Source organism: Delphinus delphis, chromosome 2, assembly GCF_949987515.2.
Source record: "Delphinus delphis chromosome 2, mDelDel1.2, whole genome shotgun sequence".
NCBI classification, from domain to species: Eukaryota; Metazoa; Chordata; class Mammalia; order Artiodactyla; family Delphinidae; genus Delphinus; species Delphinus delphis.
The window spans coordinates 109,223,391-110,361,279 of record NC_082684.1 but is presented as its reverse complement, the minus strand read 5'-3'; the positions used below and the strand labels follow the sequence as shown (position 1 = coordinate 110,361,279).

The following is a 1,137,889-nucleotide window of genomic DNA, read 5'->3' as shown; positions in this document are numbered from 1 at the left end:
AAAGATTTGTACTCTAGGTATATCGTCTGGAATTTTAGAAAAATATATTCAGGTTTTCTTTGTATAATAAAAAATCATGTTTAACAGAAAGGGAGGAAGAAAAGAAGGGAGGGAGGGACAGAGGGAAGAAAAAAGGGCATTTGGAGACAGCACAACCACCTGGGTTTGTATCCTGGCTCTGCCGCTTACTGTGTGATCATGAGTGGGATATTTTGCCTCATCTGAGCCTCAGTTTCTTTATCAGTAAAGTAGGGATACTGCTACTGCTACTACTGGTACTGCTACTACTACTGCTACTACTACTGCTACTACTACTGCTGCTGCTGCTACTACTGCTGCTACTACTACTGCTGCTACTGCTACTACTGCTACTGCTACTGCTATTACTGGTACTGCTACTACTACTGCTACTACTACTGCTGCTACTGCTACTACTGCTACTACTGGTACTGCTACTACTACTGGCACTGCTACTACTACTGCTGCTGCTACTATTACTGCTGCTACTACTACTGCTACTGCTACTGCTGCTGCTACTACTACTGCTGTTACCGCTACTACTGGTACTGCTGCTACTACTGCTATTACTACTACTGCTACTGCTACTACTACTGCTACTACTGCTACTACTACTGCTGCTGCTACTACTACTGCTGCTACTGCTACTACTGCTACTACTGGTACTGGTACTGCTACTGCTACTACTACTGCTGCTGCTACTATTACTGCTGCTACTGGTACTGCTACTACTACTGGTACTGCTACTGCTACTACTACTGCTGCTGCTATTACTACTACTGCTACTATTACTACTGCTACTGCTGCTGCTACTACTACTACTGCTGCTACTGCTACTGCTACTGCTACTACTGCTACTATTACTACTACTGCTACTACTACTGCTGCTACTACTATTGCTACTACTACTACTGCTGCTACTACTAGTTCCTACTACATAGGGTTCTTGAAAAGGTGAAATTAAGAAAAAAAATCTGTGAGGAGCACTTAGCCCAGAGCCTTGGACCTAATAAACCCTAAAATATTAGCAGCTGCAAGTACGACCAGGTGTTTGTCAAGTGCCAAGGGATGTCCCTGGGTTACTTACCCTAAGTGTTCAATTAATTGTAATTATTATTTGGGAATTCCATAACTTTACAGGTGGTCTCTGGTGACTCCCCAGCTAGAGGGGCAGGAGCCCTGTACCTCTCGTTTGCCACCCCTGAAAATCTGTCCCAATTAGGGGTCTGATCCCTTCGGGTTTGGGGGGCAGGGGCCTTCCCCCCTCAGGCCCTCACCCGAGCATCCCTGAAAGCAGTGGGGGCCATGGCCAGGGCAGGCCTGGAGGATTCCTGAGCCTGGCTCCTGAACAGCTTCTCCAGGAAAATAGACAGTGTGCCCTGTGGGATTTTATTCCATGCTCAGATGAGTCCATGCCTAGCCGAGTGGGAGTGGTCTCTATAAGTTGTTTAAAGGCTACAGGCTTTGTTCATTGATGTGCTGATTTAAAAAAATGTTGATTGAATGCCCAGCAGATTCTAGAACAATGCTGGGAGGTGAGTAGATCTGGAGGGAGATGGGGCACCGAGGTGAATAAATCATAGTCCTTGGGGTGAGGAAAATTCAACACGGGTAGAGAAAGCTTCCCAAGGTATAAATAAAGAGCTGGCATGGAAAAACTGCAGAGACAGATTTCAGAAAAGAAGAGGAGCCCCGGGAGGAGTATGGCGTTTAGTGGGGAGGACAGGGAGAAGGGAGATGGGTGGTGTGGGGAGAGGAGAAAAGACCAGAAGGTAGGGAAGAGAGTGACTAACTCTCACTTAGCTGTCCTGCCAACTGTTCGCCTACAGAGCCTACCCAGGCCCACAGAATAATGAAAACTCAAGACAGGAAAAACCAGGCGTGGGAGTGGATAAACTGTTAATGTGTATTCACACAAAAGGCTACTGCACAGCAGTTAAAAGCAATGAGGTATCTTTATGTGTCAACATGTATACATCTGGAGAAGATGATGTTGAGTGAGGAAAGCAATTTGCAAATGGATACATAGGGTACAATCACGTTTATGTATATTATAAAATCTTCCAAAGCAACCCTATAAAGTATATATAGTGTTTGCACATAGTTGTTTATATTATGTAAATATAAAAATACCTTGTATGCATAGACACACACAATATGCTTTGGGATAACAAAATATTTTCAGAACTTCAATGCCATTGAAGACTTTCTGGGAAAATATAGGTTATTAAAACTACCTCGAAGAGGTGTAGGAACCATGAAGGGCTCAATGACAACAAAAGGAGTTTAAAAAGTTATTAAAAAGGATCAATCCACCAGAAAGATAGAATGACTTTAAATGTGTATAGGCCAAACAACAGACCCTCAAGATAGCTGAAAGGAGAAACAGACAAATGCACAGTTATAGTTGGGGACTTCAGCACTCCCCTCTCAGCAACTTATAGAACTACTAGAGTTCTGGTCAGCCTCTAAAATCAGAGATATAGGAGACCTGAACAGGATAATCAATCATCAGGCTCTAATTCATATTTATAAAACATCTCACCCAACAACAAAATATAAATTATTTTTCCAGTGCCCATGAAACATTCACCAAGATAGATTATCTCTTAGGCCATAAAATAAACCTCCACAAATTTTTTTAAAAATGAAATCAATTAAACAATAGGTAAATAAAATGAAATCATACAATGTTCTCTTACCATAATGGAATCAAACGAGGAATCAATAACAGAAAGACAATTAGAAAATTTCTAAACACGTAGGAATTAAACAAGTCAGTTCCAAAAAACAATGGGTCAAAAAAGAAGTCTCAAAGAAAATAGAATACACACACCCACACCCACACCCACACCCACACACACACAATCGATTTCCATAAGACATCTTTTCAATGTTAAAAGCCACAGAAGTCCAATTCCCTGTAAAAGTGTTGTAAGCAGAGAACCCAAGGTCTTGGTAAGAAGATTTTTGGCATAATGAAAAGAGGATTGATTTGATGTGCACCAGTTAGTAAATGCCCCATATTTTCTCCCTCACAGGAGCAGAGCAGATCTTCAGGAAATGCACACATGGCTGGACTGACAGCATCTGCTACACCCCCTTCTTCCCACATAATTTCTTACTGACTTTCCTCCAAGGTTATCACAGTATCTTTGAATTGTTTCCAGATGCACACTTGACTTTGAGAGCGTTTCTACTTTTTGTTTGTTTGTTTTTTCTTTTTTACACCGGACATGGCTGAGAACTGTTTGTAAGCTGAAGTTCTTCATGGCATCATTTGTATAAGAGTGAATCATGGACAATGAATAAAGTACACTTCTGACAATTACTTGTTATAGAACTGAATGAAAACAAAAAGTACAATGTATCAAAATATGTCGGGATGACGCAGAAGTGGTGCTGAGAGGGACATTGATAGCGCTGAATGCTTATATTAGAAATGAGGGAAAGTCTCAAGTTAAAAACCTGGGCTGCTACCTCAAGAGATTAGAAAAAGAAAAGCAAAATAAACCCAAAGCAAGAAGAAGGAAGGAAGGAATAAAGACAAAAGCAGAAATCAATGAAATGGAAAATAGGAAACAATAGAGGAAATCAATGAAACAAAAGTCTGGTTCTTGGGGGGGAAAAATCAATAAAATCGATAAGCCTGTAGGAAGACTGATGAAGCAGAAAGAGAGAAGACATAAATTACCAATAATAAGAATGATATAGGGGACATCACTACAGGTTCTGTCAATCTTTTAACATTCAACAGAGTAACAAACTTTTTCCCCCCTTTTTGTTAAAGAAATAAGGGATGAGTTTCTAAAACTCAGTATGGAGTGTTACAAAAATAATTAAAGGAAAGAAATGATAATCACGGAAGTTATAATTCTTGTTTGAGGCTCCAGAATAATAATAACTTAAAAAAATTCACTGATACCATGCTTACAGGGTACGCACCTTGGTGTGCCTGTGAGCAGAAGTTTTAATTTTTAATACCAAACAATTCCAAGATAAAAACAATTTTGAATTATGGCAGTGCCATATAATACAAGGTGCTTGTTGGCATATGTCATCTTTAAACTGCATTCCACAATCTATAATTCTTTTGTAACATACAATAGAGTAGCAAACTCTTTCTCCTTTTTTAAAAACAAGGGGCACTGTAGATCTTTTACTATGAGGATAATAAGGTTACACTATGAACAACTTTACAGTGATAAATTTGACAACTCAGAAGAAATGGACCATTTCCTCAAAAAAACCACAAACTACTCAACCAAGATGAAATAGACAATTTGACTAGTCTTGTAGCCACTAGAGTAGCCACTACAGTAACGGAATTAGAAATTTCAAAACTCCTGAAAAAGAAATCTCCAGCCTCAGATAGATGCACTGGAGAATTCGACCAAACATTTAAAGAAGAATTAATACCAATTCTGCATAATTTCTTCAGAAAACAGACAAGAAGGAAGCACTTCCCTATTTGTTTTATGAAGTTAGTATTACGCTGATACCAAAAACAGTACCAAAAATGAAAACTATAGACCAGGATCTCTCATGAACTCAGACACAAAACTCTTCAACAAAATACTAGCAAGTAGAATTCAGCAAAATGTAAAAAGAATTATGTACCAGGACCAAATGGGATTCATTCCAGGTATGCAAGGCTGGTTCAACATTCAAAATAATCAATGAAATCCACCATATCAACAAGCTAAAAAACAAAGATCATATGATTATAGCAATTGACATAAAAAGCATTTGACAAAATCCAACACCCATCTGTGATCAAAACTTTCAGCAAGTTCAGTATAGAGGGGAAATACTACAACTTGATAAACAGCATCTATGAAAATCCTACAGCTAAGTTTAAACTTAACTGTGAAAGACTGGCTGCTTTCCCTCTAAGATCAGAAACTAGGCACGGATGTCCACTTTCACCACTCTTACTCAGCATGGTACTGGAAGTGCTAGCCACTCCACAAATCTAAGAAAAAATAGATAAAAGTCATACAGATTAGGAAGGAAGAAATAAAACTACCTTTATTTGTAGATGTCATGATTGTCTGCATAGACAATTCCACCCCCCCTCCCCCATTACAAACCCTCTGAGAACTAATAAGGATGTTTTCCGAGGATAAGAGATCATTCATAATAATTGCATTTCTATATAATAACAATGAACATGCAAAATGGAATGGAACATGATACCATTCACAGTCACTCTAATGAAAATGAAATACTTAGATTATACACTTAACCAAACATGTACAGGATCTGAATGCTGACAGTTGCAAAATGCTGATGAAAAACATCAAAGAAGAATTACATAAATGGGGAGACATACTGTGTTGTTATTGATTGGAAGACTCTATATAGTAAAGATGCCAACTCTCCCCAAACTGATGGATAGGTTTAACACAACACTTATCAATATCTCACAAGGTTTTTTTTAGACAAAGACAAGCCTTTTCTAAAATTTATATGGAAAGCCAAAGAAAGTAGATAGCCAAAATAATTTTTTAAAAGAAGAACAAAGTGGGAAAAATCAGTTTACCTGATTTCAAGACATTATGTGGCTACAGTATTCAAGACTGTGTGTTAATGGCAGGGGGATATACTTAAGATCATAGGGAACCCAGAAATAGACCCACAATGCTCAACTGTTTTTTGACAAAGGTACAAAAGCCATTCACTGGAGGAAGGACAGCCTTTTTAACAGATGGTGCTAAAACTGTTGGACATCCAAAAAGAACCTCTTTCGACCTAAATCTCACACTTTATACAAAAATTAACTCAAAACGGATCATAGACTTTAAATGTGAACATAAAGCTATAAACTTTTAGGAAAAAATAGGCAAAAATCTTTAGGATTTAGAACTAGACATAGAGTTCTTAGACTTGACACGAAAAGCATGATCCATAAAAGGAAAAATTGCTAAATTGGACTTAATTGAAATTAAAACTTTTGTTCTGAGAAAGTTCACGTGAAGAGGAAACATTACATACTGGGAGAAAATACCTGCAAACCATATCCAACAAAGGACAAATTTCTAGAATGTATAAAGAACTCAAAACTCAACAGTAAAAACAACAAAGAATCTAATTAGAAAATGGGTAAAAGACATGAATAGACATTTCATTGAAGAGGGTATAAGATGACAAATAAGCATATGAAAAGGTGTTCAACATCATCAGTCATCAGGGAAATGCAAATTAAAACCACAATGAACACCTGAAACTAATATATTATTGTATGTCAATTATATCTTAAAGGAAAATAAAAACCACATGACCTCTTATTACCTATCTATCATAACGACCAAAATAAAAAATAGTGACAACACCAAATGCTGGCAGGGAAACAAAGAAACTGGATCACTCCTACATTTGCTGGAGGGAACATAAAATGGTACCATCACCCTGGTAACAGTCTGGCAGTTTCTTACAAAATTGAATACACACTTACCATACAGCCCATCAATTGAGCATTTATCCCAGAGAAATGAGAACTTACATTCTTACAAAAACCTGTGTGCAAATGTTCATAGCACCTTTATTTGTAATAGTCAAAAACTGGAAAAAATTCAGATATCCTTCAACGGATGGATGGTTAAACAAACTGTGGAACATCCATACCATAGAATACTACCAGAAATGAAAAAGGAACCAGCTGTTGCTACACACAATGACTTGAATGAATAGCCAGGAAATTATGCTAAGTGAGAAAAGCCAATCCCGAAAGGTTACACACTGTATGGTTCCATTCATGTAACATTTTTTAAGTGAAAAAAAAAAAAAAAGAAATGGAGGACATATTAGAGATTTCTAGGGATTAGAAAAGGGGAGAGGGAAGGGATATCAGGAGGGTTGTGGGTTTGATTATAGAAGGGCAACATTGGGCCTCCCTGGTGGCGCAGTGGTTGAGAGTCCGCCTGCCGATGCAGGGGACACGGGTTCGTGCCGTGGTCCGGGAAGATCCCACATGCCGCGGAGCGGCTGGGCCCGTGAGCCATGGCCGCTGAGCCTGCGCGTCCGGAGCCTGTGCTCTGCAATGGGAGAGGCCACAACAGTGAGAGGCCCGCGTACCGCAAAAAAAAAAAAAAAAAGGGCAACGTGAGGGATCTTTGTGGTGTTGGGACTGCTGAGTAGCCTGATTGTGCTGCTGGATACACGAACACACACAGGTGATAAAATTGTATACAGCACGCACACATGCGCACGCACAGACACAGACACACACACACACACATACATACACAGAGTACAAGTAAAACTCAGGAAACCTGAATAAGACGGTGGATTACATCAATGACAATATCTTGGTTCTGGTATTATACTATTATTTTGAAAATGTTACCCGGGGTGAATTGGCCAAAGTGCACAGAGAACCTCTGTGGACTATCTCTTGCAACTGCATATGAATCTACAATCACCTCAACAGAAATTTCAATTTAAAGGGTTTTCAAAAAGTTACTGACCCTTTCACTCTTCCGCCTGTTAAAAAGATCTGATTTCATATGATTTTACAGAACAGATAATTTCCCATGCTATTTAAAGTGTCTCAGCAAATATGAACAGATTGAAAGCCACCCAATTCATTTCACTCAAATAATGTCAACTCTAAAACCACACATGGAACCCTAGTGTATAAAAAAGATTTTAAAAACAAAGCATTGGGCTTCCCTGGTGGCGCAGTGGTTGAGAGTCCGCCTGCCGAGGCAGGGGACGCGGGTTCGTGCCCCGGTCCGGGAAGATCCCACGTGCCACGGAGCGGCTGGGCCCATGAGCTATGGCCGCTGAGCCTGCACGTCCGGAGCCGGGGGTCCGGAGTCTGTGCTCCGCAACGGGAGAGGCCACAACAGTGAGAGGCCCGCGTACGGCAAAAAAAACAAACAAAAAAAACCACGAAGCATCTCTGGTTGAGGAGGAGAGGAGAGCTTGTACTCACCTACTTGCTTTTCCGTCTTCCCTCCACCCCAATTCCTCACCCTCAAATACATTTGGGGCCTCCGTGGAAACTAAGGGCCATACAACTCACTGTTTGAAAATCACTACTATTGTAATGCCCTAATTATTGAGAATCATAGCTGTGAAAATTCCTAACAAACTGAATTCAATTTAAAACAATTATCTGCTATGACAATGAAGTAGGGTTTATCTCAGGAGGGTGAAAATGGCATAAAAATAGAACACATATTAATATGATATGGCATATCAGTAGATCCAATAAGAATTCCACATGCTAAGTTAAGAGCTACTAAAAAATTTTAGTAAACTTAATGCTTATTGCTGATTTTTTAAAAAAATTATTTATTTATTTATGTAATTGAGGTATAGTTGATTTACAATATTGTGTTAGTTTCAGGTATACAGCAAAGTGATGCAGTATATATACTTTCAGTATAAATACTTTTATATATGTATATACACATATATTACATATACATATATACATGTATATATATATGTATACATTTTCAGATTCTTTTATAGGATATTACAAGATATTGAACATAGTTCCCAGTGCTCTCTGATTTTTAAAAGTTGCTAATAGAAGAAAATTTCCTTAACCCGACAGTCGATCAGGTAAGGAACTATTTCTGGCTCTTAATGACATGAACTTGGGCTTGGGAAGCATCATCTTTTGGAGTGTCTGGTAAGGACTTGTATGGATAGGGCTCCAGGTGGGGGGACCAATCCACAGGGCGAGGATTCACAGCAGTGGTTGCCGGGGAGAGGTAGTTCACTGGAGCGGTACCTGACATTGGCTTGAGCCATGAAGGTAGAAGAGATGTTGAAAGTGACTGCAAGGTTCAGAGGGTGAATTGATGAGCAGTTTCAGACTCAGAAATGGAGCAGAGGAGGAAGAGCAGGTTTGGTGGGTAGGGAAGAAAGTTCCTGTTTTTGTCCATACTTCCACAACTCCACAGGTGATATGAAGTGTGGAGAAATACTACTTCCTCAAAGAACACCCATTGTTTTAGATTCAAGGTCTTCTAATACCCCAGGGAAATTTTTTTAATCATGAGCAAAACTTGGATTAATCACATGTCCTCTAATAAATGCTAGAGTTTGAGAACATGGATTCTAAATTCCAAGTGGCTGCTGGAGAAATCTCAGATACAAAGTGCGGTCTTGTATCCCTGAAAAACAACTCTACTACATGAGGCTGCACAATCAGAATAGTGAGAAAATTAGGACAGTAATTACTAGTATCATAATTATCATTACCATCCTGTGCCCATGAACTAACAATAATGAGAGAATATACTGCTTTTGCTGAAAAGCAAAAGTCAAAAGATAGGGAGGAAAAGAGAAAGAAACACACTTTTTCTTCAATCATGGAGAAAATTGGGAGCTAAGTATGCCGGGAACATTTTAGGGGTAAAAGGAAGGGTTCCAGTAGGACAGATGACAATGGGCTAAGGGCACTGAGGAGACCCACTTGTCCCCAAATTTGCCCCTATTAATCCTGGTTCCCAAATCTTCCTAAATCAATTGTTAATACTTTTGGCAAGGGTGGCATAATAACATTTGTGAGCCTTAGAAAAATCAAGTTTCTATGGAGCACAAGAAATGACAGAGAAAATTTCCCTTACTTAGATTTTGTCTAGGCTCCGGTGGCAGATTTAGAGTGGGATTGGATTAGCGGAGGAAACAGGAGTAGGAGTTGGGGATGGAAGTGGCTCTGGGGAATCGTGACTCATTCTCTGATATTGGAAAAGGAGAGGATAAAAGAATGACAGAAGAGATCCTCAAAGAACCTAAAAAATCTACTTTCAAAGTACTTTATTTTCTGCGATCTCATTTAATCTTCAACTTGTGAAGCTCCCTGCAAGTCCACCTTGGAAGGCCATAGTATAAGACTTCAGAAGGCCACTGGGCACCCCTAATTTTAGAGAGACCACCTCCTCGCAAAGCACATTAAAATCTATCCATGAGCCAAACAAAATGTAATTCATATAAAGCTCAGAAAGGGCTGAGGGGAGTTGAAATTGATGCCTAGGTTCCATCTTATAGACATTTAAACACATATTCATATTGATATTTGAGTTGCCTTTTTCTATTTTAGAGCCCATGCATTTCCCCTGGCTTCTAACATGTCAGTAGGTCCTTTAAAGCTCATCAACCTTAGTTAAGGAAACCAACGTGCCTTGTAGATAAAATGACCAGGAGCTCTAATGTGCCAGCACAGGCTCCTGAATTCCCAGAGAATGTCCTGGCAGAATGTGACAAAAATGTGGGACCAATGGTGGCAACATCAAACTTAGAAGACTTACCTTAGGCAAACAAACAAAATGGGGCTGTTGGCAAAACGAGTGGAGGGTGAGAGGTAAGGGATTTGGGGGGGAAAGTGGGTGATGGTACTCAAATAGCTTGCAACCAACCCCAGGGAAAACTTCACCCCAATTCCTCAAAAAAAAATAGTTTTCTTTTGCTGTGGGTGAGAAAAGCTCTTCTCCGTTTTGACTGACACAGCTGTAGAGCAGATTCTCCCAATACCAAGTCTGAGTGGAAGGAAAGGAGGGTCAGAAGCTCCACCACTCAATTTGTAAAGCTTCTCACCTCTTCTTTCAGATTCTGGCCTCCAGGTGCACTTCCAGTGTCCAATCCCACCCAGGGAGCATCTTTGGCTTTTCCCAGGAGGCCTTCAGAGTGGTCTGGTGGCATTAATTCTACCACTCATATTTATCTTTCAGTTTACAGAACAGGTCTTAGCACCTTTTCAATCACACCTCCCAGGGAGGGATACTACTTTACACAGGACCTGGGCTAGGCTGGAGGGAAATTTACAGCATGAATGAAATGAAACAGAAATGGAAATTAACAGCTCCAGAGCCCATTGGGCATTGAGTATTTTTGTTTTGTTTTGTTTTTTTGCTTTTAAGTAATCAGCCTTGAGCTGCTCATCCATGGGCGCCAGAGCCAAGCAACGTTTGGTGTTTTTTAGTGTTGTTGTAAATGACATTTTTTTTAATTTTTCATTTTCTATTGGTTTGTTGCTCCCATGTGGAAATAAAATTGATTTTTAAACAGACTCTTTTTTCCTCCATGGTCCCTTATAAATTCACTTATTAATTCTAATAATTCATCTATAGAGTCTTTTGAATTTTCAAAGTACACAACCATATTCTCTGTAAATGATAACAGCTTTATTTCTTCCTGTCCAATCCTTATAGTTCTTACCTCCTTTTCATGCTTTATTGAACTGCCTCGGAACCAGGTACATTGTAAGTAGAAATGGTTCTCATAGCAACCTTGTTTCCTTTCTGACTTCATGGGAAAAGCATTTGATACTTCACATTTAAGTGTACTGTTTAGTGTAGGTGTTTATTATTTGTTTATTTTATTTATTTTTGATGGTGGCAACTTTCCATTTTATTTTATTTATTTTTGAAAAATCAAAGTGTAGTTGACTGAAGATGGTGGTGTGGGAAGACGCGGAGTTAGCATCTCCCCAAAAACAAGGGGCCTGCCAGCGGCTGGTGGAGGACTCTGATGCCCAAGGAGACGGTAGGACCCCCAAAGTGAACCGCCGCCCCACACCGCTTGCAGGATCTTGGTTCACGAGCCCAGGATCGGGCCAAAGCTCCTGCTGTGGGAGCTCCAAGTCCGAACCACTGGACTAACAGAGAACCTCAGACCCCAGGGAATATTCATCGGAGTGAGGTCTCCTGGAGGTCCTCATCTCAGCACAAAGACCCATCTCTACCCAACAACCTACAAACTCCAGTGTTGGAAGTCTCAGGGCAAACAACCAGTAAGACAGGAACACAATCCCACTCATAAAAAAAAAAAAAAATGAGATGGCAAAAAAATATGTTGCAGATGAAGGAGCAAGGTAAAAACCTACAAGACCAAATAAATGAAAAGGAAATAGGCAATCTACCTGAAAAAGAATTCAGAGTAATGATAGTAAAGATGATCCAGAGTCTCGGAAATAGAATGGAGGCACGGATTGAGAAAATACAAGAAATGGGTTTTTTTCTGTTTGTTTTAGGTCCCATTTATTTATTTTTGTTTTTATTTCCATTTCTCTAGGAGATGGGTCAAAAAGGATCTTGCTGTGATTTATGTCATGGAGTGTTCTTCCTATGTTTTCCTCTAAGAGTTTTACGGTGTCTGGCCTTACATTTAGGTCTTTAATCCACTTTGAGCTTATTTTTTGTGTGGTGTTAGGGAGTGTTCTAATTTCATTCTTTTACATGTAGCTGTCCAGTTTGCCCAGCACCACTTATTGAAGAGGCTGTCTTTTCTCCATTGTATATTCTTGACTCATTTATTATCAAAGATAAGGTGACCATATGTGTGTGGGTTTATCTCTGGGCTTTCTATCCTATTCCATTGATCTACATTTCTGTTTTTGTGCCAGTACTGTACTGTCTTGATTACTGTAGCTTTGTAGTATAGTCTGAAGTCAGGGAGCCTGATTCCTCTAGCTCTGTTTTTCTTTCTCAAGACGGCTTTGGCTATTTGGGGTCATTTGTGTCTCCATACAAATTTTAAGATTTTTTGTTCTAGTTCTGTAAAAAATGCCACTGGTAGTTTGATAGGGATTGCACTGAATCTGTAGATTGCTTTGGGTAGTATAGTCATTCTCACAATATTGATTCTTCCAATCTTTAGTCATACTTATCAAGAAACGAAGGGAGAGGATGCAAATCAATAAAATTAGAAATGAAAAAGGAGAAATCACAACTGACACCACAGAAATACTAACGATTATAAGAGACTACTACAAACAACTATATACCAATAAAATGGACAACCACAAAGGAATGGACAAATTATTGGAAAGGTACAATTGTCTAAGACTGAATCAGGAAGAATTAGAAAATATAAACAGACCTATCACAAGTAATGAAATTGAAACTGTAATTTAAAATTTCCAACAAACAAAAGTCCAGGACCAGATGGCTTCAGAGGCAAATTCTATCAAACATTTAGAGAAAAGCTAACACCAATCCTTCTCAAACTCTTCCAAAAAATTGTAGAGGGAGAAACACTCCCAAATTCATTCTACAAAGCCACCCATCACCCTGACACCAAAACCAGAAAAAGATATCACAGAAAAAGAAAATTATTCATATTTCCTCCCTTCTTACACAAAAGGTAACATACTCTAAACATTTTTCTGTACTTTGCTTTTTCCTCCTGTTGGCAATGTATCATGGAGATAAACTCATAGCAGTTTTTTTTTTTAAACTAATTAATTCATTTATTTATTTTTGGCTGTGTTGGGTCTTCGTTGCTGCGTGCAGGCTTTCTCTAGTTGCAGCGAGCAGGGGGCTGCTCTTCATTGTGGTGTGCAGGCTTCTCATTGCAGTGGCTTCTCTTGTTGTGGAACACAGACTGCAGGCACCTGGCTTCAGTAGTTGTGGCACACAGGCTCAGAGTAGTTGTGGCGCACGTGCTTAGTTGCTTTGCGGCATGTGGCATCTTCCCGGACCAGGGCACAAACCCATGTCCCCTGCATTGGCAGGTGGATTCTTAACCACTGCTCCACCAGGGAAGTCCCTCATAGCAGTTTATAGGCAGTTTCCTCATTTCTCTTTATGGTTGTAAAGCTCCCCATTGTTTAGATGTACCAGTGTTTATTCAACCTGTTCCTATGGAGGATATTTGGGTCCAGTCTTTTGCTATTACAATACAGTTACAGTGAACATCCTTGTGCATGTGTCTTCTTCATATTGTTTGGATAGATTCATGGAAGTGGACTTGCTGGTCAGAGAACAAATGCATGTGTCATTTTGCTTGGTGTTGCTAAATTCCCCTTCATAAGGATTATACCCTTTTGCATTTCCTAGGTGAGGCTTCTTGAGGAAGATGATCAAGAGAGCTGTTGTCCATTATCCTGGGCCCTTAAATACAAGAACACAGAGTTTTTTCCCCCTGGAACATTCCATTTCTTTAAGGAGAAGTTGTCTGATTGTTTGCATGAAGGGAATACGTATTGCTTCCAGGTGTCTGTGTTTCCACGTGGGTGTGTGATAGGCGGGGTGGTCAGGGGATAGTGGCAGTGAGTCCACTGGCTCTCTATGTACATCTTTGATAATATTCTATTTCAGCCTAACATTTCACTTGCACCAAGCATTTCTGAATCCCGAGCCTCTCTAAGTGTCTGCAAGACAGGCTGAGATCCTCTCAGAGTGTAATGCTGTCTAGGTTGCTCTTGGTTGGGACGTCTGCTCAGCCAGTAGTTACTCTGGTGTCTCAGTGGGCTCACCATCTTGCAGGACTTTGCTGAAATCTCTTGTCTCTTTGTGTCCCACCTCTTAATCTCTTTTCTATTGAGTGTTTGCGTCTTCTAAATTAATTTAAGACCATCTTATTGGCTTGAGGATGGAAAGGAGATTCAGTTGTGGTATTATTTCACCACTGTGTTCCAGAAGTGCACCAAAAATGTGCAGAGGGTGATGCTGAAACATTTGTAGGATATGAGGGATAGGGTTAGGAAAAGAGAGAATTTTCTAATAAGGGCTTCTCTGGACCATACATTAAGCTGTACTTTATGGTTTCTGAGAAACACTAGTGAAGGATTTGACTTATTTTGAAATTGCTTTTGGTTGCCAGATGCGTGTATCATTGGCTGGGCCACCCGGGTTCTCAACACATAAAGGATTAATGAACAACTGAGTTAATTCTGAAAATAGAGCAGATTGTATGCTTGAAATTTGGGACCTGCTGAAATGTTTGATTCAGCCATCCTGTTACCGACATACATAGGAGGTTTGAATTTTACTATAAAGCAATAAAACAACCCCCCAAACAAAAAACCACAAGGCATCTGCAGAATTCTTTTACACTCCTGACAATTTGCTTGGGCCCCTGCATATGCCATACATTTTCTCAGACAACTTGCTTCTTCTAAGACTAAGATATGAAATGAACATTTGTTATTATGGACAATGCACGCCTCATTTACACAATCAACGATCTAACTACTGTCTATCCAGGGTCATAGTTGTATCAGCTTCTGTGCTAGGTACGGGGAACAAGACAGTCCTTGTTGTTAGGGAATTTACAGTCTGGTGGGGGAGGAATGGGAGACAGGCCACAAAGAGATAATTATAAAATGTTGTGATATATGCTATTATAGTGGAATGTACAGAGGAGTCCAGGATTTCATTATCATAGTTAACAACGTACATTTTTATACATGCTCACTTTGACAGTGCATACATTAAAACTGGAGAAGTACAGAGAAAATTGGCTAGGTTCCTGAGCACAGATGACTTGGAAACTCATGAGGCACATATATTTTTGTGAAGCAGCCTGTTGTGGAAATTTGTCTGTACTTAGTCTCCAAAGGTCTGGGTTTGATCCCCATTTCTACCTTTGGTTCCTATTAAACAAGTCCCTTAACTGTCTCTGGTTGTCAGCTTCCCCACTTTTAAAAACAAAGAGGAAGGTTAAATGATGACTGAGGCCCTTTCTTGTTGAACATCCCGAGGGATGAATTCCAACTCTTCCCTGATGTGAACCCAATAGCCTGGTGAGGACATCACTGATCGCATTGCAGAGTTGGGCTAGATGTATCCAAATGACCAACCAGGGTCTTCGTTAGGTGTCTGTGTTAGATACACAAAGTACCTTTTTGGAGGATAAACTTGACAAGTTTAATGGCAGTGGGGCTATGTTGCTCTTCATTTCTGAAGCCAGAGTTGCAAGGCTGTCTGGACCATACACTCAGAGCAGAGAAAGTGCACGCTCCCCAATATTCATTGGCCAGGACAGGTTACCAACTCCAGCTTAGGCTGGGGAATCAGTTGGCTGTTAAAACATCCTGATCTCTCTAGATGTGTGGATGGAGGCTCAAAGAAAGGTTGGGAACCTGGTGCTCAATATGATTTAGTCACTTGAAAGGTAAAATGTATACTTTGGTTTAAAAAACATTTTTGAAGATTGAGCATCTACCTTGCCCACATCCATGCTCAGGTTTATGGGAAACTCAGAGGTGAACCCAGGTCTATCTCATTTCAAAGTATATGCTCTTAACCATTCCTTAGTAGTCTAGTTGGGGCAGGAATTGAATGATGCTCTCAGTGGAGACTTATTTATTATTTTAAATTGTAGTAAAATACACGTGACATGAAATTTTCCATTTTAATCACTTTTAAGTGTACAGTTCAGTAGTGTTTAGTGCATTCACACTGTTGTGCAAACTGTCTTCAAAACTCTTTTTATCTTGCAAAACTGAAGTTCTATATCCATTAAACAATAAATGCCCATTTCTTCCTTCCTCCCAGCCCCCGGCAACCAGCATTCTACATTCTGTCTCTGTGAATTTAACTCTCTGGTTACCTACTGTAAGTGGCATCATACAGTATTTGTCTTTTTGTGACTGCCCCAGTTTCCACACTGCAACAGAGAAGAGAAAAATCTGCAGACACAAAGATTGAAGCAAGCACAGTTTCATTTGGCCACTTCTCGAGATCCCTTTTCCACGGGGCGGAATGCCATCAATTCATCATTCCAGGCAGACAGCATGGGGTAAGGACCATCAAATTATTTACTTTATAAGATGTGCCATTATTCCTTCCAGGAACACTGGGGTCCATCTTCTCTTTGACATTGCACATTGCCAAAGTTTTCCACTGGTCAGCCTAGATATCTGGCTTTTTAAGATTCAGTGTTATTTCTACATTTTTACCCCATTTTTCATTGACAGATATGCATGAAAATACTAAAGGACAGATGAACATGGTCCAGAGAAGCCAGTATTTCTGGAATAATGATTTAAGGGTATCTGCAGTGGACACTTGATACTCTAGAAATTCTCCTTTATCCCTCTTTCTCATGGCTACTTTGGGAGCTGCCATCCTGGTGCGATGTCACTTTCCCTGTGGCCACAGTGGATTGGCCTAGATTTATCTCCAAAGTTAAGCTGGGCCAGTTTGAGTTCTTTCCCAGAGAATTTCATTGAAGAGACAGAAAGGACTGATGCACTCTCTCTCTCTCGTTGTTTTCATGTGGACCATTTTTAAAGTCTTTATTGAACTTGTTACAGTATTGCTTCTGTTTTATGTTTTGGTTTTTTGGGTCTGAGGCATGTGGGATCTTAGCTCCCCGATCTACACCCCCGCCCACACTGGAAGGGGGATTGAACCCACACCCCCTGCATTGAAGGTGAAGTCTCAACCACTGGACCACCAGGGAAGCCCCTGACTCTCTTTTTTGAGGCTTGATTGACAAGTGTCCAATCTGCAAGCTATTGGCAGCTTGGTGGATTAAGGGGTAGAGGGGTTGATCCGTAGTGGTCAGATGGAAAAGAGAAGCCAACATAAGCAAGAAGAGTAGAGGGTATATTTGTCTCCAAGGCCTGCTGTAACAAATTACTACAAACTGTGGAGCTTAAAACAATTGAAATTTATTTTTTCACAGTTGGAGTTTAGAAGTCCAAAATTGAGATGTTGACAGGGCCATACGTCATCCAAAGTTTCTAGAAGAGGATCCTTCCCTTCCTCTCTTCTAGCTTCTGTTGGCAATCCTTGGTGTGTCTTGGCTTGTAGACACATCATTCCAGTATTTCAATCTCTGTCTTCACATAGGATTCTCCACTGTGCGTCTTCACAACGTCTTCTTTCTGTGTCTGTTCTCCATGTCTTATAAGGACACCAGTTATTGGATTAAGGCTCACCCTAACCCAGTGTGACCTCACCTTAATTTTAATTAATCACATCTCAAAGATCCTATTTCCAAATAAGATCATATTCTGAGGTTCCAGGTAGACATGAGATTTTGGGGACACTACTCAACCCAGTACAGAGTGGGTGGCCTGAGGGCATCTGGAACCTTGATTCCAATGTGATCACGAGATCAAAACCACACTCCACGCTTTGGGTGTTGTCAGACAGGCCCATATTCTGACAATAAATTCTCATTTGTGTTTAAACCTTGCTCAATTTGGGTGACTGTTACATGCAACCAAAAGAGTTTTTAATATGCATAAAATAATACAGACCCCCATTGTTACAATTCTGTTAGCTGCCACTATAAATAAAGTAATAAGATCTTTTCCTATGGGCCCTAGTAGGAGTGGGCGCCATATTAATCAACTTGACCAAGCACACATAGTGTATCACGCAGATGCCTGCACGCCCAACCTCAACTCAACCAGCGTAATAGGAGGGTCATAGGCAGGACAAACCCAGGGTGACACCAGGCTCCCGTTCTGTTTCTCTGTGAGTCTCTTGGCTTTGCACCTCTCCATGTGTCTGAACCATTCCTGGGCTGGAGTTCCTATGTGGTCACAGGGCGGCTGAAGCAGGTCCAGGCATCATACTCAGGTACAAAGTTCTGAGGCAGGAAGTGGCCATCTCTCCCTCAGGTCTCTTTATAAGGCCAAGGAGAACTGTCCCAGGAGTCACCAGCAGGGACAAGTTTCCCACCCCTGGCCTGCCCCTCCGCCAAGTGACTTCCCCCACCCCAGTCCAGAGGCCCTTGACCCAGCCCTGCAGATCACAGGAAAACTGGGCTGAGGCTCCCCCTGTAAGGACTGGGTCCAAAGGAGATTCTCTTCCTGTTGCCGGGACTTAATGGCTTCCCACAAATTGACATAACAAGGCCTGAGGTATCATTGTGGTGACTCATTTAGAGCCTCATTTAGATGGAGACTGACCACAAAGAACAGAGAGGTTTGGTGGACCTTTGCATGTAACAGCTGCTTACCACCTGATTTTATGGCGGTAAACCAACTGACCTGATTGGAATCATCCTTTCAGGCCCTTTTGCCCAGCTGAAAAGGCAGTGAGTGGGGCTTCCCTGGTGGCACAGCGGTTAAGAATCTGCCTGCCAATGCAGGAGACACGGGTTCGAGCCCTGGTCCGGGAGGATCCCACATGCCGCGGAGCAGCTAAGCCCGTGTGCCACAACTACTGAGCCTGCGCTCTAGAGCCTGTGAGCCACAACTACTGAGCCCGTGCACCCTAGAGCCCATGCTCCGCAACAAGAGAAGCCACTGCAGTGAGAAGCCCTTGCACCACAACAAAGAGTATCCCCCTCTTGCCGCAACTAGAGAAAGCCCGTGCGCAGCAACGAAGACCCAACGCAGCCAAAAATAAATAAATAAATAAATAAATAATTTTTTAAAAAGGCAGTGAATGGGATTTTCTGCTGAGGGGTCTACATGGAGGGCATCTGAGAGGATCTGGCCAAGGAAAGCAGCTGTTGAGTCCTTCAGGAGGTTGGGGGGTGCATTGTCTGGGTCCTGGTTCATGGACTTACAGCAGGAAAGTGTGCCTCTTCTTTCACAGGTCTCCTAAAACCATCTTTCACAAAGCCGCTTCCAAAGTTATGCAACCATCAGGAAAGCTAACTGAGCTGTTTTCATCCTTTATGCTACTGACATCAGAAGCACAGATCCGAACACTGGTGGGATGCTACATTATGGTACTTCCTGCCAAACTTTGCCTATGACACACGGATGGATGTTTAGGTGTGATCTAAAAAATCTGGTGGAAAGAGCCCTGCGGCCATACGGTATTTGGGGACGATAAGCTTGCCAGGTGTAGCTGATACTGCTGGCTGCCCACTCGACATGCATTTCTCGCCCAGCCCCCTCCCCTTTGGATTCAGAACACGCATCTGTTCTCCTTCACTCAGCTTTGGGTTTCAAGGGGTGTTCATCTGAGCCCCAGCCCAAGGGCAAAATCCTGATAGGTCCAAGTCAGTCATGGGTTTCCAAACCCTTTGTTGGTGATGTGTGTAGATACGGGCATATGGCATATTTTGGGCCAAAAAGACGTGAGAGAACGTCTGCTGGGGATTCCTGGGACAGTTATAAAGATGTAAAGGAGAGATGACCCCTTCCTGCCTCACACTCCATCCTAGAGATTTCCTGCCACTCAGGAAAAGAGAAAGAGACTTTTCTATTGATCTCATGGAATCATCCTAACTGCCAATGATATGGCCGTACTGCCCTCAACCCCGCCCCACCAGTTTATATTTAAGGAGCCTGAGGTTCAGACAGGATGAGAGGTATACCCAGTTCACACTGCCACTGAATGAATTCAGAGTCCACGCGAGTCCTGAGGGAACGGGACATGAGAGACAATCACGTGATGGAAGAGGAAGGTCAAGGGAGACCTGGATTGCTACTCGGGAGGGCAGGCTGAGTGGTCGCCGAAGGAGAGGATAGCCTGGGGGCACAAGAGTTAGCAGGAGGCATTGCACTGGGAGGACAGAGGGGCGAGGAGGTAAACGGCGCCCGCCTATGTTCGTTTCTGGGAAAACATGGCACCATCAAGGCTGAGTTCTCTCACCAGAGCAGCGGAGCTAGCTGGCTGGCTGGGATGGCAGACAGGCGGGGAACGGTTCTCGGGAAGCAGGAAAGCACTAGGGGATGCTGGGAAGTGGGCGGAGTCTGGGTTGCAGTTACCTGCGGATGGGGGATGCAGTACTGGGTCGGGGAGGGGAGTCATGGCCGGGAGGAAGCCAGGCGTGGTCAGGAAGATAAAAGCATGCATCAGATTTAAGGAGTGAGGCAAGGACGGACTGGGAAAAGGAACAGTGAATTGGAGGCCCAGTTGAGGAAGAGTTGGGCCAGCCAAGAGGTGAAGGCTGGTCACGGGGGGCGTGGAGGCTGCTTGAAATCCCCTCAGTACCCTGAACAGCTGGGCCTGAGGTTGCTGCATGAATCAGTGAGGATCTGGGCAGCTCACAGAGGAGGGTCCCCTTTGCATGTTTAATTTGAAGAGGTTTCATGATCTAGGTTTCAAATTCTCCATTTTATAGCCAACTCGGGGGGGGGGGGGTGAGGGGTGGGCAATGGGGCAGGATCCCAGGGGCTCCCCCACGTGGAGATTCCACATATGTACAGAGGTGAGCCTGTGCTGACCCCATCCCTTTACCCACGTGGGAACTCTAGGGAGAGCTGGTGGGGTCTTTGGGCCTAAGAAGGCTGGCTTCCCTTATGTCTGAAGCGAAACAAAGAACCTCTGGGCCAGATGGAAACTCAGTTCCTTTTCTGGCATGGCCAAGGGACACCTTTAATTGCAAATTTCAAGACCAGTCCTTGATGGAAATTGCAACGAGGCCAAGGCCGTATGGGAACATTTCTTGATGGAAATGAGCATCTGTTCTCTATAAGAAATGCAAATGATGCTTAATTGTGCCTTCAGAGGGACGTGTTCCGCCCCCAGCACGCTGCCCACAGGCACGGTAATCTGACTACCCTTCAAAGTCCTCAGCTCCTACCCACTAGACTGAGGCAGCACAAACCACATTAGACCAGGCAGCGCCCTCTGTTGATGGTCCATCCAAATACTCAGGGTACAGAAGGGGACCAATGCCTGCTGGGTTCCTACCACGTTCCAGGTTCTGGGCAAGGTATTATTGTTTCGTTTAATGTGGGCAACCCCCGCGCCCCCCCCCCCCCACCGTGGGATCTGCTGCTTTACAGACAAGGAATCCAAAGCTCATAAAATTTATGTAGTTTGCCTGATGTCATATACTATGTGGTGGGACAGAAGCACAGGCAGGACTGACAGCGTGAAAAGCCCCACAGCGTGCTCTAATATTTATTGAGTGCCTAGGTCATGTCTTTAGCAAACATTCTCTTATTCTGTCTGTCTCTCTCCCTTCTCACTTTCCTGTAAATGGCTGAATAAAGGGGGTCTGCAGAGGCAAGCGGTATTCCTTCATAATGAACACCTCATTTCCTTCCCAAAACATTAGAGATGTCTTACACAAAGAGCACGTACAGTAGGACAGGCAAAATGAAATAGAAAAGGGTTAAGAGAAAGCAGCCATTCCCTGCAGGAAGCTGAGGGATAAGAATTTCTGCATTATCATCACCATCATTAGATTTGACGGCGCTGGAGTCAAGAATACTAAACCTTGTACTTCACAGGCTCCAAGGAGCTCACAGGACAGCTCAGCACAAGTCCTGGCTCCGGAGTCAGCTCATCTGTAAAATGGGATGATAGTTCCTATCTCAGGGGGTTGCTGCCAGAGTTAATGTGCTCATGTTTTTAGAAGAGCATCTGGCCCATGGTAAGTGGTTAATAAACACTAGCTGTTATTACTTTTCAAGATCTTACAGTTAGCCCTGCTCAGGGTTTGAAAACTCCCTGGAGGTCCTGGGGTGCTGTGTGGTTACTGCTCTTGCTTCTGCAACCAGAGACACCAGAGCTTTTATATTTTCTACACAGCAAGATAGGCTGCCTACAAGATATTTGAAAACTACCTTGGATTATGGGGTCATATAACCTCTTTGAGCTCCCAGAAACAGTAGGGAATTTTTCTTACTTAGGCAGTGTTATGGGCTGAATTGTATCCCCCGCAAATTCATATGTTGAAGCTTTAACCCCCAGCATCTCAGAATGTGACCGTATTTGAAGATGAGGTTTTTAAAGAGGTGATTAAGTTAAAATGAAGCTATTAGGGTGGACCCCAATCCAATAGGACTGGTGTCCTGGAAGAGACACCAGGGACGATTGTGCACGGGAGTGACTATGTGAAGAAGCAACAAGAAGGAGGCCATCTGCAAGCCAAGGAGGGAGAACTCAGAGGAAACCAAACTGCCAATGCCTCGATCTTGGACTTGTAGCCTCCAGAACTGTGAGAAATGAATGTCAGTTGCTTCAGCCACCCAGTCTGTGGTATTTTTTCCGTGACAGCCTTAGCACATTAAGACATAGTACATCTTCAATGCCTAGAAGATGTCTGGCATGAAGTAGATGCTCAATTAATCCACGCCGAATTGGATGCAACCTCATTTTCCTTTTCTATGAAATGCAAAAGGACTCCTGGGTTCCAGGACTCGTGACCCCTATAAGAGAGACACCCTCCAGGAAAGTGTCTCATGCACATTCAGAGTCTCTGTGCAGATGCTCTGGAAAGTGGGCGCGAGACCCTCGATTGCTCCACTGTCCTGGGTTCTTCTCTAACCCCTACCCTCCCACCTTGGGCATGTTGCCTAGCTGAGGAGAGGAAACCAAGTCTTTCAGGAAAAGTAGACCCTGGTTGTGGCAAGGAAGCCAGAGGGAGTGGCAGGTGGGGCAGGAGGAGAGAGGAAGGGGCCAGTGTGCTCAGAGCTGGTAAATGGGAGCAGAACCTCCAGCTGGCTCTCAGGAGGACAGGCAGATGTCCCTGGCTGGTGCAAAACGCGATCATGCTAAAAGAAGAGACTTTGTAGCAGCGGCTCCCCACCTCCCCAGCTTCATCCCACTGGACACAGTTTGCGGGAGAAGAAATCATGGCATTGAGGTTACTGCTCGTGATGCTACTCAGGGGTTTTCCTGGAGCTTTGAAGACTCTGTACTCAGAATGTCATTCCCCAGGGACTTCCCTGGTGGCGCAGTGGTTGGGAATCCACCTGCCAATGCAGGGGACACAGGTTTGAGCCCTGGTCTTGGAAGATCCCACATGCCACGGAGCAACTAAGCCCGCGTGCCACAACTACTGAACCTGCGCTCTAGAGCCCGCGAGCCACAACTACTGAAGCCCGTGCCTACAGCCCGTGCTCCACAACAGGAGAAGCCACCACAATGAGAAGCCTGTGCACCGCAACGAAGAGTAACCCCAGCTCACCGCAGCTAGAGAAAGCCCATGCGCAGCAACGAAGACCCAATGCAGCCAAAAATAAAGAAATTAATTAATTAAAAAAAAAAAAGAATGTCATTCCCCAGAGGAAGGTTGTGGGGATGTTGGAGGTCAGGGTGGATTGGATACATAGACCTCTCCTCCCCTTGTTTGCCCTGAGGAAGAGAATACTTCTGTCTTACAGATGAAACAAACCAGGCTCAGAGACGTTAAGTGACTTATCTATGTCACACAGCTAGGAATTTCAACCAAGTCTGGATGAAACCAAAGTCTGGGCATTTTTTTTCTGGACACAACACAGCATTGCCCGCTCTCAGACCCACAGGTTTGTATTCTGTTTATCAGGCTCTCCCTTCCTGGATAAAAACCACTTATAGAGTGAAGGCAAACCCACTTCCTCCATCCTCATGGTCTGCTCTGGGGCTCCCTGGACTGCCTCATCATGCGGATTCCAGGCATTGAGCTCCCCGGCCCCAGACAGCAGAGATTTGGAGAAATACAGAACTCATGGGCCACGGGGACTCATCTGTCCACCTGTCCGTGATTGTGAAATGGGGCCACATTCACGCCGATGCCCAAATGACAGAGGCCTCAGGCCGCTTATCTCCCCAAACAAGAAAGTTATCTGCTCTCTTCGTCCCGCCCCATCCAAGTGCCTCCGGTCATTTTGGGGAGACTCAAAGGGAGCTTCACTGGTGCCCAGGCTGTCGGGGGCACCGCCAGTGTCCACCCCTTTTTCCTTTCCTATTCTGGTTTCCACTTGCCCACTCCTTGCAGCTTTTCTGCTGTGAATTATTAATCATGTTCTGGTTATAACCACGTTACTATTAATCATGAAAGCGGACCACCTGAAGAGTGATGTTTGTGCCAATGTCTGTGCCATTGGGGCTCATCCACTGCCTGGAAGGTCCTCGTTCATTGGCAGAATCTCACAATGACTCTCATGGGGATACTTGGAGCTCCCGCCTCAAAGGTCTTGTCCAGAGGGCTAGGTGGGCACAGGGGCTCTGCCATTCTCCCATTAACCTCCAACCTCCCGATGGCATCTGGCTATAATCACACTCCCTCCCATGGCTGATCAGTGGATACAAAGAACTCTTAGGGGACACATTGTTATGGTCTACACAGGTCTCCAGAGTTTTTTTTAATTGCACATTCCTATCAGTACATCTGAGAATCGTGTACCTCTCCAAGATGCAAATCTGTTTATTCATGTGTCACATACACATAGCACTGCATTTATATATAACGTGCATTAAAACCATGCACAAAGTAGAAATGTACAAGGATGATGTTTCTTCATAAATTAGAAACATTTATGTATTTCTGTGCTATGTCCATGAAAACCATATGTAAAAATAGAAATGTAAAGGGAAGAGGTAGAGTAAATAGAAAAAGAAGTTCTTATCTTTTCTTCCCCCTCACCCCCCATGCATCTGTTCCCCTCTGCACCCCAGGTGCATGCACCTCATTTTAGAGATTACACTCTGTCCACATCTGCACGCTTACTAGACGCCCATGTCACATGCACGAGTCACTCGAGCTGCTGCTGCTCTCTGTTTTATGCATCAGAAGTCAGGCTCCAAGACGCTGAGTCCTTTGGGACCCAGTGAGGAAGTCTGGAGCCTGAGGTTGACTCCTGCTCAGGCTGCTCTAACAAAATACCTTAGACCAGGTGGCTTAAAGAACAGACATTTAGGCTTCCCTGGTGGCGCAGTGGTTGCGAGTCCGCCTGCCGATGCAGGGGACATGAGTTCGTGCCCCGGTCCAGGAGGATCCCACATGCTGCCGAGCGGCTGGGCCCGTGAGCCATGGCCGCTGAGGCTGCACCTCCGGAGGCTGTGCTCCCTTCCCTCTGTTCTCAACAGCCCCCTTCCACCCCGCCTCCCCCATCTCCACCTACCAGTGTCCTATGTGTCCTTCCAGCAGACTCAAGGGCTTCTCCTCCATGAAGCCACCCATAGGGAAGCAGGCTGAGTCCTGCACCGGGATGCCCAGCTGAGAGGATGAGAAGGATGGTGTTAAAAGCCAGCTTGCTCCTTGTTTGCCAAACCCCGGGGCTGTTACGCAGTCCATCCTCCTGTGTGGCTTGCTGCACGGCAGGCCGATAAATTGAGAGATGAGTTTCTGGGGCAAGGAATGGCGACTTTATTTGGAAAGCCGACTGACTGAGAAGATGTCACACTAGTGTCCCAAAGAGCCATCTTCCCTAAGTTAGAATTCAGGCTTCTTTTATACTAAAAGGGGAGGAGGGGAAAAGTCCTGGTTCCAATGAGACTCCGGATGAGAAGGAGAGTTTGTGTTAATTTCTTCCCACCTACAGCCAATCACAGGTGGGCCTGGTCAGGAGGTTTCCTGGGAGTCAAACAAAGGTATTTTAGCTTAACACGCATTACCTGGGAGGCAGTGGTTCCCAGAGATGGGCTATTATGTATAATTCAAGCTTGTAGGCAACATCCCTGTAATAGAGTACAAAGGTTCTTTCCTATCACAGACCCAGGGTGCTGGGCCTGTCAAGGTGGACTTCTTCCGATGTGCACCAAGACTCCTATGGGCTGGGAGGGCCCTGACACCTTGCACCAAATGGTTTTTCTCTCTCCTTTTTCATTCCCATAGAATTTTATGGCATCTCTAATACACAGCTGTATCACAGGTGTTTTGCACTTGAATCATCTTCCTGTCTAGGTGAGTTCGGAGCAGGCAGGGATTCTATTTGTCTTATCCGTGTCAGTACAGTAAGTCTTTTCCCTGTGTCTAGTCCAGGAAGTCCCCCTACCTATGAACCTTCAAGCTGCGAACTTTCAAAGCTGCGAACGTGCGTTCCATCAACGTCAGGCACGAGTGACATTGCAGCTCGCCCTCTGTCCCCTATTGTTGACGACCCTTCAGCTCTACCATCTCCCACCTCCTCTCCCTCCTCCAGTCAGTAACTCTGCTTGCCTGTTCACTCGATGCCAGCCCCTCGATGACAGCTGTTGTACCGTACTACTGTACTTTTCAAGGTTCTGCACTGTAAGATTAAAAGTGTTTATTTTTTGTGTGTTTATTTTTTATGTGTTATTTGTGTGAAAAGTATTATAAACCTATTACAGTACAGTACTATAGAGCCAATCTTGTTAGTTGGGTACCTAGGCTAACTGTGTTGGATTTACGAACAAATTGGACTTACAAACACGCTCTTGGAACGGAACTCGTTCGTATGTAGGGGACTTACTATACTTTGTCATTCATTCGCTCACCCATTCCATACATATTCTTGAAACTCAATTGTGTCAATTCAATTCAAGTTTGTTGAATGAACGGGTGAATGAAATGTTCCCTCTGGAGCATGTGTTCTTCCCATGTCCCGCCTCCCCAATCCTATCTGCTCTTCCAGCCAGTCTCCAGGATTAGACCCCTCCCATAGAGCTGGCCTCAGGTGTGGGCGGGCAGGCAGAGTCTGAGGTGAATGAACATGGCCATGCCCAGGGGCTCCTCTGGCCTCTTTGTGACCCTCAGGTGCACGCTTTCCCCAAGCTTACCCACCCTCCTCGAGGAGCACTCCGTACCAATGCTCCACCCACCCTTCCCACCTCCTAGGGTAGGCAGTTTACAGCAGGTGAGCTAGATAGAGCCTATACAGTCCCTTGTTCTTTCAGAGGGTGGGCAGAAACTTGTGGGAGTGGGAGCCACCCCTAAAAGAAAGGAAATAGGCAGAGACGTCTTGGGGTGGGATCCTGGCTAGGAAGAGATGCACCTCAGCTATGACTGGGAGTTACTAGGAACTACACCCAGCTGCTAGCCTTGGGGCGGGGGGTGGGGGGTTGGGGGGGAGAAAGGGGTGGGGAGAGAGAGAGGGGAGGGGGGAGAGAGGGAGAGAGGAGAATTGCACTCTGAGTTAAGAGAAGTGTGTTAAAGGTCCCCCATCACTCCCACCCTCCTGCCCAAAACCAAACAAAAAACAAACCAATAAGGAAATTGATTTTGTTCAAGCCGTTGCAATAGGTAGAGTACCCCAGATCCAAAGAGAGTAGAAAAGTCCCTTAAACTTGTCTAGGAAGGAGCAGACAATTTATCCATGGGGTAATTGTACAGTCGGTGTTGTTTTGTGATCAGGGGGAGTGTCAGTCAACCAGACAGGAAATGTTCACCTCTGTGTCTAGCTAGTTTCAGGGGGACCAATAGTTTGGGCAATCACTTCTGAGACAAAGAACAGGAGGTTGGAGGGACTGTGTCTGGCCTCATCACAGGTAATTAGGGGGGTGTCTGCGAGTCTTATGAGGAGTCATGGGAGAGAGTGGACCGCAAGTCTTATCTAAGTCACATGGGGAAGGTGGTCCTTTGTGGTAAGCTGTTTCCCAGAATGCAAAAAGATAGGCGGACTTTGGAACACATGGGTTTGGGGGGTTTCTTCACCATCTTTGTTTGTTGGAAGAAAAGGGCTTGGGTAAATTTCAGATTGTCAAATTCTCCCAGTGACCTTGCCTGATGGGTGTTATCAGACTAATTTTATAACAGGCTTGGTAGGATTGAATAAGACCCCCTAGATCTCTTCTCAGAAGTGCTGGGAAATCACTCTAACTGGGAAGAAGTAGGGGTGGGAAAACTTAGGTCTCAAGACACCAGTGGTCTGAGGGACTCTTTTCTCTCTGCTTCTGAGGAGAGGGTGCTGTGGGGGGGGGAAGTTCTGTGTGGTTTTGGAGATGGGGAGGGGAGGGTGTTATTAGGAGCAGACTATGAAAGAGGGAATTTGCAGAAATAATGGCTTAGGTTGACTTATCTGCACATTTGTTTGAATTCTCCATTGACTTCACACCCTGTAGTCTTTTCCTTCATTAGCAAATAATTTTACCAAGAAGTGGAATGAAATTTCTGTGCAAGAAATCATTTCTTGCCAAAGGAGCTGTTAAAAATTAATAAACAGAAACCTCAATTAAAATAGAGTCAGGAGAGCAGAGCGGGGAGCTCTCAGGCTCTGCGAAGAAGAAAGAACTCACTCTTCTTGCCTGCAGGAACACAACCAATGAGAGACAGTCACAACTTAGTAAATGAAAAGCCACAGACTCTGTTTACAGCCCTCCCACTTCCTTTTCCCTCTATAAAAGGGTTCTCCTCTCTGTTTTTGCTAGAGACTTGCATGTGGCTCACCACGGTTGCAGACCCTGAACTGCAATTCTCTGATGATCCTAAATAAACCCATTTTTGCTGGAGAAATAACTGGCATTCTATTTGTTTTACGTCAATAGCGCATAAAATCTCTGAATCTTAAATCAGACTTGAGAGAGTTTGGACTTGAGGGAGGATTCAAAGTGGGTTAGAAAGATGCTTATAAAGGCCATTTGTCAACAGGCATCAGACACCTTGGAAATCTGCACATCCTTCCACAGTTTCATTTCTAGGAATTTATCTGAAGGGATGAATCAGATAATGTTCAAAGATGTTTGTAGTGAGGGAACTACCCCAGCATTGATTATACTAATGAAGAATTAGAAGTCCAATAACAGTTTGCTAAATAAATTATAGAAACATCAACATAATAAAAATGTGACCATTAAAAAGAGAGCATGGACGTATATTTGTTTATGCAGTGTAGTGTTTATGTGTACCTCAGTTGAAAACTAGGCCTTGTGTGGAGCACAGCCACCTGGGTTAGGTGATTCTGATTCTATGGGGTTCTTCACCTTTCATGGCCTTTGGGCTATTTTGTATCTCCACAACTGATAGCAATGCAAATAATTCTTTATAGACATGCAACTAAATTCTGTCTGGTGGAGGTTCATGTGTCTAGCTCCTCCCCAGTGGAAGAAGCCACTTCTGTGTTCATTTGTAAATCCATTTCAGTATTCCTCATCTATAAATGTCTCTGCTATCTTGACTCCTCTGTTATAACCTCTTAATTGTCCCCTCGTTAATAATGAATTAAATAAAAATTTTAACATGTGTTCATTTTATATATGTAGGAGAGTCATAATTTCATCTTTAAATAATTATCCTTTAACCATTGAATGGTACTTGTGATCATTATTAAATAATAAAAACAAGTTACAAATAGTGTATCAAATAGTGTATCTTATATCATTCAAAGAAAAATGGCATGTTTTAATTGATGCACAGAAATAAAAAGTTCAGTACAGTACACACCAAAATGTAGGAGTGGTTAGCTCAGGATGGGTTCATGGATGAATTTAATTGTCTTCATGCTTATCTTATTTCTTAGGCCTAACACGTATTATTGTGAATAAAAGTATTTAAACACCAAAGAAGCATTAATCAAAATCTGGGACATGCCAGCCTTTCTAACCAAATTCCCGTGGGATTCAGATCTCCCCTTCTTCCAATCTGGCAAGTCTAAAGTCAGGAGGTAACTTTTCTGGAATAGCCCTGCTTCCCTTCTAGGGGAGGATAAGTTGGCTGACATTTAAGAAGCCCCAAGGAACATTTAGGGCTGGGGCTCCCTGCTGGGCTACACGCCCAGAGGCTCTGGGTTGGTCTGTTGGGTGGGGACATGGGGTAGAGGCTTCTGAAGATAATATTTGAGACGTTTAGGCTGTGACTATGCAAAAAAGAAAATCTGAGGAAACTACTGGTTTGTATAGAGTGGCTTTGAATGATTATGATTGAAAAATACCGAGGGATTGATAATTTATGCCTACATCTCCGGTAGCTAGGGTACCAGATAGTCTCAGAAAGTGCTTCCATTAGAGGGAGCTGTGGATGGTTTGAGCTAAGGGTTCAAGGTTAACACTCCCCACCCCCTTCCCCAGTCCCACAGGAAGAAGCTGGTGGGCAGATCTGCGTGGGGTGGCCAATCTCCTTGAAGATGCTGGGTGAGGTCGCCGGAAGCCACCACGAGGTGCTATGTCAGCCCAGGGGACACAGCTACTCTGAGTCCCTTTGCTGGAGAGGGGTGCGGTAGGGAGGAAAGTTGTCCCCCGAAAAGCTGCTCTCCCCTCGGAGAACCAGGAATTCCCTGGGCAGTCTCTACCAGGAGTGAAATGTAGATCCTTTGCACTTCAACTCCTGTTCTATTTTCAGACTGATTCATACATAACTAAAACATGAAATAAATGATGGAAGGCACGGAGCACTGTCTGACACTTGCTCAACGCACGTTACTTTCTTCCCTCCCTCCTTCTCTTCTTCATCAGAATCTGCGGGGCCAGACTGTAGGCGCTGACTCAGACTGTCCTGTCTGAAGGGCTGTTTTCTGCAGGTAATTACAGAGGCGGCGGGTCCCTGGGCTGATTCTGCTCGAGGGGAGGAACCCGGCTTCCTGCCGCGCTGTCCACGCCGCCTTTCGAGCTCAGGACGCCACGAGACCGCCCTCTGGCGGCGACAGCCCTGCATGTTCTCAAGCGGCCAAGGCTCCGCCCCGCCGGGGCTTCACTGCAAAACTTCGTTCCTGACGCCCGGTCACTGTCCCCGCACAGTGGACACATGTCCCGCTTTGGACCGAATTACTAGGCAGGACTGCAAGGTAACTTGCTAACGCCATCAGACAAGAAAGGAGAGCATGTGAAGCTGGAGAGGGAGGGGAGAAGCATTTGCAAATTCCTTAAATTTTACAGTGAACAGACATATATCTATCACCCAGATTCGTCCATTAACATTTTATTCTACTTGTTTCATTACATACCTACCCATCACCCACCCTCTCTCTCCACCCATCAAAACAGCTTACTTTTCTGATGCATTTCAAAGTAGGTTGCAGACACTTCCCTCTAAACATCTCAGCCCTCAGTTTTTAAAGAAACACATGGAAGAGGTTGCTAATATTTATTTTCCTGCGCAGTACATTTCTATTTTCATGTTTTGTTCTTATAACCCTGTGAATGAGTTATTTATTCATTAAACTGAGATATAATTGACATATAACATTATTTTAGTTTCAGGTGCACAACATATTGCTTTGGCATTTGTGTATTTGTATATATTGTGGAATAATCACCACCCTAAGTCTAGTTAACATCCATTACCACACGTAGTGACAACTTTTTTTTTTCTTGTGATGAGAACTTTTGAGATGTATTCTGGCAGCAACTTTCAAATATACAATGAGGTAGGAATTTTTAATCCCATTTTACAGGCGTGGAAACTGAGGGTCAAGATGGGTGAGTAATTTGATGGAGCTGTGATTCAATCTGTGTCTTTCACAGCAGATGTCCTCCCCTCCCTAACTTTGATGGCTTCACATTTTACTTGGAATAAAAGCAGAACTTCTCATGCACATGGCCATCCAGGACCCTGCACTGTCTGTCTCCTCCCTCCCTCACCAAAGCAGTCCAGTCTGCTTGGAGATGCATTCCCAGATCACCCTGTCTGAAGTTACCTCCCCCAGGGATGCTTTATTATCACCATATTTTATTTCTTTCTTAACACGTTTCACAATTAGGAATTACCTTGTTTTTACATTTGTTTGCTCATTATCTGATTCTCCGAGGAATGTAAGGATCTCCAGTACCTAGAAGTGGGCCCAGAATGAGTCAGCGCTGAAGGAATATATTCATTAAGTGGATGAGTGTAGAATTCTGCTCAGCTCACTAATTGCTAAGTCTCTAAGATACGAGATCTTGGGACATTAGGATGTCAGGCCTACAAGCACTGCTGCCATCTTGCTTCTGGTCTGAAGAAAGAGCTAGCCCAGGGAGGGGTAGACCCGAGCAGGAGGCCTGACTGGACCTCCTGGCCCCCACTGTCCTTCAGGACTTGCAGTTTTGTGAGAGTATTTTCAGTTATTTGCAGCTGAAGTCATCCTTTGCCGTTAGCTGACCACTTACCATGTACCCTCACTTTGCTTAGCATTTTAGAAATAATATTTCTAGGCTTTGTAACATTGGAGGCTGGCATTAGCTCCAAGGGTGCCCTTGTGACAATTAGTAGCAGAGACCCCCCTCTGAGCAGATGTAGCCGTGGCTCCCACTCACCTCCGCCCAGGATGTCCCTGGTGAAGACGCAGCCTGAACCCCATTACAAGGTAGCATAGGTGCCATTGCTCCCATTTTGCAGTGAGGAGACCCAGACCCAGAGCGGAATTGACTTGCCCAACATCACATGGTTTAGCCACAGGCAGAGCTGGGAATCAAACCATGTCTTTCAAAAGCTCATACCAACTTTTAAAAACAATGTTTAGTTTTGACTTTAAATGACACATTTGAATAGAATGAAATAAAACCGAAAAATAAACATTTAAAATTGAGCTGTGTTGGTGGATTCTTTCCTCAGGCAAAGCCTACCGAAACGTTTTCAATATTTTATTTTTTTTTTTGGCTTCGACAATAGACAAAATATGGAATGTGTCATAGATGTGCGTGTCATCTTGCACAGGGGCCGTGATGATGTTCCTTGTATAGTTCCAATGTTAGTATATGTGTGGCTGAAGCGAACACAGTATGGGTTTTTTTAAAAGGCTTATTGAGATATAAGTCACACACCATACAGCTTACTCATTCCAAGGGTACAATTCAATGGCTTTTGGTATATACACAGAGTTGTGTAACCACCACCATAATGAATTTTAGAATTTCATCACTCCAAAAATAAACTTTGTACCCCTTAGCCCAGTCCTCCCTCCCCCTGGTCCCTGGCAACCACTAACCTGCTTTCTGTCTCTACAGAGTTGCCTGCTCTGGACATTTCACGTAAATGGGGTCACACACCACGTGGTCCTTTGTGACTGGCATCCTTCACATAGCATAAGGATTTCAAGTTCATGTGTAGCTTGTATCCGTACTTCATTCCTTTTCATGGCTGAATAATATTCTACTGTATGGGTAGATCCCATCTTATCTATTCATTCATTCGTTAGTGGGCATTTTGTGTGTTTCCACTTTTCTGGCTGTTATGAATAATGTTGCTATGAACATTCATGCCCAAGTTTTTGTATGGACATATGTTTTCATTTCTCTTGGGTACATACCTAGGAGTGAAATTGTTGGATCATACGATAAATCTATGTTTAATCATCTGAGGAACGTCCAGATGGTTTGCCAAAGTGGCTTCACCGTTGTATGTTCTCACCAGCAGTGTCTCAGGGTTCCAATTTCTCCACATCCTCACAAACATTTACTATCTGACTTTTTGGGGGATTTATTTGTTTGTTTGTTTGTTTGGGTTTTTTTGACTGTGCCGTGCTGCTGGCAGGATCTCAGTTCCTCAACGAGGGACTGAATCCAGGCCACGGCAGTGAAAGTGCAGAATCCTAACCACTAGGCCACCAGGGAATTCCCTGCTATCTGACTCTTAATGACAGCCCTCCCAGTGGCTGTGAAGTGGTATCTTGTGTGGCTTTGATTTGCATTTCCCTGATGGCTAATGATGTTGAGCATCTTTTCATGTGCTTAATGACCATTTGCATATCTTCATTGGAGAAATGTCTTTTCCGATGCTTTGCCCAGTTTTTAACTGGGCTATTCATCTTTTTATTATTGTCTGGGTGTGGGTTTTAGTAAGGGAATACGGGGCTGGCTGAATTAGCTCACTGTCTGAACCACCTGGATATAGTGTATTGGAGAGCACTGTCTCTCATCTTAGAAAATCAGATTTTTCACATACAGTCTCAAGTAGATCCCAGATCAAATAAAGAAAATTGGAGTAGGATACGCCAAGCCTTGGTAACACTGAGGAAGAACGCTTTCTGGCTGTGTGATCCTGGGTAAATTACTTAACGTTTTTGAGCCTCGGGTTTGGGTCCATTTCATAGGCTGAGACTCTTCCTCTCAATCTGTGCGTGTCAGATGCTTAGGGAAGCAGCACCTCTCACTCAGCACTAGCCCTGCGGCAGGCAATGCGGTCAGTGCTGCTCCAGGATGGATGAATGCCGTTGCCCTTCTCTTCCTGCTTCTCAAAGCTCAGCTCCACTTCTCAGGGCTCAGAGGCTGAGATCACTTGAAGGAAAGTCACAGTTATTTCATCAGATTAACCACAATAGCTAGAGCTCACAATGGTTGGAGGAGAGGATGACATATCCAGATCTGATTTGGCCACGAGAGGCACTAGAGCCCTAAGGATGTTTCAGCAGCATCTTCTGAGAGAGGAGACCTGGTGGGCAGAGCTTCCTGTACCAGGGTCTTTTCTTTCCACTAGGGATAGCCTGCAGGGGATGCTGGCCGCCCTGGGGAAATGCTGGCCCCCACCCCCTCCACCTATAGCCTGTTGGAAGGAAGGGCAGAAGAGGAGGCCACAGGGATGTGCACAGCGTGTGGACACACGTCACCCTGTGCGCTAGCACACGCGACTCAGTCAACGCCTTGGAATCGGACTCAATAAGATTTTACCCCTTTGTGAGGAGCATTCAGGGAAGCAAGAGATGTGCAGGCATTTCCTCTGTTCCCTATAGACTGTTTCTCTCATCACCCCAGCCTGGATTTAACTCAGCATTCCTTCCTTCCTTCCTTCCTTCCTTCCATCCTTCCTTCCTTCCTTCCTTCCTCCCTCCCTCCCTCCTCCTCTTTCTCTCTCTCTCTCTTTCTCTTCCTTCCTTCCTTCGTTCCTTCCTTCGTTCCTTCTTTCCTTCCTTTCTTTCTTTCTTCCTTTCTTCTTTCTTTCTTTCTTTCTTTCTTTCTTTCTTTCTTCTTTCTTTCCTTCTTTCACGTTTGTGGAGCATTTCCTCTGCGCCAAGCATTGTTCTAGCCACTGGGGATTCAAATATCAATCCACCTCCAATGTGCTCATCACCAAGGAAGGGAGAAGTAGATGTTTGTGTATTGAGGTACCAGGTGAGCTTGGATTTAGAAGCTGTGCCAGCATCTTCAATGTCTAGGCAGATAGAAAAAGTCACCTCAAGATGGGTTCTTCTGATCAGGGAAGAGCCACGGGCATAATTCCTATAGATATGCAAGGGGATGGACAGTGGTACTCACATCCTGGGGGAAGAAAGGACAGGAGGCTCGTCTGACCCCCACCCCCGGGCTGCCTCCCCCTCCAAGCACAGGTCTGTGGGGGATGCAACTGGGGCAGGGACAGATGTTGGGAAATGCACCAACTTGCCTTAGAAGCCTGGAAGCCTTGCAGAAAAAGAAGGACTGACATTACAACCCTCTCTGGAGTTCAAGGACAGGGAAATTGAGGAGGAGGGTCTAACAGGGGGTCCCGACCAAGGCCTGTGAAAGGAAGGACACCAAGGGTGTCAGAGTGGGAGCTCACAATGAGGGGAGGAGACACAGTGCCTAGTCCTGCCCCAGGCCCTTGGAATTTGTGAGCAGGTTCAGGCTGTCCCTGAATTGATGGTGACTGTGATCCAACCTCCCCAGTGTGTCCTTGTGCTTTGGGGAACAGTGCTAGAACTTGTGAGTGTGAACTAGCACAGTATGACCTTGAAGTTCAAGTGTGGAACCCCACTCTTTTTTATTCTATTTTATTTATTTTTTATTCAGCATGTTCTTATAAGCTATACATTTTATACATATTAGTGTATATATGTCAACTCCAATCTCCCAGTTCATCCCACCACCACCCCCCCTGCCACTTTCCCCCCTTGGTGTCCATATGTTTGTCTTCTACATCTGTGTCTCTATTTCTGCCCTGCAAACTGGTTCATCTGTACCATTTTCCTAGTTTCCACATATATGTGTTAATATACGATATTTGTTTTTCTCTTTCTGACTTACTTCACTCTGTATGACAGTCTCTAGATCCATCCTTGTCTCTACAAATGACCCAATTTTGTTCCTTTTTATGGCTGAGTAACATTCCATTGTATATATGTACCACATCTTCTTTATCCATTCGTCTGTCAATGGGCATTTAGGTTGCTTCCATGTCCTGGCTATTGTAAATAGTGTTGCAATGAACATTAAGGTGCATGTGTCTTTTTGAATTACGGTTTTCTCTGGGTATATGCCTAGTAGTGGGATTGCTGGGTCATATGGTAGTTCTATGTGGGATTGCTGGGTCATATGGTAGTTCTATTTTTAGTTTTTTAAGGAACCTCCATACTGTTCTCCATAGTGGCTGAATCAATTTATATTCCCACCATGGAACCCCACTCTTGCTTGGACAGATCTGGGCTAGCAAGACTCTTAGCTGGAAACAGGCAAGTGTGCCTTGCAAGCGTGCACTGGGTCAGTGTCCTACAGGGACAGCAAGTGTCAGTCCAGAAGCCATTGTGCCAGTGGGCCAGTCGGACTCCGCATTCTCTCCTCTCCTTTCCTCTTCTCCTTGTCCTCTTTTTTTTTTTTTTTTTTTTTGCGATACATGGGCCTCTCACCGCCATGGCCTCTCCCGTTGCGGAGCACAGGCTCCGGACGCGCAGGCCCAGCAGCCATGGCTCATGGGCCCAGCCGCTCCGCGGCATGCGGGATCCTCCCGGACCGGGGCACGGACCCGTGTCCCCTGCATCGGCAGGCGGACTCCCAACCACTGCAACACCAGGGAAGCCCCTCCTTGTCCTCTTATTCCTCCTCCACAATCACCTCTTTCTCCTCCCCTCTCTTTCTCTCCCTGGTATTAGAAGTAGAATATCCCTTTGGATCAAGTAAACCCTTAAGTCCTTGGGCAGTTTAAGCCGGGGGAAGGGGAGAATGGGGGTGAGCCTCAAAAACAGATGTTGGAATTCCAGTAGGATCAGGTGGATGCTTAAATGGGTCATTAGAAAGGCAAAAACTAAATATAACTGTTGTTCTTGTCATCTGTGAAATGATTTTGCCAGAAATCCAGGCCTATGATTGAGTAACTTGGCCACTCTATTAGTCAGGAAATGTTAATTTCTTTAACAAAAAATACTCAAGTCAGTGGGGTTTAAAATATATATATACCTGTAATATATGACAATAGTGGTACAAAGAACTGGAGGTGGCTAATGGAACCATAATGTTGCAGGTTTCCCACATTTTATGTGAAACCACTAAAAATGTGGTTTTTAAAAGCCAATAGGGGAATTAAAATGGAATACTAAAAAATAATTGATTAACCCAAAAGACAGTAGGAAAGGAGGAATAGAAGATCAAAAAAGAGATGGGACAAGTAGAAAACAAATAATAAACTGGTAGACCTAAACCCAACGTATCAATATTTGTATTAAATGTAAGTGGACAAAGCTGACTAATTAAAAGGCAAAGATTGTCAGATTGATGGAAAAGCAATATAGGTCTTCCCACTTTTGGAAAGTTCACTTTACCCCACTTTGCTTTTATGAAAGCCCTGTATTAGTACATGTTTCTGCTAACTGAAAGAAAGCTGAAGAGGATTTTCGCTTTTATGAAAAAAGGCAAAAAGTGATAATAGTGTTCAGCATTTGTTCCGCAGTGAGAAGTTATAGAGGCAGCATGCACCCTGAGCAGTGAGAGGGGCACTGCCAAGCTCCTTCCCTGGAAGCTACACTCAGCACCTCAGCGTCAAGCTGCCACAGCTTTGAACTGTATCTGTGAGCACTCTGTGTTTTATCTCAATTTATCTTGTGCATCCGTTAGCAAGATGTGTCCTGAGGTAATTGCTTCTTTGCTTTATGCCATTTCAGCTTACAAAGGGTTTCATAGAAATGCCCTACTTTTGGATAGCAGAGAAAACCTGAATTCCTCTTTATGTTGTTTATGAGAGACACTTTTTAAATGGTTTATTACAGGATATTAAATATAGTTCCCTATGCCATACAGTCGGGCCTTGTTGTTTATCCATTCTATATATAATAGTTTGCATCTGCTAATCCCAAACTCCCAGTCTATCCCTCCCTGACCCCTCTCCCCCTTGGCTACCACAAGCCTGTTCTCTATATCTGTGAGTCTGTTTCTGTTTCATAGATAAGTTCAATTGTGTCATATTTTAGATTCCACATATAAGCGATATCATATGATATTTGTCTTTCTCTTTTTGACTTACTTCACTTAGTATGATAGTCTCTAGGTCCATCCATGTTGCTGCAAATGGCGTTATTTCTTCTTCTTTATGGTTGAGTAGTATTCCATTGTATATATATACCACATCTTCATTATCTGGTCATCTGTTGATGAACATTTAGGTTGTTTCCATGTCTTGGGTATTGTAAAGAGTGCTGCTATGAACATAAGGGTGCATGTATCTTTTCTCACACTTTTAATTTAAAGAAACAGGCTGAAAGTAGAAGAATGGAAAACAATACCTTATGAAAACAGTAGTAAGTATAAGAAAGCTGGAGTGCCTATAATAATATTAGCCAAAATAGATGTCAAGGCAAGGAGTATTACAAGGGCTTCCCTGGTGGCACAGTGGTTGAGAGTCCGCCTGCCAATGCAGGGGACACGGGTTCGTGCCCCGGTCCGGGAGGATCCCACATGCCGCGGAGCGGCTGGGCCCATGAGCCATGGCCGCTGAGCCTGCGCGTCCGGAGCCTGTGCTCTGCAACGGCAGAGGCCACAGCAGTGAGATGCCCGTGTACCGCAAAAAAAAAAAAAAAAAAAAAAAAAAAAAAGATAACAAAGATCATTTCATAATGATTAAAGGACCAATTCATCAGGAAAATGTACCCATTCTGTATGTGTATGTGCCTAACGACAGAGCATCCAAATGTATGGAACACAAACCAGTAAAATTGAAGGGAGAACTAGGCAAGTCCACAGTTGAAGATTTTTAACACTCTTTTCTCAGTAACTGATAGAACAACTAGACAAAAATATCAGTTATGATACAGAAGATTTGAACGCTATTAATTGCCTTGACCTAACTGATATGTAAAGACACCACATTCAACAAGAGCAGAATACACATTCTTTTCAAATGTATCTGGAAAATTTCAATAGAAGTCAAAAGACTAGAACAAAATAAAAACTCAGCAGTGCAGGTTGCTGGGCTGATATTCAAACAACTCACTGGGTCATGACCTCAAAGCAAATGTGGGAGAGATGTGTAATTGGAAAGGGACGTTTGCAAGTCATGAGTTGATTCAGGCAGCATTTTGCCTAAGAGATGAGTGGACATAGAAACTGGATTTGAAATAAATCCCTCATATTGTCCAGTCTGCCTGTTTCAGTCCCTGAGAATATTTGATAATTTACTTATCACTGATTCAGGAACAAAGGGAGCTTAAACTGGCCTGAACCTCAAATTTCCAGCTCTAGACTTTTCGGGTTTTTTTTTTTTCCCCAGCGTCTGTGAAGAGTACTAATTATTCATAAGGAATCAGCCATGTTGACACACAATAGTAAATAATATATGTTCTACTGAAGGGGCACATTGGGTTATAAAATGTGACATTCCAGATCTCTCTATATGCAGACCTGATGTCTTGTAACTTCTAGTCATGGTAAGCCTGCGAAAGTTAGGGATGGTTGATAACTGCCTCTTTCTTCCAGAGTGGGACTTTTCTGCCCCAAATCCCACCCATTTCCTTATCTTTCTGTGCTTTAATATCATCATCAGTGTGACTGTGAAAAGTGCTTTGGTTGTTTTAGTAATAAAACAGCTCAGTGTGATTGAGGTCATGGAAACTAATTGTTAAGGTTACTGGAAATTCATAGGACCAGCTCCTTGGAGTAACTGTAAAGAACAATTTTATTCTGACACTTGAGTATCACATTCTGTCTTCTTTTTCTCCAAGTTTCTCTTTCTCCATCTATGCCCTTCCTACCCCCCCCCCCCCCAGATGCAGACTCCTCAGTCACTGTGATAATGTGGGAAAGTGATAGCAGGGAAAAGTAGAAGTTCAAAGATAATCTCCCACCTGGGGGTCAATCTGTCTAGTACTGGGGAGCTTAAAAAGGTAGGAAACAAAAGGAGAGTCTGAGTGTCTAATATTTTTTTTTTTGCAAAAAGCTTTGGAATTTGCCTGTGGTGGGTGCAGGATAACCTCAGAATGTCAGCTCAGCTGTTCAGCCTTGGATCTCTTCTCTTAAAGATGCTTTCCCTGTAAAGTGACTCCACAGATGCCTTGTGCTTGATTCTTTATCATCCATGGCACTGGTGTCTGAGAGGTACTTGTCTCTTCCATGACCTGTCTGAGTCTTATTCAAAGTCATTTGCAGTAGCTATAATATGATCTATGGACTATTTCCAAATGTGCATAATTGATATCATGGTGGCCAAAGAATGACCAGGTTACCTCAATTATTCCTTTTCCACACACACTCTTCAGGATCGTGTAGACTCTACCATTATTGCCATGTTAACCCAGACTTCAAGTATAGCTCCCTTTTGGAGGCTCCAGTAGTAGGTAGGAAACTCACATGTTATCACAATAATCGCCCAAACCTATTGTCTACCTAGGCAAATTTCTTATTTATTAGAATATATCAAATGAACACAGGGCAAATTTTCATTATGTAAATGAAGTATGTGGCAAATGGTACAAATTAGACTATTAAATGAAATAAACTTCTCTCATTATGTTTAAAAAAATAGTTCTCTTTTTTTGAGTTCAGGGCCAGCTTCTTAAGCTCAGAGTGTTAAAGTGGCATTATCCTCATTTTACAGATGAGAAAATGGAAAGGCAGGGAGTTTAAGTGATTTGCCAAAATTCACCTAGTAAGTTATCAAGCTATCCAGACTCCTTGCTTTTTCCACCACACCATGCTGTCTCAAAGGGTTAAAGTGGGAGTTTGTAAGTTTTTTGTTTTTTTTGTTTTTTTGTTTTTTGCGGTACACGGGCCTCTCACTGTTGTGGCCTCTCCCGTTGCCGAGCACAGGCTCCAGACGCGCAGGCTCAGCGGTCATGGCTCACGGGCCCAGCCGCTCCGCGGCATGTGGGATCCTCCCAGACCGGGGCACGAACCCGTGTCCCCTGCATCGGCAGGCGGACTCTCAACCACTGCGCCACCAGGGAAGCCCTGTAAGTTTTTTGATTACACAAGTCAGTGGACATGGCCCTTGATGAATTACGAGTCATGAACTCTCATCTGGCAATTCAAGCCATGAAATGTTCCAAGATAAGATATGAGTTGGTAGGGTCCTTACTGTGCAGTATTTGTGCATTTGATCTTCACTGATGTGCCCAGCACTGTTAACCCCTTTGTGACAAATACAATGAACCCTATTCAGTCTATGAACTCATGCTGTCCTGAACATCATTTTGATTGTTATTTGTAGTTGGGGTTTCTTAAGCGGAACAGTGCACATCCCTGAAGATGCGTGTGATCTGACTCAGCTGCTCAGTCGACCAAGAGAATCATCCAAAGGTGCAGAGTTGTGCCTCTAAAAATGAATGGTGGTCCTTCCACTTCTTTTGCCACCTGCTTCAAAGCTTCACTGCCTTGATTCCATTTTAGCATTTAATCTTCCATCTTTCTGCATAAAGAAAACACAAGCCAACAGTGTGATTTCCCCCAACTTCCTGCCCACTTCATCTCTACCCAAGACACATCTGCATCTCCACTCATTCTTGCTTCTTTCTCTCTAGTCAAAGTGAAAGAGGTATCCCTCCTCCTGGATGCATCAGTAGGGTCCAGACAGGAAGTGGAGTTCATTCAGATGGTTTAAACGAGGAGACTTTTAAGGAAGGGTCTAATTATAGAGGGCATTTGTGGACAGGGTTTAAAGGAATAAACAAAAGATGTTGAAACACCCAGAGCTAGCAAAAATGAAAGTAATCACATTCAGCCCTAGGGTTGAAGACACCATGGGAGGAAATTTTGTTACTAGAGTCTCTGAGACCTGGAGTTCTTTGAGGGGTCATGGTCATGGGGGGATGGGGTGCTGCCAGAGGGAAGGGGCAGAGGCAGGTCTTGGCTGACATTGGCAGAACCCAACTGAAAGGTAGCTGTATTAGTCAGAGGAACAGAACAGTTATTTATCTACTATAGGAATTGGTTCGCATGGCCATGGAGGCTGAGAAGTCCTGAGATCTGTAGGAGGCAACCTGGAGACCCAGGAAAGCTGATGGTGAAAGTTTTAGTCTGAATGTAGGAGAGGACTGCTGTCCCAGCTCAAGCAGTCAGGCTGGAGAAGTTCCCTCTTATTCAGCTTTCTGGTTCTATTCAGGCCTTCAACTTGGATGAGGCCCACCATATTGGGGAGGGCAATCTGCTTTACTCAGTTGATTCATTCAAATGTTAATTTCATCCAAAACTGCCTTCACATACACACCCAGAATAATGTTTGACCAAAGATCTGGGCACCTCCTGGTCCAATCAAGTTGGTAAAATTAAATCATCACAGTGGCCATCTTGGGAGACAATATGCTGCTCTCTGTAGGAATTAGTCTCTGGGAGCCCTGAGCAGAGCAGGGAAAGACACAGGCTGGATCCCAGTGGAGAAGACCCAGCATAACTGTTTTACTAAATGGATTGAACTCTGTAGACTGGTTTCCGTTCTCCTCCTCACTATTTTCAGTTATGCTCCAACTGATCTTGGGCAAAGCCTATTCTTTTTTAGTCACTTTGAGGTCCAATTAGCCTCATTTTCAGGTATTAAAAATCCAGTCCAATCTTAAACAAGACAGTGATTTCTCAGGCTATTCAAATACTCTTCCTTCCCCTCCTGACTCAGCTTCATCAGCCATCAGGGGGAAGTGGGCTCATGCCTGCCCTTTCTCTCTCCTGTTCCGTGTCACAACCTCTGCCTCATGGCTGGCTTTCCCAGGGTGGATCCCAGAGGGAAGACGCGTGGGACGCTGGTCAAAGTTCTTTTGACTTAGCTGAGCTTTTGTTCCTACTTCTCCCTTGGCTGTTGAATGCCCTCTGTGAGTCACATAGCTTGTATGAGGCATGTATTAGCTTCCTCTGAGACACCCCGTGGTGGCCCTGGATCTACCATTTCCTCTGAACTTCTTCCTCTGAACAAGTTCCTCTGAACTTCTTCTGACTCTCCCCAGCTCCTGCCCCGCAGTGGTACACTCCACAGCCTCCTCTGTTGGGGTTTCCTCTCTGCAGCCGGAAGTTGATCAGAGCAGGGTCCCTTCAGCACTTCTCTGACCCAGCTCCTCCCTCCAGCCTACACCTGGCCTGGGGGAACCCGTGTACCCCTGTTTCCCAAATGGTGGTGGAGAATGGGCCCCTCAGCTGCCCCCTTTCAACTGTTCCTTGGTGGGCTGCTGTAGCCAGGCCTGCAGGAGACTTCAGTCTCTTTACCCCCAAATACCGGGGCATACAAGTCAAACTCTCCCTTCTATTTTCTCAAATTAAAAAAAAAAAAAAATTCTCTCTCACCATAAGGAAATCCTCTTTGAATCTCAGCCCAGTCTCACACAGGCTGTTGAGGGTGATATCAGCTGACTGGCATGTACTCTCTAGATCAGCAGTCCCCAGCCTTTTTGGCACCAAGTACCGGTTTCATGGAAGACAGTTTTTCCCTGGATCAGGGTAGGGGGGATTGGTTCAGGCGGTAATGCGGGCGATGGCGAGCGGCAGACGAAGCTTCACTCACTGGCCCGCCGTCACCTCCTGCTGTGCAGCATGGCTCCTAACAGGCCGTGGATGGTACCGGTCCATGGCCTGGGGGGTGGCGAACCCCTGCTTTAGAAGGTAGAGGCAGGGCTGGGGCTAGGGTGAGGTGAGTGAGGCACTGTGTGGGTGTAAAATTTAAGAGAGCACCAAAAACTCGGTGATCCAGGTAAGTGATATATATTTATTTATTTATATATTTAAATGGAAGTATAGTTGATTTACACCGTTGTGTTAATTCCTGCTGTATAGCAAAGTGATTCAGTTATACAAACATATATATATATACTTTTTTTTTTAATTTTCTTTTCCATTATGCTTTATCATAAGGTATTGAATGTAGTTCCCTATGCTATACAGGAGGACCTGTTGTTTATCCATTCTGTATATAATAGCTTCAGGTAGGTAATACTTTAATGCAGTTACAAAAAAATCAAAATTAATGGAAAAAATTCCATGATGAACAAAATAACAAAAATTTAAAAACAGGATCCGAATGGCTGATTTTCCCGTTTGCCTCAGGCTTCGAGGTGTCTCATCAGGGCACCATAACTGATCCTGCCTTTACTTAGAACTTTGATATTTTGGGTCTTACTTTTGAATTTTTAAACACTATCCTATTTTGATTACTTACTTACCTTGATTACTGAGTTTCTGGCACCCCCTTCAGTTTACTGAGTTTCGGGCACCCCCTTCAGTTTTGCCCAGAGCCAATGTCTTGCTTGCTTCATCCTAGCCTCTGTTCTCTGTCCAGGGCACCTAGCACGCTGCCCCGGGCTTTGAGGTTTGGTCAAATTCCTGAGAAAATGCTTACATTTCCCTTGCATGGCCTGGTCCATGTAGCCATCCCTGCTTTAGAGCTGGGCTGCCATTCGTCTTTCCAGACTCCTCTTCCAGCCTCCCCTGCCCCCGGGCCTGGTCATGCCACAGTCCTCCTAGTGCATGGGCACGCCCTGCGCTCCCCTGCCTCTGTGTCTGTGCTCGTCCTTACCTGCTGCCTGGAATGCTGTTTGGAACTCCCCTGGCTTCGAGACTTCTCCTTGGCCTTTGGGAACAGTTCAGTCACCTCCTCTGTGAGGCCTTCTGTGGCCTCCCCAGAAAGAGAGACCCTAGCCCTGTTCGTACTCCCTGAGTCACCCACATACCTCTGTTCCAGCAATGCTGACAATGGGCGAGGGAGTGTTGATAGTTTACCACAAACTGAGGGCCTTACAACAACCCGAATTTATTCTCTCTTACGGTCTGGAGGTCAGAAATCTAAGATCCAGGTGCCAGCAAGGCTACGTTCCTTCTGGAGGCTTCAGAGGAGAATCCATTTCATTGCCTTTTTCAGCTTCTAGAAGCCACCTGCATCACTAGGCTCACAGACCCCTCCCTGCATCCCTCTAACCTCTGCTGCTGTCATCCCATTTCCTGCTCCTGACTCAGACCCTCCTGCCTCCTCTTGTCACCTTTGGAATGACACTGGGCTCATCCTGATAATCCAGGACCATTTCCCATCTCAGGGTGCTAGGCTTAGTCCCCTCTGCAAAGTTGCCTTTGTCATGTAAGATCACGTGGTCACAGGTTCAGGGGATTAGCAGGTGAGTGTCTTCGGGGGGCCCTGTTTTGCCTCCTTGAACTATCCATCCTGCCATGCTGGCCACGCCAGAATTGCAGTCATGGTTTCACCCTCCCTGCTTAGCACAAGGCTGAACGTGAAGTTGGTCCTTCACGTGGTCCTGCTGCATTGAAGGGAATTCACAAAGCTGGAGCCTTCCTTCCTGGAAGCTTTGCTATTAGCGCCCCGGGGGCAGCCCTGGGAGTTCTCTGCAGGCCACAGCCCAGTCCCTCTGAACTTGAGCAGACACCATCATAGAATCCTTCCCAGTTGGGGTGGCGGGGAGGGACGCATCCCAGATTGACCATCTTCCTCCATTTTACCTCGGTTTCTTTTCCTGGGTCTAATCACTTTCATTAAAATCCACCGCACGTTTCCAGCGTGTTAAATATATATTTGGTTTGATGCTGTGCGTGTCTTCAAAACCTGGGGAAAAAAACCCACGTTGAACCAGTAATATGGTTTTACTTTCCCACGGTTTGTAGGAAATAGAGTTCCCAGCAGTTCAGGGTGATTTATCCAGCCTCAGAGAACAGACCTGTTCCAGAAATATCCCCATTCTGCTTAGTCCTCCCCCGGCTCTCCGCATTGCCTCAGCATCTATTTACAATGCAGGGGGTGGTTTTGTCTGCCAATTTCTGAGCAGGCTGGGAGGCAGGAGCCTGAGCAGAGCGTGGCCTGCCCCTTAGTCCAGGCAAGTCCTTTTGGGTCTTATATTCTGGATTTTGGATCCAGTCTTTCTGGGTGAGTGTGGAAGAAATGCCGAAATGGAAGCCACATTTAGCGATGGAGGGGCGATGAATGTTCGTGGAAGTGTTTGCACGCAGTGCCAAATGAATGTGTTTTAGAAGATTTATGGATCAGCTAAATATTTTGACAGAGAAGCAAAAATAACTGTGGAGACCCTTCCATCTGGCTCCCCCTGTTTACTGCATGAATATTTACACTGCTGCTTTGGGAGTTTCAGCAATTCGAGAATGAACGTACAGAAACAGATTCTGTCTCCTGGCCAGAGTAGGAGACAACTTTTTATCCTGTGAGTTGAGGATAAGGAGAGAAAAATACAAGCACAGGCCACCCTGAGGGGTTTTGTCTCCTCTCCCTTTCTTTTCATGTACAGGACTAATGTCACACCCTCAACCCTCCCCCCAAAATTCTTGATGCATGTGTTGCTGTTATTTTCACTAGTTGCAGATGTGGTTGTACTTGTAGGGGTGTGAGTGGCTGTAATTGAAAAGCCTTGAATAGGTGTTAGAAAATAGTACCAGGGAGAGAAGATGTTGCTTGTGCTTAAGGAACTTCAGGTCTATGGATCAGAGAGGAAACATATGGAACTTTTTTTGGAATGTCAATGCAACTCACGTAGGGGAGGGTGGGCGGTCAGGGAAGGCTTCCTTCCAAGGTGGAATTTTGAGGCAGGGCTGGGGTGTCCAAGAATTGAGGATCTGGCTTGGAGGTCCTGGCACACTGACTGCCCTGACATGCTGGGCTGCCCTCACCTGGGTGCCTGTACCTGGCCTCCCTCCACCTGCAAGGCTGCCACCTGGCTACCCGGCCAGCTCTCACTTCCTGATCTCACCTCAAAAATTTTTCCTTTTTGATACTAAACCTCATTTGGTGGCAAATCCTTCCTGAGCTGCCATGAGGACTTTAAAGCTGTTGATCGCCTTTATTTCATTTTTACTCCTCCTGAGTTTTGCTGCAAAAATCGGTGTGGTTGACTGCAGGTGACATCCCAGACCCCTGATGGAGAGAGTAGGAAATATGCAACCTATAGACTGTTTATTTTCCTAACATCCAACAAATTCAGAATTGCAAACCTATCTGGCTCAAGCATGTTGATTAAGGGTTTGTGGACCTGGGTCTTCCTTACAGTAACTGCTCCGAGCATTCCTGTACTTTGTTGGAAAATCTGTCTCCCCAGGAGCCCATGGGCTTAAGAAAGGAGCCTAGTTTCTTCTTTATATACCAGGACCCCCAGATGGGTCATGCCCATAAGCATGATAAATATTGGTTGACAGATTATTAACTGGAGATATTCACTGAGGGTGTCCTTCTTTTACAGTACCACCAGGGAGGATGACAGGGCAGAGCTGTACGGGGTGACTTTGGCCATGAGATGTTGCACGGCTGGACCAGGCAGATGTAGCACGCTCTGCCTGGGGTGGGGGGGGTCACAGCCTCAGTTGGGCAGGAAGATTGGGGTTTGGACCCTGCAGACCCACCCCTACCCTGACCTTAGACTCAGGATAAAGTGGGGGCAGGAGATCCTGAATTTACTGATACCAACTCTCTGCTCCACGATGGAATGAGTAAGTTCATTTATAGAAAAACAGAGAAAACCTCCTTCTTGCACATCTACGTTTGTGGAGTAGAAGCCACACTGGCTGAACAAATGAATAAAATGATAAAGGAGGACTTCATCATTTATTTTAAATCCCCAATGAGTTTTGTTCTCCTACATGTCAGGCATTGGTTTACATTTGTCATTGTATGTGACATCCAAGGGACCTCCACAGCTGGTCCTGACTTATTTAGAGCTAGGTATGCGATAGTGGGGCAGAGCGTCCAGGAAATGAGATGGAACACTAGTGCCAGCTCTGACGTTGGAGTCTATTTCTGCATGTGGGAGGCAAACAGCTTCAAAAAACTTGGTTGAACAAACAAACTCACAGAAAAAGAGATCAGCTCTGTGGTTACCAGAGATGGGGGGTAGAGGGAGGGGGAATTAGATGAAGGTGATCAAAAGGTACAAACTTCCATTTATAGAATAAATAAGTACAAGGGATGTAATGTACAGCATGGTAAATATAATTAACACTCATGTATGTTACATAAAAGTTGTTAAGAGAGTAAATCCTAAGAGTTCTCATCACAAGGGAAAATACTTTTTTCTTTAATTTTGTTCCTATATGAGATGATGGATGATCACTACACTTATTGTAGTGATCATTTCATGATATATGTAAGTCAACACCTTGAATTTATACAGTGCTGTATATATGTCAATTATATCTCAAATGAAACTGGAAGGAAAAAACCCTTGGTTTAAAAAGATATTGATTTAAGATATCTCTAGAAATCTTGAAGGGGAACCCCAGATAGCTAAAGAAGAACAAATGCAAAAAGAAAAAGGAAAAAGGAAAAAAAAATCATCTCTCATCCGACATTGTGGTTGGGAGACTGCAGGATAACCAGTAACCCACTAGGCGGCACTGCTGATCCACACTTGAAGCACCCCAGCGCCGGTCTCTATGGTAACAAGTTTACAAATTTATGGGGAGAATTGGCCTTGCCCTCTGGGTGTGTGCGTGTGTGTAAGAACCAGTTTTGAGTGTTCAGAAAAGTCAGCTCTGTGCAGCAGCGACTGTTGATATGTAGCTGTCAAAGAGATACAGAATCACTCTGTGCAAGGCAATAAGGAACGTGCAGAAAAATCGCTCCTTCTAATACACTTACAGCCTACTTACTACCTTCCCTGACTCTGATGCTCTTTAATGCACGCAGCTAGGGAGCAGGGATCGAGGCATGCTGGGAGCCTGGGGGTGGGCTGCAGGCTGGATTTGCTTTTGTGCAAGACAGCACTGCAGGAGCTCAGCCTGGGGAGAGCTGGGGTTGCTTGAACTGTGGGTGTTCCAGGGTGTTCTATCACATAAAATATCACATAAGCCCAGACATCCAGTTCTACGTGTTATTTTATGTCTAGGCTTTTATGATTGCTCTCTGTCGAATGTGGGTATCCCACACTCTGTATAAAATGTGTTTCCAGAAAGCGGCTCTGCTAGCTCTGAGACCCCTCCTGCGTGATCAAAAGCCCAGCTCCCTGATCTTTCTCTCCCTGGTACTGTACTTTATCACCGCAGAGTGCCAGGCACTCCCTATTCACTATGTGCTGTCAGGACTTCTTGGATTGTGGACCAAGATGGGGGGCGGCTCTTACACCTGCAGGGATGCAGAGATGCTTTACATGCTGACAATGAGTAAACGCTGCTCTGGAGGAAAACCACCCACCCCAAATACAGTTTCTTAGCAGCGAGGAAGGTTTTTGGAGGTGCCTCCTGTGTGGGCCCTAACTGGTGCCTCACAGGTGACCTGCAGAGGGCTCGCTTGCCTCAGTGTAGAATTTGTGTTGGTTTTCGGCCATAACAGCCTATTCAGTGGAGCCAAATTATTCTTTAATTTTAGTTTTCATGGAGAGAAGGGAAAGAGAAAAGAATGACAATACAGGACCTGAGCAATATTTTTGCAGACCTTTGCAAGAATATGCTCATCATTGGAGTTTTGTCTGGACAGCTGTTCTAGATAGTTCCTAGAATATATTTAAAATTGCAAATATTTTGAAGTAATTTCAGAGTTAGAGAAAAGTTATAACAGTACAAAGAATTGCCATGTATCCTTCATCCATAGCTCCCCAAATTTGCCTACCATCATGAAAGTTATCTTATGCATTTTTTAATACTTTTAAGGGTACGTTACAAACATGATGTCTTTTTACCTCACAGTTTCCTTAAAAACAAGGACATCCTCTCACATCACCACAGTACAATTATCAAAAGCCAGAAATTAGCATCAATACAATACTGTTATTTAATCAATGGGCTTTATTCAAATTTCATCAATTGTTCCACTAGTGTTTCTCATGTCATATGGGAACATTTTTCACAGTTCAGGAGCCAATCCAGGATCGCACATACATTTAGTTGTCATGTATATATGTATCTTTAAAAATGATTAAGGTTAGGGCTTCCCTGGTGGCGCAGTGGTTAAGAGTCCACCTGCTGATGCAGGGGACATGGGTTCGTGCCCCGGCCTGGGAGGATCCCACATGCTGCGGAGTGGCTGGGCCCGTGAGCCATGGCCGCTGAGCCTGAGCGTCTGGAGTCTGTGCTCCACAATGGGAGAGGCCACAACAGTGAGGGGCCCGCGTACCGCAAAAAAAAAAAAAAAAGATTAAAGTTAAAAAAATGATTAAAGTTGCTTTTTACTTGAGAGTGGCGTTTGTTTTCCTTCTCTTGTTATTGTGAGTCAGTGGCTTGCAGTTGAAAGTTGTCTACTTGGGGGAATCATGACCATTTCTTAAGTGGCTGGCAGATGGAAAATACATAAATCCACACAAACCTGGATTCAAATCTCAAACTAGCCAGTTCCTAGCTGGGCTACCTGGGGAAAATTTCTTCCCTTGTCTGAGCAGCAATTTCCTTTATAAAATGTAGATAATAATCTGAGTCTTGGAAAGTCAGGATAAGGATAAGTGAGACAGATAATGTCCAATAAAGACTTATCCACCACAGGTCCTGGTGGAGGAAACTCTATATGCAATTTCCCCTGTTCCCAGAGGAAATTCTTTTATATTAAAAATATTCAAGAATATTCAAAATACTTGAAGATGTGTTTTCATTTTCTTAGAGTTAAACCACAAAGTAGTTTAAGTAAACTTTTAAAGACTGTTCGTTACCTCAACTTTTTCAACCATTGTAAACATCCAAAAGGTCTCTAACTTTTTTTTTTTTTTGGTATATGTTAATCCCTCCCTCCTTTCCCCTTTGGTAACCATAAGTTTGTTTTCTAAGTCTGTGAGTCTTTTCTGTTTTGTAAATAAGTTCATTTGTATCATTTTTTAGATTCCACATATCTATGCCATATGCTATTTGTCTTTGTCTGACTTACTTCACTTAGTATGATAATCTCTAGGTCTATCCATGTTGCTGCAAATGGCATTATTTGATTCCTTTTTATGGCTGAGTAATATTCCACTGTGTGTGTGTGTGTGTGTGTGTGTGTGTGTGTGTGTGTGTGTGTGTATAAATACCATTTCTTTTTTATTCATTCATCTGTTGATGGACATTTAGGTTGCTTCCATGTCTTGGCTGTTGTAAACTGTGCTGCAATAAACAAACATTGGGGTGCATATATCTTCAAATTACAGTTTTCTCCAGATATATGCCCAGGAGTGGGATTGCTGGATTATATGGTAACTCTATTTTTAGTTTTTTAAGGAACCTCCAGAGTGACACATTTTTTAAATTAAAGTTTTTATTTTGAGATAATTGTAGATTCATGTACAGTTATAAGACATAATACAGAGAGAGCTCATGTATGCTTTACCCATGTTCCCCCATTGGGAACATCATGCAAAACGCTAGTACAACATTGTAGCCAGGATACTGGCATGGATGCAGTTGAGATGCAGAACATACCCATCACCACAAGCATCCTTCCTGTCGTGCTTCTATAGCTACACCTGCTTCCTTCCCTCCTCCATCCCCTCCTTCACCCTGGTCAGCCATGAATCTATTCTCCATTTCTATAACATTATTTCAAAAATCTTATATACATGGAATCACACAGTATGTGATTTTTGGGATTGGCTTTTTGCACTCAGCAGAATTCTCTGGAGCTTCGTTTTGCACAGAGAAACAGTTGTTGCTTGTTTATTGCTGGGTAGTATAGCATGGTGTACCACGCTCTATAGCTTCCTTTGTAGAGCTTAATTGACTTGAGTTTCATTAAGTTGGTCACACATTAAGGCACACAGACTTCTTCAGGCCAGAAAGTAGTCAGACTGGTGTGTATTTCCACCAAAAGTACAATACTTGAGAAAAAAAAATTTTGGAAAAACTTCTCAAAATTTGAAATCAGAAATTCTAAGATGTTTATTATTTCCCAATAGTGAGAGAATTAAAAATAAAAACAATTCTCAAGAAACAAGATTGTTGAAATATGAAAATTTCCCAACAATTGATGAGAGATCATTCTGGAGTGTCACCTCTAACAATATGTAACATTGGGACATCATGATTTTTCTCAAAATTGCTGATTCTGTAAAATTAAGAAAAACAAACCCAGGGAGAATTGTTTGGCAAGTTCCACGAAACTATCTTAGGTTTTGCATTTTTGGTGCTTATACCTTGCACTTCCTTCAGCTACAGGACCTAAGAAAGACACCATCAACCCCAAGTATAAGTAGCTCTAAAGGAAGCTGTGATTGGCAGACGGATGAGTGGCCATGAAGGAGTTATGGTTCTCATTGCAGGCTTACATGATAATACATGATGTAAAAACTCCAGTTATGCCATTGCAGGACATTTAGCACCTAAGTGAATAAGTGAACTACTTGTAAATATGCACATTTGACTCTTCCTTCCACATCCCTAGGAAGTCTGCATATTCAAGTTGACCCAAAACTTTTTTTTAATTAACATATCCTCATTAGGAAAGTGGGAGATCACTTTGTATTTGGCTGTCAGGGAAAGGCTTCTGACCTTCTCTGCTCTGGGATAAGAATTTAACTACTTCTCCTACGGCCATTCAACTTCCAACACAGCCAAGGCAGCGCTAACAGAAATAAATGTGGAAGCAGGGCAGCGGGTTGGGAGCTGATTTACATTAGAACTTCCCCGAACACCCTGAGTTTGCAATTTTTAGGATGCCCTGAGTTGATCTGCAGGAAGGTAATTTGACTCTAGCTTGCTACCCATTCAAACCTCAGGCATGTTTAAGCTATACTTTCTTTTTTCTCATCAGGATTCTAACAGTGTAATTTATTTTCTCCCTTAGTGTTCACTCCTGAATGCTGGTTCGGATGCTTCTTTCTCCACCCTGGGAAGATGGAGCCACTTGACAGTGTGGGTTTTGGCTTTGCCGCTCATTAAATTAGTGGCCCTGGGAACCAGACGGTCTTTCTGATCATCAAGTTTTCCCATTTGTAAGTAGGAAGGTGACTGTACCCTTCAATATCACTTCAGGTGAGTGAGTTGATGCATGTGTGGCAGGTGTGTCCTGGGATTGAGCAGAGTCCCCAAGGGCCCATCACCTGTCCTTTGCCCGCAGAGCTCTGGTCCCCACCCCGGGCTCTGTCTGGCCTTCCCTCCTGCTGAAGACTCACTGGCAGAAGGAGAAAGAGCTTATGTTTCTTAGGCCAGCCCTTTCCCAGAGTTCCCAGCAGGATGCGTGCATGCAAGGTGCGTGTGTGTGTATGTGTGTGTGTGTGTGTGTGTGTGTGTGTGTGTGTGTGTGTGTGTCTAGTGGCTGAGTCCTTTCCTCAGAACCCAGTCCTCTTCTCCCCAGACTTGCAGACACTTGCAGGTGCAGGTGGAGACAGTCACCATCTGGCCAGCCTCGCTGCACCTGGCCTGCCAACTCTTAGCATCCTGGCCCTGCTCTCAGCCAGACATCTGGTGCACCTGGGCTCATTTTTGCCTTGGGTCCCGAGGTCAGCCTCACCTAGGGGCACCCCCAGCCCCTACAGAAGAAGATCTGTAGGGGTCTGAACCCCAAATGTGAGACAGGCTCAAATCTTTTCCTGCAGGATGCCCAGAACTCCAAGCACATCAGGGTAGTGGCGGCCCCTGGGTTTCGTCTCCAGGATTCAGTGACAGTCCTCAGTTGACCTCTAGGGGGCAGTGTGGCCCGACTCCTCCTGCTGCCTTGTCCCCCTTGGCCCAGGCCCTCATGGCTGAACGCACTGGGGGTATTGCAGCTCAGAGCCACAGGACGACAGTCGTGATCACAGCGGCCACAACTGCTACAGTTACTATTTCCTTCTTCCCCCTGATCCATTGCAATCACAGGTCAGAAACGCCTTCCTGCCTCTGAGCCCGGGAACCTCTCCTTCATTGGGACTCCATAGCGCTGAGCATCTGGAAATCTTGCTTGACATTTGGCATATTCTGGTATTTATTGCGGTTTTTGTTTTTAGTATAACTTATCTCTACATTTAGTTTTATGTCTCCGGAGGGAAGGAATGCATTTTCAGTTTTCTTTGATTCATCCCCGTCTGTGCCAGCCAACAGTCCCCCACTGGCCGAGCAGCAGTTAGCTTGGCACTAGGTCCAAACAGGGTCTCGATGCATACGCGTAGTCATGGGGTGATGGTGGCAGCGGCGGGATACAGGAACCGTGAGGGCCAGGGCCTGCGCTCTGCCTGGTATTTCTGGGTACACCCAGGTATTCCTAAATCCATGACCCTTCTGTCCTGACTCACACCTCACCTTTATTCCTCCACCCTTCTGTTTCCTCATCTATTGAATGGAGACAGTGCTAAGTCATATTTGCCTCATTGCCCACAATTTGAAAAGGACAAAAGACTTTCACCATAACCTCTTCAGGGGCTGTAGGATTAAAAGAACAGTCAAACAGAGCAGTTAGCAGTTGAGGGCCCAGGAGGCGACCAGGCATCCCTTTCGAAAGCTTCTTGCCTCCGGTATGACCATGTCGATGGGGTCATGAGCTGCACACACAGCATGGCTCCTCGGCAAGTGTTAGGGGCTTCTCTGGATCCCTGATGGTGACTGATGCCCAAGGGGCCTGTGCAGCTGCTCGTGAGAGCAGGGCCCAGCAAGGATGCTGCGGGCAGCATGTTGCCCTAAACCTCCGAGCTGGGTCGTGGTTCTTTGGGCTTGCAGTGTGCCTCTGTTTTGTGATTTTTTGACACCCCCTCAGATCTCTTTTTCTGTTAGCTGGTATCCAGCCTGTTGTGGCAGCTGGGACGTTTGTCAGTAAGACCCACCCAGAGTCACTGAGCTGACAGTGGAGGAATCAGGAGGGGAATGGGAGCCTCTTGACACCTTCCATGCTCTTTCTTCTCTGTTTCACTCCCGCTCAGAAATGGACGCTGTCCTCAGGGCAGGAGGGCACAGTGAGGCAGTGCCTTGGGCACCGTAACAGTGCCGTGCCTGTGTCCCTGTCGCCCACGTGACTGGCCGGTCGCTTCATCATTTGGTGGCTGCTGAACTGGCTTCAGTAACTCAAAGTGTGGTCCATGGACCAGAGCAGAGATGTCAGCTGGAGTGTGTTAGAGCTGCAGGGTCCTGGCCGCATCCCAGGTCTGCGCCAGTTCCTAGCCCTCCTGTGCTCACTACGCCTGCTTTTCCCAGGGACTGCCCTGCCGGCACAAGACCCGTGTCGTCAGAGCTGCCTGGTGAGCGAATGGTCATCAGTCAAGGTATGTGTGTCAGTGGTCCAAGGGGCCCCCTTCCCAGGCACTCAGTGATTGAAGGGCGGACCCCCAGGTGGGCAGCCTTGTGCTCTGAGTGCAGGGGTCAGAGTCACTGCATGATAACCCCCCCCCCCCACCCAAGGGCCTCCTTAAGACCCACGGACTGACTTTAGGCCCGCATGGCAGGCACTGAAACCCAGTGGGGCCCACTGCCCTGAGGACACCGTGTCTGTGGCCTCTCCCCATTCACAAGACCACCTTTGACCCTTTGTTCTCCTGGTGACCCTGTCCTCCAGGTGGGCAGTCTTCCACAGAGCTGATCCAAGCCAGACACTCAGCTGAAAGCCTAGTCATTTCCCCTAATGCAAAGAGAAAGGAACCCGCTTTATTAATAGCATAAATTCCAGAGGGCGTTCATCTTCAGGCTTAACGCCTAAGCACGGAGGGCCCAAGTGTTCTTAAAAATGCTCTCAAGAGGTGCCAGGAGCCCCTCTACCATTGGGGACATTCTCCTGTAAACACACACACGCCCAGGAGTGGAAAGCATTGTCTTAGAGAAAATGGCGAAGGCTGGAACCTAAACTGAATTCAGCCTAATGCAAAATTCATGCCAAAGGATGGCAAATGAAAGATAGTTTATTAATCCAGCTTATTCAAGGCTCCTAAGAAATGCTCAGGCGGCAGGAGCAGCCCATGAATATTCTCCCTGCTAATTGGAACTGTGCTTCAGGCCTCTGCTGGGCAGAGGCAGGAGGGGGCAGAGGGTTCAAAATCCCCTTTGGAAGCAGAAGAGTGGCAGGCTTCTGTGCAGTCCACCTCCTGTTGTGTCCTCGCCCCGTCTGGAACAATTGGATCTCGGACCTCTGGGACACGCACTAGTCAGTCTGTCCCGTGCTCCCTCCTACAGCTGCTCACACGTGGGCAGGATCTGTATGGAGATGCTGTCTTGACGAGGATCAGGGACAGGCGTCCATGGCAGTGGGCTGGGCGCTGGCATCCCGGCTCTGTACCTACCAGCCATGTGGCTTCAAGGACACGTTTCCCTTGTTTGTTTTAGTTTCCTCATCCATCACAATGTTCTAAGGACTACATGAGTTAGGAGTGCAGAGTTCCTAGAAGGGGTCTGGTGAGTGCTCAGGATGTGGTAGCTGTGTCACGTCGACTCCCATGATGGTCCCCACTGATCCCCTTTCTTGATGGTGGCCTAGGCTGGCCACTTGCTTTAAAACGTTTTCTCAGACTTTTTTTAAGATTAGTTTTAAGGTCTCAGCAAAACTGAGAGGAAGGTGCAGAAATTTCCAGAGACACTCGCACCCCCCCACCGCATTCATAGCCTCCCTGACTATCAATATCCTGCACTAGAGTGGTGTATTTGTTACAACTGATGATGCTACACTGACATGTCATTATCACCCAAAGTCCAGAGTTTACAACAGAGTTCACTCTTGGTGTCGTACATTCTGTGGGTTTGGACAAAGGTGTCATGACATGTATCCATCATTATAGTAGCGCACATGGTATTTTCCCTGCCCTAAAAATCTTCTGTGCTCAACCTATTCATCTCTCCCTCCCTCCTAACTCCTCACAACCACTGAAAGGATCTTTTTACTGTCTCCATAGTTTTGCCTTTTTCCAGAATGACATACAGTTGGAATAATACTTATGTAGGCTTTTCAGATTGGCTTCTTTCACTTTGTACTATGAATTTAAGGTGCCTCCATGTCTTTTCATATCTTGCTGGCTTATTTCTTTTAGGCACTGAATAATATTTCATTGTCTAGATATATCACAGTTTTTTGTTTTTGTTTTTGCGGTACGTGGGCCTCTCACTGTTGTGGCCTCTCCCGTTGTGGAGCACAGGCTCCAGACGCGCAGGCTCAGCGGCCATGGCTCACGGGCCCAGCCGCTCCGCGGCATGTGGGATCTTCCCGGACCGGGGCACGAACCCGTGTCTCCAGCATTGGCAGGCGGACTCTCAACCACTGCGCCACCAGGGAAGCCCCAGTTTTTTGTTTTTATCCATTCATCTACTGAGGGACGTCTTAGTTGGTTCCAAGTTTTTTTTTTTTTTGCGGTACGCGGGCCTCTCACTGCTGTGGCCTCTCCCATTGTGGAGCACAGGCTCCGGACGCGCAAGCTCAGCGGCCATGGCTCACGGGCCCAGCCGCTCCGCAGCCTGTGGATCTTCCCGGACCGGGGCACGAACCTGTGTCCCCTGCATCGGCAGGTGGACTCTCAACCACTGCGCCACCAGGGAAGCCCTGCTTCCAAGTTTTGACAATTATGAACAAAGCTGCTGTAAATCTGTGTGCAGGTTTTTGTGGGAACATGTTTTCACCTCCTCTGGATGAATGCCAACGAGTGTGATTGCTCGATCATACGGTAAGAGTACGTTTAGTTTTGTAAGAAATCACCAAACTGTCTTCCAAAGTGGCTGCACCATTTTCCACTCTTACCAGCAATAAGGGAGAGTTCCTGTTGCTCCACATCCTCCCCAGCATTTGGTGGTGTCAGTGTTCTGGATTCTGGGCTTTCTAATAGGTGTGTAGTGGTCCTTTGTGTTGTTTCAGTGGCTCGATTTAATACATAGAACACCACAAAGGTGACAGGGTGCCCCTTCTGTGATTAGGTTACGAGAGACCGTGACTCCCATCTTGTTAGCTCTCTCTCTCTCTGGCTCTCTGTTCACCAGCTGCCCCCCAGGGAGGTCCATGTGGCAAGGACCAGGGGAAGGTCTCCAGGCAACAGCCAGTGAGGGACTGAGGCCCTCAGTCCAACAGCTTGAGAGGAACAGAATCCTGACATTAATCACTTGAGTGAGCTTGCAATCAGGTCCACCCCTTGGCCCAGCTATAGATGAGTGCAGCCCCAGCCATACCTTCAAGGCCGCCTGGGAGGGACCCAGACCCAGAGGGTCCAGCTAAGCCACACTTGGATTCCTGACCCACAGAAACTGTGAGACAACAAATGTTGTTTTTGAGACAGTAAGTTTGGGATAATTTGCTATGCAGCAGTAGCTAACTGACACAGTAGCCATTACAGTATGTTTATTATTATAATTGTCCTAACTCCAGTTAACGATATCAAAGGGGTGCATAAATAAATCACAGGGAAGGGGAATTTCTAGAATACTGATTCTCAGCCCCCATACTTATTTAGTACACTTGGCTTGAGCCCCAGAGGAGGTTAACATGCATCCCCAGCAGAAAAAATGTTATTATAGGTCACTGGCTGACTACTGAAATGAAGCAAGGAACTTTGAAAAAATGCTGAGTTCTGGGCTTCATTGGAGAAGATTCTGATTCAGTAGACTAAGAGTCAGACCAGTGACCTGAAGTTGAAAAAAATGGCCTCAGGTGTTCTTTTTTTAAATTTTTATTTATTTATTTATATTTTTGGCTGCATTAGGTCTTCATTGTTGCGCGCAGGCTTTCTCTAGTTGTGGCTAGTGGGGGCTACTCTTCATTGTAGTGCATGGGCTTCTCATTGCTGTGGCTTCTCTTGTTGAGGAGCACGGGCTCTAGGCACAGGGTCTTTAGTAGTTGCAGCACATGGGCTCAGTAGTTGTGGCGCACGGGCTTAGTTGCTCCGCTGCATGTGTGATCTTCCCTGACCAGGGCTCGAACCCATGTCCCCTGCATTGGCCTGCACATTCTTAACCACTGAGCTACCAGGGAAGCCCCGGCCTCAGGTGTTTTTACGATCATTCTGGGTTGGGAACTCCTGGGTTAGGTGATATTTGCACTATTTAGCTAATGTGCACATTTCCTGAAGTGTCTGCCTCATATTAAAACAGTGGATTTTATTCCTGACTGCACATTACAATCACCGGGGGAGCTTTTAAAAAAATACTTTACCTGGGCCCCACCCCAGACCAATTAAATCAGAGTCCCTGGGGTAGGGGGGCTCCGGCACTAATATTTTTAAAAGCTCCCCTGCTGAATCTAATGTGCAGCTAGGGTTAAGAACTTCTGTGTTAAACCTTTAAAGAACACATAGAATTTACTTATCACCTGCGTTTGGAGTCTGCTTTTGATTACTGTCTGTTTTTAGTCTCTCATAGAGCTAATCTGTTATTCAGGATGTGAGTTTTTCAATCTAGCCTGATCCGTGTAAACCACTTTGGGTCTGTATCTCCCTTTGATCTGAAGGCTAGATTTCCATAAAGGTGGTTGAAGATGGCTCTTGCTTTAAAAAGTTGTTTTTGGGCAGCTTCACCCATCATTGGTTGATTCATTGGGCTTATGTTAGAACTGAGCCCTCAGGTCTTTTCTGCACACACTGCTCTTGAAATGATCTCCTCTACCAGGTGTTTTTGCTGGTGATCTCCTTGATGGCTGTGACCAGGGATGCAGTGGGCCTGGGTCCTGGAGAGCTGATGGGGTGGCCCTTTAGAGCAAGTCAATAAAACAACTGTGCCTGTTCCACTAGGCTTAAGCCACCCATGCTTGGTCAGCAGAGCCCAGCTGGATTTCAGCCCCACTCACTCCCTGGACCACACACCTCTGCGTGGGGCATGAACTGTTCAACCTCCCGTGGCAGGAGTGAGGCCCACATGAACCACAGGGACTGGGGTGGTGGGGAAAGAGGGGTTCCCTAAAGAGAAAGTGAGATGCTGCTCCCCAGAGATGGGGACGTGGGTGTTGGGTAGGCAAAACAGTGCTGTCTTAGACCTGAGCAAGAGGGGCCCACAGCCTGGTCCCTGTGCGTTAGAGGGCCCTTCTTAGGTCCTGCTTCAGGGTGGGGTCCCACAGGGTGGGGGCCAAGGGACCTGTGCCATACCACACTGTGCCTGATGTCACCTGCCTGGTGGCCCAAGCCCACTTTCAGGGCCCATGTATGTCTCTTCCCTGGGGCCAGCTCCTGAGGGCAGACCGCACCTCTAGTGTGTATACCCTAGGCCTGTGAGGCTGATCTAGGGGTGACAGGGGGTAGAGGGTGCAGATGGAGCTTGGACCTGTGGGTTGGGGTGTCTGCTTGCATGCATGCATGTCAGGCCCTTTGAGGAGCAGGGTGGGGCTGGGCTGAGCAGGGGTGAGCTGGGTGCTGTTGTGCAGGAGCTAGGGGCTGGATTTTCCCAGGTTGCCATATTCCAGACACTAATCCTGATGAGTCCTGAGATTTGGAGGTCAAATCCGGCTTTCCGGTCAATACGAATGTGTGTTTGTTAAGGCAGGAGGCTAGAACATGTCATTTGGTGGTTTCTTGGCTTGATTTCTTTTTTTAAAAATATGGATCCTTTAGTATACTTTTTTTTTTAGTTTATTAATTAATTAATTTAATTCGGCTGAGTTGGGTCTTTGTTGCTGTGCACGGGCTTTCTCTAGTTGTGGTGAGTAGGGGCGACTCTTCGTTGCGGTGTGCGGGCCTCTCACTGTGATGGCTTCTCTTGTTTCGGAGCATGGGCTCTAGGCACGCAGGCTTCAGTAGTTGTGGCTCATGGGATCTAGAGTGCAGGCTCAGTAGTTGCGGTGCACGGGCTTAGTTGCTCTGCGGCACGTGGGATCTTCCTGGACCAGGGCTCGAACCCATGTCCCCTGCACTGGCAGGCGGATTCTTAACCACTGCACCACCAGGGAAGTCCATTGGCTTTTAGATATTTGTTTACATGAGGGGTGGCCTCCATTTGGACTCTGGATCCAGGTACTATACATGTGAGGGAAGGGCTTTGGCACAACCAACACATGGATCCAAAAGACGTCCATCCAGGAGGAACCCAAGGAAAGGCTATCTTGAACAGGAGGTCAAGGTAGAAATGAGGAATCATGCAGATGGTGGGTAAGTTCTTGGCTAATTCCAGGCAGGCTGCCATCTTCCTATTTATAAGACTTCCTGGAAGGAGCCTTGGTAACTGATCCTGCCAGAAACCTACAGTTTCCCTGGATTCTTGCTGATTTATTGGACCCCAAAGGACCATAGAGTTGGCCAAAAGTTTCCTTCCTTTCTCAACCCTCCAGCCTCACTCCCTAGTGAAATCAGCATTTACAAGAATTTAAGCCCTTGATATTCATCCCTCTTGGCTGGCAGCTCTGGATTTCCTGTTGGGGGAAGATACAGCTGGATGCTGCGTCATAAGGATGGACAGAAGGGTCTCTCATCGTGAACCATGTTTTCCTACATTCGTTTTCAGCTAAGACTGAAGTCAGAACCACTTTTCTCCTTTGGGTCTCAGGTGTAGGAAACTGGAAAAAGTTCAAAACACAGGGATCCAGAAGGGCTGTCTTGCTTTGTCTTGAAGCTATGCTTCCACCAAGGAGATGGACCTGCCAAAGTTACCTTCAGTAAGACAAACATCGGAAGAAAACTGTAGGGGGAGGTTTGACATGAACCTGGCTTTGACAGGAAGCCTTTCCCACCTCAACCAATTAAAATGGATCTGACTATGGGCCCACGGATGGAACCTGGAGGCTGATGGTCAGTAAGGATTTCAGGGATAAATGACAGAGAGGAAAATGTACAGAACACTGAGGCAATGGGGCGGTTATCATTTACGGGTGGAACCCTCCTAGCATGTTGGAAGTGAGGGTGGATTTACGGAAGTTTTAAGAGTAGATCAGTTACCTGATGCAAGATAACTGATGTTATCACCATGGTTGTTACTTAGAGGGGCCAAATCATGTCCCCTCTGACATAGTTCTGCACATAAAACCTAACATGTTTTTTGATGCTCCACCCCATCCCACCCTGGCCACCACCATCATTATGGAGGAGTTCTGCACCCAAGTTGTCTCGGTAGCCGTCCTTTCTCCATACCCGATAAACTGACTCTGGTTTCTCCAGATTTGCCAGCTCCTGGAAGGTGGGAACCTGCCACCTGTCTCTTGCTGCGCAAGCACAGAGTGACCTGCCGAGAGGGGTGGTCCACTTGGGATGGAGGTGAAAATACTAGCGAAGGTTAAAGGGATGGAGACAAGTCATCTGGATGAGTCGGTCTGGGTTGCACTCCTGTTTCAGGCTCCTTGGGGAAGGTGCCAGAGCTGAAACAGTCAATACTAAGTCTTTCTTCTAAGAGGCTGTGTATGAGTTTCCTTCAGCTCCTGTAACAAATGACCACAAACATAGTGGCTTAAAACAGTAGAAATTGAATGTCTCACAGTCTTGGAGGCCATAAGTCAGAGATCAAGGTATTGGCAGGGACATGCTCCCTCTGAAGGCTCTGGAAGAGAGTTCTTCCTTGTCTCTTCCCACTTCTGGTGGTTCTTCAGGTTCCTTGTTTTGTGAAAGCATCACTCCAATCTTTGCCTTTGTCTCCACATGGCTGTCTTCCCTCTGTGTATCTCTTTGTGTGTCCTTTTCTCTCCTAAGGACACTCTCATTGGATTTAGGAGCTGCTCAACCCAGTATTATCTCATCTTGGTCCTTACCTGAATTACATCGGCAAAGACCCTACTTCCAAATAAGGTCACGTTCCGAGATTCCATGTGGACATGCATTTTGGGGGGGGGGCAGTAATCCACCCACTACATGCTGTGAAGTACCTTTAGGAAGAACTTTGCTGCACGCTCTTAGAGATGGCCTTGGTCTCAGAAATGCTTGTATCAACTCCAAGGTTGGAACAAGGGTGTGTAGGGTGGAGTGGGGTGAGATGTCAGGCAGACATTTTATTGCCTGTCAGTTTACCTGCTAGGTGCTCACCTGATATTTGTGGTGATTAATCCTTAAAACAATGGTTCCCAAAACATGGCACCAAGATCAGCAGCATCAGCCTCACCTGGGAACGAGATAGAAATGCACATTCTACTACTCAGCCATAGAAAAGAATGAAATAATGCCATCTGCAGCAACACGGATGGGCCTAGAGATTATCACACTAAGGGACATAAGACAGAGAAAGACAAATACCATATGATATCATTTATATGTGGAATCTAAAATATGACACAAATGAACTTATCTATGAAACAGACTACAGACATAAAGGACAGACCTGTGGTTGCCAAGGGGAGGGGGGTGGGAGAGGGATGGATTGGGAGTTTGGGGTTAGCAGATGCAAACTATTATATATAGGATGGATAAACAACAAGGTCCTACTGGATAGCACAGGGAACTATATTCAATATCTTGTGATAAACCAAAATGGAAAAGAATATGAAAAAGAATGTATAACTGAATCACTTTGCTGTACAGTAGCAATGAACATAACATTGTAAATCAACTACAGTTGAATAAAATACATTAAAAAGAAGAAGAAACCACTCCTTCTTACACCTTGATCTTGGACTTCTAGCCTCCAGGACTGTGAAAAAATAAATTTCTGTTGTTTAAGCCAAAAAAGAAAGAAATGCACATTCTTAGGCCACCTGGGATCTGGTGAATCAGAAACTATGGGGGTGGGCCCCAAAGTCCATGTTTTAACCCTCCAGGTCTTCAAGTTTGAGAAGCACTGCCTAAAACATCCTTGATCCTTTCAACAATCCAATGTGTTATCATCACCATGTGGATAACAAACCCTTAGGAAGGTAACATGTTCAAACTGACCCAAATAGGAAGTGGCCTTGCAAAGCTGAAATACACACCCAAGTCATCCCAGCCCCGAAGTCCTAAGAGCTTGCACCACATTCATCCTGCCTGTAAAGAAAATCCAGAATCTACTTTTTTTTTTTTTTTTTTTTGCGGTACGCGGGCCTCTCACTGCTGTGGCCTCTCCCGTTGCAGAGCACAGGCTCCGGATGCGCAGGCTCAGCGGCCATGGCTCACGGACCCAGCCGCTCCGCAGCATGTGGGATCTTCCCGGACCGGGGCACGAACCCGTGTCCCCTGCATCGGCAGGCAGACTCTCAACCACTGCGCCACAAGGGAAGCCCCAGAATCTACTTTTATTTCCAGCTCCACCTAACACTCTTTTTTTCCAAGGCAGTCCACCCCTTCTCCCTCTCGTGGTCATCTCTCGATCAAGGGGAAACTTCCCATTCCTGTTTTCTGAGTTTTGTCTGTGAACTAGTTAAAGTTTGAAGAGGCAGTATCAAAAGTGCCCAGTATCATTTTGAGTAGCCTTCGCAAGTAAGAAAACAATGCCAACAAGTCAATATAGTGTGCAAAGGGCAGTAAAATCCCACTAACTGCCTCCCTGGCTCAAGTTTTATACAATAGAATCAATGACTGAGGGGCTTCAAGATGGCGGAAGAGTAAGACGTGGAGATCACCTTCCTCTCCACAATTACATCAGAAATACATCTACACGTGGAATAGCTCCTATAGAACACCTGCTGAACGCTGGCAGAAGACCTCAGACCCCCCAAAAGGTAAGAAACTCCCCACATACCTGGGTAGGGCAAAAGAATAAACACAGACAAAAGAATAGGGCCGGGACCTGCACCAGTGGGAGGGAGCTGTGAAGGAGGAAACGTTTCCACACACTAGAAGCCCCTTCGCGGGCGGAGACTGCGGGTGGCGGTGGGGGGAAGCTTCGGGGCTGCGGAGGAGAGCACAGCAACAGGGGTGCGGAGGGCAAAGCGGAGAGATTCCCGCACAGAGGATCGGTGCCGACCAGCACTCACCAGCCTGAGAGGCTTGTCTGCTCACCCGCCGGGCCGGGCGGGGCTGGGAGTTGAGGCTCCGGCTACAGTCAGAGCGCAGGGAGAGGCCTGGGGTTGGCGGCGTGAACACAGCCTGAAGGGGTTAGTGCGCCTCGGGTAGCCGGGAGGGAGTCCGGGAAAAGTCTGCAGCTGCCGAAGAGGCAAGACACTTTTTCTTCCCTCTTTGTTTCCTGGTGCGCGAAGAGAAGGGATTAAGAGGGCCGCTTAAAGGAGCTCCAGAGACGGGCGCGAGCCGCGGCTAAAAGCGCGGACCCCAGAGACAGGCAATGAGACGCTAAGGCTGCTGCTGCCGCCACCAAGAAGCCTGTGTGCGAGCACAGTTCACTATCCACACCTCCCCTCCCGGGAGCCTGTGCAGCCCGCCACTGCCAGGCTCCTGTGTTCCAGGGACAACTTCCCCAGGAGAACGCAAGGCACGCCTCAGGCTGCTGCAACGTCATGCCGGCCTCTGCCGCCGCAGGCCCGCCCCGCACTCCCTGCCCCTCCCTCCCCCCCGGGCCTGAGTGAGCCAGAGCCCCCGAATCAGCTGCTCCTTTAACCCCGTCCTGTCTGAGCGAAGAACAGACGCCCTTCAGCGACCTACATACAGAGGCGGGGCCAAATCCAAAGCTGAGCCCCGGGAGCTGTGCGAACAAAGAACAGAAAGGAAATTTCTCCCAGCAGCCTCAGGAGCAGCAGATTAACTCTCCACAATTAACTTGATGTACCTGCATCTGTGGAATACCTGAAGAGACAACGAATCATCCCAAATTGAGGAAGTGGACTTTGGGAGCAAGATAGATTATTTTTTCCCTTTTTCTCTTTTTGTGAGTGTGTATGTGTATGCTTCTGTGTGTGATTTTGTCTGTATAGCTTTGCTTTTACCACTTTTCCTAGGGTTCTGTCTGTCCGGTTTTTTTTTTATTACTTAAAATTTTTTTTTCTTAATAATTATTTTTTACTTTAATAAGTTTATTTTATCTTCTTTCTTTCTTTCTTTCTTTTCTCCCTTTTATTCTGAGCTGTGTGGAGAACAGGCTCTTGGTGCTGCAGCCAGGAGTCAGTGCTGTGTCACTGATGTGGGAGAGCCAACTTCAGGACACTGGTCCACAAGAGACCTCCCAGCTGCATGTAATATCAAATGGCAAAAATCTCCCAGAGATCTCCATCTCAATGCTAAGACCCAGCTCCACTCAACGACCAGCCAGCTACAGTGCTGGACACCCTATGCCAAACAACTAGCAAGACAGGAACACAACCCTATCCATTAGCAGAGAGGCTGCCTAAAATCATAATGAGGCCACAGACACCCCAAAACACACCACCAGACGTGGACCTGCCCACCAGAAAAACAAGATCCAGCCTCATCCACCAGAACACAGGCACAAGTCCCCTCCACCAGGAAGCCTACACAACCCACTGAAACAACCTTACACACTGGAGGCAGACACGAAAAACAACAGGAACTACGAACCTGCAGCCTGCGAAAAGGAGACCCCAAACACAGTAAGTTAAGCAAAATGAGAAGACAGAGAAACACACAGCTGATGAAGGAGAAAGGCAAAAACCCACCAGACCTAACAAATGAAGAGGAAATAGGCAATCTACCTGAAAAATAATTCAGAATAATCATAGTAAAGATGATCCAAAATCTAGGAAATAGAACGGAGAAAATATAAGAAACGTTTAACAAGGACCTAGAAGAACTAAAGAGCAAACAAACAGCGATGAACGACACAATAAATGAAATTAAAAACTCTCTAGAGGGATCAATAGCAGAGTAACTGAGGCAGAAGAACGGATTAGTAACCTGGAAGATAAAATAGTGGAAATAACTACTGCAGAGAAGAATAAAGAAAAAAGAATGAAAAGAATTGAGGACAGTCTCAGAGACCTCTGGGACAACATTAAATGCACCAACATTCGAATTATAGGGGTCCAGAAGAGGAAGAGAAAAAGGAAGGGACTGAGAAAATATTTGAAGAGATTATAGTTGAAAACTTCCCTAATATGGGAAAGGAAAGAGTTAATCAAGTCCAGGAAACACAGAGAGTCCCATACAGGATAAATCCAAGGAGAAACACTCCAAGACACATATTAATCAAACTATCAAAAATTAAATACAAAGAACAAATATTAAAAGCAGCAAGGGAAAAACAACAAATAACACATAAGGGAAAACCCATAAGGTTAACAACTGATCTTTCAGCAGAAACTCTGCAGGCCAGAAGGGACTGGCAGGACATATTTAAAGTGATGAAGGAGAAAAACCTGCAACCAAGATTACTCTACCCAGCAAGGATCTCATTCAGATTTGACGGAGAAATTAAAACCTTTACCGACAAACAAAAGCTAAGAGAATTCAGCACCACCAAACCAGCTCTACAACAAATGCTAAAGGAACTTCTCTAGGAGGAAACACAAGAGAAGGAAAAGACCTACAATAATAAACCCAAAACAATTAAGAAAATGGTAATAGGAACATACATATCAATAATTACCTTAAATGTAAATGGATTAAATGCTCCAACCAAAAGACTTAGAATGGCTGAATGGATAAAAAAACAAGGCCCATATATATGCTATCTACAATAGACCTACTTCAGACCTACAAATACAGACTGAAAGTGAGGGGATGGAAAAAGATATTCCATGCAAATGGAAACCAAAAGAAAGCTAGAGTAGCAATTCTAATATCAGATAAAATAGACTTTAAAACAAAGACTATTACGAGAGACAAAGAAGGACACTACATAATGATCAAGGGCTCAATCCAAGAAGAAGACATAACAATTGTAAATATGTGTGCACTCAACACAGGAGCGCCTCAATATACAAGGCAAATACTAACAGCCGTAAAAGGGGAAATCGACAGTAACACAATCATAGTGGGGGACTTTAACACCCCACTTTCACCAATGGACAGATCATCCAAAATGAAAATAAATAAGGAAACACAAGCTTTAAATGATACATTAAATATGGACTTAATTGATATTTATAGGATATTCCATCAAAAAACAACAGAATACACATTCTTCTCAAGTGCTTGTGGAACATTCTCCAGGATTGCCAACAGACACATGAAAGAATGCTCAACATCATTAATCATTAGAGAAATGCAAATCAAAACTACAATGAGATATCATCTCACACCGGTCAGAATGGCCATCATCAAAAAATCTAGAAACAATAAATGCTGGAGAGGGTGTGGAGAAAAGGGAACAGTCTTGCACTGCTGGTGGGAATGTGAATTGGTACAGCCATTATGGAGAACAGTATGGAGGTTCCTTAAAAAACTACAAATAGAACTACCATATGACCCAGCAATCCTACTACTGGGCATATACCCTGAGAAAACCATAATTCAAAAAGAGTCATGTACCAAAATGTTCATTGCAGCTCTATTTACAATAGCCAGGAGATGGAAGCAACCTAAGTGTCCGTCATGGGATGAATGGATAAAGAAGATGTGACATATATATACAATGGAATATTACTCAGCCATAAAAAGAAACAAAATTGAGTTTTTTGTAGTGAGGTGGATGGACCTAGAGACTGTCATACAGAGTGATGTAAGTCAGAAAGAGAAAAACAAATACCGTATGCTAATACATATTTATGGAAATTAAAAAAAAGAAAAGAAAAAAAATGGTCAGAAGAACCTAGGGGCAAGATGGGAATAAAGATGCAGACCTACTAGAGAATGGACTTGAGGATATGGGGAGGGGGAAGGGCAAGCCGGGACAAAGTGAGAGAGTGGCATGGACATCAATACACTGCCAAACGTAAAACAGATAGCTAGTGGGAAGCAGCCGTGTAGTAGAGGGAGATCAGCTAGGTGCCTTGTGACCACCTAGTGGGGTGGGATAGGAAGGGTAGGAGTGAGGGAGATGCAAGAGGGAAGAGATATGGGGACATATGTATATGTATAACTGATTCACTTTGTTGTAAAGCAGAAACTAACACACCATTGTAAAGCAATTATACTCTAATAAAGATGTTAAAAAAAATAAAATAAAATGATGGCTTCTCTCACACACACACAAAAAAATCAATGACAGTTCTGTTAGGCCTGGTAATTTTAAAGGCAAAAGACGCTGGGCATACGGAGTTGAAGGATGGAGGTTGCATTTCACTGGTCCTCATTCTGGAAGGAAGTTAACAGACGTGCTTAAACCTTTAACCTCCAGCGAGTTGGCCACCAGGAGGAGGAGGGCATCTCATTAGCATAAGGTCACCCTGAAGGTTTGGCTTCCATCCTCTCCATGACTCTGAGATCCACAAGATGGCAGCAGCCACTAAAACATTGCACACCTTGCCCCTGCTGCTCTGGGAATTTCCAAATTAAAAAAGTATCCGCAATCTGAAGACCAAGAAAGATCCTTCATTCTGGTCCTGCCCCCATCCTTCCAGAACTGTCCACATTAGAATCAATGTGAACACCCTGGTCATAGAGCTGTTAAGGAAAGAAACTCCTCAGATCTCTCTTGTTTAATCAACTGATTCATTTGTTTACTTATTTCCCATCCTCCCAATTTTTTATTCTAAAAAAATTCAAACCTATAGACAAGAAGGACGATTAACACCTGCTTGCTGTTCACTTGGATTGGTTGATTGTTAACATTTAACTACATTTATCTTATCTCTGTCTCTGTCTGTGCCTCTGTCTCTCTCTGCCCCTCATTCTCTGTCTCTCTCTCACTCCCTTTTTTCGGCTGAAACATTTTAAAGTCAGTTGCAGACATCCTGCTGTTTCACCTCCCAGCAATTCAACATGCGTCTCCTAAAAATGAAGACATTTTTCCACATGAGCACGACATCATTGTCACCCTCAACAAGTTTATCATGGATACATTAATATTATGTAATATACAGTCCATATTTAAATAGCCCCTGTAATCCCAGGTATGTTCTTCGCAGGGATCTTCAAACCACCTCCAGACTCCATTCAAGAACTATGCACTGCATTTAGTGGTCATGTCTCTTTAGTCACACTATTTTCTAGAGCTGTCCTCCAGGATTTTGAGGGTTTTTTTTTTAAACAGTCCAGTTCGTCTGTTTTGTAGAATGCCCATCACCCTGGATCAGTTTTGTTGTTTCCGTATGATTAGATTCAAGTTCAACATTTTGGCAAGAATGCAACCTGGGTGATTTGGTGTCCTTCCTGTTGCGTCACGCAGCTGGCACGTGTTGTCATGTGGTCCTGTTCCTGGAGATGCTGAGCTGGAACTCCTGGCTGAGGTACCACGCCTTGGGCAGGGAACCCTTCCTGTGGCTCCTGCAGCTATGAGCTGTACGCTTCTTACAGTCTCTTCTCTCCCCACGGTGGTCAGGGGGATATTCTGACGGTGTCAATCACGTCAGGACCTTCCTTTGCTTACCCACTGTCCCATGGCTTCTCATCACTCCCAGGAAATTCCAGACTTCTCGCCCTGACCTTCATAGTCCAGCACGATCTGCCCCTGCCTACCTTCTGACCTTGTTTTGCATCACTCTCCTCCTTGCTTACTGTGCTCCAGCTGCCTGGTCACCTTTCTGCATTTTTTAAGACACCACCCCCTCTGCACCCTTGGTTCCTTCTGCCCGAGAAGCTCTAGCAGGGCTGGATCCTTCTTATCACTCAGGTTTCAGTTCAGATATCACATTTCTATCCCTCTCTTATTTTTTCTCCTTCTTTTTGCCTATGAAGCACTGATCACCACTTGAAATTATCTATTTACCTATTCATTCGCTGACTAGTTTATTGTTTGCCCCATCCCACAGGCCCACAAGCCCCCACGAAGTCCAATACCTGGGTTGTTTTGTTCACCATAGCCTCACCAGCCCTGAATAAAGCTCAGCACATAGTAAGTGCTCAGTTAACATTTGTGACTGGATGGATGGGTGAATGAATGAAGTCAACATGACACCATATGGGGGCATTGTTTTAGATTCGGAGATGGAAAAATAGAGAAGATATGGTTCCTGCCCACAGGTGGCTCCTGGTTTAGTGAAGACAACTTACACATAGAGATACAGCTGGAGTCCTATCTGCTAAGTGCCATGTGCCCTGGGTGTACAGAGGAGAGGGTGGCTGATTATCCTCTGAGCAAGGGAAGCTTTCCAAGTATGATGACTGCAGAGCTCATTGGCATGTTTGTGGCACAGATTTTCCTCAAGAGTGCTGTGGTGGCCCCACTGGAGCAGCGTGCTGGGAAGCACAAGACCCAAAGTATGGGTCCAGCTGTGTGACTGCAGACCAGACGCTTAACCTCCTGAACGTGAGTTCTCTCCTTTGTAACGTAAAGGGCTTGGACTTGAGAATGTGTAGATTCATTTGACTCCAATGTTATCTGAGACCAAGCTCTACTGTTTGTGAGCAGCTGACCCTAAACAGACCTCTTCCCTTTGTGTCTCACTCACTTTGGCTGTAAAACGGGTCTAATAACACATACCCCATACAATTGCTGTGAGGAGTGATGTGATGATGAATCAAAAATAAGGGGTTGTCATGGAGAACAGTATGGAGGTTCCTCAAAAAACTAAAAATAGAGCTACCATATGATCCAGCAATCCCACTCTTGGGCATACATCCAGAGAAAACCATAATTCAAAAAGATACATGCACCCCAATGTTCACTGCAGCACTATTTACCATAGCTATGTCGTGGAAGCAACCTAAATGTCCATTGACGGAGGAGTGGATAAAGAAGATGTTGTGTACCTACATACAATGGAATATTACTCAGCTATAAAAAAGAAAGAAAGAATGCCATTTGCAATGACACAGATGGACCTAGAGATTGTCGTACTAAGTGAAGTCAGACAGAGAAAGACAAATGATATCGCTTATATGTGAAATCTAAAAAAGTGGTACAAAGGAACTTATTTACAAAACAGAAACAGAGTCACAGATGTAGAAAACAAACTTCTGGTTACCAAGGGGAAAAGGTGGGGAGGGATAAATTGGGAGATTGGGACTGACATATACAAACTGCTATATATGAAATAGATAACTAATAAGAACCTACTGTATAGCACAGGGAACCCTACTCAGTACTCTGTAATGACCTATATGGGAAAAGAATCTAAAAAAGAGTGGATATATGTATATGTATAACTGATTCACTTTGCTGTACAGCAGAAACTAACACAACATTGTAAATCAACTATACTCCAAAAAAAATTAATTTAAAAAATTAAAAAAATAAGTAAATATGCAAAGCACACACACAAAAAGAAGGGGTTGTTCTTATTCAGGGGCAGTTCTACTGAAACGAAAGAATCTCAGATTGCCTTTGTCTACAGAACTTTCTTTCTGCAGCTGCCCCAGGAAGAAAAACTAGCATTTTAGTCCAGAATGCTTCTCTGGAAGCCTTGGCATTTTGAGCTGAAGGGTCATTAAAAGACCAGATGGCAGAGAAACCTTTTAGGCTGCTGTTTCCAGAAGCTCCATGGTTCAGTTAGAAACCCCAGTGCCCTGGCAGTGACCTGCAGAAATGAAGATCAATGATGCCATGTGCCATCAATGCATCTGTGCCTGTCCTGGACACAGCTGCCCACCTTCTTTGGAGACAAAGAGCAGAAATGAGGCTTGGACCTGTCACATGTCACCATGGCAACTGCTGTGTATGTGTTCTTTTGCTATCCACCAACCAGCTGTGGGGCAAGGGCAATGCCAGAGGCCTATGGAGGGGACCAATGGCAGGGAGCTCTAGGGCAAGCGTGAGAGGGTCTGGGTGGGGAGCAGAATGGCAACTTTTCCTTCTCTTTCTCTCTATTTTTTATTGAGACATAATTCACATAGTATAAAATCCATCCAATAAAATTCAATGGTTTTTAGTATATTCAAAAGTGATGAAACCATCACCACTACCTACTTCCAGAACATTTTTGTCACCCCAAATAGAAACCCTGTACCTATTAGCAGTCATTCTCCATTCCCACGTACCCCTCCATGGATTTCCCTACCCAGGGCATTTCATATATGTGGAATCATGTAATATTTGCCCTTTTGTGCCTGGCCTCTCTCACTTAGCAAAATGTTTCTAGATTTCATCCCTATTGCATCATGTATCAGTACCTCATTTCTTTTTTAATGGTTGAATAATATTCCATTGTATGAATATACCACACTTTGTTTATCCATTTGTCCATTGATGACCATTTGGGTTGTTTCTACCTTTTGGCTCTTGTGAATAATACTGCTTTGAACACCTGTGTTCAAGTTTGTGTGTGAACATGTTTTCATTTCTCTTAGCTATACATCCAGGAGTGGAGTTGTTGGGTTCTCTTCCTTTTTTTCCTGCCACCCCACAATATTCTCATGTTTTAGCCCAGGTACATAAAGGATAAGGAGGATAAGGGGGGGCATTTGGACCCTCTGACCACTGAGGGTCCTACTTAAAAAAATTTTTTTTATTGGGGTATAACTGATTTACAGTGTTGTGTTAGTTTCAGGAAAGTGAATCTGTTATACAAATACATATATCCATTCTTTTCCCACATAGGCCATTACAGAATATTGAATAGAGTTCCCTGTGCTATACAGTAGGTCCTTATTAGTTATCTATTTTATATATAATAGTGTGTATGTGTCAATCCCAATATTCCAATTTATCCCTCCCCACCCTTACCCCCTGGTAACTATAAGTTTATTTTCTACATCTGTAACAATATTTCAGCTTTGTATATAAGTTCATTTGTAACCTTTTTTAAGATTCCACATATAAGTGATATCATATATTTGTCCTTCTCTGTCTGACTTACTTCACTCAGTATGAGAATCTCTAGGTTGCAGCAAATGGGATTATTTTGTTCCTTTTCATGGCTGAGTAATATTCCATTGTATATATGTACCATATCTTCTTTATCCATTCCTCTGTTGATGGACATTTAGGTTGCTTCCATGTCCTGGCTACTGTAAACAGTGCTGCAATGAACATTGGGGTGCACGCATGCTTTCAAACCATGTTTTTCTCTGGATATATGCCCAGGAGTGGGATTGCTGGATCATATGGTAGCTCTATTTTCATTTTTTAAAGGAACCTCAAGACTGTTCTCCATGAGGGTCCTACTTTTATGACTAATGAGTTCTGTAGGCAGAGGAGAGCTGCACAGCCAGCCAATGACCCATTTCCCATTCTGCTTTGGCTCACAGCTATATCAGCTGTATTTTCCTGCCCCCCCAAGGTTAGATTTTGCCATGTGACTTTGATCCAGCCAGGCTTCATCACGAAGCCCACTGCCAGGCCTGGCACAGTTCTCTTCTCCTCTCCCCTTCTGTGTCTGTGACTGAGCACAGAGGACCCGGGGGGATTCTGCCCTAAAAGGTGCCAAGCCTCTCCTCAGAGGGGGGCCCATATCCCTGAATGTGGACCAGGGCCCCCCCTGCCAGCCCCTGCTGCTTTGTGATGTGAATAAGGAATAAGCCTTTATCACCTTAAGCCACTGAGACTTGGGGACTGTTCGTTACCCCGGGGAGTCTATCCTGCCTAGTACAAGTTCTTCATGTAAGAAGTGACTGTTCAGTTTCTAGAACTGTCTTCAGAGTTTCTGGTCCTGCTTCCTACCTTAGCCCCTAGCTCACTCCATGGTGGTGGTTTTTGCACAGGCCTCGTTGGATGTGATGTCGTCTGCTAAGATGACCAACTGTCCTGGTGGTCACCTGGGACTGAGGGGTCTCCTGGGATTCAGGACTTTCAGCTTTGAAACTGACGCTCTCACCCTGTCGCTGATCTGGGACTCAGGCTGAACTCCACTAACTTTGGCCCAGCAGGAAAGAATGCCATGTCTGTCGCAGGTAAAGTTTGGGAGAGTTGAGGCATATCTAGGAGATATTTGCCAGCCCTGGACCAGGGTTTGGAATCCCACCTGCACCCTCCCAGTGGTGGAATTAGCCTTTCTCAGGCTGTCCTGGGGGTAAAGATGCGGGGCATGTGAGGTCAGCGTGTCCTCAGCTAAGGCTAACATGTAGTGGCCCCTTAGATGTGGCAAGTGAGACTTGCTGTAAGCGGGGAGGAGGCTGATCAACATTTGGGAAATGAATCAGGAACTCTAAGAAGGGGGTGAATAGGGTAGACAGCATGCCAGCGGGAGGCATGGAGGAGGAGAGCAGGCAGGCGTGAATGGAGGACCAGAAGCAGGTGTACGAAGAGGAAAGAGTCCAGACCTATGTCTGCAAATGTGTTCCACCTGCCACTGGGTGTGCCTGTGGGACTGGGGCTGTGCTCTCCTCAGGCTGTGTATGCAGGGGTTTTTTGTTTGTTTGTTTGTTTGTTTGTTTTTGCGGTACGCGGGCCTCTCACTGTTGTGGCCTCTCTCGTTGCGGAGCACAGGCTCGGGACGCACAGGCTCAGCGGCCATGGCTCACGGGCCCAGCTGCTCCGCGGCACGAGGGATCTTCCCGGACCGGGGCACGAACCCATGTCCCCTGCATCGGCAGGTGGACTCTCAACCACTGCACCACCAGGGAAGCCCTGTGTATGCAGTTTTGAGACTTTGGCTTTGTCCCTGCTGTGACTTCTGGGTTCAGTTTTGTTTCTAGCTCCTGAGGTCTTCCAGTGACCCCTCCCCTGCAGAACGGCCCACTCTGGTTGCTTCAGCAAGCAGGACGCACACTTGTTGTCACGTGGTCAGAGCTCAGTGGGAACACACCGAGATGGCAGGCATGATCCCTGTGTGTGTGGTGTGGCCTCAGCTTCCATCTGTGGCCCAAGCCACCTCCTCATCAGTGCCTATCTCTGGTCAAGGGGAGCCCAGAGGGCGGGTGGACTGGCACTGGCCACCACCACCATCAGAAAACAGTCTCAAGCTTTTCTGTTCACATGCCAATGGTACCGTTGTTGGCAATGAAGGTGAGCTTCTTGTCTGGCTCTGCTGTAAGTCAGAAAATGAGAACTAAACACTCATTAAGGTCCTCCAGGGATGGAGACAAGCTCTCTCACTGGCCACTCATAAAAGTGAATAAGCTATCCATAGAGTCAGATACTAGCCTTGAGTCCCTTTCTCTGAGTGCCAAAGGGTTTTTTTTTTTCCTGGATCATGAAAAATAAATACCCATTTTTCTTCAATCAAGTCAGCATGAGGGATCTATGGGGGAGAGACGTGCTGTTCTTGTGATGGAGGATTTGCTGAATTTTCTGCAGCTGAATATTTCCAGGTTTGTTTCCACATGGCTGGCTGGAGAAGACATTGCAGCTGGTGATGCAATGTGGGGTTCTGTAGGAGGGCCACCTTCTTAGTAGAAAGGGCTGGTGGGGAAAGAGGGCAGGCCTGGATGGTGGTCTGGGGTAGAGGGGCCACCACAGTGCTGATTGCCACCAGGTATGTGACTGCAATTGTGTCAGACACTTCAAATGCCTTCTTTCGTTTGAGTTCTCCTGGCAGCCCTGTGGGGCGTCTTACAAAGGAGGAAACAGAGACTCAGAAAATTACGTATCTTGCCCCAGAATACAGACCTGAGATGCAAACACAGTTTTACCTGGTTCCAAATCCCAGCTCTGAAATGAACTGCTATCGTAGTCTGCCTCCTGGCTGTGAGGTAGTGGGTTGCTCAAAGGGATATTTTTTAGAAGCTGTCCAGTGGGGAAGAATAAAGCTGGGCTTGATTTGCGAAGTGGGTAGAGGTAAGAGGAACAGCCCTGTGGGTGCGGCCAGCCATAGGGATAGACCCAGGCACAGGGAGCAGCGCTCTGTCCTGAGCACTCATTGCTTCAGAGCCCCAGCCAATGACAGGGTGGCAGAGATGGTGGAGAGGACTGGAGCAGGTGGGAAGGGTGTCTGAGCACCAGCTAAGAGAGTGCAGAGCTAGGATTCCTTACCAGTGGAGACTGAGAATGCTAACCAGAAAAGCATGACAGAAACTTGCTTGAGTAGACTTGTCAACAGCACAGGGCTTATTAAAGCTGGGAATCCTGGCTCCACGAGATGCCAGGGCTTCACCTTGGCTCCCCAGACAATGGGTCTATGACTGTCTGATTTGTTCCAGACAATATCCAATTATCCTCCCTGCTCTGATAAGGCCAGTCAGGGGCTAAGAGACTGAAGGCAAGGGTTAGTTTTCTTCCGAATGTACTGAGAGCCAGAATTCTTGACCTTTGGTGAGCTCTGCAGGACCTTGCCATAATGATGCTCTCCCTGTCTTCTGTGTGGGGCCCACTGTCAAATCATGAACTTGGATCCATAACAATGATTTGAGACTGAGCTGACTCTAATGTATATGAATGGTGTGACCTTGGGTAAGTCACTCTCTCATCAGGCTTATTCATAGAAATCGACAAGCTGATTCTAAAATGCATATGGAAAAGCAAAGGAACTGGAATACCAAAACAACTCTGAAAAAAAAAACACTCAGAAAACAAATTTGGAGGACTCCCACCACCTGATTTTGAGACATACTATAAAACCACAGTAATCAACACCATGTGGTATTGGAAAAAGGATAGACACATAGATCAATGGAATAGAATAGAGTCCAGAAATAGACCACACATATATGGTCAATTGGTTTTGACAAAGATATCAAGGAAGTGAGATGGAGAAAGGCTGACCTCTTCAACAAATGATGCTGGAAACACTGGATATCTATATGCCAAAAAATGAACTTTGAACCGTATATTGCACCCTATGCAAAAATTAACTAAGATGAATCATAGTAATTGTAAAACCTAAAACTATAAAACTTCTAGATGAAAACATAGGAAAAAACCTTTGTGATCCAGGGTTAGGCAAAGATTTCTTATATTGGACACAAAAAGCATGAACCATAGAAGAAGAATGATAAATTGGACTTCATCAGAATTAAAAACTTATGCTTTTCGAAAGACACTCTTTTTTGTTTGTTTGTTTGTTTTTGTTTTTGGCCATGCCATGTGGCTTGTGGGGCTTCTGGGATCTTAGTTCCCCAATCAGGGATCGAACCTGGGCCCTCAGCAGTGAAAGTGTGGAGTTCTAGCCACTGGACCGCCAGGGAATTCCCAAAAGACACTGTTTCTAAGGAAATGAAAAGACAAGACAATCTTGGAGAAAATATTTGCAAACCTACTATCTGGTAAGGGACTAGTATTCTGGTATTAACTTTGTGAATAAAGACCTTGAATAAAGGACTGTAACAATTCAAAATAAGAAAGCAAATAACCCAGTTTTTTTTTAAAAAATGGGCAAAAGACCTGAGCAGATACTTCACCAAAGAAAACATATGGGTAGAAAATGAGCACATGAAAAGTTGTTCAGCATTAGTAGTTATTAGGGAAATGTAAATTAAAGTCACAGTCAGCTGCCACTCCAATACCCATTAGAACGGCTGACCGTCCCCAGTCCCTGCCAGCCTGACCAAGGTTGGCGACGATGTGGGACTGGCACCCTCAGAAGCTTCTGCTGGGAATGCAAAGTGGAACAATCACTTTGGAAAATAGTTCAGCAATTTCTCATAAAGTTACATACACTTATTTTACCACCCAGTGGCCCCTGCTAGGTATCTACCCAAGAGGAATGAAAATATTGAGCCACGCAAAAACCTGTTGGCAAATGTTTATAGTGACTTTATTAATAACCATCCCAAACTAGAAACAACCCAATTGTCTGTCCACTGGCAAAGGAATAAAAAATGTGGTGAATCCGTACATTGGAATTCTGCTCATCAATAAATAGGAACAAACTGCTGATATCCACAATGACATGGATGCATCTCAAGTGTATGACGCTAAGTCAAAGAAGGCTACCTACAGTATGACTCCATCCCTATGGCATTCTAAAGAAGGCAAATCTATAGTAATGGCAAACTGATCAGGGATTGCAAGAGTCTGGGTGTGGGGGGAGGGGACTGATTACAAAGGGGCATCGGAATTTTTTTGGGTTCCGGCAATGTCTTATATCTTGATTGTGGGTGTAGGTATTGACTGTGCATTTGCCAAAACTTATAGAACTGTGTATAAAGAAGTTTGAATTTTACTGTGTATAAAAAACCAGACAAGGGCTTCCCTGGTGGCGCAGTGGTTGAGAATCCGCCTGCCAACGCAGGGGACACAGGTTCGAGCCCTGGTCTGGGAAGATCCCACATGCCGCAGAGCAACTAAGCCCGTGAGCCACAACTACTGAGCCCATGTGCTGCAATTACTGAAGCCCGTGCACCTAGAGCCTGTGCTCCACCACAAGAGAATCCACCGCAATGAGAAGCCTGCGCACCACAACGAAGAGTAGCCCCCGCTTGCCACAACTAGAGAAAGCCTGCACGGAGCAACGAAAACCCAACACAACTCAAAAAAAAAAAAAAAAAACCTAACAAGAAATTAACACTTTCCTTGAAATTGAAGTTTTGGTTGATCAAACTAATCAAATAGCTGCAGTTTCATGTGGTCTAATATGTAACATGATAAATCACATGGGGGTGATATAAATAGCAAAGCTTCAGGTAACTGACATAGGGGAGAGTGTTATGTAGTCCATAGCATAAGGATGACACGGGCAGAGCCACATGGCTGGAAGGGAATTCTCTGTTCCTCAGAGTGACAGGGAAATGCTGTCCACGGCTCTGACTTTTCCTGAACTGAGTCTGGTCATGCAAATACATCTTCGAGTCCTTTCTCCGAAGCCAAGTCCCTCTACTGGTGGTGGCCAGCCCTCACTGGAGCAGAGGCAGGAGTGTATTCTGGACAACACCGTTCCCTGTGGACTCTAAGCTTCACATCTCAGTGCCCTTTTGTCTGCCAGCTGCCTCGGCTGCCAGTTATCACATAGCCATTTCCTCGGAGCTGACAAGTAAAAAGCCAATAATTCTCTGTCAGGCCGAGGCTATTCTCACAGCAAACCACTGAATGGTCATTTCAAAGGGGTAAAGCATAGGAACGATCCTTAAAGCTTCCCTGACAGGAGAGATTTAAGGACACGGAAGGGTATTCTTGGGCTGTCCCATTACTGGATGAACGTTCGATGACAGGTATTACATGGTTAGAGATAAAATCCCTAGTATCTTCGTGCTTTACCTGCTAGTGGATTTGATTCTACCATGGCAGACAAAGTCCCTATCAAGAACTGTTTCCTTTCATGAGGGTAGGCAGCTGCAGAGAGTATGCTTTTGTCTTCAGAAAAATAGATCCAGTTTTGAACTACTTTCTTCAACATTGATAAAGAAAAAAGCCCTTTTATCTCCCTTGAAGGCCTTTTCTGCTTCGAGCTCGCGTTAGCTGGCTCTGCAACATTCTCTGACCCCACCAAAACCAGGCTGCTTCCCGAGGAGTCTCCATCAGAGACTTAATATAAGGCAAAGAACAGACACAACCCAAAAAGCTCTCCCCGTCTTGAAGGAGTCTTTCTTTCTAAAGTCATAAAAATATCTGATAGACGTGGTCTCAGGAAATAGAAATCTGTTTTGGGGGAACATCAATTTTATCACATTTCAGGGAAAAATTGAGGAAGAGAAGGCATTTGCTCATTGCTTTTCTTTTCCATGGCTCCTGTTAATGTTTTACAAGGGGCCTAGGACTTGAACTGATGTCTTATAGTTCTTTTTCCACCAACCTGGAAGTTCCTCTGAGGTTTATTTTTCTCCGTATTCCCACTGTACAGCACAGTGTTTGAAACGTAGTAGGGTAAGGGAAGGAAATTACTATTTATTGAGCGTCCACTATACAGTTGGTTCTATGGGAGATGCTTTATGAGTGTGTGTTTATAGATACAAGCCTATCGGTTAGCTATTGCAATAGTAATGCTGTATAACAAACCATCCCAAAGCTCAATAGCTTAAGAAAGCCTCAATCATTTATTCTTTTTTTTTTTTTTCTGTTTCAGGGATGTTATTTATTTATTTACTTTAACTTTTATTTTATATTGGAGTATACTTGATTTACTGTGTTGTGTTAGTTTCAGGTGTACAGCAAAGTGATTCATTTATACATATACATATATCCATTCTTTTTCAGATTCTTTTCCCATGTAGTTTATTACAGAATATTGAGTAGAGTTCCCTGTGATATGCAGTAGTCCTTATTGATTATCTATTTTATATATAGCAGCATGTAATATTACTCCCAAACTCCTAATTTATCCCTCCCCCTCACCTTGTCCCTTTGGTAACCATAAGTTTGTTTTTGAAGTCTGTGAGTCTGTTTTTGCTTTGTAAACAAGTTTGTTTGTATCATTTTTAAGATTAGATTATAAGTGATATTATATGATATTTGTCTTTGACTTACTTCCCTTAGTATGATAATCTCTAAGTCCATACATGTTGCTGCAAATGGCATTATTTCATTCTTTTTTATGGCTGAGTAATATTCCATTGTATATATGTACCACATCCTCTTTATCCATTCCTCTATCAATGGACATTTAGGTTGCTTCTGAGGAAGTTTACAGCAATACAATCTTACCTCAGGAAACAAGAAAAATCTCAAATAAACAACCTAACCTTACACCTAAAACAACTAGAGAAAGAAGAACAAACAAAACCTAAAGTCAATCATTTATTCTTGTTCATATTTTCTAGGTTTTTGCTGATCTCAGTTGACTGGGGCTGGGCTTGGTTGAGTGGTTTTTCTTGTTGAAGGTCTGTGAGTTAACCAGGATGGCTCTTTTCCAGGCTCTGGTCATGGGGGTGGCTCTGCTCCATGTGTCTCTCATCGTCCTGGGACCAGGAGTCCAGCCAAGGCATGCTCTTCTCTTGGCTATGACAGGGGGACAAGTGGCCAAGTGGAAACACGCAGGGCCTCCATGACCTATGCTAGGAATTGGTACTCTGTCATGTTCACCTCATTCAATCTGTCAAAGCAAGTGACATGGCCAAACCCAAAGTCAAGGGGTGGGGCGTCAAGGGGAGGGTGTGGTGGGTGGGTAGGGGGTGTTTCAAACTCACATGGCAAAGCATGAGGGAGAAATGAAGAATGAGGCCAGTAATGTAGTCCACAGTAATGTTTAATCCTGGCATCAAGCCTACATGCCAGATATGGTATTATCCCCATTTTACTGATAAGAAGACTGAAGGAGAGGGAGGCCAGACTGAGGTTTCAAAGCTTGTTCTCTTTCTGCTGTACCGTGTTCTCTCTGCCTGGTGTTTCCCGGCACTCCATAAACACACGTTGCATACGAGTTAATAAATCAAAAGCCACAAGTCCATCTGAAAGTTAAAATAGTTTAACCAAGAGCCTCTTTTCCTGAACTAAGTTCCAGTTTGTCTGCGGTTTCCCTCATGCACTTATTCTGGGTCTCTGTCATTCCCACGTGGTGGTACTGTTCAGCGTTTAACCGGCTGGGCTGTCCTAGATGTTTGGTCATCTGGAGCAGTATCTGGAGCAGTCAGACCAGAAGGCATACAGACCAGGGGCTCCCACTGCAGGAGGGGTCCTCTGTCCACTTTTTTTTTTTTGCCAAAATGACCCTGTTTGCTAGAGGACAATTTCAAGCCTGCTCTTGATGGATGTCTTAATCAAAATGGATTATGCCAACAAAAAGGAATGTATCCCAATCATTTCACTGAACTAGGATAGTCAGAAGTACTCCTCTGCGTCTGTCAACACCAGCTCAGCATCTGCTGGTGGCCTCTGGTGGTGGTCTCACTGAAGGGCTTGTCAGGGTCTGAGGAGGAGATTTTGGAGAGAGGCAGAGCCAGCTGGCTGGGACAGCACTGGTGACTCAGGAGGTGACATTCTCCTCTCTGAGTCACAGAGGAACTCCTTGAAGTACCCGCTGGGAGTCTGTGTTTTGCCAGATGCAGACATTGTGTTTTTCCTGCCAGCGAAGTTCTTTCTCTGCCTACACGGGGTCATCAGCAGGCTGCTCTCAACCTAGATGCCCACAGAAAAGTGAACTGAAGCAAATGGTCCACAAGACAGCTCTTAAGGCTCACATCTCAGCTCAGCTCTGTGAGGGAGAAGCATATGGAAGTCAGGGGATGGAGGTACCTCACAGGGTGCCCTGTCTGTTTGGGGACATCTTGCATGTAACACTACAGCCATTGCCAAAGTTTGGAACGGTTACTTCTGACATCCTGGCTAGATCCCAGGCAAGTCGTCGCGTCCTACCTCTTCTGACCCTCTCCAAATCCCTGTGAATGTCGTTCCCTGTGGTGTCTCTGAGGCAGCCCAGTGGATGCCATGTTTCTTACAAGCGGAATGGTGGAGATATCATTTCACAGATTAGCAAAATGCTTGTTTCTTGGGAGAGGGATGAAATGTGATTTTGGAAAAATTTCTGAGCTCCTTTGAAAATGTTGGTGGATGAATGGGGCTATTGTAATGCCAGTCATCTTTATATACTTATTCCTCACCACTGCTTATAATCCCTTGGAAGCCGAGGATGAAATTGGTTTCTCAGCGATTTCTCTTTTCACCCTGGATAGCTCCTATAGGATTATTTAGAAGTCCTCAAATCTTTGTCAGTTTGTTGGTGACATGCTTCTGGGGGAGGACAAATGTGGTCTTATTTCATTGCCAGTGCACTGCTTTCTAGGAGCTGGTTTAATGGAATGGGGGCAGGGAAGGAGGAAAGAAGGAGGGAGGGAAGAAAGGAAACAGCACTTTTTGATGTGGACCAGATACTTGTTACTTTCATGCCTGTTATCCCATTTTAATCTTCCCACAAATCTTTGGCACAGGTGCTTGGATTCCCATTTCACAGATGAGGAAACTGAGATTACATAAATGGAGCTAGACAAAACTCGGGAAAATAACAAGAGTTGGGATTCAAATCTAAGTCTCTCTGAATCCAAACCTGGTCCATGCTTGCTCCCACCTGCAGAACACCTGTCCTCCTTACCAGTCTCCCCGGGCAATGTTTTCCTTCCTTCCATCATTGAAATAACCACAGCTTCGCCCCATCACCTCCCGGACAAATAGCTGCGACTTTCTCTCCATCTCATCCGTGCTTTTCGATATTCCACTCACCAGATTTTCCCTGGACTTAGATTTGGCCTTAAACACACGAAAAATAATGATTTCTCACTATAGGGCACCAAAGGCTCTTCTTATCTAGCATCTTCCCAGCCCCTCAGATGGTTCCTTTGGCTGCTCCCAGCCCTTCATTAGTAAAATCTAAATGATGCCGTACAGTTCGTGGGCTGAAACAGGGCCACACACAGCAATTTAACCCATAAGGTGGAATACCTGACCTTGGAGAGCTTTCTGTCTGGGGCAGCATGGGTCCCGAAGCACAGGCCACAGGTAGACAACCAAAAGAAAGAGGCACAAATATCATTGCTAAATAAAACCTTTACACTATGTTCAGGTGAAGGAGTGAACCAAGTGGAGTTTATTCTGGAAATAAGGTCCCAAAGCTGGCCATTCATATAGCTCTTTGACTCAAAGGAGTATAACAAGACAAAATGGAGTCATTGCATTAGAGAGTGCAGGTTAAATTCCCTTGGCAAACTGGCCTTTGACCTGGCTCATTTTTCTACATACCCCATGTCCAACATCTATCTCCACTTGTTCTCTTATTCCGGATTTTTTATAATGAGAGTACCCAGAGGTCTGATTCCTGAGCTGACTCTCAGTGACTGCCAAGGTGGCCCCAGGTATCTCAAACCCTTCTCCTGCGGGTCACCGTTATGGCTGGCACCCTGAGTTCTACTGTCCTCTGTGGGTACCAGCTCTGCCTCTTCCTCCCTCCATGCTGAGACATCAGTGCTGTCTCTTCCTCTGTCCAGCTTTCTGTTTTTCCCATCTTCCTTCTGACACTCCATTCTTATTTCAGTAGGAGACTTGAGCTGGGGGAAGGTTAGTGTTGCTCTATAAGCCACTGGGAGCCACTGAAGATTTGTGAGCATGAGACTGACTGTCAATGGGGACCTGGAGGTAGTGGGTGGAGTAGGGACCAAATCGGGGACATCATTAACGATGCTGTTGTAATAGTCGAGGAAAGGATAGTGAGGGTCCTAAGCTAGGAGGCTGGTGTTGGGAATGAAAAGGAGAGCGGGAGTTGCGGACAGAGTTCCCTTCCACTTGGGATTCCTAAGCCCCCCGATGTTAGAAGGGAACCCCAGCCTTTACACTAAGAATATCCAGATTTTGGCTTTTGTGTAAAGCTGCCAGCTGCCATGGAAAGGATTCACAGATGAAAGTTGTATAATTCTGGACTGTGATGTGCGTAATGGAATAGAAGAGCTAAGAAAGAGGTCTCAGACAAAGGAAGGAGAGAAAATAACCAGAATTATTATCAATGAAAGAAGTGATCTCAGAGTTAGATTAAGAAAATGGGACAAAAAGAGATGATGAAGACTCTTCAAAGGAGAGAACGGGAAGGCGGAGGGACTGTGTGCTTTAGTGGAGCAAAAACTCGTGCTGTTCATCTGTCTGTCTGTCTGGTTTAGTTGACACTGGAATTACTCTTAGGAAAGAAAATATTTTATTTAGGAAAATATCCTGCTCGATATAGAAGATGAGGGCACACTTTAGTGAGAGTCAAGAGACAAATTTCTCTGCATTATAAATAAGTAGCAATTTGGTGATGGGGTGGGGGCAGTGAGGGGGAAGAGAGGAGCAGAGAGAAGATAGGATGGGGGTGAAAAGAGATAGGAGACAGTGTCAGGGCATCATGGTATGTTCTGAGGCTTTTAAGAATGGGGATGATGTTACTCAGTTAGAAATGATTTGCATTTCTGAGACATACACCCCCTTTCCCAGGACCTTTGGAAAGTCTGCTACTTCCAATGGGAGTTTTTTTTTCAAATCCACAGACACCACCAGTGCACTGGATCCCTTGTCCAGATTCATGCTGTGGGGTTCAGGGAGCTGCATGCAAGGGGGAGTGAGGTTATCCCTCTGCTGACCTGATTCAGCTACAGGAACTTGAACCTGGAAGGGATGCTGTGATTATAAACTTTTCAGGAACACTCAGAAATCTTGGGAGAAGAACCTGGATTTCTACAGGTCAAGGACTGAAGTTCTAACTGGTCATATCTGGTTCTGAGGGACAGGGAGACCCCAGCTGGATTACCTATCTTGGCTTATCTGTTTTCTTTTGGGGTCCAGCTTGCCTGAATATGTTACACTAGTTTGGATTGACCAATTACTTGATTCAGTGACCTCTAACCGGCTCAGGTGTGAAATTTGGGAATCTCGGAGTCAGCTAGGGAAGCGCAAATTTTGGATCTGATCTTTGTGGGTAAGTGTGTGTCAGGAGGCTGGGAGAGCAGGAGATACAACTGTCTAGAGCCAGTGTCCTGGGACTTTCTTCCAGCGGCAATCAGGACAGCTTTCTGGAGATCCATCCAAACTGCCGTGTTCCAGAATGCATAAGCTATACCCTGAATCAGTGCTGCTCAAACTTTAATGTGCCTCTCAGAGCTACCTGGATGGCTCATTCAGATGGTTTGCTGAGTCCCATCCTCAGGGTCTGGGAATGGGGCCTGACAATGTGCCTCTCACAAACTCTCAGCTGCTGCCGCTGCTGGTTTGGGAAGCACACTTGGAGAACTGCTGTTCTCAACCAGCATTTCTCAGACTTTAATGTGCATGGGGATCCTCTGGAGATCTTGTTAAAAAGCAGGTCTGTGGTGGGTCCTGATAATTTGCATATTGACAGATATGGTAGGTCTGTGGTGGGTCCTGATAATTTGCATATTGACAGATATGGTAGGTCTGTGGTGGGTCCTGATAATTTGCATATTGACAGACTCCCAGGAGATGCTGATGCTCTTCAAGTAAGGACCACTCTTTGAGTACCATTGCCCCTCGTCATGCTGCCTTTAGCCTCTGACTGGCTGCAGGTCAAGTGTTCCTATCCATTTAGGAATAAATACCTCCACTCCCTGCCCAGTTGACTCCGCCCCATGTCCCTGTTAGGAACCTAGCTGCCCAATCAGCTGTCGGGACACCTGTTCATCCCATCCACAGCGCTAGGGGGACAGTTAAGCCTTGTCAGGCTCCAGTCTTGCTGGCTGCTGCACAGTTGCAGCCAGACGTCTGCGCCCTCTCGCTCCCCAGGGCCTGCTCTGCCCTCGCCAGTCTGGCAGTGGCCACCTCCAGTACCAGGAACCAGCCGTTCCTTTGTCCTTGAAACCAGCCCTGCTCGGCTTCTCTCTGGCTTTCCCACTGTCCTGGTCACTCCCGAATGACTCCAGGCTCCAAAACGGGCCTGCCACAGCTGCTCTGGTGAAAGGGCAGGAGGAACAGGGAGGTGATTCAAATGAGAAGCTGCAAAGATAGAAACATAGGGGAGAAGGAAAGAGGAACGGGGGTTCATGCATGCCTCATATGAGTTTTGTTATTTGTAGGATTGGAATAACAAGGACTAATAAGCTAATAAGCACCATGATGGATTTAGGGAGGGTTTCTTGTAGGGTGAGGTCGTGGGAAGGGAAATGGTTTGGGGTTCAGGACACCCAAATTCTAGTCCTTATTCTGATGCTAGTCAAGAGCCCCCTGGCCTCACTGTTCTCATTTATAAAAAGAGAGGGTTGTATGAAACCAAATTGGAGGTACCACAAATCACAAAAAGTCACTTATTATGAGGATTATCTAGGGAGGCTGGGAAAGCCCTAGGCTTTGGCATCAGAAAGACCTGAATTTGTTAATTATTTATTTATTTGATTTATTTTCGATTTTTAAATTGAAGTGTAGTTGATTACAATGTTGTGTTAATTTCTGCGATCCAGCAAAGCGATTCGGTTATACATACGTATACATTCTTTTCTTTTTAGACTCTTTTCCATTATGGTTTATCATAGGATATTGACTATAGTTCTCTGTGCTATACAGTAGGACTATGTTGTTTACCCATTCTCTATATGAAAGCTCACATCTGCTAACCCCCAGCCTCCCATCCCATCCCTCCCCTAACCCACTCCTCCTTGGCAACCACCAGTCTGTTCTCTTATGGAGAAAGACCTGAATTTAAATCCCTGCTTCCCTGCTTGTCCTGCTCAACGTCTCAGAGCCACTAGCGAGGATTAAATGAAATAACAAATAAAAAGAACCTAAAATAGCTTCAGGTATATAGTGAGTGAGCACTCAAGAAAAAGACGCTAATATTATGATGGTCACTAAAAGCGTGAAAAACCTGTACCTTTCCACTGTGCTCCACTTTGTTAGACTGAAATGCTCAAACGTGTATTACTTTTTTCCCCTCTAGAAACACTTCAATTCTGTGCTTCCCATACTAACCCCTTAGGTAGTCTGTGTTTGCTCAACTCAGCCTCCAAGAAAATACATTCCAAAATCTTGCAACAAGAGGGTTACAACAATCAAAGCAGCATGTTGCCCTACTTAGCATGTTTCAGGGAATTATTTAATACTAAATTGCAGGAAAACTGACTGAAACATAATCTGTGCCAACAGCTCCTGTGGGCCCTGTAACCCGAAGGAAATGTTCAAGAACAGGGCAGGTAGTACAGGACAAAATGGTTTTTTATTGTCTGTTTCTCTGAAAATGGTTGTCATGGGATGCTGAACATAGTGGGTGCTCATTCGATGGTTTTTGATTGAAAGAAGGGTGTTCTAGAGACTTAAATGTTCCACCTGTTCAAGATTACAGTATATGCTGAGGGTGACTGTTGCCTCCATTGGTAGCCTGATGGTTTGTTTCTTTAGTTCTAATTTGGGGCCCCCAGGAAGCAGGTGTTTGGTTGCAAGCAACAGAAACTGAGTCTGGCTAATGTATGTGGCTATCTGGAGTTTACAGGTGCACAGGGAAGGCTGGAGAGTCTGGATTAGTAAACAATAGGAATCCAGGACTTACCTGACAGGCACTTCCATAGGGATGAAGGAACCAAAGGTTTTGAATATTTCTTTTCTTTTTCTTTTAATTTATTTTTTGGCGGCATTGGATCTTCATTGCTGCGCGGGCTTTCTCTAGTTGCGGCGAGCAGGGGCTACTCTTCGTTGCTGTGTGTGGGCTTCTAGTAGTTGTGGCGCGTGGGCTTAGTTGCTCTGCGGCATGTGAGATCTTCCTGGATCAGGGGTCGAACCTGTGTCCCCTGCATTAGCAGGTGGATTCTTAACCACTGTGCCACCAGGGAAGTCTCTGAATATTTCTTATCACTTAAGGAAATAGGCCTGGCATTTCTGAAGGTGCCACTCCCTCAGGCCCAGCCTTCAAATATGATCCCCCTGCCAGGACTCTGATATGAGCAGCTGACAAGGGGACAGTGGCACATCAGAGGGCCAGCCCATATATTACCCCCATACCCAGCAGTTACTCTATCCTCCTATTCCTTATGAGATATAACAGACATGAGGACATTCATTCTTGTGAATCATAAGTTCAGTATGCAGCCCAGTGTGTGGTGTTGCCTTCAATATTAATCTCTGAGTACTGGTTAGTTAATTTCCTACTAACTACCCAATAGTTAATAAAACCTCGTGTGTTTGTTTTGTTGTTTTGTGCCTAATATGTTAGGGTTTTATGGATAAATGCTTACTTAGCACATTGTATCTACAAAGAACCCCTATGGGCTATAAGATAACCCCAATGGCCAAACAACTTCATCTACCGACAGAATTATTTCTGTGGTGTGCTACACTCATGTCAGAATTTGGCTAGGGAATTGTGGTCTTCCTGTGCCTTATTTCCCCAATTATATTCTGAAATGTGCATAATAGACCCTACATGGTGGGTTTGTTGTATTAAATTGTATAATACGTATATTCATCACGCCTGATGTGGTAGGAATGAATACAAAAGACAAGGATTATAACTTGTCTAGATATAGACAAGTCCTTCTATGACTTTCTCTATCCCCATGTAATCAGTGACTAAGACTTTGTTGGCTTATATCACAAAGTTTTAGACAGGAGGAAGGTGAAAGAAAGGGAGGGTGGCCATATTCCCGGCCCCTCGATCTCTCCACAGTACAGAGCTGAGTCACAGCACTTGCGTCACTGGCACCCTCATTCCCTGTCTGTGATTTTGGCAATCACAGTCCTCCTAACAATTCCCCTGCAGACTCAGGAGTGATGTGGCATCACTGTTCTTTTTTTTTCTTTTTAAATATTATGAATTATTTTGTGTGAGAAGTGTAGTTGATATTCTTTTTAATAAAAGTCTAATAATTTATTTCTTTCCTTGTATCACTCTGCCTGACACCAAGTCCCCAAAGAGAGAGAGTTAGTTTGTCTGGCCTTGATGATGGCCCCAACCCTTCAGCCAGGGCAGAGGATGTCATTCTGGTTGATGGTTCCAACAAGCAAATTAGGGCAAATTGATGTTCATAAAAGGAAACTGGGTCAGAGTTGCCAGGAGTACAAACAGTCGATGATGCAGTGGGTGTGCAAAAATTCCAAACTCCACTACAGGGTTTGCAGCATTTACTCCCATAAAAATTATAAAGCCTAATAAAGAAACTACTCCAAAACAGCAATTAAGATTTGGACAAAAAAATAGACTAAGAAATAGCATAATTTAATCACTTTGTCATATATATATATATATATATATACACACACACACACACAAATATGTATGTATATATACATACACACATATGTATGTATATATATGATGTATGTATGTAATCATATATATACATACACATGTAACTAGGATTACAGTAGAATATTTTGTATTGACATGATTCGTTAAAGTTACCCATTACTAACAGACACTAATTTGTTGGCATAATTTGTTCGCAGCTCTCACCTTCCTGCCCAGCTCCCTCTCTCTCGCCATCTGAGTCAGCCAGTCTGTCTGGCTTCTACCAGACAGGTGCTGTGTGAGGTCTAACACCAAGATGGAGACCAGGTACCAGTCTTGGAGGTCCCTGTTGCCAGGGAGTCTCAAATTGAGGAAGAGAGACTGACAGGTAAGTGGGTCAGTTTCACTTGGCTGGTGACCTCAAGGATGCCAGACTTTGGATTTGGGGTGCAACCTGTGCTAGGACACCAGACACTGAGGCACTTACTGCATTTCATTCTGCAGGATTCCCAGGGCTTTTCTCATCCCAGATACTTCATTCCCTTCCTTTGTAATCCTGCATCTCACTTGCACAAACCCAGTGCCAACTGGCTGGGTCCAATTCAGTGCCATGAGACCCCTGTCCGCTGGCCAGCTCCTTCCCTGGATGGAGCCAGGACTGCCAGAAGCGAGGCGATGTCTTCCTCCACCCCACCGCCTCTCTCCACCTGCAAGTCTTTGTCAGAGGACTCCAGAAGGCCACCTCCTCATGCCGCCTTCTCCGAAAAGCTCTCCCTTTCCTCGGAGGGTGGACATTGTCTCTCTGGTCACTAGGTACTCCTTTATGTCCATCAGTTTATCCGAGACACACCTAGGAAGCTCCGTGGGGCAGCTTGATCACTGTGCAGTGTAAAAGGGCAAACATTATCCTTGCTCCCTCTTTCTATCTGCTCTTTTTGGAGACACGCCAACCCGAGGAATGTGGAAAGGATTTTATTTAATTTCATTTCTATTCATTTTGAAGCCTCCAAAGCAGTAGAATTGACTCCTCTGCTTTTGGATTAGGCTCAGAAAGATGATGTAAATCTCACTAACTCTGAAAAAATTGGGGAAGTATCTTCCAAAGCTCTGCTTTGATCTTGTCACCTTCCTGCTCACCCCCCTGCCCAGGGGGCAATCCAAACCCTTCCTATTGGCTTTTGAAACCCCACACGGGATGTGGGCGCCATAGCCAGGTATGCCTCCCGTGGTGCATCCCTCCCATCCTCTGTTTGGGCCACACTGGGCTCCACTTCATCCCCCAAACACTCTTCCTCTTGCTCATTCGGGCTGTTACCCAGAATGCCTTGCCCTCCCATTCTCACCTCTTCAAATCCCACTCCGTTTTCAGGACTCTGTTCAGAGGTCACTTTTTTTTTTTTTTTTTGGCGGTACGCGGGCCTCTCAGTGTTGCGGCCTCTCCCGTTGCGGAGCATAGGCTCCGGACGCGCAGGCTCAGTGGCCATGGCTCACGGGCCCAGCCGCTCCGCGGCATGTGGGATCCTCCCGGACCGGGACACGAACCCGTGTCCCCTGCATCGGCAGGCGGACTCCCAACCACTGCGCCACCAGGGAAGCCCCAGAGGTCACTTCTGTCAGGAAGCCTTCCCAGTTGGAGCGAATCTCTCCTTCCTGTCCCCTTTCACGGTATTTGTGTGTGGCTCTCTCTTACTTTTCCCATTTTAACTTTCATTCTGGATAACCTGCCAATTTTCCTCACTACATCCCAATTCTTATTTAGGTGACCAGACACTCAAGACAAGGAAATTCCGGGTTGGGGGGTTGCATTCAAAAGCCCCCTTGGCATTACCTCCCTCATCCCGTCAATCAGCAAGTCTGCTATGTTACCTGCGAAATGTTTCTTGAGCTCCTCCCTTCCTCTCTGTTGTGATGATCAGGGCTTAGGCCCTCATCACTGCTCCCAGAGGTCACTGCAATGGCTTTCCATCTGCATTCCCTGCTGTGACCTGCTGGGCTCAAATCCACTGTCCTCACAGGGCCGGCAGTTGTGTGTTTCTCTCCCCTGTTAGTCCAGCAGCTTCCTCAGTAGCAACCACATCGTGGTTATGAAGGCCTGGTGCCTATTAGATGCTTAATAAACACTGAGTGAATGAAGGATGAATAAGTGATGTAGTTATTGGGATTGGGGAGGGGCAGGGGATGTTTTGTGATCACGGGTCCTTGACTCGCACAAACATCCTGCCTTTCCTCCATGACCCTGTTTTACTCATCTGTGAAACGACAGTGGTGATATTATTTCTAAGGTCCAGTCGTGGATCCAATTTCCCCCCGATTCATTTACATCTGTCTCACAGTTACGCAAACACCTTAAGTGAGAGTGATCTGAGGGGTACTTTGCGAGAGATCACCCTTCCCTAGGAAAGAATGTTTTCCTTCTTATTTCAGCGTGTTCCTTAGGTCTCTTGTGAAGTGGGCATGGGCTATTGCTGATGGGACAGAATACAAGGGAAAAGCTTTCTAATCTGGTGTGTGACTCTCTCTCCCTTTCATCACCTGGCTGGGTCTCTCAGGCTCCATGATTCAGATTCAAGTTGAAGAGTGTCCGAAAAAATCTGCTTAGACATAAAAATCAATCAAAGAAAAGGAAGAAAGACTGATTTCAAGCTACAAATTACATAACTCAGGTGGTGAGGACATATGGCTTCCTCCTTTAAAGACTGTGGAAGGTGGAAATCTGAAGTGTCAATTCAACAGTTGAAGGAAACGACAATAATGATTATGCCAGGAAATTTCTCCCTGTGTAATGGTTGGGAAAATGTGCTCAGATCACAGATATAAAAGTTATATACTTTAACTTTTTTATGCCTAAGACCCTTCCTGAATTCAAATATTCTGTCCTCTTCCTCCCAGAAGTATATTTAATGGTCAGTTCAGTTGGGATAATATGGTCATTGCATGAACAGGTCTTGGAAAGTTTTGATAAATTCATACCAGGGTTCTCTTGCTTACAAGAATAAAATAAGTATAATATTAATAATAATGTCTGGGACTTCTTAAGTTCCTCCTATAAGCATATTTCCAGTTTCCTAATGGAAAAATCTCTGCTTGAAGGCCATCAATTATTCCAAGCTCCAAAGCCATAATTTTCCTGGAAAACAGAATCCTCTTATTTGGGATCCCATTTCTCTCTGTGTTGCATCTAAATGAGACTGGGCCATCTGAGCAGTGAGTAGCGCTGGGGGAGTATTGGCTGTTGGTTAGGGTGAAACCATATAAAAATTGTTAAAGTGTGTTTGGACAAAGGGAATTGAGCTATGCATTGTTCACCTAATTATTTCTGCCGGGGAAGTAAAGTGAGAGCACAGCTGTTTGGAGCAGAGTAACACGGCAGACCAGGGGCCGCATGAGAAACTGTTATGGAAAGAGCATGAGTGTCATATGTGGGGATGACCCTTGAGAAGGTAGGTGGGAGTGGGAGCCTGCAGTCTATGTGTTTACTGTTTTGCAAGCTCTCTTATCTTCATTCCCTTTAGCCATTTTGTAGCTCTAGCTTCTCTGTTGCCTGTTACTGTATCTTTCTTTCATTAACCAATATCTCCCCTTACCATCTTACTAATGACTATGTCATGGAGAATATTGAATAATCCATATGACACCATACTATCCCTGCCCAAGGTGGAATGGGTGGAGAGGTTGAGGATCAGGGCAAATGAGTTGATGGAAGAAAGTCAATGATTCTGATCGGGAGGGTGGATCCATGGAGCCAGAATGTTGGGGGTCGGTGGGATGGACAGTGTCAGGCATCTATCAGGAGATGGGAAGTCAGAAAATGACTGAGGTCGGGGTAGTGTCCAGGTTAGGAAAATGCCTAAGCAACTGCCCCCTAGTGGTCAGGAGGTCAGGGGATAGCTAGGAGGTTAAGGATCCCCAGATGGGCCATCCAGAGACACAGTCTTGATGAGGTAGAGTGGGGCTTACAAGTCATTCATTGTAACAATAGTGAAAGAATCAATGCTTATCAATTTTTCAATAAATTGAGCTAGATTCAAGATTATGTCTCTATGAAAACTTACTGACTTATGTTCTGATGTACATTCTTGAACTGGAGAAAAATGGTCAGGGGTACAGATAAACACACCAGGAGCCACAGGGTCTATCTTACAACAGCCACTTCCCACAATGAAATTTCTTCTAACAGCTGCAACAATAAAATATTGGGTAGCATTTTACTTCCACAAATTTTTTTTTATGATTTCATCAAAATCTGAGGGGCATGTATATGGAAATAACAAATGTCGGGCATGTAGCTGAAGGGAAATGTTGAGAACTGCCAATTTAGTGTCCTGAACTGTGGCAGTGGAGGCAGACTGGGAGGCAGCAGGTGCTTCTGCTCTTGGCTTTCAGGACTTTGGAGTTCAACATTGGTTGATATCTGGGTCATAGACCAGTCAGGAAGGTCAACTACTGCACCACTTCCTTCTATTCCAGAACATACATCTCTCACCCTTGTCACTCTTTCATGCTGTAGACACACCCAGTTTCTGGGTTCTGTCATGCCTTCCTTCACTGTGTTCTGACATTTTCTCTTCGCTGCCCCTTGTCCTTAAGCCTCCCGCTTGAGGCAAAGTCTGGAACCTGACCATCCCTTTCTTACAGTAGTTTCTCTCCTGGCAGCCGCTCCCAATTCCGTTCTACCCTCCACTCTGCCACCCTGCTAATCTTTCTGAACTGTCCCTGGCTTCCTGATACTCCCCTGTTGGAAAAATTCAGCAAAACACGGTGAGATGGAAAAAGCCCCCACCAGGTACATCCCTGGTTTCTCACCCCTTTGCCCTCATCTTACTGTGTCGCTGAGCAAGGCATCTCCTGTTTTGGGACCTCAGTGTTCTCCTCCATGATATGAAGTGATGCCATTAGCAGAATGTTACGAACCTTGATTCCTCTGCTTAAAAGCTCTCCGAATCTGCCCCACTGACAATTTTAATACAATATTGCCTGCAATTTTTTATACGCCTTTATGTGTTCATCAGAGAAATTTTGGAAACGTAGATGAGCACAGGGAAAAAAATGAAGGTCATTGTAGTTAGAAAGGAAATGCTTGCTTTCAAACTAGGACAGGACACCATCTCTGTGCAAATCTCTTCCCCTCTTCTACCTTCAGTTCCATTTTAGCCCTTTCGCTCTCCCCTTTGGCCTCTTGGAGGATGGTAACAGTATGGGAGACTGGGTAATAATAATATGGTGGTTAGAGAAACAGGCTTTCGAATCAGAGAGGTCTGGGTGATGCCTAATTTCATCGTGGCCTAGCTGACCCTTGGTGACAATGTTTCTAAGTGTCTTTTACTCCTTTGTAAAATGGAGATAATAATAGTATCTTTCTCAAAGGCTGGTGAGGAATTTACCATATGGCATGGCACATAGTAATAGCTAAATAAGTGTTAGCTCTGAATGAGCTCAGGCTTTCTCTTTATGCATCTTTTTCTAGTCTGGTTCACAGACCTCCCAATGACCTTACAGGGATTACTACGCTGTTTGACCTTTGGTTTTTACCTAATCCTGTGTCTTTTTTCCTGGCCAGCCAAATGCAAACTTCTTCAGTGGTGAACCCTGCTTCTATTTCTTTTGTCTTCTTAAGGAAACCAGACAAAATGCTCGCCCAATAATATTTTGGGAGCAATGAAATGTTAACACCAATTAGACGATGCTATGGCATTCTCCCAGCCATAACTAAAATCGTGGTGAAATTGTTCTTCCCAGGCTTTACCTCTTTGCCCGCTACTCTGCAGATTCTTTGTCTTGATAGACATCCTCTGACACCCGAGGAGCCCTGAGATTTGGGATTTGGTGACTCTTGAAATGGCTGCCTGAAATGTCAGAGTTACCCCAGCCTCTCTCCCTTGGGGCCAGGAGATGTTTTCATCCTTCCAGCTCATGGTGAGTCTGGGAATGGCCATCCAGAGGCTCAGGAATGGAGATGCTGCCCTCAGAGAAGCTGGGGAGAGGTGATTTTGCAGTGTTGTCTGTGAGTTTATTTGCTGTCCATCGTTTGTCATGGCCACATGAGGGTATGATGGGCATTTTCACTGCCCTCAGCACACTGTGGGGAGATCTGTCCCCAGGGGTTTTAATTTTGGAGAAAAACCCCAACATCACATGTAAGGTGGAAAAGTTTTATTTATCATACCTGCTATGATAAAAAAAATTCTAACTGATGTTTGTATAGAGTATCTATTTGGGGACTGATACTGGAAGAAAGCATCCTCTACCCCCTCCCAGTGTGTAGAACGGACAGAGAAGAGGCTGCAACAGGAGGGGCTCGGTCTGTAATTAACTCTGCCAGCTGAGGTTCTTACCCTAAAGGGAGGGGGTGGGCAAGGTGAGGGTTCAGGTGTCAGGAATGGAAGGGGAGGTTCTGGACCTGCATTCTGCAGCAGCAGCCTGTGCTCCACATTTTCTTTGCATCAGAGAAGCCTCCTCATTGGCTGTCTGCCTGAGGATCAAAATCTCCCCATGGAGATTTTCTCTTCCATGTGCCCTTCATTTGGGTGTCCAGGTGGAAGTTGACCCCACGCTCATCAGAACTGGAGCTGCCTCCGACTCCGATCTGGTTCTCTGACTGCACAGTTCCGCTCCACTCAGGAGGTTGGAGGGTGCCGTGCATTCATTCCAGCTCATCAGATGCGCTCTAGTCTGGGGGCCCATCCATCGCCTCACCTTGCTATGTGGAACCCAGAGCTCTCCAAATGCCCGGATCGCAGCTGTGACTGGGTATTTTCAACACTGCTCTGTGCGTACCGAAAATCCAGGGAGGGAAGCTACACAGAAGGCTTTGGAGAGCAACCAGAATGCACATGGAATTATTCATGTTTGAGGAGGGGATGGCGAGACTTTTGCTCAGGGTCTGAGCAGAACAGAGCCAAGGGATACAAGGGATCTGGTCTCTTAGAGACCCCTCCAACTTTGTAAGGTTCTAAGTCTAATTCAGAGTGAGAATGGGAAGGGGCAGCCTGACCCGGCAGAGATCTGCTCCTGTTTATTAGAAAGAACCGAAATCCAGTATCATGTATGTGGAAGGAATTGTTCTCAGATCACAGTGGTCTCACCCCATCAGGCAGGGGAAGGGGGCGCTGGGAGGCTGTGTAAGGCCTGGGGGTGCTGGGACAGGAGGGTGGCCTGGGGGTGGGCAAACCAGGGCTGACTCAAGACTGGTGTTGCGAACAGATGTGGGCTCTGAGACACTGACACTTATTCTAGACTCATTCACTTGAAGGTCCGAGGCCACCTGCCTACCCATGTCCTTTAGGGCTCAGCTCATGAGGCTGAGTTTCCAGGGAAGTTATCTGAGGTGGCTCTTGGCCACTGGTTTAACTCAACGCTGCAGGGACGGCCACTATTCATCTTTATACAATGTTCTATTCATCCTTAACAGCCCTCCAGTCCTCCTGGGTGCCACTTTCAAGGTTTTCATGATCCTGTTAGATAAGACATTCACTCCCTTTCCTGACCCCCTCTTATTTGGATCATTGGATTTCCTTGCCCATAGAGAATGGTCTTGGGGTGAATGCTTGTGTCTGTTGCTTGAATGCACTACGGTCATAGACTTGGTGCGGGATGTGAGGGGCAGATTTGTTTCCTTTGATATTTTGCATCAGCGGTACTGGCGTTATACAACAAAGGAAGTCTTAGAGAAGTGCTTTCAAGGGGCGCTTATACAAAGACCCCCCCCGGAATTCTGATATGTCCTCACTGAGTTGCAGTGCTGCAGTGAGGCACCATCACTGGTCGCCGAGGTGAAGAACATGGTGGGGGAATGTTGTCTAACCATCTCTGGGGTTAACTGGGTGTAAGACTAGCCATGCATCACCCCAGATGCCTCTAGGACATGCTGCCGCTGTTTCTATCCCTCACAGTGTTCTCAAAGGCACAAGAACTCCAGTATCCAAATGAACTTGAAGGTGGCCCAGGGCATGGATATTTTTGCTGTGAGAGTAGGAAGGCTTGAACCGAGGTCTCAGGTGTCTTGAGGTGTCAGTTCCTGCCTCTCAAGTGATTAAACATTACTTTTCACGTCTTGTATATTTTTGCGTAATCCTCACAATATAGGGGTCAGTATAATGTTCTATAATCCTTATAAAATGTGTGACAGGTACAATTAGCCTTACTTCCTACATTCGGAGACCAAGACTCAGAGCAGAAAAGTGACTTTCTCAAGTCACAAACTTCATGCTGGCAGAGTCTTGGGCATGAGTTTCTATTTCCTGATTCTCAGGTACATGCTGTTTTTGCTAGACTCAAAGTATTAAGGAACTGAGACTCTTTATTTGGAAGTAATGAGGGATTCCAAAAATAGCCTTAGCGGTGCTTAACAGATTGGAAAGACCAAAGGAACTGAAGCCAAAGAAGATTGAGAGAGGTGAGCTGTTTCATTGTATAAATTTTCATTAACTTAGTTAATAACAATTGATGCTGCCTTTATATGTGTCTATATATTAATTAAAAACACTTGCGATTTGATACAAGGTCAAAAATGACACATTGAAGTGTTTCTCAAATCGTGCTAATCTCAAATAAGAATCTCATGGTGATCATGATTTTGCAAAATTGATTAGATAAAAAGAAATGCATCCAAGTGTCAAAGGCTACATTAGGAATGGTTGCTAATGAGCTTGATGTCTCAGAGCTGCCTGGCTGGGGGCACAATAGGTGCTAAATGAGTGATGATGGAAGGCTCGGTTGGCCTTCCATCCCAGGGAGCATGGTACTTTAATGTGTGAGCTAAGATGAAATTCTAAAAATGTATCAGCCTATAAATTTAAAGGCTCATTTGGAAAAATTTCAAACTTACAAAAGGTTAAGAGAAGAGTATAATAAATCCCTACATATCCTTCCTCAGCTTCGAGACTTATCAATATCCTGTTATTTTCATTTTCTATCCCTTTAACACAAACACACACACACATACACATTATTTTTTGGCTGGAGAGCTATACAGGAAATTCTAAGCATCGTAACACTCACCTGTGAATTTATCTATATGTATCTTCAATAGAAAAAGACTTAATATATATGTGTATATATATATATATATATATATATATATATAACTACAATATCATCTTCACCAAAAATAACAATTATCATATCATTTACCTGTGAATATATATGTATGTATCTTCAATAGACAAAGATTTTAAAAAAATAACCACAATATCATCATCACAACAAAAATAACAATCATTCCTTAATATCATAGAATACCTCTTTCGTGTTTAATGCTCCATGATTGTATCAAAATGCTCTGATTCTTTTTTTAAATAAATTTATTTATTTTATTTGTTTATTTTTGGCTACGTTGGGTCTTCATTGCTGTGCATGGGCTTCTCTTTGCAGTGGCTTCTCTTGTTGCAGAGCGCAGGCTCTAAGCACGTGGGCTTCAGTAGTTGTGGCACGCGGGATCAGTAGTTGTGGCGCACAGGCTTAGTTGCTCCGCGGCATGTGGGATCTTCCTGGACTAGGGCTCGAACCCATGTCCCCTGCATTGGCAGGCAGACTCCCAACCACTGAGCCACCAGGGAAGTCCCAAAATGCTTTGATTCTTTTGGTTCGATTCTTCCAATTAGATTTCAAAGAATGTCTTCACACTGCATTTCGTTGGTCCAGCTCTTATATCTCTTTCAATTTATAATAGTTTCTCCTCCCTTCTAAGAAAAAGAGTTTGACTAGATTCAGGTACTTTAACAAAAAAATACTGTGGACTTCCCTGGTGGTACAGTGGTTAAGAATCCACCTGCCAATGCAGGGGACACGCGTCCAATCCCTGGTCTGGAAAGATACCACATGCTGCGGAGCAACTAAGCCTGTGTGCTCTAGAGCCCATGAGCCACAACTACTGAGCCCGCATGCCACAACTACTGAAGCCCATGCGCCTAGAGCCTGTGCTCCACAACAAGAGAAGCCACCACAATGAGAAGCCCATGCACCGCAACGAAGGGTAGCCCCTGCTCTCCACAACTATAGAAAGCCTGCACGTAGCAACGAAGACCCAGCAGCCAAAAATAAATAAATAAAATAAATAAATTTATATAAAAAATACTGCATAGGTAAAATTTTGGACTTCCTTTAACCTACAACATTTTGAAAAAATTCTATGTTTCATTAGTATGCATTGATTCCAGGTCCTAATTCTTGGGCAAGATTGATCATGTGAGGAATGTTTTGGGAAGATGACATGGAGACATGGTCTTTTATCATACCTGATGGGTCAGACTTGTGGAAATCACAGCCATCCAGGACACAGCTGCTGGGAAAGGGAAGTAGACTACTATCCAGTATCCACCAGACATAACTATCATAAAGTCTCTCAGGAAGGACTTTAGGACAGAGGAGAGGCCCTAATTCAGGGCCTATTTTCTCTTGCTTTACACACAGTTCTAAGAAGTTGCATTTTATTTTGGCAACCCACAGTAAATATGAAATGGAAAATTAAAAGGAGCAGGTAGTCCAGAAACATGAAAAGAGCTGGATGACAGCTACATGATCAGGGAGAAAACAGAAGAACTAGAGAAGGCACAGAATCTAGGATAAATTGATATAGAGGCCAAGAAAGTTCGTCTTCCTTTTAGTGGGTACATCATGCTTGTCTGTTTACTTGCATTGTCTATTTTAATGTCACACTAACGTTCTGAGGTAGGTACTATTATGTTCTGTATTTCACAGATAAAAACATATTCAGAAATATTCCTAAAGTTACCCAACTGGGAAGAAAATCCCAAGGAACACTGTCTCATTGCTCTGTGATCAAGTACAAGGTGTGCATAGGTATGCCCGTGACCCTGAGAGAAGAAAAATTGAGGCCCTGCATCTCTTGGTTAAGCAGGCAAGAAACCACATGATGTGTTTTGAAATGTACTGACCTTCCCCCAAAATGGGAAAAATAAAATGTTTGTAAGCACTTTAAACAGCTTCAGGTTTCTGGAAAATTTATACACACTGAAGTCCAGATATAAATGTTTAGAACTTGGCACTCTAAAAAGTTTTGCAAATCAGAAACACAGAGATGTTATACCAGTAGTTAAATTCATGGATCAGTTTATCTTGAAGTGTTACCTGGTAACATTTCAGTGATATTGATGTTGTCAGTTTTCTCTGTCAGCCTGGACTTTTCCTGTGGTTTTCTAGAATTTTCAGTGAGGCATTTGACTGCCAGAGCCAGTAAGCTCTACTTGAGAATCTAATTTTGTCTTTTCTCCTCTGTAACTCAAGATTAGATTAGTTAGGACTGGGATTCCCCATCACACCCTGTAGATGATGGTGACTATTAAAGAAGCGATCTCTGCAGGGGTTTCTTCTTGCAAAAAAGAACATGATGGGAGCCTTTAGTTTGCATACATTCTACATGATGTACATCTTAACCAGTTCTTACTGAAGGTCAGGAATTTGGGGAAGGTAAATACTTCCTCATCAGAAATGACACCTTGGACATCACCCCAGCATCATGTCAACTGTCTGAGACTCAGTCTTCTAGAGCCCAACCTGAGAGTCAGGACACAGAGAATTCAGGTTTGAGATCATCCTCGGGCACATCCAGCACCATTTGGGGCAACTTAATGAAGGGACAAAAACCTCCCAATTCATAGTCCCTAGGTCTTCAGTAAATAATTTTTGGTGTTCATAGTGATGACTCTAAATGAGCAAGCCATGTTAATAGGGAAATGGTTAAAATAAACAAAAAACTTTGGTTACTTAAAGAACTTACCTTCAGGGACTTCCCTGGTGGTCCAGTGGTTAAGACTCTGCCCTTCCAATGCAGAGGGTGCGGGTTCGATCCCTGGTGGGGGAACTAAGATCCCACATGCCGCGTGGTGTGGACAAAAAAAAAAAAACAAAACAAAAATCCTTGCCTTTAGCTCTCTGGACAACTTAACAATCCAGCAATGATTCATTTCCTGACCATCCCAGCTAACCAAAGTTTTATGCTATGGTGCTTTTAAAAAAAAAGTATCTTTTGTTTCACCAGCAGAGAAATTCTGAACTAGTCTCACCTGCCAGGACATTTCTTCTGTGCTTTTGACAGTTTTCACAGCATATGGATTCTTCATTTCATTCTCAGACACATCAGTTAATTAGCTAATTTGGGCTTTGATTCACATGTATTAAACACCATCATTTTTGAGCACACAAAACCCCCTTTATGTGAAATAAATGGCATTATGTCCAAAAGAATGGAGTTAATTGTCTTTTGCTTTGGAGGAAAAGACAGTAATTAGTTTGATATATATTTTTTCATTTGTGGACTTTAATGCCATTTTCACCGCTGAAGGAGAGGTGAATGACTGTGGCCAGTCACTGCTCCTGGCTCTTTGTGACTCTGACATTATATGAAAGGAGTTTGGGGAAATGAAATGGAATAAAAGGGCCTCAGTTGAGTACATGGGTAAGTAGTGTTCTTAAGACTTCAACAAAATCTAAAAGAGTTTGCAATTCACATAGCTTTTCTGCCAAGAGGGATATTTTGAATAGTTGGCGGAATGAGGAATTCAATGTAGATTATTCTGGAAAAGACTGGTATTTAATATAACATTTGAACAGGTTAGATTTGTAACAATAAAATACCAGGGGGAGAATGAGACCATTTAATTTCCAGCGCACAGAAGACACATAACGTTTCTAGAAAGGATGAACGCACCATAGGCTGCTGTTTCAGGCTTCTGTGCTCATTTTCAAAAGGAGCCTGGGAAATTTCTGCCATTCTTTGGAATTCGAGGCAGTGGCAAAGCTACGGTCAGATGTGATGGATTACACAGCCAATTTGCTTGAAGTTTGTGGTTCATTAATCCAGCTCTTTGAATTTCAAAGAACCGAGGTGATGGCATTTGGAATGTACATCACAGAAAATTAATGGGGCTCCTTGGTCAGAAGTGAGAACTAAGACAATGTGACGGGGAAAATGGGGACTGGTGTTACTAATGGCTGAGGGGTGGGACTCCTGGTTTCCAATGGGAAAGCCTGCCTAGCCATTCAGGGCCTCTCCCCGCCCCCATCCCCCTTGTAGGCTCTGAGGGAGCCCTATTTGGGGGTCAGCCTTGCCAAGAATGAGAAAACACAAAGCACTACTTATTCAAGTGGTTCCCAAGAATTCAGCAGCATCAGAAGCAGTGAAAAGTTTTAGTCTAATTCACTACAGTGGAACTGACTGGTTCCTCCTGGCTCCAGTTCCACAGCCTACCACCCGGTCTGGGTCACGTTGGCAGTGCTGGTGGGAGCCCGGCCCATCAGGGTGCTGTTCTGGCACTGGATGCTTCCAAAGGTGGACTGGACTTCAAAGCCTGAGGCAGAGTGGCAGAAAGGAGACTGACTAACTGCCAAAGAGGCAGGCTGGGAATGTGGGCCAGGAGGGGGTCTCGGGAAAGAATCCAATGAAATTAGTGAATGGGTAGTGAATGGCTTGCGCTCAGTCAAGCTGGGTGCTAGGTACTATCACAGTTCATAGGATCATTACAGCAACTGTCTGTGATAGCAATAGAAATATAGCCCCAGGCGCAAAGTGGTCGCTCAACAATTTTATTTTTTGAATAAAAGCAAAAAAAGAAAAAAAAAAGCCCAACAAAAGCCTGAAAACTCCCCAAAACTGTTCAGCTGGGTGATAATATTGTCCTTCCTTTTCAGATGAGAAAACTGCAATTCAGAGACTCGCTCAGAGAGTAAGAGAGTTCTATTCTTTGTACTTTGTAAGCTGCAAAAATACGCTTCAAATGTTAGCTTTCATTACTGTGTCACGGAATATGCCCATTTCCTTAAAGCCTCTGCCTCTGGAAGTGCCTGAAACATCATAGCAATTCAATACCTATTTGCTGATTGAATGACTCATTGACCATTGGGCAAGAGGGGCTGATGGTATCGTAACTGGATTGTCATCTCACAGGAAGAGAGATGAGGATTTCCACGCACATATACCATCCACTGTGCAGGGTGAGTTTCCAACACGGTGTAAGAAAGTTGAAGCTAGACATCTATTAAGAAAGATGAGGTGAAATTTTTCAGGATGATTTTGGAAATCCTAACTCTGGCTTAGGACCCCTGGAAAACTCCATTAGGAATCAAAATGAACTGGTATTTTTACTGGGTAACAATATAATCTGAAAGAGTGAAAAATTTTCTGTTTGACAGTGCAGGTTGGGGTTCTATCTCATATTAATGGTCAAATCTAATATGGATAGTAGTTTTTGTTGCCTATATGTTTATTAACATTTGAGGGCAATTTGAACTTGATAGCATGTTTTAGTGCTTCCTCAAACAGTAATTACTCTTTCACTGTAAATACATTTATGATATTACACGTATATTTCAAGACATACTAAAAGGAAATTTGTTAAAAAAAATCTGAACTGCTTTGTGCATTCTTATTTCTAGCCTTTACTTCCACTTAGAGTCTGATAGTCTTGGATGTAGCCACTAAAAGTTGGTCAATAAATTGCAGCTTTTAGAACCCAGGGAGAGTAAGCTGAAAAGAGAACTCCAGGATTCTGTGTTCATTCACTCCTGGTGCCATTTTCCTGGGAGAAAACCCAGGTTTTCTCTGTCCATTTTGGATTCTTATTTCCTGCCTGGAGTTGGGGGTCCTCACGAGCACTGATAGGGTAGAAACTCAGCTGTAGGTAGAGAGTCTCTGTATATTTTCAATGACAACAACAACAAATTTAACATGGAAAATTTCGATCAGTACAAAATATAGAGAGAATAGTTAAAAAATTTTTTTTAAGTTGAAGTATAGTTGATTTACAATGTTGTGTTAATTTCTGCTATAGAGGGAATAGTTTTTTGAACCCCACACACCCTTACCCAGATCTAACAATTATCACCATTTTGCCCATCTTGTTTTAATCTCTTTCCCCCATTTATTTTTTTCTGCATTATTTTAAAACAAATCCCATATCATTTCACCTGTAAGTAGTTCAACATAAATCTCTAACTGTTAGCTGCAATTATCACACCCAAAACAATTAACAATTGTTCCCTTCATACCATCTAATACCCATATTAACATTTCCCTGATTGTTTTAAATATGTCCTTTGTGGTTGGTTGGTTTGAATCAGAATCAATCACTGAATGTTTTTCCTGAAGCACAGACACCTCCCTGGGGGGCCACCTCCGGTGTCTTTCTAGGTTGGGAGACTAAAACTAAGGTAACTAACGTAAACTTGGGATCTAAGGCATTATGGTTCCATCTGCTAGGTTGCGGCCGAGTGGAGGGAGAGTTAACTCGAGACGACTAACCTGGCCTCTTGGGCTGCATTGGGAGAGGGCACCTGAATGAACCGGTCACAATCCCCAAAGGGCAGAGTGGTCTCATTCCTAATTCTAGAAGTGGACTGTGCCAGGTCACTCCATCCTGTGGCTGCAAAGACAGCAGTGGAATCCTCTAGAGCCTAGTGGGAAATAGCAGTCATTCCAGGAGAGTCACCGTAAGAAGACAACAAAATGTCAGGTCTTGTGGGTTGGGGAGGATGGCCCCAGGACCCCAGCCCAAATAGGAGTATTTGTTGGAAGTAGAATAGCAGGCAAAGAATGAAACAGAAGGGACTGGGTTGGAGATGGTGGGTTTATCCCGTGTTGGAGAGAAGAAAGAGTGTGTCTGGTTCCACAGCTCTCCCAGGACACTAGCTATCAAGTGTGTTTGGAAACAAGACTATTTGGTTCGTGGAGTAGGAGCCCAACAGTGGGATCTGGCCATTGGATGCCAGTTCGGGAAACAGGGCTTCATTTCACGTCCCACTGGGGGAAGGAGAAGTAGACAGGAGGCAGCCGTGCATACCCTGCCCATGCTGAGATTGGTCTGGGAACATGTGTGAGCCTTCAGCACAAGCAGAACAGAGCACACGGGTGGAGTTCACAGAAGGTGGCATTTGGTACAGAAATACGTTTTCTAAATGACATGTTACTAATCTGAAAGAATTAGAACTTGTCTCCTCAGATACATCAAGAGATTTTGTCCATATTACTGTCCATATTACATAATATAAGTAACATCACTAAGTGTAGAAATAATGAAAACCGGATACAGAGTGAAGTAAGTCAGAAAGAGAAAAACAAATACCATATGCTAACACATATATCTGGAATCTAAAAAGAAAAAAAAAAGGTTCTGAAGAACCTAGGGGCAGGACAGGAATAAAGACACAGACGTAGAGAATGGACTTGAGGACACGGGGAGGGGGAAGGGCAAGATGGGATGAAGTGAGAGAGTGGCATGGACATATATACACTACCAAATGTAAAATAGATAACTAGTGGGAAGCAGCCACATAGCACAGGGAGATCATCTTGGTGCTTTGTGACCACTTAGAGAGGTGGGATAGGGAGGGTGGGAGGGAGACACAAGAGGGAGGGGATATGGGGATATATGTATATGTATAGCTGATTCACTTCATTATAAAGCAGAAACTAACACACCATTGTAAAGCAATTACACTGCAATAAAGATGTTAAAAAAATAACAAAACTAGAAAATAGTTCTAAAGTAGCAAAGAAAAAAAAACTGGCATTTGAATAGTATTTCATAGTTCTCAAAACATTTTCACAAACATCAATTCTTTCATCTTCACAAAAGCCCTGTCCATTTAAAATTGGCTGAAATTTACTGAGTTTTGACTATATGCCATAATCTGTGCTGGCTGATTTTTATATCTTGCGTGAGCCTCTCCACCTATCCCTTTTTTAAAAGGGATTTTGCCTCTAAAGTCCCTTACTTGTTGTATTGGATGGGGTTCATCTCAAGAATCAGAATAAATAGATAATTCATGTTCTACAGGGACTTGGCTTACGTGATTAAAGACACTGGATAGGCCATCTCTGCAAGGCTGTCTCAGTCCACTGCTAGAACTTGAAGCCCCCAGGCAAGTGGTCAGGAAGGGGAGATCACAAGCAGGCTGGAACCCCATGTGCATAAGCTAGAGTCCCATAAGGATGAACTGAACTCCACATCTGTACTTATTGCCTCTGACCTTGGTGATAAGGATATCCTGCAGGAGCCAGAGCCCTTCCTCATGGAGCTGGACACACATATCCCCAGCCCAGGAGTCAGAGACAGGGAAGGAAAATTCAGGGGGAGAAGAGAGCAATGACAAGACCAGCTGCTGCTTCATATCAAAGAGGTGAGTCAGCTGATCAGCAACAACCTCTGTGCTACAAAATAGCTGCCGCTTCCCTTCTGTCTTGCAACTCTCCTGAGAGACTCTTTCTTGGAGCCCATGCTAACAGGAAACACACAAGAAAAGGGAATTCTGGGAAATGTAGTTCTGAGTGGGCACAGAGCCGGCACACCTGTTCTAAGATGTGCACAAGGTGGGGTGGTTCAGTGTTCGGGGCAGGGAGTGGGGGTTGACCTGCAGTAGGAGGGGTTGCTCTGTAGCACTCAGAGGGAAGTTAAGGTCAACTAAACCTTAGTGACCACGTTAAACCTTCCACTACTGCAACAGGAGCTTCGTGTCGTAGGACCCGCTTTCCTGATGTATTCTGCTAAATTTTGCGTGAAATGGAGCAGCGTGTCCGACACTTGAATAGTTAGCAGGGAAGCATGGAGTCCTGGCCTACTCACACTAAAGGGTCTTTCATTCATCCAGCAACTATTTGTTGGCTCTGGTGGTGTTGCCCTGTTCCTTCTGCTTCTCGGGGACCATCCAAGTTTACATGGAGGAACAGCAGAATCTTTTGGTGTCCCAGCTGTAAGCAGCTAATTGTCACCAACGCCTTACCCCAGCAGGCCCGTGCCTGGAAGGCTGTTTGCCTCTACCAGATGGGCACCTACCCTGTCATGGTAGACACTTGGCTGTGGGAAATGTCTTCCTGAGCAAATGTGGTCTCAGGTAAAGAACATACGAGGGCCAGCCCAGCTCTCATCCAACTTGGTGCTCAGGCGATGTGCTCTTTGGGAATCTGTCACCATGCACCCTGCAGGGTGAGGGGAAGGAACTCTGTCTCAGCTGGTGTGAAAGTATGTGAGTGGGCAGTTGCTGACATTCCCTGTCCATCTTTGCTGGGATAGGCGGCCTGGAGTCACCTTTGAAATCAAGAACAGAGACTAAACGGCCTGGTGGGCGTCCAGAGGGCCACTGAAGATGCGTGCACGGACGCTTGAATCGCGGAGCCTATTACACGGCCCAGGAAGCACGTCGGTGAGCTGGGCCTTGGGGGCCCAGGTGGCTCTGAGCACCTTGAGCAGGATTACAGGCCCTGCCAACACGCCTGGAGCTCGAGTGCTGACATGGGTATGTTCCCTGGGAATTCCTTGCCATTTGTAATCTTTGTTCTTTGATCTTTGCTTAATGGAAAAGAAAGCTTTGCGTGCTCACTGGAGGGTCTGGCATTCCAGGCTGGGAAGTGGAGCTCAGGCAGGCAAACCTGAAAGCAGCACTGAACTGGTCCAGGGCTGGAAATTATATTTATATAATTTATAATTTATATATTTATATAATTTTATATAATTTATATAATTTATATAATTAAAATATATTTTATATATTCTACTTTGCTGGCAGGCTTTATTGATTGGCCCAGGGTGGGTGATGATTTTCCAGGCATTTTACATAAATAAATCTAGATAATGGTATCTAATGTCTCACTCTCTGTCCCTGTCACAGAGAAAGGTAGGGGGGCATTCTTAGAAGTTCAGACATATGCTTCAACTGCTGACAAATAGGCTGAATCTTGGTGCCCGGGAATAGGGAGCTCCAGACGCAGATGGGGCTCTTGGGAGGCAAAGGTGTCATCTTTTAAAAAAAAAGGCAATTTCCTCTTCTGAGAGGATTTAATTATTCTATGCCTTACCTCTGAATTAATCAGTTGCGGCCCTGAGCACCGAGAGTTTGCATTGATCACCAGTGGGGACATTGTAGAGAATGAGTTCTTTTTGGGGACCTTGGATAGAGATGCTCTTCTAGTTCATTCCAGACAGCTCTTGTGAAGTCAAAGATGACCTGGCTTAAGGGTTTTACAGATCCTGGCCTTGTAGACCCTTTGCTGCTTCTGAGCAAGCCCACCTCTCCACCAACCAAAGACATTCCAATCCATTCCAAAAAAAAAAAAGGTCTATTAATTAAAAAAACAAAAGCTGCTAAATAGTTCAGACATCACACAATCTAGAAAGGGAACATGATATATATATATATATATATATATATATATATATATATATATATATTTTTTTTTTTTTTTTTTTTTTGCGGTATGTGGGCCTCTCACTGTTGTGGCCTCTCCTGTTGCGGAGCACAGGCTCAGCGGCCATGGCTCACAGGCCCAGCCGCTCCGCGGCATGTGGGATCTTCCCGGACCGGGGCATGAACCCATGTCCCCTGCATCGGCAGGCGGACTCTCAACCACTGCGCCACCAGGGAAGCCCGATATAGTTTTTAAATCAGTTATCTGCCCAGTCTTTATCATACTTTTTTTCCCTACAAGTTTTGGGCTGTGGATTCTTTGATTTCCTTTTCACATGACAAAGATTTTGTAATATATTTATAGAGAGGCTTTAAAAATCAAATGTAAAGATGATGCAGTCTTCCTTCTAGCATGGTTGATCAAGTTGGCTTTTTATAACTGAAAGCTTAGAAACGTTCCTCTTGGCTTTGCAACTGTTTATTGGTAACATGGTAAATTTTTAGAATGGTTGACAAATTTGAGATATCTTTGCCAAGTTTCTTCCAAATCTGTGCCTTTTTTTAGCCAGGAGGACAGTGTCGTGTGCCCACTGCAAGTGAGGGTTCCAAGCAGCCTGGGGTGTTAAGGGACGAGGGGTCAGCTGCACTTTGTCTGGTTCTCACAGTGATGGTGATGCCATGTGCCTCCCCACTGTAGGGTCAGCCCTGCTCTGGCCTCTAGAACGATCCTTAAGTAGGAGGATTTTTAGCAGCCCCATCTTCCTGAAGCACTGGCTCTCATTTGGGTTCTAGACCCACTCCTGTTCTGCCAGCTGGGCCTCTGTTTGAATTGGGTACATAACATTGCCTAACATTCCAGCCTTCTAAGAAGGCAGTCCAGTCTGGCTACTAAGCCCTCCCTCTCTATAGCCTCCACCTGGACACCCTCTTTGTGAAGGATGCTGTGAGCTGCCTGCCTGAATTTCTGAGTATGTTTCTCTCCCTCATATATGAACTCCTTGATGGCAGAGGTAGGTTTTTTGTGATTGCATGTTTGTGACCCCATCAACCAGAATAGTATCTGGCATAAAATTCGTACTTGGAAAATGTAAAGGAATGAATGAATGAATGAATTAGACATGGAGGGTCAGGCCAGCTTTATTGCCAAAGAGCATTTAGGAGCTCTTAAAGCAATAGGCATAGATGCTTCTGAGCTTGACGGGGAGGATTTGAGGGCTGAGCATGGGGTATGTGGGTATCCCTGTATTTTGCTAGGGCTGCTGTAACAAAGTACCACAAATTGGGTGGCTTATGGAAAAGAAATAGATTGTTTCAGAGTTCTGGAGGGTAGAGGTCTGAAATCAAGGTGTCTCAGGGTCATGGTCATTCTGACACCTGTGGGGGAATACCTCCTTGTCTCTTCCTAATTTCTGGTGGTTTTCTGGCAATTTTTGTCATCCTCTGGCTTGTAAATGCATCATTCCAATCCTCCGTATTCACAGGACATTCTCCTTGTGTCTCTTTAGCTCATCTTCCCTCTGTGTGTGTCTGTGTCCAAATTTCCCCCTTTAAAAATTTTTTTTTTTTTTAAACTTTTTAATTGGAGTATAGTTGATTTACAATGTTGTGTTCATTTCTGCTGTACAGCAAAGTGACTGAGTTATACATACATATATATATATATATATATATATATACATTCTTTTTTTTTTTTTTTTTTGTGGTATGCGGGTCTCTCACTGTTGTGGCCTCTCCCGTTGCGGAGCACAGGCTCCGGACGCGCAGGCCCAGCGGCCATGGCTCACGGGCCCAGCCGCTTCACGGCATGTGGGATCTTCCCGGACCAGGGCACGAACCCGTGTCCCCTGCATCGGCAGGCAGACTCTCAACCACTGCGCCACCAGGGAAGCCCTATATATTCTTTTTTAAAAATATTCTTTTCCATTATGGCTCATCATAGGTCATGTTGGATTAGGATCCACCCTAATGACCTCATCTTAACTTGGTTAATTCTGCAAAGACCATATTTCCAAATAAGGTCATATTCTGAGTTACTGGGGGTTATAATTTTGACACATCCTTTTTTAAGGGGAAACAATTTAACCCATAACAAGCCCCACAAGCTTTCACCTGGGTGTTCTGGACATTTCCATGACTTTCAGGGGATGAAGTGGGGATGGGATGTTCTCAAGGACAGGAGAGCAAAGATCCTGGATGGAGTTTCTCAGTATTAGCTGGAACATGGGTTAGTGCCTATTCAATAATGGAAGAAAGAAAAAGAGAGTGAAAGAATGAATGAACACATTCTGCGGTGTACCATCCTATGGAGATATCCTTGTGATTTCATCCTGGACACTCAGTATCATGAACTTGCCGGGACAGATGGTTTCTGGATGCTTTGGATATGCTGCTGCCAGGTTGAATTCTGGATGCCTACAACTGGGAACCAGATAGACCTGTGTTCAAATCCTGGCTCCGCTATTTTCCCGTTGTAGGTTGTAGGTCAAGTTACCTCATCTCCAAGAATCTCCGATTTCCCATGTTGAGATGAGAATGGCGATAGTAATCTTATAGAATTGTTTAGCATTAAATATGATCATATACATGATACACGTAACTTAGAGTGGGCAGAAAGGAAATGCCTGGTAATGATGAGAAGTCTACTGTTATTGTCATATCTGGCTCTGTCTGTCTTTTCCATGGCTGCCCTCCTCTAGCTTGTTAATCTGGTTCTGATTCCTTCCACACTGCCCCTTCCTTCTAACGGGAGTTGATCAGGCTACGCCTGGCTATTCCCAGAAATAAGGTGATCAGATGCCCAGTACCAAGTTAGGCAGGAAGCCTGACTTCTGAGCCAGATCTTCAATTAAGTGCCTCTATGGAGACTTCCCCGGTGGTTCAGTGGTTAAGACTTTGCCTTCCAATGCAGGGGGTGCAGTTTCGATCCCTGGTCGGGGAGTTAAGATCCCACATGCCTCGTGACCAAAAAAACAAAACATAAAACAGAAGCACTATTGTAACAAATTCAATAAAGACTTTAAAAATGGTTCACATCAAAAAAAAAATCTTAAAAAACAAGTGTCTCTGTGGACTAAACTGTGCATTCTCTCTGTCCCCTGAGTGTCTTCATTTGTGAAATGAAAAGGTTGTTGGTCTAGTCCTCTCTATGACCCTGTCAGTGCCTAATTCATGTCCTTACAAATGCCGATGAGAAGGGTTATTGGTGAGTATTATTCTGCTGTAGGACAATATTTTTACTTGTTGTTGTTACTGGCATAAGCATGGTGTTAAGACCTGTGGCATGAACAGCGATATAAGAACTCTTGGATTACAGCATACCCCAGAGGAAAGGGAACACGGTGTCTCAGACCCGACTGTGTTTCATGCACTCTGCTCTATGCTTTGTGTACAATATCATATCACATACACACCAGAGCCTCTAAGGAAGGAGCGGGGCGGGAAACTGAGGTCTATGGAAGTTACATAACTTGCTGGAGGTCTCAGTGCTGGCAGGTAGGAAGGCCAGAATTTGAACCTAGGATGCCTGACAGTCAGGGACCTTTCCAGGTCCCTCTGGGAAGGCAGCTGGACCCAGAAGAACTGAGAACAGAGAACAGCCACGTGTCCACGCCCCCCACCCTTCCCCCGTCCCCGTCCCGGCACAGGCGCACAGGGGTGGGAGCTGCCTTGGGCTTGAGCAGTGGTGTGTTCAAGTAAGTTCTTATGAAAGCAACAGGCTCTGACTAAAGAACCAGACTCTCTCCTCGGCCAAGCTCCTCTGCATGAGAAAACAGGCTTTTAAGAGGGTAATGAACTCAGCCTCTAAGAGAAGTGAGCAGGCAGCTGGTGGAAAACATTCCTGTGCAGATTTAGCCTTAGCTTCAATGCCCCTTGCAGGCTGCTTCTGCGGGCAAGGAAATGGCCTCACACTAAGGAGGAAATATCTGCCTTCCTTCGACCCTAAACCCTGCGAGTCATTCTGGCCACCCAGAGAGGTTCCCAGGCCATTTTCCTTTAAGTGTTTACACGAAGCAAGTACTTTTTGCTCATGAACACTCTTTCTCTCAAAAGGATCTTAAAATGGGACTCGACTCCTTTTCAGCTGAAGTTCAGTTAAGAAAATAAAGGCCAACTATTTCCATATTGCAAAGTGACATGGTAGTGGACTGACAAAGGATGTGATCGGAAACTGGTTTTGGAGCCTTAAACCCATACCCACTGGAGAGCATCAAAAGGGGCATAAAGTCAGGACGTGAGAAGTTGGAAAGGTGGAGAGGGGGGTGATTGGAAATTGGAGCATTTCTTCGGAAAGAGCTGCGCAGCGACTTTTACCCTTGATGGCAGAGGAGCAGCGGATACTTTCTGATCCCAAATCTATTGAGAGGGATGCTAGTGGGAATTCTCAAAGATTTCAGCATGCATCCCCTGGTTCTTGAAAACCACAGTGGACTGACATCTATCTCAAATTTGGGAATCTACAGAGCGAAAGGCTGTGGCTGGAGCTGTCAGCAGGTGGCTCAGTGAACAGAAGGCTGCCTTTGGGAAGTGATTCTACCCCCACTGACTGAGGGCAAATAGGAGTTATTTCCTGTGTGGATCGGGGAGAGAGAGAAAAAATTGATAAGGGGCAGTCACCCAGAGGAGTGAGAAGAAAAAGGCTGAAGTTGTACCACGGTATGCCCAGGAGTCAAGGGAGAAATTGTAAGTGATCAGCCAGAAGAGATACATTTGTCTACATCAAGGGCACTGTAGCAACTCTAAACAGGACCCTTATAATAATAATTCATACTTGTATAGATCTTACTAAGGGCCAAGTGTTCTTATCACTAGTTTAGTCCTCAATAACTCTATGAAGCCTATACTATTTTCCTCTTTATTTTACAGATGAAGAAACTGAAGCACAGAGAGGTCAAGTGACTTGCCCAAGGCCACGCAGGTAAAAGTGGCAGAGCTGGGATTCAAATCCAGGCAGTCTAGCTCAAGAGTTTACACTTTTAATCAATACGCTGATGCTGAATCTTCTAGTAGCAATGAAGCCATTACATAGTTCTGTTGGAGGAAAATGTTCAGTTTCTCTGCCAGAACTCCATGAAGGAAGCTGGGATCCTGGGTGAGCTCATCCTGGCTGCCCTATACTCCCCGAGTCCCCGATTCGCCCTTCACTTGGCAACACCTCCCACCTTCTCTCAGCATGTTTCCCTAAAGGGCTGCGCTGGGGACGCTGTCATCTCTCCTCTTGGCCCCCAGCCGACTCTAACCTCTGGGGCCTGCGGAACTCAGCACAATCTCCAGACGCTTCCTTGTGGCCCCTGCACCTACCCAAGTCCAGTCTCAGCAAGAGCCCCTGGGAATTCTAGCTCCCTAGAAGCTACAGGTTCAAGTGTAATGCTTTTTGGTGCTAAAGTCAGGGGAGACTCGTAGCACTTTTCTATCAACTTTATCTCCTCTTCCACTGGCTCTGAGCCCTCAGTAGCCTGAGGCAGGAGACAGCTCTGATGTAGGGGGAAGATGCTGTACCTGGAGTGGGATGATCTGGGAGGGTCCTAAGCTCTGTACCTGGTACTCAGGTGCAGGCACATATGTCTCCCTGCACCCGCCCCCACCCCCCATGCCATGTGATGTCTGCTGGAGGTCCTTGAATAAGAGAAGTCCTTAATGAAAGTGTTTTTGAGAAGACATAAAAATCTAAAAAATGCATATATATAGTATATACACAAAAATGTGTAAACATCTGCCTTCATATAAAGATTTATATTTATTTGTATACATGTCTATGTGTATATATATATTTATGTGTGTGTATACATTCATATAACTATCTCTATATCTATCTGTATAGCTACTTTTTTCTCTCTCCCTCCACTGCCCCTCCATTTGCAAGATGAAACAGAGAATTTAAAGTCACGGGTGGTCCTTGAAGTTGTAATCCAACCTCTTATGAATGAGTGAGAAAACTGAGACTCAGAGATGCTAAGTGATTTACCCAACATCACACAGCCAGGCACTAGCAGGGCTGGGACTGGTCCAGGCGTCCTGTCTCCTCCCAGTGCACTGCTCCTCCCCCCTCGCCAGCTGCTTCTGTTTCCCAAGCGCTGAGTATGTTCTTGGCAAGGTACTAGGCACTTCTCCAGTGTTGCCTCAGCCAGCCTCTGTTATTTTTCATTATTCCTCTTTTTATTTTTATAAATTTTAAAAATTTTATGTTGGAGTATAGTTGATCTACAATGTTGTGTTTGTTTCAGGTGTACAACAAAGAGATTCAGTTATACATATATATGTATCTGTTCTTTTTCAAATTCTTTTCCCATTTCAGTTATTACAGAATACTCAGCAGAGTTCCCTGTGCTATACAGTAGGTCCTTGTTGTTTATCTATTTTAAATATAGCAGTGTGTGCATGTCAATCTTACACTCCCAATCTCTCCCTTCCCCCCACTCTTCCACCATGGTAACCATAAGTTGGTGCTCTAAGTCTGTGAGTCTGTTTCTGTTTTGTAAATAAGTTCATTTGTATCATTTTTTTTTAGATTCCGCATATAAACGATATCATATGCTATTTGTCTTTCTCTGTCTGACTTACTTCACTTAGTATGATAATCTCCAGGTCCATGCATGTTGCTACACATGGCATTATTTCATTCTTTTTAATGAGTCAGCCTCTGTGTTAAGAGGAGGATACTGAAGGGCAGAATGGTTAAGGAACCTAGAAATACAATGGTCTGTGATAGAGCTTCCAGGTCTTTCTAATTCCAAAGACTGAGTGCTTCACAGGACACACAGGCCTCCACCTCGTGTGCCAGCTCCAGTTGGCTGGTAGTGGCTGCATGGAGTGCTTGGGGGCTGGGATCTTTTGAATGTGGCCTTTAGTCTCTGGGACCCTGGTCTGTATCCTGTTCACCTCACTCCTTGCAGGGAGCCATTTGGAATTCTCAGCTGAAAGGCTGCTTTTCCGAGCCCTTGCTGCTTGGTAGGCTCTGAACTCCAACTTTACTCCTTTGAAGCCCTTAAGATGCCTACATTTTGTTCAGCCTTTCCCCTACCAGTCACTGCACTGGAATTGGCAAACGCTGCAGTGGGAGAAGGGCTCTCAAATGATGGCTCACCCTGCACTTCTCTCCACTGTGGGCTCTTGGTCCCTCAAGTCCCTGCTTCCTTGGCAGCTCTCTGATGCCTTCAAACAGGTATTTTAAATATCTTTTATTCCTCCAGTTGTTTTAGTAGGAAGGTCATTCTGCCACATGCTAATCCACCTTTACCAGAACTCCCCTACATTAAGATGTGGAGAAATCAAACCTGGAATTTCGATGCTAATTGAGTCATTTGAGAAATTGGCCTCCTCCCAGTGACTCTTCCCTGAACTAGGCTGTACCTCTGAAACCTCTCTTATCTTTCAGCTAGGTTACACTGGCACTTCCGTGGTGGAGCTCGGGACAGCCAGCATTCTCTTTACATGAAAGACAATGGACACAATTTCTCTGGTGTTAGGGCCTCTAGCCAGCAAAGCTGGGTGAGTGTTACAATGCAGTCTCCAGGCAGAGCTGGCCATCTCAGAGAGTAATTGCTTCCCCTTCTATCACGAAGCTTTACATCCCTGGTTCATAGCCAGGTGCCCAATGACCACAGCGATGCTCACATGAAGCCTGTTAAGTCCACTTGGGTACAAGTTGACCAGGCAGGAGTGTGAGCAGATCTCAGGATGGTAAATATCTGCCCCCATCATTCCACTGTCACCCTGTGAAATCTTCTGAGAAACATACCATGCAAGAGGGGCTGCTGCTAGCTGTGGGCTGTGCTTCTATTTCTCAAACAGTTGGCTCTAAAAGGTCAGAATAAGTAATGATATATAAAAGGAATGAAATGGTGACAAAAATGGACCCGTTTGCAAAGTGCTTGTATGGTATTTATGGCCCAGATACACCATTTAATGCTGTATTTGGAGAATGATTGATGCTTTAGTGACACCCAATGCTTTGCTTTGCAGGAGCTGGTGACACATAGAGAGGGCACACCCTTGTATTTGGGAGGGGCAGGACAGCCTTCTTCTCTGGGTGGCCAAGGGCAAAAGCCTCCAGGACTGTAGCCCTCACTTGTTTTTCTTGTGAATTTGCATCTTTGTATTTTTGCAGCTTCCTTTCCTTTCCTTCCAGCCCATGAGACATCCTTAGTGCAGCCACTAAAGCAGAAAATCAGGGGAAGACAGACGTTGTCCGGGTGTGGTGAGGCTTTCCGGGCGTGGTGAGGCTTGACGGGGTGCAGATCACAGCTACGTCAATGACAAACAGGAGAAAAACCATGGTCATTGTAAAGTCAGACCTCTCTGGGTCGAAGCCCAGCTCTGTGACTTTCCTGTCCTTGGCCTGTCACTTAACCTTCACAATTTATATTTGTTAATCTTGATATTAGAACATTTAAACATTTCAAACAACATAAAAATATGACAAACAATATAAAATAGAAAGAAATTTGTTGACAACTTATTTCCAAAACATCACTATTTCTTATATTGCAGTTAAGCAAGAAGACAGCTTCCACAGCTCTCCAGAAAACATACAGTGTTCTTAGTGGAGTGTTATCAACAAAAATCAGCACAGTCCCACACAATAATGTCTTCAATTTATTATCTTTTCCACAGTGCAAGTTTTTCACAAACCATAAATCCTTTGCAGTTATTGAGTCTATAAACAAGTGCCTGAATTCCCACATCCCCCCAGTTTAGTATATGCTTGTGAATGTTTTAAGTCTCTCCTTCATCATCTGTTAAAGAGGGCAATCGTGCCGACGCAGCAGCTTTGATCCGAGAAGGAAATAAGACACTGTCCGTGAAGAGTGACACATCCACATTCCGGCTTCTCAATTTCTCCAGCTTCCAATCATCACCAGCCTTTTATCACATGGCATCTTAGCCACCCCTGCCTTGCTTACGCCCTGCATCTTGTCACCACCAGAAAAAGCACCTCATCAGAAATCTTAGTTCTGAACATCCCAGTTTCCAGCCCTTCCACTTGCTCAGGACCCTGTTCTTCCACTGAATCCGGACCTCCTGTCCACGTGGTCTCTGTCCTGGAGGAGGGCAACAAAGTGGACTTCCTGCTCCATGCCTGTCCCCCTACCCTCTTCTCCCCAAAGCAGATAGAGTGATGTCCTCCGAATTTTAAATCCCTTCTCATGTTCTTCCTCTGCTTAAAGCCTTTCAGTGACTTCCTAAGTGGTACCCAATCAACGAAACAACTAACCCGTGAATGCTGATGAGCACCTACTTTGTGCCAGCTGCCGTGTTGCGTGACCTCAGTGCAAAGGATACGTGCAGAGCCTGCTGTCAACTCCTCCTTGTACCATGATGGAAAATTGCCCACTATGTCTCTGGAACTATCTTGTTTAATCTTTACCATGAAGCAGATCGTTGTCTTCATTTCTCAGGGGATGGAACTGATCCTCAGAGAGGTTAAAGGACTTGCCCAAGATCACATAGCTGGTGTGTAATCACACCAGGAGCTCCCCAGCCTGCCTGTTTCTGCCATGCTGTCCTGCTTGGGTAGCTCTAGGGCCATGGCTTTAGCCCCATCACTTACTCATGAAGTCACCACCATTAACCATAATAAACCCTGTGGTGTAACACAGGACATTAAGACCTTGAAGTCACCCCACCCCCAACACAACCTCTTTGTAGAAAATCTTAGGCTATTTCCCAGTCAAAAAATCTATATTCTGTGTCCTCTCATTTTCTTGTCTCTTGCCAGTACCCTTACTCCCGACTTTTGGTCTTATGGTCTCTCGCTTCTCACTGTCACCAACAGTTCTGCATCCAACCATCCTGTGACATAGATGAGATCTGATTTTCATCACCATTTTGGATGAAGGAGACAATCAGGCTCAGAGAGTTTAATTTACTTGCTGGTGCCCAGCTAGTGAACAAGGCTTTGATCTCAGAACTTCTGCTCAAAGGATTCCAACCCATTATTCCTTGTGGCCATGTAACTGTCATTTCTGCCAGTGGAATTCTGCAGCAGGAAGGGCCTATAGGCTTCATCTAGTGTGTGCTGATGCTGGTTGATTTCAGCAGTTTCTTGCACCTCTGTGTTGGGAAAGACTCTGGGGCTGTATTTAGACTCACCCAGAATGAGTGGCCTGATTAATTAGGCATGTCTTCTAAGTGTGGGGTCATGTATTGGCTGTTCCCAAAATTCTATATCATCTCTCATGTAACATAATGTGGCGGCATCTAGCACAGCACCTGGGATGAAGTTGAAGCTCAGAAAATGTAGAATATTAGTTGATATACGGGGCTGTTTCTAGGGGAAAAAATAGTGGAAAATACTAATTCCTTTAAAATACCAGCCTCTGCTCTTGTGTTAGATGGTGTTCAGGAAATAGAAACACTGGACTAGGGGGTCAAGCACGGTAGGTGAGGTGGTGTGATGCAAAGAATTGGGACTTTGGGGCTGGCATCCCTGGGTTTGAAATCCCTCTCTGTCATGTGGTAGCTGTGTGACCTTCAGCAAGTCACTCAAATGTTATAAATTGTGGAGGTGGTAATGGTACTTATCAAATAAGGTTGCTGAGTGGATTAAATGAGATGAGGTATATAAAAGTGACACATACAAAGTGTCCCATAGACATATGGATATACAGAAAGTGTTCCTGACATATAGGAAGTGTTCCACAGTTGTGAACTATTAATAGTATGGGGCATGAAATTCATAGCACAGTTCCTGGCACACAAAAGGCACTTGGAAAAGTTTTTCTTTCCTCCTGCTGCAAGGAACCAGGCAGAATGTTCTCCCTCTTCTGCCCCAGATCCTCCATCTGCAAAACAAAATCGCTTGCTTCAAGTTCAGGTCTTGGGGTGCCATGGAGATGTCTGTAAAGCTTACAGTCACCCAGATGACAAAAGCAAAGAAAAGATCTGGTCTCTTCTCAAATCATGACCTGCTTCTTCCATTGGAAAGATGCTTACAGATGGCCCCTGTCGGGAGGGGCAGTGAGAGGCTGCATCCTGGGGTCTGGGATTATTTGCAACAGTTGCAGAAGGACCACCAGCATCCACTTTCAGGGTACTCTGCCGATGCTAAGTACCTCTTGGTCCTGCCCTGCATTCTCGCCTTTTGCTGATCAATTTGCAGTCAACTCAGGAATGTGCTCTGAGCAGAAGAGAAAGTCTAGGTGAGGTGGATGGGGCATTAAGAAAGACGGTTAATTTGCTGGATGCAGAGTCTTTCAGGAAGTGTCTGGAGAGTTTGGAAAATTTTAGACCGATGGACTAAAATAGATACCTAAAAGACTGCTTAGCACTGTCTTGTTAGCTTTCCCCATTTGAAGGTGCTCATAATTATTTCCCTGGATTGTTCTAGATTTTTGTGTTTTGGGCTCTTATTTGGAACTAAATTTGTTTTGAGAAGTGTGGGACTTAGTGATGAAAAGCACAGGTTTACCCACCCATTCAGACGTGGGTTCAAATCATGATGCTGTTACTGTCTTGCCTCAGAACAATTAATTTACTCTTCTCTCTTCTAACCTGTAAAGTGGGATCATGACACTTCCTTAGAGCTTATTTGTGAGAAGAAAATAAATGAATGAATGGAAAGCATGTATCACAAAGCACAACCCGGAGTAGGTGATGGAGCCTGTCATTGACATTACTGACTGATCAGATTTTCGGGGTAGAGGGGGAAGAACTCTTGTTTAGGACTCAGAACATTCAGTTCTTCTGCAGGCTGAACAAGCTCAGAAGTCCCCAACCTCCCCAAACCCTGTGGAGATAATAATATCACTTTACCTACCTTACCAAGATGTGAAAATCAACAAAGTAATGGAGGAGAAAGGTACGGTTAACTGTAAAGCATTATCCAAGTGGAAGGTGACTTTTTGGGGGGTTTATTGAGGTATAATTCACATTCAATAAAGTCCATGCTTTTAAACTGTACAGTTAGATAAGTTATGATAAATGCCTTCAGTGGGGTAGCCATGACCATTGTCAAGGCATAGAACCGTTCCATCACTCCAGAAAAAATTCCCTCCTGCTCCTTTGCAGTAAATCCCCTTCCCCAATACCCAACCCTTGGCAATTACTGGGCGGCTTTCTGTCCCTGCAGTTTTGTCTTTTGTAGAATGTTATATAAATGGAATCACATGGTGTATAGTCTTCTGTCTGGCTCCTTTTATTTAGCATAATGATTTTGAGATTCACCCACATGCTAGTGTGTACAGGTAGTCTGTTCTTTTTATTACTGAATGATATGGCATTGTATGGTGCTAGAAACTGAACTGTGTCCTCCCTAAATTCATATGTTGAAGGTCTAAGCCCCACAGTATGATAGTAGGTGGAGATGGAGTCACTGGCAGATACTTAGGTTTACATGAGGCCATGGGGGTTGAGCTCTCATGATGGATTAGTGCCCTTATAAGAAGAGACACCAGAGAGCTCTCTCTCTCCATGTCTCAGCTACATGTGGACATGGTGAGAAGGTGGCCATCTGCTAGGCAGGAAGAAAGCTCTCACCAGGACCCAGCCATGCTGACACCCTGCTCTCAAACTCCTAGCCTCCTGAACTGTGAGAAAATAAATTTCCATCTTTTAAGCCACGCAGTCTATGAATTTAGTTATGGGAGCCCGAGCTGACGAAGACATATGGATTGAATTTTTAAAAAAAGAAACTATGGAATATTTCAAATATTTACATTTCTCATATTAATTCCTTTAACACATACCAAAACATTTGATTATAAATATACTGTTCACAAGATCATCACAAGATTAAACATTATGAATTCAGAGCTCTGAATCTGTAAGACATAAAATTTCAAATGCTGCCATTGCCTTGACATCTCAGAGCCTCACAGGGCCCCAAATACCTCACGAGATGTGCCCCTCACACAGCAGGAAAAGGTTCCTCACACAGCTAATTCCCCTACCAGTGGCATCAGCTTTGCCACACAGGGTCCTTACTTCCCTACCAACCCCAGGAGTTATTCAGCAAACCAACACATCCTCCCACTGGAACAAACAGTCACATCACTATCTTGTCACTACAAAGCCTGCCTCTCACAGCTCCTGATTGTTCACTCTGTTCCTGAGTGCAGTTCTCGTGTGGCCCTGCAAGGTGCAGTGTCCTCCGCCCCCTGGGCTGTGAGTATATGTAATTGATAAACTTCTGCCAATCTCATTGGTCCAGTGTAGGGTGTTGTACTGGGTTGGCCAAAAAGTTCGTTCAGTAACAACTTATGGAAAACCCGAACAAACTTTTTGACCAAATCAATATATTTATTTGGGGCTGGGGATCCCTCCTTCACCAATGAGGTGAATGGGAGGTGATCAAAACAAGCACATAGTAGATTTTGTGGTTTGGTAACAGGATTTGAAGGTTAACATCCTCACTGGGCATCTTTCTTCAATCCTTTTTTGTGGTTCAGTGAGGCTGTGCTGGGCCCCACTTGCAGATAAGGTTAAAAGGCTTAATGTGTGGCCTTATGAATAGGGACTCATGCACATGATTCTGAGACGGGGTTGTCTTTATTTTGTATCCCTGCCCTTTCCAGAGGTCCAAGAAACCTCTAGACCAGGATTAGTCAGAAGCTGGGAAGATTTCTCCTGAGGAGAAATAAGAAAGGCCTTCATGATGAAAGGAACATCATTCATGGAGAGAAAATGGTCCATTCTCTACTCATTAACAGGATATGATTCTAAACTGGCTTTACTTTTTCTAGTCCAGGGATCTCCTTACAGCAAGTCTGAATCTAGAGAGTATACCCCATGAACAAAGGGGTGTCTGCTCTAACCATCTGCTTGAAACTCTCCTCAACTCCCTTTCCTTCACTCCCAACTCTGAATTGGCCTCCACAAGCCTCCTGGTGCCTGAATTATTCAGTGTTCTCCAGAGAAATAGAATCCACAGGAGGCACTTACATATATAAATATAAGTAGGGAGAGACACAGATGGACAGACTGGTTTTAAGGAATTCGTTGACATGATTAGGGAAGCTGTCAAGTCCAAAGTTTGCAGAGCATCAGGCTGGAAACCCATGGAAGAGCTGATGTTGCAGTTCAAGTCCAAAGACTATCTGCAGCAGAGCAACTGTAGACTTGGGGTTGGCTGTCTGAGACTGACTTGTTTCTGATTTTTATGTTTATCTTAGTATACTTTTTAGCTCTTGTTATCATTGGTGGATTTGTTTATTAGTTTGGTTGCTCTCTTCTTTTTTTAAATTACTTAAAAACATTTTTTTAAATAATTATTTTATTTTATTTTTTTCATTCTTTTTTTTCCTCCTTTTTCTTCTGAGCTGTGTGGTTGACAGGGTCTTGGTGCTCCGGTCTGGTGTCCAGCCTAAACCTCTGAGGTAGGAGAGCCGAGTTCAGGATATCGGACCACCAGAGACCACCTGGCCCCACGTAATATCAATTGACGTGAGCTCTCCGAGAGAACTCCGTCTCAATGCTAAGACCCAGCTCCACCCAATGGCCAGCAAGCTCCAGTGCTGGACACCCTATGCCAAACAACTAGCAAGACAGGACTACAACCCCACCCGTTAGCAGAGAGGCTTCCTAAAATAATAATAAGTCCACAGACACCCCAAAACACACCATCGGATGCAGCCCTGCCCACCAGAAAGACAAGATACAGACCCACCCAAGAACACAGGCACCAGTCCCACTCACCAGGAAGCCTACACAAGCCACTGAGCCAAGCTTACACACTGGGGGCAGACACCAAAAACAATGGGAACTATGAACCTGCAGTCTGTGAAAAGGAGACCCCAAACACAGTAAGTTAAGTAAAATGGGAAGACAGAGAAATATGCTGCAGATGAAGGAGCAAGGTAAAAACCCACCAGACCAAACAAATGAAGAGGAAATAGGCAGCCTACCTGAAAAAGAATTCAGAATAATGATAGTAAAGATGATCCAAAATCTTGGAAATAGAATGGAGAAAATACAAGAAATATTTAACAAGGACCTAGAAGAACTAAAAAGCAAACAAACAATGATGAACAACACAATAACTGAAATTAAAAATTCTCTAGAAGGAATCAATAGCAGAATAACTGAGGCAGAAGAACAGGAAACTGACCTGGAGAATAAAATAGTGGAAACAACTATGGCAGAGCAGAATAGAGAAAAAACAATGAAAAGAATTGAGGACAGTCTCAGGGACAACATTATATGCAAAAACATTCGAATTATAGAGGTCCCAGAAGAAGAAGAGAAAAAGAAAGGGTCTGAGAAAATATTTGAAGAGATTATAGTTGAAAACTTCCCTAACATGGGAAAGGAAACAGTCAATCAAGTCCAGGAAGTACAGAGTCCCATACAGGATAAATCCAAGGAGAAATACACCAAGACACATATTAATAAAACTATCAAAAATTAAATACAAAGAACAAATATTAAAAGCAGCAAGGAAAAAGCAACAAATAACATACAAGGGAACCACTATAACGTTAACAGCTGATCTTTCAGCAGAAACTCTGCAAGCTAGAAGGGAGTGACAGGACATATTTAAAGTGATGAAAGGGAAAAACCTACAAGCTAGATTACTCTACCCAGCAAGGATGTCACTCAGATTCAACAGAGAAATTAAAACCTTTACAGACAAGCAAAAGCTAAGAGAATTCAGCACCACCAGACCAGCTTTACAGCAAATGCTAAAGGAACTTCTCTAGGTAGGAAACACAAGAGAAGGAAAGACCTACAATACAAACCCAAAACAATTAAGAAAATGGTAATAGGAACATACATATCGAAAATCACCTTAAATGTAAATGGAATAAATGCTCCCACCAAAAGACACAGATTGGCTGAATGGATACAAAAACAAGACCCATATATTTGCTGTCTACAAGAGACCCATTTCAGACCTAGAGACACATACAGACTGAAAGTAAGGGGATGGAAAAAGATATTTAATGCAAATGGAAACCAAAAGAAAGCTGGAGTAGCAATTCTCATATCAGACAAAATAGACTTTAAAATAAAGACTATTAGAAGAGACAAAGAAGGACACTACATAATGATCAAGGGATTAATCCAAGAAGAAGATATAACAATTGTAAATATTTATGCACCCAACATAGGAGCACCTCAAAGCATAAGACAAATGCTAACAGCCATAAAAGGGGAAATCGACAGTAACACATTCATAGTAGGGGACTTTAACACCCCACTTTCACCAATGGACAGATCATCCAAAATGAAAATAAATATGGAAACACAAGCTTTATATAATACATTAAAGAAGATGGACTTAATTGATATTTATAGGACATTCCATCCAAAAAAAACAGATTACACTTTCTTCTCAAGTGTTCATGGAACATGCTCCAGGATAGATCATATCTTGGGTCACAAATCAAGCCTTGGTAAATTTAAGAAAATTGAAATTGTCTCAAGTATCTTTTCTGACCACAATGCTATGAGACTAGATATCAACTACAGGAAAAAAAAACTGTAAAATATACAAACACATGGAGGCTAAACAATACACTACTAAATAAGCAAGAGATCACTGAAGAAATCAAAGAGGAAATCAAAAAATATCTAGAAGCAAACGACAATGAAAACACAACCCAAAACCTATGGGATGCAGCAAAAGCAGTTCTAAGAGGAAAGTTTATAGTAATACAATCCTAACTCAAGAAACAAGAAATATCTCAAATAAACAACCTAACCTTACACATAAAGCAATTAGAGAAAGAAGAACAAAAAACCCCAAAGTTAGCAGAAGGAAAGAAATCATAAAGATCAGATCAAAAATAAATGAAAAAAAATGAAGGAAACAATAGCAAAGATCACTAAAAGTAAAAGCTTGTTCTCTAAGAAGATAAACAAAATTGACAAATCACTACCCAGACTCATCAAGAAAAAAAGGGAGAAGACTCCAATCAACAGAATTAGAAATGAAAAAGGAGAAGTAACAACTGACACTGCAGAAATACAAAGAATCATGAGGGATTACTACAAGCAACTATATGCCAATAAAATGGACAATCTGGAAGAAATACACATTCTTAGAAAAGCACAATCTTCTGAGACTGAACCAGGAAGAAATAGAAAATATGAACAGAAAAATGACAAGCACTGAAATTGAAACTGTGATTAAAGATCTTCCAACAAACAAAAGCCCATGACCAGATGGCTTCACACACAAATTCTATCAAACATTTAGAGAAAAACTAACACCTATCCTTCTCAAACTCTTCCAGAATATAGCAGAGGAGGAACACTCCCAAACTCCTTCTATGTGGGCACCATCACAATGATACAAAAACCAGGCAAAGATCTCACAGAAAAAGAATACAGACCAATATCACTGATGAACATAGATGCAAAAATCCTCAACAAAATACTAGCAAATAGAATCCAACAGCACTTTAAAAGGATCATACACCATGATCAAGTGGGGTTTATCCCAGGAATGCAAGGATTCTTCAATATATGCAAATCAATCAATGTGATAAACCATATTAACAAACTGAAAGATAAAAACCACATGATAATCTCAATAGATGCAGAAAAAGCTTTTGACAAAATTCAACACACATTTATGATAAAAACCCTGCAGAAAGTAGGCATAGAGGGAACTTACCTCAACATAATAAAGGCCATGTATGACAAACTCACAGCCAACATCATTCTCAGTAGTGAAAAACTGAAACCATTTCCTCTAAAATCAGGAAAAAGACAAGGATGCCCACTCTCACCACTCTTATTCAACATAGTTTTGGAAGTTTTAGCCACAGCAGTCAGAGAAGAAAATGAAATAAAAGGAATCCAAATTGGAAAAGATGAAGTAAAACTGTCACTGTTTGCAGATGACAAGACACTATACATAGAGAATCCTAAAGATGCCACCAGAAAACTGCTGAAGCTAATCAATGAATTTGGTAAAGTACCAGGATACAAAATTAATGCACAGAAATCTCTTGCATTCCTATACACTAATGATGAAAAATCTGAAAGAGAAATTAAGGAAACACTCCCATTTACCATTGCAACAAAAAGAATAAAATACCTAGGAATAAACCTACCTAAGTGGAAAAAAGACCTCTATGCAGAAAACTATAAGACAGTGATGAAAGAAATTAAATATGATACAAACAGATGGAGAGATATACCATGTTCTTGGATTGGAAGAATCAACATTGTGAAAATGACTATACTACACAAAGCAATCTACAGATTCAATGCAATCCCTCTCAAACTACCACTGACATTTTTCACAGAACTAGGACAAAAAATTTCACAATTTGTATCGAAACACAAAAAACCCCGAATAGACCAAGCAATCATTAGAAAGAAAAATGGAGCTGGAGGCATCAGACTCTCTTACTTCAGACTATACTAAAAAGCTACAGTAAGCAAGACAGTATGGTATTGGCACAAAAACAGAAATATAGATAAATGGAACAGGATAGAAATCCCAGAGATAAGCCCAGGCACATATGGTCACCTTATCTTTGACAAGGGAGGCAAGACTGTACAATGGAGAAAAGCCAGCCCCTTCAATAAGTGGTGCTGGGAAAATTGGACAGCTACGTGTAAAAGAATGAAAATAGAACACATCCTAACACCATACACAAAAATAAACTCCAATGGATTAAAGACCTAAATGTAAGGCCAAACTGTAAAACTCTTAGAGGAAAACACAGGAAGAACACTCTTTGAGATAAATCACAAGATCCTTTTTGATCCAATTCCTAGAGAAGTGGAAATAAAAACAAAATTTAAAAAATGGGACCTAATGGGGCTTCCCTGGTGGCACAGGGGTTGAGAATTCACCTGCTGATGCAGGGGATATGGGTTCGTGCCCCGGTCTGGGAAGACCCCACATGCCGTGGAACGGCTAGGCCCATGAGCCATGGACGCTGAGCCTGGGCGTCCAGAGCCTGTTGCTCCACAACGGGAGATGCCACAACAGTGAGAGGCCCATGTACCGCAAAAAAAAAAAAAAGGGACATAATGAAATTTAAAAGCTTTTGCACAGCAAAGGAAACCATAAACAAGATGAGAAGACAACCCTCAGGATGGAGAAAATATTTGCAAATGAAGCAACCAACAAAGGGTTAATCTCCAAAATATATAAGCAGCTCATGCAGCTCAATATCAAATAAACAAACAACCCAATCCAAAAATGGGCAGAAGATCTAAATAGACATTTCTCCAAAGAAGATATACAGATTGCCAACAAACACATGAAAGGATGCTCAACATCACTAATCATTAGAGAAATGCAAATCAAAACTACAATGAGGTATCACCTCACACCGGTCAGAATGGCCATCATCAAAAAATCTAGAAATAATAAATGCTGGAGAGGGTGTGGAGAAAATGGAACCCTCTTGCACTGTTGGTGGGAATGTAAATTGATATAGCCACTATGGAGAACAGTATGGAGGTTCGTTAAAAAGCTAAAAATAGAACTATCATATTACCCAGCAATCCCACTACTGAGCATATGCCCTGACAAAACCATAATTCCAAAAGAGTCATGTACCACAATGTTCATTTACAATAGCAGCAGTATTTACAATAGCCAGGACATGGAAGCAACCTAAGTGTCCATCGACAGACGAATGCATAAAGATGTGGCACATATATACAATGGAATATTACTCAGCCATAAAAAGAAATGAAATTGAGTTATTTGTAGTGAGGTGGATGGACCTAGAGTGTGTCATACAGAGTGAAGTAAGTCAGAAAGGAAAAAACAAATAGCATATGCTAACACATATATATGGAATATATATTTTAAAAAAAAGTTTCTGATGAACGTAGGGTCAGGGCAGGAATAAAGATGCAGAAGTAGAGAGTGGACATGAGGACACGGGGAGGGGGAAGGGTAAGCTGGGACGAAGTAAGAGAGTAGCACTGACATATATACACTACCAAATGTAAAGTAGATAGCTAGTGGGAAGCAGCTACATAGGACGGGGAGATCAGCTTGGTGCTTTGTGACCACCCAGATGGTTGGGATAGGGAGGGTGGGAGGGAGATGCAAGAGGGAGGGGGTATGGGGATATATTTATACGTATAGCTGATTCACTTTGTTATACAGCAGAAACTAACACAACATTGTAAAGCAATTATACTCCAATTGATATGTTAAAAAATATGTTAATCTCATCCCCCAAAACACCCTCCCAGAAACATCCAGAATAATGTTTGACCAAATATCTGGATACCGGGCCCCTGCCAGCTTGATATATAAAAGTAACCTTTAGAGTCGCCATGCTGAGCTTCTGAGCACAGGCAGAGGAAGTCACACGACAGCATTGCCTGTATTTACTTAAATCAGAATCTTAAAATGACCTCTCTACAGCCTGTTCTACGTCCCAAGAAGAATGTAAACTCTCTTCTTGGACTGTCCACTCCCTTCTTCACTGTCATTCACCCCCGATGTGCCTACCTTGTACGTCCCTGAGGACACAGGGACTCAGAGGTGAACTGGCCTCTCTGTCCACTGCCCACCTAAGTACCCACCTGTATTTGTACCAACGCTTTTGCTCTTGCAGGTGGTTACAATAAGGAAGCATCTCTCCTTTTACCAAAATATGGTCCCCCCACTAGGGCTCTGGGTCTCCTCCCCTCTCTTCTTCACAAGGACCTGACTTCTGTTGGCCCCTTCCTCTCCTCCATCATCATCAACCTCTCTCTGCACAATCTTTCTCGCCAATGTGCACATGGGCTTGAGGATTCCCCAATGTAAAATAGCCTTGCTGGACACCATCTCCTCCAGTTGTGCTCCATTTCTCTGCTCCCAGCATAACCAGACTTCCTGAAAATCTCTACTCACCTGTCTTCGCTCCTCAACAGCTCCACTCTGGTTTCTGCCTTCACCCCTCACCCCGCCAAAAGAACTTCTGTCCGAGTCTCCAGTCATCCCCACGTCCCCATGGTGGGTGGCCTCCCTCAGCATACTGCACAGCTCACCACCCACTCTCTTGGAAACATTTTATTCTGGCTTTGGACAATTTTGGTTTCTTCCTACCTCACTGGCTGCTTCCCCTCCATCTCCCTTACTCTTTGCTACCTGACCTCTAGAGTTTGGGAATTTGAGATTAGGCCTGGGTATCCTGTTCTCTCTCCCTTCAATCTTTTCTTAGGAGGCATCATCTTTTCTTTTAGACTTAAATATCATCTTTCAGATGAAGATTCCCAAAAGTATATCTCCAGCCAGATCTTTCCTCTGAGGTCCAGACTCACATCCCAAACTATCCGAATTTTATTCATATGTCTCATATTTCAAACTTTATATGTCTGTATCTTTGTTTCTTTAAAGCCTGCCCCCATGCCCTAATTCTGAAAATGGCACTACCAACCACCCAGTAATTGGAGTCACAAACATGTGGGGTGCTGTGATTCCTCTTTTCCCCTATTACAGTCCATCCTCCAAGTTTGTCACATGGCTCAATTCCACCCACTTTGCCCCATTCCAACTCCCACTACCTTAGTCCAGGAAAAGCTTCTTTGGAGGAGCCTGCAAGGCCACCACTCAGCTTGTTTCCACTCCTACCCTCTTACAGTCCATATTTAACACAGCAATGACATAGTTTTAATTATGTATATATGGTCACGTCACTCTTCTGCTAAAAATTTCCAATGGCCTCCCACTGTAATGATGATAAAATTCAAATCCCTGAGCACAGCCTGAACGGGCTGATGCTAAGCTGCCTCTCCCTGTTATCCGTGCCACTGCTGCTTATGCTCTGGCCACATTGGCTGTGTTCCCAGCTTGGGACCACAATACTTGAATCCTTTCCCAGCTCAGATTTTCTCATGCTCTCCCCCTTCTGGAAGGCTCTTTCATCAATACTTCAAATGGGTTTTTCCTTAGAGTGCAAGTCTCAGCTTAATTTTCACCTCTGTTCCTCTCTTTCCAAAGAAGACCCTACCCCTCATGGTCCTTCTTCTAAGCACCTAGATTATTTCCATCATAACACCATGCTTTGTAATTCTGTATACATTTTTGGGAGTCCAAATCCTCCATTATAAAGTCATCTCTGTGAGAGCAGGGCTCTGTCTGTGCCGCTCCTTCCCGTGTTCCTGGAATCCCCGAGTGTCTGGCCCAGGGCAGGTGCTCACACATCCTTAAGAAGTTTGCAATTCAGGGCAGTGTTGGGGGTGCAGGAGGATTTGGCAGAAGGTGTGTTTTCCTCCAGGCTGTGTGCTGGAGGGCTGTGTCACCTTGGACAAACTACTTCCTTTTTCTAGGCTCAAACGTCTAAGTGTATGGCAGACACAAAACAACACATATCCTAAAGAACTGAGCAAATTGCAAGGAATGGTTGAGTTGTCCATGTGGAGAGGGGGCCTGTACTTTTTAGCCTCCTTGACTTTCCTGAAATAATAGCATCTGAGAAGTTGACACATTTACTGCACTGATGCTACAGATATTCTCATATATGATATGGAAGAGATCTGTGTATCCTTGTAATACAGTCGTCTGTTCTCCCATTGTGTGTACTGGGTGTTCTCCCTTTCTTATTATTGTAGTAGATTATAAAGATGGTATTTGTGATGTTTTGGGACTGGCAGAAGCCACAAATATTTGTTCTTGTCTACATTATCCCTGATGGTAATCAGTAGAAAACCCTTCCCAGGATTCTGGGCCCCGAATCCAAATGCACCAGGCTGTTCATATTTGTTAAAACTCTCCTCTTTAAACTTCACTAACCACAAGCCACAGAAAACTGATGGAAAGTTTTAGGGACAAGAGATCGGAAAAGCCAGAAGGACACCAAATAATACCATTGCTTAGAGAAAAGGAAGGATAATCTTCAGAAGTCTCTGAGAGAGAGAATTAAGAATCAGGGAGAAAAAGACTTCGAGTGCTAAAGCAAATGATTTTAATTGAACCCTTTACTTCAGATATTCTTATTTCTGCTGGAGCTTATCAAGCTAAAGCAAGATGTTAAGCACATTCTTTAAAGTTTATATAACAGCTAAGCTTCCTTTTGGATTTTTTTTGGGTGTCATTCAGGATGAATGGGGTCAAAGAGAGGAGGGGTTTTGTTAAAGAGATGGGAGAGAGAGGTGTACTTGCTGAAAAAAATGGGATCAAATATCATCCCAGATTTTTTTTTGTCAGCCCAACAAAGATTTTCCCAGAGAACCTCAGCCTAGAGTTAAAAATGGGGTCACACTTTTGTTATAAAACAGTATTTCCCGGGATCTGCCTTCCTCTGCTAAATGGGAAATCCAGCCCCTCTCAGATTCCTGCAAAAGGGTATGTGGGGTGCCCACATGTGCCCTGGGAGTCGTTTGCTTGATTCCCTGATGCCTCTAGCATTTTCCTCCTCTCCCACTGAGGCATTCTTATGGTTGCTGTACATAAAGAAGGCTTAGACCTAAAAGCTATCCATCCTGGGGAAGCCATTAGCTTTCCCAAGTCTTTTAAAGCATCCAGGGTGGTTTGAGGCTGTATGTGGCCAAGATGTGGTGTTGTAGGAAGAGCACAGCTTTTGGAGTCAGATAGACCTGAGTTCAGTCTTGCATCTGCCACTGACTAGTTGTATAAGGCCCTTGAGCAAGTGACTCAACCTCTCTGAGACTCCATCGAACCTTGAAGGGTCTTGTCACCTCTTCCACCAAAGAGGTTTCTCTGTTGCTGATTCACAGGGGTAGAAAGGAAACCCCCTCTACCTGCCTTACACACTCCTTTATGGCAGCCCTTGTGTTCTAGGCCTATGGCCCCCATGCGGGGGCTGGGTTACCACACCTTCTGGTGACCAAGTCCAAGGAATATTTCACGGGCCCAGCCGCTCCGCAGCATGTGGGATCCTCCCGGACCGGGGCACGAACCCGCGTCCCCTGCATCGGTAGGCGGACTCTCAACCAGTGCGTCACCAGGGAAACCCCAAGGAATATTTCAAATCATTTCCCTTTCTTTGCCTCTTTCAAGCCTGTGTGCCTGCTCACTCTCTTGTCTGAGCGTGAGGTCTTCCTAGCAGGCTGCCGGATCCTTATAAACTCTGGGGATCCTTCCTCCATTGATCCTCAAAACTCTCAAGTTCTATCTGCAACCCAAGTAAACATCGCTTCAGTTCAAGCTGATGTCCTGCTCACACTAACACTTATTTTTCTATTTCATCTTTCTAAGTGTGCTCAAAAGCTTTATTGAGCAAAGAGCAACAATGCAGGTATTGAATTAGCAGAGAGCAGCTGTGGTTACCTGAGCTGGAGCTTATGTGCTCACAGGCCAATGTTGGAGATGATCTGAAGGGCAGACTAGGCCAGGTTCCCTCACAGTGCTGTTTGCTTCCTCTTCAGCGATGCTCCAATGCTGGGTTGGAAAGATCCCAAAGAGGAGGAAGGAAATTGGAGAAATGAAAGAAGAGTTTTTACATAAAATTTAAAAGATGTGCAGGTACTTCAAGGCCACACTTTGCTTTCTGGATGCTCAGTGTTGAGTAGCACAAAGTCTTAAATTCTGTCGGTCCTACAGGCCAGGCAGACATGAACCTGGGAAAGGGGAAAGAGGGCCTTTCTTGTCTCAGGGCTGTCACCGAGCTACTGAGCTGGGTGATTGCACCACAGGAAAAGAGCAAGATAGGCCCCCCTTTGTACAGACAACCCTCGAACCCTCCACACATTCCGTGTCCCTCCACTGCCTGTGTGGTACTGTAACCACTTCCCAACCTGGCCTCCTATTCTAGAGTATTTGGCTCACCTGCTTTCTGCACACTCTCTCACTGCACACACAGTATCTGCAAAGGTGTCCTGCACCCTCACCTCTGTTCCCTTTATAATTACCCTGTTGTTCTTCCCTCATGGAATGAATGCCTTCCTCCTACCCTGTCTGTCAAAATCCGGCTCATTCAGCAGGTGGCCCAGCTTAAGTGTGCCTCTGCCTAGCCAAAAGTGGCCTGTCCTGTGTCTGTGTCCCCCCATAGCACCTTGTCCTCTTGCCAGAGAACCTGCTTCCATATGTCAGAGTTATTAGTACCATGTTTTGTCTTATCCTCTAGTTGTAAAGTCCTTGAAAGTGGCTATTTATCTTATTCATTTTTTAAAAATTGAAGTTTGGTTGATTTACAATGTAGTGTTAATTTCAGGTATACAGCAAAGGGATTCAGTTCTTCCTATCTATCTATCTCTCTATCCATCTATCATCTATATCTATCTATCTATCTATTTTCTATCTATCTATCATCTATATCTATCTATCACCTATCTATATCTATCATCTATCTATATCTATCTTTCTATATCTATCTTTCTATATCTATCTTTCATCTATCTATCATCATCTATATCTATTTATCTATCATCTATATCTATCTATCATCTATTATCTATCATCTATATGTATCTATCTATCTATCATCTCTCTCTCTCATCTATCTATCTATATCTATCTATCATCTATCTATCTACATCTATCTATCATCTATCTGTTCTTTTTCAGATTATTTTCCATTATAGGTTATTACAAGATACTGAGTATAGTTCCCTGTGCTATACAATGGGTCTTTGTTGTTTATTTTATATATAGTATTCGTATCTGTTAATCCCAAACTCCTAACCTCTCCCTCCCTCCCTCTCCCTTCCCCTTTGGTAATCATAAGTTTGTTTTCTATGTCTGTGAGTCTATTTCTGTTTTGTAAATAAGTTCATTTGAATAATTTTTTTAGATTCCACATATAAGTTATATCATACGATATTTGTCTTTCTCTGTCAGACTTACTTCACTTAGCATGATATTCTCTAGGTCCATCCATGTTGCTGCAAATGGCATTATTTCATTCTTTTTATGGCTGAGTAATATTCCCTTGTATATATGTACCACATCTTCTTTATCCATTTATCTGTTGTAGACATTTAGGTTGTTTCCATGTCTTGGCTATTGTTGATAGTGCTGCTATGAACATTGGGGTGCATGTATCTTTTAGAATCAGACTTTTCATCTTTTCCGGGTATATGCCGTATTCATTTTTTACAGGTTAACTTGTACATTGTTCCGCTCATAGTAGGTGCTTAAAACATACCTATTTAATTGAATAATTTGCCCCAGGCTATGAAAACACACTATTTAATGACTCCAGAAGGCTGGACCATGCAGTGCATCTGAATTTACATTGTCCTAAGGGGTGGCCAAATTAGGGTGGGGACTCAGATTCTAGGGGCAATTTAGAGAGTAACACAAAATGAGTCTGGTTTGTCATAGTCACATAGAGTTAAGCTTGGATTCAATCCTTAGGAAAAAAAAAACAGAGAGAAGAAGTAGAAGAAATTTTAAGATGTGTTTCAATCATTGATAAGAGTATTTGGGTTATGAATAATGATGTCCCAAATCGAATTGAAGGCTCATCTTTCATTCAGTCAATCAATAAGCATGAACTGGACAAATATTTAGTGGGTGCCTCCTATGTGCTGTGCCTGCTGCACATGGGTTGCAGGGATGACGGATGTGGGCACAGCCCCTGACCTCACAGGGCACACATAGGAGAATCTATGATGTGCTGGGTACTTGTTGACTCTGGGCACATGACGATGATCAAAGCAAGTTCCAGCGACCTTGCTCCCTCACTTCCTGGGAGTGCCAGGGGAGAGACAGACAGATGACTTAACCTTTGATTTCACTGCAGTGTGACAAGGGCTGGGAAAACAGTGAGCAAAGTTTGAGAAAGGGTGCTAACTGAGCCTAGGCTCCTCAGCCTTGAGGGGTCACAGGGCATTCCTGGGGGTTGATGTCCAGTGAGCTTGCAGACTGGGTAATAGGAGAGAAAACACAGATGCAGATAAGCTTGGGTCCAAACCCCAGCTCTGTGAATGCTGGTAGCTATGACTAGTACAGTAAGTCCCCTACATACGAACCTTCAAGTTGTGAACTTCTACAAGTGCTTGTGCTTTTGTGTACTCTACTGTACAGTACTGTATAGAATACAGTAGTACAGTATCTTTATTTCAAGCCCAGAATGTCTGGAAGCAAGCATCAAAGCATCAGTGATGTAGCTGGTACTGCTAAGAAGACATTCATGATGCAGGTAATGGCAAGGAGATTTTCTTTATTTGAGGAGGCACTGTTAGTTTTTTGTTGTTGTTGTTGTTTTTGCAGTACGCGGGCCTCTCACTGCTGTGGCCTCTCCCGTTGCGGAGCACAGGCTCCGGACGCACAGGCTCAGCGGCCATGGCTCACGGGCCCAGCCGCTCCGCGGCATGTGGGATCTTCCCGGACCGGGGCAAGAACCCATGTCCCCTGCATCGGCAGGCGAACTCTCAACCACTGCGGCACTAGGGAAGCCCGGCACTGTTAGTTTTTGAGGCACAGGACCCGAACGTAAAATGGTACGCGAAGGTTGTGGCAGCCGTTCAGAATGCAATCCAGTGTTACTGTGTCATCTATGATGAGAAAAAGAGAGTTACTACCCAGACATCACTGGATCATTTTTTCAAGACGGTAGATAGAATTGAATCCAGCAAGGAACCAGAACCTGTGCCATCAACGTCAGGCGTGGGTGAAATTGCAGCTCGCCCTCCGTCTCCTATTGCTGATAATCCTTCAGCTCTACCATCTCCCACCTCCTCTCCCCGCTCCAGTAACTCTTCTTGCCTGTTCACTCGATGCCAGCCCCTGGATGCCAGCTGTTGCACTGTAATACTGTACTTCTCAAGGTACTGTACTGTAAGATTAAAAATATTTTCTGTATTTTTTGTGTTTGTTTTTTATGTATCTATTATTTGTGTGAAAAGTATTATAAACCTATTACAGTATAGTACTATATAGCCAATTGTGTTAGTTGGGTACCTAGGCTAACTTTGTTGGACTTACGAACAAATTGGACTTAGGAACGTGCTCTGGGAACAGAACTTGTTTGTATGTAAGGGACTTACTGTATTTTTATAACAACGTGTTCAGGCGTATGAGTGAGCAGGCTGCGTTTGGGGAGCTCAGTTCAGTGTGATGGGGCGAAGAGTCTGAGGGGTTGCGATTGGAAATGTTGCTGGAGAAATGGAGAGCTGCTAGTGTAATATTCTGCTTTCCTAACTTTTTATGGGAGTGACGTCACAGTTTTGGGCCACATTGTTTTCTGTAGCATTAGCAGCACGCTGGGGAAGGCAGGTGCATCCTTTAAGAGTCGAGAACCGAGATCCCCTTGAGCCCCTGAGCTCCCATGGCTGTCACCTTGAGGAACACTGGCTTCCCAGACTGGAGGAGGCCTCGCTGAAAACACACCCCACGTGCTTCTGCTTTGTCCCTGGTCACGTGGGGCAGAAGTGATCTGCGCTTGGTGCGCCACCATCGCCTTTCAGAGCCTGGCTGTGATGGCCACCCTCAGGTGATCTTGAAGATACTGTGTTTCTCTTTAGCTGTTTTGTCTTGGCTGTTTTCTGGCTTTTGTTCCAAACTAATCTTGAGAGGGCCGAGGCTAGTATCACTGCAGGTTTCCTCCCCTCGCATTACTGTCTACCATAGCTCATGGGCTCTCCTCTTTTCCGCACATCAGAAATCTCTTGGGGTCATTTGTTCTCTGGGGAGAGGCAGGGTGACATTGGGGTACCAATGCCAGCCCAGGAGTACTGAAACCACAAACGAATCTCGTAGACTGAGAAGAGACCCCTGAGAGTTCAGGGAGGGAGTGGGGGATGGAGAAGACAGATGCTATTTGGCCCTGGTCACTGTGAAAAAGAATTTTACATTTAGACTTTTGATGTGCTCTCCAAAGGAGGTTGTACTCATGATGATTTCTTCGGGATTAAAGTATAATCAATGTGTTGCTTAGTTTTTATTATTTCATAGGTTTGCTCTGACCCCTCTCGGCTCCACATGGAAGTGGCCCGAGTCTCTCCCAACCTATGCGTGGTTCCTTCCGGCTCACAGGTGGCTCTGCTGAACCTAAATCCCTATCCAGGTGAGCGGTCACATGAGTACCCAGGTGAAACACCAGGAGGAACCTGATGTCAGGGTTGAAATGCTCGGTGAAGAAGAAAGGAAGAACAACCAGGATGAATGAGACATGAGGAAAAAATCTCCCATGCGATTTTTTTCCTGCGTGTTTTTGCCTGAAGGTGCCCAGGCCATCTATCTCGGATGTCTGCCTCTGGTGTTCTCGAAGGATAGTTCTTGGGGCCTCTGGTCTTTGCAGAGACCTGCTCAAGCCTCACAGAGCATTTGGTTCTTCACTAGACACTGGGTTTGGAAATCAGTGCATCTCTTGACCCTGCATGTTGCCGAGGTCCAGCCTTGACTATGTATAGATTAAAGCTAAATATTTGAAATGGGTACAAAGCAACTATTCCACCAGCATCAGCAAGAAAATGTAGTCTTGTCCCACATGGATGAACCCCGAATGCAAGTCATTCATTTTAAAAGAGTCCATCTTGGTACCAAGAAAGCTAAGGGGAAGTTTGGCCTCCTCACTCTTTTGTTTGCAGGGGCTGCAGCTGGGAAAGAGGATAGAGCAGCCCAGCCCTAGGATGAGAGGCCTCTCCTAGTTGGCCAGAACCTAGGCTGAGGAAGGAACCGGGCTGACCAACTGTCCTGGTTTGTCTGGGAGCGAGGGGGTTCTCAGTGGGCAGGACTTTCATGGTTAAATCCAGGGAAGTCCCAGGCAAACCAGGACAAGTTGGTCACCCTCAGGGACTCATAGAGCCTAGTCAACTCTAGGGTGATGGGACATGACACTTGGCCACACTGGGTCTCCATTTGTAGGTGTGGGAAGTGTTTGGTTGCAAAGCATGGTGGACTCAACCCAATTTTCCAGAGAAAGTTATTTATGTCTCATACTTGAAATAGTTCTGATTGGTTTATGGAATACATCAGGTTGCCTCCTTTGTGATTTCTTCCTCTGGTAGGATTGTTTCTGCTGACGAAATGCCTCTCTGGGCATTTCTAAACAAGAATCCTTTTTGTTTTTCCCTGTCTGGACAGACGGTTGCCTGTCATGCTCCTGCTTTCTGTAAGCCAGAATATTTCCGACTCTGTCTCCACTGACCTCCACCTTTACTGGGAAGAACATCTATTTAAGCCTTGGAAATAAAAAATTTCCTTGCCTTCCAGAGGAAAAGGGGGTGTTGGGAGAAAAATAGCTAGGAAGGGGAGTGAGAGAGAAAAGTGAGGTCAAGTTCTTCCAATGAGTGTGCACTGAGAGCCTGGCAGGACAAACACCCGTGGAAGGACGAGGCCTTTGGGAGACAGAGCCCAAATCCACCTCAGAAGGTTGTTCTGGCATCGTTTCTTTGCCCTAATTCCTTCCTTCTTTCTTTCATTTTCTTTCTTTCTTTCTTTCTTTCTTTCTTTCTTTCTTTCTTTCTTTCTTTCTTCCTTCCTTCCTTCCTTCCTTCCTCCCTCCCTTTCCTTCCTTCCTTCCTTCCTTCCTTCCTTCCTTCCTTCCTTTCTTTCTTTCTTTCTTTCTTTCTTTCTTTCTTTCTTTCTTTCTTTCTTTCTCTCTTTCTCTCTCCCTCCCTCCCTTCTTCCTTCCTTCCTTCCTTCCTTTCTTTCTTTCCTTCTTTCTTTCTTTCTTTCTCTCGCTCTCCCTTCCTCCCTTCCTTCCTTCCTCCCTCCCTCCCTTTCCTTGCTTCCTTCTTTCTTTCTTTCTCTCTCTCTTTCTTTCCTTCTTAGCCTTTAACTTTGACACACTTCCTCTCCCTTCCCTTTCCCTTCGTTTGTCAGTTGTGAGTATTTTGGTTTGACTCAAGAGAAACAGACAGCTGGTGGAGCCCTCATTGATTCAATAACACCAGGCTGTTTATGTTCACACTTTCCATCCTGCAAGGGGAGCGGGTGTGCAGGAAAGCAACTCCATGTTCTGAGTCTTTGCGCTTTGGTGGCTGGGCTGTGGTGCGAATGGCCTTCTCCAAGTTCAAGGTCAAATTGGTGAGCCCTAGGGAGGTGTGTGCCAGGGGTGAACAGAGTGTGTTGCAGATAAATGTATTTATGTGCCTAGTGGGGGATCCAATATTATGAATATTAAAAATGGTGGCAATAAAAAGGGTATGTAAAATGTGTATGAAGAAAAGGTGTATAAAATATTGCCCTTATGCATGCAACTCTCTTTCTAAATGTCAAGCACAGAAAGCTACTAAATAAAATCTTTGCAGTTGTTTTCTGCGTGTTCGTTCATGGGGGAAAAGTAAGGAGCAGCTGATGTCTTTGCATTGTGCTTTACAATGAGCACAGCACTCTCATCTATATAAAAAAAAAAAGTTGGGGGGGAGGACATGGGGGTGGCAGACAAGCGAAATCATTTGATATCTGGGATCATGCCAGATGGCTACCTTCAAAGGAGGCCAGGCCACCATGATTCCTTAGTGTGGGTGATTAGGGAGGGTAATGATTTGGGGGAAACTTCCAACAAGGATAACGTCATTACGAAATTCACCCATCTCAGCAGCAAATCGAAACCTGGCTTTCCCCTCCTCACTATTCTCAGGACCTCTCTTGACCCTCAGAGCATTGTTCTCAGCCTTGGCAACACGCTGGAATCATCTGAGAGCTTGAACAACTAGCATTGTCTGGACTCCACCCCTGGAGGTTCTGATTTATTTGGTGTGGGGTGAGAACAGGGTATCAGGACCCTTGAAAGCTCCCCAGTTGACTGTAATGTACAGCAGAATTTGAGAACTGTGGTCTTAGAGTCTCAAAGTGGGGCCAGTCAGCCAGCACCCAGCATCACCTGGGAACCTGTTAGAAATGCAGGCTCTCAGGCGCCACCCCAGACTGAATCAGAATCTGCATTTTAATACAATTGCCAGGTGGTTCATGTGCACAGTAAATGTTGAGAAAAGTGTCAGACCCTGTGTCTCTAGGCAGGTAGACTGGGCCAACAGCTTTGCTGAGCTGTTATATTAGTTAAAAGCTATAGAATGGTTAAAACCGTGGGTTTTGAGGTGAGCTATACCTGGATTCAAACCCTTGCTCTTCTTCTTTTTTTTTTTTCTTTCATCTTTATTGGAATATAATTGCTTTACAATGGTGTGTTAGTTTCTGCTTTATAACAAAGTGAATCAGTTATACATACACGTATGTTATACATACACATATGTTCCCTCTTGCTTCTCCCTCCCTCCCACCCTCCCTATCCCACCCCTCCAGGCAGTCACAAAGAACCAAGCTGATCTCCCTGTGCTATGCAGCTGCTTCCCACTAGCTATCTACCTTACGTTTGGTAGTGTACATATGTCCATGTCTCTCTCTTGCTTTGTCACAGCTTACCCTTCCCCCTCTCCATATCCTCAAGTCCCTTCTCTAGTAGGTCTGTGTCTTTATTCCTGTCTTACCCCTAGGTTCTTCATGACATTTTTTCCCCCTTAAATTCCATATATATGTGTTAGCATATGGTATTTGTCTTTCTCTTTCTGACTTACTTCACTCTGTATGACAGACTCTAGGTCTATCTACCTCATTACAAAGAGCTCAATTTTGTTTCTTTTTATGGCTGAGTAATATACCATTGTATATATGTGCCACATCTTCTTTATCCATTCATCCGATGATGGACACTTAGGTTGTTTCCATCTCTGGGCTATTGTAAATAGAGCTGCAATGAACAATTTGGTACATGACTCTTTTTGAATTATGGTTTTCTCAGGGTATATGCCCAGTAGTGGGATTGCTGGGTCATATGGTAGTTCTATTTGTAGTTTTTTAAGGAACCTCCATACAGTTCTCCATAGTGGCTATATCAATTTACATTCCCAACAACAGTGCAAGAGGGTTCCCCTTTCTCCACACCCTCTCCAGCATTTATTGTTTCCAGATTTTTGATGATGGCCATTCTGACCGGTGTGAGATGATATCTCATTGTACTTTTGATTTGCATTTCTCTAATGATTAATGATGTTGAGCATTCTCTCATGTGTTTGTTGGCAGTCTGTATATCTTTTTTGGAGAAATGTCTATTTAGGTGTTCTGCCCATTTTTGGATTGTTTGTTTTTTTGTTATTGAGCTGCATGAGCTGCTTGTAAATTTTGGAGATTAATCCTTTGTCAGTTGCTTCATTTGCAAATATTTTCTCCCATTCTGCAGGTTGTCTTTTGGTCTTGTTTATGGTTTCCTTAGCTGTGCAAAAGCTTTTAAGCTTCATTAGGTCCCATTTGTTTATTTTTGTTTTCATTTCCATTTCTCTAGGAGGTGGGTCAAAAAGGATCTTGCTGTGATTTATGTCATAGAGTGTTCTGCCTATGTTTTCCTCTAAGAGTTTGATAGTTTCTGGCCTTACATTTAGGTGTTTAATCCATTTTGAGCTTATTTTTGTGTATGGTGTTAGGGAGTGATCTAATCTCATACTTTTATATGTACCTGTCCAGTTTTCCCAGCACCACTTATTGAAGAGTCTGTCCTTTCTCCACTGCACATTCCTGCCTCCTTTATCAAAGATAAGGTGACCATATGTGCGTGGGTTTATCTCTGGGCTTTCTATCCTGTTCCATTGATCTATCTTTCTGTTTCTGTGCCAGTACCATACTGTCTTGATTACTGTAGCTTTGTAGTATAGTCTGAAGTCAGGGAGCCCGATTCCTCCAGCTTCATTTTTTGTTCTCAATATTGCTTTGGCTATTCGGGGTTTTTTGTGTTTCCATAAAAACTGTGAAATTTTTTGTTCTAGTTCTGTGAAAAATACCACTGGTAGTTTGACGGGGATTGCATTGAATCTGTAGATTGTAGTGGGGTGTTGAAGTCCCCTACTATGAAGGTGTAACTGTCGATTTCCCCTTTTGTGGCTGTTAGTATTTGCCTTATGCATTGAGGTGCTCCTACGTTGGGTGCATAAATATTTACAATTGTTAAATCTTCTTCTTGGATCAATCACTTGATCATTATGTAGTGTCCTTCTTTGTCTCTTCTAATAGTCTTTATTTTAAAGTCTATTTTGTCTGATATGAGAATTGCTACTCCAGCTTTCTTTTGGTTCCATTTGCATAAAATATCTTTTTCCATCCCCTTACTTTCAGTCTGTATGTGTCTCTAGGTCTGAAGTGGGTCTCTTGTAGACAGCAAATATATGGGTCTTGTTTTTGTATTCATTCAGCCAATCTGTGTCTTTTGGTGGGAACATTTAGTCCATTTACATTTAAGGTAATTATCGATACGTATGTTCCTATTCCCATTTTCTTAATTGTTTTGGGTTCGTTATTGTAGGTCTTTTCCTTCTCTTCTGTTTCTTGCCTAGAGAAGTTCCTTTAGCAGTTGTTGTAAAGCTGGTTTGGTGTTGCTGAACTCTCTCAGTTTTTGCCTGTCTGTAAAGGTTTTAATTTCTCCATCAAATCTGAATGAGATCCTTGCTGGGTAGAGTAATCTTGGATGCACGTTTTTCTCCTTCATCACTTTAAATATGTTCTGTCAGTCCCTTCTGGCTTGCAGAGTGTCTGCTGAAAGATCAGCTGTTAACCTTATGGGGATTCCCTTGTGTGTTATTTGTTGTTTTTCCCTTGCTGCTTTTAATATGTTTTCTTAGTATTTAATTTTTGACAGTTTGATTAATATGTGTCTTGGTGTATTTCTCCTTGGATTTATCCTGTATGGGACTCTCTGTGCTTCCTGGACTTGATTAACTATTTCCTTTCCCATATTAGGGAAGTGTTCAACTATAATCTCTTCAAATATTTTCTCAGTCCCTTTCTTTTTCTCTTCTTCTTCTGGAACCCCTATAATTCGAATGTTGGTGCATTTAATGTTGTCCCAGAGGTCTCTGAGACTGTCCTCAGTTCTTTTTATTCTTTTTTCTTTATTCTGCTCTGCAGTAGTTAATTCCAGTATTTTATCTTCCAGGTCACTTATCTGTTCTTCTGCCTCAGTTATTCTGCTGTTCATCCCATCTAGAGTACTTTTAATTTCATTTATTGTGTTGTTCATCGTTGTTTGTTTCATCTTTAGTTCTTCTAGGTCCTTGTTAAATGTTTCTTGCATTTTGTGTATTCTATTTCCAAGCTTTTGGATCATCTTTACTATCATTATTCTGAGTTCTTTTTCAGGTATGCTGCCTATTTCCTCTTCATTTGTTAGGTTTAGTGGGTTTTTGCCTTGCTTCTTCATCTGCTGTGTGTTTTTCTGTCTTCTCATTTTGCTTATCTTACTGTGTTTGGGGTCTCCTTTTTGCAGGCTGCAGGTTCGTAGCTCCCGTTGTTTTTGGTGTCTGTCCCCAGTGGCTAAGGTTGGTACAGTGGGTTGTGTAGGCTTCCTGGTGGAGGGGACTTGTGCCTGTGTTCTGGTGGATGAGGCTGGCTCTTGTCTTTCTGGTGGGCAGGTCCACGTGTGGTGGTGTGTTTTGGGGTGTCTGTGGACTTATTATGATTTTGGGCAGCCTCTCTGCTAACGGGTGGGGTTGTGTTCCTGTCTGGCTAGTTGTTTGTCATAGGATGTTCAGCACTGTAGCTTGCTGGTCGTTGAGTGAAGCTGGGTGCTTGTGTTGAGATGGAGATCTCTGGGAGATTTTCGCCGTTTGATATTATGTGGAGCTGGGAGGTCTCTAGTGGACCAGTGTCCTGAAGTTTGCTGTCCCACCTCAGAGGCACAGCACTGACTCCTGACTGCAGCACCAAGAGCCTTTCATCCACACAGCTCAGAATAAAATGGAGAAAAAGTAGAAAGAAAGAATTAGTAGAAGTAGAAAAAAAGAAAGAAAGAAAGAAAGAAAGAAAGGAGGGAGGGAGGGAGAGAGGGAGGCAAGAAGGAAGGAAGGAGGGAAGGAAGTATAAAAAGAAAGAAAGAAAGAAGATAAAGTAAAATAAAATAAAGATAAAATATAATAAAGTTTTTAAAATAAAAAATAATTATTAAGAAAAAAATTTAAAAAAAACCAAAAAACAACAACAAAAAAACGGACGGATAGAACCCTAGGACACGTGGTGGAAGCAAAGCTATACAGACAAAATCTCACACAGAAGCATACACATACACACTCACAAAAAGAGGAAAAGGGGAAAAAATCATAAATCTTGCTCTCAAAGTCCATCTCCTCAATTTGGGATGATTCGTTTTCTATTCATGTATACCACAGATGCAGGGTACATCAAGTTGACTGTGGAGCTTTAATCCGCTGCTTCTGAGGCTGCTGGGAGGGATTTCCCTTTCTCTTCTTTGTTCTCACAGTTCCCAGGGCTCAGCTTTGGATTTGGCCCCACCTCTGCGTGTAGGTCGCTGAAGGGCGTCTGTTCTTCGCTCAGACAGGACGGGGTTAAAGGAGCAGCTGCTTCAGGGGCTCTGGCTCACTCAGGCCGGTGGGGCGAGGGGGAGGGAGGGAGGGGCACGGAGTGCGGGGCGGGCCTGCGGCGGCAGAGGCCGGCTTGACGGCGTGACGGCGTGACGTTGCAGCAGCCTGAGGTGCGCTGTGCGTTCTCCCGGGGAAGTTGTCCCTGGATCCCGGGACCCTGGCAGTGGCGGCCTTCACAGGCTCCCCGGAAGCGGGGTGTAGCTAGTGACCTGTGCTCGCACGCAGGCTTCTTGGTGGCGGCAACAGCAGCCTTAGCGTCTCATGCCCGTCTCTGGGGTCCGCGCTTTTAGCCGCGGCTCGCGCCCGTCTCTGGAGCTCCTTTAAGCAGCGCTCTTAATCCCCTCTCCTCGCGCACCAGGAAACAAAGAGGGAAGAAAACGTCTCTTGGCTCTTCGGCAGCTCCAGACTTTTCCCCAGACTCCCTCCCGGCCAGCCGTGGCGCAGTAACCCCCTGCAGGGTGTGTTCACGCCGCTAACCCCAGTCGTCTTCCGGCGCTCCGACCGAAGGCCGAGCCTCAACTCCCAGCCCTGCCGCCCCGGCGGGTGAACCGACAAGCCTCTCGGGCTGGTGAGTGCCGTTCGGCCCTGATCCTCTGTGCGGGAATCTCCCCGCTTTGCCCTCCACACGCCTGTTGCTGTGCTCTCCTCCGCGGCTTTCCCCCTCCGCCACCCGCAGTCTCCGCCCGCGAAGGGGCTTCCTAGTGCGTGGAAATCTTTCCTCCTTCACAGCTCCCTCCCACTGGTGCGGGTCCCGTCCCTATCCTTTTGTCTCTGTTTATTCTTTTTTCTTTTGCCCTACCCAGGTACGTGGGGAGTCTCTTGCCTTTTGGGAGGTCTGAGGTCTTCTGCCAGTGTTCAGTAGGTGTTTTGTAGGAGTTGTTCCACGTGTAGATGTATTCCTGGTGTATCTGTGGGGAGGAAGGTGATCTCCGCGTTTTACTCTTCCGCCATCTTCCCGGAAGCCTCCCTTGCTCTTCTGCTTAATAGGTCTGAGGTATTGGGCAAGTCAGTGACCACTTGGTACCTCAGTTTCCTCACCTGTAAAATGGGGGTAATTTGCATATCTGTCTCCCAGGATGGCTATGAAGAGAAGCTACCTGTGAAGTGCTTTCCATAGTGCCTGGCATGCAGCAAGGGCTGTGTGTTAGCTGTCATTGCTACTATGAAGATGTGCTGATTTGTTATAACTGAGGATTTTTATCAAACTTAAGTTCCTTGGTAAATCATACAGTGAGTGGATCGGAGAGAGGGTCCACTTTAGTTAAGCTATAATAATATTTTGTTTTGATTTTCTGATCATTTCTGAATTTCAGGCAAGTATTATCTGGGACTGGCCGTTACTAAAAATGTAAACATTTTTTCCCTGATAGTTTCAGAGATGTATTCTGGGAACTGGGTATTGGGACTTCAGAGACAAATCACCTCCTTTGAGCTCTCCAGGTTATGGCCCCCTGGTGAGCCCATTCCCCCATCCCCAGGGCCAGCCAGCCTGCTTCTGGGAAGCTGCAGCCCTGCTTCTACTATATGGGAGCAGGCCCGGAACCAGCCTTGCGGTTCTTGGCCCAATAAAAAGAACGCAATCCTCAGCAGAGCCTGGCCTCAATGACTCCCTTCTCTAAAAAATATAATTCATATCTCTAGATGAGAGGCTCATATATTTGCTGGACACAGTTGCAATGAGTGGAGTGTTACTGACAGCCAATCAGAATCATTAGTCAAAAGTATGACCTCGATTCCAGCCAATCAGGCTGTTCCCAGAAGACCTGGACCTTCCACAGGTTTCCTGTTATTTGTAACTCACTTGGAGGACATGGGTCAGGGACACAGGGAGAACAACCTGCTGGGGACTCTAGTTTCTTTTGCTTTGTAAACCTAGGGACGTAACTGGAAAAGGGTTTTGCAAAGTGGAGCCAGGAGATACTACTTGGAAAAAGTGTTTTGTGTTTGCGGAGGTTGAGGACTGTTGCCTATTACATTCTTTTCATGGAGACCTAGCATGCCGTTAGCATATTAAAGACTTGGAGTGGTCATGCTATACACAAAACTCTGCAGGGTTGTTTTACTCAAGTGTTTATCAAGATATGTGCTATGGATTCATATTTTAAAATAATGTCGATTGAACTTCTGGCTAATGTTTCACAGAACAAATTTTGGGAGCTGCTTAGAGAATTCTAAATTCTGCAGCAAGCAATGCCTGCTATTTATATCGCCTTCAGTCAATCAACCAGTCAGTCACTTAAGTTAACTCTGGGTTCTGGGGTTACTTTACAGGTCATCATTAAAGAAGGCATTTCTGAGGAGGCTACATTTAAGCTGAACCTTGAAGGATGAGAAGGAACAAGCCTTATAATGAGCTGGGAATGAGCACAGCAGCTGCAGGAACGGAGTGAGCAGGACAACGGCAGGTATGTAGACAGGAACTAGAAAATGCAGGGCCTTCTGGGCTCTAGTGAAATGCCTGGGTTTCCCCCGCCTAGTGTGTTGAGAAACCATTGAAGGATTTCCAGCAAGAATGTGACATGACTTGGTTAATTTTAGAAATATAATTTTGCCTACTCAACAGAAGATGGTTTATAGAGAAACAAAATTAAAAGGGGGTAGGACAGATTATGCTTTTCACGTATGGCTGCAAACGATAACTTCCATCTCACATGCTCTTCTGGAACCTTCACAGGTTCCATCAGGAGATGAAGTCTAACTGTCCCCCCTGGAACCTAGGCAGGGTTTGACTTGTTTGTAATCAATAGAATGCAGCAGAAGTCCAGCTCCCGTTACCTCCCAGGCAGCCATGCAGTGAGGAAGCCAAAACACATGAGAAGCTCCGTGTAGGTTCTCCAGTTGGCAGCCCCAGTCTTTGAGTTCTCCCAGCCCAAGTGCCAGACATATGCGTGAACAAGATTTAAGATGATTTTAGCTTCTGGTTGTCAAGGTATCATTGGCCTTTGCATCTTCCCAGCTGAGCCCCAGACCTCAGGGAGCAGAGACAAGTGTTCTTGCTGTGCCGTTTCCAAATTCCTGATCAATAGAATCGTGAGCAAATTAAAATGGTTGCTTTAAGCTGCTGAGTGTTGGGATAATTTGTTATGCAGCAATAGTAAGTAGAACAGGGGGCATAGGTAGGAGCCTGTTGCCATGGCTTGGGCAGGAGAAGATGCTGTCTTGAATTGAGGGTTGTCAATTCTCATCAACTATAGCTCACCCCAGGAACACAGCTGTATTTTTAAAAAGTTAGATTTATTACTTGCTGCAGCAAGGGAGTCTGCACACCATGGGGAAGCATGGAGTGTCCCAAAAGAAAGCAGGTAAGGAAGGGATACTTAGAAGGTTTTGGGGGGCTAGAGTTAGTCATAGATGGTTTCAGCAGGAATTGACCATAATTTTTTATCTTGGAAGCTGCTGCAATGGTGAGTGAATTCTATCTTTAGAATTCATGAATCTGTACACAGATAGTATTCGTTTGTCTCTAAGATCAGTATCTGGTCTTGGAACATATGGGTCTGAATGGACTGGTGTTAGAAGGGTTTGTGGTTTACACAGTCTGGGATGTACATCATGTCTTGGTCTAGCACAGATTCTCTGTTTGTTAAGTCAGGGTACATTTTGCAAGCTGTGGTTTCTATTTCAGTTCCAAATTCTCCTCAACATCTTTGCTGCCAGCTGTTCATTTTAAGAGTGAAATTGCAATTATGTTTAATAAAAGAAAGACTCCTGATCTTTAAGAGATACAAAGAGAAATATTGACAGTGCAAATTAGCAGTTCTCAAATGTTTTGGTCTCAGGATATCTATCTACTTAAAAGTTACTGAAGTGGTGGGATGAATTGGGAGATTGGGATTGATATATATACACTAATATGTATAAAATAAATAACTAATAAGAACCTGCTGTATAAAAAAAAAAGATAATAGTTACTGAAGAACCCAAAGGGCATTGTTTTAATGTGGGTTATAGCTATTGATATTCCCTGTATTGGAAATTAAAACTTTAAAAAATTAAATATTTAATTAATAACATTTAATTACAGTTATTAATATATTTATAACACAAGTGACATTTTATGAAATATAATTATATTTAAAAAATTAGTGAAAAGAGTGCCATTATTTTACATCTTTTGCAAATCTTTTGATGTTCTGGTTCACAGAAGGTGGCTGCATTCTAATATCTGCTTCTGAATTTAATCTGTTGCAATATGTTGTTTTGGTTGGAATTTATGAAAAAATTTGACGTCATACAAATACAAAGTTGGTAAAGGCAGGAATATTTTGATAACCTTTTTCAGATTATTGTGTATATTCTTCTTTGATACCACATCAAATGTGGTAGTTTCTATTTGTAATCGTCTCACTGAACTTTTTGTACTCTATTAACATTATAGTCCACAGGTCTATCTTATACTGGATCTTTTATCCATGTGAGATTTTGTATTATCATTCATTGGTCATTTGCAAATATTGCTTTACTGAATATTCAGATCTTCCAAATGTTGGTACATTTCATCATAAAATATTAAAAAAATCACATTTGTTAATATCTCCAGTGATCTGGAAGCCATCAAACACATTGCTGGCAGATACATTTTTTTTCTAAAATTCTGATTTTCACTTTAAGGTTTGAATTTTACTTTGGCAACAAATGCTGTCTGTTGTTTGCCTTGAAATGACAGGCTCACTTTAATTTTGAGAGAAGTGTGTTAAGTACCTGAATCTGAATAACCAGAGTTTGTCTGTTAGTCAAACTTTCAAGTAAAAATGGTGTTCCTTGAAAAAAGTGGCTAGTTTAGCTGGTTGCTCAAATATTTGCACAAGTGCTTTTCCTGAGACCACTATTATACTTTGGTGTGCAACATAAGTAGTTTATGGGTACATCCATTTTGCCACACACAGTATAAAAAGATGTGAACTCAAAAGTTGAAGCTTAATAAAGTAATAATTATTACTACTTCATCAAGGACATCTTAAGTGCAACTGGTGTTTGTTTTAATGTGGGTGAGTACAGTAAAGAATACAATGTTGCCATGATGATTTGATTCCTGCTAAGGCACCAGCAGTTTACTCACCATTGCTTTTGCACAATTAACATGAGTGTCAATACAGTGAAAATGACAAATAATGTTTCAATATTATAATAAAAATTTTGTCGTCTCAGATTTCCTGAAAGCATCTTAGGAACCCCCAAGAGTCCATGGACCAAACTCTGAGGTCTGGGCTATGCTTCAAAATAATATGGGAGGAAGAAAAGGGATGATGAGATAAGAGTGACCTTGAACTGATAAGTGTGGAAGCTGGGTCATGGGTACCTAGGGGTTCATTATACTAATCTGTCTGCTTTTGTATGCATGTGAACTTTTCCATGATAAGAAGTTGAGATGAAAAAGATTGAATCCTAGGACTCTTCTTTTAGTATCTGAGTGGACAATAGGGCTATTTATTAATGAGGAAGACTTGGAGAGCAGGCACAAGTTTGGATGGGGCAATTTAAGAATTCTGTTTAAGACACATTACATTTGAGATGCCGGTGAGGTATCCACTTTAGATGTGTGGTTCTGGAGCATGAAGTTGCCAGCGTATAGCTCGTGTTTTAAGGCATGGCACTCGCCAAGAGTGTGGGGAGAGGCGAAAGCCCATTTAAGCAGCCTCCCTCAATGCTCTGATTGAGCCTGGGCTAAATCCCTCCAACTCTGAGAGCCTGCGTAGGCTTTCCTCTGCTGTGGTTGCTTGGCACTGCCCCCTTGGAATTCAGCAACCTCCTCTGGTGCTCTGATTATCTCCTGTGATTAGGGGGCATTAGGAAGGCAGAGGAGAGGAAGGCAGCTTCTAGATTTCCTTGAAAAGCTCTGAGAAGGTCTCACTCCCTCTTCATCTGTTATGCTGGGGGTTATCAGGAGGGACAGGGATCACAAGAAAATATAAATTCACAGAGATTCTTTATTTTTATTTTTTTTTTGTGGTACGCGGGTCTCTCACTGTTGTGGCCTCTCTCGTTGCGGAGCACAGGCTCCGGATGCGCAGGCTCAGCGGCCATGGCTCACGGGCCCAGCCGCTCCGCTGCATGTGAGATCTTCCCGGACTGGGGCGTGAACCCACGTCCCCTGTATCGGCAGGCAGACTCTCAACCACTGTGCCACCAGGGAAGCCCCACAGAGACTCTTTAAGCCTAATTTTGATTAATGTTTGTAAACTCCACCCACCAAAATATTTACTGGAATGGTCCAGAGTTTAGAAGTTGTCATGTTTGAGGCTAGGCTGGTGGTGAAGAACTTAAACTCTAGAAGTTCAGTCAACCTGGATTCAAATCCCTGCTTCTTCCCCTTCCTGGCCCTGTGACCCGGGGCAAACTGTTAACCTCCTCCAAGTCCTAATTTCCTCAAGTCTAAAATGGAGAATAATAAAGAATACCAGGGGTTTCCCTGGTGGCGCAGTGGTTGAGGGTCCGCCTGCCAATGCAGGGGACACGTCACCAGGGCAGCCCTAACCTTTTAATTTTTGATTGTACCAACTCCTAGCATACATCTTTCTGTATCTATATTTCTATTTGCTATGAATATACTTTGTGACAGATTCTGACATAATCACTGAGAATACAAGAATGCATGTCACATTCCTGCTCTTCCAGTGTTCTCACTCTAGTGGTCTGGGCAGATAAAAGAGGGTTGTAGTAGGTGTTCCTGTTCAGATGTCTACAGGGGCCCATTAGTAACATAAGAGTGAGGTGGGGCCAGTGTGAGCAATACTGTTCTCTTAACTGAAAAGGAAACAACAGTATGAGTATGGTGATGAATGCCAACTGTTTGCCCTCCTCCGCGTTAGGAGAAAATGGGGATGCTGGCACACACCTTCTGAAACGGCAGGGAATTCACTCTGTTCTTCTTCACTCTAACAGCAGGACCCGGGGAAGGCTGGTCTATTAGAGGCACTCAATAACTTTGATAAATAAATGACCGAGTGTTTGATGGTGGTGAGCTGGAGAGCATATGCCCTGTTTAAAGGGACCTGCTGCAACTCAGCTTCAGTCCATTTTGCAGTGTAGAAATGTGGACCCAGTGTTAGCAGATCTTCTGATTTTTTTTCCCCGAGCAAAGCCAGAAGTTTTTATTTTTTTATTTTTTTAGGTGAAATTGTCAGGTTAAAAAATACTGACAAAATTAAAATGTGGAAGCCATCCAAGGGGTGGGCCAAATAAATTTGTCTGAAGGCCAAATGCAGCTTGCAGGCTGTTCTCAGGCTCTGCAGAGATACTGCTGTAACTAAAGTGCCAGCAAAAGAGGTGAGATTAAGAGCCAGACTGACAGAGGCAGGTTTGCCCCTGGCCCTGAGCTGGGGTGGGGAGCCCGGACCAGGGTTGAGAGAAGCCAAGATCAGATCTGGAGGACTAGGTTAGGTACAGAGACCACCCACAAGAAAATGGATCCTTTTGTATCATATGCCTTTTTTGTCTGTTTCTACATTAAGTCCCATTTTTCATGACAAAAAGACACCAGAGGTGCATTAAAAAAGTGTATTTTCTTATGATTTCAGCTTCGGGCTTATGTGTCTCAGGTGTCGCGGGAGCCGAGGCAGCCTCAGTGAGGCCCAAAGCATACACTGCTAGGCTCAGGTCAGATCCAGATGCATTTCTGTAGCATTTTGTAACACTCCTCACAAAGGAGGAGATCCTTAGAGATGGTGCCTGCAGGGCCGAGGTGGCAGGAAGAAAACCATAAAAATGCAAGCTGGCCCTGCTTCCAGAGCCCTTGAGTAATGAGCCCAGAGTGTGGAGCAGCTCCAAGTGGTGAAACTAAGTAGCATGTGAAGAGCAAGCTGGTAACGGGATGCTGGCTGGCCAGGCTCCTCCTGGCTGCCCCAAGGGAACTATATTTACATCAGCCCTCACAAGGCAAGCTGTGCAGCACCATGGGATGAGCTGACTGAAGGGCTGTGGTGGGTGTCTGGGGTCGCTGGTCCTTAGCTGGGTTCCCAGGAAGGAGCATTTGTGCACTGCCCTCTGCTTAGCTGTCAACCATCTGCAGGAAAGGGGGACTTGGAGAGTGTGCTCAGCCTGCAGTTATGAGAACAGAAATCAGCGCAGTGCCAGTATTCTGGGTCTAGGAAGGCTGATGACACTGCTGGGATTTTCCTGAATGCCATGCTGTGTTAATTTCAGACAGGCTGTGGCTTAGAATGGCACAGCTCAGGGATGATGGAGATGTTCAAACTTGTCTCCTCTTGTGGCCTAGAAAAGGGCAGCAAAGAAGGGGCAGAAGCTCTCTGTGTTCTCAACAAGTCTGCAGGTGCTGCAGAGATCTCTGCATCCAGGGAGGCTGGAGGAAGGGCCCCCAGGGATGGCTCCTCTGACTGGGTTGGGTAAGGATGACAAGTTTGCAGCTGAAATGTTGGTCCAACACCAGCAGGGAGGCAAGACGCTGACATTGATTCCCATCTCCATCACACCTTCTTGGGGGCTAATATTAGGTGCTCAACTACTTCCAGACTTTTCTGCCTCAGTGCCTCAGAATCTGCCACATAGTTTTCACTCCTAAGGTGCTGAGCACAGGGTTTGCAAAAATCACAGAGTGATTCCTCAACGTTAAGAAAAATGAACACTATTGGGTGTTCACCATGCAGCAGGACCTGTGGTTGGCACATGGCATCCCTTGTCTCCATACTGCCCAACAGTCCTGGGAAGTAACTTATTATCCCCATTTTACAGAATAGGAAACAGAGGCTCACAGAGCTTAAACATGCTTTCATTGTGGTGAATTTTACTGATCTCTGAAAATAGCAAAGATTCAAAAGCCTCACTGCCTTGTCTTTGATTTACTGTCAGGTCAGGACACCTCCACCCATTCATCCTTGTTCATCCTACTTCCCCACACCTGGTTCTCCCCAGCCTTGTTCACTCCTCCTTATAAAAGCAAAGCTCCTGTCTCCTTAATCCTCGAGACATTTGAAGATCTCCTGGTTGGAATGTTCCCTCTATTGCAGTAATACTCCTCCTATGTCAAGAGTACTCCACCCTCCACCCCCAAGTCCAGAGTTGTTTTATTTTGACTGTAGGTAACATTTATCGAGCACTTATTTAGGGGCAGGCCCTGAACTAAACACTTAATAAGCCATATCTTATTTCATTCTTAAAACTATGTGCTAGTTCCCCTACTGTCATTACATTTTAGAGATGAAGACTAGAGCCCAAGGTGGCTCATCAGGGATTTTAGAACCAAAGTTTGTCTGGCTTTTCTATTTTACTCCATCATGTCTGATGATAACCCACAGTGCATTCTTGGGTCCCAAGAGGGGAGGCTGATAACGAAGAGGATGTGGCAAATAGGGGCAGGGGTGTGATGGGTATTGTCCAAAGGTAAATTATCACTGAAATACAGGAAGTCCCCTGCATACGAACGAGTTCCATTCTGATGGCACGTTCTTAAGTCCAACAAAGTTAGCCTAGGTACCCAACTAACACAATCGGCTATGTAGCACTGTACTGTAATAGATTTATAATACTTTTCACACAAATAATAGGTACATAGAAAACAAACACAAAAAATACAGAAAACATTTCTATTCTTACAGTACCTTGAAAAGTACAGTACCACAGGGCTTCCTTGGTGGCACAGTGGTTGAGAGTCCACCTGCCGATGCGGGGGACATGGGTTCGTGCCTTGGACTGGGAAGATCCCACATGCCGCGGAGCGGCTGGGCCCGTGAGCCATGGCTGCTGAGCCTGCGCGTCTGGAGCCTGTGCTCTGCAACGGGAGAGGCCGCAACAGTGAGAGGCCCGCGTACCGCAAAAAAAAAAAAAAAAAAAGAAAGAATCCTGAAATTGGAAGTGGTTTGGAGATTTGCTACTCAAATACCTTCATTTTACAGGTGAGGAAACTGAGACACGGAGAGGGGCAGTGATGGGGTCAAAGTCTTATAGTTAATTGACAGCCGAGCTGAGACTGGAAGCAAGGTTTCCTGACTTGTAGTTTTCATTTTACTGACACTCTATTTTTCACTTTCTCTTTTGAGCACCTGCATGTGAGGGAAAAAATATCTTTGACTGCTTACTTGTTTAGTTGTCTTCTGGCCTCACTCATTGTCTTCTCCCAAGCCCTGCCAGTTTCCAAACCTGACCTTATTTTGTAGAATCCCACAGTCTAGATCAGAGACGGTAAAGACCAGGCCCATGTGCAGTTGCTTCCTCATCAGGATCCATAGCAGACATCACTGATCGATCATGATACCTTATCCTGCTGAGCCCTAATACAACCTCAGAAGGCTTTGCAATATGGTGCTCCAGGCTGCTGCTATCGATTGATCAGAGTTGACTTTGAAGATGAGACCTATTTGTTATTCATTACCTGAATCTTTTCCTCTATACAACTTCAAACTTAATCCATTCCTCTCTGGTCTCATGTTTCCCCCTGAGTTTGTCTTTGGAGGCTAGGTAATTTGATCTAGGGTGTTAGAAAGTTCTAGCGAGATGTTACATTTTAGCAGTAACATCTGGAAACAATGCTGACCCAAAGATATAACAATTTAATGATAAAAATATAAGGGCCTGAGGTAGGCATTCTGTCTCTCTCCAGTAACACCAGGCAGATGTATGGCCTCTGAGTCCAAGTTCAACCTAACTTACTAGCAGTGTGACTTTGGAGCTGAGCTAATCTCTCTGAGCTCTACTTTCTTCATTTCCTAAATGTGAATAACAGGTTATAGAAACTATTATGGTTGCTGTACATAAAGAAGGCTTAGACCCAAAAGTGATCCATCTGGGGAAGCCATTAGCTTTTCTGAGTCTTTCTAAGCATCCAGGGTGGTTTGAGGTTGTATGTGGCCAAGACATGGTGTTGTAGGAAGAGCATAGCATTTAGAGTCAGATAGACCTGAGTTCAGTCTTGCATCTGCCACTGACTAGTTGTATAATGACCTTGGGCAAGTGGCTCAGCCTCTCTGAGACTCCATCAAAACTCACTGTCCTTAAAAGGTTTCAGTGCATAGTGGGTGGCATGTAGTAGATCCATACCAATAAATGAACAAATAAAGAATGAATGAATAAATACATCCAAATAATATTTATTGAGCATCTACAATGGGCCTGGAATGGTGTTGGTGATAAGGCAATAAATAAGGTAGATAGAAAAAGATCCTGTCCTCATGGAACTTACGAGGCAGCTTATGTTTATCTTGATGATTTAGTGACTGTCTCTCCCCGGCTGAAATAGAACTCTTGCTTTACTTAGGGCCTCAGTCTCTCCCAGCATGCTCTGCCCCTGGGTAGGTACCACATCTGGGAGAGAAAGAACATGATATCTACTGTTCCTCTGCAGCATGTTCTCATAGAAGGATTGAGGAATTCACCCAGATGTCCTAGTGCTGGCCTGGGGCTGGGCTGCAGAGGTGCTGCCCCAGCCTGGCGAGAGGCCCAGGTCCAGCAGGTCACGTTACATCTGTGCCCCCCTTTGGCTGTTTCTCGGCTTCCTTAGAGGCACATGGCCCTGGGAATTTCTGCCAACTCGAAAGCCATCAAAGCAGAGGGCAGAACTTCCCAGGAACAACTGTAATTCCTTGGTGGGGAGCTGAATTGTGTGGCGACAGTGCAAGGTTCTGCAGAATGAATATCATGTCAATGCTATTTAATAATATGGTAACCACTGACCATTTAATTACATGGTAATTGTCACTTAGTGGCTAGGTAATTGCATAGTAAGTACCATCTAATTTCAGGGTAAAGGGTAAATACATGATTATTTCAGGCTCCTTAGGCACAGTGTAGGTCACTCAGGAATTAGGTTTGGATTGACTAAGTATAAATTACCTAGAAATCTGTTCTTGTGTGATTGATTACTCCTGTCATCCTTGCCGACAAAGCCCCTAACGGTTACCATAAAATTAAAGAAAGATTTTGGGTCTCAGGAACTTAAAAAGACACTGTTTCGTTCAAAATCCATCATTACCTGTTGTACAAGAGATGTTGCTAGGTTAGGGAGGAGAGGGAGAGAGGGATGCTTAAAATTGGCAGCAGAATTTACTTCATTTGATGTGGGCGATGCAACACTTGGTGCTGAAACTTGGGACAAATGACATTACAAAATGTGAATCCAGTGTGTGCCTCCATGGCCTTTTGTAGAGAACCTTGGGCTAGAAAGAGGGATGGTCTCAATTGTGGGCTAAATGGTAACTTCCCCCCAAAGCATACATCCTCATTTTCATCCCCGGAACCTGTGAATGTGAACTTTCTTGGAACAAGTGTCTTTGTAGATGTAATTAAGTTAAGGATTTTAATTAAAGATAAGATCATCCTGGATTATCCAGGTGGGCCCTAAATCCAATGACAAGTGTCCTTATAAAAGATAGAAGAGGAGGCATAGACCAGAGAGGAGAAGGCCCTGTGAACACGGAGGCAGAATTGGAGTGATGCATCCACAACCCAAGAAATGCCTGGAGCCCCCCGAGGCTGGAAGAGGCAAAGAATGGAAGATCCCCTGGAGCCTCAGGAGGGAGTGTGGGCCTGGTGACACCTGGATTTCAAACTTCTGGCTTCCAGAACTGTGAGAGAACAAATTTCGGCTTTTTAAAGCCGCCCAGTTTGTTAAATTGTTCCAGCAGCTACAGGAAACAAATCCAGTCTCTAAGGGGCTTTGGGGAAGCAGGAGCTCCTGGCCTCACAAGCATCAGGTCCTTCTTCCAGTGCTGGTTTGGTTGGTGATGGAGAACATCCAGAGAGGGAAGAGGAGAAGTCTGAACAACTCAAGTCCTGTCTCGAGAGCACCCACGAGAATGGGGCCACCAAAGACCCCAGGTGGGAATCAGGGCCCAACCTTAGATCTGCCTGAGGTCTCCTATGTTTGCTGAGGTGTCACGTAGGAAGGGAATTTACAAAAATAGGTTTAATGTTCATCATTATGAAAGAAATTTACGATCCTTCTGAACAAATGCAAAACATTTTTTAAAAATGCCCAGAATTCAGATATAATCACACTGATGTATTTCCTTCTTTTTAAAAAACATATACATGTATCTATTCTTTTTCAAATTCTTTTCCCATTTAGGTTATTACAGAATATTGAGCAAATTTCCCTGTGCTGTACAGTAGGTCCTTGTTGGTTATCTATTTTTAAATATAGCAGTGTGTTCATGCCAATCCCAAACGCCCAACCTATCCCTCACCCCAACCCATCCCTCACCCCAACCCTTCCCCCCTGGTAACCATAAATTTGTTCTCTAAGTCTGTGAGTATGATTCTGTTTTGTAAATTATTTCATTTGTATCATTAAAAAAAAAATTCAGCATATAAGCGATATCATATGATGTTTGTATTTCTGATCTATTTCCTGCTAATCGTTTGTGTTGGCCATAGCTGGTTGTGCTACACAGTGGGGAGAATGAAAGTGCAAGCTTTGGGGTCAGATAGGCAGAGGTTTAAATCCTGGTGTTGCCACTCAATCACTGGGCACATGACTTAACTTTTCTCTCTCACTTTCCCTATCTTTCAGGTTGGGATAACACTGCTTGCACTGTAGGGTGTTGGTTTGCTGAGATGATATATATAAAATAAGGAGTGGGAGTTTGTACTCAGTTAAGTGGAGCTGTTGTTTCTATACGGAATATGCAGGGCAGTGTGGAATAAGCAATTCCCTTGTTACTATGATCGCTATAGACGTGTGTAAATGGCTGCATCATAGTCAAATAGATGTGGCAGAGATCAAACTGATGTTGTCAGCTGCATAGCCTCCCCAGAGTTGCTTAATGAGTTTGCTGCTAATTGCACAGTTCTCTGCCTCTGCTACCTTCTTTCCCCACCCCTGCCACGAGCTCATGATTTTGGAAGGCATAGAAATCAGCTACCTTGCCTCCACACCTTGGGTACCTTGGGCACTCAAGTTTACACAAACAAGTGCTTGGAGGCAGAGAATAAGGCCTCCAAATAGCCCATCCGAGATTGCACCTAGCTTTATGATCCTACAAGAAGGAGCGATCCAGCCAATAGGAGGATTAACCAATAAAGGATTTAAAAGGCCCTCACTAAATAAAAATAACACGAACCATTCTCCAGGAGGCCTCCTGAGTCCTCACTGCATTTAAGTGCTGCAAGTGAAGTCAGGTTTATTTTTATAGGTTTTGAGTCATTTGCTCCCATAACCCTTCTCATTCTTGGAACAACAGTCTCCGCTCGGTTACATGTGGTGTTCTCCATACTTGCCCTTCTGTCTTCTAACCGGACTATGGGAAGATGCCATTACCAAGGGCTAGTGGTCACCAGGGGACACCCACCTGTGGCACCTTGGTGGTCAATTCTAATTTGTGGTCTAGCATGTCAGTGGTTCATCTTGCTATCAGGGATGGTGATGCCCTGGGATATAGTCACAGAAAAAGAGTATTTCCTAAAATAAAAGTAAGCAATGAAAAGCTTCCTTTATTGGATTTTCCTACCACACAGGCATCTTGCTAAGAGTGTCACATAGACTTTCTTGTTTCATCATCACAACAAATTTATGAGGCTGGCCTTGTCATTCCCATTTCTCTAGGCCACCTGAAACCTAGAGAGGTCCCCTGACTCAACTAAGAGCCACGTGGCTAATAAAGGGAAAAGTAGGGATTCAGACCAAATCCTGAGTTCCATACTATTCTAGTTCCCTGGGCACATGGAAGGGTGGGTAATGAGTCACTTTAGCTCCAGAACACAATCTTTTGGGGGTGATTGGTTAAGTGGTTCTCTACATTTGCACACGGAAGGAACCAATAATTGGCTGGGAGACTCACCTTGAGTTCTCTTTCATCCAAGAGTTATCAAAATCTGTACTGAGGGAAATAATGCTAATATATCAGGAGGCTTGCCTGAGGATATGCATGCTATCATCCTCTGGAAGAGTGGTTTTTAAACTTGGCTCAGCACCAGAATTGTCCAATGAATCAGATTCCCAGGGGTGGCATCCAGGCATCTGTATCTTTTTAAAGGTGATCCCCGGATGATCCTGATGCATCTCGTTTGTGGACTAGCATTTGGGTACCACTGCCTAAAATATTGTAGATTTTATCTCCGGCTTAAGTTTCATCATTAGAGAGCTATAAACCAATTGACATCCGTTTAGCTTTGAAAATCACAGCTTTTACCATCCTGCGTAGTCATTGGTTAAAAATCAAAGATGTTATAAAATACAGCCCTATATAATTCAGAACTAGACAGTGTGTTTATGGGATGAAGGATATGGCTAAGGATATAAATTCAGTAATCAGACAAGTCTTTTAATTAACTATCTCTTAGGCTTTCCTATCAGAAGTAACATTGTTTCTCCTGATAACTATTCTTCCCTCTGTCCACGTGGAACGTGTGCTATGTAACTGATTGGGTTTCTTTCTTTAAATCGGTCACTAGGAAACCCAGAACAAAACTTACAACACTTTAGCAAACCATAAAAAATCTTATGTGTTTTGTTTCTAACGTTACTTCCGGATTCTATTTCCGTCTGTGCTTTTCTTTTTTTCTTAACATCCCCCCAGTTGCCTCACCAAACATACATTTTTTTGATCTATATTCTGTGTTTGTTCACTCATGAAATGGAGCTACCTTTCACACTTTAGTTTTTCATACATTGGGATAGGACCTGCAATTAATTCATATATTTAATATGATAATGTGTTTGTTTCCTAGGGCTGCCGTAAGAAAGTATCCAAAACTAGGTGACTTAAAAGACGGGAATTTATTGTCTCACAGTTCTGGAGGTTAGAAGTCCAAAATCAAGGTGTTGGCAGGGCCATTCACTCTGATGGCTCTGGGAAGAATCTTTCCTTGTGGCTTCTAGCTTCTGGAACTTTCTGGAAATCCTTGGCATTTTTCTGGCTGGTAGATCTATCACTCCGGTCACATGGCTGTCTTCTCCCTATGTCTTCACATGGTCTCCCTCTGTGTGAGTCCAATTTTCCCCTTTTTATAAGCACACCAGTCATTTTGGATTAGGACCCACCATCATGACCTCATTTTGACTACTGCAGTAAAGACCCAATTTCCAAATTAGGTCAGGTTCTGAGGTACTGAGGATTAGAACTTCTATGTATCATTTTTTGAGGGGGCACAATTTAACTCATAGCACAGTACTTCCTTTCCTTTCTATTTTTTCCTTGATCTCTTATTGACTGTTTTCCTAGTGGTCACTTGATAGGGAAAGAATGTTAAATGTCAATATCATTTTAAAACATTAAAAGGAGTTTAATTGCCCTGACTTTTCCTGGTCACCTATAGCCTGAATCATTAATTAATAATTAACTGTACACATATCAGAGGTTGGAAAGAAATCGAGTGGGTCAAGTACTTGGATATCATCCAGAAAGGAAGTTGTGACAAAATCACCAATTATTCTTGTGGCTCTTCCAGTTTTTAATCTGTCTTAGACAGCTTGGGCTGATATAACAGAATACTATAGACTCGGTGGCTTAAACAAAAGAGATATATTTTCTCACAGTCCTCGAGGCTGGGAAGTCCAAGATGAGACCTGGCTTTCAGACAGCTGCCTTCACACTGTGTATTCACACAGCCTTTCCTTTGTGTGTGAATGTATAGAGAGATCTCTCTCTCTCTTCCTCTTCTTATATGGACACTAAGCCCATCATGAAGGGCTCACCCTCATGACCTCATCTAATCTTGATCACCTCCCAAAGGCACCACCTCCAAACACTACCACATTGGGGGTTAAGGCTTCAACATAGGAATTTGGGGGGTGGGGCACAAACATTCATCCCATAACATTACCTTTCCAATGTTGCTTGCTTTATGACTTCATTAGATTATCACTGTAAAGCACTAATTATCCCTTGTACCATTTTTACAACGAATATGTAGTTTGATTTTTTTTACAGGCTGAAGAGCTAGGCAAGAAATTGAGTTGCTTGAAAATGTTAAGCTCTCCACCCTGCATGCTTTATGATGCTAAATAAAAGTTGCCTTCATTGCTCGCTGCAGAATATAAACAAGTGTCAACCATCTTAGCAAAGAGGGATCATTTGATTTAATTGCAAATTAAAAAACATAAACCACCTTAAACGTGGAGCAAATGCTGAATCAAATCAATACAATAATTGCACCAGGGCAATTGAGAGGCGCACGGAGTTTCCGAACCTTGAATGCTAAAAGAAGCCAGTCGCTAGGAGGGTTGGTAAGGGTTGCTGAATGATGGGCGATCATGGTAAATTGCGCTAAACTGGCTGAGTTCTTCATTGTCTGTGGCACCACAAAGGAAGGGTCTTTGTCCTTGAAAAGCAGTTAATAGTTCTTTTTGTGTCTTGGGTTGGAGAAGTTCTTACAATTTCATAGTAGCGGGGTGAGGGGGGTGGGGGGGGAAGGAATGCTCTGGGACCCTTGCAACGCCTTGTGTTGAATGTTGATTCTCTTGGGACCCAGCAACTATTTCTTTACAGACCTGACATATTGTGGCAGCTAAATGATGCCAGTGGAATATGTCTGATTGACAGACCCCAAGTCAATGGTGCTTTGTTGAGCCATTCAGGTGACATTGGCCCTTTGTTTAGCCCTGGAGTACAGAGCAGGCACTGGCAGACTCCATTCCAAGTTACTTTTGTTTCCTGAAAGTGCTCTTAGTCTTATTACAGGGACGACCTGGGATGAAAGATGGCTGAAATGGGTAATCCCCTTTGTCATGGGATTTGAAGGGTACGGAGAAGGTCTTCTGTCCCAAATAGCTCTCCTCTCTCATCCTGTCACAGTCCTGAAATAACTTCCCATAGACACACATTCCTTTGAGTGTCTGAAGTGCCAGTTAAAAGGCAAACACCCCTGGGAAGGATGAACAAATTAAACAATTAACAGCTATTAATACTGCAATGTCAAGCTGATTCAAGAGGAAACATCCTATGTGCCCCCATGAGGTGTTCATGAAATAATGCCTGATTGTGTGTCTCAATTTAACAAATTAGCCAGTCACCTAGCAAGAACCTGAGGGAATGGGACATTCCACGTGCATGGACTGCAGGGTGCTTCGGTTGTCAGCTCCTTGGCCTTCTTTGCTTCCTGGCCTTTTGTGGGGGGATATGCTGTGTCTCTGGCCTTGCCCTCTCCAGCAGGCACAGAGGAGTATGTGCTTGTGGCGGCTGACTGTGCCTCCATGCCCAGGAACCGTAGCCACTTTCCCTAGGCTCCCCTAGCCCTCTGTGCCCCCAGTGTGAGCTGGGTCTGAGGTCCATTTCCCTACCTGTCCCCCATCCCTCTTTCTGCTCTCAGCTCACATGCTGCACCAACAACTACCTGAGTAGCTTTCACCATTCTCTCCTGCGAGGGCCAGCCCCTGCTCTTTGCATTCCCAGCTATGGTTAGTGTCTGAAGAGACCCCTACCTGACCCCGGCCGGACACGCTTCCCTCCCCCCACCAGATCGGAACCCTCCTTTCAATTCCTCAGGAGTCTAGGTGGAGTCAAATTGGTCACAAGCCTTTGAAACCTATTATTTCTAAAGATTTGATTTATTTATTGAATAGGTAATTTGTTTATATAGTACATACATCAAAAGGCACAGAGAATAGGCAGTGAAATGATGTCTTCTGGCGAGTTGCCCAATTTCTTTTTTTTGAGGCAACCACTATTATTACTTTTTAATTTATCTTCTGGACATATTATATGCATATGTGTGTGTATGTGTATGCGTACAAATATACATATGTGTGTAACTTTCTTTCTTCCCTGACATAAAAGAACACTACTCTGATCTTGCCCCTTTCTTTCTTCCTTTCTTTATTTTTTTCTTTCTTTCCTTCCTCCCTTCCTTCCTTTCTTTCCTTCCTCCCTTCCTTCCTTCCTTCCTTCTCTTCCTTCCTTCCTTCTTCGTTTCTTTCTTCGTTTCTTTCTTTGATTCTTTGTTTCTTTCTTTCTTTCTTCATTTATTTAAAAATAGACTTTACTCCTTAGAGTAGCTTTAGGTTCACAGCAAAATTGGGAGGAAGGTACAGGCATTTCCCATATGCCCCCTGTACCCACACATGCAAAGCCTCCCCATGATCAACAGCCCTCACCAGAGGGCACATTTGTTACGACTGATGAACCTACACTGACATGCCATTATCATCCAAAGTCCATAGTTCACATCAGGGGTCACTCGGGGTATTATGCATTCAGTGGGTCTGGACAAATGTATAATGACACGTATCCATCATTACAGTATCATACAGAGTATTTTCAGTGCCTTAAAAATCCTCTGTGTTCTGCTTATTCATCCCTCCTTCCCTAAGCTATGCTTTTTCACTTAAAATTTTATCTTGGGCCTCATTCCATATCAGCATGCAGTGAGTTGCCTCATTGTTTTTAATGACTACATAGTGTTTCCTTACATGGAAGTACCATAAAGTATAGGCTGTTTTCAATCTGTTGCTTTGATAAACAATGCTGCCATGGATACCCTTTTCACATAGACCAAATGTTTAGGGTGAATATCTAGAAATAGAATTACTGTCCAAAGAGCATAGGTAGTTTAACTTTTAATTGAAATATTGCCAAGTTGTCTCCTGAACCTTATGATTTTTCAACGCTGTGCACACCAAGCCCATCCATTCCCAGACCAGATTGACATGCAGATCATTTCCCTGCCTCTTTTCTTTTTTGGCTGTGATTGCCTCATGCCTATGGCTGAATCCATGGCTCAGCAGGCAGACAAGTGATATCTGAATAGGAGGCAAACATTTCCCCAGAGTGGCAAAGAGATGGGTCAGGAGAGGGAGGTGGGAAGGCATGAAGGGAGAGGAGAGAGGGAACTAATCTTCACTGAGCATCCACAAGAAGCTTCCCCGTGAATCCCATCAGAGCATTACAGCAGCCATGGGAAGTAGGTCACAGGACCGTTGCCTTCCGCTGAGGAAACTGAGGCTCAGAGAGGTTAATCAAGTTAACTAAAGTCGCTCAGCTAGTGTTATGGGTTGAACTGTATCCCCTCAAAAACATGTGCTGAAGCCCTAGGTCTGCTCCCTCTCATCCCCCGGTACCTCAGAATGTTATTCTGTTTGGAAATAGGATTGTTGCAGATATAATTAGTTAAGAAGAGTCTATCCTGAAGTAGAGGGGGCCCTAAATCCAATATGATTGTTGTCCTTATTAGAAGAGAGAGATTTGGACACACACACAGAGGGAAGAAGGCCATGTGAAGACTGAGTCAGAGGCTTGGACTTATGCCACCACAGGTCAAAGAACCCCTGGGCTATCAGGGGCTTGAAGAGGCATAGAAGGATCCACCCCCTAGAGTTTTAAAGGGAGCCAACACCTTACTAGACCTCCAGCCTCCAGAACTGTGAGAGAATCCATTTCTATTGTTTGTGGGACTTTGTTGTGACAGCCCTAGGAAATTAATAGAACTAGTAAGTGGCCAAGCCAGAAATCCAACCTAAACCAATCCGCATTTAAAGCCCAAGCTCACTCAAGTTTGTCACTTGGTGATTCCTGCTCACAAAACTTCAGTGGACTTGGAGGTCCAGGCCTTCCTTACAGCTGTGCCCTTCCATCCTCCATGACTCAGAAGTGGGTGAAGTGACCGGAAGCCGAGGTTCCATGCTGGCCATTTGGTGGCCCCTTCAATTCATGGTGGGTGTATTTCACGCAGGCTCCAGAAGAGTGGGAAGCTACTCTGTTTCAAATTCCTTCTTGGTCAGGACAGGACTCTCAATAAACAAATCCACCTGCTATGCGATGACATCAGGATTTTCAAACCTAATCCAGGCATTGCTAACATGATATGAGAACAATGAATGGGCCCTGGTTCCCACCGCCTGTCCGTCAAGGGGAGGCTGTGTCCTTTACAGACGGGCCTCGGGACTGACAAGGCTGTTCTGTTACTCTTTACAAGGTTGCCAGTGGAAGAAAACAACTGCTGATTTTCTCGTTTCTGCGGCAACGGGAGGACGTGGTCTGACTTCAGAGGATGTTGCTGCCTGCAATCATTCCTCCAGGGCTGCGGGAACAGTGAGGGGCCCTTGCTTGGGCTGCTTGTTGAGAGGCAGGACTCAGCCCAGGAGGGGTCCTTGGAGGAGGGAAGGACAGGACCAGGCAGAGGAGGCAAAAGAAACCAGCTTCCAAAGTCCTGGCACCTGATTTCAGCTGACGTGGAGTTTATTGGCATATCAGAGATGACCCCAGCTTTTAAAGGGAGGGAAAATGGAGTCTTGGAGGAGAGGATCTGGGTTGGATGCACCTAGAACAGTGTTTGTAAAACAGTCCTTTAGAGTGAAAGAAGGAAATAATAGAACTTTGTTTTTTTAAAATTTATTTTGTTGACGTAAGTTGATTTACAATGTTGTGTTAATTTCTTCCGTATAGCGAAGTGATTCAGTTATACATATAACGTACATTCTTTTTCATATTCTTTTCCATTATGGTTTATCACAGGATATTGAATATAGTTCCCTGTGCTATACAGCAGGACCTTGTTGTTTATCCATTCTATATACGATAGTTTGCATCTGCTAATCCCAAACTCCCAATCCATCCTTCTCCCTCCCCCTTGGAAGTTTGAATTAGATATCTATCCTATCTCTTACTTTAAAATTTTTACCTTTTATATATTCTTTATAAAATTCATAATATATTAATAAACTCAGACATGTAGAAAATAAACAAGTGGTATATTGGAGAACATACTCAATTTTTGAAAGCTGATAAAGGTGTATGATAAAAGGAATTTGGAGACATTATTTTAGAAGATCAATCCATAGCCTGACATTCAGGGACCTTCCTCAACTTTCCCACACCCCTTCCTCTCCAGTTCAAGCTCTGAGTCCACTGAGCCTCAAACTTAGCCTATGGATTTTGATTCATGGTGTGGTCCATTTGACCTGAATGTTGTACATACATGTGCATAGTACAAAGCCTGGCTTTGGAGCAGAGATTTGAAGGAATGACTCTTGCCTCTACCATTTACTAACTGTGGGACTTATGGAAAGTTTCCTATTCATATCTCTGAGCCTCAGTTTTCTCATCTGAAAAGTGGGCATAATGACCTTTACCTTGTAATGTTGTTAGCAGAAGGAGGTGTGATTGCAGCCAACACAAGGCAGGGCTGAGTGCCAAAAGGAGATCTTCTGACATTCAGTGTTTTTCTCACTCCAGCATGAGTGCTATGTTTCCATTTGCACTGATCATTTTATTATGGTGCACATTCTGAATGACACAGAAATGCATGCTTCAAAATGTTTGATTCTCATCATGGTGACTATAGCCATGTGTATTTGCTTTCAAATAGTAGTGATGACAACAAAACTAAAACCACGACCAACTCACCCTTCTATACAACCTTTCTTTTTAAATGAGCAAGGCCCTGTACCAAGCATTTTTCTATGTTAGCTCTTTTATTGCTTGTGACAATTTTACAGGGTATGTCCAATTATTAGACCCATTTTATAGATGGGGAAACTGAAGAACAGAGAATTTCAGACTTCTCCAAGATCACAGATGACACAGTTTATAAATGATGGGTTCAGGAAAAATCCAGTCATTTGTCCAGGTGCTGAGGTGACAAGTATCTGGATATTTGAAACTGTTTGAAATTTCAGGTTCATGTACACATGTCTAGGAAATGAGAGTTATCCAGAATTGTGAAGGCCAGGACTAATTCCCCTGTAGCAAAGTCAGAGCCAACCAACATGTGGCAGATACAGCTTGATAATAATGCTTCCGGGAGGCTGCAGATTCCACAGTGCTGTTTCACTTAGCATTCTGCCTCATCCTGTATATTTTGGACTGAGAAAGCAATGCAAGTTTCAGGATCAAAAGTTATCTTGCTATCTATTTGAAATGGAAATACGTGAGATGTCAGATGTAGTGATCATACCTGATCCTGTTCCAACTTTTCTCCCTCATGTTAGTTTAAAATGCCCTTTCCCTTTGGAGTTGTGCCCATCTTTGCAGCAATGACTGAGTTCCATGGATGATAAACGTAGGAGTTCAACCCTCTCTAAACACACTGTCTCAGGTTGACCTTTTTGATGATGGTGAGATAAAAGGGAAGTTTTGAAGCTAAATAGGTGGGCCAGGGATACAGTCTGACCTTCAGACTTACTTTGTTTAGCCTGAATAGTGTTTTATGCTTTAGGAATTTTACGTTAAAATCTGGATTTCTGGCTTCTTTTGAAAAATCACATGAGCCAGAACTTGGGTCTGCATCCCTGAATGAATCTACCCCACTGTCTGAAGATGAATGGAAATAACCCTCTTAGGTGGGATCTGTGGCCTCTGGTTTCTCAGAGTCCCCACCATCCCCCCGCCCCGCCCCCCATTCTCTTCCTCTGTGACAACTGCCTAACCCCTAGGGGCATTTGTATTTCCAACCTGTTTTTTTTGTTTTTTTGTTTAACATCTTTATTGGAGTATAATTGTTTTACAATGGTGTGTTAGTTTCTGCTGTATAACAAAGTGAATCATTTATACATATACATATGTTCCCATATCTCTTCCCGCTTGCATCTCCTTCCCTCTCACCCTCTCTATCCCACCCCTCCAGGTGGTCACAAAGCACCGAGCTGATCTCCCTGTGCTATGCGGCTGCTTCCCACTAGCTGTCTGCCTTACGTTTGGTAGTGTATGTATGTCCATGCCTCTCTCGCTTTGTCACACCTTACCCTTCCCCCTCCCTATATCCTCAAGTCCATTCTCTAGTAGGTCTGTGTCTTTATTGCTGTCTTACCCCTAGGTTTTTCATGACATTTTTTTTTCTTAAATTCCATATATAACCTGTTTTAAGGAATATCTTGCGGATAGGAACTTGTTAGAAAGTTAATGAGCCCCTCATTACCCAAATAAGGCTGGATAGGGACAATGGGGCTCTCTTAGCTCGGGCTGCTACAACAAAAATACCATAGACTGGGTGGCTTTATGAACAACAGGAATTTAGTTCTCACAGTTGCTGAGGCTGGAAGTCTGAAATCAGGAGGCGGCATGGTTGGGTTCTGGTGAGAGCCCTCTTCTGAGTGGCAAATGGCGAACTTCTTTTAACCTCACATGGTGGAGAGCAGAGCAGGGGACAAATTTCTCTCATGACTCTTAGGAGGATATTAATCCCTTTCATCTAAGCCTGATTACCTGGCAAAAGTCCCAACTCCTAATCTCATCACACTGGGGGTGGGGTAGGGTTTCAGTGTATGAATTTGGGGGAGACACAAACATTTAATCCATACCAGGGAGCATGGGAGTGTTGGTGAGAATGTGGGGTGGTGGAGGCAGGAAAGGGGGAGAAGTGAGGAAGAAGTGGAGAGTTCTTCTTAGTGAAGCTCCTTGAAATATATTCTGCTTCAGACCATAGAGGAGGATTTTGCACTGGGCTGTCTCCTGATGGGAACAGTAGATGAGAAGACTGATTCCAATGACAGATTTGAAATTGAGACATTCAGGGCTAGAGATGGTTAGGTTAGGTTAGGCTGGTGAGGAGAAGATGACATGATTTCCTTGTTTCAAGGGAAATGCAACTGTGTTCTTGAATGTTGTGAAGAAAAGGTGATAGAGCACCCACCACAAAAGTGGGGCCCCTCTCCCACGTCCCACCCCAGAGCTTTCTGCCGATGTCTCTTCAGCAAGTTGAAAAGAGGGCAACTGCCTCTTCCGATTGGTGTAGAGGCTGGGCGACCTCCTTGGAGTCTGTGAGCAGGGGATCTGGAAGTTTACTCTCCCCCTCCCTGGAATGAGCAACATTCCCCGGTACTCATACAGGTTCTGTTCTAAGTTTTATTTTGCTCCCTCAGATCCCCAAAGGCGATTACATCCTGAGAGGCCAGAGACATAGTCTTTGGAGATGCCACAGATGTAGATAAACATTGGATTTATTTCCGTGAAGGACTATCCCATGACCAGTCAGCCAAAGAGCAGCCCACACACAACGAGGACCCTTTTTATTATTACCGTCAGTGAGTCCTTCATGATACTTATAGGGCCCCATCTTAGGAGTTAGTGACCAAAGTAATTATACTATTAGAATAGGCAATGGGCATTTTTATCTTACAGATTAGACCAAGTTTTATCAGATAGCATTTTGCCAGCAGAAAACTACATCTTGGCTCAGATCATCGGTCCCTTTGGAACCTGCGTATATTAGGTTAAAATCCAACCTTGCATCCCATCCGTTTATTAGCACATTTTTCACGACTCTTTGCCACGGAACCTTTGCGTCTTGAAGGCACTCTGTAGTTTGAGGGCGAAGTCGTGGTTTCTGGCATCACATTACAGCTGCAAGTTCTTTTGCTTAAATCTGCGGGAGTGGGACATTCATTTCCCTGAAATGTGTAAGGGAAGACTTTTTCTATGTAGCTTCTGGGTCTCTAAGCACGTCCTTCACTCCCTCTACAATTCTCTCCCCCATTCTGCACCAGGCTGACTCCTATTTGTCCCTCCAAAGTCCGCCCAGGTGCCCCTGCTCTATAAACCTCCCTGACCCTCCAGTGTTGCCCCCTTTCCACCCCGTGTTCCTCTAGAACCGAGTGCTTATCTCTATTTTACCATTTATTTATCTCTGATTGTCTGAGCATCTCCCCAACCCACCTGTCAGCCCCTGAGGGCAAGGCTGTGTCTTGTTCTTTCAAGAAGGATTTTTCTGATCAGATCCTTCCCTTCCCCACCCACTCTCTGCCTGGGTCAGATGCCTCTTCTCTGGGTTTTCCCTCAACTCTACTCACCTTGGATCAGAATCATCTGTTCAGGTTTCTCCATCCAGACCGCACTTCCTTGTATCTCTTTGTATCTGACCACCTTGTGTCCTAATGGTCAACACGTTGGTAGGTGACCAACTCATCCTGGTTTGCCTGAGACTTTTCCTGGTTTAAAATGGAAAGTCCCATAATTCCACTCCTGGGTATACACCTGAAAACATTGAAACGGGTACTCAAACACATACATGTACACCCACGTTCACAGCAGCACTACTCACAAGAGTCAAAAGGTGGAAACAGCCCAAATGCCATCAATGGATGAATGGCTAAACCACATGTGGTCTATCTATGTTGTGGAATATTACTCAGCCATAAAAAGGAGTGAAATACTAATACGTGCTACAGTGTGGATGAACCTCGAAAACATTACGCTGAGTCAAAGAAGCCAGATATAAAAGATCACATTCTGTATGATTCCATTTCTGTGACATGTCCAGAACAGGCAAATCCACAGAGATAGAACACAGTCTGGTGGTTACTCGGGGCTGGGGGGAGGAGGGAGAATGGGGAGCGACTGCTTACTGAGGACAGAATTGCCTTTTGGGGTGGTGAAAATATTCTGGAACTAGATGGAGGTGCTGGTTGCTCAACATTGTGAATATAGCGAAGGCCACTGAATCGTTCACTTGAAAATGGTGAATTTTACGTTATGTGAACATCATCTCCGAAAATAAAAGCCAACCAACCTATCAACCAACCAACTCTTGGAAACCCTAATTGTAGGGGTCTCTCTCTTAAAAAAGAGACGGGAAGGAAGGGAATTCTGCTTCCTTAGTGAAGTCAAACTCAAGACTTTTCAAAGCTTTTTTTAAAAAAAAGTATTTATTTTATTTATTTTTGGCCACAATTGGTCTTTGTTGCTGCACATGGCCTTTTCTCTAGTTGCGGAGATTGGGGTCTGCTCTTCATTGCGGTGCACGGGCTTCTCACTGTGGTAGATTCTCTTGTTGCGGAGCATGGGCTCTAGGCACATGGGCTTCAGTAGTTGCAGGACGTGGGCTCAGTAGTTGTGGCTCGCGGGCTCTAGAGCACAGGCTCGGTAGCTGTGGCGCACGGGCTTAGTTGTTCTGTGGCATGTGGGATTTTCCCGGGATCAAACCCATGTCCCCTGCATTGGCAGGCGGATTCTCAACCACTGCGCCACCAGGGAAGCCCTCAAAGCTTTTCAAGTAGCATCTGCTAGTGGCAGAGGAAGGCCATGGCACCCTGACCCTCCCCGTTGGGGGACCCTCCTGACAGGTGCTGTGGCCTCCATCCTGGGTCCAAGAGGCCTCAAGCCTCCTTTCACACTCAGGCCCACAGCCCAGCCAAGTAGCTTGGATCTTTAAAGACAGACGTTAGAGGATAATCAAAAGGAAACAAACCCCACGAGTACAAGAGAGATTTGTACAGCACAGGCTTCTGCTCTTATAGTTACCTCCTGGGGCAGAGTTGCAGGCTCATGCCTGCCCCATGTTATCCCAGGAAAGTAAGGACATGCCCCGGAAATGTCCAACACTGCATCCTGTAATCTTAGAATAAGCAAATTAGAAAAGCTTCCTTTCTCTGGCTGGATTCCCCCCACCTTCAGGAAGCAGGACCCCGAGGAAGACCTCCAAGGCAGTTAGCATGTGTGCGGGGAGGTGCGTTGGGGGCACTGATGGCTCTTCGGACGTTTTGGAGACCCCCAGGAAGTTCCGGGGGAGGACCCTCAGGCTCTCTTGAAAGAGATTTTACTTTACATATTCTTACTTTCCAGGTTGTTCATTGTCTGGGAATAAGAGATAAGGACCCTGGAGTAAGTACTAGCATGAGCCTGGTGAGTTGTAGAAGGAACCTAGTCTGTAGAGAACTGGGGAGCTCTTGGGATTGAGAGTTCTGCAGAGTTCTGCAGAGTCTTGGGATTGGGGTGGCTCCTGCCTGCGTGAAGGACTGGCTGGTCTTTCTGTTGCTGGTAAGGTCACAGGCATGGAGTCCTCTCTGTCCTTGATGTTGAACGAGTGCTGGTCTGGCCTGCCTTGTCAGACACCAGCTGGCAGGTGCAGCTCTCTCTCAGGGCCACCTCTGTTCAGGGCTCCGCAGCAGCTCTGACTTACGGGAGCAGATGAGGGGAAATAAAAGCGTATGCAAGAGGGAAGAGATATGGGAACATATGTATATGTATAACTGATTCACTTTGTTATAAAGCAGAAACTAACACACCATTGTAAAGTAATTATACCCCAATAAAGATGTTAATAAAAAAAAAAAAAGCGTATGCAAAGGAACCCAAGAGCTGGAATGGAGGCATCTGCAAAACAAACAGAAGAGGCACCTGAAATAGAAGAGACTGGGAAGGATGATTTCAGCAAAAATTACCACCGAGTGTATTAGTTTTCGATGGATTACGTAACAAATCACCACAGACGTGGTGGCTTGAAATAATAGAAATTTATTCTCTCAGAGCTCTGGAGGCCAGAAGTTTAAAATCCAGGTGTCAGCAGGGCTGTGCTCCCTCTGAAGGATCTAGAGGAGAATCCGTCTTTGCTCCTTCAGCTTCTGGGGGCTCCTGGCAATCCTTGGTGACTTTTGGAGGCATAACTCTAATCTCTCCCTTCATTGTCACATGGCCTTCTTCTATGTGCCCTCTCTCTCTCTGTCTCTCTCTCTCTTTTTTTTTTAATGAGGACACTAGTTCTTGGATTAGGGCCCATCCTAATCCAGTATGACTCATCCAAACTAATTATATCTGCACAGACCCTATTTCCAAATCAGGTAACATTCCGAGGTTCTGGGTGGACAGAAATTTGGGGGACACTGTTCAACCCACTATACTATGAAGGAAGATTTTGGTATAGCAGAAAAAGACTTCTTGGCACTAAAAAAGTATAGTTTGCCAACTAAGAAATTCAAGAGATGAACTGAATGAGAAGATGAGGCCTGAATTAGTGGCCTGCGAGACCGAGAGGAAGAAATAACCTGAACAGAGAAGAAATGCAAAGAGAAGGCATTCGCATAGGACAAGATAGGAGCCATGGAGGATGGATCCAGGAACCCGATGTTAGTTCCACAAAGCAAAAGAGAAACAGAGGAGAGTTAAAAAGAAAACAAATAATGCAAAAATAAAACATTGTTTAAGCGAAAGCAAATTCTTTGACTCTTCAAAAGAGGTTTTGCCGTGCTCCAGAAAAGATTGTGGAACTGAAACAGACTTATGCATAATCTGGGAAAATTCCTGGTAAACTTCAAGGATAAAGAAAAATATCCCACAAGCTAAGGGACACAGGCATTCAGCTCAAGGACCATTTCCTCAGATATTTACCATTCCTCTCTTTACTGGTTTGTTAAGCCATTGGTTGTTATATAACTTTCCATGTTTCTCTAACAAGTTTGCAAGTTCTTGATAGTAAAAATGGTGTTTTGTTCATATTTCTATCTGTCTTCATATCTGACCATGCAAAAAATTGATGCACAAGACGAGAACTAGGATACCCTAAAGTTCAATAGACAATAGTCTAAGAGGTACATAGGCAACATTCAGAACTACAGATGGGGCTAGCGGCCTTGTGCTTTTGCAGTGGCCTAAAGTGTGTCACAGTTTGAGACCGAGGAGTCCTAAGGTTTGGTTAGAATCTTAGTGTGGAGATGGTGATGGAAGGGAAGAAACCCCTGTCTTTATTTATTTATTTATTTTTTGGTGTGCCATGTGGCATGCTGGATCTTAGTTCCCCAACCAGGGATTGAACACGTGCCCCCTGCGTTGGGAGTGGGGAGTCTTAACCACTGGACCACCAGGGAAGTCCCGAGAAAGTCCTACATGGCAGAGCTGGGCCAGGGAAACCCACCTGCCATCCCCCAGTCTACTCAAGACTGGCTTGGAGGCGAACATTACCATGAGATACCATATTACTGTCAGGCTTCACTCTCAAAGTCCAAGTTCAAGAGACAGGGTCCAGCCTCCTAAGAAGAGGGATTTTCAAGAGCTAGGCAGGGATGTTCAGCTTTCTGGCCTCCAAGGTATGGTCCAAGGCACTGGTCTGATATGAGCTAATCAGGAAACAGGCACAAGCCCAGGCACATGGATGTGATAAAAAGTGTAAAACGCAGGGTTTGGAAAAGACTGCAGTTCAACTGGCAAAGTAGGTGTCCAAGCTCACCCCAGTTTGAGGTCAGGGCCTGGGGATCAGGCAGGTCCGTGTTTGACCCCCTAGCTGCTCTGCCCACCAGCTGTGCAATACTGGGCAAGTGCCTACACACTCCAAGAATTGTCACAAGGATAAAAACTCTTAAATAAATGAAATATAAAAATAAATCAAAGTTCTGGTGCAGTTATAGGTACATAACAAGGACTCAATGAATGATATTGGTTTGTTATTAGTATTTGTTTCTCCTCCTCCCCCTCCCCCTCCTCCTTCGTCTTCTTTCTTCTTCTTCCTATTCTCCTCTTTTTCTTCTTCTCAGTGACAAGGCTGTTTCTAGTTCTCAGCTGGTGGGCTGGGATGACTCCCGTACCCTCCATTCGGGTTGGGGCTGACTCAGGACTGCATCTGAGGTTCAGGTTATGTGGGAGGGATTTGGGGGAGGGTCAGCAAGGTCTGACAATGGCCCATTCCTCTGAAGGTGCCCTCATTTAGCTCCATCACAGAGCAGAGAGAGGAGTTGGAATTACCACTCTTCATTTTTGGCTCTTTATTTTGAAATCATGATACTGGTCATCATCTTCTCCAAAGTTTTTATTCCCTGAAGGCCTTGGCAAACAATTCTGTCATCATGTCTCCTTTTCAAGAAAATAAATTTCAAGCTCACAAGTGATGTGAAAGTGCATGTTTTTCCCCATGCAAAATGTTAAAGATGCCAGGTACCAATTTTAGTTTTCTTTCTTTCTTTTTTTAAAAAAAAATCCTTATATTCATTTAATAAATGGTGAATTTCTGCCCTGTGAAATACACTGAAGTTAGTGTAAAATGAGTAAGGCATGATCTTTACTCTCAGGGTATTCACTCACTGATTAATAGGGGGAGATAAGAAATAGAAAAAGTGCTGATAGATAGATCGACTGATTGATAGATAGATAGACAGATAGTTAGATAGATAGGAGGCTATGAAATCTACAAATATGTTGCTAAGGGACTCCAGAGGCAAAAGCCATCCCTTCCAGATAAATAATCAGAGAGCTGTGTCTGATAATAATACTTGCCATATGCTTTTTGGGCTAGAGATTGGGCTATTGCTGTTGTATTTATTATCCCTTTATTTATTATAGTAGCCCAAGGAGGTATGTCCTAAAACTAAGGTTAACGAGCTTAAGTAGCTTGCCCAAGGACACATCACTTGTAAGGTACTGATGGATTCACAGCCATGGTCATGTTCCTTCTCTCCTAAAAATCCTCCAGTTGTGTCCCTTCACACTCAAAATAGAATTAAAATCCCTCCCGGCCCCCAGTCTACAAGGTCTTACATGGCCCGGCCCCTCTCAAGCCTCACCTGCTCTGTCTCCTTCTAGCTTGATATGCTTCAGCTACCCTCACATCCTTCTAGTTCTTCAGAATCTCCAAACTCATCCATTCCCTAAGCCTTTGCTGCCCAAGTTTTCTTTCCTTGAAATGCTTTTTCTTCAGAAGAGGAGGAGGTTGTCTCCTCGTAGGTCTCAGATGAAATCCCCCTCTCCAAGAGGCCTTTCTGGCCTGAGCTGCCCAGTTATGCTCTGTTGTCTAAACCATGGTTTATTTTCTTCCTGGCACATAACGTCCATGGATATTTTCTTTCACTACCTCCTGTTAGGATGACTGCCCCGTGAGCGCAGCACCTGGTCTGTCTTGTACACCATATTTAGGACAGTCCCAGCTCATGGTCAGCTCTCAATAAACAGATGCCAATTGAGTGAAAAAAGAAGTATCAAGTCCTAGAATTGGATGCAGAGGGAATTTAAGAGCAGAAAGAAGGGGTGGGGGGGGGAGGGTGAGTAGAGACAGAGACAGAGAGAATTTACTGGAAAGATCAAATCTGCCTGGAGTACAGCAGCAGAGCTTGAAAGGTACTTTTGGAACAGGGGGTCAACTCTGCTTCTCTCTGAGCTGTAGTTTCCAATGTCAGGTTCAAGAGTTTGAACTTGATTTGCTAAAGTGCCATTTGGGCAAGGGAATTAAGCCTGTGAGGATAAGGTTTACACCATTTTGGCATGGGGGTGACCACTACCAGTGTTTAAAAAATATGTTATGAATCTTGAGAGGAAGGACTGTTTTGCTTTTTTAGACATTTTCATGGATCCTGCACAATGGCTTTCTCTTGATGGAAGAAGCAGGGCAAAGGGAAGGCCAGGCCTCCTCTAGTCCCCATGAGACAGACAGTGTGTGATGGAACCTTCTGCTGCTTACCCATGGTGCCCAGGACAGAATTCAACTATGGAAAGCCATGCTCCAGAGAGGGCACCCAAATTTGACCTGGTTGTCCAAACCAGGGAAGGGGAATCTAGAGTTTAATTAATAGGAATTAAAGTAAAGACCTGCCATGAAGAGGAGACCAGGATTATTTCTGGGGGTCATGGGACATTAGGGAAACTATTGACTTTGGAACACATACTGGTTATGGTAAAGAAAGGCAGGGCAATTCCGTGGGAGAGGAGAGGGCTTTCTTTCTTCCTTCCTTCCTCTCTTTCTTTCTTTCTAAATTAGAGTATAGTTGATTTACAATATTATGTTAGTTTTAGGTATACAGAATAGTGATTCAGTATTTTTGCAGCTTATACTCCATTATAAGTTATTACAAGATAATGCATATAATTTCTTATGTTATGCAGTAAATCCCTGTTGCTTATCTATTTTATTTTTTACATATTTATTTATTTATTATCATATTTATTGGAGTATAATTACTTTACAATGGTGTGTTAGTTTCTGCTTTATAACAAAGTGAATCAGTTATACATATGTTCCCATATCTCTTCCCTCTTGCGTCTCCTTCCCTCCCACCCTCCCTATCCCACCCCTCCAGGCGGTCACAAAGCACTGAGCTGATCTCCCTGTGCTATGCGGCTGCTTCCCACTAGCTATCTACCTTACGTTTGGTAGTGTATATATGTCCATGCCTCTCTCTCGCTTTGTCACAGCTTACCCTTCCCCCTCCCTATATCCTCAAGTCCATTCTCTAGTAGGTCTGTGCCTTTATTCCTGTCTTACCCCTAGGTTCTTCATGACTTTTTTTTTTCTTAAATTCCATATATATGTGTTAGCATATGGTATTTGTCTTTCTCTTTCTGACACACTTCACTCTGTATGACAGACTATAGGTCTATCCACCTCATCACAAACAGCTCAATTTCGTTTCTTTTTATCGCTGAGTAATATTGCATTGTATATATGTGCCACAACTTCTTTATCCATTCATCTGATGATGGACACGTAGGTTGTTTCCATCTCTGGGCTATTGTAAATAGAGCTGCAATGAACATTTTGGTACATGATTCTTTTTGAATTATGGTTTTCTCAGGGTATATATGCCCAGTGGTGGGATTGCTGGGTCATATGGTAGTTCTATTTGTAGTTTTTTAAGGAACCTCCATACTGTTCTCCATAGTGGCTGTAACAATTCACATTCCCACCAGCAGTGCAAGAGTGTTCCCTTTTCTCCACACCCTCTCCAGCATTTATTGTTTCCAGATTTTTTGATGATGGCCATTCTGACCGGTGTGAGATGATATCTCATTGTACTTTTGATTTGCATTTCTCTAATGATTAATGATGTTGAGCATTCCTTCATGTGTTTGTTGGCAGTCTGTATATCTTCTTTGGAGAAATGTCTATTTAGGTGTTCTGCCCATTTTTGGATTGGGTTGTTTGTTTTTTTGTTATTGAGCTGCATGAGCTGCTTATAAATTTTGGAGATTAATCCTTTGTCAGTTGCTTCATTTGCAAATATTTTCTCCCATTCTGAGGGTTGTCTTTGGTCTTGTTTATGGCTTCCTTTGCTGTGCAAAAGCTTTGAAGTTTCATTAGGTCTCATTTGTTTATTTTTGTTTTCATTTCCATTTCTCTAGGAGGTGGGTCAAAAAGAATCTTGCTGTGATTTATGTCATAGAGTGTTCTGCCTATGTTTTCCTCTAAGAGTTTGATAGTTTCTGGACTTACATTTAGGTCTTTAATCTATTTTGAGCTTATTTCTGTGTATGGCGTTAGGGAGTGATCTAATCTCATACTTTTACATGTACCTGTCCAGTTTTCCCAGCACCACTTACTGAAGAGTCTGTCCTTTCTCCACTGTACATTCCTGCCTCCTTTAGCAAAGATAAGGTGACCATATGTGCGTGGGTTTATCTCTGGGCTTTCTATCCTGTTCCATTGATCTATATTTCTGTTTTTGTGCCAGTACCATACTGTTTGATTACTGTAGCTTTGTAGTATAGTCTGAAATCAGGGAGTCTGATTCCTTCAGCTCAGCTTTTCGTTCTCAAGATTGCTTCGGCTATTCGGGATCTTTTGTGTTTCCATACAAATTGTGAAATTTTTTGTTCTACTTCTGTGAAAAATGCCAGTGGTAGTTTGATAGGGATTGCATTGAATCTGTAGATTGCTTTGCGGAGTAGAGTCATTTTCACAATGTTGATTTCTCCAATCCAAGAACATGGTATATCTCTCCATCTATTTGTATCATCTTTAATTTCTTTCATCAGTGTCTTATAGCTTTCTGCATACAGGTCTTTTGTCTCCTTAGGTAGGTTTATTCCTTGATATTTTATTCTTTTTGTTGCAATGGTAAATGGGAGTGTTTTCTTAATTTCACTTTCAGATTTTTCATCATTAGTGTATAGGAATGCCAGAGATTTCTGTGCATTTTTTTGTATCCTGCTACTTTACCAAATTCATTGATTAGCTCTAGTAGTTTTCTGGTAGCATCTTTAGGATTCTCTGTGTATAGTATCATGTCATCTGCAAACAGTGACAGCTTTACTTCTTCTTTTCCAATTTGGATTCCTTTTATTTCCTTTTCTTCTCTGATTGCTGTGGCTAAAACATCCAAAACTATGTTGAATAAGAGTGGTGAGAGTGAGCAACCTTGTCTTGTTCCTGATCTTAGTGGAAATGCTTTCAGGTTTTCACCATTGAGGACGATGTTGGCTGTTGGTTTGTCATATATATGGCCTATATTATGTTGAGAACAGTTCCCTCTATGCCTGCTTTCTGCAGGGTTTTTATCATAAATGGGTGTTGAATTTTGTTGAAAGCTTCCTCTGCATCTATTGAGATGATCATATGGTTTTTCTCCTTCAATTTGTTAATATGGTGTATCACTTTGATTGATTTGCGTATATTGAAGAATCCTTGCATTCCTGGAATAAACCCCACTTGATCATGGTGTATGATCCGTTTAATGTGCTGTTGGATTCTGTTTGCTAGTATTTTCTTGAGGATTTCTGCATCTATGTTCATCAGTTATATTGGCCTGTAGTTTTTTCTTTGTGACATCCTTGTCTGGTTTTGGTATCAAGGTGATGGTGGCCTCGTAGAATGAGTTTGGGAGTGTTCCTCTTTCTGCTATATTTTGGAAGAGTTTGAGAAGGATAGGTGTTAGCTCTTCTCTAAATGTTTGATGGAATTCACCTGTGAAGCCATCTGGTTCAGGGCTTTTGTTTGTTGGAAGATTTTTAATCACAGTTTCAATTTCAGTGCTTGTGATTGGTCTGTTCATATTTTCTCTTTCTTCCTGATTCAGTCTTGGCAGGTTGTGCATTTCTAAGAATTTGTCCATTTCTTCCAGGTTGTCCATTTTATTGGCATAGAGTTGCTTGTAGTAATCTCTCATGATCTTTTGTATTTCTGCAGTGTTAGTTGTTATTTCTCCGTTTTCATTTCTAATTCTATTGATTTGAGTCTTCTCCCTGTTTTTCTTCAGGAGTCTGGCTAATGGTTCATCAATTTTGTTTATCTTCTCAAAGAACCAGCTTTTAGTTTTATTGATCTTTGCTATCATTTCCTTCATTTCTTTTTCATTTATTTCTGATCTGATTTTTATGATTTCTTTCCCTCTGCTAACTTTGGGGTTTTTTGTTCTTCTTTCTCTAATTGCTTTAGGTGCAAGGTTAGGTTGTTTATTCGAGATGTTTCCTGTTTCTTAAGGTAGGATTGTATTGCTATAAACGTCCCTCTTAGAACTGCTTTTGCTGCATCCCATAGGTTTTGGGTCATCGTGTCTCCATTGTCATTTGTTTCTAGGTATTTTTTGATTTCCTCTTTGATTTCTTCAGTGATCACTTCGTTATTAAGTAGTGTATTGTTTGGCCTCCATGTATTTGTAGTTTTTACAGATATTTTCCTGTAATTGATACCTAGTCTCATAGCATTGTGGTCGGAAAAGATACTTGATACAATTTCAATTTTCTTAAATTTACCAAGGCTTGATTTGTGACCCAAGATATGATCTATCCTGGACAGTGTTCCATGAACACTTGAGAAAAATGTGTATTCAGTTGTTTTTGGATTGAATGTCCTATAAATATCAATTAAGTCCATCTTGTTTAATGTATCATTTAAAGCTTGTGTTTCCTTACTTATTTTCATTTTGGATGATCTGTCCATTGGTGCAAGTGGGGTTTTAAAGTCCCCTACTATGAATGTGTTACTGTCGATTTCCCCTTTTATGGCTGTTAGTATTTGCCTATGTATTGAGGTGCTCCAATGTTGGCTGCATAAATATTTATAATTGTTATGTCTTCTTCTTGGATCGATCCCTTGATCATTATGTAGTGTCAATCTTTGTCTCTTCTAATAGTCTTTATTTTAAAGTCTATTTTGTCTGATATGAGAATTGCTACTCCAGCTTTCTTTTGGTTTCCATTTGCATAAAATATCTTTTTCTATCCCCTTACTTTCAGTCTGTGTCTCTAGGTCTGAAATGGGTCTCTTGTAGACAGCAAATCTATGGGTCTTGTTTTTGTATCCATTCAGCCAATCTGTGTCTTTTGGTGGGAGCATTTAGTCCATTTACCTTTAAGGTAATTATCGATATGTTATGTTCCTATTCCCATTTTCTTAATTGTTTTGGGTTCGTTATTGTAGGTCTTTTCCTTCTCTTGTGTTTCTTGCCTAGAGAAGTTCCTTTAGCAGTTGTTGTAAAGCTGGTTTGGTGGTGGTGAACTCTCTCAGCTTTTGCTTGTCTGTAAAGGTTTTAATTTCTCCATCAACTCTGAATGAGATCCTTGCTGGGTAGAGTAATCTTGGTTGCAGGTTTTTCTCCTTCATCACTTTAAATATGTCCTGCCAGTCCCTTCTGGCTTGCAGAGTGTCTGCTGAAAGATCAGCTGTTAACCTTATGGGGATTCCTTTGTGTGTCATTTGTTGTTTTTCCCTTGCTGCTTTTAATATGTTTTCTTTGTATTTAATTTTTGACAGTTTGATTAATATGTGTCTTGGCATATTTCTCCTTGGATTTATCCTGTATGGGACTCTCTGTGCTTCCTGGGCTTGATTAACTATTTCCTTTCCCATATTAGGGAAATTTTCAGCTATAATCTCTTCAAATATTTTCTCAGTCCCTTTCTTTTTCTTTTCTTCTTCTGGAACCCCTATAATTCGAATGTTGGTGCATTTAATGTTGTCCCAGAGGTCTCTGAGACTGTCTTCAGTTCTTTTCATTCTTTTTTCTTTATTTTGCTCTGCAGTAGTTATTTCCACTATTTTATCTTCCAGGTCACTTATCTGTTCTTCTGCCTCAGTTATTCTTCTATTGATCCCATCTAGAGTACTTTTAATTTCATTTATTGTGTTGTTCATCATTGTTTGTTTCATCTTTAGTTCTTCTAGGTCCTTGTCAAATGTTTCTTGCATTTTGTGTATTCTATTTCCAAGCTTTTGGATCATCTTTACTATCATTATTCTGAATTCTTTTTTGGGTAGACTGCCTATTTCCTCTTCATTTTTTAGGTTTAGTGGGTTCTTGTCTTGCTTCTTCATCTGCTGTGTGTTTTTCTGTCTTCTCATTTTGCTTATCTTACTGTGTTTGGGGTCTCCTTTTTGCAGGCTGCAGGTTCGTAGCTCCCGTTGTTTTTGGTGTCTGTCCCCAGTGGCTAAGGTTGGTACAGTGGGTTGTGTAGGCTTCCTGGTGGAGGGGACATGTGCCTGTGTTCTGGTGGATGAGGCTGGATCTTGTCTTTCTGGTGGGCAGGTCCACGTGTGGTGGTGTGTTTTGGGGTGTCTGTGGACTTATTATGATTTTAGGCAGCCTCTCTGCTAATGGGTGGGGTTGAGTTCCTGTCTGGTTAGTTGTTTGTCATAGGATGTTCAGCACTGTAGCTTGCTGGTCGTTGAGTGAAGCTGGGTGCTGGTGTTGAGATGGAGATCTCTGGGAGATTTTCACCATTTGATATTTATGTGGAGCTGGGAGGTCTCTTGTGGACCAGTGTCCTGAAGTTTGCTGTCCCACCTCAGAGGCACAGCACTGACTCCTGACCGCAGCACCAAGAGCCTTTCATCCACACGGCTCAGAATAAAATGGAGAAAAAGTAGAAAGAAAGAATTAGCAGAAGTAGAAAGAAAGAAAGAAAGAAAGAAAGGAGGGAAGGAGGGAGGGAGGGAGAGAGGGAGGGGGGAAGGAAGGAAAAAAGAAAGAAGATAAAGTAAAATAAAATAAAGTTATTAAAATAATAAAATAATTATTAAGAGGAAAAAAAAAGAAGAAAAAAAACGGATGGATAGAACCGTAGGACAAATGGTGGAAGCAAAGGTATACAGACAAAATCTCGCACAGAAGCATACACATACACACTCAAAAAAAAAGGAAAAGGGGAAAAACATCATAATTCTTGCTCTCAAAGTCCACCTCCTTAATTTGGGTTTATTCTTTGTCTATTCAGGTATTCCACAGATGCAGGGTACATCAAGGTGATTGTGGAGCTTTAATCCGCTGTTTCTGAGGCTGCTGGGAGAGATATCCCTTTCTCTTCTTTGTTGTCACAGCTCCCAGGGGCTCAGCTTTGGATTTGGCCCGCCTCTGCGTGTAGCTCGCTGGAGGGCGTCTGTTCTTTGCTCACATAGGATGGGATTAAAGGAGCCGCTGATTCGGGGGCTCTGGCTCACTCAGGCCAGGGGGAGGGAGGGGCACGGAGGGCGGGGCAACCCTGCGGCGGCAGAGGACGGCGTGACGCCGTGACGTTGCAGCAGCCTGAGGCGCGCCGTGCGTTCTCCTGGGGGAGTTGTCCCTGGATCCCGGGACCCTGGCAGTGGCGGCCTGCACAGGCTCCCCGGAAGCGAGGTGTGGATAGTGACCTGTGCTCGCACACAGGCTTCTTGGTGGCGGCAACAGCAGCCTTAGAGTCTCATGCCCGTCTCTGGGGTCCGCGCTTTTAGCCTCGGCTCGCGCCCGTCTCTGGAGCTCCTTTAAGCAGCGCTCTTAATCCCCCCTCCTCACGCACCAGGAAACAAAGAGGGAAGAAAAAGTCTCTTGCCTCTTCAGCAGGTCCACACTTTTCCCCGGACTCCCTCCCGGCTAGCCGTGGCGCACTAACCCCCTGCAGCCTGTGTTCATGCCGCCAACCTCAGTCCTCTCCCGGCGCTCCGACTGAAGCCCGAGCCTCAGCTCCCAGGCCCGCCCGCGCCGGCGGGTGAGCAGACAAGCCTCTCCAGCTGGTGAGTGCCGTTCGGCCCTGATCCTGTGTGCGGGAATCTCTCCGCTTTGCCCTCCGCACCCCTGTTTCTATGCTGTCCTCCGCGGCTCCGAAGCTTTCCCCCTCTGCCACCCGCAGTCTCCGCCCGCGAAGGGGCTTCCTAGTGTGTGGAAATCTTTCCTCCTTCATGGCTCCCTCCCACTGGTGCAGGCCCCGTCCCTATCCTTTTGTCTTTGTTTATTCTGTTTTCTTCTGCCCTACCTAGTTACGAGGGGGGGTGGGGGTTCTTGCCTTTTGGGAGGTCTGAGGTCTTCTGCCAGCATTCAGTAGGTGTTCTGTAGGAGTTGTTCCACGTGTAGATGTATTTCTGGTGTTATCTGTGGGGAGGAAGGTGATCTCCGCGTCTTACTCTTCCGCCATCTTGGAAATTGAATTCTCTTATCTATTTATATACAGTAGTTTTTAATCCCATACCCCTAATTTGTCCCTCCCCACCTCCCTCTCCTCTTTGGTAACCACAAGTTTATTTTTTATATTTGTGAGTCTATTGAATTAAGATGATATGGTATGTACAGACAATGGAATGTTAGCCATAAAAAAGAATGAAATACTGCCATTTGCAGCAACATGGATGAACCTAGAGATGGCTTTCTTATGAGTGCAGTGGGCATTTGCTCTAGAAATAGTCTTTCTTCCTACCTTAATTTGTATACAATTCTTCCAGGCTGTGGCAGAAAGATGGCAGCCCTGGCCTTGGCATAATTTCCCCTAAATCAGTATTTCTCAGACATCTGCATCAAAGCTACCATCCATCTACTGGGAAGAACACAATGTAGTTTGCTTGAAGCATAAAATTTCTTAGAATATTTTTGTTTTATTTCAATTTACATTTTACAGTCATGTCGCTTTTCATATCAAATAATGTTTTAAATTATCATCGGGTAAAGCATATGACTAGCTGTGTTTTTTTCCTCACCAAATCATTGAATAAATATGCTCTGTGTGCCCAGAGGCTTTGTGACTCCATATTTCATATGAAGAGTTGGCGTGGGGTAGCGAGAAGAATGACTCCCAGCAGCTGTTGGCTCCGGAGGTCCACAGAGCTGGGGGATTTAGGTTGCTAGGACTTGTCCATTGTGTTGATGAACAGACCCAAACTCTTCCCAGATGGAGAGGGCTCATTTCCTGGGAGTTGACAGCCGTGAAACGGCAATGGGAGAAACACTGGACTAAGTTGACTCTCGTCGGTGTCTTTGTTTATGAGTCTAGATGGGGTTGGCAGATGCCTTGCATTAGCACTATTTAGACATTAAGAGATTCTAATTGGAGACTCACATGCGTCCTCATCACAGTTGACCTTATTTATGGAGTGGCTGACATATGAATGTCAAATTTGCATCAGTGAATTCTCTCCTCTAATAACCACTTTAATATGTAAATAACTGATTTGCAGCAGGGAAAAATATACGTAATATTCTGATGATTGCTTGGAATATGTGGCTTCCTTCCGTACACGGAGACTGAAGAGCTGGTAGGTTCCTCCCTTTAATTATGAGACATTGGTGAAAAGATTGAGCCAGAAAGAAGATACACTTTACCTTAAATCAGCAGATATATAGAGAGTTCCAACTTTGTTGATCTCCTTGGCTAAGTATTGAGGGAGACCAAGGTGAGGGAGATGGGGTCTGTCCCCAGAAAACTTGAAGCTAGTATGAAGTGGAATAAGAAAGGTGTACAAATCAGTACATTTCACAGTGTCATATGATAAGTTCATAAGGGAGAAGCATAAGCAACACTACTTTACCATTCTCTCATTTGCAGGGGGCCAGTAAGAGGACCTGGAAAGTTGTATTAAATAGGGATGATTAGCTCCAAAACCCAGCAAGCCCTATGACTGTGATTTAAGTGGATAGGCTGGAGTCATCTCATGCCACAAGAGGTCTTGCATAGGTAGTCCAGGGCAGGCAACGGCTCTTTCTACCTTTTCTACTTCATCACTCTTTGTGTGAAGGTCTTAGTGCTACGTTTGTTGCCTCATGGTTGCAAAATGGCTGCTGCATGTCCAGACCTCAGGTCCACATTCTAGGCAATTAGAAGAAAGTGGGAGGGGCAAAGGGGAGAAAAAGGCCATTTCTTCAAAAGCCTTTCTTTTTTTTTTTTTAATTCTGGAAGAGAAGCCCTTCTTAGCAGACTTGTGACTATGTCTTACGGACCAGAACTGTCACAGGCCAGTCCCAGTTGGAAGGTACCCAAGGAGAAGAGGATTGGATGAGGGTTCGGATGAACAGTGGTGTCTGCACAAGTACGTTGGAGCAAACTATGATGCTATGGTACAGGTGGAGATTTTGACAGATGTGTATGTGTGTGTGGGGAGGGGTCAGGGGATGAGCAGGAGGGAAGATAGAAAAATGTGATGAATAATTAAGAAAGAAATTGGCAGACTTAGGGATGAAGTAGATGGCAGAGTAGGAGCTAGCTGACTTTGTGGTGCTCTCTTGGGGCGGAAAAGGAAGTGGGACTGCTCTCCGCTGTGTGTTGGGTGCGGGGAGAGGAGATGTGTGCAGGTGGACTGTGGAGCTGGGTCAGAGGGCCCTGGCATGGTCTGAATTGACCTCACTACAGGCAGTGTGGGCTTCTAGAACCTGTCTGCTTGGAGAGATTGACTGAGATTGCCTAGCCTGTGTGCATGGTAGCTGGGTTCCCAGTGAATTGTCACACTGTGTAGAGAGACAAAGCTCTCACCAATTTCCATCTTAAGCATCTACATTAGTAAAGAAATGGGGCAGAGCTGAACAAATAGTATTAAGAGAATAACTCACATGGATCAAGGCAAGTTGACTGCTAACATATTCAGTTATTTGTTGAGCAATATTTCTGGAGTGCCTACTGTATGGACAGCCCTGGGCTTGGTGCTAAATAAGTGACATGAGAGGCAGGTCTCTGCCTGCCAAGGGCTGTCATTCTGATAGGGAAGACAAGACGGAATTAGGAAGCATACCGGGCAGCATGGGATAACTTCCTCAAATGGGTGGTTCAGACAGAATGTGTACACATGGGAGTTTAGAAGATTGGGTCACCGTGTCAGTCAGCACAGGGAGAAAGGCCTCGTGGAGGAGGAAGTGACATTTAATTTGTGGATCTTGAAAAGCTGATAGACTTTGGGTGAAAAGCGGGCAGAAGGGGAGCATTCCGGGGCAAGGAACAGGCTTAGGAAGGAGGTGATGGAGGACCAGGCCATCACCCACGTGGGGGAGTGTGAGGGACTGGTCCGGCTGAGCGTTGGGAAAGGATGGGGTTGAGATAACGTGGGTGTGGAGCTCTAAGCCAGGTCTTGAAGGAAAGAGGAACATGATGACGGGGTGGTCCTGGGATTGAATCCTGGCTTCACTTGTTACCGACCAGGGTTCTTGCCGTCCTTAATCAACAGAAATTGATCAGAGGCCAAACAAGAAATTCAGGCAAGTCTTACTGGGGCCCCTGCTGCAGCAGAGGGGAGTGAGAACAAACAACAGGTTCCATTGTTTGCTCACTCCCTGAAGGGGGGCGAGCTTGTTTCTTATATGGGGTGAGGGTGGGGGTGTGTCCAGGGGTTGGGCCGGAGGGCTGGCTTAGGTGGATTGCCCACCCCTTATGTGGTGTTGTGTGCAGGGGGCATGCGCAGTACCCTGCTTTTGCTCCTGACCCATTGTTTTTTTAAAAAAATATTTATTATTTTATTTATTTTTGGCTGCATCAGGTCTTAGTTGCGGCATGTGGGATCTTCGTGGAGGCACGTGGGATCTTTCATTGCAGTGCCAGACTTCTCTCTAGTTGTAGTGTGTAGGCTCCAGGATGTGTGGGCTCTCTCGTTGAGGTGTGTGAGCTCAGTAGTTGTGGCGCGCTGGCCTATTTGCCCTGCGGCATGTGGGATCCCTGACCCCCTGCTTTTGCTCCAGGCTCTTCAAAAGTGGCAGTTGGGTTTTTTGGTCTCATTGTAGCTTTGGTCCAGAATTTGCCCCAACTGCACATGCACGCAGTTATTTTTAGTCCCATACATTTCTTTGTATTTTGTTGCTCGAGGAGAGGTGTGTCCACGTGCAAGCATTGCAGCACTGCAGCAAAGGGTCCCAGGTCCCAGCCTGTCTCACACTAACCACCCACCACTTGTGTGCTCTTGGCAATATGGTTGACTTTCTCAGAAGCTCGGGAGTATCTGTAAATGGAAGCAATACTATTGACCTAGAGGGTAGTGGCATAGAAAACTGCAAGAGTGTTAAAGTAAGAGCTGGTATTCTGGGGTGAAAGGGACCTAGATGTAATCCTGACCATTATATGACCTTGGGCAAACAACCTAATTTCTCTGAGACTTTGTGTCCTTGTTAACAAAATGAGGATATTAACAGTATATTACATGGTATAATAATTTCATCTGCATAACTGTTAGGGTTCTTAAAGTTCTTAAGAATCACAGAAATGTATTCTGGAAGTTCAGCCTAAGAGGAGTTTGTAAAAAGATATTCAGCAGCACCTGGCTTTCTCAGGAGGGCTAGAGAGTCAGGTTTGGAAGACAGGTAGAACACTGAAATAAAGAGAGATTTGAAAAAAAAGAAAAAGAAAAAGAAAGGTCAACAAAGTAAACCACAACTTAAAATTTTAACTTTTTCATTTATAGCATTTTTTCTCCTTTGACTTGCATCATATGAAATTGATGCCATTCAACTGCTTTGACCTATAAAAAAGGAAATTTTATATATGATTCAACATAATACATTACACATTATATATAAAGTTTTATGGCCTATTCTGCATATACTGTTATATCTTAAACATTTCCCCATGTCATTAAATTTTCTTTGAAGGCATAGTTTTTACTGGCTGTCTTCTCGTAAATTGTATGTGTGGCCATAATTTCTTTTACCATTTATTTCGTTGTAGGATGTTTGAATTTTTTCTCTTCCCTTCCTTCCCTCCCTCCCTCCCTCCTCCCTTCTCTCTCTCTTTTGTTGCTATTATAAATAATGCTGACATAACATATTAATCTTTGTACTTATCTCTGATTATTTCCTTAGGATGCAAACTTAGAAGAGGAATTATTAGAAGAGGGTCAAAGGGTTTGAGCAATTAAAAAGAATCTCAATACTTTAAAGCCAAAAGGCTTTCCCCAAACTGTGCTAATTTATCCTCTAAGTAGCAATATATGAAAGTGCAGGTTTCACTGCAAGATTGTCACCAATGAATATTGCCTTTTATTTGTCTTTATTTTCTCCAGGTGTACTGGAGGAAAATGGTAGTGTCAGAGTGAGTTCATTTCACAACGTAAAGATTTGCATCAATGAATAGAGAGAAAAAAAATGAAATGAGATTTCTGTCTGAACCTCTATTCTGACCATCTCCCTTTGACTTCCATGCTTACTTCAAAAAGATGGGATAGAGCCCAAGTCACAGACCCATCGTCTAAAGCCATTTTGTGCCATCCCTCCACCCACGACTCACCCACCTTCCATGACCTTTCTGCCAACAATATATCAATGGGTGGCCCGAATAGGTGAGTAAGCCTGTGGCCAGATGGCTGCTTATTTTTTATTTTTGCCATGATTGAGCTGAATTACTATCATTTGATGTAGGTGACTCAGAGATGCAATCATAACTCATTGTCAGGAGCAGAAAGAACTGGTGTGGGTGGCTTGCAGGCCTTGGGCACAGGGCCCTGTCATGGTTCTCCAGCTTTACTTGTTTGCATTTATTTCCAACTTCAATATATGACTTCTAGCATTGCCAAATCTGAAATCAGGCGGGCTTTCAACCACTGCGCCACCAGGGAAGCCCTGGAATTATATTTTTGTCCAAACCCAGAGAACTGTACAACACAAGGGTTGTAAAGAGTGAACCCTAATGTAAACTATGGACTTTAGTTAATACTGATGTCCCAATATTAACTCATTGATTGTAGCAAATGTAGCACATCAAAGTGAGATGTTAATAATGGAAGAAACTGTTGAGAGGGGTGGGTGAGAGAGGTGGTGTGTGGGAATTCTCTGTACTTTGGGGTCAACTTTTCTGTAAACTTAAAACTGCTCTAAAAATAAAGTCCAGGGCTTCCGTGGTGGCGCAGTGGTTGAGAGTCCGCCTGCCGATGCAGGGGACACGGGTTCGTGCCCCAGTCCGGGAAGATCCCACATGCCGCAGAGCGGCTGGGCCCGTGAGCCATGGCCGCTGAGCCTGCGCGTCCGGAGCCTGTGCCCTGCAACGGGAGAGGGCACAACAGTGAGAGGCCCGCGTACCGCAAAAAAAAAAAAAACCTGCTCTAAAAATAAAGTCCATCACTTCATGGAGTCCTTCCTTGAGTAGTTCCCATGTAAATGCTTGCTCCTTTTTTCTCACTCTTTCCTTTGCAGTCCCCCTGCCTTGTCAGACCATTAGGTGTCCTGGGCATGGCCCTCTTCCTAGAGGCTATGACAGGGGCTCTTATGACAGAAGGGTGCACCTTCTCACCCCCTCATCCTCTTGGGGTCCACTCTCTGGCACCCGATGTCCAGTCCCTGTACATCACTCCTAGTGTGGGACCTTTCCCCTTATTTCCAGAGACTTCTCCCAAATCCTTCCCTGTTGCTCATGTCACAGAGGGGAGGGGTTGTGCTCATTAGGGAGGAGGACATAGAGCTCTAGAGAATTCCAGAGAGCTCCTCAGGGTCCCAACGTGTGTTAGAGCAGACCCAGGTCTAGCCCCGTCTCCAGGGCGCCAAGTGGGTGCTGGTTTCAAAGCAGACATTTTCCACTGAGCATCATTGTGGGTGAAGACGGTCACCATGGAAGATTCTAGGCCCCCTGCTTCTCTTATGAAAAAAATCAAAATGGTTTATTATGGTTTCTAAGTCTCTGTTTAGAGTTTCCATCAACTTGGTGCCAGGTTGTTTGCTATAAGACACATATTCTGTACAAAATAAAACAATAAAAAGTAACTGAGCTTGAAAGAAAGGAAAGGGAAACCCCCAGGTGCCATAACACAAAAAGTAGCTGAAGGCAGAAAGGCAGAAAGATTTTACTGCTGGTGGCTGGCTGGGATGTTGGGCTGGACAGAGGCTGTGTCCTAGAGTCCCAGATGTTATTTCCTATTCAGTGATAAAAGATCTGGCTGGGGGCCTGTGAAAGCAGGAAGGGAATAGCCAGGAGCAACGTCACCCCACCCCACCCTTCATAAAGCCCAGAGCCTCAAAGAGCTCCCTAGTCCACAGGACTAGGAAAGCTCTGCCCACCAGCATAAAGGTTACTGAAGGAAAATGAAAACTTCAGATCTGCATCCAAACTGGGTGCAGGGTCCAAATTTGCTGAAAGGCAAGGGATTAATATAAAAGTGGTCCAGACCACTGAAGCTCCAGTAGCCTAAAGAAGCAAACCCAGAGCTACACTGTCATGATGTTTTATAGTCCAGAGTACATCCTAGAGGGCATACAGCACTTGTTGAAAATGAGCTAACAATAACAATAATAAAACAAGACAAGCCACACCAGAAAACTAACCACTAAGGGGAAGAGTGCTGAAACAACAAACAAAAATTAGTATCCCAAGAGATAAAAATGATAGAATAAGATGAAAGAAACCCCCAATCCTGTAAAATAATAAGTTTTAAATAATAAGCAAGGGAAAAAAAATAAGGGGTAACAGGAAGAAGAGAATCATAATAAATGAACACGACTTGCCATCCATTTTTTTCCTACCAGATGTGAGCACTTTGAGACAGGGTCTCATCTTATTTCATTTACTCTGGGCTCCCAGAGCCCAGGACCCAGTAAGACTCAGTGGACATTTGCAGAATGAATGGATGTCTCCTCCTCACTGTCTTTGGAAGAGGGTGGCTGAGCACACCTGTTATGTATCTAGATCCTGCCCCATTCTATTCTGTGTGAGTCAAGGTAGGACTGGCAAGTGGTGTGTAGGAAACAGTTCTAGGGTCTCCTATTGGCACACCCTTGTCTTTCTCTGCCTTCAGTGGTGTAAGGGTGTCAACCACAGAATCAAGCACATGCCCATTTTGTAAGTTGGCACAAGGGTGAAAGAAACAGAGTAAAAGTAACTTCTCTAACCAGAATTATCATTGGTACCAGGAAGCCCAATTTTCTTCTCAAAAGACAAAGAACCTTGTAGAACTCCATGTCCACATACACACAGAGCTCCCAGCTGTCTACATCTCCTTCCAGCTCATCCTGTGGGCAGCCTGTTGGTGGAAGGCCTTGGACTTGTACCAAATGACTTGGGTTAGAGTTATACCCCAGGCCTCATTAACCTGGTCCTTATGTGAATTTCTCAACTTCTCTGAGCTTCAGTTTTTATCACTTGTTGAATGGGGTGGATGAGACATGACCCACCTGTCTCTCGGGGCTGCTAGGAAGTTGGAATAATTGAGTGGAGACACTTTATAAAAGTTAATAGTCATGGACTTCCCTGGCGGTCCAGAGGTAAAGAATCCGCCTTCCAATGCAGGGGACGCGGGTTTGATCCCTGGTCGGGGAACTAAGATCCCACATGCCATGGAGCAACTAAGCCCGTGTGCCACAACTACTGAGCTCACACGCCTCAGCGAGAGAGCCCGCGTGCCACAAACTACAGAACCCACATGCCTTGTAGCCCATGTGCCACGACTAGAGAGAGAAAACCCGTGTGCTGCAACTACAGAGAAGCCCGCGTGCCGCAATGAAAGATCCCACGTGCCTCATTGAAGATCCCTCTTGCCGCAACTAAGACCTGATGCAGCCAAAAAGATAAAGAAAATAAATTAATTAATTTTAAAAAAGTTAAAAGTCAATATACTTCAAGAGAGGTTGATCCCTGACACAGAGTAAATGTTTCACTCTGTAGCATCTAGTATGTGACAGTGTAAGATTGCAGCAAGGGGGTGCAATGATGTGTAGGAATGGCTCCCTGGAGGAGGTCACATCTAAGGCAAGATTAGAAGGAAGACTAGAACTAGACAAGAAAATGGAGAAGGGGGAGAAAAACATTGCTGGTAGAGAGAAGAGCATGCAGAAAGGTCTAGAGGAGAAAGCACATGGAATTTTGGAAAGAAGACGAGTGTGGCTGGATCATGTTCTGTTCTCCCTGGCTGCCTCCCTAAAGTCTGTGCATGGAACTTTCTAGGTCCTGTCCATGTACACTGTTGATCAGTGAGTGCCCCTCCCAATCCCATTGTCTGCTTCAGGTATCCTGTACCCCTCCCAACTCAACCTTTGTGGCACTAAGCATTCTTTAACTTCACTTCAATCCTTTGTCACCTTCTTTCATTAAATTCAGATATACCCAGGCCCAGAGCTATGTCTCTCCCCTTCCAATACTGCCTGCTCTCCCCAGATGCCCCCAAACTTTCTCTTCCTGGCTCCTTTTATGATCCTCTTCCCCATTCATTGATCTTCTTTCCACCCAGCTGCCATTTTATTTTAAATGATTGGTGAACTAATATTAAACAATGTTATTTCACAGCCACTCACCACAACACATATGGCAAATATCTGTGAAGCCAGCATCTTAGGAAAGTTAAATAATGCTCAGAAAAGGACTTCCTAGGGGACATACAGTTTTTCAGGGCAGGAGCCCACTGTGTCCCCCTTTGCCTGGCAGAGCAATAAAGCTATTCTCTTCTAACAAAAGAAAAAAAGAAAAGGACTTCCTAATATCAGGCTTGGAAGCATTGAATCTGGAAGGGGACAGAAATAACGAATCAAACCAGGACAAGAAAAACATCCTGAATTAGTCAGTCAACATGTTTTATTATGCATAAGGCATAGCGTTGGAGGTTGAGGAAGACACTAAAATGCCTCAGATATGGTCCCTGCCAGAAGGACGTTATAATTTATTTTGTAGCGATAAGAGGAAATTAGAAAGAAGGTAGAAAGCTCAAACTGCCAACCTTTTCGACAGTTTATTAAGGTCCCTTTCATGCACTTGACTCCAAGCTAAAGAGATTATTTTCCTCAACCCTGCTGCTGAGCTCTGTGCAGGAAATAGTTGACCAGTATGTCATGGGCTGTGTTGACAGTGTAGACTCACAGATGACATTGTGTATGGTGCTCAGAATGCCAGGACAAGAGGGGGCTGGGTTTGCTGTGACTGGACGATCCTGTTTCTTTGGGGTTTGGTGGGTAGACCTTTTTACAATCATCTGTGGGGAGATATTTACAGTGATAGAAAGTTGGAGATTTAAGAGTCACTTGGTATAGCCTCCCACCTAAGGATGAAATCCCTTCCATGGTAACAACCCTCTCAAGGAAACTCTGGGTTTCCAAAGATAAAACTTTGGGTTTCAGAGTTACATGGATCTTGTCCAAGTCCCAGTTCTATCACTTATTAACTATGTGATCATGGGTGAGTTACTAAAATTTTCTAAGTCTGGAACTCTTGAACAATCAGGATTCTTGGTTGCAAGTAACAGAAAATCCCATTGGAATAGGTTTGCATGGTGTTTTCTTCTGACACCAAACATAAGGCTTTTTTCCATATGGACAACCGATTCTCCAATTCTCTGACACCAACTAGGTGTCCAATAATTCAGTTCAATTCAATTCTGATACTAACTTCAGAATTAGTGTAGACCCCACAGACTAAGGGCTCAGTCTCAAAAGACTGACATCCCACTTCAGATGCCTGTCACAAGTCCCAGGGGCTACCTGTACTTCTGATCAACTGGCTATAAATTCAAGGGTTCCCACAACCCTCTCCAACTCAGGTTCAATAATTTGCTAGAATGATTCAGAGAACTTAGGAAAGCACTTTACTTACCACTACTGGTTTAATACAAAGGGATACAACTCAGGAACAGCCAAATGGAACAGATGCAGTGTGTGTATGTATAGATTCCATACTCTCTCCAGGTGTGTCATCCTCCCAGCACCCTGATGTGTTCAGTAACCCAGAAGCTCCCCCAGATCTTGTTGTTCGAGACTTGTCTTTCTCTCCTTTGAAAGAGCATAATCTCCAGCCATTTCTCCCTGAAGGTCAGTGGTGGGGCTGCAAGTTCCAGCCCTCTAATCACTTGGTCTTCCTGGTCTTCAGTCCTATCCTGAGCCCATCTAAATGTCCTACTCCAGGTTATCCCACTAGCATAAACTCAGCTATGACTAAAAGGGGTTCAGCATGGGGCATATACCCTGAGAAAACCATAATTCAAAAAGAGTCATGTACCACAATGTTCATTGCAGCTCTATTTACAATAGCCAGGACATGGAAGCACCCTAAGTGTCCATCATCAGTGCACATATGTGTAATGGAATATTACTCAGCCATAAAAAGAAACAAAATTGAGTTATTTGTAGTGAGGTGGATGGACCTAGAGTCTGTCATACAGAGTGAAGTAAGTCAGAAAGAGAAAAACAAATACCGTATGCTAATACATAAATATGGAATCTAAAAAAAAAAGGTTCTGAAGAAGCTAGGTGCAGAACAAGAATAAAGACACAGATGTAGAGAATGGACTTGAGGACATGGGGAGGGGGAAGGGTAAGCTGGGACGAAGTGAGAGAGTGGCACGGACGTATATATACTACCAAATGTAAAATAGATAGCTAGTGGGAAGCAGCTGCGTAGCACAGGGAGATCAGCTTGGTGCTTTGTGACCACCTAGAGGGGTGGGATAGGGAGAGTGGGAGGGAGGGAGGTGCAAGAGGGAAGGGATATGGGAACATATGTATAACTGATTCACTTTGTTATAAAGCAGAAACAAACCATTGCAAAGCAATTATACTCCAATAAAGATGTTAAAAAAAAGGGGGGGGGGCTCAGTATGGATAACAAAAGTCACTCCTATCTCTCAAGAAATTCCAAGGATTTTAGGAGGTGTATGCTGGGAGCCAGGGACAAAGAATAAATGTATATTTTTATTATAGCACAGGGTTTAATGATGACAAAGGGTTTTGGGAATTTTTGGCTTACGTTGAATGGATATTGACATATACATTGCTGGTGCTAGCTAGAGACTTGCCTACTTTTGGAGTTCATTTCCTCCATTTCTCAGCTTCAGCCTACCTTGGCATCAGCTACTTTCTTAGGCAGGCTCTCTACAAGAGAAAAAAAATGGATTGGTGATAGCCTGAGACTTGTCTTCTTAGAGCTTAGCAACTTCTACAGACAGAAAACTTTTCTTCCCCAATTATTTAAAAGAAAAAAAAAATCTCAGAATTTCTCTCGTTGGTCTGGCATGAGCTACCTGTTTACCCCTGAGCTAATCATGTGGTCAGAGAGTAATGCACTCTGATTCAAGCGTGAATCCCTGGAATTAGGCGTGGGCTCCACTCAAACTATAAGAACTAAGAGTGGAGAATGAGTGGTTTCTTGAGGAAAAGTAGAGGAATATGGTGGCTGGGCAGGAATAGCTACTTAGTCTCTTTTCATCTGTAAAGCAAGGATACTCATCTCTTCCCTCGGCTCTGTAGTTTTCTGCAACTACCCTTCTGCAATAATCTACACCCCTAGGACACTCTGCAACATGCACGGGGTGTGTTCTTTGAGCCTTTGTCCAGCTATATGTGATAGAGCCTCCAGCAATTCCTTCAGGGAGATGAAACCAGAATTTAATGAACTTTCTCATTGGACAAAGTTTGTCCACATTTTTCTAGACTTAAATGTATCCCTTCCCCTCCTGGCTATACCATGAGAATTCACAGAGTGCAGTATTCTTCCCAAGCCCAGATCATCTCCCTACTTGATGTGTTTTTCATTTGAGCCCATATTTCATTGGAAAATGTCAAAATACTGCCCACACATGGCCAGAGCCCAGCTGAGACGAGAGAGTCATTTTATAAGACCTGCCAAATGGGGTTCGGTGCTTATCTGATCATGAATCATGAAAGCTTTTAGGACAGATGGTGTAATCATATCCAAGAAGAATGCCCTTTCGAGAGTGATGCTAATTGGATCACGTGGCCTAAGGATTTCACATCTGTCACATGAGCGACCACACATGGCAGAGACGAAGCTTTCTTAAACTTTGGTTTGTTTCCATTCTGGGAGTGGTTAGAGCTTACTTCAGTGAGTTCAGGAAACACCTGCAGGGTGCTAACTGCATTGATTGATCGATTGATTGATTCACCCAGTGTATGTATTCTCAGTTCTTTCTACATGCCAGACAGTGTTTTACATGTTTTCACCCTGTGAAGCTTTCCTTCTAGCTGGGGAAGGTGAGTAATCAATAAGTAGACCAATAAATAAATAATGTGAATGCAGCTAATGGTAAACACTATGACGATAACCAACAGGGTGATCTTGAGTGTGTTTGCATGTGTGGGAGATGGATGTGGGGCAGCTAATGGGGACTAGATAGTGACATTTTTGCTATGTCTGAATGATGAGAGGGAGCCAGCCTGGAAGAGAGAACAGCAAAGGCAAAAGCCCTGAGCTCAAAGTGAACTTGGCTTATTTAAAGATCAAGAAGGTCATGGGACTTCCCTGGTTGTCCAGTGGTTATAACTCTGCACTTCCACTTCAGGGGGCGTGGGTTTGATCCCTGGTCGGGGAACTAAGATCATGAATGCCATGTGGGTGCAACCAAAACAAACAAACAAACAAACAAATTAATTAATTAATTAAAATAAAGATCAAGAAAGTCAGTGTGGTAATTACCTCATGAGTGAGGGGCACACTGGATCAAAATGAGGACAGAGATATAGTCTGGGGCCACAGTAATGAGACTGGATTTTATTTTAATAAAACCTAATATCAGTGAATGTTTACCCTGTGCCACCTGACATATAGTAACTCATTTAATCCCCACTAAAATGGTATGAGATAGGTACAATTCCTGCTCATTTCACAGAGCAGGAAACAGAAGCACAGGAGAGTTAAGATTTGCACTCAGATCAGAACACAGGACGTGGCTGCAGAGCTGTGGTCTCAGCCACTATTAGTAAAAGGAAGCCTCTAGGTGGTTTAAAATAAGGATGACATATCTGCCTCCCATTTTTTCAAAAGTCTCTCTGGCTGGGATAGATTATAGAGAATCAAGAGTGGAAGCAAGAACAGTCTGGAGGCTGCTGCAGCAACCCAGGTGAGGGCTGGATTTGGGGATGGCAGTGGCCCTAGAGAAGACGTTTGGGGTGTGTTTTGGTGTCACCATTTCAGATGGACTGGATGTGTCTGGAGAGAAACAGAGAGAATCAAAAGTGACTTAGATTTAAGTGAAGTCGGTTTAGCCCCTGCTGTCACAAAGCTTACAGTCTCATGGTCCAGACAAATGCCTGTTTATTTAGAGGGACTAATTCAGTGCTGTTCTTGGCTTATCCATTCATACACAATCCTGGCAATGACTTATCCCACAGGGAGAGGGATACACATCTTCACTAAGGAGGACTTGGGGGTAGAAACACACATGTTTATTTTACCTGATCCTTCCCTTCCAGGACGCTGGATCTCCAAATATACAGGGAAGCCATATTTATATACTCTTCCTCTAGCCCCAGTGACCCAGAGGTAAAGTCCGGGACTGCATTACAGTCTTCAGCCATGGCCCAAGTTCACAGAAGCCAGATGGAAGTCTGGCTCCCCTGTCTCCTGCATATGTCAGGCTCCTGGCCCCTCCAGCCCTCTTATCTGTGCTCTCCCCTTTCACCAAAGCCCTCTCTCCTCTGTCCTCTGCCCTCCTCCTCACTCTTTAGATCTCAACTCAGCACGTGACTCTTCTGGGGATCCCTCCTGACCTTCCCCAGAAAACTAGCCCTTAGCCCTGCTCCTCTCCTGTGTTACCACTTTACTTTGGAGATAATTCCAGGTTAGCAATCATTTTGAATTCTAACAGTCCTCTTAGATTGCAAACTTCTCAAGGGTTGGATGTGTGTGTATGTGTGATTGTGTGTACATGTGTGTTTGTGTAGGAATGCAAGCCCATGTGTGTGCGTGTTTGTGTGTGATCACATGTTTGTGGTTTTATGCATGTGTTTGTGTGCACTGGTGTATTTCATGTTGATATCCCTGCGTCTAGCAGAACACCTGTCATACCGGAGCAAGGACTTCAAAGGAGGTTTTAGCTTTTGAACAAGGACGTCAAGGGAGATCAGTAAAGGAATAGAGAGAGGAGAGCCGTAAAGATAAAAGTTATATTTCAGTACCTCTAAAAGGAGCTAAGACGCCTTCATTGTGCCCTTGGCTACCCAAGGAGCTAGATGTGAGGGAAACCAGGGGAAAGACATTAACCCTGATGAATCTGGCTCTTTCTCAGGGTAAAATCTCTGCATTCTGGCAGGTCAGGTCTTTGCTTCCCTAGTAGCTCACGGTGAACAGGCTTTTATAGTTGAAATGTTCAATCATTTTGCCTCCGTTATTTTTCTTTCCCCAGGCAATTTACCCTCACACCGTAATTACCTTTATTCAGATTCCTCCAAAATGTTATTGGGTTTGATAGCTGCAGAGTTGAATTTGCACTTCCTCATGTCAGCATCATTGAATTCCTTCACCTGGGCAGACAGCAGGACTGTGCCAGTATTTGCTTTCCATTATACGCAGTGGGCAGATTAGAGAAAAATGGGGAGAAAGTAGGTAGGCCTGGAGAAAAGAAAACTATGGTGGTTACTTGGCAAAAAGCAACACTTTTGAAGAAAAGAAAAAAGTAAGAGATTGCGTATGTTATTATTGAATAATTAGATGATTAAATCTTGTGTATTCAAATGCATTCTTCTTTTTAGCTATCTTTGTCCGTTCATTCATTTATTCGTCCATCACATTTCTCACTAGAATTTCATGGTACTTAGCCCACATGTTGTAGGAAAAAAGACCACAGAACTTAGAATTCAGAAACAAGACTTTGTCATTTGTGAGAACTGCATTTTTAGAAAAGAGGGGGGAGTGTTCTCACCAGCCAGCTCCCTCAAGCATGAAAAGGTCAGGCTTTCTTTTATACCTGAGTAAAACTCAAGACTCCTTCCAAGTTTTGCCTTATAATCCCTGAGAAATTGGAATCCCGTGACCATCAGGCAGGGAAGAGGGAACATGAAGACACGACCCAGAGGAGAAAGAGGAAGACCTCGGGGGTCAGGGGTCAAACTTGAGAAAGAATATTTGGAAGGGGTACTGATAACCTGGATTTGGAAGGCCACCATATTTGTCCCATCAAATACTTATTAATAGAGTCAGGACAGTTTATAGTATTTGTGTAATGAAAGCTATAGAAGAGAGATGGTGTTCGTCCAGGGGAATAAAGCATGACATATGACGTTCAGGATCTAGTTGCTGGTGAGATTTTTTTAAACTTTCCAAATAGGCGACTCAAAGGTCTAAAGTTACAGAGGGGCTCATTTTCTGGCCACATGCTCCAGCACTGTGGGAGCGTCGGAGATGATTTCAGTGGTCTCTGTCTCCCTGATATTCCTAACCTGGTAGGGGAGACAGATGAACAAATGGACAGGGGGAGGGAAGTTATACGGTGGGAAGGAAGGAGAGAGAGGAATGATAGAAATCACCCTGTGATGGGGGGGTCGGGGGGAATAATTTGCTGTGGCTGAGGGTATTGGGGTGTTTGCATAGAAGAGACCATACCTGAGCTATGTTTTTACGGATGAGTAGGTATATTTCAGGCACATATGGATTGGTAATGGGATGGATTACCAAACAGGAAAGGATGTTCCAGTGCAAGTAATGCACATGGAGGGCAAAGCATCAGCTCTGGAGCTGGCATGTTGGGGACCTATGAGAAATTCAAGGGTGCTGGCGTGGGGACCCAAAACAGGGTCCCCCTGTTTTGGGGGACCATGCTGGAGGAGGTGAGGAGAACTTTGGAAGCCAAGCTAGGGCATCTGGGTTTGTTCCTACAGTCATACTAGTTAAACTGAAGATCTCCTTGGCTGTCTACCCCTCTTCCCTGTTTCCTACCTAAGTAACTGTGGGGTTTACTATCCCAAGCTGTAGCCTTCTATAGCAGTTTGCTAGGGCTGTCATAACAAAGTAGTGCAAACTCGGTGGCTTTCTTACTGTCTCACAGTTCTGGAAATGAGAAGTCTGAGATCAACGTATTGGCTGGGTGGCTTCCTTCTGAGGAATCTCTTCTAGCTTTCTCTCGTAGCTTCTGGTGGATTTCTGGCAATCTTTGACATTCCTTGGCTTGTAGAATCATCACCTCCATCTCTGCTTTCCTCTTCAAGTAGTGTTCTTTCTGTGTGTGTCTGTTTTTAAATGTCCTCTTTTATAAGGACATCAGTGACATTGGATTGGGACCCATCATAATGAACTGGTATTTCACTGGACTTATCACTCAGGAGCAGTAGTGGATGCTGTCTGCATACCAGGCAGACCCGCACTTATATCTGGATACTCAGCTTCTAGTCTGTTTATCTTCCTGTAAGATAACCAACATCCCTTAATAATTCCTTTTCCTGTTTAAATTAGCCAAAGTGGACTCTGTTGTTTGCAGCTAAAAAGCATGACTGCCACCCTGTGAGTGTAAACTACTTGATGCGAAATAAAAAGAAAATGGAGGAAGGAAGGAAGGAAGGGAGGAAAAGAAAGGCTGACCAATGGTCTGGGAATCTGGAGGCTCTGGTTTTAGAATTGGGCAGTGACTTTGGGCACGTTGTTTCCCATTCCTGATCTCTAGAGAACTCATAGTATTATGAGTGAGTTTTAAAGGTCCCTTCTGGTTTAAATATCCTTTAAAACAATGTGATAGTTCAATGTTTATGTACTTACTTTTTTTTTTTTTTTTTTTTGGTATGTGGGCCTCTCACTGCTGTGGCCTCTTCCGTTGCGGAGCACAGGCTCCAGATGCGCAGGCTCAGCGGCCATGGCTCACGGGCCCAGCCGCTCCGCGGCACGTGGGATCCTCCCGGACCGGGGCACGAACCCGTGTCCCCTGCACTGGCAGGCGGACTCTCAACCACTGCGCCACCAGGGAAGCCCTATGTACTTACTTCTTTGAGTTTTTATTTTTTTGCCCTCAGATGGGTAGGATAAAATAAGATTTAGACGGAACCACAGTTACTGATTTAGATCAATCTAATTAAAAAAACCCACACGCTTTCTTCTTGCTCCGGGGAACTGGCAGCAGCGGCCTCCCACTTTCCCCTGTGGCAGAGCTGAGGTTCAGGGGGCAGGCCAGGAGAGAAAGCAGGGCTGCCGCAGGCAGCGTTGCCCAAGCTCCCCGTACATGCGGGAAGACTTCTCCTTGGTGGGCAAGTTTTGCACCATGAAGCAACACAGTCCTGTTTTTCACTGTGTGATGTGAAACTCTATGAAATGAAAATATAAAGGAGCCATTTATCAAAATCCTCAGCGTGGTTAGATCTGTGAACTGTGCACCAGGCCACTTGTTCTTATTAATCATTGAAATGGAAGAAACCAGTGACTGCCATTGTAACAGCCCAGCCCCATTAAAGTGGAAAAACAACAAAGTTTCCTTAAAGAAGACCGCATGGGCTGGCCCACTCGGTGGTGCAGGGTGTATATCAAGATTTCGGGCCCTTGGTTTAGTTCCTTTTTCTCTGGATTAAGGTGCTGTCTCTCAGGCTGTGGATTCAACACCCTTGTTTCAGAGAGGGAGGTGGCCAGAGGAGCTGGCAGCCTTGATTGTCAGGAGAAGCATTTCCTCCTGTCCAGATCCTTCCCCCAACCAGGAAGGAGAGCAGTGGTAGGCTAGAGCTGGGATGGTTAATTTTATGTGTTGACTGGGCTAATGGTTCCCAGTTCTTTGGTCAAATACTAGATGTTGCTGTGAGGGTCCTTTAAAGATGTGATTGACATTTACATCAGTAGACTTTAGTAAAGCAGATTACCCTCTGTAATATGGATGGGTCTTATCCAGTCCCTTGAAGGCCTTAAGAGTAAAAACCAAAGTTTCCTGAAAAGGAAGGAATGCTCGAAACTGCAATATAGAAACCTAGCCAAAGTTTCCAGCCTGCTGCAACATCAACTCTTACCTGAATTTCCAGCCTGCTCTAGAGATTTCAGACTTGCCATCCCCTACAGTCTCATTAGCCAATTCCTAAGATCTCTCTTTGTCTCTTTATAGATCTAATCTATAGCTATATATTTCCCATTGGTTCTGTTTCTCTGGAGAACCCTCTGACTAATACACCAGCCCTGTTTTTTTTCCTTCCCCAGTGAGATCATTTTCTCCCCCACTGTATTGTCAGTTTCCTCATCTGTGAAGTGGATATACAATAACATCCCTATTATGTCCATTAAGAGTTTTTGAAAATATGCTCCATATCTCCTGTGTTAGAATCTCTTCCCAGGCTGCATTTCAGAATCATCTTTGTAGCCTCTCAATAACATGAATGCCTGAGCCCCTTCTCCTGAGATTCTGCGTCAGTAGAAGACTCACAGTGTTTAAAATGTGCCCCAGGTAAGGCTGATGCAGCTGAAGTTGAGCACCATTGGCTTGGTAATAACATCCACCTTCCTTAGCATCTTAACACTGTCACAATCTGATATCTTTCACCATTTCACACCGTGGTCTAGACACAAGGACCCTTCACACCTTTGTCTTCTGGTGTTTTGCATGCACTCTTACATCTGCCTGAAATCTATCCCACCGTAAACGTACATCCCCTATTAAGGTTTAACTCCTAACTCCTATAAAGGCTCAGCAGAAAGGCAACACTTTTCCAGGCCTCCGGATCCCCTGCCCACACGTCTAATATCTCTGTTGTGATGTTGATCACATTAAATTACCATCCAACCACACTTCTCTATTTGACTGCAAACTTCAAAGCTGGACATCACAACTTTGTGTCCTCCGTTACCCAGCACGATCCTGACTTATAGAGCTCAATAAGTTTTTGCTGAATTTAAATTACAAAGCAAGCTCCTCCTGTATGGATTCCATGCTCACCAAGCAACGTTTAGATACTTTGACTTCGCCAGTAGCTGCCACCGATGGAGCAAATGCATGTTCCGTCAGATGGATGTGAGCATCTGGGCCACATGACAGTGCATTCATTTTGAGCAGTAAGTTAATAAATTGGAGTCCTGGTTTACACATACAGAGTCTGTTGAATAAATGGCTTGCTTATGGTCATAGCTCAATTATCTAAATACAGATGATCCTCCTAGCCTATCATCTGCAGACTGGTTTTTATTTATTGTCTTGAATTTGCTCTTTTTCTGGCCCTAACTAGTCCCTTTCTCCTTCCTTGTGTGGATAGTTGAAAGCTGGCACTGAATGTGACCCCAATCAAAGAGACGATTTTATAAAGCACTGGTGGTGTTGTCATTATTAATGTCCCTGATGGCTTGGGCTACACATTTAGGACAGAATCAACCAGATGTTGGCCTGGTGGGTCCCCACCCCCTTCCTGATCTACTGAGGCCGCTGAAGCAAATCTAGCTCAGGACAGCAGCTGTGTGAGTCTGTCAGGAAGACAGGGGTTCTCATTAAGCTGAGAGGTGGGTGACGGAGAGTGAGTCAGGCTGGCTTGTAAGTAGACACCGATGTGTCTTACGTTTAGGTTAGACAGACACACCACCTCATGTTTTTAGCTCTCTAGGGTAGTTCTGGCCGCTGACCTTTGCATTTTAGCCCAGGAGTACAGAGCAGGCTCTTTCTGTCAGCTGGTGAAGGCCACAGGTCCCTGGGCAGAGGACTTTTCCACGGAAGAATCCTGGAGTCAGTGTGGTACAGTAGGAGCTCTCCAACCAGAGGTCAGTGCGTGCGGGTCCCAGCCCTGCCTCTGCCACCACATGCCCAGGGCAAAGCAACAGGCAATCTCTGCTTCTTGTTGATTTCACTGTGGGCTGGGATTGGCTTCCCGGCCTCTGTGTGCTGGTATTTAAGGATGGGGATTAAGGATGCGGCAGCTGTCCAAAGAAAACGAGACAGGATGGGCTCAAATGGGCCTGTGGTTGGGCCCTAAAGCTACTTTCCTCAAAACTACCTCCTCCTTCAATAATTTCTTTCCTCTTTCCTGGTTCCATTCTCCACTTATCCCACAACAATCCTGGGATTCTGTAGAAAATTGGCATTCCCTGCCCCTCCTGTTCCAAGTCCTCTTTGGACTGCTAGAGCGCTTTCTCCTGGGCCCAGGCGATGCCCCCCACCACCTGGCTGAGGGTTCTGTACCATCAGAGTGGGTCCCTGGCCCCTGCCCCCCTTCTGGCTTCTGTACTTTCTTGCATGCTGGTCCTATGGCCCCCTCCCCTTGCACACGCCACGGGCCTGCAGCCATGCTAAGCCCACCTCACAGCCTACAACTCTATACCACCTCTGGTTTTCATGTGGCTGCCACTCCGAGGAGTTATTGATCTTATGCTGGGGTCGGGGGCCAGAGCCACCAGCTTCAGGAGCTTGCTTAAGGCCACAGGGTGAATTGATAGCACGGCTGCACTGGAAACCAAGAAACTCCCTTCTAATTCTCTGCTTTCTCTTTCTGAAAGTTTGATTTTGGAGGTGGGGCTGGGGTGCTGATGAGTGGAACGGGCTCGAGCAGGGTCCTTCAGAAGCTGACCTTGGAGGGCTCTGCCTCCTCTGGGATGCTGAGAAGGTGAACTTGAGAAGCCAGAAGGGCTGAGAGGACTCGGGGGGAGCAGATGCAAAGCGAAGCCCAAACTCTAGATCAGGGGCATGATTGTGGGCAAAGATCAGACTGCAGAGTGAACACGCCCTGAGCTGGATGACAGTGGGACCAGTTCCAGGACCTGTGAGGGCGGGCTGGCCATGGGGGACCACGCTGGGAAGCCATCTGCACACAGTATTGGCAGTGAACGTGACAATCTACCATGAAGACTAGAGATGGCTCGTTTGGTCCCTCAACCCTCAGGCCTCAGCCAGGGGCCGCCCCATCCAAGAAGCTTTCTTTAACTCTTCCCATAGCTCAAAGTCACAATGGAAGAGAAATAACCAGGAGAAACATCGGCTCAGTGATTCTCAAACGAAGAGCTTTATAAAATACAGATACCTGTGGCCCTGTCCACATCTAATGAATTATAATCTCCAGCAGAGGGGCCCAGGCATAGGTATTTTTTAAAAAAAGCTTTCTAAGTAATGCTCATACATCTCTCCAAGGGGGGCTTAAAAATACCATACTTTATAGCACTTTACAGCTTACCAAGAAGTCCACAGACACAGCCTCACTTTTTTCTGGCATCACTTTGGATATAGTACATCCCCAAGCACCACATACTTTAAATAACTACCTGAGTCTTCTGTTATTTCACTCTCACCTGGGCCAGAGAAGCAGGCTTTGCTTTTTATTTACTTTTTATTGCTTATGGTACTTGCTTTCACAAACAGTGCTGGTGAAAGACCAAGAACTCTGTAAATACTTAATGATTGCTGCAAGGCTGGGGGATTAAAAGTCACAGTAAATGCACACACGGATGCACACACGCTCACACATCCTTCGTTACACAAGAGAGAAGTGTACATTGCAGGAAAATGAGAAAGTGCAAAGAAGAGTAAAAACAAAATGAAAACCACCTCTATTCACTCCCTACCATCAAACACTGTCAATTCTGGGTGTGTGTGTGTATGTGTGCATGTATATCAAAATGGAATCATGCCCGTGTGGCTCTTTTATAACTACGTTTTGAAATTTAACAGGAAATCATCAACAGATTTTATTCTTTGAAAAATATTAACATAGCATTAGGTCCTAAGCAGAGATTTCACTAGGAAATCATTATCAAAAGTATCTCAAAGATGAGATCTTGGAATCCAAACTTAGGAATTTGGGGTTTTCCCCTCCCAATATATATTTGACATTTATGCACATCAGTACACATCCTCAAAATGCATCATTAGGGCTTCCCTGGTGGCACAGTGGTTAAGAATCTGCCTGCCAATGCAGGGGACACGGGTTCGAGCCCTGGTCTGGGAAGATCCCACATGCCGCGGAGCAACTAAGCCTGCGAGCCAGAACTGCTGAGCCTGCTCTCTAGAGCCCACGAGCCACAACTACTGAGCATGCGTGCCACAGCTACTGAAGCCTGTGCGCCTAGAGCCCGTACTCCGCAACAAGAGAAGCCACCGTAATGAGAAGCCTGCGCACTGCAAGGAAGAGCAGCCCCCGCTCGACGCAACTAGAGAAAGCCCGTGCACAGAAACGAAAACCCAACACAGCCAAAAAAAAAAAAATCATTAAAAATTAAGTATTTAATTTGAACACAGAGATCATATGTACTTTACATATATACATATGTATACATACATGTACTTGGTGTCATTTCTCTGCTCAGGGTCATGACTCTTTCTTCTCTTTATGCCCTCTTTCTTCTCTGCCTATATGACTACCCCCTAATCCTATAGTAAATATTTTCCATGCCAGTACATAGGGCAGTGTTTCTGTTATGTCACTGTGCAACAAACCTCTGCAAAACTTGGTAGCTTAAAATAACAATGTATCATTTCTCATGTTTCTTTAGATCAGCAATTCAGGCTGGGTTCTTCTGCTAAACTCACCTGTAGGGCTGTCAGATTTAGCAAATAAAAATACAAGACACCCAAGTTAAATTTGAATTTCAGATCCACAATGAATAATTTTGTAGTATAAACACGTCTATGTGATATTTGAGACACAATTATGTTAAAATACTACTCATTGTTTATCTGGAAAGAATATTTAACTGGGTATTCTGTGTTTTAGCTTTGCAACCTTACTCCCCTGGGGTCACTCGTTCTGCAGTTAGGGGCCTTGTTTCTCTTCCATGTGGCCTCTTGTCCCCCAGTAAGCTGGATGCAGCTTCTTCACATGGTGGGCTCAGAGCAGCATCTCAAAAGGGCAAAGGCGGAAGCTGCAAGGCCTTTTGGGACCTAGCGCTGGGCATCTTATGACATCACTTCCCCCTCATTCTATTTGTCTACAAGTCACAGGGTGAGCCCACATTCAACAGACAGGAAATAGGCTCTAACTTTTGACGGCAGGACCAGCAACGTGGCATTGCAAAGGGGCATGCATCCAGGGATGACTGGAATTGCTGCAGCCCTTTTGGCAAACAGAGTCAACATTCTTCTCTATCAGTTGAGAACGTTGCCTTTTATTCTGTTGTACCACAATTTTTACCCATTGTCCATATTCGATGTTTAGATTATTTTCTTTTATGCTGTTATGAACCTAGTTGCATAAAAACCAGGGATTTTTCTGCATTTGTCCAATTTTGCATACCTTTTTCATAGGAGTGTTAGAAAGTACTGCCTTGATTCAGAACCCACCTTTATCACTTACCAGCTGTGTGGCTGGGGGAAAGTCACTTTGCATCTTTGTGCCTCGGTTTCCTCATCTGCAAAATGGAGACAAAAATATGACTCATCTCATCTCCTACTGGGAAGATTAAGTAGATTCTGAATATAAAATGATCCATAACTGTTGGTCATTGTTAAGATAAATTCCTACAAGTGAAATTATTAGGTCAAGAGGTGTAGAGATAACACATTTGCTATACATATTAATAAATTGAAGGAACCATGTTTTGAATTAAGAAAAACAAGTCCAAGTTCTACAGCCTAGTGATTAAGAACCAAGACTGTAGACCAGGATTCAGAAACCTTGTTTCTATAAGTAAGGTTTTATTGGAACATGACTGTGTCCTTTTGTTTATGTATCATCTATCACTGCTTTTGAACTGCGACAGCAGAGTTGAGGAGTGTGGCAGAGATCAAATGGCCCACAGAACTACAGAGATGTACTATCTGACTCTTTATAGAAAGTTTTCCAACCTCTAATTTGGAGTAAGCGGGGCTTGGGCAGGAATCTGCCCTCTGTCCTGCGCCCTCTGTGTTGGTGGCACAGGGTTTAGTGAAAGATGGCACTTTAATTTTGATCTTCTACTACCTTGGTGGCTACTGGGCAAGGAGGCAGTCAGCACTTTACCAGCACCGAACGAAAGGGCTCCGTAGATTTGCAGCTACTTAAGTACAAGGTTTTATGTGTGTATGTGCAAGAGTATGTGTGTGCCTGTGTGTGGATGTCTATCCGTATGTATGTGTATCCGTGTGTATATGTATACATGTATATGTGTGGGTATATGTATGTGTGTGTGTGTGTGTGTAGCCAGAGGACCAGGGGAGTGGTCACTGTCCGTGAGCAGTTTAGAAAGTTTTCTGCATCTTTAATAGTACTATTGACAGGACTGCTGCTGAGCAGTGTTGAAAGCTGCCAGGGGAAGCAGTGCAAAAGCCTGACATGGGAAAGATGTAAAGAAGGTCGTCATAGGCAGGGGTCTTTCCAATGTGCCTACTCACCCAACAACCAGCGGCACTAGCCCTCCCAGCTGGTCCTGACCCCTCCCAGCAGACAGCCCCACTATCTCCTCCCCACTCCTGATGCTGGAATGTACCTTCCTTCTGCACTCCTCACAATGCTCAAGTGAAATCACCATGTGCTCTCAAGTCCATGGACCGTAGCAGGGGTACTTGGTAGGTTCTGAGCACTACCCTCTAAGCTGAGCATGGGTAACCTTAAGAGACTCAAGGTGTGCTGGCTCCTTTCATCCCTACACCAATGCTGTCAAGTAGGTCTTATTATCTTCACTTTTTAGATTCAGACACTGAGGCTCAGAAAGGTCAAACAATTTTCATAAAGCCACACAGCCATGAAAGGACAGGAGCTGGGATTTGATCATTGTGACTCCAAAAGCTTGTTCTTTCTACTGCACTAGGGAATCAACAGTCTAGCAGAAAAGATGTTATGGTACAAATATTATAATTAAAGTCAGGATGAGATACATTCCATGTAAGAGGGAGATAAATGCTAGAAGCGTTCAGAAGAAAAAAGGGAAACCTTCTATAGATGGAAGCATTGGAACTTGATTGTAATTCCATATGACTAAGAAAAAAATGTTTTTCCTTCAAATTCGAGGTCTCAGGTAAAATTAGGGGGAAAAAAGGTGTTATACTGGGTCAAAATTTGGGAGGTAATTGATAATCTATACTTACCTGAAGAAAAGATGTTGACTTAGGGGTCCGTGAGGGGTTGGCCAAGTACAGCCTTTGCTGCAGGCCACCTCTCTGGAGGGACCCACATGTTACTGTCTTAAGTGGTGACTTTAGGAACAGATCCATCCTGGGCCCAAGAAAATGTTTCAGGCAGATCCAGCATTACTTCCATCGGGTTCTTTTTCCTTGGTTCCCTAGTCACCTGGTTTCTGCTGCATTTGCTGATGGTGGAACCAGTTGAAGTACCAGGGTTGGGTTTTGGGAGCTCCTCTGCCCGGTTCAGTCTTGTGAGGGAAGAATCGTTCCTCAGCACCACTCTTCTGAGAGGGCTTGAGAACCAGGGTCAACAGCACACTGATAGGTGTTTATAATTTGTCTGTGGACAGTGGTTCCCAACCTTTACACCTGTTAGCCGAGGTCTCCCGGATCTACTTCTGCGGTTTAAATGAGAGCTAATGGGACATTTCCCCTTGAGCATCGTGACAGGTGGTGAGACGCAGGTCCATGGGCCCAGCCAAGGCTCTTACTGTGGAGCAGAGCCGAGGAAGGGTCTGTTGGAGGAAGGAGAGAGTGAATATGTGAACACAGCTGAACATCTCTGTGGTTAATTGCTGAGGTCGCTGCTGTGCAGATTCGAAGCATGTTATTTTCGAATTAAGATTCCCTGCTTGCTTGGGTGTTCAAACTGAAACTAGGTGAGATTCAAGACCCTTCAGCTTGGCCTCAGATAGTCTGATTTCACTGGTCTGGAAAGGAGCCTGGCAATGGTGTTTTTAAAACATTCCTCAGTGATTCTGAAACGCTGTCAGGACTGAGAATCACTTGGATGTAATCCAGTCTGAATTCTCCCAATTTGCATATGAGGAAACTGAGGCCCACAGACAGGCTTGCTATAGAAAGCCTTCTGCCAAAACAGAAATTGGCAGAGGGCTTCCCTGGTGGCGCAGTGGTTGAGAGTCCGCCTGCCGATGCAGGGGACACGGGTTCGTGCCCCGGTCCGGGGGGATCTCACATGCCGCGGAGCGGCTGGGCCCGTGAGCCATGGCCGCTGAACCTGTGCGTCTGGAGCCTGTGCTCCGCAACGGGAGAGGCCACAACAGTGAGAGGCCCGTGTACTGCAAAAAAAGAAATTGGCAGAAAATCTCCTTGGCTAGCTGCATGCTTCTTTCATCCTGTGTTCCTCCTTCCTCTGAATGTATGAGACACAATTGAATGTGAACCTGTGGTCAGGACTAGATACCTGAGACCCCTACAGACCAGCTCCTTCCCTGGATCTTCTGTGACCCTGGGGCTACCTCCTGCCCACTTCCTGTTTCCCAAGTGACTTGGGTTCCATTTTGTTTTAATTGATACAATGTCCCTCCTGGAATGTCGTGTCTGTTTCTTCTGTTCTTTCTCCTGGAAGCAAATGGGAAAGATTTATGGCTCCTTGTAAAACCCCAGTGTTGTTTAGAAATTGCTTGTGATTGATTAAGTAATAAAAATGCTTTTAAAACAGGGAGGTAAATCTCCCTGCTAATTGCTCTGTGCTTTATATTAGAACCTTGTTACACTGCCTCAGGCTCTCCAGGGCTGGACCACTTGGTAATTTCCATCACCCTGAAAAGTCACATTGGCATCATCTTGTGCAGCTTTTTTTCCAGGACTGATACTGTTAAAAGACGTAGACAGATAATTAATGGGCCAATAAACACAACCAGCAAAGCATTTGAAGCAAGAGAGCAAATCCCTCCTTCCCCCAGAGGGTGAGTTCCAGCGCTCATCTGGGTGTGTGGATGGGATCCAAGCCCTGGTGGAAGGGTGGTCCAGATGGGAGATGGAAGGACTTTCTCAGCCTCCACCTGCCCCTTCCCTCTTTCTAGCAATATAGTTTTGTGTACCTTGAAAAATGGATAGATTATTCACTGGCTTTGAGCCAGAAGGGGATGGAACTCGATCCCAGCGGGGAGGGCACATTGCTGGATGGGGAGAGAGGGCACAGACAGTGTGCAGTGTTTGGTGTAGCGAGCCTGGATTAGATGGGTGACCATCTGGTCTCTGAAGGACTACAGTGATGAAGCCATTGCCAAGTTCATTCTCAGTCTCCATCAGGAGAGTTGTCATACTTTTACACAGTCCTCTGCAGCTCTCCAAACTTTTCAAACCCACAGGTAAGTGGGTATGAGATAGTTCAACAGTTCTTGCACCTCTTCTGACACGAGCAGGTTTCAATCAATCTAGGAGGCCCGGGGAATGTTCCACGTGGAAGGCAGGAAACAGGGGTGGTATTATATTAAGTACGATATTTGGTCTTTGTCCCCAGTTCCTGGTACAGAGCTTCTAAAATCCTTGGAGTTTCTTGAGTGAAGGGTGATAGGAATGCTTTTTGTTCTAACGGTGGTATCAGACCCTTAGAAAGCTTCAGGATGGGTAGTCAGGAATACCAAGCCTTGATTAGAAGCTTGGAACTTCTGGCCCCGCCTCCTAACTTTCTAGAAGGGGAGAGGGGTTGGAGGTTAAGTAAATCACCAACGGCGAGTAATGAAATCTGCATAAAAACCCTTGAACAGTAGGTTTGGAGAGCTTCAGAGTTGGAGAACACGTCAACGGACTGGGAGGAGCACACCCCAACTCCAGGAAGACAGGGAATCTCCGGACCTTGTCCCGGGTACCTCTACATCTGGCTGTTCATGTGCATCCTTTACAGTGAACAGGTAATAGCAAGAAAAGTGTTTTCCAGAGTTTTCTGAACCATTCTAGGAAATTATCAAACCTGGAAAAAGGGGTTGTAAGAACACCCTGACTTTGTAGCCACAGAAGGGTGGGTCACCTGGGGACCCAAGACTTAAATGACTGACATCTGAAATGAGGGCCATCTTGGAGGATGGAGCCCCTAGACCTCTGGGGTCTCTGCTAACTCTGGGTCGTTAGGGTCAGAACTGAACTGAGCTGTAGGACACCCAGTCTGTGTCCAGACTGCTGGAGGATTGGTTGTTGTGAGACAAAAACTCCACACATTTGGTGTCAGAAGTGTTGTGAGTAAAACATAGCTCGGAAGGGTTTCTGAGTATGAGGGAACAACCATCCAAGGGGCATGTGGGCCAGGAGACACTTCTTGTCTCACCCAGAGCCAAAGTGGGCTCACTCTCTCCCCCGCCCACGCCCCGCCCCCGCTTCTGCAGCAGCTACATTTTCAAAGCAGATTTGCTGTGGGAGAGAGCTGATCACACAGCATATTCTGCCTGACATAGATGTTACTGACAGCAAGTGATTGAAAGAAATAACCAAAGGAGGGATTCGTAATGGGTTCACAGATGAACTCAGGAGGTCCCCGAGTGCTCGAAAATTTGGCAAATTATGTGTGGTTGTGAGTATGTACTTTTCTGTGGAGGGTCCACTCCTTCATCAGAGTTTTAAGGATTCACCATGCAAAGATGATTTTTTTTAAAAAACCAAACAAACAACCCTAAGTTGCATTAAAACTATTAGAAAGGTGGATAGGAGAATTTATTCTGACTCAGAGGGTCCCCAGTTTTTTCTGGACCAGCTTCCATGGAAAGTCACTCTGTTCTAACAAGTTACTGAGGAATGATTGATGTCCCAGGGAAAATTTTCAGGTTTTGACTGTCACCCACTGGGAACTTTTAACTTGTCTCAAGGGCATTATGTGGGGCAAATGACAGGGACAGATCATGGGTATGAATATTTCACTATGCTTTTGTCACAGCGTTTTTTAGCCATTCCATTTGGTGATGCCTAAGAGATACCCAAAGTTTAAACTACAGAGAAGAGTGATTCGTTTCAGAGAGGTGACTTCATTCAACCGCAGGCTTCCTGAGCATCCCCGAGAAGTGGTGACCAAAGGGCCATAGCTCCTAGATCCCTCAGTGTGATAATAGGCTAATGATGAGAATACTCATTCAAGGAAAAGTCTTGGTTTTAGAAGTGCTGTGCCTTGGGTTATGCCTCAGGGTTTGTCATGAAGAAACTCTGCTCAGGATAAGTCTTGGGATGAGCGAGAGCCTTCAAGCTTAAGACATAATTTCAAGTAGACATGGAGCACACTTCTACCTCTGTCTACTTCTGACTCATTCTGCTGGACTGGGTACCCTGAGGTCTTAGGCAGTGCTTTGAGTTCTTTCCAGGTAGTGGGTGAAGTTGTCACCACTATATCTTCCCATGGAAGGCAGAAACTGGGGAGGCTTAAAGAAACAGAAGGTACCTGCCTTACATGGTCCAGCTGTCAATATTTCCATGTCCAACAGAGTGAGGAATTCTAGTCTAAAAAAAGAAGTAGTTAACAATTACTGAGTACATACAACGGGTCACTGTGCTGAGTGTCCAATTGTTAGCTGGGTTATCTCATTGAATCCTCCCTACCACCTTAGGGACAAGGAACTACAACTGTCCCCACCTTAGGGACAAGGCACTACAACTGTCCCCACTTTACTGATAAGAGAATTGAAGATTGGAGAGGAGGAGGATTACCTTGCCCAAAGTTCTACAGTTAGTGGATGAATAGTGGACCCAAGCCACCAGCCATCAGAGGACACACTCTTAGCCACTATGCAGTTTACTGCTCCCATGGTCCATTGCTGGCTGGACAAGTCTTTACTGGTACAGTCTCCTGTACATGGGGCAGGGTGGAGCAAAAAGGCTTCAGGGTGGCTGTAATGTTAGATAAAAAGTGGATATAGGGCTTCCCTGGTGGCGCAGTGGTTGAGAGTCTGCCTGCCGATGCAGGGGATGCGGGTTTGTGCCCCGGTCCGGGAGGATCCCATGTGCCGTGGAGCGGCTGCGCCCGTGAGCCATGGCCGCTGAGCCTGCGCGTCTGGAGCCTGTGCTCTGCAGTGGGAGAGGCCACAGTGGTGAGAGGCCCACGTACCGCAAAAAAAAAAAAGTGGATATAGAATAGGTACATCTGAGAGGTCAGAGTTGATGCAAGGGATAGTGGAAACATCACAACCCATGGAGAGATGGTCTGGGCAGCAACCGGTGAGGTGCCAGGCCCCTGTCCAGGTGGCTTACATCCATCCCTGCTGCAGCCAATGAAGCTAGTCCCACGAGCTCTGCATTTCTCAGTGGATGTGTTAAAGCATAATAACGTTCCACAGCTCAAGGCCACAGCTGTTCCTTCAACTGACTTATTGCTTCTTATCTTAAAAAATAATTGTAGATGGAAATCAGTTGTTGTGTTTGGCAGAAGAATAAATACATTTATTCGATTCTGACAGTTAAAAAACAAACAGGCCAAAAACCCAAAAACCTTGGCCAGGGCCTGGCACTCCACCCCCTCGTCCTGCTTGTGCTCAGCAGTTTATTTTCAGATCTTGTTTCCTGGTAGAGAGAAAGCATCCAATTGGAGATCTAGGTCCTGTGGGCTGAGAAAGACAGGTAGTGGTTGACCACTTGGAGTGGACGATACTGTAGATTGCTGAGTGGGGCTGGAGGTGACAGAGCCCGCTTTGTTAAGGTCGTCTTCATCTGGAGGGCAGCTACTTCATCTCTTTGCCCACCTTTCTAGAATGTCAAGGAGATGCAAGGGCCCACATAGACATGTAACTGTAACAACCACCATCAGCATATCGAGTAACTCATGGAAGTTTCCTTTGTTGGCCTGTATGGGCTCAGGTGAGCTCCCCCTTCCTCTCTGCCCAGATGTAGCCTGGCAGCCGAGCTGTGGTACTGGGTGAGGTTGGCATGAGATGGGGTGCAAATGAGTAGTAGAGCCTTCACAGCCCAACACACCCTCTGGGGCTCAACTTATTCAAGCCACCTTTGGAAGCGGCCCAACCATTGGCCTTTCCTGGAGTCCCTGAGGCCTTTCTGGGAAGAACCTCATGCCTCCAGGTTCTGTCTTTGGCATCCAGTTTTGTATCAGAAAGTAAACACATCTCTCAAAAGTGTCAACTTAAAATGCATTCCAATGCAGACAAATACTGTTGGATTCTGCTTATATGAGGTACCTAGAAGAGTCAAATTCATAGAGTCAGAGAGTAATTGGTAGATGCCAGGGGCTGGGGGTGGGGTGGGGTGGGGAGGGGGAATGGGGAGTTAGTGTTTAAAGGGGATGGAGTTTCAGTTTAGGAAGGTGAAAAATTAGGGAGATGGATGATGGTGAGAATTGCACAACAATGTGAATGTACTTAGTGCTGCTGAGCTGTACCATTAAATATGGTTAAAATAGTATGTTTTATATTATGTGACTTTTACCACAATAAAAAAACATTAAAAAAAAGTGTCAACTTAGAAAAGTTTAAAAGAAATGATATCACCCCTAGTGGAAAGGAAAATATGTCAGATATTTTTCTACTCTTCGCATGTGAGGGTGCAAAAGGTTGCACACCTGAAAGTGTGTATATGGATTGAATAATTTACAGCAAATATTTGTAACATTTCCTTTGGTAGATGGAGATCTACTGAAGGTGTGTAAGCAGGGAAGTGATATGATTTGATTTGTGAATTTTTGTTCAACAACTGAGGGTTATAATTAGTGCTTTCTGCTTGATTGTGATGTCCTTGAGGATAAGGAATGAAGCCTTCTTTGCTTTTGCATCCCTAGCACCGAACATACAAGTGCCACATTCTTCCACATACTGCCACAATAAATCTCGAATGAACGAATGAATGTGAAGGAAAGTGTCTGCAAGTGCAGGCAGGGGTGGGGTTGGCATGGGAGGTTATAATTTGGAATCTGGGAGGGCTAGAGTCAGGGGAAGAGGCCAGAGGACCTCAAACACAAGGCTGGGGGTGTGCGTTATAGAAAAGGATTGTGGGAAGGGAGAAAAATGGGTGGATGCAGGATGTATTGTGCAAGCAAAATGGGCAATTATTTCTATGGTCTTGAGGAGACATGATGCAGAGCAGTGCTGTCCAATAGAACTTTCTTTTTTAAAAAATTTATTTTATTGAAGTACAGTTGACTTACAATGTTGTGTTAGTTTCAGGTGCACAGCAAAGTCATTCAGTTATACATACATACATACTTATTTTTTTCAGATTCTTTTCCCTTATAGGTTATTACAAAATATTTAGTAGAGTTCCTTGTGCTATACAGTAAGTCCTTGTTGGTTATATATTTTACATATAATAGTGCATATATGTTAATCCCGAAATAAGGATGGAAATGTCCCATATTTACATTGTCTAATATGGTAGCCATTAGCCATATGTGGCTACTGGGCACTTGAAATGTGTGTAAAGTGAATGAGGAACTGAATTTTTAGTTGAAAAAATTTATGATTACATTTAAATAGCCACATGTGGCTAGTAGCTATCATACTGGACAGTATACTCTATTATCTCCATATCACAAGGAAAGGTTTTCTGGGTCTAGGAAAAAGATGGGGGAGAAATTGGAGGGAAGAATTTTTGCTATGCCAACTGGTAGTTTTGAAGACAACTGTAATAGCAGAAACTTCTACTGTGAAATCCCAGGTTTGGGCTGTTTGTTGTAGGTGCAAACTTGGTGGAGAAGAAATAAAATGAGAGTATCCCAAAGATTCTCTCTCATATCCTGGACATATTAACTGACTCGTAGCTGGAGGCCTTTATTCATTAGTTTTATGGTCAAAACCTAAATAAAGTACCACAAATGCTCTCTGTTTGTTTGGCAGCCATCCTGGTCCAGGTGAGGAAGCTATCCATTTCCCCTTGCAATCCTTCACGCAGAGGTGTATGCATGAAGTATCACAGGGGAGGGATAAGCCAAACCAGCCAAGTTTAGCTGGGCTTTTCACAAGCACTTACAGCAAATTAACCCAAATTTGCTTTGGCAGGGGGAGGGTTTTATTTTGCTAGCATCATGTAGTTGTAATAAAAGTGCCCTTTTGAATAAAAATCAATGACAATTCTAAATGCCCAGTAAATGCTGTGACATTAATAAACCATACTATGCATCAAATCCAGCTTTAATGTGTAACGTGCACTAGTTACAGCTTGCAATTCAGGTCTGATCATGCTTCCAGCAGAGAATGAAATGGCCTAAAACAGCTGCCAGATGGTGGGAAATGAACATAGATACAAGGTAAAGAAACTCAACTGAACCCTGAATGTTCTTTCTCATCAGTGAGACCAGCCCTGGTTAATTAAGGTTGAGTGGATGTCATTCACCCTTCCTCCTTCCATCTCTCTTTCCCTCTTTTACTCCCTTGGTCTCTCTCTTCTCCTTTCTTACCACATATGCAGAACTTGAGGAATAAAAGAAATTAAAGGTATCTCTTGCTTTCTAGGGCTTAACGTACCATTAGGAGATAATTAACTATACACATGATACAGTTCTTCACTGGCTCCCTGATGGTTCTAATTCATCATGGATATGGATTTCTAATTCATTCTATGTGCTATTTCCTCTACGGGAATTGCCCTGCCTTTCCTTCTTCACGAAGAAAACTCCTACTCATCCTTCAAGACCCAGACCAAAGGGATCCTCCTCTGTCAAGACTTCCTTGAGCCCCCAGGCAGAGTCCATGGCTACATCTTCTGTGCTCCCACACTATTTTTCCATTTTCCAATTATAGTGATTATCACGCACACTCTTCAGTGAAATTCCTTGTCTTTATTTCTGTGACTCCCATAGTGAGAACTTTAAGGGCAGGAACTTGATATGAAGAGTTTTGCAGCTTCAATGTCTCATGTTGCCTTGCACATGGAAAGTGCAAATATTTCTTTCATATGAATTTGGTAACAGATGTAAGGCAATGTCAATGTAGCTGAACGAGGTATGGGAGAATTTGGAGAAATGTGCTGATTATTCTGTCTGAAGTACTGTTCAACCAGGAACCTTATAATGACCTCATTACTCAAAGTCATGGGCCTCTGTTGGCCAAGCTCCTTCTGTCTTGTGGCTCCATCTTAACACCTGGCTTCCAAGGTCACTGGACTTGACATTGCCTAGCTGACAGATGGGAACGAACCTGGAGGTTTGTTAGGGGATTGGGGGCGGGGAGAGTGGAACGAGGGACAAGTCCACACCACTCTGGCTCACATCCCACTGCCTATAATGCAGTCCCTGGCCACACTTGATTACAAGAGAGGCTGAGATCCACAGTTTAGCTGTGTGCCCAGAGGGAATGAGTTTGGTGCTCATGTAGCCAGTTTGGAGAGACACACAAGGCCTCAAATTCATGTCCAGACACTCTCCCCCTCATTCATGATGCCCAGACACACTGGCTTTCTGGATTTCCTTTGTGCCAAGCAAATTCCCTCTTTTGCTGTTCCCTCTGCCTGGAATCTTTTTTCCCTTTGTTATCTTTGCGGCACCTAGTACTTACTGTAGTTATATAGTCATTTACTTCCTATAGGTTGTGAGCTCCAGGCAGGCACTGCCCTTCTTGCAATAGACCAGTGGCTGCTCTGGGTGCCTCTTGAGGTTCAACCCCTGAAGCCAGAAGCTCTGTTTCTTCTGGTGGGCAGCCTGACAATCCATACTCCTTCACATTGTTGAATCTCAAAGAAGGGTCTTCCATCTTCCACTGCGTTTAGAGAACAATTGATGTGGGACGAGGATAAGGCAGTGGAGATGTCAAAGGATCGGCTCCACCCTAGATGCAAACTAAATGCGCTACATGTTCTATAAAAATGAACTTTAATAAACTCTGTCCTGAATGGTCAAATTGAAAATTGAGGAGATCTTGGAGTCCTGCAACTTCTTAGCTTATGTGACCTCAGGAAGTTACTTAACTTCCTTGGATTCAGTTTTTGGTACAATGGGAATAAAGATGCCAGTGAGATCACCTTTATGGAGCAGCGGGGCAACGTCTGACTTATACTAGGAACTCAGTACATATTCCTCTTCTGCATCCCCTTCCCCTTCCTTTCTCCTTCTACCTTATCTTTTTCTTCCTCCTCCATGTTTTTTTCACAGCGAGGGGCTCGCATGAGTATCTAATCGGTTGCCTTCATTTGCTTCTCTCCATCTATCAGAACTCACAGACCCCTCACCACTCACAGGACTCTTGCCATGGCCTTGATGGGCTTCACTTCCAGTCCAGACAAATCTTCCTAGGAGGCCACGTGAAAGCAAATTTCCAACACACGTAGTTAATAGGTTAATAAGTTTCAGGGGACCCAACTTGGCCCATATTTAGAATGAAATAATGACTTGTGCTTTCATTGGTTTTCCCTCCTCCGGGGGCCATGGGAACATAATTTCCTCTAATTCTCAGTAGGACCTACAGTTAGAGTAACCATTGAATTCTGCTCCAGCCAGACTGAATGTGAAAGGTCCTTCTAGGACAAAACCCAGATCTCTGTTCTTGCCCACAAGCGGGGACACAGGCAAAACTCCCCACATGCCGGCTAAACATCGAATCTGATTCTGAGGCATACTCTTTCAACTGAGCCACTGACAATTATTAGTTAGGTGTCCATGACAGAGTGTCTCTTTGGAAAATGCAAATACTATACAGACATGAGGATCAGAAATTTTTAATCTGGTTACTGTAGCTTCACGTCAATGAATAGTAAAAAGATGCTCATATACAGCACTCTGGGGAGTGACATGAAGGCTTTTCTGCTTTCCAAATGGCTGAAAGGGACACAGACATAATTATTGGTTCTCATGTGAGCATCTTCAGGGCTGGGCTGATGTCTTTTTTACCTTTGCCCCACAGAGCCACCTAACATGTAATAGATGCCCAATAGATACTTGTTGAAATAAAATGAAAAAACTCCCAGGGCATTCTTTAGGACGAGAAAACACTGTTTGATATAAGAATACAGCAAGGATAACATTAAATACATTTTCTTTACTCCATGTCTTGGTTTTTGTTGAAATCTCTCCTCTCCTTTTCTGTGCTGATCGTACCTAGATTGCGTTATTTCCTTTTTTTTTTTTTTGCTGTGGCCTCTCCCGTTGCAGAGCACAGGCTCCGGAGGCGCAGGCTCAGCGGCCATGGCTCACGGGCCCAGCTGCTCCGCCGCATGTGGGGTCTTCCCGGACCGGGGCACGAACCCGTGTCCCCTGCATTGGCAGGCGGACAACCACTGCGCCACCAGGGAAGCCCTAGATTGCATTATTTGAGTGAGATGGAGAAGGGGAGCGGGGGAAGGAGATTCGTGTTTTCTTTTCTTTTCTTTTTGTTTTGTTTTGGAGTGCCTACAGGAAGCTAGTCCACTTTACCAGACGCTTTTTACAAATGTTGCTCTGGTTATTCTCATTTATAGATGTGGAAAACGAGGCCCAGAGAGGTTAAGAAATATGTCAATTCACACAGCTGAGCCAGCATTGAAACCATGGTTACCTCCTTCAAAAATTGATGCTCTTTTCACTAAATTCACAAAGGTTGAGGTGGGGATGGCAGGAGATGAGGGATAAATGGGGTACCAACTACTCAGATCCAGCATGTCACCTGGTCTGAGGTGTCTGGATATCCTTCCAGGCTGTCTTTAATGAATGCTTATCTCTCTCCTCCCTGCCCTCTTCTGGCAGCCTCTGTGATTCACATTCCAGGTGATGTCATGGAAGGTGCAGGCAGACTTTAGCTTTTTAAAGCCCCAAGAGAGCTGATAGCATAGGAAATGGATGGACCCGGTGGTTGCTCCCCTCCCACTTAGAGACCCAGGTCCTAGGAGGCCAGTGTAATTCTACTGGGATGAAGGAGGTGAGAGGTTTAGGTTCCTTTCCCCCTTAGGCAGTTGCTAAGGCACCAGAGGTGGTGATGGTGATATATGGAAGACCCATTCTAATTGTGTGTGCAACCTCTGGCTTTAGCTCCCCAGGCAGCTTGAGAATACAGTGCCACCTTCTGTTCTCCTGAGTTCTTCCAATCCTCTTGACCAGAGGTTCTGACAGTCCCTGAACAGGAACTCATGTAACCTGCAAACCTAACGCATAGCAACCTTTCCTGCTATTCCATCAACCTTCTCTGGGCCATTAAGGGAACATCAGACCTGGACCATACGTAGCTTTCTGGGTCTGAAATCTGGTCCCTTTAGATTTATCACTGTCTTTTAGAAGAGGCAGCGTGGTTCATGGAGAAGCATATGGACTTTGGGCTCAGACAACCTGGGTTTGAATCCAGTCTAGATCATGTTTTACGGAGACCTGAGATGTCTGAGTGTCAGCTTCCTCATATGGGGAGCAGGGAGCTTGAATCCTACTCAGCAGAGTAGCAATGTCATATGTGTTAAACTTAGAGCAACACAGAAGGCCCTTGGTCAATATGATAATTTCTGGAAGACTAAAAGCCCAGGCTCTGAGGTTGGATGGACCTGTTTCGAATACTGAATCTGTTATTGACCAGTTGTGCAAGCTTGAATAAGGGTCTTAACCTCTCTGACTCTCAAATTTCTTACCTGTAGTTTAGTGATAACTACTAATCTTATCCAGGAATAACTATCTTCTAGAGTCTATGTGAAGATTAAATGAAATGACGTATGAGAGGGGTTAGCATAGAACTTGATATATGGAGGGCAGTCAATAATTGTTCATTCATCAGATTATTAAATATCATTGTTATTACTATTACAAGTATTGTTAAGGTCTTATAACCTTTAGTAACGATGCTGTGCTATGCTGCCTGGACTCCTCATTCAGGAAAGAGGATCTCAGCCCTCAGCTGCCAGGGCTACGGGCTACTGACAGCTCACGGCCGAGTCCTGCTGTCCTCCTTGGAAGGGAGCTGAGTTGTCCAAAGTGACACCTCCTCCCAGAAGCAGTTTGCAATCAGTGACTGATCCACGTGGAGGTACAAATCCCAGCCACCTCATCTCAGTTTGAGACAACTCTGCAGGGCCCTCTTGATACCGAGCAGGGCCCTATGGGGCTCCCGGGCACAAAGCCTTTCTGTGTCTCCCATTTCTTTGATTACAGGAAATAGCCTTTATTCTGCCTCCACGACCTTCCCTGGGTTCCAATGAGCAGATTCAAGCAGTTGTTAATTCGGGAATGCCAGACAAGAGAGAAACAGTCAAGAGAAACAATAGTGCAGCCTTGGGGCAAGGTCCAGGTTCCCCATCAATACACACAACAATATCTTTGAGCTGTTTTGCAAACACTGAAACCTCCTCCAAGTGGGAGAAGTTAACGATTAACGGTGGTATGCTTCCCCCAAGCACTAGACCCCAGACCATTTGGAACCTGAAAGTTGATGATGCTGACTCCTACTTACCTCATCTTTCAGAAGTACGTCCTCGAGCTGATCACGCCCTCTTTGAACCATTACTATAAAACTCCTCACCAGCCCCTCCAAGTGGGGACATGCAGTTTTGAGGGCATAAGTCTGCTGTGGCCCCCTTTGCCTGGCAAAGCAATAAAGCTATTCTTTTCTACTTCACCTAAAACTCTGTCACTGAGATTTAATTTTGTGTCCGGGTACAGAGGCCAGATTCGGCTTCACTCTCAGCTCCAGAGCCCCTGTGGCTGAAGCCTCTCCTGTAACTGCAGCACAGCTCCCCTCCCTACTCTGCCCATCCTGCTTTCCTCACCTTCACAAACACTGACAAAAATTCTTTCCTTGACTAAACTCTAGTCAGGCTCTTCTGAATCCTCTCCCCAAGTAGGCCAGGACCTTTGGACTTCTGTGCTCATCTCTGCATTGTCCAGTTTGGGCAAGAATCCTGCTAAGTCAGTTTAGCCAGAATCCCCCATCCCTGATAGCTGATCACCTTTGATATCTGATCAGGTTCCTCACCCTCTACCATCCCCCAAGTGATGTCTGAACACCCTGGCCTGCCTTCAGCAAGAATCCTATGAGGTTGGTTCAGCCAGAAAACCTCCTTACCCCTCAGGTTTCCTCTGAGTAATTTTCTACCCACCGGCCCCCACCCTGCTCCTTGACTGTTCCCACTTTTCCTGATTGCATTAGGAGTTGAGCCTCATCTCTCTCCCCTTTTACAAAACCCCATTGTAATAGCCCCCCTTACACAAAGTCTGTCTTACTGTTCTTTAGCAAGTGTCATGAATAATTTTTTCCTTAACAGTACTGTTCTCTAGGGCACTTCCAATAAGGCTTTTGCATGAAAATCTGAGAATCTTTTTTCCCCCAAGACTTCTCGCATTTAATATTTGAACCTTCTTTTCAATAGAGTAAACCAATACCCAAGCCCTCATGAGACAAGGAACTCTCTCTACCATCTATAAGACCCAAACTCCTTTGCAGACAGTTCTAATAATTAGAAAGCTTTAAAAAAATAATATCCAACATTTATGTAGGTCTTTATTCTTCACAAAGTATTTCTATAGATCTTATTTCTCCTGAGCCCCACAAAATCTTGCTAAGGCAAATCTTATTAATATCCCCATTTTACAGAAGAACGACTCCGGGAAAATCAAAGGAATTAAGCAACTTGCCCAAGATTACTTAAGAGATTGAAATTAGACACATACATCACTGAACTGGCCCACTGATAATTTTTTTGGGCTGATGCGTGTTTAAGAAAACTGAGTTTGGGTAACTTTAATCTTCTTCATCATGCCGCTGCATCTTTTTACTGGATTACTTCACACATTCCTATCTAGCCTTAGGAGACAATTTGAATTCAGGACAACTCACTTATAAATGGTAGAAACAGGATTCAGCCTCTGGCATCCTCACTCTGGAGCCCATGGATATTTTAGTACACCGTGCCATCTGTTTTTTGATTCCTACATTTGTCCTATTTCTGGGTTAAACCATGCCCTATGTATGACCACCTTTTAGTTATTCCAGAGCACCTCCCCCCTGCACCTTCTTTCCCCAGGTTAAGCTTCCCAATCCTTCTTCTATTGTCCTTATGGGCTGTGTAATACTGTGATTTATAATAAGCAATATGTATTTGGTCTTCGTGCCCTTTCTGGCACAGAGTTCCTCAAACCCTTGGAATTTCCTAAGTTATGAGAACAATAAAGGTGTCTTTTGTTATGTTAATGAGGTGACTTTTGGACCACACCTAAGGTGAGGGGCTGGTTGTCAACCCGGTGATTAGAGGATTGGAATTTCCCCAGGGGAAATGGTGGGCGGGAGGTTGAGTCAACTGCCAATGGCTAATGATGTCATGCCTATGTAATGAAGCTTCCAAAAAAACCCCCAAAGGACAGGGTTCAGAGAACTTCTCACTTGATGCACCCAAGGAGATTCGAGAAAAGCGGAACACTCAGCACGGAAGCACCCTACCTTTCCCCCACACCTTGCCCTCTGCATCTCTTTCACTTGTCTGCTTCTGAGTTATAGCCTTTTATAACAAACTGGTAATCTAGTGAGTACATTAAAACGTTTCTCTGAATTCCGTGAGCTGCTCTAGCAAACAAATTAAACCCGAGGAAGGGGGCGTCGGAACCTCTGTTTTATAACCAGGTGGTCAGAAGCACAGGTAGGTAACAACCTGGACTGGTGATTGGCATCTGGACTGGGGACAAGTGGGGAGAGGCTTGTGGGACAGAGCCCTGTAGGATCTGATACTATCTCCAGGTAGATAGTGTCAGAATTGAGTTGAATTGTCAAGACGCCCAGCTGGCGTTGGAGAACTGTTTGGTAGTGTGGGAAAAATCCCCTTGCTTTGGAATTGGAGTCAGCATCATACTGTGGTTATGTGTTTGCATATTACATTGGGTCCACTTACCTGGATGGACTCCAGTTTGGTAATAATGCTCTTGAAAATGGTTCTAGAACTTGTTAAGATAGTCTGGATGTGATCTGATCAGTGCAGAGTAGTTTAACTGAAGCTCACTGAATTCCAAATTACCACAATCCAGGTTTTATGTCTGGTCACATAGCTTCATAGATCTCTTAAGTGTTTAAGAATTCTACTCAACCAGGAGAAATGAGGCTCATGCAGGAGTACGTCTCTACTTTATTATCTCTCTTAAAGTTTATGTGTTCAAATATGGTCTGGTTATGAGTTAACACTACAAGAACAAGCAATACCAGACTCTGAAAAGGAGAACTCACAACATGTCTATAAAATGAAATTAGCATCATAAAACAATTATGGATTCAGTTTTATTTTATTTATTTTGCCTTGGCAAGGGGTGTGGTTAACTTGGTGCTCCTAAATTAAAATTGCAGTGCTTTCCAAACCCATGTTACTTTTGCGGTACGCGGGCCTCTGACTGTTGTGGCCTCTCCCGTTGCGGAGCACAGGCTCTGGACGCGCAAGCTCAGCGGCCGTGGCTCACGGGCCCAGCCGCTCCGCGGCATGTGGGATCTTCCCGGACCGGGGCACGAACCTGTGTACCCTGTATCGGCAGGCGGACTCCCAACCGCTGCGCCACCAGGGAAGACCCAAACCCATGTTACTTTGAAGGGAGGTGGGGTGTGCAGAGTTCTACCATTATTTGGGACCAGCTGCACTGGCCCTGTCTGCCGGAAGATCATAACAAGAGCTAACAAGTGTTTGGGACTTCCTGTGTGCCAGCAACTGTGCAAATACGTGTTATGGATATTTTCTCATTTCATCCTCATGACAACCCAGAGGAGGGAGGTACAGTTATTGAGTTACTGGCCCAAGGTCGCACAGCTCTTAGGAGGGACTGCCAGCAAGTGAGCCCTGGCAGTGGCCTTTCTCATTAAGGTGAATGTTTGCTCCTCCTCTGTCTGGTGTCTGAGCTTATCACCCAGTTGGTTCTGAACTTGAGCAGGGAACAGAGAGAAACTTTTTAGTTCCCCAGAAACTCACACTCTCAGCAGAAGAGCCTGGAGGGGAGCACGGGTTTAGGGATCTAATTCTGACTCTCCCCACTCCATACCTTTCTGCTTCCTGAGATACATTCTAAATTCCAGATGATTATGAACCTGCCACCCGCTCTACTAAAGTCCCAGAATAAACATTATTAGCTGTTTTAAAAATTATAGGGAAAGGGGCTTCCCTGGTGGCGCAGTGGCTGAGAGTCCGCCTGCCGATGCAGGGGACACGGGTTCGTACCCCGGTCCGGGAAGATCCCACATGCCGCCTTGGAGCGGCTGGGCCCGTGAGACATGGCCAATGAGCCTGCGTGTCCAGAGCCTGTGCTCCGCAACGGGAGAGGCCACAGCAGTGAGAGGCCCGCGTACCGCAAAAAAAAAAAAAAAAAAATTATGGGGAAAGAAGAGGAAGAGGGGGGCAGACTACGGAAAATGTTAACAATCTAACTTTATAAGAATTAGTTTGTCACTTCATTAAAAATTTTTCTTTCAAGGCACTAGTTCAAGAAATCTAGGCAGAGGCTCAACCTTATAAAGGGAAATGGCAGGGCCTTTGATTTTTAGTATCCCATATATGACCTAAATAAGGTAATGACCAGTTTGTCAGCTGCCTGAGAGGATGTGGCCAGGCAGACTGTTCGTGAAACTTGAAGTGATTCTTTCTGAAGTACATTTCCAAACACCTTTTATAAATACCTGTCGAGGCTTCAGTGGGCTTGTCAATTGTAAATGCTTCCAGTGCCATCCCTGTGGAAGGTGCCTTTTTTACTGTCTTGTGGCCCTAATGGAGAACCATTTTGAGGGATTCTTTCCCACACTTTGACAACTTGGCTTAAGGAGGAAAGGCCAGAAACCATTTAAAGCTGTTGACGTACCTCTTTTTATGGAAGCAATAATACTTTTTCTTGAAATGTCATTGCACGTGGTTTCCTATAGACAATAATTATACATTCAGTATGTGTACAGTTGATGTGAACTGGGGTGAAAGTCTTCACGGTGCCTCCTTCCCTTGGCCGTGGCACACTTCCTTTGGCCCTAGTTATGTTTCCAGAATGTTTGGTTAGCTGTCTTCCACCTCCTGGGTCACTCTTCCTTGTGAAGTGTGACTGGGTGGGTGAGCGTTGCCTTTTATGGAGCAGAAAAGCATGTTATTCCTTTGGGTTCTTGTGTCCCTGTTCCCTGTGATCATTGGTGACTCGTTGTAGGAAAGCAGAATATGTCCTTCTTTCCCCAGGAGATTTGGGATGAAGGCAGAGGGCCCAGAATAAAGTTCAGGGGATGGAGAGAAACGAAATCTGATCGGGTCTTACTATGACTCTGCAGGAAAAAGCAGGACACAGTTCTTCTAGTGATAGCCTGATTTCTCTTGCTCCATCCACTCTTATTTCCATCGTGAAAACGATTGGGAACCCATGGCCTTCTTGTCCCCGTCCAGCAATGTGGATGGGATATAAGTACCTGATCTCCTGCTCTCACCTTAGCATGCTGGGTATGTGGGTGGACCCTGGACCCGGATGGTTCGGGTTCAAATCCCATCTTCTACTTCCCTGTTGTGGCACTTCAGCCCCTTCACCTTACCCTCTCAGGTCCTTAATTTCCTTATTCGCAAAATAACAATTATAGTAGGTCAGGTGTTAGAAAGTTCTAAGCCAGCAGCAGTGTAGTGAAATCAAACAGACCAGAATTTGAATTTTATCTTTGCCAGTGACTAAATTTCTGACCTCAGACGTATTTGATCTGTAAAATGGGTGTATTCATAATAACGTCTACAGGACGTTGAGGATTAATGAAAGTGAGGATTAATGAAGAATATATGCTCTGTACTTAGGACAGTGCCCAGCATATGTGCACTCAACAAATAGTAATTTTATTTAATGATCAATATAATAGTCGTGTTTATGAATAGATAATGAGATTCATGTTGGAAGCAGAGTCGGCAGGACCTGCTAATAGATTTGGCTAATAGATTACAAATAGTAATTTTATTTAATGATCAATATAATTGTTGTGTTTATGAACAGATAATAGGATTCATGTTGGAAGCAGAGTTGGCAGGATCTGCTAATAGATAGTTATCCAATGTGAAGTCTAAAGCTTGCCTGAATTGGAATAAACTTCAAGTAAAACTGAGTAGACTGGTAAACGGAAGACTTCGGCTCTATATCTGGTTGGCCATCTGGGTGGCTTTGAGCTATTATTCTACATTCTGGTCGTCAGTTTTCTCATCCATAAAATGAAAGAGTTGGTCAGGATGAATTCTGTAGTCTAGCCCAGACCTGACACCTCCTGAATCTGTGTGAAGGTTATAACTGCAAGCACATTGAACAAGACCTTTTCAGTATCTCAACATGTGGAGAACAGGTTCACTTATTCTGATTCTTTCTTTTCAGAATATTTCTCTCACAGGCAGATCAGACTAAATTCGATAAAATGAAAAAATTCTGTACACCATCAAGAAAAAATATATCTATCGTTGTTCTAGTTTTAAGTTTTGTTTAAATCTAAGAGCATGGTGGTGGCATCCACTTTGACACCAGGGGGCTTAGTGGAGGAGGCACCACTAACCTCAGTCAAATAGAGGGGCTGCTGCCGGCCACTGTGGAAAACGGGGGTACGCAGGGAGAGGAAGGAGGCGGGGCAGTGGTCGCGGGGCTGAGCACTTTCTGGGCAAGGTGCCGCCAGACTGTCTGCAGATAAGCGCCTTGTGTGCGCCACCTCTAACCCAGTGGCTTCTTAAAACCATAGATGATCACAGGGCTCCAGGTTGAAATGTGAGCCCGTAGGTGCCAAGGGCATGTTCACAAGTCCCATTAGCCCCTGGCGCAGGCTTGAGGCCAGAGGCAGCACAGATTTTGAGACCAGCTCGAAGGCTGTAACAAAGGCAGCTTTTTTTTTTCCTTTTTCAAATGCAATACCTTTTAATACACAGTAATTAAGTACATGATACAAAGTGATTATTCTGACAGTAGTTTCAGATGAAGACAATTCCCCATTTTTTTTTTCACATCTTTATTGGAGTATAATTGCTTTACAATGGTGTGTTAGTTTCTGCTTCATAACAAAGTGAATCAGTTATACATACACATATGTCCCCATATCTCCTCCCTCTTGCGTCTCCCTCCCACCCTCCCTATCCCACCCCTCTAGGTGGTCACAAAGCACTGAGCTGATCTCCCTGTGCTGTGCGGCTGCTTCCCACTAGCTATCTATTTTACGTTTGGTAGTGTATATATGTCCATGCCACTCTCACTTTGTCACAGCTTACCCTTCCAAGGCAGCTTTAACTCCCATGGCTGCCTTTGATGCTGCAGAGCCTTCCCAGGGTCTGGGGAAAGGCAGTGTGTGTGCGCATTCGGATATACACCGGCTCGTCTCACGTTGATAATGTGCCGTCTATCTTTCCAGGAGGAATGGATTAATAATATACATAAGGCATTTAATTAAAAACGTGTCATCACCTCATAAATGTCTTCTCCGAGGACGTATCATGATTCTCTTCCGCTAATAGAAGTGATGCGCCCGCCCACGCAGCCGCGCTCCCAGCCTGTGGCTGCAGGTGCTGAAGGAGGGGTCTCCGGGGAGCGGGGCTGGGCTGCCCTCGTCTGACCCTTGTAGGTTCCGATCCACCGTGCCAAGGAGGACAACCTTCTCCTCCACTCTCCCAGTTCGGTTTCTTTCCAGTGCTCAGCCCTGTAGGGGTCTGACCTTGCCCGGCGGTGGGGGAGCCAGGGTCCAGCCGCCTCTGAAGGCCGCTTGTCCTCCTGGGCAGCATCTTTCCGACTAGATCAAGAGAGGATGTGGAAGCCCCACAGCGGGACAGTCCCCAGCCTCACGTTTCCTTTCAAATATAAGTACAAGGAAGCAGAAAGGGGCACAGAGGGACCCCAGAAGAAGGGCCATGAATTATGCATCTCCTAGTCTGGGCTCACAGAGCCTCGTCTTTCGGTCCAGAAAGGCAGCCAATGAGAAAGGCACCTTATTCAGTGATTGAATTACTGCATATGAATGACTAGGGGATCCATTTCAAAGCCGCACTTAGAATGTGCCTGTTAAAAAAAAGCAGCCCCATTTGTTTCAGAAGCTACACTGGAAATGAATGAGGGCTCTTCCATCTCTGCTGGCTATTAAAAAAGCTTCACTTCTCACAGAGCAACTGTTTTAATTAAATTGATAATTATGTTTTATTGAATTCAATGCTCTTCAGCAAAAATCAGCACAGAGCCTCTCTGCCTTTAGAAAACTTAATTTAGGCCAATAGTGGGTTGCCCGAGGGAGGGTGGCTGGGAGGAGTGAGGCTGGGGAGAGAATAGGAGAGGGAAATGGCTATTTCATCCTACCTGTTAGAATGTACCCTTCCACCCCCTCAGTCCCTCACCCCCTACTACTCCCTCTCCCCCGGGGGACCCCCCAACCAGCGTTGAGAAAGGCACCACTGGATAACCACCAAGTACAGGGAACTCTGTTCAATATTATGTAACAACCTAAATGCCAAAAGAATTTGAAAAAGAATAGGTACATGTATATGTATAACTGAATCACTATGCTGTACACCTGAAACTAAGACAATGTTGTTAGTCAACTATACTCCAATATAAAATAAAAAGTTAAAAAAAAAAAAGAAAAAGAAAGGCACCCCTGGGAGTCCCCCTTTAGTTCCAGGTGGAGCAGGTGGATTTCAATGCCTCAAGGCAACTAGGGAAGTGTTCCTCTCTTTGCTCTTGCTGGCTGCTTCTAGCTGAATGCTGCCTCTAGCTTGTTGCTCCACATTTAATCGTGGGTAGAGCCTCTGGTGTCTGTTTTTTGTTTTGGTTTTTTTTTTAAACTACATGCTTAGGCTAGATTAGGGATTATTGCAGTAACTTCCTAACTAGTGTTCCTCGCTCTTTTCTGGGGTCTCCTTCAACTTCAGACTCTCAAGTTAAGCTGTCTGAAAAGTAGATCTGATCCCATCACCTTCCTCCTTGTCAACTGAAAAAAAAATGCACAACCTAAAAGTTAAGAGTTATGTCTTATTCGGCAGACATTCTGCAGATTTCAAGCCTGGGAGACAGGACTCTCAGATCACTCTGAGAGCCTGCTCCGAAGAGGCAAGCGGGGAGCCAGGATATACAGGAGTTTTTGCAACAAAGACCAGGTAGTGGGGAACATCAAAAGACTACTGTTAATGAAAGAAAACTAGACATCTCAAGTTAATGATATTGGTGCTTTTCTTTGTATGGGAAGATGCAAGAGTCTGGGCTCATTGAAATTATTCCTTTGTTATGCACCTCAGCTATTTGGGGTCACTATCCTGTGTTTTCGCATCCTGAGTTTCCTCAGGGTACACTGTCGGGGTGACTAGAGCAGCTGACTACTAGATGGGGAGGGGATCCTGCCTCCATCCCGAGTTTCATCAGGGCTCACCATTGGGGCGGCTGTAATGGGAGGGCTTGATGGCTGCAACATCCTTTGTTTACTGGAATGGCAGGCAACATTTTTCATTCACATCCTTCATCTCTTCAGCAACTGCCTCAGTTACAGAAACTGCAGCTCAGTTTCTACCCTCTTTGAATCCACTTTCTTGCCCTTACTTCTCTCCACTCGTTGCTAGGTTTATGTCCCCTTGCACATACCTTCAGAACACACTGTTCAGATTTTTCTCTTCCATATCTCTTATGACCCAAGATTGTAATCACTGGGATTTTTCCCTTTTTTGGGTCTATCTTTCCTGACTAGAATTGTAAACTCCTTGATGGCAGGATCTGTGCTGCTGTTTACTCCTAACACTCAACAGATGTTAAGTGAACGTGTGAAAGTTTCCCAAGAAGCAGAAAATGGACTAGTGTGTCTATCAGGGCTCTCACCGTAATTGCATATATTCCTGAATATAATAGGTAGTACCAAATCCTCAAAAGAAATCTGAGATGTTCTTAGGCATTGCAAGAATAGAACTTTAGGTCAACCCAGACGCACTTTAGGAGAGTGGATAGGATTTTAATTCATACGGGGTACAGAGGTGTACTGAAAGTTTGAAATACATAGGTCAAGATAACATGGCTTTTATGCTCCTTCGGAAGTTCACACAAAGGACCATGATGAATAGATCTTATAGGTGGGAGAAATATCTTATGTCCATAAAGAATGCATTACTTTTCCAGATAAAAATAAGGGTTGCTAGCGACCAGTGAGGCAGAATGAAAAATAATTTATTAAGAAGCAGATACCCCATAGGAATGGGTTAAGCCCCTTCTCAAATTTGGTGGCTCTCCTGGCTTCCATCCTGGATTCTTGATTATCGCTGTTAGGCCAGAAGATGGGACCATTCATAGTCTGTTAAAGGCTACCCCTTCCAATACCTTCAGTAATCAAAGCTGGTCCTGGAGAGGGATGGACAGATGTATGTAGGGAACCACAGTAGTCCTCTAGGGAGAAAAAGGAAAAAGATGTGTGAATCTTCTCCTGGGAGGTTCTACAATTCTAGAACATCTCTATTGGCTTGAGAAAGTTTCTACAGAGATTATTGGAAGGAAAACACTCGGGGTCCCTATAGTGCAACTTATCATGAAGGCAGGGGCCAATAACCAGGGCTTAGATGTTTATTCCAGAAGGATGGGTCTTTGAAGCCTGAAGCTCTTCTGGACTTAGCCACCCTGATGGAGTGATATTATTTGGAGCTCAATGGCTGAGCATGTTCTTTAAAAACCTGTAATCTTGGATATGTAAGTCTGGGACTATTACAGAGTCTCTGGAAGGACCCAAGGACATCATTGCAACAGTGGATAAGAACACATCTTCCTGGAGAGAACCAGTTTTCACTAGTGACATTGTTCAGCAGCCATAGAAAAAATGACCACCCAAGCAAGATTGACACCTTCTAGAGAATTGACCACTGATAACCTACTTCCCTCCCTCTGGCATTTGGAACAGGACTGATTAAACTCTCTGGACTGAATGTGCTCCTAGTTTCTGAGCTGTTTCACAGGCAGTGGCCTGGGTGAGTGTTAAGAGATTGATTTTCTTGTTAATATTTGCCAGACATGATTCCAGATACTTTACGTGTAATTCTTATCACAATTCTTTAAGGGAGGTACCATCATAATTCCTATTTAACAGATGAGGAATTGGAGGTACAGAGAGGTTAAGTAACTCGCCCAAGGTCACACAGCTGATACGTTTTTTGCACAAGCCTTCAAATCTAGGCATTAACTGGGAAAATAGAAGTAGCAGTGTCTGTCCCTAAAGCTAATGAAAAGGGTCATGTAGGTTATATTAGATGTGAAATGCAATTCAATAATTCATCTCAATTCAATTCAATCCAATTCAGTGAACAAATTTGTACTGAGAAACAACTCTTTTTCAATTATTACAACGACTTAGGGATTCAAAGAACAAACTACACAATTTTGCTTTTGGCCAAAAGCAATTCTGGGCTTTGTCTCTGTTCAGACAGCAACCTGAAACTGCACTTTTTTTAAGGAAAACTGCACTGAGAAAAAGAGCAGCCCTTATGATGCCTCCTGCATAAGAAAACAAATAACAACCTCGCTGCTGACAGGTACCTGCATAAAAGGAAGCATCTGACAGCGTGGGGCCAGGCACCCCTGCAAGGAAGCACTCCACAGGGGCATGTTTAAAAGCTCCTTTCATTAAGGTGTTTTCAAACTGTGACCACTGCTGAGAGCTCTCCTGCAGCTCAGAAGCTTCCCTTGATGCTAAGTGGGTGCTCAGGAAGATCAGACTGATCCGCTATCTTTATGGAGTACCATGTATATGTGTGTCTTTAGTCTGCTTGGGCTGCTTTAACAGAATATCAGAGACTGGGTGGCTTATAAACTACAGACATTTACTTCTCACAGTTCTGGAGGCTGGGAAGCCCAAGATCAAGGCGTGAGTAGATTTGGTGTCTGGTGAGAGCCCACTCCCTGGGATGTAGAAAGCTGGCTTTTCACTTTGTTCTCTCATGGCTGAAAGGGTGAGGGAGCTCTCTTGGGTTTCTTTTATAAGGACACTAGTCCCCATTCATGAGAGCTCCAACCTCATGGCCTAATCGGCTCCCAAAAGCACCACCTCCTAAAACCATCATATTGGGCTTAGGTTTCAACATATGAATTTTGGTGAGGGGTGACACAAACATTCATTCTAAGCAATATGTGTGTGTATACTAGAGATAGAGGTCTTCCTAGGGCAGCACTCTCTTACCCACAGCCAGAGGAAATCATTTAGCTTAGTTTTCCTAGAGTAGTACCTGGTTGGGGAGGGAGGGCCCAACTTATTAGGGCAGAGGCGCACAAATGTTTTCTTTAAAGGACCAGATACTAAATATTTTAGGCTTTGCAGGTCTTACAGTCTCTGTTGCAACTACTCAACTCTGCCATCGTACTGTGAAAGCAGCCATAGACAATATGTCAGTGAACTGAGCATGGCTGTGTTCCAATAAAATTTTATTTATAAACACAGGCTGTGGGCCAGATTTTGCCTGTAGGCCATAATTTACAGGTCCCTACTTTAGATCCTTCAGCTCCAGGCCCTTCAGGAGTAGGGGAAAAGAAGAAGCGTCCAAAACTTCATGCAGTGGTGACTCAAGAAGAGTGACAGTGGGAAGATGAGTGTGTTATAGAGGGTCACGTTTTATTTCTTGAATACCTGGAATTAGCCACATACCGGGAAGTGAAGGTATCACTTGTTTTGATATATGGGCTTTGGACAGAGTTAAGGGCAGATATGGATATATAAACAACTTTTTTATTTTGGGATAATTTTAGATTTACCGACACATTACAGAGATGGTACAGAGAGTTCCCATATACCTGCACCCACTTTCTTTTTTTTTTTGCCGTACTCGGGCCTCTCACTGTTGTGGCCTCTCCCGTTGCGGAGCGCAGGCTCAGCGGCCATGGCTCATGGGCCCAGCCGCTCCGCGGCATGTGGGATCTTCCCGGACTGGGGCACGAACCCATGTCCCCTGCATCGGCAGGCGGGCTCTCAACCACTGCGCCACCAGGGAAGCCCCTGCACCCACTTTCTTTAATACCTTTTTTAAAAAACATTTTATCTTCATTTTTTTGTTCGATAAATTTGACGTGTCACATTTTGTAAATTTAAAGTATACAGCATGATACTTTGATACATTTATATATTGTAATATGATTGCCATGGAAGCAATATTTATCCCATTACGTCATTATAGTACAGTACTGTTGTCTGTATTCATTAAAGTGTGCATTAGATCTCTGTAGCTTATTTACTGCTCATTATAAGTTTGTACCCTAAAACACCATCAGTCTTATTTCCCCATTCCCCACCCCCTGGTAGGCACTATTTTATTCTCTGTTTTTTTTTACGGGTTGGACTTTTTTAGATTCCACATATAAGTGATATCATATACAGAACTGGTCTTTCTCTGTCTGACTCATCTCGCTTAGCATAATGTGCTCAGGGTCCATCCATGTTGTTGCAGATGGCAGGATAGCCTCCTTTCTGATGGCTGAATAGTATTCTATTGTGTATATATACCACATCTTTTTTATCCATCTGTTGATGGGCATTTGGGTGGTTTCCATATCTTGGCTATTGTGAATAATGCTACAATAAACATGGGTGTGCATCAATTCTGTTTTCATTTCCTTGGGGTACATACACAGAGTGGAATTGCTGGATGACATGGTAGTTCTATTTTTAATTTTTTGAGGAACCTCCATGTTGTTTTCCATAGTGGTTGGACCAGTTTGCATTCCCACCCACAGTGTATAAAATTCCCTTTCACCACATCCTTGCCAGCACTTGCTGTCTCTTATCTTCTTGATGATGGTCGTTCTAACAGGTGTGAGGTGATTGGCCATTGTGGTTTTGATTTGCATTTCTGTGATGGTTAGTGACGTTAAATATCTTTTCATGTGTCTGTTGGACATTTTGAGGTCCTCTTTGGAAAAATGTTTATTTAGTTCTCCTGCCCATTTTTAAAATGGGTTTTTTTTTTTTGTCATTAGGTTGTATTCTTTATGCCTTTTGGATATTAACCCCTTATCTGATATATGGTTTGCAAAAATTTACTCCTCTTCTCTAGGTTGTCATTTCATTTTGTTAATTGTTTCTTTTGCTGTGCAGAAGCTTTTGGGTTTGATATAGTTCCATTTGCTGATTTTTGCTTTTGTTGCTTGTGCTTTTGGTGTCAGGTCCAAAAAATTATTGTCAAGACCAATATCGATGAGCTTCTTCCCTATGTTTTCCTCTAGGTGTTTTATGGTATCAGGTCTTATGTTTAAATGTTTATCCATTTTGAGTTAATTTTTGTGAATGGTACAAGATAGGGGTCCAATTTCATTGTTTTGCATGTGTTTCTCCAGTTTTCCACAATGTTCATATCTTACATTATCATGGCATATTTGTCAAATCTAAGAAAATTATATTGGTCCATTATTGTGATATAAAAAAAATGTATGGTTTTTGTCTTCAGTTCCTGGTACAGAGTCCCTGAAACCTTTAGAATTTCTTGAGTGATAGGAGTGTCTTTTGTAATTCATAATGAGTCCCTTTATGACCTTACCTTAAGTTTATGCAAATAAGGTAGTTAATTGGTGGTGGTGGCCAGTAGCTTTAAGATGAGGCCTGTTGCCAGAGGAACTAAGCACGTGATTAAGGGGTTGGGGCTTCACCCCCCAACTCCTCCCCAACCCAGGAGAGAGGGGGCTGGAGATCGAGTTCAGTCACCAATGGCCAGTGATTTAATCAATCATGCTTACATTATAAAACTTGGATAAAAACTCTTGAGCAACAAGATTAGGGGAGTTTCTGGATTGGTGAAAAACAATGATGTGCTGGGAGAGTGACTTGCCTGGAGAGGGCATGGAAGCTAAGTTCCGTGCTCCCCTTGTCCCCCAAGAGTTTGCCCTGTGCAGCTCTTCCATTTGGCTGTTCCTGAGTTCTGTCCTTTATCATAAAGTAGCTTTTGTAAGTAAAGTGCTTTCCTGAGTTCTGTGAGTTATTCTAGTGAATTATCAAACCTGAAGGGGGGTGTTGTGGAACCCTTGCATTTGTAGTTGGTTGGATGAGGGATATGAAGCCTGGTTACCCCATTTGCGGCTGGCATTTGAATTGGGGACTGTCTTGTAGGACTGAGTCTTAAACCCGCGGGGTCTGTGCTAACTCTGGGTGAATTGAAGTGAACTGAATTATAGGACACCTAGTTGGTGTCGGAGAATTGGTCACTGTTTGGAAAAAGCACACATGATTGTTATTAAGCAAATTTCAGATTTTATTTAGATTTCACCAACTTGTCCACTAATGTCCTCTTTCTGTTCCTGGATCAAATTGAAGGTACCGTATTGCATTAGTTATCATATCTACCTAATCGTCTCTGATTTGTGACAGTTTTTCAGTCTTTCGTTGTTTTTCGTGAGAGTTTTGAGGAATCAAATATTTTGTAATATGTCCCTCTACTTGGTTTTTTCTTATGTTTTCCTCATGATTAGACTGGGGTTATGAATTTTTAAAAAGAGTACTACAGAGGTGGAGTGCCCTTCTTGCACATTGTATCAGGGGGTATTTGATATCCATGTGACATCACTGGTGATGTCGTTAACTGTGACTACTTGATTAAGATAGTATTTGCCAGATTTCTCCACTGAAAAGTTATTATTTTTTCAGGTAGGCGTATTTTTAGAGAACTCCTTCAAATAAAGTAAGTTGTAAAATCACAAGATAACCACCATACAGTAAGTGCTTACTGCAGTTAAAAATTTGTAGTGTGAGCGAGAAATAGACCTTTGTGATTTAACAAACCGCCTATTGTCCATCACTGTCGTGCACCTGGGCTATCCTGCCTGAAAGAGGATAAGACTCAGAGAGGTTAAGCAACTTGTCTAAGACCCCGCAACTAGTAAGGGGTGAAGCAAGGCTTTGGGCCTGGTCTGGTCAAAACCTGGCTTATTAGTCAGGCTAGGCTAGGTTATGCTGTAGTGACAACTTATTCCAAAATCCGAGAGGCTTAGCACAATAAAGTTTTACTTCCTACTCATATTAAATCCTTTGTGATCTGGGTGACTCTTCAGGACAGTGTCATTCACGTGGTGTCTCAATGAAGCCAGGCCACTTTGATCCGTAGCTGTGCCATCTCATCGTGAGGCCTTCGTGTTCACTGTGGCAGGGGAACAGGGAATTACACAGAGGCTTTTCACTGCCCAAGCCTGGAGGATGACATGTGACTTCTACTCACAGCTCCTTGTCCACTCTAGTCATATGGCCTCACCTAACCGCAAGGTGCAGGGAAGTGTCATTTTCTATACGTGCATTAAGGGAGAACAGATGCTGGGGATATTTTTCCACCAGGCTGTGTTGTCTCTGCTAAAAGACTCAGAACAGCCCTGAGCATGGAGGAAGGTTAAGAAGTGTGGAGTATCAGGCTTTAGAAAGGGAATTTTCATTAAGATCAAGGCATTCTCTCTCTTGGTCTTCCCCTGAGACCCCATGTGTTTGTGGGAACCACTGTGTAGAAGAAACCTTCAATTCCAGGTCCCATTTCAGGACACCCAGTGGCCCTCTCTTGTTCTTTACCAGCCTCTACCTTTCTTATTAGGCAAGTTTATCAGCAGAAATGTTCCCCTTGACTTATTCTAGCTTTAATGTTTACAAAGTAGGAATCCAGGTGTCTTGGGGCTTAAGTCATTTCACATTCAATGATGCAGAGCCAAAGAGTGATCCTAATTTTCACTTGTGCCCTATAGGCACGAAGGGCTTCTAAGTACATAATCCGCAGCAACTCATCTTGAAGTATCCCAACCATTCCTCTTCTCTGGGATGCGGGAGGTCCTGGGAGCCTCTCCCTGTTCTGCACTGTTCTCCCGTCTACATGACGTTTGAGTTCTTGAAAGCTCCCCTCCCCTCCCTGAGCACCACTGCACACACACGATCCCATGTCACGTTCTCCCACCGCGTCCAGCCCTCGGGGGTTCTGATGGCTTTACTTCCGAGAATTTGTCCAAAGTCGTTGATGAAATATTTTCCTCTTTAGTGGAAGGGAAGGGAATGCCACGTGCTCTTTGGGTACCAGGTTCCATGGGATGGTGTCTATCCCATACCAGCGACTGGAGTGATCTCCCTGCCATACCTACTACCTCCCCATCCTACTCCCCCAGCCCAGGACACCCAGGGTCTCCCAGATGTGATTTAGAATGTAGACCCTGGCCTGGGCTTCCCGCTCAAAAGATCACTGGCATGAGCCTAGGACTGCTTTTCTCAAACTGTGCTCTGTGGGAAAAGTAGCCCAGAGAAATGTGCCATGAAAAAAAGTATTACATGGTCAAATGGATTTGGTAACATTTGGGTTAAACAAGTTAGGTTTCCTTACTGTAGAACTTCCTAGAGCTGTTTAATAAGCAAACCTGATTGGGAAACTCCAAAAATTGGTGTGGAAAACACAGTCCCTCAACCTTGCCTGAACATATTTTTCTGAGGTGGCATATGAAGGAGTGAATGTTCCATGGATCCCACTTTGGGAAACGCTAACCCAGAAAATATTAAGCAACAAAGCAATATTTAAGATAATTCTGCTCCTATTTTAGTAACGTAAAAAAAGGTTTTGGACTTCCCTGGTGGCACAGTGGTTAAGAATCCGCCTGCCGATGCAGGGGACACGGGTTCGAGCCCTGGTCCGGGAAGATCCCACATGCCGTGGAGCAGCTTAGCCCGTGAGCCACAGCTACTGAAGCCCGCACATCTAGAGTCCGTGCTCCGCAATAAGAGAAGCCACCGCAGTGAGAAGCCCACGCACCGCAAAGAAGAGTAGCCCCCTCTCACTGCAACTAGAGAAAGCCCATGTGCAGCAATGAAGACCCAACACAACCAAAAATAATAAGTTAATTAATTAATTTTAAAAAAAAGGTTTTCTCTCTACAATAAATAACCTTTGCATGCTTTTGAGTCCACTGTGACCTTCCACATTCGTTAGCTCATGAGAATGATTAATTCATTTTTAATTTAATTTTTTGAAAGGTAATACATTCTCTGGGTTTAAAAACAGAGAGAATAAAACCGTATTCCATTAAAAAATTCTCCCATCTCATTCTTGTCCTCCACATAGTGGGGTTCAACTCTCTTCCTCCCACCCCAGGAGCCTGCTGTTAATAGGCTATATGGTTTCCATACAGATTTTGTATATATACAAGAAAATACAGTTTTTCAGCCTCCAGTTTTTTAACAGAAAAGTTTACAATACTTTAAAAAGGAGGTTTATCAAGGTATAACTTACACAGAGTAAAATTCACCTTTTTGTAGTATACAATTCAATGAGTTTTAACAATATGTACTGGCGTGTAACCCCTCCCACCATCATGACATAGAACGAACAGTTCCACCCCTCCCAAATGTTCTCTCATACCCACCCCCTGTGCAGTCAAAATCCCCAGCACTTGGTACCCACCATTTTGTTCGTTCTTCTAGTTTTGCCTTCTCTGTAATGTCTTGTAAATCCAGTCATATAACGTGTAGTCTTTTTTGCCTGTCTTCTGTTACTTACCATAATGCTTTTGAGAGGTGTGTATAAGACGTTCATCGTTTTTGTTGCCTAGTCATATTCCATCATATGAATGAATGTGCCACCATTTGCTTATCCAGTCACCAATGGATGGACGCCTGTGTGCTCCCAGTTACTGGTGATTGTAAATAAAGTGGCTATGAACATTCAAGTACAGGTCTTTGTGTAGGTATATATTTTTCTATATTCTGTGAGTTGTATTTTGCCTTTTTCCATTGAAGCAATATGTCTAGGAGATGTTTCCATATTAGTAAATGAAAAGCTTACTCACAGTTTCTGGAGCTACATAGGATTCCTTGGTGTGAATTTGATCCTGACAAACAACCCCATAAGGAAGGTAACCTGATCACCTCCAGGTTAAACTAGACAATGAGACTCACACAGGTTAAGTCATTTTTCCAAACTAGTAAGCAGAAGAAAGAAACATTGGCCCTAGGTCTGTCCAACTCCAAGTCTTATGTTGTCTGGAAAATTAAGTCTATTGTCCTTCTCTAGGGAGGCTGATGCCTTTGTCACAATTTGTCCTCAACATTTTTAACCAACTCTTCCTTTTACCAGCCCCTCAAGAACAAATCCTCTGCTCTAGTCACATGACTTCACATCTCTGAAGTGATCTTTTCATAGGGATTTCCATAGCTTGCAAATCTTGCTGCCGTAAGGCTTTCCATCTTGGAAGCAACAAGTTTCAGTGCCTCAGAGGAGGGCAGATAACTCCGAGAGCAGAGAAACTTTTGCTCAGCTTCAACTGTCAAATTAGATTTCAGTTTTAATTAGAATCAAGAAAATAAGCACTGTCCCAGTCTCAGACTCCTGGCAGTTTTAACAAGCACGAGCCAGTCATGGCTGCAGTGAATAAGAAGTAAGAAGGCTCTTGATGAGTTGGGAGAAGAAGGGACATGCATCTTCCTAGCCTAAGGGATTTTGGAAAGAAAGAGAGAGCAGGAGGAAAAGCAGGGGTTGTGACCCTGGGTTTGGATCGCCCTAGTGGGCATGAGTTTGGATTGGAAGGGGAGCTCGGAGCGCAGCTTTGCTGTACTTCACGTTTGAGAGTCTGAAAGGACATTGCTTCCCAGGTTGCCCTGCCAGGCTCTGTGAAGGAAACTCGCTTACCTAGTGCACCTAGATTTTTCTTGAACTGTCATAGGTTCCCATGTGCCATAGATGGATCCCAGAATTGCCATAAGTGCTGTGGAGAGTGGAGGTTGCAGAAAGTAATTGTGTTGGCAGCAGCTGGGCCTCTATCCCATCATGGCAAGGAATGAGCAGGGACTTCCAGAGTTAGCCGAGGCCAGGGCAGGTGGGGGATGTGGCACAGACTCAGAGAGATGGGGGGAGGCCTCAAGAGCTGGGGAGAGGCGGAGAGAGGCAGGGGGCCCCGTGCATGCTAGTATATAGTCCCTGCCCGGTGCGTGGGGGCTGATGGGAATAAGTCCGATCAACTGTGTGTGAAATAAACTGCCTTTTCTTTCCTCATCTAGTTTTTGTGTGTACCATGCCAACATGTGGAAACAGACTCAATGCATGCAAAACTGTTTGCCACCATTCAAGGGGACAATGCCTCCTGCCTGGGCTGGGGAGCCAGTGCTTTTGTCTTCACCGATGTATGGTACGGTTTTTCCAGTGACACTCGCCTACATGTTCTTCAAGGGTTGTCCCATGGGACACCTGTCTGTGCTAAAACTTTGCCAGGTCCCATTTGGACTGTTCTGAGGGGGACACTCCCCATTTTCAATGGTCAAACATTCTTTTTTTTTTTCGGTACGTGGGCCTCTCACTTGTTGTGGCCTTTCCCGTTGCGGAGCACAGGCTCCGGACGCGCAGGCTCAGCGGCATGTGGGATCTTCCCGGACCGGGGCACGAACCCGTGTCCCCTGCATCGGCAGGCGGACTTCAACCACTGCGCCACCAGGGAAGCCCAGTGGTCAAACATTCTTGAAAGCAGCCCTCTAAGGCGGAGATATCTAGCGGGAGTTGCTGGCAGGCGGCAGGCAGCAGGCAGCAGCCCAGCCCGAGACTACATTTCCCAGAGCCACTTGCCTCCAGGTCTAGCCACGTTAGAACCAATGGTGAAGGGCTGGTGTGATGTGTTTGCAAGCTCTCTGCTCTCTTTTCTCATCTGCAGACTGGCTGCAGAGGACTGATGCCCTAGGGGTTGGTAGAACTTGGGTGGCTGAATCACCCATCAAGGAATGACACCTGTTCATTGGGGATTATGATATTGGATTACTACATGGAACAAAAAATAAACTTCTGGTTGACTAAATACTTTGATGATGTGAATTTTAAAAAAATATTTCTGAGCATGATTACTTTATATTTTTGGCCCATAATTTCTAACTCAATTTTTTTTCGTATATTAGATTTTTAGAATATGTGTTTCCTATAGGTATCCTAAAATTCTGTGAAATATGAATCATGGTCTAGTCATTGGAAATGAAAGGAATTGCTGTACCATCTGCTTATTTTTAATATTTAATTCAGTATCAGTAGCATTGAATGGCAGTAGGATTTCACTGTCAAGTTGCTTTATTTAGTATTTATATGTTGTGCTAGCCCATAAACTATTCTAATCACCAATAGTGTAGTAATAGAAAAAAGTAGAAATTTTAGATTAACTTCTGATCAGTGACTATTTTAAAAATATTTAATATGTAATATATTTTTTAAAGGTATAGTAAAAACAATTCACTACTATCATCTGTCTTTGAATAAAGGAATGTGGTAACTTATTATGAGAAAAAAAGTAAACTTCTACTGTGCTATATGTCTCTCATCTGTAATCATTCTTTTTTCATTAAGGAATGTGCTAGCAATCCTTAATGAGTAATTCTTCCCACAGAGGACTGGGGGAATCTTTACATCCAGAAGGGTGGATATAGTGTGGAAGGGTGAAACTGGTGAAAGTGGAAACTTGGTGGAAACCGGTGGTGCTGAAACACATCCTATTACAATTTATTGATCATCTACTATGTCCAGAGCATTGTACTAAATAGTAAAAAACAAAAGAAGATAACAAGCAGCCCCTTTTATGGCTACTGATATAGCCTTCTCTTGTTTACAAAATGCTTCCTTACTCATCATTCTCATCTGCCCTCGAGAAAAATCTTATGAGGCTGCCAGGGTCTTTAAAGATGCAGTGATTAGAAGACCATTGAATGAGTTGCTAGTAAAATAGCACATACCTTGGCCCTTTTATTTTAACTCAAAACATGTAAGTATACATTGTTTTACCAAGATTTTGATGTCCCTTTTATGTGAATGTGGACCCACTGATTGGAGATGTACATTGTTTTCCATAAACAAATCTCATGCATAATTCATCTGCTATAATTTCTAGGTTTAGTTTCTTTAAAGCGAAACCAAAACCTAAAACCAAGGCATTAGGAGCTTAGACTCCTTCTAGATATTGTAATTTCCCCCATTCAATTATGATTGTTTCACTCATACCTAATTGGACAGCAATTTAAAAAAAACCCACTTTATTGAAGTATGATTGACATGTAAAGTTTGGGGACAACTATACACCCTTGAAACCATGACCATCATCAGCTCCATAAACATATCCATCACCCCCCAAAGTTTTCTCCCACCCTCTTTTTTTTTTAAGAAGATTTTTTTTGATGTGGACCATTTTTAAAGTCTTTATTGAATTTGTTACAATACTGCTTCTGTTTTATGTTTTTGTTTTTTGGCCCTGAGGCATGTGGGATCTTAGCTCCCCAACCAGGGGTTGAACCTGCACCCCCTGCATTGGAAGGTGAAGTCTTAATCACTGGACCACCAAGGAAGTCCCCACCCCCTTTAATATTATTATTATTTTTTGTGTGTGGTTAGAACACTTAGGATATGGTCTACCTTGTTTGCAAATTTTGAGTATACAATACAGTATCGTCAGCTGTGGGCACTATGCTTTAGAGTTGATCTACAGAACTTAATTATCTTGTATAATTGAAATTTTCCACCCTTTAACCATCACCTCCCCATTTTCCCCTCTCCCCAGTCCCTGGCAACCACCATTCAACTCTCTGCTTCCATGAGTTTGACTATTTTAGATTCCACATATGAGATCACACAGTAAGTTTCTTTCTGTGTCTGGCTTATTTCACTTAGCATAGTGCCCTTGGTTTTATCCATGTTGTCACAAATGGTAGGATTTCCTTCTTTTTTAAGACTGAGTAATGTTCCACCATATATTTTCACCTATCTACCTATCTGTCCATCATCTCGCACATTTCTTTATCCGTTCATCTGTGGATGTACATTTAGGTTGTTTCCATATCTTAGCGGCTGTAAATAATGCTGCAGTGAACATAAGAGTGCAGGTATCTCTTTGAGACCCTGAGTTATAATTCCTTTGGATCAATACCTAGAAGTAGGATTGCTGGATAATATGATATTTCTACTTTTAATTTTTCTGAGAAACCTTCATACTGTTTTCTATGACTATACCAATTCACTTTCTGGACACCAACTTTTAAGGTTATTGCTTTTGTTGTGATTTTTAAGGTATTCAACTTAGTTTCCATAGAAATAAAACCCTTTTGCACTCATATTTCATTGGTTTAGATTTTATTTAATAAAATTACTCAGTTACTATCATTGGCAAACCAGGCTTGCGAACGAATGTGTCTGACATTTGGTGACAACAGCAGTGAGTAGGCATGCCATCTGTGCGATTCAGTGGGCCTGTGGGCTCAGGATGGGTGTTTAGCAGAGGAAACGGAGAACATCACTTAATCTGAAAAGTGATTTTCAGACCTTCCACCCTCAGTGGCAGCTAGCCCACAGACATCTTTTTTGGGCAGTGAGTGTGGCATCCTGCCACGTGCGGGGCTTGATAAATGGGTCTCCGGCAGAATTTCAGCCCCCTCTCCCTCTCTCAGTCAAAAATCCTTATGTAGAACATGACCTGAACATCCTTAGGTGGTGGCCCAGTCTATTTTATCTGTAAAATTTAGATACTGCACCGAGATGCAAACAAGTTAAGTGAGTATCTGAAATTACCAACTGGGACTTGGACCAAAGCCGCCAACACCTAATCCAGAGTGGACTGCACCACCTGGTCCAGATGTTTGGACACCTCATCTTATCTTGTCTTGGTCCTAAGATAAGAGCTCCTTCAGTCTTGTCCCAGCATTTAATATACTTGGTTAAGCCATGTGCGTGGCTGCTTCTGGGCCTCTGCCCACATGGTTTTCCCACCCAATAGGATCTCAACCCCTGTACTTGTCCTTTAAAGACCTGCTCAATCCATCCTGTCCACAAAAACCCTTTCCTTCTCAGGTCCCCTATTTCTACAGTAGTTCTCAATTCTGGATACATGTTTGGGTTGACATGTTTAAAATTCCCATGCCAGCATCCCATGCCCAACCAACTCAATCAGAATTTCCATGGATGGGACCCAGACATCACGCAGGTGATTGTAATGTGCAACCAAGTTTGAGGACCACAGAATTAGAAGGGTCTGAATTGCAAAATCCACTTACTGATTATGTGAATAAGTGATTAATAATTCCATCTGTGTATACCTTACCATGTCAACAAGACAACCTAGAGATTGGAGTCAGGAGCTTACTTTTCCTGCACATGAGGGATTCTTAATTTCTATTTGTTGCATGGTGTTTAATTGGATTTGGGGAGAAGCCCTGTTCCCAGGAGGAGCTCTATTGTATACTCTCAATGGATAGAGGCGTTGACACAGCCAAGAGATGGCACGGGTGAATCGGAGAAGTGAAGCACAGCTCTCGGGCTCCAAAGTATATGAATGTACAGTTTTGTAATATGGTTGTAGAAGTCTGTGAATAGACAGCTCATTTAGACATGAGTGACCAGACACTTTTCATCATCCACCCTTTTGACCACAATGGCCAAAAAAGTAAACTTCTACTGTGCTATATGTCTCTCATCTGTAATCATTCTTTTTTCATTAAGGAATGTGCTAGCAATCCTTAATGAGTAATTCTTCACAGTCAACTTGAGGTCTACGGAATGAGGTTCAGGTTTCTTAATCTGGCTATTATGATCTGGCCCCAACCTACCTACTTGTTGCAGCCTTCCTTCTGCAAAGTATCACCCTACACCCTAGGTTATTACGATTATACAATTACATAATGCTTCTCTTTCTCCAAATCCTTCCCTCTGCACTTCCTTGAACCCTCTCATTTGTTTCAGGATTCTCTATTAATCTCTTCTACTGAATTCTTTGCCAACTTCTTTATGCCTTCCTCCCTATGCCAGGGAGCCTTCCCATTTCCTCCCTGCCCATCCTGTACCCAAAGAATCTGCACCAGTATGAATTCATTCCCATCATTTGACTGAGATGGCTTCTCTTGGGAGGATCACAGGGAAGAGAGAGAGCGAGAGAGAGCTTGGGAGGGCCTTGTGCCTAGAAGGAGCTCTGTAAGCCAGGAGAGGGTTGCAGGAGAGAGTACACAGTAGGGGAAGGAGTGACCAAGACAAAGATGAAGAGGAAAAAAGGAAAATTCATTCAGGAGAAAGACATGAGACAAGCAACCCACTCTTGGTCAAGCCCAGTGGCTTGGAGGCTGGGATGGTGGACCCTCCTTGGCTGTTAAAGTACTGTCATTAACTCAGCAAGTATCTTACCTTCTCAGAGCGTCCATTTGCCCATCCTGAAGATGCTGACAGCCAAACAGCACACCTCACAGGACGATGGATTGATGCTTACGGGCAGTAAAGCCACTGAGGTGTGGAGACACGCACATCAGAGTCAGTGGATGGATAATTTCACAGGGAAGGCAATGAGAGTCCTGTTTACTCCCATCTGGAGGGCAGGTTTTTTTTTTTTTTTTTTTTTTTTTCCGGTATGCAGGCCTCTCACTGTTATGGCCTCTCCCATTGCGGAGCACAGGCTCCGGACGCGCAGGCTCAGCAGCCATGGCTCACGGGCCCAGCCGCTCCGCGGCATGTGGAATCCTCCCGGACCGGGGCATGAACCCGTGTCCCCTGCATTGGCAGGCGGACTCTCAACCACTGTGCCACCAGGGAAGCCCTGGAAGGCAGGTTTTGACAGCCTTCATAGAAGCTCTCCCAGTTGTTCCTGCTCCTTCAGGAACAGGCCTCCTCCGAGGGACGTTAGGAGCAGCTGCGAGTCCATGGAGCTGGCTGCTTCCTTCGTGTGGTTTCTGAGTGTATCTATGCAGCCTCGGCTGCCCTGGGAAGACAAAGTGCGCTAACCTTGTTCCCCAAATATTTTGTTCTGTTTCTTAATGACTTGGTTTGATAGGATAATATCACACATAGTTATGGCTCTTCTGAGAGTCTGGGGGTGATGCCAAAAGCCCTGGAATGGGAGTTAGGAGAAACAGGTTCTTGGCTCTACAGCGGACCAGCGGGGTCACCTGTGGCAAATGACTTACCCTCTCTGGGCCTTAGACAGTTCAGACTAAGTTATCTCTAAGGTCCATTTTGATCCTAATATTTTAGGAGCCTAAGAAGACAATACCATAAGAGCAAAAGAGTGCACATTTCACAGTCAGATGGGCTGGATGCAGAATTACAGCTCTGAGCCTTATTAGCTGTATGCCCTTGGGAAAGTTACTTAACTCTTCTGAGCCTCAGTTTTTTTCATATATAAAATATAATGAGGGAGATAAAAGAAAGTGCTTAGAATAATGCCAGGTACACACGTGTGTTTAATAAATGTTGGTTGCTCTCTTTACTTCCTCCTTTATCTATCTCTAGCAACTGAAGGAAGCCAGCTAATCTTCATGTAAGTTTTCCTGCCTTGCTCTCCCCCACTCCATCCTTTCTTCCTTTCTTCTACATACATTTCCTGAGTATCTCTGTTGTTCCAGGTCCTGAGTTAGGCACTGGAGATACACAGATGAGTGTGGTCTGGTCTGGGATTCTCAGCAGGGTATGGTGTGGTGTTGGAGATTGTGGTAAATTATATAATGGAGACAAGGCACATTTCTGAAGCTGCAGAGGGGAAGCAAAGATCTCTTTCCCCAGAGGAGGCCTCTGGGAATGCCTTGCACGGACGTTGGATCTTTGGATGGTTTCTGATGGAACTTTGCAAAAGTAGAGGAGCTGGAGAGTGTGTCCCTGGGCATGTGTGTATGTGCAAGTCAAGGTGGGGGCATTTGTGATGGGGCTTTGGGCAAAAGATTGGGGGAATGAACACAGGCACGTCTGCTGAGGCCAGAGGCTTTGCAGGAAGAGCTGGCAAGGCCAGGCTGGGGTTAAGACATTACCTTCCTAAGGCCCAGTTCAATTGTTCATGTTTCCCAGGGAGGGCAATGGGGCTGCAATGGTCATAGATTAATTTCTCAGTGTAGCTAGCCAAGTGGGGTAAACGGGTCCCCCGAATCTCAAGCCAGACCATGGGGTCCGTGGCGCCATATCTAGTTTGGAAAATTGCCTGTCATTCCCAGCAGGACAACTTAGGGGCCTGCAGAACTAGTGTCTCAAAGTCTCTGCTTTGCCTCTGCCTGGCCCTGGCCACCCTGCATAGCCTTGAGCTCTTGGAGAGGTGAACTGATGGTGTGTGTCCCCACCAAAGGTCAATGGGCATCGCAGCAAACTTGTAACCCTACCCAGGCTGGAGTGACAGAACCTGAGCCCCCGGCTGAGCCAGCGCTTTCCCTTTTATATGACATCTGAGCCACTGGCTCACTGCTAAGTAGTAGTAGCCTAAGGAACCGGGAGGATTCACCTGGTCCGAGTGTTTACTTTCCTCTGCTGATAGCCTCCCCTGCCTTGGGGTTGGGCACTGAGAGCTGTTCTTTTTCCCCTGTTTAATTAACTGTTTTCCTCAATGATTTACACTGAGGCAGTCCCTGCTTTGGGGGGGAGCATTAAGGGGGAGGGTTAATGGACTTTGTTTTTTCTGCTATGAATATGCTTTGTTACCTACTTGAATATAAGAGTTGATGAAAGCAAGCTAGAGTCATTGCCTTGAAGCAAACCCCCATTCTGCTCATTAAGTGTTTGCCATTTTAAACCTGGAAAATAATTTTACTTCATATGTAGGAAGCATTTCTCCTTCTCTTTCTCCTCTTTCTTCTTCTTTGTGATAAAATGAGGAGATTTTTCTCCAGGATGGAAAGTATTTGCTTCATCTGCACTTAGAGGTGGTGGCTTTTCTGTTCTGGAGCAGAAGGCCACTGGGACGGGAGGGGAGGGCAAGACCCAGGAACCCATCACCTGGAGCTGGAAGCAACCCAGACTCAAAGGACTCCATCTCTCAGTGGGGATTTGTGCTCTGATAGGGACAGCTGATCTCTCCCAGGACAGCGGTTCTTATTTTCCTCTGAAAATTCATGCTGCAGAAATTGATAGTTTCTCACAGCTTTCCTGACAGGTACAATTGTCACCAGAAATGGCATAAAGAGACAATGCAAAATAGCTCCTCTTAGCTGCATTTAATTGGCTCATAAAGTCATTTTCCTGAGATGGATTAATCACATCATGACACCGTGTGCTAGTGCAGTTCTTCAACCCTGTTTTTCCCGATCATTTTCCAGGGTTAGGGGGTATTCTGTGCCACTCTTGGTCCTTGTATAAAATCCTGTTGTTAGATTTTATAGGGGCCAGTTGGTGGAGCACACCCATCCAGGTTCTGGCACTCAAAGTCCAGTGGACAGGTGTGGCCTAATCCCAGAAGCAGGCTTTCTTTCCGTTTTGAAGAGCACATCAAATTCTTTCTGCTTGTGGAAAATGACAGACTCCAAAACCAACATTCTGCCAGTCCTGGCAGGGGGTTATAGGTATTATGCAAACTCTTGCCTGGGATCTGCAGAGCTTACCATTAAAATTCTATTTCTTGGGCTTCCCTGGTGGCGTGGTGGTTAAGAATCTGCCTGCCAATGCAGGGGACACGGGTTTGAGCCCTGGTCCGGGAAGATTCCCACATGCCGTGGAACAGCTAAGCCCGTGCGCCACAACTACTGAGCCTGTGCTCTAGAGCCCATGAGCCACAACTAATGAAGCCTGCGTGCCTAGAGCCCGTGCACCGCAACAAACAGTAGCCCCAGCTCTCCACAGCTAGAGAAAGCCTGCACGTAGCAACGAAGGCCCAACGCAGCCAAAAATAAATTAAATAAATAAAATTTAAAAATTCTATTTCTTATTCAAATAGGCATCTACGTGAGTATTGATGCTGCCATTTTCATGTCAAGAGAGCATCCCAAGTGTAACTGGGCAGCCCCATTCCTCAAAGTTAGTGAATTTAAAGAAATCCATGGGATGTGGCAGGTCTTTGAATTTGTTTTAAAGCTCTGTTACTTGGGGGAGAAAACAGTGGAGGCTCAGCTTCCATGAAGAGTTTAAGGCTGAAATCAAATACAGACTTGCACAAGTTAATCTTAAACACTTAATGGTATGCAAATTTGAGCTCCTATTTATGTAAATTACTGTAATGAGAATTGGTTTCAACCAGCCAGATCAGATGTTGAGGTTTTTCTCTTCTTGCTTCCTTGTGTTTCTCAGTGTGAGTGATGTGCGGGCGTGCGATTTCCCTGGGATTCCTGTGCAGAAGGAGTAGATTGCTGGAGGGGCGGGGCTGAAGGACAGATGGGAACCCGGCTGGGCTGGATGGTCTGTTCACGGCCATGGCTTCCTCTACAAGACTTCGGTTTAATCCCCAGGCTGCCAGCATAACGGTGAAGAGTGTGGGGGCTGGAGTCAGGCTTGTGGCTATGTGTCAGGGCTCTGGCTTCTTGCTGGCTGTCTGCTGGAGGCCACCCACAATTCCTTGACACACAGGCTTCTCCACCTTGGCCACTTATGTCATCAAGCCAGCAGCAGGGAGAGTCTCTACAGCTAGTCAGCCAGCAAGGTGGAGTCATAATGTAACATGATTGTGGGAGTGCCATCTTAACCACCTTTGTCATGTTCTATTGATTAGAAGCAAGTTCTAGGTCCTGCCTACACTCAAGGAAAGGGGTTTGTTACACAAAGGTGTCACCATCAGCCGGTGGGGATCATGGATTGGGATGGGGCACCTTAGCGTCTGTCCATTCATTTCCTTATAAATTCTACTCCCAAGTATTCTAAAAGGGTTAAGCAATGTCAACTGTCATGTCAGCTTGGAAGGACATCTGAAGTCATATCAGGATTACTGAGGGTTGGTCTTCCTTACCTTTTGAACATTTCCACCTGTTTAAGATGCTTAATAATTCTCTAAAATGAGCTGATGTCTTCTGTTGCTATAAGCTGATAGAAATAGAAGACTTACATTTCAGATGCTCCTCTGAGGTTACTCATGACTGAATTTAGTTATCTCAGCTGGTCACCATGGTCCTCAGGGCTAACATCAGATCATTATTTATTAGTATGGAAAGGAAATGGGGTAGAGAAAAGTTTCCACTGGATGAGGGATGGGGTAAAAACTAAGAATGGGGACAAGGGACTTTGTCATTCCCGTGGCTTTTGTTCCCTTCTTACAGATAGCTAAGCTGTGAGTAATGGTGTTTCGGTTCTGAACTTTTGCAAGTACAGATGGCTCAGTGAAAGCCTTGGATAATGATACAAAAGGGAAATCCAGAGTCTCTGATATGTTCACAAAGTAATGGGTATCACAAGATAATTCTATCAGAAGTTATTAATCAATTGTTTAACTGATAAAGAGAGCCTTTCATTGTAATGAACTTATTAGACACCAGTCTGTAAAGGTGAGAGAGGGGATTTGGAAGGGTCTCCTGAATCTCAAAAGACTTCCTTCATCTCTTAGATAGTGCCCTAGATTTTAATTGTCCCTTAGTAAACTGTAAGTTTTCTTGGTGAAGAATTGCATCACGCCTTACCAGTCACTCACAGGCTAGTGTGAATGAGAGAAGAGGAAATGAGTTTGCCATATCCTTCACTGCGTGTGGAGCAGGAGAAAGCTCACATTTCCACAGAGGGAGAAGAAATTTAAACATGAAAATGAACTTTACCCGTGTCCCTTCCCTGTTTACAAACTTTCATTGGGATCTCACCCCACATTATGGAAAACAGAGCTATCTTATCTGGCCTGGGTTACCTCTACAGCTTCATTGTGAGGGCTCTATCACTTGTACACCAACCCCTTATGATATCGAGTATCCTAAACTCTCTTATACAGGTATGTCTTTCACATACTCTTCTACCTAGAGTGCCCCTCTGCTCTCTTCATCCTGGAAGCCCTCTGAGGTCCAGTGCTAGGACCATACTCTTTGGGAAAATTTCCCCAACTTCTTCAAGAAGGAGAAGTTACTTTCTTTCTGGGGCTCCCATTCGGCAGCTGCATGGTCAGATCACGCTGGAAAAGGTTATATGCAGGTCAATTTCTCCCACTATCCTAAGAGCTCTTTGAGGGCAGGGACTTAAGAATCTTTAAGATAGTTTGTCACCTTAATCTCTTTGATGCCATCCCAGGCCTGATGATAAGAACTACTAACATCTATTAAGCATTTATTATATGTCAGACACTGACCTGCAAATTTTAAATGAATGACTCATTTCATCTTCACAACCGTTAGTGTTACTATCACTGTTTTAATCATGGGAGGTACGGAAAATGTATGTAATTTGTTAGAAGTCACGTAGCTCGATTTGGCAGAACCTGCATGTGAATCTAAGTTGTCTGATTCCAGAGATTTTTGCTCTTAGCTATTATGTGATGGTATACTCCTTACTGTGGAACTCTGATGAGTACATGTTTGTGGAGTAAATGACTAAATGAATGTGTCACAAGCTGGAGCATCGCCTTGTCCTCATAGCCCCTTCCCAATGAAGCCATGCCCCTGTGCAGTTTGGCATTTGGTTCCTGTAGTCCTGGCTTGCAGTCTCCCCAGCCTTCAGTGAAGCAGAAAGAAACATCTGGACTTGTGGCTTTGATGGCTGATATCTCCATTTCTCCCCAGCCTCACTCTGGGCAGCCTGACCTTAGGAGCCCTTAGTTCCAGCTTGTTTTGTGACCTGATACTTCAGCTTTGGGGCCCAGAAGCCATGAGCCTCTGGGCTGGCCCAGATGCAAGTGCCTGATGAACATTCCACACCTGTCAGCACTCCAGGTCTGGCCACTGATAGAACAAGACTGGGCAGAAGGGTGGGGATTATCTTGGCCCTCCCTGAAGAATTTTGTTAGGTGTCCATGGCAACAAAGCCTCAAGTGGATGCTGAGTAGAGAATTGGCCTTCCACCTCATAGGACCAAGGATATGGTGACCTTTGAGCTGCCACTTGCTGACAAGGCTGGAATACTGGCATGCAACTAGTCCAAAGGTGGGCTTTCCCCTTCACTGGAGGCCACTGGAACCCAATATTTTCTGCCAACTACTATGTGCCTGGCACTGTGTTGGGTGTTATGAATATAGAGGGCTTCCCTGGCCACTGAAAGACTGCAAGCCTAACGGCACAGCTGTCCACATAAACTAATTAATCTAACATTTTCATCAGTACTATATTATATATGCATGTGCTTTGGAGACATAGAAACAGCAGTATTTGATTTTGCCAGCAGAAGGAGTGGTGTTAGGGTAAGCTGCCAAAAGAAGAGATGGTATAATGTGAAATAAAGTAAGTAAAACTCCTGCACATTAGCTGGCACATAGTAGTATAAGCACAGCATTTGACAAACAGTAGGTACTCAAGGATATCAGATATCATTATCAGCAGCAACAGCAGTAGCATCCCTAGATCTAGAATAGGGAGTGATCTTCAGGCACAGAAGTCAGGAAAGGGCTAGCAAACCTTTAAGAGCAGAAAATGTTATTCCCAAGTATACATTTTTGAAAAGTATTGAAAAAGCAGTATGTTTTCAAGTTAAAAAACTGGGAAGACACTGAGCCTCAGCTCAGGGGATTTGGTTGTAGTTTCAGTTGGCCATGACTATCTGTGGGCATTGGGCAAATCCTTTTTTCCCATGGATTCCTTTTTATAATTTGTAAATGCAGAAAAATAGACTACTTGTTATCCAAGAGTCCTTCTAATAGCAGAATCTACAATCTCCACAATATCTCAATGACGATGTCTTGCAGTCAGTAAAACATTACTAGACATGTATAGAAACTGAAAAATGTATTCCACAGCCAAGAGAAAGAGCAATCAATAGAAACTAATTCTGAGATACTAGCATGAGTGGACTAGGACTTTAAAGCATGTATTTCAAATATGCTTAAGAAATGAAAGAAAAACATGGTCACAATGAGCAAACAGATGGATAATAACAGAGAAATGAAAAGTATAGAAAAAGAGCTGATGAATTCTTTACACCATAAAATTAGACTAGTTGAAATTTTAAAATGATGACAGGTAAGTGAACTTGGAAAATTAATAGAAGCCATTTAATCTGAAGGGCAGAGACAAAATGGCTTGACAAAAATGAGCAGAGCCTCAGGTGTACCATATCAGGTGATCTAACATGTTTAATTGGAGTCCAAGAAGGAGAATAGAAAGGAGGAAAGAAACGATATTTGAAAAAATAATGCTAAACATGTCCAAAATTTGGTGGAAAACACAAACTTACAAATTCAAGGAACTCAAGAAATCAAGCAGGATATACATAAAGGAAGCCACATTTAGGTATTACATATTAAATCTGCCAAAAGTCAAAGAGAAAGAAGAATTCTTGAAAGCAGTCAAAGAAAAGTGACACATCACATACACGGGACATTGATACACATGATGACAAACTTCTTTAACAAGAGTGGAGGCAAGAAGACAGCAGAATGATGTGTTCAACGTGCTGAAAGAAAAAAAGAAAAACTGTCAGTCCAGTATCCCAGAATTCTATATTCTTTAAAAATGATAGCAAATAAATGCATTTTCCAATAAACAAAAATGGAGAGTATTTATTGCCAGTAGCTTACAACTTCAAAAATGCTGAAGAAATTTTTCCAAGCTGAAGGAAAATGATTCCTGAAAGAAAGTCATATCTACAAGAAGGAATAACAAGCACTGGAAATAGTAAGTGTGTGAATAAATATAAAAGACTATATATTTTTTCTTCTCGTAGTTTCTTTAATAGACACATGACTGTCTTAAGCAAAATAAATATTGTGTGGGATCTATAACAAACATAGAGTTACTATTTATGACAACGATATCAAAAGGATAGGCAGTGGAAGGCAAATGGAGCTATTCTGTTACATGGTTATCATATTTTACATGAAGAGGTACTATATAAACTCCAACCAGACTGTGAAAGGTCAAGGATGCATAAAGTAGTCCTTTGAACAAGCACTGAAATATAACGCATAGAGGTAGAGCTGAAAAGCCAATCACAGAACTAAATGGAATACTAAAAAATGTTTGATTAACCCAAAAGAAGGCAGAAAAGGAGGAGGAGTGGATGAAACAAAAAGAGATGAGACAAAGAGAAAAACAATGGCATAATGATAAAACCAACTATATCAAGAATTACATTAAATGTAAATACGGTAAGTTTCTACATACGAATGAGTTCCATTCTAAGAGTGCGTTTGTAAGTCCAATTTGTTCATAAGTCCAACAAAGTTAGCCTAGGTACCCAACTAACACAATTGGCTATATAGTACTGTACTGTAATAGGTTTATCATACTTTTCACACAAATAATACATAAAAAACAAACACAAAAAATTAGTACTGTACAGTGAAGTACACAAAAGCACAACCACTTACAGAAGATGCACGCATGTGGCAATGTACACCAGACAAGTGAACTAACTTATGTGATTAGACATGTGAACGCACGTTTCCATCTTTGAAAGTTCACAACTTGAAGTTTCGTATGTAGAGGACTTACTGTAAATGGACCACTCCAATTAAAAGGCAGAGATTGTCAGGCTGAATAAAAAAGCAAGACACCAATATATTTTTTGAATAAGACATGATGTTAAGTGTAAACAGATAGATTGAAAATAAAGGATGAAAAAACCTGTACCAAGTAAACCAGAGCATAAAAAAGCTGGAGTAACTGTATTAATATCAGACAGAGTAGACTTTAAGACAGAGTATTTCCAAAGATAGAGACATTTCATTAAGATAAAAGGGTCCATTTATCAGAAGGACATAGCAATTATAAATGTGTAGTTGCCTATTAACAGAACTTAAAAATCCATGAAGCCAAAATTTACAGAACTAAAGGTAGAGATAGATAAATCTTTAATCATAGGATATAGAAGATCTGAACAATACTGTATCTTGACCTAATTGACATTTATAGTATGCTATATCCAACAACTGCAGAATATACATTCTTTTTATAAACACAAAATTTTCTTCAAGATAGACCAAATGCTGGGTCAAAAATTAAGTGTTAAAAATTTTGAAAAGACTGAAAATTTACAATCTTTTAGAATACATTTTCTGTCTATACTGGAATTAACCAGAAATTAAATTTATAATAATAGAAACTCTGGTGAAGTCCCAATATTTGTATATTAAACAACACATGTCTAAATAACACATATGCCAAATATTAGAAATATTTTGAATGGAATGATAATGAACAAACACATGGAAATTTGTGGGATGTAACTAAAGCAGTACATAGAGGGAGATTTATAGATTTATATGCTTATATAAGCAAAGAAGAAAAATTTAAAGTCATCGATCTAAGTTTCTACCTTAAGAAGCTAGAAAAATACAATCAATGTAAGTAAGTAGAATGAAGGACATTATAAAGAGCAGAAATTAATGAAGTAAAAAAAAAAAAATAGGGACTATTACAGAGCCAATTATCCTTCTAACATTTTCTAATAGAAATAACTCAGTTGAACTAGCATGTATTTGCTACTGGGACCAGTGATCCTTTTCATGGCCATAACATCACTTTGGGGTTCTGGAATAACTTAAGAAAAGTCTGTCTGAGAAAACTTTGGAAGATTTTAAAAATGCTTATTATTCTTTTCTAACAGAAAACACAATCAACATAAAACCAGGCAAAGTTATCCTTGAGCCTGTCTAAAAAGATCACATTGTAAAGCAAGGCTTTACCTGGTTCACAAGAAACTCCCTGTGGAAGCAGACCATTACATAGTCACCTTCCTGGGTTTGCTTACACTAATTGTAATTATAATCCTTATCACTCCACACCAAATGGCAAAGGGATGCGGACTTGGGTGGTGGGGATGCATGGCTGGGGTGGGGGCAGGAAAAGCAGTATTAAGAGAAGGAGGATGAATCAGCTGTCACTGAAACCCCCTTCACTCTTCTAGAAAGGCAGATCCTCTAGTAGGGCTTTGGTATCCCACCCCTCCCCATAGTTCCTGAAGGATCTGGATTTTGCTGCACATCAACCAGAAGGAAGGGAAGAACATTCTAAGACAATGCAGGAGAATTCAGTTATCACCTGGATGCCCTGTTTAGTAGATCAGGATTTACAGATAAGAAAACTTAGTGATGAGTGTCTTTCAGTCTTGGACAGACAGGACTAAGGATTCTGATGATTAAGTTGAGGGAGAGGTGGTCAATGTTCTCCTAGTGCTAAGGGAAGCCATCTTATTGTTATTTCTGAGCTTCAAATTTATGCCAGAAATATTCAGCAAGGTTGGTCGTTCACCTGTTTTGTCCACTCTGGGCCTCAGAACCCAATAGCCAGATAAAAAATGGTCCAGACTGACAATAGTTGAATAGTTCTCTGATTGTTTATGGGTTGGTGAAAAATGGCCAAATTCACGGTCAGTTGGGAACAATATACAATTTTTGACAGAGCTGTATAGAACACACCATACAGAGAATAGAGTAGATTCAGTTCTTCCCCATTTCACAGGGTAGTATCTCCTTACTTGTACACCTGGGAGAACCGTCTTGATTTTGGTGCTGCCTGGAGATGTTCTCTCTGCCTCACTCTATCATGTCCTGTGCTGCTCTTGTCACCAGGTCTGGTGGTGGCTGAGATTCACCTTTAATGTCTGAATTAGTCCTTGCTCAAAGGGCAAAATACCCAGTGTTGTTGGAGCCGTGTCTCCTGCAGGTTTGGCTTGCCTTGGGCCCCTGTCCATGGTAGGTGGTGCTGTGTCTCTCTGTCCCTCCAGCCAGCAGGATGCTGACATCTTGTCTGCATCTCCTTTGCTTTGTCTGGTATCTGAGCTCGGGCAGCTGCAGGCTTTTTGGGTGCCTGCTGTTGTGCAGGTGTCTTGTAGTGATGGGAGTTCATTTCAGAGATGCTTAGGGTTGATGAGAACTCAAAACAGTTTTCTTCATTGGGTGGAAATATGGGTGTCAAGTCACTTCCTCTACTCAGTGCCCTCCTAAATTAGGAGTCCAGTGCATCAGTGCTTAATAATTTCCATCATTCATCACCTTACATTAGTCATTTCCACATATTTTTGCTCATTTAATCCTCCCACCAATTATTTGAGGTGGGTATTATTGAATCTGTAACAAAGGTAATCATAATAATATCAGTCACATCTGCATGTACAGAGGGCTTACTAGATGACAAACACTGTGCTAAGAACATTGTGCTATTCCAGTAGGTATTATCATTCCCCTATGAGGTAGGCATTATCATTCCCCCATTTAGCAGACGAGAAACCCAAGGCACGGAGAGTTTAGGTCACTTTCCCATAGTCACACAGCTAATAGGCAAGGGAGCAAAAGTTTGATCCCAGGTGTTCCATGTGTAGCGTGGAGAGAGGCTTGTCAGAGGGCTGGTCCCAGGTTGAGTGATGGGAGGAAGTCTGTTTTCAGGCCTCCGCTTCTGCCTGAGGTACCTGTATTCATGTGCATCTAGGTCACTATGTCTTTCTAGATCAGCTAAGACTCCTGGGGGCTGCACTCACACGCTCACTGCAGGGTACGCCGTCCTCCTACCTACACTCTCCTCTATGCTCAGGAAAGAATCCACATTTGTCATTTATGAATGTAAATTCATTGAGAACTTCCCTTTTGGGACTTCTGCACCTCCAGCTTCTCTTCTCATTGGAGGGCAGGGCCATGGGGGCTGATGGACCCAGGATCAAATCCCTGTACAACACCCTCACGTAATTTAACCTTAGTTTTCTCATCTGGAAACTAAATCTGGAATAATGTCTGACTCAAAGGGCTTGGACAAGGATTCCATTAGCTGATGTACACAGAACACCAGCTCTTGGACCTAGATTTCTTCTCCTTTGCCCCCACCCATCCCCTTTAGGAATTTCATGCATTAGAAGGGGAAGGAAATCTTTTGAGAGGCAGTAGGGACAGACAATCAACTCTCTGATGTATTGTCAAGGCAGCATTGTTCTGATTGGCAGAAGGTTGCAGACAGTGTGTGTGTCTACGTGTGCAGGCACCAGTGTGTACACACACGTGTGTGCTGGAGATAGGGCAGGAAAAATCAGGAAAGTGAAAATGAAGAAAACCAGAGCATGAAATGGAAAGCGTAAAGATAGTAACATTACATGTAAATCATCATGATAGGTAGACTGGTCACATGTGTGGGCTTGGGTAAATCTTTAGACTAATCAGCTTAAAATGTGTCTGAGGAAGGAGGGTGTTAGCTATTATTTGAGGGAGATTTGGTCTCACTATAAGATTAAGGAAAAGATCATCTAAGCTGAATATTAGACAGGAAGCATGGAGCAATGTGATCCTTCTATAATTTTAGCTATTAACTTTCCTCCCTCTAGATTTTTGCTGTGTCTGAGAGCCATGTGTACTATTCCCTAAATGTTTTCCTTAACATTGACTCAGTTTTTTTAAAAAAATTATTTTATTGAAGTACAGTTGATTTACAATGTTGTGTTAATTTCTGCTGTACAGCAAAGTGACTCAGTTATACATATATACATTCTTTTTCTCATTCTTTTCCATTATGGTTTTATCAGAGGATATTGAATATGGTTCCCTGTGCTATACAGTAGGACCTTGTTGTTTATCCATTCTCTATATACTAGTTTGCATCTGCTAATCCCAAACTCCCAATCCTTCCCTCTCCCACCCTCTTCCCCCTTGGCAACCACAAGTCTATTCTCTATGAGTCTGTTTCTGTTTTGTAGATAAGTTCATTTGTGTCATGTTTTAGATTCCACATATAAGTGATATCATAGGATATTTGTCTTTGTCTGGCTTTCTTCACTTTGTATGAGAACCTCTAGGCCCATCCATGTTGCTGCACATGGTGTTATTTCATTCTTTTTTATGACTGAGTAGTGTTCCACTGTGCATATATATACACCGCATCTTCTTTATCTGTTTACCTGTTGATGGACATTTAGGTTGTTTCCATGTCTTGGCTATTGTAAATAGTGCTGCTATGAACATAAGGGTGCATGTATGTTTTTGAATTATAGTTTTGAACACTGACTCACTTTTAAACTTTAATCTTTATCATGAGAATGAATACCTGAGAAAACATGGTTTTATAGTGCTAATTAGATATTTCTTCCAATACAGGCTGAGATACAACCTATCTATTGAAATGTAAACTGTTTATCCGAGTTCCACCCAAATCATTGCATGTGCCACCTGGGACAGTGGGCCACATTCTAAAGGGCAGCTTCGAAGGGAGAATTAGTTCCAGCTTTGCCATCTCCTGGCTGTATGACCTGGAGCCAGGGAGCGCCTGTCTTTCTCCTCACCCTATCAAGTCATTGAACAGAGGGCCTATTAAAGTCACCCAGTCCTGGAATTCCCTCTGGAACCTTCTGACCAAACGGTCTCTCAGTCCCTGTTGGGCACGGAAATAGCCCCTCGCGTTGGCCTGAACCAGCTCAGCACAGTTCTGCACCTGCCCCAGATCAGGCTCCTCATAGCTCCACCCTTTGCTTCTGTTTCTTGCCTTCAGAACCCAGCCCTCCTCCACATCTTTTCTGGCCTTGGCGACAGCTGTCATGCATCTGGAGACCAAGCAGTGTTGAACAGGACTCGGGTCTCCTCTGTTGTGGTTATGACCCTTTTGTTGGTGATGTCCATAATAATAACACATAGCTCTCATTGATGGGCACTTCCTCTGTGCCAGGGACTGTGCTGAGGTCCTGCACAGGTGGGACCTCAATGCAGCCTCACTTCCATCCTGGTTACAGATACAACGTTCATCCCCCTCTAAAGATGATGGCATTAGATTGAAAAGACAGTTTGGGATATGGGGCCATGCTGACACTTATACGGTTCTCCCCTCTGGCTAAACTCCCAAGCCTTTCCATGTTCAACACTGCTTTGCCAAGTATCTTACCTTATTTTTGCACAGTTGGTGTTGAGGATCCAGGGGAAGGAGCGTCCACCTGGCTCTATTATATTTCATCCTGTAGGATCTGGTCCATCACTCAAGGTTGCTGAAATCTTTTTGGATCCCACTATGTAATCTGACATATTTGTATCTTTCTCAATTGGGTGTCATCAAAATCTGATAAGCTTGCAGTTTGTATTTTCATCCAAGTCATTGAGAAAAAATGTTGAATAGGAAGAACCAGGGGAACTCTCTGAATGCTATTAGGAAACTCCCTCTGAATCAGCATCAATTTATTAATCACCACCCTTTGAGTACTGACATTCTACCAGCTATTTGGTCCTCCTAATTATACAGGCTGGTGCTTATTTCTCCGGCTTATTCATGAGATATTATGAGATTCTTGGGCCTGAGATTATGGGAGAAGAGGGCAGGTGAGCAGTAAAGGATTAACCTTGTGCAAATAAAGTTCTGGCTCTTGCCCATCTCCTGAGAGGTGATCTTTAAGTCTTTGGAATGTGATGCCTGAGAAGAGTGTCTGTTTGCCTGGGGGACTTGGGCCACGCTAGATAGACTGTGTAAACAGTATAATTTAGGTGGGGACCTTGGGCCACATGGTGTCAGCTTGACCTCTGGAGGGGCTGGAGACTAAGGTCAGTCATGTCTACACGACCAACCTCCAATGAAATCCCTAGACAGCCAAACTCAGGTGAGCTTCCCTGGTTGGCAACACTCTGTGCGTGTTGGAACCCACTGTTGCTGGGAGAAGTAAGCATTGTCCACACAATGTCCTGGGTGAGCATAACTGGCCACTCATGCCTGGTCTCTCTGGGACCCTGCCCTGTGTGCCTCTTCCCTTTGCTGGCTTTGATCTGTATCCTTCTATAATAAATCATAATTGTAGTAAAACAGCTTTGCTGAGTTCTGTGAGTCCTTCTAGTGAATTACTGGACCAGGAGGTCCAACACCAGTTGGAGACCTCCTGAAACTACAACAGGGATCTCTGGACCACATTAAATGTATCTTTCTTTGAAGCCAGAGGGCTGAGTTCTATCTGAGTTTCCCTAAATGCCTTCTTCAAAAGGTATGAAGTGAAGAAAGTAAGAAGGTCTTTCTATTCCACACAAAGTAACATCCTCCCTAAGCTTCCCTAGGGTCAGACCTTCCCCTGTTGGCTACCCCATGTGGGTCATGAGCGCTCATTTCAATCTACTGTGGATACTTGTATTGCCCAGGAGGATTCCAAGCTTGGGTATCAGCTCCTACCTTTTAGGAAAAAGTCCCTGCTGAAATTCAAATACTAATGGGGATGTGCACGCTAAGCTACTATCACCCATTTATACTCCAGCCAGAATAAATCAGCCCACTCATGGAACTAGAGTCTCATTAAGATAGAATCCAGGAGAGGGAGGTTTGCATGGGGGCACTGCTGGGGTTTTCTCAAAGCTTGAGAGTAAAGGAGGTTGTGCTGGAGAGGGGAGCAGGGTTGCTAAGGTCTCTACGGGGCAATGATGAGGTGTAAGTGTTGGGGGAGCAAGAGAGGAATGTGCTAAAGGTATGATGGAGAGCTGAAACAAGCTAGAGGCGAGACCTAATTTTGTTAGAAAATCAGAGGGCAAAACCAACACTTTATTCCTTGTTTGGAATCCATGTGTATCCACATGGGCAAGTGGGTGATGACTCCCCAGAAGATGGAGCTTTGTCAGGAGTGATGGGGAAGTGCATCGAAGCTGGGCATGTGAGACAGAGGGAGCCCACTCCTTATTTCTTACTGAAAATAGGGTTAATGGTGCTGCAGGGGAAAGGGGTCACTGAGTAGAAGAGAGTGATTGCTTTATGTATAAGGTTTTCACCTTGCCTCTGCCCTATACAATTGCAGCTAGCTGAACCAAGAGACCGTGTTCAAATGGGGCTGATTTTATGTCAATGCTAATATAAGGGCCTGTGACCACAAAAGTGCCTTTAGTTATGTCCTCAAAGGCTGTTTTTGTGAATTCTCACTACAAAATGGCTTTTTTCTTTTCTTTTTTTTTTAAAATCTTTATTGGAGTATAGTTGATTTCCAATGTTGTATTAGTTTCAGGTGTACAGCAAAGTGAATCAGTTATACATATACATATATCCACTCTTTTTTTTTTTAAAGATTCTTTTCCCATATAGACCATTACAGAGTATTGAGTAGAGTTGCCTGTGCTATACAGCAGGTTCTTATCAGTTATCTATTTTATATATAGTAGTGTGTATATGTCAATCCCAATCATCCAGTGTATCCCTCCCCCCAAGTGGCTTTTTTCTTTAAACTATTTTTGAGATATATGTTGGAAGGGAGTTTTTATTTTTCCTTCCTCCCTCTCTTTTTTCTTTATCCTGCAGCCGAGGGGCATGGATATCTGCCCTTAAGGTAATGACATGGGACAGTTCAGTCCTCCCTGCATCCCTGGACCTTAAAGGATCACAGAATGTGTGCCTTGAAAAGCTCCACACCTCACAGAAGGAAGAAATCCTTAGGGGGCCTTTGTTTCCTCCCTCCTGTCATCAGAGGTGGTGGGAAGTGTAGGGATCAACTGCCCCCACCTCCCAAGCTCTATAAACATGACATATTATAGTCCATTCCCTGCATGAAAGGTCTTCATATTTAAAGTCATTAAGAGTGGAAGTTTCTGGATGGCAGGAACCACATGAATTTCAGGGCTTGTGAGGCTTAGCATTGAGAGGGAATAACTGAGATGCTATCTGTCTCCTGACTTGGGAACATTTCAGCCAAGTAGGATCAGGAAATGTAAACTCCCTTTCCTCGATCACCACCACGGGCTTGGGCAGCTGCCATCTGGATGCTTTGATGCTCACAAAAGCTCCCTGAACTCTGCACGGGGGTGTTGGCTGTGAGTCCAGGCCCTCTTGCCTAGCTTGCTCTCTGTCGGTCATGAACTTCAGTGAGCTCACTCTCCCATTTCACACGCGAAAACTGTGCTTGGAGCTTGCTGGGTGCTAGTGATAGGGGCAAAAATTGTCAGGCATCTAACACATGGACTGTTTGTGGCCATGTCATCCATGTGGTCAAAATCGGGGCTTCCTGAACTTTAATCCTCTAGTAATTTTGTTAACCAGCTATGGATCCCCTGGGGATCTTGTGAAAATGCAGATTCTGATTCAGGAGCTCTGGGGTGGAGCCTAACAAGCTGCCAGGTGATGCTCCAACCACACTCTGAGAAGCCAGTACCTAAAGGACTACGAGACACCTAGGTGTTGACATGGGGAAGGGGGCTAGGTGGCCAAATAGCCACTAAAACTCTTCTGACACATTCTGAGCAGAAGACAGAGAAAGAGATGATGGATCCTGCATTGGTCTGGAGGAAATCAGCCAGGGCATCCACTCTCCCTGAAGCAGGGGACGGAGCTCCCAGCCCTCATTACTTTGATCAGTGCGTCTGCAGCAGCAAGAGGCAGGATGGCGTAATGGTCAGTGTTTGTGCTTTGGTACCAGTTCACCTATGGGAGGCCGGGCATACACTCCTAAGCTCTGCTCTTGTGGCTTAACAGCTCTGTGCCTGAGTTTTCTCATTTGTAAAAAGGGGTCAGGGATGGTAAGAATAGTAAGTACCACCTTGATAGGGTTATTGTATTAGGGACCCAGTTAGTAGAAAACGTCCAGAGCACTTCCCTTCCTTCTCAGCCAGAGCTCCAGTCCCTAAGCCTGGGACCTCAGGGAGCCCTGGGCTTCTGTGCCCTGCAAGGCCACGGTTGTGCAAGCGCTCTCCAGGCTCTTGTTACCCGGGAGCCAGCAACACACCAAAATAAAGGAGCGAGGGACCAGTGGGGAGGGCCCAACGAGCCTCTGCAGGGAGTCTGACCAGGTCAGCTGGGAATGCCTGTCAGCCGTTCAGGGTGGCTCCTGCGTGGGCCTGGAGGTGGGTCAGTGACTCACACCGGGGCCCTCTCCACCCCCGCGCCCAAATGCTCGGCCCTCCCCGGGCCGGGGCTCACCTAATCCCCGCAGTGGGAGTCGGCGTTGGGGGGGGGCACCCGCGCCTGGGCCGAGGGCTAGGGTTACAGTGCGGTCACTTCACACTCGGCAGCATGTGCAGCTGAGGCCTCTCCCCGTGCAGCAGTCTCCCGCCAGGCAGGCAGCGAGGTCAGCTTGGCAAGCCGCTGCCTCTCTAGCCCCGATCTGGCCGCGGGCAGCTGATTTCCCCGGACCCGAGGAGGTGATGGCAGAACAAGAAGCCAGTGGGCTGCAGGTCCTGCTGCGCACGCTCCAGGTAGGAAGAGGCGGAGAGCTGCAGAACCCGGCCGGCTGGGTCTTTGTGGGCCGGGCCTGCCTCGGAGCCGGGCTCTCCCCGCAGTCCCCTCTGGCACCAGTGGCCTGGTTTGCTAAACAGCAGTAACGCCAGAGTCGGCAGCAGCTCTCACCTTGAGGCTGACCTAAGTGATGCTATGGTGTTTAAATATTAAACCTGAAGGTGTTGATGAGTGCTCTGCTTAAATTATTGAACCTGGTGGGGCTAGATACTCAGGCTAAAAGATCCAGGTTTGCTCGAGATGAGAAAGATGGAGAAAAAGGCCGTTTGGCAAAAGCAAACCTGTTCAAGTTCTCCTTGAGCAGGGCAGGAGACTTCGGGGTGGGTACGTAGAACTGCCTAGGAGGAAAGGGGCAGCAGGGCAGAGGACTCCTCTGGGCTTCTGCTGAATGGCTGTTACCAAGTTCCCAAAGAGTGGTCTGAGTCGGAATTACCTAGGATGCCTGCTAACAGTGCATCTTCTCAGGCGGGATCTGCCGGAAGGAACTGCAGTCACTAGGGGCAGGAGCCCTGGAATCTGCCTTGCCCTCTCCATGATTCTATTCACTCCTAATTTTGAGAATTCCTATTCCAGAGCACTACTTTGTGAACCTGTCTGCAGATTAGAAACTCCCGGAGGGTGTTAAAAAATGCTGACCCCCACTTACCCAAATTCGGATTTAATTGATCTGGGGAGCAACCTGGGCACTGGAGTTTTGAAAACTCCCCAGGTGGTCTCAAAGTGCAACTAAAGTCAATGAATCACTGCTCTATAGACTTGGGTAGATGCTTGCACTGAACCGGATGCAGGGAATGCCAGGGCTCAAAGGGAGATCTTCTACTCTACGATTTTAAACCTGAAGTCCATGGACGGGTATCATAGAGGATGGGCTTCAAGGGTCTCCATCACCCTCACCCCCTGATTTAGAATGTAAATGTTTTGCACTTACGTGCATACTTCCCAGCTTTGAAAAGCTTAGTTTTGCTCAGATTCTTAAGGAAATGTATATCCATAAAAAGTTGAAGAACCAATAAATCCAACCTTCCAGTGCACAGATAAGGCAATTGAGTCTCAGAAGTGAAATAGCTTCCTAAGGTCACTTAACCACTTAATAGGGGAACTGGAACTAGCACCAAAGAACTTCAATATCCTTTGGACCTAGTGTCTTTGACTCATTCTATCCGATGCATTAGAGGCAAGAATGCCTCTGGGCTAGGAGTGTTGGGGGTGGGAGTGGACCTCAAAATAAATTTACATTTGTCCTGGAAGTCACTGCAGGATGAACTCAATCTCCTGTCTTCCTACCCGTGGGGATTTCTAATTGATATTTAGAATGATTGTTCCAGGGCATTGCAAGATTCTCAATCATCAAAGAAAGATTTAATTATGTTCAATATACCCTGCTTAGTTCCCAATTAACCAGAACAGTAAAATAACCAGAACATGCTTCCCCTGTGCGCTCTAGTTGATCTCAGAATCTGGTGATGGAATTGACTTGGGTTCCTGGCTGAGCCCTGAGCCAGCCCTCTCCAAGTGCCTGCCTGAACCTGTTTTCTGTCTTGAGAGTAGAAATCAGAACCCTGACATAATTTTAAAAAAGACAACCCGGAGCATATATGCCGTGGAATGATGTTTCATGATGGGTTTCATGCCTCACTCCCATCCCCAATCCCCATGGACTAAACCCGGCAGAGTTTCTGAGAAGGGCTTAGCTGAAGTGCTTTTGATCGGGGATCCCAAAGGTCTTAGGGATTCAAGCCAGTCCTCCTTTCCTTGTGCACAAAGGTGAGAGACCGAAGGCTTTGTACTGCTACTCAAACCTGTGGAAGACAGTGGTTATGTCTGAGCAGAATGTGAGCTCAGGATATGAGTTTCCCATATCTTTCAGGAGCACCCCAGAACATTGCCAAGGGAAGAGAGAAAGAGAGATCAGATGACCAGAAAGAGCAAGCACAGGGGTGACAATGTCCCTATGATATGATAGTAGAAATCCCCCTACTCCAGGGCATCACCACTTTTGCCTCTTTGGGCCACAATGACAAAATAAACTAGAGCATTAAGAAATAATCGTTTTCTGCCTATTTTCTTTTCCTGTACAGACGGGAAAGGAGTAATTGAATTTGTTTTTTCCTACCCTGACTTAAACACAGCCATATCTCTGTCCTGAAAGTATGAGAATCAGATTTCTACCCACACATTTTCCAAGTCCCTGACTTTTATCATTTTAGTTGAGGCAGAAAATCAGACTGACTCATGAGGGCCTGGGTGTAGAGGGGGAGACAGCCCAGAGCACAGATGAGAGACAGGAAGAACCGGATCCCGCCCCATTTCTGGCACTTACCGGCTGTAAATCCTCAGGCAAGTACCTCAACCTCTCTGAGCCTTCATTTCTAGATTTGTAAAAGGGGGGCAATAAAAATACTTTGCTCAGCCCTTTGTGCCAGGATTAAGAGAACCCATTTGAAAAGTGCTTGTAAACTATAAATGGCAGTTCAAATGACTCTGGTTTTTATGATTTCCCCAGTTGAGTACACAGTGGAGAGGCTGGGAACACTTGCCTAGGCTTTTCATCAACCTGCCCTGCTTTTTTCCTGGGTGGACTCCAATACACTTGGAAAAAAAGGAAGGTGTCTCATTCGTCCTGCTCTCATTTCTCCATGTGGTTTGAGCTAATGGGGAAGATGGGAAGCTGCCAGGGTAGCAGGATGTGGGCTCCACGCCAGCCCTGATGCTGGGAGCCCTCACCCAGTGGCGTCCCACAAAATGCCAATTAAGTACCTTATCAAAACATGAAAAATGTATAATTATCTGGTCAGCTTTGGCACACTCTGAGCTGTGATATGGGCACATTTTTGCTGTTTGCATTTGCACTTTATTATTTTATGTTATAGTTGCTCAAATTGAATCCCAGGTCTGCCTCTTGGCCAAAATGTGCATAGCAAAGCTTCATTTCTCAACTTGGGCTCCAGGAACATTATCTATTATGGATTGCCAACGAGGCTGCAGGATGTGGGACTTCCTGTCTTGAGTTAGCATTGAGCTTAGATAATAGAAAACCTGGAGGGGGTGACAACTCCACTTTGCCCCTTGGACTTATTCCTCCAAGGATATTTCCAAGACAACAGATGATTTCAGCCCCTGGGCTGCAAGGAGGGGATGGGCGGAAGAATGATGACTGATATGTTTCATTCATAGCACTTGGGAGTTTTGTTTCCAAAACGTGTTTAAAATATCCATCTATTGTACGTACACGGGGCTAGGTGTAGCGGAAACTGAGCTTTCCCTTTGGACATCAACAGAAGGGTTTGGAAAAATCAAGAGAAGAATTTTCCTTTTAGATAGTAAACATTGTGCAGACCTTCTAAACATCACAGGATTCCTCTGCTGGTGAAATTTGAGGCTTTCTGAGGTTTTTATTTTTGGAGACTTCTGCCTCAATTGCAAGACAAACGTAGAAATAAACCAGGAGGGGGAGGACTTATTAAATTAAGACTGAAATCTGTCTTAATTTCAAGCACCAGTAGAAACAAAGAAAAAGAAAAACGCCCAAAGGACAAGTGCCCAATGGAAAAGGGACAAAATTGGCAAGAAATAGCCTCTGTCAGCGTCTAAAGAATGACTTGGTGCCAGTCAAACTGGAGGATGAAGGGGGCAATGGAGGCATGGAGCCCTGTGCTGAGCTGGGAGTGGGGAGATGACCGTATATAGTGTTTTGTTTTTTAAGACCTTGTTGCTTTCACAGTTTCTTAAACTCCTTGGACTTAGAGATTGGAAAAAATAAACATTGATTAAGGGTCCACTCTACGCCAAATTTTCACATTCATTACCTAACATCACTCTCTGTGCCACCTGTGAGGGGGGTGTGGCTGGTCTGTCTTATATATGAGAACACTGACCCTCATAAGCAGCTCAAGGCTCAATGGCAGAAACTTAATAAATCCCTAGAGGAGAGATGTGAAGAGGATCTTGTCGCTCCAAGGTCTTTTCACTGGTCTCCGGTGCTTACATGACCTAGGGAATACCCACTCACTTTTTTTTTTCTTTTTTTTGCGGTACACGGGCCTCTGACTGTTGTGGCCTCTCCCGTTGTGGAGCACAGGCTCCGGACGTGCAGGCTCAGCGGCCATGGCTCACGGGCCCAGCCGCTCCGCGACATGTGGGATCTTCCCGGACCGGGGCTGCATTGGCAGGCGGACTCTCAACCACTGCGCCACCAGGGAAGACCCCCCACTTACTCTTTATTATGAGGGTATTACCTTACGTGACTGAACCTGAAGACTGAGGGGTTATGGATTATTCATAATAGAACTAAAATAATCTTCCACATCCTGTATTGATATTTGGGTAAATAACTCCTGATAAAGGAAGGTAACAGTTTTGATTTGGGTCAGTTGGATATTTTTAATATCTATCCATCCATCCATCCATCTGTCCATCCAACCCTCCATAGCTATCCTATGTGCTAGAAGAGATTCAGAGTATTGGGTAGGATGATACATCAAGAAGAGCAACGTCTTTGGATCTTAGTTCAGCCATTCAAAACTTGTGTGACTCAGGACACACTACTGAACTTCTCTTTGCTGAACTTTTTTCATTTGTAAAATGAGAATTATACTATCTACTCATGAGCTTACTATATGTTTGGAGAAAATGCATGTAAAAAGGTGTTATGTGCCTGACAAATAGCAATTATTATAATTAAACACAGTCCCTGCCCTCATGAAAATACAGTGCTCAAGGGGTAAGGTAGGAGGATAAAAATATTTGTAGAGCAAGTTTGCATGTGATGAACGCCATGGTAAACGTAAACATCAAAAGAAAATTCAGTGGAATTTGGGACAAGAGTCTCCTCCTCACTGGATATTCAGGGAAGACCTTGGAAAATGGGTCAGATTTCAGCAGAGGAAGGTGCAGTTAAGAGTCCCCAGTGATCTTTCCTATGTCAGGAAAGTGTGGAGAGTACAGGGTATTTGCCATGGCACTGAGTTTGATTAAAACAGAAAATTCGTGAAGGGGAAGAAAGGAGATTGAAATGGGAGTTTACGTAAATGTTAGAGAGCCTTGAGTGGCAAGCTTCAGATCCGATCATGCCCTTGGTGATGTCTGCCTATCCCTAAAGGTAGGTGATGGGCACTACAGGACATTCAACCAAGGTGACCATTGCAAAGCTATTTGGATGGGGGACGTTAGACATGACTGCATCTCTGCTTTTTGTTGCCAAGGGATGTGATGTGTTCCCTGCAACCTCCCCATCCCTGACCTACCTTTTATCCTGGTTCTCTTCCTATCCATTCCCAACCTTTAGCCCTTTCCTGTCACTTAACTCTGCATCTCACTCCCCTCCCCACACCTCCTCAGCCACTGTCCATCCCTAGTGCGCCTCCAGGGGGAAAGGCTGAGATGGAATAAAGCTCAGGGATTGGAGAAGCAGAACTATTTAAACTTTTTTTTTTTTAATTTGGAAGAAACACAAATTATTTTAGAGGCAGCATTCAAATGTCCCTGTGTCAAAGCAGCTCTCATAACATGTCTGCATTAAGATGACCAGAGTTGAGTCCAAAAGTCCCATCCTCACTTTTGGGAATTGAGAGCACTCGGCGGTTCCATCCCCTGAGCCCAGATTCTGGATCTGACTGCCTCGCTGAGCACCCACCTCCTCAGGGCAGCAGGTGAGGGACAGAGGCCTGCATGGCTTTGAGGTGTAATCGGAAATTTGCCATTGCTGGGGACATGTTGAGGCAAATGGCCAACAGAGAGAATTTCTGTCTGTAGAAATTCATAACCTGGCAACATGTACTCCACAACTCAGTTGCTAAAACTGGAACTATTCTGATGAAAGCCAAACATAGTCTGAGTTTCAGCCCTGGGAGCTGGGAAAGTACGCAACCAGAAGCTGGTCTAGGTTACAATCGCTGTACCATATCTGTAAGCATGGGACAGGCAGCTATGAATCAAACAGACAAGGTACTTCTTCATATTTCAGAAATAGGCACACGGAAATGCATCCACTTGGATGTGACCTCCATATCCTTGTGCCAGACCTGAAATGTAGGAAGTCAAAGGTTTGGGATCTGTACTTTTTCACAGAGTGAATACTGCATGGCTCCTTCAAAGTGATGGATTCGCAAATCAAACTCTCATTAGAGAAAAGAATGTGGTGTAGGGGGAGGAAGAGATCAACAGCAGAGATGCCAAGAATAAAAGAATGAGTAGAACAAAGAGTGTGGAAGAAACAGAATGGCAGAGTATGCACTCAATACATATTTTTCCCTCCCTACCCCCTCCCTCCCTCCATCCCTCCATCCCTCCCTCCCTCCCTGCCTTCCCCTCCCCCTTTCCCTCCCTCCCTCCTTCCTTCCTTCCTTATAAAATTTTGCAAAATGAATACACCCATGTAACCAGCACCCAGACGAAGTGAACTCCCAGCATCTCAGAGGACCTCTCACACCCCCACTTCCAGCCCTGCTCCCCCATTGTAACCACTGCCCTGATCTCTAACCCCGCAGATCAGTCTTGCATGCATTGTAATTAGAAGACTTCATGTAATTAGAACCCCACAGTCAATCTTCTTTTGTGTCTGGCTCCTTTCACTCAGCATTGTGAGAGTCCCCCTTTCGATACAGTTGTAGATTGTTCTCACTGTCATTGCTGAAGAGCATTCCGTTGCGTGAACGTTCCACGATTTATTTATCCATTCTAGAGCTCATGATATTTGGGGTAGTTTTCTTTTTTTGGCTGTAACAAATATGGCTGCTATGAACATTCCAGGGCATGTTTTTGTGAAGGTAGGTACACGTGTCTGTTGGGTAAATACCTAGAGTGGAGTCGAGGGCTCATGGGGTACATGTATGGTCAGCTGTAGTAGATAATGGTATTTTTCAAAAATGAGTGCTCCAAAATAAACACCTATTAACCCTGTAAATACCATGAATTTATGAGCATTTTGGGTACTCCACACCTTTGCCCTAACTTTCTTAATTCATATTTGTTAGTTGAAAGTGGCTTGAGCTGCTTTGCATGGAGGACTTTGTCATGTTTTATGTGTCTAAGTCCCTCTACTTGGTCCCTTTCATAATAATGGTTATAATGATAACTAACATTTATTAAACAGTTTCTACACGTAAGGAGCTGTGCAAAGTCCTTCACATGCATCATCTCATTTAATCCTTACAACAACCCAAGGAGGTGGGTGGTATTATTATCCTCATTTTAAAACTCTCAAAAAGAAGGTTGGAGAGGTTAACACACTTCTCAAGGTCACAAAGCGAGTGAGTGGCAAAGCTGGAATTTCAGAGGAGGGAATCTGACACCAGTGGATGCTTTCTCGCCAGGTGTATAAACTCTCTGAGGAAAAGGAGGGGCATTGAGAAGATTCAGAACAGATTTTCCCAGGTGGTAGGTGTCTGCTGAGGAGAATGGAGACCCCCCCCCCCAACTTGGCACATGCAGGGAAGACAGCAGCTGTTCCCACAAGGCTGGCAGGACTGGCCAAGAGGGCAGAGAACAGGTGCCTACAGCGGGGGTCAGCAAACTCTAAGGGCCCGATAGCAAACTTTTTAGCCTTTTTCCGGCCACAGGATCTTTGTCATACTCGTTCAACCCTGCCACTGTAGTTGTAGACAGTGTGCAAATTAATGGGTTTATGTTCCAGTAAAATTGTGTACAAAAAACAGGGAGTAGGGGCTTCCTTGGTGGCGCAGTGGTTGAGGGTCCGCCTGCCGATGCAGGGGACATGGGTTCATGACCCGGTCCGGGAAGATCCCACGTGCCGCGGAGCGGCTCGGCCCGTGAGCCATGGCCGCTGAGCCTGCGTGTCTGGAGCCTGTGCTCCACGGCGGGAGAGGCCACAACAGTGAGAGGTCTGCATACCACAAAAAAACCCAAGAAACAAAAAAAACAGGGAGTGGGCTGGACTTGGCTGTTAGTGGTAGATTGCAGACCCCTGGCTGGAGGTCCTTTGGGCATAGGCAGGGTGTAGGGGTGGGAGATGGGACAGAAAGAGAGTGATAGAGCAGCAGGGACATGTTGGGGCTGCCAACTGCCAAGTGGGAGCTTCCCTCATGTGCCATGGGTGTCCTCCTCAACTCCCAGGCTGCCTTTCTTGCAAAGGCAGCAAGCACATCAGATGATGCTCTGAGTTCCTCTGGGGGCAAGTCTTACAGAACCTGAAATGCACACTTCAGAATGTCATTTCCTGCCACTGCTACTGCCTCCAATTTTCTGAGTATCAGTGGAGGCAGTGATTGTGTCTGTCAGCCCTCCAAGGTGGGGTTTCAGGTCATTTTAGCAGCACTTACCAGTGTAACAGGTGATTGTCTTGCAGATATTGTCTGCATTCAACAGTGCTCCCAGCACATGTTCAGTCCAGCACTTCTCAAACTGGCTTCCACAGAACACCAGTGTTCCCTGGGATGCCAATGAGTATTCTACTCACAAAGGGTCTTGTTGACAAATGGATCTGAGATGTCAGGATAAATAAATTTACTAATTTCTTTACTGAAAAATAATCAATCTTTTAAAGGCTTTTCAAACATTTCTGTCCTACAGCTCTCAGTTTAAGTGTCTTTTACTCAGAGAGGAATACTCTGACAGCCCAATGAACTACCCAGTCACTCTAAGTCCCATCTCTCTAGTTTGACTCTCTGCATAGAACTTGCCATTTCCTGATGCTTGTTTGTATCTTCTCTGCCTTCTTCCACCAGGGTAGGGATCTCATCTGTCTTGTTCACCTTTACCCCTACTACCTAAAGCACTATCTAGGACATAGTATGTGCTCAATAAATATTTACTGATTGAATAATAAGATGAATGTGCATGTATATTATCAAGTTGGGGATATACTATATGGCATTTCTAAACCATCTTAGAGATGGGATAATTTTTTATAGCAAAACCCCACTAGTATCCCACAGGACTTTAGGAATCCATGGAGCACATTTGGGAAATCCATGGAGCACATTTGGGAAACAATGGTTGTAGACCAATGTTACGTTAAATCACTGCTGGTCTGTGAGGGTTGAATTTCTCCTGATCGGGAAACTAACCTCTGGCTTGTTGAAACATTTCTGATCTGAGTTGATACAAAGTTAGATCTATTGGAGACCTAGGGTCATTCCTCTGCTTGGTGAATTCCACAAACTGATGCTTCTGCGATCTATCTGTAGGGTTTGAGTTACATGAATTCTAATCCTTACTTGATTGGGAGAAAGAATATAAGTGACAGATGTGGAGATTTAGAAAAATGTTCTTCCTAGAGGCTCAAGAGAGCCGTTCTGCTTCTGATCAGGAGGCCAGATGGTGATAAGAACAGCATTAACCTCAGGTTTCAGATGAAAGGCAGGGTCAGATTTCAGAGTTGGAATATCTGATGAAACTTCCCCTAGGGAACTTGGAGAGAAGGCAGCTTCTTCAATAAATGGTCAGTAATGAATTCTCCCTCTACTCTTAAAAAAACCCAAACAAACCCAAGCTCAGTGTGTGTTAACATCTCAAATCTTCCGATCCCACTAGTGAGTACAGCCCAATGCCCTAAATTTCTGACCCATAGGCATCCTTATCCCATTCCTCTTAACACTCAAATTAATCTAGGAAACCCCCATGACAATGCAGATATTTTTTACTTTTCACAATAGGTAGATTAAGAAGTCACTATAAGAAAATTCCATTTTCTCCTTGACTTTCATTATTAAAACATAAAATATATATCATATACCCTAAAGGAAAAAAATTCCCCAAACCACAGCTAAAATTTGAGACTAAGGAAGAGGCTAGAATGGTAATATTTGAATAGGTATTACTTGAAAGTGGATATTAAAATTCAAGAAGTGTTTTTGCCATGAGCTGCCTCACATTTGCTGAGCGCTGACTATGTGCCAGGAAGAAGTCTAAGCATGTGACATGTGTTATCTAATGCAGTCCTCACAACAATCCTATGAGGTGGGTACGACTGTTATCTGCATTTTACAGATGAGGAACACAAGGCCCTTGTCAAGGTCACATAGCCTTTAAGTAGCAGGGTCAGGATGTGAACTCAGGCACAGAGTGACTCTAGCTTGCTTATTACTCATTGCTATTACTCATCAGGCTACAGAGTCTCTTTTCCTTTTACCTGTCCTTTTCACCACTACACATTTCTTTCCTGATTAAAGAAGTAATACAAGCTCGTGATTGCAAAAATTTAATTAAACTATAGATATAAATTTTAGGGAGTAAAAATCACCCCATCAAATCCTGATCCCTAAGACAACCACACAAGTGTCTGCTGTATATTCTTTTATATGTTTACATACATATAGCAATATGTGTATTTCTGTAACTATGTCTCTGTGTGTATATCATTTTAACACACTAGTATTCAATTTGCTTTTCCTGCATGTCAGTATAATTGCACATATTTCAAGCCAGCACATATAGACCCAGCTCAATCTTTCGTGATATAACTTAAATAAATAGAAGTATAGTTTCTTCTAGCGTTTCACTTAAATTTGACTTGGCTTGTGTTTTATTTTCATTTTTTGATATTTTATGTGTTGCATTTTAATAGTCAACTTTATCAAACTTTTCTTACATGAATTAATTTTGGCCATGAAACATTTTCCCCAGGATCTAACTCTTATACTTAATGATGTTTGAATTTAACTCCATTCTCTTTTTCTTGAGTGTTGTTGCTTTCATAGAACTTCTCTGCCATACCACACTTCACCAGTACATGGCAACAGTAAACAAATTTATATGCTTAAAATTTCTTTTACTGGAACATCCCAGTTCTGTAACATCTAATAGAGCTCTGCTTGATAGTGTTTGGAAATTTTACATTTGACATAAATGTTTATATAAAATAAACATATATAGGTTTCTTGGCTGGACTTCAGGAGGCCAGAGTTGATTTTGGATGCTGCCACTGTCTTTCTGTTTGACTCGAATCCCCTGGGCCAGCATCCTCTGTTTTGATGGTTTTCAGACTTAAGTGCTAGGAATGTGCCCAGCAATATCATCTGTTTCCTTGGTATATTATGACTCTCTTGTTAATCGTTCATTCATTTATTGAATGCTTCCCTCGTGCCAGAGACTGTGCTAGGTAGTGGGTGGCAAGGTTCAAGAATCTTATTACTCAGATACTTTCCTACTGAAATTCTTCCAAATGTTAATGACTAATGTCAGGAAGAGAGAGATCCAGAATGCTGCAGTCACACCTGCCCTCCTTTGCTCCGTGGACCGTTTTATTCTGTGGTGACTGGCTGAGAACACAGTATTATCATTACTCAAGTCCCTGGGGAAGATCTGAAGACTCAGCTGCTGTAACATGTTCAGCTATGCCTATGTACTTACGTTAATTCATATGTGGTCTTTTTTTAAAAAACAATTCTTAATCTTTTCATTCTTTTTTCTTCCAGGGAGTGGGGTGTCACAGATTCCTTTTTTCTTGGCTGCACCCCATGGCATGTGGGATCTTAGTTCCCCGATCAGGGATTGAACCCTCACCCCCAGCAGTGGAAGCGAGGCGTCTTAACCACTGGACCGCCAGGGAAGTCCCATAGATTCCTTTCTGATGCCATTGAAAGCTAAAGACACTTTCCCCAGATAAATGCTCACACAAATTTTTGTGCACAATTTCAGGGTAATAAGCCACACCATAAGATTTCACTCTCTCAAGGTATTTACTTGGGTTTTGTTTCATGGAATGGAGCTCTTTAAGGTTGGAATAGTAGAGGTGAGTTCTAGTCACATAAAAGAAACCCTACAATTCTGTCCAATTGTGATATATCTTTCATGCCTCCAAACTGGTCACAATACTCTTTTTATATCCACATCCCAACTTTGCCTTGAACATCTTTCATATCTGATCTAAACTTTTGAAAATTTTAAGTACCTTTGATGGATCAACTGTAATGTTACTTTTCAAAAAAAGCCTCTTTTGATAATTTGTGTAGGTGATATTTTTCTCTGTCTTCTGAAGTAGCATCTAAACATTTGTACCTTTCTCTTAAACCATCTATGCTTTGCTTTATTATAGTTGTTCTTTATTTTTCAACAAACCTTTACTGGGCAGGGAGAATCCCAAAATAAATATGACATGGTCTTTGTCCTCCCAGAGCTCACTGTATGTATCTAGAGAAACCAGATATACATTTGAGAATCTCCTGAAAGTTACAGACACTTTCTCTAGATAATCATACATCTGCACTTTAACTAAGCACTTAAATCTTAGATTTGCCTACAGTTTGAATAAGAATCTATGCCATGGGATTGCTCGGGTTGACATATGAACAAATAATTATAAAGTATTATTATAAGTGAAGGTATAACAACATGCTCAGTGTATTCTTGGAAGAAGGGGCATCTCAAACAATCTCTAGTATTCCATGACCTTCTCTTCCTGAGTAATAGATTGATTAGATAATTCAGATCAACACTTGTGTTGGAGACAGTTTAAAATATAGATATAATATAAATAATTTTTTCTAAAAAGCATCCATATTCTAGTGAGATGATGAACATTTAATGACCTGAGGACAGAAGAGGTGGGAAACCCAGAGAGATGAGCAAAATTCTGGCACTTCTGCTTTGGAGGCATTTACTATTTTGGAAGGTGTGGCTGGAAAGATTAAATTGTATGTTCTGTAACTTTGCATGTCTAGAAGAAAAGGAGTTGGAATATAGGGCTTGCCAATAATGGGGACCCTGGTAAACTACTGTCTGCTTTTGGGCTGAGACCTGGAGGGATGCCCCCTAGAAATAAAGGTGAGCCATACATAAACTAATCTTTACACTGACCCATTCTTCAACTCATCTGGGTGGCCCAGAAAATCCTAAGACTTGAATGGGCAGTCTCAGGTTCCTAGAGCCTCCAGGTGCTTGGTAGTAGCAAATTAAAATCAGTGGAAGAAAATATCGTACTAGGCCTTATATTAATTCTACAAATAATTTGGAAACCAGGGACAAGGGGAGATAAATCAATACGAGTAAATACCAGCAGAAACAGGGAATCAATAACCTGTGATAAACTATAATGGAAAATAATATAAAAAAAGAATGTGTATAACTGAGTCATTTTGCTGTACTTCAGAGATTGGCACAACATTGTAAATCAACTATACTTCAATTTAAAAAAAAAAGAAGAAAAAAAGAAATAACAGATTTCTGTTGTACTACAGAAACGAGAATTACCAGTCACAGAATGTAAGAAAGCTTTGGTTACTGTGTTCAAAGAGATTAAAATCAAGTTTGAAAAATTTGGCATTGAACTATAATATATACGATGTGATATAGTAGATTTGAAAAGGAACCAAGTAGAAATTCTTCAACTGAAAAATAAATAACCAAAATTAAGAACTCAATGGCTAGATTTAACTGCAGATTATACTTGGCTGAAGAAAAAAATTGAAAATTGGGTCATAAGAAACTATCTAGAATGAAGCACAGAAGGCCAAAAAGCTTAAATATGCAGAAGGGCAGGTAAGAAATACAGGAGATAGAGAAGGTCTAACATACATTTAATTGGAGTTCTGGAAGGACAGAAGAGAATGAAGCAGAAACAGTATTTCAAGAAATAATGATAGAGTCCTAACCCTTTAATATACTGCTCATTACTTGATAACAGAGGCAGTATCTTTCTCAAGTCTGTATTCTCTGAAATACTTAGCAGGACTTTATTAAGAGTTTGTTGAATTTGTTAGTTGAGGAAACTGCTGTATTATGTTCTATTCCATTCTATATTTTTAGAATCATGTCAGAAGTTCTCTTAAAATAGTATACTTTTAAAAACAATATCATAAAATTACTGTCTGTTGTGGATATATATTCAAATATCTAAACCCCTGTATTTGCAGCTGTCACTTCAAAATTTAGAGCTAAATCTACAATTGACACTACAGTTGAAGATTAAGCTCTAATTTGCAATCTGATGATTCATTTTTGACCACAAAATATCCCCTTAAACTCATATATGCTACCTATGATTATACTCCATTTCTTTTCTTGTTTTGTAAGTTTTATAGCAGCCTTTGGCAATGAGTTATAAAATTCTAATCTGGTCACAACTAATTAGAATATTACATTTACTTACTTTTCCCCCGTTCTCTTTAATGATACGTATTCTGATAAATAACTTCATTTTTTCCCTTTAAAGTAGAGAGAAAACATGATATTTTATAGGTTCCCTGGGAAACAGATTTTGAGACAAAGATGTGCATTCAGGAAGTGTACTGGGGCGTGTCTCAGGTCCACACACGGGGGAATGAAGGAAGCAGGACTTGGCGGTGGGAGGAGATGAAATGTAATGTAGTCACAGCAAAGGCTCAAGCTGATGGTCCTTTAGCAACTGTCTCATCCTGTGGTCAGAGGGTTGAAACTTTATACCTCCTCCCCCACACCACTGACCAGTCATTGGTTAAAGGCTGCTTCCAGAGAGAGGACATGCCCTTAGAGATCTCTTCATCTCGACAGCAGTTCCCAAAGAGGGACTCAGGTGAGAGCTGTCAGTCACTAATATTCCCTTTGGTTTGGGGGATGAGTGCCTCAGTCCTAAAGGGGAGACTCAAGAGGCACAGCTGTAGCATCCACTACAGGTGACAACTGATAAGACTGTGCATCAAGCCACCTAGGTTCAAATCCTAGTTTTGCTGCTAATTGACTCTGTGATCTTGGGCAAGCCACATAACCCCCTGAGTCACAGTTTCCTCATCTTTAAAAAGACAGGAGTAGGAATGAGATAATATTTTCCTCAAATTTAGTCATTTGTATGCTACTTTCATACTTTTTTTTTCATATTTTGGATCAACGATACTATTGTTTACTTGACATGATTTATTTCAGCAAATTTATTCATTTTAACTTAATGTGACTTAAGGTGGCACTTTATATACAACCATAAATATAGCAGTAGTACTTAGCAAAAATAGAAAGTAGTGACAGAAATAAATTTAATATAAACAATGCAATGCTGTTAAACTCCAGCTAGACACTTGCCTGTAGAGTCTCTGAGCCTGCTCTCTGCTTTCTAAAAAGATTAGCAACTATTGGAAAATAATTGGAAATATACTAATAACTAAGATGTTAACAGACATTCCCTAAAAGAAGAATAAACACTTTACTGGGAATAAACGTTTTTCTCTATGTGATTCAGTGAAATTCAATGCTATGTCTCCTGTGACATCTAAATCCAGGTCATATACTCTCAGTAGGAGATTTCTGACCTTCCAAGAAAATCTGCATTAGGTAGCTTTTAGGGTGAAATTATGCTATTCCATGATTCTCTCCTTGTGGGAAAGGAATATTAGAGAGAAAGTATTTATGAGTTATAGTTTTTTTAAAGGTCATACATCTATTAGATTGAGTACCAACCAGAAGCTTGAGGAATTAAATTTATTGGATAGGGTCTCTAATATTATGAGCACACCATATCTGAAATGTAGCTATGATGACTAGCAATGAGAATGCAATGCTTCAGTTCTCCCAATACCCCTGGAAGAAAGAGCCTCTCATAGGTGGTAGACACTCCTTCCTTTGGTAGCCTAGCACAGCTCTACCCTACATCTAGCTTCCTCTCCTCTGGAATGACTAATCTGAAGTAGTACAATGTATGATCCTATCATCCTGAGACCACCAGTTTCTTGTTCAGATGCTGTTTCCATGCTGACCTGGAGTTAGCCAATTTATCCCAGGTCATTTAGGCGTTAATAGGAGGGGCCTTGAAAATTCTTCCCGTGATATCCTCCAGATATTGGACCCTGTACAGGGTTGCCCAAACCTGTTGGCCTGCTTTCAGAGTTCTATCACCTCTGCCTGTGTTGGTCACAATCAGGAATAGAACTCTGAGTCTTCTCTAGCATTTCAGCTGTATTCTAAGCTTAACTAGGGATACTGTTTCAGATTCTTTAGTCAGCTATGGTAATAAACAGTTCATCCTAGTCTTGGCATCCTTTCATCCCCCGATGTTAGGATTTGGCATCTCCTATTGAATTGACCTGCAGTAGCCAACCAAAGGATGGCTGGAATTCTATGTCCATACCCATTTCCTCCATAAGCAAATCAGGAAAGTTATCTTTCTTGAGACTAGTAAAGGTGTTCACCTTAGTGGGGTCACCACCCTTCATTCAGTTAGTTCTACATTCTGAATATTCACCAGTAATTGAGACCATGAAGCCTCCTTGCTTCTATCATAAAACCAATTTATATCAATACATAAATAATGATGATGATGACGTTATTACGATGAGGAGGAAGAAGGTGAGGAGGAGGTGCAAGAAGAGAAGGGGGAAGAGGAGAGAAGCAGAGGGGAGAGACCCTTATTGAGCATGTACTACTTCCAGGCCTGATGCTCAGCCTTTCACAGAGGCAGGGCCTATAGTAATCTTTGAATATAAATGCTTCCATGTGATGAATTCATCCCTTAAGTTTCAGAGCTCAGGTGCTATTGAACAAACTAATATGTCTTATTCTCTTCTGGACCAACCCAGTCTTGGCTCCTTTTATGGATCTTTCTAACTCTTCTTGGTAGTGAGTCAGTTCTTGGACCCAATTCAGTGAGGTCTGTGAAAGTGAGTTCGTTTTATATGTACAGTTTTATTGGGTATAACTTACGAGTCACATGGAGTATCCAAAGTTATGCTAGTATTTATAGAGTGACCTGCCAACTCAGCTCTCCATCTCTTCAGTTCTCATCTGAGTATCCCTTTTCTCTTTACTTCCAAATGTCTTTCTTGCTCCCCATTCTGTTACTTAATTCTGAAACTGGCAGAGGCACAAAACTTATATAAATAATAATGTACAAATAAATGTGTGTTCAGCCTGATGTATGGATAGCTTCTCTGTGGTATTGTAACCCAGTGTTTTTTTGTTTTTATTTATCTATTTACCTATTTATTTAACATATTTATTGGAGTGTAATTGCTTTACAATGGTGTGTTAGTTTCAGCTTTATAACAAAGTGAATCAGCTATACATATACATATATCCTCATATCTCCTCTCTCTTGCGTTTCCCTCCCACCCTCCCTATCTCACCCCTCTAGGTGGTCACAAAGCACCAAGCTGATCTCCCTGTGCTATGTGGCTGCTTCCCACTAGCTTTCTATTTTACATTTGGTAGTGTATATATTTCCATGCCACTCTCTCACTTCGTCCCAGCTTACCCTTCCCCCTCCTTGTGTCCTCAAGTCCATTTTCTACGTCTGCATCTTTATTCCTGTCCTGTGCCTAGGTTCTTCAGAACCTTTTTTTTTTTTTTTAGATTCCATATATAAGTATTAGCATACGGTATTTGTTTTTCTCTTTCTGACTTACTTCACTCTGTATGAGAGACTCTAGGTCCATCCACCTCACTACAAATAACTCAATTTTTTTTCTTTCTATGGCTGAGTAATATTTCATTGTATATATGTACCACATCTTCTTTATCCATTCATCTGTTGATGGACACTTAGGTTGCTTCCATATCCTGGCTATTGTAAATAGTGCTGCAGTGAACATTGGGGTGCATGACTCTTTTTGAATTATGGTTTTCTCAGGGTATATGCCCAGTAGTGGGATTGCTGGGTCATATGGTAGTTCTATTTGTACTTTTTTAAGGAACCTCCATACTGTTCTCCATAGTGACTGTATCAACTTACATTCCCAACAAAAGTGCAAGAGGTTTCCCATTTCTCTACACCCTCTCCAGCATTTATTGTTTATAGGCTTTTTGATGATGGCCATTCTGACTGGTGTGAGGTGATACATCACTGTAGTTTTGATTTGCATTTCTCTAACGATTAGTGATGTTGAGCATCCTTTTGTGTGTTTGTTGGCAATCTGTATATCTTCTCTGGAGAAATGTCTGGTTAGGTCTTCTGCCCATTTTTGGATTGGGTTGTTTGTTTTTTGCTGTTGAGCTGCATGAACTGCTTGTAAATTTTGGAGGTTAATCCTTTGTCAGTTGCATCATTTGCAAATATATTTTCCCATTCTGAGGGTTATCTTTTCATTTTGTTTATGTTTTCCTTTGCTGTGCAAAAGCTTTTAAGTTTCATTAGGTCCCATTTGCTTATTTTTGTTTTTATTTCCATTTTCCTAGGAGGTGGGTCAAAAAGGATGTTGCTGTGATTTATGTCATAGAGTGTTCTGCCTATGTTTTCTTTTATAGTGTCTGGTCTTACATTTAGGTCTTTAATCCATTTTGAATTTATTTTTCTGTATGGTGTTAGGGAGTGTTCTAATTTCATTCTTTTACATGTAGCTGTCTAGTTTTCCCAGCACCACTTATTGAAGAGGCTGTCTTTCCTCCATTGTATATTCTTGCCTCCTTTATCAAAAATACGGTGACCATATGTGTGTGGGTTTATCTCTGGGCTTTCTATCCTGTTCCATTGATCTATATGTCTGTTTTTGTGCCAGTACCATATTGTGTTGATTACTGTTGCTTTGTGGTATAGTCTGAAGTCTGGGAGTCTAATTTCCTCCAGCTCCGTATTTCTTTCTCAAGATTGCTTTGGCTATTCAGAGTCTTTTGTGTTTCCATACAAATTGTGAAATTCTTTGTTCTAGTTCTGTGAAAAATGCCATTTGTAGTTTGATAGGGATTGTACTGAATCTGTAGATTGCTTGGGGTAGTATAGTCATTTTCAGAATGTTGATTCTTCCAATCCAAGAACATGGTATATTACTCCATCTGTTTGTATCATCGTTAATTTCTTTTATCAGTGTCTTATAGCTTTCTGCCTACAGTTCTTTAGTCTCCTTAGGTAGGTTTATTCCTAGGTATTTTATTCTTTTTGTTGCAGTGGTAAATGGAAGTGTTTCCTTAATTTCTCTTTCAGATTTTTCATCATCAGTGTATAGGAATGCAAGAGATTTCTGTGCATCAATTTTGTATCCTGCTACTTCACCAAGTTCATTGATTAGCTCTAGTAGTTTTCTGGTAGCATCTTTAGGATTCTCTATGTATAGTATCATATCGTCTGCAAACAGTGACAGCTTTACTTCTTCTTTCCGATTTGGATTCATTTCTTTTTCTTCTCTGATTGCTGTGGCTAAAACTACCATAACAGTGTTGAATAATAGTGGTGAGAGTGGACAACCTTGTCTTGTTCCTGATCCAAGAGGAAATGGTTTCAGTTTTTCACTATTGAGAATGATGTTGGCTGTGGCTTTGTCATATATATGGCCTTTATTCTGTAAGGTAATTTCCCTCTATGCCTACTTTCTGGAGGGTTTTTATCATAAATGGGTGTTGAATTTTGTCAAAAGATTTTTCTGCATCTATTGAGATGATCATATGTTTTTTCTCCTTCAGTTTGTTAATATGGTTTATCACATTGATTGATTTGCGTATATTGAAGAATCCTTGCATTTCTCAGATAAACCCCACTAGATCATGGTGTATGATCCTTTTAATGTGCTGTTGGATTCTGTTTGCTAGTATTTTGTTGAGGACTTTTCCATCTCTCTTCATCAGTGATATTGGCCTTTAGTTTTCTTTCTTTGTGACATCTTTGTCTGGTTTTGATATCAGGGTGATGGTGGCCTTGTAAAATGAGTTTGAGAGTGTTCCTCTCTCTGCTATATATTGGAAGAGTTTGAGAAGGATAGGTGTTAGCTCCTCTCTATATGTTTGATAGAATTCGCCTGTGAAGCCATCTGGTCCTGGGCTTTTGTTTGTTGGAAGATTTTTAATCACAGTTTCAATTTCAGTGCTTGTCATTGGTCTGTTTATATTTTCTATTTTCCTGGTTCAGTCTCAGAAGGTTGTGCTTTTCTAAGAATCTGTCCATTTCTACCATGTTATCCATTTTATTGGCATATAGTTGCTTGTAGTAATCTCACATGATCCTTTGTATTTCTTCAGTGTCAGTTGTTACTTACCCTTTTTCATTTCTAGTTCTATTGATTTGAGTCTTCTCCCTTTTTTTTTGATGAGTCTGGCTAATGGTTTATGAATTTTGTTTATCTTCTCAGAGAACCAGCTTTTAGTTTTATTGATATTTGCTATAGTTTCCTTCATTTCTTTTTCATTTATTTCTGATCTGATCTTTATGATTTCTTTCCTTCTGCTAACTTTGGTGCTTTTTGTTCTTCTTTCTCTAGTTGCTTTAGGTGTACGGTTAGGTTGTTTATTTGAGATGTTTCTTTTTTCTTGAGGTAGGATTGTATTGCTATAAACTTCCCTCTTAGAACTGCTTTTGCTGCATCCTCTAGGTTTTGGGTCATCGTGTTTTCATTGTCATTTGTTTCTAGGTATTTTTTGATTCCCTTTTTGATTTCTTCAGTGATCTCTTAGTTACTTAGTAGTGTATTTAGCCTCCATGTGTTTGGTTTTTTTTTTACAGATTTTTTTCCTGTAATTGAAATCTATTCTCATAACCTTGTGGTTGGAAAAGATACTTGGTATGATTTCAGTTTTCTTAAATTTACCAAGGCTTGACTTGTTACCCAAGATATGATCTATCCTGCAGAATGTTCCATGAACACTTGAGAAGAAAGTGTATTCTGTTGTTTTTGGATGGAATATCATATAAATATCAATTAAGTCCATCTTGTTTAATGTATCATTTAAAGCTTGTGTTTCCTTATTTGTTTTCATTTTGGATGATCTGTCCATTGGTGAAAGTGGGGTGTTAAAGTCCTCTAGTATGACTGTGTTACTGTCAATTTCCCCTTTTATGGCTGTTAGCATTTGCTGTATGTATTGAGGTGCTCCTATGTTGGGTGCATAAATATTTACAATTGTTGTATCTTCTTCTTGGATTGAACCCTTGATCATTATGTAGTGTCTTTCTTTGTCCTTTGTAATAGTCTTTGTTTTAAAGTCGATTTTGTCTGATAGGAGAAATGCTACTCCAGCTTTCTTTTGATTTCCATTTGCATGAAATATCTTTTTCCATCCCCTCACTTTCAGTCTGTATGTTTCCCTAGGTCTGAAGTAGGTCTCTTATAGACAGCATATATATGGGTCTTGTTTTTGTATGCATTCAGCCAGTCTATATCTTTTGGTTGGAGCATTTAATCCATTTACATTTAAGGTAGTTATCGATATGTATGTTCCAATTACCATTTTCTTAATTTTGGGGGGTTTGCTATCGTAGGCTTTCCTTCTCTTGTGTTTCCTGCCTAGAGAATTTCCTTTAGGATTTGTGTAAAGCTGTTTCGGTGGTGCTGAATTTTCTTAGCTTTTGCTTGTCTGGAAAGGTTTTAATTTCTCTGTTGAATGTGAATGAGATCCTTGCTGGGTAATCTTGGTTGTAGGTTTTTCCCTTTCATCAGTTTAAATAGAAGGGAGTGGTGTCCTGCCACTCCCTTCTGGCTTGCAGAGTTTCTAATGAAAGGTTAGTTGTTAACCTTATGGGCATTGCATTGTACGTTACTTGTTGTTTTTCCCTTGCTGCTTTTAATATTTTTTCTTTGTATTTAATTTTTGATAGTTTGATTAACATGTATCTTGGTGTGTTTCTCCTTGGATTTATCCTGTATGGGACTCTCTGCATTTCCTGGAGTTGATTGACTATTTCCTTTCCCATATTAGGAAAGTTTTCAACTATAATCTCTTCAAATATTTTCTCAGTCCCTTTCTTTTTCTCTTCTTCTTCTGAGACACCAATAATTAGAATGTTGGTATGTTTAATGTTGTCCCAGAAGTTTCTGAGACTGTCCTCAATTCTTTTCATTGTTTTTTCTTTACTCTTCTCTGTGGTAGTTATTTCCACTATTTTATCTTCCAGGTCCCTTATCTGTTCTTCTGCCCCAGTTATTCTGCTTTTGATTCCTTGTAGAGAATTTTTAATTTCCTTTATTGTGTTGTTCATCATTGTTTGTTTGCTCTGTAGTTCTTCTAGGTTCTTGCTAAACGTTTCTTGTATTTTCTCTATTCTATTTTGAAGATTTTGGATCATCTTTACTCTCATTACTGTGAATTCTTTTTCAGGTAGACTGCCTATTTACTCTTCATTTGTTTGGTCTGGTGGGTTTTTGCCTTTCTCCTTCATCAGCTGTGTGTTTCTCTGTCTTTCCATTTCGCTTAACTTACTGTGTTTGGGATCTTCTTTTTGCAGGCTGCAGGTTTATAGTTCCCATTGTTTTTTTGGTGTCTGCCCCCAGGGTCTAAGGTTGGTTCATTGGGTTGTGTAGGCTTCCTGGTGGAGGGGCCTGATGCCTGTTTTCTGGAGAATGAGGCTGGATCTTGTCTTTCTGGTGCACGGGACTGCATCCGGTGTTGTGATTTGGGGTGTCTGTGACCTTATTATGATTTTAGGCAGCCTCTCTGCTAATGGGTGGGTTGTGTTCCTGTCTTGCTAGTTGTTTGGCATAGGGTGTCTGGCACTGTAGCTTGCTGGTTGTTGAGTGGAGCTGGGTTTTAGCTTTGAGGTGGAGATCTCTTGAAGAGTTTTCACTGTTTGATATTGCATTGAGCCAGGAGGTCTCTGGTGGACCAATGTCCTGAACTCGGCTCTCCCACCTCAGAGGCACAGGCTTGACACCAGACTGGAACACCAAGAACCTGTCAGCCACACAGCTCAGAAGAAAAGGGAGAAAAAAAAGAAATAAAATAAAATAAAGTTATTAAAATAAAAATTAAAAAATTAAAAAGTAATATAAAAGAAAGAAAGAAAGAAGAGAGCAACCAAACCAAAAAACAAATCCACCAATGATAACAAGTGCTAAAAACTATACTAAAAAACAAAACCAAACAAAAAGAAATGGACTGAAAGAACCCTAGGAAAAATGGTAAAAGTAAAGCTATACAGACAAAATCACACAAAGAAGCATACACATACACACTCACAAAAAGAGAAAAAGGAAAAAAAGTATATCTATATATATAAAAAAATAGAAAAAATTAGAGAAAAGGAAAAGGAAAAGAGCAACCAAATCAATAAAGAAATCTACCAATGATAATAAAGTCTAAATACTAAACTAAGGTAAACATAAAGCAGAAACAATTAGATGCAGAAAGCAAACCCCAAGTCTATAGTTGCTCCCAAAGTCCACCACCTCAATTTTGGGATAATTTTTTTTCTATTCAGGTATTCCAGAGATACAGGGTACATCGCGTTGATTGTGGGGATTTAATCCGTTGCTTCTGAGGCTGCTGGGGGAAATTTCCCTTTCTCTTCTTTGTTCACACAGCCACTGGGGTTCAGCTTTGGATTTGGCCCCGCCTCTGAGTGTAGGTCGTCTGAGGGCATCTCTTCCCTTTTGGGAAGTCTGAGGTCTTCTGTCAGCGTTCAGTAGGTGTTCTGTAAGAGTTGTTTCACATGTAGATGCATTTCTGATTATTTGTGGGGAGGAAGGTGATCTCCATGTCTTACTCCTCTGTCATCTTGAAGGTCTCTAACCCAGTGTTTTGTTGTGTTTGTCAAGTGCTTGGATATACAGAGAGAACGGGATGGTTCACTATTCAGTGAATTTGGTGCTTATGTTACATGTACTTGGTGTTTGTGAGATTTGGTTCATAGAATTGTTTTCAGGAAAGCTAATTCCCCATTACTCAGGACAGAAATGCATTTGGATGCACTCCAGGGTAACCATGGTTAAAGCAATTTTCATACATGATATGTTAGGCTTGCATGAAGATGGAACACTGATATGATGCAGAAGACTTCTGAACCTATCTTGAGCCCTAATTAGAGTTAGGAAACCTGCATTTGATTTCGGGGTAATAGCTGTCTTTTCAGTTGACTCCAGTGATTGTCAGCTAGGGATAATTTTGCCCCTCAGGGGACATTTGGCAATGTCTGAAGACAATTTTGGTTGTCACAGTTGTGGGGGATGCTACTGGTTAAACTTCCTATAATGCTTAGCATCCTAAATGCTGCTAAATGCAAAATGTCCTACACTGCACAGAATCTGGCCCCCTCCTAAAGAATTGCCCAGTCTAAAATGTCAACAGTGCCAAAATTAGAGCCCTGCTCTGTTCAATCAGCCCTTAATTCACTTTACTAATTGAGGGAGAAATTTAAGATGGCACAGTACCAGATAGCACAGTGTAATTTGGTCCAAATAATACTTTGCCTGAGAAGGATAGTGATGCTGTCTTCGTTAATTCTTGGATTTGCTCATAGAAGAATCAGGCTAGTGAATCTCAGGACAGATGTTTTCTCTCCAGAGCCACCTCCTCCTATTCCCGCTGGCAGTGTGCTTTTGCACCCTGAACCAGTTGGCAGTGATCAATGCAATTTGCTTTTTTTTTTTTTTTACTTTATTTATTTACATCTTTATTGAAGCATAATTGCTTTACAATGGTGTGTTAGTTTCTGCTTTATAACAAAGTGAATCAGTTATACATATACATATGTTCCCATATCTCTTCCCTCTTGCGTCTCCCTCCCTCCCACCCTCCCTATCCCACCCCTCCAGGCGGTCACAAAGCACTGAGCTGATCTCCCTGTGCTATGCGGCTGCTTCCCACTAGCTATCTACCTTACGTTTGGTAGTGTATATATGTCCATGCCTGTATCTCGCTTTGTCACAGCTTACCCTTCCCCCTCCCCATATCCTCAAGTCCATTCTCTAGTAGGTCTGTGTCTTTATTCCTGTTTTACCCCTAGGTTCTTGCAGTTTGCTTTGATGTATTCCTGAGGCTGGAGGAATTGTTGAACAATGAGAGTGACACATGCCTGGAGGCAAAGTGTATTATAATTCGTAAATGGGAGAAGGAGACCAATTAGAGTTGATTAAAACCAGAACACACTGTGGGAAACATTTGGGGTCCAAAATCATTCAGCAAGCAAACGTATGCACGCCAAGATCCAGGCCTGTCAAAAATGAAGATGGCCAGCGTGCCCTATGGTTTACACATGCATAGGGGACCACAGGAGAAGATAAAATAAAAGAGTTTTGCAAACAGCTTGGGTCCTCCATGACTTTTATCCTGTTCTTATTTCTTCTGCAGCATGGTTAGAGAGTGGAGAACTTAATTTTGATCTTTAGTGGCTAGACACTGGGTTTAGCTCCAGAGGGAGCTGAATTTCAATCCTGGTTCTAGTACATATAAACTGTGTGCTCCTAGGCAAGTTATCTAGCTTCCTTAAACCTCAGTTTTCTCTTCAGTATAATGGGGAAAATGATATCTACCTGTTGTGAAGTTGATAGGCTATTGATATCGTTTGTGAACATGCTAACACAATTTGGGCACACTTTACAAATGGTCCCTGATTTACAATGATTTGATTTATGATTTTTCGACTTTATGATGGTTTGAAAGCAATATGCATTTAGAAGAATCCCAACTTTGAATTTTGAATTTAGATCTTTTCCTGGCTAGCGATGTATGATATGATACTCTGTCTTGATGCTGGGCAGCAGCAATAAACCTCGGCTCCCAGTCAGCCATATGATCATGAAGGTAAACAACCGATACTTAAACCATTCTGTACCCAGACAGCCATGCTGTTTTCACTTTCAGTACAATATTCAATAAATTACATGAGATAGTCAACACTCTATTATAAAATCGGCTTTAGATGATTTTGCCGAACGGTAGGCTAATGTAAGTGTTCTGAGCATGTTGAAGGTAGGCTAGGCTAAGCTATGGTGTTCAGTATGTTTGGTGTATTTAATGCATTTTGTACTTACGATATTTTCAACTTAGAATCCCAAGATGTAACGCCATTGTAAGTTGATGACTGTCTGTATATGCTTGATGGCCATGCTTGATGGGTGAATATTCACCCATCTTCCCCCCACCCACACCTGAAGCAATGCCATGTCTCCCTTCCCACTAAAATGTTGAGCTTCTCAGAAGTTCGTTCTTGGAAGAATTTTGGATGTGCTTCAGCGTGAAAGGCACACTCTAGAATTCCTCAGTGGATACAGGAGGATGGCTTACTACCATTGCTTTACTGTTCACATTTAACCAGCACTCTCTCTTCTTCTGTCATTGGTAGGGGGCAGGGATGGGAGAAAAGAGGATGACAAACACTTGGTTCAAGTCTACTCCATGGATTAGAAAATGAGAATCTCTAGGAACTGACTGGCTGTCGCTTTGCCCTCTCAGTGTTTCTCAGAGCCTCATGCAACCATATGGATTCCAATTCTGGTGGCTGTACAGTAACAGCTCACTTTTTGTAACTCAGTTCTCCAGGAAAATCAGATCTTTTGAAAAATAATTGAGAACCAAGACAATAACCAGTTAATGAATGGGAAGAGCCCAAACTGATGCCATGCTATAAAATCCATATACGGTGTTAGGAGAGCCCTATGCTACCATAACTAGAGTTGCCTTACTCTTAAATACTTTACATGCATTTAAACACACCTCTTGATCTAATTTCAAGGCAATTGTCTCGCTGGGACCAGGTCAGAATGGCCATCATCAAATAATCTACGAACAATAAGTGCTGGAGAGGGTGTGGAGAAAAGGGAACCCTCTTGCACTGTTGGTGGGAATGTAAATTGCTACAGCCACTATGGAGAACAGTATGGAGGTTCCTTAAAGAACTAAAAATAGAACTACCATATGACCCAGCAATCCCACTACTGGGCATATACCCTGAGAAAGCCATAATTCAAGAAGAGTCATATACCACAATGTTCATTGCAGCACTATTTACAATAGCTGGGACATGGAAACAACCTAAATGTCCAACAATAGATGAATGGATAAAGAAGATGTGGTACATGTATAGAATAGAATATTAGTCAGCCGTAAAAAGGAACAAAATTGGGTCATTGCAGAAATGTGGATGGACCTAGAGTCTGTCATACAGAGTGAAGTAAGCCACAAAGAGAAAAACAAATATTATATATTAACACATATATGTGGAATCTAGAAAAATGGTACAGAGGAACCTATTTGCAGGGCAGGAATAGAGACATAGATGTAGAGAACAGACATGTGGACACAGCGGGGGAAGGGGAGGGTCGGACAAATTGGGAGATCAGGATTGACATACATACACTACCATGCGTAAAATAGCTAGCTAGTGGGAACATGCTGTATAGCACAGGAAGCTCAGCTTGGTGCTCTGTGGTGATCTAGATGGGTGGGATAGGGGGAAGGGGGGGAGGGAGATCCAAGAGGGAGGGGATATAGGTATACATATAGCTGATTCACTTCATTGTACAGCAGAAACTAACACAACATTGTAAAGCAATTATACTCCAATAATAAAAAAAAGATTAAATTGGAAGACACTAAATATAGCTCCTTTGACACAAACAAGAAGTTGTAACTCTATGCCCAAGCAGGCTTAAGTTTACACATTGACCACAGTAATTAATTTTCATGATAATGAGCATACATCCTCACCAAGATCTTCACCAAACAATTTTGTGTGTCTTCTTTTAAAGGAGATGGGGAATTTCAAACTTTGTATATATGATGAAATAAAATGAAATAAAATGTGGATTGAAATAAAGTGAAAAGGGATAATATACAAAATACAGCTCCTTGCTGTGCTTAGTTGGTACTTGTTAAATGTTGCTATTAATATAAAATATTGTAATATGGTAATCAGGAGAGGACCCAGGTTTTGTGGGGCCTGAAGCTTTTATAACTTTGGGATTCCTTGTTAAGAAAAAGAGTACAAAATTACAAATACAAAATTAAATATGAATGGGAATGTTTATTTAGAATAAGAAACCTTTACAAAGTAATGATTTTTAAAAAGCTGACAGATACCACAAGCATCACAAAATCCAGAAAAATAATGTATTTTTTAATTGACTTCCTGGCATTCCTTTATAATCGTTTTTATCATAACTTTTTTTGCTGACTATTCTTTGATTGCCCTATTCACATGGCATTTTACAGTACCCTCTTCCATAGAGAATGAGGACAATTCAACCTCTTCCTAGCATGGCTGATCAAAATTTATTTTTTACTATTGATAATTAAGGAAAAATTTCTTTCAGTGTCACAACTTGTTTTGGGGTCATATCAGGTAAACTTTTAGGATTATTGTCAAATTTGGGAAAACCTTTATTGAGTTTCTTTTAAAAGAGCTGTAAGTTTTGAAAGAACATGTCATAGACCAAATTCTGGCTCTGTCCACTGATCCCTTGTTCCTCCTCCATTACCTACATCCAGGGCTGGATGCTGTAGGTGATGTTCCCATAATGACGAGACCTTCGTGTCATGATGCTGGTGAGTCTGCATAGGTAGGAACATTACTGGAAGCCATTGCTTTGCTAGGATGGCTAACAGTAACTTAACTATACACAAGAGTTACTATAAATCATAGGAATAAATCCAACTAAATCCGGGTTAACTAGGTTCTCAACTCAACTCCAATGTCATTCAATATGTGGGCAAAGTACTCGTAGGAAGTTGAAGAGGGAAGAAATAGGGGTCTTAATTGTGGTTGAAATATCTTCCTGCTGCAAATTATACAGAAACATATCGCCATGTAAACATGTAGCTAGGACACCTCTCAGGTCTTGAAAGAATCCCATGCAAATGAGGGACTCTGAAGCTTAAGCTCCATAAGATTCATGGTCAATCTCCCTCTGATAATAAAAAGCTCTGAGAAGGTAATGAGTAGACCTGGGCCACCATTTTGCTTGGGAACTAGCTATGTGAGCTTGGGTAAATCATTTCATTTTTTATGGACCTTCTTTCCCTCTTTAAAGTGAACATGGTGATGTGTAAGGTCCCGGATACCCAGAGTAGCAGTGGACTACTCTGAGAACTGCTTCTGAGGAAGCCTCGTGGGGTCAGGGAAGATGGGAAAGAGCAAGAAGAAATAGTTATTTCATTAAGACCGTCCCTCCCTCCCTCTCTCCTCCAGCAAAATTTGTCTAGCAAACCAATCCTGAATTTTCCCAGCATAGCAGAGCTATGAAAACTGTACCACTGAGTATTGCTACAATTACTGGCTGTGACAGACCTATCTTTTATTTTCCCAGGAGTAAGACATAAGGAATGAATTGAGCTGTCTGAATGACTTACCCAGACATTCCTCTTTTGAAAGTCATCAGGGCAGGAGGAGAATTGTCTTGGAGGCAGCAGGCCTCAGGCCAATTCCCTGGGTGGTCCTGAGCAATTCTTGTTTTTGACATTGCCTTGGAGTCAGATCAGACTAAGTTTGGGAGGGTTCCAGCGCCTTCTGTCTTCACTTCTTGACCTTTAATCCCTCTCCTTTGATGGATGGACTGGGAGTGAGAGAAAAGTGGGTGGTGACCAGTCTTGCCTGGACAATATATACTTTGAATGTACTTTTGGTATTAAAACTCATTTTTAAAAAAACTTAAATTCATTCCAGTATTAGCCAGCTTGAACATATGTAAAACTCTTTTTCCAAGACTCCTTTTCCACACACCTACAACTTTTTTGACATCTGTTTAGTTTTTGTCCTATGTTTTTTCTCTTTCTGGAACAACCTGTTACATTACCTACATTTTGTACACACTTGTTTCTTTTCACCCTTATTTTTCTAAGTGGTTTTAATTACAGACACAGATTGAACTTCTTAACTCTTAGAATCCTTTATTCCTAGTGAAAGCTAAGAAGTAAGCAATTGCGGGCTGTCTGTTACACTAGCATTCTGTGGACTGGCAAATGTATAAATACATTTCACAATTTATAGAAATATATTCTTCCTCATAGTAAATTTTTCAATGTGGCACAAAACATGTTTACTAAAAGACCCAAATACCTTTTGTTCCTCTGTAAAAGGAAGCCAAAAGTGGATAAACCTGTGGTCAGTAATGTTTCAGAATTTTATCTTTATTTGTAAATGAATTAGATATTCAATGAACATCCATTATTTAACTTATCTCCATATAACTTTAAAGTTATTTTTTAAGTAGACGTACCATAAAACATAATTATTGTTGAAAATTAACTTACAAACTTTATCAAACTACATGTTTAATTTACTTGTTCTTAACAATTATGTTTAGATTTTTTATAAAAATTTCATGAGACATGAAAGAGCTAACCATCACCTGAAGTTATCTTTCTTGCTGACGAATTCTGTAACACAGAAAACATGAGATTGTTTGACTTTTAGTAAACCTAGGTAGAATAAACGTTTTATATTTAATGCTGATAATTCTAAAGACATGCCTGTTTGAATTAAACCAAAAAACTTAAACTCCGTTTTATTTACCAAAGATTACCCTAGACCAAGTGAACTTGAAAAACATTTAGGTTTCTATATTTCTGAGAGTATACTTGATATAATGCTTGTTTGTTTTTAAGCCAATTAAATAGAGCTCCTTACAAATTAATTTTGGCAATACAGTCTAGAGGTAGAAACAAAATCACACATCTGTGACATGCATACGTAGACATCCAGGCAGATGCAAATGGAGATCTTATGGCTTTCCTTTAAAGATTTTAGTCATGGGACAGGTATGAGAATGCAAAACTGACTGGTTTATAAAAGAACAGTTGGATCCACACTATGTTTCTGGCAGATGGAATAAGTTAAGGTCACCTACTCAGATGGCTAAAGCTTTTTACTAGTATTTGTGAAAGAGACTTTAAATGTTTTTCACAGGCTTCGTTTTCAAAATAGGCTTTTCTTTTTTTTCTCCTTCTGATAAGAATTACCTTAGTTCCTAGAGAAGACCAGGTAGATACTTGCATTTCAGAAGGCACAAAGAAAGGAGACAAGTTCTACCAAGAAGGATTTTTATTCCCTAAGTCCAGATCTTTTACAATATGTGCAAGCCTTTTGAAAGAAATAGGGGAGGTCTGGGGATTGGTAGAGGGATAGGTGGACTTTGAATTTTTCTAGAGCTGCATTTCTTTTCTTGTAAAAACTCGATCTGTAAGACAAGTACAGCTGTTTTGAATTCCTCCAGGAATTGGGCTGCCAATTCTTGAATGATACCAAGAAGCTGGTCCACCGTTCCAACTGTATTTTTTTCAGTTTGCTTTTTAATATCGGGGAGAAGATCTTCAACTAAGATGAAATTAAAAAGTTTTAAGTTCTAGATTTAGAATTGTTTGTCTTTGGAATGTTTCTTTGTGAATCCTTCCACAAAGCCTTCAGAATATTTTTCTTTCTCTTTGGGTACATAGTTTCATTTTGGCTTAGGGAAGAAGGCCTAAAAAAAGTTCCTATCTGGCTCTGATTATCAACTTCCAATCTGGCGCACACATACCTCACCATAGAGCTACTTAAAAAAAAAATAATTCAAATATCTTGTCAGGTTTTGGCCAGGAGAAACAGTAAATATTTTTGGAAGTACTGAACAACCCTGTGGATGCAAGAGGCATCCCCAAAGGGGGTGCAAAAGATACTATCACCCCAAGATCCAGAGGCACTCTCAAGGATAACCAAAAGAAAGAAAAGACAACTCCCCTGAGAGTTGGCAACAGTTGGAAGGACCCTAGCTAACTGCAAATGGGATGCAACCCACATTTCTGTCTGGCCATATTTTGGGGGCCCCAACCTGATAGTTGCCAAGTCAAGTTCTCAAGACACAAAATGAGACAAACAAGAAGGCAGTTAGTTTTCCCTAGGAGAGAAAGAATCAACAACCACTGGGTACCCAAAAGCAAATTCACAAGCCACAACTGAAAGACCTAATTCTTTTTTTTTTTTAACATCTTTATTGGAGTATAATTGCTTTACAATGGTGTGTTAGTTTCTGCTTCACAACAAAATGAATCAGTTATATATACACATATGTTCCCATATCTCTTCCCGCTTGTGTCTCCCTCCCTCCCACCCTCCCTATCCCACCCCTCCAGGCGGTCACAAAGCACCGAGCTGATCTCCCTGTGCTATGCGGCTGCTTCCCATTAGCTATCTACCTTATGTTTGTTAGTGTGTATATGTCCTGCCTCTCTCTCGCTTTGTCACATCTCACCCTTTCCCCTCCCCATATCCTCAAGTCCGTTCTCCAGTAGGTCTGTGTCTTTATTCCTGTCTTACCCCTATGAAAGACCTAATTCTTACACGTTTCTTAGCCTGCCAATCTGAATTTGGAAAGGAAGGGATAATGTAAAATTTTACCTTCCTCTTTTGACCAGGCACCACAGATAGAGATCTGACTTTGGGAAGGGTTCTCACCCTTTGCCAGCTTTTGCCAGTTTTCCCACGATGCCATCTATAGGGTTTGGAGCTAGTGGGGTTTCCCAGCAGGTCTCATCCTGGTCACCAGACACTGTAGAGGAAGAAAAACAATTTTCCCCCTATGCTTTATGGTGAATGCTTGGCTGAGAACCCTTCTCTCTAGGGCACCTCCTAAGTGGATAAGCTTGTCTAGGTTAATACATTAAAAAAAAACTCCAGGAGGTTAATTACGCTGCCAGTTGTATGAAGTAAATGTTGGTCAAGGTATAGCCAAGGTAGTAATGCAGTAATAAGTTATAAATGTGCTCACTGTGGTCTAGGGTGTCATGATTGGAATACAAGAAATATGTGTAAGAAAAAAGACAAATATTCAATATTGATGGTTGGATGAGCTGAATAAATTAGATGACTCTACTTTTAATTAAAATAAATAAAATGTAAAGAATAATACCCCTCCCCCCAAAAAAAAGATCTCCACTGTAACTCAAGATTATTTTTGGAAGGTTAACCCGCTCAGCCTCAAAACAAAATTTTATACACCTGAGGCCTCACACTCAGCCCAGTGCAGCTTAAGTCAAATCAGGTTCAACCCAGACCCAGTCCGCCCGCCCCCACACCTATCCAGTCGGTTTCTGAGTCAGACCCCAGTCCAACACTGGCTGGTTTCCAGACCTAGTGTGGAAAAAGAAGTGTTCAAATAAAGTCTGAAGACTCGTAACGCAACAGCTGCGAAGCTAGGATCCGAGAGGGGACCCACCCATCACCCCCAGAGGCAGCAGTGAGACTAAGGGACTCAGCAGGTACGGTCACTTGCTTCCTTGTTGCTCCAGAAGGCTGTCAGGCGTCTCCTGTGATTCTCTCTTCTGACCCCGAAACTGTTAAAAGATAAACTGAGGTGGATTAAAAATGAGTTTATTTGAACAAAAATTGATTTGAATTGGGCAGCATCCAATTGAGCAGATAGAAAGGAGCTCCGAGGACCTGTACAAAATGAAAGACTTTTATCGGCTCAAGGGAGAAGGAACAAGGAAGGTAGTCTAGGCAAAAAGCAGTCTGGTTGTTGTAAAAAGTTACTTTCCTTTAGGGGGTGGCAGGGGTCTATCAGGCAGATGACCTCGCTGGTGCTGATCAGGTGATTCCTGACCGACTGGTTTAAGATGCCATTTCTGGGAGAGCGGAAACTATAATTAAGTCTTGGTTTGGTGACATGAGGCTTAGCATAAGCAACTCCATTTGGGGCCTGTTGTCTTGTTTTTCACAAGTTACGTTTTGAAGACTCGGTAGAAGTTTCCTAGGAGATCAAGGCACTATAGAAGGGCAAAAGGCATGCATTGAATTGTCACAGGCAAATAAAGACTGCCCATGGCTGGAAAGGCTGAGAATGATGTATAGCTGTTTGTCATACCAGATTTTGCTCTGTGCATTTATCCATATATATATGCGTGTTTAAACAAAACCCAGACATGCTACAACCGTATTTTGTACATTTATTAATATAACATGAATGTCTTTTTGCATTAATAAAAATGTCCTACAACAGCATCATTATCAATGATTGAATATTATTCCATTGTGTTACGGCAATTTATTTAATGTTAGACATTCAGAGTGTTTTCATTTTTTCACGATTAGCAACAGTGATGAAGTGATGAAGATCCTGCCAATAGATGTTTGTCTCCAATCCTTAGGAATAATTGCAGTAGAATTTTGGTGTCAAAGGGTCTGTACATTTTAAAGGCTTTTGATTAAGTATTTCTAAATTGCCCACCCAGAAAAATTGGAGCAATTTAAGTCTCTTCAGCACTGTAGAAGAATGCCCATTTCCTCTCACCCTCCCTAGGGCTAGATTTTATCATGCTTCTAAATCTTTGCCCATTTGAGAGGAGAAAGATGGTAATTTATTTTAATTTGCATTTCTTTGATTATGAATGTGATTGAGCAAGCTTTTTTATAATAAGCTTATTAGCCATTTGCATTTCTGCTTTTGTAAATTGCCAGTTTATTTCTTTCAGGCAAGAGAATCTTTTCCTTCAGGAAACTCTCCCTAAGATACTAGGATCAATTTTATAAAACACTGTCTTTCGTTCTCACACTTCAAAAACATGCCTCCCATTGGAAAAAGGAAGAGACGGTCTAAAGGAGGAAATGGTGTCCCTGTTAGCAAGTGGTGAGTCCAGCCATGGGGTCAGGGCAGAATTTAGCCTTCTTGCCTCAACTTTTAGCTCTTGCCTCTGACTTACTTCTTAGGTTAGTTGATTTCTTTCTTTTTTTTTTTAAATTTAATTTTATGTATTCTTTTATACAGCAGGTTCTTTTATACAGCAGGTTCTTTTTAGTTACCTATTTTATACATATTAGTGTATATATGTCAATCCCAATCTCCCAATTCATCCCACCACCATCACTAACCCCCCTTGGTGTCCATACGTTTGTTGTCTACATCTGTGTCTCTATTTCTGCCTTGTAAACAGGTTCATCTGTACATTTTTCTAGATTCCACATAAATGCGTTAATATACGATATTTGTTTTTCTCTTCTGACTTACTTCACTCTGTATGACAGTCTCTCGGTCCATCCACGTCTCTACAAATGACCCAATTTCGTTCCTTTTTATGGCCGAGTAATATTCCATTGTATATATGTACCACATCTTCTTTATCCACTCGTCTTGTCTGTGGGCATTCAGGTTGCTTCTATGACCTGACTATTGTAAATAGTGCTGCAGTGAACACTGGGGTGCATGTGTCTTTTTGAATTATGGTTTCTCTGGGTATATGTCCAGAGGTTAGTTGATTTCTATTCATGGCTGTATATTACATCTCTTTTAGGAGGTAACTAAAGGCTGCCTTATAGTCTAGATATTTGAGTATCTATACCAAATAGATAAACTGATATACTGTATTATATAGTATAGCTTATATTCGGTAGTTTGTATTATGTTGTTATGTTATATTAATTACCAAACTGATAATAGTTGGGGCATTACCCTGCCCTATCCTAGGTTATAAGCTCCTAAAAGACAAGGACAGTTTCTTCTTCAGCTTTTAAGGTCCTGCCGCACCCAACACAGTGGCTTGTCCATAAAAGGTGCTCTCTAATGTGGGATGAATATGGATAATGCCACCTTCCAATAATGCCATTTTAATTCCAGCAGATTTTGAATTTTCTGGTCCTTCTGGAAACTTGCTAGGTTGTCTTAGAAAAATGACCCAACCTTATAGTGCTTCTCATTCTCCATGCCCCAAAGGAAAGACTGGTAATATTTGTTTATAAGGTTCTGTGGTTATATTGGCTCTTTGAAAATGCTGAGAATTATTAGAGTGGTAAAAAACAAGAGAATTCTACACATAAGTCATTAACTACACTTGAAATAAAATGTGGGAGTTACCACTGACATTTCAACGACTATATTTGCAAATAACTGAGCCTTGACAAATTGAAATTATTTACAAGCTTGGCTGAAATGGGAATCCAATACTGCTTCTAGTCTTGTTGAACAGTCCAATTAAGGAACTCTTTATATAGAACGTGAGTGCCATTTTTACATTTGAAATATTATGATAATGTTATATTTGAAATCTGAAACTTTTTTTTTTTTTGCCAGTGGTTTGATCTCTTTGGACTTGGACTTGGTGGGGTCAGGGGAGGTGAAGGATGGGGGAAGCAAGTTCACACTCTGTCTAGGCTATGTGCATTTCTTCCAGTTCAGAAGAAAGAGCTCAGAGGCACCATTTCCAATTGAACCTGGGCGGGGGGGTAGCCTCCATCCTCTACCTCAGTCAGCTTGTGTGTTCTTGGTCTGCAGAAACACTCCCTGTCAATGATCCAGTGGGATTCCTGGAGCCCTGCTTTTGTGAAAAGTCATAAGAACGTAGCTCCTTATGGCTCAAAGGTTTTTTTTTTTTTTAATTGAAGTATAGTTGATTTACAATGTTGTGTTAGTTTCAAGTATACAGCAAAGTGATTCAGTTATACACACATATTTATATATTTTCATATTCTTTTCCCTTATAGGTTATTACAAAATATTGAGTACAGTTCCCTGTGTTAGACAGTAGGTCCTTGTTGTTCATCTATTTTATACATAGTAGTGTGTATATATTAATCCCAAACTCCTAATTTATCCCCCCTTTTCCCATTTGGTAACCATAAGTTTTTTTCTATATCAGTCTGTTTCTGTTTTATACATAATTTCATTTGCATCATTTTTTAAGATTCCACGGCCCAAATGTTGACTTAACCCCAATGTGGCATAGATATCTTTCTTCCATGCTGAGATTTCCTTTACATGAGCTTGACTTCTGAAACAAAGAGTAAGTTGGAAGATTCCAGGAAGGGACTGTTCTTTTCACTGATGTCATGGTCAGCTTCACGCATCTTGTGGACTTTGCTGGCTTAAGGATTCCACATACTGAAATATGGCCAGTAAGATACTGTGAGCTGAGTTTGGTGCAAATGGCAACTTGTGGCTTGCTTGCCCACTTCAGGATCAAGTGTCTGCCAATTTATTCTGTCACCCGTCCATACCAATGCTGGGGTCCTTCAAGAAGTCCTCTTCTCAGTGAATTCACTTGGAATCTAGGAAGAGTGGCCGGAGCTTTCCAAGAATTTGTCTCTTCTGTTGAGTTCCATGATGATCTCTAGTGTTGTTACTGAGCCCAAGCTCGCTCTGCTCGCAGCACGAGGCCAATAAATCAGGAGATGATTTGTTGGGGTAAAGGACTTTAATCAGAAAGCTAGCAGACCGAGAAGATGGCAGAGGAGAGTCTCAAAAAACCATCTTCCCTCAGTCCGAAGCTGGGCTCCTTTTATACAGAGGAAGGGAAGGGGAGGGGGCCACTGTGATGCTGACCAATGGCTGAGCAGGACCACTAACGATTGCCCGCTAACAGTCGCTGACTAATGGTCGCTTGCTTAGGGGAAGGGCCCACTGCAACGCCGACCAGTGGCTGAGAGGGGCCCCTACTAGTCACTCACTAACAGCTGCATACCTGCCCCATCCCTATTACAATGTGAAAAAGGGTAGGAAAAATTGCTGACACTTTTTGGCTCACTGTTCACCATTGGGTGACGGGTAAACACCTGCCAGACATATGAAATGAGGGGAATGAAGAAGATAGAGGTAATGTCTTAACTTCTAAAAAATAGCTACTCCTATCCAGAAATGACACAATGAAGCTACTTTTGCTTTCCTGAAACTACCTTTCTTATTTTTTTTTTTTTTTTTTTTTTTTGCGGTATGCAGGCCTCTCACTGTTGTGGCCTCTCCCGTTGCGGAGCACAGGCTCCGGATGAGCAGGCTCAGCGGCCATGGCTCACGGGCCCAGCCACTCCGTGGCATGTGGGATCTTCCCGGACCGGGGCACGAACCCGTGTCCCCTGCATGGGCAGGCGGACTCTCAACCACTGTGCCACCAGGGAAGCCCATCATTACAGTCTTATTGGAGATTTTCCCTGGGTTACTGTATTGATTAAGATTAAATTTGACTATGCACAATAAAAACTAAAAATCACTGTTTTATTCTATCTCACATAAAGAAGCCTGGAGGTAAGTAGCCCTGAGCTGCTATGGGACTCCATTCTCATCATGGCCCTGGCTTTCTTTCTGCCCTAATATTGCAATGCATGGTTGCCTTCCTTAAGATCACCCTATGTTCCAGGATGGTGGCTGGGAAATCCTACTAAAATTTGCTCTGTTACTAAGGAAGAAGGGGACAAACCAGCAGTTTCTGCTGTGGTGACTGGCTTTGCTTTCCTTTATTTCTCATTATTTGGGTTTTTTTTTTCAGTAGGAGTCTGAGTGTATGAAAAATAAAGTGTGGAATAAGGTTGACCTGGCTATAATTTCCAGGTTTCCCTGGGACTAGCTTGCTAATTGGGCAAGTTGTGTAGCTTCTTTAAGTGAGGTACTTTACACAATCATCTCATTTAAATCTTGCTAAAGCCCCCACTATCTCTGTTTTACAGATGAGAAAACCAAGGCTCAGAATGTGTTAGTGCTTATCAAATAGCGATCAATGTGTGATGATGAGCACTTCACGTGGCACACAAATTATTCAAAACTCTTATTTACCATGTTTTAACCCAAAGTTTTTCTCTTGACTATCAAATAGGACTATTCATCCTTCATTTTTTCAATTTATCAAGGTTTTCACAGAAAAAAAACAAAAAAACAAACTTAATGTGATCAGAGATATAGGAGAATGTCATAAGGTTCTATAAAAATTGATATGTCCGAAATCCAACTCTAGGGACTTCTAATTTAGTAGATCTGGATGGGCTTGAGGTATCTGTCATTTAAAAAGTTGGTGTGTATCTCAATGGGTGAACTTCTGGCACAAGAAGAATAGCTTTCTGGGAATGTTTTGCTGGTCTTAATTTGGTGTCTTCTTGGATAGAAAAGTCTTTGCCTATTCCAGTGTTTGTGCTGTCATATTAAACAGCCATCTCTAAATTTCTTGTCACACTGACATTGTTATCACCCACCTGGCAGTGTCTATATAATCTTTCTTCTCAGATTTACTCTCAGGAATTCTCTTTTAGAAGACAGCTCTCACTTTTTTCTGGGTGAGCTCAGTTCTGTATTTACAGTTGCTCCCTAGGCTGTGTAAGAGTTGCTCTCATTTGAGATGCTGGGGACCCCCAGTTCATCTTGCCCCCCCGCATCCTTTGCTTCTGTCTGGGGTTAAGGCTGGCAGGGGAGAATGAGAAAAAGTATAAACACTCCAAATTGGCAGGTTGGATTTCAAAGAACAAAAATAATATTCAAAGCATATCTCCCCTCTGTTTATGCTGACAAAAGGCTGTCTTTGCAAGAACTCTGTGGCATCATGTACACTGTTGGCCCTCTGCAAATCAACACCAATGATAACATTATAATTACGCTTCAAAAACAAAGGCAGCGAGAAATGCATTTTAAATATCCTTTATTTGATTGCTCTGGGGGTGCCTGTGTAAGTTCAGTGCTGGAGAGCAGGTGCAGAGATTAAAAATATACTCAGAAAAGTCTAGAACCGAGTGCCTTGCTTTCTGTCATATCCATTGTGAATGTGAATGCTTTCCTGGAGACCTGGACATTAAGGGGGGTGATGGGGCAGGACACGGGAATTCCTCTTCTCTTGGGTTCTGTTCACAATGCAGTAAAGATAAGGAAGACTAGAGCTTTTGGGGGAGCTGTGGAGCTAGAAACCAAATTTGTACTCGTAACTAAAAATCAGTTTCTCGGGTACTCAGAGAGTTAAGATTGTGTTGGAAAGGGTCTCCCGTGGTAGGCATAATCGTAGCAACTCCCATTTTAGCATCCACTATTTGCAGGCAGGCTACCAGGTACTTTACTGCCATGATTTCTTGTTCCCACAGTAAGATTGTGGGAGACTATTGTGTAATACTCTGGGAGTATCTGAGAGGGCACACAAAGGGGTGCCCAGCCAGTAAGCAGAAGAACCAAGGTCCAAACCTGTAGGGTCTGAAGTCTTTGCTATTTGCTCTAGGTGGCACCTCACCTCTGGCTCGATTAGGGCTCATTTGATTGCAAGTCACTGAAGTCCAGGTCTGGATTCCATCAAACCCCAATTAAACTACACTTTGGGTTTAATAAAGTTTATTTAAACCCAACCCCAGTTTCCATATAAAAGGGAATTTATTGTAGAGATCCAGAGGTTTCTAACCAGATGCTAAAGTGGTTCTGAGTCTCTGGAATGAACCAGAGCCAGTACTTAAATCCAGAAAATACTCATGCTGTTCCCTGTTTTTGCTTTTCTGTACCCCTCAGTTCACAGTTCACTCTTCCTTCTTGCTGTCGATGGATTTCTTTTGGCTCTTTCTGCCGACTCTCCCCACATACCGCCAATAGTTCCGGAGTTTAACCTGGCACAGTCATGTTACCATACAGTAACAGACACAGTCATGGCACCAGAGAGAGATACCAGCTTCAATAGCCCAAAAAAATGGATTGACTGGTCCAGCTGGGCCAGTGGGAAGGTTGAGTTGTATAAATATGGCTGAACCCACAGTGGCCAGTGGTTAGGAATCCCATAGAAAATTGGATTAGGGTGGAGAAGATCTCAGGACTGTGGTGTGTGTGTGTATATATTTGTGTGCACAATGCATATATGTCTGTATGTAGAAACCGGGCAGATAGAAGTTGTCCAGTACGTCTGTACAGATTGCAGGTGTCTTCTGGTTGTGGAGGTCTTGGGGGGGCGCGGTTTGCCATACTACCACTTTCAATTCTGTCCCCAAGGCTGGCTCCCCACAAGGGATAAGAGTGGAAGGGTTTGGGTGATGGTCGAAGGAAAGTCAGGGAAGAGAAGAATTTGTTCATAATCTGTTCTCAGCATCAATTCTGAACATCCATTAACTATGAATAAACCAAGGCCTACTTTTGCAGATCATCTTTTACTTTCCCCCATGTGTACTTGGAGCTCTAGTACATACAAGTTGCAATGCTCTTTTGCCTTGTTTATATGATAAATGAACATCGTTGGTTTCAAGGCAAAGTTCCAGCATTATCCCTCTAACTTCTTCTCTGTAACACCCTCTCTTACCCTTAAAGCAAAGCTAAGTGATGTTCCCATAATACTGAGCGGGCCTTTCTTCAGAACTTCCCCTAACTTGTGGGCCTGTGTGCCCACAAGTGTCCCTAGCTTGTGGCACCTGTGTGCCCGTGAGGAAAAACATGTCCCCTCCTGGAGACACTTTATTGCCAAATGTTAGAAAATTGCAAATATGAGCTGATTGTGATGCAGATGTGTCCTTCACACCTGAAGCCACTGAGCAGAACACAAACCGCAGGGCTGAATGCAGTGGCCACAAACCACCTTCCAGTATGGAAGGAACAGCCGGAATCCATCTGCTTGCATGTCTGTCTCCACTCTTGTGCCATGAGCACAAATTATATTGCACTAATTGTGTATCCTTAGTGTCTAGCAGAACTCTCAATAAATGTATGTTGAATCAATGCAAAAGAAGTAAAGTATAAGGCATGAATGACTGTAAGGCAAGAATAAGTGCTGTAGAGATATCGCTTCAGTATAGGTGTGATCCCTGCCCTAAGGATATTAGAAGCTTTGGGGCCCACATATTTCTCACTACCCACATCCCTCTCCTCTTATGTCCTCGTTTACTTTTGGCATTTTTTAATATGGAAGAAATCTGTGGTCATTTTAAGAAAAGTTAGAAAATTGGATGAGCGTGAAAATAATTTCCAATCCCATTGCTCAGGAATAACAATTGTTAACATCAGCTTCCCCGATGTTTTTCTGTGCAAAAAAACCCCCCAAAACATTGGTGTGGGATATTTTTAAAACAAATTTAATCATTCCTTTTAAATAGAGGTTAGAGGGATATGTAGATGTGTCAGTTACAAAGAAATACCCGGAGCCTAAGGATGACCTTTAAAATTAGAGTTTCAAACAGTGGTGTAAGCTGCTTTGGGAGATGCTGAGTTTCTTATCTCTGGATGTATTTGAAAAAAAAAAGTTGAGAAAATTTCTCATTTGTGTGTTGTATGAGTGATTTCATGCATTTGACAATAGTCAGATTAGAGAACTTCTAAAGTCTGGGATTCTGATCCATTGGGAGAATTCTCATGGATTCCAAGGGGAACCCACATTTCTAAAGGTGTGCTGTGTTGAGAGCCAGAATGCATAGTTTTCTGCAGCCATGTCTCAACCAGCTTAAACCTCAAAGGCAGCCTCTCAGAGGTTAATCTTTGAATGCATTCTTAGGCTCATTTACACTTTTCAGGTTGACAGATGAGTTTTTGTTCCACCATGTATCCTGTAATGCCTAATGTAGTCATTGCACAATTAGCATTAAATTAGTTATAGGATAAAATGAAACAAATTTCGCTTTTTGAAAAAGGGGACTTTCATACAAGGTCCAACTTGAGAGAAAGAAAGCCAGAGAACATTTCAACTCAAAAAGCAATTTACTTTGCAAAAGGAAGTAGGAAAATTACAGCCCATCATACCTAATTACTGCACACATTTGCGTTTGAATGGGAGCTCTCCCTCCAAGGAACTGTCTCCAAGTTCCTTACACTTCACCTCTCAGCAGCCAGAATCCACTGCTGATGGCAAAACAGTCATTGGAGCAACATGATATTGTCCATTTCCTGACACGGTTGCAGGAGGTACTGACATTGAGTGTTGTACAAAGTCCTGTTCCAAGCATAGTAATGGGCATGTGATTATGAAAAAGGGATGGAAGAGAATGCAGACATTCCCATGAAAGCTGAATGCACTGAATTAATTTCTCGCTCAAGGTCAAGGATTCAAAGAATTTTTGTAGATACTCCCCCTTGCAAGAGATAGAGCTTAATTTCACTCCTTCTTCTCCAGTGTAGGCTAGACTTAGTGACTTGCTTCCCAAAAATGGAGTATAGAAAGGGAACCATAGTAACTTCCCATTGGAGAAACCTGACAAATGTCACTTTATCCAAGTGTTGAATCAAGTGGTATCATGTAGGTATCATGCACCCCTGATATATTATGGGAAGACTCTGATGCACCCCCTCTGTAGACTCATAAACCTGGTCAATAATGAGAAAAAACTAAATAAAACCAGATTGAGGGGCCATTCTACAGGATACGTTTTCAGTACTTCTCAAGACTGTCAAGGTCATGGGAAAAAAAGGAAAGGCTGAGAAACTGTCACAGACCAGAGGAGACTGGGGAGACGCGACAACTAACGCAAAGTGGTACCCTAGTTGGGAACTTAGAACAGAATGAAGACATTAGTGGAAAAACTGGCAAAATGTAAGAAAATCTAGAGTTTAGTTAATAATGTGCCAATGTCAGTGTCTTAGTTTTGACAAATATGCTATGCTATTATAAGGTGTAGCAATGGGGCAAGAGGGTGATGGGTATCTTTACAACTTTTCTGTCAATCTAAAATTATTCTAAATTAAAGAGGTTTATGAAAAATTTCCAGGGATTTTTGTCTCTATGCAAATTTCACTTCCATTTCACTAGTGGACTTGGTCCATGCCTTTGATACTGACCCATCAGATGGTTTTAAGAAAATCAATATATTCCTCACAAAGGGTGTCTGCATTTCCAATCCTATGGCACAAACACCAGACTTCTGAATTGAATTTCTTAAGACTAAAAGATTAGAGTGATCATTCAGCATCTAATGCTTGAGAATTGACCATGGAGACTCTGAAAAGCAAGCAGAAGTAAGTCATTAGTGCTTAATCTAATTATGTATAAACTTACAACAGTCTGTAGAATGAGATGACACAATTATAATTACCCTTGGTAAATGGGCATAAAACTGGTTGATGTTAAAATGGTTGACTTTATTTTGTGGAGAAATGAATAAAAGAGACTTTAGAACTAATTTGATCAAACATCCCTCCAAAGTGCAATAATGCCTTTATAGAAACTCTGATTGAAAGCTCCCTGATTTTGCTTTTCCAGCTAATTCTCATCGTCCTGATGAGAGAGAAAAACTTTGATTTTCAATCATGGCAAATCTGGTGCTTTACTTACACGATTGGTTGACTTCCTTCAAGATGATGATAAACCAAAACTTAAGACAGAGTCAGAAATAATTCATAAGGTTTTTAGAAGAGGTTTCCGCCCTGAAATTGGAATAGTCATGGCTAACCAAAATAACTGTTGCCTCTATTTAGGAAGAACTTCCTACTTCTTCATTGTACACCTGTATTCATTTTCTTTTCTTTTTTAAAACTTTTTATTTTATATTGGAATATAGGTGATGAACAATGTCGTGATAGTTTCAGGTGCACAGAAAAATGACTCAGCCATACATAAACATGTATCCATTCTCCCTCAAACTCCCCTCCCATCCAGGCTGCCACATAACATTGAGCAGAGTTCCCTGTGCTGTACAGTAGGTCCTTGTTGGTTATGCATTTTAAATATAGCAGTGTGTACACGTGAAACTTTTCACAGTTAGATTTTCCTCTCTTCTCGCATACCTTTCCCTGAACTCCTGTTAATCATTCTCATATATTAAATTCAGTATGGACTTGGATAACATGTTGGTATTGTTGTGTCATTTTTGGCTTGTTTTGCAGTTGGGTTGAGAACTCCCTCACTGGTGGCATCCTTTGGATCCTCCTCATCCATGGCTTATTGTATTAATGTATATCAAATAATTTTAATAAATAATTGATTGAATAGATGGATGGAAGGACAGATAAGTGGACATTTTGTCTAGTTATTGTTTATGAAAGAAGTCATGACTCTGTGACTGTACTTCTTGGTGATTTTCAACCACTAATTTTCATTTCATCCTTCTTCAACCTAGGCAGGGAGATGCCACTGCATCACTGAATATTGGGGTACCAGCCATGTCTCTCAGATTCACTGAAAGGATGCAGTCAAAATCAACTTCCACTATCATGATATTTATTTGATAATTCAACATAAAGCTGAATTCCAGAAAAGCGAATTGAAACAAATGTGTTCTCCTTAAGTGGGAGCATTATAACTACGAGCTTGTTGAGTATCTCCTTAGTTCTCAGAACAGCCTTGGCAATTAGAAGAGAATTGCCTGATGTCCTCTTTATGGGTTATGTGATCCTACACAGCTGCAGACACTTTTCTGGACTACTAAAATTGTGACTTAACTGGCTACTTGCCAAACATTCAGGGCTTGGTTGCTGAATCTCTTGATAGACCATTTGTCTCCCACTGTCCCATTACAATCTCTGACCCTTGAAGCCTTGATCCATAGTGGAACCATCACCTCTACCCTTTGTAGCTCTTTTTTTTCTATTATCTTTCCCATTTATTTACCCTCTCAACTCTTATCAATTTTATAACCCAGCCTTCTAACATTGTTTTTCTGGAATTTTCTGGAATCTTCTGGTTTCTTGGACATGAGCTGTGAAAAAATAAAATATCAGTTTGTATTCAACATTATCTTCATCTAACCTTCTCTCTCATCTGCTCCCTCTACTTCATGAAATACAGTCCGAGTGCTTGAAGAATCTCTTGTGAAATTATCAATGACCAAGACGAAAGTACAGTACTTCAAGTAGGCACCATGTCCCTGGTAGAGTTCTGGGGTGACATTGGTGGGTCTTTATGACTCCAGTGTGGGATTTCACATTTCCAAAGAGGCCTCCAGGATATTCCATAAATAGATGGTAGAGTCTATGTGAATTTAACAATGCGTTAAACAGAAGTTCCTATTGGTGAGGAGTGAACCTTCTCTGGGAGAATGGTTTGCAAAATACTCTCACCCGTACATGTTACCTAATGATGATTCCATTTTGAACACCTTCATTCACCAGAGAAGAGATCAACAGGATCTGTAATAGGAATGCAGATGTAAAATAGGGTATTAATTAAGTGTTTGGTCTTTGGGGGTCCTGGAAATGAAGCTATAGAGTATTTGGAAAGATAAATAGGATGACTAATTTATTTCCAAACTACTTTTTGTTTAGCAGTTGCATTGTGGTTATAATTAATATAACAGATCTTGTAACAAATTCCCATTGCAGTTGCCCGTATAGCACTGAGATTCCTGGATATATTTGGTTGGAAGCATTTTGCTTTGAAGATGAGAATTACTAGGATGGAAATCGCAGTTGAGGTTCCTCAGAGGTGTTCATTATGGGCCAGCTGGTCCAACAGGCTCATGACGTGGCTTGAAATACTTCCGAGAAGTGCCTCATGAGATCAAGAGGGTATGATATTCAGACAGGATGAGTAATTGCTTTTCATAGAAACTTAAAGCTGAGTATTGACAGGCATATTCTTAGGTGCTCACCAGCAATCCAGCCTTCAAATAAGGAAAGACCTATAGGAATTCTTAATGTTTAACCCTTGGTATTTTTGCACTTAGCTATTGATGACTATTTTATATGAGGTAACTCACCCAGAAATATAAGGGCTTTGTGTTTTCAACCTTGACCGTAGGTTGTGGGACATACTGACTCCTTCTTGTTCCTTTTTGTGTTTTTTCTTATATAATAATGTGCTTATTATTGAGCTTGAAGTTTTGGTTCTTCCTGAAAGATGCCAGAGTAAATCTTTCATGAATGGGGTGGGTCCTCATACAGGAAATAAGAATTGGAAAATTGCCTTAGATGGCAGGATGATAAATCCAGTGCCTCCTGGTCTTGCTTACTTTGGCCTATAGTTTAGCAAGTCTAGACATAGTGGAGGGAACATGGCATCCTCCAGCATGAGGCCAGCCAAGGGCATGCATGGTGAGAGATCATACCTCTTGGGAAATCCTAAATGGAGAATGAGGAGACTACACTATGTCAGAGCCACACTGGCCATCTACCGAACCTACTTCTTCTCCTATTAACACAACAGCTGGAGTCATGTGCAAAGTTTATGTCCTGATTCTGGAATATGCTGTCCTAGCAGCTTGGGAGGAAGGTGAATACCCACGAGCAGAGAATTAATCTCTGAAATGCAGTTGCCCCTCTCCATGTAGTGGTTCCCCAAACCCTCCTTATAACCCAAACTTACAGGTTTGTGCCTTATTTTATTGACGGAGGCAGGAAGTTTCTATATAGTTTATGCTAAGTCATCCATATGCCTTTTTCTTATCTTTCTTTTTAAGCCAAAAGAGCTCATTTACTAGAGCTGGGGAAGTAATTTATACTTATGCAGCAGAATGAAAGGAACTGGGGCATATAACCATTATGTCTACTAATCTTACTATTACCAAACTTTAGTTAAGCAAACACTTCGTAGTCTGAGAGATCTGTGAGAATTGAGACCTTATTGGCTTGTTTACAGCTGCATCCCTGACATGGAGTGGCCACCCAATACATATCTTCCAATTATGTTAACTCACTGCTTTCAATAACTGAGCCAACCATGGGCAAATCAGGGAGAATATTGGAAATAAAACAAAGAAGGAATCTTATTCATTACCTTCTAGAATGTGCTGGATGTTCTCTTTCAATATAACAGAACCAGTGACTCTAGAGGGATAGTAATTAATAATCATTCAAAAACAGATGTAATGTCCCATGCTAGACCAAAGCCACACCTTTATTTTAATTCTTGGTTGGTTGATTTATTTTCAAGCAGTTGAATAGTTGGTGGAAATCACTGTAGGATGAAGTCTGCTAAATTCAACTAGTTGGCTGTTTAATCATGTGTGTCCGCACACGTATGTGTGAACCTGATTGATCATATGTCTGATCCAGAAATCTAGTGCTGGCTTTAAATGAAAGAAGAAAGTAAACAGTTGTCTGGGAGAAGTAATTTGTGGGATGACTGAAAGTATCCAGGCCCCCAAAACTCTCTCTGACTTGGCTTTTCACTGATCCCTGAAACAAGGAAATATTTATTCCTTTGGTTTATGTCATTATTCTCATTAGATACGCTGGGAGGGATACCGTGTTACATAGGAATTAGTCATTAATTCATTAGTATAGTGGTTCTTGACCAGTGCCAATTTTGAATTTGGCAGTGTTGTTCAGTTTTCACAACTGGGGAGCAGGATGGGCTACACACTGGCGTCCACTGGATAGAAACCAGGGATACTGTTAAGTATCCTACAGTGCACAAGACAGCACTCCCACCCCACCTCAACAAATAATTATCAGGCCCCAAGTATCAATAGTACTGAGTCTGAGAAACCCTGCCTTAGTGTAAACTAATTCACTGAAAGATCCTTTTGAGAAGATAGTTGGCAGAGTGGAAGGTTTTGAGAGAGAGTGGGCAGGATGGACAGAAAGGCATTAAAAGAAAATTGTGAAATTGGAAGTTAAATGTTGAGATATCTTCATGTCCCAGAGGTCGACATCTGTGAACTGAAAGGTAAAGAATTACTCCTTCCTGGGAAAAATGCCAAACGTAGAGCTGTTCTTTTAAAATGGCATAGCACTGTCTTAAGTTCACAGAGGGGAGGAGAGGTCACGTGGTGAGGGCAAGAGCAGGGATCGTTGACCTGAAGTTAACACTGGCCTCTTTTACATGCCTCTCTGGATTATTCTGAATCCTGGGGGATGTCTTTGGAAGAGCATCATGCCCTATCTTAGGTCTTCAAGGGCACATCTGTCCTATGAGACTCTTGGGTGTGTTTCCAGCAAATGAACAGATACCATCTCTCTCTCTCTCATCCCTCATTTTCAGAGTCTGACCCACCTTTAAGCAGCCACTCTTGGCCCACAAGGCCAAAATTAGAAAGTTAACCTCTTAGCATGAGGATCTTCTATTCGCTCCAGTCTGACATCATTGAATGCCACAGGATCATAAAGTTGGAAGGGACCTGAGAAATCATCTCTTCTTGTTCTCTTAGCTGAAGCATGAGGAAAGCAAGTAAAGGCCAGAGAAGGTGAATAATTTATTTAAAGTCATAATGGAAAAATTAGGTTAGAAGTAGGTTTACTACTCCTCCAAGTCTGATGTTTTCTCTGCTATCATGTAGTGTCTTGCAAAAATCAGTGAAAGAAGCTTGTAAAATCTTTGTGATGTTTTGCAATTTAGAAGGTCTAGATCCTTTTTTAAAACTGTTATACATTTCAAATTCAGTTTTTAGAAATCAAATTTTCATTGCTTTTTATTGATCTACTTTTGAAATTGGTTTGCATTTCAGTTACTATTGCTGTGTAACAAATGATTCCAGTCCTAGTGGCTTAAAACAAACATTTAATTTTTCTCACAATTTGGAAAGGACTGTAAGGGTAGCTCTTGCTTGGTGTCTGTTGTGTGTTGCATTGGAATTTGACTGGGGCTGCAATTATCTGAAGATTCAACCAGTCTGGACATCCAAGATTTCTTGCTGTTATGGTTCACAGCTGATGCTGAGTGATCCCAATGTAGCTGACTGCTGAATGGAAGCTGTCTGCCAGAGTATCATGTAGGTCCTTCCACACGGTCTGGGCTTCCTTACATCATGGCTGCCTTAGAGTAGTCAGTACTTTCACATGGTGGGTCAGGGGTCCAGAGCCAAGATCCCAGTGGCCTAGGTACTGCATCACTTTTTAAGGCCTGTCCTTGGAAGTTAAGCAGTGTCACTTCTGCTACAGTCCATTTGGTAATGAGAGTCACTTGGCCAAAATTCAAGGATATGGGCCATAGATTCCACCTCTTAGTATGTGTGATAAAGCATTTGCAGACATATTTTAAAATTGTCTGTCTGTTTTCTAGAATCAGAGAGTTTTCACTAAAGAAGCATTAATTTAGTGACTTCAGAATGTTCTAAAATTTTTTTTAAACTTACTAGCTTTCAAAACTCAATTCAGAAAATATGAAGAAAGGTTATTTTACTCTCAAGCAAATCATTCAACTTGTTTTGGCCTCAATCTCCTCACCAGGACAGTAGAAATAATGATATCAAAATTGCAAGATGGTTTCGAGGAACTCCCTGGCGGTCCAGTGGTTAGGACTGTGAGCTGCCACTGCAGGACTGCAGGGGGCACGGGTTCAATCCCTGGTCGGGGGAACTAAAATCTCACATGCCATGAGGCAAGGCCAGAAAAAAAAAACCCAAATAAATATAAATAAACGTCACAAGACAGATGATGGTATCAAAAAAAATTGCAAGGTAGTTATGAGGATTAAGCAAGTGATATCTGAAACAAAGTGGGTACTCAATGGTAATATTCATAGTATTATGACCTACGTGCGATGTCAATTCATAATCCGATGCCTAGTTCTTAATTTTCAAACTGCACAGAAGATCTCTGAAAAGCAGCTTTTCAGAGTGGGTCGGGGAAGGTCCTTACTTACTAGATTAGAGAGAACCCAAGTGGTGGAGCAAGGCCATGAGATGATGGGGTCCCTGAAATGGGAGACACAAGGACACCAGAGTCAAACTTTTCTTGCTTCATGATTGTGCTTTAGACCAGCTGGCTAAGAATTAGCTGGGTGGTTGACCTCGAAAAGGGCATCTTCTTAGCGTTTTTGGAAACTGCTTGGTTCAGTGGCCTTGCAGAGGCAGGATGGAGCCTCCCTGACCCAGTGCTTTTAATCTTCCCCGTGTGTTTTGGAGGTTGATGCATTCAGAGAGGATCAAGACAGTGAGTGGCAGCTGCTGATTGAACAGGAAGGCAGCAACTCACGTCCTCAGCGTTGGTACTGAACCTTGGGTGGCAGACACCTGGAAGTGTTATTTACTAGCTGTGTTTAGAATTCATTCAGAAAAGTTGAAAACTGTTTGGCACTTCTTTTCAGTAATCCTTAATTCTAACCTGCAAGTTTTGTGCTGTCATTTGTCAACTGTGATTTGGAGAGACTCACAGCCTTCCCAGAAATAGAGACAGTCTTCTTTCCAATGAACGCCATTTAAAAGAAATCAGAGAACATCTCAAGTATGTGATGCTGTTGATTGCTGTCATTATTATTATGACTCAGAGTCTTTGCTATTTACCAAGTGGCAACAAGTGTGCTGGGCATTGAAAAAGGACTCCAAACTGTCTCTGCCCAGAAGACACAACCTCACCATTTTCATAAGTTTTGGTTATTTTTCCCTCTTCTTTTTTTTGTGGTACGCGGGCCTCTCACTGTTGTGGCCTCTCCTGTTGCGGAGCACAGGCTCCGGACGCGCAGGCTCAGCGGCCATGGCTGACGGGCCCAGCCGCTCCACGGCATGTGGGATCTTCCCGGACCGGGGCACGAACCCGTGTCCCCTGCATCGGCAGGCGGACTCTCAACCACTGCGCCACCAGGGAAGCCCTTCCCTCTTCTTTAAGAGCATCCTGCTAAATTAGGAACATCGTGATCTGGGTGGAAAATTTATCCAGGAAGATGCATTTCTAAAGACCTTCAGATCTATTCTTATTCACCATTCGTTAAGCATGGTCATGGCAATATTTATTTACCAACAGCCTATTGAACATTTATTGTGACCTGGGCAGAGAGCTAAGCGTTTTACATCCATTATGGTGTTTCCAACCCAATTGTACCCATGAGCTGGGTACAGTGATTAGTCCAATAATGTGGGGAAGAAATTAAGTTGTACAGAGGTTATGGTAACCAAGGTCTATCTGAATTAAAAGTACATCCTTTAAGAGTACATCCCCCTCCCTTTCTCTACCCCAGCTTCACTGGCCTTCTTTATCTCCCTCACCTTTGCCATGTTTCTACCAGCCATACGACTGTATACTACTCTCCTTTGCCCTGTTTTGTCCTGAGCATTCTTCCCTCCAATCTGCTTCTAGTTAATGCTTGCTTATTCTTCCGCTCTTGGCTTAAGTGTTACTTCTTAAGGGAATCCTTTTCTGATTCATGTCAAATAACCTTATTTTATGGTCATGTGGTGCAATAAACCTGGGCACTTATCCCCACTTGCAAGTTTACATTCCCTTGGGTGACTATTTCGATATCTGCATTTCTAACTAGCCTGAAAGTTTCATGAGGACAGGGACTGTGTATATTTATGCTACCCATGATATTCCTGGCACCTAACACAGTGCCTGGTACACAGAAACTACTCAACAGTATTTGCCAAATGAATAAAAAATGGACCACATTCTAACTTTACCTCATGCTGGACCATGAATACCCTTTTACCCTGAATCCTGGGTAAAAGGAAGAGTATTGGTATTCTTAACAATTAATTATGTAAGACCCAATCTATGACTGGGGCATTTGTCAAATTCTGGGGCCCAAGAACCATGAGGAAAGATCCTAGTGGGATTGCTTATTCTTAAAGTTCCATCTAAGATAGAAAACATTACAGTACATACCATTTTATTTTATTTTGTAATGTTCTGTAATGTTTATTTTATCTTGTAATATTATAAAACCACATCACCCAGCTTCTGTAATTATGGCAAACCTTATTTATATGCCCCATTATTTCCAGCCCAACCTCCATCATATTGAAACAAATCTTATTTCACTTCATTCATAGGTATTTCGGTCCATACTCTTTTAAAACACCTCTCTCTTTTGAACCCCTCTCAACACTGACAGGAAGTTTTTCCTTCTACCTAAACTAAATTTCTAATGATTCAGCCTCTGCCTATTTCCTCTTGTGTGAAGACAGAGAGCTGTTGGTCACCGTTTTTGGTAGAATAACCATTTTTAGTCATTGAAGTTTGTGATTAGAACCCCGTTTTGTCATTCATTACCAACTCCAAATTTAATAATGTCTTTTCTTTAGCCAATGGGCCATTTCTAGAGAGTGTTCAAACCGCACAACTGAAGAACAAATTTATTTTTGGCAATATGGTTTTCTTGGTCTATGAGCTGTGTCCTGGGCTCCTGGCTCATGCATTTGGAAGAGATTCTGTCTTTATTCTTTAGAGACCAAGAATTAAAATTTCATGCGCTTGTTCTTTCCTCTGTGGGAACAGATTAGCAGAGTGTAAGCACTCTATTTCTGTGATATCAGGGTGTTACACAAAATGGGGTAGGGATGGAATTTTTTTTTCTGCCTGTTCAGTAAAATTGGGCCTAGACTTGAGAAAACTGGGCGAGGGACACAGGATACTTTTTCTTCCTCCACTTTAAGTCTGGGATGCTATTGATGTTCCTTATTCATTAACACAGTGCTTGGCACATAATAGGCACACTATACATGCTTGCTCCGTTGCTGGATTGGTAGAAAATTCGAGCTGCATACCTTGTAAACTTCTGTAACAATGTTCTCACTGGAATATACTTGGAGGGTAAATCCTGTCATCGAAGAGAATTAGATAGCGAGACTCTGGCAGATTACATATTAAGTTTCCATTCCATTCCATCTCATCCCATTTTATACCATTCAGAATGTTTACCGAATGCCTCCTTTGTGCAAGATGCCATGCTAGGATCTGGGGATACCAAGGGGAACAAGACAAAATACTTGCTGTAGAGGAGCTCACAGTCTAAAGGGAGTACGGAAGATTAAAAATGGCTGCAAATTCTTTTCTACTCCTCCAATTGAGAGATAGAGATTAATTCCCTCCACTTGAATCTGGGCTATCATCGGTGACCTGATTAACCAATAGAATGCAGCAGAGGTGATGACTGGACTTCTGAGGTAAAGTCAAAAGAGGCCTTGCAACTTCCACCCAGTTCTCTTGGAATGCTTGGTCTGACATATAAGAAGTCCAAGTACCTTATGACTGTCATACTGGAAAGGCCACATGAAGGCATTCTGATCAACAGTCCATGGTGAGCTCAGTCCTTCAGCCTGCCAGGGAGACACCATCTTTGCCAAGATATCAGACATGCAAGTGAAATCATCATAGATCCTCCGAACCAGTTGTTCCATTTGCCAGCTGGGCGCCACCCAGTGGCCTTAGTTGACACCATGGAAAGTAGAAGAATCTCCCAGCTAAGCCCTGCCCAAATTCCCTATCCACAAAATCAAGAGATATAATAAAAAGGCTGTTGTTTTAAGCCATTAGGTGTTGGGGTGGTTTGTTACCCTGCCATAGACAACCAAAACAGAGAGGCAAGAGAATAACCAGGATCTAGTAAGAATTCTAATAAAAGTATGTGCAAAGTGGATTGTGGGAAATCAAATGTTTAGAGCAAATAATTCTGTTCTTGGAGAAACTGGGCCACTGCATCGCATCACTTTAGAGGGCACTGATTGTGTGATAGTCCCTGAGAATGGCACCCCCTGGAGTTATGCAGTGCCCAGTGTATGCAGACATGTGGAAGTTTTGGGTAATGGGTGCTAGGAAGGCAGGTTATTTGGGAAAACTATAAAGAAAGAGAACTTGAGCTTGGAATTGAAATATAAGTAGGTTTCATGGGCTAAGGAAGAGGCAGGAGAAATAATACTCCAGCAGTGGAAGCAACGTGAGCAAAACTTTGAAGGCATAGGAACCCATGATGGACTTGGGGCATGGTGACTGGTCCTGTGTGGTCAGCATGCTTGGTACTGGGGTTGGGAGGGTGGATGGAGATGAGCCTCCAAAGGTTGAGTGATGTGAAGGGTCTTACACCTTCACGGGGAGTCAGGAGGAGGAAGGCAACAGGGAGACAAAGATTTCAAAGCAAGGGAGCAACAAATTCAAAACAGTATTTGAGAAAATTGCAGTTCAAAACCCCACAGACTGTGAAAGACACTGTTTGTTCTTCCAGCGACCTGCCTCTCCCTGAAAGCTTAGGCAGACACATTTTTTTACAGGAAAGTCTTAAACAACAGGGGATTACTCAGTGATTCATTTAAAAGAATCTTTAAAAGAAAATTGAGGCACGTCACATCCTGCCTTCTTTAATTGCTCATTTATTATTACTGCGGGTGAGATAATGGCTTTGTGTTATTCTTCTAAATAGTGTAAAATATTTGTTGGTAAATATAGCAGTGCATATATTAATGCCAGTTGAGATTTTGTGGAACATTTTTTTTCCTCCACTGATAGCCATGATTTTTACTTAAAGAAATAAAATGTTGTGCTGATCCATTCTGGCTCAGAGCTGAGTGAGAACATTATGAACTCGACATCTGTATGACGGTACCGTCTCTTAGTGCTGACAGAATGGCAGGATTCTCTAGGTGGGCTGGCCCTAAAGTTTGTGAAATCAATTTCTTTCCTGTTTATTAAGATTCTAATGCTTGGGAAGTGGGCAAGTAGAGGTGTAAATTTTTCTTTTCTCCCTCTTTGTGACAAACTACCCAACTGAAAATAGCTTTTATAAGTAAGGATATTTACTATTTCATGTATCTGAAAGTCTACAGGGAGGTGGTTTTATAGAGTTGGTTCGATGGCTTAACAATATCACCAGTGACCCAGGGTCACGTCCTCATTCAACAATGTCCCAAATGAGGAAATAGAGGTTTTGGTTTGTTGCTTTGTTTTTGTTTTTAATGTTTTCCTTTTTAAAATTCTGGAGGAAAATCTTCCCTGGAATCTCTCAGCCAACTTGTACTTGAGTTTCTGTATCCAGATCTGGGCTCATCCTCACCTCTAAACCAGTTGTAGGAAAAGGAGAAAGACATAGAGGAGGTTAACTGAGACCCATTTCCTGGGCTGGGGAGAGTAGAAGGTTCATCTTCCATCAGCACACTGCTGCCCTGTGCTTGAAACAAATGGGGTTTTCTGGGAAGCAATTACAGAGGAACAGCTCGTGTGTGTGCAGCCAACTGTGTTGGCCACAGGTCAAACCAATTTAGGGGCAGTGATTTAGTACATTCTGTATGCCCAGATCTATATCCCTGCTGGCAGGTACAACAGAAGCCTAGAAGACAGTGCTTGTTCTCAGGGAGCATTAGTGGGCATTGTACTAAAAGCAGGCAATTCCTTAGCTGGATAAATTAATCCAATAAAATATACTGATTATCTATTACACCTTAGGAGATGGGAATGCAGAGATGAGTAAGACCTAGTCCTTGCCCACAGACGTTCACAATTCCCTTCACCATCTGCTTCATGCTGGAAGTAATTTCATCCCCTAAGGTCGCCATGCTCCATCATGCTTCTCTCTGAGTATACAGGGCTGTAACACAGCTGGAACACTCCTCCCACCCCCCTTCTGCCTGGTTTCCCAGATTTATCACTCATGGACCTGGCTGGGTTAAATGCTCCTTCCCTTGATTCTTCTAGCATCCATGCTTACCTTTATCACAGTCCTTAACCATCCTGGGTCCTAACTGTCTGCCAGCTGTTCACCTCAGCCAGGCCTGGAGCCCCATGAAGACAGATTGTTTCCATCAGTTTGTTTCCCAGCCTGGTGACTGGAACATAGATGATTTCCAATGAACGTTTGCAGGATGAATGCATGAATAATTGAATGAAAGGAAATTAAATGTGTATCTTTCACCCCTCTGCAATCAGTTTCTACTTTATTGGTTTTTCTCTCTCCCTTTTTTCTTTCCTTCTTTCTCATCTCTCTGTTTCCTCTCTGATTTTCCCTTTCCTTGCTCATTATTCACAATTAACTAAGGAATCCTGCATTTAACAAGTTACACAATATTGCGCAGCCTTGCTTTTATCGCTTATCCCCCTCTCTCTTCTCAGAAAGAAGAGCAGTTATGGGGGATCCTGCAGATGGATCCAGAAACATCAGTGCTGACCAGGGACACCATTCCAGGGACTTTGTTTTCTTCTGTGAGCCATCCTTGGGTCCATTTTCAAAGGGCTGGAGTCCTGCTGTGATATTGTGATTTATAGTAAGAAATATATATTTGGTCTTCCTCCTGTTTCTGGCACAGAGCTCCTCAAACCCTTGGAATGTCCTAAGTGATGAGAGCAATAAAGTTGTCTTTTGTTAAGTTAATGAGTTGACTTTTGGACCACACCTAAGGGTGGGAACTAGTTGCCAGGAGAACCAACCATGTGATTAGATGGTTGGGACTTTCAGTCTGATCCCCTGGCTCCCCAGCACACCCCAAGTCCCCCTCACCTCCAGGGTAGGTAGAAGACCCAGAAGTTGAATCTATAGACTATGTAAAGAAACCTCCATGAAAACTCCAAGGATGGGGTTTAGAGGGCTTCCAGGTTGGTGAACAAGTGGAGGTGCTGGGAGAGTGGTGCTCCTGGAGAGGGCATGGAAACTCTGTGCCCAGTCCCCATACCTTGCCCTGTGCACCTCTTACATCTGGCTGTTCCTGAGTTATATTATTTTATAATAAACTGGAAATCCAGAAAGTGAAATGTTTCTCTGAGTACAGTGAGTGGCTTTAACAAACTAATCAAACCTAAGGAGGAGGTCGGTTGTGGGAATCTTTAATTTATAGCCAGTCGATTGGAGTACAGGTAAGAACCTGAGTTAGAGGGGATCATTGGAACCTCTACTATATAATGAGTTAGTTGGTCAGAAGGACAGGTAACAATCCAGATTTGCCACTGGAGTCTGAAATGGGGGAGGGCAATCTTGCAGGACTGAACCCTTCACCAGTGGACTCTGATGTTATCTCTGGGTAGGTAGTGTCAGAATGGAGTTGAATTGTAGGACACCCAGATGGTGTCCAGAGCATTGTTTGTTGATGCTCTGGAAATTGGAATTGGTACCAGAACCTAAGGCTAGCAAACTCCCCAGGATGATAGATTGCTGCCCTGCTTCTTGGTTCCTGTTCCCAGATTTTGCAAGACGAAGGAGGGGCGGAGAGCACTGGCATGGTGCACAGCTAGGGATGACATTTGCTGGAGGGTGGCTCAGACTTGGGGACTCAAAGAATGTGCCTTCTCTTAGTGTCCAGTGCAGCTGTGATGGGAGGCACCAGAAAAGTATATGCTGAGCCTGCCCTCGTTAGGCCACGGCTCCCAGTGGAGAAGCTCTCAGAGCAAACCCAAGTCTTTTCCTGGATAAGTGTAGACATCAAGTTCCTAGGGATCCCCAGATGTCTCGTCACACCTGGAAGATGAGTTAAAGTGTTTAGATTTTGGTATTTTGTTCATCATGGATTTTTTTTTTGCCTTATTTGATGTGTAAAAATATAGCATTACACTATTATCTTAATTACTGCATTTTAAATTTAAAAATTTGTGCCCAAGCTAGTGTCTCACTTGCCTCACCCTAGCCCTGGCCTTTGCTAGGGTTTTAAAGTGTGACTTCTTGGAGGGTCTTGAGTCTGGAACTGAAGAAAGTATAAGCACCACTCTGCCTAGGGATGTGGTGTTGGACTTCATGGCTCCTTGGAGTCCTTTATGGTTCAGTTTGGTTCGATTCTGAAAAATATTGCACACTTTTCTCTGGAACAGCCCCAGTTCCAGGTGCTGGGAATACAATATACACAATAATTGGGCCTTTCTTTAAGGATTAATATCTAATGAGGGTGGGGTGGGAAGCAAGATTGTACCCTGCTGCCAATGCCATGTGGTATGGATGCTGTCAGAATGGCACAGAATGATGTGGAGACAAAGCAGACTCCAAACCCAGCCTTGTGGGTGGGAATGGAATCTTACGGGAGTCATGGTGCACTTGAAGGATGAGTTGGCATCGACTAGGCTTCAGGAAAAGGGACTAGCATGATCAAAGGTACAGAGGCAAGAAATTACATGGTTTGAGCAGGAAATTATAAGTAATTCCATGTTGCTGAAGCATGTATTTGTGCAGGGTTGTTGTAATGAATAATGAAGCTGGAGCGATAACCAAGAAAAGATCATGGGAAGCTTTGGAAACCCCATCCAAACTATCAACTCTATCATGATAGAGTCATGACTTTATCCTATATGTCATGGGGAGTTATTGAGGTCTTTGAAGGTGATGAGGAACGTGACACCTACTTATAGGAAGATTTAAAAGAAAGCTTTGCCTTAAATAACATATCTAAAAAAATAGCATATTAGCGTTCCTTTTTCTCCACATCTTTGCCAACATTTGTTACCTCTTGTCTTTTTGATAAAAGCCATGTAGCAGGTGTGAGGTTGTATCTCACTGTGGTTGTGATTTGCATTTCCCTGATGATTAGTGTTGTTGAGCACCTTTTCATATAACTATTGGCCATTTGTATGTCTTCTTTAGAAAATGTCTATTCAGGTCTGTTGCCCATTTTTAATTGAATTATTTGCCTTTTTTGTTATTGAGTTGTATGAATTATTAATATATTTTGGATATTAGTCCCTTATCAGCCATATGGTTTGTGAATATTTCCTCCCATTCTGTTGCCTTTTCAATCTGTTGATTCTTTCTCTTGCTGTGCAAAACCTCTTCAGTTTAATGTAGTCTCACTTGTTTATTTTAGTTTTTGTTGACAGTGCGTTTGATGTCTTACCAAAGAAATCGTTGCCAAGACTAATGTCGGGGATATTTTCCCTATAATTTCTTATAGGAATTATTATTTTTTTAACATCTTTATTGGAGTATAATTGCTTTACAATGGTGTGTTAGTTTCTGTTGTATAACAAAGTGAATCAGCTATACATACACATACATCCCCATATCTCCTCTCTCTTGTGTCTCAATCTCACCCTCCCTATCCCACGCATCTAGGTGGTCACAAAGCACTGAACTGATCTCCCTGTGCTATGTGCCTGCTTCCCACTAGCTTTCTGTTTTACATTTGGTCGTGTATATATATGTCCATGCCACTCTCTCACTTCATCCCAGCTTACCCTTCTCCCTCCCCATGTCCTCACGTCCATTTTCTATGTCTGCATCTTTATTCCTGTCCTGCCCCTAGGTTTTTGAGAATGTTTTTTTTTCTTTTTTAGATTCCATATATATGTGTCAGCATACGGTATTTGTTTTTCTCTTTCTCACTTACTTCACTCTGTATGACAGACTCTAGGTCCATCCACCTCACTACAAATAACTCAATTTTAGTTGTTTTTTATAGCTGAGTAATATTCCATTGTATATATATACCACATCTTCTTTATCCATTCATCTGTCAGTGGACACTTAGGTTGCTTTCATGTCCTGGCTATTGTAAATAGAGCTTCAATGAACATAGTGGTAGCTGACTCTTTTTCAATTATGGTTTTCTCAGAGTATATGCCCAGTAGTGGGATTGCTGGGTCGTATGGTAGTTCTGTTTTTAGTTTTTTAAGAAACCTCCATACTGTTCTCCATAGTGGCTGTATCAATTTACATTCCCACCAACAGGGCAAGAGATTTCCCTTTTCTCCACACACTCTACAAGATTTATTGTTTGTAGATTTTCTGATGATGGCCATTCTGACTGGTGTGAGGTGATACCTCATTGCAGTTTTGATTTACATTTCTCTAACGATTAGTGATGTTGAGCATCTTTTCAAGTGTTTGTTGGCAATCTGTATATCATTTTAGAGAAATGTCTATTTAGGTCTTCTGCCTATTTTTGGATTGGGCTGTTTGTTTTTCTGATATTGAGCTGCATGAGCTGCCTGTAAATTTTGGAGATTAATCCTTTGTCAGTTGCTTCATTTGCAAATATTTTCTCCCATTCTGAGGGCTGTCTTTTCGTCTTGTTTATGGTTTCCTTTGCTGTGCAAAAGCTTTTAGGTTTCATTAGGTCCCATTTGTTTATTTTTGTTTTTATTTCCCTTTCGCTAACAGGTGGGTCAAAAGGATCTTGCTGTGATTTATGTCATAGAGTGTTCTGCCTATCTTTCCCTCTAAGAGTTTTATAGTGCCTGGCCTTACATTTAGGTCTTTAATCCATTTTGAGCTTATTTTTGTGTATGGTGTTAGGGAGTGATCTAATTTCATTCTTTTACATATAGCTGTCCAGTTTTCCCAGCACCACTTATTGAAGAGGCTGTCCTTTCTCCACTGTACATTCCTGCCTCCTTTATCAAAGATAAGGTGACCATATGTGCGTGGATTTATCTCTGGGCTTTCTATCCTGTTCCATTGATCCATATGTCTGTTTTTGTGCCAGTACCATACTGTTTTGATTACTGTAGCTTTGTAGTATAGTGTGAAGTCAGGGAGCCTGATTCCTCTAGCTCCGTTTTTCTTTCTCAAGATTGCTTTGGCTATTCGGCATCTTTTGTTTTTCCATACAAATTGTGAAATTCTTTGTTCTAGTTCTGTGAAAAATGTCATTGGTAGGTTGATAGGGATTGCATTGAATCTGTAGATTGCTTTGAGTACTATAGTCATTTTCCCAATGTTGATTCTTCCAATCCAAGAACATGGTATATCTCTCCATCTGTTTGTATCATCTTTAATTTCTTTCATCAGTGTCTTACAGTTTTCTGCATACAGGTCTTCTGTCTCCTTAGTTAGGTTTATTCCTAAGTATTTTATTCTTTTTGTTGCAATGGTTATGGGAGTGTTTCCTTAATTTCTCTTTCAGAATTTTCATCATTAGTGTATAGGAATGCAAGAGATTTCTGTGCATTAGTTTTGTATCCTGCTACTTTACCAAATTCATTGATTAGCTCTAGTAGTTTTCTGGTAGCATCTTTAGGATTCTCTATGTATAGTACCATGTCATCTGCAAACAGTGACAACTCTACTTCTTTTCTGATTTCGATTCCTTTTATTTCTTTTTCTTCTATGATTGCTGTGGTTAAAACTTCCAAACCTATGTTGAGTAATAGTGGTGAGAGTGGGGAACCTTGTCTTGTTCCTGATCTTAGAGGAAATGGTTTCAGTTTTTCACCATTGAGAGTGATGTTGGCTGTGGGTTTGTCATATATGGCCTTAATTATGATGAGGTAAGTTCCCTTTATGCTTACTTTCTGGAGGGTCTTTACCATAAATGGGTATCGAATTTTGTCGATATATTTTTCTGCATCTATTGAGATTATCATATGGTTTTTCTCCTTCAGTTTGTTAATATGGTTTATCACATTGATTGATTTTCATATATTGAAGAATTCTTGCACTCGTGGGATAAACCCTGCTTGATCATGGTGTATGATTATGATCCTTTTAATGTGCTGTTGGATTCTGTTTGCTAGTATTTTGTTGATGATTTTTGCATCTATGTTCATCAGTGATATTGGCCTATAGTTTTCTTTCTTTGTGACAACTTTGTCTGGTTTTGGTATCGGGGATGGTGGCCTCGTAGAATGAGTTTGAGAGAGTTCCTCCCTCTGCTATATTTTGTAAGAGTTTGAGAAGGATAGGTGTGAGCTCTTCTCTAATTGTTTGATAGAATTTGCCTGTGAAGCAGTCTAGTCCTGCACTTTTGTTTGTTGGAAGATTTTTAATCACAGTCTCAATTTCAGTACTTGTGATTGCTCTGTTCACATTTTCTGTTTCTTCCTGGTTCAGTTTCAGAAGTTTGTGCTTTTCTAAGAATTTGTCCATTTCTTCCAGGTTGTCCATTTTACTGGCATATAGTTATTTGTAGTAATCTCTCATGATCCTTTGTATTTCTGCAGTGTCAATTGTTATTTCTTTTTCATTTCTTACTGTATTGATTTGAGTCTTCTCCCTTTTTTTCTTGATGAGTCTGGCTAATGGTTTATCAATTTTGTTTATGTTCTTAAAGAACCAGCTTTTAGTTTTTTTGATCTTTGCTGTTGTTTCCTTCATTTCTTTTTCATTTATTTCTGATCTGAACTTTATGATTTCTTTCCTTTTGCTAAATTTGAGGTTGTTTTGTTCTTTCTCTAATTGCTTTAGGTGTAAGGTTAGGTTGTTTATTTGAGATGTTTCTTGTTTCTTAAGGTAGGATTGTGTTGCTATAAACTTCCAGCTTAGAACTGCACTTGCTGCATCCCATAGGTTTAGCGTCATCGGGTTTTCATTGTCATTTTTTTCTAGAGATCTTTTGATTTCCTCTGATTTCTTCAGTGATCTCTTAGTTATTTAGTAGTGTATTGTTTAGCCTCCATGGGTTTGTATTTTTTAGGTTTTTTCATGTAACTGATATCTAGTCTCATAGCATTGTGGTCAGAAAAGATGCTTGATATAATTTCAATTTTCTTAAATTTACTGAGACTTGACTTGTGACCCAAGATATGATCTATCATGGAGAATGTTCTGTGCACACTTGAGAAGAAAGTGTAATCTTCTGTTTTTGGATTGAATGTGCTATAAATATCAATTAAGTCCATCTTGTTTAACGTATTATCTTGTGTTTCCTTATTTATTTTCATTTTGGATGATCTGTCCATTGGTGCAAGTGGGGTGTTAAAATCCCCTAGTATGATTGTGTTACTGTTGATTTCCCCTTTAGTGGCTGTTAGCATTTGCCTTATGTTTTGAGGTGCTCCTATACTGGGTTCATAAATATTTACAATTGTTATATCTTCTTCTTGGATTGACCCCTTGATCATTATGTAGTGTCCTTCTTTGTCTAATGTAATAGTCTTTATTTTAAAGTCTATTTAGTCTGATATGAGTGTTGCTACTCCAGCTTTCTTTTGATTTCTATTTGTATGGTATATCTTTTTCCATCCCCTCACTTTTAGTCTGTATGTGTCCCTAGATCTGATGTGGGTCTCTTGTAGACAGCATGTATACGGGTCTTGTTTTTGTATCCATTCAGCCAGTCTGTGTCTTTTGTTTGGAGCATTTAATCCATTTACATTTAAGGTAGTTATCGATATGTATGTTCCTATTACCATGTTCTTAATTGTTTTGGGTTGTTATTGTAGGTCTTTTCCTTCTCTTGTGTTTCCTGCTTAGAGAAGTTCCTTTATCATTTGTTGTAAAGCTGGTTTGGTGGTGATTAATTCTCTTAGCTCTTGCTTGTCTGTAAAGGTTTTAACTTCTCCATTGAATCTGAATGAGATCCTCGCTGGTAGAGTAATCTAGGTTGTAGATTTTTCCCTTTCATCACTTTAAATATGTCCTGCGACTCCCTTCTGGCTTTCAGAGTTTCTGCTGAAAGATCAGCTGTTAACCTTATGTGGATTCCCTTGTATATTACTTGTTGTTTTTCCCTTGCTCCTTTTAATATTTTTTCTTTGATTTGATTTTTGATAGTTTGATTAATACGTGTCTTGGTGTGTTTCTCTTTGGATTTATCCTGTATGGGACTCTCTGTTGCTTCCTGGAGTTGATAGACTATTTCCTTTCCCATATTAGGGAAGTTTTCAACTATAATCTCTTCAAATATTTTCTCAGTTCCTTTCTTTTTCTCTTCTTCCTCTGGGACCCCTATAATTTGAATTTTGGTGATTTTAATGTTGTCCCAGATGTCTCTGAGACATTTTATCTTTCAGGTCACTTATCCATTCTTCTGCTTCACTTATTCTGCTATTGATTCCTTGTAGAGAATGTTTAATATAATTTATTATGTTGTTCATCATTGTTTGTTTGCTCTTTAGTTCTTCCAGGTCCTTGTTAAATGTTTCTTGTATTTTCTCCATTCTATTTCCGAGATTTTGGATCATCTTTACTGTCATTACTCTGAATTCTTTTTCAGGTAGACTGCCTATTTCCTCTTCATTTGTTAGGTCTGCTGGGTTTTTACCTTGCTCCTCCATCCGCTGTGTATTTCTCTTTCCTCTCATTTTGCTAACTTACTGTGTTTGGGGTCTCCTTTTCGCAGGCTGCAGGTTCATAGTTCCCATTGTTTTTTGATGTCTGCCCCCAGTGGCTAAGGTTAGTTCAGTGGGTTGGGCAGGCTTACTGGTAGAGGGGACTGGTGCCTGTTTTCTGTTGAATGACACTGGATCTTGTCTTTCTGGTGGTAGGACCATATCCAGTGGTGTGTTTTGGGGTGTCTGTGACCTTATTATGATTTTAGGCAGCCTCTCTGCTAATGGGTGGGGTTGTGTTCCTGTCTTGCTAGTTGTTTGGCATAGGGTGTCCAGCACTGTAGGTTGCTGGTCATTGGGTGGAGCTGGGTTTTAGCATTGAGATGGAGATCTCTGGGGGAGCTTTTGCCGTTTGAGATTACGTGTAGCCCGGAGGTCTCTGGTGGACCAATGTCCTGAACTTGGCTCTCCCACTCAGAGGCACAGGCCTGACACCTGTCCAGAGCACCAAGACCCTGTCAGCCACACAGCTGAGAAAAGAAGGGATTAAAAAAAAGAAGATAAGAAAGAAAAAAATAAGATATAATAAAATAAAGTTATTGGAATTAAAAATTATTAAAAATTAAAAACTTAAAAATTAATGAAAAAGTAAAGAAAGAAAAGAGCAACCGAAGCAAAAAACAAATCCACCAATGATAATAAGTGCTAAAAACTGTACTAAAAAAAAAAATGGACAGACAAAACCCTAGGACAAATGGTAAAAGCAAAGCTATACAGGCAATATCACAGAAAGAAGGATACACATACACACTCACAAAAATAGAAAAAGGAAAAACCAATATATATCTATATAAAAAATAAGAGAGCAAAGAAATCAATAAACAAATCTACCAATGATAATAAACTCTAAATACTAAACTAAGATAAACATAAAACCAAAATCAAATTAGATGCAGAAAGCAAACCCCAAGTCTACAGTTGCTCCCAAAGTCCACCACCTCAATTTTGGGATGATACATTGTCTCTTCAGGTATTCCAGAGATGAAGGGTACATCAAGTTGATTGTGGGGATTTAACCCTCGGCTCCTAAGGCTGCTGGGAGAGATTTCCCTTTCTCTTTGTTCGCACAGCTCCTGGGGTTCAGCTTTGGATTTGGCCTGGCCCCTACTTGTAGGTCGCGTGAGGGCATCTGTTCTTCACTCAGACAGGATGGGGTTAAAGTAGCAGCCAATTAGGGGGCTCTGGCTCACTCAGGCCGGGGGGAGGAAGGGGTACGAATGTGGGGTGAGCCTGTGATGGAAGAGGCCGGCATAACATTGCAATAGCCTGAGGCGTGCTGTGTATTCTCCCGGGGAAGTTGTCCTTGGCTTATGGGACCCTGGCAGTGGTGGGCTGCACAGGCTCCCGGGAGGAGAGGTGTGGATAGTGACCTGTGCTCACACACAGGCTTCTTGGTGGCTGCAGTAGCAGCCTTAGCATTTCATGCCCGTCTCTGGGGTCCGTGCTGAAAGCCTCAGCTCACGTCCATCTCTGGAGTTTGTTTAGGCAGTGCTCTGAATCCCCTCTCCTTTCACACCATGAAACAATGGTCTCTTGCCTCTTAGGCAGTTCCAGACTTTTTCCCGGACTCCCTCCCAGTTTTCTGTGGTGCACTAGTCCCCTTCAGGCTGTGTTCATGCAGCCAACCCCAGTCCTCTCCCTGGGGTCTGACCTCTGAAGCCCGAGCCTCAGCTCCCAGACCCCGTCCGCCCCGGCGGGTGAGCAGACAAGCCTCTCGGGCTGGTGAGTGCCGGCCCTGATCCTCTGTGCGGGAATCTCTCCGCTTTGCCCTCTGCACCCCTATTGCTGCGCTCTCCTCCGCGGCTCCGAAGCTTTCCCCCTCCGCCACCCGCAGTCTCCGCCCGTGAAGGGGCTTCCTAGTGTGCGGAAACCTTTCCTCCTTCACAGCTCCCTCCCACTGGTGCAGGTCCCGTCCCTATCCTTTTGTCTCTGTTTATTGTTTTTTCTTTTTCCCTACCCAGGTACGTGGGGAGTCTCTTGCCTTTTGTGAAGTGAGGTCTTCTGCCAGCGTTCAGTAGGTGTTCTGTAGGAGTTGTTCCACATGTAGACGTATTTCTGATGTATTTGTGGGGAGGAAGGTGATCTCCACATCTTACTCCTCCACCATCTTGAAGGTCTCCTCCCTTCTAGGAGTTTTATGGTTTCAAGTCTTAGATTTAAATCTTTGATCTGGGACTTCCCTTGAGGTCCAGTGGTTAAGATTTTACACTTCCAATGCAGGGGCTGTGGGTTCAATCCCTGGTTGGGGAACTAGGATCCCACATGCAGTGGGACCCAAAACTAAAAAAAAAAATCCTTTGATCTATTTCAAGTTAATTTTTGTGAGTGGTGTAAGATAGGACTCCTGGCTATATATACAAAGGAATTGAAAGCAGTGTCTGGAAGAGAATTCTGCACACCCATGTTCACCACAGCATTTTTCATAATAGCCAAGATATGGAAGCAACCTAAGTGCACTCAACAGATGAAGGGGTAAAGAAGATGCATATACATACAATGGAATATTATTCAGCCATGATAAAAAGCATATCCTGCCATTTGCAACAACACAGATGGGTCCTGAAGGCATTAGGTGCAGTGAGTTAAGTCAGATAAAGATGAATACTATATGATATTACTGATACATGAAATCTAAAAAAGCTGAACTTGCAAAAACAGAGAGTAGGGGCCGGAGTAGGGGATTTGGAGAGGTGTTATTTATGGGTACAAACTTGCAACTAGTAGATAAATAAGTTCTTGTGATCTAGAAAATTAGCATATTACAGCACAACAAACACTGGCCTGATTTTTGGGAACCTGGCCTGGGCTGTAACTTCGGGGTTTTCTCTGTGGGTCACCACAGAAGATTTGAATAATCCTCCCTCCCTCTGAATCTCAGCGTCCTCTTGTGTATAACAAAGGGTAGAGGGTATCAAGCGTTGCAAGCATCCCATAGAGCATCTATATCATGTGATTTGGTGCTGCCCTATGTGTCTCTTGAGAAAATAAAAATTCATCCTTGTCAGTCAGGGAATTCTTTCCATCAGAACATTTTAGTGGATTTTGGTTTCTGCTGTTTGCCCTGCATCTAATAGTCCAAGCCTCCTGAAATAAGTGAGAACTATGCTAACTTGGCCCACAAAGCCCCTTTCATTTGCTGTTTCTGCATAAATTATCAATGTTTATTCTCTTGCTCATCTTGCTGATGTTACTAAAAAAATGCGTCCCCAAAGAAGGATCCTGAAGTCTAAATATGGTGGCAGAACCCCTGAGACCTTAACTCAGTGAGTCCCCTCATAGTCATTATTTAAGGAACAACCCTTCAACCATCTCCTATGGCAGGAAGTCTTTCTCAGTAAAAGGAAACACAGCCCTGCCATTCCCATGTGTACCCTGACCATGCCACCTCCTTTCTTTTGCCTTCCTTCTTTTTTTTAATTTTTATTTTATATTGGAGTATAGTTGATTTACAATGTTGTGTTAGTTTCAGGTGTACAGCAAAGTGATTCAGTTATACATATACATGTATCTATTCTTTTTCAAATTCTTTTCCCATTTAGGTTATTACAGAATATTAAGTACAGTTCCCTGTGTTATACAGTTGGTCCTTGTTGATTACCTAGTTTGTATATAGTAGTGTGTGCATGTCAATCCCAAACTCCCAATTTATCTTCCCCCCCCACCTTTCCCCTTTGGTAACCATAAGTTTGTTTTCTATGTCTGTGAGTCTATTTCTGTTTTGTAAATAAGTTCACTTGAATAATTTTTTTTAGATTTTATGATATAACTTAGATATGTTATATCATATGATATATTTCTTTCTCTGTCAGACTCACTTCACTTAGCATGATAATCTCTAGGCCCATCCATGTTGCTGCAAATGGCATTATTTCCTTCTTTTTTATGGCTGAGTAATATTCCATTGTATATATGTACCACATCTTCCTTATCCATTCATCTGGACATTTAGGTTGCTTCCATGTCCTGGCTATTGTAAATAGTGCTGTAATGAACATTCAGGTGCATGTATCTTTTCAAATTAGAGTTTTCATCTTTTCTGGATATGTGCCCAGGAGTGGGATCGCTGGATCATATGGTAACCTTAAGGAACCTCCATACTGTTCTCCATAGTGGCTGCACCCTCACCTTCCTTCTTAAAAATGGCTGCCTGTGCTTTCATTGCAGAGCTCCTCTGACAGGGAGTCCACCCTGACCATCCTCCAGGTTCTCGGAGATCTGCTTTCCGTTGGTGAGTAAGCCATGCCCTCATCCCTTGTATGGTGGACATGGAGGCCTGCAGCTGTGGTGTCTCCCAGGGACCTGTGTAGCCTGGGGGTTTGCTCCAGCTCAAGTTTTCTGTGAGAGACAGAATCACCATGGGATGGTTGTACTTTGGGCTCTTCAGTCTTGTCACTCACCCTAAGGTGATCCAAACTTAGGAGGGAATTAGACTCTTGGTGGTGATTCTGTGATACTTCATTTCTGGGGACAAGAACCTCCAGCCCTCAGCAATTCGACCTGTTGCCTCCCCTGCTTCCCTCATCGTGGCCCATTTGGAGAGCCAGGTATTGGCAGCTCCCTTCATGTGTCCAGTGGAGACAGGAAGATGAGGCAGGAGCTGGACTTAGCAGAGTGGTCAGCCACTACATTTTCAGAGATAAGATGACAGAGGTGACTATATTGGCATCAACTGAGTTAACTGGGGCACGCCTCTATTAGCTCATTTCCATGTGAGGGTCTTGGAAAACACAGCTTCTTGGACATTCCAACATTTACTCAGTTTTCACTTCTATGTAGCCAGTCACATTGCATTAGAAAGACGTATTATCACCAAACAGACAATACCGAAGTGAATGTCGCTCCAAAGCCACAAACCCTCAGATTACAGATTCAGGAGGAAGGGTCCACTCATACTGAGGTTTTTCTATAGGCTGTGCTGCCCTCCAGTGGCAGGGTGGCTTCCCTTCTTCTGCGCGAGGTACCCTCTGTAGGTGAAGACCACTTGTCCTCTGTGGTAGTTCTGCCTTCAATTTGTCCAGTGGTGTCTGGAACTCTTAGAATGAAACCTTGGAGTTCTCCTTCTGAAATAGGTACTGATTATTGCCCCTTTAGTAGAGGATGAAAAATCAGAGGGTCTTCTTTGCTAATAATCTCCCACCCTGTTGGCCACCTTTGTCCAAGTGCATAGAGAGTCACGTGGGTCCCCTTCCAAGTTGAAATGTAATCACTGCTTCTGAGCTTATCCTGGGGCAAGATGTTTAAAACTATTCTTAGGTAGAAAGACCAATATACCTTACCCTAGCCCCAGACACTCTTCAAACTCCCTAGACGTATGATTAGATGTTTGTTTCTCAAGGGATTATTCTGGTTGTTTCCATATTTACCGCACATCTGTTACTGAAGGTCAGCACCAAATAATCATTAACACCATCCATGAAATTATTCCAGATAAGCTATCAAACCAAACCCTCTTGTAGATGATTGAAACGTATAGCTGAGGGGATACTGATCCCTCTTTAATTAAGTATATGATTATACATAAGCCTATATACATATTTCTATACATGCAACACAAGTGCACAGATACACTGAGACTTAATAGATTCTCAGGAAAGTAGATTTTAGGCTCCGCTTATTACAGCTGCTGCAAGTTCTGAAATATTCCATTATTTCTCCATTTCACACCCCACCCCCACCCCACAACCCTGGCCCCTTACCTAATAGCACAACTTTACACAAGTTGCTTCAAGAACTCCACAGTTTTCGTTTCTGGGGTGAAATGAACCAATCCTTGTTCTGTCTCTAGCTGTGGGGTCTGCTTTCTGTTCCAAGGAAATGAGGGTAGTTATTTGAGGCTCAGCGCTCCTCTGCTTTCCCTCTCAGGCACAGACCGGAGGATTTGCTACGTGATCAGCAAGGGTGGTAGCGAAGCCCTTCTGCAGACCCTGGTGGACACAGCCAGGACGACTTCTCCAGACTATGATATCCTCTTGCCCCTCTTCCGGCTGCTGGCCAAAGTTGGCCTACGAGGTACCCATACCCCTGGGACCCAAAGATGACTGAAAGGGCATCTGGGGATGTTATCATGAGAGCAATTTGGGAAGCTTTTGTGGGGGAGTACAGGGAGGAGCAACAGGGAGGTATAGACACCTTGGTGGTGATGGCAGGACCAGCCCCAGCCTCACCTGGAAGGTGAGAGTCCAGGAGAGGTTCGTAGATGTCAGCAAATCCAAGGTACTTAGGTGCTTAGGACAGGACCCAGAGCAGGCATGGACTACATGGGGCATGAGGCATATGGGGGACAGAGGGGAGATACTCCAAGGAGGTTTTCAATCACTTTAAAAATAAATGGAACATTTCTTCAAATAACATCTTATATGGAGGTTCGTTATGTAAATGCATTAATTTCCTAGGGCTGCCGTAACGAATTACCACAAACTGGGTGCCTTAAAACAACAGAAATTTATTTTCTCACAGTTCTGGAGGCCAAAAGTCTGAAATTAAGAGGTTAGCAAGATTGGTTCCTTCTGGAGGCTCTGAGGGAGAATCTCTTACATGCCTCTCTCCTAGATTCTGGTAATTTCCAGCAATCCTTGGTGTTTCTTGGCTTATAGACACATCACTCCAATTTCTGCATCCGTCTTCACATGGCCTTTTACTCTTGTGTCTTTCTTTGTGTCCTCTCCTCTTATAAGGATATTGGCCATTGGATTGAGGGCCCATCCAAATCTGTATGATCTTATCTTAAGTAATTAAGTCTGCAAAGACTATATTTCCAAATATGATAACATTCTGAGGTTCCAGGCAGATATGAATTTTGGGGCACGGTTTTCAACTCACTACAATATGTCACATAGAAGTGGAGCTTCCTTGGTTGAAGAGAAGATGGGGGTCTAGAATTCTTTCCACTTATGCCGTACATCCATTTCTCTTTCCTCGTAGAAGACTGAAACACCTCCCTACAACCGTAGAAATTTTTGGAGCACATTTGAAAAAGCCTGGGCACTCAGGATGCATGTAAACGTTGCAAATTAGTCCTAACAGTTAAGCTCCGATTGTGTGCAGTCTTACATAAATCACAGTCGAGAAGCTCAGGTCCTCCAAAAGTTGGATCTTTGATGCTCAGTGCAGGCAGCAGCAGCTGAGGGCACAGGGCTCTGGGATACTCTTTCCTTTCAATGTTTGGAGCTGTGATTTGAGTCCATTCTACATTTCACAGATAATGATTGAGACCCAGGTATCAGCCAGCACCTGCATGAGCATGTTCCAGACAAAACCAATAGAACCAATATTCACTGAATATCTTTTGAATATTCAACAGATTTTTACTCCATGTGTCCCAGGGCTGTGCACTGTTCTAGACACTGGGAACATCACTGTCACACAGACAGATAAGGGGCCTCTTCGCATGGGACTTACATTCAAGTGGGGAAGGGCAGAATAATTAACTAGATTAACTAGATAATAGCAGACAATGATAATTAACTAGATAATAACTGGAAGGAAAAGAAAAGGTGATGTTCCTCTAAGATGATGTGGACAGAGAGAGGTGACATCGGAGCCCAAACTTGAAAGATAAGAAGAAGTCAGCAAAACAAAGAGTGGGCCAAGTGAACTCCAAAAACAGACAGAAAAGACATGATATACACCCTGGTAGTAAATGGCAGAGGCTGGGAAGTCAGATCTGGGTTTTAGGCCTGGCTTTGACATTTATTAGCAGTGTGACCTTGGGCAAGTTACCATTGGGCTCTCATCTACAAAATGGGTCTCAGTACATAATTCTTGGGTTGCTGTAAGGATTAAGCAAGGTTGTATGTTGCCTGCTTAGCATGTGGCGCCAGAAGCTTGATGGACAAGAGTCATGTATGTTTCATAGGAGAAAGAGAGATGAGTGATGCACCGGGGCAGTGATTTTCAAGTTACGGACCTTGATATTATTATTGTCATAATTACACCTTCTGCCATTAAAGATGGTAGTCCTTGATATTGACATTCAAGCTGTCAGGGGCTGACCTGAACAGAACAGAAATGAGATTGGCTGCTCATGAATGGAGCCAGATAGGTATCTTTCTTTTCTGATAAAGGAAACGGGTCATATGAGTTCAGTCACAATCTCTTTGCCTTTTGGTGTCTTTTGGTCCAGAGATAAATATTGGTAAACGAGGTTTAGGATGTTGTCTCTGTTTTACTTATTTCCACCTGCTATGAATCTGGTAGGGACTGTATTCTTGCAAAAACAAACATGGTGATTTGGGCATTGCACTTTGGAAAGGACACAAACAAATGTGACAGGTGGCACAGTCACATATTATCCCTAGTGGGAGCCAGGAGCATAGAATTAAAAAATATTTTTCCCTTTATTTTTTATGCTTATTACTAATTATTAAATAATATTAATAATTATTAGTAATTATTAAAATAATAATGACTAACCCACAACACTGAATATCAGGTTATTTGGATCAATAATTTAGAGAAATTTGGGGAGAAAATTTTATTTTCTGAAATTATGTTTACATGTTTTATTATAAAGTTCTCTACCATATAGAAAGATGACCTCTTCTATACCTATCAGTTAGCTCTAACCATTGTTAACATTTTGCCATATTTCCTTAACCTATTTATTTTTATTTGAAATATTCTAAGGAAAATTAGAGATAACATTACTCCTAAATACTTTTGTGTGCATTTCTTTGAAAAGAGACGTTTTCCTATATAATCATAATACCATGGTCATAAATCTAACAAAATTAACAATGCATACATATTTATATTCATTCCAGTTTCTTCAAATGTTCCCAGCATGCCTTTTACAGACATGTTCAGAGAAGGATCCAATCAAGGTTCACACAATGCATTTGAATGTTATGTAACTTAAGTATCCTTACTTCTGGAACTGTCTTAAAGGAAGAAATTTATACCGAGCTAAACTGTAGCTCATGTTTGAGGACAACCAGAAATATTTTTACATATAGGGGGTGCAAGTCATACAACCCACAAGACTTCATGTAAATATTACTTGAAGAATAATGGACCATATGTATACCCTCCGTTAGCTATTTTGAGTCATCTGGCTCCAATGGGGACATACTTAGTAGCATTTTCTACTAGACCCGAAAAGTCTCATTGGCCATGATAATCTTCTTCACTCCACCATCTTTGCCTTCCTCTCCCCCACACATTATACAACCTTCAGAATTAATGTGAAACACAACTAAGATGGATTGATCTGTGTTCATAGATAAAAAGTTTGGACAGAAGGCACTGCAATTTGAAGCACTTGATGTGACATTGATTCTGGCGAGGAAAAACCTGTCTCACAGCCAGAACCTTCTCCACTGTCTCTGGGCTCTGCGTGTCTTTGCTTTTAGTGGTAAGCAACTCAATTGTGGCTCTCTGGGGGTGGCTTCCAGATCTGGGCTGGGACACCTGGAAACCATTTGGGGGTGTGGTTGGAAGGAGGGCATGGGTGGAGGACAAATGTAGTCCCAACAAGATAAATAAACCAGGAGGAGCCTCATGTTCTAGAGACCGTAGAGGTGAGAAGTTATTTCTTCATCTCCTTCTCAGCCTTGGAGAACTCTTGAGCCGGTGCTTGAAGTGAGAGATCCATATCGTTTTCCCTTGGGAGCTAAAACATTTTAGCACTCTACGTCTCTCTGTCAGTACTACGAGGTGAAAAAGACCTGTGGCAGGGGAAGGCAGACTTTATTCAGTCCTTATATCCAAGGCACAGAGCAATGTGTTACAGCTGTCAAGAGCGACCCTCACATCACAAGTCCCTGAAGTCACTCATTGCTCATGACATCCTTTACCAAAGTTTATCTCCCACTGCTTCTCAACATAGTCTTTCAGGTAACTTGATATATCATGGCACATGGGTTGATGTTATTTGCCATCTCCTGATTTGAATTATTTCTGATAATCATAACCATCCTGTATGTAGTCTCAGCATTTCATAGCTAAGAAAAAAGAAAATGAAGCTTAGAAGAATGAAGAAATTGCTTGAGTTCATACAGATAACTCATAAGGGCTAAGTTTCTAACTGCAAAATTCATGTTTATTCTACTCTTCATACAGATACAGTTATTAATAGATGATATTCTGTACCACCTATTTCAGTGTAAAGAACACGGACTTTTATTTCTCCTTTCGAAGCCCCTTTCCTGCAGAAAAAAAGTGACAACAATTTAGCTGTAATACTCTCTAGAGGAAAGAACATGAGCTTAGAGCCAAGAAGACCTGGGCTTGACTCTGACTTCATTTCTTAAGAGTCATATGATGTGTGCACTTAACCTGTTTAACCTCAGCTTCTTCCTTTGTAAAATTACAGTTGTAATAAGAGCTCATAGACTTAGTGGTTAGGATAAGTAAGATCATGTTCACGGGTAAGTTCGTCACATAATAGTTGCTAAGTAAGTGTTAGTTTTTCTTCTCTGCTCTAATCTTTTCCCTCAGTCCTTTGAAATAATAGGAATCACACACATAAGGGGAGTAAACAGGTGGTGACCTTTTTCCGTAACTGTCCTCAGAACTAACAAAATATTAGGGACATATTTCATTGGTTAACTCCATGAGTAAGCATGGAAGACCCATCAAAAGAAAGTATTTCTAGGGAATAACGAGACAGATGCTTGACTCCGTGTTCACAGACAGAATCTCCACTCACACTCATGTATGTTGAGCAGAAAATCAGAGAATATTTGAGAGAGGCTGAAAGAATCTGTCCAAACCCATCTCTAATAAAGGAAAATCTAAGTGAGAAGTTGTGGCTTTGTATAAAGGACAACTCTTATTAATGAGGAGGCAGAAGGTGTGTCACCCCCATTTGGAACTCGCCAGCAGCACGAGATTTGAAGTATCTTATTTTGGTTTCGTAAAGAATAGTTAAGATGAATAACTTACTCTCATTATATATATTGATTATAGAGATCTTGAAGAATTCCTTCAGCAGGGAGCTCTGAAAAATGCTGAGATTTGCCTGTGGGTATGAGGAGGTGGCCATGTGTCTCCTATTCTAAGACAACATTTATTGTATGAACTGTTTCATAAGATATTAAAAAAAGGGCTTCCCTGGTGGCGCAGTGGTTGAGAGTCCGCCTGCCCATGCAGGGGACATGGGTTCGTGCCCTGGTCCGGGAGGATCCCACATGCCGCGGAGCGGCTGGGCCCATGAGCCGTGGCCACTGAGCCTGCGCGTCCGGAGCCTGTGCTCCGCAACGGGAGAGGCCACAACAGTGAGAGGCCCGTGTACCACAAAAAAAAAAAAAAAAAAAAAAAAAAATTAAAAAAAATACGATCACTCTCTACACATTGACTTTACTGATGAGAGGCAAGAGGAGTTCATGAAGCTCATGGGTTGCTGTCGCTTTGGTGAATTGTTAGCCACTGTTGAATGTTCCAGCAAGTTTTCTAAACAGCTCCTATCTGCAGAAGGAATTGGCTGGAACCATAATGGGTCTGTGACAGCCAGCGAACCATTCGGCAGCTCTCAGATGGCCGGTGAGGTTGCTTATAGAGCTGCCAGAGGTCTAACCTTGGGCAGGCATCCAGCATGGAAGAACTTAGTGAGGACTTTTTATTGTTATCCTCTGTCAGTTCCAAGTCTAAAGTCTCCCATGCTAGAATTCATGCTCTTAAAACTATTTCCTCTCTAACTCTACTTAATACTAGAATTTTGCTGAATTATTTGCCAGGAGTTTACTCCAGCATGTTTTGCCAATTTAGAAGTAAGGACTGAGTTAGTAGCCATGGGAAGGGAAGATTGATGGGCAGAACTAGGATGCCAAATTCTTGAATTTTGATCCATTCAATGACTGCCTGTACTAGCCTCAGGAGGGACGAACGCATAGAGGATATTCCAGGAACACGCACTCCTGGTGATAACTAAGACATCAGCCTCAGTCTCTATCTGGTGGACTTTACTGAGCTGAACTATATTAGAGACTCCAATTTTCCATTTTTCCTCCTTTCCTGAGGCTTGGAGCAAGCCAGTATAAGCCTCCCTTGTTTTTATCTCTTTGCTTCTCCCTGACCCCCTTGTTTCCACTCATATTTCCTGGAACAAAGCTGGTACAAAGCACAAGGCATTCATAGGTCTCTGTTTTACTACAACAGTACAGTGAAGGAAAGGAAAAAGAGTCACACCTTGGAAGATAAACTTCTTTCCTTCTCCCACTGAAAGTTTTGCCTCGGGCCAAGATTCCATTTTGTATCCTGTGGGTTCCTCTTATTTTTGACGTGATCAGAGCTCTTCCTAAAGTGAGCTGAGTGGAGTGAGGTGCTGGGAATATTGCAGAGTGGCTGGGGCATCATCAGAGATGAGAGGTTTTGTATCCAAAGTACTTATCGGAAGCCACCAGGATGACCACCTACCCCTTTCGGTCTCTTTCTATTATTCAGATCTATCACTCTGTTTTTATAGCCATCCAATTGGGCAAAAAGGCAACAATTTCTGGTAGTTACCTCTGAGCAGGACCAACTGATTCTTCCTTTGCCATTCTAATGGATAGAGGTATAGTCAAGCCTTAGCCTTTTAGTGATGGGCGATCTGAGTGCAAAAGTTGTAGGGGAACTTGGGACCGGGGTGCAACAAAAAGGGCACTATCTTCTTTATTAGGTTGCTTCTTGAAGTTTTAAAGAAGTCAATCCAAGTTGGATTGAAACTTATCCCATCCACTTACGACTTTTCTTCATTGTGAAGTCTCCAAACAGCAAAATACGTCTAAGAAAGTGTTTTTTAAGATACTGGCTGTGTGTGTGTGTGTGTGTGTGTGCGCGCACGCGTGCGTGTGCGTGTGTGCGTGCGTGTGTGCGCGTGCGCACGCACACGTATGTATCATATAGGAAGTCGGTGGTGGGTGAAACAGCTTGAACTTAAGTAGTTGCCAGAAACCCAAAGATCTGCTTACAGAAAAAATCTGCTCGGCAATTGCCTTGGCTATTCTGATTGACGATACAAAGGAATAGGGCAATGGGCCACCAGAAAATGAAAAACATAATTTCATGGCTTGGGACCCTTTTGAGAAAGAGATAGTGTGGGAAGATAATGTGTGCTTTTCAGATAATCTTTAACTTCCAAGCCAGGGATAAAAGACCATAGAATTTCTCTGCTTTTAAGTTGCCTTTGGTAAGAAAGGTGATGGACCTCCCCTATCTTTTAGGCTCATTCTGTAATGCTGAAAATAATGCTTGGTTCAGATGGGTCAATAACTAGTGTGCTTTTGTCTTTCTCAGTCACCACAGGAGCCATGCTGGGAATTAATGGAGCGATGGAACTGCTTCTCAAGGTCATCACCCCTTATACCCAGAAGCGCACCCGAGTAATCAGGTACAGAGCAATTTTTAGTACTTTTGTCTTCTTTGTAGTAGATAGAGATATGGGAAGGGTCTTATAGATATTCTCTTGGTGCTTCCAGTTCACTGAGCGATGACTTCCTCCTTGTAGATATGGTACTATGATTTTATCCTGTCTCAACTCTCATCCCTCCCCACCCATGCATCATTGCCTCGGATTGTCACAACAACCTGAATGGATATAATATCATCTTCATTTTCAGATGAGGGAACTCAGATGTGGAGAGAGTCTTATCCAAGGTCACAATGCTAGAAAAAGGCAGAGTTGGGATTTGAATCCAGCCAGATCTGTCTGACTCAAAAGCCCTTGTTTTTTGCCTGAAGCCTTCAGGTATCTCTTTTAATCACAGACTCTACCATAGTGAGTACAGCCCTTAAAAGACAGTTCAGACATGATAGGGAAAGGTGATGCTCTCAGGGTTCCTAAATTTCTGATATGAAATTCTGATTGTGTGCTAGTTTTGAGATGTGTTTTTATGATTGGAAAGTGAAACTCAGCTATTCTCCCTGGCCCTGCCTCCTGGAGTGGAGAGAATTGAATCACAAACTTAAAAAAAGGGAGATGGTCAGAGACGCAGGCTTTAGAGATATTTGGAACCAATAAGATCCATCATTTATGGGAGTGACTCAGCGAGGACCTTGAAAGAATATTAGAAAAAATTCAGCCAATTTCCAAGATATATGGGGTCATTTGGCAAAGTAGCATTTCCATGACCAGCCATGAGATTTTCTGCATCCCAGCATCAGTCGTCAGCTCATCTTCCACCTGATTATTTTTCTCTTGGGTCACCACAATAATGCCATTATCATCCATTCTCACCTGCAACTCTCTACACCAGCATTTCCTAGAGTGAAAAACATTATATCTTGGTTAAAAAAAAAAAAAATTCTCATCAAATATATTGAGCAGTACTGGGTTAAACAAAGTTAGGTATATTTCTTTACTGTAAGACTTCTCAAAGCCTTCATAAAGCCAACACACATTCAGAATGTTCAAGATGGGTATGTAGTATATACCCTTTTCCAAAACTAATTTGGTTAGGGAACTATTTTTGTTTGCAGACCACCTTTTTTGGGGGGAGTTGGTGTTGCATGTGCCTCATTTGAGAAATCTCTTCTCTGAAGTGCAAATGTATTGCAAAATGGGATTCAGCTACATTCTGTCAAGGGATCCTCATTTAGTTAAGTATAGAACTTCAGAGTCACAAGCTCAGTGACCAAAGAAATGAACTTTCTTGGTTTTTCTGAAATTATATTTTATTTCCCTCTTAAACTTCCATTATTCATTTTGAATATGTTTGATTTGGATATTTCGGTTTTGATCGTGGTGTGTAGGCCTTTGCTGCTGACATATGCAGTCTTAACGTGTCCTTTGGTCAGCAATCCATGAGCCATATCTTTTTGCCTTACTCACCAGGACTCTTCTAATCTGCTGTTGTCTCCATGTATCTCTTCGGCAGCTCAGGAATGTTTGGTTGCCTACCCTACATCATGTGAAAATCCAGTGATGTCTCCTGGGCCCATCCACATACCAGTATCACACAGTACTCACGCGGGTACCATGTTGTTTGGAGAGCTCCTCTAGGCAAGCCCTTCCCCGCTTACCTTGGCACTAGGCCCTTCCCTTCTGGGATCCTGATAGCTTTTATTGTCTTCCCTATTCAGATTGAGCTAGGGGGAGTAAGCAACAAAGCACAGAAGCCCCCTTCTCAGAGACTCTTGCTAGTTGCCAGCTCTATTGCTTTTTTTCTCCTGGAAAGTAACCCCAGGGATAAACAGGGGTAGATGTTTCTGATGACAAAATGACTCTTCAGGGACCTCGGGCATATTTCTGCATTTCTGGTCTATTCTGTAAAAGTTAGACAAGATGATTCCCCTTCTTTATCCAAATGCCAAATTAAAACCAAACCTCCATCGGGGAGAGGCTTTTCCACCAACCATTTCGATAGAGCTGTCATTGCCATGGCATTTATTATGTGCTCTGCCCCATGCTAAGCTCTTAGCATGCATTATCTCATTTGATCCTCTCCTCTCTTCTGCGAGGCAGGTGCTATTACTCTCCCCAATTTTACAGGGAAAAAAAAAATTGAAGCTGAAAGAAGTTAAGTAACATGCCGGGATTTAAGTGAAAGAGCTGGAATTTAAACCCTGTCTGATACATGAGCCTTAGCTCTTAAACCACCACCGGAGTACCTTACACAGTCTATGTCCAGCAGTTGATTTCTAAACCACCATATATAAGACAATCACAAGCGGTTAAACTTTGTTTAAATTTCTGTTACCTAAATGTATGTTTCATCTAAACGCACATACTCATGGACCAATTTGCTTAATGATAGGGGGAGTCTTTCTCCTCCATCGTATGGCTCTTTCCTCCCAAAGGCAAAATAAATGTCTGTTCCCTCTGCTTTTGAATTCTTTCTCAAAGCTGCCTTGTTTTCTGCCTTACCCCCAGCCTCCAGCAGCAAGACAAGAGCAAAGGTGCTAAAATCAGAAGACCCGCCTTGTCCCCCTCTTTCTAGCTGATTCCTTGGCGAGTCATTTATCCTTTCCTAACTAAACTGTTACATTTCTCAAAGTGTGAATATCAAGTCCTACCTCTTAGGTTTGTTGGGGGCATTAAGAAATACTGTGCCAAAAATCTTGGAAGCTTTAAGGTGCTTTAATATTGTTCCTCGTTATGAATATAAATGCTGTTGGGTACTTGGCTGCCTGCTTCAGATCTGGCAGCAAAGCTAGAGGCGAACACGCAGATGGGAAGTTTCTGCCACTACTCACCTTCTCACATGAACTCCGTTTCCCAAATAGTAACTAAGTTGTACCCCAATGAGTTCTACTCAACTCGACTTGGATGCCAGAACTTGTGGGTTTGAAGGGGTCTTTCAGGGATGAAGTAACATGTCAGGGGACGTGAATAGCTTTACTGAGTGTCAGCCTCCAAATGCTAGCAAGCCCCGGGAGAGTTATTCTTGGATGCCTCTGTAGGAACAGATGCCCAGCGTTGTGTCACTATGACTCCTCCCTGCCCTGGAGATTAAACCTGCCCTATTTCTCTAGCACAAACCTAAAATTAGTGATGCAGCTGTCCTCCAATAAAACCCTGTCTCCAGATAGTACTCAGGGCAAGATTTATGACAGAGAAACAAACCGCACACCTTCTAGAGACAAGGGGCATGCAGAGCAATGTCACTCACCCTCTGTGGCCTTGTGCCAGCCCTCACTCTCAGGGGAGGTGGCTATTCCAAGCCTTCCTCACTTCCCAAATACCCATGGTGCTGGCAGAGTCTTACTGTCATAGATTTGTGTCGGCTTGCACCTGTTCCTTCATGACCATTGCTTTAGTCTGAGCAGTTTTCTTCAGACCTAGACAGCTCCTGTAGCCCTCCCACTGGTATTTCCTGACTTCAAAGCAATCAAGATTGTGTCCCTATCTCCATCTCCATGCTTCCCTTTTAGTCCTCCTCTCATCTTTCTTTCTATCCAGCTACCCCTGCACCTGGGATGCCCTGTCCTGTTCCAGATCTTTCCTCATGTGCTTCCCTCCCTCTGGAAGGGCAGCCCTGCCTTATTGAATGGCAGAAGCTGCCCCCATTCTTCAGACCCCACCTTATGGTACCTGCTTCACCTCACCAGACAAAAGGAATTTCCCCTCCTCCAGCACTTTGTTCATATTTTCCTTTACTATATATCAGATTTGACTCTGTACCATGTTGGCGTGTGTGTCTTCTCTCCCATATAAATTCTAAACCTCCTAAAGGTAAAAGTCAAATTATATTTATCTTGCTGTTATCCATTGGTCCTACCCAAGTGCCAGGACCATGGTAGGCTCTTTCAATTCAAAAGAAATTCTTCAATTAAAAAAATTTTATATTTTTTGAATAACCTATCTAATGATGAATAAAAGCCAACATTTACTGAGTGGGTGCTATAGTAGGCACTTCATATTTATTATCTTATTATTTCTTGGTACCAAGCCAACTTCACATTTGAGGTTCTATCATGTCTACACATGTCTGGGAAATGAAGTAGCTGAACTTTCTTGCATGAGGGACTGAGGTGCCTTGCGGGAGGGGACTCATTCTAGAGAATGAGAAGCAGCAACCGTCAGCTTGAAAGAGAACAAAGTCTCACTGGAGGGGGGTCTTTTGTCTCTTACTTAGAGTTGTCTGGGGAAACTGACTGAGATTGGCAGAAGAGAAAGATCTATGTTTGAGGGGATGTGATGGGCAGCATTGACATTCAAATTTTGCTTCCTATTTGAAACAGAGCTAGGCTTCCAGTATTTGGTCTGATAATCCATTCGGCTGGAATTTATGGGGCTTTAGAATTTATGGGGGAGCTTTTTATAGAATCAGGGAGGGAAAAATGACACAGGGCCAGGGTGAGCTAGCTCTTGCTAGCTTGCTCTACTGTGAACAAGTTTGTTTATCTGCACCAAAGCTGTCTTTGAGCTTTCCAAATTCACTAAGTAGAAAAATTTTTTGAGGCAAAGATGAATTGCTTGTCTGTGACTGACTCATCTTGTGACCTTAGAAGAGTCTGTGTTTGTTCCATGTCTCAACACCTTCTGTACCTTTGTGCCCTCATTTCCAGGGTGGACCTAAGGGTCTTGGTAAAAATAATGACAATTTCCACTGTCTGTCCACGTAACTATTTCCAAAGCGTGGCCAACATTTTCACATGGTAATAGTTAACCCAACCTTTGAAGCTGAATTATCAGCTGTTATCATTGGTTTATTTCCCAGGACTTTAAACTCTGTTGGCCTCTCTTGCCTCAAAAACATCAGAGTCAATCAGAAATGGGTTGAGTCTTCCTAGCAGAGGTTGGACCTTGAGCTCCATTGTATTCCCTGACCATTGCACCATCCTTTGAGAAAGGGAACTCAGGACATCCATGAGCTGAGATGGTTCCTTCATCCTTCATTTACAGTTTCTCTGGAGCTTTCCCAAGAAGGCAGGAGGTCAGGAAATGTGCTGTTCAGGACCTTGCTGGTCTAACCCTCACAGAAGACAGCATTTCCAGTATTCACACCCCCTCAATGTCCTCTCAGGCTTTCAGCAGGGCTCTCATGCTGTGAGTTATACTCATCAGGCTCAGGAGTTCCTGGGTGCCTGGGTTTCTATGAGGTCATGGTGTTCAGAGGCTGTGTGCTTTACCTGGGCTCAAACACTTCGACAAGAGGAGAAGAGGGATGTGTTGGGTCTTTAGCAAGCCTCATAAGCAAATTCTTCAGCTTAGTTTCTTGTTGTCTGTGCGTAGAATAGTTTTAAGTGATCTTCTCCCATCAAAGTCCTGATCTCAGGGCATCTCTGGCATTTGAGCTTTGGCTGAGTTCAGGATTACTAGGCATTGCTTCGTTGACAGCTCTTTATGGTGATTTCATCTTCAGTTTGTAAGCTCTAAAATATGTCCTGCACCTCTTTTCCCTTCCCCCAAAATCCCTACTTTTTTTTTCAGAGCCAGACCTTCTGGGCTTTCTCCGACCATCATACCATTCCACTTTTTGGATGAGTGCAGACTCAACCAAAGCTAATGCGTTCCCTGAGATCATGAGCGATTGGGTGACTTTTGTCATTGAGACAAAGAAGCAAAATCTCCTGTTTTTCAAAATAGCTACTGAATTTCTCCCTGGGTGTTCATTTTCCCCTTACCCTCCCATTAATGGCTTTGTGACTTTTGCTGTTCTCTGTTCAATATAATTAGACTCTGTGGTCTCCAGAGCAAGGGCTCACATTGGGGTTTCAGAAACCGTGTGCTCCCGATCACTTGGACTCAGATACCTTGGAACAGGAACAAAAAAATTCCACCCCAGCCCTACAAGTACTTCTATTGGGAATGAGCAACACAGGCTCAACTTACTGACAGAGTGATTAGTGCGTTTACCACCTGACTCCAAGCCTGTAGTTGATGGTGGAATGAATAGTTTCCTACATATATTAAACCTTGGTGACTAGGTTTGTTGGTTTAAATCCCTCTCATCTTTTTTGGGAAGCCAGTAATCCCTCCCTGATTAGGGCCAGTCATAGATATTCAAGTCATAGGATCTAAAGTTGGAAGGTCCTGAAGGATCTGCTGGTCTAGCTCCTTCATTTTAAGACGAGGTGACTGAAACTCTGAGACTGAACTAAGCCCTCTAACCTAATTTCAAGACACTATTCATTTCTCTAAGATGCTCTACTGTATAATGAAAATCAAACTTGCCTTGAAGTAGGATTTTTAACATTTATTTGACAACATTGTAAGTGTCTGTCTTGGTGCTAGGCACGGGGGTTTGAAAACAGCAGAAGGTGGACCCTGTCTTTCAAGTTGGTGACAGTCTATGGCAACAGTAACAGTGCAGTGTGGGAGGAACTTTCTGACTCAGTGTTGGGCTTATGAAATGGACTGACTTCCTGTTCTGTGGAAAGGTCCTCATCATGCCTTTATCTGGAAATGCCCTTAGAGCTGAGCCAGAAGGACTTCTGTTGTGGGCCCTGTTCCTTAGGAGGCCCAGGACTTTAGAGAGCCTGCCTGGAAATGTGTAAAGTACTCCTTTGGGCCTGAGATGGGCTTGGGTGGGCAGTGTATCAACAGGGCTCCAGTCTGTTCCTCCCCCTTCAGGGTGCTCTCTGATGCCCTAACACCTCAGTGAGGTGGACTGGATACCTTGAGGAGGAGAAGCTCTGGAACACATGCATATGGGGCTGTCCTGAGACTCCATGGCCAGTCCTTGATTCAAGGGGGATGATCTGGCAAGGAGATCACTCTTGCGGTCTGGTGTGGTATTTTGTCCTCAGCATGACATGAGATGGGGCAGACGGAACGTTGCTGACATGCTGATTTTGAGTGCATCCAGTTGTTTGTATAGACAGAATCCCAAAACAAAACAAAACTAAACTAAACTTCCTGGGCCTGCATACCCTAGGACGGTCATACGTGCCCTGCTTTGCCGTGGTGAGGGTTCTCTACAGAAACTCCATTCTCATCTTTATCTGCTGAAGCCAGTTGTGCCCATATCTCTTCATGGATTTGCCTCCATTTCCACTCTGTAGACTGGAGGCAGGCTCTTAAGAATTTTCACTTTCCATAGAAATTAATCTTATAGCCCAACCTGACTCAGCAAGGAGCATTTGCAAAGAAGTTTGTATCTTCCTGTAAATCAGGTGGGAGAGCCCAGTTCAGGACACTGGTCCACAAGAGACCTCCCAGCTCCACATAATATCAAACAGCGAAAATCTCCCAGAGATCTCCATCTCAACGCCAAGACCCAACTCTACTCAATGACCAGCAAGCTACAGCGCTGGACACCCTATGCCAAACAACAAGCAAGACAGGAACACAACCCCATCTATTAGCAGAGAAGCTGCCTAAAATCATAATAAGGCCACAGACACCCCAAAGTGTGGACCTGCCCAGTAGAAAGACAAGATCCAGCCTCATCCACCAAAATACAGGCATTAGTCCCCTTCACCAGGAAGCCTACACAACCCACTGAACCAACCTTAGACACTGGGGACAGACACCAAAAACAACAGAAACTACGAACCTGCAGCCTGCAAAAAGGAGACCCCCAAAACAGTAATTTAAGCAAATGAGAAGACAGAGAAACACACAGAAGATGAAGGAGCAAGGCAAAAACCCACCAGACCTAACAAATGAAGAGGAAATAGGCAGTCTACCTGAAAAAGAATTCAGAATAATGATAGTAAAGATGATCCAAAATCTTGGAAACAGAATGGAGAAAATACAAGAAACGTATAACAAGGACCTAGAACAGCTAAAGAGCAAACAAACAGTGATGAACAACACAATAAAAGAAATTAAAAACTCTCAGGCTTCCCTGGTAGTTCAGTGGTTAAGAATCTGTCTGCCAGTGCAGGGGACACAGGTTCAAGCCCTTGTCTGGGAAAATCCCACGTGCCGCAGAGCAACTAAGCTGGTACACCACAACTACTGAGCCTGCACTCTGGAGCCTGTGAGCCACAACTACTGAAGCTCACATGCCACAACTACTGAAGCCCGCGTGCCTAGAGCCCATGGCACGCAACGAGAGATGCCACTGCAATGAGAAGGCCACGCACCGCAACAAAGAGTCACCCCCGCTCGCCACAACTAGAGAAAGCCCACACACAGCAAAGAAGACTGAGCACAGTGAAAAATAAATAAATTAAAAAAAATTCTCTAAAAGGGATCAATAGCAGAATAACTGAGGCAGAAGAACGGATAAGGGAACTGGAAGGTAAAATAGTGGAAATAACAACTGCAGAGCGGAATAAAGAAAAAAGAATGAAAAGGATTGAGGACAGTCTCAGAGACCTCTGGGACAACATTAAACTCACCAACATTCGAATTATAGGGGTCCCAGAAGAAGAAGAGAAAAACAAAGTGACTGAGAAATAATTTGAAGAGGTTATAGTTGAAAATTTCCCTAACATGGGAAAGGAAATAGTTAATCACATCCAGGAAGCACAGAGTCCCATACAGGATAAATCCAAGGAGAAACACACAAAGACACAATTAATGAAACTATCAAAAATTAAATACAAAAAAAAATTAAAAGCAGCGAAGGAAAAATAACAAATAACACACAAGGGAATCCCCATAAGGTTAACAGCTGATCTTTCAGCAGACACTCTGAAAGCCAGAAGGGAGTGGCAGGACATATGTAAAGTGATGAAGGAGAAAAACCTGCAACCAAGATTACTCTACCCAGCAAGGATCTCATTCAGATTTAACGGAGAAACTAAAACCTTTACAGATAAGCAAAAGCTAAGAGAATTCAGCACCACGAAACCAGCTTTACAACAAATGATAGAGGAACTTCTCTAGGCAAGAAACACAAGGGAAGGAAAAGACCTACAATAATGGACCCAAAACAATTAAGAAAATGGTAATAGGAACATACATATCGATAATTACCTTAAATGTAAATGGATTAAATGCCCAAACCAAAAGACGTAGACTGGCTGAATGCATACAAAAACAAGACTGGTATATATGCTGTCTACAAGACACTCACCTCAGACCTAGGGACACATACAGACTGAAAGTGAGGGGATGGAAAAAGACATCCCATGCAAATGGAAACCAGAAGAAAGCTGGAGTAGCAATTCTCATATCAGGCAAAGTAGACTTTAAAACAAAGACTATTAAAAGAGTCAAAGAATGACACTACATAATGGTCAGGGGATCAATCCAAGAAGATATAACAGTTGTAAATATTTATGGACCCAGCATAGGAGCATCCCAATACATAAGGCAAATACAGCCATAAAAGTGGAAATCAATAGTAACACAATCATACTAGAGGACTTTAACACCCCATTTTCACCAATGGACAGATAATCCAAAATGAAAATAAATAAGGAAACACAAGCTTTAAATGGTACATTAAACAAGATGGACTTAATTAATATTTATAGGACATTCCATACAAACACAACAGAATACACATTCTTCTCAAGTGCTCATAGAACATTCTACAGGATAGATCATATCGTGGGTCGGAAATCAGACCTTGGTAAATTTAAGAAAAGTGAAATTGTATCAAGTATCTTTTCTGACCACAACACTATGAGACTAGATATCAATTACAGGAAAAAATGTGTAAAAAATACAAACACATTGGAGGCTAAAGAATACTACTTAATAACCAAGAGATCACTGAAGAAATCAAAGAGGAAATCAAAAAATACCTAGAAACAAATGACAATGGAGACACGACGACCCAAAACCTATGGGATGCAGCAAAAGCAGTTCTAAGAGGGAAGTTTATAGCAATAAAATCCTACCTTAAGAAACAAGAAACATCTCAAATAAACAACCTAACCTTACACCTAAAGCAATTAGAGAAAGAAGAACGAAAACCCCGAAGTTAGCAGAAGGAAGGAAATCATAAAGATCAGATCAGAAATAAATGTAAAAGAAATGAAGAAAACAACAGCAAAGATCAATAAAACTGAAAGGTGGTTCTTTGAGAAGATGTACAAAGTTGATAAACCATTAACCAGACTCATCAAGAAAAAAAGGGAGAAGACTCAAATCAATAGAATTAGAAATGAAAAAGGAGAAGTAACAACAGACACTGCAGAAATACAAAGGATCATGAGAGATTACTACAAGCAACTCTATGCCAATAAAATGGACAACCTGGAAGAAATGGACAAATTCTTAGAAATGCACAACCTTCCAAGACTGAACCAGGAAGAAACAGAAAATATTAACAGACCGATCACAAGCACTGAAATTGAGACTGTGATTAAAAATCTTCCAACAAACAAAAGCCCAGGGCCAGATGGCTTCACAGGTGAATTCTATCAAACATTTAGAGAAGTGTTAACACCTATCCTTCTCAAACTCTTGCAAAATATAGCCGAGGGAGGAACACTCCCAAACTCATTCTACAAGGCTACCATCACCCTGATACCAAAACCAGACAAAGATGTCACAAAGAAAGAAAACTACAGGCCAATATCACTGATGAACATAGATGCAAAAATCCTCAACAAATTACTAGCAAACAGAATCCAACAGCACATTAAAAGGATCATACACCATGATCAAGTGGGGTTTATCCCAGCAATGCAAGGATTCTTCAATATATGCAAATCAATCAATGTGGTACACCATGTTAACAAATTGAAGGAGGAAATCTATATGATCATCTTAATAAATGCAGAGAAAGCTTTTGACAAAATTCAACACCCATTTATGATAAAAACCCTCCATAAACTAGGCATAGAGGGAACTTTCCTTAACATAATAAAGGCCATGTATGACAAATCTACAGCCAACATTGTCCTCAGTGGTGAAAAGCTGAAACCATTTTCATAAAATCAGGAACAGTACACTCTCACCACTCTTATTCAACATAGTTTTGGAAGTTTTAGCCAGAGCAATCAGAAAAGAAAAGAAATAAAAGGAATCCATATCAGAAAAGAAGAAGTAAAGCTGTCACTGTGTGTAGATGACATGATACTATACATAGAGAATCCTAAAGATGCTACCAGAAAACTACTAGAGCTAATTAATGAATATGGTAAAGTAGCAGGACAAAAAATTAGTGCACAGAAATCTCTTGCATTCCTATACACTAATGATGAAAAATTTGAAAGTGAATTTAAGAAAACACTCTCATGTACCACGGTAACAAAAAGAATAAAATATCTAGGAATAAACCTATGTAATGAGACAAAAGACCTGTATGCAAAAAATTATAATAAACTGATAAAAGAAATTAAAAATGATACAAATAGATGGAGAGATATACCATGTTCTTGGATTAGAAGAATCAACATTAGGAAAATGACTCTACTACCCACAGCAATCTACAGATTCAATCCAATCCCTATCAAACTACCACTGGCATTTTTCACAGAACTAGAACAAAATATTTCACAATTTGTATGGAAACACAAAAGACCCTGTGTAGCCAAAGCAGTCTTGAGAAAGAAAAGCAGAGCTGGAGGAATCAGGCTCCCTGACTTCAGACTATACTACAAAGCTACAGTAATCAAGACAGTATGGTACTGGCACAAAAACAGAAAGATAAATCAATGGAACAGGATAGAAAGCCCAGAGATAAACCCACGCATATATGGTCACCTTATTTTTGTTAAAGGAGGCAAGAATATACAATGGAGAAAAGACAGCCTCTTCAATAAGTGGTGCTGGGAAAACTGGACAGCTACATGTAAAAGAATGAAATTAGAACACTCCCTAACACCATACACAAAAATAAACTCAAAATGGATTAAAGACCTTAATGTAAGGCCAGACAGCATAAAACTCTTAGAGGAAAACATAGACAGAACTCTCTATGACATAAATCACAGCAGGATCCTTTTTAACCCACCTCCTAGAGAAATGGAAATAAAAACAAAAATAAACAAATGGGACCTAATTAAACTTAAGAGCTTTGCAGAGCAAAGGAAACCATAAACAAGATGAAAATACAACCCTCAGAATGGGAGAAAATATTTGCAAATGAAGCAACTGACAAAGGATTAATCTCCAAAATTTACAAGCAGCTCATGCTGCTCAATATCAAAAAAACAAACAAGCCAATCCAAAAATGGTCAGAAGACCTAAATAGACATTTCTCCAAAGAATATATGCAGATTGCCAACAAACACATGAAAGAATGCTCAACATCATTAATCATTAGAGAAAAGGCAGTCAAAACTACAATGAGGTATCACCTCACACTGGTCAGAATGGCCATCATCAAAAAATCTACAAACAATAAATGCTGGAGAGGGTGTGAAGAAAAGGGAACCCTCTTGCACTGTTTGTGGGAATGTAAATTGATACAGCCACTATGGAGAACAGTATGGAGGTTCCTTAAAAAAGTAAAAATAGAACTACCATATGACCACACAGTCTTGCTACTGGGCATATATCCTGAGAAAAGCATAAATCAGAAAGTGTCATTTGGGCTTCCCTGGTGGCGCAGTGGTTGAGAGTCCACCAGCCGATGCCGCGGACATGTGTTCGTGCCCTGGTCCGGGAAGATCCTATATGCCGCAGAGCGGCTGGGCCCGTGAGCCATGGCCGCTGAACCTGCACGTCCAGAGCCTGTGCTCCGCAACGGGAGAGGCCACAACAGTGAGAGGCCCGCATACCGCAAAAGAAAAAGTGTCATGTACCAAAATGTTCATTGCAGCTCTATTTTACAATAGCCAGGACATGGAAGCAACCTAAGTGTCCATCATCAGATGAATGGATAAAGAAGATGAACCACATATATACAATGGAATATTACTCAGCCATAAAAAGAAACAAAATTGAGTTATTTGTAGTGAGGTGGATGGACCTAGAGTCTGTCATACAGAGTGAAATAAGTCAGAAAGAGAAAAAACAAATACTGTATGCTAACACATATATATGGAATCTAAAAAAAAAAAAAGGCCACGAAGAACCTAGGGGCAAGATAGGAATAAAGACACAGACCTACTAGAGAATGGACTTGAGGATATGGGGAGGGGGAAGGGTAAGCTGTGACAAAGTGAGAGGGTGGCATGGACATATATACAGAACCAAAAGTAAAATAGATAGCTAGTGGGAGACAGCTGCATAGCACAGGGAGATCAGCTTGGTGGCTGGTGACCACCTAGAGGGGTCGGATAGGGAGGGTGGGAAGCAGGGAGATGCAGGAGAGAAGAGATATGGGAACATATGTATATGTATAACTGATTCACTTTGTTATAAAGCAGAAACTAACACACCATTGTAAAGCAATTATAATCCAATAAAGATGTTTAAAAAGTAAATAAAAGAAAATAAAGAAAATGAAAGAGTCAATGGCTAGAAAACATTAGTCTGCCATTGAAAAAATTGAATTATTATATATCAGGTTTGAATTTTTTTCAAGTGTTACATAGTGGGTGTTCAATAAATGCCAGCGGAATAAATGAGCACTGTTGTTTTAATTTGTCTGAATTGCACTCTTTTAACCATTTATTCATTCAATAAATGTCTTAGGTATTTATTATCAGCAGAGATGTGTGGGCTTTAAGACGAAAATACATAGTCCTTGCCCCTTAAGGCACTTACAGATACATGCACAATAAAATAAATAATATAATGGCAAGATGTTCAAAGAAGGAGGATCTTAGTCTTGCCAGGAACTGTCAAGGAGGAACTCACTAAAAAGGCAGCTTTTGGTTTGAAATAGGAAAGGATTTTCGAAGATGTAAGATTATAAAAGAAGAACCCTCCAGGCAGAGGCAGAAGCAAGTGCAAAGACAAAAAAAGCAAGAAAAGATGGTGGGTTCATATGTGGCTGGAATATACTGCAAGAGTGTAGGGCAGGGAGCTCACCCAAATTGATTTGGAACACTCCAATATCTTTTTGGTTTTTTAAAATAATCCTCTATTTAAAATTTTTTTTACAAATTTTATTTATCTATCTATCTATCTATCTATCTACCTATCTTGGGCTGCGTTGGGTCCTCGTTGCTGTGTGCAGGTTTCTGTAGTTGCGGTGAGTGGGGATTGCTCCTCGTTGTGACGTGCAGGCCTCTCATTGCGGCAGCCTCTCTTGCTGTGGAGCACGGGCTCTAGGCACATGGGCCTTAGTAGTTGCGGCTTGCAGGCTCAGTAGTTGTGGTGCACGGGCTTATTTGCTCTGCGGCATGTGGGATATTCCGAGACAAGGGCTCGAACCCATGTCCCCTGCATTGACAGGCAGACTCCCAACAACTGTGCCACCAGGGAAGCCCCCGATATCTTGATAGCAGTAAAAGAATGGAAATACATAATTCACGAAGAGGAAATAGAAAAACCAATAATCTCATGAAAATATTCAATTTGCCCAATAATCAGAGACAATTTAGATCAAGATACCAGTTTCACAAATCAGAGTAGCAAAGATTTTTAAAAATAATATTGTTGGTGAGGATTCAATAAGATGAGCACTCATATATGCTGCTAAGAATGTAGATTGATAAAACCTTCCTGAAAACAATGGGATGATGTATATCGTTTTTTTTTTATTAAGTTTCCATTTCTTAAGCATTTCTTGAAATCTGTCCAGAATATCATTGAGAAAGGTGGATGAAGATTTGTGCACAAAAATGTCAATCGCGGTATTATTTATAATTGAAAATACTATAACCAGAAAGTCTGATAACATGGGATGCACAGTAAAAGTGATATATTTATACATCATAATATTATGTAGCAACATACAAAAAATAGATTACAGATGATGTTTACCAGTGGTACTAGCTTATGACAAGAAAAAAAATAAGGTTCAAAATACAGAATGGTCTCAACTATGTAAAAAAACATGCATACAACTTCTGTTTCAGGCCAAGATGGAAGAACTAGGATCACATTTATCTTCCCATCTGAAAAAAATTGCAGATAAAATATATTTTAAAAAATGTTTCAAAAGATACTAGACATCAGGTAATGAATAACAGTGATCCCTGGGAGATGCACCTTAAATTATACCAGTTAATGTCTTAAGAGAGTTTCTGGTTTGCAGTGCAGGAAGGGGAACCTCAGTAAGCCTGGTGGATGGCCTGAGTTGAGGAGACAGAGTTGAGGAGCTAGGGCTAGAAGTATGCAGACGCCAAGGTGTTTAGAATCATAGGCCAGAGTACTGGAAGAAAGAGAGCTGTGCAAAAAGAAAGAACTCTGGAGAGCTTCAGAGGTTCTCATTCAAGTATTCAGCTAGATGTTGGTCAGTATATATTATACTTGTTGGGAAACTGCTCAAAGCCAGGGAAAGACCACCTGAAAGGAATGGAGAAAACAATGCCTGGTGCTCAAACAGGGCTGAAAATAATGCTTGGTTTTACAAAGCAGACTGGAGAACCTCGTGATTTGTGGGGCATTGGGTAGAGTGCACAGAAGAGTATTACCTCCGTAGTAGGGAGGAGTGAGCTCTAAACGCAACACTGCTGTGGCCCTACTTATCAAATATTAAAAGAAGACCTGGAAGGATAAAACTCTCCAAGAAACTTAACTGCATCTCAGGACCAAGATTCAGAATATTTATAGCAATACAAAAATATTCAGCATTCAACAAGGTAAAGGTTATAATGTCCAGAATCCAGTAAAAAATTATCACAGGAAAATACTACTCGTGATGAAGAGATAAATCATTAAATCAAGAAACAACCCAGAACTGAGATAGATGTTAGAATTCTCAGGCAAGAACATTAAAAAGTGATTCTAACATATGTTCAAATGTTAAGTAAAGATGCAGAAGATATTTAAAAAGACTCAAATTGAACTTCTAGCGATGAAAGGTACATTTTGCAAGAGGTTAATATGCTGGACTGAATTAAGGCAAATTGGACATGGCAGATGAAAAGATAAGTGAACTTGAAGATATAGCAAAAAAAGTTTCCAAAATGAAGTGCAGAAAAAAAAAAAAATAAGAAGAGAGCACCAGTGAATCAGGGGACAATTTCAAGCAGCCTAATATACATATGATTGGAGTCCTTGGAGAGAGGAGAGACAGGTAAGAACAGAAAAAATATTTGAAGAAATGATGGTTTAAATCTTTTAAGTATCATGAAACTATAAAGTCAGAGATTCAAGAAACTCAATAAATCACAGGCACGAGGAACATGAAGAAAACCACTCTAACACAAATTATTATCAAATTGCTCAAAACCAGTGATAAAGAAAAATATCTTAAAAGAAGCCAGAAAAAAAGAGACACATTATGCACATAAGAACAAAGCTAATAATGCAACTGATTTCTCTTTGGAAGCAATGCAAGTGGGGGAAAAAAATAAAGAACAGTGGAGCAGCATCTTTAAAATATAAAATTCTGTATGCCATTAAAGTATATTTCAAAAATGCAGATGAAATAGACTTTTCAAACATACAAAAACTGAAGAATTAGTCTCATGAAAAGAAATGTTAAAAAAACCCTCATGCAGAAAGAAAATAGTACCAAGTTGAAAGATGTATTTACTCAAAAAACAGAATAGCATTGGAAATAGTAACTACTATTTCCAGTAGTAAGTATAAATAATAAATATAAGTATAAATATAAAATAATAAGTATAAAAAATAGTAAGTATAAAAAATATAAGTATTTTTAAAATAGTTAAAATTTAAGTAATTTAAAAATAAGTATTTTTAAAATACTTTAAGTATTTTTAAAATACTTAAATTTTAAGTAATTTAAAAATAAGTATAAAAATAATAAGTATAAATAATAAATGAATAAGTATATTTGATTTTTGACTTGTTACTTTAATTTCTTTAAAAGATAGTTAAGTGCTTCAGTAAAAATAGTAACACTGTAGTCTGGGGTTGATATACCACGTAAAGTTAAAATGTGTAACTACAGAGGCACAAAGGTCAGGATGGGAGAAATGGAAATATCCTGTGGTAATGGTCTTATACATGAAATAGGGTAGCAACACTTGAAAGTACACTGTGATATATTAAAAATATATACTAAAGCAACCACTAAAATAATAAAGCAAAGAGTTATAGCTACTAAGAGAACCAAAATGAAAAAATGGAATAAAAATATTCAGTTTAATCCAAAAAAAGGTAGAAGAAGAGGAAAGGATGATTAAGCAACAAATGTTAAATATAAAAAGAAAATAGGAAGATGATATATTTATACTTAACCACATCAATAAGATGTAAATGGTCTTAATACTCCAATTATCATACTGATAAGAAAGCAAGACTCAACAATATGCTGCATACAAGAAACACACTTTAAATAAAAAGGCACAAGTAGGTTAAAAGCAAAAGGATGAAAAAGATACACCAAGCTAATACTAATCAAAATAAAGCTAGTAGAGTGCCTATACTAATATGAGATAAAGTGGATTTCAAAGGAAAGAAGCAGCCAATATCTCTTACAAAATAGAGATGCAAATATCCTTAACTCAGTTTTAGAAAACTGATATCAACAGTGTATAAAAGTATCAAGACCAATTGGGATTTATCCCAGGAAGGCAAGGTTGGTTTAACATGCATAAACCATTCTCTATAATTTATCATATAAAAAAACATAAAAAACTAGTAACATGATTATTTTACTAGACACAGAGAAAAACATTTGAGAAAATTCAGCATTACTTTCTGATAAAAATTCAACAAATTATGAATAGAAAGGAACTTAATAAATAACACTTATGAAAACCTTTAGGTAGCATCATACTAAATGGTGAAAGAGTGCTGATCTGATGGTGATCTGAGTGTTTTCCCACTAAGATCAGAAGCAAGACTAGAATGTCCACTCTCACCACTTCTACTCAACATTGATTTGGAGATGCTAGCCAAGGCAATGAGGCAAGAAAACAAATAAAATCGAGACATCCAGATGGGTAAGACAGATGTAAAACTCTTTATTTGCAGATGATATGATCGTCTATGTAGAAATTCTGATGGAATCTACACACACACAAAAGGTACAAGGAGTACTAATTGAGTGTACCAAAGTTCCAGGATGCAAAATCAGTATACAAAATAATTCTATTTCTATAGAATGCAACAAACCATTGGAAACAAAAATTTTTCAAAATACAATTTATGATAGTGTCAAAAATATGAAATACTCAGGGATAAACCCAACAGAAGATGCAAAAGATCTGTACACTGCAAGCTACAAAACATTGCTGAAACAAATTTATGAAGACCTAAATAAATGGATAGAGTTCATGGCTCAGTAGACTCAATATTGTTAAGATGTCAGTTTTCCTTAAATTGATTTATAGATTGAATGCATTCCCAGTCAAAACTGTGAGGATTTTTGGGGGGTAGAAATTGACAAATTGTTTCTAAAATTCGTATGGGAATGCAAAGAACTTGGAGCAGCCAACACAGTTTTGTAAAAGAAGAAAAAAATTGTAGGACTAACAGTACTACATTTCAAGACTTATTATAAAGCCACAGTAATCAAGACAGTGTGATATTGATGTCAAGGTTGACAAAGACATTAGTGAAACAGAATAGACTGTTTAGAAATAAAGCCACGCATATAGAGACAGTTGATTTGGGGCATAGGCAGATTCCATGGCCAGTTAATCAGCTATTCAATACATGGTCCTTGAAAAACTTGATATCCATATGCAAAAGATGAGTTTCAGCTTATACTTCACACAATAAACAAAAATTAACATAAATGGATAATATATCTAAACATGCAAACTTCAGCTGTAAAATTTGTGGGAGACAGTTGGGAAAACCTTTGTGACATTTGGATAGGCAAAAATTCTTTTAGATGCAATATTAAAAGCACAATCCATAAAGTAACAAAAGGATAAATTGGATTTCATCAATATTAACAGCTTTGGTGCTCTAAAGGCACAATTAAGAGAATGAAGATACAGACTGGGAGACAATATTTGTCCATCACATATCTCAAAAAGGAGTTTTATCATGTATATAAAGAGCACTTAAAGTTCAATAAAAAGAAATGAACAATCCAACTAAAAAATAGACAAAAGATTTGAACAGACATGTCACCAAAAAAGATATACAAGAAAATACACATATAAGACATGATCAATGTTAAAATTCATCAGGGAATTGCATATTAAAACCATAATGTGATAGCACTGAATACCTGTTACAATTGTTAAAATTAAAAAGACTTAACCATCACAGGGGCTGGCAAAGATCTGGGAGAACTGGAACTCACACACTTTACTGGTGAACAACTGAAAATGGTATAATCATTTTGGAAAACAGTCTGGCAGTTTCTTAAAAACTGTACATACACCTAAAATACAACTATTCCTTTTCTAGGTATTTACTCAATAGAACTGATGGTATACATCTTTATAAAGACTTGTACAAATGTTCATAGCAGCCTTATTTGTAATAGCCCCAAACTGGAAACAATCCTAATGTCTATCAACTAATAAATAGATAACAAACTGTAATATTTCCATACAATGGGATATTACTCAGCAATAAAAAATGAACTATTGATACCTGCTACAGATGAATAAATTTCAAAATGATTATACTGAGTGAAAGAAGCCACACAAAAAAAGTGCACGATGTATGATATCAATTATATAAAATGCTAGAAAATGTAAAATAAACTATAGTGACAGAAAGCAGATGAGTGGCTATCTGGAGATAAGAGTTGGGGTTAAAGAGGGATAAGAGAGAGAGATTCAAAAAACATGAGGAAACTTTGCAGGGCTATAGATTTGTTCATTATCTTGATTGTGGTGATGTTTCAAAGGGTATACAGATGTCAAATCTTATCAATTTGTGCACTTCAAAAGTGTATAATTTATTGTATGCCAATATATCTCAATATATCAGTTAAAAACAGAAAAATGTTCTCTTTGCACAAAAATTTGCACAATAGAATCTTTAAAGAAGAATACCAATAACTGTAGCTATTTCTGAGTGGTGGGACTATACATTAACTTTAAAGTGTTTTCTGTAATTATTAGGCATTGCTAATGTAATTATGAAAACTAAAGCTAAATAAAAATAGTTGCAGTAATGTCTAGTCTGCAAAATATTTTATTGGATTCTCTGGCTACAGATATGTGCATTGAAACTAACAACACCATTATTGATCATTATATTGTTCATTTATTCATTCGTTCAAAAAGGAATTGAAGGGTTTCCCTGGTGGCTCAGTGGTTGAGAGTCCACCTGCCGAAGCAGGGGACACCGGCTCGTGCCCCAGTCCGGGAAGATCCCACATGCCGCGGAGCGGCTGGGCCCGTAAGCCATGGCCGCTGAGCCTGCGCTTCCGGAGCCTGTGCTCCGCAACGGGAGAGGCCCCAACAGTGAGAGGCCCGCGTACCGCAAAAAAAAAAAAAAACAAAAAGAATTGAAGAGGAGTTTTGACTGATGAGGAGGATTTAGTCCATTAGTATTAGGGATGGGGAATGGAGGGAACAAAGCAGAGTGTGTTTTTCTAGGTAGAGAGAAAAGCGCTAGAAAATGCATAGAAGCAAGAAACAGACTAGTTTTGGTGGGGTGAACAATTAGTTGGATATTAATATAGGTAAAGTCTGAGATGGTTGATCATGGGAAAGAAGGATATAAACCAAGGCAGGATCTTTTTTGTATATCTTGTCTTCTCTCTCACCCTCCTCTCCTCTCCCCTACCCTCCCCTTTCTCACTTTAGTTTTTTCGTTTTGCCCTTAAGGGAAATTCTTTGTGTTTGTATTCAACTTGAATAATTACGTTTTCTGCTATATCCTGCCTGCTGTTCACTGCCTCCGACAAAGTTTCACATTTATAACCATCTATTTAATATACATATCCAATTCTTTGTATTCTTAGATTTATGGCCTTGTTCAGTTTTCTCTAGGGTTATAGACAAAAATGCCCTCTGGAATATTCTGAAGAACAGAAATCAGGTATTTTAGAATTCATTTTCCTTTTCTATCTTACATTTACTCTGCATCATAGGGAGGTAACCTATTTTTTTATCACTCTATTTTTTTAAAATTTTATTGAAGTATAGTTGATATACAATGTTATGTTAATTTCTTCTGTATAGCAAAGTGACTCAGTTATACACGTATATACATTCTTTTTTATATTCTTTACCATTATGGTTTATTCCAGGATATTGAACATAGTTCCCTGTGCTATACAGTAAGACCTTGTTGTTTATCCATTCTGTATGTAATAGTTTGCATCTACTAACTCCAAACTCCTAATCCTTTCCTCCCCCACCCCCCCCTCCCCACTGGCAAACACGAATCTGTTCTCTATGTCTGTGAGTCTGTTTCATAGATATGCTATCATTTCATAGATAAGCTCATTTGTATCATAGTTTAGAGTCCACATTTAAGTGATATCATATGGTATTTTTCTTTCTCTTTCTGACTTACTTTGCTTAGTATGATAATCTCTAGGTCCATCTATGTTGCTGCAAATGTCATTAATTCGTTCTTTTTTAAGGCTGAGTAATATTCCATAGTATATGTGTACCATATCTTCTTTATCCATTCATCTGTCGATGGACATTTAGGTTGTTTCCATGTCTTGGCTATTGTAAATAGTGCTGTTATGAACATAGGGGTACATGTATCTTTTCTTTTTTTAATACATCTTTATTGGAGTATAAATGCTTTGCATTGTTGTGTTAGTTTCTGCTGTACAACAAAGTGAATCAGCTATATGCATACATATAGCCCATATACCCTCCTTCTTTTTTTTTTTTTTGATCTTTATTGGAGTATAATTGCTTCACAATACTGTGTTAGTTTCTGTTGTATAACAAAGTGAATCAGCCATATGCATACGTATATCCCCATATCCCCTCCCTCTTGAGCCTCCCTCCCACCCTCCCTATCCCATGTCTCTAGGTCACTGCAAAGCACTGAGTTATCTCTCTGTGCTATGCTGCTGCTTCCCACTAGCTCTTTTACATTTGGTAGTGTATATATGTCGATACTCCTCTCACCCTCCTTCTTGAGCCTCCCTTCCAAGGTAACCTATTAAGCAAAAGTCACCTTCTTCTTTTGAATTGAAGGATAGGTTTTTCTTTTCTTTCTTCCTTTCTTTTTTTTTTCTTTTCAATTTCAGCCTTACAGAGACACTTATATTCTCTCTCAGTATTAGTTTGCAATCAATACCCCTGAGTGAGGACTATGCTGGAACTTGGTATAGGTATCTACTCAAATATTTCATAGCAGGATCTTCAGGGTCAGATTAAAGAAAAAGAAAGGAAGAAAGGAGGAAGGAAGGAAAGAAGGAAGAAAGGGAAGAAGGGAGGGAGGGAGGGAGGGAGGAAGGGAGGAAGGAAGAAAGAGAGAAAGAAAGAAAGAAAGAAAGAAATCCGGGTAGTAACTATTTTGCCAGTTTAAAGATCTGGCAACCTAGAGAAGGAATGTAGTGGAACAGTGCCATAGCAGTAGCCACAGGTATTGCTATTTTATTTCAGTGTCACTGAGATGATGCTCCACACCATGGCTAACTCTCCAGTGTGTCTGATCAAAAGCAGACCCTGGGGGCTTCTCACATGTGGGTGTGCTAGGAGGAAGGTGACCATACTTGTGCTTATCCCAAAGATTGCCATGCTGCTTTCACCTTAAGCTTCTCTGGGATGGGAGCTTTCTCCAAGAGTTTACTAGGGTCTCTGTCCATTTTCTTCTGGTGCAGCTATGAGATTTTTTTTTTTTTTTTTTGCGGTATGCGGGCCTCTCACTGTTGTGGCCTCTCCCTTTGCGGAGCACAGGCTCCGGACGCGCAGGCTCAGCGGCCATGGCTCACGGGCCCAGCTGCTCCGCGGCATGTGGGATCTTCCCGGACCGGGGCATGAACCCGTGTCCCCTGCATCGGCAGGTGGACTCGCAACCACTGCGCCACCAGGGAAGCCCAGCTATGAGATTTTTAAAAAGTATTTTACTTTGGGAGATTCTCATTCCTGTTTCTCAGAACTGCTACAATTTTTGCAATCTACATATTTCTACAAGATTTTTTTAAAAGGGTAAAACAATTTTAGACTCTGTGACAGCAATGTTTTTAATTTCCATAGACGCTTTAAATGTTTTATGCGGAAGGGAAAGTAGAGGGTACTCATTCCAATACCCTCGCCTGATAAACAGAGACTGTGTTCAAAATAGGTGATTTCCTGTAATTTACACAGGTAGTGGGTAGACGAGGTAAGATAAAAATTCCAGTTTTCTTGATATGAATATCCAAGTCTATTTTCACCCTATCATGCTGTAGAGTGATGGTTTTTTCCTCAATATTTAAAAGCAGAAATGTTTAAAAGACTAGAAAAAAATAAATAAAATGTGCAGTGGACCATTTCACTAGAGCCTGAGGGCTCTAAAAAGGAAAGAGGCAACATCAAGTCTCTGTTTCCTTGTGGCTAAAATAATTTGTCTCTGAAAATGGCCTGCCCTAATCATAGTAATCATCATCCACATAATAGGGTCAAATGAATCGCCCCAAAATGCTTTTCAGAATTAATATCAAGGTCCTCCAGTTATATGATGCTCTTATGGAATTAAAGAATTCACTGGCAGAGTTATGATAATAAGGGGTAACAGGGAAAGTGGGAAATGATCAGGCAATAGCAATGGAAGAAAGCAGTGTTTCTGAAACAAGATCAAGATTCAATGAGGCAGAGAAACAGGAAAGGCAGTTCCAGGCATGAGCAACCCACTAATCCTGAGCACATGTATAGCCCACCGCCATCTCTGGTAGCCATGGGTATTACAGTTCCAAATTACCTCACCTACAAACTGCCATGTATTTCTTAAGATATTAGGAGTATAAAGTGTTGTAATGAAATGACTTCATATTTATATTTATAGAGATGTTATTTCCAAGCCACTCAAAGAAAATAGCTTTTTGAGAAATTCAATTAATTATCTTATTTTTTCTGCTGTTTGGAAAACCTGAATGTTGCCTTCCTGAATTTTGTTTGTGCTGACAATTAATGCTCAACCCAAGTAGTATCCTGTTAGTATTTTCTTCTGATCAGAGTTGCTAGTGAAGGCTGAAATGAGTTCATCAAACAGTTAGTCGCTGGATCAATATGAGACTGTTTTTCGAAGCAGAAGTATGAGTGTATTTTGGAAGCCAATTGTTGAATGGCTTTTGATTTTCATGGAATTTTGTACATATTCTATTTTTGTACTTTTTGCTTCAAAAGGGAAAACAGCTTAAAAAGGAGTCCTAAAATAATTTTTGGTGTCTTAAAAGGAGTTTCTAAAATAAAAATATTTTCTCTCACTCAGGGTCAGCTTCTGTCCCTGAAAATTACCCTTTAAGGAGTCCTGTAGGGTGGGACTTCATGGCTAGAACTGGTTTATGGCTGTCCATGCCTTGGACAATCCAATTTACTCAGATCTCAGACAATTTATTTACTGAGAGGTTGGTACATTTGACACATCCCAAGATGGGTCTGAAAATACGCATACAAACACAAATCTCAACTTTGCATCATGGCCACTAAAAGGGAAAAATGGAGAAATTAATTACAGTGTAAAGATTGCTCTTTTTGTTATGGGCGTTCCAAGCCTTTCCAATTCACCTCTTCAAGTGTAGGGCTAAATATGAAGGCAAACCTGCTGTGTGGATGTGTCAAAATGTTTGCTGTGGAGTAGAATTTTAATCTCAGGAGCCAATCTGATATGGAACACTGTGGCCTCCACAAAGACCTCTCCAAAGTAAATCTCACAGAGTATCATTCCTCTAGGCTTTCAAGCATTTGAATCATTAGTATTAATAAAATGGAGAATTTATTGGGAATAATTGGGAACCTAAGACGTGTCAGAAGTTTTCATGTACATTATCTTATTTAACTTTCACAAAATCACTGTGAAGTTGGCATTTTTGCCTCCATTTTACAAATGAGGAACCAGAGTCTGAGACATGTTTAGCAACATGTCCAAGGTCGTACCAGAATGAAGATTCAGGTCAGAGTAACTGACTTTAAATCCAAAACTGTTTTCATTATACAATGCATACTGGCTTTTCAACTCTTTGAGCCCTAGTCTATGCTTATTTCCATCTATAATATGAGGATCCCTAGGCTATTATTGATACTAATGCTGTATCTTTTTTTTTTTTTTTTTTTGCGGTACGCGGGCCTCTCACTGCTGTGGCCTCTCCCGTTGCGGAGCACAGGCTCCGGACGCGCAGGCCCAGCGACCATGGCCCACGGGCCCAGCCGCTCCGCGGCACGCAGGATCCTCCCGGACAGGGGCACGAACCCGCGTCCCCTGCATCGGCAGGTGGACCCCCAACCACTGCGTCACCAGGGAAGCCCAATGCTGTATCTTATTGATACTAACGCTGTATCAAATAAAGCTAAAGCACTTACACCTTCATCTACCTTTTTGCTTCTAAGCAAAAATATCTAACCTGTGCTGCAAACTAATATGTCCCTATGAAAACCAATACATACCCACATCCACAAATTAGTTATCAAGGACTTACTTAAGATCAATTGTAAGAAAGGATATGGGGAAAGGAAAGACAATGTTTTACATTTTTTAAAGTCTGATTTCTTATGAGATTTTTCTTTTCATAAGTGAAAGATTTCTGCCCCCTTTTCCAAATGGGTTCTTACATGAAACTTCAAAATATAATACAGCTAAGAGCTACCCTCTTGGCAGTGGTTGAAAATCTGGAGTTCTGCCTTCTCTTTTCATCTTAAACTTCTCTTCCTCATCACATTTCTGGGATTCCAGGACTTGAAAGAACATATATTAAAAACCCTCTAATCTATTGAAAATAACAATAGGTCAGCAGTCATGGATTAGGATTCAAGAGTTGACTCCTCTTTTTTGAGTGACCTTAAGCAAGTTTCTCAACTTGGTTGAGTCTCAATTTGCAGACTTTAAGAATGGGTATGATAGGGCTTTATCTCATGAAGCTGCTGAGAGATTTAAATGGGATAATAAACGTAAGGGCCCAGAACAATGGCTAGAACATAACAAACTTCAGTAAAGAATAGTACCCTTCATTGCTCATTGCCAGTCCCTCAGAAGTCCTTCTCTATAACCATCAATATTATATGCAGGACACGTGTGACTAAAACTTTCACTGCTCAACAAATGCACTACCCCAAGGTGTATCCAATCCTGTCTTTGGTTTACAATGCAGCTATCTGTATTGTCATTTGGATTTACCGTCTCCCCTAAGCATTTACTCAAAAGTGACTTCATTTTAGACTGCTCCATTTCCCTGTAAGCATTCTTTTAGTGAGCAATTATTAGTGGTGTTGGGATTGGGGGCAAGATGACAGTTTGAACCAGGGTGTTTACTGTGCTGCTCCAGGATCATTACTGACATGACAAAGAAATAGATAATTAAGGGAAAATGTTGCATCAGAGTTGGAAATTAGATAAAGATGTCATCCACATGCTTCAAGGCATTTTTAATAAATATAGTAGAGAAGGTTCAAGATTGAGGAAAGGATACAAAAGTCACCTCACCACTCCCATCCTCAACAAAACTACTCTTATCCACTAATGTGGGAGGGTAGCTGCTAAAATGAAGGAGGATATGGGACAAGTGGAAATTAAACATTAAAAAAATTATTCATGGTGAAATTTTAAAATCACACACTAAAGAAATAGAGAACTAGGAGTATATAAATTGATGTTAATTTACTCATTTTATATGTGGGAGGCATCAGTAATTACTTTTTAAAAGCCTGTTACAAGTTTTCTATTTTCTTTTAAAGAAAGTAATATATATATATATATATATATATATAAATGAATATATATAATGAATATCTCCTGTAATTCTCCAGAGATAGCTTCTTTGAACATGTAAGTGCTTTCAAATTATTTTATGCATACATTAGCATGCATGTGTTTGTAACACATATTATTACTAGTATTATTTTACAAAAACAGGATTGTCCTAAAGCAATCGTGCTGCTATTGCATTTTTTCTTTAATGAAACATAGTAAATGCTTTCTGAGTTACAACATAAACATCTCTTGGCATCCTTTTTTATTTTCTAATTGAGGTAAAGTTCACATTACATAAAGTTAACCATTTTAAAGTTTAAAATTCATTGGAATTTAGTACATTCACAGTGTATAATTATCACTTCTATTTAGTTCTAAAACATTTTCATCACTCCAAAAGGAAACCCCATGCCCATTAAGCAGTTACGGTCCATTTTGTCCTACCTCCCAGCCCTTGGCCTCCACTAATCTGCTATCTCTATGGATTTACCTATTCAGGATATTTCAGATAACTGGTATCATATAGTAAGTGGCCTTTTGTGTTTGTTTGTTTTTTTTCACTTACCATAATGTTACCAAGGTTCATCTATATTGTAGCATATATCAATACTTCCTTTTCTATGGCCAAATAATATTCCATTGTATTGATAGGCCACTTTAGTGTATTCATTCATCAGATGATGGACATTTGGATTGTTTTTCCCTTTTGGCTCTTGTGAATAATGTGGCTATGAACACAGGTGTTTATGTATTTGTTTGAGTATCTGTCTTTAGTTCTTTTGGGTATGCACCTAGGAGTAGAATTGCTGGATTATAAAGTAATTCCATGTTTGACTTTTTAAGGAACCACTAAACTCTTTTCCATAGCAGCTGCACCCTTTTATATTCCCACCAGCCATGTATAAAAGTTCCAATAATTTCTCTTTATCCTCATCAATGCTTGTTATTTTCCACTTTAAAAAATTATTATTATAGCCATCTTAATCTGTGTGAAGTGGTATGTTTTTGTGATTTTAATTTGCATTTCTCTAATGGTTAATGATGTTGAGCATCTTTTTGTGTGCTTATTGGCCACTTATATATCTTCTTTGGAGAAAGGTCTATTCAAGTTTTTTTTTAATCTATTCTGTAATTGGGTTATCTTTATGTTGTTGATCTTGCCAAAGTTTTAAAATGTGTACACAGTATCCAATGATGGAATACACCCTATCTTTATTCCAATGTAAAATCAAAAGGAGGAGTAGATACTGTGTTGAAAAAACAACAAATGTCCACCATATTAGGAAAATACATAAGGCAAGATTCTCTGAGGAGCCCTAGAAGACATTTCCCATAACCTTGCAGAATAATAACTCTATAACCCAAACTCATCAGTTTTACTTAATATTTTTCATTCTCTGGATGTGAAGTCATTATAAATGGCAGCTGGGGAGAAGTAAGTGAAGTGGAAAAAATGAACTCCTGGAGTTGATAATTTCTATTGGTTTCCATTTTCTATCAGAGGGATAATTAAAAGCTCAAATATTCTTCCTATGTGATTAATGTATGCTCTTAGTCAAGTGTAATTAACTCTGTCACCAGATTTTTAATAAATTTCATAAGAAAGTTGACCAACCATCCTAGTTTGTGACAGTCTCAATTTTTGCATTGAAAATCTTGTGTCCTGGGGAACCCCTCAGTGAAATATGAGAGGTCTTGGTTTCAGGTGATGTGTGTGGAAAGTTGAGGGAAAAGTACAAAATTCATATGGTAACCCCCAAAATAGGGCCTGAAAGTACTATTGTTTTTAATGGCAATTAGCTATGGTGTAGTTGGATAAATGGGTACCCTTTGTAGTCACCATTGTTTCCTCTCACCACTGATGTTGGCAATCATGATTTGTGGTTCACAATAAAGGACTATTGGACTATTCATTATTGCACCATTCTGGATGGTGAGACTTAAGTGTGAATGTAAGGGCATTGTGACTGTGAACATTAACAGTCTGTATTTTTTAGTTTAATTTTTTTTGTGTTTTTTTTTTTTTTTTTGCTGTACGCGGGCCTCTCACTGTTGTGGCCTCTCCCACTGCGGAGCACAGGCTCCAGACACACAGGCTCAGTGGCCATGGCTCACGAGCCTAGCCGCTCCGCGGCATGTGGGATCTTTCTGGACCGGGGCATGACCCCGTGTCCCCTGCATCGGCAGGCGGACTCTCAAACCACTGCACCACCAGGGAAACCCTGTTAGTTTAATTTTAAGCATTGTGAACAGATTTTCTGAGAGTTCGGATAACAAAATGAGAATGATCACAATACCATTGTCAGCATGACCCAGATACCACTGAGGAAGAAAGTCAAATGACCATGTAATTTTTTTTGAAGTATAGCTGATTTACAATGTTGTGTTAATTTCTGCTGTATAGCAAAGTGATTCAGCTATACATATATACATTCTTTTTTTAATATTTTTTTCCATTATGGTTTATCATAGGATATTGAATATAGTTCCCTGTTCTATACAGCAGGACCTTGTTGTTTATCCATTCTGTATATAAAAGCTTACATCTGCTAACCTCCAACCTCCCACTCCATCCCTCCCCCAGTGGCAACCACAAGTCTGTTCTCTCTGTCTGTGAGTCTGTTTCTGTTTTGTAGATAGCTTCATTTGTGTTATATTTTAGATTCCACATATAAGTAATATCATATGGTATTTTTCTTTCTCTTTCTGACCTACTTCACTTAGTATAATAAACTCTAGTTGCATCCATGTTTTTGCAAATGGCATTATTTCATTCTATTTTATGGCAGAGTGTTATTCCATTGTGTGTGTGTGTGTGTGTGTGTGTGTGTGTGTGTGTGTGTGTGTATACACACAGTCACTTGGCAGACAGTGCTAATGTAAATTTTGACAAATCCTATTTACTCTATTAACTTTTTACCAAAGAAAATGAAAAGATCTTACCTGTTAAATGCCCTGCACACCTTGTACACAGCATTGCTAAAAAGGGGGTGATTTTCTTACCAGTGTTATTCACAATAAGAGTTTTCTTTTGTCACTTTCAAGTTTCCTCAAAACATACAGAAGCAATTAATAAAATTTTGACTTTATAGAAATGAAAGGAGATAGCATCCTACAGCATGGTACGTCTTGATACATTTTTGTTGACTGTAAAAAAGTTTTTAAAATGTTGGCCTGCTATAAAATATTTTCAAGTGTGAGATAAGAAGAATCTCCTTCTCTAATTTGGAAATACCTTGAGGATAAAAATGGGGAAAAGGATTACTTTAAAAGAGAGATTTATATAATGTTTCTTCAAAGCTTTTTGGTGATCTTTGAAGAGATATTAAGGAGCCCTAGAAAAGGATGAACTGACAGCACTTGAATTGTGTTAGGCTGTAGCAAACACTTATAGGGGAAAAAAAAAGAAGGAAGACTCATTTTTAGGGGAGAAATAAGACTGCTTCAGAATTCATAAAAATGTGCAGCCAAATTAAACAGGACTTTCTCAATTTATTTCCTAAAACTGTAATGTATTTGGAATCCAGCTTTGATTTCAAAAATTCAAACTACTTTTTTGCTTTAAAACCATTTTCCATGAAAGAGGTTTGACTTTGGATTTTTTCAAAATTATACACATTGTAGACATGGAAAATCTATTTGATAAATTTAAGGATGCGAACGACCTGATGGGCAGACAACTGGTCTGCTGTAACAAGCTAGTAGATATGATATGGATGGACCTTTCTAAAGAACCGGAAACTAATTCCTACAAGTCTAAAAACCTAGTGTTGCTAGTAAATAAATCTTAAGTATTCTATGTGCAAATGCTTTTGTGGAGAGGTTATTTAGCTTGACACCATCAAAACTAGAAACCAGTGTGATATGGTTCTCTTTTTGCAATGCATTATATTTGGGTATCTTTAGAATAGATATTAATATAGCATAATGTATGTATAGCATAACTGTTACATACAATAGTTTTAAAAGGTTTAAATAATTTCTCTATCAGAGGGCAGAAAGAAATTTTATAAAAATATTACACATTTCTCACACATAATATTTGTTTAGACCTACTAGTAAGTACTACTAAGTGCTACTTTGTCTTATTTTTTTTGTTTAAATACTAACACTTGTATAGAATAATTATTATTTCAAACATCCACTTGTCATATTTTATATTAAAATGATAACAGATATATGAATGATTATTGTATTTTATTATGATTTTTTGTTTGTTCGTTTGTTTTGATGTGGCTGTGTCCTGGTTTGGCTTTCTAAACAGTTGATAATTCTGCCCAGATAAATGCAGTACAACTAGCTCTAGTCCCACCTGGGCTCCCTTTTCTTCTTCCTGTAGGATGCATGAAAGCAGATGTTACTGAGGCTGTGTAAAAACATATCTAACTTACAACATTCAGACCTCCAAGTGAAACTCTGAAGGGAAGCTAATCAGGTATCACATAATGTGGGGATGGACTGATGGATAATTCAACCTCATCTTTATAGAGCAAATAAAATATATAAAAAAGGACTCTCCTAGTTAATATGAAAAGTAACAGTGTGGAGAAAAAAACCATCTAAACGATGCAAGAAGGCAGGCATTAAAAAAAAAAAAAGAAGAAGAATCTAAGCTTAAGAAAACATGACCCAAGAAACAAATAAAAATTTCCTACAAGTGCTTTGCAGTGTAGAATTTAAAGTGAACATGAATCCAATGACTTAAGAGCTCAAAGATAAGTTGCTAAAACAACAGAGTGAGTGGAAAAGGAAGATTACTGAGGAAGAAAGAAAAAATTAAGGGTACAAGTTCTCTTTTAAGTGAAAGAAACAATAGGAATAGAAAAGACATAGCAGAAAAGTGAATTCATGACAGAGCAAAGCCTTGTGATGATAACCCTGAATGAGGAAAAAAAATCAAAGGGATGAACGGAGTTAGAATGACAGTAATAGATAAAAAGGTAAGAGATGGTGTTTTTAACCAAGAATAATTGTTCTTCTTTTCTTTAGTTTTAAAAAAAATTATTCGTTTTATTTATTTATTTTTGGCTGCATTGGGTCTTCTTTGCTGTGCGCGGGCTTCCTCTAGTTGTGGCGAGCGGGGGCTATTCTTTGTTGCAGTGCGTGACGTCTCATTGAGGTGGCTTCTCTCGTTGCAGAGCACAGGCTCTAGGCTTGCGGGCTTCAGTAGTTGTGGCTCATGGGCTCAGTAGTTGTGGCTCGCGAGCTCTAGAGCACAGGCTCAGTAGTTGCGGCACATGGGCTTAGTTGCTCCAAGGCATGTGGGATCTTCCCGGACCAGGGCTCCATGTCCCCTAAATTGGAAGGCAGATTCTTAACCACTGCACCACCAGGGAAGCCCAGAAACTAAAACAAATAGAATTGTTGTGAATGACAGAAAACCCTACAAGAGTGGCCTCAGAAGTCCTGGTAGAATGACAACCCATGTTATCAAGAATCAGGCTCTTTCTATCTTTCTCCTCTACCATCTTTAGTGTGTGGCTACTATGCCTTCATGTACTGACTCCACATTCCAGGCAGGAACATGGATGAAGGACATGGGGCCAATTGTTTCTACTAGTGAGAGTTAGTGCTTTTATTTAAGAAGGAATAAGCTCTCCCAGGGACATCTGACTATATCTCATTGGTGAAACTGTACACCCAGCCTCAAGGGAGTCTGGGAAGGTATTCTAGTTTTCCATAGTTGAGAAATGCAAGACAGAGGTTAACTATGGCTTCTGGGAAACCAATCCAGAGCCATCTACCAAAACAGCAAGTCCACAGGCATTGTCTAAATTCGATAACTCAGTAAGCAACAGTGTCAGCATATTCTTTACAAGCTTGGTGGTAAATACTAGAATAAATGGCAAAAATATTTGAAGAGTTTGCTTCAGGCAGCAAGTTGTAAATATACGGAGAAGTATGGTGCTGTATAGCTATTTTCATATAAGTCCTTTAATTTTATCTGAATTTATACCCATGTACTTTTAAGTTTTAAAAATGCAGGTGTCTTTGGGGAAGATATAGGGAAAAAAAGGAAAATAGAGAAAAATCATTAGGTGATTTCCCGTTCAACTCCCCATCCCTCCCCCCAAGAAAGTCAAAAGTACACATACAAAAAAAATTAAAAAGAAAATGTGTCTCTGTAAGTAAAATTCTTACTAAATACATTGTTAGGATATAATTATGCTCACTTAAAGTTCAAGAAAACTACTAGAAAAGTAGGAAAAAATGGCAAACTTTTAAACCATAGAGGGAAAAAAATGAAGCAAAGAAATTTTAATTAAATAAAAGGCAGGAAAGAAAATTAAAAGGAATCAAGGAGAAAGAATGCAAGTGGGAAGCACAAAATAAGACGGCAGAAGTCCAACCATATCACAACAGGTGCAACAGAGATTAAAATCCAGCTATGTGATATTTACAGGAGATGTTCTGAACACAAAATGATATCTGAAACCTGAAAATAAACACATGAAAACAAGTAGATCAAGGAAATTCTAATGATGATGACTACAGGCACAGTAATAGCATCAACAGCAACCACAGAAAACAAACAAAATAATCCTCCCCCACCAAAAAAAACCCCAAACCCTAGATGATGACCTGTTGGCCATTTGTATGTCTTCTTTGAGAAACATCTAGTCAGGTCATTTGTCCACTTTTTAACCAGTTTTTTTAATTTTAATTTTTTTTTGCTCTTGAGTTATAGGAGTTCCTTATATATTCTGGATATTAATCCCTTATCAGACAAATGATTTGCCAATATTTTCTCCCATTCTGTAAATTGCCTTTTCACGCTGTTGATTGTTTCCTTTGCTGTGCAGAAGCTTTTTCGTTTGATGCACTCCCATTTGTCAGTTTTTAAAAAATATTTATTTATTTATTTAGGCTGCGTCAGGTCTTAGTTGCAGCATGCATGCACAACCTAGTTCCCAGACCAGGGATTGAACCCTGGCCCTCTGAATCGGGAGCGCTGAGTCTTACCCACTGGACCACCAGGGGATTCCCATATTTGTCTATTTTTGCTTTTGTTGCTTGTGCCTTTGGCCTCATGACCAAAAAATCATTGTCAAGATCAATGTCAAGAAGTTATTTTCTTTGTTTTCTTCTAGTCTTTTAATGGCTTTAGGTCTCACATTTAAGTCTTTAATCCATTGTGAGTTGATTTTTTTCATTTCCCTGGAGTTCAGAATGATGCAACAGAGCCATTGAACCATGTTTCCACATTCGAAGGTGGCAAACTGAGGCGTCACTCTGGTCTCTCATGGCTTTTTCTGATTTTGACCCACAGCTCACTTGAGGTGGGTCTACCACTCCATCCTGAGCAGCTTTTGTTTTATGGCAAAGTTGAGGTGCTCAAGACCCGTGTGCAGGCACAGAGAGGGTGCCTGTCTCCATGAGCCTCTCCTGAGGGTGCTGGAAATGCTTGACAACACAGAGAAGTAGTTAAACATCAGAATAAATCAGGGACTGTGTTTCTCAACACAGTGGGAAGACATTTGTGTAAAGAATGGTGCCTGAACTACTCTGTTAGGGTAAGCCAGCCTTTTCGCAACCTTTTGAAGGTTGATCAAGACCTATTAATATTGGAATATTTTCTCTGTTTATTCTAAGGACACCCCTATCATAAACATAAAAGCTGTTTGCATTAAACAATCACACTGATTGGAACGGACAGGGCCCTTCTGGCCAGCCTGTCAGGCCCAGGGTGGGGCATAGTAGGGAGGAGCTGGGGTCTGCTTCCAATTCCTCTACCTGGAGATGAGACTTCTGGGCGTGGCAAGAGATCTTTACAGAGTAACATATTTTCCTGTGAGGGATATTGTCCTGACACTGGGTCTTGATTTCCCCATTTTTTATTTCTTCCTTCACTCCTATGCACATCCTGCTGGAAAAATTCATTTTCTTCCTAACCCGCTCTGCTTCTAAGTGCAAACCAGAAGTACATCTGCACTTTCTCAGCAAACTAATCGTTTGGCTGGGTTGCTTCATAATTAGATTTTTCAAAAGCTTCTCTCCTCATATATCAGTGATTCCACTCCCTTAATCATCCTCCTCAGTGTTCTCCATGATCCTACTTATTTGTCAAACTGTCTGGGTCTACACTTTGGCATTTGCCGAAAAAGGAATGATAACATGCGAACGGGGTGCAACGTCTACTTGACTGCAGTCTTGGGATCTTTCTCCCACGTTTTTCCCCTTCTCCTCCCCATTTGCCTTGCCAGATGATAACATTGTTTCCCGTATCTGAAAAAGATCGCTCAATTAATGGGCTTTTGGATTTCTGTGAAGATGCTTTTAGAAGTGAGCATTCTGGAAATCGATGCTCCCTTTTTATGTCCCTTTGTATGGGAAGACCTAACTTCCCAAAGCACTAACCAGTTTTACAACTAATTAACCTATGGTACCCTTGGTGATAACCCAAGAGACAAGATGAATTATAGAACGAATTCCTGATGCCATATTGGGTAGTTGGTATGAGGGGAAGATGTGCCAGTGTGCGGGTAAAGAACAAGCTGTCCTCTGTTCCATCGGGCATAAAAGAGCCCAAAAATTCACTCCATGGCAATTTAATACTGGTCCCAATTCTGTCAAAATAGACATGAAAGGAACAAGTAGCAAGGTCTTAGGCAAGAGGCATAAATCAGGAAAGATATATATTTCTATTATTTGTCATTAAGGTTTTTCTGCAGAACCTGATACGAATATACTGTCTATGATAGACATTATTTTACAATGGGAATGAATTTATTCTTTATGATAGTCATTAAGCATGAGGGATTCACTTCTTCAGTTTATCTACTAGGGTTTTTAAGTATCTCATTCACTGATGGATTCATCGGTTTATCACACATTTATTGAGAGCTTACTACAGGCTGAGTACTGTTTAGGTACCTGGGATGGGATGGTGAGTTGAAATAGGTATGGTCTCTGTCCTGATGGGTTTTATAAAGAAATAGAAAAAGACAGATGTTAATCATAACATCCCACAAATACTTGTAAAACAACATTAATGATAACTGGTAGTCGGAGGGTACCTCTGTGAAGGGCATGGGGGGGTTGGATGTTCTGGAGTTCTGATTGGTTCAATTTGCTTGTGGGTCATCCTGAACCAATGAGACACACATCTTCAGATACAGCCTTCCCTGTGAGTGCTCTGAAGGTGAGGTCATGTTTCATTGTCTGTTTTTTTTCAGAGGATTTGATAGTTTTTAATTGCACTTCATACATATTGAGCATTGCTTAGTTCATCAGATTCATCAGATAAAAAGTAACTCCCTCACCAAAAGGATGCATAGAAAAAATTTTAAATATTGACCTACATGGGCAGCTTCTTGAAGGTCTGAAAATCATCTGGCTTGCCGGGATCACGTGTTCTTCAGATTAAACTGAAATTGGACTCCAAATTTGGTGGGACTTCCAGCAACCCTTTACCCCCGGCGTTCACCCATAAATGTTCACCTGGCAAGATTTACTGGAGACTTGGGGCATAAGGTGGTTGTGACGGTAATTAAACCACCAGGCAGCACAGCAGGGAAAACACTGAATGTTGGACATTCTAGATTTTAAAAGTCCTTCAAGCCTTTCCTCCCCTAGAGAGTTTCTGCCCCTTTATTCTTGAGCTCAGCTCTGTCGTTTTTTCATATTGCTGCATCTATCCCAGCTATGCCCTGGGGGTGTCTTTCAACAACTGTCTTCTTTCGGTGAGGACAATAGGACTTAATGAAGAGAAAAATAAAAGGATCCCATTATCAAATAAATTTGGGGAGCTCCAGTTGAAATGCAATGGGAATTTTTTTAACCCTAGGATTTCTCTGAGTCTTTAAGGCACTAATATATGTTATAAATTGCTAAGAGAGTGATTTTTGAAAGTCTTTAACAAGATCTATTTTCATTATTTCTCAGAAATCGCATCGTTTATGACGACTTTGGCTCCAAATAGCACAAACTCTGACTTACAATGACTTGAGCAACAAGAAATATGATCGTGCCGCGTGGCTGGAAGTTGAGATGTAGGATGGTTGATTTTGTGGATCAGTGATGGCACCAAGGGCTTAGATGTTTTCCCTCTTGGCCTCTGCCATCCTCAGTGTTGACTCACAGTAGTAGCACGATGGCTGCAGCAGGTACAGGCTTTAAATCTGTAGTGGCAGTATCCTTAAGAAGGGGAGTGGCCATTTCTTCCTAGGGCTTTTTCTTAGAGAGAAAAGACTTGTTCCAAAATCCCCCCATAGACTCTCTCACATGTCTTTGGCTGGAACTAGGTCTTAGCCTTATTGCTAAACTAACTCACAGCAGGAGGATGGCTGAGCCTCCCTTAAGCACCTGGGTACACATGGGATGGGTAGATACCTGCACACAATTGAGGTGCTTTTTGGAAGGCGTTAGGTGGAAATAAGCGCTGGTCAGGCCACTAATAATGTCCATTAAAGAAGCACATTGCTATGGACTGAATTTTGTCCCTCCTAAAATCCATACGCTGAAGGTCTAACCCTCCATGTGACTGATTAGATTTGGGGATTGGGCCTTCAGGAGTAATTAAGGTTAAATGAGGTCATAAGGGTAGAGCTCTAATCTGGTAAGACTGGTGGCCTTATAAGAAAAGGAAGAGAGAGAGAGAGAGAGTACATGCACCAAGGAAAAGCCACGGGAGGACAGTGCAAGAAGGTGCTGTCTGCAAGCCAGGAGGCGAGCTCTCACCAGAAGCCAACCCTGTCAGACCTGCATCTGGGACTCCCAGTCTCCAGAACAGGGAGAAAATAAATTTCTGTTGTTTAAGCCACCCAGTCTATGGTATTTTGTTACAGCAGCCTGCACTGACTAATGTACACTCCAGTGTGATAAGGAATTAAAATAATACAGAAGTTTCTGGAAAAATGATGAAATACTCCTCCTCTATGCCAACTCCATTCCCTCCCTGGAGATTGCTGCTAAAAACAATTTGTGGTATACTTTTTTTAACGCTTACCAAATGTATGTATATGTTCATGTGCCATAAACATACATAAATCATTGTACCCACACATGTCTTTGTTGTTGACTTTTTATTTTTTAACACTGACATTTCACTCACCATTATGCAAGCTTATTTTCATTCAACAAAATATATAGCTTTAAATCATTCCTTATAAAGGTTGCATAGATATACCATCCAGATGTATCATAATTTCTTCAACCACCTCAGTATGGAAGGATGTTGTGTGAAGTGGGTCCCACATGTATCTGAACATGGAGTATCTCCTGGGATTTGTATTCAGCCCATTTGTGGATCTGCTGCTCTAGAATTACAGGTTCTCTCTGTTTCTCATCCTAAAAGAAGACAATGTCTTGAAGCTTTTCCGATGTTTGACCATGGCAGAATGTAGCTGGCTGATGGTACCCAAAGGACATGATGACACAGGACACTAATGAATGATTATGTGCTGGATAGTCCTCTTCTGGCCCCTGTGCATCAGAAATGCTAACTTCTCATTCTTTAGGTGACCAGACACTTTGTTCTTTCATGCATGACACCGTACTGTTATGGAAATTGTGACATGACTCATCCACTGACTTATTCCATCTTGGATGAACTCTCCTTCAAGCTATGTAGCTCGAATAGAGTAAATCTGACTAATAAATTTACAGGCAGGATTTTGGCAACATAAAAGATTCTGGCTTCCCTGGAAAAGTTTAAAAAATTTGTGTAATGTTTATGAGGAAATTATTTTTCGTTATGTATGCTATTTGAATCTAATTTTAATAATCCACGAACACTCTGTAAATCTAGGAAACCCGCCCTAGTAAAGTCATTTAGTCTTTGCACCCATTTAATCCTACCAATGGGGTTGTTGAAATAAACATGGGTGATTTCTAACATGACTGAGAGTTTACACAACTGCCCTGTTTGCAAGAGCCAAGATAGTATTGTGTTTATCGTAGACAAAAGATGACCTTCACTTGGGGATTGGATTGAGTTCCAATAGAAAGATTATTCTGTAAACCTAATTCCCATACGATTGTGGGTAATTGTGATACACATATCTCAGTTTGTTGACTCAGTTGTTGGAAGGTCCACATGCAGTAGTTTGGAACGTTTGTCTAACAAATTAATTTTTCATTTCTTCAGTATTAAAGCCTCGTTTTGGCTTGAATTTATTTTAGGTAGAGGAAAAGAAAAAGAACTAGAGTCATTAAATTGATGGATCAGAGACAAATTTTTTAATGAATTTTCTCTCTTGATTTCAAAAGAATTATAAGAAAAAATATCTTTCCCAAATCTGCTTAATCTTTAGCACCTAATTTTTGTCATCTGTGGTGTCTTTCTAGACAAGGGTGACTTTCAAATCACCCAGATTTCAGACTGTGGAAGCTGAGATAGTTCCCATGATTCATTATTTAAAGGCATTTATTTGATAGCACTCGTTAGTTCCATTCCATTATTTTTTTAGAGTAGTAGCCACCAATTTTTTCATTAGTTTCTATCACAGTGTTTCTTCAAAGAATCATGGATACATTAAATTGGAAAAAAAATCATATTCTTATTCAAACGCCCATGTAAACACTTTTATATCTTAAAAGTACATAGCATCCAATGATGGTATAAGAAGTATGATTAGACTACAACAAATAATCAAAAGTATGTTAAAGTATATTTCAATTATATATAGCATGTATGAATACTTATATATGATAAGTATCCATCCATCCTATCTGCAAAGACTTGCTTAGGATACTAAAGATACAAATGATTCAGAAATTCCAAAGGGAAAAGAAACAAAACTGTGCAAACAGAAGAAGAATTTTTTCACCTTGCAGTCTAGGCAAGCCATCAACCGTTTTATGGCACTTCTGTTGGAACTCAATCCAATCCCCAAGTGAAGGTCATCTTTTGTCTACGATAAACACAATACTATCTTGGCTCTTGCAAACAGGGCAGTTGTGTAAACTCTCAGTCATGTTAGAAATCACCCATGTTTATTTCAACAACCCCATTGGTAGGATTAAATGGGTGCAAAGACTAAATGACTTTACTAGGGCGGGTTTCCTAGATTTACAGAGTGTTCGTGGATTATTAAAATTAGATTCAAATAGCATACATAACGAAAAATAATTTCCTCATAAACATTACACAAATTTTTTAAACTTTTCCAGGGAAGCCAGAATCTTTTATGTTGCCAAAATCCTGCCTGTAAATTTATTAGTCAGATTTACTCTATTCGAGCTACATAGCTTGAAGGAGAGTTCATCCAAGATGGAATAAGTCAGTGGATGAGTCATGTCACAATTTCCATAACAGTACGGTGTCATGCATGAAAGAACAAAGTGTCTGGTCACCTAAAGAATGAGAAGTTAGCATTTCTGATGCACAGGGGCCAGAAGAGGACTATCCAGCACATAATCATTCATTAGTGTCCTGTGTCATCATGTCCTTTGGGTACCATCAGCCAGCTACATTCTGCCATGGTCAAACATCGGAAAAGCTTCAAGACATTGTCTTCTTTTAGGATGAGAAACAGAGAGAACCTGTAATTCTAGAGCAGCAGATCCACAAATGGGCTGAATACAAATCCCAGGAGATACTCCATGTTCAGATACATGTGGGACCCACTTCACACAACATCCTTCCATACTGAGGTGGTTGAAGAAATTATGATACATCTGGATGGTATATCTATGCAACCTTTATAAGGAATGATTTAAAGCTATATATTTTGTTGAATGAAAATAAGCTTGCATAATGGTGAGTGAAATGTCAGTGTTAAAAAATAAAAAGTCAACAACAAAGACATGTGTGGGTACAATGATTTATGTATGTTTATGGCACATGAACATATACATACATTTGGTAAGCGTTAAAAAAAGTATACCACAAATTGTTTTTAGCAGCAATCTCCAGGGAGGGAATGGAGTTGGCATAGAGGAGGAGTATTTCATCATTTTTCCAGAAACTTCTGTATTATTTTAATTCCTTATCACACTGGAGTGTACATTAGTCAGTGCAGGCTGCTGTAACAAAATACCATAGACTGGGTGGCTTAAACAACAGAAATTTATTTTCTCCCTGTTCTGGAGACTGGGAGTCCCAGATGCAGGTCTGACAGGGTTGGCTTCTGGTGAGAGCTCGCCTCCTGGCTTGCAGACAGCACCTTCTTGCACTGTCCTCCCGTGGCTTTTCCTTGGTGCATGTACTCTCTCTCTCTCTCTCTTCCTTTTCTTATAAGGCCACCAGTCTTACCAGATTAGAGCTCTACCCTTATGACCTCATTTAACCTTAATTACTCCTGAAGGCCCAATCCCCAAATCTAATCAGTCACATGGAGGGTTAGACCTTCAGCGTATGGATTTTAGGAGGGACAAAATTCAGTCCATAGCAATGTGCTTCTTTAATGGACATTATTAGTGGCCTGACCAGCGCTTATTTCCACCTAACGCCTTCCAAAAAGCACCTCAATTGTGTGCAGGTATCTACCCATCCCATGTGTACCCAGGTGCTTAAGGGAGGCTCAGCCATCCTCCTGCTGTGAGTTAGTTTAGCAATAAGGCTAAGACCTAGTTCCAGCCAAAGACATGTGAGAGAGTCTATGGGGGGATTTTGGAACAAGTCTTTTCTCTCTAAGAAAAAGCCCTAGGAAGAAATGGCCACTCCCCTTCTTAAGGATACTGCCACTACAGATTTAAAGCCTGTACCTGCTGCAGCCATCGTGCTACTACTGTGAGTCAACACTGAGGATGGCAGAGGCCAAGAGGGAAAACATCTAAGCCCTTGGTGCCATCACTGATCCACAAAATCAACCATCCTACATCTCAACTTCCAGCCACGCGGCACGATCATATTTCTTGTTGCTCAAGTCATTGTAAGTCAGAGTTTGTGCTATTTGGAGCCAAAGTCGTCATAAACGATGCGATTTCTGAGAAATAATGAAAATAGATCTTGTTAAAGACTTTCAAAAATCACTCTCTTAGCAATTTATAACATATATTAGTGCCTTAAAGACTCAGAGAAATCCTAGGGTTAAAAAAATTCCCATTGCATTTCAACTGGAGCTCCCCAAATTTATTTGATAATGGGATCCTTTTATTTTTCTCTTCATTAAGTCCTATTGTCCTCACCGAAAGAAGACAGTTGTTGAAAGACACCCCCAGGGCATAGCTGGGATAGATGCAGCAATATGAAAAAACGACAGAGCTGAGCTCAAGAATAAAGGGGCAGAAACTCTCTAGGGGAGGAAAGGCTTGAAGGACTTTTAAAATCTAGAATGTCCAACATTCAGTGTTTTCCCTGCTGTGCTGCCTGGTGGTTTAATTACCGTCACAACCACCTTATGCCCCAAGTCTCCAGTAAATCTTGCCAGGTGAACATTTATGGGTGAACGCCGGGGGTAAAGGGTTGCTGGAAGTCCCACCAAATTTGGAGTCCAATTTCAGTTTAATCTGAAGAACACGTGATCCCGGCAAGCCAGATGATTTTCAGACCTTCAAGAAGCTGCCCATGTAGGTCAATATTTAAAATTTTTTCTATGCATCCTTTTGGTGAGGGAGTTACTTTTTATCTGATGAATCTGATGAACTAAGCAATGCTCAATATGTATGAAGTGCAATTAAAAACTATCAAATCCTCTGAAAGAAACAGACAATGAAACATGACCTCACCTTCAGAGCACTCACAGGGAAGGCTGTATCTGAACATGTGCGTCTCATTTGGTTTAGGATGACCCACACAGAGGAATCCTTGTACTAGGCCCCATTCTCGGTGAAGCTGAACAGTGTGTCCAGCATTATATTCCTTTCCCTCTCAGGGGCATCCTTGCTCCTTTGCCCTTCCTCCCACCATTCCAACTCACTCCTCGTAATCTATTTTGGATGACACTTACTTTGTGGTTTCTAGAGCTAGCGTGGGGTTCAGGTGGAGGTATATTTCAGTTTAGCAGAAGACTGTTGCGGCCTATTCACTTATTATTTCCCCACGAAACACGTATTTAAAAATTACTATGGAGCAGGTCCTGTGATAAGTGCTCAGACTTCCAAGATCACAATATTGTTTCTGTCCTCAAAGAGCTTCTAGCCTATTGTGGAGTTAGATAGATAAATAGATAATGTCTGTGTTACTGTGAAAATGGTATAAAAAGGGAACATAGAAAGTGTGTTGAGAACTTAGAGAACTCAGGTAGTTGGAGAGTTGGAATTTGCGCTGGTTGCTGTAAGGTGGGTAGGAGTTTGATAGAGGGTAAAAGACAAAGGGAGAGAAGGATTTCTAGAGCATGCGAAAACTGCTTGTTTAGACCTGTAAGGAAACTCAAGACCATGATGTGTGGAGGGGAATTTCTAGTAGCATCATGGGCCTGGAGTTCTCTGGCAGATTATGGCCTGTGTTGGATTTTATTGGTAATAAATCCAATCTTTTAAAGAAGTGGGATTGGCATTTTTTTCTCATCTTCCCTCTCACCCGAGCTTTCGTGAAGATCCTGATTTCTTTTTTTTTTTTTTTGCGGTACGCGGGCCTCTCACTGTTGTGACCTCTCCCGTCGCGGAGCACAGGCTCCGGACGCGCAGGCTCAGCGGCCATGGCTCACGGGCCCAGCTGCTCCGCGGCACGTGGGGTCCTCCTGGACCGGGGCAAGAACCCGCATCCCCTGCATTGGCAGGCGGACTCCCAACCACTGCGCCACCAGGGAAGCCCCTGATTTCTAAAAGAGATAAACACTCCACGGATGCTGGGGATCATAGGCATACGTTCTGGCAATCAAGGAATGAGTACCGAGTCACAGTGAGGCTTTGAGACAGACAAAAAGAATAACTCCTCTGCTGTCTGGAACCTCAGACTCTGATTTGGAAAGAGTCCTCAGAATCTCATGGGTCTTTTTAAAGTTAATGTTAGTTAAGGCACAGGGAAGTTTAGGAAATCTTTGCTTGGAGGTCCATCAGTGATGATACTATGAGGAGGCATCACTGAGGGTCTGGAGAATTTGACCTGAAAGAAAAATGGCTTAGGAGTACTCCCCACACCTCTTACTGAAAAAGCCCCTCATCCAAATCTCCTGAGCACCTCCTACCTAGCACTGTGTTTTGCAAGTGTGATTCGTAGACCAGGAGCATCAGCAGCACCTGAGAAGTGGTTAAAAGTGAAATTTCCAGGGTCCCAAACTCAGGAGTTCTGTGTGTTGGCCCAGCACTCTGTGCTTTAATGAGACCCTCAGGGAGATTCTGATGCACCCGCCAGTTAAAATCACTGGTCTGGGTGGTGAGTGATGAACTTTTCTCTTGCTATTCCCATGTCCTTCCAAGTGGGCAGTCTAAAGACTTTTTCACACTCTTTACCCCTCTTTCCTAAAAGACCTAAGCATTTTTTTTGGAAAAGAGATCACTCATCTTCAGATCTAATGACAATTTATTTCTTCGTAGTAAAATACAAATAACATAAAATTTTTCATTTTAGGATAAAGATATGGTATATATACAATGGAATATTACTCAGCCTTAAAAAAAGAATGAAATGATACCATTTGCAGCAACATGGATGAACCTAGAGATTATCATACTAAGTGAAGTAAGTCAGACAGAGAAAGACAAATACCATATGATATCACTTATATGTGGAATCTAAAAATATGATACAAATGAATTTACTTAAAAAACAGAAATAGACTCACAGACATAGAAAACAAACTAATGATTACCAAAGGGGAAAATGGGGGAGGGATAAATTAGGAGTTTGGGATTAACAGATACACACTACTATATATAAAACAGACAAACAACAAGGACCCACTGTATAGTGTAAGGAACTATATTCAATATCTTGTAATAACCTATAATGGAAAAGAATCTGAAAAATAATATATGTGTGTGTATATATACATACATAAAAAACAGAAGCACTTTGCTGTATGCCTGAAACATTGTAAATCAACTATATTTCAATTGAAAAAATTTACCATTTCAACCATTTTAAGTGTGCAATTCAGTGGCACTGATTACATTCCCATTGTTATGCAACCGTCACCTCTATTTATTTCCCAAACTTTTTCATTACTTGAAACAAAATCCTGTAACAATTAAGCAATAACTCCCCATTCCCCTTCCTCTCAGCCCCTGGTTACTTCTAATCTACTTATGTCTCTATGCATTTGCCTATTCTAGGTACCTCATATAAGTGGGAAGAATCCTACAATATTTGTCTTTTTGTGAATGACAACCTTTGGAAGTGCTGGTTGCATTAATGCTGGGGACTCTAAGTCTCGGTACCAAGCGTGATGCTCTGTTACATCTCAACCAAACAGGTCCAGTAATGGTCAGGCCTGTCTTTGCTCTGCCCTTCAGCAAGAGCAAAATCAGATACATTTCTATTCATTCACTGAGTCAGCAAATATCCCCCGGGTGCCTGTTCTCTGCTATGCAATGAGATAGGATATCACAGCTTTCCTTTTGTGCTTCCAGATATTCAAGAGTGGATGGTATAATACATGCATTAAACTTAGAAGATTTCAAGTAAATACAGCAATTATTCTACTATAGTAATACAGGAGAAACTCTGTAACATTTTATTTTTCATGGATAATTATATACTGTGCTCATTATAGGGTACATTTATATGTACATATTACAGTATAGGATTACAGTCACTCATCCATATATATTGTACTTTATAAATAACTTAAGGAAACTCAATGGTTACTGTCACATAGAGTTCTAACCCAAGAGTCACAGCCTTATGCAGAAAGAGACCCCCTTTTGTGAAAGCTTATTAGAATCCTCACTCTGCTCTTCCCTCCCCTGCATTAACCTTTCCCATCCTGGTCTTGGGGATTCTCAGAAGCTTTTCTTTAAAAATCTTTATTGCAGTATAATTGCTTCACAATGTTGTGTTAGTTTCTGCTGTACAACAAAGTGTATCAGCTATATGTATACATACATCACCATATCCCCTCCCTCTTGTGTCTCCCTCCCACCCTCCCTATCTCACCTCCTAGGTGGTCACAAAGCACCGAGCTGATCTCCCTGTGCTATGCAGCTCCTTCCCACTAGCTATCTATTTTACATTTGGTACTGTATATATGTCAATGCTACTCTCTCATTTCATCCCAGCTTACCCTTCCCACTCCCCGTGTCCTCAAGTCCATTCTATACATTTGCATCTTTATTCCTGCCCTGCCACTAGGTTCATCAGTACCATTATTTTGAGATTCCATATATGGGTGTTAGCATATGGTATTTGTTTTTCTCTTTCTGACTTACTTTACTCTGTATGACATACTCTAGGTTCTCCTATCTCATTACAAATACTCAATTTCGTTCCTTTTTATGGCTGAGTAATATTCTATTGTATATATGTACCACATCTTCTATATCAATTCACCTGTTGATGGATATTTATGTTGCTTCCAAGTCCCAGCTATTGTAAGTAGTGCTGCAGTGAACATTGAGGTGCATGTGTTTTTTTTTAAATTATGGTTTTCTCAGGGTATATGCCCAGTATTGGGACTGCTGAGTCAGATGGTAGTTCTATTTTTAGTTTTTTAAGGAACCTCCGTACTGTTCTCCATAGTAGCTGTATCAATTTCTGTTCCTACAAACAGTGCAAGAGGGTTCCCTTTTCTCCACACCTTCTCCAGCATTTATTGTTTGTAGATTTTTTGGTGATGGCCATTCTGACAGGTGTGAGGTGATACCTCATTGTACTTTTGATTTGCATTTCTCTAATGATTAATGATGTTGAGCATCCTTTCATGTATTTGTTGGGAATCTGTATATCTTCTTTAGAGAAATGTCTATTTAGGTGTTCTGCCCATTTTTGGATTGGGTTGTTTGTTTTTTTGATATTAAGCTGCATGAGCTTCTTGTGCATTTTGGAGATTAACCCTTTGTCGGTTGCTTCATTTGCAAATATTTTCTCCCATTCTGAGGTTTGTCTTTTGGTCTTGTTTATGGTTTCCTTTGCTGTGCAAAAGCTTTTAACTTTCATTAGGTCCCATTTGTTTATTTTTGTTTTTATTTCCATTTCTCTAGGAGCTGGATCAAAAAGGATCTTGCTGTGATTTATGTCATAGAGTGTTCTGCCTATGTTTTCCTCTAAGAGTTTTATACTGTCTGGCCTTACATTTAGGTCATTAATCCACTTTGAGTTTATTTTTTTTTATGGTGTTAGGGAGTGTTCTAATTTCATTCTTTTACATGTAGCTGTCCAGTTTTCCCAGCATCACTTAATGAAGAGGCTGCCTTTTCTCCATTGTATATTCTTACCTCCTTTATCAAAAGTAAGGTGATCATATGTGTGTGGGTTTATCTCTGGGCTTTCTATCCTGTTCCATTGATCTATATTTCTGTTTTTGTGCCAGTACCATACTGTCTTGCTTACTGTAGCTTTGTAGTATAGTCTGAAGTCAGGGAGCCTGATTCCTTCAGCTCCGTTTTTGTTTCTCAAGATTGCTTTGGCTATTCGGGGTCTTTTGTGTTTCCATACAAATTGTGAGATTTTTTGTTCTAGTTCTGTGAAAAATATCATTGGTAGTTTGATAGGGATTGCATTGATCTGTATATTGCTTTGGGTAGTATAGTCATTTTCACAATGTTGTTTCTTCCAATCCAAGAATATGGTATATCTCTCCATCTGTTTGTATCAACTTTAATTTCTTTCATCAGTGTCTTATAGCTTTCTGCATACAGGTGTTTGGTCTCCTTAGGTAGGTTTATTCCTAGGTATTTTATTCTTTTTGTTGCAGTGGTAAATGGGAGTGTTTTCTTAATTTCTTTTCCAGATTTTTCAACATTAGTGTATTGGAATGAAAAAGATTTCTGTGCATTAATTTTGTATCCTGCTACTTTACCAGATTTATTGATTAGCCTTAGTAGTTTTCTGGTAGCATCTTTAGGATTCTCTATGTATAGTATCATGTCATCTGCAAACAGTGACAGCTTTACTTTTTCTTTTCTGATTTGGATTCCTTTTATCTCTTTTTCTTCTCTGATTGCTCTGGCTAAAACTTCCAAAAGTATGTTGAATAACAGTGGTGAGAATGGACAACCTTGTCTTGTTCCTGATCTTAGAGGAAATGGTTTCAGTTTTTCACCATTGAGAACGACATTGGCTGTGAGTTTGTCATATATGGCTTTTATTATGCCTACTTTGCCTACTTTCTGGAGGGTTTTTATCATAAATTGGTGTTGAATTTTGCTGAAAGCTTTTTCTGGATCTACTGAGATGATCATATGTTTTTTCTCCTTCAGTTTGTTAAATGGTTTATCACATTGATTGATTTGTGTATACTAAAGAAACCTTGCATTGCTGGGATAAACCCCACTTGATCATGGTGTATGATCCTTTTAATGGGCTGCTGGATTCTGTTTGCTAGTATTTTGTTGAGGATTTTTGCATCTATGTTCATCAGTGATACTGGCCTGTAGTTTTCTTTCTTTGTGACATCTTTGTCTGGTTTTGGTATCAGGGTGATGGTGACCTTATAGAATGAGTTTCTGAGTGTTCCTCCCTTGGTTATGTTTTGGAAGAGTTTGAGAAGGATAGGCATTAGCTCTTCTCTAAATGTTTGATAGAATTCGCCTGTGAAGCCATCTGGTCCTGGGCGTCAGTTTGTTGGAAGATTTTTAATCACAGTCTCAATTTCAGTGCTTGTGATAGGTCTGTTAATATTTTCTATTTCCTCCTGGTTCACTATTGGAAGGTTGTGCTTTTCTAAGAATTTGTCCATTTCTTCCAGGGTGTCTATTATATTGGCATCTAGATGCTTGTAGTAATCTCTCATAATCCTTTGTATTACTGCAGTGTCTGTTGTTCCTTCTCCTTTTTCATTTCTAATTCTGTTGATTTGAGTTTTCTCCCTTTTTTTCTTGAGGAATCTGGCTAATGGTTTATCAATTTTGTTTATCTTCTTAAAGAACCGGCTTTTAGTTTTACTGATCTTTGCTATTGTTTCCTTCATGTCTTTTTCATTCATTTCTGGTCTGTTGTTTATGATTTCTTTCCTCTGCTAACTTTGCCGAGGGGGGGGCAGTTTGTTCTTCTTTCTCTAATTGCTTTAAGTGTGAGGTTAGGTTGTTTATTTGAGATGTTTCTTATTTCTTGAGGTAGGATTGTATTGCTATAAACTTCCCTCTTAGAACTGCTTTTGCTGCATCCCATAGGTTTTGGGTCATCGCGTTTTCATTGTCATTTGTTTCTAGGTATTTTTTGATTCCCTTTTTGATTTCTTCAGTGATCTCTTGGTTATTTAGTAGTGTATGTGTAGCCTCCATATGTTTGTAGTTTTTACAGTTATTTTCCTGTAATTGATATCTAGTCTCATAGCGTTGTGGTCAGAAAAGATAGTTGATACGATTTCAGTTTTCTTAAATTTACCAAGGCTTGATTTGTGACACAAGGTATGATCTATCCTGCAGAATGTTCCATGAGCACTTGAAAAGATAGTGTATTCTGTTGTTTTTGGATGCAATGTCCTATAAATATCAATCAAGTCCATCTTGTTTGATGTATTATTTAAAGCTTGTGTTCCCTTATGTATTTTCATTTTGGATGATCTGTCCATTGGTGAAAGTGGGGTGTTAAAGTCCCCTACTGTGATTGTGTCACTGTCCATTTCCCCTCTTATGGCTGTTAGCATTTGCCTTATGTATTGAGGTGCTCCTATGCGGGGTACATAAATATTTCCAATTGTTATATCTTCTTCTTAGACTGATCCCTTGATCATTATGTAGTGTCCTTCTTTGTCTCTTTTAATAGTCTTTATTTTAAAGTGTATTTTGTTTGATATGAGAATTGTTACTTCAGCTTTCTTTTGATTTCCATTTGCATGGAATATCTTTTTCCATCCCCTCACTTTCAGTCTGTATGTGTCCCTAGGTCTGAAGTGGGTCTCTTTTAGACAGCATATACATGGGTTTTGTTTTTGTATCCATTCAGCCAGTCTATGTCTTTTGGTTGGAGCATTTAATCCATTTACATTTAAGGTAGTTATTGATATGTATGTTCCTATTACCATTTTCTTAATTGTCTTGGGTTTGTTATTGTAGGTCTTTCCCTTCCGTTGTGTTTCCTGCCTAGAGAAGTTCCTTTAGCATTTGTTCTAAAGCTGGTTTGGTGGCGCTGAATTTTCTTAGCTTTTGCTTGTCTGTAAAAGTTTTAATTTCTCCATTGAATCTGAATGAGATCCTTGCTGGGTCGAGTAATCTTAGTTATAGATTTTTCTCTTTCTTCACTTTAAATATGTCCTAGCACTCCTTTCTGGCTTGCAGAGTTTTCTGCTGAAAGATCAGCTGTTAACCCTATGGGGATTCCCTTGTATGTTATTTGTTGTTTTTCCCTTGCTGCTTTTAATATTTTTTCTTTGTATTTAATTTTTGCTAGTTTGATTAATATTTGTCTGGGCGTGTTTCTCTTTGGATTTATCCTGTATAGGACTCTCTGTGGTTACTGGACTTTATTGACTATTTCCTTTCCCATGTTAGGGAAGGTTTCAACTATAATCTCTTCCAATATTTTCTCAGTCCAGTCCCTTTCTTTTTCTCTTCTTCTTCTGGGACCCCTATAATTCCATTGTTGGTGCATCTATTGTTGTCCCAGAGGTCTCTGAGACTGTCCTCAATTCTTTTCATTCTTTTTTCTTTATTCTGCTCTACAATTGTTATTTCCACTATTTTATCTTCCAGGTCACTTATCCATTCTTCTGCCATAGTTATTCTGCTATTGATTCCTTCTGGATACTTTTTTATTTCATTTCCTGTGTTGTTCATGATTGTTTGTTTGCTCTTTAGTTCTTCTAGGTCCTTGTTAAACATTTCTTGTATTTTCTTCATTTCTCCATTATTTCCAAAATTTTGGAACATCTTTACTATCATTACTCTGATTTTTCTTCAGGTAGACATCCTATTTCCTCTTCATTTGTTAGGTCTGGTGGGTTTTTGCCTTGCTTCTTCATCTTCTGTGTGTTTCTCTGTCTCCTCATTTGCTTAAATTACTGTTTTGGGGGTCTCCTTTTTGCAGGCTGCAGGTTCTTAGTTCCCGTTGTTTCTGGTGTCTGCCTCCAGGGGCTAAGGTTGGTTCAGTGGGTTTGGTAGGCTCCTGGTGGAGGTGACTGGTGCCTGTGTCTGAGGCTGGATCTTGTCTTTCTGGTGGGCAGGACTGCATCCGGTGGTGTGTTTTGGGGTGTCTGTGACCTTATTATGATTTTAGGCCGCCTCTCTGCTAATGTGTGGGGTTGTGTTCCCGTCTTGCTATTGTTTGGCATAGGGTGTCCCACACTGTACCTTGCTGGTCATTGAGTGGAGCTGGGTCTTAGCGTTGAGATGGAGATCTCTGGGAGAGCTTTTGCCATTTGATATTATGTGGAGCCTGGAGGTCTCTGGTGGACCAATGTCCGCAACTGAGCTCTCCCACCTCAGAGGCACAGGCCTGACACCTGGCTGGAGCACCAAGACCCTGTCAACCACACGGCTCAGAAGTAAAGGGAGAAAAAAAGAAAGAAAGAAAGAAAAAATAAATAAAATAATTATTAAAAATAAAAAAATTTAAAAGTAATTTAAAAAGAAAGAAAGAAGAGAGCAACCGAAGCAAAAAACAAATCCACCAATGATAACAAGCGCTAAAAACTATACTAAAAAAAAAAAGGACAGACAGAACCCTAGGACAAATGGTAAAAGCAAAGCTGTACAGCAAAATCACACAAAGTCCACCGCCTCAATTTTGGGATGATTCATTTTCTATTCATGTATTCCAGAGATGCATGGTACATCAAGTTGATTGTGGAGATTTAATCCGCTGCTCCTTAAGATGCTGGGTGAAATTTCCCTTTCTCTTCTTTGTACGCACAGCTCCTGGGGTTCAGCTTTGAATTTGGCCCAGCCTCTGCGTATAGGTCACCTGAGGGCCTCTTTTTTTGCTCAGACAGGACGGGGTTAAAGTAGCAGCTGATTAGGGCGTCTGCCTCCCTCAGGTCGGTGGGAGCGAGGGGTACAGAATGCGGGGCAAGCCTGCGGCTGCAGAGGCCAGCATGACTTTGCACCAGCCTGAGGCGCCGTGTGTTCTCCCAGGGAAGTTGTCCCTGGATCACGGGACCCTGGCAGTGGCGGGCTGCACCGGTTCCCGGCAGGGGAGGTATGGATAGTGACCTGTGCTTGCACAGAGGCTTTACGGTGGCTGCAGCAGCAGCCTTAGCACCTCATGCCCATCTCTGGTGTCTGAGCTGATAGCCACGGCTTGTGCCCATCTCTGAGGCTGGTTTAGGCGGTGCTCTGAATCCCCTCTCCTCGCACACCCTGAAACAATGGTCTCTTGCCAATTAGGCAGTTCCAGACTTTTTCCTTGACTCCCTCCAGGCTAGCTGTGGTGCTTAGCCCCCTGTGTTAGGCTGTGTTCATGCAGCCAACCCCAGTCCTCTCCCTGGGGTCTGACCTCCGAACCCTGAGCCTCAGCTCCCAGGCCCCACCCACCCCAACAGTTGAGGAGAGAAGCCTCTCATGCTGGGGAGTGCTGGTCGGCAGGTCTCCTCTGTGCAGGAATCTCTCTGCTTTGCCCTCTGCACTCCTATTGCTGTGGTCTCCTCTGTGCCTCCGAAACTCCGCCCCCACCATCTCCGCCAGTGAAGGGGCTTCTAGTGTGGGGAAACTTTTCCTCCTTCACAGCTCCCTCACAGAATTGCTGGTCCCATCCCTATTCTTTTGTCTCTGGTTTTTCTTTTTTCTTTTGCCCTACCCAGGTACGTGGGGAGTTTCTTGCCTTTTGGGAAGTCTGAGGCCTTCTGCCAGCGTTCAGTAGGTGCTCTGGAGGAGTTGTTCCACATATAGATATATTTCTGATGCATTTGTGGGGAGGAAGGTGATCTCCACGTCTTACTCCTCCGCCATCTTACCAACATCTCTCTCGCCGTTGGTAATTTGATAGGGATTGCATTGAATCTGTAGATTGCTTTGGGTAGTATAGTCATTTTCACAATGTTGATTCTTCCAATTCAAGACAGGAATTCCATATGGTTTTATCATCTTTGATTTCTTTCATCAGTGTCTTATACTTTTCTGCATACAGGTTTTTTTCCTCCTTAGGTAGGTTTATTCCTAGGTATTTTATCCTTTTTGTTTCAATGGTAAATGGGAGTGTTTCCTTAATTTCTCTTTCTGAGTTTTCATTGTTATTATAGGAATGCAAGAGATTTATGTGCATTAATTTTGTATCCTGCTACTTTACCAAATTCATTGATTAGCTCTAGTAGTTTTCTGGTGGCATCTTTAGGATTTTCTATGTATAGTATCATGTCATCTGCAAACAGTGACAGTGTTACTTCTTCTTTTCCAGTTTGGATTCCTTTTATTTCTTTTTCTTCTCTGATTGCCATGGCTTAAACTTCCAAAACTATGTTGAATAATAGTAGTGAATTGGGCACCCTTGTCTTGTTCCTGGTCTTAGAGGAAATGCTTTCAGTTTTTCAACATTGAGAAATCATTCTCAGTTGGCTGTGGGTTTGTCATATATAGCTTTTTTTATGTTGAGGTAGATGCACTCTATGCCCACTTTCTGGAGAGTTTTTATCAGAAATCAGTGTTGAATTTTGTCAAAAGCTTTCTCTGCATCTATTGATATTATCACATGGTTTTTATCCTTCAATTTGTTAATATAGTGTATCACATTGATTGATTTGTGTATACTGAAGAATCCTTGCATTCCTGGGATAAACCCTCTTTCTCATGGTGTATGATCCTTTTAATGTGCTGTTGGATTCTGTTTGCTAGTATTTTGTTGAGGATTTTTGCATCTATGTTCATCAGTGATATTGGCCTGTAGTTTTCTTTTTTTGTGACATCTTTGTCTGGTGTTGTGTCAGGGTGATGGTAGCCTTGTAGAATGATTTCGGGAGTGTTCCTCCCTCTGCTATATTTTAGAAGAGTTTGCGAAGGACAGACACTAGCTTTTCTCTAAATGTTTGATACAATTCTCCTGTGAAACCATCTGGCCCTGGGCTTTTGTTTGTTGGAAGATTTTTAATCACAGTTTCAATTTCAGTGTTTCTGATTGGTCTGTTCATATTTTCTGTTTCTTCCTCGTTTAGTCTTGGAAGGTTGTACTTTTCTAAGAATTTGTCCATTTGTTCCAGGTTGTCCATTTTATTGGCACATAGTTGCTTGTAGTAGTCTCAAATGATCCTTTGTATTTCTGCAGTGTCTTCCCCTTTTTCACTTCTAATTCTGTTGATATGAGTCTTCTCCCTTTTTTTCTTGATGAGTCTGGCTAATGGTTTATCAATTTTACTTATCTTCTCAAAGAACCAGCTTTTAGTTTTATTGATTTTTGCTACTGTTTCCTTCATTTCTTTTTCATTTATTTCTGATCTGATTTTTATGATTTCTTTCTTTCTGTGAACATTGGGGTTTTTTTCTTATTCTTTCTCTAATTGCTTTAGGTGTAAGGTTAGGTTGTTTATTTGAGATATTTCTTGTTTCTTAAGGTAGGATGGTATTGCTATAAACTTCCCTCTTAGAACTGCTTTTGCTGCATCCCATAGGTTTTGGGTCATCATGTTTTCATTGTCATTTGTTTCTAGGTATTTTTTGCTTTCCTCTTTGATTTCTTCAGTGATCTATTGGTTGTTTAGTAGCATATTTGTTTAGACTCCATGTGTTTGTATTTTTTGCCTTTTTGTTTTTCCCTGTAATTGATATCTAGTCTCATAGCATTGTGGTCAGAAAAGATGCTTGATATCATTTCAATTTTCTTAAATTTACTGAGGCTTGATTTGACTCAAGATGTGATCTATCCTGGAGAATGTTCCATGTGCACTTGAGAAGAAATTGTATTTTATTGTTTTTCAATGGAATGTCCTATAAATATCAATTAAGTTCATCTGGTCTATTGTGTCATTTAAAGTTTGTGTTTCCTTATTTATTTTCTGTTTGGATGATCTGTCCATTGGTATAAGTGAGGTGTTAAATTCCTCTACTATTATTGAAAAGCTTTTGTCCGAGTCCTTGGTCCTCATGATATTGCCCATGGATTTGGAAGTACTTCAAAACCAGCTCCACTCTGCTTACAAAAATTCAGGTGGGTCGGGTCCTCCCAGGCTTGACTGCAGTGCTGTGCTCCTGGTTCGCTGGCTCAGGCAGTAGCCACCCCTCTGTCACACTCTCTACTGGGTTTTACTAACCAAAGCAGTCTGAGGTCTGGGTTTCCATTTCTTTAGTAAAAACTTCCCATGATTGATGATGATTCCCACAAGATATCTTTGACAGCATCTGGATAGTGTTGGGGGGAGGGGTACTTTTTCTTTTCTTTTTTTCCCAGGATAAAATGGACAGGTTCCATGCTGGGCACAGAATCTGGTTCAAACTTTGCACCATATGTCCATGGTTTTTCTTTTCTTTCACTGTGTAGGAGCCATCTCAGTTTCCATTTCTGTTTTCTCCTCTGTCTCTGAAAAATAGTGATTAGTTAGATCCATTTGTCATCTATTTTCCTTGGTAATTGGCTGTGTGTGTGTGTGTGTGTGTGTGTGTGTCTGCTTTTACCCATCCTCCTATTCCCTCTCCAGCCAGGCAGGAGGCTGGGATGGTACCAGATGGCTTTCTGGGCGCCTCTGATCTGCAGGCAATGTGTTCTATCCCTTTTAAAGGTCCTCCTGCTTTATCCGCCTGTTATTTAAATAACTCCTTTTCCCTCCACTTTCTGTTTCTGCTGCTACAACTCCACATCCCATGGCCAATTCTAGAGAGTATCTAGGGTTAAATTCTAGGGCTACCTACTTCTTTTTTTCTGGAAACTGTCTTATTTATAGATGGTTTCATCTTGTATATAGAAAGTCTCAATGAATCCACTAAAAAACTATCAGAACTAATAAACAGGTTCTGCAGTGTGACCATGGTAAAAGATCAATATTCAAAAATCAATGCTCAGTGCTCCAGGTTCTGCTGGGTGGCTGGTGTAATTGCCAGATGTTGGGGTCAGACAGAGTTGAGGGGAAGTTCCAGCTCTGCTGCTTTCTAATGTTACTTCAGGTGGGTTAATTTACCTTGAATAGTCCCTTCATCTATAAAATGGGAATTGTTATGGGAAATAAGTTAGCTAATGTTACTTCTCATAGCAAGTCGTCAAGAAATCCTGTTATCTCCTAATTCAAAACATATCCATGTTCTTCTTGAGAAGATCCCTCTAGTTGTACCCTGAAGAACAGTTTGAAGGGACCTAGAGTGAATATGGATACATCAGTTTTGGGGCTATAGCAGTAGTTAGGTGACTGCTGACATTTAGGTGATTTCTATTCATTTAAATTTTCTTTAATTTTTTTAAAACAGAGTTTTCTAGCTTTCAGTGTAAAAGGCTTGAGTTTCTTTTATTAAATTTATTACCAGGAATTTTATTCTTTTGCTGCCGTTATAAGTGAGATTGCCATTTTAAATCTCATTTTTGAACTATTCATTGCTAGTTTACAGGAATACAATTGATTTTTGAATATTGATTGCAGAACTTATTAGTTCTGATAGTTCTTTAGTGGATTCATTTACTTTCTATATATAAGACCCAACCGTCTATAAATAAGATAGTTTTACTCCCTCTTTTCCAATCTGTATGCCTTTCCTTCCTCCCTTCCTCCCTTCCTCCCTTCCTTCCTTCCTTCCTTCCTTCCTCCCTTCCTTCATTCCTTCCTTTGTTCCCTCCTTCCTAAATGCCCTGGTTAGAACCTCCAGTACAATGTTGAACAGAGGTGATGAAAATGGATATCCATATTTTGTTTCTGTTCATAGAAGGAAAGCATTCAATCATCTTTCTCCATTAAGTATCATGTTAACTATTGGTTTTAAGTAGATCCCTTTATCAGGTGGAGGAAGTTATCTTCTATCCCTAGTGTGTTGAGTATTTTTATCATGAAAGCGTAATGGATTTTATCAAACGCTTTTTCTGTGTCTATTAAAATGATAATATGGTTTTTATTCTTTATTTCATTATTACGGTGGGTTATTACATTGGTTGATTTTCAGATGTTCAACCAACCCTGCATTCCTGGGAGAAATCCCACTTGACCAGTGTCTATAACATTTTTTACTCATTGCTGTATTTGGTTTGCTCCACAAAGCTCTCTACTGCTTTCTACTCTGGTCTCTCTCTGGTTTCTACTCTTGCTTCCTTAGAGTCCTTTTCTCTTTTGAAAAATAGAGCAGTCAGAGAAATCTTCTTAAAACATGTTAGATCATTGCTCAAAACCCTGTAGTGAATCCCTCACTTGGAGTGAAGGGAAAGCGGTTAGAGTGCTTACCAGGCCCTACGTGAATAGTTTCCTGTTACTCCTCACCCCAGCTCCTGCTCCTCTCCTCTCATCTGTTTTGGCTCCAGCAGCCCTGGCCAACTTGCTCTTCTTTGAACAGGTCAGGCCTATTGTCATTTTAGAGGGTCTGAACATGCTTCCTTCTGATATTCATATAGCAACTTTCTTCCCTCCTTCATGCCTTTGCTCAGAGTTTCCCTCCTCCGTGAAGCCTACTGTAGCCAAACTTGCAACCCAGCGCTGTGCATCTTATCTCTTTACCTTGTTCTTACTTTTTTTTTTCCCTCATAGCACTGACCACATTTTAGAATGCTAATTTAATGTATTCCTCAAAAAATACTGATTACCTATTAACTATTTCTTTCACCCTAACCCTTTTGAGTGCAAGAATCTTTGGTTTATTAGTTTATCCCAGCACATAGTAAGTGCTCAGTAAATATTTGTTGAATGAATGGACAGTGTGTATAAAGCTCCTAGACCAGGGCCTGATATTTGGAAAAGGTTCAACAAATATTCGATGGTGTTCTGTATTCAAATACTATTAAATGGTGGGGGTAGAATAAGGCAAAGCAAAATGTTTTTTGTTTTCTGGAGTTTGCAGACTGGAAGAGGAGACAGACATTAATAAAATAATCATGAAATGAGTGAAGAATTACAAACTGAATTGAGCAATTAAAAAGGGTGGGTTGTGAAGGATGAACACACCAATTAGAGGGCCTGGACCTAGGCTAGGGATCACAGAAGTCTTCCCTAAGGAAGTGACACCTGAGTTAGGATGTGAAGGAGGAGGGGAAGGTCTAGAGCATTTTAGGCTGTGTCATTAGCAAGGACAAAGGACAAGTTATGGGAACGTGTTCCAAAGCTTGGAAAAAGGCCAGAGGGGCAGAACCACAGAGAGTAAGAGGGTGGTATGAAGCTAGGCTGGAGCAGGTGACAGGAGCCAAACTTTTTAGGTCTCCTAGACCATGTTTTTGGATTTGGATTTTTATCCAAGAGTGAAAGTGGGCATGGGAGTGGCAATTTGAGGGTACCTTAATCAGATGTTCTTGGGAAGATCACTCTAGTTGCAGCTGAAAGAACAGTTTGAAGGGGTCCTAGAGTTGATATGAATAGATTCATTCTGGAGTTTCACAGTAGTTAGGTGAGAGATATTTGGGTGATTTTAATTTATTCCATTAACTTATGCTCAACTATATTTTCTTTTTCCTTTTAATGTTTGAATTTTATTTAATTTATTTTTTTATACAGCAGGTACTTATTAGTCATCAATTTTATACACATCAGTGTATACATGTCAATCCCAATCTCCCAGTTCATCCCACCACCACCCCTACCACCCTGCCGCTTTCCCCGCTTAGTGTCCATACATTTGTTCTCTACATCTGTGTCTCAATTTCTGCCCTGCAAACCGGTTCATCTGTACCATTTTTCTAGGTTCCACACATACGCGTTAATATACGATATTTGTTTTTCTCTTTCTGATTTACTTCACTGTGTATGACAGCCTCTAGATCCATCCATGTCTCAATAATGACCGAATTTCGTTCATTTTTATGGCTGAGCATTATTCCATTGTATATATGTACCACATCTTCTTTATCCATTCGTCTGTTGATGAGCATTTAGGTTGCTTCCATGACCTGGCTATTGTAAATAGTGCTGCAATGAACATTGGCGTGCATGTGTATTTTGGAATTATGGTTTTCTCTGGGTATATGTCCAGTAATGGGATTGCTGGGTCATATGGTAGTTCTATTTTTAGTTTTTTAAGGAACCTCCATACTGTTCTCCATAGTGGCTGTATCAATTTACATTCCCACCAACAGTGCAAGAGGGTTCCCTTTTCTCCACACTCTCTCCAGCATTTGTTGTTTGTAGATTTTCTGATGATGCCCATTCTAACTGGTGTGAGGTGATATCTCATTGTAGTTTTGATTTGCATTTCTCTAATAATTAGTGATGCTGAACAGCTTTTCATGTGCTTCTTGACCATCTGTATGTCTTCTTTGGAGAAATGTCTATTTAGGTCTTCTGTCCATTTTTGGATTGGGTTGTTTGTTTTTTTAATATTGAGCTGCATGAGCTGTTTATATATTTTGGAGATTAATCCTTTGTCCATTGATTCATTTGCAAATATTTTCTCCCATTCTGAGGGTTGTCTTTTCATCTTGTTTATGGTTTCCTTTGCTGTGCAAAACCTTTGAAGTTTCATTAGGTCCCATTTGTTTATTTTTGTTTTTATTTCTATTTCTCTAGGAGGTGGATCAAAAAAGATCTTGCTGTGATTTATGTCAAAGAGGGTTCTTCCTGTGTTTTCCTCTAAGAGTTTTATAGTGTCTGGTCTTACATTTAGGTCCCTAATCCATTTTGAATTTATTTTTGTGTATGGTGTTAGGGAGTGTTCTAATTTCATTCTTTTACATGTAGCTGTCCAGTTTTCCCAGCACCACTTATTGAAGAGGCTGTCTTTTCTCCATTGTATATCCTTGCCTCCTTTGTCGTAGATTAGTTGAAGTTATCTTGTTCCATTGATCTATATTTCTGTTTTTGTGCCAGTACCATATTGTCTTGATTACTGTAGCTTTGTAGTATAGTCTGAAGTCAGGGAGTCTGATTCCTCTGGCTGCGTTTTTTTCCCTCAAGACTGCTTTGGCTATTTGGCGTCTTTTGTGTCTCCATACAAATTAAAAATTTTTTTGTTCTAGTTCTCTAAAAAATGCCATTGGTAATTTGATAGGGATTGCATTTAATCTGTAGATTGCTTTCGGTAGTCTAGTCATTTTCACAATATTGATTATTCCAATCCAAGAACATTGTATATCTTTTCATCTGTTGGTATCATCTTTAATTTCTTTCATCAGTGTCTAATAGTTTTCTGCATACAGGTCTTTTGTCTCCTAGTAGGTTTATTCCTAGGTCTTTTATTCTTTTTGTTGAAATGGTAAATGGGAGTGTTCCCTTAATTTCTCTTTCAGATTTTTCATCATTAGTGTATAGGAATGCAAGAGATTTCTGTGCATTAATTTTGTATCGTGCAACTTTACCAAATTCATTGATTAGCAATAGTAGTTTTCTGGCGGCATCTTTAGGATTCTCTATGTATAGTATCATGTCATCTGCAAACAGTGACGATTTTATTTCTTATTTTCCAATTTGTATTCTTTTTATTTGTTTTTCTTCTATGATTGCCGTGGCTAGGACTTCCAAAAGTGTGTTGAAAATAGTGTTGAGAGTGGACATCCTTGTCTTGTTCCTGATCTTACAAGAAATGCTTTCAGTTTTTCACCATTGAGAATGATGTTTGCTGTGGGTTTGTCGTATATGGCCTTTATTATGTTCAGGTAGGTTCCCTCCATGCCTACTTTCTGGAGAGTTTTTATCAGAAATGGGTGGCGAATTTTGTCAAAAGCTTTTTCTGCATCTATTGAGATGATCATATGGTTTTTATTCTTCAATTTGTTAATAAGGTGTATCACATTGATTGATTTGCATATATTGAAGAATCCTTGCATTTCTGGGATAAATCCCACTTGATGATGGTGTGTGACACTTTTAATGTGTTGTTGGATTCTGTTTGATAGTATTTTGTTGAGGATTTTTGCATGTATATTAATCAGTGATATTGGTCTGTAATTTTCTTTTTTTGTAGTATCTTTGTCTGGTTTTGATATCAGGGTGATGGTGGCCTCATAGAATGAGTTTGGGAGGGCTCCTTCCTCTGCAGTTTTGTGGCAGAGTTTGGGAAGGATGGGTGTTAGCTCTTCTCTAAATGTTTGATAGAATTCACCTGTGAAGCCATCTGGTCCTGGACTTTTATTTGTTGGAAGATTTTTAATCACAGTTTCAATTTCATTACTTGTGATTGGTCTGTTCATATTTTCTGTTTCTTCCTGGTTCAGTCTTGAAAGGTTTTACCTCTCTAAGAATTTGTCCATTTCTTCCAGGTTGTCCATTTTATTGGCATAGAGTTGCTTGTAGTAGTCTCTTAGGATGCTTTGTATTTCTGCAGTGTCTGTTGACTTCTCCTTTTTCATTTCTAATTTTATTGATTTGAGTCCTCTCCCTCTTTTTCTTGATGAGTCTGGCTAATTGTTTATCAATTTTTTTTATCTTCTCAATGAGCCAGCTTTTAGTTTTATTGATCTTTGCTATTGTTTTCTTTGTTTCTATTTCATTTATTTCTGCTCTAATCTTTATGATGTCTTTCCTTCTGCTATCTTTGGGTTTTCTTTGTTCTTCTTTCTCTAGTTCCTTTTGGTGTAAGGTTAGATTGCTTATTTGAGATTTTTCTTGTTTCTTGAGGTAGGCTTGTATAGCTATAAACTTCCCTCTTAGAACTGCTTTTGCTGCATCCCATAGGTTTTGGATCGTCATGTTTTCATTGTCATTTGTCTCTACGTATTGTTTGATTTCCTCTGATTTCTTCAGTGGTCTCTTGGTTATTTAGTAACGTATTGCTTAGCCTCCATGTGTTTGTGTTTTTTACGTTTTTTCCCCTGTAATTCGTTTCTAATCTCATAGTGTTTCAGTCAGAAAAGATGCTTGATATGATTTCAGTTTTCTTAAATTTACTGAGCCTTGATTCGTGACCCAAGATATGGTCTATCCTGGAGAATGTTCCATGTACACTTGAGAAGAAAGTGTAGTCTGCTGTTTTTGGATGGAATGTCCTATAAATATCAATTAAATCTATCTGTCTATTGTGTCATTTAAAGCTTGTGTTTCCTTATTAATTTTCTGTTTGGATGATCTGTCCATTGGTGTAAGTGAGGTCTTAAAGTCCCCCACTATTATTGTGTTACTGTAAATTTCCTGTTTTATAGCTGTTAGCAGTTGCCTTTTGTATTGAGGTGTTCCTATGTTGGGTGCATATATAATTGTTATATCTTCTTCTTGGATTGGTCCCTTGATCATTATGTAGTGTCCTTCCTTGTCTCTTGTAACATTCTTTATTTTAAAGTGTCTTTTACCTGATATGAGTATTGCTACTCCAGCTTTCTTTTGATTTCCATTTTCATGGAATATCTTTTCCATCCCCTCACTTTCTTTCTGTATGTGTCCCTAGGTCTGAAGTGGGTCTCTTCTAGACACCACATATATGGGTCTTGTTTTTGTATTCATTCAGCAAGCCTGTGTCTTTTTATTTATTTATTTATTTTGCGGTATGCAGGCCTCTCACTGCTGTGGCCTCTCCCGTTGTGGAGCACAGGCTCCAGTCGTGCAGGCTCAGCGGCCATGGCTCACGGGCCTAGCCGCTCTGCGGCATGTGGGATCTTCCCGGACCGGGCCACAAACCCGTGTCCCCTGCATTGGCAGGCGGACTCTCAACCACTGCGCCACCAGGGAAGCCCAAGCCTGTGTCTTTTAGTGGAGCATTTAATCCATTCATGTTTCAGGTAATTATCGATATGTATTTTCCTATGACCATTTTCTTAATTGTTTTGGGTTTGTTTTTGTAGATCCATTTCTTCTCTTGTGTTTCCCACTTAGAAAAGTTCCTTTAGCATTTGTTGTAGAGCTGGTTTGGTGGTGCTGAATTCTCTTAGCTTTTGCTTGTCTGTAAAGCTTTTGATTTCTCCATCGAATCTGAATGAGATCCTTGCCGGGTAGAGTAATCTTGGTTGTAGGTTCTTCCCTTTCATCACTTTAAGTATATCATGCCACTCCCTTCTGGCTTGTAGAGTTTCTGCTGAGAAATCAGCTGTTAATCTTATGGGAGTTCTCTTGTATGTTATTTGCTGTTTTTCCCTTGCTGCTTTCAATAATTTGTCTTTGTCTTTAATTTTGCTAATTTGATTACTATGTGTCTCAGCATGTTTCTCATTGGGTTTATCCTGTATGGGACTCTCTGTGCTTCCTGGACTTGGGTGGCTATTTCCTTTCCAATGTTAGGGAAGTTTTCAACTCTAATCTCTTCAAATATTTTCTTGGGTCCTTTCTCTCTCTCTTCTCCTTCTGGGACCCCTATAATGTGAATGTTGTTGCGTTAACAGCCAGAGGTCTCTTAGGCTGTCTTCATTTCTTTTCATTCTTTTTTCTTTATTCTGTTCCATGGCAGTGAATTCCACCATTCTGTCTTCCAGGTCACTTATCCGTTCTTTTGCTTCAGTTATTCTGCTTTTGAGTCCTTCTATTGTAGCTTTCATTTCAGTTATTGTATTGTTCATCTCTGTTTGTTTGTTCTTTAATTCTTCCAGATCTTTGTTAAACATTTCTTGCATCTTCTCAGTCTTTGCCTCCATTCTTTTTCCAAGGTCCTGGATCATCTTCACTATCATGATTCTGAATTGTTTTTCTGGAAGGTTGCCTATCTCCACTTCATTTAGTTGTTTTTCTGGGGTTTTATCTTGTTCCTTCATCTGATACATAGCCCTCTGCCTTTTCATCTTGTCTGTCTTTCAGTGAATGTGGGTTTTGTTCCACAGACTGTAGGATTGTAGTTCTTCTTGCTTCTCTCCCATCTTTGGCTAATGTGACACTTACCATGTATTTTCTGCTATATCATGTCACTGTTTGGATTCATGTTTATTTATTGTGTTATCATACTATTAGCTACCTTCTAGAGGGTTGAGATCTGGGAGTCACCTTGAATCTTCCTCGCAACATCAAAGAGTAACTGAGCCAGATTGACACTGTCCTCTAAACCAGTTATTCTCAAAGGTTAATATGCGTATGAATTATCTGCTAGAATAAATGTACTGATTCAGCAGGCCAGAGATGGGGCTTAAGAGTCTGAATTTCTATTTGGCTCTCAGGAAATATGAAGTTGCAGGTGGGAGACCCATGCTTTGAGTAGCAAGACTCTAAACTTCCCTTTAACCCCTCTCTCTTCCTTCTTCCTCTACATCACTCTTTTGGCTGGGGACCCTGTTACCTCAGATCCTCCTAACTGACCTGCCTGCAGCCTGTCCTTCCCCACCACCAGTGTATCCCTTATAAAACTATATTCTAACAGAGCCCTACCTCCATGGTGAACTCACCCAAACAAATGTGCCACGCAAATCGGAAATGCAGAGTTGCCCTAAGACCTGACCTGTGATCTAAGGACCTGGCTAGGTATTTTTCTTGGGACATCCCCATTCTTTATTTTCCTGCTTCTGTGGTTTCCTTCTTCTCTGCTAACCTCCTCTGATGAACTCAATATGGCTACTCTGCTTTTCCCCAAAGTACTGATTTTCATTTTCTCCCAACCCAAGCCAGGCCCTCTGCACTGTGGCTCACAGATTTTCCACACTGGCTTGGGCTGCCTGCAGCACCTTCAAAGTGCCCTTTCTTAAATCCACTGTTGCCCCACTGTTAGGGAACCGTTGGCCAAAACTGCCCGCCTTAACCAGGCATGATGGTAACCACTTGCATGAGTTGTCTCGCAGCAAGAGACAACTTTGTCTCCTTGGACATTCATTTCCAAGTGTTAGACAAGAACGGGTCCCCTTCTCGGGGCCTTGGAAGAGGTCCTCCTTCCTGCAACAGCACTATGTCGTGTTACAAAAGAGCGTAGCTGAGGAAGCTGAAAGTTGATTAGAGGAAATCATGGTTGGGAAGGAGAAATGATGTAGTCTATCGGTGAAAACTAGCCTTGCCTTCTTTACGACTGCAGGTTGTTTGGATCTCACAGAGCTAGGGGTCATCCCAGACACGGGTTTGCATCAGTGAGTTTCAGCCCGCTGCTTTGCAGGATTCCCTCGTGGGTTATGGGAAGCAGTAAGGTTTCAAGTGCCTACTTTCTGTTTTAGTTTATTTTTATTCATTCCTTTGTTATTATTGTTATTTTTTTACTGTCAGCTCTGTTGCTCAATAGTAAATAATATATTGCAAAGAGAATTGTCCCTTATCAACTGGGCAGAGACCAGGGCAAAGAAAGTACCGAGAGAGATTCTGGAGAACAATGGATGTGGAGGAAGCAAAGATGGGAAGTGAGATTCCTGGGTTTGGGGCCCCAGTTCTGCTCACATGTCTGTATAATCTTGGAAGGGTGATCTAGCCTCTTTGGCCTGTTCCCCCAGTTCTCAGAAGGGTGCTGGGGACATATCACTGTTTAACAGGCCTTAAGGATAAGTTAGTAGGGCTGTGCAGAATACTTCTATTCTTTAATTTAAAAAGTACACATTCTCCCTCCCACAGTGTCCTCAGTGCCATGAAGTTTTCCTCTGCCCTGTAAGGGGGTCTTTGTGTGACCTTCCCAGGCTCAGGGAGTAGACTGAAGGGTCACTAAGACCTGAGCCAAATGCATTTTCATTCTATATGCCTCCCCTCACTGCAAAGGCTGTCAAATTCCTTCATGGAAGAAAACAATGAATTTGGAAGGAAAATGCAATGTAACCATTTTTTACCCTAAGGAACCAGCTTCGCTTTCCAATGTGTGAATGTTTTCTAGTGTGTTCCCAGGGCCGTGAGTGTTGCAAGAAGTTTGCAGTGCACTGCTGTACTCACTCAACCTCCAAGTCTCACCCCCTCCCAACCCATTCTCCAGAGTCCCCAGGGTTTCTAGGTATAAATCAAGGGACTGCCAGAGCTCTGGCTGGAAGGAGCACAGCGTGAGGAAGTTGGTGGAAGGTGGGAGGCAAGAGGAAGGGACTCCCTTTCAGCAGAGGAAGGGACTCTTGAGACCCATTTGCAAGACAGACAATTCACTCAGCGTGATTTCTACATTTGTGCCCCTTTAATGGTCAGCAGTAGAATCAATGGAATGCCTGCTACCTGGTTAATAATGGGGCAGTTAGGTGGCAGCAATGAGACGGCCAGCTATGGGATCCATGGGCTGACAAAAAGACCATTGAACATTGACTTTTCCACTTTTCTTTCTCTTTCCCCAGGGCAGCCACTGAAGTTCTGGCAGCATTGCTGAAATCCAGTAAGTGCCTCTTTTGAAACGTGGTTATTTCTTTCCCCTCTGAGTTCAGTGAAAGATGCTCTTCTGTCTCCATGGCTCATTTTCAACCTGGAAGGCAATAGAGCCATTCCTGGATCTTTGGGGTGAGATGGAGGATATTACGGCTGCTCTAACTCGGGGCTGCGAAGAGAGAGTTAACCTCTCTCTCTGTGGAGGTGCCATTCATAATGCTGCCAAGACAATTGACTCTAACTGGAGTATGTTGTCTACTGCAGACCCAAGGAACTCTCCAGCTCCTTCTAATTGGACCAGCAGCTTTTAAGGGCCGTTGGAATAAACTGCAGTTTCCAGTGGGATTGTCCTATGGAAGAAAAGTTTATGACAGTCGGTGGGAAGCATGATTCTTGCCTTTGATTCACAACTCAGCTAGTGACTATATTCTTGGGCAGATGGGGTGTTGGAATCGCTTGGACAGTGTAGATGCTGATAACAAATTTATATTAAAAATTTGCCTCTTTTCTCAGTTACTTGAGTGATTGCAAAAGAATAGCTCTGGGAGTCTGAATAATTTGAGAATTTTTTTGTGTGTTTGCCTTGTAGCTCTGGTCTAATTACATTGGGAGTCAATTTCATGTGTGCAATATAGTAGAAGGCACCATGCACTTGGGAGTGAAGAAGTTTCAGCTTAATGTTTTTATTTTTTTCCCCTCCTTACCGCTTCATCTATTTTAATTTGGCATCTTGGAAACCAGCTGCTTCAATTGTGATATTTGTTTCTCTATAGGGAGCCCGAGGCATGTGGGTAATAGGTGAACTTTAATAAAACTTACAAATAAATAAATAAAAATCAAAACACCTTCTCCCCCAACCATGTATCTCTGTCAACTCTAAGTGCAGAGAGTCACATCACATAGTGCTTCCCTTTGTAGACTGAAAAAATAATTGAAGCTTGAATTCATTTGGTTTGTTGGAACTTGATACAGTACACAAGTCTATCCACAGCTGCCTGACCTGCAGGGAGAGTGAAGGTAGTTAGAGCAGGTTGGGGGAGTGAAGAGTGAGGGGTTAGGAAGCCCTCGAGATAGGAGGCGGGGAGAAAGTGTTACCTGCGGGTTATGGAGAGAGAACGGTTCATTCTCCATACTGAACTTGACTCAGGTTTGGCATCTGGGTTTTCATTATTTACCTGCTCACTCTGTCTGCTCACCTGATTATATAACACCAGGTGTTTGAGGAAACAAGGTGAGGAAGTTCTTGGATTGCAGGAAGTAAAGATGCTGAGAACGGCTGGGTAAGCCAGCCAGCGAGTACTGTGCCTTGGGAAAGTAGCTTTCTCCTGTATCCTCCCTGCCCAGCTTTGGCAGTAGAGACCTGACGTTTCATGGGGACAGAGCCCTGCTAGTGTTATCAAATGCAGGGGGTGGGGGTCCCGCTGCTTGCTGCTTACAAAATCAATTACACACTCGCAAATGTTGGTAGAAAGGAAAGATGCCTTTAATCAGGATGCTGGCAATCTGGGGAGACGGTAGACTCAGCCTCCCCCCAAAACCACCTCTGAAGATTTGTCCATGATACTTTTAAAGGAAAGGAGGGAAGTAATCTCAGTTAGTCACTGAGATAGGGGGTCAGAATCATCACCATCCCTCACTGTGTGCAGGCTTGTAGACTTCTGGTGATCTTTCTCTAAGATGTTACCTTGTTCATGCAGTTTGGTCACACAGTCTGTTTGGGAGATTACTGACGGGGAAGCTAGGGAAGAGATCTGGTCATCTGTTAATTACTTATTCTTCATTTCTACTTCTTTGATCTATGGAAAGAACTGATGAGTTAGGCAAGGTATTGTGTGATTAAAAGATTTGAAAGGTGTACTTGGGCCGGAGATGGTAGAGAATTGGGGTGCCTGATTTAAAAATTAGTTAAATGGTGCAAACGAACTTATTTACAAAAGTGATATAGAGTCACAGATGTAGAAGACAAACTTATGGTTACCAGCAGCGAGAGGGTTGGGGAGGGATAAATTGTGAGATTGGGATTGACATATACACACTACTATACATAAAATAGATAACTAATAAGGACCTGCTGTATAGCACAGGGAACTCAATAATCTGTAATGACCTATATGGGAAAAGAATCTAAAAACTAGATTGGATATATGTATATGTATAACTGATTCACTTTGCTGTACACCTGAAACTAACACAACATTGTAAATCAACTCTATTCCAATAAAAATACAAAAAAAAATTAGTTACAATCTAGCTTTGCTAAAGTGATGAGAAAGTGGCTTCCTGCTGAGAGCAGTTTCCTGCAAAGAGCTGTTTACACTAGCTGAGAAAGGCTGACTTATTTTTCTACCCATACACACACACCCCTGAAGCTCAGAGTTGAGTGTCCTGATACACCAGGTGTAAAAATCTGAATGTAGTCACATGACAGTTATTAACTATTTCTGTGTAAAACATGATGTATGGGCCCAGGAGAAACCAATAGCCAGTGCAAATACTGTCTGATTTAGGCTTAGAGCACTAACTGGGTTTCCAACATGCTAGTTGTGCTTAGCAAATGGAGTACACTGCACTGGGGGCTCAGTTTTAGAGTTTCTAACTTCTACTCTCCCTCCAGAGCTCAGCTCAGACCTCATTCCCTCTGAAAACACTTTCCCTGGCTACCAAGACCAGGCTGGATGCCCCTCCTCTATGCTCCCATAGGCTCTCCCAACACAACATTGATTACGCTGCATTGAATTTGCTGTTGCCCATCTCTCCCAGCAGATTGCAAACTTTTGAGGGCAAGGGTCATCTTTGCTGATTGTTGTATTACTTGCATCAGCACAATAAAAAGCCTAAAATAAATATTTGTGTACTAAATGTTTAAGTGAATGAATGATTTATAATATCTACATGTATAAAAAAGGCAATACCGCCCTCTACTACCCTCTACTACTGAATCCAACGACCCATGCATAGAACCAATGATACTAGTTCTAATCTCTGTTTAACTATACAAATAGACTGTCAGGGAAGTGATAGCCTGCCATCCTCCACATATAAAACAAGTTTTATTGTCGCATTAGAAGGATGTATACGGTTATTTGCTAATTCTGCTGAGCTGTCCACATAGACTTTTGTCTGAGTCTCAGGTTCATCCTAACACAAGAGAGCTGGATGAGAACTTCTCTTCTTTCTACCAATAAATACTCAGCCTTCATGTCTATCAGGGTTTCTCAACCTTAACACCCTTGCATTGTGAACTGGTTAATTCTTAGTTGTTGAGGCCTGTCCTGTGCATTTTGGAATGTTTAGCAGCATCCCTGGCCTTTTCTCACCAGGTGACATTGCCAGTTATAATGACTAAGATTTGTCTCTAGACACTGCTGATTGTCCCCTGGGATGTCAAAATGGCCTTCTTCTGAGAATCACTGTTGCATATTTGACCACACATTAGCTGACGCTCATTCAGGGTTTCAGATGATCCCTCCCAAATACCTTTATTGGTATTTCATAGAAATGCTCTTCTTGCATAATTGATCTTAAATTCCCCAGCACTGGTGTCATTCCTGTGGGTTCACATGAAGTAAGAATACGATGGCAGAAAGTCTTTATGAACATGCAGAAGTTACTTGGGAGGGAGCAGGTTCTCGAGATCTAGAGGATCTTAGAACAAGTTAGAAAGTTCCATTGCAAGTGCCAACTCCCATGTGTGGGTAGAAGGATTCTGAGATCATATTTGAGCTCAGCAGGCAAGAGGGCTGTTTTTTCTTTTTTAAATTTATTTTTTATTGAAGTATAGTTGATGTACAGTATTATGCAAGTCACAGGTATACAGTATAGTGAGTCACAATTTTTAAAGGTTATACTCCATTTATAGTTATTATGAAATATTGGCTATATTCCCTGTGTTGTACAATATATCTTTGTAGATTATTTTATACCTAAAAGTTTGTACCTCTTAATCTCATACCCCTATACTGCCCCTCCCCATTTCCCTCTCCCTACTGGTAACCACTAATATGTTCTCTATATCTGTGAGTCTGCTTCTTTGTTTTTGTATTCACTAGTTTGTTGTATTTTTTTTTAGATTCCACATATAAGTGATAGCATACAGTATTTGTCTTTCTCTGTCTGACTTATTCATTTAGCATAATGCCCTCCAAGTCCATACAAGTTGCTGCAAATGGCAAATTTTCATTCTTTTTTATGGCTGCATAGTATTCCATTGTATATGTATATACCACATCTTCTTTATCCATTCATCTGTTGATGGACACTTAGGTTGCTTCCGTATCTTGGCAATCATAAATAATGCTGCTATGAACATTAGGATGCATGTATCTTTTTGAATTAGTGTTTTGTTTTCTTTTTGGATATACACCAGGAGTGGAATAGCTGGGTCATATGGTAGTTCTATTTTTAGCTTTTTGAGAAACCTCCATACTGTTTTCCACAGTGGCTGCACCAGTTCCCACAAACAATGTAGGAAAGTTCAAGAGTGCTGTGTTTAAATAGCAAAGTCTTTCATGGATTTGGGGAGGAGCAGTTGCCATCTTTGTTCTACCAGCCTAACCAAAGTACTGTGTGGCATGTAAGGTCTGGGTATGGATGGTACCACTGCACTTAGGCTGGGGTTGCTGTGGGGGAGATGAGTGTCATGGAATTCTCTAGTTGCCTTCAAATGCCTTCATGTATAAGTAAGACTTGACATCGAATGTCTGTCAATTTACATCCCAGATGAGTTTGTGTCCACTGAACCTAAATGCAGGAAGTCAGTTTCTGTCTAAAATTCAAGGCCTCACCATCTGGCAGTGATATCTGGGAATATTTATGTGAACCTTTATCTCCTGAAAGCAAACTCTTTTTAGCTGGTGATTATTCTGGCCTTGATATCAGTATAAAAGTTGGCCATTTTAGTATCTCTCTATAATTGCATTACAAAAGGAGAACATTCCCCAGTTAAAATAGAGCCAGAAGGACATATCTACTACCTTGGGGGCAGTAAACATGGGTGGGCTTGTGAATCTTAGGTCAACAAGGCCCTATGACGTAGTGGGTGGTGGGAAGAAATCCTCACCAGTAACGGAGAGCAGGGCTGAGGGATCTGAGAGCCTTGGAGCTGCCCACCATAACAACAGAAAGAAAGGGAAAGAGCACCAGGTTGCATTAGAACAATTTTGTTATTTTGTCTCAGCCCTTTCTTCCATCAAGTAGCTATTGCATGAGAAGCCAATGTAGGAAAGGTAGATGGCGGACAGAGAGAAACGAACCAAAAGACAGCTCTCATCTCTTTCCTTTTCCGAGGAACAGCATGCAAAATAAAGCCTTGGAAGTCCTAGGCCTCTTTTCCAATTATTTCCGAAATTTAGAATCCTAAAAATTAAAGTCATTGCTCATTCAAGGGTCCTTTTTGTATGGATGTGGGCTAGAATGGTCTAATCCACATTCCATACTTTTACTGTATCAGTTCCCCTCTCTCTACCTACGCATGTGCAAACACTAAATTTTCCTGTATTGAAATCTTTGCCCTTTTATGCTCTATCCTGCACAAAAACACTTAGCTTTTTATTACCAAAACTTAATAAGGCTTTGATTAATAAATAATGCTTCTATTGCAGGCAATTTTTTCTCTAATTAATAAAAATAAGACATGGTCCTTTGCCCCTGTCCCTTTTCTTAAAAAAAAATTTATTTCTTTATTGAAGTATAGTTGATTTACAATGTGTTAATTTCTGGTGTACAGCAAAGTGACTCAGTTATACACATATATACATTCTTTTATTTATTCCTTTGCATTATCGTTTATCCCAGGATATTGAATAGAGTTCCCTGTGTAATACAGTAGGACCTTATTGTTTATCCATCCTATATGTAATAATCTGCATCTACTAACCCCAAACTCCCAGTCCATCCCTCCCCCAATGCCCCTCCTCCTTGGTAACCACAAGTCTGTTCTCTATATCCGTGAGTCTGTTTTTATTTCATATTTTATTTTATTTTATTTTTAAGCCAAGTTATGTCTAGTTTATTTATTTTTAAAATTTTTATTGGACTATCATTGATTTACAGTATTGTGTTAGTTTCTGCTGTACAGCAAAGTGAATCAGTTATACATATATCCACTTTTTTTTAGATTCTTTTCCCATATAGGTCATTACAGAGTATCGAGTCGAGTTCCCTGTGCTATACAGCATTTGTGTCATATTTTAGATTCCACATATAAGTGATCTCATATGGTATCTGTCTTTCTCTTTCTGACTCATTTCACTTAGTATGATAATCTCTAGGTCCATCCATGTGCCCTTGTCCCTTTTTCTGTCTGCATCCACTTGCCTTTCTCTCTTTTATCTGTGTCTCTACCTGGACTTCTGTGTCTCTTCTCCCTTTTTTTTTTTCCCTCATCTTCTTCTCCTTTCTCATTGGTCTCTCCACCTCTCCCTCTTTCTTTCTGCTCCCTAACACCCTTTTGTGAGCATTAGGTATAAATGCAGTTTGGAGAAGTGGTGGCCTGGCAGTGGTGCTTGGAATGAGTGTGCACCATGGGATTCTGCCTGATCTGTACTGGCTCCAGGGATGAATCTTCATGTAACGCCTTGGTAGTAACCTTGCTGCCCAGCTTTAAAGGTCACACTCTCGGGCTTCCCTGGTGGCGCAGTGGTTGAGAGTCCGCCTGCCGATGCAGGGGACACGGGTTCGTGCCCCGGTCCGGGAAGATCCCACATGCCGCGGAGTGACTGGGCCCGTGAGCCATGGCTGCTGGGCCTGCGCGTTGGAGCCTGTGCTCCGCAACGGGAGAGGCCACAAGAGTGAGAGGCCCACGTACTGCAAAAAAAAAAAAAAAAAGGTCACATTCTCGCAACAAGGAAAGACCTGAAGCACTTTCTGGTTCAGGCCCCACATCTTAATAAGGGTATGATGGGTCTACTTCAGACCACTCTCCAACTTCAGCATTAGCATTCAGAGAAGTCTGGGAGCTTGCATAAGTTGGGGCAATGGGGAGGGTGCTGGGAATGGGAAAGTAAGTTAGCAAAGGGACGGAGACAGAGAAGAAAGAAGGGAGGGAGAGGGAAGTTTGGCAGGAAGAGGAGGTTCTCTGGTCTCTTCCTCGGTAAGCTCTGCCCGGCTGGCTCATGGGGACAGCGCAGCCTGTTGCTAGCGGGGGTATAGGAAGGAGGGGACTTCTGGCGCCTGGAGTTCTGATTATGGACAGACACCTCAAGCTCTCAACGGTCCTCTACTATGGCCTGGCAATCAGCAGTGTAGGGACTGGAGGACTTGGTGGCCAGATAGTTGCTCTACAGCAAAATGTCAGAGAAGGGGCCATGTTTGAAAAACCCCAACTGAGGCTTTTGTAGGAATTCTAGGAGCTCTGAGGAGTTCTCAGAATGGTATCAATGTTTTCGGATGGTTGGCAGTGTGATTCCTTTGAACTTCTGACATACACCAGTAGCCGCAGGGTGGCACAGACTTCACAGGACTCACATGTACGATCTGTGTTCCCATGGGGCCTGAAATCTGTCCTCCTGGCTTCCCAGGCTGCCTGGACACGCCTGGTGCCCCAGGATTCTGCCCACGGAGTGTTTCCCCTTCAGTTTCCAGATGAGGGCCATGGAGTCAGACCATTAGAGCTGGAAAAGACCTTCGAGGTTGCTTAGTGCAGTGGTGTTCAAACATTTTTTTTTTTTTGAGTAGAGAACTCAGAGCCTTGTCTGTCCATTTCCCAATGATTCTCCCCTAAGGTGGCCCTGAGACACGTTCACAAAAATATAGCGCTCCCTGAGAACTCAGAAAACTACTAACCTTTCTAAAAATTGAAATATATTTGACACTTAACATTGTGTAAATGTAACACATTTATGTTATAGATTTACATTATAGATTACATTATAGATTTGCTACATCTATATTGCTGTATTGCTATTATAGCAATAATTTGCACCTCTGTCACGTCACATAATTATCATTTCTTTTTAGTGGTTGAAATAATTAAGATCTAGTCTCTTAGTGAGTTTGATGACTAAAATACAAATTGTTGTCTAGATCCCAGAAAACTGATGGTCTTATCCACCCCTCTTCGCATTTTCATACAGGGAAACTGAGGACCAGAGAGAGGGAGTGACCCACCTAGATCTCTGAGACTTGGAAGGAAGGTTTCCTGTCCAGCTAACACTGGTTCTTTCTTTTGTCTCAGCACAAATGTCTCTGTCAAGGGTATTGACAACCCCCCATCTCTGCCCAGGGTTAGGTTTCCAATTAAACCTTTTCACTATATTTATACTAACTATAAATATACTAACTATAACTAAGAACTAACTATACTGTAATCAGTGAGTCCTATATTTTTGCATATGTGTTTGTGTGTATGCATTTTTGTGTACGTATGCACGTATTTTCCCTGCAGGGTCTACCTCCATGGGCACTGGGGTCCCTATCATAGACCGCACACCTCACATTGAGCTGTACCCAGAGAACCTCTAACACACTAATGTTAACTAAAGAAGGATTCCAGTTTCGTGACTTAAGCCTCATACATTTGCTTTTGATATGCCTTAATGAAGAGGCCAGCCCAATTCCTGTCCCCAGAAAGAATCAAACTGTGGTGTGATTATAGACCCGACGTCCTTTCTGCCATCATAACTTCTGGAGAAGCAAGCCCTATATTTCTGTGATGATCCAGAAATCTGCTTCAAGTAATATTGCTAGATTTTTGCATTTGTCACACTGGGATGGACTACTGTGATTGACCTTGTATGAATGCAGACTAGCAAACTACATTCGTCACACGGTGGGATTGAAATGACAACACAGACGTGTACCATTTATCGACTGCTTAGCATGTCAGCCACTGTATATACCACTGCATGTACGTGCCTAGTAAGGGGGGATCATCATCACCATTTCACAGGTGTAGGAACTGAGGCCTGGAGACGTTGGGCTACAGAGCTTACCTGCTGTAGACCCTGGGACCTGAGCTCTGTGCATACCAAGGAGAGATGAACAAGGGTAGGTGTATTCAGCCCAAAGAAGATAAGATCAAAATCTGAAAGGAAGCTAAATAAATACTTTCTAAGTATTAGAAGGATTTGTGTGTGTGTGTGTGTGTGTGTGTGTGTGTGTGTGTGTGTGTGTGTGGTGGGAGCATCTGTCATTTAGTTTAGAAAAGAGCGTCACACTGTCCATCCCATACAAGCATCTGAAGGGGACCCAGTGAGAGGTGCCCAACACACCAACGTGGCTGTGCGAAGGGCCAGAGTCTCTGCTGTGAGGCCGAGCATCAGGCGAGGCTGATGAATGACGGGGTGAGTGACAGGAGAAGGGAACAGGGCCGGGAAGGATTACAGCTGCTCGTTCCCTTTCCCAGCTGGCTTTGTCAGGCCCCCGAGTTGGGGGGACTGATCGTCCCTGGCCACAGACCGCAGCTCATGTACTTCCTCTTCCTGCCATGTGGTGGTGCTGTTCTTCTAGTTATCTTGGCCGCGCTAGTCCAATATTTATTTTCGGTGAGTAATTTGTTTATCAGGAGGTTATTTTAATCTAATTTTGGCCATATTTGCCATTCCACACTATCTGTGCTTCCCAGCGTTAGCAGCTTGCATGTCTTGAAGGAAATTAGCTGAAGATGGTCCCGGAGGCATTCGCTCAGCCATTATTTAAGGGAGCTGGGAGGAGGCAGGGTGAGCGGAGCCCAAGCCGGGTGTTGGAAAAGTTGCTGGAATTTGTTGCACTCCCAGTGAGGTTAGCGGGATTGAGAGGGACTTACCGAGGGTGGGGAGTATCTCGCATCTCGCGCAGCTTTTTTGAGGGCTGCCTCTGGTAGAGAGCAGAGAATCCTGCAGTTACTTTTCCCCATCTCCCCTGAACCCTTGTGATAACCTGTATCTTCCTCACCTTTGCTTCCAAGGCCAAAGGCACGACTTAAGGAAGATGCCCATCTGCCTTCCCATGGTTCACAGGCATCCCACATCCCATTTGATAATATGTTTCATGAACTGTTCTCTGCGATCCCTCAAGGAAGAGGGCAGGAAGGTGGGGAGTGATAAGAGAATTATTGTTTATTAGAGTACCTTCAGGGAATAATGATCATAACTATTAATTACAGAGCACTGGCACTTGCCAGGCACGTTATATTCCCATTTTACATACAAGGAAGTTGTAGTTAGGAGAGGTTAATGTTTTTTTCCCAAGATCCCATGAATGGTAAGTGGAGAGCCGAAATTCAAACTCAGTTGTGACTGTCTTCAGAGCAGAAAATCTTCCTATTTCAAGGATGAGTCTCACCTTCCACATGGAGTCAGGAAACCTGGACTTGGCTGATGGGCATGGGACCTGAAATTAGTTCTTTGTCATTGTACTTGACTTCAGTGTGGTTTTCCAAGACTGGGAGGGCTGTGCAAGTTGAGTGGTTTGAGGGTGCTTTAGTAGAAGAAACTTTTTTTTTTTTTTAAAGAAATCTTCTGAGGAGATGACACATCTAAAGCAGATGAAACGGGAGCAGAAGTGGGAGACCCCAGTGAATCACAGCCTGGCCTTTCCCTTTTCACCTCTTCTTTCCCTGGCTCGTGATTGATGCTGAGAAACTTCCATGGAAGTTCCTCAGGGCTCGAAAGAATCAAGTTTGAAAACCTCTGTAATAAATATTCTCATGGGACACTTTCAGAACTCAGTAAATTTTCAGAGATTATAACTTAAAGACGGGCTGATGCATCCTTTAGGAGGTTTGGAACACGTGCTCGTTTTTACTGTGTGGTGGTCCTAAGGAAGAGCTAGTCAAGTTTGACTCAGACAGAGATGCAAAATTGTCATCATCATCCTTGAGCCTTAGTCAAGTAACTTTTGAGTCTCTTGGGATTAAGAGGCCTGATTAAACAATTAAACTGGACCTAATTAAATGAGAAGGGTCAGCTTCTGGTGGAAATTACAATGGTTGTTAGTATAGGCAAGATGGTGCACTACCTTCCCGAGATGGCCAGGATGTTCCCAGGCACCCACACGGGGTCTAAAAGAACTGTGGATGGTGGTGGTGTGTTTTCCTTGCTTGACATAAACTGTTGTCTGCAAAAAAACATTGTTGTAATAAGGTTGCAGCCAATCCTGCTTCTCACAACTAAGCAGGCTGCTGTGTTTTAACCAGGCTATCCTGTTTTCTGGCCCTAAAGACCTGGTTCTATCTCTAGGGCTTTCCCTCTGGCCTGATTATCTATCTGCCTATAGGTCTGGGCCATGATGTTGCTTTGACAACAGTGTGAATGTGTTCAAGGAAGCTCAGGCTCATGTGTGCAGTTCGTGTGTGTTTGCTAAAAGCTCAAACCTCTTACTCTCTAGAAGGTTGATCCACACACACTTACATATTTTGTTTTCATTCTGGGGAATCAGGGGTTAACATCCAGGATTGCTGAGCTCTAAATGTTCTGGATTTTAGAATTTGTGTCACCCTGGCATAATGAATGACTGGCTATGGATTGACAAAGATAAGGTATCACAAAGATTTAAAGAGATAGACAAAAAGATAAACATCTCAGAGCTCTGAAAGTGCACAGTAGCTTCCTCATCCCATTCAGGATTGACTGTACAATTATTTGTTTATGTCAGGATGTAAGTCAGATGCTTCCTACAGACTTCTAATAATAGCAGTCTGCAGAGCACTTTTTCATATATTATCTCATTTAATGCTTACCGCAGTCCTGCAAGACAGGTAAATATTTAACTCTTCTAGAGCAGCAGTTCTCAACATGAGTGATTTTGTCCCAAGGGAACATTTAACAAGGTCTGGAGACATTTTTGGTTGCTACATCTGCAGGGGGTGTGGGTCCTCCTGGCATCATGTGGGTAGAGGGCAGGATGCTGCTAAATATCCTACAATGCACAGGTCAGCTGCCCCCGACCCTACGACATAATATTCGGCCTCAGATGTCCATAGTTCCAGGCTGGAAAACTGTTCTACAAAACATTGAGGTTCAGAGAGGTTGGCTGACTTGCCCAAGATTGCATGATGTGTCCTTGGCACAATGGGACTGAAATCCATACCTTCATTTCACTACCAGAGGGTTTCAAATCTTGTATTTTTACTTTAAAGAAATAAATTTTAGGTATTAAATTTTAAATGAAAACCTTGGCAGAGCCATTGCATGTAAACAGCTGATGGTGGAGCTGCTCTGGTGGCAGCAGGGGTCAGAGACCCCGCTCAGCCTCTTCCTTAGCCCCTCCCCGTAATCCCAGGGACACACAGACTGCCTGGCAACTGCTACGCCCATACAAGGAGACCCAGAGAACATTAGGCCCCTGTTGGCATCCACAGATCTTCTGGATTTCCCTGAGCTGTTACATTTTTGAGTAGAGGATGACAGCATCTGAGTGTGCATTTTAATAAGATGTGTTGGGCAGTGGAGGGGAGGCATGGGGGCCAAGTAGGAGGCTGCTGCCGGCACATTCCAGGCGGTAGGGAAGGGGCACTGGAAGGACCACGGGGGATAGGAGTGGAGTTAAACGAGGACGCGCAAGGCTCACGCTTGCTTCGGGACTTTTCAGTGCTGTGCTACTGGATGACATCAGGCCAAAGGGCAGCAGGCCAGGAGCACAGGGGCTGAGCCCTTTACCTTGCTCTGCGCATGCTCAAGGCCTGGAAGCATAATGCAGTGTGAACCGATTTGCACGTGATGTTTGCACGTGCAGATTTGTTTTCCTGTAGTCCACGCTGCTTGTCTGTACTCTGGCCAGAAGCAGGCAACGCCACTGACAGACAGGTGTCTCCCTCATCCATTGACGGAGAAAGGCAGGTGGGGAAGTGCTCTGTCTTTCTTCTTCCAGGTATAAATCCTGGCTTTCTTCTTTAAGTGTTGCCTTCTGATGAGTAGACAGTGGAAATGGCAAAATGAAACTAGGACGAAGGTTACCTACAATGACCCAGAAGGGACTGGGGCTCCTCTTAGGGCTTAGCAGGTGCTTCTTTTTCGACCAAGAATCTAGACTCAAAAGAAAACTCTGGATGGATAGGAAAACTCCTGGGAAATTTTAGGTCCAGGCAAAGATGATCATTCCTAAGGGCTTTCTTGCAGAGATGTCAAAAACAAATAACAAAAAGGAGAGTGAGAAAATCTGACCAACATATCCGCCCGCCCCCTGCCCACCTGATTTTGCACAAACCACTGTGATGAATGTCAAAGCGGTGGGGGTCCCGCATTCTGATCTCTGCCCTACTGCTCTCCCCTCACTTTCTTCACATGGCTTTAGCTTCTAGGCTTTTTATTATTTGTACTCACCAAATTTGGGCTTTTCTACTTGCTCTGCTCTCCAGATTTCTAGAATTTTCTGTCCCCGGATCTCTGCAGCCTGATTCTTTCCTACATTCCGGTTTCAGTGCTAATGCCGCCTCCTCAAAAAGTTGCCCCAGCCACCCAATCTAAAGTAGCAGCCCCACCAGTCCCTCTAGAATCATTATTTGATTTTCACTGTAGCACTCGTCGTTGTCTGAAGTTACCTAATTTGTGTGTGTGTGTGTGTGTGTGTGTGTGTGTGTGTGTGTGCGCGCGTGCACCTATTTGGATCTGAGGGTCTCCCCAGCTCCCCTATGGGAATGCAAGCCCCTAAGAGTAGAGACTTTATGCATCTCATTTCCTGCTCTAATATCCCCAGTGCTTACAATACTGCCTGGCACATACTAGCACGTAGTAGTTGTTAAGTGTGTTTGTTGAATGAGTGAATGGTGGTTCCTGGAGTTTAGAGGGTATGAGTATGGTTTTAGCTGATAATTCACTGCATACCTAGCCACAGCAAGATCTGGCTTTCAGGACAAACTGTCTCTGCTTATTCCCATACGCGGAGCAAACCTCTCAAGTGATCATTTCTTGCTGGGAACAAACTCCTTTTAGAGAATTCTCAAACTAAATATTGAAAAATTAATCCTACTTCCTCAAATCTAGGATGTCATTGACTATAAGATGCTCCAATTTTTATGTGCCACGAAGAGCGAAAAAATGCTGCCAGTTGTCATTGAAACATCATCATCGGTAAGAAGCATCTTAATTCTGGAAATGCTAAAATGTGAAAAAATATATGCCTTAGAATTGATAAAGTACAAGGTGAGATTGATTCATCATATGGGATGCAGGGAAGTGGCAGGGGGTTCTGGTCTGGAGTATGTCCCCATTTGTTAGTGGTCCCTTCCCCTGTAGCATTGCAGCCTAACACCTTGGACATGGTACTCTCCAAGGACCAGAGGAAGAGCTGGGTGTGTGGAGGGAGAGGCAGATATGGCTTCTGAGGCTTTCTCAAGAGTGGAGAAACTTCTATGGCTTGGGAATGTATCTGTGGAAAGGTATTAGAAGCAGTTGGTGATTAAAAAAAACCCAACCAACAGTAGGTGAGTCTAGATTTAAAACAATGCTGTGAAGGATGGTTTCGCACCCTTCTTAGCCACTCTTTCTGAAGCTTAGGAAAAGCTTCTTTCATTTTCAAAAGGCAGTCAATGGGAAAACAAGATTGGCTTGAAACCAAATTTACTTTAGAGCCAAGTTTACTGAAAAGTATCTGTTTTACAAAGAGAAAAAAATACCTGCAAGCTAATTCCATATCATTATTCTTATTTGAGCTAATGATAATGGAGTGTAATTTCCATTACTGATGACATTAAGATTAGTTATGTTTCGGTACATACAGCGGGGCTTCTCCTTTGTGAGGAGCCTCGAAGCAGCTGCCGGGGAGAGGCTGAGAGCGGACTCCGCCTTGGCAGCCCTTTGCCCACGTACTGGGCCTGACTTCCGGGCTGGCCTCAGGGGTCCCTGCCGGGCGTCAGGAGGGGTCCTGAACATCTCCTCTAGGGAGCCGAAGCACCATCGGCTGTTAATTTGGCTCTTTATTTATTTTTTTAAATTAATTAATTAATTAATTTTTGGCTGCGTTGGGTCTTCGTTTCTGTGCGAGGGCTTTCTCTAGTTGCAGAGAGCGGGGGCCACTCTTCATCGCAGTACGCGGGCCTCTCACTATCGCGGCCTCCCTTGTTGGGGAGCACAGGCTCCGGACGCGCAGGCTCAGTAGCTGTGGCTCACGGGCCCAGTTGCTCCGCGGCATGTGGGATCTTCCCAGACCAGGGCTCGAACCCGTGTCCCCTGCATTGGCAGGCGGATTCTCAACCACTGCGCCACCAGGGAAGCCCTTGGCTCTTTAAACCTTGAGTCTCCTGTTAAAAATCAACTTTCGCCACAATTTAGGGGCCTGGGAGGGAGCAGAAAAGACAGAGGAGGGCGACTGGCCGGAGGGACCGTGCCAGGTTCGATTTGGCTGAAAGCCGCGCCCCTCAAGCACCTCAGCTGTTCCGCGGACTCCATCTCCTTCAGCTTTTTGGAAACCCTCCTCAAGAAGCTGGTTCTCCTGGTAACTGTTAAAGGTCTTTATCTGAATGCAAAACAGTGTAATCTCTACAGACCAGCCCTGGGGATAATGATGTGGGATGTCAGCTTTGGAGGCAGATGGGGGATTCCATTTGAATTCTCCACGTGCCATTTATAAGCTCTCAGGACTTGAATAAGTTATTTAACTTCTCTCAGCCTCTGTGTCTTCATTTGTAAGAGGAGGCAAATAATGCTTATCTTCAAGCATTTCCATGAGATAAATGAGATGATCATGTAAAATGATTAGCCCAATGCTAAGCACATAGGAAACATTCAGTAAATAAATACTCAGTAATTGTAACTGGTGTTACAGTGGCAAAACAGGCAGCTTATTGTTCATGTAATATGATTTAGAAGTCTTGGTAAAAGCCTGCTTTGTCCAGAAACGTCTTCTAAATTGACTCCCTGAAAAGAGCACTGTTGCAGAGGCCAGTGGATTGTTTGCTGTAGTTAAGGTCACCGTTATCTTGGTTGTAGTAATGTCTCCAAAGGGGGATTTCTAGGGTGGGATATTATACGGTGCGAGTGCTGTGGCTCCAGGTGGGTATTTGCATGTGGAGTCCTGATGAAGATCAGGCAGTGTTTGTGATACAATTGCTCAGTTGGGGGATCCAGTGAGGAGAGGGTTTGGAGGCAAACCTCGGGGAGGGATGTTTGATAAGCCCAGCTGAGAGGTCTTCTCTTATGAGAAGGGGGCCACAGTCCTGAGAAGGGTTAGCTGAATTGTCAATAGTTCATATGAATGAATTTTCATGAAGTTCCTGAAACAGAAGGAAATAAATCTGTTTAATAAAACTATTTAATCTTCCTGGGCAAGAATTTCTTTGGATAGTAATGTCCTACTATGCTATGTGGCTGAAGATGATTTCTGTTCTTAAGAATGATGAGAGCCTCGAATCCTTGTATTTATTCTTACTCGTGTATGTGCTTATCAAAAGCAAGGGTGAGTTATTAAACACTTAACCATTGTCAATCAAGAGGATCTTACAGCACTACCCAGTCTTCTAAAAAAGCTTTAGTGTAATGGGACCCAACTCGGGTAAAGTTGGTCAGAGAGGGGAACTAAAAAGTTCTACATTATGGACATTGTCTGTAAGGGCTCCTGGGATAACGTGGGGGAATGGTCCTCGGTATGTATGTTTGGGGTGTCTAAGGACAGATAGGCAGCTATGTAAGATGTGTGGGCATTTGGGATGAGAAATCGATTACATTACATGGGGATTGAAGGACTGTGGTTATAAATTTTACTTATTTTGAAACTTTTCCTTGTGCTGTTCTCAATAGTGAAGTGAATTTGAAGTTTGAATGTCATCCTTATGGGGAAGGGATTATCATTTATTGAGCACATACTTGATGCCAGCTGCTACGCTATGCATTCATTCCTTATAATGGACTTGTAAGGGTGATGCTTTAGTTATCTCTCTTTTATCTTGCTTTAATATTTGCAGATGATGGACATGTAGTCCAGAAAGACTTAGTAACTTAAACAAGGTTACACAGCTGATAAATGATAGAGCCAAAATGCAGATCAACAACTATGTGATCCAAGCGCTCCTATTCTTGCGTGAGGCTGTCCAAAGGAATCTGTTCATGTCCTGAACATTTGGCGGTTTGTTGTCCAAAATTACAGAGGCGGAGTTGGAATAGTAAATAGATGATGCTTATCATGTTGATGATGGCAATTATAATAGGCAACAGGTATTGAGTGCTTATTACGTTCCAGGCATGAGCTATCTACTTTATATATATTATCTCATTTAATTTTCTCAACAGTTCCACAAGGAAGGGACTGTTATCTGTTTTGTTTGTTTGTTTTTTAGATAAAGACTTAGTGACAAGAGCTGTGAAGTAACATGCTCAAGGTCACACAGCTAGAAAGCAGTGGAGGTCACAGCCTTGTGCAAGGACTCCAGAAAGAAAGCTGACAGCTGAAGGGTCTGCCCAGCAAGGCAGTGAAGGGTACACAAGGATAGTAAAGATGAGTTTGGAGGTCTGCACAAATTTGTATGTCTCATTCCTAGAGCTGTGGTTGTGAAAGCATCCAGCTCATTCCTCTGCTGCAGGTTCCCACTTTTCCTCCACTTTAAGCTATCTCTTTACTCTAAAAGGGGTGATGAAATTCTCAGATATGGGAAACAAAGAGCAGTCATGGAAATTTCCTCTGGTTTTGCCCAATAAAAGTGGCAAAGCGTTGGGTTGCTTGCAGGTATTACAATCTGGGTCACCAAGCACTTCTCCACCAACCTGTCATGGGGCTGGAAATTCCCCATGAGAAATCCAGTCTTTGAGTCTTGAAGGTGTCTGGGCTTTCCTGTTAAAAGACAAACATCTTTATAGAGATGATCATGCTCTCAAATACCTTCAGGGGCAAGGTAGGTAATTCACTTTCAAAAGGGATGGGGTAAAGTGAATTGGTTCCTATGGCAACCTGGGGGCTGCTTGTCCTGCCCACAAACATTTACAACATGGCATGGCCTATAGACTACGGACTTCCTGTCAAAGGGTAACCTGTCTTTTTTCTTCTTGATTGTCAAAGTTCATTGCAGAGGATGTGGAGATTAAAAACTACAAAAAAGTCTAAGTCTAGTCTAAAAAAATCCAAAGCAAATAGAATCATCAATATTTTCCTCCCTCATAAGTACTATTGATATCTTGGCATATTCCCTTCATTTTTTTATTCTTTCTTCATGAATGTAAAAATCTGCTGCATCAGTGGGGTCTGCACTAAGGAAAACATTCGAACCTCTGTGAAGAAATACCTGGGGTAAAAATAAGGAGAGCGCAAGATCACATTTTAGATTGAGAATTAGCTACAAATATGACTTCAGGAGGATAAAATCTGGAAAGGCAGGTAGAAAGAGTAGAACTTAAGAGGATAAATTGGAGAGGACAAGGATGCAGATTTGCCACAGGAAAACTGGCCAGATAAGAACTTCAGCAGGAGGCTGCCAGGGAGGGGCTGATGGAGACAAGGGGGCATGGAGAGCGCCTTTGGATGGAGAAGGGGGTGGAGGTGAGCTGTTAAATTAAAGGTCCTCAGAAGTCCTCTCTGTCCATTCCACCCCATCCTCCAACCAGTTTAACATAAACCAATCTGTTTCGGAAATTTTTTTTAAAAATTAAGGAACAGGAACTCTTTTTCCAAGGAAATCTTAGGAAGAAGCCATTGACACGAACAGACTAAAGTAGTACGGCTGGTCTGGGGATCTTCTCTGGCCTCCAAACCCTGAGCTCACCCAAAGGAATGTATGAAACCCCACATCTTCTCCTTCCTATGTGGCCTCCCAGAGAGAAGCACTGTCCTCCCCTCAGATCTTCTCAAACTCCTGCAAGTTGCAGATCCCGGTGACCCTCATTTCATTCTTCAGCTCCCCTCTACATTTGTTCAGCTTGATGGATCTCTTGTCGGGTTTCAGGCGCATATTGACTTCTGCAAAACTCCCAAGCCGTTCACGGAGAAAGATTGACTGATTTAGGGTAGAGGTTGGGGGAGGAGGTGTAGCTATTTTCGATGTTAGTAAACATGACAGCTTGTTGAAGATTAACAGAAAATGGTGAATAAAATCATTGGGATCTGATAAGGGATTTTTCTCTCAGACAATTAAAGACTTTTTTCTCGTTATCTCCCTCCCCCTCCCCCAGAAGTGGGAGATGAAAGTCATGAGGATAACACATTATTAGTCTCATACACTTAACATAGATAAAAGACAGAAGTTAACCTCCCACTGCCCATGCGACCTCCATGCACTGTTTTTGCCATTCTGTCTTCTTTTCAGCAGGCAGTAGTTTCCTTTAATACCTCCTACCTAATCCTCAACTTTCTTTTAAACATCAGATAATGGATAGGCTGGAACCTCATGTAGGTAGTAAAGAAGTCCAGTGCTTTGTGGCCGGGACCAGCCGAGGAGAGAAATATTTTTGATACGAAAGAATAATTCATTAAAGGAGGTAATGAAGGTGATTTCAACCTTCCACAATCACATCATGGAGTGAATAAAGCTCATGGCTCTCAATTTAGGGTCATCGCTGAATGAGATGTTGTAAAAAGTGAAAAAAAAAATAAAACCAACTGCATAAATGGGTCAAAAATTTCAGTGGGGCTCAGTCAAGCCTGACAATTTAGAATTTGACAAACAAGTGGAAGAAAAGGAGAATTCCATTAATATTATGATAAAACCCTTCTGCAATAAAGCACTGAATTTCCATGTTATCGTTTCACTCACGTGTACTTTTATGGTCTTAGGAAAAAGTCTGACTTGGAGCTGAAATTTTGCTTATCCAGTTACAGCTCAGGGGATCTCTCTCTCACATGCTCGGCCAGAAACATAGATTGTCTCATAAACCAGCGTGAACAGTATGGATAATGGAGAAATGCAGTCGTGAGAGGGCAGAGCTGCAAGATGTGGGCGTTTGTTCCGGAGAGTCAGCCTGTTAGAGTTCTTCGGGGTACCTAGTCCACAGGGGTAGAGAGGACCAGGATCCAGAGAGTATCTATCTCCCCATCTACTGGGTAGACCTGAACTGGTCTGTCCGCCAACCCTGTAGGCAGAGGAGTTTAACATGAAAAGTGGTATATGTGGACTCTTGAGAAAGGTATCTTGGACCATTCTTCCCCCTTTCTTTCTTCATAATGGAAAAATGAAGAAATCATTCACCCAACAGAGGGGTCTCATGGGAGGTCTCACGCAGGGTCATTCAACTAACAAGGGGTAGTCATGGTGTGAAAGAGGGGAAGGGAACTGTAAGAGCATGCTACTACAGCTCCCTGTCAGATGTAAGGAAGCCCTGTCCTCACATCCCTGCTGGATGGACTTCCAACCTCTTTCTGGATATTTTTGGTGCCACGTTGCTCATTACCACATAGAGACCAGCTCCTTCTTGGGTAGCCTTGAGCCTGAGGAGTTCCCTTCCTGGACGGAGCCAACCCCTTGATGATCTGGCTTCCGTTCTCTTTAGGTAAAACACCCAACGCATCTGTTACACATGGCAGCCTTCCTGACATTATGTCTGTTACTCAGGGTCCTCTCCTTTCCAACCTAAGCCTTATAGTTTGCTCAACCCAAATGACAATATCCCAAGTCTACTGAAGCTTAGGAAAGAGGAATGGAAATCCCGTGGATTCCCCCCACCTCCTTTCTTCTCTCTCCCCACACACTATTATCCTTTTTCTGAACTATTTGAGAATGTTATAGACATTCACAATGGCGAATTTCGTAAAAACAAGAATATTCACTTACATAAATGTATAATAGTTTATCAAAATCTGACAATAAACATTTATACAATACTATGGGTTAATCTAAACACTTTATTCATATTTTACCAATTGCGTCACTAACGCCTTATGTAGCAAAGAAAAAAAAATTGTTTTCTGGTCCAGGATCTAAATTATAATTATATATCATACTGACGTGCCATGTCTTTTTAGTCTCTGTTAGCTCAATTCCTGTTTTTTTTTTTTTTTTTTTGCTTTTCATGACCTTGACATTTTTGAAAAGTATAGATTGGATATTTTGCAGCATGTCCCTCATTTTGGGTTTGCTGATTTTCCTCGTAGTTAACATTTAGGTTATGCATTTTGGGGCAGGAAAATCATAGAAACGATGCTGAAGCGATGCTAAAGGGATGCTAAAGTGGTGCTTAAGTGATGCTAAAGTGATGGTGGGTCTTTCTCGGGGCATCTTATCTGCTGATGTTGACTTTGGTCACTTGATTAAGGTGATATCTGCCAGTTTTCTCCACTGGAAAGTTATTATCATTCCCTTTATGATGGATTAGTATCTTGTGGGAGGTACACTGGGACATCCTCAGGCCGGTATGGCCAGCCTGTGATTGACATTGTCTTTTCCCATTGGTTTCAGAGTCTAACAGCCGCAGGGCAGTGAACAGAGGCTATGTCGCCATCTTGCTCCGGCTGCATCAGGACTGGCACAGCCATGACACGACCAACTCCTACGTGCTGATCCGCAGGGCGCTTCTGCTTTGCCTCAGGCATATTGCCAACCTCCGGTCTGGCAGGGAGGCCTTCCGGGCAGCTCAGGGCATGGAGATCCTTTTCAGCACCACACAGGTAATCAGCATGGGGATTATCTCTGCAGCTGGATGACACCTGGGTGATTCCTGAAGGCCGTCATTTAGGACTCACCTTCACTAAAGTTGGGAAACCTCAATATGTTTCTTGCTTCCTGCTCTGGGCAGATGTTCTGGACTCAAATCCTCATTCCTTCACTCACTCATGTACTGATTGACTCATGTATTCAATACATATTAGTTGGGTACACACTGGCTAGTTCAGTGATTAAGAGTGTTGATTTTAAAGCTAGAGAACCTGGCTTCAGATCCCAGCCCTAGCACCTATAGCTGTGCAACTTTAGAAAAGTCACCCACCTTCTCTGGGACTCAAGTTTCTTCTTCTTAAAAAAAATAGAAATGATAAAATCTAGGTTTTTGCGTGGCCTGAATAAGTTAACATAGACATGTCTATGTTAGCAGCGTTCTTGCCATGACTTAACTGCTTTATGAGTGTGAGTGGTTATTGGAATAATAATTAGTTTTGGGGACCTAGTGGTGAATATGATAGACGAGACCCCTGATCTTTTGGGGCAAGCATTCCACCAGAGAGTTGGACACTAAGGAAGCAAAGAATTCAATCTGGAAGATAATTTCATATTGCTCTGTGAAATCAACAGAGGAAGGGCACAGGTCTACAGTGACTTTTACATATGCAGGGAGAAGGTCTTCTCTTAGAGGGGTCAAGTCTTCTCTGAGCAGGTGACACCTAAGCTGAGACCTGAATTATTGAAGGAGTCTGTCATGCCAAGTTTAAGAGGAAGAGCATCCCAGGCAAAGGGAGTGGCACCTATAAGGGCTGTCACTTACCTGCACCCCAGTGGAATAAGTGTCTAGGGTTTCCTGGATTTCAACCAAATAATAAATTCCTTAATTTCACTTGATTAGGGCTAATTTAAACACCATCATGCGAGGCTACTTATACGTTCTCCATGGATGATGTGAGTATCTCCCAAATACCCATCATCTGCTCACCAAACCTCTCCTGGGGCCAAGGCAGCCGTGTTTCACACACATCATGTTCCTTGCTGTCTTCGTATTAGTCAGTCTCTGCACTGCTTTCATTGGTCTTGTTGCTTCTCTCTGGACACCCTCCAATTTCTCTGTAGCTGAGTACATCTGAGGTAATGAAGCGGTCAACGAGAGTGCCGTTTTCCAACCACGGCATCTGTAGACTCTAACCATTTTTCTAGAAAAGCTTTTTTCCCCTCCTCTAAACAATAACATAATACTGCACTGCAAACCAGTATCTAATTTTCTGTCTGCTATCGCCTCTGGGTTTCTCTCCATCATTACAGCTTTCAGAGCTTCTCGGTCATGAAATAGCTACATTTTCCATTCTATTCCTCTGGATGAGGAAGTGCTTTGAATTTTTCCATGCTTCACCATACTTTGTGAGCCTGTGTCCCCCAGATCTTGAATCTCTCCCAGCCTTCGTGAAACTCCCCGCGTATTGTTGATGCCTAGAATCCCCCAGCTCTGGCTCGTGTGCTTTAGCCAGCTCCTCTGCCCCCGCCCTCGGCAGTATTGACTGTTTTTCCGATCTGTGTTAAAAAAACAAACAAACAAACCAAAAAAAAAAAAAACAATTAAAAGAGCAATACAGGGAAAAGATGGTGATCCCAGAGGTACAGGTCAATGACAAGAAGAGAGTGGAGAAAATACCAAGTGAAGCACAGGCATGAAAGGGGCTGTGAGCCCAGAAGCAGGCTTTTATAAGCAGTTCCTCAGCAGGACAATAAAGACCTCAACTGCTCAATTAAGCAAATTTACAATGAGCTCCTGGCCTCCAATTACTGTTGGGAATGGAAGCAGGATGTGAGCAGAGGCAGAATCTGCACTTGGTGGCCAGGTTTCTCCTGCCTGAAAAGCTTCCCAGCACGCGGGCTGAGTGCTCTGAGCACAGATGCCCTTGCAGCTGTGCTGGAGTTAGAGCTGCCCATCCATTCTCTCCCCTCTCCTGCCAGAGAAGATGCGTGAGTCACAGGATGGCCAACTGGGGAACCTTGGATCTAGGGATGTCATTTCAGTAGCTATTGCAAATTATGCTGCTTCTACTGCTGCTGCTGCAGCTGATGGAGATGACAACGAAAATGAAGGAGAAGAGGAGGAAGAAGAAGGAGGAAGGAGGAAGAGGACGAGAGAATGAGATTTGTCCTGAATGCTTACTATAGCTTAGGGCTGGCATAGCAGTTTATGCAGACTTTCTGATTTCAGCATTTCAAAGGATTTGAAACTGATGGTCTTACTCAACAGTCCGTATTTCTGTCCACTGGACCAGAGGTTCTCTAAGTTAAGTGTGATCAAAGCCACCTACATGGCTGCAAGGGCCCCATCCTCAGAGTTTCTGATTCAGTAGGTCTGGGATGGTCCTGAGAAGTTGTGTTTCTAACAAATTCCTAAGTGATGTTGATACTGCTGGTCTGGGTCACACTTTGAAAACCACAGTCCTTTACTATTTTTATTGGTGCTTGTGGTGTAATTGCAAGCCTACCGGGCATGAGAGTGACTGAGAAAGAACTCTCTTTGAGTCCTTCCCACAGACTTTGCCCATCATATTGTTCTTTGCCTTCCTGCTGAGGCCACTGCTTGCCATGATTCTCTCTCAATAACCCCACCTCTTTGTTTCCTGGGTCCCACAGCCTTTCCTCTGAGCATCCTTTAAACGTTCAGAGGATCAGATTGTCCATAATGCAGTGAGGCTGCTGTGTAACGTAACGGGATCTTGTTGGAGCTTTGTATGAGGAAGGACAAAGAAGGCTGACAGTTTGGATGTAACGTTAAAAACAAACCCCTGCAAGGATGCCCTGAAACAGTTTGAGATCGTTATCAATTCGGAGAAAGGGGTAATTGCAGGTGGAACAAACTTGTATGAAATAATCAGGTAAAGGGGCCACTCTCTGGAGCTAGAACAGCTTCAGAGACCAAAAACATTGCCAAGATTGGTGGTTTTCAAACTTGACGGTGTGTCACAATCTCTTAGAGGGCTTGTTAATACACAGGTAGCTGGACCCCGCTCCTAGGGTTTCTAATCATTAGATCTGAGTAGATCTGATTCTACATTTCTACCAAGTACTCAGCTGATGTTAATGCTGCTGGTCTGGGACCCTCACTTTGAGAACCACTAGAATGAACTCTGATAGTCTTTGAAGAAGTTGCAGCTACTGTCATATGCTCAGAAAGCATGGCAGGCCAGGTCTTGATTCATCAGGACCCTTTTTGTCCACAGGACTGATTACCCCAGCATTGTGGATCTACAGAAGGAAGGGCTGAGTCCTAAAGGGAATGTCACCCACTTGGGAATCAGGAGCTCGATACTCTGGAGGTCAGGGTAATTGGAGATCATTTACTGTTTATTCAGTCAATGTTTCCTGAGCTTCCGCTTTGTGAAAGGTATTGGGGTTAGGTAGGGAGTTCAAAGAGGAAGGTGATTAGAGTTCCCATCCTCCTCAGCACACCTGCTGTCCTACAGGGGAAATCAGGATCACTGCAGTATAGGCAGCAAGTGGGATGCCAGAGTGGAACTGGCAAAGCCATGCAGAGGAAGGAGAGCTCTGGGTGGTCTTGGCTGACCAGAGAAGGCTTCGAGAAGGACGTCATTGACATTTGAGTCAAAGCAGAGCGCTTGAAAAACTTGGTTTGTGCACAGAAGTGCGAGGAGTTAGCCAGGAGGTACAGACTGGAGAGGAAAGCAGTGTGCAACTAGTGGAACCACTAAGACATTCTGGAGAGTCAGGCAAGAGGGAAATACCTGGACAAGAGTGAACCAGAAGGTCCCAAACCAAAGGTGTTTCCATCTAAGACAGTCCTAAATTGAAGCTACACCACATCTGTTCTGGACCTTAGAATATGCCCGTCTATGTTCAGAGAGTTTCTGGAGAGAGAGGAAGGAGAGGGGCCACTCTAAGGCTGGCATGGAAGAGTGATCTTCAGAGCTGAAACCTGAATGACAAGAAAGAACCAGTGTTGTGAAGGTCTGATATGAGGGCTGCAGGGAGAGGGTAAAAAAGGCAAATGTGAAGGCCCTCAGGTGGTGGGGTCGGGGGTGGGGCAGAAGCATGGGCAGGAAAAGTGGGGAGAAATGATGTGAAGCTGGAGACATAGGTGGGACCAGAGTGTCTAGAGCATACTGAACCATGATAAGGAATTTGAGTTTTATTCCATCAGATTTTAAGCAGGTACAAAGAAGGGGGAAGACAGATTTGGAGAGTTTGGGAAGGCCAGATCATGTAGAGTTTTCTAGAGCATGAAAAGGAATTCAGATTTTATTTTTTTTTTAGGTTTGAAACAGGGTAGACAATATGATTTATGCTTTTTATTTTTCATTAAAAATTTAAAAAATTTAATAGTGGCAAAATCCATATAACATAAAATTGACCATCTTAGCCATTTTTCAGTGTACATTTCAGTAGTAAATAGCTTCAAGCTCTTGTATAACTAATCTCCAAAACTCTTCATCCTGAAAAACTGAAACTCTACACCCATTCAAACTGATTTATGCTTTTCAAGGATCGTTCTGGCTGCCCTTTGGAGAGGAGAGTCTCCAAGGGCACAAGAGAAGGAGGGAGAGGCAGGAGGGCAAGGGGAGGAGTCAGACTGTGGGAGCCCAGGCAGGAGATACTGATGGCTTTGGCTCGTGAGAAGCAGAGCTTAAACCCAGGACTCCTGTTTCTTCCTCAGGCTCCTCTTCCACTAGAATGTGTCATTTTTTTACTGTGGGGATTAGTGCTAGGACTCTGCCCTGAATTAGCAGTGGTCTCCTAAGGTCCTCTTTTCAGATTCTTATACGGTTTTATGACCCTAATGATGCCTCCTGGCATCCTACTAGCTAAAGCTTACAGAATGCTTACTATTAGGCACTCACCTTACCTGTAACTCATTTAATTCAGACACAACCTTACGAGAGAGGTTCTGGTATGATTTCCTCTTTACAGATAAGGAAGCGGCAGCACAGAGAGGTGTAGTAACTTGCCAGGGTTGTACAGTAATTAGCAATCATCAGCCCAGGATTTGAATTCAGGTAGTCTTGCTCTGGGATCTGAGCTGCGTGCTCTACTCTGTCGTGCATATGTATCATGAAAGTAGGGTATTTGTCATCCCAAAGCTAATGCAAAGATGTTAAATGTGAATTGAATATTTTAAGCACTCTTGTATTTTATCATCTTTTCCAAGTAGCAGGTGGGTTATTGGGAATCATGGGAAGAGTGAGCCTACAAATCTCACCTTTGCCCCCAATTCTGAGACATTGGTCCACAGGAATCCCATTTCTTGGAGTCTTGTCATTTTATGATACACAGCACAGGTGCTGACCCTGCACTCGCAGGAGCCTGAGAGTGAGTGCCTCCTTAAATTTTGTGTCCGGGACACCTCCTTGCCTCACATTAGCCCTGGTCCTGATCCATTAACACCAGGAAAATGTTGGCAAAGGATCTAGGCATTCCTATTAACTTGGACCCAACGATCATCTTTAAATTCATAAATGTTTTCCCCTGAGTAGAGCAGACACCAGATATAACATTATCCCTAATGCCTAGGTTTCTGTAGATACTAATACTCCCTCCATCCGCCAAATTCAGTTCATGGTGCGGCCCAATCGAAACAGGACGCTTGGACTTGACTCCATCCTTTCACCTGCTTTCCACCTGCACCATCCCACACCAAGTAAAACATTACACTGTTACCATCATCAGCAATAGTACCAATGGCAATCATAGGCAGACCTGGCTTCCAAAGTGCTGGCAGTTTTGACTGAGTTCCCTGGCTTGGACTTGGCTCACTATCTCCTAAGGCTGAGGCTTAGAGCATTCTCTCTGATCAGTCATCTACCTTACCATGCTTCATCCTCCATGCTCAGTTCTCTCTTTTTCCGATACTCATAATTTTCAGTAAGCACTTAAAACTATTTGACCAGTCCCAGCGATAAAATAGCCTCAACGAATTTATTTTCCTTGGAGAGTGTTTCCTGCTGTTGGTTCAGGATACCTGATTGGTATTATTTGAGTACATGGAAGAGGAAATAGCATTCTTTTTTTTGGGGGGGGGGACTGCCAAGTAACATTTATTTTCCTCTTTTAATAATAGCATTTATTTATTTATTTTTAACATCTTTATTGGAGTATAATTGCTTTACGATGGTGTGTTAGTTTCTGCTTTATAACAAAGTGAATACATATACATATGTTCCCATATCTCTTCCCTCTTGTGTCTCCCTCCCTCCCACCCTCCCTATCCCACCCCTCTAGGAGGTCACAAAGCACCGAGCTGATCTCCCTGTGCTATTTGGCTGCTTCCTACTAGCTATCGGTTTTGCATTTGGTAGTGTATATATGTCCATGCCACTCTCTCACTTTGTCCCAGCTTACCCTTCCACCTCCCCATGTCCTCAAGTCCATTCTCTAGTAGATCTGCGTCTTTATTATCCTGCCCCTAGGTTCTTTGTGACCATTTTTTTTTTAGATTCCATATATATGTGTTAGCATACGGCATTTGTTTTTCTCTTTCTCACTTACTTCACTCTGTATGACAGACTCTAGGTGCATCCACCTCACTACAAATAATTTCGTTTCCTTTTATGCCTGAGTAATATTCCATTGTATATATGAGCCACATCTTCTTTATCCATTCATCGGTTGATGGACACTTAGCTTGCTTCCATGTCCTGGCTATTGTAAGTAGAGCTGCAATGAACATTGTGGTACATGATTCTCTTTGAATTATGGTTTTCTCAGGGGATATGCCCAGGAGTGGGATTGCTGGGTCATATGGTAGTTCTGTTTTTAGTTTTTTAAGGAACCTCCATACTGTTCTCAATAGTGGCTGTATTAATTTACATTCCCACCAACAGTGCAAGAGGGTTGGCTTCTCTCCACACCCTCTCCGGCATTTATTGTTTCTAGATTTTTTGATGATGGCCGTTCTGACAGGAGTGAGGTGATATCTCATTGTAGTTTTGATTTGCATTTCTCTAATGATTAATGATTTTGAGCATTCTTTCATGTGTTTGTTGGCAATCTGTATATCTTCTTTGGAGAAATGTCTACTTAGGTCTCCTGCCCGTTTTTGGTTGGGTTGTTTGTTTTTTTGATATTGAGCTGCAAGAGCTGCTTGTAAATTTTGGAGATTGATCCTTTGTCAGTTGCTTCATTTGCAAATATTTTCTCCCATTCTGAGGGCTGTCTTTTAGTCTTGTTTATGGTTTCCTTTGGTGTGCAAAAGCTTTTAAGTTTCGTTAGGTCCCATTTGTTTATTTTTGCTTTTATTTCCATTTCTCTAGGAGGTGGATAAAAAAGGATCTTGCTGAGATTTATGTCATAGAGTGTTCTGCCTATGTTTTCCTCTAAGAGTTTTACAGTGTCTGGCCTTACATTTAGGTCTTTAATCCATTTTGAGTTTATTTTTGTGTATGGTGTTAGGGAGTGTTCTAATTTCATTCTTTCACACATAGATGTCCTGTTTTCCTAGCATTACTTATTGCAGAGGCTGTCTTTTCTCCATTGTATATTCTGGCCTCCTTTATCAAAAATAAGGTGACTGTATGTGTATGGGTTTATCTCTGGGCTTTCATCCTGTTCCATTGATTTATATTTCTGTTTTTATGCCAGTACCATACTGTCTTGATACCTGTAGCTTTGTAGTATAGTGTGAAGTCAGGGAGCCTGATTCTTCCAGATACGTATTTCTTTCTCAAGATTACTATGGCTATTCGGGATTTTTTGTGTTTCCATACAAATTGTGAAATTTTTTGTTCTACTTCTGTGAAAAATGTCAGTGGTAGTTTGATAGGGATTGCACTGAATCTGTAGATTGCTTTGGATTGTATAGTCATTTTCACAATGTTGATTCTTCCAGTACAAGAACATGGTATATCTCTCCATCTGTTTGTGTCATCTTTAATTTCTTTCATCAGTGTCTTATAGTTTTCTGCATACAGGTCTTTTGTCTCAGGTAGGTTTATTCCTAGGTGTTTTATTCTTTTTCTTGCAATGGTAAATGGGAGTGTTTCCTTAATTTCTCTTTCAGATTTTTCATTATTGTATAGAAATGCAAGAGATTTCTGTGCATTAATTTTGTATCCTACTTTACCAAATTCATTGATTAGCTCTAGTAGTTTTCTGGTAGCATCTTTAGGATTCTCTATGTATAGTATCATGTCATCTGCAAACAGTGACAGTTTTACTTCTGCTTTTCCAACTTGGATTCCTTTTATTTCTTTTTCTTCTCTGAGTGCTGTGGCTAAAACTTCCAAAACTATGCTGAATAATAGTGGTGAGAGTGGGCAACCTTGTCTTGTTCCTGATCTTAGTGGAAATGGTTTCAGTTTTTCACCATTGAGGACGATGTTGGCTGTGGGTTTGTCATATATGGCCTTTATTATGTTGAGGTAAGTTCCCTCTATGCCTACTTTCTGGACGGTTTTTATCATAAATGGGTGTTGAATTTTGTCAAAAGCTTTTTCTGCATGTATATAGATGATCATGTGGTTTTTATTCTTCAATTTTCTAATATGGTGTATCACATTGATTTATTTGCGTATATTGAAGAATCCTTGCATTAGTGGGATAAACCCCACTTGCTCATGGTGTATGATCCTTTTAATGTGCTGTTGGATTCTGTTTGCTAGTATTTTGTTGAGGATTTTCGCATCTGTGTTCATCAGTGATATTGGCCTGTAGTTTTCTTTCTTTGTGACATCCTTGTCTGGTTTTGTTATCAGGGTGATGGTAGCCTTGTAGAATGAGTTTGGGAGTGTTCCTACCTCGGCTATATTTTGGAAGAGCTTGAGAAGCATAGGTGTTAACTCTTCTCTAAATGTTTGATGGAATTCTCCTGTGAAGCCATCTGGTCCTGGGCTTTTGTTTGTTGGACGATATTCAATCACAGTTTCAATTTCAGTGCTTGTCATTGGTCTGTTTATATTTTCTATTTCTTCCTGGTTCAGTCTTAGAAGGTTGTGCATTTCTAAGAATTTGTCCATTTCTTCCCGGTTGTCCATTTTATTGGCATAGAGTTGCTTGTAGTAATCTCTCATGATCATTTGTATTTCTACAGTGTCAGTTGTTACTTCTCCTTTTTCATTTCTAATTTTATTGATATGAGTCTTCTCCCTTTTTTTCTTGATGAGTCTGGCTAATGGTTTATCAATTTTGTTTATCTTCTCAAAGAACCAGCTTTTAGTTTTATTGACCTTTGCTATTGTTTCCTTCATTTCTTTTTCTGATCTGATCTTTTTGATTTCTTTCCTTCTGCTAACTCTGGGGTTGTTTTGTTCTTCTTTCTCTAATTGCTTTAGGTGTTAGGTTAGGTGGTTTATTTGAGATGTTTCTTGTTTCTTAAGGTAGGATTGTATTGCTCTAAACTTCCGTCTTAGAACTGCTTTTGCTGCATCCCATAGATTTTGGGTTGTCGTGTTTTCATTGTTATTTGTTTTTAGGTTCTTTTCTATTTCCTGTTTGATTTTTTCAGTGATCCCTTGTTTATTAAATAGTGTATTGTTTACCCTCCATGTGTTTGTACTTTGTACAGATTTTTTCCTGTAATTGATATCTACTCTCATACTGTTGTAGTTGGAAAAGATACTTGATACGATTTAAATTTTCTTAAATTTACCAAGGCTTGATTTGTGACCCAAGATGTGATCTATCCTGGAGAATGTTCCATGAGCATTTGAGAAGAAAGTGTATTCTGTTGTTTTTGGATGGAATGTCCTACAAATATCAATTAAGTCCGTCTTGTTTTATGTATCATTTAAAGCTTGTGTTTCCTTATTTATTTTCATTTTGGATGATCTGTCCGTTGGTGATAGTGGGGTGCTAAAATCCCCTACTATGATTGTGTTACTGTCCATTTCCCCTTTTATGGCTGTTAAGAATTGCCTTATGTATTGAGGTGCTCCTATGTTGGGTGCATAAATATTTACAATTTTTATATCTTCTTGTTGGATTAATCCCTTGATCATTATGTAGTGTCCTTCTTTGTCTCTTGTAATAGTCTTTGTTTTAAAGTCTATTTTGTCTGATATGAGAATTGCTACTCCAGCTTTCCTTTGATTTTCTTTTGCATGGAATATCTTTTTCCATCCCCTCACTTTCCGTCTGTATGTGACCCTAGGTCTGAAGTGGGTCTCTTATAGACAGCATATATATGGGTCTTGTTTTTGTATCCATTCAGCCATTCTATGTCTTTTGGTTGAACATTTAATCCATTTACATTTTAGGTAGTTATCTATATGTATGTTCCTATTACGATTTTCTTGGGATTGTTTTTGTAGGTCTTTTCCTTCTCTTGTGTTTCCTGCCTCGAGAAGTTCCTTTAGCATTGCTGTAATGCTGGTTTGGTGCTGCTGAATTCTCTTAGCTATTGCTTGTCTGTAAAGGTTTTAATTTCTCCTTCGAATCTGAATGACATCCTTGCCAGGTAGTGTAATCATGGTTGTAGGTTTTTCCCTTTCATCACTTAATAATTATGTCCTGCCACTCCCTTCTGGCTTGCAGAGTTTCTGCTGAAAGATCAGCTGTTAACCTTATGGGGATTCCCTTGTATGTTATTTTTCCCTTGCTGCTTTTAATATTTTTTCCTTGTATTTAATTTTTGACAGTTTGATTAGTATGTGTCTTGGCATGTTTCTCCTTGGATTTAACCTGTATGGGACTCTCTGTGCTTCCTGGACTTGATTAATTATTTCCTTTCCCATATTAGGGAAGTTTTCAACTATAATCTCTTCAAATATTTTCTCAGTCTAGTCCCTTTATTTTCTCTTCTTTTTCTGGGACCCGTATAATTCGAATGTTGGTGCCTTTAATGTTGTCCTAGAGGTCTGTGAGACTGTCCTCAGTTCTTTTCATTCTCTTTTCTTTATTCTGCTCTGCAGTAGTTATTTCCACTATTTTATCTTCCAGGTCACTTATCCGTTCTTCTGCCTCAGTTATTCTGCTATTGATCTCTTCTAGAGAATTTTTAGTTTCATTTATTGTATTGTTCATGATTGTTTGTTTGCTCTTTAGTTCTTCTAGGTCCCTTCTAAACGTTTTTTATATTTTCTCCATTTTATTGCCACGATTTTGGATCATCTTTACTATCCTTATTCTGAATTCTTTTTCAAGTAGGCTGCCTATTTCTTCTTCATTTTTAGGTTTGGTGGGTTTTTATCTTGCTCATTCATCTGCTGTGTGTTTCTTTGTTTTCTTATTTTGCTTAACTTACTGTGTTTGGGGTTTCCTTTTCACAGGCTGCAGGTTCATAGTTCCCATTGTTTTTGGTGTCTGCCCCCAGTGGCTAAGGTTGGTTCAGTTGGTTGTGTAGGCTTCCTGCTGGAGGGGAGTAGTGCCTGTGTTCTGGTGGATGAGGCTGTATCTTGGCTTTCTGGTCGGCAGGTGTGCGTCCAGTGGTGTGTTTTGGTGTGTCTGTGACCTTATTATGATTTTAGGCTGCCTCTCTGCTAACATGTGGAGTTGTATTCCTGTCTTGCTTGTTGTTTGGCATAGGGTGTCCAGCACTGTAGCTTGCTGGTCATTGAGTGGAGCTGGGTCTTGGCGTTGAGATGGAGATCTCTGGGAGATTTTCGCTGTTTGATATTATGTGGAGCTTGGAGGTCTTTGGTGGACCTGTGTCCTGAACTCAGCTCTCCCACCTCAGAGGCCACAGGCCTGATGCCTGGCCGGAGCACCAAGACCCTGTCATCCGCATGGCTCAGAATAAAAGGGAGAAAAAGAGAAAGAAAGAAAGAAAAAATAAAATAAAAGAAAGTAAAAGAAAGTTATTAAAATAAAAAATAAATAAATGTTAAAAATAAGAAAAAAAATTTTTTAAGTAATAAAAAAATAAAGAAAGAAGAGAGCAATCAAACGAAAAAACAAATCCACCAATGATAACAAGCGCTAAAAAGTATACCAAAAAACAAAAACACACACACACACGAAAAAACGGACAGACAGAACCCTAGGACAAATGGTAAAAACAAAGCTATACAAAGTCATACACAGAAGCATACACATACACACTCAGAAAAATAGAAAAAGTAAAAAAAAATATATATATATATATCATTGCTCCCAAAGTCCACCACCTCAATTTAGATGATTTGTTGTCTATTCAGGTCTTCCACAGATGCAGGATACATCAAGTTGATTGTGGAGCTTTAATCCGCTGATGCTAAGGCTGCTGGGAGAGATTTCCCTTTCTCTTCTTTGTTTGCACAGCTCCCAGGGTTCAGCTTTGGATTTGTCCCCGCCTCTGTGTGTAGGTCGCCTGAGGGTGTCTTTTCTTCACTCGGACAGAACAGGGTTAAAGGAGCAGCTGATTAGGGGGTTCTGTCTCACTCAGGCCGGTGAGAGGGAGGAGTACAGAATGTGGGGCAAGTCTGCGGCGGCAGAGGCTGACGTGACGTTGCACCAGCCTGAGGCGCACCGTGCGTTCTCCCGGGGAAGTTGTCCCTGGATCACGGGACCCTGGCAGTGGCGGGTTGCACAGGCTCCCCGGAAGGGCGGTGTGGATAGTGACTTGTGCTCGCACACAGGTTTCTTGGTGGCGGCAGCAGCAGCCTTAGCGTCTCAAGTCCGTCTCTGGTGTCTGTGCTGTTAGCTGCGGCTTGCGCCGTCTCTGGAGCTCCTTTAAGCAGCGCTCTTAATCCCCTCTCCTTGTGCACCAGGAAACAGGCAAGAAAAAGTCTCTTGCCTCTTCGGCAGCTCCAGACCTTTTCTCGGATTCCCTCCCGGCTAGCCATGGTGTAGTAACCCCCTGCAGGCTGTGTTCACGCCGCCAACCCCAGTCCTCTCCCTGGGATCTGACCTCCAAAGCCGAAGCTTCCGCTCCCAGCCCCTGCCCGCCCCGGTGGGTGAGTGCCGATCGGCACCGATCCTCTGTGCGGGAATCTCTCCGCTTTGCCCTCCGCACCCCTGTTGCTGTGCTCTCCTCCACGGCTCCGAAGCTTCCCCCCTCCGCCACCCGCAGTCTCTGCCTGCGAAGGGGCTTCCTAGTGTGTGGAAACCTTTCCTCCTTCATGGCTCCCTTCCACTGGTGCAGGTCCCGTCCCTATTCTTTTGTTTTCTTTTTTCTTTTGCCCTACCCAGCTACGTGGGGACTTTCTTGCCTTTTGGGAGGTCTGAGTTCTTCTGCCAGCGTTCAGTAGGTGCTCTGTAGGAGTTGTTCCATGTGTAGATGTGTTTCGATGTATTTGTGGGGAGGAAGGTGATCTCCACTTCTTACTCTTCCACCATCTTGAAGCTCCTCCTCGGAAATAACATTGTTGATTTTATTAAGAAATTTCTGTTTTGAAAGTTGGCTTACTTTTTTTTTACTTCGGAGTCATTTGGGTAGCTTGAATCCATGGCTTAAATTTTATTAAATGTTTTTCCTCCATGTTCTTTCCTGTGGAGCAGCCCATAATGTGGGCCTGGAGGTACCGTGCCTGGCATAATTGTCACTGCCCTGTGGCATATTGTAAGCATCCTCCATATCTCCTACTGTGACTTATTGGCCTTAGAGCTTAGTGGAAACCCCTTAGTAATACCAAAGTGGAGGCTTACATTAGTCAACTTTCTGTATCAAGTCAGTAGACAAAACATTTACTAAGAGACTGCAGAAAATGGCCATATTTTTGCCAAAGACATACTGACTACTCCCAACTCTCTGTCTCTCAATTTAGTAAACTTGTTCTTACATTTTTCACAGTGGCTGAAAAGAAGGGTCTTGTCATGTTCCATCAGTATCAGAATGTTACATCTGCAAACCCAATTTTACTTTGCTTTGTGTAGGTACCAAGAGAGATCACCATTGTGGGCTTTGAGAAGAAGCATGTTACTTAAGTTAGGTACTTGGGATTCTCTTAGTCTTTCTTCTGATTTCATATTTTATCTTTTTCCTTGATATTTTTCTCTTCAGATCATAGCTGAAAGAGAAAAGTAAGACTTCTATCAATTCAGCTACTCACTCTCTAATTTAGGCAATAATTCACAACGACACATGGATGGTTGAAGGAAGATGCCATTACCTCCTCTTCCCTCAGCTATTCTGGACAATGTTTTACGTTAGGTGCAGCATCCCTTGAAAGTCTCTGAAGTCTATTTTCAGACTAATTTCATTTCAATAATATATTAGCTGTAAAAGAGAAATAAAAATGCAGATTACACACTGGACCAAAGCAGATCGTGTGTTAGACAAAATTCTCCATTAGAATGTTCAGATTAGATGTTCTACATTAAGGATATTTACTGTCCATTTAGGCTGCGTGTAATCCATTACTTGAAATAACATTATAGCAGAGGGACTCCACACAAGATGTCAGTGTCTGATATGATCTTCTCTTTGTTCAGAACTGCCTGGATGACAAAAGTCTGGAGCCTGTCATCTCCCTTGTGCTTCAGATCCTGAGGCAATGCTACCCTAAGAGTCCACTTCCCTTGGTCACAGCCAGCAGTGCTTATTCCTTCCCAGCGCCTGGGAAAACCGCCTCTGAACCTCCATGTGTTCTAACTGAAGGTAGAGTATGTGGGTAGCTCTTCTGTACTTAGTTTGCTCATAGTTATGAGCTTTATGATGAACTTTTGCATTTGGATAATATTTCAGAGGAATGTGGATGAAAGTAGAATCAATTTTTTAAAGAGATCAACTGTGATTATCTAATAAGTAATTAGAGACATGTATGAGAAAGCTAGTTTTTCATAATACCAAGCTTGTTAATTTTATCCTGAATTATTAACTGTTGGCACTTTGCCTGGTAGCTATGGAATGCCTGTAGAGGCATCTCAGCTGATTTAAAAAAATCTATTTGCAATCCCATGATGGAGTCCCCCCACCATACAGACTGGTTCTGGAATTAATTTGCGCTAAGGATAAAATTGAAATCAAACTTTTGCTGTTTTGCCACCCCATGCAAGTCATTTTAGAATGCTTGAAAGTATGGTTATCCAATCTCCGAGAAGATTTTGTTGTCAGAAGATACTAGTGCTTTTCAACCTTGTCCTCCTTCCAGGGAACAGATTTTCCATAGGCATCATCTTGTCACAATGACACTGGGTACTTTCTGTGGACTTTTGTTTAAAATCAGTTCCTTCGTATTAAAATTAGGGAATCAGTCAAGGTGCTGTCTACATTACAACAGCTTTGGCATATATGTGATCACTAAACTCTGGCAATGTTAGTTGCATAAATACTTCTACATAGGAATTGCATAAATACTTCTACATTGGGTGAAGGAAGCCAGAATGGTATTCATGTGTCATTTTATCCTGCACTCATTTTGCATTCAGTGTGGGACAGCAGTTTAGACGTTATGATATAGTGCTCTCACACGCCTATGTGCGCGTGATTTACACATCCAATAAGTGTAAGCGTGTGTTGGGATCCTGTACACTTAATAATGGCCCCTTACTTGTGAGAAGTACTAACCGTTGGGTGGCGAGAATCTCAATCCAAGGCAAAGGGGAAGCCTCATCCATTTCACCTCTGTTTTTTTTTTTCCCACTCAGAAGATTTTGAAGATGATGGCGAGGAAGAAGAGGACAAAGACTCAGATTCTGAAGATGTGAAAAAGGAAGTAGGTACACTAGCCCTTGCTTCTAATGATCTCTACATTCATAATTCTACAAAGGAAAATGTCCCTTTCTATGTTCAGCTAAGCCCAGGGTAAAATTCTTCTTTTAGAAATTTTATTTATTTATTTTTGGTTGCTTTGGATTTTTGTTGCTGCCCGCAGGCTTTCTCTAGTTGCAGTGAGTGGGGGCTACTCTTCCTTGTGGTGCACGGACTTCTCATTGTGGTGGCTTCTCTTGTTGCAGAGCACGGGCTCTAGGCACGCGAGCTTCAGTAATTGTGGCATGCGGGCTCAGTAGTTGTGGCTCGCGGGTTCTAGAGTGCAGGCTCAGTAGTTGTGATGCACAGGCTTAGTTGCTCCACGGCATGTGAGATCTTCCCAGACCATGTCCCCTGGATTGGCAGGCAGGTTCTTAACCACTATGCCACCAGGTAAGTCCCGCCCAGGGTAAATTTTAAGGACGGACTTTTGCGTTTCCACTTTAAGGCTGGGCAGATACTGATGCTCACTAAATGATGGCTACTGTTACTGATTTCCAAGTTGTCATTTTTGTCTTGGTAGGCCCGGTACAATCCCATCGTCAAGTCAGAGGCTATCTATTATCAAGACACTAATATCATCAGGATAAGCCTGAGGTAGACACTTAGGGTTGGTGTATTTAATGAATGTGAAGGATATTCAGGCAAAGAGACCATGGAAAGATTTCCTAGGAAACTTTTTCTAGTACATCTCCACTATCTTTGTAATAAGTCACTCTTCTTATCTACCCAGTCTATGCACAGGACCACTGAGTTGTACAATTCCATTTACCTTGGAGTTTTTGTGAACTGTGCTCCTTTGGGTTGTATGGTGCATATATCCTGGCCAGCGAGGAAGTGGTGCCTTTTGGTCTCTATCGATAATAACCTATGCTATAGAATGGAGGTCAGCCAACTCTCTAGGAAAGGTCAGATAATCATTATTCTATGTTTTGTGGACCATACAGTTTCTGTCACAACAACTTAACTTTGCTGGTGTAGCACAAAAGCAACCATAGACAATGTGTAAACAATAGGGCATGACCGTGTTCCACAAAAGCAGACAGTGGAGCATAGTTTACTGACAGCATTTCTAGAAAAAGGTTTCTAAACCTTGGCATTTTGGCTGGATAATTCTTCGTCATGGGGGGTTGTCCTGTGCATTATATGATGTTTAGCAGCACTCCTGACCTCAATCCACAAGATGCTGGTGACATCTACCCCTTTGTACCCCAGTCATGAATCAAAACTGTCTCTAGGACTTGCCAAATATCCCTGTGGGGCAAAAATCACCCTGTGGTTAAGAACCACTGCTCTAGAATAATGATAATTTATCTATGAGTTATAATTCTGTCTCCATCTCTGTTGGTGGACATCGACTTGGACAAGTCCCTTCAAGTTATAGTTCCTTAGTTTTGACATCTGCAAAATAAGACTGAGAAGTAAATGCTACTTTTTATGACATTCCTGGAGATGAAATCTGGATTAAAAAAATCTATCTATCTATCTACCTATCTACTTGTCTATTTATCTATCTACTATCCATCCATTCATCCTCCTCTCCCCCTCCCTCTCTTCCTTTCTTTTTACATACCATTCCATCTACACATCTGCGTAGGGAGAAAGAGAGTTTTTGCGTTCTCTGTCATAATAATCACTCACCTTGCTAATGGTAGTAGCAGACATAGAGGGACTGCCTCTTAGCCAAGTCTCTAGGTTCAGGCTGCTGTTGCTATTCTGGTGTGCTCAGGGTTTTGTTGATAAATAGAATCATTTCTGAAGTCATCAGTAGCAAATTGGCTCTTTGCTGTGACTTGCCAATGCAGGCCTATGGAGAACATGCTGAATTATTTGAATAATACTGTGCTGCTACAGTCATTCATCAGTGCCACTTTCCCACCCCTCTTGCTGGCTCTTTGATAACTGAATGTTTGATGTGCAGCATCAGTCACCTCTTGTATCTGATGTGGAGGGACAAGCTGCAGGCTGGTGCTCGACTTCACACAGCACAGGGTTGGGGGAGAGCTTTCAGACCGTCTCCTTGCCCCCACTCTGCAATGATGGTGGGTTGGGGTGGAGTGGAATCTAAACAAATAAATCAATCCAGCTGGGAAGGGAGCATAAGACAGATAAGTGAGGGCCTGGAAATAATTCATCAAGAGCCTTCGAGCTGAGGAGAAGGTGAGAAGTAAGTGTGTGAGCATGCATTATAGAGAAACAGGGACGTCAGAGTAAGGGCTTGATTCTGGGGTATAGCAGGATTCAGGGAACCGGGGCCCTAGAAAACTGGTTTTCCCCTGGAGAACCCAGCAGCATTTGCTGCAAGTTATGTGGGCAAGAAGCCAAGAGTATTTATTTCTGGTCAGAGAATGGACGCAGACCTTTAACTTGTGGCCTTTTCCTTTGAAAATCTTAGTTAACAATTGGGAGAAGCCTCTTAGAAAGAATGATTAAAAGGAACTTATATCTGTAAAGAGTCTTGAGGGTGTATAGTTGGGTGCTGTTCTTTGATTGAAAACTCTGAATGTCATCATAAGGAAAGAGAAACATAACGAATATAGACTAGAAGTTGGCCATATATTTTTTTTTTTCTTAATGAACACAAACATTAGATTTGGACAGACTCTGAAGAAGAGGAGGACAGAAAGGGTGAATTCAAGCTCTTCCTTCCTTTCTTCCCTCCTTTCCTTCTCTTAAACTTTTTATTTCCTTCAGGTATTTTCTTGGATATGATCCATATGTGAGGCAGCAGGCTAAGTTCTTAGCACTGTTAATATGATACAAAAGCAAATAAGACATAGTTTTTATCTGCAAAGAATTCAGTCTAGTAAACTTGGGGATTGTCTCTGCCAGAGTTTGAATCGGCACCTTCAAAAGGGTGTTGAATTCAAATCTAAGGCTGGGGAAAGTCAATATTGGAAGGGTCGAACCTGAGGAGGGAGGGAGTTATCTGGGTTAGATGGGTACCAAAAGCCTAAATGATGAAGCTTCTCTGGGTTGCCGTGAGGACAGAGAAGCTGGACCACTCCTAAATAAACATAAAGGGTATTTATAAAATACAGAAGTAGTTGACAACCTGCTTGAGTGCCTGGAGATTCAGAGGCCAAGATTCAAGCTTTGAGGACCAGAGATGGTCTCTGTTACAAGTACTCCACTTCGCTGTTATACTGAGAAAGCCATCACAGGCAGTATATAAATGAATGGGCATGACTGTGATCCGATAAAACTTTATTTACAAAAACAAGCAGTGGGCCATAGTTTGCTAACACCTGCTCTAAGGCTGAGTAGGTCACCTAGATAGGCTGAAGCTCATGGGTTACCTGATGCTCCTCAGTCCAGACATACCAACCTTACTTGCTGGTGGCGAGATGCTTCTCAATGCCTGCCAGGTTGCATTTCTATTGGTGCCACCTTGGGGCATGACTGAGGCTGTAGCAGAGATGGTGAAAGGAAGGAAGATCTGACAGATGAAGCTGGAAAGGATAAGTGTTGGGATCTCCAATATTAGACTAAGGAGTTTGGGCCTGGTATGTGCTGTATCTGAAAATATCATTATATCAGCCTCATGGGATCTATATTTCTTTTAATTTAAAGCCTGGAGGAAAATTGCAGAAGATGGATGGAATATTGCACTTTATCCTCTGAATCAGGAATATAACATTTTTTAAAATGATTTTTAAAAAAATTTATGTTAACCCTCTTATTTATTTTTTGGCTGCGTTGGGTCTTCGTTGCTGTGTGCGGGCTTTCTCTAGTTGGGGTGAGCGGGGGCTACTCTTCGTTGCGGTGCACGGGCTTCTCATTGTGGTGGCTTCTCTTGTTGAGGAGCACAGGTTCTAGGTGCGCGGGCTTCAGTAGTTGTGGCTCACAGGCTCTAGAGCACAGGCTCAGTAGTTGTGGCACACAGACTTAGTTGCTCCACAGCATGTGGGATATTCCCAGACCAGGGCTCGAACCCATGTCCCCTGCACTGGCAGGTGGATTCTTAACCACTGCGCCACCAGGGAAGCCCAGGAATATAACATTTATTTTCCACATTTATTTGATTTCAGGAAGAATAAGCCAGGCTTTCAGGACTATCAGGTTTTTCCTTAACTAAAAAAATAGATTCCTAAAATATAGGGTGGATTCCCCCCCTATTTTATTAGGGAAACTTGATCTAGGAGAGGCACAGAAAGATGAAGAGATTGAACTATGTCCTTTCTCTGTAACATTCTATAACCTTTGAAAAATACAGAGGTGTTTGGAGGAGAGTCACCATCACTGTTAAACTATTATGAAATGATGATCTAGAAGAAGAAATAAAAGGTCTGGTATTATTTAGCCCAATGAAGAAAAGGCTGGTGGTGACTCGGTAAACTTTTCAATGTACAAAGGTATAAAGGTATAGGAGGAGGTTACGACCTCCTCCCCAGAGCCTGGAAGGCTCAGCATCATACCTGCTTCTGGAATCTTGACTCCTACAGTCTTCCTCTTATTCTTTATGCTTCAGCCACTTTCTATTTTAAAAAAAATTTTTTAAATTTATTTTGTTGAAGTATAATTGATTTATAATGTGTTAATTTCTGCTATACAACAGTGATTCAGTTATATATATAAATTCTTGTATATGTGTGTATACATTCACCCACCTTCTTTCTGTAAGCAAATTTAAGTTGCTTTTTTTTTTTTCTTTTTCTGTTAGTAATTTCTTCCTCCAAGTCTTTGCCTTGTTGGCCGTTATTGTTAAAATGTGTCCTCCAGGCTTCCCTGGTGGTGCAGTGGTTGAGAGTCCGCCTGCCGATGCAGGGGACACGGGTTCGTGCCCCGGTCTGGGAACATCCCACATGCTGCGGAGCGGCTGTGCCCGTGAGCCATGGCCGCTGAGCCTGCGCGTCCGGAGCCTGTGCTCCGCAATGGGAGAGGCCACGACAGTGAGAGGCCCGCGTACTGCAAAAAAAAAAAAAAATGACCTCCTTAACTTCTTTGTACCCCAGCCTCACTCACAATCACTTCACCACCTCTCATTCTTCCCATGACATTTATCACTGTTTGAAGTTACCTTGCTCATTTGTTTGCTTTCTGTCTTCCTTTTCTCACTAGAAGGCAAGTTCTATGGAATCATGGACCTTGGTCTGTTCAATTATCAATGAGTCTTTAGTACCTAGGAGAGTGCCCATTCATAGTAGGTGCTCATTAAACGTTTGTGAAAAGAGTGACCTAAATAGGTAGATAGATGAATAGGTACGACAATTACAGTTATGTCAAAGACAGTGGTGATGAGATAAAAACAATTCTTTGGTATTGTGCTTCATCGTTTACATAGTTCATCTCATTTTACATATATTATTTATGATGAAGGCTGATAAATACTAACATGAACACTGAGAAAAATTATAATCTTTCTTAGTATTTAAAAAATACAGCCTTACCTATTAAATTATCCTTGACTAGGCTAGCACTATAACTTGGAGGCCAGGAAACCGTGTCCCAGGATTCTGAAAAGTCACATCTGTAGCTTGTCTTGATATTTCTCAGGATGGCTCTCCTGATTGTAACATATTTTTTGAATGTGCCATTGTAGGATGATGACTTGGAAACAGATGTGAACAAGCTGAGCTCCAAACCTGGTCTTGATCGACCTGAAGAGGAACTGATGCAATATGAGGCGATGTGTCTTGAGCTCTCCTGCAGTTTTGAGGTAGAACGTATGCCGTGGTTCTACTCCTCGGTGATGCTAATGGGTTCTTTGCAGACCCTGGGAATCCAAACTGGTCTCCAGATGGAAAGCATTGCTCATCTTTAGCAATCTGCTTCTGGGATCTTTCTGAGAGGGAAGTAAAAGGCTAAACAAAAATGTGACAAGGTGGCAGAGATAGGATGCATGCAAGGGTCCTATCAGTACAATCTGACACCCATCACCTCAGAAGGAAGTAGGATGAAGGTTCACATTGCTGCCTGTTGTCTGGTGGGCAAGGTGCCTTACTCTCACGTCCTGGGAAAGCAAGTGAAAATTCATGGTGATTTAATCATTCTCTTGTGAGAGTGGGATGGTTGTATGAGATGGCTTTCTGAAGGTGACCAGCCTGACTCTAGGGTTTCTTTGTTAGCAGAAACAAATCAAGCACCTTATACCTGGTCATGTTAATCCAGTGGTTGGTTGCTGCTGCTTCTTCTGCTGCTGCTCCCACCAAAATTTAGACCTGCTTTTGGACCTCCATTATTTTCTTATGATTCTTAATAAACCATGAATTTGGCCATATCTAAGGGTACACGCTAAGTCACTTGTAGAAGGGAGCTGACATATTGTATTTCACTCTAGAAAGCAGAAGGGCATTGGTGGGTAAAAGTTTCAGGGAAGGAAATTTTAATTCAGAATAAAAAATAATTTTTCTTAAACAATCAGAATGATCCTCAAATAAAAGGAACCACCTTGGGATACAGGCAAGTTTCTGTAAATGAGTCGTTCAACCAGACCGTAAATGATTGGGGGTGTTGTAGGAGGCGTTCATGTACTGCATAGACTCATACTAGACCCACCAAATGCCCCTTCCAAGTGTGCGTTTCTAGGATTCTGCCATTTCTTTGACTCTTGAAGCTTAGTCTTTCCTTGACTGACCTTGGAAAAAGTTTTCCAGTGCTCAGGATTTATGCTTAGCTCTGTGCCCAAAGAGTGAGGACAGGGTTCAGATTGTATTCTCTACTTGGAAAGAAACACTGACGTATTCTTTTCCACTTTTAACCTGAAGGAACTGGAGTCCAAACCTGGAGATGGTTTGAACTTTGACAAGACTCAGTATGCCAGTCACCACCACATTCTGACTGCTGCCTCCCCAAAAGGGCTTTGCTTGAATAAGGACCAAATCTCCTGGGGACAAGAAAGAGAAGTCCCTGTCCAGACCTCCCTTCTGAGCAGAGTGAAGATGGGGAGGTCCAACATACATCTAACCTCCAAAAAAGGACCTGGAATGAACCCATACCGAAATGCACAATCCAATGGTCTTGGGATAGGTTCTTCTGGAAGTGAAATCTCAGGCATTCAGGCGTCCTTCAAAGAGGATGCTTGGGACATCGATGCGATTTCCTGCCCAAGGATAAGTGCCTCCTTTTCCAATTCCACTAGACCCAGAGAAACTGCTGAATTAATAGATAAGCTCCTGCAGACACATCCGACGCATATCGCCTTCCATGACCCCTATCTTTATATGGCCAAAGCTAGAAGAACCAGATCTGTGTCTGACTTTACAATGACAGCATTTCCTGATTTCTGGGGGCATTGTCCACCTCCCTCTGCCCAGTCCATGTTGGAACGTAAATGTGGAGTCCAAAGGTGATGGTGCTACTACCTTGGGAGCTATATATATTTTTTCTTCTCTAGTATTTTTGTAGGTGGAATGGTTTGTACAGATAATTCTGTTATCTTCAGGAAAGTGAGCATTAGTCAGGAGCATGTTAAAAGCCTTAAGGAGGGCTTCCCTGGTGGCGCAGTGGTTGAGAGTCCGCCTGCCGATGCAGGGGACACGGGTTCGTGCCCCAGTCCGGGAAGATCCCACATGCCGCGGAGCGGCTGGGCCTGTGAGCCATGGCCGCTGGGCCTGCACGTCCAGAGCCTGTGCTCCACAATGGGAGAGGCCACAACAGTGAGAGGCCCGCGTACCACAAAAAAAAAAGCCTTAAGGAAATTTTCGCCAAATTTACAAGCTTGCCTCCGTACTACGACATTTCAGAGCCCAGGGTAGGGTGGTGGTAGACATGTGTTTCCACAAAAAGAATTTCTTAGATGATTCTAACGCAACCCCTTACCCCATATCCATTGCAAATCCTACAAAATGGAAAGATTGTCCAGTTTCTCCAAATACTGGGATCATTCCTTAAGGGAAGGTTCTCAGGAAAAAACAAGTATGGATTATTTGGGATCACTTTTCTCATTTACTGCAAATTGGAATCTGATCTCTTGTTAATGAGAGGAGGTGGTGGACCTCCATCCCACAGTCCCAACCTTATAGAACCTGACTTGGCTCGGGGAATAGTTTTGCTGCATCACTGAGGATTGTAAGGAAAAGAAATGCATCCTGCAGGGAAGAAACGTTGTGTGATGGATTATTCCCAGGATGCGTGAAATGGAGCTTTGCCTTTGGATAGGCATAGCGAGATTAAAAAGAAAATTACTAAACTCAAGGAGAAAACTATTTTCCCAGAAAATATACTAAGTATGCATACACTAAGTCTATGGAGCAAAGTGTGCACAGCAGTAAGTTTTCTTAACTTATTAGCAAGTTCATCAGCAAATTCATGGTGGATCCCAAGAACTGCTCCCACTTGGTCTCCTGGCTGACATCTCTGACCTCACCCCTCTGACCTTATCTCCATGCTCAAGTTCCTGAGAGACACACCACAGGGGCTGGCCCAGCAATAGCTCCTCACTGGACAGGACACCTTTCCCCTGAGTCTAGGCCTCATTTTGACCTTCCCTCCCCCTTCTCCTATCCCTCCCGGCCCCAGAGACCTGGATCAGAAATTCAAGGAGGGAATCTGAAATATCCCTTAGGTATCCTTCCTCCCTCTTACTTAAATCTCCCAGATATTGGTGTTTCTCAGAGAGAAGACTGACCATAGTCTTCTGGAGCAAACAGAACGAAGGACTATAAATGACACAAGAATTCAAAGGCTTATTGGAGCCTCCCAGACCATCAGCAATCCTAGTGTCTCCTTCAAAACTGTCTTAGTGCAGATGGCCCTCTTATTCACACAACCAGAGGCTTCAAAGCCCCTCAGCCCAAATGCTCTTGACAAAACTCTGCTTTGAGTAGAGAATCCTCCTAAAACTAAACTCTGGCATCACTGCTTCCTACATTCCTACTGCTCAGTGTAGTTTTATTTTTTGATAAAGAAGAAAAGGAAGGAGGGGTGGTGCTTTTTGTACTCATTCAGCTCCAGGTTGGAGCATTATTACATTTTTCTTTCATAATTCTCTGATGAGTCCCAAGGCCCTTGCCACATGACCATAGGATGAATGGGGTAAGGAGTGAGGGCCAACCCTTAAAATGTTTCTGATTTTCTTTTCCAGGATCAAAATATTTGAGGATGTCCGGAGGCTCATCCAGCCAAGCGATATTATAAATAAAGTTGTCTTCAGTCTAGATGAGCCTTGGTAGGTGGTCTTGAACATCAGTGGAATGAGGTGGGTGGGAGTATAGAATATCCTTTTAATGGCATGAGCATAAGGATGTTTTAAGTTAGTAATCCATTCCTTCTCCTAAAATCAACACAGTGAAAATTTGGGTTAAAGATCTGTAAGAGAAAGCTTATCTCTAAGAAATGTTAAATAAACTGTGCCCAAGAATAGCAATAAGTCCTATGTTCAGAGGTTCTCTATTTCATTACAGGCCTTTGCAAGACACCACTTCTGACTGCTTACGGTTCTTCTCCAAGTTTGAGTCTGGAAATCTTCGCAAAGCCATCCAAGTGCGTGAGTAAGTAAGGAAAGCTGCAGGGGCCATACTCAGTATGGCAGGGGCCATACTCAGTATGGCTCAGTATGGCCATACTCAGTATGGCCCTGTTTTGTATCCCCCTCCAAGGAGACATTTTCGAAGTTTTCCCTTTTGGGGACGTGGTGAGTGGTAAGTAATTTTTTCTGATACATGAAATATTTCAAGGAAGCCCAACGTATAACAAATACAAGTGGAGCTGTTTGGGATGGAGAAGGGAAAGGCAGGCATGTTAGGATTCCTCCTCAGCCTCCTTCTCTTCCTTTCTTTTTTTTTTTTTTCTTTTTTTGCGGTACGCAGGCCTCTCACTGTTGCCGCCCCTCCCGTGGCACGTGGGATCTTCCCAGAGCGGGGCACGAACCCGTGTCCCCTGCATCGGCAGGCGGACTCTCAACCACTGCGCCACCAGGGAAGCCCCTCCTTCTCTTTCTTGTTTGCTATCTCAGCCTCTTCTTCCTACAGCTCCTGCTTTTATTATTTATTCTCTTCATTTATCATGTTCCAAGGATCCAGGAGGGAAGACCTGATTAGGAATCTCCTAGTGAGAAAATGAGCAGTCCAGGATGTGCCTAAGCTCCTGGCCTTACTCAGGTCTTTCTCTTTATATCTGCCTTTGGCCAGAGTGTAGAATCCTAAACTCATCAGTTGTGGTCTGGGTGACAGGGTCAAATGACAGAAAACAAACCTACTTACAGGCAAGGATTTTTTATGATCACTTTTTGGAGAGAGCGTTGTGGGCATAGCAGACAATTTGAGGGTCATAGACTTCCTGGAATTGTTCTCATGAGTGTCTCTATAGTGCCAACTATAGCTTCATTCATTGTATGGTGAGTTCAGTGGTTAGAGTGTGTTGCTTATAGTGATGATGGGAGGGGTGGGGGGCACCATCTGCTCTGCTACGGCTTCAACAAAGCTCTCCCCTTCCACAAATCTCACTACACACTGCCATTTAATCAGAGGGCCAGAGTAGGTGAGTATGAATGAATCAGGGCAAAACCATTGCCCTTTCTAGAAGAGCAACTCAAAGAGCGTGCCAAGGGGATGGGATAAGAATATTTCTGAAAATGAAATATCCTGATGATAATGTTTAAGTCAAAGCTTTATTGCTAATTCTGTTGCTCAAGCTTGAAAAAGTAATTTTTTGGAGACATAGTGATTGGGTGGGGACACATAAGGACTTTCTGGGGTGCTGGAACTGTTCTACATATTGATCCAGGGAGTTGTCACACAGGTGTATCCAGATGAATTTGCTTAAACTCATTGAGCTGTACATTTAAGATCTGTGTACTTTACTTCATGTAAACTAAATCAGTTAAAAAGGGAGAAAACAAACAGATCTTCCATTGCCAGTCTAATTCATGTTTGTTGCCTTGCTGAGGATTTACATATATTATACTACTTAATCTTTACAAACAGTACTTCAAGTTTAGGCACTACTTCTTTTTTTAAAATTTACTTATTTATTTATTTACGGCTGTGTTGGGTCTTTGTTGCTGCGTGCGGGCTTTCTCTAGTTGCGGCCAGTGGGGGCTACACTTCATTTCAGTGTGCGGGCTTCTCATTGCGGTGGCTTCTCTTTGTTGTGGAGCATGGGCTCTAGGCGCACGGGCTTGAGTAGTTGTGGCACGCAGGCTCAGTAGTTGTGGCTCGCAGGCTCTAGAGCACAGGCTCAGTAGTTGTGGCGCATGGTCTTAGTTGTTCTGTGGCATGTGGGATCTTCCCCGACCAGGGCTCGAACCCATGTCCCCTGCATTGGCAGGCAGATTCTTAACCACTGTACCACCAGGGAAGTCCCTAGACACTATTTCTAGTTTTCATTTGAGGAGACTGATGCTCAAAAGTCATGTCTAACATCAACTAGTAATGGCATATCCAACCAGATGTGACCACATTTTCTCCAGGATAGAGCACACTTGCATTTTTCCAGCTGGACAGAAACTTCATTACCATTTAATAAAAAGATAGGCTATAATTGTATAACTGACTCTTCTAATACCAGGACACTGCTCCCCCCTCCTTAAATTTCCAAAGCCTCTGTCCAATATTGTGAGATAAGGATGATAACTATAACTTACCAGCCAACCAAGATCCTGGATTCTACATCTATCATCCAGAACCTGAGATGTGTAGATTTCTCAGTGTTGGAAGTTCTCTTAAAGGCTTTTAACCCTCTGATCTTGCTTCTGACTTTGCAGGTTGGAGTACGACTTACTGATCAATGCTGATGTGAATAGCACACAGCACCAGCAGTGGTTCTACTTCAAGGTGAGCGGTATGAGGGAGGCGGTCCCTTATCGCTTCAACATTATCAACTGTGAGAAGGCCAACAGCCAGTTCAATTACGGTATGAGCTCTTGGGAAATAGAGACTTTCTCAATAACACCAAAAATGATGTCACTTTTGAGTGCTTGAATTATTAGCAGAAGTCCTGCTTGGGTTGCAAAGGGTTTGAAGTTGGACTGACACGTTTTGGTTGCCAGGTATCGCAAGATGGCCGCCAACCTATGGTAAATTGCTGCTATGGGAGGGGAAGCTTGAAACTCTCCCTCTGCTATGAACTGTTAATACGTCACATAACTTTCCACCGCTTCCTGCCTCCCTTGACCCACCTTCAACTTTTTGAGGCCAGTGAGCCCTCTCATTTATTCCTTCTCTCCACCTCCTAAATCCCATAGGAGCAAATGTACTGATCTGTTGATATTTGTCACAGACAGGCAAATGGCACAATTCCATTGGACAACACCGATTTACACTCTCAGAAAACTCTGGAGAAAGTTTAAATTCTCCTGAATACCTGTGGCAATTTTAGAGGGGGCGTTCAAGGGACAATGACTGACTAGTAGCCCATATTTATTTTGAATGTTTCTAGAAATGGGAAATTCTGCGTGTTATTGCTGGCTCACATACTAATGTATTAGTGGCTCTGAGTAAGGAAAAAATATTCCCCGTAGCTCCAGGTCCGAGCATAGGACATTACCTCTATTTTGTACTGATTAAATAGACTCTTGCTGGTATAGAAAGAGAAAAGGTGAGCCTTGACTCTTGTATTCACTTGACGCAGCAGCTGTAACAAATGGTCACACATTTTGTGGCTTCAAAGAAGATGAATATATTCTCTTACAGTTCTGGAGTCCACAAGTCCCAAATCAGTTTCACTGGTCTTAAGTCAAGGTGTTGGAAAGGCCATGCTTCCTCTGGACATTCTAGGGGATTATTTGTTTCCTTTCCTTTTCCAGCTTTTAGAGGTATGTTCCTCACATTCCGTGGCTCATGGCCCTTTCCTCCATCTTCAAAGTCAGCTGCATAACATCTTCAAATCTCTCTGCTTTGGCCACATTGCTTTTCCTCTGTAGTCAAACCTCTCTCTACCTCCCTCTTGGAAAGACATGTGTGATTGAATTTAGGGCCCACCAGGATAATCTCCCCATCTCAAGGTACTTAATTTAATCATATCTACAAAGTCCCTTTTGTCATATAAGGTTAATATACAGCTTCCATGGATTAAGACCTGGGTATCTTTGAGGGCCATTATTCAACCTACCACAGCTCTCCTTTTCTATTCCCCGCCCCCTGACCTAATGGATTAATCCTGCCTTTATTTTGTGTAGGGATGCAGCCAACTCTGTATTCTGTGAAGGAGGCTCTTCTTGGCAGACCTGCCTGGGTACGGACAGGCTATGAAATCTGTTATTACAAGTAAGTTAGAGTGTTGTTAGCTTCCTTTGCTCTTCTGTTCTCTCTCAATTTCCTGCTTCTCCATGTTAATCTTATAAACCTGAGCAATCTGTGCTTGTCTGCTGTACTTGTCACTCTTCCAGTGGCAAACGCTCTGTCCTTCAGAAGCCTAAGCGTGTTAAATGGCACCCACAGTAGACCTCAAGAAATATCTTTTGATTTTCTGAAAAGTCACCTATTCTTATTTAAACACCTTAAAACCTTTAGACCTTACTGTTGGATATTATTATATAGACTCAACCTATGATTAGTGCATCAAGCTTCAGTTCTTTTCCTGTTTCCATTGGTCCCAGTGAACAAAAAGTGTGAGATATTCTAACTTATTCTTATCCATCCCATGCTTCAGTTTTCCAAAGCAGATAAACATGAATATGTGAGAAATATACTTAAGTAACTGTTCTTCCACAGAAAGATAAATTTTGGAAAAATATAGAAGAGAAACGTATTTTCAGAATTCATCTTCAACTCTTGATCAGTAGCCACTTTCATCAATGTATCCTGTAAAGTTGTAATGAAATTTGAATTATCCATATATTTTGATAAAATACATGCATGCACTGCAGACCCATGATTTGCTTATTTGTGCATTTTCCTTTGCTAGAAAATAAAATACAAATTCATAAGACAAAAAAAGGATAGGGAGTGTGGACAGGTAGAAACTATGTAGCTAATTATTAGCTTGTTGCTGGTTGCTTATAAAAAACTGATAGGCTAGTACTTACTTTCTTGGATAAAGTAATTTATATCTCTTGCTGAGATTACAGGAGGCCCCTAAAAATATTATCAGGCATTCTTGAGTTCAGGATAGTTGCAAATATCAAAAAGAAAGCGTAAAAATGCTTATGCCTCTTGGCTTTTGAGACTGTAAGGACAGGAGCATTGACAGATAAGAAGGTCAAGAATCTTGTTGCTCTATCAGACACAAGGGCAATCATCACCATAGAAGTAAGGATAGTCTATAAAGCACAGAGATGGGCTAACAGTTTGTAATGAAAGAGTCAGCAGTCTTTAGTCTTGGATGTATTAGAATATGGACCTGGGTAGTATTTTCATTATATTCTTCAGAACAATAGCAAAGCCATACAATATTGTTGGTTTTCCATAGCAATGACTTTCTGACCCACCTATCTACAGACTCTCAGGATCCTCTTATGGTCCAAAGAGATTGAGACTAAAATCATCTCAAGGTGACAGGGGCCACAGCTGTAGGGGAAAATAATGGAAGCATAAATTTGGACTTTGGTGTGTCAAGAATAACTTTTAGTGTCCTTGAGAAATAGTAATTCTAAATAAACATGAAAGACCCAGCTTGCAGTGGGCTTGGATCTGGAGGTTAGTAAGAGATTGGATAAACATAACATTCAGCATCCTCTGGGGGAAGAGGGGGGGAATAGCTCTCCCTGGAGGCTGCTTCCTTGGAGATGGGGGATCAGGCATGGGCTTAAGGGGATTTAGAATCTGCCAAGAGGAAAAGGAAGAAATCAAACATCCCAAAGCGGAGGCTTGGCCTGAAGAATGACAATGTTAGTGTTAATAGCTTTTAGATTCATTAACAAGACAATTGTTATGTGATTAAAGAGTAACAGAGGGGTAACATGAAAACCATGAATGTGTAATGTAATTCATTTTTCATCTTCCAGCCATGAATACAACAGAGATGAATGGATAAGACTGCTACATTATAACATAGTTTGTTTTATACCAATTCACCTCATTGTGTTAACATATTTCCAATAATGTGATCTAACAACAAGATAGATACGTTATGTGTGTCTCTATTCAACTGCAAATCAGAGTGCCTTTCCCTACCATAGAATGCCTTAGATTATACAATGTATTTATTTCTCTCTTTTACCCATCACATTCTTTGAGCTGATCTGCTTTTGAAGGTTTTGTGGCTTCATCCCTGACTTTATGCTCTCTAATGTATTAATTTGGGAGAACTTTACCTCCTATTCCTTTGTCTCCAATATGTCATCAGGAACTCAGAAGTCTTATTTCTATTACATTCTTATATTTAGTACCATGTTCTAAAGGGGGTGCCAGGGTGCTTATTGTGGAGAGAACCATGAGCCATGGTACCTGAGTATATCTATGGGAGGGTGAAAGAAAAGAGTACTCAGAAAGAATGGGATATCCATTTCCTTCAAAAAGTGATAGCAACACTGATCAGTTAAGGAGGTGGGCTGACTGCTTTGTGGGTCCGAGCATCATCACTTAGAAAGTGAGCTCCAGACTATTTTGATAAGATATACTAATGCATGTAATTTAAATATAGAATTGTTCATAATTTTAAAAAATCAATTATACACGCCCTACTATACTAATATATTATGCATACCAGAAAACATGCAGAAAGTTTAGAATTTTAAGACATGGGGAAAAGATGAGAAAAATAATTTTAAGTTTAAATCTTTAAATTTTAAATGTAAAATTGTTATATATATTTTTTACTATTGGTAACTCGGGGCATCCTATACCCTTAAGGTTTACCATGAAAAATATAGCTGTAAATTGCCTTTTGGCTAATTTTGAAAAATTGTGGTTAACTTCTCCAATCTAATTAGATAATTTTTACACAAATAAGAATTCTTGAGAAAGAGCTAATATTAAGGTAGGAGGTAGGTCACGTCAGTTCTTTCATTTTCTCGGTCATTTGTGTTTAAAATGTAGTATTATTATCCATCTCTGAATTCCAAGCAGAATTTAGAAAAAACTAATTATCTATATTGCAGGGTTTAGTTTAATTTAGATAATATAATCTGTAGATCCACTAGAGAAGGCTTCTGCAAGTTTAAATACCTTGCCAGAAGCTAAAATCTAAAGAATGAGAGAGATGGTGAGCTATTCTCATCCCTCCCTCAGGAAGCCTACTGTACAGCAGTCGATACTAAACTACCTGACATATGAAAACCATAGATATAAAATGTAATGCATTTTTCATATTCCAGCCCTGGAAAACAACAGAGAAGAATGGATAAGACTGCTGTAGTGTAATCTAGCTTGTTTTATAATTATTCATCATAGTAGCTTGACTTGGATAGCATAAGGGCAGCGTTGTCCATCCCCATATTAAACCTTAGACAACTTTCTTTCTTCCTTATTAGATCATAATAAATTTAAAGAGAAATCCTAATATCTTCTCCCTGTGTTCAGCAGATCTGATCTTCTTGCCCCTCCCCTGGGGTACCTCCTCCCCCACCATCGCACCCCCTTGCCCACCCACCTGGCAGATCCCTAAGCCAGAAAATCAAAAGGGATCCTCCAGAGGGAAGAACAGAATTGGGCAGGCTTATTTTTCCATGCCTCTTGTAAAAGCAAGCAGGGACTGTTTTAGTTCCTGCTTTATTTACTTCCCTGCGGTCTGCTTCTCCCTCTAATGTACACAGCCTCACACCTTTTTGAATTTTCTCCCAGCTCTGGTCTAAAGTAATTTTGGTGCTGAAGGGCAGAGGGAGGGAAGCTGCATGCTGAGAGTGGCCATGTAATACACAACAGCTGATCTCTTCTGACATTTATCTCTGCTCGTGAGAGGAGATGGAACAGCTCACTCATGAAGATGAATGTCATACAAGAGCTCTGCCATCATGCATCCTTCCCAGGGATCTCAGGAGAGAGATTTGGTGCTATACAGAATATTAGAAACTCTGCAGACACAGGGCAGCCTGGTGACTTGACTGCCCTGCCTTATTAGATCCTGTTAAGTGAAATGATGCTCCCATGTTAAACAGAGCCATCGTCATTATAAGGTTATCTAATTCACTCTCTATCTTGGCATTTGCTTCTTTCATGCACACACAGAAAAAAAAAAATACTTCCCAAAGATAAAATAAAAAAAAATGACTTCCCAGCATATTTTAACGTACAAATGGAAGGAGACTGAGTTCATAACCATGCATTTGTGTACTTTGCTCCTTGCTTCATTGAAAGCTTTATGATTTTAAAAGTGCAGACCCTTCCGAGGATAAAGTGTTCAGGGAATGGAAAAGCAAAGGGGAGCCTTTTAACTGTGGAATGGCTGAACTATCCATATCATCTTTGACCCAGCATGCATCTAGGATCTGGCATATTTGAGAGCACACTTGGTTTTCACCAGGCTTCTTCTCCACCAAGAAGAGCAGACCAAGGAGAGAAAGTTTCTGGAGTGAAACTTCTACCACTCATTAATGATGTGACCTTGGGACAAATTATTCCAGCCTCTCTCAACTTCAGATTCCTCATCAGTAAAAGAGGATAATAATGGTATCTACTTGATAAATCTGTGCTGAGGATGAAGTGAAATGAGATAAAGCACATGGAAATCTTACAACAGTGTCTGGTGCATAGTGGATGTTCAGTGAGTGTTAGCAATTATTAGTAATTAGTAGAAGCTTCTTAGTGGCATCAAATACCAGTGACATAAAGAATCATAGTGGTATGAATAATTTTCTCACTAGCTATCATCTGGATTATTTTACATTCCTTCTGTTATTTTAGACTTCAGGTTTATAGGTATCTCTGATTTATGAAAACTGAAACTTCAAATTCTTACTTGCTGAATTGAACCAAAAGACCTCTTGTCCTTTTATCCATTCTTATGAGACAGGTGATAAAATGAAAAATAATCTTGCTTTTGGGGTAAGCCCACACCTAGGGTTGAATCCTGTTTATTGTGCTTGTTGTGTGGAGTTCCTCAAGACACTTAACATCTCAATTTTCCCAGTCTGTAGACTGTGCATAATAATACCTTGAAAGGATATAATTAGGATTAGAGATAAGATATGCCAAGTATTCTAATGATTACTTCTAGAGTCTTAGGTCCATTTATTCTACAGGCCTTAGCTGAACAGCTGCTAAGTCCAGGTACTGTGCCCAAGCGTGAAGATATACAGACAAATAAGCATAATCCCTGACATAAAGCATGGGCAGTGAGGGAGAGGCACCATGTGATAAGAATTATGTAAAAGGGTGGATATTGGGGAAGACTTCCTGAAAGAGGAAACACTTGCGTTGAGTCTTGAAGGAGGAAGAAGAGTTGGCTAAATGAGGAAGAAGGAAAGCATTTCTATACAAAGGAAGAACATGGGAACCATTTGAAATATAAACGATGAATGTTACTGCCTTGCAAACATCCCTCAGTATGTTCATAATTGGGAAAACAAAAAGAACTTGATAGGATCTCACTTTATCATGGACAGATCTAATTGTAGCAAGCCAAGTGTTTCACTTTGGAGATTTATGGAACACTTTACTTTGAAGAAGGTGAACTTGGGAAAGTTTAAAGGTTTCTGAAGAGGAAACCTTTGCTAGAGGTGGAGTCATCTCCGGGACTCTCCCACTACAATGCAGCCACCAGGAGACTCCAGTGGGGAAGCCTGACGTTTGCTTTAGTTTCACCTACAGTTTAGACCCTGGATTAGGGTTGCAAGTGAATCTCCTTTAGCTGAAACTCATCCTAAATGAGGTGATTTTCATTTTCTGAAATTCCAGCCATCAGCAACCATCCTGAAGAGGGCTGGATTATTATGGGGAGCTTTTAGTCTTGCCCACGACAATCTTGCCCATGAAGCTACAGCAAGGGTGTGTGTACAACAGGGGTGTGTGTGTGTGTGTGTGTGTGTGTGTGTGTGTGTGTGTGTCTGTGTGTGTGTGTCTGTGTGTGTGTGTGTGTGTCTGTGTGTGTGTGTGTGTCTGTGTGTGTGTGTGTGTTGGGAGGGTGAGGAGGAAGATTTTATAGCCCAAATCTAAACTTTCCTTAAATCACTAGAACCTTGGTCCACAGAAGCTCAAAAGCTAAAAATTATTCTATTTTATTTCTCTCTCCATTTCACTGTAGCTGTTCCCTGCCTGGCGTCCAGTTTTGGTTTGAATGGTGGAAAGAGCCTAGGGATGGGAATTTCATAGTCTTTTTTTTTTTTTTTTTTTTTTCAGAGAGAGCAGCAACTAGGGTGAATTTATTTCCTCCTGGGCCTGGCAGGCTGGGAGCAGAATACAGACAAAGACACTGGGGCATGTGGCCTGTTATGGCCTGGAGTTCAGCTGCCTGGGTGGTAACTGAATGGGTGTGCCAGGGTGTGTAGCGACTGCAGTGATCCAGAACTGAGAGAAGGGCCCTTGGGGTGTGCAAGTAACACAAACGTTGGGCTTGGCACAGATGCAAGAGAGGGGTTATGGAGTAGATGTGAGATGGGTGTGCTGGGGCAGGGTGTGTTGAAGCATGTTGGGCCCTGGCTGTTGACTGAGAATCCGGGTGCCAAGGGCTAGGAGAACAGAAAGGCCTGTGGGTCAGCAGGAGCCATGAAGATGTGACTGCAAACAGGATCAACCCTGGGGGAGACCGAAGAGTCCAAGGTGACTCCTACAGCGAGGTGATGAGGGGGCAGGTCTGGGACTCCGGTTCAGGAATACATGGTCAGCTGTAGCCACTCCTGGGTGTTCACCTGGGTTTGTCCAGTACCATCTTTGTCAAGAGATTTGAAGACACGGAACATGGCATCCAGTCTTACCAGGCAGCTGATGAAGTTGTCAAAGTCCATGTTCCCTCCCTCATCTGAGTAGCGTCGGATGATCATGTTGTAGAGATGCTCATCATTCAGGCGGAATTCTGCTGCCTCAAAGGCCCCTGGGAGTTCACTGCTGCCAATGGTCCCTGAACGGTCAATGTCAAACTGTTTGTATATGGCCTGCCACTTTTTGATGTTGTTCCACAAGTACGTGAATTCCTCGAAGCCCAGCTTGCCGGTCGTGTCACTATGCGTAACAGCCACCATGCTGCGACATGTGTCAGTGCCAAAACCATCGGTCTTCAGATCAGGATGTCGGGTCACGACTTTGTTGAGAATGTTCACGAGTTCTGTGGCACTGACCTCCATGTCCTCTCCAGCCAGCTGGGCAAAGAGCCTCCGGAACTGCCGGGCCTTCTCACTCTCATTGGCCTCCATGTTGGAGTAATGGGTGCGAGGGGGCGGAGGCTCTGGGTTGTACTGCGCCGCCGCATCACTAATGGCGCTAATGACCCCGCCCACGATGCGTAGGGAAGTTCCGCCGCGGCTGCCGCCGCCACCGCCATTGCTTCCTTCTCTTCTGCCGCCGCCGCCGCCGCCGCCGCCTCTGGCCGGCTGAGCAGGCCTCCGAGCACATTCCGTAGGCCCCCGCCTCCCCCGCAGCCTCTTACACTCTTCAAGAACGAGTTAACCAGGAACATGGCTGTGACTCAAGATTCCGCCTCGCTCGCGCGTCGGCCGGTCAGCTAGTTTCCATATTCTTATTTTTACTCTCTCTCTTGTTCTCTCTGGTGGCTGGTGGTGTAGCATAGAATTTGCTTAGGATGAATGTGCCTGTGATGTGACTTCAGTGTACTTAGTACAGTGGGAAGCCTAAAAACAAGCAAGGCTCATATCAGATGAGACCACCCCCACAGGCCTCGGGGGCATCTTATTAATCTTGAGGAAAGATGCAGGCTCTGTCTCCACTGCATGTAGGTGAAAAACTTGGGGATGGCAAGGCACTAGATGTATGTTTCCACCTGCTTTTACCTTCATGAATATATATGTGTGGTGTGTGTGTTTTCACACTCGTGCATGTGAAGCTCTATTCCACATTCTGATTGGTTGTCAAAATGTTGACTATTTGACCAAAATGTTGACTGGCTCATTTCACTTAGAAGAGAGATGTAATTGACTAGGTTCAGCTAGGTGTAAACTAAATGTGTGATTGCAGTGGAGCCTTGAAATCAGAATGAATAAAGGTAGAGCATATGTGGTTTGCATGCTTTCTGAGTTACCATCTGCTTCTTTACATACTTGCTAATAATCAGAGCCTTAGCTCCGGAGAAACTATAGAACTTTGGGGAAATCTGGAGAAAATAGACTCAATTAGGTAGCAAGATCCGGATGGCACCATGGGTAAAGATGCCGTTTTGGGGACTTCCCTGGTGATCCAGTGGTTAAGACTCTGCTTCCACTGAAGCGGGTGCAGGTTCAGTCCCTGGTCAGGGAACTAATATCCTGCATGCAGAGCAGTGCGGTCAAGGAAAAACAAAAAAAAAAGTTGCCTTTTTGAAGTTTCTAGTCCTGTAGTCACAAAGGATATGGGTCCTATTAATAGGTTGCTGAAAAGCTGGTACATCGTTGGGGATTTCCTTCTTTCCCTAGGATGACTAAGGATCCAGGGTGCCATATTGGCAGAAGCTGATACAAGAGAAATGTATAGCCTGATAGGTCATAGCCCATGGAACTACCAATTTCTCTTACTCCCATTCTTAGTTTTATGACTATTGAAAAAAACCACAAAACCAGACAGTAAGTTTTCTGTTTCTTCCTTTCTTGCTCACTTGATCTTTTTGCTTTGGTGGGAGGTGTCATGAAGGTAGCAAAAAAGGCAGAAAAGAATAATCCATGTTTTTTAGATTTGCAAGAACGCACAGAATAATTACCTGCTATTTCTTCCCTCTCCCCACCCTTTCCCCCAATGAAACCCCAAAGCACAATGGACAAGAAAGCCAACATTGTAAATGTTCAAAGGTGAAATTACATCTTTTGGTGTCCTGGTGTATTTTGCATTATAATGCAGCCTTGATGATAACCTTTCTCAGGAAAGCCTTCACAGCTGTATCTGCATCAGGAGGCAAGGAGGGAGTGTAACTGGCAGTGAATGGGGAAAATATTGCTTGGAGTGTACTTCTGGGTGCAGATTACTTTGATACTGTCCTCTGAAGTATCAACATTGGTTCTTCATCTTTGACAAAGGAAAATGTGCATTCTCAAGCTGTAAGAAGCTGAACCACATTTGGGGTGACAAATGTATTCCTTTGGGAAGAAAGTATGGTGTAGTGGAAAGAACAAAGGCCTTGCGGGCAGATCTGGGTTTGAGTCCTATATTGGCCACTTATTAGCCTTTTGACCTTTGACAAATGGATTTTTCTAAGCTTTTGTTCTTTCATCCACACAATGGGTTGTTACAGTGATAACAAGATGACATACATTGTGTTGAGTTGGAACTCTGTATAGAGTAGTGATTGCTAATAAACCAGCTGGCAGGCAGAAAGGAAAGGAGGAGCTGGACTCTGTTATCTAGAGAGAGGGAGGGGTTGAGGAACCCAGATTTGGGTAATAAAATATATGTCTATAATAAAATCCCAGGAAGAACAGAATTATTCACATTTTCCTCTGTTTTCTAGTTCAGTGACTCTGTAGCCTTCATTTTCAGACACAGCAAGGAAAGGCCTGTGGCATAGATGCCACAATTAGGAGACAGGTGGATTAGCCCAGGTGTTGGGTGATTTGGGCTCATGACCTGGCAGTAAGCTCACTTCTCTATTTCTCCGTTTTCTAAATTTTGCTCACCAGGTGTTTCAAGTGAAGGACGTTTTGCTAGTATATAACACCAAAGGTTTATGGCATCTCGAACCCTAAATGACTGTTTTCCCCAGCTTTCCCTCATTCTCGTCTCGTCTCCTTTCTCTTGTAGAAATCATTATCGCCAGAGCGCAGCCATCACAGGGGCAGAGTCTGGGAAGTGCTATTACACCCTCACCTTTGCCGTCACCTTCCCGCATGCCGAGGATGTCTGCTACCTGGCCTACCACTATCCCTACACATACACCGCTCTCATGGTAACTTCCTCTCTACAGCCTTATGGCGGCCCAACTGAAGGGGCTCTGTGAGGTTTTCCTGGAAACATTCAGGAGACCCTGTCATCCTGGTGGGGACTTCAGCCTTCCAAGGGAGCCAGGGTTTGTTGTCACTAACTTGGTGGCTTTCTGTTTGTCCCTTTTCCTTCCTTGGACAAGAGTTCGAGGCTGAGGTCATGACCAGTGACATTCTGGAGGCCCCAGTGGCGTATAGTGCTCTTCGTCTGCAGGTTGAGTGTGGGAGGTGGAGGGCAGGGGGACATTTCTTAGGGGCTCTATCTTTAAAAAGCCTTCAAATTAAGCAAGGAGAAATGAGATTGGAGTGAGATCATTCCGTTGAAATGGGGTAAAACCATGCAGGTCAGCTGAGATGCAGATTTAAAGGACATAGACGCATTGAGAGGAGTGAAGCAGAGGCTGAGGAGGTGAAGCTTGGAAAAACTCCCTGAGTTCACCTGACAGCTGCTTCCCCATTTCCAGTGGTTCCCACGGCCATGGGCTGGAAGCTGTTAGAAGGATCCAGGGCAGACAAGAAGGGTGGAACAATAAAGCATTGACTCACTGCAAATGAGGGTCACAATCTTTTTATGAGAGGAGGGTAGTGTCAACCTGTCCAAACTCGAAGTCTGCATTCCGATGTCCTATCAGGACCTGCACAGGGCTCATTTGACCAATCTGAGCAAACTGCTTAAACCATGCAGTTTCCTGTCATTTGAAAAAGTTGGCAAACCATCCCTTTCCCCTAGCTATTTCACGGATATCCTGAGGATTAATGAGCTAAAGTATCTCTTTTTATTTATTTATTTATTTATTTATTTATTTGTTTATTGCTATACGCGGGCCTCTCACCGTTGTGGCCTCTCCCGTCGCCGAGCACAGGCTCCAGACGCGCAGGCCCAGCGGCCATGGCTCACGGGCCCAGCCGCTCCGCGGCATGTGGGATCTTCCCGGACCGGGGCACGAACCCGTGTCCCCTGCATCGGCAGGTGGACTCTCAACCACTGCGCCACCAGGGAAAACCCTAAAGTATCTCTTATAAAATACTTTCACCCTCTGCATTAATGCAAAATGTTATTAGCATATTTATAATAATATGTTTGTAAGCAAATGGATATATCACTTAGCCTGAAGGATGAGCATTTTCATTGCGAGTCTGTGATAAGGGGTTGGAAAAGATGATAACCAAGAACATCTTTCCCCTGAGAAGGAATGTTCAAGAATAAATACAATTTTTTCTCCATTGAGAAGGCATACCTTAAACCACTTGGCTAACTGCCTCATAAAAGTACATCTGCCCTTCTCTCCATATGTTGGTTTGCCTAAAGAGAGATTCTTTTTTTTTTTTTTTTTTTACTATTTCCCAGATTGCAAAAGATATACAACTAGTATTATTTGCGTACTGCACTTAGAGATCTCAAGAACTTAATCCAAGAAATGTGCATCACAAGCTTTGCTGTAACAAGGCATGTTTGTTTTAAAACGTGCTCATTGCCTTTAGGGACTTACAACAGGCAAGATTCATGATCCCCTTCAACAGCTGTTCTTATTGTCTGGCCTGTGAAACCCTGCACATGAAAAGTCTACTGGGGAAGGGGATTCCTTTTTGAATGAGGGTTTGCCTTTTCCGTCGGGGGCGGGGGGATGATCCATGGTTCCAGGACAGTATTCTTTACCCTTGTTAGAATATCTTTGACCTCCTGGAGATTCTCAGTGGCAATTAGTATAAAAGTTTAGAATACAAAGGGGCTTGGGGAATTGTCCAATTCACCTTTATCATTTATAGATGCAAAAACTGAAGCCTAGAAATCTCACATTTAGCTAGTGGCCAAGCAGGGAACAGAGTACTGGCCTTTGACATCTATTCCTGTCTGAATAGAAAGTCTGAAACTCCTTCAGCTGGCCTTGACTACATCTGGCTTCTTACTTTGAATTTCAGACTTTGAATCAGCTTGTAGGCACTTAGCAAGGACCCATCAAAGCATCTTGGAATAAAAATGGGATCATGTTTGGGGAACAACACTCTTCTCACCTGAACCACATCCATAGCACCCAGAGTTATAGACAAAAATCTTGGGTTGATGACTTGAACTCAACCATTCGAGGTTATATAATCACACAGTCTGATGATTATATGCACGTATAAAAGTGGGCTGCCATTGCAGTAACTGCTGTATGTCATAGCTTTTGTCTTTGGGACCACTCAGTACTCTTGTCAGACTAAAGCACAAGGTCTAAAGTTTACAATCAACAAATAGTTTAGGAGCCACTGAGGTCAAGTTGGGGATAATTTCATATTGAGGGGGGACAAAAATTCAAGAAAAGAAGACCCCACCATCACTTGATCTCAATGAGAGGAAGAGAGAGGTCTTGTTCATTGATGCTTATTGGCTTGTTACTTTGCCTATTGACTGAACCTCTTCCCACTAGGAAGAGGAGAGTTAATGAGAAAGAGAGACAGGAAAAGGGTAGCTTTTCATTTCTTTTAAATGAGTAGAACAGAATAAGAAAGACGATTTGTTACTTGAAGTAAAAAATATATATACTCAATTTTAGGTTTTACATTTCCAGTAATGGGCTTTGTCTTCTCCAGGTTTAAGACAATAATTGACTCTGTGACTTCTCTTAAAAAACTCTTCCTCCCATCATGAACAAAATAAGTACATTCTGTAATGCACACTAGTCATTTTTATTTTTGGACATGTCCTAAGGAGAAACGGTTTTCTTCCAACAGATCAGTGATAAATGTGAATGATACCCCAAGGACAGAATTAACTGGATGTTACTTGGGGGTTGTGCTGAGGGGTGGAAAATATATTTCTATGTGGAATTCACAGTTTTGTAAATCACTTATAATATGGATTACACTCACTAATTATAGATATTTTTATAGCAGAGGACATGTATTTTGGAGGTTTTTCAACATGAATATAATTTTGCAACCTTAAAAGTTTTATTCTTCTCTTGTAATAAGGGAATTAGTATTTGGATCTTTCAAATTGATGTCTTCCAGATGCTTGCCAGGAACTCTGTTGGATAATTGTCCAAATTATAGTATTAAAATAAAGCTGAAAGAAAGAAATACAATATTATTGTAATTATTGCAAAAGGAGTTCTATTTAATCATCCATCTCAAGGTGTCAGTAACTGCAATGATTGTTAAAGTGTTGTTAGCAATACTTGTTAAAGTACTTGGATTATGTTCTGGATTGCCCCTAGGTAGCCAGGAGTATTGGTTGAAAATGGCGCCCCAAGAGAGTTTCTGATGGACATTTTAGAGAGTGAGAAAATGGGACCTCACTGAGAACTTACAACTGCATGAGTTGGCAAGAGATAAGAAAAGTGATCAGAAGTAGGGTACATGTGTTGGGAGAGCTTAAGGCTTTTGAAGGGTAGAGTAGGGTTTTCACCAGATGCATATACCCACTGTGGTAGATGCTACCACCATCATCTTTAGAGATAAAATGGAGTGTACTGTGGGGAGAGTAAGGGAGGGGAGGGGGAGAGAGGGAGAGAAAAAGAAAGAATTGACAATTAGAATGCCATATTCACAACCTCTTATAAAGGGCTCACGTTTAAAATGTGTCAAGTAGGAAATATCGACTTACATGTGGTGGATCAAAGATGCAATGAGCAAGTCATAAATCAGTGTTGTCACTTTATCAATAGACAGACACCTATCTTTGTATGGGCCAAAAGAAAGAACAGGCACCAGTAAAGGGTCCTGATGTTGAGGAGTTGAACACAAAGAGCCATTCTGGAGGAGCTGAGGTGTGTGTGGATGGTGAAGTCACTGACCACAGGAACCCCTGAATTCCAGGGTTTTGAGCACAATGTAAGAACAAGTTTTGGAGCAGACAGGCCTGGATTTGGGTCTAAGCTCTGTGTTGTCTTGCAGTGTAGTCATGGGCAAGCTATTTAACTTCTTTTAGCCTCAGTTTTCACATCTGTAAAGTTGGAACCATTGAAGTGGTTATTCTACGGGTTATCAAGATTACACGACTTGATACATAACAAGTGTTAGCCAAGTGCCTACAACTAGTAAACAATATTAGGTGGTGACCATTAGAACGCTTATTTTCTCTTTTTTTAAATTAATTTATTTTTATTAATTTATATTTTTGGCTGCATTGGGTCTTTGTTGCTGCGCACAGGCTTTCTCTAGTTGCAGCGAGCGGGGGTTACTCTTCATTGTGGTGCACGGGCTTCTCACTGCGGTAGCTTCTCTTGTTGCAGAGCACAGGCTCTAGGCGTGCAGGCTTCAGTAGTTGTGGCTCGTGGGCTCTAGAGAGCATGCTCAGTAGTTGTAGTGCACACGCTTAGTTGCTCTGCGACATGTGGGATCTTCCCGGACCAGGGATCAAACCCATGTCCCCTGCACTGGCAAGTGGATTATTAACCGCTGCACAACCAGCGAAGTCCCTATTCTCTTTTTTATGATGATGTGTGATTATTTTCTCTGTTGGACGGACTGGAAGATACCCATTCCACAATACATAATAAAATTAAAATTATGTAAAAAAAAATCCCAATAAAGGACCAAAAAGAAATAAATACAAAATCTACTGATGGTTTTCTTAGAGTGGTTGATTATAATTATTTTTTCTTTGCTCTCTTTTCCAAATCATCAGCAATATAACTTGGTTTATTTTTAGTGGAAAAAGGGTATTAAAGTCATTAATCAGCAAATCTGTGAATACACATCTAGAGACTAATCACTTCTCTCAGTCTCAAAGTCAATCTATATAACTTAGGGAGAATGGTATTGGCAGACTGGGGCAGTTTGAGAAAGCTCATTAGAACCTGCTTACAGCATGTTCTCTTTTTATTTAGCTTAAAGGTGTCATTTCTTCTTCTCTTGTGATGAGAAGCCTTCGATTCTCTGATGAGTGTATTTAAGTGACAACTGAGAACTAGGCAGTACGCAAATAAAATAGGCCATCTCCTTAGGGGTGAGCTTTCTTCTGAATTAGGGGGGACAGGGAGTGTAGCAGTTTAGGGGATAACAATGAGAAATGAACGATTTTTGAGTGTATAGTGCTTCCTACTTTTTCAGTAGCCACCAGCAGGGTAACGTGCTGAGGTCAAGTGAAGCCTTTTATGGAAGTTTTAAGGGAGTAGCTGATAAAGCAGAAGGGGCAGAAGACTCCTGCCGAGAGACACCAGTGAGGCTGCAGGCTAAGTTATCAGCTGGATGTCTTTCATGGGCAGGTAGGATTTTGTTTTAAGACAGCCTCTCTGGGGGTTTCCATAATTGCCTTGAACCCATTCCCATTTTTATAAAGAAACCCACCCCTGTGGCTTCCGCAGGGCTGTTATTACGGTTCGTTGTTGGCACACACATTCAGAACCCCTGCTTCTCTCATCCGTGATCCCAACAATATCCAATTAGACATGGCCTTGCTGGACCTGAGATGGGGGTGTTCACCTAAAAATCATCTTCAGGAGAACAATACAAAGGCATTTTCGCAAAAGGCAAACCAACAGAAGTTTATAATAGGTTTACTTCCGGAAGTTGTCTGTGTGACTGGAGCTAGAATAATGCACTAAGCACAGAGGTGTTATGTATTCGTTGGCAGGTGGAATAGTCAAAGGGACAGAGATTTCATTGAGGGGCACAGGGAGATGGCTGCATGAACAATTACAGAAAATGGGCTTAAGCTAAAAGATATTAGGCATTTGTTGAATTGTAATATTAGTAATCATGAAAAATGTCATAATAAAAAGTTAACAAAGAGCTCATAGGAGAAGAAAACTTTCAAACTTTGCTTCCTCCAGCATTGCCCGTTAACGTGACAGTGTTTTAAAGCAGTGGTCCCCAACCTTTTTGGCGCCAGGGACCAGTTTCGTGGAAAACAATTTTTCAATGGGCTGGGGGCGTGGGGATGGTTTTGGGATGATTCAAGCACGTTACATTTATTGTGCACTTTATTTCTATTATTATTAGATTGTAATATATAATGAAATAATTATACAGCTCACCACAATGCTGACAGGAGGTGGAGCTCAGGCTGTAATGCAAGCGATGGGGAGCTGTTTTAATACAGATGAAGCTTCGCTGGCTCGCCCTGCCACTCACCTCCTGCTGTGTGGCCCGGTTCCTAACAGGCCACAGACCGGTAGCGGTCCATGGCCCTGGGGTTGGGGACTCCTGTTTTAAAGGACAATGTACGTGGGCAAAAGATGGTTTTTCTTTCTTTTTTTTACATTTTTCTTTTGTATCTAATTGTGTTTGATGGCTTCTACAGACAAAACTGCTTCCAAGCCTCCTTCCCTTATCTGATTTATAGAATCTAGATTTTATTTTTTTTCAAGATTTGGCAAGAAGAGCTACGGCCTGTTTGTAACTTTTGTGATATCACAGAATGATGGCCAGTACTTTTCTGGAGAAGGGTCTCTATCTCTCCCCCATCTCCCCCACATCTTGTAGCCATAATAAAATGTGAAACAAATAGCTTTGATGGCAAGAACAAAACAAACAAACAAAACAAAACCCCTCAATTCAGCAGAGAGTGTTTCCCAAAGCATATTCTACAACACTCATGATCCTGAGATCTTTAGAGAAAAAGGGTTGAAGAGTCACATAAATTCTTGAAACACTGTTTGCTAGTTTTTCTTCTAAGAGTTCAAAATGTGTATTGGCATGTTAAAGAATCTGAACAGTTCTGCAGCCATGAAAATGTTTTCATTTTCTTTAATTCACCATATTCCAGGTGCCTTGTCTATGAATCTCCACCCCTCTATACCCCAGCACTTAATAACATCCTGAAGATTACATTTTGGGAAATGCTTCAGGAAAGGGTATTGATTTCGTAGTTTGGGGGCCTGGTATCTTGATAGTAATTGTGAGGCAGAGTCTACTCAGTTCAGATTTCAATAATTAATATTGGGAGCAACTTTCACCCAGAAATGTGTGAAAGTGATTAAAATAATTTGATTACGATCACAGAGTATCATCTAAATCCAGGGTGATCTTGCCTCTTTATAAGGGTGCTGGAATTTCCTTTTACCAGCGTGGCTGAGACAGGCCGATATTCTGATGGGATCATTTTCATTCTTGTCCTGTGCCTTCTCTCCTGGGTTGCCAGATGGACACTTCTTCCATCAGCGCTTTAATTACACTGATTTAATATTTATTTTCTTTCTAATATATGAATTTCTTTCATGAGCTTCTTTTAGGAGGATGTTTTTCTATTCCTTAATGGTTTTATTTTTCCTGTTTTTAAAACCATTTTTACTTAAGTCTAATTTCATTCAATTATTGTCAGAAAATGTGGCTTGTATAATATCTGCTTTTAAAAAACTTTCAGTGAATATTCTTTATAGTCCTGCATATGATTAATTTTTGTTATAGTTCCCTGAATGTTTGAGAAAAAAATAAAGGATGCTCTCTGTAAAGACAGCTTGACATATATCTATAAAAAACAATATTGTTCAGATACCCTATATCATTTTTTTTGCAATTGATTTATTCAAGACTGAGGTACTGTTTTAAAGCCTCCCACTCTTAGTACAATTATTTCCCTTTGCCATTTTTGGGCTGTACATTTCAATTCTGTGTTATTTGATTCTTAAGAGTTATGAGTTTTTTATGTTCATTGTGCCCTTTATCGAAATAAGATTTTTAAATCCCATTTAATGCACGTGGTCTTGAATATGACTTTGTCATATATCACTATTGCCAGGCCTGCTTTAATTTATGTTTACTTAACCATTTAGTTTCAATATTTCTCTTTTAAAATATTTTAGTGGAGGCAAACAGAACAAGAAGACAATTTAGGAGTGTTTTTCATACACATCATGGGTCTTTTTTTAATTCTCTTTGAAAGTTCCTTTTATATACAATAGGCAGTGGGATTTTGAAAAAACTAATCTGAAAGTTTTTGTCATTTAATAAGGCTGTTTAACCTATTTATACTCAAGACAATTTTTGGTGTTACTTCTGTCATTTTGGTTTTGTGCTATTTTCCATGCTTCACTGCTTTTCTTTCTTTTTTTCTCTCCCCCTTCCCCCATCCCTCCCTTCTTTCCTTCTTACCTTCCTTCCTTCCTTCTTTCCTTCCTTCCCTTTCTCTCTTTCTTTCTTTCTTTCTCTTTTATGCAACATGGAGTGACCATATTTTCTTTGATTTTTTTTCTACAATGTTTATAATTCTACTAGTGTTTGCCTTTTAGTTCTTAAAAAAAATTTGAACCTACATTTCCTCATCAAAAATAACAGCTAAAATTGAGTGTTTCCTGTATGACAGGCACTTCTCATACACAATAAACTGCTAAATTATAGCAATCATAGAATGACATAGGTAATGCCATTTTATATACATTTTAAAGATGAGAAAACTGAGTTACAAAGAGGTTAAGTACAGAATTCACACGACTCTTCTAGAATCCGCAACCAAACTTGGAACCCAGGCAGCCTGACTCAAGAGCCTGCCGTCCTAGTCATCTTGTTATTCTGCCTTTCCATTTTCCAGAATTAAATAATATTATGTTCATGTAAGTTGAAAAGTTAGTATTTTGTTTTACTTTATTCCTTACTTACACATTTCTTTTTACTTTCGTTTTAGAACCAGATGATGAGATTAACATTTGATAATATGTGTTTTCTCCCTAAAAAATTATTTTTTATGTTTGTATTATGTAGTGACTGTGTTTTCCAATGGTCATTTGGACAAAACTTGTTTAACTGAACTGTCCTTTGATATCATTCTTTAGTTTGATTTGGGGCAGCTGAAATTTGTCTTCAAGTTATTATTGTCAATTAAGACAAGGATGATATGTTTTCTGAGCTCTTGCCTAACTGAGCATGTATGAGCAGAAACTCATGAGCAAAACCTTGGCTGGTTATAGGTTTACTCGATTATAGTCCTCTGTACTTTCAAACTCTAAGCAGGGCCTTTGTGTTTGTGTGTATACCATTAGTTAGCCTCCTTGTCTCCTCAGGGGTGTGAGACTACCACCTAATCTCTAGTGCTGGTGCATCACAACAATGCATGGCATTCATTAGCACTTGACAATCAGAAGACTGAAGTACAAAGGTTTGGTCAGATAAATGGGCCTTAGCTGAATCTCATCTTGAACCTGGGGTAGCCATGATCCTTCTAATTCCTTTTCTTAGTATTGTGTCAAATGCGGGCTCCAAGAAATACCACCAGAACAACCTGTTTCTAACACAGACCTAAGTGTATTGTGTACCTTGGTGTGTTACATAGAATAATGCCCACCGCCCACCCCAAGATGTTCATATTCTAATCCCTGGAACCTGTGAGGATGTTAGTTTATGTGACACAAAGGACTTTGCAGATGTGATTAAGTTAAGCCTCTTGAGATGGGGAGATTATGTTGAACTATTAGACTGGGTCCAATGTAATCACAAGGGTCCTTAGCCATGAACGAGTGAGACAAAAGAGTCAGAGTCAGAGAAGGAGATTTGACCACGGAAGCCAGGGTAGGAGTGATGCGATTGCTGGCTTTGAATGTGGAGGAAGACACCATGGGATAAGGAAAGCAGCTGACCTCCAGAAGCTGGAAAAGGCAAGGAAATGAATTACCTTAGAGAGCCTCCAGAAGGAGCGCAGTCCTGCCAAGACGTTGAGTTTTGCACAGTAAAACCCATTTTGGACTTTTGACCTCTGGAACTGTAATACAATAAACTCGTGTTGTCTTCCTCCACCAAATTTGTGGTAATTTGTTAGAGAAGTGATAGGAAACTAATATATTTGATAAAGGAGAATGTGACAGAATCTTGATAGTGTCTCAAAGGGGGAAGGGCAAAGCTGGAGTATTTATTAAGACTTTAAAGTTTTGTTAAGTTCAGGTATTTTAATGAAGGGGCTTGATTAGCACTGGGTAAAGATCATGATATAATGGTTAAAGATTGGTGGACAGTAAGGCAAGAAACTTGAGGAGAGGGGTTCAAAGGGTCTTGGATCAAGTCATTGATACCTTCTATTGAAGAGTTGATGAGATGTTCCTGAAGAATAATAACTTTATGAAAAATAAATTTATTTGTAATTTCTATTTTCCTGGGCAAGAGTTTACTAGGACATGAAACTTGTGTTGATGCAGACAGGGAATAATAAATTCATATTAATCTAGGAAACAGGCTGTGTGGAGGCAGATGAATTGGGGTCTCAGTTGCAAGGAGGATATGATTCAGGGTCAAATTTTCAGGTATCCCTGAAGCTATAGGAAAGGCCACAGAATCATCTGGTAATCTTTTCTTTCCTTGGAACTTTTTCGTTTTCCTTGTAAGTCAAATGTTTCCATAGAGTACAAGTAGATTTTAGTCTATTCCTACCCAGATGCTAAGATTTTTACTTAACTTAGGAAATTCTTTCTCTTATTTCCCAGTGTATTGGTTTTCTATTGCTGCGGTAACAAATTATCACAAATTTGTTAGCTTAACCAATTAAAAAAATTAACTTACAGCTCTTTTGGTGAGAAGTTCAACATGGATAAAAATTGCTGGGCAAAAATCAAGGTATTGGGGCTGTGTTCCTTCTGGAGGATGGTGGAGGAGAATCTATTTCCTTGCCTTTTCCAGCTTTTAGAGGACACCGCATTCCTCAACTTTTTACCCCTTTACCCCCCAGCATGGCAGACTGAGTCCTTTGCATGTGGTTCTGGTCCTTTGTGGCTGGGGAATGTTCTTTGCTTTTAAGTACTTTTGATTAGATTGGCCCCAACTGGTTAATGCAGGATAATCCCGCCACCTCAAATAGACCTCAGTCTTAAACATATCTGTGAAGTCCCTTTTGCCATGTAAGGTAACATATTGACAGGGTCTGAAGATTAGGGCATGGACATCTTTGGGGGAGCCATTATTCTGCCTAGCACCTCTGTAGTAAATCTTTTTCACACATAAACACTTCCTCTACCTTTTGAAGGCATTACTCCATGTTTCATAAGATATATTATGAATCTTATAAATATTTTCATAGGAGTCATGTTTGTTTCATTTGTCTAGCAGACATGTTATTTGTTCAATAACAAGGTGGGCAGTTTCTCATCGGCCCTCTTAATACCTATTTGAATGTGTTAACACCTATTTGATCTTGAGCTGGAAGGACGATTGTGTGCACTGACGTTCTTGTGTTGGAGAAGGACAGCTTCCCTTTCACTGGTTACTGAAGTCACCGTGTCCCTGTTGTTAGGGTATGCAGTGTGGTTGGGAGGCAGTCTCTTAACATCTTTATGACTAATTCCACTGTTTGGGTTATTGAAAGTGTCTTCAGAGGTCTTAAAGATTGTTGACCAAGAACCCTATTTTCAATGGTTACCCCATTTAGGTATCTTTCTGCGTTTTAAATGAGTGTTTAAATGGGAAGGTAGGGTAGGGCCAATCAATTGCTACCAGTTAGTGGTTCTCTTCGCTTAGCATTCTCCCTGGATCAGTTGCTTTCTATTTTCCTTCAGTATGCTCCTAACTCTCCTTATATTGCTTGATTCTAAAGTAATCTGCACTGCTGAAGCTCTGTCTCATGTTCCCGAGTGTCCTGCATGTACTCTGTCTTCATGGTAACAGCATTCTTTACATGCAACTGTCATGGGAAGGATGTTGTCTGCCCCTGCTCTTTTGCTTTCAGTGCAACTTGAAAACAGATATTCTAGTGTGCAGACACAGGCAGGCATGATGCTTCCTGTTCAGCCTCGCTGAACTTCTTCCGGGGAGTAGGAAGAGCACCCCTTTTAAATCACTTAATGCCCACGGTCAGGCAGATTAGGTTAACAAAAATACTTCTAGGGGCTTCCCTGGTGGCACAGTGGTTGAGAGTCCACCTGCCGATGCAGGGGACATGGGTTCGTGCCCCGGTCCGGGAAGATCCCACATGCCGCGGAGTGGCTAGGCCCGTGAGCCATGGCCGCTGAGCCTGCGCGTCCGGAGTCTGTGCTCCGCAACAGGAGGGGCCGCAACATTGAGAGGCCCACGTGCCGCAAAAAAAAAACCCAAAAACTACTTCTAAACTATAAGGAGTTAGATGAATATAAGCTTTGTTGCTGCTTTCACCTATTGTTATTATCAAAAAATTTTAATATACACTTCTGTTTCATCTCTGCTCCAGACTCACCTTGACATTCTGGAAAAAAGCGTGAACCCCAAGCAGGTCTACTTCCGTCAGGAGGTTCTCTGCCAGACGCTAGGAGGGAATTCATGTCCATTGGTGACCATCACTGCCATGCCCGAGTCTAACAGCGCTGGCCACCTGGAGCAGCTCCGTAAGTAAACAGCAGACCCTCTTCTTTGAAGATTTGGTGGTGAGGGTGGGGGTCTTCAGAGTCTTGGAAGCACTCTGTCCTTGGAGATCAGAAGCTCCATAAAGTGTTGGGGACTGGTCTACCTTTATAGAAACCCAACTCTTCTTGATATGACAAAAGGGTAAATATTCATGTTGCACTGTTATCAAAGGGAGAAAACAATAAATTGCAAATTGTCAGAAAGATGAAATGACTTGTTGGAATTGAGAGCAGTTTACAAGTGACGGTCACTTGTGCTAAAACAGAACCAGGACTGGAAAATTAATCACATTTTGCGACTTCTAATCCAGGGACTTTTCTCACCATGCTCACTCCCGTTATACTACACTCACGGTCAATCAAGGTTAGGAAAGGAAGGCAGTTGAGGGTTGGAGCACTGGCTGAAGAATTCCCTTGATGACTTGGGTTACAGTTTGGATCAGAAGAGCTGACAGTGTGGAGGAGGCTCTAGCCAAGAACTGTAAAACCAAACCAAAACACACAGGCATACACACACACACACAGACACACTCTCACAGACACATGAATGCCCATTTAATATTAGAGTCCTGAGCACAAATGTGATTTGCTTGTAACCAACCAGTCTTTTTCTTTTTTTTAAATATCTTTATTGGGGTAAAATTGCTTTACAATGTTGTGTTAGTTTCTGCTGTATAACAAAGTGAATCAGCTATATGTATACATATATCATCATATACCTTCCCACTTGCATCTCACCCCACCCTCCCTATTCCACCCCTCTAGGTGGTCCCAAAGCACAGAGCTGATCATCCTGTGCTATGCAGCTGGTTCCCACTAGCTATCTATTTTACATTTCGTAGTGTATATATGACAATGCTACTCTCTCACTTTGTCCCAGCTTACCCTTCCCCCTCCTCGTGTCCTCAAGTCCATTCTCTACGTCTGTGTCTTTATTCCTGTCCTGCCCCTAGGTTCATCAGAACCATGGTTTTTTTTTGTTTTGTTTTTTTTTTGATTCCAGATATATGTATTAGCATACGATACTTGTTTTTCTCTTTCTGGCTTACTTCACTCTGTATGACAGACTCTCAGTCCATCCACCTCACTACAAATAGTTCAATTTTGTTTCCTTTTATGGATGAGTAATATTCCATTGTATATATGTACCACATCTTCTTTATCCGTTCGTATGTTGATGGACACTTAGGTTGCTTCCATGTCCTGGCTGTTGTAAATAGTGCTGCAATGAACATTGTGGTACATGTCTCTTTTTGAATTATGGTATTCTCAGGGTATATACCCAGTAGTGGGATTGCTGGATCATATGGTAGTTCTATTTTTAGTTTTTTACGGAACCTCCATACTGTTCTCCACAGTGGCTGTATCAATTTATATTCCTACCAACAGTGCAAGAGGGTTCCCTTTTCTCCACACCCTATCCAGCATTTATTGTTTGTAGATCTTTTGATGATGACCATTCTGACCTGTGTGAGGTGATACCTCATTGTAGTTTTGATTGGCATTTCTCTAATGGTTAGTGATGTTGAGCATCGTTTCATGTGTTTGTTGACAATCTATATATCTTCTTTGGAGAAATGTCTATTTAGGTCTTCTGCCCACTTTTGGATTGGCTTGTTTGTTTTTTGATATTGAGCTGCATGAGCTCCTTATATATTTTGGAGATTAATCCTTTGTCAGTTGCTTCATTTGCAAATATTTTCTCCCATTCTGAGGGTTGTCTTTTCGTCTAGTTTATGGTTTCCTTTGCTGTGCAAAAACTTTTAAGTTTCATTAGGTCCCATTTGTTTATTTTTGTCTTTATTTAAATTTCTCTAGAAGGCAGGTCAAAAAGAATCTTGCTGTGATTTATGTCACACAGTGTTCTACCTATGGAATCATCTAAGAGTTTTACAGTGTCTGGACTTACATTTAGGTCTTTAATCCATTTTGACTTTATTTTTGTATCCGTGTTAGGGAGTGTTCTAATTTCATTCTTTTACAGTTTTCCCAACACCAGTTATTGAAGAGGCTGTCTTTTGTCCATTATATATTCTTGCCTCCTTTATCAAAGATAAGGTGACCATACATGTGTAGGTTTATCTCTGGGATTTCTATCCTGTTCCATTGATCTATATTTCTGTTTTTGTGCCAGTACCATACTGTCTTGATACCTGTAGCTTTGTAGTATAGTCTGAAGTCAGGAAGCCTGATTCCACCAGCTCCGTTTTTCTTTCTCAAGATTGCTTTGGCTATTTGGAGTCTTTTATGTTTCCATACAAATTGTGAAATTTTTTGTTCTTGTTCTCTGAAAAATGCCATTGCTAATCTGATAGGGATTGCATTGAATCTGTAGATTGCTTTGTGTAGTATAGTCTTTTTCACAATGTTGATTCTTCCAATCCAAGAACATGGTATATCTCTCCATCTGTTGGTATCATCTTTAATTTCTTTCATCAGTGTCTTATAGTTTTCTGCATACAGGTCTTTTGTCTCCTTAGGTAGGTTTATTCCTAGGTATTTTATTCTTTTTGTTGCAGTGGTAAATGGGAGTGTTTCCTTAATTTCTCTGTCAGATTTTTCATCATTAGTGTATAGGGATGAGAGAGATTTCTGTGCAGTTATTTTGTATCCTGCTACTTTACCAAATTCATTGATTAGCTCTAGTAGTTTTCTGGTAACATCTTTAGGATTCTCTATGTATAGTATCATGTCATCTGCAAACAGTGACAATTTTACTTCTTCTTTTATGATTTGGATTCCTTTTTTTTTTCTTCTCTGATTGCCATGGCTAAAACTTCCAAAACTAGTTGAATAATAGAGGTGAGAATGGGCAACCTTGTCTTCTTCCTGATTTTAGAGGAAATGGTTTCAGTTTTTCACAATTGAGGACAATGTTGGCTGTGGGATTGTCATATATGGCCTGTATTATGTTGAGGTAGGTTCCCTCTATGCCTACTTTCTGGAGAGCTTTTATCATAAATAGGTGTTGATTTTTGTCAAAAGCTTTTTCTGCATCTATTGAGATGATCACATGGTTGTTATCCTTTAGTGTATTAATATGGTGTATCACATTGATTGATTTGCATATTGAAGAATCCTTGCATTCCTGGGATAAACCCCACTTGATCATGGTGTATGATCCTTTCAATGTGATGTTGGATTCTATTTGCTAGTATTTTGTTGAGGATATTTACATCTATATTCATCAGTGATATTGGCCTGTAGTTTTCTTTTTAGTGACATCTTTGTCCCGTTTTGGTGTCAGGGTGATGGTGGCCTCATAGATGAGTTTGGGGTGTTCCTCCCTCTGCTATATTTTGGAAGAGTTTGAGAAGGATAGGTGTTAATTCTTTTCTCAATGTTTGATAGAATTTGCCTGTGAAGCCTCTGGACCTGTTCTTTTTTTTGTTGGAAAATTTTTAATCCCAGTTTCCATTTCACTGCTTGTGATTGATCTATTTATATTTTCTGTTTCTTCCTGGTTCAGTTGGAAGGTTGTACTTTTCTAAGAATTTGTCCATTTCTTCCAGATTGTCCATTTTATTGGCATATAGTTGCTTGTAGTAATCTCTCATGATCCTTTGTATTTCTGCAGTGTCAGTTGTTCTCCTTTTTCATTTCTAATTCTATTGATTTGAGTCTTCTCCCTTTTTTTCTTGATGAGTCTGGCTAATGGTTTATCAATTTTGTTTATATTCTCAAAGAACCAGCTTTGGGATTTATGGAACTTTGCTGTTGTTTCCTTCATTTCTTTCTCATTTATTTCTGATCTGATCTTTATGATTTCTTTCCTTTTGCTAACTTTGGGGTTGTTTTGTTCTTTCTCTAATTGCTTTAGGTGTAAGGTTAGATTATTCAGATTTTTCTTGTTTCCTGAGGTAGGATTGTATTGCTATAAACTTCCCTCTTAGAACTGCTTTTGCTGCATCCCATAGGTTTTGGGTTGTCATGTTTTCATTGTCGTTTGTTTCTTGGTATTTTTTGATTTCCTCTTTGATTTCTTCAGTAATCTCTTGGTTAATAAGTAGCATACTGTTTAGCCTCCATGTGTCTGTATTTTTTACAGATGTTTTCCTGGAATTGATATCCAGTCTCATAGTGTTGTGTTTGGAAAAGATATTTGCTATGATTTCAGTTTTCTTAAATTTAACAGCGCTTGATTTGTGACCCAAGATATGATCTGTCGTGGAGAATGTTCCATGAGCACTTGAGAAGAATGTGTATTCTGTTGTTTTTGGATAGAATGTCCTATAAATGACAATTAAGTCCATCGTTTTTAATGTATCATTTAAAGCTTGTTTTTTCTTATTTATTTTCATTTTGGATGATCTGTCCATTGGTGAAAGTGGGGTGTTAAAGTCCCTTACTATGATTGTGTTACTGTCAGTGTCCTCTTTTATGGCTGTTAGCGTTTGCCTTATGTGTTGAGGTGCTCCTATGTTGGGTGCATAAATTTTTACAATTGTTAAATCTTCGTCTTGGATTGATCCCTTGATCATTTTGTAGTGTCCTTCTTTGTCTCTTTTAATAGTTTTTATTTTAAACTCTCTTTTGTCTGATATGAGAATTGCTACTCCAGGTTTCTTTTGATTTCCATTTTCATGGAGTATCTTTTTCCATCCCCTCACCTTCAGTCTGTATGTGTCCCTAGCTCTGAAGTGTGTCTCTTGTAGGCAGCATATATATTGGTCTTGTTTTTGTATCAGCCAGTCTGTGTCTTTTGATTGGAGCATTTAATCCTTTTACATTTAAGGTAATTATCGATATGTATGTTAGTATTATGATTTTATTAATTGTTTTGGGTTTGTTTTTGTAGGTCTCTTCCTTCTCTTGTGTTTCCTGCCTAGAGAAGTTCCTTTAGTATTTGTTGTAAACCTGGTTTGGTGGTGCTGAATTCTCCTAACTTTTGCTTGTCTGTAAAGGTTTTAATTTGTCTGTTGAATCTGAATGACATCCTTGCTGGGTAGGATAATCTTGGTTGTAGGTTTTTCCCTTTCATCACTTTAAATATGTCCTGTCACTCCCTTCTGGCTTGCAGAGTTTCTGCTGAAGGATCAGCTGTTAACCTTATGGGGATTCTCTTGTATGTTATTTGTTGCTGTTCCCTTGCTGCTTTTAATATTTTTTCTTTGTATTTAATTTTTGATAGCTTGATTAGTATGTGTCTTGGCGTGTTTCTCCTTGGATTTATCCTGTATAGGACTCTCTGCGCTTCTTGGACTTGGTTGACTATTTCCTTTCCCGTGTTAGGGAAGTTTTCAACTATAATCTCTTCAAATATTTTCTCAGACTCTTTCTTTTTTTGTTGTTTTTCTGGGACCCCTATAATTTGAATGTTGGTGTGTTTAATGTTGTCCCAGAGGTCTCTGAGACTGTCGTCAATTCTTTTCATTCTTTTTTCTTTATTCTGCTCTGCAGTGGCTATTTCCACTATTTTATCTTCCACGTCACTTATCCCTTCTTCTTCCTCAGTTATTCTGCTATTAATTCCTTCTAGAGAATTTTTTATTTCATTTATTGTGTTGTTCATCATTTTTTATTTGCTCTTTAGTTCTAGGTCCTTGTTAAACATTTCTTGTATTTTCCGCATTCTGTTTCCAAGATTTTGTATGCTTTTTACTATCATTACTCTGAATTCTTTTTCAGGTAGGCAGCCTATTTCCTCTTCATTTGTTTGTTCTGGTGGGTTTTTCCCTTGGTCCTTCATCTGCTGCATATTTCCTTGTCTTGTCATTTTGTTTAATTTACTGTGTTTGGGGTCTCCTTTTTGCAGGCTGCAGGGTCTTAGTTTCCGTTGTTTTCTGTGTCTGACCCCAGTGGGTGAGGTTGGTTCAGTGGCTTGTGTAGGCTTCCTGGTGGAGGGGACTGATGCCTGTGTTCTGGTTGGTGGGGCTGGATCTTGTTTTTCTGGTGGGCAGGGCCACATCTTGTGATGTGTTTTGGGGTGTCTGTGAGCTTAGTATGCTTTGCTAATGGCTGGGCTTGTGTTCCTGTCTTGCTAGTTGAGTGTCATGGGGTGTCCAGCACTGTAATTTGCTGGCGTTTGGGTGGAGCTGGGTCTTAGCATTGAGATGGAGATCTCTGGGAGAGCTTTCGTGGATTGATATTTCATGGGGCTGGGATGTGTCTGGTAGTCCAATGTACTGTACTCTGCTCTCCCACCTTAGAGGCTCAGGCCTGACATGAAACCGGAGCACCAAGACCCTGTCAGCCTCACGGCTCGGAAGGAAAGGGAGAAAAAAAGAAAAAAAAATTATTAAAATAAAAAAATAATAAAAATTTAAAAAAGGAGAGAGCAGCCAAACCAATAAACAGATCCACCAATGATAACAAGCGCTGAAAACTATAGTATGATAAACATAAAAACCAGGAACAAATCAGTCATAGACAGCAGACCCCAAGTCTGCCGTTGTTCCCAAAGTCTGCTGCCTCAATTTTGGGATGATTTGTTGTCCATTCAGGTCTTCCACAGATGCAGGGTATATCAAGTTGATGGTGGGGATTTAATCCGCTGCTTCTAAGGCTGCACAGAGAAATTTCCCTTTCTCTTCTTTGTTCACACAGCTCCTGGAGTTCAGCTTTGGTTTTGGCCCAACCTCTGCATGTAGGTCACCCTCAGGCATCTATTCGCACCCGTACAGGATGGGATTAAAACAGCGGCTGACTAGGGGGCTCTGGCTCACTCATGCCTGGGTGAAGGAGGGGTATGATATTTATAATGGTTATGTGGGGCGAGTCTGCGGCAACAGAGGCCAACGTGATGTGGCAACAGAGGCCAGCATGGCGTTGGAGCAGCCTGAGGCACAGTGTGTGTTCTCCTGGGGAAGTTGTCCCTTGATCATGGGACCTTGGCAGTGGCGGACTGCACAGGCTCCTGGCATGGGGGTGGGGGTGTGTGGATAGTGACCTGTGCTTGCACACAGGATTCTTGGTGGCTGCAGCAGCAGTGTTAGAATTTCATGCCCGTCTCTGGGGTCTGAGCTGATAGCCACGGCTTGTGCCCACCTCTGGATCTCATTTAGGTGGTGCTCTGCCTTCTGTGGGCAGACAGGGTAGGAATCCCCTGTCCTTGTGCACCCCGAAACAATGGTCTCTTGCCTCTTAGGCAGTTCCAGGCTTTTTCCTGGACTCCCTCCTGGCTAGCTGTGGCGCACTAGCCCCCTTCAGGCTGTGTTCACCCAGCCAACCACAGTCCTCTCCCTGGGATCTGACCTCCGAAGACTGAGCCTCAGCTCCCAGCCCCCACCCACCCCAGCGGGTGAGCAGACAAGCCTCTCGGACTGGTGAGTGCTGGTCGGCACCAATCTGTGTGGGAATCTCTCCACTTTACTCTCTGAACCCCTGTTGCTTGCTCTCTTCCATGACTCCGAAGCTTCCTCCCACTGCCACCCTCTGTCTCCGCCTGTGAAGGGGCTTCCTAGTGTGTGGAAACTTTTCCTCCTTCTAGCTCTCTCCCAGAGGTGCAGGTCCCGTCCCTATTCTTTTGTTTCTGTTTTTTCTTTTTTTCTTTTGCTCTACCGAGGTACATGAGGATTTTCTTGCCTTTTGTGAAGTCTGAGGTCTTCTGCCAGTGTTCAGTAGGTATTCTGTAGGAGCTGTTCCACATGTAGATGTATTTCTGATGTATTTGTGGGGAGGATGGTGATCTCCGCATCTTACTCCTCCATGTTGAAGGTCCCCCTGCTAGCCACCTTTTAAAGTTGGCTCCTGATATAGTGTTCGACCAAGCAGAATAAGGAATAGATTTCATTAAGGAAAAGTTTGGGAGATGAAAGAAAAGACTGGGGAATAAAGATCTAGCCAATTTATCCAGATGCAGCCTTACCTGATGAAGTGCTAACTGCATTAGGTGAATCTTTGGTGGATAGGAAATGTACTTTCTCACAGTTCATCAGCATATGACAATGAATGCTTAACTATCTGGCTAATCAACAACCGATTATCCCATCTGAATTCATAAGACTTTAAAATGCTTTAATGAATGATATTGGATTTTCTAAAAATTCTCTTATGTGTTTTATGCTTTTGAGAGCAACTTCTGTAACAGTCGCCAAGTCCTTCCCTTGCAAATGAGAAGTTCTTGGAAGTTAGAGACAGTAATCCTTCCAGGGTAACCTTCATAGAACAATAATTTATTTAAGAAAGTAGATCTATGTATGTCTTCATTGTTCAGGCTCAGTTTCTGAATAGGAGCTGAGTGGTACCCAATGTGTAATTATGACATGGAGCTGCCTCTCTTTTTGCATTTTTATTTATGCTGACAATGGTGCTTTTGTTGATACTATAACCACAGAGATCATTCTTACTATAAGGAGAGGACTTGAAACATAGTAAAAGCCCCTAAATAATTTGGCACTCCAAAATAGTTCAGTTAAAAAAAAGAAAAGATATCTCTTAGCACACCTTCATATGAATCAGAGGAGGCTGGTTTCTGTTTATGCTCTAAGATTGGTAATAATAAATGTATACTCTTGATTCTGGTGTGGTGATTCTGGGTGGTGGTGGTGAGATGGCTGGAAGCAGGACCTCGGTTCTTGTCATGTTTAAAGAAATAATTCAGTAAAGAGACCAAGATTGTGAAACAGATAAAGCATTTATTAGAAGCAAACCACTCGCGGAGTGAGTTGCTCCCAATAAAGGTGACTTAGATTGCTTATATGGGAGCAGTCTTCTGGGTTTGTCTCTGGCCAACCATCTTGCTTGTGCCCATATTTGCCCTGACTCAGGGTCCTTCCTGGTGGCATACACATCTCTCAGCCAAGATGGATTCCAGCATGAAGGTTTCTGGGGGGTTTGACAGGAGATGTTGTGGACTGGTGTTTCTTTCTCCCTTTGACCCCTTCGCTAGACTGAGGACCTTCTCTGTGCATGTGCAGGCTGGGATATCCCCTTGACCACAAGAATGAAAAAAATGTGGTCGATTTGTCTTTCACCCAATCAAGACCTGATGCTCCTGCTAGTATCTTATCTCGAAGTTTCAACCGGCGACTGGTTGCAGCTGCTCAGCCTGGGGCCCACCTATCTTCTACCTCCCTCTAATGCATCATTACAGTGTTCTGTCTTAAATGTGTACCAACATGTCAGCAGTTGTTCATCTCAAGATGGGCAGGCATGGAGAGGACCCAGATAGTGGTGAAATGAATGCTGTTCATTTTCTTTTTGGCATAATTGACTTGCAAGTGACAATCGTTGAGCTGAATCCTGAGGAGAAAAGACTAATGAGGGATGTCATTATAGGTGTGTCAGCTGTACAGTTGCACAGGTCCCATGCTTAGAAGGGCCTTGAACTTCGTTTAATGTTCTTCTGTCACCAACTTGAAAATCTTAAAAGTTTTGAAGGAGGGGCTTTGCATTTTCATTTTGCAATGGGCCCTCACATTGAGTAGCCGGTCCTGGGACTAATCTAAGGTCTTGTAGCTAAAAAGTGAAAAGGCTAGTGCCCTTCCCATGCTGCTATCCTTTACTTCTAAGTATATACGAAGAGTTCCAACCTATTTTGCACGTACTCTGAAAGTCTTATGTGTTATCGGTTATGTAGCTGATTGGTATCTTTCATAATGGGGCTGAATTCAGGACTCTCCATTTTTACAAATGAGGTAAGTGGGGCTCAGGGAGGTTAAATACCACAGTCAGTGGTGGTGCCTGATTTCTGATTTTCTTTTTCTGATTCCTGGGTCCATACACACAAGAAATGTGCTCATGCAGTCATCAGAACAGGTATTCAGCATCACTATTCAGGCTCCTCTGTGATCCAGAACTTCCTCTCCTCCCTGTTCTATGTCCTCACACTATTGCAAGCTAGCTTAGTTGTTAAAGCAACTCACACTAAATTGACCACAAATGAATGTATTACCCACTTCTTGCTCACAGTGAATTTTATTTTCCTCTCCTAACCCAAAGGAGGCATTTTCATGGTGGATGTTTCAGACACTGTGGCAGGAAGGAAAGTGGGAGGGAAGATTCAGAACCTCCAGACCCCTCAGATCCCAGCACAGAGCTGCGATTGCATGTCTTGGCCCTCAGTGCTGGGAACATAGTCCCAGACGGGCTGCAGAATCAAAAATTTGTTTAGCAGGTTTCAGTACATACCTGAACCCAGGCCATTGCTGTGTTTCTTAAAAATAAATAAATAAATGAATAAAAATTAAAAAAACCACACAATATGAACATCACCTACCCTCCAAAATGCAATTAAACATGCCTATAAATCAGAAATAAACCACTTAACTTTCTTCGAACCGCAAAATATGACGCATTGTTTTAGGACAAGAAAATAGCAAATGAGCCAGCAGCTCAAGACTCTCCTGCCTCCAAGCTTCCCTGCAGGTGAACTTCAATTGTCTTACCCACTTCCTCCCTCCCAGGGACCAGGCCAGCTTCAGTTTGCAGTTGTATTTAGCTGTGATTTGGCTAGTTTCCGACTCAGTGGCTGCCACTCACCTCTCATAAGGAGGTTTTGTTCACTAAAAGACTTTCTTTCCACTGTGCAGGATTATCGCTTCAGTTTTATTTTAGAACCCCAGGAGATAAGAGCATGGCTACGGGGCCCTGGGAGAAAGCCCCTGCTGGAGACTGATTTCCCAGTGGTCTGGCCTAAAGTCTGACCAGGGGATTGTTCAGAACAGTTTATTGATTACTTTTAGTCCTTCCTAGGGTCTGGGCTCCAGAGAGTCTCCTGGAAGGATTCATTTGGTTTGATTTATTCTTCAAAAGCATTTGTAAAAAAAGATATTTTCCTGGAAACATTTAGCCTTACCTTCTTGATAAATATATTTCCGGTTCAGTAGTACCCAGATTTGCCTGGCGTAGGCTTTATTGGTCTCCCGGGAATTGAGGGCAGGTGCCTTCTCACAATGGTCCTAAGAGAGAAGGAGCACTTTACACTTGGAGATCTGAGCCCTCAGAGCCAAAATGCTGGCAGGTCACCAAGAGCAGAGTCACTTTCTGCCCTTTTCAGTGGGACAGTGAAAAGGGAATTTCTCTGAGAGATTGTCATTGATGCCATAATGGAAGAAACATGATAAAAGGGAGCTGTTACCAAAGGATAAATGGCTCATCCTAGCATCAGAGACTCTCAGTGGATGAGGCATTGAGGAATTAGAAAGTCCAGGCCCTTCTTAACCGGTAGGATTCCAGAGGTCAAAGGAACCCTGTTGAAGTTTGCAGAGCAGAGAGTAAGTGAGGAGTGAATAGAATCCAGGAAGATGGGATACAGGCTCCAACAGGTTGGAATAGAAGGCAACGGATGAGCAGGTCTGGGGGTAGGTTTGGTAGGCAAGATCCATCCAGGATGTGGATTCTAGTGCTTTGTGAGACTGCTCTCCATTGGTTAATGGTGTTCTGGCATCATTGCACTTAGCCTAGTTAAATCCTTTCACACATCGTATGTCAAGAGGTACTTTGATTAGCAGAGCCTTTGAATATGCAACTTCCAAGTAAAGAATTGAGAAGTCATATTTTCTTTAGTTTGTGTACTCTTCAGGAACGGTGTATGTTTGTGTGTGTGTGTGTGTGTGTGTGTGTGTATGCACGTGTGTGCTTTTTGGATTTGAACTGAGAAAAGATACTGAATTTACACAGAACTAGAGAACAATTCAGAAGGAAAAAAAAGCCTTGGGGTGGGGAGCATTGTTTCCTTAAACCCTAGTGGAGGTGGATGAAAAACCTAGAAGGGAGAGTAGTTCTACCTTTACCAAGGCTCAGCCATTCTCCAACTCAGGCCTGCTTCCTGCTTTTGGCACAAGTGCTGCCTTTGCTGTCATGGGTCTCCATGTACTTGTCATTATCTCCATTTTGCAGATGGCCAAGGTAAGCTTCACTAAGGGTAAATAACCAGCCTGAGGCCCCATGGTAAGTGGTTACCCAAGGAGGAGATCCCAGGTCTTCACCCCACAGTTCCAGAATGCCCCCCCTCCTTAGGGTCTGCTATCACTGGGAAATTCCCCAGAAATGCACACAATCAAACACACAGCTTATTAAAGACCGTCGTCATTTTGTTACATTTTCTATTTCCTCCACATTTCCCCCATCACCTCACTTTTTTTTTTTTTAATCTTTTTTAAATTTTTGTTTGTTTTTTTGGCCATGCTCTGCGGCATGCAGGATCCTAGTTCCCCGAACAGGGATCGAACCTGTGCCCCCTGCAGTGGAAGCATGGAGTCTTAAACCCTGGACCACCAGGGAGGTCCTTCACATTTTCAGTAACCATTTCAGTCCAGGGAAGGTTGAGTTCCTTTTTAGTTTGGGGAACTACAGCTTTGTGATGGATGCTTCATTTTTTTCTCAGGAGCATTTTTTGCTCATTCTTTTCCCCTTTGGATATCTATCCATCCAGACCCTATAGCAGTATTGTCTTGACCATCCTCAAGAACGACCTGAGAGGGGAACTAATTTGTGGGAATTTTCCGACGGCAAATATCATTCTCTTATTAGAAACTCTCATTCTCCAGGTGAAGAGTGGCTGACTGACTCACGGGCTGGTGAGAAGCCAAGAAACAACAAAGGTGGATGGAAGGGGGCTGGGTCTGCTATTTTTGCCCTCAGAGACACCTCCACCCTGCATTTATTGTAACCTGAAAGAGCAGAGTGTAACCTTCCTATGTCTCAGGAGGTGAGGTAATCTCATGGCACTGCCTCAGCCTCCTATGGCTCACATACTGTTCTTTCTAGGGGGCCTGAGGTGGAGGAAGCAGGAGGCTGCGTTTGCAGTTGTGAAAGAATACCTTTCTCTTGTTCTTTTTCTTAAAAATATTCTTACGAAAGCAGTGTTCTATTCAGCTTGACATTATGCTAAAAGCTTTTCCTTGGAAGACAATAGCTGTTCTCAGAAAAAAAGATTTACACGGAGTCCCAAGGGTGTAATGAGCTACCCCACGGCATCTGCCTCGGGTTGGGAGTTGTCACTTGTAAGTGGTTTTAAATTAAAACGGAATGGAAAAATACACAGTTACAGAATTCCCCTTTTGGCTTCTTTGCAAGTCATTTTCCATTCTCTCTGGCCTTTGTCTCTTTCTGAGACACCTGATCAGGTATGAAGAACAGAGCTTTCCCGTGGCGAGAGGGTGAAGGGACAGTAGTGATCCAAGGAAGACAGAAACCCAAAGTGGAAACCTCTCACTCCTGGGAATTCCTGTTTCTTTTATGCCCCCTACCCCCAGAGGCACGTGGAGCCAAGTATTATTAAGGGATCATTGAATTCTAGAGCTTAAACATCCGTAAAGACTATGGAGTCCAGATACCTCAATTGCTAGTAGGGGATTGAAGGTCAGGAGCATGAACTGACCTGTCTCGGTCACCTTGCTGATTGATGGCAGATGGGGTTCTAGACCTCAGACCTCTTGTCTCCTGGTTAAATCATGTGCTTTTCTTTTTTTGTAAAGCACTGCTTCTGAGAAATGTTAGAACTTAAAAAAAAAAAAAACGAAAACCTACAAGAGTATGAAAAGACCTCTCTATGGAAATTTTTAATAAAATGATTTAGAATTAGAAAAACTGAATTGTACCCTTTTCTTGTTTTGAGATTTCCATCTCTTCAGGGAACCAGGGCTAGGAACCATGGTAGATATTAGGAATACAGAGATGACTAGTATGTGATCCTAATCATTGAGACACCCATGATTGGCATTGTGTGTGTGTGTGTATTTGTGCATGACAGTCATGTTAACACGTCATTATGGTACAGCAAGTTATACCAGAACAAAGTTCAGTGGAAGCACAGAAAAGAGAGCATTTGTCTTCATGGTAGAATCAAAGGGGTAACCACGAGGGGAAGCTGTGTAAATCCCATGTGCACAATGATCCTATATTGACACATCTTTGCTTTCAAAGAAACCTCAGTGGAGAATCCCAAAACCATTTTAAGAACTATTTGAATCTTTCTTCAGAAAACATGAAAGGGGGAGTATGTAAAACCCATTCAAACCATGGTAAATTCATCTTTCCTCCTCCATCTTACTATTATCAATCTGCACACACAAATAGTGGTTCACAGTAATCCCACCTTTTTTCAGTACAAACCCTCAAAGCTATGACATTTAGACCAGTTGAGTACCTCCTTTTTACTTCCCATTTTGGCCCAGTCACTCCAAGAAAAGGAAGGCTAAGAATTCTTTCTCCTTCCAAGGCTGGTTGGAGGCGGGGGATGGGAAAAACTGTAAAACCTTACAGTTGAATAGTTTTGCTTATACCCAATCACGTAGTCTACTCTTACAAAGTTTTTACGTAATACATCATTTTGTCCTTATAGTTCCCTTGTGAGTTGAGGAAGAGTGTAATTACGATGCCCATTTTATAATGATGAAACTGAGGTTCAGTGCCAATGCCATATGATCTTCTTCTTGAAGTCAGACTGCTACTTGCAGAGAAGTGGAGGAGTGTCTTTTCAAGTAGGAAAATAGCTTTTGCAGAGACAGGGAGACCTGGAAATGATGCTGTGGACATCTCAGGGTGCCAGGACTACAGGATGGTAGATTGATTATAGGGTCAGACCGTAAGGTGGGAAAGGTAATTTGGGCTGAGTGGTAAAGAACCTTATTTTTCATGTTACTTTCTCCCGAAGGCAGTGATGAGCGAACAGGATGTTATTAAAAGCAGAGAAACAACAAGATCAGATTTGTTTTGGAGGAAGATTTTATGGCAGCAATGTGGGGGAAGTCTGGAGTGAGAACATGGTGACATGTTGCCCAGCACAGAGGAGTTCTTAAGTGCTTAGACCCTAGATTCAGACTCACAGGGGTTCTAATCTTGACTCTGCCGTTTAGCAGCTTCATGACCTTGGAAAAGATGCTTCAATACTCCACGCCTAGGTTTCCCCATTTATAAATTGCAGATAACAATAGTACCTTCTTCATGTGGCAATCGGAAGCTTGTAGAGGACTTAGAACAGTGCCTGGCACATAGCTGATTCACTTTGTTATACAGCAGAAACTAACACAACACTGTAAAGCAATTATACTCCAATAAAGCTGTTAAAAAAAAAAAGAAATGATAACAACTGTTAGTCCTCTATCTGGACGATGAGGTTCCCAAGGAAGGTAAGTCTGTGGAAATGGGAGGGAAGGGTCTAAATATAGGTGACATGTCTAAGTTACAAGTGAGAGGTCTTGGCGATTGATTGGGAGTACGGATAAAGGGGAAGGAGTTGAAGTATTTCTCCTTTGGGTGATGGGTGCACCGTTTAATGCCAACAGAAGAATATATGAGAGAGTAAGACTGTGGTGGACGGATACTGAGTTCAGTTTCGGGAATGTTCATTTCCAGAGGCCTGCAAATTATATAAGAACTCAGGCTAACCATAATTATAAAGCCAATATTCTATAAAATATAATCTATTTCAGAGGGAAATAAAACAAAGTTTGCATTACCTGAATAATTCTCTCAATTAACAAGGATACTAAAAATTGACTATATGTGGTTACTGTAGCAGAAACATATATTTCATCAGAATCAGTGCCAAACATTCTGTCCTATAAATATGTTCATGAGATATAACAATTTATATCTTTTTAAGGGAATTAACTGTTTACAGAGTGTTTACATGTGATTAACTGTTCCACACAACAACTCTGAGGTAAAGAAGAAAAAAAGAATTACAATTTATGGTGTCCAATTTTCGATGATAAAATTGAGGCCCTAAAAATTCCTATGGTTAGTAAGAGTAAAGCTCAGATTTATCCCCAAACTCTCTGAATCTTAAGCCTCTTAATCCTAAGCCCCAAATTCTATGACCTCTTTCCGCTGTGTAGTAATGAGAGAAAATCCTCTATCTTCGAGATGCAATTCCCTATATGTAAAAATATTTTTTTATGCTACAAGTAATATGTTCTAGGCTTCTCCAATGTGTGAGTACACATGTGGTCATGTTAATATTAATAACGCTTGTAATTTTAGTAAAATCTAAATCTTATGCCTCTGCAAGACCCTGCATGCCCCTCTTGTTTTGTATCTTACCCCTTTACCACTTTGTACCCTCAGCCACACTAATCTTTCTATTCCTTGAACATAGCAACTTAATTATATCCCTTGGGCCTCTGCATCTGCTGTTCCCTCGAGTGGAATACTTTTCTTCCATAACTTGGCATGGTTGATTTCTTCTTGTCGTATGTTATCCTGGCTCAGCTTGAGGAAGCCTTCCCGGGTCACCATATGTAATGTTCCCTCACTCAGAACCTCATTATCACATACCTTGTTCTATTTTCTTCATAGCCCCTATTACTGGGCTCCATGAGGGCACAGATTATATGCTGTATTTTTCCACTCTTGTATCTCTGGGATCTAACAGTTCCTGCACAAAACTGGTGCACACTCAATATTTATTGAGCAAATAAATGAAAATTTTGCATCTCTTCTTCTACTCACAATTCAGGGCCTTTAAACCTCTCCTGAAAAGTTACTTCTTTCCTAGGTATTTCTTGGGGTACCCACGGGTAGCCTCAGTTGTACTCATAAAGTAGCCATTGGTTACAGTCACCCTTATGGGCGCGTCCATTCTTCCCTGATGCTTAGGCTTCTTTTGGTGGTTGTCTGCTGTCCTTGCAGCTACTAAAAGGACTCTTGCTACTGCCATTGCTGGGTTTTCAGAGAGTTGCTGGATTTCATGTAAAGATGGGGGGGGTGGGGGCTTCCCTGGTGGCACAGTGGTTGAGAGTCCGCCTGCCGATGCAGGGGACACGGGTTCGTGTCCCGGTCTGGGAGGATCCCACATGCCGCGGAGTGGCTGGGCCCGTGAGCCATGGCCGCTGAGCCTGCACGTCCAGAGCCTGTGCTCCACAACAGGAGAGGCCACAACAGTGAGAGGCCCGTGTACCACAAAAAAAAAAAAAAAAAGATGGGGTGGTGGGTGGATTAGCATTCTCCAAAACTCTGTACCACACCTCAGTGTTGCTTGGCACCAAAGCTCCCTAAGTTTCCTATGAAAGAAACTCCTTCTTCACAGCCTGGGCAGGGACCAGATGACAACCCATGTCTCCATTATTCAGATGTTTTTCTCTCTCAGAGTCCCTGCAACTAAGACATGAAAACCTAACCCAAACTCCTCGCTTGTCTTCTAGCCTCAGATGCAAAGGCTTCTCTACCTACCAACACATGTTCTCAAGTGTGGGTCACCACCACTGCCAGTTCCAAAAATAGTCAAACTCAGATTACCAGGCTGCGCTAACCAGATTGTACTCTGATTCATATATTTCATGGAAGCCTCACAATATGACCATGAATTTTTTATTAAAATTACCTATCGTTTTAATATAACAGGACAATACATTTTCTTGTTTATGGATACTTAACGTGTATAGAAAAAGTATAAAACCGTGCTGAAAAAAGATAACACCAGATGCAAAATAGTGATTCCATCTGAAGATGGAGGAGCAGAAAGGGAAATGGGTTTTAAATCTTTTGGGGAGTTTGTATTTCTTAAAGAAAAAGAGTTCTAGGGAAAATATAACCAAAAGTTAACAGCTTTTAAATCTGGATGGGTAGGTACCTGAGTCTGTCCTATTATTTTTTGAGTGTCTCCAACTATATTCGTAATTCATGTTTAAAATTTAAACTAAAATTTAATTAAAAATTAAAATTAATTAAAAAAATTTAAATGTTAACATATCATCCTTATTTAAAAATTGATATGTTAGAGTAAAACATGAAATTAACCATATATTTCTCATATTACTATTCCTTAAGCAATTGCTGTTAACAGTTTCATGTTTTTCTCCAGTGCACAAACACACACACATACACACATGCACATACACACTCACATAAACACATGAACTCATGCATGCTGAGTCTTGAAATTTAGACGAAATGAACTTAAATTAGCCTTCCTGACAATTCTGTCCCATGGAAGTCTAAATCTCTTCCCCATGAATTCTGAGAATTGACAACCTTGCATTACCAAGTTACACTCCCACAAAAAGTATAGGAGATTATTTTCCTCCAGGGACCAACCAACAATAGGTTTACTAGTCTTCTACATCTTCCTGCCTGTTAGTTAAAAAAATTAATCTCCCTCTCTCAAAACACCATTTCAGTGTTATTTCAATTTGAGTTTCTTTGAGCATAACTCAAATGGTCCATATTTTTAAATGTCATTTATGTATCTTCCTTTTAAATTGCTTAATTTTAAAAATCATTTGTCTATTATTTTATTAGATGCTTTGTCTTCTTCTAAATGATTTATTAAGGGCTCTTTATATATTAGAAATATTCTTCTTTGTTAATCATTAATTGATTTATTTAGCGTTTATTAAGTATTGATCATTGTTCTAAGCCTAGGACATTGAGTGGCTGATGTTTTTTCCTAGCCTGTCGCTTCTTTTTAAATTTGTTAGCTTTTTTTGCTTAACTTTCATAGAGTCTAGTATAATAATCTTTTCCTTTATACTTGTGAAATTAATGTGTTAGGGAAAAATTCCCATTTTAAAGATGATGGAAGTAAGGCCCAGTGAGTTAAAGTGACTTGTGCCTGGTTGCATAGCTATTAAATATGGAGCCAGAAATTGGAATCCAGGTCTTTTATAATAAGACAAAGTGCTTTATTTTAAATGCAATACTTATAAAAGAATTCATATAACATAAATTAAAGAAAATAAATATTAAAGAAAGATAACATAACATAAATTAAAGAAAATAAAGATTAAAGAAAGATTAAAGAAAATAAAATGGACACCAGGTATATAATACCCAATTTAAGAAATACAGCATTATCCATATTTTAGACCCTGTAACCCTTATTCCTGTGACTCCCCACTATTTCTGCCTTAAAGTAACTACCATCCTGGATTGTGTGCTAAATTGTCTCTTGCTTTTCTTTATATTTAAAAATCACATTTATGTATCCCTAAACAACCTACTGCTGAGTTTGCCTATTTGGAGCTTTAGGTAAATGGAAGCATACTGTATATGTATGTATACAGCATATATATGTGTGTGTGTGTGTGTGTGTGTGTGTGTGTGTGTGTGTGTGTGTGTGTGTATATATATATATATATATAGTATTGTGATTGGTTTATTTTGTTAAAAACTTTGAGACTGAACCACATGACATGTAGGAGTTGAGATCTAAGTCATTCATTTTCGTGACTGTATAATACTCCCATGTATCAACTTAGGTCAATCTATCCATTTTACTGTTGATGGCTAATTAGAATATTTCTATTCTGTTATTCTGTTTGTCGCTATTACAAACGAAATAGGGTATACTTACGCTAAGTTGGTAATGCCAGTGTTTTCTAGGATGGTCGTTCCAATTTACACTCCCACCAGCAGTCTTTGAAGGTGCCTATAATATCACTTGGTATTGTCCGACTTTAATTTTTGCCAGTCTATCATGTGAAATAGTATCACACTATGATTTAATAAGCATTTCCCTCATGGCTAGTGATGTTAAGTGTCTTTTTATATAGCTAGGGGTCATTTGGATTTTCTTACCTATTTTATCTGAATTTTTTTGAAATGACACTTTTCCTACTGGGTAGTTTCATTTATAAATTCAGTATAGAATATATGTGTATATGTCTAATCTACTGCTAGATCTTTCCCTGTGGTCTTTTGTAGAGATTATTGATACTTGTATGGTCATTTTTTTAGGATTAGGTTTATTGAGGTATACTTCAAGACAGAAAACAGACTCTTTTTTAGTGTAGAGTTTGATGAATTTTGAAAAAATGTGTATAGTCATGTAACCACCGTTACCATAAAGATACACAATATTTTCTTCACCTCAAAATTTTCTTTTTTACTCATTTGTAATCAGTCATTCTACTCTCCTATCCCAAGCCCCTGACAACTACTGATCTGATGCCTGTCCCTATAATTTTGCCTTTTCCTGAAAGTCATATAAATGGAATCATACAGTATGTGGTCTTTCATTCTTATCCTCTTTCACTTAGTGTAATGCTTATGAGACTCATTCACATTATTGGCATGAATCAGTAGTTCATTCCTTTTTAGTACTGAGGATTATTTTGTTGAATGGATGTACCAAAGTTTGTTTATCCATTCACCATTGGCAGGCATGGAGATTGTTTCCAGTTTGGTAATTGTGAATAAAGCTAACTATTAATGCTCACATAGTTGTCTTTTGTGGACATATATTTTCTTTTATATTGGGTAAATAAAGTAAGTGTATGTCTAATTTTCTAAGAAACTGACCGATTATTTTACAAGGTGGTGGTTCTATTTTGCATTCTTACCAGCAGTGTCTCACAGTCCCAGTGGCTCAACATCCTTTCTGGTACTTCGTATTTTAATTATTTAAGTTTGCCATTCTAGTAGGTATGAAGTAGTATTTCATTTTAGTTTACTTTGTATTTCCCTATTGATTAATGATATCGAAGTGTTTTTTTCAAATTTTTGCCCATTTTCTCATATGATTTTTTTATATTATTACTGAGTTATGAGACTTTATTTGTTGTGGATACAGATTCTTCGTCAGATATATGTTTTGCAAATATTTTCTCTTAGTCTCTTGACTTGCTTTTCATTTTCTTAATGGTGTCTTCTAAAGAGTGGAAATTTAAAAATTTGATGGCATTCAAAAATTTTTTTTTAATTAATGTAGCGTTACTGCTCTGTGTATCCTAGATAAACATTTACTCAACCCAGTGGTTCTTGGCTGGGGACATTTCTGCCTCTCAGGAGACAATTGGCCATCTCTGGAGATATTTTGGGTTGTCACAACTCAGGGGATGCTTACTGTCATCTAGAGGGTAGAAGCCAGGGATGCTGCTAAACATCACACAATGCACAAAACAGCCCTTCTCAACCCACCCCAAAATGTTAATAGTGCTGAGCTTAAAAAAACTTTGCCTAAACTGAGGTCAAAACTTGTTTCTTTGAAGATTTATAGTTTTAGGTTTTACATTTAGGTGTATATCAAGTTGATTTTAGTGTATACTATGAGGCATGGATCAAGAACAAAGGTTCATTCTTTGTTTCCTCAACAAAAAAGCTGTTGAGATTCTGACATTTGCAAAGAATTGCAATCTTAACATTATTGAGTCTTCCTACCCATGAACATGATATACCTCTCCATTTATTTAGGCCTTATTTAATTTTTCCCTTTAGTGTTATGCAGTGTTTAGTGTAAACTTCTTATATGTAATCTTTAGATGTATCCCATATATTTCACTTTTTATTTATTTATTTGGTTGCATGGGTTCATAGTTGCAACACGTGGCCTCCTTAGTTGCAGCAGGCAGGCTCCTTAGTTGCAGCTCATGGGCTCCTTAATTGTAGCTCACTGGCTCCTTAGTTATGGCACACAAACTCTTAGTTGCAGCATGCATGTGGGATCTAGTTCCCGGACCAGGGATTGAACCTGGGCCCCCTGCATTGGGAGCAAGGGGGTCTTCTTTTTTTTTGAATTTTATTTTATTTATTTTTTATACAGCAGGTTCTTATTAGTTATCCATTTTATACATATTAGTGTATACATGTCAGTCCCAATCTCCCAATTCATCACACCACCACCACCCCTGCCACTTTCCCCCCTGGTGTCCATACGTTTGTTCTCTACATGTGTATCTCTATCTCTGCCCTGCAAACTGGTTCATCTGTACCATTTTTCTAGGTTCCACATATATGCATTAATATACGATGTTTGTTTTTCTCTTTCTGACTTACTTCACTCTGTATGACAGTCTCTAGATTCATCTGCCTCTCTACAAATGACCCAGTTTTGTTCCTTTTTATGGCTGAGTAATATTCCATTGTATATATGTACCATATCTTCTTTATCCATTCATCTGTTGATGGGCATTTAGATTGCATCCATGACCTGGCTATTGTAAATAGTGCTGCAGTGAGCATTGAGGGGAGCACGGGGTCTTAACCATTGTGCCACCAGGGAAGTTCCCCATGTATTTCACTTTTTGATGCTGTGGTAAATGATAGTTTTTAAATTTCATTTTTTTATTGCTAGTATATGAAAATACAATTGATTTTTGTGTTATCAACTTTGAGTCCCATGACTTTGCTGTAATTTTTACTTCTAGTAGCTTTTCTCATGTTTCTTTCTTTTTCTTTCTTAATTTTAGCAAATAACTTATGCAAATTGTCTGTGAATAAAGACAGGGATTTTTGCTTGCTTGTTTGTTTTACATTTTATATCTTTTTCTTTTTTTGCCTTATAATACTACCCGGGAACTCTAATATAATATTGAATAGAAGTGGTAAGAGGAGATATTATTTACCCTGTTCTTGATTGTCTGGGAAATTATTCAGTTTTTACTATTAACTATGGTGTTATTTGTAGGTTTTTATAGATGTCCTTGAGAAAGTTGTGTTTGATTTTTAGTTTGCTGAGAATTTATCATAAATGAATGATCCCATGATTTTTCTTTTTCAACCTGTTTGTATGATGAATTGTATTTGATTTTCAGTTGTTGACCCCATCTTAGCATTTCTAGCTCCAGAGGCCAAGCTCTTAACCACTACCCCCCATTGCCTTGCCTCCAATCTTGGCATTTCTGAGAGAAACTCCCTTTGGTCAGGATACATTTTGCCCTATGTTTATGAGGGATATTGGTCAGTGGTTTTCTTTTCTTGCAATATCTTTGTATGATTTCAATTCAGGATAAAGCTGGCCTCAAAAAATGAGTTGAGAAGTGGTTTTATGCTGTGGTAGACTGAATAATCGCTGCGCAAGATGTTCATACCCTAATCCCTGAAATCTCTGAATGGATACCTTATATGGCAAAGACTTTGCAGATGTGATTAAGTTAAGGGTCTCTAGATGAGGAGATTATCCTAGATTACCTGGGTGGGGCCTAAATGCCATCACAACATCTTTATAAGGGAGAGGCAGACAGAGATTGCAAGTAGAAGACATCATGCGGCAGAAGCAAAGGCACAAAGAGAGGAAGTTCCGCTATCGTCTTTGGAGAAGGAGGAAAGGTTCATGATCCAAGGAATGCAAGGAATGCATCTCTAGATGCTAGAAAAGGCAAGGAAGAGGACTCTTTCCTAGAGCCTCCTCTAGGGCATCATCTTGGCAACACCTTGGTTTTGCCCCAGTGAAACTGATTTCATACTTCTGGACTCCAGTGCTGTGTAAGAGAGTAAATTTGTATTGCTTTAAACCACCGAGTTTGTGGTAATATGTTACAGTAGCCATAAGAAACTAATGCATATTATCACTTATTTTTACCTTTTCTGGTCTATTTTATTTATTTATTTTAGATCCAATTTTTCACTTGGAATTTTTTTGGGGGAGGTTTGAAGAACTTTAATATTTCTTGTATCAATAGCATATATGCAGGTAATAAACTCTCTAAGCTTTTATTTTTATGAAAAAGTCTTTATAGTTTCATTTATTTGGAAGACATTTTTTCCTGAGTATAGAATTCTAGGTTGACAGATTTTTTTCCTTTCAGTGTATTAAAAGATGTTTCTACAATGTCTTCTGGCTTGCACAGTTGCCAAGAAGAAGAATGCTATAATTCTTATGTTTGCTTTTACCTGCATAGTGTTTCATTTGTTTCTGGTTGCTCTCAAGATTTTCTCATTATCTTCGGTTTTCAGCAGTTTGACTATAATCTACATAGGTGTGATGCATGTATGCATGTAAGTATGTATGTGTCATTTATTCTGCTTAGAATTTTGTGAGCTACTTGCATCTGTGATTTGTTCTTTTTCATTGATTTTTGAAAAGTTCCAGCCTTTATCTCTTTAAACATTTCTTCTGCCTTGTTCTCTCTTCTCATTCAGGGACCCCAGTTACATGCATGGGGTCCTTTTTGTTTTGTCCCACAGCTCTTGAATGCTTTGTTCTGTTTTTCTTTCATTCTGTTTTTCCTGCTTGTTTAATTTTGTATAATTTTATTGATCTTTCTTCAAATTCACTGTTTGTTCTGTTACCTGTCCAGTCTTCCAGTATGCCCACCAAGAGAATTCATATCTAATATTATTTTTAAACATTTATAGCATTACCATTTGGCTCTTTTGTGTAGTTTCCTCCTTCCTGCTGAAATCCCCCAGCTGTTCATTTATGTTTCCTTTCTTTTGCATGAGATCCTTTAACATATCATATTTATTTAAAAGTCCCTACTTGATCATTTCCAACATTTGAATCTTCTCTGAGCCTGGTTCAGCCTAGTGGGTTTTTTTTTTTTTTTTTGATTGAATGGTGGATATTCCATATGTATAGAAGAATATCAGAGAATGAGATCAAGACCATTTATACTTCTTCTGTCAGTGTAGGGTGTAGTGAGTCTGCTCAAGAGTGGGTTTTGTTCTTCTCATACTCTTATTGAGCCACAGGCTTCAATTCCTTCCAGTGCTGCCTGCTGTTAATCACGTAATTAGTGTAGGGTCTAGGGTGCAGGGGGCAGGGGTTCTCAGTGTTCCTCCTCCACCGTAAGCTTTCAACAGCATGTTTGCATTACAGAGGGCCTATGTCTCCATGTTCGTTTCTGCCCGCAGGGGCAGACAACTTTTGCATCTACTCCTACCCGAGAAACAGGAGATATTAGTCTGGGTCCTGAGGGTGGGAGGGTTTGGTGTTCCTCTCACGGCAGTTTAAGGTTTTTTTGTGTGTGAGGGGAGCTAAAGAAAGAAGTGCTGTTTTTGCCTGTCCATCAGCAGCAGCTGAGCACCTTCTGCTAGCCTCTGCCTCTGTGTGTGTGGGCTTTCCTATGGCCAAGTTCTGCAACTGATCCAAGGAGAAGAGTTTCCAGAGTGAGAAGTCTCCTTTTATATGATGGATTCTAGTTGATACACTGTTGTTACCGAACACAAGTTCGTGTGTCTGACGCACAGTGAGGCCAAGCACAGTGAGTCCAAACAAACTGAAACGTCAGAGTTTGGAGCAGAGAAAGGTTTATTACAGTGCCAGGCAAAGAGAACAGGTGGCTCATGCTTTAAACAACTCCGGACTCCCCTGTGGTTTTGGGAGAGAAGGTTTTACAGGCAAAGTTTGGAGTGAGGGCTGGAGGGTATGTAACTTTCTTCTGATTGGTTGGTGGTAAGGTAACGGGGTGGTGCTCCAGGAATCTTGTGTTCAGCCTGAAGTTACCATCCTCCACCTGGGTGGAGGCCTTAGTTCCTGCAGAAGAACTCAGATATTGTTATGTATATCCCTTGAGGAGGAACCATGATCCTGCATTAACTGCTGCACTATAGTTTCCTGATCGTTCCTCCTTTGTTTCTGCATTCCCTGATTAGCAACTGTTTGAATCTGCTCTTTGGAACTCTGGGAAGGTCTAGGAGGCTGAAGCCTTATCCTCCAAATAGGAAACGGGAAAGACTTTTGTGTCCAGGAGGGACCCAGAGGGTCCTGCTCAGTTTCACTATCCCACACAGGGCTTTCAGGGATTTCTTAAAATTTTAACTGCTTCTACAGCATCCCTTTCTCTCATACTCCACCAAAGTAGAAAAGTTTGTGTGTCTCTCCTTTTGGGACATATCACTCTTTGGAATTCGGTTCACTCAGCTGCTTTGTGATACTAACCTCTGATAGGTTCAAGGAAAGTTATGATGGATGTGAAACTGCGCAACTCAGATTGGGACTTGAAGCCATGTTCTTTTAATTGAAAGCACACACCTGGTCTCAGGACTAATAAAGCTCAGTTTCTTTTTTTATTATTTATTTATTTATTTATTTTGGCTGTGTTGGGTCTTCGTTTCTGTGCGTGGGTTATCTCTAGTTGCAGCGAGTGGGGGCCACTCTTCATCGTGGTGCGCGGGCCTGTGGCCTCTCTTGTTGCGGAGCACAGGCTCCAGATGCGCAGGCTCAGTAGTTGTGGCTCACGGGCCTAGTTGCTCCACGGCATGTGGGATCTTTCCAAACCAGGGCTCGAACCCGTGTCCCCTGCATTGGCAGGCAGATTCTCAACCACTGCGCCACCAGGGAAGCGCAAGCTCAGTTTCTTGATGTCTCATCACAGAAAGAATTCAGTGAGAGACAAAAAGAGACAGGTAAGAAGTGGATTTATTTAGAGAGAAACACACTCCGCAGACAGAGTGTGGGCCATCTCAGAAGGGGAGAGGCCTCAAAATATGGGGTGGTTAGCGTTTATGGGCTGGGTAATTTCATAGGCTAATGAGTGGGAGGAGTATTCCAACTATTTTGGGGAAGGGGTGGGGATTTCCAGGAATTGGGCCCCACCCACTTTTTGATCTTTGATGGTCGGCCTCAGAACTGTCATCATGCTGGTGCCTGTGTCATTTAGCTTATGCTAATGTATTACAATGAGCGTATAATGAGGCTCAAGATCCACTCGAAGTCAAATCTTCCGCCATCTTGGACCTAGTTGGTTCTAACCAGTTTTTGTCATGTCCTATGGCTATGCCATTCTTTTAAAGGCTGTGCCCTGCCTCCTTCTATCTCAGGTAGATTATTATTCAGCTTTTTTTTTCTTCTCAGTTAAGATAAGAGCAACATTCTCTAGTGGGTTTCTACATGTTTTCTTCAAGAAAGCTGTTAAAAGTATTTAGTCTCTTATTCTTCTATTAATGGAAATTCTCACCTCTTGAGCTCTCCATTAACATCCCTTTCTCTATTGACTTTTTAGTTTCAATTGTTAGATTTTTCACTTCCAGAAATTTATTCCATCCTCTCCACATCAGCGTTTTGCTTTTAGAGGCTCATTCCTTGCTCATATCTCAAATTTCTCTTTCATTTCTTTAAACATTATTGGTTTTTTTCATATTGTTATTTTATATTGTTTCCCATAAATCTAATATCTCATGTCTCTGCTACTCTGGTGCTCCTTCCTGTCTCTGCTGCCTTTCACTCATGGGACCTTGTTTCCTGGTTTGTTCTATAATTGTTGACACTAAGTCGCTCATTTTACTTGGAATTTTATCTCTGGAAAATCTTTGAGGTCAGAATTGAGGCTGCTTTACTTAAGAAAGCATTTGAATTTGCTTTTGCTAGTTATCTGAGGATGCTGGCAAATTGATATGACTGTATTACCTCCCTTAAACTCTGGGGACTACAGATGGATCATGAATTCAAATGTATGTGAAAATTTGCTTATAGTTATATACTTATAGGGAAATTTTGAAATAAAAAGTTATTCTCGCTTTTCCTTTCTGTGAATCAAGAGTGAAGACTTTTGGGGGGGTGGTCTCAGCTTTACGTAAGAATCTCCTATTTGATGTCCCACCGTGGGTGAGCCCCATGCTTCACTTCCCTGCATCTCCTGCAGCCTTCAAAGCAGAAGCTCAGGGACTCCAAGGCTTAGTAGAAACCCTTGGGCGAAAAGTGTGCTTTGATGCTTGCTTACCTTCCAAGGTTTCTTTGGTCTCACTTTGGTTTTGGCATCTACAGATTTATTCTTTTTAGACCAGCTCAGCAATGCATTGAAAATGATTTTTGAAAAAGTTTATTTTAGCATTCTGGTTGTTTCATTTGGGGGATTTTTCAGAATATTTAGTCTATTATTCTGTTGAAAATGGAAGTTTTTCACTCCTTGATCTTTCTACTTTACATGCTACTTCTTTCCATTAGAAAGAAAAATGAAAGTCTATTTTTTCTTTACTGGAATGGATAATATGAATTTGAAAGCCTGTTTGTGAATGTGAAATAGTATATCCGCTATTCTATATTTAGAATTTGACATTAGTCCTTCTGAAAGACTACTCTTTCTTTTCTCATTCTTGGAATACTTTTTTCTCCCCCTAGCAGAAAGTAGGGATTTTAGTGAAGAAGTATTTTGAAATTTTTAAATTAAGAATCCAACCAAAGACTAGGTTTGTTCCAGTGCCTCCTGCTTATTTTGTTTGACATCCTAAATATCAGCAGAAGAGTGGTTTTTGTTTGGTTTTGTTTTGCTCTTTGCCTTTAAGATGACTGGTGCATCTAGAGGAACCTTCTCTTTCTCATTTCACTCCCCCGTTACTAACATCAACACCAGAAACCTCCAAAAGACAGGTTATTTAATCCCTCCCAGCTGTTCTGCTCTATGAAACTAACTTGAGGTACCTCCAGCTGTGGGAGGGATTCCTCATTCCCTTGCAGCTGGTGGACAGTCTCTTGGTCCCCATAATGGAGTTTCTAAATTGCAATTTGCAGGGCAGGTATATTTAATGTAATTGGGGGAGGGAATGATTCTCAGCACAGCTGATCAGTGTTCCGCATGCTCTCAAGAAGCCAGGGTAGAGTGATGCAGTAGAAGCTGGGGATGGATCCTAGCTGTTCTTTCAGTAACTAATGTTCATAGACCTACCGGGATCCTTCATTCCACTCCATTAGAGGTGAGTGATGAGTGATTGTGACAGCAGGGACTCCCTTCCACCCCAAAACAAAACATACACAGTCATATTGCAAGTCTGACTTACAGAATGCTAAGATTGTGTTATAATACGCTTTCTTCTTCTTGAAAGTAGGGATTGAATTTAGTGGAGGAACACTGATGCGAATGATATGGCATTATCCAATTTGTTTGTGGTGGTTTGCTACTCCCATTCTCCAAAGTTAGAAAAAAAAGTAGTTTGGCCAGACAGGCTTTTGTAAACATGAGCCTCTTGAGGCCATAGCTGGGATATCACTTCACTGATTCCAGTTGCAGGAGAGATTCAGGAGCACAGACTTAACGGGCTGAGTCACTGGGCATATTAACTGCCTGAAATGTGATAATTGAAATGTATGTCCATAGCCACCCCGATAATGATCTCTTGATGGAGTTCTGCCCTCAAGCTGGTATGTGCAGTGCTGCTTTTACCAGGCAACAGATGAATGCGTTAAGAGCTTGCATGCCATAACTCAGAGGCAACTGGTGGTGCCCCAGTGTTGTCTGTGCACCTTCCCTGTAGCTGATTTTCTGTGGCTCATTGAGTATTGAGTCCAGGTGGCAGCTGTGGGTTTTGACATTCCAGAAGTTTATAGGGCAAGGGCATCCTCAAAATGTAATGGTGCACATTGGGTTGGAAGTGGCTATTCATGAAACTGACAGGGTAAAACCCTAATTAGAAAAACCAGCAGGCTCCCTGTATCCCGGGAGGATTCGACAGAGCTGTCACTGTCTCCCCTCAGGCAGGATCATCGGGCTGGAACACTGAGCAAAAAACATTTTGTTCAATGTTCAACATAAATAACTCCCATCATTAGCAACGTGACAAGTGAAAGGAGGACCTGCATGTCAAGAGACGAGGATTTATGCATTGTGGTTCTGATGGGTGATTATGAAAACTTTTAGCTGCTGGGGAAGTAGCTTTCACCTTCTGAAAGATGCTACTGGAAACTCATAGAGTCAAATGGGTATGCCCCTCTGGTCTTCAGCAGACTGAAGCTTAATTCGAGGTTTTGGAAACACTTTAGCCTGGGAAAGGGATGGGGTGGGACTTGAATTTGAATCATGATTCATCCCAGTATTTTGTAGGGATTTTTCATTTCTTTAAAGCTCTGTTTCTTGGTCTTTAAAATGGAGGGTTGTAAGCAAGTCTCCCCTTTGTTTAGGCATATAATGTAGCCCTGTTTATTAAGATTCTGAATTCTTTGGGGGAAAAAAATCCTACACACCATATTGCACTTTGAATACACTTGTGCAAACAGCCTTTACTCTTACAATTGAAAAGATATATTGCCAGATCGTATGGTAGTTTCTTAAGCTGTTATGAAAAGCAAGAATCCTTATCTTAAGTTCTTTTCAGTCAATAACAATTTGTAATTCAGCAGGAAGGAGGAGTAGAAACTGTACTCCTTTGAAGGAAGCTGTGATGTGATTTGGTGGGCAACTTACATAGTTTAACTAAGCACCCTGATTAAATCAATATGTATCCAACAGTTCAGCCTGGCAATCAGCTTAATCTCATTAAATGTTGTTCAGGCCCCAATAATTGGTTAATAATACATTATCGTTTATGAATTATTGGCTTCAAATTATTATGATTGTGCCTGCTTTTTTCACTGCACCTGCTGCCACATGTTAATTATGAAATGCTCAAGCACTTTTCTTGGAATAACTTTAGAGATAAAGCTGATGGGGTTTTTAATGAAGTAAAATTATCTTTAGTTCAGAGCTAGCCTTTCTCAACCCTGTATTGTTTAATAAAAGGGAGCAGACATTTGCCTTTTAAGAGCCAGTGCTTTAAGAATTGAAAGACAGAGTTGGAAGGCATCATGTCCGAGTTGGATGGTGAGCCCTACTAAATGAGGCGGGTGATGTCAACCTCATAAGCCAGTGGATTCTACTTATTGAGCAAGACCTTTCCTCACCCAGTAGGGGGTGGATTTCACCTGGAAGAGATGGGTGCCCCCATTGTCAGTCATCTGGGGGAAAAAATAGGACCTCAGAGAGGAAAACAGAATTGTCGGTGTGAAAGATGATCCTTAGAGCCTGGGTGAGGAACAACTCTTTGGAACTTCTAACACCACGGAAATGTGTTAGTCAATCATCAATTGACATTGGAGACAACCTTCTTTTTCAGCTGAGATCATACCGAAAAAGTTATTCCCCAAAAAGACACCTGTTATATGCCACTGACTGGAACAGGCACTGGATATATAGACATCATTCCTGTTCTCCTGGAGTTTACTGATTCTGTCTTTGAAGTATGGATATGCCCAAGGGTGTTGGAGGATTCTAGAGGAAGGAGCAGACATTTCCTGGCTAGAGATAGGAAGCATGAGAGCTCTTCAGGAAAATGACCTTTAGAGGGACCTTGGACTGAAAAAGAGGAGTTATCCCACTTAAACCAGGTTAGTTCCTTGCATACTATTTCTCTCTCCTTCTAGCTCCATTTTTTTTTTTTCTTTTTTTGGCTGGTTAGCAAAATATTGCTTCAGAGCCCCAGCCTGCTCTCAGCTATGCCAGAGGAATCAAGACAGGAGTTGAGAATGAGTTCACACTTGAAATCAAGCATAAAAGGAGAGGACATGGTCAACTTGGTCATGTTTGATGCTCAAGGGGAAAGTAAAATTTTGGTGGGCGAGACCCAATTTGGCAAAGTCCCATGGCCCCTTCCTACATTGGGAGTCTCTTTCCATAGCCTTCCTTGGAGGACTGGGGCTTGATTTTATTGAAGACATCCTGGAAGGCATCACTATTGCCACCTCTGGTTCTTAGCTCTGTAGGACCCTTTCACTCCAGGATGAACACATCTGGCCCTCCTGAGATGTTCCTTCCCCAGTGAGATGCCTCTTTGATCTCCAAAACCTGGCTCAGAGTCCAGCAGAGTAAGAAATAAGATCTGATTTCAGGCTCCATTTTTTCCTTTTTATGAATGCCATTAAAAGCTTCACATTTTCAAGTGCTGCATGTTTTCAAGTGCACATTTTCCAGGAAAGAAGATTTTGATAGAGTGGGAAAGCATAGATTCATCGTCAGACCTGGGCTAGCATCCTGGATTTTCTGCATGGATTTTGGAAAGTGGCTTAAATTCTCTGAGCTTTAGTTTCCTTATCTGTAGAATGGGGATGATATTATCGCCCTCATAAGGGTGGTGAGGATTAGGGCAGTAAGGTATATTTTCCTAACAATGTCTAAGAGAGGGTGCTTGTTAAGTGGTCACATACATATTCTCTCACTCTGCCAGCCTTGATATTCTAAACTGAAGTGCCATCACCCATCTTACTTGGTGCCATTTTAACACTCAGGTTAACACACAGACTTTTTTTTTTTTTTTTTTTTTGTGGTACGCGGGCCTCTCGCTGTTGTGGCCTATCCCGTTGCGGAGCACAGCAGGCTCCGGACGTGCAGGCTCAGCGGCCATGGCTCACGGGCCCAGCCGCTCCGCGGCATGTGGGATCCTCCGGGACCGGGGCACGAACCTGCATCCCCTGCATCGGCAGGCGGACTCTCAACCACTGTGCCACCAGGGAAGCCCAACACACAGCCTTTTGAATTGAGGGGAAGGGGGTGAGACTCAGGTGATCAGACAAGCCACCCAAATGTAATATCAAGAGCTGCAGCCCAAGCACAGGTTTTGGAGCCATTCTGATCTGCACTCAACTTTGAACTTTCCCTCACGGTAGTTAGGTAGACTGTTGTATAACCAGTGACTGTTGGGCAACCTCTGAATTGAACCAGCCTCAGTTTCTTCATCTGTACAATGACACCAGTAATATTTTTTCATATAACTGTGATAAAGTTGAAAAGAGTTAGTGTGCACAATGCCCAGCATTAGGTAGGTGCTCAGTAAAAAGCAGTGCTCCATCCCCCCTTACTCATTTTGTATGGGCATTACTATAGCTAGTGTTTACTTCAAAGTGGCATTGGTCAAAGAGGAGAATATAACCTTTCCCATCTGCAATCTCAGCGAATACCACTAGGCAGGATGTAGCAAGCATTACAAAACATCCTGTCTCAAACAGCCTAAAGCTCTTGGGGTGGAGGTTGGGGAAACTTGTCTATTTTTGATACACCAAATTAAGGAAAACTTTTGGCAGGGACTGAAGCACTATCTATGTTACTCATGTTTTCTGAATGAACCCAAATGTGTCCAATTTTAATCACAGACCATGGATGTCCTTCTATCCCTTACTCCTTTCTTTATACCCAGCTGTCTACCATGGGTAGACCCATGGAGAGTGCCTGAAATCGTACTGTTATGTTAGCATAAGAGTTTAGACAAAATTACGGGGAAAAAGTGTCCTGAGAATACTGAATTGTGTGGAAGAAATCTCTTACTAGACTCAGCTGCTGTTCCTGCATTGAAATAAATCCCAGTTCATGTTGAAGTGAAGTGCTCCTCCAGAGACCCCAGATAATTCCCTAGAACTTTATTTTTTGAGTCTTGCTTGATTCATTTTGGTTAGATTCTCCTTTCCCTCTCACTCAGTTTTTACTAAATAACTACACCTCTCTGTTCTGCAGGTGCATAGGCACAAGGATTAAAACGACTGCCCTGGTTCTCACACAGGTCTGACACTTTGGAATTTGAGCATCTGTCAGAGGTGACCCCAATTCAGAGGATTTGAAAATTGGGAATCAGTGGGTCCCTTACTTTCTGCGGGCCAATATGCTCTTCCTATCTGACTAGATAGGGATTTTATCTGTGAAGTTGGGAGCCTGATCCTGGAAAATAGGTAGCAGATCAGAGGATGTAGAGATGACAATGTTACATTGTCCGTCTTGTTCTGCTTCTTGTCTTCCTTTACCTACTGATAGCGCAGCTCTACCTTGTGAAGCTTGATTTGTCTCAGTCACTGTGCCCTCACTGATCTCAGTTGGGTACTAGGTCCTGATCTCTGGCTTTATCTTCTTCCCTTGGAGGGAGTGACTGATCCTTGCTAGGATGATGCAGTCCCAAGAGAAGCAGTTCTCTCTTGTAGGATGATGGCAGAAGCTTATACTGGGACTTTCAGGGCTATGAGCTGTCCTATGGACAAACAGAAAATGTCAGCCTCCGTGCCTGCCAGTCTGGCATCCTTCGCTGTTGCCACGTTCATTCACGATATTCATAAACATGCAATTTGGTACTTCCTGCATTTTATCTGTTTTCTGCTTCTCCTTCCCCTTAATTATTTCTTTCCAAGGAGATATGCATCAATTCAGGCTCTCAGTAGTTAAAGAAGTGTCCCTAAAACATGTTAAATCAACCTAGTTTCTAGTTCATTTGTTTCCATAGCAACCAATCATGATGTCACAAACAAGGTGATGACCTGAGGGAGGAATTAGGTGGCAAGATTGCAGATAGGCTTTTTTTTTATCTTCTGGTTTTTATTGTTTGTAAGAGACCCATTTTTTTTTAACATCTTTATTGGAGTATAATTGCTTTACAATGTTGTGTTAGTTTCTGCTGTATAACAAAGTGAATCAGCTATACGTATACATATATCCCCATATCTCCTCCCTCTTGCGTCTCCCTCCCACCCTCCCTATCCCACCCCTCTAGGTGTTCACAAAGCACGGAGCTGATCTCCCTGTGCTATGCTGCTGCTTCCCACTAGCTATCTATATTACAGTTGGTAATGTATATGTATCAGTGCCACTCTCTCACTTTGTCCCAGCTTACCCTTCCCCCTCCTCGTATCCTCAAGTCCGTTCTCTACGTCTGTGTCTTTATTCCTGTCCGTCCCCTAGGTTCTTAAGAACCTTTTTTTTTTTTAGATTCCATATATATGTGTTAGCATATGGTATTTGTTTTTCTCTTTCTGACTTACTTCACTCTGTATGACAGACTCTAGGTCCATCCACCTCACTACAAATAACTCAACTTCATTTCTTTTTATGGCTGAGTAATATTCCATTGTATATATGTGCCACATCTTTATCCATTCATGCAGATAGGCTTTTGGAAAAAAAGAAAAGGAAAACAAGATCCTCTTCACAGTTTTCCTTGGTAATAAAGAACAAGGGAGAGATAAATCAAAAAGCAGTAAGAGAGAAGAACCATTTCCAAACAGTGTCAGAGAAAGGGGTGGAAATTAGCAACACTTGCGAGCAGTGTTTGTTTCCTTTCAGGCATTATGAATGATGAATCTGCACAACTCCCTTGGGATGATGAACTACATGCAAAATAAGGAAATTAAAACTTTGAGAGATTAGAGAACTTGCCAGAGGTTGTGAAACACAGGGACAGGCTTTGAGAGGAGGGTTGAGTTTGTATTCATAATGAAATAGAGCAGGGATAGGCACACTTTTTCTGTGAAGAGTCAAACGGTAAATATTTTAGGCTTTGTGAGCCATGTGGTCTTTGTTTTAACTTCTCAGTTCTGACTTTGTGATGCAGAAGTAGGCTTAGCCAATACATAAACAAATGGGCGTGGTTGTGTTCCAATAAAGCTTTATTTATAAAAATAGGTTGTGGGCTGGATTTGGCCCAAGAAATTCTTGAAATAGAGGATTATAGAATATAAGTGCCACATTTAAATGGAAAGGGCCTTGATGGTAGTACTGACACCAGACTTCCTCCTGAGACTTATTAGTTCATGCATTATGGTATCATGAGTGGAAAGAATAGATGGGTATTGAATAGATAGGTCCCAGCTCCTCCATTTATTCCACAAACTTTTGTTGTGGATCTACCTAATGAAATACACTGTGCTGGTATTGGGAATACAGCAGCGCACAAATCTCTGTCATTGAAAGATTTTATGTTCTAATTAGTTGTGCTAGCTTGGGCAAGCCACTTCAACAGCATCAGCCCTGGTTTTTCTCATTTGGAAATCTAATATTTTAAAATCATGAGCCATATTTACAATATAATCTATAATATGTATATGTAGAATATAAAAATTAAAACAAACATCTATTTGCCCACCACCCATGTTAAAAAAAAATAGAATGCTATCAGTACCTAAGAAGTTTTCTGTGTCTTTCCCAAGTCTCATGCTTCTCTTTCGCAAAGAATTTTGTGCTGATTATTTCCTTGATTTTCTTTATAGTTTTGCTGCATATGTATGTTTCATTTAAAATTATATAGCCTAACTTTTTGCCTCTTTGATTTTTAAAAATTATTAGAACCATACTGTTGTACTCTCCTTTGACATGCATTTTTAAATAAGGAGTGTTTTTTTTTGGGGGGGGGGGAGTGAGTGGATTTGTCCACACAGATGTGTGTAACTATTGATAAAATCTGGAGCCCACAGAGCAGTAGAGCCAGACTTGTAGTCAAATAATGTTAGATTTATGAATTGCTATATAGCCCGGGAGAATGGAGAATCATTGGGCATTTCAAAAGGGGATTTGCGGGAGGCTATTTATAGGTTTTGGTGGCTAGAGTTGGTCATAGATTATCTTGGTAGGGATTGGTCAGAATTTGTAAACCTTGTTGCTAGAAGAGTCAGTGATTGTATCTTTAGAACAGAACACTTGAGTTCATGTAGTGACACTGTTAGATCAGTTTGTGGTTTTATCTTTTAATGTATGGATCTGGATAAATGGGTATTAAAAGAGTTTGAGCTTATGTGAGCTGGGTGCATGCTGCCAGTCATGGTTTCCAAATTATCAGTTTTCCCCTTATAACCGTGATGCCAGAAAAGGCATTAAAAGATCTTTATCACTGTAGTTTATTTTTATTGCAATATAACATTCCATTGTATGAATACAGCCACATTTACTTATCTATTCTACTCTTGATACACTTGGATTGTTCCTGGGCGTTTTCTGTTACAAGCAATGCTGCTATGAACATTCTTGATGTGTATAAAAGTTTCCCCAGGCTGGGTATATACCTGGAAGAGAAGTCATTGTATGCATCCCTACATAGATACTTAACTTTAGTAGGAAATGGAAAACTGGTTTCTGAAATGGTTACATAGTTCTCTTCCTTACCAATTACCAGTTACCAGTTGTCGGTAAGAGTTACTGTTGCTACACATCCTGGCTAATACTTGGAGTTGTCAAACTTTCTGATTTTTGCCAATCTGATGAGTATGTGATGATATCTCATTGTAGTTTTAATTGGTATTTCTTTGATTATAAACAAGATGAAACATGTTTTCAAATGTTCCTTACGCCCTTTGGATTTCCTCTTTTGTGAAGTGTCTTCATTTTTTTCCTCCATTTTGCTATTGGTTTGTCTTTCTCCCACATTCTATATGGAATAGTACTTTAAATAAATCTTGATATCTAATAGGGAAGTCCTGCACTTAGTTTTTCTTCTTCAAGAATATTTTAACTATCCTGGGCCTTTTTCATGTCTAAATAAATTTTAGTATCAGATTGTCTAATTGCAAAACAAAAATATAAAAGCACTTACTGGGATTTTTGTTGGAATTTTATCAAATTACATACATATCAGGGGAAAATGATATAAAAAATGATAGGAAATGCTCCTATCCAAGAAGACTCCAAGAGCATGTGTATTTCTCCATTTAGGTAAGGTTCTTCAGTAATTTTCATAAAATTTTATGTTTTTTGTATAAAGAGCTTGTTTATACATCATAATTTTATTATTGATTATTTATATACTTGTGGGCTATTGTAAATGGTATATTCTTTAAAAATTCCTTTTAAAAATGATGGCTACTGGTAAAGAGAGATGAGATTGACTTTTATATATCATTTTTGTATTTAGAAAATGGAATACTTTTAAAATTTTAATAATTTTTCTGCAAATTATCTAGGGTTTTCTTTATGGATAATCATATCATTTGTAAATGATAGGATTTTTTCCATTCAGTTATAAGTGTTGTACCTTTTATTTATTTTCTCTTGCTTTTAATACATTGGCTTGAACTTTCAGAACAATGATAGTATAAATGGTGATAGTGAATATCTTTGTATTGTTCTTGATCTTAAAAGAAATGCTTTCAGCATTTTACCATTAAGTATGACATTAACTGAAGGGTGTGTGTATGTGTGTGCGCGTGCGCTCATGTTTGAATGTATTTCATTTATGAGGTTAAGGAAGTGCCTTTTTATTCCCCATTTGCTAAAAGATTTTTAATATGAATGGATGTTGTATTAGATGATTCTTTCCACCTCTATTATGATTATCAGATAATTTTTCCCTTTTAATCTGGTATTGAGATAAATTACATTAATTGATTTTCTAATATTAAACTAAACTTGCAGTCCTAAGGTAAACCTATTTGTCATAATATATTACCTTTTTATACACTACTTGTTTAACTTTGCTCTTATTTTATTTAGGATTTGCATGTATGTCCATGGTGCTACAGACTTGTAATTTTCCTCTCTTTTGCTGTCTTTGTTTTTGGTATGAAGGCTGTGCTTATTCCTTAAAATGAGATGAGGACATATTCCGTTTTGTTTGTTTCGTTTTTTATTTGTTGTTCTTTCCCCTAGTCTCTGGAAGAGTTTGTATAACATTAGAATGAACTCTTTCTTAAATGTTTGGGAGAATTTTCCTCTACATTTCTCTGGATCTGGTGCTTTCTTGCAAGAAGTTTTTAACCTATTGATTCAATTCCTTTCTTGATTCAGTAGTGTTTTTGGTTTTCCCATTACTTTTTGAGATGACTTTGGTAACCTTTTTTTTAAATTCTTGTAATGTGTCTATTTAATCTAAGTTTTAAAAATTGCTGGCATAACTGTGATTTTATATCCAATTATTAATCTGTAAAATTTTCAGCTTGTGTAGTTGTCTTTATTCTCATTGTTAAAATTTTTTATTCCTCATTCTTTTCTGATACAAGCATTTAAAGCAACCCATTTCTCTTTAAATACCACTTTAGCTCTATACCACTGGCATTTCCATGTCATATTTTCATTTTCCCTTAGTACTAAAATTTTTCTAAAGTCTATTATGATTCATTTTTGACTCATCAATTGCTTAGTAGTTTAAAATTTTTTTCAAACATATGGAGTTTTTCTAGTTATCTATTTGATATTGATATTAAATTAACATTATTATGAACAGATAATGCCGTCTGCTTGTTATTCATCATTTGTTAATTGTTGGGGCTATATTTTATGGCCTGGTGTGTAGTTAAGTTTTGTAAATATCTATACAAAAGGAATGTGTTTTCTTCAACTAGTAGGTGTGTAATTCTTTATATAGGCTTTAGATTGAACATGGTTTTTTTGTTTTGTTCGAATCGCCTATATCTTTAATAACTCCTGTTTTTACTGCTTGACCTGTCAATATTTGAGAGAATTGTGTTAAGATTTCCAGTTATAGTGATACAGTTGTTAATTTTTCCTTGTTTAGTTAAAAAAAATTTTGCTTTACCTATTTTGAGGCTATGTTGTTAGTTGCATATAAATTTAGAATTATATTGCATTTTCCTAATTAATTGAAACATTGCACATTATGTAGTGATCTTTTTTATCTCAAGTTCCTTAAAGAGAACTTTGTTTGATATTAATATATATACTTTAAGTTTTCACGTTCATATTTGTCTGATATCTATTTTGATTAGTGTATGTATTGGGAATCTATTTTTTTTTAAGTCAGTTGCTTCTGTTGGTTTTCATCTATAGTATCTCATTTCTAGTATACTTTATAAATATTGACTGTAAGATGGCCTTTTACTTAGAACTGCATCTGGGGGAGCACTTTGTAATTTGAGTTGAATTTCCTCCTGAGAGAATTTCTTCTGCTAGTCACCCAGCAGCACTCTCAACATGGATCCACTTTAAGTTAAATCCTGGGCTTAATGGCTTTCAAACTAGATAGGTAGTATAAATTTGAACACCAGCTGTACATGGACACTTTCCCAGAGTAGCATCAGAATCAAATCAGATATTTTTCTTGCTGTCTCCTTTGCAAAAGGACTTTGTTTCTGGTTCAGTTTTTTTAAAATTAATTAATTAAGCTGCATCAGGTCTTTAGTTGTGGCATGCAGGATTTTTCGTTGCAGCGTGCAGGCTTCTCTCTAGTTGTGGTGTGCAGGCTTAGTTGCCCCGTGGCATGTGGAATCTTAGTTCCCCAACCAGGGCTAGAACTCACATCCCCTGCATTAGAAGGCGGAGTCTCAACCACTGGACCATGAGAGAAGTCCTGTTTCTGGTTCAATTTTATACTATGTGTATAGCCCTTTAGAGTACCACATTTTTACAGTGGTCTCCTGTTAAATTCCTTGTGTTGGCCAGACCTTAGGCTTCTTCTGTCTCCTGGGTTCTATGCAGTTTTCAAAGCAGAAACTCAAATTCTTTAGGGATTGGCAGGAAACGTTGAAAGATGGCTTTACTTATTCTCAGGGTTTTCTGATTTTACTTTGCTTTGGAGCATAGCACATATCTTTTCTTTGGCCAGCATGGTGATGCTTTGTAGTTTTAGCCACCATTTTTTTTTTCTTTCGAATCCACCATTTCAGTTGCTTCTGTGGGGAAGTTGAATGAAAATATGTATCCCGTTTATCATGTTGCCAGAAATAGAGGTATATTTAACAAATATTTGTTGTGTATTATTCTCAGGTGGCTGTGGGGTCAAGAAAGTAATATGTACCAAATAGCTTTAGAAACAACAAAGTATTTGGGTTTTCCATAGTTAGGTAACACTGAATAACATTAGTAACTGATGTAAAACATACAAAGTAGACTTCATGCTTGGAAAAAGAAATCAGATCAACTCACTTCATTGTAAGGCAGTTGTATGAACCTTGGTATTGACTACAGTTACGTTAAAGAACCATATGATAAAGCTCCACCCACTGTCAAGAAAGAGAATCATTTGATTGGCAGATGATGCTAAAGGTAATCTGACTAGAGGCAAGGGCATCAGAAGTTAAAGAACTGTGAGTGCGAAATCCTGCTTGGATCTTTGTGCTAAATCTGTTTGATCTCTGGGTTTAATAGTGATATTCCTTATCCAGGCATGGACTTAATCTCTAAAAGGCTAATGCCTCTGACTCCACCTTGCTGAGCAGTCTCTATGTTCAGCACTGTCAGTGTGACCTCTGAAATTATTTCTTTTACTTGACTAGGGTCATGGACCATAGGTGCTCAGTTTTGCACAGTATTTTGCAAACTTAATGAACTTACTACTGACCTCTCTTCATGGTGTTTCTCCTTTTCTCTGCCCAATCTGACATGTCTTGCTTTTTGGAAAGGATGTAATTTACTAGGCGTTGGCCTGTATGTTGCACTATTGTACATCTTAGCGCTCCAGGTAATGGATGGTGATATGCACAGAGAAGAGCCTCTGATAATTTCTATGGTGGGATGTTTCATATGTTTAAAAAAACAGAATCATAGCATGTCTCATTCTGTTTAGTGTCAGGCACTCTGCTAGGTATCAAGTTTACAATGATGATTAAAACATAGTCCCTATCCTTAAGAAATTAATGAGTTTTCTTAAGAGGAACACACAAATAGTACATTTAAGTGTTACAGGTACTATGATAGAAGCTGATACAGATTTGAGGTGAGGTATAAAGGAGGGAGTTGAAAATTATATCTGGGAGGGAAGGGAGGAAGTCAGATGATATTTGAAGGAGCTAATGATGCTAGTGCTAAGGCATGGATGCAGTGTGGGTGTTCCTCAGGATGCTAAAGTGGACAAAGGGCTGTCTCTAAGATGAGAGATCATTGTAGTAAAGGTCCACTTGTGTGAGGCTGCTGTGAACATCTCATAGCTTGCGTTTATTCATTAATTCATTCATCATTTATTCAACCAATTTGTATTGGGCACCTGCTAGGTGCCAGGGACTATATCAGGTGTTAAGTATATAGATGTGGTCTCTGACCTTTTGGAACTTTCAGACTAAGGGGAGACAGTCAATAAACCAGGAAACAAATAAGAGAACAGTCACATAATGTGATAATAGCCCTAAGGAAAATAAGTAGGTTGCAGGGATAAAAAATAAGGTGGGGTGGTTGTGGTAGTATATAATTTAGATAAGGATGGCCTCTTTGAAGAGACAACATTTAAGCCAATGCCCTAACAAGAATTTTCCATTTGAGAACACGGGATGAGGTGGGATGGAGTTTGGGGAAAGGGTTAGAGAGTTACAGGCAGAGAAAACAGCCTGTGAGAAGCCATGTAGCAGGAATGAGCTTAGTGTGTTCCAGGAATGGACAGGAAGCCAGGGTGACTGCAATAAAGGGGGGAAGAGGGAGAGTAGCAGTAAATGACATTGGACAAGTAGGCAGGTGACAGATCTTGGGGACACAGTGGACCAGGATAAGAAGTATTAGTGTGGAGCCTTTGAAGGGTTTTGAATAAAAAAAGTTATTGACAGCTAGGATTTTAGAAATGCCATATTGCCACTTGTGGACAGGATAGGTTGGAGGGTTAGTTCACCAGAGAGAGAGGTAGGGAGATCACTCGGTGATTTTTATGAGAGTGTGAATAGAAGCTAATGAGTATAAATGGGAACAGAGAAGAAGAAATGTTTGGGTAGGGAAAGAGGAGAGATTGCAAATGACATTCATGGGTAGATTATGGGGGTGCTATTTTTTAAACCTCTAAATTCAGCAAGAGTAGCATGTATTTGGGGGAAGGCAAATGAATTACTATTAGGTATTAAACCTGTTAGGTATAACCTTTGAAGTCCTGAGAGTGTGTGGGAAGAGGATAGTATTTAGTGGACTTGCAGATCTGTTTGGAGCTTGTGGCAGCAGCCAGGGCTTCTATGAGAGATGGACACAGGTTGTTGCCAGCCTGGCATTGCTTTGTTGCTGAGTTGGCCAGTCCCACAGTCCAATCTTTGCCGAACAGCCATCTCCCAACCTCCTAGCAAGATGAGCACAGATGAGTTAACGTCCTTTTTCTTAGTACCTCCTGGTTCATTTCACCAGGCAAAACACTGGATTATAGTGGAAATGTAGGATGATATTTTTCTAATAGATTATATAGATCTCACAGAGTTACAAGGTGTGTGTTGGGGGAAGGGAGGAGATGTTACTGTTTCATCTGGTTTAGTTACTCTCCTGCATCCAATCCAGATGGGAAGCACCCAGTGTAGATGTATGTCTTTGAAAAGATGGTGCCTCACATGAATACTTTCTTTCTTCAATTATCACTTCTTAATTTCTTCCATTTTTCTCCTGAATGTTTTACACTCAAGCCCCTGAAGGTAGTATCCCACTTTCTCCTTGAGAAAAGGCCTTCCTACCTGAGCAAGAAGTTTTGCTCCCTGAACTCCTGTATCTTCCAGGCTTAATCACATATGGTTCGGGTAGGTGCTAGAGAGTTTTTCTGAAATCCAAATGAGAAAAGTGTGGTCTCACGGTTGAAAGCAGCTTGATGCTCCAATTTTCATTCATTCTCTCCACCAGCAAGTGCTATAGTTGATTTCCTCACTATTACATAGGAAGCTAGCACACTTTGTCAAGGTGAGCAGTTTTTCTTTTTTTTTTTTCTGATACGCGGGCCTCTCACTGCTGTGGCCTCTCCCGTTGCGGAGCACAGGCTCTGGACGCGCAGGCTCAGCGGCCATGGCTCATGGGCCCAGCTGCTCCATGGCATGCGGGATCCTCCCGGACTGGGACACGAACCCGTGTCCCCTGCGTCGGCAGGCGGACTCTCAACCACTGCGCCACCAGGGAAGCCCAGCAGTTTTTCTTTTTTTTTTTTTTTTCTGGTCAGGGCAACACAGTTCAGTCTTATATGAACAATGGAAACCCCTTCTATTGAGAAGATAGTTTCCTGTCTCCTTGTGAAGCAAGAAACACAGAATTATTGGGTTATACCATCTATGAGTGTCTCTAGCTTAGACATCTAGGGCTAGTGAAAAAAAGTTCTGTGAAATTTATTTTTAGTTATGTATTTTCTTCCAAATAGAAGGGAGAGGGATATAGAGAATGGTTTTTGGTTTACTCTGCAACATAAATAAAGTTATCAAATATTGCAGTGAAGCCAAGTTAAAGTTGAAGATGCAAGAGAAGTAAAGATTTGTTTCCTTGGCTAGGGAAGTTTGGCCAGTGGGAAAGAAAAAAATGGGTGTCGTCTTTTAAGAAACTTGATTGTTAAAGGAAAGAGACCATTAAGGCAATAATGGTATACACGACTGGTATACACTGACTTTTTGTGTTTGATTTTTCTTCTTTTTTGCTTGTTTCATTTAAAGGAGGAAGTGTTTGAGAAACTTCTAAAACACTTTTGGGTGGAGAAGAACCCAGTTTTGAGATAAACAAGATTTAAAGCACAGCCTAAACTCGGAATGAAATATTCCAGAGAAGCTAGAAATGGATTAGGATAGATTAATCATGAACTATTGGAAAGGAACCTCTGCCTTTAGACTGAAGGGAAGAAGGTGGCTTTTAGGAGCAAATGAAGATACGTTTATGGATATGGGAAGTAAGAAGTTGAAGGAGGTCACTCCTCATAGCCCTGATAGTCTGTGTGGAGTAATATGAGGTCATCCACTGATGGCTTGTAAGATGGGAGAATAATTTGAGGAGTTTGGTCAAAGTAGAAATGGTCATTCAAGGGAATGGGAGAAAAAACTGACTAATGATAGACAGATGGATGACAGAGAGGGGCTTAAAGACCAGTGATAAGGGAGATCATGGGTTTCTGGGGCTTCAGTCTATGTGGATGGGTACTTCTCCCCAGCAGTACTCAGCAGGTCTCCTGGAGTTGAGAAAGTCAGTGGATGGACTGACCTAACATTGAGGGTGGTAGGACCAGGAAGTGGAAAGACTGGGGGATAAATGGAGACTTAGGTCATAAACTTTTTGTTTCATGGAGCTAGAACCCACTGAGTTCTTATCTAACAAATTTGTGACATTCCAAACACTAAATTTGTCCTTAATATGTGATAGCTAGATGTGTTGTACTTTACTCAGGAAGCTGAAGTTTACAACACCTCTGACTCATTCTCTGATGATAAATTTTACTCTTCGGATGCAGAAATTCTGGTCTGAATGCAAATGTCACTGGAAATTAGTTTGGCTTTGCTTATTTATTCTGAGAAGTGATGGACTCCCCATAAGAGAAGATAATCTTAGGCATATGCACTCAGTAGAAATGTTTGTATACTTAGTGTTTGCTTATGTTTTCCTAGACTCGTCAACTGCTTTTGCTATACCAGTACCTTTATTGAACATATGGCATTTTGAGGTTAGTCATAGAAAATTCAGCTGAGTCTGTTAATTGCCAAAGAGACAGGTATAAAATTCAGAAAGGAGCCAGAATAATGTATCTACAAACGAACCTCAGGCAGGTGTGACTTGCCTAATTACTTGCTGATGGAAAAAGCCCACCTATTCTCATTTATGTACACTCTGGTCATATGATAGGAGTCTTGGCAACTGTCAGATGCGGTGTGCTTCAGATGGGGTGTGTTGTGATTTGGCTCCCTGAGAATTCAGGCAATCCCAAAGAAAGAGGGATCTGGTTAGCATCCTGGCTTCATCCTTACATGTACTTTATAGCTATGTGAACTTGAACAAGTGTTTACTTTTAACCTCATGATTTTCTCTTTCTTAAAATTGAGGCTCATAATACACGATGTTTTATTATTCTGTAGACCAAGTATTTGAAGCACTGAGCTGAGCTCCTGGCTTGTGGATATTTGTACTCCTCATTTCCTCCCTCCAACCCTTACCCGTAGAACTTCTAGCCCTAAATATGGGAGACCAAGTTAATGCTTATTGTGGTTCTTCTCCAGAACAAGAACTAAAACAATGGTATCAGAATATCACAATTTAATAATCATATGTGTATAGAGAGTAATAAAACAAATGTGGTAAGATATTAAGAATTAGGGGAATCTAAGTGAAGAGTACCCAGGAATCTTTTGAACTATTTTTGCAACTTTTCTATAAGTCTGAAACTGTTTCGAAATATAACTTTTAAAAAATCATAATTTAAAAGGAAAACACATCCAAGCATGTGACAGAAATAAAGAAGAAATAGTTGGCCTGTTTGACTATCTGGGAATCAGCTTGTGAGAGATGTATGGATGTTGTAAGAACAGAACTGGATTTACAAGTGGAGATCTATAGAGATGGGCGATGCACCCTGTGTTTGTGTGCAGTAAAGGCAAGTGTAGAGGCTGGTATATAAATAGGATGTGAGGCTGGTAGGGGTGTTTCCCTCACTGACAGCACAAGTAAAAGGACCTGCATTCTAGCTTAGAGAAGCAAAAAGGAAGATTCTCTCTCTTAGAGCTTAGTGAGGAAGAAAACAGTCTCCTGAGACACACTGAAGCCCCAGACTTCTGCTGCAAGTGTACAATACCAGCTAGATATGAAGGAAGTACATAAATTAATTTAAAGACAGGTCCTGGTGAAACTCATTTTCTACCCAGAAGAAAGCAATGCAGAAGCACTCTTTTTTTTTTTTTGAATTCTTTTTTTTGGCTGTGTTGGGTCTTCATTGCCGTGGGAGGGCTTTCTCTAGTTGTGAAAAGTGGGGGCTACTCTTTGTTGTGGTGTGCGGGTTTCTCATTGTGGTGGCTTCTCTTGTTGCAGAGCACGGGCTCTAGGGCATGCGTGCTTCAGTAGTTGTGGTGCGCAGGCTCAGTAGTTGTGGCGCATGGGCTTTGTTGCTCCATGGCATGTGGGATCCTCCTGGACCAAGGATCAAACCCATGTCCCCTCCATTGGCAGGCGGATTCTTAACCATTGCAGCACCAGGGAAGTCCCAGAAGCACTCTTTAGCAATACTTTCACAACCCAGGAACACTGGACTTCTGCTGCTGCTGCTGCTAACATGTATACCCTACACAAGGAAATGATGCACCATGAAGGAAACCAAAATTCCAATAATCAGAACTGTTAGCCCATAAAAAATTTGAGATGTTAGAACAATCTGAAAGATGCTTCAAATTATGGAGCTTTAAAATGACCAAAAATGAAAGAAAGAATCAAAACCATGAAAATAGAATGGGAAACTATGAAAATCAACAGGTATATTTAAGAAAAAAAAGCAAATACATCTTTTAGAAATTCAAAAGAAAACATATCTATTGAAATGAAAACCACAATAGGCAAAGCTAAGCAGCAGTTTTAGACACAGTTGATGAATTTAAGAAAATTGGAAACATACTTGAGGACATAACCTAGGATACATGACTTAGAGAAAAGTGGACACCACAAAAGAAAGGCTGAGAGACATGGAAGATAAAAATGAGAAGGTCTAAGAAATTTCAGAAAGCAAACAGAGTTGGACAAGCCAATGTTCTAAACATATTGGCTGGTAATCTTCCAGAATTATGGAAGAAAGGAATCTTTAAATTGCGGATAATAATAACTTTGTGTCCACTAAACTTTGGATCCACTAAAGTGAAATTGCAGAACACTAAATAGCAAGGGAAATACTTAAAAGCAACTGAAGAAAAAAATACATAAAATAATATAGTGCTTGATAATTGTTTTTTAAAATTCAAAAGCAAAATAAAATAATATTATGAGAAAGTTAGAGAAAACTATAGAGGAAAGGGGTGAAAGAGAGAGAGAGAGAGAGAGAGAGGGAGAGAGGGAGAGAGAGGGAGAGAAAAGAAAAATGTAAAATAAAAGAGAGGGACAGCTACAAGGGTATTAAAAAGAGGATCTCCACAGGACTTAGATTCAGGAGACCCTATTCCAGGTCTGTTGCTGTGAAAATTTAGCTAAGTTACCTATCTTCTCTGATTAAGAACATACATGGGATATTTTCTGGTTTTGTTTTAACAAGCCTCAACCGTCAGCCATCAACTCATTTCGCACAGTATTGTTATTTTTCAGCACAGAGCCCAGTGTGCCTGTGTTGTGAAAGTGTTGACATAGAGAAGTGGAAAAGTATGAGGTCAGCTCGCTATACAGGGAGGAGAAAGGGTGGAGAAACCGAGGAGCCAAGGAAGAGGTAAAAAACCAGTCTCTGCGTGCTGCTTCCAAGGGCCCCACATGTTAGGGCCAACTGAAGCTTTGGGGTCAGTGGAGTTAGTTTGTACAGAGTAGCAGTGCCTTGGTGATCTCTCACTCCTTTTGCTCTGTCTCTTTCTCCATCTGCTCCAGGCTCTTTCCTCAGAGCTGCATTTTGCCTTGTGGAGTTGGGTTCTGTTTCTGGATGTCTCAAACATGCTTCTATTTTTGAGTTGCTCATCGTCACTCTCTGTAACTTGTAAGAGACACCCCTGAGGTTTCGTGGACTCAAGTAGAACAGAATCTAAACTTATTGTGGAGAATAAAATGCGAGAGGATCAAACTGAAACAAGTTCAGAAAATAAATTGCATTTAGAGCTAAATGAATAATGTTTCCCACTTCTTGGGCTGACTGGAACAAGGTACTTGCCTGGAATAACAACTCTTGCGTGTGAGTTGGCATTTGACTGTGCTTTTATTACCCAGCAGTCTGGCTTCAGCATGAAGAGAAGTTAAGGGTGTTTAGTTAGTACAGGACTGCTGGATTGGCTGGACATACTCCAGCTCTGATCCATGATTTATACCAAGATGGGAGCAGCAGGCAAGACTGTCCTTGCAGATGGGTGAAAACTGATCCCCTTACACCCCATGGGGCAGAGACTTAATGGGAACTTTTCATAGTTCTGAAAGCAGGGGTTTGAAAGCAAACATCAGACTGGCCTCTGCCTTCAGAGAGAGTCAGATGAAAGAGGGGCCCGAGAAAGGCTCCTGTTGTGACACATGATTTGTGAAAACTCATGACCTAAGTAAGAATTACTCTGCCACCTACCTCTCCATAGTCTTCTTGCACAGAGAAATTGTCTGAGGGTGGAGAGTCATGTATCCTCTATTTCTAGGATGTTAGGAGGCATTCCTGAGGACTCTAGCTGTCAGGGAAAGGAGACAAGAATTATCATCACTCTCAAGAGTAAAGCATTACGTGGACATGCAAAATAATCAATTTAGAAATCTTGGGAGCTTTTGTGTTCCTGATGCCTCTCTGTTCCTTTCCTCTGCTCATTTTTATAGAAACTTGCACAGATTTACACTAGAGAAACTTTTGTAAACTGAGTTGCCATCTGCTTCTCATGTGATATTTTGTTTACATGCCTGGATATTTGCAGAAAACTGACCTATTCACCCATATTTTGCCAGAATCCAGTGTTCTGCCTTGCATGACCAGTAGGCATTTGCACATTTATTTAAGGGAAAGAAAAAAAGTACAGAAGAAAAGAAGGAAGGAAGGAAGAAAGGGAGAAAGGAAGGAAGGAAAGAACGAAGGTCAGAAGGAAGGAAGGAAGGAAGGAGAAAGACATACAAGATATTATTTTAACTTATTTGTTTATTTAGCTAATGTTTACAAGTGTTTGGTATGTGCCAGACACTCTTCTAGGCAGTAGAGACAGAGCTGGGATTAGGAAACAAAATAGATAAGGTCCTGCCCTCTGAGAACTTACATTTTAAAAAGGGGACACAGATGATCAATATGTAGCCTGGGATAGATGATGTGTCAGATGGTTCTAAGGGACATGGAGGAAAGGAAAGCAGAGTGGGGCATGGGATGTGCCAGTCGGACATGGGCTGTATATTGTAAGAGGTGGTCCATGAAGTCTCCTTAAGAAGGTGCCAGCTGGAGGCTTGCAGACCGATTCCCAGCAGAGGAAATAGCAAATGAAAAGAGACTTAGGAAAAAACATGTTTTAAAGCCCCGAGACAGGAGTGTGCTTGGTGGGTACTAATCAGGATGGCCAGTGTGGCTGAGTGAAGTGAACAAGGTGATGAGTCAGGCAAGGTCTAAGAGGTGATGGGGGCCAGTTCCTGCAGGTCCCTGTAGTAGTTCTAAGAATTCTGGCTTTTCCTTTCAGTGATGTGGCACCATAGGAGAGTTGAATGATGTGGTCTGATTTATACATTAAAAGAATCACTTTGGCTTCTCAGGGATAAAGGTGAAGGAGGGCCCCACTGGGGAATCTGTTGCCTTGGTCTGGAAGGAAATAGTGGTGACTTTGAACAGAACAGTGGAGGTAGGGAGGTGGTTGTGTTTTGGATCCGTTTTGAAGGCAGAGCAACAGACTTTGCTATTGGATTGGATAAAGATGTACAAAAAAGAAAATCATCAAGGATGCTTCTCCAGGTAAACAATTTGGATAGGCTACCAAGACTGGAGCTAAGGAGAGCAGGATAGAGGCTACTCTCAGTCACTGAGGTAAAGCTGGAGTTTCCAGCACTATGTTGAATAAGAGTGGTGAGAGTTGATATCCTTGCTTTGTTCCCAGTCTTAGGAGGAAAGCATTTGGTCTTTCACCATCATAGATAGTGTTAGCTGTGACTGTATTGTAGATTATTGTTAACTTGAGGATGTAACCTTCTGTTATTATTTTTCTGAGAGTTTTTATCCTGCTTAGATGTTGAATTTTATCAAATGTTTTTTTTCCACCTTACTTTATAGAATCATGTGATTTTTCTTCTTTATCCTATTAATATGGTGAATTACATCATTTGATCAATCTTTCTGAAAGATATCTTCACTAGGTGTAGGATTCTACTTGACAGTGTTTGCTTTTAGCACTTGGAAAATATTGTGCTTCTCCCTTTTGGCCTCTGTAGTTTTTAAATAAGAGATCCACTATCATTCAAAATGCTTTTACCCTATAGGTAAGTTATTGTTTCTCTCTCATTGCTGTCAAGATTTTCTTTTTCCTTCAGTTTTCGGAAGTTTGACTATGAAATGTCTTGCTATGGATTTCTTTGGGTTTATACTGTTTGGAGTTTGCTCAGTCTCTTAAATCTGTAGGTTGCTGTCCATTGCCAAATTTAGGGCATTTTCAGCTATTATTTCTTCTAATATTTTTTCAGCCCTGCATTTTTTTCTCTTCTAATTCTGGGACTCCAATTATATGATCATTGGGTTATTGGAAATCTTGTATTATTGTCTTACAGATCTTTAAGGATCTGTTCATCTTTTTATTTTTCAGTCTATTTTCTTTCTGTTGTTCAAATTGAGTAATTTCTATTGTTCTATTATCAAGTTCATTGATTCTTTCCCCGTACCCTCCATTCTGCTATTTAGCTCATCCACTAGTATTTTGTTTTGATAATTGTATTTTTCAGTTCTAAAGTTTCTATTTGGTTCTTCTTTATATCTTGTTTGTTGAGGTTTTAAATTTTTCATTGCTTTGAGTATGTTCATAATTGCTTACTGAAGGATTTTTATAATGATTTAAAAAAATCTTTGTCATAAAATTCTAATACCTCTGTTTTCTTGGTGGTATCTATTGATTGCCCTTTTTCAGGACAATCTTCCTGGTTTTCTGTATGATGATTAATTTTTGACTGAAGCCTGGACATTTTGAGGTATTATGTTATAAGACAGTGAATCTTATTTAAACTTTCTGTTTTAGTTGATATAATAGGTCGAATAATGTCCCCCCCAAATTCATGTCTGTCTGGAACCTCAGAATATGACCTTATTTGGAAATGGAGTTTTTGCAGATGTAATTAATTAAGAATATTGAGATTAAATCATTCTGGACTTAGGGTGGGTCCTGAATCCAATGATGCTGTCCTTATCAATAGAGGAGAGGATACAAAGAGACACACAGAAGAAAGCTGTGTGAAGACAGACCCAGAGATTGGAGTTACATTGTCATAAGTCAAAGAACATATGGAGCCACCAGAAGCCACAAAAGGCAAGGAAGTATTACCCTCTAGAGCCTTCATAGTGAGTGTAGCTCTGCTGGCAACTTGGTTTCAGATTTCTGGCCTCCAGAAGTGTGAAAGAATAAGTTCCTGTCATTTTAAGCCACTAAATTTGTGGTCGTTTTTTATGGTAGTCCTAGGAAACAAATGAAATGGTTTCCTTTGGTATTGCTCTGGCAGGGGAAGGGGTGTGGGTCACTTTGTAACTACTACATTAGTGAAGAAGTCCTAGTTCCCCACTTGGCTTTTGTTGACCACTGAGGGCAGAAACCCTCCGCATTCCTGCTGATTGCGATGGGAGTCCTGACTACACTAGGCGTCCACTGATACTGTTTTGGCTGGGAGGGGTCAAAGTGCCTCATCACTGCTCCTGACATGGCTTCTTCTGCTACCTTGGGCAAGGGTGACCGCATTACTCCTGGGCAGCGGTGGAAGTCCTGACTCTTATTAGGCCTCCACTAGTGCCACCCGCATGGGGCAGGATTAGGACATCTCATTACTGCTGGGGTAGGAGTGCAAGTCCAGTCTCCCTGCGTGGTCTCCCCAACTCTGCAGGTTCCCTATCTGGCCCTCTCTGACACATCACTGTGGGGGTGAAAGACAGGGGATTGGGGTGCCTTGTTAGGACCTGTCCAAGGTGGAAATCTAGGCTCCCCACTCAGCATTTGCTGGTGTGGGTGGGGCCTCAGTTTTTTCTGTGGTGTTTGACTGAAGCAGAGTGGTGATTATCTAAAAGTTTTCTGATCTGCTGAGCTCCACTTTTTCTGATCCTTTGACTAGACAAAGCAGGTTTTTGTTGGGGCTTTTTTTTTGTCTGTGCTTCTTGGCTTTCTGTGTTGCTGAGTTTTTTGGCTCTAGGATTGGGAAGCATGAGGCAAACCCCCCACAAAAACCCCAAAACCCAAGACCAAAAACCAAACCAAAACAAAAAAACAGAGAACTTACTCCTATGTCACTCCTTGGGTCCTGAGGTTGCTAGCTGGTCCACCTTCCCCTCTTCCTTTCTCAGAGTCATCTTATGTTTGTTTTAAACATCATGACCAGATGGGAGGAAAAAAGAAAGATACATCTGCTGTATACTGTACTTCCAGAAGTGGAAATCCTTATGTGCCTTTTAAAGATTTTTCATACCTTTACTCTTGTCAGATTGTAGAATTTATATTCTATGTCCTTTCTGGGTAAGTATCATCCTCAGACCTTATGGAGATCTAGGGAATCCTGTTAGAACTTTAATTATGAGCCCATAGACCAATCAAGTCCCCCAGCCTTAGGAGGGCCATGGACCTTAATATGATTTTGGTCAGAAATTTCCTTTGTCCTTTGCCTTTACTTGTGAGTTAGCCACTTGAGTCATTGCTTTAAGGAGGAAGGGAAATTGATAGTAACTCTTTTTTGTGTGTGTGGTACGCGGGCCTCTCACTGTTGCGGCCTCTCCCATTGCGGAGCATAGGCTCCGGACACGCAGGCTCAGCGGCCATGGCTCACGGGCCCAGCCGCTCCGCGGCACGTGGGATCCTCCCGGACTGGGGCACGAACCCGCATCCCCTGCATCGGCAGGCGGACTCTCAACCACTGTGCCACCAGGGAAGCCCCATAACTCATTTTTTTTTAAAGAGAGTGTCTTCATTTTAGAATTTTCTTAACCATAGAATTTCTCAGGAAAGCTATTCTTTCAAGAGTAAATGAAGTATTATTTAGTTTACATGAATGTTTTCATGAACACAAATGTTAAAATCAGTAATTGCTTATTGAAATCTTGGTTTGTGAAAGGCAGTGAGCCAGTGCCCTCCTCCTGTGTGCATTTCTCATAGTAATAAAGGCTACCACCTTAAAACAGTCCCTTTCCCAATTTTATTCTCACCTTGTTATCTAATATCCTTTCTTAATGCCAGTTCTCTGACTGCCCAGCACTTACTATGATTTTGAGCATTGCTTAAGTTTTTCTCAGCATGAGCATTTGGGAAATAGCTGAATTCTGGTCATTCTCTATATGTTATACATAGTTGTTTGATTATGAACTCAGTTCATAACAACTCTTAGCCTGTATGTGTTGCTTTTCTCAGAAATATAATATACTGTGTGAGATCCAGGGCTACATTTCTTGTTTCTTTTTTTACCTTTTGGGGGTGATTAAGAAAGCACAGGCCCAATAATTGATTGTGAAAAGAATTAATGAAGGAGATCAAGAGAATCTGGCTTAGGGGATAGTGATGGAGACTGAGAATTATGCTTTAATTCCATCAGACTATGTTCATCCATTCATCCAACAAACATACAGAGGCCTGCTGTGTATGAGGCACCTTACTAAGGATTGTAGGGATTTCAAAAATGAATGAGACAGTCTGACAAGGTAGCTAAAAACTTGAACTTCAGAGTCAGAAAGAATTGAGTTTAGATCTCTGATCTGCCCCATATTAGCTGTGTCACGTTGTGAAACTTAGCTTCTCTGAGCTTTGATTTCCTCATCTATGTGTTTGTTATGATGATTAAATGAAATAACAAATATATAGGATACCCACCCACTGTAAGTATACTCGAAGAAATATATATACTCGAAGAAATCAGGACATTTTTAGAATTTGCCACAAGAGCAGCATTTTATGAATTCAAAGGAGAAAGCTCACTTTAAATTGGCAATGTGTGAAGAACTTAAATTTAGTGTACTCTGCACACCACCCAGACTGATGCACCAGATAAATGGTCTTCAGTAAATTAGGGGGAGAACTGGGGGTCAAGGACACAGGAGGGTTTTCAGAATTTTCCTGGTGTACTAGACATTTTAAAGTTATCCTTCCCAGCACCCCATATCTACTCTCTAACCTTAGAGAGTGACTTGAGAATTGGGAGGCTGATCTTTACGGTCTATACTAATGGGGTCCTTTGATGGAATGGCTTTGGTTAGGGTTGACCAATGGGGCACAGTACAAAAGATTGGAAAATGGAGAAGAGCAAGATCTAACTGTTTATTCTCCCAGCTTCCTCCTTGGTTGTGGGTTGGCTGCATCCCTCCTCTGAGGGTCACAACTCCTGAGAGGCTCCCCTCTCCATACCACTGCCCTTTTTGGGTACCAATAATGGCTCCCTTCCCTTTTGCCTTCAGGCCTAGGAGTGGTCACAGCTGGCCCCAGGATCTTGCACCTTGCCTTGCTAATTCCCCCAGATTCTTGTGCTGTTTCAATGCCCTGATACCCTGGTCTTCTCAGAAATTATTCTTGCCTCTGCATCTTCTCAAAGTAATATCTGAGCACAGAAAAGCATGGAGTAAATGGGCTTTCATGGATTATCATGGAAGAACAGAAGATTAGAAAAAGAAGGGAGAGATTAGGAAACAAGATGGCGGAGTAGAAGGATGTGCTGTCACTCCCTCTTGCAAGAACACCAGAATCACAACTAGCTGCTGGAAAATCACCGACAGGAAGGAACTGGAACTCACCAAAAAAAGATACCCCACATCCAAAGACAAAGGAGAAGCCACAATGAGACTGTAGGAGGGGCACAATCACAGTAAAATCAAATCCCATAACTGCTGGATGGGTGACTCACAGACTGGAGAACACATACCACAGAAGTCCACCCACTGGTGTGAAGGTTCTGAGCCCCACGTCAGGCTTCCCAACCTGGGGGTCTGGCAATGGGGGGAGGAATTCCTAGAGAATCAGACTTTGAAGGCTAGTGAGATTTGATTGCAGGACTTGGACAGGACTGGGAGAAACACAGACTCCACTCTTGGACGGCACACACAAAGTAGTGTGCTCATAGGGACCCAGGGGAAAGAGCAGTGACCTCAACGGAGACTGAACCAGAACTACCTGCTAGTGTTGGAGGGTCTCCTGCAGAGGAGGGAGGTGGCTGTGGCTCACCGTGGGGACAAGAACACTGGCAGCAGAAGTTCTGGGAAGTACTCCTTGGCATGAGCCCTCCCAGAGTCTGCCATTAGCTCCACCAAAGAGCCCAGGTAGGCTCCAGTGTTGGGTTACCTCAGGCCAAACAAGCAAGAGGAAGGGACCCCAACCCCACACATCAGCAGTCAGGCGGATTAAAGTTTTACTGAGCTCTGCCCACCAGAGCAACAGTCAGCTCTACCCACCACCAGTCCCTCCCATCAGGGGACTTGCACAAGCCTCATAGATAGCCTCATCCACCACAGGGAAGACAGCAGAAACAAGAAGAACTACAGTCCTGCAGCCTTTGGAACAAAAACCACATTCGCAGAAAGATAGACAAGATGAAAAGGCAGAGGCCTATGTACCAGATGAAGGAACAAGATAAAACCCCAGAAAAACAACTAAATGAACTGGACATAGGCAACCTTCTAGAAAAAGAATTCACAATAATGATAGTGAAGATGATCCAGGACCTCGGAAAAAGAATGGAGGCAAAGACTGAGAAGATGCAAGAAATGTTTAACAAAGGCTTAGAAGAATTAAAGAACAAACAAACAGAGATGAACAGTCCAATAACTGAAATGAAAATTACACTAGAAGGAATCAATAGCAGAATAACTGAGGCAGAAGAATGGATAAGTGACCTGGAAGACAGAATGGTGGAATTCACAGCTGCAGAACAGAATAAAGAAAAAAGAATGAAAAGAAACGAAGACAGCCTGAGACCTCTGGGACAACATTAAATGCAACAATATTCACATTATAGGCGTCCCAAAAGGAGAAGAGAGAGAGAAAGGACCCGAGAAAATATTTGAAGAGATTATAGTGGAAAACTTCCCTAAGATGGGAAAGGAAATAGCCACCCAAGTCCAGGAAGCGCAGAGAGTCCCATACAGGATAAACCCAAGGAGAAACATGCTGAGACACATAGTAATCAAATTGGCAAAAAATTAAAGACAAAGAAAAATTATTGAAAGCAGCAAGGGAAAAATGACAAAAAACATACAAGAGAACTCCCATAAGGTTAACAGCTGATTTCTCAGCAGAAACTCTACAAGCCAGAAGAGAGTGGCATGATATATTTAAAGTGATGAAAGGGAAAAACCTGCAACAAAGATTACTCTTCCCGGCAAGGATCTCATTAAGATTCGATGGGGAAATCAAAAGCTTGACAGACAAGCAAAAGCAAAGAGAATTCAGCACCACCAAACCAGCTCTACAACAAATGCTGAAGGATCTTCTCTAAGTGAGAAACACAGACAAGAAAAGAACATACAAAAACAAACGCAAAACAATTAAGAAAATGGTCATAGGAACATACATATCGATAATTACCTGAAACGTGAATCGATTCAATGCTGCAACCAAAAGACACAGGCTTGCAGAATGGATACAAAAACAAGACCCATCTATATGCTGTCTACAAGAGACCCACTTCAGACCTAGGGACACATACAGACTGAAAGTGAGGGGATGGAAAAAGATATTCCGTGCAAATGGAAATCAAAAGAAAGCTGGAGTAGCAATACTCATATCAGATAAAATAGACTTTAAAATAAAGAATGTTACAAGAGACAAGGAAGGACACTACATAATGATCAAAGGATCAATTCAAGAAGAAGATATAACAATTATAAAAATACCTGCACCCAACATAGGAGCACCTCAATACATAAGGCAACTGCTAACATATAAAAGAGGAAATCGACAGTAACACAATAATAGTGGGGGACTTTAACACCTCACTTACACCAATGGACAGATCATCCAAAATGAAAATAAATAAGGAAACAGAAGCTTTAAATGACACAATAGACCAGAGAGATTTCATTGGTATTTATAGGACATTCCATCCAGAAGCAGCAGATTACACTTTCTTCTCAAGTGCGCATGGAACATTCTCCAGGATAGATCACATCTTGGGTCAGATATCAAGCCATAGTAAACATAAGAAAATTGAAATCATATCAAGCATCTTTTCTGACCACAGTGCTGTGAGACTAGATATGAATTACAGGGGAAAAAATGTAAAAAACACAAACACATGGAGGCTAAACAATACATTACTAAATAACCAAGAGATCACTGAAGAAATAAAGAGGAAATCAAAAAATACCTAGAGACAAATGACAATGAAAACACGACTATCCAAAACCTATGGGATGCAGCAAAAACAGATCTAAGAGGGAAGTTTATAGCTATACAAGCCTACCTCAAGAAATAAGAAAAATCTCAAATAAACAATCTAACCTTACACCTAAAGGAACCAGAGAAAGAAGAACAAACAAAACCCAAAGTTAGAAGAAGGAAAGAAATCATAAAGATCAGAGCAGAAATAAATGAAATAGAAACAAAGAAAACAATAGCAAAGATCAATAAGACTAAAAGCTGGTTCTTTGAGAAGATAAACCAAATTGATAAACCATTAGCCAGACTCATCAAGAAAAAAAGGGAGAGGACTCAAATCAGTAAAATTAGAAATGAAGAAGGATAGGTTACAACAGACACTGCAGAAATACAAAGCATCCTAAGAAACTAGGACAAACAACTGTATGCCAATAAAATGGACAACCTGGAAGAAATGGACAAATTCTTAGAAAGGTATAACGTTCCACGACTGAACCAGGAAGAAATAGAAAATAGAAACAAACCAATCACAAGTAATGAAATTGAAACTGTGATTAAAAATCTTCCAACATACAAAAGTCCAGGACCAGATGCCTTCACAGGTGAATTCTACCAAGCATTTAGAGAAGAGCTAACACCCATCCCTCTCAAATTCTTCCAAAAAATTGCAGAGGAAGGAACAGTCCCAAACTCATTCTATGAGGCCACCATCACCCTGACACCAAAACCAGATAAAGATACCACAAAAAAACAAAATTACAGACTGATATCACTGACGAATATAGATGCAAAGATCCTCAACAAAATACTAGCAAATAGAATCCAACAGCACATAAAAGCATCATACACCATGATCAAGTGGGATTTATCCAAGGGATGCAAGGATTCTTCAATATACGTAAATCAACCAGTGTGATACACCATATTAACAAATTGAAGAATATAAACCATATGATCATCTCAATAGATGCAGAAAAAGCTTTTGACACAATTCAGCACTGATTTATGATAAAAACTCTCCTGAAAGTGGGCATAGAGGGAACCTACTTCAACATAATAAAGGCCATAGAGGACAAACCCACAGCCAACATCATTCTCAGTGGTGAAAAACTGGAGGCATCTCCTCTAAGATCAGGAACAAGACAAGGATGTCTACTCCCACCACTATTAGTCAACATAGTTTTGGAAGTCCTGACCACGGCAATCAGAGAAGAAAAAGAAATAAAAGGAATACAAATCGAAAAAGAAGTAAAACTGTCACTGTTTGCCGATGATATGATACTATATGGAGAGCATCTTAAAGATGCCACCAGAAAACTACTAGAGCTAATCAATGAATTTGGTAAAGTTGCAGGATACAAAATTAATGCACAGAAATCTCTGGCATTCTTATACACTAATGATGAAAAATCTGAAAGTGAAATCAAGAAAACACTCCCATTTACCATTGCAACAAAAAGAATAAAATACCTGGGAATAAACGTTCTTAGGGAGACAAAAGACCTGTATGCAGAAAACTATAAGACACTGATGAAAGAAATTAAAGATGATACCAACAGATGGAGAGATATACCATGTTCTTGGGATGGAAGAATCAATATTTTGAAAATGACTATACTGCCAAAAGCAATCTACAGTTCAATGCAATCTCTATCAAATTACCAATGGCATTTTTTATGGAACTAGAGCAAAAAATCTTAAAATTTTTATGGAGACACAAAAGACCCTGAATAGCCAAAGCAGTCTTGAGGGAAAAAAACGCAGCTGGAGGAATCAGATTCCCTGACTTCAGGCTATATTAGAAAGCTACAGTAATCAAGACAATATGGTACTGGCACAAAAACAGAAATATAGATCAGTGGAACAAGATAACTTCAACTAATCTATGACAAAGGAGGCAAGGATATACAATGGAGAAAAGACAGTATCTTCAGTAAGTGGTGTTGGGAAGACTGGACAGCTACATATAAAAGAATGAAATTAGAACACCCCCTAACACCATACACAAAAATAAACTCAAAATGGATTAGAGACCTACATGTAAGACCGGACACTATAAAACTCTTCGAGGAAAATATAGGAAGAACACTCTGACATAAATCACAGCAAGATCATTTTTGATCCACCTCCTAGAATAATGGAAATAAAAAAGAAAATAAAGAAATGGGACCTAATGAAACTTCAAAGCTTTTGCACAGCGAAGGAAACCATAAACAAGACGAAAAGACAACCCTCAGAATGGGAGAAAATATTTGCAAATGAATCAACAGACAAAGGATTAATCTCCAAAATATATAAACAGCTCATGCAGCTTAATATGAAAAAAACAAACAACCCAATCCAAAAATGGGCAGAACACCTAAATAGACATTTCTCCAACGAAGACATACAGATGGCCAAGAAGCACATGAAAAGCTGCTCAATATTTCTAATTATTAGAGAAATGCAAATCAAAACTACAATGAGGTATCACCTCACACCAGTTAGAATGGGGATCATCAGACAATCTACAAACAACAAATGCTGCAGAGGGTGTGGAGAAAAGGGAACCCTCTTGCACTGTTGGTGGGAATGTAAATTGATATAGCCACTATGGAGAACAGTATGGAGGTTCCTTAGAAAACTAAAAATAGAATTACAATACGACGCATCAATCCCACTACTGGGCATATACCCAGAGAAAACCATAATTCAAAAAGACCCATGCACCCCAATGTTCATTGCAGCACTATTTACAATTGCCAGGTCATGGAAGCAACCTAAATGCCCATCGACAGATGAATGGATAAAGAAGATGTGGCACATATATACAATGCAATATTACTCAATCATAAAAAGGAACGAAACTGGGTCATTTGTAGAGATGTGGATGGATCTAGAGACTGTCATACAGAGTGAAGTAAGCCAGAAAGAGAAAAACGCATACATGTGGAACCTAGAAAAATGGTACAGATGAATCGGTTTGCAGGGCAGAAATTGAGACACAGATGTAGAGAACAAACGTGTGGACACCAAGGGGGAAAGCGGTGGTGGTGGTGGTGGTGGTGTTGGGATGAATTGGGAGATTGGGGTTGACATGTATACACTAATATGTATAAAATGGATGACTAATAAGAACCTGCTGTATAAAAAATAAATAAGATAAAATTCAAAAATTAAGAAAAAGAAGGGAAAGTTGGGGAAATTTTTCTTCTCAACTGCCTTCACTAGCTAAATTTGTACCAACTTTTCCAGTGCCTGTGGGTTCGTAAGTTTCTTCCTTTTCAAAGAAATCCATCTCTTTCTCTAGAAATGTGACCAGAAGGCCCTGCAGTGGCTGCTGCTTGCAGGGCTTTTAATCACCTGTGTGAATGTTTGATAGGGCTATGAAATATGGCCCCTGAAGGCCCCTGCACTGCCTTTTCCCTTCCTCAGATGGTGCATAATCATTGAACTGCTTCATAGTTTCCGATATAACATTCAAATCAAGCCATGAAAAAAACCCATATTTCACAAGGTAGCATATTTTTGGTTCCTGGCAGTAAATTTTCCTCACTCTCACTGTACCGTGAGACATATTTGGAAAGGTCATTTTGGCACTGTAAATTAACCAGAGGACCATTGGAGTTGAATGAAATCTGTTGTAAATGTGTATTGATGGGCATAGCATGGGGTGGGGGACATGGCTCCGGTGCCAGAGTGATTTGGTCAGAAAAGCAAAATTGTAACATGGGCCTTAGAAACATTGTTATTGTCATGCTGAGTAACCACTGGAATGGCGTGATGACACAATGGCAGGGACACTCTTTCTAGAGCTTCCTTTGGGAAGCGAGGGTTGAGCTTCTGCCAAGGAGTGAGCTGATCACTTGGTGTCCTGCGGGTGTATCACTTCAAGTGTGAGCCCTGCTGCCATATTGCACAAATCCAGTGGGTACTGGTCACGTTGTCATCCGTTTGAATGGAGCACCCTGGTGTTGTGCAGTGTACAGCCTGTGCATCCAGGCAGGGCGGCACCGGGTTTATAACACCCTGGGTCTAGGAGGCAGCATAGTCCGGTGGCTTAGACCTGGATGGAAGCACAGATCTTTTACTTGCTAGCTGTATGTTCTGGAGCGTGTCTTTTACATTTTCTGAGCCTCAGGATCTTCGCTTTAAATACAGTGATAATAACAACACCTTCCTGTGTGGTTTTGATTGTGCAATCAGATAATGTTAGTAAGGCACTTTGCTCAGCATGATAAGCAATTCCTAAGTGGTAGCTATTATTGCTCTTATTATTTAAAATATAGGCCCTGACTGGGAGCCTAGATCCCAATATGGCAAGAAATGATAATGGTTAACGGGAGAACATGGAAGGGAACCTGATCTGCCATGCCCTGTTCAGAGTCCTTAGTTCCTGCTTGACTCCTTTTCTTCCCTCAGTCACATAACGTCATCGGTGAACAGAGAGGAGCATGACTTCCACAGTCAGTTAATTATTTAATCATTCTATTCATTCATTTATTCAAAATTAATTGAGTGCCTGCTCTTTCTCAGCACTGTTTTAGGCTCTGGGGAGCAGCAGTGAACACAGAAACAGAGAAGACAATACATATGTCATGTCCAAAGCTCTTGACACAGCTTCTACTTGTCTGCCTGAGCGTCTTATTAACTGTCTCCAATGGCTCTGCTCACATTTTTACCTATGGGGAGACAGCTGATCAGGAGAGAGAGAGAGAGAGAGAAAGAGAGAGGGGGAGAGAGAGAGGAAAATAAGAAAGAGGATGTGGAGGAGGGGGAAGACGACATTTAGAGAAGACATTTTATGGATAGTAAAGCCAGAACTATTAGTCAAAGGCCTTGCCTCCTCCCTTTCAAAAGACTGCTGCTGACAAGCCATCCCGTTAGTGGTTGCCTCCTACAACCAACAGTGGCACCAACAGTCAATCAATCAGCCACAATTAATTGCATACCTACTATGTACCAGGCACTGTGCTAGGAATGGGGAATACCGTGGTGAACACATCAGAAATGCACAGTTTAGTAATGAATACAGATACTAAAGAGGTTTGAAAGTAAGTACTTAAAAGATAGCAAATGTGCAAAGAAATAGAGAAGGCTATGGCACAGCTTGGAGGAAACAGTCAAGGGAGGCTTTTCTGAGGAAGTGATATTTAATCTGAGACTTGAAGGATGACTTTGAGTAGCCAACAAAAAGCTGGTACAGGGAGAGAAGTTTCTGAAATCTTTAACCATTCCTAAAAGAATCCTAAAAGAATAAAGATGTAGGGCTCTTTTTCAAAGTTTTCTTTCCCCAGCCCCTTCTTTTAAAAAGCACTCAGTTGATGCAGGATGTGATCTCATTTTTTACGATTCAGTGAATAGCAACATCACTGACCTAACAACCTTGCATGCTGAGAAGGAGTAAGCAGGAACTTCTGAAAAATGGACCTTGTTCAGTTAGTTGTGGTTCACCAGCCAGCAAGAAGCTTGTGTAAATGACACTACTAGTGGAAGCTTTGAGAATCAATGCTAACGATGGACCATACAGCGAAACTCTGCCTTTGGGTCTGAGCACGCGCTGTTTTGCCTTGCTCTGTTGTAGGCCAAGTTAGAAGGCAATGAAAAATTACCCTATTTGGTACCTCGTTTACACAATATGGATCCTGGTGGACCTTTGAGAGCTTTATTAAGAATAGCATCTGATGGTTTATTGGACATGTAGTGCCCAATTATGGGATTTGACAGTACAAGGTATGTATTAATGACTTATTAGGGTGGACCTGACTGGTAATTGATCACTAATGAGGCAGACTTGCTTGCATCTAGGCAAAATAAGATTTTGAAACTCTTTTAGCAAACCCTGCATGAATGCCTTAGGAGAAGTGATCTACTAAATGGGTGATAAATATTTCATGGCAAGTATTTTACATCACCCATTTTACTAATTTTTTTAAGGATAACTAGACGGTTACCAGAAAATCCCAGTTGGTGGTTGCCTTTGGTGTTCAAGATTCTCGATGTGCAGGATTGGCACAGAGTAATTGCAGTCATTACTGACTTTATCTTGCTACCTATGATGACAGGGCCATGTCCAAGTGACTGAGAGTGTTTTTCTGGATTAAGTTCCTGGCAAGCTTTGTTTTGGGTTCACAAAGACAAAGCATAGTTTATGCATGTTTCTCAAATGTCATAAGAAATGAACCATTTCAAGCTACAACTATGACTGCTCACTGATATGAAAGTGAAATATTTTCTTTCCTTTTAGACCCTGAATTAAATAAATACTTGCTATCCTAAAGATGGTGCATGTATGTTTTCCGTAAAAATGCTCTGGAACTGTTTTACAAATTCCCATTTTCCATCTGACCCTTTTCCTCTTTATATTAATGAATTTCACCTAATTGAATCAGATGCCACAACTGACAAGTGCTCATTCTGAATTTGAGCTTCATCTCCCCAAGCAGGCATTTCCTCAGTAACACTTAGCAAAATTATATCTATCAAATCACTGGTGCAGTTAGAATTTAATTTGCTCTATCAGCTGCCGTTGTCATGCTACTTAACCTTAAAAAAAGTAATTTTCCTCAAGACTTCATAATTCCTTTTACATTTCTCCTTTTTCTCACTGAATGAATTTAATAAACTCTTGAAAGAGAAAAGACTGGATAAGAGCCCTTCTTCACAAGGTGACAGGGGAAGTGAGCCTGTTGTGTCCCCTTTATTTCCAAGTCACCCCTACCAGCTGGCATTGGATACTTTTAATGGCATCTTTCATCCTGATGCTAGCCTACAGAGTCCTCTTAGGGAAGGGGAGAAGAAGGTCCTGGCAGGGAATGGGAGAAGGTGGGGGGGATGGAGAAAAGGAGAGGCAATGAAGGTAAGAAAATAAAAGGAGGAAAGAAAGAGGAGGGAAGGAAGTAGCAATGTTGTTGGAAGAGAAATCAAGAGGGAGGAACAGTGCTGCAAAGCCAGAGATAGCAGGATCCCTTGACCCCTCCCTGTTCTCTTGAAACCTTTACTGAGTACTCAGCTCACATTAATGTTTTCCTTTTCTGATCTCTGTGGAGCAGTGGTTCTCAACTATAGGTGATAATTTCCCCCGCAAGAGGACATTTGGCAATACCTGGAGATATTTTCAGTTGTCCTAACTTGTGTGGGGGAGAGGGCAGTGTAGTGGATAGAGCACAGCTGTGCTGGCCTGAATCCCGTTCCTCAAAATTCATGTCTACCTGGAAACAATAAATGTGACCTTTCTGGAAACAAGACCTTTGCGGATGTAATTGAGTTAACGTGAGGTCACACTGGATTAAACTGGGTCCTGTTCCAATGACTGGTGCCCTTAAAAGAAGAGGGAAATTGGAACGCAGAGATATGGACACAGAGGAAAGACAGCCATGGGATGATGGAGGCAGAGATTGGAGTTACGCTGCCACAAGCCAAGCAAAGCCAAGATTGCTGGGAACCACCAGAAGCTGGAAGAGGCAAGGAAGAATTCTTCCCTAGAAACTTTGGAGGAAGCATGGCCTACCAACACCTTGGTTTCAGACTTCTAGCCTCCAGAAATGTGAGATAATAAGTTTCTGTTGCTTTAAGCTACCCAGTTTGCAGCACTTTGTGACAGAAGCCCTAGGGTTGCCACTAAACTTCCTACAGCACATAGGACAGCCCACCAAAACAATGAGGAGTCCAATTATTGGTAGCATCAAGATTGAGAAAATCTGCTGAAGAGCTTAAGTCTGTAACTCTCATTAAACACTTTATTATATATGCTTTGAGGCAGCTTCTATGCTTGCAATTTTTTTTTTTTTTTACCTGATCCTTATTCTTTATTTAACTTTTTGTGCATTTGTGTGTCAATACATCCACTAAGTACACTCTTGGATGGCAGGGGACATGTGTTTGCTTCTTTGATGTCCTTCTTTGCTTAATTGATATGCATATAATAGGAGCTCAACAAATGCTTTTTGAATAAATGAACAAAGGTTATCAGCCCATGATCTAGTTGCAGTGGCACCTGTCCCCAGTCATGTCAGTAGAACATATTCTAAGGTCTTGAGGTTGTGCTTTCCCAAGTTTTGACTAATGTCCCTTAAGTCAGAGGAGTCTGGGTGGAACCAGTCAACCCAGTAAGGAAGGCCTGATGTGGATGAAATGTAGAGGAAGTATGGTCTTTCGGAAAGAGCTCCAGAATGGTGGGTAGGAGAAGGGTTCAATTTCTAACTCCTGGGGCATCCCACATGTTTTCTCTGAACTATGTTTTCCCCACCTATAAAATGAGAATAGCAATACCTAGCATATAGAGTTGTTGTGAGAATCAAGCAGGTTACAATAGAAAGAACCTGACAAAGGTATTAAATAAATAATTGATTTTCTATCCATGTAAAAACCAGGACAAGCATCTTTTCCGTTTCAGGAAAATGGTGCAACCAGGAGATATCAATACATGCACGATGGGCCTGTGAGTTTTGCCTGAGAAGCAGAAAACAGGGAAGAGAGTAATGCTCAACGTTGGTGACCTTCTATGTGCCAGGCATTTTCATGCTTTCTCATTTAATCCTTAGGACAACCCTCTGAGGTAGCAATTGCTATTCTCAGTTTTAAGTGAGGGAAGTAAGACTCACAAAGAGCTGAAGCCAGTAGGGATAGACTCAGATTTGATCTTAAAGCCCACAATATTTCAGCTGTACTTGCTGCCTGCCAGACTTATATGAAAGGTCCTATTTGGTTGTTTGGTAAATCAAAGAAAGGTGAGGACCCAGCATAGCACTGGAACAGAAGACATCCTATAGAAGTCGTATGAAGTGAGCATGTGTTTATAGGGTATCATCTCTGTGCAGAGACCGTGTTCCTGGATCACTCTTGCCTGGCTGTGTATCTGGGCTGTTTTTCTCTAGTTAGTTAGTTAGTGCTGACTACAGCTTGGTCTCCAGCATGTTCCTGCAATATGTCAGGTGAAGGTTAATAATATTGTCCATGGCCACAGAATAAAGAGAAGGTGATGGGCCATGGCTTCAGGAGCTCCACAGGACACTCTGCTGATTTGGTTGGTCTCAGAAGTATCACTGTCAGAGCTAGAGCATGACAAGGTGAAAGGTCTGGGAAGAGATACTGAATAAGAATTGGCAATCCAAAAGAAGATTCCAAACTTTTGAGTTTAGGCTTATATTAGGAATTTATACCTGGCAACTCCTCTGAGAAAACGTCCATGTCCTAGTGGGCTATGCCCTGACGGAAAAATATGTAGCTCCTTGGGCAAGTTTTCAGTGGAACATTTCAAAGAAAAGACAAATTTAACAAGTGCATTTAAGTGATATCTAAGTGAATGATTTTTTTATATGAGACCAGAATCATGGCAAGGGAAAGCTAGTTTCATATTTTACTTATATGAGCTAAGCATATTCTGTGTAGTTACGCCAGATCTGCTATCCAGGAAATTCATGTTGGAAGCCATGTGGATGGGAAGCACGGTCTTCCTGTACCATAGATAGAATGCCAGTAGTACCTGTGGTTGAAGGTCACTGTGGACTCAGATGATGCTGTAAATCTCGCCTTTGGAAGACCCAGCTTTCATCCCTCAGTTCATGTGGGGTCTGTAAACCTGATCATGTGTGGATATTGAGGATGACACTTGCACACTGATGAAGAATGGGCTCATTTTATGGTGATCATCATTGAGAGTTTTTATTAGTGTTTTTCTTTTGCCATGGTGCTACAGGAGCAGATATTTGATCATTAGAGGGAAAAAGGTTAACTTCCTACTGCGCTATTATCAAATTAATGTAACCCTTGATGTCTTACTCCAAAATTTTCACATTTCTGGATTTTTATAAGTTTATATTCAAAAGGGTCAAATATAAAACATATTTCTAAATGTTCTTCCATTAGGGATAAGTGGCTTTTGTATTCTTCTCCGTTTCTCTGTTATACCTTCTGCCTTCTATCCAAGCTGAGGCCATTGATTTCTATATGAGAGGTGACATCAGAAATATTTTCATTCTTTCTGGTTCATCTGGTTTTGACAAAGCACACACCAAAGGTGTTCTTTGAGTCTTTTAACTCATATTAGAAGTAAATTCCATTGTATTAGACACAGGACTTTTCTTAGACATTCTACTTTCTTCCTATAAGAGGTGCTGCCCACCTCCTGCACAATATTGCAGCCAGCAGGGGCTGACCAGTCACTTTCTCTGGGAAGGCCAATCCCTTCTTACTGCTCCTGAGAAGGTAGTCTGACCAGTAGCAAGCCTGGAGTTTCTGGTTCTTCCAGCAATTTCTGGACTTGGATGAAAACTCACAGTGAAGGTGTGGGTTGTGGCATTTCAAACCACTAAAGTAACCCAGCTATGAAGGAAGGTTTAATACCCCGTGAAGTGAACTCTCACCAGCTAGAAACAGGAGACAGGAAGGAGGTAGTCAAACAAATTATCTCCCATTCTTCCCTTTCGTTGACTCCTTGGACATAGAGTTTCTCTTTACAGCTTTAGTTGTCTTTAGTTAACTCACATGCTGAGTAACTTGGTCTATCTGTTCATTGAAGGCTATGAGTCAACATGGCTGATATGAACTGAATTGTGTTCCCCACCCACAATCACCCCAGTTCATATGTTGAAGCCCTAATTGTCCGATGTGACTATATTTGGAAATAGGTCTTTTAGGGAAGTAGTTAAGATTAAATGAGATCATAAGGGTGGGGCTCTAATCCAGTAGGATTGATGTCCTTACAATCAATGTTTGCATGAGTGCAGAGGAAAGGCCATGTGTGGACACAGTGGAGGGTGGCCATCTACAGGCGAGGAAGAGAGCCCTCATCAGAAAGTGAATTTGTAGACACCTTAATCAGGGACTTTTAGCCTCCAGAGTAATAAAAAAGTAAATGTCTATTGTTCAATCCATCCAGTCTTTGGTATTTTATTATGGCAGTCCAAAGCAGACTAATACAGTGGTAATGCTATATTCTTATTGCTTCACACCTTTCCTGATGAAAAAATCTTTCTCATCTGAGGCTCTGTTTTCCAAACCTCAGGCTAAGACAAACATCTTACATTGGAAAGAAAGTGCCTTAATAGTCATAAGAAGATGATGCATTGAACTCTGTTCTATAAATATGTCAGAAAAAATGTAAAGTTTTTATTTTATTTATAAAAAAGAGATGTTAAAAATCTTGGGGAGTGTGTCATTCTTTTAATGAAGCATCTGTTGCAGTATATGTCAGTTGAAAGAAACTCAGGGAGATGGAGAGATGGTTTCGCCAAACAGTTTCAGATATGATTTTTCAGTTATTGCTCCTTGGTCCGACAATATGTTATCCACTGTAGCTTTTCTACCATGCTTTGCAGAAGAGCTGAGTGCGGGAAGTCAGTTGGCTTGGCAATGGGCTATTTGAAAATATGCAGGCTGTTGCCAGGACAAGAGTAAGACAGAGTTTCACGAAACTCTGTTTGTGAAATTAAATTGGCTGGGATCAGGACAGTCTTGCAGCTTCAGTCTGGTTGCACGCCTCTAAACAAAGTCCACCAATACAAAGCCATGTTCTTTACTGTGAGGACGTATCTAATGGGCTGCCACCGAGGTCAGCTCTAGGTCAAGCTTCATTTACTTATGAAAAAAAAAGAAGTGTGGAGAACGTTAATGAAACCCATCCTGGTTCTAAAGTGGAAGGCCCTGCCGTGCCAGGAGAATGAAATAAATGTCGCTCTTATTTCTTCACATTTAGCAAGCTTTGCCAGTTATTTTGCAGTGTATGAGATCTTATGATAAAATCATTTGAAGGATAAGTGAAATATGAAACTGGCAGAGAAGTGCAGGTAGAAGAGAGGTTTATCTTGGAAATGACAAGACAAATCATTTGGATGAAAGCCATTGGAGTTCAGTTTTGCGTGGGAGGGAGAAATATATAAACAGTCACAGAGGAAAGATTTGATAGAGTATCTAACAACCGAGACCAGAGTTTTAGGGCAGGTTGGAAGTAAAATTAGAAGCCAGAGAACAGATGTCCCGACACATACCTGAAAGATGAGAGTCATATGAGAACCAGACCATGAAGTTGTATTGGCGAGGAGATACTACAGTAGTGGTAGTTGTTTTAATAAACGTTGCACTCTTGACAAAGCAGCTGCTTTTTTGTTTTCATTCATGCATGGCTCAAGACAAGAGTGTACTGATTATATCACAGAGTGATACTTTTATTCCAGAGAGTGTAGCTCTGTGAAGGACTCTAATGAGGCAGGTGATCTGCACTTAACTTCTCCATAGAGGCAGATGCTAAAGCAGATGGTTGTCACAACTTCCATATGCTTGAGTAGGGGGTATGCCCAGACCGGGCCTGTGGAACAACAAAATCTGCCCCTTATCCCAGAAGCTGGTCCCTGAGCAGCATCCAAGTATACTGAGAGTTAAGGTAAAATTGGTCTAAGGTGTGGTTCAGGGAAGCATAAGTAAGAAGGAAGTTCATTTGGTGATTTGGAAAAATATAGGGAGTGCCCAGGGGAGGCCTGATACAGCCATCTGATTGACAGTATGATGATTCTGAGGCATTAGATAAGTCATGGTTGGATCTTTCCTAGTAGATGAGGTGTAGGATATGTTGTCAATGTCCTGGATGAGAGGTAGACCAGTGGCCACAGCCCACTCATGTTGGTTAAATTGTAACACAGGTCTGTGGTCTTTGCCATTGTCAGAAATGGTTTAGGAATTGAATGGGGCTGAGGGGAAGTCATCAGTAGGTGGGATGACCAAGGTTAAGTGGATTTAGAAACGTGAAAGATGCTAACAAAGAGAAGACTCATTTTAAAGATCTTTTTTTAAATTAAATTATTTATTTATTTTTGGCTGTGTTGGGTCTTCATTGCTGCACGTGGGCTTTCTCTAGTTGCAGCGAGCTGGGGCTACTCTTCGTGGTGGTGCGCAGGCTTCTCATTGTGGTGGCTTCTCGTTGTGGAGCACGGGCTCTAGGCGCGCGGGCTTCAGTAGTTGCAGAATGCAGACTCAGTAGTTGTGGTTCATGGGCTCTAGAGCGTAGGCTCAGTAGTTGTGGTGCACGGGCTTAGTTGCTCCGCGGCATGTGGGATCTTCCAGGACCAGGGATTGAATCGGTGTCCCCTGCATTGGCAGGCAGATTCTTAACCACTGCGCCACCAGGGAAGTCCTTTATCATTATTTTAATGTGTGTACACACACATATCTGAGCAAAAGTACCATACACTATATAGCATACTGGAATAAATAAAGTTCATGGGAATATGCAGCGTTATGGTCGATGCTTCTGGCACTCACCACTGAGAGCTGGTCTGGGAGCATGTGGCCTACAACTATTTTTAACTTCTTCCATGATTTATTAAAGAGAGAGACTCCATGTGGGAAATTATTGTAACCTCTGCTTTTGAGAGCTGCTGCTTTGCAAAGATTATCAGAAATTCAAACTCAGCTCCAGCCTTCCCCCACACCTTTGTCAAATTTGATAATTTTTCCAGCCAATATACGTGTATGTGTGTATGCGTGTGTGTCTAGGGTATGTGTCTGCTACATATAGGCAGATGTATAACTCTCATTTCCAAAGCAATTTTCTAATGTGTTAAGAATAGAACTGGAAACCAGCCTTGCTGAAACATGTAGCTGGTGAAGGAGGATGGGGAGATTTGCTTTTTGTCAACACTGAATCTGTCTTTTTCTCGCAGTGACATCTCTTGCAGGATTCCCTTATTTGTGATTCCCTGCGTTTTGAAAACTCACCCATAAGTTTATGTAGAAACAAACATCTTCTGTTTCTTTCTTCTCAAACACCCTGATCATAAGAATTTAATGGGGGCTTCCCTGGTGGCGCAGTAGTTGAGAGTCCAACTGCCGATGCAGGGGACGTGGGTTCGTGCCCCGGTCCGGGAAGATCCCACATGCCGCGGAGCGGCTGGGCCCGTGAGCCATGGCCGCTGAGCCTGCGCGTCCGGAGCCTGTGCTCCGCAACGGGAGAGGCCACAACAGTAAGAGGCCTGCGTACCGCAAAAAAAAAAAAAAAAAAAAAAAAAAAAAAAAAAAAAGAATTTAATGGAACTCTCACTGGAGCCACCGCGCTGCTTGCCTGTCTCCTCTTCAGCACCAGCCTGGGATGGACAGCTTCCCTAGGAGGCTAGGTGGTTTGTGTGCATTTCTTATACAGTCAACAGAGCTATCCTCTGTGTTTTAAATCTAAGTATGGATACTGAAAAATGCTAGTTTATGATAAGCAAGAGCTGGGTTGACAGGAAGCACAATAGCAGAGGGAGAGGCTGTTTGGTGAGACTGGGAAGGGGGAAAGGGAAGGGAGTGAAAAAATACAGAGACTGATTGGGAATAAAACCAAAGAGGTTAAAACAGAATTTTTTTGGCGTTAACCCAGAGAGGGACTGCAATAGAATAACTTGGAAAAAAAGACCATGTCAATTTATGTCTAGGAAAATAGACTAAGCATATTTTTCTTAGATAATAGTGATAAGGAAAAAAATATATTAGTTCAGGGAGTCACACGCCTTCCTGGAAGATCAATTAATGTCCAACCTTGGGTTTATGTCTTCTCGCCTTTGTTTTTCTGAAGGTGAGTGGTAACAAGAGGCCAGCTTGCTGGCTGTAAGCTAGAATCTAGGTGGAACTAAAAAGCTGAACCCAAGTTATCTTGTAGGGTGAATCAGATGGACTCAGCACCGATGCTATACTGTGTCCCATGATTTTGATGATCTGCAGAGACTTTTTACCCTGGGAGTTTCACTAGAAGGATGTGAAAAGCAGGGCTACAGTTCTCATGAGCAAGACTTTCAGTCTGAGCAAGAGTTAGGGCTGACTTTACCCCAGGTCACATGAGGAGGTGTTCCTTTTGTCGCTTTCTCTGGCATTTTGTTTTGCATCCTCTCTTGTGGAGCATGATGGAGAAGTAAGGTGAAATAGAGTCTCACTTTACATTTGAGGCAGCTGAGTCCCAGATGGGTACCACAGTTGCCCAGCATCACACAGCAGCATCCACACCAACTCATCCAAATACTCTTATTTTTTCTTGATTCCTAAAACCCTATTTCTACTCTGGTATTCCCTGAGGATAATCTTCTTTCCTGTTTCTCTGCAAACAGACACTGAGACTATCAGTGTAGAGCTTATTCATGGCTGAGAGAACCTTTGAGAACTCAGGAAATATTTTAGCTAGAACCAAGTAACTCAGTTGGGGCATGATTGTTATGTTCGGATATTTGTCAGGGAGTCACGTAAAAGCGGGATTTACCTAAACCCCTGCGGTCCCAGAGGGCAGATGCAAGAGTGAGGTGTAGTAGTTCCAAGAAAGCAGATTTCAATCTGGGATAATGAAGAACTTCCTTCCAATCTGAACTGTTCAAAAATGGAATTAACTAATTTATGCGATAATGAGTTCTCTGCCTCCTGAGGTAATTAAATAAAGGCTGAATGTTTGTCAAGGATGCTGTAGGGAAATTACAGAACTGGCATGAGAGTGGAGTGGGCTTGTGCTTGATAGCTCAAATCTTGAAATTCAAAGTTTCCATCAAAATTAAAATTACTCTACCTGAACTTCTTTACCTTCCTTTCCCTATTTTTCAAATTTAGTTTTTTATTTTTAAAAAAGGTTATTATTTTTTATTTTCATTGAGGTACAATTGATGTACAATATTATATACATTTCAGGTGTACACCATAGTGATTCACACATTTTAAAGATTATATTTAAATTTAATAAAGTTAATTTATTTTAAATTAAATTTTAAATATATTTAAATTTTAAATATAATTCAAATATATTTAAATTTACTCTTGATTTCCACTCTTCATCTAAACTTTTGTCCCCACGTAGGTTTAGCAGAGACCACCTCATCTTTCTGGACTCACTCCTCTTTTCTCCCATTTCCTTCTCAGTGTACTCATCAATTTATCCCTTTGTCTGCTTTAGTTATCTACCTTCTTTGCCAGTGGCACTTTCTTTCCTTAACATACCACACTCTCCTTTACCCTAAAACGATATTCCCTTACCTGTACTACCCCTCATATTTCCATTCTGAACCTTTTCGTGAAATAATATTTTGTTTATACGTGGTGCCAATTCACTTACCAATTCATGCTCACTCCATAAACTCTTGATGACTCCTGTCTCATCATTCTACTTAGTAGTGGGTATGGAGGTGTTTGTTCCAATATTCTTTTTTAAAAGGCAGAATGGCAGAAATAGAGACAGATGTAGAGAACAAATATATGGACACCAAGGGGGGAAAGTGGTGGGAGGCGGGGGGGAGAGTGGTGGTGGTGGGATGAATTGGGGGATTGGGGTTGACATATATACACTAATATGTATAAAATAGGAAACTAATAAGAACCTGTTGTATAAAAAAATTAATTAAAATTAAAAAAAATAGTTAACATATGAGTGTTTACTCTGGGCTAGGCATTGTGTTAAGTGATTTTAATAACCCTATGAAGCAGGTACTCATATTGTAATTTAATTACTTTGCCAGTGGTCACAGTTAGTAAGCGTTTGCGCCTGGGAGGAGTGATTCTAGAACCTTTAACCATTCTGGTGTCCTGTTGGCTTATCCTCTCTTTATACCTCTCTTTTGTAGCTTTCATCTGAAATTTGAATGCATCTGCCCTACCTCCCTCTCATTGGAATGTTTTTCTACATATTTTGTTTTAGAAACTATCTTTTCTCCTAAGGACTCTTTACTGATTCCTGCCCCCTACTTGAAATCCCACATTATTTATTTTGTACTTTAATGTACAACTTCTTTAAAAAATTTTTATAGTAGTGTATATCCATAGCTTCTTAGCTCTGATATTTATCATCTCCTTAAAGGCAGGGACCATTTGTCAGTCACGTTTTTTATTGTTACTTAGCAGAGCACACCTTCCCTACAACATAGTAGGATCTTTGTCTAAATTGAATTAACTCACAGCACATTAACTATATATAAGAGCTTGTCTTAATTCAGTACAGTGGCCCCTTTCATGCTTTTATGATTATTACTCCTAGCTTTAGTATTTAGACAACTGGAAGTAGCATCATTGATTTATATGTCACTGATATACATAGCACTGATTTATTTACACTTCAAGAATTGCCCTTCTAAGTGAAGGAAAGAAAAGTCTCATTTCTACAAGAGACAAGTGATAACATCTGAAACAAGGGCCACATCAATGTCCAAATGGATGGAAAAAAATTCATTAATTAGAATTAATAGCCTAATTTTGACCTCTTACAACAGACAAAAGATTCATCTAAGCTATTCTAGTTGACATATAATGGTCTGAACTTTTTGACAGAGGAGTTCATTTTGAGGAACTAACTGTGAGTTCTCTGAATCCTTCTGATCCCCTTGAGTGGGAAAAGCTGGGAAAGAGGATGTGATGAGCACTTAGTACTTGTGAAAGATCTGTGTCTCTGTTACCCAGGATGGAGGGATGTGGTTGTCTCAGCAACCGTCTGCATGAGTGAATTGAAACTGACCATTTGGGTAGCCCTGTTTCAGAGAGTGGGTGATGGAATTTTTGCCTCGCATATGTGAAACTCATCCTTACAGTCTCTCTATACCCATTTTTCTCTTTGCAGCACTGCCTGAGATTATTCATATTTCTGATTTTTTTCTTTATCCCCTTTTCTCATTCAATCCTTTGATTTTCTCTCAGTCACACCTGTTATTTGTCAGTTCTGCTTTCCAAGAGCCTTTAAGTTTGTTTGGTGTGTGATGAATAATTTTTTTTTAATGTTTTGTGACAGAACATTTCTGGGGTAAAGGAGTGATAAATATCAAATCAAGTGGAGGCCAGAAATTTAATTTTCCCTATCAGGGCCAATCTGTGCTTCATTTTATCCTGACAAAAATTGATATTTTATCCCTGTGATAATGGAAGACTCTGATTGCAATCCCTTTTCATAATTTTAAAAAAGAAAAACCTTTTTCTTCCCCCAGAGAAGCTTGAATCAAAGCAGGCAGATTCCATGTACATTGTGAAGAAAGTCACCTTATATGCCTGCCCTTTGTGTCCCCCAGCCTGGCAGCAAGTATTTCCATAAAGTTGCTCAAGTTCTTGATGTAATGTGGCTTTCAGGTTTTCTCTCTGGTTCTTCTCAAGAAATTTATTTAGCCATGGCAGGGACAGAAGCCTCCCCCACTTTCTTTATCCAGCCCCACTTCATAAATTCAGGAGGATTTAAGAACTCTGAGATTATGTCTGAGAACTGTCCTTTTCACTTAACTCATTAGAAGATGCTTAAGACTAGAGTGGGACAGAGAAGTACTTATTTAACAAACACTCATATGTCTGGATCAGACAGCATTCCAAGGGCTCTTTAAATATTAATTCATTTAATGGTCATAACAACCCTATGATGTCGATCCAGTTTTTTACACATTTTACAGATGGATAAACTGACGCACAGACAAGTGAGTTAACAGGACCACAGTTACTAGCATGTAGTGGAGCCAGGACTCAGCTGTGGCTGGCTACCAGGATCCATGCCCTTAATCATTTTACTGTGCTGCCACCACATTAAATTGTTCAGTTTGCTTTGTGTCTTCCCTAGCATCATCCTTCTCTCACGACACTTTTCCAGTTCTTCTTTGGTAAGTTCCTGGATTACTCCTCTAAAAAATGTTGCACACTACATTCCTTCACATTTTCCAAACTATGCCAGAAGCATTCAGGAAATGTCCAGATTCCCAAATCTTAGAATACCTTCTTCCTGAGAGATGCAGTCTCAGTTCTGTCAGAAACTAACTATATGGTACTGGGGAAAACAGCTACTCGCTTACCCATCTGTAAAATAAGGTGAGGCTGGGCTACGCAATTGCTTCTGTTCTAACAGTAAAGTGTTAGGATCCTAAACTTGCTGCATATTCTTTGGGGGCACCCAGGCTGTGTGGACTATGCTTAGAAATTGATCTCAGATTTGAAATCTTATCTTCTAAGGGGCTGGAGTCAGATTAAAAACTTTGCCCCAAGGCTGCTCTGTAGAACTTGTTAGTATTAGTACACTGCCCTGGTTTTGCAGCGTTTTAGGCTATTCCTTATGTCCTTTTGACAGCCTCTGTTATGATGTATAGGTACAAATGATAACATATTCCATGAGGACAAAGAGATAAATGCTTCATGCAGTCAACAGAGACTAAATTAGCATGAGACATGGAAGTCTTTTGGAGGAAGCTACTAATAAGTTTGTTTTTATTCTCTAATTTGGACAAAATACATGGTATGCAGGATGGTCTTAAAACATAAGCACCTTTTAAAAAAATTAATTAATTAATTTTTATTTTTGGCCGCGTTGGGTCTTCATTGCTGTGCATGGGCTTTCTCTAGTTGTGGCGAGCGGCGGCTACTCTTCATCGTGGTGCATGGGCTTCCCATTGCGGTGGCTTCTCTTGCTGTGGAGCATGGGCTCTGGCGAGCAGGCTTCAGTAGTTGTGGCTCATGGGCTCTAGAGCACAGGCTCAGTAGCTGTGGCATATGGGCTTAGTTGCTCCGCGGCATATGGGATCTTCCTGGACCAGGGCTCGAACCCGTATGCCCTGCATTGGCAGGCGGATTCTTTACCACGGTGCCACTAGGGAAGTCCCCAGACATAAGCACCTTTAATGGATACTTTAAGTGCTTTTTGTGTGAGAACTATGTAGGTCTGAGGTTCATAGCATACAGCTTACGCTTTGCCCCCTGGTGGCATTTTCTGAGGAATCCCCACCCACATAACTTCGTATTTATAGGCTTTATAATCTGGAGTAGGACTTATGAAGAGAAAATATGTTCTTAAGACTCATAACTCCTCATTTCTGATTCCCATGCCACATTCTCACAGATCTAAGGGTCCTTATGCTAGAGATTTTAGATCAATGGGGACCATGGTTGGGCTTCATTCATCTGTGAGTGCCTGGAAATTATATATATATACATATATATATATATAAAAAGTGTATATATGTGTGACTATGTGCTTTTTAAATATCATTTCATTCTATGAAAATCTGAGCATTAGTTAAGAACTCTTTTGGAACTGAGTGACAAAACTCAACACAAACTGGCTTTAGCAAAGTAGAAAATGTATAGGCTTATTTTCTTCAAGCATGGTTTTATCTAAGGACTGAAAAATGTCATCAGGATTTGGTCTTTTGCTTTATTCTCCCAGTTGTGGTCCTCTGTGAATGGGATTCATTTTAGGTAGTCTATTTCTACTTGGTGATCTTCCTTCACTCGTAGAGCTCCTAGTTTACATTCCAATAATTAGCAATTCCAGTGCCAAGAGAGAGCATCTTTCATGGTAGGTTGAGTACAACTCCTAGAGCTACTTCTTGGTGAACTGATTTAGGTGCCATTTTTTATCCAGTTTCTCTGGAGAGGAGGGGTGATGAAAGAATATGCAAGTTTCCAATGCCTGAAACCCAGGGGTGAAGTCATACTCACCTGAACCACGTGGATAGAAAGTGGGGAAGCAGTGGTTCCCAAAGAAAATCAAGTTTCTGTTAGAGGAAAGAGAAAAGCCAAGATATGTCATCCATAGGGTGTGAAGTCAAGCCCCTTCCTCCCATATTTACAAGCATTATCTAAGAAAACGAATTTTAGGATACTTTTCTCATGCTCCAAATATGTGATATTGATTGATTAAAAAAAAGCAAAACACAAAAAACAGGGCTTCCCTGGTGGCACAGTGGTTGAGAGTCTGCCTGCCAGTGCAGGGGACATGGGTTCGTGCCCCAGTCCGGGAGGATCCCACATCCCTATAAGCCAATGAAATGCAGAGCCTGGCAGAAATGGTCAAATTCTTGGAAAAGTACAGCCTTCTGAGCCTGAACCAGGAAGAAAGAAAAAAAAATAAACAGACCAATCACAAGCACTGAAATTGAGACAGTGATTAAATATCTTCCAACAACTAAAAGCCCAGGACCAGATGGCTTCACAGGCAAATTCTATCAAACATTTAGAGAAGGGACAACAGCTATCCTTCTCAAACTCTTCCAAAATATAGCAGAGGGAGGAACACTCCCAAACTCATTCTACGAGGCCACCATCACCCTGATACCAACACCAGACAATGATGTCACAAAAAAAGAAAACTGCAGGCCATTATCACTGATAAACATAGATGCAAAAATCCTCACCAAATACTAGCAAGAGAACCCAACAGCACATTAAAAGGATCATACACCATTATCAAGGGAGATTTATCCCAGGAGTGCAAGGATTGTATACAAATCATTGTATACAAATCAATTTGTATACAAATCATTGTATTTGTATACAAATTGTATACAAATTTGTATACAAATCATTGTATACAAATCAATCAATATGATAAACCATATTAACAAATTGAAGGCAAAAAACCATAGATCATCTCAATAGATGCAGAGAAAGCTTTCAACAAAATCCAACACCCATTTATGATAAAAACCCTCCAGAAAGTAGGCATAGAGGAAACTTACTTCAACATAATAAAGGCCATATATGACATAATAAACCCACAGGCAACACCGTTCTCAAGGGTGAAACCTGAAACCATTTCCACTAAGATCAGGAACAAGACAAGGTTGCCCACTCTCACCACTATTATTCAACATAGTTTTGGAAGTTTTAGCCATGGCAGTCCAAGAAGAAAAAGAAATTAAAGGAATACAAATTGGAAAAGCAGAAGTAAAACCGTCCCTGTTTGCAGATGACATGATACTCTACATAGAGAATCCTAAAGATGCTACCAGAAAACTATTAGAGCTAATCAATGAATTTGGTTGAATAGCAGGATACAAAGTTAATGCACAGAAATCTCTTGCATTCCTATACACTAATGATGGAAAATATGAAAGAGAAATTAAGGAAACACTCCCATTTACCATTGCAACAAAAAGAATAAAATATCTAGGAATAAACCTACCTAAGGAGACAAAAGACCTGTATGCAGAAAATTATAAGACACTGATGAAAGAAATTAAAGATGACACAAATAGATGGAGAGATATACCATGTTCTTGGATTGGAAGAATCAACATTGTGAAAATGACTGTACTACCCAAAGCAATCTATAGATTCAATGCAATCCATATTAAACTACCACTGGCATTTTTCACAGAAATAGAACAAAAAATTTCACAGTTTGTAAGGAAACACAAAAAACCCCGAATAGCCAAAGCAATCTTGAGAAAGAACAATGGAGCTGGAGGAATCAGCATCACTGACTTCAGACTATACTACAAAGCTACAGTACTTAAGACAGTATGTTTCTGGCACAAAAACAGAAATATAGATCAATGGACAGGATAGAAACCCTAGAGATAAACCCATGCACATATGGTCACCTTATCTTTGGTAAAGGAGGCAAGAATATACAGTGGAGAAAGGACAGCGTCTTCGATAAGTGGTGCTGGGAAAACTGGACAGCTACATGTAAAGAGTGAAATTAGAACACTCCCTAACACCATATACAAAAATAAGCTCAAAATGTATTAAAGACCTAAATGTAAGGCCAGACAACTCTTAGAGCAAAACATTGGCAGAACACTCTATGACATAAATAACAGCAAGATCCTTTTTGACCCACCTCCTAGAGAAATGGAAATAAAAACAAAAATAAACAAATGAGACCTAATGAAACTTAATAGCTTTTGCACAGCAAAGGAACCCATAAAGAAGATGAAAAGATAACCCCCAGAATGGGAGAAAATATTTGCAAACGAAGAAACTGACAAAGGCTTAATCTCCAAAATACACCATCAGCTCCTGCAGCTCAATATAAAAAAAACCAAATCAATCCAAAATTGGGCAGAAGACCTAAATAGACATTTCTCCTAAGAAGATATATTGCCAACAAACACATGAAAGGATGCTCAACATCACTAGTCATTAGAGAAATGCAAATCAAAACTACAATGAAGTATCACCTCACACTGGTCAGAATGGCCATCATCAAAAAATCTACAAACAATAAATGCTGGAGAGGGTGTGGAGAAAAGGGAACCCTCTTGCACTGTTGGTAGGAATATAAATTGATACAGCCACTGTGAAGAACAGTATGGAGGTTCCTCAAAAAACTAAAAATAGAACTACTATATGACCCAGAAATCCGGCTACTGGACATATACCCTGAGAAAACCATAATTCAAAAAGTGTCATGTACCACAGTGTTTATTGCAGCTCTATTTACAATAGCCAGAACATGGAATCAACCTAAGTGTCCATCAACAGATGAATGGATAAATAAGATGTGGCACATATGTACAATGGAATATTACTCAGCCATAAAAAGAAATGAAATTGAGTTATTTATAGGGAGGTGGATGGATCTAGAGAGTGTCATACAGAGTGCTGCTAATAGCAGCACTAACAACAGTTAGCACTCCGTATGCTAACACATATATATGGAAGCTAAAAAAAAAAGAACAAATCGTTCTGAAGAACTTAGGGGCAGGACAGGAATAAAGACGCAGATGTAGAGAATGGACTTGAGGACACGGGGAGGGGGAAGGGTAAGCTGGGATGAAGTGAGATAGTAGCATGGACATATATACACTACCAAATGTAAAATAGATTGCTAGTGGGAAGCAGCTGCATAGCACAGGTAGATCAGGTCCGTGTTTTGTGTCCACCCAGAGGGGTGGGATAGGGAGTGTGCGAGGGAGACGCAAGAGGGAGGAGATATGGGGATATATGTATATGTATAGGTGATTCACTTTTTTATATAGCAGAAACTAACATACCACTGTAAAGCAATTATACTCCAATAAAGGTGTTAAAAAAAAAAAGTATAGGTAAAGTCACAGAAGACATATTGAGTGGCCCCAACATACATCTAAAGAACTTCAAGAAAAGAATGGGAGGAATGGTGGCGAAATAATATTTGAAGAAGTAATAGCTTAGAATTGTGCAGAACAGAAGACTTGAATCCTTCAAATATGCCTTCTGAATACTAAGAAACAAAACAAAGATAAACCCACACCTAGAAACGCCATGTTTAAACAGCAGAACAACAGGAAAAAGGGAAATTTAAAAAAGTATCCAAAGAAAAATGCAGATGTCTTTCCAACAAGACTAAGATTAGACTGAAAGAAACTGATCAGCAGCAAGATACAATGTTTTAAAAGAGAATGAAGTAAATGCAAATATTTTAAATGATAAAAGATGAAAAGAATGTGCCAACAGACCTTCAATAAGAGGACAATTAAATCTACTTCAGTAAGAATGGGAAAGAAGAGATTGGAGGCATGGACTATGAGAAATGATGGTGATCATAGAAATTGATACATTTGACAAGAAAACTACGACAAGGATTGGCCACCAAAAATGTTCATTGTTTAATATGATAAAATAAACTTTAGATAGCAATAGCAAGAAGGGAGACAGTATTTAATGGGTACTTAAAATATGCTAAAGTTCCTGTCATGTTTGAGGGGAGGGAATACATTGTGGATAATTAAATTCTGTTCGGAAGATTTATAGTATACAGATAACTAAAACACATGCATAAAAATCTATAATCCTGAAAGTAATAGAGAAAGAAAAGAGAGCAGAATATATTATACCTCATCAATCTAAGCAGAGTCCAGAAAGTAGATGAAAAAAAGCAGTGAAGAAAAAAAAAAGATGTGAAGACAAAATAAGCTGGTTGAAATGAGTGTCTATCCATATCAATAATGCCAATAAACATAACTGGATGAAGGTTAGGTATTTTTGACTGTAATTATCAGATTGATAAAAGGGAAATTGATTTCCATCGTGCTAACAAGACACATACTTAAGAGGACCCTCTGAGAAAGTCTGAAATTATAAACCAATAGCAAGCTTGAATTGTAATATCAATATCAGATGAGAAAGAATTTAGGGAAACCTTATTAATTGGGATAAAGAGGGCTACCTCTTTATATTCAGTACATAGATATAACCATTATTTACTGCTCTGTCTACCAACATAGCAAAACTAGACAGAATTACAAGGAGACATGTGCCAATCTGTTTTGTGGGTGATTTCAACACACATGTTTCATTGGTATATATAGAATTCTACCCCCAGCAGATAGGTTTACAAAATCTAACCATACTCTAGGTCACAAAAGGAGAATTCTCAGGCAATTTCAAAGAATCAAGTACAAACATACCAGGTTTTATGAGTGGAGGGCAATTTAATTCCATATCAGTCATAAAAATATTTAGAAACTTAATTCTTCATTAAGAAAATCTCCCTGGAATTTCAAAATATCTTGAAAGGAAAAATAATGAAAATATGACATATCAAAGCCTATGGGGTGTAGCTAATGTGTTAATTAGAAAAATTTTTCTGCCCATTAAGCTGGTATTGAACACCGTGGGTGACATTCCCCTGCGGCCTGGGGGTGGAGATTCACTTTGCAGCTACCCAGTAGGTCTCATGAATCTTGTACATTCCATTTTTCAGACTGCTCTTCATCTTTCTACCATTTTCATTTTTTAAGGCGAAGATAAGTGACAGCTGCCCAGAATACACCCTCTGGTTCCCAACCCGAGCTGATTTGTACTCCTCTGTCTCTATCTCTCTGCTCTCACGGCACATCTCAGTAAGCCTTAGTGTTGAGTAATCATTGACTTTCTTAACCTAACTCTCCTCTCTCCACTAGCTGGAAGGTCTTTGGGGGAAGAGACGTTTATACCCCCCCCACCATGCCCACATTGGGGACTTGCACATGGTGGTGTACATATAGTAGGGTACAGGCTGTGTACCAAGTTGATCGTGAAGGCATGTACACATTATCCCTCTTGTAAAGAATTTTGGGTCTGTTGGTCTGGAATTCAGAGCAGAGGTCAAGGCTGGAGACATGATCTTGAGCATCATTAGCGTTTAAATGGTATTGAAAACATGGGGATGGTATAAGATCATTTTGGCAGTGACTAGTGTGGGCAGAGGAGAAAGCCTGAGAAATGACATATGGTGCGGGGGATTAGGAGGGCTGAAGTGGAGCAGCCAGAGAGGCAGGAGGAAAATGAGCGTGGTGTCTGCAAACTGGAAAAGATCGTGCCTTAAGGAGAGGTGAATTGTGCCAGATGATGCTGGCAGGTAAAGAGCAATGAGGCCTGAAAAGATTCCACTGGAGTAAAAGCAGTGGGTGTCATTGGGGACTTTAAGAAAGGTCAGTTTTTAGGAAGTGGTGTAGCAGGATGCTAGATTGGAGTGAACTGTCTGCATGGCTTCCCCCTGGAGTCGCTCGACCTGGAGTGCCTTTTCCTCCACTCTCTAGACTGGCTCACAGTAGCCCATCCTCTGTATGTACTTCATATGTTACATATTTGCATATATTTCATATATATGTAACATATGTATGTGTATATAATCTTCATTGCACATCTGATATGCATAAGATATACACACATATGTGTGTGCATATATGTGTTGAATACATATATATGTGTGTGTATATCTAACTATATATATACTCCAACACTTATCACATTGCATCATAATTATTTATATATTAAACTCCCACACATCATCCTTGCCAGGAATCTGAGAATTTGGGTCAAGGACTACTTTTTTTTTCCTTTGTGTCCCAGGTTCCAACACCGCGTGGAGTCATCTGGCTCTGCAGTGTGTAATCTTTCACCCAGTAATAGAAAAGCTTTTTGTGCAGGTGATGCCATTCCAGGCAGGGGATGCAGAAGGGAGGTGGTGTGGAAGGGAGGAGAGGTTAAGGCAGTGGATGCTGCCTCTTTCCACCCTTCCCCGGTTTCAGCCTATAAATCTGATATAGCGTGACCTTGGTTGGGTGTGTGGGAGAAGCAGACAGGGTCTGAGTGTATGCAGAGTGGTAAGAGGATAGGGGTGCAGAGCCTCTTTGTCGGAGTACCGCCTACCTACATGCCTGGCAGTGACCCCTTCCACTAAGGGAAAAGAGTCCCAGGCATCCTTCAGACAGTACTTATGCTGTTCAGCCCCCCTCCTCACAACACTTCTCGGAAGGGTACATTGTGGCTCCACAGCTGCTGGGATTCAGAGCTGAGCAGGGCTCTCCATTCTGATCTACTATGGCCTGGGGTCAGGGGCAGGGCTGGCTGCAGGACAGATCCTTATCTTTAGCCCCTGCCTGGGCACTATGTGAACGTGGGTTCTATGCGCACTCCATGTTGTGCTTTTTCAGGGTTTGAATGACAAGGTCTCAATCCGTTCAGTTAAGAGTGGCGCCCACTCGATTTGCCTGCTTCTTGGCCTCAAGTGAGGCAAAGCCAAGGACAAATGTAAATTTTCTTTGTTCTTTTTTCCCTCCTTCCCTCCCGCCCTCCTTCATTCTCTCCTTCCATTTCTCCCTCTGTATCTTCTCTTTCTTTGAGTGTCTATCTTGTTTCTATATCTCTTTCTCTCTCTCATTCATCTTCTATCCATTTCTCCCCATTTACATGTACGCACTCGCTTTATAAATGCAGCTATATGCATAAGGAGTTCACTTAGCTTTGAAAGTATAGACCTTTGGCTCTTTCTCTGATGATGGTAATTTTCCTGGCTACCCCTGCACTGTCAGCTGGGACCAGATCTGAGAACCTGTCTCCACAGGGGAGGCTGCTCTCTGCTCACCACTCTCAGACTGGCAGGCTGGATTCTAGATGCTGCAGAGGCTTCTTTGGAGAAATTAAAAAGCCGAGGACTAGGGCCCACAGGGTTCTGAGCAGAGGGTAGCAAGGTAGTAATGGTGGGAGAGGGCCCTCCTGTCCCTAGTGCCCCCGCAGACCCAGGAATCCGGTTGCCATTGGGTGGTGAGACTGAGGCTGAGAGCCCAGAAGAGCAGATTTTGGTCAAAGTACTGGCATGACTGACCTAAACCTTCTAACCCCTCCTTCTCTTCTTACTCTTCTTTCTTTTCTTCTTTTCTTTCCTTTTCTTGTCATGTCTTTTCTTCTTATTATTTATTTATTCTGGTTAAAAGTCTCTGGCATGTCATTTAATAGTCCAAGTTTTGAAACAGGTCCCACATCCATTTCAAATAGCATGCAGCCTAAAGGATCATTACCTTTATAAATATACCCCATCAACCCTCATCTAATTAACTCAATGTGGTTTAGTCCACACATCCCGAGGAAAAGTTTGGTGATATTCTGCTTAAGATTCTCTGGGCTGAATTTCCGTGTGCAATTTGCTTTGAGAGTGTGTGTCCCTTATAACGTGATTACTTACTTCCTCCAGAGAGGCCTTGGCACCCTTCCAACATTTGGAAGCCCTGCTCCTGCGGACAGAGAAGATAACCTTGACATGCTGGGGCATGAAGAGTGACAGAACAGAAATGGCCCAGAGGGTGGATGGAGGTGGGGATGGTAATAGGCTTGCCCCCAAAGGCCAGGGCCAGTGGTTTGGCTGTATGGATTGGGGTGTCAGGAAGTCCTGTGTGTCAGAGATGAAATATAAGACACTTCACAGTGCTGAGAAGGGGCTTCAGGCAGACAGGCGGACAGTGACCCAAGGATTGCTGTAAGCAGAACAGGATTTTAGGCCAGAAGACCAGGCACAAAAAGTCAAGACACACGTGGGGATTCTGGGCATTACAAAGTCAGGAGCCTTCAGTCAAAATGTCGGTAACAGGAAAATCCCTAGATGAGACACAGCATGGCATGGAAAGACCAGAGGCTGCTAGGTCTCACAATCAGGTCTGGGTTTAAATTCTTGTTGTGCTATTTATGAGAAGTCTGTCCAGGAGCATAATTAACATCGGTCAACCATTTATTTTACTTAAAGTGGCGCCAGTAAAACTCTTTTGCTTTGTTGTGGTGAGAATTAAGTGAAATTATGTGTGCAAAGTGCTTAGTACAGGGCTTGCTGCAGAGAAGCTCTGAATAAATGAACGTTACCTCCCTCCTGACCTAGGCAAGGCCCTCTGGCATGAGCTGTTAGAATGGAATTTGACTCCCCATCAAAGGTTTGCGCGGGAATAGGAGTAGGGTCTCCTACTCAAGCTTGACTTGATTTCAGATTAGGACAGAGACTATAGTCCACGGTGGTTACTTGACTTGGTGAAGGTCCCAACAGTTCTTAGAAGCAAAGCCAGAAATATAACTCAGCATTTCTAAATTCTAACCCACAGGCATCTCCAATTAAGCATGTGAACACTTACTGATATCAACAGAAATTTGGGGTGAAGTAAGATTTGCATCTTAGCGAGCAAACTTTTGTTGATATATTACAAAGCCTATGAAGATAAGTGTAATTTTATGCGTCACGGATCCATTTTTATGAATGCCCTGGGGGTCTGCATATTTGACTTTAATGCTTGCATTTATCTAAATATCATAAAAGTAATAGTAAGAACATATAAAGGAGACAGTGTGATCCAGGCAGCACCTTCTTCAAGGAGTGTGACTTGTTTATGCACTGCTGGTGATGGATTGTTCTGATTTATCCACTTTTCCATCCTAGGCCCTCTGGCAGTGACAATAATGATTGGAGTTAGAGAACAGTCTGACTGTGGACTGGAGTGAGCTGGGCAGTCTTAAACCTATAAGCTGGGGTCACCAATCATAATCAGTTGCCTCTTGCATCTGTCTGGTCAAAAAAGAGACCCTCAGAATCCTTGACTCTCTTCAATTCCTGCCTTGCTCCTATGTCAGTGTACCCTCAGTCATGGGTATACCTCTCATGAGACTATTCCTTTGGAACTGGACTTGCACCTAATATGTAGCAGAGCTTAATTAAGAACATGGGCTCAGGAGCCAGTCTGCCTGAGTTGAAATCCAGCCTCTATTACTTGCTTTCTGAATGACCTTTGGCCAGTCATTTAATTATCCTGATCTGTAGGATGGTGATTACAATAGCACCTTTATTCTGAGATACTTTTTGAGGAAAATGTGTGTTAAAATAAGCAAAGTGCATAGTCAATCATGGACAAATATTTAATACTCCTTAATCTACTATTATTATCTGGTTCCAAAGCTACTTATTCTTGTTTTCCCTTCATGGAATCAGCCATACCCTCCTGCTACTCAGCCACTTGGGATTCAACCCTTGCTCTTGTCTTTTGGCCAAATCTGAGGCAACCTGTCCTACTCCTGGTGAGATCAAAGTTGGGCAGGGGTTTGTCTTGAAAGGTATGGAACTTGTAATGATGATTTATAGAATCATGTTGAGTTCCCTGAACTCTACCATTCCCAGCTCACGTCATCCTTTTCACTAGTCTATCTTTAGAGCCCTGCATGGTGCCTGATGTAGGGAGAGTAGTAAGTGTGTGCTGACCACAGGAAGGAGAACATATGTGTCACTATTCAGTGAAGAGATGCAGTCTCTTGTGCAGCCCTGAGCTGGTCCTAAGACAGTGTACTGAGCATTCTGGCTTATTCTCTGTGTTACCCCCTACTTTATAGCTTACAGTGTGACAGGAAAGGGCAGAAGACTTAGGTATAGGGGTTATAAGTGAAGGGGAAGGGGAAGAACACCATAATCAACAAGGAAGTATGCTAGTTTGAGCCCTGGCCAATGGTAAGGTCAAGTGCATGCTGAGAACAGAAGGGTGGAGTCTTCTCTGTTCAGAGAAGGACTCATCACATTCTGAGTCTGATTACATCAGGTGGCCACACTGCCTGGGACAAGGTGGTGGGTCCTGCATCAGGTTGGATCTGGGCAGGTTTTCATCTAGGTGACCAACGGCTACGTGAGCAGATGGAGAATAGAATTATGCTAGAGAGGTGCCATGGTTTTACCTGAGGATATGGTATGTGTTTTAAACTTAGATGCTGAACTAGGAACTCAGTGGGGCAAAAGAGAAGGAGAATGGATGTCAGAATCAGGGAGTGTTATAAACAGGATGAGAAGTGGGTCAGTGCTTGGTGAATGTCATCACTCAGAGTTAGTGCAACCTCCAAGTCTTGAGGAATAGTCCCCACAAAGCTGTTCTCACTTCTGACACCAACTGCAAGTTTGGGGTTTCTCCAAAACCACCTTCAGTTTTGATAATTTGCTGGAGGACTGAAAGAACTCACTGAAAGCTACTTCCTGTGATAGTTTATTACAGGGAAAGGATATAAGTTGGAACCAGCTAAAGGAAGAGACACATCAGACAGAGTCCAGAATGGGTTCAAATGCAGAGACTCTGCTGGTCTTGGCCCCATGGAGTCATGGACAGCAGTACCTTCCCCCCATCCAAGATGTATGAAATACACAGGAAGGACTGCCCACCCGGGAAATTCACCCAAGACTTAAGTGTCCTGAGTTTTTACTGGGGTTTGATAACGTACTGTACATGAGGCTGACCAGTAATCTCAATTCCTCTGAAAGTAGGAAGTGATTCAATGTGGCCCAAAGCCCCCATCATAAATCATATTGTTAGACTGTCCAAAAGGCAAAATCCCTGGGCAAACAAAGACACTCTTATCAGGAAGTACATTCCAGGAGCCTAGGGATGACCTCCATGTAGCCAAGGTAAAAGACCAGACTGTCTTCAGGTAAAGTTAATTTTTCATTTCATAGTTATGAAGTCTTGAGTTGCCCTATTCTGAACTTATCTTGTGGATGGTGACAAAAGGACAGGAGTAGGTTATAGATGATAGAAGAACTAGGCCACAGGTAACTTGTAATCATCTCAGTATGGGAAAGCCAGACAGGGTGGGCCTGGTTCTTAGAGTAAGAATTATAATTATTATGTTATAAGAATTATACTGGCTGGGTATTTCTGGTTGAGCCTGATGGGGCCAGACCCACCAGGGGTCCAGCCTTAGCCTTTGCTTTGCAGTCTGAGAAACTCGACTCTATCCATTCATCTAGTTGGATGGGATTTTATGGTCCAAAGTCCCAAGAAATGGAGTTTTAAAAACCACTATCTAATTTATAATTAAATATACACACTCATGTATTTGTGCATACTTCTAAGCACCAGAAGAGGTCATCGCCCTGAAGGGGTCCCAGTGCTGGTGAATCATCCACTCAGGACACCAAAAGATACCCTAGTAGGCAGCTTGGTCAGCACAGAATTGGAGCAAACAGAGCTGGGCTTTAAAGATATGACAGTTCTCACAGCCTGATGGACTGGCCTTTTCTCTCCAGCAGCATTTTCAGTATAAATCACTGTACCAGACTACTAAAATGTGAGCAAAATTTCTCGTGGTCAGTTCTGACAAGTCCTGAATTTCCAAGTCTTCATTTTCATTATTTCTTATTGGATCCCAAAGGCTTCTCTCATTACATTATTTTATATTACAATTTACAAGCTTATTTTATACAAGTGACATTTCAGAGTAACTGGTTCCTGGCATGTTAATCTCACTGATGAGCCAGCTTTAAATCACCACGTGCAGTGTACTAGCGCTGCATTTCCTCTAGCGAGAGGCTGCCATGCTTGCTAGTTCCAAGGAGCTACTTTCCCACCCTCTCCAGATTTCAGGACTTGGTGATTCGGGGTCCAACTTTGAGCCCTCCATCCTCATCCTTCTTAGATATCCAGGCAGGTGAGTGCTTTGTGTAATTGCCTGGGGGAGGAATTTACGCTCGAAACCCCTTTCTTCCTTCCTATGGTAGAAAAGAGGCCATGAAAAAAATAATAATGGTAGGGAAAAAAAAAAGATGGTTATTTGTGGTTGAGAATTTCAAATTCTCATGTAATATCTAGGCTTTATATACCTAAGCTTCACGCTTCACTTTTCCTACGGACAGACTTTTCATTTAAATGGGGTTCACACCACAGTGTGTACATATGTATGGATAATATAAATACTTAGTGCTCTACATAATACACAGTAGGGAAAATTCCAGAGTTTAAAATACAGCATTGTCATATTTTTAGAGCTGGAGTCACCTTAATGTGCTGTCTGCCTCACTCAGGCAAACTTTAAAATAATATCATATTTCACAAAACCCTATTAAACTGTCACATAAATTCCCCTTATTTCCTTTTCCCGTCAATGCTGATTACCACAGAAGATATTTCTGTGTCAGTGGAAATTCTCCCTTTTCCCATCAGCCTCCTCCTCTTGCCTTGTTCTTTTGGGGGTCTGTCTCCAGGGAGCAGTCTCGTAGGGACCACTTTCCTTCTCCAGAACAGAGGGAAATGCAACCTGGTGACCCAGTGCCAGGTTTCTCATAAGCTGTAAGCAGTTTGAACTTCCAGCTGGGCTGTGTTGAGAGAAATGCTGAATTCACAGGGGCTTACAATAGTTGTCATTTATCGAGGACTTACTAGGGGTCTGGCTCAGGCTAAGCTGTTTATGTCACCTGCTCTAATTCTCACAAGAACATAATGAGGTGGGATTATTATTATTCTCCCCTTTTGACCACTGAAGAAATTGAGGCTGGCTGTAAATAACTTATACAAGTTCAAGTTAGAGGTGAAGTGGCAGGGTTAGAATTTAGGGTGACCAGTTGTCCTTGTTTGCCCGATTCTGAGGGATTCATTGGACTTCCAGTGCTAAAACTGGAACAGTCCTGGGCAAATCACTATGGTTGATCACCCTAGTTCAGATCCGAGTTCATCTGACTGGCTGAAAGCCCTTCATCTTAACCATTATGGTCACTACCCCACCTGCATGTGAAGAATATAATATAATAATATCACATGAATTAATACAATGTTACTCACACTTCTCTATTCCCATCTTTCTATATTGTGTTTTAGACAAAAGTTTTTAAAGTCAAATCTGGATGGTTCTCATTCAAACTAGATGCGGCCACTCCAATACTTCATTCATTCATTTGATTTACTATAGCCTGAATAATACTATAATCCTCCTTAATTAATAATTATACAATTTAATTAATTACATTTATTGAGCAATTAATATGTGCCTTTTACTTTGCAAAAATGCTTTACTTGCATTATCATATTTAATTTGGACAACAATCCTTTGAGATAGGTACTATTTTTTTTCAGTTTTATTGAGGTATAGTTGACATAGAACATTGTGTGGGTTTAAGGTGTGCAACATTATGATCTGATACATGTTCCAAAATGATAACCACAATAGATTAGTTAACACATCCATTGTACAGTATAATTTTTTTCCCCAGTTTTGCAAATAAGGCCTCAGAGAACTTAAATGATTGACCACAAAGAGCATGCAGAGCTGGCGTGCTAACCCATTTCTGAGGCCAGAGAGCTGGCTGACTCAGGACATAGGGGAGCACGGTTTATCCGCCCTTGTTCCACACAGCCTTAGGGCTGTCTTCAAGTGCTTTGCAGCAGTCCAATCTTAACCCACGTAGCTGTGTCTCACTTCAAAAAATAACTGCAGGGGGCTTCCCTGGTGACGCAGTGGTTGAGAGTCCGCCTGCCGATGCAGGGGACACAGGTTCGTGCCCCGGTCCGGGAAGATCCCACATGCCGCGGAGCGGCTGGGCCCGTGAGCCATGGCTGCTGAGCCTGTGCTCCGCAACGGGAGAGGCCAGAACAGTGAGAGGCCCATGTACCACAAAAAAAAAAAAGAAAAAATAACTGCAGGAATTCTAAGTTTTCAGAAAGATTCATAGCAGCGGGCTTCAAAATTGAGAGCTCTCCAAGTAAATTTAAATGATGACTTGATTTTTAAAATATCCATTTACATGCAATCTGTAGGGCCCACCTCTGACACAATTCCTTGGCATGGCCTAAGGGGTTGTTTGAAAGCAGAGCACTAGTAGGATATCATTTGGCTTATATTAAATGGCTTTCTGGGGGAACTTTAACTCTATACACTGCTCAGGAATAACTGATGACCAAAGATTCTCACATGATAGAAGCTTTATACTATGGGCACATGGTCGCCTCCCTCCCTTCTATCCATCTGTCTATGTCTTTCTCTCTGTTTCTTTGAGTGTCTGTCTTTCTTTCTGTCTCTAAACCCCAAAAGAGGAAAAGAAGTATTTCATTAACTTCCTTTTAATTTACAAGGCCATCCATGTAAATGCATGGTTTAGAAATCTATTTTATAAGCCTCACCTTTCAAACTGTGTCCTTTTAAGGCTACACATCCTCACGTAATTCTGCTTCGAAGGCATGTCTCAAAGGATACCCAGTAGAACTTCAAAAATTCTTGCTTTTAGTCCTTATGTGACTTTCAGACAGGATGATATTCCTCTCACTAGGCTTTGTTCTTCTAATCCATGTTTTTTTAAAGTATGTGTGTGTGTGTGTGTGTGTGCACGTGCGTGTGCACGCATACACACACACCCCAGTCACTATGCTGATTCGTAGTTTCTGGGGAAACAAAATTGAATGAAATATACATACTCAGGGCCAGTTTAAGATCTTTTAGGCCGGGGCACTTAAAGAGTTTGAGGCCCACCATCATATATCATATTAAACATAATAAAATACCCTCATATCCCACATTATCTTTTTTTTAACTGAATTTGAAATAATTTCATGTTTGTTTTTGCAATTATTTGGCTACGGGTTGTCTGTTACTCCTTAGCCATCATTGTCAGCAATCAAGAATTCCTGCCAAGTGAGGAAATCTTACCTACCAATTACTTTCAGAGATAATAAAGTTTTTATGAATACTTAATTTACCCATTAATGAAGTTGACATAATATTCTATTTGGGGGGCAATTAAACATTTATTTCCATAAATTACTTCTTTTCATATTTTGGAGCCAATATATATCCTTCTTTTCAGGTCTCAAATACTTTTACAAAGTTTTACAAAGCCTGTTGGCTCCAGGCACCATGGCTAGGGGCTCGTGGGGTAAAGGATTCTGCATGTCCTCCCTGCCTTGAAGTGTGTTCCAGCTCGAGACAGAGAAGAAAAGCAAGAAGTGCAAGGCAGGGTGTACTCAAAGCTTTGATGTCGTGGTAGAAATATGAGCCAGATGGCAGAGGAGCACAGGCTCCGGAGTATTTTATTCAAACTCAGAAGGAGGTAAGAAGGGAGGTTACCCTGAAATGAGTGAAACTTGAGCTGAACTTGAAGTTCGGTGGAGCCGGTCAAGCAGAGAGGGCGTGAGAGGGCATTCCATCAGAAGAAAGAGCCAAAGTCGTGGAGCAGAACAGAGCCTGTTGAACCAGGAGGCTACTCTGTGTGGGTACCTGTGGAGTGCCAGTGCAGGTGTGGCATGGGGGGAATGTCCCTCCCTTGGGAAGGCCCATTATGAAGGGCCTTGTGCCCCAAAAAGAAGTCTTATTTATTTGTTTTTTTTAGTTTGGCAGTTTGTTTGTTTATGTATTTATTCGTTTGTTTATTTTTATTGCAGTATAGTTGATTTACAAGGCTCTGTTAGTTTCAGGTGTACAGCAAAGTGATTTGGTTATGCATATAGATACATATATGTATATATCCTTTTTTTCTGATCCTTTTCCATTATAACTTATGACAAGATATTGAATGTTGTTCCCTGTGCTATACCGTAAATCCTTGTTGTTTAAGAAGTCTTAATTTTATCCTAAGGGCAGTGGGGAGGGGGCACTGAATATTTTGTATGAACAGCAATAGGGAGGTTGTAAAATACCCAAAAAGGTATTTTGGAGGCAGAAAAGACAGGACTTGGTAACTCTCTGCAGGTGGGGTAACTTGCTGTGATGTGGGCGTCCGGTGAGACCTCCCTGTTTCCGGTTGAGTTGACTGGAGGGACCGGGATGCCCTGCACCTTCACCATCTCAGGCCACACAGGGCAGGGTGGGGCCGGGGCAGCTGAGCTCAAAGGCCCGAGTGCTTGGGGATTTGTCCATGGGCGGTTGTCTCAGGCACCTGCTGCCCATGCCACAAAAACTGGCAGGAGGGTGTCAGGAAGGCAGAAGGAAACATGAGAAAGATGGGCCAGAAATAAGTCTTTGATCCTGATAGCAGCCTGGTTTGGAAGCAGCGAAAGATTTTGTATGCTGATCTCAATTTCTCATGTTCAGGCCTAAATGTGTCACTAATAGTCTCTGCGAGGCTCACCGACCAGACCCACTCCACCCCACGCTGTTGATTCCACACATCCTAGGAGCTCTTGGCCTGCCAGGGACTCTTTCTTATTGCTCAGTCATCTGTGAATGTACCTAATTCAGAAGGTGAATACATTTAAATGGCTTAAACATAAAAGCCAGGTTGCCAGGCAACTGGGAATACGAAATACCCTTGTCAGGTTATGTAAGTGAGGAACTGGCAGGTCACCACTGTAGTTGTTTTGATCGGAACAGCAGCAATAATAATCCTCTTTCTTTCTTTTTCTCTTGTTTCTTCTCGCGCTCCCTCCTTTCATCTCTTACCATAAATCAGCAGCTGAGCCTTAGTTTTAAGGTATAATAGCTCTATTCCGACCAAAGTGTGCCCGGGAACAGCTCTGGGTTCTGTTTGTGGAGTAACTAAGCAGCAGGGTTACTTTCCTATTGCCGACTTTCGCTGGTTCCTTAAACACCCCCAGGTTCTTGAAACAGCCTGTACCACGCCAACCATTGCGAGAGTAAAAATTTCCACATCTCAAAGCAAGTAACACAGCTATTGAAATTTCCTGGCACGATTTCAGTTTTAAACTGCTCTGCTCCAGTGTCAGGTGGTGACATATGTTTTGGGCTTAAGACTCTTAAATTTTCTCCTCCTACCTTAATGGTCCTTATGACTCAGGCCTGTAATTTATTCATCGTGTGGTTTTCACTTGGTGGTTTCACTTGGTGTCTTAAATAGCTGGAACTAGCAAGGGTTTGGGGGCAGTCTAAGATTCCTGAAAGGTACTGCGGTAAAGAGAGCGGGCTTTCAGTTTGTACTTTATAATTGAAAAAGAGAATCATCCTATTTGCCTATTTTAAGATGTCCATTGCACAGAAGATCACATTTCCCCCCTCCTTCACTCTTATCATTTCCCTTCCCTTCGTCATGGATGCCTAATAATATCCTGCAATAAGATTGCCCAGCAGCCCATGGTAACACAGGGGTACTTTGCTTATGGAGGAAACTTTGGCTTTGGAACTGAGAGCCTGCGCCCTCGGGGACTTTGGATTCTTTTCTTGTTCAGATATGGTTAGGCAAATAATGTGGGTAAGAGCAAAGCGAGAGACCCATTGTATGTGATCTGGGAGCAGAATTATTCCCTAGGATATTTCAGCATTTTCTGAGCAAAGCCAAAAGCTCTTTAATCTCTTTCTTCAAGATTTGTATCTCTATCTTTCACTGCCTTATAATATGCCTCAACCTGGTGAAATGTAATCTAGCGTAACAAGGGGAGCTGTGTTGGATGAGTCTTCATGGAGCCTGAAAAGGTCTCCTCCCAGCTCACTTCGGTTATTTATGTTTCTTGAGGTTACTGTGATGCACAGCTATGCTGCGATAGTACTCAGGCCAGGAGCTCTGACAGGAGGTGGTTGGAGCCTTGGTTTTGTAGTGAAACACACAGAAACAGCTGTTAGTGATTTAACCCCACCCTCGTGGTCTGTAGGTGACAGAGCCCTCCTGGGGCCTTCTGGAGCTTGAGGGAATTATAGTGCTTTCCTCGGGCAGAATTAATTCTAATAGGGAGGCCAGGGGTAAAGGAGCCAGTGCCCTTGGGTACCAGTGAGCCAGCAGATCCCAGGCAGAATTGTGAGCATCCCTAACTGAGATCAGCTGATGGGTTCGTGGGGGGGTGGGGGGTGGGGTGGGCTGCAGCAGCATCTGTCTGTAATTTTCCTGATGCGATTACACGCTTCTCCCAAGTGACTGTCATTTCTGTGTGTAGTAAATTTCTCAAACCCAATCCAAATACTCTATTATGATACTGTATATATTATGTATCATTATAGCACAGATGTATTATTTTTATTTTCAGCATATTAAACAAAATCTCCAGAAAAGTCTGTACAGTTTGATGCAGATGAGGCGATGCAGATGCATTTGCTCTTATTTATGCAGAGTCTAAAATTGTTATCTCAGCCTCGATTACACCACTTCCTCTTGGTTATCTGAAAATCAGGAATAGATTTCCTGATTTTCTTTTCATTTATACCTATTATCCAAACCCACTTTCTTATAGTCAGAGATAGATAGGAACAAAATAAGAAGGTGAGATTGCCCTTTGCAAAGAAATATGAGTTTGTAATATTTCAAAATTGGATTGTTTCATGAGAAAGAAGGCAATGAAACAGAATGTTTTGTTTGGGGGGAGCTATTATTTTATTCATTTTCTTAATGCCTTGACTATATTACATTGGAGTATAGTAAACTTTTATCATTGAGTATGGTGAAGGGTTTCAGTTAGAGACTTGAAAGAGGGTCTAGGGCTGTATTGTTCAAGTTAGTAGTCACGAGTCACATGAGGCTATTGAGCAGTTAGAAGAAAGCAGTCCGAATTGAGGTGTACTGAAAGTGTAAAATACACACCAGACTTCTGATGACTAAGTACAAAAAAATGTAAAATATCCTATTAATCATTTTTTGTATTGATTGCATATCGGAATGGTAATGTTTTGAATCTTTGGGGTTAAATACAATTTATTATTAAAGTTAATTTTTTTAATTTAAAAAATGTAGCTACTAGAAAAATTTTAAATTTTGCATAATATTTCTGTGGCTTGCATTATATTTCCATGGGACAGGGAGAGCTTTGCTGCTCAGAGTGTGATCTTTGGACTAGCAATCTTGGCATCACTTGGGGGCTTGGTAGAGATGCAGGACCTCAGGCCCAGACCCCAGAGTCACTGAAACAGAATCTGCATTTTAACAAGTTCTCTGGAGGATTCACATGTAAAAACACAGTTTGAGAAACACTGCTTTAGTTGAGGGAATTTCCTAAAAGGCCAAAATTCTTTCACTCCCAATAAATATCTATTTCCCATGGGAAAACTTGGAGTTCTTTTAGGACAGGGACTCTGCCTAAAACTGCTTGTTTACCCTCAGTGTTTGATATGTCCTTGGCACATAGAAGATACTCAATAAATGTTGAATAAATGAATGGGCACATAATCTTGTCTACCACTTTATGGATGTAAACTTTCATAATGGTCACGTAAAGTGGAAAAGCCTGGTGAGTGACCACTGTTGAGGGCAAATAGTTTAAAGTGGTCAGTCTTCTATGGCATCGTTTTGGTATCAGAAACACAGAACGATGTGCTATTGTCACACGTGATGAACTTAACTGGTCTCCCTTCTGGACTTTGAAAATGTTATCCTGATTGTGGTACAGAAAATTATCTTAAATGGAGCAAAAGTACAAATTAGATCGTGGTATTGCCCTGCTCAAACCTCCGTGATTTTTCATTACAACCCAGTCTTTCTCTGTAAGACTCATAGAATCTGGCTCTTGTCCATTCTGTCCACTTCACACACTCTATTCCAGCTCTATTTAACTTTATTTCTTGAACTGGCTAAATTTCCTCAATGCAAGGAGGTCTCTGCTTAGATGCCAACTCCTCAGAGAGACTTTTCTTCATCATCTTTTCTAAAATGATGACCTCCACCCCTCCTCTGAATTCTCTGCTGCCTCTCTGCTTTATTTTTCTTTACAGTACTTACATGATGATACTGTTTGCCTTCCCCACTAGAAGGTAAGCTCCTGATGGCAGGGACTTTGACTCTTTCCCTGTTACAGCTCCAATTTGTAATACAGTGCCTGGTGCATCTTAAGCACTCAATAAATACTTGTTGAATGAATGAACAAATGAATGAATGGATTCTGAAAAAATTACTGAATTTGTATGTTGTGACACAGCTGGGCATGGAGAGGTTAATTAGAGGTTAATTACAATTAATTACACACATCTACTCAGCAAATATTTTCTGAAAACCCCCAACGTACACCACTTTAGGAACAGAGAATTAAGGTATAGGAAGCAGGCTGGAGAGTGGAAGAAAGAGACGAAACGATAAAATGGATAATAAGTTTACTTGGGGAGTTGTGTACAGATGTATGGCTAATGTGCCTCTGGATAATACTAGAAATCCACATATGTCGTAAGACCTAGGAGATGGAGACTACTCCCTCTTCCTAGGTTGGTGGCGGGGGTGTGGGGATCAAGAAAAGCTTCAGGGTGAAGGGCAATAAGAATTTTCCAGGCATGGAAGTGGGGAAAGACTTCTAAACAGAGGGAAGAGTGTGGGCAGCAACACAGCCATGGGAGGGAAAGGACATGTATTTTGGGAACAGTAAAAAGCAGAGCGAATACTATTTGGTTCAGGAGGAACAGGGATTGAGACCAGACAGTCTGGCTGAGGCCAGCTGGTGAGGACTTTCAACTCTATAAGAAGTATAGATTCTACTATATTTATTATATGGAAGGTGATGCAGTCAGATCTGGGTTTTTTTCCTGTTTGTTTTGGATCTCTTGAGATGCTGTGTGGCTGGAACAGATGGTGAGGAAGAGGTTGTATGCATGTGGTGAAGAAGCAGGAGGGATGTATGATGGAGAGAGGAGGAATTAGAGAGGGTGGGGCCTTTCTGGTCCTGGGCATTTCCCTCCCAGTTGTGTGTATTGCTTACAATTCATGAAGAAGTTTTAAAGAGTTAAGAAAATGATCATGGGCTCCAGTCAATTTCTATAGCTCATCAGCTGTGTAGGGTCTAAGGTCAGCCTTTGCTCCACAGCTGCCTCCCTGCTGCCCCCGCGAATCCTCAGAGAGGCAAGTGGGGGCCATGAGCGTCCTCTCTCTTCCCTCTGTCAGTGCAGGAGCCCCTATATATCTGGTGAAAATTAAGTAATCTCTTTACAGAAAGAAGTCAGAACTTCTCAGGCTGTATGCCATTCTGGGGTATGGAGGTCATTTCTCAAGCTTTGAGAGGAAGGTAGATTACAAAGTTCTGGGAGGGACAAGATCTGAGACCACTTCTTGCCTCTTCCAGTGGGAGTGAAGATGATCAATTTGGGGTGAACTGAGGTTTTTAACCTCACCATTTGGAGCAACCCCAAATGAACGGAAACCTCATTGCAGTTCGGAAACTGCAATCTGGTCAGTTTCTTATTCTCATGGCATATAGGCCAGAAAGCTCATAGCTTAAGAGTGTGTAAAAGAGGGCATGTGAACAGAAGACCCTGCTCATCTGGAAAGGAATTGTGCCCCAGCTGTCAGGAGAAGCAAGAGAGATCCAGGCTACACTTGATTGTTCAGAAGCTGATTACTAGCAGTGATTACCTGTACTACTTTCTTCTGCCGCCACCTGACTTTTGACTTCTCTACTTATTAGCACTTGCACCTGAATATTGGAAAAAGAGAAAAAAAGAGATGAAGCGCCATGTAATTTTGCTTCTTCTTAGGTGCTCTATTAAAAGAATACAGAAGAATATAATAGAATCAAAGGGGATTGAAACCACTGGCTAAAAAGTTTTATTTTTATCTACTGTATTTCACATTGCCATTGATAATCATTGAATTTAGTCCTGCAAAGACCTGAGAGAGCCTGATTTTCTAGGTCAGGAACTGAGACTTCAAAAGAGTTTAATTTCCCCAAATACATTCAGTTAGTATGAAGCAGAACCGGGCCTCAAACCCTGCTTCCCTGATTCAGAATTTACATGGTGCTTGTTTTACCCTCAATATATCATCATGGTTCATCTCAAGAGGATTAATTTTAGCCTACCTCTTAAGTATACATACAAAATAGTACATGGTCAAATGAAAAGAACATTGGATTTTGTTTCAGAACACCTAAATTTTCCTCTTGCTTTCTCTCCTTTCTAGCTTTGTGAGTGAGAAGAGAATAATACTTGTCTTGCCTACTTTACCATTTATTTTGAGAACTAAAAGGATAATGTAGGTGAAAGTGCCTTCTCAGCTGCAAGTTTCTATAGAAATACCATGAATGTGTTTACATATAATCCCACACATTTTAACAGAGCTGGCACAAATTATTAGTTAATCTGTCAGAGAGCCACCAGCTGTGATAACATTGAATTGTATTAAAGGACTCTTATTTCACATTAGTGAGGAAATTCTAAGAAATTAGAAAGGTATGTGGAATAAGTGATATAGACTTTGGAGAGAAAGAAATGTTTCATTCTTTGCAGATGTTAGGATTGTCTACCTGGAAATTTCAATATAATCAACAGAAATTTTAAAAAGACGAGTATAAGAAAGTTCAAGAACTTGGAAATTCCATTGAAGACATTCTCCCTTCTTTTGGAAACCGTGTAAAAAACACACGTATGATAGAAAACAAAAACACATATTCCTATTTCTGCAAAATGAGGAGACACACTTCTAAGTACTTGAAAGGGGTGTTGAAAGCAGCCAAGTTCTAACAGGATCTTGGTGGAAGAAACATGGAAAGAAATGGGAAACAGAGTTCAGCACCAGGGGTGAGATATGATCCAATACTCAGCAAAAGTAACTTTTAAACCTGAAGTTGGGATGAATTCATTTTTAGACAAATGAAGAAAATACAAAAAGGGAGAGTATTCACTGCTAGCAGACCCAGGGCAGAAGAAATAATGATGGGTGATTTTTTAGGCAGAAGGAAAATTAAACCTGATGGACGCTTGTAGATGGAGTAAGGAATGAAGAAAAATTAAAAGGGTAAATATATAATTTAATTTAAATTAATGTCAACTTTATAACACAATAAATGTGTTTTGTGAGTTTTAAGATTTATGGTATGATAGATCAAAATGTGGTAGATTATATTTACTATGATAAGTTATATGTACATACTGTAATCTTGAAAGTAATTAAAGAAGAATAAAACGATGTGTAACTACTATACTAATAGAGCAGAAAAAAGGAACAATGGTAAAAAAAATACCCGGTCATTCCAAATGAAGACAAGACAGGAAATAAAATAGATTATACAACAGTTAAAATGAATGGAGAAGAAAAAATACAAAGATAGTGTTAAAAACACGTATGTCATTAGTTGCATCAAATGTAAGTTGATAAATACTCCATTTAAAAGAGATAGAGAATCAGAACCAAGATGGCACAGTAGAAGGACGTGCTCTCCCTCTTGCAAGAACACCAGAATCACAACTAGCTGCTGGATAGTCATCGACAGGAAGACACTGGAACTCACCAAAAAAGATACCCCACATCCAAAGACAAAGGAGAAGCCAAAATGAGAAGGTAGGAGGGGCGTGACCACAGTACAATCAAATCCCATAACTGCTGGGTGGGTGACTAACAGACTGGAGAACACTTATATCACAGAAGTCCACCCACTGGAATAAAGGTTCTGAGCCCCACGTCAGGGTTCCCAACCTGGGGGTCTGGCAAAGGGAGGAGAAATTCCTAGAGAATCAGACTTTGAAGGCTAGTGGGATTTGACTGCAGGACTTTGACAGCACTGGGAGAAACACAGACTTGACTTTTGGAGGGCACACACAAAGAAGTGTGCACATCAGGACCCAGGGGAAGGAGCAGTGACCCAGGGGAGACTGAACCACACCTATGTGCTAGTGTTGGAGGGTCTCCTGCAGAGGCTGGGGGTGGCTGTGGCTCACCGTGGGGACAAGGACACTGGCAGCAGAAGTTCTGGGAAGTACTCCTTGGCGTGAGCCCTCCCAGAGACTGCCACTAGCCCCACCAAAGAGCCCAGGTAGGCTCTAGTGTTGGGTTGCTGCAGGCCAAACAACCAACAGGGAGGGTACCCAGCCCCACCCATCAGCAGTCAAACGGATTAAAGTTTTACTGAGCTCTGCCCACCAGAGCAACTGTCAGCTCTACCCACCACCAGTCCCTCCCATCAGGACACTTGCACAAGCCTCTTAGATAGCCTCATCCACCAGAGGGCAGACAGCAGAAGCAAGAAGAACTACAATCATACAGCCTGTGGAGCAAAAACCACATTCACAGAAATATAGACAAGATGAAAAAGCAGAGGCCTATGTACCAGATGAAGGAACAAGAAAAAAACCGAGAAAAACAACTAAATGAAGTGGACATAGGCAGTCTTCCAGGAAAAGTATTCAGAATAATCATAGTGAAGATGATCCAGGACCTCAGAAAAAGAATGGAGGCAAAGATTGAGAAGATGCAAAAAATGTTTAACAAAGACTTAGAAGAATTAAGGAACAAACAAACAGTTGAACAATACAATAACTGAAATGAAAACTACACTAAAAGGAATCAATAGCAGAATAACTGAGGCAGAAGAACAGATAAGTGACCTGGAAGACAGAATGGTGGAATTCACTGCTGTGGAACAGAATAAAGAAAAAAAGAATAAAAAGAAACGAAGACAGCCTAAGACCTCTGGGACAACATTAAATGCAACAACATTCGCATTATAGGGGTCCCAAAAGGAGAAGAGAGAGAGAAAGGACTCGAGAAAATATTTGAAGAGATTTTAATCGAAAACTTCCCTAACATGGGAAAGGAAATAGCCATCCAAGTCCAGGAAGCGCAGAGAGTCCCAGGCAGGATAAACCCAAGGAGAAAGAGGCCAAGATACATAGTAATCAAACTGGCAGAAATTAAAGACAAAGAAAAATTATTGAAAGCAGCAAGGGAAAAACGACAAGTAACATACAAGGGAACTCCCATAAGGTTAACAGCTGATTTCTCAGCAGAAACTCTGCAAGCCAGAAGGGAGTGGCATGATAAAGTGATGAAAAGGAAGAACCTACAACCAAGATTACTCTACCTGGCAAGGATCTCATTCAGATTCGATGGGGAAATCAAAAGCTTTACAGATAAGCAAAGCTAAGAGAATTCAGCACCACCAAACCAGCTCTACAACAAATGTTAAAGGAACTTCTATAAGTGGGAAACACAAGAGAAGAAACAGACCTACAAAAATAAACCCAAAACAATTAAGAAAATGGTCATGGGAACATACATTATCAATAATTACCTTAAACGTGAATGGAATAAATGCTGCAACCAAAAGACACAGGCTTGCTGAATGGATACAAAAACAAGACCCATCTATATGCTGTCTACAAGAGACTCACTTCAGATCTAGGGACACATACAGACTGAAAATGAGGGTAGGGAAAAAGATATTCCATGCAAATGGAACTCGAAAGAAGCTGTAGTAACAATACTCATATCACATAAAATAGACTTTAAAATAAAGAATGTTACAAGAGACACGGAACGGCACTACTAATGATCAAGGGATCCATCCAAGACGAAGATGTAACAATTATATATGCACCCAACACAGGAGCACCTCAATACATAAGGCAACTGCTAACAGGTATAAAACAGGAAGTCAACAGTAACACAATAATAGTGGGGGACTTTAACACCTCACTTACACCAATGGACAGATCATCCAAAATGAAAATAAATAAGGAAACAGAAGCTTTAAATGACACAATAGACAAGATAGATTTAATTGATATTTATAGGACATTCCATCCAAAAACAGCAGATTACACTCTGAAGTGTGCACGGAACATCTCCAGGATAGATCACATCTTGGGGCACAAATCAAGCTTCAGTAAATCTAAGAAAATTGAAATCATATCAAGCATCTTTTCTGACCACAACACTATGAGATTAGAAATGAATTACTGGGGAAAAAACGTAAAAAACACAAATACATGGAGGCTAAACAATACATTACTGAATAACCAAGAGATCACTGAAGAAATCAAGGAGGAAATCAAAAAATACCTAGAGACAAATGACAATGAAAACACGATGCTCCAAAACCTATGGAATGCAGCAAAAGCAGTTCTAAGAGGGAAGTTTATAGCTATACAAGCCTACCTCAAGAAATAAGAAAAATCTCAAATAAGCAATCTAACCTTACACCTAAAGGAAATAGAGAAAGAAGAACAAACAAAACCCAAAGTTAGAAGAAGGAAAGAAATCATAAAGATCAGAGCAGAAATAAATGAAATAGAAACAAAGAAAACAATAGCAAAGATCAATAAGACTAAAAGCTGGTTCTTTGAGAAGATAAACCAAATTGATAAACCATTAGCCAGACTCATCAAGAAAAAAAGGAAGAGGACTCAAATCAGTAAAATTAGAAATGAAGAAGGATAAGTTACAACAGACACTGCAGAAATACAAAGAATCCTAAGAAACTAGGACAAACAACTGTATGCCAATAAAATGGACAACCTGGAAGAAATGGACAAATTCTTAGAAAGGTATAACGTTCCACGACTGAACCAGGAAGAAATAGAAAATAGAAACAAACCAATCACAAGTAATGAAATTGAAACTGTGATTAAAAATCTTTCAACAAACACAAGCCCAGGACCAGATGCCTTCACAGGTTAATTCTATCAAACATTTAGAGAAGAGCTAACACCAATCCTTCTCAAACTCTGCCAAAATATTGCAGAGGAACGAACACTCTCAAACTCATTCTGTGAGGCCACCATCACCCTAATACCAAAACCAGGCAAGGATACTACAAAAAAAAGGAAAATTAGAGACCAATATCACTGATGAATATAGATGCAAAAATCATCAATAAGATACTAGCAAACAGAATCCAACACCACATTAAAAGGATCATAAACTATGGTCAAGTGGGATTTATCCCAGAGATGCAAGGATTCTTCAATATATGCAAATCATTCAATGTGATACACCTTATTAACAAATTGAAGAATAAAAACCATATGATTATCTCAATGGATGCAGAAAAAGCTTTTGACAAAATTCAACACCCATTTATGATAGAAACTCTCCAGAAAGTGGGCATAGAGGGAACCTACCTCTACATAATAAAGGCCATATATGACACACCCACAGCAAACCTCATTCTCAATGGTGAAAAACTGAAAGCATTTCCTCTAACATCAGGAACACGACAAGGATGTCCACTCTCACCACTGTTATTCAACATAGTTTTGGAAGTCCTAGCCACAGCAGTCAGAGAAGAAAAAGAGATAAAAGGAATCCAAATCAAAAAAGAAAAAGTAAAGCTGTCACTGTTTGCAGATGACATGATACTATACATAGAGAATCCTAAAGATGGCACCAGACAACTGCTAGAGCTAATCAATGAATTTGGTAAAGTTGCAGGATAGAAAACTAATGCACAGAAATCTCTTGCATTCCTATACACTAATGATGAAAAATCTGAAAGAGAAATTAAGGGAACACTCCTCCCATTTACCATTGCAACAAAAAAAATAAAATACCTAGGAATTAACCTATCTAGGGAGATAAAAGACCTGTATGCAGAAAACTATAAGACACTGATGAAAGAAATTAAAGATGATACCAACAGATGGAGAGATATACCATGTTCTTGGATTGGAAGAATCAATATTGTAAAGTTGACTATATTACCCAAAGCAACCTACAGATTCAATGCAATCCCTATGAAATTATCACTGACATTTTTTACGGAATCAGAGCAAAAAATCTTAAAATTTGTATGGAGATACAAAAGGCCCTGAATAGCCAAAGCAGTCTTGAGGGAAAAAAATGCAGCTGGAGGAATCAGACTCCCTGACTTCAGACTATACTACAAAGCTACAGTAATCAAGGCAGTATCGTACTGTCACAAAAACAAAGTTAGATCAATGGAACAAGATAGAAAGCCCAGAGATAAACCCATGCTCCTATGGTCAACTAATCTATGACAAATGAGGCAAGGATATACAATGGAGAAAAGACAGTGTCTTCAATAAGTGCTGCTGAGAAAACTGGACAGCTAATGTAAAAGAATGAAATTAGATCACTCCCTAACACCATACACAAAAATAAACTCAAAATGGATTAAAGACCTAAATGTGTGGGCAGAGACTATAAAACTCTTAGAGGAAAACATAGGAAGAACATTCTTTGACATAAATCACAGCAAGATCTTTTTTGACCCACCTCCTAAAGTAATGGAAATAAAAACAAAAATAAACAACTGGGACCTAATGAAACTTCAAAGGTTTTGCACCACAAAGGAAACCATAAACAAGACGAAAAGACAACCCCGAGAATTGGAGAAAATATTTGTAAATGGATCAACAGACAAAGAATTGATCTCCAAAATATATAAACAGCTTATGCAGCTCAACATGAAGTAAACAAATAACCCAATCCAAAAATGGGCAGGAGACCTAAATAGACATTTCTCCAAAGAAGACATACAGATCGCCAAGAAGCACATGAAAAGCTGCTCAACATGACTAATTATTAGAGAAATGCAAATCAAAACTGCAATTAAGTATCACCTAACACCAGTTAGAATAGGCATCATCAAAAAATCTACAAACAACAAATGGTGGAGAGGGTGTGGAGAAAAGGGAACCCTCTTGCACTGTTTATGGGAATGTAAACTGATAACAGCCACTATGGAGAACAGTATGGAGGTTCCTTAAAAAACTAAAAATAGAATTACCATATGATCCAGCCATCCCACTACTGGGCATATACCCAGAGAAGACCATAATTCAAAAAGACCCATGCACCCCAGTGTTCATTGCAGCACTGTTTACAATTGCCAGGTCATGGAAGCAAACTAAATGCCCATCGACAGAAAAATGGATAAAGAAGATGTGGTACATATATACAATGGAATATTACTCAGCCATAAAAAGGAACGATATTGGGTCATTTGTTGAGACGTGGTTGGATCTAGAGACTGTCATACAGAGTGAAGTAAGTCAGAAAGAGCAAAAGCAATGTCGTATATTAATGCATATATGTGGAACCTAGAAAAATGGTACAGATTAACTGGTTTGGAGGGCAGAAATTGAGACACAGATGTAGAGAACAAACGTATGGACACCAAGGTGGGGAAAGCGGTGCTGGGGTGGGGTTGGTGGTGTGATGAATTGGGCAATTGGGATTGAAATATATACACTGATGTGTATAAAATTGATGACTAATAAGAATCTGCTGTATAAAAAAATAAATAAAATTCAAAAATTAAAAAAAATTAAAACAAAAATAAAAGAGAATAAATATTACCAGACTGAATAAAATATAATAGTCAATTATATGATACAACCAAGAAATGAATATTTACTGGAAAATTATAGAAAGTTTGAAAGTAAAGGGATGGGAAATGATACACATTGTAAATACTATCCTAAAGAAATCCAGCAAATACAGCCAAAGGAGAAGCTAGGGAGAAATGTTTTAGTAGAAATAGAGAAATACCTTATAACAATAAAATGTCCAGTTAGGACAACATAACGATGCTAAATCTGTTTTCATTTAAAACATAGCTTTAAAATAAATAATTGACATTATAAGAAGAAATAGACAAATCTAAAATAGTCTTTGGAGACTTAATATACCTCTCTCAGTAATTTATAGAATAAGGAGACATAATATCAAGCAAAAATATAGAGAATATGAAGAATATCACTAACAAATCTGATCTAATTGGTGTATATGGAACGTTGCACTCAGTGGCATTCTTTTAAACACATGGATAACATTTATAGAATTCCATCATACACTGGGCCAATGATGTAAATACCATTTTAAGTTCTTTGTAAAAGAACAATGATATTGACACCAAAGAAAGTAGAAGGAAGGAAGAATGAAATTTAGGAGGAGAAATAAATGAAAGAGAAAACAACTAAAATAAAGAGTTCATTTTTGGAAAAGACTAAAAATGATATGCTCTCTTTGAGAATGATTAAGAATAAAGAACTCTATATCAGAAATAAAAATAAGGACCATCACTAGAGACTCTTAAATATAAGGGGGATTTTAAAATAACTTTACACCAACAAATTTGAAAATACAGCTTTAAATGTAAAATTATTGAAAAGTAGAATTACCAAACTGACAAAGGAAGAAATAGAAAATCTAAGTGGTTGGATTTCTTTATTACATGATTTGAATGCTTTTTAATATTTTGGTTTTGTTATTATGTAATTTGGGTTGTTATTAAAATCTTCAGAGAAAAAAATTCTATGCTCAGATGGCTTCACTAGGAAATTTTACCATAAATTTAAGGAGGAAGTATTTCTAATGTTCAAAAATCTTCCACAGAAAAGAAGAAGTGGTAATGACTTCCAGCTCATCACAACCTTGATATAAAAGTCTGAAAAGGACATTACAAGAAAGAAAAATTATAGACCAACTTCTCTCATGGGACATAGGTGCAAAATTCCCGAGAAAACAATCAAATCCAGAATTACATAAAATGATATATGATATATCGTAATCAAATTGATTGTATTTCAGGAATGTAATGTTGATACAACTTGCAAAAACAATCAGTGTTAAAATGATGCCTGAGACTTGTTTCAAAATAATCTTGCGAGAGGTAGAGAGTGGGAGTATAAATAAAACAAAAATGGTTGGAAATTGATAATTGTTGTAGCTGGGCAGTAAATATATTTGTGTATATTCAAAGTTTTCTATAAAGGAAATAAAAATAAATCCATGTAATTCATCACATTTACAGAACAAAGGAGAAAATTATGTATTCATTTCAATAGAAGCAAAATATCACTTGAAATAATTTGACGTAATTGAAGATCAAAAGCTCTTAGCAGGTAGGAATAGAAGAAAACCTTCTTAATTTAATAAAGGGTAGTTTCAAAAGCCTCAATGGGGAAATGTTGAAAGCTTGCCTTCTGAGACTAGAAACAAAAAAAAAGATTGCCACTATCACCAGTTCTATTTAATATTGTATTGTAGAGTATAAGCTAGAGTTTTTCATTCTTCTCTCTATTGACATTTTGAACCAGATAATTTTTTGTTATGGGAGTCTGTTCTTTGCATTACAGAATGTTTAGTAGCATCCTGGGTACCTATCCAATAGAGACCAGTAGATGCGAGTAGCATCCCACCCTCCAGTTGAAATAGATGCTTTCAGGTTTAGAGAGGAAAAAATAAAACTGTTGTTATTTGAAGAAGATAAGACTGAATGTGTATAAAATCCTAAAGTATATCCTAGGAAGAAAAACATGAATCCCAACCCTTATATCATATTATAGTCCAAAGTTAACTCACTAGACCTAATATTGATTGACTTAAATGTAAAACTTAGACTATAAATCTTGCAGAAGAAAATCATGGTCACATTGAGTTAGGCAAAGGTTTCTTAGATGGAACACCAAATACTCAAACTATGAAAGAAAAAGAATGGAGAAATTTGACTTTATCAAATAAAAAATGTTTTGGCTTCAAAATACATTTTCAAGAAAATGAAAAGGTAAGCCAAAGAGTGGGAGAATTTACTAAACCTATATCTGTTAAACGGTTATATTTAGAATATATAAAGAACACATCAAACTCAATAATAAGACAAACAGCCTGATTTTAAAATAAGCAAAAGATCTGAAAAGATACTTCCATTAAGAAAGTATGAAAATGGCTAAAAAGCACATACGAAGATTCTCAACATCATCTGTCATCAGGGAAATGCAAATGAAAACAACAGTTAGACACCACTACCTCCCCATTAGAATGACTAAAATTAAAAAGGCTTGACAATACTGAGGGTCAGTTGTTCTGTGGATTAACTGGAACCCTCAGACACTGCTGGTGGACATGCAGAATAGGACAGACTCTTTGGGAAACAGCTTGGCACATCTCATAAAAACCTACCATAATATTAACCCCACCAAAGTATGCAGAAATTCTATTCCCCCAAGTATTCACTTTGAAGAAAAATGTATACACAAATGACTATAGCAGCTTATTTCATAGTAGCCCTAAACTGGAAATAATGCAAATGCTTATCAACAGGTGAGGGAATAAACAAATAGTGGCATGTCCATTGCTCTGTGGTACACTAGAATGTAAGTCAGTGGCTAAAAGGAGCACGTTATTGATATATGTAACAACATGGATGACTCTCAAAAGCATTACACTAAGGGAAAGAGGCCAGACAAAAAGGTTATATGCTGTATGAATCAATTATTATGAAGTCCCAGAGAAGACAGCCCTACAGAGCCAAAAAGCAGATCAGTGGTTGCCAGAAGGTAGGGATGGAGTGAGGCAACGGCCTACAAAGGGGAATGAGGGGAATTTCTGTGATGATAATCATGATCTTAGTGGTTTTACAGCACTGCATACATTTGTCAAAATTCATTGAATTGTAAAATTAAAATTGGTAAAATTTATTGTATGTAAATTGTACTCTAAATACAACTAATTAAAAAAGAGAGATGGAAGAATCTTTATATATTGATGTGGAGAGACCACCAAGATATATTAGTAAATGAAAAACAGTACAGAAAATTTTCATAGCATGCTACCTTTGGTGGTAAACATTAGTATCATGTATATTATATAATGTATAAATTTTTTTCCCACCACACCTCTTATCAAATTTTCTCTTTCTCAGAATCTTCTTTCATTGACATTTTCTTTTCCATTTCTGTTTCCTGGTCTCCTTCCTCACTCCTTGCCCTTCAGTCAGGCCATTTTTATCCACTCTCTTCCAGAGTTAAGGTCAAATTAGCTGACTGGACCTTAAAATCACAATATGCTCTTTTGGCCATTTCTCCTATCATCTTCAGCTCCAACAAGAAGCCCCATCTGATTACACTCTTGCAAAATGATTTTCCATGGTGCTTCCACAGCCTATAAGATTGTTTCCAAACTCCTTAGCATGGGCTAAAAGGCCTGTTTAAAAGAAACAGGTACAGACTTAGCTTATAGCATCACTCCCCTTCTTACCTTCCATATAGCTAGTGTTTTAGTTACATAAAATCACATCACTCTTCTTCAGACACTCTGTGCTTTATGACCTCATTATCTTGCAAATATATCGACTTACCCCCTTCCATCATCTCCCTTCTTTCTTTTCTTCATCTGGCAAACTCAAACTCCAGTGGGACAAACCAGATCATATGTCACGTCTTCTGTGAAAAAAAACTTTTTTTAAATCTTTCTCTTCTGTGGTTTACTACTCCTGGAAAATATTTTGCCTTTATGAAAACTGACATATGATTGTTATTTTCTGGAGAGACAAACATGCTAGATTGGGATAAAGAAGACATAGAAATGACCCAGGTGGCCTCCACTAGCAGATGTGTCTCTGTGTACAGATACCTTTAAGTATCTACAATGACACAAATGGGATCCATTATGATTCAGTGCTCTCGCCTACATTGTTTTCACTCATCACTGTGTGACATATCTTCCAGTGTGAGATCTATGTGCCACCTTTAATGGTTGCATAGTATTCTGTTTTACGTATCATTTCTTTAATGTCCTGTGGATGCATGTTTAAGTCACTTCCAGTTGCTTTGCATTACCATAAATAACGTAATGAGCATTCCACTGTGCTTTGAAAAATGTCTTGACAAATGTCCCTGATCATTGGATCATAATTATCTGTGTGCCTGTTTTTCTCACCAGACTATTATTAGTTCCCTGAGGGCAAAAATCATTATTTCTTTTGGAATCTCCAGAACCTTACAGAGTGCCAGTAGGAGCTTAATATATATTGTTGAAAGAAAGAAGGAATAAATGAATGGATGTTTATATAGTTGGGCGTACATGTGTGTTATCACACGTCTTCTGTTCTTACTCAGCTTTTCATTGGCCCTGAGCCTGATATCTCTCAGGCATTATACCACCCCCTACTTGTTTCTAATACAGATGTCATTACCACTGACATAAATTCAATATGTTGCTTTCAGAATTACAATTTTGCCAAACCATGACTCCCCCATAGATTTTGGTGGCCTCTGGAATAGATTTTGTAAATTACAGAGAAAAAAAAAAGACATATACTTGATACTCTTTGCCCTACCCCAAGCAAAGATGAGTTATTAAAACTGAAATTGTCAATTACAAGAAAAAACACATAGTATGTATGTTGCATACTATTTACAGCTGTTGTCTGTTGTGGGTTCTTTGGAGCACCATTTGCTGCTACAACTGAATGGTCCCGTAAGTTTAACTCACCAATGCGACTGCAAAATTGCCTTAAATCACGGAGAGGAAGGAGGAAAATCAACTAGAAATGGCTAAAATTCTGCTTATACTAATTTCTTCATGAGAGTCCACAGTTTTCCCTGTTTGCTTCTTCAGGATGCTCAGAACAGCCTGGCAGCTTTTGTGGTGTATTATAGTCTAGCAGATTATCACCCTGACTCTCCAAAGGGAAGAAACATCATTGACATTTCTTTGCAAGAGCTGCATTCGGCTTATTGACTAACACACTGCATTGCACTGGTTACCAGGCAATGGGACTCAAATGGCCCAGACAATGAGAGTGTTCAGTTGGTGTTGAAATTTTACACGAGCTTAAGCTACTTTTTTTTTTTAATTTCTTCTTGCTGGGCTGGGAGCACTTACTATTGTTGTTCAATATGCTGTAAATGAACATAGTTCAAAAACCACAAAGAGAGTGATATGGAATTATAGAACTGAAAATAGGCCACTGATTGGGTACAAATTCGTCAAGCCTCTTTATTACTCAACAAGCTTTTTATTGGCGTGCCAATACAGCTTGCTTTGGAAGGAGTGAAAAGTAATTGTGAGCAAATGATATAGTGGGAAAGTTGACCTTCAACTAACTTCAACTGTGCTCAGCTAGCTAACTGTATACCACCCCCGCCAATACTTAGTAAGTTCCAGTTAGCAAATCACTAGGCTTACATGCAGAATATCCAACCCAATACTCACTTGAGAAACTTAACATAATTCATCTCAGATAGAACATGGTGGGGCTGGAATTTGAACTCTGGAAATATGGCTCTAAAAGTTGTGCTCTGCTTTATAACTCCACCACTGTCTGTGGTTAAACAAATGTGCTATCTTCATAAATGTCAGAATTTTTCTGAAGCACAGTCTTTGGCATGTCTTTCTCCTGTTGAAAAGCCATCATTTACTTTCTATTTCTTAAAGTAGACATTCTCAACTGTTGTTTTCTGGGACACACATAACAAATATTCTTACTACAACTCTCTGCCATTCTTTTCTCCCCAGTCCAGAAAGCACACTTGGATGCATATTATTCAAAGTAACCTTTTTTTTATTTTTTTACACCTTTATTAGAGTATAATTGCTTTACAATGGTGTGTTAGTTTCTGCTTTATAACAAAGTGAATCAGTTATACATATACATATGTTCCCATATCTCTTCCCTCTTGCGTCGCCTTCCCTCCCACCCTCCCTATCCCACCCCTCCAGGCGGTCACCGAGCACCAAGCTGATCTCCCTGTGCTATGCGGCTGCTTCCCACTAGCTATCTATTTTACATTTGGTAGTGTATATATGTCCATGCCACTCTCACTTTGTCACAGCTTACCCTTCCCCCTCCCCATATCCTCAAGTCCATTCTCTAGTAGGTCTGTGTCTTTCTAACTGTCTTACCCCTAGGTTCTTCATGACATTTTTTTTCTTAAATTCCATATGTATGTGTTAGCATAAGGTATTTGTCTTTCTCTTTCTGACTGACTTCACTCTGTATGACAGACTCTAGGTCTATCCACCTCATTACAAATAGCTCAATGGCTGTGTAATATTCCATTGTATATATGTGCCACATCTTTATCCATTCATCCGATGATGGACACTTAGGTTGTTTCCATCTCTGGGCTATTGTAAGTAGAGCTGCAGTGAACATTTTGGTACATGACTCTTTTTGAATTATGGTTTTCTCACGGTATGTGCCCAGTAGTGGGATTGCTGGGTCATATGGTAGTTCTATTTGTAGTTTTTTAAGGAACCTTCATACTGTTCTCCGCAGTGGCTGTATCAATTTACATTCCCACCAACAGTGCAAGAGGCTTCCCTTCTCTCCACACCCTCTCCAGCATTTACTGTTTCTAGATTTTTTGATGATGGCCATTCTTACTGGTGTCAGATGATATCTCATTGTAGTTTTGATTTGCATTTCTCTAATGATTAATGAAGTTGAGCATTCTTTCATGTGTTTGTTGGCAGTCTGTATATCTTCTTTGGAGAAATGTCTATTTAGGTCTTCTGCCCATTTTTGGATTGGGTTGTTTGTTTTTTTGTTATTGAGCTGCATGAGCTGCTTATAAATTTTGGAGATTAATCCTTTGTCAGTTGCTTCACTTGCAAATATTTTCTCCCATTCTGAGGGTTGTCTTTTGGTCTTGTTTATGGTTTCCTTTGCTGTGCAAAAGCTTTGAAGTTTCATTAGGTCCCATTTGTTTATTTTTGTTTTTATTTCCATTTCTCTAGGAGGTGGGTCAAAAAGGATCTTGCTGTGATTTATGTCATAGAGTGTTCTGCCTATGTTTTCCTCTAAGAGTTTGATAGTTTCTGGCCTTACATTTAGGTCTTTAATCCATTTTGAGCTTATTTTTGTGTATGGTGTTAGGGAGTGATCTAATCTCATACTTTTACATGTACCTGTCCAGTTTTCCCAGCACCACTTATTGAAGAGGCTGTCCTTTCTCCACTGTACATTCCTGCCTCCTTTATCAAAGATAAGGTGACCATATGTGCGTGGGTTTATCTCCAGGCTTTCTATCCTGTTCCATTGATCTATCTTTCTGTTTCTGTGCCAGTACCATACTGTCTTGATTACTGTAGTTTTGTAGTATAGTCTGAAGTCAAGGAGCCTGATTCCTCCAGCTCAGCTTTTCGTTCTCAAGATTGCTTTGGCTATTCAGGGTCTTTTGTGTTTCCATACAAATTGTGAAATATTTTGTTCTAGTTCTGTGAAAAATGCCAGTGGTAGTTTGATAGGGATTGCATTGAATCTGTAGATTGCTTTGGGTAGTAGAGTCATTTTCACAATGTTGATTCTTCCAGTCCAAGAACATAGTATATCTCTCCATCTGTTTGTATCATCTTTAATTTCTTTAATGAGTGACTTATAGATTTCTGCATACAGGTCTTTTGCCTCCTTAGGTAGGTTTATTCCTAGGTATTTTATTCTTTTTGTTACCGTGGTAAATGAGAGTGTTTCCTTAATTTCTCTTTCATATTTTTCATCATTAGTGTATAGGAATGCAAGAGATTTCTGTGCATTAATTTTGTATCCTGCTGCTTTACCAAATTCATTGATTAACTCTAGTAGTTTTCTGGTAGCATCTTTAGGATTCTCTATGTATAGTATCATGTTATCTGCAAACAATGACAGCTTTACTTCTTCTTTTCTGATTTGGATTCCTAAAACTTCCAAAACTATGTTGAATAAGAGTGGTGATAGTGGGCAACCTTGTCTTGTTCCTGATCTTAGTGGAAATGCCTTCAGTTTTTCACCATTGAGGACGATGTTGGCTGTGGTTTGTCATATATGGCCTTTATTATTTTGAGGAAAGTTCTGTTCCCTCTATGCCTACTTTCTGCAGGGTTTTTATCATAAATGGGTGTTGAGTTTTGTCAAAAGCTTTCTCTGCATCTAATGAGATGATCATATGGTTTTTCTTCTTCAGTTTGTTAATATGGTTTATCACGTTGATTGATTTGCGTATATTGAAGAATCCTTGCATTCCTGGAATAAACCCCACTTGATCATGGTGTATGATCTGTTTAATGTGCTGTTGGATTTTGTTTGCTAGTATTTTGTTGAGGATTTTTGCATCTATGTTCATCAGTGATATTGGCATGTAGTTTTCTTTCTTTGTGACATCCTTGTCTGGTTTTGGTATCAAGGTGATGGTGGCCTCGTAGAAGGAATTTGGGAGTGTTCCTCCCTCTGCTATATTTTGCAAGAGTTTGAGAAGGATAGGTGTCATCTCTTCTCTAAATGTTTGATAGAATTCGCCTGTGAAGCCATTTGGTCCTGGGCTTTTGTTTGTTGGAAGATTTTTAATCACAGTTTCAATTTCAGTGCTTGTGATTGGTCAGTTCATATTTTCTATTTCTTCCTGATTCAGTCTTGGCAGGTTGTGCATTTCTAAGAATTTGTCCATTTCTTCCAGGTTGTCCATTTTATTGGCATAGAGTTGCTTGTACTAATCTCTCATGATCTTTTGTATTTCTGCAGTGTCAGTTGTTACTTCTCCTTTTTCATTTCTAATTCTATTGATTTGAGTCTTCTCCCTTTTTTTTTTTGATCTGGCTAATGGTTTATAAATTTTGTTTATCTTCTCAAAGAACCAGCTTTTAATTTTATTGATCTTTGCTATCGTTTCCTTCATTTCTTTTTCATTTATTTCTGATCTGATTTTTATGATTTCTTTCCTTCTGCTAACTTTGGCGTTTTTTTTCTTCTTTCTCTAATTGCTTTAGATGCAAGGTTAGGTTGTTTATTCGAGATGTTTCCTGTTTCTTAATGTAGGATGGTATTGCTATAAACTTACCTCTTAGAACTGCTTTTGCTGCATCCCATAGATTTTGGGTCATCGTGTCTCCATTGTCATTTGTTTCGAGGTATTTTTTTATTTCCTCTTTGATTTCTTCAGTGATCACTTCGTTATTAAGTAGTGTATTGTTTAGCCTCCATGTGTTTGTATTTTTTATAGATCTTTTCCTGTAATTGATATCTAGTCTCATAGCGTTGTGGTCAGAAAAGATACTTGAAACAATTTCAATTCTCTTAAATTTACCAAGGCTTGACTTGTGACCCAAGATATGATCTATCCTGGAGAATGTTCCATGAGCACTTGAGAAAAATGTGTAGTCTGTTGTTTTTGGAGGGAATGTTCTATAAATATCAATTAAGTCTGTCTTGTTTAATGTATCATTTAAAGCTTGTGTTTCCTTATTTATTTTCATTTTGGATGATCTGTCCATTGGTGAAAGTGGAGTGTTAAAGTCCCCTACTATGAATGTGTTACTGTCGATTTCCACTTTTATGGCTGTTAGTATTTGCCTTATGTATTGAGGTGCTCCTATGTTGGGTGCATAAATATTTGCAGTTGTTATATCTTCTTCTTGGATTGATCCCTTGATCATTATATAGTGTCCTTCTTTGTCTCTTCTAATAGTCTTTATTTTAAAGTCTATTTTGTCTGATATTAGAATTGCTACTCCAGCTTTCTTTTGGTTTCCATTTGCATGAAATATCTTTTTCCATACCCTTACTTTCAGTCTGTGTGTGTCTCTACGTCTGAAGTGGGTCTCTTGTAGACAGCAAATATATGGATCTTGTTTTTGTATCCATTCAGCCAATCTGTGTCTTTTGGTGGGAGCATTTAGTCCATTTACATTTAAGGTAATTATCGATATGTATGTTCCTATTCCCATTTTCTTAATTGTTTTGGGTTCGTTATTGTAGGTCTTTTCCTTGTCTTGTGCTTCTTGCCTAGAGAAGTTCCTTTAGCATTTGTTTTAAAGCTGGTTTGGTGGTGCTGAACTCTCTCAGCTTTTGCTTGTCTATAAAGGTTTTAATTTCTCCATCAAATCTGAATGAGATCCTTGCTGGGTAGAGTAATCTTGGTTGCAGGTTTTTCTCCTTCATCACTTTAAATATGTCCTGCCACTCCCTTCTGGCTTGCAGAGTGTCTGCTGAAAGATCAGCTGTTAACCTTATGGGGATTCCCTTGTGTGTCATTTGTTGTTTTTCCCTTGTTGCTTTTAATATGTTTTCTTTGTATTTAATTTTTGACAGTTTGATTAATATGTGTCTTGGTGTATTTCTCCTTGGATTTATCCTGTATGGGACTCTCTGTGCTTCCTGGACTTGATTAACTCTTTCCTTTCCCATATTAGGGAAGTTTTCAACTATAATCTCTTCAAATATGTTCTCAGTCCCTTTCTTTTTCTTTTCTTCTTCTGGAACCCCTATAATTCGAATGTTGGTGCATTTAATGTTGTCCCAGAGGTCTCTGAGACTGTCCTCAGTTCTTTTCATTCTTTTTTCTTTATTCTGCTCTGCAGTAGTTATTTCCACTATTTTATCTTCTAGGTCACTTATCTGTTCTTCTGCCTCAGTTATTCTTCTGTTGATCCCATCTAGAGTATTTTTAGTTTCATTTATTGTGTTGTTCATCGTTGTTTGTTTCATCTTTAGTTCTTCTAGGTCCTTGTTAAATGTTTCTTGCATTTTTCCATTCTATTTCCAAGATTTTGGATCATCTTTACTATCATTATTCTGAATTCTTTTTCAGGTAGACTGCCTATTTCCTCTTCATTTGTTAGGTCTGGTGGGTTTTTATCTTGCTTCTTCATCTGCTGTGTGTTTTTCTGTCTTCTCATTTTGCTTATCTTACTGTGTTTGGGGTCTCCTTTTTGCAGGCTGCAGGTTCGTAGTTCCCGTTGTTTTTGGTGTCTGTCCCCAGTGGCTAAAGTTGTTTCAGTGGGTTGTGTAGGCTTCCTGGTGCAGGGGACTAGTGCCTGTGTTCTGGTGGATGAGGCTGGATCTTGTCTTTCTGGTGGGCAGGTCCACGTCTGGTGGTGTGTTTTGGGGTGTCTGTGGACTTACGATTTTAGGCCGCCTTTCTGCTAATGGGTGGGGTTGTGTTCCTGTCTTGCTAGTTGTTTGGCATAGGATGTCCAGCACTGTAGCTTGCTGGTCGTTGAGTGAAGCTGGGTGCTGGTGTTGAGATGGAGGTCTCTGGGAGATTTTCGCCATTTGATATTATGTGGAGCTGGGAGGTCTCTTGTGGACCAGTGTCCTGAAGTTGGCTCTCCCACCTCAGAGGCACAGCACTGACTCCTGACTGCAGCACCAAGAGCCTTTCATCCACACGGCTCAGAATAAAAGGGAGAAAAAGTAGAAAGAAAGAAGTAGTAGAAGTAGAAAGAAAAAGAAAGGAAGGAAGGAAGGAGGGAGGGAGGAAGGAAGGAAGGAGGGAAGGAAGGAAAAAAAGAAAGAAGATAAAGTAAAATAAAAGAAGATGAAATATAATAAAGTTATCAAAATAAAAAAATAATTATTAAGAAAAAAATTAAAAACAAAATGAAACAAAAAAACGGACGGATAGAACCCTAGGACAAATGGTGGAAGCAAAGCTATACAGCATAAATCTTGCTCTCAAAGTCCACCTCCTCAATTTGGGATGATTCGTTCTCTATTCAGGTATTCCATAGACATCAAGTTGGTTGTGGAGCTTTATTCCGTTGCTTCTGAGGCTGCTGGGAGAGATTTCCCTTTCTCTTCTTTGTTCTCACAGGTCCCAGGGGCTCAGCTTTGGATTGGGCCCCGCCTCTGCGTGTAGGTTGCCGGAGGGCGTCTGTTCTTCCCTCATACATGACGGGGTTAAAGGAGCCGCTGATTCGGGGGCTCTGGCTCACTCAGGGCGGCAGGAGGAAGGGGCACGGAGGGCGGGTTAATCCTGCGGCGGCAGAGGCTGGCCTGACGTTGCACCAGCCTGAGGCACGCTGTGCGTTCTCCCAGGGGAGTTGTCCCTGGATCCCGGGACCCTGGCAGTGGCGGGCGGCACAGGCTCCCCGGAAGCGGGGTGTAGATAGTGACCTGTGTTCGCACACAGGCTTCTTGGTGGCGGCAGCAGCAGCCTTAGCGTCTCATGCCCGTCTCTGGGGTCCGCGCTTTTAGCCGCGGCTCACGCCCGTCTCTGGAGCTCCTTTAAGCAGCGCTCTTAATCCCCTCTCCTCGCGCATCAGAAAAGAAAGAGGGGAGAAAAAGTCTCTTGCCTTTTCGGCAGCTCCAGACTTTTCCCCAGACTCCCTCCCGGCTAGCCGTGGCGCACTAACCCCCTGCAGGCTGTGTTGATGCTGCCAACTCCAGTCCTTTCCCAGCGCTCCGACCAATGCCGGAGCCTCAGCTCCCAGCCCCTCCCGCCCCGGCGGTTGAGCCGACAAGCCTCTCGGGCTGGTGAGTGCCGGTCGGCCCTTGTCCTCTGTGCGGGAATCTCTCCGCTTTGCCCTCCGCACCCCTGTTGCTGTGCTCTCTTCCACGGCTTCGAAGCTTACCCCCTCCACCACCCGCAGTTTCCGCCCGCGAAGGGGCTTCCTAGTGTGTGGAAACCTTTCCTCCTTCACAGCTCCCTCCCACTGGTGCGGGTCCCGTCCCTATTCTTTTGTGTCTATTATTTTTTTCTTTTGCCCTATCCAGGTACGTCGGGGATTTCTTGCCTTTTGGGAGGTCTGAGGTCTTCTGCCAGTGTTCAGTAGGTGTTCTGTAGGAGTTGTTCCATGTGTAGATGTATTTCTGGTGTATCTGTGGGGAGGAAGGAGATCTCCATGCTTTATTCTTCTGCCATCTTCCCAGAAGCCTCCAAAGTAACCTTATTTTAAGGATGACTTTAAATCTGCTCTTATATAAGGTAAACTAGAGTCTAACAAGATATAACAGAAACATGATTACATTTGCCCAGTCAAATAGTGGTTTATTGGTCTCAAACATCCAGAAGCATTGAAGAAGCTAGTGAAGGTGCAAGGTAGCTGCTTAAGGGATTTTTCAAGAACTAGGCTCTTTCTACCTTTATGGTAACATCTTATCATGTGACTTTGATTCTCAAGTTGGCTTCTTCACCTGAAAGTATCAGATCTATGTTCACGGAAGGAACGAGAGACAAAGTTAAGGGATAAGGTACAAAAACCAAGAAGGCATTTGCCAGGTGAAACAGTGCCCTTTAGTCAGTTTTCCAGAAAGACCGACCCCAGGTTGCCATTTACATCTCATTGGTCTCAACCCTGTCACATGGTCACTCCTACCTACAAGAGGATCCATGAAGCTGGGTGTTTTGATCTGGCCATTTTTTAAACCCCCCAAAATCAGGGGTCTGGTAGTAGGAAATAAGGGGAGAAAAGCTATTGGGCGGTAGCCAGCATTTTGTGTCATATGTGTATGTGTGTGTATATACAGGTATATATGTATGTATATTTATAAAGTATATGTATACATATATAGTGTAGTGTATATGTGTGTGTATGTATATATATGTGTGTGTGTGTGTGTGTGTGTGTATATATATATATATATATATATATATATATATATATAAAACAAGCATTTACCCTTTTATTACTAACCAGTGATTCTTCAGTAGATCTCATCACATATCATAGCGTATCAGGGAGACACTGACTCCATGGTTGAGAACTTCTTATCTACAGAATAAAGTCCAAATCCCTAAACAAAATATATGAGGAAGGATCTTAACAGTTTGACACCAAACTCCTTTTCTAAATTCACAAGCTACTATCTCTAGTCCTTTGCTTCAGCCATTCACAACTTTTCTTTATTCTTGAATGCACCAGTTTTTCTCCTCTGTGTTCTTTGCCATGTATCTTTTTCTTTGCTTAGAAGACCCCTTCTCACCTTCTTTCTCTAGTTAGCTGATACTTATCCTTCAGGACCCAGTCTAAATAACATCACATCACTGGAAATGTCCTTCCCTCTCTGACTCAGATCTATTTTTGGTGCTTTATGTACACCTCCACTAGCTCACTTGTCATTATTTGCTTGCATGTTTGTCACTACCGACAAATGCTTTGGCCTCTTACAAAACAAGAACTATAATATATTCAACTTTTTCTACCCAATGCCTCCTGCAGTTTCTGGAATATGTTCAAAATACCTGCTTAAGCAAAAACATAACTGAATATTATCCACAATATATAAAGGATCTACAAAGAGAAATAACATGCTCTTACCATAGTCAGTAAAAATGCACCAATATATGCCCCTTAAACCTGCATCTCATTGGCTGTTGACAGAGGGTTTTTTGTTTGTTTTAATTGATGATAATAGTAATATAATTAGGGAATTAATAGTTTATTTCTCTGTATCTTCCATTACTTGTTATTTAGCTGTAATTGAGAGTTACTCAGTTTTGTCTGTCTTTGTACAGAATTTGAGACACAGTTTATTCCCTCAAAAAGATTACTGCTTAAGGGAAAAAAGCCATATTTAACTCATGATTTGAATGATCAGGAAGAAAATGACTGATTTAACTTTTAGTCTGTTTAGTGGCTAAGGTATTTATACTTGGCAAATATTTAGTTCTCATCATTAGAATGGGTTTAGGAGCAATAAAGAATTGGGTGAGGATACAGAAGGAAGAGTCAAAAAACCCACACAAAATTAAACAACGGGTTAGAGCAGACACGGTGAATTGCTTGTATGATACCACATGTTCCCCACTTGTTCCTCAAGTGTATGGGGACAGACATCACCAATCAATCAAAAGACATTTACCACCTGAACCCAGATGTGGCCTAAGAATACGTTTCAACACTACGATACTCCATGTGTCTTCTGTCAGCAAAGAAATGATAAGTCTCTCTTTCATCAATGCATTCTTCATAAGATCTATTCATGTCAATACACTCCCTGTGATTGGCAGAGAGTGTGTTCCTGATTTCTTCTGCAAAGTGAAGGAAGTATTGCAACTCCAAGATTAAGCTTCCAGGTGCTTCCCTCTTTTGTGAAATCTCTCCAGGATTGGCTTCAGTGTCATAAAGTCAGTCATAAATTTCCCAATTCAGTTTCTGTACTTGACTCCTATTTCTACTGGGGAATGTGAGGCACCATCCTAACCACAGACTTTATAATTGAGAAGGGAGAGAGCTAACAGGTACACACTGAACAGCAAGCAATATGCCAAGTTCTTTATAATCACATCCTTTAGTTTTTAGAACAGCTGCAGGAGGTCAGTATTATTGGCCTCATTTTACAGATGAGAAAGCAGCCTTGGAGAAATTAAGTCATTTGGCTGAGGTCTTACAATTGGTAAATGATGAAGATAAGATTCAATCTCAGATCTGGGACACCCAGCATCATGCTGTTGGACTCTGAAGAGTAAATTATTTCTTTGGTGGTCTTGCCAAAATCTGATTCTTGGTTGGTTTTGATGCCACTAAGTACTTATGCTTTGGATAACAGCCTTGAGCTTTAACTTTATACTCTCTTGAGTCTTGCAGACCATAGAGGCAGATGGAAAATGGATACATGTACATTAGATGTGTATTAGAAACAGTCAACCTGTTTCAGGCTTCATGCCAGTCACGTGTAATACTGGCTTCCTGGAGATTATCTGGGTGGAAATGAAAAGTGTACTTACGTTAATTTTCTTGTGTCTCTTTTTCTGCAGGGCAGCGCCCATACCAGGTGATTACTGCTCGAGTTCACCCAGGAGAGAGCAATGCCAGCTGGGTGATGAAGGGGACCTTGGAGTTCCTGGTCAGCAGTGACCCTGTGGCTAGGCTCTTGAGGGAAAACTTCATTTTCAAGATCATCCCCATGCTCAACCCAGATGGTGTCATCAATGGCAAGTATGTCAGGCACCTGGCTCAACCTAGTCCGCATTTATGTTACCATGGTAACATGTTGTTGTTTTGCTCAATGGGCTTGACTGGAGAGGTCTTGGTACTCTGGCAGGAATAACTTCTCTTGGGTTCTGTTACCTGGTACAAATAACAGGGTAATCTCCATATACATTAATGTCAATCTCATAGTTCCTTTGAATAGAAAGGTATAGACTCATTGGCAATAACAGAGGAATCCATAGAAATAATCTCATCTAACACTCCTTTTAAAAAGGAGGGAATTGGTGTCCACAATAATCAAATGACTCCCCCAGTTACTTGGTTAGGACAAAGTCAGGGCTCAAATTGTGATTTTCTTGAAGTTAAGACCAGTGCTTCACAAAAATAAACTCAAAATGGATTAAAGACCTAAATGTAAGACCAGACACTATAAAACTCTTAGGGGAAAACATAGGAACAACACTCTTTGACATAAATCACAGCAAGATCTTTTTTGACCCACCTCCTAGAGTAATGGAAATAAAAACAAAAATAAACAAATGGGACCTAATGAAGCTTAAAAGCTTTTGCAGAGCAAAAGAAAACATAAAGAAGATGAAAAGACAACCCTCAAAATGGGAGAAAATATTTGCAAATGAAGCAACTGACAAAGGATTAATCTCCAAAATTTACAAGCAGCTCATGCAGCTCAGTATCAAAAAAACAAACAACCCAATACAAAAATGGGCAGAAGAACTAAATAGACATTTCTCCAAAGAAGACATACAGATGGCCAAGAAGCACTTGAAAAGCTGCTCAACATTACTAATTATTAGAGAAATGCAAATCAAAACTACAATGAGCTATCACTTCACACCGGTTAGAATGGGCCTCATCAGAAAATCTACAAACAACAAATGCTGGAGAGGGTGTGGAGAAAAGGAAACCCTCTTGCACTGTTGGTGGGAATGTAAATTGATACAGCCACTACGGAGACCAGTATGGATGTTCCTTAAAAAACTAAAAATAGAATTACCATATGACCCAACAATCCCACTACTGGGCATATACCCAGAGAAAACCATAAGTCAAAATGACACATGAACCTCAATGTTCAATGCAGCACTATTTACAATAGCCAGGTCATGGAAGCAACCTAAATGCCCATTGACAGACGAATGGGTAAAGAAGATGTGGTACATATATACAATGGAGTATTACTCAGCCATAAAATGGAACGAAATTGGGTCATTTGTAGAGACGTGGGTGGACCTAGAGACTGTCATACAGAGTGAAGTAAGTCAAAGAGAAAAACAAATATCGTTTATTAATGCGTATATGTGGAATCTAGAGAAATGGTACAGATGAACTGGTTTGCAAGGCAGAAATAGAGACACAGATGTAGAGAACAAATGTATGGACACCAAGGGGGGAAAGCAGTGAGGGAGGGTGGTGGGATGGATTGGGAGATTGGGATTGACAAATATACACTAATATGTATAAAATAGATAACTGATAAGAACCTGCTGTGTAAAAAAAAAGATTAAAAGAAATAATAAAACAAAACAAAACGAACAAACAAACAAAAAAAGACCAATGCTTTGATTTGCTTCTATTTCCTGCAGATAAATCTTTATTCTCAGTTGTATTTTACTGGATTCTGGATACAGCTGTAATAAAAGTGTCACTTTATCTAAATGGAATGGCTGAAATGGTTGAAAAATGGCTGTGGAATGGCTAAAAGTGAAACGACTGAAAAATGGTTGGCTGCAAGAGGGAAGATTGGGGTGGTGTTTCTCCTGGCTTAGCTCCTCCATGCCTTTGAGAATGTATAATAGGAAAGGTGAATTCCAGTGTCGTAAGGTGTCAGCATTTGCAGAGTTGTGAGCTGAGGCCCAGATAGAAGAGCAGGTTCCCAAGATCACTGAGTCAGTGGGTTGGGGTGACAGGATTAACATTCATACATACCTGCCTCAAACTGTGGAAAAAGACTTAAAGCCCCTTCCTATGGTAACAAATGATTCTTTTTTACTATAGGATTAGACATTGGTATCCTATGGAAATAAACAGAATACAAGGTAAACAGAAAAATTGAAAGGAAAAATAATTTCAAAAGCTAAAAATAAAAATGCAGAAGAAGTTATAATTTCAAATATCAGTTTTAAAGAGGCAAAAGCATATGTTTAAAAACTGGGAAAATAGAGCAATATTGAAAAGGTGAAACAGAAGAGGTAAAATGAGAGTTATAAAGAAATTAAAAAAGAAAACAAAAATTTCAGAGATAAAATTACAGTGACTTAAAATTAATAAGAAAATGTTTAAGAAATATAAAATAATAATTTCTTTCAGGAAATAAAAACCCAAAATAAATGTTAAAAGGCTGAGAGTAGACTAGCTTCAAAGGAAAAGCACAAAAAGAATATTGTTAAGTTAAAAAGGTTAAAAATTTAAAGATGATAAACTAGCAAAAGAGGATGAGAATAAATTCCAAATGATAAAGTATGTTAAATTATGCCAAAATGCAAGCAAGTTAAAGCTAAAGGCTGTAAAACTAAAATTTCAATAGATACCACCAAAAAAAAAAGGAAAGATAAGTAGGTAAGGAAAGCATCCATGTGTTCTAACAAGATTCCTAGATTTGTAGCTTCCAGATTTTTTTTTTTTTTTTTTGATGGTAGTTTTTGGTGGGCAGAGAGGAGGGTCCTTCCTCTTTGCATATGGTGACTGGTTGGTCTTCAAGCATGTGTGAGGCTTGGGAGTCCAAAGGCCAAGTCCTTCAGCAGGTGGCATCAATCAGGCCTCTGGCAGCAATCAGGCTTCCTAGATCTCAAGCTGGACAAAGCCCTAAAGCAGTATCCTTTCCTGGTCCAACAGAACTCAGCTGGCTCCTACCACGTGTTCCTTTAACTCTGGAGATCAGCTCCAGGGCCTCAGTGCATGGCTCCTCCCTGCTTGAGGGGCTAAGAGTTTTACTAGCAGGCTTACTGAGCCTAAATGGATGGAAAACAGCTCTGCAAGCCATCTTGAGAGACATGACCTCTTTTCAACATTTTCTCATCCAAGTTGGCTCTTTTCTGAAGTTACATGTTCCATTGAATTGTCTGGGGTCTGGTAGAGGATGGAAAGAGCATGGGGTTCAGAGTCATAACTCTAGTCTGGAATTCTGGCTCTTCCTCTGACCTACTCGATTTTCTTTTCTGTTGGAAGAGGAAGCTCCCTGTTGACCTGTGTTGGTAGAGGTCTTATAAGTCCAAAGTAACATTCAAGCTCTGGAATAAATACTGTAGTTTTTTCCATTTCAAACGCTCACACCTCTGAATCAGAGGCTTGATCCAGGTCTTTGGTTGAAAGGTTAACATGGTCTCAGTCACTGAATATCCTCCTGGCCTGGGCACACATTATTTCCAGCTTACAGCTGGTTGCTTTGGGCTCCTTAATGGCAGGCCAGCTTCTCTGTGACACCACCATCCATCGTCATTACCGTTATTTATTATGACTAAATTACCCTTTTTATTTATATAGCATCTTTCATCATGGAGCTCAAGGCACTTCGTAGGTTACTTGGATCACCCAAACAATTTTGGCTGAAAGGGATTTGGAAATCATAGCATTATTCTACTGAAAAAAAAAATCCCCAGGTTGTTGCACATCATTACCAAAAGACTTGAGACTGCCATGGAATCATAACATACAATAAATGGGCTTAAAAGTTTCAGCTCAGGGCTTCCCTGGTGATGCAGTGGTTAAGAGTCTGCCTGCCGATGCAGGGGACACGGGTTCGTGCCCGGGTCCGGGAAGATCCCACATGCCGCAGGACGGCTGGGTCCGTGAGCCATGGCCTCTGAGCCTGCGCATCCGGAGCCTGTGCTCCACAACGGGAGAGGTCACAGCAGTGAGAGGCCCGTGTACCGCAAAAAAAAAAAAAAAAAAAAAAAAAGTTTCAGCTCACGAACCCTTAGAACACACCTAACATATGGTTTATCTAACTTCTACTTAAATGCTTTGTTGACATTCCATTTCAGGACATACCCATTCCATAGTGTATAATTAGGTGGATTTGTTTTTCTTTGTTTTGATCTTTGCCTTGTGAATTTTACACATTAACTAAAACTTAAAATTTTACAATTTTACACATTCTACACATTTCTAAAATGTGTAGAAACAAGGATAAGATCTAATCCCCATTTTACATGCCTTAACTTCCTCAGGTGAAGCCCTCTCCCAAGTTTGATGTGGTTCAGCTAAACATTGCTTATGTGGTATTGTTTCTGATGTTCTGATCGTCATTGATTTTCTTTGGACACATTCCTATTCATAGGCTTCTAAACATTAACAGAACTGCCCTGTGTGTGGTCTGACCAGCAAAGAGGCAAGCTTTTTGCCTAAAGATTAGAGAGCCTGAACCTGAACTTGCCACTTAACCTACCACAAGATGCTTTTCTTTCTCTCCCTGCTAGTATCATGCAAAAGTACTTATGAAAAAATGCATAATATTTCTGTGTACCTATCATTATGTACTATATTTTAAAATCATAGCTGCCTTCATTTAAATGCTATGACTGAAAGTTAAAGGTATCACAGAAGACCTTACAAAGGAATTCAGGTTTCATACTTTGCAAGTTATTTGAAACTTCAGGAAATCACTGTATTAGAAGACTCAGCTTTTAAATAAAAAAGATTCTGTGAGCCTCAAAAAAAAAAAAAAATCACGGACCCCTGTGGAGTTTGCAAAACTGTGTAAAGGTGGAGTAGTTTCCTTGTGTGGTGATGTTAATGAGCCTCTGAGGATGGCTGGGAGGTTTTGATAGCAGTGGTCAGGGAGACAAAGCCAGGATGTTCTAGCAAAGATATAGTGGGTCTTGTCAAGCCAAAGATCTCTTAGCAACATATGTCTGTAACAGGAAAACAAAATACAAAGATGGTTTCCAAAAGAAACAATTTACCATCTTGTTGGCCTGGTAGTTTGTATTGAACTGGGCTGAGTTCAAAGTAATCCAGGAGGACTGATGCAGTGATCCCTTGTTTCTTATAATTCTTTCCAACATGGGATAAAAGAACAAGGAGACAACCAGTAGGGTTAGAGCAGAAGTGATAATGGCAGCTTGATTAGAGTGGGGAGTGGGGAGAAGACAGGTGATGACTTAAAAGGTCAACATGAGAAGTAAGTGAAGGAGAGGAAGAAATCTAGCATGATTCCCAATTTTTGGACTTTGCTTGCTGGGTGGAGGGTAGTGACAAATAATTTTTATAAAATCAACACCCAGGCCAACATTTTATTCCCAGGAGAGTCAGAGTATATTTATTCTTAGTATATATACAACGCTGCAAACTTGATTACTTTCTTCCAAGGCCATTGTGGAAGAGATGTAAACAACCATAAAGAGCAAAAGACAGTGCTATAAGTAAACACACCAAGGTATTAAGAAGTAATAGGCTGAATGCTCTAGTGGAAACACATGAAACTATAAAAATCAGATAAAAATCTTGACAGTTTTAACTATCTGGGACCATTTAAATTTACTATCAATAGTCTTTTACTCTGTGGATTGTGAAGCCTTTATTTTACTACAATAAGAGCACTCACAGACTTTATAAAAAAAATATTTAGTACTTTTTATAAGCCAAGAAAGAACCTTGCTCTTTTACATATATTTTCTTATCTAATAGTAACTATGGCCCAACCAAGGTAGATCTTCCGTATAATTTTCAGGTGCAGAAACTTGAGTATACAGGGGTGAAGTCTTCAGTGCAGTTGAAATAGCTCGTATTACAGAGCCAGAACTAAAACTTCTGTCTATTCTACATTCCTTTTCTATAGAGAGTTAAGGGAATTAGAATAAAAGAATCTTAAAATGTTCTAGCTGAGCAGGTTATTGTATATTATTTAGTCCCAGTGCTTCAAATGATAAGGAAATTGAGACTAAAGAGATAAAATGAGTTATCACATAGCCTAGTTCAAGGCAGAAATGGCATGAAAAATTGTCTAGATAATTAAAACACTCAAGCAAATAGACACACACACACACACACACACACACACACACACACACACACACACACACACACACACACACACACACACACACACACACTCTGGCACACACATACCCATGTCTACCTCCAGAGCCCATGTTGATTTTAATCTATCAGCTCTCCCAAACTTGGATGGAGATGCAAGTAAAGCCTCAGCCCCATCAGCAGATGGTCTCTGAAATTAGTCTTGTTGACCTTGATCTTCACATCCAGTGTGACTGGGATGAAAGAAGGCATAGCCTCCCCTGCTTTCCGCAATCTTGGCCCAGGATGAATGAATTAGTTCATCCTCAGTTTTCCTTCATGGAATTTGAATTCCCAGCGTGGCTTGGACCTCAACACTCTACTGTGTCCTGCCAGCTTTCTCCTCTGGAGAAGACATACTTCCTGTTGATGCCAACTTTTGGCTGTAAACAGCACCCAGCTGACTTTGAACAGTTTGGCCACAGGGCTGCCATTCCACTGCCCATTCTATTGTACGTTTTCACTCAAGTAACTGTTCAGGATCACAAAATGCTTATGATTATCCCCATTGGGTTCACTTCACCTTTGGGCTGGGCTATGCCTCTTTCCTCCTTTTTTGATATGTTCAGGGCTTCCCTCTTATGTGACCTCAGCTCTAACTTTTAATGTATTTCAAATCTCTTCAATATAAAAACATGTAGCAGTGATTCTCAGACTTTCGGATTTCTCAGATCAGTTACATTTGAAAAAAAAACGGACTGTAGTAAGTATATAATTTTTAAAAATTATGCTCAAGAAAGAATGGAAGATACTCTCTGAGCTCCTAAACAACAGACTGGTGAGAAATTCAACATTAGTTGTTTCTTGGGCTGCCTCCTCACCTACCTACAATCATACAAGCAACTCAGGGGTTTTTGATGCTAGATCTTTAGATCATGGCAGTAAGCATTCTTGCCCTTCATACTATGATACATTTGCTACTGGCCTTGAAGACTTCCCTGTGGGTAGAGAGCAGTGTAGTCATTGAATGAATTTGTTATTCCCATTGTCAATCTTCCTGGAAAGGAGTAGATCCTGGAACAAGAAAAGATGCCTGACAGATGGACCTTTAGGGGGGAAGAGATAATTCTCTGGAGCTCAAAAGTGAAGAAACTCTGGTCTAACCAGAGGGTCCCCCTAGGTCACTGAGGAAACATGGCATCTGCTATGTGGAAGAGGCTGGAAGAAGCAATCCCTCACATGGCTGCTTGAGAATGAGAACAGCTATACCAATAATCAGTTTTAAATTTTCTGTGAGTAGTTATCATCTGTTATATCATTTATTCTAAGTAAAGTGTTAATAAGCCTTTTCGTCTTGTTTCAGCTGTGTTATTGAGGTTGAAATAAAATGTCTGCCTCAGATTGGTGCAGAAGATCAGTAGCAGTCATAGTTGGAGAGATTCCTACGGGAACAGGGAATAATAAGTACAATGGCTAATATGTTTTAAGAGTCGTGCTCCGTATAATTGGGACATTTAAAAAATAAAATAACTTCATTGTCTTCTAATTATAAAAATGATACATGATACAGTCAAGATAATAGGTGTTAAAGAAGAAGAGATTTGATTCACACTGGTGGTAGAAGTCTGAAAGTTCAAAAAGGGGATGCAGGGGCTTCCCTGGTGGCACAGTGGTTGAGAGTCCACCTGCTGATGCAGGGGACACGGGTTTGAGCCCTGGTCTGGGAAGATCCCACATGCCGCAGAGCAGCTAGGCCTGTGAGCCACAACCACTGAGCCTGCGCGTCTGGAGCCTGTGCTCTGCAACAAGAGAAGCCGCAATAGTGAGAGGCCTGCGCACCGTGATGAAGAGTGGCCCCCGCTTGCCGCAACTAGAGAAAGCCCTCCCACAGAAACGAAGACCCAACACAGCCATAAATAAATAAATAAATAAATTTTAAAAAATTAAAAAAAAACGGGGGGATGCAGAAGAAACCAGGAGATTTAACATTTGCAGAGGCGGGCACTGCCTACAAGCATGGGGAAGCAAAGGGAAGAGGTGGAGTTACCAGAACCCAGGGTTGGAAAGGCTCCATGATGCTGGTGTGTGGAACTCTGAGAAGGGAGTCTGACTTGGCAAGGGCTTCAGGGGACCAAAGGGCGCAGTTGAAAGGGTGAAGGAATGAAAGTATCCAGATGGCAAGGGGATGCATCCCGCCTGCTGCTGGTACCTGTGAGAAGATGCAGTGATGCTAGTGCTGTGCGTCTTAAGATGCAGTTCAGCCAGTCCCCTGCTGCTGCCCTAGTCTCATTAACTGGAACTGGGAAACATAAAGGGTATCCTTTTCTTCCTCTTCCTGCCTTCCTGTCTCCCTCTAGTGCCTCTTCATTGGCAGAACTTAGCAGGAAACCGACTGGCAAGGGAGTCTGAGCGTTGCGATCTGTAGAGTTTTAGCTGCGGTGTGACAGAGCGGAGGATAGAATTGTGGGCTGAGAGCTCAGAGACAGTTGGTGAGAAACAAGCACAAAGCGTTGGTTTACTGAGTGTCCAACATGCACTTGCATCAGGCTTATTATTGTTTATATGTGACTTCTTTGTTTTCAAAAAATAAAATGGTTTTATTGTTTCCAATGGGGGGAAAAATGAGACATCATTTTTGTAGAAAATCCTAGTGTAGAGAAAACGCTTAAAGAAGAAATTAAAAAGCACCCAAATTTGGGGCTAATACATTACGTTAATCCAAGGGGCATTGTTCACATTATCATCCGTGATAATTACATTTTGCCTGCAGAATTTTGTAACCTGGAGGCCCTCCCTGGATCAGGCTGCCCAGAGAGAAACACTGTTAGCAAGCTGAAGAAGGTCCATCAGCCATTTGTTTGTAAATTGACCGCTTCAGGTATATCAGCTGTTTCCTTAAACATATTTCTATATTCATACCCATGTTAACTTTCATAAGGTAATGTATTTTGTAGTATAGTTTATAAACAGACAGCTTCTTCCTACAGCAAAGAATACAAATGGCATTTATAGTTTTGAAAAGAGCAATCTCATGGTCTTGATGGGCCATAATTGATTTAAACAATTCTCCATTATAAACAACAGACAGGTGAAGAGTCTTGTTAGTCTCTGGGCAAATTTCTCCAGTCATTTCCTTAAGGTAAATTCTTGAAAGTAGTCTGTTGAGTCAGATGTTATGCATATTTTTTATTTGATGTATGTTATTGCCAGACTACTCTCTATAGAAGATGCACAGATGTATATTCCTACCACTGATGGATGAAAGGGCCTGGTCCCCATACCTTGTTAACACTGCACATTATCACTCTTTTTATTCCTTGTGAATGTAATAGGATAAAAATATGATTTTAAATTTAAGTTTTTTATACTTATGCAAAAAGTAAATATTTTACTCCCATTTTGCAAATGAAAAAAAAAATCTGAGGCAAAAGACTGGGTGGCATATGCAAGGTCAGCCACACAGCTGAGTCAGGAATTAAACTCAGGTTGCAAAGCTCGTGTTCTTTCCACTTGGCTGTGCAGCCCTACTTATGTCAAAGCTTCTGGGTAGTCATCTGGTGACTCTCCTTTTGAATGTTGTTAGCGTAGAACTTGGGAAGTGGTAGGTGCCTAACACATATTTGTTGAGTCTAACTCAGGGTGCCTGACCTTTTCTAAATTCTTTTTAACGTGTGACCCTCCAGGTATATCATCCCAGACCAGAACAAGGGCTCTAAGGGGCCCTGAGTTACCTCCATCAGAAATGAGCTTTTGGATACATCTTCAGTTAAATATTAGCACTTAAGTATTGGTGTACCATCGACACAATGTTTTACTACAGGTTTGCTTGGAAGGGAAAATTTGTATCCTATCCATTTGAGGTATGGTTTTTGTTGAACCTATGGGCATGATACTTAACCTTCTCCATGTCCTTCTCCTGCTTTTAGCCACTGTCTTGAAAGAATGACAGAGGACACATCAGGAAGTGTGATTTTATGTCTGGGTAGTCTCCAACAGGCTAAGGTTTAATAAGTATCTTCCAAGCTGGGAAGATTTGTGCCCTTAGGTCTCCTGCTGGATCACATAGGGAAGTGATTGGCTTTTCTATGGACTCACCATCCATGTTTGGCTTCTGAAGCATAGAATTTCTGTATGCCTGTGGATGAGTTCTGCAGTACGTCCTGAAAAGCAAGAACAGCAGAGCACACTCCTTCCTAGTGGGGAGAAGGAGAAGCAGGAAGAATCAGGGGAGACCAGCAAAGGCAGAGGAATATTGGCTGTCAGATGGTCAGTCTCCCCATGGGTCTCTTTCTCTTTCTCTCTCTCACTCAGCAAGGCACTGTGTCCTCCTGTACAAAGGCCAAAATGTCACAGGCTGAAGAGCCTATAAGGAGAAAGTCCTACATTCTCTGTGGCCTTTGGGAAGATGAATGATTGAGTCCACGATGTCTGTAGAAATGGTGCTGATGGTCATGATGACATGACATGATGTGATACAACATGAGGATGATAACTCCCCTTTGAACTCTCATTCCAAAGTTTCAGCTCCAAATTTTCCTTTCAGTGAGGCCAGGCAATCCAATGGTCCTGCTGTGGAATCTCTCTATGGAATGTTTGCTGGTCAAAGGTCATATTTCTTAGCAGTTAAAGCTTAGCCTACAACAGTCATCTGTCCTTCAATATAGAACCCAACTGCTCTGCCTGGGAGCTGACAAAGGAACTTAAACTTGCAATCATGGACTTCTGAAATTTAGATTGTTTTGCTATTTCGTACTCTTTGGAACAGAGTTATCAGTGGATGGATATTTGTGCTTTATTTGTTTTTAGGAAAATTTTAATTTTTTGGACATGGAGCAAAGGTTGGCTATTTGGATGGAAATGTCATTCTGGGTCTGGTTCTACCCTGTTTGCGGGTCTTTGTGTTAAGGGGCTCTGGGAAGAGGTAGGCAAGGGGTATTTTAATCTCTTTCTCTTTGCTTTCCTTTCCTTATATTTGAAAATGGGGGAGAATGTTATTCTGATCTAGAAGGGGTTATTCGATCGGAAGAACTGTAATTTTCTCCATTTACCTCCTGCCCTCACTGAAAAAAAGGAATAATGGAAGTATTAGTCCATTTTGAATGCTAAGATACTCTCTTAGGCACAAAAAGGTAACATTTACAGGAATATTTTAACCTCACAGGTTTTGAAGATAACTACAAAATGAAAGACAAACATGCATTTGAAATTGTTTTAAAAGATGCAAACGTAAATGTTTTCTGCCTTAAATACTTTCCTTGTAAATATCTGCCAGTAATTCTCAAATCATGGTCTATAGAGATTTTGCAGGACATCAGTGATGTTCCTTCTAAGAGGTGGAAGGAGGTAAAGAGATCCATGAAGAGTGTAGCATTTGGTACAACTGTCCAAACCTCTGTGCATACCCCATAGGAAGAGTGTGAGCTAAGGGAACATTTGAGGGTCTTGGTTCTAGAGGGAAATGTGACACAATCTTGCTGATGAGCTTGTTCTTAGAGGTCAAAATGAAAATTATTTGCTCTGGGAACTGTTAAGGTCCTGCTGCTAAGTCATTTGCATAGTGTTAAATGATGCATAGTGCTGGGTGGAGAGTTCTGGGAGCATGTTTCCAAGGGCTTCCTTGCTCACACCCGTTCCTACCACAGCCTGCACACCGAGAGGGAGTCAGGAGCTTGACTACTACATTTGCCTTCTTCAGACATTGCAGTGCTGAATAAATACCACCATTTATTATTCCTAAATTTAGGGTCATTAATTATATCAGCATAAACCTAATTTATGCCATCATAAACAGCGATAATAAATGCTACCAAATGCTAATACCCAGCTCTTGCCAACTGTGCCTGTAGTTGATGGGTTCCCCCCTTTCTTCCCAGAAGCATTACATTAAAAATGATTCAGTGTTGCAGAATCATTGATCAAGTTGGAGCTGAAGCTCTTGGGGAAATGCATTTGTTTTGTTAAATGCTTTTCTCCCTCATTGGCTGGGCAACTTTTGATATCTGTCTGCACTCCAGTTTTTCTCTGTTCCTTCCCCTATAGGAGGAGGAAATGGGGGCAGGGATGCAGGCAAGGAGGGAGACAGATGGGCATCTATTCTTCTTTCTTGATTTCCCCTTTAGACATCTCTCTTTTTCGTGTCCCCACTCTTTTTTTTTTTTTTTTTTTTTTTTTTTTTTTTGCGGTACGCGGGCCTCTCACTGTTGTGGCCTCTCCCGTTGCGGAGCACAGGCTCCGGACGCACAGGCTCAGCGGCCATGGCTCGCGGGCCCAGCCGCTCCGCGGCATGTGGGATCCTCCCGGAGCGGGGCACGAACCCGCGTCCCCTGCATCAGCAGGCAGACTCTCAACCACTGCGCCACCAGGGAAGCCCCGTGTCCCCACTCTTAACACCTTCTTTCAACATGCACTTAGAAGCCTTTATAAAGCAAACCCTTGAGTATAATATAGATATGTTATTTCACAATTCCCATCACATCTACCATGTATTTAATGATGTATGTCACATGGCTCCCTAAAATTCATGAAAGTTTATAACTGGAAAATAGGAAGCACAGACCTGACAGCTCCTGCCAATACTGAGGGTGCTTTTTCTTTCGCCATTTACTCTTGGGGAGACTCTGCTTTTATGAAGGAAGAGGAGAGCCTGTCCCCTTGTTATCAGAGCTATAAGAAGATCTCATTGCTTTGCTCAAAGGAAACTATTTGTACTTTTTCTGCCTTCCCCCTGGCTCGCTCTTCTTTTCCCATCTGGGATGACTGTGATTGTGGTGTAGTACAAGGAATTCCCATCAGGCAATCAGAAGACTCTGGTTTAGGTCAGAGTTGTGTTCTTTCCATCCATGTGGCTTTGGACAAGTTGCTTAACCTCTCCACTCCTGTTTCTTCAAAGTATTAAGGGACTAGTAAACCCTAACCACTGCACCTCACCTAATTATTATCATGGTCAAATACCATAGTACTTTGAAACTGTTAAACACTGTATGGAATTATAAAAGTAAGGGTTCCTCTGATGGTGTTCTTTCTTTTTTTTTTAACTGGAGGAAGGAATATTTCTTATTTTTAACTTTTTAATTGAGGTATAGTTGACATACAGTACTACACTAGTTGCAGGTGTGCAATATAGCGATTTGACATTTGTATACTAATTGATCCCCATGATAGGTGTAGTAACCATCTGTCATCTTACAAAGTTATTACAATGTTATTGATTATATTCCCTTTGCTGTACAGTGCATCCCTGTGACTTATTTATTTTATAATTGAAAGTTTGTACCTCTTAATCCCTTTCGCCTATTTTGCTCAACCGTTCAACCCCCTCTTCTCTGGCAATGACCAGTTTACTCTCTGTATCTATGAGTCTGTTTTGTTTTATTTTGTTTGTTTGCTTTGTGTTTTAGATTGCACATATAAGTATGTAGATTTTTGGTTTGTGGTTACCATGAGGCAATACAGTTTTTACTGGCCCCCCACAATATTTTATGTTTTTGATGTCATATTTTACATCTTTTTATTTTGAGTATTACTTGACTATTTTATATATAGATGATTTTACTACTTTTGTCTTTTACAATAACTTTCATACTAGCTTTATAGGTGGCTGATTAGCTACCTTTACTGTATGTTTTCCTTTATCAGTGAGATTTTTTTTCTTTCATAATTTTCTTTTTTCTAGTTATGGCCTTTTCTTTTCATTTAAAGAAGTCCCATTAACATTTCTTATAAGACCAGTTTCATGGCCATGAACTCTTAGCTTTTGCTTGTCTGGGAAACTCTTTATCTCTCCTCCAATTCTGAATGATAATTTTGCTGGGGTAGAGTATTCTTGGTTGTAAGTTTTTTCCTTTCAGCGCTTTGAATATATTGTGCCAGTCCCTTCTGACCTGTAAGGTTTTTGCTGAAAAGTCAGCTGATAGTCTTTTGTTTTTCTTTTGCCGCTTTTAAGATTCTTTCTTTATCTTAAACATTTGGCAGTTTAATTATAATGTGTCTTGGTGTGTGTCTCTTTGGGTTTATCTTGTTAGGGGCTCCATGTGCTTCCTGGACTTGAATGTCTGTTTCCTTCTCCAGGTTAGGAAAGTTTTCAGCCATTATTTCTTTCTTTTCTTTTTTTCAAAATTAAATAAAATAAATAAATTAATTATTTAAATTGGGGTATAGTTTCTTTGCAGTGTTGTGTTAGTTTCTGCTGTACAGTGAAGTGAATCAGCTGTCTTAAAATATGCTTTCTGTCTCTTTCTCTCTAGTTTCTTTTTCTGAGAACCCTATAATGTGAATGTTATTACACTTGATGTTGTCTCAGAGGTCCCTTAAACTATTCTCATTTTTCAAAATTCTTTTTGCTATTCCAGTTGGGTGATTCACACTAGCCTGTCTTTCAGATCACTGACCCATTCTGCATCCTCTAATCTGCTGTTGATTCCATCTAGTGTATTATTCGTTTCAGTAATTGTATTCTTCAGTTCTGATTTGTTCTTTTTTATATTTTCTATTTCTTACTCTTTGTTGAAGTTCTTGCCGAGTTCATCTATTCTTCTCCCAAGTTCATGAGCATCTTTATGATTATGTTTTTAAACTCTTCATCTGGTAAATTGCTTACCTCTTTTTTGTTTAGTTCTTTTCCTGAGGTTTTGTCTTGTTCTTTCATTTGGAAGGTATTCCTTTGTCTCTTCACTTTGCCTAACTCTCTGTGTTTGTTTCTGTTTATTAGGTTTATCAGCTACATTTCCTGGTCTTGAAAGAGTGATCTTATGTAGAAGTGATCACCACACAGGTGCTCCTGTGTAGGTGGCGTGTGCCGTCCTCTCATGGTTGGGCTGCAAGCACACTGGTGGGTGGGGTAGGCCCCCAGCCTAGCTATCTGCAAGGCCCGGCTGTGACTGTTGCAGGTGCCCTGGTGGGCAGGGCTGCTCCTTGGCAGGTCTGTTTCTGAGGCCTGGCTGAGACTACTGCAGGTGTGCTGGTGGACAGGTCTGGTCTCCCAGAGAAAGAACCACTTTGGAGGGGCTGGCTTGGGTGGGTGGGTTGGGTGTGGAGCGTCCTCAGGGGAATGCTGGGGCAGTGTGCATGGTATTAACTAGATTGACGGAGAGGGGCGGAGATAGTGCCCACCAGCACCAGGCCAGCTAGGTGGAAGGAGAATAAAAAAAAAAAAATGGCGTCCACCAGCACATCTTTCCCTAGAGAAAGTTCCACTCGGTCCCAGCTCACACACTATAAAATGAGTTGATGAATCTCCTTGTAAGACCCAGGCACTTTTCAAGCTGCTGACTCTGCACTGGGACTTGGAGTGGCTGAGTTTTTGCAAGGTCTTCAGGAGTGGAGTCTTGGGTTGCCACAGCCCTCTGTCTTTCCTGAATGGAAGCCGACCTGATCTTCAGAGGCAGACATTATGGTCATTCGTCTTCCTGGTGCACGTCTCACAGGCTGGAAAGCCCAACACTGGGCTTGGACCCTCACTTTCTCAGGGGGGATCTCCATAAATGTGATACCTGTCCCATTTGTGAGTCATCCCATGGGGGCGCGGTAGGCTCTGACTGGGTGACATCTCTGCTGCTCCTGCCTGTCTTGATGTGATATTTTCTTTATGTCCTTAGTTGTAGAAAATCTGTTCTGCTGGTCTGCAGGTCATTCCCAGATAGATTTGCTCATATGTAGTTATAGTTTTGATGTGTCTGTGGGAGGACGTAAGCTCAGGATCTTCCTACTCTACCATTTTGATCTGAACCTTCTTGTTTTCTGTTGCCTGAATTTCAATGGTGGGACATGCAAAGTTCTTCTCAATGGCCAAGCCAAGCAGGCTCTTTGCTGCTTCCATTTCTGTTTCTCAAAGAGATCCAGGATAAGATTTGGCAGGGATAGATGAGATAGGTATTCTGCAGAGGATGGGATAAGGTCAAAGGTGAGAAAACCTCCTTTAATATATATATATTTAAATATATATATGATACATATATCATATATATATACAATTACATGTATATGTATACAATTTATTCAATCCTACATGCACTCCATAATTTTAAAATCACAGTCGCAAGGACAACAACCTCTTTAGTTAGAGCTTTGGTTGTCCTTGTGATTATGACTTAAAAATTATGGACTGGGTATAGGGTTGAATAAACTGTATAAAATATACAGCAGTAGAGAAGTTTAGAGCTGGAGGAATTCAGCTAATGCCTTTTTTTCTCCTCATGCTTACTTTTTTTTTTTTTTTTTTTGCGGTGCGCGGGCCTCTCACTGTTGTGGCCTCTCCCTGTTGCAGAGCACAGGCTCCGGACACGCAGGCTCAGCGGCCATGGCTCACGGGCCCAGCCACTCCACGGCATGTGGGATCCTTCCCGGTCCGGGGCACAAACCCGTGTCCCCTGCATCGGCAGGCGGACACTCAACCACTGTGCCACCAGGGAAGCCCCATACTTACTCTTTAAATAAATTTAGTTGTCCCATTGGAATGGACAAAAATCTGGCTTCTTGTCTTTTAGAAGCCAGCCTATAATCAGCCTCAGCCTCCATCAGTGCATCTCCAAGAGCGTTTCAGGATGTCTGTAATGAGCAGTGTCCGTGGTCGGTGGAGTCTGTCTCCCCCAGCCTAGGGACTGTCTCTTTGGTGTACCGAGTCTCAGCATCACAGCCTCATTGCCCACCACCCACAGAAGCCTGGATTCCTAGGAAAGTGCACCCCATCAAGAACCAGAAAGAATTGCACCTCTAAGTATGGCATTGGGGAATTGCCGGGAGGCTTATGCTTTCAAATTCTGGGTCCTTCTTCCTGGCTAGCCAGAATTTATAAACAGGAAAGTCAAAGGCAGCACATAAACCTTGGTGATGCGGATCCACCCTCCTTGCCCTGATTTCCAGGTTGTCTTTTCCTTGCAAAAGGTTATTTATCTCTCTGAGCCACCTAGCCCTTTTGAATTATTAGTCTTATTCCTTTATTGCCCTGCTTCCTTCTTACAAATATGCTCCTATACATCTTCACTGCGCAGGGGGGATCTTTTGTATTTACAGCTTCTCTCTGTTCCTCACCCCACCCCCTGGCCCAATAACAGCCAAGGAGATAAATAAGAAACATAACTCTTTTTGGCTATTATTTTTTTTCTTACTCTGCACAGTAATATATATATATATATATAATAACAAGAAAACAAATCTTATTACTAAAGTAATTACAATAAATAAAAAATAACTGAGAGTAGAGCTTAAGAAAGGGGGCATGTCATGGGAGTGATTGCAACAGGATTTTTAATTTACTAGCACCAGTCTCACTGTTCTGTTGATGCCTCACATAGGAGACTGTGTCTAATTAGAGAGTGTTGTTATTGCTCTTTGAATACACCTGCCCCTATCTGACTTGTACCTTGGGTCTTTAACGGGGAAATTTGGCTCAAGGAGTTCCTCGAGAAATTTCCTTGTTGGCAGCCCTATGTTGAGAACAGCAGTATTTTGCATGCTAAGTTGTATAATCTTCTAAACTTAGGAACTGCAAAGAATTGCATGGCATCTTTCCCTCTGACTGTAGATAATCTCCCCCTTAATCACCCAAATAGATGGGTATTTACCCTGTCATTTGTGAATTTCTGAGTAGAGGTCACAGTGCCTCCCTTAGTAAAATGTGCTGGTGCTGACCAGTTCTTAGAGTTTAAATGTTTTCTTGTTGTAGCCAATCTAATTTTGTCTGAAAGCAATTTATGTCCCTTTGTTCTTGTATGGTCCAGAGTGGAAATGGGGAACAGTTATTTTTCTTCATTAATTATGGCTATTATCTCATTTATGATAGCCATCTTTCTAAGTATTTTGGCATTTGAATCACTTCTCTTCTTTAACCTAAGTCCTTATATGGGCTGCACTTAGTATCTTTTAACTATAATGTAATTGTCACTGTTTGGTTTCCTTAGCCTTCTTCAAGTTACTCTTGGGTGTGGAAGGCAGATTAGGCATGGCATAATAGCTTTATCATGCCTCTTAGCATCATTCTTCAACATCAACGTCATAACAACAACAATCACATTTATTAATCCATTATGTGTGCATGTGATCTTCTGACTTATTCTGGCTGATTGGTCTTAGTCATCCACACAGTTGAAATCCAGGAAAAATGAACAGTTTAAACACATAATATACCACCTCCTCTCTCAGCCATCACTGCTACCACCATCATCCCTATAAACACAGCCAACATCAATGATAAGAAGATGACAAATATACTGAGCATTTAACATGTGCTTGACAATGCTAAACATTTTACATGCATTATCTCTTTTAATCTTCACAACAATCCTCTGTGATAAGTACTGCCAGTATGACTTAATCATGACGAAACTAATATTTTAGGAGCAAAAGGGCATACAGAACACAGATAATAATTGAGCGAAGAGGGTGTAGAATCTAGGTTTCTGTACGAGTTTGTGTGTGTGTGTGTGTGTGTGTGTGTGTGTGTGTGTGTGTGATTCTAGAACCTGCCTACTTACCACTACGTTATACATTAAATCGAAAGTTAAGAAATCCTATAATGTTAGCATTGGAAAGGCTGTTGCATTTCAACAAAGCTAGCCCTGCTCTCACTTTATAGAAGAGAAAAAAGATGTCTAGTCAGGTTCAGTAGGTTTTTAAATCCATACAATTTTAGACCTGAGTTTACAGGCTAGGTTTAAAATTTCTCCCACTGAATGGCCATTTCATGCTAGGATAATGCATTTGCAACCTATGCGGACATTCATTAATAACCTTATGTGTAATCTTATGACATTTAGGCATGTAAAGCAAAGGTAAGTACTTTCTTAAGGCAGAGAACGCAAAGAGTTTTGCACAGAAAAGGACAAAATGCTAGAACTCCCTTGGCCTGCCTAAGATGGCATCCCAGAAATGGTGAGACAGCAAAGGGAGTTTAAAAAGGGGAAGCAGAAGTTTCTTAGAAGAAAAATGAAAGTTTTTTTCAGGCCAACATTTCCCAGACTGGGTCTGAAGGACACTAGCAGATAGGTGCTAATAGATGTTTCATAAAATAGGGTGTTATGGTTGGAAAACATATTGCAAATTTCATGTAAAAAGATTTCTTTGTTGCGGAACCTACCAGTTCTATTGGAATATTAACATGCATGGAGACTATCCAATAGGGGGTAAATTACATGGCATTTACTGAATTTATTCAAACATGGTCAGTTTTGTTGATATATACCTAGAAGACCTAGAAGAGTATTAGTTATCCCTCACCTTGGGAAGTGTGGCTCCAGACTTTTAACTGAGATGCAGACATAAAATTAAACTTATTACTTATAAAGAAGTGTATTAGTATAGTGGCTGAGAATATGCATTCTGGAGCTGGATTGCTTGGGTTTGCCACTTACTGGCTGTGTGATCTTGGACAAGGAACTTTCATAGGTTGGATTATGTGGGAAACATATTCTGAGATGGAGATTTGCTACAGGAGGTTTATTGTAGTGTGTTCTTGTGAATAACACCTGTGAGGGAACAGGGGTAGCTGGATCAGGACTAGGGTAGAGTTGAATTGTGATGCAGATATTACAGAAGCCTCAGATGGTGAATGGGAAACTCTACAGCTGGGGTAGCCTTTGAATATCCTGAGTTAAAGCAAGTGGACTGAGCCTTTCCTTTGTGTACCTGACTAATGACCAGTCACTGAATGTGGGCTGCCTCTGAGGAGTGGGTGCAGCCTTGGGCAAAGAAGATCCCTTTGCCTGAGGACAATTCCTAGAGAAGGTGCTCAACCATGAACCAGTAGCCAACAGCAGCTGAGAAATGAGTTTTTCAGTCCTAGGCAGGTACTCTGAGGGACACACCACAGTATCCACTGTGCTTCACTTTTCTCATCTGTAAAATGGGCAAAATAGTTGTACCTTCTTAATAAGATCATTTTGAGTTAAATGAGTTGTACAATGTGCCTAATATTTACTAGGGCTAAAGAAGTGTTAAAATAATTAATATAACAAATAATACTTAAGATACATACCAGTTTATCACGGAATTCATAGTTAGAATTAAGCCCATGAAAACCAAAAGAAAAAAAAGAATATATTTTTTACTCCTAGTGAATTAAAAACAATTTTAGTCCCTCTATGTTATCATATATTCACACCATTGGGCCTCTGTATAGCTTTCTTAGGTTGGGACAAAAAGGCATCTTCTGGTGTGTTCTTTCCCTAATAATGTAGGTCTCTGTGATGAGAGCAGTCTACTCCTTCAGAAGGCATTCCCTTGGATATTTCATGTATTAGGCAGACAACAAACAAAAACAAAAAAATTTAAACCAGACCAAGAAGTGAGTTGAATAGAGATTACTAGATATTGACTAGTACCTAGGAAGCTGATTGTGGTGTTGACTTGATCTAAAAGGAACTATATCCGTGGAAGAGATGGCCTATCCTAAAATGATGTCCAGAGATTTGATACTAGAGAAGCTGAGGTCTTTCTCTAAGTGCAGTGTTAAGTGAAAATGTCCAGAGCTTGGGCTGAACTTTCCAATGTCAGGGCAAAGAATTACAGTGTTTGAAGTCCTGATTAGGCTGGGCCTCTCTCCAGAAGGAGGCTGCAGCACATTAAAGCCCATCATTTGTGGTAGTAATTCTGGAAATTCAGACAGCAAGACTCCCTTCAAGAGTAATCGAGGCCATTGAAGTCCATCTGATCTAATGTAGGGCAGACTTTTAAAAAAATGGAATATGACATCTAGCTATTAATCTAGCCATCTTGACAGTGAATTATTGGGTGTTCTAACTCAGTGGTTTTAGGCCAGTGAGAGACTTAGCATATGATGCATGCAATATAATGGATATTTTCCTTGGGTAGGGCATTTAAAGGTGATTAATAGCATTATATATTTATGTGTGTGTGTGTGTATATATATATATATATATATATATATATATCTGGAAGAGTTCAGAATTACTGGTTCAACCACTTAAAGTCATTGAATAGTATAAAATATCATATATATATCCACACTATATATGTGTGTGTGTGTGTGTGTGTGTGTGTGTGTGTGTATCTGGAAAAGTATTCAGAATTACTTGGTTTAACCCAGGATTCCATTCTACTGATAAAAAAAAATAAGCTTGGAGATTTTATGTTGCTTATAAAAATTTACCCAGTTCTCCAGCATAGATAAGATCAAGTCAAAAGACAATTGACTTCCATTCTACTGATATTTCCATGAATGTAATTTCTCTCCGACAAACATCTTATTCCTAATGGATTAATTCACAGAGGAGGATAGTGTGAATTATAGATGAATATATTTCTGTGACTTAATCATTCAACCATGGAATATTAAGGAACTTAGCACTTAGTCCAGCTTCCCATCTCGTGTTTGATATTCCTTTACGGCCTTCCTGCCATGTAGCCAAATATTCTGTGCTTTAGCAGGTCTGTAGTGTATGAACTTATTTTATCTCATGGGAATTTATTTAACTGCTATATTCCTTTAGCAAGTCATCTCTTGAACCATGCTAAAATATCTTTCCTTGAAACTTCTGTCCTCGATGTCATGTAGAATAAGCTGAATCAATCCTCTTCAGACCATTACCTAATTGAAAACTGCCCTCACATCACTCCCATGAGGCTTCGTTTCTCCAGGGTAAGCATCTTTAGTTCCTTCTAGTTCTCTTGTGATGTGTGTTTTTATTCTTCCACTATCCTGATTACTCTCTGAATTACCTCACTCATTAATTCACTAAAAGGTTATTGAACATCTGGTAAACCTGTGATGTAACAATGAGCAGAGTAAGCTGTTCATGGTGTAGAGGTGGAAAAAGACAATTAAACACAGTATAATTCAGTGTTAGAAGTGATCTGATAGCTGTTAGCTGTAGGGATGCTCAGAGGAAGGGTGCGTAACTTAATATCGGGGTCAGGGACAACTTCCTTTGGCATCTGCATTGGGAGCTGAAGGAAGAGTTAGCCAGGAGCAAAGCATGTGTGGGACAGTAGAGGTAAGAGGGTGTAAGAGCTTTCTATAGGAGAAAGCCAACATGCTTAGAGTCTAGGAATATTTAGGTCTCTATTACAGTGGGATTCCCGGATAACCACCATTATCATTCTCAAAACCCAACTGCTATTAAACAAGTCTGAAGCATGAAGTCTTAAGGTCTTTTGATGGCCTAATCATACTGCTAACTCATTTTCAACTTAGTGTCAAGTAGAGTCTCCAACTCCTTTTTTATACTAATTGCCATTAGCATGAATGTTTCCAGCTACAACACTGTGTAGTGGATCTGGATGGACCAAGTGCTTGAACTCACACTTATTCCAGTTTCATCTGGTTAGATTCCATTCTTATGAAACCACTTTGGATCTTGAACCTGCCATCCATTTCATTTGCCTCTGTTCTAATTTACATGGAGTCTTCAGCACGGACAAGAATTTCTTTTATCTTTTTACCAGCTATTGATACATTTGTTGAACTTGAGTGAATACATATCATCCAAAACATAGGTCCATTTAGTTACGATCATTCAACCACATTCTAATCTATTTGAGTGCTGCCATTGAACCTATCTTTCTTTATATAACATGCAAGGGTATCTTGAGAGATGCTTGCAAATTACTCACTGAAGGCCTCTTAAACTGTCTCCTTACCTAATAACCTGTCAAAGTGTGAAATGAAGTTGGGTTGGCACAGCTGGAATAATTTCCTAAGTTGTTCTTGGTGATAGGCTCTGGTTTCTATGATTTCTGCTTCCTTTTCTGGGCAGCCCCAAACTTCCCTGTTAAGTGTGTCCCAGAAGTTTGCTGAAGGTCAGTGTCAGACTCGCTGACTTCATCTGCCATTTTCTCCTTTTCACAAATGGAAGGGTACTTGTCCATCTTCGGTTTTGTTCAGAATTCTCCATAGATGACTGCCATTGTCTCAGGCTAAAGGTGGGCTCAGCCAGAGCCTTTGAAAAGTGAAGAGGAGACCTCAGCTCCTCTTGACTTAGGCTAACTCAAACTTAGAGGCATCTCTAGGTACTGCAGTTATTTGTTTTCCCTGTCCCCAGAACAGACCATGCACTATGCTTATCAGGATGATTATTTAGTCTAAGGGCATGAGAACTGCAATTCTTTTGACCTTAGGTCACTGAACTGAATGATACACATGGGTCAAAAGCATTGTGGCTTCAGGTATTTTAATCTAGAAAATTCTTTATTTTACTTCTATTGACTTAATGCTCTTTAGTACCAATAGAGCTCCTTCTTGGATACGATTAGATCATAGACTGTAAAGATTGTCTGAACATTTTTTGATGTGTGACACGTTATAAAATATATGTCCTGCATATCTTTGGCACTTTTTAATATGAAAATGTTGACCACATGTGGTAAGCTTGAGGGAGGTAAACAGCAAAATTCCAAAATTAATATATTAATATATATATTAATATAACTTGGGGAGCAACTTAAAATCAATGATTAAAGTCATTGTGTGAGAGACTTTTTCTACTAAAAGTGTTTTCTACTCCAATTAAAATTCTGGAAATTTATATCAGTGATTTTAAAATGTGGTTGATCATCAGAATGCCTTGAGGAGCTTTCTAAAAGCACAGAGTCCAGGGTCACCTCTTTAGAGTTTCTGATTTCTGATTCAGGAAGCATAGGTGGGGCCTAGGAGTTTGTGTTTTTAATAAATTAGATAATTCTGAAAATAGGTCAGTAGTATGCTACTTGTCTATATAACCTTTGTGACAGTCATACTATCAGAGGATTATGGAGAGAGGTTATGAGTATGGGCATATATACGTGTGTGTGTGTGTGTGTGTGTGAGAGAGAGAGAGAGAGAGAATGGAAACATAAAAATAATACATATGATGAGAACTCACCAAAAGAGATAGGAAGAAGCCATCTCCATGTGAGAAGCAGCAAACATTTTTTTCAAAGCATCCACTAGAGGTGAATTTGACCATATCTCTAGTATCCAGTAGAACATATGTAGCAGAACACATGTAGTAGAAAACAGGAGCCAATATAGAAATAAAGCTAAGACTTTGTACTTAGAGCTTGAACATTGAAGATTTGTAAACAGAAAGACTGAGAAATCTCTGAAGTTAATGTCAAAGACCTTATATAAGGGAATATCAGTTTTGCCACAGGTGGGTGGGGGACAAATCAGCATGGGGTCCAAAAAAGTTCAGTGGACAATCTAGGGCCAACTTCAGCTTCACCAAGGAAGGGGATTCTGAGAGATCCAGGACAAAGAAAATATCCTTAACCAGATCTGTCAAAGGATTTTACTTATTCTTTTGGAAAACTGTCTGTAAGTCATCTTAATCAGAGAACTATATCATTGTGTGTGTGTGTGTGTGTGTGTGTGTGTGTGTGTGTATTAGATCATAGATTGTAAAGGATGCCTGAGCAGTTTTTTTTTTAATTTATATCATTTCTTTTAAGGAATAGTAAATTATCCAAAAATGGGAATGAAATAATGCTTACTAATTATTTGTATCCCATATATAAAGATACAATGCAATATAGAACACAAAATCAAAATTTATATCATGCCAAACATAAAGATTCTAAAAGAATTTTGTTGAAATATAGAAGTAATTCATTTGTTAACAGAAGTCATAATTTTTTGTTATGCAAACAGAAAGTCACAAAAATTATAATTTTTCATTAATAATAATAACTGATTATAATCAAAATCAGTTCACTCAGTCCCATGTAATAAATTTTTTTTCATTTTGATCTTTTGTTAGCACTTTTATGAATTCATCAGTTTTCCATTAGAGTTCTGAAAATGCTTATTCATTCAGTTCAGCAGTATAGTCAGTTACCAGAAACCTGTCCTTGTCAGAGTCTTTTCCATGAATTCCTTGAAGATGAAACCCTTTTGTAGGAACATTTTTGCAAAAGCATCAGAGTACACCCAGAATTGTCTGTAAATGACAAAAGACTTAAAAATGGCCATGGTTAAAGATGCCTGAGCATTTTTGATAGTGAGATGTTATGAAAAATGTATCCTTTTATCTTAGGCAGTTTTTGGCTGTTTTATATATATATATATAATCAGCCATTTGTTTAAGTAAACCCAAAAGTTAATTGCATGTGGTTCCATAGTATGGGTTCATCCACACATGAACAACATTGTATACCTTCCTTTAGTCCTAATTAAAAGGATTCCTTTGGGTAACTTCAACCTCAGCCAGCTGGGCCAGCTGACAACTGAAGCCTCAGATATGGTGGCCAGAGCAAGCAGTGGGAATGAGTTATACCCCTGCCAAACACGGCCTGAAGGAGGCCTGTTCTGCTCAGAGAATGCAGTACAATATAAATGCACACGTCAGTTGAAATCCTCATGGATCCCGTACTAAAGCTGCCCAAGTGGGGCTACTCAGTTATTTATTTTGTCTGTTTTGCTATGTTCTTCGTATTTATTTTATTTACTTTGGGTCACATGGTGATCATTTAAGGAAAGAAGTGTACTTCATGTTTTCCTTGTCACTATATTACTCTGTTTTTGACTGAATTGATAAATCCTTCCTGGGGTAGACACTCCATAGAAATATTTTTCATGGGAAGGAGGAAAAAGAGGAACAGTTCATGGGATGAAATTATAAAAGCTTCATTTTATAAGGGTGATGACAAATGTGCTAGACCTTTTTGTAATATCCATAACAAAGAAACAGAAATTGTACAGGGATGAATATTAGTGTCTTTCATAAGATATTTTTGTACATACTGGAGGTCATTAATTGGGCAATATTTCTATGAGTTTCAAACCAGGACATCTCCAGAGTCCTAAATGACATTTCCAGCTTTATACTGCCATTCAGTGTCTTTTAGTTTGTTTTATTTTTTTTCAATACATGTTAAACATTTAGACCCATAATTTATTATAAAATATGCTCTGCAATTTTTGTGCATGGTTTTAAGAAAACCCCCATTAGCATTTAGCAAGGGTGACCATTCATATGGTTTTGACAATTTATACCAGTTTTCAAGGGCGATCCCTGTTTATACCTGATTTCCCAGTGTGATTACTCAACAGTATACCGTTTTACTCTCAAAAGTACGGATGATGTATTTTGTGGCCACATGAAAGGGGCTAATAGAGTCACAACTTATTAGACTCTAGCACTGGCGGTTTCTGCCTTTGATTGGACCAATTCTTACTAGCTGAGTCTTCTCCGAGAATTGAAACTCACATTCCTAAACTTTCCTTGGGATCCAAACACGGTGAACATAATAATAGAAGTTGGCAAAGCATAAGGACAAAGACCTTCTCCCTTTTCCCTTCTTATTCCTGACCTTATAGACAGAAGTAAAATACAAAATAGAAGGGGTCTGAAATACTCCAGGGATCTCTGTCCTCCATTTTATGGGTGATGATACTGGGATCCAGTGTTGCCAGTAGCCATTGGATGTCTTGTCCCCTAGACCAGCATACTTTTCAATTCTATCAGCATAAAAGGGGTCCTAGATAAACTCATTAAAAGGGAGGGATCTGAAAATCTGAGCTAACATGAAGGTAGAATTGTCCACAAATCCAAATGAAATTCTGGGCATTTGGAACTCTCATCAAGGGCAGCCTTGGGTAGAAAACTGTACAACAGAGTCGGACAAAGAGGAAGCTTTTGGTGCCCCTCGGTGCCGACAGCAATACCTTGGCTTGAGGGACCGTATCCATTACGATTAAGTACCTCAAAGTAGGGCGGAAAATGTTAAAGAGAAATACTCTAGGGAAGGTCAGATCTAAATCTTCCTTTTAACATTCTCCATTTTCCTTCTCATCTTTTTTCTATATACACTGAGTGCTTTAACTGCTATACTTGGAAATAATCTACTGCTTAGTGTCCTGTTCAGGGACAGTGTTGAGTAGAAGATACGCTTTGTGTTTTTAATATGTGCTTAATTGTTGTTCAATGCATTGATTTGAATTCTACCTTTTCTCTGAGAAAATGAAGCAAGAGAAAATCTGAAATGGGGAAGATTATGACTAGAACTAAGGGCTCATATATTCACCATAGGCATTGCCACTCATGAGGATGGGTTAACAGCAGAGTTCACAGAATAACAGCTGAAGGTCTTCAAGAGTACTTTAGGGCTTCCCTGGTGGCACAGTGGTTGAGAGTCCGCCTGCCGATGCAGGGGATGCGGGTTCGTGCCTCGGTCCAGGAAGATCCCACATGCCGCAGAGCGGCTGGGCCTGTGAGCCATGGCCGCTGAGCCTGTGTGTCCGGAGCCTGTGCTCCATAACGGGAGAGGCCACAACAGTGAGAGGCCTGCATACCACCAAAAAAAAAAAAAAAAAAAAAAAGAGTACTTTGGATTCCTACCTGCCTGGGATGTTAGGGATGAACTAAGTCTTTCTAAAAGCAGCAAGGTACATGAAGCGCTTTCTTGTTTTTACATTTTTAATTTTTTATTGAAGTATAATTGTTTACAGTGTTTCAGACATGCAACAAAGTGATTCAGTTATACATACACACACATATATGTGTGTATATATATATTCTTTTTTCAGATTATTTTCCCTTATAGGTTATTACAAAGTATTGAATATAGTTCCCTGGACTATACAGTAGGTCCTTGTTTTTTATCTATATAGTAGTGTGTATCTGTTAATCCCAAATTTGTAATTTATTCCTCTTCCCTTTTGGTAACCACTAGTTTTTTTCTATGTCTGTGAGTCTGTTTCTGTTTTGTAAATAAGTTCATTTGTATCATTTTTTAAAATTCCACATATAAGTGATATCATATGATATTTGTCTTTCTCTGACTTACTTCACTTAGTATGATAATCTCTAGGTCCATCCATATTGCTGCAAATGGCATTATTTCATTCTTTTTTATGGCTGAATAATATTCCATTGTATTGTGTGTATGTGTGTGTATATACACACATATAAAACAACTTTATCCATTCATCTGTCAATGGACATGCAGCTTGAATGAAACCCTTTCTTGCCTTGTGATTAAATGCCTTTGCATATTTGGAGGCTCATGTTCTCAGTGATCACTGAAAGAAAAAGCATAATTGAAAGGTTTCTCTTCCTGATTTTCTTAGTGTATTCCAGAGCAGGTAGTCTCAGAGAATGAAGCCATGGACAACTGAAGACTGAGAAACAGAACAGACCTAGGAGGGGAGCTATGGCTGCTAACTTCACAGAGGGTTAAGTGTCCTTCTGCTTCACTGTGCCCCCTCACAAAGGCATTGCCAAGGGTACTCATTCCCTGGGTCACTAGGTCGTGAGAACCTTAGGTCTGGAATAGAAGGCAGGATAGTCTCTTTTGGGAGGTTCCTGTCGTACTCCAGAGCCATGGGAAAATAGACATGTACTTGTATCTCTAGTGCTGGCTTAAAACATGTCAAACTTGGGAGTTTTGCCTCTGCCTTCCTCCAGGGCCAGCCTTGTGGCAGAGCTGTATGGAGTGGGTCTATTCTACCCCACTGAAATTGAAAAAAAATTCTAAAACTTTACCTTGGCAATATATGCATGATAAATAGAAAAGAGTAAGAAAGCTGTGATTTTTCTTTGAAAGTAAAAGTTTAAAAAAATGCATTGAGCATAATAGACTGTCAACCACACTATCAAACTGAAAATTATAGCTGGACTCAGCAGACTTACAACGTAAATTTGACAGATAGGGCAGCAGCCAAGTGTTGAACAAATGCTGCCTGGGATCATAACTTCAATTCATCTCTGAGGAATCAACGTGAAAGGTTTACTCTCCCAGATACTCATAGCCTTATAATTTCAGGGTCTGTTCTCACTATGTGGGTGAATATAACCTTGAACTATGTCTGCATTTTTCATTTTATTTCAGGCAAATGAATTCCTCACAGGACATGTTGTTTGTGCAATCAGGCATCCTTCTTATCATTGCCTTTGCGCTTTGCTGTGAATAATGCCAAGGTAGCCAGAGACATAAATAAAATGGAACCTAAGAAAAATCCATGTTGCAACAAATAACAATACTGACTTTGATGAATATTCTTTACTCTTGCCCACACTTGCCTGGAGTTCAGACAGCTCTTTAGCCTTCAGTGACTGAGTTTGGGGTTGCTTTTCTGGGAGATCAGTGCAATGAAATCTAGCCTATTTTGATTCCAGCATTTCTTTCTCGGAAATAGAGTGTCTGCTTTGACTTACCAAATCTTGCAATTTGTAAGACTCTGAAAACTAAAGCATAATATTTACGTTGTTGTGTATTGGGAGAATGCCCACAAAATGCAAGTCATTATTTCAGTGCATAGGGTTTAGTTGTGATATATTGGATTTTCTTGACTCAGGATTTACTCAGCACCCCAAGGTGGAATTTAGAGATTGAAGAAACATATATATATATATATTTTTTTTTTTCAAGTGCTAGACACTGGTCTAGATCTTAGGGAAGCACAGACATAATCTAGTCCTAGAAAGCACATAATCAAGCTTGAGAGACAGACCCAGAAGAGCTAATCATTAATAGCCACACAGCATAATACACATTTTAATGTCTGCATCAGTAAGTTGTTGTGCAAGCAGAAAAGAGGCACATTGAATTAATTTTGTTTAAGAGGAACAACAGAAGTATCACAGGCAGTAAGTAGGGTTTCAGGCTGGACTTTGAAAGAATAAGGATTTTATAGGATTTATGAGGAAGTAAGGTTGGATTATAGTTTAACTTTGAGTTAACATATTTTTAAAAAAGGATTCTTGTATTTTTTAATTTTTTTATTGAAGTATAGTTGACTTACAATGTGTTAGTTTCAGGTATACAGCAAAGTGATTCAGTTTTATATATATATGTTATATATATATATTTATATATATTACATATATTCTTTTTCAGATTATTTTCCATTGTAGTTTATCATAAGATATTGAATATAGTTCCCTGTGCTATACGGTAAGTCCTTGTTATTTATCTATTTTATATATAGTAGTGTGTATCTGTTAATTCCAAACTCCTAATTTATTCCCCCCACCCTTTCCCCTTTGGTAACTATAAGTTTGTTTTCGATGTCTGTGAATCTGTTTCTGTTAAAAAAGGACTCTTAATGGCAGTGTTTATTATGTGACAGGAATAGTGCTAGACATTTAATATTATAAAAGCCTATTTAATTATGATGACAACCCTATGGGAGAGGCAATATTAAAATCCTCTATATATACATATACATATAAAATTTCTTTATTCATTCATCCATCGACACACTTAGGTTGTTTCCACATCTTGGCTGTTGTAAATAATGCTACAAAGAATATGGGGCTGCATATATCTCTTAGAATAAGCTTTAATTTTCTTTGAATAAACACCAAGAAGTGGGATTACTGGATCATATGGCAGTTCTATTTTTAATTTTTTAATGAACCTCCATACTGTTTTCCCTATATAGTGGCTGCACCAATTTATATTCTCACCAACAGTGCACAAGGGCTCCCTTTCCTCCACAATCCTCACCAATATTTCTTATTTGTTGTCTTTTTGATAATAGCCATTCTAACAGGTGTGAGTTGTTATCTCACTGTGATTTTGATTTGCATTTCCCTGATGATTAATATGTTGAGCATCTTTTCACGTACCTGTTGGCCATCTGTGTGTCTTTTGGACAAATGTCTATCTGCATCTTCTGCCCATTTTTTATACTCTTTTTGTTTGTTTGTTTTCCTACTAAGTTGTTCAAGTTCTTTATATATTTTTGTTATTAGCCCATTATCAGATATATTATTTACAATTATTTTATCTTATTCAGTAGGTTACCTTTTTATTTTGTTGATGGTTTTCTTTCCTGTGCAGAGGCACTTCAGTTTTAGTTTATTTTTGTTTTTGTAGCCTTTGCTTTTGGTGTCCGATTAAAAAAAAAATCCTTGCCAACACCTATGTCAAGGAGCTTAATGCCTTTGTTTTCTTCTTCTTCTAGGAGTTTTTTTGTTTAAAGTCTTACATTCAAATCTATAATCTATTTTGAGTTAATTTTTGTGTATGATGTAAGATAGTGGTCCAGTTTCACTCTTGCTTGTGCCCAGTTTTCACATTCACCATTTTTTGAAGAGACTGTTCTTTCTCCACCATATGTTCTTGGCTCCTTTGTCATAAATTAATTGACCATATATGCATGGGTTTATTTCTGGACTCTCTGTTCTATTCCATTGATCTATGTGTCTGTTTTTATGTCAATGCCATACCTGTTTTAATTACCAAGCTTTGTAATGTAGTTTGAAATCAGTGAGCCTGATGCCTCTAGCTTTGTTTATCTTTCTCAAGATTGCTTTTGTGGTTCCATACAAATTTTAGGATTGTTTGTTCTATTACTATGAAAAATGCCATTGGAATTTTGATAGGGATTGCATTGAATTTGTATATTGCTTTGGGTAGTATGGACATTTTAACAATATTAATTCTTATAATCAATGGGCATGGACTATCCTTCCATTTATTTGTGTCCTTCAGTTTCTTTCGTTAATGTCTGTAGTTTCAATACACAAAACTTTCACCTCCTTGGTGATGTTTATTCCTAGGTATTTTATTCTTTATGATGCAGTTGCAAATGGATTTGTTTTCTTAATTTCTCTTTCTGATAGTTTGTTATTAGTGTAAAGAAACACAACAGATTGTCTACTGACTTTTATCCTGCAACTTTACTGCATTTGTTTATTAGTTTTAGCAGTTTTTTGATGGAGTCTTTAAGGTTTTCTATATACAATGTCATGTCATCTGCAAATAGTGGCAGCTTTATTTCTTCCTTTCTAATACAGTTTCCATGTGCATTTAAAAATGTTACTGCTTACTTAATAGACTGTATCAGCTTGGGGACTGAATTGTAATAATTACATTAGAACCCTACTGTGGTGCTGGTTGATGTGATCTCCTTCTTTGACTTCCTGGAGCCTACCTTTTATCATATCTTCCGTTGAGACTCCTGGTTGCCCTGACATGGGGCAGGCAGTTTAAAATAACCTCAAATGCTTCCCTTCTTTCAGCAGAGCTGAATATCCTGGGGCTCTAGGACTGTGCACTGAAATCCACAACAGTTCTGAATCTCCTTTCCCATCATACAGCCCTGGAGCCTGGGGACTCACCCCTTACCCTCCCCACCTTCCCCCAAGTTGGGGTCTTCAGTGTTGCTCAGCTCCCAGAACTGAGCTTCAGCTTGTGGCTCAAGATTCTGTTTGTCTAGGACCCAGCTGAGGGGCTTGTGAGTAGCTTGCCCTAGCATCCAATCTCATGACAAACAACTATGCATGCGTCAAATTGCAATTAATATAACCCAATATTAATATATTATTATTAACCAAAACCTACTTTATTCAGATGTCTTTAGCTTTTACTTAATGTACTTTTTTTTGTTGTTTCTTGGTCCCAGGACCCCATCCATGACATCACATTACATTTAGTTGTCATATCTCCTATGAGTTTCTTGGACTTTGTTTTTGATGACCTTTATAGTTGTAAGGAGTACTGGTCAGGTATGTTGCAGAATGTCCCTTAATTGGGATTTGTCTGGTATTTTTCTCATGATTAGATTGGGGTTATCGGTAAAACCCATAAAAAGTCATTTTCATGGGTAAAAAGTCATTTTCATCACATCATACTAAAGGTAATTCTATTAACTGACATCCTGCTACTGATGTTGACCCAGCTGAGTTGGTGTTTTTCAGGTTCCTCCACTGTAGAGTTACCATCTTTTTTCCCCCATTTCTATACTGTACTCTTTCTGACCAATGTTATTCACTTAAATAATATCAGGTCACCACCAAAGATTGCAGAGATAAAGAAGAGCTTAGTTAGATAAAAACCTGAAGGAGGTCAGGAGATCTAAGGCCTGAGGCTATTCTGTTTTGGGTTTAATTTGTTCCTGGGTCTGGTGGCAGGAAAAATTGAAAGAATTTTTTTGAGAATAATGAGGAGAGGGCTTCTGGCAGATGTAAGCCAGTATGTCAGCCTAGGGACAGGCCCCACTGATGGGAATGACCCCTGTCCCCATACTCCCTCAGGGTGCTGGCGAGGGGCCAGGCTGCAGGGCCACCAGGGGCCACGCTGCAGATCCATTCTGGTGCTCTCATCAAGGCTGACTTTGACAGTGTGCAGAACAAAATGGCCAAGGGTGGCTCAGCTGTGGCTCACGCAAAGGGAAGTCTGACAGGCACCAGCTAAAGCTGATGGTCAGCATCCTGGTAGCACCGAGGTGGAAGTGACCCAGCTGGACTTGGAGAGATGAGGATTCTGAGTGAATTCCTTGAAAGCAGATGCAGTTCCTTTCACTTTCTTTTTGGCCATTGGCCACATATTTAATGGATGGTTAGAGGACTTTTATACAGAGTCAGGATGGATAGCATCTTTCTAAATAGGCCTGTTTAGCTCCTTCTAGAAGGGGATGGTGGCAGATCCTGCTCAGGAATGTTCCATGGAAATTAAATCAGCGTTAGATTGGGAGCAAGTCTCAGGGAAACATTAAATGGAATATATTTATCTGAGGAAACCAGTTACTCCAAAATCCTCCCCTTGACACATAGATGTGTGAAGCACTTTTCTTGGAGAGAGAAGTTTCACCCTGTGTAGGGGTCTGACCTGTGAGAACTCTGGCATATGCTCTATGGTCACTGGCACCTCCAGGAGGGCATCCCTCAGCCTATGCTGCCAGGAACAATACACACTCAGTCTCTGAGCTTCAGCCTTTCTTTGTTAAATTTGATGAATTCACTAACATATATACTAGGACATCCAGAAACCAATACTGAGGGAGTGAGGAGGGAGGGGGTGGGGATATACAGAGCATCTTTCCTGGATAACTCTCTTCTTTCCCTTTCTGGTACCTTGAATTTATCTCTGCAGCCCTTTCCCCTAGGGACAATGCTTGATGAAGCCTAAGCTATGAGACCCAGTTTGTAAGACTTTCCTGGCTATTCCATCATCCCAAGCTGGGGCAAATGCAAAGAATTCTAGTTAACCCAGACAGTGGAGGAATCTACAGGCATCTTAAGACTTGTCTACACATCCAGCCAGTCTTTTTACTGTAGCTGAAACATTTGATCCTTCACTTACCTAGTCATTCCAGCTTTCAAACAAAACGGAGTCTAGGTAGTTACCTGACCAAATTGACCTTTTTGATGACAGTACTAACCATCTGGGTTAATCACCCCGTGAAACCAGTTGTCCACCCAGGTAGAGTTTTATGACTCTTATTTTCTTTGACCTTTATTCTAACTGTCCAGTTATCTGACAACATGTATCTAAAAAGTGAAAAAGGTCCACTTGCTTTACACTGAATTCAATAGCTGACCTTGCTCCTCAGCTGTGGAGTATACTGTTTAGATCATGAAATTGATGAGGCGAGGAGAATCGATGCTGAGAGGAGAATAAGCGAAGTACAGTAGGAGCACAGGAAAGACCTCACAGTGCAGTTTGCTTACATTTAAATTAACTGATGCTAATTTATTTACTTATTATATTTATGGGATACACCCACTGCTTATTAGCCCCTGGATACCTTTTAAGAGGATCATAAAAAGACACTTCTTGTCATTATGGCTAATTAACATTCAAACTGACTAACATTTAAGCGCTAAGAATAAAATCAGTCATGGGCCAGTCAACATTTTCATCAAATGTTCTTAAATAGAATTCATTAGTTGGTTCTCTCTGCTCTACTTTTCTACCTGCTGCCAAAATATCTGGCATCAGAAAATGTTGGAATTGATCGGGGAACTATATCGTTACCTCTGTGACAATATCTGATGTGTTTCTGGGCTCATACAAGGTAGTATGCAAAGCTTGATTAAATGGACAAGGCTTCCTCCCAGTAGTGGTTTATAATCCAGCTATAATAGATACAGAAGAAATGAACACGTAACACTCAGTCCTATTGTTCTGGATTTATTTTTCTCACACAGCCACAACAATTACTGAAGCTTATAAATTAGGGTGTGTGTCCAATAGTAAGCATTCTTGATTGAATATGTGTGCTGAAAGACCTTTGAGCTAACATAAATCCATTCGGTTGAAACATATGAAGCACAGGGAAAAATACTGATTGGACAACTCAGATGGTTATTCTTTTAATTTCTAGGGGAAGAGAAAGGGAAGAAAATTCATTTTTTGGGTCATTATTCTACCCAAGTAAATCTCCACATAAGCACATATGAGTCCCACATTAAAAACATGTTGACATTAAAATTTTCATTCCTGTTTTCTTTTTTTTCTTTTTAAAAACTGTCCTACATGTTTTATAAACAGGTGACATTTTTGCCACTGGAGGGGAAGGGGGAATGGAGAGTTAGTTTTTAATGAGTACACAGTTTCAGTCTGGGAAGATGAAAACATTCTAGACATGGTCGGTGGTGATGGTCACACAACAATATGAATGTATATATGCCACTGAATTGTCCACTTAAAAATGGTAAATTTTATGGGAGTTCCCTGGTGGTCTAGTGGTTAGGACTCGGTTCTTTCACTGCTGTGGCCTGATATCTTCTTTGGAGAAAAGTCTGTTTAGGTCTTCTGCCCATTTTTGGATTGGGTTTTTTTAATTTTTTTGATATTGAGCTGCATGAGCTGCTTGTATATTTTAGAGGTTAATCCTTTATCAGTTGCTTCATTTGCAAATATTTTCTCCCATTATGAGGGTTGCCTTTTCGTCGTCTTTATGCTTTCCTTTGCTGTGCAAAAGCTTTTAAGTTTCATTAGGTCCCATTTGTTTATTTTTGTTTTTATTTCCATTTCTCTAGGAGGTGGGTCAAAAAGGATCTTGCTGTGATTTATGTCATAGAGTGTTCTGCCTACATTTTCCACTAACAGTTTTATAGTGTCTGGCCTTACATTTAGGTCTTAAATCCATTTTGAGTTTATGTTTGGGTATGGTGTTAGGAAGTGTTCTAGTTTCATTCTTTTACATGTAGCTATCCAGTTTTCCAGCACCAATTATTGAAGAGGCTGTCTTTTCTCCATTGTATATTCTTGCCTCCTTTATCAGAGATAAGGTGACCATATGTGTGTGGGTTTATCTCTGGGCTTTCTATCCTGTTCCATTGAGCTATCTTTCTGTTTTTGTGCCAGTACCGTACTGTCTTGCTTACTGTAGCTTTGTAGTATAGTCTGAAGTCAGGGAGCCTGATTCCTCCATCTCCGTTTTTCTTTCTCAAGATTGCTTTGGCTATTTGGGTTTTTTTGTGTTTCCATACAAACTGTGAAATTTTTTGTTCTAGATCTGTGAAAAATGCCAGTGGTAATTTGATAGGGGTTGCACTGAATCTGTAGATTGCTGTGGGTAGTATAGTCATTTTCACAATGTTGATTCTTCCAATCCAAGAACATGGTGTATCTCTCCATCTGTTTGTATCATCTTTAATTTCTTTCATGAGTGACTTATAAATTTCTGCATACAGGTCTTTTGTCTCCTTACGTAGGTTTATTCCTAGGTTTTTAATTCTTTTTGTTACCGTGGTAAATGAGAGTGTTCCTTAATTTCTCTTTCATATTTTTCGTCATTAGTGTATAGGAATGCAAGAGATTTCTGTGCATTAATTTTTTATCCTGCAACCTTACCAAATTCACTGATATGTTCTAGTAGTTTTCTGGTGGCATCTTTAGTATTCCTTGTGTATAGTGTCATGTCATCTGCAAAGAGTGACAGTTTTGCTTCTTTTCCGGTTTGGATTCCTTTTATTTCTTTTTGTTTTCCGATTTCCATGGCTAAAACTTCCAAAACTATGTTGAATAATAGTGGTGAGAGTGGGCAACCTTGTATTTTTCCTGATCTTAGAGGAAATAGTTTCAGTTTTTCACCATTGAGAACGATGTTGGCTGTGGGTTTGTCATATATGGCCTTTATTATGTTGGGGTAAGTTCCCTCTATGCCTACTTTCTGGAGGGTTTTTTAAATCATAAATAGGTGTTGAATTTTGTCAAAAGCTTTTTCTGCATCTATTGAGATGATCATGTGGTTTTTCTCCTTCAGTTTGTTAATATGGTTTATCACATTGATTGACTTGCATATATTGAAGAATCCTTGCATTCCTGGGATAAAACCCACTTGATCATGGTGTATGATCCTTTTCATGTGCTGTTGGATTCTGTTTGCTAGTATTTTACTGAGGATTTTTGCATCTATGTTCATCAGTGATTTTGACCTGTAGTTTTCTTGTTTTGTGACATCTTTGTCTGGTTTTGGTATCAGGGTGATGGTGGCCTCATAGAATGAGTTTGGGAGTGTTCCTCCCTCTGCTGTATTTTGGAAGAGCTTGAGAAGGATAGGTGTTAACTCTTCTCTAAATGTTTGAGAGAATTCATCTATGAAACCATCTGGTACTGGGCTTTTATTTGTTGGAAGATTTTTAATCACAGTTTCAATTTCAGTGCTTGTGATTGGTCTGTTTACATTTTCTGTCTCTTCCTGGTTCAGTCTTGGAAGGTTGTACTTTTCTAAGAATTTATCCATTTCTTCCAGGTTGTCCATTTTATTGGCATAGAGTTGCTTTGTAGTAGTCTCTCATGATCCTTTGTATTTCTGCAGTGTCAGTTGTTACTTCTCCTTTTCCATTTCTAATTCTGTTGATTTTAGTCTTCTCCCTTTTTTTCTTATGAGTCTGGCTAATGGTTTATCAATTATGATTATCTTCTCAAAGAACCAGCTTTTAGTTTTCTTGATTTTGCTCTTGTTTCCTTCATTGCTTTTTCATTTATTTCTGACCTGATCTTTTTGATTTCTTTCCTTCTGCTAACTTTGGGGTTTTTGTTCTTTCTCTAATTGCTTTAGGTATAAGATTGGGTTGCTTATTTGAGATTTTTCTTGTTTTTTGAGGTAGGATTGTATTGCTGTAAAATTCCCTCTTAAATCTGCTTTTGCTGCATCCCATAGGCTTTGGGTCATCATGTTTTCATTGTCATTTGTTTCTAGGTATTTTTTGATTTCCTCTTGGTTGTTTAGTAGTGTATTGTTGAGCCTCCATGTGTTTGTATTTTTTACAGTTTTTTTCCTGTAATTAATATCTAGTCTGATAACATTGTGGTCAGAAAAGATACTTGATATGATTTCAGTTTTCTTAAATTTACCAAGGCTTGATTTGTGACCCAAGGTATGATCTATCCTGGAGAATGTTCCACGTGCACTTGAGAAGAAAATGTATTCTGTTGTTTTGGGATGGAAAGTCATATAAATATCAGTTAATTGCATCTGGTCTAATGTGTCATTTAATGCTTGTGTTTCCTTATTTATGTTCATTTTGGATGATCTGTCTATTTGTGAAAGTGGGGTGTTTAAGTCCCCTAGTATTATTGTGCTGCCTTCAATTTCCTCTTTTATGACTGTTAGCATTTGCCTTATATATTGAGGTGCTCCTACGTTGGGTGCATAAATATTTACAACTGTATATCTTCTTCCTGAGTTGATCCCTTGATCATTATGTAGTGTTCTGATTTGTCTCTTATAATAGTCTTTATTTTAAACTCTCTTTTGTCTGATATGAGAATTGCTACTCCAGCTTTCTTTTGATTTCCATTCACATGGAATATCTTTTTACCTACCCTCGCTTTCAGTCTGTATGTGTCCCTAGGTCTGAAGTAGGTCTCTTGTAGGCATCATACATATGGGTCTTGTTTTTGTATCCATTCAGCCAGTCTGTGTCTTTTGGTTGGAACATTTAATCCATTTACACTTAAGGTAATTATCTATATGTATGTTCATATTACCATTTTCTTAATTGTTTTGGGTTTGTTATTGTAGGTCTTTTCCTTCTCTTGTGTTTCCTGTCTAGAGAAGTTCCTTTAGCATTTGTTGTAGAGCTGGTTTGGTGGTGCTGAATTCTCTTAGCTTTTGCTTGTCTCTAAAGTTTTTAATTTCTACATCGAATCTGAATGAGATCCTTGCTGGGTAGAGTAATCTTGGTTGTGGGTTTTTCCCTTTCATCTCTTTAAATATGTCCTACCACTCCCTTCTAGCTTGCAGAGTTTATGCTGAAAGATCAGCTGTTAGACTCATGGGGATTCCCTTGTATGTTATTTGTTGCTTTTCCCTTGTTTCTTTAAATATTTTTTGTTTGTATTTAGTTTTTGATAATTTGATTAATATGTGTCTTGGCATGTTTCTTCTTTGAATTTATCCTGTATGGGACTCTCTGCACTTCCTGAACTTGATTGACTATTTCCTTTCCTATTTTAGGGAAGTTTTCAACTGTAATTTCTTCAAATATTTTCTCAGACCCTTTCTTTTTTCTTCTTCTTCTGGGACACCTATAATTTGAATGTTGATGCATTTAATATTGTCCCGGAGCTCTCTGAAACTGTCCTCAATTCTTTTCATTCTTTTTTCTTTATTCTGCTCTGTGACAGTTATTTCAACTATTTTATCTTCCAGGTCGCTTATTCATTCTTCTGCCTCAATTATTCTGCTATTTATTCCTTCCAGAGAATTTTTAATTTCATTTATCTTGTTGCTCTTCATTGTTTACTCTTTAATTCTTCTAGGTCTTTGTTAACCGTTTCTTGTATTTTCTCCATTCTATTTATGAGATTTTGGATCATCTTTACTATCATTACTCTGAATTCTTTTTCAGGTAGACTGCCTATTTATTCTTCATTTGTTTGGTCTGGTGCATTTTTACCTTGCTCCTTCATCTGCTGTGTGTTTCTCTGTCTTCTCATTTTGCTTACCTTTCTGTGTTTGGGGTATCTTTTTCACAGGGTGCAATTTTGTAGTTCCTGTTGTTTTTGGTGTATGTCCCCAGTGGGTGAGGTTGGTTTAGTGGCTTGTGTAGGCTTCCTGGTACAGGGGACTGGTGCCTATGTTCTGGTAGGTGAGGCTGGACCTTGTCCTTTTGGTTGGCAGAGCTGCGTCCGGTGGTATGTTTTGGGGTGTTTGTGAACTTAGTATGACTTTAGGCAGCCTCTCTGCTAATGCGTGGGTTTGTGTTCCTGTCTTGCTAGTTGTTTGGCATGGGGTATCCAGCACTGGAACTTGCTGGCTGTTGGCTGGAGCTGGGTCTTTGTGTTGAGACAGAGATCTCTGGGAGAGCTCTTGCCGATTGTTATTACGTTGGGCCAGGAGGTCTCTGGTGGTCTAATATCCTGGACTAAGCTCTCCCACCATGGAGACTCAGGCCCAACACCTGGCCAGAGCACCAAGACCCTGCCAGCTGCATGGCTCAGAAGAAGAAAAAGAAAAAGAACAGATAGAGCCCCCCAAAAAATGGTATAAGAAAACTAAACAGACAAAATCACACAAAGAAACATACACACACACACTCACAAAAGAGGAAAAAGGAAGAGAGCAAACAAACCAATAAACAATCCACCAGTGATAATAAGTGCTAAAAACTAAACTAAGATAAACATGAAACCAAAAACAAATCAGATGCAGAAAGCAAACCCCAAGTCTACAGTTGCTCCCAAAGTCCACCGCCTCAATTTTGGGAACATTCGTTGTCTATTCAGGTATTCCACAGATGCAGGGTTTATGAAGTTGACTTCGGGGGTTTAGTCTGCTGCTCCTAAGGCTACACGGAAAAATTTCCCTTTCTCTTCTTTGTTCACACAGCTCCTGGGGTTCAGCTTTGGTTTTGGCCCTGCCTCTTTGTAGGCCACCCTCAGGCATCTTTTCCCCTCCCAGACAGGAAGGGGTTAAAGCAGCAGTTGATTAGCGCTCTTTTTCTCACTCAGGTCGGGGAGAGGGAGGGGTACAGTAGTCATAATTGGAATGCACTACGAGCCTGTGGTGGCAGAGGCTGGCGTGACATTGCAGCTGCCTGAGGCATGCCATGTGTTCCCCCGGGGAAGTTGTCCCTGGATCATGGGACCCTGGCAGTGGAGTGCTGCACAGGCTCCCAGGGGGGCATGGGTAGTGATCTGCGCTTGCACACAGGATTCTTGGTGGCAGCGGCAGCAGCGTTAACAGTCCATGCCTGTTTCTGGAGTCCAAGATGATAGCTTCAGCTCATGCCCATCTCTGGAGCTTGCTTAGGTGGTCCTCTGCCTTCTGTGGGCACATGGAGTAGGAAGCCCCTCTCCTCACGCACCCCAAAACCTGCCTCTCAGGCAGGTCCAGACCTTTTCCCGGACTCCATCCTGGCTAGCTGTGGTGCACTAGCCCCCTTCAGGCTCTCTTCACGCAGCCAACCCAAGTCCTCTCCCTGGGGTCTGACCTCCGAAGCCCAAGCCTCAGTTCCCAGCCCCCATCCGCCCTGGCAGATGAGCAGACAAGCGTCTCAGGCTGGTGAGTGCTGGTCGGCACCGATCCTCTGTGCGGGAATCTCTCCACTTTGCCCACTGCACCCGTCCTGCTGTGTTCTCCTCTGTGGCTCCGAAGCTTCCCTCCCACCCCCACCCCCACCCCCGTCTCTGCCAGTGAAGGGGCTTCCTAGTGTGTGGAAACTTTTCCCCCTTCACCTCCCTCCCAGAGTTGCAGGTCCCATCCAGATTGTTTTGTCTTTGTTTTTCCTTTTTGCTTTTGCCCTACCCAGGTATGTGGGGATTTTCTTGCCTTTTGGGAAGTCTGAGGTCTTCTGCCAGCATTCAGTAGGTGTTCTTAGGAGTTATCCCACATGTAGATGTATTTTTGATGTATTTGTGGGGAGGAAGGTGATCTCCATGTCTTATTACTCTGCCATATGGAAGGTGACCTCAGTTTCTTTCTCTAAGATGGTATTCAGAGTTTCCCTGGGGTAACTGCTATGGAAACTTCTTATTTTTTCTTCCAACCCTTTCCTCTCTCCCCTTTGCTGGCCCATTTCTTATTGAACTCCTTAATTCTGAACCCTATATGCATATAGATGACTCTTGACTTACCCCTCTCTATAGTGGTAGGAAGAGTGGGTGTAGGAGGGGTCTAGTGTCATCCTATTGTGACTAAGGTTAGTGGAAGTTCCATCTCTGGCCCAAACTACGCATCACTAGAGTCAGATGGAGTGGAAGAGAAAGAGGAAGCCTGCCACATAGGACAAGCCAAAGACGACATTCAAAATAAGTAATAAAATAGGCAAATATGGAGTATCATAAATTTAAGGAAAAAAGTAGACATAAAATGGAATAAATGTGTCTATTGGGTTTGTGGGAGCAAGTTCCTTGGTGGGAAAGATGGTCTTGTCCAGGGTTGGCTTTTTGTGCAAGAAGAGTTTGGAAGCAAAGAAAGTCTAGCTATTTTCCATCCATTCAGTAGATAATTGACGTGCTCCCACTAAGTGACAAGTGCTGGGCTAAGCCTTGTATAGAGTGACAAACACCGGAGACATGGCCTTTGCTCCAGTGGCAGTTACACTAAGTTAATAGGAAGAATTATAAATTAATATTAGTTGACAACCATGATCTCAAAATTATTATTTTACAAATAAAGCACATCAGCAGTGTTAACACGGAGTAGGTACCCAAAGTTAATTATTTGGATCAGCTAAAGAAAGACTGAGGAAAGAAGGTATGAATAAAATTCAGAGACACTGAGGATCTGCTTATGTTTCTGGAAGATAACTATGGGGGAATAAAGTATAGGTAATCGCCAAAGGTAGGACTTCTAATCTTTTTCAAGACTCTGCAACTCCACAAAATAAAACAAACTGGCTTTGACAAATCTTGAAAAAACATCAATCTGCAGAGAGATCTGAACAAGTTGGTTTTTAAAGAAAATTTTGTTTCTATCAAATGACTCTGGACTTCTTAGGAATTTTCCTCAAAACCAGTTTTTCCCCTAGTTACCATTGCCAGAAAGAGGAGTTCTGAATGGACTATGGTTTTCATAATTTTATAAATTATCTCCATTTGATGATACTGAGTATGTGTATTAAAGCATGTTCTAGAGAAGTTAAGTGAGAAACATTGATAGTAGATGTTGATGTCCAATATAGAATTCTAAGTATTTGGTGCTTTGACCTAATCTCTCCTCTTCAAGGCCTGGTATTTATTAAAATAGTATTAGCTTTTTGTGGAGCACTAGCCCAGTGATCTGCTACTTCCTTCTCCAACAGAGACGGGAGAGGGGGCTGTAAATCAGATGGCGGCACCATTGCTTCTGCTCCAGGGCTGCACTGGGTTGTCATTTTGAGACATTTACTGAGCACCATAGTTTCAAGAAACAGATTGAGATGCAGTCCCTCCTCCACAGTCCTGTGTCTTCATGGAACTGCCTTATTCTGTCCTTTCTATTCCTTTTTCTCCCAGTATTCATGTAATTCCCCCAACTTAGCTGGGTCCTGCTACCTATTCTGGCACAGCTTAGATGATCTCAATCCTGGTAAGTGACTTATGTGGCTGCTCATTTTACGAGAACATCAGTAATAATTTCAGTTATTACTAACTGAGCACTGTGGGGTAGAGCTTAGGGGTCAGGTGATGAAAAGTTGAAAAAAGTACAAATCCTACTCTTAAGAATTCCCAGTCTCTCTGACTGTCTCCTTCTACCCTTCCATTCTTATCATGGGTGGCTGTAGATGAGCTTGAGACATCTGTGGTCAAATCTGGCCTCTCCCAATCACCAGGTGTCATTGAACAAAGTATATAATTCAGCCAAGTCTCACATGTAGATGGGTTGTGGGAAAAACATAAGCTGATCTAGGTAAACTGTTTTGCATGGGATCTAGCCCCAAATGCCCAATATAATGCCCAGTATAACAAAGCTCTTATTTTTTTTATCTCATTATCTCCCAGTACTCCGTAGTCACATGTTCTGAGCAGATTGGAACACTCCTTCACTCAGGGACTTGCTTTGTCCCTTTCTCTACTTTTTTATACCATTCACTTTATCAAGAATGACCTCCCCAGCCCCCCTCACTCCACTCAAGTCATCCAGGGTTACCAGATTTAGCAAGGAAAAATACAGGACACCCAGTTAATTGAATTTCAGAAAAGCAACAGATAATGTTTTAGGATAAGTATTTCCCATGCAATATTTAATGGGATATATTTCTTCTAAAATTTTATCTATTTGTCTAAAAGTTAAATTTAACTGACTGTATGTTTTATCCAACAACTCTGTCCCTCCCTCACTGCCTTTTGCCTACCAAATCTTATGTGTTATTTAAGTCTTGCTTAGGAGTGGCACCCTGAAATGTCTGTAGTGGCCAGGCTGGGAATGCTGCTAGGTGAAAGGGGCCTAGTGAGGATGCTGTAACTGGAAAGCACATGTAGGGCAGTGGCATCTCACCTCCAGCTGGTTGTTTCTATGTGTGATGTGGAACTCATGTTGCTAGATGTTACTAATTTCCAGGAGTAGTTGGAAATTTGAAAAATGAAGCATGTGTGATCTGCTAATATTTAAATGTTGGAACTGGTTAAATATCTTAATAATTATCCATGGGTCACAAATTTGAAAACTCTGGCCAGGATAATGACCTTTTGTTTCCTCCATGCAGACTTTCTCTGAAAACCCACACTAGATACGGTATCCCTTTCAGGTGAACTCTATGGGTGGCTCCGTTCTGATGGCTCAGTATTTATGGCCCTGTATGGCTGATCTTGATTTTTTTCCAAGACTGTCAACTCCAAGAAAGTAGGGAAATGTTCATCTTTTCTTCTCTAGAGTTTAGTATTTACTGCATTATCAGTTGAAAGAATGAATGAATGAGTGAATACATGAATGAGTAAATTTCAGTGTAGCCAGATTCAACTAAGATTATCAAGACCAAGAATAGGAGTTAAAAAACAGCAACACTGAGGAAAGCACAGAAATCCATAGATTTTCAAACTACAACCAGACTTTACTACATACACATTCTTTTCAGGCATCATGAAATGAGTTGCATTCCTCATGCCTTATTCATTAAAGCAGCCATGGCAGAGAGGTTGTATAAACAGAAGCAAGTCCAGTTTACATAGGGAGGATTTTTACATCGGTGCACACAGCCCAGGTACGAACAGTCAATGGGACACTGAAGGGGCCTCTAGTAGGTGCCCTAGCCAGCTTTATCTCTGGAGTTTCAGCAGTAAATTTTGCTTTAGAAATAATTTAATTTTAAGTTCTTCAATATTAATAAAAGCATTAAGGACTGGTATAATAAAAGTTTATTGACTCATTTTCCACCATAATTTGCCTATGATTCCTGTGTAGACATATTATATTTTAATGAAATGGAAACACTGTGTTCCTAGGCTGCATAATAATGACAGTAAAAGAGTAAAAGATACTTTGAAAATCATTCATCAGGATCTGAGGCATTTTGGGTGAGGAAATTTAATACTCTTTTCATGGGGAATGCATAGAGTAATTTAAAAAAATAATAAGGGAATTTGCCCAACTGCGGAAATGCTAAGAAGAACATAATACACTCATGATTGGCTCATATATTATTTGGTTATGCACAAAAGTAGATCTCTTTGTAAAAGTCTTCTTGATCAAGAAAGGAGAAATTTAGATTATGGTCAATAACCTGTCATCAAGGGCTAAACTGACATGTGTGATTGTCCTACCCCTTCTGTGGGATGGAGAATTATAAAAATAATGATAACAGGACTCATAATAGTGAATGAGAGTTAAATGTTTACATTATTTCAGTCAGTGTGTGAAGCATTTTATAGACCATGATCTCATTTATTCCTCATGACCACCCTGTAAGATTGGTTTTCTTATTAGTGAGGAAATGGGTCCAGTATATTGCCCCAAGACACAAAACCAGTGAACAGCATTATTAATACTCTAAACCAAGATGGAGAACCTACTCACCATGTATTTAACATGGCCTTTTGCTATAACACCGTAGCATGGATGCCTTAGGAATGGACCCAGAGAGCAGCAACCAACCTCCAAAACACTTTCATATGTGAGAGTGAAACCAAGGGGTTTTGGAATAAAGTACCTTTCATCAGGACATGAGATGCCAAGAGTTAAGTGGAATAATCAGGTATGGGAAACAAGCTCAAGAAACATCATGATCAACACAGTGACGGGAATGGACAACAGAGTCAGGGTTGTATATTAGAGTGTGGGTCAGGAACAGATGGAGTAAAGCCCTAACCTTTACAATTAGAGATATAATTGATGACCAGGGCCAGCAACCATCTGACTACATGAACTCAAGAAAGATGATGTGCTCCAATCTAGCAGATGGAGGCTTGCTGGCATGGAGTTGTTTTGTAAAGGGCTATCATTGTGGTCACTGTGTCATGTGACTGTCTGTATTAAGTAGCTTTGAGACTGATGGTTGTTTATATACGTTATTGGGATATTTGAATTTGGATGTCACTGATCATTGATCCTTTAAACTACTGAAGTCAAAATCTGACTTTTTTTTTTTCATATTGACCTAGTATTTTGTCTTTGGAGCTAAAATTTTTGACAGCTCATGCTACAGAAAGGAAAAAGAAAATCCAACAACTCTCTCCAGTTTCTGCCCAAATAAGGTTTATGGCCTTTGGAGCAGAGACAGGCACATAGAGTAGACTCCTTCCAATGGCTAATTCTGTTTAATTAATGACTTTGAGAACCATAGAAGATGATAGGAGGTTAGGTGTGCCAGTAATATAGCTATGCTTGTAGGAGACTATCCAGGTACCTGTGCCAACAGGCTCCATCATAAACCCTGAAAGGACCAAATGACTAAATGGCAGGGTTCACACTTGTTGGAGGGGCATTGTATCTCTGCCATTGGAAGAGATGGGCAGCTTCCGTTCCCCAGAACATAAACATGGCAGTTGTCCAGCCAAAGGGTCAGCTCACTGGATTGAACACATCATGGTGGAATTGGCAGGGGGAGTTAAGGCAGCCTCTTCTGCCTGTGGAGAGACACGCCCAGCAGGACAGCAACCCAGCAGCCAAGTGTCCAGCAGATGGTGGTGAGATCAGTCCTTGGAGAGGGCAGGATCAGAAGAGGTTAAGGAAAAGCTCAGGTCATGCTCTGAAGAGCTCTGAGCATCAAAAGGAAAACAGTCAAATCCACAGGATCAGGGACAGATGGTAACATGACAGATGAAGCTTGGAACATTCCAGTAGCCTCAGGAACTGAGAAGGGAACAAAGAGCAAAGGTAACGGGGAGCAAAACCTAGTTTAAGACAATTGGTGGCATGAAGCCAGGAGGCTATGCCTGGTTTTAATTGGGTACCAGCCATGTAGTGTGTAATACCCAGCTGAATTGAAAAACACATGGTTAGGTCAAGGGGAAAAAAAAAAAAAAAACCTATCTTTGAATAGGCAGGAGCAGACTGGGCCAGCACCAGAGCCATCATGCTTTAGTTGATACAAGCAGCTCACACTTATGGATCCAGCCAGCCCTCTGCAGCCCAAGGACTGAAACAAGATCAGAGGCCCTTTGCTCCCTATGCCTTCATGGTCCCCCGATAACCAGATTCCATCTTGGGGAAAGGAGAGGGGAGGGAAAGAGCTCTAGTAGAGAGTTAAATTCTGAATTGATTGAGTTTTTTCCCCAACACAGCTGTTTTTAACCCCTCCCCCAAAAGATAATTTAAACCAGAAAAATTTGAGATACCCCAACTTGAAAATTTAAGATTTTCTTTATCCAGTGTGATGGCGGGGAGTTGTGGGGGGCAGGTGTCTTTTTAGGAGCAATGTCTGAGCTGAAGGGTGAACGAATTTGTGACTCTACTCTGTGAGTGTTACTGTTACTGTGGGGATCATCCTGTCTGCTTCCCATGGGAGTGGGTGGGAATCAAAGGCCTGGGAGATCAGGAACAGTCACACTGGTGCTCCTCATGACTTGAAGCCCATCACTCTGGTGAGACGTGACCCCTGGCAAGCCGACAGAGTAGCAAGTCCACCATGGGTATCTGGAGAGAAAGAAATCTATGAAGTGTGTGAACTTGCGATAGCCTTTGGTGCTTGCAAAGATGTGACTTGTTGCTATGGCGATACTTCTGGGATGAATGCATTATAACAGGAAATACCTCAAAACCCTTTGCTTCAGCCAAAGCAGGAGCATCCATAAGTGGAGGCTTGGTCAGGGGAACTTCCCTTCTGGCTGACGCAGTAAACTCTCTTCCCTTTGGGGACACAGCAGGGTACTCCCATGTCAATTTGGAGTTATAGTTCTTTACCACTGAAAGCTACTCATTGTCAAGCATGGCAGACAACCTATTCCATAGAAAGTAAGCAAGAGCCTGCCAGGGAGTGTGGTAATATACTACAGGGTGCATTTTCTGCCTCCCACTCTAGACCGACTTCCCTTTTTCTTCCAACCTGGTGCACAATTTTGTGGTCAGTTTTCTCCTCTACCTGGCCTCAGATGAGTCCCCTCACCCATTTATCAGGATCAGAATCCAGTTGAAACAAATAAATAAGGTGGAAAGGAAAAGGACCTCAGCATCCCAAACCCTTCCACTGAGTTGTGACTCAGGAATTATAGCACACTGTATTAAACCATTTCTCGTTGATGCATTGGGACCACTCAAAAGCCGACAGTGACATATGGGAAAGGCCCTGTTAGTGGGATTGGGACTGTTGTGTGATGAATGACACAATATGTCAAAGAACATCTGTTATCCATCATACCGGCTTCCTCAGAACACTTGGATAGAGAGAGAGAGGGGGGCTGGTGGGGAGGGGGCTGAGAGGTGGGTGAATTAGGAGGAAGCAGGACTCTACACAGCTGGAAGAAGATAGGAAACGAGCCCCCTAACCTTGGGAGAGCAAAAGTGATTCAGGAAGATGAGCGAGCCAGTGAGTCCCTCCAGCAACCCACCACTCTCCCTGTCCCTTTCATCTCCTTTCCCTTGATTTTATTTTTAAAAAATGTAATCGGTTGAGGGCTGAGTGTATTAAACCATCACGCAGGCAGGTGAGGGATTGGAGCTGGCTGTACCATTGTTCTGTTCCTTTCATTCTCCAGATGCACCGCTCTGGAGGTGGGTTGGATTTCTCAGGGGCCAGACAGACCCAATCGAGCATTCTGCAACTTCATTGGCATGACAAGCTGTACTAGAATTGTCCAAGTGAATGCTCTGAAGCCCGTGTGTGAGAGCAGGTTTTGTGCCAGGAGGGATCTTTCATTTTGGATTTCTTCACATTTCATCCATCTAAGGATCCTATCATAGTAATGCAAATGCCTGTCTTCCCTATCTGGATGCAAAGTTTCTGATTATTTTGTGTCAGGAGAGAAAACTTCCATTTGTTTTGGATTTCTCTTTGTGATATTATTAGTGCAACTTTTCCAGGATGAGACCAGGGGCACCCAGGAGGATAAATGGATTTCTCACTCCCTTCAAAGATGCAACTGCTCATCATGTTATCTAAAAGAATAAATCTGTATTAGTGAGTCCAATAGATGAGGACCAGACATCCCTGGAGCTCATCTGCTTTTATTTTAGATGAGATTGGAGGCAGAAATGCTTATTGAGAATAATTACACTTTCATATTTACAGAGTCACTTTCCTGGTGCTCATATTTCTTTCTAAGTATTATTTTATAGCTTTTTAATATATATCTGGATTACTTTCCTGTGTGATAGAGGTAAGGAAAGGCGCAGACGGCAGTAAGATACTTGATCCCCTTACCTGGGATCACTGGAGGAGGTTTCATAAAATGCATTTCCCAGGCTCCATTTGGAAGTTTTTAGATATAAGGTTCGTAAATCTGAAATTTTAAAAAATGTATCCAGTTGATTCTGATGATCAATATAGTGAACAAACCAGTTGCAATCTAAATATCAGTTTTCCCCTTTTCCTGTTACTCGTACCCAAATTTCCCTCTGTGTATTTATCTCAGCCACTTCTCCACCACGCAATTATTTTGTGACATAGACCTACCCTTATACCATTCAGGCCAGTGGGAGAGAGTGGATCTTAAGACCTAGAACTATTACAAAAGACCCTTTTCCTCTGCAGCAGTGGGTGAAGATGTGGGCCCTGGAATTGCAGTAGGATTGCAGTTGCGTTTGCTCTAGGCAGGGAAATCCTAGAGCTGCTGGGGCTTCTATGTACATCCTGAGAATGAAGCTGATACCATGGAAAGCAGGCAGAGAGATGGAGAGAAAGTTGTTGGATCAATTGAGTTTCTTGATCAGGCCTGTCTGACTTGCAATCTATGTCTAGTTGTTCCGTAACATCAGCCAAAGTGTTTAAGCCAATATGAGTTGGGTTTTAAATCACTCAACACCAAAAGAGTTCTACCTGATTCAAATGGCCAAATTTAGGAAAACCTGCTCTAAATCTCCTTCCAGATAGGTAGAGAATCCAAAATTAATGTCAACCACACACTTGATCCTAATAATACTTACTGAGTACCTGCCAGGGCCAAGCATGATACATGTAAAATTCAGGATGGAATACCCAGAGTGGTGAAGCTGAGTTATTAATCTACAAGAGGACGACTGAAGGGAAGAGAGGAAGGTATGCCTTAAGAAAGATCTAATGATATGAGACAATATAAAATTGTCAAAAGAGAAGTACAATCAGTCAGCATAAGGATGTCCAAAGTGGAAGAGCTCTCTTTGAACCAGCAAGTTGAAAGCTACACACAGGAGGTACAATTTGAACTTGTTATTCCTGGCTCCCAAGGACCATTCAGCCAGTGTTATTTACTTAAAAGGGTTTCTGTCTTCTTTCTCGATCACACTTGGGTAACTTGTATGACCAAGGAGAGGATAAGGCAAAGCTCATCTCCATTTAAGCAGGCGCCACCACTCTTGAGTTAAGCGAGCTGACACAATTGAGGGCATGACCATGGTTTGGTAACTGGTACAAGGATGAGGGTAATTCATTACTCTTCTGAATTACTGAATTTAAACACCCAACTTCCCACACTTCGGCCATTCAGGAGCAACACTGAGGATATTTCCCCTTGGAGTGATGTCCTGGTGTATCTGCGAATAAGAATGTGGCAGTTGTGTCTATGATGTATTAGAGAAAGTGAATCTTTCAGAAGAAAGGAAGTTCCACCAAGTATCTAGGCTAAAATCTCTACAGTCTCTGATTAAATGTAGGAGCAATCACATGCAACTCAATAACAAAAAAGCAAGCAACCCAATCAAAAAATGAGCAGAAGATCTAAATAGAAATTTCTCCAAAGACATACAGAAGGCCAATAGGCACATGAAAAGATACTCAACATCAGTAATTATTAGAGAAATGCAAATCAAAACTACAATGAGGTATACAATGAGGATACAATGAGGTATCATTAGAATGGGCATCAGAAAAACTACAAAGAATAAATGCTGGAGAGGGTGTGGAGGAAAGAGAACCCTCCTACACTGTTTGTGGGAATGTAAATTGGTGCAGCCACTATGGAAAACAGTGTGGAGATTCCTTAAAAAACTAAAAATAGAATACCATATGATCCAGCAATCCCACTCTGGGCATCTGTCCTGAGAAAACTCTAATTCAAAAAGATACATGCACCCCAATATTCATAGCAGTACTATTTACAATAGCCAAGACATGGAAACAACCTAAATATCCATCGACAGATGAATGGATGAAGAAGATGTGGTACATATATATATATATATATATATATATATATACACACAATGGAACACTACTCAGTCATGAAAAAAGGAATGAAATAATGCCATGTGCAGCAACATGAATGGACCTCGAGATTATCATACTAAGTGAAGTAAGTTAAAAAGCGAAAGACAAATACCAAATATGGGAGCAATCAGGTTGGTAGGGAGGGGCTTGAGGTCAAATAGACACAAGAGTAGTTAGCGATTGATTGGTTGTGGAGTGTAAGAGGGAGAAGGAAGCCAGTTGTGATTCTGAAGTTTTTAACCTGAGTAAACAGGGAACTTACCGTTTAAAATTTAACTCAAAAGCAAACACAAAAAAAGTTAGGAGAAGCTGATTTTTGGAGGAATAGAATACTTTCAATTTCAAATATTTTGAATTTAATTGGCTGACAAGTCATTTGTGTGGAGCTGTTTCTGGCAGGTACATGGGAAATGAGGGGGTGGTAAAGCAAAGTGAAATTGAGGCTACAGATCTAGCTTTTGGAGAAACACAGAAAATTAAAACTGTGCGGATAGATTTAAAGTCCAATAAAGAGAATATACAGAGAGAAGATATGAAGGTCAGTGACAAAATATGAGCAAATTTCTGGGGTAAAAGGACTCAAAAATATAGATGAGTTAGTCAGTGATATACTAGTCATAACAGAAATAACAACCATAGTGGTGAAAACTAGTTGCCAGATGCAAGGCTGCAAGCTCTACATAAATATATTTTTAAAAACTCAACAGCATCTTTTCATTCAAGCAAAGAAGAAAGGGTCAGAGGACAGATCTAATTATAGAAAAATCTAAGGCAACTGTATTGACTGTCTTTGAAGGAGGTGTGAGATCTTTTACTGGTAGAATAAAGGTTCTAATCTTCAGAAGCCTGTGCTAAGGAGCCAGAAAGACCTGGGATTGAATCCCTGCTCTACTTACTAGCCACATGTTCTTGGACAAGTGGTCTAGTTTCTTCTGTAAAAGTGTGGATAATATTTATTGTTATGGACTGAATGTTTGTCTGCCCCATCCCTCAGATTCATATGTTGAAGCTTCAACCCCCAGTGTGATGATATTAGGTTAGGATATGGGGCCTTTGGGAGATAATTAGGTTTAGATGAGGTCATGAGGGTGGATCCCCCAAGGTAGGATAAGTGCCCTTGTATAAAGAGGAAGAGAGACCAGAGATACCTCTCTGGCATGTGAGGACACAGTGAGAAGGCAGCTGTCTGCAAGCCAGGAAGGAAGGCCTCACCAGACACCAAATCTGCTGACACCTTGATCTTGGACTTTCTAGCCTGCAGAACGGCGATAAATAAATGTCTGTTGTTTAAGCCATCCAATCTATGGTATTTGTTAAAGCAGTCCAAGCAGACTAAGACATTTACCTACCCCACAGGCTCATTGCAAGGATTAAATAATGAATACTTGGTACAATGTTCAATATAAGATGTCTATTCAGAGTGTGGAAAAGATGAGAGACCCCAGCTGAAACTAGGCAGAGTCGCCGTGTTGTGTATCCAGTTAAGACAGCCTCCTGGTCCCCAGAGAGGCAGATTCCAGGATGCTGTATACATGCCTGTGAGGGGGGCTACTGAGAAAGGGAATACCTGTCCTCACACACGAGAGAGCCATACTTTGGTTTGCTGCGATGGTCAGGGACGTACATCCATGGCTTCATCTGCAGAATGCTAAGCTGCAAATAACTCCCTTTCTCTTTCATTGGCCTGTTACAAAACAACAACAACAAAACAATCCAGAGGAAACCTGGCGTACAGTGTGCCTTTTTGTGCACCATCTCGTCACCTATCTGTGATCCTCAATGTCATCTTATCCCAGCAGCTCACAAATACTGTGGCCGTGGGTCCCTAGTGCACCTCTGACTCCATGAACTTTGGCCTTATCAAAGTCAGCTCTTCTCCATGGCTAGACAAATGGATTGTGGCGTGACAGCCACTCGGTTCAGCAACCTCCTGATACCTGGGGCCCATTTTCATGATGGATTTGACTGTTGTATGTCTAAGTTATCAGTGCTCATCTTTGTCCAGGAGAGTCTCCCTGATTTTTTTTTGAATTTTATTTATTTTTTTATACATCAGGTTCTTATTAGTTATCCATTTTGTACATATTAGTGTGTGTATGTCAATCCCAATCTCCCAATTCATCCCACCACCACCACACCCCCCACCACTTTCCCCCCTTGGTGTCCATACATTTGTTCTCTACATCTGTTTCTCTATTTCTGCCCTGCAGACCTGTTCATCTATACTATTTTTCTAGGTTCCACATATATGCGTTAATATACGATATTTGTTTTTCTCTTTCTGACTTACTTCACTCTGAATGACAGTCTCTAGGTCCATCCACATCTCTACAAATGACCCAATTTCGTTCCTTTTTATGGCTGAGTAATACTCCATTGTATATATGTACCACATCTTCTTTACCCATTCGTCTGTCGATGGGCATTTAGGTTGCCTCCACGACCTGGCTATTGTAAATAGTGCTGCAGTGAACAGTGGGGTGCATGTGTCTTTTTGAATTATGGTTTTCTCTGGGTATATGCCCAGTAGTGGGATTGCTGGGTAATATGGTAGTTCTATTTTTCGTTTTTTAAGGAACCTCCAAACTGTTCTCCATAGTGGCTGTATCGATTTACATTCCCACCAACAGTGCAAGAGGGTTCCCTTTTCTCCACACCCTCTCCAGCATTTGTTGTTTGTAGATTTTCTGATGATGCCCATTCTAACTGGTGTGCTGATTTTTTTTTTTTAACTACACAATTTTTCCTTTTTGTTAAATCTCTATCCTAGACCCAGTGCATGTGAATGTCTAGGGATGGGGTTGAGTCGTGTGTACTTTTACAAAGCTCCTTGGATGATTCTGTGGTGAAGTCACATATTTAAGGAGAGAAACCTTTAAAAAATGGAACTGGATTTGATTTTTTTTTTGGTTGTTTGTTCTGGAATGAAATGTTTGGGGCCACATGTTTCTTATCTCCTAGATTAAACAAACATTAATTTTAAACATTATTTGTCCTTTTATTAAGACTGGAGGGTGACTCCTTGCTTATCCAAAACTTAATTTTTTGATTACAATTATTTTAGAATAGAATTAAAATGATAGATTTTGGGTTGGGGCACCTGGGTTCAAATTTCAGTTCAGCTATGTACTAACTGTGACTTTGGGACATTATGTCACCTCTTTGAGCCTCATCTATAAAATGAAGGTGATGTCCACCTCACAAGTTAGGTTTAAAGAAGATACTGCACACAAATTCCCCAGCTCAGTACCTGGACATGGAAATGTACTTTAAACCATAGCTATTATTATTAATAATTTAATTATCTTAAGTAGTTACTGATTAATCAATAGATATTCTTATTGCACTATCTTCATAATATCCCATATATTTGTAAATTCAAATTGGTATTTTTCACCTGGGACTTGTCAGAAAATAATAAGATCTCTAGGGCATGTTTTAATGAATATCCATCATTTCTTTGAAAATATTCATTTATACACGTGTACCTGTATGCACAGACTAGTCATAGCTATTAGTAATTGACTATCTAGAGGCTCATCACTGACTATTTTTTACCTGTTTTGAGATTGTGTTTCTATACTATAACTCAACTGGTTGGGTGCTTTCTTTCCTACCCACTAAACTTTTGGGATGTTTGACTTTCTTAGCACTTATTTGGTGTCTTGCTTTTAAAAAATACTTGTTGAATTGAAATTACATTAGACTTTCCCTTTACCAAAATCCCTTGAAAAACAGCCTTCCTAGGTTTCTAAATCTTTAATTAGTTAATCCTTGGTCACACATGTGGTTATCTCTCAACCTTTGGCCAGGGAGGGCTTGGAATTTTAAGAATTGTGTTAAGATTGCATACCAGGCAGTAGAAGTAATTCCTCCAAAGGAGGATCCAGATGCAGTGGTAGAGGCAAAATAATTCATGTCTCCTCTTCATCTTCCATTACTTACCAAAAATTGCCTTCTTAATGTCTTTCATGTTTCCCATTATCTCTAGGCTTTGGTCTCTGTTCTAATATAGTTTCCTAACTACTGCTCTCTCCCAATTTTAATATGTTTTGCACACGTCTATAAGATTAAACACTTTTACCATATATTGAAACCTTCAGCGACTTCTAATCCTCACTTTACAAAGTTTGAACTCCTCTGCCTGACATCCAACGCCCTACAAAATCTGTGTCTTACTAATATTTATGATTTTATCACTTAGAAATCTCTATCTGGACTAACCTTTCAATGAATTTGCTCTTTTATCCTGAAGATGGCCTCTGTCTATTGGCGGAGAAGCACTGTCCCAGCCAGGGTAGCTTTCCTGAACACATCATATAGATTCATTAGATTTCTTAGGAATGATCTGAGCATAATCTCCAGACTCATCTCCTGCCATTCCTGGAATTCTCCCTTACTCTCCATCCCCACCCTATACACCCATCATGCTAAAAATCTTACAGGTCTCTGGGCTGGCCAAGGTGTACTGACTGTTCCCTCTGCCTGGAATGCTCTTCCCCCTAATATCTACATAGCTTCTTCTGCTCAAATGTTTTCACTCAAATGTCATCTTATTAGAGAGGGCTTCCCTGACCAATTGCTGTCGTGATGCATGCCCCGCACGGCCCTCTCTCTCTCTGCCTTATCCTTCTCAATTGTTTCTACAGCCCTTAGCATCATCTGACATGATACATGTTCAGTGGTGGTTTTATTACGTGTCTTCCCCTCCATATGGTAGTTCCATGAGGATAGGGACCTTGTCTTGGCCACTCTCTATCACCAACTTCTGGAAGGGCACCTAGGCACTCAATTACTATTTGTTAAATAAATGAATATGTGCTAAAGACATGGAAAGACATAAGGGAGCACCAAGTATGTAAAATGACTGTGTTCAGTGTGATCGAATGTAGACAAATGTTCCCACCAGCCATTCATATTGTCCTTTCCACATCAACAGACAGACACCTAAATTAAATACAGATGCATGTTCCTGAATCTTCAAATCCAATACGGGCACACTGGTATTCATAATACAAAATCCATCATGTCTGGCATCGCTTTAAGGAGATTGGGAGAGGAGAAGGCCTGAGCGTTTCTCCCTGCAGCAATTCCATACCCCTCTTAATGATATTTTGGTAGCTTGATAGAGGCATTTTATCCCAGAAAGCAGTCTGACATTTATCCCGGATTGCCTGAATTTACTGCTGCAGTTACCAGCAAAAAGCCGTCAGGTTTTAGAGCTTTCTCATCCGTGGGAAGCTGGTCAATTTATTTTATTAGAATCTTTTCCAGTGCCTGACCCTAAAATAACCGATTTCAGTGTTTACATTCTTAGAGGCAAGCTAATGAAGAGCCCTTGGCAGCTACAGCCAAGCCCTAGATGTCTGAGCAAAACCTAGTAATAACAGCAGCAAAAACCTCCCAGTGGAACCCACTGGAAAAAGATATCTTATCTAGTATGTTTTTTATATCTTATTGTTTTGTGAATAGACTGTTGATGAAAATAATTCTGCAAATGTGAAGCTTTGCTTTCCACCCTCTGCTCCACATTGCTACTTGATAGCTACAACTTGCCTTTTTTTTAGGATCGTCTATTTCTCACTCTTCCTTCTTTTCCTTACTTTCTTCCTCCAATCTGTGTGTCATTTGCTTGCTTTCTTCACTTGGTAGTAAAGGCTCTTTGAGATTTTTGAGTCTATGGGGAAAACCTTAGAAAAGTTCTCTTATAGGCGCACACAGAGAAGGGATCCCAAGGGCATCTGAGAGTCCTATGTATGTGCCCATGGAGATCCCTTCAGCCTTGTCACCAACAATTCTGCCCATTAAAAGTGAACCCAAATTTGGGCAAGAATGTAGAGCAGTTTGGACTCTTCCTAGGCGTCTGGTGGGAGTGCCACTTTGGAAGACATTTTTGAACTTTCTTTAAATTAAAAAACACACTTCTATGATTCAGTAATCCATTCATAGATATTTACCCGAGAGAAATGAGAACACATGTGCACATGATTGCTTATAGCAGCTCTAGTCATAATTGCCCCAAACGAAAATCATCCAAATGTTTATGAGCAGATGAATAGGAAAGCAAACTGAGATATCCATACAGTGGAATACTATTCAACAATACAAAGGGAAAAATATGACATGTGCTGTAATATGGATGAATCTCAAAAATGTGCTTAGTGAAGGAATCCAGACACAAGAAGACTACATGCAGTGTGATTCTACTTCATGAAATTATGAACAGGCAAAACTAATCTAAAGTGAAATAAAGCAAATTGATAGCTGCCTGGGGACAGTGGTGGGACTACTGACTGCAAACAGGTATGAGGGAACATTTTTAGGTGATGAAAGTGTTCTATATTTTGATTGAAGTGGTGTTAATGTGGGTGTATACACTTGTGAAAATGCATCAAACAGTTCCCTTCAAATAGGTGCATTTTGTTGATTTAGAATAAAAACAGAACAAAATGAAAACAAAGTGAACTCATGTTTAAAGTCTGTTCTCATCCACATCCTTGACCCGCCAAACCCTCTCTCCAAAAAGAACTCTTGCCTCCCTGAAACTCTACTGACCATTTACCCATTAGGAGAGCTTTAGAACACTTCATTAAGTTATTATAAAAAAACAAGCTCTGAATACAAGATCTGGTTCTGCTAGCCTCTTCCTGTGATATCTCAGGGACAGCAACTGATGATAAAGACAATGAACATGATTAAAATGTGTTGACTGCTTGCAGTGCCTGGCGTTTGTAGTGCTTTACCTCCTTGTATCAGGTTCTTAGCACAGTGCCTGGTGCATAAGAGGCACACCGTAAATATTTATTGAATAACAGGACAAACCTTATAACAATGTTATAAATACGTCATCATTTTATCATCATTTTATAGATAAGGAAACTGAAGTTAGGTTAAGTGACTTTTCCAAAATCTCTGAGTTAATTAATTGGCAAAGCCAGGTTTTGAGTCCAGGTCTCTGGCATTTGTTTTTCCATTAAGTTAGTTTGATTTAATACAGAGTATATTACCTCCCAGTTGGTTGCTCTTATGTACAATTGTTATTATATCTACATCTTATATCTGAGTCATGTGCCTGTACTAATGATCAAACAATTTAAAATATGTGAACAATCTTTGTAAACTCTAAAGCTTTGTAGAAATACAAGAAATAAGCAATATGATTTAATGTTGAATTTGGCTTTCTTTTTATCTATCACAAGAAAAGCTAACATTTTTTGAGTGCTTACAAGGTACCACATGTTATTTTAAGTGCTGTATAGCATGTTTAATCACTCAGTTCTCACCAAAACTCTATGGGGTAGATATACCATCACCATCATCATCATTATCATCATCTCCATTTTATAGATGAGAAAACTGAGGTTCACGCAGGGCTTCCCGGTCACAGAGGCAGTAAGTGGCAGAGCTAAGATATGAATCCAAATAGTCTGTATACAGATATCTCATAATCATTACCTTGTACTCTCTCATCCATCCATCTGTGCATCCATCTCCAAAACAATGGTTCTCAGCATTTTTCCTCAAAACATATCTGACAATTAATGTTCATTCAGTGATACTCTCACATCATTGTCATTCATGTCAGTTCACCACATAGATTAACAGACTGCAAGTTATGCAGTTTTCTGTGAATCAGTTGAAAATTTCACTTTTTTCTTATTCAGGATGAAGACTGATGCTCTAGATTAAAACAACAACAACAGCAAACAAATAAACAGTGGCAGGGCATAAATTCAGCATTAGTAACTCATGACATATTTATCTGGATAATTTTCTTAAATTTAAAAAACACAAAGGGCTAACTCCTCCAAAAAGCTATCCTGCTTATTCCATGTATAATGTCTTTTTTTCCTGCTATTGTAAATCTGTTGGCCAAGCCTGGCATGCGATGGCTGAATTTTGACTCTTCAGCTGAACGGTGAAAGGGCTTATGCCCAGCCATTTGTTAGCATTCTTTCCAAGGACTGTACAGTGCTGGGGCACAGTAGGTGATGGTGATGGTGTCTTCCAGAGCAACTTACCAGTGTGGTGTTCAGAGGAGAAGCCCTCACAGGAGCTGAGTGGTTTATTCTTCAGTTTGCCATCCAAGTCTGTAGGCTGGATCTCACATTTGGGACAAGAGTCCTGGATAAAAATAAGTTCAGAGGAGGTCTGGTCAAAGCCACAGTTTGATTAAGATGTTTCAGGGTGCTGGATTTCCCTGGCCGTCCAGTGGTTAAGACTCCACACTTTCAATGCAGGGGGCGTGGGTTTGATCCCTGGTTGGGGAACTAAGATCCCACGTGCTGCGTGGTATGGCCAAAAAAAAAAAAAAGATGTTTCAGGGAGAGAACTGTGATAAACCATGCCTCTAGAGCAAATAAAATTTAATCTGTTTCCTGACTGTTTTGATGCTTCAGTTTAAGAAAGGAGTTGTCACATTATTAAATGGATGTCAGTTTTACCTGATTGGTTTTATAAAACTGAGCCTATCTAAAATGCTTTAATATTCGATCTTTATAACCTTTGCTATTGTGTTGACTGAGGTGGTACGGGCAACATTTGAACGTCTCAAAAAAGGACTGCCTGCACTCTGCAGACTGATACATTTATTAGCTATTCATTACTGATTTATTAAATATATATACAAAGAGAGAGAGAGCACACACTATATTTTGTCTAGTTAATAAACTAAGTGGACAAAATCCCTTTCGTCAGGGAGCCAAGCCAAAATTACTTTTTTTTTTTTCTGGGTAGCTGTGCAACGGGACAGAATGAAATATCTCTCTATAGCTCCATCTCTATTATTTATTGTTACTTAAATAAATACATTTTTGTTAAGTTTTTCCATTATAAAATTAACTTCTTCCTTATAGGCGAAAAACCAGAATAATCATTTTATCTATTAGATATGCAAGAAACTTTGATCTTTTGTGGGTGTGCACAGAGAGCTTATTATTTGTAATGGGGCTATAGTTGACACACTAGGTTTTTGATTCTATCAGGTGAAGAGGAGGGTTACTCAACAGGTTTGTGGCAGTCTCCTTACTTAAGATCCTTCTGGGAACAGTTCCAACAGCTGAAATCTTTACTTTCTGAAGAGGACGGGACACCCAGGGCATACTCAACATAAAAGGGATCATTATAAAGATTTGTCTTAACTCATTCAGGAGAATTCTAGAATCAGGAATGCATGATTAGGGTATCATGTCTAGGGGACATTATCTCTACTATGCTTCAAACGTCAAATCTTATAGAAAGACTTAAAACCAGTTTTGAAACCAAGTAAGATTAGAAGCCTTCTGGAGACCACCTGCAGGATATGTCTGCCTGGTAGTCATATTGTGCAGGATTATGCAGGTTTGTTGGCTTAAAGGGTGTCAAAGGATTATATAAATCATCCTCTTTCATCAAGTTCAAAATAAAAGTTTAGTTTCTGCCAGTAGAGTAGAAAAAAGGATAATGTTAGAAACACGTACTATGATCATCAGTTTTTCTAATTCCTCTGAGATTTTCTGGGTCTGGGATGAGTTGGGGATACCAGATTTGTCCACCTAGGGTTCTTGGTCTCTTTCAACTTTCAGTGCCTTCAATCACATGAGTAGTCTGGTGTAAAGGGAACACCGATGGAATAGAAGTTGAAAGAATGAGAGATAAATAGTAGAAAAAATAGTCGTGCTTTTCTTGTTGGAAAGCAAATCGACTGCCCCCTTATATTACCACTTTAAAAAATGAGTTAAATCAACCCAATAACAAGGCTCAGCAGCCTGGCTGAAATGAAGTCAACTGGTACGACTAGAGACCAGTCTGAAGAAACATTGGTGTGAAGATCAAGCCAGTTTTCCCCAACACTTAGAGGATGGGTTTCTTTAAAAAAATTAAAACTTTAAGAAATAGATGTACAAAATAAAAATAATTATAATTACCTTTAGTACGTGAAATACAATGTCATAATTAGTATACTATGTCCTATATAATATTCCATATTATGCTGTATGGTAGTAAGTTCCATTTATGTGCCAGGCATTGAACTATTCATTTTGCATCAGTTTTCTGTTTCTCCCAGTAATTGTATGTGAGCCATAGTCTCATTGTCCCTTTTAAGAAATGAGAACGTTGAAGCAGAGAGAGGTTAAGAGCTCATCCTAGGGCACACCAGCACTAAGTTCCTGTTGCAGGTTGATTATCCTAGCTTGCAGACCATGGGGAGAATTTTTAGGTTTATAGTAGGCTATCATATGTAGTTCGGCATTACAAGGAAAATGAGGTTGGTAAGAAAATAGATGGGAAATTACAGTTGATTTGTGGTAGAGGCAAATAGACATCTCAAAGTCCCATTGAGGGCTTCCCTGGTGGCGCAGTGGTTGAGAGTCCGCCTGTCGACGCAGGGGACGCGGGTTCGTGCCCCGGTTCAGGAAGATCCCACACGCCGCGGAGTGGCTGGGCCCGTGAGCCATGGCCGCTGAGCCTGTGCATCCGGAGGCCTGCGTACCGCAAAAAAAAAAAAAAATCCCATTGAGCACTGCTCAGTTAAAACCTTTATGAATTAATTATGTTACAGAATTAATCATGAACTTAAAGCTGTTTTTTGTTTTGCCTTAAAAGCTTAGTAAATTCTCATACATATCCCTAAGTGAACTATTACTCCTCAGTATGCTTGCTCATAAATGATAGTTTGACTCCAAAAAAGTGGAACTTTCTACTTCTTTCTGAGTTGTATTCATTTATTTTGGTACATAGCTTTGCCTTTTTAGCCTACATATATACAATAATCACATGAGTATAATAGGCACCCTGTAAAAGTGCCCGCCTCGAGGAGCTGTTCTCAAGAAGATCAGACCTATTATTACTATTTTCACTGAAGGTTCACATTTTTTGGAGCTTGGTGCCAATTCGGTAAGATGAATAGTAATTGCCTTTCTTCTCTTCTTCGGATTTTCCTCTGGTCTCATTTCATTTTGACCAGGGAGCATGCACTCAAATACATGAAGGAAACAGAAGCTACAGTTGGTGCAAGTGTTCATTTATCCCCAAGATCTACTCTCCGTAGTCTTAGTTTGCCTGAAAGTATGTAGCAATGGAATCTTCATTCACTATGCTTATATCAAACCTTGAAAGTAAATTTCTCAATTCTTGTTCTTATACTTAATTGGGGTGAGAAGAAAGACAGACGTGGGGATATAAATTTGAGATCATTCACTATGCTTATATCAAACCTTGAAAGTAAATTTCTCAATTCTTGTTCTTATACTTAATTGGGGTGAGAAGAAAGACAGACGTGGGGATATAAATTTGAGATCCTATGAAATTTTGCCCCAATTTAAGCTTTGATGTTATTATATAATTTTGATCTTCTTCCTTAGGAAGCAATCCTTATATTGGAATCAGCTTACATAGCTACATTGCCTAGTGACTTGCTACATGTTTGAAACCCCAGAGGATTTCAAAATGAGGAAAGAATTTAGAATCAAGGCTTGAGCATAAATTGATGACAAAAGATTCTTGCTTCTGCAAAAGGTAGAGGAAAGAACTCAAAAGGTAGACTATTTTGTGTCAAGGTCAGGCCCGAGTGACTCAGAGATACAGGAGTATTCTGGACTCTCAGTTCAACTTGATCTTCTTGTCTTGGGTATCAGTTGCAGCTGCTTAGACATAAGTGGAAAAATTGTGCATTAAAAAGCATAAATGGGTGCTTTTGAACATAGAGCTTCCCAGGTATCTCCCTTGGAGACTGGGATTCAGAGGGTCTGAGATGTTGTTTGGGAATTAACAAATATCCTAACAGATCCTTACTATTAGAGAAGTTTGAGATAATCTGCTGAGGGAAGGAAGATGTAGGCCAGCAGAATTAATTGTACTACCCTACAACTTTTCCTTGACACTTCGCCCTGGATTTCCTGGGTCCTTACTGCTGGTTCTGCATCACTGACTTTAGCTCAGCTCTGCCTTCATGGGGCTCCCAGCATCTTCTCGGGCTCTCGTCTGCCCACCATCCTGCCTCTTCTGTCACAGCCATTTGCTATTTCTACTACTAACCCTAAGTTTTATCTCTGTCATTGTGACCCTGTGAGAGATTTGGTGGTTTAGTGCCCCCAAAAAACATTTCCAGCCCAAGAGGTTAAAGGATGATATGATCTTATTTTCTTGTTTGTTTGTTTTTAGATTAGTGTGCTAGGTAAATGTATTCTAGGTCAGAGGACCTCAGCCTGAAATGGGGTTCCCCAGGAGAGCCTTACAGATCATACCCCTGCCCTTTTTAAGGCCCCAGGTACCTTTAATGTGTCTCCAGAGTAGAAACCCACTGCTCTAGGAAGACTTGCGACCCTTGCACTGGCCCACAGAGGACTGGAAATGGGTTTTTAATGCACTTCGCTTTAATGGTAGAAGCTTCTAAAGGAATCAACCAAAGTAGCATCTTGCTCACCCAAACTTTCTTCTAGGAGAGAAGAATTTTCAATGCACCCTGTTTATGCCTAGCCACACTCATCCCCAAGCCCCATCTGAGAAGAACTTGTTACAATATCCAGTATTTATATAGTACTTGTCTCCCTGGAGCACACACGTCAGGCAGATTTGTTTTAAGATTTCATTAATCCTCACAGATTTTTTATTTAGGATTTCACAGGAGTATTGCATCAATATATAAATGTTGAAAACACTATTTAATATATATATAAGTGCCATATGATTTTTTAATTTAATATTTGCGTCCCATAACCATTCATGCATACATGTGTGTCTATATGTGTATATAAACATAAAATATATGGGGCATATATTAAACACAATCCCTCCCCCACAGTGTACTTAATATTTATTAACATTGTTTTCAAAGCCTTCTTTTAATCTTTAGTGCCCCAGTTTTTCTTTCCCTTCCCTTTGCAGGAGTTTTCATCTCTCTTTATTACTGAAATTCCCATGGCTGCACTTCCGGGTAGCTCACTCACTGTGAATCATTATTTCTCATGCGCTCCTAGGGGCAAAGTTGTTTCATAGTAATCAAACGATTGCAGCATCCACTGCTTGAAATCTCCCATCCAGTCCCTCCCTGCCTCACTCAGTCCGTACACAGTCTTTCCCGTCTGGGATTCCTTTTCTTTAGTCAATTGCCTGCAAAGTCTGAGTTGCTCCATCAGTTGAGAAATAGATATAGGTAGCCCTTATTGCCAGCATCTATTTCAAAAGGCAGTGCCACATAGGAGTTGAGAATATACAATGAAGGGTCAGACAGATCTGGGTTCAACTTCTACCATTTTCTAACTATATGACCACTCTGAGACTCTTTTGTTGGGTGGTTGTGTGGGTGAATTGAGATAATCATGCATTGTGTGGAGTGCAGTGTGTCCAGTGCATGATAGGTGATCAATAAATGGTGACATTCTTAATATCATCATTGATTCTGCCAAGGCTTCAAGTTTCAGCTCAAGCTTTTCCTCTTTTTTAAGATCTTTTCTGACTCCTGTAGAGAGACTTCATGACTTGTTTCCCTATCGTATCATTTCCACTTGTTGATACCACCTTTATGAACATTCCTTGATTTTTTTTTTTTTTTTGCTAGGTTTTCTCTACCCCCACCACCACCCCTAGACTGTAAACTCTTGAGGGTAAAGATGTGACTTAAATCACTGTATCCCTACTGCCAGACACAAGTATATCATGAGAGTATGGGGACAGGCAGGGAACTTGCTACCTACAAATACTTTGATAAAAACTGCTTGTGAATTTCTTCACTGGCTGTGTGGGAAGAAAGCATTAGACACAGCATTCAGGGCCTTAGCCACCTTTTTCCAGCTGGTCTTAAATTGGACCTTTGCACAAGCCGTGCTAGGTCTGGCTTTTAAAATGGAAATCTAGAAACTCTGTTCATTGCAAAAATTTTGGCATTCTGAAGCTCAAATTGCTGAGTTCCTCTAGAGAATAAGGAACACAGTTAAGCAGACGGTGTAGTTTCTCAGATTCACTGCCAGAATCTGCACTCCAGGCAGATGGCCTCCCTGCTTTGGTTCAGGTTAATTTCAGGGGCAGGTCACTTTCCACAGAGGGGCTTGAAAACATCTATATGGACATCACTGTGGGTTTGCTTGTTTTTTCTCCACTAAGGAGAGAATCATTTCATGTGTCCAGTAAAAAGTTTTAAACCATCTCATTAGCAGCCTTTGCAGGCCCTTTAGTAGCACAGCTTCCATTCTGATGGAAGCTTCCATTCTGAATTGGGCTGAAACTCTTACTAGTAAGACTCCTGTACTTACTTCTTCTAAATTGCATGTTCATGTTTATGGCTGTTCCCTTCATCACCAAGGAATAATGAGCAGGGTTTGCAAATTCCTTAGCTAATAATTCAGTGATCATGGTTATTAAAAGAATGTTGTGTTCAATAGATGTGAGAAGGGCATGGGGGAATTAGGAAAGATGAATTATCAATCTTGAGACTGAATGAGAACAGAATTTTTGGTCTCCCCTCCTTGAATCTAATTTGCCTAAATGAAGCGGGGAAGGCAGAGTGGATTGTGATTGATATTTTTAAATCATGTTTCCAATCCTTGATGAGGACAGAAGGGTTACAGTGCTGGTGGCTTCTCTGTGTAAACTTTGCCGTCTTCAGGGAATCCCACTGCTTCTATTTTAAAGAGTGGAACACAGAGGAAAACTGGGGAGCATTTTAAGGGTGATATATAGTGTTGAATGGAGACCCGCCAAAAGAGATATGTGTATGTCTTAACCTTAAGAGCCCACGATTGTTTGGAAAGAGGGTCTTTGTAGATATAATTAAGGATCTGGAGATGAGATCATATTGGATTATGATCTCAAGGAATGCCAGGAGTCACCAGAAACTGGAAGAGGCAAGGACGGATTCTCCCCCAGAACCCCGAGAAGGAACACAGCTCTGCCCAACTTGATTTTGACATTGTGGCCTCCAGAACTGCGAGAGAATAAATCTCTGTTGTTTTAAGTAACCAAGTTTGTGGTAATTTTTTGTGGCAGCCACAGAAGATGAATACAGGTGACTAGGATTTATATCAGGGAGGCAGATTTAAAAGACTGGTCAAGGTGTAAGTTCTCTTACTACTTATTAGGTTGTATGGCATTGGGCAAAGATATTCTCTGATATCTGATTGGTTGGTTCACTGATACATTCATTTATTCATTCATCATGTACTCAGTAATCTATTCAATAAATACATACTGACTTCCTCCTGTTCTCTAGCCACTGTGGTAGACATTGTGGTGAGTGGAGGTGTTTCCTAACATTAAAAAATGTTACATCTAATGAAAAGAAATCAGCTATTACAGTATGTGTTTGTGAAATTTTCTTTATCTGATTATACATATTCTAATGGGAGAAAATGCTAATTGGAGAACATTTAGAAAATATAGTTGAGCAAAAATAAAAGTAACCCATTATCCCAACACCAAGGGATTAATCACAGTTAACATTTTCATAGATTTACCTCCACCCATTTTATAAATAGTTGTACTTTTATGAAGATTTGAATAGTGTTCCTACTTTAACACTACATCTAGTATTTCACCATGATATGAAATATTACTTTAAAATATCATTGTAATGACTTTACAAAGTCCTTTGTATTGTCCCCTGATAGGGTAGCATTTAGGTTTCACCTGAATTTTTTATATGCACAAAGATAGATTTGTGCCCTGGGAATTAGCTCTAGGACCCCAGAAAAGGGACTCTTGACCCAGCTTGAAAGACCTCAAGGAAGGACTGAATGTGATGGGCGTAATGAAGCCACCTCACAGGGCCATTCTAAGGATCCAGGCAAAGCCTTCTTGTTTGGTGCTTGGTGCTTAGGTGAATTTCTGTCTCTCTTTCCCTTAGCTTTGATTTTCAATAAATAAAAATTAAGTAAAAAAGAAAACCTGAGTGCCTATAGTTTCACTTCTGTGGGACAACCACTGTTAATATTTTGGTGAATCAACTTTCATCATTTTGTATGTGTATGTAATACACATATGCATATATATTTACATATATGTTTCCACATATATAAAAAGTATGGAAGTGAATATATACATATAATATTGTATATTGTAATATTGCAATATAATATATATATTAGCTTCCCTGCATTTTTTTTTTTTAGAAAAAAGATTATGTAGTACACACTTTGTGCTACTCTGTTTCTTTTCCTCATGCCAAAACTGTTCTTCTGAGACATCATTTTTAATAACCTGATTGTAAATATTTTGTTCCAAAGATGGAAAATAATTTATTTGACCACTATGCTGTCACTGGAATTTCAGTTAGTTTTACGAATGCTGCTGTTGTCAGTCTTTACCATACCATTAATTATTACCTAAGGATTAATTCCCATACGGGAACTACCGGGTCAAGCATCTTACCATTTTTCTTGCTTGTACTAAGTTGTGGCAAATTGCTCTTGGAGAAGTGTCCCAACTTGTACTTTTACTTGAAGTGTGTGAGGGTGCCCATGTCCTGAGTCTGTTCTGAATGTCATGAGGAAGGTCGTGTGTTGCCAACATTCAAAGTTGTTTTCCTCTTTGAGTGCTTATGTCAGAGTTCAGGTTGGTGGTCATCTTTATCAGGCTAATGGACATTTGTAAAGAAAAATCTCATTAAAAGAACTCGTGGCAGAAATGATTCCATGAAATTCTGTTAAACAAACATCCATTAAGCATCCATTATGAGCATGAGACTTTTGTTGTGTCTGGTACTATGCAAAGATGAATGAGATATGATTCATTTAAAAAGCACATAGAGGCTTTTCCTGGTGGCGCAGTGGTTGAGAGTCCGCCTGCCGATGCAGGGGACACGGGTTAGTGCCCCGGTCCGGGAAGATCCCACATGCCGTGGAGCGGCTGGGCCCGATGCAGGGGACACGGGTTTGTGCCCCGGTCCAGGAAGATCCCACATGCCGTGGAGCGGCTGGGCCCGTGAGCCATGACCACTGAGCCTGCGTGTCCGGAGCCTGTGCTCCGCAACGGGAGAGGCCACAGCAGTGAGAGGCCTGCGTACCGCCAAAAAAAAGCACATAGAGGGGTAGAACTTACACATACTTATAAATGAATAATACGTATGACAAGGAAGAAGGTGATACATACACTCATATGGATGCAGGCAAAAGGGGAGATGGAAGTCAAGTTTTCTTGGACTATATGACATGGAGGTGAGCCACCAAGGCAAGGCAGGATTTTAAAAGATGGAGATTAGAAGGCCATAAGAATAGCAGGAACAAAGGTCATAAAAGGCTAGGAATATTTAAGTAATGGTCAGCAATCTAGTTGGAGCCTAGAAAGAATGTGAAGGACTTTGACCAACATTGAAACCAACTTTGAAACTTATTGTAATGGCAAAAGTACTCTGGGTATTCCTGCTTTTTTTTTTTTTTTTTCCTGTCATTAAGTGCTGGAGACTGTTTTCAATGGGTAGGATTTATCAGTCCAAAGTCCATATTATGAAAGATGAAGAGGAAGAAAAAAGAGTATAATATTTTTTGGTGAAATGGAACTTGAACATTACAGCGGAAGGACAGAGGAAGAAAGAAAAAGCCATTCTCCTATCTTGGTCCTTTGACACATTTAGAGAACTTCTTAACAATAACAATAACCATCATTTATCAAGGACTTATTATGCGCTAGACTTATTATGTGCTAGATGCATTTTGAGCCATTGAGTGACTCTCCATAACAATTCAGGTACGTATTTTAAGCCACATTTATGGATAAGGAAGCCAAAGTCTAGTAAGGTCATGTGCCTTGCCCAGGATCACACAGTCTGTAAATTATAGCACTGGGAGTAAAACTTACATTGGTTTTTTCCAGATCCCATGCTCTTACTACTGCCCTCTTCTGAATATGTAGATATCCATGTGCAGGACTTTCTTGGTTCTCTTATTAAGTCATATCTCTGCACCCTAGGGCATAGAGAACTTGTGTTATCATATGCAATGAATGTCCAGCAGATTACCTGTTTTCATAGTATAATATTTTCTACAGATTCTGCCAAACCATCATCTTAGAACTACAAATCTTATGATACATCCTGATAAACCCATCTTAGTTGAAAATAAAGTTTAGTAGAAAGTGCACTTAATACCCCTAAGCTACTTAACATCATAGCTTAGCCTAACCTACCTTGAAAGTGCTCAGAACACTTACATTAGCCCATAGTTGGGCAAAATCCTCTAGCACAAAGACTATTTTGTAATAAAATGTTGAATATCTCATGTAATTTATTGAATACTATACTGAAAAACAGCATAGTTGTATGGGTACAGCATGGTTGTAAGTGTATCAGTTTTTACCCTCGTGATTGCCTGGCTGACCAGGAGCTGTGGCTCATTGCTGCTGCCCAGCCTCAAGAGAGAGTACTGTACTGAATATCTCTAGCTCAGGAAAATATCACAATCTGAAATGTGAAATACCCTTTCTATTGAATGTGTAGTGCTTTCACACCACCATAAAGTCAAAGAATCATAAGATGAACCATTGTTAAGTTGGGGACCGTCTGCAGATTGAAATTCAGTGGTCATCTGGTTCACCGTCCACTCCACTGAAATCCCCATTTGGCATCTCAGATAGATATTTTCTGCTTCAAAACCTTACTGCATTACACTGGAATGACTCATTTAATATAAGTGGAATGAAGGAAAGTCACGTTTACTTCTAGAAAGGTTAAACAGTGAATAGAAAAAGTAACGGTTAGATGCTGCTAGAGATACGTCCAAGAGTCTGCAGTGTTCATTTCAGCCTTACCCACCTTTCACAGTGTGGGAACTCCTGTGCCAACAAGAAAGAAGAGATGTATTCCTGACCCATAACTGTGATGAGTTAACCTACTTTGGTAATATATTTATAATCCTTTTGAGCTCCTTGGAGGAAAGATGCAATATGAATATAAAATAATAACAGAACTAACCTTCAAGCACTTCCTGAATGCCCAGGTGTGGTTTGAAGCTTAATGAATTTGTGTTAGTAAAAATATTCTGAGATTCCAGTTGAAGGGAGCTAGAGAACACAGGTGGTTATTAATTATTATTATTATCAACTCCTGCCCAGAGTTATGGAGATTGATGGTCTCTGCCATGTTTTATCCCCAGGAGTGTAGCTGCAGGTATCAGTCCAGGGCACAATAAATGTCTAATCCCTTAGAAGGATTAACTCTACATTGGATTAAAAAAATTAATGATTTCCCATAATCTGTTCTGAATGAACTGCTTCTTCCCCCTCCTATTTCATCTGGTGACTCTTGGTATTTATAATGGAAACAGACTACACTAAAATCCAGGCTGGACCTTTTGTGTTTTATATTGGGTAACAGTGCAAAGAAACTTCACGGATTTTTATTACCTCTCTAATATGAGAAGAAGAAAAAGGGGAAAAGAGTTTTGTTTTATCTATGGCATATTTTTCGACCCTTGTGTCATGTGGGCCAGTTCTTGTGACCCAGGACATCTGCACTAGGTCTAATAACAGTCCACCTTGACCAGAGTTTTTTAATCAATCATCTTATTTGAAATAGTCTTAACCGTTCCACAAAGCTTCAGCAGCTAAGCCAAAATTTGTTTCCTGTTTCACGCTTGCCCCAAGGAGGTACGGGGAAAAGTTGGTGGCTGAGTAATTCTGCCTTAATCACTGTCATTGTCACTGACTGAGAAACACAATGGAAAGATTTGGGCAGATGGAATGGTTCAAGTGCCTCTCAAAAGTGATTACAGAAAAGTTTCACTGGTTTTCCAGATACAAACATGTAGCTGTGAAAATAAACAAACTTCTGCATCCCTACAATTATTGCTTACCAATGCAGATGCAGCTTCAGTGAATCCCAGCTCATCTTGAATCCTGTGATGATGTCTCCAAATGAAGCTTCTTGCTATCTTAGCCAGAGAGGGAGCAGTCGGGATTCAGCTAAACAATCTCGTGAAAATGTCCTCCTTGTTTTCCAGTGGAAATTTGAAGGACATTTCCAATCAGGTTAATGAGGACCTGCTGATTCAGTGCTGAAATGGGTTTATTTACATCTTTCCACTTATCTATCCATGAAGGGCCACTCTCCTTTATTTGCCAGCCAATCGCAGCCTGCCAGTAGAACATCTGGCTTGAACAGCTGCCAAGAGAGGAAACACACGTTCTGTCCCTTCCAGCAAGTAGCAAGTGTAACTGAGAACCTGTAATTGCAAGAGTGCACAGGATCTGGGCAGAAATCGTGAGGTGAGATGAGAGAGGAGATGGAGGGTGTAGAACCAGCCCCTGTGTAACTTCCAGGGGAGTCCCAGGTGGAAAGAACCACAGAGGAGAGTAATGATTCATTTTCATCTGTACAGAAGTTCTTGTTAACATGTATCTGATGATGCCCATGCCACTTTTTGATTAGGCAAAAGTAAGGAAACAATATTTTCCCAAATTGAAAATGGAAGGGATCATTTTCATGGGCCCAGCTGCTCCGCGTGCGGCATTTGGGATCCTCCCGGACCGGGGCATGAACCCGTGTCCCCTGCATTGGCAGGCAGACTCTCAACCACTGTGCCACTGGGAAAGCCCCCCGAATTTATTCTTAAGGAGGCATGGGCAAGTTAAGATAGAAACTGGTTTGCTTCTGCATCTTCCAGCAAGATCACTCCCCATGGCACACTGATATGCTATTGCCTGAGTAGGAGATGCATTGAAAGGACAGCCTGTTATCAATTTATTCCATATCTTGTCAAGAACTTCCAAAACATTTCTCCCCTCTTTTAGGGTCTATTTCCTCCAGACTCTGTGACTGTGGTACTCAATCAAAATGTATGCTATAAAGTTGCTCGGAGAACATTTTCAAAGCTTTCCATGAGACCAGATAAGAATCACTGGAGGTAACTGAAAAAGTTTGAAAAGTTTCCTAGATTGTTCTAATCTGCCTTCCTTTCTCCACACCCTCACACCTTCCTTAGAACCACTGTGTTCATGAGTTTCCACCTGCTTATGGCTTGTACAGCTCTTGGGCAACTAACTTGGAACCTCAGGGATGTTCTGAGAGCTCCTAGAAAAGAGCAGAGCAGAGCACAGGTGAGGCCACGTGCAGAGTAACAGGCAAAGTGAACTGTGCCAAGTACTGCAGTCAAAGCATACTGAGTGAGGTGTTGGCTAATATATTGATGATCCTGCCAAACTCTTGGCTGGGCCTGATGACAACATGTACAGGACAAGGACAAGAAAATAATACTATTCAAGAAAATTGAGATTTCAGTTCAGCATTTCATGATACATTGTTTTTAATGTGTTTAGGTCCAGGTATCCAACAAATGTTTACTAAATGCCAGGGATTTTGCTATGAATTGAGGATATAATGGTGAAAAAAGCAGACATAGTCTTCATGCAAAATAAAATGTGTTCTGAGGTTAATAGCAATGATTTCTGATGGAGAATAACTTCTCTCCCAGGAGGGGATATGTGAACTGATGTGGAGCATGAGGAGGCAGGGCAGGCATGTGCGGTCCCATTTCATAGAACAGCATGTTCAGAGGCCCTGAGGTGGGAAGAGAATGCAGCATGTTTGAAGAACTAAAGAAGACAAGAGTGGTCTTCAAGCAGCAGGTGTCTTAGGTTGGGTTCCCTGAGAAGCGGACTGTGGGACAGAGCTTTGTGGGCAGGAAGTTTACTGGTGATTGTGCTCAGAATCAACACGCTGTGGGGGAGTAAAGACAGTAGGAATGGACAAAGGGAGGAGTGGAATGAACTCTGAGGCAGTAGCAACAGAGACCTCAGCTAGTCCCTTAGATTGTTCTGCAGCTGAGATACTCTTCAGAGCCCTGAGGCTAGCGGAGCAAACCTTTATACTCCTGCATGGACAGATCTTGTAAGTTGCTCCCAAAAAAGAGAAACGTCCTTGGATAGGGTCGATGTTTTGGGTGGAAAATAATTCCCAGAGAAGAACTCAACTAAGAGCTGTCAGCCACCAAGACTCCCATCATCTGGGGGCATGACGGCCTCAGTGCTGAAAGGGGGATCTGGGTGAAGTACCACAGTACACACTACAGCAGGCGAAAGGGAAAAGGGCATGATCGGAGGTTGGAGTGGGAGGCAAGGGCTGCCAGGCAGTAGCTTATGGGTCATGGGAAGGAGTTTGGGTTTTATTTTAAGGGCAGTGGAAAGACATTAGACACGGTTTAAGCAGGGTTTTAATGACTAAATGTGGCTTTTCAGTGTGTTCTCCTTTGATATTTACACACGACAGATAACATAAGAAAAAGAGGGGATAGCACTATGTCACCATTTATAGAATAGAATATTAGAATTGATAAGCTTGGTTATATTTGCCAAGGTAACATAGTTAATAAGTGAGAAAGAAGGGCTCAGGTCCACGTCTGTTTGGGTCTAAGATTTAAAATCTTTCCACCACACCATGCTGAAGATTTAAACTTTGTTATAACAGAAACTATGGAGCATCTGTAGTTTTCGTCCACTGTGTGCATGTGTGTCTGTTTAATGACGAATATACTCTAGGAAATTGCACCTTTAATCTGGAAGCACTAGAAAAGGCTATCTTTTCTGGTGACAAATTAACAAGAACACAGGAGGACAGAATTCGAGGGAAGAAAGTGATGCCGTGCTTAAACCTTGGAAACCATTCCCTCATCCAAATTCTACGATCTGTCTGTATTGTTTGATTTCCTTTAGTAGTTTTGAAGTTTGGATAGGCGTTTGGTTGGGGTTGGTGAAGGGTTTTAGGAGAAAGGATACTTTAGCCACTAAGGAAGAAGGCTAGGCAGTAGCAAGGTAGAGATTACCCTCTCTTCTCCATCACAGAGCAAAAATAACAAGTGACTCACCTAGAAAAAAGTAGATGAGGTACAGGATCCCTTGGGAAGATCTACTTACCTGTATGTTCTGGATAAAGGAATCTCTCTGCAATTCTTGGTTTATGTCATTTGTGCTCTAGAAAGCTACCTGAAGGGGTTATTGAATTCTCTAAAGAATTCAGAGACAGAGTCAATGTAAAGACAGAGTTAGAATCAATTTTGTATGAATGAAATCTGCATATAGAATGAAAGCTAAATACAGTTTATCATGTAACATACAGTTTTATTGTGTAGGGCTGATGAACTCTGGTTCAAGGGCCAAATCTGACCCATAATTTGGTTTTGTGTAGCCCACAAGCTGAGAATAGTTTTTACATTTTTTACAGGATTGAAAACAATTGGAATAAGAAGAATATTTTGTGATATGTGAAAATTATATGAAGCTTAAATTTTAGTGTTCATAAATCCAGTTTTATTGGAGCATAGCCGTACCCGTTTGTTTAGATACTGTCTGTGTTTGCTTTTGCCCTGCAATAGCAGAGCTGAAGAGTTGTAACAGAGACTGTATTGCCCTCAAAGCTTCAAATATTTACTGACTGGCTCTTGACGGAAAGAGTTTGTTAATGCCTCTTCTTATTCAGATATGGCTTTGAGTAGTGCTCCTCAAGCTTTACCCAAAGATGGCTGGGGATTTTGTTAAAATGCAGATTTGAATTCAGTGGGTCTGGGGTGAGACCTAACAAACTTCAGGTGATGCTGATGTTACAGGCCCACAGACTACGCTTTGAGTCATGACAGCTTCGAGGATGCTCTATGCCCTTAGATTCTGGTATCATCTAGATGAGGGGTGCCCAACCCCAGGGCCTCGGACCAGTACTGGTCTGTGGCCTGTTAGGAACCGGGCCGCACAGCAGGAGGTGAGTGGTGGATGAGTGAGCAAAGCTTCATCTGCCTCTCCCCATCGCTCACATTACCGCCTGAACTATCCGCCTGCACCCCCCACCCCGGTCCGTGGAAAAATTGTCTTCCATGAAACCGGTCCCTAATGCCAAAAGGTTGGGGACTGCTGATCTAGATCATTCATGGATTGATGCTGCTTCGCTCTGTGCCATTTTTGTTCTGGGGCTTGCAGTATAGGGATGTGGTAGAGCAAATGTAGGCTCTAGAGTCATCATTCTGGGTACAAATCCTAGTTGTTTCACCTCCTAGCTGGGTAACTTTGGGCATGCTCTTTAAACCATCTGTGCCTCAGTGTACTCTCGGAGAATATTGAAACAAACTAAGTTCTTATTTTCAAGTGTAGTTGTGAGGATTTAAAGAGAAAAATCCATGGGAATTCCCTGGCGGTCCAGTGGTTAGGACTCTGTGCCCAGGTTCAACCTCTGGTCTGGGAACTAAGATCCCACAAGCCATGTGGCACGGCCAAAAAAAAAAAAAAGAGAGAGAAATCCATGTAAACTGCTAACAATAGTGCCTGACACATAAGACATACTCAATTATTGTTTACTCCATTTGAACAATTCATACTCAAAAAATATAATTCTTATTCCCTTAATTTGCAATTGCTAAAAAATCTTATTTTTAAGTTTAAAGTTTTAATTTTATATCCAGGGACAATTTTTTCTGTCCTTCATTCTGCTCTGTAAAATTTCCATTCCTTTCTTTATGGAATTGTCTATTTTCCCATCATTTCTATGTAGCTCTATTTCGGTTCTCTGTTTCATTTGCCTCTTCTCTACTGCTTTGCCAAAGAGGATTTATAATTCACTGTTTTAAACTTCCAGGTTGAACAAAACTGTAAGAGTATGTCTTTGAGAAGCCATCAAGATGATAATGGTGCCCCTTCAGTAAACTTGCTGAAGTCACAGATTTTGCTCTTTAATATTTGACATTCATTTTCATGCAAGATGGCACAAACAACTCACAAGTATATGTGCAATTTTTTGTAATCTATTACAATGCATGAACAAGAAACATATTATTATTTTTCACACTGTCACATCTTAAATCTGTGGTCCTTAATTTCTTTTGGATCTTGGATCTCTTTGAGGATCTGATGAAATCATCTCACCCAAGATAAATGCATATACAGAAACATTTTTATACACAAAACTTCTGGAGTCTATTACCCAACATGGGCACTCCATGAACCTCAAGTTAAGAACTCCCGACTAGTCACTTTTCACTGGCAGAGATTAGATCTTATCTTTATACTTATATCACATCTTTACAGAGCCTGGCACAAAGATACCCAATTAATACCTGTCTATTTGAACTTGACTTCTATGAAGGTGACTTCAAAACGTCTCCCTTCAGCCAGGAGCTTTATTTTAAGTACCAGATACATACACCCAACTGTCTTTCCATCTCAACCAAGTTCTCTCTTACCTATCTCTACCTGAAAATATCTAAAATGCAAATCTGCTTTCTCTATGAGAGAGTATGGCTTTGGAGACAGAAATCAGTCCATCTAACTCAGTTGACATTGAGTATCATGAATGTATCTCTGTTTCCTTATCTGTCAAGCAATGGTAATAATGTCTTCCCTAAGGGAGTGTTAGGAACCGGAATCTCCTGCTCAGGATCTATCAGTCTGATACTTCTAACCCTAAACTCATCAGAGAAGATTTCCTTACCTTTATGAGACTCAGAATAATATTAAAGATTCTTCCCCTGGAAACACCCCCTTGAACCTCCCTGGCTCAGTCTCCTCTTCTGAGCTCCCATTGTGCTGTGGACACATCAATCTCACCTGTTTATCTGTCTGTCTGCCCTCTCCTCAAGCGAGGAAGAGTAGGAACTCTTCACCTTCATTCTCTCAAGGTCTTGCATAATTTCTGGTTCATAATAACATCTATTAAATACAAGGTAGTATTTACAAAATGCCTTATGCTGCCTGACCTCTACTGAATGCATTCCCATCTCCTGACGGCATTAGCCTATATCCATGAATCCAACTTGGAAACCTTAGTGTCATTTTCAACTCCTTCTTTCCATTACCCCTATTTTAATTAATTATCAAGCCTTAGTGATTCTACCTCTTTCATATCCTTTCTTTCATTTTAATTCTTGCCTGGTTTAAATTTTCCCCGTCTATTGCTTAAATTTTAATACCACTTTTCTAATCAGCTGGGGTTTTTTGCCCCTGGTTTTCCATTCTGTCTTTCCACCAGAAGTTATTTTCCTTTGATCCTAAAACACAGATATTAATGCATTACTCCCTTGTTTAATGGTCATCAACCCATAGGCTTAATATGAATATTCATGAGCCTAACCCAGACCTATTGAAAGAATCTGAATCCCAGGACTCTGTGTATTTACCAAGGTTCCTGTGTAGTTTGGTACATCCTCAGATTGGGGAAGTCCTGACCTAACCTACTGTTTCTCAAACTTTCCCTCAGATCCCTCAGTAGTGTTTCTTCAACACTACTGGCTTCCTGGGCTTCCTCCCAAAGGTAGGATTCAGGAGATTTGAGGGAGGCCTGAGGATCTGCACAGTAACCCCTTCCCCAAGTGGTTCTGATGCAGGTAGTCTATAGAATTACCCTTGAGCAGGCCTGGCTGATAGGTCTAAAACTTGGAATCACACACAAAGCTCTTCACAAACCTTGGCTTCATTTCCTCCTTCCCCTTCCCCCCGCCCCCATATATTAGACCCTCAGGAAGGCAGAATTGCATAGCAGCTAAGAGCTGAGCACCAGCGTCACACTTCCCTGGGTTCAAATCTAGGCTTTTCTATTTACTAGATATGTGAGCTAGTAAAGTGCTTAACCTCTATACACCTTAGCCTCCTCATCTTTAATTTGGAGGTAATTATATAATTGCTGCCTGCCATTTTTGTGCCAAATGTTAAATGAAGATAAAATATACAGAGTTCTTCATATAATGTAATGCACATTATACATCCTCCATAAGGGCATGTTATTATTTACCACTCTTGATCTACTCTGTGGATTTGGAGGTCTGTCTTTCTTTGCTTATACTGTTTCTTCTAACCAGTTTGCCTTCTCCCCATTTTTTCCCTTATATTTCCATACCCTTCTAGGCCCAGGATTTACATGACTCTTTAGCATCTTTCTTAACGCATTCCACTTCTTCAATCCCCTACTTAGGTAATAGTCCTTATTCACTACTTGTGCTTTGTTACTCACATCATCATAATTGCTCTCACATTTCATTATGGTCATGTGTATGTTTCCCTCACTGGCAGGATGGTGAGACCCTTAGACATGAACTCTGTCTCATTCAACTTTGTAACCAGGCACCTAGCACAGTCAGTTTCCCAGAGTGGGCATGCAGCAACTGTTTGCTGCACGAATGAAAGTGATAAATATATGGCGAATATAGTTGTTATGAGTAAAGAACTTGAGGATAGCTATGAGAATACATTTTTAATATTATTTGGAATCTTTATGACAATTTGTTTTCAACTTCATTCCTATAAGTGAGATGTTGGTCAATACAATACATCTCCATGTGTCATTTGGAATTCAAACATTCTTTTTCTCTCCTTATGTCTCCCTGCCTGTGGGTACTTGGGTCTCAGCTCTGCCTGTCTCTATTGACCCTACTCCTTCCTGTGTACTTTTATTCAACTTGGCTACTGCACATTGAATGCTGGTGACCTTTGACATCTTTACTGGGTGGTCGAGTTCCCAGCTCAAGTCTAGAAAGCCTACCTTTATAGCTTTCCATATTTTCTCTTCACATAACCTTCTAGATGTTTATCTTCATTTCATTTCAGCCCATAGGACTCAAATAATAGTGCACACTCCTTCCATGGAACTGGCCAGGATCTGTAGATGCCCTGTGCTCTGTGGTTTTAACCACTCTTCTAGCCCTTGGGGCTGCCTGCTCTTTCTTGCTCTGATTTGTAGTCCTTCCTGACCTTTCAGAACTGTCACCAGAGGGTATTCTATAATCAGAAATGAAAGAGTGGAAAGGTCAGGTCACAAGGGGATGGCAACAAGGTGCAACATTTATCCAGAAACACATTTATTCCACCTAAAATCGTCTCCCTTCCTGTGATAGCTCTTTACTTGAAAAACGAGCTTCCTTCCTCCAAAGGCAGCTGGTCCTCAGCCCCAGGACAGCTGAAGTGAAGTCCCAGTCCTGTGGTTCTGCCAGTGCATTGACACCATTGCCTGGGAACAGAATGATGATGGAAATAATAATAAATGATGTGACATTATGGACTTATCAGGGACATTTTGTACTAAGCTGGATGGATGAAGAATATGGGTCCCATAAATACTTTTTTTTTTTTTTTTTTTGCGGTACGTGGGCCTCTCAGTGTTGTGGCCTCTCCCGTTGCGGAGCACAGGCTCCGGACACGCAGGCTCAGCGGCCATGGCTCACGGGCCCAGCCGCTCCATGGCATGTGGGATCTTCCCGGACTGGGGCACGAACCCGCGTCCCCTGCATCGGCAGGCGGACTCTCAACCACTGCACCACCAGGGAAGCCCCTCATAAAGACTTTTTTAGAAACCCAGAAGCCCTTGTTAATGACATAAGCTAAAAATTTGAATAGGAAAGGCCTCTTATCTTTTTTTTTTAAAGGAAAGTTCAGTCTAAAGGGAGATGAAGGCTCAGTTAGCAAGGAATCCCAGACCCATGCCAGAGTGCAAGGCTAATGCATTTAGGTAGCCCCTCCATCTCATCTGTAAAGGACCTAACCGCCAGATTAATACGATTTTTCCTGCAGTTCTCCAAAGACTCATCCAACAACACTACCCTAAATATTGTATATTGAATGCATTCTTTCTCTAAGCAGCTGAACTTATTTGTTTGGAATTAAGTCTCTGAACTGGTAACCCCAGGAAAGTGAGAAAAACCAGAAACCTGCCTAATGGGATGGCACATGTTAGACTTGAATAATCACTGAGAGGACACTGGTTTGCAGAGCCAGTTTGTTTCATATAAAGGATTTTCAAAAGTTTCTGGATGAGTTTCAAGTTCCCCTCCTCTACTTTCTTCTAAATGAGTGAGTTTCACCTGGTCGAAGCAAAGAATGAGAGCACTAAACATCGTTCACTAATCCTGAACATTTTTATTCAGCTCCCAATTTGGTTTCCGGTCATATTTGCCCACAATTTTAGCTGTGGCGTTTCAGCTAAACAACAGCTGGGAGTTGACAGCAAGCCAGCTGCAGCCTGCTAGAGCAAACATTTGAGCTCCTAAATGTATAAAAATGATAAAATGACGAGACGTATAGGTTTCTAATTGCAGCCAGGAGTCTGCAGCTGGGAAGTCACCAGAAGATACATATTCTGTGCTGTAATCCAGCAATCATGCACTCCACCCCAACTGAAAAGCACTTCCCTTTCTCCCACCCCCAAGATTGCAGCCAAAATGTGAAATCTAGTTCCAGCTTGCAAACGATGTTCACTTCTTATTAAGGACCTGACCTAGCTCTAGGCTTGTAAATCCAGCCAAAGATTGAGCCAGGATGATAGATCAGTTGAAGTTTGAGACGGACATGATGATAAGGTGATGCTGAAAAATAAGACTCAGATGCAGGCCTAAGGTGAGATCTATGGGATCACAAAGGTAGCCCCCCAATTCAATACTACCTGCAACAAACAGCATATAAAAGATTCAGAGCACAGCCTGTTGTTTCCTCTCTTCAACTTTCCATCGTATCTCCTTGCCTCCCCTTTCCTCTTCTCCCTCCCCACCTTTATCCCTGGTCTCCACAGACATGCCCTCCTTTCTTCAAACAACTGCTGTAACTCACCACCTTTCTCTGTCAGCCCTATTCCAATGATGGGGGAACATTCATCTTACTTGAACTTCTTTCCAAGCATCGAGAGGACAAACACTTCCCTTATGTCAAATATTCATCCTTCCATCTCTAGAGTTAACCTTCCAAGCATTTGTTCTTGATTTCAGGAAAAAATAACCAAACTTTTATAGTTAGTTTTCTTCTGCTTGAAATTTAGCTTTCAAGACAGTCATTTCACTGTGGATTTAAAAAACTGAGCAATTTCTTTGTTTTCTCCTTCCCTGGAGTACTGATCTTCAGCCTGTTGGACTAACTAGTCTTAATAGAAGAAAGGCTGCAGGGCAGGGGGAAGAGGATGTGTGTGTGACAGAGAGGCCAAGAAAAGAAAGTGCATCTGGGATATTCTAGAACATTTTCTGGCTATGTTGTTGGGCCCGTGGCACTATACTGTCCTGGCTTTTTGTACCAGAGCAAAGCACTTTAAAAGAAGGGGTCTTCTATTTTCCTTTGTATCTTTGGGGTTTTACACAGTACCTGGTCTCTGACATATACTTAGAAAGAACGCTTATGGATTGAACAGTGAATGAATGAACTCCAGTCAAATCTGGTTGGATCTGTTTGTGCTAATAGTAACGCCCTACATTTGTAAGATTTTCCGAAGTGTTTCCACATATATCATTATTCTTGCTGTGACTGTTAGCAAGTTGTCATTTTCTCGGCACTTCCGTGAATGAGCCAGAAAGCATACAAATAAGCAACCGATTTGAAGCTGAGAATTTAACCAGAAGAAGCCATGGCACGGAGGATTGGATAGAAACACCTCCTATCTAACCCTGGGGTCTAGATCAGAACCACAGCCTGTGAGGCAAATCTGGCCTGTGGACCACTGTTGTAAATAAAGATTTATCAGAACCACAGCCATGCTCACTCATGGCCTCATGTCTTTGACAACTTTCTCACTGCCAGACAGAGGTGGGAAGGGTGAGAGATGATCAGGCCCTCAAGGCCTAGGATATTTACTCTCTGGGACTTGGCAGAAAAAGTGTGTTGACCTCTGGTCTAGATTTCAATAATAGCAGGGTGCACAAGTCACTGTGAAAGATGTCAGAGAAGGTAGGGAAAATTCTGTCCACCTTTGGAACCCCTCTTGATTGTTGGGTGGTATTTTCTGATCTATGATCTAAGTAATACACTTAAAAAGAAAGATCAGGGGTTAAGCATGGGAAAGTAAAGAAATAACAGCGTGGAATCATCCTTTTCAGCCAACACATGGGTAAAGACACTCTGGAATACCCAGTGTTTTTTACTCAAGTTTGTTGTGAAATCTCCAAAAGCTCTGTGGAAGGCACTTCTGAGGGCCCAGCGCTCCACAAGGCCGCTGTGGCATCCCGTTAAGCCATCCCAGTTCCCTCCTTATCGCACACTTTCTGTTATCTTTACACTTGAGAAGTCACTCCAGATGCAGCTCTGCTGAAAGTAACATAATTAGGTACGGGTGTCTCCTCTCTCCCCTTGCATCATCTGTGGAGTGGGTGCAAGCTGCCTTCACTCTGAGAACTTAATTTTTTTCCCAATGGATTGCTGAATAGACTGAACATATGGAACCTCTCACACCCGTAGGCGTTTTAGCAATTTCCTCTGATGAATCCATTTGTAACCCTCTGCTCAGTTACACCAAAGGGTTCCTCTTCGTGTTTTTGCAGCCTCTGAAAGATTTTGCCACTTGCAGGGCCGGGAAGTCATGAGCTGTCTGGCTAGCTGTGGGGAAACTTCTGCGTTTGGATGATGTTTTTTACTTTGATAAATCGCGACGGATTTTTCCACAGGCAGATGCTTTACAGTTATCTGCGTGACAACACCGATATTCTAGAGCAAATCCAGCGTGAGAGTTTGCAATTTACCTCTTTATCTTGGCAGCTATCATTTAGCCTTACTGGCTCTTTAAAATTTTTAATCACTGAATTATAGATAAAGAAACTGATTGCAAACTGATTAAGTGACTTCCAGATCAGAGTGAAATCCTGCAAATAGAGAGAATACTGAAATATCCTGTTTCTCAGAGGCATCTGCTATATTAAAATAGCACAGACTTTGGAATAAGAGGACCTGGGTTTTAAGCACAGCTCCATCACTTACAAGCTCCAAGACTGTGGTTGATTTACTCTGTAACTTCTCTGAGCCTCGGTTTCCTCTTGTATGAAATCTGAGTGATCACAGTATCATGCTCCTTATGGAATTTAACTCCGTTCCATTCAGTTTAACAACACTTTATTGAGCATTTACTCTTTCTGGGCTCTTTGCCTAGCACTGTGGTTATACATCAATATAATCCTCTCTCCTTACCAGTTTAATGTGTATTGGGCATTCAGATACATACGAGGATGGCTTCAATATAATTTGGTATGAATCATATGGGATATGGTCTGGGTTCTATAGGGATATTTTGCTCAGTCTGAGTGTCCAGGAAAACTTCCTCTGAGACATGGTACCTGAGCTGTGATTGAATTAGTGTCGTCATGCTAAGGTAGAAAAGAAGGATTATTTAGATGGAGATCCTAGCATGAGAGAAAGCAGGGGGAACCTGAAACCACCACCTTGTTTATGTGGAAAACTTTAAGAGATTTGGTAGGATTTGATCACAGAAAGAACATTCGTGGCAGGGTATGTGGCTGGAGGTACATTTAGGAACCAGGCCACGAAGGGCCTTGTAAGCCTTGCCAAGAAGTCCCAATTTTACCCAGAGAGCTCTGGGGAGCCAGTGAAGCTTTCAGGCAGGGATGTGACACAATAGCGCATATTTGATTAAACACTTCGGTTAATATGTGTGGGTACTACTGCAAGGGGAGCAAGTTTTAAAGCTAAGTGATAACATTTTCAGCTTCCAATGAAAGGGATATAGCAGATTTGTGGCAGAAGAGACAGAGAGAAGGGCGGTGGTTTCCAGAAGTCATAAATATAATTGTTAGGGGGAGAGACGTTGATTGGATGTGGTCGGTGAAGAAAAGAGATATGCTTATACTGGTGATAAACTCAACTAATGTGAGTAAAAGCATTCTGCAAACTATAAAGCACTAGATAACGTTAACTTTGGGGGCATCATTCAGAAAACATTTAATGAGGAGTTTCTAGGCTGTAGGCTAGTTTCTGGGTATATGTGGGAGATAGGAGTACAGAAAAGAGAAGAGAAATAATATTTGCAAAAAATATTATATTCTAGGCCCTGACCAAATACCATATATTCATGAATTTTCTTTGTTTTCACAATAGCCCTTTGAGGTGGATTTTATTTCCTTTTATGCCTGAGGGATGGAGACTTAGACATGATTCCCTGCTCTCAAAATGCTCATGGAAATTTGTGTAAGTGGAATTATAACTCACAGTGAAAGAAGTCAAGACAAAGACATACATGGAGTGATGCAAGTGTACAGAAGAAAAGTGCTGAGCTGTATTTGGAGAAACTTCACAGAGGAGGTCATGCCTGTGAAGAGGAGTAGAAACTGTCCAGGAGGCAGGAGGGGGCAGCAAAAGGAACCACAAGTAGAAAATGTGAAAGACTGTGTTCTGGGAACTGCAAATGGTTCAGTCTGGCTGGTGAAGTATAGAGGGGAGTGGCATGGGATGAGACTCTATGACATGCTGAGTGTGGGCTTTATGATAAAAGCAATGGGAAAGCATCCATGAGTTTTAAGCAAGTGTGGTTCAAGATAAAATATGTATTTTAGAAAAATCATTTTGGTGGCCCTGTAGTAAGGATGAAGAAGATTGGAAGAAGGCAATTTCTAGTTAAGAGTTGGTGGAAGCTTGGACTAGCATGGTAGAAGTGGAGATGAAGCAGGACTAACATTCAGGAGACTAGAGACAGCGTGCTGACCAGGGGTTGTAAGGAAAGAAGGATATAAGGAGTCATTGAGTTTTCTGTTTGGGGGCTGGGTAGAGAGTAGAACTAAACAAAGATGGAGACTACAAGAAGAAGAGTTTGTGGGGAGGAAAGAGCTTTGAGGGAAGGATGGCGAGAGACATTTAGAAGGCACATGGAAGAAGATAGATGGGTAGAATATGAGTGGTGAGCAAGAGAGCGAAACTGAGGACGCCTTGAGCATGCCAAAGGATGATGGCATCATTTAAAGAGCAGGGTAGCCTTTTGTCAGGTGGAGTCTCCTAGCTCCTTGAGAATCAGAAAAGTGCCTTGAGCCCACTTTCCTAACTTGTGGAAGTTTTAAAGTCCCCCAGTATTTCCAAGATTTCATGACGCTCTAAGTTCTCATGATTTCTTGAGTCTACACACTTTCTTCTATAGTGCTGTGGATTTTTAACACAATATTTATCCATATGTGAAACTGTTCCTTTCACTGGTTCTTGCAAAACACATACTCCCCCATGGCCTCTCCCACACACAGGCAGAGCGCTTGTTCCTTATTCTCTGAACCCTTGGTGCTTACTGACACCCAGCCCCTTGTGACCCTGGGACAGCGGGTGAAAGGGTGGGGAAGCATCGCCTTTTACTCAATGTTTATCAAGTATTTTCTTCCAAAGATAGATTAGGTACTGGCTGTAAAGGGATTGTAGTTTACCCACTTCATTGTGTGGTAAATACAGGACGAGTTTGGGGGAGGGGTCATGTTTGTAACAGAGAATGACAGATTTTATTTTAAGCAAATTTCATTTGACATGCCTTTGGGACATCAAGGTTACTCTCATGGTTTCAGGTAATCTCACTCCTCCTAGAAGATGCTTCCTATAAAGAGTAGAATTTTGTAGGTCATTCTGTCCTTTCCCTTATATTCACACATAAAGAAAGTTGACTGTTGAGTATGGTCATTTCCCTTCCTCCACTGGCTTTTTCCATGCTGGTTTTATAGGTTCTGCAGGACAGTAGTGTGCCAGAGGGTTTGTGTCTCAGTTCTGGGCTGAGGATCTAAGCTTGTCCTAGTGAGAATGAGACTGTGGATCTAATATGCAGGGTAGGTAGTTCACGCAATTGAATATCCCAGTTCCACTGCCACAGGTTGCACTTTCATCCTGCTAGCTGTCTTAGAGTTCTATGCCGCTGATCACAAAGTTAAACAGGTATGACCCTGAAAAATCTATCACCGCCATGGGAATGTCAGCCTGCTTCTGCATCAGTGCATTCATTAGCCATGAAAATTCTTGAGTTTTGGTCTGATTCTTGTGGCTGGAATAATAGGGTCAGGAACCTTTTACTCGTAACAAAAACTCATGAAAACTAGTTTAAGTTAAAATGAGACTCAGTGCTCATTTATCAGAAAAGTACAAGGGGACATTGGACTTCTTCTCCTCTCTCATCCCTCTGTTTAATCCTCTCCCCTCTCTCTTTCCTAGTGATGCTTCCTAGATGGTAGAAGATGATCACCACAAGCTTCAACTATACATAAACTTTTGGTACTCATGATTTCCAGATAGGTTTCCTCTTCCTTGACAGTTTCAACAGCAGTCCTGGGGAAAGCTTTGATTGACATAGCCTGAGTCATTTGCATATCCATAAACCAGTCGGTGTGTATGAGGGAACATGACACTATGATTGGTTATACCCAGGTCAGGTGTTCAGCCTTGGGAGCTGAATGTGGTGTGAGCCTCTCCTGAAGCATCAAGATTGACCATGAAGAAATAATGGTTCACCCAACACATACTGGATTTATGCTTGGTATTCTGATAAGCAGGATACAGTCCTGGTAGAGGTGGGACCAAATACTTACACCCTGCTCAGCTTCTGTAACATCTTGTCTTAGGCAGTGAACCCTGATACCATATTCCCAAGTAGCTGAATGGGATCCAGAAATGAGACTGTGTACAGATACTGTAGTGTCATAACTACCTGAGTATAGACATCCACACTGCATGACTGCTGCTGTAGGATCTCATCATCCTACTCAGTTAATTATTGTATTTAGAACTATCCTTGCTTTTAAAAAATACATACTTTGTTCTTTACTCTGGAGCACTTTTAAAAAATAAGTCTCAGTAATTCTCATTTCATGTAAATATAGCAGAAGCCACAATTACTCATGTGTTTGTTTTATTTGTTTTAGAAAATTCAAACATAAGTAGTGCATAGAAAATGATGTAAGGAACGCACTTAAAATTAATGTTGCTATTTAATGAATTTTAGCACTTCTACATATTTGCTTTAGGGTTTTATTTTTAAACAAAGGCAATATCGTGGATAAGGGTTAAAGCCCTCCTGTATCCAGTCAAAATCTAATTTCCATCCTTCTCCAAAATTACAACTAGTGTTGCTCTATCTATCTATCTATCTGTCTATATCTGTCTATCTATCTGCTTCTGCTTTAGGGTTTTCTCTTTGCTTTCTTTGGTTAATTTTTCTATGTCTGTGTATGGCTAATTTGCAATGTTTTTATAGAAACTGTTAATTAAAGTTCCCTATTAATTAAAAGCAACCACACACACACACACACACACACACACACACACACACACACACACACACACACACACACACACACACACACACACACACACACACACACACACACCCTGCCCAGAAAAACACCCTAAAATTAAAAATTACAAACAAAACACCTGTATTATAATTTTTGAGCTACAGCTTTTGTGAGATGTTTGTTTAAAAAATACCTCCACTGTGATTGAGATCTATCAATTTCTGCTTTTAAGTATTTTTGCTTTTGTATTTGAAGTGATGTTGTCAGAGGTACACACATTCATGGTTGTGAGAATTTCTCAGTGCAGTGTTCCTTTAAGGATTATATTGTGTTTCTCTTCATCTTGATTAATAATTTTGCTATGAATAATTTTTCATGTAGTAGTAGTTAGAGATTTGTCTAATTTATTAGTCATTTTTTCCTATGTAATTTTGGGTTTGCTGATCATTTTTCTTTACCCATTTCATTATTTTTTTTCTTCTTTTTCTGTGTATATTCCATTCATCTTCTTTCTTTGGACTTATTCCATCCCCCCACTACCCTCTTGACCCTTGATTTCAACAAAAGTCTTTTTATTTTAATTCACCTTGTTTTTTAAAATATAACTTTACAAAAGATATTTGATAAGCATTATTATATTGGTATATAGTTTAAAATTTACATCATTATTTCTTTAACCCATGAACTGATTAGATTCTGTTTTTGTGTGCCAGACAGTGATAGAGGGTGGTTATTACTGTTAGAATAATTGTTTTTGTAAATTTTAAGCTGACTCTTTTTTCTATTTCATTCTCACTCAATTCCATGGTGGTCAGGGAACCTGGACTCTGTGGGGGTAATTCTTTTTTTTTTTAACATCTTTATTGGAGTATAATCCCTTTACACTGGTGTGTTAGTTTCTGCTTTATAACAAAGTGAATCAGTTTGTGGGGGTTATTCTTTAATATTTATTGAGTCTTCTTTATGACATAGTCCCTGACAAATTTTTATAGATATTCAATATATGGTATAAAGATGGGCATATTTTCTGTTGGGAACATAATTATTTAATAAGCAGCTTTTTGATCATGCTATTTAAATTTTATCCAACTTTCTCTTTACTATTTGATCTAACAGTTTTTTAAAAAGTTTGTTTAAAAAAATATTAATTTTTCTTGGAACTCTTTTGTCCTGTCCAATGTTTTTGCCTTAAATTCTTCCCCCCCCCCAATATTAGTATTGCTAAATCAGATAAAAAGAGGTTTAGTGATTTTTTTCACTAAATTTTTGTTTTTAATTTTTCTCTGTTAATTTGTTTTAAGTGTTCATTTTCTAAAGATTATATAGCAGGGTATTTTGGTTGCTTGTTTTTAGAAAATTCAATATATAGTACTGCCTTTTAGTAGATTACTTAATTTTATATTTATTGTGAGCATTGATCTCTTTGGATTAATTCCTTCCATCTTATTTTGTGCTATTTATTAAACATTTTTCGTTTGCTTCTGTTTTTTTAATCCCACATTTCCTACGTCTGTTGGCTTAGCAATTTTAAAATATTCCTTTGTTTTTCCCCTTCACCAGTCTGGAAACTACTAATTATATTTTTATTCTGTTTGTAAATTTCTCCTAATTAAAAAATATTGAAGTTCAGTATACATACAGAAAATTGCACACAACAAAAATGAAATTATCACAAAATTAACATTCATGTAACTGCCATACAAGAAATAAAACATTTCCAATATTTCAGAATTACAAAGCATTAATGCCTTTTAAAAAAGAAATCTTTAAAGTTAAGTTTCTTAAATCAGCTAAAGTTATGCAGTATCTCTGTACTTTCTCAAATGAGGTGAGGACATTAGCAAACTTAACTAGTCATTAAACACTCTTTGCCACCTTCATTTATGTTGTTTTAACTTTAGTTTTACTCACTTGAGACAGAGAAAGTCAGCTATTTTATATCTGCAGTTACATAAATTTTCCAACTGCATCTTACTTCCTTATCTGTGTGATTGTTTTGTTGTTGTTTTGCACTAAAATACAGCCTTAGTGGTTCTTTCAGTAGTGATTTATGAGAACTAAACTCTCAACTTCATTTTAGGTCTGAAAATGTCTTCATTTCATCTTCACTTGAATGATACTTTATCCAGATATAAAATTCTAATTTGACAATTGTTTTCCCTTAGCATTTCGAAATTTTTTCTCTGTTGCCTTCAGGTTTTCATTATTAATAATGTTAAATTTATTCACAATATAATTACCATTCCTTTGAAGGAAATTTGGCTTTTTTATTTGATAGTTTCAAGAATATTTCTTTTTATTTTTACTGCATTGAAATATCAGTGTCCTCTGGTTTTTAGTATGGCATTGCACCCTACCGCTAGCTGTGCCTGATGTCCCTATGTTTGGGGCCTGTATAGTTTAATCATTTGAGAATAAATCTCTAGTCTTCAGACATAAAGGAGGAAGGAAGATTGCTTAGTCATATAACCTGGGGCATGGATCTGAGGGCCTGATTACTTTTCATAAAGACTTTCAACCAATACTGTGTTTAGACATTTTCTGTATGTCTCACAGGAAGAGATACTTTTTGCACACAGTTTCTGATTTTTTTCTCTTGTAAATTGGCTTGCTTCCTTTTGGTATAAAAGTTTGAGGGATCTCTGATCTGTTAAATCACATACCACTAGACCATCTGCTTTCCATCTCTCAATATTTAGATATTTCTTGTCTGTCATCTCTCCTATTTTCTGTGTGTTTGAAGATTTATAAATATTTTCAAATCCTTTACAGTAATTTTTTTTGTTGGGGGGGGAGGTTCTTGGAGATATAATGGATGACTGCGTATATTCAGTCTTCTGTGTCTAAACAAAAATCCTTTCCATTAAGATTTTGCAGACACTGGAAATTCTATTAACAGAAGATAGAGTCCTTCATTTCATAATTAGAAATATCCCAGGGAGACATAGCACATTAACTTATAATTATAAATGGCTGTTATGCTTTCGTCTTTATAATTGACCCCTGATTCAGAATTAATTGCTTCCATATCCCTGTTATATCTCCTTCACGTATTTATGGTTTTTGGTAGGCAGGCCTCAATAACTAGACTGTGAACTAGTTAGGATTATGTTTAAGGCACTTTTGCATTTGAGTATCATTAGTACCTATCACAGTACTTGGTACAAAGAGATTGCTTCATAAATGGCTCTTCAATAACGATGAATAATTTAGAATCAGAATTAACACAAAAAACTTGCAGCTATGACAAGAGTATTTCTCACCCATTGATGAGAAATTTGAACCACATGATCCCAGACTTTTCTTCCAGATTTCTCCCACGATTTGATTAATTATTCGGTTTAGAAACTGGTATTGTGAGGAGATTAAACCTTCAAGTAATGATAAAATAACAGTATTATTTTATGTTTATATAATTTGTTTATTGGTTAAGGTGCTTCCATACCCATATATATTTTTCTAACCCTCACACATCCCTGAAATACTGGAGAATTGCAAGGTGTATTTTACTTTTATTTATTCTTTCAAAGAATACAAGATACTGGTGGGGGTAATTATCATCAATTTGGGATAATCCAAGAATATCCCCTTATTTAACATCATTTTCTGTAAAACTATCAGAAACAAAGGAACTGAGGAAGAGCTTCTTAAAGGGATAATAAAGCATGGAGCAAATGTCGATTGCCAAAGTAGAACCTGTAGTTTTTCTTTCCATATTACTCTGCCCCTAGGGAGTGCTTTTGACAAATAATCACTGTAAAGGCCGCAAAGAAAAAAGAGCTTTATTTGGGGTCTTGAGAATTGCAACTCAGGAGACACAGACTCAGGTAAAGCTGAAAGTGTATTCCAGGGAAGAGAAAGAATCAGGGGTTTATAAAGGCAAAAACCACAAGGCTGTAGTCTGACATAAGAAAGGAGATATTTGTCCTTAAGGGATAAGCTGTCACGAGTAATTTTAGACTAAGGATCCAACAAGTATCTGGAATTTCTGGAGCATTGTGTAGATGTTCTGGATTCCTGTATTAGGACAATAAGCCCGTCAAAAGGTCAGATTCCATGTGGGCTGAGATGTGCATAAATCACACTTCCTCAGTGGCCTCCTGGCTCCATTTTAGAGAACTCCCTTAGCAATATTGACTCTATTTTGATTTTCCTTTCACAACACCACCATGAGGCAGCTCATACTCTCTGTTTTTTGAATGGAAATAGGAAAAGACTTGGGCCAACATGTCTTCATCCTCAGAAATGCTCTCCTGGAGCCCCCGCCCACACAGACACAGACACACCTCTTCGCCCAAGCCCCTCATTCCCACCAGAAAATGACTCCAACTTTGAGCTTTTCTTCTCTAATATTTTAAAGGGAGAAGGTAAAGGGACCACTATTTATTTTTATACATAGCAAACAAAGTTCTTATTTACTACAAACATTTAAACACAATTATAGGAATCCTAGAAATTCTTGCCCACAGAATAGTTGACAGTGAAAAGGAGTAATGATCATTTTTGCCTAGAGTAGAAAGACTTACCCTTGTTAGTTCTGAGAACTGTCTAACCTACTCTAAAAGAAGCAGGAGATCTGGGGATATGGTGTGGGCTGGGATTCCAGGAGAGAGGAATGGTATAGGTTTTAGAAGGGTTGAGGTCTATGGCTATACAATTTAGAACAAAGTGAAATGGAAGTAGCGAAGCCGAGATTAGACAAGGGAATGTTTTAAAAATTGAGGAAAAGGTTCCAGAGCAAGATTTCTGGGTAGAAGCTTTAAACAGTGCTGATTCAGAGTAAAGAGAAGGAGGGCACATTGAATGGAAGCACATTTATTGTGAAATGTTAGATATAAAATGCAACCTCCACTAACTGGTATTGTAGTTTGTTTCTTGACTAGTCCCATAGAATGAGGTTTTGAGCTTGGATTTAGCTAGTAAAAAGTGTGCATCTTAAATGCATTGAAGGAAGCTACAATTGTAAATAAATCATTCTGCCATCTTAAACTGACAACAAGGTGTTCAGTGAAAGTAGTGATCTGGTTAGCAGCGGAAACATTCAGTTGTTATGTAAATCATGGGGAGCAGGGGAATGAATGTTCCTTGTTCTTCTGAGAGATCAAATTAATTCACATCATATCACAGCACCAGGGATATCATCTGCTAATACCTAGCAGCTTTTCAGGTGTAACTCCCTTGGTGATCTCAAGAGTTCGTCAGTCGCCACTCTGAGCAGTTTTTCTGTTAGTCGTGAGAAAGCTGGATAATTAAGAAGTTTGGGGCCATGCAGACTGGCCAGGCAAAATGGACTACTGAAGAAAGTGCCATTGCTTTCTTCTCCTGAAGAATAAACAGATAAACGTCTGTCACACAGGTGGAACTTAAGAGCTTTATGGAGCTGGCTGATGGAAAATCCCTTTATGATACATAGGTTTGTGGAGGGAAGCTTGGTCTTTGTCTCATAGCTTCCTGATGGACATTAGGTTTCAAAAAACTTACCAACACATTGTGATTGACCTCTGAAAATGAAAGTTGGAGATTCACATAACAGGCAGTAAATTTGAGGGCAAGTCAAAACACCTGACATAATTAAAGCAAGACCCTCAGTAATAAACAAGTAGAAGTAAAATATACAAAATTGATGTCATTCTTAAAATACTATATTCAGTATGTTAGATGTATTGAAAAGCATCGTCACTATGACTTTGGTATATATGAGAAAATTTGGAAAGCAAGCTGTAGTTAAGAGTTTGTAACATTATTCATAAGCCTCCTCTATATTTAGTTTTCAAATAGATTATTAATAAATTTTAAAAGGACAGGTTATTCCAAGTTTCAGTATGTAAATACATAGACATAGGCTGATAGAGTAAAACCTCAGTGATTAAGGAACTAATTAATGGAGTATCTACAATACGTAATACATTTTTTCACAATTTTTATAATTGCATTTTAAAAATTGGGATATAATTCACATATACAATTCAGCCATTGCAAGTGTACAATTAAATGATTTTTAATATATTCGCAAAGTGGTACAACCATCACCACTATCTTATTCCAGTACATTTTCGTTACCCCATCAGCGGTCACTCCCCATTCTCCCCTCCCTGTGGTCCCTGGAAATCACTAATATACTTTCTGTATCTATGAATTTGCCTATTCTAGGCGTTTCATGAAAATAGTGTCATATGATATGTGGTCTTTTATATGTGGATCTTTCACTTAACCTAGTGTTCTCAAGGTTCATTCATTCGTTCCTTTTTAGCACTTCATTCCATTTTATGACTCAATATTTTTCCATTGTATGGATGAACCACATTTGTTTATCCATTCATTCACTGATAGGCATTTGCCTTGTTTCCAGTGTTTGACTGTTATTTATAATGCTGCTATGAATATCCACGTACAAGATTTTATGTGGAGATATTTTTTCAGTTCTCTTGGGTGTATACTTAGGAGTGAAACTGCTGGTCATATGGGGAATCTATGTTTGACATTTTAAGTAACTGCAAGACTACTGCAAAATAGGTAAAAAAAATTATTGCCCTAGAATGTGTAAGAGTTTCAATTTGTACACATTCTCTAACATTTTTAAACTTTTTAATTTTAGCCATCCTTTTTAATTTAGTATGTGAAACGGTATCTTATTGTGGTTTGGGATTGCGTTTACCTAATGACTTATGATGACTTATGATGGTGAATATATTTTCATGTACTCATCGGTCATTTGTATATCTGTTTTGGAGAAATGTCTATTCAAATACTTTGCCCAGTTTTTAATGGGTTTGTCTTATCAGATATATATGATTTGTGAAATTTTCTCCTATTCTGTTGGTTGTTTTTTACTTTGTTGATGATGTCCTTTGATACTCAAGAATTTTAAATTTTGATGAAATACAATTTATTTTTCTTTTGTCACTTTTGCTTTTGATACTATATCTATGAAACCATTCCCTAACCCAAGGTCACAAAGATGTAATCCAGTGTTTCTTTCTAGTTTTGTAATTCAGCTCTAGTATTTGGGCCTATGACCCATTGTGAGTTAATTTTTGTGTCATATGAGATAGGGGTCCAAAATCATTCTTTTGCATTTAGGTATTCAGTTTTCCTAGCACTATTTCTTGAAAAGACTTTTTTTTTTTTCTCATTTGTAGTTATTTTGAAATTGGGAAGTGTGAGTCCTTCAACTTGGTTCTTCTCTTTCAAGAGTGTCTAGTCTGTTCTGTGTCCTGAGTATTTGCATGTGAATTCTAAGTTATTCTGTGTCCTGAGGATTTGCATGTGAATTCTAAGTTTAGGTGATCAAATTCTGAAAAAAAAAAAAAAAAAAGTAAGGTAGAATTTTGCTAGATATTGTATTGAATCTTTGGATCTATCTGATGAGTGACAATATTAAGTCTTCAAATCCATGAACAGAGGATGTTGTTCCATGTATTTAGGTGTTCTTTAATTTCTTTCAATAATGTTTTGTAGTTTGCAGTGTATAAGTCTTACACTTCTTTGGATAAATTTGTTCCTAAGTGTTTTATTCTTTTTGATGCTATTCCATTATAAATGGAATTGTTTTAATATTTTATTTTCAGATCATTCATTGCTAGTGTATAGAAATACGGTCAATGTTTGCACATTGATCTTGCATCCTTTGTCTTTGCTGAACTGATTTATTAGCTCTATTTCTTTTTTTTTTTTGGTAGATTCTTGAGGATTTTCTATATACAGGATTATTTCATCTGCCAGTAAGGATAATTTTACTTCTTTTCCAATCTGGATGCTTTTTATTTCTTCTTACCTAATTTCTCTGGCTAGCATTCCTGGTACAATGTTGAGAACATGTGGTGAGAGCAAACATCCTTGGTTCGTTATAGATCTTTGGGGAAATATTTCAGTCTTTCACTGTTAAGTATGATAACAGCTGCGGGATTTTAATAGATATTCTTTATTATGTTGAAGAATTTCCCTTCTGTCCTTAGTTTTTTGAGTGTTTTCTATCATGAAAGGGTGATGGATTTTGTAAAATGGTTTTGTGCATCTACAAAGACGATAATGTATGTTTTTTTGTCCTTTATTTTATTAATATGGTGTATTACATTGATTGATTTTTAACATTGATTTTCATGATGAACAAACCTTCAAATCCTGGAATAAATCCCACCTGTTTGTGAACAATATGTATAGTCATTTTTGTATGTTGTTTCATTTGGTTTGATAGTATTTTGAGGAGAATTTTTAGATATACATATATTTATAAGGGATACTGATATATAGTTTTCTTTTCTGTAATATCTTTGGTTTTGGTATCAGGGTAATACAGATTCATAGAAAGAGCTGAGAAGTATTTCCTCCTCTTTTAAGTTTTAAAAAAGTTTGTGAATAATTTAATTCTTTAAAAGTATAGTAGAATTTACCAGTGAAACCATATGGTCCAGGGCTTTCTTTTGTGGGGAATTGTCAACTATTAATTCAATGTCTTTATTTATTATAGGTATATTCAGATTTTCTATTTCTCCTTGATTTAGATTTGGCAGTTTTTATCTTTCCCAACATTTGTCCATTTCCTCTAGATTTTCTAATGTGTTGGTATATAATTGTTCGTAGTATGTCCTTATAAACCTTTTAATTACTGTAAGGTTAATAATAATGTTCCATCTTTCATTTCTTATTTTAGTAGTTTACATCTTCTCTCCCTCTCTCCCTCTCTCTTTTTTGTCTGTTTAACTAGAGGTCTATACATTTTCCAAGAACCAACTTTTAGTTCACTGAGTTGTCTATTGTTTTTCCATTCTTTATTTCATTGATTTCTGTTTTAATCTTTATTATTTCATTCTTTCTTTTTGCTTTGGGTTTAATTTTATTTTCTTTTCTAGTTTCTTAAGATGGAAGTTTGGATTATGGACTTGAGATCTTTATTTATTTTAATATAGGCACTTGCAACTATATTTCCTCTGAGCAATGCTTTTAGTTTATCCCATAATTTTGGTACATTTTGTTTTCACTTCTTTTAATGATTTTTCTGATTTCCCATGTGATTTCTGCTTTGACTGAAATAATGAGTACATTATTTAATTTTCACATGTTTGTGAATTTCCTCAAATTTCCCTTTGCTATTGATTTCAAATTTCATCTGCTTTTGATCATAGAACATACTTTGCATGAATTGAATTTTTTAAATTTATTGAGACTTATTTTGTGGCCTATCATGTGATCTATTTTGGAGTATACTCCATGTGCACTTCAGTAGAATGTGTACAGTTTGCTGTGTTGGACCAAGTGTTCTATAGTTGTCTGTGAGTCTAATTGGTTTATAGTTTTATGCATGTCTTATGTTTCCTTGTTGATATTCTGTGTAGTTGTCCTATCCATTACTGAAAGTGAGGAATTGAAATCTCTAAGTATTATTATAGAATTGTCTGTTTCTCACTTTGGTTCTTTTAGTTTGTTTGTTTTTTTTTCATATACTGTGCTACTCCTTTATTATGTGCATGTGTATTTACAAGTTATATCTTATTGATGAATTGACTCTTTATCATTATATAATATTCCTTTTTGTCTCTTGTAACTGTTTTTGAGTTTAGTTGTATTTTGTTTGATACTAGTATAGCCACTCAGTCTCTCTTTTGATTACTATTTCCATGGCATATCTTCTTCCATCCTTTTACTTTTAACCCATTGTGTCTTTGAATCTAAAGTATGTCTCTTGTAGACAAGTTATAACTGTAACATTTATTTAAAAAATAATCCACTTTACTCATCTCTACCTTTGGATTAATGGTTTAATTCATTTATATTTAATGCAATTACTGATAGAGAAAATTTATATCTGCCTTGTTGCTATTTGTTTTCTATATTTCTATGTCCTTTTTAAAAATTCTTCCATTCTTCCATTACTGCCACCTTTTGTGTTAAATAAATGCTATCTACTGTAACATTTAAATTAATCTGTCATTGCTTTCATAATTTTTTTTTTTTTTTAGTTCTTTTCTAAGTTTTTGCCCTGGGGATTATAATTAATATCTTGATTTTTAACAATGTAGTTCAGATTAATACAGACTGAATTACAACAGTACATAAAATTTTGCTCTTAAAGAGCTTCATTTCCTCCCCCGTTCTTCATGCTGTTATTATACAAATCATATCTTTATACATTGTTTGCACATCAACACAGTTTGTAGTTATTACTTATGCAGTTGTCTTTTAAATTAGATATGAGAAAAAAAGTTAAACTAAAAATAAGTTTATACTATCTTTTATATTTATCTAGGTAGTTACCTTTAACAGTGTATTTTTCTCTTTTTTTGTGTGTGTATTCTTGTTGTTATCTAATCTGCTTTCATTTCAGCCTGAAGATCTTCCTTTAGAATATTAGAATTTCTTGCAGGGTGCATCAGTTAGCAGTTAATTCTCTCAGTTTTTGTTTATCTGGTACTGTCTTAATCTCTCCTAAATTTTTTAAAGGATAGTTTTGTTAGATATAGGATTCTGGTTGGCAGTCTCTTTCTTTCAGCATGAGCATGAGTATGTTATCTCATGGCCTTCTGACCTTTGTTGTTTCTGATAAGAGTAATCAGTTTTTAATCTCACTGTGGATCTCTTGTATAAGATTAGTCACTTCTCGGTCTTCCCTGGTGGCGCAGTGGTTGAGAGTCTGCCTACCGATGCAGGGGACGCGGGTTCGTGCCCGGTCCGGGAGGATCCCACATGCTGCGGAGCGGGTGGGCCCGTGAGCCATGGCCGCTGAGCCTGCGCATCCGGAGCCTGTGCTCCACAACGGGAGACGCCACATCAGTGAGAGGTCCGCATACTGCAAAAAAAAAAAAAAAAAAAAAAAGATTAGTCACTTCTCTATTGCTGCTTTCAAAACTTTTTTTGTCTTTTGACATTTTGACTATAACTGCCTAGGTATGGCCTTCAGGTTACCTGTCCTGGAGTTGGATGAGTTTCTTTCTTTTTTTTTTTTTTTTTTAACGTCTTTATTGGAGTATAATTGCTTTACAATGGTGTGTTAGTTTCTGCTTTACAACAAAGTGAATCAGCTATGCATATACATATATCCCCATATCTCATCCCTCTTGCTCTCTTTCCCACCCTCCCTATCCCACCCCTCTAGGTGATCACAAAGCACCAAGCTAATCTCCCTGTGCTATGTGGCTGCTTCCCACTAGCTATCTATTTTACATTTGATAGTATATATAAGTCCATACCACTCTCTCACTTCATCCCAGCTTCCCCTTCCCCCTCCGCGGGTCCTCAAGTCCATTCTCTATGTCTGCATCTTTATTCCTGTCCTGCCCCTAGGTTCTTCTGAACCATTTTTTCTCTTTTTTTTAGATTCCATATATATGTGTTAGCATACAGTATTTGTTTTTCTCTTTCTGACTTACTTCACTCTGTATGACAGACTCTAGGTCCATCCACCTCACTACAAATAACTCAATTTCATTTCTTTTTATGGCTGAGTCATATTCCATTGTATATATGTGCCACATCTTATTTATCCATTCATCTGTCGATGGACACTTAGGTTGCTTCCATGTCCTGGCTATTGTAAATAGAGCTGCAGTGAACATTGTGGTACATTACTCTTTTTGAATTATGGTTTTCTCAGAGTATATGCCCAGTAGTGGGATTGCTGGGTAATATGGTAGTCCTATTTTTCATTTTTTAAGGAACCTCCATACTGTTCTCCATAGTGGCTGTAGCAATTTACATTCCCACCAACAGTGCAAGACGGTTCCCTTTTCTCCACACCCTCTTCAGCATTTATTGTTTGTAGATTTTTTGATTGATGAGTTTCTTGAATCTGTAAATTAATGTTTTTCATCAAATTTAGGAAGGTTTTGGTCATTATTTCTTTAATCATTCTTTCTACTTCTTTGTCTTTCTCTTTCCTCTCTTTCTGGGACTCCTGTTATATGTATATTGGTGTGCTTGTGGTGTCCTAATCATTTTTGAGACTGTTCATTTTTAAAATTCTTTTTTATTTTTGTTCCTGAGATTGTATAATTTCAATTTAACTATCTTCAATTTCACTGAATATTTCTTCTGTTTGTTCAGATTTTCTACTGAGCACCTTTAGTGAATTTTTCATTTCAGTTATTACACTTTTCAACTCCAGACATTTTATTTGCTTCTTTTATGTAAGTTTTATGTCTTTATTGATAATTTCTCTGTGTTGAGACACAGATCTCATACTTTCCTTTACTTCTTCAGATCCAGTGGACTAAGTTTTCCTTAGTCCTTTAAACATGTATACATACATATAATAACTGATTTGAATCTTTCTCAGAAAGTCTGATATCTGGTCTTCCACAGGGACAGTTTCTTTTAACTGCTTAATTTCCTATGTAGTAGCCATACTTTTTTCTTTCTTTTCTTTTCTTTTTTCTTTTCTTTTTTTTTCCATGACTCATAAAAAGTAGAAATTTTAAATAGCATTAGTTATGCTTCAATTCTGGAAATCAGGTTCATCCTCTATGCCAGGGTTTGTTATCATTTGTTTAGCAACTTTTTTGAACTAATTTTGTAAAGCCTATATTATTTGTAATATGTGGTCACTGAAATCTCTGCTTGGCTAGCTTAGTGGCCATTTAATTATTAGATAGAGATGTTCTTATTTGCCTGGAACTAATAAGTCCCATAGCCTCTGCTGGGGGGCTTGTGGGCATGTTGGGGCGTGCCATCAGTACTCAAGCTAACAACTCTACTTTACTCTTTACTTCCTGCTTGTGTAGAACTTCAATGTTAGTCACAGGTGAGAACCCAGTGCCTTTTTAGGTCTTTTCTGAGTGTGAACACTGGCATTCACAGAGGCCTGGGTATTCACACAATCCTTTGCATTTATATACCCAGAATAGGTTGGAGATTTTTTTCAAATTCCCTTATGGACTTTTTTTTCCCCAGCTTTTAGTTTTAGATTTTGTGGTTAGTTCACTGTTTACCCAACTGCTGTCCACTGCCTCAGACAGCCATGATGTTCAGCAATTGCCTCTGATTGTTTTTTAGAAATACTCCTGGGAAAAAGGCTGTTTCCACAGGACAAGCTCTGAATTAGGTAAAATAAAGACCAGTGCTACTTATTCCTTTTGCCTATCATCGGGAAACAGAGCTAACACTCCTCCAATGGCTTTTCAACAAAACAACCTTATTGAAGAATCTTGACACAACTTTCAAGACATCACTAATTAGATTTCACTTGCCATCTGCTACACTATCCTTGTCAGAGACCAGTAAAATGTAAATTAAGAACAGATGACAGAATGAAAGGAGAAAATGACACCTTCCTGTTGATTGTGGCTACCCAATCTGGATCCTGGGGAAGCGATGCAATATTATCCAAAGGATTGCTTCTTGTCTTAGGCTAACAGAATTGGCACGGAATGAATAAATGTGTCCATTTTATTTCCTTAAGTTTTACTTGAGGTTTTCTTACCTTGGAAGAGGGGTGAGGAAGAAGGAGAGCAGATATTATCTTATATAGGAGAATTTTTCTTATAAAATATAATTTTGATAATTATTCTCTTTGATAAAGAGATGTAAAAGTTATATTAACTATGTTTAGCTTGAAGTGTATGTTTTAGTTTAAAATATACACTAGATCAAAGATAACATTTTTTTTTTCCTGGTCCATAAGACCTAGCTATAAAGATATTTTAAATTTTCATATTGCTAAAATAACTCCCTGAATACAAGGATGAAGTCAAGCTACTAATGAGAAACCTGTCTGCTTTTATTCTGCATCTTAATGGAAATAAGCCAAAGTAAAGTAACTTCAAACTTTTTTTTATTTATTCTAAATTTTATTTATTTATTTATTTATGGCTGTGTTGGGTCTTCGTTTCTGTGTGAGGGCTTTCTCTGGTTGTGGCAAGCGGGGGCCACTCTTCAGCGCGGTGCGCGGGCCTCTCACTATTGTGGCCTCTCTTGTTGCGGAGCACAGGCTCCAGACGCGCAGGCTCAGTAGTTGTGGCTCACGGGCCCAGTTGCTCTGCAGCATGTGGGATCCTCCCAGACCAGGGCTCGAACCCATGTCCCCTGCATTGGCAGGCAGGTTGTCAACCACTGTACCACCAGGGAAGCCCAACTTCAAACTTTTTATGAAATATCTTTGAGGGAACTAGTGGTGAGTTGTAGTCAAATTCTGTATATATATTTTAAGGCAGAGTCTGTACAGTTTGCTGATAAGTGGGATTGGGGTATGAAATAAGGAGGCATCAAAGATGACTATAAGATATTTGGATTGAGAAGCCAAAAAATGGGGGAGCCATTTACTGAGGATAGTGAGAAAGTACTTGATATTTCCTCCTTCTTTGTTTATAAAGTCTAATAAACAGTTCCTTTGCCTTTCTAACTTCCTGGCATGGTATGTGTGTGTAATTTAGCTGAACAATATACAGTAGTCCCCTCATCTGTTTTTTGTTTTCCCCCCACGGTTTCAGTTACCTGAGGTTAACCACAGTCCAAAATTATTAAATGGAAAATTTCAGAAATAAACAATTCATAAAATTTAAATTGCTTGCCATTCTGAGCAGTGTGAAGAAATCTCAAGCAGTCCCACGCCTACCCTCTTGGGACGTGAATGATCCCTTTGTCCAGCTGCTCCACAGTGAACACACTACCTGCCCATTAGTCATTTAAGTAGCCATATCTGTTATCAGATCAACCATTGCAGTATCACAGTGCTACGTTCAAATAACACTTATTTTACTTAAAAATTGCCCCAAAGCACAAGAGCAGTGATGCTAGAAAAAACATAGTATATATTGGGTTTGGTACTATCCATGGTTTCAGGCATCCACTGGGGGTCTTGGACAGTGTCCCCTGTGGATAAGGCAGAAGCTACTGTAAATGGCCTGCAGAGGAGCAGGATAAGAGTCACGCCAGCACCAAAGCTTTCTGCATGAAAATAGAGCATGTGAAGAGAAAATGAGGGCAAATTACAATGAGGTATCACCTCACACCCGTTAGAATGGGCATCATCAGAAAATCTACAAACAACAAATGCTGGAGAGGGTGTGGAGAAAAGGGAACCCTCTTGCACTGTTGGTGGGAATGTAAATTGATACAGCCACGATGGAGAACAGTATGGAGGTTCCTTAAAAAACTAAAAATAGAACTACCATACGACCCAGCAATCCCACTACTGGGCATATACCCAGAGAAAACCATAATTCAAAAAGACACATGCGGGCTTCCCTGGTGGCGCAGTGGTTGAGAGTCTGCCTGCCGATGCGGGGGACACGGGTTCGTGCCCCAGTCCGAGAAGATCCCACATGCCGCGGAGCAGCTAGGCCCGTGAGCCATGGCCGCTGAGCCTGCGTGTCCGGAGCCTGTGCTCCGCAACGGGAGAGGCCACAACAGTGAGGTCCGCATACCGCAAAAAAAAAAAGACACATGCATCCCAATGTTCACTGCAGCACTATTTACAATAGCCAGGTCATGGAAGCAACCTAAATGCCCATCGACAGACAAATGGATCAAGAAGATGTGATACATATATACAATGGAATACTACTCAGCCATTAAAGGGAACGAAATTGGGCCATTTTTAGAGATGTGTATGGGCCTGGAGACTTATACAGAGTGAAGTAAGTCAGAAAGAGAAAAACAAATATTGTATATTAACGAATATATGTGGCATCTAGAGAGATGGTACAGATGAACTGGTTTGCAAGGCAGAAATAGAGACACAGATGTAGAGAACAAACATATGGACACCACGGGGGGAAAGTGGGCGGGGGGGTGGTGGAGGTGGGATGAATTGGGAGATTGGGGTTGACATATACACACTAATACGTATAAAAAAGATAACTAATAAGAACCTGCTGTATAAAAAAAATAAAATAAAAATTAAGCAAAAAAGAAAATGAGGGCAAACAATAAAGAAGAAGATATCAGTAGATTGTGCTTTAGGTAGATGAATTTCCAGACTTCCTCTGTGCCACCTATTATTCAATTTGGTGAAAAACCTTCATTCAAATTCCAGCTTTAAATATGTGACTATGGATAGTTATGTAAGCCTTCTGAACTACAGTTTCTTCAGATATGAAACGGAGACTGTTTTGAGGATTAAGTGAAAAATATAGTTTTTTTCCCCTGTTATTTTTATTTTCTTCTCATGCTTTACTGAAAATCTAAAAGAAAAAGTAAGGAGAACAGTCCTATATTTATAGTCTAATTTGTCTCTAAGCTATAACAAGTCGTTACTGAGACCCATTGAATGTAGGGCACAATGGTAAGGATTGAAGCAGATTTAATAAACACACAAAGTATAGTTCATCCTCCAGTGATTTATAATCTAAGTATAAGCACATATAGCTTAGTTAAATGAAAGTTCAGGACAGTATTTGAGGGTGATGCAAAAATGAATGCTGTAAGTAATTGGTTTAAAAAATTTAAACAGGGCTTCCCTGGTGGCACAGTGGTTGAAAGTCCACCTGCTGATGCAGGCGACACGGGTTCATGCCCCGGTCCGGGAAGATCCCACATGCTGCGGAGTGGCTAGTCCCGTGAGCCGTGGCCACTGAGCCTGCGTGTCCGGAGCCTGTGCTCCGCAACGGGAGAGGCCCCAACAGTGAGAGGCCCGCGTACCGCAAAAAAAAAAAAAAAAAAAATATTAAACATTTATTGTTTGTCAGTGAGCATTTACTAAGTATTTTGCTAAGTGCTTTCAGTATGTTCTGTTGCTTAATTCTAAGAGACAAACAATAATCTGTGAGTAGGATACTACTACTTCCTTTAGGTAGAGATTGAGAGGCAGGAATACTTCTTATCTGATATTATGGAGTCTTAAATTTAGCAAGGTTAAATAATTTAGCCAAATTTACCTAGCAAGTTGCAGAACCAGACCTGACTCTATTGACTATACACATAAACTTTTCACTATTGTGTTTTCCTAAGGGAGTTCAGAGGTTGGAGAAATTGTTGCTATACATTGGAGCAGTCAAAAAAAGTCTCATGAAAGGGGCAGGGTTTGAAAAGTTTCCTGAAAGGTGGGTAGATTAAGAAAAAAAGAAAAGGGTGCAATTTCAGACACGATTCCATCAGCAGTTGAGAGGATTTGATAGTTGGGAGAGCACAAGCTATTTTGGAAACAACAAGGACATCTGCCTTGCTTATAGTACTGGCTTTGTGTTGGTCAGTAATAAAATTACTGAGAATAAGAATGGAAGCAAATTTTTAAAAAAAGTTTATCCTCGAATGATTTATAATCTAAGTATGTAGTTCAGTTAAATAGAAGTTCAGGACAGTATTTGCTGGTGATGCAAACAGGAATGTTCACCAAGAGTTGGATTGGTGAACCGAGACCAGTTTGTAGAAGATCTTGAATGCCAAAGTAGTTTATACATCCTCTTGTAGGTAATGGTAAGCCACTGGAAGAATTTGAATATCAGTTTGGAATTATGTCAAGTTGGAAGAGAAATGTTATGAGAAATAGAAGATAAGAAAGCCATTGTGGAGGCAATTGCTCCTGTCCATGTATTAGGTGATAAATCTTGGACAGTTTTTCTCCTTAGGAATCTGTGTTTCAAAGAGTAAAACCGTATAGCTCTCCTCTCTACCCTCCTCTCTCCTTGTGTATCGCTTTTTCTCTTTTTCCCTTTTCTTAGAAGTCTTTACTTAGAGTAATGGATTTTTAAAGGAGCGTTTCCTTGGCTAAATATCACGTGTCCTAATTTGTTTTAAACAAATGACAGCTCTGATTCAACAAAATCAAGGAACTTGTCTAAGATCATATGAAAGCAAGTGTCAAAGCCAAGACTAAAACTCAGTCTTTTGACTTTCTCTTCAGCACTATAAGTGGTATCATTCCTATCTTTCTACTTTCTCCTGCGAGGAGTTCAAGAAGAAGAAATACCAGACTTCCTGGATGATACTCTTCATTCCTTTATCTAGGATGGTATTGTCAGTCAGTATTGCTTTCAGGGGATGAGGTGAATGTTTCCTAGCTACTGAAACTCCCAGTCAGCAGAAATTATTTTTCTACATCTCTGTTTCTTTCCCCAGGAGACTCATCTGGATTTTATTATACACCAGAATTAAACACATTGACATCCTCTGAAGAAAGCAGAGAATCGCTTTTCTTGCTACCTCTACTAGTTAGCTGGAGAGGGAAGAGTTTTACTCTCTAGAGATACCTTTTGTCTTACAGAACATCAAGGAGTTGTAAATATCCAGTATACCTTCTGGTCCATAAAGAAAAATTACCTTAATATGAAAGAAGCTTCAGAGGCATAGAAAAAGGGAACAAGTAAAGAGCTATGATTTTATTCCATTCAGGAAGAGAAACATGGGGTGTTATTTGGTGTTATGGTCCAGTAAAGGACCCTAATTTCTGGGCTTCTTTGGGAGATCGCAGCTGTAAACTTATCAACTCTCGCATTAAGGATAAGAGAATAAAACTCACATTTCAATTTTAGAAAAAGAATTTTTTAACTTTTTCTCAATGTTAATGGTTTTGAGCTTTACATGGAATTTTTTCATGAAGCATTTCTCTCTAAGAAGGAAAGTACAGGGATTTTTAGACTGTAGCAGTATGGAGACCCCTACCAAGACAGAGATGATCAGGAAAAATCAATATCCCATAATTAAATCTGTTGAATTAACAGTTTAAAAAAAATAGCTGCAGTTTTAATTTAGATATTGACTGCCCAGAGAAGAAATTTTTCAGCAGTAGAATGGGGAGTTCCTTGGATCATGATGAATTATTTGCCTACCATGTGCTGGCCACTGTGCTGAGTTGGTGCTGAAAAATTAACAAACAAGATGGACATATGTCTGTCTTTAATTACCATGCGATGATAATCCCCAGAATGCAGATTCCTAGTAGTAGGGCTTGTTCACTGCTGTATTCCTCAGGATAAGAATAGTATCTGACACATAGGAGATGTTGTAACAATAAATATATGGTGAATTAATGACTAATATGTGTTTTTATACAATGCTTTTGTCTTCTGAATATAATTTTATACCTTACACCAACTGGTCAAGTATGCAGGAGAGTATTAATTTTACATATGAGAAAACTGGAGACTAAATTGTCAAAAGACTTCTAAGGCTAGGTCGAATAATGGCACTGGACTCACAAGCCATCAATTATGAGCATATTAAACGTTGTAATCCTTTCTTCAAAGTTTGACTCTAAAGTTCAATGTGCAAATCAGATGGAAGCTGAGACACACTGGTTCATGTAGGTATGGGAGGCAAAGGTCGTCCATTTCTGTAGGTTTCTCCCCCATCTTTCATCCCTTGAGGACATTGGGTTGATATGTCTATATGGTGGTTAAGACTTTTAGGCACCTTGTAAGTAACCTGCTTCTGTATTATGCAGTCTGCTCTGGATTCAGAAGCTAATCTACTCATGCTAATTTAGACAAATTACTTAACCTCTGTAAACTTCTACTTCCTCATCTGCAAAGTGGCAATTATAATAACAAATGCCTGTAGGGTTGTTGTGAAGATTAGTGGAGATAATGGCATAGAAGCAGTTAACAAAAGACTGGCACTCAATGCATGTTAGTTATGATGGTGATGAGGAGAAAAAACAGCTTTTATAATCATCTGGCCTGATGTAAATAGATGAGGTGGACCTTATTTGTTTTTCATGTAGTGATGGGATCTTTCAATATTAAATGAAATATAAGTATTCATTTTATTTTATGTCACAGACATGACAACTAAGATAAAAATAAACACTGGGAACAATGTGTTTTTGCTTTTGTGGTGTCAGAAAGCATTTGAAGTTCTTAAAACTGTTTTGCTTTGCAACTGATTTTGCTTTAATAAACATTTATTTAAGCATACTTCATTTAGGACATTAGAAATTCAATTTAAATTCCATTTTATTCACATTAGTATACATTCATTAAATAATTTCTGTAGGCCAGGTGCTCTTCAGGGTTCTAGAGACTCAGAGATGTGACAAGACCCAATCTTATCTTCAAAGGGCTGAACTTCTGGTGGAGTGAACTATTATAATCATGTAAAACAAATTCTGTGGCATCGGTATCCACAGGTTACTTTACAAAAATTGAAAATGTCCATATCTCTCTGGTCGTTTTGGTTATCGGAGTTTGTTGTCTAATGTATTTCTCAGAACAGGATCATGGGAATAATATTCCCTGGGTTCTTGAATATTAATAACAATGTGTCTGTCCCTCTTTGTATTTGAAGATCAGTTTTGTTAGATACAAACATCTTTGTCTCTTATTTTCTTTCCTTAAATGTCTTATTTAATTCTTTGAATATCACTATTCAATTTTCTTCTGATGCATTGCTGTCAAAAAGGGATAACCTAATTTTCCCTTTTTAAGTCCCCTGCTTTTATTGCCTAGCTCCCCAATGAGTTTTCTTTTTCTTTAATATCCAGTAATATTACTAGATTATGTCTTGATGTTGGTTCTGGATCAAGATTATGTATCTCAGACACGTAATAAATTATTTCAATATGTAGTTTTAATTTTTTGATTATTTTATGTGAGTTTTCTCAGTATAGGTTTTTTAGTATTTTTAGTATAGTATTTGTTCTGATCCTTAGCTTTGTTTTCTTTCTTACCTGCTCGTATTACATTGGTCACTGTTTGCCTATCTTCAGTGTGTCATTATGTGTCATTTTCTCTTAAATCCTTTTCATCTCTTTGTTTCCTTAGGATTAAAACTTTTTCTTTTCACATTTTTCTCATAAGGCATGATTTGTATTGATTCACTCATATTCTTTCTAGTCTAGGTTTCATTTACAAAGTTATATTTTCTTTTTCTAACTGTTTATTGAGTTACCTCATTTCTGAGTTTTTAAAATTGTTACATGTATTTTTTTTCATGAAGTGTAGAACTTCTTCCCTTTAAAATTTTGACTTTTAAAAATCTTTTAAGTGTTTATTTTGAAATAATGGGCATCTGTCCGAAAAGTTCTAATAATTGTACAAAAAAACCCTGTATAGTTTTTATCCATCTTCCCCAGATGCTAACATCTCGCATATCCACCGTATGATGATGAAAATAACATCAAGACACTAGTCTTAACTACTCTACAGACATTATTCATATTTCGCCAATTGTGCCAATAAAGTCCCTTTCCCCAATCATAACAATGCATTTAGTATTCATGTCTTCTTAATCTCCTCCAATCTAGAAGAGCTTCTCATCCTTTTTTTGTTTTTCTTGATCTGGACATGTTTTATGAGTTCTGGTCTGTTATTTGGAGAATACACCTTAATTTGGGTTTGTCTGATAAGTAAATTCACATCCTGTATTTCTGGCAAAAGCATCACATAGGTGATGCTCTGCCCTTCTCAGTGCACCGTATCATTGGATATATGACATTGCTATGTATTTCTAATGGTGATGTTATCTTTGATCAGTTGATTATGGCATTATCTGCTGTGTTTCTTCACCATAAATTTAGTATTTTTTTCCCTTTGATATTAATAAGTATCTTATGGGGAGATATTCCAAGTCTGTGTAAATATTCTGTTACTCATAATACTTTCACCCACTAATTTTAGCATCCATTGATGATTCTTGCTTGCAACAATTACTATTATGATATTTATCAAGTAATAACTTTATTTTCCTTCACTCCTTCTATATTTACTAATTGGAATTCTATTCAAATGAAGAGCTATTCCTTTATTTATTTATATCAGTACAAACTTATAAATATTTACTTTATTTATGGATAATAACATATTATTATTACTTTTATTATTATTGATTTTATTGTTCAGATCTTACCACATTTGGTTATTGGGATTCCCTTAAAATTGATTCCTCTGTCATTTCAACATGTTCCCATTATTTTTGAGTACTTTTAAAATTTCAGGCATCATAATACATTCTAGACTTATATTCTTCTTTCCTCACCCAGGCATTACTTCAAGAAGCCCTGATTTCTTTGATTAAATAATGATACTTAGAAAATGTGATCTGAGCATTTTATATGTTCATTGCTACAAGGGGGTTATTGTTTCTAGGTTCTTCTAGTAGACAGAGCTAGGAAATAAATGCATGAACACACACACACACACACACACACACACACAATACACATACTTTTATATCTATTTCTTTATCTATCTCTCTGTAGGAAACCATGAGTTCATGCTGGTACTTCTGATTCCAGTACAACACTACAGAGTTAATTCTTTATTTATAACTCCTTTTTGTGACTATGAGAAAACTGGTTGTTATTACTCATAATTAAGTTACTTGTTTACTCAGTTCTAGAATACATCCAAAGCAGTCTTAGAATTGGTAGCTCAGAATTGAATACTGCTGTGAAAAACACACTTGTGTACTATTGTTTTTGTCTTTAGCTTTAGAGTATATAGCAACAATATTTTTTTCTAAAGTTACTTGAGTCAGTTATTTCCTTCCTACTTCCATAAGTGTTATTTATTTGCCATAGTTTGTTTATTTGTAACTAATCCATTTGGAGTTCTATTCATGGTTTTCTCATTATATTTATTTATTCACATAAGTATATGAAACATTAACATGATTCTAAAAGTTAGAACAATACAGAAAGGTATGATCAGAGAGGTGTCACTAGCCCTTTATTCCTCCTACCCCATTCCCATTCATCCATACTTTATATCCTATTTCCATCTGCCTTCTGTAAGTAATCAATCTTATTAGTTTCTGATTTATCTTGTATTTTTTGCACAAACGAATAGATGTATGTGTATTGTCTAATGTCTCCTTCAGTCTTAAATATGCTTTTTATATTTTACATAACGTTTTATCATTTAACTTTATACCATGAAAATCACCATTCCATATTAGTTCATAGATACCTTCTTCTTCATTTAATAGCTGCACAATACTCCAGTTTTTAAATGCATCAAATTATTCAACCACTCTCTTATATGAGCATTTTCTTCTGTATTGTAATATTATATCCCATTACCTTACTGAATTATTTATTGAGTTAGTCATTGGTTTTCTAGGTCATAATATAAAAAATATGTCATTATATTCATATATATATGTAGAAGCAGAATTGATGCATACTTTTTTTTTTTTTTTGCGGTACGCAGGCCTGTCACTGTTGTGGCCTCTCCTGTTGCGGAGCACAGGCTCCGGATGCGCAGGCTCAGCGGCCATGGCTCACGGGCCCAGCCGCTCCGCGGCATGTGGGATCTTCCCAGACTGGGGCACGAACCCGCGTCCCCTACATCGGCAGGCGGACTGTCAACCACTGTGCCACCAGGGAAGCCTGATGCATACTTTTTAAACACATACATATGACACAGAAAGTATCCACCAATTCTTATTTTCTGATTGTCTTTCTCAGGAATGAGTGTTGGATTTTTTCAAAAGGTTATTTTTTAATTTTTTAACATTATGGAGATAATCATTAGTTCTTGGTTTTTGGACATGCTTTTTATAATTTCCCATTCTGACAACTTTTTGTGAAGATTATTAATGTATTTAAAATTTCATAAATTAAATGAATTATTCTTACTCATATCTGGTAAATAATATTATGTGGTCCAAAATGTCAGCCAGTTGTAATAGGTGACCTCAAGTGATTACTGACACCCTGGCTGGTCTCAGAATTGCTGGCACAGACAAAGGTCTCAAGACATAGCTTTAGAAACTTTAACCTTAGAGTATTAACTGTTTCAATGGGAGTGATACCTATTTTTATTGAGTCAGTTGTATATGGGATCAAGTGCTATGTAGAAATGTGAATTAACTCGTTACATATTCCTGATTTATACAAATGATAGTGTAAGGCTCACCTATATTTGCCCACCCCTTAATCTGGTCTGACCTGATTTCAGCTTGTCCTCACGTTGTTATCTTTTGAATTGTTCCATTGGATGTTTGAATGATATTATGAAACCAGGCTTGTCAAAATAACTTGGAGAAAACACATTTTCATCTTAACTCTATATTGGTTTTCAAATTAAAACATGGAAAAGACTAATACAATAGTGGGGAAAATGAGGTGGGAAGGTAGGGGGGATGTCTCTTCAGACATTTGCTAAGTCTCAAGCACGCTACCTCTCTTTAGACTTCAGAGCTTGGTGTGCCGCAGGCACTTGTATCAGCAAGCCTGGCATCACTCATTCAGTCTGATGGGCCCCATCTCTCCTTTTATCAGGCACGGATGGATGGGAGATTTTTGAGTCATTTTATTGTCTGACTGCAGCTTTATAGATGGTCTTTCAGGAAGCAACTCACTTTTTCCTCTTTCTTCCTCTGGCTTGTGGTTCTTTCTTTGCTTCAGGGGTCCTGGTAGGTCAGGGTGTGCTTGTCAAGGCCTTTGGTTATATGGTTTATTTCCCATTCTCTGGTCAGGATAAGCCCTGTTCTTAGCAGATACATAAAATCCACAATTAGTCTTAAGAAACTGGTTTACAGTGACATCATTTCCCTTTAGACTGTCTGACCTTTAAGGCTATCCTTAGGTTACCATGAAGTTGGTGGCTTTTATTCAGTGACCTCTTAGGACTGGCCCTTCTGATTCATTTTTTATAATTTTGACTGAGGTTTTGTTTTTTTTTTTGGTCATAAAATGACCGTATTTTCAGGAAACGACAAGCCTTTTTTTTTTTTTTTTTTTTTTAAGGGAAGGAATTTATCCTACCAAAACCTGCAGGTTTAATGGTTAGAGAGACATCCTAGACACGGGCTGCAAATACCTAAAAAAAGCAGGCTCATAATATATACATAAAACACTCAGAGGTAAAAATAGGGAGCAAAGGTGCCTGAGGTTGGGGGAGAGTGTACCTCAACTAAAACATTCAAAGTCAGTTAAAACAATCAAACCCAACTCTGGTCAGGGATCCTACCTTTGAAACCCCTCTGTTCACGAGGAATTGAGGGGTTTCTTGGGAAATACAGGAATTTCACGGCTATAACTGCAACATTCCAGGACAAACTGGATGGTTGGTCACCCTAGACCTAGCATACTTTGTGCATCTAAGCTTTACCTTAAACTAGACTGTAGTTAAACCAAAGCTTTTCTTTTAAGAAATGAGGACTATTTGGATCAAATGACTTCCCCCTGTGAAAACCAAAAGGAAGTGCTTTTTTCCCCTGCTCTGTAAGTTTGCAATTTTCAGTGGGGAAAAAAATAGCAATGCTCACCATTTTATTCTCCTTATAAGCAAAGCAGGACTTCAAACTCTATTTGAGGGATGACCCCTTTTCAGAAATTAGAGGCACTGAATTTATTGCCAACCAGTCATAGCTGTCCATCTGCTAATTCTCTCCACATAGAAGGAGCAGCTGTCATTTCAGAAATGCTACAGTAGATAATAAGATGGGGTGCATTTCCTCTTCAAATGCTTAAAACAAATCCCCAGGAAGAGTGGCAGCAGTTCTCCTGACTGCATGAATCTCTGATATTATTAACACAAAATGCCAAATTGATTTGGAGATTGGAAGAAAATGTATTTGCTTTAAAAGGAAAAGCACTCAAGTTAGGTGTAGTACATATTGTAATAATCTACAATTGCCGAGATCTAGGAACTGCAGAAGCCATAGGAACACACAGAGTTACTCTCAAAATCATAGCCACGCACAGAGCGCTGAATACAAATACACACATATGGGTTTCCCAAGTTCATACAATCTACGTATACCAAAGGAATGCATCATTGTCTCCACCATTGTGAAACAAAATTTATACCCAACTAACAGCTTGCCTAAGTCTCATTGGCTCAGTTTCTCTCCAAATCCATGTACCTAGTCAATCTTAGATGCCATCCTCCTCTTGGTACTATTTAATGGCCCGCTTGGTATATTAAATAGTCCATTCAGCAGTCTATATTGTTATATCCTTGCATTTTTTCCTTAGATAACTTCTTTTCTCTTCAGTCTCATTGCTTCCACCATTAAAAGTGCTCAAGTCAACTTGAACTTAAAACTAACCACAGCCTCTGGTTTGGGGTTCCTAGCCAAGATTCTACTCCCTTCCAATCAACCTGCATATAGCTCTCTGATTATTATTCAAAAGGAAAAATATTAGGATGAGATAAGGAACTAATGAACATAGTCCAAGTGGTGCTATGTGTCCCTGAGTATTGTAGATGTGGATGAGGATGTAGATACAGCTATAGATGGAGACGTGCATGTGTATATAGGTGTGGACATGACATGGACATAGACAAGGGTGATGATAGAGTTATGTAGGTATTTCTCCATGGAGATATCTAAAATAGAGATCATTTAATTTAACCCTCAGAATAGTCCTAGGAGATAGGTTATACTTATATTCTTTTGCATATGACAATATTGACTCTCAAAGGGACCCCCAACCCTATATCTGGTGACAGAGCTGGGAGTTGAGACTTGATCTCCTTAACTAACACTCAGGCTCATTCTGATTTCAACACAAAACTTTTTCTTTCCTATTTTTTGAAGAACTGTAATCTAGAACAGTATATCTGCTGTTTGGTAAAGTCATTTCCATGTGGACATTGCTCTTGAACTTGGTCTTTGTGGAACATATGGAAAGAAGAGGTAGAGAGAGTTGCATGGAATTGCTGGCTGTTGGACACATACAATGCTTGCATTTTCATTTCTACAAACAGAAATGCTTTTAAGGGGCCTTCACTGATTTCATTACTTTTGATGTTACAAAGAAAAAAGAAATCCCCAGTGTTGATGAGAATCCAGGTCAAGGCAAGGAGAATCACAGAGCAGTTAAAGAAAATCCTGAGGCTCTGGGATTTTGTGCCTGCAAGTACCTCGATTTGAGAAAAGAAATTCATTTAAACTCAGCAAATAAGCTCAGGAGAAAGTCTGGGACACTGGCTTCTTTCCTTGTTATTTGCTTCTTTCCAAAAATCTGCTTTGTATTTTACCTTCATCCTTGGTCATCAGGCAGAAACCCTATTTCTAGATGTCATTGCTATTAAAAAGAGGAAGTGGGGGGTGGAAAGCAAGAAAAGAACAAAAAAGTCAGAGAGGTAGATGCAAAAAACCTCCCATTTCGCAAGTCAAAATATGTTAATGGTGAAATCGGGATAAATGATTAATCTAATGATTTTCAGTTTCCAGTGAGCTGTAAGAGGGGCTAGCAAGCAGCAGGAAACTAATATTTAAAGATAATTTCAGAAACATGAGATGGAAAAGTGGTGAAAGGAGGAGGCTGAACCTTTTTCCTTCCGCCTCCAAGGTTTATTGAAAAATAGTGTTTTTTCTTTAAACAGAAAACGTATGTGATTCTACATTTAAATCTAGTACATTTTTTTCACTCCAAATTATTTACTGAATACCAACTCTGACACAGTTACTATATTAAGGTTTTGATGGTAACAAAGAAACTGTTTCTGCCTCTGGGAAGCTTACAGTCTAACTGCAAATGTAAGAGAAATAAAAAGAAATTAAAAAAAAAATCTAAAAAGGTTTTTATAAGAACTCTGATGAAGGTTGTCCCAGGATGCTATTGCAACAAATAGGAGCAGAATGTAATGGCCTGGTGATCAGGGAGAGTTTCCCTGCAGGGCTGATCCCTGAATGTTGAATAGGTGGGAAGGGATAGAGCTTTGAAGAGTCCTGGCAATGAGACCAGTAGGCACAATTGCTCAGAGAACTGTGTGCAGTTTGATCAAGCTGAAGTATGGAAAGACAAGAGCAGCAGGAGGTGGCGATAGGGATTAGGGTAGGGGGTTGGGAGGACTAGGCCATGGAAGTACTGCACTGCTTCCTCCTAATCTGTGGTACCTTGATCCTTAGCCCTATCGAATAAACAGTGTCTCAGCAGGACTTCTGGTTGCCTCCCTGGAGAATGGGCTGTGCTTGGTAATTTATGGTCGTCCTTGGCTTTTAGGATGACCTTACCTGTCACTCAGCAATTCAGCTTCCTTCCCTCTGAATTGCAGTCACTGTTCTCACTCACCAGCTGTGTCACCTTTGTAAAGCAACTTGATTCTTTCAAACATGAACATCCCCTTTTCCCAGATGAGGAGATGTATGATTTTAAGCTCATTTCTAGAGCTAATATTCCATGATGATGTCTCTGAAAATGATAGTCTGGCTCTCTGAGTAAATGTCAAGCTTTCTGTGTCATCTGTATGGACAGGGTGGGCAGAAGCAATGTGATAGGAGGAAGAGCCTTATGCTTTTTTTCAGAGGGAAACAGACCTGGATGAACAGCCTAGCTCTAAGTTATGTGACCTCGGGCCATTTATTTAACCATTTCTAAGTGTCAGTCTCTTCATTGGGGTGCAGTAATATCGAGAGTTACTGGGCCACCTAGAAATATTATATGTAATATGCCCAGCATGATAGATTGAGCTCAACTTAATTATTTGTAGAACTGAAGGTCCCAGAGCCTAGAGAAATTTATTGAATTTGTTCTCCATGGATGTGTTGTATAGCAGGGAACATTTCTCAAACTTTGCCTTCAAACTCTGGTGACCCCAAATCAAGTTAAATATGGTTTCTAAGTTCCTTTAGGGGCTGTGAATAATCACGGCACATTGGGAGATTAGAGGCCAGATATGCATCTTTCTGGACAACTTCAATTGATGTCAATTGAGAAGAAGACAGAAGGAAGTTAGATTCGTTAGTTTAATTGTTTGTCTTGTCGAGCTTTATTTTCTTCTAAACGTGTATTTATTTACTTGTTGTTTGTTCCTGCAGCCACAGATGCTCACTGAGAGGAGGGGATTTGAACAGACAGTGGCTCTCTCCCAGTGCCCATCTGCAGCCCACAATTTACCACGCCAAAGGGCTCCTGCACTACCTGGGCAGCATCGGCCGGCGTCCCATGGTGAGTTACTGCCTTCACTTCGTTCTGCTTCTACACTCTTGCTTGGTTCCTTCCACCTCCCAGGAGGCAGAATACATTCTGTCCAGGCAGGAAGACCAGACACAAGCCAAAGTCCTGTGTGTGACAAGCTGTGAAGTGTGTGTGTGTGTGTGTGTGTGTGTGTGTGTATTCAATTCCTAAGGCTGCCATAACGAAGTACCACAAACTGGGTGGCTTAAAACAACAAAAACATATTCTCTCACATTTCTGGAGGCTAGAGGTCTGGAGATTAAAGTGTCAGCAGGCTCTGATCTCTCTGAAGGCTATGGGAAATAACCCTTCATTGCCTCTTCCTGGCTTCTGGTGATTGCCAGCAATCCTTAGCATCCCTTGGCTTGGGCGGGCGGGGCACAATTCCACTCTCTGCCTCTGTCTTCACATGGCCATCCTTGCCCTCTGTGTGTCTGTGTAGAAATTGCCCTTTTCTTATCAGGATAGCAGACACTGGACTAGGGTCCACCCTAATTCAATACGGTCTCCTCTTAACTTGATTACATCTGTAAAGAATCTTTTTCCAAATAAGGTCACATTCATAAGGACTGAGAATTAGAGCTTCAACATATCTTTTTGGGAAACAATTTAACCAACAATAGGAGCAAAGCAGTAGTTCAATACTCATTGGTGAAAACTGGGCAAAAAATTACATTTCATCCCATTTCCTGGGTCTATTTATGTTTTTTTTCAGTTATTGTTCAAGAAAGGAAATGGTATTTTTTCCAAATATTATTTGGAAAAAAATCCTCTAGATGTTCAGATTGACATTCAACTAGTACTTATTAAATTCCAACAATGATTCTGGCACTGTGCTAGGCACTTTCATGTGTAGGCTTTTCTCCCAAGCCTATAGTAACTTAGCAATTGATGAAAAACAGACTATATGGATCCAGAGGCTTAGGCTCAAGATAAGATAGGAGGCAATACTAGCTAAGTAACTGTATGAAACTGTTCATTTATTTTATTTGTATTTTTTTAACATCTTTATTGGAGTATAATTGCTTTACTGATCATTTATTGACTACAAACTGTGAACGTATCTGTCTGCAAAAGTGCAGAGGAGCATATGTCCAAATTTAGAGTGCTTACCTAACCTAAGGAACTTAAACTAATGTGGAAAAGCTCACGGATGAACCAACTCAGACAATTACCTCTACCATTAGCCAAATTTTGACCATGTACTATGTCATCAAAACAGTGTCACATTCAATGAATATCTAGTGAAATAATGGGTGAATATCTAATATAGAAGCTTATTTAACTCTCAAAAAGATTAAGAGGTCAAGTGATTTCCTTGGCATCACCAGGAAGCGTACGGCAGAGTTGAGATTCAGTTCTGATCTGGTTTTCCACCCAGAACGCCATCTTTCTTCAACACTTACTCTTTGAGAGGATGTGTTGGCGTGTCCTCAAGACTACCTTCAGGTTCGGTGATTCCCTGGAAAGACTCACAGAACCCAGAATAGTTTTTCTGCTCATAATTACAGTTTATTACAGTGAAAGGATACAGATTATAATCAGCAAAGGTAAAAAGCACTGAGAGCAGAGTCAAGGAGAGTCAGGTATAAGTCCAGGTGTCTGCTCCCAGGGGAGTTGTATGGACAGTGCTTAATTCTCCAGCAATGATGTGTAATAACAGGTAGAGTGTTGCTAACCGTGGAAGCTCCCCTGAGCCTCGGTGTCCAGGACTTTTTATCAGGGGTTATTTTGTAGCCATGGTTTCCCACGTGGCTGAGCTTAGTTACTCAGTTTCCAGACCCTTCAGAGGTCAAACTGACACTTTGCGGCACAAGAACCCCACCATATATCACATTGTCAGCGTCAGCCTTCTCACATTGCCTGAGGCCCAGGTAAAGAAAGACACTTTTATCTAGCAGAATATTCCAAAGATGTCAAGGTGTTCTCCCAGGAGTCAGTCAAGGGCCAGACCTTTCTTTGGAGTGTACCGGGTTTAAACACTTCAGACTTGCTGAGTCAGCACTTTATTGCAAAGAGGACAAAGCACATCCTTTTCCCTTAAGAATGCTTTTTCTACACTGGTCAAAATGTGCAATGTTTTCATGCTAGCTCCCACTCCCCCCACGCTTCCAAGGAGATGCTGTAATCTATGCTGTCTACCCTGTAGAAGCAAGTTCATGGCCTACATAGCAGAGCACCAATATCACAGTCAAGATCTTGAAAAGTATGTCTCTCTGAATAGAAGGCCTTAGCCTCTGGGAGGAGAGAGAAAGACTTACAGAAAAGAAGGTTCCAACCTGATACACAGTTAAGCATACACACATTCAACCCGTAACAAACAGGATTCCTCTCTGTTCTGACAATCTCTAATTGAAGAGCAGAACATTTATTTTAAAGTGTGACAGGTGAAAGCCTTGTTTAAAAATATAAATAAACATTAATTAACTGTAAACATGACAGCCGCAGACTTGTTTCCTGCTGGGACCATCTGAGAGGTGGGTGAGAAACAGCTGAGCCCTAGATGCAATTCACAGTGTCACAAAGCTCTCCTACAGGCTCAACATCACCTTTCAGCTACCTATGCGACTGTATTTAACTGGCCTCCTGCTGACCACAGAAGCACCGTCAGTCACTCATTCAGTACTCAGGCCTGTCCTGTGCTGGGAAGATTTCCACTGAGTCAAGATTACCTCTTGGGCTAGTTGTAGGTTAACTGTGACTCCACCCAAACTCTGACTCTTACGAAAATATTTCTTAAAGCATCAGGAAGCCAGTTTCTGGTGGCTAGAAGATTCCACCTGTTCTAGATGATACTGAGACATTTGCCTATTGGCAGGTAGAATATTATAAACTCCCAGAACCAATGAGAATGCAAGACAGTGAGAGAAAGCAATGCCATGATACTTCTGGGGGTTGCTAAAACCAGATAATTCATTCAGTTTATAAGCAATATGGCATTATTCACAAATTGTTTCATCCATCCACCCATTCATTCATCCATCCTTCCATCCATCCATTCATCCATCCATCCATCCATCCGTCCGTCCATCCATCCATCTGTCCATCTATCCACCCATCCATCTGGGCAGTCATCCACTTGTCTACTCATTTACACCATGTGTGTAATCACTGTGCTAGATGCCAGAAGGTACCTTTTCTTTGAGGAGTCCATAGTTTCCTTGGTAGAAAGTATAGTCAGGTCTGCAAAGAAACCAATGTAGTAAAAGATGGTAAAAACTGAAACCAAGGCTCATGGGAGTTGTAAGAACACAAATGAGAGGTTGAGCCACTTTCCCTCAAGGTTATGGAAAAGCTAGAGACTGGAGATGCCATTTGAGCTAGACTTGAAAGATGAGTAAAAGTTTTTCTTGTACTAGTAGTAAAGTAGAGAGGTAGTCTTTTTTTATTGTAGTAAAGTAGAGAAATATTCTTTCTTCAGAGGTCTACAGGCCTGATTATGGACTTTTAGACCTTCTGCCTTGTGAAATTGAAGAGTTGGTGAATTTAGGGTCACCTCACAGAGCAAAAGAAAGAAAGCTTTTTATTAACTGATGGCATAGTTCTCACATCACACTGATCTTATGGTCTCTTTCCCATCTTCTTGAACTTCCGTTTTCTGTCTCTCTTGTTTGTTAGAAGATCAGGAAACCTGCTCCAGATGTTGGAGCCAAAAACCCAGAAACCTACAAAATATTGGCATATTCATACACTGGAATACTATTCAGCAATAAAAACTTAAAGACAGGGCTTCCCTGGTGGGGCAGTGATTGAGAGTCTGCCTGCCGACGCAGGGGACGCGGGTTCGTGCCCCGGTCTGGGAAGATCCCACATGCCGCGGAGCGGCTGGGCCTGTGAGCCATGGCTGCTGAGCCTGCGCATCCGGAGCCTGTGCTCCGCAACGGGAGAGGCCACAACAGTGAGAGGCCTGTGTACCACAAAAAAAAAAAAAAAAAGATAAAAAATTAAAGACAGTAACAATAAACTACAGATATACTCAGCAACATGGACCAATTTCAGGAACATGTTTAGTGAAATAAGCTAGACACTAAGAAGCACATATTCTGTGTTTCTATTTATGCAAGATTTAAGTAAACCAGAACAGTGGTTGCCTCTAGAAGGGGATTAAATAAAAGGGGCCAAGAGGGAACTTTCTCGGTTAGTGGAAATGTTCTATATTTTGAATGAAGAGTCAGTTACACTAAAACTCATTGACTCAAAACTCATTCAAGTTCTGTTCATATACTCATTTACATTTATATTTACTTAGAATTAAAGACAAATCAAAGCAAACTCACAGAGCTTTGAAATGCAGGTAGGAGGTAAAGGGGGCTGTCCCAAACTAAATTGACCAGCATGGAGGCCTGCAAGTCAAACCAAGGAAGATTATCTTTGCCAGAACAGAGAGAAAGGCTGAGAAGATTTATTAGAAATCAGTAAGCTCTGGCCAGAGAAAATGTATGTAAGCAGAGAAGCCCAGAGGAGCAGACAGGCTTGACAATCAATGAGTAGGAAGCGTTGAAGTGTTCCTCTTTGCAGAGTGAGCACCCCATAAGGGCCAGGAGGCACAAGGCTCAGGGGCAGTAGGGCATGGCTTGGGGGAGTGGGCGAAAGCTCTCAGGCTCTAGCAAGCTCCCAGGAAGCCAGATCAGCAGTTTCTTCTGAGCTGCTGGGTTGTAGCTACCTGGCCCCTGTGCTGCTGCAAAGGGTCTGGGCTTCAGAATTAGGAGAGGTATGGATTCCCATCCCCTTGGCTCTTGCTCTTTGAGTGCCTGTTGGTAAAGGGATTGCAGTGCTCTCTGAGCAGCTCATTGATTTCCGTTTACCACTCACAAAAACTAGGGCGCCTTCTGCCAGGGGCCAGGGAGGGCATAGTTTGGTTTTATCTTTCTCTGGGGCCCAATGGAACAGAACTTTTAGCTGCTTAAATGATTTTCCTGGTCTTCTCTGTCCCTCTGGCATATGTTTTTAGTTAATCAGCTTCTTTTTAAAAAAAAGGCATGAAAGGAGAGGGGAAAAAGGAATGGCACGTCCCTTCCTGAAATCTTGTCTCCAAGGACCTCAAGATACTCTGTACACATAATTTATTTTATCTCCACTTTACTCCTCAGAAGTGTTAGAAGAACAAGTGTTATTGTTACTTATTTTCATTGACTCAGGCTAAGGTACTGAATCTAGAATTCTCCCCTTTTTGTATTTGAGGATATAGTAGGGAAAACAAGAAAAAATCCCCAAGCCAAAAAAAAACCCATGGAGGTCCTGGGTAAAAATAATAATAATCTGATTCCATATTTTTTTATTTAAAATTGTTCCCATGCTATCAGAATAAAGATTGAACAGTGCTTCTTTAACATACCAGAAACCATGTTTTGTAGGTGTTTTTTTTAAATGATAAAAAGAGAATGCATACAATGTGTAATTTTTATTTTTTTAATTAATTTTTATTGGAGTCTAGTTGATTTACAGTGTTGTGTTAGTTTCTGCTGTACAGCAAAGTGAATCAGTTATACATATATCCACTCTTTTTTTTAATTTTATTTTTAAATTTTTTAAAATAAATAAATAAATTTATTTATTTATTTATTTTTGTCTGCGTTGGGTCTTCGTTGCTGCACGCGGGCTTTCTCTAGTTGCAGCGAGCGGGGACTACTCTTAATTGCGGTGCATGGGCTTCTCATTGCGCTGACTTCTCTTGTTGCGCAGCACGGACTCTAGGCGCACGGGCTTCAGTAGTTGTGGCGTGTGGGCTCAGTAGTTGTGGCACACGGGCCCTAGAGCACAGACTCAGTAGTTGTGGCGCACGGACTCTAGAACGTAGGCTCAGTAGTTGCGGCACACGAGCTTAGTTGCTCCGCGGCATGTGGGATCTTCCCGGCCCAGGGCTCAAACATGCGTCCCCTGCATTGGCAGGTGGATTCTTAATCACTGCACCGCCAGGGAAGTCCTCCACTCTTTTTTAGATTCTCTTCCCATATAGGTCATTACAGAGTATTGAGTAGAGTTCCCTGTGTTATATAGTAGGTTCTTATTAGTTATATATTTTATATATAGTAGTGTGTTATGTCAATCTTGTAGGTGTTTTTACAGATGTAAATACTCTACATTTAAGTGAATTGCTGAGGTTTCTTGGATAAACTTATGTTGGAAAACAAAGGGAATATTCCCTTCTCTCTGACTAGTATCTCCAATGAAATTTCTATGTATCACAGGGACTGGAAACCTGGGGTTCCCCATATGCTACAGGGAAGGCCAGTTAGATTTTTCAAAGAAGTCTGAGAAAATTCCCTCTTTTTCATTTTTTGCAGAATGGACTGAGGTTAGGAGGTGAGGTAGAGGGGAAAATAGGAGGGTGTTTGCCTGGATCAGTGTTTCCCTCAGCCTGGTTGAAGGTGCCTCTGCTCAGCACTGGTGGAAATGGGAGGAAAGCAAGAGACAGGGCCAGATGGACTAGTTTTGCTATAAAGGTATTCTCTGTGAGGGTGGGCTGCAAGTCAGAACAGGCTTCAGATGAAGACATGGGGAGACCTGTGCTTCATCTGCTAAATATCTATGTCCAAGGAGGACTCTAGTGAGAGAGCAAGGCAGGGATGATGATGGCCAATGGCACTGGGCATAGAGCTCAAAGTTCTAGTCCCAGAAAGTAGGGTTTGCCAAGACCAAAGCACAGTCCAGCCTAGGGTCCAAGACAATCAACAGTCCTCCAAGATAGGATTGCAAATCAGGAAACAGAGGCAAGCTTCCTTTTATTGAGTGGCTAGGCATGGTGGTGGGTCAATGTTCATACCCCATTCCCTAGGTTTATCCAGACAATTTGGAAATCTGCCATGGGTCAAAAAGACTAGTCTAGATCCCACCTTCTGGTGAAGACAGGGTTCCCAATAAGCCCTCTACCCTAACTGACGTTGTCACACAAAGTGGGTAGGTTAATGCTTCTACCTTGAGAACTTTAGTACCTGCAACTGAGTGAGATAGGTGGCAGAGGCCTCACCCCGGCTGATAGGTTGCAGGCACTGTGTCCAAAGGTGGTGGCCAGACTGCTGCTTCTCTCCCTTCAATGTCTAAAACTAGAGAAAAAGAGCAGTTTTAACTGCTGGGGAGCCTACCAAGGCCTCACTGCACAAGTACCCTCTTGGGGTGTTAAGCTCCCTCCTCACTGAGGGACAGCTGGCCAGCGAAAGCGAGTAGAAATCAGCTTAGGCAAGACCTCAGGTTAAACCTGGTCATTCACTCTTAATTTTGCTAATTGACAGACTTGTTACACTGCGCTTTATCATTGATAAATCCAATGTTTTATAATATTTTGTTCTGGAAAATCTTTGGAGCCAGACCAGTTAGAGTTTGAGGTAAAACACATGGGTTTTCAATGGGAGGCCATGTGCAAATCACTTAACTTCCTTTAACCTTAGTAAAAGTTGAGCCTCATATGTAAATGTGAATGATAGCCTCCTTTCAGGAATTTTATACTGATTAAACATGTATGTAAAACCTTAGCAGTGTGACTGGTACGTATCAAGCATTTAAATAAACAGCAGAGATTAAAATTATTACTTCCCAGGAGGGTGCTGCATACAAAACAAAGCTTCATACTAGACTGCATGATTTTGCGTTAATGTACATGTGCTCTTTCAATGTAATTGAAATATTTTGGAAGGCAGGCCATTATATTATAATACATAACACTGGAATGGCAGAAAACCTCCTCCAGCATTTTATAACAGGTAATAAAGGGTCCCACTGTGAGAAATCTCATAACCGGTTAGTTACTAATACCTTCTGCTTAGTGAAATGTGAAAAATTTCACCCCAAATTAGACGTTGGAGGGGGACAAAACTGATTTGTAAGTAAAGGCTGCTTTTCTAAGGCCACGTTGGAACTTTGGCCCACAACGATGCAATTTAAGTGAAAGTCTTTCACTTTAGGAAAGGGAAAGCCACATCACGTCTTCTTTCAGGTAGTTATAGGAATAAGTGCTGCACATGCCCACTGTGGTTAGCCTCAGCCATGACTGATGTTGCTGGTAACTCAGATGAAACACTTGCTAAGAAGAGAGCATGACTGTCAATAAAAGGACTGGGAAATGTGGTCTTGCAAACAGGGTTCTTGGATAATTGAACATGCCACCAATACCATTTCCCTCATAGAAAGGTTTACTCTACTCAAGAGCTTGGGCTGAATGTTGTCTGCAAAATATTGTGCACAGGCTGGCATCTCCAGGGCTTTAGTGAGACTTGGTTGGTTTAATTGGAAGCATTGCTGTTTTGGGTTTCCATCACATTCCCCAGAATTAGCCTCCTTTGAGCTCCAGCCTCGCCTTCATTTTCTTGTGGCAATGAAATAAATAATGCAGAGGTCTTGCTGCCGGGAAGCAGGAACGAGACCCAGATGTCAGGAATGGAAAACACAGCAGCTTAAAGCTGGCCAAGCAGAGCAGTAAACAATCAGGAATAGGTGAGCTGCGGGAACGGGCGAATGGCTAGGGGAGGTGTGTTTGAGATGGGGGTGGGCAACCTCTTGAACAAGGTGCCCAAGTAGCTTACAGAGGAACCAGGGTGGGACCAAAGAATGGAGGGGAAAGACGGTGAAGGCATGTGAGTAGCGTGGTCATGTGGCCCTGAACGGTCTCTTTGCTGAGCAAGAAATGATGGAGCTCATGTTTGCGTGAATTAAATTAACCTTGCAATTTAACTCAGACAGTAATTCACTGGGAAAGGCACTAGGGGAGATGCGTGAGAGCCTGATTTCAAAATCGTAATCCAATCCACACTGTACACCTCGCTGATGAAGAAAGTGAGACACAGGGGAATCAGTTTAGCTCAGGGTGAACAAGTTCAAAACTAACCACTCCAGCTCAGACAACAAAACTTAACTGAACGAAACCTTCAAATCTGCATCTCTTCCCATGTTCCTTGCCTTGGGGAAAAGCACATCATATTGTCTGTTCACTTAATCCGGAAATCTAGGTATTATTCCTAACCTCTTCCGCACTGAGCCCCTAAATCCATTTAGTCTCCAATTCCTATAGATTTTACTTCCTTACTCTCTCACCAAAAGTCCTTTCTCTCTATACTTACATTTGCTGACTTAAACTAGGCCCTTGTCATTTCTCTTGCCTGGTCTCAGTCCTTGTAATCCATTCTTAACACTCCTGTTCTGGTGATCTGATCATGCTGGTCCTCTTTGCTCCAATACTTTGATGGCTGCTTCACCACCTTCGGGAAAATGTCCAAACATCCTGGAATGGTTGTGCACGTGCATTAATGATGTGACCACTGTCCACTTCTGCCTACACCTAAGGTCCACTCTCCTTCACTCTGTAGTCTTTTTCTGAATTATTGAAATTCTTCATACCCATAGTCCTTTCTTCCTCATTTTCTGTTTGCTTGGACAGCCCTCACTCAGCAGGACTCATCTTAGGCATCGCCCCCTAGAGAACCCCAGAACCACCACATCATACACCTTCAGGGGTGCCATTCCTTAAAGTGCAGTGTGAATGATGCCCCATGAGTTGTGCAGCGTGTCCTTACCTGGGTTCCCAGAGAACCCTGTGTGTCTCTCTCCTCTCACTGCAATATGATCACCTATTCACTTGTGGGATCATCCCAACAAAACAGCTCCTGGAAGAGGCAACATAGATCTGCAAAGTGTTTTAAAACATGGAGTCTGGATGAGAGCAAACTCAGGTTCAATTACTTGCTCACATACTTAATAGCAGTGCAAACTTAAGCAAGCCTAGGCAAGTTACTTATTTATTTATTTTTGCTGTTAAGTTTTCTCAGCTGCAAAACGGGGGATAATTATAGCACCTACTTCATCATGAGATAATCTACATTAAGTGTTTAGCACAGTATCTGAAGCATCGTTAAGTCTTCAATAAATTAACTACTGTTGTTCTTGTCATTGTTATTGAGGGCAGTACTGCCTTATATTAAAATTTTAATTTCTCCTGCCACACCACAGGCACCCAGCGAATATTTGTTGACTCAATTGATGAATAAGCAAGATAGGGCCATTGATTAACCCATGGGTGTTAGAGTGCCATGACTGGGCACACTTCCTATTACAGAGTTTTACCGAAAGGAAGTAGACAAGTGTAAAGTCATCCATAGGAAAGAAAAAGCTTCCTCAACTGAAATAACTTGATAATTTGTCTGTAATTGCCCCCTGCAATTTAGAGGAACACATGTTTCTTATAACTAACAGGCATTTATTTTTATGGATGTCATTTGAGCAACAAGTAGAACAATGCCTCCTTTACTTTGAATTTTCAGAGGCCGCTAGAACTCCTAGGGCTCATTCCCACAGGTGGGGATGTCTATAATTTGTTGTTTACCTCAGCTTTCAGAATCTGTTAAGAGTCAGAAAACAATCAAATCTTTGTTTCCAGTTGAATTTGGCAGCTAAGGAGCACCTGTCACCGCATAGGCCTAGCTTCTGGCTTTATTGAGGAATCTGTTGCTAAGACACAGTCTTAATTTGTTTGCACACTTTTCATAAGAATGTGGGTTTTTATTCACAGAGAGAAACTGAGGCATGAGAGATACAGGTTGGTGGAAAATTCATGATGGTAGAGGATTAAACCTCGATGATTTGATTGGTCCCTTTAGAGGCTTTCAATGCATGGTCCCGGGCCCAGGGGCATCAGCATCACCTGGGATTGTTAGAAATGCACATTCCTGGACCCCACCCAGACTTGCTTGCATCACAGAATTGCTGGGGAGTGGCCCACAGTCTGTGATTTAACAAGTCCTCCAGGTTATTCTGATGCTTGATAACATGTCAGATCCACTGCTCTAGACTCCAGACCCATACAAGTGGGTTTCAACCCTGGCTGCACATTTAGAATCACCTGGAAAACTTTAAAAAATCCCATCAGGGCTTCCCTGGTGGCACAGTGGTTGAGAGTCCGCCTGCTGATGCAGGGGACGCAGGCTCGTGCCCTGGCCCGGGGAGGTCCCACATGGCGCGGGGTGGCTGGGCCCATGAGCCATGGCCGCTGAGCCTGCGCGTCCGGAGCCTGTGCTCCGCAACGGGAGAGGCCACAACAGTGAGAGGCCCGCGTACCGCAAAAAAAACCCCCAAAAACCAAAAGAACAATACTCCTGTGTATAACGGGAGGCAAAGATAAAAAATCCCATCAGCCTGGTGTCACTGCAGACCAATTAAATCAAAATCTCTGGAGATGGGCTCTAGGGATTGATATTTTAAAAATCTCCTCAGGAGATTCTAATGCACAGACAGGTTAGAGAAGCACTGGCCTAGGTATATTTTTGTTGCACATAACAGAAATCTGCTAAAGTAACCAAAGTGGAAATTTTGAAGGAAAAAATTCAAATAAGTTCTAACCAGAACTGGAAAGCACCAAAACCCCAGACACTTCTTCTGTCCATCTCGCATTTTTCTCCTTCTGTGGCCACATTTTCTGTTTTCTGCTTTTCTCTGCACATTTAATTATCTCACCCTTTACAAAACAACTTCTTTTTCTCATTCACTGATTCTGCTCTGCTTTTTCGTTATTTGTCTTGTCATTGGACCAACTCCCTCCTCCCAACTCTGTATGACCTTTTGGCTTGAACACCCACAGCTCTAGATTCTAGAGAGATTTATTTTCTCATAAGATTTTTAACTTGCAACTATGAACTAAGGATTCCCCCCACCAAAAAAAATCTTTTTTTTTTTTTGAAGAGAAAAAAAAATACTTTTCTGCTAACAGGAATTTTGCAATGTAATTAATAAATCTCCCCACCCATCCAATAAAATAGTAGCTTTCTATTATTGACAAGAGAGAGGGGGAGGAAAGGAAAGGTAAATTTATGGAGAACAGTTTCAATTCCTTTAGTTCTTAAAACTTTCATCTCACAGATGTTTGTCTGACAACCACCTTGATTCCAGAAATTAGTCTTGACATCGCTGAATTCTTCCCTGCTTACATAGCCCAAGCAACACACCTATCAGTTCTAACCTGCTATTCAAGAGTTTTCATCTTCTCCCATTATGACCGGGCAGACCATCTACCTATTTACCCTTTTTAATTTTCTTACACATATGTGTTTATTTATGGCTCCATGCATGCACCTTGCATATCCCGGGACATTCCTGCTGTCAGTGGCTTCCTGTTCAATCAGTGAACTATAGGACTTCATCAGATACCAGAAAGTAGCCTCAGCCATCACCTCATCTAACTTCTCAACCAACAACATCGTTGATAGCAATTTATTTGGCTTTTGCTGAAGTATTTCCAGAGAACGGAAACTTTTAAAAGTGTGACACAGCATTGCAAGACAGCTATAATCATCAAAAGTTATTTCGATAACTTTCAAAATAAATATTTTGAATATTCAATATTCGAAATAAATATTCAACAACTGAATTTAATATGGAGCTGGAATCTATGTCCATGATACATATCCTCCTTCCTTTTGCCTTCCTCTGCTCTTTGAAATGATAGCAAATATATTTATTCATGTTTCAAACGGGAAAATTTATAAATTTGGAGGGCTGCTATCAAGACCCCACTGAGCGACCTTTTTTTCTAGGATAAGCATCTCCAGTATCTTTAGGCAATCTGTGTTTATAAACATTCCCATTTCCTTGGCCTTCTGATTCCTCTCTACTGAGGTACACTAGCTTGTTTTAAAAGGCCACACTCAGAATTAAAAAACACTACATGAGATATAAATTGACCAGTATGAGGTACATTGGACTGATTGTTCTCCTTATGTATGACCACTTTACTTCTCCAGAAGCAATTTATGATTAATCTTGACATCCATGGCTACTGAGTCATTCTGAGCAAACTGTCATCTAAAACCTCCAAATCTCGCATTCAAAACCTACTTCTTAGCTAAATGTCACTTTTACTTTTGCCACTGTTAGAATCTAATTGTAGGAGCTGCATATTCCAATTTAAGTTTTTCTATTTCCAGAATTCTGCTCTTCTTGGCCCTTATAATTTCTGCTCTTACTTGTTTACTCTGCTATCAGTTGTAGTCAATTCTGTATCGTTAGCAAATTTGACAAACACCTTCAGTTACCCACTCTGTGTGCTTAACTAACTACACAAAGACTACATTTCTACAGACTAAGGAACAAATGTGAGGAAATACCAGGACTTCTATCTCTTTGAAATACACAAATGTGTATGTATCATATATTAATTTTAAGTATACAGATCACACACCTCTACAACTTGATAAATTCTCACGAAAAGAACACACCATGTAACCATCAACCAAATCGAGAGACAGAACACCACGGGCAACCCAGACATCAGACCATAATGTAATGTCCCCCTTCCCCCAAACATAGACATTATCCTAATTTCTATCACTGCATTAGTTTTGCCTGTTTTTGAATGTCATATCAAGGAAATCATATGGATGTACTCTTTTGTATCTAGCTTGTTCTTTCATTCTTAATGCTGGACAGTGTTCTGTTGAATGATTATACTACAATTTATTAATCAATTCTACTGTTTACAGATTTAGGCTACTAAAAATAGTGTTGCTGTGTGTATTCTTGATATCTTCTGGTGCCCAGTGTATGCGTTTCTATTGGGCAGGTTCTAGAATATGTGTATATTCAGCTTTAGAAGACACTCCAGAATTGTTTTCCACAGTAGTGGTGTAGATATAGTCCCACAGGCTGGCTTCAAGAGTTTCACTTGCTCCATATCCCAGCCAACGTTTGGTATTGTCTTTTCATGATGTTAAATGCAGGGGCATCTCACTGTGGTGTTTAAATTATATTTCCTTGATATTGATGAGGTTGAGTACATTTTCATTTGCTTAATAGCCATTTGGAACTTCTCTTTTGTGAAATATCGATTCAAGTTTTTTGCCCATTTAAAAATCGAGTTGCTTTTTTTCTTATTGATGTATGTATACATTCTCTCTATGAATCATCTGTTGGATATATGTACTGCACATATGTTATTTCACTCTGGTTTGCCTTTTCACATTCTTCCTGGTGTCTTTGGATCAAAAGAAATTCTTAAATGAAATATATCTAGTTTTTAAATATTTTCATTTATTTTTAGTTCTTTTTTTAAAGAGGTTTTTTAAAAATTAATTAATTATTTTTTGGCTGCGTTGGGCCTTCGTTGCTGCGCACAGGCTTTCTCTAGTTGTGGCAAGTGGAAGCTACTCTTTGTTGCAGTGCACGGGCTTCTTACTACGGTGGCTTCTCTTGTTGTGGAGCATGGGCTCTAGGCACGCAGACTTCAGTAGTTGCGGCACGTGGGCTCAGTAGTTGTGGCACGTGGGCTCAGTAGTTGTGGCACATGGGCTTAGTTGCTTCGCGACATGAGGGATCTTCCCAGACCAGGGATCAAACCCATTTCGCATGCATTGGCAGGCGGATTCTTAACCACTGTGCCACCAGGGAAGTCCCAAGATTGTGTATTATTTTTTAATCCTTTATGGCTGTTGAATTTTATCAAACGTTTTTATGCATCTATTATGATTATCATATTAGTTCTTTCTTTAGTATGTAAATGGAGTGAATCACATTGAATTATTTTTGGTGTTGAAACAACCCAACTTTGCATTCTGGATTTTAACTAAATATTATGATGCATACTTGTTTCATTTTTATGAAACAATTTTAGAAAAGTTCCAAAAATAGCACAGAGTACCCATATATACTTCATCCAGTTTCCCCTAATGCTAATGTTTTGCACAATTATGGTACAATTATCAAAGCTGAAAAATAATATTAGAGCAATAGTATAAATGATACTATAGACTTCATATGGATTTTACTAGCTTTTCCACCAGTGTTTTTTTATTTGTTTCAGAATCTAATCCATGATCCCCATTGTATATAGATTTCATGTTTTCTTAGTTTCTCCTCTGTGAGAGTCCCTCAGACATTCTTTGTCTTTCATGACCATGATGATTTTAAAAATATTGGTCATATTTTTACTTTTCTTCAATATGAATTTTGTCAGTGTGTCTGTTACTGGTGATGTTTACCTTGATCACTTGGTTAAGGGTGATGTCTGCTGGGTTTCTCCATTGTAAAGTTACTATTTTTCCTTTTGCAATTAACATCTTGGTTAACATCTTGGAGATATTCTGACACTATGCAAATAATCCTTTTTCTCCACAAATCTTTCTCACTAATTTTGGCATTCATCAGTGGATCTTGCCAGCAACAATTATTACAGAGGCGTTCTAATGGTGATTTTCTATTTACTTCATTTCTCCTGTTTTTATTCATTGGAGTCTGTCTGTAAGGAAGAACTATTAAAGCCTATTTCTTATTTCCTCTTCCAGTTTTGGCCCTGTGTCCTCCCCTGTCACAAGTAAACTTGTCAGAAGAGCTACATGTGACTCATATTTCCTTTTATTCTGTTCAACCCTAAGCACCTTCCAATCTACCTTCCTTCCTGATAATTCTACCAACAGAACTCTTGCTAAAGTCGCCAGTGGTCCTTGTGTGCCTGGTTCTGCTAAGTAAACAGTATCTACCTAAGAAAGTTGACATTTTAAACATGTAAGAAACCAATAGATTTAGTTTCTCCTTTGTTTGGCCATTGTAGGTCTTCTGTGATTTCCATGGTCACTCCCAAAAGAGGAATGTGTTCCTTTACGGTTGTAGCATCAAAGAGACTTTGTGGCAGGCAGAGTCTGCTGTGGGCACATCCAATCTCTTGGAAGATGTCAGCTACAGGGTAAGTCATTACGGTGGATGACACCAGATATTTTGTGTCCATATGCTTGCCTTTGAGACATGCCTCAACCATTATTTTCCTAAATAGGCATTTTGATTATTTTAACTATAGGATTATAGTACAAGCAGGTTGAAGGCATATGTAACCTCTCCACATTTTTGATGAATAATGGCTTCTTGCCTGGTTACTCTGAATTTGTTTTTTCTATATGATATGATACAGTGCATAGGATGTGAGAATTGGAGACAGGAAACCTCATCTTAATACCTAACTTTATAATTATTAACTGTGTGGCTATGAGCCATTAACACTCCCTCTCTGAACCCCCATTCTTCACTTGTAAAACGAGGATAGTGAAAATACCATCCCTGTTAGGTATTATATTTATGGAAGGAACAAAATGATGCTGAATTGGAAAGGATCTTAAATAAATATGAAGTGATGAAAAAAATTTAAGGCATTAGACGATCCACATTCCTCTGCTTGAGCATACTATAAAAAGTAGAACAGTGACCCGCTGAACCTAATTCTATTTTTTCTGGGTTCCAGTAGTTGGAGCTCAACTATCCCCACACTGAACCCAAGAAGAGACTAAGGAGAGGTAAGGAAGGAAGGACTTCTTCCTGTCAGGATAAAGTAAAAAGGCTGTTGCTTGCTGAATATTAGGAAGAGGTAGAAGAGGTCAAGTTATCCAACCACAAAATAAAAACTGGCCCTTGTTTCAAATTTATATAGGAAAAAGAGAAAAATTATTGTCTTGGGAAAACCTAGTTCTCCTCCTGTGTCTTTCTCTTTTACTTTTACACAGAATACTTCATTTATGACACTTCTGGGGACCAAATATTTGGATTTTTCCCTCCACCAAGCAATTCTGTGACACCAGCTGGATATCTTACAATTTAACTCAGTTCTGACACTATCTACCTGGAGATAACACCAGATCCCTCAGGTTAAGGGCTCAGTCCCAGGAGACATGCCCCCATTTCAGATGCCAACTGCAAGTAGTAGGTCCTCAGGTTACCCACAACTTCTGTCTGACTTGGCTACAAATCAGAGGTTCCCATGATCTCCTCCCCGTTGGGTTCGATTATTTGCTAGAACAGCTCACTGTACTCAAGGGAACACTTACTTACATTTACCAATTTATTAAACGATGTGATAAAGGATACAGATGGGAACAGCCAGATAAAGAGATATGTAGATATGGAAGGGTCCAGAGCTTCTGTACCTGTGGAGTTGGGAGTAGGGTGCATTACTTCTCAGTGTATGGATGTGTTCACCAACCTGCAAGCTCCATGAGCCCATACTATTTGGATCTTATGGAAGCTTCCTCACATGGGCATGATCATTTATCAACCATTTCCATCCCCTCTCTCTTTCCTAGAGAAGTGATGATCTGCCCTGATCCAGGAACCATTCAGGAGCCCACACAGAGTCACCTTATTAGAACAAAAGATGCTCCTACCACTCTTATCACATAGGAATTTGCAAATGTTTTAGGAATCTCATGTCAGAACTGGGGGTGAAGAACCGATATATATTTCTTACTACAAATCACGATATCACAGTTATGATGGTACCAGCCTCTTCTAAATCCCTTATTATTCTGGATATATGAATTTACTGTGTGTGAAATACCTTCATTTACAGGGTTAGTGAGTATTAAAAGAGGTAAAAACCCACCAAGCTACTATTTCACCTGGAATTACTTCCCCTGTGTCCTGAATTTTTTTTCACCCTCTTCATTCATGTCTATTAGAAGCATGACTGCTACTGATCAGTAGAGTTCCCCCAAGGCTATAAAGCTGAACCAACAGCTTATCCTCAACGTCCTATTTACACTAAGGCTCAGCTAGAGCACTGGCGATAAAGCTCAAGAAGCTTAACTGCTTTATCTTAGGAAACTAGTTTAGTAAATTAAAACTTTCATCTGGGCAGGTCATGCTGACCTGTATAAAATGATCTCTTATGAGTGGTACATCTCAAACTAAAAGAATCTATACTATCCAATCTTAAATATAGAGTCACCATGAGTTTTAGCTCTCTTTTTCCAAAAGAAAGTTAACAATATTCATAGATGATAATAAAGCTTACCCCAAAGACTTGTGATGATTGAATGAATTAATGCACGCAAAATACATAGTAAGCATTCAGTGAAAAGATATCTATTATAATCTTAATATTTGGGAAACTGAAATTAAGTTTAAGTTACAGAGCAAGTGTCAGGGGAAGAGTTGAATGTCCCAAGCCTTCTTGCCCCACCCAAACCAGGGCGACCCCAGGAAACACTGAAGCAGGTCTCCAGTGGATCAGTTCATATGTAGAGTTCATCAATTTCCTATTCATTTACAAAACAAAACGTAACAAACAAACAGCCTCCAGCTATCATCATCTTCATCGCTCACTCTGACATAGATCTATTTGTGTGAAATCAAAAGGGAAATGAAATGAGGACTTTACTGTAAATGAGATAGTTTGGAGCCCATTATTTAATGAGTGGATAAATTGCCGCTATGGAGGTGTAAGAGGGTACTGCCACTGCACTTTGTAAATCTCACAGCCTCCAGGCTCCAGTGAAGGGATCATAGCTCATAGAGCTCTCCAAGATGCACGCCGTTAATTTGAGTGTGTGGTTATTTGGAGAGGGGCCGTACTAGCTAAGAAAACAAGGTTCACCTAAATAAGAAAGCAAAGATCATTTAAATGATGTCAGATTAAGTTTTCACACCAAGGTAAAACATTGATAAATTATAATTACCTTCATGTATTCTTGATCGTATTTTATATATATATATATAGCAACTAAAAAATATATCTATACTTATATATATATGTTCTATTTATGTCTGTTTAAGCAGTCCTCTAAAGGCCTGGACTAGCAGATTCCATTTATTTCAGTGAATAGTTATGAAGTACCCTCTACAAGCAGCATAGATTCATGTGCAGAAATTTTCCTGTGAACAAGACACAAACTTCTAGGCTGCAGAGGAGATAGAAAATAAACAACAAATTACATACACAATAATTTAACTGTAATTGTGATGAGTACTCTGAAGGAGAAAAATGGGGAGAGGGATTGCAGGGAGAGAGGGACAAGAGTGGATAGATAAAATCAATTAGGAGACAATTGGAGAAACTCTGAGGATAACATTAGCATTTCATTTCCCTTAAAATTATGATGCTTTAGGTCTGGAGACTATGTAAGAACTTAGAGATCATAGTAGGTTATGTTAATAATTACATTAATATATATTTATATCATATATCATATAATAATTATATTAATCCTTATATTAATATAGTTAATGGTTATGTTAAACATGACAATAAGAACCAGAGATACAATATATTAAAAGCTTTGCTCTATGTTCTAGAAATGAACAAAACTGCATTCCTTAATTTATGTTCTCATCAATTTGTTCTGCTTCTCCATCTTGTCCCTATAATTTGTCCAAAGACCCGATGCTATACTGTTTCTTATCTAATGTATATAGTTTTATATTATGTTCTAGTTTTTGGAGATTCTGTCAACACTGAAGTGAGAAAACCCTTCTTGTTCATGTCACAAAAGTTCTGAGCTAAGTGTAGTATTTCAGCTGTCCCAAAGACTTGGTATACTTTCAACTCTGAGGCATCATCTTTGGGGGATGGAAGGGTCCAGTGACTAGAAGTCCCCTCTCTGTCAGTCGGAGAGTGGCAAGGGTCTACTGATGCTTTCTAAATGGAAATTAAGTGATCTCACATAAAGCTTTTCTACCCTAGGAAAAGATGGTACATATGAATCCAGAGAGTATGAATTTTTAGAAGTTTTATAATTGGTCCAGCTTCAGATTTATGGATCAGAGAATGAGACTGAAATGTTCATTTTGGCAGTTCCAGTCTCTCAGGAAACAAGTGAACATTATATGTGCTCCTGCTTAAGAATCATCAATGGCCCGTATGTCTGAGATAAGGAAAGTTCAGCTAGAAAACAGTGAGGCTGGATGGAGCTACTCTGTAAATTTCAGTTCCCTGTGAAGTCTGTGGCTTTCCATGAGACTCAACTCAGCAATGTATGAGGCTGAATGTATGTTGCAACCTTGGTCCACCGTGATGCAGGAAGATGGGGTTGAAAGATCATACTCTTTGGAGTTGGCCATATTGTCATTTGGATCCCATTCCAGTCACTTTGTAGTTGGACTTGAACTATTTCTTTCTAACTTTTCTAAGCCTCAGTTTCCTCATCTTTAAAAGTATTAAAAAAATTGGTGTCCATTACTCAGGATAGATAGAAGATTTATAGTTGCACATATTAAGTGTTTAATGTATTGAGATGCTTAATACATACTGAGAAGTTTTTTATGATGCATAGCCCCAGTCACCGGCAACTCATCATAATTTGTTTTTTTTTAATTGTAGACTCTTCCCAAAATCCTTGATAAACTAGCACCAGCATTCACCTTAAGCAGCTGCAGCTTCCTCGTGGAGAAATCCCGAGCCTCCACAGCACGGGTAGTGGTGTGGAGAGAGATGGGGGTGTCCAGAAGCTACACCATGGAGAGCAGCTACTGTGGCTGCAACCAGGGCCCCTATCAGGTATGTAAGGCTGCGAAACATCCATGCTTTCTGTCTGGCAGCAGTACACCGTAATGCAGAGCTGTCACACACCTCTTGCTCCTGCTCTCTAGCCTGAAAGAGGAAGAAGTCTCCAGGTAGAGTCTGGCCCAGCTCCCTGATCTTGCTGAAGAGCTAGTTCAATGGCTGTCTTCCCTGGCAGCACAGTCTGCGTTGATCCTGGAAGCAGGTTGTGCATGCCTGCTGATGTGGTTTCTCAATCATCTGCCCTTGCCAGCAAGTGGCAGGGGAGCCTCCCTCAGACAGGCACACCCGGCTTTTATGGAACCTCTGCCTGGCCCTGTTTTATGCATGAGAACATTTTCTTTCCTTTTGCAACAACTGGGACCAGTCCCCTGTGCATCATAAAAAAGACATAGGTCAGCATGTAGATATTGTCAAGACATACGTGGATTGTGTTTCTCTGTCTTCTGTGCTTATCTAAATTAGCAGCTCTCTGTTATCCTACTATCACCAGAGCAAACAGAAGCATGTGCGTGATGTGGGTCTCCCCAAGATGAGTGGGGCTAGGACTCAGGTTCTAGCATCGAGGGAAATGGCTCATATAAGTCATTTTCTACAGCTATATTAGCTCTTACAGTGGGCTGTTCTAGCTGCTTGTCCCACTCCCTCACTAGAGGAGCATAAATAAGGGACATTGTGGCAGTGCCAGGGTAATAGACTCTTTTAAATTCATTAGGCAAGCTGACAGACTACTCCTTGGTGAGTTCTATTCAACCTCAAGAACACCTGGACCTCACCAGCCTTAAAGCTCGTTGTGTTGGCTTTGATACTTTCCTGGAACTGCTAGGAAGTGCTTGGCATCTCCATAATCTGGTGCTTGCGGAAATCTGTTAACTATCAAAGGCAGTCCAGGGAGTGACAGGTGATGAACATTATCTAACTTCCCACCTGGTCAAAGAGATTTTTCAACACAGGGTTACTGAACCACCCATTTTGACCTATTAATTCTATTAAATAGCCAGTTAGTTTTGTCTACACAGTGGCTTGAAAGAATTGTTATTATTACTGAATTAATAAACTGTTAGACTGAATTAATCCATATTTATCCACATTAATCCAATGCAGAATAAGAAGAGTGAGCTTGTTGGAGAGACATGGGATTGGGCATCCAAAGACCTCACTCTTCCACTTACCAGCCATGCTGCAAAGTGCTTACCTCTGTTGAACCTATACATTTCATATATCAAACACAGATATTAATAAAGATTCGTCTCCTTCCTACTAGACAAAATTTTTGTAAAGGCCAAAAGAAAATACATATACAAATATAATTGGAGGTTATATCATCAGGAATCTGTTCATTCTCTTGACATTCAAAACCCATAGGACTGGAAAAAAAATAAGCCTAGAATATTGTGACTCTAAGACCTTATGGGTATAGACTTGTGCCTCTCTAGCTGTGTGCTTCTTGAAGACAACTCCATGCATCCCTCACAGATTTATTGGATTTGTGACTTTCATTGACTTTGTTTCTCCAAGCACCAATTCAGGCTAACAGCTTCTAGTCACATAAGTATCAGTGCCATTCACAGTAAATCAACCAGACACTCAAAGGCCCTTGAAGCTGTCGTTTGAAAACTAAATGACTCATAGGTTCAGGCCCTCACCAACTCTTCGTCTTCCATGCAACATACATACTGGCTGTCGGAAATGACAGTGAAAGAGGCTTGTCCAGTGGGACAGCTTTCAGATATGGGCTCAGCGTTTGCCCTGGGAAATTTTCCACATGGCCTTTGCATGGGGTCTCTATAAGGAAGAATGGAGAAGGAGCTGACTAGAGAAAAGCCATAACAGTGCCAGATCTGGCTTTGCTTTAAAAATCCTGTTCTCTATATGAAACACCTCTCTGAACTGGATAGGTTTTCCCCTTCCCTTTGTTTTTCTGTCGTTACAAACATTGTCGAGTAACTGAGCAGAATTGCAGACAGTGACCAAGAGGATGGTGAGTAATTTTATATTGGGGGGGTGGAGGGGCACCCTGGGGAAATGAAACCAGCCCACATTTGGGTGTTTTGGTGATTTTTGTTTGAGGTATATAATGAAGACTACAAGCTATAAAGCAGTATAGAAATTTCCATCCTGAACATACTGCAAATGATTTTTGTACATTGAGAAGCTGAGTCCCAGTTGGGTCCTGAGGTTACTATTCTAAGGCCATCTTTCCATTTTTTGTTTAGCATTACCATTTACACAAAAGATGGAAAATACTTAAATATACCCACGAGGGGCATTCCTTCCTGCCTTCATAAGAATATAAACATTTTTGCAGTTTCTCTGGTTAATGCGGCTTTAACGTAGTTCCGATCATTTCTCCCAGCACACTAAGTACCTGATCTGTTAGTACTGAAATGAAATATTTCTTACAGTGACATTTATGTTGGAACTGCATTAAAGAATATAAGCTATCACCTTCAAATCATAATTATTAATATGATATTTTCCCTTCTGTTTTCCAGTCTATAGTTGGCTAATTAAAAAAAAAAAAAACTTCTCTGGCTTTTGTTGTTTGGAGGATATAGTCTCTACTGCTAGGTTATATGCTTTGATCCATAATTTGTATTTAATGTGGATGTCCCGTCCGCTGAGAGATTTACTTTCCGTATTAGGGACTGGCCCAAAGCTGTGGAGGCTGTTAAAGGGAAAAGCCAAAATGGAATGATGTATCCTTTGGGGGCTCATTTTTTAGAGTCATTTTTCAGACTCTATGTGGACAGCTGTGTGCTTCACACAGAGTTGAGTGTTTGCGAACTGGAGTTGCATGCCTGGTGTGTTTGCACATGCGAAGGCATGTGACTGGGTCCTGTGGGCTGCTTGTGGCTTAGGAGGATAATGTAAAAGCTCCCACCCAAGCAGGCTGTTAACATGCTCCTTGACAGGGCTGCTGACTCATGGGACGGCAAAGAGGGTCTTAGAGGAAGGACAGAAGATGGGTGACTCAACTGGGTGTTAATATTCCCTACCTGCAACTGATTGCCTTGTATTGTGGACCCTCAAGCAATCCATCCTCTTTACAACCAACAGAAGGATCTTTCAGTAACCCAAACCTATTCAAGTCAAGTACTACCCATAACCCTCATTATGTCTAGAGAAAATCAACTCCTCATCTTGACGTGTAAGGCCTTTGACAACCTCCTCATTCATTTTTCTATACTCAATGCCTTCTTTAGTATAGAATAGTTGTTACGTATCTATGTTGACTAACCAATGACTGAATGGATAAGTGAGCAAATGAATGGTGATTTCCGGATAGGGTCAGATGATTTTCCTCTGTCCATGGATAACTAGAAAAAGGAGAAGAAATCACCATGGTCCAAATATGACTAGACGCCATTCTAAAATGGAGATTTTTAAGAGTTGCTGTCATTGGTGGAAATGGAAAATACATGGGTGAGAGAGGGAAATGAGTAAGAATGCAACTCTGAGACCTCTTAGGCCAGTCACTATATACATGATTTGAGAGCATCTGATGGATTCTTTCCCTGAGTAAGGTGATTCCAGTCCAGGTGTGGAATTTCACATGGCCACATTCTAGTAACAGGTGATGATTAGAAAGGAAGACATCCACTGTGCATGTGAGAGATGCTGGGATGTACCTCCTAGATCCCCCTGAAGAGGTGCTCATTTCCCCAGTGGCTCACAGCTGTGTCCATCACCAGAAATTACTTGTAGCTGGCAGAAACCCTCTTGACGAAAGCCATGGCTCCTCTGTGTGAGCCTGCATCCAATGGCTGGTCTATGTGGGGTTACAATGGCCTGGCCTCCTAGCCTTAGTTGGGAAAACTCCAAAGGGGGTGCCGTTCCAGCTCCAGAACTCCCTGTAGGATTGGTGGGGACCTCTGTTGCAATTGCACTGAGGTTCAACCTCCTCCTCTGCCCAATTCTGCTTTTCTCACCACTCATAGGTGTTGTTATGGTGAGAGCTCCCCAAAAACCCTTCCGCAAAACAAATTATAACAGTATTTCACAAAGGCTTAACTTAGAAAACATAAATGTTGGAACTAAGCACTTGAGCTATTGAAGATGGTTTGATAGGGACAAATTCATAGAAGAAATTAAATCATCTCAACTTGGCTTTCAAGCCTCCCGATGCCCTCTCATTCACATTCTGCTCCCCTTAGCTGTTTTGGGAACACGGCCCACACAGAATGAGAGACTGCAGCTAGGTACAGGGCCTCTTGCACTGGTGCTCTGCTGCTGTTGTGGTCCAGAAGAGAGATTGAGTGTATTAGTTTCCCACAGCTACCATACAAATTACCACAAATTAGGTGGCTTAAAATTACTCTGTAACAGTTCTGGAGGCTAGAAGTCCAACATTAAAGTGTTGGTAGCACCACATACTCTCTAAAGGCTCTAGGGGAGAATCTGGTCCAGGGCTTTCTCTTAGCTTCTGATGTGTCCTGGCTTGTAGATGCATCACTCCAGTCTCTTCCCTTTGTCATCACATGGCCATTTCCACTTGTCTGCCTCTGTCTCTGTGTCTTCTCTCCTCTTCTTATAAGGACACCAGTCATATTGCATTTGGGACCCACCCTATTCCAGTATGACCTCATCTTAACTAATTACATCTTCAACAACCCTACTTCCGAATAAGGTCAAATTATGAAGTTCTTGGAAGGACACTAATTTTGGGGAGACCTATTCAACCTAGTACACTGGTCCAGGCAAGAAAGTACAGAATATTTAGATCCAAGAACCAAAAAGAGGTTTTTATTTCTGTCTCCATATTTCTGTGCTGTGAATCCCCAAACAAATGATAACTACTCTTGTTTTCTCTCTACCTCATGATCAAGAAATTAAGGAGTTTAGATTTTCTTGGAGCATTTTGGAAGACAAATTGGAGAGTCATGCTGTAATTAATGAATGCTGATTAGTGCTGCTTGAGTATTATAACATGCAGTGCCCTTAAATAAGCAATAATAACAAATACGTCTATGGTATTTACTGCGTGTTAAGCCTTTTGCAGCTATAAACTTACTCCATTTTTTGCTACCACAGGACAAAAAACTGCAAAGTTGCTTTTATCATCATCATCGTCGTCATCGTCATCCTTATTTTACAAATTGGGATACTTAGGCAGAGAGGTTAAATAACTTACTCGGTGCCACACGGCTAGTAAATTTCAGAACCAGGGTTTGAATACACCCTGGAGGCACATCTGACCCCTCCCGCCCCTGCTTTCTGCCTAGTTGAATGTCATTGGGGAAAGGAGCCCTGGGCTTTGGAAACAGGAGACCCAGCTTCTGCTTTTGGCTACCAGTAAGTAAATCTGCAACAAGGGGTTTCTTGACTATAATAAGAAGGCATAATTAGAACTGAGAAATGGGCATAGTCTCTGGTAAATTATGTTTGAAATAGGCTGCCTTTGCTGGGTATCCATGGGGCTTATGGGTTACCTAGATCAGGGTGACCTGGCATGATTCTGAAACCCCTAAAAATCTTCTGCAACCACTGCTGGGCATGTGGTTTTTCCAAGGAGAATGTGCTCTGCTCTTAGCACCAATTAGCTAGTTGTCAGGAGGCTTTGTTCATCCATCCCGTCTTGTCACACCCCTTCATCCAACTTGACCTGTTTCTTTTTTGACCTTTCCAGAGTAAACAAAGAGGGATTGGAGGAATGTAATACTATGAAGTAGAGGCTTTCTACCAGCAGGGAAAATGGGGGGAGCAAGCAGAGCTGGTCTTCAGTGAAACAACCTATTGAAGTTTGAATTAGGCAAGTTCTACATTGTTTCCTACACTCATTTCACTTCCTAGTGACATCTCTCCTTTTCCCCTTAGAGAGCTATTGCTCTCACACAGCTCTTTGGACTTCACCAGTCTTTATTTGAGGACGCTTCTCTTCCTCAAATGTCCCAAGTTGCAAAATTGCCCTTCTGCCAGGGTCTACACACACATTCTTTGACCACACACACATTTTGTATGTGTGTATCACACATGTATGCACAAACATATGTACCTACCAGCAGTTCTCCATAGATTTATACAGGAAGTACGGTTTATTGTTTAGTATGGGTTTCTGTGTCAGACATAGAGTTCTAAGGAGAGCTCTGCACTTAGCAGTCATCACTTTGAAACCTGACCTCTATGAGTTTTAGTTGTAGTAGTGGTTTCCTCACAATTCCTGCCTATGGAGATGCTGTTAAGACTGAATGAGCAACTGACTGTAAAACATTTATCATTATGTTCATAGTAAAGACTCATACTTACTTACTGTTTGTACCATTATTGATGGTATATAGGAATTTTCAATGGTGGTTTTCTTTTTTCATTTTAAATAAAGACACTTGAGACTCCAACTTTTATCTATAATTGTCTTATTCAGATCTTCTTAATTAGAACCTTTGGGGTTAGAGTTTAGGTATCTGTGATTTTATTAACTTTACTATGAAGCCAGCGTTGAGAATGGTAGACTTTGACTTTTACTGAGGCTGATATCCATATATCTATATTTATGGATTTAGCTATATCAAAACAGCTTCTGTCTGTATTATCTAGACCTTTCCTCTCTTATCTACCCTTTATTCTATCAAACTTCGTATGCAGTCTAAGCTATATAATAGTCAATTTATAGCTGAGGTTCTAGAGAAAGGGAAGGGGAATTTGTGAGCCTTCTTCTAGGGGAAGAGTGAGGTGTGGAAGACAGGACAGGAAACAGATTTAAATTCCTCCAAAATTGCTGAATTTAAAAGCCTATTCTGATCACAAGCACAACTCAAGAATATGTTTCCCATCATTATTCTCTTGGAAGTCATTTTCCTGTTCTGTGGGCAGCCTCATATTGGAGTGTAACTCTTTCTGAGCTCTGAATGGGAGTTGGGGGCATCTTAATTTCATTAATGTAAACTGAGGAATAGTATTTCTCAAATGTTAATGTAAGAACTACCTAGGGATCTTATATAATGCAGATTTCTGAACCATGTCTCCATTTGACCTGGGGGATGGCCCAGGAATCTGCATTTCATCAAGCACCCCTGGAAACTCATATTCTCAGTCACTGAGAGATGAGGCAGGATACCCACAGGTAAAAGGTGAGATGGTTTTGAAACTAGTTTTTGTGGTTTCTGTTTTTGTTCTCTTTCTCCTGATTTGCTCTGGCCTATGGAGAATTTTCCATGGCTTTTATTGTAAAGTCTCAAATTCTCTGCCTCCCCCCAACCTTTAAAATTTTTTTTTTGATGTGTGTGCGTGTGCGTGTGTGTGTGTGTGTGTGTGTGTGTTTCATCTGTACTTTTAGGTAACTGACTTAGTTCTCCCACAGAAGTTGTATTTAATAAATGTCTAATATCCCAGTGAGAGTTGAAAGACATTTTTGTTTGTTCGTTCGTTTTTCTAGCTTCTGAGACACCACCAGGTTAAAGTTTCTTAAATTGCCTGTAGAACAAAAGTGTCTAGGAACTGATATAATAATATACAAAATTGTTTGCCTATATGTACACTTTTCTGGGAAGAGTGGCTACAGTTTTTAAGATATTTTTAAAAGGTGGAGCAAAAACAGTAATTATACAGTTTCAGTGCAGTAAACCAAACTGTTGAGTCAATTGGAATGTAATTTATTAAACCTCATGTATTTAAAGAGATATTTTCTTTAAAAGCCAAGTTACTTTCTCATATACGGCATTTTAGGAAGCATGACTTTGTTTTTCCTATCATCTCTTCCTCCAAGCATGTTTAATTGAAGAAAGAATTAATATCTCTTTAGATAAGCTTTTACTGACTTAATTTGGTTAATGATATTTCAAAGCTAATTCATGTTCGAGGTGAGCATGAAGATTAAGGGCTCATGCTTTAGTTTATTGAATCCAAGATCTCCAGATGGCCCATCACAGCTTCCCAGTGTCTGCTCTTAAATCAGCTCTAGAAGTGCTTGGCTTGACTTGGTGAAAATCAAGTGGAGTCTGAATCGCTATTTCTTCTACTTATCAATTAGCACAAGAACAGTGATGCATCTCATTAAGTGTGTACTGGAGTAACTTCAGTCTAAATCTTCTGTGATTGCACATAGGACACTAATCTTTTCAGGATGTTGCTTCTCACAGGTGGTCATTTAGACTGAGGAGCAGCTGCCTCAGCTTCACCTGGGATCTGTGCAGTCTCAGGCCCTACGTATTGCTTCAGGATATGCATTGTAATAGGATCCCCAGGTGATCCGTGTTCCCAGGAAAGCACTGATTTAGAGCATCCTTGGTTGGCAGGGAGGTGAGAAAGGATTAGGGGTGAAGAAAGGGAAAAGTTAGGGAGTTCTAACTTTTCTGGTAGGCAAAGACATAGTTCCCAGAATTTTTGTGCGCTAGAATGAGATGCTGTATGTGGATGTGATTTAAAAGGTGAAAGTAATCCCCAATATGAGACCTTTTGTTGATCGGTGGCAATATTTTAATGCTAGATGAGTTTGTTGTTTTTTCCCCCTGCATCTCTATTCTCTAACAACTGTCCCCATTCTAGGGCTTAGAAAAGAGGACCATTTCCCAAACGCCTGCTTTACCATTGAAATGCAACTTCAGTCCTTTGTTGAGACAAATATGAAATCCAGATGCTAAGGTATCATTTTAGTATGAACCTCTATTTGAATCATTCATGTCAGTCCCCTTTTTCTTATTAATATGATTCAACAAGTGTTGCCTTAGTGTTCTGTTTTTGTTTTTTAACCTCTTTGTATATCTCAAAGCACATGATGAGCCATTTATTAACCCACTGCAGGCTTAATGATGTAGTGAAATATTGTCCTCATTCTGTAGCCCTCCATTCCAAAAAGTCTGTCAGCATTATGATAGAATATTAAAAGGAATTAAATAAAAATCAAGAGGCAGAGATGCTAATAAGGTTGCCAGCAGGGGCCTTTCCTGGGATTTCTAAAACCCTGGGAGCAGTGAATTTTATATGCCCGTTGTAGGAAATGGTTCATTGTATCAAATATAAGGACAAAATCTGGCACATAGGATAATCCAATGAGACTCTGATGACCTCTGTCCGTTAAAAATAATTTGGCTTCAAAGGACAAGGGAGAAGAAAAGACGGTTTATCTCTAAATCTTACTCTCTTCATGTGATTAATATAAATGCAATAAGCCAGATGCCCTAAGGGAGCAGATATAAAACCAAAGAAAGGATTCATTTAATCTAGGGTTTTTTTGGTTTTGTTTTCATTTGGGGGTTTTTTGTTTGTCTGTTTGTTTTTCGCTTGCAACATAGAGAAAAAGGATTGGCCAAGCCCGAGATGCATTTCTTTGGTTCTTGGTACATGACTGAGTTCCTTGGACTAGCATCTCCTTACAAATGTGCTGAGAAGGGAGGGTTCAGGCTATGAAAGTATTATCCACATGGTATTCTCCTCTACAAAATGGAGTGGACCCCAGACCACAATACCCTCCTTGACTAGGAGGGGCAGGTAATAGTTCTATTCCTCCAGCAGTTTTTTGATATTCTCTACCATGACTTCACTTCAATGGAGCAACCTCAGAAATTTCTATTTATAAAACTAAGCAGTGATTCTCTTTATACACCTGCGTTCCCTGAATGTAAATGAGAAGAGAACATTTTAGAATACTTTGAACCGTGTTGTCAGAAGGTAAGAATTAGATATTTTTATATAAATTTATCATTGTTTCATCAATTAGTTAACACATATTTATTAGGTATCTACTTTGTTTTAAGCTGAAGTTTGGGACTTGGGGATATATATAGAAAACTAAAAACACTTAGCCAAAGTCAGATACATGGTCAATTCACCTTCATTCTTCATTCTTTCTTTCTTTCATTCATCATTCACTAAGCATTTTAAAAAATCCAGACAGTATGTTAGGTGCAAAGAATATGACAGAGAGTGGAATTGACAGCTTCCTACTTTCCCAGAGTTTATAGTCCAGCCAGAAAGGAAGTTAATTAAGTAAGCAATAACAACAGAAAGTAAATATAAAACAACTGGGTGCTATAAGAGAACACAGAAGGAGATAATTTAGGCCTTCCTTCAATTTTGGTTGACTTGAATATAAATTATCCACAAGTTAATTTTTTTGTGAAATTGGGGAGGATAACTTATGTGACAAAGTAGAAGATAATACTTTGAAAGTAGGGTAGGGTCGGGGAATGCTTGACTTTTCTTTCATCCTAGTTTCCTTTCATGCTACTTTTTTCTCATTTCATATTTCTAAATCTCCATGGAATTCCATGTTGGGGGTGTGCATTAGGCTAAACCCGGGTACACTGGAGCACTCAAGTATAATATCCTACTCCTTTCTCTAGCATGCCTTCCTTCAGGAAGCACCTGAAATGTTCTGCAGGTGTTTCTATGGAGCTTATAGTTTACTACACCTCCCTAAAGGCACACGTCAAATCAGAAAGATCAAAAATATCTCAAAATCCTTTTTAGACTGATAATGAATGATGGAATGTAAATAAGGGTAATCTTGATTATTTTATGAAATGAATTTCTGTATACCCCCAAGTATTCCTGAAAGCAACAAAAATCACAGCAATAAAAATACCCTCCCTTTGCATAGTCATTTATAATTTGTAAAACACTTTCATAAACTTTATTATCTCAGAGAGCCAGAAAACTGCCGTAGACCAAGTGTGAGAGAAAATGAAAGTGTGAGATAAGAAATGTGAGCCAGGAACGAGGGAAAGTAATGCAAAGTGTTGCATTTCTGGTCAAAGCAGGCAGGTAGGTTTGCTCAGCTATGTGGGGTGCATCTGGACAGGCTGTGTGCAGAACAATTTCCCAAAGGGGTTGTGGAGAAGGAAGAAGGAGAGATTTATCTGCCTGCTGTACACAGCTCCCCTTCCTGTTTCCCATTAGTCAAAGTGTGAGCCCAGAGAGTTGAACCATCTGGCTCTCTTTGCAGCCACTCATACAAGTCCAGAGATGGTGAGAGAAGCCAGAAATTCAGGATGTGAGGCTGGTGGGCCTGGCTGTATAGTAGCAGCAGTGAAGGAAGTTCTCGTAGGAATGTAACTGGCCCACCCCAGGGTGTGGAGCTGTGAGGGCCCAAACAGACCTGGGGGCCCTTAAGGCAAAGTTTGCTCACTACTGAGATTCCAGCAGCTCATGTCACCAATGGAATCTGAGGAGGCACCTAAGATATGTCCTATACAATTCCCAAGAAAATCTTTTTATATGTTTAATCATAAACATTATAAAACACAGATTGACAATATTCAACAAAAATATTCATAACCTTTGATCCTAAAGTTTCACTTCCAGAAATTTAATTCCAGAAGTGCACAAAGATACCACATATGAGGATATCACTACTTGTTAATAGTGAGAAAATGGAAACAACCTTAATTCCCATCTGTAGAGGACTGATGAAATAAAGAATTATCTGTTTAACAGTGGATGACACAGACAAAAGGAAGAAGATAATTACATTCACATGGCCTTTAGCATGTCTATACACTAGCTCCATCATGTATTGATTGTTTTTTGGGTACATTATTTATTCCTTTTAACCTTTAGTGTACTCATCAGAAAAATGGGGATAATGATTATACCTTCTTCAGCATATTTGTATGTAAAGCACTTAGTAGACACAAAATACCAATCTTTGTCTTCACTGTCATCCTCCTAACTATCCTCTCCCATAAATATATATAATATATATAATATATAAATGTAATAAATATATGTATACACACACACACACACACACACACACACACACACACACACACATATTTTGGGTTGGCCAAAAAGTTTGTTCAGGTTTTTTGGAACATCTTATGGAAAAACCCTGAATGAACATTTTGGCCAACCCTATACAGATAGAGAGAGAGCAGAGAAAGGTTTATTGCAGGAGCCAAGTAAGGAGAACAGGTGGCTCATGCTCAAAAGACTTGAACAGCCCGATGGGTCTCAGGGAAGAGTTTTCAAGGGGAAGGTGAGGGCATCTCCCTTATCTATTGCTAGACTCAACCTACTGACATGAAAACAAAGATGAAGAAAATTTAAGTGGCATTCCAAGTGCTTGATAACTTGTCAGTGGTGGAATTAGAATTTAGGCTGTGTTCTAATTAAAATTAGAATACACTAAATCCTGTGTTCTTTAATTATACCATGTTGCCTCACTTTGAAGAAATGTTCAGGTGTCACAAAGCTGGGATAAGCAATTATTGAGTTACACGGCAAAATTTGTGTCTGAAAAGATCTTAGCAAAATGGAATCCTGGGCATAATATCAAAAGAGGAACTTAACATGGATAATGGGGAAGTCCAGCATTTGGATAAAACCAAAAGAAATCACTCCAGTACAAGAAAGTTTATAAAAAAATATTTAGGGATTTTACTTACTGGTAATGTAATATGATTAAAATATGAACTATGACTGTTAAAAATGTGAATATGATATTCAATTGCATTAAAATTATAATGCTTAGAATGAGAAAGCTGATATTTCTGCTTTCTCTAACTCGGTATAATTGCGCTGAGAAAAATGTGTTCCATTCAGTGATATGACTTGATTTTCAGACACTTAAGGGAGAATTGTAGTAGAAGTATGCAGTGGTCAGGTAAAAAAGAGCCTTTTGAGCCATCCTAAGGAAGACGGAGTTTACTTTCAAAGATAAAAGGTGTCCATCAGTATGATTTAAGAAGAGAAGTAATGGGATCATATTTGTTCTTTAACAGCTGTGTGCTGACTGGGACTGGGGACAGGGAGCCTAGTCAGGCTATTGTAACCGTCCATGGCTGGAAGGAGGGCAGAGGTCTTGGAAACAAACAGGAGAGACAAATTCAAGAAATATTCAGGAGGTGGACTTGACCAGAGCTGATAATCGGCTGAATGAGGTAGTGAGGGGTGAAGAAGTGGGAAGACTCTAGGATGACTCCCGGGTTTCTGGACTGGATTCCAGATAGGAAATGTAGGAAGGGGAATCATCTTGTGGGCATGTGTGAGAGAGAAAAGATGATCGTATACATAGGCGAGGGAACTCACTGCTACTTTGGATATTACAAAAGAATCTAAAGAAACAGAGTTTGGCTTGATGGATAAACTCTATAGCCAATTCCCTTTGTGACGTTCTTGATTTTGTGTTCAGACCATTAATGGAAAAGAATGTGAAATTGCTGTATTCACTTTATGAGAAACTTTCTAACATACACTCATTACTGCTTCAACACCACTGACCTTATCCTTATTGTGCCTTAATTTAGATTCTAATGCTTATTCCTCTATATACTCCAAAATTCTTATTATAGTTTTCCTTAATGCTACTAATTTCCTAATGCAAATCTATATGTTTGGTGTTATTTTAACTGAAGAAAAGAGACCTGGGTCAAATTTAACTATATATACTTTTTTTTTTCTAACCATATTATAGAAAAGTTTAGGGGAACAAAATAAGAAAAGTAGTATGGCTCATAAATATATGAACCTGTGTCTATGTCTCCCATTTCTTTTGTCACTTTGATATTTCTTTCTAGACTTTGATCATATGCACATATTTATGAACTTGTTATCAGTCAGTACATATATTTGTGAATTATTTATTTTTAATTAACATTGTATCATAAGAATTTCCCACATTTCTCTGAAAACATCATGCTTCTAACACCTGCATTTTTTCCGACATTACATGTATCACACTACAATTTAGTTAGAATTGTTAGACATTTAGTTTGCTTCCAAAATTTTGGCTATTTTATGCAACTCTAAGAAGAAGATATTAATCTATAAACTCTTCCCCACTCACCACCAGTATTTTCAACTAATAGTTCAGAGTTCCAAACCAGAATTTCTAGGTCTAAGTGCTTTAAAAAATTTTGTTTAATTGGATATTACAAAATATCTTTACCCAGTTAAAACCTGGCTTGGCCTTGACTCCTTGCTTATGGCAGTGTGAGAAGTTGTATTTCCACTTGGGCTTTTTAATTTAAGCATGTATACAGCACATTTAAGCTGAATGCAAAGTCAACTCAGCATAAGAAGGAAGGCAGAATAGAAATATAATGACCACTTTTATTTTTTTTTTAATTCTCAAATTCTTGCATCTCACAATTTTGATAGGCTCCTTCTTACTCTTTTTTCCCCCAGACCAGCTAATGGGAAGATCAAGTGGCAACATTTCTTATGTTTTCTTGTTCAGATATATTGTCATAGAAAGGAATTCATAGGTTGGTTTGTCAATTTGTTTTTTAGCTTTTGTGAAATGATGTCCTAAAAGAGGCCATTGAAACCATATGGTTGACTTCCAAATTGGATCATCATTTTATCATTCAATTGAAATCTCATTTACCACTGAAAAGCATTGCCAGTTACCATAACAAATCAATTTTTGTGTCCTAACACTCCTCAGACTCTCCTCCGTCACTCATGAATGGGTTGAGTATAGCTGTTCATGATCAACCCCAAAATATAATCCAGAAATAAAATCTTCCTCCGCACAAATCTCCTTGATATAGATACTTCCTCACTGGCTCAACATTGGCACAGAAATAAGACCATTTGTAGTCTCAGTTAGGAAACATTATAGAGATTGCCAAAGAAAGTGGTGAAATGGAAACCAGAAGGCTTCATCAAGGACACAGGATATGAGTTTAATTTGGATTATGAGTTTCTTAGGAAATGATTCTGGGTATATGTTAGCATGAGACATTAAACAGATTACTGAGGCAGTAATCTCTCTAGCTCAGAGTTTCTCAGCCTCAGTACTACTGACACTTTGGGCTGGGTTATTCTTTGTCGAGGGGCTGTCCCGTGCATTGTAGGATGTTTAGCAGCATCCCTGGCCTTTCCCACTAGATGCCTGTAACAGATTCTAGTTGTGACAACCAAAAATGTATCCAAGCATTGCCAGCTGTCCCCTTGTGGGTCAAAACCACCCATAATTGAGAGCTATTGCTTACCTGCAGTTGTTTAGTTTCCCGTGTCCCCTCTTTGAGTCTCAGATTCCTTACCTACAAAATCAGAAAATTGAACTAGATGATATCCAGTTATCCTCTAACTCTAAAGGTGTTTGAACATGCCAGAGCCAGAGAAACAGATTTACTTTCTATATGATCTTTCAAACCCTAGACTTTTGTGATTCCTGAAGTTTAAAAATTGCCACAATGTTCTGAAAGTGTTTTAAAAGAAACACTATGGTGTTATCAGTTGGGGAATGTAAACAAGATGGGCTACTATTTTCTCTAAGAAAAAAAAAAATTGTTAGAGACCAGAACTAGAAATTTTATTTGTGCTAATATCCTAAAGTTTCGAGATTAGAAGCAAGCTTGGAGTATGGTGGAACTGGAAGATAGGAGAAAAGTGACCAAATCTAACAATAAAATAGAAGTGAAGACAAAACCAATAGATTTCAAGTCTGAAAATACCCACATCACTTCCTTTAAACATAAAATAATCAGATGATAAGAGGAAAAATCTTCAAGGAATCCAGGAACTGATTTCTTAAGAGCATATGTTTCCACTGGAAGGCTGCTTCTTTCATCACCCGGTTACTTAAGTTTCATGGGAGACTAGGTGTGAAATCCACTAATTGCTTTTCTTTTGAGTAGATTGAAAGGAATCACTAGTATTGATACATTCAGAACACTGGTAAGAAACAGAAGTTCAGAAGTTCTAGAATGGCTGTGAGGGTGGAGCAGGAAGGAGGCGATGAAGAATAGCAAGCCATGCTCCACATTTCACTGCCGTCACTGTGGAAAGAGCTTTTGTGATGCTCGGTGTCTATTTGGACACACAAGCATGCTGCCTGTCAGCATGCCCCACGTGCCGAATAGAAGCAATGGATTTGGGTCCAGCTTCACAGGCAAGAACATTCTCGTCTGAGAGATAACACTCTACAAAATTCACTCAGGAAGGAGAAGAGGAAGGAATATTAAATCTCTCTCTTTTGCTTGGTCTCTCACTCTCTCTCACTTTCTCTCCTACCCTGCACTTCCAAACTGTCTAGCAGGGCAACTTTCACAGTCATACAGTAAGCATTCATGACTGTGAAGGATAACTAGTAATGTTATTTAAGTGCTTGCCATGAACTTAAACCTGACTTGGCCTTGACTTCATAATACTTCATGATACTTACTAGAGCTTACTATGTACTCTTATGTTTGCATGTGTTAGATTAACTGTCAATATAAACCTTTAAGGTAGTTGTTTTTTCACCTACCTCTTTAGATAAGGAAACTTGAGCAGAGAGTAGTAGTTGGGTAACGTGTCCAAAGTCACAGCGAGAGAGCAAGTTGAAAGAGCTGGGATCTGAACCCAGTCAGACTCACTCCTTGAGCCTCTGCTCCTTGCTGCTATGTCCTACCACTTCCCTGAGTGTGTTATAGCATCGTCTTCATTCTAACTGCCACCTTATGAGTAGTTATTATTTTTATCTTTTTTCCACAGATGAGGAAACTGAGGTACAGGGAGGTTGAGTCATTTGTCAAAAGTCACATAGTAATTAAGTAAGGAATCAGGGATTCGAATCCAGTTGGCCAGCTCTCAGTCTTTGCCCTTGCCTCTGTGCCTTTTACCCCCTGTGGAGGAGCTACAAGGACTTGTGCTAAGCTACTGCCCAGTGAGGTAGATGTCATCGGAGTCACACATAGGGTGGCATACTTTCCTTGTTCAGAGAAGGAGGATGTTACATTTTGCTGCTTGAAAAGGGGTGTCCAAGAAGGCTTCATGGAAGGGGTGGTATTCGCTAGGGCTTGGGGAAATGGGCTAATTTTACAGGCAAAAGTTGAAGGGAGGGATTTCTAGGAAGGTAAAACAGCATAAGCAAAGGCACAGAGGTTGAGTTTTGCAGGGTGTTCCTGAAAATGTCCTTCAGTTGGTCATGGAGAAGTTTAGGGCAGTGAAACGGGTGTAGCCTTTCCTGAAACAGATAAGCTGTAACTTTCTTGAAGATTTGCTTGAAAGTACAGCAATTCAGGGAAACTCAGAACTCAGAAAAAAAAAATTGGGGGTTAGAAAGAGATATGGGCACACTGACGAAAGCCAGTACCAATGGACAGCTTTAAAAAATGACCAAGAACAAGGCAGATGCTGCCATGGGGACGTCTGTGCTAATCACCCAGCAGTGCCTGGGCTGGATTACCTTTAGAATTGGGGATCATTCCAAAAAATCACAAGACGAGAATCACAGCCCAGTAGGAAACTTGTTACTCTTCCACAGGCCCTGAGGACTCACGAGAAATCCAGTTATCTTTCAACACCATCCTTTTTCTGAGACAAATTACTAGTGTGTAAATGTATCGATATGGAAAGTGTTATGAACAACTAACATACCGTATGCTGGGTACAATTGCCAGTGATTCTAAATATTAAAACTTCTTTAAAGGTATAAAGTTTAAGATTAACTGCACAATTAGCAAATTACACTTACAGTAAGAATATAGTTTATGAAGAGAATTTTAAAAGTCTGCATTATACCTTCATTAATTGAATACTGTGATATTTGAAATCACAGTGAGTCTGAGTTGACTACTCTACCGACAGGGAATACAGTTTCTTCAATGAAAGTGAATAAAGAATCTAAGCTTAGGGGGCCTCAGTCTCTTAACCATGTTACCAAAGACTCTGATGCAGTTGGTCTCCTCCAGTTATCACCAAGAAGAGGATACAGCCAACAGGAACCCTGCCGGCCCAAACAATGGGGCGTGTCTGGGTAGAAGAACATAGATAGCAGTAGCTATTGAGGACAATTCTGTCTTCTGTGCTCTGCATGGGGGAAGTTACTGCAGGGAGGGCTGAGATCTGTCAGATTCAGCTTTACAACATTTTTAATAAGGCTGAAGCTCACATAGACCTAGATCTCATTTGCCTGGGGTCAGGCACCACGGCAAGCAAATCTGATCAAATTCAGCCCCTGGAGTGTCAGGCCCACTGAGATGGAGCACAGCAGGCTCATCTCCAAAGCAGAGAAATACTCCTGTAGTATTCTGTTTGCAGTCCAAATAAGCTTTGTCTTCTGTTCTCCTTCTCAGGCAAAATTTTCATCCAACCCTAGGCAGCAATAACCAAACAAAGACCCATATTTGTTGAGAGTGGCTCCTCCCTAGAGAAAACTAGAGCGAGTGTCTTTTACTTTTTGCTAAACCTTTATTAATTTTTGATTGTGAATTCTATGTGTTATCAATGTTCACTGAGATAACTGAGAAAATACTGATTGGGGAGCAATATAAAAAATATTAAACATCTCTCATGCACTTTTACCATTTTCACGTATATCTTTCCAGAAGCTTTATGCATATATTTGTATGCTAAGTATATAAGCACATATAAACAAGTATTTTTAAAAATATGAACAACCTGTAATTGTTGTTTTGAAATCTATCATTTGGGGGTATCTGTTTTATTCTGAAATTATTTCACTTACAGAAATGTTGCAAGAACAGTATAAAGTACTAATCACCCAGATTTACCAACAGTGTGTATTTTACCCAATCTGCTTTATAATTCTCCCTTTCTTCCCTCCTTCCCTCCTCTTTCCTTCCTTCCTATCATCTATCAATCTACCTTTTTATTTCTCTAATCTATCCTCTATCTATCTGTCCATGTATTATTCTGAATCATTTGAGAGTAATTTGGAGACATCATGCCCTTTTAGTTTGTGTTTCCTGAAAACAAGTACAATCTCTTATATAGCCACAGTAAAATATTCTCTTACATACTATTATAAATTATGAAATCAAACAATAAACCTTGATGCAGTACTATATCTAACCAGAGTCCATCTTCAAATTTCATCAATTATCCCAATAATGTATTTTATAGCTCTTTTCCCCTTGTTTTGGATCCAGCCCAGGATCACATATTACATTTAGCTGTCATGTCTCTTTCATTTACTTTAATCTAGAGCAGTTTCTCATCCTTTATCTCTCTTAACCTTGACATTTTTGAAGGAAATGTCCCTCATGTGGATCTGTCTGATTTTTCTCCCATTGTTAGATTCAGTGTATGCATCTTTGACAGGTATATCACAAAAATGATGTTGCATCCTTTTTGGTGCATATCAGGAGGTACATAGAGTATGTTTATCCCAGTATCAATGATGCTAAATTTTATCACTTGATTAAGGTGTTGTCTTCCAGGTTTATCCATTGTAAACTTACAATTTACTGCCATTGTATTAAATAGTTTTCCCATGGGGACATATTTTGGGACCAGGGAAATGCCCCCAAATAGGATATTTCTCATCAAACCACTAGCTTAACATCTACTTAGATTTTTCTCACTCCATCATTATTTTTTGTCTACTAGTTAGCTTTCTATGACAAGAAAAACTTTCCCTTCCTATCTATCTGTGTATCTATCTATCAGTTTGGTAGGGATTCATGGATTTGTCAATGAATTATAGGCCATCAGTATCATTTATTTTGTAGCTCGAATTTCTCCACATGTGGTAACAGGGAGCCCCTTCATGCTGTCTTCTTTCTTTTTGAATATATTCTCATTGTTCTCTGAGCATTTCTCCACATGTGGAAACAGGGAGCCCCTTCATGCCGTCTTCTTTCTTTTTGAATATATTCTCATCGTTCTCTGAGCACTTCATTAGCTTCTGGCACCACAAATTATTCCTTGCTAATTTTGTACTTTCTCCATCCTGGCTGTGGAATCCAGCTTTTCCTTCATGAAACAATGGCTATTTTCATTGAAGAAAAGCATTTAGAAACCACTGTCTGTGGACTAGGTGTGCTCATTGCTACTGAAGTTTCTCATCAGACAGACCTAGGAGCTAGGAGATATATATATAGCATATATATAGACAGGAGGACATACAGATTTCTCCAGTGCAACACCAAAGAATATACTCTAATCTTTCTTTTTTTCATATTTTTAGTTGTCTTTTCCAACAGTGAGAAACCTGGTAAGATAATTGAAGAAATTTCTGCATTATTCAGCTAACATATGAATTGCACTAATTTTAAAATCAACTTTATTGATATTTAGTTTATATACAATAAAATGCACCCATTTTACCTGTCCTGTTTGAAGAGTTTTTGCCAATGTATATACCACTGAAACCACCAACCACAATCAGGATATAGAATATTTCTTTTTTTTTTTTAAACATCTTTATTGGAGTATAATTGCTTTACAATGTTGTGTTAGTTTCTGCTGTATAAAAAAGTGAATCAGCTATATGTATACATATATACCCATATCCCCTCCCTCTTTTTTTTTTTTTTTTTACGGTACGCGGGCCCCTCACTGTTGTGGCCTCTCCCGTTGCGGAGCACAGGCTCCGGACATGCAGGCTCAGTGGCCATGGCTCACGGGCCCAGCCGCTCCGCGGCATGTGGGATCTTCCCGGACCGGGGCACGAACCCGTGTCCCCTGCATCAGCAGGCAGACTCCCAACCACTGCACCACCAGGGAAGCCCCTCCCCTCCCTCTTGACCCTCCCTCCCACCTTCCCTATCCCACCACTCTAGGTGATCACAGAGCACCAAGCTTATATCCCTGTGCTATGCAGCTGCTTCCCACTAGCTATCTAATTTACATTTGGTAGTGTGTGTATCTCAATGCTACTCTCTCACTTCGTCCTAGCTTCCCCTTCCTCCCACCCCGTGTCATCAAGTCCCTTCTCTATGTCTGCGTCTTTATTCCTGTCCTGCCCCTGGGTTCATCAGAACCATTTTTTTTTAGATTCCATATATATATATATATGTTAGCATATGGTATTTGTTTTTCTCTTTCTGACTTACTTCACTCTGTATGACAGACTCAAGGTCCATCCACCTCACTACAAATAACTCAATTTCGTTTCTTTTTATGGCTGAGTCACTATAAAACTCTTAGAGGAAAACGTAGGCAGAACACTCCGATGACATAAATCACAGCAAGATCCTTTTTGACTCACCTTCTAGAGTAATGGAAATAAAAACAAAAATAAACAAATGGGACCTAATGAAACTTAAAAGGTTTTGCACAGCAAAGGAAACCATAAACAAGACAAAAAGATAACCTTCAGAATGGGAGAAAATATTTGCAAAGGAAGCAACTGACAAAGGATTAATCTCCAAAATATACAATCAGCTCATGCAGCTCAGTATCAAAAAAAAACAAACAACCCAGTCCAAAAACAGGTAGAAGACCTAAATAGACATTTCTCCAAAGAGTATAGAATATTTCTAACACCCCCCCCCCAAAATTTCCTCATACTGCTTTGTAATTAATCCTGCACTACAGAGATCAGCTCTAGGCAAACACTGAGCTCCTTTTTGTCACTGATGATCATACTTCCCATTTCTAGAATTACATATAAATTGAATCATAAAATAAGTGCTCCTGTTTCTGGTTCTTTTACTCAATATGATGTTTTTGAGATTCTTCATCTGTGTGACACTGATTTTTGAATGATAAAGCAACCTTGCATTCCTAGGATAAACCATATTTGTTCATAATTTGTTAACTTTTTATATGCTTCTAGAGTCATTTTGTAAATATTTTGTTAAAGATATGTGCATCTGTGCTTTTGAGGTATATTTGTTTTGAATCTTATTCCTTATACTGTTTTTGTTCAGTTTTGCACACAAGGTAATTAATGTTGTTCTCCTAAAATGTAGAAAATGTTCTTTCTTCCTATACTTTATTAAATAGCCTGGAGAATATTGGTACTATGCATTCATCAAATATTTGATACAATTCACCAATGAAATCATCTGGTCCTGGGATTTTCTTTGTGGGAATGTTTTCTTGTAATGATATAAGGCTTTGATCACACTCCAGTAGCTTCAAATATGTATATATTTAATTTAGTCCAACACTGAAATTTATAATCTGGGGGCAGGTTAAGTATGACACATAATGCTTGTTCATTACCAGAAGTACAACAAAGTAAAATATAATTTTTTAAACTCAATGATATATTGGGGCATATTTCTACATCAACAGATATACACAAGTACTGTAGAGTATTTCATTTCATGCATGTATTGCAATTTATTTACCTGATTTTTTCCACTTGTGTATTCACACTCATGTTCTTTAAACCCACTCTTTTGAGGCCTTTTTTACTCCAATGACATTGCTAATGCCAAGCTAATGAATTACCTCCATGTTGCTAAATCCAATAAGTTTTTAGTCCCTATGTCACTTGACCCATCAGCAGTGTTTGACTAAGTTGATCACTCTCTCTTCAGTATACTTTCTTCACTTAGCTTTAAGGACATCACCCTTTCTTGGCTTTCCCTTACCTCACTGGTTGCTACATTTTGATGTGTTTTGATGGTTGCATTTCCTGTGGAAATTCCTGCCCACTTCCTGAACTCTTAATGTTAAAATGATCCAAAGCTCTGTTCTTAGTCATCTTCTCATCTCCTCATACCTTAAATCCCTTGATAATCTCAACCAGACTTATAGCCTGAAATACCATTGCTGCTGATTATTCCAAATTTATGTCTTCAGCTCAGATCTGTCTTATAACCTCAGACTCAGAAGTCAGACAGACATTTCAATCTCATGTTCTACACTAAATTCTCAAAAACCTGCTCTGCGCCCAGCCTTTCTTATTTCACTTAATGTCAATTCTATCTTTCTGGTTATTCAGTTCAAAATACTTGGATTCAGTGTGACTCATATTTCTCTTATATTTGAACAAAATCCAAATCATACTGGCTTTACTTTTCTAATACATCCAGAATCTTATTACTTTTCACCATGTCATTGCATTATCTATTATTACTGCCCCTCATTCTTCCTATCTCTCCCACCACTTTCAGAGTCTGAGCCACCATCATCTCTTCCCTGGATTACTCTATAAATCTTCCAACTTTAAAGCTATTCCCAACACACTCATAATAGGATCACATTAATAACTGGACTTTTAAAATTTAAGTTTAATTATGTCATTCCTCTACTCAGAACACTTCAGTGTTTCCCCAATTTACTCATTATACAATCTAAAGCCCTTACAACAGTTTACAATTTCCTATGTGCCCTGCTCCCTGGTGTGTCTCCTCCTTATTCCCTGCTCCAGACACTGTGGTTTCCTTACAATTCCTTGAAATCTCCTGGTGCATTCCTGCCCAAGGGCTTTGTCCTAACCACTCCCTCTTTTTCTGGAGATCTACACAGCTAACCACCACCTTCAAGTCAGCACTCAGCTCTCATCTTCCCAAGGCTGCCTACCTTGACTGTCCTTACCCTCAGAGCTCCCAGTTCCATTTACCCAGTTTTCCTTTTTCTTTTTCCCGTATCACACATCACCTTCTAATATAAAATGTACTTACTTGTTATATTTACTCTTTATTGTCCATACTCTGTTAAAATTTAATCTTCTTAAGAGCAGAGATCTTTGTTTTGTTACTAATATACTGCGCACCAGAAAGAAGAAGCAATACATCGTAGATATTTAATTAATTTATCTTGAATGAGTGATTTAGGCAGGTTGTTCCCGTTTTCCAAAACAAGGTGGATCTAGCTATCACATATCTATCCGTCTGCTGTCCATTCAATCAGTAATCCATCTATCATTTATCTATATCTATATCTACATCTATATCCATAGCTATATCTACCATTTTTCTATCCATTTTTTAAAAATATTTACCTGTTTCGGACAGTGTTAGAGACTATGGGAAAAAACAGATAAATATACACTGATGATGGGGCTTCCCTGGTGGCTCAGTGGTTAAGAATCTGCCTGGCAGTACAGGGGACACGGGTTCGAGCCCTGGTCAGGGAAGATCCCACATGCCGCGAAACAACTAAGCCCATACACCACAACTACTGAGCCTGCGAGCTAGAGCCCATGAGCCACAAGTACTGAGCCCGCATGCCACAACTACTGAAGCCCACGCAGCTAGAGCCCATGCTCCGTAACAAGAGAAGCCCCTGCTCGCCTCAACTAGAGAAAGCCCGCACGCAGCAACAAAGACCCAATGCAGCCAAAAAATAAATAAATTAAATAAATAAATAAATAAACACTGATGCACTGGAGCCACTCACATTAGCTTGCTAGAACTGATTGTTAAATATTCAGGAATTGTACAATCCGGTTGTTAAAACAGTGGTAGCTTGAAATTGGCCATGGTGAGAGCTTTTACATTATATAAATTGGAAAATGCTACAAACCAGGGCTTTTCTCATCACCCCTCAGCCTCAGAGCCCATTTATCAGTGTCATTGGAAGTACAAGGCTAATTCTTTACCATCAAGCAGTTAAATTCCTAAGCATACAATTCTTAAATATAGTATGTAATATAACGTAACAGGATACTTAAAATTGACTCTTGCCATACTTGTGTTTTGTGGAAATAAATGAGAACAGAGAAGCGATTTATTCAGAGCTTGCTATAGCAAAGGAATCAGGCACCATCACTTGTGTTTGGCAGAGACTCAGAGGCAATCAGGTAGTTGAAAAAGCTTTATAGTGAGAAAAGGGGAAAGCTTCAGGTTGGAGGTTTTTGGCTTGGGGAAAGTGGATAAATAGCAGAGGGGCACCTTATGTGATTGGTTTGGGAAGAATATTCGGCTTTCTCTAGTTTGTCCTGAATTGGATGAGAGAGGGGTGACATCTGGGGGAGCTGGTCATCATTGACCCAGTCCTGGCCATTCTGGCTGATTGCTGCAGAGGTTGCAGTTGGGTATTCTAGGCTTCCTATGTGGATCAGAGTCCTATTGTCATATATGGTCTGGCCATTGTCTGTTTGTGTATTCAGTCTCCCAAGCCTCTGTTTTGGTCATTCTCTTGCTTGCCAGAGATTGACCAATTCAGAGAAGGCTCAAATTCCAGATCTTCATTTCTCAGTGATTGTCACCATTGTCAACTGTATTGTGAGATCTTCTTGACCTTGTTGTTGTATCATGGTGGTTATCATTGGGTGAGAGAATATCTTTGCAGAAGCATTTAAAAATCTGGACAGAATGCACTGGACCAATGTTATTACTACTGTGATAAAGACAACAATTACTGGTTCCTGTAATATGCTTCGGACTCAAGAACCCCAATTGCCAAGAGTACAAATCCCAGAGGTTATGGGAATCAACCTTGTAGATCTAAGTAGTCTTTTCCATAATGCAAGGTATAGCCTGTTCTACCTTGCCTGTTTGATCCAAGTACAGAAAAGTATTATTAGCAATGACACAGATGCCACCATGACGAGCCCACAAGAAATGTAGAGCAAGGCAATTGTACATCACTGTTCATGTCAATGAGTGAGACTGATCTATATTTCACTTAAGGCAGAGTAGTTTGCATAACGACTTCTGTCAGAGTCAGTGATAAGTTTTTTACTTCCACTGTTTGGAATACTGCTCTGACTGTTCTCATATACGATGAGTCAGTTTAAAACATGGCAGCATCTATTCTAAGGATATTATATTGAGATAACTTATTTAAACATGTTAATATATTTAAATGTAAATTTCAACTTAGACTTTGTTGCTCTTTGGGCAGTAAAACTACCGGGTCCATTGTTGAAAGTCAGTAAAAGGATGAATTTGGTATTAATAAGAACTGTGAAAATGGAGCAGACTGTCTTGAGAATGTAGTGGACTTCTTGCTATTTAATGCTTTCAGGCAGTGGTTCTAGCTTTGAATGGGAGCTTGAAATAGATTAACTTTAATGTCTCTTTCAACGCTAAGAGTCTGTGACTCAGAATGATTCTTGAGAGACGCAGATTAATGACTAACTGCTATAAGAAAAGGAGAATGACTTATTTTAGGGTAATCACATAGAGGAAACAGAGATTGGTTTCACACTGAACTGAGTTTTGCTTAGTTTCTGAGTCACAGTTATAAAGGGAAATTTACTAGTTTTATGTTGTTTCATCTGCCATACAGAGTATTCTATAGTCAGATGTTCTTCCCCTAATAATTTGGTGTATTTTCTCCTTAAAGACTATGTGGATCACGTAACTGAAGATGTTCCCATTTTTATTTTAGTGGCATGAAATCCAGGGGCAAATTTTCAGTTAAACATTTTAACTGCCTACGTTCAGATTGCCTCTGTATTTATGGTTTTTCTTCCTGGTCTCAATCTCCTATTCTAAATGATACTGTGTTGGCTCTTTATTTTTATGTTTGGTATTTACATACATCATGCATTCTTCTAAGTACCTTAAATTCTTTGTGAAATGAGATGGAAAATGGATGAATGGATGGATAAGTGGATGTAAGGATAATGACTTGGCAAATCGGTGTTCTTTCTGGTAAGTTCCAGTAAGTAGTGATGTCGTCACGTTCCATAGTGATGGAGTAAACTGTCAATCACTATCATTACCAGCAGTTTCCTCCATTACCCAACATCCAAGTATCTTTTTTCCCCAATACGTTCGCATTTTGATAACCACCAGCCCTAACCTAATACTCATTTGGAATAGTGCTGATATACAATGGGATCAAGTTGGCTAATAATAAATCGATTGATGATGTTTTAGGATTTATTTTGCATAGCATTATTAGGGTTCACTACCTGCTAGATGTATATGAGAAGGTTTCTCATAAGTCCCATATTGAAAGTAAAACATAAAATAACAGCTGAGTTTTATATAAGCTATGTTTGGGTCCCCAAATGGTGGTACATTTGATCTGTCATCTTTGTTAGATTGAACTTTGAATTACTTCTATTGTACAGTAGTAAAAAGTGATTGTTTCTCTATAATTATTACTGATCTGAGCAGGTCTAGAATGCTGTATTCAGGTCTGGGCCACATCCTTGGGAAGGACACCAAAAACCTGAAATGGGTTCCGAGGAAGTTAACAAATTGATGAGGGGTTTTGGAAGCACCTCACGTGTCACTGCTGGAACTGTGAATGCTTAACCTGGAAAAGTGATTACTCTAAATTCATATGGTTACTTCTTTCTGATATCAGACTTGAATTTGTCCACTGTTTAATAAACTTTGTACATAAATGGAAGTCTTCCAGAAATACAAATATATCTATGCATTATGGCATATGTTCATTGTACTACAATGTACTTCATGAAGTACCCAAAAGATGCTAAAAGATCTTGCAAAAGGTCTGTATGATGTGGTTTTCTGCTTACTGCCACGTGGAAACCTATCTGTCAAGAGCCCTTTGTACACGCCTCCTGGACCATGTTCTGGGGAAAGTCACCCACTGGCAGTACCGGAGAGGATTTCGTCTGTCACTCAGTCTGCTTTTTGTTTCTTGCCGAAGGCAGCTGAGACGGATAGATTGGGAGAGATGCCTGCAGCCTGGGAACTGGTTTCTAGGACAGGAAGCTGAATCCAAAAGATCCTTGGTAGGGTGCACTGCTTTTCCTACCCTTGCCTTTACCCCTGAAGAAACTCCTGAATCTACTTTTATCACTAAGCAGTATCATAATGAGCAAATGTAAGAGAGAGACAAATTGGGCTGACTTGCTCTTTCAGTGGCATAGTCTCAAGGAATTTTATATCTTAGACATTCTGGACACTCCTGTAGTAGAGCAGGGCAGGCTGATGCTGATTTAATCAGGGTAGAAGAGGAAATCTCTAACCAGTATACCCTGTAAGCTCTGACACTCTCCAGGGGTCCAGAGCCTGCTTGACTTCATTTGTAATTTTTGCAGACCTCCTTTATAGGAGAAACTCTGTTGGATGTTAAAATGTCTTAGGATTAGTGGTAACTGAAACCAATTTTTCCCATTTGCTTATTTGTGTTAAGCTTCAGACAGAACCCAGCCTAGCAAACAGCCTAGCAGGAAAGCCTGTTGTCAAAGGAGGTGGTGGGGATAATATGGGGACCAGGTCTGATCACTGACAGTCATTTGGTTAAAAGAGAGGTTGCATAGATTTGATTATTAATGAACAGATTCTTCTATAGACAGCCAGCTGAGGATTTGAGGGCTATCAAATCCTTAAACCACGTATTGTGAAAATAGTTGGACGATACATTATTTGATTTTGTTTTTAGTATATTTACCTTTCGAATTATGCATCGCTTATGTCAGTAATACAATTAATTTGCATTTCTTGACATTTGCATTACTTGCAGTAGAGTTGAGGGATTGAAAACCTGAAGTACATTGAACAAAAATTTTGCTGTGACGTTAAGCATCAATCATGCTTTTTAGTTGGGTGTAAGTGGGTTAAGTAATACAATGAGAGAATAAATGAATGATCAAATACAGATTTTTTTTGAAAAAAAAAACATGGTTAAGGTGCTTTCTGTCTCTGAAAAGATAGACAAATTTTTTGCCCGGCCAATTAGGAACAAGTCATGAATGGTGTGCTGTGGGAACAAAAGGAAAGAAAGAGAGGCATTTTAACTGGTATTTTAAGCAGAATCATCAGTAATAACATATTCCACTTAATAACAGTTTTAATTTCCCAGAGCCCTCTACATTCACCATATCATTTTATTTTGAGGTAATTTAGGCAAATTATCATTATTATCCCATTCAATAGATAAAGAAATGGAGATAGGCAGGGTAAATAATCTGCTTAAAATAACACAGCTGGTTAATAAATGGATTGAAGCCAGGACCCAGGCCTCTTAGCTTAGCCACTTAACTCTTTCCACTTGATCACTTTGCCTCTCAAAATTTACAAATGATCTCCATCCAATTTAAGCCTCCAGTGGCTAACTATACCTTGATTCTTTCCTCCCTCCCCTCCCTTATTCCTTCTTTCCTTCCTTCCTTTCTTCTTGTTTTCCCCTCTTCCCACTTCCTTCCTTCCCTCACTTGCTTTCTGTTTTTCTTCATTTGTAATACCATGGCATTAGTAGACATTAGCAATCTCTTTGTTGAGGACCTATAAAACCTTTTCATCCCTCCTTTCTCATTCTGAATGGCAGCATGGCTACCTAGCACGGGCCTTAAGTTATTTATGTATATAAACGCGCACACATATACTTGGCTTTGAATACCAAACTCCTAAACCCACTTACTCATAGTAACCCTGAGCTTTACATTCTTAATTCATCTCATGAGGTATGGTGGGAGTTGTTATAAAATAACTCCTTTATAGAATTTTTCTGAGGATTAAGCTTGATCATCATGTGAAGCGCTTAGCTCAACTTCTGTTACATTGTGAGATGTATGTACTCAATAAATGGTAGCTGTTGCTGTTGGGTTGTTTTGCTCACGAAGCAACAGTGAAATTGAAATTTTAAGAAAAGACAAAAAGCCATCCTCATTTCAAAGAATGGGGATGGAGTCACAGAATACACAGCACTGATTTGAGATCAAACCCAGGTATTGTATCAGTTGGTTTAGGGCCTTTTCTGGTCAAATTCCAGTCAATTTTCATATTTTCTTTGCATATGAAAGATATATAATGGGTTGAAAAAATGCACAGCCAGTGGGGAATGCATGAATGATGGAGTTAACAATATGTCTGTGGAGTCATAATCACAATTTACCAGAATGGGTAGCTTCTGTATTATCAACAGGTGGGAAATTATTCAAAGATCAGGACTTGACCGGAGAAACGTCTTAGAATTTGCAAGTAAGAATGCTAAGTCAAATGCATTAGTAGGAAAAAGAAACAAGGTCCTGAGGGGGAGGGAGACTTTAGTCATGGTTTGGTCTCTTGGAGTCAACATCAAAAGTGTTCCTTCTAAGAGGAATTCTAGGATCTGTGCTTCTCCAGCCATGGACCAGTGCAGGCCCTATTCACAGCAGTGACACATCTTAAATCAGGCCTCTCACCCTGGCTGTTGACACATTGCTGGGTGTGGACCGGCCGAGTAATTGGATATGAAGCCCCATGCCAAATGGTTCCATTACAGTTCAGTAGAAAGCAATGACAGGGTGAATGCAGGAGAGGTCAACAGCCATTTCCTTCCAAACACAGGTTTCCTAAGTTACAGCATAAATCCTCCCCTCTGAAAGATCCAACATCTGATGTGCATTTTAACATCTCACTTCTATATGTTAATTATCTTACTCAGGAAATAGTTGGAAGCTGACTTAGGCATAAGGATATAAAATCCATTTATGATTTCTCCTAATGTTGTCATTTCCCCCAGCCTCCAGAATCTGGGCACTTGGCTAAGGGCTTAGTGTGATATTGCAGCGATGCGTGCTGCCTCTGTCTGTTAGCCACTGCCCCCCACCCTGCCCCCAGTTTCCCATGCCCAACCATTTTGCTTCCAAGATGGGCATCCTGCCTAAGAATGGGATCAGGCTGGCACAGTACCTACCAGAGGAGGAATCGCTGCTTTCAGAGGGAAGCACTGAATCATATCTCTCAGAAGGCGAGCCTGACCCCTTCCCTCTCTTCCCACCTCCTCCATCTGGAAGAGAAGAGATTTGGAAGTTGCCAAAGTTTAATTACTTCTACTGAAAGTGACAAAAAAAATGTGAAAGCTTATCCTTTAGTGGAAGTAACCCAGAGGGCCTACGGACATTTGCAGCAGTCTGTTTGCCATTTGTTTTTTCTCTTTTCTTCTTTAGCAACCCCCCCCCCCCCAGGAGCAAATTTCCAGTTTTCCTTTCCAAGAAGAAAGAGGACAGATTGTCCCTTAGAGACTTCAAAGGGGTGTTTTGGATTCTGCCACCAGCGACAGAGCTGTTGAGACGTCCTCAAATACTTTTGCATTAAGATTCACACAACATGAAACTCAGGAGAGCATTTACTTAAACCATTAGCTCATTGTGTCAACTATCCACCCAGGCAAATTGTATTAAAATGACATCCATCTCTAACTAACCCGTAGGGGGCCACATCAGCAGATATTGAAAGAGGTGATTTTGAATTTTTGTGTGGGAAGGGGGGCAACAAAAACTTAAACAACACAGGAACAACAATTAGAAAATTGTAATATGAAAGTGTAAGCAATTAGATAACAATTAACATTCTCATTAAACACCAGTTATCAAGTGTTTACCATATGTCAAATCTATACACTTTCATGGGTATTATAATTATTTCTTACAACATCCCTGTGAAAAAAAGCTAATATTTTCACTTAATAGATTCAAAGAAAGCTAAATTGTCAGTGAAGATAAGGAATTTGGCCACAGTCACCCAACTAATAAGGGGCAGGGCTGCAGTTTCAATTCTTGTCTTCTGATCCCAAGACCAGGTGATTAGGCCTCAGTGAAGTCTTAATTAGGCAAAGGCTGATCAAGCTTGCAGATTGCCTGCACTTGATTTATCTGCCTTTTCTCTCCCTGTGGCATATTTTCTGTACGTTTTACCTTTTAGCAATACTTGGACACTTGGATTGACATTTACCAACCCAAAGGCAAAATTTTCTCTGCTACTTGTGAGGAGGTTGAGGGGTAAGTGATCTGATCGTATCAAGTAATTAAAATTATGTAAAAATAATCAGTGAATCACGATTGTTATTTTCTAGCTTTTATATCAAGAAGTTGAAACTGGTGACATGCAGAGAATAAGTTTATTTCAAAGAACAAATTTGGAGATTGAAGATAGTAAACAACATTGCTTGAAAGAAATAAAGCTAATGCTCTTTCAGCTTTTAACAGTCTTTTCTTACGAAGGAAAGTCCTTTTCATTACAAATGGGACATTGTAATATTTCCATCTTGTTGGTGACCCTTTAAAGAGCCAAAGAAAATCTCACATCTTTCTCTGTGTTTTCTGTGAAATCAGCATGATTTGCTTTTTGATTTCTTCTGTCTCTTATAAATCTTTTCCTTGTGGACTTATTGCACAAATCTGTGTAGCATCTAAAAATCATCTTTTGATACAAATGCAGGCACTAAGCACTAAATTCTGCATTTGGGGAAATTTGTATGGAGGATCATGGCACAACTGGGGACTTTCTATTTCAACTCCTTTTTTGTTTTCAAATCTTTGATATACCCGATCCCTTCCTAACATCACATGGAATATAGAAATTGCCCTTAGAAGGTAAGACGTGGGTTTTGCTAGTCCAGTATTAGTCTCTAGTTGAAGCTCAGGTCTTAATTTTTCAACATGTGTCAGATAATTCATATTGTACTGAACTGGCCTCAGAGGTTACATGTATGATGGCTGGGATTGGGAAGACAACATGAATGGTAAGAATAAGAGAAAAGAAATCAACTAATAGCTTTATAGGGATTCCCTTGTAACTAACTCTATGTTTTTCTCTTGCTGCCTTTAGAATCTTCTCTTTATCTTTAAATTTTGCCATTTTAATTATAACATGTCGTGGGTTTGGACAAATGTATGCAACATTACAGTATCATACAGGATAGTTTCATTGCCCTAAAAATCCTCTGTGCTCTGTCTATTCATCTCTCCCTTGGCAACCACTGATCTTTTTACCGTTTCCATAGTTTTGCCTTTTTCAGAATGTTACATAGTTGGAATCATACAGTATGTATTCTCTTCAGGGCAGCTTTTTTCACTTAGAAATATGCATTTAAGGTACCTCCCTCCATGTCTTTTCATGGCTTGATAGCCCATGTCTTTTTAGTGTTGAATAATAGTCCATTGTCTGGATTTACCACAGTTTCTTATTCATTCACCTACCGAAGGATATCTTGATTGCTTCCAACTTTTGGCAGTTGTGACTATAGCTGCTATAAACATCCATGTTCAGGTTCCCGTGTGGATAAAATATTCAACTCCTTTGGGTAAATACCAAGAGCATGACTGCGGGATAGTATGGTAAGGCTATGTTTAGTTTTGTAAGGATTCGTCAAACTGTCTTCCAAAGTGGCTGTACCAATTTGCATTCCCACCAGCAATGAACGAAAGTTCGTGTTGCTCCACATCCTTGTCAGCATTTAGTGTTGTCAATGCTTTGAATTTTGGCTATTTTTGTACGTGAGGAGTAGTATCTCATTGTTTTAATTGTAACTCCCTAAGGACATAGGATATGGAGCATCTTTTCATACGCTTATTTGCCATCTGTATATCTTCTTTGGTGAGGTGTCTGTTTAAATTTTTGCCCCCACCCCCTTTTTTAAATTGGGTTGTTTTCTTATTAATGAGTTTTAAGATGTGCTTTGTTTTTGATATCTGATGTCTCAAAGGGAAAATTTTATAGAGAAATAGTTGCTATTATGCAAATTTCATGTTTCTCCAATGGAGATAAGAAAAATCGAGGCAGTACATGGATATACTTTCAGAGGCTTACAAATTATTATGATATTTGAGATTATGTCTGTAAAGAGAAGCATGCACTGGATAAGGTGGAGGACCAGCTTATAACCAAGTACTATCATTTACGTTTGGTACCTGCATTTCCATTGGTATTTACAATTGCTTTAACACCAATGACACAGCAATGACATAATTCATTTTTTTTTACAGAATTGTGTTGCATTCTGTTTTTTAAAATTTATTTATTTATTTTTGGCTGTGTTGGGTCTTCGTTTCTTTGCGAGGGCTTTCTCTAGTTGGGGAAAGCGGGGGCCACTCTTCATCGCGGTGCGTGGGCCTCTCGCTATCGCGGCCTCTCTCGTTGCAGAGCACAGGCTCCAGACGCGCAGGCTCAGTAGTTGTGGCTCACGGGCCTAGCTGCTCCGCGGCATGTGGGATCTTCTGAGACCAGGGCTCGAACCCGTGTCCCCTGCATTGGCAGGCAGACTCTCAACCACTGCGTCACCAGGGAAGCCCCCCATAATTCATTTTTAATGCAGTACTTTTGAAACCAAGGTCAGTAGATACCTGCTAATCTGTGGATATATTATTTGGAATCCAGAAGAGTTTTATCCCTTTATTCAGTAATGAGGAACACCAGAAATATCACTACATGTCTTTGATCCCAAACTACAATAATTTCCACGATGTTATCAGAAGACGTTTTTTGCTTTGGCTAGAGACAGGCTTGGGCAGGTGAGGGGGCCAGCTCCTTGTCCTTTCCCTCTAATTCACTTCTCAATCTCAGATTTTTACATCAGGGATGCAAGAACAGGGAAAAGTGTGTGTCCAAACACAACCTTGTCTTTTTCCCTATTGACAAGACGACCTAGAAATGTGGCTCAAAGTCTGTGGTCTTGTAACTTCTCACTGGGAAGTAAAGTGCTTGCGTACTGAGAAATATAAAGGAGATGGAGGAAAAGCAAAGAAGACCTTCAGCTGCCTTCCAAATATATGATCTGAGGCTGAACTGCAGGATTCATAGAAGGGACCTGGTAGATATTGCCACCAGGTGATGGTAGCAAACTGGATAGTATCGCCCACTGGAAAGGGCAGCTTGGCCATTGCATGCTGGAATGGAGACCTGAGTCAAATCTGATTTTTCAAGGGAAGCTGTGAATCTGATTTTAATGTGAAATCTCCTAATTTTCAAATATTGGCAGTGAATTCTTATCTGTTTTAAAGCCCTGTGACCTTAATGAAATATATCTGTGGATGAGATCTGGCCCACTACAGGGCTTCCAGCTGGTGACGTGTGCTCTGTGTGGGTTCACTTTGCCGGTGATTTGCTGATGAGAGATTGCACTTTGACAAACACAAGGTAGCTATATAGAAAAATACACAGGAAGGACCCTTAGTTTAATCTTGTAAGCACATTACTTTGTTTTCAAACATATTCACGCTAAAACATCTTGGTTTCCTCTCTTGAATGTGTAAGGTTACACTCCCTTTCTGCATGCTGCCTGATCCAACACTCACCCACACGGAGAGATACATTCTTGAAGTGGTTGCAGTCTTTACCGAGGTAAAGATTTATAAAACTGGCCTTCCTCATGTGGATGACTAGATCTCAGGCTTTGCGCAGCAGGCACAGATGAAAGGAGTAGAATTATAAAGAGAGCGCGGAGGAGGAGGGACTCAGAACAGAAATCCCAGGAAGCAGAGTTGCTAGGTTGCAGAGGCCTGAAGGTTAGCCATCAAATGATGTTACAGATCTTCGAAGCTCTGTAGAAGATAAATGTGGTCACCTGAGAAACACTCCCTGGTCAGAAAAGTCTGGTGCCTGGGCTTACACATACTTCGTTTATATGTAAGTAGCTGTAGTAGGGAATATAGATGCCTGTGGGGGCAGGGGTGCATGGAATTGACTTGTATTTACCCACTCTTGGGCTTAATGCTGCCTCAGTGGTCCCAGGTTACAGAATTCATGGAGCATGCTGTATGGTCTCCTCCAAACACCTCATCCTCATGCAACGCTTCTTGTTTAAAAAAAAAATCCATGTATTCTAATAAATGACTGAATAGTAAACAGGACTCACGTGAGAATCTTCATCACGATAGTAGCCACGTGAACAAATCTTACTCTCTTAAGATAGCGGGGAAGAGGATTTTTAAGTGACCTACTTTTGTAGAAAAAAAGCAAAGCAAAGCAAAACAACAACCTACCTCTAGTGGAGACCGTAATGACGTATCTAGATTTACCCCAACTACTTATTAAATGCCAGCAATATGCTGGTGTTTGTGTTCTGTTTAACAAACCCTATCTCAAATTTTTACTTTAACTTTGATTATACCCATTTTATAGATGAGCTCAAGCATCAGTGAACACGTAACTTGCACAAGTTCACAGAGCAAATAAGTGACAGAGCTATGAATCAGAAAAGACCGTGTGCTCCCTCTTCCCTCCAATGGTGCACCAAACCTTTCATGTCCCTTTGGGGCACACAGATTTTTTTCCTATTAGAAACTTAGAGTACTGGTTTAATAACCAGGTGATCCCTCCTTTCTTTAGTGTAGTCAATTAACCGAAGACAGTCATTGCATCTCTTTTGCCACAATAAAACTGTGGTTATGAAAAGTGTGGGTAACCGGATTTCACCAGGGCCATGCTGTCAGGTTAACACTGTGTGAAAAATGGTCCAGCACAACTGTTGGGAAAGAAGAAAACTTAGTCAAACAACTGGTTCTTTGGTCCACGTGATACTATACAAAATTTTAAGATCAAGCAATCTTGAGTGCTTAAAAAAAACCCAGAATATTCAATATGTAGCAGATGGGTTTGAAATGTTTACCTTTGGGTCCTCAGTCATGAAGACACACTTTCTTGGATGGGAATGAAAAATGTAGCCTGGTAATAGCTAAGAAAACTAGCTTGTTCTGCCCCAGAGGGCAATAGATAAACTAACAATGTTTCCTAGACTAAGTCATGCAGTTCTTGAAAATTTCTGCCTCTCAGAGTGAATCCTGGTCTTTCAATCCCCCTCCCCCCCACTTGCTGTCAGTCAGTGTTTAAAATGGGAAACACTCGAATCTGGTTCCTTAACCATTTCCAGCAAATCTGTGAGGGAAAGAAAAGGATCTCTGATTTATACTTGACTCTAAAGCTCCATTTCACACTCTTCTGAGACATCCCAAGAGGCCTCCAAAATCAGCTCTTATCCCATTTCCATAAACACATTTTTTCATTTTTCTTCTTCCTTCTCTTCCCTCCATTCTCTTGCTTTTTGCCTTTCATTATGTATTTGTAGAGACCGTGATATAAAAGAGACACCGTACTAGGCTCTAGACCAGTGGTTCTCAAAGTGTAGCCCCTGCAGCAGCAGCAACAGCATCACCTGGGACCTTGTTAGACATTTAGATTCTCAGGCACACACCAGAGAATGAGTAGGCCTCATTCTGATTCATTTGCTGAATTGGAAACTCAGGGGTGTGGCCCAGCAATCCGTGTTCTAACATGACCTCAGGTGATGCTGATACATCATAACGCTCAAATTTCAGGACTACTAATCCAGACCACAAAATTGAATGGGACTGGTATCTGCCCTTGGCAACTTCCAATTTGGTGATGGGAACAGCATGAAAAGTAATGGTTATGATGAATTTTATGATATAGGTATGCACAAAGTATGGGGGAGAAAAGGAAGGACAAAGTTAAAATTAATATTTTGAGAGAAAACTCCAATGCACTCTTTTTTTATTGTCCAAAGATTGTTGTCTATACATTCACATATCTTCAATATGTGGTCCTTCCTAAATTAGTAGGCTCCCAGCCATTACTTATCTGTAACACCAAACCAGGAGAAAATCCTAATTCCCTTTTTAGGATTTTTCAATATAGAGGATACAAAACACACCTTTGATATTTGTATCCATTTGGAAGCCATTCAGTTTTTCTTGGGCAGAGAATCTGAACCCAATTAAAAATCAAAAGAGGGCTAGAAAGAGGAATATTCAACAACGTGGTGGCAAAGGGCTAATCTCAGATGCTGCAAGGTATAGCGCAATGCACAAGGGAATGTGGAAATCTCTGCAGATTTGTTGCAGCCCCTTCTGCCGAGGGGTTCCGCCCCTCCCCATCCTGTAATCTAATCAGAAAGCGGAAAGCCAATTTACATTTCTGTGGGGGTTTTCCTATCATTATGTTATTTTTAAAGTATGGTATTCAGCAGGCTACAGCAGCCAAAGAAGTGGTTCTTATTAAGAGGGGCAGCCCATTTGCAAGATACTGTGAAAGCAGCGGCTACATGAAGAAAAGGCTCAGAGGCAGAAGTTTACTGTAAATTCAGGGTGAGTCAACAGAATGACAAGATTGCCAAGAAATTTAATTTGATCTTGTGCTGCCTTAGTTTGTAAGCAGCTTGTATTTAGAATGAGGGGCAGACTGGGGGTGCTGTCCTCTACAGGGGTCAGAACACACCTGCACTATTGTGAGCCTTGTCCTCTAAAAGAATATACCAAAGGTAAACCCCAAATCCCAAACCCAAATTAGACTCTTGCTGCTCTGCCTTCGAAGTGTGAGGGATAGATAACATCTTCACCCTGCTCTTTACCTCTTAGAAAGTTGTGTGGGGAGGGGAGAAGGCAGAGCTTGGAGATGGCATATCTCGACCAGAAGGAGACCAGCTCACCTGCAAGGGTCTTTGAGTATGCAAATAGAAGCCCCCAGAACTGAGTCTGAGAGAAGGAGCTGAAACAGTCTTTGCTCAAGTCTCTGCCCAAACATCCCTCCACAGGAGATCTTCCCAGATCTTCTGATTTTAAAGAACATCCACCTCCCCCCACATTCTACCTCCCCCACTTTTCTTCAGTTTATTTATTTTTTCTGCGGTACGCGGGCCTCTCACTGTTGTGGCCTCTCCCGTCGTGGAGCACAGGCTCCGGACCCGCAGGCTCAGCGGCCATGGCTCATGGGCCCAGCTGCTCCGCGGCATGTGGGATCCTCCCGGACCAGGGCACGAACCCGTGTCCCCTGCATCGGCAGGCGGACTCTCAACCACTGCGCCACCAGGGAAGCCCCAATTTATTTTTTAATTGAGATAATAACCTTGAGGTTTATAACATTCTATAAGTTTCACATGTACAACATTATATTTCTACTTCTATCTACCCTACTGCGTGCTCATCACCAAAAATTTAGTTTCTACCTGTCACCACACAGCTTATCCCCTTTACCTGTTTTGCTTTCTCTCCTGCCTCTTCCCCCTCGGTAACCACTACTCCTTTCTTGGTATCTACATGTTTGTTTTTGTTTGGTTTGGTGTGTTTATTTATTTTGTTTTTGTTTGTTTGTTTAGATTATTCCACATGAGTGAAACCACACAGTATTTGTCTTTCTCCATCTGACCTAACTCTACCCTTTCACTAGCTTTAGTTTTCTTCTTAACATGTAACAGTACTTGACAACACGTATTTATTTGTTTCCTGTTTGTCTCCTCACCTGGGCAGGAGCTTGCCTACGGCCTTCATTGCCTTATTTCCTCCTAGAACTGTGTTTGACACAACCCAGGGATGTGGAAGGTAAACCAGAGAAGAATTTCAGGAGGTGGGAACAGGGAGATTGTGATCTTGGGTGGCCTCGGCCTGCAGCAGCTTGAAGCAGGATTTCGGTTCCCAGCCAGAGATTGAAGTCAGGCCACGGCAGTGAGAGTGCTGAATCTTAGCCACTAGACCAGTGGCCACTGACAAGGCCCTGGCCTGTCAGCTTTGTAGAAATGAATTTCCACAGAGAGACAGAAAGTAGTGAAGCAAGTAAAGTGTTTATTAGGAGGGAAAAGAGTACATATGGATAGACACACGGGTGGGCTCAGAGAGAGAGTCGCACCGTTGTGGTAGTTTGGATCACTTTTATGGGGCATTTCTTCCAGGTTTCCTTCGGCCGGTCATCTTGCTTTGCCTGGTCCTGAGTCCATATTTGGTTTATCTCAGGATCCTCCCATGTATGTGAATGCATCTCTTAGACAAGATGGATTGTAGCGAAGAGGCCTATTGGTAGGTTGACATCACTTACTATGTGGTGGCGCCCCCTCCCTTTTGACCTCCAAGGAGCCTTTCTGCACATGTGTAGTCGGGAAGGTCTCCTTGACTTTGAGAATGAGGAATACATGGTCTTTCATCTCTTATCTGGGCAAGGCGCAGCTTCTCCTCCCTCCTGCTATTTTGGAGTATCTGTGCACAGAGGACAAACTCCAGCTGTTCAGCCTGGGGCTCATCTATCTCCTGCCTCAGTTGCATTGATTAGAGTATCAATTACCACAATATAATAAGAGAAAAAAGAAAACTAGTCACTGGATTGAATTGGTGGTCACCGTGAGATGTTTCTGTGAAGGTTGGGAATGTGCAGATTGCAGAGGGTTAAGTGATAAATGGGAGATGAGACAGGAGTGGGCAAGTAGAGGACACTGTCTCAAAAATGTCTGACTGACGGGTGAATTCGGAACTCGTACCTCTTGTCTCATTTTGTTATTGACTTGACTTGCTGTTGACCCTGGGAAAGCTATATCATATGTTTCCATAATGCCAAGTCATTTATTATTTCTCCGAATTCATAGATTTAGGAACGTTACCGTGCTTGACTTTATATAGACAAAAATAATCAGTTGATTAATGAATTTTTACCCTTCACTCATAAATGTGTCAGATTTTAGACATTTACATTGGCTGTCTACCTCCACCCCAATTTTCCCACCTTTTTGTAAATTATACTTAAAGTTGATTTAATAAGGAGAGAAAGAAAGAAATCTAAAGGGCTAGTCATATATCTTTAGATGTTAATTGTAAAAAAGGACTATCTCTTCTGTCTCCTCCATCACCAGGAACAATTGCTAGCTGGTAGGAATTTGTGTTGTAATACTTTACTATTAATAAATATTATAATCACTTTCTAAGTTAAGCGTTGCTTCCTTTAATCTCTCTCTGCTCAAATGTGAGATTAGCTCAGTCCCTTCTTAGCCTTGGCAAGCTACCTTTGGCCTGCCCTGCCCTTTGATCTGTAATTTCTAATTGCATTTCATAAGGGGTCCTGCTTTTACACAATTTATTGACCCTTTGACAGGAATTTGGGTAGTGTAATTTGACAGAATTGATGTTTCTTGCAATCTGACAGCTGTTTGGATTTCAGTCGATAGCTGAGAACAATATTCCTGTGACCTTTCAGAGCCACTTTTTTCTTTTGCTTTAAGAACCAGGCACAAGAGGTTCGAAAGAACTGCCCAAACTGACTTTGACAGTTGGAAAATGTTGCCTCTGACTAAAGTACGAAGGACATACTGAACATAAGTTCAAAATCTAAAACTCTCTAGAAGACAGTTAAGGATGAGAAACTGCATGGAATTCTCATCTACTAATTGTATAAGTGCTGATACCCCATAATTGATGGTAAAGTCTGACAATTAGAGGTCCAGTTAGTAATGTAAAATTTCATTTGGGTTGATGAGAATATGGTGTCATCGAAATCATAACTGTAGATATTTTATATATTAAGTGAAATTGTGTGAAATTTTTGTTTTCAAAGATTGAAAATGGTTGATCACATCAGTTGTATATGGTTCAACTTTATATCACACACATGTGAGCCTGGGGTGGGGTGGGGAGAAAGAGAGAGAGAGAGAGACAGAGAGAGAGAGAAAGACTGTGGAAGAAGTTAATTTACTGTTTCGAAAGTCAAGTACTTGGCAACAGAACTTTGATAGTAAAGTGTTGTTTTGCCACTTAAAACATGTTATTGCTATTGAATCCATGATTATACAATATTAGTGGAACTAATATTTACTGAGGACTTCCTATGGGTCAAATATTTTAAACATTTCATTTAATCACAATATTTCTGGGAGGTAGGTCTTTATAGCCTCATTCTGAAGATGCAGCTCAAAGAGAGGGAACAAGTGTCACAAAGCTACAAATTGATGAAGCAGGGCTCACCTTACAGGATGCTTCCACCTAAGGCTGACTCTCCCTCATGCACATCTTGGAAACTGAAGTCTTGATGGAAATTCAATCGAGGGAGCAGATTATGAACCACCGAATCACTCTTCAGTTCCAAACTGTGCAGGAGGCTAAGTTTGATGCCAGAGAGGAGAATTTAAGTAAAAAAGCAAGAGATTAAAAAAAAAAAAGTTTGCATTGTCTTGCCTTTAAATAACTGCAATTTTCGTTAAGCAAAACAGGATTAGGCTAAGGTGATTTAAAAGACCCTTCCCCACTCTGGATATGATTTATTGACTCTAAGATGACACAGGCAGATCTATGAAGGTCATGAAACAAATGGAACTAAAACATCTTCCTCCAGGTTTGGTTCCAGGACCACCCTCATTAGAATCATGTGGGTCTTTTATTAAAAATATAAATTTCTGGGCTCCAGCTCCAGACCTACAGAATGAGAATCCTTAGGGATAGAGCTAGGGAATCTATATTTTGACTATCTTTTCCAAAAGCCTGGCATTGAGTAACTGCTGTATAAATGAGTATTAATACTGTAATATGAATACTACTAATGATTCTTAGACACCTTACATTTGAGAGCCACTAAACCAAAGAGTGTAGTGTAAAGAATACATTCAGGTATATTTGATACAGAACACCTGTCCTTAATCAGAAAACGGGAAGTGGATCACATCTTGATCTGATGTAATCTCTGGCAAAGAGTTCAGAGTTTATTCTAAGAGCTCTTATTTTGTTCTCCGTGGATCCTGCTGCATCTTGCACTTCTCTATTTTGCTGAGCCTCTGACATTAACGCTTTCCCTTGGGCCATAAGTACTGCCCTTATTTTATAATTGCTCCTCCCCTTGGACCTGAGAACAAATGCAGGCAGTAATGGTTCATTAGAAACGATTTAGAGGAGTGGTCCCCAACCTCTTTGGCACCAGGGACTGGTTTCTTGGAAGAAGATTTTTCCATGGACCGGGGCAGGGGCGTAGGGATGGTTTTGGGATGATTCAAGCACATTACATTTATTGTGCACTTTATTTCTATTATTATTACATTGTAATATATAATGAAATAATTATACAACTCACCATAATGCTGACAGGAGGCAGAGCTCAGGAGGTTATGCGAGCGATGGGGAGCTGCTGTAAATACAGATGAAGCTTCCCTCACTCTCCCGCTGCACACCTCCTGGTTATGCGGCCCGGTTCCTAACAGGCCATGGACGGGTACCGGTCCGTGGCCCAGGGGTTGGGGACCCCTGATTTAGAGCTTAAAAGATTAAAAAATATGACTTCAAGAGTCAAAAATTTTGTGGACCCTTTTGTAATTAGGGCCCCAGGTATCTGTGGCCAGGGGAAGCCCTGATCTAGTTCAAACCTCTTCATTCATTCATTTATTCATTGCAAGGCCAATATATATTGAGTGCTACCATGAGCAAGGACCAAGAGATATTTATTATCAGCTATAGTGTCAAGCACGTACTAAGTACTCAGTATATCTTTTTAAAGAGATGTGATATCTATCTTCAGCAAACCTACACTATCTTCCGTGTATAAAGACTTGACTATACTTTATGTCTGGCCTAATAACAAAGATCACCTGTGAATGGAATGGAAGCGCCTCTTACGATCTAACTCCTGACTTCCAGTTTTTCCCTTTCTCCATGCTTCTCTCTCTTTTAATATCCTAAAACAGAATGAAAAGTTCAGTGGAAAATGATAAAGTTCAGATTTCATTAGCTTTTGATATCACTGTTTCTTGGGGAGAAAGGTCACATTTTGGGGTGACCTTTTTAGTTAATTCACAGCTGGGAGAAAATCATCCTTAGTGTCTTTTCTGTTTATAGGTAATTAGGCTCTGCTGGTAAGCATGGTCCTATGCGGTGGGCTGTGCTATGGGGGTGAACAGAGGTGGAACATGGCTCTCATCCTTTTGACCTCTGATTCCGAGACCCTGGGCCACAGCAGCTAGTAGAAGAATGACAGCAGACTGTGACAAGCACCAAAATAGCATCCAGAGGAGAGAGGGCTTACTGCTGACCTAAGAATCAGGGAAGGCTTCTCAGGGTAGGAAACATCTGGATTAAGCCTTATATTTTATATGATCAGGACTTTGATAAATGGAGCAAAGGAGGACATTTCAGGTGGCAGACGCCACATATGCAAAGCAACTGAGATGTAGACACAGATGCACATGCAGAGAAAATGGGCAAACTCTTGATTTCTACAAGGGTCTACTCCTGGGTAGTTCTGTACAGAGTTAAGTCACTTTTATTTGATCAGAACCCAGTCTTTCCTGGTCGAGGGTTTTCCAGACTCACCAGTCTTGGCCACATAACTATTCTTCCAGACAAGCAGGGTCACAACTGACCTTAGAGTGTTTTTATTAAAACAGTGTGGTCTCCAGTAATATCACTTATTTGTGAATTTCCCAGATGGAAAGGGGACACCAAATTGGTGTCAGGTACAATTCCCATCAATAGAAGATGAAAAGAAAGGTCCATGAGGTCACATGCAGTCTGTCTCTTGAGGATCAGGACAGGAGGATTTCGGAATGTATTCAATTTCTTGCACTCTGTGCAGCACAGACTTATGTGTTTACATTTGTATAGCACCTTTCCTCAAAGGAAATGACTTCACTTGTGGAATGGCAAAAGGTCACTTGGAACCTGAGTTATGTGGAGACACGATAAACTTCATGCTGTCAGGAAGTTTGCCCTGGGGCTCCTCTATGGTTTCCTCCCACTTATCCACTTGCCTGCATGGGATATTGTAAGCAATTTCACCCTTGCCTCCACGCTGGCCTCTCCCCCGGCCACCCCCCCCCCCCCCCCCCCCCCCCCGGCCTTTCCTCCCAGGGCTTCCCCAGTGACCTTAATTATCACCTCCTCAAATGCACATATTTATCGCTTTTCATCTGTCCTCAGAAATCAATCCATTCGCTGCATGTAGCCCCTTGGTTTAACCCTTTCATCAGTTTCCTACCTGGTGCTGGTGCATTTCTATGTCCTAGTTTGAAAGGACTGGAGAAAATCCTCACATTAGATCCTCATAATAAGGGACTTTGCAACCTACCAGCTGTGTGATTTTTCCACTTCTGAAGCTGAACTTCGAAATATTAGCTCTTTTTTTCCCTCCCTGCTACAGCATTGCATGACCAGTCTAAATCCCACTAGCTGCCCGTGCCCATGTGTCTCTTCTCACGATTCTTGATTCTTTTTCAAGTTTGCTCTGTGCTTTGAATATTTCTCTTCAAAGGCAGCCGCTGCTCTTTCCCTCCAGTTAAGTCTCCTTTTATTATACTCTGCTCTCTGGTTGCTATTGCTGCTAAGTTCCCCTGCCTGTCTCTTCTTTCTTTCCTGGCATTTGCAACCCTTTCAGTTGGAATCACCGGAGAATTTCCTTCGTGTGAGGTCATCTTTTGCACGTAGGGTATGAATATAGATGATAATACGACTAAAGGTAGCAACCATACTTGCAGATTTTATTTCGTTATGGGTCTCTGCTTTTAAATCTTTCTCTATTGTTATACTGTGCTGAGCAAGGATGGCGCTCTGTTGTAGGATTCAGGGAAGTCAACTGGCCTGGTGGAGCAAGTGCAGGATTTGGATTCAACAGATCCAGGTTCAAATCCTTGCTCTGCCACTTACCACCCAGGGTTTTGTGTTAGTTAAATAGGTTACAAACGATCAAAAACTGGACAGCTTAAAATTGTTCGCCTAAGTTCGTGTGCCCAACCCACAGGCCAAACAAACCGAAACACCAGTTTGGAGCAGAGAGAGGTTTATTGAAGGGCCAAGCCAGGAAACGGGTGGCTCCTGCCCAAAAAACTCCAGAGGTCCCTGAAGGGTTTCTGCAAAGCATTTTTTAAAAGCCAGATGAGGGAGGAGGGTTACAGGGTATGTGATCAGCTCATGCACAGTTCTCTGATTGGCTGAGGGTGAGGTAACAGGGCCGGGTCAGAGGGGTTAACGTTATCAGTCCTTAGGCTCCAGGAGGCCTGGGGCTATGTGCTCATGGTCATCAAGTAGTTAACATCTTCCATTGTGGGGGGGGGGGGGCCGGTGTTCACATCTGTAAAACAACTCAGGAAATATGTATGGAATACTGTTTTCTGGATACTTGAGGTAGGAGCTAAAGCAGAGGATATGGGGGAAGGGCCTGTCCGTCCCCCCCCAGCCCCGAAAAAGCCCCATAGAGTCCTGCTTGGTTACAAAATGAAAGAAATGTATTCTTTCATAGTTCTGGAGGATAGAAGTCCCAACATCAAGGATTGGTTCCTTCTGGAGTCTGGGAGGGGAAATCTCTGCCACGCCTGCCTCTTTCCCAGCTTCTGGTGGCCACCAGCAATCCTTAGCCTTCCTTGGTTTGTAGACACATCACTCCAGTCTCTACCTTCATCTTTTCATGGCTGTGTCTCTGTGTTCTCCCTTCTTATTATAAGAATGTCAGTCATTGGATTTAGAGCCCACGCTAAATCCAGTATGATATCTTAAGACTTAATTACATCTGACAGGACCCTATTTCTGAATAAGATTACACTCACAGGTACCTGTGGTTAGAATTTGGGCATGTCTTTTTAGGGAACACTATTCAACCCGCTATAACCTTAGTCAAGTTTTTAAATCTCAAACAGTTTTGAGCCTGTTTCCTCATCTATAAAATATGGATAATATTGCCAACCAGAATAGTTGTTGAGCGAAATAAATCACAAAATGTCTGGAAATCCCCTAGCGTTATAGTGGGCATATAGTAAGTCATCAGTAAATATTAATTTCCTTTTCTAAAATTCCAATGACTCTTTTGGTATGGCATGTTAGAAAACATATGTGATCTTATTTTACAGATTGAAAAATTAGTTGTCTCAGATCTAGTGCTATATGACTATAAGAAATTGAGAAATAAGTTTCCCTCTAATAATTCATCTGCAAGACAAAGTTGGAAATTTGGGGGAAGAAGAGGTTCAGACAAAAGCCAGGCAGGCCTAATTCTTTCAGTCAGTCAATATTTATTGAGCACCTACTAAGTACTAAACACTGACTAAAAGAGACAAGAGCCCAGACATCATGGAAAAAATGGTAATAAAGAATAACACAATAAATATGCAATGCAAGGTAACTCCAGGTTACTGTAAATAAATAGAGAAAATAAAGCAAGACAAAGGAATGGAGCATGGTGGAGGGCAGAGGGGAAGGTGAGTTTTGAAAAGGTAACAATGAAGGCAAGTTATGAATGGAACGAGGAATCATTCTATGCAAGGGGTTGGGGGGACACACATTCTCTGCAGAGGGAATAGCAAGTGCAAAGGATCTGCGGCAGAAGGAGGAAACAGACAGCCCGGACATCTAACGCTGCAGGAAGTGGGGTAGAATTTGGAGGAGGAAGATTACATAGAGCCTAGTAGGACAGGGTTGAGATTGGACCTGTCACAGGTGCTGAGTAAGATCCAGTATGGCTGGCAGCACAGTGTCCAAGGGCAACAGCTACCATTGGCTGCAATTTGGAAAGACAGCCAGCAGTGTGGACGGAAACCACCAGAGCTGGTTCTCCTGACATTGGGCCATTGTCTAGGTTACATAGAACTTTGCTCTCCTTCTCCAGCTCTAGTCTCTCTCTCCTGTCCAAACTGTTATCCAACTATGGGAATATCACCATCTCTGGATAATTGTTCATGTTCTTTTTATTTTATTTTATTTTAATCTGATAGAAGTAGACGGTAATACTCCAAGACACTTCGAGAAACCAGCATAGAACAAAAGATGCTTTTCAGACTGTCAGTTCCTCCAGTACAAGCGACATGATAGTGCCTTTCTAAATAATTTCACAAAATTACAAATCCTGTTAAGTGAGTTTACTTACACTGGTAGCTGTTGTGTCTCTTTTCCTGAAGCTACACTCTGTTGTGTTTTGTTGTGTACTTCACCGGGAAGAGGCCAGAGTTAGAGTTAATCCCATTCCAGCCTCATGTCCTGCAGTACTCAATTATTTAATAAAAAATACTTTCTCAAAAGATAAAAGCAAGCATGAAAAGATAAAACTGGAAGTAGAGGTCTTTCCAAAAGGGAAAGAAAAGACACTGTGAGTATTGGGAGGAAGAAGAGAGAGTGAAGGAAAGCTGAACAAAGGCAGGGCGAGTCTAGGAAAGGGCACAGGTATGTGAGTAGTGAATAGCATTGTCTCCTTGTGGTCTAATGAAATTTCCTGCATCAGTGCACACAGGTGAAATCCTGTCTTCTAAACTTCTCTAGAAAGGCACTGAGACGTAGGGTTCCTTGTTCTTGCTGTTGGAGACTGACTATGTAGCAAGAGCAAGTCAAACTGTAATTATATTTTAAAAGTATGAGATTAACTTGTATTGATAGATCAGATCTAATACGATAGCACAGTTATTAGCCTTTGATCAAGCTGTTGGGCATGGCCATATTCAACATTCGGTAACATTTATAGAGCACCTACAGTATACAGTGAGCTTGATGGGGTGGGTAGGGAGCTATGGAGAGAAGGACATGGCCTCTGCTGTCTGGAGGCATTGAGTACTGATTCTGAGTCATTTCCTGTGGTTTTCACCTCTTCGGTTCTTTTCATCTCCTTTCTCTTGGGGGTGTTCTGGATTAACACCAAAAGGCCAAAAAATCTAATTGGGGTGGAAGTGGGGCTTGGCATTGGAGGAATACTGAGCATGAGCTGAAGTCAGAAGGCTGAATGTTCCACAAACTCAGGCCAGCAGCTCTCACTCTGCCTGTACCCGTTCCCACACGCTCTTGGTTTTACTAAGGGACACTCTGCTGTGATGAGCCAACCTGGCCACAGGGTGTCACAACTGCCCCAGAGACTCCCAGACATACTCAGGAGAGAAGGTCTGAAAGGTCAGACCACAGCTGCCTGTAGCCCCAACTCCTGCTACGTGAGTCAGCCCTGAGTCAGCCTGCTGCTGCAGAAACCATGCAAAACGTTTCTTATTGCTGCCAGGGCCCTGCCAAAATGGCTCCAAAATTGCTCCCTAGGCCTTGAGAGGCTCCCTGTATAACAAGAGGAGGGGATCTAAATGCTGGCTTCCCCCATGGGTGGGGTGAGGGTATGGGAACAGCCCAAGGCCTGCTTAGGACTGTCTCCCTCATTGGCCTTCAGTTAATCAGACCCAGTTTACCCCTGGAGGGATTTGCATCATTTACCTGGAGAAGACCTGGCAGGGAGCCAGGAGACAACAATTTCAGTGTTGGCTCTGCTTCCTTCAAGCTGGTGATCACAGAGCAGGGCCTTGGTTTCTTTATTTGTAAAATGAAAGCAAATCTTTTTAATTCCAAAGCATTAGAGAATGATCTGTCATGTGTTACGTTGTTAGATGTTTCAATTTCATTTTCTTATTTGGCCTTGTTAGCTTCAAAGGTGAGAAGAATTAGAGTAGCCCCTTTCTACAGACACAGAAACTGAATTTCTGAGAGACTAGAAATAGGTAATGGAAAGGTCATATAGGGGAGACATTTCATTCAGATCTGCCTGGGTTTATTCCACTATAATTAAGATGTGAGTTGACAAACCATATCCAAACCTCTTATGAATTCTGGGAACCAAATGTAAGACATGATGAAATAAAGGGCACAGAGGATAAATTTGAATTAGGCTCTGTAAAAGGTAAATTCTGGATCTTTGGGATAGAAGCTAAATTTGATTTGTGAATCAAATGTTAAGAACAAAACAGGATTATGTGTGTAAAGGAGAAATGGGAGAAAGAAAACTAATTTCAATTACATTCCATCAATATTTAATGAGTTTCTCTCCTGAGAAACTTACTGGTTAGGGCAGCAAAAGACATGCATCTCTTGAGGGCAGGTGATAATCCAGCCACACCAATATCCAGGTTCAAAGGAGAGTAACAAATGGCTGGCGGAGAACAAGCAAGGCATTTTGGGAATTTGACGGAGAAGGAAACCATACCCATTGGTGGAACTAGGTCAGCACCATGGAGAAGGTGTTATTTCAGTTGGACCCTAAAGAAGAGCAGGATAGGGCAGGTATAAAGGATGAACTAACTGAAAGAAAGAAATACATAAAAAGAAGTTAAAAAAAAAAAAGCTTGCATTTGGAAAAGTTTTATTGGTGATCTCTTTTATCGAAGTTATTGGGCACATAGGGTAGGTAGATAGACCTGGAAGAGTTAATTTGGAATCATATTGTAGCAAGTCTTCTTAAAAGACAATTTTGAGCTTGGTAGACAAGATGGAAACAGAGTTTCGAAGCAAGCTAGCAATGTAGTTTTTACAAAAACTTCTTTGTCTATTGTACCATAGTGGATGGATTCTGGAGGCTGGAGATGAGGAGGCCAGATAAATGTTTAGTGAAATAACCTTTGTTAGAGATAAGGAGAGGTTTAACTAATTTGGTGGCAGTGGGAGTGAAAATGAGATGTTAGATTCACCAAGGTATGAACTTGAGGACTTGGCTTCTGATTAAATACAGGTTGGGATACTGGAGAAAGGGTAAAAAGAGGCTGAGGTTTTGAGCTTCCGTGGGAAGTGAAGGTGCTGTTAAGAGAGGCAGAAAAGTCAGGAGGAGTGAGAATCTTCGAGAAAACTAACAGGAGGAAGTATATAAAGAGAAGAGAAGATGGATACAAATGAAACACTAGGGAGAACTTATATGATGGAATGAATGTGAGACAGTAACGCTAATGGAAAAGACAGAAACCACCAGCTGAGGCACAGAGTTACAAAAGAAGAGAATTTCTAAGCAACGAAGAAGCAAGGTCAGTAGTGTCAGGTGCCTCGGGGATTCAGGAGGACTGAGGCGAAGCCGCTAGATGTGCTCATGAGAAAATCACGATGGCTTTCGATGAGGGTTGTTCTAGCACCACTGCATTCTCTCTGAACACAGAGAAGCTCTGTTTGAGCATTACATTGATAACTTCCAACACAGCATCCCACCCATCGGATGCGTTCAATGAATGTTTGCTGAATGGAGAAAGGAAAACACACAAACACAGTGCTGTGTAAGAAAGCTGTAGGCATGGATATGAAGTTGTTAAGGAGGGAGTGGCTTCTGAGTAAGAGAGGGCAGTGGGCCTCCTCTGTCTTTCCAAATAGTTCTGAAGGGGGAGACAGAGGCAGCTTGGGCTAGCACAGTCCTTGAACTTGACAACAAATTGCCTGTGGGGTTGTCACATGGACTGCTGGCTCCCACGTCCAGAGCTTCTGACTCAGTAGGTCTGGGATGAGTTGCCCAAATTTTCATTCTGACAAATTCCTGGATGTTACTGATGCTGCTGGACCAGCTCCCACACTTTGAGAAGCACTGAGCTACTGAGAAGATCCCTGGATACTTAGTTAAAAGACCTAGAGTGAATCCCAGTTCTTTCTCTTATTTGCTGTTTGATGTTAGACACGTCTCTGCTGATTTCCTCCTATGCAAGATGAAGATCTTGCCTGCAACGTAAGGCTAATAGGAGTGTTAAGTGAGATCTGTCTCAGAGTATGTACTTAAAACAGATTTGCTGAACTCAAATTATGAGCAATTTTTAATAAGAGACTCGCTAGAGGTTAAGGAGGTAGCATAGAGGAGAAAAATATTTTTATTTTGCTTATTTAAAAATAAATGGAGAGATCTGTGCATGTTTGTGGGCAAAAGATTTGGTCTGAATCAACTTATCTCTGTGAAATAGCAGGTGAGCTGGCATGAAACTTGTATCAGTCTGTCTGTGTGAGCAGGACATATAAGCCTGAAGGCAGCTGTATAATTTCGCTGGTACAAAGTTAACTGAAGCACCTGAACTACACACATTCAGAAGGGGAAGGATAAAAGGAAGCACCCTTTGAGTCATACATAGATGTGTAATTTGTTTCCAATAAAAATGGAGATGAGGCTGGAGCTGGATAACCATTAGCTTGGTCCAAGGTACAAAGGTTTAATTTTTTTATGTTTGTATTTAGTCATTTTTATGATACTGACTTCCCAGCTCACTTCTGGATAAATCCGTGCAGCACTGAAACAAATGCCAAAGAAACAAAAAAACACTCTTAGAATTTCCCGTCCATTTTTATAGTGAGTTGACAGATACTACATTTGCTTTGTTTCAGGCCCTAATCAGTCCGTTGTTAAAAGGAAAAAAAAGAGAGCGAGATAAAGAAAAGAAAACAGATGAAGAATAATTTGTATGGGGCTTCTGGTCATTACCCTCCTGTTATAACTCTCATTAGTAGAATGAATTAGCATTGCATTAATACATAAAGCGATAGAGGATGCTGCCACACACACACACACACAAAGATGCTTATTCTGCTTGCAGATACATTGCTACCATTTGCTTGCTAAATTCAGCTTCTTTACTTTTTTTTTATTTAGTGCTTTTAAGAGACTAAAAGGCTCTCCTTTGATGGATTCTCTTTTTGTGTGGTCAGGATGCAGCCCCCAGGGTAAGAGAGTGGCTATAGGTCTGTCCAGCTGTGTTGTGTGTAAGGGATATTCTGTGCTTGCTTGTGTACCTTGGGTATTAAAAATCCAAATCCTTCACACCCTCTCCTTGTTCTTCTCTTGGCTGTTGACAAGGTAGTCGCCCAAGCGCAGACAGAGAGAACCAGCCTGTTCCTTGAGAGTTTTGGTGTAATTCAGCTCTGATGGATTGTGTCACTGAACTACCAGGGACTCCTGAATGGCTCTGCCATGGGTAATGGATTGAAATGGAGACTGAGGGCAAAACAAAAGCTCCCCACACTCCATCCCCTACTGAGATGAGGGAAGTTACAGGCAATAGTTGCAAGGTGGAAGAGAGGGTGTGCTGTGTTCCGCAAACATTCATCTGGGTACACCTGAGATATTGTTACAAAGCAGATCTGCTTCCACAGGCTCCCATGGATACGGATGCTGTTGGTCCGCGAAACACTTGGAGTCACCCTGACCAGTGATGGATTTCAGCTCCTTCAATTAACTCTCTGTCTTCTGTGACAAAAACAACTAGAATTTTGCTCAGATAGCTCCAAGAGGGCCATGTAGTTTTTCTATCAAAGAAAAAGAAAATGAATCAACGGGATTGAAATCATATAGCGAAATCCCCATGATAGTTTTCCCCCAAGGTGTAGAGGTGAATGAGAGCATGACGTAGTGAGAACTGTGTAGAGATTAACAGTGGAGTTTGCCTCATTTTTCAATCTAACCCTAGTTATTAATTTTTAGGAAGGGTGTCCTTATGTCACAAGTTCCTGAAAGGAAGCGGGAGCAGACCTGGGTTTGGGAGAAGAAAAAAAGTCACATTTATCAGCACTCTTTGTGCTAATCTTAACAAACATTTCAGGTTTTAATCTTAGCAACAGCCTTAATGGGTAGGTAATGTCATACATCAAAGATAAAGGAACTCAGAGGGGCTTAGAGAGATTCAGAGAGATTGAGTGACTTGCCCAGAGCCAAGTTACTAGGAAGACCTATAGCCCATGTTCCTTTATTTATTAAAAATACTGCTTCTGACTTATTCTTTGAGACCTGTAGTTTGGTTTGAGGCCTACTAGTATCTTTTATTTATGGCTTGCATCATTTCCCATGAGATATGTGTGGCAGCCTGAGTGCCAAAACTTCCTGGAAGGCTAAGCACACATCCCTCATAGGATGCTGGGAGGTTTCCTAGTCTCACAAGAGTCCCCAGGAAGATGTACAAAAAGGCTCGTAGTTAGGGGGTCAAGTGGCTCCTCCCACTGCCCCCAGCTCCTGGACCTCTTCCTCTCTGAACTGCTGTCCTTCCACAGAGCTGATGGCCTCCTTCTACTGCTTCTGCCTCCACCCGCACCTGTTCCTTCTTTTGCTGAGGATTTCCAGAAACTAGCAGTCTTCCCTGTTTCCATTGGGTTCCCTGCTTTTCTAGTAGTTTTGAAAGTTAATGGGGTCCATTTGAATTACATAGTTGCCACTCAGGACAAAGGAAGGAATTTACCTGGATCACACAAATCATTCAGATTGCTCAGATCTTGCTCTGGGATGTCAAGATTCCCCCACATCCATCCTCAGAACCGTGGCAATAACTACATCTCATCATAGTTGCTTGCACAAGGGCTGCCTTCATTGTGAGTTCAACTAGCCTGTGATATTTAGGTGAGGTTGCCTACAAGTTACAGGATCTGAACAAGTGTATTAGTTACCGCTACTCTTAAGATGCATGCATAATATTGGGGTTGTTCTCCACCAGCATCATTTTGTTTTCACAGTTACTTTAAAATTATTTTATTTTATTTGCTAATGTTATTGCTGATTTCTTTCTTATCCTTCTTGTCATTATGGAGATGATTTTGCTTCAAACTGACCATTCTCTGCTCACTTGCATTGTTCAATTGTTAACCAAAAAGCCTACAGAAAACCCAAAAGCAATATTTGAAGACAATACGGATGAGAACTTTCTATATTTGATGAACATAGTGAAACTTAACAGTAGGTAGACACAGTCAATCCTTCACACAATAAGTAAAAATAAATCTTAACACATTGTACTTAAACACATTGTACTTAAACACATTGTAGTAAAAATTCAGAACAATTAAGAGGAAAAAAATATCTTGAAGACAACTAGAGAGAAAAGATAGCAAACACCAGTTAATACTTATAGAGAAGAGGTACATATGTACAGAAGGAGAGCTGGGTTGTGTAACACTAAGTTGATGAAATTTAGGTGAATCATTACCTTTCATAGCTTCTTACATACCCATTAATTATTGTCTGTATTATTAAGATATGCCAGATTGGTTTCACTGTGTTTGATTGCACCATGAATTATTGTTTATGTAATCTGGTCACATGCTCCAGATTTAAAAGAAAGAAATATATATCAAGAGAAACTTGGTTATGAAATAAATTAGACTGTGACATCTGACATCATGGACATTCTTCTATGTTGTTTATATCCTGGAAAGTACTTAGCAGAATGCTTCACATGTAGTGAGTTTTCAATAAATAAACACTGCTGAAAGAATGTTAGAATCCTTGATCTTCAGCAAAATTCTTATTTTAAATTTCCCTCATCTTTAGATAGATAGTTTCCAAGTGGGTTGTATTAACCCCAGGAAGGTAAAAAGAACCATTCTGTGACATCTTGGAAGAAAGTCTTAGAACTTCTTTCTCGTATTTAAAACATATTTTTAGTGGATGTTTTATACAATATATCCTACATTTGTACTGTACTGTATGTAAACAACTTCATAAATAATCCATTACACTTAAAATAGGTGAAAGCGCAAATGCTAATATGTATGCAAAAGCAAAAGTATTTGGAATGCAAATCAGTACCACGAGGAGATAGCACTTCACGCTCATTAAGATAACTAAAATAAAAAAGACAGACAATAACAAATGTTGACAAGGATGTGGAGAAATTGGACCCCTGGTATGCTGTTGTTGAGAATGTAAAATGATACAGCCACTTTGGAAAACATTCTGACAATTCTTTATTTTTTTAAATTTTTATTTATTTATTTTTTTTGCGGTACTCGGGCCTCTCACTGCTGTGGCCTCTCCCGTTGCGGAGCACAGGCTCCGGATGCGCAGGCTCAGCAGCCATGGCTCACGGGCCCAGCCGCCCTGTGGCATGTGGGATCCTCCCGGACCGGGGCACGAACCCGTGTCCCCTACATCGACAGGTGGACTCTCAACCACTGCGCCACCAGGGAAGCCCATGACAATTCTTTAAATTGTTTAAAATAAGAGTTACTGTATGACCCAATGGTTCCACCTCTGGGGATATATGCAAAAGAAATGAAAACATATGTCCACACAAAAACTTGTACATGATATTCATAGCAGCATTATTCATAAGAGCCAAAAGGTAGAAACAATCTAAAAGCCCAACAACTGATGAAAGAATAAATAGAATGAGGTATATCCATCCATACAGTGGATATCATGACGAGGAATGAAGTACTGACACATGCTACAACACAGATAAACCTTGAAAATTTTATGCTACATGAAAGAAGCCAGACACAAAAGGCCACATATTTTATTATTCCATTTATTTGTTATATCCAGAATGGTCAAATCCACAGAGACAGAAAGTAGATTAGGTGTTGCCTGGAGCTGGGGGGAATGGAAAAATGGGTAGCAGCTGCTAATGTGTGTGGAGTTTCTTTTTGGGGTGATGAAAGTGTTCTAACATTAGATAATGATGAGGGTTGTACAATTCTGTGAAAAACAAAACACTAAAAAACAGTGGTTAAAAAAAACAAAAAAGAAAGAAAAATGTGTTTGAAAACCACTGCTGTAGATAAACTCACACAAACTGGTTGAAGCCAGTATAACTTAGAAGATCATGAGAGTAAAAATATTCAATTCTATTTACATTAGGTTGCCACATTTTTTTCTCTTTTTAAATAGTACAATCTCTAAAAGATGTTTTTCTTTAAATTATCCCTATAAGCTTTGATTTAACAAGAGATGTCATGTTTCATTTTGTGTATGCTCACAGTGGTCTAAAAGGAACCCCACTGGATGTACATTGAGGAATTAGGACGTGCTGCATAAAATTGTTCTGTGAATTAGAAGAAAAACAATTTTATTAGATTTGTAATCTGTTCTCATTTAAGGGACTGTGGAGAATAGAGAAGAATGAGTTCTTCATATTTTCTTCTATTTAAGGCTGGAAGGCTCCAAGTTTACCCGTTATTCCACTTCTTGACCTGTTTTTGGATGGCAGGGAATTCCCCCCCACCCCTTTTTTCTCATTTCTGAGTAATTATCAAGGGCAAAGTACTGTTGGCTTGAATTGTCATTCAGATTGCTGTAGATGGCACTGTTTTAGCTCCCTGGTTGGAGGCTAATCTAATAAATAAATCCAGTCTAATATCTGGTATTCTTTGCAGAGAGATTACTTAAGGATCCTAATGTGTTTGACAGTTACCTTGAGTTCTTACTCTGGGAAGGGTAGTTCTGTAGGTATGCTGGTGCTGGAAGTAAATCCAGCTTTTGTGGGGACTTCAGTTGACTTTGGGAGATCCTCTATAAGAAAAAGGTTACAAATTTTAAATATAAAAATACTTACAAAAGTGAATTTCTGTTTAGAGAGACAAAAGACATAACAAATCACACAGGTAAAATGCTGCCAAACCCCACCAACATGAAATCTAAAAAAACCCAGCACATTTCAAACTTTATGTCTCTCCCCTCCTTCCCAGCTCTCACTGCCAGGTGCTGTAGGACGTATTTGGAACACAGTAGAATTCCTGGCCCAACTTTCATGTCACATCATTGGGTGAGTCAGCAAGTTGGAAGTAGGAGAGTTATTGGAAGCTCTTTCTACACCAGGATGGTAGCTATGACTTAACTATACAAGGGATTCACTATGAACCTTATAAATGGGTACCACTAACCAGAAAGTAAATATATCCCAACTCAACCCCTCCTGAGTGTGATGCCCAAAATGCCATGGGCGCCACCTTACCACACCACAGAAGGGGAAGTGTGATGGAGGGAAGTGGGAAAGTGACATTATCAGAAAGGAGACAGAAGGCAGTGTTAACTCATGGCTATTAAAATTCCCACTTCTGTAAATTTTATGACAGTAGGGCTGTGGAAGGAGTCTGTTAATGAAAGGTTTGAAGCTTAAGCTTCTTTAGCTTCATGGTAAATATGTCTCCGCTGACCTCTCCTTTTCAGAGACATTTTGCAGATATCCATTTTTTTTTTAAATTTTAATTTTAAAAATATTTATTTATTTATCTTGTTGCACCAGGTCTTAGTTGTGGCAGGTGGTCTCCTTAGTTGTGGCTTGCAGGCTCCTTAGTTGTGGCTTGCTGGCTCCTCAGTTGTGGCACATGAGCTCCTTAGTTGTGGCATGCAAACTCTTAGTTATGGCATGCGTGTGGGATCTAGTTCCCTGATCAGGGATCGAACCTGGGCCCCCTGCATTGGGAGTGCGAAGTCTCAACCACTGTGTCACCAGGGAGGTCCCCAGATATCCATTTAAATGATCTGTTTTCCCCATTTTATCTGGGCAATTTCATAGGAATAACAAGTTCATAGGACATTTTGAAACATTACAGTTTAATATTGAGGGACTACAGAAAAAGAGGCAGCATGAGAAAAGTATTCTTTAATATATCAAGATATATTTTCCTAGAATATCTCCCATTTGTAGTACAGAGATGAAAACTTTTTTTCCCCTCATAAAATACATTTAAGAAAATCCCAAATCCATTGTAATGCCCTCACTATGGGAGTATTATTAGATTACTGAGTCATTATGAGTCAGCAAATCTAAATCTTATCATACTGGCTTACAGCATCCCATGGAACCATCACTATTATGTATTTAAAAAGACAGGAAAAGATCCCATTCTTTAATATGTTTAACCAGAACACTGTAAAACCATCTCTAACGACTCACAGGCACAATTCAGTTGTTTCATCTGTTTAAGACATATATATTAGTGCCAACTACATGTAGGTCTTTGCTAGGCCTAAGGTGAATTTAGAGATTTATAAGACACAGACTCTGTCCTCGAGGAGCTCCTAATTCTTTTTAAGCAGAACAAGGCATATATTCAGGTAACTATAATAAAATGCTGGGTAGCAGGCAGATATGAAAAAACAAATAAACAAACAAAAAACAAAACCCTGTGGAAATTCCTAAGAGGGAGAATATCATCCATTTATTTGAAGATGGAGGGGTGGACAGAATACATCTGGTCCCTGACCTCACAGAGTTTATAATCTAGTGGGGAAGAGGTGCACTAAATAAGTCCACATGCTCATGACTATCTCATTGTAAACTGCAATGTGTTATGAAAAAATAGATGTGGGAGACAATGAAAGAGGTTAAGATTGGAGCGTCATAAAATCTGAGAAGGTGACACATCAGAGAGAGCTGAGTGCTGAGTGTGAGTGACTGAGGTAGAGGGGGTAGAATATTCTGGGCAGAGGGATGCACAAGTGAGAACGGTTCTAAGCCGGGGAAAGCTTGGTTAGTTTAAGGAACTGAAAGAAGGTGAGTGTGGCTGGATTACAGTGCCTGGGTGAGAGCAGCACGAGCTGGTTCAGAGAGCAGGAGTAGAAGCTAAATTCTGAAGGGCCTTACAGGCATGTTAACAATTCTGTGCTATGGGAATCCTTTGGCGATATTAAACAAAACCAAACCAAACCACAACTCATGAATGATACAGAGAGTGGATTGGAAGCAGAAAAAAAGTAGTGGCAAGAGGTTGCTGGAGTCATTCGGGGAGAGACTATGGTGACTTGGACTAGTGCAGAAGGAACGAGGGTGGAGGGTAAGAAGTCATCGATTTTGCCGGTGAAGTTGAAAAGACTTGGGTATGGATTGGGTGGGGAGTGAAAGAGAAGGATCATACTAGACTGCTTGTTTTAATATTATAATCTTTTTTTAAATTAAAAAGATTTCATTGAAGTTTAGTTAATTTACAATATTACATTAGTTTCAGGTGTACAGCAAAGTAATTCAGATATATATATATGTATCTATATATACATATGTACATATATATATACATATATATATACATCTGAAAATATTTTTCAAATTCGTTTCCATTATAGGTTTCTACAAGACATTGAGTGTTATTCAGTGTGCTACTCAGTAGGTCCTTGTTATTTATCTATTTTATATACAGTAGTGTGTATATGTTAATCGCAAACTCCAAATTTATGTCCTCCTCCCCCACCCCCTCACCTGCCTTCCATCCCCTTTGATAACCATAAGTTTGTTTTCTATGTCTGTGAGTCTGTTTCTGCTTTGTAAAGAAGTTCATTTGTATAATTTCTTAAGATTCTACATGTAAGTGATATATATATATTTCTCTGTCTGACTTACTTCACTTAGTATGATGATCTCTAGGTCCATCCATGTTGCTGCAAATGGCATTATTTCCTTCTTTTTTATGGCTGACTAGTGTTCCATTGTATAAATGTACCACATCTTCTTTATCCATTCATCTGTCGATAGACATTTAGGTGGCTTCCATGTCTTGGCTATTGTAATTAGTGCTGCTATCAACATTGGGGTGCATGTATCTTTTCAAATTAGTTTTCTCTGGATATATGCCCAGGAGTGAGATTGCAGGATCATATGGCATATATTATAATCTTAACTTTGTGACAAGACTGTGAGTTCATTTAGTCAGTAGACATGTTTTCTGCTGATTTGTAATCTCTACAGCATCAACATTGTAGAAGGTGATTAAGAAATATGATTTTCGATTTGTTGTACTGGATAGAGAATCTAGTTCCCCTCGCCTTCTGCTCCTTAGGGTTTTCTTGTCTTCTTTCCATTACTGTGTATTTGCTTCTTGCTCCTGACCTTGGAGGAAGAACAGGAAAACCTATCCCTCACACCTTGCATTTCAGGGCTACTTACCATCCTCTTTCAACGTAGCACAGGCTAGAGACACATAGCTGTTCTTGTTCTTTGGGATAAATACTGCTGGGGCGGCCACTCTAGAAGGGCTATCCAGCATAGCAGCTGGTAGCCCAGCTGAGATAAAGAAATGTGATGCAGCAGTCAATATTTACTCTGTTTTTCTGCATGGTTACCAGAGGAGCATGGTTTTAAAATGTCCTTACACGCATCTTAATCATTTCCATGAATACTTCAATGAAAATGGTGTGGGATCTGGCACTTTTAAATGATTTTCAAAGGAAGTGATGCCCTGGATTTTCACTGCCATCTGCATCTCCTGGCCTTTCTTGGAATTAGGAGGGTTGAAATAGGGCTGTAGTCATTTTGTTTCTTCATCTTGTGGGGAAGCGGGTATAGGTAATGAGCTCTGGGGGCAGAGCAGTTGCTCTGGAGGGTTTGTTGGACTTGGTGGGTGGCCATCGCTGAAATGGCCTTTTCCTCCACCTTGGAGACCTATTTCAGCCTGACACATTGTTCCTCACATTCAGCTTTAGTGTCTAAGCAATCTGAATGGGAAACTTGCATTAGAAAGAGGGTCAGGATTTGGAGGAGATTTGATTTGGAGTAGAGATGAAAAATGTCTGAGAGAAAGAACAAAATGAAGGAAGAGGTAGGTAGGTGACTGGCTTCATCATCTATTGCTGAGTTACAAATGACCACCAAATTTAGAGGCTTAAAACTACACACATATATTACCTTAGTTTCTGTGGGTCAGAATCGGGGCATGGATGACTGGATCCAGTGCTTCAGGGGTCTCTCACAGGCTACAATCAAAGGGTCAGTTGGTCTATAGCCATCTTGAGGCTCAACTTGGTAAGGCAACACCTCCAAGCTCACTCAGTGGCTGTTGGCAGGATTTAGTTTCTCACTGCTGTTGGCTGCCCTGTGTTCCTTGCCATGTGGGTCTCTTGCTTTACTGATGTTGCAGCTCTACTATATGTATGTGACTGTGTGAGAAGGCAGTAGAGAGCATGCAAGCAAGGTAGGAGTCGCTGTCTTTTGTAACCTAGTTATAGAGTTATTGTCTCGTCACCTTCGCTGTATTCTGTCGATGAGAAGCAAGTCACTAGTCTCAGCTTACACTCAAGAAGAGGGTATTATACAAGGGCACAAATACAGGAGATGGAGCTCATGGTGGGGGGTCATCTTAGAAGTCCACCTACCTCTCTGACCTCGAATTAGAATCTGTTGCAAACATTGAAACTGTCACGGCAGAGGGAGGGAAGAGGAGTTTCTTTGGTAAGTACCGTCCCCTCTACATAGAAAGTGTTACTCTAATATTGAGCTCAGATCTAGGCTCAGATTAATGTGGTGGTTAAAGAAACAGTCTGGTAGCCCAAAACGATTTCTCCTTGACTCAAGTTAATGTTTATTACAGTTTTTCAAACATCACGGAGGACAGACATCTTCTACACTACACCATCTCCTCTGAAAATCCCAGTTTTTTCTGCCACCCACTTAACTCATACACAACACCATGGTTGTGCTAAACTTGCTCTCTTCCTATCTCCCCAAACAATCTCCCAGATGGTTTATCTTTTCTTCCAGTTCTAGATTTACAAAAGTCCAGAAAAAAGATTCAGCTACAGCATAGAAATGTCTGGCAATCATTGAACCCTCTTTGGAGAGTGGAGAAGGGGAATAAACAAAGCAGGCAAAGCATGTTCTCTTTAGCAGGCAGAGGAGGAGAGAAGCTGGAAAACCCACATATATTAATATTTTCAGTCTCATCACATAGCATTTATTGGGTGCAGGTTTTATTTCTTTAATCAGACTGCAAACTCCTTGAAAGCATGTTCTTATCTTCTACTTTCTTGTTTTCCCCCATAGCAAATGTTGGGCTGGGGTGGGACAAATGGCTGGTATGTGTGCTGGGCTGTGACAATTTTTCCATTAGACTGAGAGATTAAAAGAGATAATGTGCCTGAAAGTGCTGTGTAAATGGTAACGCTCTGTCTACATGTCTTGGCTATTTTTGTTACTGTCATCACCATCATCATCATCCTCTAGCACATCTTTTAGGCACCATCTGCAAAAATAGACACTTTCCTGGATAGATGCTCCATCTTGACCATTAGAATTTGAGCTCAGCAGAATAAACAAATCCCTTCCAAAGATACATTTGTGTATCAATTCTCTGCTTTAAAATTTAGGATGATAAACATGATAGAGTGGGACTGTCACATATAATGTCAATTGGGTTTCTAAATATTATATTTTTCTGATTATAAAAGCAATCAGGTTTATTGTATAGAATTTAGAAATAAAATGACAACATAAAATAGAAGACACCACTGTCAGCATTTTACCATACTTCTTTTCAGCCTTTTGTATACATGTGTGTATATATACACACCTAGATACGTGTATGCATAGCTACCTGTACACATACAGATTTTATATCTTGCCGAATTTATAGTGTATTTTGAGAAATTTCTTTATTATTAATTATACTTCTAAATATCAATTTATTGGTGACATTATTCCATTAAAATTTTAGTTGTAACATGTGTAACCATTTCTCTACATTTTGGAGATTTAAGTTTCTTTCCTAATATGTCCCAGGTATTATTTGGTAATATGCCATCATCTACAACTCTAGTTATTTCCTCTGGAGTCTTAAAAGTTGAATTACTGGGTCAATGGCATGACCTTTTAAAATATTTTTTCTAAATTTGGCAAAGCATTCTTCTGGAAAGAATTTGCCAGTTTATATTCCTCCAGGAGTCTAGAACATTCTTACCTTCAACTGCATCAAATAATATCATTTGAAAATTTCTGCTGATTTTATAGAAATATACTTGCATTTTACTTTAATTGTATTTTTTAATTACTGAGGTTGATTTTTTTCCATTTTTTTTTTTGTGTTTATTCTTCTGTGAATGGTTTATTCATGACTTTTGCCCACTTGACTTTGATGGGTCTTAACGTTTTCCTTCTTGATTGATAAAGTCTCTTTGATAGCTTACTTTAACATTTTGACTATTGTATTGCAATCATTTTTAAGATGTTCTTTGCTGTTAAGATTTGATGGTTTTGGCATCTAAATAAATGTATTCCTTCTGTATACCTAGTGCACCATAGTCAACTGTTTTTCCAAAATTATTAATCATGTCACTTATTTACTTTTGTTTTAAGATATTTTCTATGCACATAAGAATATATAAAACATATTCACAAAGAATGTGTAAAATGTATGTGAACTGTTTAAAGAACAACGATAAACACTCTGGTTTCCACCACTCGGTTTAGGAAAAGGAACCAATGCAACTACTTGGCCACCCCATTGTGACTTCCCTAATCACACAACTCTCCCCCACTCCCCAAGGTAACCAGCCTTTTGACTCTGGTGATCATCACTTTCTTCCTCTTCTTTGCAAGTTTGCAAATATGTGTGTATTCCTAATTAACACATTGTTTAGATTTTCTCGTACTTGACCTTTATATAAGTGTCAAACCACACTGTGCTTGTCATTAATTTCTTTCATTCAACAATATTGTAGTTTTAAATCATAATGACATGTGGATGCATGTCATAATTCTTTTGCTCTGCAGTATAGTGAGTATTCCATACTGTATCTGTTCATTATATTCTTAATGACTATTTGGGTTGTTTTCAGGGTTTTTGTGGTCGTTTTGCAATTACAGGCAATATTGCTTTGAACATTGTTGTAGATGACAAGTCTCCTAGAACAAATGTGTAAAAATGTCTCTAGGGAATATATTGAGGAGTCAGGTTGTTGAGTAGTGGGATATGGATGTATTCAGTTTTACTGGATAAACACCAAAATGTCTCCTAAAGTATTTATTCTAGCCTTCTTCCCCTCCAGCAGTGAACAAAGTTTTCTATTTCTTTCCTTGCACAGCACTTAGGGTTTCTGACTTTTTAAGTTTTACTTACAGCGTGAATACAAAATATTATTTCAATGTGATTTTAATTATAACTTTGCTCATTACTAAGTGAGGTAAAGCACTTTTCACACGTTCAGAGGTTATTCATGTTTTCTGAGAAACATTCAAATTCTTTGCTCATTTTTCTGTTTTTTAGAAAACCTTTTTCTAATTGAATCACAGGTGCTCTGTTTTTATTCTACTTGTTGTCATTATAAGTGTCGCAAATATATTCTTATTTATGGTATGACTTTTTACTCTCTTTGTGATGTATTTTCATTGATGAACTCAAGTTGTTAATTTCACATAGACAGGTTTATCAATCTTTGCCTTTACGGTCCATACTTTTTGTGTTTTATTTTTTTAAATCTTTATTTTCTGAAAGGAGAAACTCTGTTTCTTCTACACACTGACACCACTCCACTTCTGATACCAGATGCGTGGTTTTTTTCTCACACCAACAAATTCTCTGACACCAGCTGGGTGTCCTACAATTCAATTCAATTTTGACACCATCTACCTGGAGTTAGCGTCAGATCCCACAGGTTAAGGGCTGAGTCCCACAAGACTGCCCCCAGCTTCAGATGCCAATCCTATGTCTGGGCCTCCAGTATTTGTAATTGACCAGGTGTAAATCAGGAGTTCCCACAACCCCCTCCTCAGGTTGGATTATTTGCTGTGCTGCGATGGCACACAGATCTCAAGAAAATACTTACATTTACTAGTTCACATAATGAAGCATATAATGAAAGATACAAGTGAATGAACAGACACACGAAGAGATACATACTGTGATGTCTGGAAGGGTCCCGTCCCTGGGGAGTTAGGGTGTGCCATCCTTCCGGCAAGGAGATGTATTCACCAACTCACTAAGGGATTTAACCAGCATTCAATTTTTGTCTTTAAAATTACTGTGGTGATTAGCTTCTAAAATTTTACTTATAGTCATGAAATATTATATTAATACATTACTAAAAGTAAACCATCTTTATAATCTTAGCCTAGATCCCATTTAGCCTTAGTGAATTACCCTTTACATCATATTGAAATCTATTTGGTAATATTTTATTTAGGGTTTTGCATTCTACATTAGCAATTTCAATGTGTTTTCTTTATTCAGTTTTATAATTAGGGTTGTACTACCTTCATCAGAAATGCTGAGTAGCTACCATCTTTCTCTGTACTCTAGGAGAATGATTTTTATTTTATTTTTTTTATATTACACACAACAGGAAAACTAACAATGTTTTGTTCTGTTTTATTAGTAGATGTGTTTATGTGCTTATGCACAAGAATGGTAAGGAGGATGGGTGGCTTTGGGGCTTGGTTTGATTCACAATGACTTGGTTTCTTTTCACTTCTCCACTCTGCATTCTGGGGTGACAAACTTTTCAAGCTGGCTCCCTGCATGGCATCACATCTTTACAGTTTGGAAGAGAGAGGGCTGGCTTCTATAAGTTCTCATAAGATGGAGGTATCTTCTTTGAGAATTTCATAGAAAAACTGTCTGCTTTATGTTTCATTGTCTTGAATTGAGTCAGTTGTACTTTCTGGCCATGCAAATGCCATGAATTGATGGGCTTTTAGATGGGTCACCTGATCCAATCATGATAATAAAGGAACTTTGCCTTGATTAGTTAAAATAGAGTCCCACCCTGGATATACTGGATAAGCCACTCCTCAGGGCTGTTGATAGTGAGAGGGAAAGATAAGATGTTGATGAGACAATCTCAATATTCACTGAAAAGACATCCTTTAATAACTTAAATTATCTAACTTTAAAACCATTTAGGGTTCCCCTGTGTTTCAAACATATTTTTCCTATTTTTCTATTGGTCTATTTTGGTTTCCTGTGTCTTATTGAGTCCATTTTGTAATTTGTTCCAAGTGTATCATTCATTTTGTCCTATCTTAAAAATATGTTAGCCAACATTTTGTATAGTGTTGCCATATTTTTAATCTCCTATGTGCCCCTATATCTATTACCATAGCCTTGATTTTCTTTTTGAATAATAATAATAATAATAGTGATGGCAATGTAGGTACTGCGCAAAAAGTTTTACATATATTATCATTTTTCTAATTGCTCTCATAAGACTTGTTACAATTTTGTTGTTTTTATCAATTTCTTTTTAAAGAACTAGCTCTTAGATTTGCTTATGTCTGCTGTTTCTCAGTTTCCAATAATTAATTTTTGCTGCATTTTATCATTTCCTCCTATTTTCCTTAAGACTGCTTCTATATTCTTTTTCTAAATTCTTGATAATTAAAAATCGTTTTTCATCATTTAACAGCAATGTATTAAGGATCCAGATTTATGTATGCTTATATTTATTATGTAGATTTATAATACTTTTATTTAAGATAGTTTCTAAGTAGTTTAGTATTTTATTATGTATTTAAACTTTGACTCAATGGGCTCTTAGAATAGCAGCTTTCAATTTCTATGGTTAGGGCTTTGTAAAGTTATTTTTGAAATTTCTACTCTCTCTGAATCTTTTTTTGTTTAATATATAAATTTATTTATTTTTGGCTGCATTGGGTCTTCATTGCTGTGTGTGGGCTTCCTCTAGTTTCGGTGAGCAGGGGCTGCTCTTCATTGTGGTGCCCGTGGGCTTCTCATTGCGATGGCTTCTCTTGTTGCGGAGCACAGGCTCTAGGCACGCGGGCTTCAGTAGTTGTGGCTCGCGGGCTCTAGAGCACAGGCTCAGTGGTTGTGGCTCACGGGCTTAGTTGCTCCGCGGCATGTGGGATCTTCCCATACCAGGGCTTGAACCCCTGTCCCCTGCATTGGCAGGCAGATTCTTAACCCCTGCACCACCAGGGAAGCCCCTCTCACTGAATCTTGAACAAATAACGTTGGTCTGTACAGTGACTAATTTGCAGAACTTAATGTAGGTTTGTGTCCCAATAGACACAATTTTTAAGCCATTCCTTTCAGGCTTAAAAAGAAAGAATCATTTTTCAATTTGTGGTATATGAAATTAAATATATGTCTATTCACACACTGTTGTTAATTATGTTAATCTAATCATCACTGTTCATATATATTTTTGACTACTTCATTCATTATACAGTGAAGGTAGGGAATTAAAGCAACTCCATTATATTTCTTTCTATTTCTTAATTAATTTTATAAATTATAAATTAATTTTAGTTTATTTTAAAATTTAAAATAAATTTTTATTTATTAATGACAAATAATTGCTTAGTTAAATAATTGATTTCCTAAGTAACATGTGAACACACACTTATATAATTAGCACCCAGGTCAAGAAATTGAACATTGATAACTCAGTCTCATGTTTCCTTTTAGTCACTAACCCCTACAGGTAACTGCTGTCCTTAATGCTAACAGCAGAGATAGGTTTTGTCTGTTTTTGTACTGTCTCGTGTCTGGCATCTTTCACTCAACACTGTTTGTGAGATTTGTTCATATTTTTTGTGTGGAATGTTTTATAATACCATTGACTTGAATGCTAAAAAAAAAAAGTCAATATCGTGAGGCACTAGAGAAGCAAACATACAAAACTGAAGGATTATTTTAGAGTAAAGGAGAGTCAGTAGCTATGGCAACCAAGTGTATGATTAAACTGGAGAGTTTTGAATATGCACTGTATATTAGTTAATATTATTTTATCAATGTTAAATTTTTTGAGTGTGCAGTGGTCTTATGGTTATATAGAAGAATGTCTCCTTGCTCTTAGGAGATGATGTGATGATATATTTGAGTTAAATATTATAGGGTCTGCAAGTTACTTTACAATGGTTCACTAAAAGTAATATACATACATATATATTTGTGTGTGTGTGTGTGTGTGTCTGTATGAAAATAGCAAGGACGTGGTAGGATGTTAAACATTGGTGAAGGATGTAACAGTGTCATATTATTCTTTCAACTTTTCTATGGAGTTGAATTTTTCAAAACTAAAAAAAAAATGTGAAAGATAAGCATGCATTGTGATTTAATCCTAAGTTTTAAAATCTGAGAAGTACCTTTTCCACTGTGATTCCATTTCACATATGGGGAAACTGAGGCTCAGGGGAGTTTGGTAAATTGCCTAAAGTATGCTCTTTCCACGAAAGCCACAAGGATACTGTTGACTGATAGTTCAAAAAAATGAAAGCTACAAAACATCCTGGGATTTTATAGAAGATATGAACCTATCTACTCAGATACAGATCTTAGAAATGATGTTGAGAGAGTTTAAGTATTTGGTTCAGGGGTGTCAGAGCCTGTGTTAAAATCTTGGTTTTCTGGTCAATGTTATTTTCACTGCACCACCAAAAACTGAAAGTATTTGCAGGAAGAATTCTGGGCCATGACAACAAAGTTTTAAAAAAGAAAAAGAAAAAGAAAAAAACCCCTCAAATTCCTCCAATTGCATTTCAGGTTTATGTTTGACGTGTGAGCACATGTCAGTCAGGTGTTTTTATTGCTTGAGTCAGGAGCATTTTGTCTAACTCCTCTGAATGTGTAAGATCCTCGCTTTCTTTCCCTGGCCAGATTGGGAATGTATCTTGGCATGTAGCAGAATTCCTGGATGTTTATTTCCCTGTCTTATGTAACAACAGTTTTGCTGAATCATTTACTTTTTCCCTTTGACAGAGTTTCAATGCTGTCAGTAGAGTATGCATCAGGGCAGAAGGGAATTATCATGGTGTCAAGCATTATGGGTAATTCCAAAGTAAATAGTTCTGCAGAGAGCCTTGCTGACTTGCCTGAAGGCAGTGAAAACTCCAAAGGGAGGGCTTCCTTTTGTCTGGCTTTGTTAATTTCAGTTTAGTGTCTATTAGCAGGCTTCTTGGAAATAGGTATGTTGGACCCTTGACAGTCCTCCTGAACTTGAGAGCCCTATCCAGTCTCCTTCATCCGTTTCTCATTATCCACATCTTTCTGTTTACTTTTCCTTGGCCCCAGCCTTCCCTGAGAGGAAAGAGATGTTTCTGTTGTTCCCTTCCCACACTGAGAGCCCAGAGTTTGGGTTAGTCGTCTTTTTTTTTTTTTTTTTTTTTTTTAATGAAAGACCATCCACAAAAATATAGCTAATCTCACCAATGAGCGATTTCCCCCATAAAGTCCTGTGTGATGTTATAGGGATCCGGGGATCACCATCTCAGTTTTGAGATTAGTCAGTGCTATGACCTGATCATACCATTTTTCATCACTAAATAAGTAACAGTGAAAAACATGAAAAGATTCTGCCTTAATGTGTGCTTGATAGGTGTCAAGAAATTAGATTTTACTTGTTCATTCTTAAAATATAAAAATATATTCTAAAAGATACATTTAAAAAAAACAAACCTTTAATTATCCAGTAGTTGGATAGGGATACAATTTATATAGTTGAACATTGCTTTGTTGCCTTCTCTTACATGATCTTCTTCAGCTCAGATAACCAAAACTAGTATTCTTAAAAAATAAAAACTAGGGCTTCCCTGGTGGTGCAGTGGTTGAGAGTCCGCCTGCTGATGCAGGGGACGCGGGTTCGTGCCCCGGTCCAGGAGGATCCCACATGCCGCGGAGCGGCTGGGCCCGTGAGCCATGGCCGCTGGGCCTGTGCGTCCAGAGCCTGTGCTCCGCAACGGTAGAGACCACAACAGTGAGAGGCCCACGTACCGCAAATAAATAAATAAATAAATAAAATTAAAAAATAAAAACTAAGTGAGATAAGTTAATTGATTTATCTAATATTAAAAGTCTATTTGATTGAGCTAGAAGTAAAACTAAGAATTTAAATATCTCAATGTCAATATGCCATTTTTTTCACTATATAGATAACATAATGACGCATTAAAGATAATTTGTAAAGTAGAAAATATTTAAAATACGAAAACATTACAAAAATATCACCCATGTCTCATATTTGTTAATTCCCTAACTATATGCCAGCCATTGTTTTAAGGGTCAAAACTGCATCAATGAACAAAATAGAAAAAAATCCTTATTCTCATGCAGCTGACATTATAACTTGTTCAATTTTCAATATACATTGTATATTATATACATGAATATGTGTAATATATGAATCATATTTATTATATAAAGGTGATAAATGTTATTAAAATAAGTGAAGGGAAAGAGGGTTTGGGATTATCTGGGGAGAAGTAGGTGGGGGGTATTGTTGAGAAGGTGATATTTGGTTGATGATTTGAAGATATGGGATAGTGAGACATGCAGATATGTGATGGAAGAACATTCCAGAAAGAAGAAGAGTCAGTGCAGTGGTGAGAGCATGTCCGGAATTCCTGAGGAACGCTAAGGTGGCCAGAGTGACTGGAGGGGGTTTGGTAGAGTGATGGGGTTGCTAGAATAAAATAGGAATTGGAGTTTTGTTGCAAAGAGGAATAGAAAAATGGGAGCATAGTCTGGGGCCTTTTTTGTTTTTTAAGGTGACACCAAGAAATCTTTTATTTTTATTTATTTATTTATTTATTTATAAAAATTATTTATTTTATTTATTTATTTTTGGCTGCATTGGGTCTTCGTTGCTGTGCGCGGGCTTTCTCTAGTTGCGGTGAGCGGGGGCTACTCTTCGTTGCAATGTGCGAGCTTCTTATTGTGGTGGCTTCTCTTGTTGCAGACCACGGGCTCTAAGCACGCTGGCTTCAGTAGTTGTGGCTCATGGGCTTAGTTGCTCCACGGCATGTGGGATCTTCCCGGACCAGGGCTCAAACCCGTGTCCCCTGCATTGGCAGGTGGATTCTTAACCACTGCGCCACCAGGGAAGTCCGAAATTTTTATTTTTTAAGACAGAGTAATAATATAATTTTTATGCTGATAGGAATGATCTAGTAAAGAGAAACTGAGAATGTAGAAGAGGGGGCAAGAATCGTTGGATGGATGTCTTTGCATGGGGGTGAAGACAGGGAATCTAATGCATCCATGGAGGGATTAGCATGAGGCAGGGTCATGGAGAGTTTATTCATAGTAACACAAGGAAAGCAACGTGCATGAAAATAGATTCTTGAAGATGGGTAGAAGGGATCCTGAGGATTTTTGGAAGATCGCCTTTGATTGCTTCCATTTTGTCAGTGAAATTGGTAGAAAGATTATCAGCTGTGAATGAGGATGTTCTGGGAAGACTTGTTGGAAGTTTCAGGTAAAAGGAAAAGGTGAGAAATGGTTCAACAGGAGTCTGAAGGAATAAATGGGCAAGAGAAACATACTCTAAATTTGGCAGCATTTCAGCACTCACGAACGTTTTGGTCGTGAGTTGAAAGTGATACCGGACAGAAGGGTGATGTGTTTTCCCTTCCTATATTCAGTGACTTGGAAGGAAGCAGGTGGGGAAGAGATGGTAAGGAAAGCAGAGCTGAAAACATCTACAAGTGAGTGATTATAATGGTTGGTCATAGGATTTAGACTCGATAAGGAAAAATAGGTATATTCAGAAAATTGACACTTTGTTACATTTCCTTCTATCTTTTTAATGTACAGTATACGTCAGATTTTTAAAAATTACAAAAATTATTCTGGATTGTGTTTTTTCAACATTTTTTTCATGGGCATTTTAACGTACTCTGGTTTCCCAATAGACTAGAGCAGGGGTCCCCAACCCCCGGGCCACAGATTGGTACCGGTCCACAGCCTGTTAGGAACCAAGCCGCACAGCAGGAGATGAGCGGCAGGTGAGCCAGCGAAGCTTCATCTGCCTCTCCCCATCGCTCACATTACCGCCTGAACCAACCCCCACCCCCACCCCATGGAAAAAATTGTCTTCCACGAAACTGGTCCGTGGTGCCACAAAGGTTGGGGACCGCTGAGCTAGAGTATATGTACAATTTCTCTTTTGAGGGCATTGAGTTTTGTGAAAAAGACTGCTAGTTTTCCTCAAATATTCTCCCATTCTTTAATAGTAATAGAATCCCTTCTCCCACTTTGAGCTTGGTACACAGCCACAGAAATAAAAACTGTTTGCCAGCTTCCTTCTAATTAAGGATGGCCATGTGAGCATCTCTGGACAATCAAATGAATGTGCAGGGCATGTGCCAGTCATCTGGGACCATAACCTTGACAATGGACGCTACATGCATTTATGTTATTGAGAACCTGGGTCTCTGACACCATGGAGGTAATACCTTTAGCTAGAATAATTATGAAAGGGAATTAACTTTCTGTAAACCAATGTCATTATGAGATGTTTGGAAACAGATGAATTGCAGCCTCCCCAGAGTATGAAAAGGCAACATACCTTTTTTCCAGCTTGAGCATCCTGTTTCTTGTTTCTCTTTATTCCACATGAGATTATCTGAAAACAAAAGCAACACAAAAAGCCACTACTTTAAAAAGGGCAAAGAAAAAAACCACCTGAATTTAAAAACTCTAAGGCAAGATGCCTGTAAAGTTCAGATTTGTGGCCCACCAATAATTAACATTGAGTCACAGATTGGCAGGCGTGTAGATCAGCACACTATCTGGATTCTTCTTTCCCAAGTCCCCTCATCTTGGATTCTGAATACAGGTGTCATCTAATTTTCTGTAGGCTTCCGTTAGTCTTACCCATACTGCTATCTGACAAGGATAAATCCCAAGTAAGTCAGATTTGCGGATTTCATTGACTTCACAGTTCATTGGCAGAGCAGTGATTCTTGAAAAACCTTGTAGTTAGTGAATCCCCTAGCACTTCTTGGTTCAAATCCTCAAATCGGCTTGCTTCTGAGAAGGAAATTCTGGTATTATTCACTCAAGTATCTTCAAGACTCCCTTTCCTATCTTTCCTATGTTCCTCCAACCTACAACCCAATTAAGTAGCTTTCACATTTTAATGAGCATAAAATTATCTTGATAAAAATGCATCTCACCAGACCACAGCGTTGGGGTTCCTGATTTGGTGGATCTGGTGGTGGGGCCCGGGATTATTTATTTTTAACCAGTGTCATCCCATGGCTCTGGTGTGGGCTCTACATGGATCACATTTGGAGAATTTCGTAGACACCTTCATGGAAATTGACATTCTCTGACTCAGTTGTACTCTAATTGCTTAGAACAGTTTCATTGTGTGAGATAGTCTAACAAATGGCTGATCTTCACTATCTTTCCCCATTTTTTCCCCGATATGATAAAAGAGAAACCTCTGCCATAAGAGTAACTTGGACACCTGTGCTTAAACCAAAGTGCACTTCCAGTTTAAATGTTATTTTGAGTCAAAAGATTGACAGAAAATATTTAGAGGAAACCAGTTTCCCCACGTGTCTTGTTCAACTCAAGCAACCCGGGAGATTTTAGTAGCTGTGACATACTCCACTTAGTGAAAAAGGGGACAAAATCAATGCCCACTTCTGTGGTTCTTACAGAGAAACATAAAGGACTCTGCCTCTTAATTTTGTTGTTGTTGAAGATCTGAAGATATGAACCAAGCTTTAATGTTGTAAGGCAAAATGAAAACAAAAACAAAAACGTTTTCTGGCTACTGGAGGTTTTTATCCTTCTTGGCTTAGAACTTCTAGAAAGATGTTGTCTCGGGATCAATGTAAACACCCTGGGATGCAGTGTAAGTGCTTCGTATTTCACAGCTCAGGTTGTAGATGGAAGCCTTTTTGGGGGTAAGATTTACCTACAGCTAGCGCTCTATTGACTGCTTATTTGCTTTCCTTTCTTAAAAATCTCCCAACTTTAATTTCTGGGACCCCATTCTGAGACTCATTTTGAGGGAATTAATTATAATTCTTGTGTTTGGAGTTTTCTCTCTGAATTTTATGAGTAACTGCATTAAATCTCCCCAGCATGTGCGCACGCACACACACACACACACACACACACACACACACACACACACTTTAGTTTGTGTAAAGCAGAAGTCTAAACAGGATAAAATTTTGCCCCTCACCTGACTCTTCAACGCCAAGGACATTTGGCCCTATCTAGAGACATTTGGGGCTGTCCTCACTAGGTAGGCATATTACTGGCATCTAGCAGGTGGAGGCCAGAGATGTTGCTAAACACCTTGCAATGTACAGGACAGTCCTCACAACAAAGAATTTTCCAGCCCACATGTCAAAAGTGCTGAGGTAGAGAATCCTTGGTGTAGAGCCTACAAAAGTTTATCCATGAGAATGTATTTTCATTTTATTTTTATTAAAGGCTCGTTACCCCATCAACCAATTGGAATATTGCCAAGTGGCCTTTTCACATGCTCCTTCCATAATCCCCCTCAATTGCAAACCAAATGACTTAAATCATCACAAATATCTCAGGGGTCCATGATTCACAAATAAGGAATAGTTAGCGCTGGCTTGGTGGGCTCCCTCCACGTCTGTTCAGTGACCTCATCTTAAATTATGGTCCATACACAGTGCACTTTAGAGACTGCTCATTTCTCCTTTCCCTGCCACCCAGAGCGTTGCCACCTACCACTTGTTCCCACATTCTGTAATATCACAAAGCCCCTTCTCTCTATATTATTCTCAAGGCCTAGCAGGACTTTTGGTGTTGAGGCAAATAAACACCCTACCAATAATCCAATAAAACTTTTACAGACATCGGATATAAAACATAGCGAGGAGCAGTACACAATCTCTAACTGCTTGCTTCTTTTTTATAAACCCTGCACTTGAGCCCTGGAAGCAACACAAATCAAAGCTAATAAAAGTGCCAAGGTTTTAACCTTATTGTCCCTAATGGGTTGATTCACCCTTCCTCTGCTGCTCCCCTAGTGACCACGGGGTGTCTGGGTTCCCAGATGGAAGAGACGCATGCTGGCATATCGAGTATGAGGGAGGAGGAACTAATTTAAAACACTTCTTTCATCAGGTTGATTTTCCCTTTTTTTTTTTTTTTTTTTTTGTGGTGCGCGGGCCTCTCACTGCTGTGGCCTCTCCCGTTGCGGAGCACAGGCTCCGGACGCGCAGGCTCAGCGGCCATGGCTCACGGGCCCAGCCGCTCCGCGGCATGTGGGATCTTCCCGGACCGGGGCACAAACCCGTGTCCCCTGCATCGGCAGGCGGACTCTCAACCACTGCGCCACCAGGGAAGCCCGATTTTCCCTTTTGATGGTCATCAGCTGCAGATGAATAAGTGCCATCACCTTGGGCCAGAACCAGACAGTGTCTGAGGTTCCCAGAGACAGAACGCAAAACAAAACTAAATCCTGGAGCTTAGTTTTTTTTCAGCTGCATTTCCCAACTCTTACTTTATGAGGGAGCTGCAATTAGTCTATGCTATAAATGAAAACAGATTAGAACCGATAAATGTGAGCTGTTTGATAAAAAGCTTGTCCCAAAGCGGAGGTAAGAGGAAACCACAGTTAGAATATTAGTCCTTTCATAGGGAAAATTTTATCATTGGCAGAATGACTGCTGGGTTTTGCTGATAATCCAAACGCCAACATTTTCTTCGGAGCCACAGCTCAGATGTCTCTAGGGGCCAAGTAGATGACATGAATGAGTGAAAAGGAGGGGAGAGGGGAAATGTTGTGTAGGGGTCTTTGGTCATTTAGATATATGCCTTTCTTGCAGTCTCCAGCCCTCTGCCAACAGCTCAACCAAATTGTTGGCAAGCAGACATGCATTTTCAGATCTTCCTGTTTTTAAAATATATAAGATAAATATCTATTTTAATGTAAAGTCTTCAAATTTTTATTACATGGGTGAGTAATTTCATTTAGGAAAGAAATGTGTGGGCCAAAAAACAAACGAAAACATATCGGTGGGCTGGCTTCCCATGATCTTGTATTTAGCGTTTCTTCCTTGAAAAGAAATAGCTTATGATGTTTGGTGTTCATTAGTCCCAGGACCCTGATCAAGGCTTTATAGAGCACATCATAGGGTTTTAGTTTTGGTTTTGTATTGGCTTTTTTTTTTTTTTGCTTTCACTGTAGGACCCACTTACATTTTTAGAGGGTAGGAGATGGTATGGGTCAGGGTAACTTTTTGGTGACCCCTTCCATTTCAAGCCTTCTCCTCTAGGTGTCACTGCAGCTCTCCTTTGGGTGGGGGGTGGGGGTGGGCAGTGGTCTTTGACCTCCTGGTCCCCTTCATGGTAGGGCTTTCCTGATGACCTGGCCCTGCCAAGTCAGGCAGCCATGGAGAAATAAACTTTACACACAGCCTTCCCTTGACTAATGATGCCAGTAACCATCAAAATCAGACAGGAGCTTCATATAGCCACAGGCACCAAGAGATTGCCACTCTCGACTGTCTTTCATCTGGTTTTGCTCTGTTGGAATGTAACATCTTTTCAACAGCTTTTCCTTTTCAGAGCAGCATTATAGTAAAGCAGTTGACGGTGGCTTGTGTTAACCAAAACTCCCACTAACAGTCTACCAGGAGAGGTGATGCATTCATCCATAAGGGAAGGTGCAGGCAGGGTGCAGAGGCAAGGGCTTATTGGATCAATTGACAGTCATTCGGAATGTATCCGGTGGGACGAATCTGGGGCTGATCCCAAACTCTGAAATGCATTCTTCCCTGGGAAAATCATGAGCCAGCAGGTACAGGTGTTCAGAGAATGCAAACACACCTTCCTTTCATATTTCTTTGAACTGTGAGCACCTATCAGCAGCTTGCCCTCCCACTGTTTCCCAGCAGTTGGAGCATAACTGAGTACACATTTGGAAGACAGAAACCAGAGTAGCCAACTGACGCTGGATTCTAAGTACCAATATGGGCAATTACATCTTCACTAGTAAGTATTCAGTGGAAAATATACAAACATTAAAATAAAGAATGTTTAAGTTTCTTCAAACTAACATTGAGAGGTACATAATCAGTATTTTCCCTTCTTTTTTTTTTTTTTTTTTTCCTTTTTCCTCCTCTTCTTCCCCGCCCGTATTTGTGAAGCATCTTATACTGTGTACAATTCTGGACACATCTAACTTTTAGGAGGTGCTCTCTTACCATCAAGTCCATATATATATTGAGAAAAAGAACATACACCATTTGGAAAGTTAGAAAGGGCACTTGTGTTCTTAGATATTCAAGAAATGCAGTTGCTGCTGCTGTGATGGTCATTCTTGTTCCTGGCGAGAGGGAAAGTCACTGTTACCTTGTAGTGGTCAGGAAATACTGCAAGAAGGTGTACAATTTGGACAGTTAGGAGGAGAGGTCATTGAGTAGGGAGCTGGGGCTCGGGTTGGGATAAACATCATGAGGAACCTATGGCTTAGGTGTCGTGTGACTGGAGCAAGAGATTCCTATAGGCCCGAAGTATGATATGGCAGAAAGATGAGGGGACAATTCAAATAATGGGCAAGTTGGTTCACCTTCCTGAGCATCCATAAAATGGGGACAAAATGCTTACCCCCATTGGGCTGCTATAAATATAAATATATGTTATGTAATGTGTTATACATCATATATAATGTATAATAGATCATGCATATCGTGTTATATATTATAGATACAACTAAGAGAAGTAGTGGAATATCGTACAGAGCACGAAGCTTGGTGCCTGGCCCGTTTTTGCACTTTCAGTGTAATAGCTCAAGTCACGGAGGTCTTTGTTTGATGAGTTTGGGTATTTTTCTGCTAGTTTTTGTTGGTTCCCTGAACCTTAACTTATTTCTTTTGAAGATCACTTGGTTCCTCTCATACCGACTGTTGCTGCTTCTGAGACCCTCACCTTCCTCATTTATCAGTTTGATTTCTTTTGCTGATATGCTCAACTATCCATCCTAGCCCTTCCACTAAGGCCTAGGCAGCCTTTTCTCTGGTCCCCAGAAGTATTTCGAGAAAGGGAAACTGAGCTAGGACACAGCCAACTGCACAAGCCCCAAAGGCCAACTGCACAAGCCCCAGAGGCCAACTGTACAAGCCCCAAAGGCCAACTGAGTTCCTCTGGCCAATTGGTTTTCCAGCCTCAGTAAATGCTGGTTTCTTCCTGCTTCTTGACACAAGCTTCTCTCATTTCATGAGACTTTGTGATTAGTATTCAACAAGAACCTTCTCTGACAGCATTTGTAGGAAACCAGACTGTCAATTTATTTATAGCCAGCCTCAGGGCAGAACCACAATGCCTGTGTAAAGCTACTGAGATGCATAAAATATGGTGTGTGTGTGTGTGTGTGTGTGTATATATATATATATATATATATATATATATATACGTATTGACTAGAGGTGACATTTAGAGTGGAAATCCATTGCCCCATGGGTTGGAAAAGTGACTAACAGTAGGATATAAAAATGCCAAGGAAAGACTTGGTGTTATTGCTAAATGGAGGTCACTTTTTCAGATTCATGGTTAATAGTTTCCTCCAGAAATACTCCATTATATATGGGTAAGCACAGTGTCATCTGTGTGTGGTCTTGTTCTGCCCAAACTGAAGTTGGTGACCTGGACTTCATATCATAGAAAAAAACACATCTTTGTTAAATCTCCTACTTCTGGGTTTATAAAATGGGCCAGTGACCTGGGGCATATAACACAAAGGGAAATAGGGAGCAAAGGCCTCCAGTGAGCTAGCAGCTATGATGTCCTGGTGGGAAGCATCCTGGGCGTAGGGTCAGGGGACCTGGTTATTGGGGGTTCAGAGATAATCTTACCTTAACCTTCTTTAGAATTGTTTAAGATTAAACTTTATCACTATTACTATTTCTATGTAATTTCTATCATTCTACCTATCTATCTATCTATCTATGTATCTATCTAGTTTATAAATGTAAATAGCATATATATGTCTATAGTATATTTATATTTATGTCATATAGTATATTTATATATATAAGAGAACATGATCAGTATAATTATCCAGGTTGGATTAGAGTCCCTTTAATGTATTCTCATAGCATTCTGTGCTTTTTGGTCACAGCACTTTCAAAACTATAATAGAACAATTATTAACATAACTTCTCTATACCAGGTTCCCTGAGGGGGGAGGGGCTGTGTCCTCAGCCTGAGAACAATGTAATAATGTCTGGCACTGGGAAGGAATTTACTATACATTTTTGAATGAATTACTGTTAAATCTTAGCATTTGTTAAGTCTGAATGAGCCCTAGCAGTGTTTTTTTGTTTTGTTTTTGTTTTTACTGACTAACGTATACTGACATCTCTATTGGTCTGTTCTGATCCTGGACTAAATAATATGATTCAATAATATCCCAGATGCTTCTATCACTAATTATTCTTATCTCATTTGAGTTTTTACAGCTTCTCACAAAATGAGATTATGAGTCCCATTTTATAACTATAACTCTTGAGGCCTCCTGGAATTTGGTTCTAGTCAGTGTTTCTCATTTGTAGACTTACTCTTACCTTGAATCATAAGTCTTGACCTTATCCAGGGTTGTTTAATTCAAAGCTTATGTGGGTGTGTGGTTACAGAATTTAGGTATTAGGTTCTTATGTGGGTGTGTGGTTACAGAAACTCCATAGATAGAGGTCATAGGCTGAAGTATATTTCTGACTTTTGCCTTATCACCCCCACTAATAATCTAATCATTTTGCCATGGGTTTGGGGTTTGATTTTTTAAATGTGGTCATAGAAACACTAAGGAGAGCAATTTTCCATGTGGGCAGGGCGAGGTGACTCATGGAATGCTAGAACGGGGAGGAGTATTAGAATTGGCCATTAGAACTCAACTTCCAGCTGTATCTTACAAATGTGGTAACTGAAGTCTAAAGAGAAAGTAGAAATGCCTCAAATCACACAGGAAGGTTTTGATGGGACCAGAATTATAATCCAGGTCTTCTTATTGCTAGTGTAACAGAATTTTGATTGGGACTTTCTTCTGAGAATTGGAGCTAGCAGATTGCAGTACAAGTCATTCCATACTCCATATTCAAAAAAAAAAAAAAAAAGCCCCCCTTGAGCAGATAAGTTCCCAGGGCTTACTAAGAAAAGTCAGATTTGAGCCTACTATGCCTTGCACTGCACCCCACTTCAACATATAGGAAGAGAGACTGGAGCAGGAGGTGGGGAAATAGTCACCAATAGCTTCATGCAAGGCCGTGCTCATGGTGAGAGGGCTTCCTGTTTTCTCTGTCCTCAGTAGCTAGGGTAGCTGAAAGCTCCAAAGTAGTTGGTGGTAGACACTGAAGATGGCTCTAAGTAAGGAAAAACAGCCTTTTATTTTTCCAACTGGATGGATGCTTGCTGAGATGTAGAGCGTGTAGCTGCAACCTGCAGTGAGGCATCTGGGAGCCAGATTGTACAGTTGTTGGAGACTGGGCTGACCAAAAGAGTATGCCATCCCCCACCCTCTCCCTTAAACCTCCCTCCAAAGAGAGAATACACATCTTGCCTCCGTCTTGACATCTAATTCTTACTCTATTAGGCAGAAATTTCATATTTCACCTCAAAACTGCATGTCTTGCAGACATCATTTCACAGGAAGACTGCTCTTTTTTTCACTGACTATTTTATAGCATTTTTCTTATTATTTTCGCAGTGTCTAAGTAGGAAGGGATACATTAGGGTTACAGACCTTCTGGTAAAAGAGATCTCAAGCCTATGCCTAAGCTGACAATAAGTAACTTTATTGTGTGGGATTGGGCCCTGAATAATCTACCACAGTGCTCACTAACAGTATGATGAAGGTCTAAAAGAGTAAACAGTGAATGAACAAACGAATCAATGAATGAACCCAACAGGAACACACCTTGTTACCAAACTCAGGTTCGGCTGCTCACTGCTGGAAAGTCCATACTTGAGAGACAAGTGTTGGTAGGAAGGGAAAGGTTACTTTATTCAGGAGGCCAGCAACCTGGGGAGAAGGTGGACTTGTGTCCAAGAACCAACTCCTAACTGCCAATCAGCGGGCAAGAGCTTTTAAAGGGGAGTGTCAGGGGTGCACAGGCAGAGGGAGGGGGCCACGTGCAGAACAGCACAGTTGGCTCTAACAGTCATCTTGAAGTTGGGTCACATGTTAGTCTGATCAGTGTCATCTTGATTGTTTTAAGTACAGTTAGTCTTCAGTTCCAAGGTCAGTTTGTTCCCATTTCCTTGAGGCCAGTTGTTATATCATGGCTACAGGTTGGTCATCATGTAGTTAACTTCTTCCACTGGGGGTTGGGGACAGGGTTTCAGTATCTACAAAACAGCTCACAGGATATGGCTCCGAATGTTATCTGTAGCCCTTGAGGAGGAACTAAGGGTTATTTACTTTGTTTAATGACTAAACTGTTATTATTTTGTCTTGTTTGACTATTTTCCTTTGTTTTTGCATTTTCTTACTTCTCTGATTGAATTTTCTCTTTGGCTAAAGTTTCTCTATAGACAAGAGGCAGGCAGAGGACATGGGGGTGGTCTGTCCCAGGAAGACCCCACAGGGTCCTGCTCGGTTGCAATCCTACAGTGTTTCTATCAATGAAGAACCTAATACCTAAATTGACCATGAAAGGTATTGTTGTTGTTACACTTGGCTTCAGAGTCAGACAATTTTATGGGTTGAAATCCCAGGTCTGCTACTACCAACTGTGTGATTTTTGGCTGGATATGTGATTGCTCTATGCTCTAGTCTTGGTAGTAAAATGGAAATGTTAACACCATCGTTTATGCGGTTGTGATGAGAATTGGAGATAATACCTAGAAGGTTCTCAGCAAAATGCCTGATAGAAGATATTCAGTAGAAGCCTCACTTTTTACTCAGCAAATATTGATCAGTGTCTAATCAGTCCCGGAGTCTGAGTGAGGAGCCAGGCACAGACACATTCATAGGGTATAACCCCTTTCCCGAGAAGGTCACAGTTTATCTGAGTAGGGAAAGAACGAGCTGGTCCTACCTAAGGAACTTAGTTTGGAAACCAAGGGAATGATTAATAAGGCTTCTCCTTTGAGGTGATCAAAGTGCTCTACATTGTCATTGCATGTAGGCTTTAAAATGTAATATTTACACATATATTTGTCCACACAATTATCATTGTTTTTTTAAAAACTCAACCTTTTATTATATGAGATAAAGAGAGTAAAAGGAGAATTAAAATGAGCTACATCTACAAGTGCTTTGTGGACTGGGATTTGTCTGCACAATCATTTAGTCAATGGCTAGAGGAATAGAGATAAGCAATTGTTTGTCTAGTCATCCTGAAAAATCATAATCTTGCTTCCATTTGATCAGAGCCTGCGGTCTTCAACATCATTAAATACTCCATTTTTTATAAATAAGTTTGTGCAAGAGACTGGGAAAATCAGTGCAAAGCCCTTTCTATAGTCTTGTATAGAAAATACAAAGTATTAGAGTGGATCCATTGTGTAATTGGGTGTGAAAATTACCTCTGAAGTTTCCGGGTATATATACTACCCAGTACTAAAAAGAGTGGCTGAAAAAAATAGGAATTTTCAAAGGAAATATTTACCATCCAATCCATGACTTTTGACCCCGTTAGCCAGATCAAGAATGTAGAAAGAGGCCAGAGTAGAAAGAGAGTTGATCTGGATAAAATCACATGGACTCCACCCCATTTCCCCTTACCTGCCTCAAGCCTGGAGGAGTAGCTTCATTGAGATCACTGGGATAGCCTGATATGTGACCCCTGGAGCTTGGGAGTCATAGTGCATTGGGGTTGTATTCCCATAATCTAGAGGAAAAGCAATATGCTGAATAACTGTATTTGATGGTGAGTCAGAGACCCAGTTAGGTTGGGATCATTTCTCTGGGCAAAGGATGCATGTGTGTTTCCTCAGAGATGAGTGGCTTGTGCAAGAGGGAGACACTCAGAGATGAGTGGCTTGTGCAAGAGGTAGACAGCAAAGGGCCGCCTCAGGCCACATCCAGCTGAGCCATCCGGAATGGTAAAGAAACACCAGCCACCATGTGGGAAAGGAAATGCTCTCTAGGGACTGTGTAGCAGGCTCTCAAACAGCCACCTGGAATGGAGAGCTATCTGTCAAGAAAGTGAGAAGACCCCCTGATAGGAAAATCCAAAGAAGAGCAATTGTACATCTGCCCCCAGATGGCCTCCACATCAGAGGGTAACTGCACCCACCATATGAGGCTGGATCTTTCTCCTGTATGACCTTTCCTTGCGTCTAACACTGGAGGTACCCAAAATAGCAGTAAATGAGTTGGAAGGAAGCAATGCTCTGTACCTCCCTCTCCAAGTCCCAGCCTCATTCGAGTTTCCAATGCACTACCAACGTCGACTAGAAAAAGACTTGCCTTTGAATAAAGATTAAAATATCGATTTACATATTTCACAGAATATTTCTGATTTGAACTTCTATGGCATAAGAGCTAGAAGTCATGAGATCTACCTAGTTCATTGCATTCAATGAATAAATCTGGAGGAGGGTGTTTGGGGTGTAATCCCAACTATCGTGTGGATTCAATGAATGGGTTATGGTAACGTTCCTTTTGTACAAGCAGGCCAGGTTGGCAGTTTGTATTACACAGAAAGCAAAGGAGAATGTGTATAAAGACAGAAGGAAGTCAGGATTTTTCTTTTTGAATGAAGAAAATTCCTTGCCTCGTTTATTGCCAATCCCTCCTACCAACTCCTGCCCTCAAGAGGCTCAGAGAAAACCTGAAGATTTCCAGACTTCTGATTCTTTTTCCAGAATTGACCTGCTCTGTATCTCATTCCTGTCAGCCCCAGACCTCCACTGAATGGCCAAATAGCAGTGAGGCATTCATAAGCAATGTTAAGACTTGGTGTTATTTTATGTATGAATGGATATTATTTTAAAGTTATTTATAAGAGGCATCTGAGTAATTGTCAGATTAATGGAGATGATTTGAAGCAGGGAGACTTTTAGTTTTCTTAAAATAAGACCCTGCTGAAGTCCAGGACTCTGTGATCTAGTCCTGAAGGTGGTGGATGTGGTATATATCCTCAGCTACATGCCTAGTATGTGTTCTCTCTCCTGAGTATGGCATCCACCGCCTTCTCTTTGGAATTTCAGCAGCACGCGCCTATCTCCTGCTACCTGCTGCTGCATCTTGAACTTGTAAGTCTCTCTGCCTGAGGACACATCCCAGTTCTTTTGCCATCAACGGGCTGTAACCTGAACACTCCCCCTCATGCAAGAACGAGATGGCTGTAGGAGTTTGGAGGCAGGAAGGAAGAAGACAAGACTGACAGGAAGAGTTCCATTAAAAATAAAACATTTCTCCCCGTTTGAAGTGAACAAAGTCTGCTAACATGTAGCCTGCTTGCTGGGATTTCCAGCTGTTCCCTCCTGAGCAGTTGGGTATCAAAGCCTCATGGGCCGACGGGAGGACTGTTTGCTCTGATGCCAGAGCAATTACAGCCTGATGGTGTTCAGCTCTGTTACTGTTTTTATTGCTCTTATTATTACTTCTCTGCTCATGGATTCTGAAGGCCTTTCTACACAGACGCGAACCCTGGGGAATCACAAAGCCACAGGCACACCGTTTGCAGTCACCGCTCGGCAGCTCTTGGATTGATGTGGTTTTAGCATCTTCCCTTTATCTGGTGAGCAGAACCAGAGTTGTTTAGACTTACACCCACAGGAAAGAGAGGATTCCCTGCAGAAAATGTCAGTCTCTACTCTAGGCAGTGAGCAGGATAGAAGGAGAGTGGCTTCTTAATTTTCATCTAAAAAGATCTCCAAGTATCAGTGGACTAGGCGCTTCCTGCCTGCCTCTGGGTCAAGAGGCATATTCAAGGCCAAACTGTCTGGGGCCTAGACTTGAAGCTTTGGACAACGGATTCTGTCAATGCTTTGCACACAGCAAAAAGAATTTTCTTGAAAAAATTTACCAAAGAAACAAATCTCTCCATGCATTCTCATTACGTACATGTTTTAAAAAAACAACATTTGCACATATCAGCTTTTCAAATATATTTGCAATTGGGTGGGTGTCATTTGCTGAAAAACAGAGTGAAGTTCTAGAAGGATGAAGACATAATCTTTTTTTTATTCCCTTAAGGTTAATTGTATTAATAATCCAATGCTGTCAATAAAATTTTCTTACTGATTTTTCAGTTAAAACATTCTAAAATTAACCATTATTTCTTAATTTACTGATTGACTCAATATGAGAGTTTTACACAGCAATCTCATTTCTTTTAAGCCCTGAATGATGATTTTTCTCTGCATTTGATCAGGCTTCATTTGCTGAATTGAATATAAAGTTGTTATATTACTTTTGGTTATATGATATCTTTTGGATCATAACATCAACTTCTAGCCACATATAAATCTTCAGGCCCTAATAGATATTAATCCCTCTTCCTGCTTATATTGGTTTTCTCCATCAGTGTATACATGTCAATCCCAATCACCCAGTTCATCCCACCCCCCACCCCCACCCCGCTTTCCCCCCTTGGTGTCCATATGGTTGTTCTCTACTCTGTGTCTCTATTTCTGCCCTGCAAACCGGTTCATCTGTACCATTTTTTTGAGATTCCACATATATGCGTTAATATATGATATTTATTTTTCTCTTTCTGACTTACTTCACTCTGTATGACAGTCTCTAGGTCCATCCACGTCTCTACAAGTGTCCCAATTTCGTTCTTTTTTATGGCTGAGTAATATTCCATTGTATATGGGTACCACATCTTCTTTATCCATTCGTCTGTCAGTGGGCATTTAGGTTGCTTCCATGACCTGGCTATTGTAAATAGAGCTGCAGTGAACACTGGGGTTCATGTGTCTTTTTGAATTATGGTTTTCTCTGGGTATATATGCCCAGTAGTGGGATTGCTGGGTCATGTGGTAATTCTATTTTTAGTTTTTTAAGGAACCTCCATACTGTTCTCCATAGTGGCTATATCAATTTACATTCCCACCAACAGTGCAAGAGGGTTCCCTTTTCTCCACACCCTCTCCAGCATTTGTTGTTTGTAGATTTTCTGATGATGCCCATTCTAACCGGTGTGAAGTGGTACCTCACTGTAGTTTTATTTGCATTTCTCTAGCATAAATTATTTTTAAATTAAGGTATGCACATTTGTGTTTTAAAGACATAATGCCATTGCACTCTGTTGGGGCCCAGGGAAGGCCACCCCAAAATATGACTCAATGGTTTATTGATTATTTTGAATTAGAGTAACTTGGGAAACACCCTGTGGAGGTAAAAAGATACTAAAAAACACTCTGATCCCCGTCTTTCTCCCTAAAAGCAGGAAATAAATCTCCCATGTGAAGGTATTTTCCCTATACCAGGAGTATAGAAAGCATCCTTATCACCAGAATTAGGGAATTCAAGGCTAAGAAAACTGTGTAAACAAACTTTGTTACGTCTTGATTAGTCTGATGCTCCAAGTAGAAGCACCTTTGTTTTCTTAAATCTTCACAAATAATTGTTTCTTTGTCTAAAAATGACACATAAACAGCCCGTTTTGGTCACTTTCAGGGGTCCCATTTTCATGAGCCCTCTGTGAATACAAACTTTTTTTTTTCCCTCCTGTTAGTCTGTCTGTGTCAATTTAATCATTAGACCAACCAAAAGAACTCCAGAAGGGTAAGGAAGAAATTTCACCTCCCCCAAAACACATGATAGACAACACTATAGTGTAAACATAACTTTTTTTTTTTTTTTTTTAAAGGAGATGTTAGGGGTAGGAGTTTACTAATTTATTTATTTATTTTTGCTGTGTTGGGTCTTCGTTTCTGTGCAAGGGCTTTCTCTAGTTGGGGCAAGCAGGGGGCCACTCTTCACCGTGGTGCGCGGGCCTCTCACTATCGCGGCCTCTCCTGTTGCGGAGCACAGGCTCCAGACACGCAGGCTCAGTAGTTGTGGCTCACGGGCCTAGTTGCTCCGTGGCATGTGGGATCCTCCCAGACCAGGGCCCGAACCCGTGTCCCCTGCATTAGCAGGCAGATTCTCAACCACTGCGCCACCAGGGAAGCCCTAAACATAACTTTTATATGCACTGGGAAACAAAATAATTTGTATGATTCACTTTATCTTGATATTCACTTTTTTGCAGTGGTCTGAACTGGACCTGCAATATCTCTGAGGTGTTTCTGTACACCAGGAATATGATTCTTCTCTCTCAGTTCATTCGAAACTTTACTTATGTAGATGGATAAAAGCTCTAGCTTCTCTTGAATGCCAGTGCTCAATACTTTGCCTCTTTGTTTTTTATCCACATCAGATTGACCAGGTTAAATTGGAAGAAAATAAAGAAGAAAGAAAATGAAAATTGATCAAAGATGAGTGACATTTATATATGTATACGTACATACATTTTTAAAAATTAAAGTATAGTTGATTTACAAAGTTGTGTTATTTTCAGGTGTACAGCAAAGTGATTCAGTTATATATAACTAAATCACTTTATATATATATATAACATTTTTTCAGATTCTTTTCCCTTATAGATTATTACAAGATAATGACTATAGTTCAGTGTACTATACCTACCTATACAGTAGGCCCTTGTTGGTTATCTATTTTATATGTAGTAGTATGTATCTGTTAATCCCAAACTCCTAATTTATCCTTTCTCCACCTTTCCCCTTTGGTAACTACAAGTTTGTTTTCTATTTCTGTGAGTCTATTTCTGTTTTGTAAGTAAGTTCAATTGTATCATTTAAAAAAATTCTCTATATAAGTGATATCACATGGTATTTGTCTTTCTCTTTCTGACTTCCTTCACTTAGTATGACAGTCTCTAGGTCCATTCATGCTGCTGCAAATGGCAATATTTCATTCTTTTTTGGGACTGAGTAATATTCCATTTATATATATATATATATATATATATATATATATATATATATGTATATATTTCACGTCTTCTTTATTCAGTCACCTGTCAATGGACATTTAGGTAGCTTCCAATGTCTTGGCTATTGTAAATAGTTCTTCCAAGAACACTGGGGTGCATGTATCTTTTCAAAATAGAGTTTCCTCCAGATATATGCCCAGGATTGGGATCACTGGATCATATGGTAACTCTATTTTTAGGTTTTAAGGACATAACATACATTTATATGTTATGTATAAATGTGATTTATACAGATTTCTAGGCCCGTGTGTGTAATAGTGCATGTAGAAAAAAATGCCTGAAATTCACATTTATGGAGCATCTACTCTGTGCATCTGTATAGCACATGTGCACATTATATCTCATTTAATATTCATAGAAACACTTAAGTGATATATAATATTTTCTCATTTTAAGGAAGAACTTGAATTCAAAGATGTTACATAACTTGAACATGGTCATTGGGATAAGAAGTGGCAGAATTGAGATTCAGATCCCAGAGAGTTGACTCCCAAAATATTCCTTTTGCATTGTTCAAAGCCGAGGCCTTGTTGGGGAGCTTATTCTGGAGCAGTACTACACAAACTGTCTGGTCCCTGAACTGTTGATTCATCAGTTGCTGCAAAGATACAGGAAACTTGTACCAGAATAGAAATAAGCACAATCACAGTGCTCCCTTCCTTGGAAAAAAACAATCAGATGAAATAAACATGTGTACTTAGTCACATGATTGATTTATATTCAGTCTCAGGTCTCTTATTTCATCACAGATAAGTGTTGACAAACGTTTCACAGGCAAACACTAATCTGTGGACCACACTTTGAGAAGTGCTGGACTTGAATATTGCTATGGTGCTCTTACCCTCCCAAAGCCACTGGCCATCCAACGTGACTAGTGAAGGCATGTCTGGTGGGCCACTCTCCTGGGAGAAGCTATATTTATGGAAAATTGGGAGCTGCAGTTTCATCTTAATGTTATTTCACCTTTTGAAAATAGTTTTGGTTTGTGTCCCATGCCCCTCACCAGACAGGGAGACTGGGTGTACTTGGACGGACTGGTGTGGAGCCTGGATACCTGGATAAGGGTTAGGATTGGTATTCCACTGTGTAGGGAATTGAAATACTTTCACATCTGTGCATTAATAGCCACTGCTTATGCCCTCCAGGTGAAACTCCCACCCACCCCTTCACTATTGTGTTCTCCCTCACTCCTCTTCCATATTCCTCCAGGACCATATCAAGATTCAGAAACCACAGGATACAAACCTGGCAAAGCAGAACTCTGCTCCATTGCTATGACCAGCATCTGTTCTGATTGGTCATTGTCTTTTTCAGACAAGTTTCTCAAAATATTGTATATAACTCTTAGACAGAGGCAGGGGACCTTCTCCCACCCTCCCCGCCAATCTGTGACACTAGAAGGAAAATTCAAAACTAGATCTCAGAGCACCTCTAGGGACCCAGGGCTAGAGAGATTGTTGCAGCTAGTCATCATAAGGTGGGCTAGGGCAGGTTTCAGGAACGAAGGGCAGAGCTAAGGGATCAAAGGGCCAGGGAAGATGAGTGCCAGGGACAGTGGGTGGAAATAGAGAAGGAAGGTGACAACCTAATTGCTTATGATTGGGCTTGTGCTTATTCCTGCTGAAAGGTAAGACTTATAGAGGCACATAACCTCTAAGAAAAGATGAACTCCAAATCTTTTATTAAACAGGAATGTGAAGTTTGAAGCCTTGTGTATTGACATGGACATTTGATTAGTGTCAGGGGAACATTTATTTTAAGCCCATTTCTACTGGCACTTAGCTACATAACCTTGTATAAGGCATTGTCAGTTTATGCATCTATAAAACAGAGAGTTAAGCTTGCTAAGATTCCTCTCTGCTCAAATTCTAGGCTGTCTAAGATACAGTCTCTGATTCATATTTACTCTCATATGCGTGGTCCAGAAAGACATGGAAAGGCAATCACAGAGGACTTAGCTGTCTGCTGTGTCATTCATGGCTTAAGCACACATTTACCAATAAAAGACCCAGGGAAGGTCCAGCATAGAAATAAAGGACACATTTGAAATCCAGCCCACACCTTCAGCCCTGCTGTTTCCATGAATATAGGGCCTTTTTGCAGTTACTAAGGAAACAGTTGTCAGTAATGGATTAGGAAGCCGGGGCTGAAAGGATGGATACAGAGGGGCTTTGTACACAGGAGCCCATCAGTTGGAGTCTGGCAGAGAGACATCAACATGCTTCGCGATTGATTTGGTCTTCAGTGTGAAAGCATTAGATAAGCAAGGAAGCCGAGGAGCCCCGCCCACCGGCTTTCTCGCTTTCTTCTCTACCACCTATTAGAGTTCACAGATCTGCATGGCTGGATTGGCTCAGTTTTAACTTCTCTGCTGGGTGCATGTCAGGACAAAGGATGTACAAACTTAATTCATCTCACAACCTCTCCAAACTCATTTAAAACTCTAAAAGTCACTGTCTCTCAACTCACGCCGGCAGTTTGTAAAGATTCTGAAAATGTTTCTGGGGACAATACCAAGGGAGTAGATTTCTTGTTGCTATATTCTTACTAGACCTTAAGGTGTTTAACCCCAAAATGAAATTAGGCACAGGCTCAGTGACCTAAAGGAATTAAGGAGAATCTAGAGGATACCAGGTAATGTTTGTGAAGGAAGAAACAGGTACTCAAGAAAGTTGATGTGACTAACCAGCTTTATTCTTTGCCTTTTGTCCTAATTAAATATTTAAATTCAAATATTTGATTTAATTTTAACTTAACTAAGGAATTATTAAAATGAATTTTAATTTTACTTATAAATTTAAAATCACATATAAAATAATATTCATTCAGATATACTACTCTTTCCAGGCTTAGGTGCATTGCTGAAGGAAATATGAGTGAAAAAGCAATTACTAAGAATAAAGTAAGGAAAACGAACAAGGAAAAAAATTAAAGTGGGTACCCTCATCATCATGCATTTCTAACTACTTTTAACATTTTTGTACATGTAAATTGTTTAACAATTTTTTAATAAAATTAGGATCACAATGGGTATACTACACTGTAGTGGATTTATAGCTTGTAATACTATATTGAATTAAATAATGCCATTTGCAGCAACATGGATGGACCTAGAGTTTATCATACTAAGTGAAGTAAGTCAGACAGTGAAATACGAATGTCCTATGATATCACTTATATGTGGAATCTTAAAAAATGATCGAATGAACTTATTTACAAAACAGAAACAGGCTCACAGGCTTAGAGAACAAATTTATGCTTAACAAAGGGGAAAGGTTGTGAGAGGAGGGATAAATTAGGAGGTTGGGATTAACATACACACACTACTATATATAACATAGTTAATCAACAAGGACCTACCTTATAGCACAGGGAACTCTACTCAATACTCTGTAATACAGTAACCTATACGGGAAAAGAATCTGGAGAAAAATAGATGTATGTATATGTATAACTGATTCACTTTGCTGTACACCTGAAACTAACACAACATTGTAAATCAACTATACTCTAATATAAAATAAAAAATTAAAAAAAAATTAAAGCATTCCACAGATACTTAAAAAAATACTCTATTGTGAAATTATCACCATGGTGTTGTCTCTTCAAAGCACATCATAATATTAATATTCCATGATGTGAATATACTCAAGCTTATTTGACTAGTAATATACTGGTGCACATTTAGGACTTTCTTGTTCATCTTACAATTATTTTCTTAATAATGATTTCTGGAATTTGAATGAACTCCAAGAACTTAAACATTCTTAAGGCTTTTGAAATATATTTTCAAATTGTCCTTTGGAAATACTGCAACTATATGTACTTCATTGGTAACAGACTATGATAGTGCCTTTTTATAGCTTTGGACCAGCAGATCAGTACAATTTAGTGATCAAGGCTAAACCTGAATTGAGAAGCAAATCATGATATTTTATTGTTATAGTAATTTGCACTTTATATCAAGTGAGGTTATTTGTCCCTTTATTAAAATTATGTTTAGTTTGTTGTTTCACTTGTAATATTTTAGGCAATTTAGATATATTTATATTTTATTTATCCACTCACTAATATTTTCCTTTATGGTTTCTTCTTTGGGGATATGCATTGAAAGACCTCGTCTGGAGATGGTAGAACATATAAATCTGTATTTTATTCTTTATTATTGCTTGATTTTTAAATATTTATATTTAACTCTTTAATCAAAATTAAATAATTTTATATTTGTGTTAAGAGTTTTACTTCAAATATTAACCAGTTGTTTTTGTTTTAGCTCTATCGTAATCCATTTCCTGGTGAATTGAAAGGCACTTTTATCATATGCAAACTTTCACATATTCCAAGGTTTTGGTGCTTTCTGCATTCTTCCCTTGATCTGCTGCCATATTTTGCATCAGTACCATAACAGCAAATTATTGTAAATGTGTAAGATCTTTTGCCTATTTGTAAAGGAAAACCCTCATTATTTTTACTCTTTATTCCAAAATTATTCTGGGATATTTTTGCCATGTATTCTTCTAAAGTGGATTTAGTTTGCCAAGTCTGAAAATCCCCATTGCTGTTTTGATTTCTACGCTTTTATAGACCGATATGAGGAGAATTGATATTGCATGCTATTGGTCACTGCTTTCCCAGAATTCAGCATATTTCTTCATTTATTTAAATTTTACCTGTTATCTCTTGGTAAAGTCCTGGGATTTATCATATAACCCTTAGAGTACTTACTATTAATTCCATTCCTAAATATTTTAGTGTTGTGTTGCTATTGTGAATGGAATTTTTATTATACTTAATTTATTTTGCTGGTTCATAGAAAGAAAATTGATTTTTGTATATTTAATTTGTTACCTGTCTACTTACTCAACTCTTGCCTTATATCTAATAGATTTTCTGTTTCAGTTGATTCCTTTGGTTTGTTTTAGTACATAATCAGTTTTCAAATAATAATGTGATTCCTTCTTTCCATATGTATGACTCATTTTTTCTTATCTTATTGAATTGTTTGGAACCTGCCAAATAATAGTAAATAACAGTAGTGAGAGTATACCATAGTTTTAGTAAGGATTGGGTATGCCAAGTATAATTTTGACTTTTGGTTTTATATAGGCATTTGATATTATTGATAATAATAAATACTTGTATAATGTGAAATGAGCCACATACTAAATTAAATTTTTATATATGTTAACTCACTGAATTATCTCAGCAGCTCCATGAGATAGATAGTGGTATTATTATTATTATTCCCACTCTACAGATAAGACAATTAGGCACTGATAGGTCAAATGATTTCCCTGATGGCCATACAGTTAGCACAGCACTGAGATTGAGGCCCTAGCAATCTGGGCTCCAGGCCTGTGTTTACACCTACCATGCCATGCTGCCCTCTCAGGTTTAGTAAGTGCCTTGTGGGCTCATATACTAAGACTTGTATTAGAAATGGATGCATACAGAAGGTCCTGGTTTTTTTGTTGTTGTTGTTCTCTTTTCTCTTCTGCCTTTTGATCTCTATGTGTTAACATTTCTGTTAGTAGATTTCCTAATAAAACCAACCCCATGTCATTCTTAGAAAAATACTCTCTAGACCATGCTGTATAATTAATTATTTGTCTTGCTGCTTTATTTATGTGCTATAATGATCAGTTTTTTGGTTTTAGGGTTATGCTAGTATTTTCCCACTTTTTATTGAGTTATAATTGGCATATAACATTACATTAGTTTCAGCTGTACAACATAGTGATCTGATAAATGTATATATTGAGAAATGATCATCATGTTTTGTTAATATTCATCACCACACATAGTTACAACTTTTTTTGTGATGAGAACCTTTAAGATTTGCTACCTTAGCAACTTTCAAATATATGATACCGTATTATTAACTATAGTCACTATGCTGCACATTACATCCCCAGGACTTATTTTACAGTTGTAAGTTTGTAACTTTTGACCACCTTCACCCATTTTGCCCAACTTCCACCCGCCCACCTGTAGCAACCACCAATATGTTCTCTGTATCAATGTTTGTTTTTTTCAGATTCCACATATAAGTAAGATCATACAGTATTTGTCTTTCTCTGATTTATTTCGGTTAGCGTAATGCACTCAAGGTCTATCCATGTTGTTGCAAATGGCAGGATTTCCTTCTGTTTTGTGGTTGACTACTATCCTAATATATCTATATCTATACCTTTATCTATATCATATTTTCTTTATCAATTCGTTCATTGATAGATACTTAGGTTGTTTTCATGTATTGGTTATTATAAATAATAGGGTTACAACAATATTTTAAAAGAAATTCTGAAATTTTCCTTCTCAATGTGTGGTCTGTGTTTAATTCTTTCTCGTCCTTGGGTTTATCTTCCTAAGGCCCTCACACATAAACAACATTTTTCAGGCACAGTATTTTCTCCTCAATTCTGTATGTTGTTGCTTCATTGTCTTTGGTATTTAGTGGTGTGAGCAAATTTTACTATTTAATTTTGATTATTTATAGGGATCTTTATACTTTCTTTGTTCCTTTTCATTAATTATAACACATGTATTTGATGAGCTTGTTTGATCTGCAGACTCAGATTTTTTTTTTTAATGTAAGGAATTTCTTTCTTCTTTTCTTCATGCTTTTTTCTCTTTTTCTTTTTCTTGACTTCTGTTATGACTCCCATACTACCTAGTCTGAAAGTCCAAGATCAAGTGCCTGAATCTGTTCTACAGTTCTTATTTATATATTTAACTTGTCTTGTTTATCTAGTTTTCCCTTGAGATATTGGAAAATTTCTCAAAGCTGTCCTATACAAAATGAATTTTATTTTCTACATCAAACAGTTTGTTAATTCTTTCCAATGTCTTTTAACTTAGACATTGTACTTTCCATCTCAATAGTACAATTTCTTCTGTGCTCTTATTCTCTCATCATGCCTTTTGCTGCACTTTCACCAATGCAATATACTCTTATTCTTTCCAAGAATATAAACAAGAAATGTCCCAGATTTTTCTCATTTCTGGTAGTAAATGTACTTGTTTGGTGTCCTTTGAGTGCCACCCTTTTTAACTGCAGTATTTCTACATAGGTGTAATGTCTTCCCTCTGTGTATGTTTATAAAGGGTGTTCAATGAAGCCTAGTTTTGTTAAAAAGATAGGCTTTGCCAGACATTGTTGTAGGTCTTTGGGGCAGATATTAATCCTATCCACTTGTAACTTGGGTTTTTGGACACAAAGAGAGGCCCATGCAAGATGTGAGGACTAATTGAAGACTTAATCACACAAAGCCAGAACCTCCAAAAATGACATTTGCAGTCAGTAAAGTAGTGAAACCACAATCTGTGAAGCAAGTAAGTGGGTTTGCCTGACTGTCTTGGCCATTGCTTCGGGTAGAGCAGGAAAAAAATGGAAAAGTCTTTATTCATAATTTCTCAACACAAACCCTCCTTCAAGCAGAGTTGGAGTCATATTTCAATGGTACAGTGTAGCCCAAAAGGCCTCAAGCCAAAACCTCAGCCTATAATGGTCCTTGATTTGTTGTCCCCAAGTGCCCAGGGGAGGAAAACACAAGTTCTTTCTGGAGGCAAGAGCATTAAAATCAATCCACAGAGGCTTTCTTTGAATGAAAAGAAATATAAATTTAGAAATTTTGAAAAATCATAAAATATTTGAGCAAACAAGGCTACATTATTGACATTAAACAGAAAAATCAAACCAACAGATGATGCACGCAAAGACTATATTCAAGAATAATCAGGTAGAGAATATAAATAACTGTGTTTTTAGTGTTTTAGAGACAGTTTTTGAGATGGATGAGTTAAAGAGACGGTTCAATGAAGCTGGAGAGAGAATTATTAAAGTGGAATATTTATATAAAATATTCAGAATCACAGTGATAGAAAGAAATAAAAATATGAAAGTAGAGCTAAGAGTTATTGAGGAGATAGGGAATGGGGGTGATAAATTATTACAAGAGATAATGGGTGACACTTTTCTAGAACTAATGAAAGACACCAACCTTTAGTGTCACTGAATTACACATAAAAGAAATAAATCTAAATATACTTCAGAATATAAAAGATAAAGAGACGATCTTACAACTGCTAAATGGAATTACAATAGTTTATTGGCATACTGCATATAGCTTTTTAAACATTTTTCTAGGGAGCAGTAACTTTAAAAAGTATTTCTTACATGGATGTTTTATTGATATTATAGAGCCCCCTCCCCCAAATGTTTGTGTAAGATTGGCAAATCTTAGCAATGGTGTCTGAAAGTGTATGTGAGGGTTTTTTTTTTTTAATGGCTTTTCTTAAACTTTTTCTTTTATATTGGAGTGTAGCTGATTAACAATGTTGTGTTAGTTTCAGGTGTACAGCAAAGTGATCCAGTTACACATATTCATGTATCTGTTCTTTTTCAAATTCTTTTCCCATTTAAGCTGTAACATAATATTGAGCAAAGTTCCCTGTGCTATACAGTAGGTCCTTGTTGATTATCTATTTTAAATATAGCAGTGTGTGCATGTCAATCCCAAACTCCCAATCTATCCCTTCCCCTGGTAAAATAAAATACGAAATGCTTCACATATTTGCGTGTCATCCTTGTGCAGGGACCATGCTAATCTTCTCTGTATTGTTCCAATTTTAGTATATGTGCTGCCAAAGCGAGCATGAGGAATTTTCATTTCTAAGTCTTCACCAGAAATCACATCATTATGTGCTTTGGATTTTGCTTTTCACACCTATCATTAAATCATAAACATATTCCATATTGATAAATTGTTGTATAATTATCATTTTAGTGACTTCATTATATGTCATAAAATTTATTCCATTATAATTTCCTTAGTCATTTTTTCCTTATTAGATATTTAGACTTTTATTTCTCTCAAATTTTAATTACTATATATAACCTTGATATAATGTACAGTTTGTACATATGGCTTCACTTTTATTTAGAATCAGTTCCTTAGGAAAAGTTCCCAGAAGTGATATTATCATGTCACATAGTCAATGTATTTTGATATGTGCCAGCTTTTATCATGAGTCAGCACTAAATATTACAAATCTGAATATATATATCTACCAATATGCTGGGTGTAAGAGGCATTTTTATTTAGGTAATAACATTTTTCCATGTTTGTTTTTAAATTATTTTTCCTCTTTTGCTGACCAGTTATCAGTATTCATGCTTTATAAACTTATCTTTTGTGGATTCTGTGTATGTCTTACCAATATGTAATTTTCTGCAATAACATAAATATTAAAATAAGTAATTTTCTATAATAACACAAATATTCTTCCCATATTAATATTTAAAAATTAAGTTCAGATGTACTTACGAATTTGACTTATTTTGGGGTAGATTATCAAGAAAAGTTAATGTGTGTGTATATATATATAAAGAATTGTGCTAGTGAGTTTTGCTTACCAATGTGATGAAAAGATAGGCACCTATACTTTCTGGCAGCATTGGTAACTGAATATTGATATGACAGACATTGTTGGCTCACCCAACGCTTGTTTCTAACACTCTTCTGTCTTACATGTCTTTATTAAAGAGGATGAACAAAGTAAAATGTTCATTTACCAGACCATTGTAAAGCTGGAGTTTGCTTTATTATAATACACAGTTCTGGCCAATAAAGTGTAAGCAAGAGTATGCTGTCACCTCCTCCCCCCCACTTTCTCTTTCTCCCTCCTTGAATGATGATGTGCTGGCTGGAGCTACAGCAGCCATCTTGTATGTTGAGAAAACCAGGAGAATGGCAGATAAAGTGACCCTGATTTTGTTAAGACACTGAAATAATTCCACGAACTTCATACCCACCAAAACTTATAATATGCAGAAAATAAAGCTCTATTTATGTTTAAGCCACTATAGTCAGGCTTTCTGTCATCGGCTGTGAAAAGCAAAGCCGAATTAACACAACTAAGCTGGGGGAGAGGAAAATTGGGTCTCTGTTTTATTAAGATGCACTTTTAAACTAACCCAAAGCCTTGCTGCTGTGAGTACATGGTAAGTAACCAAAGTATATAACAGAATTTCTAAATTTTATCCACCTGTTTCCCCAAACATATCCAGGGAGTGAATGTACCTCCTGGAGCAAAAATAAAATAAGAATTTAAAAAATGCTCATGACCTTTAACAATGGGAGAACATAATTTAAAGGCATTCCTCTATTCGTTACTCAGAGAAATGAAGTTTCACTTAACAAATATAATAAATATCCAAGAGACACTCCGTCCATGCCTTTCTATACCCACCCATTTATAACCATTACTTATCCATTTTTAATATATGGACGACATGCCATATGACAGGCTATGTATTCCATGCCAGGGATGTAAAAAGACAGATACTGCTCAGTCCTTGCCTTTGAGGATTTCACTCAAGGCTGGGTGTGGGAGGTAAGAGGAGGCCGTTTGGATAAACAAATGTTTTTTTTTGTTTTTTTTGGTTTTTTGTTTTTGCGGTACGCGGGCCTCTCACTGTTGTGGCCTCTCCCGTTGCGAAGCACAGGCTCCGGACGTGCAGGCTCAGCGGCCATAGCTCACGGGCCCAGCCGCTCTGCGGCATGTGGGATCCTCCCGGACCGGGGCACGAGCCCGTGTCCCCTGCATCGGCAGGTGGACTTTCAACCACTTAGCCACCAGGGAAGCTCCTGGATAAACAAATGTTTTTGATACTGTGTGAGGGTAAAAAGTATAGAGTACTCAAGTGAGATTGATAGTAGAGGGTGAAATAGAGTAAGTGTTACCCAAGACCCCACAGCCAATAAATGGTATAAGTTCCATGATTCAAGGTCTTCTAGAATAGTCATTTTATAATACCAACCATTGGCTGAAATAAACAGACCAATATCAGAGATATGGGACTATTTTTGCATTATGAAAACACTATCATTTTGTCTGCTGTTGTACAGAAGTTGATTTGTATGAAGAAATTGCCCCTGACCTGGCAATATGGTGCATGCTGTGAGATTTATTTCCTCCAGGACTCTTCCTTCTTTTGGACTGTTGTCTGTTCAGCTGGATGCTGGGGTAACACATGTAAGAGGAGGCCTCCTGCTTCTGACTGAGGAGGAGGGTGTGACCAAGACAGCCCTTCCAGAATGAAGAAAAGCAGCCAGGAAGACGGGCAGAGGAAAAGTATCAGCCCTCAGAGCTGTGGCACATGGAAAGAGACTGAGATTTTTCTCTCTCTGTAAAAAGTGCTCTTTTCCATTGACCTAAGGAAAATAACTTGTTAAACACGTCTTTCCCTTCCCACTGCCGTTGTTTATGGAACAACAGACTTCACTTAACTCTGAAGTAATGTCTCCTTTCTTCAGGAAAACAGGTGTCCAGACATGCAGCAAATCACATTTTTAAACAGCTAAAACAAGCTGGGACAAAGTGAGAGAGTGGCATGGACATATATACACTACCAAACGTACAATAGATAGCTAGTGGGAAGCAGCCGCATAGCACAGGGAGATCAGCTCGGTGCTTTGTGACCACCTAGAGGGTTGGGATAGGGAGGGTGGGAGGGAGGGAGACGGAAGAGGGAAGAGATATGGGAACATATGTATATGTATAACTGATTCACTTTGTTATAAAGCAGAAACTAACACACCATTGTAAAGCAATAATACTCCAATAAAGATGTTAAAAAAACAAAAAATAAATTAAAAAAATAAAATAAACTTGAGGACCTCACACATTTCTTTATCCTTTTACCTAGAAATTCTTTCGTGACGCTTACAGTTTCCTGGCTTGGAACTTTTTTTGCCTTGGGATACTTTTGGCCAATCTTTTCAAATTTTTACTATCACATCCCTGTCTTCTTGATCACTGTTCTTTGGATGGAAAATCTGTTTCTTAAAATATAATATTCAACAATTGATTCTTTTTCATTTAAGTCAAATGTACTTTATAAACATGAAGACCTCAGGACCACATTGAATTCTGTCATATTAAATATCTTTATAGGATGAATAAAAGAAAAATTGAGCTATTACTGATCAATATTGGGGGACTTTGAAATATTCCTATCATGACTTATCTAAGTATATGGAGGGAAGAATTATAATCCCTTTTATGAATGAGAAAATCAAGGCAAATGTTCATATATCTAAGATCACACAGTCAGAAAATAGTAAAATCAGGATTCAAATCCAATTTTTATCTCACTTCAAAAACCATGCACTTTCTACCTCACCATGTAATAGAGTTCCTCCTAGACTACATAAAGCTGTTTGTTGAGTAGTTAAGTCAGAAGTGATTTATGAGGCTCTATTATGTACTAGCTGGCAGGGCATGGATAAAGTATCAGTTCTATGGGTCTAAATCTCCTTCTCTGTGGAATCGATACAGTAACAGTATCTACCTCATAGGACTTTGTTAAGGATTCACTGAGTTAATGCATGTAAAAGGGCTCAGAACAGTACTGGACATAGTAAATGCTCAATAAAGTTTGTTTGTTCATTGTTATTATTATCTGTTAACTTCGTGAATAATAGCATAGCATGAATGTCATGGCTTTGCTTTCATGTGTTATCTTAGTACAACTGAATAGGTGGTTCTAAATAAATGGTAAATGAGTTTGTTTTTTTAAGTTCTTAGTGTTTGTATGTGAGAGATCTCCCTCATTCTTCTCCGTTGGTTGGCAAATTTATGGGAGAAAAAGGGTATCTCTTAGTACTATTGTTTACAGACTTTGGTTTCAGCTGTGAAACGCTTTTGTAAATTACAGATAGAAGCACTGCTGCTTTATCTAAAGTGGGGGGAAGTGACTCCTGGATCTCCACGTACACCTCCTGCCCTCTAGTACCCCTACCTGGTCATTGCTGTCTTGGGAGTAATTCTGGGAAATCCTGAAGGTTGATGTAATGCAGACTGAGAACCACTAAGCCACAAATCCCACAACAAAACACATTGGGCAGTGACTGATAAATACTATTAATTCTTAATTTCTGTGATAGGCCTATGTCCAGGTGTCCTTCCTCTTAATCTCAGATTGTCTTCACTCGGTTTCCATCCTATACTCACTGTTGAGTGCTCTGTTTAACTGACAGGGTCTACAGTTTGGTACCAGTGAACTGGAGGAGATGGGATCTATGTTCTGCTTGGGCCTCCTCATCTTGGAACTCAAATCTGTAAGCTGCAGCCATCAGCTGCTGACCTGTGCAGCAGCTCTACTGAATGCTGAGGAGTCATCCCTGGACCACCACCTCCAGCGGTAAGTTGCTCACTATTTGAACCTTTGTGTTTCCATTGGAGAATATCTGGGAAGTGAAAGTCACACGGACCTATGGGTCTTTGACAGAGAGAAAATATGGAGAAGCTGCCAGATAAGGTAGGGTAGTAGTGCTCCATTGGAAACAGACTAGGGGCATCCTTACTTCCTGCTGAAGACAAGGAGGATGTTGCTTACTTGTACATAAATGCACATATAAAGCTACATACATTTATAAATATGTATTTTTATTAAGTTTTGCTCATGGCAAAGAAGATGCAGCTTAGCGACACACGTGCACATTTACCTATGCTTATGTTTGCCAGTTATGTGTTTATAACTGATTTGTGTTATGTGTTTATAACTGTTTATACTGATGTCACTTTGGAGTCATTAGCTAAAATCTGGCAATCTCGCTGCTAATATCCAGGCACTTGGGGACAAGAAATGTTTTAATCTTCCCATTCTTTAAAAGCAGTGTTCTGTCTCAGAATACATGATGGTGATGAATACGCTGGCCCAGAGAAACTGACTCACAGCCATGGCAGGGAAAGGATGGATCTCTGAGAACAGTGAGGATCTTTAAAGAGTCAGGAGAGGGAGAACTGTTATCCGCAGAAGCCCTTTTGATGCCCTGTACTGTAGACAAGTTGTATTCGGGGGCAAGAAGGGAAGATAGAAAGGCCATGGGAGAGAAGAGAGATCAGGAAACGTCAGAGGAGTCAAAGAATGCTAAGTCATTGCCCACGTTTTGAGCAAAGCATTGGAGCGGGGGATTGAGCTGTTGGGTGAGGGAGTGCCTGCCGGTAGATGAGGAAACATCTTGTCATGCACTTCATGTCCCAAGGCAGAGAGAAAACCGCTAATACTGGGGCCTCCTATTTCTAGCTCATTTTCGTTAATTTTCCTCCTGCCACTGTTAGGCTGCCATTCCAGTGTGACTTCTCACCAAATGACCAATCAAGCCTAGAAAGATCTAGCAGTGTAAATTAATACTGCTTTGGAAGGCACTGGTTTCTCTGAGACTTAATTACCTAAGTGCAATATTTAACTTGCTCATCACACGATGCTATAGATCACAGACTATGGAGACTTAAGTAAATCCAGACTTCTTCCCTCCCTAAAGTCACTGTGCCAATTTCGTTTTGACATCACAACCACTTCCGTCTGCCCCAGCTCCTTCAACACCCCTCCGAGCCCGAAGGCTTGGTGTGCTTGGCATCGTGGTTGGTGTTTCAGCTTCTCCCTCTGACAGCAAGCGCTTCCATCTGCCAGGATATATATTTCAACTTGTCTTTTCATCTTTGCCTTTGCTAAGCTATCCTGGGTGCAGGCATGCCTGCGTTTTCTTTCTTTCCTTCCGTCTCCCCCCCTCCCCCTCTGCTGCTCATTGAGGGAAGACTGAGCAGACCTGGCATTGCTTGCTTTCCCTGAATTGATTGTGCCCGTCTGTTTGATCCAATGCAGTGAGGATTAGTTGCCTGTAAACTGGAACAAGAAGAAATCTATCAAAGAAGTGCCTTTTCTAATTCAAGCCTAAAGAATTTGGTGTCAGGCTCCAAATGCGGTGGCCGCTGTGTGGGTTATCATAAGAACATAGTATTACCTGCCCTCCATGCCATCCCACACAACTGACTGGTAATTTTTCAGTTACAACCAGTCCGAGAATACTGAAGGTTGAAGTCTTCCTGTGACCTCTGACCCTTCTTAGGCTGGGACGGCTTCTTAAGGGCAGGATACCTACAAAGGGTGTGATTAATCTGTGTGTTTTGAAAAGATTTCAGTTAAATTTGAGAGGCGTGGAGCTTGGTGGAGAGCAGCAGGGTGAAAACTGCCTATTTCACCCAAACGTTTGTATCATAATACATTTTTCTACTCATGGAGGCAGGTGATCCAAACAAATCATGGTTCCTGCCCAAAGGACCTGAGAACTAATGGTTGAGGGGGAAATTACGCTGAAAATATCCTGACCCAGAAAATATTCCTGCCAGTAAGTGTATAATCATTAAAGGCTGGCAGAGGGAAACTTAATAAAATGATATTGGTTTGAAACCAGCAGCAAGCTGTTTGAGTACCTTTGATTCGTTTCTGATGAGTGGAACTAAATCATGAGATATAATAATCAGCAGAGTGAATCCTAAGAATTGTGTTAGCAACAGGGGTTCTTACTATAATACAAAGGGTGTAACTAATGTTTGTCAGTACAACTCTCCATAAGCTTTAGAGAGGAGACCTATGCTACCCTCCCGCCGACTCCTGCCTCTTTTCCTTGGGCGTGTGGCCTTTATTTGACGTAACAGGGTTATATACTTGAGGAAAGTTCTCTTTTCTTGCAGAGAAGGAGATACTAGAGAAAAAAGGGGGGCTCTGACCTGAAAGTTTGCCTTAAAGAAATGCGAGCACATGTTATTTTGAGGGTCCCTCTGACAACATTAACCCCTGGGAGTGATCTACTGGGAAGATAAAGGCTGGCTGTATGCCGTGGACATCATGTTTTTTGACAATAGGTTTTATGCCTCACTTACCACAAAAACAATTAGAGTGTAGTCAGCATCCACAGAGCAACTTACCGTTTTTCATGAGCAGAGAAAGGACAGAATGGTGGTTGTTTGCCCAGTGGCTGAAGCTGAAAATGAAGTACATGCACTCTTTGTTTTGGTTTTTCTTCTATAGCTCTCTTCTTCCCAGTTGCTCATTTAAGAAATGTCTGCAGACTCATTAAGGCGTCTTTAGATCTTCTTGCCGTTGCTCTTTCTTTCTCCTTCCTGTCAGTTTCATCCCTGGAAATAATTGTGTGTGCACTGCAGGAATGCTAAGCTGCTTCTTCAGGAGGGGCCGTTTATCCATTGTGACAGGTCTTTTGCAAAGTCATTTAACAGTTTTGCCGAGTCAGCCACCTTTCATCTTGATTTGTATCCCTCCAGTGCCTTTCCACTCTTCAGCTCAGCTCCCCTCTCTCCATTTGTCCTTCCATTAATAACAACAGAAAGCTCAGAGTTTCTGACCTGAGCCTTAGCAATAGCTTAATATCTCGCCTATTCTCCCAAATTACAGTCCTATTGCCTTAACGGGGGCTTCCCTTGGAATCAAGATAAATTAGTTTAATCCTCTCTTCAGTTTGATGAAACAACACAGAAAAAATAAAAATCTTTCATAGACTTTAGAAAACCTAATTAGGCTTTTTAATAATTAAAGATACTTGGTTTTCATTTAAAACATATACACTTTTGTCTTTCTGAATAAGAAAATATAATTTGGAAATCAAACAACAAAAACACATCCCTACTCCTGTCTTCAGTCACACACCATCCATCTACCTGTGGATAACGATTGTCAGCATTTTGGTGAAATTAGATTACTTTTTCACCTATGAATAAATAGATTAAAAAACCCTCAACAACCATGTACAGGAGTTCCTTTCCTTGAAACTTTATAAACACATTTTTCAAAATAGACTTTACTTCTAGAGAAGTTTTAGCTCTCAACAAGATTGAGAGGAAGGTAGAGATTTTCCATATACACCCTGCTCCCACACATGCATAGCCTTCCCCATTATCAATATCCTCTGCTAGACTGGTAGATTTGTGACAATTGATGGACTGACATTGACACATCATTCTTACCTAAAGTCCAGAGTTTACATTAGGTTTCACTTATGGTGTTATACATTTAATGGGTTTGGACAAATGTAAAATGACGTGTATCCATCATTATAGTCTCATACGGAGTAGTTCCACTGCCCTAAAAATCCTCTGCACTCCCTTTGTTCATCACTTCCTCTCTGCTAACCTCTGTTAACCACTGACCCTTTTACTAGCTCCATAGTTTTGCCTTTTCCAAAATGTCCTATAGTTGGAATTATACAGCATGTAGCCTTTACAGATTGGCTGTTTCTCTCTTAAAAATATATGTTTTAAGTTTCTTCCATGTCTTTTCATAGCTTGATAGCTAATTTCTTTTTATCACTGAATAATACTCCATTGTCTGGATGTATCACAGTTTACTTATCCATCCACCTACTGAAGAACATCTTGGTTGCTTCCAAGTTTGGGCAATTATGAATAAAGCTGCTCTAAGCATATGTGTGCAGGTTTTTGTGTGGACATAAGTGTTTAACTCCTTTGGGTAAATACCAAGAGCATGATCACTGGATTGTATGGTAAGAGTATGTTTAGTTTTTGTAAGAAACTGTCAGACCGTCTTCTATAATGGCTATACCATTTTTCATTCCCACCATGAATGAACAAGAGTTCGTGTTGCTCTGCATCCTTGTCAGCATTTGGTGTTGTCAGTGTTCTGGATTTTGGCCATTCTAATAGATGTGTAATTGTATCTCGTTTTAATTTGCATTTCCCTGATGACAGAGAGTGTGGAGCATCTTTTCATATGCTTATTTGCCATCTGTATATCATTTTTTAGTGAGGTGTCTTTTAAGTTGTTGATCCATTTTTTAATCAGGTTGTTTCCCTATTTTGATTTTGAAGAGTTCTTTGCATATTTTGGATAACAGTCTTTTATCAGATGTGCTTTTTCAAATATTTTCTCCCAGTCTGTGGCTTGTCTTTTCATGCTCTTCATAGTACCTTTCACAGAGCAAAAATCTTTAATTTTTATGAAGTCTACCTTAACAATTCTTTCTTTCATGGATTATGCCTTTGGTGTTGTATCTAAGAAAATAATTGCCAGAGGAACCTAGGGGCAGAACAGGAATAAAGATGCAGACATAGAGAATGGACTTGAGGACACGGGGAGGGGGAAGGGTAAGCTGGGACGAAGTGGCATGGACATATATACACTACCAAATGTAAAATAGATAACTAGTAGTAGGAAGCAGCCACATAGCACAGGGAGATCAGCTTGGTGCTTTGTGACCACCTAGAGGGGTGGGATAGGGAGGGTGGGAGGGAGACGCAAGAGGGAGGAGATATGGGGATGTATGTATATGTATAGCTAATTCACTTTGTTATACAGCAGAAACTAACACAGCTTTGTAAAGCAATTATACTCCAATAAAGATGTTAAAAAAAAAAAAGAATTGCCAAAACCAAGGTTGTCTATATTTTCTCCTACCTCATCTACTAGATACAATGATTGTTTTTGCGTTAAAATCTTTGCAATTTATAGGTGAAAGTGGGGTGCTGTTTTAATTCATACTTTGACCTTTTCTGAAATGGATTACATGCTTCTATTTCATTAGTATTCTTTTTTAAAATAAATATCCAAATAATATCTTTTGTTCTTTATTCTTTTAATAATCATTTTAAAATTTACATTTAAATTCAATTTCTATATTAAAGATATTCTACTTCTGTTTGTCTTGGATATTTCGAATATGTCCCGATTAACCTTTCATGTTTTTTACATAGTTTATTGACTTTGGATGTATTTGTTTTTACATAGATATGTTTCTCAGTCTTCTTCTTTGTTTCTTTTACCTTTGATAAAATTATCTGCCTCAGTCTAATAACAAATAATTCACATGCACTGTAAGAATGTGTTAATTCAACTGAAGTAGGTAAGTTTATAATGAGTATATTTACATATTGTAATTCCTCTACATTTTTTCACTATTGAATAAGTCTGTATTTCTAAATTGTTAACCATTTTTAACAGTTGTTAACCATTTGCTATATTGTTAAACATTTGCTACAGCAATTACTTAATAATCCATCCTTTAACACTGATTAATATGTCAGCTTATTATATAGTATTTACATATGCATGTACCTGGTATATATGTATATATATATATGTTTTTGGTTTTATTTTCTGTTCCATTAATCTGTCTGCCAGGAACACATAGTTTTAATGTTGCAACTGTGTAATTTAAACCTGTGATGTTGCAAGCACCACCTCATTAGTATTGTTTAACACACATATACATTTACATATACTTATATTTGCCACTTAATATATTTATGTGTGTATTTGTTTAAAAATGTGCTTTGCTATTTTCCTTTTTAAATTTTCGCCAATAAACTCTATGATGAGTTGTTACCTGCCCAAAGTGAAAGCACTGGGATTTTAACTCAAGTTGCATTAAAATTATAGGGTTTTTTCATCTATTGACTATTTGCCTATATGACTTTTTCAAAACCTGATATTTTGTTCCACTTTTTCAGATCTTCTTTGATGTTCACAAAGTATTGTAGGGGTTCTTTTGTAACCTTTTTTTTTTTTTTCATGTACTTCCTTGATTTATTATCATGAGCTTTTAATCTTAACATCTAAAATTTTCTTGTCACTCAAAAAGCATCTTTTTCATCATATTTTTGTAAGTGGTTGTCTTAGTTATATAGGAACATTCTTGATTATTGATATGCTTATTAGTAACTTCACTGCTCTCTGTAGTTATACCTAAAAGTGTTCCCCTAGATTTTTCTGTTTTTCTAGGTAAATCATAGTATCATTTATAAATTTTGACAATTAGCTTTGCTTACTTTTTATTCTTATCTATAACCTGCTCAGTTTTGAGAACATAGTTTAAAGATGATGATGATGATTTTATGGGCAACTTGATTGTGAATCTCGCTTCAAAATGAGAATGATTCTAAGTATTTAAGAATTAAGTAAAATGTCTGTTGGTTTGGTATTAATGTTCAATGTCCTCTTTATTAATTATTCTTTTTTCTTAGTTTAGTAACTAAAAAATCAGGATTGGATGATGAGTTTTTTTGGTATCTAGAAAAATGATTATTACTTTAAACTAATAGTCTTAAATTATGTTAATAGGTTTTATAATATTCACCCATCCTTGAAAATCAAAGGAAAATGTATTTGGCTATGATCTAAAATATTATTTTATTATAGATATTGATGGTATTTACTGTGAATATAGGAGCTTTTTTCCTATGTTTGTGAGTGAGTGAAGTGTGTACTTGGTCTGTATTGTTCAATCATCCACAACACTTTACATTTCCTAGGATTTTTCCTGGAACATATACATTTTGAAATACACATATTGCCGGTCCAACCATCTGTGTCTCATTTATTTTAAACAAAAATATTGTTTTCCACTTCTTATTTTCTCACATAAGACATATCTGTGGCATTTGGATTGTCTAATAGTCATAGTCAGATCATTTTAAAATTCAGTTTTATGTTTAATTACTTGCATTGCTCATCTCTATCCACTCTGTGCAATCATGTCCTCATTCTTATTTTTATGTTGACTCATCTCACATTTTTGTTAGAGAACACCTTAATTTTTTTTTTTTTTTTGGTAAAGTAAATCAATGGTGTACTTTTGGTATATTAGTATACATGTGGATATCTTCCTCTTTCCTTTACATCGGAGTTCCACTTTGCCTACCTAGAGATTTCATTAAAACAATACAGGCTTGGTTCAGTTTTCTCTGATATTTAAGCCATTAGTAATCAGCCTAACTTTTCTTTCTTTGTATGTACCTTGTTTATTTCTGCCTTAATAGTTTTTCCTTTTTCATTAACACAAATATTCTTTTTCTACTGCATCAAAATTATTTCTTTTCTTTTTTCTTTTTAGGTTTAGGTCCTTTTGAGTCATTTGGAATTTGAATACCCTATCCTTTTCTGACATGTCTTTCAATTATACAACAGCAGTGTTTCCATTCTAGCGCTTCATTCTCTTTCTCTGGAGTGTTTGATATCTGCTTTCCAGACTCCCTATCTGTCATGTCTTCTCCTCTCATCACTTCTACTTTGTAACTCTTCTTTTCATACTTAAAAAAATTTTATTTTTTAGTGGAGCATAGTTGATTAACAATGTTGTGTTAGTTTCCAAAAAAGTAATACAAATGAACTTACTTACAAAACAGAAACAGACTCATAGACTTAGAGAACTAATTTATGGTTACCGAGCAGGAATGATTGGAGGGAGGGATAGATTGGAAGTTTGGGATTGACATGTACACACTGCTATATTTAAAATAGATAACCAGCAAGGACCTACTGTATAGCAGAGGGAAAGCTGCTCAATATTCTATAGTACCTTGGAACTCTTAACACTAGATTCTGGAAGTGCATCTAATGTTTGTCCTCATAGATTCAGTTTTCTGCAGCGTGGACTCTCCTCTTTGCTGATGTGTTTTATTTTCAGCCATTTTACATTTAGGTTTTATTGCAGCTATTTCTTTATCTCTCATCAGTTTTTCTTTTATTCATGCTTGCTTGCAATATGATCAGCTCTCTTTCCATTTGGATCTGCTATCTTTTCATGTACTGTTTCACGGATGTCATTTTCCTTGAATTTTCCTGATACCTGAACAGGGGCTACCTAATGCTGGCTTCTGTTTCCTGTGCCTAATCATTTCCCAAAGAGCACCATTGATCTGTGGGTTGAGTAAGGCATTCATCTCCTTATACACTGCAGAATGTTTCACGCTCTGGGTTGTTAAGATTCTTTCATCCTCCTCTTTCAACTTCTATTTCATCATTTTTTTGTTTATTCATCTTTGAATCATGAGAGCTCTATTAAGGCTTGAAATTGCTCAATAACCCAGGATTTAGATGCTCTTTAAACCCGTTTTGTAGTCTAGCTGGATGCAGATAACTCCTCCTGTTTTAGTATGAAGTAACTTGATTTAGATGGTGCTTTTTCTTCAAGAATTCATGATATTTTGGCTTTGACCTGAAAGTATAGATCTGATTGTACTGCAGAAGTTAAGGAGAAAGGAAGAGTTATATCTCTATTTCTGGAGACTCTCTGACTCCCTCAAGATGGTTGGTTAATATTTACTAAATGAATATGTGAATTACTTGAGATACAATATTATCAATGAACTTGTGTTCAAAATAAGTTTATATTTTGGAATCCTGTAGGGGGAAATTAATGACAGTTATGATGATGATGGTGATGGTGATGACAGCAAATATTTATATAAGTGACATGTAATCTCCTAAGTATTAATTTACTTGTATAATCTCATTTAAGCCTCTCAATAACTTTATGTACTAGATATTATTATATTCATATTGCAGATGAGTACATTGTGATTCAAAATAAAATATGTGGCTTGCCTAAGATGACAGAATTGATAAGTTGTAGAGCTGAGATTTGAACCTATACAGTTTTGCTAAAGAATCAGTACTGTTAATCACTATGATACACTACCTCTTAATAGATAATAATAATAGCTAACACATGATAAGAATTTACTCTTGTCATGTCCAGTGCTCTGTGTTTTGTATGCATACCTCATTTCTTGCTTTATCTTTTAAACCAGGGGTTGACAGACTTTTTCTGTAAAGGGACAGATAGAAAATATTTTAGTCTTTATGGGCCATATGGTCTGTTTTACAACTACTTAGCTCTGCTGTTACAGCGTGCAAGTAGCCATAGCCAATATGCAAATATATGGGCATGGGTACATTTCAGTAAAATTTTATTTACAAAAATAAAGAGTGGACTGGATTTGTCCCAGAGAGCCAAAGTTTGCCAACTCCTGCTTTAAACAATTCTTTGAGGTATGTACTATTATCTCCCTTATACAGATAAGGAAACTGGAGGTCAGAGAAGCTATATAACTTGTCTTTCACCAGCTAATAAGAATCACATAGGAGTTGAACCAAGCAGTATGACTCTGTATCCTTGATGTTTAGTGACTACAGATACTAAGCTGGGTGGGGTTTTATATGACCAATGAATGACACTTTTTTCTTCTCTCGTGAATTCTAAACCAAATAAGAAATAGAACACAGGAGTTGAATAGGTTGAATGGAACATACCTGATTTTTTTTTACTGGTTATAAAGAATTAGAGTGCATGGACCCACCATAATTGGACTTTCTTACCTAGAATTGTAGGAGCAGAGCTGGCCTTGCTAAGCTTATCATGCAGAGGAGCAATGAGGGGCATCTTGAGTTCAGGGAGAGAATGAACACAGGGGGTCACCAGCAACTCATGCTCACTCAGCATCTCCCCCTGAATCATCAACTTCATGACACTCTTCCTCCCTTAGGGAGAAGCAGGTGAGGGCAGGAAGTGGAGTACCAATGTCTGTGGGCCAAAATGAGACATATGGGAATGGGGAGAATTGTTCCCCAAAAGGTGCATTGTATCAAAACAAAAGATGGAAACTCAATGTTTCAGATTGCAAATTACACTCTGTTTCCAACAATTCCAGTTGTTGCTACATAGCAATTATGACAGTATTTCTTTTTGCTTGTCTTTGGTCACCCTAATTTTATTTAAATTAAAAAAAATTAGCCCACAATACCTAATATTTGAGAATAGTCTTAGCTTCACTCCGTAGTTGTAGGCAAAGAAATGTCCAGTGGCTACGAGGAGGGAAATGTTGGAACGGAACTCAGCCTGGGGATCTTTTGAGACTATAAGTTATCACGTGTAGCTTTAAAACATTACATGGCTCTCTAACGGATCAGGGAAAATGAATTGATTAGCCAGGAAGAAGTGCTAATCTTAGCAGGAAACAATAACAAAAACCCTGGTCCATTAGTAAAGAAAGGCTAAGTCAAATATTTTTGGTATGATTCTATGCTGATTCTTCTACAATAAGTGAATAAAAATAATGAAAACTCAGTGTTAGTGCATCTATGAAGAAAGAAGTTTAATAATACTATACTCTGTAAATTGGTTTACTTTTCCTCTGGAGAAGAATTTGGCAACTTTTAAGAAGGTCTGTAAAAACCTCCCATTTAATTTTGTTTCCAGCTAGAATATCCCTCAAGAAAATAAACTTATCAGAAAACAGTATTTACTACATAGATATTTATAGCAATGAGACTTATATCCCCAAATAAATTTAACCCAAATTCCTAGTAGTAAATAGAGAAAAAAGAAAGAACATGGTTGATTAATTTTCTAGAATACCATGAAACCATGAAAATAATGTGTGTCAATGCATATATGAGATGATAATAAAAGCAGACATTCATTAGAACCTTACCATGAACTCGATGCTATGCTAAGCATTTTGTTAGTATTATTTTACTTTATCATGTAAATAATCTTGTGTGATAGATGCTATTATTAAAGTCCCCTTTTACAAAGAAATTGTTCTATAGAGGTTAAGAAGTCTGCCAAATGCCATGAATCTTACAGAAGAACTGCTAGCTTTTGAATTCACTTCTGTTTCATTACAAGGCTCAAGTTCTTCTCCTTTATGATGTTCAGACTTTCAAATAATAAATGGGAAAAAATTAGGATAATTAATACTCTACACATGCTGATTGTGACTTCAGCAACATGCAGAGCCACTGACAGAGGTGAGGGCCATTAAATGGATAATCTAAAACTTATTTAATCATCTTAGTTTCTTTTTCTCTTCAGTCCCTAAAAGTATGTGTTGGGTGAAGTGAATGTATGTCTGTGTGTGTTTATGTGTAAGTTTCAAAATCTTAATGTCTTGTACGTATTTTGGCCCAGAAATATCCCTTGATTATTTTAATACTATTCAGGGAAGATTAATATATATCATCATAGGTGGAATGTATGTCACCATGGGTTGAATGCATTGCAACTCATGGGGATAAGAATTCGAAAGAGAGAGGTGATACAGATTGCAGACAGAAAGGAGTTAAAGTGAATTTTCTTCATGTTGCATATTTGTTATTTGTAAAATATCCCCACCTAATAACAACCATGAATGTTAACCTAAAAGAATACCTATTTTACAAATGACTCCATGGGAGCCCAGGGAGTCTAAGTGACCCCTAGGTGTGGTTAAGTGATTTACCCATTTCCAGTCAACACTGGGGATCTCATTCACTTCTGCCTCAGGCTCAACCAAATGAAAGGCTGGTCTCTTGCCTATGAATCTATAAATACCTGGAAGCAGAATAGGCTATCAGGCCCTGGAAAAAAATTTCAATCAAGAAAACTCACTCTTTCCACTCTCTATTATCAACAGCAGCCTTTTGCAGCCTTGTCTTTTGTTGTTGTTAATTATAAAAATGGAAGACAAAAACCTTTAAAGTTTTCCCAAACAGGAGAGGCTATCTTTATATAGGAAAGCTTCAAATAGCCTGGTATGGGTGATCTAAGTTAATTCAATAGACTTTCATTAATTTTTTGAGTAATACCTTTTTCTCTTTATTTCTTAATACTGGTTTTCTCTTTATTAAGAAACTCCATGAGCCCCTGTGGCTCTTACAAAGAGCTAGCCCTCTAGTATTATGGTTCAAACCATTTTACCTATAAGAGTTAGTCTACCAGATGGTATAGAGGAAAGCAAAACTATGGATGTGACAACAAAGGCAAAAAAAAAAAAAAAAAAAAAAAAAGGAAAAAGGAAAGCTGTTTTACAAGAGAAGAAATCAAGGTCATAATATTCAAACTAGAGTAGCCTTATGAGGATAAAAAGAAACAGAAAGTTTACATTTTTGGTTTGTAAGCTTCTGAATTTAGATGACTCTGTTGTAGAAGAGAAATGCGAGGTGAGTTTCTGTGAACATTTCCACGTTTTGCCCTTTTTCTTTATTCTGGCCATTTGTCCAATTCCCCCCTCTTAGAAGTGAATCAAGTAAAGAAATCTAGACACATCCACTGCATCCAAGATGAAATAATCTGTCATAGTTTTTGCTGTTCCACAAATTTCCATGAAGCCCGCACTTTGTTATCCAGCACAGTTTTTACCAAGGACGTGTGACTTAGTTTCACAGAAGCTCAGTTCTGGTTCAGAATATTACTGCTGACAACTGGCTCTGTGACTATGGGGAGGTGGCTTAACTTGTTTACTCTCAGATTTTTTTTTTTTTTTTTTTTTTTTTTTTTTGCGGTACGCGGGCCTCTCACTGTTGTGGCCTCTCCCGTTGTGGAGCACAGGCTCCCGATGTGCAGGCTCAGCGGCCATGGCTCACGGGCCCAACCGCTCCGCGGCATGTGGGATCCTCCTGGACTGGGGCACGAACCCGCATTCCCTGCATCGGCAGGCGGACTCCCAACCACTGCGCCACCAGGGAAGCCCTACTCTCAGATTTTTTAGCTTTAAAATTAAAGATCTTTAAGTTCCTTTCATCTCGAATAGCCTATGTTTATTCTCAATGCTACAGCCATTGATATCCTCTCACTTCAGCATGAGCAGTAAGGTTGCAACACTTCATTCAAGATATAAAAGGCAAGGCAGTTGAATTATGCTAAGTGGCACAAAGCTCGTATTTGGTTGAATGAAAATTAAGTTTTATCTCCATGCCTACTGAGTAGATAATAAAGGGACAGAAGCTTAACAGTACTTAGGTAACAGAAAGGAGTTATAAATAAGTGAGAAGAAAAGGAGAGGGTAAAATAAAGAGGTTTGTTCAGAAGTAGATTTAGGGGCAATAACATGGTGAGGAATGATGCGCTTATGATGACTTGTTATTCATCATTTCATTATGTGGTTTTGAATCAGGGAAGCTGACTAGTTCCTTGTGTTTTGCCAGCGTGTGACAAAATAAATACAATGAAGAGTAGAATGGTGACAGGTCATAGGGCTTGGAAGTGTGCTAAAGGTTTGATATGTGTTATCTTAAATCAAGCAAACCCTAGGAAATCTTTATTATTATTAGGAAATCTTTATTACTATTATTAATTGTTACCTGATAGATGAATAAATGGAGGCTTAGGATGCTAAATGTTTGGTAAAACCCAAGCTACTACTACATGGCTGATCTGTGATTCAAATACAGATCACTGATTCCAAATTTCTTTTTTTTTTCCTGAAATGTACTGCAAATAATTCTTTAAAATTTTATTTATAAAGCAGTTTCCAACACAAAGGGGAAAGCTTAGACCATGAAAAATAATCTGTATAAGTTGATGTTCTTAACCAAAGAGCTGGTTCCTCTACATTCAGTACAAAGATCACAACATCCTCCATGATAAGGAAACATACATGCAAATAAGTCTCAACATTGTAAACCTTTCACTCACTGAATGTTCAAGACCATGAAGGAAAACCAGTCAATCTAACTTTGTTGTTTTTCTTGTTATTCATATATTTAATTACTTGGGAATAACCTAGGAAAAGTCAAAGGAACTTCTTCTTTGTATTCTAAGGAAAAGATGTAAAATTATCTTTTAGGTCTACTTAGTTATTGAAGGTTTGCCTTAGAAAGGAGGGATCTAACTTTTGGAAAGAGGGCCTGAAGAAGTTGAATTGACTCTGTCTCTTATCAGTGAAGCACTGAGGGCATAGAGATGATTTGCATTCCAGTCTGAGCTATAGTTTAACCACTCAGCCATTAATATTGTGGGAAAATAGACACTGGGGAATTGAGTATACTCATCAGAAAAGCAGGAGTTAAGGACACCACTGATGATAATAACCAATATTTATTTACTGCTTAACAAATGCCAAACACTAATTCTAAGTTTTTATTCACATAAGCCTTTTTTTTTAACTTATTTTATTTTATTTATTTATTTTTTGGCTATGTTGGGTCTTCGTTGCTGGGCGCAGGCTTTCTCTAGTTGTGGCAAGGGGGACTACTCTTCATTGCGGTACGTGGGCTTCTCATTGCAGTGGCTTCTCTTGTTGCTGAGCACAGGCTCTAGGCACACAGGCTTCAGTAGTTGTGGCACTCGGGCTCAGTAGCTGTGGCTCGCAGGCTCTAGAGCACAGGCTCAGTAGTTGTGGCTCACGGGCTTAGTTGCTCCGCAGCATGTGGGATCTTCCCGGACCAGGGCTCGAACCCGTGTCCCCTGCACTGGTAGGCGGATTCTTAACCACTGCACCACCAGGGAAGCCCCATATAAGGTTTTTAAATTCCCTCAAATAGTCCTAAGAGGTAAAAAAATATTTTGCCCCCATTTTAAAGAGATGAAACCGAGGTACAGGGAATTTAAATAACTTGCCTAAAGTTACTCGTAAGTGATGGAGCAGGAATTTGAACCCTGGAAGCCCTCTCCAGGACCAGCATGTTTAACCACGATACCAGTTTGAACAGCAGAGGTGGTTTTGTAAAATCACAAATCTCTTGTTTCTAACTGGATCATATGTGTGTCTATACTTGTTTACCTTGTCAGGAAAACAAGTTGCTCTTTATGAATTCCAGGTCAGAATGTTGTGTAAAGGGAAGGAGAGGCTTATTAAACCATTGGAAAGACTGTGGGGGGCCAAAGGCAAGGACTCTGTGGCCGATTAACATTTAGTGCCAAAGTTAGTGGTTTTCAAGAGCCCAGTCAGAAGCTGCTTTGAATCTCAAGATTTTCCAGGACACCCCCTCCATGCATCTCCATCTGCTAGAGTCCTCCTGAAGGAACTGCCCTCAACTACGTCTGTGGTCTATAAGCACAAAGAAGGTGGCTGGCTAAGGCTTGCCTGAAAGCTGATGATGTCTGATGTCTCCCCATCCATCTACCACAAATGCTTGCCCGGGGATAATGGTCTCTCCCCTTCTGCCTCCAAATCTGATAAACAGATTGGCAGAATCTAACCCAGAACCTTAAGAAGAACTAGAGAGAAATGATGGAATTATTATACCACTAAATACTAAGTCATGTTTTTAATATAATCATGAGTGAGTTTGAAAGATCATGGCCTGCAAGTAAACAAATCTATGGCTCCAAAGCAGAGGTATGAGTGCCATCAGAATTAAGCAGAAGCTAAGCTGGTTTCACTAGTTCCCATGGAGTAGAATGATGGTAATTCTTAAATCTGCACATTTTTGTTGAGTTCCCAATGTATACGTGAAGATTACAATGATTTTAATTTGTAAAATTCATATTTTAGGTGTTTATGTTTATAACAACTCTGTGAAGGCCCCCAGGTAGAAACTGGAATGGTGAGAGGGTGAGAGATGCGTGCACCCAGGCAGCCAGGTCTGCACAGTCACCTCTTGGGATTTGTACAGATGTTCCAGGCAGAGTTCGCGTATATCCAACGGCATAACTGTTAACTACATCAGTAACACAGAGTTTGTGTCTTCCCTAAGAGCCCAGTTTTTGTTAGCAGCGGTAATAAGCATAGGGTCAGGGACATTAAATTTCCTAAAGAGGTTGGAATTTATAAAACCAAAGGAGAAACAAAAACATACCTAGTTATATTTCAGGCAGGAATGCAGCTAAAGGGAAGGCACAGCGGGGAAACCTTTGATCCATGGCATGTTTTGGCTTCACTACGTAAAGAACGATATTCAGACTGAGAAGGAAGAAGAAGAGGAGGCAGAGGAGGAGGAAAATAGAATAAAACCTGCCAAGAAGGAACAGATGTCAAATGTGGGAGAGGGAATTTTAAAAAAATACATGTATTAGTCTAAATGAATTCAGGTTTCTGGATTGGCTGTATTAAAAGGCAATTCTGAAATAATACCCATATGATATTATCTAATTCCTGTCCAAGATCTTTGAGGAGGCATGTTTGCAAACTGAAGTTGGAAAAATATCCTTTTACTCTCCAAAACCTAGAAAGAGAGATAGTCTCTCAGACTTAAGCAAATGAGTATGATGTAGATATCAGGAAAGCACAGGTTGATTTATTAAGGAAGGTTTATTAAGTGTTCAGAAAATGAACTGGGCATGACTGGAAACTACTAAATATTCCCTGTAAAAGAAAATGCTCAAACAAACCTGATTTTATTATAGCTTAATTGAGGCATTTTTGATGTACAATAAACTGCACATATTTAAAATATGCAATTTGATTGGTTTTGGCATTTATACATACAGTCATGATACCATTACCACAATAAAAATTACAACTATTCCCATCACCCCCCCCCCAAACATCTTTGAGTCCCTTTGTAATACATTTCTCACTGAGACAACCATTGATTTGCTTTCAGTCCCTAAATTTTTGTCTGTAGTTTTAGAATTTTATGTAAATGAAATCATATAGTATGTACTCTTTTCCCCCCCTTTGGCATTTTCGCTCAGCATAATTATCTTGCGATTTATCCATGTCCTAATCTGATTATATTTTATTTTTATAAGGTTAGTAGCTAGTAGATCAAATAAATGTAGAAGAAATTGTTTACCTGGACTTCAACCACACATTTCTGTTTCTCTAACAGTCTGAGATAGATCAATGCTAACTCAAATTTTTTTCACTGGTTGTTCCCTCAGACTGATACGCATTTCCTACAGATCATTGCATAGCTGGCTCCTTCTTGACATTCAAGTCTCAGCTTAAATGTCATAATCTCAGCAACATTTGTCATGACCACCTTGCCTAGAGTAGCATTCCTAGTCACTACTACTATGACACCTTTAATTTAATATCATCTCTCTTTCCCAGCTAGCATGTACAACCCATGAGAGAAGGAACTTTATCTGTCTTGTTCAAAGCTGTATTCCTAGCACCCAGAACAGTGCCTGATGCATAGGAGGTAATCAATAAATAAGTGAACAAATAAATCTTTGCCAAGCCTTTCATCTACGTTTATGGGAAATTATGGAGACCTATGGGCTGAATAATGGCATAATTCAATGTAATTGTTATTAGTTGAAGTAATATATTCTAAGTATGCTGATTAATGGATATTTTTCAGTCTGAATTGGGATTTATATTCACAGCTTTGCCTTAAGTCCTGTCCTATTCCACAATTTTTACACATTAAAAAAATAAAGCACTTAGCTGTAACTATAGAAACAATGGTATTTCTTTCTGTATAATGTGAAGTTATAACACATAATAATGATGTAATTGATATTCTAAAATATATTTACAGATGGAAATGATAGATGGTGCTGAAAAGATGAAAGTAGATAAGGATAAATTCTGCTCCCAGACAAGGACACACCCCCTTGGAAGAGTACACAGCTGTCTATGTGGGGTTGTAATTGACAGTGAGCTTAGTAAGACTCAGTGTGCTAAACCTGCCAAAGTTCTAATGACAACTTAGTGGCTTTAATAGAGTTAGAGAATACAGAATTGGAGAGGCATGAGTTTCCTTCTGCTTTGCTCTTGACAACACAAAACCTAGAGAATTATAATTTGTTCCTGAACCACAAAAATGGAAATGGTTTCAATGGATTGCATACATAATAGAAAGATGAGTAATGTAAAAATAGTACATATAATGAATAGTAGAAGAAATGGGCAGTGTTTATTTCGTCGGCTGTCTCTGTATATTTCCCTAATGAAAAGAAATTAAGGCTAGTCTTGGTCTGACATCAACAGTGAACTAATATCTATTAATATCTGATACTACCTGGTTTGCTCAGTCAGAGATGCCCACAGATGGAGTGACTTCAGGCTCTTACAGCACTTGAAAAAGGCTTTGTAGGTCAGACTTAAGATTGTGAATTGTTACTTGGATGATAGCATATTTAGAATCTGTACTAACTCTGACTTATAAATTAAACTGTATCACAATATTAAAAAAGAAAGCTGTTCATTTTCATTTAGTTTATTTGGTATGAGATGTAGTCCATTCACTTTTTAAAAATAGATGAAACCACGAATTCTTCCCTTAATTTCTTATTGATACGAATAATCCACTGCAGAGGTAGGTTTGAGGAGTGGCTGCTTGGCACTCTTGTTTGAAATTTTATCTTGCGCTATTAGGGGACAAAAAACTGTTTGTTTTGTTTTCGCATTTTACTTAAACCAGAGAATAGCAGTTTTTCATAGGGTGTAGGGGGTGTATATTGAAAGCTTTGGTTTCTAGGTCTTAGTCACCACACAAAATCATTTTATATTCCTCAATTTCCATTCAGTTGGATGGTTTTGTGTAGATGCTTGCTGAGATGGTACTGTCCAACGGTGTGGGTGCTGAATTGTAGGGCTCTCGAGGGGAAATTTTCTCAGCAGTCTCATTAGTAAGATGAAACTGCAGGCAAAAAGATAAGCTTGCCCAATTTATTTACTTAGGCATTCTATTTTTCAAAATTGTATTATTACCCAGGGAAAAGCATTAGCTATTGCTGCATCTTTCTTTTATGTAGACATTTATTTCAAATTGTAAGAAGTACAAAACATAGTAATCCATATTAAGTTGTGGGTTGCATTTTTCCTGGACAATTTTCTCTATTAACAAGAAGTGGCGACAAAGGAAGAACAGAGACATATTTATTACGTGATGTGGAAACAACACTGTTTCTAAATGATACTGTTGTGTGGTGTATTCCTAGAGGTACTGACAGCTCCTTATAAGGCAGATGAACATTTCAGCTGAAGTTTGCAAGCAACACACAAGGCTAATTACAAAATATTTTTCTGTCTCTCAGCAAACTGCAGGGGGCAAGAGTGAGCTTGTGTAAGCACTAAGAACCGAGATTTCCCTGGGTGCTGTCTTCTCACATGTGTTTTTAAATCTTCCAACTTGTGATTATTATTTTTCAGAACTGAATTAGTGAATCATTTTACATAGTACCATTATGTAAAATAAAATGATACTTTGTTTCTCTGCATTCACCAATTACTGGGTGGAGAAAATTGGACTCCTAAAAGACACATGTGTATATAGTTTGCCAGATTACAGGAAAGCCTTGTAAAATGCTCCCAGATGTTTGATGTAAGAGAGAGAAAATGCCAGGAACAAGGAACAAATTGAGGTGGGTTTCAGATATTATACAATCTATTGAAGTAAAAGCTAAGAAAATAAATAAGATCATAGACATGAAATCCCTCTGGAAGGTCAATAATCATAGAGTTTAACTATATTAAACCCATTTTCTCCTTTGCTTTCTCCCCTTTTGCTTGATACTATTGTAGAAAATATTAAGGAATATTATTGCTAATCCTTAATAAATAGTACATTAAGCATGAATTACCTTATCTTTTCAGCACAAGGACTACAGGACTGCAAATGAACAAAATCTGGACTGTTTTACTTTTCAGGGACCAGACCCCCATATCCAATCATCAAGATTGCCTTTCATTTTAAGGGTTGGTTAGGTGGTTCCTGATAAGAATTTTGATGTGAAAGAGTTGAAGCATTGTAACTAGAGTCTCCTTTCAACCTCAAAGAGCAAATGGAGAGCCTGTCCATCCCTTGGTATGAAGTTTCTTAAACTTGACTATAGCAGAGCCAGATGAAGTAAGGATTGTAAAACTGGCCTTCTTCGAATGTCAGGATTGTTCTTGAATCAGTCTATGTTCTAGCAGCAAAAAGCTGGAAAATGGCAAAGAGGTAATTGAGAAGAGATCAATGAAGGGACTGTTTTTGAAGGCAAGATTAAGGGAACCATTAAAGGATGGTGAAGCACTCTGGAAAGGGCAATAGTGGGAAGGTATTATCACCTTAGTGAGGTAGAGCGGTAGAACCAAGGAAGAGTTGCCCTAGCCTGTGAGAGATGTATCTGCATGGTAAGGAGTGTCCGACAGGGAAGAATATTGCAGCCACTGCCAAACAATGTTTTCATAGGGAGGGACATGAAGGAGTAAATGCCATACCTTTTTCTCTTACTAACTCCTGATCTCCTGAATATGCCAGTTTGTCCAAACCCAACCAAGGCAAGAAAGCTTGGTTAAACCAGTCTTTGAGGTCAGTCTCCTAGGACACAGAGCAGGATGGAGCAAGATGAAGAAGACCTGGAGGAGAAAATGGAGAATATGTAGCACATTCCACATTTTAGCTTACTTGTTTTTGGAAATATACCCCAAAATTATTAGTTTCCATGTTTTCATAGATAAGTATACTAAGATTAAAGTCCTTAAATAATTTTCCCCAATTTAAAAAAGGATCTATCTGACTTCAAACTCTTCAACCTCTTTCCGCTATACCATGCTGCTACTTTTCCTTTGTTTCCAAAGATCGTCTTTGGGGGAAGATAATCCACAAAAGGAGAAAAATATATCGTTATATCACCTCTCCTCCTTATTGTAATTCTACTGTGTATAAAGTGCTGATCTTTGTTTTCCAAAGAGACCAGCAGGATTAACAAAAGTAACTCATCAGAATTTCTCTAGCAGGGAATCTCAATCTTACTGTTCTCCATCCTGCCCTTTATCCATGGCTGTAGTTTCTCTGGGATGCTTAACGGGAAAATTTGAGCCAAGTGTTCTGGGCAAGCCCTGAAATGCCATTAGTAGTAAAATGGATCTCGAAGGCACATTGTAAAGTTTGAAGACAGACCACTGCCGACAAATTACAGATTTATTTAATATGTTTGTTTTGTTGTATATGTAATTTAGAGTTCTTGTGGATTCCTTTTAGTAAGATGAGACAGAATCTCAGTTTTTAGACTTCACCAAAAGACTGTAAAATTTTCTTTTAAAATAATAAAGTTGGGGAGGTCAAATAATCGAATCTTTAAAAGCAGGAAAATACACTATCGTCAATCTCATGTGACATACCTTTCATATATATTTTTTTACTTTTTTATTTTTAAGCTTTTATCTTTAAATAATTTCAACTTTATTAAAAAGTTGCAAAAACTATCCAAATACCTTCACTGAGAGTCCTCAAATGTCAATATTTTACACATCTGCTCCCTCTTTTCCTTCCTCCGTCTCTCACACACACACACATGCACACAGACACACGCTATTTCGTTTTCTGAGCTATTGGAGAATAAGTTGCTGACATAATGCAAACTTACCTTTAAATATCTCAGTGTACATTTCCTAAAAACAATGGTATTCCTGTATATAACTACACTACAATTATAAAAATCAATAATAATTGATACAGTAAAACAGTCTACAGGTCTTATTAAAAAATGTTTGATTCAGTAATGCCCTTTATAACAAAAAGATCTGAATTGACTATAAGATCCAATTCAGAACAATATGTTTCATTTAGTTGTCAAATCTCGAGTCTTCTTTAATCTAGAACAATTCCTTGATCATGCTTTACGTTTCATGACCTTTACATTTTTTAATGTAAATTATTTTATTAAAATTAATTTGACCTGTTTCTTTTTACTTTTTTTTAACATCTTTATTGGAGTATAATTGCTTTACAATGGTGTGTTAGTTTCTGCTTTACAACAAAGTGAATCAGTTATACATATGTTCCCATATCTCTTCCCTCTTGCATCTCCCTCCCTCCCACCCTCCCTATCCCACCCCTCCAGGCAGTCACAAAGCACCGAGCTGATCTCCCTGTGCTATGCGACTGCTTCCCACTAGCTATCTATTTTACATTTGGTAGTGTATATATGTCCATGCCACTCTCTCACTTTGTCCCAGGTTACCCTTCCCCCTCCCCGTATTCTCAAGTCCGTTCTCCAATAGGTCTGCATCTTTATTCCCATCTTCCCCCTAGGTTCTTCATGACCTTTTTTTTTTTTTTTTTAGATTCCATATATATGTGTTAGCATATGGTATTTGTTTTTCTCTTTCTGACTTACTTCACTCTGTATGACAGACTCTAGGTCCATCCACCTCACTACAAACAACTCAGTTTTGTTCCTTTCTATGGCTGAGTAATATTCCATTATATATATGTGCCACATCTTCTTTATACATTTATCTGTCAATGGACGCTTAGGTTGCTTCCATATCCTGGCTATTGTAAATAGAGCTGCAATGAACATTCTGGTACATGACTCTTTTTGAATTATGGTTTTCTCAGGGTATATGCCCAGTAGTGGGATTGCTGGGCATGACCTTTACATTTAAAAAAAAATTCAGTCCAGTTATTTTGGAGAATGTCTCTCTCAGTCTAAGTCTGCCTGATGTCTTCTCATGATTAAATTTAGGTTGTGTACTCTTGGCAAGAATACCACAGAAATGATGTTTTTTTTTCTTTCTCAGTGCTTCATTTTAAGAACCATATAATATGTATTTGTCCCATTACTGATGATGTTATACTTTGATCACTTGTTTAAGGTGGTGCCTGCCAAGTTTCTCTACTATAAAGTTACTTTTTTCCTTTTTAATTAACAAGTATCTAGTGGAAAGATGTCCTGAGAATATAAGTGTTCTGTTTTTCATCAAACATTCACCTATCAGTGCTAGCATCCATTGATGATATTTTGCCTGGAACAGTTATTATTATGGTACTATTATGGTGGAAGCCAAATGGTTATTTCCCAATTTTATTATTTCTTCTACATTTATTAGTTCGCATTCCATTGTAAGGAAGAACTATTCTTTCTGATTGATTTACATCTCTATGGATTCATTGATTAGCTTTTTCATTGAGTTATAATTAATTACCAGTATTATTTATTTTGATGCTAAAATTGTCCTTAATTAGGATAGTGGAAATTCCTTCATACTGGATCATCTATCCCTCAGCCACATCCCCGTCATTCTTTGAGCATGTCATTATTTAGGGTACCGCTATATGTTCTAAGTTTGTTTTGTACTGTACCTGATTCATCTCTAAAATCATCCTTTCTTCCCAAAGAGATTTGATCTTATTTGAAGGTGGTATTTAGAAACTAAGATCTAAGTGTCAGGTGTGCATATTACTTTTTTAGCAGACTGAACTAATACACACACATACACACAAACACACACACACACACACACACCTTTCTTGAAGTGGTCTTACCGTTAAAAAATAATAGTTTAAGCAATAACATAGAGCTTTTCTTTAGGAAAAAACATAGACTTTTGGCATTAAGAGTCTTTGAGTTATAATTAGAACTGGCAATTTTCAGCTGGGGGAATTTAGGACCAAGAAAAAAAGACTGACACACCATGGGTATAGGCAAAGTTTTTGCTGCCTTGATATTTCATAGTCTCTCAAGTACTCCTAACTTTCCTTCTCTCCTGATTCATTGTTTTCAGATAAATTTCTCCATGAGGTCTAGTTCATCACCAAGAAACTTGATGTTATTTGACGTCAACAAACTTCCTATTAGGTTCAGGTTAAATGGATTTTTCCAAGTGAACACATTAGTGTTTGAGATAGTGTTTATCAGCCTCCACATAAAACCCCAAGAGACATTCAGAGTCAGCAGGCTTAGGAATCATGTGGGATACTGTGATTCTGAGTGCCCACCCCCATCCTCACGAAGGGAATAAGGTGCTAGAAGAGCTGCTTCATAACTGGTCCATTGCTCATTCCCCAGATGATTCCAGGTGCATATTAACAGTTTAACTTTGTTAAGAAGGTGTCAGCCTTGCATCATTTGCATTCCGTTACCCACAATGCTTTTTAATTTATTGCCTGCTCTGAAAAGCAAATGATGACATTCTGCTGGGAAAATTTCAGCCCGTGTGTGCTCTTTATAAAGCAAGGAAGTGGAATAATTATCACTGATAAGGAGGAAAGAGAATATTTTTTCACATTTGGTGTTTTAGAGAATGTGGCGTGTGTGTGTGTGTGTGTGTGTGTGTGTGTGTGTGTGTGTCGTCTGTGTGTACTTGGAGGTTGCATTGGGGAGAAGAGATGGAAGATGGGGAAATAGTGATTCTGGTTCCCTGTACTAGTAATAGTGAACCAAGAGTTGTCAGTAATTCTGAAAATCCTTCTAAGTAGGAGGAAATCCAATTTATTGTTAAAAATGATCAAGTAGACTTGTGCTGAGTGTGTGCTAGGGTACATGTCATCAGAATCCTCGGTAAACCAAGATTAGATCATGAAACAAGAGGCTTAGACTCAAGGGTTGAAATTTACTTGGTCTCATGAATGGTCCAAAGATGAGATGGGGGAGGAAAGCAGGTGAAGGAAACCAGATAGAATGATAAAACACAAGTCTCTTCTCCCCTCCCCTCTTTCCCTTTTCTTCTCATTCCTTTTTTTTTTTTTTCTGTTTCATCTACCACAACAAATGATAAACAGAATCCTATTATTTCTTCCTTCACACATATTTTATATTAAATAAAGTCAAATATAAGAGTGTATTGGAAAGAGATATAGAAATGAATAAAATAAATAAAGTGAGGGTTTTCTTTTAATTTTGGGAACTTAAATTGTAGTAAATAAGCCAGTACATATATAAAACTATTATAATAGAAGTAGGAGTTAACAAGCTGTATGTATTTTACATACAATATCCTTCATAGATAAATAGCAATATTTACTTTTATCTGTCCATCAGAATGGAACTCTAGGAAGATAGGGCTTGTCTTTTGTTTTGTTCACTGTTGTGTACCTAGTTCCTTGAATAGTTCCAGGCATATAGTAGATGCTCATTAAATACTGAATGGATAGATGAATGGTAGTGTTCACATCTTTTATCATCATTTATTACCTCCTCCTCTCTTTTGCAAAATTACAGTGGACCCCACCTCCTCCTTTACCATAAACTCCTTAACTCACTTTACCATACTCTATGGGAACTTCTTGCAGCAGGGATGACACACTGCTGTCAAATCCACTTTTTCCCTTTACGTCCTCACTGCATTTTCTGCTTTGCATCAAGTGCAGTGGCTCATTGCTTCCTCTACTTTTAAACTCTCCTCTTCCTTTACTTTTCTCCCACACTTTACTTTTTTTGCATCTCCTCTGGCTTTCCTCCTATGAGTCTGAGTTGTCAGTAATATCCATTCATTTGGTCCTCTTCTCTGTTTTTAGTTTTTAAATAAGAATTTAGATATTTAAGGTACACATGATGATTTAATATACATAACACACTGACATGATTACTACAGTCAACTAACTAACATAACACCTCACACAGATTTCAGGTACTCTTATCTATACACACACACACACACGTCATTTGGTCTTTTTTTTTTTTTTTTTTTGGCTGAGCTGGGTGGCTTGTGGGATCTTAGTTCTCTGACCAGGGATTGAACCCAGGCCCTTGGCTGTGAGAGCACAGAGTACTTAACCACTTGGCCTCCAGGGATTTCCCTGGTCTTCTTCATCTGCTAGTTTTTCCAGTTCTTTAGCTGCCTTTTCTTTTCTTTTTCTGCTTATTCCTCTGAGGTGATCACATCAAGCTCCATGACTTGGATTATGATCTCCATGCTTAAAAAAAAAAGAAAACCTTTAAGGAAGTGAGTGTAGAAAGAAAAGTCACCCCAGACTGAGTCCTGTGGTGCTCCATCTTTTAAAAGGCAGGGAGATGAGGAAAAATTACCAAAGAACAGTGAGAATTTGTGGCCAGAGGTGTTGGAGGAAAATCAGGTGGTTTTAGTGTCCTAGAAGCCAAGAGAAGTAAGCATTTTAAGGAGGAACATTGAAAGGCACTTACCAACTGAGTGACAATGGATTGATGTTTCCAACCTTGGGTGCAGTGTTCTGGTAAGTTCACACTAGTGTAAGTGGTAATAGCATTTTTGTTTCATTTGGTATTTTTTTAAATGCATAGATAAATGGATAGGTAGATATCCATTAAACAAAGGTTTGGATAAAACTGATGTGAATACTGGTTCTGCCTTCTATGAATATAGCATGGCTGTAAGAACTTGGACTCTGAAGTTAGATGGCCTGACTTTGGCTTTTTTGATTTTAGATGAGTACACTGCTTAAGTCTCAGTTCCCTTATTCATAAAATGGGAATAATAATAGTACCTATTTCATTAGGTTGCTCTAAGGATTAAATAAGAAAACATATTTAAACAACTGAGAATCTGAGTACCACAGAGTAAGCACTCAGTGACTATTGTTGCATGAGCTTGTGTTTCCTTTTCTGTTGAGTGGGCATCATGCATAGTTCCAAACTCATAGAATTATTGTGAAAATCAAACTAGACTATCCATGTAAAGTATTTTGTGCATAGTAAGCTCTCCATACATGTTGATGGAATCACTGTTGAATATGTTCATCATTTGGTATAAATTAAATGACCCAGCCACCCAGTTTATCCCTCACTTGAGCACTGCTAGTGGTTATGGGGATGGAAGCATTACACAGCTTTAAATTGTTTTATTCTAAGTCATATATTGTTTAATTCATGCCCATAAAGTGCTGTTGGTTGAAGACAGGAAGCATAAGGGTCAGTGGTGCGCATGCAGTTTCACAGGATTTTAAAGATGCATCCATCTGATCAAAATTCCCATAGAGCACATCAAGGTGTTTCTAATGCTTTGAAAACCAATGTTAAAAAGAGAAAATTTAGTGATGATTAAATCCAATTTGACTTTCATATCGGGGGAATAAACAGAATCCTCACGAACAACATGTTATATGTGAAGTGCTTTCAACTGGAATACTGAAACCACCTCTTTTAGCTCATCTTCTGGAAACAAATTTAAAAATAAATAAATTAGTTTTTAAGTGGGAAATGCAATAATTAGGTCTGAAAATCAATTAGGTCTGAAAATCAGTGTTTAATTTCATGGCTTCATTTCAATCTAAAATCAAATATTAAGTAACCCATGTCAGTCATTAAATGGAACAGTAAAATTTGTCTATATTTCTTGGAGGCTATGAGAAATTAACTTTATATTATAGTATATCATACATCATTGGTCAACTATAAAATGCTGTTTTTACCTCAGTCCACTTTTTATTGCCACAACAAAAAAGTACAAAATATTTTGAAAATTTTCGAGTTTTTACAAAATTGTATATGATTATGAAATGAGTGCCTGAGGGGAAGAAGCTCTATTTAATCAATAATTGTAGAGGAAGGACTCAGATTCTTAGAACTGAGACGTTAACTTGGGGGAAAATTTAGAGTATAAATATTATGAGTTTGATTTTAGCACTTAATTATGAAAATCACCGCTAAGACTCTCCCTCCACCGCATGCTCATCTCCTAGATAATATCCTCTTCAGGGAAACCTGAAGTTTGTTATGTGCAACTTACTATTACATGCTATTAATCACAATTCCTTAAGGCTCATTTATTCTTTAGTAAAGGGTCTTAAAACTTTAACATGTGGTTCACATATTCAGTTAACACACTTACCACCTTCCCTACCGGGCATCCCAAAACCTTGGTTTTCTCCTCTGGACAAACACACCTCAATGTGTGTTCCAAAAGTTTCTGGTATATTTTGTTACAATCTGTTTTGAGGATTTCACAAAATAAGCACATTCGGTGGAATATGCATTTCAACTAGTCCCAATTCAAATCCAGCACTTGCACTAATTTGTTGTGAGACATGAGAAAAACCTACTTAATTGACTTGACTTATCTTAGCCTCAGTCACTTGATCTATAAATTTATATATTTTCCTGCAGAGAGAAAAAAGGTTAAGTGTGGAAAATGTAGTGAGGGGGATAAATGAGTAGACACAAAAGAGAGGGACCTTGCATGCAACAATGAGAACAATGCACCATGAAGCAAGGAATGTGGTTAACTTAATTATCTGTCCTTGAGCTTTAAATCTCTCCATCTGTCCATCTCTCTAGCTTTGCTAACTATCTTCTAGAGCCTAGAAGGGTAATTCTAACAGGTAGGTACATAACATATGGGAGTTGCTTTTTCTCCTTTTCCAGCTCCATCTTTCTACTCGCAACACCAAATCACCTTTACATCTGTGCACACCACTGTAATAGGGAACAGTGAATCACTCCCACCAATGAATTAAAAAATGAGAATAAAAATTAATACACATGTACAGCAAGTTATCGTTTTCTAAACTGTGTATGGAAATGATTCCTTCTTTATAAGTTGGCAGTATCCCTAAAATTATTACTTCCCACTTAAGCAAAGAGGAAAGACTAGGTTTTCATGAAATCACATAACTCTGCTCTTTTTTTCTACCTGCTCTGTATGGAGGAATCATTAAACAAAATGTGGGCATGTGCGCGCGCGCGCACACACACACACACACACACACACACACACACACACACACACACACACACACACACACACACACACACACACACACACCACACCCCTCGTAAGCTTTAAACATAATACGTTGTAAAAATGTAATAGGATATTATATGCCGTCCTCCAATAACTTTTTCAAAATTTGGAAAAGATGCAAAGTCAAATGGATAGAATTTATAGGAACCTCACTAAAGAAAAGATAGTCCCAAGAGGTCAATGAAAATCTCTTTTCTGCACTTTTTGTATAAAATGTTGAAGAAATATTGAATAAGAAAATAAGAAGCATGTCAAATTTCTTTCACAACAAAAAAATATTACCTGAAAGAATATCATGAGTTCCTCTGAGAATTTTCCTGGAAGTAGAAGTCAAAACTGAGTTTTCTTTTTTAATGGAAATGAAGAGCTAGAAATGTGTGATCAATTTTAAAGGGGCATACGTGATGAGACCATGAATGATTGTTCCTTTAGAAACTGAAGTTGGGGGCTTCCCTGGTGGCGCAGTGGTTGAGAGTCCGCCTGCGGATGCAGGGGACGCGGGTTCGTGCCCCGGTCCGGGAAGATCCCACATGCCACGCGCGGAGCGGCTGGGCCCGTGAGCCATGGCGGCTGAGCCTGCGCGTCCGGAGCCTGTGCTCTGCAACGGGAGAGGCCACAAAAGTGAGAGGCCCGCGTACCGCAAAAAAAAAAAAAAAAAAAAAAAGAAACTGAAGTTGGATGAGGAGGGTTAATAGACAGAGATAGGAAGCATTGTTCTGACATAGACCACAATCCCTCTAGCCACTCGTGTTGAAAACTTCGACATTCCATTTATTTTGTCCCCTTTCTTCATTTTCCTTCTCTGGTTAGTGGCTACATCTGGCTAATTTCCATTCTTAATATTTTCCATGTCAATTCTTCCAATGTCGTGGGCACAAACACACATAGGCTACTATGGACTGAATTGTGTCCCTCCAAAATTCATGTGTTGAAGCCCTATTCCCCAATGTGATTTTATTTGGAGATAGGAACTTTATGAAAGTAATTAAGGTATAGGATTTGTGTCCTTATAAGAAGAGACACCAGAGAGCTCTCACACACACGCACTTAGGAAAGGCAACGTGAGGACACAGTAAGAAGGAAGATGTGTGCAAACCAGAAAGAGAGCCCTCAACAGAAGCTGAATGCTGTTGCACCTTGATCTTGGACTTTCCTGCCTCCAGAACTGTGAGAAAATCAATCTCTGTTGCTTAAGCCATTTAGTCTATGGTATTTGTTATGGCATCCCAAAGTAAGATATAGACTGATTACAGTATTCCAGAATCAGTGCTAATATACCTTGTCACAGGTTTAAATAAATCCTCACAAAAACCTTATGAATGAGGTCTTATACAGATGAGCACTTCAGTTTTCTAAGAGGTTCAATTATTTTCCCCAGTACACAGAGCTAAAGATGACAGCAAACGTTTAGAGCCCTGTTTTATTTTTAAAGTGTGTTTCTTCCATGCTAGTACCAATATCATTACCGTAAGCCTGGCCTTCCTTGTTTAGGTTTCCAGCATCTCCCAGAGCTATCCAGCACCTGTGCTAATTTTGTATACTTATCAAGTCAAAGGCATCTATTTTGTTATTTCATCTTCACCTCATGCTCATTTAATGCACCTCTAAGAGTTGCCAAGACAGGCCCCAAATCCTTAACCTGTCTTCTCAGGTGTGTTCAAAATCTGAGCCTGCTAAATTAAAATGTATCACTGCTTTCAAGCTCATGTGTCCAATCTCTGATTCACCATACTATACTGGAATACACCACATTCACCTTGTCTTTATGATCTTATTATCTGTGGTATTCCCTCTCCTGGAAAAGTTTCCTCTCCCATATACATACAAAAATTCTACTCATCATTTGAGGCTAAACGCAATCCAACTACTTGTATACATTTTTCTTATGTCAGTCTATATTATCCCCCTGCTTGGAACTCTTCTAGTTTGTGTGTGTGTGTGTGCGCTTTGCCATGTATTTTTTTTTCTACTATTTGGTTATGTATTCTTCCATTGTTGTCTTATGTTTATGAGAATTTTTTTCAAAAAAAAACAAGGAGTAGTTACTGATCAGTTACTATATGATCTAGGCTTTGCAAAAACTAAAATGGCATTGCATAAGAATATACTCTATTCTTCCTCTGTAGTGTATTTCATAACTAAGCCCAGTGCTCCAAAGATACTCAACAAATAGTAGATCGATTGATTGAATGAGTGATGGTATTACTGCTATGTGCTCCAAAACTCAAAGAATATCCAACACAATCTCATCTTTGCTCACCGGTAATACTGAAAAGGGATCACGAATGGAGTGGCTGTTTAATACACAGAAAGACAGCATGGTGTGATGGAAGCTGTATGGACGTTGTACAGAACTGAGTTTGAATCTGAGTTTGAATCCTATCTCCATCCACTTCCTTATTTTATTACTAAGGAAATTACTTAACTTTTCTCAGCCATACTTTCCTTATTTAAAGCCCCCATCACAGAACCCGGCTCATAATAAAAACGGCGGAATCTCCTAATTGCTATTTGTGGCTGTTGGAAATCACTGTGTAGAGAATTTTGTTATTCCTTCGTCCACACTCTTTCTATGCCTATTGCTGCTTCAACTTTACCCTGCTTCAAAGATGAGCAATATGTATAAGTAGGTCTAAACATAGCCAGATTCCTGGACTGGCTTTGAATGGGGGCAAAGGGAAACATTTAGAGGAGCGTACTATAGCAAAGTTATTAGTAAAGAGAAATAGTTATGTACAATCACATTTCGTCATAGTCATCTTCCCTTGCAGGAAGCAATATGTTTGCTTAACTTAAAAAGAAAACATGGAACAGTCAATCCTACAGATGCATTACAATGCTCTAGAAAGGATATAATTAGACAAAACACCTTGTATTGATGGATTGCCTCTTGGGGGGATGCACCTGATTAGAGAATCCATCATTTCACTTAGTAACACCTGTTACACCTGTTTTAGAAGTGAATTATAAGATACAATGAATAACTATAAAATTGAAAATAACATCCCATTATTTTCAATAAAGAATGAATGACTGTGGACCAACGTAATTCTGTTATTTCTAATGGGAGGATAGTTTGAGCTGATACTTAAGGCTCTGCTCAGCATTACATTTGGAAAAGTGCAATTTAATTGGTATGAGGCAGTATGGGTTTGGGAAAATAAATCATGTCAAACACAGTTGATTACTTTTTAAAATTAAATTGCTATTGGACTAGATAGAAGAGAAAACAAGTAAATTCAATACGACTGGATTTTTTTAAAAGCCGCCTGACAACATTCTTTTATAGTGTTAAACACATAGATTAGTTTCAGGTAGGTTTATGAGTAAATAGTGAAGTGGTGATGGACAACGGCTGCTGGGGTTGAAGATCTAGAAAGAAACATAGCTGTTCTTTGGAACGGTTGGAAAAGTACAAAATACCAGAAGTGGAGGGCTTTAGAGGCAGACAGATTTGAGGTCAAATATTGGCACTACTAATCACTGGCTTTATGATAAGTCACAACCTTTCTGAACTTCAATTTTCTCATCTATAAAAATAAATCATAATAGTTACCTTCTAGGGTCTGTTGAGAAGAGCAAATTTGAGGTTTTTAAAGTGTGCAGCTCAGGGCCTGGCATGTAGCAGGTGTTCATGTGATATTTCCTACCTACTTCTAGACTCCTTATGCCACAATGGCTTCCTCTAATCACACAGAACTCTAAGAAATTTAGGGAGAAGACTGCTTCAATATTCAGTCAAGACTCTGGGTAATATTAAGGTCCAAGCTCTATTGCATCCTTGATCTCTTGCTATCTTTTATATGTTTTAACTATTTCCCTCTCTGTAAACACCTATTTAAGAGATCAGTACTGTAAAGCCCCGCTTAGTTCTTTGGAAATAAGAAGCTTGAGAAACTTAAAAATCTTTTCAAAAATTCTAAGATAAAAGCTTCAACAAAATCAGTGAAAGCCTTTTAAGAAAGGCCTTCTTAGTACTTTATGCTCCATGGTGGGATGTGACAAGAAGCCCCATGTATCCACCAAGCCACTCTCTTCTGTTAAGAATTCTCTGCATAGTCTACATACTATCGGAGGCTTTTCTCATTTACTTCCTCTGTGTTCCTGCTTATTCATTGCCTCCTCTCCCAGGAATGTAGGTAGGCCATATGAAAATAACATTTTTTTCCTATCCTGTTTATTGCTCTATTCTGTGAGTCGTAAACCCTTTGAGTTGCTAGTCCTGTTAGAGTTGCTAATCTACCATAGGCACCCAAATAAATACTTTTTTAATGAATTAATAGTTGGTCTAAAAATAATGGTTCTGAAGAACCTAGGGGCAGGACAGGAATAAAGACGCAGATGTAGAGAATGGACTTGAGGACACGGGGAGGGGGGAAGGGTAAGCTGGGACGAAGTGAGAGAGTGGCATGGACATATATACACTACCAAACGTAAGGTAGATAGCTAGTGGGAAGCAGCCGCATAGCACAGGGAGATCAGCTCGGTGCTTTGTGACCACCTAGAGGGGTGGGATAGGGAGGGTGGGAGGGAGGGAGACGCAAGAGGGAGGAGATATGGGGGTGTATGTACACATATAGCTGATTCACTTTGTTATACAGCAGAATCTAGCACAATAACGTAAAGCAATTATACTCCAATAAAGATGTTAAAAAAATAAAATTAAAAATAAAAAAAAAAATTAATAGTTTATGGCAAGAACAGGAGTCGGCAAACTATGGCCCACCAGTCAAGTTCAGCCTGCCACCTGCTTTGAACAGCCTACAAAAAACACAGCTATGCTTATGATTTATATGTTTCCTGTGTCTGCTTTTATGCTGTAGTGGCAGAATGTGTGTCCAGGTGACAAAGTCTAAATAGTTACTGTCTGGAATTTTAGAGAAAAAGATTGCCCACACCTGGTTTAGAAGATAGGAATCAACAATGCGATATCATCACCATGATCATCATCAACATCATCCTCATCGTAGCTCTCAAAAGTGTTTTAATTGGACTAGACATTTTAGGTGCCATTATTTGGTCTCTTAACAGCATTTGCAAGGTGGGTCTTATTTCCTCTATCTTGCACATGAGGAAACTGGCACTCAGAGAAGTCACAGCTAAGGATATGGAGCTCAACAGTGTCTGAGCTCAGACTCACCCCTCCTCAACCTCAACCTGTCTGACTCCAAAGCCTTTGATCTTCATACTATACTAAGCTACTCATATTTTTACCACAGGCATTTTAAGTGACCATGAGAAGTCATTTAAATTCTCAGTGTCTCCATTTCCTTTTCTTTCATGGGTTTTGGGTCTAAATGATTTTTTAAAAACCACCAAACAAAACAAAAAAAATAAAAGTTTCTGAGCCTTGTTTTATAAGTTTGGTTGCCATGAATTGTCACTTTCTCTTCATTATATTTCTTTCTTGTTTTGCTTGGTTTTAAGGGAAGGGATTACAGAGGTGACGTGCATTATTTTTTACACTCACTGCTGACATTGAAATAGAGGAAATGTTAAGAAACCAAGATAGAACCATTTCACAGGATAAACTCTGAGGGATTAGGCAAATGGGCTTCAAAGTGGAATATGAAATTTAATGTGACTAAGTGATGCACTTGGGTAGAAATAATGCCCAGGCTAAGTACAGTTTAAATGGCGCTTAATTCGTTAATATGGCAGAGAAAAAAGATCCATGTGTACTCAGAGAATGAGCATTTGCATTCTGGGTTCAGTGTGCAGCAGAGATGGAGGGAGCTAATATGCTGTCAGCTGGTGTGCAGAGGGCCACTCTATTAGTCCTGGGATGCCAGGCCTTTTGTAAAGTGCTGATTAGAACACACCAAAGCATCTGGTCTAATTCTAGACTCATTAGGTAACAAAAGAGATGGGAAGTCTATTTCCAGGAACTAGAAATGACTGCCAAGATTTTGAAGACTCTTTGGTAGTGAAAAGGGCCAGAGCTGAAGCTGAGCCTCCTGGATGAAAGCCCCAAAGATCCAGTGGGATGGGGCCTCCTGCCCCCTTCAGCCTCCTTCCATGCTGCAGCCCTGCGCTCATCACATGAGTTCAGTCACATTTGCAGGATTCTAACAGATACTACCCTCCAGTGTAATAATGCTGTGTATTATAGCCCATCATACAGACAGGACAATTATGCTTGCGTTTCTGTCTGTCCATTAGAAAGTAGCTCGTTGAGGTCGCGGGGTCTCTATCTCATTTACTTGTGCATTACTGGACCCTACACTTCCCCTCCTGCTACACAGTCTTATTTTTGCCCTCTGCTTTCTCCTTTTCTTTCTTCTTTCTCTTTGGGAGGGAGGGAGGCTAAGTATAGCTACATCATTAATTATGAAAGAGATTGCAGAAGGGCAAAGATAGAAAATTCAGGCAGCATGTTGATAGAGAGTTTTTATTGGGGAAAACGTTGGGGGAGGAGCAGAAGAGAACACTGGAATGAGAGAAAAGTGTATGTGATGAAGCATTGTGGTGGATTATGAATGGGGCTTTCCTAATTTCTAAAGTATATAAACGCAGAGGTTAAGTTGCTCTTTACTTAATTATGACTATTGAAATGCATTTCTTTAAGCGTCATCCCACTCCGGGTCTGGACTGGATGGATGATTAGAATTATAAGCATTACCTTGGTATCCTTGGTGCCCTGTAATGTGCTAGACAAGTTGTGGAGATTAAAGAATGTCTTGAATAAACAAATGAATGAGGGAGAGGGGAGTGATGACAGCTGCAGAGTGATCTGATAGGAGACAGAACTGTGCTCCAGTACTCTTCAGTGTGTTTCAGGTCAACATAATAAATTAGTTATGGACACTTAAAGCACCTTCCGAGTATATATAGCTCACCAGGACATGATCCAGAAGCTCATTCAGCCCTAGAATAAGACAAACACTAAGGTGAACAGGGTGGAGACTGAATTTTTCTTTTTGCTTTTTTCTCTTTCTCTTTTTTTTTAATGCTTGTTGCTTTTCTATTTTTTTAAAAAAATACGTTAGGTCTTCATTGCTGTGCCCGGGCTTTCTCTAGTTGTGGATGGGTGGGGGCTACTCTTTGTTGTGGTGCACGGGCTTCTCACTGCAGTGGCTTCTCTTGTTGCGGAGCATGGGGTCTAGAGCGCAGGCTCAGTAGTTGTGGCACGCGGGCTCAGTAGTTGTGGCTCATGGGCTCTAGAGTGCAGGCTCAGTAATTGTGGCGCAAGGGCTTAGTTGTTCCGCAGCATGTGGGATCTTCCCCAACCAGGGCTCGAACCCGTGTCCCCTGCATTGGCAGGTAGATTCTTAACCACCAGAGAAGTGCCACCAGAGAAGTCCCCTTTCTTTCTTTCTTTCTTTCTTTCTTTTCTTTCATGAAACTACTAAAAGAAATCCACTAGAATTAAATTAATCATGAAAGAGCTACAAAGTACACACAGATTACTGGAGAGTTTACTAATTAATTAGCCCGCATTCATCATGCCCTTGTTAGAGCAAATTATGCAATGTATATACACTGTGTCTCTCCTCTAGCACACATGCAAAAGCTGGAGGCATGGGCAACAGGAGAGAAGAATAACCTATGCCAGTAGCTGGGTTTTTACTCTTTCTAGTCACAGAATTTATACTGAACACCGGTTAGAAGGCATAGGAGTTATAAATATTGCTGTGACTCCCTCAGAGGCACATAGAGTGTTGGGGGAGGGGTGTATGCAAACATCGTATTAATTATGAGACAACAATAGGGGGCCCAATAAATATAACACATGTGCCATTGAGTTTCAGAGGAGAGTAAAGACACGTTTCACTGGTGACAGGGATAAAGGAGTTCAAGACTTAGGTGATATTTGAATCAGACCCTGAAGTGTAGTTGAATGTCAGTTGGCTGAAATGAGGGGGGAAAGAAGCAGTGTGAGCAGAAGACAATATGGGAAGCACAGCATAGATTCCGACCCATGATACAAGTAAGTTATATGTGGGGAATTAGACTAGAAAAGTTGAAGTAGTTTAAACTCTGGGGAATTTGGGGCAAAGGCTGCCTTATGAAAGTCATCAGTGGGTATAGATAACCAGGGGCCTGAGAGTTAATACCAATAGTGGATCTAGATTGGTGTGAGACAGTAGGGATTGGCAGGGTCTGTAAAGAAACTGAAACTACTAAGATTCAAGTGTTAAAAAAAACGTAGTGTACAGACCCTGAATACAAACAATGTACTGAGTTATATGGCATGCTTATCAACTTCTGCTATACATAGCAAAGCACAGTGTCTGCATTAATACGTGAGACAGTCATGGCCACAAGATGATACTTGGAGGAGCCAGGGCTAGATATCTGGTTTTCTTATCCACTGGTCAGCACTAGATGCAAGTTCTGGAAAATGCATTGTGCTTTAGCGGCAAGAAAGCCAGGGCTAATTTTGGCTGCATTATGGAGTTGGGTTCCCAGCATGGAACAGTTAGAGGAGAGTAGGTATTGAGTCTAAATCTCAGTGCTGGTTACTTAATTTGTTTGACCTTGAGCAAGTTAGCACACTTCTGTGAGGATCAGCTCCTCCATATATATCAAGAAGACAATTACAACCAAAGCATGATGAAGCTTTAACTTAGGATCATGCGTAAACATGTATAGTGCTAGGCTCAACAGTAGGTACGCAGAATTGGTGCGTACTACACACTATTATGATCACTAGATGCACCTTGTTTAGTGGCAGTTAATTGGTGACAGGGTGCAACAATGAATGGTGGGAATGTGGTTTTTCTCATTGGTCAGTTGCACATGGGGCACTTTTACTTTCTATGCTTCGGCACAAATTAAAAATGTACTTGGAGAAAAGGGATATGAAAGTGTAGACCATGTTTTCCCTCCCTTCTAGATTGTGTTGAGTCAAAGAGAAGGAAGAGAAAGAGTCAAGCAGGGCTCGGAATGATGGGGACGCTAATGATAATGACACTAAATCAAAAGGTGCAGCTCGGTGCTTTGTGACCGCCTGGAGGGGTGGGATAGGGAGGGTGGGAGGGAGGGAGACAAGAGGGAAGAGATACGGGGACATATGTATATGTATAACTGATTCACTTTGTTATAAGGCAGAAACTAACACACCACTGTAAAGCAATTATACTTCAATAAAGATGTTTAAAAAAAAAAGGTGCAACCTTGATGAAACAATGGCCTGAGAGGGAGTGTGATTGCACTATTCAAATATTTACCAAACGAAAACATAGGGAAGTGTGAGACATCCTGCCATAATCAGGGACCTTCCACACCACAGTGGGGACGCTGAGATTAAGACTTAAGAAGACTCTCGTGGCATTGAGACTGGCTGAACTTGTGAATTCAGAAGTGTCAGCTAAGGTGTCAAGCAGTAACACGTGGACTGGCAAAGACTTTGTCACTCTGCAGGAGGTACCTTGGGAAGGAGATGTCATTTAAAAAATGTTTTGAATTTCAGTTTAGTTCCCATGTGTTAAGGCCCCCAAAATAGACTCTCCAATAAGCAGAAGGGTCTTTATTGGATAAGAGAAAAGCATGGGGATAGTACTTCCCAAGACCCTATTTTCATTTCTCATCACAAACTAGCTGTCTTTAGATTCATTGGCTCTCCATACTAAACTATAAAGAAAGATAGAGCTGAGTGCAACTGAAACTGGAAAATATATAAGAAAAGAATTTAATAATAAAATGGGATATTTTCCATGGGACAGGAGCTTGATTCTGATTTCCCAGTTTGAGACACTAAGGAGCCATGGGTTGATATGCTTGGAGAATCATTGAACAGTAAGCTGCAAAGACCCCACAGATGATCAGGTCTAAGCACTTATTGTATAAATGAAAGAACCAAGGTCCAGAGAGGTTCAGTGACCTGGCCAAGGTTATCTAGTGAGTTTCCTGTGTAACATCAGAACAGGTGCACTTAGGATGAGAATACCTGGATTTAGACTTAGCTCCTACACAGGCTTACTCGGTACGCATAAGCAAAACTTTTGTAATAGGCAAATTCCTCACTTTCCCTGTATGAAAATGGAATACAGGGAGATTTTCTTTAGACTTGACTTCAAAAACATGCACTGAACCTCGACAAAATGTACTGTGTTCTTGGTTCTAAACTCATTGTATAAAGGCAAGGAGATGTCCTTTTCCTTTCTGGGAGACCTCAGTTGGGCAAGTTTGTCAGGGTCCGACAGAGTCATTGAACTGGGAAGGATGTGCCTCTTTTACAGATGTGATAAGTGTCCTGGAAAAATAAGTAGATGCTGCACAGTTACATAGGAAATAAATGGTGCTGAAGGACCGGGGTCCTTAGCTTCTTGCTGTAGGGCTTTTCTCATTTTCTCATGTGACATCATCTAAGTATATACAAACCAGAGTTGACACAATTGGCTCTTCTCCTTTTGTATGAGGAGCTGCACTTCTAAAGCAATTCCAACTTGCAGCAAGGTTCTTGCTGGTGGCTTATCTACAACTGCTGAGAGTTATAGGAGGTACATTCAGGGCCTCAGCCAGACACATGGCCCTATAAGCACTGGCACAGCTATCTTCTCACCTCTAGCCTCTTTTCAGCCACTTTTCCTGTTGAGCCTTAAGGAAGTTAAAGACAAAAACCTTGCCTTTATTTAAAATTTTGACACTATGATCATTATGAATTTTTTGCATTAATTTCGATATTTAAAAATACTGCATTAAAATATTATTTACCTTGATTACTGAGGTTTTCTTACACCTCCTTAAGTTTTGCACCTGGGATTTTAGATTGGATGGAATTCCATGCTTCCTTTGACTTTCTGTAGCCTTTGGGTTCACTGTGTCAAAATTAAGATAAAAATGGATAGATTCCACCCATTTTCCAGAGGACTCTAACCTACACATTCAGATTCTGGTTGCATTAAGAAATAGACATATGCAGTCATAGAATGTAGTTCCATGCAGGAGAAGTTTTGTGTGTTTTGTTCTCTGATATATCCACAGAGCTTAGCATAACACTTAGCAAAACGTAGGAGCTCAATTAATATTTGTTGATCAGATAAGTAAATGCAGTAACACTCTATTGTTCTTAGTGTTTATAATCTGCTAACAGTTTGTGTAAGTTCCCTCCAACAGAGTCTTACAGGACCATAACCAAGTTCTAGTAGTTCTTTGAGACTTGGCCTCTCTGTATTGGCTGGCCACTTGGAGGATTCTAAGCAGATAATAAGGATGATAGTGATTGCAAAACAGTTCACTAGTAATGCTAGATTTTAACTACAGTGTAGGTCAGAAGCTACCATTTGCTCATTTGGTAGCCTTAGCCAGGTTTCCCTATGTTTCTGGACGTAAAATTCGTCATTTGGCAATAATAAAAAGTTATCACAAACTGTTTGGTAAGGATTAAGAAAGAATACATGGAAGTGAGTTTTATAAGTGGTAAAGATAATGTAAATTTAAGAATGTATGATTACTAATTCCTTGCAGAAGCAAAAATCTTTGGATTTGTACTTGTATATAAACAAAATTGTACTTATATACCAACAAACAGAGAAAAGGCATGATTATATATGCCCCAAATTGTTGAATTATGCTTCTGGCCTTCTGGACGGATACTGGGCTCAGCTGGGTTTTTCTTTTCTACAACTAACTGACCTAGAAAGAAGATTCATGTGCCCAAGGAATCATTTCATGGGTGGGGATATTGGGGCACTGTCCGGTTCTCTCACTCTGATATTCACATTCAGCTTTCTCAGATCCTAAGACTGGAGATTTCCCCTCCATTACTGAAAGCATCGAATGCCGCCAGGGATCCCCAAATCATGCTTTGATCTTTCTGCCTCTTACATTATCACCAGCAATAAATATTCTGCAACGAGATTTGAGCTGACAGTTCAGGTGATTGATTTACCAAGTAGCAAAGTCTCCAGCTTCGTTCCTCTGGGTTTCTATCAGATCCTGCAGGGCAAACAGGAAGGAAATCATGTCGGTTTTCTTTCCGCCTTCTGCCATGCTGGCAGATGAAACTTGAAAGTAAGCAAGAAGCAAAGAGATAGAGGAGGAAGTAATCAATGTCACATAACGCCCGCACCCCCAAACTGATTTTGGGGTTGCAGGGTCAATCACTGGCCTGAGGCAACCTAGAGGAGCTGGAGGTTTTCTGGATGCTTTTGAAATAAGGGTTGCTTGTGGGTAAGGCAGCAGGTTTAGAAGTCTGGAACCTGGGAATCTTGGGGAGCAGGAGGCTTAGAAATGTGTTCAGGGCACTGGCTTAGTCACTGGAACTGAATAAGGAAAAATCCCAGCCTATGACCATCTTATTTCCAGATCATTCTTCCGTCCCACATTTATAGAAGTGGCATGTCTCCAAGGCATTGGTTGGCAGCCACTCTGCTTGCCTGGTTATCATATGAAGATTGAGAGGTTTTGCATAATAGTCTTATGAGGTGGGTCTTATAATAATCCCCATTTTACAGATGCAACTACTGAGCCACAGCAAGGTTAATTGGCTTGTTCAAGGCTATGCAGCCAGTAAATGGTAGAGTCAAGTTTTGGTTGCAGGCAATGGGGCTCCAGAGTCTATGCATTTAATCTAATTTCTTGAAATATATGTTTTGTGTGTGTGTGTGTGTGTGTGTGTGTGTGAGATAGAGAGAGAGAGAGTTTATCCAGCTTTATAGTTGTTCTCAGTAAGAGGTTGGTCTGATACAATCTACTCCATCAGAGCTGGAGATAGAAATTTCATATGATGTGATTTTCAAACATCTTTAACTGTGTAGGTGCTATTGTCAGTACCTCTTTTTTGATCTTTGTTCTCCAGTATTCCTGTTCATGCTGTGAATTCCTCAATATTTCTTCTATGTATCCCTAAATCAGACTGATTTGGTTTCAGTTCCTTGTGCTTAAAAATCATGATTGATGTAAATTATTATAGAGATTATGAAAAGTAGTACTTTTTTGAAAACTACATTCTCAAATACAGGGTACGTGGCCAGGAGTTCATTTTTCTGCATTTTTGAGACAGTCGAATGGAGTCCTTAGTAGAACAGACAGACTCTGAGGCTAGACTGCTTGGAATGGAGAACTGGGTTCCAGGATTTGCCGTGTATTAACTGTTTGCTTTAGGCAAGTCAGGGAATGTATCTGTGTCAGTCTCCTCATCTTAACATAGAAAAATGACCTTTGAACAGTGTGGGAGTTAGGGGCACAGACTTTCCATGCAGCTTAAAATCCACATATAACTTACAGTTGCCTCTCCAAATACAGGGTTCCTCCATGTACGGAGTTCCTCCCTGTACACAGTTCCTTCTTATCCACAGGTTCAACCAACCTCGGATCGTGTAGTACTGTAGTATTTACTATTGAAGAAAAACTGCAAATAAATGGACCTGCACAGTTCCAACCATGTTGTTTAAAGGTCAACTGTATATCTCATATTTTTTTTGTGAGCATTAGATGAGAAATTCAGTCACTGTTTAGAATACTTCCCTGATACATAGTAACTACAGTAAAAAATTAACTACTATTATTAAAATCCCAGGAATATTTTTTTGGAAATATAACTAACGCATATTGCCTGCTTGCTATGTAGAAGGCATGGTACTAATCATTCTATATGAGCTCACAACAGTCTTGAAGAGGGCTGTGTTAGCAAAATTTTATAGGTGAAGAAACTGATGCTCAGAAAGGTCAAAGATCTCTTCTAGAATCTCACAATCAGAAATTGGCAAGTTTAGTACTTGGGTTTATCTGTATCTAATTGCAAGGCTCTTTATCCTCCATGTCTGTGAGACCTCATTTGGGAAGAAGAGAGGTCATTTGCATGGGACACATGTCTCTAGAGAATTCCCCATTCATACACTTACTGGTAATAAGAATAGGCACTCTTCACCATCTGTAGCTGAACTCCTTCCACTTACCCTAGGTCTGTGACATCTCCAGTGACCCCTTACATGGGTTGAGTTTGACCCCCTCTGATGTCATGGTAAGAAGGGGAGGTGATCTTCACTGAAGTCAAGCTTTATGCAAGACACTGCTCTAAGCAATTTGCATATTATTATTATTTTTTCATTTTTCAAATGCTTAGACTATAAGCAACCCCGGGACCTACATACAGTATATTTATTTTTGACCCAAGAAACTTAGCTTCTCACAGGTTAAGAAACTTGCTCAAGGTCACACAGTTATCTAGAAGTATAGTTAGGATTGAAAACCAGGACTGTTTGACTCAAAATATTTATTTCTTATGTAACATGACCATGACCAAGTTTCCCCAGGAAAGAAGATGACTGGAGTGGTAATAAAATCATAATTCAAGTTGCAGTGAGAAGTATGGCATAATGGGTTTCATGCAGTTTATGGCAGGGAGTGACAAGGAGATCTGTAGTCGGAAAAGATGCAGAGACTCAGAACCATTGTGGGAAAAGGAGTGATGAGTAGATGATTTAGGCAAAGAGAGATGTGGACCATGTCTCAGGTCCACAAGGGGTGGGGGCTGAGGTATGGAAGGAAAGCTGTGTAAAAATAGATGCCTTGGGCTTCCCTGGTGACGCAGTGGTTGAGAGTCCGCCTGCTGATGCAGGGGACACGGGTTTGTGCCCCGGTCCGGGGGGATCCCACATGCCGCGGAGCAGCTGGGCCCGTGAGCCATGGCCGCTGAGCCTGCGCGTCCGGAGCCTGTGCTCCGCAATGGGAGAGGCCACAACAGTGAGAGGCCTGCGTACTGCAAAAAAAAAAAAAAAAAAAAAAAAAATAGATGCCTTTGGTTCGCAGAAGTCACACCTTGATGCTGGCTCTCCCTCCTGCTCACAGACACGGCCAGCCCCTTCCCTGGCGAGGAGTCAGTGTCACTGTTGGTCTCTTTGCTTCCCCATCACAACGAAGCAATGAAGTCACTTCAGGAAAAAAGGAGCAGAGAAAGCACTGGCTCTCTCCATGATGGGGCTGACACTCCTTCCCACTGGCTGCTTCCTCTTACATGATCCTCTGTAGACAAACAAAAATGAGGACCAAAGAGCAAGACTTTCCTCCCACTCCTGCCATTGTCCCGTGGTGAGTGAGCTAATGAGGGCTGCACTCCTGGTGGGTGAGGTAAACACTCAGGGAAGGTAAAGAGAGCCCATAGCACCCCCGTCACAGGCTCAGGATGTGTCTCTATCCAGGTTTCCTTTTTCTTTTGTGCTCCTGCTTTCCTGTGTCTATAGTCATCACATTCAGTGTGAAGTCGCAACATTGTTCCTTGGCTTATAAAGCTGTTTCACACACATGGCTTAAAAATATATATATTAATGCTGAGTGGGCAAACTTAAAAGAAAAAAATATGTATATAATGAAATATATATTGAAAATACTTAGGACAATATATACTTTTATATAATATATATCTCTCTGCCCCTTTTTATATTCCTCCATAAGGGAAAGTCTAATTTTATTTCTAACTTCATGGGGGCTTCTGGCTCTCCTCACCAAGGCAGTATTTGGCATGCATCACTATCCGAGATGTGTCCCTGGCAATAGAATGCTATGGAATGGGGTTCTGAAATCAAATGAATTTGGGACTATGAGTTATGTAAGAAAAGCAAACATCACTACTGCAGACTTTCTCAGTGCCTTTAATGTACTAGAGTGCATTGTGAAGCTCCAAAAGGCAGAAGTTATAGGCAGATAATTTGACCATGAAGTCCCCCTTCCCTACCTTTCATAATAATTTCCTGCAGGATCAATCAAGATTAGTGTTCCTTGGGGAGGAGATATTAGGAGTCATAGTAACAGGTGAAGATCTAGGTTCAAATCCCACTAACTTGCTGTGTCATTTCTCATGAGTAACTTATCCACCCTTAGGATAATAGACTCACCATTGCACTTGGAAAGTGGTAGGAAATGGTAATTACCGTTATTATTTTTATCATTACCGCTTTCAAAACCCTAATGCACTTGGGATAAGGAAGGACAGAGACATAATGTTCAGTCCTTAAACTATTCATCTGTACAGCAGGATGCCCAGAGGGCTGGACACCTCAGAGGTTCTAGACACTAAGTTTATAAAGACCCTCCCCCTGCAGCTGGGTGGTCTTATGAATAATTGAGCCCTGCTAGGAAGGGACAGGTTTATGGTTTTCTGATACTGTATGTGTTTGCAGCTGGCTGGTTCTGATAACACTCTTAAATAACCCCCTTCACCTTTAAGCCTGATATATTCACCTCCTGTTTACAGTTCCAGGAGTTCTATTGCTATAAAAATAACCCAGCTTTAAAAAGGCAATGCTATTTTTTTAAAGAGAATAAAAGTGCCCTGGCTAGAGCCTTAGTAATTTAGAGATGAGAAGCCCTGTCAGTGTGTTTCACTGTGGCCTAGATGGTCTTCTATCAGTGGAAAGCTGGGTAGTTTTGTCCCTTTTGTTATAAAGTATAAAGAATAAAACTTCTGTCTGGATCATCCATATTTGGATCACCCCAGACCTTCCAGATGGGAGAGTTCATGCTGAATCTTATTAGCTGACTGACCATTAACTGGTCTGAGCTTCTACTTATGCAAATTAAAGAGGTTATTGTATCATCAATGCAGCCTGCCACCCAGGAAGTTCTATGATTCTGTGCAAAAGTATTGCTAGGTATAATCCACACTATTGTTTTCTTTTACTTTGAGGATATGATGGAAGGAATAAGATTGGGGGTTCTGCTAACGTTCAAGCTGCGCCAAAATTATCCCTAATTTTTTAGGGGGTTGCTGTCTACCTAGGGATATAAGACTAAAATAGAAAACAGAGTGTGAAGTTGAGTGGTTATTATGGAACACATATTACAAGTGATGGAAGGAATACGATTGGGGGTTCTGCTAACATTCAAGCTGAGCCAAAATTGTCCCTAATTTTTTAGGGGGTTGCTGTCTAACTGGGGACATAAGACTAAAATGGAAAATAATTAGTCAGTGTAAAGTTGAGTGGTAATTATAGAACACATATTACAAGTGCTTGTAGATTAGTAGAGAGATTGCATTAGTTCAGGAATCGCTTTATGGGGAGGTGGGTAGGCAGATGGGTGAGTGTTGGATGTGTCAAGAAAAGGAAAGTATTCTGACAGGGTTCTTTAATTTGCAAGGAAAAAGGATTTGACTTAAGGTAGTGAAAAATATAGTTTTAATACAAGGATAAGGTAATTTTGCAAATTCCAGTTAGGAGAGGAAATTCAACCAAATTTTAGGTGAATAGAAATTGAGAAATAAAATGCTTTAGGATCCAGAGGTGACACTCTCTCCAGACCTTAAAGGACTCTCAGAGGCCTGTTAAGAATGCCTGCTCAATCTCTTTCCTCTTGCAGGACAGAATGCTTGTTCTTTATCTTGCCTACAGCTCCACCCAAATGCAGCTTCTGCTTTCCATTGGCAAAGCTCCTTTCTGTGTGGGTAGAACCCTACATGTCCTTTGCCACTAGCCAGCCTATTGATTGTTTTCTCCAGAGTTAGGGGCCTATAATCGTCTAAGTCAGCCATGCACAGGGATAGGGTCACATAATATATAGGACATTCTGTCCCAGGGGCTGGAGTCAGGACTGTTTATATTAGCAGGGAAGCATTCCCTAACAAGGAAGATAAGGGACACTGCTAATGCAAAATGCCATGCCAGGTTAAAGAAAAGGAGAGGCAGAAACATTGAGGTTGGGAAGAGAATTACCTAGTTAGAGTGGACAGTGGTCTCAGGCAAAACTAAAAAGGAAGAATTCAGCCAGAGGACACATGGCTTTGAAATTCAAGAAAATGATTCGGAAAAAAACAAGCACGGAAGGTATAAAAGAATAGGATAATGAATTGTTGACTGTGATGATGGGGACAATGTTTAAGTCTTAAAGTGTGATAAAACATCACAGTTCTGGGGCTTCCCTGGTGGCGCAGTGGTTGAGAGTCCGCCTGCCGATGCAGGGGACACGGGTTCGTGCCCCAGTCCGGGAAGATCCCACATGCCACGGAGCGGCTGGGCCCGTGAGCCCGTGAGCCCGTGAGCCCGTGAGCCCGTGAGCCCGTGAGCCCTTGAGCCATGGTCGCTGAGCCTGCGCGTCCGGAGCCTGTGCTCCGCAACAGGAGAGGCCACAACAGTGAGAGGCCCGCGTACCGAAAAAAAAAAAGAAAAGAAAAAAAGACACATATGCACAAAAGAAAAGGCAAGCTAATATGGATACATAAGGAAAAGTCATTTAGAAGTTAAATATATATAGTTTTCTTGTGAAAATAATTTTTTAGAACGATGCCATATCTTGTTTAAATATATCTTGAAGCTGTTAGCTGAGCCTAAGTCCCTGCTGGGAAATGAATGGAATGGGAAATTCAAGCCTAGTCTAAAAAAAAAAAAAATCCAGAGACTAATGGTTCCAGCCACCTTAGTTAAGGCAGGACTTCTTATTGACAGGGATACTTAGCTTTGGAAATAACAGTTGAAATAGAAATTGAGGACACTAGCTGATGAGCCTGCTTTGCGTATTTATATATCCTGCTAGGTCTTTGCATTGAGCTTTCTGCCTAGGAATAAACGTGCTTTCATTGTTTGTCCCAGCCTCCCCTTTTCTAACAGAGCTCCTGCCGTGCCAAGAGAGATATGAAAAAAGGCCAAGTGATCTGCTATTGAAGCTGGAAGAAATATCTCCCTTCCAGTGACCTTCCGAGATAATGAGCAGATATGGTTTTCTAATATAAAGGGAATAAATCAAGGGACCTTTCAGGGAACCCGAGCAATAACAGTGGAGTCCAAGACCATCAATTCCAACAGCAAAGGACAGAGGCACCTTTCCCTATAGATCAATGTTAGACTACAACAAAGTGGGAGACATGTCCCCACCAGAGTGGGGAAGGGTTAAAATAGATCCTCTTCCTCCCTCCTTCCCCCACTCCCAACTTGCTCTGAGTCCTGGAACTAATCTGGGAGAAAATCACACCTTCACAGGATGTTTCTCTAGCCATTATTTTCTGTCGATTGGGCTGATACATAGTTTTGAGAGATGGATTGTTTGTCTTTAGCTTATTTCAATTTTTTGCTGTGAATTCACTGCTAGACACAGTTGCATATCAGAGTTACTTCAAAGGCTTCTGTTGATCTGCAGAGCAGCTCTGGTCTTCATCTGCAACCATTCGTCCCTCTGCAGAGGCACATTTAGGGACAGGGCTAGAAGTGGAGCCACCAAGTGTCAAGGTCCTACTAGACCTTTGGATGAAGATAGTTCATGGGGCATCTCTGCCCTAGACCTATTGCTGTACACATGACAACAAATGATTGTTATTTATGTAGTATCATAATACACCAATGAGAACAAAGAGGAGATGTATGTTCAATTTAGGAACAATGTCTGGTATGTTAAGAATCATCACATAGATGATTTTGATAATTGATGTTTACTGACATCTAGGTGTTAGGCATTGTGCCACATCTTCCTAAATACTGTATATGAACCCTTAAAGAGGGTCTATTATTAGGCCCATTTTACAAATGATGTTATAGAGGCTCTGTACATTTAAGTGACTTGCTCTGTGTCACACAAATGGAAGATATTAAGTGAAGCATGTTTAAGTGAAGCATATTTTACTTAGGGCTGTGTGACCCAAAGTCCATTCTTTGAAGCATGCTTTTCTGCCACAGGAAAAGACATCCAGAATGGTCTATAAAAGGAGCTTGGGAGAATCGGGGACTATCCCTCTGAGGAAGCCCAGTTTTTCCTGGACCTTGTGTAGGCTAACATTTGGACAAGTATCTTGTTCCAAGTGAGATGGCATAGAAAACTTAGAATTGTAACGTACTATGTGGTCCATGTAAGATTTCAGACATCACATTAGATTCTCCCTCCCTTCCCCCCATTTTATCTGTGAGAAAACTGAGATCTAAAGAGACAAGCGACATGTTCAAGGCTGAGCCAAAGCTGTAACCCAGGTCTCGGATCTTTCTAAGCCTTTTCCTTTCATTGGTGGGCAGCCATATTTTATTTGGGATGGTTAAAACATCTTGTTGAAGACATGGCAATCCACTTAGGTCATCTTTCCTGTAAGACCTGCAGAACTCCAGGCTCCTTGGTCTTATCCTGCCAGCAGTCAGCAATAGATTTGGGACAGGAGCCCATGTCTCCTCTCACCCAGTACTCTATCTCAGTTAAGGCCTCCCCTCTGCCACTTTTCTCTCTTTGGTAAGTTTATCTTCTATGTTGTGGACAGAGACAACTTTTGAAAATACACCTGGCTATGTCCACCTGTATTGAAAAGATGAGGTTGAATCCTCTTTCATGTCCTTCTTAAAGTGACTTATGCAGGACACTGCAAGATATGGTCCCTCCTTGTTCTATAAACCTCATCAATATTGAAATGGTTTTATTTTCACAAATATGCTATCACTTCTCTTGCCTCTGAGGCTTTAAACTTGCTGTTCCCACTGCCTGTCTTCTTTGTAAGCCTGGCTAAGTCCTACTCACTCAAGAGGTCTCAGTGTAAGCATCACTTCTCTCCATGAGCTCACGCTTGATCCCTTACTAGGTGCTCAAAACATACCTTGCATGCACCCCAGTCCTAGCACTTATTACCTGTATTGTAATTCCCTGAATGTGTACATCTGTTTCTACCTACAGACTGGGAGCCCCATGGCTCTGGGACCCATGTTTATCTGATTCATCACTGTGTCCTCACTGTCTAGCACCAGGCCCAGCGCAAAGCAGGTACCAAACAAATATTTGTTACATGAAGGTATAGCTAATGGATGTTTTTTTGTTTGTTTTTGCGGTACACGGGCCTCTCATTGTTGTGGCCTCTCCCGTTGTGGAGTACAGGCTCCGGACGCGCAGGCTCAGAGGCCATGGCTCACGGGCCCAGCCGCTCCGCTGCATGCGGTTATCTTCCCGGACCAGGGCACAAACCCGCGTCCCCTGCATCGGCAGGCAGACTCTCAACCGCTGCGCCACCAGGGAAGCCCCTAATGGATGTTTTGTGAGCAAATCTTCCCTTCTCTTCCCAGCCACTGTGCCTAGTGCTAGTGACAGAATAGAGAGGAAAACTAGTATGAGGCTGATCTCATGAACCTCTGGTCTTCTGGCAGAAATACATAACTACACAACTACATAAACATGCACACAATACAATTACAAATTCTGATAAATTCTACATGAAAACATTACAACAGACCCTATTACATGATGACCTAAACTTTTCCAGTAACAAATTGACATTGTTTAGCTCTCATGGAGTAGATGAGGTCAAATGAAATTTGAATGTTCAGTATCTCAACAATTAAGTGGCATGGTCGTTAGACTAATGAAAACTGGGAATGGAGAGGTATGGTACTGCCCAGTGACCTGGCCTCCCCATGCACCCCCAGAACTCTAGGGAGAGCACTTTTATCTTTCTTCTTCCAGGACAGTGTGAGCTCCAAATATAGGCCCTGATTTCCTGCTGCTTTTACTTGGAATCCACAGTCATACAAGAGGAACATGGAAGTTTTTTCCTACTTAAAATATTTATTAGATACTTTATAAAAAGCATGGAGAAGAAAGCAATAACGACCATGTCCTAGTTTTCCAGAGAGTTGCTGATAATATTGTGTAAAGTATTACATACTCATAGTCAGAAAATGGAAATGGCAGATTAAAAAAATATATAACATTTATAAAATATATAAAGATTACAAAATATATAAAAGGTGTAAAAGCATCAAAAATATGAAGCAAAACCTCTTGCTAAAGGCCTTAATTCTTAATATTCTCTTAAGATTCCTCACAGACAAATTTTCTAGTCAAATAACATTGTGTGTATTTACTTTTAATGCAAAAAAGGAATCACACCATCCACATATGTTTGTATGTACTTTTTCTTTGAGCAATGTATCTCCTGATAATTTTTCTATAACAACACACACAGAACAATCTTGTTCATTTTTTCAGCTGTGTAGTATTTCCCTTTATGGCTATAATGTCATTTACGTAACCCCCACTGATGGACCTTTGGATGGTTTCCCAGTTGTGTTTGTTGTTGTTGCCATTGTTTTTGTTTTCAAAATCAGTGTTGTCAGGGACATTCATTGGCATTCTCCTCCTAGTGCAACTCCAAAATAAATATTAGATAGTGAGATTGCTGGTAAGGCTTACAAGCATTTTACATTTGGAAAGATTTTGCTAAATTATCCTCCAAGTCACATTGATCAGTGTAGGAGCAGAGTCATTTCCTGTAGCCACCCTAGCAATGCAGCTTCCTAGCAGTTTCTTACTCTGATAGGTAAAAAAGTATATATCAGATTTGTATTTAAATATCATTTTTATAAGTGAGATTGCACATCTTTTCTTGTTAATGTGGTAGGTATGTATCTTGGGATGCTGCCTTAAAATCAGTTAGAAACAATAGCTTTTTTTTAAAAAGCAAATCATAAACACAGGATTACACAGACCTTTTCAAAGAAAAACGTGTTTTAATCACAGGTCCTAAAATTTTGGACATGCTTATTTGACATGAAAGGACTGATATTCTATTTACAAACCACCCTCACATATTTATCTATAATGATCTTTCCTAGGCAACACTTTATTGCCTTGGTTCAATGTGTGATATGTATGGAATAAATTAACTTTCACCTTATGCTATTCTGTGAATCACACTCCCATCCCAGTGACCCATCTTAGTGAGGAGTTAATGTACCATAGGCAGACATTCTGGAAACTTCACTAATCTCTGTGTATAGCGTTGCCATGATGGAGACCAAAAAGCTAAATGAAGCCTTCAGGCTTTGTAGCAGTTATTCCGTTAGCTCAGAGCTCAGTCCAATGCCTTCTCTATTCCAGATTTCCTGGGTTTCTGCTTATCCATCTTTCCAGTCTCATTGGAACCAGCATGGTTTAGCCTGTGGGTGTGTGGTGTGCTAGGTACTGAAGCAAAAGAGATGTGTTTCTGAAATGTGTCTTAATCCGTCTAGGATTTTAGGACAAGGTCATTCACCTTGCGTCTGGTATAAGAGGGATCTCCAAGTACTTCCCCAGGTAATACGTTTGATTCAAATGATGTTATGATGGGAGAGGTAGACAGATTCTTCCCTTGTCACCACCTTGCAGTATCCCACGCTCTAGAGAGAATGTAAGAACTCAGCACCTCAGCCCTGTTCCTCCTTCTGTCTCTGGGCTCAGAGATCAGGCAGAAAGGGTCCCTATGCCCTCTTTACTGTTATATATATATATGTATATGTATATTTTAAGATTGACATTAAAGGTGACAGCCTTTCCCCACCCTCCCAGGAATAGATACATTGGGAACTATATTTGGAAAGAAAGGAGATGAGATGAAAGCAAACCCTGTAGCTTAACCCTTACATGTTTTATGAGGAGTGATTATATTGGGGCTATTTTTTTCAGTGAGTGCATTTCTCAACCAAACATCAAGGACAAATGATTTAGATAAGGGACGGTGAATTAGCAGAATTAATGGACCAGAATATTGCAATATTCTCATACAAAATTTTGCAGTATTCACATATAAAATCACCTAAGTACAGAACAACCCATCTATCTTTCCTTCTTCCCCCTGTCCTCTCCCCCTCTTCTTCCTTCCCTTCTTTCCTTCAGTCCTTCCAACATCAAGGCACTGTTTATAAGAGACTATCCTATCTGCTTCTCCCTGACAACTCCTTCCTTTTATTTTTTTATTTTATTTTTTTTAAATTTTTATTGGAGGATGGTTGCTTTACAATGTTGTGTTAGCCTCCACTGCACGACAAAATGAATCAGCCATACACATACAGATATTCCCTCCCTTTTGGATCCTTCCTTTTAAAATCACATTGTTCCATGAACTTTTTGCCTTTCTGTATATATATCTGTGAAGAGCAGAGACTAAATACACTTAGAGAATGCATAGCTATGTTATATAGATGATATGTATATTATTATATTATATGGTCTCCATGTGGCCCTGGGTCGCCCCAGAACAGGACTTCTTCTCAGTCTCCATTCTAGCTGTGCTTGCCAAGGAGTCTGACCAACGATGAGGCACCAGATGAATGTTTAGGTCAGTTCCAGGGAGTTTCATTTTCCACAAACTTGCTTAGGGACACAAGAGAATAATCCAAGGCAAGAATAAAGGCTGTCATTTCTTCAAAATTTTATTGAAGTACAGTTGATTTATAATGTTGTGTTCATTTCTACTGTACAGCAAAGTGATTCAGTTATACATAAATATTCTTTTCCATTATGCTTTATGCCGGGATATTGAATATAGTTCCCTGTGCTATACAGTAGGACCTTGTTTATCCATCCTATATATAATAGTTTGCATCTGCTAATCCCAAACTCCCAATCCTTCCCTCCCCCACCCCCTTCCCCCTTGGCAACCAGAAGTCTGTTCTCTATGTCTGTGAGTTTGTTTCTATCTCATAGATATGTTCATTTGTGTTGTATTTTAGATTCCACATATAAGTGATATTATACAGTATTTGTCTTTCTCTTTCTGACTTAACTTCACTTAGTATGATAATCTCTAGGTCCATCCATGTTGCTTCAAATGGCATTATTTCATTCTTTTTTATGGCTGAGTAGTATTCCATTGTATATCTAGCACATCTTCTTTATCCATTCATCTGTCAATGGACACTTAGGTTGTTTCCATGTCTTGGCTATTGCAAATAGTGCTGCTATGAATATAAGAGTGCATGTGTCTTTCCCAGTTATAGTTTTGTCTGGGTATATGCTCAGGAGTGGGATAGCTGGGTCATATGGCAACTCTAGTTTTAGTTTTTTGAGGAACCTCCATACTGTTCTCTATAGTGGCTGCACCAATTTATATTCCCACCAACAGTGTAAGAGGGTTCCTAAAGGCTTTCTTTCTAATTGTAGATCATGTCTGGTGAGACTATACTAAGGAAAGAGGGGAAAGATGCCCCTTTGTCTCCCTGACAACACTTGTGCATATTAAACTTGGTGTCAGAACACTCAACGCTGCGTGCCTGAAGCAGAGGTCTGTCCCTCGCTTAGATCTTGTCTGTATCTTGTCATGTCAGGGGGTCCCTGTATCTTGTCAGGGGGTCCACTTACTCTCTATGGCCAGGCAGGCATAAACAACTTGAGAGCAAGGACTTCTGTCTTTCCACCTCTCCTGTGCTCTAAACTACAAGTTCTTACTAAAATCTTGTTGAGAATCTTACTAAACATGCTGTTGTTCACTTCAGTGCAAGGGAAACTTCATCACAAAAACTGTATCACAAATTTAGTTTTAGTAAAACAACATCTATCACACGAAATTATAAAGATGCATTCAAATTTTATTAGTTTTATAGTGTAAGAGCTCTAAATATAATATCTTTCGTGTTTGTGCAGATTTAAACACTATTAGTTTTTAAATGAAGTCAACAGCTTGAAGAGGACATTTGTCTTTGAAGGGGATTTGTGCTTACTTCAAGTTTGAGAAACAGCCTTAATTAATATCGTCATCCATTTTTTTTCATGTGTGTATGGCTTGCTTGCCTAGCTAGATTACAAGATTCTTGAGGGCACAGTCCCAGGGTACCAAGGAACTTATGTGATGCTCAAAATCCCAGGGTACCAAGGAACTTATGTGATGCTCAAACAATATTGATTGGTTAATGGTACTGCCTCCACGTGTGTGCTGAGGTCTGGGTTTTCTCTTTATTTTGTAGTGGTTCAAGGATTGAGGGATCTGTGTTGTGGGGAGTGGTATGAAGAGGGCACACATTTCAACTCTGTTGTGTCTGTTCTTGGGTCCAAAGGGCTCCTCCTCAAGCTTCCTGCAAGGCTTTGATGTCCACACCCCTCTCAACTGGATGAGTGCCCCATGCATCCTGAAAGCATTAGCCGGGCCTCTCCCCAGTGTCATCTTACATTCTGATGTTCGATTGTGGCTATGCAGTTTTATTGCTGCTGATAGCACTAATATCTCTGCATAAAGTGGTTTCTTTGTTCCCATCCTTTTAGCCTTCCAGCAGCGCTGACCTTTCAGTTTGCCTGCTTTGCCAAGCTCCAGAGAAAAACCCAAACTCTCCCTCCTTTTACCTGGCAATGGTGGCTCTCCCGCATTCCTCTCCTCCTCTCCCTTCCCTCTTAGATCTTTCTTTTTTCTCTCACTTAACCTTTTGATTGTATTTTCTTCTCTGTGGGTCATTTGGAGCCTTCCTGGCCAAAGAGAAGAAGAAGACATATGACACTAAGTTTGAGATTTATCAGAAAACTTTTACTGCCAAATGATGGCATGAGAAATTTCATAGTCCATATATTTGTCTCAGGAAGAGACAACAGATGGAGAAAATATTTATGTATTGATGGACTTTTATACTGGTGTCTGCTATAAGGAAAAGACAAAAGTGAAAAAGGAAAAGAAGGAAAAAGATAAAGGAAGGCAGATAAAAGGGTGGATGACCTAGGGCTTTAGGTTTGGCTAAAGGCAGCTTTGGCTGTCTCTCTAGGAAATATAGAAGAAGCCGGTTCTTCCTGCCCCTTCAAAACAGAATGAAAACGTTCATTACACCGTAAAGTAAGAAGTACAGAAAATTCTATCCTATGTTTCATTTCAAGTCTGGGTTATCATTATAGCTGAGGAGCAGAGAAACTGGTAGCATTGAGAGTCCCTGAGAAAACAGGCCTCTACTTTTGGGTTTAGAGTGAGCAAAAAATACAGGAAAATGACCCAGAAAAGATCACAATCCTGGAACAAATACGGTTGACGGCCTTCTTCAAGGGGCGATGGGCACCAATGCCATTTCTTAAAGATCTTTTCTTTTTTTCAGTGGTAAAGTATCATTCGTTTCAGACTGGCCCCCCAATTCCCTTCTTCTGGGTGCTCTTCCCTGATTGACTGTTCTCCCCTCTGTACACAGGTATGCTTACTTGCCCCTTACTTTTGTGTTCATGTCAACTTCTCTTATGCCTCTATTTCTTTACGTGCTTTCCCACCTGGCTGTTGAAGGTGGATACTGTGTGCTTGATTTTAGCTTTTTATCTCTCATCTGCTCCCAGCTACTGCTTGACTCCATGCTGTACATGCTGGCTTTTCACTGTTAATTGACTTCTCTCCAGCATGGAACTTCTTGCTTTGCCCCGACTAAGGAGGAGAGAGGCAGCAAGGGGGAAGAGGACCTACCAGGACAGTCAGCCAGTCCTGACACACACGGACTTGTTTCCTGAGAGATGGCCCCTACACCAAGATACCATTGAAATGACAATGAAAGATGGTGGCTGGGATTTTCCCGGACCATTTAGCCTTGAGTCCAGATGCCTTGGATGCTTGCTCTTGTTCCTCATTGGGAGCAGCACATCCCCCAAGAGCATCTGGACGCATCGTGATGGTGGTAGGGTCAGTTGTAAGTTTTCATGAACACTAGAGGGTGGAATGGATAATATTAGCTTTTAATGCCAGGGTCTAGGAATGAGAAATGCCCTGAAATATGCAGAAAAAAGGCCCCACAAAGGGATGTGTCCCTCACAAAATTCCATTAGTTCCCCATTAAAAAAACGCACACACACATACAAAACAAGACTACATAGCTATTTTCTCACAAAATTCCCAGGCTTCAGGTAAGGTTTGCTCTGAAATCTTCCAGTCCCTTTTCTAGAGTCCATTTATGCACCACGGATTTTCTAGGGGAACCCCTGTGTGTGAGCCCAGGGGATGTGGTAAGATGGATAAAGATAGATAAAGCCCCCTGCCCTTCTAGGCTCTTGTCCAGTGACAGATGTAAAGTAGGCAGAGACCTTGCAGTTCCATTTTATGAGAGTTTTAAGAAAGCAAGTGCGGGATTCTATGGGAAGGTATGGAAAGGATTTGACCTGGATTAGGGTGGTCAGGGAAGGCTTCCCTGAAGTACTTCCCAAATGAAGACGTGAGGATGAGAAGTTCAGAAGTGGGGGGGGGGGGGGGGGGCGAAGGGTGGTACATCATGTGGAAGAGCCCGGTAAGAGGCAGAGGGAGCATCACATGTGAACACCTGGAGCTGACTGGTCCAAGGGCCTTCAGGAAGAGCTGTTCCATATGGCTGGAACTTGGAGAGCAGACAGAATAAGGTAAGGGAGTTGTTGACGCTGGGCAAGTAGGCTGAGCCAGTCTTCTAAATGATGAGTTTAGGCTTTATCAGGAGCATACTTGGAAGTCACTTGAGGGTTTTAAAAACAAGAACATCAGCAATTCAGATACTCCCTCTGTCTGTAGTTTGGTCCAAGGTGAGTTGACCAAAGTTGAATCCAGTTAGCATGTCTTTTTGCTTCCTGTCCTCCGCTCATTCCACTTGGAAGTAATTATGCAACAGCAGCTTCCAGAGTGCTGTGCCTTAGCTTGGGTTTGGAATTTTGTTCATTAGGCAGAGAATTTATTGATAACTATTAACTGCATAAGATTTGCCCTGCATTTATAAATTCATATCCTCTCTGGATGTCCAGGCAAATGTATTCACGGTTAACCTTAAATGCTGCCTCCTGAAGCTGCATAGAGAAAGCAAGGTCCTCTTTGCAGATTTCTTGTAAAGCTTGTTGCTGCTGTTCCTGCTGAATCTAAGCAACCAGAGGTCCTCCACATTCTCTCATTTTAATCTCATAGCAGGACTACAGGTGAGATGAGTGGGTAGTATTTGTATTCTCCTGCTCACAGATAAGGGAATGGATTACTTCCTTAGCTATCAGCTTGAATGCCCTGCTATGAACTAGAAGAGTGACCTAACTTTTACTGAGCAACTGCTAAAGTGAAAAGTGCTTTCCATGGCCATTTCTTTTGATCCCCTCAATGACACTGTTGGGAAGGATTTATCCACTCTGATTTTACAGAGGAGAAACCAAGGCTCAGTGGGGTTAAGTGTTCACATAGCTCTGGAATACCCTTGGAAAACAGAAAAGAAAATGGATGTGTTTGGTTTCAGTGACAAATGGTCTTGTCTCTCCACACCTTTTTGGGTCATTTTCTCCATTCTCAAAAGTTGTCTTGGCTATGTCCTTCTAGTCCCTCAGGCTTTCCATTTTTCTTTTCTCCCTCCAGTCTTCTTATCTGTTCCATTATGCCTCTCTTAGCTCATTTGTAGTTTCTAGTCTTGAACCATGAGTGCGTCTGCCGCCGATGGCTCTTTGCTCTTTTACTATAGTGTAGCAGGTAATAAATGCAGATCTGAATTTCGGAAGCCCAGATTCTCTTCCTGATTCTGATCTTGAAATGTAAGATGAGTGATTCTGGGCATTTCATTCTACTTTGTGGAGGCTTTCAGAGCCCCATCTCTGATGCAGGGATTAGCAGTCTTCCTCTTTACTTAAAACAAAGGGAGATCTTAAGACAAGCAACCAACAGGGCTTCTGAAGTGCTATCCCTGTATTTATTTGGACTCGGAGTTAGTATCCACATGGCTTCCAGAGGTTCTTATGATTAAAACCAAAAACTATGGGCTTCCCTGGTGGCACAGTGGTTAAGAATCCGCCTGCCAGTGTAGGGGACACGGGTTCGATCCCTGGTCTGGGAAGATCCCACGTGCCGCAAAGCAGCTAAGCCTGTGTGCCGCAACTACTGAGTCTGTGCTGTAGAACCTGCGAGCCACAACTACTGAAGCCCACGCGCCTAGAGCCCATGCTCCGCAACAAGAGAAGCCACTGCGATGAGAAGCCCGCGTGCCGCAGCATAGAGTAGCCCCCGCTCGCTGCAACTAGAGAAAGCCCGCGTGCAGCAACGAAGACCCAACACAGCCATAAATAAATAAATAAATAAACAAAAAACCCTCCAATAATTGTGCTGTGGCCTCCAAGGTTCATCATGGTCCACACCCCTGCACCCGCCCCCCCCCACGCTCACCTCATTTGGTATCCTAAGACCCTTTGTTTCTTGTGCTCCATTCCTACTGGTTTCCTTGGTTTCCTTTTGTTTCTCAAACACTCCAAGCTCCCTCCTGTTTAAAGGTTTTTGTATAGTCTCTCTTTGCCCAGACACCTCTTACCACCCTCTGATTAACATCTACTCATTCTTTTTATCTCAATCAATGACCACTTCCTCAAGGAAGCACTTCCTAGCCCCTAGAATAGCTGCAGCTACTATGTGCTCCCAGAGTACCATGTGTCATTCCTCTGTAACAGTGGTCATGGTTATTTGCATTTAGCATTGTGATTGATTCTTGTCTGTCTCATTCAATGGATTATAAACCTCATGATGGAGATCAAACCTGCTTTTGCACACCATTGTAATCTCAGTCACTGGCACTTGGGTGCTCCATGGTACCTGTTGAAAGTTGGAATGAGTGCTCTGGTTATATTATGGGTGATTTAATTGCCTTTTAAATTACTCTGATTCTGGTGTCAAGGATCCACTTTTGTTAGAATTTAAACTAACACTGCATGAGGCTAGAGAGTATGATCAGGTTTGATATAGATTCATGTGAATTGAAGGAGTTTTAAATTGTATCTTCATGTGGAACTCTGTTCTTATTCAGATTAGTCCAGAACCCTGTACTTAATCCAAAATATTGCAGGATTTATGTTTAGTTCAGAATTCCCGAATACTATGGGATTAATCTGTGTTTATTAAAGTTAGTTGGCCAGTGGAAAGTGAATGTTACAGGAGAAAGCATGTGAAGAATTAGTTTGCTCTAGTGGCTATAAGCCCAGGTTCTAGCATCAGACCTCTTCAGATCAAATACTGCATAGTAATATGTGACCTTGTGTAAATTTTGTAGTTTCCCTCTGTTTCCTTACTTGAGGAATAGAAAAAAATAATAGCAATTTCCACCTAAGATTGATAAGAATAAAACAAAATAATCTTTGCAAACTGCATAGCATAGTACCGGGCATCAAGTAAGGGTCCAGTGAATGTTAGCTTTTATATAAATAAGGGGTTAATACATATTATTAAATTATTAAGGAATTAATAAATATTAATTGACATGCTTTGGCTTTCTTCCGAAAATCACAGACCCCATCTCCTTTTGCAGCACTCCCATTAGAAAGTCTTGATTTTTAGATGATATCTAGACATTCATTGAAAATATCAATATAGAATCTTGAAAGATGTTAAAATCTTTGACAGAAAACAAGCAAGTATATTCTTTTAGGGAAGGAGAGATCTTGATCACTCCACATTCTTTTTGATGATCTTCACATGATTCTAATTTCTCTTTGCCCACCATGGTAACATTTTTTTCATCACTTTTTAAAGTCACAAGCATTCCCACGTTATGTCTGTGTTCTTATGGTAACCTTATAACTTTTCCTAAAGGAGTAAAGGCAGGTACTCTGACATTTGGAAAAATGAGGTGTGCAGTTATTTTTAGACTGTCTCAAATAGCAGCAGCAGGTTTCCATTTATAGGAACTGTGGGAACCTTCCCCTGTGTCTGGGACAAGGTAATGACTTCTATGGAGTAATGACTTTGCCATCGTAAACTTTGTCCCGCTGATGATTACTTACCTCTTTAGTGGTCTTTGTATTATGCTATTTTGTCTTTTTAGTATTAAGAGAATGAGGCCCTGGTTGTTCTTTGCGTTTTATCATTTCTTTCTTGGGCTGGAAGAAAATGAGAAACAGGGGCAGACTACCTCTCATGGCTATATCGTTCCTGCTAATAAAACTGCAGGAACTGTACGTTAGGGTGTCTTTCATAAATCAGCCTTGGGGAGAATTAGGTGCTGAGAGATGGAGGAACGATGTTTAATCATCACTTGTAGGAAATCATTAGCTGCACACCCTCATTCTGCTACTTGCCCATTCGTCATTCCCCAATCGCTAGTTTTCCCCCAGACCATTAACATTTCTCAATGACTTTCTAAATGCGGAGAAAAACCACAGAAGGGGTGAAGGATGGGGGGCCCTTATGGAAACACGCAACTGAGAGATGTTTCTGCTGCTTGCCTCCTGCTCCTGTGAATGTAAATGGGCCGACGTAAGAGCAGAATGATTGATACCTCGGCCAGCCAGATGCTGCCGCGAGAGCTAAAGAAGACTTTGCCTCCTGTTCTCCTCTTCCCTCTATACAAATAAATAACCTAGGTGCCTTTCCTTTGGCGATGTGTAAGACAGCTCTGTCTTTTCTCCATTACTGTAACCTCATGATGGACAAAGAAAATGAAGAGTTTGAATGGGTAGTGGAGGAGTGACAGCTTGGGAAATTAATTGGATCTCCCCAAATTTGCTTCCCCTGTCCTAGAGAGAGGAAGCCACAGACTTCCAACAGAAGATGCTGTAGAGTCTTCAAATGAGTGATGTGGGAAGTATAGTAAAACTGAACTGCCTCATCGACTGAAGGACTGGTGAATGCCCTCAAAGGAATGACCCAGTAGTGACGCGTAGACAGACAGTGCCGTTCAGGAATTTTCAAGAGGAAACAGTATTCTAGCCTTGAATACTGCATGTTCCTGGAATGCACTTTTTGATGCTACGACACGTACACAAAGTGATTTTAGGAGCTTTTTTCTGAGACAAGTACCCCAGGTCTGTACTTCTGATTGTTTGCCTAATTAATTTTGATCATGGATCTCAGAAGCTCTCAGCTACAATTTACTGTCTTCCAGGTGAGACTAAAAGTTCAGTAGTAATCAGAACATGTTCATTGAGGACTTACTACATGTCAAACCCTGGAATAAGTAACCCAACATACACCAAAAGAGTTGAATTGCACAACTGCCCTACAAAGTAAAGATTATCGTTCTAATTTTGTTGGTGGAAAACCTGATGTTAGTAATAATGATTTTCCTAAGTTCATGAAGCTTAGGGAAGATCCAAGTTCTTTGGGGCCTGAAAATTATACTATTTGCAGAACCCTTTTGGAAAAAAATTACTACAAATTTAGGTATAGGGTTGCAGAAAGGGCCTGTGCAAGAGAGGAGTGCTATGGCTGCAGGTTCATCAACTCTGGGGGAGCTCTGCTTCCATTCAGTTGGTGGTGGAAGAGGCTGATCTGATGCAGGTCCATCTGAGATCACAAATGCCGTGATTGTCTGCATATAGAAAGTTGAGTTCCCTAAGAAAATAAATCCAGGTGTGAGACAGCAAAGAGTGATTTGATTATCCCAGCAGTCTCTGGCGGCAGGGGAGATTTTAGAAAGCTTAGGAGAGGGTAAAAAGTTAATCCTGGAGATATCCATCTGGTTCAGGAATCATTACTGGTTATCATAAATCTCTGTGAGAGGAAACCATGACTGGAGGGCCCTGAACAACTCTATAAGAAAACAAAGTCCATTGAGAAGGCATAGAAATGGGAGTCAGGAGGCCTGTGTTCTAGTCTCAGTACTATGTTTCCAGAGCCCTGTGACATTAGAGAAGCTAAGTTTGGTTCTTCAGCTATGAAACCAGAGTTTTACTGTAGCTTTGGAATTCTGTGATTCTGACTCAAAAGAAATGTATTAACTTCCCCATTTCTTTGGTGTTCCTTCTTGTTGAATATTTATGGCAGAGTTGAGCATGTTTTAAAGAGACTGCATCCAGGTCAGATGCAGACGTGGAGAGGGTAAAGGTTATTTGGGTTAGGATGGGTAGAGACAGAAACAGCGCAATAAAAAATACCACAGTGCTAAAAATTAGGTCCAATATCTAATCGCATAGACTCGAACGTTGCATAATGGTGTGTAAATGAGAAGCTAGGTTACTGAGTAGCAGAAGACGGTAGTAACAACTGATCACACCATGTTCAAATCTGCATTAGTGTGGATGCATTTTTGTCCTGCCTTATACCCCCTTGCCTGCATGCCATTGATGATAACAACAGCAACAACAACTGTAATAATAACTCTACAGATACTTATTTATTTATTTTTTTACCATCTTTATTGGAGTAAAATTGCTTTATAATGGTGTGTTAGTTCCTGCTTTATAACAAAGTGAATCAACTATACATATATATATCTCCTCCGTATCTCCTCCGTCTTGCATCTCCCTCCCGCCCTCCCTATCCCACCCCTCTAGGTGGTCACAAAGCACCGAGCTGATTTCCCTGTGACTGTGAGATTTGTGTTTTATGTGTTTGGACAATTAGTTGGTGGTTTACTCAGGCAATCTCCCAAATATTTTCCCATAAGAAAAATGTTCTAGATTACTTGCAGATTCTCAGAATATGTCACTAAAGAACTATTTGACTTCCAAAGTGGCTGAGAATTTTTTTCTCCTCAATAAATAAAAGCAGGAAGTGTTGCTAATAATTTGTACTCAATGAATCAGAGACAAAAAAAATGCTTATTTTATTGAAAAAAATGTATATTTAAAGAGGATGGGGAAATAGATGAAATGGAATTCTAAGATCAGTTCCTAGGAGGTCTATAGGACTTTAGAGATTATGGTCCCTGCTTCTTTGCATTATGTTACTTCTAAGGCTATAATGTTCCTTTTTTGTTGATGGAGGTAAACACCTAATACGACTCTCGCCTATATTGACCAGGATTATTGTCATTTGTCAGGAGATGGATCAAAAATGAAATGAAGTGAAGGATAGATATCTTCCATGGGTAGGAAATGAGCAGACAGAAAGGTTGGGGGGATGGATGTGAGTGCATGTGAAAGAGCTTGTTTGATGGGGAAAGGCAGAGGGGAAAAAGAGAAGTTGACAAGCTTGTATGGTCTCTCTGAGGAGCAATAAAGTGGGTTGAATTAGAAATTAGTCCAACTGCCACTGCTTGGGATTACTGAGCTTTGCAGTAGACTTACTTCCAGAAACAAACCAAGGATTGCAATGGAGGGAGATAAAGGCAGAAAGAAGCAAGATAGTATAGGCAACTGTACAGGTAAGTAGAGGATGATAAAATCTGAGCTGTATGTGGATGCAATCATATGTAGTAAAAGTTTAAAAACATTGACAAGATAAGAGACATGCTGTTGTCATATGGGGTTACCAGAGGGGTAACATAGGGATAGAATGTGAGCACTGGATGAAGTATTTAACTCCATCCATTAGAGTGTATCTAATGCTCATTGTGTGTGTGTGTGTGTGTGTGTGTGTGTGTGTGTGTGTGTTTAAGAAGGATCTGAGATAAATACATAAAATGTTAACATGGGTTAAATCTATAAAATGAGTACATGGATGCCTGTTATAAATCCTCCATACTCTTGTATATTTAAGTTACCTTTTAGGATAAAAAAATTAAAAAATAAAAATAAACACATTGTTTATAATCAGCAAGGATGCTGATAATAGTGTTATAGATTTGATAGTCTACTCTACAAATACTTCATTTTCTAACATAATTTTATTAAGGTCACCTTGCCTCAGTTGCTGAGGTCATTAAGAGATGAAATGTCTAACCCATTTTGACCGTGAAGTTTTTTTAAGATCTTGACCGTGAAGTTTTTTTTAAGATATTAAAGTTTCTTTTTGATGTTAATTTGGGCCACCTTTGAGCTGTGTAGATGTAGATTATACAGAAAAAGCCTGATTAATCAATCTCCACTCTGATGAACCTATTTCTAGACAATAATAAAGAGCACAGAACCTCTGTAATCCGTTCCTCTATGATGCCTTTGATTCCCCAAGAGATGTGTTACCATCACAGGTGGGAAGATGGGAAGATGGTGGGATTGTGTTCTTAGGAGAAACTGTAAGGATAAAAAACTTGGCAAGACCCACAGGCTGTATCTTATGAGGGGAATGGATTTGAATCTGTTCTACCCCATACCATGATGCAGGCCCACATTAGGATGGCATGTGTGGTTTCTTCATATTTGAAAATGATATAGGTCCAGAAGCAGGAATGCACCTGACTTGTGTTGTTTCATAATAGTTGGGATTATCTGTTTCCGGTTCCCTTGCCTTATTGTCCTTACAATAAATCACTGGGTTTTTTGGGGGTTTTTTTTGCGGTACGCGGGCCTCTCACTGTTGTGGCCTCTTCCGTTGCGGAGCACAGGCTCTGGACGCGCAGGCTCAGTGGCCATGGCTCACGGGCCCAGCCGCTCCGCGGCATGTGGGATCCTCCCAGACCGGGGCACGAACCCGTGTCCCCTGCATCGGCAGGCGGACTCTCAACCACTGCGCCACCAGGGAAGCCCAAATCACTGTTTTTTGAACAAATAATTTTTGTGTTCCTAGTAAGTACCATGCACTGTGACGAGGCACAGCCAACCCAGATACTTTCATCCGGGCCCTCACAGTCTAGTGAGAAAGAGAAGCAGGTGACAGACAGCTGTGATCCCAACTCAGTAAGCTCTGTTGTTGAAGACACTCGGTGTCCTAGAGTGGGGCAGGAAGGGCACCCAGGTTACACCTGGTGGGTCAGAGGAAGCTTTCTGGAGAATGTAGCATCTTCTATTTTATTGGCTAAATAGGAAAGATGAGGGAGTGTGTCAGTTAGGGTTCTCCCGAAATCTGAATCAATAGTATATATAGAGATACACATGAAAAGAGATTTACCATAGGAATTGGCTCATGCTGTTATGGAGGCCAAGAAATCCCTCCATCTGCAAGCTGGAGACCCAGGAAAGCTGATGGTATAATTCAGTCTGAGTCCAAGGGCCTCCAATTAGGAGTGCTGATGCCTGAGGGCAGGAAAAGATGATGTCCCAGCTCAAGCAAAAAGAGCAAATTCTCCCTTCCTCCATACTTTTTTTTGTTCCTCCAACCCTCAAAGGATTGGGTGATGCCCACTTGCACTGGTGAGGTTAATATTTACTTGGTCTGCCCATTCAAATGCTAAGCTCTTATGGAAAGACCCTCGTAGACATACCCAGATATAATGTTTTACCAGCTACCTGGGGATCACTTAGCTGAGTCAAGTTAACATACAAAATTAATCCACATGGAGCATATTCCACATAGTAGCAGCAGTACTTTCAAATCCCTGGAGCTGTCAGGGGCTGAGGTATGGTAGAAAACAGAAATTCTAAGTACAGACTATAGTCATGACATGATGTTGAAGTGTTTTGAGGTGGTAATGACTAGACTTCTGTTTTAAAAATAAAATCCCTCTCATAGCAGTGTAGATGCTGCCCTATGTGAAGATGAGTCTGAAGACAAAAATATATCTGTGGCTGGGAGATACTTTATAGCCAAGGGAGCGATAAAAAGTAAATAAAATGAACCAGAATTATAGGGATCTCATGTGACCCTCTGGCTTCTTGGTGTTTTCAGTAGACTGAACTAGATAGAGTCTTTAGGCTGTTTGTAAGAAAGGAAGAGTAGAACCTAGTTTAGTGAGAAATTGCTTGCTTTAAAGTACTTTAGCTCTTTAACACCCAGGTTTGTTGAAATGTCTCATAATGGTAATAATGATAATAACAACAACAACCAACACTTACTGAATTCTTTCTATGTGCCAGTCATTGTTCTGAAGTTCACGTGTATTCGCTCACTGAACTCTCACTACAACCCAATGAAATAGGTTGCAGTTCTTCTCTCATTTAACAGATAAAGCCCAGAGAGATTAAATCATTTTCCTCAGATCACGTGGCTAGCCAGTGAGTGTAGCCGGGTGTCAAACCCAGGCAGTCTGGCTCCAGAAACCATGCCCTTACTCCCATGCTATACCACCTCCTATAGTAAAACCATTTTATGTTTTCATTTACAAAGCCCTTTGACTGTTCTTGCTTGTTTGATTGTTTACATGTTATTTAGAATATGTTTTCTTTAGACCAGGCATGGTCTTATGGCAAAGGTGATATAACCTAACCTGGTGATTTTGTACTTCAGACTCTGTGTCCTAGACAAGTTAATAATTGGTGTCATTAAATTCATTGGTAATGAAATTATTTCATTTAACCTTTTTATTTTAATCTAGACCCGTCAATTATAAGAGATACAAAATTTATATGAAAAGATAGATGGTCATATAAAAATGTTTCTAGTATAGAAGAACAAGCCATAGTGATTTATATTTCAGTTTGGAGATTCCCTTATTCATCCTTCCATCCATTTGTCAGATATCTATTGAGTGCTAACTCTACACTGGATGCTGCTCATGTACTAGGGATATAAAGTCAAATAGACACAATCCTTACCCTCCAAGATCTCTCAGTCAGCTGGGCCTAATCAAATTCTTATTTCTGCTGCTGTCTATAATGGGAGAGACAGGGCAATGAGAATCAGGAAGCCTTCTATTTAGTGAAGCCAAGAAATCAAATGATCAGAGATGATAAGAATTTTTTTTTAAAAAATAATCTTTTTTTAAGAAAAATCTTGGCAAAAGAATCTCAACACACACACACACACACACACACACACACACACACACACACACACAACTCTGCTCTGAGAAGCTACTGGCAAACTACAGAGCCCCCTTTTAAAATCTGGATGGAGAAGAGGAAGAAACGATAGCCCTGACATAATGATTTGGGGTAAATTAGTAAATAGTGCTATATTAAAACTTAAGTAGGAAATTTACGTTGTATTAAATAGTAATTTTGTTTAAGAATTAATGGTGAAGTATCCAGTTTCATCTAGTGTTTACTTCCCTTGAACTATTTTTTAAAGAAGTATCAATCTTTTTAAAACATAATTAGCAATAGGTGAAGTTCCGATCGTTAAATATATTTTAAAGAGTGATTGACTGTGAAGAGGTAAGTCTTGAAAATCTAGGGAAATAGATACCCCCAGATTAACCGTTGGTCATCAAGTGTAGCAGCAAGGCAGGCGTTCTGGTGATGCATCTGTGAAAGCAGAAAGCAGAGACATAGACTACTCAGCCTGTGTCTTGTGAGATTATAAATTATTCTAAAATAGGTAAAACTAAGCTAGGGAAAGATAGCTTCCACCCACCCCCATCCCTTACTTGTTTGTATTCCTCTTACTATAAGAACTTTAACATGCTTTTTGTTATTATTAGATTCCCTAATAATAAATGCAGTGGAGACTTGTTTCCAAAAGCATGGTCTGAGGTTCAGAGGGTAGCAAATATTCCAGAGGCAAACAGACACAGAATCCCTATCTTGAACTGAAGAAAACAATATAGCATTTGTTGAGCTTCAAACAGTTTTTTGTTAACTCATTTGACTTAATAGCTCTCAACTTGTCTTGAATTTATTAACATTTCCATTTTAGAGTTGAGAAAACTGAGGTTTTTCCTGAGATCACACAGTCCATCAGAGTAAGAACAGTGGTTTTAAAGTCAGATTTTCTGATGTCACGACCAGTGCTATTTCCTCTTCTTGATGTTCTTACTAGTAGTAGCCTGAAAAACATGCCACTGTCTCTCTGATGGCATAAGATGCTAAAGTTGAGAAATCAGGCAAACTTGTATTCTATTCAAATGTGAGATTTTGCAGAACTCAAACCAAGGGGTGTACAGGTACAGACCTCTCCTTCCCCTCACCAGAGAATATTTGTTTATATTCTAGAGTGAAAATAGAATTTATTTCCCCTGCCCTCAACTCCAACCTCCATCTCTCTCTCTGGAGGGGAGGGCGGACAACCCACCAGCAGCTCTGCATTCAGGGCCCTCGCCTGTAATATACCCACTGCATGTGCAGGAGCCATCAAGCCCTCACTGGATCTGGGGATTGGACGCTGGGAATTGATGTAACATATTGCTCTGGAAGCTGCTTTTGCTGTGAGTAATAAGCTGTCTTTATCTCTGACCTGGAGGTCTCATGTTATCCAGCAAGTAGGTTACGGTCCCATACTCTTCACAATGTCTGACATAGCACCATGTTTCCAGTGTTTAATCTCTCCAGCTATTCACTCATCCAACAGCTTTTTAAAAGAGCACTTATTATACATGAGAGATTCCTTTAAGACCTTGGGATATAGCATAGAAGAGGCCCCTGACCTATGGGGCTTACATTCCAGGGCCTGAGTAAACACTAAACAAATTAAACAGCTAATTTTTATCTGGTGATAACTTCTGTGAAGGAAATCTAATAGTACAATGTGGTAGAGAGACTTGATTTGGGACACAGGCCAGTCTGGACAGGTGGTCAGACGTGGTCTGTCTAGATTGGTGAGATAATTATAATAAGGCAGTGATTCTTACACGGGGTTGATTTTGCCTCCTCAGGAGACATTTGGCAATGTCTGGACACACCTGTGATTGTCAAGACTGAGGGAAGGTGGAATTACTACCAGCATCTACTGGACAGAGACCAGAGATGCTGCTAAACATTCTGAAGTTCATAAGCCTATCTTCCACAACAAAGAATTACCCCATCCAAAATGTCAGTAGGGCTGAGATTTAGAAACCTTATAATAGGGTAACAGCGCTGCATCAGAAGTAAGAAAGACACTATGACTGCACATTTAGGGGGTTAATAACTCCCTGAAGGATGGCCAGAGAAGTCTTGACTGAAGAACTGTGTTTTGAGGTGAATTGTAAAGATAACTAGGGGTTTTTCTAGTAGATGTGGTGGGCATTATAGGAGTAGGTTCTCTCAAAGGCTGGGGTATGTGGCACAGTTTTCCCACCACAGAACTTCCCGATCCCCAAGGATACTGGGGACCCCCTTATGGTAGGACATTAGAAGTAGGCAGAGTAAGGGGAGAGATCTGTTCTCTCTTGAAATTTTTGAAAGGACGTGGTCTCAGATTCACTGTCAGTGTATGTTTGCACAGAGCCATAACATACCTACCATGTTCAGACATCCTGTCTGTGTTAGGGACAAGGGGGCAGACTGGCCAGCTCCTCTCATATCTGTTTCTGTTCATCTTGGGCACACAACTAGATTACCTATCTCACCTCCACTCTCAGGAAGATGTAGCCATCTGACTGGGTGCAGGCGTGAAGAGGGAGGTGTCCACCTCCAGGCTCTACTCATAAAGCCTCCCATGTGTGGCCCTCACTCTCTTTTCCCATCCACTGGTTGAAAGCAAAGGACCTTAAGGCTCTGAGGATGGAGGCCTCACAAGATAGAAGGGGGCTGGACCCTGAATCACTGCATGAAACACATTGTGCTGGAATTTACTTTGGCAAAAACTAAGTTTTTATGGTATTAAGCTTCTGGGATTTCAGCATTGATCTATTATAGCAAGAAGTGCTACCATGATTAGTATAGCTAGAGCTAAGTACGTTAAGTCCATTACCCCTAATCCTTTCAATGGCCTTGCAATACAGGTGTTATTACTTGTATTTTAAACATAGGAGAAAGGGTTCCAAGTGGTTAAGCAACATAAAGTAGTAAGTGGAGAGAATTAGGAGTCAAATGCGTGATCTTTCCAATATGCTAAACAGCTATGCACTGTCCTGCAAGAAGTAGCTTTGAATGACTGGATAACTTTTTCAAGGGAGAGCTTCTCTACAGAGATTTACATCTTTCCTTATCTTTCCCTATTTCTTCTGGTGCAGAGGGGGAACAAATAGCTTTCTTCCAAGTTCCCATGCCTGGCATAGTATACCGATGCAGCATTCTCAACATCTAAAATATTTGACCCAGTACAAGAGGTAACATGATTGGTGAATAGAAACTGCTCTTGCATAAGTGGTACTGTGCTTGTCAGACAGTCACGGATGAAAAAAAAAAACCTTCACAAATAGTGTTGTTTGTAATTTTCCTTATTTTTTTTCTTCAACGAATTGAGAATGTACACGAAGCAAAGGATCTTCTCCCTCTCTCAGCTGCTGGAAGTTGCATTTCATTTCCTAGTAAGAGAGTTTATGGCTCCCCAAGGCTGCTGGAAGGAGGAGTTACCAGTAATGAGGCAGAGTCATAAAGGAAACGGGTGTTTACATGAACGAGCTCTGGGAAGTCCTAAGGACCTTTCTGTGGACAGGGATGAGGTCAGGGCCTGAGAGGGGTAGCCTTTATATCTTTGATGTGACACATCTGAAAAAAAAAAAAAAAGACCAACATCGCTGGGTCTCAGAGTGTAAGAAATGAGGCTGGGGAAACACATGAGGCCTTGGTTTTTCAGTCTGCCCAGCATCTTTGGGAAACTATCACTCCTCCATTCTTAGTCCTTGAAATTTAGTTGGGGCTGAACACTACCTTCTACTTCCAGGATTGGGCAACTGACCCAACCTTGACCTGTTACTTATTTCTCTCTCCATCTCCCGCCTCTGTCTGCAGCCACAACGATTGTTATGGGAACAGCTATATCACCTAAGCTGCGCCAGTAAGACCCATCCTTAGGATGGTTCAGGTGCTGTCATGGGAAAGTTCTTTCTGATTATAGATATATCTAATTAGCTGGGCCTGGTAACCCTTGGGGTATCAGGGATATTCCTTAAGGAGAGCCTAAGAATGCAACCCCACAGAAGAAAGCATTATTAGAAGATTTGGAAAAAAAAAAAAAAAAAAGTAAAACACACCCAGATGATATTATTAGGGATTGTGTCTAGGGATATAGTCATAAATGAAATCAACCAAATGCATAAGTTTTCCATTTTAGGAGCCTTGCATTTTCTTGTTTTGTCTAAGTTAGTTTGAGTTGGACTGTTCTCATTTGCAACCTAAAGGAATACAAATAGGGCATGTTCCTCTAGGCCAGGGTAAGGATATGAACCTTTTTCACAACAGCAATGAGAAATTATTGAAGGGTTTATGCAAAAGACATGCTCCGGTTTGTGTTTCAAAGAGATCATGCTGGCTGCACAGTGGAGAGCATATGTCAGAGGGCCAGCAATGGTGAGAGTAACAGGTGATTAAGTAATCTAGATGTCAGAGGTGATTAGTGTGGATTTGAGTAGTGGAGCTCACATTGGAGAAAATAACACACATTAGAGAGATATTTAGGGTATACAGTTAAGTATTAATGAGCTAAGGATGGAAATTAAGAAGGAGAGAGTTGTTAAGAATCACTCCTAAGTTTCTGGCTTGGGAAAGTGGTTGAATTAGAGAGTTGCTCAAGGAAAAATAGAGCAGCCTTTAAGAATAACAAGTGTGGAAGTGATGGAAAGATCATGAGTTCACTTTTTAATACACTATATTTGTGGTGCCTTTATCACATTCACATGGAAATTTCAGTTAGGTAGCTGGAAAGTTGGACCCAAATTTCAGTGACGAGCTCTGGACGGGAGATGTACATTTGCAAGTCATCTGTGAATTGATGTGAATTTAATTCATGGGCACTTAGAAGATCAGAGAGTAAAAGGTTAAGAGTGAGTGCTGAAGAGGCCTGGGGCTAGGCCTTGGGGATATATTGGGCCCAATATTTAATGGTTAAGTAGAAAAGAATGAGTCTGCAAATGAAGATAGAGAAAGGGCAACCAGAGAGGTAGGAGGAAATCAAGGAGGCCTTTGTACCAACTAAGGCAGGAGAAAAGTGTTTCAGGATACTGTGGTCAGTATTGCTGATGGCTGCTGACAGGTCTAATAAGCTGAGAACTGAGAAATACTAATCAGATTTAGCAACATGCATGCCACTGGTGACCTTAGGACTAGTTTCAGTAGTGTGATCGGAGCAAGAGTCAGATGGGGTGGGTTGAGGAGTGAATGGGGAGTAAGGAAATGGAGACAGCTTATCATAAATAATGCTTTCAAGCCAGTAAGCCCTTCACATGCAGTAGTGAACTACCAGAAGCTAAATACGTGCTTGGCAAATGAGATTTGGGGTTAGATTTGCCTAAATCTCTCAGAATCAAGAGCACAGGTATGCCTGGCTCTCTGTCCATGGTACACTTATGTTCAGTCAACATTTATTAAGCATATACCCCATGTTAGGGTCTGGGTTATAAAGGTGCACAAGATTGGGTCTTGGCTTTGAAGAACTGTCATATAGATGGGGAGATAGACTTGCAAGGACAGTGGTCTAATTCAACATGGTAATGCAGTGAAGGTATACAGAGGAGATAGTCCTGAGGGGGAGCAGCAAAGGCCTCCTGAAGGAGGTGACAGCTGAACCAAGTCTTGAAGTATATGTGGGATTTCACTTTATCCTTGTGGAAATACAACTCTTCCATACATGGAGCCAATCCATAAAATATGGACATCAATACAATTAGCCTTCATGCACCCAAGGAATAAGTGTATAGAAAACCAGAAGTCAGTTTGCTTGCACTCATCACATGGCCTAACCACCACTAGTTGGCTCTGTATGCACTGAAAAAAGGGAAAAGCAGAGCTGTTAGGTGTATATTGAAAAGAATCTCTCCTAGATTTCTTATCTCCATGGGGTTTCAGAATGAAATATATCAGCTCCACAGGGAAGCCCCTGACAGATGGGAACCTATTTAACAAGCCATGGAAAATGAATAGTTTGGCTCTGAAAAGGACCACATAGTCAGAGAAAAATCTATTCTCAGCGATGTGGGTGTTGGCAGGACCCAATGACCCACATTCAGAAAAATTTGTCTATTAATTAGGGCAGGTGGTTCCATCCCAGAAGGCTCTGCCTAGCAACTGTAACCAAGAGCATCTGCAACTTCAGTCTTATGAAAGAACTTCAGTGTGAGGAATCATAGTGGAGTGGATAGTAGCAAGAGAAATCTCTGAACTTGAGCCTGATTGCTCTATCTGTGCCCCTATTTTTGCTTCACCCAGATGAGTAGTTTCTGATAGCTCAACAGATCCCCAAGACGGAATCTCTCTCCCCCAACAAACTTAAACTCTGTGTGGCCTTTTGATCTGGCCCTTGAATACCAGTGATGGATGGTTTCAAATAAGGATATTAAAACAATGTTTGAGGGTCATTACAGGATGGTTGAGACATGGAACAGGTACAATGGAGATTTTCATACACTCTTGGTTTACCATTTGTTTGATTTAATTCATTCATTCATTAAACAAATATTTATTTCACATATTTCATAGTTGAGGGGGCACAATATTGAACAAAACAGAGTACCTATGCTCAAAAACTTAAAATCTATGTGAGGAAATCAATAAAGTCATTTCAGTGCAGTGAGATAATTGCTACCATAAGGAGCCTTAAATGTAGGGGGCTGTAAGTACAGGGAGCCCTGGGAAGAGGTAGGCAACCCAATCTTTGAAGAATCCTGGAAGGCTGATGGGGGAGTTAACCTGTAAGGAAAATTAAGATTCATGCTGAGGAAAAAGGCGATGGTGGTGTTCTATGAAGTGCTAACAACATGTATCAAGGCAGCAGACATGAGCAGGGCATCTTTGTTGAATGACTAATGGCTCGAGATTGAGAGAGCTAAAATAAGAGTACAAGAATTGAGATGGAGAGGTTAGCAGGGGCTAGATCATGTAGGGTCTCAAATGCCATGCTAAGGAGCTACAGTGTTACCCTCTAGGTAGTCAAAGAACAGTTGTTTTTGTTTTTTCTTTAATTTTTTTTATTGTAGTAGAGTTGATTTACAATGTCATGTTTCAGGTTTATAGCACACTGATTCAGCTATACATACATACATATATTCATATCTATGCATATATGAATATATATATGTATATTTTTTCAGATTATTTTCCCTTATAGGTTATTACAAAATATTGAGTACAGTTCTCTGTGCTGTACGGTAGGTCCTTGTTGGTTATTTTATCTATTTCATTTATAGTAGTGGGTATGTTAATCCCAAACTTCTAATTTATACCCCCCTTCCGCTTTAGCAACCATAAGTTTGTTTTCTATGTCTGTGGGTCTATTTCTGTTTTGTAAATAAGTTCATTTGTATCCTTTTTTTTTTCCCAGATTCCACATGTAAGCGATATCATGTAATATTTGTATTTCTCCGTCTGGCTTACTTCACTTAGTATGATAATCTCTAGGTCCATAGAACAGTTTTAACTGGAAAGGAAATATGCTCATGTTTGTACTTCGGAAAATATTCCCTAATCACTAATTCATTCATATTAAGAAAAGACATATGAAGCCTCTGTTTAGACCAGGCACTGGGCTGAGCTCTGGGACTTACAGTGGTGTGCAAAGCAGGCATAATCCCTGCCCTTGTAGAATTTATAAGTAAGATAGACATTACACAAATGATTTAAAGGGTTGATAACATATCAGTGTGAGACATGAAGAGATGGAGGATTGAGGCAGGGAGGCAATTTATAGTCCACTTGTCGTAAATCAGACAGAAGATGGTGGTGGCTTACACCAAGGCAGAGAGTGGAGTTAGGAGGGATGTATTGATTCCAGAGATTGTTGTAGAGGTAGAGGTCATAAGACAGCTGAGATCTCCTGGTGACCATAACTTCCCCTGATGGAATGACATGACAGGGCTCTGTCTGCTCCGTGGAGAAAAAGGAACCTATTCAAATTTGCAAATCAATTTGGAGAGATCTGTCAATATATCATACCCCCGGGCAGAAGATCACTCGTCATAGCCAGTTTCTGGGCAGCTAATATGAAGAAGGATTAGTACAGGTTGAGATGCAAAAGTCTATTTACAGTTTCATATTTGTGTTCTTTCATGGGCCAGAGCTCCTGCAGCTGTAGATTTTTCTTCTATTTTTAACTCATGGCAGGAGGTTTTTTTTTCCCCCAAGATAGTGCTATATTTTAAATTAAATATTCTATTATGAATATCTCAAACACATAAAAACAGGCAGAAAATAATGTAACAGACCTATGGAGCCATCACTAATATTTCAAAAAGTTAACTTTGTGTCATATTTGCTTTAGGTATCTTTCTTAAACAGTTAAGATGTAATTAAATCATGATTGCTCTCTTCAACATCCTGAATATCTCAGAGGAAACAATCACTGCAAGTTGTTGAATGTCATTCCATATACTTCAGCATTTACTTGACATGGATGTATCCACAAACAACACATAGTCTATTTTCAAATCTTAGAGAAATTGTATCATACTTGATCATTTTTCTACCTTGTCTTCTTCAATCAAAATGTTGCTCTTGAGATTTCTCTTTGTTGATAAAAGTGGATTCTGTTCATTTATTCTAATAACAGTATATATCCCACTGCACTGATAATCAGAGTTTATAGATCTGTTTCCTTTACTGAGACACAGTAAATTTCTCCCTGTTCTTTCACTTGCATGAAAGTTTCTCTGTGATAGCTATCAAGAATCAGAATTGCTGGTCTGCATCCTCATCAATACTTGGTGATCCACGTAGTTACTTTTTTTTTTTTTTTTAACATCTTTACTGGAGTATAATTGCTTTACAATGGTGTGTTGGTTTCTGCTGTATAACAAAGTGGATCAGTTATATGTGTACATACATCCCCATATCTCCTCCCTCTTGCGTCTCCCTCCAACCCTCCCTATCCCACCCCTCTAGGTGGTCACACAGCACCGAACTGATCTCCCTGTGCTATGCGGCTGCTTCCCACTAGCTATCTATTTTACATTTGGTAGTGTTTATATGTCCATGCCATTCTCTCACTTTGTCCCAGCTTACCCTTCCCCCTCCCTGTGTCCTCAAGTCCATTTTCTACATCTGAGTCTTTATTCCTGTCCTGCCCCTAGGTTCTTCATAACAATTTTTTTTTTTTAGATTCCATATTTATGTATTAGCATACGGTATTTGTTTTTCTCCTTCTGACTTACTTCACTCTGTATGACAGACTCTAAGTCCATCCACCTCACTACAAATAACTCAATTTCATTTCTTTTTATGGCTGAGTAATATTCCATTGTATATATGTGCCACATCTTCTTTATCCATTCATCTGTTGATGGACACTTAGGTTGCTTCCATATCCTGGCTATTGTAAATAGAGCTGCAATGAACATTTTGGTACATGACTCTTCTTGAATTATGGTTATCTCAGGCTATATGGCCAGTAGTGGGATTGCTGGGTCACATGGTAGCTCTATTTTTAGTTTTTTAACGAACCTCCATATTGTTCTCCATAGTGGCTGTATCAATTTACATTCCCACCAACAGTGCAAGAGGGTTCCCTTTTCTCTACACCCTCTCTGTCATTTATTGTTTGTAGATTTTTTGATGATGGCCATTCTGACTGGTGTGAGGTGATACCTGATTGTAGTTCTGATTTGCATTTCTCTAATGATTAGTGATGTTGAGCAGCTTTTCAAGTGCTTTTTGGCCATCTGTATATCTTCTTTGGACAAATACCTATTTAGGTCTTCTGCCCATTTTTGGATTGGGTTGTTGTTTTTTTAGATATTGAGCCGCATGAGCTCCTTGTATATTTTGGGGATTAATCCTGTGTCAGTTGCTTCATTTGCAAATATTTTCTCCCATACTAAGGGTTGTCTTTTTGTCTTGTTTATGGTTTCCTTTGCTGTGCAAAAGTTTTGAAGTTTCATTAGGTCCCATTTGTTTATTTTTGTTTTTATTTCCATTTCTCTAGGAGGTTGGTCAAAAGGGATCTTGCTGTGATTAATGTCATAGAGTGTTCTGCCTATGTTTTCCTCTAAGAGTTTTACAGTGTCTGGCCTTACATTTAGGTCTTTAATCCATTATGAATTTATTTTTGTGTACGGTGTTAGAGAGTGTTCTAATTTCATTCTTTTACATGTAGCTCTCCAGTTTTCCCAGAACCACTTATTGAAGACGCTGTCTTTTCTCCATTGTATATTCCTGCCTCCTTTATCAAAATTAAGGTGACCATATGTGCGTGGGTTTATCTCTGGGCTTTCATCATGTTCCATTGATCTATATTTCTATTTTTGTGCCAGTACCATACTGTCTTGATTACTGTTGCTTTGTAGTATAGTCTGAAGTCCAGGACACTCATTCCTCCAGCTCCATTTTTCTTTCTCAAGGTTGCTTTGGCTATTCAGGGTCTTTTGTGTTTCCATACAAATTGTGAAATTTGTTTTTCTAGTTCTGTGAAAAATGCCATTGGTAGTTTGATAGGGATTGCATTGAATCTGTAGATTGCTTTGGGTAGTAGAGTCATTTTCACAATGTTGATTCTTCCAATCCAGGAACATGGTATATCTCTCCATCTGTTTGTATCATTTTTACTTTCTTTCATCAGTATCTTATATATTTCTGTATACAGGTCTTTTGTCTCCTTAGGTAGGTTCATTCCTAGGTATTTTATTCTTTTTGTTGTAGTGGTAAATGGGAGTGTTTCCTTAAATTCCCTTTCTGATTTTTCATCACTAGTGTTTAGGAATGCAACAGATTTCTGTACATTAAATTTTGTATCCCGCTACTTTACTAAATTCATTGATTAGCTCTAGTAGTTTTCTGGTAGCATCTTTAAGATTCTCTATGTATGTATCATGTCATCTGCAAACAGTGACAGCTTTACTTTTTCTGTTCCAATTTGGATTCCTTTTATTTCTTTTCTTCTCTGACTGCTGTGGCTAAAACTTCCAAACCTATGTTGAATAACAGTGGTGAGAGCGGAAAACCTTGTCTAGTTCCTGATCTTAGTGGAAGTGGTTTCAGTTTTTCACCATTGAGAATGATGTTGGCTGTGGATTTGTCATATATGGCCTTTATTATGTTGAGGTTAGTTCCCTCCATGCCTACTTTCTGGAAAGTGTTTATCATAAATGGGTGTTGAATTTTGTTGAAAGCTTTTTCTGCCCCTATTGAGGTGATCATATGGTTTTTATTATTCAGTTTGTTAATATGCTGTATCACAGTGATTGATTTGTATATATTGAAGAATCCTTGCATTCCTGGGATAAACCACACTTGATCATGGTGTATGATCATTTTACTGTTTTGTTGGATTCTGTTTCCTAGTATTTTGTTGAGAATTTTTGCATCTATGTTCATCAGTGAGGTTGACCTGTAGTTTTCTTTCTGTGTGACATCTTTGTCTGGTTTTGGTATAAGGGTGATGGTGGCCTTGTAGAATTAGTTTGGGAGTGTTCCTCCCTCTGCTATATTTTGGAAGAGTTTGAGAAGGATAGGTGTTAGCTCTTCTCTAAATGTTTGATAGAATTTGCCTGTGAAGCCATCTGGTCCTGGGCTTTTGTTTGTTGGCAGATTTTTAATCACAGTCTCAATTTCAGTGCTTCTGATTGGTCCGTTTATATTTTCTGTTTCTTCCTGGTTCAGTATCAGAAAGTTGTGCTTTTCTAAGAATTCATCCATTTCTTCCAGGTTATCCATTTTATTGGCATATAGTTGCTTGTAGTAATCTCTCACGATCCTTTGTATTTCTGCAGTGTCAGTTGTTACTGCTCCTTTTTCATTTCTAATTCTATTGATTTGAGTCTTCTCCCTTTTCTTCTTGAGGAGTCTGGCTAATGGTTTATCAATTTTGTTTATCTTCTCAAAAAACCAGCTTTTAGTTTTATTGATCTTTGCTATTGTTTCCTGCATTTCTTTTTCATGTATTTCTGCTCTGATCTTTATGATTTCTTTCCTTCTGCTAACTTTGGGGGTTTTTTCTTCTTTCTTTAATTGCTTTAGGTGTAAGGTTAGGTTGTTTATTTTGAGATGTTTCTTGTTTCTTGAAGTAGGATTGTATTGCTATAAACTTCCCTCTTAGAACTGCTTTTGCTGCATCCCATAAGTTTTGGGTCGTCGTGTTATCATTGTCATTTGTTTTCAGGTATTTTTTGATTTCCATTTTGATTCCTTCAGTGATCTCTTGGTTATTAAGTAGTGTATTGTTTAGCCTCCATGTATTTGTATTTTTTACAGATTTTTTCCTCTAATTGTTATCTCGTTTCATAGCGTTGTGGTAAGAAAAGATACTTGATACAATTTCAGTTTTCTTAAATTTACCAAGGCTTGATTTGTGACCCAAGATATGATCTATCCTGGAGAATGTTCCATGAGCACTTGAGAAGAAAGTGTATTCTGTTGTTTTTGGATCCAATGTCCTATAAATATCAATTAAGTCCATCTTGTTTAATGTATCATTTAAAGCTTGTGTTTCCTTATTTATTTTCATTTTGGATGATCTGTCCATTGGTGAAAGTGGGGTGCTAAAATCCCCTACTATGATTGTGTTACTGTTGATTTCTCCATTATGGCTGTTAGTATTTGCCTTATGTATTGAGGTGCTCCTATGTTGGGTGCATAAATATTTACAATTGTTATATCTTCTTCTTGGATTGATCTGTTGATCATTATGTAGTGTTATTCTTTGTCTCTTGTCATAGTCTTTATTTTAAAGTCTATTTTGTCTGATATGAGAATTGCTACTCCAGCTTTCTTTTGATTTTCATGTGCATGGAATATGTTTTTCCATCCTCTCACTTTCAGTCTGTATGTGTCCCTAGATCTGAAGTGGGTCTCTTATAGACAGCATATGTATGGTTCTTGTTTTTTTTTTTTTAATCAATTCAGCCAGTCTCTGTCTTTTGGTTGGAGCAATTAGTCCATTTACATTTAAGGTATTTATCGATATGTATGTTCCTATTACCATTTTCTTAATTGTTTTGGGTTTGTTATTGTAAGTCTTTTTCTTCTCTGGTGTTCCCTTCCTAGAGAACTTCCTTTAGCATTTGTTGTAAAGCTGGTTTGGTGGTGCTGAACTCTCTTAGCTTTTGCTTGTCTGTAAAAGTTTTAATTTCTCAGTTGAATCTGAATGAGATCCCTGCTGGGTAGAGTAATCGTGGTTGTGGGTTCTTCCCTTTCATCACTTTAAATATGTCCTGCCACTCTCTTCTGGCTTGCAGAGTTTCTGCTGAAAGATCAGCTGTTAAACCTATGGGGATTCCCTTGTATGTTATTTATTGTTTTTCCCTTGCTGCTTTTAATATTTTTCTTTGTATTTAATTTTTTGATAGTTTGATTAATATGTGTCTTGGCATGTTTCTCCTTGGATTTATACTGTATGGGACTCTTTGTGCTTCCTAGACTTGATTAACTATTTCCTTTCCCATATTTGGGACGTTTTCAACTATAATCTCTTCAAATATTTTCTCAGTCCCTTTCTTTTTCTCTTCTTCTTCTGGGTCACCGATAATTTTAATGTTGGTGCATTTAATGTTGTCCCAGAGCTCTCTGAGACTGTCCTCAATTCTTTTCATTCTTTTTTCTTTATTCTGCTCTGCGGTAGTTATTTTCACTATCTTATCTTCCAGGGCACTTATCTGTTCTTCTGTCTTAGTTATTCTGCTATTGATTCCTTCTAGAGAATTTTTAATTTCACTTATTGTGTTCATCATTGTTTGTTTGCTCTTTAGTTCTTCTAGGTCCTTGTTAGACATTTCTTGTATTTTCTCCATTCTGTTTCCCAGATGTGGCATCATCTTTACTCTCATTATCTGAATTCTTTTTCAGGTAGACTGCCTATTTCCTCTTCATTTTTTTGGTCTGGTGGGTTTTTACCTTGCTCCTTCATCTGCTGTATGTTTCTCTGTCTTCTCATTTTCCTGAACTTACTGTGTTTGGGATCTCCTTTTCACAGGCTGCATGTTCATAGTTCCCATTGTTTTCGGTGTCTTCCCCCAGTTGGTAAGGTTGTTTCAGTGGGTTGTGTAGGCTTCCTGGTGGAGGGGACTAGTGCCTGTGTTCTGGAGAATGAGGCTGAATCTTTTCTTTATGGTGGCAGGACCGTGTCTGGTGGTGTGTTTTGGGGTATCTGTGGACTTATTATGATTTTAAGCAGCCTCTCTGCTAATGTGTGGGGTTGTGTTCCTGTCTTGCTAGTTGTTTGGCATAGAGTGTCCAGCGCTGTAGCTTGCTGGTCATTGAGTAGAGCTGGGTCTTAGTGTTGAGAAGGAGATTTTTGTCATTTGATATTACTTGGAGCCGGGAGGTCTCTGGTTGACCAATGTCCTAAACTTGGCTCTCCCACCTCAGAGGCACAGGCCTGACACTTGGCTGGAGCAACAAGACCCTGTCAGCCACATGGCTCGGAAGAAAAGGGCGAAAAAAAGAAACAAAGAATAAAATAAAGTTATTAAAATAAAAAATAATTATTAAAAATAAAAAAGTTAAAAAGTGATAAAGAAAGAAAGAAGGAAAGAAAGACGAGAGCAACCAAATCAAAAAACAAATCCACCAATGATAACAAGCGCTAAAAATTATACTAAAAAAATAAAATAAAATAAAAAAAACAAAAAAAAAGCACAGATAGAACCCTAGGACAAATGGTAAAAGCAAAGCTATACAGACAAAATCATGCAAAGACGCATATACATACACACTCACAAAAAGAGAAAAAGGAAAAAAATATATATATATATATCTTTGCTCCCAAGTCCACCGTCTGAATTTGGGATGATTCATTGTCTATTCAGGTCTTCCAATGCTGGGTACATCAAGTTGATTGTGGAGATTTAATCCGTTGCTCCTGAGGCTGCTGGGAGAGTTTTCCCTTTCTCTTCTTTGTTTGCACAGCTCTTGGGGTTCAGCTTTGGATTTGGCCCCACCTCTGCATGTAGGTCACCTGAGGGCGTCTGCTCTTCTCTCAGACAGGACGGGTGTAAAGGAGCAGCTGATTCCAGGGGGCTTTGGCTTACTCAGGCGGGGGGGCGGGAGGGGTATGGAATGTGGGGCGAGTCTGCAGCGGCAGAGGCCAGCATGACGTTGCAACAGCCTGAGGCACCCCGTGTGTTCTCCTGGGAAAGTTGTCCCTGGATCACGGGACCCTGGCAGTGGCGGGCTGCACAGGCTCCCTGGAGGGGAGGTGGGGATAGTGACCTGTGCTCGCACACAGGCTTCTTGGTGGCTGCAGCAGCAGCAGCCTTAGCGTGTCATGCCCGTCTGGGGTCCGTGCTGATAGTCGTGGCACACACCCATCTCTGGAGCTCGTTTAGGCCGTGCTCTGAATCCCCTCTCCTCGTGCACCCCGAAACAATGGTCTCTTGCCTCTTCGGCAGCTCCAGACTTTTTCCCAGACTCCCTCCCGTCTAGCTGTGGCTCACTAGCCCGTTCAGGCTGTGTTCACGCAGCCAACCCCAGTCCTCTCCCTGGGATCTGACCTCCGAAGCCGGAGCCTCAGCTTCCAGCCCCCACCCGCCCCGGCAGGGGAGCAGACAAGCCTCTCAGGCTGGTGAGTGAGTGCTGGTCGGCACTGATCCTCTGTGCGGGAATCTCTCCGCTTTGCCCTCTGCACCCCTGTTGCTTCGCTCTCCTCCGTGGCTCCGAAACTTCCCCACCCCCCACCCCCCTTCTCCGCCAGTGAAGGGGCTTCCTAGTGTGTGGAAACTTTTCCTCCTTCACGGCTCCCTCCTGGAGGTGCAGGTCCTGTCCCTATTCTTTTGTCTCTGTGTTTTCTTTTGCCCTACCCAGGTATGTGGGGAGTTTCTTGCCTTTGGGGATGTCTGAGTTCTTCTGCCAGCATTCAGTAGGTGTTCTGTAGGAGTTGTTCCACATGTAGCTGTATTTCTTATGTATTTGTGGAGAGGAAGGCAATCTCCACATCTCACTCCTCCACCATCTTGAAGGTCTCCTCTGTGTAATTACTTATGAACAGTATGAAAGTGAAATGATATATCATTATTGTTTTAACATACATTTTTCTAGTTATTAGTGAGGTTGAGCTTTTTCCCTCACAATTTATTAGCCATTTGATTTTCTTCTGCTGTGAGTCACCAATTAATATGCTTTATCCATTTTTCTATTTGCTGTTTCTCTTTCTGTTATATTCTTTTTCTTATAGATTTGGAGAAATTCATTCTGTATCCTGAATACTTGGTCCTTTGTTTGGTCCAAGGGTTAAAATTATTTTCAACCAGTCTGTGACTTTGTCTTTTCATTTTTCTGCTACTTTAATTTCCTTTATGGAAAATTTTCTCTTTTGTTTTTTGTTTGTGTGTGTTATTTAATATGTTTTGAAATAATTGTATGATATTTTCCTTTACGACTGCTGTGTCTTTTGTACTGTTTGGGAAATTGTTGCCTAATCTCACAATAAAATTATTCATTTTCCTGTATTTTCTTCTAAAAGTTTTATAGGATTGCTTCTCACATGTCTTTTATCCATCTGAAATTTATTTTCACATACAGATAGAGGTAGAGTAATTTTGTCTTTTTCCATAGGGGCAGCCAATTAACGGTCTTGGCACCATCACCAAAGTCTTTATAATGTCACCTTTGTCATGTGCCAAGCTCTCATATACGCAAGGGTCTCTTTCTTTGTTCTATAACCTGTTCCCTTGGACTGTTTTCTATTCCTGTATCCTGTATCACCCAGATTAATATACAAACTACTATATAAAATATATATAAAATAAATAAGCTGCAAGGATATGTTTTACAGTGCAAGGAATATAGACAATATTTTGTGATAACTTTAAATGGAATATTATCTATAAAATGTTGAATTGCTATGTTGTACACCTGAAACTAATATAATTTGGTAAATCAACTATACCTCAATAAAATATATTATTTTAATTAATATTACTACTGTGAATATTTATAATTATTTATATATGATATATTAAATAAAATATCCCTATATCAATCCATACTCCTTCTTCTGTGCCCTTCTTTTTTCCTCCTCCTTGTCAGTTGCCTCCTTCAGCTATTTTTTCTTTTTCAACATCACCTTAGCTATTATTCAATTTTCAGTTTTCATAAGAATTTTAGAATCTGCTTATCAAGGTTCATGAAAAATTCTGTTGAAATTTTGACTGAAATTACACTGACTTTGTAGATTAATTTTGGGAGAATCAGGGTCTTTATGATATTGATGATTACCATCCCTGTAGATGTATCTATGTTCATTTACAGGATTTCTTTTTAGTATTTCCATAAAATTTTACATTCTGGCCATTAAGGTTTTATACATCAAATATATATATATATTTATATATATGTTTGTAATATGTTTTGTCATTAAAACAAGTGCCCATTTGCACTTGTCAACACTTCTGTTACCTCTTCTCTGCTGTTTTCCTTCCACTTTTTTGACTTATCACATAGATACAGAAAAATGAACAAATTATAACTGGAAGGCTTGATGACAAAGTGATCACGATCAAGAAACTGTCACCCAGATCAACAAAGAGAATATCATGTGCATCCCAGGAGTCCTTTTGTGTCTTCTTTGAGTCATTACCCTTCCTAGAGATCTTTCACTATCCTTATTATCAAGTACCATTAAATAGTTTGCCTATTAAAAAAAAGTTATATAAACAGAAACATACACTATGCATTCTTTTAGGTTTGACTTGCTTTTACTCAACATGGAGTTTGTAAAATTCATCCATATTGCTGCATAAAATTGTAGACTATTCTTTTTCATTGCTGTATAATATTGCATTGTGTGAATACTATTTAACCATTGCATTTATTTTTCCACTAAAACCTTGATGGGCATTTAGGTAGTTTCTAGTGAGGAGCCATTGTAAATACTGTTGCTATGAACATTATTGTATCCGTCTTTCAATGAATGTATGCCTGCAATTATTTGGGTATAAATTAAAGTGTGGACTTATCGAGTCATAGGTACACATATATTCAGCTTGTAGTAAATACTGACAAAGAGTTTTTCAGCATTTATGAAGAATTCTCATGCTCCATATTACCATTTATGGGAATTGTCTTTCCTTATCATTGATTCATTCTAATGGAGAATAGTGATATCTAGTTGCGGTTTAATTTGCTTTTTTTCAGATGACTAATGAAATGTAGCCTTTAATTTTTATACTTTATGAACCATTTGAATATGCTCATTTGTGAGGAGGCTGTTCCAATTTTTGCTCATTGTCATATTGAGTTGGTTATGTTTTCCTGATTGATTTGGACACAAACACACACAATAAACTTTTCACTCCCTTACCACAGTATTTTGGAGAATAGGTATTCTTAACTTAGTGTGATACAACTTTTCCCTTTATAGCTATTGTTGTTTGTGTCCTGTTCAAGAAATCTTTGCCTCCTTCAAGGTCATAAAGTGATACTTTTCCGTGTTCTTCTTAAAGCTTTATTATCTTACCTTTCACATGTAGGTCTATGATCCGCATTTAGTTAATTTTTGTATATAACATGATGTAGTGATCAAGATACATTTACTTCCTATGTGGATATCCAATTGACACAGTCCTGTTTATTGAAAAGACCATCCTTGCCCTCACTACACTGCAGTGTCACCATGTCATAAATCAGGTGACTGTGTATGTAATAAACTATTTCTGGACTCTAGTCTGTTCCACTGATCTATTTGTCTATCATTAGACCAAGATCACAGTGTCTTAATTATTATAGCTTTATAGTAGGCCTTTCTTTCTTGTTGGGTATGTCCTTCAATTTTGTTTTTCTTCTTCTTCTTCTTGCCTGTTCTTGGACATTTGAATTTTCATATAAAGATTTAGAATCAACTTATAAACCGCCACAAAAAAATATGTTTGCAGCCTGAAAACATGAAATTTTCCATTCTATGACCAGAGAATATCCTTCCAATTAATTGGTTCTTTTTAAGCACCTCTCAATACTTTAAAAAATGTCTTATTTTGGAAGTCTTGCACAACTTTCATTAATTTATTTTATTCATAGGTATTTGACATTTTATGACAAATAGTATCTTTAAAATATATTTGTTTGTTAATGCTGTGTTATGTGTCATATCTCTTTTAAATAACATAAAGCTGATTTTCTTCAAACTGACCATTTCTGTATTTACTGACAAGTTTAGTCCATCCACATTATGATACATGTTCATTTATTTCCTCTTATCTATTTTGAATTTTCTAATCATCCTTGTCTTTGCTTTTATCTCCATATTTTCTGCTTTCTATAGGAGTGATCAATTTTATTTATTCCCAGCCTCCTCTTTACTGTTTTGGAAGATGCACATTATGCTTTTATTCTTTTATTGGTTTCCCTTAATATTTCAATATAATACCTCTTCTGTGGGAGTTGATTTCAGAATTTAGTAGCAGTAATGAGACAACATATTCAGAGTGCATGACCATGATATACATGTGCTCAAAAAATGGTAATTATCATTATGGGTATTCCTCTGACTCAGAAATATTATCAAGGTACAAAAATCATCATCTTCCCTCATTCCCTCTCCTTTTATATCTCTTTGCATCACTCTCTCTATATCTTTCTAGGACTGGACATTAAACCCATGCTAACTAAAGGACTTTGATGTCTGAGTTTTTAATCATAAGAACAAAATCAAGTCACTAAAAACACCAGGGATGTCTCTACACAGAAAGGCTTCCAAAGACAGTACCCGTCTGGGTAGTGGAGTCTTAACTTAAGGCTTATGAGACAAGAAGCTGACATGTGCTTTTTCCATCCAGTCTAAATGTGGCTTGTTAAACATAGATACAGTGACACTCTGATCATCCACTGAGAAGAACAAGCACAAAGGGTTTCTGCCATAAAAAAAAAAAAGTTTTTAATTGTGGTGCTTGAGTTAATTAACAGAATCGTGCCTTTTCATTTCCACTAAGGAGTTTCTCCTGGCTCTTCTGGATCTGTCTCAATCACAACTCATGGGTCTTCTGGCTCTGAGACCCAGTTCTGGGCCTTGGGCTTCAGGATCTTCCTAATCTGCAAAATTTCAATCTCTAAAATCACCACCTAACCTCATTCATTCAAATACCAGTCCTGACGTAATCCGGGACTACATCTATCAAAGGGCCTTGACCCATTTCAAAATCTTCATTATCATTTTTTTTAAATTTGAGGATTATCTGACAATAACACTTACATACGTTTTGGATGTAATGTCTGACTCATTATTAGACCCAGTGCTAAGTGGTAGATATGATCTCTTACTCCAAAATATATATTTTTTTCCTGCAAAGGCAGACAGGACAATTCAGGTATAAACTCTGTAAGAGAGACAGTAGGATTTTATTGCTTCCCATTTAAAAAAATATGTTTGAAATACTACCCAGTCCATTCTGCTCTTGTTTGAGGAGTTGGACGCAAGATCCAGAAACAAGCATTTCCTACTTTGTGTGGGCTTTTGAAAGATGGGATGAGACTGGTGGTTAGAAAGTAATTTGTGAGTGAAGCTGATCTTGGATCATGCTTTAACACTTGCATGAATTTCTGCTTCAAGTTGACCTTATAGTTTGAGTATATCAAGCAAATTCAGGGTTGACCAAGAGAGGGAGACGGCCAGTGGGGAAAGAAGAGGAGGCAAGCTTGAGCCCTAGAAAGCATTTTTATCAATGTTGAAATCACCCAAAATTCTGTCTCACAGCAGTAAAGCAGGTATTTAATTCTCACGGAGGTCAGCAGTGAAATGTTTTAAGAATTATAGACAGTGGATATCTTGGCTAAATTTGCTAAAAGCCCCAAAGCTAAAACTACTTTCCATGCCTGCTTTTTTTTTTTTTTTTTTTGGCGGGACGTGGGCCTCTCACTGTTGTGGCCTCTCCGGTTGCGGAGCACAGGCTCCGGACGTGCAGGCCCAGCGGCCATGGCTCACAGGCCTAGCCGCTCCGTGGCATGTGGGGTCTTCCCAGACCGGGACACAAACCCGCATTCCCTGCATCGGCAGGCGGACTCTCAATCACTGTGCCACCAGGGAAGCCCTCCATGCCTGCTTTTGATTGAAGTGAAATTAGTTTCAACTTGCAGTAACCAAACTCTTTCGCCACTTTTTCTTGTTTGTTTCTTTTAAGTGATGCTGTCTCTCTCCAGTGGCATGCATAATTAGTTAAAAGGCTGAGAAGAACAGCTGGATCTCGGGGGAATCCACGTCCGTGAAATTGCTTCATTCCTTCGAAATTGCTTATGCTTTCCAGTTGTTTTGAGGAAGTTCTTCCAGTGAATGAAATTATTTCGTTATACCCCCTGCCCCCTCACCATGTTCTCACCGTTCCCTTCCCTTCTTGTTAATCCATTTGGATGCATGTACATTATCCTATCATGCTTGAGTCCATAGACTAAGTTCTGGTCCGCTCCTCTGTTTTCTTTGTCATCTCTTCAAAGGCATCCACCTGCTTTGTATTCATGTTGATCAGCTACTATGGAATTTTCTAACACCTGGAGCTCTCTGGAAATATATTCTATCATTCGAAGCAAAGGTTTCTATTTATTTTTACCTTCTCTTTCCCTTTTGGAGTAGGAATAGTCTTGCTTTCCTTTGCAACATGTGAGCTGGCAGAGCATGTCATCCTTGTGGGGGAGAGAGTCTTTTTCCATGGCAGCCTGGTCCTGTCTCTGAGTTACGAAGCTCCCTGCCAACAGCTCTCTTAGCATCTCTGATTTTAAATTACATACAGAGGCTATGGGGAGATGCTGATCAAATGATAGACAGTTTCAGTTATGCAGGATGAATAAGTTCTGAAGATCTTACATATAGCATGGTGACTATAGTTAATAATATTGTGTTGTATACTTGAAATGTGCTCAGAGAGAAGTCTTAAGAATTCTCACTACACACCAAAAGTCCCAACCCTGTGAGTTGGATATGTTAATTAGCTTGATGTGGTAATCACTTCATAATGCCTATGTATGTCAAAACATCACGTTGCATATACAATTTTTATTTGTTAATTTTACCTTATTAAAGCTTTTTTTTTTTTTTTTTTTTTTTTTTGTGGTACGCGGGCCTCTCACTGTTGTGGCCTCTCCCATTGCAGAGCACAGGCTCCGGATGCGCAGTAAAGCTTTTTTTTTAAGCTGAAAAAATTATATTAGAAGAACCACTGTGAGGTTCTGTGGGTCTCTGACCCATTCACTAAGAAAATTAGACTTCTGGTTTGGGGCAAGGACAGTGTTGGACCAGAGATGAGACTGGTTTGGGGCAAGGACAGTGTTGGACCAGAGATGAGAATACAGATTTTGAAGTCTGAGTGACATGAGTTTAAACACCTGACCCAATCTTTACTTGCTGTGCACCTTTGCACTACCTCTTAACCTCAGTTCTCCATCCTGTAACTTGTGAGTAGTAGTACTACTGTCCATAAATGGGTGTTGTTAAGTTTAAATGAGATAACCTATATAAAGTGTTTGGGACAGAGTTGGCACATTATAAGCTCCTATATGCCATGTTAAATATTAATAATGATATTAATAATGTTGGAGCATAGAGAGCACCATTCCCCACAGAGGCGACCTACTGATGGAACTCAGGAAAAATAGAGCCAGAAAGTTAATTAATTCGCTGTGTGAATGGGTTGACTGCAAACTGGACATGCGGTTATGCAAATTCCAGAAATAATAGCTAACGTTTATTTCAGCTTGCCAGAGTATATTCACTGCCCTAGTGGTTTTCAAATCTTACTGTGAATAACAATCCCTGGGAAGCTTGTTGCAAATGCAGAAGCCCAGGTTCCATCCTTAGAGGTTTTTGTTAAGTTGCCCTGAAGTATTCTACAGGATTCTACTTTTAAGAAGTAACCTAGATGTTTCTGTTGACTATACATTAAAGATGGCCATACTGGACTTGGAGTCAGGCTAATTATAGTGCTTAATAAAGGCTACTTTCTTATATATTTTCCCACTATTACCTGAGCTGAGTTTCAAAGGTAACTGTGACTTCTGATACTTGATAGAATTATCCTTGGAGTCACATTAGTCAGCCTGCCTTGGCCTACAGAATATTCTGGAATATATAGTCTTAAGTAGATGTAGCCTGAGTTCCTTCAAGGCATTAGAATCCTTCTAGTTTAAAATTCATTGTCCAAATGAAGTCTGCCATTATTGGAATAGGACCTATTTTCAATTTTTCTGGAATCTAAAGTTATGCCAAAAGAAAAAGTTTATTTAAAAAATTAGCTTATGAATTTCTTAGTTTCCCAAGTACCTTTTTAACTCCCAGTCTTACAAGTAAGAATAATTTTCTTACATTAAGAGGTTTGGTGTGCTTTTTTCAGGAAAGGTCCCACAATACAGAGGAACTGGTGTTATTCTGGAAGGAACCTCCTTTCCTAAAGGGTACTAGCAGCCCTTTTGCATTCCTGAGACCCACAGAAGAGAAAGAGAGCCAGGGACTGGCTGTAGAGAAGTGCACGCAGGCTGCTCTTAGTAAGGGGATTAGGTGATTGGGTGGGAGATGGAAAGAATTAGGAGGAAGTATCATCCAGGTCAGTGTTTTGCAGGCTGACCAGCAGAATCCCCTAGGATGCTTGCTGATTCAAAAGCTCTAGGACAAGGTACAGGAATCTGCAGATTTTAAAGGGTCATTAGTGATTATGATGACTGGCCAAGTTTGGAAACCATAGATAGCAGTAAGGAATCAGAAGCTAGAACAAAATCACCAGCTGTGTATTGAGATAATTGGACTCCAGGGGACCTAAGTTATGTGCAGCTGAGTGTTCTGAGAGCTCTCCCCAGGGGAGCTAGTATCTCACTGCCGACATTCGGACAGGAGAGCCAGGACTACAACAGACGCAAGATCATCACTATGATTGGAGGTAGGGAATGATTTGAGCGTTCTAGGCTAGGGCTGGCACCACGCTAAGATATAGGAGAGTAGAGGTGATTGGTGCACAAACACCACTGGAAAAATAGTTGTGGATGGGTTTGGTTTCTCTTCATATACTGTGCACTTTTCTGGATTTTCTCTGAGGGTTAATTACTGGTTCTTCTGGGACTTACTTCTGTGTCAGAGCCTTGGTTCTGGAAGTTCATGACTGCCAGGCATCTGAGTTGTAGGAAACAAGTATGGCATGATATGGCTTGTGCCAAGCAATCCCACATACTTGTCCTCTTCTGGGTATATTGTCACGAGGGAAGCAGTATCTCCACATTGGTACTGGGAAAAGCCTAGAGCCAGGCAGATGTCAGAGTCCCTTAGTCTCCTGGACAGAACCACTGTGCCAGTGGCCAAAAGGTGCAAAAGACAGCAGGTACAATGATTTTCAATGAAATATTTAGGTCACATAAACATATATAGAAAAATATAACACACACAAACTCACTTTCAAGCTTAAAAATAAGACAACACAAATAAAAGGGATCCCCTGTTTACACCTGTGCTATAATGTGTCTTCCTCTTTACAATCTAAGGTAACTACTCTTCTGAGTTTAGCTTTCACCGTTCCAAGGCCTGTCTTGTACCATTACTACTTCAATATGTATCTGTAAACTATATATTATTTTTAATCACATTTTAACTTCTATATAATTGTTGTCATGCTTTATTTATCTCTCTCCTACTTCCTTTTTTTAAGTTTGCCATATATTTTTGAGACTTATGCATGTTAAGTATGTAGATCTAGCCCTTCAATTTAATTTTTTTGTAGTGAACAAGGGAGACAAGACCTCCTGTAGCATATATTTTTAAAGGTGTGAGATAATCAATAAGGAATCTGCACGTAAATCGACAAATCACTGCCATAAATGTCATCCTTAACTAAGTAAGTTCATAAGCAAGAAAATTCAGGCAGTGCTACATGTCACGCCAAACATATTTTTGAAAGGATAACATGATAAAAATTGTTGAAGTGCGGTTCTACCGCAGCTGGTGTGGCCAGAGAAGGCCTTTCTGAGGAGCAAATGTTTGAGCTGAGAGGTATGTGATGAGCAGGAGTTAGCCCTGTGAAATCTACGAGGAGCAAGAATAGAGGAAGTACAGGTCTGCAAGGCAAGAATGGAGTTGGGATTCACAAACAGAAATCACAGAAAAGGGAGTAATGGAATCTGCTGGCAGACAGGGGACTTTGGGGAGGAAGGCAAGTTTTGCAGAGGAGTTCACATTAGGCAAAGTCAGGAAGGATGGAGAATAACCTAAGAAATATTCAGGCCACAGGAAATCATATGAACAGGTATTAGGAGAGTAAATACTCTGTGCAAGGCCAAAGCTTCAGCATCTAAATCCATTAACCTATGCAATCACAGAGTCAGACACAAGGCCACTCACTGCATGCAGCTCTTCCTAGAGCCTGGGCTCAACCCAATTGCTGGCACACTTGTGTCTCCTAATCCTGGAACTTCCATGGGCTCCATCTTTAGGCAAAAGCCATCAGATGATCCAGCAAAGGGAGATTTTTCTCTTAGAGATGTGAATGTAACAGAACTCAGGTTGTGATTTTTAACTAGGGGTGAGAGGGTTAGGTAGAGATCATCAAAGGCAAGTTTCAAATTCCCATCTCTGAAGCTTCTACTTTGAACTTGGTCATTGCTGCTGGGTTGTTTAAATTTTCTTTGCCAAATATTTCATGTGGGTATATAGATGATCCCATTGTTTGGGATGAACACCTGAATACGAATGGACTTAACTCCATCCTCTCAGAAAGCTAGCGGGGAGCAAGCAATGAGCCTTTAAATTATACCTCCTGGCCAATGATCCAGGTCTATACAAAACTAATCCAGGCCGTATCACCTGAATTTCCACAGTGCCCATCTCAGTAGCTCTCACCATCACTCACTGCAGGGGATAGTTTTAAAACACATGCAAGTTTTAGCAGTCTTCCTAAGACTTAGAGAACTCCCCTTTGTTTTTGAAAGAATAGAAATATTCACTTAACCAAGTAAATGCTGTTTGATGACAGGGCACATAGGATAGGTCATCCTTCTCTGGAGATAGCTCTGGGCAGTCCTCTCAAATCTATCTCTATGTCTCTTAGTTCTGCTTAAATGATTGCAATCACTTAAATAGTCTCTAGTGATAAAAGCAGTCGCTGGAGGACTCGGAGACACCACTCATTTTCACTGGAACCATTCCAGATTTTCACTATCTTCACTTCCTCTTTTATCTGCTTTCTTAAATTTAGACATTAGTTAAAAATAACGGTGTTTTTGTTGTTGTTATTTTCAGTACACACTGATGCATTCTTATTACTTAAGAATAAGCATTCCCAGGGAATGCAGAGCATTCTGGAGAAGGCACAGAGAGCTGCATTTTTGTACTTGGCAATTATTTTTTAATCGCAAAGCTCAAAGAAACTTCATTGGGGGGCAGGGGACACTGTATTTCTCCAGAAGAAAGATGCTATAGATGTTATTCCATCAAGGCATTTGGGAACACTGTCAACCTAGGAAAGGAACTCACACAGTGTATTAATTTCACCAGCTGAATAGAAAAGGAGCCCCTCCCAGAGAGAGAGAGAAAGAGATTGAGAGAATGCTGTATTTTGTACAAGTGTTTGCTGATCTCTACATTTCTTCAGCCTCTGCTCTCTGAATTTTTCGCAAGGCGTGGTAGACAGCTGAAGGGTCTGCAAGCTAGTGCCCTGGGGCAAACTTGCCTCTTTTCTAGACTATTAAGTCATAAAAGATCACTACTTGGACTCATTTTTTTGGATCCTGTTATTTTTATTGTGTGGCTTTGGGAAATGATTTCCATTGGAATGCCAATGAAGAGAGGGCAGCAAGAAATATATGACAGAACCTAGGAATTTATCAATTCACTTTCATGATTTCTCTTTCTTAATCTTAAACAGCTAAAAGTCTCTCCTGCTATAAAGATCAACTTGCTTTTAATTTAATTCCACAAGTATTTAGGAAATGTATATCTATTCCATATGGTCACAGCTCCTGCAACATACTATGACATCTGTAACCCACAGGAAGCAGTTTCATGAAAGGAGTTGTAATAAGTCCCAAATGCTAAAAAAAATACAGAAAAATGGGTAAAATGCAAAATCCATAGACAAAATAATTAAATAAACCATGTTACAAGGTAACAAGAAGGAGAAAGGTCAGTCTCCATCAGAATTTTCAGATGATCAGTAATCGTGTAGAGAGAGGTAGTCCTGGAATATAAGGAAAATTTGGAAGTATGTAAAGACCCAGCCCTTAAACTCAGATCATCATCCTAGTTTGGAAAACACATGAACCCAGCATGAACTTCTGCTGAAGACGAACCCCTCCAATCAACTGCCATTTGACTGGATGGCCTGTTCACTCTAGTGAACTACTGAGGGCGGAAGATTGAGAGTCCTGATAAGGCTGACCCTAGAATTTCTGAGTAGGTTAGTGCCAGATGTGGATCATCTATGAATCTCAATCCTTCCATTGATTATTTGTATGATTTTGGTAAGTAAACTCCCTAACTTTCCACATTTGCTAGTTAGGGATGCTTTTAATTAATAAGATTATTTCAAGGGACTTCCCTGGTGATGCAGTGGTTAAGAATCAGCCTGCCAATGCAGGGGACATGGGTTCGAGCCCTGGTCCGTGAAGATCCGACATACCGCGGAGCAACAAAGCCCATGCACACCACAACTACTGAGCCTGAGCTCTAGGCTGCAAGCTGCAACTACTGAGCCTGCGTGCCACAACTACTGAAGCCCGCGCACCTAGAGCCCGTGCTCTGCAACAAGAGAAGCCACCGCAATGAGAAGCCCACATACCACAAAGTAGCCCCTTCACCACAATGTAGCCCCCTCTCACCGCAGCTAGAGAAAGCCTGCACACAGCAACAAAGACCCAACACAGCCAAAAAGTAAATAAAATTAATTAATTTTTAAAAAAAGGATTGGGCTTCCCTGGTGGCGCAGTGGTTGAGAGTCCGCCTGCCAATGCAGGGGACACGGGTTCATGCCCCAGTCCGGGAGGATCCCACATGCTGCAGAGCGGCTAGGCCCGTGAGCCATGGCCACTGAGCCTGCGCGTCTGGAGCCTGTGCTCCGCAATGGGAGAGGCCACTACAGTGAGAGGCCCGCGTACCGCAAAAAACAAAAAAAACAAAGGATTACTTCAAAAATTAAAACAAGTAATTCATGCTAAGCACCTCACCCATAGCTGGTGTTCAGTAAATGCTAGCTTGTGTCCTTTTCTTGTTTTTTTTTAATTGAAGTATATTTGATTTACAATGTTGTGTTAGTTTCTGGTGTACAGCAGAGTGATTCAGTTTTTTATATATATATATATATATATATATATATACATATATATCCATATGCAAAAGAATGAAGTTTGATCCCTACCTCACATCATATACAAAAATTAATACAAAATGGATCGTAGATTTAAACTTAAGAGCTAAAATTATAAAAGTTTTAGAAGTCTAAAATTATAAAAGTCTTTTGTAAATCTTCAAAATCTTAGATTTGACAATGCTTTCTTAAATATGACCCAAAAGCACAATTGACAAAAGAAAAAACAGATAAATTAGACTTCATAAAAATTAAAAGCTTTTGTGCTTTAAAAGATACTATCAAGAAAGAAAAAAGATAACCCACAGAACGGGAGAAAATATTTGCCTATCATATATCTCATAATGGTCTAGTATCCAGAATACATAACAGCTCAACAACAAAAAGACACACAACCCCAATTTTTTTTAACATCTTTATTGGAGTATAATTGCCTTACAATGATGTGTTAGTTTCTGCTTTATAACAAAGTGAATCAGCTATACATATACATATATCCCTATATCTCCTCCCTCTTGCATTAAAAATGATAAAAAACAAGAATAGACTCCTCTCTTTTACTAATCTATACACTCATCTATGCTTAAATACATACTACATATATAATATGTGTGTATATATGTATATGTGTATATATGTATATTAGAAGATATATTAATAGCCAAAAAGTACAGGGAAAGGTGCTAAAAGTCATTAGTCATTAGATAAATGTAAATAAAAACTACGATGAGATTTCACACCCACTAAGATATAGTCAAAAACACTGAAAGTAACAATTATTGGTGAAATAATGGAGCAACTGGAACCTTCGCATATTGTTGAGTGGGAATGTAAAATGGCATATTCACTGTAGAAAGAAGTTTTTGCTGGTTCCTCAAACAGTTAAATATAATATCACCATATGGCACAGCAATTCTAGTAGACATATACCTAAAGAATTAAAAACAGGTGTCCAAACAGAAACACGTACATGAATATTCATGGCAATACGATTTACAGTAGCAAAAGAATAAAATCATCCTAAGTGTCCACTAACTAATAACAGATAATCAACATGTAGTATATCCATACAATGGGATATTATTCAGCCATAAGGAGGAATAAAGGACTGATATATGCTACAACACGGGCAAACCTTTGAAACGTTATGCTAAGTGAAAGAAGTCAGTCGCAAAAGGCCACATATCGTATGATTCCATTTTCAGGAGATGTTCAGAATAGGCAGATCCATAGAGACAGAAATTAGATCGGTTATCGCCAGGGGAAGAGGGAATGGGGAGTGACTGCTTAATGGGCATGGGATTTCTTTTTGGGGTGATGTTCTGAAATTAGATGGTGGTAATGCTTGGACAGCATTGTGAGGTACTAAAAAGCCCTTGAATGTATACTATAATTTTATTTTTTTAAAGTATAGTTGATTTACAGTGTCGTGTTAGTTTCTGGTGTTGTATACTTTATAACTGTTAAAATGGTGAATTCTATGTTATATGAATTTTACCCCCATGGGAAAAAAAAAACAGGTCGGGGGGAGCGTCTCATGTTTACTACTTCCACATCAATGCACTTTCCCCCAACCATGTATTCACTGATTTTCTGGAATCGGACAGCCCTTAGATATACACCTGGTGGCTTTGCATATAGCAGAAATATTTTGCTTATACCCTGAGCAGCTGGATAGGGGTAGCACTAGTCTTCAATCCTGAACATAGGGCTGTATGCAGGTATTTGAGCAGGTAGTTTTGTAGTTTTGCTAGTTCTGTAGGGAGAGAGTCCCAAAGTGGACACGATAAGCTGTGTCATCACATCACAGAAGATTCCTAATCAGAGGGCCACCTGTGGACCAGCATCTGCCAAAAAAGCAAGACAGTTGCCACAGGAGGAAAAAATGGTAGACTTCTAACCCTGGGGGCAATCAATTAATCAGTTTTGGGTCCTAGTGCTGAGAGCCATCTGCTAAAGGGCAGCTGAAGAAGATGGCTATCAACATTTGAAATTTAGTCTCCATAGCACTGATGGCTGCAGGGTCCAGTTCTAGCACTTCAGCTCAATTGGAATCGTCAGCTCTAATTGCCAGATCATCAGTTCCCATTGACTACCTGCTCTTGCGTGAATCCCTTGGTGGTGAAAAGGAGAAATGGGGGGAGACAAATTGTTGCTTAGAAGAAGGCTGATTGGCGGAGCCCTGTTGTGATATCTGTCAGCCAATCTTTTATAAAGCCTTCTGGGCTTCAGAAGACGGACTGGAATTTTCTGGAGCACTCAGAGATGCTCATCCTTGAAATAAAGGCTTCCTAAACATTCGCTGGGGCTCCCGTTATCTGGGCTGGGGAACACGACTCTGCAATTGCTTGTTGGAGATGCAGCTCCAGTGCCACGTGCGGGAGCTCATCTTTCTCATCTGAAGGGCACTGTCTCCCTTCACCTAGCACAGGCATCAGACGGGTCAGCAGCCTGCTTCCTTCTTGGTGTTACAGCCCCAAAAGGAAGCTCAGTGGTACCCAGGAAGGAAACAGTAGACTCCGTTTCTGAAAATGTGACCCCTCCGTTTCCCTGGGGTAAGAAAATGTCCTGTGTCCACCGCGCGCCCAGGAGGGTGCCGCAGTCTTCACAAATGTGTCAGCCAGCTAAATTTTCACATCAACTTCATGAGGCACCCACTGTCATTATTTCCAAGTAAAGATACCTATGCTCAGGCTCAGAGGAATAAAATTATTTGCCCTAAACCACACCAGAAAAGTAACTGCTAGAACTAGCGTTCTCTTCTCGTTCGTTCTGATCCAAAAGGCCACATTTGTTCTACCTCACATTGGGAAGAGTGAAGAGACAAGTTGGCTGACTGGACATTTGGTCTATCAGAAAAGTAAATGTCACTGGATTGTGAACATAATACACTGTGTCCTTTCATTTCTGTCAAAAGGGATCGTTTCTAAGCCCCCAAAGCACAAAAGTGAACTCTCTAAAACCTGAAGTAGTTGGTCTCAATCTATCCTTTGGCATCAAATAAATGTAAGGGTCAAAGGTAAAAATCATATTGCTTGCTGCTTGTGTAGCACCGTCCAGAATGCCGCTGACCACATGTAACTCATACCCAGGACATGACAAGCATCTTTAAGAATGGCCAAGGATTTAGCTATGGCTTCAGAGGTATAAAGTCACCTGCTTCATACCACTTAGCAGCTCCTGCAACACTGAAAGGCTTTGATTTTAGAGCAAAGGTCAGCAAACTATGGCTCAAGGGCAAAATTCAGTCCTCTGACTGCTATTTTGTAAATAAACTTTTATTGGAATACAACCACGCCCATTCATTTACCAGTTTTCTATGGCTGCTTGTGCTACAAGACTGAGTTGAGTAGTTACATCAGAGATTGTGTGGTCCCCAAAGCCTAAAATGTTTACTATTTGGCCCTTTACAGAGAAAGAAAGTTTTTCAAATCCTGTTAATGGTTCAGGAGGGAAGGGTTTTCCAGTACTTTCTCACTACAAAGTATAATTCCTGGTGTTAGTAAAAGTGAATTGTGCAAGGCTGAGGTGCCTGTGATGCCTCTGAAAGGCAGTGCAGTGGTCCAAAACATGGACTCCGGAAATCAGAAAACATTGACCTCAAACTGAAACAACTTTTTGGCTGTGCACTCTTTAGGGTAGTCGCTCGACTACTGACTTTCCTCATCTGTGAAATACACGTAATCATTCTGACCTTGTGGGTTGTTTGAAGATTGAATTAGATTGGGATATTTGTAGAACCTAGCCTAGTGCCAGGCACAAGTGCCTCATTAAATGATATTTCCTATGTGGCTCTCAAAAGACTGTACCTCCACGTCATGAAGGCCTCAGTTAAACTGGCATTTTGGAGGTACACGCATTAGCTCATACTATCTCTGGGCTGTTCCATGATGGCCGGTTGCTTTGTACATCCCAATGATGCATGGTGTAATGGAGGCTGAGTGCCTTGAAGCTCTAAGAATGGAATGCAAAAGCAGAGTCATTTCCAAAAAGTAGCGGAACTATCTCTTCTCTCCTTTCCTTCCTTTGTCTTTCTCATGCCAGAGGCCTGCTATCCTGCAGGCATCTCAACTTGCCTACTCTGTTGAATAAAAAAATGCACCAGGCAATTGCTAATTGCTGATAGCTACCTCCCTACTGATCTCTTTCTTTGGCTGGACCATCTCAGGTTACTGAGTGACCCTTCTAGCTAATTATTATTGAGATGGGTCAGGACAAAGAAGCCCCATTTAAATATTTCTATGTCAGAATGGCAGTGTCTGTCTGCAGGACACACACACACACACACACACACACACACACACACACACACGCGCACACACACACGTACACACACACACAGAACCAGTGCAGATGCATTTTTAGAGGCATGGAACTTTAAGTTAAAGTTTCACATATTTAAGCAGAGGAAGGGGAAAAAATCCATCGGCAAAATGGATTGAGACCAAACCTGAACTAACCTGTTATGGGAAGAAGGCAGCCAGTGGAGGTGGAGGGCTCAGGATAATATCGGAAGTTGGATGTGAGACAAAGCTTCTTTTTCTGATATGACCTTTTTGTCAAAAGATATTCTGCTAATGTATCAGGGTTTTAATTTAAGCAGAAAGGGATTTATTAGGGACGGTTATTATACAGAATTTCTTGGAGGTTCATGTAGCTAAGCTTGGGTGCTACCCAGCTGTGCGCAATGCAGTCAGGAGAAATGCCTAACCACCCAGTGAGACTGTCCCAGTTGAAATCCCATGGTTGTCACTGAAGTCCTTTGGAAGCCGTTAGACTGCCAATCAAAATCAAACTGTCACTATTTCTACAGAAAATCAAACCAAACCAAACCAAACCAAACCAAAACAATTGCCTCAACCACGTGCTTCAGAAGAGCCAGGCAGCCACTGCCTCACCATGCTCCCTTCTTTCTTCAAAGTCCTGAGTGAGACTCTTTGCTTTCAGAAGCCAGATTACTCCTGAAATCCTGACTGTGAGGGAGTCAGGGAAATTTAGACTTTAGCTTCCCAGCATTAGGTAAACTTACGGTGCATGCTACAAAGCAGTTGGAATAGAGTCCAGTGAGTCAATCTATAATGTCTGTAAAAGCTGAATTATACTTTAATGATTGCATAAAAAATACATGGGATGCTCAAAGAGTCTTTTTCTTCATCCCAGGAGAATTATTAATCCATGGACATTCTTAGAAGTTTGAATCAAGAGGACCCTGCTTTCCTTTGTTACTAAGATTAGTTTCCACCCACTGAATGGACAACTACTCTGTAATAGCAGTAAGCTAGATACTTTACATGCCATACTTTAGTGCTATAACAACCATAGGTGATAAATATTATTTTTCACATTTAGCCCTTGGAAAATTGAAGGATAGCCAATTTAAGTAACTTGTCCTGTTTATACCACATATATGCTAGGTAATATGACTAGATAGCTAAGGAATGCACTTAGATTCCTAGGTTGTGAAGCCCAGAGTCTCATATTTATTGAAGAGCTGAAAGAAAAAAACAGGAGACCAGATATTGCATTGTTGGTGGTGGTGCTCTTTTGTTTGTTGTTTTGCTCTTTTTAAATTGTTGTTGTTTTAAGCAGACCTCCTGAATGGGAGACTCTGACAAGTTTATGAGGAGTTTGGCAAGAAGCTCGTTTGCTTGGCAATCTTCATTTGGGCATCTGGGGAAATGTAAAAAAATAAATGTATTTATCTGAGGTGAGTCTTCCTTTTGGGAAATCTTTCTTCTACACTAGGGTTCTTTCCTAGCACTCAGTGTCTGGATAGTAGCCAAACTGTGGATTCAGAGTCCTGTCTAGCTTGAATATCACCTCTACTTCCTTGCATCTGAATGCAATTATAACTTTCTGGGTCCTCTTGTTATGGGCAGAAGTCCTTAGACAATTTTCTTCTTCTGTATTAAATAAATCTAACTCTGCTTTCCTCAAAAATGCATAAAGCACATGGAAATTGGCCAGTCCAAAGGGCGAGTGTTACGAGAGTAACCCAGACTAAGCAACTGCACAAAAGGTAACATTCTCTTCTCTTTACATGAGGATAGTTCATGTACTCAGTCAATCCACAAACACCAATTTCTTAACACTTTCACTCGCTTTCAGAGTAGCTCATCCAATTAAAGAAAAAAAATCTTCAGATGTGATTGAATTAACTAGGTTCTAGAATTCTTGCTCTAGGGGAAGTCTGTAAGCTCAAGGCAGTTGGGGACATGGAATAAGCACTTTGACATTCACTTCTATTTTTTGTTGACTTTGGACAAAAAAAAATGAAGCCCCAATATCTTCATCTTGAATCTGTAAGCCGTTTTGAAATTCTTAGCTGAAAAGTGCAAGGGAATTGCATATAAAACTAATCATTACCTTAGAATGAAATGGTTCTGCAAATTACTGCTTAATAATACTTGAAGTCATCAAAAAGCTCAAAGATTAATTACCATATAACTGGCAGTGTGTAGATTGGAAAATTAAGATTCCAGTGAGGAACAGAAAAATACCCACATAATTACCCAGGTATAAAATGCAGCTTAATACATTCAGGTATATTGGGCTTCTCAAAAGAGCAGATTCCTTTTGAGAACACAAGTAATTTTTCGTTATTCTTATCTCTTGCTATATAGTAACCAATATCATGCTTGTTTACTAATCTGTATCTGATGGACAACAGTTTCTCTTTAGCAAATACCTGTACCGCCATGAAATAATCTGAGTGATATCATTTGATAGAATATTCTTTTTGTCATGGATCCTGGCAATTAATAGGCACATGTTATTTACACATACTATTTTGGGACATTTTTTATGGGCCTTAGGTAGCAAAAAAGTATGCCACAGAACTATAAAATGTTTGAAACCATATAGAGATACTTTTGAGTTTATTGGTGTACCATTTGAATCAAGGATTTTTAAACTTATTTTTATTTTATCTTTCTGTCTTTTCCATATCTTTGCAAATAGTATACCCTTGAAGAGGAGTGGTTTGATAGGGCCAGTATTTCCTTTAAGAGCTTCTAGAGAAAGACCTGAAATCTGGAACCCGGGAACAAGCCTTCCATATGTATGTTTGGTATTCAGAGCTTTCCCTCATGAATCAGACTATGCTATTCCTACTCCACTTAACCTGACTTAAACATTTGGCTTAGAAAACTGGCCACTTATGTTTTTAGGGGGTTTTTAAGAAGTGAGACATAATTTAAAGATGGAATTTCGCAAGCTCTGCCAGGTTCAAGCAGGAGCCATATGCTAGCAGCCGCCTCCTGGCAAACTAGTTTCTGCACACGTTTAGCATGCTGTCTACCCCATTTGAAAATATTTGCTCTACACTTACCTGGCTGATGGTAAAAAAGAAGGTCACTTACAAAGAGGGAAGTGGAATATAAGGGAATGGAAGCAGGAAGACTGGCCAGAGAGTGAGAAGTGAAGGATCTGATAGGAGACAATAACTTTCATCAGAAGCAGCAGTTGCTGAATTAAGTTATAGCAGGTGACATTTTATAGGGCAAGATAAGTGAAATATCAGCTAAAGATGTGTTGGGGAGCTTTTTTTTTAAAGCAGATTTCTCCAGCAAAGGGCCATTGAGTGTGAAATAGATGTCTCTTCTTGGTACCTGCTTGTCTTCAGACAAAAAAAAAAAAAAAAAAAATTGAACTTTCATGTGTGATGCTTCTTTCGGGCCCATCCTCAAAGTGACCCTCACATTCACCATCTCACAGCTTCAAAGACTGCTTCTTCCTGTAGTAACAACCATCACAGATCTCTTAGTTCTTCTCAGTCCCTTTACTAAATTCTATCTGGGAGCAAAACTCTTTCTTGGAAAAATGTTGGGGAGAAGCAGAAAAGAAATGTGTGGTTTTTTCTTACCTTAAAACCATTCATTATTTCCCCTTAGTTACATAAACATATACAAAAACCTATTATAACCCTCACAAATGAACTCATATCCTGCTATTCCGAATCTGCTGCCATGTTGTTTCATGATAAGCCATTTCTAGTTTGTTTGATCTGCCTACAGACGCCAGGACCCGTGCACTTTATGCCATGCCTTATTTTCCATTGAAAGATATGTTCCTTTTCTAACAACTCTCATAATGGAAGGTCTACATTCCCAAGAACATTTCCTGCATATATCTATATCTCTTTTTACCTCTATCTGTTATCTATCTATCTATCTATAGGAGAAAGGGAGATTTTTTTAGTCTTTAATCATCGTGTAGGTCTCTCATCACAGCAGAGATTTAAAGTCTCTACCAGTACGTGCCAGATGAAGATCTGATGGATTTATGATTAAAGTGGCTGAGGTGCTCTGGGAAAAAAATACAAGAACCAAGAAATAGGTCATTGCTGTTGTTATTCCACATGCCCTCTGGAGAGAGCCACAGAGGAACTTAGAGATCCTACAGACTTAAAGGGAATGAGACTTGTAATTTGGTCCGTTTATGCTAAAGATGAGAAATACTTAAGCCCTGTCAACAACGCATGGATGCTGTTAAGCTCTGGAAGAATTAAGCTTGATTTCCTTTGGAGATTCAACAGCTCCTTAGATGATAGGAATAAATCCTGAAAATATTTTTGATGATAGAGAGGGATTTAAATTTGTCAAGTTCTTTTTTGTTGTTGTTGAGGGATGCTAAGTTTATAATTCTCTTTGAATGGTTCCATATACAGAACCAGTGAGCAGAACTTTTTCTTTTCTCAGGTTCCAACTCACCAGCTCTCAATCTCAAATCATATACATATATATATATATTTATTTATTTATTTATTTATTTATTTATTTATTTATTTATTTATTTATTTATTTATTTTTGCTTGGGACAACTATTCCCATTCTCAAATTAATCAGATACTTTTTGAATGAGTTTTTCAAATCTTTCAGTGTTCAACAGACAGAAATTCATGATGGCAAAGGCTACTTCTACTAAGTCACCACTGGATCCCAGTTTCTAGCACAGAGCCGGGCACTGGGCAGGGCCTCATTAATATCTCTTGCCTGATGTACCTTCAGTGAGTAAATGCCCAGGCTTAGCCACACATCTGTAGCATCTATTCCTTAAGTCACAAAGTAAAGCCACATTTCAGTGTTAGAGAACGCAAGATAGTGATATCATTCTACCTGATTTACCTTAAGCCTAACATATACTTAGCGCTTAATATGTCAACTTAGCACATGAAAACTAATCAAGAGATTGTTTCTCTGTCTTAGGTAGGAACTGGGACTATACATATGATTGTTCCTGGCCTCAAGTTGCTCACAGTCTAATGGGAGGGACAGATAAATAAGCAGATTATCTCAATATTGTGCTCTAAATGTAATTCATGGAGAGATCTGACATACAGGCCAGGTGAGGATTAAGGATTAAGCATTTGTAGCAAGACAGGCCTGTGTTTCAATTGCAACTCAATTAGTTGCTATTGTCCTTAACCTTTCTGAGCTTTGATTTCTTCATCTGTAAAAAGGATATAGTAAATCACTTAGCACAGAGCTATTGTAAGGTTTTGATGATATAAGATATATAAAGTAATTATTACTGTATTTGACAAATTATTTGCATTATTATTAACTGTTACTCCAAAATCAGGGAAAGTGTCCCTAGAGAAGTGAATTTTCTTTCATAATTTTTTTTGTAGGAACTCCAGCTATGTGAAGGGGCAATACAATGACAAGGAATTTAGATTTGTTGAACATAATAAGCATCATATGTAGCACTGACCTGTACATCAATGGATGTTTATCCTGTGTCATTTCAGAAAAGTTTAGAGGAAACTCTGGCACCTCATGGGTGGTCCATTTGAACCGTGTAAGGCCACTGGCATCTCTCTTTTCCCTCAGCTTTTAGCTATTTGGAATTTTCTAAACAATGTGGCAATATTGCTTCTGCTTCTTGGTAAGGAGCGCATTTATTTTGGGATTCTTGGAGGACAGAGAATGGGAAGGGTGTGGTGCAGTGGGTCTCAATCCGGGGTGATTATGCCCTCGAAGAAACATTTGGCAGTGCATAGGAACATTTGGGGTTGTCACAGCTGGGGAGGGAAGGTGATGCTACTGGCATCTAGTGGGTAGAGTCAGGGATGCTGCTAAACATCTTACAATGCACAGGACAGCCCCACAACAAAGAATTATCTGACCTCACATGTCAACAGTGCTACAGTTGAGGACCACAGGCATAGGGAAAGACAGTTTGGTCTAGTATTGGTCAGTCATCCAGTGGTTTGTTGAGGATATCTCAGGGAAAGAGACAGGAAAGAAGCTGCTCCTAAGAAAATAAAGTCAACTGTGGGCCAGAAGATAAAGAGGTTTAGACAAAGGGAAGGGGCAGAAAATTCAGCACTGCAAATTTGTAATTAACTTTGTGTATCTAAAATTAATAAAAAGTGTTAAGTGAGTTAAAAGAATCACAACAATTTCCAAAATGAGTTATTTACATGTTAGATAATCTGAGAAAGGGGCAAGGAGACTGCTATCTGTTAAGTGTATGTGCTATAACAATATATCTCATGTTAGTCATCATAAAAAACAACTCCCAGTAAGTAGCATTACTTGCCATTTTGAAATGGGGTTCACAGACACACAACTGGTTAGTGACAGAATCAGGATTTAATAGAGAACATTCTGACCCATTTCCAAGTCACCATGTTTCCCCTTTTGCTAGTTTCCTGCATCAAGCCAATGGTGGAGGCAAGAACACAACAAAAAACCCAAATGAAAAATAATAACAATCGCCACCACCACCACAAATCTGGCAGCGGGAACGATGCGAAACTAAAGGAAGCAAAGCCAAATGTGAAGGCTGTGCATGTGTCCTGGTTGCAATTTAATGGGATCTTAAACTGGAACACAAGCAATGCCTGTTCTCTAGGCTCTGGCCCAAGACACACCTCAAACAACCTGGGTCGCACTGTTCTCTCTTGCACAGAAATAGCTCCTGACTGTTCCTGGGAAAGGCATCACAGGGGGCATGCAGGGAACATGGAGGAGTGGGGTGGAGGGCACGATCCTGAGTTTTTATGTCCACGTGGAAGGAAAGTCCTAGAGGATCTTAGTATCTAAGGACCAAAGCCACATTGGAAGGATTATTTTCCAAGCTCACTATCCACAGAGAAAAGAAGCATTGGCAGCCAGAAACCATGGAATACGAAAAGGGCTCGAAGCTACAGCAGCAAAAGTTTGGATTAGCCAACAAGGGAAATGTTGTTGAGACAGAGCCATCAGGGAGGGAGGAGGGTCCCACGGCAAGGGGCTGAGGGACTCCCAGTGCCAAGCTTCTAGAGCACATTAGATAAAATGATTGCAAAGACTCGAGTGGTCTTTTCTGGCCTCGGAAATAATAGGTGAATTGAGCAGAGCTGTCTCACTCATGGGCCAACGTCAAATTATAACAATCCATTATTTTAACAAGAAAAAAGGAAAACGAATGTTCCACCACAACCACCACCACCACCTTTTTCTCAAAATGAATTTTATGTCTATAAGGAGCACCTGAAAAATAGACCCCAGAAGTTTTCTATTAACTCACAGGATAGTGACTTAACAGAGCAAAAGCAGTACATGATCCTCCTCTGTGAATTCTCCCAGCATTTCCCAGACCTACTTCAGGACCCCAGTTCCTCTGCTCACCTTACCCACTACACAGCACCTCTTGGCATGAGAAGAGAGTTCCTCAGTCTGAGGGCCATCTGACCTCCTCTGCTGAACCTGCCAATGAGCTAGTTAAAATAGGTAGGACTCGGATGTGGACATGTGCTCATTAGAAGCAGGCTGGACATGTATCTCATAGAAGACAAAATCAGGAATTGCTTGGAATGACTTTTAGCTGTTTTGAAGATATCAAGAACCTAATATGGCCCCTTGGGTTTGGTGTGACAAGCTCATTGGTTTTCTCACTGTTCTCTGAAATGCCTACCCCTTTCTACCCTCCCCCCCCCCAAAACACACAATATTTCAAAGGAAAAAAGTATGTTCTTCTAAATGAAATGCTAATTCTGCTCTAAATGCAGGGGAAAGGAACTGAAAGACTTTCCATAACCAACGATAGCACTGAGCCCTTTATAACCCATTTATAATTCCCCAAAGTCCATTCACACTATACTCATCCTAATTAATTCTTGACAGGCACGTCAGCTGGGAAAATCAAAACAGCCCATAATGCTGGAGTTAGGGCTCGGCAGCATCTCAAACTCTGGAAAACACCACTAGAGTCTACACTGAGCTCAGGGCCTCCTTCCCCAGAGAATTCTTCCTGCCAGAACTCATCAGAGCTCAAGGCCCAGTATATTTATACCTCAGCTCTACTGATTGGGGGCCTGTTGGGGATTAGGGATTGGAAGGAATGGTGTGTGGCCTCTGGAAACATGAAGATAAATTCCAGAGACTTAGAGCTACCTTTTCCTCCAGAGACAATATATTGTAATACCATTTGGTCCATGACTCAGACAATGAGAACGTAATTATGTCCTAAGTAGGGGTCAAGCTGTAACCTGAAGCCATCTTGACCACTGCAGATGGACCCTACCAGGTCAATCTTAAGGAGGCCGGAGGGGGTGGGACATGACACTCTAAACAAGAAGGGGAAACGTGACCTGGGAGAGAAAAATTAGGGAGAGATTTCACTTAAGAAGTGACTCAACAAGACTGAAGCTCCCCGAAGAAGAATCAAGTTGTTAATACTGTATAAAATATGTGTCCTGGGCCTGGAAATTCCAAGAAATGCACCTCAGATTACTTTCACAGGCCACGATGGTGTAACAATTAAAAATAAGGACTCTGGGGCTTCCCTGATGGCGCAGTGGTTGAGAGTCCGCCTGCCGATGCAGGGGACACGGGTTCGTGCCCCGGTCCGGGAAGATCCCACATGCCGCGGGGCGGCTGGGCCCGTGAGCCATGGCCGCTGAGCCTGCGAGTCCGGAGCCTGTGCTCTGCAACGGGAGAGGCCACAACAGTGAGAGGCCCGCATACAAACAAACAAACAAACAAACAAACAAATAAATAAATAAATAAATAAGTAAGTAAGTAAGTAAATAAATAAATACATACATACATACATACATACATACATACATACATACATACAGACTCTGGAGCTGGCTGTGTCCAATCTCTAGCTCTAATACTTGCTAGCTATGTGGACTTAAGCAAGGCACATAACCTCTCTGTGCCTCCCCTTCCCTACTTGTAAAATGGGAATAACAGCATCTATTTTGTAGGATTGCTGTGAGGGTGAATTGAGTTAAATTACATTTGAAAGGACTTACAACAGTGCTGATGCATAGAAAATAATATATAAGTGCTTGTTATTGTTGTATTGTTAGTATTCTATATTTATTATATTATACATAGCTTATATAACATATTTAATTATATGAATTGTAATTTATAGCATATGGTTAATGATTATTATATATAGCTATAGATTACATTATATTATGTTATATTACATACTATATGTTCTATAGTATATATCATGTATATTATTCTTTATTAGTGTCTATATCTGCATTGAATCTCTGAGCATACACTGATGTCCATTTTTTCCTCAAAATTTGTAATTGCTTTCTATGTTTTCTGAGACAAATTCCATGTAATCTGCCTCAAAGCCAGCTCCAACACGTATTAGCTGTGGAACCTTGATAATCCTTCCTAAGTCCCAGTTTCTTGAACTTGGAAATAGGTCTTGGTGAGAATTTAAATAAGTCAGAACAGAGTGGTCCAGCCAGAGTCCTCTGCACAGTTAACTGGGTTAAATAGTGAGCACTTTAGCCTTGTAGATGGGCAGCAAATTCTGGGAAAATTGGAACACTTGACTGGTTGTCTCTGACAACTTGTCCTTTTATTTCAGTGTGCCCTACAACTATTACCATTTTCTCTGAATTCATAATAGAAAACCTATTGGGGTGCACTGAGAAAGATGTTGGATTTGAAGTGTTGAGTATGAGGTCTGGTACATAGTAGATGCACCAGCAATATTAACTCTTGTGCTTGTGCTGATGGCAATGGTGACAGTAAAGGAGAAAAGGAAGAGCAACTTCGCTGTAGTTTTGTGTTTTTTTGAAGAGTGGATTTGGAGCTTCCCATAATTTTACTACTTCAGGCCAAGAGCTCACAATCTACCAGTGTTGTCTCTGTACCTTGGAAGTCCTGAGTATTATGAAATATATGTTGACCTTGAAGCCATGGATGTTAGGGTGACCAACTATCCCAGTTTGGGTGGAATGAGAGGGTTTCCAAGATGTGGAACTTCCAGTGCTTTTAAGTGAATCCTCACTTTGAATATGTGAATTGGACTTTTTCTTATTGTCATATGGCGAAAACAAAACCTGACTGATAGGGCCTTTGTTATCAAATAAGAAACTGTATATGAAGTATGTGCCATAGAGTAGAAGTAAGACAAATGTTACTCCTGTTCTGCTCCACAGACATCAGAGTGTGGGTGTAGGCTCCACAACTTGGTAGCTGTGTAAAGCTGGACAAACTGTGGAAATTTTCATAGCTTCAATTTTATCATCTATATAATAATAATAATAATAATAATAATAATAATAGTAATAATATTGACCTTTATAGATTAGAGGGGGATTCAATGAAGAAAAGACAGTTACTCCAAGGGAACAATATTAAGTGATATTTCCCTTCTTACTCCCTTCTTTTCTTTCAGTGGATTTTCAGTCCATAAATCTTAAACAGAATGACCATCTTGAGAAATAAGGCTTCCAAACACTGGTTGACCCATGGTATTATCTGCATTTCTCAGCTGAGAGAATTCCAGAAGCAGTTCTGCTCTGTGCCACCCATGCCCTTCCCATGGAGAAGATGGTGTTCTCTGTGAAGTGTCTGCATGAGGTGTTTCAGAGCACAAAACAGCTTTCAGAAACACTGAGGAGCTGGCCAGGATTTTATCAGCAAGGCACCGACTTGGTGTAGCAGACGAGTTTTTGTTTCTAAATCCCATTGGTTTTCTTTCATCCTTAATAATGCCCCATAGGAACCAAAAGAGGAATAAAAAATGGTATAAACCTATTCAGCACCTGCTAATATGAAAAACTGATTGTTTATACTCAATTTCATGATTTCCCCTTCCTTTCTTTCTTCTTTCCTTCCTTTCTTCTTTTCTCCTTCCTTCCGTCTTTCCAACTTTTCCATTGTTTCTTTAGTTGTTTCCATTCTCATGTGAATCATAGTTTCTTTACCTCCCTTAATTCTTCTTGACTTCCATTTTAGTTGTCACTATCATTTCTTTATCACCAGTAATCATGGATGAATCTTCTCTTTTTCTTTAGACAATTCATTCAGTAATATACTCAGTGAATATTTATTGATCGCCTCCAGTTGGGCCAGACACCATGTGAGACACTGATGAGGTGAACAGAGGTGTAATCTTATGGTTTCTTCAATGAATCACTCTTTTCTATTCAAAAAATTATACATGAATACATAGAGAAGGCGAAGCTTATTACATACATTGTCTCATTTTATTCTCATCCATGTAAGGATTAAGGAAAATAATTAACTTGCCTAAGGTCACTAGCTAGAAAGTAATAGATTCATGATTCAATCCAAGATCTGTTTCACTAAAGAACAATGGTTCATTCTAATTTGGCTGTGTGTGAAATAATTCATGTTGGTCTTCTCATTTTTCTCCTTTTAGAACTGGTGACCTGAAAGTTTTTACTACTAAGGTCTTCCCTAGACAAAATATGAGATTAAGAGAGTTTTAGTTTGGTGATTCCTTCTACCCCAAGCAGTCCCTGTGTCCTCATCATGTCAAAGGATAACACCTTTAAAATCCACTCCCACCATAACCAGGATTTTTTTTTGGTTCCTATCAAACTGTGTTTGGTGTTTATCCCATTCGTTCGTATTCTTACTTGGGAACTAGCTAATTTGATGCCCTAACCCTGTGTGCAACTTGTAAGTAGCCATTACAGTCAGTGCTACTTCATTTGGCTGGACCATTCCGGGGACATTGCTCTAACCCACAAGATTAGTGGCTGAGAGAGTCAGGCAGTGCCTGGGAATTAAGAAAGGAACATGTGGACTTGGGGAACTTCCAGTCACTTCTAGCCGCCTCATTTTCTAAAGACATTTAGGTCTACTTGACTTAAATTAACAGTACTTAACAGGCCCAGGAATCTACAACAGTTTGGTAGACCACACATTCTCAAAGTAATACTGAAATTCAGGCTACCCAGACTGGAAAATTTCTAACAGGACAAATAATGACAAATCTAGCTTTGTGTTTCCTTGGTATGAGTTTTGCATATTGTTTGATTTGTCAAGTCTCTGTTGGATCAGTAAATTTTTAACAAGATAAATAAATGATTACCTCGAACAAAAAATACTTGGCATGGAAACATTGGGTTCCAGGGTATTTTTTGTTTTGTTTTTTGTTTTTAAAGCCCATGAAAACACCACATTGATTCAGCTCTGGGTTTGCTCTATCTTGAAGCGAGAGATTTGGCAGTCCGGCTGGTTATGTCTCAAATGAGTTCAAATGCGGGAAGGTTTTGTAAAAATACACCAGTTCTCCTTTCTTTAAGACTAAGTAGATTTTCACTTCTGCTGCAATGAGAGAGAAAGAGAGAGAAAAACACACACTACATGTAATACAATCTTCTTGGGCATTTGACTAATAGCTAGTCCTTTTGAGTGAGTAGGGGTTTTCTCATCTGGCGTTTAGCTATGATACAACCAAAGGTTTTCTTGCCTGTCTCCAGCATACACAGCCTATAGGGAATGACCGTTTCACCTTCTAGACTCAAAGACATCACATTGCCCATCTCTCTCTCCTTGTTGAGCAGCTTTCCTCTTGCAGTCTTTCTTTAAACACTATTAATCAGCACCTCTGAAAGGCCCCATTACTGAGAATATTTAAAGTGTGACAGAATAATACACTAGGAAATATACTGTGGGGAATATTATAGTCCCGGCAGGACTAAATGACCTAAAGTCATCTTACTCTCCAGTGTTGCTTTGATTAATTAGCCCCATTTCTCAGAATGCTTGAGTCCAAATTTCTCTGTACTGAAACCTGTCAGGAGCCAGCTCAGAGGAGGGTTTTTTCCCTCTCTTTTTTTTTTTTCTCACTGGTGTTCTTTCTTTGCTGGAGGTCTGTATTTACTCCTAAACTCCAGCTTGTCTCTAAAATGTTCATTTGATCAGCAAATATGATTATACTTCCAATATGTGCTAGACATGGCATGTGGGGCTGGTGAGGACCAAGTTGAGTGATACCTGGACCTCACTGCAAGAAGCTCTCAGTCTCAAAAGGGAAATTGATCAGAATGAGGCCTTTTGGACATACAGAAGAGAAAGTGCTTAACTTTTGTCTATAGTACCAGAGAAGGCAACACATGAACCAGATCTTAAGGGGTTGGTTATTTTTGGCCAAGCAGATGGACCAAGGAAGGTTATTATAAGCAAAGGAGAAGATAATGTGCAAATATATGGGTAGTTCTTGAAGGATTAATTGAAGTTGAACTTATCCAGTCTGTCTAGATTATGAGGGTCAGGTGAGGTGATAGAAAAAGGTAAGCATCAAAAGTAGCTAGAAAAAGAAATGTCATGTGCACTCTGCCCAAGAGCTTGGTCCTTGTCCTACAGGTAGTGGGGACAATTGAAGATTTTTTAGCGGAGGTGAGTTTTTAAAAATCACTCCAGTAGAATAAAAGCATGGAAGCCAGACGGGGCTAAAAGATGGGCAGAACAGGCAGGAGGCTACTGGAAAGTTTAGATATGAGATAACTGGAGTAGTGGGATCTGGGGCTATAAACGTGACTCTGATTCTTTCTCCAGATACATTTCTCTTGCACGGCCCTGTAACATTTTTTTTCATTTGAAGGTAAAATCAGCTCTCTATGATGGACAAATATATTCTCTGTGTTCTGATAGGCTTTCTGTGCCCTTTTAGGTCCTTTATAAAAAAACTCTCCAGATTCTTTTTTTGTTTTATATAAATACAGTTGAATATTTAAATGCGTGGCATTTCTGTCAGTCAGTGATCATGGGATAGTCTTAGACTCCTGTAACCTTAATGGGGTTAGTTCCAAATTCCATGATGTTGGAAATACCTATTGGAAGCACAATAGCAAAAAGAAAGTATAGGCCAATATAAGTTGTGAGAGCTATTTTTTAAATAAATTTTATTTTCGGCTGTGTTGGGTCTTCGTTGCTGCGAGTGGGCTTTCTCTAGTTGAGGTGAGCGGGGGCTACTCTTCGTTGCGGAGCGTGGGCTTCCCATTGCAGGCTTCCCATTGCAGTGGCTTCTCTTGTTGTGGAGCGCGGGCTCTAGGTGTACAGGCTTCAGTAGCAGCGCCACCAGGGAAGCCCCGTGACAAGTATTTTAAGTGAGTCTTTTTAAACTAACACGGTAATACTTATCATTGTGTTTGGTAGGAATTATAGAAAACATATAGTTTAGGTTTCTGACTTAGAGTCAATTCCATCTCTATCATGTATACTAATTCATATTAATTGGCCATACCCATGTTCAAGCTACTTATCCACTCCAAGGCTTATTATTTTTCAACTCTGAAAGCATGGGAAAATACCTCTCTTGCTTGCTTCTCAGATCAATCAACATATGGAAAAACACTTTGTAAACTTTAATGTACTTTCAGAATAAATGGCTTTGATTATAATTCTAAGGGCAAATAGCTAATTAGTGACAGAGCCAGGATGAAAACTCGGGTCTCCTGACTTTTAGCCTAAGCATATGACAACTTGTTCACTTTTGTGTTGAATTTTTTTCTCTATACACCTCACTCAGTTTCAAAAAGAATGTAGTCCAGATGGTTTATTTTCCCATAGCAAATTAACTTTGTCATATATAATATATATGTACACACATGTGCGTGCGCACACACGCACACACACCCACACCATCTCTCTTCCTAATTCTAACCACTCTATTTGGTACTTAGAAAAATCCACTCAAGCAGTGGGCTGAAATTTATCTTAAAAGAACCTACAAAGAGAAAAAGGGGTTCGTCTTTGAAATGATTAATAGAATTCTCAACTTTGCCTTAGCATTAGAATCACCCATGGAGTTCTTTAAAAAGTTTTGGTGTCCAAGCCCCATCAAATCAGGATATCCTGAATTTCCCTAAGTGATTGAACCCAAACCCATGGATTTAGCTAAACAGCCAGAGGTGATTCTGATATGTGCATGAGTCAGTTGGTTCCCCCAGTCTCAGACTTATAAATTCATTCATCACAATTGATCTTTGCATGTAAATATATCCCCTTGACTTACCTTCTCCCTCACAGCTACTCCTCACTATATGGTTGGAAACGCACACCATGCAAACCCTTTTGGATCCACAGTTACTGCATGTGTCCAGGCACTATGCTGGATACACAGATGAAAGAACACAGTTGCTGCCCATGAGGCATTCTAGGGATATGCATGCCCGGCCATAAAGAAATGACCCTAATAAGAGTGTGATATTTACAGTGATATACATATGTAAAAGTCCAGAAGTATTAAAGAGCAGGGAGTGCTTGGTTGGAGAGGGGAAGCAGAAAGAAAAGTCTTCACAGGTGAGGCAAACTTTGGGCAGGATTTAAAGGTTAAGTGAGAACTTTCCAATGAGTCAAACCAGTGAAAACAGAGAACAGGGAGCCTATAGGAGAGGAGAGAAGGAAGGAAGATATTCTTGAAAGAGGGGGGACATGTTTAGGGAGCCACAAATAACCTTGAGGCATGTGGGATCTTCAGAAAGATAGGACTGATAGTGAGTAGAGTCTGAGGATGGGGGCGGCCTCAGTGGATGAGAATGGAGATGTCTGTAGGGAGCAGTCAAAAGGGCCTTAGATGCTTTGCCATGAAGTTCTACTCTGATGTTCTCAAAACACAGAATGGCTCTCCACTGTACTTTTTCTAATGTTGTAAACTCAACTAACTAGATATCCCTAATAATATTTCTGAACTGGAAGAGATGTTTTTATGAAAGTGGTTCTATCTTCCATCTCATTTCTGTAAAGGAATCACAGATGTTTTCTGGAACCTCTGTCCATTTCTCTGTTGTCTTCCAAGGCAGGTTAACACTGAAGAGTTATCCTAAAGGCCCCTCTTCCCTCCATCCCTTCCATGCCAGCACACAAGGTCTCTGGAATCCTCGCCCAGCTCTCATTTCTGGTGGGTGACAGCATCTTTGTTCTGAGGAGATCTGTTGAGATTGAAACAGGCTCTCCACCAGTTATTAGACAAGGAGCAGCATTCCAGAGAAAGAGAGGGGGCTTGGAATAAATAGGAAGAGGTTTTAAGGTTAGTCAAACTCCAGAAGACTCAGGACTGAGCTCCAGTTCCAGAGAAAACTAATGATCTGTGTTGAGATCATCAACCCAACTCAACCCTATGAGCAATGCACCTGCTGTAAGAGATGGGCAGAAACAGCCTCTCTTTCCACATGTGATTGGCCCTGGGACCTGACTGCAAGTGAGTGGATACCAGACGTAGGATTGTGGAATTGAGTCTAGATCCCTGTCTGACCTGCCCACTACTACAGCCTGCTTTGGCTGTAGACTTGGCAGAAGGCAGCTGTAGACTGATGGGAAGGGGTGGGGTGGCCAGACAGAGGCTGAACCCACATAGGAAGATCAAAATGAACCTGGACTGTTAATGTGCTACAGATAAACACAGGTGCTCACCCAAGAAGTGTCCAGGTCACAGAAATAAGTTCTCTGGAACTTGGAGGAGACACTTCTTCATATTCCAGGAAGTGAAAGAAGAACGGAAAAGGAGACAGTGTTACTTAGAGTAGGGGTTAGGACTCTGGTGTCTGGATGATTTGATTCAAATCTGAATTATTTTATCACTGTTAATACCTGTATCCCTCCAGGGCAAAGGCTGTGTCTATCTTAATCATCCTGATATCCCAACAACCACCACAGAAAACAATCAATTTCTGTTGACTTACTTTATTTTGTTTTATTTTATTTTTTATTGAAATATAGTTGATTTACAATGTTGTGTTAGTTTCAGGTGTACAGCAAAGTGATTCAGTCATACATACCTACATATATATAGATATATGTATATATGCACACATATATGTGTATATATATATATCTCCCTTTTTAGATTCTTTTCCATTATAGGTTATTACAAGTTATTGAGTATAGTTCCCTGTGCTATACCATAGGTCCTTGTTGGTTATCTATTTAACATATAGTTTTGTGCATATTTTAATCCCAAACTTCTGTTTTATCCCTCCCCCCTCTTTCCCCTTTGATAAAAATAAGTTTCTTTTCTATATCTGTGAATCTATTTCTGTTAGGTAAATAAGTTCATTTGTATCATTTTTTTTAGATCCCACATATAAGCAATATCATATGATATTTGTCTTTCTCTGTCTGACTTACTTCACTTGGTAAGTAAGTGAAGGTCCATCCATGTTGCCACATTGTTGACTTGTTTTAAAAGTTAATTCTTGGAGATTTTTATTGTCTTCAAACATTGCTTTCCTCCTCTGTAAAATGGAAGTGGAAAATGCTTACCACACTCATGTGAAGATTACCTGATTAAATGCATTAAAGTCCCTAACAGAGTGCCTACCTCTTAGTAGTAGTAATGTGCAAACAAATGTTGTTTGACTTCTCCCTTTCACCTTCTTGCATTCCCGCGTAATTTACGTAGAATAGTCAGGGAATCAGGATGTTTGTTATACGACAATTGACCACCAGTGTATCTCCTGGGAAAGATTATGGGACAGTATAATATACTGTGTTCTGGTAAATAACTGACATTCATTTGTGAGGTAGTTGACTGAGAAACTGCCTTATACTTTAATCTCTGCTCAGTAATGATCTAAGTACCTTGCATTTAGCAGAGACTCAATTTTTTATGGATTGAATGGTTTAGGAGATCTTTGAAATTTTTACTCTTTTGTTTTTAGAATTGAGCATATTTGAGTAAATGAGTTTGCAAGTATTGGGTGAACTGGGTTAGGTCAGTGGACAGGAATTAATAAGGCCCATTCCCAGTTTCTAGTATGGTGTTGTTATTCTTTTTTTCCAAAACATTCTATGATATTCCTTCTGACTGCAAGGATTTGAGGAAAAAATTCTGTTTTAAGCGAGATTAAAGAGACTAACAACTTCTGGCAAGGTGTTCATGTTTACAAAGTCATGAAAAAAACTTAAGAAATTAGTCAAGATCACACATTGATGAAAACTGCTAGTTATCAGGAGTTACTGAAGCAGAGAGGCACCTAATTGCACTTTTAGCTAGAATAGTCAGAGCAAAGAGGGAAAACAGTCCCCCAGGAGATGTGTTATCATTCAGATTTTGGTGGGTACAGTTTGTGGACCGAGGAGGGGAAAACAAATCTCAAGGCTCCAGGAAGGGTTTGGAGAGAGAAGCAAATAGTATGGAGTAGTCAAAGATGATTCCAGAGACGTGACACTAAAAGAACATCTATAGCAATGAGGAGTTTAGTGAAGATTGCTTCGGTGAAGGGAAGGGTGAGGAAGCGAAAAGGAAGTTTGTCATTTATGTTTTAGACCCATGGAGTCTGAGGGAGTTGCAGAGGCAGCCTGCAAGTATGTCAAGTGCTGGTGAGGAGTTTCCATTTTCAGCCAGAAATATGGGATGGGTACACAGCAAGAAGGAAGTGCGGGAAGATGAATAGTAGGTGTTAGTCGAAGCCATAAAAAATCTTCCAGAGAAATTAAATAAAGGACACATTATGAAAGTCTGAGGACTGGGGAACACCCATCTACAGGACAGAGAGGAAAAGCTCTCTGTGTAGAAGCAATAGGATTGAGAGGTCTTATTCACAGAGGCAAGAGGACTGAGTCTTCTATCATATCACAGAAGTCAAAATAAAGGGAACACCCAGAAGGAGGGGCAGCCAGTTGGGATACCAACGGAATTGTCAAGAGGCCTAGAGACCAAGAGACCAAGAAAAGACACGTTGGCACGCAGCCAGTTGCTTTCAATACCAAGATTCTTAAATGTCATTGTGACTTTCATAAAGGCAGCTCAGTTGACAGGTGACATGGATGCCAAAGAAATATCAGGAGAATCAGTTAAAAGGAAATGGGAACACAGTTAAAAACATCTCTCTAGCAGTTTGGCTATGAAGGGAAGGAGACAAGCAAAAGCAGTGAGTAGGGCCACTTAAAAATCATTTCAGGATTAGAAAAAGCAACATATTTGAAGGCAATTCAGTTGAGGGGAAAACGTGGAGATACTAGAATTGAGAAGTATCATAAAGAAGAAAAATCCTTCAAGAGGCAGACAACAGACTCAGGGAAGAAGAAAGCTGGCCCCTTCCTGAGATCAATGACCAGAAGAGGTAAAAGTTATATTATTTAACCTTTGAAAATACCATACATCCTTCGGGGTCTGTATAAACAGTTTTTCATTTAAATATTTTTCCTTAGGTTGTTAGACCTTCATAGGGACTCTGTAAAAAAAAGAAAAGTTATTATTTCCATCCTACATTGTGTAAACAAAGTCTTAGATCAGGTAGGTAAATTAATCAAAATCCTATACCTGGAAAGTGGTAGGGTTAGGCCGGAATCTCAGATCTCCTATTCTAAGACAGTAGGTAAAAGCCAAGTCTCCTCCCTGTGCCTCACATATGTCTGCACTTACGCTGAAATGTACATCAAAGATGAGAGTGATATGGTTGGATGGCCTTGAGCTGTTAAATAAGATGGGGTGTGTGTGTGTGTGTGTGTGTGTGTGTGTGTGTGTGTGTGTATGTGTATGTGTATGCACACTCATTGGAGGATGATATAGATTGAATTGTGTCCCCACCCACCCAAAGACATGTTGAAGCCCTAACCCCTTGCTACCTGGAATGTGAACTTATTGGAAATAGGATCTTTGCACATGTAACAAAGATGTAAATTAAATGATGTCTTAGTGGAGTAGAGTGGGCCCTTAATCTAATCTAAATGGAGTCCTTAGAAGAGAAGAGACACAGAGACAGACACACAGGAAGAAGACAGCCATATGTGATGATGGAGGTAGAGGTCAGAGTGATACATCTACAAGCAAGGAATGCCAAGGACTTAGAGCAAACACCAGAAGCTAAAAGAAGCAAGGAATCATAATTCCCTATAGGTTTCTGAGAGACCATAGCCCTGCTGGCACCTTGATGTCAGACTTCTGGTCTCCAGAAGAATGAGACAAGAAATTTCTGTTGTTTTCAGCTACCCAGTTTATGAGACTTTGTTATTATATCCCTAGGAAACTAATATGGAGAGATTTAACTTAGATGGGTTTGGTGAAAACCTGAGCAGAAAAGAGAAGGTGTGAGTGAGTGAAGTGGAGGTTAAGTGTGGGATTTCGCAGAGGAGTATAGGTAGTCCTGAGGTGAGTATTTACTGTGGGCCAAGACAGGCAGTCTAACACTGTGGCTGAGCAGAGTGATTTTGTAACCAGACACAGATGGGTTCTGCCTCTCTTTAGCTGGGAGACACTGAAATGTTATTTAAGGTTGCTAAGGCTCTGTTTACTTTTTTGCAAAATAGACATAATAATCCCTACAGCATGGAATTATTATGAAAAATAAATGGCATGAGACATGGAAGGTGTTCACCACAGTGACTTTTAGTGCTCAATAAATTTAGGTGAGTTGGTTGTAATAGTGTGAGTTATTGTTTATGTTGTTACCAGCATAACAACATATGTTGTTTATATGCCTTTTTTCTAGCAGCATTTTTATGTGGAACTACAGAGAGTAGAGGCAGAAAAGGTTGAGAACAAATTCAAGCATTGAAGTATATTTGTCCATCAAAGGTATCATGGTGCTAAGGGCAGTTGTGGTGTTAGTAATAGCAGCAATAGCAGAAGCAGCAGCAGTAGTAGTAGTAGCAGTAGTAATACAAGGAAGAAGATGAGGAAGAAGAGAAACAGTGGTTTTAGATTACTATGTTCCAGACATTTTTCCATGTGCTTTGCATATATTAGCAGGAACGTGAAATGTTGTAGAGTGGAGAACGTTGACATTTGGAATCCAAGACTGAGAACAAATTCAGTTGTAACAAAGGGCAGTGTTTTGGTCTCAAGTAGAAAAACTGAAAGTAATTCCAGGTAACAGGGATGAGAATGAGGACGAGATCAAATGTAAAAAATGGTAATGAAGGGCTTCCCTGGTGGCGCAGTGGTTGAGAGTCCGCCTGCCGATGCAGGGGACACGGGTTTGTGCCCCGGTCTGGGAAGATCCCACATGCCGCGGAGCGGCTGGGCCCGTGAGCCATGGCTGCTAAGCCTGCGCGTCTGGAGCCTGTGCTCCACAACGGGAGAGGCCGCAACAGTGAGATGTCCGTGTACCGCAAAAAAAAAAAAAAAATGGTAATCGTTGAAGATAAGACACACAAAGTGAATCATTTGTGTAACACAGCAATGTATTATGTTGATGATTTTTTCCTATTATATGATGGCTATGGATGCCTGTGGATGGTGTAAAAATGTCAAGTATATCATTATTACTAATGATAATAGTGATAGGTGCTACTTATTGAGCACTGACTATTTTCTTGTTGTACAATTCTTAAACCAACCCTCTGAGCTAGTGTTTTGTGCCCCAAAGATGCTGCCTCAGATCTGCTCAGCCTCACTCACCTCCAGAGCCCTTGGTTACTGATTCTACCCTGGTTGCCTCTGCAGTGACTATTCATTGGCTCTAACCCACATCACAGTGGTACAACCCAATAGCACCTGAGCACAGTGGCACAACCCAACAGCTGCTCACCCTTCTCCTCCTACCCTAGCACTTCCTAATAATCCCTGAGATGCGTAGTGTCGTAGGACCGGATCCGTGTCCATGTGTGACAGTCCTGAAGTCTAGGGGATTTAATGCCATGTAGAATGAACCTGTAACCGTTTGGGAATGGGAGTCAGCGAATGTATTTGTCTCCCTTCCTATCTGTTGAATGATTTTCCTGTGAACCAATTGCTTCATAAAGACTGTGCAGTAGTCTTCTTGGGAAATAAGAATCTCCCAATTTAGAGCAATTGATTGCTCTTGATCGCAAGTAGTGGCCAGTGACACACCCTCATATTGTTTCTCTATCCTTCTCTGTCCCACAACCTTTTCTCTCACTTCTCTTCTGCTCCCCTGATACTTATCTTCCCAATAAATTAGTAGTGCATAGGCAGTTACCTTTCTAAAGAACCCAGACTAAGATAATGGTACCAGGATGGGATGGTTATAATGTCTGTTGTGTAGGGGTATCCCTGTCTTATGGCCTTCACCTGTGCATAATTGGGAAGAGCTGCTGGTGGAAGGTGACACATGGATTATGCAGTGGTTGTGGTGATGGGCCAGAATGGACACAATGACACTTATAAGGATTGTAGAGTATTATGGCTTCTGTAACAACTGGTAACCTTGACAACAGAAAATGATAGGCTAAGGGCAATCTACTGCTTGCTTAAGTCGTGCTATAAAACCTGGAATGCCTTTATAACATCTTTTAATGAGACTCTCATCTTCTGTAACTACAAGGCATATTTACTGAAAATCAGGCAGAGAGTCTACTATAAGGATAACAGAACTGTACATGAACCTGAATATTCCCCTTCAATAAATCACCTTTGAGAATTAGGCCTTGATAGAAGAAGAGTCGACAATGAAACCTAGGATATGGGCATTTGGATAGACATGCCTGAGAGTCTTTAATCTTCAAATTCCCCTGGATTCTTCACACTAGCAGAAGTAACCCTCCTTCCACCTGCTGCAGGAGAACAGACTCTTCTTGCCTAGAAACTTGCAATCTCTGCATCTGAAGAAGAAGCCTTGCAAGATAATGCTTATGCTCCTCAAGATCTCGCCCTTTCCCTCTATTACCTCCAGATCAATAATTAGAGTTTGGTTTTAGCACAGCTGGATTAGGGAAGTACAGGCTTGCTCCAGGACAGTAGGGTATATATGTGAAAGGATTTGCAGGACCTTCCTGTTGTGTTTGAATGTAAGAACTGAGGGAATCTGTGTGGGAGTCCATTTTGAGTAGGTGAGTTTGGGGTAGGGACAGACATTTAAAACTGGATAGGGGAGAATGTATTGACATGGAAACACTCTCATGAGACTCTGAGTTTAATGTTCTGTTAAAAACACATAGAGGGCTTCCGTGGTGGCGCAGTGGTTGAGTGGTGGCGCAGTGGCCTGCTGATGTAGGGGACACGGGTTCGTGCCCCAGTCCGGGAAGATCCCACATGCCACGGAGCGGCTGGGCCCATGAGCTATGGCCGCTGAGCCTGCGCATCCGGAGCCTGTGCTCCACACTGGGAGAGGCCACGACAGTGAGAGGCCCGCGTACCGCAAAAAAAAAAAAAAAACACATAGAGCAGATTCTAAAAGTTTGCTGTATGCACCCTGTCAACAGGCCAAAGATGAAAAGTCATATGAACAGATATAATTGATGCAGAAAAAGCACTTGGCACCATCCAACAGCCACCCATGATAAAAACTCTCAGAAAGTTAGCAATGGAGAATTAGTTCAACTTGATCGAGAGCATCTACCAAAAATGTATAGCTAATATCATAAATAATGACGAAAGACTGAAAGCTTTCCCCTAAGACTGGGAATAAGGCTAGGATGTCTGCTTTCACTGTTATTATTTAGCATAAAACTGGAAGCTCTAGCAAGCACAGTAAGGCAAGAATGGCAATAACAGACTTATAGATTGCAAAGAAAGGAAGTTTTTCCTATTTGCATGTGCCTGATTATCTACATAGAAAAATTCCATATAATCTGCTCCCCCCCAATAAATCCTCCAAGAACTAACAAATGAGGTCAGCAAGATTGCAGGACACAAGGTTAACACATGAAAAGAAATCACATTTCTATATACTAAAAATGAGCCTGCTGAAACTGAAATTAAAAATATAGTGCCAATTATAATTACTCCAAAGAAAATAAAACACTTAGGTAGACACTTTACAAAACCTGAATGAACATGCTGCTGATGGTAGAAATCAAAGAAGATCTAAAATGGAGAGACATACTGTGTTCATGGATTGGAAAACAATTCCAATTGTAAAGATGACAATATTCCCTAAATTGATCTACAGGTTTAATGAAACACCCATCAAAATCTTAGCGAAGGTTTTTTGTAGTTATTGAAAAAGGCTATTGTAAAATTTGTATAGAAAGGCATAGGTCCTAGAGTAGCTAAAACAATCTCTTTTTTTTTTAATTTATTTTTTATTTTTGGCTACTTTGGGTCTTCGTTGCTGCGCGTGGGCTTTCTGTAGTTCCAGCAAGCAGGGAATACTCTTCATTGCGGTGCGCAGGCTTCTCATTGCAGTGGCTTCTCTTGTTGTGGAGCACAGGCTTTAGGCACGCGGCTTCAGTAGTAGTGGCACATGGGCTCAGTAGTTGTGGCTCGTGGGTTCTAGAGCGCAGGCTCTGTAGTTGTGGAGCACGGGCTTAGTTGATCCGCGGCACGTGGAATCTTCCCAGACCAGGGCTTGAACCCGTGTCCCCTGCGTTGGCAGACGGATTCTTAACCACTGCACCACCATTGAAGTCCAGCTAAAACAATCTTGATGAAAAGAATAAAATGGGAGGAATCACTCTAGCCACTTTAAGACTTATAGTTACAGTAATCAAGATAGTGTGATGTTGGCGTAGGGATAGATGCATAGATCAGTGGAACAGGATAGAGAACCCAGAAACAGACCCACATAATATGCTTAACTGATTTTGACAAGGTGCAAAAGCAATTCAATGTAGGAAACCTTTTTAACAAGTGGTGCCAGAGCGATTGGACATCCATAGGCAAGAAAATGAACTTTAACCTATACCCCACACCTTATTCAAAAATGAACTGAGTTTTTAGGCTTGACATCAAAAGCATGAGCCATAAAAGGAAAAAACGAAGAACTAGACTGCATTAAAACTAATGCTCTGTAAAAGATTATATGAAGGGGATAACAAGACAAGGTGTGAACTGGGAGAAAATATTTGCAAACTACATATCTGACAAAGGACTTGTATCTAGAAGAACACTCACAACTCAACAGTAAAAACAAACAGAGCTTCCCTGGTGGCACAGTGGTTGAGAGTCCGCCTGCCAATGCAGGGGACACAGGTTCGTGCCCCGGTCCGGGAAGTTCCGCGGCTGGGCCCGTGAGCCATGGCCGCGGAGCCTGTGCATCCGGAGCCTGTGCTCCGCAACGGGAGAGGCCACAACAGTGAGAGGCCCGTGTACCACAAAAAACAAAAAAACAAACAAACAAACAAAATCAAACTATCCAATTAGAAAATGGTCAAAAGCCATAAAAGACACTTAACTGAAAGGGATATACATATGGTAAGTAAGGACATGAAAATATTGTCAGCATCATTAGCCTTCAGAGAAATGCAAAACAAACAAACAAAAACCCACAATGGGATATCTCAACATACTGAATGGCTAAAATAAAAAATAGTGACAACACCAAATGCTGATGAAGATGAGGAGAAATTGGATCACTTAGTCAATGCTGATAGTAATGCAAAATATAGATAGATGATAGATAGATAGATAGAAGGTAGGTAATTGTAGTAGACATCTGCAGTTTTAAGAAATAATGCAGAGAAATCCCATGTACGCTTTACCCAGTTCTTCCTTGTGGTAACTTCTTGCAAAACAGTAGTCGAATATCACAATCAGAATATTCACACTTACATAATCCACTGACCTCAGATTTCTTCAGTTTTGCTTGTACTCATTTGTGTGTGTGCAAACAAAAAGTAAAAATCTGCAGAGTAGCTCCTAAAAGCTTCTGCACGTCAAAGGCCTACACTAATGAGATAGAAATGCCTTTGCTGAATATTGAGGATGGACTCAGAAGACTCAGGACAGTGCAAATATTAGAACGAGTGGTGTCCCAGAGGACACTCCTTTCATTGTCAGTGGTTTTCAAACTTAACCCTGCACAGAATCTTTAGGTAAGTTTGTTAAACATCAATTTCTGGGCCCCATCTCCAAAGTGTGATTAAGTATGCCATCAAATTGGGGGTCCTAAAATTTATATTTCTAAAAAGCTCCCACGTGATGTCAGTGTGATGGTTCTGAGGTTCACACTTTGAGAGAACGCTACACTAAGGTGATAAGAAATGCATTGGGGACGGGGCGGCTCCAGGATCTTTGAGAAGTTCAGTGGTGGTTGTCCTCTGTAGGGTGGGTTTGACAGTGGGAGATGTTAACACAGAAGTAAGTAAGCTCCCTAGTACCAATGCTGCTGATGAGATTCCAGAATGACTGAGGCTAGGTGGCAGCACTTAACCATAGAGGCAAGGAAGATGTACCTGATATAATTACTATAATGTGTAGGAAGGCTGGAGTGGCAATCATGGTGCCTTGACCTGCAGTGGTTTGTAGCAATGGCTAAGAGATCATGGGGCATTTTGATTAAAGGAGAAGGTCTGCCCCATGAGTAGGACCCTTCAATGTCACTACAAGTAGATGGGGTAAAGACCCATCTGATCTTTCCCAAAGAGACTTAAAATAGGGCTGCTATGCATACAAAGACAAGGAAATGCCAGAACATTTAAGGATTATTAGACAGGGGTCCAAACACTATTATCAGGAGACCTGAAATACCTTCACACTCCTCCAGTTAGAGGTGGGTTGTAAGAATACCAGATATTAAATAGAATTTGACCCAAGTCCATCTCATAGTGGGTTCAATGGGTATATGAACTTGGCCTGTGATTATTTCTTTGAATCCTGAATGTATAATTGGCATAGACTTATTAAGTAGCTTCCCAAATTGGTTACCTTTTCTGGAGAGCAAGGGCTCTTATGGTAAGAAGGGCTAAGTGGAAGACGCTGAAACTCCTCCTCCCAGCCAAGATAGTATCTCAGAAGCAACATTGCCATCTATGAAAAACCTCAGAGATCTCTACTGTCCTTAAAATTTTTAATTATGCAGAGGTGGTATAATCCCTTTCCCTTATGAATACTTCTAGACCCTGCAAAAGCCAGATGAATTCTAGTAGATTATGGTGGCTACCAGAAATGTAACAGGTGGTAGCCATATCTGCATCTGTCTTACTGGGTGTGTTATTTTTACTGACCATCAGTAGAGCCTCTGGTACTTGATATGTGGCTTTTTTATATGACATTTTATTCGATACTCTGGTACGTTGAATAATGGCCCCCAAATATGTCCATGTCTTAATCCCAGAAATCTATGAATGTTAATACATATGGAATAAGGGACTTTGCAGATGTAATTAAGTGAAGGACCTTGAGATGGGAAGATTATCCTGGATTATCCAGGCCCAATCATGACAGCCCTTACAAAAGGAATGCAGGAGGAGTTGTAGTCAGAAAAGAAGGCCATGTGATGACTGAAGCAGAGATTGGAGTAAGACACTTTGAAGATGGTGGAGGGGGCCACATACTAAGAAACACAGGGGTTCTCTAGAGTCTAGAAGCTAAAAATTCTAGAAAAGGCAAAGAAAAACAGATTCTCTTCTAAATCCGCCAGAAGGAATTAGCCCTTCTGGCAACTTATCTTTAGCTCAGTGAAACTAATTACAGACTTCTGGTCTCCAGAACTTTGAGAGAATAAATTTGCATTGTTTTAAGCCACCAGATTTGTGGTAATTTGTTACAGCAGCCACAAGAAACTAATACAACCCCATTAGCAGGAAGGATTAAAGCAGCATAAATTATCCATTGTCTTGTCCCAGGGTTGTGATAAATCTCCTGCCCTTGGTAATAATATAAAGTCCAAAATTAGATATATTGATAGATGAGAGACAGATAGCTAGGGACTGAGATATAAATAATTGAATATAGTATTACATTGAATTGTCCTTAAGTTGAAGACATAATTTTGGTTAGACATAGTGAGTAGGAAATGGCAAATATTCGTGATGTTCTAGAGAGTTAAATATGTGACAGAATAGGAGGTGGTCTCAATAAAGATTTGGAGGCTGACGTATCAGTGAAGTTTTGGGGGATCTAGTGCTCTGCCACATGCTGGGACATCCTTCTAATTAGGATCAAGGGTAAGATGTCAGACCACTCACCTTCTACCACTAAAAGGCATGACACTTAGTCGGCTCTATAGGATTTTGGAAGCAGCGTAGTTCCATGTGTGAGAACACTGCTCTGTTTGGGAAACTGCAGGGTTCAAGTGGAGCCCTGATAAATAAAAATTCTGCAAGAGGTTTACTGTGCAGTGCAAGTGTCCCTTCCACTCATGCCACTTAACCCCACAAGTCTGATGGTGTCAGTTGTTTCTGTGCTAAGGAATGATGCTGCATTGTTTCTGTGGCAAGCCCTATTAAGAGAGTCACTGTTCACACCCCAGGATTTTGAATGGCAGAGAAATACTTGCCATTTGGAAAACAATTCCTTCCATGTAACTGAGATCTAGTGGAGACTGAGCATCTGATTACAGGACACCAGTGAGGTGTGACTGCAGCTGCCCATTACGAGCTAGGAATTATCAGATACGTCAATTCACATAGTTGGTAGGAATCATTTACATGGTGCAAATGGCACACTTGGGATTGGGGATTGTCTGGTCCAGAAGCCATGAGTAAAACATAAATGTCTGGATCAGAGTCTCACATCACCTGCTTCTGTCGTATTAACACCTCTCCCTGACTCATACCCATGCCCTCCTGGACAGCTTCCTACCCTCAGCCAACAGAAGAGAATAGGACTTGGGCTTTGTTCACAGATGGGTTAGCACAGCGTGTTGGTGCTGGCTGAAAATGAACTGATGCCCCACAATAGCTTCACTATAAATGATCAGGGGGATAAGATGATGGTTAGTCAATGGAATTAAAAAGCCAGTGCCTTCTCATGTAGAGTAGACCAGCATAGAAAACATATTCTGCCCTATGAGAGTAATGTAGAAAAAGCATTCTGTAAGAGAAATGCAAGGTGACTTTGGTAGACAGGTTGAAGAAAAGTGAGAAGAAAGAAGATAAGGAAGAAGAGGAAGGAAAAATTAAGAAATGGTTACTTAGAACCATTAGGAATTTCCCTAACATACTGGTGGGTGAAATATACAGTGAGGGTAGAAGTTATGGTAGGGTATGAACTGAAAGTTTGTGAGAATTGGGATGTAAATGACTACGATGAGAGACCTGGGCAGGGAGTAAACATGCGGAGCACTAGCTTGCAAAGAGGTAGGTGTAGAGCTGTTATCAGAAGCTGGACCCGAGTTCATTCACAGACATATATCTTATCCACTTGGTATCTGGATCATATCAAGAAAAGTCCACCTTCTCACACAGAGGCATATGGGCCAGATCCCACCCACAAAGTGAAGGAAAAACAATTTCTTACCTTTGAGTCTGCTATTGAGCAGAAACATGCTGCTTCTAGCTTATTTCTTGGCTAAACTATTTTCATTTTATTCTGCTGTCTTCCAAAGGACACCACTCATACCCTCAAATACATGAGAAACAGGAGTTCAGTATTATGCTGCTAAACAGATTGCCTGTTTGAAATCTATAGTGTCGTACCAGAATAAAAGTGTATTCACTGACTAAAATATTGAAGATCATGTTCTGAAATCCCATAGCTAATTTGTACAATAAGTCACATAGATGACTGTTAAAATAGAAACTGATGAAATCAAGGGTGTTTATATAGAATATAACAAAAGACCAGTACTCAGTAGACCCAGACCTTGGTTCTTTTGGTAGAAGTAAATTCTTTAAAGGTAATAGAGCTTAAAATATCAATTTCCACCAAGGTCTCAAATATAACGAAATTAACAAAATGGAAATAAGAGGAAAAAAGAAAACTCTCCAAACCAAGCCATCATCATGCAAGAGTTTCCTAATTTATTTCCCTGTTACCACTGTCCCTTAACCCCTCCAAGAGTCCACTCTCACACCCCAGTAAGAGCTACCCTTTAAAGAATCTGGTTAGGCTATGTATCTCCTCCTTCAAACCATGCAATTCCTTCCCCTCACATTAGAAATAACATTCAAACTCTTAAACCTGGTCCCAAGTTATGACCTGGCTCCAGCCTACCTCTCTCACCTCATATTTGGTACCCTTCCCCTCACCATACGTTCCAACTATACCAATGTTTCTTTTCTTATTTCTTTCTTTAAATCCTTTTTTAGGAAACTTATCACCCTTAGGTCTCAGCTTAAACGATCATCTCAGAAAAGCCTTGTCCAACTTCCCAAACTATAGTAGTAACTATTCCACTGATAGCTGGTCCATACAATATCATGTTTTTATTTCCTTATTGGACTTTTCATTATCTGAAATTATCTTGCCTGTGCATTTATCTCTTTATTGTCTGCCTCCTGGTACTAGAATATGATCTCCAGAAGCGCAAAAGCCATTTTGTTCTTGTTCTCCATTATATCCCTAGAACCTAGAAAAGCTTTCAGAACAGATAGCCCCACAAATATTGTTGAGCGAGTAAAAGAATGAACAAATGAATGAAACTAAGTATGCTTTGTGCATTTCCCAGACTCTCTACTCCCAGGATTCCTACATTCATTACTGCTTTTTATTATTGGCTGGTCCAAAAGTCTTCAAAAGTGCCATTTAGTACAAAATGACCACCATATCTTTCCAGAAATGAAGGAAGTTATTGTATGCTGGTCATTTATTTTAATTATTACTTTGCTTTACATGTTTGTTTGGTTTTTTTTTTGCTGTACGCAGGCCTCTCACTGCTGTGGCCTCTCCCGTTGCGGAGCACAGGCTCCGGACGTGCAGGCTCAGCGTCCATGGCTCACAGGCCCAGCCGCTCCGCGGCATGTGGGATCCTCCCGGACCGGGGCATGAACCCGTGTCCCCTGCATTAGCAGGCGGACTCTCAACCACTGTGCCACCAGGGAAGCCCTACATGTTATTTTAATTATTATTATATATGTGGAACAAGGGTCAGCAAACTATAGCCCCTGGGCCAAATTTGACCCACCACCTATTTTTTGTAAATAAAGTTTTATTGGAACACAGCCAAACTCATTTGTTTATACATTTTCCGTGGCTGCTTTTGGGACACAATAGCAGACTTGAAGAGATGCAAAAGACAGTGTGACCCCTAAAGCTCAAAATTTGGCCCTTGATACAAAGCAATATGGGTTCAAAGATAGAAACGGCATGAGAAAAAGACCTGTAAAACATCAGGGGAAAACTGAGAGCACTGACTAATGTTTGCTTTGGGTAAAATCCAGGAAATTTGATAGTGATCACATTAGAAGTGTATCCTCAACATGGTCTTGGATTAGCGCGTGAGAGAGAAGACGGCATTTCAGTTGTTGAGTCAGAAACCAGAACTATACTGGATAAAGACCAAGCTCCCCATTCAGGCTAGTTCTGCATTCTCTTATTAAGAGATGTACACTCTCCTCTGGTTTGCATGAGGCCCCTGATTCCTACCTTTGTTCGTGTCTTCTCTGCACAATCTGTAATGTAGGGAACATTGCCATCTTTGTGATGAATGGTCTCCCCCATTGAATTGCAATTACAGGTTTTAATAGGTTCATTATTCCACCTAGTTTTTGGGTCCTGACAGTTATGCTGCGGAAACTCGTTGAATTGGCTTTACCTCAAGGCAGTCCCATAAGATCTTACCTTGCCATTTGGAAATCTTTTTGGCTGATTGACCAACTTAGCCCTAATTTCCATATTCTAACCTAAAAAAAAAATAGTTTCATATATCCCCTTTGAAACATTTCACATTTTTTTCTACGTTGAACAAGATACTCTTCATATGAAAAGACAAAGACATGAGCCTATAAGTAAGTGTAGTGTACACTGAGCTTCTTATATAAGAGGCTATAGAGTCATTGCAAAGTTAACCTTTATTATTTCCCTTAGCCTCTCTTTAGATCAATTAGGGAAAAAAGTGTGGAAGATCTTGGATATTACATTAGCTCCTTTCAACCCTTTGTTCTTCTTGGTGCTGCAATTTTTAGGCTATGAAAGCAGTAGTGCCCAGGGATAACATTTGGCTGCCTGTCTATGATGGCATTATCTTAGTAAGGTCACCATGGTCTATGGCTAGGGACTTAGGTTTCTGGATGTCTCCCACAGGACTGACTCACACCAAATTCCCAAAGTTTTATCTGATAAAGAAATCAAAATGCCAATTCATCAAATCAGTATGAGAGATATGACAGCCAAGGAGACCGGAATAATCTTATCTCTTTGGTCAGCTTATTATCTTCCTGTAGGAGGAACTAAATGAGAAGACAAACAATAATCAGAAGATTGTTTGGTGAGTGTAGGATGCAAGCAGAGGGAGGAGAGATGCTGTTTAGAAGATTACATATTTGGCATTGGATACCCAGCTTCATCTATCTGTCACTGGGAGCTGCACCATCAGAGGACAAGAAAACCACATTGTGGGTCAAAGCAGCTTATCCTCTGAAAAGTCCTAGCTGGATACCTCCAGTAGTGCCCTCTAGAAAGCTGATTTTCTACACACATTTTATTGAAATATTCTTGCTTTGGATATTGTCACTTAATTACTACATTAAATCCTACTCTTTCTGACATAGGGATGCTCATCCTCTGAAGGTGATATCTCTATATTTTTTATTTGATTCATTGCATATTAAATTTATGATCTTGATCTACAAAGTTCATGGATATCTCACTGCAGTCTTTTTATAATAACAATATATAGCATATAGCAGGGTCCTCCAACTTTAGCACTACTGACATTTTAGGCTGGGTAATATTTTGTTGTGAGGGGCTGTTCTGCACATTATAGGATGTTTAGCAGCATCCCTGTCCTCTGCTCACTAGTTGTTAGTAGCAAGCCCCCTCCCTCAGTTGTGACCACCAAAAATGTTCCCCAAGATTTTAAAATGTCTCTTGGGGCTCAAATCACTCCTGGTTGAGAACCGCTGGTATATAGGATAGACGGATGAAAGGAAAAGAAGTTAGCTGCTAATTCTTTTCAATAATCTAGAGCAAAAAGCATTCAACCCAGTCAAGACAGATTCCAACTTCATACAACTGACCATTCAACTTTATTCCTCTGAGGTTGCCCTTACCATAATCAAGGTGTTTATAAAAAGCAAATCTTAACTCAGAATTTTTTTCCATAAAATTGCTGTGTTTAACTATCTTTCCAAGCAAGTCACAATGTTCTCATATCTTCTTGGGAAGAAAACTTATAGCACCTTAGTAGACTTTTGCTCAGTTATACAGATCATCCTGTTTTTATTGGGAGAGAACAATATTTCAAAACATGAGATCTGTACAGTATCTATCAAAAAGCCCACAACTGATTCAACTCTGAAACCTAACTAATGTGCATTTTAATTTCCTTTTATTGGAAAGCTGGGTCATAGAGCTTGGGATAGAACAGATCTTCTAGTCCAACAATTTAATTTTCAAATAAGGAAAATAAATCTCAGAAGTAAATTGATGTGCTTCTAAACAATAATAAAAGGATGATTTGAGCTCAGGTTTTCTGACAACAGAATATGGTTTTATACTATATAATTCCACATATGTGCATCGGAGGTATTTTGGGGTTTCTACTTCAAGCAAAATAGAAATGATGGTTCATAGATTACGTATGTCTCCTACTCCTCTGCCCCGTAACCATACCTTGTTGTGCTTTTATAACATATTTCAATACATTTCTCCTGCCCATGATCAGTCCCCTGGCTGTATCTACTATGAGCATGAAGTGCATTGGGTTTGGATCAGGACCTTAAAGTTTTCTGGTCCAGCTGACAAGTACTGTCCTCTTAGGACATGAAGACTACCTCATCCATCAACTTATTGGAATTCTATCCCCAACATTAAAGAACTATTTCTTTGGCTTATGTCCTTGCAACTTGTTAAAATGGGAACAATTTCTTACGAATGGCCCCGGTCTACAAAGCTTCAGTTCCTAAAAGATACATCCCTAGATGTCCTACCCAAATGCATAACCTAGTCTTAGACAGAAGTATTATCTCATTCTCATCCTCTATTTTAAAATATATCTCCCCATCCTTCCTTTCATCATATTTGAATCATCTATATCCCTGCCCTTTTTCTCTCTAAGCTATGCCCCAACCCTGTTAGTTCTCCAGAATTACAAAAAGAGTAGTCTTTCCAACAGAAGGTGTACATTATTTTCACTGCAAATTACCAACAGCAGCCAAAAGCCCTTTGCCAAAAGAGCTATCCTCTGAAAGTAGGACTACAAGATCTTTTTATTATTCCAGAAATGATTAGATTTTTCCCTACCAATCAAAAAGTCCTAAAGCAAGCCCAGTGACACTTATACTTGGGGAGAATTGAGCAACCTGGATGGGGGATTGTATTTACCTGCATTCAAGCCCTAGGAGCAGTTCTGCATTTCTATGGCAGTTCCCCTTTTACAGGAAGGAAGAGGGCAATTGGCCAGGTAAAATATAATTATTGCTGAGGTATATATCATTCATCTTGAGCTAACGAGATCATTTCCAGAAAGATTTTGTTAGCAAAAGTGAGAAAAGGGAAGGACTGTAAGGAGAAAGGTCAGAAAAGGAAAATAATGCAGTGCATGGAAAATTCTGTGTGTAAAAAAACAAGCTGTGTAAAGCACATACTGAATTCAGGTGAGAATTTCAGAGAATGTTTTGCTGTGATGTTGGCATTTTGAAGGGCCAAGGAATGTTCTTTTTAAGTGTATTTGTTAATTTATTATTTTAAAATTTATTTTTAATCAATCTGACTTTGAAACTTGGCATTTCCACCATCCATATTAGGAATTGGTCTCTAGAGTCAGAAAAATCAGGTTTTAAAATACCAGCTCCACTCCTTATTAGATATGGGACAGGTACAAGTTCTTTAATTATTCTAAAATTGCATTTCCTCATCTATAAAATGGAACCAATCCATTAACAAGAGTCTGACTTAGATACTCAATAAAGGCAAAAAAGATGGATAAATGGATATGTGGGTGGGTGGGTGGAAGAATCTGAAACTCTGGATCCATCAGAAGAAAAGAAATATCATCTGAATTCTTACATAAAGAAAGCAGCTTTGTTTTGTTCGCTCTCATCGACAGCGAGAAAGAATTAAGAGTTCATTCTTCAGGAAGGGCATGAGACCTCAGCTATCAATATTGAAGAAAGTACAACTTCACCTGTCTTGAGTGTTTTTGCTCTAAGGAAGTGTTTTGTTGAAGTGATGGCACAGGAATTGCCTAAGAACTTTGTTCTGGATTCTGAGCACCTCAAATAGATTGATTTTTCTCTCTAAAGAATCAAGCCCTTGAAACTTGCTATGTGATACTACAGACACCTCTTCCTGAGCTCAGTGGCCAGGCAAAGCCCAGTCTAGCCATGGAGCTGGCCTTCCATTTCCATTTCAGCAAAATTAGAAGGCTTTCTTTTTCTGAATCAGTAACTGGCTGGAAGAAGACATGGCACAGGGACATCTCACAGGGTCCGTTGGAGGAGCAGGCAATCTAACTGTTGATGAAGGGGCCACAGCAGCTCATTATGTAGAGAAATTTTCCTCTCTGCAGCAGGAAGGTAAGGAGTTGTGCTTCATGCTGGTGAGCTGATTGTTCAGCTCATTCCAGTTAGTACTGTATCCAAATGGAATAATGTATTTTTCCTTAATTCTTCCAATTATCCAAATACTCAATGGGAGAATGCATACTTCCCTTCCAAATGGAAGCGCAGAATTCCTCTCTGCTGTGAGGCCTGGTGGTTAGTGCTACCAGAGTAACGCTGCCTGCAATTCTGCTGGAGGTGTAGCATTCGTTGCCAGCATGCAATTGCCCATCCGTATCACTAATTAAAGAGGGGCTGCACTCCCTCTCCCTTGCTTCCTTAACGACCTCATTACCCAGTGAATCTGGAAGATGCTTACAAGTCCCCTAGCACATATAATTGTACCCAAGATAGGGTTTAGGGCTCCTGCCAATAGGTCAGATGTCACACCTTGGGGTGGAGAGGGTGCCCTGATTGGAAGGGAGGTAGAGAGAGTGGATTTAGAGGCAGTTTTCCAAGCAAAGAACAAGTATTGACTGTGTGCCTCTGATTCAGTGCTACAGATGAGTAAACAATAAGTGTCCTTAAGGGGCAACAACAAAAAAAGCAAGTCAGCCAAAGAGCATACATCTCTATCCACCACAGCCCGATGGTTCTGACAGGGATCTCTGAAGGAAGTAGTACGTTGAAACAGCAAAACTTCACTTAACCCTGACAGTTTGATGGCCCTGCTGTGGAGAGTGACAGATGTTGCAACAGTAAGAGCAGGATACTTTAAATGCAGGCAACATGGGGCTGTTTTTTGTTTGTTTGTTTGTTTAACATTGAGTTGCAAATCTCAAGGCAAAAGAGGCACGGGTGTGAGAAAAAGAGGTAGGGGTTAGATTTGAAGAGTTTCCACGGTAAAAATATTTGATGAGAATTTAACACTCGAAAATTAACCAAACCAAAAAAACTAACTAACCAACCAACTAGGGTTTTTGTTTGTTTGTTCCCTTTTATGAAATGATCTACAGAGGAGCTTAGCTGGGAAGGAGGGACCTCAAACAGTGTCCCCAAGGCAGGGGAATAAGGCAACCTAGAACGATTGAATGTTTAGCTTTTGCATTTAACCCTAATTGCATGAATGAATTAAAGTCTTCTAACTGAACTCTGTGGATGGACCCCGACCTCAAGAATCTTACACTAAAGATTTTTTTTAACAGCTTTATTTAGATATAATTTACATCCCATGAATTTCATTCATGGTGAGTATAAGATTCAAGGATTCTTAGTACATGTGTACAGTGCACAATCACCACCACAATCCAGTTTTGGAATATTACCATCATCCCAATTTCCTCATGTCCACCTAGAATCAACCTTCCCACACCTCCTCCCAGCCCCAGTCCAGGCAACCACTAATCTTCTTTCTTTTTTTATAGATTTTTCTTTCTGGACAATTCATATAAGTAGTACCATGTAATATGTAGTCTTCTACATCCAACTTATTTCACTTAGCATAGTGTTTTTGAGAGTCATTCATCTTACAGCATGTCAATTCTTTTTTCTTTTCTTATGGTGGAATAGTGTTCTGTTGCATGGATATACCACACTTTGTTTATCCATTCATTAGTCGATAAACATTGAGATTGTTTCCAGTTTGGTGATATTATTCATAAAGCAGCCACCTTCAGATCTGAAGTTCTAGGGACCATCCACAGCTTCTTGTACGTGGGCCATTATTATATTTTTCAACTCCAGAATTTACATTTGGCTCTTTTCATAATTCCCATTGCTTTGTTGAGATTTTCTATTTGTTGATTCTCTGTCGTCATATTTAATCTTTTAAACATAGTTTTCTTTAGTCCTTTGAACGTATTTTTAATAGCTACTCTGAAGTCTTTGTCTACCAACTCCAACAGATGGGTCCACTCAAAAACAGTTTCTAGGGACTTCTTAAAATTTTTCTGTGTTACATTTTCCAATTTTTTTTGCATGTCTCATAATTTTTATTGAAAGTGTAGACAAGGGATGACAATAATTGAATTGAATTCTGATATGTCCTACCTATGCAGAAATTTTTGTTTCTCTAGTCTGTTTTTCTTTAATTTCATTTTGTTTTTTAGTAACTTGCTATGAATAAATCTACCAAATCTATTTCCCTTGTGTGACTTCTGTTTCTACTCAATTTTTTTTTAATTTAAATTTTATTTTATTCATGGCTTCCTAGGGGTCACACTATTCTGCATACCTTACTGATCAAACAGTGACATTTGACAAGCTGTGCTAAACACCTAAGTTCAGTAAGTCTCTACGCTCTGACAATGGATCTGTGTATATGTGGGGGAGGACATTTACATTCATACAGTTTCTAAGCCAGCTCCAGCTTTTACTTTCTGCAGGTCCTGTTGCACATGTGTGAGGACAGAGTCCGACACCAGCATGTAGACAATTTAGATTCTCTTTGGTCTGTTTTGCATGTGTGCACAGCTTTCTTGTCAACTAGGGACCGGTGGGAAAGTTATCAAGACCCCTTTTTGCTGTGTCATTTCTCAGATTTCTCTTCCAAGTTTCTGTCTACTCTGCCACTTCCTTACTTGCCCAACTAGGTCTACACCTCTGATTAACTGAACAAGTAGTCTTTCATTCTTTTGTGACAGAAATAGCTAACATTACTGACAAAGCTGTTAGTATGGGGTATTTTTTTTTTTCCTGCTTGCTGCAAATAAAGTCAACCCTCTCCGTCAGTGAAGCTTCTGGTTGTTATGAACTGGCCCATTCTGGTGAAAAAAATGGCACAGGCTTGCAATTTTTACCCAAAATTCAGTATTTTTTCCATGAATAATTGCTTCCCGACTTGGTGTATGCATTTGGTTAATTTCCAAAGCCCTGAAATTGTGTGTGTGTGTGTGTGTGTGTGTGTGTGTGTGTGTGTGTGTGTGTGTGTGTTCAGTGTCATAGCTGATTTTCGGGGAGAAGATTTGCTGAGAGGATTTGCCATATTAGAAGTCTTGTCTCAAAAAGTTATTTTTGAGAGAAGGAATGAATGAATCATCAGTAAAAATGTAGCTATCATAGATCCCCCATTAAAAAAAATTGACATGCTCATCCTTTTTATTGTGTGATATCAAGTCCCCTCGTGACTTTAATTCACATCTCAGAGTACTAACACTCCTTTTAATATTTAGTCCCCAAAACTGGATGCAATATAGCGGGCATGGTCTCACTCATTCAGGTAGTTGTAACTTACCCATTCAGGTAGTTGTAACTTACCCATTCAGGTAGTTGTAACTTACCCATATAGAATGGATTTACTGAGAATCTATCGTTCAGTAGTAGTAAATAAGAAACAATAAAAGTTAATCTTTTCAATAGATTTCAATAGATTTGTTTGGGCTCAGGCAGAGGATCCATGATGGGAAAGTAGTTAAACACTAGATTAAGTTTCCATAGGAGAAATTTGGGATTGATATTTTAACTATCTTTATCCTTCAATCTTTAATGATGGCAATAGAAACCTCCACAGGGGAAAAAGGAGAGTGTAATAATATTGATAAAAGCCAGCATTTCCTGAGAACTTTTCATGTTCTAGGCATGATTTTAGGTGTTTTACAGGTAATTTCTTTTTGACCTTTGCAACCCTACTGATGAAAAAACTGAAATCAGCTGGAGTAATCAACCTGGCTGAAATCACAGAGCTAGTTAAGTTTGACTGGATATTCTGGGATCCAGATCTGGGCACTTATTGAGTATGCGGTGAGGGTCACTACCTAGTAAAGGGAGCTTTCTCATTGGAAACTAATCTGGGAATGCCTTGCTTTATATCCTTGCCAGTTCTGAAGGAGATTGAAAGATCACTGGTGTAAAATTTTAGAATCCAGCTTACAACACATTTTAGTGGTGCAAGGTTCCAGTTTATGTAAATTTCTCTGCTTTGCCTCCAGAAATTACCAGTCCCTAGGAAAGGTGGCTAAGAAGCCGGCCCCCGGGCTGCTGAAGCATCCAGACTGCTATGCACATCAGGAGTACATTCTGCATAATAAGTAGCCATCCCTCCCACTAGAACAATTGCACACAAATCAGGACGGAACAGGGGAATTCAAATCAGCATTGCTGGCAGCCACTGAATCTGAGGCCATTTGATAAATGGAACAAGGGGTTCTGAAAATAAGGTGGTACTTTCTAATGATTTTTTTTTTTTTGGCCAATCTTATGCAAACCACAAGGAAAGAATCAGAATAACAAGTCACATGAAAATAATATTGCTGAAATCCTGATAGACCTTATAACGGATGAAAATGGAATCATGTCTGGAATGGAGAAAGTGGCAGCTTTGGCCAGTTTTATCCCCAATTCCCGGAAGTGACAGAAACAGCTCAGGCTATGTCAGGCTTATAGCCTCTAGGACTCGTTGGGACCATTTCCAACAACTCTGAGGCCAAATCCTCATCCTAGGAAAGCAAAACTTCTCCTGTCTTAGCAGCACCATGCTTGCCTTACAAGTGGAGTAGGGCCTCTGTCAACGATATGCTTGAATTTTAATGGGAGGTTATAGAAGGAGCTGCCCTTTTTGACCTTTTTACACTTCTGAAAATAAAGAAGGATTTGTAACTCTTCCCCCTGCTTCTCCAGCCAATCATTTTGGCCTAGGAGACTTCAATGCTATTGCCTTGTGGTTTCCATAGCATAAACTGATCCACTTACGTGGTGGTGTGATGCTCTATCTCTTTCGACCCAGTTGAACACAATGGGAAGGATAAGAAGACTTTGTTAGTCTATATCCCAACACTGTTTAGCACAGGCTGAAATGCACTGATAACTGGATTCAAAAGGAGAGTCGTTTTCAAGGCTTGGGAAGTAGCAAGATGTCACCTGCCTTAGGCTATGAACATTACTTATTCATTCCTTCATCCATAATTTTATTAAATAGTGTCTGTACGTGGCATGGATTAAATATCGGAGGAATTACCACTATGCAGAGGACATGTTCATTGCCGACCTATCTCTGTCAATTCCACCACCTCCCCCATCCTATTTTTCACTCAGGTCCTACAACACCTATGACATGTCATTTTTGTTGATAGGACTTAACTGAACTTCACCAAAGAACCAAGTACCCAACTGCCCTCATAACACAGGTGCCCCACCTGCCATGTTTTGCCTCTCTCTGTTTTAGATTATTCTTTCTCCATCAAGATCCATCTTTTTTTCCTCTCTCTCTCATTTTCTCTGGAATCTTCCAAACATTTTTATTAACACAGAGAATATTTATTGGTATTGGCACTTAAATTCTCTGTGGTAATTTCCCTCAACTATAAAGTGGGAAGGATAAGAGTACCTATTTGATATATTGCCGTAAGGCTTAAATGAGCTAAGTAGCGTGCTTACAATAATACATACCACATGGCAAATGCTCATTAATTACTCTTCATATCATGGGATCATTCCAAAAACGTTTAAAAATTTCCTTCTGGTCACCAACAATATAAATAATAGGTAACATTTGTAAATTAGATACCATGTGAAGCACTTTCTCACATTAATTATTGCCACATCCATTTTATTGATAAGGGTACCAGACTGTAGAAAATCAGTAATAGTTCTCTGACATCACCTTTAAAATGTGTTTGGAGGGGCTTTTTGATCAACTGTTGGATGGACTAGATATATAAGGTACTTTAGACCATCTGATTAAGGATGAGTGATACCACAAATCACAGCAGCGGAAGGATCACCCACTCTTATCCCTTCTAAGTGCTTTCCTGATAGCATCACCATCATTTACTATTTTGGGAAAGAGGGCAGGAAGTGGAAGAAAGAAGTGCAGATATAAAGCCTGGAGAGAAAATTGGGAGCTGGACCTGTGGGCTCTCTTGTTCCTGAGAATACGAGTCAGGATTTGGGGCAGGTGCTGATCTATCTTGCAGCTAAGTCTGCCAGGACTGGCTCACCCTGCCCACCTGACCCTGTAGGATGGGGCCACAAATGACTCTGATGGGGGCAAACAGTGAAGACAGGTCCATCACATGGTCAAGGACAGGACATCACTGCTCAGCCGTAATCCTTGAGAACTGGAAATATGGAAGAAGTGACAAAATACGTATTGAACCTGTACAGTGAGTGAACCTTTCTGTCTTCCCAGGATTTTCTGAAAACTCTTTTATAAGAACAAGCATTTCTGACCAAATCTGCCAGTCTTAGTTCTACCTGGCTCACAGAACCCCCCAATTCTCCCATCCTCAAGGTCTCTAGGGTGGTAACTGGCTTGATAAAGAAAGAATCTGGGTCTGGACAGGGGTAGTAGCCAGAAAGAAAGGCAAGGCATCAATCTGAGCCCGAATCAGGGAGGAATGAGAATAGTGATCAGTGTGGTAGGCAACGAGGGATGCAGGAGCCGTTCTGGACGAGTGACAGGGTGACCAACAGAGATTTGGGCTTAATACAAGATGATGGAGATGGTGGTAAGTTCAGACTCATTTTAGTGAATGGTTTGACTGCAGCAGAGGGAGGTTTGTATTTTTATTAAGTTCTGAATAGGCTGTGATGCCTACCTTGCTCACCATTGTCACAGCACCTACCATAGTGGAGCAACTCCATTCACGTTTGTTGAATGGATGAATAGATGGCTGATCATTTCCTGAGAGTCTCCTAAGCACCTCATGACCTCCTCCACTTCCTGGAAAGTCTGTTCTCACCAACCTCCAATCTCCTTGCACTGTGTGGACCATGAGACTTGAAGGACACTCATCTACTCTGCCAATGCCCCTTTTGAATTAGCATTGGTTATCCTCCTTAATAATATTCTTCCTACATTCCCGGGATTACTAAAAACCCCAGGGCTTGCTTCATTGCAGCGGGCCTAAGATCTGAGGTCATAGTCTAACAGGTGATAATAGGAAGTGCCCACCATGCCATCCCGTGAACCCTTTTCCTGGAAGCAAGGGAGAGGAATGAGGGGAGGGGCTGCGGAGTAGATCCCCTACCCATAAGGCATCCTGCTTATCAAGGTTTGAAGAAGTGATTCTCAGTACGAGCTGCACATTAGAATCACCAGGGGAAGTTTTAACATGCCCATACCCGACCCTGGATTGATTATATTAGAATCTTGGGGTGTGAGGCTCAGGCTTGGGTTTTTTTTTTTAAGCTCCCCAGGAGGATTGTATCGTAGCCAGAATCAAAACCCAATGAGTTATAATTCTCTAACTTTGCTGCAATTAGAATCACATGGAGAGATTTCAAAAATCCCAATGCCCAGGCCATGCTCCATACCAGATTTAAATCAGATTCTCACATATATATGGAATCTAAAAAAAAAAACAAAAATGGTTCTGAAGAACCTAGGGGCAGGACAGGAATAAAGACGCAGACGTAGAGAATGGACTTGAGGACATGGGGTAGGGGAAGGGTAAGCTGGGATGAAGTGAGAGAGTGGCATGGACATATATACACTTCCAAATGTAAAATAGATAGCTAGTGGGAAGCAGCCACATAGCACAGGGAGATCAGCTCGGTGCTTTGTGACTATCTAGAGGGGTGGAATAGGAAGGGTGGGAGGGAGACGCAAGAGGGAGGGGATATGGGGATATATGTATATGTATAGCTGATTCACTTTGTTATAAAGCAGAAACTAACACACCATTGTAAAGCAATAATACTCCAATAAAGTTGTCAAAAAAAAACATCAGATTATCTGGGGCAGGGTCTGGGCATCCACATTCTTAAAACTCCCCAGTTTATCCCAGTAAGCAGCCAAGTTTGAGAGTGAACAGTTTAGGAGAAGGTGGGGTGTATATACCCTTGGTATGCTGAGCCATTGTTACTTGCTAGTTGAGGGACAGTGAAAAGTACTGATTTGGGGCTTTGATCAGAACAATATCATATGCCTGATACTCATACAAGATTCAGCCTTGATATGAAAAAGGATTATGGTTAAGCAGTCAGTGAAGAGCTAATTATTTTTTATATCATGATTCCTAGGCATCAGAAATAACAGAAATAAAATTAGATATTATTGCTTTAGTGCCAGATCCTCACAGCAATCCTGAGAAGTGGATAATATTCCTCTAATTGTAGCAATGAAGAAATGGATGTGTAAAGAAATTAAGGAACTTGTGCAAGGTTGCCCAGGGCTTAAGAGTTGGAATTAGGATCTGAACCATGGTATAATGACACCAAAGCTCAGGCCCTGCTTACTACACTTGTTTGCTTTTATTTTTTAAGAGCTGATTATAATATAATTTACATACCATAAATTTCATCTATTTTAAGTGCACAATGATTTCTAGAAAATTTACAGAGTTGTGCGACCATCACCACTTCTAGTTTTAAAGCATTTCCAACATCCTTAAAAGATCCCTTATGCCCATTTCCTTGACTGACTTTTAAAGAACATTGGACTAGAAGGCTGAATACCTGGGCTTTACTCCCAACCCTATCATTTACATAGTCCTCTGACCTTGAAGAGTTCCTTCACTTCTCTGAGTCTCCTTTTTTAAATTAGTCACTTAGAGGTAATAATCCCTGCTATAGGATAAAGGTCAATTAAATATCACATAGAGAAGTGCTTGGTAACTAAGAAGAGCTAAAGAAGTGGAAAGTACTGCACTTTTTTTTTTAACATGCTGGAAAACATTTTGCACCTTCCAAATGCCTTAGTTCTGAAACTGACCTCAGAGAATTGCAATTAACTGCAAGACCAGCTGTTCTTCCCTCTTGCCCATTGTTCTCCTGTACCAACACCCTCACTCCACTGAGGTTTGCATAACTACACTCCTTTGGGAGTTAAAACCTGCACCAGCCATCATAGCTGGTGAGAGTGTACACCCCTCCTGAGCGCTAGTATGGCTCAGAGCTCTGTTTGGGGTCTTCAGGGGTCTTTGCTGTCCCTGGCAGAAGTCTGGGGTGCCCATACACTCCTGTAATGACTAGCTGTCAGGGAGATGCATGGTGTCCTTTTAGCAGGAGAACAAGAACAGATGAGGTGGATGGTGGTATTTCTCCAGCCTCTTAATTAGCACTCTGATGGGTGAAGAGAAGCCCAACTGAGATGCATTCCATCACGGCTGCTGGGGAGTGAGGCTAAAGGTTTATGATATTCGTCTAAGTCCCAAATAAGCAGTCAGCGTGGAGCTCAGCATTAATGCCCCCAACCTTCTTTTATTTACATTGCTTTAATTCTTTGCCTGAGCTGTTTTCCTACTTTCATATAGCTTAGATTATGAACATCCTGAGGGCATATCTTCTTTAGCCGTGTGATTTATTCTAGCTACCAGCATTGATAAGTGTTCACTGAAATATAAATAGAGCTTGAATCTTCATGCAATTTCTTATCTGTCCTTCTTTCCTCCAGCTTGCAATATTTGGAAGTCTTATCTTCCATATAGCTAAAACACCTAGAAATTCGCAGACTTTTCACCTAGCATCTCAGAGATTTTCATCACTGCCTTCTGATGACTCCTGTGATATTTTACCTAGTTGTGATTTTTCACCCATCTCCCAAACTGTGTCCGTGTTTAATGGCCCATCCAGCACATAGAGAAGATGAGAACCTTCTAGGGCCAGACGGAGTGATAGTTGGGACACTTAGCCCCCTAACTCTTTTGAAAAGGCCAATTGAGAAGACCTGCATATATTGTTCAGGTCCTGGAATGTTGTCACATTTCTAAGAGTGCCCCAGAGCTCCTGTTCTACCTCCTAGATGAGGCACCCATGTGAGAGCAGTGGGGCTTCCTCCTGAGCATCAGGCAGATTTCAGTGTCCCCAGCCACAATGTGAAGCAGGAACAGACAGCTGCACAGGGAAAGGCAATGGTGATATAAATACATGTTTAATTGCACATCAATTACAATTACTAGGCTGCATTTATTTAACTGCAGTATAATTAGAGCAAAAGCCTTGATTCAATCATAACCTTATCAAACACAGATCCTGTCATCTTCCTGTGCTTGCGTGGTCTGTGTTTCCCTTTGTGCCAGCTGCCAAGGGGAAGGGTGATGGCAGTACCCAGTTGGGGCAGGAGGCCCCCGCCAAGGATCCTGTCCGCACTGGGGACCCCTGATCAGAAGCTGTAGAGCGGTTCATCTTGTCTCTTCTTTAGCAGCTCACCGTGAGAGGGCCTGATTAGCTAGAATGACTTATTGAAAATATAACTCATCCTTGATGGCAGGCTTCATAACCCGGGAGCCCAAGATTAGTAAGGACATTACATAGGTTCAGCCTCCAGAGATGAATCACTGCTTGGAATGTACCCTATCATAGTTCCTATATCTGATTTCTCATCAACGTGGTTGGGCCCTGACTTGACATTGCCGCAGAGGGGTGGCAGCAGGCAGGCAGACTATCTTTCACTGTTAGCTCCAGGCTGAGTTTTTGTTCACCTCCCTCTCTCTTTCATTATCTCTTGGCTTTTCTGTTCCTGGCTCCCTGGAGGCTGAAATGCTGTTTTTTTAAGTTTTCTGAAGGAGAATGCCCTCTTCCTGGGAGCATGGTTAAAATCAGTCATCTGTTGTACCCTGCCCAGCAGAAGCATACCAGGTGGACAAAGGGGTCCTTTCTTCAATGACCTTCTGCATGGTGACCGGGAGGGGAAGTGGAAACAAACTTCATCTCCATTTTACGGATTGGAATGTGAAGGTCTAGTTCCAAAAGCCAACCCTAGCAGAGACAGACACGAACAAAAACAGGCAAATGTCTTAATGTTTGCTCTTGGCTAATTTTCTCCTTCATGCACTTATTTCCTACTCTTCCAGCCAAACAGAAAGCAGGTACATTTCTGGAACTTTAATATTAATAAGTAATGTGTATTGAGTACCCACTCTGTGACAGGCAGTGTTGATGCGTTATCCTTCACAGCAAAGTGCAGTGTAGCCACTATTATTATTTCTGTTCCACAGATGAGAAAAGAGGTTAATTGTCTGGCTTGAGATCACAGAGTTAGTAATGCAGTGACCACTGTTGTGGAATGCAAGATTAGGGCCAACACTGCATTGCACACTTTTTGTATTTTGTCTCATCTTATTCTTACAACGTTATGGACGAGGCATTATTCTCACATTGCAAATAAGGAACATGAGCTCTGAGAGGTGAAGCTAATGCAGGAATTTTCATGACTAGAGATTGATGAAGCCATGTTTTGGACCCAAACAACTACGTGCTCTTCTCCATGCCCACTTGGTTCTCACCCAGGGGCCCTGTATTCCAGCAGGTGGCACCCCCAGCCATCTAGCTGTACAATCCAGAAACCCAGAAACCAAACTAGAAACTTCCCTCCCCTACCACATTGGATCCATTATCAATTCCTGTCAATTTTATATTCTCAGTACATCTCGAATATACATACCCCCATTCCTCCTCAACCCATGGTTGGCATGCTGGTCCAAGCCATCATCTTTTATTTGGATTCTGACTGTTACTATCCAGCTGGGCATCCTGTTTCTACTGTTTCTTCCATCCAGGCCATTTCCTTCGTATTAACCAGAGTCAGCTTGAAAAGTGCAAATGTGTCCTACCACTCTTTGGCTTAAATCCCTCTAATGGCTTCCTGTCCTTCTAATGGTGAAGGCCATAATCCCTTCTGTGGCCTTCGTTCCTCTTCAGTGTGGGATTTCTACCCTTCTCTCTGATCTCTTCTCAGGAGGACCTCCTTGCCTCTGTGCTCCGGCCACTTGGTCTCTTTTCATTTCCTCTTACACATTCTCTCCCGAAACAGAAGCCCTGCACATATTATCCCCTCTATTTCGAATCCCCTTCAACTCTTCTCATGCTCCTTTGTCTAGTTAACTGTTCCCCAGCTTTGAATCTCAACTCAAGAATGACCTCTTTGGGGAAAGCTTTCCTGACCATTCCAGGTAGAACAGAACCTCCTGTCACACACTCACAGGACTCATCAGCTATTCATTATATACTTATGTGACTATCTCATCCATACATAGCTCCCTACTAGGGTCTAAGATGGAACAGGGCAGGGACTGTGTCCCTGGCACCCAGTATGGCAGCAGATACCTAGAAGATAATCAATAAGTATAGATTGAAATAAAGACTGAATATACTCAATTCAGTCTAGACTCTCTTTCTTTCTTTATTTCTATCTGGCTTCCTCTTATTTCACAACCTCTTTACCACATCCCACAGCTGAGTTTCTTCTTTCACAACTTTTTTTTTTTTTTTTTTTTTTTGCACTATAGTCTTGGGCTCTTGCCTTTACTATGAGCCCCTAGCCAGAATTTTTCTTTCATTCCAGAATAATCTTTCCAAGTCCCCTTCTTCATTTTGCCCAAGTAACACCTTAGAGTCACTATACAAAGGTTGGGCTCCCTTAATACCACTTTGGCAAGTATTATAGAAGCCCATGCTGGTGATACACTATCTGTAGCACAGAGGTCAACATAAATCCCCAGGAGGGAGACATGTTGTTTAGTGGTAGATGAGGATATAACAAGGAAAAAGGCAAAAACTCAGAATGAAAATGGAGAAATAATTGCTCAGAAGGAAGTACTAGCATGAAGGAAAGCATTGAAAAATCAGATTTAATAGAGCCTCTTAAAACTCAGTGAGATGGGGCCCTGGAGAACATCCTTGGGAGATGGTTTACCAGCCCAAACCAGTGTTCCTTTAGGCTGTGCCAGGCACTGTCATAAATCCTGGAGCCAGTGAGAAGCACAAAACAGATTCTGACCTCAAGGCAGTCTCAGGTCAAAGCCTGCTGGTGTGCAAGTTCATGGATATGCATGTATGTTATGTGGGCATGTATGTGTGTACATGCAGGTATGTGTGTGTAAAGGAGGTGGAGACTAAATTACAATGTGGTAAGAATCATTCATTCATTTACTCATTCATCAAATATTCATTGAGAACCTACTACGTGCAGGACACTGTTCTAGGCCTTGGGGTACAACAGTAAACAAAGGGTCAAAGCCTCCTGTGCTCTGAGAGCTTATAGAGCTGATACATGGGTTTAACTTTGAAAAATCCATGAATAGATGTTTCTAGCATTGCCAGTCACCCTGGATACCTGGAGCAGCTCTGATCACACCCAGGCAGGGTCCTCTTTTACAGGCAGTGGTGGCTCAGACATCCCCAACCCATACAAAGAACTCTCGTGGGCACTAATTGAGCATTACTGTGCCAGATACTAGGGTAGAAAAATGAACAGGACACAGGGACTCTGCAATAAAGGCAAATCTTTCTCTTTATGAAACAGAGTTGTCCTCACCCAGAGGTGGTATACGGATGAGAGGGACTTTTAGCCCCTTCCTCCCACCCCAAATCATCTCCTATGAACAGCTACTATGTCATAAATTCATACTACTTGAGAAGCAGTCCTATGAATTCAAACTTTGCTGCTAACAAAGCTGTTTGGTTTTGGTCAAATATTCTGAAATCTAGACAATTTCTATCCTGTGAGGGTGCTAAGGGCATAGGATTTGTCCTGAGAGGGTCAACTAACCATACCAGGTCTGGAGAAAGTCAGCTTAGAAGCAGAAAGGACACTTGGCAGAAAATGTACAAGAAGGGGTACATAGGTGACGGTGAGCATTTGAAGGCAGGGATGCAAGTGTGGAAGAAAACTCACACCTCCATCCTCTTGATGTTCTAGGGCTGATAAGCCTTTGGAGTCAGACACACTTGATTCGAAATTCCACTCGAGCACTTACCAGATGTGACCTTGGATGAGTTACAGACATACTCTGAGCTCAGTTTTGCTGTCTGTAAAATGAGATGATGAGACCTCCCATCCAGGATTGTCAGAGAGAGAATTGAATCTGGAGTGGAAACGTGTGATACATGGTGTGTGTGTCTGCCTCTGAGTTTTACCTAGGTCTGGTCTTTTTGCTGTACCTTAATGATTGATTTGGGGGCTGGATACCCCAAAGCCCTACAGATCAACTGTGAACTCTGGGCAAATTGCTAAGCCTCTCTGAACCTCTGTTTGGCATCCTTAAAAGGAAATATGGCACAGCGCAGCCCTGTGCCATATTTTAGGACTATAGAGGATGCATATGCAGCTCTGAGCTCACTACCCAGAACATGGTGAGTTCTCAATGCAGTAGAGGCATTATTATTATTAATTATCACAAGTACGGCAAGACAGCTGCTTTCCCTTCATTTCCTTTTTGCAAGTGAAATTGTTAGGAATAGGGTTTTCCTCTTTCTTCTTAGTATATTTTTATGTATTCCTGTTTCCTACCAGCGGAGAAATGAGAAAGAGTTAAACGCAGTTATAAAGCACAGAGGCTGTCCATTAGGGTCTGATTTATAAATGTTTTACACAGTCATCCAGGCATATTGGCGCTACATGACTACAAATTATGCTTTGGTACCTGGTTCTGCAGCAGGAGTTGCTGTTCAACAACCAGCCCCAGGGAGCTTGAATTTTGCTAGCCTCCACCATCACTGATTATTCTTTTCTTCTATAAATGTGTGTCCATTTATGTATGTAGATATACACGTGTTCTGATGAACACATCCTCCTGTGCTTCTGAACGTGTAATAGGCCTGCCATCTGCCATAGGTAAATCTAGGCTCTGCTTGTGTCTCTTGTGGGCAGAAGGCAATATTGAGGTAAAAGCAGTTGATTGAGAGGCTCTTTGATTACCTGTTCCTTGGCATTGGCTGCTCTTTTGCCCCTGCAGCCAGCCCATTCAGGGGGGCAGCTGAGGATAGGAAGCTGTGTCAGTCTTCCTCCTGCTCTTAGGGAAGTCAGTGGAATTCTAAGAGATGGGGCTTCTTGAGAAGGTTGTGGAGTTCACTTATTTTATTGCATGGATGGAGAGGGACTTACAAAGTAAGCCTACCTTTCCCCAAGCCCCCAGAAACTCCTGAAGGCCACTGCTCTTGGATGCCTCCTGGGAGATTCTGATTCCCATTGACTGTGCCCCATTCTCTGTTCAGTTTCATTCAAAGGCATTTGTTATGCACCAACCATAGACAACAATACAGTGTCCGGGTGCTGTGGGGGAAATGAAAATGAACTAGACATGATATTTGTACACAGGGAGCTTAAAATCTAGCAGCTACTAACGATAATGCTTGATATATATTGAGCTCACTCTTCAAAGTGCCAAGGACTGTCTCAAGAGTACAGTTATCTCGCTTAATTCTCATAACCCTGTGAGTTAGCTGATATTATTACCCCTATTATATTGGTACTTGAAATGAAGCTTCAAGAGGTTTAGTGACTAGCTCAATTATAAGGAGGCTTTGGAGACAGAATACCAGGGTTCAAACCCTAGCTTAAACAGTTACTATAATTGTAATTTTGGGCAAATTACTTAAATTTCTCTGTTACTTATTTTCTTCATTTATACAGTTGGGGTGATGCTGATATCTACCTCATAGGCTTGTTGTAAAAAACAAATAAAATAATATATATTAAGTATTTAGTATTTTCTGTTGGTATATAGCAAGCACACCAAAAATGTTAGCTATTTTTTATTATAGCTTCATCAATGTCCTCGATATGCCATCAGTATTTCTGAGAAGAGACGGATGTGTTTGAAACTCTAAAGCATTCATTTGCATTTATGAGTTACTGTCAGGTTTATCTACAGGGTCAAACCAACTATATGGTCATTAAATATCACAAGAATGGAAATATAACTTAACACCAAAGATAGCAGTAACTCGTAGATGCCAAGTCAAAGCTACAGAGCCAGGCACTGTCCTAGGTGCTGAGAATACAGCAATTAAAAGTGTATCTGTTCTTCTTTCTCTAATTGCTTTAGGTGCAAGGTTAGGTTGTTTATTTGAGATGTTTCCTGTTTCTTAAGGTAGGATTGTGTTGCTGTAAACTTCCCTCTTAGAACTGCTTTTGCTGCATCCCATAGGTTTAGGGTCGTCGTGTTTCCATTGTCATTTGTTTCTAGGTATTTTTTGATTTCCTCTTTGATTCCTTCAGTGATCACTTTGTTATTAAGTAGTGTATTGTTTAGCCTTCAATGTGTTTGTATTTTTTACAGATTTTTTCCTGTAATTGATACGTAGTCTCATAGCATTGTGGTTGGAAAAGATACTTGATACGATTTCAGTTTTCTTAAATTTACCAAGGCTTGATTTGTGACCCAAGATATGATCTATTCTGGAGAATGTTCCATGAGCACCTGAGAAAAATGTGTACTCTGTTGTTTTTGGATGGAATGTCCTATAAATATCAATTAAGTCCGTCTTATTTAATGTATCATTTAAAGCTTGTGTTTCCTTATTTATTTTCATTTTGGAAAGAAGATCAAAAAAAACCCAAAGTTAGCAGAAGGAAAGAAATCATCAAGATCAGACCAGAAATAAATGAAAAAGAAATGAAGGAAACGATAGCAAAGATCAATAAAACTAAAAGCCGGTTCTTTGACAAGATAAGGAAAATTGATAAACCATTAGCCAGACTCATCAAGAAAAAAAGGAAGACTCAAATCAATAGAATTAGAAATGAAAAAGAAGTAACAACTGACACTGCAGAAATACAAAGGATCATGAGAGATTACTACAGGCAACTCTATGCCAATAAAATGGACAACCTGGAAGAAATGGACAAATTCTTAGAAATGCACAACCTGCCAAGACTAAACCAGGAAGAACTAGAAAATATGAATGGACCAATCACAAGCAATGAAATTGAAACTGTGATTAAAAATCTTCCAACACGGGACTTCCCTGGTGGCGCAGTGGTTGAGAGTCCGCCTGCCAATGCAGGGGACACAGGTTCGTGCCCCGGTCTGGGAAGATCCCACATGCCACGGAGCGACTGGGCCCGTGAGCCATGGCTGCTGAGCCTGCGCATCCGGAGCCTGTGCTCTGCAATGGGAGAGGCCACAACAGTGAGAGGCCCGCGTACCGCAAAAAAAAAAAAAAAAATCTTCCAACAAACGAAAGCCCAGGACCAGATGACTTCACAGGCGAATTCAATCAAACATTTAGAGAAGAGCTAACACCTATCCTTCTCAAACTCTTCCAAAATATAGCAGAGGGAGGAACACTCCCAAACTCATTTTACAAGGCCACCATCACCCTTATACCAAAACCAGACAAAGATGTCACAAAAAAGAAAACTACAGGCCAATATCACTGATGAACATAGATGCAAAAATCCTCAACAAAATACTAGCAAACAGAATCGAACAGCACAGTAAAAGGATCATACACCATGATCAAATGGGGTTTATTCAGGGAATGCAAGGATTCTTCAATATACGCAAATCAATCAACCTGATACACCATATTAACAAATTGAAGGAGAAAAACCATATGATCATCTCAATAGATGCAAAGAAAGCTTTCGACAAAATTCAACACCCATTTATGATAAAAACCCTGCAGAAAGTAGGCATAGAGGGAACTTTCCTCAACATAATAAAGTCCATATAAGACAAACCCACAGCCAACATCATTCTCAATGGTGAAAAACTGAAATCATTTCCACTAAGATCAGGAACAAGACAAGTTTGCCCACTCTCACCACTCTTATTCAACATAGTTTTGGAAGTTTTAGCCACAGCAATCAGAGAAGAAAAAAAAATAAAAGGAATCCAAATCGGAAAAGAAGAAGTAAAGCTGTCACTGTTTGCAGATGACATGATACTATACATAGAGACTCCTAAAGTTGCTACCAGAAAACTACTAGAGCTAATCAATGAATTTGGTAAAGTAGCAGGATACAAAATTAATGCACAGAAATCTCTTGCATTCCTATACACTAATGATGAAAAATCTGAAAGTGAAATCAAGAAAACACTCCCATTTACCATTGCAACAAAAAGAATAAAATATCTAGGAATAAACCTACCTAAGGAGACAAAAGACCTGTATGCAGAAAATTATAAGACACTGATGAAAGAAATTAAAGATGATACAAATAGATGGAGAGATATACCATGTTCTTGGATTGGAAGAATCAACATTGTGAAAATGACTCTACTACCCAAAGCAATCTACAGATTCAATGCAATCCCTCTTAAACTACCAATGGTATTTTTCACAGAACTAGGACAAAAAATTTCACAATTTGTATGGAAACACAAAAGACCCCGAATAGCCAAAGCAATCTTGAGAATGAAAAACAGAGCTGGAGGAATCAGGCTCCCAGACTTCAGACTATACTACAAGGCTACAGTAAACAAGACAGTATGGTACTGGCACAAAAATAGAAATATAGATCAATGGAACAGGATAGAAAGCCCAGAGATTAACCCATGCACATATGGTCACCTTATCTTTGATAAAGGAGGCAAGAATATACAGTGGAGAAAAGACAGCCTCTTCAATAAGTGGTGCTGGGAAAACTGGACAGGTACATGTAAAAGTATGAAATTAGAACACTCCCTAACACCATACCCAAAAATAAACTCAAAATGGATTAAAGACCTGAATGTAAGGCCAGACACTATCAAACTCTTAGAGGAAAACATAGGCAGAACGCTCTATGACATAAATTACAGCAATATCCTTTTTGACCCACCTCCTAGAGAAATGGAAATAAAAACAAAAATAAACACATGGGACCTAATGAAACTTCAAAGCTTTTGCACAGCAAAGGAAACCATAAACGAGACGAAAAGACAACCCTCAGAATGGGAGAAAATATTTGCAAATGAAGCAAGTGACAAAGGATTAATCTCCAAAATGTACAAGCAGCTCATGCAGCTCAATAACAAAAAAAACAAACAACCCAATCCAAAAATGGGCAGAAGACCTAAATAGACATTTCTCCAAAGAAGACATACGGATGGCCAAAAAGCTGCTCAACATCGTTAATTATTAGAGAAATGCAAATCAAAACGACAATGAGGTATCACCTCACACCAGTTATAATGGGCATCATCAGAAAATCTACAAGCAACAAATGCTGGAGAGCGTGTGAAGAAAAGGGAACCCTCTTGCACTGTTGGTGGGAATGTAAATTGATACAGCCACTATGGAGAACAGTATGGAGGTTCCTTAAAAAAATACAAATAGAACTACCATACAACCCAGCAATCCCACTACTGGGCATATACCCTGAGAAAACCATAATTCAAAAAGAGTCATGTACCAAAATGTTCATTGCAGCTCTATTTACAATAGCCAGGACATGGGAGCAACCTAAGTGTCCATCAACAGATGAATGGATAAAGAAGATGTGGCACATATATATAATGGAATATTACTCAGCCATAAAAAGAAATGAAATTGAGTTATTTGTAGTGAGGTGGATGGACCTAGAGTCTGTCATACAAAGTGAAGTAAGTGAGAAAGAGAAAAACAAATACTGTATGCTAACACATATATATGGAATCTAAGAAAAAAAAAAAAGGTTATGAAGTACCAAGGCGTAAGACGGGTATAAAGACACAGACCTACTAGAGCATGGACTTGAGGATATGGGGGGGGGGAAGGGTAAGCTGTGACAAAGTGAGAGAGTGGCATGGACATATATACACTACCAAATGTAAAATAGCTAGTGGGAAGCAGCCGCATAGCACAGGGAGATCAGCTCGGTGCTTTGTGGCCACGTAGAGGGGTGGGATAGGGAGGGTGGGAGGGAGGGAGATGCAAGAGGGAAGAGATATGGGAACATATGTATATGTATAACTGATTCACTTTGTTATACAGCAGAAACTAACACACCATTGTAAAGCAATTTTACTCCAATAAAGATGATAAAAAAAGAAAAGAAAAAAAGTGTGTCTGGCACTTTGGGTTCAGAAAAACAAAGACCAGAACCTTGCTCCTTGTTCTCTTAGTTGTGTGTTGTTGTGCAAGTTACCAACCTCGATGGCATTCAGTTTTCTCCTGTTATGAAATTGGAATAACAACAGTATCTACCTCTTAGAATTATTTGAAGATAGTGAGTTGAAAGATACAAACCATAGTCGCTGCACAGAGCAAGTGTAAGCAAATGTTATTTATGCAAATCCATTCTTAGGAAGGTCTATTGCACATTTACAGGCAAATGTTGTAACTTATAACTTAGCCTCCCCAAAAAAACACAACACTGTAAGATTAGTATTACTAATCAGGTCCTACAGATGAAGAGACTTAAACAGTTTACAGAATTAGCCTGAAGTGGAACAGTCATAAAATTGGATACTTCCTTTGAGTTCACATCACCATAATCCAGAGCAGATGTTCTTTTCACCATTTTGGCCACAAGCATTGGGTAACAATAATCGGTTTTGCTGAGGATGTACATACATGCAGACACTCATCAAAGGGTCAGAAGAAGAAGCCAGTGAAAAGCTGGATGGGGAAAATGCATTGCATAAGGAAAAGAACACCACATTGATTAGGCCAGACATTGTAGATAGAAACAAATGTAGTTGCTGGTTGATGTGGTGAGAAACTATGAATGAACAGACAAATGATTTGCCGATAGGTTTACTGTGGGTAGAATTAGAAGTCACGGAGAAGCACGTACTGCCATCTGGCAGGAGGTGAATTACTGTACCCACTCTTTAGGGACTTAAGAACAATTAGAGAGATAGATTCCATGCATATAAATAGAAAGAGCATGTGGAATATGAGTGCTATGTGGTGATAGATAACAGATAAATATTGGAGCTGGAAAGGCACATAGAGACTCTGGATAAATGATTCCTATAAATAAGTATTGCTCATAGATATTTCAGATGCCTTTCTATTTATGAACCTTTCACATCCACCCCTAAGGAATTGTATATTTCCTCACCAAAAGGAAAAGCAACTGTGTAGCCAGTGACTGGATGTCTGATTAGAGCTTTAAACATTTACACCATCCTAGCTGCTGCAACCACTGCTCAGACTCAAGCTCTGAGCTCTTGGGGTATAATAGATATCTCATTTAGGACAAGACCAGGAAGCCATAGTAATTACTACTGGTGGAAGCTCACCACCAATGCCTGTTACTGAAAAAATGTCCTTATTTTCCCTAACTGTGATAAGTAAGGGAAGTTACCATCCCTTACTCAAGGCAAAGGGTTTGGTCTGTGTGGGTGTTGGGAGGTCTTCATGTTATTTATGAGACATGATACCCCTTATGAGTGACAAGACTTTGGTATTTTTAATTTAATTGAATTAATTAATTTATTTATTTATTTGGCGGTACGCAGGCCTCTCACTGTTGTGGCCTCACCGGTTGCGGAGCACAGGCTCCGGATGCGCAGGCCCAGCGGCCATGGCTCACGGGCCCAGCCGCTCCGCGGCACATGGGATCTTCCCGAACCAGGGCACGAACCCGTGTCCCCTGCATCGACAGGCGGACTCTCAACCACTGCACCACCAGGGAAGCCTGGTATTTTAAGTTTTAGAAAGCTCTGTATGGATCATGGGAATGGCATAATAATAATCTTAAAAAGGTGATGATTTCTATGCAATGTCTTCTAGAGAAAAACACATGGGCTTTAAGATCAGATGGACCCAAAACTCACTGTGTGATACTAAACAAGTTACATAACTGCTTCTCCTCAAACTTAAAGTGTGATGATAAGTATTTCATATATTTGTTGTGAGAATTAAATGTTATATATAAACTACTTAGCCTAGGGACTGGTATATGGTAGGGCTTCAACAAAAGGTAATTGTTACAATTATTCTCAATAATCACAACAGCAAAGTACTACCTGTTTGTCCCCAGTGCGGGCATCTTGGTGTATAGAGCATTTCTCACTAGTTAGATTACATAGCTTTGCATGAAGACAGAAACCAAAGTATCCATGAAATAGACAGCTGCCGGAGGTTCAGAGGTTCTTTTTTTTTAGCAACTTTATTGGAGTATAATTGTTTTACATTGTTGTGTTACTTTCTGCTGTATAACAAAGTGAATCAGCTATACGTATACATATATCCCCATATCCCCTCCCTCTTGCGTCTCCCTCTCACCCTTCCTATGTTCAGAGGCTCTTTCATCTTGAGTTGTGTAGGAGAGAAGATCTACTTGCTCTAGCCTGATCCATTTGAAAAAAATAATCCAAGCCCAGAGGGGCACCTGAGCCTATGGCTGTGAGTTGTAGTAGAAGGAAATACCAAGCAGCACATTGATTTCTAGTTGTTTTTCCACTAACTTGCTTTGACTTATGGCAAAGTAACTTGAAGACTTTAGTTTTCCCATTGACGAAAGAAAGGAAGGAAGGGAGGGAGGAAGGACGGAAGGAAGAAAAACTATAGTAGCCAACATGCATCGAAGGCTCAATATACTCAGGAGCCATTCTAAGTACTTTTTGCATTAATTTATATCACACTTTCCACAACCCTATAACTTAAGGTACTTCTACTACCCCCATTTTATAGTTGAGAAAATGGGTATGCAAAGAGTTTCAGTAACTTGGCCATGATAATTGGTATGAGCTGAGAGTCAGTCCTGGGCCATCTTACTCAGGAATTTGCCCTCATGCTACTGCACTAACCTATCTCCACTAACATCAAGGTATTGCACTCACTGAAGCTGTAAGTCACCTTTTAAATCCAAATGCCATAACTCCTTTGTAAATATTTCATGACAAGAGGACGTCGGGAAATTATTAGTCACTGTCACCCCCTTAGTGGGGCATTCAACAAGCATGTGTTCAATATGCCTCCCACATGCCAGGTGTCAGGGGTTACAGTGGGCTCTCAACAGTGCAGCAAATCACCCTGGATTCCATACCATTGTGGTAGGGATGTTTAGAAGGGACAGTTTATTAGACTAATTATTCTGTAATCAATCAATGCTAGTGGTTGGAATATGGTATAGCAAGACAACTGAAAATATCTCTATATTTTGATTTTTATAGCACTTATCAGACTCTCAAATGATTAAATTTGTTTACTTATTTATTGCCATTCTTCCCTACGAATATTTATTCTCCCTGGAGCAGCGGACTTGCCGACTTGTTCACCATACAATCTCCAGCACACGTAACAGATTTGGTGCACTGTAGGAGTTACATAAACAGCTGTTGAGTGAATAGTGAATGAACACAACAATGATAGATCCTGGTATAACACTTTACATCATCTCCCTGAAGTTCAGGAAACGCTCGCTGGTATAATATTCCATTTGATATTCATCAACAGCCCCAGGAGAGAGCTAAAATTGCACTCCTCATTTTACAGAAGAGAAATCAGAGAATCAAAAGGGTTCTTTGAATTACCCAAAGTCCTACAAAATGTAAGCAACTCCTTTGATTCAGAGCTCCAGACTTTTTATTATGCCACATTGCAAAGGAACCTATGATAACATTTTGGAGGTACCACTTAACTGAGCATTTCACCAATAGGCACGTGATATAATTGGACCAGAGATGTGAATATAGGCAAATGCAATCAATTTCTACCTTCTCAGTTCCATGATGGTCCTAAGGAAAAATGTAGAGTGCAAAGGGTTGAGGTGGACGACTAAGGTTAGATAAACTGTATTTAGTTTTCTTTACTCAATATAGCTAAGAGAAAAATCCCATGTACCCAGAGCTAATTACTGCATTTCTTTCCCAAAGCAAAACTTTAGCTTCATCCATTAAAACCTTATGTCACAGCATGTCATACTCATCAGAGTCCTATGCTCTGTGTACATCTGTACCTCCCTTTTCCCTAGTCCGTCATGTGTAGTTTTTGCAGTCTATAGTTATCTTGTCCAGGCTCAAACTCTAGCTCTGCCTCTTTCTTTCTGTGCAGCTTTGGGGCTAGTTTGCTGGGTTACTTTGGATTACCTGGGTTACTGGGGTTACTTTGGGGTGAGTAGCCGCTCTGTGCTTCAAATCTTCCCATGGTTACAAGAAGATTAAATTAGTTAATACATATGAAGTACTTAGTTCTAGGCCTAGCATGTAACCAGGTGTTTGGGAACTCAGCCATAATCATTGTAATCATTTTTATTTTCATTGCTGTTGTTTGACATCCAAAGGACCTTGCCTCAGCCATCGTTCCCTCCCCCAGGTTTGCACTGTAAGAAACATATCTCTTCCTACTCTGTCATTCTCTTTGCCTCCCTTCTAAACTTTCAAACCGCAATTTCCTTTTATTATAACTCTAAATATACGAACAAGACCGTTTACCTTCTCATAGCTGGAATATGGCTCAAAATAAACATTCCATTAAATGAATTAGAAGAGTCATCTTGTCAAATGAAGGACAATAGATTTTTCTTATAGTGACAGTGATCAATGTCTATCTATCACTTCCTCATGTACTATTTCTGAATTGTTTGTTGGACCTCAGTCCCAAATGCCATTCCCTTGATAGCCAAAGAAATGCTAATTCCATGTCAATATGGCATTGATCACATACTTAAAGGAGGTGTGTAAATTGGGCTCTTATTTCTGCAAGCAAAACCAGGTAGGGGGGATGGTGGTTAATCCAACCACCGTCCACTTCTTTCATGAGTCTTTTAGCAAACAATTATTAAGCACTTACTGTTTGGCAAAGAAGGCATTGTGCTAAACACTGGTGAATCAGCAATAAATTGGATGTATATCTGACATCAAGGAACTCACTGAGAAAGGATTTATTGCAGAGAAAAGACATACAGAGCATTACACAAGGCAAAAATTGTATAATAGAGTTATGCTTGATCCAGTGTGTTCCCATGAAGCTTGGGCTGCAGAATCAGGAAAGCTTCTCAGAGAAGGGCTATAAGAAGAGCATTTGGAAGGATGAATAAAAGTAAGGCAAGATGGAGAACAGAGCTATCATTTGATGAAATAACATCTAACCATATGAATATATATTCATAATGTGTAAATACGTGAATGCCTAAATATGCAAGGACATGAAGTAAGAGGGCAAAGCACTCTCGGGAGCTATCTACTATATCAGTGTGGCTGTGATGTGGGGGTTGGGAGTGCAGGGAGTGATACGGAGAGAGAAGGGTCATATAAAAACACTTCCACATCATGCTGTAAGGATTTCGGTTTTGTCCATTTCTTAGGAGTGGGCAAGTTCTATTTCATAGTCACAAATGGTCATTACAATTATAGAATTAATTGAAGTTTTGCTCAGCCCTCAATTTTTCTTTGGCCGCGTTGGTACTAGTCTGAATAATCCTAGCCTAGCACTTCTTTCAAGGCTGTGCTGAAAGTGCTGGCACTTCAATTTCTCCCTCACCCAGAGCTGGCAGCCTGCTAGCTCTACATTTTACAGATCAACTCTTCTACCATGTAGGTGGGAATAACTTTCTGAATTCTGTGGTATGCATTTCAGTTTATGGGCCACCCCAGGAATGAAGCATTCTGTATGTGTCAGTAACAAAAACAACAGTTAAAAAAATGTAAGCGCTCAATTACATTTGACATTTTAAATTTTATTTTCAGTAATGGTCTTTGATATTTTAGTGAAGGGGCATAGTGCTTTGCTTGAGAGAGGACCATTTCACGTGAGGAAGCGTATGAGGCGGAGGCCAGACTCTGTAAAAAACAGAACAATAAAATGGCAAAATGTATGTGGACTAAGTGGGGCTTTTGTGCCAGGTGTTTTTGGTTCAATTTTATTATTTATGGCATTGAACAAATAAATAGGCATTCAAAAAATAGGATATACATTGAATAAAAGCAGGGGAAAACAAATTAGCAGATATAATTTAAAGCAGAGGATATGGATGGGATGGGATTTAAGGCACTGATCTCTCCCTTACATGAAAATTTCTAAGCTTTGTTGCAAATGCCAAATATATAGATCTCAATGAATCTAGAGCTATTTATAATGAGGAAAAGGGGAAATCACAGCCATCACAGAAAGGTAAGCACATATCTTAGTGTCTCACAGTGTCTGGATCTAGATCATGCTCTTAGGGCACTATCCATGGGATGTAAGATAGTGTATGTTTTACAGTTTGTCAGAATGATGAATTGTCAATGTGGCTAATCCAGTATATGATCAAAAAGGGAAGTCAAGACGTAACACAGGCATCAGGTGAGGTTGAAAAAATAAACACACACACACACAGAGTTAAAAACAAAGGAACAGGTATAGAAGTGGACTGTAGATGATTTTGTTCAGTAGGTCATAAGAGGAGCTTAAAGCACTCTGAGGTCCCCAGAGGGCATTCATATGTGGCACCAGCTTCGTGGTGCAAGACTCTCTTACAGCTACCTAAGGCACACGAGACTGCAACTTCTTGCGTCTTTCCAGATGTGAAGTCTTGTTAGTAAAGCAATTAGCAGACCTTTTATGACATTCTTCATAGCACCGAGCCAAGGGAATTCTTTCAGGTTTAGTAGCTAGAAGCCATGGAAGAAGAGGCCAGTTTCCCAGAAGTGTGTTACACATGGTACACACTCAACTATGACAGAATTCTAAATACTTTAAGATCTAGTTAGCATTAAGTGAAATAAGTCAGACAGAAAAAGGCAAATACTGTATGATATCTGTATGTGGAATATAAAAAATATAACAAACCAGTGAATATAACAAAAAAGAAGCAAAATCACCGATACAGAGAGCAAACTAGTGGTTACCAGTGGAGGGGGAGGGGGAGTGGGAGGCACAAACTATTGGGTGTAAGATAGACTCAAGGATGTGTTGTATAGCACGGGGAAAATAGCCAATATTTTATAATAACTGTAAATGGAAAATAAGCTTTAAAAATTGTATAAAAAAATTTTAAAAATTTTAAATAAATACAAATTTTAAAAAGAAAAAATAAAGTATAATAACTTTAAACATAACTTAAAAAACAGATCTAGTTAGCATTAATGCTTAAGAAATACAGATGTGTAAGGAATCGTGAAGGGGATGTTGTAACGAAATATAACTGTCTAGAACCATATTAAATTGATTTCTACTCACCCTGGGAATTCATTAAAAAGATAAGAGTTTCGTTCTGTGACATCACACTGTCTGGTTTGTATCTGAGCTTATATACAACAAAACTACTAAAAAGTAGGGCCTGTGAATCATTAGTAGATATGAGTGGGTGACACAAATTAATGGAATGGTGACAGGAAACAGATGTTGAGAAATAAGAAGCAATCTGGAAAAGGAAGAAGAAGAATAGAATAAATACTTACTAATGAAATGGCCTGTGCTTTTAAGAGAGGAGAATGAAAGAAAGTGGCCTACCTTGGCGCACAGTTTACGATGTTCCAAATGCAAGGCCTTTAAAATCACACAGTCTCAAGGACTAAGCAAAGGCACCATTTTGAAAGAATTTTTAGGTATTTGTATCCTAGCTGTCAGCTGCCTTGGTGGCAGGGTGATAAATGCTTCTGAATTTGAGTTAAATAGACTAAACTCTGTGAAACTGTACTTGAACGACTGATGGACTTTCTAATAGTCAGTTCCCCAAACTCCCTACTGGGGGAGTCAGAGTAGTGCGCCATGGGAAAAACAGAGCAGAAGTGGGGGAACAGGGCATAGCTATCAAAAGGGCACCTGCGGCAACTTCCCAGCGGTCATTGTGATGGTCACCCCTGAAGCCACCGTGATGTTGCTGCATCTGCTCATCACGAAGATTCTAGCAACAGGCCTCTTCTCCTCCCGCTTCAGAGCCTCAACACCATTAATAATCATGGCCATTTTCTCTGCTTTAGCTTCCTTCTTTAGAAATGAATTGGTAGACATTTCCATCTAAGATATGACAAAGTTGAATGGGATAGTCTGTAGCATAGTGTTCAACTATTTTGGAGAAGAAATTGGGGTATAGACCAAAAATCACAAGAGACACACTTCATAGAATATCTGTTTAAGTTTTATAGATCTTATATATAGGTAGAGCCTGGAGACAGAAAAAAAGTGCTACCAAACCTTGCCTCGATTGGATTCCAGACAAATATTTTTCTAACAATAACAACCTCCTCTTCTATCTCAACTACTACAGATGCTGACCAGAAATGCCATGTACCAAGCAGTTTGCACGTTTTATCTCAGTTTCCCAAAGTCTAAACTCAGTCATCTCTTGAGATCCTTCCCAGATATAGACCCATATTAAATTGATTTCCCACTTCCTCAGGGAATTCATAAAGAGACCAGCGTCATTTCTTGATGTGGCAGTCTCTGGCTGCTATCTGGGCTTCTATCCAGAAGAGCTGGAAAACAGGCCATTTCACTGCCCACAAGTTCCTGCTTTGAAACAAAGGCAGCAAAGTAACATTTCCCCCTTTTCTTCTACTGTGCTCACCCACTCCTGTTCAGACTGCAGTGCTTTGGAGAACCCCTATTCTAACACACAGATATCTTTCATTATTAAGAGATTCATGTTTATAATTGAACAACATGAGCTTAAATTGTCTTAAAAGAGAATAATCAGAAAAGGAAGGGAAAGGAAATCAATTTATAGCCACTATATCCAGTGCTTTTTATGGACTAAATGCAATACTCTTGCTCTATCTTATTTTTCATCTTCAGTTTACAAGGAAGAAATCGGAGGCTTATAGAATTTAAGTCACAGGTTGAAGGTCAAATGGGCAGGGCCAGGATTTAAGCTTTTCCATTACCTTCTTTTGCCTCAGAAAGGACATTGAAAAGAGGATGCATAGCCTGCATCTAACTCTGGTAAGAAAGAAGTAAAGCATATCTACCAAAAACAGAGAAGCAAACAAAACACAGTGGAAGTCCTCTTTCCCTTTGGAATTTAAACACTGCTTGTGTGAGAGCATGAGGATGGAAGTTATACACATGCTTACGTGAGCAGAAATATTCTTAAGAGTCTTGGGATTTATTTCAGACATATTTTGAATGGATATATTAAAAGAAAGAAAAGAGAGGGGGTGAAAAAAAAAAAGCATCCGATGAATAAGTGAGTGGGAGAAATCATGAGGAATAAAGATGCAGTGTAATCCTAGCCCAATTCCTTCTGGGGTAAACTAGCATGCTGGTGCTGTCTGTATCATAGGGAATAATATATCAGATGTACTGAGATTACTATTTCATCAAAAATAATATTGGTTCTGATCTTTCAATTTGGCCAGTTGGCTGCAGAAACAACATTGAAAGTTTCCAAAGTTTTTAGCTCAACTGAATATTAAATATGGATTCCCTTAGTTGCCTTGATAGAGAGACTGGATAAGTTGCCTTTAGAACCCAGCAGCTAGTTGGCTGAGTGTAGTGTTTTATGTCTTACACCTAGCAACCCATGTGATGGTTTGCTATTGGAATCATTTCATTAAATCGGACAGACTTCTTTGACTGACTTAACAAGGAAGCCAGCTCAAGAAATGAAACCAAGGAAAGCCATTGTCTTTTTTTTTTTTTTTTTTGGCATGACCTGTGAATAGGAATTGGGAACAGACAATAAAGTGTTCGCAGTGTCCATTGTCCCTAAGGACTCCCATCTATCAGATATGTGGTCAGTATCTCCAAAGAGCATCTGTGTGCTGAGACACCCAAAAGCATCCAGCTTAACCTCAACCTGTCAACCAGACAAGTCCAGCTATTGGAACATTGAACGTTCGTAAAACAGGTCTTCATGAACTCCTTGGCTGGCCATAGCTAGTGGAATTATTAAATTTCTGTAGGCGGAACAAACTGACTCGCCACACTGCTTTCTTCCTTCCCATAGGCTCCTTGGAAGGAGGCTGCCATGCTTGTGATCTGGGTCCTCAGGGACTCCTATCCTTCTGTCCACTCTCTACTTCCTCTCTTGGTTGCTAAAGTGTGGGGTCTCTTACTGCCTCAGTGATCACACTTAGGGCATCTTGGCCTCTTCCAGGGGTTGGTTCTTTGGTCCATCTTGAGGTTTTCACTCTATTACACAGGGCTGTTGGATACTGTATCTTCATGCTCTTCAAAATAATCACCAGCCCTGACTTTCTTCCATGCCTAAGATCCTAGCTCCCAGAACTCATTCCCCAAACTGAGCTCCAGAACTTTCCCCACCCCCTTGTGTCAAAAGAGATTTTGATCACCTGTACTTTGTCTTTCTATGGAAAGACTTTCTATTTTCTATGGAAAAATGATTGGTCAGATTGTTTATCTGAATGATTGCCACATGACACATGTACCTTTAAAATGCAACTACAGTTATTAAGCACTTCGGTACATATTTTTCACATCTGATACAGCAAACAACCTTGTGATACTCATATCCCGATGTCCTCATTCAGATGAGAAAATGGTTTCAGTGATATTGAAATGGATTTCGCAAATGAATATTGATCAACAGAGGCATATCTAGGAATCAAAGAGCAGATTCCAAAGCTGTCATGAAATCCAAAACTCACTCAGACAGTCTATCAGGACAACTGCAATAATTAGATTCCTGGGACAGAAGAGCTGCTTGTTTGAGTCACAAACAGTGCCTATGAATTCCTACAAAGTCCCCTTGCATGCCTCTTTTTAATATATTTTCTGAAGTCAAAGAGGAAAGTATTTCCATTTCCCACCTTTTCAGATGGAGAAAACTGAGACACAAACTGATGGACTAAAAGGACTCAATTGGAGAACTGAATATCAAAGCCTCAAGTCCTGGACCCTGGTCAGCAGAAACCACTAGGCCAAATTTACCTCATTCATGAATTAATGTATTGGATTTTGCTACTAGTTGTATTGTGAGCTCATCTACTATTATGGCAGACAAAATAGAAAGATACATAGAAGTGCTTCCTATGCCAGCAGTACTGTTTATTTAATTTTCAATATTCACTATGATCAGCAGTATTGTTTATTTAATTTTAAATACTCACTTAGCAGTTCAATGGGCAGACCTAGTTATATAAATGCAGACCTTGTGAAGATAATCATTCTGAAACATGCAAATATTATACACCTCATCTCATTTCCCCTCTATCTACAGTCATCCTTTAACCACAGTGTCTAACAGACTATCCACTTCCTAATTAGGAAGGGATCTGGTATTTGTCTTTGTGACTATTCTGTGTAAGTTCCAATTTGCTGCCAAACCCTCGGTCTCCACAGGTGGGAACAGAAGAATAAAGCATTTTGCACTGGTTTCTTTTCCAGTGTAAAGTTTTCATCTCTGCAGGAGCAATTAATTTTCCCTGTTTAAAAGGACAGAGAAAAGCTTTATCTTTTGCTTTTCATTCTAAGAGCTTGGCAGATGCAGTATGGGGGCAAAGGCATGTTGGTCCTTCCTGTTTCCCTGCTGAGTCAGATGAGTTGATTTCTGAACAAAATTCTCAGTATTCTATAAAGGAGTTGGTAATATGGTTAGTTTTCGCTGAGTGCTGGGAGAGAATAAAATGTATTGAGAATAACAATGTTAAAAATCTACTTGTGTTCAGTGCATTTAAAGATGTTTTAAAAATCTCCAGTCCATAGCTTTAGTAATGTGGGTTTTCTTCCTCCTTTTGTAACGTTATTATTTTTTTTTGCCTCCAGCATAATAAAAACTATAGAATGTAACTCAAGACGCAAGGGTCTTTATGAAGTCATAATAATAGTGATTATGGTTCAAAGAACAGTGGACTTGAAAGCAAGATTTGACTCCATCTCCTCCTATCTCCTCCTATTAAGTTTGTGAATCATTTGCCATCTGTTTTCATTTCCCAATCTCTACAATGGGAAGAATACTCCCCTACCCATGTGATGGATATGTGCTGAGGGACATAGACTATGTCAAACACGAAGACTGTGATGTGCTTTGTTCATTGTAAAGCCTCATGTACCTACATACATTATTTCCTATAAAATAACATAAAGTGCCTTTATGGAGAGCCACAATTTTGCCAATATTTCCCAATCCTTTTCACAGGGCATGCTAACAGTCCCAGGGATTATTTAAATAGGAAGGAAAAATAATTTATCTTTTTATTTTTTATACAATTTTTAAAGGTTACTTTTCATTTACAGTTATTACAAAATATTGGCTATATTCCCCATGTTGTACAATACATCCTCATAGCCTATCTTACACCCAATAGTTTGTATCTCCCTCTCTTCCACCCCTATGTTTCCCCTCCCCCGACACTGGTAACCACTCGTTTGTTCTCTATATCTGTGAGTCTGCTTCTTTTTTGTTATATTGACTACTTTGTTGTATTTTTTAGATTCCACACATAAGTGATATCACACAGTATTTGTCTTTCTCTCTCTCTCTCTCTGACTTAGTTCACTTAACACAATGCACTCAATTAAAAAATGATTTAGATAGTAAAGTCTTTTGGAAAAATCATGGTGCTGTGTCTCTCAACTTCTATTTCCTTATGTGCAAAAGTAAGTAAAATACCTGGCCTAGGATTGTTGTGAAGTTTATATTTTTTAATGTTTTGGTGCCAGTAACCAACATATAATAAGTACTAAATTACGGTTAGTTCTCTCTCCCTACGCTGGTCATTCAATCCATCTTGCTCCTGATTTGAGAAAAGCTCCTGGTCCTTACTGAAGGGGAATCAGAGCGGATGAATGGGCCCCCGTTAGAGGGGCTGGGAAATACCAGCTGCCACTTAAGAGCCAAATGACCCAGGGTCAGGAAAATCCCTCTCTGTGGGATGAACCACAGGGAGAAGGAATGGGATATTTTCCCCCCTTCACTGACCTAAGGTCAACCTTTAGAACAGAGTTTTTCAATTTTTTTTTTAATGCAACCCACATAGTATAGTACATCTTGTGCAATGAACCGAGTATGCACAAACGTACATACGTACAGTCATAGACAAAATTTAATGAAACAATCCCTGCTTTTACTTTTATTGGCAATATATGCTGCTTTCTGGTCTATTCATTCTGTGATGTTTAAAAATAAGATTTTATGACACCCTAATTGGTAGCAATCCAACAGTTTAAAAATGTTTTTCAGCGTATCTCCAAGTATGACCTCCAATATCACAACTTCATTTGTCACTCCCTACTGTGTCCCTGTCTGATAAGTAACAGAGCCAACTGTTATTGTTTGGCAAATCAGAAAACTAAGAGGTCATAACCAGGACTTTAAATCTAGAAGAGATCAAAAATACAAAACAGAAAAAAAATATATATATACCTTTTTCTTTCTTGGATTTTTTGTTCATAATTCCCAGAGAAAAACGTCCTACAGCTCCCCTCAACCTAAATGCTAAGGATCTTTTAATAACAATAAAAGCATGGCGTCAGTCTTGGGCCTCCCCAGTCTCCTCTCAGGGCACCCACTCCATCAGGCTCTGCCACTGCCATCATCAATAAGATCTAGGTCTTGCAAGCGTGCCTGCTTCATGGGACAAGCCCAGAGCCAAATCACATCTCTGTATCCAGACTGTGGTTGAGAAATGTGCCATTTCCCTTAGAGACACAGCATGACCTTTGGCATCACTTAATTGGAGTTTATTATGTTACTTATTTTTTAATAGAAGATTCCATAGAAGAGTAGGGGATGAATTAGTGGTTGGGATTAGCAGTGAGCCTCATAGCTTTCTCTATAGTGTCTGACTTGCATCTGTGCAAGTCAGTTTGTTTTATTAATGCCTAGTGGCCTAAAGCTACTGCCATGATGTTAAAGGTGCAATGTTAGCAGAGAACTGACATAAAGATTTGTTTTCTATGGGAAAGAAAGTAACAATCACATAGGATATTGAACCCCTGGCTTTCCTCCAACTTTCTGGCCTCTATGGTCAAAGGCTGGACTAAAGGTAGAGATTAGAAAGGGGATCCTGAGGAGGTTACCGTTAAGAATTGGGTAGAGATCGGGGAAATCTAGGCTGGAGGATCAAGGTTGAGATATCACCTTGCTTCAGCATGAGACCTGACTTCCTCCGCATTACTCATCCTCCACCAACAGGCAATTCACATGGACCATCAGGCAATTGGTAAAGAAGGAAGCAGAGTGGTCCCTGGGCTACTGAATCATCATAGAAGCTTTGTCAGACAGAATACAGAGTTTTATTTGTCATAAATATTGGGACCTCTTCTGTCACCAAGTATAAGAGAGTGCAGTGAACTCCCGTTTGATCCAGGCCAGCATTTATACTCAAGACATTGAAGAGTGGAACATGAAGTTTCAGTTTCTAGGGAGCTACCATTTTGGACTCAAGTCATAACCTGGGAGGCCCATCCAAGCAGATGAGAGCAATGAGAGAGGCAGGGCTCAACCACAGGGGAAGGCACCGTGGGGGACAGGTGGAAAGATTGCATCTAGTAACCTGGTCCATGATTCAGGGCAGGACTTCAGGCGTAACAGGGAATCAGAGTGGAGATGCTGCTACCTTGGGGCCCCAGAACAATGTTCAGATCAGGTGCTCCCAATGTAAGAAAATTGACTCCTGGATCCTCCTTCCTTGTAGGAGAAAGTCCCTCTTGGCAATGGTTGCTGTTGGTTCTGGGCCAAAGAGAGAGTCTGTGGCTGACCAGGTTTCATCTGATGCTTCCTATAAGCATGCTTTGGGCTCCCTGAGCTTCAGTTTCCTCCTTTCTAGAATGTAGTAATAACCCCTGCCTCTAAGGCTAGGGTTTTGAGAGGTTTGAATGAGTAGATGGATGCTGATCACGTGGTGTAGGGTCAGGCACAATGATAACAATAGCAATAGTGATGTATCTCATTATTAATATTACTTTTCAGTTTCTGGGATAGGAAGAGGCATTTAAGGTCTAATTCTATCCACTTATCTCACTTACTGGGCTTAAGAAAATCTTCCCGGTCCATACGAGTAGTGTACGTGGGTCCATTATCAGATGTCAAATTTTATGTGTTCAAATGTATGAAAGCCCATAACCAGTCTCCACCCCCACGTCCCCATGCTCACTGAGGGCTCACCTAGCTTACCGCACTTCAGTCATCCTGAGTGCCACCCAACAGTGGACTAGCTAAGAAAACCTGAGTCACAACTCCTGGAGGAAAGTAGGTGGCCGGTGCCCAGCTCTGTGCCATTTTCTAAGTGGATAGTACAAAAGGTGCTTATAATCAATGGAAGAGATTGCTAAAATGTATGTCACCAGACCTGTCTGGCATGCTCTTCCATGAAGAAGAGACTAGGCAGATAACCATCTCTTCTGTAGGAAATTAGGTAATGTTCTTGGAGATGGGAAATAAAACCAGTGACCTCTGATGATGGACCTTCTTGTTAAAAGATACTTGGAAACTCTCCTTCTTGTCAGTATTGGGAAAGGGACAAGTAGAAAGTGCTAAGGCATGAGCCCCACCCATGGGAGAACAACATGAGTCTGCATCTCCAAGTCCAGTTAGACATGTGCCGTGCTTATGGGGAGGCCATATGCTCTGAACCTGGAAGACTGTGAACATTTATCTAACTTCTATAACTTTCAGCTATTAGAAACATACCCAGGCAAAGAGACCTGAGGGCCACTTTGTGCTCCATAGTTCAGCAACTTTTCTCTGGTCACTTCTTTGGATTACTTATTAAGTATTATTTATTCCATGATACCTACGCCCCCTTCCCCTCCCCCGCCCCATTGCAGGCAGTGTGGTTACCAACCCATGTCTCTCTTCTCACATTCATTCTCCCCAAGGTCAAAGCTAAAAATGGTGTTTCTAATGACATGTGTCTGTATTTTAAATGGACCCATCCCCATCGTGGTGAGCCCTTCTTCCACCTCTCCTCCATGTTGATGGGAAAAAACAAAGAACACTGGAAAGGGTAAACTGTCTCTCTCCTGGAGCAGAAAATAGCCCCCAGATTTCAACATGGAGCTCAGTAGCTTAGCCCACAGATCATCGTTTTCGTGAAACCCTGGAGAAAGAATGAACACACGCTCTTGTGCATAGAGAGTACTTTTGTGATTAGGGTTTTGTTCTAGAGCAGGGCTTGGCCAACTTGTTCTGTCAGTAAATATCTCAGGATTTGCATACACTCTCTTGGAACTATTCAGCTCTGCTCTTGTAACACAAAAGCAGCTGCAGACAATGCCTAATACAGAGAATGTGCTCCGTAAATGTTAACTAATAAGTCCATTAAATTGGGACATCTTACTCATTCTTCTTCTGAATCCCCATACCTGGTCTTCCATCCACAACCTCCACAGCACTATTTATCAGGGGCACCTTATTACCTCTGTGGTTGGACCTCTTAGCTTGGGGGGCAGCCCCTGAGAGGGGATGTCTGAGTGCCAGGACCTTCAGCAGCCATCTCTCCCAACCCAGCACCCGAAGAGCAAGGGGGCAAGAGTCTTTTGTCCAGGATCATGAAGAACAGAAGGCCATCCGCAAGGCTCAAGAGGGAGGTGTTAAGCCAGAGAGTATGTCTGGCAGGAGGCGGCTTCCTTCCTGCATCCTCGCCCCATTCATCCTATCTGTACCCCTCATCTCTTCCTGGAGAAGGGCCCCTTCCTCCTGTTTTGCAAAATGAGTGATTTTTAATCATGCCAATCTTCTTGGCCTGACCAGTATCAAGGTGGGGTTGAGGTAGGTGTCTGACTTCACAAGACCCCAGGGGCACACTCCTCTAATTGCTAACGAGCCTCTCAGGTGCCCCCATATGGTCTTTTTGGGGGAAAGAACTCACCAGCTGAGTGTACAGTCTTAGATGCCTGCTGCAATTTTGACTCCAGGGAAGGTGTTGTCTGGGACTTGGTGTGAGGCCGACCTACTCGTCATCTCTTAGGTGAGACACTTCCTCCTCCCACTTCTCCTTGGCCACTTATTAATTCCACTGATGCACCAAAGCTTCCCATTTTTCATCTGGCCAAATCAATTACCAGTGTTACAGGTTGTAATTACCCAAGGAATTCCTGAAAACTAATTAATACGCAATCCCCACAATGAATTACCCCTTTCCTTTGGCCTTATGTTCCAGAAAACTCTTTCTCTGCTCTGCCAGGGACAATCTGAAGATGATCTTTATTTGGCTCTGACGAGTGTTTTGGGGTGTTTGTCAGAGGTGGCCCGGAGTGGCTCTGCTTGGCAGCCACATCACCTTTTATACTTTGGGGGAAGTTACCAGGTTATCCATGGGCCCTGGACTGTCCTTCCACCACAGGGAGGAACTTCAGTTTACTTGGGAAAAATATGGGGACCGGCAACAGAAAGCAGACAGCAGATGCAGGGGGAAATCTAAAAGGGAAAGAAGAGCAGCACGATAAACTTGGCCCCGGCAGTGGTCAGAGCCTCCTTCAGCAAGGGAGCCTGTCAGAAGAAACTCAAAGCACAAAGCTTTTGGTTTTTTTCCTGGTAACAACAGGCAAGGGAATCTCAGAGTTTGCCGAATCTCAGCTTGAGGTACCAATAAAGGCTTTCCTTACTGAAGTAACATTGGAAAGCAGACTCTAGAAGTATATCAGTAATAAAACAGGAAATCAGCCCAGGTACAGGACTCACATCCTCCCAGTTGAAGCTCCTTCACCTGGAACTGCTGTTTATGGGAACTGTTATTCAGAACTGTTAATATAATTATCAGGACAAAAGGAGAAACAGGGAAGCAAAGTTGTAACCATTCCAAGCATGGAGTCAGAGGATGGAGAAATTTAGGAATGATATATATGTGTCAGGAGGAGCAAGGATGGCTGACAGGAGGAAAAAAGTTCTTTGAATCTGAACAGTAGTGAGAAGGTTCCTCTTCAGAGTACCCTGGAAGTGGTAGTTGGTCGTGTGTGTTTCTGTGTCCACAAGCGTGGCATCTGTGTGTGTGTGTAGATTGGAGTTGTGTGCATGTGTGTGTCCATGTGTGTATATATGGGTGTGCATGTAGGTATAAGAGTATGTGAACGTGATTGTGTGGTAACGTGCATTTGTGTGTGTTTGTGTATGGGTGTGCATGTGTAGGTACGAGAGTGTGTGCACGTGTGCATTTGTATGTGTGTAGTGGGTATGGGTGTGTGCATGCATGTGAGTGTACATGTGTGCGTGTGCCTGTGTGTCTGTGTGTGTGATACCAACGCACACTAGATCAGATAAGACCCCTCTTACTGTTCTCCTCCAGCCCGTACCCCCCATTGCCCATCACAGTCTGCATCCTTCTCACTGCATTTGCACAGTGAACTGACAGCCTCCCGGACAAGGCAGGACAGGGGAGGAGAGAGACGGAGTGTGCTTCACCCCACACCTGGCACCTGGCCTTGAGCCTGGCTCCGGGTAGGAGCTGATTAACATCTGCTGAGCTGAGCGGATGAACTGCACACCGCACTGATGAGCCTGGGGGATGGTGCTTGTGTGTGGCAGGCAGGCTTCTCGGGTCCTTTCCTCACCAGCAGTGCTGCATTCAATTTCACAACTTTGGGAATCTGTCACTTTTTCTTTGCATGTTTACTTCTAAAAGAGAAAGGTATATCTTGAATTAGCACGGACGCAAACATGAAATATAGAATAAACTCTATAGAAAGAGGAGGAAAATCTCTTGTAAAATAATTCTCTGTGGTGGGAGGAGCCTTAGTGCATATGATGGTCCCAGCTTCTTTTACTGAAAATCTCAGCATCCTGATGATTCCAACTCTCTCACTCCTTGTCTCCACTTTGTTATCTGTTAGTTTAGTTTGCAGAGGATTCTAACCTCTCCCTTAGACGCGGCTTTTATGAAAACAGTCATTCTTTCTCACCTGGATCCTGCAAGAACATTCAAACTTGTCTTCCTGTTCCATTTCCCCCACTCCATGCTATACACCTTGCCGAGGAGACCTTTCAGTGGAAAGATCTAATAGCATTAAGTTCAAACATACGAAATTGCTGGTATTGGACCTCTCTTGACCTGCAAAAAATAGCAGTTTAATATAATTCAACCAGTACCATCATCTAGCTCACAAATCTTTGTTGGCATCCCATAAACAGTAGTTTTCTGAGAGGAACGTGCTGTACTCCATTTCCTAATCACTCTCCCAGAATTAAATAAGCCAGAGTGGTACCCTGGAGCCCCATTTCCCATAGATGCTATTTGCGAGATAGCAGATAGCAAAGAACAGCCATATATCATTCAAATGCAATGTTGAAATCAAATAATAATAATATATGTTCACATTTAGTGACTTCCTGTATTTGCAACTGAACTGTAGCCTTTCTGATGACAGTACACAATGTCTCCCAGTATAGAATTGTCAGCAGAACCTCAGGGCACATCCTGCCACTACTAATTATTAGCTGAATGACCTTGGGCAAATCACCTAACTTTTTACTCTTCTCATATAAAAATTAAGCCTATTAATAGTACTTAACCCATTGGGCTTTCCTGAAAATTAAAGGAATAGTGAATATAATGTGCTGAACGTGGTGACTGGCCCCTATTAAGTGGTCCATGATGTTGGTCCTTCTTTACTCCTCTCGATCAATGCAAGGCCAGCTCTTTTAGGATCAGGCCTCTCTTGGGCCCTTGTGATAATCTACAGCTAAATGGCAACTTTCTGGGGGCATTTTCTCTAAGTCCTCCTAAGTCTGAAAGGAGGAAGAGGCCTTTTTTAATTTACATGTACCCAGTGGGAATTTCCCCTGCCCCCTGTTTTTTTATTTACCTGTTGCTTATGAAAATGTGCGTCCATTTTTCTCATACTTACTTGAGTTTGTATGGAGAAATTTAAAATAGTTTTTCTAAATTTGAGTGATCATTGCCAGGAACGTGAATTCCAAAATGAATTTAATCAAGGAGCTAAGGGGCTTTGTAGTTAATTTTTGCTTCATTTGATGAGAAAATATCAGTATCGCACTGTTTTTAAATAGCACATATAATTATACTCTCATTAATGATCTCAAATATTATTACTTAATACATTGCTCCAATTAATTATGTTTTTTAAACTAAACAACTCATCTCTAACAAGTTATGTTTAAATAATTATATCTAATGGAGTAGGGAGTTCATTCCAGCATCTTCTCTATAAATACAAAATGAAATGACCTGTACAGTTAAGTCTGGTTTCTTCTCCTTGGCTAAGCAGCCCTGCAGCTTCATGTCCCACCACTAACCACACACAGTTTATGCTTCCAACTCTGTAAAAGGCTCACAGTTGCTGTGTGTGATATGTTTTCCCAGGATTTTGTACCTACTACTTTTCCTCCTGGGGTATCCTTTCCTCTAGTCATTGCCCAGATCAAAGCTCATATGTTCCCTGTTTGAGGACACCTTCCCAACCCCTCTGACTGAATTACTTGTTTCATCCACTGAGCTCCCAGCCTGCACTGCTAGCTCCTCTGCTAGAATGTTCAGTGAAAAACACTGCAAATGATCTCTCAGTATGTCTGTCCCCCACTCCACTCCCCAGTTCTTCTGTATTCTCTTCTATAGCAATAGCCCTCAGCACATGGAAGGTAGATAAAAGCTGGCTTTTCTTTGCTTCTTTTCCCAAATTAATGAATAAAAAAATGAAGAAAAGAAAATTCATAGACAATCAATAAATGGTTATTGAATGAATAAATGGATTAAATGAGTTAGTAACTCCAAGAATTTTAGTGAGTTTGGGATTTGTGTGGCTAAGGCACAAGAAAAAAAAATCCGAAACAGAATACTTATATTTTGAAATCATAAGTGACAAAGTATAAAGCAATACCATGCAGTTAAATGAGGTAATTTATTTAAAGTATCTAGCAAAATGCTTCTCAGTAAGCTTTCAGATACGGTAGATGCATTTTGTTGTGCTTCTTATGGTTGTTATTGCTATGTTACTCAGTAATTAGTAAATGGAAAAAGCTACCTAATATAGCAGATGCTACCAGATGATGCTAAAGCATATATTCAACAATGCTATTTTCATTTTTATTAAAGACACTTGAAATAAATTATAGTAATAAAACATAGTTTAATATATATTATTATATATAAACTATATATATAGTTTTATATACTATGTAAAACATATATTTATATATAAACATATATATAAACATATTTATATATATATATAACTATATATATAGTTTCATATAATATGTAAAATTACTATATATATATACATACTACCCTTTGTCATAATTCTTATAATACAGTATCACGACTTTCTTAAGTGGTACTTATTTACTTCTGCCTATGCCAAATTGCTGTGGCATGTTTTACATCATATCAAAAGTTACTATAATATATTGCATAATATGTTTTATCATGATGCTTATAACAAATTATCCCAGCCCCTCCTAGAAGGATATTCATTTTTTGACTCCTTGTAACAAACTGTCTCTGATCTGCTAGGATATTTGCAGTCTTTTATGTCCTGTCACAGTTATGATCCTCAGAGTCTGTCTATTGCGTTCAGATTTTGATATTTTTTTAAAAAGCCCATAATTGTCACTTACAATTATAACTATTTTTTCATTAACCCAACTCAAGCTGTGCCCAGTTAACTGCTCAAATCAAAATACTTCCTTGAAGGTCAACAGTCATGTTTATAGTAAGATTGATTCTACTGTTAATACCCTATTAATTAAGCTCCCTTAGAACTGAGTGTGGGATAAATTAAAATTGGCTTGTTGGGATTAGGATAACCTCCCTCTGAAGGTACTGACAGTTTGCTCTCCCACACTTTGTGAAAAGATTTGATTTCTCCGTAGTCTGTACAACATAGGAGTCTATTCTCAACACTTCACATCTCTTCACATGTCACGTGTTGATTATTTATCTACTTCATGGCAAAAAGGATCACCACTCTCTACAACATATAGTTTCTGACAAACATACCTACTTCATTCTCATTCCACTTATCCAGTGGTTTTTCCCAGAGACGCTTATGGTACTCAAATCATGGCCAGTGTGCCTGGCTATTATGTAACTTCAATGTCAGGAAACATATGTGTGATAAAAGTGATAATCCATAGATTAAATGTGTTACTCGTAACCAGAAATAGAATAAGACATCCACAAAATGGCGGGTTTTGCCCCAAACTCAGTGGGAGGTGGTGTGGACATAGATCTATGTTCTGAAACCAAGAGCCATCTGGTTTTTTTCCTACAACTGAGATCAGAATTCATTGCTCTGTAAACTCCTTGCAATCCCTGGCTACTTCAGAAGGCAAGGAGATTTGATTTTGTTCTTACAACAAGAAGGCCTGTGTAAAGAATTCTTTTAGTCTGTGTAACAATAGCAACACAAAATCCTTTTATCTGAAACCTGAGAGCCTGATAGAAACATAGAATTTGGGAGACAGTTTCCAAGATAACAAGATACATCCTGGTCTTGTTTTTTCATATAGGCTCTCCAAATTCTTACCCCCCATCCTGCAAATTTTGGACGTCTGTCCATTTCTGCCTTTTTCATCTTAGCTGTAAACATCTTATTCTAGTACTTCTTAATTTCCTAGGACAGAGAACACAAATATCAGCCTATGGCAACCAAACTAGAATCTCACAGAAGAACACTGATTAACTTGAAGTTTTAGCAAATGTTCTTGTAAAGAAATGGCCCATTCTAGCACTGTCTCTTCTATAGTTTCAAAATTTAAAGTATGAATCCTCTTGAACACCTCACCTCTTCAATTTCTGTGTGTGGCCAGCAGAAATCAGGAGAGACATAGGAATATCCTTAATCTGGAGGCAGAGTCCATTTTTCTTGTGTTACAAAAGTGAGGTTTTATGCTGTTTCTGAATTTAGTGTATGCTTTGAGCATTGTCTATGTATACAGCAAGTGCTAAAAACTATTAAAATTGATACAGCCACTATGGAGAACAGTATGGAGGTTCCTTAAAAAACTAAAAATAGAACCACCATACGACCCAGCAATCCCACTACTGGGCATAAACCCTGAGAAAACCATAATTCAAAAAGAGTCATGTACCACAATGTTCACTGCAGCTCTATTTACAATAGCCAGGACATGGAAGCAACCTAAGTGTCCATCGACAGACGAATGGATAAAGAAGATGTGTACATATATACAATGAAATATTACTCAGCCATAAAAAGAAACGAAATTGAGTTATTTGTAGTGAGGTGGTTAGACCTAGCATCTCTCATACAGAGTGAAGTAAGTCAGAGAAAAACAAATACCATATGCTAACACATATATATGGAATCTAAAAAAAAAAAAAAAAGTTCTGAAGAACCTAGGGGCAGGACAGGAATAAAGATGCAGATGTAGAGAATGGACTTGAGGACACGGGGAGGAGGAACGGTAAGCTGGGACAAACTGAGAGAGTGGCATGGACTTACATATACTACCAAATGTAAAATAGATAGCTAGTGGGAAGCAGCTACATAGCACAGGGAGATCAGCTCGGTGCTTTGTGACCACCTAGGGGGGTGGGATAGGGAGGGTGAGAGGGAGACGCAAGAGGGAGGAGATATGGGGATATATGTATACGTATAGCTAATTCACTTTCTTATAAAGCAGAAACTAACACACACTGTTGTAAAGCAATTATACTCCAATAAAGATGTTAAAAATAAATAAATTAATTAATTAAAAAAAAACTATTAGAGTTACAGGTTAATCTGAAACATGTTTCTGATCTGTAAGGGAAAATACAGTGAAAAATGTATTAAAGTCGCCAGGTAGTTACTTGTAGCCTGCATAATCATAGACATTTTTTATGAAAGAAATAACATTTGAGTTTGATCTTAAGAGGTGGAGGTTTCAGTTACCAGCAGTGAGAAAGAGAGCATTGCAAGTAGAGTCGGCATGAGTCAAGTCAGAGAAACAGCAAAGCCCCAAGTGCATGTGACAACACGTGAAAGACCAAGTGACCTTTAATGGAGGGCTCATGTACGAGAATATAGTTGGAAAACTCGGATGAAGAAATAAGTAGAGATCAGATAGTGGAAGCTCTGTTTTCTGCCCAGATATGTAATATCAAGTCTCTGTCATAGAAGATGGTATGGACCAAAACTATGAAGTTAAGGGTTGGGGAATGCAACCCAGGTTTGCTGAGAATGCACAAAGTTTCCATTGGGAAACGGCTTTGCTTAAAATGTGTGTTTAAGGGGCTTCCCTGGTGGCGCAGTGGTTGAGAGTCCGCCTGCCGATGCAGGGGACACGGGTTCGTGCTCTGGTCCGGGAAGATCCCACATGCCGCGGAGCGGCTGGGCCCGTGAGCCATGGCTGCTAAGCCTGCACGTCCGGAGCCTGTGCTCCGCAATGGGAGAGGCCACAACAGTGAGAGGCCCGCGTACCGCAAAAAAAAAAAAAAAAAAAAAAAAAAAAAAAAAAAAAAAATGTGTGTTTAAGATACTGGTACTAGGAAACGCAGTAAGGTAGACAGCTAGTGGGAAGCAGCCGCATGGCACAGGGATATTGGCTCGGTGCTTTGTGACAGCCTGGAGGGGTGGGATGGGGAGGGTGGGAGGGAGGGAGACGCAACAGGGAAGACATATGGGAACATATGTTTATGTATGACTGATTCACTTTGTTATAAAGCAGAAACTAACACACCATTGTAAAGCAATTATACCCCAATAAAGATGTTAAAAAAAAAAAAAAAAAAAAAAAAAACAAATGCTGTAACTTAAAAAAAAAAAAAAAAAAAAGATACTGGTACTAGGGAGATTGGTTCAAGATGGCGGAGTAGAAGGACATGCTCTCACTCCCTCTTGCGGGAGCACCGGAATCACAACTGCTGAACAGTCATCAACAGGAAGACACTGGAAATCACCAGAAAAGATACTGCACATCCAAAGAAAAAGGAGAAGCCACAATGAAACGGTAGGAGGGGTGCAATCTCAATAAAATCAATTCCCGTAACTGCTGGGTGGGTGACTCACAAACTGGAGAACACTTATACCACAGAAGTCCGCCCTCTGGAGTGAAGATTCTGAGCCCCAAGTCAGGCTTCCAAACCAGGGAGTCCAGCAATGGGAAGAGGAATTCCTAGAGAATCAGACTTTGAAGGCTAGCAGGATTTGATTTCAGGACTTCGACAGGACTGGGAGAAACAGAGACTCCGCTCTTGGAGGGCACACACAAAGTAGTGTGTGCATGTGGACCCAGGGGAAGGAGCAGTGACCCCATAGGAGACTGAACCAGACTTACCTGTTAGTGCTGGAGGGTCTCCTGCAGAGCTGGGGGATGGCTATGGCTCACCGTGAGGACAATGACATGGCAGCAGAAGTTCTGAGAAGTACTCCTTAGCTTGAGCCCTCCCAGAGTCCGTCATTAGCCCCACCAAAGAGCCGGGTAAGCTGCAGCATTGGGTCGCCTCAGGCCAAACAACCAACAGGGAGGGAACCCAGCCCCACCCATCAGCAGACAAGCGGTTTAAAGTTTTACTGAGCTCTGCCAACCAGAGCAATACCCAGCTCTAACACCCACAAGTCCCTCCCATCAGGAAACTTGCACAAGCCTCTTAGATAGCCTCATCCACCAGAGGGCAGACAGCAGAAGCAAGAAGAACTATAATCCTGCAGCCTGTGGAACAAAAACCACATTCACAGAAAGATAGACAAGATGAAAAGGCAGAGGGCTATGTACCAGATGAAGGAACAAGATAAAACCCCAGAAAAACAACTAAATGAAGTGGAGATAGGCAACCTTCCAGAAAAAGAATTCAGAATAATGATAGGGAAGACGATCTAGGACCTCGGAAAAAGAATGGAGGCAAAGATTGAGAAGAGGCAAGAAATGTTTAACAAAGACATAGAAGAATAAAAGAACAAACATCTAGGTCTTCCCTGGTGGCACAGTGGTTGAGAGTCCACCTACCAGTGCAGGGAACACGGGTTCGTGCCCCGGTCCGGGAAGATCCCGCATGCCACGGAGCAGCTGGGCCCGTGAGCCATGGCCGCTGAGCCTGCGTGTCCGGAGCCTGTGCTCCACAACAGGAGAGGCCACAACAGTGAGAGGCCCGTGTACCGCAAAAAAAAAAAAAAAAGAACAAACATCTAGAAGAAATAGAGAAACAAAAAACAGAGATGAACAATACAATAGCTGAAATGAAAAATACACTAGAAGGAATCAATAGCAGAATAACTGAAGAAGAAGAACGGATAAGTGACCTGGAAAACAGAATGGTGGAATTCACTACTGCAGAACAGAATAAAGAGAAAAGAATGAAAAGAAATGAAGAAAGCCTAAGAGACCTCTGGGACAACATTAAACACAACAACATTCACATTATAGGGGTCCGAGAAGGAGAAGAGAGAGAGAAAGGACCCGAGAAAATATTTGAAGAGATTATAGTGGGAAACTTCCCTAACATGGGAAAGGAAAAAGCCACCAAATTCCAGGAAGCGCAGAGAGTCCCAGGTGGGATAAACCCAAGGAGGAACACACCGAGACACATAGTAATCAAATTGACAAAAAATAAAACAAAGAAAAATTACTGAAAGCAACAAGGGAAAAATGACAAATAACATACAAGGGAACTCCCATAAGATTAACAGCTGATTTCTCAGCAGAAACTCTAAAAGCCAGAAGGGAGTGGCACGATATATATAAAGTGATGAAAGGGAAGAACATACAAACAAGATTACTCTATCCAGCAAGGATCTCATTCAGATTCAACGGAGAAATCAAAAGCTAAGAGAGTTCAGCACCACCAAACCAGCTCTACAACAAATGCTAAAGTAAATTCTCTAAGAATTTAGAGACTACTCTACTGAGAGACTACTACAAGGAACTCTATGCCAATAAAATGGACAACCTGGAAGGAATGGACAAATTCTTAGAAAGGTATAACCTTCTAAGACTGAACCAAACCAGCTCTACAACAAATGCTAAAGGAAATTCTCTAAGAATTTAGAGACTACTCTACTAAGAGACTACTACAAGGAACTCTATGCCAATAAAATGGACAACCTGGAAGGAATGGACAAATTCTTAGAAAGGTATAATAACCTTCTAAGACTGAACCAGGAAGAAATAGAAAATATGAACAGACCAATCACAAGTAATGAAATTGACACTGTGATTAAAAGTCTTCCAACAAACAAAAGTCCAGGACCAGATGGCTTCACAGGTGAATTCTATCAAACATTTAGAGAAGAGCTAACACCCATCCTTCTCAAACTCTTCCAAAAAATTGCAGAGGAAAGAACACTCCCAAACTCATTCTATGAGGCCACCATCACCCTGATACCAAAACCAGAAAAAGATACTACAAAAAAAGAAAATTACAGACCAATATCACTGATTAATATACATGCAAAAATCCTCAACAAAATACTATCAAATAGAATCCAACAACACATTTAAAGGATCATACACCATGATCAAGTGGGATTTATCCCAGGGATGCAAGGATCCTTCAATATATGCAAATCAGTCAATGTGATACACCATATTAACAAATTGAAGAATAAAATCCCTATGATCATCTCAATAGATGCAGAAAAAGCTTTTGAAAAAATTCAACACCCATTTATGATAAAAACTCTCCAGAAAGTGGGCACAGAGGGAAACTACCTCAGCATAATAAAGGCCGTATATGACAAACCCACAACAAACATCATTCCTAATGGTGAAAAACTGAAACCATTTCCTCTAAGATCACGAACAAGACAAGGTTGTCCACTCTCACCACTATTATTCATCATAGTTTTGGAAGTGCTAGCCACAGCAGTCAGAGAAGAAAAAGAAATAAAGTGAATCCAAATTGGAAAAGAAGAAGTAAAACTGTCACTGTCAGCAGATGACATGATCCTATACATAGAGAATCCTAAAGATGCCACCAGAAAACTACTAGAGCTAATCAATGAATCAGGTAAAGTTGCAAGATACAAAATAAATGCTCAGAAATCTCTTGCATTCCTATACACTAATGATGAAAAATCTGAAATAGAAATTAAGGAAACCCTCTCATTTACCATTGCAACAAAAAGAATAAGATACCTAGGAATAAACCTACCTTGGGAGACAAAAGACCTGTATGCAGAAAAGTATAAGACACTGATGAAAGAAATTAAAGATGATACAAAGGGCTGGAGAGATATACCATGTTCTTGGATTGGAAGAATCAATATTGTGAAAATGACTATACTACCCAAAGCAATCTACAGTTTCAATGCATTCCCTATCAAATTACCCAATGCAATTTTTACAGAACTAGAACAAAAAATCTTAAAATTTGTATTTTACCCATCTTGAGGGAAAAAAAAAAACAGAGCTAGAGGATCAGACTCCCTGACTTCAAACTATACTTTAAAGCTGCAGTAATCAAGACAATGTGGTACTGGCACAAAAACAGAAATATAGATCAATGGAAGAGGATAGAAAGCCCAGAAATAAACCCATGCACCTATGGTCAACTAATCTATGACAATGGAGGCAAGGCTAGACAATGGAGAAAAGACAGTCTCTTCAATAAATGATGCTGGGAAAACTGGACTGCTAAATGTAAAAGAATGAAATTAGAACACTCTCTAACACCATACACAAAAATAAACTCAAAATGGATTAGAGACCTAAATGTAAGACCAGACACTGTAAAACTCTTAGAGGAAAACATAGGAAGTACACTCTTTGACATAAATAACAGCAAGATCTTTTTTGATCCAACTCCTAGAGTAATGGAAATAAAAACAAAAATAAACAAATGGGACCTAATGAAACTTAAAAGCTTTTTCAAAGCAAAGGAAACTACAAACAAGATGAAAAGACAACCCTCAAAATGGGAGAAAATATTTGCAAATGAATCAACAGACAAAGAATTAATCTCCAATATATATATATATATGTAGCTCAATATTGAAAAAACAAACCACCCAATCCAAAAATGGGCAGAAGACCTAAATAGACATTTCTCCAAAGAAGACAAACAGATGGCCAAGAAACACATGAAAAGCTGCTCAACATCACTAAGTATCAGAGAAGTACAAATCAAAACTACAATGAGGTAACACCTCACACCAGTTAGAATGAGCATCATCAGAAAATGTACAAGCATCAAATGCTGGAGAGGGTGTGGAGAAAAGGGAAACCCTCTTGCACTGTTGGTGGGAATGTAAATTGATACAGCCACTATGGAGAACAGTATGGAGGTTCCTTAAAAAACTAAAAATAGAATTACCATATGGCCCAGCAATCCCACTACTGGGCATATACCCTGAGAAAACCGTAAGTCAAAAAGATACATGCACCCCAATGTTTGTTTCAGCACTATTTACAATAGCCAGGTCATGGAAGCAACCTAAATGCCCATCGACAGACTAATGGATAAGGAAGATGTGGTCCATATATACAATGGAATATTACTCAGCCATAAAAAGGAACGAAATTGGGTCATTTGTAGAGATTTGTATGGATCTAGAGACTGTCATACAGAGTGAAGTAAGTCAGAAAGAGAAAAACAAATATCATATATTAGCTCATATATGTGGAACCTAGAACAATGGTACGGATGATCCGGTTTGCAGGGCAGAAATAGAGACAAAGATATAGAGAACAAATGTATCGACACCAAGCAGGGGAAAGTGGCAGGGGGTGGTGGTGGTGGGATGAATTGGGAAATTGGGATTGACATGTATACACTGATGTGTATAAAATGGATAACTAATAGGAGCTTGCTTCATAAAAAAATAAAATTCAAAAAAAATTAAAAATAAATTTTTTAAATGAAAAAAGTTTAAAAAAATACAAAATTAATTAAATTAAAAATGATACTGGTACTAAGTCAATTTAAATTAAACTTTATGTGAAGATCCTGCTGCATAAAATAATTTATTGAAATAAATAGAAATTAAAAGTTACATCTGTGGAAAGTATATATGTGTAGCTATATGTCTGTCTATCTATCTTGGTTCTTACTTTTAAATATTTCCATCATTTGAACCATAAATCTCAGCCTTTTTTTTGAACTATCTTTGACATATGATGTTGTGCAAATTTAAGGCATACATGTTAATTTGACACATTTATATATTGTAATGTGATTGAAAAACCTCCTTTAACACTTTCCTACCTAACCACTTAAAGTCACCTACCTGACCTCAAACTTCACCTTCACTGTACCTTTGGTTCAGTTATGATCTGCTCCTCCAGTAGTCGTTTAAGCATCTCCCTCGAGCTGTATTCTGCTGTGTTCTACTATTAGGTTTTTAATTCCTAATATGTCCAGGCATTCTGTGTCTGGAGATGGGCAAGTGTTTGTGGAAATGAGACTACAACGTGAATCAGAGCTATACAAGTCATTCGAACACAGTCCCTATGGAAATGAGTTCCTGACATTGTACTTTACAACTGCTGTTTCATTTCCTTTTAATTCCCTGTCATTGTTCCAGGCAACCACCGCAGATTCTTCTAGCTACAGATCACATAATTTAGAGTAGGTACCTCACAAGATACAGTGAGTTTTACGAAGCTCTTTATAATATCAGAGGACTTTCATAAATCTCTAATTGAGTTAGCATGAATGGGGGGAAAAAAAAAGAAAGAAAACATTCCTCCCTTCAGGATAAAGGGATCTCAACAGAGAGACATAGATTCACAAGGATGTGTATAAACCCCAGCAAGCTTCCATTTTCCTTCCATTTACTCTAAACCCCCTGGGGAAAAATGGGAAGGAAATGTAATAAAGAAGAAGAGTTTAGGGCTGCAAACTTTCACCACTCCCATTGCCTCTACATGCCAAAGATAGGACACATCTTTGTAAGAACCTCCAGATTTGGGAAAGCTGAATGATTTTTCTTTGGGCCCAAGAAGGTACAGAACTTCAGTCCCTGGGGCCAGCAGGGGGAAGGCAGCATCATGGACCATGACCCATTCTACTGCCAGTGGCCGGTCACTTTGGGGCTACCTCATCAAAAGGGACTGGGCTGTTCAGCGGAAACTAAACATTCAGGAGAGTGAAACTCTCTGTCAAAACAAAAACAAGCAAACAAAACCAAAATACGCACTCACCCATCCATCTAAAATATAGAGCTAAAATTAAACATATATTTACATTTTAAAGATAATATTAATGCTGAAATTCAAACTGTTGGTTCTTTGTAAGTTCCATTAGCTTATAGATGTCAACAATTTGGGGAGAGAGGATGCTAACCAAAGAAGTTCTAGATACAAAATGAATTTCCTGGGGATGGGAGAGAGTGCGGTGGTTCTAAATCCTATTAAAAGGAGATTTGCCCAGTGACCTCCATGGGGACACCAATTGGCTTTGGTCATTGACCAGCTGTTTCCTTACCCTTCAATTCCTTAAATGTGCTCATGGCCTCAAACTAGCATTCACTGTCTGCACCTCCAGCACTATTATTTGCATGTCTTTTGTGAGCCATTATGAGTCAAAACCGTTCACCAGAACATAAAATCATGTCAGAAAGAGAAAACTGTGGAGGAGTTAAAAAATGAATACTTTCTGAAATAAGGAAAGCACAGGTTGTCATGTTACATTCATTGGCTGAGCAATAGATGGTTTTCATTCCTGGAGTGAGACTAATATATAAACATTTATAACACTAAGAGTTCTATAATAAATACGTGCAGAGCAGTACTTAAGGAGCTATGTCTGTAAATTGTGAGTCAGAAAATAAATGCATAGATTGATTATCTTTTAACTTTTTGAAGGATCAAAACTTTATGTCCATGTTTTATGTATTTATTTTTTAACATCTTTATTGGAGTGTAATTGCTTTACAATGGTGTGTTAGTTTCTGCTTTATAACAAAGTGAATCAGTTATACATATACATATATTCCCATATCTCTTCCCTCTTGCGTCTCCCTCCCTCCCACCCTCCCTATCTCACCCCTCTAGGTGGTCACAAACCACCTAGCTGATCTCCCTGTGCTATGCGGCTGCTTCCCACTAGCTATCTATTTTACATCTGGTAGTGTATATATGTCCATGCCACTCTCTCACTTTGTCCCAGCTTACCCTTCCCCCTCCCCATATCCTCAAGTCCATTCTCTAGTAGGTCTGTGTCTTTGTTCCCATCTTCCCCCTAGGTTCTTCATGACCTTTATTTTTTATTTTTCTTAGATTCCATATATATGTGTTAGCATACGGTATTTGTTTTTCTCTTTCTGACTTACTTCACTCTGTATGACAGACTCCAGGTCTATCCACCTCATTACAAATAACTCAATTTCATTTCTTTTTATGGCTGAGTACTATTTCATCGTATATATGTGCCACATCTTCTTTATCCATTCATCTGTTGATGGACACTTAGGTTGTTTCCATCTCCGGGCTATTGTAAATAGAGCTGCAATGAACATTTTGGTACATGACTCTTTTTTTTTTTTAAGGGCAGTTATTTCCTTCTGCCTCATTTATTTATTTATTTATTTATTTATTTATTTATTTAGCTGTGTTGGGTCTTAGTTTCTGTGCGAAGGCTTTCTCTAGTTGTGGCAAGCGGGGGCCACTCTTCATCGCTGTGCGCAGGCCTCTCACTATCGTGGCCTCTCTTGTTGCGGAGCACAGGCTCCAGACGCGCAGGCTCAGTAGTTGTGGCTCATGGGCCTAGTTGCTCTGCGGCATGTGGGATCCTCCCAGACCAGGGCTCAAACCCGTGTCCCCTGCATTAGCAGGCAGATTCTCAACCACTGCACCACCAGGGAAGCCCCATGACTCTTTTTGAATTATGGTTTTCTCAGAGTACATGCCCAGTAGTGAGATTGCTGGGTCGTATGGTAGTTCTATTTTTAGTTTTTTAAGGAACCTCCATATTGTTCTCCATAGTGGCTGTATCATTTTACATTCCCAAGCAACTGACAAAGGATTAATCTCCAAAATTTACAAACAGCTCATGCAACTCAATATCAAAAAAACAAACAACGCAATCTAAAAATGGGCAAAAGATCTAAATAGACATTTCTGCAAAGAATATATACAGATTGCCAACAAACACATGAAAGAATGCTCAACATCATTAATCATTAGAGAAATGCAAATCAAAACTACAATGAGATATCATCTCACACCGGTCAGAATGGCCATCATCAAAAAACCTATGTCCATATTTTAAATTGCCTTAATTTGTTTTGCTGTCGCTGAGAAATCACTCCTGACCTTTCTCATAACACAGTTCTCGTTTTGTTGCTTACTTTATACGTAGTAACGAAGTTTATTTCTTCATGGTTTTAAAGCATATAAGAAAGGAAAGTCCTTTTAATATAAAACTGGAGTGGTGATACCACTTAGCATGGAAAGGTGGAACAAAAGTTAACCAAAAATCTAAGTGTTTTCAACAAACATGTATTGATACTTCTCTCAGGTGCTCTGATTTCTTTGCAGACAATGAGGAATTGTTCTTTTATATGTTTTTGAAAGATGATGAGTTTTACAGCAGTGAAGTTGAGTGAGACACAACCAGTTTTTTTGGTGTCACTGTAAAGTGTTTTTGTTTTCATTGAAGTATAGTTGATTTACAATATAGTGTTAGTTTCAGATACATAACACATATATATTCAGTCATATATATAGTTTTATGTATATATATATAGTTATATACATATATATAGTTTTATATATATATATATGTATATACTTCAGATTCTCTCCTCTTATAGGTTATTACAAAATATTGTGTACAGTTCCCTGTGCTATGCTATGTGTTGGTTATCTATTTTATATATGGTAGTGTGTATCTCTTAATTCTAAAATGCTTTTTGTTTTTGATCCATTGAAACTTACCTTGTACTATGTGTTCCACTGTTGGAGGGACTGTATCAAACGGTAAAGTATTTTACCTGTACCCAATTATGCTGTAGCCAAAGAGTAATGACCCATAGATATTTAATAGAATAGAATTTCAGTGAGAAAACATGGTGAGAATGGTGGGAAGCAGACATTGTATCTTTCTGGCTTTGGAAAGGGTATCTTTTGGACACTATAATAGTGGTAGCCTGGGCAAGACCATCATCATTCATTTCTAAAGTGACAAACTGACTTGCCCTAAAACACCCTGTCTGGTCATTTGGCATCGAGTAGGTCATCATGATCCTTATTTAGATCCTTATTTGGATTAGTTATGAAGTAGTTATTAGTTAACTTCTTTAGGTCCCTTAGCCACAGAATATAGCTAATCTTGTAACCCAGACCCCAATTCTATAACCACCCAGTGCATTTCTAGAGGGAAAGACTCAGCAAGTGACTATGATTTGGCTCAGTGGTATTTCATCAGCTATACTAGATAAATAATTCACAGCACATATCTGAAACATTAATGGAACACTCAAAGATCTTCTCTCATACAATTGCCATTGTTTTAGTCATTGACTATTCTCCACAATAAACCAGCATCTTACACTTACATACGTTTGCCTTCAAGCCACTTATGTCAACTCATTTATCATATACGTTATCAGAACTTAAAGCTCTTGATGACATGTTGGTTGGACAAGTTTCACTAAACTCTCCTCTCTCTCTCTCTCCTTCTTTCATTCTCTTTCCCCTCCCCATCTCTTTTGTTCTCATTCTTTTCTCACTAACTCCCCCCTCCCACTCTCACCCTCTTTTATTCTATATTTCTATTTTCATGAAGAATTTGGACCACATCCTTACACCATCATGGATTAACTTGTTCAATCACAAGTGGGATAATGGCCAAGAGGTCACGTGAAAAGATGCTCAACATCACTAATTATTAGAGAAATGCAAATCAAAACCACAATGAGGTATCACCTCACACCAGTTAGAAGGACCATCATCAAAAAAATCTACAGACAGTAAATGCTGGAGAAGGTGTGGAGAAAAGGGAACCCTCCTACACTGTTGGTGGGAATGTAAATTGGTACAGCCACTATGGAGAACAGTATGGAGAATCCTTGAAAAACTAAATATAGAGCTACCATATGATATAGCAGTGCCACTCCTGGGCATATATCCAGAGAAAACCATAATTCAAAAGGAAACATGTACCCCAATGTTCATTGAAGCACTATTTACAATAGCCAGGACATGGAAGCAACCTAAATGTCCATCAACAGAGGAATGGATAAAGAAGATGTGGTACATATATACCATGGAATATTACTCAGCCATGAAAAAGGATGAAATAATGCCATTTGCAGCAACATGGATGGACCTAGAGATTGTCATACTGAGTGAAGTAAGTCAGATGGAGAAAGACAAATATCATGATATAGCTTATATGTAGAATCTAAAAAGTGGTACAAATGAACCTATTTACAAAACAGAAATTGAGTCACAGATGTAGAAAACAAACTTATGGTTACCAAGGGGGAAAAGGTAGGATACAGTGGGAGATTGGAATTGACATATACACACTACTATATATAAAAGATAACTAATAAGAACCTACTGTATAGCACAGGAAACTCTATTTGGTGCTCTATAATGACCTATATGGGAATGGAGTCTAGAAGAGAGTAGATATATGTATATGTATGGCTCATTCACTTTGCTGTACAGTGGAAACTAACACAACATTGTCAATCAACTATACTTCAATTAAAAATTAATTTAAAAATCATTAAATAAAAAGAAGTAGGACGTTTATTTCCATAGTTTTTTTTTTTTTTTTTTTTTTGCGGTACGCGGGCCTCTCACTGTTGTGGCCTCTCCCATTGCGGAGCACAGGCTCCAGACGCGCAGGCTCAGTGGCCATGGCTCACGGGCCCAGCCACTCCGCGGTACGTGGGATCCTCCCGGACCGGGGCACGAACCCGTGTCCCCTGCATTGGCAGGCGGACTCTCTACTACTGCACCACCAGGGAAGCCCTCCATAGTTTTTTGAGTGAACATGGCTTTGGACTTTTTTTAGACCTCTAAACCACATGATAGAGTTTATGACTTTGCTGAATTACAATTTCATTCCAGTTCTTCCTCAGATAAAGTAGGTTTTATACATCAATATTTGTTGAATGAATTGAGTCATTCAACTCACTTGGGATACAGAAGCCCTTGGTCTTGTCTAATTATCATACATCTTCTATGCCATGCATAACTTTAAAATACTGAGAAAATTAACTACCCAAGGTCTCTCTTTTCCCAACTGTAAAACAGGAATGGTAATATCACCCTATAGATTTACTTGTTTTTTTATGTTTTAAATGAAATGAGAGCAAATGCAAAACACTTGACACATAGTAGGTGATTAACAATGTTATTGATTTTTTTTTTTTCCTTTACCAATAGTGCCTAGTGCTGTTTTATGTACACTTGAAATGCTCCATTACTGGATTTAACTCAAAACAAGACAAAAAAAAAAAAACCCAGGGAAATAATAAATTATGCCCTTCCTCTTACAAGTGTTGAATCAGTGACAGACTTTGTGATGATGTGAAGAACTTGGCAAATAGGAAACACTAGGGAACCACGCTAATTGTTTTGGGTGATGATGGTGAGATATTCATAGTGGAAATAATTTGTATGTCTTTAGATATTTATGAGTTGTCTAATAGGCTGCTGGTACCTCCTCAGTGGGACACAGCATTCACACAGCTTTGCTCCCAAAGGTCAAAGAGGAACAGCATGGTGTGAACAACACGTCCAAATACTCCCCTGGGAATTCAGACTTACTCCTTCTCTTCTATAAAAGCCAAGATGCAGCAGGGCTGCATTGCATTGCGAAGAGGCATTTGGTAGGGCTCAGCTTTTTCAGGAGTGAGATAGGTGATAAGTAGGCTGCGGAGAACATGTTGGATGAGTCTGAGTGTCTAGAATTTAAAGAGCGTTCTATTGCTTCTCAGTGGGCGGCTGCCTCTTGAGGTCTGGCATTCACCCAAGTCCTGAGCATTACCTCAGCACTTAAAGAGAAAACAAGTGAAAAGAAAATCCACAGAGTTGCGTTCTAAGCAGCATCAACCTCAAGGAATGCCATGGGCTAAGTTTTATTCACCCTGTTAGCGTGCAGAATTATTGTGCACTACAGAAAGCTGCCTTTACCAACGAGGAAAACAAACACACACACAAAAAACGGAACTAATTAAGATCGTCATATCTCAATAAATATACAAATAAAAAATCAAAACAAAGAAATTCTATTTATCACATCATAAAGTTGCAAATTGCTGTACAGGCTGGCTTGGAAGAATTGCAAAGGATAGAATCTTCTTATGGACTTTGCCCAGAAACTGTGTTCAAAGCTGCATTTATGGGGTTGTATTTGAGGATGAAAGATGATGAACTTGCCAAAATAAAAATATTTTCGTGCCTTATCTCCAACACCATGGAAAGGAAAGGGGAATACAAATTCAGTTGAGTAACTATGTGTCAGGTCTTGTGCTAGGAAATTTGCTTCCTTTATATCATTTCAAGAAGAAAGCTAGTAAGATAACTCATTTTATAGATGAACACAATGAAGCTCAGAGAAGGTAAATTCCTGTTTCTCACTTGGTCTTTGAAACCAGTATTCTTACCTCCACTCATATGTATGACTATATGTTTTCTTTTGACTCTTTAATGTGTTTTTACAGGATATCAAAGCATTCAGGGGGAAATGAAATCAACTTTCAGATATTGTCTCCATACATTTTCCACATCTGGGTATTAAGGACCACCCTATCAATGGATGCAGAGTTTGATTTCTGCATAATGTTATTTCCTTTTATTTATATTTGATTTAATTTACATATGGTGATGTCTTCTTCTTGAATTTAGAAAGACCGAAAGGGAGAATCATGGAGACCATAATATTGCTGACAATACTGTTACTCTGCCTTACCATATATATATTTTGTCCTGTGAGAGCTGAATCCATAAGCTGCAGAGAGAGCACCTCCTAATGACATTGGCAGCTTTGTTTTAGAAACTTGAACCTGCCCTCTGCCACGTAGAATGCTGCCCTTAGAAGAAGGCTCTCCCTGGACACCAGGGCTATATTTGCTATTCTGGTCTCCTGGGCTAACATTAGGGTGACATTTTTTATGAGTATGTGGAGTTGCCTGGAATGAGCAAGCAGCTAATGAGATGGGGCCAGCTGGGTACCTATTAGGTATTCCTCACTGCCCTGGTCACGAGGGCAGTGCAACCAGCAGTCTTGCAATTAGCAGAAGGTCAACACACATGGAATTGCTTATTAACACTGACAGTAACATTAGACAACAATATAAATAAAATGTAAAAGAGAATGGTCAAGCTAAGTACTTGAACAAGTAAAAGAAGGAGGGCAGTTTGCTACTCTTCTCAGCAGAAGATTTCAAAGAAGAGGTGAGATGCAAGCTTTGCCTTCAAGATGGGATAGATTGGCAAGAGTGTCAAGGACAATCTTATTGTATTTTTTTAGACTTGAGCAATTTTGTTCAAAGGACATAAGATGATGGTCTGAGTGGTAGCAGGATATATATAGCAACCCTGTCCCCTGACCAGGGACACCCGCCACCAGCAGTTTATCTTCTGTATCCATTCCCTTTTCTTCCTTCCTTCCTTCCTCCCTCTTCTTTCTTTTCTTTTTCTTTTTTTTTTTAACTTTTACCCTTTATTAGTAACTTTATGTTATAAAATTGTAGGGTATAGTTTTTTATTTTTTAATTTTTTTATTGGAGTACAGTTGCTTTACAATCTTGTGTTGGTTTCTGCTGTACAGTGAAGTGAATCAGCTATACGTATACATATATCCCCTCGTTTTTGGATTTCCTTCCCATTTAGGTCATCACAGAGCACTGAGTAGAGTTCCCTGTGCTATATAGTAGGTTCTCATTAGTTATCTATGTTATACATAGTAGCGTATGTTTGTCGATCCCAATCTCTTCCTCTTTCTTTTTTTCTCTGTTTTGTTTCTTTCTCTACCTCTTTTCCTTTCTTTGTCCTCCCAGCCTTTCTCTTATCATCTTAGATTTAAAACATTTTAATATTATTTTTCCCACTAAAATCATTATTTTATGGCATATACATTTATTTATATATTATATATGATATATAATATGATGTAAGTGATACGTGTGTGTGTGTGTGTGTGTATTTTTTTTTTGGCTGCACCTCACCGCATGTGGGATCTTAGTTCCCCAACCAGGGAATGAACCCGTGCCCCTGCAGTGGAAGCTTGGAGTGCTAACCACTGGACTGCCAGAGAATTCCCGTATGTGTATATATTTTTAAAGAACCCATGGAGGATTGCTTAGGGCATTTCTGGAGGAAAGTGGCAAAATCACTTCTGCCTACATTCTCTTGGTCAGAGAATATTTTAAATCACTCTATTCTCACTGTCTATATATGACTTCTCTCAGTCTATAGGAATATATTTTCCAAATTGTCTAACATACTTAGTATTTTTTAACAAAATCATTTATTGTGATTTTGTTACTTTTTATGAGTTCAGTTTCTTTCTTACTGAAGTATATATTTTAGTAGTCCTTTCAGTGATGGTCCATGTGGGGGAAAACATATTTATTTCACCCTCATTCAAGAAAAATAAAGTTTTTTGTTTTTATTTTAGTATGTAATTCTAGTTCGGGATTTATTTTCCCTTAGCATCTTTAAGACATTCATTCTTTTTTTTTTTTCTGACTAGCTTTAATATTATTATTACTTTTTAAGCATTCTAAAATTAACTTTCAATTTGGAATAACTTTATATTCACAGAAATGTTGCAGAGTTAGCTCAGAAAGTTCCCTTCACCTAGTTTCCCCTATTTTTTTGTTCAATGGGAAATCTGTTGATCTAAATGTCATTCATTTAAGGGTAATTTGTCTTTTCTCTCTCAGTTTCTCTAAGATTTCTCTTTTTTTATTGGTGTCCACCCTGATGTATCTAATTATGGACTTTTTTTTTAAATTTTCCTGCTTTCCAGAGTATTTCTTCAGTTTGAAGACTGTCACCTTTCAACTATTACCTTCTTGAATATTGCCTCTCTACTTCTAGACATATTTCTTATTGTTTATTAATTCTCTATTTAGCTGTGTCTTTTGTGCCATTTAACTGTTCCATTGAGCTGTTTATTGTATCTTTTTTTTTTTTTACTTTTAGAGAGAAACTGTTTAATTTTCAAATTCATCTTTTCTTTATCAAAGGTACCTTATCTTTTATTATGCACCCAGAACTTATTCTAATTTCTTAATCATTGTAAACATACTTATTCTACAGTCTTTTCCAGATTGTCATAGGGTTTCAAGTTTGTGGGTGTCTGTTTCTGCTGCTTTATTTCATATGTATAAGAGGAAGTCTCCTTCTATTACTATCTTATCTGAGAGGTTTTATCTTTAATGGGTGTTAATTTTGTCAAATATATTTTTTGCGTAAATTTATATGGTCATATGATTTCTCTTCATTAACTTGTAAATATAGTGGATTACACTGATTATTTTTTAAATATTGAACCAATCTTACTTTCCTGGAGTTAACTCCACTTGGTCAGGGTGTATAGTTCTTTTTATAGAATAGTGAATTCAATTTGCTAATAGTTTGTTATGAATGTTACATTTATATTCATGAGAGATATTAGTCTGTAGTTATCCTCCTTTTTACTATCTTTGTCTGGCCTTAATATTAGAATAATACTTGACTCATAATGTGAATGGAAAGTCTTCCCTCCTCTTTTATTTTCTGAAGGAGAGTGAATAGAATTGGTGTTAATTCTTCTTTAATCACGTAGAATTCTGCAGTGAAAATATCTGGGTCTGGAAAACTCTTTTTCAAGATGTGTTAAACTATGAATTCAATTTCTTTACTAGCTATAGGGCTATTCAAATTATCTATAATTGTGGTAGTTTTTGCTTTTGGAGGAATTGATCCATATCATATAAATTGTCAAATTTATGTGTGTAGAGTTTTTCTGTGTGTGTGGCATCACCTTATCATTTTGATACTTTCAGAGTCTATATAGTTCCTCTTTTATTCCTGATATTGGTAATCAGTGCCTTTCTTCTTTTTTTCTTTTTCAGTATAGTTAGGGGTTGGTCTTGGTATAGATCTTTTCAAACAGTCAGCTCTTCGTTTCATTGATGTTCTCTGTTGTTTTTCTGTTTCAGTTACATTGGTTTCTGCCCTTTATTGTTTCCTTTCTTTTACTTGCTCTGGGATTATTTTGCTCTTATTTTTCTACTTTCTTGAGATGTAGTTTAGATTTATGATTTCAGATTTTTCTAAGGTAAGCATTTTATTGCTATAACTTTTCCTCTCACCATGGCTTTATCTGTGTGCCACAAATTTTGATATGTTATATTTCATTTTCATTAAGTTCAATGTATGTTTTTCTTTCCCTTAAAACATCTTCTTTGAGCTCCTAAATTACTTAGAAGTGTTTTTATCTGTTTTCCAAATGTTTGGAAATGTTCTTTTCATCTTTATGTTTTGGATCTCCAGCTTGATTCCTTTGGTCAGAGAACACAGTCTGCATTGTTTCAATTATTTTAAATTTGTTGAAGCTTGCTTATGGCTCAAGATGTGCTCTGTCTTGATATATATTTTATCAGCATTGGAAAATAATACGTATTCTGCTGTTAATGGATGGGGAGTATTCTATAAATGTCAATTCTGTGTTGTTGGTTGATGGTGTTGTTGAACTCTTCAGTGTCTTGGATGCTTTTCTGTCTAGTTGTTTAATCAACTGTTGAGAAAGGAGCGTTGAAACCTTGAATTATAATTATAGTTTTGTCTAATTCTCCTTTCAGATCTATCAGTTCTTGCTTCATATAATTTGCAGTTCTGTTCTTTGATACATATGTGTACAAGAGTGCTATGATTTTTTGATGTATTAACATTTTTATCATCGTATCCCTCTATGTCCCTGGTTATTACCTTTCCTCCAATTACTACTTTATCTGATATTGTTAATATAGACACTCCTGCTTTCTTTCAATTAATATTTGCGTGGTATATCTTTTCCATCTTTTGAGTTTATATCTACCATATTCATTATATTTTAAGTGAGTTATTATGAACAGCATACAGTTGGGTTACATTTTTTAATCCACTCTGACCATCTTTCTTTTAATTAGTATATATGACAATTATATAGCATTTAATGTTATTGATAAGTTAGGGCTAACTCTTCCATTTTATTGTTTGTTCTCGCTCCCTTTTTTAATCTCTGTTTTGTTTTTCCTGTCTCCTTGTTAGTGGATTTGTTTTAGAATTCTATTTTTATTTCTTTATAAGATCTTGAGTGTATCTCTATGTATATATTTTTCCATGTTGTAGGTATTACATTTTATATACATAACTTATTATAATCTACTGGTGTCACATTTTTACCAGTTCAAGTGAAGTATAGAAAACTTACCTCCCTGTACATCCATTTACTTTCTCATTTATTATAAAATTAGCTTAAATATTTACATGAAGCATAACACACAATTGTATAATTTTTGATTCAACTCTCAAACATAATTTTAATAATTCAAGAGGAAAAGAAAAATCTATTGTCTGTATCTATATTTTTACTCTTTTGTTGTTCTTTCTCCCTTTCTTATATTTCAGCATTGCTTATTTTATTAGCTAATTTGTTTTTAGAGGATTTCCTTTAGCCATCCTTTTAAGGTAGGTCTGGTGGCAACAAATTCTGAAAATTTTACTTCCTATAAGAATGTCTTTATTTTCCCTTCATTCTTGAAGGCTATTTTTTCTGGATTTAGAGTATTAGGTTGGTAGTTCTTTTTTTTTTTCAAACTTGAAGAATGGTGTTCTATTTTATTATGGCCCCTATTGTTTTTGATGAGATCTCTGCTGCCAGTAGAATTATTTTTCCACTATAGTGCTGTTACCCTAAAGTTTCTCTCACACCAGTTTCAAGATTTTTAATTTGTCTTTAGTTTTCAGAAAGCTTGTTATTATCTGTCTGGTTAGGTTTCCTTGGGTTTAGCTATTTGGGATTTGCTCAGCTTATTGTATTTGTAGATTAATGTCTTTTGCAACGTTTAAGGCATTTTCAGCCATTACTTCTTTGAATACTTTTTCAGGTTCTCTTCTTTTCGGACTCTGCTGAAATGAATATTAGATCTTTTGTTATAATCCCACAGGGTCTTGATGTTCTGTTCATTGTTTTAATCTATTTTCACTCTGTTATTCAGACTGAATAATTTCTGTTGTTCTGTTTTCAAGTTCACTGATTCTTTCCCATGTTCCTTCCATTCTGCTGTTGAGCCCACCCATTGAATTTTTTATTTAGATTTTTTTTTGTATTTATTAGTTCTAAACTTTCCATTTGGCTCCTCTTTATATGTTCTGTTTCCTTGTTGAGACTTTCTGTGTCTTTGTCAAGTTTTATATTTCCGTTATTGTATTTCTCACTTCTACAGTTTCCTTTGATTCTTCTTTATACTCCTTATTTTTTTGCTGAGATTTTCCATTTCTTTATTGAGACATTCAATTATTTTTGTCATGTGTGTCCATAATTACTCAGTGGAACACTTATATGGTGTCTGCTTTCAAATCCTTCTCAGATAATTCTAACATCTGTGTTAATTTGCCATTGGCATCTATCAATTGCCTTGGTTCTTGGTAAAATGAGTGATTATCTATTGAAATCTGAACATTTTGGATAATATACTATGAGATATGGGTCTTATTAAAATCTTCTGTTTGAACTGGGCTCCTGTGACACCACTCAGACAGGAGAAGAAGGAATCTTGTTACTGCCACATGTGGGTGAAAGTCTAGCCTCCCTATTGGGCTCTGTTGACACCCATGGTGCTGAGGGCTCCTTGTTACTGCTGGGCATTGGTAAGTGTTTTAGCTTCCTGCTAGGCCTTCACTAGTACTGCTCTGGGTGGAAGCAGCATGGGTACCTTGTTATTGGTCTCCACAAAAACTGGTAAGGAGTCGTCTTGTTACCAAGAGTTGTGTTTGGAAGTCCAGGCTCCCTACATGGTCCCCACTGGTATCAATGGGTAGGAGACCTCATTATTGTACATTGGAGATGAAAGTTCAGGCTCTATTCTGCCTTCCCTGATGCTTCCTTAGCATGAGGGAAAGAAGGGGATTTCAGACATCACAATTAGGTCTTATGAGAGTAAAAATCTAGGTTCACCACGCTTCTGTTGGCAAAATGAGGGTAGGACTACTGTTTTGTCTGTGGGGTTTGGTTGGAATAGAGCTATTATAATTTAAAACTTGTATTTTTTTGTGAGGTTGCTCCTTGTCTCATCATTTGGATAAAGAGAACAAACTCTTATTAGGGACTTTTTGTCTGCACTTATTAGCAATTCCAGGCTGTCAGCTTCAGAAAACCCAGGGAACATACCACCATATTGGCCATTAGGTCCCAATCTGGTCTGGCTTCTTCTCTCCATATTTCATCCACATTTCCTTATGTTTCTTTAATATATAATATCCAGGGAGAACTATGAAGAGGAAAAGGGAGAAATAGTTCTGTATCTCTCCAGAAGTGGGAGTCCCTGAATATGCATTTTGATTCTCTAACTCATCAGAATTCCTACACATTTGGGCAAATAAGTGAGAGATATAATTAAACTATTGTAAGCCTTCTTAATTTATAAAAAATATATGTAAATGTACATAACATATAAATATGTAGCATATTAATATGTATAATATATAACTTAATATATTATACATTGCATATTATGTATTAATTTTATATTATATTTATATTATACTTTACATTTATTTATAAATATGAATGACAAAGGAAATGATATTTGTTTAAAATTATTAAAATGCACTGACATGATAATTATGGTTTAATTCATATATAAAACTTTTGAATGGGAGACCAACATGGCGGGATAGGAAGATTCTGAACCCACCTCCTCTCATGGACACACCAAATCTATAGCTATAAATGGATCATTTCTCTCTGAAAAAGATTTGAAAACTAGATGACCTGCTTCACCACAACAAAAGATTAAAGGACCACATCAAGAAGGGCAGGGAAGTTTGAGACAGAGTGTTGGCAAGAGCTCTCCCTGACCACCAGCATGGCAACACACAGTAAGGAGGGGATCTCATCAGTCCAGTGTTTCTACAGGAGGAGTGAGGGGTTGGTGCTCCACATGTACCCATCACCTGGGATCTACACCAGAGACACAAGCCCTTAAGATGTCTGGCTTAGAAAACCAACAGGGCTTATGTCTAAGGGACCCATAGTGCTGTAGGAATCTGAACCTTCCCTTTTAAAGGGCTCACATATGGTCTTACCCACCCTGAGACCCAGAGAAAAAATAGCAGCTTGAAATGTGCCTAAAGTATATGAGAAAGAGACCCATTTGCTAATCTAAAAGCATGTGCTGGAGGAACAGCGGCCAGTTGAAACTCACCCCAGAGATGGAGGTGCTGGCAGATGCCACTACTGCCCTCTCCACATACCCTGCTAGCACAGGCGGTTAAGCTTAGAAGCATCACCCTCCTGCTGCCTCGCTAAGATGGACAGGGGCAGGTGGTCATGGCGCTATCCCCCACCCTGCTGAAGCCAGAGAACACAGGCAGTTGCAACACTCCTGCTCCCTGGCTGGGGCTGGCACGTGAGAGTGGTCCAGGCATTCTCCCACTCCCAGCCTAACTTCAGCACATGCACACGAGCAACACACTCTACTGCTGCATTGCTGAAACCCACGGGCGTGCACAGTCAAGACATTTTTCTGCCGCCTTTTGGAAGCCAGAGAGGGTGCCCTGCTTTCTACACTCTACAGCTGCCTTGCTAAAGCCAGTGGGTGTATGTGATTTACACAGGGAACAGTTTATTGATTGGCTGATTGATTGATTGGTTGATTTCTACTATATTCTCCACACATTCTAGATGTTCTATACAATAATATAAATATGAATCAGATGCATGGGCCTTATTTACAATATAAGACTATAAACACTATTAAGGATCAAAGCAAATTAAATGAATATGTGAAGATTTATATTTAGGGAAGAAATTTCAATAAGAGGTAGAGTTATCAAAACAGTCATTTGGTGGAAATTAAGACGAGCTTTTAAAATTGATCTATCTTATTTGGTTGGATGTTGAGGAGTTGGAAGATGATTTTAGATATAGGAAATTGCTTGTATGAATAAAGACTTGGAAACACATTTAGCCTGGTACGTTTGAATGGTCACAACAAGAACAGCCTGACAACTTGACTGTAAGTAGGAAAGTTCCAAATCTGTGAGTGACTGGAGCAGGCTCTACAGTGAAGGGAAGGCAGGGCCTTATTAGGGGAAGACTGACCCTGTTGTTTACTCCTGGACTCCTGCCAACTGGACCCTTTAAGAATGTCCCATTCACCGATACTCACATTGCATTAATAAGCAAGGGCAAGTTCTTGCAAGCTACTGAATTTGAAATGGAATAGTAAAAATTATGTTTTAGAGAAACTGTTAGCATTGCCAATTTGGATGGTTTTGCAATAGAGATTGCAGCAACCCAGGTGTGAAGCAACCTATCTCAGTTCGTGCTCACTTTTCCCACCATGTTTCACCATCTTTTTCAGTATCCACAATAAGGTGGAGTTAAAATTTGTTGATCGCTTTTATTTTGCAGTCCATTCTGCTAGATTGTATCCATGTGTTTTCTCATTCGATATTCACAACCTCACAAGATATAATAATATCTTGAGATATTATTATTGTTATTATGTGAGGTGAAGGGGATATTCCAAGGTCCCCTGGTCAGGATTAAAACTCAGGCTCTTGGGCTTCCCTGGTGGTGCAGTGGTTGGGAGTCTGCCTGCTGATGCAGGGGGCACGCGTTCATGCCCCGGTCCGGGAGGATCCCACGTGCCGCGCAGCGGCTGGGCCCGTGGGCCATGGCCGCTGGGCCTGTGTGTCCAGAGCCTGTGCTCCACGGCGGGAGAGGCCACGGCAGTGAGAGGTCGGCATATGGCAAAAAAAAAAAACAAAAAAAAAACTCAGGCTCTTGACATTGTACAGCATGGTCACCTCAGTACCTAACCATGGTGACAGCGGAGTCAAAGGCACTTGGTGTTCTTGCTGACTTGAGCTTGTGTTATGACCGGGCAGCTCTTACCTTCCTTTGTTCAACTGCTTTATCACCCACCATTCAGCCTGTAAAATATAACAATTTAATGGTGTGGTGCTGTGGAATCACGATTCATATTTCTTCTCTTTCCTTTCCATTCATGCTATGTCCCACCAGACCTGCAGCTTAGGGTACTGAGAGCCTGAAGAGCGTGGAGCAGCTCGTAACAGTTAGTGGACGATTAAGAAACTGGCCTCTGATTCCTGTCCCAAGCTAAAATGTAACCACGCTGCTGATTACCCATTTTTATTGTTTATGGCGAGGCAGGTGGATGAACAGCTCTGCCTGATTTATGAAGTGCTTGCCTTCTATAAATCACAGAGTAGAAACCCAGCACGCTGCTAATCCTAATTGGTTAAGTCCTAAGTAGGGAGTGATTAGGAGGTCTTCGGGAAAGAAGGCACCTCATGCAAATGAGAAAGATATACAGTTCCTTGGGAGGAAGTTTCCCCTGCTCACAATATATGGTCCAGGTTTGATGTTCATTCCTGTTGCCCCCTTTTGTCTCTCATTGGTCAACCCCTGTGATCTTCCACTTGTGAATAAACTGGAGGGAGGTAGGGGAGATGATGAGGGAGTACAAACATGGTAGAAAGAGTACTGTTTTCCCACTTACTCTCTCCGTTCATGTCCACCTGGATTAATTTTTTAAATTAATAAAGCATTCACCATGGTGAAGGGGAGCTATGTAATATGACTTATTGTGCTGTTAGAGTGGGAAACATTAGGGATTTGGACTCTTACCTACCTGAATTCTATCCCCACTCTTTCCTGGGCATAACTGACATGACATTCTCAGTCAATGACAGCCGTCTCTGATTTTTCACTTTGAGCTTAAAGGACCCTGACAGTGTTAAATATATGAGGCTGTCCCTATCCTGTGATTGGAAATCTTCCAGTGGACTTAGAAATGCAGACTCTTCTGGCCAAGGAAGAAGGGAGCCCACAGATTTTACAGATTTTCTTCCCCCATCTCGAGATAGTGGTTGAGAACACAGGTTGCTATGTATGCAACACGTTGAAAGGAACAGGGACTCTTGAGATTAAAACTCAGTGAAGATAACTTCCACCCTCCTTTTCCAACCAATTGTAAATGTTCCTTTCTTTGGGTAACTTCTTTTCTATTCTCCCCCTCCTTTCTCTTCACCTCCTTGTTCTACTTCCCTTCTCCCCCTTTCCCCCCTTTTTTCCTTCCCCCCTTCCCTCTCTTTCCTTTCTCCTCCATGTCTTCTGGGAACTCGTGGCAGATGTAGCAGCAACAGCAGCAGCACTTCAGAACTGGATGATGAGCCTCCCTGCCTGGAGGAGATTGACTATGGTACCGACAGCAGCTCGGACCAGGAAGGGAGCTTCTCCGAGCTGGACCGGCAGATCCAGGAATGTGCTTTCCACAGGGATGAAGGAGAGGAAGAAGAGGAGGGACCAGGGCAGGGAAGAAAAGCCATCCCATAACCCTGAGGTTCATAGCAAGTTCTGTGCCTCTAACCATCGGATTAGCTGCCATGTTGTTGCTTTACCATCACACACACACAATGTTGGCACAGAAAGCCAGCCCATGCGAGGTCAGCATCCCTACATCCAGATTTTCTTCTAGTTTCATTATGCATAGAGAGTGGCTACTTCTTTTTTTAAAAATTAATTAATTAGTTTTATTTTTGGCTGTGTTGGGTTTTCACCGCTGCGTGCGGGCTCTCTCAAGTTGCAGTGAGCGGGGGCTACTCTTTGTTGCAGTGCGTGGGCTTCTCACTGCGGTGGCTTCTCTGGTTGCGGAGCACAGGCTTTAGGCACGCGGGCTCAGTAGTGGTGGCTCGCAGGCTCAAGAGTGCAGGCTCAGTCAGTAGCTGTGGCGTGTGGGCTTAGTTGTTCCGTGGCATGTGGGATCTTCCCAGACCAGGGCTTGAACCCGTGTCTCCTGCATTGGCAGGAGGATTCTTAACCACTGCACCACTAGGGAAGTCCCCAGAGTGGCTACTTCTTCATTACCGCATTTTACATATATAGATAGGTGGCTATATGCATGCTGTCATTATGATAGAATGGGAGATACTCAAGATGACTGTGGATCCTCTGAAGACCGTTCCGAGCTCTTCTCCATTCCTGTGCTTGAAACTGGAGTGGACTGGAAGTAGTAGGAGTTGGACTTGCTTTGTGTCTTCTCAGCCAGAATTCTAAGTGGTTGTTTAAGTCGTTCTCTATATGAGGGTTATCACTTCCTGTTGTCTCCCTCTTATAGCATCTGAGCCTCTCAGCCCAAACCATGAGCCCCACTGAGACTCTGAGGGTGTTGGCAGGGTCTTCCCTTGCTGGGTGATTGAACATAAAAGGCTGTACAACCAAGTAATCATCCTTGGTCTGTTGGAACAGCATACATTTTGCAGATATAGAATCTGCAGAAGATCCCCTTGTAAGGGAAGGGGGACAGTAGTGAATAAGACATGGCCACTGGTCTTTACAAATTTGAAAATCTATGAAATTCATAATCTTGGGAGGCAGCAATTCATTCATTTCAGACTCAGATAGATGTGGCTCATATCCCAGATCTGGCTTTCACTTACTATGAGAACGGAGGAAAGTAATTAAATCTCTCTAAACCACAGTTCAGTGGAGATGAGCATATCTATATCATAGAGTTATTATGAAGATGAAACGAGATAACATGTAAAAGTATACAGTTTGGCACACTGAAGACAATAATAATGGCTTATTTTTTTCCATAACGCAGGCAGAACGTTCTATGGAGTTATTCTCACAGTTAACATTCTATGGAGTCACATGGTTGAGTCACTCTCTCTTCCTAGAGGGGATCAGGGCAGGAGGTTCTAGGGGGCTGGCATAGCTTAAACCAAGTGAAAATGGAGCAAGGTCCTTCAACAGACAGATGGAAACAGTTTGAAAGTGTGAAGGATGATATGTACAGGGCCCAGGCAGAAAGGATGAGAAGAAGCATGGAAGGCAGATTAGAATGGAAGATAAAATGGAGATAATATGTTAAAGCAAATGTATGTTGGTCCAGATGCCACATGTATTTAGTTAGAATTAGGTTTGGCTATGAGAGATGGAAAATCCAAAACAGCAGTAGCCTTTGTAAGATAGAAGTCTGTTTATCTTTCATGTGGAATTCCAGATATAGGCAGACCAGAGCAGGTATCACGAGTGCCTGATGTCAGGTACTCAGCTTCAGCGGCTTTCTAGCCACCCCCCACCCCCGTGTGTTACTTCTACTCTTGCTCTAAGAGAGCTGCTGAAGCATCAGGCTTTGCATCTGCATCCCAGTCAGCAGTAAGAAGGACAGAAATAGAAGATCATGTTCTCCATATTTCCAAAACAATGCGTACTGCTTCTGCTTAATCCCACCATCCAGAAAGTGGTCCTATGAGCACAGGTAGCTGCAAGGGAGGATGGAAAATGTAGTCTTTATTTCAGGTAGGCAAGGCTAAAGATTTGACATTTTAATCTTAAGGGAAAAGAAAATAATGCATATTGAGGTTCAAAAACATGCCAAAGAGACTTTTCCTGATGTACCTACCACCACCAAGAGATCTTGGAAACAGAATAATTTCAGAGAAAACTCAGCAGAAAGAGTTTAGTCTCAGAAAAAAATGTTTTGCCATAATTTAGCCCCAAGGCATACAAGAAAGTTATATGTGCTGTGATTTGGGAAGTTGACATTATTACTATTGTTGTTGTTATTATTGTTATTATTATTGATAGTCCCTTATTTTTCAACTCCTTTTCAAATTGCTTTGCTATCACTCAGAAATCACAATTCATTCTTTGTATTAAGGCATTCAGATTTCTGTAACATAATAAGAGTTTTGAGGGAAATAACAAAGACACTGAATTCAAATCCAGGCTGAAAGCATCTCTTAACTTCTCCCATATTCAATATTTCCATTCTTAAATAGAGGATGGCATAATGCTTCTGTGGGTTTTTTTTTTTTTTTTCATTGTCTTGAGGCTCAAGAAGATAATATTGTTGAAAACGTAAATGATGAGAAGAATGGAAATAATACTAACTCATCATCAATTTTCATTTGAGCTCAAAATTGCTTATTTACCATGTTTCTGAGAATGTGACCAGGGCAGGTAAATATCTGTGCGATGTGCTCAGGAAAAGCCAGAAACGTGGACTATTTATTGATTTGTCTATGTAACAAATATATATTAAGTACCTGCTATGTGTCATGCTCTTTACTAAGCTCTAAAGCTGCAGAGAAAAAAGACTCACTGTGTCCTGAAGTTGCTCAAAGTTCAGTGGGAGAGATGAACAATAAACATTTTATTTTAACACAGTGGCACACGGCTTTATGGAGCTGTGCAGAGGATGATACAGAATCACCTCATCTAATGGAGGCAGTGATGGTGGGAAAAGTCTACCAAAAGAAAATGATAACTTAGGTGATTTTGGAAGGATATGTAAGTTTCCTGGTTAAAAAGAAGAGGACAGACCTGCTAAGAAGTGGGAAGAGTTTATGCAAAGACCCCGGGGTAGGGTGATAGCTTGAAATAAAATGTTCAGTGTGAACTGATTTAAAACATGTGCTTTTATGTGGGGAAAGGAGGAGCGTGACAGAAGATGAAATTGACAAGATAGACATCCATCAGATCAACAACACTTGTCATGTGTTGATGAAAGGTTGAACTTTATTCTGAATGTGCTGGGAGGAGACAAAGATATTCAGCAGAGGCATAGCCAGGACTGAGGTCGGCACGTATGCATCAGTCCTGCTGCACCACATGTTTATGACTGATTGATTGGCACCCTTGCTATGCTGGTTGTTCAGTGGTCTGAGAAGTACACTGGGTAAAAAATTATCATATTTGAAGAGCAGCAGGTTTGGGGTGAGGTGAGAGATAAGGAGTGTAGTTGAATACTGGGGTCTATGAGATGTCCAGTTGGAAAGGACTCCTAGAATCCAGAGGTATATCAGGAAAGGAAGTAGAAGATGAGCTCCACCCAGCAAGCTTGGGGACCTGGGTGGAAGTCTTGAGCCACTGAGCCCAGGCACCAGCCAACTGTGAAGGAGTTTGCTTGGAGGGAAAAGAAGAGTGGGGGGGAGCAGGCTTTCCTCTCTTCCTGCTAGGACAGAAGGCCATTCTGTGTCACACCTCACCGATCTTCAGTCTCGGGGTGGGGGAGGCTCATCACAAGTCACCTAAAGATAGTCACAGGAGCAGTTCTTCCAGCCCGGACAGACATGTCTCTTGCTGGCCAAACCACTATGGTCAATTTTCCTGCAAAACGTTCTACCCAACTCCGAGCCAAATGTTAATACTCAGGAATTCCAGGGAGTTGTAAGCTCTAATGGGAAGCAGTTGTGCTTCAAAATGTGCAAAGGAAGTGCATCTAGAGAGGTGATGTGGGGACCAGGCCACGTGCACGGCTGTCCTGTGCCAGCTGTTGTCCAATGCTCTGCATAGCAGGGCTAGAGCAGGGGGCCGTTTTCACACCCAGGATAATCATCATGGGTAGAGAAGCACAAGGCTTCTCGTGATCCCCTAAGGACCATGCTTCCATGATCCTTTAAGGATGGAATCTGCTGTCTCTCCATGACACTTCCCTGTGCTAGAGACTCTTTGGATCCTTTATAGATTCAAATCCTGCCCATCTGCAGTCTCTACAGTTTGCCATGGGACATAACCTCACTTTATCTCATCATACTGGTGAGTGTGGATGAACACGCACAAAAATACGTGCACACACACACCACTTCTTGAGCCACACATCTACCTAAGTGCCCTTTTTGATTCTTCGAACCTGTTGACACTTTCCCTCTGTCTCTGATAAGCTTCTCCCATTATCTCATCTGGGGGTGTCAAGACCCAATTCAGATATCACTTTTCTTATGTGAAACCTTTCCTAGTCACCCCATTAAATTAAAGTTATATAATTTCTGTGCCCCAATGCACCTTTTATACATTCCTTTTATAGCATGCTTATGCTTGCCATTTACAACTTTATTTATGTGTTTTTTTACAGCTCCAACCCCACTAGCCAATGAATAGAGAATTCTAAGATGCATGGAGCTTCCTATTATCTTTCTACGTCTCCCCTCACCTGACACATTAAAGTTTCTCAAAAATGTATCTTCCACCTAGCCTCAAAACTGGACATCCAACGTCTCAATGAAATTCCATATATTTCCCTTAAATTCCTCCATTTTCCATCTCATATCAGAGCTTGTGTTATAGGAAGGGAAATTGGTTTCATTAAAATGGCATCTAGCACAAGTATAGCCTAGCCTCGGAAGACTTTCCCATGTGAGGCAAGCTTCTTAAGGAGCAGGGTGGCCTTGTCCTTGTTTAGACTGTGCAAGTATTTCGATAGAGAAGTGAGAATAGAGGAACAGAATCTCTGAGAGTCTATGCCTTCAGTGTTCACCAAGGTGCTGTGGACACAAGGCTCACTTTGTTGAGAACTGACACATGACTCCATGTGCATTGTGCCAACCTGGCTGCCTGGGTGCTTCTTTCAGTACCACCCATTGGCTCCACTTCCCTCTGGGTTTCCAGGAAAAGGATTCAGAGCCACAAAGAACAATTGAACATACCTGATCCTTGAGTTACAAGCTCGCATTGAGCCTTGCCAACCTAAGTAAGGTCACGTTACACCCCGAGGGGAGGAGTTCTCACCCACGGTTTCCATTGTCCGGCTTCCATTGTCCGGCCTGAGCAACTGTAGAGTCAATTTCACATTCCAAGGGGAGCCTCTGCCCTCTGCCAAGAAAAGGAGCTTCCATGAAGTGTCTGACACGAGTCATCCTTGTTAGGGACTCAGGACAGAGACCTGCGTGTTGCACCTGAACATTTGCATCCTCATCAGAGTGATGGACTCATTTGGCCCTGTTGGTACAACCCGCCCCTGCCCCCTAAAGGCTCTAGTCTTGGAAAGACACACGACAGTGTAGCCTGGGTACTAACCGTGCGAGCTTTTTTAGACAAAGATAATTCATGAGGTCTGGAGTCTGCTGCTGTCTTCCCAACAGATGTCCTCTTCTGTTTGTGTTGTAATTTTGTTCCATGTGTACTGCATACCCAACTGATTCTTGATAAAAAGTGCTGTTTAGAAAAAAAGGAACTGCTAAAAGGAAATGTTTAGGTAAAAATGGATTATATTACAGCCTTTCTGTGCCTAATAATAAAAAAGATTCAACTGTATACAACTTAAGATTATCTGTTACATGCATTTCAACACAATAGAAGTGAATTGAGCTTGATTCACACACACACACACACACACACACGCACGCACGCACACGCACGCACACAGTATAGGTCCAGGGCTTTCAGAAAGAAAACAGAGTGAGGAAAGATTTGTCATCAGGCACATGTTTCTAAAGGCAAGGGGTAGCTAGGTGATGATTTAACGCTGTGCTGTCACACAGAAATGGAAGTGAAGGCCTTTGGGGTAGATTGTGAGAACCTCTCTCATCGGCATATGGCATAGACTGGCCTTCTCGCATGTGTGTATTTTGAGCCTGTTCAGATCATGAAGAAAAATGGATCCAGTTCTCTTTGGAAGAGAATGCATATTTGGGAGAAAATTACCAATTTAATCACACTCACCTCTTACGACAAGTAGCTAAACAGAGCAGAGCAATGAACTATTAAAATGCATGGAGTATACAAGTTATTCTGACTAGGAGCTTTTATTGATCTTTTATATAGTCTTTTGTAGGGCCTTATAGGGTGAAAATGATTTCTTAAGAGCAGGCATGTATCATGACCATTCCCTTGACAAAATAATAATTTTTAAGCACAATTCTTTGGCGCAGTTCAGTTGAGGTGTCTGAGTGTGGCCTTGGTCTTTGGAGGTCAGGGCAAGAAGTAACACTGAGATCCATTCTGGAATGGCTGTGGGGCAGAGTGAGGAAGCAGAGAGGCCCACAGCCCTGTCCTCGAGGGTGTGGGTGTTAAATGAATGGATGATCGTGGATAGAATAATATCGACCAGGCCCCACCCCCATTTCATTCTGAAGAGGAAGTTATTTCAGGAGGCATCAGGGGAGGAAAAGCCTGCCCGTGTTCCTACTCTGTTCATAGTCACTCATTGAACTTCTCACGACCACTCTGGGTGATAAATGGGCATTACTAATGCCATTTCCGAGAAGAAGTTTGGCCCTATAAAAAGGGACACTTTTAGTGAGTGATGGAACTGGGGTCTACTCCCCGAGAAGTCTGACTTCCCAACCCATGCTCCTTTTTACTTCCTTAGAAGGGATGGACAGTAATAGTACACAACAACCAACAGTTGCCACTAACATGGGCTGAATATGAATTCTTGCCACATACAGTAGTCTGAGTCCATTGCATTTGTTATCATGTCTAAGCCTCACAACCCACACCTACAAGGTAGGCCCTCTTCTTATGTTCATTCCATAGCTGAGGATGCTGAGGCCAAAAGAAGATCAGAATTTGCCTAAGATTACACAGCTAGTAAGTAGCAAGATGGTGAATTTGACGCAGGCAGTCTGACAGTTGAGCCTGCACCACAAGGACAAGTGCCTCTTCAAAGACTCTTCAGGGCCTTTCAGAGGCCAAGGAGCAATTCTCTCTCTCTAGGAAGATGTATTATTTTTGTTGGTTTCAATATTTGAGTCAAATATAAACAACTCACGCTGGACATCCCTGTATAATATCCCCTTTAACCTCAAACTGCACAAGTTCCATGTCAGAGCCTCATTATCTCCTCCCAGAGAAGTCTTTACCTCCCAGTTTCCTAAACTGGATCATCTCGATGAGAATCTGTTTCTGTGTGTGCCTGATGCACGGCTCAGTGTCTGACTGAGGCAGTCACTTAATGCTTCACTCCGTGGGTGAATTCACCAGTCTTGTCAAGCCTACTCTTAACTTTGCTTAGAATCTGCTGCTCTTTCTTCTTGGTCCATTTCTCACCTGGATTTCAGCAATGGTCTCCTCACTACTGTCCTCATCGTTGGAGGCTCTGCCTCCTCTTCAGCCCTTTATTCTCACGTAGACATAACATTTGGAATGAAAATCTATTTCTGCTGCGTACAACCTTTCACTGGCCTCCTATTGTCCGAAGGATAAAATGCTAATGGAACTTGGCACTTGAGCCCTTCCCGATCCGGCCACTGACTCACTGTCCAGTCTCCTCTCTTAACACAAGCCCATGCTCAGGTCCTAAAAAATCACTTCCGGTTTCCAGAAAGCACTTTATTCTCTCTGCTTCCACCTATGTGTGTTCATTCACTGTGTGCTTAAATGTATTCTTCTCCAAGTAGTCTTACATGATCTGATTCTGAGTTCCCATAGTGCCTTGTAGGAACCCTATCATAGCTTTTGTTGCAAGGTTTTGCCTGTGGAGTTTTCTGTTCCCCCCACCAGACTAGAGATTCCTGGAGGACAGGGATTATTTTGTTCACTGCTGTATCCTGAGGGCCTAGCACCCTGCCCAAGATACGGTGGACCTTCATTAAATACGCGTTGAATGATCAAGTTCTTCATTTCCATTCCAAACATCTCCCAAGAATGACCTCCTACCCGTTGTCTCAGTAACCTATTAAAAATGGATAGCAGAGCTGCAGGAAAGTAGGGCACACATGTGTCCAGCAAACTCAGAGCAGCATCGAGGAAGCATCCGGGAAAAATCTCCCTCAGCCCCTGGTCCGCGGGGCCTCTTGCTCTGTAATTTTCCAGAAGCAGCTTCCTTTTTTCCTCCAATGGCCTGTAGAGGTCAGAAAAGGGCCTTGGTTTCCAATCGTGGACTGTCCTCTGCCTCAATTAGCATTCACCCCGGGTATCTATAATTAAGCAAACCTAGGCGCTGCACATAGGAGCGGAAATGCATTGAGTTTAATAAAACAGAGTGTAAGGCAACTTTAGATTGACTCCAGCCTTGTTTATTCTTGCACACTTGTAATTCTGTTTCGGTATATTCCCAGTCAAAGAGACCATTGTCCTGGGAACTGAAGCGTGTCCCTTCTTTCCTACCGCAGCCCGTCCGAGGAGGCAAGCAGTACCAGCTTACTGCTCCCGGCTCATGGCAAAAAAATACATATATATTTTTGTATTTCTTAAAGCGAAACAATAACAAACTGGAGAGTGTGTGAGTACCTGAGAGGATCTCCCACTGATGTTCTAGCTTTTTGGTATTTTTTATGAATGTAAGTGCATTCCGAGTCCAGAAAAAAATATATATATAAATATAAAATAAAAATGGAGAAGGCACTCTGATCACTACTAGCATTTAGGAACCACTGATTTTGTCCCATAAATTGTTCCCTAGTGCATAAGAAAGAGCGTGAGACTGAAAAGAGTCCATGGTTTGGGGTCCAACTCTGTCACTTTCATGGAGGACTTCGGGGCTGATCCTTTAGTTCTCTGGGTCTCTGTTTCTCCACTGGAGAGTGAGGGGCTGGGCCAGGTGAAATCTAAGGTCATGTCTATCTCTAATATTCATTGCCACTGTGCCAGCTGACCCGTGGGGAATGCAGCAGCCCCTGCGCTGGCCAGGAGGGTGAAGACGCAGCGTGACGTGGCTCACACTAGGACTGTGTCCCCAGAGGGCCCGAGGCCAGGCTTGCACAATGATCTTTTCAGAGCCCAGAATGATGCAGTTGATACCCTGCCAATGCCCGGCAGAGTAAAAGCTTCCGAAATCGGGCTAAAAATAAATAATGAAACAAAGTGACAACATAAAGAGGAAGACCTAGAAGTGGTGGGGGATGAATTGAGTCAGCAAACTTGGGGGCGGCATGGGGAGGAATCTAATTTGTTCTCTTCTGCAAGGATGGGCCTGCTAGAGGCTCCAGAGGTGAAAGTGCTCTTGAGAATGGGGGTGTGATGCCACCTGGGAGAGGATACAGGCCATGGAGCAGAGGTGTGACTCCTTCCTCAGGCTCATTTCCTCTCGGCTGCACAATTGATCCGCCCACTCGTCCCTGACTCTTCGTTGGCTGTTGAAAGAGCGAGCTCTTTAACAGTGCCCCTCCTGTCCCTGGACCTCTGCTTGGGCCAGGGCCAGCTGCCCTCATCGACCTTGTCTCTCAGCCTTTGGGGGCCTGCTTCCTCTCTGCACACACTCGGTATTTCAATCAAAGTGGCTTTCCTATCTGGTGATTCAGGGCGAGATGTGTGCAGGAGGGTTAGGTAGGGAAAGGGTACTACTAGTTAAGTACATTTCACGTTCCAGCCATGGGAATAGGTGCATTCATGCAACATACAAGGAGACAGGGAGGGGTCTCAGAATAACTACAGGGTAAGTCAGCATGTGAAAATCACCTCTGCACACTTTACTTCTAGTTCTCACAGATGCTAAGGGTAAAGATCCAGATCAGAGGGAATTTTTATCGAAAAAAGGTGCCTTAATGAATTGAGGGGATATGCAAATGTGAACATTGTCGGGGTGAAGGACGAAGAGCTGTCCTTCTGTACATAGATACTAATGGAAGTTTAGGGCTTGTGCACTGGCAGAAAAGAAGAGGGAGGGAGAGAACTCCCCAACATGGCCAGAAGCCCGAATCCATGGAGAAAAGAAGGCTCGTGAGAAATCTTGACTCATAAAAAAAGTGATGTCTAGTGTTCGATTTTAATCCATTTCCTGTTCTGTGAGGTCTAATTTTACTCCATCCCTATGCCCTCAAATCTTTAGTAAAAGATGACCATCCCTAACAGCAATATTTTGAGTAAATGGAAGATGAGATTGTTCATTTTGGATAAAAAGACTATGGGTAGAGGTTGTCCAGGAGAATTCAGTGGAAGCAGGAAATCTGCAAAATTTGCTTCTAGGGCAAATTACAGTTCCCACAGTCCAGCTTGGAAGCTTCAGCCGTTTTATTTGTCTATGAAAATGGTGATGGTAATAGTGATCATAAGAAAAACCAAGTTATCATGGTCCCTTACCATGCACCATTTCTTAGGCTGAGTGTAACACGACATCCCTGTTAGGTAAGTAACTATCGTTATCCCTATTTTGTAGATGAAGACACAAAGTCCCAGCGAGTGTGTACAAAGTAAGTACCTAGGACAGAGGTCAAGTTAGGGTGTGAGTTGAGTGTTCCCTTCCCTCCCATGTTCCCCGTGGTATAAAATCACCATAAAGGAAGTGATGCTCCTTGGCAGTGTGGTGTCCTTCTTCTTTTATCATCTTGAGGCAAGCTTGTCTTCGTGCTTTCTTCCTCAAATTCAATTAGGAGTGTATCTGTCATTTTCAGCAATCTTATTTTCAAACTACATGAAGACATTCTTTCCCCATGTACCTATTAACCTTAATTTTGCTCCGCCTCCCTTCCATATTTCTAGATGAAAATGCGGTGTGACCTTCTGAAGGAATCTCCCAATGGGTTGATGGTGGTGGGTGGTGACGTGTATGTGGAATACATGAAGCACATTCTAATGTTGAGAGCAGTGTTTTTAAAGGCAAAGAACATGAATTTCAAACAGAGGTTAAGTGAACATCAAAGATGAATATGGTCCCATCCAAACAAAATTAGGTTGGGTTTGGGTTTAGCAGGGTTTTCCTTAAGGTGTCTGCTGTGGTCAGGAAATGATTATTCAGGTCTCTATCATACTTATGAGGGTTCTGAACAATGTAAGGTATTCCCAGTGGCTATATTTTTGTAAGAGCTCTATTTTTCAAGCCTTCTGGAATAAGGGTGTTGGGGTTCATTGTGAGCTTACATTCCAAGATCTCTGAGCACCATATAACCATTACCTCATTTCAAGTGATACTCAATTTACTTTATTAGGCCAGAATCTCTGATCTCCAAACCTTAAACTATCTCTGCACTAACCCAGCCCTTCACTTAACTTCTACTTACCAATGCCCTGAGGGAGTCAGCCACCTCAGCAAAGAGACTCAGCAAAGAGCAACAGGAGAAACTGTCCTTGCCCTCTTACCTTGCCCACCTCTGTTGGAAGTGGATTTCCATGTCTTTTGGTGTAAGCCAATGATATTCCACAAAGAAAGTTTACTTGAGACTTCTGCTCTTCTTCTGAATGTTTTTGTTTTTGTTGGTTGGCTGGTTGGTTTTTTTCTCATCTGAAGTAACTATATGATGATAGGACCAGAGATACTTAGGCAAGGAAAATCATGACCCTGAAAGTTAAAAGAAAGTCAACACTCAAATCCCAGGATGGTCAGTTACTGGCTGCCCAACCCCTGTTGCCACACACACACACACACACACACACACACACACACACACACACAAGCACACTATACTTCCTAAGGAAAAACTATTATATGGATCATGAACAAGATGGAGACTTCAAGGACACTAATTTGGTGACCCTTGCAGAGAGTAGAGTTTTTGTGGTAAGAGAAAGAAGTTTATAAATAGAAGTAATCGAGGTGACTTCTCTCACAGTGTTTTATAATTGATGTCACAATATCTTTTGCCAGAATGGTGTAACAGGGATGTCTCCAGCTCACTGGAGACCTCACTGCCAGAAGTCCCAGTGGGATCAGAGTGGGACAAAGGTAAAGCAGATAGGGGCTGCCTCACCCACTCTGCTATGGACTTCAGGAGTAAAGGGCAACCTCTTGGGTGATGTCAATAACTGCTCCTTAGTTTTATGTTGCTGCAAAATAAATGACCACAAATTTAGAAGTGTAAATCAACATCCGTTTATTACCTCACAGTTCTCTAGGTCAGAAGTACAGGAGAACTGTACTGGGTTCTCTACTCAAGGTGCCTCAAAGCTGAAAACCCAAGGGTCAGCCAGGCTGGGGTCTTCTCTGGAGGCTCAGGAAAATAATCTGCTTCCAAACGTGGTCGAGTGGTTGGTCGAACTCATTTCCTGTGGTTGTACGACTGAGATCCCTATTTGCTTGCTGACTGTCAGCTGGGGTTATTCTAGGCTCAGCTGCCTTCATGCCTTGGTGTGTGGCACCTCAAAACCAGTAACAGTGTGTTGAACCCCATTCATGCGTTGACTCTCTGATGTTTTCTTCTGCAACCAGCTGGAGGAAGCTCTATGCTTTTAAAAAAACTTCTGTGATTAAAATAGACCCACCCTGATCATCTCCCTTTTGTCTTATGACATAGAATAATCACAGAAGTGAAATCTCATCATATTCACAGGTTGCACCCATGATTAAAGTGGGAGAGAATTATATAAGGGCGGATTCATTGGGCTTCATTTTTATAAGGCTGTTTACTACAAAAAGTACTAATAACAAATATTTTATGACACTTTCCCTGTGCCAGGAACAGTCTAAGCATCTACCCACATTAACTCACTGGATTTTCACAATAACCTTATGAAGTAGCTTCATTGTGCTCATTTTACATTTGAGGAAACTAAGGCATGGAGTGTTGATGTAGTATACATGGCTAGTACACTATATACAGCATCGCAATGGTTGAGCTGAGATTTGAACCTAAACAGTATGGCTCCAGGTTTGTGACAGCTTTCTTAACCACAACTCCATAGACCTATCTAAAAATGTGTTCTCTTAGACATAGTTTTTTCCTTCTTCCATCCAAGTTGTGGTACGAACATGGGATCTGGAGTTGTTTAGTGGGACGAGATAGGATACAGGTGGAAGGTAGCACAGCATGGTTTAGACTGCCCATGACCTAGTCTTCAGTGAAGGTTTACATGTAATGTGCTCTTCCGTGCTCTCCATCTTGTAGTCAACATCTTAGCCAGTTACAAAGAGCAACTATCTTCTGAGACTGCTCCCTTCCCATGCATCCTTCAAGAGCAGTGGATCTAGCAATGTCTGCTAAGGGGTTTGAGGTACAGTGAAATCTTTATGAAATAGACTTACACTCTCATGTCCCTGGGGCTCTTTTTTCCACCTGAATTGAAGGTTTTGCTGTGCAAATGCTCAGGTCTATATGGAAAAGTAACTTAACAAACCCATGCTTACTCAATATGGGCTTCTTGGAAAGCATCTATGCTCAGTCGCAAGGGGGAACTGAGGTAATTTTATACGTTTTCAATCTTCCACTGATTGAGTTACATTATTTTGGCTTAGATAGGAGATGAGATAAATCCTTAAAGACACAATAATTAGTTTATAATTAGAAATTAGTAAAGACAGAGGTTAATAATTATGAAATAAAGTTGATTTTAAGAATAGTATTTTATTTTTGAATGCCTTAATATCATACATAGTAGTATTAACATTGCAAATGCACCAATAAAATCACAGTGAAAGAGTATAGTTCATATAACAAAAGACATTACAAGAAAACAAAACCAAGAAATTAAAAAAAGAAAAACAGAAAGCAGAAGACTGACAACATTTAATAATTGTAGTTATAAATGTAAATGATATAAATTATACCACGAAGTGACACAGAATATCAGCTATGATCAAAAAGGGAATCTAAAACTATTTTTTATTCATTATACAAAACTAAATAAAAAGATTCATAATGAAACAATCTAGAGTGGAAAAGAGGTAATGAGTAAAGATTTCTAGGGAGCCATTACCAACGAGAAGAATTATAAATGCAAAAGCTGAAGTTTGGAATAAACAGTTGAGATGGGGGACTGGATTAAGGAATTACGAGAAATATTAATGAGTTTATTATCAGAGCCGTGATAGAAGGCCTGGATGAAAAGGAGGAGACTTTCCAATCTCTGACTGGGGAAATTTAACCAAAGTATGTGAAAAGTAAAAAGACAGAAAACACTAAAGGATTCCTACCCAGAGCACTGCAGCAGGAAGGAGCCACAGGCTTCAGGCCTGAGGGGTGATGAACAAAGTAATATGCCCATATCTTATCTCTTGCCCCTTGTTTCCCTCTTTTACACGGTAACTTTGAAAACATGATAAATAGGTAGAAGGGCTAACTTAGATCTGTTGAATTATGTGAGTTTAGGACAGATTAAAATAAATTGGAATGCCAGTCTCCTTCAGTTGTCCGTATGATGCATTAGCTTGACATTCAAAGCCCTCTTAGCCCACCCCGGCCTGCCTTTCTAGGCTTATCTTCAAATACACATGGCCCCAGAGCCAGCTTTTCAGCCAAAGTGGGCTAGCCACCATCTCCTAAATTTATCCTGCATGTTATCACCTGCTCATCTTGTCTTGCTCTTCCTCCCTCCCTTCAAGGCCTAGTTCAAATTGCCCCTGATCTGAATATCTTCTCCTATAACTCCTGCTCTCTCTGTTCCTCCATCTGTGACCCTTAAAGCATTTATTATGCAATTAGCCATATCCTTTCACGCTCTGCTGATTGGCCATTTATCTCTTTTATCATGGTGTGATGCTTCACATGTGTCTGTCATTTCTCCTCAAGTACATTATTTGATTCTTGAGAGCCAGGCCACATCTTTTTATCATATCATTCATCATTTAGCACCCTCTGATTTCAATTTATTTATCGATATTATCTCGTGAAATGCTCACTATAAAACTTAAGGTTAAATATCACTTCCCTCATTGTACAGACTAGATCACTGGGGCTTAGAGAAGTTCAAAAACCTACCCTGTGTCATGCAGCTAATAAGTGGCAGAACCAAAATTTGAAATCATGTGAGTTGGGGAAAAACCCTCTGCTTTCCCCAATAAGACCATGATATCATTATACCTAGCTGGAGCTATCACTCCAGACGATGCCTCACAATAAGATACTCATAACATTTACACATACAAAAGAGATTTTCCATAAGTATATTTTAGTTATTGTAGGTGATTTGCATGCAATTTGTATGTTTGTAGCAGGGGTATAGAATTCCCAGATTAAATCTAATGCCTAGACAGAATGTCTATTCACAGGTACATGCACACAGACCTATGCACACACATACAAAGATGTTTGCACCACGATAGATTAGCTGGTAAGTGCTGCACACAGGTCTGCCTGGAAGGACATTGCTTTCCCAATGGCACAATGAATGGCCTTCATTGACAAGGACATGGAAAACTTTTAATCCCATTTAAGTTAGAAAGGGGTATAATCTTAGCAGGATGCTTCAAGCCTCAATTTTATTGCAAGGGTGCCCAGAGCTTATTGATTAGGTTTATGGCCAGCATATTACTTTAAAGTAGAGACCTGTTCATTGTGATATTAGCTTTGAAGAGCTCCTCTGTTAAAAAGCCCTGTGTCAACACTCATCTGTTTTCATGTCCCCAGAAAATCTAATGAATGGAAAGGATGCTCAGCAGGCTGGTCATATTTTCAGGTTCCTGGTTTGTTCCCTGTTCAGGAGAGAGAGACATAATATCTCTGAAACCTATTAGTGTTCAGAAGTGGGAAGAAGCATGGCAAGTAGAGAGAGCTGTGGAAGGGAAGAGACCAGAGCCTGATTGTTCAGAGGTTCTCTGGATACTTGACTTCACCTCTTGACATCAGATATTCGCCATGTGCATAATGAGAAAATCATAACATTTCCATCTTTGTAGATCTCACACTCCAGCCACATAAAAGTCACCTGGATGGCTGGTTGAAATACAGAGTGCTGAGCTCTAATTCTGGAGATTCTGATTCAGTTGGTATACCATGGGGTAAAATAATTTGCATTTCTAACAAGTTCCCGGGTGATACTTATACTGCTGGTCCCGGGAACACATTTTGAGAACCACTGTCCTAACAGACATGGTGTGTGATCATAGAACACACCAGGTAGTCAAAGGAACATCAGGTCCCTTCAAGAAAATGTATTATAATGCTAATAGTTACGAAACTTTTCCTAACACCAAACCTAAATATTTTCTCTACGCCAGTGCCAATATTCTCTCACTTATCCCAGAGCATGTAGAGAACTTTGCTATATTATACGTACATTGATGCTATCTCATGCCTTGTTCTTAAGAAGGCTAAGTTGCTGTCCACCAAATAGGTGCTGATGGCTTGCAGTCATTTATGGGATCTTTTCTTCTTTTCTTGAGAGAAGAGTCGGAAGACAGGGAAGAATAGAAGAACTCTAACCATACAAGGGAAGGAAAACACTAATATCTGCTTCTTCTCTCCTCTTTTCCTTCTATTTCTCTTTTCCTCTACTTTCCCTGTACCTTCACTTTCCCCTCATGCTTCTCTTCTGTTAGTTTGTCCCCTTTCACTTTCTCTAGGTATGTGAGTCTTCCTCTATCCTCCTCTTTCTCCTACAGAAGTTAGTGTGAATGAGTTCATCACGGTCTGGCCTGCCAGCTTCCATCTCCATGACTTTATTTCCTCTTGCTTTATCCTCAGTATATAAATCATTTTCTGAACAAAATGAATACCACTAGTTCTGAACCTAGAAACTTGTCCAAACTTTGAAACTTTCAGGCCAAGCAAGGTGTTTAATGGTTATAATGACCTCTTCTGAGCAGCTTAGTATACCTGCCATGTACACAACCTCTTTCCAGGAGTCTCCATATGTGTAGATTGCTATATTTGTGCCCAGTGACATCATGACCCTGAATACAATGGATTTGACTCCTGACCCAAAAGGAGCCTGTTCATAGGCCTTCCTTAGACTCATGAAATGTGACCTGGTGTGAAAGCTCTATCCAACACCAACAAGAGTACCCTCTGCTGGATGGTCATTTTCCAAGTCAATCAGATTTTTCTTTGTTGAAGAGTTTGAGACACATGCAGGATCATCATACAAAAGCAGTGCTAACAATAGAAGTTGAGGTAAAGAATTGCCAAGACACCAAAGCAATAGTCTGAAGGATAGTATGCCACGGGGCAACTACTAAAATTTCTTTGCATCATCACTTTTTGAACTATTGCCAAGGCCTGAACAACACTTCTGTCTCTGGGAAGCCTGGTTGTGTATCTTTATAGCAAATTGTTTGAGATAAGCTAAGAATCTGTGTTCCTTGTGCCTCAAAGAAGCTTAATTTACAAACAATAGGAAAAGTTATTTTAGACTAAGATCTAGGCAGAAGGCTATAATAAATAGATGAGCAGTCAATAATAGAATCCAGGGTTGATAATCATGATCGGTAGCAGTCATTGAAAAAAATATTTCAAAGTCTCAGTGTACTAGAAAACTAAATCATTGTTATTTGTCTGCCAATGATAGGACTCTAGGACAATTGCTCCTCTTAAAGCCACTGATGGAAAGCCAAACCTAATTGTGTATTACACGACCTTGACATCATTAGACCAAAGGTGAGCACCTACTTCAAAAGAAGCAGATTCCTGTACATATATATATATATATATATATATATATATATATATAATTTTATGTACCTCATTCTATATAATTATAGCTCATGAAAGAAAAAAAAATAAAAAATAAATCTTTAAAAAAATGACCTAGGCCAGTCAGATCCCTGTACGGGCCATTTAAACTAAGAGTATTGAGGTAATGACTTAATTACCTCAAGGAACTGCTGTTTTGAAAAGTCACAGGCAAAATTGAGGTCAGGAAGGATGGTATGCAAACTGAAGGTGTAAGGATGTTGAACCCCGTGTTGGCAGAATCTGCGATGCAGAAGAAAGAGAGATATAGAGCAGAGACATAGAGAGAACCAAAGGCAGAGAAAGCACACAGCACATGCAGGAGGATGAGAGAGGACCTGGTCCAAGAGCTGTCTCTCTTGTAGAAAGATCTTCCTGGCCCAGTTGTAGTCCGTGTCAATCCTGACAGTAAATCTGGTTTTTCTTGAGACTCAGAGATATGAAGTCGCTTGCCTGAGATTATTCAGTGAACACAGAGGGGAGCAGGTATTTGAATTCAGGCTGGCTTGACCCATTGCTTTTGCTTTTTCCAGGACATGTTAGTGTGTTCTGGAGTCTTTACAAATGTGGAAGAAGGTATGAGTCTTAACGACCAGTGTGCTCCATTCTCTCAATCTTTTTCTTTTGTTTTCATGTACCATGATGTTGTGTGCTTGTGTGTGTGAATTACAGGCTGCTTTTGACAATTTATCTCTTTATGTCTTCTATCCCAACCTCTTCTAATCACAAAATTTCTGACAATAAAATATTTCATTAGAATAAATGAACTTAGTGTAAGTTTTCACTTATATTTTACACATTTATTTTTATATTAGAAGTTAGTTGATGTTAATTTAAGCTTGGTTAATTTATGAGTTATTTACAGTTTTTTCCCAATGTCTACCATTTCCTCCTCCACATTTCACCATTCACTTATATTCTTTATTATTTCATTTTCATTTACCACTACTCAGTCTTCGTACATCAGGTCTTGAACCATTTTTCTAATAAGAAAATATCTGATATAAACAGTAACAGTAGGGAAACATGGTCTAGCATTTTTTGAGTGGGAAAGACAAAATGTTGAGACACTCTTTCAAGATCAGCCCTTGGTGGCTCTGGACAAAAAAAATATCAACATCTTGGTCAAGGAAGTTTTATACTACCTTTTCATAGGCTTCTGGACAATACAGAGAATGGGATGGTTGAGTGTCATAATCCTGGCAACTGATCACATCCTCAAATACCAACTCAGACGTCTGACTCCATCCATGAATTTCCACCACCTTTGCATGCATGTCCCCCATCTCAGGGAGAAGCATCTGCGAAACATCAATGATCAGGAGTGAAGAGATTCCCAGTCTAAAAAGTCACAAAATTATATGAGAGCAGAGTCCAGAGGTTCCTTTCAGATAACTAGCTCAATACTCGAGAGCTTCTAAACTCCAAGAACTACTTGGTATTACCAATCAGCCTGGTGATCTTTGAAGGAATCCAGGTTTCCAGAGAGCCAGTATTCCAGCTTTAAATAAAACTGGCAAACTCCCAATAATAGCCATCTTTATGGTCATCAACATTCATCTCTGGTGTTCAACTGAAGCCCTATATATCATATTCATAGATACACAGAGCATTATCTCTGGACTCTGTAAACCAGGAGATGCCTCTGCCTTGAGATGACCTACATGCCTTTCCCCAATTTTATAAACAACCTTTAGCTAGATAATACTTTGGTAAACAGTTAGGCAAAGGTGTGTGTGATTTGGCTGTCTTGAATCTGAATAATATATTATGCTGTACCCTTTCCACTTCTCTATCATGCTTGCAAGGAACTATACCATCAACCTTGTATTTGTCTTGCCTCAAAATCTAATAAAAAAATCACAAATAAATGACAATAATATAATCAATGTTTCACTCCTTTCCATGCCACAGAATACACTGCAAACACTCTGGGATATGAATTAGGAGATGTCGTTTCTTGTTCCAGTTTAATTGCTGAGAGTGTGACTTTAGACAAGTAATTTAATCTCTGGAAAACCCTCTAGAGTGAAAATAAAAACCCTGTCTTGCCTTTCACTTAGGCCGACGCTGAACAGATGAAATGATGCACATGGCAACATACTTAACACTATTATATAAGTAGAAGAGGTCAGCCTAGGAATGTAGAAGGAGAGTCAGGTTAGCGATTTAGCAGTGAAGAGGAGGAGACCCACTGTACTGGGGAACTGTTGTAAGAGATTTGTTTATTTTATAATTGCCAAAAAGCAAGGAAGTGTTTCAAAATGTTTACTTAGAGGTAATCAGTTCAGTCTGACCCCTTTGTTTAATATATAGTTTCTCTTGTAGATAAATCTCTTCAAAAAATAAGCAATTATTACAGTATAACTTTTGGCATCTTAGTGAAAAGAAGCACATTCACCTGCTATGACATCAAACTGGTGTTAGCTTTGCACTTCAGGATTTTGGAATCTAGGAAATAAAATGCTAACAACGGAATTACCCATGATAACTCAACAATTATTTTCATAGGCATCCGCATATAAAAGTGTAAAATTCTTTAATGGAAAAAAATACACCAACAAAATGACTAGCAGTGTTTTTTGATGTTTTTGTTTTGTTGTATTCTCTCCATGCTAACATGACTTTTTTTTTTTAACGTTTTACACATTTTAAAACTTTACGTTATGTGTGTGTGTGGTTTAGGGGGAGGACTTTGGGGGGAAACACTTTGAATTCTATTGGGACACATTTTCCTGGAGTTATTTGCTTCTTAAAACAAGTCAATACCATCATTTATAACCATAACCCTGAAGGCATCATAGTTGCCTAAATATATAAACGAAATGAAATGTGCTATTTGCAGAATCTTTAGCTGAGAACTTTAAAATATGGAATGGTTTGGGGAAAGACATACAAGTAAAAAGAATCATATCTGATGCTATCTAGGAATGTTTATTAAATGCCTATTTGTGGTTGTGTTTGGCATTCTAAAGGGTAAGATAAATGTAATTGTGGAATCATAGAATTATAAAGCTGGAAGGAATTTAAAATGAGTCTTATCTAGCTTGTATACTTTACTGATGGAGAAAGTGAGGTTAAAGAAGATGAGTCCTGAGGCCACTGAGCTAGCAAGAAATAGGACTCACACCCATGTTTCCCAAAACCTAGTTCAAAGCTCCTTCCAACACACTCCCCTTAAGAGCCCTTTTGTATCCACTACTGCTAATGTATCATGTGAATTTCCCTAACATGCCTATAAACAACCAAGCAATTTTCTAAACATGGTGTTACAGCAAGAACAGAACCAACAGTTAACTTTAGGCTCTGTTGACACAGTGGGTAGGAGATATTTGGCCATTACCACATCATTTGATTAATGTCAACAGCAGTCCAGATCTTCCAGGTTCTGAAATGGATGGCTGTGTGAACAGGGAGCTGATTGGACAGTGTATAGGGCCCATGTGAAAAGGGTTTATGGAAAAGCGCCCCTTTCCTTCTTGCTGTGTAGATTTGCTTGAGAGTAGAGGCCAGAGAATTGTTAGGAAAGAGAATTCCTGAGAATAAATCAAATCACAAGTCTTTAGAGAAAAACAATCAATTAGGTCGCATATAGTCCACCCATGTGGCAAGGGTAGGACTGCTTTTCAGGGGCTGGGCCTGAGTGTTGTGTTTTCTCCCCAAATTGCTTTGCAATGACATCATCCCTGCACACTCCCCATTCTTCTGTTCCACTGTTCACCATATAATGGCCCTTCATGAAGGTTTTGCTGAAGACAGAAATTAACCTTTTGGAGTCTAGTTACATGAATCCAGACTGATCTTCTTTCTGACAGGAAGATTTTTTTTAGCCAGTATTTAGGTGCTCTGGGCTTGACTAAGAGAGAATTCCTGGTGGAAATGAAATTGTTAGTCAGCTATGGTCTCCATGGTGATTTTTTTTAAGACCAAGTTTGAATCAGTCTTCTAAATATTGAGGCATAATTTGTGAATGCAATTGAATGAATAATAATAGAATTATCAACAATACAGCATTACCTTTAATTCTGGTATTTGAGACTTTCCACAGACTAGCTCATAACTGGTCTTCAAATTGGTCTCTGAGCATGACCTTAAGGGTCGCCTTTCCTCAATCATGATGTTCTTGCCAGGCAGCTGTTTTTTTTTTTTTTTTTTTCACTGCATCTGTATATCTGGTTCCTTTAAAGAGCAGCTCTATTCCTCCCATTCCTGAGTTCTTTCCTTAATACTGTTTCATTGTAATCCCACTTACTTTATGCAATTCATATAGCACAGGCTCCCTTACCCTAGGAACTGATACATTGGAAAGAACTCTGGTTTGAATATCAGGAGACCTCAGTTTTAACTGTCAAAGCAAATTCTATGGCCTGACTTAAATTTCTTGATCTAAAAATCCAGCAAGTTGGGCAAGATCATTTCCAATGTCCTTCGTCTGTAGATTCTATGATGAATCTCAGTCACAGAAACAATAATACAGTCATCAGACAGCAATGTCTTCCTGCTCTATCTTTTTAATAGAGTGTTTTTCATCATTATCTTTTCAAATTTGTACTTAAGGTTCAGAAATATGAAGTGCAACCAAAAGCTGCTGTGAGCTAATGAGAGGGAGAAGTGAATTCACCTCTCCGAGGAGACTCACATTCTGATAAACCTGAAGAATGTGTCTGCAGGCTGGGAGTGCTATTAACCAAATGCTTCCAGTGGCAAAGTGGAGACATCACATGATTTACTGTTGATTACCTTTCTCTAAGTGTCCAGAAAGCTGTTAAAATAGGAAAAACAAGAAAAAAAAAAACTCGGATACCTCGTCGTTGGCCAAGAATAAGCAAGTTTTGGGTGTCATCCGTTTAGGACAATAGACCAGAGTGTGTGACTCCTCTAATTGACCAAAGTGGTGGGGGGGTGGGCGAAGAATGAAGCAGCTAGTGTGTTCTGTGCTTTTAATGGGTTTTCTCTCCTTCTATTACATGTTCCTCCGGGTTAAGCTATACATAGGAAAAAGAAGGTAAACAGAAGCAAACTACCCCCAAAAGCTCTTGGAATTTGCTCCCTTAAGTCGTGCATAGCTAAAATAAATATTTCTTGAGTGCCTACTATGTTATATCTATAAGGTATGGGGTCAATATAGTGTAGTGGGTAAGATTACAGCCCCTGGAACCAGTTAATACAGTACTTAAAGCACTGCACGTCTCATAGGTAACCCACAATAAGTGTTTGATAGTGTTAGTGGTTGTTATTGCTGTTTGCTGGGTACTAGATACAAAATGAAGGAAATAATAACGTTTCTGCTTTCACAGACAACCAAAGTAAACCCTACCAAATTAATAAATACTTTTAAAACACTGTGTTTGAGAAAATTGTGGCTGGAAGAATAAAATGTACTCCAGTATTCTGGACAGTTCTTCCCTTGCATACAACTGACCACACTTCCCAAGCTTGTGTTATAATAAACTGGACAAACATAGGGTTTAAGTTAAAATATAAAAGGCATAGAATACATTTGCACTGCAACCTGGGTCATGTTGGTCTTGCCCTATTTTGTAATCCTCCAGGCTGAAAAAGATTTCTTTATTATGGGTGTGAAAATGAACTCAGCTGGCTTTCTCCCGGACTCCTCTCCCCACTTTCCAGTCCCCTCCATCCTATCCTTTTGTCCACTGAGCCCCCTACTCACGTCTTTTGTGACACCAGAGAGGAATTAGAGGGTCTTGCAGTGTTTTAGAAGTTACTTGGCTTAGACAATAACGCGGGTGCTGTGAGTTACCTCAGGGGAGAATGTGGTTGGACATGCGACATTAAATTTACGTGTACGCTTGAATCCATCGGCTGTGCTGTAAGACAGCGGATCTGCTCAGAGAAAGGCATGGCTCAGGAGAAGGCAGAGAGAGCAAGGCACATTCTCGGCCTGGAGGCAAGCTAGCTGATGTCAGAAGCTTCTCGACTGCTACCATAAGCCTGGTAGCAGAGACAGTGAACTCTTCCAGGGGCCAGCTGGGGTGGACCGCCTCCTTCTGTTACTCTCTCTTCTCTAAAATCGCTGTGACCACACCACCCCATCGCGGCAGCACAGTGCTCTCTAACCGGACCACGTTTCTGAGTTGCCAATGCTCCATGGACAGCTCGGTAGAAAGAGAGTTTATGGAAACATGAAGAGCGCCTGTTTGTGTTTAGCCCGGCGTCAGGTCTGACTGAAAATGAAATCTTGTTCCTGTCGTGCTGTGGGATTGCAGAGGAGCCACACGGAGACCAGAAAGCAGAGGAACTTACGGCGATGATTTTATGTGGGTTTTAAAAGGGAGGTATGATGAGAAATGTGACTTGTTAAAAGGCATTTCAGTGTTCCAGATTTTTTCCCCCTTGGTGACTCCCGTGTCACATCCACTTAGGTTACAAATATAAACAAGAGAGTCCCAACTGCAGCGATGGGAAGCTCAGAAAGAGACTTGACTAAAGCAGCATCAGGTCCTGTCCTTTTAGGCGTTTGAAGAGCCCTGGCCACCAGCTGGTGGAAGGTGATGGGAAGCCTGCTGAGCAGGCGGAAGCGGTGATGGATGGTGATGGATGCGTCTGAATGTCCACCGCTCCGCTGAGCAGGTGCTCCCGCCTCGGGCTCCTGCCACGCTGATTAATCCAGAGCATCTCAGCCACCCTCGCTGTAGCTCCGCTCTGTCAAAAAGTGCTTCTGAAAGGACAACACAGGACTTTCCAAACTGTAAACAGAACAACTTGTTTTAAAAAATGACAAAATAGAAAAAAAGAAGCAGCAAAGTCCTCACTGTGTGCCAAGCCTTGTATTAGGGGGCGGAAATTCTAGACACCTTTATTCTCATGGCAAACTGGCCATTATCTGGTGCATTCTGGCAAGTTCTCTGATCTGAACATCCAAGGAATCCAGACTCAGCATCATACCGAATGCTAGGCTTTGTGCCAGCACTTTCATATAAGTATAGGAGGAGTGTTAGCAGACTATTAACATTTTTCTTTCAACCTGTGAAGTATCGCATGCCATCTACTACCTGTCACACAGCTCCATGGGGGATGGGGGGTCATTCCTTCTACAGCCTGGTCCCTGGACACAAAACCAAAGCATCCAGGGACCTCAAGGACAAATTGCAAGATAGGAGGCTGCAGAGCAAAAAGAGGCAGAGTAGGGTCTGATGAATTAATCAGGAGGTGTGGCCAATTCAGTCCATTGCCCAGGAAGTATTTAGTCTCCCAGCATTCCTTGTTCTGAGAAACTCAACTTTTGGGGGGTGCCAACTAAGGGCAAGTTTATTCAAAGACAATCCCTATAAACCTGATTCCCAATTTCCCAGCATCTATGGGAAGACTTGCAACCCAGATCTGGTCAATAAAATTCAAGTGGAAGCCTGCTGGGAAGGGGGTGGAAAGAGGTGGTCTATAAAATGCTTGCTTTCCTGGGCTTCCGTGGTGGTGCAGTGGTTGAGAATCCGCCTGCCGATGCAGGGGACGTGGATTCGTGCCCCAGTCCGGGAAGATCCCACATGTCGCGGAGCAGCTGGGCCCATGAGCCATGGCTGCTGGGCCCATGAGCCATGGCTGCTGAGCCTGCGCATCCAGAGCCTGTGCTCTGCAACGGGAGAAGCCACAACAGTGAGAGGCCCGCGTACCGCAAAAAAAAAAAAAAAAAAAAAAAAATGCTTGCTTTCCTGATTAACAAAAATGGATGTGGCTGCCAATACCTCTTCCTCCTTCCATAGACTTCCTGTCTTGTACTCAGATATGATGGCTGGAGCTGCAGCAGCCTTCCTGTGATCAGAAGAGGAAGGCTATAAGAACGGCAGAGACGCTAGACCTACAATGGCTGAGTCACTGAAATGATTGTAATTACAGCCTACTTCTGCTATTGTTGTGGAAGAAAAGTGAAGCCTTGTTTTTGAAAGCCTGTGTAATCAGATTTTATATTACAGACAGCCAAACCTTTCCTAGCTATTAATATGGTGGAAAGGGAAGGGACCGTTCCATATCTCTGGAGGGAGACTCAGCAATTGCAAATACCTAGTCTAAGGTGCATAACAAAATTGAGATTGACCCAAGTGATTATCACCATGTGGGGATTTGGGCAAGGAGATGTGAAGTCTTGAAGCAGCTGCGGGAGTTCTCCGGATGGGTGGAGATCAAAGTTGAAGCACCACAAAGCCTTTTAGGGATACTGTGACTGCTCAGGTCAGGCCATATAAAAGCAGACTCTGTCCCTGGGAGAGATGAACAGACCCAAGGAGGAAGACTGAGCTTCTACACTGATTTGGATTCATTTTTCTAGGGAACTGCACTAAAACAAAACAAAACAAAACAAAACAGAAAATCTGTCTTCCCTCAGGACCTTATGGCATGAGTCATTTTCATGCAAAAGAGAACTCCAGCATTGTTCTGCTGTAAAGATCCGGGTTGTAAACCCCACTCCTTGTGCCATCCCTTATACCTCTCTCTTTCCATCTTGCTCTTGCTTCTTGACACTTCTGACACACAATTCTCCTGTTTGCATTTCTACATAGCCTTTCTATGAACTTATTTCTCCCCTCAAGCCTTATTTAGTGTCTCCCTGCAGATGTGTGGCCTCAGTGCTTTTAGTAAGCACCTATCTCTACCTAAGTGGGGAACAAACCGAAGCCCAGAACAAGGAATAAAGCCAAGCAAATGCACTGGTCATTCAGGCTGAATCCTGATGGCCATGGGGAGAGAGTAGGTGCGGCATTTTAATGGAGGGCTTTGGATTTGGTCTTTCTTGTTCTGAAATGCATTTTTCTTTAGAGAAACTTACTTAACCTTTCAGAGTTTCTTAACTTGTTGATATGTGAAGTGGGGATAATAGTAATGTAGACCTCATAGGGTTGTTGTTTTAGCTGAGATGATTTATCAAAGCATTTAGAATAGTGCCTGATACACAGTAAGTATCCGAGAAACCTAACCTATTTGAGCGAGGAGTAGGTCATTTTATCAACAGATATTTATTAAGTGTGGTTTCTATGCCGGGTGCCTGGAGTACAATAATGACCAGTAAGCTTTAGTCCCTACCTTCAGGGATTGTACATATAAGAGAAAGTCAGTTGATAATCCCCATTCTTTGGTGTCACAAGTGCTATGATATGGAGTGAAAAACAAGGTGCTAAATAACCTACCTGCAAAGAAGATTGGGAAACATAGGGTTCCATAATATATTTGAGGAGTACAAACTCTTCACCACAGTAAGTCCATCTGGTCACTAAGTAACTGGATGTTCCCTTCTCCCCGGTGTGGAATATATTTACCCCTCCCAAGGGAGACAACAACCCAGAGTTCAATGCATTGTATTGTCTGGTCCAATCAAGGGAAAGAAACCACATGGTAATCATAACAGGGAAACTTTAATATAAAGAACTATTCACTGTAAGAGGGGATTAGATTAACAAGAAATTCGCTAGTTAGAAGTCAAGAGAACTCTAAAGAATATGGGAACAGAAGACATAAGGAGAAGTCAGGACTTGGGGCTGAGATATCACAGCCAAGGAGGAGCCTTATGGTGTCCACTCCCCACCCCCAGTGGCCAGGGCTGAGATCCAGCACGGTTGGAGATTCATTGCATTGCTCTCTGATGTCAGAGAAGTCACTGTGGTGCCATGCTGGGAGACCTTACTGGAAATCTGCCCTCTGGAATTTGCTGGAAAACTGTCCTCTAGAAAAGCTATTCTCAAAGAGATGTCTCACTGGAGGCACTCCACTGCAATATGCTCACAGAGGGGATGCCAAGCAACCTGCTGGCCTCGAGGAGCTGCGGGCCACCATGCACTGCAGGAAGCTCACGATGGTGAAGCCTCAGGCACTGTGGGAGCATGCCTCAAGAGCACAGCAGAAGCAGGGAGCAGACCCCTTCTTCTCCTGGAATCTCTCTCCATTGCCCTGTGCTGCATCGGTGCAGGCTGGTGAAGGCAAAATAGTTAAGAGCACAGCTCCATTTTCACAGGACAGTCAAAAAGGGTGAATTGGAGCTGTGAGGCAATAGACTGATAAACAGCACAAATGTCAAACTCAAACTAGGCAATGTAGCATATTCTCTTTATTAAGACAACAGTGTCATCTCTGGGTCCAGAGAATTGGGAAATAAATTCTACATTCCTCCTTAAGCCCCTCCCCACTAAACACACACACACACAGACACACACACACACTCACTCACTAAGAACACAATGGTGTAGCCAGAATAGGATGACTGTAGTGAACACTCCCACTTGGAAAAGGGAAGGTGAGGGTGGCAGCAGATACTGATCATACTGATTCTGCTTGTAAAACTGTGAAACTTTTTAACCCCAGATGGAGTAGAGTTCTAGATCAGACCATGCACATGCTCTCTGGAAGGGCTCATTTGTCCCCTTCCTCTCTATTCCCTGGCTCTGCTCTCTGAGGGTATCATCAGACATCTTAGAATTGATTAAAATGTCAGACAAGGACGTTTTGCAGTCTTGTGGCTTCTTAGGTTCATTCCCTTGAAGACTTAGCTGGATTCTGATTCATTGACTTTCACTCAGCTCCACGTGCTAATAATTGTGCCCTGATAGCTTCAGAGATATTATACATTAGAGCCATTATATTACTCCTTGTTTTTGCCCTCACAATTCTCTCTCAGCTTAATTAAAACTACCTTAAAGCTCTCAGACTCAATCTGATCTTTGCCCCGAATCACTTTATCCTTCTGCGAGGTTATTCTGGACATTTGTCATTCAAAGCCTTGTCCGATTTCTTGTCTTACAGTTTAGGCTTCAGAAACAGTTTTCCAGCCCTGCAAGGCCCCAAATTTCCAGACTCTTTTTGTTGCATTCCAGTTCACTTCTGCTTGTACACAGGCTAATTTATTCAGCTCATCTCTTTCTTGTAAGACCTTCCTAAATCCAGAGTAGTAGCTAATATATCACTAATAATAGTTATTTAAAAAATTTTCCCTATCATATTACAAGCATACTACATCTGTTCTCACTGTTTGCATTGCTAAACATGGATCATCTTTTCAGCCTCCAGTACCACGTTCTTCATAGCTTACTGTTCATGTCCTTATCCAATGCCGCATACGTCGAGCTTTTGTAATATGATACTACATTTTTGGAACTGATATTCATTTTAATCCGGATAATTAAGTCTTGCTGTTGAAGCATACCAACCTTAAAATCTCTGTGACTTAACAGAATAAAGGATTACTTCTCATTTAATCTAAGTCTGATACAGATTAAACAGCCTTCTTCTGTCCCCAAGCTGCAATTCTGGAATGCGCAACCTTCAAGATCAGCATGGCAGAGGAGGAGAAAAATTTTGTCAATAGTAGCTTCTTGAAAAAGGCACCATCCTACACTGTTGGTGCGAATGTACATTGGTACAGCCAATGTAGAGAACAGTATGGAGATTCCTTAAAAACTAAAAATAGTTACCATATGATCCAGCAATCCCACTCCTGGGCATATATCTGGAGAAAACTCATTCGAAACGATACATGCACACCGATGTTCATAGCAGCACTATGATAGCCAAGGCATGGAAGCCACCTAAATGTCCACTGACAGATGAATGGATAAAGAAGATGTGATATATTTTTATAATAGAATATTACTCAGCCACAAGAAAAATGAAATAATGCCATTTGCAGCAACATGGATGGACCTAGAGATTATCATACTAAGTGAAGTAATTCAGAGAGAGAAAGACAAATATCATATAATATCACTTATGTGTGGAATCTAAAGAATGATACAGATGAACTTATTTACAAAACAGAAGCAGACTCACAGTCATAGGAAAGAAACTTATGGCTACCAAAGGGGAAGGTGGGGGGATAAACTAGGATTTGGGGATTAACAGATACAAACTACTATATATAAAATAGGTAAACAACCAGATCCTACTATATAGCACAGGGAACTATATTCAATATCTTGTAGTAAACTATAATGAAAATCTGAAAAAGAATACATATATATATATATATATATATATATATATATATATATATATATATAATATAGTGTATATATAACTGAATTACTTTGCTGTACACCAGAAACTAACACAACATTGTAAATCAACTATACTTCAATAATAAAAACAAACAGAAACCCCACAAAAAATGGCTTCTCAAAATAGAGTGAGGGCAAGTATGTTTCAGATTGAAGGATCAGCATGTGCAGAGAAAACATGGTGCCACATTGGAAATATACTAGGCTAAGACTCAAGGGACTAACTCAAAATCTTTCTTGATGATGGAGAGATACATCCCAAGATATCATTAGACTAGACTTCTTTCTGCTGAGGCTTTTAGCGATGTTGAGAACATACGGAATTCATGGTAGGAATAGAATAGGGAGGGACAGAAATGCAGTATTTGAAATCTTCCAAAAATATGCAGTACCTACATATAGAGCCAGAATATTTTTGATGCCTTCACTTTCAGAGATGAATATATGTTTCACATTACTTAGAAAACAAGTTTAATTAATCATTATCTTTCGCATAGCAATTCTTCCTTCAGGAGTTGTTCTAAGGGCAATCATTATGGATCACCAAGATAGAGTGACAGTATAATTTATTGACCAAACTTGGATACTTTTGTGAGTGAAAGGATAAATTATAAGTACAGTAGGACAAGTGTTAACTGATCCTATCCTGGGCAAACAGGATATTTATATTCATATTTCATATGATGTCATGAAATTTCTATATGTATCATGAAATGTGTCACATCACTATTTATAATGTAAAAGTAAAAAAAATATTAATAAACACATAGAAAGGTATTATAGTTCTCATAAAATGATCTAATAAGCAGTTGATAAAATGATGTTATAAATAAAACACTGGGTACTATGGAAAGAGTTCACAATATGTCAAGATGTGAGAAAAACAGGTTAAAATTTTGTTTCTATTCACAGTGTAGGGGAAAACATAGTGAAAACTTCTATAGCTTATTAAAATTGTTTAACTTGAATGGCTGAATGGGAGAACGATGTGTGTGTGTATGTCTGTGTATCTTTACTTAATTGTATTTTCTAGCTTGGTTTACTCTTCCTATTTGGTAGTCTAGGGAGTCTATAAAAAGTCTTTAACAAGTTACTTTTGGACTTAACCAAGGTTTTTAACTAGTGAATTCAGCTGAAGGGCAGCTCGGAGACAAAGAATAATAATTCTTCCCCAGCATATAGCACGTTCACATTAAAGTGCTTTCATGTGCATTATCGGATTTGATCCACTCAACAGTAGATAGGTATTATAACTCTCATTTTACAGCGTCAGAATTAGAATTTCTGAAAGATTAACTTAATTGCCCAGAGTCAAACAGATATTTGGAGGTAAAGTGGGAATATACCTCACGTCTCCCAACTCTGAGTTCAAATTTCTTTCAACGATAGCTTCTTGGGGTCCTCCTGGGTCGCTAGTTGTGACCCAAATTTTTATTATTAACATTGCTAAGGGGCCGCTATTTGGTTAGAAGGGGGTCTCTGGAAAATCTGTCTTGAAACTTCAGATGCACAAGTGATGTACTTAGCACTGGGTCTTGCCTGATCACCAGAAAATTAAAATACTGAATTTAATAAAAATTCAAACTCTAGTCACATGATCTGAAGACTTGACTGTGTTTTAAGGATGTAACATTTCTTCATGGTAGAATTTATTCCAATTCTATTTTATATAGTTTAATGTATTTACTTAGTTTTTTTCCCCATAAACAAAGGCACAAGACCATAAGCCTTATAGACATTTATTAATAAATTTGCTATCATTATTAATGTATCTTAGGATACGTTAATAAAGATTATGGGGGTGTTTGAAGGGAGTTAAGCATTAATTCAGTCTTTGCATGCCCTCTGCTTATGACTCAGAAATGTGCATCTTCTCATTTGGGCTTTAAATTCTTTCAAGGACTTCTTGAAGAGGTGAGCAATACTTCTTGTCAGGGCTCAAATTTAGCCAGGGAATACAAAATTAATCAGCTGGAAACACAAAGATCTGCCATTGTTATTTCTTTGGAAATTAAATGCTAAATTTGGGAAGGGTGATGGGAAAGAGTTACGAGGTAAGTCCCTAACACATGTTTCCCGTTGCTTATTCTGATGAATAGAAGGCTGCCTGGCTCCTGTTGACTATGTGTATTCTTGGGTTAGAGCAGCCACTTAATTTCATATTTAAATAATTGCTTTGAATGATCACAGAATTGAAGGACAGTCACTCACATCTGCATAATTTCTAGTCCTGAAATCTAACAACCTTGCCTTGCAGACCTGGCCTCAATTTATATTGTTGATATTTAATATTTAGTATAGCTTTAAAATTTACATCAGTTATTTCATAAATTATTTTCAGTAGATTTTATGTCAGATACTTCAGAGTTTATGTTGTTCTGAGACCCAATAATTTGCAGATAATTTGCAGACATTTAAAATGGTTGTCTGACCATGTGCTCAGGTGGGAAGGGAGAGGACTTGATGAGCTAATTCCACGGAAGTTTTTCTATTAATTTATTTAATTATTTTTGATATTTTTTTGTATTTTTATTTGCCAATAGTAAACAAATAAAATTAGATTTCGTTTTACAACATGAAGCAAGGAAATGCGGATGCAGTGGTCAAAAGCGTATAAATCTTGAGTGAGCTCCATAGTTCAAATCCCAGCTTCACTGATTAGCAGCTGAATGAGTTAGGGCAAGTTAGTCTTACATTTCTCATTTAATTTCCTGATTTTAAAATTACCTAATTTGTGACGTTGTGAGGATTATATGAAATACTTACACAGAATGTCTGTTAAAGAAGAGGTGTGTGTTTTCTTTCTTTGGGTTTTATGTTAAAAATATAGTATTGGACCTATTATACCTGATGATTATGGACTTCAGGGGAAACATAATTATTTGGTTGAGCTTAAATTTTTTTTCTTTATGAGCTACCTATATGAGTTTCCTCATTCATATGATGCTAATTTTGGCATTTACCTCAAAAGATGAAATAAGGACTTCTAAGTCTGCCACATGGTGGAATATACTAGTGAGGAAATACCCAGAGTGACAGAAACAAGAAGAGCATTAATAGCTGAGGAAGAAACATGTGTGTTGATGCTGTGGTACCTTGAGGTGGGGAAATAGGACATTGATTTAGATCAAATAACACAAAGTAGACACCCAACGATTAAAGAGATTAAACAAATAAATGAAGCTTTAGAAAACACCAAGTAAGGTAGAGAACAACACTTTTAAATGGTGGATTTAAAAAAAGAACCATATAGAACTTTTAGAAATCAAAAGCAGTCATTAAATTAACATTTAAATGGACATTTAAAATTTTAAATGTCAACATATCTGAGTCAAGAATAGGTAAATAAGAAAATAGACTTAAGGAAATTACTATCAGAATGAAAAATAAATGAAAGCTATGAAAGATAGGTTAAAACTCACAAAAGTAGGCATTAATGTCACTGAGCGTAGGCACATAATGTCTGTTGTTTGACTGCTATGTTGGTGCACATAGGGTTGCATTTCCTGGCTGCTTTATGCATAGGTTGGATCATAAGTTCTGGCCAGTGAGTAATGAATGGATGTAATGAATAGCTCTTCTAAAGCAAACATTTAATTACCAGAGTATTGTTTTCTCTTTAAATGGTAACAGGTTCACTTAGCTTGGGTCCCTTAGTAACTACAATGAGCAGACTCCCTCTGATGAATCTAAAATTAACATGTAACATGAAAAAAAATGAATGAAATAAATCTTTGATGTTTTGGACCACTGAGATTTTGGGAATGTTTGCTACACTAGTAAACCTAGCCCAGGGATTATTCAACTAAGAACTACAGGCCCTAGACACCTCTTTTTGCAAATAAAATGTTACATATATATACAATAGACTATTGTTCAGCTATCAAAAAGAATGAAATAATGCCCTTTACAGCAACATGGATAGACCTGGATATTATCATATTAAGTGAAGTAAGTCATACAGAGAAAGATAAATGTCATATGATATTGCTTATATATGGAATCTAAAAAAAAAAAAAAAGATACAAATGAACTTATTTACAAAACAGAAACAGACTCACAGACTTAGAGAACAAACTTATGGTTACCAGGGAAGGGGGGGGAGGGCGGAGGGATAGATTGGGAGTTTGAGATAGACATGTATACACTACTATATTTAAAATAGATAACCAACAAGGACCTACTGTATAGCACAAGAAACTCTACTCAATATTCTGTAATAACTTAACTGGGAAAAGAATTTAAAAAAGAATAGGTGCATGTATTAATATATGTATAATTGAATCACACTGCTGTACATCTGAAACTAACACAACATAGTTAGTCAACTGTGCCCCAATATAAAATAAAAATTAAAAAATAAAATACTTCACACACACACACAAAATAAAATGCCATTGGAACACAGCCAAACTCATTCATTTATATAATATCTGTGTCTTCTATTATGCTACAACAGCAGAACTTAATAGCTGTAACAGGTACTATATGGCCCACAAAGCCTAAAATACCTGTTCCTTTATGAAAATATATGTAAATGTCAAATCATTGTGTTTCACGCCTGAAACTAATATAACGTTGTATGTCAATTATACTTCAATAGAAAGGAAGAAAGAAAGAAAGAGAGAAAGGAAGGAAGGCTAAACTCTAACAAAGAAATGGAGAGAACAAAAACTATCAAAAATCTTGTAAATGTTTCAATAGGTGATAATTTAGAAAAAAAAAAAGACATATTATAGAAATAATGGAAGATAATTTTATTAAATTAAAACATAAAAAAGGTAATAACTCATCAAGGATTGTGTTTCCTTTTATGATAGAGTACATTGTAGCTGACCAATGTTACTGGACAAAAATAGAAAATCAGGATGAAATTTTGCTATGTATGTATAATTGAAGGCATTAGAGAACTGCCAACAAAAGAATACTCAGAGGGCTAAAATCACAGATGGAAGGGAATTGTAGAGAAGTAAGCCCATATTCTGTAACAGCTCCATTTTTCAAGGAACATGCAAATTTTGGGTGGCAATTTAGGCAGAAGGCCACTGTTACGCAAAGAAGCTAGCAAACGTTTTGGAACTCATGGGAGTAGAGAGGAAAATATAGGTGTTTCAAGCAGTCAAATAACAAAGGACCTGGGTGGCCATAATCCTGTTGAGGAAGTAGGTTCAGTGTAGTAACTCCAACATTTTGCTGGTTTTTCTCTAGAGGTTTTTGCAGTGCAAATGTAGCATGATAAGCAACTAGGTAGAAAACAAAAACAAACATGCAAACAAATAAAAGGTAGAGGGAAAAGATTATAAACACCCTAAGACCTGGAGGGCTAAACACCAGGGGTGGGTGAAACATACAGTAGACAGACTCTTATGATACTTGCAACCCAGAATTAAATAAGCTCCCTCTCTGATTGAAATAATTTTATCTTCTGCTGCTCTGCTTAGTAGGGGAGAAGCCTACACTGGAGAAAGATAGACCAGGCAGAAGCTCTAAAATTTATCATAATGATGTCTAGCATTTAACATAAAATTACAAAACAAGGAGAAGAAAAAGGAATATAAAGCAGGAGAAACAAAACTAAAAATAATATAGTAGCTGTACACCAAATGGTAATGATAATTATAGTGCATTAAACAGTTCAAATACTCCAATTAAAGTACAAAAATAATAAAATAGGATTAAAGGAGAAAGAAACACATGCTGCTTACAAGACATGCTTCTTAAATATGAGAGCACAAAAAATTTCAATTTAATGGATGAAAAACAATATGCCAGGAACTAACCAAAATAAAGTTGGCTTAAATATATTAATAAATTAGACTCTAAGAAAAAGTATTGCTAGAGAAAAAGAAGAAGCTTACACAATAATAAAAGGGTTAACTTACCAAGATCATATTAAACTTATCTATTTTTTATGTATATAATAATATTGCTTTGAAATACATAAAACAAATTTGTAAGAACTAAAATGAGAAATAGAAAAATACACAATTGTAGTAGGAGATTATTAATACACTTTATCGAATAACTGATAAAACAAGTAAACGAAAAATCAGCAAGGATATGGCCAACGTTAAGATGTACAAATTTGAGTTAATTGACACATACAGAACACTACACCCAGTGATAACAAAATGCATATTTATCAGAAGTAATCATTTACTGGGCCTTAAAGCAAGCTTAGCAAATTTCAGAGGATTGATTTTATTCAGAGTATGTTCTCTGATAACGGAATCAAGCTAGAAATCAATAACAAAATGCACATTTACAGCTCTTTGGGAAATAAGATACACTTCCAAATAAGCCAGGGGTCAAAGAAATCATCCTAATATTAGAGAATATTCTGAACTAAGTAATAATAAAAATATGCCCTATCAAAACATGTGTGATAATGTTAAATCTCTATTTAGAGGAGAAATAATATTAAATGAATACACTTACAAAAGAAATCCTTAAAACTAATAACCTAGTAATGACAACAACAGAAAATTCCTTTCAGTAATCCACGGTTACACGGTAAATTCCATCATCCGATAAACAGTTTCTGAAAAAGAACTGTAGCAAATATACTTAATGGTGAAATCTTAAAGTCTTCTCCCAGAGACTGGAGAGTCAGTAAAGGAGACCTTCTGTCACCATTACTGAAGCTACTTGCCAGTGTAATGAGGCGAGGAAAAGGAATTCAAAGTACAGGGAATGGAGGTAGAAACTCCAATTTTATTTACAGTTGACAATTATTTATGTAATTTTCAAAAATCTACAAAATATTAAAACTAATGCGTAAATGCATCAGAGTTGTTTGATACAAGGCTATTATGTAACATTGATTGTATTTCTATGTACCAGTAACAAACAAAAAGGAAATAAATATTTAATAATGATACCTTTCATGCTAGCAGCAAAACATCAAATACTTAGTAATGATTCTAATAAAAGATTTCAAGACTCCGTCTCTGAAATCTACAAAACCACTGAAAAAATTAAAGAATAATTAAATAAATGGAGTCATATATTATGTTTATAAATTGTAATAATGAATATTGTATAGATAGCAATTCTCCCCAAATTGCTCTGTGTAGATTAAATACATCTCCAATCAGAAAGGTTTTGTGTTTTTTGGTGAATTTTGGGGGGGGCTGGGGGAAAGTAAAGAAAGTTTACACACTGATTTTAAAATTTATATGGAAATGAAAAGGGACAAGAACATTCAAAACAATCTTGAGGAAAAACAGAGTTAAAGAAATTGTAAAACCAGAAAGCAAGACATTATAATGTCATAGAAATTAATATAGAGCTTTTAGAAACAGACCACTGAAACAGGTTAGAGAGATCATAGTCATAAGTTCATCTCATATGAGACAAGATGACACATAGTAGAATAGGGAGAGGATGATAATTTTAATAAATGATGCTGAGTTAACAGATACACATATATAAAAAAATTTAATGTTGACCTTATCTCACAGTAAAGGCTAACATCAGTTCCAAGTAAACTGTAGATCTAAATTTGAAAGGCAAAACAATAAAGCTTTTAAAAGGAAACAGGATGAATTAGTGACCTTGCAGTAGGACAGAAAAGCAATAACCAAGAAGGAAAACATATTAGTACATTAATCTCAATTAAAATTAAGAAACTATATTTATTAGAAGAAACTATTCAAGAGTAAAAACAAAAGTCAGAGTAAGAGAAGATATTTGCAATAGAAAAACAAAAAACAAAAGATCCACGCAGAATATATAAAAATAACTTCAAATAATTAATAACAGGAGACATAGCTAATTCAATTAAAATTGGACAAAAGACTTGAACAGACAGTTCATAAAAGAGTACCTCAAAATGGTCTATAAACATATGAAAATGTACTCAACATCATTAATCATCAGGGAAATGTAAATAAAACCACAGTGCAATAGCACTACACATCTACTAAACAAATGAAAAAGAATGACTATATCAAGCAGGGTTGAGAGCAGAGTGAGGTAAGTGAGGCATCCAAGGTACAAATTTTAAGTAAGCACTTACTCTTAAATTTGATCAGTGCACAGTTCTGCACAAATCTGGAAGTGAGTGCCTCCTTACATTTTGCGCTCTAGACATCTAAATCTTAAGGAGGAAACCCTCTCAGGTTCATGCAATAGACCAGAGTATAGAACTCAATGAGAGTTCTTAAGTTTTCATCCCTAGTTGCCTCCACCCACTTGTGACCCTGATGCTGAGTATTGGTGAGGATAAGAGCTAGTGGCAGTATTAATTTGCACAACGACCTTGATAGACTTTTTGGCATATTTACTAAAGAAGTATATCCACATACCCTATGACACAGCTATTCTACTCTTTGTTATTATACCCAAGACAAATTAATACGTGTGTTTCTCAAACGTCAAGTATGATAATGCTCATGACAGCACAATTCCTAATTGCCCCACAAAGAAAACAATTCTAATGTCCATCAAAAGAAGAATATGTAAATACACAGTCATGTGACAGTTCAATGGGATAGTATATAGTAATGAAAGTGAACAAAGTGCAACTATACACGACATTGTATGTAGAGTTAATCTCACAAATATAATGTTGAGTGAAAGCAGGCCAACACAGTGCATCATACTTATTGATTTAGAATAATTTTAAAAGAAGGTGAAACGTATCTATGGGATTAGAACTCAGAAAAGTGGTTCCTTTGGGAAAAGAATTTACTGAGAAGAGGCACAAAGGGAACTTCTGGGATGCCAGTGATATCATTCTCCTTGACCTGAAGATTCTGAAAATTGTAAACATTTAGTCAGCTGTGCACTTATTATTGGGACAGGTTTTGTTTATTGTTCCTTGAAGGTCTATCGATTCTGGCTTCCTTATACTTGAAACTCTGTTGTTAGGTGCGTAAGAGTTTAGGATTGTTATGTCCTCTTTATGGCCTTGTAATCATTACGAAATGATGCTCTTTATCTATGGTAACATTCTTTACTTTGAAATTTACTTTGATATTAAAAATAGTCTTGATTTCTTTTGGTTGTTATTGGCATGGTCTTTTTCCGTCATTTTACATATAACCTATTTGCTTCTTTATATTTAAAGTGTGTTTCTTGCAAGCAGTACATAGTAAGGTCTTGATATGTTGTTATTCAATCTAACAATTTCTGCTTTTTAATTGAATTTTTAGTTGATTTACACTTAATGTGATCATTGATACAGTTGTGTTTACCATCTTGCTATTTTTTCTATTTCTCTCTTTTATTCTTTTTTCTACTTTCCCTGTTTTTCTCACTTTTTTAGATTAATTGAATATTATTTTATGTTTTATTATATCTCTTTTTTTGCTCATTAGTTAACTAATATCCACATATTACTTACTGTTGTTAGCATTTTAGTGGCTTTTTAGGGTTTATACATCTTTATTTATATATCTCTAACTTATCAGAGTCTAAACCCTACTAATATAACTTCTCATATAATTTAAGAATCTTACAAAAATATACTATAAGTTTTCCTCTCCTGGTCTTTATGCTACTGCTGTCATACATTTTACTGCTACATATTTTATAAACCCGACAATCCTGTTACTATTTTTGCCTTAAGACTCGTGCAAATTTTAAAATATATTTATTCCAGTAAAATGTTTACTAAAAATGAGAAAGTTTTAATATTACATATTTCTAAAGCTAAAATCAATTTTATTAAATATTCATTGTGGTTAAAATATTTTAAAATTCTAAGAAAAATTAGCAAATCCTTAAAATTGAATCACAGAATCAAATGAAAACCTTACAGATTAAAACAAATGGGTTGCTAACAAAACAGTATTTAAAGTGAAATCTACAACTCTAACTACACTTCCAGAAAACAAATTACTAGTCAGAAACAAAGGAACCAAGAATTCAACTCAAGGAGTGAGAAATAGAAATGAGTAAACCCAAATAAAGAAGCAGAAATTAGTGCTAAAAATAATGAGAAAAAAATGAAAACATTTTGAAAAAAAGATTTAAACACAAAACTAAAGGCTAGTTTCTAAAAGGACACTATAGACAAAACTCTAAGAAGTATGATTAAGAAAAAGAAAGATGAAAATAAATACTGAATGTAAAATAGATATAATGACAAAATTAGCAGAGGCTTTAGAAGTGTTGAAAGGGTACGATGAAATATACATGATTAAATGCATCAAATTATATCAAATGAATTAATTTCTCAAAATATGTTAACCACTAGATTTTGAAGAGGAAAATTTAAAAATCTTTTAGATTATATTTTTAATATATTGAAATGGAATTCCAAGCCTTCCCCCCATCCCCCTAACAAATAAAGTAAAAAAAATAATTAACTTCAATAATATAGATATTACTGTGGCTGTGGAGAAACAGGTACCTTCATGTTGGAAATGAGACCCAGAAATGAGACCTGGAAACCATGGTTTTAGAAAACAATCTATTATTATGGAATAAAATTAAGTACATGTGTACCTAAATGGCATTATATACATATAAATATGGAGGGGAGTGGGATTTTAAGGAATTGGCTAATGGGATTGCACAGGTGGCAAGTCCAAAATCCGTACAGCAAGCCAGCAAGCTGGAGATTCAGGTAAGGGTTGATGTTGATGACTTGAGTTTAAAGACTGAGAACCCAGGCAGATTTTCTATGTTGCTATCTGGAGGCAGAATTCTTTCTTCTTCAGGAAACCTCAGTCTTTGCTCTTCAACTGATTGTACGAGACTATCCACACCCACATTTTGGAGCGTAATCTACTTTACTTAGAGCCAACTGATTTTCAATGTTAATCACATCTGATACCTTACAGCAATATCTGGACTGGTGCCTGATCAAACAGGTGATCATCGTTGTTTAGCCAAGTTGACACATAAAATTAACCATTGCATATTCAAAGATGATTTACTATTTAGCAGTCTGAAGTAATGACCTGCATTTTCAAAGAGCAATGTAATGCTATCTCAAAAATATCATTAGTGAAATAAATAAGAAACTGAATGGAATAGCTATTTATGTAAGTTAAGCATATGCAACATATGACAACAAGGACCCATGTATATGTGTACACAAAATGGATTGGAGTGGCATAGGCTGTTCAAAATAAAGCGGGTGTCTAGGAGAGTGGGTGCAAAGGTGATGGAGCATAAAAAGAAAAAACAATGACATGAGATATTAGGGGTGCCTTGCATGGTCAGGTGATAAGGGAACCCGTTAATTAGGAAATGAGGAGTATGATTAGCTCAATTCTGTCCATGTGAGACCTGAAAACAAGTGTAATATCTTAATTCAACACAGTAACAGGTTAAACTAGTTTTAAAGTTCATGTTAAATATTCTATGACACCTTGAAATTAAAGGGCATGTACTGAACCTGGTAAATATATCTACTAAAATCCTACAGAAAATGCCACTCTTTAGGTTTGAGATCAGCCATCACCTCTGACATCATATGGTAGCAAGGGGCATAGCACTACCATAGAACAAGAAAATTAAACACAATATGTAATGATTGAAAGAAAGTTAAAAACTCCTTGTTATTCCCAGATGGTAGATGAATATCTGCAAATAAAACTCTCAGAGAATCTGTAGAAAATTATTTAGAGGTATGAAAGAGTTTAGCAAGGATAATGGGTTAATATATAACATAACAAAATATCAATATATAAAAATTAATCAGGATTCTATATAGCAGGAACAAACAATGATATAAGCAATTAGAGAGATTACATACGACACAGCGAAAAGAAATCAGGTAATGATCTTGTAATATATCTAACAAAAAAATGATCTTTCATAGTAAAAATATAAAATTTAACTAAACGTCTAAAATAAAAACCTAAATAAGCATAGATCTGTACCATAGAAAATTGGAAGACTCAGTATAATAAAACTGTCAATTCTTGCCATATTATTGCCGATGCTAAATGCAAATTTAATTAATGTTAAATGTCAAAAGGGTTTTTCTTAGAATTTAAGAATCTAATCCTAAAATTCATACAAAGGAATAAAAGAGTAAGCACATCCAGTATACTTCTGGAGCAACAAAACAGTTAAAAGGCAGTGGAGTGAGGGATACTTAAGATTTCAAATATGTGTGATGCTCAGTCTCTCAACTTATCAGGTAACATCAGGGTTTTTCAGCATTGGTACTTCTGACATTTTTGGACCAGATAATTCTTTGCCGTGGGCAATGTCCTATGCACTATAGGATGTTTATCAGCATCCTTGGCTTCTACTTCTGCAGTTATGACAACCAAAGATGTCTCCAGACATTGCCAAATGTCCCCTGTGGGGAAAATCACCCCTGGTTGAGGACCACTGAGTTAGAATAATTAAAACCATTTTTGATACTAGCATAGGTGTGGACAAGTAGACTAATTACAAAGAGGAAAGAAATAAGAATCAGACCAACATGAATGGGAATTTGGCATATATAAAATTTCTATTACAAGCTAATGGGGAAAATTTAGTAGAGAATCCTGCAACAATTAGCTGTTTATAGAAAATGATAAATCACATAGATTTCTACCTTATATACAAAATAAATCCCCAATTGATTAAAAAACTAAATGCAAAGATCGGAATGCAAAATTAAAGCAGTACACAAATTTAACCAGCATTTTCATTTCTATAAAGCAATCTTAGAAAAACTTCAGACATATATTCAAGAAGATATTTTAAAAGATAGTTATTTTGGCACAGTCTGTAATTGCAAAATTATGCAAACAATTTTACTCTGCATCATTAAGATAAATAAACTTTATGTTTAATTCAATACCATGTATCTGTTAAAATGAGCTAACTGGATCTAAAATTATCACCATGAATAAACCTCAAAAATATATAATACCAGGCTTCCCTGGTGGCGCAGTGGTTGAGGGTCTGCCTGGCGATGCAGGGGACACGGGTTCATGCCCCGGTCTGGGAGGATCCCACATGCCGCGGAGCGGCTGGGCCCATGAGCCATGGCTGCTGGGCCTGTGCGTCCGGAGCCTGTGCTCCGCAGTGGGAGAGGCCACAACAGTGAGAGGCCCACATACCGCAAAAAAAAAAAAAAAAAAAAAAAAAAAAAATATATATATATATATATATACATATATAAAATACCAAGAACAGAAAGCAAGTTGCAAAGTGATACTTACAGTAAGACATTATATATTTAAAATGTTAAAACACTCAAAACAATAATATATATTGTTTATCATTGCCAACAAATGTATTAAATATATAGAACCCCTTAAGAGAAATTTCTTACCTTTCTAAAAAGGGAGGGAGGGCAATGAGATGATATGGGATTTTAATTACAGGTTTATGTAAATTTGAAATTTAAAAAAAAAGGAATTCTGAGGAAAATGTGGCAACATTTTAATATTTGTTAGTACTTGAGATCAAACATAAAAATATATTTATGTGTTTCTATATATGAAAATGTGCTATTAGTAAAAATAAAAGTCATTCTTGGTTATGTCTGTCCCATTGATTAAAGATACTTTTAATGTGTAGGGATAAAGTTAAACCTACCTATAAATATAAAAATTTCATTAAAATGAGTGGTTCAAAGGCCATTCGTGACCTCCAATGCAGGCTTTCCATATGCATTCTTCCCCTATAAAAATGTCCTTGCACGGAGGAAGGATGTTCTCTGGTTTTCCCTGTAGACTTTCCACGTTCCTCAGTGTGGACTGACTTGACATATGGATTTTCTCCTTCTTGCTTTGAAGAAATTTGCTTATGAGATCATTATTACAACATCTGCACTCGAAGTCTTTTTCTGTTTTGCTTTGTGACTCTTTGGCAGGGATGAATTAAAATTTAAGTTCTACATTACAGAAAACTGATAAGTCAATGCTATTTTTCTTCCCTGTTTATCAATTAGCTTTCCCTCTCTTCTCTTTCTCCTCACTCTTTCCTTCTTTTTCTCACCTCAGTACATTCATCTCTGTTCTCATGTGCTTTAATGTCCTTTCATCAGCCTTATCGTTTTCTTCCAAAGCCAAAATAAGGATGCACATTATTCTTATCTGGGTCTCTCCCCACTTCTCTATTTCCAGAATAGATTTAGCTTAACCAGTGGATCATTGATTAGATGGTAACACAGCCACACTGGATCTTTATTTCTCTGTTCATTTGTCTTATTCAGGAGAAATGGGATTAGTTCTACTATAATTGTGTCATCTGTAAAGATACACAAGAACTCTTTTAAAGTTTTGGGGAAATACATAGTGGATAATATTTCAAAATATATTTTTTTAAACATTTCAGCAGGAGACCTCCTATTTCTTTAACTTTTCTGTGTTGAACTGAAAACAAAATAAAACAAAATAAGAAAATACAGAGTACTATTTATCTTGCTTTCCACAGAGTCTGAGTTAACACCTCCTTATTCATTAAGTAGATTCAGACACAGGACTCTAGTTGATGTCTCCTGTTTGTGGTGTTGTTGTTTTTTCCTATTCAGGCACCTCTTTAAATCTCATATCTACTCAAATTGTTGTCACTCTGTTTCTGAGTTTCTCTTTCCTTATATTATTTACCCACTCAGATCTATAAACAATAGGCAATGCCGTATCACTTACAAGTATGAATGATCTGATTGAAATGAACCAAATTCACCACTCTCTTAGGAAATGAGAGGTGCTTTGTTTCCATATGGTACAGATCAGGTTCTAGTTGGGTTTGACAGTGAGAGAGTCATTGCCATGGCCTCTGTGAGAGTACTTGTAAAACCACCCAGAGTTTGAATGGCCTTTTTCTCTCTCAGAAGCAAAAATGAGCCAATGAGTGTCCGCACTGCAGCTCTACTGTAGGATGCCTGACAAATAGAGCTCTATCATTATGGAGACCAAGGTCTCAACTCAGTGTTCCCAAAGACAGCAGCAGAGACAGTCAAAGAGCCATGGCCATTGAGAAGGATCTGATGCCAACCTTACAGTGGAATGTCCAGAAAGCCTAGATGTGAGGATAAACAAATTGTGTGCTTCATTTCTCCCCATAAAACACTGAACAAACTTCTTGTGATGTGTTGTTGAGTCCTTATTTGCAGTCAGAGGATGTTACCATTTTCTATCACAAATTGCAAATTCAATTTTTAAATTCAATTATCCCAGAGACAGCCAACCACTAAGCTTAGCAGTGTTTGAAAAGAAAGACAAGTAGCACCCAGGTTTATAAACACATATATAGATACAAAACCTTTTAACATAAGCCTTGGCAAAATTGACAATTTCCAGCTCTGGGCTGGGGTAGGAGTTGGGGGAGAGGATTTTGGGTGATCAGACATATGACAGACTCCTAGGTTTGCGTGATCTCTGGAACAGTAACCAAAATGATCCTCCATGACAGACACTTTTTAAAAATGGCCAGTTAGGCTTGGGAAACACTGCATAATGCGTCTCATTCCTACAGATTCATCAGGCATATTGACAGATCCAAGATTCCTAAAATAATTAAATCTTTTACTTTGTTTACTTAGCACTCCCCATATTTGACCACAAAACACTTTTCTTGAGAATCCTTATTAGCAGTTCTCAAAACTTTTGTTTCCTGCAGCTCACTTTGGGAAACAAAGATGCAGAATAAACATACTTCAAATTGTGGAGAACATACCATTGAAGATAAGACTCATCTCAAGATAAGCTCTTCCCATGAAAATCCACAGACATTTACAAAACATATTTTGAGGCAGGCCTATTTAGGACCTTGCTATTCCAAGTATGTTTCTTAGAACAGTTAACATGGAACCACCATTAAGCTTGTTAGAAATGCAGAGCTCTGGCTGTACCCCAGAGCTATTGAATCAGAATCTCACATCATCTGCAGGAGCCCCAGGAGATTCCTGTTCACAAAACAAGTTTGAGGAAGACTATTTTAGGAGATATTCTTCCTAAAACACATGAATTTTATGCCTTTCTGCATAAAGATTGGAAAACACAAGCTACAATTTTGTAATTAAGGTTCATGACATTTATATTTTAAAAGTTGAGCATTGAACAATTTTAGAGAGAAAAATATGTTAAAATATTATGTCAAATTTAAGTAGGGGACCAGTTCAAATTAACACATACCAGCTTTGGATCTGGATCAAAATAACTGGATCAGTATGTATTACGAAAGCAGGAGGTTGGCAGAAGACATGGCAAAAGCAGAGCAAAGCCTCAACTCTCACCTGTTTAGGACTTAAAACAAGTTACTTGTCAGAAAGCAAAAGTATTTAACAGCATACGTGCAGTATGGTCATATTGACATATTATTTGCAGAATCCACATTTTTAAAAAAATTTTATTGAAATATAGATAATTTAAAATGTATTAGTTTCAGGTATACAGCAAAGTGATTCATATATATATCTTCATATATATCTTCATATATATTTTCATATATATCTTCATATATATATTCATATATATCTTCATATATATATTCATATATTCATATATATATATATTCTTTTTTAGATTCTTTTCCATTATAGGTTATTACAAGATATTGAATAGAGTTCCCTGTGCCACACAGTTGGTCTTGGTTATCTATTTTATACGTAATAGTGTGTATATTTTAATACCAAACTCCTAATTTATCCTTCCCCCCTTTTTCCTTTGGAAACCAAAAGTTTGTTTTCTATTTCTGTGAGGATATTTCTGTTTTGTAATGAAGTTCACTTGTATGATTTTTTTAGATTCACATATAAGTGATATCATATGATATTTGTCTTTCTCTATCTGACTTACTTCACTTAGTATGATAATCTCCAGGTTGCAGAATCCTCATTTCATTCACATTTTTGTAAGAGGAAAGAATTCCTGGTTTAGAAATATTTTAATTATTTGAAAATAACTGTCTTAACATTTATTCAGTTACTCATTCACTGGTTCATTAATTCATTTTACAAGTGCATTCTTTGGATCTATCACTATCCTCAGACCAAGAAGACATTAACTTTCCTTAAAAACAAAAATAAACAAATGGGACCTAATGAAACTTAAAAGCTTTTGCACAGCAAAGGAAACCATGAACAAGACAAAAAGGCGTCAGAATCGGAGAAAATATTTGCAAATGAAGCAACTGACAAAGGATTAATCTCCAAAATTTATAAGCAGCTCATGCAGCTCAATAACAAAAAAACAAACAACCCAAAAATGGACAGAAGACCCAAATAGACATTTCTCCAAAGAAGATATACAGATTGCCAACAAACACATGAAAGAATGCTCAACATCATTAATCATTGGAGAAATGCAAATCAAAACTACAATGAGATATCATCTCACACCAGTCAGAATGGCCATCATCAAAAAATCTAGAAACAATAAATGCTGGAGAGGGTGTGGAGAAAAGGGAACACTGTTGCACTGCTGGTGGGAATGTGAATTGGTACAGCCACTATGGAAAACAGTATGGAGGTTCCTTAAAAAACTACAAATCGAACTACCATATGACCCAGCAATCCCACTACTGGGCATATACCTTGAGAAAACCATACCTCAAAAAGAGTCATGTACCACAATGTTCATTGCAGCTCTATTTACAATAGCCAGGACATGGAAGCAACCTAAGTGTCCATCGACAGATGAATGGATAAAGAAGATGTGGCACATATATACAATGGAATATTACTCAGCCATAAAAAGAAACGAAATTGAGTTCTTTTTAGTGAGGTGGATGGACCTAGAGTCTGTCATACAGAGTGAAGTAAGTCAGAAAGAGAAAAACAAATAACGTATGCTAACACATATATATGGAATCTAAAAAAAAAAAAAAAAGATCATGAAGAACCTAGGGGCAAGACGGGAATAAAGAAGCAGACCTACTAGAGCATGGACTTGAGGACATGGGGAGCGGGAAGGGTAAGCTAGAACGAAGTGAGAGAGTGGCATATATACACTTCCAAATGTAAAATAGATAGCTAGTGGGAAGCATCCGCATAGCACAGGGAGATCAGCTAGGTGCTTTGTGACCACCTAGAGGGATAAGATAGGGAGGGTGGGAGGGAGGGAGACACAAGAGGGAAGCGATATGGGGATATATGTTTATGTATAACTGATTCACTTTGTTATAAAGCAGAAACTAACACACAGTTGTAAAGCAATTATACTCCAATAAAGATGTTAAAAAAAAAAAAAGAAGTCATTAACTTTCCTGTAGCAGGACACAGAATCCAGCATATTAGATGGATTATAAACAATCTACCATTTTGAAAACACGTATACTGCAAGGTTATAGCAACAAGTTCCATAAATCAGAAATATGCATGATAAATGTTAGGTACCAGAGTAGGATTAAGGATCTGAAAAAATCCCCATGTCGTTTTTTGTCTGTGCATCTTCATATCACTGGGAGTTAGTAGAGAATTAGTGTAGTATGTAGGTTACAGGGCAAGTAAGATTCTCTTTCTCCCAAGTATCTGTTACTGGTCGTTTTTGACTTACTCTTTTCTTCGTTAAACTACTGTTCAATGATTTTCTGAACAATGGTTCTCTGAAGATGGTAGCTTCCCAGTGGAAGCTGGGAAGCACAACCTAGTACAGGGCTGGGCTCAGAGTTCTTACCTGTAAAGTCAGGGATAAGAGATCTTGGAGAAATAGTTATGAGTGATTCAAGGGTAAAGCATTTTCATAATTTAAGAAAAGAAAGTCATCTTTGCAAGCAATCACGTTAATGCAATGTCTGAGCCAGGAAACTTTCTGCCTGTGCACGCATGTGTGTGTATGTATGTTACTTCAAACAATTTAGAAGACTCAATGTTATTATGCTAATTTTACAGTTGAGTGAAGATATACCCAGAGAGGTTAAGTTCAAAGCTAGTCAGCAGCAGAATAAGGAATCAAACATGTAAAACTAGACCCTTAATCTTCACTCTATTCCAGGGTTTCTTAACTTCAGCACTTCTGACATTTGGGGCAGGCTAATTCCTCACTGTGGGAGATTATTCTATGCACTGTAAGATGTTTAGAAACATTTCTGACCTCTACCCACTGAATACCAGTACATATCTGCCCCCTCCCATCTATCTCCAGATAACCAAAAATATCTCCAGACATTGCCAAAAACCCTCTAGGGGAAAATCATCCCTGGTTGAAAACTACTGTTCTAGTCATGGTAGGTCCTTAGGATCCTGAATATGAGCATTTTATAGTAAATCATCTGCGGAACATGGACCACTGATACAACTTCATTAATGTAGATGGCTTAGCAGGCTTGCCTATGGTGGCTTCCATTTTTTTTTTTTTTATAGGAAACTGGTTTGCCCTCATTTTTAGCCATGTAATTCTGGTGAAGATAAATAAATATTTTTTTTTGTCCCCTGACATCTCCAAGTCTGAGGACAGAAATATGATCAAAGACAGGAGAATCAGGGTCTTTTCTGATTCCTTTCCCTCTCAGGTGAAGACGGTTGGGGTGTGAGCTAAGGATCAATCTGGGAAATAGTTGACTAAAGAATGATGTCAATGGGCAGAAACAAGAGCTTACGGCTTCCATATCTCAGGTCTCCAGAACCATCCCTCTTCCTAACACCCTGAAGCTTTGTGGTTTATCTCCACCTTGACTCTGTAGGTTACTCAGATGTTTTTCCAATAAAACTTAATTTATACTTAAAGTAGTTCCAGTTTGCTTTTGTCACATGTAACCAAAGAATCCTAGCAAACAGAATTTGAGACAAGGAATCTAAAAGCTTAAGGAAGAAATACTTTCCCCTTTTCAAATTCCACCCCAACCCCTCCCCCACCCAATATAAACCCTTAGACCTGAGAATCAACTAAGAGTCAGATGTTTCCTGCTTGAAAAACAATCCCATGTCACCCAAGGAAGTCTTACAAAAATCCCTCAGTTTTGGTTTAAGAGCTGCTCCCTAGATTGGAGATAAGCCAGATATAAGGAAAGGGTCATTTTAAATAAATTTGATGATATGTGTTAATTAAAGAAAACATCTTTTTATTTTCAAAAAGGAGACTAGTACAATCCTATTTGTTAGGATTTAGGAAAAGATAACAGGTAATTCTATCAAGAATGACCCCAAATATGCAGAATACGGTGTCTTACACGTAGAGAATAGACAGTGTCAATAACCCAGTGGGAGATGATTAGGATATAAATCAAGGTACTTTGCATGGAGATAAAGTAGCAGGGTGATGGGAAGGACAATATTTAAGTACATGGGGAATAAATGGCATCATGGGATGGAGTGAATAACCCCTGCTGGAGCAGAAGTGCAGGGAAGTGGTTATATATACAAGGTGGCAATAATGGTGCATAGGAGAAGTTTCTTAAGTTTTGGGGGAATAGAAAAACTATTTTGTCACATTCATTTTAAGGGCTTGACATGACTTCTGTGTTGCAAAAACCCTTAATTCTGGAAAATCAAGAGGGTACTCCAACATAATCCCCCAAAAAAGGAGCCAGGAGACCAATTGTTTTGTCTTCTTGAACTAGGCTGGAGTTCATGATACGGAAGTGCAAGGGTTCTCAATTTTCCTTTCACATGTTGCAGCTTTGTTTTCAGGAACAGGCAGGAAATCAAGTCAGGCTGGGCAGGAATAGAGATTAAATATTTCGTATGAGAAATGTCAGTACTATATCCCTTTAGAACCAACACATGATTGGTAGGGTAAACAAGTAGAAAGGAGGGGGGAAAAGAAGGAAGATAAAGAGGAATAGGAAGAATAAGGAGAAAGACAAAGAAGAGGAAAAGGGGGGGAGACAGACGAATAAGAAATGGGAAGCTCCCATCATTTGTGAAGCCAGCCCAAGGAGCCATAATGGAGCTTTTTGTTCTTGAAACGTGAACATACTTTTCCTTACCTCTCAGCTCCATCTCTTTGCTGTCTATGCTCTAGGACACCCTCCCATTCTTCATCACTTTGCATAATAACCCTTCCCCCCTTCCTGCTCCCTTCCTAAAAGACACCAAAGATCAAATTAAAATTGCCATTTCCTTGGAGCCCAGCAACTAAGCCCTAAGTTGGAAATATAGGGCCTTCTGAGTTTGGCTGGAGATGTTTTGAAAGAAAAGAGGATATGCTCTTCATCTAAGCAAACCCATCCTGATTGCCTTGCTATTTTGGACCTCATCTGGTATGGATCTGATCCTTCTAATGAGAGCCACCATTGGGATCCTATGAATACCAACATGAGAACTGCTTTTCCATACAAGGCGGTGATAATAACAATGAAAAGATTTTCTTAGGCAAATTGTTTCCAACGTCACCTGCAATCAAGTGAAAGCCTTGTAATGGGAGAAAGCATGTTCATAAAGTCACCAGTTGACATAAATGCTGAATCCTGCCTCACTTAATGCTATTCCTACTAACCCAGGTGTGTGGAAGTGGGGGAGATGGCTGTGCTTTTTAACTGAATAGGTTCAAGCCAAAAAAAACTGACTAACTCCTGGGTTAGGAAACAAAAAAAAAAAAAAGAGAAATTACTGGCTTCCCAGCATTTAGTGTTACTGAGAAAGTCAAATGTACGGCCTAAATTAAATTACTTAGGTTATTAAACTTGCAACTTAATTCAGAGATAACAAATATCTAGACACTTGCCAGCCCCCTCCCTTTGCACTCTTTGGCCAATTGCACTAACTGATCATAATAGTTTTCTCTTCACCTTGGATAAGACCTCAGAATCCTTCTTAGCACAGTATGTCATAAAGCTGCTATTGATAGATGATTATCACTGTATGAACCCTACTTGTCAACTCTGTCATGCTGAGGAGAGAAGAAGAAAGTAGTTTCACAGGTACAATAGTTGGCATCCTTGAAGTTGGCTGACTTGGCTTCCATATGGTGAAGAGGTGAAATTCTGGCAGCTCCCACAAAGTAGTGACATCTTTTGGTGTAGTTCTAGAATAAGACTTAGCTTGTTCCACCAGACTTAGCTGATTAATGCTCTATCAGAAATAAAGATACTTATTTCAATTAAAGCATTTTACTTACATTATTAAATGCATAATCTCTGGTTTGAAATAGGGAGTTTTGTCCACTGTACTTTTACCATATCATGTTATTGTCCTGGCTATCCTCATTTTATACATGGACACCCAGAGCTTTTGGCCACATGCCATTAAATATTTGAATTATGACTCATTTGCATTTCTCTGATTCCATGATCGCCAAACATTTGCATATTTCTTTGCTTCTCCTTTCCCTATTGGGAAAAAAAATGCCCTGATCTTGCTAATGTAGGTATTCTGATTTATAAAAGCTAGGCTTCTCACTTGTATTCTACACTGACATATTGAAATTCTAATTCTTTTCATTCCGTTAACACTGAATGTTGCACAGCCTTATAAGTAATTTCCCTGATGCCCTTTCTTTTTCCTGATAATTGTAGATCCAGTGTCTCAATAACCAGAATCAGCTTTCCAGAGTAGTCATCTGTTCCTTTCATTATAATAGGCATAAACAGAATAGCCGAGTGATTAAGCAAAGAATTTGGATCAGACAGATTAGAATTTGCAACTTCTTTTTTTTTAACATTTGTATTGGAGTATAATTGCTTTACAATGGTGTGTAAGTTTCTGATTGTGTGACCTTTGGTGAACTTCAAAACCTTTCTAAGACAGTTCATGCTTGTGAAATAGTAATAATAGTGTTTATTAGTGCTGTAAGCTTCTTGTAAAGATTAACTAAAATGATGAAGAGATGTACTTAGGAGTCTCATTAGTTAGTACTCAATGTATAATAGCTATTGTCATAATTCCTTCTTTCTCATTCCAGTGGCATTAAATTACCACATGGAGAATATGGTGACGTGTGCATAGCATCAGGGTCCCTAATAATGTTGTACCCATGAGACCTAAACTTACTTTTTTGACTTAATCAACTATTGTTCATTGCTATCCCATCAACAGTTGAAGCTTCTTGATGGTGAGAAATCTATTTTCCATATAATTACTTAAAAGGGCATTTTAACTATGGTAGCAATTTCAACTGACTTCATGTCATTTCTTAGTCACTCAGTGTCAGAAAGCCTAGCTGATCTTCAGGGAACTAGTGCCTCCCAAGCTTTCTCATGTCAGGTTGGCCTACCACAATCACAGGAAAAAAAAAAAAAAATCGCAGGTTGGCTATCAATCATCCAAAGACCTTTCTTAGGCACCTAAAAGAGCATAATTCTCTGCTAACTATTGTGCAAAGTGAATTACACAGACATAGCCCCAGCAATCTAGGAACTCATATTGAACAAACATGTCTCCAAAGAGAATGAGAGAGGGTCCTGGCACATTATGAGAAGGGGTGTGTTGTACTGGAAGGGGTGTTCACTCAAGTGTCAAGAGACCTACCTTTCCCAGGTTTGTCCTTCAGCAATTCACTTTACATCTCTGAATCTGCTTCCTCATTGAAAGGTGGAATTATAAAATCTGCCTACCTCCCAGGGTTAATACTTTGAAAACATCTGCAATGTGCCATGAATTTTTATATAACACTTTCTGCAAAAATAAAATAATAATAACAAACTGATCAGAACAGAGAGGAGATGAGCATAGTAGATAATTATAGGTATCATTTTTTGAATTTCCACTCTGGGCCAGATGGAAAACAGAATCTCAGGCAAGTTAGTTGGCAATTGGGGTGGAAATTACTCCACGTTGGTTAGCAGTAACAATCTAATGAGTTGAAAACTGGGAAATCATACTTCTGGATAGTTGTTTTGTATTAACTGAGCAGGGATCTGAAATAAAAGAATTTTTATGGGAAAATAGGCCTTTTCAAGGTGTTAGGGAGATTTGGCAAAGGGAATAAGAAGGCTCTAGAAGAAGTGATTCTTGGAAGACTCCAGATATTCATCTGTCATCAGCTCTGAAGCTCTAGAGGCAGGACCAAGAATATGCTGACCTTCCCTCCCAAGGAGCCTTTGACAGGGGCATTAAGATAAAAATCCCCAATGGTTTCTGACTGCTCTTAAGGTACAGCCGCAGTCTATCTTGTTTTATAACTTGAGACTATCTGCAAATATCCCCGTTGCTCTCTTCACTCCAGCTTCAACAGCAACATTTTTGTAATTTTTCTAATGGAGCAGGCTCCCTCCTGCCATAAGGCTGTTGCAAATGATGGCCCCTCTGTCTAAGACCCTCTTTCTCTACCTCTTTGCTTAGTTAACCCGCTCTCACTCAGCCTTTAGCCTTCAGGCCTCAGGAAGACATCCTCTGAGTCTCTAGACTAACTCAGATCCCTGTACAAGTTCTCAAGGGCACCCAGTCAGTTCTTTCCCTGTATAGTCAGAGTGTTTGAAGTCTTAGAAATTTCTGTATGGTTATTTGGCTTGCCTCCCCTTTACTTGCATTACTTTCATTACTGTGCAAGCCCCACAGAAGAGGGAATTTTACTCGATGCCTTTGGTACCTAATGAAAGGCGTGCAGCTGTTCAATAATAATTGCTAAATGTGTTCATGAATAAATGAAACTGCATACTTTAAAATTATAAAATATATTTTATTATTATATTGTTTACACATATGTGATATAGAAAATTTCAAAAATACAAAATTATAAATGGGACAACATTTTATTTCTATTACATAGGACTGACAATTTATTAAAATTTTACTCATTTATTATTTTACCTATCTTTTATTAATATATCAAAAAATTATGTTATTTAAGTTATTATAATTCCTTCCAGTTAAATATGAATGCATACATATAATATATATGTGTGGATAGAGATATAATTTTGGATTATTGGGCATACATTGCTTATAATTTAGCAATACCATGAAAATTTTTCAAAATCATTAAACCATTGTATACACATGGTTATTTGCAAATGCACAGGTAAGTGAGCCAATAATTAAAAAGAACATAATGCAGTAAGTCCCCTACATATGAACGGGTTCCGTTCCGAGAGCATGTTCTTAAGTCCAATTTGTTCATAAGTCCAACAAAGTTAGCCTAGGTACCCAACTCACACAATCGGCTATAAAGTACTGTAGTGTAATAGGTTTATATTAATACTTTTCACACAAATATAAAAACAAACACAAAAAATAAAGAAAACATTTTTAATCTTACAGTACAGTACCTTGAGAAGTACAGCAGTACAGTACAACAGCTGGCATCCAGGGGCTGGCATCGAGTGAACAGGCAAGAAGAGTTTCTGACTGGAGGAGGGAGAGGAGGTGGGAGACGGTAGAGCTGAAGGGTCGTCAGCAATAGGAGACAGAGGGCGAGCTGCAGTTTCATTCATGCCTGACGCTGATGGCACAGGTTCTGGTTGCTTGCTGGAGCCAGATGCATGCTCTTATCTTTTAAAGTTTGCAACCTGAAGGTTCCTATGTAGGAGACTTACTGTAGTATTTCGCTGAGGAACTTGAATCTTAGAGAGAAGGACCCCCCCGCCCCGACTCCCACTGCCTCCATCCAATGCACGCCCTTCTTTTCCCCTCTCCCATCCCATGCAACAGAGATCACCACTAAGGGATTTTTGCTGGGATCCATTTGTTGGGATTGAAGTCCAAGAAGAGGTTTCTTAAAAGAAAGAAACCTTTAATATGTTAACTGTATTTACCCTACGTCTTGAATTTCTTACCCTCTTAGAGCAGCTCAACTCAATAATAAGATCCTAGTCTTAAACCACAAGTGGGATTTTAGCCAATATCCTCTGATAAATTGGTTGCTACAAGAATTTAACCACCTGTTTATATGGGGTGGCCAGGAGTTGGAGCTGCATGCCAATTGCTTTTTTTGTGTCATTGTGGTTTAAAACTATATTTAATGGGCTATTTGAACGGGAGATTTTGCCACCCAGGAGAACATTCCAGAAAACTGCATAGGTCACTCGGTATATGAAGTCAAAGTCAGTTTCACACTTCCATGGAGCTGCAAAAATTGTGAAGGGGAAATGACCCAGAAAATCCAGCTAAGGCAACTTCCCCTTAAGTCTAATCCTCTGACACTGATATTTAAAAAGCAACTTCCATGTCTTCTCTGAGGTTACAAACTTCTCTCCTACATTAGCTATGAAATAGCTGTTAGATTGATTTGTTGAGAAGACATGCCTCCTGTATTTGTTTCATATATGGACAGATGTGCATATTCTGCCACTCACATAATATTGATAGAATACTAGTGCATAATACTAGTGTATTATGATTTTTTTCATTAAATATTTTGTATCCTTATTCCCCTTGCCATTAATATTATTTTAAAAATGCAAAATTATGTAATATACTATTTAAAAATCATGACTGTGTAAACATAATTTATTTTTCTTATGAACATTTAAGCTTTCTCTAATTATTAAATATAAATCATGCTTCAAAAATGTCTTTGTAAATATTGTTCTCCATTTCTTTTTGAATATTTGCCTGCAAAGTGGGAGCCCTTTTTGAATATCTTTGTTTATCCCCAACTAGCCCTCTTCTGCATTTTCCTAAACATTTCCTTCAAATATATCCATGATTTTTTAAAGCATAGAACACGTAAGTTAGGCTCAAAAGCAAATAAACCTTTATTCACACCTCTTACTATCTCCTTAGGAAATATTCCACAAAATTAATGGCTTGACCAGAACTCATGAAAATTTTTAAATTATTAATATATTTTAACAAAGTGCTTTCCAGAAAAATTTTATAATTTTTTATTCTCCTTAGCTGCATTGGAGTGTCATCCTAACTGTACTCTGTCTGCCTTTTTGATTGGACAGAAAAGCTGCCTTTTTTTTAATTTGCAATGCATTAACTACTTATAATAAATGATTTAAATGTTTCTCAGCTCTTTGAGTCTATTTTATGAGTATTTTGTTCATGATTTTTTTGTCTATGTATCTTCTTGGAATTAGTTTTGTTTCTATGACTTGTAAGGTTCTTTACATAATTATAGTATAAACCTTTGTGTCATGGTTTATACATTGAAATTCTGTGTTACTAGGCACATAAATGTAGGATACTTTCAAAAGTACAGTAGAGCTGTACTTCTGTGAATTTGATATGATTGTCCTTACGTGATTTAACAGCTTTTAGTTTGAATTCCCATATAATACACCTGCTTCCTATGAAGACCAGCTTCTGTGCCCAGGAGAACTGAAGTTGTCTTGGGACAAAACAGGATCCATCACCATTCCAAACCACTTGTCCTGTAGAGCTAGCTGAGCTGAGTTATGTTAAGGGGAGGCAGACTTTAAGCATCTTGTCCATGAGAATTCTGCTTCCTGGGACCAGACAATTCCCCACACCTTCCATTACCTTCATAATAAACACTCATGTAATGAATACATATAGAAGGCTTAAAATATAATAAAACAAAAACCCTTGTATTGAACACACATCCCATCATCTGGTAATAAAAATATTACCAGTGCCTTTGAAGTCCCCTGGATGCCCTATGTTAACCCCACTTCTGAATTTTTTAAACTCACCTTTATTGAGATATATTTACACACAATAAAATGTACACATTTTAAGTGTACAGTTTAATCCTCCAAGAATATATGTCTATAGGGCTTCCCTGGTGGCACAGTGGTTGAGATGCAGGGGACATGGGTTCGTGCCCCGGTCTGGGAAGGTCCCACATGCCGCAGAGCAGCTGGGCCCGTGAGCCATGGCCGCTGAGCCTGCGCGTCAGGAGCCTGTGCTCCGCAATGGGAGAGGCCACAACAGGGAGAGGCCCGCGTACCGGAAAAAAAAAAAAAAAAAAAAAAAGAATATATGTCTATAATCCAGATATACATCATGTTCATTACCTCCAAGGTTCCCCTTTGCTCTTTTGCAATCATTAGCAATTCTCCTAACCCCATGCCCCAAATATAACCAATATAAGCTGTCACTAAAGATTAGTTTTGAATGTTCTAGAATTTTATATAATGTACATTATATACGTATTTGATGTTTCTGGCTTTTTTTGCATGGCAGTATTTTTGAGATTTATCTATGTTGTAGCGTGTGTGGATATAGGAAGTTACTTTTTAGTTCTGGGTAGTATCCCATTGTATACCACAGTTTGCGTCCCCACTCTCCTGTTGAGGGACAGTTGAGTTGCTTCTGTTATATTTAGTTATTAATATAGCTACTATAATATTTACGTACAAGTATGGTCATATACTTTGGGTGGACATATGCTGTTATCTGTCTTGGATATATATGTAGAGGAGAAATTGTTGGGTTGTATGTAAAAATTGTATGTAAGTCTGAGTTTTTCTTAACATTTCCAAAGTGTTTGCACTATGATACATTCATATCAGAAATGCGTGAATGTTTCAGTTAATCCATAACCACTGGGTAATTTTAGTTTAGTTTAGTGGTTTTGTTTTTGTTTGTTTGTCTTAATTTTAATTTTAGCTACTGTGATTTTAATATGTATTCCTTGAGCACTAATGCTGTTGAGCATCTTCTCTTCCGCTTATTGGTCATCCCTATATCTTCTTTGTAATGTGTCTGTTGACATTTTTTGTCATTTTTATTTTCAATTTAGGTTGTCTTTTAATTGTTGAGTTAAAAGTGTCCATAAATTTTGGATACACGAATTTTGTGTATATATGTGATATGTCATTCCTATAATATATATGTATTAAATATTTATATTAAAATATATCTATCAATATAGTATATCATAATTATATTTATATTTTAGAAATATCTTTTACCAGTCAAGTGTCATGCCTTCACATTTTCTTAATGATGTCATTTTTTGTCAAATTTATTACAGTATAATTTGTATACAATAAACGGCATCCATTTAAAGTGCACATGTGATGAGTTTTAAAGATGCATACAATAAATATACAGAAAGAACACTTCATCACGCCAAAACGTTTTCTCTTCCCCTTTGCAGTCCATCCCTACCTCCACCCCTGGCTGATCACAGACAGCTGCTGATCTACCTTCTGCCAAAACAGGTTAGTTTACATTTTCTAGATTTTATATAAATGGAAACATACAGCATTTATATCTGACTGCTTTCACTCAGCATCATATTCATCCATGACATGTTTTAGTAGCTTATTACTTTTTATTGTGAAATAGTACTCCACTGCATAGATACGCTGCATTGTGTTTATCCATCCTCTTGTTGATGGGCATTTGGATTGCACCTGGTTTTGTTTATTGTGAATATAGCTGTTATGAATATATGTGTATGAGTTTTTGTGTGGGCATCTATTTTCATTTTACTTAGGTAAATATCTAGGAATGGAATGGCTGATCCATACGGTTGTTTATGTTTAACTCAGAAACTGCCTAATGATTTTCTAACAGCTGTGTCATTTTACACTCCTTCCAGCAATAAATGTGAGAACGTAGGTTGTCCCTTATCTCACCAGCATTTGGCATTATCAGCCCTTTTAATTCTAGCATGCTAATGTGTATACTGTGACATCTTATTATGGTTTTAATTTGCTTTTCCCCAATGACTGAAGCTGCTAAGCATCTTTCCATATGCTTATATGACATCTCTAAAACTTTTTGGTGATGTGTCTTTTCAAGAGTTTGCCCAATTTATAGAGTCAATTGTGTTCTCATTTTGGGTTTGTATATCCCTTTGTGGTTTTATTTGCTGGTAAACAAACGCTAACATTTCCTGGGTACATTTTTTGCTTACTCTTGATTCTTGTTTCTCTTTGAAATACCTGCTCATGTTTGTTTAATGTAGACTCCAGTGGCATTAAGTTTTAAGGATTAATTCGGAGAAAATTATATTTTTAAAATATTGAGTATACTTATTAAAAATCCTTTACTTTTGCCTTCCTTAATGCCATGAAATAAAGATTTATCATTTTCTTCATATATCTTTGTTGTTAGATGTATCCCAAGGTTGTTAAGTTTTTAATATTTTGACAATGCAGCTAGTATGTTAAAATTATACTTTATAACTCTGTATTGCTTGTGTATAAGAATTTACTTTATTTTTTATTTTGGTCTTATATCCAGAAGCCTAGCTATACTTTTAAAATTATTAATTTTAATAAATTGACTGTGGATCCCCATGCTTCTTTTATGTAGATATTAATATTCTCCTTTATGACCAGTATTTAGTTGTTTGTTTTTTCTTACTTTATGGGTTAAGACTTCCAATTAAATTTTGAATGGAAATGGTGATTGTCACCATTTTTATTTGTTTCTGATTTTTAAAAAAGTGCTTCTAAGCATTTACTGTAGAGTTTGATGGGCTTTTGGTAGATACTTTCGTTAGTATAAGAGAGTTTCCTTCTACTGTAAGTCTGAAGAGAGTTTTACTATTATTGTTTTAAATAGAAGCTAAATTTTATCAATTCTTCCCCTTCTATTGAAGAGATTGTAAAGATTTTCCCCTTTAATCTGAACATATGGGAAACCATTAAAATATTTTCTAAAATTAACCAATATTGAATTTGCTTCTCTGCTCAACAAATATTCATTAAATCCTACTTCGTGCCAGGTATTTTGTTTGGATTTGGAGATAAGTATATAACAATGAAGAAACAAAGAATAATAATTAAAGCCTTTATTATATTTTTAAAAAGCAAATAAATATATAATATGGCATGTGGCAATAAGTGCTTTAAATACAAATAAAACAAGATAGAGATTGGTAGGTGCTTATCTTAGTTTGTTCAGGCTGGTATAACAAAATACCAGCCTGGTAGCTTATAAACAACAGAATTTTATTTCTCACAGTTCTGGAGGCTGAGAAGTTCAAGCTTAAAGTGCCAGCATGGTGAGAGCCTTCTTATTGGTTCATAGCTGGGGCCTTCTTGCTATGTCCTCAAAGGGTAGAAGGGGCTAACGAGCTTTATCTCTTTTCTAAGGCACTAATCCATTCATGAGGGCTCCACCCTCATAACTTAAGCACCTCCCAAAGGTCCCACCTCCTAATATCATCATCTTTGCAAGTTGGGATTTCAACATAGGAGTTTTGAGGGGACAAAAGTATTCAGACTGTAGCATTTCACCCTGATTCCCCATGTTAAAGAAGATGTTTAAGAATGTCCTATCTGATTTAAAAAAAAAAAAAATGGCATTTAAGCAGAGACTAGAAGGGAGTAAGAAAAGGAACTATGTGGATACATGCAGGAAGAGCTTTCCCGGAAAAGGAAATGGCAAGTGCAAAGGCCCTGCAGCACAACCACAGAGAACTAATTGGTTGGTATGACTGGGAAGCAGCAAGTAGCAGTGTGAGAGGTGGTAAATAGCCAAAAAGGCAGAAGCATGTCAGATTATGTAGGTTCCAAATAATCAGATGCTTCATTATGGGGTCTTGATGAACATGGTCAGAACACGGTTTTTCTTCTGAAGCAAATAATACCCTGGAGACTTTGAGCATGACTGCCTTGTAAATAGAATACTCTAGCTCCTTTGTAGAAGATAGAGAGAAAGCAAGAGGGCAAAGGTAAAAGCAAGCAGGCAGTTAGAAGGCTGATGCAAAACTCCAAATGAGAAAGAATGGTGGCTTGAGTGAATAAGAAAGGTTATGATTCTGTACATATACTGAATATCCATCATGGTAGCAAATACAGTTATTCACAACACTTAGGATTTGCCAAGCACTCTAAGGGTTGTATAAATATGTACTTGTTTCATTCACTCATAAGAGCTTCAGAAGATAACTACTATTATTACTTCCATTTCACATGAAGAAACTGAGGTACAGAAAGGTGAAATACCTGGGTATGTTTAAAAAGGGTCAAGGGATAGATTGGTAGCCCTGACACAATGAAATCTACCTCTAAAGATGGCACCAGGAAGGTATCCAAGGCACCCAAGAACAAGGGCAGGGAGGTTCCTTGACATATAGTAACTCAATAGAGGGAGGTTTACTGGCTGCCTGAGACCCCACTGGAGAGTTTCAGAGACACTTTAATTGTCTATGATTCTAGGATGTGTTGCTTAGGATAGAAATCTTCGTTCTTGGGAAGGATACAAGAGGATTCCCTTATTGAAGCAGGTGCAGGAGGAGAAGACTTATATAACTTATTTTTTTTGTTGTTACTGTTACTACTACATTTAAAAGGGATATGTATTTTCCCTGAGTCTGAGAGCCACAGTGAACTTTTGTGTTAAAAGACAAAAGGACAAAAAGTAGAGGGTCTTAGATGCTTGCTGTAGTCGCCTAACCTGCTTACACTGAATGGCCATTCCTTAATATTCAAGTGCTGAATCAGAATTTTCTTGGCTTAAAGGTAGAAAAGTCCTTTTCTTCTTGTTCTTTCTTTTTTTTTCTTTTTTTAAATAAAGCTCTGTGCATTGTTAGTGTGATGGCACAGAAGACCAAGTTATTACTCCTTGCAGAAAACTGTCAATCATATACCTCTGAGAGTCCCTCAGCATCCTAGCTGCTTACACATGCGTGGTCATTTCCATCATTTCCCAAGGGTGAAATCCACCAAGCCCCTTAGGTACTCTTTGTTCATCTTAGATTTATCTTTTGTTAGTTTTTAAACAATTGGTTTTCAAAATGCTTAGGAAACCAAAGTTTAGGAGAGAATAAAAGAGAACAAAAAGTAAGGAAGAAAATATTCCATGTATATGAAATTACATGTGCATAAAATTAATGTACATGTGAATGAAAATATTGTATATGTGTACAAAACATATATATATTTGCATATATGTATACATATAAATATGTACAAGTGACATATATAAGTATACTATGTAACTATAAGTATACTATGTATGCATACATTTATATAATGTAATATATTTGTATTATATGATGATGTATATCTATAATACATATAATTACATACAATATTATGCATTTTAAGTGATTATATATAATGTAGCATATGATGCAATATATTATATATATGAAGGTTGAGCATTTTTCAAAGACCTGAAGAACATATATTAGATAGCCACGTCTCTGAATCTTGGTCTGTAATTATGATTTGTGGGACTTAGATCTGGTTGGGAGCCTGGAAAATCACATCTAAATGGTCTGAAAGGACTAGGTCAGAATGTGGAGCAGACAAACCCAGGCATTAGAGCATCAGATTTACAAATTTATAAATATTTATAGAATACCCTTTATGGGTAGAGAACTATGTTATATGTTGTGAGGGGTAAATAGTGTTATAATAAATGGTCCCTGATTTGTGGGAGTTTACAGTAAGATTAGCAAGACATGGTACCCATATACAGTGGCAGACCAAGGCAACCTAGCACACATTCCATAAGAATGATCTAGGCAATAAGATATTATTTTAGAGGAAGGAAAAATGACCTTTGACCAAAAGACCAGGGAGGACTTTAAAGAACAACTAAGGTTTGACCTTGAATATGAACACTGTATTTTTTTTTTGCATGAAAAATCCTTCATTTTTAAAAATTTTTTATTGAAGTATAGTTAATTTACCATGTTGTGTTAGTTTCTGGTGTACAGCAAAATGATTCAGTTATTCTAAAATACTCAGAATATTTCATATTCTTTTCCATTATAGTTTATTACATGATATTGAATATAGTTCTCTGTGCTATACAGTAGGACCTTGTTGTTTATCTATGTTATATATAGTTGTGTGTATCTGTTAGTCCCAAACTCCTAATTTATCCCTGCCCCCACCTTTCCCCTTGAAAACTATAAGTTTGTTTTCTATGTCTGTGAGTCTGTTTCTGTTTTGTAGGTAAGTTCATTTGTATCATATTTCAGATTCCACATATAAGTGATATCATACAATATTTGTCTTTCTCTGTCTGACTTACATGGTATATGTTTTATGCAATATTTATAAACAGGGATGAGGATGCATGCCTGTTTAGACCTGCATCAGTTCTCTACACTTAGCTCACAAATTTATCTACTTATGGTTCCCCTATACATTCTGGTGCATAGCAATTCCTCCATAATTATCAGGGAGATCCAGAATCCCATTTTCAGTTTTACTTGCTCCAGGGACTTGGAATCAACTTTTAACTGAAAAAATCTTATGATCTGAGTATATATAGGCCAAGACTATCAACTCTGTTTATCTCTGCATCTTTGCTATACCAGGTACATATTAGATACTCAGCAAATGTTTGGTTAATGCAAGAATAGTTTTCTATTTAACTTTAAATCTTTTGAACTCTACTCCCCATCTCCCAGCAAACCACAATTTTGTCCTATTATGCTAAACATAGAACTGGATATATTAGATTTATTTCCCATTGACCAAAAACCTGCTAGAAATACCGTCCTTTACTAAATTCCTGCCTATTGGACAGGTATGGGTACTGCACTTAGCTTAAGTGTCACCTCCCTCATCCAGGGTCACCATGAATGGCCAGATTACCATGAGGACAGGGCTACAGCCTGTCTCAGTTTGAATATTCCTTGCCAAGCAGGCTTGCCTTCTTTTGTGCTCTGTGTAGTGATTTTTTCACTACCATCCCTAATTCTAAGCCTGTCTGATATCAACGACAACTTGAGCCATGCCTAAACTGCTAAATATTGTACAATGCTGTATGACACACATTTTAGGACAGCTTCTGTCCCAGCTTGGTTTTTCAAATAAGTTTTTACAGAGTCACAGTTTTCCTTCCTGACTGTTCCAAAAGGAAGTAATGGCTTGAGCAACGCGAAGAGGCATGAACATTCCAAAAGTGTTCCAAGCAAGGTGAGTGGGAGGAGCAATTTAAATAGAGCAACAGTCCTTAACCCAGTGAGAATGAACATCCATTTTTTAATGATAAATATCTGTAATATCTTCTTTATTATCCCAAAATGAAAAGCAAAGGTGATATAACATCCTACACAGTTTCAAAATATCAACATTATGCCCTAACTGTAATATCAAGCAGAAGCATATTAAACTGGTATTAATTAGCAGTGTAAATGTTCAGACACATTTCACTGAATACAAACTGTCTTAAGTACCTGGTCTCTATTTTCTCACCTCCAAATCACTGTTTATTCCCAAGATGTTTTGTCTATTAACTCTTTTTTTTTTTGCATGTTCACAATGGCATTATTATTTTTTTATTTATTTATTTTTTCTCGGTTTCGATATTCAATGATTTTTTTTAACATCTTTATTGGAGTATAATTGCTTTACAATGGTGTGTTTGTTTCTGCTTTATAACAAAGTGAATCAGTTATACATACATATACATGTTCCCGTATCTCTTCCCTCCTGCGTCTCCCTCCCTCCCACCCTCCCTATCCCACCCCTCTAGGCGGTCACAAAGCACCGAGCTGATCTCCCTGTGCTACGCGGCTGCTTTCCACTAGCTATCCACTTTACGCTTGGTAGTGTATATATGTCCATGCCTCTCTCTCACCTCGTCACAGCCTACCCCTCCCCCTCCCCATATCCTCAAGTCCATTCTCTAGTAGGTCTGCTTCTTTATTCCCGTCTTACCCCTAGGTTCTTCATGACCTTTTTTTCCTTAGATTCCATATATATGTGTTAGCATATGGTATTTGTCTTTCTCTTTCTGATTTACTTCACTCTGTATGACAGACTCTAGGTCCATCCACCTCACCACAAATAACTCAATTTTGTTTCCTTTTATGGCTGAGTAATATATTCCATTGTATATGTGTGCCACATCTTCTTTATCCATTCATCTGTTGATGGACACTTAACTCTTGTTTTCCTTTTAAATCTTTATTCCAAATCGTTGTTGAGCACCAACTAGGTACCTGGCACTATGTTCGGCAATAACAGAGGTATTAATCCCCCTGCCCCCTACCCATGGCAGATGAGGAAATCAACAAGTTAATCAAATATCCCTAAACCTAATTGTTGGGACACAGTGGAACAAAGTTGCAAAAGTAAATCTGCCTGTTACTTCTGCTACAGCAAGCAGGAGGGCTGTTGTATGTTGGGTTGGTGTAGTCATTTGAAGGGAGCCTGGTGGGGGAGATCAAGGGACAGAGTTAGTGTTCTGTTTTTGCTCTGGGTGATGATTACATGGTTATGCTCAGTTTGTGAACTTTTGTGAAGCTTTACAATTATGATCTGTGCTATGCACACTTTTCTCTATGTACATTATTATTCAGTGAAACCTTGGGTGGGGGAGGGGGGGAAGAAAAGCAGAGCTATCTGAATCCAAACAGAAAAAAAGCAGAACTATCTGAATCTAAAACAGTTTCCTTCGTCTGAAGTCAGACTCTCAATGAATCCCACTCCAAATATCAGATCTTCTTCTTAGTATGCTTTTTATTATTTTATTAGCACTGGTCTGCCTTTCAAAGTTACCTCTACCTTCTTTATTGAGAAACCATAATTCCTTTGGAGAGGTGATTTTGGAGATATTGATCCAAGCATGAGCTGTACATGAGTTCCGTTCAAACATACCAAAACTCAATCTCCCTTTTACATCAAACTTTCTATAATATGCGTTCTGAAAAAGAACTAAAGTTTGGGCCAGTGGTAAACACCAAATGAGGAAGCTCACTGTATCAAGCAAGTAGCCAGAAGTGAGTTTTGTGTGGGAAACTGAAACTTGTCCTCCACGTACAAAATAGTGCATTAGATTGTTTATTGGTGACCCAGTTTCAGGACTAAGATGACCCTCAGGAATTAGGGCACTGAATTTCACTTGAACGATGCTGAAAGTTCTAAACAATAAAGAAGTTACAATCAATTGGCATGTAATTAAATTCAATTATAAATTGTCAGAAAAGAGAGAAAAAAAAAAGATAAAAGAACTAAAATGCTGTCTGGCATACTGTTGGACCTCAAGCATGGAAACAGCCAAATCTGAAGTGCTCAGTGGTCACTCAGAACAGGCTAATGACTGTAAAGTTTTTCTAGCTACTGGAAAAGTGAAACATTTATTACTAGACAACTATTTGTTTGCTTCTTCATCATAGAAGAGCTTTAAAAATTTAAATGAGAATCAAAAAGAAAATGACTAAAGAAAAGTTGCTTACAAAGTAGTATTCAAATATCAGGTATCCCTTCTATATTTTATAAGCCATTAAAAGGTTTTCTAAGTATAAATTTAAATACTCTAATTGGTCACCTTGCAAGCTGACTTTACAACACAGTGTCCATGTATGATTTAACTTTATTTCTTAGCCTTATAATCAAAAGCAACTGATATTTCCAGATGAAGTAAAAATCTATGACCTATACAAAAAGGAGAGAAGACTATAATGAACTATTTTTTTTTTTTTAAACCTGGTGTTTACCAAGCACAAAGCTAAATATTTTGGTGGCAAGGTGGTTTTATAATTTTTGGTTTTTGTTTTTTTGGCCAGGCACTATGATGAAGACTTTATTGCATTATTTCCTTTAATCCATACTACAATCCTGTGAGGTAGATATTATACTTTGCTTTAAAAATAAAGATATTGAGACATATAGAAGGCAACTAAAGTTACCTTTAGTTAGGTCTGCTAAAGTTGATGATTCTACAGCTCACACTCAAAGGGATCCAATTTTGTTCCAGTGAGACTCCTGAGATGAGAGCATTTAGGAGACAGAGATGTGTGTAAAACTTCAAAAAGTTCTAAATATCATTTTCACAAGGAGAGAACAGAGAAGAGAGGAGAAAATATTTGAAGATATAATAGAAAATTCCCCTGACCTGAAAGATGGCATGTTGCCAATAATGTCTCGAGTATATAAATAGTACTTTGCTATGGTAATTTTTCCTCTTTAAATTTTAATTACTTTTCCGCCTGAGTTTGAATGTTGTGTGTTTGTTTCAGTGCTTCTTCTCACAGGAGTAGATTGCTTTACATGTTTGGGGATTCTTAATCATCTTTACATATTTATAAATAAGAATCTGTATGATCAGTCTTGGTAGCAGGAGTACATTTTCTGTAGCCCCAGGCTCTGATCTTACGACATCACTGTTTATTACCTTGAAATTATTCTGAACTCTAATGAAAAAAGCAAATTTAGAAATCCTCTTCTTCACCTGCACGTGTTTGCAATTTTCTCAGCTTCATTGCGTTTTGTTGCTTTTTAAGCTCTTTCCATCTGCTTTACACCTTTTACAAACTCTACAATGATCTTGTGGGCTGAGGGCACCCCTACCAGCTTTCCAGCCATGCTATTGATTATTTATTTATTCATTTGTTCACATACCCAATTATTTTATTAAAGCATATACATACAGAAAAAAATCACATAAGGATATAACTTGATTATTTTTTTAGAAAGAGTGCACTTGTATAATCAACACCCAGATCAAGAAGTAGATGCCTATTACATATCTCAGCAACCCACCCTCTGTGCCTTTCCTGTCACTAAGCTCCCTCCCAGAAGCGATCTACTATTCTGACCTGTAAATCATACTAGTTTTGCCTGTTTCTGTGCTTTATATAAGCAGGTTTCTAGTTTTGTGTCTGACTTCTTTTACTCAATCTGGTGTTTGGAAATTCACCCATGTTTTTGCAAGCATTTGTACTTTATTTGTTCTCATTTGTGTATATAATATCCAGATGCAACTATTACCCAATTAATTTATACTTTGTATTGCTGCTGGACATTTGGATAGCATCCAGGTTTGAAATATTATAAATAGGGCTGGTATGAACTTACTGTGAATATATGTATGCATTTTTGTTAGGCGTATACCTCAGAGTAGAATTGTTGGTTTTGATTTATTTTGCTATTCAATATATGTTGTCATTTCAATAGATTTTAGAACAGATGAAAATAAATGCATTGGATCAGTCTGCCATCTTTTACTTGAAAGACAAATGCATGATTTTGACTGACAGAATTATTTACAATCCAAAATTAATGATATTGTTCACACATTTTTGAATTAAATAACCCAGAATGAGGAAACTTAGAGTTCAACACTATTTAAAAAAAAAACACAAAAACTTGCAAACACTGAATATTCCTGTTTATTCCCTCCTAATACTTCAATGTACATTTAGCTTTTAACATTACTTAAGAAAGTCATGTATAGAAAATAACCATTATTAAACCTGCTTTTTCTAAAATCCTGATCTTATCATCTCTATAAGGCTGCAATTGAAAGCAAAAATAAAAAGAAAGAAAAAAGAATTCCATAGACAATTTTTTTTTTGCTTGCTATTTTGATTTGTATTTGTTCAATTATGCATCTCTGAATGAAACTAGTCCCTCAACCACTAACCTTCTTCTGAACTTAAATGATTTGTATGTGGTCTAATCATATTTCCTGGTCCCATGGTACTCCAGAGTCTAACTGTGCATACCTCTCTCTCATTTCCGTACATTGTATCTCAGAGATAACCAAATGCATGGCCAACTTTCCCTAATTAGGTTTGCCGGGTCCTGGAGACCTCCCAGCAGTGCCCTCTTTTCCCTTCATTCTTTAAGTTATTTTTTTTTCTCTCCCTCTCTCTCTCCCTGAAGTATCCTCTCCTTCAATTTCCCCATCCCTAAGGAGCCTGCTTCAACATTTGTTTATATATCAAAATAATTGAAAGCTAAATTAATTCTCAGCTTTAATTTATCAAGCCTCTTTTCAACTGTTGTAGCTTTTCCCTCCTTCAGAATCTGGACTTTGGCGACTAGAAAAGGCTTTGAAAACAGAAAGCACACAATAGATATTGATTGGTCAGCTAATAGACTGTCTCCTTCAATCCTGGAGTCTGTGATTTTATGACTAATTGATTTACTTTATTTTTTTTCTCATGGGCTCTCAAAACTTGATTGTTAAATTACACAGAGAGAGCCACCAACCATGTGTGTAAATCCCACATTCTTAATATCTGTTCCTTTTGTAAAAGAGGCTTAATAAAAATTTTAAAAGAAGCTAATTTAAACCCTGGACTGTGAGTTCTTTAATGACAGGGAAATATATTTCCTATCTCTTTACGTACTAAATTCTCAGTATATTGGGCAAGGCATAGTAGAATCTCAATATAGATCTCTCTTACTATCATTTAAGGGAAAATGTGATTGGGAAGTGTGTCAGGCCACTTCTATGTTGATCCCCAGTGATCTCTATCTCCTGATATTCATATTTGGTGTAATCCCCTCCCCATAAGGATGGGCTAGTCTAGTGACTTGCTTTTAAGTAATATAATATAGCAAAGGTGATGGGATGTTGCCTTACTGATTGGTTATAAGAGATTGCAACCTCCATATTTCTAGCAGATTCTCTTGATTGACTGTGTCCCATGCTGGCTTTGATTAAAAAAATTGTCACCTTGAGGAGGCAAGGAATTGAGGGCAGCCTCTAACAGCCATCTAGGAACTGAGGCCAGCAAGCCAACAGTCCTCGAAGAACTGAATTCTGTCAATAACTACATCAGCTTGGAAATGGATCCTTCCCCAGTTATGCCTTCACATGAGATTCCAGCCCTGACTGGCACCTTAATCATGGCCTCCTAGAGACCCTGCAGAAGGACCCAATTAAGCCACACCCTGACCCCAATTCACAGAAACTATAAGATAATAAATCTGCATTAATTTAAGCCCCTGTTCATTATAGTTTGTCATGTAGCAATAGATAATTTATACATTTGTGGAGTTGGAGTGCCAACTCTGTACTGGACATTGGAAGAGAGGGACCTGATGCAAAGAACCTTATTTGGTCTTAGCAACAATTTTACAAGGTATGTTTTTGGTTGGTACATAGGGATGACTCTAAATTGCAAACTTAGAGGGGAAAAAATGTCAGAGAATTTAACCCAACCTGCCCAAGATCACACACAACCAAGATTCCAAGACCCAGACTAGATCTTGTGAAGAATGGGAATGGGAAGAAAAAACGAAAGGGCCAGATATGAATTTTGGTTTCATGGGTCAGGAATGAGATAGGGGACTGAGCTTTAGGTAGACTGGATGTTGGTGGCTCCCAAATACAAGAGGAAATGACTCAAAGTAAGGAAGAACTAAGTCATGATCTATAGAAATAAAACTCTAGGGAAGGTAGAAAATTAGTTTAAAATCTCTTGAATTGTGTAAGAATCAGTTGACAAATAAGAGCCATGGAGATTATGCCCAGTTTTTATTAAAAAAAGCTAATGTGGGAAATGTTTTTAGTAGTCATCTAAAACGTGTAGCAAATTTTTCCAGGAAAGCCATGCTTTGCATTTTTACCAGGTTCGAAGGCTAGCTAGAAATATATATATATATAACAGTAATGCAGCTGAAGCACTACACGTTTGTAATGAAAATACAGAATACCAGGCTCTAGAAATGACAACACATTTGACAACAGCCAAATGAACCACAATAAGGTAGAAAAATAAATTGCTTAACTAAATTATTTCTTCAAGAAAATCAGTTTTAATGGAAAATTTGTGGGGATTCTGGGCTTTTGTAAGAGCTTTAAAAATTGATACCACTAGCTTTATATTATTTCTGATTTCTTTACAAAACAACATACTTTTTCTTGATATAAATATATTGCCATCACTAGTTTTGTTCATAATAGGCATGAAAAGGGGCACAGAGAGGGTGGGGTGATTTTGTTCAGAAATAACTAGATAAGAAGTTGGAAAGGTGAGTACAAACAACAAAAGAATTAAGAAAATTACTGGATACAAAAAAAAAAAAAAAGTAAAATGCTTGCTGGTGAAAGAATCAGCTCAGTTAGATATACAAGTAAATGCATCCCATGATCAAATAGAAATGCTGAGTTGACAAATCACTTCTTATGTATGCTTAGTCAATTCCTGGGCCTCAGATTTCTCATCTTAAAACAAATTATAATGATTCTTTCTATTTCAAATGGTCTAACACAGACGGTAATGCCTTGCATCAAGCCTGCCATGTAGTAGACTCTGAATGATGTTTGTTGAGTCTGAAACTGAATGTGTTACATTCATAGAGAGAAAGAGTAGAAGTCATAAAGAAGAAAATTTAGATTATCATCTCCCCATGATAGATTAATTTGGCAAAAGAAGGAGAGCCAGGAAGGGAGGAAGAAAAGGTCAAACAGAGGCAAAGCGTAGAAAAAGTTGCAAAGGCTGGTTAGATACCTACTAAACCCATTTCCTCTTCCTGTAAGTGCAGAGAAACTGTTTTCTGACCCCCTTACACATAAGGGAGACCATGTGAGCAGTTGCCACCAATGGATAGTGAGTGGAAGTAATTTGTCGTTTACAGTTAAGTGACAGAAGTTATACATAAATGCACTTTCCCCATGCCTTCCCTCCCTCCTGTCTGCCAGTTGGATTATGTCAGTGGTACTTCCCTGGTGGTCCAGTGGTTAAGACCCTGTACAGGGGGCAAGGGTTTGATCCCTGGCTGGGGAACTAATATCCTACATGCTGAGTGGTGCAGCCAAAAAAACCCTGAACTGTGTACTGAAAAAAAACATCAGATGTTTTGATCTTACCCCTTGAGCCTGAGTCCCTGAACGATTGCCTGACACAGAGGCCCACATCCACACTGCCTCTATTGGTCTGGAAATGAATGAAAAAGAAACCTTTACTGTGTTAATCCATTGAGAATACTAAACTGTGACTGTAGTTGGCATTATTTACAAATAGAGCCTAAATGGAAGCAAAAGGGGGCATCGTGTAGCTGACTTTATGTGCGTTTAGGAAGCGAAAGTCTAGATTTAGAGAACGGACAAATGACTTGGTAATTCTCTGCATCACAGAAATATTCCCCGTAGATTCCTATCAGTGGCCAAATTCTCCTGTCCATTTATAGTGATTGTGTTTACAGCAAAATTTTGTGTGTATAGCCATTATATATGAAAGGGGTAACGGCATACTGTCTGAATTGTAATGGACACCCAAAGGAGGTGAGACATCTCTCCACCGGAGAGGCCTTTATTTTGGAGCCATTGCAGTGCAAGAGTGCAAATATCTGAAATATTTGCTTAGGAGCTCAGAATTTAAACTTGCAACATTGGCTTAGCCATTCATTTACGGTAATAAAAGTTGCTTTCATTGGAGATATAATATTCAGAATACCCATTGTGTATATTTTTCCAATTAATTGGACTTTAATTACTTTGCAGAAAATCTATAAAAGAGTTATCAAACTTTTCAAGATGAGAACAAGCTGGTACATATTCCAATTACTTCCCATAGAACTATCTCACCATGAAACTTAAAAAAAAAAAATCGCCAATTTTATTTTCTTCTGTGGAGGTTTATAAAAGACCCGATAGAGGCTACTATCTCTAATTTTTACAGAGATAGCTCTATTTAGAGATATAAATGCTGAGAAAGAGAACAGGCTCAGGAATGCTGTTTTAAATCAACATAACCCTTTATATTAGTTTCTTACAGTGCCTCTGTGTGTGTGTGTGTGTGTGTGTGTGTGTGTGTGTGTGTGTGTATACACATTTATATATCTAAATACTTTTATGACTGCATCAGTATTCAGCACAAGCAAGGTAAAAAAAAAAAAAAAATCCAGCAAGAATGTGGTAACATAAAGCTAATTTCTTGATTTTTCTCATTTCCATATCAACTATATTTTCGGGGTATTTTCTTCCCATTGGAGGGGGAAGAAAAATGATTATACATGTCAAAAATGTTTAATAAAATATGTTTAACCTCAATTACTGAATATATGTTTAGTGGGGTAGAGGGTAGAGATACACATTTGAATAAGAAATAATGGCTTAACTTGAAGAAAATTGTTTTACTGTCAACCGGTAAGAAGGATTTAGGTACTAATGATGCACAAGGGAAGGATGAAGGATTAAGAAGCAAGGAAAGCCATGCTGCATGTGATCTGGGGCTGTATCCTGCATCCTCTGTTACAATATCAGTGTTAAAACGGGGAGGAGACACTTTTAAATCCTATCCCAAACATGTCCAGTGTGGTCAATTAAAAACAAATTATTTTGGGCATTTGGAGCAGGAGAGCAGACTAGATGGGAAGCTAGAATCTAAATAAAAAGTGAAACCTGAAATTAAAAACACGTCAAAATCCATCAGTTCAGTATGGCTGAAAAATATTCTTACCTAGAGGGAGCTGATTACCCCTTGAGGGTGTCTCAGATCTCTTCCCATCCCTGCACTTTGATGCTATAAGATGCTGAGCTGGGAGTTAATTGGCTGAATATTTTGCCTTTGATTTTGGAATTTCTAATCTTCAACCCCAGTCCTGTATGCTGCTGCTACACTGTTTATTTTCCGACCAGGGCCACTTAGACTTTCTTCATGTTACTGTCGGGTACTTTCCTATAGCCTGAATTAGTTTAATGTTTCTGACAATGAATTTCCAGGTAATTTCAATGGCTTCACTCCATGATCTGTCTCTCAGGGCACTCTTGAAAATTCAATGTTAGCTCTCACCAGTTATTTGCTGACGTCATCCTCATTTTATTAAATAATCATTTAAAAAAATCCTTTCAAAATTTAAATATGCATGCTTTATTATCTGAAAGGCTTGGCAAGATGGAGAGTCTGGGGGAAACTAAGCCAACCTCATGCTCTCTTCATTCTTCCTCAATGGATTTTCCATTGGTGTTCAGTGTATCTTAAGTTGTGGGCTTTATGGAGCAACCTGTTCTGTGCCTACTGGGGTCCTGCTTTAATTGCAACAACTATAGCAGAAATTTCTGCTGTTTAGAGGTGGCTTGAACCTTTTAAAAACATTGAAAATACTGCAATCCAGTTATAGCAAAGGAGTAAGGTGATTTTCCATTTGTGTTGGAGGAATTTTCTACTCGATTTCTGAGGATTTATTTTGATTGAACAAATAGATAAGCAGGGTCCCAAGACACATGCATTGTCGTGTGATGATGATTGCACACTTTATCTGGGTCCAGTGGATAACAGTGATTTTCCATTTGTGTTGGAGGAATTTTCTACTAGATTTCTGAGGATTTATTTTGATTGAAGAAATAGATAAGCAGGGTCCCAAGACACATGCATTGTCGTGTGATGATGATTGCACACTTTATCTGGGTCCAGTGGATAACAAGGGCTTGTCCCTCATTCTAGGAGTGTTTCCCTTCTAGAGGAGTTGCATGAAGTTACCCTCCTGTAGAATTTGGAGGGGAGGATGTTATATTTAGTTAAAAAATTTCACTCAATGAGATAAGAAGTGACTTGTTCAAATTCAACAAAATAGGGTTCTGCTGAATTCCCAGTTCAAGTATTCTAGAACAGCATAGAGTAGCAAAGAGGTCTTGAGCTTTGCACATAGAGACACATGAGTTGAATTCTAGAAGCCACCCTTTACTAGCTGTATGAACTTCCATATAAAAATAGCATCTGAGCTTCCAGTCCCTAAAGAGAAAATTAAAGTCTGCTTTACAGGGGTTATTGTCAGTCTTAAAAAATGCCTTTAATCTACCCCAAATATAAGACATAATAGTAAATAGTAAATAGTCTTATCATTATTTTTCTCATTACTATTTCCAACAGGCTGCTTGGTTTAAGGCTGACACTTGTGATATGAGTCATGATATAGTCACAGTCCAGAAATTATGTTCAGAAAAGCTTAAGTTTTATTCCCCTTACTGGAAATTTACTCGACCACGTGACATGGTAGATTCTTGTTCAACAAAAGCACAATATACAGATCTGATATTTTCATAAAGTAAGGCTACATGTATTAGCTAATGAAAAAGAGAGGATTTGCATTCTCATTCCAGTATTCCCTGTCTAATTCTACTGTGTGATCTTAAACAAGCAAGGACATTTTTCCATCTCTTTGGGGAGGAAGAGCAGTGGGCTTTATCTGTAGTATCAAGGCTATATCTGTGTAAATTAGTTCCAAGAGACAAGTGAGAGAGACTGCAGTATTGTCCCTCAAGTACTTGGCATTCCTTGGAAGAAAATATGATGTAATTGGAACTTAATAACTTGGATGAAAATGTATCCTAGGGCCATAAAATGTTTCTCTACAATGTTAGATCTAGGCGAGTTGTTATGATTACCTCTTAAGAAGAGTTCAGATTAACAGATATGTGATTATAATGTCCATTACAAAGGCAGAATCAGGAAAAAGAAGAGCTACAGAAAAGCACCCTGATATTTCAGTGCTTCTCACTTGTGAACATTTCAGGCAGAGAAGTTTTTTTTATCACTTGCATTGCCAGGCTCAGTGGGGAAATAGCTGAACAAGGAGGCCTGCCCTCAATATCATTTCCACCTTCCTACTTCCCTTGTATCACATGTTATAAACCTGCTTAAAGGAGCTTCCCTCTTTGCAATGTATAGGTGAGCACTGTGATATGGGAATCAAAACACTTGGGTCTACCAGCTCAGCCCCCACCTAGCTATGTGATTCATACAACATCCATTATGCAGACACCAAGCACCTTCTGTACAAGGAGTTATAAATACAAAAATAAATACAACATGATCCTTGACCGCAGTTAAAAATGGTCTAGTGGAGGAAACCAGTTGTTGTATACAAATGCATCTGTTAATAGATTTCTAAAGCATTTTACAGCTGATTTCCTCACGGTTGATTATTCTTAACCAGTTTTGGTAATCTCATCCCTGCCACCCCTTTGTTATTGATGGGTTCAGCGATGGAGTTGTGGATCCAAGCCAGTTTGGGGTATTGAAACACTAGGACTGACTTTACAGAGCTTTCTAGGAAAATAAAAGAAAACAAGAATCCAAATAACCTCTTGGTTTTACAAGACCATTTAATACCCATAAGGGAAACCAGCCTAAAGATGAAGTTAAGGTTGTTTACAGCAGGGCAGAGAGAGGGAGGAAAACTGTCCTGGATGACACGATAACAACTGGTTGAATCAAACCGAGGTCTTCTCGCTCTTCGTTTCATGATACATGAGCTAATAAATGACTTTTTTGCTGAAGCCAGCCTAAATTAAATTAAATTAAATGTTCACTTACTTGAAGCCAAAAGCATTCCAACTGACATTGGTTTAATGCAACACTTTCCATATTTCTTATCATGACAGTCCCCTCGGATTCTTGTTTAAAACACAGACTGGATATCACCTCACACCAGTTAGAATGGGCATCATCAGAAAATCTACAAACAACAAATGCTGGAGAGGGTGTGGAGAAAAAGGAACCCTCTTGCACTGTTGGTGGGAATGTAAATTGATACAGCCACTATGGAGAACAGTATGGAGGTTCCTTAAAAAACTAAAAATATAATTACCATATGATCCAGCCATCCCACTACTGGGCATATACCCAGAGAAAACCATAATTCAAAAAGACACATGCATCCCAATGTTCATTGCAGCACTATTTACAACAGCCAGGTCATAGAAGCAACCTAAATGCCCATCGCCAGACAAATGGATAAAGGAGATGTGGCTCATATATACAATGGAATATTACTCAGCCATAAAAAGGAACAAAATTGGGTCATTTGTTGAGACGTGGATGGGTCTAGAGACTGTCATACAGAGTGAAGTAAGTCAGAAAGAGAAAAACAAATATTGAATATTAACGCATATATGTGGAACCTAGAAAAATGGTACAGATGAACCGGTTTACAGAGCAGAAATTGAGACGTAGATGTAGAGAACAAACGTATGGACACCAAGGGGGGAAAGCAGTGGCGGGTGGCGGTGGTGGTGTGATGAACTGGGAGATTGGGATTGACATGTATACACTGATGTGTATAAAATTGATGACTAATAAGAACCTGCTTTATAAAAAAAAATAAAATTCAAATAAATAAATAAATAATACAGACTGTCTTGTAAATAAGCTCACTTGTATTATTTTTTTAGATTCCACATATAAGTGATATCATATGATATTTGTCTTTCTCTGACTTATTTCACTTAGTATGATAATCTCTAGGTCCATCCATGTTGCTGCAAATGGCATTATTTCATTCTTTTTTTATGGCTGACTGGAAACTCTACTGAATATTGTGCAATAACCTAAATGAGAAAAGAATCTGGAAAAGAATAGATGTATGTATATGTATAACCGAATCACTTTGCTGTACACCTGAAACTAGCACAACATTGTAAATCAACTATACTCCAATATAAAATAAAAATTAAAAAAGAAAACCAGACTGTCAGGTAATACATATGAAGAATCAGGATCTCTGATGTACTTGTAGGGAGATGGGTCCCATGGGTCTGGGGTTTTAATAGGTGCAACAGGTGATTCTTATGTTCAGGCAAATTTCAGTTGACTGTTCTAATTGCTATAATAGAGGAAAGAATGAAGTGCAGGCTTGGCAACAAACTCAGCCTGAAGGAGTTAAGAATGGTTTCTTGCAGGAACATTTGATCTGTGCCTTAGAGAATGAATGTGGCTTGCCAGGCTGAGAAAAGGTAGAAAAATGGTCCCCACAAAGGGAATCGTAACAAAATTCGTATCTTTAAGGTCTTGCTTCATCTATAAAATGAGGACATTAAAAAGCATGCCTTCTCATCTGACACCTTCTGTTTCACTGATAACTTTGGAAACTGGGCAATTCCTTTTGCTTCTCAATCCACCTCAGAATGTTCAATGTAGTAACTTGTGAGATTTTCTTTATGAGAACTTCTCTCTACTGGAAAAATGGAAATATTTGGTAAGCTGTATTATGATATAACTGCCTTGCAGGTACAGATTATCTTTCTTATTCACTTTTGTATCCATATTGCCTTTCAGAGTATCTGGCCCATTTGCACTCAAATGTGGTTATTGTCTAACTGAATTGAATTAATTGTATTCAAGTGTTCAAATTCAGGTAGGCCTGTTAAAGGTGAATTTCATATGTAAACTAATATTTTAATTATAGTGATGATAATATCAAAAATGTAAATATTTGGAATTTGCCTAACCACTTTATATTTTTAAATCACCCACTCATTCAACAAGTACTTATTGAACATTTTTTAGGTGTCAAGTATTTAAGTTCTTGCAACGTGTCCAGTTTCCCTTGGATCTATGAGAATATATTTAAAACCTGTAAGATATGGTGTATGTCTTAAGAAAACTGTTGCTTCCTCATTCCTGCCCTCCTGATCTAGAATAGCTCCATGAAGAAGAAAACATAAGCACCAACAAGCTTCATAAAAATAGACTCCACTTATCTGGTCCCTAGTACCCAGAAGACAGAACCATGGGAGGGCACACTAACATTCAATAAGTATGTGTTCACTAAATAAATGAAAGAATAGTAGAGGCACTTCACATAACCTATTTTCTACTGATGGGTTAAAAAAATATCTCTTTCTAAGCCTTCATCATGTTTGAGATAGTACCTCTCTTCTTGCTTCAAGGAGCCATGAGTGGTTTTCCTAACATCAGGACTGAATGTCCTTGACACAGTACAGAAACAACTCAAGTATCCGGAGATCACTTTCTAGAAGCATCCACTAATTGAAACATAGACCAAAAGGAAGAACCCAGAATAAGGTCAATCTGAGTAGCCAAAAGAGAAGCCCCGAGTTCTTGCATGCTCTGATGTGCTAATACTTTACTCTTAGCATTGTTCTTAGCTCCTCCTTCAAAGGAGCTATACAATAGCAACAACAACAATAATAATAATTGCAACAATAAGAATAGTGAGGACAGCTACCCCTTTGGGAGCATACACTCACATATGACTCCTTATTTCATCTTCCCACAAACTCTAACAAGGTAAGTATGATTATTATGTCTACTTTATAATAAACTCAGGTTTACAGAGTTTTTATTTTTCAATGTCAAAAATGTAATCTGTTGTTAAACAAGAATTTTAATGTCTGTATATGTATATCTGTCTGTAAAATACAATCTTACCCTAAGTTATCTGATTTTCTAACCCACAATAGTTAATAAATGGAGAGAGGCAGAGATAAAACAAGGAGAGCGAGAGAGAGGGAGAGAGAGGGGCAATTCATAAAACAAAAATGTACAGCAGTGCTGGATGTTTTAGTCTAGTGGCAAAGAACTCTGCATCCTCAAGGCTTCTAGGACAGTACGTTAATTAAGGTATATAGAGATAATTCTGAAAACTAAACTAAAAGTGAAATTCCATTGAATCCTTTTGCCTTAGGGTAAGTGGAAGAGATAGCTGCATTTTCAAGATATGTCTAAACAAATTATTGAAATTAAAAGTTTGCGTACTTAAAATGAACTAGACTTCAAGATTCTGGAAAATTTATTTACCTTGAGGAGCTCATTTATAGCTGTAGTTGTTGTTACTATTACCAGCATTACCTTTCTGCATGTACTGCGTAGCCGTACCATTTTTAATACAGTATACAAGGATTCAGAAATCTTACAGTGGATAAATCAATACAAGGTTAACCAGCTGAATAGATAAAAATGATAAAAACAGCTGATTCTATCATTAAGACTATGCCAAATTCAGCTATGAATATCAATGTCCAAATACTTACTGGTTTTAAGAACCAAACACCTGGATACTATTTTTATTTCCATTGAAGAATCTTGAACAGAGAAGTATTTCTTATCGAAAGTTAGTAATAAAGGTAGATGTTCTTCTTTGTCCTTCACCGTATTTAAAATTCTGTGCATGGATATATAGTATATCACTAACAAAGTCACTGATGTTTAGCATATTAGAATAATCAAAACCAGTTTTGCCATCAAGGCAAACACCTGTGAAAAGAGCAAAAAAAAAGCAATGCTGTTGCAAGTAAGCCCAGCAAAAATTTCTCCTGGTGGTTTCCAGATATAAACCAAGCTACTTTGAACATCTTCATTTTTCCTGATTCTAAATAAATTTATCCTGATTCTAGATAAATTCTAAATAAATTTAAAGGATGTAATGGCATCATTAACTATACTGGGTAAATTCACCAATTTACTCTCTTCTCATGAGTAAAATTTACTTTTTTTTTCCCCTTGGGAAAATCTCCCAGTCCCTTCACTGGTGTACATTTCTCAATTATCAGTGTACTTGACCTCTTTCATTCTACTTGGCCCCAGTCACAACCTCTCACCCATTTACAAACATCTCCAATAGTTAGAAGCATTGCTCCCATATGATGCGTTACTATAGAGAGGAGAAATGGCATAGGGTGGCATCATAGGGTCTCATTTTTCGGTACAACCAGCACTGCTTCCCAGAAGAGCGACACTGATTTGCTCTCAACTGAAGGCAAATATTTGCTATTATTGAAAAAAGAGGATTTTTCATTTTCAGGCAAACATATTTGCCTGCTTCTTTGGTTCCCACTACAACACCTTGGGTTTTCTGTAAGCCAGAACAAATTCAACCTTCCCTTATCTTTTTATGTGTCAGCTTTGTGTATTAAAGGAAGTGACTTTCCAAACAATCCTGATATTGCTGAGATTTTGCCTCATTTACTTCTCAGTATATTTTTTAACCAACATCTGTGGTGCCCTGATATAACCATAGCTGCGAAGTGAGGGATTAGTCACTGAGAAAATTGGAGAAAGGAGATGTATTAATAGGATAGAGAGACATTTCTTGTAGAAAATATACATTTGCACTGAACAGGAATACATTGCTCACCTCTTATACTAAGACAACAGAACAGCCTTAAGAGGAAGTAAAAATTAGATCTTTATTTCAAATCACATCATTTTTTAATGTGGGAAAATAAATGGATTTTTCTTTCTTCCCAGTGTTTTTACTAAAGTTCTACTCTTTTTCAATACCTTCCATTTTACTGTACCTACTTTAGCATGGTTTATTACACTGTTTTGACTTTATTTGTTACTGTTGCTGTTGTTGTTTTGTTGCTTTCTTTCGTTTTTTTTGCCAGAGTTGAACTTGTGAATGGATCTATATTTAATCTGACTAATAGTCGTGGCAAGCCCTGGGACACTTATCTAATCAGTCAGAGATGTCCTATTGCGTGCCATGCGTGTCCTGTACACATGACATTTGAAGAAGAATAGTCCAAATATACTTTTCTCTAACACAGAGGATTATTTTTCAGATCAATCTGGGCTTGTTTACAATAAAATTACCTTTCTCAGTAGCCAAAGAAAAGGCGTTTCACAATTAGACATCATCCTTCAGTGTTGTGTGCACTTACTACTTGTCTATTATTTGAGGACAGAGATATGGATTAAGACCCTGCAGTTGTAGATTTCTTTAGACTTCATGTCTCTAAGCAAAAGACTCTCCAAAGCATAGGCAACAATGTGGTTCATCAGGAATCATACCCTTATTACTAAATTCTGTCCAAATGCCAATTAAAGAAAATCACCGTGTGTCTTTAGTTAAACTCTCCAGCTGCAGAGCCGGAGATGAGGATTCACTTGTAAGTGATTTATGAACTTGGTGCTCCCAAGATAGCCTGATAAAAGATTGGGGGAAACAAGACAGGGAAGGGAAAGAAGTTGGTCAGGGGTGATTTCAGGCAAAGTCTAATCTCAGTCTGATCCTGTGGGGAATTTGGAGTGTATATAGTTTGCATCTCAGTTTGTCAAAACTCAAAGCAGTGGAGCTAGGCTTTCTTAATCCTCTAACAGTCAGCCATTGGTTATAAGCTGCCCTGGAGGGATGGAAGCTCCCAGGCATACAGTGGGAGGTGGCTAGAGTAGCCAAAAGACCTTTATCTGAAGGTACAGGCCACTTATAGCAAAGTGCACAGAGCTGGAGATAAGTTCAGAGATCCAAGGGGACCTTGGAGGAGCACTGGCAGTGTTTGCTAAGGCCATGTGTTCTCCTCCTAATATTTGCACATACGTGGTATGCTATTCATTCCGTGTCGAAATATACAATGAATCTAGTCCAGTGTTGTCCAATAAAAATATATGAGCTAAATATGTAATTTAAGGTTTTCTAATATTCACATTGAAGTAAAAAGAAATAGATAAAATTAAATTCAATCATATATTTTATTTTATGCAGTATTTCCAGACATGTAATTAATAAAAAAATCAGTGAGGTATTTTATACTCTTTTTTGTACTTTGTCTTCAAAATCCAATGTGTATTTTGTACTTATCATACATCTCATTTTGGACTAGTCTCATTTCAAGTGTTTAGTAGCCACGTGTGGCTAAGGGCTACTATTTTGGACAGCACAGATCTAGCTGGTTTCTTGAGCTGGTCTTTTGGGCTTTTACTGAGTGGTACAGTCAGAGAAAGTAATATGTTAAACTTGAAATAAGTTGTCTCTGTACTATACTATCCATAATACACTCTCTACTATAAGAAGAATAGTACAATTCTTCAGTCATCTTCCCTTTCATGAAAATACCCCACCTCCTTCCACAAGGGGGCCCCCGTGGCACCTTTGTACAATGTGACTGTCCATTTGGACATAATTGTTTAGATCCTGATAATCTGACCCGATGGCCTAATCCCATTCACTTTTTTGAGGATTCCCTGAGTACCCATTGGCTTTCCAGATCCTGATTCCAGTATCTCTGACACTTGGCTTCCTTTTAGCCTTTGGGTGTGTTGAAATATGACTATAAACATAAAGAAATCCTTTATAAAGTTGCTTACAACCTAAGGAATCTCAACTAGTCATGAGAAGTGGAATCATAAATGCAGAGACACTGTGAATCCGACTGAGTCAAGGCAAAAGGCAGTGAATCTTGCCCATGCTTGGCTGGGGAGCCAACAGACCACAAAATTATATTGACTTCACTGTCTTGAGACCAAGACCAATAGACCTCATTGATCAGGCAGTCTTTAACTTGGTTATCAAATGTAAGGATGTGATATCATTGTGTATAATTATTCCTTAGGAACCCCAGAAAAGTGCAGCAGGACAAAGAAGCAGGTTATCTAGCTAGAAGAAGATAAAGAAAATCTGCATTAATACCCTTGTTGTCCAAGAGAATTTTTTTTCCCAACAAAGAAGCCAGAATGATTCTTTTAAAACCTAAGTCAGATAATGTCACTCCCCTCCTAAAAGTATTCAGATGGCTTCCTACATCACCCAGAGTAAAAGCCAGTCCTTAAAATGGCCCACAAAGCCCTATGGAATCTGGCCTCTCAGTGAAAGGATGCTCAACATCACTAATCATTAGAGAAATGCAAATCAGAACTACAATCAGGTATCACCTCACACCAGTCAGAATGGCCATCATCAAAAAATCTACAAACGATAAATGCTGGAGAGGGTGTGGAGAAAAGGGAACCCTCTTGCACTGTTGGTGGGAATGTAAACTGATACAGCCACTATGGAGAACAGTATGGAGGTTCCTTAAAAAAACTAAAAATAGAACTACCATATGACCCAGCAATCCCACTACTGGGCATATACCCTGAAAAAACCATACTTCAAAAAGAGTCATGTACCAAAATGTTCATTGCAGTTCTATTTAAAATAGCCAGGACATGGAAGCAACCTAAGTGTCCATCAACAGATGAATGGATAAAGAAGATGTGGCACATATGTACAATGGAATATTACTCAGCCATAAAAAGAAACAAAAATTTGTAGTGAGGTGGATGGACCTAGAGTCTGTCATACAAAGTGAAGTAAGTCAGAAAGAGAAAAACAAATACCGTATGCTAACACGTATATATGGAATCTAAAAAAAAAAAAAAAAACAAAAATGGTTCTGAAGAACCTAGGGGCAGGACAGGAATAAAGATGCAGATGTAGAGAATGGACTTGAGGACACGGGGAGAGGGAAGGGTAAGTTGGGACGAAGTGAGAGAGAGGCATGGACATATATACACTACCAAACGTAAAATAGATAGCTAGTGGGAAGCAGCCACATAGCACAGGGAGATCAGCTCGGTGCTTTGTGACCACCTAGAGGGGTAGGATAGGGAGGGTGGGAGGGAGGGAGACGCAAGAGGGAGGAGATACGGGGATATACGTATATGTATAGCTGATTCACTTTGTTATAAAACAGAAACTAACACACAATTGTAAAGCAATTATACTCCAATAAAGATGTTTAAAAAATAAATAAAATAAATAGGTATAGTCTCATAAAAAAAAAATGGTAGGAAAGCTATGTCTCATTTTTTTTGCCCCTGCTCTTTACTCTCCTCAAGGTGGCAGAAGTTTTGAAGACAGTGGTTTATTTTCTCAGTGTGGGACCCTAGTCACTGATTCTGGAGGGAGCAGAATAGACCTTATTTGCAAAGAATTATATTTGCCTGTTCTAATCTGCCTGTAGGCTGCCTGAAGGCCTGACACAAGTCCCTTGCCTTTGTTTCACCTAACCCAGAAGTAAAGTAGGGTGAAAAGCAGCAGGCATTCCTCAAAACCATTGTAAAGCAATTAAACAAACCACAGTCACCTGGGGCAAAAGATTACGGTTGAAGCATACAATAGAGCACCCAAAGCTTGGGGACACATCTGGGAAGAGAGATTCTTTGGGAAATTAGGTTACTCAAAAGCACCTGTGTATACTGGGAAATTTAGAGTCATAGAAAGGTCCAAGGCAAGATGAATCTTCAAAAAGACCTGAGAACATCCTAAACTTTCACTCTGGCTAATCTCAAGGCTGAGAGCAAGCAGGAAGTGAAAAGTAATGCAGAGTTGTAAATGGCCTAAGTGTTGGAGAAGAGCTCCAGCATATGGCCAACCTGCAAAGACCAAGTGAGCTTTCTTCTTCTCGTTCTTCTTCTTCTTATCATCATCATCATCATCATCTGTTTCTTCATTTTTATATTATTTTCTCTGCTTTGTCGGGGCAAGACTTTGGCATTCAAGGAAATACCTGTCAAAACACTAGCTGAACACAAGCAAAAGGAACAGAGGCTTCAGGGACCACACGTGAAAAGGAAAATATGCTTTAAAAATTAGTTCAGCCAAGTCACTAAGCAAACAGCTACAGACTACAGCAAGCAATCAAAACAACTCAGAGGAGGGGGAAGAATCTGATTTCCAGAGTTACCACGTTATAATATTCAATATGTCCCATTTTCAACAAAATACTATAAAACATGCAAAGAAACAAGAAAATGTGTCTCTTCGTGGAAGAAATTTACAAAAACTATCCCTTAGAAGTCACAGACATTTGGTTTACTAGAGGAAACTTTAACTGTGTGGTATTGGTAAAAAGCAGAACAGTAGAACATAAGAGAAAGTACAGACACATGTACGTATAAATATCCACTTGATTTATGACAGAGGTGCCAAGGCAATTTAATGGAGAATAGAAAATCTTTTCAAAGAATTGTTCTGGAGAAATCGTCTATCCAAACAGGAAAAAAAAAAGAGTCCTTCAAACCATACAGACACAGGCATATGTGAGTACACACACAAATGGAATCATAGACCTACAAGTAAAAAGCTGAACTATAAAATTTACAGAAAGAACCATAAAAGAAAATCTTTGTAAACTTGGGACAGGCAAAAATTTCTTAACTGTAAATCAATGAAGGCAAACTTTAAACACACAATATTGATAAATTGGATCTCCTCAGAACTAAAACCTTTTCTTTAAAAGATACCAATTAGAAACAAATAAGCCATAGAACGGGAAAGAAATATTTGTACCTGTGTCTGATAAAGGACTTGTATCCAAACTACAGAAGAAATCTCTTAAAACTCAGTAATATAAAGACAAAAAAAAAGTGGGCAAATAATTTGAACAGATACTCCACTAAATAAGATATAGAAATGGCTCATATGTACATGATTAAAGATGCTTAGCACCATCAAGATTTATTTTCTAATCAAGGTAGTAGCTAGAACATGTTGGAATGTGCTGGATGATACAGTGGACCCAGCAGACTGATCAGAGAAAAAATAGGCCAGCTTCCCCTATTATTGAGAAAAAGAAAAAATCTGGGGGGAAACTATGATAATCTGTATGAAATTTATTACATTTATTGCTCTTGGATCACCCTCTCTATTGAAACTGGGCTGGACCTGGGACTTTCTTTAGTCAAGTACTTAACTTCCAAGATTGAGCCTAAAGAGTTATGCAGCTTCTACCCTCCCTTCAGGAATGTTTTCTCTTGGAAAACAGCTATTATGAAAAATGTATTACTATTCTGAAACCACCATGCTGTGAGGAAGCCCAACCTATCCACAAAGAGAGAGAGGGGTCATAAGAAGGAGCATGAGGGCTAAGCATGTGAATGAAGCCTTCTTGTATCTTTAAGGCAGCCCACACATTAGCTGAATGCAGCCATGTGAATGGCCCAAGCTGAAGCCGTATGGAACAGTGGAACTGCCAAATTGAACCCTATGCAAATTATAGACCCACACAATTATGAGAAAATAAAATGGTATTGTTTGGATTCACTATGTTTTGGGGTTCTTTGTTACACAGTAATAAATACCTAAAACTGACATTGGTGCCTTGAAATGGGGTGCTGCCATAACAAATACAGTAAGTCCACTACATTAGAACCTTCAATTTGTGCACTTTCAAACATGCGAACGTGTGTTTGGTCAGCGTCAGGCGTAAGTGACATTGCAGCTTCCCCTCCACCTCCTGTTGCTGACGATCCTTCAGCTCTACCATCTCCCACCTCCTCTCCCTCCTCCAGTCAGTAACTCTTCTTGCCTGTTCACTCGAGGCCAGCCCCTGTACGCCAGTTGTTGCACTGTACTACTGTACTTTTCAGGGTACTGTAGTGTAAGATTACAAGTGTTTTCTTTATTTTTTGTATTTTTTTCTTTTTTATGTATTATTTGTATGAAAAGTATTATAAACCTATTACAGTACTATATAGCCGATTGTGTTAGTTGGGTACCTAGGCTAACTGTGTTATACTTAACGAACAAAATGGACTTACGAACATGCTCTCAGAATGGAACTCGTTCATATGTAGGGGACTTACTGTATGTAATGTATGTGCCAGAGGCTAGAAAGGCAATGAAAAAATTTGTAAATAGAAGTTGGAAGGAAAGAGAGTCATGCTATGCAGTGGCAAAACACTTGGCAACACTATCACCTATGCAACTTGGAATACAGAAAATGTATTCAACGAATTTGTGCTTCTAGCTGAGGAAATATCTAAGGTGAATGCTAAAAGTGCCAGCTGACTTTCTTCTAGCTGTATCGGAGGCTGATGAACTAAGGAATAAACTGTTCCATTTTTGAGCAGAATCTAGATTAAAAAAATAAATTCAAATCTGAAATTGCTAATTTGGAAAACAAAACTGTTTCTCACTCCCAGATCCCCTGTCAGAAAAAGATTCTCAAAGTAATAAATGTCCTCAGGAGAAGGATCAAATCCAGGGATTCTTCAGTAAAAGGTGTCCTTAGGGTCAAGATCAAATCAAGAATGCAGGTGTTAAGTCCTTTGTTAAGCCTTCAGAAAGTTGTAATGTGGTGCCTTATAGACTCAACTAGATGAAAAAAAGTGTTAAGAATCTTAAAGGCACCTTTTCACAGCAACCCAAAGTAGAGTATGACTTGTCTTGAATATATCTGGGGGTGAAGTAAACACTGACATGATTCATAGAAAACCTACAAAGTTTTCAAACATAATTACATGAAAGGAAGCGTTACCAGCTTGGACTAAAAGGGATAGGGATAGTTAAAAATGTCCGGAGGCTTTTGGGCATCTGAACCTCTATAGACAGGGAGTAGTAGGATGAGAAGATCTTTAGCTACAAACAGGTTATTTCATTTTTGAAAGGAAGGATGATGGATGGTGCAGAGGACAGGACTAACAGCTCAGAGAGCAGAGCCAAGACATGCATGCGCACATGCGTGCACACACACACACACACACACACACACAGAGTCTTTCCAAGGAATGAAATTGAATCCATCCGGCCCTGATACAAGAATATTTCCTGCTCCTGGGGTAGGAGCATTGGTGATGCCTGCCAAGGTAGATTTCAGAATTTCCATGAACCAGTTCCTGATAAGCAACTTCTTTTACTTCTTGTTTGTGTGGGAGTGTTCACTACAGTTATTCAGCTGCTGTATGTAATTCTGTGTCACACCTTTGGGTGTATGGGGTGAGTTTACAGATCTTCAGACTAAGGGGACTTGCACTTACTGGGCTGACCCTGAGGAAAACACAAACAGAGCCCCCTCTACACCTGGGTCTGATTTAGAAGACAATACTCTGGACCTTCAGTCCAAGCATGATGTTAAAATGGGTCCAAATCTGGGCTCCTGTGGAGTAGAGGGTGAGTATATTGCGTGTGGAAAGAATGTAAATCATTATCAATGTCTGGAAGCTACTGCTTTTGTGCTCTTGGGAGACTTAAGCCCCTGTGCAAGAAGCCCAGTCACACCACTGTCAAGGGCACATGGAGAGACAAAGTGGAGGGTTCCCATGGAACGGGAGAGGCTCCAAGACCACACAGGCAAAGATATCCATGTGCCAGCATCCCAGCTGAATGGAATCGCAGGAGTGAGCACCGGAGAGACCAGCTGAGCCCAGCCCAAAAAACAGAATCATGGGCAAATAAAATGGTGGTTGTTTTAAGCCACTAAGTTTTAGTGTGTTTGTGAGACAGCCATAGATAACCAGAACAGAAATGCTCTGGTTGGATGCTCTGATGACTGAAGCAGCTGATATACATCATCACAGGAAGTGGCAGGGGAAAGCAAAAAACAGGGGATAGCCACTGATAGGCAAGAAGCATCTATGAAATGTCCTTGTGGCCTCCCAGGGTGTGATGGGCTGAAGGCCTGGATACTCAGAGTAGATGGGGTCACAGAAAGACTAGGAATATTATCTTGTTACTAAGTTACTTTTTTTTTTTTTTTTTTTTTTAATTAACATCTTTATTGGGGTATAATTACTTTACAATGGTGTGTTAGTTTCTGCTTTATAACAAAGTGAATCAGTTATACATATACATATGTTCCCATATCTCTTCCCTCTTGCGTCTCCCTCCCTCCCACCCTCCCTATCCCACCCCTCCAGGCTGTCACAGAGCACCGAGCCAATATCCCCGTGCCATGCGGCTGCTTCCCTCTAGCTATCTACCTTACTATGTTTGTTAGTGTGTATATGTCCATGACTCTCTCTCGCCCCGTCACAGCTCACCCTTCCCCCTCCCCATAACCTCAAGTCCGTTCTCTAGGAGGTCTGCGTCTTTATTCCTGCCTTACCCCTAGGTTCTTCATGACATTTTTTTTTTTCTTAAATTCCATATATATGTGTTAGCATACTGTATTTGTCTTTTTCGTTCTGACTTACTTCACTGTGTATGACAGACTCTAGGTCTATCCACCTCATTACAAATAGCTCAATTTCGTTTCTTTTTATGGCTGAGTAATATTCCATTGTATAGAAAGCCCAGAGATAAACCCATGCACATATGGACACCTTATCTTTGATAAAGGTGGCAGGAATGTACAGTGGAAAAAGGACAGCCTCTTCAATAAATGGTGCTGGGAAAACTGGACAGGTACATGTAAAAGAATGAAATTAGAACACTCCCTAACACCATACACAAAAATAAGCTCAAAATGGATTAAAGACCTAAATATAAGGCCAGAAACTATCAAACTATTAGAGGAAAACATAGGCAGAACACTCTATGACATAAATCACAGCAAGATTCTTTCTGACCCACCCCCTAGAGTAATGGAAATAAAAACAAAAATAAACAAATGGGACCTAATGAAACTTCAAAGCTTTTGCACAGCAAAGGAAACCATAAACAAGACCAAAAGACAACCCTCAGAATGGGAGAAAATATTTGCAAATGAAGCAACTGACAAAGGATTAATCTCCAAAATTTACAAGCAGCTCATGCAGCTCAACAACAAAAAAACAAACAACCCAATCCAAAAATGGGCAGAAGACCTAAATAGACATTTCTCCAAAGAAGATATACAGACTGCCAACAAACACATGAAAGAATGCTCAACATCATTAATCATTAGAGAAATGCAAATCAAAACTACAATGAGATATCATCTCACACCAGTCAGAATGGCCATCATCAATAAATCTAGAAACAATAAATGCTGGAGAGGGTGTGGAGAAAAGGGAACCCTCTTGCACTGCTGGTGGGAATGTGAATTGGTTCAGCCACTATGGAGAACAGTATGGAGGTTCCTTAAAAAACTACAAATAGAACTACCATATGACCCAGCAATCCCACTACTGGGCATATACCCTGAGAAAACCGAAATTCAAAAAGAGTCATGTACCAAAATGTTCATCGCAGCTCTATTTACAATAGCCCGGAGATGGAAACAACCTAAGTGCCCATCATCGGATGAATGGATAAAGAAGACTAAGTTACTTTTTATCACCAATCTGGTTTAGTCTTGAACAAAGAGACTCTTCACCTGGTAGTGCTATATAAATATAAGTTAGTATCATTCACCTATCACAAAAGAAACAAACAAAACAAAACAAAAATCTGACAGGTCAGGGGCCTGATAGATTTATCCAGCAGAGAGGCACTATGATGCTTGGCCTCTGAAGACAGGACCCATCAGAGATTTAACACAACAAGCAAGAACCCAGATTGCTTCATATCAAATGTCTCAGCACATATATATGGATATGGTGCTGAAGGCACTAGAACCTCTGAGCTAACATAAGCACAACCTAGGCATCTTGCAAAATCTAGGCTTTGGGAACTCACTTTGCCCTAGCTATGATTGTAAACCCGGGTCTAGAAGCATTGTGCAAATTACAGACCAGCGGAGTCTAAACAGTGAGTGAATGTAAATGAATGTGGCCTCCCAGGAAATAAAAACATGGGCTCATTATTTTGTTTTTCAATCCAGAAAGGAGCACACTTTGAAATGGCAGTTTCTGGCAAGAATAAAAGAATAGTAGTAATAATGATAGCTCTGCCTGAGTCATTTTTCTCCAAGTGGCAAAATCTTTTAGGAGCTCACAAAGTAAAAGGACCTCATCTTATCCAAAGCACAGCGTCCACCAGCGAACTTGTCATGAATCTATCATCTCGGGGCATTTTACCAACAGTATTTATTCAGCACTTTCATCCCATGAGGTGTGTGTGTGGGGGGCCATAACAGTACCCCTTGTGCAGGCTTCACAAAATGTACTGTGAAGGGATGTGTAATATAGGAGGTGATGTAAAAATGTTCCGTTTTAAACATTTTCAAATTGGCCAATTTCCTTGATCTTTAAAAACATTTGCAAAGCAGTGATGTGGAAACATTTTTCTATCTTTAAAATGCATAGACCAGATTTATCTTGGAGATGGCTATGCTATTAGAATATTTTACGGATGCCATTTCTGCAGGCTACCGGTACTTGGATAATGTAGCAAACGGTGCCAGGAATGTTTACTGGGTTTGCTCCTCTGGGCTCCTTGCTATAGGAGGTTCTAATCCATAGAAGACACTGCTGAGCTGAAATTTCTAATGAGGTCTCTATTCCTTTATATCTCCATTCAAAGGTCACCTTTCTTGATTAGGCCCATTGCTCTATTAACACTAAAATCTGCTCCCTAACCCCTTGCATTTACTGACCCCTCTTATCCTGCTCTATTTAAAAAGAAGTCAATGAATTATTTCTGTTAACTACAGATGAAATGTAAGTTCAATAAGAGCAGAAGTCTTGGTCTTTTTTTTCTTCCACTGATATATTCAAGTGTCTAGCACAGTGCCTGCAGCTCAATAAGCATGCATGGAATAAATAAATAAATGAATTCATCTCTGGTAAGGCATCTATTCATCTCATCCATAAATCTCATCTCCTGAATGAGAGTGATTATTCTAGTTTCCAGGACCTATAACCTATATAATCAAACATGGTTCCACGCAAGTCTAGTTCATGTTGGGTGAGACCCAAGGTGGTTTGCTTTTTTATATAATCCCAGTGAGTAGTGATATCAGGACATTTCAGTTTTGATTCTCAACATAGAAATTTTCTCCACAGATGTCCAAACTGTTAGTTTCCACAGCATGGACCAGCATAATAGGATCGAACTAGCATGACTCATTCACACGTTTGTTAGACAGACATTTATTAAGAGCCTACTGTGTATCAGATGGGTTCAGCCCGTGGATGCAGAAATGAATCAGTGGTCAGCACGTGTCCTCAAGGAGCTCACCATCTGCTACAAGACGAAGATGTGCACATTTCTACAGCAATGGTAGGATGCAACTTGTACTACAAAGGAGGCAGAAGCAGAATGTTGAAGGAGCACAGAGAAGAGAGCCACTTACTCTGCCTGCCACGGGAGAGGTGATCAATGAACTGGATCTGGGAGGAAGAATGGGAATTTTCCAGGTAGATGGGATGATGAAGGAGGGAAGGTCAGAGGAAAAGCATTCTGGGCAGAACAAACCAATGTGAAAAGGAAAGGGCTGGTCCTGGAACATGGAGAGTTTGGAGTAGGACACAGTGTTTTGTGGAGTTCTGGATATCTTGATCAAACTCAGTTCTTGGGAAAGACCTCCCTGACTCTTTGGACAAAGAAATGACACAGCTTCTCAGACTCCAAAAAAAACCTCACCCTACTATGGAGGCAGCATCTTTGTTTTTTATTTATTTTTTAAATTGAAGTATAATTTATTTACAATGTTGTGTTAGTTTTTGGTGTACAGCAAAGTGATTCAGTTATATATTATATTATATATATAATATGTATTATTTTTCATATTATTTTCCATTGTGGTTTATCACAGGATATTGAATATATAGTTCCCTGTGTTATACAGTAAGACCCTGTTGTTTACCCATTCTATATATAATAGTTTGCATCTGCTAACCCCAAACTCCCAATCCATCCCTCCCCTGCAGCCCCTGCTTTGGCAACTACAAGTCTGTTCTCTATGTCTCTGAGTCTGTTTCTGTTTCATAGATAGGTTCATTTGTGTCATATTTTAGATTCCCCATATAAGTGATACCATATGATATTTGTCTTTCTCTGTCAGATGTACTTCACTTAGTATCATAATCTCTAGGTCCATGCATGTTGCTGCAAATGGCATGATTTCATTCTTTTTTATGGCTGAGTAATATTCCATTGTATGTATGTACGACATCTTCTTTATCCATTCATCTGTCAATGGACATTTAGTTTGTTTCCAAGTCTTGGCTATTGTAAATAGTGCTGCTCTGAACATAGGGGTGCATGTATCTTTTCAAGTTATAGTTTTGTCTGGATATATGTGGAGGCAGCATCTTTAGAGGCAACGTGTCTAGATGTGATTATATCTCATATGCACGTAATGATTTTGTCCAAGTTGCTCTGTTCTCAGTGTGATGGGTGCCCAAGCATGTAACTAAGTGTCTAAAAACAATAACAATAAGTGATATCATCTAGAACAAACCCATTGGCAAGCTTCTTGTTAATAGATGTATACAGAAACACATTTAAGGAAATTAAGGTTGGATAAGTCTTTGTACGATGACAGGGTTGGGCGTGCTTGGTATATCAGTAAAGAGGATACAAAAGGTGATTTAGCTACAACATCTGTTGCCACAGTATCATCAGGACTCTCTTATCTGACCTGGATGGCTAGAAGATTAAACCTTCCTCTCTCATATTTCCAAATGCACCTTCTTACTGTGTTTCAGACAAGCTCAGGGGTTTGCAATGGTTGTTCCCTCTACCAGCAATGTTCTTCCACCAGGTGGCCACATGGATCGCTCCCTCACTTGCTTGCAATCATTGCTCAAGTGTCACCTTCTCAATGACGTTTGCCTTGAGCACCCTATTTAAAATTGCAATTTCTTCCCCACATCCCTATCCCATCCCCTAGCTCCTCAGCCTCTGGCATTCCTGATTGTCCTTTCTGTTGTTTAATTTCTTCTACAGCAGTGGTTTTCAAATTATATGTTTGCCGGCTTGCTTCAGGGTCTGTAGAAGGAGAAGAAACGGGGAGGTTGAACAGACAGGGTCTAGTTTTCCAGCATTTATTTTAATTTAGCTCTCTTTAATGAGTTTTCTATTCTTTGACTCAACAGAATACATCATTTAAAGTGTTCTGAGGCTTTGCAAAGTTGGAAAATGACTGATAGAGAAGAAAGCACACAGGACTGAATTCAGGAAAGTTAGATTCAAGCCCTACATCTCCTATAGACCAGCTGTGTGTAAACTTAAGAATGTCATGCTCCTACTATGTAGCTGTAAGATGGTGAACAAAGCAATGGTGTCTTGGTCCTATTCAAATGGAGTGTTTCTGTGATTCTGAATAGCTAAACATAATCCCTGCTGTTGCAAAACAATGAAGGGGCTGCTCATGAAAACTGTTATTATTATGAGACAGAGACAAGAGCAAGAACTGACATTAACTAGGTGTGAGGAGTTGCATTTATAAATCAATGTGATGTTCACATAGGGACCAGGTGCTGAAATACAAGTAGTGGGAAAGAGGAAACAGGCTAGATGTCAAAAGGTGAGAAGGGTCAGCTTTGGCTGTTTGGGAACAAATATAAGACAATATAGGGATTCTTGGGACGCATAGGGAAGGATTTGGGGTCTGGCTTTTCAGTGATTCATCTGGTGAAGACTGAAGTATTGTTCTGTCGTTAAAGTCATGTTTTGAAACTCATCCCACAAATATGCCTTCCACAGTAGTGATGCTTCAGGAAATATGGACCTTTTTGCACTTGTGTTTTTTAATATCAAAAGCAACAGCAGCTTCTCTTTAGAATGCACTGTTTCAAAAAAAATTGGATATCTTCCAACTCACCCACAGGGTTCCTGAGAGCAGCTGTCATGGACATCGTGGTGAACATGAGCCCGACCTTACTGAAAGGTCAAAGGAGAAATCAATAGAGTAGCTTAAAACAGTATAGACTTCCCCCTTACGTGTGATGTGTTGAAACAATTCCTGTCCATCAGCTGCTAAGCTTCATTTCCCCCCTTTGATTATTTAGTCAAGGACACAACTCTTGTCAGAACTAATTTAGCGTTATACCACATTATTAATTCTGGCCCCAATGCTCTGATCTTTAGAAGTTGTTTGAGTTATGGTTTACTTTTGCACTGAGGGACGTAAAAGTTTGTTTAAAAATAATGATACCATATGAGATATTACTTAGACTTAGCTCCCAGATTTAGAAGCTGATGAAAAACCCTAAACCTCCTCCTAAGTTTCTTGATTTAGATACTAATACAGTAAGCCGAAATCTGACTTGCCAGATTATATTACATTAGAAAAAATGTTTACTAAACATCATAATAGTAACTGCGTAAGGGCTGTTATTATTTTAAAATGAGACTCAAGTACTTCAATACTAAAAAATATGAGCATTATAGAATGTTTACAAAATACATACCTACTTGAAATAGAAAAATAAAGAGGATGAAAACAGTCCACCAAACAGCTCTAGGATCAAAGACAATGTATTGTGTCCAGTTATAATCTTAGACACTAATGCCAATTAGAATAATAAACATCCATGAAAACTTAAAGGAGGCAGAAAAATATGCCTTCAGAGGCACACATTAACTATTGAACTAGGAAAATGAGGATTAACTCTTCAGGTGATAACTCACTTCCCCTACCCCAGCCCTCTCAGATAAAAAAAATGAAAAAAGAAATAAAAAACACCTTGCTGATAAATTACAAGGACAAAATCTGAATTAATATATTAGAAAATTTTAAAAATTAAAAAGACAAATGTAAGAACTAATGTTTTGAGTAAATTTAATAGTCAAACTTCTTGTAAATCAAGAAAATTTCAGGAAATTAAGAATAAGAAATTTATATAACAGCAAGGGGCCACAAATATGGGAGAGATTAAACACTTAAAAGAATAATATACAATTATATGAATAACATTGGAAAATTTGTATGAAATAAGCTATTGTCTATGATTTGTTTCAAAACAGAAGATGTGACATAATAGACTTCTTAAAAGGGAAGATATTGAACATGTTATTAAAGACCTTCAAAATGATGGGTCCAGAGAGTTTTAAGTTCTTAAAAACAAAGAACAGATAATGCTTATGCTGTCTAAATTTCTCTGTGTGTGAAAAGCAATATATTTCTTCTCAATTAAACTTATAAATCAAGTATAATTATCATAATAAACCATGAAGATAACTCAAGAAAACC

The 1,137,889-nt window shown here is 40.6% G+C and overlaps 1 protein-coding gene, 3 non-coding genes and 1 pseudogene across 4 annotated transcripts; 2 read left to right on the top strand and 3 right to left on the bottom strand.

Annotated features, from left to right (window-relative positions):
• The first annotated feature begins 15,171 nt into the window (after positions 1-15,171).
• LOC132421282 (U6 spliceosomal RNA) lies at positions 15,172-15,276 on the top strand. Its single transcript, XR_009518558.1, has one exon. It is a non-coding gene; the product is annotated as a U6 spliceosomal RNA (small nuclear RNA).
• A 17,539-nt stretch (positions 15,277-32,815) lies between these two features.
• On the bottom strand, positions 32,816-32,921 carry LOC132421268 (U6 spliceosomal RNA). The gene has a single exon (XR_009518551.1). It is a non-coding gene; the product is annotated as a U6 spliceosomal RNA (small nuclear RNA).
• A 301,748-nt stretch (positions 32,922-334,669) lies between these two features.
• On the top strand, positions 334,670-1,041,770 carry AGBL1 (AGBL carboxypeptidase 1; the record flags this gene model as incomplete). Its single annotated transcript, XM_060002674.1, has 22 exons — positions 334,670-334,739; positions 336,374-336,520; positions 339,732-339,863; positions 343,727-343,820; positions 409,492-409,529; positions 430,746-430,954; positions 445,260-445,425; positions 446,415-446,482; positions 452,060-452,176; positions 453,225-453,805; positions 455,543-455,626; positions 455,862-455,948; positions 458,162-458,310; positions 459,575-459,662; positions 469,149-469,293; positions 481,374-481,527; positions 603,740-603,920; positions 719,659-719,788; positions 735,318-735,449; positions 739,848-740,024; positions 839,807-839,970; positions 1,041,566-1,041,770. Coding segments are annotated over 22 exons (3,318 nt in total), but the record flags the coding sequence as incomplete, so codon positions are not given.
• Positions 465,856-466,884, bottom strand: LOC132419745 (calpain small subunit 1 pseudogene; annotated as a pseudogene).
• On the bottom strand, positions 835,313-835,419 carry LOC132421507 (U6 spliceosomal RNA). The gene has a single exon (XR_009518751.1). It is a non-coding gene; the product is annotated as a U6 spliceosomal RNA (small nuclear RNA).
• Positions 1,041,771-1,137,889: the final 96,119 nt, after the last annotated feature.